The following is a 1126631-nucleotide window of genomic DNA, read 5'->3' as shown; positions in this document are numbered from 1 at the left end:
ACTTTGCCCGCTAGTTTTAAAAAGCTGGAGAAGGATGCACTCATAGATGAATCTTTTACTGAGGTTGTCACACCCAGAGAACAGGCTTCAGATAGTAGATGGGTGACCACCAGTAAAACTAATGGAAGAAAGGGTTCCTCTGTGGCCATTCCGCTCAGTAACAAATATACCCCTTTGGATACTGCTGTGGGGGGCAGCGGCATGACCTATCATAGCACAACAGCAGCACCTAAGCCAGTGACACTGTGGCCAGCTCTGTGGCAGAACGACAGTGATAGGATACTAGATAGTTAGGGGGATGGACAGCAAATTCTGTGGCCTGAAAAGAGAAGCCAGGATGGTGTGCTGTCACCCAGGTGCTAAGGTCTAGGATGTCTCAGTGCTTGTTTCATAGAAAACCTACGACACAATACAGGCCCATCAGCCTGCAATGCTGTGCCGAATATGTACTTATTTTAGAAATTACCCAGGGTTACCCAGAGCCCTCTATTTTTCTAAGCTCCATGTACCTGTCCAGGAGGCTTTTAAAAGACCCAATCATATCCGCCGCCACCGGTAGCCTATTCCACGCACTCACCACCCTCTGCGTTTATTAAAAAAAAAATCTTACCCCTGACATCTCCTCTGTACCTACTTCCAAGCAGCTTGATACTGTACCATCTCGTGTTAACCAATTCAGCCCTGGGAGAAAGCCTCTGACTATCCTCACGATCAATGCCTCTCATCATCTTATACACCTCTATCAGGTCACCTCTCATCCTCTGTCGCTTCAAGGAGAAAAGCCAAGTTCACTCAACCTATTCTCATAAGGCATACCCCCCAATCCGGGCAACATCCTTGTAAATCTCCTCCACACCCTTTCTATAGTTTCCATGATAGAAGATTCTCAAGAGGGAGGGTAGGCATCCAGAGGTTGCGGTACACATTGGCGGGAATGACATAGGGAGAATGCGGGAGAAGGTCCTGTGCAGTAAGTATAGGGAGTTAGTGAAGAGGCTGAAGAGCAGGATCTCCAAGGTAGTAGTCTTTGGATTATTCCTAGTAGCACATGCTAGTCAGGGCAGGAGAAGGAAGATAGTACAGTGACTGAGTAGCTGAGGAAATGCAGCTGGGGGCAGGTTTTCAGAGTTCTGTATCATTGGGACTTCTGGGGAAGATATGACCTGTACAAAAATGACAGGTTACCTTTGAACGCTAGGGAGACTTGTGGGTGGGTTTGCTAGAGATGTTGGGGAGGGTTTAAACGAAGTTGGCAAGGGGAATGGGAACTGGAGTGATAGGGCTGAGGATGGGGCAGTTGGTATACAAGTCATTGTGTGACATGAGACTGTGAGGAAAGATAAACAGATCATAGGGCAAAATCGTAGTCAGTAGATTGAGGTGAAATGTATCATGGGGGCAAAATTGAAAAGCATGATGAACACAGAACTGAAGGTGTTATATTTGAACACAGTATATGTAATAAGGGAGATGATGTTGCAGCACAGAGAGATTGGCAGGTATAATGTTATGAGCATCACTGACTTGTGGCTGAAAGAAGATAATAGCTAACGTCAACGGATATATGTTGTATTGAAAGGACAGGCATGTAGTGGAAGGGTGTCTTTGTTGGTAAAAATGAAATGAAATCTTTAGAAAGAGGTGACAGGATTGGAAGATGTAGAATCCTTGTGGGTAGGGTTAAGAACTGACAAGGGTGAAAAGAGACTACAACCCAGGCTGAAGAGACTGTGAAGGCATTAGTAATGATCTTTCCGGAATCACTAGATCATGGAATGGTTCCAGAAGATTGGAAAATTGCAAAAGACACACTAATCTTTAAGAAGGAAAGGAGGAGGCAGATCTGTTATGTATTGGAAATCTGTCATTGTATTGGAAATTTAATGAACAACTTCTGATAAACTAAACACTAAAAGCTTATTAATTTCTAACATAATAAAAATGTGACAGAGCAGTTTAAAATTAACTTGAATAGTTCACCATTTAAATGTTGGTGGTGATTGATGAAAATTATCCTCAGCTTCTCTTAGCAACTAAAGCTCTCCTTGGACCTGCTGTTCTGTTGGATGCTCATTTTCCTTCTTTATCTTCTGGAAAATTTCCCTTTGTTTGGGAACAAAGTGACAAGTTAATTGTCATGTACAGTTGAACAGCTGCGTGCAGAGAAAGATGTGTAAAATGTGGGTTAAAATGTACCACGTTCTCAATTCTAATGGGAAGGAAATTAATTTGTTCCTACCAGGCTTCTTTGGAAACTACGTAGTTTGCAATGGCACCTTGAAAGCCATTGAACTTGTTTGAGAGAGAGACCGAATATGCTCCTCTGTTTTGAAAGAGCAGCCAATCTCCAATTTCCAGCTCGGGCAGCTCGCAGTGATCAATAACGTAGTCAAAGGAATCACAGGTTGGTCCCCAGAGTTTTGTGTTAAACAGTTGTTGGTCAAGGTTGATTTTCTGCAGGAAGTAAGTATCGGGTCAGTTTTGTTCATTTGGACTTCATTAAACCTTGTATTGTTGAGCAGCGTACAAATGTTATCCCAATGTTACTTTTATCCTTTATTGCTATCAACAAGTTTCAGCACCTGTTTTTAAAAAAAAATATTCTGCTGTCCTAATGTTCCAAAAATAACTCATCAGTGGTAGTGATGTAGAAGAGGACCATTTTAATCATTCTCTTAAAGAATTGCTTATGGGTTCCAATCCTGGACTTTCACTACTTTGTACCTATAGCCTCTTGTCTACCACCTGTTACATATTGGAAGTACTGAGGCAGATCACCCTCTACACAGTAATTAAAGATTGCCTGCCCTTCACCATGTTTGTATTGGTAAGGTCCTGGGCATGATCTTTTTTTTGGGGAAACCTCGAACACTCATGGAATTGAAATGCAACTGAAACAACCACTGTACTCAATGGTTTTGACAGTTTGCAGGCTGTCTTAAAATTGATAGTCGCAAGCATTCATTACCTGTTAAAAATTACAAGTGTAGTAACACCATATATCCATGTAAAAATAATTTTCAGAATAAAGTTTATTGCAAATGCCAAATGCAGGAGATTTAACTTGGTACAAGTTTTGTAGACACTTTCCACACCAGGAACTGAGAAACTACAGAAGATGGCATCTAGCACACTGGACTTGCCATTGCTAGATGCAAACCTACATTGTAGCTTGCACTTGGGATTTTCACAATTCCCCTCAACCCACACAATCCACCCCATCCACGGACTTAACATGAATGTTTTTAAAGAGCAAGTTAGACATGGAATAAGTAGTACTGAATTCCATATTTGTAAATTTAGTCGGCTCCATCTTGGGTACTAGCCTACAAAGTGCCCAGGGCATCTTCAAAGAGTGATGTCTCAGAAAGGCAGCTTCCATTACAGGTGGCCCCCGCTTTTCAAATGTTTGCTTTACGACAACTCGCTGTTACTAATATAACAGACTTATATTAGTACCTGTTTTCGCTAACCAAAGAGGATTTTCGCTTTTACGAGAAAAAGATGCCCGCTTTATACGTGTGATTACCCCGAGAAAGACTACAATGACCGTGAAGCCTTGTGCAGGCAGTTGTTTGTGCATGCGTGTACATGCGCACACATGTGCATACGTATGTGTGTATGTGCCAATTTTTTTTTCTCCAAATCGATTGTGGCTCGCTGCCTTCCGGAGTTTGATAAGTGAAACTACACCGTACCTACATTATTTCTACTTTATATAGGGTGTATATTTATCATATCGTTCCTGCTTTTACTGTATGTTAATGTTATTTTAGTTTTTATGTGTTATTTGCTTTGATTTGGTAGGTTAATTTTTTGGGTCTGGGAACGCTCAAAAATTTTTCCCTTATAAATTAATGGTCATTGCTTCTTCGTTTTTTGACATTTCGGATTACAAACGGTTTCATAGGAACGCTCTACCTTCGGATTGTGGGGGAAAACCTGTATTAAGGACCTCCAGTACCTAGGGCATGCCCTTCCTTCACTGTTACCATCAGGTAGGGGGTACAGACACCTGAAGACACCCACTCAGTGATTCAGGAACAGCTTCTTTCCCTCTGCCATCCGATTCCTAAATAGACATTGAACCCTTGAACACTATTTCACTTTTTAAATATATATTATTTCTGTTTTTTGCACAATTTTTAATCTATTCAATGCACATATACTGTAATTGGTTTACTTAGTTATTTTTATTATTATTATTTTTCCCTCTATTATGTATTGCATTGAACTGCTGCAAAGTTTACAAATTTCATGACATGTCAGTGATAATAAACCTGATTCTGATATTTAAAGGAAGGCTCTGCCACTCTAGGTTTTAGGTGTGCCCACTACACATGACGGTAGTACCCAGATAAAGAATTATTGCCCTGAAATATTAACTTTATTTTACTCTCCATAATTGTCAGACTTGCTGGATAACTCAAAAGCTTTGTTTCTAAGACAGATTGTTGTGAAACATTTTCCATTATACATGCATGAATAACTTCATGTGCTATCATCAACAAACATTCCCAGTTCTGATCTTAAAATGGAAGGGAAATCAACAGTTAGGTTTACCCTGGATAATGTTTTGAGGCTGTAATGTTCCTGCCTTGATGCCATTGCCTTCTGTGTCTCCAGGCCACTGAAGACCCATTCAGCCAATCTCTCTCACCTCTGGAATTAAACTTTGATCCAGGTTTGGACCTAGGCTGTAATAACATAAGGGGCCAAATAATCCCTCTGAGACCCATTCTGGCCATTATTTGACAGACCATTGGTGAGTTAAGACTGCTTGATAACTTCAACAATATGTGTCTTGATAATGAATGAAAGTAAACCAATGGGCTGGTAGTTTGCTGGAGTAGATTTGGCCTGCCTAGATGATAGGTGTGCTTACAAAAAGACTTAACAGCATTTTTCTTACATTATGTTTGTGAATCCTTACCTTAAATGCTATTGGTATTATTGGAGTGTATTCAGCTTTTAAAGACCCATGCCGACCATCATTTATATAGTACATTATGGTTTTCTTAGTCTCAGTCTCATCATCTAGAAAAGAGAATTAACACATAAGATCCATGTGCTGAATTTCAGAGATTAGCTTTGTAACATTAATGTTTAAGAAGGAAAGTAAAGGGCTTGTGCTATTTTTTAAAGCATGGCTATCCTGAACCATGAGTAGAGAAAGTATGCAGTGGAACCAGCTTTTTATGCGTTTATATCATAAGTACAGAAAATATTGCTATGTGTGGTTGCTAACTCTTTGGAGATAATCTCATATGTTAGGAAAAAACAGCTGACACAATTTTCCTGGTCACACAATTCCCAGTATGGGCTGTCAGCCAGAAGAATGGTGAAAGGCTGCAACTGGATAGCATTTGTATGTCCACTGCTTTTTTTGTTACAAGGTCTGTGGCTTCCATCGCTTATTTTCCGACCTTGGTGAGTGGAATTCACAAATGTACTTCAATCCATCATCTGAAACAATAGTGGAGGGAGATTCAGTATTTATTTAAATCCCAGCAACTGCTCACTACCCTGATTTTAACCTAATTACGGGATAATTTACAATGACCACTTACCTGGTACATCTTTGGACTGTGGGAGGAAACTCAAGAACCCAGAGAAAACCCATGCAGTCCATGGGTGGATGTACAGAAACTCCTTCTGGAAGATTGAATTCAGCACCCCGAGCTGTATCAGCGTCGTGCTGATTGCTACGCTACCATGATGCCCAATATTCTTGTAGAAAGGGGTATTAACAGTCAGTATCATGTTTATTATTACTGATATATGTTGCAAAATTTGTTGTTTTGTGGCAGCAAAACAATGCGATACTGCAAAAGGAGCAGAAATATTGAGGTAGTACTTATTCAGAAATCTGGTGGAGGGGAGGAAGCTGGTCCTAAAACATTGAGTCTTCAGGCTCCTGTTCCTCCTCTCTAATGGTAGTAATGAGAAGATATCATGTTCTGGGTGGTGGGAATTCTTAATACCAATGATGGAGCTGGCTGAGTTTGCAACCAGCTTTTTCCAATCCTGTGCATTGGTGCCTCCATACTAGATGGTGATGTAATCATTCAGAGTGCTGTCCATGGTACATCTGTAGAAATTTGCTAGAGTCTTTGGTGACATATCTTATCAAACTCGCAATAAAATATAACCGCTGGCTTGCCCTCTTCGTAAATGTAAATAAATGAGTAGTGCAAATAGAGAGGGAAAAATGTACCGAGATAGGTCTCATGGGTTCATTGTCCATTTAGAAATCAGGTGGTGGATGAGAAGAAGTTATTCCTGAAATGTTGAGTGTGTGTCTTCAGGGTCCTGTATTACCTCCTTGATAATAGCAATGAGATGAAAGCAAGTCTAAGGTAATAGGGGCCTTTAATGATGGATGTCACCTTTTTGAGGCATTGCCCTTTGAAGGTGACCTTGAATTTGGGGTAGAGGGAGCTGGTGCCCATGATGGAGCTGACTTTCTGCACCTTTTTTCTGATCCTGTTCAGTAGCCCCTCCATACCAGACAATGATGCAACCAGTTAGAATTCTCTCCATGGTACATCTGTAGAAATTTGTGAGTGTCTTTGATGATGGACCAATTCTTCTCAAACTAATGAAATATAGCTTCTTTGTAATGCATCAACATGTTGGATCCAGGATAGATCCTCAGAGCTATTGATAGCCAGTAGAGACCCACTTGAAACTGCTCACCCTTTCCACTTCTGATCCCTTGATAAGGGCTGTTTTGTATTCCCTCAACTTCCCCTTCCTGAAGTCCATAATCAATTCCTTTGTCTTACTAACATTGAGTCCAAGGTTGTTTCTGTGCCACCACTCAATCAGCTGATCTATCTCGCTATGCATCCTTGTCACAATCTGAAATTCTGCCAATGATAACTGTATTGTCAGCAATTTTAGCATTTGAGCTCTGCATGGCAACACAATCATAGGTGTAGAGAGGGTATGAAAGTAAGCTAGCCAATAATATAAAAAAATTGCAAGAAATTTTCAAATATATAAAAGTAAAAGAGAGGTGAGAGTGAATGTTGGACCACTGGAAATTAACACTGGGGAGGTAGTGATGGGGGACGAAGAAATTGCAGACAAATTTAATAAGTATTTTGCATCAGTCTTCACTGTGGAAGACACTAGCAGTATGCCAGAGTTTTGAGAGTGTCAGGAGGCCAGAAATGAGAGTAGTTGCTATTACTAAGGAGAAGGTCGGTAAGTCACCTCAACAAGATGGACTATTTCCCAGGGTTCTGAAAGAGGTAGCTGAAGAGATTGTGGAAGTATTAGTAATGATCTTTCAAGAAAAACTAGATTCTGGTGTAGGGCTCTCAGTACCAGTAACTGTGGTGTTAACTGTTCAGGCTAACAAAATGGCTTCTCTGTATTGTTATAATGAAATAGCTTTTCTGTAATGTTACCTAATGCTGTAATGGGCTGTATCTGGAATGTTTGGGTTATAACTGTAGATAAGGGGGGAACTAACCAATGGAGAATTGTTATGCTATCTTGTATCTGTGAGCTGAGTGGGAGTTTGCAGTCTTTTTCGGGAGGCGAGTGAGGAGGACGGATGTGTGAGGAATGGACAGCGGTTCCAGGGCAGAAGATACTGGACATTGGTGGTTCGGACAGTGGCCGAAGGCTCAGAAGGTCGTTGTGGATAGAACCGGAGGCGTGAGCTCCAACGTATTAAAATATTATGTGCACAGATTGATAAACTTACTGATTTGATGTCTTTAGGTTATCTGTTTCTACTAACCCATCACTGAGAAATAACTATAAAGTTGCAATTATTTACTCGCTTTTGGTGTATTGTCTGATATTTGTGTTGCGAGCATGTACTGGGAGGGGGGGCATTACACCGTATTTACACCGAAGTATTGCACTATTGGCAGGGCAATGGCAGTTCACCCTAGGCAAACGGGGGTAAATTGGGGGGCACGGATGCTACACTGGCATGGTTCCATAAGAATATAAAATTGCAAATGTTACTCCACTCTCCACTTTTTTTCCTGTGTTGTTTTCAGGTAGTTCAGTGTAGTTTTTGTACTGTTTCATGTAGCGCCATGGTCCTGAAAAACATTGTCTCATTTTTACTGTGTACTGTACCAGCAGTTATGGTTGAAATGACAATAAAAAGTGACTTGACTTGAAGGGAGGGAGGCAGAAGGAAGAAAATTGGTAGCCAGACTTCGGTCATTTGGAAGATATTGGAGTTCATTATTAAGGATGAGGTATCGGGGTACTTGGAGGCACATGATAAAATAGGTCAAAGTCAGCATTGTTTCGTTGGTATTGCCAGCAGTTTTGGGCCCCTTATCTAAGGTAAGGTGTGTTGGCATTGAAGAGGGTTCACAAGAATGATCTGGGAATGAAAAGGTTGACGTATGATGAGAGTTTGAAGGCTCTGACCTGTACTTGCTGGAGTTTAGAAGAATGAGGGGGACTTCAATGAAACCAATTGAATATTGAAAGGCCTAGGTAAAGTGGATGTAGAGAGGATATTTCCTGCAGTGTGGGAGTCTAAGACCAGGAGCGACAGAGTCAGAATAGAAAGATGTTCCTTTAGAGCAAAGATGGGAAGGATTTCCTAAGATAGGGGGTGGTGTAAATCTGCAATTCAATGCCATGTATGACTAAAAAATGCTAAGTCATTGAGTAGATTTTAAGTAGAGGTTCATAGGTTCGTGATTAGTAAGGGTGTCAAAGGTTGTGGTGAGAAGGCAGGAGAATGGTGTTGGGAGGGATAATAAATCAGCCATGATGGAATGGTGGAGCAGACTCAAGGCCAAATGGCCTAATTCTGCTCATGTGACTTTTGGTCTTAAGAAGCTGACCAGGAATTTCAGCCATCTTCATGAATCTTCACATCCTAGGTGACAATTCTTCCTTCATTTGCCTAAGGGAAACACAAAACTTCTCATGCCACATCTCCTTCTGGTGGTAAAGCACTGGAATATATCACCCATCTTTCCCTCATGCAGTATTGAGTGCAGACGATCATTGTAGCTAGTTGGTGATTTGTGGCAGAATTTACCATTGGAGTTAGTTGAATCTATAGTAATTCTTCTTCCAATGATATTCACAGCCATTGTGACTGAAGACATCACGTAATAACGGCCAGGTTCAGCAATTATTTTCACTCCACTTGCTTCAGGGAAGTGAAGATCCAATGCACGATTGATCACTGCTGCAATCTACAACATGAAAATCAATTAGATATTATTACCTGATAACCAGCATTTTATATATAGTGGATTCCAGTTAATTGAGCAGCTGCTTACTTGGGGCAATTTTTAAAGAATAAAAACTAATCGAGAAGATAGCTGAGATTTCCTTCATTTATTTGGCATACTATGCTGCTTAACTGGAACAGGAGATTTGCTGAAGTTTTTGTACTTGTGTGGCCATAGGAAATGTAATGCCCTGGTTAAGATTTTTTCTGTTATTGTGTGAGGTATTTCATTTTAGTATTCTGTAAAAGCAGTATCCCCTGCTGGTAGAATGTTTTGGTTTCAGCTAAGGATAAGGGACTATTGTTCAACTTAAGAATGTTGTGTTAGCCAATCAGGATGGTGGAATTGAGAGAGGTTCTAGAGAGAGATTTGTGATAGATAATGGTGGGGTTTGGACTTGCGGTAAAGAGATCGGGGAAGATGTGATTGCAAGGAATGCTTTGCAAGATGAAGGAGTCCAAGATGTGAAGCTCTACCGGTGATTGGTAATGAGCATTCAGCACCATGAGTAATGGTTATGCCCTGTTTTTATTGAACAGGCGAACTCCAATGGTCAGATGCAGATTTAGACTGGTTTAACTGTAATGGGCCCTTTTCTTTTTCTTTCTTTGTATAACTGTGATAAAGCTGAAATTAGTAAATATACTTTCTTTATAATTAATGTTCTGATTTATTCTGTATTTAATTTAAATACATACTCAGTTAACGGTAGTTTATCTTTTTTTAAAAAAACCACTTTCATGAAACTTTGATTAATTGGAGCAGATGCTTAACCAGGCCAAAATGTACTGGTCCTGGTGTGTCCCAATTAACTGGAATCCACTGTAGTTACGAATGAATTTGTACAGAAAGCAGACATACTGAATTTGAATCTCACCTTTTGTCATTTAATGATTGTACCCTGATAATTCTTGCATTAAAGTAGACACCTTTCAACCCATGCAACTGACTGCAATTATGCCCTATCCTCTGCCAGTTGTTCCTCAATCTCTCTACACATAGCATCCACCTGCCCACCAACAGCACCATCCTTTGGCTCTCATGCCTCTACCGACCCAGTGGGAACTCCTTTCCCAACATCTCTAACAAACCTGTCCCCAAGGATGTTTGTCAGATGTCAGAGTTCAGGTGTAACCTGCCCTTTTGAACAGATCACACCTTCCACAGAAGAGATCCCAATAATCCCCAAATGTGAAAGCCTGCCCCTTACACCAATTCTTCAGCCAGACATTTAACTGCCAGGTCGTCCTATTCATACCCTCACTGAGAGAGTAGCACAGGCAGAAATTGAGAGAGTACTACTTTGAGCTCTGCTTTTTATATCTCCTGCTTCACGTGACAAGTTCATCAGTTACTAAGATGGGCAGACCAGTGGTAGATGGAATTTAATGCTGCTAAGTGCAAGATGATGCGCTTTGGGACTCTCAGAATGATCGGTGGGGCCTTTGGAAGTTTTGAGGAACAGGGAACCTTGGTGTAGAACTGGAAGGAGCCCTTAAGGTGGTAGCGGAGGTAAATGGGGCAGTTGAAGAAGGAATACAGAGTACTTTCTTTTATTAATTATGGTATAAAATCGTACAGCTTTTTACTCTTCTGGTTGCCACACAATATGAAGACTTAGCTGAACTGGAGAGGATAATATTTACCAGGATATTACCTGGGATGGGGTGCCACAATTAGGACATGAGACCATACAGTTGAGTTTCATTGACTTATTCACTTTATTACATCAAAGGATTTAAAGAGCAAACATATAATTTAACACAGTGATACTGTTACTCCTGAAAAGTAATTAGAAACCTGTCTGCTGCTTTTTCAGCTCTGAAAACTCTCAAGCCCATATTTTATATGTAAAATGCATACAGTAGGTATACCTATTTGAATATCAATTGTTCCTCAAATGTTACTTTAATGCATAACATGTTACCTCCTCAAATGTAATCTTGTCATCCTCAGAGCCAGGAAAACCACCACCAATATCGAGCAAGTTCATATGAAATCCAAGGCTCATCTGGAGAAGATATGTAAAAGATCCAATATTTGTTGTCTCATTACCAGCAAGCACTTTCCATGCAAACCTTATCACTTTCTGTTACTGTCATGACAATTCATACAAAAGCATCACTGACACCAAAGGACATCCCAAACTTTAGGTTTTAGTTTGTCACTACTGCACCATTAATCAGATTCAAATAGGCCCAAACATACTTTTATCCATAGATGCTGCCTAGTCTGCTGAGTTACTGCAGAATTTCGTGTTTTGTTCTTAGCTGTCTCAATATGCCTAAAAGAAACTGTTATCATTGCCTTTTATTCTAATGGGAACATACAAACTCTGTACTCTCAGTATTTCATCTCGGAAGGCCTCCCAACCATCCTAATGCTTTACCAAACATCCCTTTGGCAAAAATAATCTCTCAATCCACACCTGCCTGTTTTTCCTTTTTGATACCATCAAAAATGGTCTTCCTCCAATTTCAAATCTCAACCAGAGGACCAGTTCTACCCTTCTGTATAGCTATCTTGAAACTAATCTAATTATGTTTACTAGATCAAAAGTGTTCCCCTACACACACTTCTGTCACCTGCCCTTTCTCATTCCCAAATAGGAGATTGTGTAACTCATACTGTAATTAACTCATCGTACTTGAAACTTTCATTGTTATGGCTGCTGCATTTCTGAAAATTTCTATTATGCAATATATAAAACTTCAAAAGAAACATACCCCAATATCAAAAACCATGCGTGAATCTGCTATGGCTTCAGCAAATACCTCTGGTTCACTACAGCCACTTCCAACATGAAAGCTGGTTAAAGAAGAGTCATTAGATTAGAATTCAACTGATATTTTTAAGAATATTTAAGGAATATTAATTTATTTTATCCACTGCTTCAGTACTTTGTCAAAACTCAAAGCATTGTTCATCAAATTTCTAATACAGGGAATGATGATGCAAAAAACGATTTGGATTTCTGGGCATAGGCCAGCTAAAAGTACTTTTCAAAATTTATATTTTTTGTGTTTACACTCCAAGTAATAATGTAATTTACATTGAAAAAATTTTAATTACACAACATGTTCACTTTGGAACTGCCGTGATTCCCTTGCACGTGTTGTTCCCTTTGCCATGGTCACAAATAGTGACACTGCCTTGACATGTTTGTAAATAAGCTATTGAATAAAAGTCGCAAATTGTTTTTCAGTTAGTAAAATTTTTTTTACCTTACACCAATGATATCCACACACAAAGCCTTTGCACATTCCATCAGCTGTCTGCACTCTTTTAAAGTTGCTCCAAACTTCACACTTAAGGGAATGAAGGACCCAGAATCATTTACAGCAATGCGAAGAACCATTCTGTGAAGATAGCAACATTAAGAAGACAGGTGTGACTGCTGCAAAGTCAGAAGGAGTATACCATTTTAGTTCTTTCAGTAGACAATTAGAAGTTAGCGTTGAGGAGCTAGCAATGGAAAGGGTGAGCAGTTTCAAATCTCAGGATCTCTGGGACCAAACATATTAATACAATCACGAAGAAGGCACATCACCAAAGAATCTGGCAAACTCCGACAAATGCACTTTGGAGAGCATTATGACTGGTTGCATCAACATCTGGTATAGAGTCTCCAATGCACAGATTCGCAAGAGTTCAGTTAGTTATAGACTCAGCGAATTCCATCACGGTACAAGATTCCCCATCATCAAAGGCATCTTCAAAAGGTGGAGGCTTAAGAAGGTGTGTAAGATTGAAGGCCCTCACCATCTGGGACAGGCTCTATTCTCATTACTACTATCAGGGAGGAGGTACTGTAGCCTGAAGACTCACTGAATATTGTAAGAATAGCTTCTCTGCTATCGGATTTCTGAAGGGTCCATAAACACAACCTCACTGTTGCTCTTTTACACTCTTCAGTTATCTGTTTGTTTGTTTATTTAATATTGTAATTTATATTTTTTCATGTCTTGTACCATACTGCTGCAACAAAACCATATATTTAATTACATATATATGTCAGTGATAATAAAGTTGATTCTGTTTCTCAGATTTTGTTTTTGGCTTCTCCCAATATTATCCTTCTGGAAATAACTGTGCAGATACTCTGCTGCTCTGGGATTGCCAGTTGCTTGCACACTGTACCATGTTGTTTCTGTTACTCCAGTGTGCAGTTTTCGACTGAGAAACCCTATTGCAATACCTGAGCTCCTCCAAAGGAAAGTGGCTAGATTCAGTGGCAGAATACAGTTAGCAGCCACTGAGGTCCTGCTCGCCACCCCCAACCCACTCCCCATACCCTATCCCAAGGCAAACCGGGCTTCTAACTCGCTTTGTTGACATTCAAAAAACAATTTTAAAAAATCACTTGCCTTCTTTTAACAAAATAGGTAAATTAAACATGCCTGAAACAGCAATGAATAAAAATAGGTAAATAAAAATGCCCGAAACGTTGACAGCACTTCTCCCTATAGATGCTGCCTGGCCTGCTGTGTTCCACCAGCATTTTGTGTGTGTTGTTGTTCCAAGATCTATCTAACCCCTCCCACTTAGCTGTCCATTTTCTTTCGTCCATCTGAGTGTCTTAATGTATCTGCCTCCACCAACATCCCTGCCAGTGCTTTCTCTAAAAAAAAACTACTCCTAACATATCCCTACATTTTCCTTTAAACTTCTTAAAGTTATGCCACCTTCATGGGGAAAAAGACTGGCTGTCTAATACAGTATACCTATGCCTCTCATCTTGCACACCTTTATCAAGTTTCTTCTCATCCTTCTCTTCAACGAGAAATGCCTTAGCTCACTTAACCTATCTTTATTAGACATGTTTTCTCATCTAGGCAGCATCCTAAAAAATCTCCTCTGAACCCTCTCTAAAGCTTCCTCCTCTTAGTGTGGTGTATTCAGAGTTTTATAGTCAAGTTTATTGTCATTTAACTATATATGTATATAACCGTATTATATATATATAGATATATATGTGTGTGTGTGTGTATCTCTCTCTCTCTCTCTCTCTCTCTCTCTCTCTCTCGAACCAGGCTGTAAAGCTCATAGTACACATAACACTCGATAACTTATGAAAGTAAGGATAAACTTTACAGATGAATCACACAGAAAAAACTAAAGTGTATTAATATTAAATATTGTAAGGTACAGAACAGATTAACCAATGACAGTTCAAATATGATGCAGCAGGGAGTTCAGAAGCCTAATGACCTGGCGGAAGAAAGTGCTTTTTATCCTGACCATTCTTGTTTTTATGCATTATGGTCTCCTGTCTAATGGTAGAAAGTCAAAGAGGATGCTGGATGGATGGGTGGGATCCTTAATAATACGAAGGGCCCTGTGTATGCAGCACTCTCGTTAACTGTCCCAGATGGATAGTAGGGAGACTCCTATGATCCTTTCAGCTGTTCTCACAGTCCTTCGTAGAAATTTCTGGTCTGATGTGTAACTGTTCCCATGCCAGATGGAGATGCAACTTGTCAGGACACTCAGTGGTGGTCCTGTTCCCTAGCCTGACTCAATCATATTAGGAAGTGGAGGTGCTGCTGTGCTGCCTGGTTCAGGGAGGTGATATTAAGGGACCAGGTGAGGTCATCCAAGATGTTAACTCCCAGGAACCTGGTGCACTTAACTCTCTCTCTGGAGGAGCCATGTGTTTGCAGAGGGGGGTGGTTCGTCTGCACCTTCCTGAAGACCACAGTGATTTCCTTTGTCTTGTCCTTGTTCAGGCTTAGATTGTTCTTCTCACACCAATCCACCAGGCACTTCACTTCCTCTCTATGCTCCGTCTTGTCATTGTTCTTGATAGGGCCAATCACTGTTTTTATCATCCACAAACTTGACATGGTTTGAGCTGGATCCTGCGACACAGTCAGGCATCAAAAATGTGAACAGCAGCTGGCTGAGGACACAGCCTTGGGGAATGCCAATACTCAGCGTAATGGTTTGAGAGATGATGCTGCCTACGTGGACTAACTGTGACCTTATTGTTAAGAATTCTGTCCAGTATCCAATTACAGAAGCAACAATTAGTTTGTGGCTCTTGAACTTAATCCTCTGACTAATGAAGGCCAGCGCACCAAATGTGCTTTGAACCACCCTATCAATTTGTGCTGCACCTTTGGGGGATCGATGGACATGAACCCTCATGATCTTTCTGTTTCTGCACACTTAAGAATCCTCCCATTAACCCTGTATTCTGCATTCAAGTTAAACCTTCATGCTTTTCTGGGTTGAACTCCATCTACCACTTCTCATCCCAGGTCTGCACCCTATTAATGTCCCATTGTAACCTCTCACAACTTTACACTATCCACAATTCCAACCTTCATATTATCTACAAACTTGCTAACTCACCTACTTCCACGTCCAACTCACTTTCTTAATAAGAGATTACTGAATTTTCACTCCTATAGTCAAACTACTAGTCTGCATTTCTTGAACACCTTTCTTTTCCTTTCTAAACTGCAATTAATGTGCTACATCATGACCTGTGAAAACTGATCTACAATCTAGTCTATTTTGTAACATGACACCCGGTGCATCCACTATTTCCACAGTCAGGTTCCTTTAAAATTATCAGGATGTATCAACTTTTAGTCCAATTAATTATAATAGAACACAAAACATTACTGCACAATGCAGGCCCTTTGGCTGGTGATGTTGTGCTAACCTTTTAACTTATTCTATTATCAATTTAATCCTTCCCTCCATTTTTCTTTCATCCATGTGCCTATCTAAGAGTCTCTGAAACAGCCTCACTAACACAACATCACAATTCCTACATGCAGTGCCCTGGCTGATGAAGGCCAGTGTTCTATACGCTGTCTTCACCAACAAGTTTACCTGTGATACCACTTTCAGGCCACTATGTGTTCAGTCACTAATGCAAAAATGTACTTTACCTGCAGTAGCAAAATGACATTTTTATCTGTAACAAAATGGAATTTGTATTCAACCAGAGTGCTTTGTTAATAGTGTTCATAAAACATTATGCCTATGGAACCAGAGTCCTTGACGAACTGCAGACCAGCAGATGCATAACTGGAAGGATACCACCTATTCTGAATAATCAGAAGGACAGAATTCACACTTTTATTGAACTGGGGTGTAGGTAGCTGCACTTGCGTATGAAGATGTGACTATGCAGTCCTTGTTTTGGAGGCTATCACCCGACACTTGTGCGGTGATGATGGTCTTCCTTTGTTGCAAGTAAAATAAATGTGCTTTTGATTGGTCCACTCTGTTGTTTGTTGTAGGACTTTTTTTTTAAAAAAAGGTGCTCAACACCATGTTCCTCAATTCTTTTCAGCCCCCTACCATTCACTGAAAATCCTAACCTGGTTTGATTTCTCAACATACAAGCACTGCAATAAGGTTAACAAAACCGTATTAACAAAGACAACCAAGGACTGTAGTACTTTCTGCTATTCTCTATCCACTGTGAATGCTCTTGAGTTACAATTAATGTCCCTCACTAAAAAAAACACACTGTTAAGCTCAAGGATGGGTGCTTAGTTCACTGTTCTACACACTCTACACTCATGACTGGTTAGATACAACTGAAACACCATCTGAAAATTTGCTGATGATACAACTTGATGTAATTTTAGAATGTGATGAGAGGACATACAGGAGTGAGATAGATCAGCTGGAGCGGTGTCACAACAACAATCTTGCACTCAACATCAGTAAGATCAAAGAATTGATGTAGACTTTAAAAAGGAAGGATCAGCAGTGGAAAGGGTGAGCAGTTTCAAGTTCCTGGGTGTCAACATCTCTGAGAATCTACCCTGGGCCCAACATATTGATGCATTTACAAGGAAGGCACGACAGCGGCTATATTTCATTTGGAGTTTGAGGAGACTTGTTATGTCACCACAAAGACTTTCAAATTTCTACAGATGTACTGTGGAGATTGTTCTAACTGGATGCATCACCATTTCGTATGGAGGGGCCACTGGAAAGGATCGGAAAAAGCTGCAGTAAGTTGCAAATTCAGCCAGCTCCATCATGGGCACTAGCCTCCCCTGCATTGAGGACATCTTCAAAACACGGTGCCTCAAAAAGGCGGCATCCATCTTAATAATGCCCATCACCCAGGACATGCTGCCACAAAACAACAAGTTTCATGACATATGCCAGTGATGTATTATGATTCATAAGACAAAATGATAATCTGGGGAACACAACATTAGTTCCATCTTTCAGAAAAAGGGTGTGAGGAAACTAGTAGAAAAATACCACAATTCTTCTATTTACAACAGCAACCAGAAGGTGAAATAACATTGTATTGTTAACAAAGCTAACATCACACTACAACAACTAATTAAAAATGTACATCATCATTTGCAGAAATTATCAGGTTTCACCAAGGATTAAAGGACAGATGAAAAGCAGTGTAGCAAAGGGGTGTGGTAAAAAAAATTCTAGATAATGGAGTGAAGATTTTTGAGAGGCAAGAAATTCTGCAGATCTCAGAAATCTTGAGCAACACACAAAATGATGTTGGAACTCAGTGAGGCAGCATCTATGAAGGGAAATATGGAAGGAAGGAATCAGACATAGACTGAAATGAAAGGTTTCACCAGGGTTTGATGAAAAGCAGTATAGCAAGGTAGTTTGGTTAATGGAGTGAGGATTTTTGAATCAGAAGATATTCTGCAGATCCCAGAAATCTTGAGCAACATTCAAAATGCTGGAGGAACTCAACAAGTCAGGCTGCATCAATGGAGGGGAATAAATAGTCGATTGTTTGGGCCGAGACCCTTCATCAGTCCTGGAAAGAAAAGGGGTACAAGCCAGAATATTTCTACCATGAATGCTGGAGTTTTAGTGGGATCCGTACACAGGAGATAGTGTTGTAGAACAGAGAAATATGTAGAACTAGATGAAGGCCAGCACTATGGAAGGACATATGAAAAGTGAACAACAATTCAGACTGGTGTCTACAGAGAATATCAAAAGTAGATGCATATTGTCTACATTTCAGTTGAAATTATCAGCTGATTCAGACGAAAGAGAGATCATTGTCATTTACTTAGCAGTGGGATGGATCCGTGAAACTTTGAAAAGTTCATCTTTGTTATCGAATGTCATCATCTGAATCCCATTGTTGGCAGCAAATGTAATATGAGAGCTCTCCTTGCAGGGGTGTGCATAAATGATTCTCTCTGGGGGAACCCCAAAATCTTGTACCATTGCAATTTCATTCTGTTGGGACAGAAGGAGAGTTACCTTTAATATTTTTTTTTCTGAGTTCATTGATTGGTAATTTGTCACATATACTGAAGTACAGTGGAAAACTTTGTCTTGCATACTGTCCATAATTCATTAATTTCATTCTGACAATGCATTGAAGTGTTAGAAGGGTAACAACAGAATGCAGAGAAACACAGAAAATACAGTGACAGTAACATGCATGTAGACAGTGAAGTACAAGGCAATAGATTGTGAGGTCTAGAGTCCATCTCATCTTGGTGGGATATAAGGGTGGTGGGTCAGGGGACTACGTAGGGTGAACCAGGGACAGAGATAGGCAGAACAAAGGGGCAACTAACCTATGAGGGCAGAACAGGAATCAGCTGCAAAGTAGGGAGAACAAAATCATTTTGGCACTGGGCCACAAAACATGGGATAGCATGGTAGCGTAGTGGTTAGCATAACGTTCAATTCCTGCCAATGTCAATAAGGAGCTTATACATTCTACCTGTGACTATGTGGGTTTCCTCCAGGAACTCCAGTTTTCTCCCACATTCCAAAGACATATGGGTTAGGGTTATAAGATGTGGGCCTGCTATATTGCTGCTGGAAGCATGGTGACACTTGTGGGCTGCCCAGCACATCCTGAAGCTGTTGGTTGTTAATGCAAACAACACAGTTCACTGTATGTTTTGAAGTACAGTACTGTGCAAATGTCTTGGGCACATAGATATAGCTAGGATGCCTAAGACTTTTGCACAGTACTGTGGAAATTTTATGTATTGCACTGTACTGCTGCCATTTTTTTAAAAATCATGACGTTTGGGTGATGATAATCCTGATTGTGATATGGGTTTCAATTGTGGATTGAGAGTGGGAAGGGGGCAGGGAGAGTGGAATCATAGTTAGGAGAAGGGGAAGGGAGAGGGGAGGGTGTGGGAAGCACTGGAGAGACATTCTGTAATGATCAATAATCCAATTGCGTAGAATCAGATGTCTCAGGACTAGTCTGTCTGCACCCGCACTACCTTCGTCCCCAGCACGTCTTCTCTGCCACATGTTCGTGCACCTCCACCTTCGCCATTCCCAATATTCTTTGCTCCAGCCAGATTTACAAACTTGCTCTCTGCTCCACATTGGCAGATACCATACTGACTATATATATATATGTGCAATATACTGTATATATGATTAATAAATCTAATCTTTAATGTTAAATGTGAAGGAATGCATGGAGACGAGGACAGCACCGTCATGTAGGGTGAGCTATGAAATGGTTCAAAAGAAAGGACGAAGCGAGAGCAAACCAGCTGTGGGGGAACAGAGGCAATGAGAAGCACGGAGAAGTGCAGAGGCGGCAGGACAACACTGAGTAGATCTGGCAAATGGGTCATGACATGTAATAGGAATACAGAGGAAACGGCACCAACAATCATTCCACGGCCAAAGTCATTTAAATCACATTTCTTCCCATTCTGATGTTTGGTCTGAAAAAAAACTGAACCTCTTGACCAGGTCTGCATGTTTTCATGAATTGAGTTGCTGCCACATGATTCTCTGATTAGATATTTGCATTAATGAGCAGGTGTATCTAATAAAATGGCCACTGAGTGTATAGTGAGGCGTTGAATTGACTTTATTACTTACATCCTTCATATACATAAAGAGTAAAAATCTTTACATTACGTCTTCGTTTAAATGTGCAACGTGCAATTATAGTAATTTATAATCAATTTTATGTACAACAGGATAGTCAATATAACAAATACAGTTGCATCAGCATTAATTAAGCAGCCTGCTAGCCTGGTGGAAGAAGCTGTCCCATAGCCTGTTGGTCCTGACTTTTATGCTGTGGTACCATTTCCTGCAAAGTTTGGGAGATTTTCCATTGTTGCATACATTAACACATTTTAATATTTGAAGAGCATCAGTGAGCTCATTATTCCAAATCCTACCTTACTGGCACAGTCAAAGCTGATCCCTAATTGAGCAAGGGTCCAAACTATTGGTTTGCTATCATTGCATTTCACAGCGTAGAAAGGTTTCACTCGAGGCAATGTCATCTTCCACTGATGGTGTTTCTTTATGACTTCACCCAAGTCGGCAACGTAAAAAGCATCTGTGTTATCCTGCAACACAAGGCATGGTGATCATACTGACTGTCATTATCCACTAATTTAACATTATTAGATTCCTTCAATTAGCCTTCTCTGCTAAATTCAATAAATTGAGCAAAACATTGGAATGCTGTGCTGTTCATGTGTTTCGTAAAATACATAGAAAGATTTGTCAGTGCTGCTCCGGGGGGGTTGGTGTTTGAACAAGAGTTGTAGGACATGGCAGATCGTGGGGTAGTTGTGGGAAAAGACGTTATTAAGACCACGTACAAAGGCAGGAATCAAAAGCATGGTGGCAATAATGTTCTTAGTTATGTCTATTTCAATGCACGGAGTATTGTAGGTAAGGCAGATGAGTTTACAGCATGGATAAGCAGATGGAATTATGACACTGAAGTCAATAATGACTAGTGTAGAATGATGAACACTGATTAATAATGTGACCACTAAACACTACAGTACAGTTTGAGAATGAGAATAATTTTAATCAGCCAAGACATTTGCCTTTATAATTAAATGCGAGGGTGGGGTGGGAATGTCAAGTTTTTGACGTGATAATAGCACAGGTAACAGCTGCCAATAAGGTGAGCACTGAGCTGTGGGATGTGGATCGGTTGGTCTTTACTTCAAAAACTAGTAACCAGATTTATGTAGTAAGCACAAGGCCATGTGGATCTAATTTGTAATTTTAAAATAATCGTAGTTGATCGTCATTGATAGGGTAGTAAAGAAATCATATGGCAATGTAGTCTTTGTTAACAGAGGCATTGAATTCAAGAGTCAGGAAGTTATGTTGGATCTTTATAAAACTCTGGTTAGCCCGCATCTGAAATACTGCCTTTAATTCTGGTTGTCCATTACAGGAAGGATGTGGAGACTCTGGAGAGGTTTATCAGGACGTTGCCTATGCTATGAAGAGGGATTTGGCAAACTGGAATAGCAGAAGCTGAGGGGAGACCTGATAGAAAGTTATAAGATTATGAAGGGCGTAGATAGACAGCCTATATCCTATTCACCAAGGTCAAAAGGTTTAATTTTAGAGGGTATATATTAAAGGTAAGAGGCAGCAAGTTTAAAGGAGAGGAGCAGGGCAAATTTTTTTTAACGCAAACTGGGAGTTACTTAGAGAGTGCTGCCAAGCTTGGTTGTGGAAACAAATATGATGGGAGTATTTAAGAAGCTCTCAGAGAGGCACATGCATGTACAGAGAATGGAGAGATGTGGATTTGTGTAGGTAGGAAGGACTAGTTTAGTGGGCTTTTAATTATTGACAGAATTAGTTCGGCACAACATTGTCCTGTTCCTGTGCCATCCTGTTCTATGTTCTATTGGGTTTACTGTGGGTAGGTACAAGGTATATCATAGATATGATGGGCTGAAGGGCCTATTTCTGTGCTGTGTGATGCTCTCTGATTTTCACACAGAAACCACATTAGATTTCACCATTCATTCAATATGCCATAATTAAATATCAGAATAAAGTTGTTTGGTTGCTCAAGGTAACAGAAGTGATGATGGCATTTGACATCATTTATATGATGCCAGTCATTTTTCCCAATGGAAGATTCAATTTATTGGTGATAACTACACTTATTTGTGAGGAAATAAATGTAGAAACTAACCCAAAGCATGTAAAAATGTTGTAACCAACATTTTATTTGTGCCCCCTCTAAATCCATAATTGAACAGGCAGTTTGCACGAGTTTGGACTAATGAATTTTTATTTCTCATTGACCGGTTCCTGTTCTGACAAATGATGTAATGATCAGCATCTTGAATTACCACTTGCTTTCTGTGAAAGATCTATTACATTTTTAACTGAAGCTGTAGTTTATACCTGAATGGTAAAGATTGATCTGAGGTGTTCTTCTTGATGCTTTCTCCATCTGTTCTAGACAGAGGAACCTATTTTTCTAAGCAGTACTTAAAAGACATTTGTATTTATTTCCCTTCCATTTACCACTTCACTCTGATTACTTTGATTCAGGATTCAAGTTTATTTGTCATGTGTACATGGAAACGTACAGTGAAATGTATCACTTGTGGTAACAATCAAATCACCACAGGATGTGCTGAGGGCAGCCCACAAGTGTCAGCACACATTTCGACGTCAGCATAGCATACCCACAATGATCTGCAGAACAACACAGAACACTAGCTATGAAGCAACAAGCACAAGGCATGCACACACACATTCCTTTAACCTCCAGCAGATACAGACTCTGGTCTGCAGATACTGGGCTTCACCCTCTCAGGCAGCATTGTAGAGATTCAGATTTGTCTCCAGCCAACAGGCCTTGATTTCTAGACTTCTGATTAAACTCTTGGGCCTCAAGGCTTGATGCTCGGCATTGATCCCAGGACATGCTGATCGCCGAACACCAGGCATCAAGCTCCAGACTCATTGATGACAGGACCTGAATACTAGACCTCGAAATCTGGTCTCACTAATTTGCAAAATAAGTGGATCATTGGAACTCATTGTTCCTGCCCGCAAGGAACTCCAACTCCGGAACCCGCCAATAACTTGCTGCTGACAGGTGGGGGGTTTCATCCATTTTCTGCCACTATGGCTTCTGACAACAGTTGTCCCACGTCTGTGGCACTGGTCTTCAAATGTGGAGTGGAGACTTAGACTCCAGCCTGACCTCTGATACCCACACATTCCTGGTCCTAATCTGTAACCTGACCCCTAACTCCACTATCTGTCCTCAAAACCAGTCTTACAAACCTAAAAACAATTAAAAATTGAACATTTAAACAATTAAAAAAGTGCACCTGCTGCCCATTGAAAGTGTAGGTTTTAACACTGCATTGCCCATACACTAATCATTTGTAGAGGGCATGCTTAATTAGAGAAACTGACATGCAATCCTCAATTGAAATAGCATTGGAGCCTTACTCTTCCATAGGATCCTGACTGGCATGTAGCAAGATAGCTCCCAACTGTTCCTGCAGGAAGCCTTTGCTACTCATTTTGAAATTCAGACCCATGGAAAAAATCCAAGAAGGCAATGAGGAGAGTTGGGTTCCAGTTCAGATATGTTCCCATTATCACCAAGTTACTGGAGTTAAAATCACTGACACAAGTGACACAAGAGAGACTGTAGATGCTGGAAATCTGCAGCAATGTATGCAAAATTCAGGGAGAACTCAGCAGATCAGGCAACATCTATGGAGTCTGATGAAGGGTCTCAGCTTGAAATGTTGATTGTTCATTTGCCTCAATAGAGGCTGCCTGATTTGCTGACTTTTTCCAGCATTTTGTCTGTGTTGCTTCATACAAAGTAATAGTTTTATTTGCAGATACAGTACTGTGCAAAACTCTTAGGCACCTACTGTACATATAGCAAGGCATTTGCAAAGTACTCTCTTTGTCAACGTGGAGCGGAGAGCAAGTTTGTAAATCTGGTGAGAGAAAAGAGTGTTGGGAGTGACGAGGGTGGAGTGCCGTGAGAGATGTGTGGAGGTGCAGAGAAGGAGTGCTAGGGGCGGTGGTGACGCAGGTGCGACACGCCCAGCCCTGAGACACTAGGCAAGGTCATTTGATTCCAAACAAGTGGTTTATTGATCATTACTCTGGTGTTTACTCTCTGGTGCTTCCTGCTCCCTCCCCCTTCCCTTCCTGTTTTCCCAACCATAATTCCCCTCTCCTTGCCCTCTTTCCACTCTCTGTCCACAATAGAGACCCATATATAGGAGCCTAAGACTCTTGTATAGTACTGTATGTTGATGTTCTGATAAATGGATCATAGTATCAGTGAATGCCAGAAATATTTAATTTGATATTAATGAGCTCAGTCACTTTGTCACAGAAGATAATTTACTTTTATGTTACTAGCATTCCTTGAGGATTATTGTAACTTCAGGCATTTGATATGTAATTCTTTTTTTGAATATATTGTCAAGATTAATAGTGGCAGAACTTGTTATCCTTGAATAAGCAAAAGAATGACATGTACCTTCTGATTATGGCGTAATCTGAAATTTACTACCGGCATAACATCATGTCAATACTCACTGTGAGCTTTTTCTCATTGATCTTCTGGCCAATGACATCCATGGCCATGACCCCTTCCTCCAAAATGACAAAGTTGGTCTCATTAACACAGCCTTCCATTTTCAGTGTTTGCAGGAGGCTTGGCACTATTCCGGAATTCAACAATGGAACTAATTTAGTCTTAAATAAAAATCCAAAATATTAAAAGTATCACAATAAAGGTTATCAGAGGGTAATGTAAGTGTTGTTTTCTACATAAACTTTCAGGTTAAATATTGGAATGTTTTAACAGTGTCATTCAAGAGATAGAAATAGCCGCTCTTCATCAGAATATATCCATAACAACACATTCGTAAGTAATTATTAGCCAAGAGAACTTCCACTATAATGGAACAGGTAACAAAAAAACTGAAATTTTAACAAAATTGTGTGAAAATACAATATGAAAGATAACATTTTTGTTATTGCATGAGATTCAAGTTTGGATTGTTGTCCTCAGCAGCAAAATTTGATTTGAACCAAAACTGAACACACCAACCTTCAAGCATCCACAAGTTCCATTTTCCAAAGGCACATAGACCTTAAGACATAGGTGCAGAATTTGGCCATCTGGTCTACTGAGTCTGCTCCGCCATTCATTTATGGCTGATCCTTATTTCGATCTCCTCCTCAACCCCAGATTCCAGCCTTCTCCGCATAACCTTTGATGCCATGCCCAATCAAGAACCTATCAATCTCTGCCTTAAATACACCCGATGACCTGGCCTCCACAGCTGCATATGGCAACAAATTCCACAAATTCAGCACACTTCGGCTAAAGAAATTTCTCCACATCTCTGTTTTGAAAGGGTGCCCCTCTATCCTGAGGCTGTGCCCTCTTGTCCTGGACTCTCCCACCATTGGAAACATCCTTTCCACATCTACTCTGTTTAGGCCTTTCAGCATTCAAAGGGGTTCAATGAGATCCCCCACCTCCCCATCCTTCTGAATTCCAGCAATTACAGACCCAGAGCCATCAAACATTCCTTGTATGATAACCCTTTCATGCATGGAATTATCCTTGTGAATGTCCTCTGGACCCTCTCCAATGCCAGCACATCTTTTCTAAGATGAGGGGCCCAAAACTGTTCACAATACTCAAGGTAAGGCCTCACCAGTGCCTTATAGAGACTCAGCATCACATCCTTCCTCTTGTATTCTAGACCTCTTGAAATAAATGCGAACATGGCATTTGCCTTCCTCACCACCAACTCAACCTGCAAGTTAACCTTTAGGGTGTTCTGCACAAGGACTCGCAAGTCTTTCTGTTACTCAGATCCCTGTATTTTCTCCCCATTTAGAAAATAATCCAGATATTTATTTTTACTACCAAAGTGCATGACCATGTATTTTCCAACGTTGTGTTTCATTTGTCACTTTCTTGCCCATTATCCTAATCTGTCTAAGTCCTTCTGCATCCTACCTGTTTCCTCAACACTACCTGCCCCTCCACCAATCTTTGTATCATCTGCAAACTTGGCCACAAAGCCTTCTATTCCATCATCTAAGTCATTTATAAACAGCATAAAAAGAAGTGGTCCCAGCACCAACCCCTGTGGAACCCCACTAGTCACTGGCAGCCAACCAGAAAAGGATCCTTTTATTCCCACTTGCTGCCTCCTACCAATCAGCCAATGCTCTAACCATGTTAGTAACTTCCCTGTAATACCATGGGCTCTTAATTTGGTAAGCCGCCTCATGTGTGGCACGTTGTCAAAGGCCTTCTGAAAGTCCAAATATACAACACTCACTGCATCGCCTTTATCTGTCCTATTTGTAATCTCTGCAAAGGATTCCAACAGATTTGTCAGGCAGGATTTTCCCTGAAGGAAACCATGCTGACTTTGTATTATCTTGTCCAGTGGCACTAAGTATTCCATCACCTCATCCCTAACAATTGACTCTAACATCTTCCCAACCACTAAAGTCAGGCTATAATTTCCTTTCTGCTACTTTCCTCCTTTCTTAAAGAGTGGAGTAACATTTGCAATTTTCCAGTCCTCTGGCATCATACCAGAGTCCACTGATTTTTGAAAGATCATTTCTAATGCCACCACAGTCTCTAACGCTACCTCTTTCAGAACGCTAGGGTGCAGTTCATCTGGTCCGGATGATTTATGTACCTTTAGGTCTTTCAAGTTTTTGAGCACCTTCCCTCTTGGAACAGTAACTGCACCCACTTCTCTGCTTTCATATAGTACAATATCAGGCATACTGCTAGCGTCTTCCACAGTGAAGACTGACGCAAAATACTCATTTAGTTCATCTGCCATCTCCTTGTCCCCCATTATTATTTCTCCTGCCTCATCTTCTGGCGGTCCTATATCCACTCTCTTTTCTCTTTTATTTTTAACATACTTGAAAAAACTTCTACTATCCACTTTGGTATTTTTTGTTAGATTGCTTTCATATTTCATCTTTTCCCTTTTAATGATTTTTTCTAGTTGCTCTCTGTAGGTTTTTATAAATTTCCCAATCCTCTATCTTTCCACTAATTTTTGCTTTGTTGTATTCTCTTTCTTTTGCTTTTACAACAGCTTTGACTTCCCTTGTCAGCCACGGTTGTACTATTTTACCATTTGAGTATTTCTTCATTTTTGGAATACACTTGTCCTGCACTTTCCTCATTTTTCCCAGAAACGCACGCCTTTGCTGCTCTGCTGACATCCCTGCCAGCAGGTTCCTTCCAATTTACTTTGGTCAACTCCTCTCTCATACCACTGTAGTTTGCCTTACTCTACTGAAATACTGCTACACCAGACTTTACTTTCTCTCTATCAAATATTGTGATCACTGGTTCCTAAGGGTTCTTTTACTTTAAGTTCCCTAATTATCTCCAGTTCATTACATCACACCGAATCCAGTATAGCTGATCCCCTAGTAGGCTCAACTACAAACTGCTCTAAAAGGCTATCTCTTAGGCATTCAACAAACTGACTCTCTTGAGATCCATTACCAACCTGATTTTCCCAATCGATCTGCATGTTAAAATCTCCCATGACTACCATAAATTGCCCTTTTGACTCTCCTTTTCTATTTCCTACTGTAACCTTTGGTCCACCTCCCATCCACTGATGATAGGCCTGTGTATAACTGCCATCAAAGTACTTTCACCCTTGCAGTTTCTTAACTCAACCCACAAGGTTTCAACATTATCCAATACTATGTCACATCTTTATACTGATATGATGCCATTCTTTACCAGTAGAGCCACACCACCCCTTCTGTCTACCGTCCGATCCTTCCGATACATTGTGTAACCTTGGACATACAGCTCCCAACTACAATCATCCTTCAGCCACGATTCAGTGATGGCCACATCATACCTGGCTATCTGTAATATTCCAATAAGATCATCCACCTTACTTCTTATACTGTGTGCATTTAGATACAACACCTTGAATACTGTATTTGCTGTTCTTTCTGACTCTGCATCCCTAATGATTTGATACTCAGCCCGTTGGCTGCAACTATGTCCCATCACCTGCCTGCCCTTCCTGACAATCTGACTGCACATTATCTTTACTTTTTTACCATTCATCATTTCCTGAGTTCCTTCACTCCTGTTCCCACCCCACTACCAAGTTGGTTTAAACCTACCCCAATAGCTCTAACAAACCTGCCCGTGAGAATATTGGTCCCCCTTGGGTTCAGGTGCAACCCCACACTTCTGAACAGGTCATACCTTCCCAGAAAAGATCACAATTATCCAAGAACCTGAAGCGTTGTCCCCTGCACCAGCTTCTCAGCCACGCATTAATCTGCCAAATCATCCTGTTTCTACCCTTACTGGTGCGTGGCACAAGTAGCAATCCAGAAATTACTACCTCAGAGGTCCTGCTTCTCAGCTTTCTACCTAGCTCTCTTTAAATCTCTTTTCAGACCTCATTGCTTTTCCTTCCTATGCTATTGGTACCAATATGTACCAAGACATCTGGCTGCTCCCCCCTCTCCAAAATGTGGATGCGATCTGAGACATCCCTGACCCTGGCACCTGGGAGGCAACATATCATCTGGGTGTCCTGTTCACATTCATAGAATCTGCTGTCTGTTCCCCTCACTATCAAGTCCCCTATCACTGCCGCTCCCTTCTTCTCTCTCTTTCCCTTCTGCACCACAGTCTCATGCTCAGTGCCTATAACCTGGTCGCCATGGCATTCTCCTGGGAGGTCATCCCCCACAAAAGTATCCAAAGCAGTATACTTGTTTTGTGGCGCCATAATACTGTCTTTTTGGTTGCTGGCACATCACAAAAGACTGAGTTCTGTGCACAGGAGATTCTGCAGATGCTGGGAATTTTGAGCAACACATACAAAATGCTGGAGGAACTCAACAAAACAGGCAGCATCTATGCAGGGGAATAAACCATCAATGTTCAAGCTGAGACTCTTCATTAGGACTGGAAAGAAAGGGGGCAGAAGCCAGAATAAGATGGTAGGGGATGAGGAGGAAATACAAAGTGAAATCAAGTGGGGGGGGGGGGGTTGAAATAAGAAGTTAGGAAGTGATAGTTGGATAAAGAAGTAACTTGATAGGAGAGGACTGTGGACAATGGGTGAAGTGGGGATCCAGAATGAAAACAAGGGAGAAGATACTGAAACTTGATGTTGTGTCATCAGGTTGGAGGCTACCCAAATGAAATATAATGTGTTACTCCTCTAACCTGAGTGAGGCCTCACCATGGCAGTGGGGGATGCAATGGACCAACATGTCAGAATGAGAATGGGAAGTCAAATTGAAATAGAACATTACAGCACAGTACTGTAGTGGCTACTGGGAAATCCCACCTTTTGCAGCAGACAGAGTGAAGGTGTGAAGTGGTCCCCCTCTCATCAATGTAGAGAAGGCTGTACTGTGAGCACCAGATACAACAGTTGACTATTTGTAGACTTTGCCCAAGATGAGATAGTTACACTTGTTTTTCATCACAAAAAATGTACTTATCAAACCAAAAGAGCACACATCTTTTGTTTTTAACATATTGCTAATTAGTTTAACTGATGGGACGATTTTTACTGTGGATGATCTTTATTGCAGCTGGTTCAATTTCCATTGGGTTCCCATTGTGTCTCTGGCTGAAGGTGTATATTACTAAAGCTTCTCTGGATCGCCAGAACTGAAACCAAACTATTGAATGCACAAATCCTCAGAAATTGAAGCCAATCCATTTTAGTTGCTCTCCTCTTCCTTTGCCATCCATCAGGGAGAATTAAAACTGCCCTTTAGTGATGGGTTGTCATGGATTCCAGTTGTAACTTAAAATCAGTAAATCCTGATTGTTTTGTAAAGAAGCATCTACGCGAATTGATTGTGGGTTACAACCTTGATCTACTCTATTCACATTATAAACATGGAGATTCTGCAGATGCTGGATGAATTCAGTAGAGCTGGCAGCATTGATGGAAATGAATAAACAGTCGATGTTTCAGGCCGAGAACTTTCTTAATGACATCAGTATCACCATTATATTCACATCATCTCCATTTTATCATGGTAGGTTTAATTAGATGTGATAGTTGCAACAAGATATTCTTTAACAATAGTTCAGCAACCAATTGGAGAGTTTTGAAAATGATACCATACCCAATTCCATCACTACTGCTCATGGAGTTGTTGTCTCAGTTCAGAATTTAATAAAAAAAACTGAGAGGATAAGATATAAAAGCAGAATTAGCCACTTGGCCCATCAAGTCTGTTCCCTCTCAACCCCACTCTCCTGCATTCTCCCTATAATCTTCCACGCCCTTATTAATCAAGAACCTATCAACCTCCTCTTTAAATATATCCAATGATTTGGATCCACCATTGCCTTTGGCTACCCGCTGGCTAAATAAATTCCTAATCTCTGTTGTAAAGGTGCGCCTTCTATATTGAGACCGCTCTCTGGTCTTAGACTCTTGCACCACAGGAAACATCCTCCTCATGTCCATTCCATCTAGGACTTTTAGTATTTGATGGGTTTCAATTAGATCCCCACCTCATTCTTCTAAACTCCAGTGAGTACAGCGTGGACCAATCAAACACTACTCATACATTAACCCTTTCATTTCTGGGATCATTCTCATGAACCTCCCCTGGACCCTTTCCAATGCCACCACATCCTTTCTTAAATAAGAGGCAAAACCTGCTCACATACCCCAAGTGGAGTTAGATTATAATGCTCAGGGTCTTACTTTTCAGTTTTCTACTTAATCCCCTATATTTTCTCTTCCTGCCAATGTAGTCAGTATCAATATCTACCACAACTTTTAGCTGTTCACCCTCCCCCTTTGGAATGCTGTGGACCTGACCCCAGCACCTGGGAGGTCACAAGCTGTCTCTTTCATATCCACAGATCTCCTGTCTGCTCCTCTAATTATGGAATCCCCTATCACTACTGCACTCTTCTTCTCCCCCTTGCCTTTCTGAGCCTCAGAGCCCATCTCAACCAGCCATAGGGTTATAGAACATAAAACATAGAAATCTACAGCACATTACAGGCCCCCTTTGGTCCACAATGCTGTGCCAATCATGTAACCTCTTGAAATTGCCTAGAAGTACTCTACCGCATAGCCCTCTATTTTTCTAAGCTCCATGTACCTACCTAAGCATCTCTTAAAAGACCCAATTGTATCCACCTCCACCACCATCACCAAACAGAGCATTCCACACACACACCAGTCTCTGTATGAAAAACCTAACTTGATATCCCCTCTGTACCTACTTCCAAGCACCTTAAAACTATGCCCCTTCGTGTTAACCATTTCGGCCCTGGGGAAAAGACCCTGTTTGCCCACATAATCAATATATGTCATCTTCTTATACACTTCTATCGGGTCACCTCTCATCCTCTGTCGCTCCAAGGAGAAAAGGCCATAAGGCATGTTCTCCAATCCAGGCAACATCCTTGTAAATCTCCTCTGCACTTTTTCTATAGTATCCATATCCTTCCTGTAGTGAGGTGACCAGACCTGAACACAGTATTCCAAGTGGGACTTGGCCAAAGTCTTATGTAGCTGTAACATTACCTCATGGCTCTTGAATGCAATCCCATGGTTGATGAATGCCAACACACCATATACCTTCTTAACAACAAGGTCAACCTATGCAGCAGCTTTGAGTGTCCTATGGACATGGACCCCAAGATCTCTCTGATCCTCCACACTGCCAAGAGTCTTAGCATTAATAATATGCTCTGTCTTCAAATTTGACCTACCAAAATGAACCACTTCACACTTCTCTGAGTTGAACTCCATCTGCCACTTCTCCACCCAGTTCTGCGTCCTTTCGATGTCCTGCTGTAACCAAGGACAGTGGCCATTGTGGCTTTCTCCTGGTCTGCACTATAGGCCAATTTCATTTCCCTGTCCTGTCACCCATTTACTTGCCTTCCTTAACTTAGGGGTGACTACCTCCACATAATTCTTATCTATCACTTCCTCATTCTTCCATATGAGCTGGCAGTCTTCCAGCTGATCTCCAGTTCCCTAACATGGCTTGTAAGAAGCTGCTTCTGGTGCAGATGTAGATATCAGGGAGACAGGAGGTCACATTTCACATTAAGAATATACCACTGGCCCTGGACCTATTCTCACTGCACTAGCTATGTACTAATACACAAAGAAAGATAGAAACTTACCAAAACTTTAGCTAGCGCCTTCATCTCTTCTTGCGTAAGCCTCTTGAGCCAAAACTTAACTACTCTAATACTGGCGGTTCCGCTTAAACCTCACTTCATTTTGTTGGCTTTTGCCAACTGCCTAGTAGTTCGTAATGATTGAAGCCCACTGAAAAATCCTGAAAGGCCCCGAGCTTTTTTTTAAAATATCCTGCTGCCCCACCAAAACAAGCGACTGCTTGCAATGATTGAAGTCCCGGAAGGCCCCGAGAGCAAATGACAGTCAAAGAATACGATCGATGATCATCATTAAGAGAGATATAGGAAAATTCAATGAGTTCAATGTAAGGTGTCTGCCTGATACTCCTATATTTGTTGTGTCAAGCTATACAATGAATCTAGAAAGAAAATAAAACTCACATACACTGAAGTATAGTGAAAAGCTGTCTTGCACACCATTCAAGCAGATCAATTCATTACATCAAGGTAATACGAGATAAAACATCAACATAATTCAGAATAAAATGTAATACTTACAGAGAAATTGAAATGAAGGTAGACAATAAGCTGCAAGGTCAAAACGATGGGTTTGTGAGGTCAATTCCTCTTTATCGTACTAGCGAGCCGTTTCAACAGCGGGATAGAAACTGTCCTTCAGTCAAGCAGTACGTGATTTGAGGTTTTTATATCATCTAGCCGATGGGAGGGAAGAGCAGAGCAAACACCTGGGATGGGTGGAGTCTATGACTATACTGGCTGCTTTACTGAGGCATCGTGAAGTGCAGAAAGAGTCCATTGAGGGGAGGTTGGTTTCCATGATGTGCTGAGGTGAATGTCCCAAACCATTCACTCCATTTTGTTTCACTTGACCTACTGAATAATTCCTGCTTTCTCTGGTTTTATTTTATATTTCCAACACCTGAAGTATTTTGTTTTTTTGTGATGACATCAAGTTGTGTGAGCAGCTAATAATATTTAAAAATTCTTAAAGTAAGTATGCATAAAGTAAGAAGTGCTGTTTTTAAGTTGATATTAACATAGTTCACAAGATAAAAATAAATGCCCAAGATTATATGAAAGCTCAAATATGTTAAGCACATATTTAACATAAATTCAGAATTAGCTTTTTTAAACAAGAATGGGATCTTGGAATAATTAGCTTAGGAAATAAATGTCAGATATTTTATTTATAGCAAGATAATTTTCACTTAGAATCACAGAGGGACAACATGGAAACAGGCCTTTAGGCTCTGTGTCCGCGCTAACCATCACCCACCCATTTACACTAATCCTATATCAATCCCATGTTTTATCCCAATTTTTCCAACAAGTTGCCCCAGATTCTACAATTCACTTGCACACAAGAGGCAACTTACCCACCAAATGACACCACATTGGGACTTAGTTCGAAACCAGTGCAACATAGGGAGAATATGCAAACTGCATACATTCAGCACCTGAGGTCAGGATCAAGCTGGGGTCTCCTTCACTGTGAAGCAGCAGCTCTGCTAGCTGAGTCCCAGTGCAAATTTTCTGAATAACAATTATGGCTTAGAACGCAATTATACCTTATATACTGATGACAGAATTTTCAATAGTGTTTCTTGCAAATTAGTTCCTTAACTTCTGTTGTTTATATTAGAGAATACTTGTGCAGAATTACTTTTGAATTTGCATGAACAGTAGCCTCCACAGCATCAAGGACATCTAAAAAAGGCATTGCCTGATAAAATCATTAAGGACCCCACTATTCAGGACATGTCCTCTTCATATTACAGTACTACGATAGGGAGGGGATACAGAAGCCTGAAGATGTGAAGATGCACACTTATCATTTTAAGAACAGCTTCTTCCCCTCCACCAGCAGATTTCTGAATGGACAATGACCAACCCATGAATATTACCTCACTGTTCCTGCTCACCTGAGAGGTATTCTGTCATGACCAATAAACCAGTTATTTGGAATCAAATGACTTTGCCTGGTGTTTTAGGACAGTGTGTATCTGCACCTACACCAACCACCACCCCTGGCACTCCTTCTCTGCCACCTGTTCCACACCCCATCCTTACCATTCCCATCATATTTTCCTCCAGATTTACGAACTTGCTCCCCACTCCATCTTGACAAATACAGTACTATGCAAAAGTCTTAAGCATCCAAGCTATATATAATTACTTAAGACTTTTGCACAGTACTGTATGTCAGTGACGACAAACCTGATTCTGGTTTCATTTGAAGTGGAAAATTGTTGATTGTTGTTTATCTAAAGATAATTAATAACTTCTACCTAATTATTCTGTCCATTTTGTAAATGGGTAGGCATTAATACTCTGTCTGTCAGCATAATTAATTTCTCTGTATGATCAAACCAAATAGTGAGCTAGATATTCATTGTTTCTAAATGTCATTCCAGTGTTTGGAAGTAAACTTTTTCAGCTTATGTTGGAAGAACTCGCATCTATTCATCAACTAAAATGCACCCAAACAACTGCAAATCCAAACTAAAACAGAAAATGCTGGAAAAACTCTGCAAGTTAGCATCTTTGAAGAAACAGAATTAAGATTTAAAATTTAAAAAAAAAACAGTAAATGCTGCGAAAACCTCAACCTGACCTGTTGAATACTTATAGTCTATTTTTTAATCTCAATCTTATACCGACCTATAATTTGTTTGCGTTTGGTTTTATTTGCCTACTAGCATAATCTGTTGTTCACCTGCTTTATCCAGTTGTTATGGTGTACCCAATCTGAGCACAGTCCCCTGTTTGGCCTTTGACATGAATAAAGTGAACTCTGTTAGAATGGATTCTGTGGAACAGGAATGCTAATGCATCTGCAGGCGTCATTACGTTCCACCGACCAGTAAATTTGATCTTCTCAGAGTTCGAATTAAAAGTGACAGGACTGAACTGTTGGAATCAAATGGGTCATGTGACAGTCTCTCAATATCAGATTCTTGCTTCTATCTGGAAAGAGACAGTGACAAAAATGACCTGCGTGACTGATGTTGTCTCGTCAATATATGTATTCTATAAGATTCAACACTTGCATGAGTTTTTGACTCTGATCACTTCATTCTCCATTACACTTATGTATGGCGAACATCAATAAACAGTCTTGAATCTTGGAACAGATTGTAGTTGTTGATGTGAAATCACATGGCACTGATGGTGACCGGCGCCCCCCACACATTTCAGTCAGTCATCAAATGTACCTCCCATATAACTTGGCTTGGAAAGTAATTATTTGTTTCTTCTTTATTCAGTATCTTGCAGCTTGATGAGCTTCTGCAGCAGAGCATCCATATCTATCAGGCCTACAGGATCTGGATTCAGCACAAGCAGAAAAGGTCAAGGGACTGCTCCAGATTTTGGGCTGCAGCCGCTCAGATGGGCAGGTTCTAAGACAGAACACATCAAAACATCAAAGCTATTAGTAGCTGCCTTCCACCTTTTCGGCGTTCTAACTGGTAAGAGGATAGATACAAAGGTTCATGAAATTGAAATATTAGTCAGTTAATAATACAATTCTCACAATTGTTTTATCCTACAATTTCTGCAGGGATTACCTTAGAAGAAATTTTCAGTGAAAGAACAGAATTTGCAATTTAACCCAGTTATTTCTGTTCAGGTTGTAGTCAGAAAACTTTGAAAAGATTTCTGATTTTAATGTCGCAAACAACCACATCAAGTCATCAAAGTTCCAACTGAGACAGAAAATGGTGGAAATACTCGGCATGTCAGGAAGCTTTGTAGAGAACAAAATAGACTTAGTTCTACAGGTAATCTTTCATCAGAGTCTGAAGGGAGCTGAACGTTTATTTCTGTTTCTCTCTTCACATATGCTAACTGACTCCCTAAATATTTTTATCACTTTGTTTAATTTCTGTTGTCTAATATCTGTAGTATTTTACCTATGTCACCTATTTGTGCCCGGTCAGAACCAGTCTTTGGCTAAATACATCAACTTGTTAGTCATTATTCTATCCAATGTTTAAACCTGTCTGAATAGCTTGCAGCCAGCTTATTTTGGACAGATTAATCACTAAGGCTTTTTTTTTAATGGGTACAGCAGTTTCTTAATCTTTAATGGTATGAAAATTGCCTAGCATGTTACAGCTCCAATAATGTTGCAATTGCTTATAGCTCATATACTTATTCAGTTGTCTGAAGAAAGTATTGCAGTCTTGGGTATTTGCTGTGAAACTCAAATCTTTCCAACATAGCATTATTTAATAAGTTACTTTATGTAACCTGACATTATGCAAGGATCATAAACACAAAAGATTCTGCAGATGCTGGAAAACCAGAGGAAATGCAAGGATCACCATATTTCTTGGATTTCAATTTATTGCTCTCAGTAAGGGTGTGGTGAAATAAAACATGTTCATTTGTACATTGGTTATTTGTCAGTCTTTGTCTATTCATGTATAGTTTTTCTATTTTATTTTTTCCTGTAAGTAACTGAAATGAAATGAATCTCAAGGTGGTATATGATAACATATATGTGTTGGCCATGACAGATTTAAAATATAGAAGAAAACGTCAAACTGGAATGGGTCAATGACAGTGGAAGCAGACAGATCAATTGTCTTTGCTTCTGCCGTGTGCTTGGAAATGGAGGTCGCCATTTTGTGGAACTGTTTTACGTCCTCCATTTTGTGAGATGAAGTTGCTTGGCTTTCTGTGTTTTAAAGTAAACATAGTGATGCTTCAGGTAATCTGCTGGACTAGAGATCATTTCCAGGAAGAAGTTACTTGTGAGGTGTCCTTTGATATAATATAACATGCAGATTTGTGAATGTTGGGGTTGGTGCCTGCCTGGAGTGATTGTAGCTGGTTACTGAAAAGAACAAAGAGCCATAAATTACTAACTGTCACTTGCTGGAAAGAGGGCAATAAATGGATGCTGGCCTGGAGCAGAGAAGCCAACATAAAGGTGGTAAAGGTCAGACACATAACCTACAGCCAATGACACTGGAATGCAATATTCGAATTGGTGAAGAAGTAATATAAAAGTGGACTCTTTGAGTGTGTTATCGGTGATAATTCTCTCAGAAACCCATCATTGTGAGGAAGAACCCCAATGCCAGGGGCTGGGAGAAGAGAGGATCAGTCTTCTGGCCAATGAGATGCCCTGTTTCAGTGTTGTAAATTGGACAAGTTGTCTGAGTGAGTATTGGTACAGTGGGAATAGTAGAGTTCATGCTTTAAGTTGTTGGTCCGGGGTCAACATAGTTATGTTGTTGTTTGTGCAGAGACAATAAAGTGCAAGCTTCAATTAATTACGAGTTGCATGGAGAACTCCCTAACCTAGGTCCATTGACAAATGGTCAACATTTTAGTGTTCCGGGGTGCGCTCGGGAAAAAAATTGATGTCTGGTACCCTAGTTTCGAGCTGAACCACCCATGAGGCTTGGATATTAAAATGGGAAAAGAAAGGAACAAGAAGTACCTAGGCGGCTCAGAAGATTGGAGAGAATACTTTCATGGTTATATTTTTAGTAAGTGGCCCAACTATGAGGTGTGAATAGGAAAGATTGAGAGTACATCTGACTGAAGTGAAAAGACAAAAACTGAAACTGGCAGAGGAATTGTGTAAGTGAAGGGAAGAGCTGGAGAGGGAGAGGAAAGAAAATGAAATTCTGAGGGAGCAGTGTCAGGCAAATTTGATCCGCATGACACAGTTTCAGACTCAGTGTGAACGCTTAACAAGAGAAATGGAGAAACGGGAAGAGGAATGTAAAAAGGCTAGTACCGAAGTAGAGAAATGGAAAAGTCAGTGTCAGGATTTACGGACAGCTATGAACGTTGTGCAGAAATCGGCAGCTGAGAACAAAGGCAGTGCCGATCACACTAGGTGCTTAAAATAAATCCAAAAGCTGCAATGTCAGCTCTCCGCTCAGGGAGGAGTGATATGTGCATTTGGTGCAAGGGGTGATGATGATGGTGATGTAGCTTGGGATAATTTAGTGTATGTGGTGACACACTATAGTAGGATGACTGAGGAAGTGGCCTTCCTCCCCATGGATTTTTCCAGGAGGGAGTGAAAACTTCAACACCCACTGCCCCAGTGGCGCCCTTTGTTACAGATAGAGTTCAGGAAACACCACAGCTAGGAGCACCAGTTGTGACACAATATTCTACCCCTTTTGATGTACCTCAATAAAGTAGGCTGGGAGACGATCCTCGGGAGCTTTTCCAGCATGTGGTGAACTACATATACCTGTCTGGACATGCCCCCCCCCCCCCCACCCGCTGACTGCTCCTGTGGCTCCTCCCACAGACCCCTGTATAAAGGCGATTGGAGGCACTGCTCTTCCCTCAGTCTCCAGGATGTTGTATGATGATCGCTTGCTGCTGACAGTGCTTTTCCTCCAGTTAATAAAAGCCTACCTCGACTCACATCTCCGAGAGTTATTGATGGTGCATCAATTTTATTAACTGGAAGAATGGAAAGTATTTTACATCCGGAAAAATTGGACATTGATCCTCAAGCTCCAGAAGCAGCTATTGCCTTTGAACTCTGGCTTGCATGCTTCCAATCATACCTGGAAGAGATTCCCGTGACTGAGCCTGCTATTATGCACAAAATCCTCCTTTCCAAGGTCAGTCAGAAGGTATACTCCCTTATCAGGGACCTGCCGACCTACCAAGTGGCACTGGACGCCCTCAAAAGACAGTACCTGCGGCCGGTGAACACCATCTACGCAAGACATTGCTTAGCGACGCGGTGACAGCGGGCCGGAGAGTCGAGTGCTGAGTTTGTCCGAGCCTTACAGACACTCGTGCGGGCCTGCGACTGCAGGGGACTGACGGCGGAACAGCATGCGGAGCTCCTGGTACGAGACGCCTTCGTTACGGGGATCAGGTCAGTGTACGTGTGCCAGCGGCTGCTGGAAAACGCCGATCTTACCTTACGCTTGGCGATCGAGCTGGCCGACACGCTGGAGGCTGCTCTGCACAACGCTGACGCTGTCCAGCCGCGCGATCTCCCGCCGGTCCCGTGGACGCTGCAGACCCCGTCACCCACCAGCGAATCGACCACGGCTCCTGCCAGTCGCAAGTCCACGCAGTGTTAGTTCTGCAGACTCGAAAAGCACCCTCGAAAACGCTGCCCAGCCCAAGAAGCTACCTGCTCCAGCTGCGGAAAGAAGGGCCATTTCACCAAGGTCTGTAAGTCTGAACCACGAGCGGGGTCGAGCAGCGCCGCGTGCGAGGCATGGGGGCCGCCATCTTGCCTGCCCGCCTTGTGCGAGGCATGGGGCAGCCATCTTTGTTGGCGCCACCTCGCCCAGCCTCCGACCCACAGGTGCTTACCGGGCACCAAGATGGCGGTTCAACTCTGGCCTCCGTAACCCTCGACCAAAGCGCCCCACACCAGCTTGCAAGGTCAATGATGGACATCCTGGTGGAGGGGCACAGGACTAGCTGCCTGTTTGACATGGGCAGCACTGAGAGTTTTATTCACCCGGACACGGTGCAACGCTGCGGACTCATGACACGGCTGGTAAGCCAGAGGGTCACCATGGCTTCTGGGTCGCATTCCACAGACATCCGGGTGGGTTGTGTAGTGACATTGGTGGTGCAGGGCACAGAATATCGGGACTTTGCACTACTGGTCATGCCTGAACTGTGTGCGCCTGTGCTATTGGGGCTGGACTTCCAGAGCCACCTGAAAAGTGTGACTATGGAGTATGACGGGCCCCTCCCACCACTCACTGTCAGGAATCCTCAGTTTTGTGGAACTTCGTCATATACCCCGCTATTGACCACACACACACACCGACCTGCACATCCAACCCAACACCATGCCAACGGCCGCGCTACTGACACCACTTGCAGCCTCTCCACCCTCAAGATCCCTCCCCCACCGCTGTTCGCCAACCTGACCCCCGACTGTAAACCTGTGGCAACTAAAAGCAGGAGGTACAGTGCGGGGGACAGGGCCTTCATTCAGTCGGAGGTGCAGCAGCTGCTCAGGGAGGGGATCATTGAGTCAAGCACAAGTCCTTGGAGGGCCCAGGTGGTTGTTGTTCGGGCCGGGCAGAAAAATAGGATGGTCGTGGACTATAGCCAGACACATCAATAGGTTCACGCAGCTTGGCGCATACCCCCTACCCCGCACCGCGGATATGGTCAACCAGATAGCTCAGTACAAGGTGTACTCGACCATAGATCTGAAATCCACTTACCACCAGCTCCCCATCCGCCCGGAGGACTGCCCCTACATCGCCTTCAAGGCGGGTGGCAGGCTCTATCACTTCCTGCGCATCCCCTTTGGTGTCACAAATGGTGTCTCTGTCTTCCAGAGGGAAATGGACCGGATGGTGGACCAGTGCCAACTGAAGGCCACATTTCCATATCTGGATAACATCACCATCTGCAGTCACGACTGGCCAGATCACAACACCAACCTCCAACGATTTTTCCAAGTGGCCAAAGCTCTGAACCTTACCTATAACAGGGACAAGTGTGTGTTCGGAACCACCCGACTCGCTATCCTTGGGTATGTCATGGAGAACAGGGTCATTGGCCCTGATCCCGACTGTATGCGCCCCCTGTTGGAACTCCCTCTTCCCACCACCCTCAGAGCTCTCAGACGGTGCCTGGGGTTCTTTTCCTATTACGCCCAATGGGTCCCTCATTACGCAGACAAGGCCCGCCCCCTGGTCAAGTCCACCACATTTCCCCTCTCAGCCGAGGCCTGCGCGGCCTTCAGCCGCATTAAAGGGGACATTGCCAAAGCAACGATGCATGTGGTGGACGAGACCATTCCCTTCCAAGTAGAGAGTGACGCCTCCGACTTCGCGCTGGCTGCTACCCTGCATCAGGCAGGCAGGCCAGTAGCATTCTTCTCTCGTACCCTCCAAGGCCCTGAAATTCGGCACTCCGTGGTAGAGAAAGAAGCCCAGGCCATAGTGGAAGCTATTAGGCACTGGAGGCACTATCTCGCCGGCAAAAGGTTCACCTTGCTGACCGACCAGCGCTCAGTTGCATTCATGTTCAGCAACCAACAGCGGGGCAAAATCAAAAATAATAAAATTTTGCAGTGGAAAATGGAACTCTCCACCTATAACTATGAAATCCTGTACCGGCCTGGAAGGCTCAATGATCCCCCAGATGCCCTATCCCGGGGAGCGTGTGCCAATGCACAGCTCGACCGGCTATACACCCTCCATGCAGATCTTTACCACCCGGGGGTCACCCGATTTTACCATTTTGTGAAAGCCCGGAACCTGCCTTACTCCCTCGAGGACATCAGGACGATGACCAGGGACTGCCAAGTCTGCGCTGAGTGCAAACCGCACTTCTACCATCCTGAAAAGGTGCAACTTATCAAGCCCACCCGCCCCTTTGAGTGACTGAGTGTTGACTTTAAGGGCCCCCTTCCCTCCACCGACCGCAATGTCTACTTTCTCAACATAATCGACCAGTACTCGCGGTTCCCCTTTGCCATCCCCTGCCCCGACACCACTGCCACGTCTGTCATAAAAGCCCTGCGCCAGCTCTTCACTCTTCGGATATCCCTGCTATAACCACAGTGATAGAGGGTCCTCCGTTATGAGTGACGAGCTGCGCCAGTACCTGCTGGCTAGGGGCATTGCTACTAGTAGGACCACGAGCTATAATCCCCGGGGAAATGGACAGGTGGAGAGGGAGAATGCCACAGTGTGGAAGGCCACACTTTTAGCCCTTAAGTCAAAGGGGTTGCCGGTCTCTCGCTGGCAGGAGGTCCTCCCCGAGGCACTGCACTCCATCCGCCCCCTGTTATGTACGTCCACCAATGCCACCCCTCATGAGCGCCTCTTTTCTTTTCCCAGGAAGTCTGCCACTGGGACCACCCTACCAGCTTGGCTGACGTCCCCAGGGCCAGTGCTGCTCCAGAAACATGCGAGGAGCAATAAATACTCCCTGCTGGTCGAGAGGGTTCACCTACTACATGCGAACCCCCAGTATGCCTACGTGGTCTTACCTGATGGGCGGGAGGACACGGTCTCCGTCCGCGACTTGGCGCCCGCAGGAGCAGCAGACCATTACCCCGAACACTCCACGGTAACTATGAACCCTGTACCCACCGAGGTGTATACCCACCTGACACTGTGCACACCAAGCCCTACACAGACTCCTCATGACACTCCCATACCGGGCACCTCACACACACATGAGGGATCACTGACGCCTAATGGGCTGATACCTCAAGTCAGGCCGGAACCAGCACAACCACCGTCTCCGATGCAATCACCACTGGCACCGGTGCAATCACCGCCGGTGCTACGTAGATCGCAGCAACAGATTCGACCACCTGATAGACTTAACCTGTAAATATACTTGTAAGAAACTTTGCTTCATGGGGACTCTCTTTTAAAACAAAGGGGGGGTGAATGTGGTGAACTACATATACCTGTCTGGACACGCCCCCCCCTGCTGACTGCTCCTGTGGCTCCTCCCACAGACCCTTGTATAAAGGCGATTGGAGGCACTGCTCCCCCCTCAGTCTCCAGGATGTTGTGTGGTGGTCTCTTGCTGCTGACAGTGCTTTTCTTCCAGTTAATAAAAGCCTACCTCGACTCACATCTCCGAGAGTTATTGATGGTGCATCACAGCGTATTCATGGTTTAGTTGAAGCAGAGCAACTGAAGTTGACTCTTTTGAGTTTAACTTCAGTGTTACACCCAGCCATGCCAAAGGGACAGGCACGAGACCAGGGGACACTGGGTGATTTACAGGAGGCTATATTAGAAGCTGCAGGGGCTAATCGAGGTGACCCGGTGGAGGCTTTGCATAAGTGCAGACAACAGAAAGGGGAGCACCCCTCTGCATTTGTAACCAGGTTATGGCTGGTTTTCCTGAATGTTTATGGTCCTGCTTTGGATAGGAGAAATTTGACCCTATGACAGATCTGTAACTGGCTCATGACCTTGGTATCACACAGTACTGAGGAGAGCAAAAGAGTGTTAGAATTGTTTGATCCCAGTGACCCTACACACACTGAGGTATGGGTACTTAGGAAAATGATTAGAACATGGGAGAAGGAAGTGCAAGAGTTAGATTATAACTTAAGGAATACTATAGAGGCAGATAAAGTGTTCGCTCTTCGAGAAAATACGCAGGATATTGTGTGGGGAAATGCAGGTCAGGATGGAAGCCAGCAGAGAGATTGTAGAAGTGAAGTAACAGTGCTGGAGTGCCCTTTCAGCCAATCAGGGAGGCTGTTGTCGGGGACAACCATCCCAGTACTGTACTCAAATCTGCTGCTTCAGCTGTGGTAATGTGGGACACTATGCCCAGAACTGTACAGCATACAGTTCATTCAATCTGAATCCTAACACAGATTAGAGATGGAAGTTACAGAGAGGTCTGAAAATATCGGAACTTTGGTTAATATGGCGGTGTCCTGCTTTAAACTTGTTGAATGTTGTTTACTTGTGCATGATGAATAACATACAGCATCTCTATGCTTTAAGGTCTCAGAGTAACACATTTCCTCAGTTCTGTCAGATTGTAACTGAGTATTTTGGCAACGGTTTAAACCTTAGGAACAAGAGTATGGTTAAATTGTGCAAAATGTGGCCACGTTTGAGTTCACTTGAGAGTATGTATCTGAGAGACTGCAAAGGCTGCTTTAAGTGGTGGTGCTCTTAAGAAGTTGTATCAATGTGTTATTGTGTCAGGGGCTCCCACCATGCAGATCTTTTCCTTCTTGATTCTTTGGAAAATGTGTAAAAGATTTTCATAGTGGGAATTAACTATTTTTTTGAAGTTTTGCAGACACTTATAGAAGGTTCTGAAGGAAGAACAGTGCAAGCATTGATTTTTGTGTTTTGTCTGATTGGTCAAGGCATCAATGGTATATGGTGAGAGGGCAGGTGTATGGGATTGAATGGGATTCAGGATTAGCCATGATAAACTGGTGGAGCGGACTCAATGGGCTAAATGGCCTAATTCTCCTCTGTCTATGGTGTTATGGTTTTGTCTGTTCATCTTGTGTTTCTTTATTTGTTTTCAGTGGAATTGGTTTTAGGGGAACTTGATTTGCACACTAGCCATGTGTGATCTAGGTTGAGATGGAAATTTGCATACCTCTATTTCTTTTTTTTATTTTTTTAATTGAATTTTCAAATAGGTTACAGAAGGAAAAAAAATTATTTAAAAAAAATTATCAACCCTTCCCCCCTCCCCCTAACATATCCCTGTAGAAAGAGAAATAAAAAGAGAGAAGATAAAAGAAAGAAAGAAAGAATGCCTGGATATCAGAAGATCCCCACATGCTCCATGGAGTTCATAATAGCTTTAGTATATATTTATTTCTTTCCCCAGATAACCAATAATTTTATCTTCAGAGCACCTATATATTTAATCCTATCTTTTGTAAATAAGGGCACCAAATTTTCAGAAATATTTCATATTTATCTCTTAAATTATAAGTAATTTTTTCAAGTGGAATGCAGCTAAAAATTTCATTCTTCCAACAATCTATACTTAAGTATGAATCCGATTTCCAAGTAACTGCAATAGCTTTTTTGGCTACTGCGAATGCAATTTTTATGAATTCTGTCTGATATTTATTCAGTTTGTATTTCGGTTTTATCCCTTCAATAAAAATAATGTAAAAATAATGGTGGATTATGTGGAAGTTGTGTTCCAATAAAATCCTTAAATTTGTCCAAAAAGGTTGAATTTTAAAACAAGACCAAGTAGAGTGTAAAAAAGTACCAATTTCTTGATTACATCGGAAACATTGATCAGATAAATTTGGGTTTAATTTATTTATTTTTGTGGTGTAATATATAATTGATGTAAAAAATTATATTGCACTATATTTTTTGTTATTTCCAACTAAGGGCTTATTTAAGAGATAAATTGGGTCAAACAATGTTATTACCGAAACCTAATGAAATAGGAACTTTAATTCAAAAAGGAAAAATTTAAAAATTTATTTCTTGTATGTATAGTTTGATTCAAAAACAGGCAATTAAACAAGGAATTCATAAGTCAAGACAAAAATGGGAAACTGATTTGAATATTAAAATTGAAGAAACAAGTTGGTCAAGACTATGTCTTGACAGTATGACAAATACAACAAATGTCCGGTTAAGATTAGGGCATACCTCTATTTTTAAGGGAAAATGGGCATTCTGGGAAATTCAGGTCGAAACCCTTTGGCAGGACTGCTGAAGGGTTTCGGCCTGAAATGTCGACTGTACTTTTTATCCCCACAGATGGTGCCTGGCCAGCTGAATTCCTCCAGCATTGTGTGTGTTGCTTGGATTTCCAACATCTGCAGATCTTCTCGTTTGTGATTCAGGGAAATTGCTCATTAATGGACAGTTAAATTGGGAATTGACCAGGGACAATCACGGACAGGTAGAGGATGAAGTAGACCTGCAGGTGGTCGATGAGAGACCTTTCCCCGGGCACAGATGGAACAAGCCGAGACATAAGAACGGGTGTCCCCCTCCATGGATAGCCACCAAAAGTGCTTCCTCAGGAGAGCCAGGGTCCGATCATTCCTGGCAGGCGAACTGGGATATGTGCCCCCACTGGAGAACCTGAGACCTGACGGCGACGGGCACATACAGGCGATCGCTGGGTCCATTGCCAGGGTTGGGGTCATCTCGCTGGGCTTCCTTTACTTTAGCCTCGATCTCCCAAATGAGGGTGGCCACCACGCAGGATGGTGGGAGGATAGTCTCGGGACTGGAGGTGTCATCCTTGGAGTCATGCTGGCGGGATAGTTCATCTGGCTTCGTGTTCTTGGATCCTGGACTGTACATGAGGGTAAACTTGAACCGTCCAAAAAAAATGCCCAACAGGCCTGGCGGGAGTTCAATCGTTTGGCGGTCTGAATATACCCCAGGTTCTTATGATCAGTCCATACCACAAATGGGTGTTCTGCCCCCTCCAACCAGTGCCTCCATTCTTCCAATGCTAGTTTGACCGCCAGCAGTTCCTAATTCCGCTTGGCGGGGGACAGTCGGCGAGAGTAGAAGGCGCAAGGGTGAAGCTTTTCGTCCGAACTTGCCCGTTGGGATAGGACCGCTCCTACCCCGGAGTCAGAGGCGTCCACCTCAACAATGAATTTACAGGATGGGTCCAGATGGATCAGGATGGGAGCGGTGTTGAAACGCTTCTTCGGGTCTGTGAATGCCGAGTCCGCTTCGGAGTCCCAGCAAAACGGTGTGGTAGGTGAGGTAAGCCGGGTAAGGGGGGGCCGCCACTCGATTGTAGTCTCTGATGAATCTGCGGTAGAAGTTTGCAAACCCCAGGAATCGTTGAAGTTGTTTGCGTGTCGTGGGTCTAGGCCATTCCTCCACTGCCCGGATCTTCTCAGGGTCGGCTTCTACCTGCCCGCTTTCAATGATATCGCCTAGGAAACTGACCGAAGGGACGTGGAACTGGCATTTTTCTGCCTTTGCAAATAACAGGCTTTCCCGCAGTCTCTGGAGGACTTGACGGACATGGTGTACGTGTTCTTGGAGGCTGCTAGAAAATATCAGGATATCATCAAGGTAAACAAATACGATAAAGTCCCTCAGTACGTCATTGATCAGGGTTTGGAAAACAGCAGGAGCATTGGTGAGGCCAAACGGCATGACCAAATATTCAAAGTGGCCCAGAGGTGTTTGAAGGCCATCTTCCATTCGTCCCCCTCTCTCATCCTGACTAAATGGTAGGCATTGCGAAGGTCCAGCTTTGAGAAGATGGTGGGTCCATGCAGTGTTTCAAATGCCGAACTAATGAGGGGTAGAGGGTACTTGTTCTTAACTGTTATATTATTTAGGCCTCAGTAGTCGATACAAGGGCAAAGCATCCCGTTCTTCTCTTTCACAAAAAAGAAACCGGCGCCTACCAGGGAGGATGAAGGCCTGACAGTGCCTGCCACAAGGGACTCGCTAATGTATTTCTCTATGGCCTCTCTCCGGTCAGGATAGGTGAAAAAGGCGACTGGTGGGTAGTGGGGCCCCGGGGAGAAGGTCGATGGCACAATCATATGGGCAGTGCGGAGGCAGGGAAAGGGCCCGTTGTTTACTGAACACCTGTCCCAAGTCATGGTACTCCGTGGGGATGCGGGACAAGTCGAGGGGTTCCAAAACAGGAGGGGTCGCGGTAGCTTCTCTGGGAGATGGGGCCTACCGCAGACAGTTGGCATTGCAAGATGGGCTCCATTCGGCTATCCTCCCGGTAGACCAGTTGATACGGGAATTGTGTTGGGTCAGCCATGGATACCCTAGAGCTACTGAGGCTTAAGGTGAATGAATGAGACTGAATCGTACCTCCTCCCGATGGTTGCCAGATAGGATCAAGGTCAGGGGTGGCGTACAGTAGGTCACCCGAGCAAGCAGTTTTCCGTCCAGGGCCAGGGACTCCAGGGGGGTGGTTAGCAGCTCGCGAGGTATTCCGGCCTGGGTGGCTACCTCCTCATCCAGCAGATTGCCCTCAGCACGGAATCCACCAAAGCGGATTAATAGCCAGGTGGGCGATTGCCAGAAGGGACCATGACATTTACAGTGGAAGCAAGTTCACGATGCAGTTTGTTTCAAAGTCTGCAAAGAGTCCACAAAAAGTGAGAAGTTCACCACATAACTGACAGAAGTGCCTTTTCCAGGACTGGTCGCCACACACCTGAGACTTTGCAGGGGTTACCAAAGTGGGTGCCAAAAATCCACGTTTGGATCACAAAATGTCAGTCACCTCCGAAATGCACAGTGTTACTGACTACCCACTGCTTTTTGGGTTTGATCGAAGCTTGCACTCTTCACTCTCACTAACAATTCTGCTGTCCAAACACAACGACTCTCCACCAAAGTGGGTCTCTCTCAAAGTGTGTCCTGGAGCAATCTGCACGACTGCTTTTATACTGTTGGGATAGGTCAGCGCGTGACTCTACAAGAAACAAAGTCACAGATTTCCGGTACATCACGTACTGTTCCAAGAATTGATACTGGGGTACATGACACACAGATGGTACCTGGCCGAGCACTGAAGACCTGTGCTGATACACTGGCTGCAGTATTCACTGATATCTTCAACCTCACATGTCGGCAGGCTTGAGTAATCCACCTGCCTTAAGCGAGCTTCAATTATACCAGTGCCCAAGAAGAACCTGCCTCAGTGACTAGGTCTGACAGAACAGGTCAACAGAAGATGCCATGTCACTGGCTCTTCACTCAATCCTGGAACATCAGGATAGCAAGGATGCATACATCAGGATGTATCTCATTGACTACAGCTCTGCATTCAATACTCTCATCCTCTCAAATCTAATCAATAAGCTTCAAGACCTAGGCCTCAATACTTTCTTGTGCAACTGAATCCTTGATTTCCTCACTTCTTCAGTTAGTTTGGATTGGCAACATAATCTCTTCCACAATCACTGTTAACACAGGTGCACCACAAAGCTGTGCACTTAACCCCCTGCTCTACTTACTTTGTACTTATGACTGAGGTTAAGCACAGCCCCAATGCCATATTTAAGTTTGCTGGTGACACCAGTGTCATTGGCTGAATCAAAGGTGGTGATGAATTGGCATATAGGAGGGAGATTGAAAATCTGGCTGACAACCAAAATCAGTAACCCCTCATTCAATGTCAGCAAGATCAAGGAGCTGATTATTGACTGTAGGAGGAAAAAAACTGGAAGTCCACGAGCCAGTCCGCAGCAAGGGATCAGAGGTGCAGAGGGTTTCGCAACTTTAAATTCCTTGGCATTATGATTTAGGAGGATCTGTCCTGGGTCCAGCATTAAGTGCCATTACAAAGAAAAGACGACAGCAACTCAACTTTCTTAGAAATTTATGAAGATTCAGGGTATCATCTAAAACTGACAAACCTTATGTGGTGGAGAGTATATTGACTTGTTGCATCATGGCCTGGAATTTAAACACCAATGTCCTTGATTGGAAAATCCTACAAAAAGTAGAGGATACAGTGCAATCCATTCCGGTTAAGGCTCTCCCCACCATTGCACATCTACAGGGAGCACTGTTACAGGAAAGCAGCATCCATCATCAAGGACCCCCACCGTGCAAGCCATGCTCTCTTCTGTTGCCATCAGGAAGGAGGTACAGAAACGTCAGGACCCACACCACCAAATTCAGGAGTAGTTATAACCCTCAGCCATCAGGCTCTTAAACCAGAGGGGAGAGCTTCATTCAACTTTACCTACCCCTGAAACTGAACTGTACCCACAATCTATGCACACTCTTCAGAGGACTCTTCATCAAATGTTCTTGATATTTATTGCTTATTTATTTATTTGTATTTGCACAGTTTATTGTCTTTTGCACATTGGTTATTTGTCTATCTTGTGTGTGACTTTTCTTCAATTCTAATGTGTTTCTTTGTAATTATTGTGAATACCCACCAGAAAATAAATCTCAAAGTTGTATATGGTGACATATACAGTATGTACTTTGATAATAAATTTATTTTAAACTTTGAACTTTGCTAGTTCAGCACTTTGTTAAAAACTCAAACCATGGTCCATTACATTTCTAACACGGTATAATGATGCAAAAAAGGAATTGGGTTTCTGGACATGGTTAAGCCAATGGTACTTTTCAAAACTTGTATTATTTGTTTTTACACTCCAAATAATAATGTAGTTTACATTGGCAAATAATAGTGAATGTCATCATTTTACAACACATTCACTTTGGAACAGCAATGATTCCCTTGCACCTGTTGTTGCCATTGGCACGGTCACAGAGAATGGCATTCATTGTCTTAACACATTGATATAATTACCAATTTGTAACAGTTACAAACTGATTTTCAGCAAGTAAGTGCTTCATTACCTTACATCAGTGATGTCCACACACAACCTTTGCATATTACATAAGGTGTCTGCACTCTAAAAGTTGCTCCAAACTTTGCACTTAAGGACCCAGCAATGCGAAGAACCATTCTGTGAAGACAGCATCATCAGATATGACTACTGCAAAATCAGAGAGGCTTCATCAGAAACCAGGGCCAAGGGTCAGCATTTGAAAGGGTGAGTATATTTAAGTTCCTGGGAGTCAATATCTCAGAAGATCTATCCTGGGCTCAACATATTGATGCAATCACGAAAAAGGCACACCAGTGCAATACATAAAAATTATTATGAATTACAATCATTGTAAAAATAAATAAATTGTGCAAAAAGAGAGCAAAATAGTGAAGTAGTGTTCAGGGGTTCATGAACCATTCAGAAATCTGATGGCAGAGGGTAAGAAACTCTTTCCAAGATATTGTGTGTGCATCTTCGGACTCCTGTACATCCTCATTGATGGTAATGAGAAGAAGGCATGTCCTGGATGGTGAGGGCCTTTCATGATAGACCATAAGCTATAGGAGCAGAAATAGGCCATTCAGCCCATTGAGTCTGCTCCATCATTCAATCATGGGCTGATCCAATTCTTCCAATCATCCCCACACCCCCTGCCTTCTCCCCATACCCTTTGATGCCCTGGCTAATCAAGAACCTATCTATCTCTGCCTTAAATACACCCAGTGACTTGGCCTCCACAGCCACTCATGGCAACAAATTCCACAGATTTCCCACCCTCTGACTAAAGTAATTTCTCCGCATCTCTTCTAAATGGACATCCTTCAATCCTGAAATCGTGCCCTGTTGTCCTAGACTCCCCTACCATGGGAAATAACTTTGCCATATCTAATCTGTTCAGGCCTTTTAACATTCAGAATGTTTCCATGAGATCACTCCTCATTTTCCTGAACTCCAGGGACTACAGCCCAAGAGCTGCCAGACGTTCCTCATACTGCAACTCTTTCATTCCTGGACTCATTCTCATGAATCTTCTGTGAACTCTCTCCAATCTCAATACAGTATATCCTTTCTAAAATAAGGAGCCCAAAGCTGCACACAATACTCCCAAGTGTGGTCTCATGAGTGCCTTATAGAACCCAACATCATATTTCTGCTCTTATATTCTATACCTCTAGAAATGAATGCCAACATTGCATTCGCCTTCTTCACAACTGACTCAATCTGGAGGTTAACCTTTAGGGTATCTTACATAAGGACTCCCAAGTACCTTTGCATCTCTGCATTTTGAATTCTCTCCCCATCTTAATAATAGTCTTCCCATTTATTTCTTCTACTAAAGTGCATGACCATACACTTTCCACATTGTATTTCATTTGCCACTTCTTTGCCTATTCTTCTAAACTAAGTTTCTCTGCAGGCTCTCTGTTTCCTCAATACTACTCGTTCCTCTGCCTATCTTTGTATCATCGACAAATTTAGCCACAAATCCATTAATTCCATACTCCAAATCATTGACATACATCGTAAAAAGCAGCGGCCCCAACACTGACCCCTGTGGAACTCCACTGGTAACCGGCAGCCAGCCAGAATAGGATCCCTTTATTCGCTTCCCAATCCTCTATCTTCCCACTAGCTTTGGCTTCCTTGTATGCCCTCTCTTTTGCTTTTATTTTGGCTCTGACTTCACTTGTCAGCCATGGTAGTGTCCACAATAGATGCCACTTTCTTGAGGAATCACCTTTCGAAGGTGTCCTTGGTGATGGGGAGGGTTGTGCCTGTGATGGGGCTGGCTAAGCCTACAACCCTCTTCAGCCTCATGCGATGCTGGGCATTAATGCCTCCATATCAGATGGTGATGCAGTCAAATCAGAATGCTTGCCACCACGCTCCTGTGGAAATTTGCTAGTGTCTGTAAATTGCTGATTTCTTTACAACTTTTAGATCTCTCTGAATATTAACATCTTTCAATCTCATCAGTTAAAAATAATCGGAGTTCCTCTTTTTCTATTGAAGTGGATGAATTCATACTTTTGCATATTAAATTCCATTTGCCCCATTCTTGTCTATTCACTTACTCTGCGTTCTCCATTAGCCTGCCTGTCTCCCTCTGTGTTGCCTTTATGGCATTTGTTTAGTTTATAATATTTTCGCTTTAGTAATTCATTTGTTAGCATTTTCTAGTTAAAGTTAAGATTGTTTAAAGTAAATTCGTTGTCTGTGATATATCGCGGCATGCGATGACATCACACCCGGTTTCGCCGCTTCTTGTGGGAAAATACCGGTTTGGAGAAACGGGAAGGAGGGGGCTCACATGTGCAGGATCAGCGCAAGAAAAGTTTTCTTTCTACGCACTAGAAACATCAGTGAAGCAACGCCGTAAGTTCATGAGATAATCGATGTGTTGAATTAAAAATGTTAATGCTGATTCTGTTCAAAGTAATGACGGTTGATAAGGTTTATGTTTTCGTTAGTTAAAGAGTTGCGGATAGTTTGTGTTGAAGTGTATTTAAAGCAGTCAATGGCATAGGTAGATTCTGACTGTATGTTGCACTTTAATGTAATGTAGTGGTTGTAGTTTTACTTTTGCAAGTATTTACGATGTAAATGTGATATCAAGAAGGAAACAAATACTGTATACATTTTGTATTGTTTTATCAACAGTTTTCACCATACGTTAATGTGGAAGAGTGAACAGTAAACGGTTAATCTTACTGCGATCCTGTCTTCATTGACTACGGTTTACCTCGGTGTTTAGTTCAGAGTTCTCTTACACCTGAGCGAGAACACTACACCCTCCTTACAGCCAACACTGCCACCCAGTGTATATCTGCCACAAATTTAGATACATTCAGGCCCTTATGTAAGTCTGTGGATAGTGAACTTGTGTGGCCACAGTACTGATTGCAGTGACTTACAGCTTGACACAGCCTCTCAACCTGAAAATGAAATGCTTATTCCATCTCTTCAGGTCCTGATTATTAATCAATCCCTGCCAGTATATTAGCCCGATACCGTGCACTATAACTTGTCCAATAGTTTCTTGTGTGACACTTTATTAAAGTCTTCTGGAAGCCCACATTACTGGTTCCTATGTACTATTTTGCTAGTTATAACTTAAAAGAAACTATTAAAAAATATAAACACAAGAGATTTTGCGGTTGCTGGAATTCCTGAGTAACAGATGCAAAATGCTGGAGGAACTCAGCAAGTCAGGTAGCATCTGTAGTGGAAAATAAACAGTTGATGTTTTGGTCTGAGACCCTTCACCAAGAACAAGGGGGTGTGGAAGAGTAATTCTGGATTATGGAGTGAAGATTTCTACCATGAATCCTGGATTATTGAGGGGGAATGGTACACCGGAGGCAGAGTTGTAGAACAGAGAAATACGGAGAATGAGATGAAGGCCAGCACTCAATATTATTTGCCCCATCACTGAAATGTTCCCACAACCTATGAATTCACTTTCAAGGACTTTACATTTCATGTTCTTGTTATTACCTGTTTAATTATTATTAATTCTTTCTTTCTTTTAGTATTTGCACAGTTTGTTGTCTTTTGCATGTTGGATCTCTGCCCTCTTGGTGCAGTCTTCCATTGATTATATTATGGTTATTGGATTTATTGAGTATGCCCATAAGAAAATGAATCTCAAAGTTCTATATAGTAACATATATGCAGTTAAATAATACACTTACTTTGAAAATTATTCTCTGCAGGGTCCCCCAGTGTCTTGTACAAACCCAATCTCATTCTGTTGGGGCAGGAAAGGAAGTTATCTTTATTCTTCCATATTCATCCATTGTTAAGTGGTTTATTATAGTCAAAGGTACTGATATATAGTGAAAAACTCTTATCGATTCAACGTAAACTGAAGTACCCCCAGTAGACACTTTATTAGGTACAGGAATGGAACTTGGTGTAGCCTTATGCTTTTCCGATGGCAGCAGCAAGAAGAGAGCATGGCCTGGATTGTCAGGGACCTTGATGATGGATACTACTTTCTTGTGGTAGTGCTCCTCGTAGATGTGCTCAATGATTGCCTCTGATTGACTGGGCTGTATACATTAAATTTTGTTTTCTTTTCCATTCTTGGGATTAGCATTTCTATATCAGGCTGTGTAACAACCAGTCAGGATATTCTCCACCATGCATTTGTAGAAGTCAGTCAAAGTTATAAACAACATGTCAAATCTGTGCAAACTTCTAAGAAAGAAACAAGTGAGAAAGTAGAGGTGCTGCTTGTGCCTACTTTGTAATGGCTCTTACTTGCTAGTCCAAGGACAGATCCTCTCTGTTCAGATCCTACTGCTTGGGGAGCTGAATGTATCAGTTGGGAATAAAAAGGAGCTGGGTGCAAATATCAGTCAAAGAATGTAACCAGTGTTTTCTTCATTAAAAGAGATATAGGACTATTTGGTGAGTTATATATAAGGAGCAATGAGAGTATTCTAACTGGTTGCATCATAGCCTGGTTTGGCAACACCAATGCCTAGGAACAGAAAAGGCTACAGGAAATGATGGACACACCCCAGACCACCACAGGTAAAGCCCTCCCCACCTTTGAGTACTCTCACATGTAGTGTTGCCTCATGAAAGCATCATACTACATCAAAAAGCCCCACTATCCAGGCCACACCCTCTTCTCACTACTACCATCAGACAGGAGTTACAGAAACTTTTGGTCCCACACTACCAGGTTCAGGAACAGTTATTACCAGACAGCCATCAGGCTCCTGAACCGGTGTGGATAACTTCAATCATCACTTCTCTGAACTGATTCTATGATCTACAGACTTACTATCAAGGACTCTTTACAACCCTTGTTCTCAGTCATATTTTTATTTGCACAGTTTGTGTTCTTTTGCTTAGTGGCATATGTCAGTCTTTGTCTCCTGTGTATTTTTATATAGTTGGCGCGTGGCCTAGTGGGCAAGGCATCAGACTAGTAACCTGAAGGTCACTGGCTCGAGCCTCAGCTGAGGCAGCGTGTTTGTGTCATTGCTCTGCGACGTCACCGGTGCCAAGCTGCATGGGTCCTAGTGCCCTTCCCTTGGACAACATCGGTGGCATGGAGAGGGGAAGGCCTGCAGCTTGGGCAACTGCCGGTCTCCCATACAACCCCAGGCCTGCGCCCTTGAGACCGACAGATACCACACAAAATTTTTATATAATTCTATTGTATTATTTTGCATAAAAGACTCCAAGAAATAAATCTCAAGGCAGTATATGGTAACATATACATACTTAGATAATAAATTTAATTTGAACTTTGAGGTGTGGGTCTGATTTTCCTACATTTTTCACTGTGTTAGGCTATATACTGAATCTGGCAAGAAAATTAAACTCGCATTTAAAGATTCGAGTTCAATTCTGTCACTGCCTGTAAGGAGTTTTTACTTTCTCCCTGTGGCCGTGTGAGTTTCCATTCACATTCAAAAAAGGTGAGACTTAGCAAGTTAATTGGGTGTAATAGGGAGAGATGGGCCTGTTGTGCCAGAAGGGCCTGTTAATCAATCAATCCAATTCAATTATCATCGATAAGTAAAGACAGTCATTAGTCTGAATTTTGTAGTGAATAGATAGATACTGCATTGATCCCAAAGGAAATTACAGTGTCACAGTACCATTACAAGTTCACAGATGTACAAATATTGGAAGAGAAGCAAGAAAGAATAAAAAATATGTTGTCACTTCCCCAGCTATAGGTTGACTCATTATAGAGCCTAATAGCTCTCTCTGGAGCAGCACAGTTGACTTAGTCTATTACTAAAAGTGCCACTAGTATTATGGCAGCTCTCAAGACTTACAATAAATTCACCATTTTCAGATAATTAGTAAATTGATTTGTTATTGGCACAGTCAAAAAAAAAGTATCAAGGTACAGTCAAAAAATAGTTTTGCATGCCATTCATACAGATCATTAGATCAAATCAGTACATTGAGGTAGTACAAGATAAACAAAAAGTGCAGAATAAAGCATTATATTTGCAGAGAATATGTTGTACAAGCAGATAATAAGGTGCAGGGCCTTAATGAAGTAGGTTGTGAGGTCAAGAATCTATCTTATTATAATCGAGAGCCATTCAGTAGTCTTATAACAATGGGATAGAAGCTGTCCTTGAGCTTGGTTGTACACGCTTTCAGGTTTTTGTATCTTTTGCCTGATGGAAGGGAAGAAAAGGATGGGATGCTGGGTGGAGTGTTTTGAGTATGTTGGCTGATTTGCTGAGACAGGAGTGCAGACAGAGTCATAGAGGGGAGGCTGGTTTCTGTGCTGAGCTGTGTCCACAATTCTGCAGGTTTTTGTGGGTCTCGGTAGAGCAGTTGCCATACCAAGCTGTGATGCACCTGAATACAATGCTTCCTATACTGCATCTTTGGGGTGGCATTGTAGCCTAGAAGTTAGCATAATTCTTTACAGCATCAGTGACCAGGTTCAACTTCTGCTGCCTGTATGGGGTCTGTACCTTCTCGCTGTAACTATGTGGGCTTCTTCTGGGTGTTCTGGTTTTCTCCCACATTCCAAAGACAGCTGGGTAAGTACGTAGGTTAATTGGTCACATGGTTGTAATTGGGTGGCGAGGGCTTGTAGGGCCAGAAGGGCCTGTTGCCACAAAATATCTGTCAAAATTGGTGATGGTCACTGGGTCATGCAAAATTAACACCAACAGTGTCTGGAATGTGAGAGGAAGGCAGAACACCCAAAGAAAACCCTTGGGGTCCCGGGGAAAATGTACAAATTTTTTAAAGACAGTGGTGGGAATTGAATCCCAGCCTTAAGTTGTAATACCATTAAACTAACTGCTAAGCTACCACAAAGGCAATTTAACAGAGGTCAATTAACCTCAGAATAAATTAAAGTTAGTTTACTTATAGCAAGACAGGTTTCACTTAGAATCATAGAGAGACAACGTGGAAACTTGTATTTAGGCTCTGTGTCCGCACCAACCATCACCCACCCATTTACACTAATCCTACATCAATCCCTTTTTTTATTCTTCCCAATCCATCAGCTTGCCCCAGATTCCACCATGCACTTGCACACAAGAGGCAACTTACCCACCAAATGATGCCACTTTGGGACTTTGTTGGAAACCAGTGCGCCGTAGCGAGAATATGCAAACTGCACGCATTCAACACCTGAGGTCAGTACCGAGCTGAAGTCTCCTTCACTGCGAAGTAGCAGCTCTGCTAGCTGAGTCCCAGTGCAAATTTTCTGAATAACAATTATGGCTTAGAACTGAATTTTTCCTTATTTACTGATGACAGAATTTTCAATAGTGTTTCGTACAAAAATCATGAATTAATTCCAGTTGATTACATTAGAGAATCCTTGAACAGCGTTATTCTTGAAGTGGAAGTTTGTTGATTGTATGTCAGAGTATTTCTAAAAGTAATTGATGATTTCTTCTAGTTAGCCTGTTTATTTTTGAAAAAATAGGACATTAATACTTTGTCAGGATAATTCATTTCTCCGTGTTGGATCCAAACAAATAGGTGAGCATGGATTTCTAAATTTATGCCAGTGTTTGGAAGTAAATTTTCCCCACTTGTGGCTGAAATAACACCAACAGATTAACTAAAACACATCCAATTATATTATAGCCTACTTAGAATCAAGCCACAAACCAGGGGCATTAGTAAAAAAAATCAACAAAAAATAACTAAAGACGTTGAAAATCTGAACTAAAACAGAATATAATGTAGACACTTGGCAGGTTAGGCTGCATTTTTAAAGAAACAGAATTAAGATTTAAACTTAGAAACAAGAAATGCTGCAAGTACTCAATCTTTCTTGTTGAATATTCTGAGCTTTTTTTAAAATCAGATTTACACCATCTACAGATTTTTAAAAAGTAGAATTTCAAATTGATGCCCTTTCTTCCAAACTGGGAATAGAAATAAAGCAAGCTTAAAGATACAGAGTACAACAGGGTGACAAAAAAATATTGTGATACAGTAGGAGTGGCAATGGGACAGTGCAGGACAGAATTAATTTACTTTTTAATTTAGAGATACGGTGCAGTAACAGTCCCTTACAGCCCAATTGGGAGCCTGTGCCACCCAATTACACCATGTGACCAATTAACCTACTAACCATTATGTCTTTGAATTGTTTTAAGAGATTACTGAGTAGCCAAGTTTAGTCTGAAGGAAGTACAAAAACAAGATGGAAGAAGCAGAATAATTACGTGAAAAACCAGAATTTTTTCCCCTGTAGTCTTTTTCTTCTAGCAAATTGAAGTAACGTGGGGGGCTTCTTCACACAGAGCGTGGTGGGAGTGTGGAATGAGCTGCCAGATGAAGTGGTAAGTGTGGGCTCACTCTTAATATTTAAGAAAAACATGGATGAGAGGTGTAATGGTCCAGGTGCAGGTCAGTGGGACTAGGCAGAAAAATGGTTTGGCACAGCCAAGAAGGGCCAAAAGGCCTGTTTCTGTATGGTAATGTTCTATGGTTCTAATTATCCAGCTTCTATATAGTTTGACATCTTTTTCTCCTTAGATTATCACAGTAAATTGGGTTTCGCACATAATTTTGGGAAGATGCTGCTTGACCAATGATGCACATGTTATTGATGTTCATTATCCCTAAGCAAAGGTTTTGAGGCTGCTGTTCAACAACAGCTGGATTTATTTCTTTTTCCATTCCAGGTGGGCATTCTCAGTAAAGGAGAAACATGCACTCAGAGGCCATTTTATTAGATACCTCCTGAAACTAATAAAGTGGCCACCAAGTGTATGCTTGTGGTCTTCTGCTGTAATAGACCATCCTCTTCAAGGTTTAATATGTTGAGCATTCAGAGATGCTGTTCTGCACACCGCTGTTTTAACACGTGGTTATTTGAGTTACTGTCACCTTCCTGTCAGCTTGAACTAGTCTGGCCATTCTCCTCTGACCTCTCTCATTAACAAGGCGTTTTTCCCCATAGAACTGCCACACACTGGATGCTTTTTGTACCATTCTCTGTAAACTCTGAGACTGCTGTGCATGAAAATCCCAGGAGATCAGCAGTTTCTGAGATACTCAAACCTCTCCATCTGTCACCAACAATTATTCCACTGTCAAAGCCAATTAGGTCTCATTCTTTCCCTTGCCTATATTTAGTTTGATCAACAACTGAACCCCTTAACCAGCATATCAGCATATTTATAGACGCATTTGAGCTGTGCCTAGCCACACAATTATAGGTGTAGAGAGAGTATGAAGGTAAGCTAGCCAATAATATAAAAGAGGATACCAAAATTTTTACAGCTATTTAAAAGTAAAAGAGAATTGAGAGTGGATATCAGACCACTAAAAATTGACGCTGGAGAGGTCATAATCAGAGCAAACTACTGGAGGACAAACTTAAACAGTATTTATCATTAATCTTCACTGTGGAAGGTACAAGCAGTATGTCAGAAATTCAAGAGTATCAGGAGGCAGAAGTGAGTGTTGTTGCTATTACTGAGGAGAAGGTGCTTGGAAAACTGAAAGTAGTTAAGTCACCTGGACTAGATGGACTACACCCCGAGATTCTGAAAGAGGTAGCCGAAGAGATAGTTGGAGGCATTAGTAGTAATTGTTTAAGGATCACTAGATGCCGGAATGGCTTAGAAAGATTGGAAAATTGCAAATGTCACTCCAATCTTAAAGAAAAAAGGAAATTATAGGCCAGTTAGCCTGACTTCAGTAGTTGGTAAGACTGAACCAATATCCAATATCCTGGTTGGGAGTTTTGCTAGTGCCTCTCAGGAGAATTTAGACTAAATTTGCAGGCGGCTGGGAACCAGAGCACCAGTTCAGTAAGGGAAGGATCGGACCAGAAGGTATATGTCAGAAAGGTAGGTAGAGGAGTTGGCCAAAATTGATTGGAAAAGAACACTGGCAGTGATGATGGCAGAGCAGCAATGACTGAAATTTCTGAAGCAATTCAGAAGGCAAAGGATATATACTTCCCAAAGAGGAAGAAGTATTCTAAAGGCATGATGACACAACCATGGCTAACGAGAAGTCAAAGCCAACATAAAAGCCAAAGAGAGGGTATATAATAGAGAAAAAACTGTGGGAAGTTAGAGGATTGGGAAGCTTTCAAAAACCACCAGAAAGCAACTAAAGTCATTAAGATGGAATACGGAAGTAAGCTAGCCAATAATATTAAGGTAAACACTAAAAGTTTCTTTAGATATATACAGTGTAAGAGAGAGGCAAGAGTGGATATCGGATCAATGGAAAACAATGCTGGAGAGGTAGTAGGATTAATGTGAATCCCAAGGCATTCTATAAATACATCAAGATTAAGAGGATAACTAGGAAGAGGGTGGGACCACTCATGGATAAAGGGGAAAACATCTGCTTGAATGCGGAGAATGTGAGTGAGGTACTTATTGAGTACTTTTCTTCTATATTTACCAATGAGAAGGATTTGGAGGACCAGGAGATCAGTGCTGAATGTATAAATATTTTGGGGCATTTGGAGGTCAAGGAGGATGAAGTGTTGGGCCTCCTAATGAGCATTAAAGTGGATAAAGTCCCCAGGCCCTGGTGGGATTTGTTAAAGGAGGCAAAAGCTGAGATTGCTGGGCCCTTGACCAGTATCTTCAAGTCCTCTCTAGGCACAGGCGAGGTCCCAGAGGACTGATGAGTGGCTAACATTGTACCTCTATTTAAGAGGGGAACAAGGGAATATCCTGGGAACTATAGACAGATGAGCCTCACATCAGTTATAGGGAAATTGCTGGAGAAAATTCTTAGTGATATGACATAGGAACATTTGGAATTTCATGGCTTAATTAGGGAGAGCCAGCAAGGCTTTGTGCAGGCCAGGCCGTGTCTTACCAACCTGACTGAGTTTTTTAACAAGGTGACGACAAAGATTGATGAGGGTAGGGCAGTGGATGTTGTCTACATGGATTTTAGTATGGCACTTGACAAAGTCCCTCATGAGAGGCTTATCTAGAAGAATAAGATGCATGGCGTCCATGGTGAATTGGCTGTTTGGATTCAGAATTGGATTGCACATAAGAAGGCGGAGGGTAGTGGTTGAAGGGAATTTTGAGCTGGAGGTCTGTGATTAGTGGAGTTCTGTAGGGATCTGTGCTGGGACCTCTGCTGTTTGATGTGTATAAATGATCTGGATGAAAATGTAGATGGATGGGTTAGTAAATTTGAGGACGACACCAAGATTGGTGGAGTAGAGGATAGTGTAGGAGACTGGCAAAGAATATAGCATGATATAGATCAGTTGCAGATATGGGCTGAGAAATGGCAGATGGAAATTAACCTAGATAAATGTCAGGTGTTGCACCTCGCTAGGACAAATACAAGGAGACAATACACTATTAAGGGAAAGGTCCTTAAGAGTGTTGCTGAGCAGAGAGTTCTTGGGATCCAGGTTCATAACCCCTTGAAAGTGGCTACAGGGGTCGATAAGGTGGTTAAAAAAAACTTTTGGAATGCTTGCTTTTATTAGTTGAGGATTTGAGTTAAGAGTCAGGACTTTATAAGACTGCAAATTTACAAGACTCTGGTTAGGCCACATCTGGAGTATTGTGTACAGTTCTGGTCGCCCCCCACTATAGGAAGGATATTGAGGCTTTGCAGAGGGTGCAGAAGAGGTTTACCAGGATGCTGCCTAGTTTCATGGGCATGTGCTATCATGGGAGGCTGGATAAACTTGGTTTGTTTTCTCTGGAGCAGCGAAAGCTGAGGGGAGATCTGATAGAGGATTATGGGAGGCATAGATAGAGTAGACAGGGGGTATCTGTTTTCCAGGCTTGAAATGTCCAGTACCAGAGGGCATGCATTAATGTCGATGGGGTAGGTTCAAAGGAGATTGGAGGGGTAAGTTTTTTTTTTACTCAGAGTTGCAGAGGCCTGGAATGCACTACCTGGTATGGTGGTAGAGGCAAATACATCAGCGGATTTTAAGAGATGTTTAGATAGGGACGTATATGTAAGGAAGATAGAGGGATATGGACCTTGCATAGGTAGGCGGGATTAGTGTTTGTTTTTTAGCTGGTTCAGCATATTGTAGGCCAAAACACCTGTTTCTGTGCTGTACTGTTCTGTGTTCTAAGATGCTGGAGTCTGTTATTAAGGATGCGGTTTCAGTTTCAGGATACTTAGAGGCACATGGTAAAATAGTCCAAAGCCAGTATGGTTTCATTAAGGGAAAATCTTGCTTGACAAATCTGTTCGAATTTTTTGAGGAATTAACAGCCAGGATAAACAAAAGAAAGTCGCTGTATGTTGTTTACTTGGATTTTCAGAAGGCACTTGACAAGGTGCCGCACAAAAGCATGCTTAATAAGGTGAGAGGCCATGGTATTACAGGAAAGATACTAGGATGGATAACAGATGGCTAACTAGCATGAGGCAAAGAGTGGGAATAAACAGGGTCTCTTTTGGCTGGTTGTTGGTATTGATGGCTTTGTAGCTAAGCTTGTAGAAGATACAAAGATACGTGGAGGGGCAGGTCATCTTTAGAAGTACTTAAGACCGTACAAAGACCAGTGGTTTTGGAGACAACCTGCCCGAACCAGTGTGTGGTGGAACAATTTTGTAAATGAAGTTGTGGTTCCTGAAGAACAGTGTGATAACTTTAGAATGTCCAGGAGCTCCTTGCTTCCTCTAAGTGAACTATTATGTCCTCACATCAAAGGCCAGACAACACAAATGAAATCACCGGTGGATGTGGTTAAAAAGGTCGCTTGCACTTTGTACTACCTAAGCGACGAAGGAAGGCTCAGGAAAACGGCTACCGCATTTGGTTTATCATGGTAAGTGGTGTCCAAGATAATTAGAGAAGTATGCAAGGCTATAACTGTACATCTGGGCTCTGCATATATCAAGATCCCACACACAGAGTCTGAGGTGAAGTACCTTGTAACCAACTTCCACCATGCTCACGGCATGCCACAGTGTTGGGGGGCGGTCGACTGCACATACATTGAAGTTAAAACAGCCTACAACAAACTCCACAGATTACCTGAACAGAAAGGGCAGATTTTCTTTGAGCGTTAAGGCCACATGTGATTACAAATACTGCTTTATGGACGTTGTTGTGAAATGGCCAGTCTGTGTCCATGATGCTCGTACATTTGCAAATTCAAAAATTAATGACTACTTGAAAAACGAGAGGATCCCCTCTTATAGACGAGTTGTGGTGGAGGCTGAGGATGCCATTCCTGGTTTTTTTGCTGGGAGACCCTGCATACCCCCCCCCCCCCACCAATGCCTTATGTTATGAAAGAGTACACTAACAGTGGTGTGACCCCACAGGAACAGTACTTTGGTAGATCCTTGTGCAAGTCAAGAATGGCAATTGAATGCTCTTTTGGACGTTTGAAGGCAAGATTTGGTGCTCTGCGCAGTGCAATGGACATAAATATGGAGGACCTTCCCTTTGTTACTTATGCATGCTTTGTGCTGCAGTTTCTGTGAGAGAAACAAGGAGACAAGCAGAAGGTTACTGCAGCTTTGCAGTATGACAGAGAATTTCAACCCCCCACACAACCTAACAATTTCAGAACAGATGGCAATGAGACTGAAGCTAGAACTTAGAAATGTACTCACCAAATAGTTTGACCCATAACTTACTGAATAAATAAGTATACTCACTTTGCCGTTTTCTGTCCTTGCTCGTATGAACGTGGTTTACCTATTTATGCAAGTACTTCTCTGACAATAGATGTGTAACAGCCTGGTGTAACATTGTATGGAAATACAAGATAACACTGATGCAGACATGTTTTATACATTTAACAAGGTGCTTTATTAATGTATTGCTTGTGTAAACATTCAATAGATGCAATTGTCACTACTTCCAAAATGTCATTTTTAAGTAGTAGCTTATGTTTGGCATAGACGTGAAAATGTTAAGGCCAAAAAAAGATAATTGTAAGTTTCAATTTTACTCAGGTAAAAATAAAATCACTTTTGCCCAGTAACTCGTTTTATTGCACATATTAAATACAGCAAAATAATACAGAAAGACATGGCAAAAGTAAAGGCAAACAAATGAGGTAACAGCAAATTTCACTTTTGCCCAGTAACAAGCCTTATTGCATTTAGTTGTAGCTCATCGGTGAAGAGACTATGGCTGAAGGAAATGTTTCCAGGGTCACCCCTCTGTGGGAGTGGGGAAGATGTTGGTGGGGCCACCCCGGGTATGTGTAGTGGCTGTGAGGCTGGTATTGTGGAGGTGAAAAGTACTGGGGGTGAGCCATCATATTCCTCATCATTGCAAATCCCTCTGCAACAGAGTTAGTCAGTGTTTCAATGTTCGTCGTCAGCCGGGTCATATTGTCCATGAATTCCCTGTCGGTTGCCTCCGTACGCTCCAGTATTCGTTTGTTTAGTTTTAAATCCTCCTGCGCGCAATTTCCTTTTAAGTTTTTCTCGTCTGTAACTGGACGAACGGCGAGATTCGACACGAAACACGTCGTAGCCATCACCTGGTGCCTGGTCCAAACCATCGGAGTCGGACGTAATCGTCGAAGCGGGTGAAGAGGCTGCACATCGGTCGCTGTGATCCTCCAGATCGCACGTTTCAATGCCGCGTTGACTTCCCGTTGTGACTGGTGAGCCCCCCCAGAGCTGCTCACACAACTCCAAAGTACAGCGGCGCCTCTCTACCGCGTCCACTGCCTGCCGGTACTTGTGGCAAATCGCCTGAAGCTCGGTTACAATAATTGTCTCAGTTATTTCGTCCAATTTGTGCGGGTAGTCCTTACCGCTCTGCCGCGAGGTACGGGTCTCTGTAGCGGTCGAGGATGTCGTTGTATTTGGTTGGGCACGACTCCCGGTCCACGTTCTCCGCTTCTTTGCTGACTCTAGTCGTTTGTAACTCGCAGAAGTAGCTCGACTTCGTCGTCTGGCCAAACGGAGAAGTCCAGCCTGCTTTTTCCAGCGGAGGTTTTCTTTGTATTCCTCGAAGACTTTCTTTCGCTGTTGTTGGAGATACTCTAGTGTTTGAGCAAAGGAAACAACACAACGCCGCCGCGGAAACGGAAAAAATTACCTTTTTCTGCAGATGAGTGCTGCGCATGCCCAGTAGATAGATAGATAGATAGATAGATACTTTATTCATCCCCATGGGGAAATTCAACTTTTTTCCAATGTCCCATACACTTGTTGTAGCAAAACTAATTACATACAATACTTAACTCAGTAAAAAAAATGTGATATGCATCTAAATCACCATCTCAAAAAGCATTAATAATAGCTTTAAAAAGTTCTTAAGTCGGAGATTCGTCCAAATACCGGTTTAAATGTGAACGGACGTATTTTCAAAACCGCCTGGTGTGGACGCCTATCGTTTTTATGCGAAACCGACATTTTCAAAATTATCCGGTCTAGTGTGGATCATTTTATCAAGACTTGGCAGTTAAATCTGTCCCATGCTGATATGTGACCGCTAGAAATAGGGCTGCCCTGCCTGTTTGCTCCGCTTGGTGTCGCTGCTGAGGGTGGCCGTGCGCATGCGTCGTGATGTTGCTGCTGAGGCAGACCGTGCGCATGCGTCGTGGTGTCGCGTCCCGAGTTCCATGATGGCGGATCGGTTCTCGGGTAAAAGGCGTCCTGTTGATTTTTGTGAATGAGCAATTTTATACTAATATATAACCCTGAACTTTGCCTTCATTCTGTAAGTTGGCGCATTTTAAGTCGATTTAGCCACAAAAAAGGGCCGCTATGCCCTAATTGGAGCTCACTACACGATTTCCTCTACGCTGGGTGGGGGAGGGGGGAAGAAAGAAAACAAACACAGGATCAGAAAACCTCCATTCAGTCTGCAACGGTGATCAAGAACTTCAAGTCGCGTCTCCCACACTTGTGAGCCAATCCTCAGTAACGAGAAGGAAGGGTAAGTGTTCTCCACACTCTGCACTGTGAACTGTGAGACAGGCTGCGTAGCAGACAAAACCACCCGCTATGACCCATGGGCTAAGAAATGCACAATGACTTGTCCAAGTCAGTCTCTAAAAAACATGTAAGAATTAAAACATAAAAGAGTTGTTGCCCCACAAGTTGATAGGGTTGGTGTATTGAATTGAATTTCGATTTATTGTCACTTACAAACCACAACTGCAATGCATTTAAAAAATGAAACAACGTTCCTCCAGAATGATATAACAAAATCACACGACAAAACAGACTACACCAGAAAATCCACATAACGTCTGGCAATCCCCAAATCCAGAGTCCAGAGAGGCTGCTGCGTATTAATATCACGCTACCATCTTAGTGTGTTCCCGGAAAGGAGCTCCAAATCCACCAGACAAAACAAGAGTACCCAGACACACCAAGTCAGGAGACCAACTCTACCACCCAACAAAACCAAAAATTAAAGCTACAAGACCTACACAAAACCACATAGTTACAACATATAGTTAAACAGTGCAAACAATACCATAATTGATTTTAAAAAACCACAGTAAAAATAGTCCAAAGATGTTAAAAGACTATAAGTTCGAAAGAAACCACCACACAGTTCCCACAAGACCTCAAGGTTCCGATAGACTCGTCATCCATTGAACTTCTGAGCCTCCGACCATCCCCTCTGGCACAGCCTCTCTGAGCACCATCCTCTGCCGAGCGCACTACAACGCCCCCCGGCAACGTGACCCCAAGGACTGGGGGTCTGCTCTTCCCAGCAGAGACCCGGACCTTACAACAGCAGCAGCAACGAAGAAGGCCTTCCTGGAGATTTCCAGATGTTCCTCCGTGCTCCCATGTCTGTTTTTCATCAGATTAGGATTGTGCGTGAACAGATATCAACTCCGAAGAGGCACTGCAAACTGCGTCGCGCCGCCATCTTGAATTTATACCTTTGGCCTTTATTAGTTGGGGCAATGAGTTCAAGAGCTGCAGGTAATGTTTCAGCTCTATAAAACCCTGGTTAGACCACACTTGGAATATTGTGTTCGGTTCTGGTTGCCTCATCATAGGAAAGGATATGGAAGCTTTAGAAAGGTGATCTGCCAGGATGCTACCTGGATAAAAGAGCATGTCTTATGAGGAAAGGCTTTTCTCTGTGGAGAGGAGGAGTATGAGCAGTGACCAGATAGAGGTAGACAAGATGATAAGATAACACGGTGAATAGGCAGAGACTTCTTCCCAGGATGGAAGTGGGTAATACAAGGGGGCATTATTTAGAGGAGGATGTCATGTAGTTATTATGCTGCCAGTGCTGAGTGCACGGAATGCCCTACCAGGAACATTGTAGAGGCAAATACGGGGTATATTCCCAGATATTGAGTGACTTATTCACCTTTTCCTGTATTTTATATACTTATTTCAAAAGGTTTTGTCCATCAACATTACACAATTGGTGCCCCAGCAGAACAGACAGCTTTAAGAAATGAATAATATTGGGATAATTTATTTGTCATATGCAAAGTAGCTGGATGTTGTACAGCCAACATTGAAGCATAATTCTTTTCTGGAATTTGATCTTGACCTGAGTGCATAAGCAAATTTTAAGTTCTGCAGAATGAAAGATGATAGGACAAGATGAAGGGGAGTGGAATGAGATAAGGTAAGGGAACTTTGGATGACCCAAGAGGTTCTAAATTTAATCAGGGAAAAAGAAAAACATTTAAAAAATTGATTGATCTTAGTATAGGTGAAAAGGTTGGGACAACATATGGGCCAAAGTGCTTGTACTGTGCTGTAATATTCTATTTTCTATATAAGATAGCAGGAAAGTGCTCAAGCAGACAATTGGGAAGGTCAAAAGAGGACATAAAATGTCTTTGGCGAACAGGAAGAAGGAAAATCACAAGGCATGTGATACATTAAGAAAAGTAGGATAACTAAGGAGAGGGTAGGTTGACTCGAGGATAAAGGAGGGAATTTGTGCTTGGAGTCAGGGCAAGTGGCTGAGGGTTGAAATGAGTATTTTGGGTTGACATTTACTGAGGAGAAGTAATTGGAAGGTAGTGAAAATAGATTGGGGCTTGTTAATGTGTTAGGAAGAGGTAGTGCTGGGTGTTTTGAAAAGTATTAACGAATAAGTCCTCACAACCTGATGTCCAATATCCCAGAATACTGGGAACTGCTGGGGTTTTGTCAAAGATCTTTGTGTCCTCATGTATACCAGGCAAGGCTCCAGATGATTAGAGATCAGCAAATTTTTTTTTCAGGCAGTCCAAGTGAACGATGAGGGTAAGGCAGTGGACATTGTCTACATTGACTTTAGTTAAAAATTGCTCAACCGTACTCACTATCGAAGACACCTTCAAGAAACAATGCTTCCAAGAAGGCAGCATCCATCGTTAAGGACCCAAGACATTCTCTCTTCTTGTTACCATGTGATTAAAAGTAACACAATAACAGTGTAACGTCATTACAGTGCCTGTGACCTGGGTTCAATTCCACTGCTGTTAGTGAAGAGTTTGTACATTCTCCCTGAGACCATGTGGGTTTCTATCAGTTTCTTCACACATTCCAATGACGTATGGGATTGGTAGGTTAGTCACACGGGTGTAATTGGGCCAGAAGGGCCTGGAACCATGCTGTGTCTCTAAAATAAAAACTAATGTTGAGGTCGAAATTGGATATTATCAAATGGCAGAGTAGGCTCAAGTACTGATTGGGCTACACCTAGTTGTTATGTTCTGAATAATAACAATTGTAAGATAGCTTTGCATGTGTAATCATATTTGCAAATTTGTCATTTTATCATTAGATATGCTACAGGATGAAGGCTGAGAGCTGTGAATAGATGAACCCAGTTTTGTACTAACCCTGTTAGGCACTTGGTTGAATACTCAGCCTATTCACACAATTACTAGGAGGCAACAAAAGCTCTGGAGAGAAATCCTCAAACTGACATTTTTTCTCATTTGTAACTGTTTATTTTCTATAAGGACATTAGAGTTAATTAGTTATTTGCTGCCTGTTATGCCGCTGGCGTTTAGGGTAGCAATTAGACTAAGTAAATTCCCCTAAATCTATAACTGGCGCTTCTTCAGATATTTTCTCCAAACATTAATGCGAATTAAAAACTGTATTTAGATTTAAACAATCAAAAGACTTACCCACTACCCCTTCACCTTCTGAGTGCAGTGTTTTAAGATTTGCTTGCAATTATATTGCTGCTGCTTGTTTTGAACGTTGAGCTGGAGAGAAATTCACATGCTGAAACCCCACACTTCATCATTGTAAGAGCAAACTAAAAGTTGCTGACAGATTAAATGAGGGGGTATCACACTGTATGACATGCTTCCAACTATTGGAATTCCAAATTGAAAAAAAATGTTTAATCCTTTATTACACACCAACACTAAAATCATTTGATTCATCCGTAATTCATGTAAAACAAAAACAAGTGTAATTGGATCAAATTCAAACAAGGACGAGCTGTTAATGAAAAATATGCTCTCCCTACTCACCCTCTCTATACTGCCAAAGAGGTCACCTGGGGAGTATATTTGTTTATTTTAACTGGCACCCAATGGCGCGTGCCACCCAAACCCATGTGTGTTACCTTGACCCAGTGAGGATATACAACACAAATACAATACAGACTGACAATATACAGGTACATGGCTCCTACATCAATCAAGATAAAACTATACAATAAATGTGACTTCATATTTAGCTAATTCTTCATAGAAGTCAATAACTACACTTTCAGAATGCTTATTCAATTTCCTAGATGTTGTCATCTATGGAGGGAGCTTCAGAAGGAAAACAGATAGTATTCAAGTATTCACCAAGTAATTTGTCCTCAGGACAATTCTCATATAATTTATCCTTTTAAAATAATTGTAGGCCACTTTTTTGAAATCTCTCTTGTAAAATAACATCAATATAAGTTAATTGAGTTGCATAACTGGGGAACAGGCTATTTCAAAATGCTATATTCAGATAACTAGAGACACTATCAGAATTCAATAAACCTTTATGTTACCTGCCCATAGGTATCTTGCAGTAATAACGTTCAGAAATTCCTATTTTTTTTTCTGTGAGGTGATATTTTAGGTGGAAAACAAAGTGTAGGAAAATATTAAAGGCATTTTGGTTTGATAAAACAACATTGATCAGGGTGGTGGAGTCACCCATCAAGAGAAGCTGTCTCTTTAAACCCTTCCTGCCCACTTCACTACCTATTATCATGGGTGCTCCTGTGCTTGTCTGCTTACCTGGCCAATCGCCACATCCACTTAGTGTCCAAAAGCCCATCACTCAGTCTAAAACTTTGATAGATGCACAGTGGAGAGAATCTTAACTGGTTGCTTCACAGCTTGGTATGGTAACACCAGTGCCCCAGAACAGAATAGGCCACAGAAAGTGTAGGCACAGCCCAGTCCATCATAGGCAAAGGCTTCTCCACCTTGAGCACATTTACAAGGAACGCTGCCACAAGAAAGCAGCATCCATCATCAAAAAAAACCCACTATCCAGGCGGTGCTCACTTCTTGCTACTACCATCGGGCAGGAAATACAGAAGTCTGGTAAGTGAGTGTTCTCACAACTCTTCGCTTTGGAACATCATATCAGAGATGAATGGTTGGTAGTGGGAGCAGAAGGCAGTGAAGGTGCAAGAATATAGAAGGGGAAATGAGGTGTCTGTAGTGTGGTTTTGAATGCTTATAATAAATGTCATAAGATTAGCACCACAGGAGGCCTTTTGTGCCATTATGCCGATGATCCTTATACATCAGGAGAGAAATTTATGACACATTGGGAATGACCAATAAGGATTATTCATGGTACCATTCTCAAAATAAGTAAAATTAATCCCAAAATAGGTAATACAGCAAGGAAACAGTATTTATTTATTACCAGGAAACTTTGATTTTCTGTTGACTAAGAAGCGTTGCCTTTTCTTCAAATGTTCATTTTATTATCTGAAATTCTTCAATTCTCTGGGTAGCCAGGAATCCAAGAAGGAAAAGAAAGGCAGCACAATCATCTACTTCCCCGCAAAAACAAAACAGAACAGGCACATCAACCCCCAAATCCCTCCTCCTGCTCAAAAAAAACAAGCAAAATGGACCAGGCACATTGACCCCCAATTCCCTCCTCCCACACAAAAACCAAGCAAAACGGAATAGGCACATCAACCCCCAAATCCCTCAACACATAAAAGGAACAAAACAGATCAAGCACATTGACACCCAAATCCCTCCTCCTGCACAAAAACAACGAACAAAATGGATCAAGCACATCGACCCCCAATTCCCTCCTCCCGCACAAAAATACAAAGAACATGATCTTGTCTCCATCGACCGCGCTCTCCAAATTTGCATTTAACTCCTAAACTGCGTCTTTTGAAGGCTTGAGGTTTTTGCTACCACACCCCCCCAGTTAGACTGATGACACAACAAAATAAAATAGTTTTCAATAAAAAGCAACAAAAGACAATAATTGTTTTTTTTTAATTCTGTGCAATATGATCTATACACTAAGGAAGTAGGTGAACTATGTTTAAGCAGATATCTACAACATTTTTTGACAACTATAACAAACAATTAAGTATATTTTAAAAAAATTAAGTACTTTGGTTTACAAACAGTATGGGTAAGCATTTACTACTCCAAAATCATACATTTTGATTTTTAAAAAATGGACTTCTCTGGATATTTGACATTTCTCATACTAATTAAAATGAATATGTAATATGTAGCTTATATAAAGTCCCTATTATATACAAGGCTTTGACATTCTTCCATAAAATGCAGGGTGAGGTGTTGGGTGGCTATTTACTAGCGAATATGTCTTTGAAACACCACTGTCAAAGTTTGCAGCATTTCCAGGCTTCTGAAAATTTCAATATTTAACAGGACATATTGAACAACACATCAAATCAATAATGAAAAAGCACTGAACTTGCAAATGTACATTCCAGAATTTTTCCCCCAGCTACCATACACACAAGAGAGATGATTTTCTTTCCATGAACAAAACCTTTTTTGCCAGCATATTTTCTATTTTTGGTTACCTATATTCATAGAGGCTTGAAACACCAACACACTTAATTCTGACATTTAGCAGTTTGATATATTTCAGATACATAGGGAAAACATAAAGGAAAATCATTTAAAGAAATCATAGATTACCACAGGAAAAATCTGATCAAAACGTTAATCAATCTCACATTAATCAGTATGAGCAGCTCTCAAATGAATATAAACTCTTAACATCTAAAATTTCGAACAAACATCCAGCTATCTTTTCAAACAAAAAATATATCCATATTTTGCCTTTGTAATGAAATGTTCTCTGTCACTGCACGGTACAACTGGCAGAGATTTCAGGAGTTTTCACACGCAAAATTAAACTGCAGTACAAGAATTACTGGCAATGATATCCTCTTCTAAGGGCTATATGAAGTCAGTATTCTACTAAGTACAATACAAAGGGTTATTTTAAGTTGAATAAGGAAAAGTTGTAAAATTACTGCTGTTAACTTTAGATTGCTGTACAAAAAGACCTAGATGATTAAGATGGAGCTGTGTTTTTAAAAAGTGCTTTTATTAAATCATAATTACCAATCTTGAAAAATTATTTGAATTATTATGGACTCTCAAGTTCTCCATTCCAAGATTAAAATGTTTTTATATTAAAAAGATATATCCCATGTGTTTGACTTGATTAGTGCTGTATAACTGGAATGAGTGAATTCTAGTTCATACAGTCTAGTTTAATAAATGTGAGAGATTTGTGGTAGATTTCATGGTCTGTATGATGATTGTTTCTACACACCTGAAACTTCCCCACAAGCTAATATCAGAATGACATCAGTAGAAAGCCACACCTCAGAAATGGTTGATTTTGATTGAAAAATTACTCAGTTTACAGGTGACTGCGAAACTTGGACTATTTTGTTTTTTTTTGTGAACTCAATTAAAAACAGCAACCGAGTCTCTTTCTACTTAATTGTGCCTAATACTTTTGTGGTACTGGATGGAGGAGGACGACAACAATCCTTAATTACTCTGCAATCAATATTAGATAGCGGCAATGGCTCCCACAACAACCAAAAAACTTATAAATTAAGTAGAACTTAATGTTTCACAAGTGCATCGGCATATGATACTTGTTAAATTACCGGTATAAATCAGTTGAAACATGTTGCCTGTGGTTAAAAATGAGTGGAAAACACTGGTTGAATTAATAGTCAATTTATATACAAACTATTTACAGCAATGTAATTTGTTAAGTACCAAAAACTTGTATATTAGGGCAATAAACTAATGAAAAACATTCTTAGTATGGAATGAACAAAAGAGACGAAAAGCAAGTTGGATACCTGATCTGTATTTAAATAGCACCTTACAAGGACTCTACAACTTAAGCTCTCAGAATTATTTATTTACGCATTTATTATTATTATTTCTTTGTTTTGCATTTGCACAGTTTGTCTTATTTTGCACATTGGTTGTTTTCAGTCTTCTTTGTGTAGTTTTTCATTGTTTCTATTGTACTTCTTTATTCTACTGCAAATGCCCACAAGAAAATGAAACTCAATGATAATAAATTTACTTCGAATTTCATACTCCAGGATGTCATAAAGCACTTTGTAGGCAATGAAGCCCTTCAGAAGTGCAGTAAATGCTACAATGTAGGCAATGGAAGAGCCCATTTGCAAAGTGCAAACATCCACAAACAGTAATCAGACAATGACCAGATATACTGCTTTAGTAAGATATAAATAAGAATTAGCAAGAACAATGCAGATAATTCCCTCCCTGTTCTCTCTTTGATAAAACTTCTGTAGATGTGTGGTGGAGAATATATTGACTGGCTGCAAACAGCCTGGTATGGAAACAGCAATGCCCTTGAAGGGAAATGTGGGTACAGCCCAGTCCATCACTGGTGAAGCCCTCCCCATCTTTGAACACTTCTAATGAAATGCCATAGGAAAGCAGCATTCATCATCAGGGACTTCCACTACCCAAGACATGCTCTCTTCTCACTTCTGTCATCAGAAAGAAGGTACAAGAGCATCAAGACTCACACCACCAGGTTCAGGAGCAGTCACTACCCACAACCATCAGGCTCTTGAATCAAAGGAGGTGACTTCATTCTACTTCACTTGCCCCATTATTCAAATGTTCTCACAACCTACAGACTCACTTTCAAGGACTCTTCATCTCATGTTCTCAATTATTATTTATTTATTGTTATTTCTTTTTATGTTTGCAGTTTGTTGTCTTTTGCACACTGGTTGAATGACCAAATTGGTGCAATCTTTCAATAATTCTGCTATGGTTATTATTCTGTGGGTTTACTGAGTATGCCCACAAGAAAATGTGTCTCAGGGTTGTATATGGTGACATATATGTACTTTGAGAACAAATTTATTTTGAACTTTAAAACTGCCAAATTATCATCTATGCACAGTTGGAAAAATAGATGAGACCTTAAGTTAAGATTTCATGTGAGAGAATATTTGTCATCTCCTTTGGTACTGCACAAGAAAGTTAAATAATTTTCATATTCAAACCTCTGGAGTGTTTCTGTTGTAAGAAATTTCATCAGGATAACACATCAAATCAGGGCTCTATGCAGATACTATATAGAACAACTTTGCATAAGGGAAGGGTGATAATCATCAATGTTTATCGCTCATTCAATTACTGTTGATTCTGGGTATTTGCAGTATGCAAACTAGCTGTAGCCCTTTATATCTTATAACATTAATTGCATTTTACATGTTCATTTTTGGCAAGTGCTTTAGAACATGCTGAAATCTGATATGCAAATGCAAATCCTCCTTAGACCATAAGGCCATAAAATTTAGGAGCAGAGTTAGGCCATTTGGCCTATCGAGTCAGCTCCACCATTCCATCATGGCTGATCCAATCTTCTGCCTTCTCCCCGTTTTCTTTCATGCCCTGACCAATCAAGAATCTGTCAACCTCTGCTTTAAATATACATAAAGACTTGGCCTCCACAGATACAGCACTCATTTGCTGTCCCACTTATTAATGTAGCTGACATACAACAATGCTAAAATATCTGTCCTCAATAATTTACATTTTACAATTAGATGACCTCATTTCCATTACAAAAAAAATTAAATCAAAGTTTGCAATGTTAAGAAACAGCCTTGTGCATAAAGATGTTTAGAAGTACTGAACTATAACAAATCGACATTGACCAGATTTTGCCTTTTCATACCTGGAACCATAATCTACATTCAGTGGCCACTTTACCAGATACAGTACACCTGTACAGCTGCTCGCTAATGCAAATATCTGATCAGCCAATCATGTGGCAGCAACTCAATTGATAAAAAAGCATGCAGACGTAGTCAAGAGGTTCAGTTGTTGTTCAGACCAAACAGCAGAATTGGTAAGAAATGTGACCCAAACGACTTTGACCATGGATTGATGGTTGGTGCTTGAGTATTTCAGAAACTGCTGATCTCCTGGGATATTCACACACAACCGTCTCTAGTTTGCAGAGAATGGTGTGAGAAACAAAAAACATACAGGCAGTGGCAGTTCGATGGGTTCTCATTAATGCCTTGTTAATGAGAGTGGTCAGAGAAGAATGGCCAGAGTGGTTCCAGCTGTCAGGAAGGCAACAGCAACTCAAATAACAGTGGAGTGCAGAAGGCCCTATCTGAATACACAATATGTCGATCCTTGAAGTGGATGGACTACAGCAGCAAAAACCACAAATATAGAATCAGTGATGACTTTTATTAGGCACAGGAGGTGCAAGATAAAGTAGCCACTGAGTGTATATCTACCTATGTTCCAGGCACAAACAATAGATTTTACCATTCTTGTGATATCCTCAATAATGTGACTACATTTCCATTTTGAGGGTCCATTTATACTTCTTTATCAACCTTTGCTTCATCAGATGACTTCAATCACCCTATGGAATGCCACTCAAAGCATTATATTTATAGTACCTTTAATGATAGGTCTAATGGATTAAATAGTGGCATTTGGTAATCCTTCCTAGTACTCTTCTACCTCAAATTATCTAAATGCAAACAATCAGGACAATATTTAAATTAATCAACTTAGATTACAAAACGTCTAGCAAAAGTTTAGGTTAAATGTGTGATGAGCTTAGGTGAAATCTTGGTCTAGCCAACTTCACTAAATTCTTCATTAATAAGAAGAGCACACCAAACAAAAATATTAAAAAATACTTAATCCCTGTGTCTTTCTAGAAAATGAAAATCCAGAAAATATACACTTTTTCCAATCTAAACCCGTGAAAGTGCATTCTATCAGAACTCATATTAAAGGATAAAATCCTGACAATGAGAATTGTTTATCATGTTGTCACCTCCAAATGATGCTAGAGCTGCCTTAGTATTGACCAACAAAGATGGGAGTATACAGCGAAAAAGCTCATCAGGTAAATCTCTCTACTAAGGGCTGGTGAGCTTTATGACAGTGGTGTGGAGAAATTACTGAAGAAAATTCTGGAGTTACATTCATTTTGAAAGGCAAGGACTGGTTAAGGAAAATCGGCCATGACTTTTGAGGGGCAAATCCCATCTCACTACTGTGATCAATTTTTTGAAGGAAGTAACCAAGATTATTGATAGATGTTAGTACAGTAGAAATTGTCTATATGGGGGCATTTGTCAAGGTTGTACACCTTGGTCTGCTCCTGTACATTAAGGCACATGGAATGCAGAATTGCTTTATTGATAGAAGGCAAAGGGTAATGATGGTAGGATTTTTTTCAGACTGGAAGTCTGTGACTACTTCATATACATGAATGACTTGGATGTGAATGTTCGAGTTATGATTTGAAAGTTTGCTGTTGACAATAAAATTGGTGTTGTGGGTAGTGCGGAGGATTATCTAAGGCTACAGTAGAATATAGATCTGTCGGAAAGATGGACAGAGCGATAGTACATGAAATTTAATCCGTGGTGGTACATTTTGGGATAGACATGGTAATCGGTAAGGTATATGGGAACTTTGAACAACAGAGATTAGGAGACCTGGCCAACAGTTCCCTGAAAGTGGCAAATCAGGTGGATAGGATGGTGAAGGCGGCATATAGAGATGCATAGGTCTGGGCATTGAAGAGCTGGGATGTTATTCACAAAACAGTATTGTGTGCAGCTCTCATCACCATGCCCAAGGAAGGATTTGACTGTACTGGGGAGAGTACAGAGGAGATTCACCAGGATGTTGTGTGGCTTGGAGAACTTCCATTATGAAAAGGAAATGGAATCGTCTCGATTCATTTTCCCTGGAATGAGGGAGGCTAAGGGGTGACCTAATGGGTGTAGATGGTCAAAGCCTCTCTCCTGAGGTATGGGCATCAAATACAAGAGGCTGTAATTTAAATGATGAAAGGAGACTCAGGATGGAAAAGTCTGTAGAAAACAGTGGATACAGCCCAATCCATCACAGGCAAAGCCCTCCCCACCAACGAGGACATCTACAAGGAGAACTGCTAAAAGAAAGCAACACCCATCAAGGATGCCCCTTGCCCCCCACAATCCCCATCCAGGCCATGCTGTCTTTGCACTGCTGCCATCGAGCAGGAGATATAGAAGCATCGAGTTCCATGCCACCAAGTTCACGGACAATTATTATGTTCAGACATCATGGACTCCTGAACTGCACATTGGTTATTGCCAGTCTTTATTTACCCAGAGCTTTTTGTTAATTCTACTTTATTTCTTTATTTTCCTATAAATGCCTGCAAGAAAATGAATCGCAAGGTAGTGTATGGTGACACATACAGACTTTGATAATGAATTTTGCTTTGAGGTTTAGGGTTAAAGTACACCTTTAAAAGAAATGAGAGATAGTGACTGATTTCTGGAATGTGATGCCAGAAAAAGTGGTGGTGGAATCAGATACTATTACTTTAAGAGATATTTAGACAGGCAATTAAATAAGACAGAGAGCACTACAGCACAGAAACAGGCTCATCTAGTCTATGTCAGTATTATACTGCCTAGTCCCATCAACTCTCACCACCCTTTCAGTGAAGAAGATCCCCCTCATGTCCTGCTCATTTAACCCATGATCTTGAGTTCTAGTCTCACCCAACTTCAGTGGAAAAAGCCTCCTTGATTTACCCTATCTATATCCCTCATAATTTTATATACCCCTTTCAAATCTCCCCTCATTCTCCTACACTCCAGGGAATAAATTTCTAACTGATTCAACCTTTCCCCATAACTCAGGTCCTCAAGTCCCAGCAACATTCTTATACATTTTCCCCTGTACTTTTTCAATCTTACTGATATCTTTCCTGTAGGTAGGTGACCAGAACTGCTCACAATATTCCAAATTAGGCCTCACCAATGTCTTATACAACTTTAGTATAACATAGAAGGATGCAGTCCTAAGTGCGGGTAAATGAGAATCAGGGCAACGGGCAATGGTGGGCTGGCAATCATTTCTGTACTGTACAACTCCAAGATTACCTGTTAGAAGTATATTTTCCTGACAGTCTATTGCATTAGAAATATTAACAAATGCAGTAAAGTTTTTAATCCAGCACACATGGGACTCTGGTGGTGCTGACTAGCAAACTTTGCTATTCTAATTAATACTCTTTAAATTCACTTGTTTAAAGATATTATACAGTGTAGCAGTATAATAAATTTTCCTCCAAACCCAGCAAGTTCTGAAAGTGCACGTGGACTACGGCCATGGGGAACTATAGGGAGATTAGGAACCAGCACCCAGCGAGCCAGATGCCGAATCAGACAACAGACCAGAGTTTCATCGCAGTCAGCTAACTAAAGCAACACACACAAAATGCTGGAGAACTCAGCAGGACAGGCAGCATCTACGGACATGCATGAACAGTCGATGTTTTGGGCCGAGGCCCCGCTTCAGGACTGGAAAGAGAAAGGGAAGACACCAGAATAAAAAGGTGGGGGGAGGGGAAAGAGGATAGCCTGGAGGTGATGGGTGAAGTCAGGTGTGTGGGAAAGGTAAAGGGCTGGAGAAAAAGGAATCTGATACGAGAAGAGAGTGGACCATGGGAGAAAGGGAAGGAGGAGGGGCACCAAGCAGGTGAGAAGTGGGAGGAGGGAAGAATTTTATGGTGTATACTAAATAAAAAAGAGGCTCTAGAGTAGGGATAAAACTTCTCAAAAACAATTAATTCCTGTTCAGAGGAGGCCTCACCTACATTATTCAAAATGCAAAATCCATGAACTATTATCAGCAACTTTAGAAATACGATCTACGTTTGGTCATGATTTTGAAAAAATACTGCTCCAAGTAAATAATTACTATGTGCTACAAGAATAAGACCAAACAACAAATTTCACATTATATGCTGGTGGAACGCAGCAGGCCTGGCAGCATCTGCAGATTTCCTCCTGTTTGATGATTCTCATTCTGAGCACTTTGCATAATAGTCACAAAGATTGTGAAGTCTGCCTAGGATCATTGCCTAAACAATATTTGCGTATTCATAATAAATTTTGAAAAGAGAATCAAATCCGTCCAATAAAGGTAGCCTCACTTATTCCAGATGCTGTGGAGAGAGATATTTGGAAAAAATATGTAATTGATTTTCATTTCTGCAAGTATTTCAGACATTGCCTTGCATCCCGTACTCTAGAACAACGGCGCACATGCAATTGAGTAGCTGGTGAGGTGATGGGGTTTCAGCAGCCGCTTATTTTGCCCTTTTTAAATAAAGAATCAATATTAAGATTATACCTGGGATCTATTTCAGACTAAGGATAAGGAGATACTTTTGGTTGGTTGTTGCTGAGCTTCTAAGATGGGTTAGAAAAATCCCACATAAATTTAATTCTCTCCCCCCCCCCCCCCAAAAAAAAATAAAAAAGCACATGAATACTTTGGGCTGGGTTGGACTTGCTCTTGATTGAGAAGCCAATAACTTGTATACCTGACCTCAATAAAACCAAGTGCTTTTCTGGTTATTTCACCTAAAAGCTCTTTTCCAGGTTTGAAACTTTACCAAATCAGAGCTCATCAGAGTGACAGATTGCACATAGTAGAGAGTATGAGTACAATAACACATAAGTATGCAAACAGTGGTGACAATAAGTCATGGAACATATTACATCCTATACAAATGCACAGCTTCCAAAATGACATGGTCACATCCACCCTGTTACTGAAATGATAGACGAGAGTGCACAGCAGATACACAAATTACAGAAAGTATAATGATCAGAAATATCGTTTTCACCCACATACAAGCTTATTATTCCAAAATGTACTTAATATTCCTGATAACCCTTTATGGTCACTCCACACATGAACTTACAATACTGTTATAGCTGTAGGATGTTTTCAGATGTACTCAATCCTTTACATTCACTTTGTCTTTTTTTAATGCTGGTAGGTTGACGTTGATTTCTGTAAGTAGATAGGAACACTCCTACAAGCTGATTAGCTTTTCCATTGTATCTGGTAATCCTCAATTCACTTAATTTTCAGCGGGTGTGGTAAAGTCTCCAGTCGGAGAGCATCAAAACACAGTGTAAGTTGTCAGATTTTTCAAGCTGCAATCGTCATTTGTAGTTGGTCACACTGTAAAGAACAGTGAGCTTCCCAACAGAAGCTGAAGTCAAACTCCATTCAAAAAGCAAACCAAGATTTGTTTTCCCATGCAATCATTTCCATGAGCTAAAATCACAACCTTCCTTCTTTGAAGACCGAACATTCCACATTTCAGTGGCGAGTAGAATTCTGCAAATCTCCAGCGGTTCAAAACTAGCTGCAATTTCCAAAGTGAACTGTATCTTAAATTCACACAACTGCTTCAGAATTACCTTTTGGTATTAATTCCACATAGAAATACTCGATGAAGCTTCCCTATTAGCAGCTTGTTAATAATAACTGTAAACTTTAAATAAAAATGACTTTTAAGTTAAGTTTAAAAGGAAATGGAATGGACTTCTTTGTTTTAAAATTAATCTCATACAATAGCAACCATGGCAAAAATAATAATATAAAATTTTGTCTTGGTATCTAAAGTTCATTAAATATGTTTTTCACATTGAATCACAGAAAACTTTACAAACTGACATTCCAAATCAGATACTGGACAAAATTGTACGCTTTATAGTTCACTTTAGAAAAGGAACAGTGCTTGTAATTGGCAACATAAGCAATTAACCTCACTTTGTAAAACTGATAAACCCTCTTCTCCCCTTCCTGTCCCATTTCTCATTTATTCCTGAATTATTCAATTCATATATTAGGAGCATTTCCATCACAAACAGCTCTAAATGCAAGCTCAATATCATGTTTCTATTCTGTTGGTGAAGTACTCATGTAATACCCACTCGCTGTTTATTCTCATGGTTAATTTACGGTAGTAACCATGCTACTAAACCATTCAGTTACATTTCCATATCTAGCAGAACTACTTCGCAGGCATTCAAGGAGATTCTACTGGAGGCTGTTAGATACTTGCATGCAGATTGCTTAAACAATACAATGAATTTCACCTTCATTAGGAGACTTGGTTCACACAGCTGCCCAAGCCTCCATTGTCAACACCAGCTCAGTGGGTTATTGTGAGCCCACCCATCACAAGTCCACCATGTTTATCTATCCGTTACTGCTTTATAATTAGTTGTAATGCCTCATTGCGAGACATGACCAAAATCAGGATTCTCGTTTTCCTGGATGTGAAACACCAAGCAAGAGTCCTTATGAAATGTAGATTCCGGCCAGCCTTAGGAAATCCAACCCGTGGTTAAACGTACTTCTACCATTTGCTTCCTCCGAACATTTTCCCAAACACCACCACCAAGATCAAAGCTTCAATGATTATAAATACAAGAAGGAGACTGTGGGTGATAATTGAATCCCGATAGATAAAAACCACAAGTTTGTAATATGAAAGCGCCCCTACAAGCAGCTCTGATAAAAGTCTCTTGAATAATTGTGGCTAATACTGATGGGCCAGGTAAGCAAAGGTTACACAAGCCCCCACTGCAGCAATGCTCAAAACAGTCCTAAGCGAAGGCCATGGAACGTGGAAAAGAGGCTGCACATTGTTTCCATAAAGTTCGACAAAGGCGTCCTGAAAAAAATAGAAATAAAAGAAAATTAGTCAGAGTCATAGACCATTACAAAACAGAAACAGGCCCTTTGGCCCATCTACTATGTGCCAAACTATCATTCTGCCTAGTCCCATCGCCCTGCATTAAACACTAGCCCTCCATACTCCTGTCCACATACATATCCAAACGTCTCTTAAAATGGAACCCTCATCCACCACTGGCAGATCATTTCACACTTGCACTAACTACCCTCTGAGTGAAGACATTCCCCTTGATCATTTCACCTTTTACCCTTAACCCATGATTTCTATTCTCACCCAACATCAGTGGAAAAAGCCTGCCTGCATTTACCCTGTATATACGACTCAATTTTATATACCTCTATCAAATCTCCCTTCACAGTGAAGAAACATTTCACAAAATATTAAAAATATAATGCAGTTGATTAAAATCAATGCCTCCGTGGGATGTTATCGCCATTTCTTGATGTTAACTGAATGTGTAAAATGGATAAAATTTTAGCCGGCAGAGTTCATTTTAAGTGTATTCTTCCACTGACTTTTAATCTAGCTCACAGAACTGAAATATGAATAAATGTTATACAAAACAGTAGCTACTTTATTAGATACACCTGTCCATCTGCTCATTAATGCAAAAATCTAATTAGCCAATCATATGGCAGCAACCCAGTACATAAGAGCATGCAGACATGGTCAAGAGATTCAGTTGTTGTTCAGATTAAATATCAGAACAGGGAAGAAATGTGATCTAAGTGATTTTGACTACAGAATCACAAACACGAGAAAATCTGCAGATGCTGGAAATCCGAGGCAAAACACACAAAATGCTGGAGGAATTCAGCTGGTCAGGTAGCATGTATGGAAATGAATAAGTAGTGGACGTTTCAGACCAAGATCCTTCAATGGGAATCCATGGAATGATTCTTGGTGCCAAGCAGGGTGATTTGAGTATCTCAGAAACTGCTGCCTCCTTGGGATTTTCACGCACAACAGTCTCTAGAGTTTACAGAGAATGGTGCAAAAAAAAACAAAACAGAAACACCTATTGAGCATCAGTTTTGTGGGCGAAAATACCTTTTGAATGAGAGAAGTCAGAGGAGTTGGGTCAGACTAGTTCAAGCTGACGGGAAAGCAACAGTAACTCTAACCATGTATTACAACAGTGGTGTGCAGAAGAGCATCTCTGAACGCACAGCACATCGAACCTTTAGGTACAGCAACAGAAGAGCAGTATCTATGAAAAGAATTCCCCTGCCCCCAGAAGTTTTCATGTTTTATTGCATCACAGTGGATTTAATTTGGATGTTTTGACACTGATCACCAGAAAAAGACTTTGCGTCAAAGTGAAAACAGATCTCTACAAGGTGATCTAAACTAATTACAAATATAAAACACAAAATAATTGATTGCATAAGTATTCGCCCCCTTCAAGTCAGTATTTAGTGGATGCACCTTTGGCAGCAATTACAGCCTTGAGTCTGTGTGCTCTGCACATTTGGACACTGCAATTTTTCCACATTCTTGTTTACAAACTGCTCAAGCTCTGTCAGATTGTATGGGAATTGTCAGTGAACAGCCCCTTTCAAGTCCAGCCACAAATTCTCAATTGGATTGAGGTCTGGACACTGACTTGGCCAATCCTGGACATTAACTTTGTTGTTTTTAAGCCATTCCTGTGTAGCTTTGGCTTTATGATTGGGATCATTGTCTTGCTGAAAAACAAATCTTCTCACAAGTCGCAGTTCTCTTGCAGACTGCATCAGGTTTTCCTCCAGGATTTCCCTGCATTTTGCCGCATTCATTTTACCCTCTACCTTCACAAGCCTTCCAGGGCCTGCTGTAGTGAAGCATCCCCACAGCATGATGCAGCCACCACCATGCTTCATGGTAGGGATGGTGTGTTTTTGATGATGTACGGATTTTGGCTTACGCTAAACTTAGTGTTTATAGTCTGATGGCCAAAGAGCTGAATTTTGATTTCATCAGACCTAGAACCTTCTTCCAGCTGACTTCAGCATCTCCCACATTCCTTCTGGCAAACTCTAGCCGAGATTTCATGTCAGTTTTTTTCAACATTGGCTTTCTGTTTGCCACTTGCCCATAAAGCTGCAACTGGTGAAGCACCCAGGCAACAGTTGTATGTACAGTCTCTTCCAACTTAGCCACTGAAGCTTATAACTCCTCCAGAGCTGTCATAGGTATTTGGTGGCCTCCCTCACTTGTCCCCTTCTTCTACGGTCTCTCAGATTCTGAGAGCAGCCTGCTCTAAGCAGATTTACAGCTGTGTCATATTCTTTCCATTTCTTGATTATTAACTTAACTGTACTCCTAGAGAGTCAGTGACTTGGAAATGTTCTTGTATCCATCTCTTAACTTGTGCTTTTCAATAACCTTTTTGCGGAGTTGCTTGGAGTGTTCTTTTGTCTTCATGTTGTAGTTTTTGCCAAGATACTGACTCACCAGCATTGGACCTTCCAGATACAGGTGTATTTTTACTACGATCAATTGAAACACCTTGACTGCACACAGGTCTCCAAAAACAGATCCCCATTTAACTAATTATGTGATTTCTAAAACCAGCTGGCTGCATCAGTGATTTGGGTGTCATATTAAAGGGGGTGAATACTTATGCAATCAATTATTTTGTGTTTTATATTTGTAATTAATTAAAATCACTTTGTAGAGATCTGCTTTGACTTTGACATGAAAGAGTCTTTCTCTGGTTATGTGTCAAAAAAAAAGCCAAATTAAATCCACTGTGACTCAATGTTGTAAAACGATAAACCATGAAAACTTACGGGGGGAGGGGGTGATTACTTTTTAATAGGCACTGTACACTGTGACCACTGTATTAGATACAGGAGGCAATATAACATGGTCACTTGAGTGTCGAGTACATATTTAGGAGATGCCTATACAGCCCCCTGGCAGTATGTTAGATTACGAATCACTGCTGAATTGAAGTCAGCATTTTGCTAACTTGCAAATTAGTGAAGTTGCTATACTAATCTCAATATCCATCTAATTCCAACCTGATCACACTTTTATTTGACCCACCAATAAAATGTGACCAACCCATAATTAATGCCAAAATGACTAAGTTGCTTCTCAGCTTTAGAAATTGAAACAAAACTAGGAACAGACACTAAGTATAGCTAAGCAGCATTCCATGTCTACAGATCATTCAGAACAGGATCAAGGATCAATTTTATTCATTTACCCGTATTAGGAATCTGCTGTGGTGTGTGTGTTGGTGCGACATTCAACAAACAGTAACATGATAAAGAAATACATAAAATATCAAGTTAAAGTATGACATGAATAAAATGTATATAAATAGCAGCTAAGTAAACAGAATTATAGAAAGTGTTTACAGTACAGTGCCGTGACTGGGGTAATACATAGAGAGGGTTAGGAGTGGGGCTAGATCCAATGGTTGATCAGATTAACTGCCTGGGGGAAGAAAATTTTAAAATGAAGTCCAGTTTTTGTTTTAACAGCCCAATAGCATTTCCAGAAGGAAGATTTTGGATAATGCAGTTTGCCAGGTGGGTAATGCCACAATGGAGATATTCGTTAAAATGCATTAATACTGCATACATTTAATTCATAACGATGCATGATTGTGTCTGTCTATTCCAGTGAAGATAAGCAAGGCAAAAAGAGAACTCTGAAAAGTCCTTCCAAGCCTCAGGAATAAGTTAAACTTTGAACATCAAGAGGGATTTGAGGCAAAGTGCAGATACAAAGATGGGTGGAGGGGTAGGTAGTGCTGAGGATGCAATGTAATTACAGCAGGACTTGGACAAATTGGAAGAATGGGCAGTGAATTGGCAGATGGGAAATGTATGATAATGCATTTGGTAAAAGGAACAATATAGTGTGGACTATTATCTATATGGGGAGAAGGTTCAAACATTAGAGGTGCAGAGGGACTTAGAAGTCCTCGTGAAAGACTCCCAGGTTAATTTACAGGTTGTGCCTGTGGTGAAGAAGTCAAATTCAATGTCAGCATTTATTTCAAGGGGAATGGAATATAAAAGCAAAGAGATATGCCGAGCCTTTATAAGATACTAGTCAGGCCACACATAAAGTACTGTCAACAATTTTGGGTCTCATATCTCACAAAGGATGTGTTGTCACTGGAGAGGGTCCAGAGGAGATTCATGAGAACAATTCTGGGAATGAAGGCGTTAATGTATGAGCAGAGTTTGGCAGCTTTGGGCCTGTACTCATTAAAATTTAGAAGAATTCGGGGGAATCTAATTGAAACCTACCAAATGTTGAAAGGACTGGATAGGGTGGATGTGGAGAGGATGCTTCCTATGGTGGAGGTATCCAGAACTAGAGGGCACAGCCTCAAAATTGAGGGGCGACCCTTTAAAAACAGAGGTAGAGAGGATTTTGTTTGTTGGAGAGTAGTAAATCCGTGGAATGCTCTGCCACAGACTGCGGTGGAGGTCATGTCTGTGCGTATATTTAATGCGGAAGTTGATAATTTCCTGATCAGTCAGGGCATCAAAGGATGTGGCGAGAAGGCTGGTGTATTGGGTTGAGTGGGATCTGGGATCAGCCATGATGGAATGGTGAAGCAGACTCGATGGGCTGAATGGCCTAATTCTGCTCCTATGTCTTATGGTCTGTCTAAGCTTGGAAGAACTCAGAGAAAGAAAACTTTATGACCAGCAGAGGGCAGTATGGTTTCATACTAACAACATGCAGGTCAAATTATAAATTTAGTATTTATTTCATGATACAAATTATATCAAAACCTTCCAGCAAGTTTCCTGTTATCTTTGCCCTTAATCATTAGGATTTAACAAAAACTGGAGAGAAAACAATGATCTAACAAAATTAAACTCTTTATTAATACTAAGGGCAAGCAGAAAGGTGAAGGACGCGCACCAGTCCCAACAAGGCTAAACATTAATCAGGTTGTGCTAAATGTACATTTCAAGGATGAGAAGCAAGATTGAGCCAGGCAAGAATCCACAGTTCCAAGGTCTTGGTGAAATACACAGTAATGCTGGCCGAGGACAACACCAGGAGGATGGCCACCAACTGAAATGTCAATAATTAACTACACTTCAAGGCAAATTCATTAATTATGAAGCTATCTACAAGTCCTGTAGGAGTGAAAAGCACCATTTAACTGCGGGTTTCAACATTCAACCAACTACATCTTTAAAATTAAATTACCAACAATCAAGGGTTTACCATTCAAATCACTGAGTCAAAAATCAGTTCCATCCCTGAACCAATTGCATTTTAACAAACTATTTCCATGCTTGCGGTGGTCAAGACAGGTCCTAACCACCCTCCCCCATGCTGTATAGCCTCAAAACACATTGCACAATGTCAACAGATCAATGTCAATGATTACGATAAGACAAATTCACTTATAATTTTTCCTCACCTCTTGTCTCAAACTTCACGCCAAAAGTTTGTTCCCCCAGGTAGTTAACCTGATCAACCATTCTAGCTAGCTCCATCCCAACCCCCACTTGTCCCCTCAAAACTGTTCAGACTCTTGACTAGATCTCTTGTATGACAGGTGGACACAATCTACCTCATTATGATCTTGCACTTTATTGATCAGCTGCACTGTACTTTTTCAGTAGCCTTTACACTTTATTCTGCTTTGTTAATTGTCTGACCTTATTGTATGCATACTGTTTTGGACAGATTAAATCATTACGCATTGTTATGTTAATGCACTGTGTAATGATTTGATCTGTATGAACAGTATGAAAGTCAAGTTTTTCACTATACTAAGCCAATACCAACAATTGCCTTGACTTCTGTCCGGTAAATTACCCTCTTCCACGTGTCACAGCCTTTCTTTGAACAATATTTCTACACCTTTCCAGTAAAACTGTTTAGTTCCAGTCCCATTAAACCGTTCCACCCCATCACTGTGTAACTTCATATTGCAAAAGATAATGCAGTTGGGCATCCTTCCAACAATGACCCTCAACTTGAAGCCAGCAGGTCCACTTTAAAAATACAAGAAAAATTTTCAGACTGAAAGCAGTTTTCTTACAGTAGTAGAATCAAAGAGCACTACAGCACAGAAACAGATCCTTCAGCCCATCTGGTCTGTGCTATACTATTGTTCAGCATTGACCTGCAGCAGGACAATAGCCTTCCACCCTCCTCCTATCCTTGGATCTATGTAAAATTCCCTTAAATGCTGAAATCGAACCTGCATCCAGCAATTCTGCTGGCAGCTCGTTCAACGCTCACTCCACCTTCTGAGTGAAGAAGATCCCCTTCGTGTTCCCCTTAAACGTTTCACTTTCGCCCTTAACTAGTCTCAGCCAACCACAGAGGGAAAAGCTTGCTTGCATTTACTGTATTTACACCCTCCATTTGGATGGCAGGGTGGAGATACGTCACTACCAAAGGAGGTGTAAAGCACTCCTTCCCTCTACTAGGCTGCAGGTCACCCTTGGGCAAGGTGTAGCACCTGTTTAGCCCCTGATCAGGGTCATGTGAAGCCATGGGGGCAGGTGGTGGATGGTCATATGAGCAGCTGGTGCATATCACAAGTCCTGGTTATGCGACCACAGACACCAGGCAGACAGTCTCTGAATAATATTGATAATGACTGGGGTCACCCATCTTGCAAAAACACTGTCCAGAAGAAGGCAATGGCAAACCATTTCTGTAGAAAAGTTGGTCAAGAACAATCATGGTTATGGGACCATGATCAACCATGTCATACACATATCACATAATGATGATGATGTATCATTTTGTATCCTTTATTCATTACTACTGTGATTTGTTTTTTGCTTCAGAACAGTGACAGATTTGCTCTGCAACAGATCTCAGTATCCGGCTTATTATCACTGACATAGATCATGAGATGTGTTGTTTTGTAGCAGAAGTACAGTGCAAGACTTTTAAAAAATATTAAAAGTCGCAAAAATAAATAAATACATAAATAGTGTGGGAGAGGAATAGTGAGGTACTGTCCAAGGGTTCGTGGACCCATAAATTAATCAGTTTGATAAGATCTGTCATTGTTCAACATAGGAGGCTGCGGGATAACCTTATAGGTTTATCAACAGCAGTGACCACATTTACATGGAGCGCTGCCACAGGAAAGCAGCATCCATATCAAGGGCCCCCCCACCATCCAGGCCATGCCCTCTTCTCACTGCTACCAATGGGGAGAAAGTACAGAAACCTTAGATCCCACACCACCAGGTTCAGGAACAGTTATTACCCTCGATTTATTAGGCTCCAAACTGCCATGGATAACTTCAAACACCACAGCTCTGAATTGATTCTACAACCTACAGACCCACTTCAAAAGACTCTTTACAATTCATGAGCTTAGAACTACTTTAATTTGCGCAGATTGTCTTCTATTACATATTGCTCTTCGTTTATGTAAGTTTTTCGTAAAATTCTATTGTATGTTTCCCTGTAAATGCTTCAAGAAAATGAATCTCAAGGTGATACAAGGTAACATAGATGTACTTTGATAATAAATTTACTTTGAACTTTGAGCTTATAAAATTAAGGAAGCCATAGATGGTGTAATTCATTGGGCAGAGGCATTTTAAGAAGGTGCAGATTTCAGGAGAGGGGGGAAATTTTAAAGGAGATCTCAGGGGTTTGATTCTCGGCAGTTGTTTGTAGAATTTCAGGTGGTGACAAGAAGTACAGGAGTGAGATAGATCAGCTCGTTGAGTGGTGGTGCAACAACAACCTTGCCCTCAACATCAGTAAGAACAAGGAGCTGACTGTGAACTTCAGAAATGGGAATTCAAAGGAACACACATGAGTTAAGGATGCCCCCATCACCCTGAACATCCCCTCTTCTCACTGCTACTATCAAGGAGGTGGTACTGAAGATACACTTAACATTTTAGGAACAGCTGCTTCCCCTCCACGATCAGATTTCTGAACAGACAAACAACAAATCAGTAGCTGATAACTCCAATCTATTAGAAAGGGAAATGTGGTTGTGGAGGGTTTAATCCTCCACAGGTTCCTGGACCAAGAGCTGGGAAAAGGTAGTGGAGACTGCACTACAGAGCATTCCCTGAGCAGAACGATGCAGGAGCAACTTCAGTTGGAAACAAGAACCCTAGTGTATTACCAGGCAAACTCCTGACATTGGTGCTGGAGTCAGGTTGGAAAAATCCACCCCAGTGGTTTATTTTACCTCATTAAACAATCCAAATAGTAGTTCTTTAATTCTCTTCCACGTATTCACCCCCCCACCCCGCCAGAAGTTTTCATGCTTTAATGTTTTACAACATTGAATCAGTGGATTTAATTTGGCTTTTTTTTTGACACTGATCACCAGAAAAAGACTCTTTCATGTCAAAGTCAGAACAGATCTCTACAAAGTGTTCTAATTCAATTACAAATATAAAACACAAAATAATTGATTGCATATGTATTCACTCCTTTAATAAGACACACCAGATCATCACTGGTGCAGCCAATTGGTTTTAGAAGTCACATGATTAGTTAAATGGGGATCTGTTTTTGGGGACAAGGTATTTCAATTGACTGTAGTAAAAATACACTTGTATCTGGAAGGTACAACTGTTGGTGAGTCAGTACCCTGGCAAAAAATACACCATGAAGAAAAAAGAACACACCAAGCAACTCTGAAAAAGTTATTGAAAAGCACAAGATAAAAGAAAATTTACAAATTACTAAATGTAATCCAAGGGATATTCAATCATCAAGAAATGGAAAGAATATTGGCATAGCTGTAAATCTGCCTAAAGCAGGCTGTCCTCAAAGACAGAGTGAACGTTCAAGAAGGGGACTAGTGAAGGAGGCCACCAAGAGACCTACAGCAACTCTGGAGGAGTTATAAGCTTCGGTGGCTGAGATGGAGAGACTGCACATACAACAATTGTTGCCCAGGAGCTTCACCAGTCATAGTTTTATGGGAAAGTGGCCAAGAGAAAGCCACCATTGGAAAAAAAACTCACATGACATCTCGGCTAGGTTTTGCCAGAAGGAATGTGGGAGACGCTGAAGTCTCCCGCATTCAGAAGTTTCTATGGTCTGATGAAACCAAAATTGAGCTTTTTGGTCATCAGACTAAACACTATGTTTGGCGTAGATCCTGCTGATCTGCACCTGGACCAAAGCCACCCACGTACCCATCCAAATTTTTCATGTTAAAATTGAACCTGCTTCCACCACCTCCGCTGGCAACTTGTTCCACACTCGCATCACTCGAGTGAAGAAGTTCCCCTTAAACATTTTACCTTTCACCCTTAACCCGTGACCTCTACTTGCATTTACCTGATCTATACCCCTCATAATTTTGTATACCTCTATCAGATCTCCTTTCATTTTCCTACACTCCAGGTAATAAAGTCCTAACCTATTCGAGCTTTCCCTGTGGGGTTCAACGTGTGGATTGATCGATTTATTTATTTATCAATCTATCTGTCTATCAAGATACAGTGCAGAATAGGCCCTTCCAGTCCTTCAAATTGCACAGTCCAACAATCCCCCAATTTAACCCTAACCTAATCATGGGACAATTCACAATGACCAATTAACCAACCAACTGGAGTGTCTTTGGACCGTGGGAGGACACCAGAGCGCCCGGAGGAAACCCATGAGGTCACAGAGAGAACGTACAAACTCCTTACGGACAGCGGCGGGAACTGAACCCAGGTCGTTGGTTCCGTAAAGCGTTGTGCTAACCACTATGCTACCGTGCCACCCTAATCTAGGTGGAAAGTGGGGTAAATGACTGGACGAGAAATTTCTCCAAGGTTTATGGGTCTGATAGACATTACAGAGAAAGGAGGGAAGGGCTTTTGATGGATTTGTGAGCAAGCAAATGCTTGGAAAAGAAACACAACAGACCAGAAACCTGTCATGATCAGCAAGCGTAGCAGTGACGTGAATGGCTTTTGGTGTAAGTTAATATACATAAAAAGCTCAAGTTTACAGAGGGAGGCTAGAGAGCAGGAGAATAGCTGAATCTAGAATGACCAAAAGCTCAGCCCAAGGTCTCTTTAGCAGATGGTGCTGAGACAGTGACAGAGATCTGTGGGAGGAACACCAGGGGAACTGAGAAAAGATAATGTGGCTACTCTCCCTTTTCCTCTCCACTGCAACTAGGAAACAGCACGCCAATATTCACTGGCCACAGCAAATATTATGTTTTAATCCACCCAATGCACAAAATGCAAAGTAGAGAAGCGTAATGTTCCCAACTTTACAGAAAGCCAATAGTGAGGGGGAGGGGGTTGGTGGGGCGAGAGGGTGAGTGGCGAATGTCACTGCGAGGGTCAGAGTCCCCTGCCATTCACGTTCGTCTTTACAACTGAATGAAATGACGATGATAAAAATAAACAGGCAGCAGTTGATGAGTATTTCAGGAGGTTTCATTCAGCAGCTGGGCGTTTGGTTGTATTATTAGCTCACCATCAGCAATGTAGACAAAAAAGGAAGCGAGAGCTTCCTGATGAATTAAGTGCTGAACAGCTGGTCAGGAAGTGACTTTATTCCCACAGCTATCTCTGTTGGTTTAACAGGATATCCTTACTGCACAAGCTGAATGAAGCAGAGCGAGGGTTCCATTTAATGAACGGGATTGCCCTACTGCTTCTCAAAAAAAAAGTGTACACATAATGTATCAACTGGGCAATGCCGCATTTCTGGATCCATACACTGCTCCCAAACCTTTAGAGAAACTGGTCTGCTGTCAAATTGGATTAACATGGAAAGAGAGAATTAAAGGTGATGTGTGACATTTTGTATTTCTAAAACAGCAAGCCAGGTACCGAGAGGATATCAAATTGGTCTCAAGTTCATCAACAGTTTATTAGATCGAAGGGAAATTAAGTCGCTGTGTCCTCATTTACAAGTAAATGTGTGAAAGGTGTACAATTCATTACATGCAAGGCAAATATCAATTGCCTACATTTTAAATGCTATCATAATGTGCCATGTCGTACAATGTGGGTGATCATGGTCTTTACTGTGATTGTTCTGGTCAAATTTTTTCTACATAAGTGGTTTGCCATTGCCTTCTTCGGAACAGTGTCTTTACAAGACGGGTGACCCCAATCATTATCAATACTCGTCAGAGATGTCTGCCTGGTGTCAGTGGTCAGATAACCAGGACTACTTGTGATATGCACTAGCTGCTCATACAACTATCCACCACCTGCTCCCACGGGTGCACGTGACCCTGATCGATGGGAGGGGGAGGGGGTGGTAGAGGAGCAGGTGCTACACCTAGCCCAAGGGTGACCTGCAGGCTAGTGGAGAGAGGGGGCACCTTACCCCTCGATTGGTAGTGACAAATCTCCACCCAGCCACTTGAATTTAAATGTGCTATAGTTAAAACCTCTGCCAGATCAAATACAGTATTATGACCAGTAGGATAGTCAGAAAGCATACTTTAGTAAGCATCATAATGTTTAATTAAAATGTATATTTTAAAAAGCAAAATGGAGGAAAATGTAATCCATTATGTATTCTGTCATTCCTTCAATAAAAATATATTTAAAAAATATGTATTTTATGAAACAATATGATGCTTGCTAACCAAGTCTTGGTATCGTAAATCCATTCCATGGAACTGTGATATGTTTTTCTTCACAAAAACAAATGATCCTGGAAGCCAATGCCCTAATGAGAAGGGAGTTCTTACAGCCAAAGCCACAATAGTGTCATGGTTAGCATAATGCTATAAACAGTGCCACCATCACCAATCGAGGCTCAATTCCTGCCGATATGCAAGGAGTCTGTACTTTCTCTCCTGGGTTTCTTCTCACAGTCTAAAGACGTATGGGTTAGAGTGAGTAAGCGTGGACAAGTTCTGTGCTTGCTGGAAATATGGTGACACTTGACGATGCACTAAGCCCAATCCTTGGACTACATTGGTCGTTGACACCATCTATATATTTCACTGTATGTTTCGGTATTTTGCTGAACATGGCCAGTCTTTAAATCTCACCTCCCAGCAGCAACCTGCCAGTGTGAAAGTCTGGGGAAAGTGGCCTGAGTGGGTAGGAGGCATCGCCAGCTCACGGCCCTGGCATAAAGTGGGCTCTGATTCTGATTCACCGAGAGCACAGTCTTGAGGAAGAATTGAGGGGCCTGGTTGAACCTCTCCAGAGGTTTGGTCTTCAGGCTGCTGGATGAAGTGGTGGCAGCTCTGGACAATGAGGTATTGGTGGTGGTGATCACTAACGGTGGTTACCGCTGGAGGCACTGTGTTATCACTGTGGATAATCATTAGTCAACTGTTAAAGCATTGTTGACCCAAAAGCAATGAAGGACTCTCCAAGGAGTCACATCTGTAATGATAAAAACATAGCACCAAGATAACAACTAATATTCTGTGAGTTTAGACACAAATGTTGGCCAATGCACCTGGGCACACTGCCTGCTCACCCATGGATTTCACTCTGGGATGTCTTGCAACCATATAGGGGGGCAAATGGAGACTTAGTTCATTGTGATAACACAGCTCACTTCTCTTTAATATGTTTACTTTGTTCAGTTCAGTATCTAGTTTTATGTTTTGGCATTGGAGTTGGCTTATTATTGTCATGTGTACCAAGATACAGTGAAATGCTTGTCCTGCATACCATTCATACAAATCAGATCGTAACACAGTGCTTTGAGGTAGAACAAGGTATAACAATAACTGTGTGCAGAATAAAGTACAAAACTTACAAAGGAAGTGCAGTGCAGGTAGATGATAAAGTGGAATATCATAACAAGGTGGACTGTGAGGTCAAGGGACCACCTAATTGTACAAGAGATCGTTCGATAGTCTGATAACAATGGGATAGAAGCTGTCCTTGAGACTGCTGGTACATGCATTCAGGCTTCTGCATCTTTTCCCTGATGTTAGAGAACAGCAGAGTGGATGCACAAAGTGAATCTTTTCTCATTCTCCAAATGACTTGTAATCACACCAGATTTAAAATTATCTTTTAAAATATAAACTAGTTAACTGTCTGTCCAAATAAGTAGATCAGTTTAACCCATTATTTATAGAAATGGCAGAACAGTGAGTGATTAAACTTCCAGATCAGGATCAGAAAATTGATATTACTGACATAAGATGTGAAATTTGTTGCTTTGCAGAGGCAATATAGTGCAAACTCATCTCAAATTACAATAATGTGTTTGTAGAGATACACCACCAAACAGGTTTTTCTGGCCCTTTGAGCTTCACCACCCAGCAGTCCGCTCATTTAGTCCTAGCCTAATCACAGGACAATTTACAATGACCAATTACCCCACCAACCAACAGACCTTTGGACTGTAGGAGGAAACCCACACAGTCACAGGTAGAAACTCCTTACAAGTGGCAGCAGATAAATAGTGCAAGAGAACGGGAAAACGGGGTAGTGTTCATGGACTCAAGGACTGTTCAGAAATTTGATAGCAGAGGGAAAGAAGGTTCAGTGTGAGTCTTCAGCCTCCTGTGCTTCCTCCCTGATGGTAGTACTGAGAAGAGGGCATGTCCCAGATAGCACATAGCTGCTTTGTAATAATAGTGGGAGTAATTTACATAAAATTAGTTAAAATAGAAAAATAGCATATTTATTGCAAAGAGAACTATTTGAAGTATGCGAAGGATATTGTCGGGTAGCATATGGTGGTGAGTATTTAAGTGCCTAAGGGAGTTTTTTTTTTAAATCACTATTTGGAAAGGGTAATATTTGTATTTGAACTTTAAGTCCCCATAGTGAATCCTTAGGAGTGACCTCCTTTCCTGATGAATCCAGGTTGAGATTGGCAGGGGCCAAACTTGAGTACAAGAAGAAAGGGTGTGATGATTTCTTACTACCAGACAAGAGTAAACCCATAAGAGATAGGAGCATCATTAAGCTATTTGGCCCATCCAGTTTGCACAGCATTCGATCATGCTGATTTATTATCCTTCTCCACCCAGTTCTCCTGCCACCTCCCCATAACCTTTGCCACCCTTACAACCTCCATTTTAACGAAACCCAATGACTTGACCTCCAAAGCCATCTGTGGCAATGAATTACACAGATTCACCACCGTCTAAAGAGATTTCTCCTCATCTCTGTTCTAAATGGACATTCCACTATTCTGAAGCTATGCCCTCTGGTTCTAGACTCTCCCACTACAGCAAGCATCCTCTCCACAGCCACTCTATCTAGGACTTTAAATATTCAATATATTTCAATAATGTCCCCCCTCATTCTTCTAAACTCCAGTGAGTTCAGGTTCAGAGCCATCAAATGCTCCTTAAATGATAATCCTTTCACTACCCGAATCACATTCATGAACCTCCTCTGTAACCTCTCCAATGCCAGCACTACTTTTCTTAGATACGGGATCCAAAACTGCTCTCAATATTCTGACCAATGCTTTATAAACCCTCTGTATTATATCCTAGCTCCTACATCCTAGTCCTCTCGAAGTGAATGCTAAGATTACATTTGTCTTTCTTACTGCTAAATTAACCTGCAAGTTAACCTTAAGGGAATCCTGCTCAAGTATTCCCAAATCCCTTTGCACCTCTGTTCTATGAATTTTCTCCCCGTTTAGAGAATTGTCTACGCCTTTATTCTTTCTACAAAAATGCATGACCATACACTTCCCTGCAATATATTCCATCAGCCACTTTTTTGCCCATTCTCCCAATCTGTCTAAATCATATAACCATATAACAATTACAGCACAGAAACAGGCCATCTCGGCCCTTCTAGTCCATGCTGAACGCTTACTCTCACCTAGTCCCACTGGTCCGCACTCAGCCCATAGCCCTCCATTCCTTTCCTATCCATATACCTATCCAATTTTACTTTAAATGACAATACCAAACCTGCCTCTACCACTTCTACTGGAAGCTCGTTCCACGCAGCTACCACTCTCTGAGTAAAGAAATTCCCCCTCATGTTACCCTTAAACTTTTGCCCCCTAACTCTCAACTTATGTCCTCTTGTTTGAATCTCCCCTACTCTCAATGGAAAAAGCCTATCCACGTCAACGCTATCTATCCCCTTCATAATTTTAAATACCTCCATCAAGTCCTCCCTCAACCTTCTATGCTCCAAAGAATAAAGACCTAACTTGTTCAACCTTTCCCTGTAACTTAGGTGCTGAAACCCAGGTAACATTCTAGTAAATCTTCTCTGTACTCTCTCTATTTTGTTGACATCTTTGCTATAATTCAGTGACCAGAACTGTACACAATACTCCAAATTCGGCCTTACCAATGCCTTGTACAATTTTAACATTACATCCCAACTCCTATACTCAATGCTCTGATTTACAAAGGCCAGCATACCAAATTACAATATTTCTTCACCACCCTATCCACATGAAATTCCACCTTCAGGGAACTATGCACCATTATTCCTAGATCACTCTGTTCTACTGCATTATTCAATGCCCTACCATTTACCATGTATGTCCTATTTGGATTATTCCTACCAAAATGTAGCACCTCACACTTATCAACATTAAACTCCATCTGCCATCGTTCAGCCCACTCTTCTAACTGGCCTAAATCTCTCTGCAAGCTTTGAAAACCTACTTCATTATCCACAACGCCACCTAACTTAGTATCATCTGCAAACTTACTAATCCAATTTACCACCCCATCATCCAGGCCATTAATGACAAACAACATTGGACCCAGTACAGATCCCTGAGGCACACCACTAGTCACCGGCCTCCAACCTGACAAACAGTTATCCACCACTACTCTCTGGCATCTCCCATCCAGCCACTGTTGAATCCATTTTACTACTTCAATATTAATACCTAACGATTGAACCTTCCTAACTAACCTTCCGTGCGGAACATTGTCAAAGGCCTTACTGAAGTCCATTTTAGACAACATCCACTGCTTTACCCTCGTCAACTTTCCTCATAACCTCTTCAAAAAATTCAGTAAGATTTGTCAAACATGACCTTCCACGCACAAATCCATGCTGACTGTTCCTAATCAGACCCTGTCTATCCAGATAATTATATATACCATCTCTAAGAATACTTTCCATTAATTTACCCACCACTGACGTCAAACTGACAGGCCTATAATTGCTAGATTTACTCTTAGAACCCTTTTTAAACAATGGAACCACATGAGCAATACGCCAAACCTCCGGCACCATCCCCGTTTCTAATGACATTTGGAATATTTCTGTCAGAGCCCCTACTTTCCTATTCCTCAATTCCACCCAAATAGTCTCCCTAGACGAGCCCTCTGATCTATCCTGCCAGAGCACTGCTGTAATATTATCTCTGACAAGCAATGCAACACCTCCCCCTCTTGTCCCTCCTATTCCATCACACCTGAAGCAATGAAATCTAGGAATATTTAGTTGCCAATCACATCCCTCCTGCAACCATGTTTCACTAATAGCTACAACATCATATTTCCAGGTATCAATCCATGCTCTAAGCTCATCCACCTTTCTTACAATGCTCCTAGCATTAAAATAAATGCATTTAAGAAATTCTCCAGCTCTTCCTCTCTGTTTATCTCTAACAGTACAAAGAACTTTACTGTCTTCTTTTTCTTCCTTCTCCCATACATCTGTTCCTACACTCTGGTTCCCCTCCCCCCTCATATCTAGTTTAAATCCACTGAAGCCTCTCTAGCAAACCTACCTGCAGGAATATTTGTCCCCCTCCAGTTCAGATGTAAACCGTCCCACTGGAACAGGTCCCACCTTCCCTGGAAAACTGCCCAATTATCTATAAATCTGAAGCCCCCCCCCCCCACCACCTACACTATGTCTTCAGACACGTGTCGATCTGCACTTCTTCCTTCTGCAGGGACTCTTTACTTCCTCAGCACTACCTGCCCCTCCACTTATCTTCATATCAGCTGCAAATTTGTCATCCAAATCTTTGACATATAATGTGAAAAGAAGTGATCCCAACACCAACCCCTGTGGAACACCATTAGTCACTGGCAGCCAACCAGAATACACCCCCTTTGTCTCACTCTTTGCCTCCTGCCAATCTCTTATCTATGCCAGTGCCTTTCTTGTAAAATCACAGGCTCTTATCTTGTTAATCTGCCTCATATGTGGCACCTTGTCAATTGTCTTCTAAAAACAAGTAAACAACATTGACTGACTCTCTTCTGTCTATCCTGCCTGTTATCTCCTCAACGAATTCCAACAGATTTTTCAGGCAAGATTTTCCCTTAAGGAAACCCCTTCTTTTTGTCTTTTCTGTTCAATTTGTCAGTCTTTGTGTGTGGATTTGCATTGAATCTATTGTACATTTTTGTTCTACTGGGGATGCCTGCAAGAAGATAAATCTCAGGGTAGTATTTGGTGACCTACAAGCACTTTAATAATAAAATTAAGTTTGTAATTTGAACTTTGAGGAAAAGACAGTTGGTGTTTCAGGCCGTGACCCTTCATCTGTACTATATTACATAACAAGCAGGGTAACTCACGATCCACTGGATGTGATCCTGAAGAAGGGTCTCGGCCCGAAACGTCAACTGCTTATTCATTTCCATTAATACCGCCTGACCTGCTGAGTTCCTCCAACATTTTGTGCGTGCTGCTTCAATCTAACAATTTTCATTTCAGCCAGAAAGCAAACTATTGAGCATTGCAAGACTTTGAATTTACCAACACAGCAGTGTCCTTCAGGGGTCAACAATCTGAATGCTTTTCAAGTGCTTTTAGAGGGATTATTACAGTCTCTCCCTTGACAACAAACAGTAAAATTCATGAAAATTGCACCTCTGAAAATGCAATACAACCAGTTCAAGCTTATTCTGCATCAGCTGATGGCCATGGGTTACAAATTATACAGAATTAGCCTACTGAAGGGATTATTTCTCTAAATCAATTATCACATGATGCAGTCACAGACTTCTTGTTTAGGTATATACAAGGCAGTCACACCTAAAAGCATTCAGATTGCCTTTATTTCCCATTCTCTACATGTACTAAGAATAAAACCATTGAGTTGGTGATTTAGGAATTGTGACTGCAACGGTGCGTGCTGGCACTATCGGAACCCAAATACAGAGGGAAAACAAGACTCCAATGTAGAGATGGCAACCAGAGTTCCAACAAAATATCGGTTTCTCGGCCAAGGGACACTGAGCGATGCAACATGCTCAAAGCTAGGACGCCCAATTGGCGCTAATCAGGAGTCTGTTTAAATGATACTGGTAACAATGAATCCCTGAGCCCCTCAAAATAAACTTTAAAAGTTTAAACAAAAAGCACCGGGAGACCAGATTATAAAGGTCAAATTGCTCGAGAAAAATCACATCTCTGAACAATTGACGACTCTCATTAAACAACAATTAACTAGTTCGTGTGCTCTAAAAAAACCTCAAGAGCCCAATGCTGTCTGGCACCCGACACTAGCCTGAAGAGCTCATTACAATGACAAAGTTTGCTTATGGGAATCCTTCAAATTGGATGTACTTCCTTTAATGCAAATTTAAACCATTAACTACAATGAAATACAGTAAGGGTGGAAGTGCAATAATAATGATAGAAACTGAAGTTACAAAGTCAAGAACCAAGGCCTTGTAACAGATTTACAGAAAGATTACCACACAAGTCCTGTTGGCAAGTCAATTCCATGCTAGATGTGGTCAAGACAAATTCTGCCAGTCATAATCCTCTGCTTTAACACACAAAACTCTGGGGAAACACAGCAACTCAGGCATGGAGGGACCTAACTCTCTATTCCCAATCCCTTAGCAATAGAGTCCCATTTGCTATTTACCTTTCTAACAAAGTGCTGTCCTTACATGCAAACTCTGAATAAAAGCTAGCATCCTTCCTTGTTTTTTTTTAAACCATTTTCCCAACCTGTCCTGACACACCAGGCAAGGAGATTTGATTCCAAACAATTGGTTTATTGATCAGTACAGAATGTCTCTCTGGTGCTCCCTGCTCCCTCCCCTCTCCCTTCCCCTTTTCCCAACCATGATTCCCCTCTCCCTACCCCCTTCCCACTCTCAGTCCACAATAGAGACCCATATCAGAATCATGTTTATCGTTACTTAAATGAAATTTGTTTTTGTTTTTTGCAGCAGCAGTACAGTACAATATATATAAAATTACAACAGTACTGTGCAAAGTTCTAAGGCACCCTAGCCTAAGATTTTTGCACAGCACTGTATGTTAACCCTTTCATTCTGGGATCATCCTTGTGAACCTTCTCCAGTGACATCACGTCCTTCCTTAGATAAGGGACTCAAAACTGCTCAGGTGATATACTAACATAAGGTGCAGTTAGGCTTTCTAGTGCCTCCAGTTTATCAATTTTCTGCTAAACAGATTCTCAGATACTGAAAACTTAACTACCAAGACGGTACATTTGTACAGGTTTAATGGTAGACAGGAAGACTCACAGACATATCTTACATTGATAGTCTACCTTTTAGAAACTACGTGTTTGAGGATGCAGGATTATCACCTTCAATCATGTCAGATTCATGTAAAACTAATTCATTATTAATTCATTTATTTTTACTTAAAGATAGAATAGACCCTCCAGCCCCAATGAGCCACGCTGCCCAGCAAACCACCTATTTAACCCTAGCGTAATCACAGGACAATTTACAAATGTTAGGGTGTATTCTAGAGTTATGGAATATAGCAAATACAGGAGTTACGAACGTCCAACTTACAAACAACTCGTACTTACGAATTGAGGAAGGAGAATGCCGTCTGCCATTTTAAATCGTTGCCGTTGACACGGTGTTGAGTGTGTAACACTGTGTAATTTGGCTTAAATTTTTCTTAGTACGATTCACCCTGACCCTCCCCCCACTTTTCCAGTCGGCTGGTGGCACAGTGAGATCAGCGCCGGGCTCGAGAACGGAGGTTCCTAAGTTCGATCCAGTGACAGACCGCTCCCGGGTGCGCCGGGTTGATGTCGAGCTTGCAACTCGACCTCGTAAAAAACACTACCACCTCCAGTTTCAATTCCCACGCGGAATATTGAGGAGGATCAAATACCCAAACCCAGCACAGCCTCCACTTGTCCCATTTAACCTGTCTCAATACGGTGGACTTTAGGACCCAGGGAATTCAGTGCAGTGGTCCTTAGGACCCAGCTGAGCTCGGGACCCGCCGCCCACAGTGTTTCTGTTCCACTGACGGGAAACAATCATGATTCAAAATAAAGTGGAAATAATAAAGCATTTGGAAAGAGGTGAAATGTCATCAGTCATTGGAAAAGCGTTAGGCTACAGTCAGTCAACGATCGGAACAATTTTAAAGGATAAAGTGAGAATAATGGAGCATGTGAAAGGCCCTGCCCTGATGAAAGCTACAATTATTACTAAGCAACACAGTGGTTTAATTATTGGAATACATACGTGTCTTAAGTGTTTTATATGCATAGAAAGGTAAAATATATACTATATATTAAGACAAACGTTTGACTAACTGACGCTAAATAATACCGGATGTACTTGTTCTGACTTATGTACAAATTCGACTTAAAGATGGACTCAGGAACAGAACTCGTTCGTAATCCGGGGACTGCCTGTACTAATTTTAACAGCAGCCAGTCTTCAGACCTGAAAATGGATTGCAGATTGAATTTAAAACGCAACTTTGAACAATGGCCACAGAAGCCTGCATATAAGCACGAATGGCCCAGAGTCAGTGGAAATTAATGTTCATTTTGGGTGTCTGGAGTGTGGGTGCAAATAAGGAAGTGTTTGAAAACTATATGTAATTCAAAAGAAGCATTGTACATATATTGTAACTTTGGAATCGTCCCACTGTTACATTTGATCTTTAGCATATAAAAATGTAATGTAATATTGAGTCCATCAGGGCTTTTCTTCTAAAAGTGTCTCAATATGATGCCAGTTGCTCATTTTTGCTGAATAAAACACTTGTATATCCACTAGCTTCAGTGTCTATTCAGTGAATTTCTTCACGTCACAACACAGTGACCAATTGACCTAGCTACCAGTACGTCTTTGGACCGTGGGAGGAAACTGGAGCATCAGGAGAAACCCACACACACATGGGAAGAACATACAAACTTCGTTATACAGGACTCAAGAAGTGAACTCAGAACTATGACATCTCAAGCTTAACTGTTATGCTACCATTGCTTAGAGTATTCATTATATCTTATCACATAGGGTTGAATGGAGCGTTAAATCTCTCTCTCTCTCTCTCAATCTCAATTAGGATACTGGACAAACAGAGGATTTTCTTACCAGTCCAGGGTTAACCTTGCGTTGTTGCAACTTCTCTCCATTTTAATGGGATAGCACCTCCTGCTCAGATTATTTATTTTAATATTTAAATAGGATCTCCCACCTTCTGCAATGGCACAAATTTAAAAATACAGCTGGTATTGCAAACTTGACATTGAAAATAAAATCCGTAACAGGACAGAGTGTTGAATGACATCATCTCACTGAAACAAAACCAGTCTGGTCTCTAAGCAACATCAATTTGCATGGCAGCAATAGTCAAATTAAATTGAACATCCAGCCACGTAAAGGGACAATAGGCAAAGTGATTGGAGCAAGTTTGAAGGATTATCTTAAAGAAGGAGAGGAAGCATGGCCAAGTGGTTTGGGCATTAAATTATACACCCGAAGATTATGTATCTAGAGATAGGCTCTACAGGAATTCAGCACTGAATGTCCAGGCTCAAATAGAGGAGCTTAGCAATCCTAGAGAGTGTAGGAATGCAATGTAGAAATGGGACATGGAGAGGGTTAATAGTTATCAAAAAATTTTCAAACAAGTATTTTGTGTTTTACGTATAATAGTACATTCAACCAGAAAAAAACAAACAAGAACACATGTTCCTTGTATACTCTTAACAGATCAATTACATTGGGCTCACTGATTTGTCCTAAGAATGAATCCTCCAATGAAACCATCATTATTACCGTTATACTATTGTTTAAGAACAAACAGTTTCAATTATGCAAACAAAACAAAAACTCGGCTTCACATCAGGGATAAAAGGTAACCTTGTGCTAATTAATGGCCTGCAATCTCACAACATAACATCACCAGAACACATTATTAGGTAGTAGATATTTTCTCATGGACTTTCTAAATGAGTGAACAGCCCACCTTCTCCTTCTCTCTTTTTCCCTTCTCCTCACCTACCCATCGCCTTCTTCTTGTGTCCCTTCTCCTTCCCTTTCTCCCTCAATGTGCTCTCCTCTCCTTTCAGCCTTTTATCTCTTTCACCTATTACTTCTTTCCAACATCTCACTTTAACTCGCCCCCCCCCGCAATCCGCCCACCCTCCCCCTTCACCTGTCACTGCCAGCTTGTACTCCTTCCCCTACCCCCATATTATTCTGGTTTCAGCCCCCTTCCTTTCCAGTCCTGATGATGGGCTTCACAGCAAAATGTCAACAGTTTCCTCTCCATAGATGCTGCTTGACCTGCTAAGTTCCTCCAGCATTGTTGCACAGAACTTAATTGACATATGACACACTCGCCGACGTCCTTCCTACCTAAAAAAAACCCTACACTGAGTGAGCATTTATCAGTTAGGTTCACACTTGCTGATGTTGCCAAGTTACCAAAACCAGCTGAGAGAATATGTGTAACAAATGAGCTAGATGCCAGTCAATGCTCCAGAATAACTAGGGTAGAGGTTACTGTAAGAAGAACCATGCTATAGACCACTTAACAATAATTTATAGGGGGCCCTACCCAAATGGGGGCTGAAAGATAACTAGAACAAAATAGAAATCGCAGTCACAAGGACCTTATTTTAGAGAACATAGTTTTTGCTGATAGAAGAGCATTCTTAAACCCATGGAACATAATTAGGGAAAACAATTGAAAATAGTTAAGAAAATCAGCTTTGCATTCCTCTTTTGAAACTGTGTGACAGGTGGACATCTTGATTGGGTCCCTTTAATAACATCTTGTCAACATTTGGTTGTTGAATACTATGGATACTATCAACATTGCAAGCATAGAGAGGAATGTGGCCACCAACAAGGCAAGAACTATCAACTAAAACATGGCAAAGTGACAAAAGAGAAGCTCCGGGGAAAGTGCCCAAAAAAGGAAGTGTTCTATCCATTCAATTAAGTAGCTAACTTCAGATTCAGAATCAGGTTTATTATCACTGACATATATTGTGAAATTTGTTGCCTTGCAGCAGCAGTACTATACTCTGCATTAATAAAGTACTGTGTCACAATAAGAAATATTAAAAAAAATAAGCAGTGCAATAAGAGGGTAAAATAGAGGGGCAGTCTTCATGGACTGTTCTGAAATTTAATGGCAGAGGACAAGAAGCTGTTACTAAAATGCTGAGTGCGTGTCTTCAAGCTCCCATGCCTCCTCCCTGATGGCAATAATGAGAAGAGGGCATGTCCGGGTCCTTAATGGCGGATGAGGAATCGCCTTTTGAAGATGTCCTTGATGGTGGGAAGCTAGTGCCCATGATGGAGTTGGCTGAGATTATAACTCTGTCCACTGGCCCCTCCATACCAAACAATGATGCATTGAGTGCAAGGCTACTGTTGTGACACCACTCAACCAGCTGATCTATCCCACTGCTGTATGCCTCCTCATCACCATCTGAGGTTCTGCCAATAACAGTTGGGTCATCGGCAAATTTATAGATGGCGAGTGAGCTGTGCTCAGCTGCACAGACGTGCGTGTAACTTCTCTTCAACAACCTAATCTTTGAAAGGGTTGCTCAAGTTTAACACTGGAATGCTAGTAAAACAAACTTTAATATTGTTACATAATCAAACAACATTTGTACCAAACAACAGCATAATTTAGATAAAAGGTTAGGTTCTTTTTGAACTGGAGAGGAAAGGGGAATTGAATGTTATACAGAAGCTCAAGAAAGCTTCAAATCCAGTTGATACATGAATCCATCTCCTGTTTAGACTCTTAGTTATGGTTCACAGTATTTATTTACCTGTAAGCTACCCATAGGGTAATGGGGAAATTAAAGTCAAGGACTTACCAACAATTGATAAAGTAGTTCAGCTAGCTAAATAGCATATCTTCTCTACTTGATCAACCTAAATTAGCTTCCCAGTAGAAATTATATTGACAACAATTATATTGTCTAATTGATTGAAAAGGTTTTCCACTACTACAGGCAGTGCCATTAAAAAGACAGCTGAGAATGATGTGTTCATGTATGATCTTGGGAGGATAGGAGTTCCTTTCTTAAATTCAATTTTGATGCTTCAAGATTATTCTCAAATGAACACCAAGGAAGATAAAAGGGTTAAAATAGGCTGTGATACATTCCAAAGTAATTTTCATGAATTCTTCTTCTTCTGATATTGATTTAGATAGTGAATTTTTATAGTGTGGATAATGATGCAACCACTTGTCTTCAACCAGCAACTGCACACAAACATTTGAACACAAAAAAAAGCATGAAACAAGAGAGCAGATTGGGGGACCACTTGGTTATGCACTTTTGCTCCATCCACAACAAGCGATTTCACAGTGGCTAACCATTTTGATTCCATTGCCCATTCCCATTCTGACATGTCAGTCAGTCCATGGCCTTCTCTACTGCCATGATGAGGCCACACTTAGGATTCAGGAGAAACACCTCATATTCCATCTGGATAGCCTCCAACCCATGGCATAAACATCAATTTCACTTCCAATAATTTCTCCCCCTTTCTATTCCCTATTCTGGTTCCCCTCTCTCTTCTTCTCTTCTCCTCACCTGCTAATTCCCTCCTCCTGATACCCCTCCACCTTCGCTTTCTCATGGTCCTCTCTCATCAGATTCCTTTCCTGTTTCCACTGATCATCTCACAGCTTCTCACTTCATCCTCCCACCTTCTCCCTCACCTGGTTTCACTGACCCCCTTCTAGCTTATACTTCTTCCATTCCCCCATCTTCTTATTCTGACTTCTTCTGCATTCCTTTCAGTCCTGATGAAGGGTTTTGGTCCAATACGTCAACTCCTTACTCTTTCCATAGAGTGAGTGAGTGAGTGAGTGAGTGTGTGTGTGTGTGTGTGTGTGTGTGTGTGTGTGTGTGTGTGTGTGTGTGTGTGTGTGTGTGTGTGTGTGTGTGTGTGTGTGTGTGCGTGTGTGTGTGTGTGTGTGTGTGTGTGTGTGTGTGCGTGTATGTGCGCGCGCGCGCAGAAAGAATAAGTGACCCAGATCCTCAAGCCTGCTCCGTCCATCAATGCAATTTGATCTATTCCAGGCCACAAATCCTCTTCCATGCTAGTTACAGGTTTTCCTTAATTCCACAACCTTTAAAGAAATTATCTACCTCCTCTTTAACTACTCTAATGGTATACCTTTCACAACCCTCCAGGACAGAGAATTCCAGGATTTTCACCATAATCTGTTTCGAAAATCTAATGCACCTCAGTCTTTAATGGCCACCCCTTGTCTTGTAAAAATTTGTTTCTATCTGAAACTCTCCCATTATTGGTACCACCAGGTTCAGGAACAGTTATTACCCTTCAACCAGACTCCTGAACCTCTGTGGATAACTTCACTCACCTCAACACTGAACTGAGTCCACAACCTCTAAACCCACTTTCAAGAAATCTACAACCCATGTTCTCAGTATGTATGTATGTATGTATTTATCTATCAATTTATTTATAATTAACTTTTTTTGTATTTGCAGTTTATCTTCTTTTGCACATTGGTCTTTGTGTATAGATTTTCATGGATTTTATTGTATTTTGTTGTCCTACGGTGAATGCCTGCAAGAAAATGATATATACATACTTTGATATTAAATTAATTTTGAACTTTCAGTGTAACTTCTCATGCCCTCTCAGAACTTTGACTGCTTCAATAAGGTTACCCCTTCTCCTTCTACTCTTCAATGCAGTTTCTCCAGCTTGTTAGGCAACAGGGAGCTTACTTTAGGCCTTACCTTACAACCACCACAACTAAAATCACTTTGCCAGGTATTAAGGGCTCAAATCCAAGGGTAGCTCGCACACTTGACAAGTGAATTACTGGGAACCTCAAGAGGGCCAGACCATTTAATTTTAAGTGAAGTTGGAATAACCTTAAAAATCAATCTGCAAAAGCAGTAACAAACTTTCATGAGGTCCAAAATAATACAGACAAGTGCCTTTCTCTTTTCTGCCTCACAATAAACCTCAGCACGTCAGGCAGCATCTATAAACTGTCGACGCTTCAGGCCGAGACCCATCATCAGGTCTGGTCTGCTGAGTTCTTCCAGCATTTTGTGTGTGCTTTGAAGATTATCTTTAGTCGGCACACGTTCATCGTAACATACAGAGAAATGTGTTGTTTATGTGAAATCGAGTCAGCGAGGATTGTGCCGGGCTGCCTGCAAGTGCTGCCACATTTCTTCCAGTGGTAACACCTCTTGTGTTTATCATTTTGACTGAGCTCTCTTTGGCTTCATCACCATGCAACTGATTTGACACTATCCTGACTCACTCGAGTCTAAAGTTGCGATCAAAGTTCTCGTGTCCTAAGTGACTCATTAAGAGGTGCCATTGACTTGAAACAAGCAGAAGTTCAGAATCAGAACCAGAAACGGGTTTATTATCACCAGTGGGGGTCATGAAATTCGTTACAAGCATGAGAAAATCTGCAGGTGCTGGAAATACAAAGCAACACACACAAAATGCTGGAGGAACTTCATGTGCTCGTGAAATTTTGTTGATATGTAGAACAGTACATTGCAATACGTAACAATAAAAACTGTAAATTACAGTAACTGTGTGTGAGTATGTATTGATTGTGTGTGTGTGTGTGTGTGTTATGTCCTTCCTGGTGTGGTTTGTTGTTTTATTTTTAATTACTAGATCTCACTGCTGCTGTTGATTACTTAATATCACGTCTCCAAGTTGGCCATTTTATATCATTTGTACATTTCATTTAGTCGCTAGTAGTTAGAAGGAATTTCACGCATATTTGAATCTACCTTTCATGAAAATGCAAATATGTATATGCAAAAATGAAAACATATATGTGTGTGTGTGTGTAGGGAGCTAGTGTTCATGGGTTCAATGTCCATTCAGAAATCCGATGGCAAAGGGGAAGAAGCAGTTCCTCAATCATTCATTTTTAGAGTGCATTTCAGATAATATGTTAATCCCACTGTGTTTTGTCAATGTAAGGCAGTATTAACATTGGGGGGTGTTAGGGATTCATTAGACAAATCAGCTGCTTGCTTAAAGATTAAACCACGCAGAGAAGGTAAATGTTATGACTGTGGTGCAGCTGCTACAGCTATAGGCTCACAGGTCCAGTAACTCTTCCAGCCTGGCCTCCAGTGCTGAAAGGATTTTAATTAACACAAATTGTGGCACTTCCTCTTCTGTTTTACATTTACCAAGACCGTTAATAAAAAGGACAGAGACAGCTCAGGAAAGCAAGTTTCTGGATTATTTTTTCTTCATGGTCAAGAGAAAGAAGTGCTAATCTTTGAGTCCCTCACAAAATGCCTCAGACAGGCACCTGGGGGAGGAGGGACAGGAGGCAGTGCGGGAGAGAGCAGAGGTTCGTCAAGCACACTAGCTCTGCCTCTGTACTCCCTCACAGGTGGCAAACTGTGCTGTAGCCCTGTCGCTGGATATAGCCTTAGTCTGCATAAGTTTGCCATCGTCAATGTTTACCAATCTTTGTTCTGATCAGGAAAGTGAGCAAACTGGAGGGGTTCAAGGAAGGTTCACCTGGATAATCTCTAATAATGGAGAGGCCTCCTCTAAGGAAAGATTAAATAAGTAGTTCGCTACTCATTGTAATTTAGAAGTATGAGCGGTAATGTTGAGGATAAATAATGGGAGGGCCTCGGCCAAAAACACAGACTGTTTATTCATTTCCATAGGTGCTGCCTGACCTGCTGAGTTCACCCAGCAATTTGTGTGTGTGTTGCTTTGGATTTCCAGCATTTGCAGACTTCCTCGTGTTAATGCTGGGAGGGTGTTCCTCTCATGGAGGGGCCAGATTTAGAGGTCGAGGGTGCTCTTCGAAGATCAAAGTGAGGATGAATTTCTCTTCTCAGAGGGCTGCAAGTCATGAAAATTGTGAGGTAGGATAGATTTCCAATCAGTAAATAATTTTGGGAAGAGGGCAAGAAAAAGACTTGAGGAATGTTGGATCAGCACTGATCCTAATGCTCATTGAAGCAGGCATGCAAGGCTGATGGCCTACTCGTGTTCCTACTTCCTACGGCCTTGAACACGACTCAGTTGCTAAAATCAATCGACCTTCCTTGTTTCTGCCACACACAGCTCACTTTACCAAGCACCCAACCAGAAACCTTCAACCTCTGGGCAGTCAGCAGGCAAAGTATTTAAAATCCTGAGCCACATTAACTTTAAAAAAAAATTAAGTTAATGTAGTGTGCTTCACATTCAGAGAGAAACCGATATGACAAGACAAGAATTTCAAACACAAATCAATTTCACAGTTCAAAAATAAGCAGGCCTTTTGTCTTCCTTTGACAGAAAGGTATCCAACTACATTTTACAGTCAGCAACATATGAACTTCCATGCACAAGTAAGGAAAATAGAGCATACAACACAACCTATTTACTGGCAACAAACAAAGCAGAAAACATTTTGATTTGAATACCACTGTATGACTGTCACGCTGAATCACAAACCTCTACATAAATTAATCAGCCGAGGGAAATTTACAGAATCAATTTCATAAAAATTGGTAAAAAGAAAACACAACTTTCATGCCTACTAGTTTCAGATTCAACAATAAATAATGAAACACGACAATTTGAAATAACAAGGCATGAAAACACCAAAACCTCCCAATTCCACACAGGGAGTTTCCTATCAAGTTTCTTTCTGAAAATCAGCCCAGCGACTAACCTGCTCACAGTGTATGTATGAGGAATTAGATAAATGACCATCCTGATTGATATACCATCTTGATATATCCCTCCGTGGGTATAAAATTTTTGACACACTATTGAATCAAAAAATGCATAAAAACAGATCAGAAGTAGGTGGGCTTTTCAATGAAGATATCTTGAGCCAAAGTACAGTCAGTGATCACTTTATTAAGTACCTCCTATACCTGGTCTTCTGCTGCTCCAGCCCATCCACATCTGCTTCAAGGTTCGATGTGTTGTGCGTTCAGAGATGCTCTTCTGCACCCCACTGTTGCAACATGTGGTTATTTGAGTTACTGTCACCTTCAACCAGTTGGGCCATTCTTGCCCACAGAACTACTGCTCACTGTGTGTGTGTGTGTGTGTGTGTGTGTGTGTGTGTGGGGGTTTTTTTTGTTTTTACACACACCATTCCCTGCAAACTCTAGAGAATGATGTGCGTGAAACCTCCAGGAGATCAGCAGTTTCTGAGATACTCAAACCACCCTGTCCGACACCAACAATCATTCCAGAATCAAAGTAATTTATAACACTTTGTTCCCCCATTCTGATGTTCGGTCTGCACAACGACTGAATCTCTTGGCCAAGTCTACACGCCTTTATGCATTGAGTTGCTGCCACCATTAGCTGATTGGATATTTGCATTAACAAGCAGGTGTACAGGGGTACCTAATAAAGCAGCCACTGAGTGTAGGTGATGGTTCCATGTCTTGACCATGTCTACATGCTTTTACGCAGTGACTTGCTGCCATGTGACTAGCTGATGAGATAATAAAGTGACCTCGGAGCATATGTCCCTTGAAGAAGATACATTTACACGTGGCTTCTCATGGCCGAAAACAGAAAACTGATCCGAAGTACAGATACTGGACTGAAGCAAGAAATAGTAAAATGATGAAAACTGAAACAAATTTTAAGGAAGGTCTTCAAAAAGTTTCAATATATAGTAAACCCAAAAAGAGAGAGTGACTTCCAACTTACTTTCAGAAAGTTAAGTTGGGTATGTGGGAGCATTTTGGAAGAAAAACCTCATTCAATTATGTTTAGTACTTAGACGTTTCTTAGAAAAGGACAAAGGCAGACTAGCAGCCAAATGGAGTAAGGCCAATTTTATTTGGCTGTTGTCTGATCTATTGAAGTTTGGCTGCAAAAAGTTATTTGTAGGCAAATCAAAGCATCAGGAATAATACAAGAAGAGATACTAAGGATACAGAACACATGCATTCCCAATAAAAGGATATTTTAATTCCAAAATTAAAGCCCTGAAGAGACTGAGAAACAAACAGAGTGGAATTGCATCAAAGGGGGAACATAACAAATACTGTAGATTTCTGTTAATTGGGACACATTGGGACCAGTACATTTTGGCCCAATTAAGTGGCTGCCCCAGTTAGCCACTTTCATGGAAAAAGTTCAAAAGGTATATTAAAAAAAAGACAAAATCCTGTTTAACTAAGATTTTAAATAATACAGAACAAATGAGAACATTCTCAGTGCTACTACAATACTATAAAACTGTGCAGTAGTCCCTAGTAATTATCGATGGAGGAATTCCTTCAGTGTTCTTTTGATTGATTAGAGTCCATGAAAATGAGGCAAAATGTTGTGGGAACATTTCAACGATGGGACAAGGGAAGTCGAGTGAGGTTATTCCCTCTGGTTCAAGAGCCTGTTGGTTGAGGGGTAATAACTGTTTTGCCAACAAATAAAGATTTGGAGGATATCGTTGTTGAAAGTCGCGTGTATACAAGTGCGTGTGACTTTCAACGATGCACCCTCCAAATCCACATTTCCATTGTAATATTCAAGATGACTGTCAATATCTTCAAATTCTTCATAGTCCCTAACTTGCTGAAGTAATAAAATCAATTCATTATCTCTCCTGACTATTTCTGGCATCTATAAACCTGAATATTTGAAACTGCAGTGAGCAAAATTGCTCAGAATTGTCTTACTGCTTACTATCAATTATCAGTGACAAAAATCACTGTTTTTTGAACACAAACGCACTCGACTGACACAATTTTAAAACTGTTCTCTTTAAGCCTGGTGTACTGTCTAGGTGCACGCGACTGACGGTAGAGAGAACTTGTTCGAAAAGCCTCCTGCCCCAATTAAGCGGCATAGTGTCCCTCATAAACGAAAGGAATCCCGACTGTTTTCCTCTATTGCTATCTGTTCTTTAGGAGTTGTCCCAACTAAGCAGCTGCTCCAATTAACTAATGGCCTAATTAACCAGAATCTACCGTATTGTGAATTCGACAATGCTTCGTGCCTAGATTAATGAAAGCACAGGCCTTAAATTAGAAAGGAAATTGGATATATATAAACATTATTAGCAAATATGGCATCAAGGAGAAACCAAAGATGCTTAATATAAATATACAATGGAAAAGAGGATTACCGTTCACTGTAGAGACTGGAATATAATCTGTGTGGAGGTGCAAGTCAAGTGCCTGATGCTATGTAATCAGAATCAGGTTATAGATGCCAGAAATGGTCACCAGAGATAATGAATTGATTTTATTACTGACATACAGTACTCAGGGGACGGATGAGTGTGGGTTAGATCTTAAGGAAGGTGAAGCATCTCCCATAGCTTCTCCTTTCCAGGTGTAGTGATCGCTGCAGGACCATTGTTAGGTGCAGGAGGTTGCTCGCATATGGACTCTGTGCCCATAGCAATGCCTTAAGGTGGCGCCCCTGTTCCTATTGCGTTTGCTAGGTCATGGCGCAACCGAGTGCCCAGCGGTATAACTAGGCGGGCAGGCTGGGCTCACCAGCCTAGGAGAAGGACAGCTCCGATACCAAGCCTGGGTAGATGGGACTCATTAGCCCTGTCTGGCATCTGTCTGAGAGAACTCCGATACTCAACCTACAGCCTTGCGGTCACCGTGGTTGTTGCAGCTCACTGTGTCATTGTGGAACGTCCCCCAGACTAAAGAGTGGAATTGGTCCGCGCGCACTGATCCTCACTGTCAACCTACGCAGCACAGGCAGGAAGAAAAGTCCTATAGCGATGGAGTTTTCCCTCCTGATCTGCACAAGTGAAGAACCAGCCATCATCAACAGTACTATGGAAAAGTCTCAGACTTCTGCATAATTCTGTATTTGTCCATGTGGAGTGGACAGCAAGTTTGTAAATCCAGCGGGAGCAAAGGATGTTGGGAATGGCAAGGGTGCAGCAGCACAGCAGGGGTGTTGGAAAGTTGGCAGAGGAGTGCCAGGGGTAGGGATTGGCACGGGTACAGACATACCCAGCCTTGGGACACCAGGCATGGTCATTTGATTCCAAACAATTGGTTTATTGATCATTTCAGATTACCTCTCTGGTTCTTCCTGCTCCCTCCCCTCTCCCTTCCCCTTTTCCCAATCATGATTCCCCTCTCTCTGACCCCTTCCCACTCTCAGTCCACAATAGAGACCCATATCAGAATCAGGCTTAGGTCATGAAATTTGTTTTTTGTGGCAGCAGTACAGTACTACAGCACTGTGCAAAAGTCTTAGGTACCCCAGCTAATTATATGCACCTAAGATTTTTGCACAGTACCGTACATCGTGAAATTAGTTGTCTCCTGACAGTAGTACAGCGCAAGACAAAAGTTACTATAACTTTCAATCGATAGAATGACAGATGGATAGATCAAAAGAGGAATAACAAGTTAGTATTCATGGATAATTCAGAAATCAGCTGACGTAGGGGAAGAAGCTATTCCCAAATCACTAAGTGTGGTGTCCAGGTCCCTGTGCCTTGTCTCTGATGGTAGTAATGAGAAGAGACCATGTCTTGTTGGTACAACATACACTCAGTGGCTACTTTATTAGATACACCAGTATACCTGTTCGATAATGCAAATACCTATTGTAGTCAGCCAATCATGTGGCTGCAACTCAATGCCTAAAAGCATGCAGAATAGTCAAGAGGTTTAGTTGTTCAGAACAGGCATCAGAATGATTGCTGGTGCCAGATGGAGAGGTTAGAGTATCTCAGAAATTACTGATCTCCTGGGGTTTTCACGCACAAGTCTCTAGAGTTTATTGAATTGATTTTATTACTCACATCCTTCATATACACGAGGAGTAAAAATCTTTACATTACGTCTCCATGTAAATGTGCAATGAGCAAATGGGCTAATTGAGTATCTCAGAAACTGCGGATTTCCTGGGATCTTCACACACAGTTTCTTGATCACACGTTACCACAGTGGTGCGCAGAACAGCAACTCTGAATGCACAACATATCGAAGCTTGAAGTAGATGGGCTGCTGCAGCAATAGACCACATCAGGTTCCACTCCTGTACCTAATTAAGTGACCACTGAGTGTATGTTCCCCATATGTCTTCAAAGAAAGTAGACAAAACCTAGAGAGAGAGTTGGGTGGAGGGGTGGAATGGAGAGGAAGCAGAGTAGATTATGGAACCCAATTTAGCAGCCAGTATAAGTACACAATTCAGTTTGAAGCACCCAAGAGCCACAGGAAACCTTTCAATTGAATAGGTGTCCCAATAATATTCAAAACATTCTTGTGTCAGCAGATTCCAGCCTCAAAAGTTTGACAGCTCCAAATGCTCTATGCAGAGTCGTCAATCAGTGGAAGGGCATTCTGCAGACCAATATTAAATACTCTTGATCCCAGTGCATCGACAGTATGAGATGTCGAGTAGAAGCCTTTTTAGATTCATTCACAAAAGTAAGTTTCTAATATATTGCTGTGCATTTGTAAATAAAAACATGCATCATGTTTGGACTCTTGATGGGAAGAGAGAGAAGGGTTACCTTGAACAGTGGAGTTACAATCAGATTAGCCATAAATTTATTAAATAGCAGAGCAGTAGTAAGGGAGAGAGCCTGTGGCTTATCGAAGTAGTGGGTTATGGACTGTAGTTTTTGATTAACCTAGATTACGGTTGGCTGGTGGGGACTGATGCTTCCTGCTGGGGAAAGCTGGGGGAGAGTTGATGCTTTGCTGTTGCTTGTGCGTGAGAGGGAGTGGGGGGGGGGGGCGGGTTTTAAGGCTCTAATGTTTTCCTGTCGTTCATTCTTTGTTTCATGGATGTCAATGAAGAGTAAGAATATCAGGTTGTACACCGTATACACTCTCTCATGTCAAAGGGAACCAGTAAACCATTGAGCAGCCTTGAGAAGCAGAGGGCTCAAATTAGGTTTTCATATGATAACTCCAGTGCTCACTTTAGGGAGATAATTGGGGAATATTTTAAGTTTCCTAGAAATAATTTTATCTCCTGTTCCTCTGATGGAGATAATCTGATTTCTTAGAATCAAAACATGGTCCCATAACCCTAGCTGCTCTTCAAATACTCTATTTTTTAAATAGAGATTATAATGGAATTTTTGTGAACAGCCAGACAATTTTAAAAATTACACGCAATGCAGTAAAAATATTTGAACCATTTGTGAAGGTCACTGAGCAAACTCAAATTGAAAACGAGTCGTGGATATTATGAGTCATACATTGTTCACTACCATTTGCATTTGGTGAAATCCCTGCGCTGAGCCTAAATTAGCAATGAGTGCATGACCTTGGATTTCAATGGAAACAATATGGTCTAAATATAGAACTTTTTGTGATATCCTTGAATAAATTTAAGCATGGGAATTATGAGGGAAGATTGTATCATAATCGACAAATAAAGCTAATATTTAAATGACTTTATTTTTAGGGCTCTTTTCTTTCAACTCAATAGAAGCACATTACAGGACGTTCAACTTGTAGCATTCTCATCAAGCCATCCAATTTCCGGTAAGATGGTGGCGCGCTTGGTTGCAGTGGCCGCACCAGATTCACCAAATGGTGGCTTAAGTACTTTTCTCTTGATCACAAAATCCTGATGGACATTGGTAATACAAAATACTGCAAGTCCTGCTTATTGGTGAGACTGATGGTGGGGAAGATGCATAGCACTGGTTGATAGATAGATAGATACTTTATTCATCCCCATGGGGAAATTCAACTTTTTTTCCAATGTCCCATACACTTGTTGTAGCAAAACTAATTACATACAATACTTAACTCAGTAAAAAATATGATATGCATCTAAATCACTATCTCAAAAAGCATTAATAATAGCTTTTAAAAAGTTCTTAAGTCCTGGCGGTAGAATTGTAAAGCCTAATGGCATTGGGGAGTATTGACCTCTTCATCCTGTCTGAGGAGCATTGCATCGATAGTAACCTGTCACTGAAACTGCTTCTCTGTCTCTGGATGGTGCTATGTAGAGGATGTTCAGAGTTATCCATAATTGACCGTAGCCTACTCAGCGCCCTTCGCTCAGCTACCGATGTTAAACCCTCCAGTACTTTGCCCACGACAGAGCCCGCCTTCCTTACCAGCTTATTAAGACGTGAGGCGTCCCTCTTCTTAATGCTTCCTCCCCAACACGCCACCACAAAGAAGAGGGCGCTCTCCACAACTGACCTATAGAACATCTTCAGCATCTCACTACAGACATTGAATGACGCCAACCTTCTTAGGAAGTACAGTCGACTCTGTGCCTTCCTGCACAAGGCATCTGTGTTGGCAGTCCAGTCTAGCTTCTCGTCTAACTGTACTCCCAGATACTTGTAGGTCTTAACCTGCTCCACACATTCTCCATTAATGATCACTGGCTCCATATGAGGCCTAGATCTCCTAAAGTCCACCACCATCTCCTTGGTTGCTGCATGGACTAGGCCCCCACGCCAGTTACAGCCACCGAGGGGAGGTGGTGTGGGAGAGAGCAGAGGCGTGGCGGCTGTGCTAGAATCTATGTCGGGTTAGCAGCTGGCCTATGCAAGCAGGCTCTCCCATTGATGCTGCTCCCCAGAAGACAAGCTAGATTCTCTTTGTTTGAGGCTGACCCAAGGCAAGGTGAGGAACTGCTGTGCGCTTGCTTTTGCAGAAACATGTCTCCAGGATGACATTCCATGCACCATCAACCTTCAGGCCGTGCCGCTCAGGGACTTGTGCTAATATTATTTTGTGTCTGTATGTGCTGTGAGTTGCGGGCACTGTGTTTTGCACCCCGGCCCCGGAGAAGCACAGTTTCATTTCGGTGTATACATTAGTAAGGCGGAATGGCAATTGAACTTGAACTTCATCCTAAGCAAAGGTAAGCCACTCCTGTTTTCCCAGAAGTCAGTTCCAACTGTTGCCAGAGTTTCTTCCTGAGAATTCTCCATCCGTGATCAAGATGATCCTCGCTTCATTATGGCTTATTATTGAGGCCATTAATTTATACCCTCCTCTCTTTGCTACCATCAGGGAGGAGGAACAGGATCCTGAAAACACACTCTCAATGTTTTAGGAATATCTTCTACCCCTCTGCATCAGATTTCTGTATGGACCAGGAACCACCTCATTACTTTTGCTCTCCTTTTTGCACTACTTATCTGTTCATACACTCTAACCTTCTTCTTGTAATTTATAGTCTATTTTATGTAATGTACTCTAAATCTGCCATAAAACAAATTTCATGACATATGCCAGTGAAATTTTGATTCTGATCTTTTGTTTATTATGACAGTGTCTACCCAGATGAGCAGGCTGGCTGGCTACTTACAAGAGGCAATACAACGCTGAGAATGAAGAGGGGTGCTGCATAGAAGTGGGGACAGGGGAAGGGGTGTGGTGGGGTGTAGGGGAAAGGAGGAAGGAGGGAAACCCCACCGTGCAATTAAACAGAACAGAAAGCAAGACAAAACCAAGCCACCTTTCCCCTTTCTCCATCTGCACACACTCCCACCCAAACAACTGTGGCAGAATCAAACTGTTAAATTTTACTTCCTTCAGCAACCAAAATCATTTAGTAACGTATGAAAGTCTAACAAGTAATTATTCCTGTCCATTTGGCTGATCTAAAGTACCAGAGCAAAGTACAATTCATTGGAGCACTTTGATTTTCAATTACTCCTCTTTTCAAAGCCATATCCTATTGTATTGCTCATGATCCAGTGTGGATGGAACATAACATATTTGTCATAGAGCCAAACAGCAAGTGACATACAAGTGCTGGGTGGCAGGGTACAAATGGTATTTTAGATTAGGACCAAATAGCATTGTCAGAAATCAAAAACACACACAAAATACTGGAGACACTCAGCAGCTCAGGCAGCATCTGTGGAAGTGAGTAATGTCGATGTTTCAGGCTGAGACCCTTCTTCAGGACAGGAATGGAAGGGGGAAGATGCCAGAATAAAAAGATGGGGGGGGGGGGGGGATTAGAGGATAAGAGGTCTATTCTCTATGGGGGAGAATAGACCGTGTATAATTAATGTACTGAGTAATGACATGAACTACAAGATAGGTTTTTAAATTTAGTTTCTTGTCACATGTATATTGAAATGTACAGTGAAAAGCGTTATTGGCATTAAATCAAATCAGTGAGGCAGCACATTTGGATGAGGCAGCCAATCAAAGGCTATTTGTTCATCCTGTACGCCCTTTTTCTCCCCCACAGTCGCAAGCTGACACTAACAACATCAGGTATTGCAGGACCATCCCATCAGCGCGTTGCTCAATAGCAGTGGAGCTGGACTTGTGTGTCGTTGTAGTGTTGTTGCCCGGACTTGTTGTGGGACGTTGTACTGTGACAGTGCACAGTGCGAGTGATTGTCTTGGATGTTATTGGGATCGCAAGACCCTGTTGGACACTAGTAATGTAGAATACTGCAAGTCCGGGATACTGGTTTATTGGTGAGGGGGAGCTGTGTCACCTCAGTTGTGGTGAGGACCAGGCCAAAGCTAGGGGCTCGCCTGCTGCAGCAGTCCAGGAGAGGAGATGCCACGGTGATGTAGGAGAGCCTCTGAGGGCCACATTGAAATCCATACCAGGTTGGTACCTGGCCCCTCCCGTCACTGCTGCCCTCCATTGTTTGCTCGGTGCTGCTCTCCAGTGTTCGCTCAGTGGAGCATTCATGCCGTTCAGGGACTTGGACTGTATATATTTTTCTTTGCGACTGTACATCTTTCTGAAATGGTAACCATATGTGCTATGCACTAAGTGCTGTTGGTAATGTATGTTGCAATTTGGCCCTGGAAAAATGCTGCTTCATTTGGCTCTATTCATGTATGGCTGAATGATAATTAAACATGAACTTGCACTTGGGGCAGCTGCAAGTGAAACTATGCTTCTGGTACCAACATAGCATGCCAATAACTTACTACCCTGACCCATTCATCTGTGGAATATGAGAGGGAGCCGGAGCACCTGGTCACAAACTGTGTCATAGTACTTGTGAAAATAATAAACCAATACCTTTAAGCCTCCTCAGACATCCTTGTAGATATTTTGAGGTGTTCTGTCTTAATGCCACATTCCCACATTATCATCATATTCCTTGATTCCCTTAATACCCAGAAAGCTGATGACCTATTTTGAATGAACTCAGTAAATGAGTATAACCATCTGTCTGAGGTATGGAATTCCACATTATCATCAACACCACATGACAAAAATTTACCTCATCAATCCTAAATAGATTACCCCTTGTTCTGAGAATATGACCCTTCTTCTAGACCCCCCCCCCCCAGCAAAGGAAATATATTTTCATGGGCTTTCAGTCCTCCATCCCATGCAAGATATCCAGAGGATTTTCTGACTCTTCCTTGAGGAGTGACCCAGCTTCCTTCCACCAAGACGTGTATTTGCTTGGGTAAACTTTTCCATCAATTCTTTCTCAGTCAGAGGGGTAAGCGGGGGAAACTCACCCCCATAACTGCCTGCTTCTTGAAGTAGAAATGCAATGGCCTGTTTTGATCACTGAAGTGCTGCAGTCAGATGTGAAAGCTCCAGGAGAAGGGGAGTGGTTGGTGCTGATGGAAGTGTACGTAAGCCAGTGGGTTGAAAAGGAAATGGTGGGAAGATGTGTCAGGCGCCAGAGTCTCATCAAAGACGGAGAAATTTGTTTAGAATGACTAATTCACTACAGAGCTTGTGACCTCTCCCTCATTTTCAGCTACATTGATAACCTGCAGCAAAATAATGATTTTTTTTTAGTTCTGTACAGACACAGAAAGCAACAGGTATAATTTCTACCCTGCACATGGTCCATCTTGAAATTCTCTCTTCACATTCTGGATCTGTGTTTCCAGGTCAGGGGGCAGGCTGGTGACAAACATCCTGTTTTCTTGATTATACTTCCTCCCACACTGCCTGCAGTAAGGACCATTATATTCCTCCTTCAAGAAGCAGGCAGATATAGGGCATATAGTAAATTGCTAAATAAGTTAGATATATTTTTAGAGACATACAGTCCTTCCACACTCCACCCCATGTGAGGATATCCTGAGCATCCTTGATTCTTCTTTGAGCAGCAACCCAAACAGTTTCCTTCCACCAGTACACACATTTGCTTGAGTAAACATGCTCTTACACTAAACAACTTTTCCTCCAATTCCAAATATATATCTAGCATTTAACTTTTTGCCTGCTTCCATCATATCTGTTTAGATGACTGAGCTTTCCAAACTGGTGCCTCTAGGAAGTCTTCCTTCTTCCTGAAATTTGCCTTTCCCTTGACCACACCTGACAGCGCAGTTAACCGCTTCTTATCTATTTCCCTCAACTCTGCTCTCAGCCCTTCTCCTCCTGAGCAAAATGGATGAACCATGATTAAAGGAATGTATGAGATGATGTGACACATGGTGGAATCTCATGACCCATTGATCCAAAGCACAGAATCCCCAGCGACACACTTTTCACCCCACTGGCCTCTGATCAGAATCCAAATTAGAATCCGGTCTATTATCACTGACATACGTTGTATTTTTTTTTGTTTTGTGGCATCAATACAGAGCAAGACATTTTAAAAATTTCATAAGTCACAAAAATAAATAGATAAATAGCTCAAAAATAGGGAGCGTTCATGGGTTCATAGGCCATTCAGAAACCTGATGGTGGAAGGGCAGGAGCTGTTCCTAAAACACTGAATGTGGGTCTTCAGGCTCCTGTATCTCCTCCCCGATGTTAGTAATGAGAAGCAGTCGTATCCGAGATGGTGAGGGTCATATGTTGCCTTCGTGAGGCACCATCTATTCAAGATGTGCTCAGTCGTGGGGAGGGTTGTGTCCATAATGGAGGTACATAGCTGAGTCTACAACCCTCAACAGTCTCTTTCGATCTCGTGCGCTGCAGCCTCTGCACCAGGCTGTGGTACAACCAGTCAGAATGCTCTCCAACTGCAGAAATTTGCTTGGATATTTGGTTACCAGATCTCCTCATGAAATAGATGCTGCTGATGCATTCTTTGTGATTGCATCAATGTACTGTGCCCAGGCTAGGTCCTCTCGAGATGACATTTTTCACTATTTGTTCAGCTTTAAATGAGATCCCACCACTGACACATCTTCCCACCAACTCCTTTGCAACTCACTCATTCCATCTAAAGATAAAGATGAGCAGTATTTATTGCATATACAGTGCCTATAAAAATATTCACCTCCTCCCCCCCCAGGAAGTTTTCATGTTTTATTGTTTTACAACATTGACTCCCACTGGATTTAATTTGGCTTTTTATGACATTGATTAACAGAAAAAGACTTTTTCAAAATGAGAAATCATGTAAATTAATTACAAATATAAAACACAAAATGATTGATTGCATAAGTATTCACCCCCTTCAAGTCAGTATTTAGTAGATGCACCTTTGGCAGCAATTACAGCCTTGAGTCCGTGTGGATAGGTCTCTATCAGCTTTGCACATCTGGACACTGCAATTTTCCCCCATTCTTCTTTACAAAATTGCTCAAGCTCTGTCAGATTGCTTGGGGATTGTGAGTGAACAGCCCTTTTCAAGTCCAGTCACAAATTCTCAATTGGATTGAGGTCTGGACTTCGCCACTCCAGGACATTAACTTTGTTGTTTTTAAGCTATTCCTGTGTAACTTTGGCTTTATGCTTGAGGTTATTTTCCTGCTGGAAAACAAATCTTCTCACAAGTCGCAGTTCTCTTGCAGACTGCATCAGGGTTTCCCTGTATTTTGCTGCATCCATTTTACCCTCAACCTTCACAAGCCTTCCGGGGCCTGCTGTAGTGAAGCATCCCCACAGCGTGATGCAGTCACCACCATGTTTCATGGTAGGGATGGTGTGTTTTTGATAGTGTGCAGTGCTCGGCTTACATCAAACATAGCATTTAGTCTGATGGGCAAAAAGCTCAATTTTGGTTTCATCAGACCATGAACTGTCTTCCAGCTGACTTCAGAGTCTCCCACATGCCTTCTGGCAAACTAGCTGAGATTTCATGAGTTTTTTTTCCAAGAGTGGTTTTCTCTTTGCCACTTTCTCATAAAGCTGCGACCGGTGAAGCACCCGGGCAACAGTTGTCGTATATGCAGTCTCTCCCGTCTCAGCCACTGAAGCTTGTAACTTCTCCAGAGTTGTCATAGGTCTCTCAGTAGCCTCTCTCACTAGTTCCATTCTTGCATGGTGACTCAGTTTTTGAGGGCGGCCTGCTCTAGGCAGATTTACAGCTGTGCCATATTCTTTCCGTTTCTTCATGATTGACGTAACTGTACTCCGAGGGATAGTCAGTGACTTGGAAATGTTCTTGTGTCCATCTCCTACGTGTGCTTTTTCGCACAGTTGCTTGGAGTGTTCCTTGTAGGTCTCCAAAAACAGATCTCCAATTGTGTGACTTCTAAAACCAATTGGCTGCACCACTGATGATTTGGCGTGTCATACTAAAGGGGGGGGGGGCGGGGGGGGAGAATCAATTATTTTAAGTTTTATATTTCTAATTAATTTAGATCACTTTAAAGAGATCCATTTTCACTTTGACACCAAAGAGTCTTTTTCTGCTGACCAGTATCAAAAAAGGCAAATTAAATCCACAGTGATTCAATGTTGTATAACAATAAAACATAAAAACTTCCAAAGGGGAAGTTCCACTAGCGCTGTTCATCAAAATATAAGAGAATTGTGCCATTTGCTTCAACGACCACACACTCCTAGGAAGTTCTGGGGGCAGTCTGCATGTGCCACCATTCTTCCAGCACCAACATAGCATGCCACAACTGTCTTTGGAAAGCAGGAGGACACCAGAACGCCCTAGGAACCGCAAGCTGACATGGGGAGAATGCACAAACTCCTTTCAGACAACGGCAGGCGCTGTAAAGCATTACGCTGACCTCTATGCTCCATCCCAACCACGCTACTAACTGCCCCCTTTCTCATAGCGTCCTTCTGTTCAACTGCAAGAGACACAGTTGCCCTTTCACCATGTCCTTCACCACAAGAAGACAGAGATCCAGGGTGAGAGGGGGAAGCGTTTAAGGAGGGTCTGAGGGGAGAATTTTCGCACACACAGGATGGTCGGTGTACGGAATGAACTGCTAGAGGAGGTGACGGAGGTGGGTGCAATTAGATTCAGATTTATTTATCACACATACGTACATTCAAACAATGAAACGTGTTGCTTCTGTTGACAACTAACACGCCCAAGAACATGGTGGGGGCAGCCCGCAAGAGTCATCTCACATACCAGCACCATCACAGCATGCAGAGAAAGCTAAGCACAACACAGCAACACACAACACATGCAGCACCAATAACAACAGAAACAAATAAGCCTCTTCCCTCCCTCCCACGGTCCCTTCACACAGACAGACGATGTTTAAATTACTATGTTACACTGATTAAAATAAAAAAACATTTGGACTACTACATGGATAAGGTGGGTTTACGGGCCAAATGCAGGCAAATAGGATTAGCTTAAGTAACGATAATACCATAACACCATAAGATATTGGAGCAGAATTAGGCCATTCAGCTCATCAAGTCTTCTTTGCCATTCCATCATGGCTGATTTATTATCCCTCTCAATCCCATTCTCATGCCGTCGCCCTGGTACCCTCTGACATGCTTACTAGTCAAGAACCTATCAACCTCCACTTTAAGTACACCCAATGGCCTGGCCTCTACATGGCTCTGTGACAATGAATTCCACAGATTCATCACCCACTAGCTGAAGAAATTCCTCCTGATCTCTGTTCTAAAGGGACGTCCTTCTACCCTGATCTGTATAAGGGTTTGAACAGTTGTTTTCCATACTATACCACTCTATGAATTTCTAAACCACTTTATGACTCCAACAGTCCTTTCAGTTGAAGCAGCCATTCACTTCTTCCATCCAATGTGTTGAGCATTCATGACTCACAATGTGCTCTCCACTGCTTTGTGGATCGGGTGGAGTTGGCCACATTTTGGAGCTCCAACCACAGTTTACAGAGGTGAACCCCGAGCATCCAGTTGCCTGTCACTTTAACTCCCCATCCCACTGTGAGCAGATTGCCTGTGACCTCCTGCCACTTTTCTATAACACAATTCAAAGTTTCCCTCTCAGCAAACTGTCCCATGATACATTCCAAAGAGGAGCAGGGGGTGTGCACAGGTCAATACATGTGTCTCAACTCACAGAATATTTGTTACCTTGCTTCTGGGTTTTTAACGTTACAGATGTAACTCCTCGAATCCAATACCAATTACAAAACAAAAGTGCCTCCTGTTTTTGGCTAGGTAAGACTTGCGGAGGAAAGGCTCTCACCTATGAAACAAATTGGGAACTTCAATACAGTGTTGGATCAGGGTGTAATTTTGATATATGGTACTTGTTACAAATTGGGAACTTCAATACAGTGTTGGATCAGGGTGTAATTTTGATATATGGTACTTGTTGCTGCTTAACTTTCCTATGCCTGTTTTTATTTTTATATAATTACCCATATAATGCAATTATTCGGTGAATTTTCCAGTTCTCCAATGCAAACTTGAGGAAGAGCCCCTCACCTTTCATCTAATCACACCAGTCTCTTGGACTCAATATGAAATTCTCTATTTGTATCAGAACTGGCTAGTTTTGTTTTAAGTAATCAGTCTGTACTATTAGCTGTTTCATTCTCTCTACAGTCTTGCTCTGAAGTGCAGGGTATTTCCCAGAGCCCTGACACACTTCTGTGTTTTTGTTATCTCTGTACCTAAATTCAGGACCCTATCAGCTATTTATTAGTCGCTGGCCTCAGCTTTTCACCTGCCCGTCACTGACCTCGTCCTTTGTCCTATCCATCTCTTCTCCAGCCTCCAAGCAACTTGTTTTGGGTCCTTGCCCTGAAAATGTAACTGTCCTTCCTTCCATGCTGCCTGATCTGCTTAGTGCTGCACCCACTCTGTTTTTATTGAACAGGGACCACTGTGGGTGGGTACCGAGCCGACGATGAGTTGAAGCTCAGCTTCTTGTACATCGACACACTGAAGTTTGGCAGTTCTGGGTTGCCTGACCTCGGTTCAGGAATTGGAGTTGCTCGTGTTGTATCCTGATGCTTCCGTGATCCAAAGGTTCTTCAGAAGTTAAAAAAAAAATAAGGCATAAAGCTTGTTGCTTCCAGCCTGTTAGCGACGCATGGGGCAAAAACCGACAACAGAGTGGTATGATAAAGTAATGGTGCGTGCTGGGAGCTCACTGAGACGAAAACGCGCACACTCTAAATCCCGCGCCAAGGGAGATTGGCTCTGTGCACAGGAGGCCCAATCGATTCACCGTGTGATCGATCAGCCGCATGCGCACCTGCCGCAGTCTCGATACAGTTCACTGCCACTTTACTAAGTGTTACAAGAGCGAAAAATGTAGAAGAGAGAACAAAAACAAAAGGGGAAAAAGCAGCCAAGTTTGGCTCACACTCAGATAGTGATAATATCAATTAGCCTATAAAATGACCAGATTCAAGTGAATGACACCTGCGACTGGAAACAAAGTAACTATACTTTAACAACTGGAAAATACTCTGACCAATTGTATGTACACAGATGATTATATAAAACTACAAACAAGCATAGTAGACTATAGTAAACAAGCATAAACTACAAGAATTATAGCAATTTTACACCCGAATCCAACACTGTGTTGTGAAGTTTTCAATCTGTTCAGCAGATTACAGCTTTTCTTTCACACGTTTTACTTGGTGTGGTAAACTACGTATACCTGTCTGGACACGCCCCTCTGTTGACTGCTCCTGTGGCTCCTCCCACAGACCCCGGTATAAAGGCGATTGGAGGCACTGCTCCCCCCCCAGTCTCCGAGATGCTGTGCTCCATTTTGCTGCTAATAAAAGCCTATCGTTCGCCTCCCGTCTCCGAGAGTTATTGATGGTGCATCACTTAGTCTAAAATGGAAGGCATTTTTTTTTTATAAATTGGTATTGCTATTGGCTTCAAGGAGTCACAGTGTTAAAGACAAGGCAGCAGGATAACAACTAAATATTCTTTGGGTTAAGTCATAAATATTGACCAGTGTACCAAGGCACGCTCCCTGTTTCACTCTGGATTGCATCGTGGGATGTCCATAACAGGGCAAATGGAATCTTGGTTCATCTTAATAACACAACTCGACACAATTTAATATGTTATATTTTGTACTGTTTAGTATCTAGTTTTATGCTTTGGTATTGGCATATTATTGCCAAGATACAGTAAAAAGCTTGTCTTGCATTCTGCTCACACAGATCGAATCATTTTGCAGCGTAGAATGATTATCGCAGAAGTAACGAGCAGATCTACAGGGAGCACCTTGCAATGAGTGACATCATCTTGCATCAATGTTCTGTTGTTTGTGTTTCCATATATTGCTCAATATGCATCGGCAATCTGTTCTCTGTGTCTTAGAAATGAAGCAGGAAGAATGATTAGGGAGACAGAGATGGGTCTATCGTTTGGCCATTCTTAAGCTTTAAATTCTAAGCAATTCCTTCCAATTTCCATTTTCATTAAAAGCCCAATAGACTTACACTAAATATATTTTGTGTCACGCTACATTCCTTCTACCTTTAATTTTATTTTGTTCATAACAACTTTTTAAATATTATTGAAAGACCTGTCATTCTTTTTTCATTTATTACACAAGTAAAAGAAGCTGCCTCGAAGCTCAAAGTAAATCTATTAGCAAAGTACATATACAACCCTAAGATGCATTTTCTTGAAAATCCAAGAAACATCATCGAATCAACGAAAGTCTGCACCCAACAGAACAGAGAAACAACCAGTGTGCAAAAGAGAACTAATTACGTAAATACAAATGAAATGAAATAAATAGATAGACAGATAAGCAATAAATATCAAGAACATGAGAGGAAGAGCCCTTGAAAGTGAGCCCATAGGTTGTGGGACAATTAGTGATAAATATCTACGGACTGGTGAACTCTTAATTGAAGTACCACAAGTATTTTCCTGTCACACAGTGGATGTCACATTGATGATGCAGAATGAATGGAGGAGCACTAGTCCTCGGGATGTACAAACAAGTTACACTGTTTGTACATCCCGAGAATCCAGCTGGAAGTTCTTCAGTTTAGCTGCTTGCCAAGCCAATAAAGTCCAAAGATTGTCCAAGAACATTGAAGTCTGACGTTGCTGTTTCCAGGTACAATAAACTGACCTTCTTGTGAAGACTCATGGTGGGGGGGTTCTTGTAATACCTTCTGTTTGACTGCAGACCAAGATGTTTGACCGTAGTCCGAGATGCGCTGACGGCTTCCAGCGCCAATGTAGCATGTCCACAAATGACTAACCCTAACCGTACATCCTTTTGGAATGTGGGAGGAAAGCAGAGCACCCACGTAGTCACGAGGGAAATGTACAAACTCCTTACGGACAGTGATGGGAATCGAACCCCAATCTTACACAATCATCATGAAGTGTTTCGAGAGGCTCGACATGAGGCATATCAAGACCCTGCTGCCCCCCTTACTGGACCCCCTGCAGTTTGCGTACCGTCCCAACCGCACAACAGATGACGCCATTGCCACCACCCTCCACCTGGCCCTAACCCACCTGGACAAAAACGACACATACTGTTTGAATGCTGTTCATAGACTTCAGTTCAGCATTCAACACAATCATCCCTCAGAAACTGATTGGAAAGCTGAGCCTACTGGGCCTGAACACCTCCCTCTGCAACTGGATCCTAGACTTCCTGACTGGGAGACCTCAGTCAGTCCGGATCGGGAGCAGCATCTCCAACACCATCACACTGAGCACGGGGCTCCCCAGGGCTGTGTGCTCAGTCCACTGCTGTTCACTCTGCTGACCCACGACTGTGCTGCAACACACAGCTCGAACCACATCATCAAGTTCGCCGATGACACGACCGTGGTAGGTCTCATCAGAAAGACGAGTCAGCTTACAGAGAGGAAGTGCAGTGACTAACGGACTGGTGCAGAGCCAACAACCTGTCTCTGAGTGAACAAAACAAAAGAAATGGTTGTTGACTTCAGGAGGGCACGGAGCGACCACTCCCCACTGAACATCGACAGCTCCTGGGTAGAGATCGTAAAGAGCACCAAATTCCTTGGTGTTCACCTGGCGGAGAATCTCACCTGGTCTCTCAACACCAGCTCCATAGCAAAGCAAGCCCAGCAACGTCTCTACTTTCTGTGAAGGCTGAGGAAAGTCCATCTCCCACCCCCCCATCCTCATCACATTCTACAGGGGTTGTACTGAGAGCATCCTGAGCAGCTGCATCACTGCCTGGTTCGGAAATTGCACCATCTCGGATCACAAGACCCTGTAACATATAGTGAGGTCAGCTGAGAAGATCATCGGGGTCTCTCTTCCCGCCATTACAGACATTTACACTACACGCTGCATCTGCAAAGCAAACAGCATTATGAAGGACCCCATACACCACTCATACAAACTCTTCTCCCTCCTGCCGTCTGGGAAAAGGCACCGAAGCATTCGGTCTCTCACGACCAGACTATGTAACAGTTTCTTCCCCCAGGCTATCAGACTCCTCAATGCCCGGAGCCTGGACTGACACCTTACTGCCCTCTACTGTGCCTATTGTCCTGTTTATTATTTATTGCAATGCCTGCATTGTTTTGTGCACTTTACGCAGTCCTGGGTAGGTCTGTAGTCTTCTGTAGTTTTTTTTCTGGTTTTTTTTTAACGTAATTCAGTCTAGTTTTTGTACTGTGTCTTGTAACACCATGGTCCTGAAAAAAACTGTCTCGTTTATACTATGTACTATACCAGCAGTAATGGTCGAAATGACAATAAAAAGTGACTTGACTTACAGCTAACTGCTGCTTTGCTACTGTGCCATGGTGGTTATCAACCAGTGCCAGCTCAGAAAAAAGCAATGTGATTGGTAGCATATATTTAATACTTTAGGCACTCTTCTTGTATGCTTAACTGCCTTTAAAATAATCGCAGTTTAAGTACCAGCTTGATTATCACCTTCCACAGACACTCCACGTGCCTCAGTTCAAATCACTTGCACTTGACAAGATATTCTCACTGGATTCAAATTTATATTTTACATCACAGATATTAGGTCAGTACCAAGTCAATTAATGATTTCAAGGCCTGGATGCTTACAGATTTATTGACTGACCATTGGAACTCAGCACTCTCTTCCTCTCTCCCCCACAGATCCTTAGTTTCTGTGCCACACTGAATGAGCAGGGAGTACATCTGTTGATATTGCTCCATGCTCAGCCACCATCACAACACTGATTTCAGCACTTAAACATATCCACAGCAACTTCTTCTTTCCTCCTCCACCATTACCAGCTGCTCGACAAAATTCGGAGTTGGTTCATACACCAGACTTTTGACATTTTAAGGCTGCACATTTTATAGCCCTGCTTTGCTATTGAAGACGTCAGGCTGCAGAAGTAATTTAATCTTTGGTTAAAATACAATAAGCAAGGATGCAACATGTCAATAAGGGCGAGATTTTGATCTGGCAAACTGTACTGATTTATTTTGGTTTGAGGAACTTTTTGGCTCAGAGTTTGAGTGAAATGGATGATGGAGGACGTCAAGGTTGGGAGTCCAGCTTATAAGAGCCCTCATCTTTGTTGACACTGGCCAATGAGAGAATTCCTCAGTGTGCTGAACGTGCATGGTGTAATTGAGTCCCTGCAGCTGGCTGCCCACAAGCTACTGAATGCCTGCATTAATGGCCGTGCATGATTTGGCTCAAGACTACAGCAATTTTAAAATATTTGACAGTGCTTCCTGTTGTGTCTAAAATGAGAGAATTTTCTAGAACATTGGTTTACAATGCGGTTATCTTACAAGCTAGTGGCTAAATAAGATTCTTACACAGATTGGGTGAAAAGGGCATTATGTCATTTTAATGAGAGACCTCCCTTTGTGTTTTATCACTTATACTCAATACTCCATCTGTTTTGCAAAGATGTGCGGGAACCCACTTTGATTTAAGCACTGCCCAAGTGTGTTTTCACTGAAAGTGTATCTCGTCCTTTCTCATGAAGGAAGGGATCAGTAACGTTTCAGAAAATGAATAGAGTATTAGAAATTATGTAACTGGACTGTCATTCCTGAAACTGCTTAAATGAGGCAAAGTTTCTGATCATGCAAATTTAAATCTACATGGGGCACTGCCACAAGAAAGCAGCATCTTTCATTAATGACCCATCACTCTCCCCCCCCCCCACCCCCCACCCCCCAAACATCCAAGCCACTGCCTTCAGGAAGGAGGTACGGAAGCCTCAGGTCCCACACCACCAGGTTCAGGAACAGTTCTTATCCTTCAGCCAACAAGCTTCTGAACCTCAACATTGAACTGAGTCCACAAACTATAGATTCACTTTCAAGTTTTCATGTTCCCTGCATTATTTATTATTAGTATTTGCTCAGATTGTCTTCTTTTGTACATCAATTGTTTGTCAATCTTCATGTGTAGCTTTTTATTGATTGATTTTTATTGTATTTCTTTGTTCTGGTGTGAATGCCTGCAAGTAAACGAATCCCAGGGTAGCATCAGGTGTAGATAATAAATTTACCTTAACTTTGAAATTCTAGTCAAAAGACATTTGGACACCGAATGATATGCAGTGCAGATTCACTGAACAATCTTTAATTCCTCCTGATAATATGTGTTTGAATAGGTCTCCTGCCGTACTCAGGTTCACATCTTTGGTGTTTGCAAAACGCTATCTGAGGACTAGAATATAAAAGCAAGGATGTAACGTTGAGACTTTATAAAGCACTGATGAGGCCTCACTTGAGAGTATTGTGAGCGGTCTTGGGCCCCTCGTCTTGGAAAGGATGTGCTGAAAATGGAGAGGGTTCAAAGGAGGTTCATGAAAATGATTCCAGAATTGAATGGCTTGTCATATGAAGAGCATTTGATGAATCTGGGCTTGTATTCACTGGAATTCAGAAGAATGAGGGGTGACCTCATTGAAATCTATTGAATGGTGAAAGACCTTGATAGAGTGGATGTGGAGAGGATGTTTCCTAAGACCAGAGGGCGCAGCCTCAGAATAGAAGGGCGTCTTTTTAGAACGGAGGTGGAGAGAAATTTCTTCAGCCAGAGAGTAGTGAATCTTTGGAATTCTTTACAACAGGTAGCTGTGGAGGCCAAGTCTTTACGTATACTTAAGGCAGAGGTTGATAGATTCTTGATTGGTCAAGGCATAAAGGAGTATGGGATGAAGGCAGGATATTGGGGCTGAGGAGAGGAAAATTGGATCAGCCATGATGAAATGGCAGAGCAGACTCAGTGTGCCAAGTGGCCTAATTCTGCTCCTATATCTTATGATCTTGATGATTCATGATGCTGTAGGAACATGGTTTGCCATGACTGTTCCTCTTGGCTAGCAAGTGGCCTCATTTAGAATTCTCAGTCTGACTAGTTGATCCATTTTGTGGTCTATTGGCTGGCATGGTCCAGGTTGTACAGGACCAGGCTTGAGGAAAGGCAAATGAGTGGAAGGTGATCAAATGGAAATGAGTGGAGTTAAGGGAAAAGCAACAGTGAGGTTTGATGCATAATATTTACATATGGTGTCAAATCCACTTGAATTTTATGATCTGACATTTCTAGTCTGAATCTTGAGTGACTCACCAAGTAACTTTGAACAAAATATGTTGCTGTTTTGGTTAAGTTTTGCTTTGAAAGTGAGTCATAGAAACAACACTGGCGATGATCATATTTAGCAGCTCTTTCTTATTTCTCAGTCTTTGTCAATTTAAATGTCACTACTACATTGAAGGTTAATGGCTCTAATATCATAAAAACATAACTGATCTAAAAATGTTCTCTTGGAAAACCCAATGTGAGTACTGGATACCACACATGCTCTACTTATTCAATCAGTACACTTGCATGTTAACTGGTAGCACTTAGACAATAATCATTAAGTTCAGCAAGCACCTTTTCTAGGATGTGTTTTAAACTACTTCTCTTGAATAAAGTGGTTTTTGGAAACTTGAAACTTCAAATGTGCCAGACTGCAACGCCTTAAGCATACAAAAGAGAAAAATGATTAAATTATTTCTGAGTTAATTGGATGCAGTAAAATTTTGATCCATTGGAGAACAGTACAGTGCACTACAGTACAGGCCCTTCAGCCCACAATGTATTGCCAAACTCTCAACCAACTCCAAGGTCAATCTAGCCTTGCCTTCCATATAGCCCTCTATTATTCTTTCATCCATGTGCCTAGGAGTATCATAAATGTTCCTTATGTATTTGCCACTAACACCACCTTTGGTAGCTATCTACCATTCTCTGAGTTAAATCTACTGATATCCCCCCCCCCCCCCCCACCATGCTTCATTAAATGTGACCCTTGTATTAGCCATTTCTGCCCTGGGGAAAAAAATCTTGGCTATCCTTTCGACCTCCTCCAAGAGAACCACAACTTTGCCTGACTCAATGACCCATTGGCTGGAGTCAGGGCTTTATACTTTGGCTCCTGATAGGGCCACCCATGCCAAATGGACCAAAGGGTAGGGGCCAGACTAAGAATGGTCCTCCAGGTTCGGGGGTTCAGCTCAGGACTGATAAAACATAACTATTATGGAAACAGCAATGAAGAATCCTTCTACATCTGCGTTTGACTGTATTCCTGAGTCTCCACCCGGGACTTGCATGACTGACAGTAGGAAGCTACTGACGTGATGAAGAAAGCCCTGAGTGTAGCCAGAGACAGATGACCTTCATTGCTGCCCTAAATGCCACCGGTGTAATGGGCAATGTGTGTGAGATCCACTTGATCTACGCCTCTTCTCATCTTGCATAAATCTATCAAGAGACAAGCTGTCAGGAAACTCCTGGAAATGAGGTATTCACACACAACATTTTTCCAAGGGACTTTGCTAATTGCTTTAGCTTTATTTTGCATTAAACATAGTACCTGTATTGTATTTGAAAATGTATTTTTGCCAACTCATCACAATGTATTATCTGTTTTCAATAACTAGCCTCAAGATGCCTTTATACAAAAGTGCTATCTATGTGCGATGTGAGGTTTATTTTCCGAGCACAGATCACATTTACTAAACCAGACGCTGTGCAATCTTGGATCAAGTCAGAGGTTAAAAGTGAGAGTCAGCATGTATTTCTCTTATGTAATGCATGCTGTCCCATACTGAACTGGTTTTTTTTAGGCTTGATGCTGTACTTAGCATTTTCTTTAGTTTCACTTCTGTTGATCTTCATGCATGTCAACCTGCCTGTAAATGGAAATTCCACCCTCCCATTACTGTGTGAAGGCTGTGATCAGGGGCTGTCCTTTCTTGTTGAGTAGGAGTGGATTAAAATAAGAAAACAAATACATTAGCGCTCCCACCAGCAATTTTCAAGATTCTCTAAATGGGGAAATCCCCCATAGACTATAACGAGAAGCCCCCTACCTGACTTTCCGAAAGGCTGTATTTGGTGCCCAAGGGAAATCAGATTGTACAGAAATGCTTTCACTGGTTTATAAACATTAATATTTTTATTGGATTTTAGAATATAATAATGTGTGTGGAGGTTTTCAGTTTCCAGTGATAGGCCTGACCTTAGACACAAAATTAATGCTTTGATGGCCCATTGCCCGGGTGGATCCAACTGATTAACCGTAATCCACACCCCTGATCGAAATACTGGGCAAAGACATGGATGCTTGTGGTGCGCACTCTATGGGCCACTTGGCTCCATGTTTCTGAATTCCACCGCTTACGTTCACTGGGTTTGATAATTCATGACAAAATCTTTATCAGTCATACACTAGAACAATACCAAGACATGCACTTACACAGCAATACGCTTAACAAAGAAGAGCACTACAAGGCACTAGGTGAGCCTCATTGGCGTAAAATGCTGACAGTGAGGCAAAAGATATAACATTAAGGTAGTTTTGTATCAGGATAATTTTTGAAGAGCATCTTCAAGGTATTTGAGCCACTGGATAAAAGTATCTTCAGGCAGACTGACACCACATCAAGAAATGCTGAAGGTTCTTCTAGTGTTATAGACAATTTTCATAATTTACTCAATAGCTACTATCAGGTGAACTTAGCATTTGATGATTTGCTGCACCATCTCTCAAGTGCTTTACTAATGAGGGCCACTTGGAGAAGTATGGAGTAGATAGGGTCGTAAGAGTTTGCACTGTGTAGATGGACTGAAGGGCCTGTTTCTGTGCTATAGTGCTCTATGACTATGATAGCACAAATAGTAAGAAAGTGACAACATGGCAACAGAGATTCACAAAAACATTGAAATTTGAATTAAAAGCAGTGAATTACTTCACAAACTCTGAAATCAAATGTCAACTTTTACAGAGACCTACGCTCAAAAGTGATGAAATAGAAAATAACTGCAAAAAAGTCCAGAACAAAAACATAAAGTCCTGGAAGAGCTCAGTGGGTTAGTCAGCATCTGTGGAGGGGGAAGAAAGAGTCGAGTTCAAAGTCCCTTCATCTTAACTAGAAATGTGATAAAGCGAGTGAGTTCTGCTTTGCAGAGATAAGAGGGATAGAGAGAATAGAAGAATTCCTGATAAACAAATCAAATCACAATGACCAAAGTAATACCAGCAGGAAGAAACAGAAAAAAATTGGACAGGGAAGTACAGCCACATTTATGAAGAGTTTAAAAGATGCTTTCTTAAATTCAATATTAAGACCCAAACAAAAGATGAGGTACTGTCCGTTGTGTTTACTTTGGAACAATATAAGAGTACAACGATATACAGACCAAATTGGATGGAGAATTAACATAATAGGCAACCAGAAGATCAGAGTCACTGATGCAGACTAAACAGAGGTGGTCTTACAATCTGGTCATTCAATTCATGAGACCAATTCCTGAGCACCAAATACAATATAGTAAATGGGAAATGAAATGCTGCTTCACCCTGAAGTTTTAGTCGCTGAATAGAGATAAAAGAGGTAAAAGGTCAGGGTTTACATTTCCTGAAGATTGGTTAATGGAGCAGAAGACAAAGGTTGATGTGAGACAAAGAAAAGGATCCCTTCAGAATGTTGAAGGCAGTGAGGGGGGTGGTGGTTGAAAAAAGTAATGAGTGGTACTAAAATCCCACTGGAAATGGTTCCATCTCCTGAACATTCCATGCCATAGCAACCACAATGCATGTTACCCTGAATTTCCGCTTGGAACTCTCATAGTTGGAAACGTTAGCTTTGGGGTTGGGGTTCTATGTTAATCAATCTGATAAAAACCTACCATAAATTTTTTAAAAGACTTTTGCCAGGTCATCTCTCAATGATCTGTTATCTAGACAAAAGAACTCCAGCCTGTTTGGTCCTTCCAGGGATGAAATCACTTCCTTCAGTATCAATCTATTCATCACAAGAAACAATGATGGGAATTTACAACTCTGGTAAGGGTGTACAGCAAGTTACATTCATTTTGCCTTTTAATTCTTTTATGAGCTCCTTTTAGAAAAGAGAAGAGAAGGAATTTCTTTAGCCAAAAGGTGGCAAATCTGTGGGATTCATTGCCATGGGCGGCTATGGAGACCACGTCATTGGGTATATTTAAAGTGGAGGTCAATAGATTCTTGATTCATTAGGGTGCTAAAGGATATAGGGAGAAGGCAGGAGAATGGGGTTGAAAGGGATAATAATTCAGCCATGATGGAATGAAGGAACAAACTTGATGAGACAAATAGCCTAATTCTGCTGCAATGTCTTATGATCTTAACAAAGTCAAATGTTCTGTGAAACATTGCTTAGGTGGCCATGTGGAGCCCAATGCTGTATTTGCACTGTACATTTCTGGCAACATATCAGCATGGTCTGTCTACTCACACACCTACAAAGTGCACAAATGCTGTCTGAACAGCCAATTCCAGGAAACACTGTAAAATCAGAACAAAGAAAACAAGCCCTGAGGAATTTTCGGGCAGTGGCATAGTAACAGTGCTTGATAGTGACCTTTAGAAAAGCTGCCCACAAAGATTGGGCAGCCTTTAAGCTGAGAAATCCCCCTCTGTACATGCAGAGTGCTGAGCACTTTGTCTGCGCGGTGATGGGGCAAGAGTAACGGCGCAACTCACGCTTAAATAAGCAGAAAATATAGCGTGAATAGGGATGGACAAAGCAGGGCAAATGATCTGCCGGCTGTCAATAATGGGAGCTGGTGGAAACCATTGTCATTTTTGGTAGGTTTAGCTTGGTGCTATAGAGCTGTTTTGTGAGATTCGGAGAGCAGGCTTATTGACACTGTTTTCCCCAGGAGGCAGTGTAATACAGAAACGGTCAGTCAAAAATAACCCAGTCGATCAATCGGCCACCGGTGCACATTCTTACAGTCGGTCCAAAATGGTTCATTTAAGACTACGGGTGAGGAAGGAATAGGGATTAGAAAATATAACTGGAGGACAAGCCCTTACCTCCGAACTTCCAAAGATTATGACTAATCTTTGACTTTGTCACCTCTTTCTGGCACCCAACCCAGTCTCTTAATTCTCTTTATCCAAAAATAACATCAATCTTTCAAATACATTCAGCAACTCTACCTTTTCCTTGGGTAGGGAATTTCAAAGATTTAAATATTTGCTATGCTTTGAATCAAGAAACTTATCAAGTCACAGTCCTGAATTATTTAGAAGGTGATCAACTCTACATCAACCTTTTCAAGACCACTGGGAAATTTGTACATTTCAATGAGATCACGTCTCATTCTTCTGAACACAAGAAAGTATTGGTCTAATCTGTTTAGTGTCTTCACGTAGGGTATCAATCCAGTCAGACATTGTGGTATCCCATCTATTACACTGTACACCTCCCCTTGGTATGAACCTGGCCTGTACACAATATTCCAAGAATGGTCACGCTAAGACTCTGTGTAATAAGTTGCCTTTGTTCACATCCACATCCATTTGCAGTAAATGTCAGCACACCTTATTCCTTCAAGCAACACACACAAATTGCTGGTGGAACACAGCAGGCCATGCAGCATCTATAGGAAGAAGCACTGTTGACGTTTCGGGCCGAGACCCTTCATCAGGACTAACTGAAAGAAAAGATAGTAAGAGATTTGAAAGTGGGGGGGGGGCGTATGTGAAATGATAGGAGAAGACTGGAGGGGATGAGGTGAAGCTGAGAGCTGGAAAGGTGATTGGCAAAAGGGATACAGAGCTGGAGAAGGGAAAGGGTCATGGGATGAGAGGCCTAGTAGAAAGAAAGGGGGGGGGAGCACCAGAGGGTGATGAAGAACAGGCAGAGTGATGGGCAGAGAGAGAACAAAAAGGGAAGGGGGGAAAAATAAATAAATCAGGGATGGGGTAAGAAGGGGAAGAGGGGCATTAACGGAATTTAGAGAAGTCAGTGTTCATGCCATCAGGTTGGAGGCTACCCAGATGGTATATAAGGTGTTGTTCCTCCAACCTGAGTGTGGCTTCATCTTGACAGTAGAGGAGGCCATGGATAGACATATCGGAATGGGAATGGGACGTGGAATTAAAATGTGCGGCCACTGGGAGATCCTGCTTTCTCTGGAGGACAAAGTGTAGGTGTTCAGCAAAATGGTCTCCCAGTCTGCGTCGGGTCTCACCAATATATAAAAGGCCACACCGGGAGCACCGGACGCAGTATACCACACCAGCCGACTCACAGGTGAATTGTCAGCTCACCTGGAAGGACTGTCTGGGGTCCTGAATGGTGGTGAGGGAGGAAGTGTAAGGGCAGGTGTAGGACTTGTTCCGCCTATAAGGATAAGTGCCAGGAGGGAGATCGGTGGGAAGGGTTGGGGGGTTGAATGGACAAGGGAGTTGCATAGGGAGCGATCCCTGCGGAAAGCAGAAAAGGGGGGGAGGGAAAGATGTGATTGGTCGTGGAATCCCGTTGGAGGTGGCAAAGTTACAGAGAATTATATGTTGGACCCGGAGGCTGGTGGGGTGATAGGTGAGGACAAGGGGAACCCTATCCTGAGTGGGGTAGCGGGAGGGTGGGGTGAGGGCAGATGTGCGGGAAATGGGAGAGATACGTTTGAGAGCAGAGTTGATGGTGGAAGAAGGGAAGCCCCTTTAGAAACATAGAAACATAGAAAACAGGTGCAGGAGTAGGCCATTCGGCCCTTCGAGCCTGCACCACCATTCAGTATGATCATGGCTGATCATCCAACTCAGAACCCTGTACATGTTTTCTCTCCATACCCCCTGATCCCTTTAGCCACAAGGGCCATATCTAACTTCCTCTTAAATATAGTCAATGAACCGGCCTCAACTGTTTCCTGTGGCAGAGAATTCCACAGATTCACCACTCTCTGTGTGAAGAAGTTTTTCCTCATCTCAGTCCTAAAAGGCTTCCCCTTTATCCTTAAACTGTGACCCCTCGTTCTGGACTTCCCCAACATCGGAAACAATCTTCCTACATCTAGCCTGTCCAATCCCTTTAGAATTTTATACGTTTCAATAAGATCCCCCCTCAGTCTTCTAAATTCCAGTGAGTATAAGCCTAGTCGATCCAGTCTTTCTTCATATGAAAGTCCTACCATCCCAGGAATCAATCTGGTGAACCTTCTCTGTACTCCCTCTATGGCAAGAATGTCTTTCCTCAGATGAGGGGACCAAAACTGCACACAATATTCTAGGTGCGGTCTCACCAAGGCCTTGTACAACTGCAGTAGAACCTCCCTGCTCCTGTACTCAAATCCTTTTGCTATGAATGCCAACATACCATTTGCCTTTTTCACTGCCTGCTGTACATGCATGCCCACCTTCAATGACTGGTGTACAATGACACCCAGGTCTCGTTGCATCTCCTCCTTTTCCTAATCGGCCACCGTTCAGATAATAATCTGTTTTCCTGTTCTTGCAACCAAAGTGGATAACCTCACATTTATCCACATTAAATTGCATCTGCCATGAATTTGCCCACTGACCTAACCTATCCAAGTCACCCTGCATCCTCTTAGCATCCTCCTCACAGCTAACACCGCCGCCCAGCTTCGTGTCATCCACAAACTTGGAGATGCTGCATTTAATTCCCTCGTCTAAATCATTAATATATATTGTAAACAACTGGGGTCCCAGCACTGAGCCTTGCGGTACCCCACTGGTCACTGCCTGTCATTCTGAAAAGGTCCCGTTTACTCCCACTCTTTGCTTCCTGTCTGCCAACCAATTCTCTATCCACATCAATACCATACCCCCAATACTGTGTGCTTTAAGTTTGCACACTAATCTCCTGTGTGGGACCTTGTCAAAAGCCTTTTGAAAATCTAAATATACCACATCCACTGGCTCTCCCCATCCACTTTACTAGGTACATCTTCAAAAAATTCTATAAGATTCATCAGACATGATTTTCCTTTCACAAATCCATGCTGACTTTGTCTGATGATTTCACCTCTTTCCAAACATGCTGTTATCACATCTTTGATAACTGACTCTAGCATTTTCCCCACCACTGATGTCAGACTAACTGGTCTATAATTCCCCAGTTTCTCTCTCCCTCCTTTTTTAAAAAGTGGGGTTACATTAGCCACCCTCCAATCCTCAGGAACTAATCCAGAATCTAAGGAGTTTTGAAAAATAATCACTAATGCAACCACTATTTCTTGGGCTACTTCCTTAAGCACTCTGGGATGCAGACCATCTGGCCCTGGGGATTTATCTGTCTTTAATCCCTTCAATTTACCTAACACCACTTCCCTACTAATATGTATTTCCCTCAGTTCCTCCATCTCATTAGACCCTCGGTCCCTTACTATTTCCAGAAGATTATTTATGTCCTCCTTAGTAAAGACAGAACCAAAGTAGTTATTCAATTGGTCTGCCATGTCTTTGTTCCCTATGATCAATTCACCTGTTTCTGACTGTAAAGGACTTACATTTGTCCTGACCAATCTTTTTCTTTTCACGTATCTATAAAAGCTTTTACAGTCAGTTTTTAAGTTCCCTGCCAGTTTTCTCACATAATCTTTTTTCCCTTTCCTAATTAAGCCCTTTGTCCTCCTCTGCTGGTCTCTGAATTTCTCCAAGTCCTCAGGTGTGCCGCTTTTTTTTGCTAATTTATATGTTTCTTCTTTGGACTTGATACTATCCCTAATTTCCCCTGTTAGCCACGGGTGCACTACCTTCCCTGGTTTATTCTTTTGCCAAACTGGTATGAACAATTGTAGTTCATCCATGCGATCTTTAAATGCTTGCCATTGCATATCCACCATCAACCCTTTAAGTATCATTTGCCAGTCTATCTTAGCTAATTCACGTCTCATACCTTCAAAGTTACCCTTCTTTAAGTTCAGAACCTTTGTTTCTGAATTAACTATGTCACTCTCCATCTTAATGAAGAATCCTACCATATTATGGTCACTCTTACCCAAGGGGCCTCGCACGACAAGATTGCTAACTAACCCTTCCTCATTGCTTAATACCCAGTCTAGAATGGCCTGCTCTCTAGTTGGTTCCTCGACATGTTGGTTCAGAAAACCATCCCGCATGCATTCCAAGAAATCCTCTTCCTCAGCACCCTTACCAATTTGGTTCACCCAATCTATATGTAGATTGAAGTCACCCATTATAACTATTGTTCCTTTATTGCACGCATTTCTAATTTCCTGTTTAATGCCATCTCCAACCTCACTACTACTGTTAGGTGGCCTGTACACAACTCCCACCAGCGTTTTCTGCCCCTTAGTGTTATGCAGCTCTACCCATATCGATTCCACATCCTCCAGGCTAATGTCCTTCCTTTCTATTGCGTTAATCTCCTCTCTAACCAGCAATGCTACCCCACCTCCTTTTCTTTCCTGTCTATCCCTCCTGAATATTGAATATCCCTGGATGTTGAGCTCCCATCCTTGGTCACCCTGGAGCCATGTCTCTGTGATCCCAACTATATCATATTCATTAATAAATATCTGCACATTCAATTCATCCACCTTGTTATGAATGCTCCTCGCATTGACACATAAAGCCTTCAGGCTTGTTTTTAGAACACTCTTAGCCCTTATACAATTATAAGTTTTCCTTTGTTTAAAAAAGGAAGACATCTCCTTTATCCTGGAATGAAAAGTCTCATCTTGAGAGCAGATGTGGTGGAGACAAAGGAATTGTGAGCAGGGGATGGCATTTTTGCAAGAGACAGGGTGGGAAGAGGAATAGTCCAAGTAGCTGTGAGAGTCTGTAGGCTTATAGTAGATATCACTAGATAAGCCATCTCCAGAGATGGAGACAGAAAGATCGAGAAAGGGTAGGGAGGTGTCGGAAATGGACCAGGTAAATTTGAGGACAGGGTGAAAGTTGGAGGCAAAGTTAATGAAGTCAATGAGCTCAGCATGCGTGCAGGAGGCAGCGCCAATGCAGTCGTCGATGTAGCGAAGGAAAAGAGGGGGACGGATACCCGTATAGAGTTGGAACATGGACTGTTCCACAAAGCCAACAAAAAGGCAGGCATAACTGGGACCCATGCGGGTGCCCATGGCTACACCCTTGGTTTGGCGGAAGTGGGAGGAGCCAAAGGAGAAATTATTGAAAGTAAGATCTAATTCCGCTAGACGGAGGACAGTGGTGGTAGAGGGGAATTGGTTAGGTCTGGAATCCAAAAAGAAGCAGAAAGCTTTGAGTACTTCCTGGTGGGGGATGGAGGTATATAGGGACTGGACGTCCATGGTGAAAATAAGACGGAGGGGGCCAGGGAACTTAAAATCATTGAAAAAATTCAAAGCATGAGAAGTGTCACGAACATAGGTGGGAAGAGATTGAACAAGTGGGGATAAGACAGTGTCAAGGTATGCAGAAATGAGTTCAGTGGGGCAGGAGCAAGCTGAGACAATGGGTCTACCTGAACAGGCAGGTTTGTGGACCTTGGGTAGGAGGTAGAAACGGGAAGTGCGGGGTGTGGGAACTATGAGGTTGGTGGCAGTGGATGGGAGATCCCCAGAGCTGATAAGGTTGGTGATGGTGTGGGAGATAGTGGCCTGGTGCTCCTTAGTGGGGTCATGATCAAAGGGTAAATAAGAGGAGGTATCAGCAAGTTGTCACTGTGCCTCGGCCAAGGAGAGGGCAGTACGCCAGACGACAACAGCACCCCCCCCCCCCGCCCCCTTATCAGTGGGTTTTATAGTGAAGTTGGGATTGGTGCAGAGGGAGTGGAGAGCAGAGTGTTCGGAAGGAGTGAGGTTGGAATTGGAACAAGGTGTGGCGAAGTCGAGACGGTTGATGTCCCATCAGCAGTTAGCAATAAAGAGATCCAGAGCAGGCAGAAGACCAGAGCAGGGTGTCCATGAAGAGGAGGAGGGTTGAAGACGGGAGAAGGGGTCATCGGTGGGGGTGGGAGAGTCCTTGCTGAAGAAGTAGACTCGAAGACTGAGCCGGCGGAAGAAGAGTTCAGTGTCATGGCGAACGCGGAACTCGCTGAGGTGTGGGCAAAGGGGGACAAAGGTGAGGCCCTTACTGAGGACAGAGCACTCTGCCTCAGAGAGTTAAAGGTCGGAGGGAATGGTAAAGACCTGGCATGGATGAGAGATGGGATCAGTGGGGGGAGGTGGAGGCTGGTGGTGTCGGTGGAGAGGGGAGGGTTGGGGTGAGAGGAAGATGGAGCCTCTGAGGGTCCAGGAGTTGACAGTGGGATCTGAGGGAGAGGGGATGCAGAGTGGTGGTGGGGGTAAGGGGAGACGGGAGTCTCAATCACAGCATGTGAAGACCCGGCCTGGAGTTCAAGGCTGGACTCGCAGTTGGAGGCTGCACAATCGCTTTGAAGGTGTCCATGGTCATTGGAACCCGTGTTGATGGTGTTAGAGCCCGGGTTTTGAAAAATAAGATATAGGAGCAGAATTAGGCCATTTGGCCCATTGAGTCCGCACTGCCATTTCATCATGGCTGATCCATTTCCCCCTCAGCCCCAATCTTCTGCCTCCCCTTCCCCCCCACTGTATCCCTTCATGCCCTGACCAATCAAGAATCTAATGACCTCTGCCTTAAATATACATAAAGACTTGGCCTCCACAGCTACCCATGGCAACTAATTCCATTTCTCTGGCTAAAGAAATTCCTCCTCATCTCTGTTCTAAAAGAACACCCCTCTATTTTGAGGCTGTGTCCTCTCCACATCCACTCTATCAAGTCCTTTCACTATTCTACAGGTTTCAATTAGGTCACCCCTCATTCTTATAAATTCCAGTGAATACAGGACCAGAGACATCAAACACTCTTCACATGACTAGCCGTTAAATCCTGGAATCATTTTTGTAAACCTCCTTTGAACCCTCTCCAGTTTCAGCACTTCCTTTCTAAGACAAGTGCTCAAACTACACATAAATTACACATAAATGAGGCCTTACCACTGCTTTATAAAGTCTCAACATTACATCCTTGCTTTTCTATACTAGTCCTTTTGAAACGAATGCTAACATTACATTTGTCTTCCTCACCACAGACTCAACCTGCAAATTAACCTTTAGGGAATTCTGCGCAATGACTCCTAGGTCCCTTTGCACCTCAGTTTTTTGCATGTTCTCTCCAGTTAGAAAAGAGTCAACCCTTTCATTTCTACCAAAGTGTGTGACTGATACTGCATTCCATCTGCCACATCCAAATCATTGACATATAATGTAAAGAGAATCATTCCCAACACAGACCCCTGTGGAACACCACTAGTCACCAGCAGCCAACCAAAAAAAGATCCTTTTATTCCCACTCTTTGCCTCCTGCCAATCAGTCACTGCTTTATCCATGCTAGAATCTTTTCTGTGATACCATGGGTTCATAGTTTGTTAAGCAGCCTTATATGTGGCACCTTGTCAAAGGCCATCTGATAATCCAAGTGCACGACATTAACCAAATCTTCTTTGTCTATCCTGCTTGTTATTTCTTCAAAGAATTCCAACAGATTTGTCATGAAACATTGTCCCTTGAAGAAACCATACTGACTATGGCCTATTTTATCACATGCCTTCAAGTATCCCAAGAACTCATCCTTAATAATCAACTCCAACATCTTCCCAACCACTGAGGTCAGACTAACTGGTCTGTAGGTTTCTTTCTTCTGCCTCTCTCTCTTGAATAATGTACTGATATTTGCAATTTTCCAGTATTCCAGAACTATTCCAGATTCTAGTGATTCTTGGAAGATCCTTCCTAATGCCTCCATGATCTCTTCGGCCACATCTTTCAGAACACTGAGGTGTGCATTATCTGCTCCAGGTGACTCATCTACCTTCAGACCTTTCCATTTCCCAAGAACATTCTCTCTAGTTATGGTAACTTCACACATTTCATGACCCCTGACACCTGGAATTTCCACCATATTGTTAGTGTCTTCCACACTGAAGACTGATGCAAAATACTTATTCCGTTCATCCACCATTTCATTGAACCCTATTACTACCTCTCCAGCAATCTGATATCCACTCTTGCTTCTCTTTTAAGCTTTATGTATCTGAAGAAACTTTTGGTATCCTCTTTAATGTTATTGGCTAGCTTACTTTTGTCTTCCATCTTTACCTTCTTAATGAATGTTTTAGTTGCCTTTGGTTGGTTTTTAAAAGCTTCCCAATGTCTTAATTTCCCATTCATTCTTGCTCTATTATATGCCCTCTCTTTGGCTTTTATGTTGGCTTTGACTTCCCTTGTTAGCCATGATTGTGTCATCTTGTCTTTAGAGTATTCCTTCCTCTTTGGAATGTAAATATCCTGTGCTTTCTGAACTGCTGCATAAATTCCAGCCACTGTTGCTTCTGCCGTCATCCCTGCCAGTGTTCTTTTCCAATCAAATCTGGCCACCTCGTCCTGCAGGCCTTTTACTCCACTGTAATACTGATAAATCTGACTTTAGCTTCTCCTTCTCAAATTTCAGGATGAATTCGATCATATTGTAAGTTGCTCTTCAGGGTTATTTTACCTTAAGCTCACTAATCAACTCCAGTTCATTACACACCACCCAGTCCGGAACAGCTGATCCCTTAGTGGGCTCAACCATGAGTTTCTCTAAAAAGCCATCTCGCAGGCATCCTAGAAATCGCCCACTTGGAATCCCATACCAACCTGATTTTCCCAATCTACCTACATATTGAAATCCCCCATGACTATTGTAACATTGTTATTTGGCATGCATTTTCTGTCTTCTGTTATAACTTGTAGACCACATCCTTGCTACCGTTTGTGGGTATGTACACAACTTCCATCAGGATTTTTTTATTGCTGCAGTTCCTTAGCTCTATCCACAACGATTCAACACCTTTTGACCCTCTGTCGCCTCTTTCTAAGGATTTAATTTCATTATTGCTTGCTCTATTAGCGTGTTAACCATAACTGATACATGCCCAAGGACACACAGCTACTTCTAACAACATTTTTAAATCTCTTCTGAACAAAACACTCTGCTGTATTTTCTGGATGCCTTCACATTTTCTACATTGATTTCCATCTGCCTTGTACTCAAGCAGGGGTTCCCAACCCTATTTATGCCACGGGTCTCCACCATTAACTGAGGGCATGGACCCCAGGTTGGGAACCCCTGCTTAAAACTAAGCATTACGAAAGTGGGGAAGGACAGAATGTTCGTACATGGTATAATTCAGACTGGATTCAGAAGTAATAGGATTTGAAAAGAATCAACTTGGATATTTTGAAAAAAAAAGTTGTTCTCTCGTTTTGAGGTTGCAACTAGCAGACCAAATGAGGGAAACTAATGAACGTCAACTCAAGAGATTCGGCAGATGCTGGAAATCCGGAGTCACATAAACAACGCGCACTAAGGTACTGATGATGGCATAAAAAAGATTGGAAACCCTTGGTTTAAAGCCTGATGTGCCACCCTAATTACTTGCTTCACTTTAAAAAAAAGCATGACCCACACCAGTCAAGTAAAGCCCTGGTGAAATGGAAGCCCTTCATTCCATCCATGCGCCCATGGACATTACCTCAATGTTCCTGCTCTCTTTTTGCCCTACCCATTTATTTCTATTAGATTCACAGTGCTGTGCAAAAACGTCTCAGTCACGCTGCTTTGTACACGTGCCCGAGACTTTTTGCACAGTACTATATTCGTCGACGTGGAGCAGAGAGAGCGAGTATGTAAATCTGGTGAGAGCAAAGGATGTTGAGAATTGTGAGGGTGGAGAACTGCAGGAGAGGTGTGAGACAGGTGGCAGAGGAGGAGTGTTGGGGCAGAGGAAGTTTGGGTGCAGACACACCTAGCCCTGAGACACCAGGCAAGGTCATTTGATTCCAAACAACTCGTTTATTTATCGTTACAGAATGTCTCTCTGGTCCTTCCCAGCTCCCTCCCCTTTTCCTAACCATGATTCCCCTCTCAGACCACAATAGAAACTCATATCAGAACCAGGGTTACATAATGAAACTTTTCTTTGCAGCAGCAGTACAGCGCAATACATAAAATTACTACAGTTCTGTACAAAAGTCTCAGGCACTCGAATGGTATATATGTGCCTAAGAGTTTTGCACACTGTATATAAATATATTTCCTCCTGTAATTTGTAGTACAGTATATGTATTTTACAGTAATGTAGTGCAAAGCATGAAATTTCAGGCCATTCATCAGCGATAATAAACCTAATTCTGACTCTAACTCAATTTAATCATGAGTTGCCAAAACTTAGCACATCTGCACAAGCAGCTCATCTAACCATTTCCAGCTCTTCAGATTGCAAGACGAGGATTATTTCAGGTCATCTACAAGCTCCACAGAAGTCCCAGTAGTATACTTTACCTGGTATAAATAGCCTTAGCCACTTCCACAACGGACCCACTACATCAGCAGAAGTTCAGGCGTGGCGAGCTAAACCAACCACCACACAAGATGGGCAAACAAAGTAAACAAATACAGTCAGCCAGTGTGACTGCTGAATACTGGTGATTTCCGTCCCATTGGGTAGGTCATCAATCTGAACACTATTTAGCATGAGGAACTCAAAAATATCAGGGTGTGGTCCTGCATTTAAATATTTCCATTGGTGGGTGGTACACTTGACTTCAATCACTCTTTTTATTTCCAACACAGCAGAATAAATCTACAACAACACACACAAAATGCTGGAAGGACTCAGCAGGTCAGGCAGCACCTGTGGAAATGAACAAACGGCCAACATTTCGTGCAGAGGCCCTTCTTCAGGGCAGATTCTTCAGAATAAATCTACTCTCTCCGCACTACTAAACTCAACGTTATCCGCATTTCCTTCACGAAAATACAGAAATCCTTTTGGAATATATTTAGAAATATAGTTAAAGAAATAATTAATCTCAAAATGAAGAAACTGAACAACGCCTAGACAAACATGCTTGTTCATTACTTCCATCCAATGTGCTTTCACAGATCCAGTCACTCGATCCATTATATTTATTTAGGGATACAGCACAGTAACGGGTCTTTCCGATCCAAAGAGTCCGTGCTGCCCAATTTGGAACGTGGGAGGAAACCAGAGCACCCGGAGGAAACCCACGTGGTCATGGGGAGAACATTTGCTCAAGATTGTTCAACTGTTGGAACAAGTTACACTGAGAATAAATGAAAAAAAAAGTTTTCAATATAGTAGGAAGCTTTAGGCAGAATATTATGTGGGCCTTAAAGGCAACATTGATTTTTCAGACTAGAAAAAAAAATCTATAGCAACAAATGTCTTTAAGTCACCGAGCAATTCAATTGCTGCCTCAGATGGCAAAGTATAATTTCACGGCCACCTTGTTCCATTGGACCCTCAATCAAATCAGACTTGTTTTGTCTTCCGAAGACCAGAGTTCGTTTTGAATTACGTGCATTAGTTATTGCCGCTCTAGTACTAATCAGTATGCTGAAAGTCAAAAAAAATCTAAATTCAGAAACTATCCAATGACTTACTACTTTCTTGTGTAGACAGACAGCTCAGTTAGACAGAAATAATGGGGAAACGCCGCTCAACTAGAAAAAATAAATTATTTGGAAAGCACTTTAAATAATTTAGCAAGGAACTAGCCAAGAACTGAAACGTTTATTATGTGATAAAACATTACCAAGCAGGCACACACAAAATGCACCCTTCTCTCTTTTTCCATTCCCCATTCTGGCTCTCCTCTTACCCCTTCTCTTCTCACCTGCCCCTGGTGCTCCTCTTCCTTCCCTTTCTCCAATGTCCATTCTCCTCACCTATCAGATTCCTTCATCTTCAGACCTTCACCTCTTCCACCTATCCCTCCCAGTTTCTTGTTTCATTCCCCCTCCCCTACCCACCTTCCTATTACCTGGCATCACCCGTCACCTTCTAACTTGTACTCCTTCCCCTCTCTCCGCTTTCTTATTCCTCTTCCTTTCCAGCCCTGATGAAGAGTGTTGGCCTGAAATGTCGACTATTTATTCCTCTCCATAGATGCTGCCTGATCTGCTGAGCTCTTCCAGCATTGCATGTGTTTCTCTGGGTTTCCAGCATCTGCCAAATGTCTTTCATTTATTACCAAGTAAACATTGTTGAAGGGGTACAATTATGTTGAGATACCAGAAGTTTAAGCCCAAAGGGATCTTGTCTCATTTTGGACAGTTAGAACACAGGAACAGACCAGTCAATCCACAGTGTTGTGCCAAACTAGCTGAAAAGCAATTCAAAAACACCCAAGCCGTTATAGCTACACCATACCCATATCCCACCATCCTCCTCACATCCATGTGCCTATCCAAACATCTCTTAAAAGCCTCTAATGTATTTGCCTCTACCACCATACCAGGCAGCACATTCCAGGCATCCATCACTCTCTGAGCAAAAAACTTACCCCTCACATCCCCCTTGAACCTAAACCCTCTCACCTTCAATGCATGCCTTCTGGTATTAGATATTTCAGCCCTGGGAAACAAGATATTCTCTGTCCACTCTATCTATGCCTCTCCTAATTTTGTAAACCTCTATCAGATCTCCCCTCAGCCTCCGGCACTCCAGAGAAAACAACCCAAGTTTATCCAGCCTCTCTTGATAGCACATGCTTTCTAAACCAGGCAGCATACCTTCTACACTCTCTCCAAAGGCTCAACATCCTTCCTATAGTGGGGCAACCAGAACTGTGTACAATACTCTTGCTGTTGAGGCAATGATGAGTTTTAAACAAGAATACACCTTGGTGAATGGGTAAAACTAGCAATTGCTTGTCGAACAGGAAAAAGATCCAGCCTGCTTATCAGGGAAGAGGCTGCAGCATCCACACCAGGACAGGTAGACTCACAAACCTCCAATGTGTCAGGCTGATCAACACCTCCACCCATTAACGAACCGCACCACCACTACATTCACATCAGCACTCCTCTCCACAGCCCCTCAGCACTCTTCAACCCACCCTCTGCAGTGCCACTTTACACCTACACTGACACAGTCACCGCCCTATTGTGTTTTCAAAAGTCCCGCTGCTACCTGGAAGTATTTATCTTGCCAAAAGTCACTTTGTCACATTTTCATTTCCTGTTAGAGTTACCTTATGTACAGGTACTTCTGCATCCAGCATCAGTTTATGCACATGCAGTTAGTTTATGTATACAAGTTAATCTTATGTATATACGGCCATACTCAGTTACTTGTACACAAACACAAGAGATTCTGCGGATGCTGGAAATCCAGAGGAACACACACAATTCTGGAGGAATTCAGCGGTTCAGGCAGCATCTATAGAAAGGAATAAACAGTTGACCCTTCAGGCCAAGACCCTTCATCGGGACTTGTACACTGTTTTGTATAGGATTGTTTTTATATTAACTGTGTTCTTTATGCTTATTATCTCTCCCTCTCTTCTGAAGATGTTGAGGATGTTACCAAAGTTCTGTATTCATGAATTTTGGACTATGGACTTTTTCATTCCTATGGTTTTTATATTCTGTGTTGTCACCTTTTCTTTCTAGTTGTTTTTTCTGTGCAGGGGAAGAGAATCTGGGAATCAATGTTCTTGTTGCACTTTTGAGTGGGGAAGGGGAGTTTAAGGGTGTGTAATGATCGTGTTGCCAATCTTTATTTATGTGCAGTGGGGCTAAGTTTTCTGTTTCTCTTTGAACTGACTTCCATGGTTTTCTTTGTTTCATGGCTATCTGGAGAAGAAGAATCTCAGATTTGTATACCACAGACATATGTTGATAATAAATGAACCTTTTGAACCTTTATTTTGTTTATTTTAAGATACACTGGATCTGCAGTAACAATAATTTCATTCTTCTTTACAACTGTATACAGAAAAAAAAGACAATAAATAATCTTGAAGGACATCCACTGCAAACAATTCACGTAACAATGCATTGTTCTAATAAACTTAAGTAACATCTCCCATATTGTGTTAGGTGCAACCTAGATAAAGGCACTTAAAACAAATGCAACAACTTCATATGAGTTCTGCAGGAAGCTTCAGGATGTGATAATTTATTCTATAGCATCAAAATCACCCAGTTTCTTAGAAAAGATAGCTACCACTACCGGCGTTCTTAGAGTTCAAGCAACGCAGCCTAACATTTCATCTAATTATAGCCAATGGAAGTCCAAAGTTCAAGCTCACCTGGCCTTCAATTATTTGCATAACCTGGACTTAAATGGAGGCAACAGCAGAATTCACAGTTCTGCAACATGAAAATCTCAGCTGTATCAAAAAGAGGGTGCCCCCTGCCTCCAAAAACCACTGGTCTGGTACAAGTCAGCCAATCAGAAGAGCTTTAAAATCAGCTTTTGTAAAAAGTCCCTTGCCTCTAAATAATTCTCCCTAGCCCAACTACAGTTTCAGTTTGATTTTTAGCCCAGACTACTTAGCACATGCCAAAAATAAACATATTTGCAATGAAAATCTATAAATAGGCTTGAAGTATTTTTTATGCCCTAGCTCACGTAGATATGCCTGGTTTGTGTTTAACACTATGTGGGAGATGTAGTGTCAGTGTTTATTACCAACTGCTCTGTTGATTGAGTGTCTTGTTGTGTCTTTGCTTTGACAAGCTGATTTAGACTTCACTCATTGACTTTAACCTGGACCTAATATACAGACAATTTATAGATGCATCTACTCCAGGTAGATTCAAGATTCAAGATTGTCATTCTTCAGTACACAAATGTAGAGGAGAATGAAACGATTGTTACTTTGGATCCGATGCAGCATAAAGAAAACAATAAACAAACAAAAATGAAATCAATATAAATATAAAAGCAGTGCTATAAAACACAATGTGCAAGTAATTGTTATATATGTACATAGACTGATTGGATGTACATAAAGTGATGCTAGGTGAGGAGTTACACAGTTGTGGTGGGGTGGGTTAATGGGTCAAGGTGTTGATCAGCCTGATGACTTGGGGGAGTAACTATTTCTGAGACTGGTGGTCCTGTTGTGGATGATCCGTAGCCACCTCCCTGAGGGGAGCGGGACAAACAAAATTTAAAACTAGTTTAAAACTCAAAGCAAGCTTAAAACCAGTGTCGTTCAACAGATATAAAATTCACTGAATTCTCCCTCCTGATACATTACTTTGGCCACACACTTTATAAATGTGCCTTTGAAGTCTATTACGCTCCAGCTACAAGATCCTGGATTATCCAGGAACAACTTGAGAGGCTATGCTAAATCAACCCATTCCGTAGGTACAGTAGATGCAAGATGGTAGGATAACAGCCAGTTCAAGAACAGAGAAAATGTACTAAGATGTTACTGGGACTTGAGGACCTGCGTTAAACTGAAGAGATTAGGACTTCATTCCTTTGAGAGTAGAATGAGGAGAGATTTGGCCAAAGTTATGAGTGGTATATAGATATAATAAATACAAGCAGGATTTTTCCCCCAGGGAGACTAGAACTAGAGGTCATGGGCTAAGGGTTAAAGGTGAAATGCTTAAGGGGAACATGAGGGGGAACTTCTTCATTCAGAATGTGGAATGAGCTGCCAGCGCAAGTGATGGATGCAGGTTTGATGTCAACATTTAAAAGAAATTTGGAAAAGTGCATGGATGGGAAGGGTATGGGGCTATGGTCCAGGTGTGAATTGACGGAGCTAAGCAGAATTACAGTTCAGCATGGATGAGATGGGCCGAAGAGCCTGCTCCTGTATTCTACGACTCTAAAATCATATTGGAAAATGTGATCATAACACAATAGAAAGCAATATTCAGAGTTATTCACATTTGGGGGGGGCTCTGTTTGTCATTCCCCTTTGATGCTGTTACATTTTTCATTTCAACATTAAAGGAAGTTAAAAACTAAGTGCAGAAATGGGCTCATGCACAATGTAAGGGGATGAGGTCAGTTTTTATATCATTTGATGGCTCCCCTTTCAACTTCCTGGTATTAATATTGTGGAAAAAGGAATACCATTCAAATGACATACACGGTACACACTCCACACAAACCTTATACCTTCCAACTTACAGACAGAAGGCTCACATTCAAGACCAGGCCCTTGCAAGCAACATCTGAAATTGATGACAAAAACAAATGCACTGAATTATATAAATTACAAGCAACACACACAAAACGCTGGAGGAACCTAGCAGGGCAGGGAGTATCAATGGAAAAGAGTAAACGGTCCACATTTCGGGCACAGACCCTTCATCAGGACATGAGTTCCTCCGGCATTTTGTGTGTGTTGCTTGGATTTCCAGCATCTGCAGTTTTCTCTTGTATAGGAGTTACAATATCAGAGCACATCACTGAATCCCCTCCGCCAATCTGGAACCCACTTGTCAAGATGATGGGGAGGGATTTTCGGAGCTTGGACCAACTTGTCAACTAGCACATTCGAAGATGAAGCTATTCTTAAAAGCAGATTAGAGGCTGTCTTTGTTACATGTATGTCAATTATTGAAACATTCAGTGAAGTGCATTGTTGGTGTCAATGACCAACACAGTTCGAGGCTGTGCTGGGGGTAGCCTGTAAACATCACCCTGCTTCCTGCAGCAACATAGCACGGCCACAATCTGCTAACCCTTATCTGTATGTCCTTGGAACATGGGAAGGAAACCAGACTACCCAGAGGAAACACAGGCTGGAATACTTGACTCTCAAGTTAACCAACTCAGGTAAGGACAGCCTTGGTAAAAAGGTGAATGAAGAGAAAAGTCAAAGCTACAGTGGTGACTTTATTAATAACATACGTGTGAGGAGAGTCCTCTAGGACACCAAGCTTTGCAAACAATCTGGCTGAGCTTCAGGTAGCTGTCAGGGCAATGTGCTTATCGGGAAACCTCATCAAACCGCGAGGAAGTCTTCAATTTGTGATGATTGGTGCTAGGTACTGTTGGATGCTGGTGCTTCTATGATCCAAAGTTTCTTTAGGCATCAAGAATAAGGTATAAAACTTCACTCAATTTCACTTGTCCCACTATTGAAATGTTCTCATAACCTATGGACCCGTATCATGTTCTCAATATTTATTGTTTATTTATTATTATTTTTTTTTTCTTTTTGTATTTCAACAGTTTGTCTTCTTTGGCTGAATGCCCAAATTGTTGCAGCCTTTGATTGATTCTGTTTTAGTTATTATTTTATGACAGATTTCTTGAAAATGCCCTCAAGAAAATGAATCTCAGGGTTGTATATGGTGAGAAATATGGATTTGATAATAAATTTACTTTGAACTTTGTTACTTCTGGCTGTTTTATTAAGTGTTACAACAGCAAAGAAGGAGTGTGGCAAGAGAAACAAAGACAAGAGAAGACTAAAAAGATGTGGTCTTCTCATACCAGACTAGAGATCAACAGTTAACCAGTAAGAAAGCTAGAATCAAGTAATATGACACATGCTATTGAAACTAAGAAGTTTCTAGAAAAACACAGAGGCAACTGTACTGTAATTACTTGGAAATTCACTGAAAAATTACATGCATATAGGTGGTTATAGAAAAATGATTCCTTAAGATTGTCCGATCCAGTGGGAGCAGTGGGAAAAACTCCTACTACCTATTGCATGCTGCTACTAGCCTATGTCTCAAGTAGCCTCTGACAGCCCAGTCCAGTTTCTGATCTTCACATGGGGCTTCAGTACGAGGCCGGGTGGAAATGTTTCCACTGACAGGAAAAGGGGCCAAGGCAGGTTACTGGCACCTTGAAACCAGTTGCTCTGGGCGGCTGGGGTTCGTCAGCCATGGTTGGCAGCTCACCTGGGAGAAGCAAAACTCTGATTTCAACCCTCTGCTGCCTTGAGGCTACACCCACTCATGGGGAAGGCTTCGGAATAAAATTCCAGAGCTGGAGTCCCTAAGCAGTCCCATGTTGAGTTCAACGCTGACTGGCAACTCCTGCGAAGCCGCTGGCACCAAATTGTATCGGTCTCTGCCGTTCCTTTGGATTCATGGGCTGCGTTGAGAGGGGGAGCTTGCTCCATGGGCAACAGTTTGCTCTCCATATCGTACTGCCCTGGCTTGCATATCATGTAGACGGCTGGATCACAACACCCATGGTCACACCTGACCAATGGAGGGCCTCATATGAAAATACGAGCAAGCACAGTAAAGTTAAACTACAATAAAGATAACAATACTGTGTGTCAGACTAAATGATAGCTCAGTGCTAAAGGCTGGGTGGTGCTGAAGGGAGGCAGGGTTTCCTAGCCTGAGTGACTGCAAATCAGGGATCAAACTGACAGATGGCACGCGATAAGAGATAAGATCACGACTGCTGACACCTGAAAGGTGCTTGCAGCAGTCTGAGCTGGCATGAAAGAAACATCCACCTGAGCAATCGAACAATGCACAAGATTTGTCGGTGCAGCATTCAGCTAAGAGTCAGCTAAAAACAGTAATCAGAACTGGAAAGGAAGGCGTGGGGGAGAAGAGATAACAGAGGGTAAGGGTTCCTTCCCTTCCAGTCCTGATGAAGGGTCTCTTTATTCCTCTCCATAGATGCTGCCTCACCTGCTGAGATCCTCCAGCATTCCTTCACCTGCCCACAACCTCCCTCTGGTGCCCCTCATCCTTCCCTTTCTACCATGTTCACCCTCCTCTCCAATCAGATTCCTTTTTCTTCAACCCTTTATCTCTTCCACCTATCACCTCCCAGGTTCTCCTCATCTCCCCTCCCCTACCCACCCACCTGGCCTCACCTATCTCCTACTACTCGTACTCCTTCCCTTCCCGCCACCTTTTTATTCTTACTCCTTTCCTCTTCCTTTCCTTCCTGATTATTTAAGTATTTATTCATTTAGTTAGGAGATACAGCACGGACGGGCCCCTAAGGCACACCAACCCACACCGCCCAGCAACCCGCCAATTTAACACTAGCCTAATCACAGGACAATTTACAGTGACCAGGCCTTTGGACTGTGGGAGGAAACCCATGTGCACAAGAGAAGAAACATACAAACATGCTTGCAGAGGATGCTGGAACTGAACTCTGAAGCCACAGCTGTAGTGGCATTGCGCTAAACGATAAACCCGTGAAGGGTTTCGGCTTGAAACGTTGACCATTTTTTTGCTGTTGTAGATGCTGACTGACCTGCTGAATTCCTCCAGCATTTTGTGTGTGTTACTGTTGTTAACCACAAAGCTTTGCGCTTTGGAAAATGGCAGAGTGAAATTAGTTGGCACTGACTAACTGGAATAGCCACAGAAAGTGAAAATTCAGGTCAGACATCATCTGTGGAGACAGGAGCAGTATTAACGTTCCAAATCAAAGCATTGTGATAGCTTGATCTGCTACCTGCCTCTCACAAGATTGGCTTTGTAGTTTTATACTAAAAACCACAGTGGATTTTGCCTGAAAGCTAAAATGAGCAGCAGCAATGAATTTCACTGCATCCTGCACTGATCTAAATGGTTGGGTGTGGTGGGGGGTGTGATCTGTTAACCACCTATAGTGATTCACGGACTAGGCCCTCGGGTCGTGGCATTGCCTGATGCAGCCACCCAGTGGAGGAGGCACTGGAGACGGTGTGGGGGAGAATAGAGGCACGGCACGTGCTGGGTTGGCGGCCGGCTCTCCCTTCGGTGCTGCTCACCCGTGTTTGCTCCCTTGATTGCCTTCATCTGCGGCTGACCCAGTGTAAGATTAGGAACTGCTGCCTGCTTGCTCTTACAGGAACGTGGCTCCAGGACAACACTCCATGCCCCACCAGTGTTCAGGCCATTATCAGTCAGGGACTATATATTGTTACTATATGCACTGTGTGAGAATGTGAGTGTAGGGACTGTGTTATGCACTTTGACCGTGGAGGAGTGATGTTTCATTTAGCTGTATGGTTGAATGACAAGTACACTTGCAGCACAGTTCACATTAACTACATATAGTCCAGAATATTGAGATCCTCGCAACATGTTCTAGGAATCGTAACCTATTCAGCAGATACTTGAAATCGAACCCATCCTATTTTCTACCAACGAATGATGAAAATTAGGAGAAAGCATGAGAATGGATGAGAAATCAGCCACATCCACGTGGCGGATGAGGTTTGATGGTCTGAATGGCTTAATTCTACTCCTACACCTCATTATGACCTAGATCATATTGCAATTTCAAACACAAAGTACACTGCAGATGCTGTGGTCATTGCAACATGTACAAACAAGCTGGAGGAACTCAGCAGGTCAGGCAGCATCCATTGAAACGAGCAGTCAATGTTTCGGGCTGAGACCCTTCGTCAGGACTGAAGAAGGAGGGGGCAGGGGCCCTATAAAGAAGGTGGGGGGAGAGTGGAAAACCAATCAGAGGAAAGATCAAGGGGTGGGGGAGGGGAAGCAGGGAGGGGATAGGCCGGAGAGGTGAAGAAGGAATGTAAAGGGAAAGCACTATGGGTAGTAGAAGAAGGCAGAATCATGAGACAGGTGATAGGCAGCTAGAAGAGGAGGCAGAGTGAAAGTGGGATGGGGGAAGGGAGAGGGAGGGAATTACCGGAAGTTGGAGAATTCAATGTTCATACCAAGGGGCTGGAGACTACCCGGACGGTAGATGAGGTGTTGCTCCTCCAACCTGAGTTTGGCCTCATCATGGCAGTAGAGGAGGCCATGTATGGACATATCCCAATGGGAATGTGAAGCAGAGTTGAAGTGGGTGGCAACCAGGAGATCCTGTCTGTTGTGGCGGACAGAGCAGAGGTGCTTGACGAAGCGGTCCCCCAATCTGCGCTGGGTCTTGCCGATGTAGAGGAGGCCACACCGGGAGCACCGGATGCAATAAATGACCCGAACAGACTCACAAGTGAAGGACTGTTTGGGGCCCTGAATGGTGGTAAGAGAGGAGGTTTAGGGACAGGTGTAGCACTTATGCTTACAGGGATAAGTACCAGGTGGGATAAGTCCCTCTCTACCCCTCTCTGCTTTTCGCAGGGATCATTCCCTCCGCGACTGCCTGGTCCACACATCCCTCCCTACAGATCTCCCACCTATTATTTTGTCCTAAATGTATTCTTGTTATTTTTGTACCATTGAGAATTATACAGTCCTCAATTTATTTATATCTTGCTATCTTACTATATGTTATATATAAAATTATTATCTCTAGCTAACTAAGTAGTTTAAAGATAATATCGGATTAAAAGGAGCACTTAACATATTGCAGATAACAGCAGTAAATCAGATATTGCTTGAAGAACAAGTGACAAAATATCAAAATTGATAGAGAGTGTATGTACACACACACACACACACACCACACACACACACACACACACACACACACACACACACACACACACACACACACACACACACACACACACACACACACACACACACACACACACACACACACACACACACACACACACAAAAACTTTATTAATATGTTAAGTGCTCTTTTTAATCCAATATTATCTTTAAACTACTTGGTTAGCCAGAGATCATAATTCTAGTGGACTTATTTCTCAACAGTTATCTACTTACAAACCTTTTAACTTTTATTTTTCAAACTACTTAACCTAGGTGCCACTTACACCAAGATGTACTAGCTTTATGTTTCCAAAACTCACTTTTCCCAATGATTTAGCAATCTGCAAATGCACAAGTACTACTATTTCGTGAATATTTTCTGCTGGAGGTTTCCCCCTGTGAGACTGTTAATTGCTCTACTTTATAACTCAAGATCAAAGATGGCCTGTCGCAGAAAGCAATCCTGATTACATTCAATGAATGTAGCTCCCAAACTCTGTTTGAGAATCAGACTTGCCCAGTCTACCTGAGAATTAAAGTTACTGATGATAGCTGATGACCTGACCTACTTCGCCGAGCACCACCATAGAAAGTGGTATTTCCCCAGAGGCCACTTATTTTAATTCCACTTCCCATTCCCATGTCAACATGTCAGTCCATGGCCTCCTCTATACTGTCACGGTGAGGCCACACTCAGGGTGGAGGTATAAAACTTTAAATTCCGTCTGGGCACCTGCAACCTGCACTCGACGGCATGGAAATCGATTTCTCAAACTTCTGGTAATGCCCCTTCCCCTCTCTCAACTTATCTCCTTACCTACCAATCAACCCCGTCTGGTGCTCCTCTCACTTTTCTTTCTTCCATGGCCTTCAGTCCTCTCCTATCAGATTCCCCTTCTCCAGCTCTTTATCTCCTTCCCACCTCTTCATTTGACCCCTTTCCCCACCTCCTTCTGGTTTTACCTATCGCTCTGTGTTTCTCCTCCCCTCCTCCCACATTCTGACTCTACGTCCTCATCTTTTTTTCCTCTAGTGCTGCCGACGGGTCTCGGCCTGAAACATCAGCTGTACTCTTTTCCACTGATGCTCCCTGGCCTGCTGCGTTCCACCAGCATTTTGAGTGTGTTGCTTGAATTTCCAGCATCTGCAGATTTTCTCATGTTTATTGTTGCATTATCTTCGCTCCTAGCTTCATGTATTAATTATTTATCTTTCCAGTTGTTGTGCTGCTGTTATTATTAGACCATAAGACATAGCCCACAGAGTCTGCTCCACCATTCTATCATGGCTGATTTATTATCCCTCTCAACCCCATTCTCCTTGTAACCTTTGACACCTTGACTAATCAAGAGCTCATCAACCTCTGCTTTAAATACACCCAATGACTTGGCCTCCACAGCTGTCTGTGGCAATGAATTCCACAGATTCACCACCCTCTGGCTGAAGAGTGGATTCCAAGAGGCCGCTGGCATGAACCTCGTAGCGGACAGGCTACAGGATGGGGTGCAAGCCGATGTTTGTCGATTAAAGCTCCCATTGATAGCCAATTAAAGCAACGAAGGAGACTGAAGCATTGAAGCAAGTATCGAGGTATGATCGGTTGCTCTGTACTGGAGAGGGAAAGGTCTGCTGCTGAATCTGAGCCCCAAGAGTATTTGGGGGTTGCTGCGACTCTTCTGTTCCTGGTCATTTTTTTTTGGTGGAGAGGTGGGATTTGGGGGTTGATGATCCTGCTGCCTTTCTCTTCCATGGCTACCTGAAGAATTGTAGAATTTCAGAGTTGTATACCTTGATGATAAATGAACATTTGAACCTTTAAAGAAATTCCCCCTCATCTGTTCTGAATGGGTGTCCCTTTATTTTGTGCCCCCTGATCCTAGACTATCGGAAACATCCTCTCCACAACCAATCTATCTAGGCCTTTCAATCTTCGATTGGTATCAATAAGATCCCCTCTCATTCTTCTAAACTCCAGTGAGTACAGGCCCAGAGACATCAAATGATCCACTTAGATTAACCCTTCCTTTCCCAGAATCATTCTTGAGCACCTCCTCTGGAACCCCTCCAATGCTAACACACATGTTCTTAGATAAGGGGTTCAAAACTGCCCACACAAGTTCATTGTCAACTGACACACATATACATATATACATCTCTCTCCAAATGAAACAACATTCCTCCAGACCACGGTGCACTTGCAAAGCACATATCACACATAGCATATAAAACAAAATATTACCACAAATAAGCTGTGAACTTGGTTTAAGATTCCAGTGGTAATCTTAGGGAAAAAAATTGGCCAGAAAATGCATTAAAAAAACTATGTGACTACTTTGGGTTTAATGGGCCTAACCATAAACAGTGGTGCTCCCAGATAATGGAAAAATCGCATGAAGGATCGTAATGTTCTCTCCTGAACCACAACATGCTTACAAAGTTCAAAGTAAATCATAAAATGAGGTTGGTAAACTTCACCATATACCAATCGCATTTTACAATTAATTTTCAGCTACAATTTCATCACGCAATATGATAGAAATGCACAATACTTAAATAAAAGGAATAACTACACTCACTTGCCCCATCATTGAAATGCTTTCAGAACCAATGATCTCACTTTAAGGACTCTATCTCATGTTCTTGTTAATTATTGTTATTTATTTATATTTGTATTTGCACAGTTTGTTGTCTACTGCACTCTGGTTGATCTTTCATTGATCCTGTTACAGTTACTATTCTATAGATTTGCTGAGTATGCCCACAGGAAAATGAATCTCAGGATTATATATGGCGAAACATATACTTTGATAATAACATTTGCTTTTAGCTTTAAACTGCTAGCCTTCTGCAGGTGAAGTACATTTCTGTGAATCACTGATTTCACCCATTTCACCTATTTGGACTAAGCTTTATTTGTCACGTGTACATTGGAACATACAGAGCATCTATTCTGTCAACGACCAACACAGTCCGGGGATGTGCTGTGGGCAGCTGGCAAGAGCCAGCATGCTTCCAGAGCCAGCATACCATGCCTATAACTTATGAACCCTAATCTGTACATCTTTGGAATGCTGGGGGGGTGGGGGGGGGGGAAGCCCATGTAGTCACATGGAGAACATACAAACTCTTTCATGCCAGAGGCAGGAATTGCTGATCACTGATTGCTGCAGAGCATTCTACGAACAGCTACCCTACTGCGCCACCCAAATTTTACTTCCTCAAATGTGCGTGGCTGCATCACAACTATGACCTTGGCAGACCTTCACTCCTCAAGCAGATTTGGAAGCTCAGCAGGAAAAATCGTGACTCGGAGCTTAACAGAAACGTTTGACTCAAGACACAGTCTGACTCCTTGCACGTGTATCACCCGAATACTTATGTCACCTTGTGCCATTATATTGGTGCCCCTCTCCAGCAGCCTCCTTTCAAGGAAGGTGCCAGAAACCCAGCCTTAACCAACCAGATCGATTTAGTTTAATCAACTAGATTTGATCTTGGAGTAGTTAAAAGGTCAGTATAACATCATGGGCCAAAGGGGCCATCCTGCACTGTTGGGGATCGATGTACCTGTTCCGTTTTTTTTGGGGGGGGGGTTTGTGCAGGAGGAGGGGTTTGGGTTTTGATGTGCCTGTGCCGTTTTTGTTCTTTTATTCTGCAGGGAGGGGGAGTTGGGGGGGGTGGGGGGTTGGTGATCGTGCTGCCTTGCTTTTCTTTCTTGGTTTCATGGCTACCCGGAGAAGAAGAATTTCAGAGTTGTATACCTCGATATTAAACGAACCTTTGAAACTTTTGAAGCTTTAATTCCATGAGCAATTTAAAAACCACTACGCAAACAAGTTTTTGCAAAGTTTGAAAATGTTACTATATTAACAATGAGCACAATTAATCATGAGGCAGCTAACTGGTGCAGAACAACAGTAGAACAGCAGAACAAAAACCCAGGTCCCATTGCTGGGCAGTAAATACTATCACAAGACAGGCTTTACTATTATGAGGATGTCAAATCTCAAGTGACTGATGGTATTTTTCTCTATTGGTTACTCATTTTCAATTGCCAGTTGAGCATTGTTACTTTCCAGTAGACCTAATAAACTTCACTTTTTCAGTCCATAAGACAAGAGAGGAGAATGAGGTCATTTGGCTTACCGAGTACGCCATTCCATCATGGCTGACTTATCATTCCTTTCAATCCCAATTCAGCTGCCTTGTCTACATTACCTTTGATGTCCTTATTAATCAAGAAATTACAGTACCACCCTATCAGCCTGCTCTCAATCATCAGCAAAGTAACGGAAGGGGTCATCAACAGTGCTATCACGCAGCACCTGCTAGGTAATAACCTGCTTATGTATGTCCAGTTTGGGTCCTGTCAAGGCCACTCAGCTCCTGACCTCATCAGCTCCTCGGTCCAAACATGGACCAAAGAGCTAAATACCAGAGGTGAGGCGAGAGTGATAACCCTCAACATCAAGGCAGCACTTGACCAAGTATAGCAAAAAGTGGAGTCAATGGGAATTAGGGGGAAACTCCTCTGCAATCATACTTGACACAACGGAAGATGGTTGTCATGGTTGGAGATCAATCACCTCATCCTTAGGACATCACCGCAGGAGTTCCTCAGGGAAGTTTCCTAGGATCAAACATCTTCAGCAGCTTCATCAATGACCTTCCTTCCATCATAAGGTCTGAAGTGGAGATGTTTGCAGATGACTGCACAACGCTCTACACCATTCATGACTCCTCAGATAGTGAAGCAGTTCATACCCAACTGCAGCAGGACCTGGACAATATCCAGGCTTGGGCTGACAAGTAACATTTGAGCCACAAGTGCCAGGCAATGACCATTTCCGACAAGAGAGGGTCTAACTGTCACCCCTTGATACTGAGTAGCATCACCATCACTGAATCCCCCTACTATCAACATCCTGGGGGGTTACCATTGACAGGAAACTAAACTGGTCTAGCCAGATAAACACCTTGGCTACCAGAGCAAGTCAAAGGTTAGGAATCCTGTGGCGTGTAACTCACCTTCAAACTCCCCAAAGCCGGTCCACCATCTACAAGGCTCAGGTCAGGAGTTCTCGCCACTTACCTGGATGAGTGCAGCTCCATCAACACTCAAGAAGCTTGACACCATCCAGTACAAGGCAGCCCACTTGATTGGTACCCCTTCCACAAGCATCCAATCCCTCTACTATCGATGAGCAGTTGCAGCAGTGTGTACTATCTACAAGATGCAGTGCAACAACACACCAAAGTTCCTAAAGCAGCACCTTCTAGACCCACGATCACTACCACCTGGAAGGACAAGAATAGCAGATACCTGGGAACACCACCACTTGGAAATCCCCCTCCAAATCACTCACCATCCTGACTCGGAAACATATCACCGTTCCTTCATTGTTGCTGGGTCAAACTCATGGAATTCCCTCCCTAACAGCACTGTGGGTGTACCTGCACCTCAGGGACTGTAGCGGTTCAGGAAGGCAGCTCATCACCACCTTCTCACGGGCAACTAAGGAGGGGCATTAAAAGTTGGCTTAGCTGGTGACGCCCACATCCTGCAAATGATTAAATAAGAAGAACCTATCGACCTTTGCTTTAAATATACCCAATGACAGGGCATCCACAGCCGTTTGCAGTAATGAATTCCAGGGATTCACTGCTCTCTAGCTAAAGAAATTCCTCCTCACCTCTGTTCTAAAAGAGAAATTCTTCTATCTTGAGGCTGTGCCCTCTGGTCCTAGACTCCTCACCCCAGGAAGCATCAATAATACACTAAAAGAGTAAATCTGCCCCACTTGTTTTTCCTTGCAAAGTGTTCTTGAAAATATACCTCACTAACTTACACTATAATTGGTTTGTGTTCAACAGTTATATCTTCAAGTAAATCACTTTCTTGCTGGTAGTGTGACAACTGCTAAAACAGGCTGCAGCTCTGAAGAAACATTTTGGTTGAACTCAACAGACAGAATTTGCAACTTGATAAGCCGATAGTGACATAGGCTGTAGGGTTTAAATTACTAGGAAATGGGTATTCTTAGAAAATAAAACACATGCTTCTCGGCAAATTCCTAATAAAACCAACGACATAGAAAACCACAGTCACCACTGCACCCAATATATATACACGTAGTTAAAAAGATCTAAAATACCACATAACCTGGCCTACATCTTTTAAAAGTTAAAAAACCATTTTAAAACTTGGTGCATTTCACCTAAGTTTCAGTAAAGCAGCTGGACAGTTAGCACACAAGTTAAAGCTTAGAATGACCTTTAATAGGCCTTTAATACTTCAATTCAATACACACATCACCTGAGTATAATTCACATTATTGGAAATCGGTATGATTGTGCGTGTGGTAAATGAGTTCAGTAGATGAGCCAGTTCTTAAGGCAACACAAACATTATTATAGCTTTCACTTCTGTTATCTCACACCATCTATGGCTTTGAAATTAAATGATAGTGACAATGAATATTAGGCCAAGCCCCAAAATCTACTATTGCCGGGGAATCGGTTACTATTCTGCCTTTCACACAAGTAAACAAGAACCATCATAACAATTTGTAAGGGACAATTTAAATATGCTCTTACTTAGAAAAGGGAGGCAGCAGAGCAGACCTGTTTAAAGCGGCATTTTTGTTATTTTTCCATCATCCCTTATCCTTTGTCACAGGGATATTAAAAAAGCATGTGCCAATAAGTCCATTCTCAAACTGACTTTAATGACATTCACCAGCTTACGGTGTAAATGTTCTTCCTGTCGTAACAAGTCATCGAGTCATACAGAATGAAAACAGGCCCTTCAGCCCAGCAAATCTGTGCCAGCCAAGGTGCCATTCTAAGCTAGTCCCACTTGCTAGTGTTTGGCCTCTATATCTTCCAAACCTTTCCTATCCATGTACCTGTACAAACGTATTTTAAAAGTGATTACTGTACCTGGCTCAACCACTTCCTCTGGCAACTCATTCTATACACACACCACCCTTACTCTCTGTGAAGAAGTTGCCCTTCAGGGCTCTTTAAATTTTTCTCTCTCACTTTAAGCCTGTGCCTTCTAGTTTGTGATTCTCTTTTTAATTTCCTTTTATGTACTGAGACTCTGCACGGAATAGGCCCTTCGAGTCACATTGCCCAGTAATCCCCCCTATTCAACCCCAGCCAAATCACGGGACAATTTACAATGACCAACTAACCTACCAACCGGCACTTCCTTGGACTACAGGAGGAAACCGGAGCACCCGGAGGAGACCCAAGCAGTCACGGGGAGAACGTACGAACTCCTTACAGGCAGCGGCAGGAATTGTATCTGTACTGTAAAGTGTTGTGCTAACCACTACGCTACTGTGCTACCCCTTGGGTGGAGGTTGGTATGAGACTGGGTGTCACCTTAAGGAGGTGTGCCACATTTTTTGTTGCTGTATACGCTATCGTAACTATATGTACTGTGTTTTGCCACCTTGGCCCCAGAGGAACGCTGTTTCATTTGGATGTATAAATGTGTAGTTTAATGACAATTAAACTTGAACTTGAATGTCTATAAGGTGCCTGCATTGCTATACAGCTGTGATAAAGAACTTTGAAGTTTATTTACTGATCTCTCCATTTGCATTACTGCCAGACTCCACAGAGAGTATTACGATGTTCACCTGCAAGACAGCCCATTCCTGTGTTAAAGAAATGCCCTCAGAAAAATGGATTGACAACTGAGTCTGCCTCAGTACTTGCAAGATCAGCATCTTTAAATCACAGCGAAGAAATCAAGGGTAACCATAAATCATGCTATCAAATCAGCTTGGTAAGTTGGTAAGAAGGCTGCACTCGAAGGCAGAATACAAGGTTAATGGCAGGGTTCAATTAACTGTGGGAAGGAACAGAGGGTCTTGGGGCTCATGTTCATAGAGCTATCAAAGTGCTACGCAAGATGATAGGGTGGTAAAGAAGGCGTAAGGTGTGTTGGCCTTCATTAGTTGGGGGATTGAGTTCAAGAGCAGCAAGGTAAAGTTGCAGCTCAATAAAACTCTTTAGTTTGACCACACTTGTGTTCAGTTCTGGTCACCCCATTATAGGAAGGTTGTGGAAGCTTTAGAGAGGGTGCAGAGGAGATTTACCAGGATTGCTGCCTGGATTAGAGAGTATACCTAAAGAGGATAGGTTGAGTGAGCTCAAGCTTTTCTCTTTAGAGAGGAGAAGGATGAGAGGCGACTTGATAGAGGAGTTCAAGATGATAAAAGGCATAAGTTGAGTGGACAGCCAGAGACTTTTCCCAGGGCAGAAATTACTAATACAAGATGTTTGGAGGAATGTATGGGGTGGCGGGGGGGGGGGGGGGGGGGTGGATGTCAGACACAAGTGTTTTTTTATTTTACGGAGGATAGTAAGTGTTTGGAATGCACTGCCAGGGGTGATGGCAGAGGCAGAAACATTAGGGATATTTAGGAGATTCTCAGATAGGCATATGGATAAAATAAAAAGAGAGGGTTGTGTGGGAGGGGAGAGTTAGATTGACCTTTGGATAGTTTAAAGGGTCAGCAAAACACCATGGGCTAAAGGGCCTGTGCTGAGCTGTAATGCTCTATATTCTAACTGCCTTTTATGTGGAACTCACAATCTTTCTTGGAGTTGATGTCAGTAGAGAGAAAACAGGAAGAACTAATAACTAGTACTTAGTCCAGCACTGAGCACCCTACACAACTGTGTTACATGCGATCCAACATTTCCAAGTAGACACAACAACTGCCAATCTACATTGCACATCTACACTACTGTGTAACAGGCACCCAGTTTAATACTGGCCATCCTACACTACTAGGTAGCCAATTCATTATTAACCTTTCAACACAACTGACCAATTTCATCTGACTATACACATATATAAACAGAACAACGTTCTTCCAGACCACAGTGCACCGGCAATACATATATCACACACAGCACATAAAACAAAATACAACCACAAATAAGTTAATGAAATATAATTCAAAATGCATGTAGTGCACAGCACAGGTAAACAGTAAGCCGGTAATTGTAAGCATCCTAACATCTTTATTCTCGGAAGCGTTACTTCTAAAATTCTACTTCATACTTAACTGCTGAAAAATTCTTTATATTGGGAAGTTGATGAAATTTTAAATATTCTGTGAGTAACATCAACAATTAAAGCCACATGCAGCAGAGTAATTAATGCATTTACTTACAGATTATTTTGTTTACTATTAACTCCACGTAGTACATGCATCCCCTTTCAGATCAAAACAACATGCTTCAGAATATAAATAGAGATCTCAAGATAAAGAAAACCGTGGGGGAAGTCTACTTCCCCAAAGTAGCATTTTTAAGGCCACGATGACCTGACTAAGATGATCACAGGATGTTGTCTCACAATATGGTTGATGGTTTTAGAAAGGAAACAAATAAAAATAACATGATTATTGTATGGGAGGAAACCAGTACATAAAGTTCTAACTTGTTCTGATGAAGAAAAACAGCAGAATTTACTATCCTCCTACAGAACTTCTCCCAAAAATTAAAACCATTTTCTGTTATTTCAAAGTTACTCTCTGAATGCTTCAGAAAACTCAGGATTCCTACACGAGAGGCTGGGTTGGAGGTATGGTGGGTGTAGGGCAGGAATTATTGATGGTTAACCCATATTTTTTTTCTCGCCATATGTCAACAGAGAGTTCAAGTTAGGGTTGAACTTGCTGCTTATTCAACCATACACATATATACAGCTAAACAAAATAACGTTCCTCAGCAACCAAGGTGCATAACTCAGTACATACACCTCAGACATCCCATAAAATGATATTAACACAAATATATTAACAGATTTTTAAAAAAGTATTCAGTCGATGTACAAGTTGACATAAAGCGCACGCATACACAACATATAATTAAATATGCAGCAGTATACTGCCACTGGCATTGTCACAGTGGCACAATAGCGTAGTTGTTAACACAATGCCTCATGGTACCAGCAACCCAGATTCATTTCCCACCGCTAGCTGTAAGGATTTGTACATTCCTGCCGTGACTGCATGGGTTCCCGCTGGGAGCGCCGGTTTCCACCCACAGACCAAAGGCATACAGGTTGGTAAGTTAACTGGTCAATGTAAATTGTCCTGCGACTATGTTCAGATTAAATTGGGGTGGCTGGCTGGCTGGCGCAGGGCCAAGAGGGCCTATTCCGCACACTATCTCAATTTTTAAAAAATACATAAATAGTGTGCTGGGTGGTAGCAGGGTGTTCAGGAGTCTCACAGCTTAGGGGGAGAAACTTTTACCCAGTCTAACACTCCTTGTTCTGATGCTGTGGTACCTTCTGCTTGATGCTAGGTCAAAGAGATTGTGGGATGAATGGAAAGGGTCCTTGACCATGCTGGGTTACAAATTCTGGCCCATAAAATAAAGACATATTATAATTTCCCCAGGTCAGCCAACAAGAGTCGCCAAGCATCTTATCAAACTATATAATTCCAGGCTAATCTTTTCCAATCTTCATCTGAAGCCCTAATTAATATCTCTTCTGCCAAACGGCTCGGAAGGAACATCTCGCCCTGATTGTTACTGCCAGAGACCTGATGAAGTCTGTGAAACAGTTGATGAAATGCAGAGATGAGAAAAAAATCTGGTTCAAAGTAAGAGTAATGATGTGGAAGCTCAGCCATCTCCCAGCACAATATCCAGGCTCGGTAAGATTCAGTACACACTCAGCATTGCATTGGTAACTATACACACCGAGCAATGGGTGACCATCTGCCAAAGTGGATTTATTTCTAACCATTCTATCAGATTACGACCCAGCTTGTTATGATGAAGAATGACCTTATGGAAAGGAAAACACGCAACAAAAAAAATAAGGCATATGGATGACAGCTGATTTAAACGCTGAACAGCTAATCTTTCAGGATGCCTCCTACAAATGAGAAAACAAGAAAATCCTCTAGCAGATGGTAAACAAAGTAAATTAGTCTAGAATTATTTTGTTGTCGACAAACAGTATGACTCACTGACTGATTTCAGAAACCATTATTGTTTGGAGGAAGGTTATTGATTGAAAATTTAAATGTATAACCACGTTCAGTATATAATGCAACGCGCACTACATGCTGGAGGAACTCAGCTGGCCAGGCAGCACCTGTGGGAAAAGAGTAAACAGCTGACGTTTTAGGCCGAGCCTCTTCATCGGGACTGGGGGGGGGGAAGGGGTGAGATGCCTGAATTAGATCATAGGGGGAGGGGTAAGAGCCTAGGTGGGATGTGATAGGTGAAACCAGGTGGGTGGGAACAGTCAAGGACTGGAGAAGAAAAGATCTGATAAGAGGGGAGAGTGGACAGTAGGAGAAAGGGAAAGAGGAGCTGGGCCCGGGGCAAGTTATAGGCAGGTGAGACGATGTAAAAGGTCAAGAGTGGGTAATAGAGGAAGGGGCAGGGGCTGTTCACGAGAAGGAGAAATCAATATTCACGCCATCAGGCTGGAGGGTACTGTATATATTTTTATGAATTAAAATTATCATGTTTTGGCTCGTGCTTTATCTGACCAAGTGTATTCTCAGTCTGCCATGAAAAGGCATGAAAAGATGGGTTTTTTAAAATGATCCAGTTCAGACCACAACAGAATACTGATGTTGCAGTTATGCAACATTGTGAAGCGCTGTGTCATTCCATAATGCAAAACAATCAGACCACTTACTTGCAATTGTGACAATGCATGAAGCAACACCTAACACTTGTAACAAGACAGCCAAGCTCAGTTGCCCAACCTAAACGCCCACAAGAAAAGTCTACGCTGGTCTGGAGGTGCCAATGCACACGGTCAGGATAAGCTGCAGAAGGTTGCAAACTCAGCCAGCTTCATCATGGACACGAGCCTCCTCACCAGCAAGGACATCTTCCAAAGGCAGTGCCTCAAGAAGGCAGCAATCAACAGTAAGGACCTTCACCATCTGAAACATGCCCTCTCCTCGTCACAACTACCAGGGAGGTGCAGGAAACCGAAAAAACTTAACATTAGAAACAACTTCGTAACCTCCATATTAAGACATGAATGATTCATGAACCCATGAACACTACTTCCCAATATTGCACTTTTGTTTTAGATTTCTTACAGTAACATGTAATATATTTCATGCATTGCACTGTACTGCTGCCACAATACAACAAATTATATGACATAGGTCAGTCAGAATCAGATTTATTATTACTGACATACGTCATGAAATAAATCTGATAATGAATCTGATTCAGAGCTGTGAGAAGAGAATTCTGCATTCCCTTAATACCAGGCTCAATCATCTGCTAGTTTAGGTAATTATGAAAGTTTCATTGGGTCTTGTACATAAAGTCGTGCATTCATCTCGAACCAACTCTTCAGAACATAGTCAAATCTAAAAAGTCAGCTTATCTGTATGCTTTACAGGTAGTTCACACATAGAGAAACAGAATCAGTTTCAATATCACCAGCATGTATTGCAAGATTTATTGACTTTGTGGCAGCAGTACAATGCAATACATAATAACAGGGGAAAAAAGTGAATTACAGTAAATATATATATATTTATAGCTAGATAAAATAGTGAAATAATTAGTGCAAAGATAGAAATAAAAAAGTAGTGAGATAGTGCTCATGGGTTCAATGTCCATTTAGAAATCGGATGGCAGAGGGGAAGAAGCTAATCCTGAATCATTGAGTGTGTCCCTTCAGGCTCCTGCATCTCCTTCCTTATGGTAGCAAAGAGAAGAGGGCATGCCCTGGTTGATGGGGGCCCTTAATGATAGACTCCGCCATTTTAAGGCATTGCTCCTTGAAGATGCCCTGGATACTACGGAGGCGAGTGCTTATGATGGAACTGACTAAGTTTACAACCGTCTGCAGTTTTCTTTGAGCCTGTGCAGTGGCAACCCCACCCCCAGCTTCTCCCATACCAGATGCTGATGCAGCCAGTTAGAATGCTCTCCATGGTACATCCGCAGAAATTTGACTGTTTGTTAGGAAGCCACCATGTGGCAACAGTTATATTAATCCAATAAACGTGAGCAAGCATCTCCTCCTGAGAACTTTCACTGGATGTCAGAATAGCTGTAACAAGGGCAACAAAGGATGCCATACTAAAGTCGTTGCTCCATCTGAGACTCCTCCAGTCTTTTCTTAAGAAGCATTATCAGAATATTTCCAAAACCTGGAATTATTCCATCAAAACTAAAATCTAATTTGATTCATTGTCAACAAATTGGCTGCACCATCTGTCTACATAATAGAAAACACTCGTAGGTCATAAAACCTTCGGTGTGGAGGATGTGACTGACTGTACTGAACATTTTATTTTACAATGCGAGGCTTCATTTTCCCAAGGAAATCGATGCTGTCGTTTTTATTCCTTTATGCCCTTTATTTTTTCCTTCTTTCCTTTAGAAAGGGTTAGAAAGAAAGATTAGCTTTATTTATACAGGTGTCCCCCCGCTTTAGGAGTGTTCACTTTACGCCACTTCACTTTTACAAAAGACCTACATCAGTAACCTGTTTTCGCATTGCAAAGAGGATTTTCGCTTTTACGAAAATTTTTCCCGTATAAATTAATGGTTCTTCGCTTTACGCCATTTTGGCTTAAGAAAGGTTTCATAGGAACGCTCTACCTTTGTAAAGGGGGGGGGGGGGGGGAACTCCTGTACATCATAGCATACAGTGAAATACGTCACTTGTGTCAAATCAAATCAGTGAGGTTTACGCTGAGGGCAAGTGTCCCCTACAACTTACTAGCCCTAACCTGTACAACTTTGGAAAATGAGAGGAAACCGGAGGGAATCCACACAGACACATGAAGAATTCCTGAGAGACGGCAGCAGGAATTGAACCTGGATTGGTGATCACCGACATTGTGAAGTGATTGTGCCAACCTATATGCCACCATGCTGCCCACATGGCTTCCTAACAAGGCAACAAGCAGTCTGTCAGGAAGCCATCACATGGCAACTGTTATTATTAATCCAACTCAGTAAGTGTGAGGAAGCATCTCCTCGTGAGTACTTCCACGGGATGCGAGACTGGATGACAAGGGCAGCATTTAACTTCTATCCCTGATTATTCTCAGGAAGACAGTAATGGGTCATATCCTAAACAACCACAGTCCTTCTGTGAAGGTAATCCCTCAGTGCTAGGAATGGGCCCAATCACCACAAAGAACTAGTGATAACAACAAAGAAATGGCGATACACATCCAAGTGCAATTTGAGGGAAACGGATAGGCGGTTGGAACTGCTGTGAGAATATCCTGACAGTCTGGTTCCTTAAGGTTGCTACAAGTCGGGGCTGGTAGTGGGGATAAGTTCCCACAGCCTATTAAATGCTCCCAATGGCGTGCATCTCAAATAACCTTTATCAACCAAGTCAAGCTTTTGGCCTTCATGTCTGGCTTACTGACTAAGCCCAGTGGAACCCTTTCCACTGACAGGAGAATGGGCAATGGCACCTTAAAACCAGTTGCTTCACACAGATGTGGTTGGCAGCTCACCTCAGAGGAGGAAAACGCTCGATCTCAAACCTCCACCGCCTTGCGGCTGTAGCCAGTCACAGGGAAAACCTCAGGGAGCAAACCCCAAGGAATAATCTGGAACCACAGACCCCAAGGCACAGAGTTGAATTCAACGCTGACTAGCAACTCCTGTGATGTGGCTGGCACTGAGCTGTGTCGGTTTCTGCTGTCCCTTTAGATTCAGCCACTGCACAGAGAGGGCAACAGCTTGCTCTTCCTATTATTCTGCCCTGGCTTGCACGTCACATAAACAGCAGGAACATGAACAACATCCATGGTTGACCCCAGCCAATGGAAGGCCTCAGTGTTAGTCTGATGTGGAAGGGAAGGGCAAGATTGGTCTTAACGGTACATTAAGAGGCCAGCACAACATCGTGGGCCGAAGGGCCTGTACCATACTTTTCTACGCACAGTGTAATACATACAAATGCTGGAGGACCTCAGTGGGTCAGGCAGCAGAAGCAGGTAGGGGAGGGTTAGGAGCACAAGCTTGAAGGTGATAGGTGAAGCGAGGTGGGTGGAGGAGGGGGATAAACAGGGAGGCGAAAGGTGGAAAAGGGAAAGGGCTGAAGGAGGAGGAATCGGAGAGGAGAGGAGAGTGGACCATGGGTGTAAGGGAAGAAGGAGGGATCAGATAGAAGAGGAGAATGGACCATGGGTGTAAGGGAAGAAGGAGGGATCGGATAGAAGAGGAGAATGGACCATGGGTGTAAGGCATATATGTCAAACTCAAGGCCCGCGGTGGAATTATCTTTGGCCCGCGAGATAATATCTAATTACTATTAAAGCTGGCCCCAGTAATCGAAGCGCCTATGGCGTATGATATGGCTAATGCTGAGTTTATTCAGGTACCAGGTTTTCAGGGTTTTTAGTGTTTATTCGGCAGTCTTGCTCGGCAGTCTTCTTCATAAGAAACCGAACTTGTAAAGTGAAACACTTTGTAGTTATAGCAGAGACTGAGACACATGAGAGCAGGCTGAAAAAACGGAGGCAACGAAAGCTGCGTTCGCACGCGTCCGACTGATCCGGCCCGTATGAAGCTGCATTTTGCTCAATCCAGCCCGTGACCTAAAATGAGTTTGACACCCCTGGTGTAAGGGAAGGAGGAATCAGAGAGGAGAGGAGAGTGGACCATGGGTGTAAGGGAAGGAGGGGTGGTGATAAGCAGGTAAGGAGAAGAGGTAAGAGGCCAGGGAGGGGAATGCAAGATGAGTGAAGAGGAGGAGGAAAAATTAACAAAGTTAGAGAAGTCGACGTTCATGCCATCAGATAGGAGGCTACCCAGACAGCTAATGAGGTGCCCTATGTTTTATGAATGTTACAAATATAATTACCACCAAAGTAATATGGTGATACAAAATATTACAGAAAATAAGCATACAATTATATATGTATTCAATCAAAAATTTGCAGAAATGTAAAAGGAAAAGAAAGTTGGCGTGCAGGTGTTATTTGCTTAGAGATGGCGATACTGTTATTCTGGGCAATCCCCATTTTCAAGTTAATCCCCTTTTATAATTAAAGATTTCTGATAAGCACAGAACTAAATATCTGAAGGCGATGTTTAAAAGATCATGATATATAAAAGGGTGTTTTTCCTTTCAATGACTCATGCAGTAAACTGGGAAATGTTTTATCAAACAAAAGAAATCAGCAATTCACCTTCATGCATCCGCAGAGGAGTGAAGAGGAATGTCAAATGAATAATTTCACTGAGATAACATGCTGGTGTAAATGAGTGAACGACAAGTATGAAAGTATTAAAAAAATCAACCTTGGAAACATCTGTGTGCATTATTTAAAGCATTGTGTCTATTTCCTCAGCTTTAGAGAGGGTGCAGAGGAGATTTACCAGGATTCTGCTTGGACTGGAGAGGCTATCGTATCAGGATAAGTTGAGCAAGCTAAGGCTTTTCTTTTTGGAGCAAAGAAGGACGAGAGTTGACTTGATAGAGGTGCATAAGATGATAAAAGGCATTGGTCAAGTAGACAACTGGAGTTCAGAGATCAAATCCGGTGCCCTTCCGTAAGGAGTCTTTGTACGTCCTCCCCATGGAATGCCCGTTTCCTCCAGATCACCAGCTTCCTCCCACACTCCAAAGATGTACTGGGTAGGTTAACTGGTCATTTATTTTAATTGTCCCTTGTTTAGGTCACGGTTAAATCAGGATTGTCAGGGCGATGCAGCTTGAAGGGCCAACTCCGCGCTGTATCCCAAATAAAATAAAATAACAAATAAGATTTTTACCCCCAGGATGAAAATGGCTAATAATTTGAATGGGATTGCAGGAAACTATGGAGGGGGGTTTGCTAGAGATTATTATGTTATTTTATTTTATTTTAACACAGAGTGTGATGGGTGCATGGAATACACTGCCAGAGGTGATGGTGGAGGCAGATACATTGTGGACATTTAATGCATTCCTTGAGCGGTACATGAATGATATTAAAAATGGAGGGCACTGTAGAAAGGAAGGGTTGGATTGATCTCAGAGTAGGTTAAAAGGTTGACACAACATTATGGGCCAAAGGGCCTGTATTATGCTATAATGCTCTATGTTCTATTTGATATTGCACTTAAAAAGGATTGAGATCTTTCAAATGAACAGCCAAATTGCTAATTATGCCACACAGAATATTCTAAAGGAATGAAAGAAATAAGAAATATCAGAATCAGATTTATCATCTTATATGTAAAACTAAATAAGTGCAAAAAGAAAACAAAAAATAGTGAGGTGTTGTCCGTAGTTCATTATCCTTACAGAAATTTGATGGAAGAGGGGAAGAACCTGTTCCAACAATGTAGAATGTGTGTCTTCAGACTCTTGTGCTTTCTCTCTGATAGCATTAATGAGAAGGCGTATAGTAGCCATTCTGAAATTTGCACACAGCAAGCACCCACTAGCAATGTGAATCAGATGGTCTAACTTAGTGATGGGAGCTGACAGCTGAACAATTGCCAGGAACCAGGGAAAACTCTTTAGCTCTTCTTTGTAAAGTGTCAAGGGGGTTTTACATCCATCTGAGAGAGCAGATGTGACCTTTGGATTGATGCCGTGCCCCATGGGTGTGACTCTTACACCTACCTCAGTGTCCTCACAAATCCTACAGATTATCAAGATAGGCTTTTGACAAATCCCTGAAGTAGGACTTTAAACTATAATCATTTGCCTCAGAGGTATCAGCAATAGATAGTATGAAAGGAACTCAATACTGCACCAACATTCATTGTTTAATCTCCTTTCAGGAGTAGGATGTGGACTGAGAAGCGGGCGTCTAGACCAGGCCGCAGCAGATGCTGGAAATCCAACATAAAAATGCAAAATGCTGCAGGATTAAAGTCAGGAACAATGAAAACTGAGTACATGTTATAACACAACTGAGAACATGTAAAATAAAAATCAAACATGTAGAAAGTTGGCAAAGAGGGAACGGTGGGGAAATAATGGGATTTTTTTCTGATCTGTATGTAGCTTAAATATTTAGTATTTGTTTTTTTTTAATTTTCTGTCTCCACTCCCCGTTCTCCTTTGCCTTCCATTTAAAATTTACTATAATGTTCAGTAAACAGTGAAAAAAAATTAAATCAGATCAATATTTTGTGTGACTACCTTTGCCTTTAAAACTGCGCCAATTCTGTTAGCTACATTGTTGTGCAGTTTTATAAGATTGCTGCAAATATCTTGGAGAACTTGCTACAGTTCTGCTGCAGACTTGGCTGTCTCACTTGCTTCTCTCTCTCTCGCTCTCTCTCCCCAGGTAATCCCAGCCTCAATGACATTGAATCAGAGCTCTGTGGAAACCATATTAAAGATCTAGGGTGCCAAGACCAAGGAGATGGTGGTGGACTTTAGGAGATCTAGGCCTCATATGGAGCCAGTGATCATTAATGGAGAATGTGTGGAACAGGTTAAGACCTACAAGTATCTGGGAGTACAGTTAGACGAGAAGCTAGACTGGACTGCCAACACAGATGCCTTGTGCAGGAAGGCACAGAGTCGACTGTACTTCCTAAGAAGGTTGGCGTCATTCAATGTCTGTAGTGAGATGCTGAAGATGTTCTATAGGTCAGTTGTGGAGAGCGCCCTCTTCTTTGTGGTGGCGTGTTGGGGAGGAAGCATTAAGAAGAGGGACGCCTCACGTCTTAATAAGCTGGTAAGGAAGGCGGGCTCTGTCGTGGGCAAAGTACTGGAGAGTTTAACATCGGTAGCTGAGTGAAGGGCGCTGAGTAGGCTACGGTCAATTATGGAAAACTCTGAACATCCTCGACATAGCACCATCCAGAGACAGAGAAGCAGTTTCAGCGACAGGTTACTATCGATGCAATGCTCCTCAGACAGGATGAAGAAGTCAATACTCCCCAATGCCATTAGGCTTTACAATTCTACCGCCAGGACTTAAGAACTTTTTAAAAGCTATTATTAATGCTTTTTGAGATAGTGATTTAGATGCATATCATATTTTTTACTGAGTTAAGTATTGTATGTAACTAGTTTTGCTACAACAAGTGTATGGGACATTGGAAAAAAGTTGAATTTCCCCATGGGGATGAATAAAGTATCTATCTATCTATCAATCTATCTATCTAAGACTTCTGCACAGTATTGCATATTTCATTATAATTTATTGTAAATGTTATGTATTATACTGTACTGCTGCTGCAAAACAACTTCCACATCCCAAGTCAGCGATAATGAACCTGATACCGATTCAAGACATTAACTACACTCAGTAAACTCCGGTGAGCAAATCAAATCATTCCTGCACGTTCTCAAAACAGTACAGATGATCGGCATAGCCACGGTGGGCTCACAGTTCTGCTTCTGTGCTGAATGGAGTCCAATGGCAATCTCTACCCCTGTCCATTTCACATGGAGTAAAATGTTGAAAGATATTTTCAAACCCTTCTTGAAAAGTTGCGACATCTTGCCCGACTCCTTTGGTTCACCGGCCCAAGATTGCAGCAGCGTTCAAGACTGGATTAAGAACCCTGAGCCCGTGCATCTATGTTCACAGAAACCCAGGGAAGAATGCAGAAGTAAACTCCTCACATCCAGCTGCCTTGTCAAACAGTTCCTGCCCTCACTGCTTTCATCAAAGGCCACAGAGCAGAAGTGAAAGCAAAGCATCCTTGATCCTAAGGAATGCCTGAAGAAATGAGAGATTAAGTTTGTTAAATTTGCTGAATTTCAAGTTCCTCCACTTGGTAAACCAAAAGCTGATAAAGGGTCTCGGCCCGAAACGTCGACAGTGCTTCTCCCTATAGATGCTGCCTGGCCTGCTGTGTTCCACGAGCATTTTGTGTGTGTTGTTGTTTGAATTTCCAGCATCTGCAGATTTCCTCGTGTTAGCTGATAAAGGAGCCACCTCAGAAACCTTATGTCATCTCTCTTTAGTGAACCAAATTTCAGAAGAATACCAACATCGGGAAGGTATGAGGAGAAACAGATAGGGAAGAGTCTGCTGTAAACAGAGTCCAGTGTCAAACCATTGAGTGTGACCATCGAAGCCTGCTGTTAATTTCAATACTTCTAGGCTATACTATGACATGCTAAGAAATATCTGGTTTTTTGGGCATCCCAACCTACACGGAGTATCAATTTACAAAGAACTTGTTTCTCTCAAGATTTGGCACTTGTCAAATCTGTCATTAGTTTGAATAAACTTGGCAGGCAATCCATTGGGGGAATTCTGTTATTAGCAGTCAAATAGAGTCACATTTTTCCTCTCCTATCAGATTACTACTTCTTCAGCCTATCCAACCTTTTCCACCCATCAGTAGCAGCTTCTCACTTCATTCCCCCCTCTCCCACCCATCCACCTTCCCTCTCGCCTGCCAGCACGGACTCCATCCCCTCTCCTCACCTTCTTAGTCTGGCTTCTTCCGCCCTTCCTTTCCAAATCTGATTTGGACCAAAACAATGACTGTACATTCTCCTCCACGGATGCTGCCTGACCTGCTAAGTTGCTTCAGCATTTTGCGTAGGCTGCTCTGAATAAATGTTTCCAGCAGAAGCTGGAGGTCCGACGTTTTTTAATATTATAGTAAAATGATTGAAGATTTATGAAGCACAAACAAATGGTCCATAGGTTCTTCATCATTCACAACTCTCAGTCACCTTGCCAAGTTTTGAGTAATACTTTTTTTTAACATTACATTGAAAAAGCATGGACATAAATTAGATTTGAACTTTGCCAAAGTCAAAACCACACATAACCATCGTGGTTGTCTACACAGATCCGACTTCACCCCCTAACTAAACTATTGTTTCTATTGGAGGCTAGATTAGCCACATTAGCTGGATTAGTGATCATTCAACAGCCTTAAGAGACCATTTACTTAATTGGGTTCATTGTTTTGCTGCGATGGCGCCTATGAAGGTAATGTGTTGATACCGGAGAGAAAAGAACATTACAGCTTTTGAAAATTGTAAACCACCAGCAGTAGCTGCACATAATTGCTCCTGCCGAAGGGTCTTGGCCAAAATGTCAGCTGTACTTTTCTCCCCCCCACCCCCCCCAATGCTGCCCGGCCTGCTGAGTTCCTCCAGCATTTTGTGTGAGTTACATGATGGTTCCTGTTTAGTTGGACCTTGCTTGAAACATTCATGGAACTTTCAGACTACAGAGAGAAGGTAAGGGATACACCATAAATAAGATGATGGTATTAATCCCTTCTATTGGCGTCCCGCAATGAAGTTTAAATACCACTTTGACCGGTTAAGCATGACTTACCCTAGAAAAAAAATCCACAATGATACTGCTGGAATGCTGAAGTTAGGCACAGCCTCTCACTAATACTTAACACTGAAGCATCACATAGGGCTATAAAGAGAGCTTTTGGCACATTATAAACACGAGAAAGTCTGCAGTTGCTGGAAATTCAAAGCAACATACACCAAATGCTGCAAGAGCTCAGCAGGTCAGTCAGCATCTATGGAAGTGAATGAACAGTCGATGCTTTGGGGCCAAGACCCTTCTTCAGGACTCTTTAGCCTTCATAAATCAACATGCTGAGTGCAGGAGTTAGGATGTTATGCTGAAGTTGTATAAGACATTGGTGAGGCTTAATTAGGAGAACTGGGTGTAGCTTCAGTCACCTACCGCCAGGAAAAATCTCAGTAAGATTATAACAGTGCAGAGAAAATTTACAAGGATTTGCCAGGGTTTGAGGACCCAAGTTATAGGGAAAGGGTGAGTAGTTTAGGACTTTATTCTCCAGAGCAGAGGAGAAAGAGGGGAGATTTAATCATGTGTGCCCTTTTTCCCAGGGCTGAAATGGTGAACATGAGAGGGCACAGTTTTAAGGTGCTTGGAAGTAGGAATAGAGGAGATGTCAGGGGTAAGCTTTTTTTAAAAAAACACAGAGTGGTGAAAGTGTGGAATGGGCTGCTGGCAACAGTGGTGGAGGCGGATACAATAGGGTCTTTTAAGAGACTCTTGGATAGGTACAACAAGCTTAGAAAAACAGAGGGCTATGGGTAACCCTAGGTAACTTCTAAAGTAAGTGCATGTTCAGCAGAGCATTGTGGGCTGAAGGGTCTGTATTGTGCTGTAGGTTTTCTATGTTTCTATGTTGATAGTGTATACAAAATTATGAGGGGTATTGATTGGGTAAATGCAAGTAGGCTTTTTCCACTAAAGTTGAGTGAGACTAGAAGTCATGGGTTAAGGAGGAAAGGTAAAATGTTTAAGGAGAACATGAGGGGGAACCTCTTCACTCAGTGTAACGAGCTGCAGCAGAAGTGATGGATGTGAGTTTGATTTCAACATCTAAGAAAACTTTGAATAGGTACATGGATGGCTGTGGGGTATGAAGGACAATGGTGTGGGTGCAGGTCAAAGGGACTAGAGAGATTAATAGTTTGCATGAACTACATCAGCTGGCCAGTGGTGTAGAGGCATCAGCACCGGCCTTTGAGACGAGTGGTTCAAATCCAGCCGGCCCCTTGCATGCTTTCCATCCATGCTGGGTTGGGCGTTGAGCTAGCAATCTATTGCATCCACTGAAAATCTGTTGCAACTCGGCCTCGCAGAAAAACAAACACTAAGGAAACAGCAAAAAAAAAGCCGCCCGATGCGCCACAGGGTGCAAAAAGGAACATTAACAAATGGACTAGATGGACCGAAGGGCCTGTTTCTGCGCTGTAGTGTTCTGTGACTCTATGACCTTTAGGAAGAACCACTCTAACAGAATGATGCTCAGGTACTGAACTGTTAGGAGTTGAAAGGAATTAATAACTCAATGGCTCAGCTTTAAATGACCGACATGTTCTGAGCAGATTTACTACTTTCCTACATATCTCAGGCCTCTCAAGGTCCAACCCTAAGTCCCCGTTGTGAGAGGTGGAAATGGGTAAGGCTGGTCAACAGGGCTATGGTGAAGCTTTAGAGGCTAATCCCTTGTACAGTGGATGCAATAGATTGCAGACGGGATGATGAACTCCCATTGTACCATCAACTTCAGAGGAAGGAGGAGATGGGAGGTCATTGATGGCTAAGGGCCCAAGTAAATGAGTACGTATTCCAGGTTGTTATAGAAACTAGCACCAAATAAATGGCCAAGACCCAGCTAGCTAAGTGTGTAATAAATACATACAACAAACTGAAAACGTGCTCCAAATGAAAAGAATACCCTGTGGATACTCCTTGAAAGAGCCGACTACTAGACGATGGTGACGGCATTCAGAACGCAAATGGCTGAAAGATTGGAATGAGCTTTTTTCTTTAGAATCCATCTTGTGATTTACAGTTTGAAAGCTCTGAGCTCAGGTTCTAAGATGGAAAGATTCAAACAGCTCTCGTAGTAAATAAAACGCAACAACAATGGAAAAAAAAGTGTTTGAAGCAGCAGATATGACACTTGTACAACAGAAATATTGTAAAGACAGTCAAACCCAGGCCAGGAAATCTGGCAGACATTTACAAATAAGCTACTTTCAGTTTTAATACAAATTTTGAAAGTTACTGTAATTAGTTTAACCAATTGCTGTAAAGTTGACAACGTTAACTATGATCACAGTTCTCAATCAGTTATGTGAACTGGTTTGTATCATACAAGAGGCCTGCCTTGCAGTCCGCTCTTATGAATTGTAGGGTCATAGAGTACTACATCACAAAAGCAGACCCTTTGGCCAAACTGTTATTAGCTGAGTTTCATCGTCGTGTCCATTCTAATAGTACAACCGTGAATTATTCTCAATTGCCTGCTGCTCAGCATAAAGTCTAAAGCATTAACGCAACATGTCCTGATGACTGCAAAACCATGCGTTGACAAATGACTACACAGGAGCTAGCCATCATGCAAGGCAGAAGTAGGTCCAGTGATAGACTGACGTCATGGAAGGCAGATAGGGACCAAACACATTAGAAAAGATGCTTAATAAGCAATAACAACCAAAAGAATTGTTAATATCTATGAACCCAGCTCTGTGTGAAAATATGCAAGATACCAGTCAAAATATTCAGTTTCACTTTTGACCTGAATGCAATGAAAACATTTTAGATCAAAAATAAAATCATTTAGTGAATCTCAACTTCACCACACAGCTGAACAACTCAAGCAAGTCTTTTTTTATTTGACATGTGCTCAGACTTGTGAGAATTATAAATGTTTAAATATATTTATGATTTCAAAATTACTTTCACTTCAAATGGAAGTGAATAAAATGGCCTGCTTCTCTTTCATCATATGAGAATATCCCTTGCTTCTTCAACAATGCATTCTAATTTAGTTCTGTATTCGGTATTTGGTCCCACTGCAACTTTAAACACTTAATTTATGGGTCATTGTTCTTAAAGACAATGCGTTTGATGTAAAACAATTTTCACATAATTCATATGCCCAGGTCTTTGGGTGTGTACATTTGAGAAGCGTTTTCTAGATTTGCTCATAATCATAATTGTTCTTTAAGTACAGCCATAATAAAATCATGAACATATCAAGATATACCATTAACTATGCTATATTCCTAGTGCATGCTCAGAAGATGATAAAACAATCTCAATTATAGACCAAGTTGTGATTGGCTTTTTAAATCAATTACCATCTGCTTTAAGATCATCCACAATAGGAAAGTTGATGTCAGCTTTTGTATATTCATTATATGCCTATATCCCAATACACCATATATGCCAAAATGCGCTAATTTCTAATACATTTTCAGCTAAGAACATCATCCTCACCTTCATTTAAATGCCAACATTTAGAATTAATCATTTTAGGCCAAATGCCACAGACGAAGCTCAGATAAGTACATGGGTGGGAGGGAGTTAGCAGGCTATGGTCTCAGTGCAGGTTGATGGACTAGGCCAGGGTTGGCCAACCTATGGCACATGCGCCAGAAGTGGCGCATTGCACCCCAGTGATGATAATAAAAAAGTAAGCCTACTCATGCAAAAAGTATTAACCAAAAACCGATTTGTAGAATAAAAATACCTATAACAGGAATTTAAGTAGCTTAGATCTAGGCCTCATATGGAGCCAGTGATCATTAATGGAGAATGTGTGGAGCAGGTTAAGACCTACAAGTATCTGGGAGTACAGTTAGACGAGAAGCTAGACTGGACTGCCAACACAGATGCCTTGTGCAGGAAGGCACAGAGTCGACTGTACTTCCTTAGAAGGTTGGCGTCATTCAATGTCTGTAGTGAGATGCTGAAGATGTTCTATAGGTCAGTTGTGGAGAGCGCCCTCTTCTTTGTGGTGGCGTGTTGGGGAGGAAGCATTAAGAAGAGGGACGCCTCACGTCTTAATAAGCTGGTAAGGAAGGCGGGTTCTGTCGTGGGCAAAGTACTGGAGAGTTTAACATCGGTAGCTGAGCGAAGGGCGCTGAGTAGGCTACGGTCAATTATGGGTAACTCTGAACATCCTCTACATAGCACCATCCAGAGACAGAGAAGCAGTTTCAGCGACAGGTTACTATCGATGCAATGCTCCTCAGACAGGATGAAGAGGTCAATACTCCCCAATGCCATTAGGCTTTACAATTCTACTGCCAGAACTTAAGAACTTTTTAAAAGCTATTATTAATGCTTTTTGAGATAGTGATTTAGATGTATATCATATTTTTTACTGAGTTAAGTATTGTATGTAATTAGTTTTGCTACAACAAGTGTATGGGACATTGGAAAAAAAAGTTGAATTTCCCCATGGGGATGAATAAAGTATCTATCTATCTATCTATCTAGAGCTAGAAATGGGTTTTACTGAGAATAAATCTAAATAATTAGCAATTATTTTTAGCGATCTTATTATTTTGTGCACATCTTTTGGCAAATGTTATCTTCTTTCACATTAATCTGTTTTCAATTTTTAAAAAGATGTTCAATGAGTCAAACTAGGAAAGAAGGACTTTTGCTCTGCAGTCGTTCCGTAACTGTTCAATACATGTTTGATACTTGTTTGATCCTGAGGCGCCAGGCGTCTGCACCAGCGGTACGTCGCAGGTTTTTGCCAGTATGCAATTGACACTCATGCACTACAGAGTTGTGCTTTGTTCATCCTTTGTGAACATTTGCAGTTTTGTACTTTTTTGAAAATTAAGGCTTGTTTTTTTTACATTCAGTTAACCATCACAGTGCAAAAGAAAATCAGAAAGTGATAGTAAGCGTGAATTCAATGAACAGTGGGAAAATGAATTCTTATTTATAGCGGGTCCATCAGGAAAACTGTTGTGCATTGTTTGTAAAAACACTTTCTCACATAATAGAAGACATGATCTTAATAGACACTATAAAACACAACATTAGACTGAAATAGAAGGAAAACTGAAGCTAGTGCGTGGGTCTGAGTTACGGAAAGAATATGTGATTAAGAGAAAGGAAATCAAAAGAAGACAAAATATATTTGTTAAAAGTCTCATTAAGGTAAGTAATGTTTTTATATTAAATCAAAATATCATGTAAAAATGCTAAATATGTCTACATTAACACATTTTTACAAGAAATGAATGGGGGTACAGGAGTTGTATGGCGCATCTAAACTCGTGCATGAAAAAATTGACTCAAGGAATGTAAAAGGTGGGCTACCCCCGGACTACGCAGAATAACAATTCACCACAGATTAAAAGGAAGTTAAGGAATAATAGAGCAAAGTATGTATACATGTGATCCAATAGAAAGTACTTATTATCAAGTGGCATCAATAATGGAAAACGTTTCTACCCACATCCACAAAAAGAAAGATTAAGATTGAATCATATAATATCAGTGGGCTTTTCTTGATTACTGGTATTTAACATTTTATTGAGAACAGTTTTGAGGAAATTTAATGATTAAATTAAATGTGTACAGATAAACAGTTTTCAGTCCTAATAAGGCAAAACTATTATACTGTCTGTAACAGCAAAGCTTTTTTCAAAGAACAGCACTTTAAAGATATTTCACAAGCAAAAATGCCACATATATTTGCAAAACATATTGCTTGATTATAATCCATGTCTTTCAAGTGAAAGGTCAGAGGTCAAATGAAGAAAAGAGCTTTGGTCTAAGTTCCACAAGGAAAATTGCACAGTTCTTGCTATTTAACTGAGAGAATGTTTCATTTCCACTCATTTTTCTTTATTTCTCTCCGCGCTTTATAGCACATCAGTCTGCAGCCTTGCCGTTTCTTTAGCATTTCTCTGTTGCTAGTTCAATGCACAACCCAGCACGGATGGAACACGTGCAAAGAGCCGGCCAGACTCGAACCTGAAACCACTTGTCTCGAAGTCCAGTTCTGATGCCACTACACCACCAGCCAACATGTTTACATTTATTAAGAACACTATCATAGTGATTAATCATTTGATGCTGTTGAATCAGGGTCTTCAGTGAAGCAACATGGAATAACTGCCTTTGTCGATTTATTTATTCAATTCAGTCCATCTATTTACTATTATGATTTGTTTTCTTTTGCACTTTGCTTATTTGTCAGTCTCTGTGTGCAGTTTTTCCATCAATTCTATTGTATGTTTTTGTTTTACTGGGAATGCCTGCAAGAAAATTAATCTCAGGGTAGTATATGGTCACAGATGTTACAGAAATTTTTGGGTTTAGTACACCTACATGTAGCAAATGACTTCGGCTATCTGCCTTTGGGTCCGAGTATAAATTGTGGATTTAATTAGAGTGCAGCTTGAACAATGGGTTCCTAAGAGCCGTGATTTCCAGACCAGACAATGCTGATTGAAATTCATTTGGATGGCTGTGGTGTGAATGCAAACTGGGAAGTGTGAAGTTTGTGTGTAGTTTCAAAGAAAGCTTTGTAGATACATTGTAAATATGGAATTGTCCTTTGATGTTTAGGACATAAAACATCAAGCCCCACGTTAGACCAGCCAGACATTTTGACTGAAAGCATCCCCATATAATGTCTGCTGTACCTTATTTTGTCGAATAAAGAACCCACCTCATATCTACCAGTACTCCTCTCCAGTGACTTCATTCACACAACATCAACACATACGTACTTTAATAATAAATTTCCTTTGAACTATTACATCTATCAAGATGCTAAACAGCTTTCATTATTTTCCTCTCATGTCCCATTAGGTCAAATCATAATCCAGTGGTTAAAGTATAATTCCACTTTAATGGCTCAGAATTGACAGAGTGTTTATATTTGTTTGCAGTAAGAACTGCGTAATGTCTCAAGTGCATAGCTGGTCTACAAATTCACTCCCATTCTGATATGTCATTCCACATCCCATTCCCATTCTGATATGTCTAACCATGGCCTCCTCTACTGTCAAGATGAAGCCACACTCCGGTTGGATATATTCTGTCTGGGTACCCTCCAACCTGATGGCATGAACATTGATTTCTCTAACTTCCGTTAATGCCCCTCCTCCCCTTCTTACCCTATCCCTGATATATTTAGTTTTTTCCCCCCTCCTCTTTTTTTCTCTCTCTCTGCCCATCACTCCGCCTGTTCTCCATCTCGCTCTGGTGCTCCCCTCCCCCTTTCTTTCTCCCTAGGCCTCCTGTCCCTTGATCCTTTCCCTTATTACCCCATCCCCTCCTGTCTTCTCCTATCATTTCAGATTTCCCCCTCCCCTTCCTACTTTCAAATCTCTTACTATCTTTTCTTTCAGTTAGTCCTGACGAAGGGGCTCGGCCCGAAGTATCGACAGTGCTTCTTCCTATAGATGCTGCCTGGCCTGCTGCGTTCCACCAGCATTTTGTGTGTGTTGCTTGAATCTGCAGATTTCCTCGTTGTCTACAAATTTGCTGTTTTTCTATTCCCTGCTTGCATTTAACTAGATCCCACAAGATGACCCACTGAACTGCCCTCTCAAGTGTTCAGTGACATTTTTAAAAAGCACAACATAAATAGATGGTACCAATGTAGGAGTTAACAATGACCTACTAAAAGATCAGTCATCTCTCGTACTGAAATGCTACCCATGAAAAGCCACAAGTACAGAAAGTCATTTGTGTAAAAATGTTGGTAGTTCAGTTTTTAATAACCAAAATATACCACTGGACCTACAATGCTCACGGTAACTTGTGATGGTAAATAATGTTTAAGTAAATGACAAAAATATTTTTACTGAAATGCAACAATGCCAGCATTCAAAATAGCCTAGCTGGCAAGATGGATGGTCAGGAAGGGTTACACCCATGACCTTCTTGAACATGGGGAGGATCAGACAATCTTATCAGAGTTAAGATGTAAGAAAGGCTAAAGACTACAGGGTGTGGATATGCAAAGCAAAGGTCAGCCTTGAAAGTGCCTATTCTGATAATTCATAGCTCACTCAGCTTTGTGTACTTTCCCTTTCTCTACAAGAAAAAAATGTGAAAAATTCCCTGGTCTCAATTACAACCATTTACTGCCTGCCAGCATCTTTCCGCTAACTCAGGCAAGATGCAAATCCACGTGCAGCCGCTTACTGTGCTTGCATGTAAGCAATCAAAAAACTTTTAAAGAAGAATAAACTGATAGAGGTGCAGGGAGGTTCACAGAGAGGATTTCAGAATTCTGGGTGGGTAAGCTAAATGCAGGGTTAACAAGTGACAAGAAAGAGTGGGGATCTCATTGAAACCTATTGAATGCCGATAGGCCTAGATACAGTTGTCACGAAGAGGATGATTCCCATATTTGGGGGGCTCTTGGACCAGAGGGCACAGCCTGAGAATAGAAGGATCTCTCTTAAGAGGAATTTCTTTAGCCAGAGGGTGGTGAACCTGTGGAATTCATTGCCACACAAGACAACTGCTGTGGGCAAGCCATTTAAAGCAAAGGTTGATAGGTTCTTGATTAGTAAGGGTGGCAAAGGTTACAGGGAGAAGACAGGAGAATGGGGTTGTGAGGGAAATTAAATCAGCCATGGTGGAATGGTGGGGCAGACTAGATGGGCCAAATGGCCTAATTCTGCTCCTTTGTCTTATGGTCTTATAAAATATCTTCCATCCTTCATATTAAGCTTCCTTCCCAGTTACTGACACAATCCTCAAATGCAGCTCCCATTTTCTTAGTAAGTTCAGTATTTTGGTGGTGTACATAATTTTAGTCCCTTTGCTCACTAAGTGTCTCAGCTAAACGAAGATTATGGCATGACTCTACTTGGCCCAGAATAGACAAAATAGCAATACATAATTGAAAGTATTGGAGGTACTCAGCAAGTCATGCAGCACTTATGGAAGGGAATAAACGGCCAATGCTTCGGGCCAAGATCCTTCCTAACCTGCTAAGCTCCTCCAGCACTTTTATGTGTGTTGCTCAAGATTTCCAGCATCTGCAGAGTCTCTTGTGTTTATGGAAAGTATTAGTTAAATTGCAATGATTGGGATAATTGTGCTAAGTGTTAAGAGGACATATCTTTCAGCTCGCATCCAGCTAAATTTCAACATGAGTCATTTGGATGGACTGAGCATTTTCTCCGTTAGAGAATGGAAAGTTGCCTCATTACTCATACAAGGATACTTCTTTTACACACCAAAAACAGGTGGTAAATACACTATATAAAATATAAAATATAAAATCTCTACTAAGGTATTGTCAGTTATTAGCATCTAAACTGAGATTGGATATTGCAAGATGTATGAGACAGTTAGGTTTGGGGTGTGTTTGATGACTCTGAGCCTGTACTCAATGGAGTTTAGAAGAATGGGGGAGATCTCATTGAAATCTATTGAATATTGAAACGCCTAGATGGCCTAAAGGTTGAATACCTCAACGGTGGAGCTGGTGGAGATGATGACACATCACAACTGCAGTTATTAGCAACTAAATTGAGATTGGATATGCGAAATATCTGAGACATTTACATGTGAGGAGTGTTTGATAGTTGAGTCTGTACTCAATGGTGTTTAGAAAATGGGGGGGGGGGGAGATTCTCCTCACCACTGAGCAAATCTACACAAAGCAATGTTGCAGGAAAGCAGCATCCATCATTAGAAACTGCCACCACCCAGATCATGCTCTCTCTTCACTGCTACCATCAGGAGGAAGGTATAGGAGCCTCAGGACTCAGTGACAGTTATTACCCCTCAACCATCAGGCCATCGAACCAAAGGGGATAACTTTAGTTATTCTAGATTGGGTATTCAGCAATGAGGAAGGGTTAGTTAGCAATCTTGTCGTGCGAGGCCCCTTGGGTAAGAGTGACCATAATATGGTGGAATTCTTCATTAAGATGGAGAGTGACATAGTTAATTCAGAAACAAAGGTTCTGAACTTAAAGAAGGGTAACTTTGAAGGTATGAGACGTGAAGTAGCTCAGATAGACTGGCAAATGATACTTAAAGGGTTGACGGTGGATATGCAATGGCAAGCATTTAAAGATCGCATGGATGAACTACAACAATTGTTCATCCCAGTTTGGCAAAAGAATAAACCAGGGAAGGTAGTGCACCCGTGGCTGACGAGGGAAATTAGGGATAGTATCAAGTCCAAAGAAGAAACATATAAATTAGCAAAAAGAAGCGGCACTCCTGAGGACTTGGAGAAATTCAGAGACCAGCAGGGGAGGACAGAGGGCTTAATTAGGAAAGGGAAAAAAGATTATGAGAGAAAGCTGGCAGGGAACATAAAAACTGACTGTAAAAGCTTTTATAGATACGTGAAAAGAAAAAGATTGGTCAACACAAATGTAGGTCCTTTACAGTCAGAAACAGGTGAATTGATCATAGGGAACAAAGACATGGCAGACCAATTGAATAACTACTTTGGTTCTGTCTTCACTAAGGAGGACATAAATAATCTTCCGGAAATAGTAAGGGACCGAGGGTCTAGAGAGATGGAGGAACTGAGGGAAATACATGTTAGTAGGGAAGTGGTGTTAGGTAAATTGAAGGAATTAAAGGCAGATAAATCCCCAGGGCCAGATGGTCTGCATCCCAGAGTGCTTAAGGAAGTAGCCCAAGAAATAGTGGATGCATTAGTGATAATTTTACAAAACTCCTTAGATTCTGGATTAGTTCCTGAGGATTAGAGGGTAGCTAATGTAACCCCACTTTTTAAAAAAGGAGGGAGGGAGAAACTGGGGAATTATAGACCGGTTAGTCTGACATCGGTGGTGGGGAAAATGCTAGAGTCGGTTATCAAAGATGTGATAACAGCACATTTGGAAAGAGGTGAAATCATCGGACAAAGTCAGCATGGATTTGTGAAAGGAAAATATGTCTGACGAATTTTATAGAATTTTTTGAAGATGTAACTAGTAGAGTGGATGGGGAGAGCCAGTGGATGTGGTATATTTAGATTTTCAAAAGGCTTTTGACAAGGTCCCACACAGGAGATTAGTGTGCAAACTTAAAGCACACAGTATTGGGGGTATGGTATTGATGTGGATAGAGAATTGGTTGGCAGACAGGAAGCAAAGAGTGGGAGTAAACGGGACCTTTTCAGAATGACAGGCAGTGACCAGTGGGGTACCGCAAGGCTCAGTGCTGGGACCCCAGTTGTTTACAATATATATTAATGATTTAGACGAGGGAATTAAATGTAGCATCTCCAAGTTTGCGGATGACACGAAGCTGGGCGGCGGTGTTAGCTGTGAGGAGGATGCTAAGAGGATGCAGGGTGACTTTGATAGGTTAGGTCAGTGGGCAAATTCATGGCAGATGCAATTTAATGTGGATAAATGTGAGGTTATCCACTTTGGTTGCAAGAACAGGAAAACAGATTATTATCTGAACGGTGGCCAATTAGGAAAAGGGGAGATGCAACGAGACCTGGGTGTCATTGTACACCAGTCATTGAAGGTGGGCATGCAGGTTCAGCAGGCGGCGAAAAAGGCAAATGGTATGTTGGCATTCATAGCAAAAAGATTTGAATACAGGAGCAGGGAGTTTCTACTGCAGTTGTACAAGGCCTTGGTGAGACTGCACCTAGAATATTGTGTGCAGTTTTGGTCCCCTAATCTGAGGAAAAACATTCTTGCCATAGAGGGAGTACAGAGAAGGTTCACCAGATTGATTCCTGGGATGGCAGGACTTACATATGCAGATAGACTGGATCGACTAGGCTTATACTCACTGGAATTTAGAAGATTGAGGGGGGATCTTATTGAAACGTATACAATTCTAAAGGAATTGGACAGGCTAGATGTAGGAAGATTGTTTCCGATGTTGGGGAAGTCCAGAACAAGGGGTCACAGTTTAAGGATAAAGAGGAAGCCTTTTAGGACCGAGATGAGGAAAAACTTCTTCACACAGAGAGTGGTGAATCTGTGGAATTCTCTGCCACAGGAAACAATTGAGGCCGGTTCATTGGCTATATTTAAGAGGAAGTTAGATATGGCCCTTGTGGCTAAAGGGATCAGGGGGTATGGAGAGAAAGCAGGTACAGGGTTCTGAGTTGGATGATCAGCCATGATCATACTGAATGGCGGTGCAGGCTCGAAGGGCCAAATGGCCTACTCCTGCACCTATTTTCTATGTTTCTAACTTCACTCATCCCAACAATGAACTGTTCCCTCAGGGTTGAATCTCAGGGCTGTATATGGTGACATACAGTTTGTACTTTGATAATAAATACTTTAAACTCATTGAAACCTATCAAATACTGAAAGGCCTAGATGGAGTAGATGTGGAGAGGATGTTTCTTCTAGTGGAGGATTCTAGTAGCAGAGGGCACAGCCTCAGAATAGAAAGGCATCACTTTAGAACAGAGATAAGGAGTAATTTCTTCAGCCAGAGGGTAATGAATCTGTGGAATTCATTACCACAGGTGACTGTGGAGGCCAAGTTTTGGGGTATATTTAAAGTGGAGATTGATAGTTTCTTAATTAGTAAGGTTGTCAACCGTTATGAGGAGAAGGCAGGAGAATGGGGTTGAGAAGGAAAGTAAGTCAGCCATGATGGAATGGAGGAGCTGACTTGATGGGCTGAATGGCCTAACTCTGCTCCTACATCTTATGGTATTATGGAGGCCAGTTGGTCTATCAGCTCATTCATAGAAAAGGCCTGTGATTAAAATAAGTGCAACATTTAAACTCAATGCCATCCAATCAGTTGGGTGAATGGAAAGGTAGCGAAAAGAAACTTAAGCCAGAGGTACATAAACAGCCCTAGTTAGATGAACAAAGGTGGCAGAGGAAACTGCAACATATGGAAGGATATTGAGATACACAGGACCTTACAATGGAGCTTTCCTATGCCTGTCCATAGATTACTGTAGAAAGGAGAAAGGCAGGGAATGTAGTTTAGGCAACACACTAGATCAAAGTTCAAGATAAATTTACTATCAAAGTACATATGTATCAGCATATACAACCCCGGGATTTGTTTCCTTGTGGGCATTCTCAATAAATCTATAATAAAATAACCACCACAATACAGTCAATGAAAGACCACACCAACTTGGGCGTTCAACCAATGTGCAAAATACAACAAACCGTGCAAATAAAAAAATGAAAGAAATAATAACAAATAAATAAACAATAAATATTGTGAACACAAAGTCAAGAGTCCTTGAAAGTGAGTTCATGGGTTGTGGGTACATTTCAATGATGAAGCAAAAGTAGATATTCCCTTGGTTCAAGAGCCTGATGATTGAGGGGTATTAACTGTTCCTGAACTGGTGGCGTGAACCCTGAAGCTCCTGTACCTTCTTCCTGATGAGAGCAGGACCTGAACAGTGGGGTTCCCAGATGATGGACGTTGCTTTCCTGCGACAACACTTCATGCAGATGTGCTCAATGGTGGGGAGGGCTTCATCCACGATGTACTGGGCCATACCTACTACTTTTTGTAGGATTTTGTGGAATACTTATCCAGGGTTATTTGGGGATGATCTAATTCATCTGAAAGACCAACCACAACCTGTTCTATAATTGAGATTGTTGTATCATCTTCACGCATGAGGAAAATAACATTGATTGTGATTTGCCTGGAAATTGTTAATGTTTTTATCATGGCTGTATCTAAAGGACAACGAACAGATCTAATATTTGTCATCCGCTTTGCTGCACTCTTTTAAAACTTGCTTCACTGCCACTTGTCCCAGTTCTGACGAGAGATCATCAGCCAGAATCTCTGTCCTCCCTTTGCGGATACTGCATCAACTGCCAGCATTTCCACCAGTTTCAGCTTTTATTATGTGGAATACTTGCCTTATGAGATGTTGCACTTAACATAAAAGCAGGGAAATCCGGCTGGAAGAGCAAGTGTACAAGTTGATAAGAGGCATAGGTCTAGTGAGCAACCTGACACTTTTTCCCCTGGGTGGCAGTCATGAATACAACGGGGCACAATTTCATGGTGATTGGAGGAAAGGTCAAGAGTTAAGCGTTACTTTTTTTAAAAAAAGAGAGCGGTGGGTGCATGGAGTAGGCCAAACGGTCAGCCTGGACTGTGCTGTAATGTTCCATCCTCTATGTATACAATACTATTGCACATGAAGATTGGGTTTTGTTGTGGCAGCACATTTTAAGTACATGTGATGGTACCAGTGAGGATAAACAGATTTGCACTGCTGTTGAGGATGGGAGGATTATAATTATGGGAAGGCACCGATATCCCGGATTGAGGCAGTGCCTCAAGGTGGCGGCATCCACCATTAAAGACCTTAATCTTCTTGTGCACGTCCTCTATGCACTACAACCATCAGGAGAAGATACAGGATCCTGAAGACCCACTCTCAATGTTTTAAAACTGCTTCTTCCCCTCTGCCATCAGGTTTCTGAACAGTCCATAAACTTTGTTGCTTGCCTTTTTCAGTTTTCATTTGTAACTTTGTAATTTTTATGTCTTACACTGCACTGCTGCTGCAAAACAAGTTTTATGGTGTGTGTCAGTGATATTAAACATGATTCTGATTCTGGGAATGGAGTCTGGAGGGAGATTTAGTTGAGTTGTAAAAGAACACAGGAGACCTGGACTGAGTGAACAGTAAGTTCCTATTCTCTTCAGCAGAGAGGACAGCAGGTCGGGAGCAGAGACGTCTGGCAGTAGTGACACAGGATCAGAGAATGTTGAATCTTTGTGGGTGGAGTTAAGAAACTGCAAGGGTAACAAAAAACATTATGGGAATCATATATAGGCTCCAAATAGTAGACAAGATGTAGGGTTGAGATTGCAAAGGGAGCTGGAAAAGTCGTATAATAAGAATAATGTCACAGTTGCAATGGAGGACTTCAACATGCAATGAAATTGGGAAATCATGTTGGTGTTGGATCACAAGAGAGGGAATTTGTTGAAATGCCTGTGAGATGACTTTTTAAGCTTGTGCTCGAGCCTTCTAGGGAAAAGGCCATCTTAGATTGGATGTTGTGTAATAACCCAGACCTTATTAGAGAGCTTAATGTAAAGGAACCCTTAGGAGACAGTGATCATAATATGATTGAATTCATACTACAATTTGACAGATAGAAGCACAAGTCACATGTATCAGTATCGCAACGGAATAAAGGAAATTACAGAGGCACGAGAGAGGAGCTTGCCCAGGTGGATTGGAGGAGGATACTTACAAGGATGATGGCAGAGTAAAAAATGGCTGAAGTTTCTGGGAATAGTTCACAAAGTGCAGGATAGACATGCCCCACATAAGCAGTTCTCAAATAGCAGGGCAAGCAACCATGGCTGACAAGGGAAGTTGACTGCATAAAAGCCAAGGAAAAGGCACATAACATAGCAAAAATGGGTGGAAAATTGGATGATTGGGAAGCTTTTAAAATCCAACAAAAGGCAACTAAAAAAGCTATAAGAAGGGAAAAGATGAAATACGAGGGCCAACTAGCCAATAATATACAGTGATATAAAGAGTAAAAGGGTGCCGAGAGTTGATATTGGACCACCGGAAAATGATGCTGGTGAGATAGTAATGGAGGACAAAGATGTGGCAGATGAACTTAATGTGTACTTTGCATCAGCCTTCACTGTGGAAGACACTAGCAGTGTGCCAGAGGTCCATGACTGTCAGGGAGCAGGAGCGAGTGCGATGGCTTTTACAAAGGTAAAAGTGCTAGGCAAACTGAAAGGTCTTAAGGTGGATAAGTCACCTGGTTCAGACTGACTACATCCCAGAGTCCTGAGTGAGGATGCTGAAGAGATAACTGATGCATTGGTCATGATCTTTCAAGAATCACTTGATTCTGGCATGGTCCCAGAGGACTGCAAGATTGCAAATGTCACTCCACTCTTTAAGAAGGGAGGAAGGCAAAAGAAAGGAAGTTGTTGGGAAAGGGTTGGAGTCTATTATTAAGGACGTGGTTTTGGGATACTTGGAGACCAATGATAAAATAAGTCAAAGTCAGCATGGTTTCTTTAAAGGGAAATTTTGCCTGACAAATCTGTTAGAGTTCTTCAAGGAAGTAACAAGCAGGGTGGACAAACGAGAGGCAGTGGATGCCATTCACTTGGATTTTCAGAAGGCATTTGATAAGGTGCCATACATGAGGCTGGTTAACAAGATAAAATCCTATGGCATTACAGGAAAGATACTGGCATGGATAGAGGAATGGCTGACAGGCAGGAGGCAGTGAGTGGGAAGAAAGGGGGCCTTTTCTGGTTGGCTGCCGGTGACTAGTGGTGTTCCCCAAGGGGTCCGTATTGGGACTGCTACTTTTCACATTGTTTGTCAATGATTTATATAATGGAATTGATGGCCCTGTGGCAAAGTTTGCAAATGATATACGAAGATAGCTAGAGGGGTAGGTAGGGCTGAGGAAGCAATGTGATTGCAGCAGGACTTAGACAAATTGGAAGAATGGGCAAAAATGTAGCTAATGGAAAATGTACAATAATGCATTTTGGTAAAAAGAACAATAATGCAGACTATTATCTAAATGGGGAGAAGGTCCATAGATCAGAGGTACAGAGGTCTTAGGAGTCCTCATGCAAGACTCCCATAAGGTTTCTGTGGTAAAGAAGGCAAATGCAATGTTGGAATTTATTTCTAGGGCAGTACAATATAAAAGCAAAGAGATAATGCTGAGCCTTCATAAGACACTAGTCAGGCTGCACTTGGAGTACTGGCTACAGTTTTGGGTCCCATAACTCAGAAAGGATGTGTTGTCATTGGAGAGAGTCTAGAGGTGGTTCACGAGTATGATTCCAGGAGTGAAGAGGTTAACATATGAGGAGCGTTTGGCAGCTTTGGGCCTGTACTCACTGGAATTTAGAAGAATGCAGAGGGATCTCATTGAAACCTACTGAATGGTGAATGGACTCGATAGGGTGGATGTGGAGAGAAAGTTTCCTATGGTGGGGGTATCCAGAACTAGAGGGCACAGCTCCAAAATTGAGGGGTGACCTTTTGGAACAGAGCTACGGAGGATTTTTTTTAGCCAGAGGGTAGTAAATTTATGGAATGCTCTGCCAGACTGTGGTGGAGGTCAATTCTATGGGTATATTTAAGGTTGATAGTTCCCTGATCGGTCAGGGCATCAAAGGATATAGCAAGAAGGCAGGTGTATGGGGTTAAGTGGAATCCAGGATCAGCCATGATGGAATGGCAGAGCAGACACGATGGGCTGAACGGCCTTATTCTGCTGGTATGTCTTATGGTCTGAGTTATTTTTTCAGCCAAATGAATACAATGGGCTGAATAATGATGCAAGTTTCTTAGATTTTAAATTCTCAACAAATGAGAGGATCTCATGCTTAAATGATAGGCTTGGAAGAGTTAAACTGTAAACACTCATGAGACTAACCCATGATTACACTACTGGCACAAATGACTAATGGGTCTGATTTTCTTTTCTATATAATTTGATTTGTCATGTGAATTTCAAAGTTCAGTCGAATGAATCAAAGACACCGTGATGCCGACATTAATTTGCAATTCATACAGAAAAATTAAAATCACAAATATGAAAAACAGAAGTTAGCCACATGATTTTCAGCCAAAGCATCACGAGCTGAAGTCTTTTTGTGTGAAACTACAGTGAAGTTTCCACACTGGATTTAATCTACAATCTGGATTCAGAAAACAGGCTTTGGGAGAAGAGAGCAGATCATCTTCTGATCTTCATGCCATCACAGAAATAAAACAGCCACAGGGTCTTTGGTCCACAACATATATACTGACCAATTTAAACTATCCTATCTGCTATTCCCACTGGCTCGCGAGTTCAGGGTTGCTTATCATAAAATTAAATCCTTGACTTTCCGGAGAATGTTAGGAATTTATTACTCCATGCAAAATACTATCATGCTAGGTCAAACATTAGGTGTAAGCAAGTTCAAGTTCATTGTTATTCGATCATACACATGTGTACAGCTGAACAAAACATTAATCTTCTGGGGTCAAGGTGCACAACACAGAACAGTCACACAAAACGAACATAGTTGCGATCCAGCAAACACAGACACAAAATAATATTAGCACAGTCCCCAAGTAAATCTGCCAAGCAGGAGAGTTGGGCATGGGACTTGCAACCCCATCCCATAAAAACCCCGGGCTTCAGAAACACCAAAACAACCCCCAAAGACCTCATCCTTGGGAGATGAAGGACCTTCACCCCTGGGGAAAAACTGAAAGACTGGCCCAGGAGACAGAACTCTTTCGAGCTGTTGTTGGCGGCTCATGCCCCAGATGGGTGAAGAGGAGCAAGTCCCTGAGTGGCTTGGCATAAAGCTTGGCAGGTTGACATAAAGTGTGAGGTGCGTGTTTATGTAAGACAGTATAATGTTACTGACACTATTAAACAGGCGTACAAATATGTGAAAACCTGAGTTATATCTTTTAGTACTTTTGAGTAACAAAATACAATAAAAATGAGGCAATTAGATATGAGTGGAATTAGATCAGAGAATGGGATTGTATTGAAGTCATGGGGGTGTGTGGGGTATCCAGGGTGGGGTAGCACCTCTGGTGAATGGGTTTGTCTTGTCCAATCTGGGGAAGCTCGCTCACATTTGGTCCTCATTCAACACTCAGATTCCACCTCTGGCTCCAAGTAGCTGTTTGCATGCGACAGTGGCCACACTCCGGTAAACCGAGTAAACCAGGTGAGGGTAGCTGGCAGCCTCAAACCCTGGTGAGATAGGGACATGCTTACCCTAGCATGCGAAGTCAGCTTCGGCGGACGGGGTGGATGAGAGCTACAGTGAGATCCAAAGGGCAGGAAGACAGTTCTGCAACGTCCAGTGGAGAGCAAAGGGCATGACAAGACACAGAAGATGTATGGTCATCCACTGCAACCAAAGAAAACCTCAGTTTGTGACACTTGTTCACACCATTGGACCAAAGCTTCTTAGGTCGAGGGAGTGGAACTACCCCAGTACAACATCTTTTCCACTTCAAAAATTCTCCTGCACAGGTTCCCTGTCATCATCAGACAAGATGGACAACCACCATTGGAGGCCAAATGGCTTAATTGTACTCATACATTTCACTTGTTCCTTTCAGCATCTTTCTTAATTAGATGATAAGACATAGGAACAGAATTACGCCATTTGGCCATTCGAGTCTACTCAGCCACTTCACCATGCCTGATCCAATTTTCCTCTCAGCCCTGATCTCCTGCCTCCTCCCCGGATCCCTTCATGCTCTGACCAATCAAGAATCTATCAACCTCTGCCTTAAATATACATAAGGACTTGGCCTCCACAGTTGCCTGTGGCAAAGAATTCCAAAGATTCACCATGCTCCAACGAAAGAAATTCCTCATCTCCGTTCGAAAAGGATGCTCCTCTATTCTGAGGTTGTGTCCTCTGGTTTTAGACTCTCCCATCATAGGAAACATCCTCTCCACATCCACTCCATCAAGACCTTTCACAATTCGATAGGTTTCAATGAGGTCACCCCTCCATTCTTCTAAATTCTAGTGAATACAGGCCCAGAGCCAACAAACATTCTTCATATGACAAGCCATTCAATGTAGGAATATTTTCGTAAACCTCCTTTGGAATCTCTCCAGTTTCAGCACATCCTTTCTAAGATTAAGGGTCCAACACTGTTCACAACACTCCGTAAGGCCTCACCAGTGCTTTATAAAGTCTCAACATTACATTCTTGCTTTTATATTCTAATCCTCTTGAAATGAATGCTAACATCGCATTTGCCTTCCTCACCACTGACTCAACCTGCAAGTTAACCTTTAGGGAATCCTGCACAGGGACTCCCAAGTCCCTTTGTGTCTCAGCTTTTTGTATTTTCCTCCATTTAGAAAAGAGTCAACTCTTTCATTTCTTCTACAAAAGTGCATGACCATACATTTCCCGACTCTTTATTACATCTGTCCCTTATTTGCCTGTTCTCCTAAACTGTGTCCTTCTGTAGACTCACTACTTCCTCAAAACTACCTGTCCCTCCAAAGATCTTCATATCATCTGCAAACTTTGCAATAAAGCCATCAATTCCATCATCCAAATCATTGACATATAGCATTAAAAGAATCATTCCCAACACAGACCCCTGTGGAACACCACCAGTCACAGGCAGTCAACCAGAAAAGGCTACCTTTATTCTTACTCTTTGCCTCCTGCCAATCAGACCCTGTTTTATCCATGCTAGAATCTTTCCTGTAATACCATGAGCTCTTAACTTGTTAAGCAGACTCATGACTGGCACCTTGTCAAAGGCCTACAGAAAATCCAAGTACACATCAACCTATTTTCTTTTGTCTATCCTGCTTGTTATTTCTTCAAAGAATTCCAGCGGATTTGTCAGACAACATTTTCCCTTGAGGAAACCATGCTGACTACGGCCTATTTTATCATGTGCCTCCAAGGATCCTGAGACCGCATCCTTAACAATCGACTCCAACATCTTCCCAGCCACTGAGGTTAGACTAACTAGCCTATAGTTTCCTTTCTTCTGCCTCTCTCCCTTCTGGAAGAGTGGAGTCTTCTGGAACCATTCCAGAATCTAGTGATTCGAGGAAGATCATTACTAATGCTTCCACAATCTCTTCAGTCACCTCTTTCAGAAATCTGGTCCAGGTGACTTAGCTACCATCAGACAATTCAGTTTCCCAAGAATCTTCTCTCTAGTAATGATAACTTCACTGACTTCATAATCCCGACACATGGAACTTCCACCATAATGCTAGTGTCTTCCACAGTGAAGATTGATGCAAAATACTTATTCAGTTCATCCACAATTTCCTTGTCCATCATTACTACCTCTCCAGCATCATTTTCTAGTGGTCCGATATCCACTCTTACCTCACTTTTATACGTTATGTATCTGAAGAAACATTAGGTATCCCCTTAAATATTACTGGCTAGATTACTTTCATATTCCATCCTTTCCTTCTTAATGACTTTTGTTAGTATTTAAAAGCTTCCTAATCCTCTAACTTCCCACTAATCTTTGCTCTATTATATGCCTTCTCTTTGGTTTTTATGTTGGCTTTGACTTCCCTTGTTGGCATGGTTATATCATCTTGCCTTTAGAATACTTCTTCCTCTTTGGGATGTATATATCCTGTGCCTTCTGAATTGATTCCAGAAATTCCAGCCATCACCCTTCAGGTGTACTTTTCCAAACAATTCTGGCCAACTCCTCTCTGGTGCCTCTGTAATTCACTTTAGTCCACTGTAACACTGATACATCTGACTTTAGCTTCTCCTTCTCAACTTCAGGGTTAATTTGATCATATTACGATCACTTCCCCCAAGTGTTCTTTTACCTTAACCTCCCTAAATCAATTCTGGTTCATTGCACAGCACCCAATCCAGAACAGCTGATCCCCTTGTGGGCTCAACCACAAGCTGCTCTGAAAAGCCATCTCATAGGCATTCTAGAAATTTCCCTTCTTGGAATCCCCCCACCAACCTGATTTTCCCCAAATCTACCTGCATATTGAAATCCCCTATGACTATTGTAACATTGCCCTTTTGGCATGCATTTTCTATCTCCCGTTGTAATTTGTAGACCACATTCTTACTACAGTTTGGGGGTCTATACACAATTTCTATCAGGGTCTTTTTACCCTTGCAGTTCTTTAGCTCTATCCACAACATTTCAACACCGTCTGACCTTATGTCACCGGATCAGTTGTTAATACAGCTATAATATAGGAGACAAATGCCATAAATTGATAAAGCAAAGAAGCCATCAAGTGTTAATGACTTAGAACAAATGGAACTCTGCGTAATTCATGGCAAGGAAAATATCCTGTCATTTGAGCAATGAAGCAAAGAAACCTTTACAAAATTTCAGTTGCTATTGCTTTGATCTATTTATCAACCCTCAGGCAACAAGTGAGGAGATACACCACTGGCCTGGAGTCTGAAATACTTGCCCTTCCAACTCATTGAAATCCAATTCACTTCATTCAGTGGCCACTTTATTGGGTACCTCCTCTACCTAATAAAGTGGCCACTGCATGCATGTTCGTAGCCTTCTGCTGCTAGAACCCCTTCAGCTCAGGGTGATATTGTTGCAGAAGATAAGATCATAAGACATGGGAAGAGAACTAGGCCCTTTGGTCCATCGAGTCTGCTCTGCCATTCAGTCAGGGCTGATTTATTATCCCCCTCAACCCCATTCTCCTGTCATCTCCCCATAACCTTTAACACCTTAATCAAGAACTTAAAAACCTTCATTTTAAATATACCCACTCATGTTATAAATGTCATAAATATGTTCATCCGTGGATCTCCACTCTATCTAAGCTTTTCAATATTTGATAGGTTTCAATGATACCCCCACCTCATTCTTATTAATTAATAGTATCCAATAATTAAAAGAGATGTATATATTCAACACCAACTTAATGTTCAAAATTGCTCATGCATTTTTAAATAAGACCATAAGACAAAGGAACAGGATTAGACCATTTAGTCCATTGAATCTGTTCTACCATTCCATTATGGCTGATTTATTAGCCCTCTCAACTCCATTCTCCCCATAACCTTTAACACCCTGACTAATTAAGAACCTATCAACCTCCACTTTAAATATCCCCGATGATTTGGCTTCCACAGTCATCTATGGCAACTTTTGAGAAGTTTATGAACAGATCACAAGAATTGCCCAATCTTTTTAAGAGTCTGAAACTCATTTGTAGAAAACAGCCCAGTAACTGTAGTAGAGTTCAGACTTAAATTTCTACATTTTCCAGTTGTGATAGAAAGTACTTTGACACTGATCTAATTCTTACAAATACTCTGACAAGAAAGATAAATTTCACAACATTTCAGGTTATGCTTTAAAATATTTAGTGTGATGGTGAAGTCTTTCAGTGGAATTTTCCTTCTGCTTATTGAGATAATTATTAAATTGTGATTAGTACTAAGCTCAGATAAGAAAAGTACAATCTCCATTGATTCCAGAAGTTTTCCGAAAGAAAGCTACTTTAATACAATAAAGCTAAATATTATAATTGAATATTACATTGTCTTGTTCTAAAAAGAACATTCTGAATCAAAGGATGTAAATTATTTAAAATGTTTCAGAAAATAGGTTCTTGGCTGATGGAAAAGTTCCATTCTGCCAAAGAACACAAAAAAAATCATATTATTAATATAAATAAGACCTTCATATCTAAAAATATTCCATTGTATGGCTTCATGGCCCTTGTGGGTTGAATAGTCATCTCAAACAATATTTCCAAGGTTTTCTATTTGGAGACAGTTTTCTATTTTAATTATGAGTTCTAGAATTCAAACACAATTTGCCAATTAATTTAAAAAGGTGAAGTCAAGTCATGAAACATTCAGATAGCAGTCAAGCCAATTAGTATCACAGGACATGCCAGTGTGAATCAGGGATAACAATCCGTGCATTGTTTCAGATTGAAAAGAAGGGCAGACCCTAAACTCAAATTTATATTCTCCAACATCACACAAATTAACAAACATCTAGTTTAGTTTTCATACTTAAGATTTTCAAGACTCAACTCATAAATCACAAAATATTAAAGTGAGAGTTAATTAAGAGCAAAATAAATGCTTTGATCATTGTGGCTCCTATTTCTTCAATGTATATGTGAATTACTTATCAGTGGACTGCTGAATTACCTCCAAATGTTGTAATAAGTATATTATGAACTACAACTATAAATCATAAAAATGCAGTTGCAAGATCTGTTCCTAATTCAACAAAAGATTATTTTGTATTTAATGTGCTAAAATAGTCCATTGGAACTTCAGCATACTTGTCTCCTCCAAGATGGGAAAATTCATGTTGTACACGTTGAAAGATCTGGGAATATTTGCAGCTAAGATTACTGCAGCTGGTTAATGAGAACTATACATTGTGGTAATAAATGGAGGGCTTTGAAGAAGAAATTCTGTTGAAAGCATTTTATACAAGCTGATCTTTAGCTGTCACCTATTCTGAGCATGTTCTTTGGTTAAAAAAATCTGCAGTGGAGAATAGTTAGAAAAAGGAAACAACAGCCATAATAGTAGCCCAAGAGTATTGAGGAAATAGAACACCTTAATAATAAGCAATTGAAAAGTATTACTGCATCATATCTGGGCCTATAAAAGTTATCTGTGCCAGTTTATCAATATTAAAATGGTGTTAGCAATCTCCCTAATAATGCACTGAAAAGCTCCAAAAAGCTTGCTATATTTGTTGATACCCACTTGAAAAGTTCACTTTCAGGCTCCCTTAGTAACGCCACCTGCAATAGAGTGCAGGCATTTACTAAAAGACTGAAGGAAGCACCTTCACAGGGGTCTTTAAAATACAAGAACCAATCTTCCACCTCCTGAGAAGGACTGAGACGTGAATTCATACATGCTCCAACGACTGGTGGGTGGTACAGCACAATCTACCCAGGGAGACACAGGGATCCCTGATACTGAAGAACAGTGTGTAAGGGGGGTGGGAGAGGGGCATCCTCTTTGTGCAATGTTGCCAGGAAGATGTCTGTCATGCTTGAACTTTAGGGAATCCTGACACACAACTGAATGCCCTGCCAGATCTGAATACTACCCCCACTATCCAGTCCAAGCTCTCATTGCTGCCATCCGGAAGAAGGTAGAGGAGCCCTGGGTACCACATGACTAGGTTCAGGAACAGTCATTATTATTCAACCTTTAGGCTCCTCAACCATCATTTATATTGGCAGTCACTTAACACTAAACTATTACACAATCTATGGACTCACTTTCAAGGACTCTATGATTTATGTTCCTAATATTATTTTTTTTATTATTATTATTATTAGATTGTTGTAATTATACAGTTTGTCTTCTTGTGCATATTGTTTTTTGTCCATCATTATGTCTATTTGTTGCTTTTCCTTGATTCTACAGTGTTTCATTATATCTACTGTGAATGCCTGTGAGAAAATAAATCTCAGGGTACATACATGTACTTTGAGCTTTGAACTTCACCCACACTAACAAACACATCCAAAGACTTCCCACCAAGGTAGGAGACGATTTCTGTTACACTGCGCAAGTGTAACAACGCAAGAGGAAAATGTCAAATGTGGCATACCTCAGCAGAGACAGCTTGAGGTTTCTACGAGTGAGGTGGACCTGAACTCTGATTTTTAGAGTGGTGCAGTCACCCATGAGCACGCATTTGAGGTTGTCCAGAATCTCAGATCTGAGGGGAAGTGTAGGGTGTGGAAGGATAGCCAGGCTTTGCTCCTTCAGGGCCCGTTTTGTGATAATGGCTCCCCATGCCATCTCTTTTGTCAGAAGTCCTATTCTAGTCTTTTTGTTCATCCATGGATCTAAATGTAACAACATCCATTTTTCCAGAGCTGTGCAGATAAATTTCAATCAGATATTTTACCATACTTTGTTTTTACTTTTAAAAGGCTGCTTGCTGAAGATATGTACTAGTAAATGTCTGCTGTCCTTAGGTACTTATATTACTGAGGGAGACTCATAGTGATTTTTATAAATGAATGTTAACAAATATTACTAGTTTTTGAAGTCTTTCAGCACTGAATTTCATGCTAAATTAGTTTTGGGAAAAAAAACCCTGTGATATTTTTAATTTTATTTAGAGATACAACAAAGTCACTAGGCCCTCTGGCCCAACAAGCTTCTGCCGCCCAATTACACCCTTGTGACCAATTAACCTACTAACCTGCATATCTTTGGAATAAGTGAAGAAATCAGAGAACCTGGAGGAAACCCACACGGTCATGGGGAAAACACACAAACCCCTTACTAGAAGCAGCAGAACCGAACTCGGGTTGTTGGCGTTGTAGCCTCTCAAAGTCCGACCCTATGTCACCGTTATGAGAAGGGGAAATGGACAAGGCCAGCCAAAAGGGCTCTGGTAGAGCTGTATAGGCCAATCCCCTGTACAGTGAATACAATGGATTAGAGAAACATTGACGAACTCCAACCGTACCATCGACTTTGGACGATGGAGACTATGCTCCATTAGGAGCCAAGAGCCCCAAGAAGAAGAAAGCTTGTCACATTAGCCACGTCGCTACCATGCCAGGCAATTTATTTAGTATGCCAATAATATAACTACATGGTAATTGCTGCCAACATCAACTCCAGCTTCGCAATGAATACTTAAGGATCCAACTATATTCAGGAGTAATATTGTTTCAAGGAGCTGAACTGTTGGTCATTATTTACAAAGCACAAACTGCCTAATTAGACAGAGGTGCCAGGTCTCCTCCCTGACTTGCAGTAGCCATAGCACAAGTGGCAGAGAACCTATCCTCAGCACCAAGACAACGAAATAATTTCTAATTGACTTCAGAAAGGCAAGTGGTCCCGAACAAGCCCCACTACTCATAAATGAGGTAGTGGAAAGGGTCTCCAGTTTCAAATTTTTGGGGATGAAAATCACCGAGGAGCTCTCTTAGTCCATCAACACAACCTTGATAGTAGGGAGGGGGGAATTGTAACATCATTAGAAACCCATCCCATCCGGGACACTGTCTGTTCAATCTCCTGCCCTCTGGAAACATCCTACATTAATTTAATATTATATATTCTCCCCTTTTTCTCATCAACCCTCCAAGATCCTTCTGCTCACCTACACAGTGGTCCATCTTCGCTAAGACAGGAAGACTGAGAAAACAGCTTCTTCCCAATGGCTGTTGTGCAGCAGAATAATGCTACAACCCAGCTTGCCGTACCACATGCTTTGTAAGTATCTGACTTGCATGGACTGGAGTAGCACTGCAGTCTTATTGTCTTGAGCAATGACAATCAAGTTCTATTCTATTCTAGAGAATTAGTCGTGGAGGTATGTAACATAGCAATAAAACCTTTGACCCACAGAGTTCACGCCAACTAACGACCAACATCCACACTAATCCTACACTGAACTAATCTTTTATATTCTCCCCAATTTCTCATCATCACCTCCAAAGATGCTTCTGCTCACCTACACAACGTTCCAGCAACCTGCACATCTTTGGAATGTGGGTGGAAACCAGCGCAATAGAAGGAGAGCCATGTGGTCAAACTCCACACAGAAGGGACCAGAGGTCAGGACTGAACCCAGTTAACTGGAACTGCAAGAAAATATTTTAGAGCAGGGGTCTCCAACCTGGGGTCCAAGGACCCCTTGCTTAATGGTATTGGTCCACGGCATTGAAAAAAACAAAGGTTGGGAACCCCTGTTTTAGAGAATAAAGTTTTACTTTAAAAGCAACCAAATGAAGTGCTTAAGTACCCGCAGAAAAACACAGTTGGTGTATATTACATTTATGACGTGAAACAGTATCACTGGACCATTTATGCAACTAAAATATCCAAAACTAACATACATGGACATGAGTTGTATTATTTGTTTGCCACACTATTCAGTCAATTAAGGAAGCGTCTCCCAGTTTACAATATCATTCAGAGCAATTATTAGTATAATCAAGTATTTGATAGTCTTCCCACTCTAACCAGCTGCCATAGCAACTAATGTTAGGGTGCATTAAAAGCAAAGTAAATCTTATTAAGGATAAGATGATTTTAGCAATAGTATTGTTTAATGGCACCAACCAACTAGATTGACTAATTCCCAAGTTGCTAGAGAACAGTTAACAAAATGGCAGTTGCTTACATTGAGCAGACACATTACCCTGGACCCAAATAGCATTGCACATGAATAATTTACAGACATTGAATGATTTTGTGATACAACCTTGCCTCACAAGGTTAATTGTACCTCAAAACTCGGGCAAGATTTGGTCCTATCAAGCTATTGCAATGTTCATCAGAAGACATGGCTACAGTGGAATCCTCACGTGCAAGTTAAAATATCCAGATTGATTTGAGCTGAAGTGGATTAGATAGTTAACTTGGCAGAGCATATCAATGCAGCTGAATACTTGCACTGACCAAGTCCCCCAATTTAATCTAAAGTTGCCACGATACTTCAGCTTCTGAGGGGAAAGTTCTCAACACTGTTCAAAACAAAAATGAAGTTATCAGTAGACTGTCATGACATTCTACAAATACATCAGGATCTACACCAAAAAAAAAACAAAACACAAACTCAGAGTCAGTTCTAAAACGCATGATTTACAGTGTTATAAGGCCAGTAAATTTGTGCTTTAATGTTGATAAAGAACATAACATTTTTGCTAGAATTGCATCTGGAAACCAGGAAGAGGCACCACCGATTCCAAAATGCTAATTACACATATACATGACTTTCCAGGTTCTCCAGAACAGCAGATACCCCTACATTTAATCTATTAACTATTGCAATATCTCAAATACATGAACCCACTGAGCATTACCAACAAACCCCAACTTCTAGAAATAAAAATCCTTCCCTCCATAAAGGAATTACTATCCGTGCCTTTGGAAAGAAATTGGTACCAAGTTGTTGCCAACAAATGGTGCTGTGCAGCTGAATGTACTCTTCAAAATATGTAAATACAGAATTATGATAAATTATGTAAATACAGAATTATGATAAATGAGCATCTTGTTCTGTAACAAAATCCAAGAGTATACACAATCCCTTTACACAATCAGTGACCCGATTAGAAACACCACTACAAAACAAGGCCCTAACATACTCCTTTTGTCTTCAGCTGCTCCTTTAAGTGATCCAAGGTTCTTGCTTTCACGATAGTTGGTGCACACCCTATCTCTCTGGTCTCAAAGCCAAGGAACAGAATTTCTACATGACCTGGAATAGATCTCAAAACCAATGAGCAGAATCCCTATCTGATCTGGAATGGATCCCCTGGTTAATCTGTTTCTCAACTTCCAAGTTTTCATAGATAAACTATTTCTTTGAAACAGTCCCCTGTGATAGTAATGTAGAAGATTTAAGTATGACAGTATACACATTTCTATTGAGATAACATATTTGCCATAATAAATACATACAATGCCCCACTTCAATATGTTGTCTTGCATGACTAACTTCATTAGTCTTGATCACCTTTTGGTCTTTGCTGTTTCTGTTGCAAGTGTTATATCGGTACTTTACCTCTAAATGTACTTGTTCACAATTAGTGGCATATCAAATAAAGATGGTATGAGGCATTTATCAATTATAAGCTCAATTTATTTTGTAATTTATGAAGAAAACAGTATCATCCACAGTTTATGGATGAACTTTCAAGGTGTGTGTTGTATATAAAAGACATAAACATGACTTGGAAACCAAGTCAATTCAAGCCTTTCAATATTTGATGTTTCGATGACATCTTTCTCATTCTTCTAAACTCAAGCAAGTACAGGCTGATAGGCTAATGCTTTCATTCCAGGATCATACTTCTGAAGCTCCTCTGTACCCTCTCCAGAGCCAAAACGACACAGAGGTGAGGCTGGAGTCAGGGCTTTACATTTTCGCGGTTGGTAGGGTCACCTGTTGCAAATAAGTCAAAGGGAAGAGGCCAGACAAAGAGCTCCTCCAGATCCTTTTGTCCAGCTCAGGGCTAACAATCTGGACTAGTTAAACAAAGCTGTGATGGAAAGTGAAGAGTCCTCCTACATCTGAGTGTGACGGCCATTCCCGAGTCTCCACTTGGGATCTGCATGACTGCCAGCAGCGAAAGCAGAGAGGAAGCCACTGAACACCTACACTGGGGGAATTCCAGGACCAGAGGTACACCCTCAGGATAGGAGGAGGCCCGTTAGAACAGAGATGAGAAGGTGAATCCTGAACCCCCACCAGAGGTGGAGGCCTTGGCACCTGATTGATAAATGAGGAGAGGCAACACATACATTGTAGTTAATAAGGTGTTTAAGATACAGGGAAAATAAGAGATTGAATGAAGTATTAGGAAGCTAGGCCTCTTAAAATGGCTAAGTCATGGTCCTTAGGTGAAAAGTGCCGGGTATTACTGAGCAAGAACTCAGAAAATCATTCAAAACCTCCTTGGCTGTAGGCAAAGTACTGGCAGACTGGAGCATTGCTTAAAAAGGGATAAGCAGCAATTTGTTGCCACTTAGCCTCAGACCAACAGGAAGACTTTGACAAATATTTGAAGAACAGTATAAATCTTAATTTAAAACTACAAAAATTAATCAGTGACAAGATGTAGTGAAAATCCTCAGGTATTTTTGTATCAATTCCACTTCTAGTGGTATCAACATTTCAAATAAAATTGCAGGTGTTTGCTGCAAACTGGTATAACAGTTATCACATAGATTATCACAGGAGGAAGCAGATACCCAAGCCTTCTTCCATGCAACAGATGCATCCTGATCTGGCTATGAAGCAATAATAGTCAAGATACAGATGGCTTCCTCTTATGCCTGTCTTTCACCAAAATTCACTCTCAAATGCAAGCGGAAACTATGGCATGAACGTATGGATACGAGAAAAGATGGGGGACATATTTCTGATACTTCATTGTAATATTTGTGCATCTCCTCCAACTTAAGGGTGACATCATCATGTCCTTGGAGGAGGGGTATAGATAGGATAAACGCTGGAAGGCTTTTTCCACTGAGTTTGAGTGAGACTAGAAATAGAGGTCATGGGTTAAGGGTGAAAGGTGAAATGTTTAAGGGGAACTTCTTCACTCAGAGTGGTGAGAGTGTGAAATGATCTACCAGCAGAAGTGATGGACGCAGGTTTGCTTTCAACATTCATGAGAAATTTAGATAAGTACATGGGAGGGAGAGATATGGAGAGTTATGGTCCGGGAGCAGATGAATGGGACTAGGCAGATTAATAGTTGGCACAAACTAGATGGGCTGAAGGGCCTGTTTCTGTGCTGTAGAGTTCTATGACTCTATCAGTGGAAAGCCATTATTAGCCTCAAATTTGTTGCAACAGAATACAGAAACACTCCACAGCTCAAGAAAAACCCCCAAGTCATTTCCTGTATTATCAATAGCTCCAGAAGTTATAAAAATGAATTGAAGAGTTAACGATTTAAAACTGGTTTTGAGCCAGTCAGTAGTTCAAATCTGGAGGCAGTGCATTGAGAACTCTGTTGTAAACCCACCTCCCTTTGGGCAAGGATGAAGAGAAACAGTGAAAGAAAGAAAGTCTTGTCATTGATTTGGTAAGCACTTGCGTCCAAAATTATTGTCGTCCAAATTAGCAAGAACATAACATACAAAAAAATGCTCAGTTGACTATTTAGTAACAGATATATACAAAGCCCTCACAGTTTACAAACCTACCACAAGCCAATGCCAAATTATTAAATGGTCACTGACCAAGATTATGGCAACCACATCCTGACAATTTCATCTTTTATATTCAGCTAAAATACTTAGAACTGAATTGCGTCTCTTGTATTTAAATGGAAAATTAGGTACAAAATGAAGGAGCTGAGAAGAGGGGAAAAGACTGAAATGAAAAAGAAAGATTAAATAGACAATTTTATGTGTATTAATTACATTGACCAGAAAGGTTACCTTTAAAAATCTCCTAAATAATTTGTAGTCAGAAAAAATGAGAAGCTACAGTAGTATCACTGAACAAGGATCCATCACTGGCCCACAACAGTTGCATAGTTTAAAAGTTATGATAGTTGTTATTGCCAAACATGGTCCAGTCAAAGATTTAAATGAAAAATGAAATGTGCAAAAGCACATCTGAGAAAATCACAAGGGGATCTTGTTTGCCATTTTCTTGCAGATTCAGAGCAATGGAAACATTCCAGTAACGCAACTAATGGTGACATACAAGTAATCTCTTCCACTTTACTAATGCCTGTGCACTAGACAACAGATCTGCATTGCACAGGCATTTTCTTCAGGAAAATCTGGTGACAGGTTTATACTTGTGACACCACAAAGATTGATGAATCACAATATGGAAAAAAAAATCAACATGACATGTTGTCTCCAGTTCAAATTTCATTAAATTCAGTTTTAATACTCTGCAGAATTTTACAACGGAAAGAATAGTCTAACCTTTTTCAATTAGCAAAAATCTCAATTCATTTGTTGCAAGTTTGTTTACGACATTGCTTCCCACAAGAAAAGTCTTAAAAGTATGCCATATAGAATGAATCCATTAACGAGAGTCTACATAAAACTTAAAAGCTGTAATTGATTATAAAAATGCATACAAGTTTCCAAAAATGTTTGAAATTATGCTCCACAGACCAAATTTCAACTTTAGGCTAGGACCTAAACTCGACGCAAGAGTGGAAAACGGAAAGGCCACAAATCCTGAATAAAGAATTGAAAAGCATTGGACATGAGTAACCATGGTGCTGTCTGTGCTCCCAACAAGTGCAAGGCATAAATCATTCACTAGAGCCAACTGCTTAATTAGTTCAGGAGGTTGTTAGGTAATTGACAAGTTTCATGGAGAGATTCAACCCAAAGCCAGCAAGTCTAAAGTTGCTGTACTTTACTCTTCGTCCATTTGACTCCTGACTGCTCATCTCAACCTGCAACTAAGGTCGGTGTAGGGCACTCCAAAATATTCCCCAGGGGACCAAAAATTGATAGGTCAAGTCAGATTCTGTAATGTTGACCAGAAACTTAGGAAAGTTCCATCTGAAAAACACAGCATTCAAAACACTTTACGGTAATTCTGCAGCTGTGAACTCTTCTGGATTTCTTCCAGATTTTTTTTCTCTCTGAATGCTTTCTTTGAACAGACTTTTGCAACTTTTCCAGCACATTCTGAAACATAGCGTTTCTTCAGCAAAATTATTTGCATCCATTAGCTATTGTCTAATACCTCCAAAACAGCCTCAATCAAAGCAGCAATCGGTAATTAAAAAAAGTAAACAAAAACACTTTAGTCAGTACGGTCGCATGGCACAGTGCCCTGCACCACATCCAAAAATATGACCTCACAGTGCAAAAAAACAAAATCACATATCAAATGGAGGTGTTTTGTGGGCGGTTGAACCAAGGAAGAGGGCTGTGACAGCAGCACGAACGGTCCAAGATATTTTCAATAGCTTTAGAACTCCTAATAACTGTACATTTCAACAGCTACAGCATTTTGTTTATCCTCCCTCAAAACCAGAATCAACCCCCTCAGGCACAACCCCCACAAGCGCAACCTCCCACCAGCACAGTTAATATCATCCTCCACACCTCACTCCTCCTTTCCACAAAACCACTGACGCTTTTTCTTCTTTTAAAAAAAAAAGACATTTCACCCAATAACAAAGTTATTTGTTCCACTACATGCCAACTTGTTTATTTTTCAGCTAGGTATGAACAGCCAGAGACAGAATCTAATGCTTGTGGAAAACAAAATTAAATTACCTTAATGGATGAAAGACCATTTCCACCATTACGTGGAAATTATAACCAAGAGGATATATTTCTAAATATAAATGAACATCAAAAACCAACAGACTAAAGTATGTTCAATAAAGACACCAACTATTTAATTATTTATTGAGATACAGCACAGCCCAGCAAACCCACAATTTTATCCTAGCCTGATCACAGGACAATTTACAATGACCAATCAACCTACCAAATGGCATGTCTTTGGACCATGGGAAGAAATAGGAGCACCCAGAGGAAACCCACATGGTCACAGGGAGAAGATACAAACTCTTTAAGGGCAGCGGCGGGATTTGAACCCGGGTTACCTGCACTGTAAAGCGTTGTGCTAACCACTACATCACTATGCAGCCCATCGTATAGACTTTTCACTGTAAATAAAGTAAATGAATGTAGACATTTCATAAAGTATAATCAAAGAATTTAACACTTATAGCAGAAGTCCAATGGGAACGCAATGCAGATAATTGGTCTGTTCGAATCTTTAAGAACCAAGTAGCTAAGTTTTCTTTTTGAAAAATAGGGCATCTTTAAAAATATCAACATCCTAGTTTAGACCATGTGCCTGCTGAAGAGAGTTAGACATCAGAAGACCACCAGTTACAACATATCTGAGAATTCCTCTGAACCTTTTTTTTGTCATCAAACCATCTCTGTTGAGCATGGTGAATCATAATCAGATTGTCACTGACTTAACCTCATGAAATGTGCTGTTTTGTGGCAGTTGTACAGTGCAGGCACAACAATTTTCTACAAACTACAATAAAAAATAATCTGTGCAGACTATGGTACTAGGTTTTAATAGTTGGGTTAATCTGGCATCAAATCAAAACATCCCCAACACAAGTTACTTGGTTAGAAAATATGAAATGGGCTCTTAAATTAGCAAACTGTGTTTAAATATACTGTATTAAACATAGATTATTTTGCTTCTTAAAATCTTGGAATTATGCAGCTGCAAAAAATGCATCAAGTTTTTCACTAAAACTAGCTTCTAGATCCAATCATCAAAAAAATCAAATGCAAGATTAGGAAACTGGACTAACAATAGAAAATGTAGGAGAAACACAAGTGATAAAATAATCTGAATCTATATCTAATCACTCAGCAGGTCAGTCAGCATCTGTGGAAAGAAAATACATTGTCCATGCTTCAGAGTGAAGATCCTGCTGCTGTATGTAAGGAGTTTGCACGTTCTCCCTGCAACCACATTGGTTTCCTCTGGGTACTTTGGTTTCCTCTCACAGTCCAAAGACGTTACATTTGGAAGATTAATTGGTCATTGTATATTGTCCTGTGATTAGGCTAGGATTATATCAGTGGTTGTTGGGTGACGTGGCTCAAAGGGTTAATGTGCCAATTCTGCACAGTACCTCAATAAATAAACAAGGTAATAACCCAACTGGTCAACCGCCCAACCGGTCAACCAGTGGACCAATCAAGGGTTCTCAGTCAAAAGCAGTTATTGTTTTCATTCCAAAGGTCAAGCAACGTGTGGATATTTCTAGCATTATTGTTTCAGAGTTAAACATCTGCCAGCTGTTTGACTTTAAGGATTAGAAGGCTACGAGTTACACACCACAACCTTAAAAGAAAAAGTGAACCATAACAAGGTTGGAGGTAAAAATGGCGTTGATCTAGGGTTGCAAAAGCCCGCATGAAGTTCATTCAATAACACTGGCACCAACCAGGTTGTGACACACAAATGCATTTCATGGCGCAAAGGCAACTCGTCCTCCAAACACAATTGAAAGACATAAAAATGACTCAAGGGATCTTCATTCCCACAATTTCAAATCATTAAAGAGTTGTATCCAACTCAAGGCCATCAATGAAGATCATTACTATATTTGCGCTATGGCAAAGCCACAGATATAATGTGATCAAAGCAAATGCAGTAACGTTCAATGGTTAGTTCCTGCAGAATCTCAGAAAAAAGACAATTTTCACTCTACCTTCCCGTCACTCACATTCAACATGCCCTTGAATGCAGAAATCTGCCCTGGAATCCGCATTTAGCCAAGCAACATACAAGAGCTTAAATTTCACGTACCGCCTACATTTTAGCAGGGATCACACATTTTGCAAATGTATTTGTTGCTGATTAAAGATTATGGTTATCAACACAAGCCAAGAAAATAAAAGTGATAAATTTCTTCACACCAATTCTTCTAAAATGCTTTTCATCCTCAAATGTTCTAATTCAAAAGCTCACTCCAATAAACCAAAAACCTTTCATTATATGTGCTTAGCAAATATCAAAGAAAGCAAACAAGTTCTTGTTTAATGAAGATTGCTACATTATATTAATCAATACTGTTTACCTTTTCAGTGATCACCCAACCATTGGGTATGACCAAATAATAGCAACATGATGTCTCAGTTACACATTCTCACATGTGCATTCAGCTGACTGCTCTGTATTGGTAAATAACTGCAGCAATCTATGTGGACTTGATTTCAAAATTAGATTGGGATACCAGAAAACATCTTGTGCACAATTCTAACCTTAGTTACACAAAGAAGGGGAGAGGGAACATCCAGAGCACCAAGTACAAGATATTGGTCAGGCCACACTTGAAATACTGTATGTAGTTCGGGCCATCACACTATAGAAATACTGGAAGGAGTGCAGAAGAGAGTTACCAGGATGATGCCTGTAATAAAAGGCTTTAATTACAAGGAGAGATTGGATGCGCTGGACACAAGGGATTCTGCAGTTGCTGGAAATCTTGAGGAACACACACTAAATGCTGGAGAACTCAGCAGGACAGGAAACATCACTGGAGGGAAGTAAGCTGTTGACATTTCGAGACCCTTCACCAATTCCTCAACTAATAAAGTCAAGCATGCCATATTCCTTCTTTACCGCCCTATCAACCTGTGTCGGCACTTACAGGGAGTTATGGACTTGGACCCCAAGATCCCTCTGTACATGAATACTCTTAAGGCTCCCGTTATAAACTGTGTACTGTCCCTTTACATTTGATCTCCCCAAGTACAACACTTCATACTTAGAAAGTAAAAAATAAACATCTGCCATTTCTCTGCCCATATCTGCAACTGATCTATATCCTGTTGTATTCTTTAGTAAACTTTGACACTATCCAGAACAGCAACAATCTTTGTATCATCTGCAAACTTAATAACCCACCCATTCACAATTTCCTTCAAGTTATTTTTATATATAACAAACAGCAGAGGTCACAGTGCAGACCCCTGTAGAACACAACTAGTCACAGAACTTCAGCCAAAATGAATCCCACTAATCACTATTCTCCATCTCCTATGGGCAGGCCAATTCTGAATCCAAACAGCCAAGTCACCTTTGATCCCATTCATCTCAAACTTCTAGATGAACCAACTACGAGGGACTTTGCCTTACTATAAACTTCCATCACCTGGAATAAAACATGACCTTCCCCACACAACGTTATGCCGGCAGCCCTTAATAGGACCATGGTTTTCCAAATGTTCATTAATCCCATCCCAAAGATTCCTCTCCAAAAGCTTCTGGCACGAGTCTCACTGGTCTAGTGTCCAGAATTATCTCTACACCTCTTTTTGAACAACGTAACAACATTAGCTATGGTCAGTCCTCTCAGATTTCACCTGTGCTGGAGGACACAAAGGTCTTGGTCAAGACCTCAGCAATCACATCTATTGCCCTCCTTAATAACCTGAGGTCCACCCCATCAGGCCCCTGTGGACCTCTCCACTTTAACATTTAAAAGACCGAACAGTACCTCGTTCTTTATCTCAAAATGCCCTCGCATATTAGCACAGTCCATACTAATCTATCTCAGCATCTTCCACGTTCTTCTCCTTGGTCAACACCAATGTAAAGCAGTCACTTAGGACAATCCCCACTCCCTAGTTATCCTCTTGCCCTTGATGTATCGAATGGCTTCGAATTATCTTTAAGAAAATGTAAACCATTTATTGTTTTTCTTATGTTTTTGACTATTTTGAAGGAAAAACCACAAGTGTCAATTCATATTTTAACATCCTATTTTGAGCATAACCAAATAAATATCAACATTTACAAACCACAGGTTTGTAAATGAATGTCCTTTTATTGACCTTTTATCCAAATATTAAAAACTATAACAATAATTTTGATAGAAACATTAATATTTGATTTAGTATTAACTGCTATGAAATGGCCATTAATAAGCTATAAGCTTAATTAAATTTACCAATTGTGCCAGCACTAATGATCTTAAACACTATGGTTTACAAGACAAATATGTACCTGTGCACAACTCAAACTGCATTTTCCTAGCTAAATACTTGATCATAAAAGCATTCAAATTGAATAGAAGAATTTGTAATCATCATCTTGTTCTTTTTTTATGTTGACTAAGAGTTATTTAATCTGGTCAATTAAAGAAAACTACATGTAATTACGTACCTATATGGCTGGCTGGGATTGGAAGAGGCATTAGCAGATGTTTTCCTTTTATCCCATGCCAAAAAATCAATTCTATTATTCTGTCAGATGCATTGCTTTTTGATCCCTCGCTTTTAATGATGTAATGTTTTTGAATTAAATACAAAGAAAAAAAGTAGACATATAAACAAAGTGTATTTAACTCAGTCTAGTTCATTGATAAATTGACTGAAGATTTGCATTCTTTCAATAGTATTTGAGGTTATACGTTCAAAGTCTATTTAAAGGAAACATCAAAAGAATATTTAAAGAATAATTAATTATTCAAAAATCTCAAATTAATTAGTCCTTTTTACTGTACATAATTATGATAACCCTTTAAGCTATAAATCTGTGTACCAACTCACCACACTTGGAACCCCATGGTGACATGGAATTATACTAGCTATTGTGGAAATCTTAGAAACAACACAGAAGGAAGACATTTGACCTGTCATGATGACTGTCCTCGCTATTTTTCCTCCAGAGGATGAGCACGTAAATCAACTTAATCTACTTTTTAATCATAGCCCTACAAATTTGTCATTTTCCATTACATGCCCAACCCACATTTCAAAATTATTAATGGAATCCTCAACACAGCACTCCAAATCCATAAGACCATAACACAAAGAAGCAGAATTAGGCCATCTAGCCCACCAAGTGTGCTCTGACATCCCATAATGTCTGATTTATTATCTCTCTCAACCCCATTCTCCTGTTCTCTCCACCTAACCTTTAACTCCCTTACTAATCAAGAACCTATCAACTACCACTTAAGGATACCCAATGACTTGGCCTCTAGCAAAAAATCTTCAGACTCCTCACTCTCCAGCTAAAGAAATTCCTCCTCATCTCTGTTCTAAAGAAATGGCTGTGTATTCTGAGGCTGTGCCCTATTGTTCTAGACTCCCCCACTATAAGAAACATCCTCTCCATGTCCACTCTATCTAGGCCTTTTAATATTTGAAAGGTTTCAATGAGATTCATCCCATATTCTTCAAAACTCCAGCAAGTAACATTCATTTAGAGAGGACTAGAATAAAAACATGGAATATAGAACATACAATAAGTCCAGAGCCATCAAAAGCTTCTCATTCATTAACCCTTTAAACAGCATTCATCATCAGGGACACTCACCACCTGGGTCATGCTCTCTTCTCGCTGCTGCCATCAGGAAGGTGGTACAGGAGCCTCAGGACTCACATCACCAGGCTCAGGAACAGTTATTACACTTCAACCAACAGACTCTTGATCCAGCAGGGATAACTTCATTCAACTTCACTAGCCCCATCACTGAACTGTTCCCACAAGTCGTGCACTCATTTTCAAGGATTCTTCGTCTCATGCTCTAGATATTTATTATTTATTTATTATTGCCTTTTTTTTTCTCCTTTGTACTTACACAGCTTATTACCTTTTGCACATTGGTTGTATGTCTGCCCTGTTGGGTGCTGTCTTTCAACAATTCTATGATGGTCTTTGGATTTGCTGGAATACCCACAAGAAAATAAACCACAGGGTTGTATATGGTGGCATATATGCACTTTGATAATAAATTTACTTTGAACTTTAATCCTGACATGAACTGAGGGAAAAGCTATCTCAAGTCCTTTGTAAATGGATTTTAAACTTAAGACCACTGTAGTCGGTCCATGTATGAAAAGGAACATTATTCTCAATCCAAACTTTAAAAACATTCATTCAAAATTCACCCTTTTCTTTCCCAGGGGAAAGCAAATTTAACTCACCCAGATTTTCTTGTCTCATCAGTCAGATTTGAAAAGGCACGTAGAGGGAGAGAGTATTAATGCAGATAACCCTTAATGTCCTGATTAAATCTTGAATCAATAAAGATTTGCCACCTACAGTATCTCTGAGTTAGGGGTTGGTAGCATGGCAAGTTAAAAAGGAAAGCCAAGATTCCAACAGGGTTCATCCTGACCACAAGATATAGTAGCAGAATTAAGCCATTTGGCTCATTGAGTCTGCTCCGCCATCCATCATGGCTGATTTATTTCCCCTCATAATTCCATTTTTCTACCCTCTCCCTGTAACTTTTTCACACCCTGACTAATCAAAAACCTATCAACCTTTAAATATACCCATGAGTTGGCCTCCACAGGCCTATGTGCCAATGAGTTCCACAGATTTTCTGACTAAAGAAATTCATCTTCACCTCTGCAGGTTCAGTCTGTAAACGTTTATACCAATTTTCCTTCCATATTCCTCTCTCCAGAACATTTCCTTCCACCCTACCACAAAATGTCACTGTACACTCAGTGTCACTTTACTAGATACACCTGTACACTTGCTCACTAATGCACACATCCAATCAGCCAATCATATGACAGCAACTCAATGCACAAAAGCATGCCAACATGGTCAAGAGGTTTGGTTGTCGTTTAGACCAAACATCAAAAAAGGGGGAAGAAATGTTCTCCAAGTGATTTTGACTGTGGAATTATCATTGGTGCCAGACAGGATAGTCTGTCCATCTCAGAAACTGCTGATCCCCTGGGATTTTCATGCAGAGTTTGCAGAGAATGGTGCCAGAAACAAAAGACATCCAGAGAGCAGCAGTTCTGTGGGAGAACTTGGCTTGTTAATGACAGGTCAGAGGAGAATGGCCAGACTAGTTCAAACTGATAGCAACTCCCAGGCAAACCTTGAAGTGGATAAGCTACAGCATCAGAAGGCCACTAACGTGCTCTCAGTGGCCACTCTCAGGTGGTGGATGCACCTGATAAAGTGGCTACTGAGTGCATATTTTATAGGTGCCTGCTTAACTTTATGTTATGGATATAGTTTAATGATCACTTTTGTGCATATATTTCAATAAAAGGCAGAATACACACAATGCAAAACAATGTTACAGCATTGGCTGACTGGAAACAAAACGAATGGTAAAAGCCTTTGTCCTCACATGGAGTCTGTGCCATGCACCTGAGAATGCTTTCATCATGGTTCCTTCAGATAATTATCATACAGGTCAACACACAAAGAAACTACAAGAATAATAAAGGTGTTCAACCCATATGTCTAAAAGAGAAATGAGGAAATGGCAATTGGCATACCAAGTGGCTCTTTCTATTGTTTTACCTTATTCAAGCTCAGATGTTCCCAACCTGGGGTCCACAGGCCCCTTGCTTAATGGCATTGGTCCATGGCACAGGAAAGGTTGGGAACCTCTTGTCGAGCTCAATGTTCTGCATAATGATTTGATTCTTGGCCTCATAATCTACCTCGTCAAGATTTTGCACTGTATTGTTTACCTGCAACCATGTGTTGCTGAGGTTTTTCATGCAATTCTGCATTGTTACTGTTTCACCTTGTTCTAGGTCAATGCAAATCATTTGAACTGTATGAGTAGTAGGCAAGACACACTTTTCACTGTATCTTTGTACATGTGACAATAATAAACTAATTTGGGATGTCACCTAAAACTTTGATAAACTTCTATAGAAGTGTGGTGCAGAGTATATTGACTGATTGTATCACAGCCTGGTATGGAAACACCAATGCACTTGAATGGAAATTCCTACAATAAGTAGTGGACAAAGCCCAGCACGTAATGAGTAAAGCCCTCCCCACCACTGGGCACATCTACATGGAGCACTGTCTCAGGAAAGCAGCATCCATCGTCAGGGATCCCCCACCACCCAGTTCATGCTCTCTTCTCACTGCTGCTGTCAGAAAGAAGGTACAAACCTCAGGAGGCACACCACCAGATTCAGGAACAGTTATTACCCCCCAACCATCGGGCTCTTGAACCAGAGGGATAACTTCACTCACCCCAACATTGAACTGTTCCCACAGCGTATGGGCATACTTTCAAGGACTTTCCATCTCATGTTCTTGATATCTATTATTTTGTTTTTCTTTTCTTTTTGTATTTGCACAGTTTGAAGTCTTTTACACATTGGTTGACTGTCTCTTTGTGTGCAGCTTTTTTCTTTGATTCTATTGTGTTTCTTTGCACTTACTGTGAATGTCTGCAAGAAAACAAATCTTGGGGTTGTAGGTGGCGACATACATGTACTTTGATAATATATTTACTTTGAAACTTTGAATACCAATGGACTGTTAGCTTGGAAGGAAAATTCTCAGAAGAAAGGCACAGCTCCAGTTATCACTACAATAAAGAGAAATTTAGCTACCCATGTCCATTAATGGTGCAAATGAAATCCAAGTCCTTCAGATTTTAATCTACCATATACACATCCAATTAGTCACTCAAACTGGAGCCCAATAATAATGAAATATTGAAGGTGCTCACAATCATATCAATATTTAGATCAGTATTTCAAGCTGTTTTGCTGCATAATTGAATCAGAAGTTGTTCAATTAAGAATTAGCTCTAAATTGAAATTATATATGCTACGTCCAACAGATTTCAGGACAATAAGAATAAATCCGATTCTGATGTGCCACAACAAAGGCAGATTAACTCATTGAGATTTTACATTGAATGGGCAGCACACTATATTAGAGGATAACAAATAAACAAGATTTTACATAGAAGGGTCTATGGTAGACAGACGTCTTGATGCAAGGAGGCGGGAACCAAAGACCCATACAAGAGATAGTGGGTGGTGGGTTGGAAAAATAATAATCCCCAAAAGGACAGATGTTGTTGAACAGCGCAGTGAGCAGGCATGATGCCGGCTTAACAGTAATTAGAAGCAATTAAATTGATGTGAGAAACTCTTGTGTTAGTTCACAATTTTTAACTGATAAACTTTAAAGACACATTTTTATTAGAGAAAGATCACCTAGAGAATTTATTAGAACAATGTTGTCAAAAGTGCAGTTGACCATGAGAAGCAAAAAAAAAGTGTTACGTGTAGTGATTGCTTAAATCCGAGAAAGATTCTTGGATTGAAATTGCTGTCAATTTCTGTTACATCACATCTAGCTGACCACATTCAAGAGAAGACCGAGCTGTATCACTAATGAATGAAGCTATCACAGCAACTGTTTGTGCAGTACAGAATGATGTTATCTACTACTGCTGTTGCCTTTCAGAGGTACACAAAGATCTATAAATACACACCCAAAATCTATTAATGTAAATAGGAGAGGAAGCGTTGTTCAAATAGAAACGTATTCCATGTCTTGTAAGCATTTTTACAAGGAAATAAAATGAAGAGAATGAATCAAAAAGAGAAGTACCGATCCACAGACTACTCAACACCTATTAACGTTGCTTTTAACTAACATATTTTTGTCTTTTACCTTCATGTTTATTTTTATTTTCATGGTTGCACTTTATCCCATTGTAACGCACTTTGAACTCTATCGTCTGTATGAAAAGTGCTCTATAAATAAGTTTATTTACCATCCTCGGAAAAAAAAATTGGCAGCACAATAATATGCAAGAATGTGAATCAAAACAGTAATGCGACTTACAGAGCGCTTACCACCCCTTCGCCCTCCGCAGCCCCCCGCCCACTCCGCACAGGTATTGCATGTGGGTGGACAGAAAACCTGAAGGGACCGGCAGGCACTGAATGAAAAGGGCACGCACGGGTGGAAGGTGGGTGTGCAGCGGACATAAGTGGGCAGGAGGGGGGGGGGGAAATCTAATGAATATGTCACTGTGCAGATAGGTAGGTGGATAGTGCGAAGAGGTGGGCAGAGGTGACCAGCAGATACCACCGGAGGGGAAATGTGGCAGACAGGTGGGTGTCCGGTTTAGCAGACACAAGAGTTCCCGCTCACTCACTCTCACCTACCCAGTCTCCATTGGCGCGGATCCAATCGGTGAGGCTGCCGTCAAGGTAAGCGGTCATCCAGGCGGCTATGCTGTCGACCAGCGACGCCATGTCCCTCCTCTTGATGCTCTCCACACACAAGGTGCCCCCGAACACGAAGAAAGCCACCACTCGGCCCCAGTTGACCCCGTCGCGGAATAGCTCCTCGGCCACCGCCTCGAAGCGGCGGCGGGCGGTGTCGGGCTCGAAGCGCATCTGCAGCGCAATGTCAGCGAACTCCTGCTGGTACTGGCGCTCGAAGCTGTCGCCCACCTCCCGCAGGACGCGGTGCGCCTTCTCGGCGGCGGCAGCGTGAGCGGGAGAGCGAAGGGACCCGCTGCGCACGGTCTGGCTGCCGTCGGCGGTGTCCGGCGGTTCCTCCCACACGTAGCCATGCCGGGATAGCCGGTAGTACAGGTAGTGGCACACCAGGTCTCGGCTGCTGTATGACATTTTTCGGTCTGGGAAAAAGGGTCCGGGGTGGAGAGGCGCCGCTGCCGATCAAAATCCAATATACAAAATCGGAATTCAGAACCAACCACTGCACATCCTCGGAAAACACCTTTCAGACCCCTCTCCTGCAAAGAGAGGTGTTTTCCCCAGACTCTGGGATATCAATCGGCTGTTCTCCGCCTCCTCAGACCTTATTTAAATGTGTTTGTATTCCCCCAAGCATGCTCTTCATCAACGAAGGGGGTTTCTTCAGTTTTTTTCCAAATAAACTCCGCTGTTGCTCCAACTGCTCCTGAAAGTGCTGGTTTTAATCCGCCTCCCTCCTTACCGCCAGGGGAAAGTTCCGCCCTCGGCTCGCCGCGAGTTGCTCTTTATATTTTTTTAAACTTTCTCAAACTGTGTCTGATCCTAACTTCGATTACAGCCTGAAGTTTTCCGATTGGGCAGAAGTGGCGGTGGAGAATTTCTGCGCCTTCCGCTGAAGGAAAGAGGAATTAACTTTTTCCTCTCTCTCCGTCTCTCGTTGAACCGGGGTTTTCCTGGCGGATTGTAACCGCACTGCTTCGCAAGGTTGCAGTGGACTAGAGTCCCCGGGCTGGGGAAGAATAGGCAGCGGCCAGCTGGGGCGCGGGGGCCGGAGTTAACACACACACACACACACACTTCTCGTCCCCTCGAAGTGATTACCAGGGCTACCGTTTGCAAAATGCCGCCAAATCCACAGAAGGGGACCTCGGGCTCTCCTCTCCCCTCCCCCCTGGTTTTCCGCTTCCTAGATACCCCCGTGCAAACGCTCGGACACACCGCCCTCCAAGGCGTTGCTAGGCGCTGCGCAAAGGAAAGGGGGATCCTGCAGACTGCAGTCACTTCCAAAGCTGGATCGCCATCGCTTCGCCCCGCTCAGCACCAGTCACCACTTTCTCTTATTTTCCTACCTCTTCATCTCATTTACTTCTCCAGAAGACACGCAATTTCCTGCACGTCACCGCGTTGTTCATTCAGTAAAAATCTTGATGAGAGAATGGGAGGCGCCAGTGCATGGCCGCCGCGACTCTATTGCTCGAGGCCGGCCAATCCAGTGAGGAACTTGTGACCCTCGGTAGTGGAGGTCCGCCGAGTATGGTAGAAGACGAGTGTGCCACTTACGAATCCTCCACTTAATTCGGCGGGCAGCAGAGTTTAAGGAAGTATGTGGACAAGCAGTTCACACACAACTCTTCATTCCAGGCACATTCGATGCAAGGGCGCTGTTCTAAAAGGAAATGTCCGGGGTGGTGGGTGGGAGGCATGAAATTTGTCAGTAAATTCTCTCAATTCAGGAAAAGAAAAGTTGACTTTTTCTCCTGGAAACAAGACGTCGTAAGGCTATCTGAATTAGTACCAAAATGTTCAAAGCAATCTGTATGTGTAAAGATTTAGCTCCGTTTCACCGGTTGTTATTGCCCGAAGTGTAATGCGGTTCCTAAAGTTTATTATCTGTGGGCGTGAACAGAATTGCCTTATTAAATTAACTGATTTCGTTAATATTAACGAATTGTGTGGTCCCCGACTGTCATCTGAACCCAGAGGGTTTCATTCTACAACTGTCATCAGCCTCTTATTTTGACATAGCATTCTTGCACAAGATCCGGATAATTTCTTTATTTTCGGGGGGATTTTCGTTAGCTTGGAGCGTGGTAGATCTTTGGAATTCGTTGCCGCAGACCAGGACTTTGGGTGTATTTAAAGCGGAGGTTGATAGGTTCTCGACTAGTGAGTGCGTCGAAGTTGACGGGGAGAAGACTGGGGCGGGATAGGGCCGAGAGGGGTGAAGGAGTGGCGGAGCAGACGCTCGATGGGCCGAATGGCCTAATTCCGCTCCAGTGTCTTATGGTTTTCTGAATTTCAGAGGAATAATGTCACACACAAGACTCGCTCATCAGCGGGAGAGGGAAATGCCGCAACCAAGTAAATCCAGGAACGACCTTTGACATTGTTTTTGTCCATCTCCAGTCTGGCAAGTGGACTGCACTTAAGGAGAAAACGATTAAGCGCAATGGACACAAGACATGAACGTAGCTGACAGTTTTATTTCGAGTCTGTATCTTGTTTAAAAATGCACCATGCTGTCGACAAAACCTTTGATTCTCTTGTCGCGATATTCTTGCCATTTTCTATTTTAAATGTTTGGTAACCGCGTTTGCCATGAAAATACGCAAGTGTAGTTGCTTCCTCTGTCGACTCGAGGTGCTCCAATCTTAAACGTCCTAAACTCAATTCCGATCCCAACTGTTCCCGAAATTACCTTTTCAATTGATTTCTAAAATAAGTTAAAATCGAGCGTATATAAAGCGGAATGCATGGGTTTTTTAAAAAAATAACTGAATTTTATCAGCATCCCTGCCCCGATCATTCCTTCCCCCTCGAAACTCATTTTGTTGATTTTGTTCCCTCTCGAAACCCTAAAGTTGTATGCTTTAGGGTAGGGGATGGAGATTCCTCTTCTTCAGGCAGGCTCCTGGGACTGAGAAGCCTTCCTTCCCACTTGGGTCCCTGCGGGTTACGATGTTGAACCCGGTGTGGGACCTGTGGGCTAGTATTCCGCAGGTGGAACGGGGGGAGGGGGGAGCTGCCATACGTAGACAGGAGCGCCCATGGGCTTCTGTCGAATGTGCATCCCGAGGTCGCCAGGATCATTCCGTGGACAGGATTTCTCACCGGTTTGTGAGAATATTACACATTTTCGTGAGGGCAGGAATTTAGCAAAAAGCGTAGAAAGCGCGATGATATGATGTAAGTTAACAATCGAAAGGCTAGCAATTAAGATTGGCATTAGCAGAAGATAGAAAAGCCCGCAAGCGTACCCCCCCCCCCCACCAGATTTAAGGAAAGCTTCGATCCCACTGTTATGACTATTGAATGGTTCCCTAGAGATAGCTTGGGATCTTGACGTCCCAGTCTACCTTGTTATGCGTCGCATCTTATTGTCGGTCTGTGCTTCACTATCCCTGTAACCGCAATGGGTTTATTCTTCATTCTGTTATTGTTTTCCCGTGTCCAGCATCGATACACTGATGCGATGAAATTATCTCTGTGAATCAAATCTGTTGCAGAAAATTCTCGCTCTACTTCCAGTACATTGTGACAATAACAGTAAGCCAAAGAGCCTCGCGAATTTCTACAGTGGAGGCCATTCTAACTGGCTGCATCACCATCCGGTATGGCGGGGCCGCTGTACGGGATCGGGACAGGCTGCAGTCGACTCCATCGGGGGCACTAGCCGCCCCAGCGTCAGGGATATCTTCAGAGATGCCTCAAAAAGGCAGCATCCGTCACGGAGGAACCCCGTCACCCGGCACGTGCTCTCTTCTTGTTTCTACCGCCAGGAAGGGGATGCAGAAGCCTGCAGGCATATATTCAAAGATTCATGATGATTGGGGAAGGGAGAGGGGAGAGAGCGGAAAGCACCAGAGAGACAGTCTGTAATGATCAATTTGGAAGCAAATGACCTCGCCTGGTGTCTCAGAGACAGGTGGATCTCCGGCAGTGCCGCAGCCCCCTCGCACTCCTTTCCTGCCACCTGTCCCACACCCCTCCCGTGGCGCTCCATCCTCGACATCCCCAACATCCTTTGCTCCCACCAGATTTACACACTCGCTCTCTGCTTCACGTTGAGAAATACAGTCCTGTGCATAGGCACCCTAACTAATATATATATATATATATATATATAAAACTTTTGTACAGTAGTGTATTTGTACATGAAACTTGCATCATACTTTCTAATATTTATGAACTTGCAATTAATTTTCATATTCAGCATCTAATATAGACTCCGTGGCCACTTAACTAAATCTGGTGTGAGCTTCTGCTGTTGTAGCCCATCCACTTCAACTCTGACATGCTGTGCATTCATAGATACTCTTCTGCACAGCACTGTTGCAACCCATGGTTTCTTGAGTTACTGTCGTCCCGTCAGCTCGGTCCACTCTGGCCATTCTCCTCTGGCCTCTCTAATTAACAAAGTGTTTTCACCCATAGACTGCTCACTGGGTGTTTTTTTTTAATGTTTTGTGTTTATTTTGCACTTTCCTCTGTAAACTCTAGAGACACCTATGTGAAACTCCCAGGAGATCAGCAGTTTCTAAAATAATCGAGCCACCCTGTCTAGCACCAGTGGTCATTCCACTGTCAGAGTTACTGAGATCACATTTCTTCCCCATTCTGATGTTCAGTCTGAACAACAACTGGACCTCTTGATTATGTCTGCATGCCTTGAGTTGCTGCCACCTGATTGGTTGACTAGATATATGCATTAATGAGAAGGTGTGCAGGCGTATCTAATAAAGTGGCCACTGAGTGATATGTCTTAGGGTAAGGGGTGGACATTGCTATCCTTAGTCAGTGTCCTGGGATTGAGAACTTGGGTTCCATGGGTTATGATGTTGAGGTCAGCATGGAGCTTGCACACTATTCTACAGGTTGTGGGTTTGATCTCAGCATTTAAGAGAATTTTTTTAAATATAAATACATGGATGGGAGGCGTATAGAGAGCTATAGTCCAGGTGCAGGTCAATGGGACTAGACAGAGTAATAGTAGTGCGAACAATCAAGCCCCGTATGATGTTCTCATAAGGGGTTGCCTATCGGTAGGTCTTCGGGTGGCTTTCGCAGCTAGTCTAGGGTCCACATAAATGGAGAATGCCTGTGTGTGACTTTAATGTGGGGAGGCTAATGCATACGCAGCTATACCACACAGCCCTTGACAGATAAGGGTCAGGGTCCAGTGGGATGGATCACAAGATGACTGGGCAGGCAGAATAATTGTTCAGCATGGACTAGATGGGCTGAAGGGCATGTTTCTATCTCTTTAGCTGGAGAAGCAGGTAGAAGAGAGGCAGGTGTCTATATTGAGCTCCTATGTGCTCCTGTCCAGCATGCACCCTGAGTTTTACATAGTCATTTTGAGTGATTATGGACAGGAATTTCCACCAGATATTGGGAATGTTACAAGACTGAGCATGCTCTCGAATCACAAACACTGCAGACGCTGGTTATCCAGAGTAAAACACACAAAATGCTGGGGGAGCTCAGTAGATCAGGCAGCACCCATGGTAAGGAATATAGAGTCAGCGTTTGAGGCCAAGACCCTTCTTCAGGACCTTCATCGTGAGCTCCTCTAGCATTTTGTGTGTAATATTCTTGAATCATTCCCTTAGTCAATCTGATGGCTTTTTGCCATGATAAAGCTCAGCATGTTTGCTTCAAGAAACTGGTGGGCACATCACTGACCTGACAGAGGATGTGGGCACAGGTCTGCTTATCCTGTTGGTGTATTTGGAGAACTTCACTGCTCTGGGAGGTTAATTGCAAGTGGAAGGTAAACAATGAATGGCAGGATCCTTAGGGAATTTCACTGTACAGAGGGATCTTGGGGTGCAAGTCCATTGCCCCATGACTGTGGCGACACCAATGGAAGGGTGGTAATGAAAATTTTATAGTATGCTTGCCTTCACTGGTTAGCACATTGAGCAGAAAAGCTGGGAAGTCATGTGGCAGCTGCATAAAACTTTAGATAGACCACATTCCCTCATCACATTACAGGAAGGATGTGGAGGCTTTGGAGAGAGTGCAAGAGGTCCACTAGGATGTTGTGTGGATTGGAGAACATGTGCTACAAGGAGAAGTTGACATAGTTGGACTGTTTCCTGTGGACCCTCAGAAGCTGGGGGGGTGGGGGTGGTGGAGTCAACCTGATTAAAAATATGTGAGACTCACACATGGGGTAGACAGTCCGTCTTTTTCCCAGGGTGGAGATGTTAAATATTAGAGGCGATCGATTTAGGATGAGAGGAGAAAAGTTTAAAGGAGTTGCGTGAGGGAAGTTTTTTTTAATATACGGAGAACAAGATATGATAGTGATATTTTAGAGGTATTTAGAGACACATGAATAGGCCAGGAGTGGGTGGATGCAGACTGCATGCAAGCAGACGTGATTAGGTTAAATGGTATCATGATGGGTCGAGATTCAAGACTGAAGATTGTTTAATGTCATTTCCAGTACACAAGTATAAAGGAGTATGAAATACAGTAATTGCTACTCCAGATCTGATACAGCGCGAAAACACAATACATATAAATACATACAGTAGATGGATTACAGTCATAGATGTATTGGGCATGCATTCAAAGACACAAGAGTGTCGGTAAACCAGGTGACTCTGACTGGAAATGATAAAGTAGTGGTGGTGAGTTGTGTGGAAGGGTGAGTTAATGGACGGAGGTGTTGATCAGCTTGACTGCTTGGGGAAAGGAGCTGTTTTTGAGTCTGTTGGTCCTGACATGGATGCCATTCACCTGATGGGTGGGTGGGATCCTTCATGATGTTACTGGCCCTTTTCCAGCACCTTTCTGTATGTATATCAAAGGGTCTATTCCTGTTCTGATCTATGTTCTCTCTACCCAGCACTTTCAGGAACCTGTTGTAAGTAGTTTATGATTTAGATGCATGCGGAAAAATGGGGATCACAGCTGCCCGGTGGACAAAGTAACCATATGTTTGGAATCATCATTTTCAACCTGCAACACTTTCTGTCTCCGACATCCAGAGGCTTCACTGGTTCATAGAAGAATATGACGAATCCCATTGCTGGTGTTTGTCTTCATTGAGAACTGGCACCCAAGATGAGAGCAGTAGGTCATGTTTTCTACCATCTTGACTTGGGTTTTTAATATTTAATCAGTGCTGTTGTACAGTGGGCATCATGGAGCCGTGGTGCGCCCTTCTCAAATCTGATTGCCCACAGAAATTTGTCTCCATTTTGTGTCTGCCACAAAAGGGTGTGCAATCTCAGTACAGACTGGTGTAATGCAAAGCTGTGCCATTTTACTTGGCCTTTCTCACCACAGTGCTTCACATCATACCCAGCCATCTTCTCACTGCAATGAAGCTAATCTTCAAGACCAATGAGAAGCTACTAACCAACACCAAATGCTAGAGGAACTCAGCAGGTCCGGTAGCATCTATAAACAGTCAACATTTTGAATTGAGACCTTTCGTCGTGGGTCAAGATTTCCAGCATTTGCAGAATTGCTTGTGTTCAACTATTAATCTATGTTACCTGTACTTGGAACCCTTGATCACTACAACTGAGGTGTGGTATGCAGAGAACACTTGTGCATGCCTGTGTTCAGAGACCACGTTACAAGTTATTGACTGAGTCAATAACTCACTGAGATCAGAGTAAGGACCTTAACCTAAACATCTAGAAACCTGGCTTACTGTTGGATAAAGAAAGAAAGAGAGTGAATACAGAGTCACTAGTCTCCCCATTGTTGTGCATTTAATATTTCAGTAGTATCTGTGTAATATTGTAAATATATTGTATGATTAAGCATTCTTGTTCTTTTAAATAATATGGGTTATATGTTAAAAAAAAAAAGTGAATTGCTTATGTCATCATGCTACCATGTGATAACTGTGCACTGTAATAAACTAAGTTAGACTCACATCCCTGGCTCATTGTTCCCTTTCAATTAGTTTTATGTTTTGGAGTTACAAAACACAATACCCATATGACTGTATTTTAGAACAGAACAGATAATCAGAAGTCGCATTAAGAGTTATTTGCAGCCTACTTAAACTTCCATTGCCATAGATTCATAAGGTAATAAACTTGCCAGACTAACTTTCACAACTTCAAGATGTGCCAACTTGGGTAGAGAGCTCAATGACATGATGTACGTTAGCCATTGAGATTGGAATTAGTAGAAGATGCAATAACCTGAAAGCATGCACCACCAGATTTCAGGAAAGCTTCTATCCCACTGTTGAACAATCCCCTGGTAGGATAAGATGAATTCTTGATTTCACAATGGCCTTGCGACCTTACTGACTGAATATTCAGGATAGGGGATACAATGGTCCAAAGTGGCCTATTTTGTTCTGGATGGTGCTGAGATTAGTTACAGTGATCTAGGCAAGCAGAGAATATTCCACCATAACCAACCTGGTAGTCTCCTTGCCTCTTCTCCCCTGCCCTCATGACCTACCTATCACCTCCCTTTGGTTCCCCACCTTCTTCTCCTTGTTCAATGGTCCACTTCCACCTATCTCCTCCCAGCTTCTCACTTCATCTCCCTTTCCCCACCAATGTTCCCTCTATTTATTTATTTTTTAACAGCTGCTCAGGCTAACCATTTCTCTAAGCAGGAAATTTTTACACGGCTTGAAAACTGCATGGCACTTTAAATGTTTTATAATATATGTACTCCAAATATTTAGAATGAAAATTGAAAAATTGCATACTTCTGATTTTATTAATTGGTATAGCAAAATACAGTACAACAAAGAAAATCTTTCCCATTCATAAACTTTTTATCATCTGTCTTTATTCCAGCCGCAAGGCAACAAATGCTATGTGTGCGGGAGCATTTCAGTTATTGCATGGCCGTGCACCTGTACAGCTTAGAGGGAACCGTGTCCCTCACTCACCCATTTTCTCCTTCGTCTGGGCTCAGCTGTCGCCTGCCAGCTTCAACTCTTGCCCTCACCTTCTTATTCTGGCTTCAGCCCACTTCCTTTTCAGCCCTCATGAAACGTTGAGTGTAAATTCCCCTCCATTGATGTTGCCTGGTTTGATGAGTTCCTCCAGCACTTCATCTCTGTAGTTTTCCATTAGAACTAGTGTTTCACTGATGATGGAAAGACTTGGGGAAGTAGGAGGTGCAAAATTTACTGGACATAAATCTCAGCTTCTCTTGCAGGTATAACATTTTCTTCTAAAGTGTTTGTATCTATTTGGAGTGGGCAGATCAATATTCAAAGTAATCTGATGATACCTTTGGATAGATCAGGGGTTCCCAGTCTTTTTTATGCCATGGACCAATACCATTAAGCAGGGGGTTTATGGACCTCACGTTGGGAACTCCCCAACCTGGGATGGAGATCAATGCTGCAGCTAATACAGTCCATCCCCATTTCAAATAAGTTGATTTTGCTCATAAGCCAGAAAATATACTTTTAAAAAGTTGCTTGATACAATAACCATATCTCCATGCTTTAACAAATGGTATTAAAAGCACATAAGACTAATAAATGATAATTACTAAAAGTGGAAACATAGAAAACTAGTTCTGATATTCAGAATTCAAGGTTCAAAGTAAAATTTATTATCAGAGTACATACACGTCACCACGTACAACTCCGAGATGCTTTCTCTGCGGGCATACCTAGCAAATCTATAGAACAATAACTGTAAACAATGAACAACAAACTGTGCAAATGCAAATATAAACAAATAGCAATAAATAGTGAGCATGAAATAGCAAGATAAAAGAGTCCTTTTAGTGAGTGAAGTTATCCCCTTATGTTCAAGAGCCTGATGGTTGAGGGGTAGTAACTGTTCTTTGACTTGGTGGTGTAAGACCTGAGGCACCATCTACCTGATGGCAGCAGCGAGAAGAGAGCATCGCCTGGGTGGGGAGGATCTTTGATGGATGCTTCTTCCCAGCGGGACATATTCAGGGGGACATATGTATGCAGGTTAGACTTTTGAATACTATGAGAGCTTGTTTGTATGTTGGGGTGGCTTTAAGTTGGTGATTCATAACATGGGGGCAACACGTACCTCTTCTAACTGGCATGTGCTTAGTTACAGTGCAGAACCGGTACCTCACTGCTTATAGACTGCTACTGCCTGAAGACTTGACTTTATCTGGTACTTTCCAGTGAGTCACTACTTGCAGATCCCATCTGATAACCTCGTAATGGCACAATGTTATCACATGATGGACGGGAATTTTGGCAGTGGTACAACTGCCAAGCTATACCATCTTCCTCGGCTAACTGGAAAGAGAAATGGTAATGGGACGATGCAGAGGAGATTCAAGAGAATGATCCTGGGGACGAAAGGGTTAACGTATGAGGAGGGTTTGATGGCTCTCAGCCTGTACTCCCTGGGGTTCAGAAGAATGAAGGAGGATCTCTTTGAAACCAATTGGATATTGAATGGCCTAAACAGAATGAATGTAGAGAGAAAGTTTCATACAGTGGGGGATGTCTAGGACCAGAGCGTGCAGCCTCAGAATACAAGGACGTCCCTTTAGAACAGAGATGAGGAGGAATTTGTTTAGTCAGAGGGCGGTGAATCTGTGGAACTGATTGCCATAGACAGCTGTGGAGGCCAAGTCACTGGGTATATTTAAAGCAGAGGCTGATAGGCTTTTGATTATTCATGGCATTGAAGATCATGGGGAGAAGACAGGAGAATGGGATTGGGAGGGATAATAAATCAGCCGTGACAGAGCAGAAATGATGGGATGAAGGGGTTAATTCTGCTCCTGTATATTGTGGTTAGCACATGTCCTGGTTTTGCCACCACTGATGCCAGGAGGCCAGTCTCTGAGGGTGATTGATAATGTCTGGGGTCACCCGTCTTGTAAAGACATGGCCGAGAAGAAGGCAGAGGGAAATCACTTCTGTAGAAATATTTGCTGAGAACAATCACGGTCATGGGAAGACCATGATCATCCACGTCACATAACAAAAGGATATATTATGGTAAAATTGTGTTGGGGGGTGAAGGTGGATTGAATACAAGGACCTACCTTAGCAAACCTCATTTCTCATTGTCCCAATTATTCCAAGTACTGTTTCTTCTTTGGTGGGTTGCAGCAGAGCTTGTATTTTTACGGTTAGCTATTGCAGTCTGTAATTATTCAATACACGACAGAGGTGTACAAGATAAGCTGTAGGCAGCTTAGATAGAGTGGACAGCCCCAGATATATTATTCCCTGGGATGGAACTGGCTAATATGAAGAGGGCCTAACTTTAAGGTGTATGGAGAAAGTATAGGGGTGTCAGAGGTAGCTGTTTTCACACAGTACCAGGTGCATTTCCAGGGCAGGTAGTGGAGGCAGATATATTAGGGACATTTAAGAGATTCTTAAATGGACACGTGGATGATAGAAAAATAGAGGGCTTTGCAGGAGTGACCTGAGTGTAGGTTAAAGGGCCCGTACTGTGCTTTAGCATTCTATATTCTGTATCCTTCAAATTTTTTATGATAAAAGAGGATGCATTAGTGCAGGGGTCCCCCACCGGGTCTACGGACCCCTCAGTGGATGGTAGGGGTCTATGGCATAATAAAGGTTGGGAACCCCTGCAGTAGTGGGCGTTGCACAGGTCTCTGTTTGAGTAGCTGGCCGAAAGATGCAAGGGTGAGGCTTCTGTGTGAGGTTCCAGCAGATCTGACTTCTGGTCGAAGTCCTGACGGATTATTAACAAGTGATTTTGTCTGTATTTTCATTGAACAGATGATGGATGCAGGGTTGGAGTTGAGGAAGGATGGCATTTGAAATTGTTTCACTGTTTTTGACCGTGCTGGATTTGGGAACATTTCGCAGCTCCTTAGGAACTTTGGAATGCAAACTTTGCAATGCGGTCTGGCGGATAAATGGGACCTTTCCATACAAGGAGGCAAAATAAAACACTGAGCCTTTCCTCATATGTGCTGCCTTATTCTTAAATGTTCACCAGATGGAAGTTACAGTGAATCTGGGAGCATCTGTTAGAAGAACACTGTGCAGACTGGGTTTATGTATCGTTGCCCACTTGGAAAATTGTATCCTTGCTGATATGATAAGCCAGTGAACAGCTGAGTGTACATTTACTGGGTTTCAAAGTCAGTTTCTTATCAAAGTACATACACGTCGCTATGTACTAGCCGGAGATTCATTTTATTGCAGGCATTGACAGTCGAACAAAGAAATACTGTACAATAGAATCAATGAAAAACTATGAACAAAGACTGACAAACAGCCAATGTGCAAAAGAAGACAAAATGCACAAATAAAACAAATAACAAGTAAAAATAGTAATAAATAAATAATAGAGAACATGAGTTGTCTTGTTGATTATTTATTGTACTGCCTGTACTGTTTTGTGCACTTTATGCAGTCCTGGGTAGGTCTGTAGTCTAGTGTAGTTTTTTTTGTGTTGTTTTTTTTACGTAGTTCAGTCTAGTTTTGGCACTGTTTCATGTAACACCATGGTCCTGAAAAAACGTCGTCTCGTTTTCACTGTGTACGGTACTAGCAGTTATGGTCGAAATGACAATAAAAAGTGATTTGAGTTGTAGAGTCCTTGAAAGCGAGTCCATAGGTTGTGGAGTCAGTTCAGTGTTGAGGTTGTCTATGCTGGTTCAGGAGCCGTAATAACTGATCCTGAACCTGGTAGTGTGGGACCCGAGGCTTCAGTACCTTCTTGCCGATGGCAGCGGACAGAGGAGAGCGCGGCCTGAATGGAAGCAGATGTGTGTGAAGTTGATGCCCAGTTGACATAAAAGAGTATCGGTGAACATTAATCTCACACCTAGCATTCCAGAACTACCTGACTAGCCATTCCATCTGGACACAAACCTCCTCCTACTCCCTCAGACTTAGTTTCTGAACTTGGCTTTGTTCATTAGCAAATGTGGCGTACGGAGCGAAGACGTCTCTTTGGACTCGAAAATGGCGAAGTGAAGATATGTTGCCATCTAGTGGCTAAACACAGGTTGATTTAAACAACACACGCAGTGTATGCTGGAGGAATTCAGCAGGTCTGGCAGCATCGATGGAAAGGAATTTAATTTGAACAAGTTGTTCCAAACTCGGTCTCTGTACTGAGTCTGGCACAGCCATCACATGCAGTATTGAACAGTTACAGGATTTCTTTTCCAGATCAGAATTTGGATTATCACCGACGTCATGAAATTTGTTTTGCAGCAGCAGTACAAGAGACATAAAATTACAATAAATTAGAAATAAAATATATTTCAAGATTGTTTACTGTAATTCTTCAGTATTCGAGCGTAAAGGAGAACAAAATGACTGTTACTGTGGATCCAATGCGGCACGAAAAAATAAGCAATTTAATAAAAAGATTCAATCCTCAGGCTAGTGGAAAATATAATAAAAAGAGTACGGCCTTCCCAAGTTGGGTATGAAATGGTTCCAGTAGAAAAGACAAAGTTATCATGTCAAGAATTCCAGCTTGAAGAGTGTCATTTTAGAGACAAGGGACACAGGAACTGGTGATAAAACTCCTAAAAACCCAAACATGTATTTTATTCATTTTCCTGCAGGCATTCACAGTAACTAAAAAATACAACATAATCAATAAAAAAAACTACACACAAACAATGAATGTCCAAATTGTGCAATGAACAGGAGCCTCAGGTCCATGAACAGTTATTACCTTTAACCATCAGCCTCCTGAAGCTGTGTGGATTACTGGCACTCACCTCAACACTGAACTGGTTTGACAACCTATTCAAGGACTCTGCAGCTCTTGGTCTCAATATTTATTGCTTATTTATTTATGATCATTATTTTTTCTCTTTAATATTTACACATTTGCTTTTTGCACACAAGTTATTTCTCCATCTTGCGTGTGTGTTTCATTGATTCTACTGTGTTTCTTTCTACTTACTGTGCATGCCCAGAAGAAAATGAATTTCAAGCTAGTATATGGTGACGTGTGTATTTTGGTAATAAATTTACTTTGAACTTTGAAGATAACTGCTGTAAGGGGACTAATGAATGCACTGTAAATATCTGTTTTGCTCGGACTGGAGTAGCACTGCAATCTTGTCTTGAGCGACGACAATAAAGTTCTATTTGCATCATGTCTGAATCCACAAAATCAGAGTGGAAGCAAGTTTTCCACAAATCTTTAAGGACTTGCACAACTGTTTCCGGAACGTGTGGACTTTATAGTAATTAGTTAGAGCCAGAGATTAATATGAACTGAATTAAACCAATTTGTAATGGACAAAGGTGGTAGAAGTAGATTGACCATGTATTTATCTGATTGGATAGCTCTTTCAATGAAATGGCTGTAAGAATGGATGGGTTAAATACTCAACAATTGTAAAATGCATTTAATGGTTTACAGATTTAAACATCTCCTCAAAATTGTTCTGAGTTAAAATTATTTGACCAATGTCCAGGACAAACAGCAGTTAAATGACTCTGAAACATCAAAGCACTGAAAACCATAAATGTGTACTGTAGTTCTGATGTAAACATTAAACACTTGGCAACCAGTTATCTTCATTTTCTTGCTTTATGAAATTCAAGTCTAAAGCTGAAATGACATGCCACCAATGCTAAGTGGAAGAATAAATATTTTATTGGACCATAATTCAAGACTTTTAAGTGACAAAGCTAGACTGTTTCAACATGAACAAGTGAAAACATTAAAAGACTATAGAACAGTGCGTAGTACAAACAGCAATTACAGAATTAGAAGGCAGGATTTAGAGACAGAACTAATACACACAGGATACCAATTAATCTTCCAATTGTAATGCTTTAATACAAACTTTAAAAATCTAACAGTCATGGGTGAATCAAAATTTAATAACCACTAATACCTTTATGAGTATGGCTTAAAGGCTCTTTCTTGTGCTTCTAAACAGCAAGCTTTATTCATGAATAGTAAAAATAAAATAGGACTTAAAAATCTAAATTGACAAAGATTAAATAATTTAATTATCACAAGATAGTGAACATCCAGAGTTTTAATTTGAACAGCAAGAACACCATTAGCAGTAAAATGTTACCAGCAATAACATAAATGAAATCTATTTTTATAACAATACAAAAATATTCAGGGTAGCTGTCAGTTACTAGTGAGGTCTACAGTAGCTAAGATTTTTTGCTTGGGTTTTCTCTGGGAATACTAACCATCAGAACTGCTATTTTACACCACTACACATATTTTATAAATATACAAGGAAATGGGGAGCCAAAATAGATTTAAACTATACTTTGGTACACAAATATCATGGAGCAAAGGGGGTTTAAGTACAATTCCTCCCTCTTCATTTTTCCTCTAGTGATATCCCAAATCACTGGCGGGTCATCTTTGGAAGTTCACTGCCGGAGCCTCTGAGGAAGGAAAGTTCAGTGTGGGGCACTATCAGAGCTGGTAAATGTGTACCATGGGAGCCTTTGGAGCGAATCACATGCCATGACACAGTAACCTAGGGAACGAGGAGGAAATAACAGGTTTTGACAGGCCTAGAATAATAAAAAAAAAAATGGGTCCCTAGGTTTGAGATCATTGTGAAATCAATGGGAATTCTGCAGTATTGGGTTTGTGTCACCAGGCACAACATATTTTTATATAACAATAAACGAACACTCCATTTGCAGCAGTATGATTTAATTAAAAAATTGTCATTTCTGCTACAGATATATTTTATATATTCACCTTTGTTTCACACTGGGAAAATGAGTAAGTCTGCCACATACATCTCCATGGATTGGCCAAGTTATTTTGAAAACCCCAAGACTCAGAAGAATCTATTCAGTGCATCAAAGGGAAAGAGTTATACAGTACTCTCAAATGCGGCATCAGTAGAAAATCTACATTTGGAAGTCACTAGGTGTCTGAAGAAAATGTATTGCTCGATAACATGTCCAACAGGGAATAATTGAGCATATTTCTAAAACTACATGTAATAACCTGCCTCAATGATAAGCAAGATCCATGACTTACCCAAAAAAAATGTTTGTATCTTGAAAATAACCAAGTATAAAACGCTATTTATGGATTACTTATAACAGAAAAAATTGAAGATCCTGTTCTCAGAGGCTGAATAATTCACAGTATGGGGAAAGGAAGAAACTTAACTTTAAATATTGAATAGTTCAGCAAATATAGACACTTCTAATGTTATTTGAGAATTATTGTATGAGGAACTGTTGAAAGGTTGCTGCTTTGCCATCATTACATTTACACTTGACACATCATACAGAAAAAGCAATCTAGCATCTTATCCAGAGTGGCATTTCCCAATAGTCAAAGCTGTGCAACCTCAGGGGAAGCTGCTCTTAAATGAGTATTCTATGGAAAAAATGACTGATGGCACATTTGTTTTACATCTTAATGATTTAACAGAAGTAGAATAGTGTTCAGATTAAAATTCTTGCCAGAATGAGTTATCAAGTGTATGCAAAGTAGAAGTGCCCACTTCCATAATCTTCTAATTGAAGATACACTTAGTGGCCACTTCATTAGACACTGGCGTGGAAGTTGATGTAGTCTTCTGCTGCTGTAGCCCATCCACTTCAAGGTCAGAGATACCCTTCTGCACACCACTGTTATAATGCGTAGTTATTTAAGCTATTGTCGCCTCCCTATCAGCTTGAGCCAGTCTTGGGCCATTCTCCTCTGAACTCTCTCAATTATAATGTGTTTTCACCCACTGAACTGCTACTCACTGGATGCTTTTTGCTTTTCGCACCATTTTATATAAACTCTAGAGATTGTTGTGCATGAAAATCCCAGGAGATCAGCAGTGTCTGAGATACTCAAACCATTGCATCTGGAACATTTCACAGTCAAAGTTACTTAGATCATGTTTCTTCCTCATTCTGATTCTTGGTCTCAACAACAACTGAATCTCTTGACCATATCTACATGCTTTTATGAGTTGCTTACGTATGATTGGCTGATCAGATATTTGCTTTAGTGGGCAGGTGTACAGGTGTATAATACAACACATCAAACGTTGAAGTGGATAGGTCACAGCAGCAGAAGACCACACTGGGTTCCACTGCTGTATCTTAATACATATGGAACCGTGGATTAAGTCAATGTGTTTGAATGCTTTAAGAGGACAATCTAAATGCTTTTCCTAGAGAGGTGTTCTTAGGACAGCCTTAAAATTATTCCCCTTTTAAAAAAAAAGGTAAAGACAACAAGAGGAGTAGAAGTGCCTGTGTTTCAAGACTACAGAACAGCCACTAACCTTAGTTCCCTGATACTGAAGACAATTTATAAGATTAACTTTAAGAATCTTATTAATTAAAATTCTTTCTATTTATTCATCACCACAGCTTTCTCATCGTAAGATTATCTAGTCCCAAGTGTGGAATTTTTTTCTTTAGCATATTTTAATCCTTAAATAGAAATGTTAATTCGATTAAAGATAGATTGGCAGGAAAAGGAATGCCACAAATAGAAGACTCAATGGCACATAACATTGTACCATTTGCTTAAAAGAGACCCATAACTTTGTAATAAAAGATAATTTAAGATTATGACATAATAAAAGATAATGGAAACAATAACTTAAATTGCTGCTTTATAATTATCTAGAGCTGCAGTTTCCAACTTGGGGACATGGACCCTTTGGTTAATGGTAGGGGTCCATGGAATAAAAAATGGTTGGGAACTCCTAGTCGAGAGGTATGGAGAGAGATGTATACGTTCTGGTTCATCTCCAATGGATTTGCCATATAGATTCATGCTCTTCTGGTCTTCCCTGGAGACAAATACTAAGACATTATCAGTAGTTGTGGAGCACTATCAATGGGCAAGAACAACTGAAAGTCTTCCAGGAGAAGGAAATATTCACTATTGTGCTACTAACTGGCAAGGTCCAAGATTACATGGGGTCACAAGGAACTGTAGATTCATGAAACCAGAACATGAAACAAGCTGCTGGAGTAACTCAGACAGGTCAAATGGCATTAGTGGAGGCAAAAGGATAGCTGTCATTTAGGACTGATGCAGCGTTTCAACCTAAAATGTCATCTCATTGCTTTGCCTCCACAGATGCTGCTTGACCTGCCCAGTTCTTCCAGCAAGGTATGTACAATGCTCAAGACCCAAGGTGGAAAAGGACACCATCTAATAATTCCAGCCCTGCCATTCCCCATGTAAAAAGGACATTGTTTAAGTAGTGTTGGCCAAACCAAGGATGATCAAAATACAGCTAACAAGTTTATGAACATATTGATCTGTCAATGTAAAACATTTGCTTGTTGTATGAACTACAGAATTTTCTGCAGATTTGTTAGAAGTCTAGTTGTTGTGAAAAGCTGTGATGAGACAAGAATGCAACAGTGATTCTGCAAGGATTTTATGATTATTAATCTAGCTAGTGTTTTCTCTCCTTACTTTCAAAGTAATTGAAAATGTGGGTTACGGGATTATCAAACTGTCAGAAAAAAATGATTCCTTTGCGTCGTATGGCAAAGCACAATGTTGTACCACCTTAACTGTAAGCAAGTCACCTGAAAGTTTGGCAACCCCCAGCTCTATTCCAAAAGCAAACCAAAGAGGCAAATTCCAGATGAGATGTGACCAAATGTGGCATCACAGAGGCCTCAGAAAGCTGCAGTTAATGAATTTGGGGTAAATTCCACTGGATGGAATTATATTTACACAATGGAAGGGGGCTATCATCGTCAGAGGCCAATTATCTTCTAGATAGAACACAAATGCTTGGCTTGCTTTGCAATGTCCTAGAACCCACCATCTCCAGCTGCCTCAGTGACCTTCCTTCAGATTACAAAGTAATAAGATTACTTTGCCATTCGTATGGCAAACCGAGCTCGGTTTGATCTGGAGCTCCTTGGAAAGTTCAGCATTCAGTAGTTACATTCTATAGCTCACTGGGACAGATCCCTGGAACCTACAACTAGGAAGCACCGCAGGAGCGCTTTACCACATGATCTTCAATCATTTGAAGTTGCGAGTGACCATCGTATTCTCATGATTAATTATCAATGGGCAATAACTGATAACCTTGCCATTTAGGAAGGCAAAGAATTTAGTTTTTAAATCTCCTACCCCTCAACCTTCCAGTTTTATAGTAGTGAAAAAGAGGGGAAATCAGAAGAATAAAAACTATAATTGCCCTTTGACTATTAAAAAGCTGGAGGGGGTGATGGGAGGCACCCCTTCCCCTGTGCTCTGCCACCAGCAGATGTACCAGGGCTAAGGGAATGAAACATCAACGAATGGTAATCTGTGGCTGATGACCTGAGGGCATTGTTGGAGGTGTGGCAGGCAGCAATGCCAAGCAGGAAACATCCTCCTGTAAATCTTATTGAAACTTCAGGTATCCAGTGACTAATGTGAAAGGGCAGTTGGAGTCCAGGGAAGACTGGATGAGTGAAGGAAAGTCTTCATTAGGAGTTAGACACCCAACCCACTAGTCTCTTGTAGCAGAGAAACCTATCAATGACTATGAAGAGGTATAAGTGAAGACAGCTTGATGCCCTCCGAGAGGTGGGATGAAAGATGGGCCCAAAAGGATGGCTTAACATGACAATGATCGCAACAAATTTAGACCCTTCGAAAGTGCAGGTGTGGATGGGAGAATGTGATGACTCACAGGGGGCTACGAATCCATCAGGGGAGAATGAAATGCAGCGAGAAAGGCCAACAGCAACCTTACACTGTTGCAGTCCATCAGACAAGAGGGACCCAGAGCCAGAGAGAAAACCACAGAGCTGAAGGACCAACATTGCTGGAGGTGATTTACTGGTAGGGGAGGAAAGCCCATCAATGGAGCGTAACCCCCCCCCCCCACCCACCTAAGATGTGAGCACACAAACACACCTGACATCCCCCCCCCACCCCCACCAAGCTGTGGAGCCACACCGCAAAGCCAAGAGGAAGAAACCAGGAAGGAGGCACGAGATAAAGTGGCCGAGTGGCAGAGGCCGGACGTTGACCTCAGTGCGATCCAAGAGCACACTTCAAACAGCCAAGAGGAAGACAAGATCAACTCACTTGGAGACTTCCTCTGTAGAGATAGATTTGGCGAAGTTGCTGTCAAGTGAGTCAGACATAAAGCAGCTCGTACGAAGGTGCGGAAGAACTGGAAGAAAGCAACACAGGAGGAGAAGGTGGGCTTGAAGCTGTTTGAAACGAAGTGGCCAGGCTGCAAAGGGCAGAATGCATTTGTAAGCGAAGGAGACAGACGGAATCCGAGACAGAGACAGAAGAACAAAATACTGAATGCATATTTTGCATCAGTCTTCACAATGGAAGACATCTGCAGTCTACCGGACATTCAAGAGTGTCAGGGAAGTGAAGTATGTGCAGGAAAAAAAAGGACTGAGAAGGTGCTCAAGAAGCTTAATGGGCTGAGGGTGGATAAATCTCCTGGACCTGATGGAATGCATCCTTGGGTTCTGAAGGAAGTAGCTGGAAAGATTGTGGAGGCATTAACGATGATCCTTCAAGAATCGATAGATTCTGGCATTGAACCGGATGATTAGAAAATTGCAGATGTTACTCTGCTATTTAAGAAGAGTGGGAGGCAGCAGAAAGTAAACTATAGACCTGTTATCCTGACATCAGTGGTTGGGAAATTGTTGGAATGGACTGTTAGGGCTGAGATTACAGAGTACCTGGAGGCACACGACAAGATAGGCCAAAGCCAGCATGGTTTCCTGAAAGGAAAATCCTGCCTGACTAATCTACTGCAATTTGTTTGAGGAAATTACAAGCAGGGTAGACAAAGGAGATGTAGTAGATATGGTGTACTTGGAATTTCAGAAGGCCTTTGACAAGGTGCCGCACACGAGGCTGCTTAGCAAGATAAGAGCCCATGGAATCACAGGGGAGTTAATAGCATGGGTGGACCATTGGCTGATCAGCAGAAAACAGAGAGTGGGAATAAAGGGATCTTATTCTGGCTGGCTGCTGGTTACCAGTGGAGTTCCACAGGGATCGGTGTTGGGACCGCTGCTTTTTACACTGTATGTCAGTGATTTAGACTACAGTATTAATGGATTTGTGGCTAAATTTGCTGATGATACAAAGATAGGTAGATGAACGGGGAGTGTTGAGGAAACAGAGAGCCTGCAGAGAGACTTTTGATAGTTTAGGGGAACGGGCAAAGAATTGGCAAATGAAATACAATGTTGGAAAGTGTATGGTCATGCACTTTGGTGGAAGAAATAAACAGGTAGAATATTATTTAGATGGGGAGAGAATTCAAAATACAGAGATGCAAAGAGACTTGGGAGTCCTTATGCAGGATACTCTAAAGGTTAACCTCCAGGTTGAGTCAGTGGTGAAGAAGGCAAATGCAATGTTGGCATTCATTTTAGAGGTTAAGAATATAACAGCAGGGATGAGATACTGAGGCTCTATAAGGTACTCGTGAGACCGCACTTGGGAGTATTGTGTGCAGTTTGGGCTCCTTATTTTAGAAAGGATACACTGACATTGGAGAAGGTTCAGAGAAGATTCATGTGAATGACTCCAGGAATGAAAGGGCTACCGTATGAGGAATGTCTGGCAGTTCTTGGGTTGTATTCCCTGGAGTTCAGGAGAATGAGGGGGAATCTCATAGAAATATTCCGTATTTTAAAAGGCCTGAACAGATTAGATATGGCAAAGTTATTTCCCATGGTAGGGGAGTCCAGGACAAGCGGGCACAATTTCAGGATTAAAGGACATCCATTTAGAACAGATTTGCAGAGAAATTAGTCAGAGGGTGGTATATCTGTGGAATTTGCTGCCTTGAGCGGCTGTGGAGGCGAAGTCATTGGGTGCATTTAAGGCAGAGATAGATAGGTTCTTGATTAGCCAGGGCATCAAAGAGAATGGGGTGAAGGCAGGGGAGTGGGGATGACTGGAAGAATTGGATCAACCCCTGACTGAATGGCGGAGCAGACTCGATGGGCTGAATGGCCTACTTCTGCTCCTGTATCTTATGGTCTTATGCTGCAGCTGCCACAGAGGTCCATCAGTTTGGGTGCAAGCAGGAGGAATCCCCACTGGTCGTTCAGCTGAGAGAGTCCATCGACCCGCTGGGAAGGAGTGACAATGCCCCAATCCACACAGGACATAACTGGAAAGCTCAGACTGTAGTCGACCAGGCCATCAGCAGGCTGGACATGCAAGAGTTGGCTGAGGGAAGACGGCACGTTTCTGGTCCAAGGCCTCATAGAAATAGAGGATAGAGGAGGTGACAAGGACAGAGCAGGAGCACAGGGCCTCCATGGACAACATGGGTGGGAACCATTAACAGCTCCTCTCACCTGTGGAAGATCCCACAAACCAGACTCAGCCTCCTCATCAACCCATGACACCTTGCCCTGCCCCCGAACCCTCCACCAGTGGTTCAGCAGTGAGGATAACTGCCCCTTGTGTGATACCACCAATACCAACCTCCAACACACCCAGGCAAAATGCAAGACTGTGCTGTCCCAAGGACACGACAGATGGCAGCTCAACCAGGTCCTAAAGAAGCTGGAGGAGATCCTAGACACCTGCAGGCAAGATGCGAGGAGCAGCCTTTCCACAACAACTCATCCCATTTGTTTAGGCTGGTAAGAGTGCTGAATGCACCTGCCCAAGATCTCCCTCAGGACTCCTCTCCACAGGCAAGGAGAGGAACATGAGGGCAGATCTCTGCAGACAGCTACAGTGCCCCAGGGAAATCACCATATCTCTCCACCCATAGTACTGTGGTCCACGGCAACCAAGACAGTCCTCATGATTGAGTTTAACCATCCCGTGGGAGGAAGGAGTGGAGGCTGCCCACGAGCAGAAGAACTGAAGTACTCAGACCCGGCAGCTGAGTGTAAGGAAGCTGGCTGGAGGACCATCATCTGCCCCGTGGAGGTAGGTTTCTGGGGCTTCATCGGCGCATGGCTGACAAGGCTACTCAGTGATATGGCAGTGACTTGAGTGAAGCTCAGGAGGGCCGCCAGAGAGTTGGCTGGAGAGGCAGAAGAAGGGAGCTTTCGGCTGTGGCTGAGGAGGAAGGACAGACATTTGGGGACTAACCCCAATGGAATCTGCAGGGGGTGGCAGGGAGACATCCCTACCACTGTTCTGCCACCAGGAGATGTGCAGGGCCAAGGGAGAGAAATGGTAACCCGTGGCTGATGATGCTGCACTGTTGGAGGTGTGGCTGCAAGCTCTGCCAAGCAGGAAACAACTTCCTGTAAATCTCACTAAAACAATTCAAATGTTGCTAAAATTAAGCAAATGCTCCAACAGCTGAATCTAACCTAGCACTGAAGAAACATCATGAAAAGATTTACTCCTGGTACTGTAAATGAGGCTGAAGAAGCCCCAACCCATTCCTGATAACAGTACAACAGAACATACACTCCCAATCAATGAGTTAAAACAAAACTAACAGGGTTCTGTTAGTGTTACAGCCTGGTTTTGAAGCATTAGTCTTGAAACTTGTGCCAGTGACAGACGCCCCAGAGAGACGTCTGTATTAGAAGTAAAATACTGCAGAATTCTTTAAAATTCTAAAACAAAGTAATGTCTGTGAACCAATGCAGGCTTTCTAATTTTGATAACTTAAGAGTTCGCATGATTTCAAAACTATATAAAATTGAAATGCTTCATTTTATATTTAATAAGGGTTTTGAAAAATTTAGATCTTCACCAATGATTTCCTTAGCCAGAGGGTGGTGTATCTGTGGCTATCATGGCCACAGATGGCTGTGCAGGCCAAGACATTGGGTGTACAGTGGGCACAGGAGCAGAATTAGGCCATTCAGCCCATTGCATCTGCTCCACCATTCCATCATGGCCCATTTATTATCCCTCTCAACCTCATTCTCCTGCCTTCTCCCCATAACCTTTGATGCCCTTCCTAATCAAGAACGTATCATTGGTAAATTGGGGCAACCACTTATTTGGACCAGTTCTTAAAGAATGAAAATTGAGAAAATAGCTGGGATTTCCTTTGTTTATTTGGGACACTATGCCACTTAATTGGGGCAAGAAACTGTTGCTGAACAGTTTCTAACTAGCATCAGCTGCATGCCTTTGTGCGGCCTTAGACACTACACAGTGCTTTGAGTGAAAGATTTTTAAATAGCGTTACTTGTCTGTGTATTTAAAAAGCAGTGAATTTTGTCACTGATGGTTGGTGATAAGAAGCAAGACAATTGAGAAGTGTTTTGCTCATTGTGGTTTCAATCAATTAGGCTTGGAAATGCCAGAAACAGCCGGGAGTGAAAATGAAATGATTTTACTACCTCAACAAGTTAGGAACTATGAAGAATTTAAAGTTATCCACAATTATCTTCAATGTAAATAATGATTTAGAGGATGCAGTCATCGAAATGATAGTGAGGTAGTCCATTATCTATACTAGGCCTCTACACTGATTTTACTCACTTACAGTCAATCAAAAGAACTCAGCAGGTTATATTAGTTTAATGCTTCCGTCAATAACTACTAGGAACTAATACAAGTTTTATAGCACTGTAGTAGTATTGGTAATGTTCTAATTTGTTGTTTATCATTTAAATACATAATTTGTTACTCAGTTAAATGGCAGTTTGCCTTTTTGATACCTTTCAAAACTACTTTCATGAAGCTTCGACTAACTGGGGCAGCCACTTAATTGGGCCAGAATGTACTGGCCCCGATGTGTCCCAATTAACCAGAATCCACTGTATTTCAAATGGAGGTTGATACGTTCTTGATTAGGAAGGGCATCAAAGGTTGTGGGGAGATTGGGGTTGAGAGGGACCATAAATCAGCCATGATGGAATGGTGGAGCAGACTCGATAGGCTGAACAGCCTAATTCTGGTCTTATATCTTATGGGCTTAATACAATAAATATCCCATAACTATGCTGGTCAAGTTACAAAAAATTCCAATTAAAATACACTACTGATTAGATAGTTGATCTATTAGAACTGACTAAATTTTAAATAAAACTAGTTTGGTGCTACAGAATTTGCTATAGGATGCTTTAAAAGGTGATCCATCTTGTATCATCCTCTATTCAGCTGCAGCTTTCACACCCCAGTCGGTTATGGGTTCAAATACCAGTCCAGAGATGTCACTATAGTATTCCAGAAGATTCTATTGCATTATTTAGATCAGGGAGGAAAAATCTCATCTCTAATTTTTTTCCCCCCAAAGTGACTAGAGAACTAAAGACTGTAAACAATATTAAAAACTAAATAAATTATTCCGCAAATTAGTGTGATGCATCACATGTCATTACCCGACAGGATAGCAAAGCTCCAATAGAAAGTATTTTATTCAGTTTTTTAACATAACAAAGTAGTGCTTAGTGAATCTTAGTTTCTAAATCACGAGGTTAAGACTTGCATTGATTTTTCCGCATTAGGCTTTTGACCAAATACAAATAGGGGACGGTAGTTAGATGAATGCCTCAGTCTGGACACCTGAAGAAACGCGATTTCCAAAACTACATACTTAGGCATTTATAAACAAAGAAGGGATTCATTTTTAAAGTGTGACACAGATGTTTAAAGCCAGATGAACAGGTTGTGAGACCAGAAAAAATATATTTTTGCAGATTCCAGTGAAACACTGAATGCAAACAGTGTAGAAATGAAATTTAAAAAGATGTTAACATACTCCAATCAAGGGAAGTTGATTACTTACAAAAGTAGTGTGTGTCGGACAATACATTAAAAAATAGACACTCGATGATTTGTAAATCTTTCACATGCACTCCTGCCAGTCCATACCGGAGTTATAAATTATATGGAAATCCCCATTTTAAGCATCAGACCCACATAACTATTACATTAGCTTCCATTTTATGGGATTTTCTGCCACAATCCACAACCAATGCCTGATGCCACTGAGACGAGGAATAAAATTATTTTTCACCGAAACATCTCCTTCGATCGTTCAACTTTTAAAAGTCTGATCACTGGGCACCATGTCAAATGGAGGTCAATCATCCTTCTTTTCCAGAGCTTCACACTTTCCTTGCTGCATCATACAGCGGCGTACTATGCTGTCGAAGCTTCCCAAATAAAACAGAGCAATTGTACGGAAAAGACCCATGGTGAAGATCTGAAGAACAAATGTTAAAAAAAATCCAGGATTAAACCAATGTAAAACTAACACTGCAACTATGCAAGTCCAAAATTCTGCTCTGGTGAGATTACAAAAGATTTAGTTTGGCTTTAAACTCTTTTCACCTGAACAAAAAAAAGGTTCTATTCCCTTCGGGAAAACAAACCAAACAGGCAGCATCTAATACAGGGAATATACAAGTGATATCATATCCAAACCAGACAGGATGACTCTAATAGACATACTGGTAAGTTTAAGAGAAATTTGATCCAATGCCAAGACTGCTAGATTATGAAGCATAAAAGATTGCAATGATAAGGTAGGAGAACAAAATTAATGTAGTTCAGTTAACAAATTAATGAATGGAACAGAGGGTTTGAAGGGACATATGGTCTACTCCAGTGGGAAATCAATTAGCTTCAACAGTCAATTAGGTTTAAGACACATTCCCTTCATCATCAAGGGGAAAGGAGTCTACTTAAAACTTTATAGTAAATATAGTTACTGTGACAGAGAAATAAAGTAATTGATAGATACTTCTTGTATCTAATAAAGTGGCCACTGAGTGTACATTCGTGATCTTCTGCTGCTGTAGCCCAACCACTTCAAGCTTCGACATGTTGTACGTTCAAAGAAGCTCTTCTGCACACTGCTGTTGTAACACATTTCCCCCCTCCCCACCTCCCGCACCATTGTCTACAAATTCTAGACTGTTGAGCATGGAAGTCCCAGAAGACCAGTAGTTTGTCACCAATAAGTCCACAGTATAAAATCACTTGCATCACATTTCTTCCCCATTCTGACGTTTGGTCTGAACAACTGAACTTCTCCACCATGTCTGCATGCTTTACTGCATTGAACTGCTGCCACATGATGGGCTGATTAGATATTCGCATTTACGAGCAGATGAACAGGAAGGTTATCTAATAAAGTGGCTGCTGAGTTTGTCGTTACCGTGACAGAGAAATGAAGGGGTAATTATAGACCCCGTTCAAATGGTTGACATCTAGTGGTGGTGTTGGCGAGTGGGAGCGAGATGGGAGAGAAACTCAGAATAAAACTTCAGTAACTATGATAATTAAAGAAATGCAAATGATGTTGGTGACAGTCTATTGTTGTGGAGAGACATGAAGCTTCAGGGACAAGCCCGAACAAGTTGGTGCCTGAAGGGAAACCCTTGATGCACAGAAGAGAAATATCACACAGTAGGTATTATTGGAGATAAGAAGAGCCAAGGAAGCAATAGTGCAGATCTACAAGTCTGTGCCAAAGGAAAATCATTAGTCAGACAAAGCTAATTGGGTGCAATATGACGACAGCTGTAGTCAGTGGTTTCCTAACAATGGATTGAGAGACACAGAACAAAGGGACCTGCGTCCATATTTTGTTCTAAGAGTCGGTTTGGGCAGAATTTGAAAATAGCATTTCCAAGTTCCATTACCCGATAACTTGGCGGCTCCACCAGCAATGTTTTCCTTTTCCATATGCGAGTAAACAGAATAAAACAAGATGTGGCTCGGGTGCATAGCGGTCAGTGTGATGCGTTACAGCGCCAGCGAACACCACTTCGATTCCTGACGCCGTCAGTAAGGAGTTTGTGCGTTCTCTCCATTACTGAAAAGACATACAGGTTAGTAAGCTGTGGGCATGCTATGTTGGTGCCAGATGCAAGACGCCACTTGTGGACTGCCCCAGCACATTCTCTGTGTTGATTTTTGACACAAACGCTGCATTTCACTATATGTTTCAATGTACATGTGACAAATAAAACTAACCTTTAACCTACAGCACAGTACAGGCCCTTTGGCCCATGATGTTGTGCTTATCCAACCCTTCCCTCCAAAACAGCCCATAACTCTTCATTTTTCTTACCTCCACGTGTCCACATACCCCAAACAGTGTATTCCAACACTTACACTGTGTACATAAATCTACCTCTGCTCTCTTTAAAAGGATGTCCTCTGGTGTGAGCCAGTTTGTAAATGTGACAAACTGGTAAACATGGCAAAGATGTCTAACTGTATTGTTTGTATAGACGTGAAACAAGGCTTAGACTGATGTTATTAAAATACACTTCGCTACTGAACAAAATCTGAACCTAAGCACCAAATTAAACAGGCCATTAATGAACTCCTGCCAGATGGCCCCAGCAGCACAGGTCTTCCCCCATCAACTTCTCTCACAATAAGGTTATCACATGGTAAACTCACACACCACAGGATCGAAAAAAGCTGCAGAAGGTGAGAGGCTCAGCCAGCCGCATCACAGACACTACAATCCCCAGCATTGAGGACATCTTCAAAAGGCGATGCCTCAAGAAGGCCATATTAATCACTGAGGACCCCCAGCACCCAGGACACATTCTCTTCTCATTACTACCACCATCAGGGAGAAGGTACAGGAGCCTGAAGACTCAATATTCTAGGAACAGCCTCCCTCCGCCATCCGATATCTGAATGGCCCCTGAACCCGCGAACACTACCTCACTACTTTGTTCCATTTTTACACACTTTTTAAAAATAATATATCTTATTGTAACTTAGTATTTTTTAGTGTATCGCACTGTATTGCTGCAGCAGGAGAAACTTCACAACATCAGTGATACGATTCATGCACCATCTCAGAAATAAGAATAAGTGAAGTCAATATACACATACTCACAAATCTATCCACACAAATATATGCTCCTATAAATTCATATACGGCATCCTTTAAGTTGCTTTTTAGCCTTGCTATATAAGCAATCAAAATAATATATACTTTCTTCAGTCATGCAGCAGTCACCCGCTTGCTTCAAGCTGGTTTGCTGTGAAGCTTACATTTCTTTTCAAGCCCAGGAACCATATATTCACTCATACAATATTAATTCATGTAATTACTGAAACAAATGTGCAAAGAGTGGCTTAAGTATATTTTAAATGTGTATGCTTACATAAATGTGCCTTAATGCATTATTGTTACTGTAATGGAAGAATTGTTTAAGTTGTTAGAGCAAATACAAATGTATATTAAAGCTGTTTTAAAATAGCCTGACGGCAGGAACCCGATCATCATTATTACTCAGTTACAAAAAATATGCTAATTGAAAATTAATATGCTAGAATTGAATACTGTTTAAAGCCTGGAAAACATGAAGTTTGGAGCACTAATTTAGGTCATGGTATTATATCAAAAGCACGCTGACAGCACCAAATCGACCAGGAACTTGCTCAGTCTGGTACTTCAAACGAATAAACTGGGGGCATTTTAATTCTGATCCCCATTCCAGTTCCAAGATGTCAGTCCATGGCCTCCTCTTGTGTCACGATGAGGCCACCCTCAGGGTGGAGGAGCAATGCCTTATATTCTGACTGGGTAGCCTCCAACTGACGGCATGAATATTGAATCCTCCTTCCAGTTAAAAAAAGCTTTCCTCACCCTCCCCTCTTCTATTCCCCACTCTGGCCTCTCACCTCTTCTCACCTGCCTATCACCTCACCCTGGGTCCTCTCCTTACTTCCCTTTCTCCTATGGTCCACTCTCTTCTCCTATCAGATTCCTTCATCATTACCTTTCCTACCCACCTGGCTTCACTTATCACCTTCTAGCTATCCTCCTCCCCCCACCCCCACCTTTTCATTCTAGCATTTTCCCTCTTCCTTACCATTCCGGAAGAAGGGTTTCGGCCTTCTGTTTATCCATTTCTGTGGCTACTGCCTGGCCTGCTGAGCTCCTCCAGCATTTTGTGTGTGCTAATCACGAGTACAGCACTGACTGACAGATAGAGAACGAATGAGGGACTTTGTTCTAGCTTGAAGTATCTGTCAGCTATTTAGCTCAACAAGTCTACATACTCATAAGAGTGAAGCAAGCAGTCAACATATGTGATGGAGTGCTAGACTATGAGTGAGGGCCCCATTTGAGGCACATCTCAGTCTGTAACACAATATATGAGATTGTTAAAGAATTACTCAAACTGCAAGATAAAAAGTAATAAATCAGCCCAAAGCCAAAAGCTGAAGGTCAAAGTCTAGTGCTTGGTGATTCCAGAGGTAGAGGCCCGAAAGGCAAGGACTGAAGTTGGTGATTCTGGAGGTAGAGGCCCAAAGAGCAAAGACTGAAGTTGGTGAATCCGGAGGTAGAGGCCCAAAGAGCAAAGACTGAGGTTGTTGATTCTGGAGGTAGAGGCCCAAAGAGCAAAGACTGAGGTTGTTGATTCTGGAGGTAGACACCCAAAGGGCAAAGACTGAAGTTGTTGATTCTGGAGGTAGACACCCAAAGGGCAAAGACTGAAGTTGGTGAATCCGGAGGTAGAGGCCCAAAGAGCAAAGACTGAGGTTGTTGATTCTGGAGGTAGAGGCCCAAAGAGCAAAGACTGAAGTTGTTGATTCTGGAGGTAGACACCCAAAGGGCAAAGACTGAAGTTGGAGAATCCGGAGGTAGAGGCCCGCTGAATCTGCAGGGAGGTTGGAGGCCTAATGCCCAAGGGTTCTGGGCCAAGGACTGAAGGCCTAGAGGTGACCTATACTGGGGTTGGAGCATGTGTATGTGTGAGAGTAAGGGAGCACACAAGAGGGAAAGGGAGAGAGCACGAGAGAGAGAGAGAGGGAGAGGGAGGGAGGGGGAGAGGGAGAGTGAGGGGGGGAGGGGGAGAGAGGGGGAGGGAGAGAGAGGGAGAGAGGGAGAGGGAGGGAGGGGTAGAGGGAGAGTGAGGGGGAGAGAGAGAGAGAGAGAGAGAGAAAGACAGAGTGAGTGAGAGAGGTGGGGGAGGGGCGGGAAAGGGGTTTGCTTTGTTCTGTTGTCGTTGTTGTTGATGCTTCTGTTGTGTGGCTTTGTGGGCACACAACAACGTGTGGTGACACCTGCAGGCTGCCCGCAGCACATCCTTGGGTGTGTCGGTTGTTAATGCAAACAAAGCATTTCACTGTACTTTTGATGTATGTGTGATAAATAAATCTGAATCTGCAATAACTAAGGGTAGGGTTTATCAGCAGATTGATAATTGGTGTTTAAGACTAGCTTTGGGTCTATTATCTCAGAACAGATGTGCTGGCATTGGAGAGGATCCCGAGGAAATTGATAAGAATTACCCAGGAATGAAAGGGTTACTGTATGAGGAGTGTTTGATGGCTCTGGGCCTATACTCGCTAGAGTTTAGAAGAATGAGGGGAGCGATCTCACTGAAACCTACTAAATATCAAAAGGCCTAAGTTGGATGCAAGAGAGGATGTTTCCATTAGTGGAAGAGTCTGGGACAGCCTCAGCATGTCCCTTCAGAACAGAGATGAGGAGGAAGTACTTTAGCCAGTGGGTGATGAATCTGCGAAGGCCAAGCCACTGGGATAATTTTAAGCAGAGGTTGATAGGTTCTCAATTAGTAAGGGGATGAATGGTTAAAAGAGAAGACAGAGAATGGGGTTGAAATTAATCAGCCGTGATAGAATCATGAAGTGGACTCAATGGGCTGAATAGCCCAATTCTGCTCCCATGTCTTATGGAGGGACTGAAGAGAAAAAAAAAAGTGGTTACATAGAGACCAAGCATGACTGGGAGGAAGAAACAGTGAAAAGAAAACATCACTCACTGTCCTCTCGAGATTTCAAAGAACAGAGCATGATTTGTATCTGTTCGTCCCACACACCTGAGCCTTTGGTGTGACCAGGCAAATCTTCTGAGCCACAATGCTATGCCTGTTAATACCCCACATAATCAGAGTTTCACTACAGTATTTTGTGCCTATGACCAATATACCCGAACCTATAATGACTTGTTATACTCACAAATAAGTCCCAAATTAGTTTTAATCTTGGCAAATATTACTGATAATTTTGATCTCTCATGAATTTAATGATTAACTTTTTTCCTATAAAACTACACTGAGTGCTGAAAGGAAGATGACATCTCAACTATGGGATTACGGTAAATGGAAATACAAATATAAAATTTTTTAAAAATTGTACCAGGCTGTATCATCTTGAAGGTCACAAATAACCCTGTGACTTTTGAGGTGACTAAAGATAAAAGATACCAACCTAAAGCTGGGAAAAGATTTCTAACTTTGTAGGGAAATTACATTTGTTCAGAGTCTGAGGATTACTGCAAGTCTTAATTTAAGTTTTAATATGACTTAATCAGCTTAATTGAATGACTTGGAATCAAGCTTCTCACCAGTTAGATAGGGACAAAAATGCTCATCTGTGACCTTCATTTATAAGAGCAACAAGACTGAAATCTTGAGGAGCAGCTTCTCAACTTCTGCTCCACCTTAGAATCAGAATCGGGTTTATTATCACTGGCATATGTTGTGAAATTTGTTGCTTTACAACAGCAGTACATGGCAATACATAGTAATTAAAACTATAACCTATAATAAATTACATACTGCAAAAAGAGAGGAAAAACAATGAGTTAGCATCCATGGGTTCATTGTCCATTCAGAAATCTGATGGCAGAGGTGTAGAAGCTGTTCCTGAAACGTTGAGTGTGTGCCTTCAGGCTCCTGTGCCTCCTCCTTGGCGGTTATAATGAAAAGAGAGCATGTCTGGGGGTCGTGGGGATGGATGTCGCCTTTTGGAGTCATCACTTTTTGAAGGTGTCCTGGATGTTAGAGAGGTCAGTGCCTATGATGGAACTGGCTGAGTTTACAATTTTCTGCAGCCTTTTCTGATCCTGTGCAGTGGCCCCTTCATACCAAATGGTGATACAACCAGTTAGAATTTCTACAGATGTACCAAGGTATACCTGCAGAAATTTGTGAGGGTCTTTGGTGATATACCAATTCTCCTCAAACTCCTAACAAAATACCACTGCTGTCGTGCCTTCTTTGTATTCTGGGCTTGGGATACATCCTCAGAGATGCTGACACCCAGGAACATGAAACTGCTCACCTTATCCACTTCTGATCCCTCGATGAGAACTGGCATGTGTCCCCTCAATTTACCTTTCCTGAAATCCATAATGAACCCCTTGGTCTTGTTGCCGTTGAGTGCAAAGTTGTGTGTTGCAGAAAATCCACGAAACCAGTGGGTCTAACATAATCCTGTACACCTCCTCGTCATTAATTCCAAGACCATAAGATGTAGGAGCCCATTGAGTCTGCGCCACCATTCCCTCTCAACCTCATTCTCCCCGCAACCTTTGACTCTTACTAATCAAGTGTCTATTGACCTTCACTTTAAATATACCCAATGATTTGGCCTCCGTTGCCATTTGTGGCAATGAATTCCATAGATTCACCACCATCTGGCTAAATAAGTTCTTCCTCATCTCTGTTCTAAATGGATGTCCTTCTATTCTGGGGTTCCACATCCCATCTAGGCTTTTCAATATTTAGTAGGTTTTAATGAGATTCCCCCCACCCCACCTCCATACGTCAACTCCTCATATGTTAACCCTTTCATTCCTGGGATCATTCTCATAAAATTCATCTAGACTCTGTCCAATGCCTTGCTTACATAAAGGTCCCAAAAGTGCTCACATTACTCCAAGTGCGGCCTAAGTCAGAGAGGAAGCAGAATTAGGAACCTAGGTCACTTTCTTCCTCCTCAAGGTTTGTGAAACCAGTTGCAGTAATCTGCTTCAGTGGACAGTTGAAGCATGACTATCCAATGGCAGCAGATAGTTCAACAGGTGAACTTGCCCAATGTCGCACCAGATACTCAAGTAGAACAGAAGCAGAACATGGTCAAAAGGGCAAAACAGCATTTAGGCCTGAGCCTGTTTTACCCTCCACTCATTGGAGGATCAGAGGTGGAGAGGTTCAGCAACTTTGAATTCCATGGTGTTACTATTTCAGAGGACCTGTCCTCGGCCCAGCTCGCAAGTGCAATTACAAAGAAAGCACGGCAGCAGCTCTACTTCCTTAGAAGTTTGTGGAGATTTGACATGACATCTAAAACTTTGATGAACTTCTTTAGATATGTGACTGGCTGCATCAGAGCCTGGTATGGAAACTCCAATGCCCTTGAACAGAAAATTCCACAAAAAGTAGCGGATACGGCCCAGTCCATCACGTGTAAAGCCTTCCCCACCTTTGAGCACATCTACATGAAATGTTGTCGGAGGAAAGAAGCTTCCATCATCGGGGACCCCTACCACCCAGGACATCCTCTCTTCTTCTCACTGCTGCCACAAGGAAGCTGACACTGGAGCCTCAAGCCCCAGACCATGAGGTTCTTGAACAATTATTACTCCTCAACCATCAGGCTCTTGAACCAGAGAGGATAACTTCATTTGCCCCATCACTGAAATGTTCCCACAACCTATGGACTCACTTTCAAGGACTCTTCATTTCATGTTCTCCATATTTATTGCTTATTTATTTATTATTGTTACTTCTTTCTTTTTGTATTTGCACAGTTTGTTGCCTTTTGCACATTGTTGAACACCCAAGTTGGTGCAGTCTTTCACTGATTCTGATGCGGTTATTATTCTATGGATTTATTGAGTATGCCCATAAGAAAGTAAATCACAGGGTTGTATATGATGATATATGTGTACTTTGATAATAAATTTACTCTGAACTTTGGAATCCAGAAACCATGGATTCGATTTCAAACGTGAAACATAAAAATGTTGCTTAGTTGTGTAAAACAATCACAAACACTCCTTTATTGCAGCAATTAATGCGATTTGTCAATGCACACAGCTCTAAACTGCAAGGCAGATCAGAAATCTCTTTTCAGGTTCCAAAGGGAAATTAAATTAATTGGGCATCTAACAAACCAGGGTAAGAGAATAGGAAGTCCCTCGAGAAAAGCAGGCTGTCTCCCTGGGAGGGTGTGTCAAAGACAAGTGGGCATAGGTTTAATGCTAATAGTCGGTGGTTCAGAATGGGATTTTGTTCCCCATAAAGGTGGTGATTGAGGAAGATACTGACCCAATATTTAAGGATAATCTAGACTAGTTTTGGAATTGCTAAGATGCAAAAGCCAGGATCTGACACAGGTAAATAGAATTAGTTTCAGTGTGCACAACAGGCAGCATGGAAATAGTGCGTCAAAGAGGCTGTTTCTATGCTGTACCACACCCACTCTAGAAAGCAGATAGGCTTCAAGCATGAGGTAGTGAAACTTCCTTTCAGAAGGCTAAACAACAGATTTACTGATTACCTGATGCAGCACCATACTGTTGGAGCCTTTTAACATTTATTTTAAGATACAGCACAGAACAGGCCCTTCCAGCCTAATGAGCCATACTGCCCTGTAACCCTCGCCTAATCACAGGAAATTCACAATGACCAACTGACCTACTATCCGGCTCGTTTTTGGAGTGCTGGAGGAAACTGGAGCTCCCAGAGGAAACCCATGCATTCATGGGGAGGGACCATACAAAATCCTTACAGGCAGCATCAGAATTGAACATCAATGCCCCGATCTGTAATACCATCACTAACTGGTATGCTAAGGAGCGTGGAGGCTCTTCAGTTCACTCTGCCATATTCAAACTGTGGGCTCCCACACTTGCATGCTTGACAGCAGACACCCCAGTCCGTATGGAATCTACTCCAAGCTCCGTTGCGATGTGAGATCACAAGGCAGAAAGAAGAAATGAAGGGTGTTCCCAAAACCACCTTGAAAAAAATGCAACATCCCACTTAGTTGTGGACCTACCTACCTACCTACCGTGTCTGCTCAAAATGATGCCGCATTCAGAACAGAATTAAGAACTTAACAGTCCTTTCTCTCCCTTTGCCCACCCCCAGTAATTTCTACCCCTCCCTCATTCTCTTTTCCCATTCCGCATTTTGGCTCTCCTCTCCCCTCTTCTCTACTGCCCATCACTCCCTCTGGTTCCCCATGTCCTTCCTCTTCCCCCATGGTCCACTGCTCTTTCAATTTTCTTCAGCCCTTTACCGCTTCCACCTATCACCTCCCAGCTTCTCACTTTATTTCTAACCCCCCCCCCAACCTGGTTTCACCTATCACCTGCCAGCTTGTACCCCATCATCCTCCCTCCCCACCACCATCTTCCTCGTCTGGATTCTGCCCCTTCTTTTCCAGTCCTGACAGAGGTAATTGGCCCAAAGCGCCAACTGTTTATTCCCCTCCATAGATGCTGCCTGACTTGTTGAATTCCTCCAGAATTTTCTAGATTTTCAGCTGTTATGTTTTGTGACTCCAGAAATTAATTGAAAGAAAAACACAGGAAGTGGGACATGTTTTGGTTAAATAGTTTCCTTTAGCGAGGCGTTCACATTTGACATGGTGATGCAATGACATATGCCATTCACCCACTTCTTTCATATAATCAATCATGAATTATGTAAACAAAGAATGCTTAAGCAATATATTTGCAATATTCCTGAAATGTTAAATGCACCACACCAGCATCTGCAGGATCTCTTGTATTTATGACCTTTAGTCCTGGTTGGGAACATACAGAGTTCCACTCTAATATGCATAGGTACCACTGCCTACCTGCCTGTCCCATTAGGCAGCACCTGCCTCACATATTGCAGTCTTGGTTACTCACTTTGTCAACCACATCAGAACCTAGAGCCTTGGGGTAGGCACGAGGAAATCTGCAGATGCTGGAACCCCATCCCTGACATATTTAGTCGTTTGCCTGTTCTCCATCTCTCTCTGGTGTTCCCCCCACCTCCTTTCTTTCTCCTGAGGCCTCCCATCCCATGATCCTTTCCCTTCTCCAGCTCTGTATCACTTTCGCCAATCACCTTTCCAGCTCTTAGCTTCATCCCACCCCCTCCTGTCTTCTCCTATCATTTCGCATTTCCCCCTCACACCACTACTTTCAAATCTCTTACTATCTTTCCTTTCGGTTAGTCATGACGAAGGGTCTCGGCCTGAAATGTCGACAGCGCTTTTCCCTATAGGTGCTGCCTGGCCTGCTGTGTTCTACCAGCATTTTGTGTGTGTTGTTGCCTTGGGGTAGGAGCTGGTTATTCTGAAGTTAAGGAACCTCATAAAGATTACTTTGGTCGTGTAAGACACTACAAGTGTATTAATGGATTTGAAAATACATACTATACGATGACAAACCATATACTAATCTGGGACTCTTCCAACAAAATATGCTAATACGGTATTGAAAAGGAAACAAAGTTATTGTGGAAAAAAAACCTCAGTGGGGTCAGATAAATTTCCACCAATTCCTTTAGTTATTTCAGATTTCTAGCATCTGAAGTGCTTTGAACATCAAAAAGAAAGTCAAGACATTTGTTGGAAGTGAGTGAATAGACACTGTAAGCTTTCCCCTGAATTAAAAACTCTACAAATCATTAAAAGAGATTATCCATGATGATTGATGTTTGCACTTGGGCGTTCTGCTGATTGTTGATTCCTCAAGGCTGTTTGCACAACTGTCGTGTAAAATGTTAGTTGGTATTGTGTTCTCTGTTAAGGTATTGTCCCGGGTTTTATGCCTGGCACCAAATCACAATCGATTCTGGTATGTTTCACAAACTGGCAAGAAAGCAATTCTGATTCCGATGTGAATTTTTTAAACATTTAAACAGCAGCAGCAAAACATGGAAAAGACCAAAAGGCATAGGAACAGAATTCGGTCATTTGGCCCATTGAGTTTGCTCTGCCATCCACTAAGGCTGATTTATTATCCCTCTCAACCCATTCTCCTGCCTTCTCTCCTAATCTTTGACACACCCTTACTAATCAGAACCTATCAACCTCCATTTTAAATATACCCAATAAATAGGCCTCTACAGCGGCCTGTGGCCATAAATTTAGCAGATTCACCACCCTCTGGCTAAAGAAATTCTTCCTCATCTGTTTTAAAGGGACGTTCTTGTACTGAAAGATGAGAATGTCACAAGAATAATCATGTAAATATTTAGTGGCACACAAATTTGAAATGATTAGGACAAAAGGTGAAATGGAAAGAGATACCTAGCCTTTACACTTCAAGAGATGACAATGTCTATATGCACACGCACCACTGCACACCAAACTTCATTTCTGTGCAGAGCTCTAATGAACCAGAGACCAAAAACAGCAAAGTTTCAGAGAAAGTGGGAAAAAAAATTAAATACCAATTACTAGATAATCTTTTACAATGTTCTACAAAGTCTGGAATTAAGAGGCATGAATTCTTGTTCGCACTTCACTTATAAGAAAAAAAAATGTAAACGTAATGACATACCTGCTGAAGACCTTCTGTAATAGTGGTGACAGGAGACATACCACAGGTGAGAGAAGACAACATGTATCCATCAGAACCGACTGAGCTGTTAAAATTTCCTTGCTATTCATTAGAGAAGGGAAAAAAGACATTTACAATTGTTGCAACAGATTTCTTTTCTGTGATAGCCGAGAAACATAGAAACTAGAGTGAACTATTCGGTACTCTCCACCATTCAAAATAATTCTGGCTAATTATTTATTTCAATACCCTGTTCCACTGTTATCCCTTTAATGTTGTATCTACAGCATAGTGCAAAAGTCTTGGGTGGGGGTGGGGGGGGAGGGGTGTGTGTATGTGTGTGTGTGTGTGTGTGTGTGCGTGTGTGTGTGCGTGTGTGTGTGCGTGTGTGTGTGCGTGTGTGTGTGTGTCTTGCAATTTTGTGTATTATACCGTACTGCTGCCACAAAACAAATCATGACAATAAACTGGATTCTGATATGGGTCTCCATTGTGGACTGAGAGTGGGAAGGGGGCAGGGAGAGGGGCATCATGGTTGGGGAAAAGGGGAAGGGAGAGGGGACAGAGCAGGAAGCACCAGAGTGATATTCTGTAATGATCAATAAACCAGTTGTTTGGAATCAAGTGACCTTGCCTGTGCCACACCCCGCCCCAGCACTCCTTCTCTGCCACCTGTCCCACACCCCTCCTGTGACGCTCCATCCTCGCCATTCCTAACATTTACAAACTCACTCTCTGCTCCACATTGACAAATACAGTACTGTGCAAAAGTCTTAAGCACCCTAGAGATATATAGATATGACTTATTCATCCTTCTATGACAATCCCCAAGGCTGTAATCTCTGGTTTAGGATCTAACAGATATCGAGAACATCCCTAAATCAAGTCCGCTCATTCTAATTAGAAGTAGAGGTCTCCATGAGATCTCTTGTTGTTTCTCCAAACTCCAGAGAACGTGAATCTCATTTCTCCTCATACCTCTGTCCTACCATCTTTCTGTTGCACGCCCTTTATCAGTGCTTCCAATAGAATCACAGCAATTATTTATACAACCGATAATAAAGTATCAATATTGATCTTTGCAGAATTACACCCAAGATTTAGGAATACAGGTGGCCCCCAGGTTATGGCAGGTTTCTGTCCCTGAAAACAGTTTGTAATGCAAACTGTACCTCAGAAGTTAACAAATAAGTGTGGGAGATGTTTATAGAAATAGCTGTGATGAGATTTAAAATATTTTTTTAAAAATCAAAAAAAAAATCGAAGTATGTATGCAGTTTAGAACTCTTGAGATTCGTCTTCCCACAGACAGCCACAAAACAAAGAAAGTCATGGAACCCATTCAAAGAAAAACATCAGCCGGGGGGGTTGATGCAAAACAAAATCACACAACCAGCAAAAAAAAAGTAACAAGTGGATAAACTCAATATAAAACACAAAACTGAAAGCGTCCAGCCATACTTAGTTTTGTTCAATCTAGCGCTGTGTCGTCCATAGAGCAAGCTGGTGCAGGAAGAGCAGCTGCCAGTGAGACTCATAGACTCAGTGAGTGAGCAGCCAATTGTGTCTACACAGTGCTCCAGCTCTGCTTGGCTGGACTGGTGGTCCCCGAATGTTGCAGCTTGTGGGAAGGTTGTGGGGCTGTGGAAACGAGGCAAACTACAATATCCCATTCCCACCCAGCAGCAAATAATCTAATCATGGTCAGATTAGATGCTTGGGCATAACAAGCAGCAGATGAAGTTTAACAGACAAGTATAAGGTGATGCTTTTGCAAGTTAGGAGAGGCAATGGAGACTTAATGACACAAATCCATAGAGCAGGGGTTCTCAACTTTTTTAAGCATGGACCAATTCCATTAATCAAGGGGTTCATGGACTCCTGGTTGGGAATCTCCGACACAGAGCACAGAGGAATAAACAGACTGTGCAAAGATCTCTGAAGGAAGTAGAATATATTGAAAGATTAAATAGCAAGGGATAATGGATCTTAGCTTCATAGCTAGCAGACACTGAATACAAAAGCAGGGGAGTTTTGCTGAACTTTTATGAAGTTCTGGTGAAGCTACACTTTTATGACCAGTTCTAGTCAGCACACTTATGAAAGGCATGTTCAGAGATAAGGGATTTTAGCTATAAATACAGGATTTTCCCCTAGAAACAAAAGTAACATCAGGGGAGTTTTGACTGAGGTTTACATGACCACAACAAGGTTAGATAAGCAAGATAAAAGCTGCTTGTATGGGTTGAGATACAAGACCTCAAGTGCACAGATTTAAGGCTGAGGGAAGAGATGCACAATGAGGATGTTTTAACTTTAAAATGAAGTAGCAAGGTGGCTGCCTGCAGGAATGGTGTAAATGGAGGTAATCAATAATTGGAAAAGAAATTAGGATGTAAACTTGAAAGAAATAGAGTCATAGAAAAGTACAGCAGAAACAGGCCACTCAGCCTATCTAGTCCATGCCGAAACCATTTAAACTGCAAGGCTGTCATCTGCAAGAGCGCCCTCCATAGTCCTATCATTCATGTACCTGTCCAAACTTCTCTTAAAAATAAATTTAAAGTTAAAGGGATAGCATCATGGATTTGATGGGTCCAATGGCCTCCTTTGTCATAATGACATAGTATTACATTTATTGTATTCACACTACAAACACCACATAGAATAGGGTAGTATGATTTCAGTCCCCAATATCTCAACCAGTTTGGGCTTTTTAGTCTCCGTAGTTCAAGCTAATGGTTTCTGAAGCCAACACCAAAGACAAAACTTACATTGCATTGTAGAGCTATCCCTAACAGGATGTGAACTTAGATGACCTTATTAGACAAGTAACTTATCAAGTACAAATTAAAAAACATACTGGGGTTTTTGAAATACAAACTCTCAGATGTTAACTGCGGGGGTGGGGGAGAAGAGTAGGGGGTTGGCAAGGGTCAACGTCACTTATTTGCAGAATTGACCTTAGCCTTGGATTCTTTCAATCCAATATTTAAACAAGACATCAGGAGGTTCATGCCATTTATCTTCCCCAACTTGGTCTCAGGAGTTAATGGGAAGCCACAAGTTAATGTCTTCCAAAGGAGGATTTACGCATGAGAAACTGTGTCCACAATTTACAAGTCCTTTATTAAAATTTCTATGTATTCACACTTACCACAGCATCTTTTACAATAATCTTTGCCACTTGATCTGGTTGACATAGCCCCGATGTCTCAGAAATCATTTGTGTCTCCAAAGGCTAAAATAAAAATGTACATAAAAAATAGATTAATAGTTGACATATTGTTGGAAAGTACAATAAACAATGAAGTGGTATGATAGTGTAGCGGTTAGCACAAAGCTTTACGGTACCAGCAACTGGGGTTCAATTCCTGTCACAGCCTGTAAGGAGTTTGTACGTTCTCCCTGTGACTATGTAGATTTCATTGTAAATTGTTCGTGTAATTAAGCAAGGGTTATCTCAGGGGTTGCTAGGCAGCACTGGAAGGGCCTAATCTGCACTGCATGTCACATATATATAAATAAAATTAAACCCATCATAATGGGATATTCCAATTACCTGCAAAATAGTTTCTGATCTTTCTGAGTCTTATCATAAGGTGATGGATGAGGGTAGGATAGTGAATCTTGTTTAAGTGCACTTTAGTTAAGGATTCAACAAGGTCCTTCATGGCAAGTTAAACCAGAAGATTAAGGCACACCGACTCCATGGTGCTTGGCCATATAAGATAGAGGGTAGTGGTGGAAGGGTCTTATTCTGACAGGAGGTCTACAACTAGTGGCATTCTACAGGGATCAGTGCTTGGACCTCTTGTTTGTGATACATATAAATGTTTTGGTCAAAAATGGAGGGTCAATTAGCAAGTTTGCTATTGGCAGAAACTGGATAATGAGGAAAATCCTCAAACAGTACAATGGAACGCACAGCACCGTGCAAAAGTGTTAGGCACATACGTATAGCTAGGCTGCACAAGACTTTTACCCAGTACTGTATTTATCAGCGTGAAGTGGAGAGTGAGTTTGTAAATCTGGTGGGAGGAAAGAATGGTGAGGATGGAGTGCTGTGGGACAAGTGGCAGAGGAGAGCCAGGGCGGGAGGAGCGGCACAGGTGCAGACACACCCTGTCCTGAGACACCAGACAAGCTGATTTGAATCCAAACATTTTGTTTATCATTACAGAACGTCTCTCGGGTGTTTCTGACTCCCTGCCGCCTTCCCACTCTCAGTCCACAATAGACACCCATATCAGAATCAGATTTATCATCACTCACACGTAATGAAATTTGTTTTTTTTGTGTGGCAGTACAGTGCAATACATGAAATTACTACAGTACTGTACAAAGGTCTTGAGCACCCTAGCTATGAACATGTTTGCAGGACCAACATTGTGGTTAGCACCAACATCATGGTCCAAATGGCGTCTTCCTATATTCTACTGTTCTATGCTCTCACCTAAACCAGAATTGACTTGGTATACAAATAATTAAAGTACCTCATTTTTGGATCTCCTATTGACAACTCTTAGACATTTTTTGCTCATCATACAGACTATTTGAGACCTGCACCCAATTGACAAGCATGGTTGAAGATTAAAAAAAAGACTCAATTTAAACAAGCCTTTTCTACTAATATTTTTTAAATATTTAATCTAAGTTTTCCCATACTAAAAATTAGCTTTGTATAGAAAATTGTCTATTTGTTTCTGAGATCTCAACAAGCTGTCATTTTCTTTACCACCAGAAAATTTTGTATTCTCATTAATTTTGCTTTGATCTTAAAAGCTCAACCTTATTATTGTTTCGACAATTCAGCTAACACTCTTATGTGAAAGATTTGAAAAGCGAAAAATTATCGTAAATTTTTGAACAATGGAAAAAGGAAAAATAGAGCAGTGTTAGCAACCCTGTAGTACTAAAACTCATTTGGGATTACAGATTTCTTAAGTATTTATCAGGAATAATGATTTAAAAAAGAGCATACATATGTAAATACAAGATATCAGCAGATGCTGGAAACCTTGAGCAACACACACAAAATATTGGAGGAAGTGAGGACAAGACCCTTCATCAAATACAGATGTATGCATATAAAGAGGTCTGAGCTAAATGTGTTTTTAAAAAAGCCTTTACCTTGCCTTTATTCTCCTCCTGAAATCCAGGTGTGTCTGTGTCAGGAGGGTACGCAACTGTGATGTAGATATTATATGGCTTCACCTATAAACACCAACAAATGCAAATCAAAAAATAAGTTCTGTACATCTTAAAATTAAATTTAGCAAAGCAGAGAGCAACCACACTCATTGGGAAACTTTCCGTACTATGGGATCATTAGAAACTAAAACAGTGTCCATTCTTTTCATTCCAGTAATTAACAGCTTGGTGAGTAATAGGCATGATCTCCTAATTGGAGATTCAAGTATGGATTTTTATTGGACCTTATTTTGGATTGAAATTCAAAAGCAGGCAACGGTACTTTGAACAGAAGAAAAAGGGAGGGGAATGTAAAATCATCAAGATCAGCAAATCCGAAATTTCTTCCCCTTACCTATATTAAATTTAATTTTTCATAAGTAATGCTCAAGATATGTGGGGAAAACAACTAATGAAAAGCATTTTTGAAACTATTCACTGTTATAATGCATTGGTTAAAAAAGTGAATCTCCTGCAAACCTTCATTTCGGCCACCCATAAAAGGCCTTGCAATAGGAAGATGCATTATCAAGGCAATGAAAAGGAGCATTATAATATTACAAAAGCAAATTCAGTGTTTCCAGGGCCAATTTCAATAATGATTACCCATGTCTGCACACAATTGTTTGTTAAGGCAGTGATGAATTTGGTATTTGAAGGAAGGAAACACTGTTGCTTTAAATAATTTGGGGAAAGAGAAATAATGTACAATAATGAAAACATTAATTGAAAAGTCACTTTTTGAGTAACATTAAATTGAGAGAAAAATTACATCCTGAAACATATGAAATATCAAAAATGCCTGATGCCAAGGGCTTAAGCTATAAATTCTCAGGCTCACCTGCCCTAATTTCCTGTGAATGGTGCCATGTACAACCAGAGAAAGGTGATACTTCCTCACAAAATGTTTGGCTTTCAATGGAGCATAACGGATATAGCACATGTATCTGCATATAGAATCTTGCTCACTGATAGGATGTTACTAAAATAGCATGTTATTATGGGAGTACATTATTATTGGAATTATAACACATAACAATTATATGTCTAACTCAGAACAAAATCATGTTATATTTCTTCACATGCTCCTTTCTATTTCTTAGGAAAATTGAATCTACAACAATATCATACACAAAACTCAAAGTAATCGAATAGGGAAGTCAATAGTTAAAATGCCTGGAAAAAAAAGGGGGAGGGAATGGAAATTGTCATAAGTAGGTATAATACAAATTATAAAATTGATGTGCGTACCTCCATTTGCAGTGATTCAGCTAATCCACGAAGAGCAAATTTGGATGGAGAATAGGCTGTGTATCCAAATAACCCGACTTGTCCTGCCTGGGATGACACAAAGACTACCCTTCCCATTCTTCTTTCCTTCATGGTGTGAATGACAGCTCGGGTGGGATAAACACTACCCAGATAATTGATCTCCATTAACCTCTGGAGAGAATGACACACAATACTAATCAAGATCAATATTCAAGCCAGTTAAAATAAAATTAACAGAAAGCAACTTTGCAAATTAATTTACATGGAAATTGGCATGTTAATTCTGTCACCTAGAAGTTGACATGAAGCCTACTGAAAAACCAGCCTTAAAAATCACATTTAGTTCAGTGAAATAGATGAATAGTTCACTTGACAAATTCACACATCATGATAACACGCCATTACACTAGAAACTAAATGCCAACACACATTGGCATAATGGATTACCCAAAAGTTCAAAATTTCAAGTTTATCATCAAAGGATGTACTCCATGTACAACCTTGAGATTCATCTTCTAGCAGGTACCCACAAAACAAGGAAACACTATAGAATCCATGAAAATCCACACACAACAGAGACAAACATCCAGTGTACAAAAGAGGACAAATTGAGCAAATAGTTTAAAAAAGTAAACAAATAATACATGGAACGTGAACTGCCGAGACCCCGGCTGCCGGGTCAGCTCAACCCTGAGGCCTAGGAAACCGGCCTAGAAGCCCAATGGCTGCAAGGAGACAACTGCCCTCAAACCCAGCAGCACGGGACCAGAGACTCCTGAACCACTCCCCTAACGGTAGTAGCCAGAAGAGAGGGAGACGGATCAAATTTGACCCATTGTTTTCCATTCTCGGGCCTCGACGCGGCATCTGCCACTGGAGATTGTCGTACCTGCATTCTCGAGAGTCAAGGTCACCAATCGTAAAATCACTAGTTCATTTAGATGGCTCAAAGGTCCATTCCTTAAAGTGAAATGACAGGCTGCAGATTGCAGTCATCGCAGTTCAGAAGTCGATCTGGTAGAGCATGGAATGATTTTGTGAACTGCCTGAAGAATGCTGACAGCACCATTTGTGATTTACTGCTCGAGCACTATTTTTTTTTGGAGTCGTCTTGAAACTGTTATCAGCAGCTTTAAAGATAGTGAGTCAATCTTCAGCAGTTCTTAAAGTCAGCATAACTGCAAGTCAGTCAGGACACTGCTGATGACCCAATATTTCAGAATTAGAATCAGGTTTAATATCACTGACTTGTGTTCTGAAATTTATTGTTTTGCAGCAGCACTACAGTGCAATACATAAAAAAATTATAAATGATAAGAAATACATGTTAAAAATAAATTAATTAATGCACAAGAGAACAACAATACTGTGGTAGTGTTCAATAGTTGGTTCACTGTCAGGTCAAAAAATCTGATAGCCAAGGGGAACAAGTTCTTCCTAAGACATTGAGTGCGCATTGCCAGGCTCCTGTACCTCCTCCCTAATGGTAATAAGAAGACATGGGCATGTCCTGGGTGGTCAAATGGATGCCGCCCTTTTTGAGACATTGCCTTTTGAAGATGCCCTCAATGCAGAGGAAGCTAGTGCCCATGATGGAGCTGACGAGAGTTTGCAACCTTCAGCAACTTTTCTCAATCCTGTGCAGCGGTCTCTCCATATCAGACGATGACGTACAAAAGAAGCTGGATGAACTCAGCAGGTCGGGCAGTATCCGTTGAAAGAAGCAGTTAACGTTTCGGGTCGAGACCCTTCGTCAGGACTAAAGGAGGAGGGGGCAGGGGCCCTATAAAGTCCATACATGGCCTCCTCTACTGCCATGATGAGGCCAAACCGGTTGGAGGAACAACATCTCATATACCGTCTGGGTAGTCTCCAGCCCCTTGGTATGAACATTGAATTCTCCAACTTCCGGTAATTCCCTCCCTCTCCCTTCCCCCATCCCACTTTCACTCTGCCTCCTCTTCTAGCTGCCTATCACCTGTATCATGATTCTGCCTTCTTCTACTACCCATAGTGCTTTCCCCTTACATTCCTTCTTCACCTCTCCGGCCTATCCCCTCCCTGCTTCCCCTCCCCCACCCCTTGATCTTTCCTCTGATTGGTTTTCCACCCTCCCCCCACCTTCTTTATAGGGCCCCTGCCCCCTCCTTCTTTAGTCCTGACAAAGGGTCTCGACCCAAAACGTTGACTGCTTCTTTTCAAAGGATGCTGCCTGACCTGCTGAGTTCATCCAGCTTTTTTGTACGTCTTGATTTGACCACAGCATCTGCAGTGTACTTTGTGTTGACGAAGCAACTAGTTGGGAATGCTTCTCACGGCACATTTATTGGTTGCCAGAGAAGAAATGCATTAATGTGGCCGGTGTGGAACAGCAATGGTCCCGATAGTGTCTCGGCTCAAAATGTCGACTCTTTATTCCTTTTCATGGATGCTGCCTGCCCTGCTGAGCTCCGCCAGCATTTTTGTGTTACTCCGGATTTCCAGAACCATTTGTGTTTATGACTAAGCAATGACGAACTTCTTAGCAATTCACTTCAGAACCACAAGGGGTGTTGGTAGCAGTTTGTGTGGCATCCTGCAGGCCTTGATAATTAATGTTTACATGAACAGGAAAAGCAGCAAAACAGCCATTTCTTCCCTCAGACAGCTGGCAGATCAGTGACCAGATTTCAATCTCTGTTGGATTAAGATCCAAACCAAGAAAAACATTTTCCAAAACATTGTAGCTCAACTTGTCAAAAGAAAACAAAAACAGTATTAATTTCTGGCAAAAGCTGAAAATGTCAACTACTGAACAATTTATGAGGAATACTTCATAGACACACTGCTCTTTAACGGAGCTAATGCTGTTAATGAACAACAAGCTGAATCACAATTGGAATTTATGGATAGCACAGAGCACTGACCCATGAGATGGTTCACTGGTTATTATTTACAAGTTTATTTTCCTTTCCCATAAAACTACTGCTTCATGTGATGCTCCATTTCCATCCTGAAATCACAAGAATCACAAAATTCCCCCCCCCAAAAAATCTGGACAAGAGCAACTAATGCATTGAAACAATACCAACAGGAATATCATTTGGAAAAGTATCACCTCTTCTCGGAATCACTGTGGGATTACTTTCGAGGTGACTTCCTTCAGATAATTATTGTTATTATTATTTAGAGATACAGGCCTTCTGGTCCAGCAAGCTTACCATGTGACCAATTAACCAATCAATCTGTATGCCTTGAGAATGTGGGAGAAAACCAGAGGAAACCCACGTGGTCACAGGGAGAACGTAAAAACTCTTTACAGGCAGAATTGAACCCAGGGCACTGGTCTGTACTAGTGTTATGCTATCTGTTCTACTACTGTGCCTTCCTTAAGGATGGTATTAAATGTTAGCACTGACAGAGATGCTTCAAACCCAAAAAAGCAGTTCTTTTAAAATATTCATTTATGTGAAGTGATTCATTATTACTAAACCGACTGAAGGGTTGTACTGTTAAATAAAATGTCCTAGAAAGTCATCTATGTATTTGGAAAATGGAAAGGTTAAAACAGAGGTAAAGAATGGTTACTAGTTGAAACTAGGTAGCCCAAAATAAAACCTGATTTTGTTTACATACTAAATAGAAAAAATTCTGCAGATGCCGGAAATCTAAAGTAACACAAGCACAAATCACTGATGGAACTCAGCAAGTCAGGCAGCAATCTATGGACAGGAATAAATAGTCAATATCTTGAGCCCAGACCCTTCAATAGTCCTCTCTGACCTGCTGAGCTCCTCCAGCATCTTGTGGGTGCTATTCTTTACATTAGTGGTCACCAACCTTTTTGAGCCCAAGCTCCCCTACCTCGGCCTTACTGAAAGGCAAGATCGACCCCAAATCGATTAGTTACAGGCATGCGCACCAGGCAGAAAGGACCAGAAGTAAAACCCCGCAACCCGGAATATTCTTGCAGACCGGCCAACAGGGGGGGGGGGGGGGGGGTGTTAAACACGACGACCGGAATACAGCGATACTTGAAGCAGTTTCCTCATGTCTAGTCTATTCTGCAATTTAGGTTTCGTGGCTATCTGCTCTTTGCTTCTGTCACACTTGCTCATGTTTTTATTCACTGAAAAACCACAGTAGATTTGTCTTTAAATGCAGGGTGCTTGGACTCAGGGTACCGAAGCTGTTTTGAGGGCTTCATTGCCTCATTAGACAGCCTCCGGGCCCAAACTCCAGCCTCCCACCCGCCGCCTTGGCCAGGTACGGCTGGTTGTGGATGGGGTGAAAGGACAAGGTAAGGGCCGGAGGTCCCCATACCGGGGCCGCAGCGGTCGCAGTCCGGAGAGAGTGACCGACCAAGCGAGGAGCGCGAGCCCACCCCCCCCCCCCCCATAGGTAGGTAGGATCTATCGGCCGACAAAAGTTTGGCTCGAGGGATGACTTTCAGTAGATCGCAGCGAGGTAGCTGCTCTACTACTTACAAATCCCTAAGCCCGAATTATGTCCTCTGCAAATATTTTAGCATCGGGTTCTCCGCGAACATTTGGTGTGCTGAACAGGTTTAGCGGCAGCGCCCATCTGTCCGTGCTCCAGACCAGTAGCAACGGCACTTCCCGCCAGCCAAGGGAGGCGGACGGTTACCCGAGGCCAACCAGTGATCCCTGGCGCAAAGGTATCACTGTGTTTAGGCGACTGATGACCTCATGTGGGTTCAAGTTCAACAGTGGGCGTGACAGGGAACGAGGAAAGGTGAAGCTAATTCATATCGCTTCCTCACGGCCCGGCGGTTGGGGATCACTGAAGTACACAGCGTAGTGCGTGGCGGGGGAGCTACACACATGTGCACCAGGCAGAAAGAACGGAACTAAAACCCCGCAACCCGGAAACAATCTCTCAACAGTATTTGTGTATTTATTTTTCTTTTTTTTTTTTTGCGGGATCTACTGGGAAAGTCTCAAAGATCGACCAGTCGATTGCGATCGACGGGTTGGAGACCAATATTTTGCATGCTCCCACAAATGTTTCCACTGTATGAAAATAAAATCAAAGTTTATTAAAGCAAATTACTCACTCTGAAAATGCCGATGTCAACATCTTCAAACTTTGCAGCAACAGATGTTCCAGCACAGTTTATCAGCATGTCCACTGGCCCCAGCTTCTCCTGTGCCTTGAGAGTTAAATATTATATTAATGTCCGAGCAGAACAAAAGTTCAATTGGAAAAAATATACAATTTCTCTGAACAGCTTAGTTGAAGCTTTTCAAATAGGAAGGCATAACTAAACTAACAAAAAAAAAACTACTGGCAGAATTGCGTAGGGTCAAGGCTTTCTCCAGATTCCAACATCTGCAGTTTCTCCTATCTCCATCAAAACATTGTTGATAAGTACTCTACCTGGAGTTTAAAAATGTCACAGTAACTTAGTTAAAAACACAAAACTACGGCATTCCATATTTAAAGTAGAAAGCTTTTAAAATTTGTTCTTTTGGATGGAAAAATGAGGCAGAACAGCTAATTTTATATTGACTCCAGTTGGCTTCTAAGTACATTCTTCAACATGTACTTCACAATTCTTAGAACAGCTCTGTTTCAAACATGTACAAAACAGGCAAAACAAAACTTAGACATTGCGGGCAACGTACAATGATAATATTACGCAAGTTTGTCATTGACATTATAAATGGATAAACATTAGTTTGCCTTTTTCTAGCAAAGTACACGAGGAGGAATTCTTATTGAAAACTATCGAATATTGAAAGACCGAGACAGAGTGGATGTGGAGATGACGTTTCCTATAGTGGAAGAGGCTAGGTCCAGAGGACACAACCTCTGAATCAAAGAATGCCCCTTTAGAAAAAAAAGAGAAGGAATCTCTGTAGCCAGTGAGTGGTGAATCTGTGGAAATCATTGCCACAGGCGGCTGTGGAGGCCAAGTCACTGAATATAATAAAAGTGGAGGTTGCTGGGTTTTTGATTAGTAAGGGTGTCAAAGGTTACAGGGAGAAGGCAAGAGAATGGGGTTGACAGATACAATAGATCAGCCTTGATGGAATGGCGGAACAGACTGGGTGTGCCAAATGGCCCACTTCTGCTCTGATGCCTTATGGTCTTGTTTGTTTGTTTGTTTGTTTATTTATTTATTAAGATACATCGTAGTGTAGGCCCTTCTAGTCACGCCGCCCAGCAACCCCCGATTTAACCCTAGCTATATCACGGAACAATTTACAATTACCAATTAGTCTACTAACTGGTATGCCTTTGGACTGTGGGAGGAAACCAGAGCCCAGAGGAAACTCACGCATTCACGGGGAGAATGTACAAACTCCTCACAGACAGTGGCAGGAATTGAACCCAGGTCGCTGGGACTGTAAAGCGTTGTGTTACCATGCTGCTCCTTACAGTTATTCCATTTGCAAAAGTTGTAACACCCTTTGTCAGAAGTAAGAAAAAAAACTAATACAAATAGCACAGAAGGTAGGGAAAATTGAATCGGTCAAATAGGACAAAAGAACCATTCTGAAGGAGTGAAGCCAGGGTTGCCATGGATTTAAGGTGAGGGAATCTAGTCCAGATGTTAATGAGGATAGAGGAATAACAAGAAGCATACAAGTAAAAATGCTGTGAAATCAGAAGTTACAGTGAGGAAAAAAAATATAAGCAGATGAACAGAAAAGCAGAAATAGAGAGCTGTGTTAAATACCCAGAATGCCAGGCTATGGCAATTAGGACAGAAACAAGGAGCCAACCTCAGGGAACTGGTCAGTTCTAATACAGAGAATGAGAAATACCTGAAGGTATAGAATTCAGAGTTCTGAAGGCTATGTCATTCTTAAATAAAAAACATCATTCCTCAGGCTTTCATTACAATAGGCCACAGGCAGATAAGGTGGAGTAGGAATGGGATGGAGATACGAAATGGCGGGCAGCAGGGGAGCTCGGCCTTGTTTCTGTATAGTGTACACTGGTCGATCACATAGCAGCCAGTCTGTGTTTTAGTTTAACCACACTGTGAACACCAAGTGCAGCTCACAAATTTGAGGCAGTTGAAGGCTGGTAGAGGAATGGAGCTGATGGGGTGAACATAAAATTTATTGCAAATGAGCATTCTACGGCTGGAACAGACCTGGTGAGCTGAAGGCCCATCTCGTGTTATATGAATCTTTTTACGCATTCTGGAATGTTTTCACTCTTTCTAAAAGTGCATTTTACAACTCCATGCATTTGTCTGTAAAATTGCATGTGATAAGGACAGATTAAGCAAACGAGAGCTTTTGTCTTTGGAGCAAAAGAAAATGAGATATGAAGGTGATAATGGTGTACAAGATGATAAAAGGCGTCGATTGTGTGGAAGAGACTTTTTCCAAGGGCGGAAATAGCTAATACAAGGGGGCTTGATTTTAAGGGGATGGAGAGAATGTTACAGACGAATTTTTAAAAATATACACAGAGTAGTAAGTGTGTGGAATACCCTGCTGGGGTGGCGGTAGAGGCAGGTATATTAGAGATACATTTAAGAAACTCTTGGATAGGCATAGGCTTGATAGAAAAAATGGAGGGCTTTGTAGGATGGAGGGGTTAGATAGATTGATGCTGGAGTAGGCACAACATTATGGGCCGAAGGGCCTGCACTGTGCTGTATATTCTAAAACCTACAAATCAGAATGATAGATGAGACGGAGCAAAGATGATGAGTCAATCGGCCTAAGTCTGCTTCTATGTCTCATGGTCTAAATTACAACAACAAATCTTTCAATTTAAAAACCTTTACTTTGCAACATAAGTAATTTAACTGAGTGTTCAACAAATTTTAAAAAAATCAAAAGGCAACCACGAAGGCTGTCAGTGCATCTAGAAATCATTTGCATTTTCACAGTGTTGATGCCTTTACACTTCCAAGAGGGCCTCAGCCTTGCCATAGGGTTTGGAGGCTTGCGTGCCTCAATGACCCGGAGAGCTCTGTTGGCTGGAGTCAGGGCCTTATGCTTTGGCTCTTGGTAGGGTTGCCCATGCCAAGCATGACAAAGGGTAGAGGCCAGACTGAGTGTGGTCCACCGGTCCTCCAAGTTCAGGGGCTCAGCTCAGGGCTAACAACCCTGATTGGCAAAACAAAACTGTTACGGAAACAGCAACGAAGAATCATTCTACACCTGGGTGCGACAATATTCCGGAGTCTTCACCCAGGACTTGCGTGACTGATAGCAGTGAAAACCGAGAAGAATCTACCAACGTGATGAAGGAAGCCCTGAACATCAGCAGGTATGGAGGACCTTCATTGTTGCCCTAAACACCAACAGTGAGCGAGACGCAAAAACAGGTCAAAACCAAATGAGGACACAAGATACAAAAGGAATCTCGCAGATGTGCTTCGTATCGTTGAGCGAGGGGAAAAGAAAGCAACACACGTACTTGTTTTATCACACTCTGCACTTGTCCATAGTCTTTTGAGACATCAACCGATATGCATAAAACCACCTGTGAAACAAATCAGAGTCTTCACCATCAAACATGCATTGATCATCACAGCCGAAGCATCAATGAGGACAGAACTGCACAAGTACCTCCCTAAAGATCTGCACAATGGAAACTGGAACTACACAATGAAATCGATTCTTCGGACGAGGAGACAGCAAGTGAGTGCAGGGGTTTAAAAAAAAGACTGGGAACAGGCACAGGGATCACTAGGGAGGAGACTACGATGTATGACAAAGAAATGACGTGCACATAATCACAAGCAAGGGAAAATAAAACGCTACAGGACACAATGCAGAGCGAGACAGAAATGCAAGAGTGAGACAGGGGTGGGGTGGTGAAGAGGAAAAGCCACTCTTGCTCAATGATAGCTCGTCTATCTCTGGGCAAAGTATGGGAAGAAATGTAAATCTTCACATCCCCCGCCCCCCCCCCAAAAAAAAGCACAAGAAAGAAAGTGCAATACTGACTGAATATCCAAAGAGAACTCATCAGCATACCCAGAAAATTTAAAGTGAATATGCCCCACTTCCAGTCACTCAGCCGATTACATGGTGACAGCCTGCAGAAATAAAAACTAAGAACCAATCTGGTAGAAATACTTGTGCTATGGATGGTTAGTATTTAATGAGGTTTTAAAACCAGCATTTAGAAAGCAATTTTTTTAAGCTTTACAGTTATTTTGCCAGAAACCAAATTATTTTCATATTGGCAGAGCGATGCAATTTATCTTGCCAAAATAAAAGCTCTCTCATTCCCCAATCACATGTGAACTGCTCTCTTTCAATAAAATGTCAGTGAACAAAGAAGCTACTTAGAAATACAAGGGTAACATTTAAATCACAATAGCTCTACACCCATACACACAAAATGCTCTGGTAAAAAGCACGCACACAACTTAACAACTCTTCTACGCCCACCTGTTTATCATTAATTGAATATTTCTCAATTTCCTTCTTTGCTCGCAGCAGCTTGGTCTGTAAGATAAAAAACGATCAAACCACAAAACTACATAAACACAAAAGACTCTACAGATGCTTGAAATCCAGAGTAGCACATACAACGTGCTGGAGGTCAGGCAGCATCTATGATCAAGAATAAAGAGCTGGTTTTTGGGCCGAGGACCCCGATTAAGGGTCAGCTCTTTATTCCTCTCCATAAATCCTGCCTGATCTGTTGAGTTCCTCCAGCAGTTTTTGGGTGTTAAACCACACAACTATTTGCAGATACGACAGGGTCTTTTAAGAGACTCTTGGATAGGTACATGGAGCTTAGCAAAATAGAGGTCTATGGATAACCCTAGGTGATTTCTAAACTAAGTACATGTTCGGCATAGCATTGTGGGCCGAAGGGCCTCTATTGTGCTGTGGGTTTTCAATGTTAACTATATTTTTAGAACTGTACTCACCCCATCTTCCCCCCCCCCCCCCGCCTTACCAGTGATAGGGCTCCTCTTGTCCTCAAATCACACCCCATGACCTCTGTATCTCGCATGTTATTCTCTGTAACTTCCACCATCTTCAACAGGATCCTACCACCAAACATGTCTTTACCCCCCCCACCCCCATCCAACTCTCTGCTTTCTGCAGGGATCACTCTCTCCTTGATTCCCTTTGTCCAGTCATCCCTCCCCACCAATCTCCCTCCTGGCACCTATCCCTGCAGGTGACAGAAATGCTACACCTGCCCATTCGCCAACTCCCTTACCTCCATTCAGGACCCCAAACAGTCCTTTCTGGTGAGGCAACGCTTCACTTCCGAATCTGTTGGGGCATCAGTTGTATCCGGTGCTCCTGATGTGGTCCCCTCTACATTGCTGAGACTGAAGTAAATTGGGGGGGGGGGGGGGGACCATTTTGTCGAACTCGGCTCCATCCGCCAAAAGACGAGATTTCTGGTGGCCAACCATTTTAATTCCCATCTCCATTTTCATTCTGACATGAGGGTCCATTGCCACGAAGAGGCCATTGAGCACAGAGGAGTAACACATCATATTCCGACTAAGAAGCCTCCAACCTGATGGAATGAATATTGATTTCTCCTTCCAGTAATTGTTTCCCTCCTCTTCCCTCTTCTACTCCCCACTCCGGCCTTTTACCTCTTTTCCTCACCTGCCTATCACCTCCCCTAGTGCCCCTTCTTCCCTTTCTCCCATGGTTCTTTCTCCTCTCCTATTAGATTCCTTCCTCTCCAGCCCTTGACCTTTCCCACTCACCTGACTTCACCTATCATCTTCCAGCTTGTCCTCCTTTCCATCCACCCACCTTACACTGGCATTTTCCCCCTTCCCTTCCTGACCTGATGAAGTTTTCGGTCCGAAACATTGACAGTTCATTCCTTTCTATAAATGCTGCCTTATCTGCTGAGTTTCGCCAGCATATTCTGTGTGTGTTTTTCATCTGGATTTTTTTATCAGGCACTTAGTAAATTTTGGTGACATCATATGTTCTAATAGAAGTACAAATCTGTTCCCGAAGTTTAAGTGCATTCCAAGCCACTGGTGATCCAACTGAACTGTTTTGGTCAACAACCTCAAAGGGGATCATTTTAAGCCCCTGACTTAAGCAACTTGGAGACTTGGACATGCAGATATACCTAAAAGGAAAGGGTTCTCCTCTTTTACAAAATAGTTACCGATAGTGCAGGAGGGTGGCATGGGAGCTTGGCGGTTAGTGTAATGCTCTACATCGCCAGTGATCGGGGTACAATTCCCGCGGCTGTAAGGAGTTTGCATGTTCTCCCCATTAGCACCTGTGTTTCCTCCTGGTGCTTCAGTTTCCTCCCACGTTCCAACAAAGTATGCTTTGGGTTAGTAAGTTGTGGGCATACTACACTGGCAATGGAAACTGTCCCTGGCACATAATCGCACTGTGTTGATTGTTGATGTAAATGATGCATTTCACTGTACATTTCAACATACGTGTAACAAATAAAGCTAATCTTTATTCCCAAAAAAACACCATTCCAAACAGATAACTCGTCCCTACTTGTAAAGGGGAATTGGAAACTCTGAATAACCATATGAATGCTCTTCCATTTTTATCCCCAATTAATTTCTTAAAAATTATTTTTACTCCTGCAACTGCACAAATTCTTAAATCCAAGTCACTCCATCTCAACAACAACCAGCAATTAACACAGGCTAAGAAAATGCTTTCAATAGAACTAAAAACACATTGAAAATGCTTTCAATTTACATACAACTTTTAATGTGGGAATGGTGCTAAACTACTACAGAAATTTCTTAGGGAAAAAAAGGAAATGAAAAGCTTAAAAGACGTATGGATTAGTAGGTTAATTGGTCACATGGGTGCAATTGAGTGCCATGGGCTTGAGGCGGGAAAGGACTGTTATAGTTTTTTATCTCTAAATAAAATTAATAAAATTTTACTACGGGTGGCATCTATCATTAAGGACCCCCACTACCTAGAACATGCCCTCTTCTCATTACTACCATCAGGGAGGAGGTACAGGAGCCTGAAGGCACACACTCAATGATTCAGGAACAGCTTCTTACCCTTAGCCAAAGTCCTGAATGGACTTTGAACCCATAAGCACTACCTCACTGCTTTCTTTTTCTCGTTTAGCACTACTTAAAATTTAACTGATTAGAAAATTTGACTGATCTTAAAAATGGTATGAAAAATGGTATAAATTAATGCATCTTCCAATGGCAGTGCTCAAGAAGGTGGGATCTGTTGACACACTCGGTATTTAGGAACAGCTTCTTCCCCTCTGCTATCAGATCTCTGAACAGTCTATGAACACTGTTCACTATTCCACTTTTTACTTACTTCCTGCTCCCTCCCCTCTTTCTTCTCTTTTTCCCCCAAATCATGATTCCCCTCTCTCTGACCCTTTCCCACTCTCAGTTCACAATAGAGACCCATATCAGAATCAGGTTTATTATCACTCACGTCATGAAATTGTGGCAGCAGTAGAGTTTTATGCATATTATGTGCCCAAGACTTTTGCACAATGCACATCTTTGGAACGTGGGAGGAAACCAGAGTACCTAAAGGAAGCCCACACGATCACAAGCAGAACAAACAAACTCCTTGGACAGAAATCAAACTCAGATTGGTGATTCCTGGCACTGTAGAGCAATTGTGCTAACAGCTATACTACCGTGTCAAAACAACGGAAGTTTGACGTGTTAATTTCTCTACATTCATTATCAAAACAGAAGGATCCATGACATCCTGTGACATCACACCACTCTGGTAATGGTAGTGTAATGTCCAACTGCTCTGTCCAGGGTACTGCTGTCCTTTTGCTATCCTTAAAGTTTCAGTAACATATATTGGATTAATGTACAGTCAGCTCATAAATTAGGACAGGATTCCATTTCTGTGACCTGCTCTCAGGTCTGAAAAGAACAAAGGGCGTGTGGGAGAGCATCACCGAAACAGCTGTGACACAACACCAAGCAGGAGGGTGATGGCAGCCCATCTCACTGACTTGTTGAGCTGGAGAGCGACTCTGCTCAGTGCTCCCAGCGAACCCAGCCCCAAATTGTTGCAACCCAGTGGGGAAAAGGGGGAAAGAGACAAGGGAAAGCACAGAGAAATGCCTCATCCTCATCTGTAAATACATTTTAAGAAATGGAGCAAAAATCAAAATGACCTGTTCACATTCAAAGATTTTACCCATAACATAGGAAGACTTCTACTAAATACAAACATGCAAAATTTCTACTCACCCCACTTTAATAGAAACCCAATTTTAAAAGAATAAAGAGAGTTAGAGACAACCAGGGAGTGACACATTTATCGCTTATTTCCCATTTGGGACACTTATTTTGTTACTTTCACTCTATCGCTAATCTAGTTTCAGAAGGAAAAAAAAAGCTGTTATATTGTTCGTCATTGGCTTCGTAATAAAGGATTGAAAGTACTTTTTTTGACTTGGAATTTAGTTATTTTTGGTAGTGTCAACCTCCTCAGTCAATCTCTCAGCAGTTTTGGTTTGTTTTCAAGTAACCTCCACAGATTCACTCAACACAAGTATGTTGTACTAAAATCATACTACAAGATCAATTAAAATTTAGCAACTGGGCACGCGGCTATTAACTGTGTTCCATCACATACCTCATCCCGAGCCACCAAAGTTATAAAAGCGCCATGCTTGAAGCATTCAATGGCAATGCTTTTACCAATACCACTTGACCCTCCAGTTACCTTTAAAAAGATAAGAAAAGTTACAAAATTATTTTACTTTTATGCTTCAGAGTAGTCACTCTACATTCTTGCTAGAACATCTCTCCAACAAATCTGGTCAGTTCCATTTGCTGCTTGTAGGATCTTGCAGCCACATTTCCTCAGTATGTGAGAACACAACGCAAGTGTGAGTGGCAGGCAAGAGATTCTGCAGGTGCTGAAGATCGAGCACTCATTCCCCTCCACCGATGCCCAACCTGCCAAGTTCCTCCAGCATTTTGTTTTGTGCAAGTGCAAATCTTTCTCCGACCACCAAGTGATCTTTCATGGTCTTTAAAATTCTAGTCCAAAGGAGAAGGACGGAACTTCTAAAAGTTTAACACATTGGAATTAGTTACCAACACTTTACATGCATTTGCTTTCATTTCACTTTCACTACCATATTCCTTTTTGGCAAAATAAACTTGTGTATTGTGAGTCCTGACGAAGGGTCTCGGCCCGAAACGTCGACAGTGCTTCTCCTGGCTGCCTGGCCTGCTGTGTTCCACCAGCATTTTGTGTGTGTTGCTTGAACTTCCAGCATCTGCAGATTTCCTCGTGTTTGCTTGTGTATTTCTTACTTACACAACAAAAATATATTCTAGAATAAACACAAGAGATTATACAGATGCTGGAATCTTGAGGTTCACACACAAAATGATGGAAGAACTCAACAGATCAGGCAGCATCTGTGGAGGTACTAGAGCCTTAGGTCCTACATCACAAGGTTTGGGAACAGTTGGTACCCTTCAACTATCAAATATGGATAACTTCACTCAGTTCAACTCTGAACTGATTCCACAACCTTTTTTTCCCCCTCACTTTCAAGTTCTCTACAACTCATGGTCTCCATATTATCTATTTATTATTTGTGTTGGCACAGTTTGCCTTCTTTTGCACATTGGTTGTTTGTCAGTCCTTGTGTGCAGTTTCTCATTGATTCTACTGTATTTCTTTGTTCTACTTTGAATGCCTGCAAGAAAATGAATCTCAAGGTAGTACGTGGTGACATACACGCACTTTGAAAATAAATTTACTTACAACTTTTGAGAGAAATAAACAGTTGATGTTTTGGGCTGAGACCCTTCATCCAGGGGAAGCAGTACAAGTTGGCAGGTGACAGGGAAGGGGGGGGGGGGGTGAAGGAGCTGGGAGGTGATAGCTGGAAAAGGTAAAGGGCTCAAGGAGGAATTTGATGTGAGGCCAGAGAACCATGGGAGAAGGAGAGGGAGGAGGGGCATCTAAAGCATGAAGGAGTGTTACTTTTGTAGTCAGCAGATTTGATACAAGCTCACCAAACAATTAAGGTATAAGCACGATATTAGAAAGGAGTTACCCAAAAGCACTGGAAGAGATATTTATGCAAAAGATTCAATCTAGAAATGATTTCTTATTTTATGTGGGGAGAAGCTGAACAGAAGGGGGGGGGAAAGAAATTGCCTGCAATACACATATTCCAAAACAAAAACAACCACTGCATGATTGATAGAATACATTAAACAAAAAAGAATCAAATTCAAGATAAAAAATGGCAAAACGGATGCTGGAAGTGGTCCAGTGCTACCTCAACTAACACCTGATTTTGGTCTTAGGAATGGGGTAAAGGAAGATGCCAGTGATTATAATCAGAAGAATCGAACCACAGCCCAGCTCAAACTGTTGGAAAATGTACTGGCAAACAGAGTGGGTTCGAGTTGCATGTGGAGTAGACAACATCTGTGAACCAGAAGTGTTAGAGCACCAATGAAGAGTTAAATATTTTTTATATATTCAGACCATGGCGCTACTAATGAGGTGCACTGTGCGAAGTTAGAGGCTGTAGAGATATCAGAAACACCATCGTAAGGCAATGCCAATCCCAAAAGGGATCCCACAACAAAAGCACAAAATGTTGGAACTAATTATCAGGTCAGACGGCATTTATGGAGACTGAACACCAGCAACTTTGCGTTAGAAATGGAAAAGGATGAAATATTGATGCAGGAAATATTGGCAGGGGTAAGGTGGGAAGGAAGTGAAACTCAAACAGAAAGGAATGCTGTGATAGAGACGATTTCTAGAGAGATTAAGATGGAAGCAATGACGGTGCAAAGTGAAGAGATTAATACCGGGGCAAATCAAGAAATGAAAGAGTGCAGTAGTAGGATTACAAACCACTGTTAACTGCAGGTCTAAGGGGCTATTGGCGCAATGAAGTTTGGTGCAGCCGCTTGCAAGAACTTGGTGGGGTAGAACCATTCAGGGGCTCTTCTGCTACTGGAGAGGGAGAGACTAGGTTTTGTGAGGAAGCTTCTCAATTATTGTGGTGGTATACCACTGCATGGAGCAGTGCGGAAGTGTGGTGGTTAGCACAATGCTTTACAGTACAGCTGACCTGGGTTCAATTCCCACTGTTGCCTGTAAGGAGTTCGTACCTGTTGCCTGTTGCCATTAACAGGAGTTGTGCCTGCGAGTCTCCTCTGGGTGTTCTGCTTTCCTCCTACAGTCCAAAGACGTACCGGTTGGTAGGTTAATTGGTCATTATAAATTAGCCCATGATTAGGCTAGGGTTAAGTTGGTCGGCTGCTCCTTGGCATGGTTGGAAGGGCCAGAATACAGTGTCTCAATAAAAATAAAATGAGTGCTATTGATGTGTAGCAATGTAATAGAAAAGTCTTGAGAGCATTGACTATGAGTGTAAAGAATAAAAAGGAATGATACACAAGAACATAAGAAATAGGAGCAGGAGTCGGCCATCTGGCCCATCGAGCCTGCTTCGGCATTCAATGAGATCATGGCTGATCTGGCCATGGACTCATCTCCACCTACCTGCCTTTTCCCCATAACCCTTAATTCCTTTACTATGTAAAAATCTTGTCTTAAATATATTTACTGAGGTAGCTTCCACTGCTTCATTGGGTAGAGAATTCCACAGACTCACCACTTTTGGGAAAAGCAGTTCCTCCTCATCTCCATCCTAAATCTACTCCCCTGAATCCTGAGGTATCCCCTAGTTCTAGTCTTACCTACCAGTGGAAACAACTTTCCTGCCTCTATCTTATTTAGCTCGTTCATAATTTTGTATGTTTCTATAAGATCTCCTCTCATTCTCATATGGTTTATCTTTGTAAATACTGATAACCGTGGTGGTGGCATCCGTCGGTCTCGAGAGACCATGGATCTGCGCCTGGAGTTTCCAGGGCGCAGGCCTGGGCAGGGTTGTATGGGAGACCGGCTGTTGCCCAAGCTGCAGGCCTTCCCCTCTCCACGCCACCGATGTTGTCCAAGGGAAGGGCACTAGGACCCATGCAGCTTGGCACAGGTGACGTCGCAGAGCAATGACACAAACACACTGACTCAGCTGAGGCTCGAACCAGTGACCTTCAGGTTACTAGTCTGATGCCTTGCCCACTAGGCCACGCGCCAACACAAAATAAACTTTATTCATAATAAGAAGTGCCTATTGACAGCTGGGAGTTGTTCATTAAACCATATGGTGAACACACAAGTGTAGGATGGGGAACTGAATGGACATCCAATAGAAGCTCAGCATCATGCTCTTGACTAAAGAGCCGAAGCAAAGCCACCAAACCACATTCAATCTTCCCAATGCAGCAGAAAATTCATGTAGAGCAGCAAATTAAGGACGCTTCCCACAGCATTTAAAATTTAGATTACTTAATGAAGCAGAAATTACGTGTAGCGCTTTGAATTTAATCTCTGCTTTATCAGGAACATGGGACAGGACAAGAAGATGTAGGAACAGAATTCAAAAGCATGGGATGGGTCTCAATGCTTAGGATGGGATCATAGCGATAGGTGACACAGTACCGCAATGGTGAGCGCGACGCTGTACCGCAGTGGTGAGCGCGACGCTGTTACAGCTCCGATGTTCTGGCGTTCAGTGCCCAATTCCGGTGTCATCTGTATGGACCTTGTACGTCCTCCCTGTGGAATGCCTGGGTTTCCCCCGGGTACTCTGGTTTCCTCCCACAGTCCAAAGATGTACTGGGTAGGTAGAACGGTCATGTTAAATTATCCTGTGATTACGTTTGTCGGGGGATGCCAGGGTGGCATGGCTCAAAGGTCTGGAAGGGCCTACTCCATTAGTAAATAAATAAATGGTGTTGAAGAGTGCCAAAGGATGGGGGGGGGGATGGGGGAAAACAGACACTGAAGACAAGGAGAAGCAGAAACAACTGTAGACCTGGGAGGGGAGAGAGGAAGAGGTAAGAGCAGGGAAGGGGGAAATTAAATAGACTCATTGTGCAGGCTCTATCAAAACAGTGCAAGGGAAGCTTTTGCCAGAAAGAAAAGGACAGAAGTACAGAGACATGGGAAAGGGGTCAAAGACATTGGGTTGGGGAGGTGGGGTCATAGCCAGACAGAGTGAGATCACAGGCTGTTATCTGATTTACTGTTATTGACTTGAGAGTCCAAATTCTCTTTATTACATAATCATGAGGAATTCAGGTGGAATTAGCAACAAGAAGCATGAAAGCAAGCAGTATAGTGCAGTGATTAACTGCCATTGCCTTGTTGCTCTAAAGACTCTGGTTCAATCCCCACACTGTGCTGTCTGTGTGCAATTTTCTACCATCTCCCTGTCTTTATTTAGGGAGCACCATAACATCTGATGGTAGAGCTGACATCGACATTAGGAGGAAGATTGGGATCGCTAAATGCATGTTTAAGCATTTGAGCAAGATACTGAAGAATAACACCATTTCTAAGGGTAGGAAACACAGAGTGTCACAGTGCTACATTCATTCCACACTAACATCTGGAAGCGAATGATGGACAATATCAGAGCAAAATGAGGGAAGACTCGAAGCTGCAGAGATGAGATGAAGGAAGGAAGGACTGAGTAACAAATGAAGAAGTGTTGTGAAAAGTCAGAATAAGAGCTGATACCATGAAGCAGGAAATGGCAGCTAGAATTTCTGGGACATGTACTGAGGAAAGAGAAGCTCGAACATCTTGTGGTGACGGGAAAAACTGAGGGATGAAAAAGTCACAGTCGACAGCACATGACATTCATGAATTACATCAAAGGATGGACAGGCTAAAGTTTTGAAGAGCTTATCAGAACTTCTCAGATTAGAGACAGATGGAAGACCATGATTGACAGACAGACAGACATACTTTATTGATCCCGAGGGAAATTGGGTTTCGTTACAGCTGCACCAACCAAGAATAGTGTAGAAATATAGCAACACAAAACCATAAATAATTAAATAAGTTAATAATAAGTTAATCATGCCAAGTCATACAGCATGCACGTCATGATGATGATTCCTATATCCGCATGGTCTCTCCTTGGATTTTCAAGTTCCAGTTATCTCTCTATCTATAACTGGATGTTTTTCGTATTTGCACAGTTTGTCTTGTTTTGCGCATTGCTTGTTTGTAAGTTTTTGCTTGTGTGTAGTTTTTCATTGATTCTATTGTATTTTTTGTTCTACTGTGAATGCCTGCAAGAAAATTAATCTCAGGGTGATACAGTTGGCCCTCCTTATCCGCGGGTTCCGCATGCGTGGATTCAACCAACCGCGGATTGGGAAAACCCAGAAGTTCTCTCTCCAGCACTCATTGTTTGAGCATGTACAGACTTTTTTTTAATGTAGGTATTATAAGTAATCTAGAGATGATTTCAAGTACAGGCAGTCCCCCGGGTTATGAATGAGTTCCGTTCCTGAGTCCGTCTTTAAGTGTTATTTAGCATCAGTTAGTCAAATGTTTGACTTAGTATATAGTACATATTTTACCTTTCTATGCATATAAAACACTTAAGAAATGTATGTATTTCAATAATTAAACCATTGCATTGCTAAGTAATAATTGTAGCTTTCATCAGGGCAGGGCCTTTCACGTGTTCCATTATTCTCACTTTATCCTTTAAAACTGTTCCAATCGTTGACCGACTGTGGCCTAACGCTTTTCCAATGACTGATGACATTTCACCTTTTTCCGATCGCTTTATTATTTCCACTTTATTTTCAATCGTGATCGTTTTCCGTCAACAGAACAGAAACATTGCGGATTCAGCAGCAGTTGCGGACGGCGGGTCCGGAGCTCCCCTGGGTCCTAAAGTCCAGGTTAAACAAGACAGGTTAAATAAGGGACTTGAGCATCTGCGTTTTTTGGTATCCGCAGGGGGCCTGGAACCAATCCCCTGCAGATAAGGAGGGCCGACTGTATATGATGATGTATATGTACTTGGATAATAAATTTATTTTGAACTTTGATGGTCAGCGCTGATCTGGTCTATTTTTCTGCTGACTGACTCGATGATAAGCACGTAGTTGAGAGCAATGACAGCCAAAAGATGAAGAAGTACAAGTTCCCACCCTGCCAATAAAAGATTTTAGCTAAAACTCTCTGGACTTCAAATAATGACAGCAGCTCTGAAATAAAGAAAAACAAAGCTGAAGTAAAGAGAAATAGGTCAGTACTATCGGCACAGATAGAAAGGAAAGAGGAGTTGGAAGGAAACTGAAGATACAGTGAAATAGAGCACGAAAATGAACTCACCCACTGCAGCACAGAGAAGCATGGATGATGAGAGAGAGAAGGTGAAGGACAGGGAGAAATTTTCTCTATAAGGAGCATGATCTGGCAGCCAGTTATTGGATTCACAAGCAAAGTTTGTGTTGGTTGAACTGCAAATGACACAGTTCACAGCATGTCTCAATGTACATGTTATAGATAAATCTGAATCTGAAAGTTTGGGATTTTTCTTTGGCCGCCAGTGTAGACTGTACTAAAGATTATGTTAAAAAAATACTTGACTACAAATAAAAACATCTTTGTGTCCTTGAACTTCAGGAGTCAACCATAACATATGTACAATTTAGTCTGCAGACAAGTCCTGAAACGTGGCACTGGCAACAGGAAGCAAACAACTCAGCACCTCACTAAAGAAGGATGAGTTAAATCTTCTAATTTAGAGTTAAATCCTCTAGTAAAAGGTCAGGACAGACCTCTTGGCCCACAATGTTGTGTCCAACCAAATAAATTGGTAATTAAATGACCAACTAAACTAATCCCTTATGCCTGCACAATGTCCATATCCTTCTATTATCCTCCCATTCAGGTGTCTATCTAAACATTCCTTACAAGTCCCTAACTTATCTGCCCCAACCACCAGCCCAGGCAGTGCATTCCAGGCATCCACCACTTTGACTAAAAAAAATTCTTGCCTCTTACATCTCCTTTAAAATTACCCCCTCTTACCTTCAATGCATGTCCTCTGGTATCAGACATTTTGACCCTGGGAAAAAGATACTAGCTGTCTACCCATGTCTCACATAATCTTAAAAACCTCCATCAGATCTTCCCTCTGCCTCCACCACTCAAGGAAAAACAACCAAAGTTTGTCCAAGCACTCATTATAGCACATGCTCCTGCATACCAGGTAGCACCCTAGTAAACCTCTTCCACACCCCCTCCAAAGCCTTGACATCCTTTCTATAATGGGGCGACCGGAACAGTATTCAATACTCCAGATGCAACCTAACTAGAGTTTTATAAAGCTGCAACATAACTTTGAGACTTTTGAACTCAATGCCTCAACTAATAAATGCAAGCCTTCTTCACCACCCTATCAACCTGTCTCACCATTTTCATTGAGCTATGAACCTGGGACTCTAAGACCGCTCTGGTCAACAGCACTGTCAAGGATCTTGCCTTGAGTTGACCAATAAAAAGCTGCGACAACTAGTGGATAAAAGGAACGAAGACTACATTGGCCATTGAGAGTTAAAGATGCCACTCTCCAAGCAGAATATTTAATGACACAAATGAAGCTGCCAAGCTGAGAAGGGAGGAGTGCATCTTGCCAGCCGTCAAGATTTGAATTTTCTTTTTAAACTGGCAACATGACTGGGGGAACACTCAACTTTCAAGAGCCAAATGGTGAGAAACGTCAAAGGAGGAATGAAAAAGATTTTTTTTCCTGAAGTCACATGCCAGGTTAAGTCTGAAAGCCAAAACTGCTGATTCACAGGCCAGGTGAAGGCCAACGGGAAGAAGCTTTCAGTATGAAGACCACAGGAGGTGCCAAAAGAGGAGGGAAAAGGTTGGGGTGAACATAATTGGAAATAAATTCAAGAGAAAAATATTTAATGGTAAATTACAAAACAAACAAGATTTGACAGCATCCTATTGGGAAAAGAGACCTTCCACTTGTCACGATTCTGATCAGGTGCCAAGTTCAAGTTTGAGGAGAGGAGTATGTTTGCAAACGGGTAGCCATTCCATATACTGGGGGAACAATAACAAGCCCTGCCAGCTTTCCCAAGAGAAATGGATTTTTAAAAAACCTAGGAAGGGCTCCCTGGTGTGCGCACAGAAAGAATGAGAATTGGAAACGGGAATTGCAAACAGATGGCAGAACTGTCTCCCAAGGAGTGCAGGTAGTGCTAGTACAATCGCAAAGATGATGCAACTCAAAATGAGACGGAGTGCGAACACACATTCTGCAATGTAACACTGAATATTCAAGTTATGATAGAGGGACAAAAAAAAGACCACTCCCCCCCCCAATAGAAGTTTCTTCCCTTTGGATAAGCTTTTTTTGGGGGGGGGGGGAGAATCCTAGTCTTGCACCTGGCATGTGTTGATATAATATCGGTACACGTGACACACCAAATAACTTCGAGATTCTGCGACCTTCCAACAGATCATGGCTGAACTATAACCTAAATCTACATTCACTTTTATCCCAAGTCTCTTAATGGTTGTGTTTTAGTTCCCAAAGATGCCTCCCAACCAGCTAAGAATTTTCAGTATTTACTGTTCTAACAAATGCCCAGCATCTGGGATAAAAATAAACTAAACCAGAGAGCATTTTCAAATTCCTAATACCACCGTGCATGTTCAAATATTTTGCAACATCTTCCAAAAAACCAAGTTTTTAAATTTTAATTACATACAATCCAATTCTAGGCTTCACAAACAACAATCACTTCTAAAAATGAGGAATACCAATCACTCCTTATAAACTGACCCTATTTATCTTGGTAATTAAAACAAAGATCTCGTCAGGCCTTTGTATTCCTGTCATCTATGCAGAAGATATTACTGTATATTCAAAATTGTGCCAGTAAGTCCATGCACAGCTGGTAATCACTAACTGACACTCTCTGAGGCATGTCGAACAATAACACCAGCTATGTACTTTAGTTCAGATCTAAAACAGAAGATAAAAAAAAACAAATGCTGACGGCAAACTCGGGCTCCAACAAGGCAAAGACGTACCTGAAAGGTGCAAACTTTGTAGATTGAAATCTGCATATTGTGGGCTCTTTGCTGAACTTGGCCTTGTGTGTAAAGGCCCAACTAACCTCCAAAACAGGGGCAAGGAAAATAATGTGCACAGAAGCAAACACTAAAAAAAAACTCCCCCTTCAGAGCCACGATCAGTACATACTATAACCTGAGATAGACTAATGGGAAATAGGGACGGCTTTTGGAATCAACATTGTCACTGGTCACATAGTATGCAGTTTTAAAACCTTAATCAATTGGATGCAACAATTAAATGACTTGTGGCGCAAAACAAAGGGTTTCATAACCAATCTAATAGAGTTTCTTGAAGCATCAAAACACTCCCAGCTGAGGGGCTCATTACTCAGTGTCTGTAAAGACATGAGATCCCAGCACAGTTTCACCTCTCCGGGGAAGCGTTCAGCGAAGGCGGCGCTCCTGCCGCCCCCCGACGCCCCGTGCCGCTTTCCACAGCAGCCGCCCTCTACCCCGCTCCTCACTCACCACAACGTGCGAGCCGCTCAATTTCAGCGGCTTGGGGCTGATCAGCGGCGACACCATGTACAGCAGCAGGACGAAAGCTACGACAAAGGCCCCGACCACCAGCAGCATGACGAGCCTCCAGCCCGATACCTCGCTCCACAGGGTGGACCCCTCCTCCAGGAAGAACATTTATAACGCACGGCGAGCCTTCTCAGCGACGCGAGGAGCCGCGGTTAATGGAAGACTGAAGGCCGGCGATCCGAAGAGGGGGCTCGGAAAACAACACAAACCGACGTCGCAGCCCCGGTGCGACCAATCAAAGAGTCGAACTGGAGGCGACTCGACATGCGCAACGGCAGAGCCGAGGCGGAAAGGAACGGGCGCAGCCGAGTCGCTCGTTGCAGAGGGAAACCTGCCCTGCTAACGGGACGGTACACCTGTGTTCCCAGAGGAAAGGTATAGATAGATAGATACTTTATTCATCCCCATGGGGAAATTCAACTTTTTTCCAATTCAGTGCAGTTTTTTTTTAAATGGGAAAGGTTCTTATATCAATACAGTAAACATATGGAAAATATCAGAGGAAAAGTACTTATTCGATACTGTAAGAAAAAAGTCCTCGACAAGGTAAGAAAGTCAAGTCGAACTGGCGTGTACAGAAAATAAGGAACAAGAGAAGGCCAGTTAATAAAGATTTATCATTCATGCAACCATGACTTCAATTTACTCACTTTCCCTCTCCCACAAGAGAGCATAGTTTTTTAAGGTGCTTGGAAGGAGGTACGGAGATGTCAGGGGTAAGTAGTTTAAGGTAGGGACATGCTCGGCACAGCTTTGTGGGCCGAAGGGCCTGTATTGCGCCGTTAGTTTTCTGTGTTTCTACGTTTTCTACCACTGGATGGCATCCGCCCCCCTACCCCCACAATAATTTAAACTTCTGTGAATCTCCTTGGATTTCCAGCACGCTGATGGATGACGTTTTGAAGTCTCTCCTCATTTACATCCGAAGTGGCATTTTAAAACTATGACCCCCCCCCCCCCCCCACACACACACACGAGGCCCACCATTGGTCAGGGTCCACCATGGGTGCTGCGATCCTAGCTGTCTACACAAGCCAGGGCAAAACGATATGAAGGAGCGAGCTGTTGCCCGGGCAGTAGGTTTCCCCTCTCCACGACTCTAGTGAATCTAAAGGAACAGCGGAGATGGATACAGTTTGGTACCAGCAGCGTCGCCAGAGCTGCCACTCGGCTTTGAACTGCCTCAGGGACTCCGGCTCTGGATTTCCCCCCGGGGTTTGCTCCCGAAGCCTTCCCCATAAGTGGGTATAGCTACAAGGCAGCGGAGGTTTGAGATCAGTTTTTCTTCTATTTGAGCTGCAAGCCATGGCTGACAAGACCCATTTAAGGGACCACCTTTGCCCATTCTCCTCTCAATAGAAACGGTTCTGCCAGGCTTAGTGGCTGAACCCCAAGTGAAGGCAAGGAGCTGGACTTGGGTGTCAAGGGCTACTTGAAATGCACGCCATTGGGAGCATTTAATAAATCGTGGGCGTTTATCGCCTCTCTCCCCCCACCCCCCGTTATGACAATGTTAAGGAGCCGCATCTCCACAAGGGGGAACATATTTTTACCACTCACTCTGTCAATCTCCCTCAGAATCCTGTATTTTTCAATAAGATCGCCAGACCTTCCTCTCTGACACAATCAGTACAGACTCAAACTGCTGAAAATTTCTCTTCAACCCAGAAGTGCAGAGCACCTTCTCCCCATTACTTCCTGTACCAGTACACCATTTCCTAAATATATCAAGAACTGTACCCATTACTCTGTGTGATCTCACCAGTATCCTGTCAGGTTGTATCAAAACTTCTCTGGTTTTCTGCTACATACCTTTTGCAATAAAGACAGACATTCCACTAATCTTCCCAATTCACATACTTTGTGATTGACTGGAGTTAAGTGAGTTGTTCAATGTGAGAAGTTTAGCCAGGCAATGGAGGAAGGTGTAAGGACCAACAAGGGGAACCTCAAACCATAACCAACTGGACTGCTTAATTTCATGGCACCAAAAGGGAAGCACTTGTATCAGGTCTTGGCCAATTTTCTCCCTCCCTAATTCAATGCAAGAGACAGTTCATGGATGAATTGCAGTTTAAAATAGTCTGGTGCAGAATGGGATACCTGTCAAGTAAGCAACTTTGTCCTTAATGTTAGGTATCTTGAATGTTATTAGAACTGCTGTGTTATCGCACTGCTGTCCTGTGGCTTGTAGTGCATAGACGTGCCTCGGACAGTAAGTCCATTCCCTAAGTTAATGCAGTTCATTGAGGACTACTGGAATATTTATACTGTAGTGGGATAAATCATAATGGTGATATCACCAATTGCTGCTAGTTTCAATGTCTTGTTGAAGATGGTTATTGCCTGAAACATATGCGCCACCTTTGTGCTCTAGTCTGTAGATGCGCATTGACAGCTTTGTCATCTAAAATTTTGTGAATGGAATTGAATGCTGTACTTCTGGCTTCATGGTGCAAGTCAGGTGTGCGATAAGTAAGTACTACTTAATGGTACTATCAAATGCATATTTCAATACTTTGTTGATGCTTGAAAGGAGGTATTAGACCCAGTGTAGACCAGACACATTCCACAGCACTGTAGATACCAATATTGTATCCCCCATGTAGACCACAGGCATTCCACATCATTGTAGGTACCAGTACTGTAGCCCCATGTGGACCAGCCACATTCCGCATCATTGGAGATACCAGTACCATAGCCATACTAAGTACTTTCTCCAAAGGTGCAGCTTATTCTCAATTTTATTTACTTAGAAATAGAGTAGGGCAACAGGTCCATCAAACCCAAAAAGCCCACATTACACAATTACCTCCATGTGATCTATTAGCCTACTAACTTGTACGTCTTTGGAATATGGGAGGAAACCCACACGGCCATGGGGAAAACGTACAAACCCTTACAGATAGCAGTGAAATCGAACCCAGGTCGTTGCCGTTGTAATAGCATTACGCTAACTGCAACAATACTGGCCAAATGGGTTCTCAGACTAGAATGGTATTTTTCAGCATGAGATTACAGATTGGGAAGGGAAATCTCGCACTGCATGTGTTTCAGGATTCTGGTCACTCTTTTATTTGCTGTTTTTGAGCTGGTTGATTGAGACAATCAATGCAGACTTGGGCGCTTCGGCGAAGAATAGCCCTGCACGCTTTGGCTAGCTGCATGGCGCTGAACTGAACTAAAATGAATACTACTGGACTCTTATTTTGATGTTTGATATTCTATATGTTGTTTGCTCGCTTTTTGCTGTTCGCGAAAATTGTTCTTTTTTTGTGCGTTGGGTGTTCGATGTCTTCTTGAACAAATTCCATGGTGTTTGTTTTGTGGCTTCCTGCAGGACGACTCTCAACTGTATCCATACTTAGATAATGAATGTACTTTGAAACTTGAAACAGCTTTACTGTTGCCAGTGGCCGTGCCCAATGGATGCCCAGTGCTGATATGCTAGATGTCTTCATCTGATTCTTGTAAGCTTACAAGTTATAAAAACGATGATTGAAGTTGTTCTTCATGCAAAAGATAGTACATTAAAAATGTGAATTTGATTTTACACAAGAAAACAAAATATAAAGGTTACTAATATTGTTTTTAATGTAATATTTCATTACATAGAGTATATAATCTCACAGCACACACCAATGAGATGTATTTAGCAGAAGACCATAGATGTAAACTCATATGTGAATATATGTTCACGGTCTTCTGCTGCTGTAGCACATCCACTTTACCCACAGAGCTGCCACTCATTCTAAGTATTTTTGTTTTTCACACCATTCTCTGTAAACTCTGTGTGAGTTTAAATGTCTGCATACAAGATGTGTTCATCTGGGATTGCCTGATTAACAGCCTTCTGTTATAAAGCTCTGGACATAGCAATTGGTAGGTTAACAGGTCACTGTAAGTTAACCCGTGATTAGGCTAGGATTAAATTGGGGGATAGCCGGGTGGTGTGCCACGAAGGGCCGATTCCACGCTGTATCTCAATAAATAAATAAACAAACTTCCTCTCCAGTTCCCACATTGACCCATCCATCCTTGGCCTTCTCACTGCAAGGATGAGGCAGAACACAATTCATATTTTGATTGGGTAGTCGTCAACCAAAGGTATGAACGAGGAATTTTACAATTTCAAGTAACGTTTGGTGCCTGTGTTCCCCTTTGTCCCTCCTTCCAATTCACCTTCAGTCATCCTGTTCTTGCTCCCTTTTGTCAATGAGGTTCTTTGGAAGTCAAGAATGAAGCATAAAACTTGTTGCTTATTGTTGTTTATTAAGCATTGCAAGAACAAAACAAAGAGAAAGAAGATGAAGCAAGAGGGGGAGAGAGTGAAGGAAGAAGACCCTACTGGAAGGGAAAAGAACAATCCAATGTTGTGTGCTCTTCTTACACCAGTTTGTTGCATTCCATTGAATTTTCATAGACAATCCATTCAAATTCATTTGCTTGAATTAACGAATAACCATTCAAGCAATGTGATAGCCACAACTTCAATGACTAAAAAACACTGAACAATTACAAGTATGCTGGTAATTATAAAAAATTATAAGCAAGAATAATAAAGTTAATCTACAAGCGTAATAACAATTATACAGTCCAATCCAACAGTTTTCCATAATCACCATTCATTTTCATCCTTCTCCCCGTCAAGTTATGCCACAGTAGTGTAGTGTGTAGTATGAGGCTATTCCAGAGTTCAATTCTGGAGCTTATACATTCTTCCCGTGGAATGTGTGTGTTTCTTCCTGCTCAAAGGGCCAATTCAGCACTGTATTTCTAAATAAAATACAAAACAAGTTCTACCCACCTACTATGCATGCACCTCAACCATATCTTCTCCTGTCTGCCCTTTCATCTCTCCCTTAATAGTTCCCATCATCTCCTTCCTTATTTTTCAGATTCCAGCATTTGTAACCTTTATATCCCTGCTGATCACCCTTCCCTCATTCTACCTGGCTCCATGTGCATTTTTTCTAATCTGCTTCCACCTATTACCTACTCAGGAATACCATTGCAGTCAGATGTAGACCAAATCTTCATTGGTGTTTGTCAACAATTTTGTTTTACCAGCCAGGGTTGTAAGCTCTGAATCTCCAAACCTGGAGAAGCAGTGGACCGCTCTTCGCCTGGCCTTTACCCTTTGCTGTTTGCATGGTTGGCCCTACCAAGAGCGAAAGCATAAAGCCAATTCCAGCCATCAGAGCTCTTCTGGTCATTGAGGCATACAAGCCTCCAAATGTGGTCCTCTTGGAAGCCTCTCTTCTTCATATTGACAACTTTCCCTCTCCATTCTTAGTCCTCTTTCTATAGGACATAGAAGCAGAATTAGGCCATTCAACTCATCAAGTCTGCAACTGCCATTCCATCATGGCTGATTTATTATCCCTCTCAAACCCACTCTCCTGCCTTCTCCCATATTCTCTCCACTCCCAACATATGCTGCTTGACTCCCAGTTCCTCCAGAGGTTTGTTCTTGCTCAAATGCTGATTATCTTCACTTACAACTGTGCAAACTTTCCTTCCAAGTGCTTGGATCTGGAGGGAATCAGCATACTTCAGTCTATCCAACTGCATTCCAGCTCTTGCATCTATCCACCAGGTATGCTGAAAACACCTTGCACGGAAACATTTCATCTGGTGATTCATCTATGCTCAGGCTGCAGCCCAAGAAAATAAAAACTGCTAAGGTACAGCAGAAGTGCCTCAAAAGCGAGATGCATAACAGAAGGCTGTTAATCATGAAATCCTAGGTGAACACATCTTGTGTGCAGACAGCTAACAACATGGCTTCAGAACTTCTATTTGGCAACCTGAAGAAAATAATTAATTGCTATACCCAACTCTGACAATTTAAGTAGATGCATATTTTATTTACAAATAAACAGAAATTAAACTCACACAGGATTTAAGATTCCATGACTTTTAAGCATTTACATTATTTAAAAAAATCTATGAGGGGATTTGCTCACCTCATACATATTTCCGAGAATACAAATAACTAGATGCATGTAGCCCAAATTTCTCCAGTACAAAGCTTAAGGTTAATATTTTATGCACATCATTAGTAGAAAATCTTAGAGCGTACTTGAAGTACGATGAGAAGGTCCCAGCCCCAAGGGCAGTACAATTATCACAGTCCATGTGCAATAGTCAGTTTAAATGCACTATTCACTATTTGGAATGTATCACTAACAAGCAAGATTATTTTACAATCCATAGCAAGCCCAGCAAATTGGTACGTACACGGTGCATTTGAAAATACTCAGGTGTTTTTGTCATATATAAATATCATGTTATACCCTTAATGAAATCTGCACTGTCCTCAAACTTTTTCTGTATGCTGAGATATAGATTCATAATAGGCACATGCAGACATTCCGATAATAAGTAGGCTTAGATCCAATTTTATACAAAGTCCCATGGCCTGAAACACAAGAAACAAGATTAATATCAAAAAAGTAAAATAATGTTTACTAGTATATGTAATCGTGATTGAAGTGAATAGAAAAAAGAGGTACAAGAAAATAAATGCAGTGCAAATCATGTTCCTATGATTTAGCCTTCCTGACCAAAGTCTTCTGTGAATTTTTTCAATTTCTTCAGATCTTCATCGTTAACTGTTGGTTTTATGTTCGCTAATGACTGCAGCATGTCAGGCTGTGGAAAAACAAGGAGCAAAAATGTCAAGGTGTAAGAACTTTAAATAATCCCAACCAAACAAGACTTCCTTCATGTTGCAGTTTATAGTAAAAGGAGATATTTTACTTGCCTCCCTTACCCTCTAAGCTTTTGGAATTCATCACAGCTCTTTTTAAAACCTTTGTATCTACAAACTGTTTTCACTGTTACAATACAAATTTTATAAAAAATCATAACCAAATATTCTGTTTCATTAGTGAACAAACTTAGTTTACACATTTATATAAATAAGACATAGGAGCAGAATTAGGTCATTCAGCCCATCAAGTTTGCAATCAATAAATGTTTACTCATCTAACACCAAAGATAAATCCTCTTGCACTGGATTTAAAATGGTTATTAAAAAAATGAATATTAAATGTTACTCCCATATAACTATATTGTTTTAACATTGACTGTCTTGTGGAGACAGGCTTCTACCCTTTAATTTTCCTTTAATATCCCAGGCCAATGTGGATAAATGATGTGGAATATCCTTATAAAAAAAACTGCAAAAGGAATGACTAACAAATTCAGAAATGTGAGTATGGGAGCGGAAATTTGCAACAAATAACTAGTTGAGAGAGCAAAACAATAATAGAATCACAAATCACTGGAAGCCAAAGGACAAGAATAATACCATTAAAACTACGAAGTCTTAGTAGTAAAGTACTTGGATTTTACCCCATTTAGAGTAGTGTACTTCTTTCTATAGCACCCATATCAGAAAGAATCTGCTGATATTAGAGGATATTACCATAATGCTAGGACTAAAATAGGATGAACTGTGGACAGATTGCAGAGATTGGGTTTCAATACACATGATTAACATGATTCCAAACACATGGGTATGGAGAGGGTGTACCCTATGGCGGGAGAGTCTAAGACCAGAGAACACAGCCTCAGAATAGATTGGCGTCCTTTTAGAATGGAGGCGAGGAGGAATTTCTTTAGCCAGAGAGTGGTGAATCTGTGGAATTCTTTGTCACAGGCAGCTGTGGAGGCCAAGTCTTTATGTATATTTAAGGCAGAGGCTGATAGATTCTTGATTGGTCAGAGCATGAAGGGAAATGGGGAGAAGGCAGGAGATTGAGGCTGAGAGGAAAATTGGACCAGCCATGATGAAATGGTGGAGCAGACTTGATGGGCTAAATTAAATACTGTTCCTATATCTTATAGTCTTATGATTAACCCTCAATCTACTTGAGCATTTAAGATTAAATTTGTTGGATAGAATGTACAGTTGTACAATGTACAATGTGGTTGGTAGGGGAAAGGAAGAAACCCTATTTTCAAATCTACAGAGGTAAGCTGTTCCTGAGTGAGACAAAACACTTTTTTCACCATGATGTTGAATTCCTCCACCTCAAAACAGAGCTGTTATGGCTAAGCCTATTGGAAGTTTCAAAAGATAGATCAAGATTAAAATAGTTCAGATTACAGATGCAAGGCAAATGTTTGGTGCTCTGTGATGTACAGATCTAAGAACCCAAACATTGCCCAAGATTGCAGTTAAAACTGGTATAAAACTTAAGGGCACATAATATAGGTTCAGGTAAAGAAAAATCATAGTAAAAAAAACAGGGAGAGATAAATTGAGATCTCAAATCTGAAGTCACTGGAAAAAATATTGGCTAAGTAGAAAAGGAAAGTGATTTTTCTTAAACCAGTAAAATAGTGCCAGTAGATACTGTCTTCCATAAACATTCACTTCACACTTTATGGCAACCTGTCAATCTTGAGGCCATACCATTCAAAGACTTGCGCTAATCTTATTTTGTGACTCCGTGTGACGGATTGCAAGTATGCGCTGTATATGACTACATGTACTGTGTTTTGCACTCTGGCCCCGGTGGAACAATGTTTCATTTAGCTGTATACATGTCTGTGGTTGAATGACAATAAACTTGAATTTGAATAAAAGACCTTTGGTATTGGACTTTCGCCCTTCTGATCTCGGAAATTAAACATTTAGATTTGCACATCTATGAAAGACTACATTGAAATACCAGGAGCATAGATGGGTGCCACCCTACGATTTGGCTTTTCACACCTCAGTAGCCTCACAATTAATTGGAGTTTGAATGGAGATAATGGAACTTTTTGCACTTTATTGATGTATGAGATTATTTTCATTAGGAAATGATGTTTGGCACCATGAAATACATGTCAAAACATAGGCATTTACATAATGCACCTTGTTACAGCTCATATTATCTTACAGAAGTAATTTAAATAAATTGATGCTGAATCGGTCAATATTTTGACTAGATCAGGTTTCACATTTAGTAAATGATAGTCAATTTACATGGTATTGATGACTCAGCTGTCTCGGTATTTATAACTTAAAACTAATGTAAGGTTTCAACAAATTCCCTTTGGTTAGACATACAGGGTGACTTTTAGCAAGAGATTCTTTGACCAATAATTAAAGACTTTTAAAAATATCTGGAAAAATTAAAACAACTTGCCATGGAGACAACAGGCTCCAGAAGCTTATCACCTGGAACATCTATCCAGGTAATCTCCAAAGCATCGGGATCACCTGGTGAGCATGGAGTTAGGAGGTCATCTACAATCACAGATGGATCCGAATTTGAAGGACCTTTGACCTAAAAATTAGAACAAAACAGATTACTTTCACCTATCATGCTGTGCTTTAGTGAATCTAATTGAATAAACCTACCTACAAGATATCAATAAAATTGAAAGAGTTCAGAGAAAACTTACAAGGATGTTGCCAGGACTTGAGAGCCTGATTTATAGGAAAAGGTTTAATAGGTTAGGACTTCACTCCCTGGAGTGTAGGAGCAGGGAGGGGGGATTTGATAAGAGGTACACAAATTTATGAGGGATATAGATAAACTCTGACTAAATTGCTTTTTCCACAGAGCAACTCAAGATGTTAAAACCTTATTTATCAAGCACCATTGTGACACATTGACTTGCAAAAGGAAATCAGGATATGGTTGTTCAGGTAGCTTCAAAGAGATGTCGTAAAGGATGAAAATTACGTAGAAGGGTTGAGGGGCTTAGCAAGGAGTCAAGAGCATAGAGGTAGCTGAAAGGACAGAGGTGGCTGATGGAACAATTAGGAATAATCAAGAGACCAACAGTGGAAGACCACATATAATCTCAGGAAACTGCTGGTCTGGAGCAGATAACAGAGACGGGGTGGGACAAAGAAAAGGGATGAGAATTTTAATATTTTAACTCACAACTGATGAAAATCAGCAACTGCTCAAGTGACAGGTAGAAAGGTTAGTGCATATTAGGATATGACAAGAAGTGCTGAATAACCTGAAATTTATGGAGGGCGCAGTAAAGGTTGAAGTGCATTATAAATGTCAGGTTTAGAGGAAATTTAAAAAAAACACGAAGTTTCAGCAGCCTATTAGTTGATGTCCAGTAGAATGATATGTTAAGAAGGTAGAAGCAAACAACTGCAGTGGTTGGTGTTGTAGTGCAGTGCAAAACTCAAGGGTCAATCTGATTCTAAAGCCGGATTAATTTCAGACATGGAACCGGAATTAGGAGACTTCAGTTGAGTTGGGGATTAAGAACAATGGCTTTAATCTCCAAAATTTCTATTTTTCTGCTCATCTCATACAGGAGGTCAGATAAGTAGTCTGGTGACAGAGACAGTTAAGGATGACAGTAGTTAGGTAGAGCTAGAGTTTGGTATACAAATAGAGAATCAGCTGTAGTTTTAGATGGAGATTACTAGCAGTCCGAAATAGTGGTGGTTATGGGGTGGGGGGGTAGTCATCACACAGCAGTAGTGAAGCTATTGCAGGTGATTTGTGAGACCAGAAATACAAGAACCAGGCTGTGGACCCTTGATTCAAGATACCCCCACGGCAATGGAGGATGGTGCGATTAGCTGGGTTAAAAGCTGTAGAATAGTCAAAAAGAATAGACTGATTTCTTTTTCACCATCACATAGGATGTTTTGTTACATAGGATATGTCATGAAGCAGAAAGGCAGCACAGAAATTTAATTGCAAGGAATTCTGGGAAAGGCATCCACAAATTTGGGGGGGAAATCACTGCAAGGACCCTTGGGGAAAGTAAAGTTGGATTTGGACAGAAGGACCAAGTGGTGTTTCTCTGTGGTATGGGCAGGGAATGGGACAAGGAGAAGGCATTCAGAGTTTAGTGATGATACCCTCAAGGGTGAGCCTCGTGGACAAAGTGGCATGAGGAGGGAACAAAAAAAATAGAAAAATTAGCAAATTCAGAGCTAAATGGATTGATTCTTGATTCTTAAAAATTTGGGCCAGTGGGATAGGGAACGGGAGTAAAGCAGAACAGACAGCTGACTAGATAGTTAGCCCATGGTGGCAGAGTAATTTTTGTAAATGTCTAGACCAGTCCAGATGTTGCCATAAGCTGAAAAGGATAAATTTCAATTGTACTCATTTGGAAGCTGGAAGAATACTGATTCAGTCAGCTCTTAATATCTGGTAGCAATCTGACAGTTAAGCAGCAGTACACATTCAGTGGCAGAGGCAATATGAAGAAAATAGCACTAGCTTTGTGTCACATGTACATCGAAACATATAGTAAAATGTGTTATGTGCATCAACAACCAACAGTCCGAGGGTCTACTGGGGGCAGCCCAGAAGTGTTGGTATGCTTCCGGTGCCAATATAACATGCCCACAACTTACTAAACCATATGCCTTTGGAACACGAGAGGAAACCTGAGCAGCAGGAGAAAACCCACAGTCACTGGGAGAGCATACAAACTCCTTACAGACAACAGAGGGAATTAAACCCCAAACACAGACGCTGTACAAGTGCTATGCCAACCTCAACGCTATCTTGCCACCTACAGGGTACTAGCCTGTCTTAAAACCTAAAGAAATAGAAACCTTTAGAGGAGGTACAATCATCTTGTTCAATGGTATGAATGAAATAACTCAAAAGTTTTGCTGAAGATTGGATAATAGTGATGAATTGAAGGGAAACATTTAAACCACCATCGGAAACCTCAGTTTTTTTTAATATAAGATTTATACTTTTTAAACAAACTTGTATTTTTTCACAGCATGTGGTGGGTCATCCCCACTCACTGGCAGAAAGTGGTATAGCAGTTAAACTAACAGTTTATCATCTTTCTCAATTTTCACTGGCATGTTACATGGCACATGGCCAAGTGGTTAAGGTGTTGGTCTAGTGATCTGAAGGTCGCTAGTTTGAGCCTCAGCTAAGGCGGTGTGTTGTGTCCTTGAGCAAGGCAATTAACCACAAATTGCTCTGCAACAACACCGGTGCCAAGCTGTATCGGCCCTTGCCCTTCTCTTAGACAACATCAGTGGCATGGAGAGGGGAGACTTGCAGCATGGGCTGATGCCCAGGCCTGTGCTCTGGAAACTTTCCAGGGCGCAAATCCATGGTCTCTCGAGACTAACGGATGCCTATTATTATTATTATTACCCATGTGATGTAATTGTTCTAATTATATAGCTTATGAACTAGCTTATTCTCCAAGGAATTTCCTTGATCAAAGTGATGTGCTTTCAGAGGTGCTATCTTTATTCCCTTGTCTTTGTATTCATTCTACCTCTGAGCATAGTTTCTCAGCTCTTTATATAGTTTGCTTAGTATTTGTATGTTTGTTTGTACTCTAAAGTAAACCATCTTAGAATTAAAACTGCTCATCATTCCTGACTCCCAAGGATCAGAAAATAAATAGAGATCCAATTCTAGTAGCTGATATTTAGTGAAAAATGACCAGGGCACAAAACAATACAACAAAATGGCACTTAACTAAAGGATATGGAGAAATAAAAGTCAAAAAGTACAATCTTAGATAGTATAATTTCTTTATAATTATCAATTCCGTCAATGGAATAGTTCCACCTTCCCTAAATTTACCAGTAATCATACGGTGCCTTACCCTCTTGAAGTGAGTAGCTGATTGAACTTTTCTGACTGGCTGCATCAGAGCGTCTCGCACTATGATACTGATGTCAGCCCCAGAATACCCCTCTGTTTTTTTCGCAAGCTTCCGGTAATCTTCTTCAGTCAAACTGTTTAGTGTCGTTCCAAGATGCAATTTGAACATCACACCACGAGCAGACTGCTCAGGTAATGGGATGTAGATACGTTTCTCAAATCTGGAAAACATAATACAAAAAGGAATTCTTATGCCAAAGGCTCCAGTAGAAGGAAGATTCAGTAATTTTCGTATCAGTGCAACATACTCAGTTTGTCTGGACTATGTTGGTAAACAGTGTATTATGCTTACATTTTATACATTGATAAATCGGTTTATTATTGTCATATGACCTGAGGTACAGTGAAAAACTTTAATGCATACCATCCCTACATTCCTAATCAAAAAGCTACAGAACATGGGCCTGTCTAACCCCCTCTGCAACTGGATCCTCAACTCCCTAACTGGAAGAACACAATCTGTGCAGATTGGTAATAACATCCCCACCTCGCTGACAATCAACATTGGCACACCTCAGGGATGTGTGCTCAGCCCACTGCTCTATTCTCTCTACACCCATGACTACTAGTGTCTTCCACAGTGAAGACTGACACAAAATACTTACTCAGTTCATCCACCATTTCATTGTTCCCCACTACTAACTCTCCTGCACAGTCTGCCAGAGGTCCAGCATCCAGTATCACTTCTCCTTTACACTTTATGTGGGAGGAAGCCAGAACATCAGGGAGAGCCCATGCAGATGGCAAAGCTGAGGCATGGTTTTGTCATCTGTCATAAAGGAGTTTTGTGAGAGAGCTATGTTTGGGCTGAATCAGATAAGCCAATTTCAATGTTTTAGGGCTGCACGTGACAAGAGACCTCTGCTCAGCTCCACACCAACCTTGGCCACCAAGACTGGCTACATGGACCTGTTAATTTTGTTGACTATTGGGGATGCAGCCTCTCAGAAAAATCTGGGCCAACAGTTATGAAGGAGAAGAATAGCAGCAACTTCAATTGTGATTATGTAATTTTAATAATCAATCGTGTTAAGGCTTTACAAGGCATTGGTCAGACCACACCTAGAGTATTGTGAGCAGTTTTAGACCCATTATCTTTGAAAGGAAGTCCGGGCATCAGAGAGAGTCCAGAGGAGATTCATGAGAATGATCCCTGAAATAAAAGGGTTAACTTAGGGGGAAGTGTTTGATGGTTCTGGGCCTGTACTCACTGGAGTTTAGAAGAGGGAGGATCTCATTGAAACCCATCGAACATTGAAAGGCCTAGATAGTGTGGATGTGGAGAGGATGTTTCCGATAGTGTCTAGGATCAGAGTGCACAGCTTCACAATAGAGGGATTTAAAAGAGATGAGGAGGAATTTTTTTTTTAAGCGATAGGGTGGTGAATATGTGGAATTCAGTGCCATGGGTGGCTGTGAAGGTCAAGTCATTGGGTATATTTAAAGCAGAGGTTGATAGGTTCCTGATTTGTAAGGGTGTCAAAGGGTTATGGAGAGAAGGCAGGAGAATGGGATTGAGAGGGATAATAAATCAGCCGTGATGGAATGGCAGAGTAGATTCAATGGGCCTAATGGCCTAATTCTGCTCCGAGGACTTACAGTCTTGCAATAAAATCATCAGGCAGAACACCCTCTGGATGAAAAGGGTCCCCTCCATTTTATATCCAAAAGTCCACCATTTTATGCAGCTATTTTACAAGTAGCACAAATCGTATACAAAAGACATTTTTGAATGTTGTCAAGAGAAAATTGTTTTAGTGATATGCCAGTCTGGTCTTTTTTTTTTTAAAAGTGTAGCATTTCACAAGGGAATGCTATCAGTTGTCTTAATAACTGGATGATCAAATAGAAAAGAAAATGGCATCCTTGTTCCACTCATACAGAGAACCTTATTAGTTCGGTTGATCTTTGTCAATTAAATATTAACTACGTAAAGTATAAACATGTAAAAAGAGTTCCACAATGTTACCTCCTCCTTATGGCAGAATCAAGAACCCATGGGATATTAGTTGCTCCGAGAACCAAGATTCCTTCATTATCTACTCCAACACCTGTTAAAAACCATAGTAATTTTAATGTGTACTGTACTTTGTGTACAATAGATTGTGGCAGGAATTATTAGTTATGCAAAAATTTGAATAATGTTAAGGAAATTATTCTTTCTCAGAAACTATATAAAGTTAAATTAAATAACTTGAGACACAAGTTAGATTTATATTAAAGTTCAAAATACCACACAGCAATAAAACTATGTTTTCTAGCTTTTGACCCTTTGACAAATATGTACAGGTTACTAAATTTTTGGAAGGTAAGTGCTGCTTTAGAAATACTGGTTATACCTGGAGAGTACAGCTTGCTAAATAGGTAAAGGAAAATTAGGAAACTAACTGGTTTGTATAAATGTTTCTTGGTGCATCTAATTTATTCATTAGAAACATTAACACAATTTAAAATTTCAGCTCACCATTTTAATATCTGATAATCAAATACTTCACAAAACTGGGAGCAAACATTGTCCTTAATTTGGACTATAACTTTATATAAAAATATGAGGAAATAATAAGAGTACAGAATTTGTTGCAATTTTCCCCCAACTTAAAACTCAGAATTAATCTGTGGTTGATAAAATTAAGAACATTTCCGATTATGCACACTGTGTTATTATAATGATCTGGGCATCAAGAACCACTGTGCTATTAAGTTAAACACGAAAAAGCCTTTTCAGGTTAAAATACATAAATGGAAAAGCAAAGAACTATAGATGCTGAACATGTGAATTAAAAGCAGAAAATATTTTAAATACCCAAGAGGTAAGTCAGCACCCGTGGAGTGAGTTACAGAGTTAACATTCCAGATTAATCGCATTTCTTAAAAGCTTAATGGTTGGATGGCGTCCACAATAAAGTGGAATGACGGTAAGAATAAACCAATGGACTGAATGAACTGCTTTTAATTTCATTCCTTCAATTTTCAAATTTTATTTGCAACTTTTACAAATTCCCACAGATTTGCTTACCTTGCATCTGAACCAAAAACTCTGTTTTAATGCGCCTTGCAGCTTCACTTTCATTTTCACTCCTCGAACCACAAAGAGAATCAACCTCATCAATGAAGATAATTGAAGGCTTGTGTTCTCGGGCAAGTTGAAATAAATTCTTTACCAACCTAAAGAAATATAATATAATATTCTAATTAGAAGTTACAAAAATTGTTGTAAAAAGTTCCAGAAATATGGAAGATTTGCACAAAAACAAGATCTCTGCATATTCACATCCTGTTTAGAAATATTACATACCATTTTCACATTTTTTTGGTCAAGATTTACCCACAGTAACCCTTTCACACTCAATTTTATTGTGCTAACAGTACAAAGTTGCTGATGACTCTGGCCACTGGTGATCTGTAGGCTTACGTTTTGAAATCTCTTTCCCATCCTAAAGCACCTTTTGGAGATATTACCAAGAATTAAACGAATCTTATTGGAGTCAGAGAGATACAGCACAAAAACAGGCCTTTTGGTCGACAAGAGTGCATGTCAAGCATCAACAAACCATTTGCATTAATCCTATTTTAATCCCATGTTGGGTATATCTTGAGCAATTTTATAACTTTTGCAAAGCAAGTGAAGACAAAGGCATCAAGTATTTAATCAAAACAAAATCCAATTAAATGAAACTGAGGTTAGTGGTTGGGAAGAGAATGTACATAAACGTATCACATTCTCTGAGTTTAGTCAACTGCGTATATTTAAGCCACTCAACAAGAAAATGCTGACTGCAATTAATACTGTAAAACTTAATCTGGCACTTTCAAGGCACTGGCTGTGCTGGATTGGCAGATTTTTCTGAACTACTGCATGTTATTCCCATTAACACTCCAATTTACAGTATATATTTCTAAATGCAACACAGCACAATAAATTTTGCACTAAACATGACCAGTTTCAAGGGACTGCATGATGAAGGGATTGTGGCATCACCAGGACTTCTGAAAAATTGGATAGTGACTTAGAAGTTTACTATATGATAAAAAGCTACGTTCCAAAGATCCACATAGCATTCAATTGACCTCAATGGAAGCAATTTTGACATGTTAATTTCACTTTGAATTTACTCATACTTTTGATCTGGAATGAAACAGCACCAAAAACAAGGTATTTTTGTGGCAAAATCTTTACAAACTATGCTTGCCATAAGGCAGGAGAGTATTAAATACACCCGATCAGTTTACAAACAGCTATCAAATCAATTAAGTCGTTGGCCACTCAACACAATAGAAACTCACTTTTCACTTTCTCCAAGCCACTTAGACACGAGGTCAGATGAGGAAATGGAGAAAAATGTAGAGTTATTTGCTTCTTTTGCCACAGCCTTTGCCAGGTACGACTTCCCAGTTCCAGGAGGGCCAAACAGTAGGATCCCTCTCCAAGGAGTTCTTTTACCTAGACAGCAACAGGGGAGGGTTTGTGGAAAGAAATTGTTTTACACTTTAATTCTACAACCCTGATACTCTGTGCAAGAGGAAACCTAAATGTATGTAAGCTATATCAGGCACTACTCAAAGACTGCAAACCCAATTTCTGATCATGAGGTGTGCCATTAAGTGCATGCCCGCCCCCTGGAGGGCAATCCCAATACTCCTGTTTGTCCTTTCCACATTTATCTCTGTCCCTGCAAATTGATTCCCTATCACACATATCATCCAGGTGATTGCAGGAGTTGATTAACACGTCAACATGTGTCTGGGATTTGGAAGGAAACCAGTACGCCAAGGAAAACCCCATTATCATTACAGAGAGAATGTGCAAACTTCGTACAGAGATCATAATCAAACCCGGGCTCAAATTTGCAGATGACACTACATTGATTGGCCTTATCTCAAACAATAACGAGGTGGCCTACAGGGAAGAAGTCATCTTTCTGACACAGCGGTGTGAAGAAAACAACCTCTCCCTCAATGTCGCAAAAACAAAGGAGCTGGTTGTGGATTACAGGGGAATGGAGAGAGGCTAACCCCTATTGACATCAATGGATCTGGGGTTGAGAGGGTAAACAGCTTCAAGTACCTCAGCATCCTCATCACCGAGGACCTTACGTGGTCTGTACACACCAGCTGTGCGGCGAAAAAGGCACAACAGCGCCTCTTCCACCTCAGACAGTTGAGGAAGTTTGGTGTGGGCCCCCAAATCCTAAGAACTTTCTACAGGGGCACAATTGTGAGCATCCTAACTGGCTGCATGACTGCCTGGCATGGGAACTGTACCTCTCTTAATCGCAGGACTCTGCAGAGAGTGGTGTGGACAGCCCAGCGCATCTGTAGTTGTGAACTTCCCATGATTCAGGACATTTACAATGACAGGTGTGTAAAAAAGGCCAATAGGATCACTGGGGACCCAAACCATCCCAACCACAATTTATTCCAGCTACCACCATCCGGGAAGCGGTACCGCAGCGAAAAAAGCCAGGACCAAAAGGCTTCGGGACAGCTTCTTCCACCAGACCATCATGTTGACTTGAGTGTACTCTATATTACATTGACAATTCTATTTATTATAAATTATAATAAATTACTATGATTGCACATTTAGGTGAAGATGTAATGTAAAGATTTTTACTCATGTATGTGAAGGATATAAGAAATAAAGTCAATTCAATTCAGGACTTGAGACAGCACCACCAGTTGCTGCATCACTATGCTTCCTGGTGAAATGATACTAGAAGTGAGAATAATGTTCTATTCAATCTAATAAATCAGCAGCAATCATATTTCATTTAGTAATGTAACAAATTACAGATAGTTTAAAAAAAAGGGTTGATACTTTAAGTCCAGAATTCTCACAAAATCACATGTCACATTCTGATGGAATACATGCCTCCTGCAAGCTTTCTATTTATATATTTAACCCTAACATTATCACCGGACAATCTATAGTGACCAATTAACCTACCCAGTACGACTTTGGGAGGAAACCGGAGCACTGGAAGAAAACCCACGCATTCCCTGGGGAGGACCTACAGAGACTCCTCACAGAGGTTGCCAGAATTGAACTCTGGCGCACTGAACTCCAACAGCATCATGCTAACCAGTACGTCGCTGTGCGCCCGAGATGCAATAAGATTTAGGCATATCAGGGGGAAAAAAATCACCAACCTGTAAAGAGATGAGGAAACTTTATGGGCAATATCACTGCTTCTTTAAGTGCTTCTTTGGCACCTTCAAGACCTGCAACATCATTCCAACCCACATCTGGTTTTTCCATTACAATGGCACCTAAAGAGTTAAAAAAAAGGAACTTGTGAAAACCCAAGATGTGGAAGTTCAAAGGAGTTGAGTTCTGAGTTATACACAAAATGAAAAATAAGGAAGTTCGAAATTACTAACTTCCAAACTTCTCTTCTGTATAAGCCAGATAGATATTATATTGAACCCAAAGGAAATTACAGTGTCACAGTAGCATTACAAGTGCACACATATACAATTATGAGAAGTATGAAATAACAAAAAATAAGTTATCTCAAACAGTCTAACAGAAGGGGGTCATCACTTCCCTGGCTGTAGGTTGACTCATTATAGAGCCTAATGGCCAAGGGTAAGAATAACCTCATATAGTGCTCTTTGGAGCTGCACAGTTATATTAATCTTACTCTGTTCAGCCAAGGTGGCATGCAGAGAGTGAGAAATATTGTCCACAATTGCCAAGATTTTCCGTAGGATCCTTTGGTCTACCGCAGCCTCCAGTGTGTCCAGATTGACTCCTATAACAGAACCAGTTTCTCTAACCAGCTTTTAAGCCCATTGGCATCACTCATGTTGATGTCACTGCCCCAGCACACCACCACAAACTGGCAGAACATGTGAAGGAGAGGCCTGCATACTCCAAAGGACCTCCGTCTCCTCAGGAAGCAGTGGCGATTCTGGCCCTTCTTGTACACAGCCTCTGTCCACTGTTTAACCCCACCTGAGGCAATGAAATTTTCATCAAATTATAAGAAATAGAACCAGGAATAGAATATACAGGATTAAGAAAATACTTGGTTAAAACACCAGACTAATTTACATTTAATATACGGGGCTTTTAATAATAGCAATTGAAAAATCAAAACAAGACCTGCATGTTTTATGGTAATGAATATTTTCATGATTTTTAATCTTCTCGGAAGAACCAAGGCTGGTTTGTCAATAAACATCATAGCTGATAATTTAATACTCAATTTGAATTGAGGAGAACGGAATAATCCTCCAAGAGGACCACAACTCTGCCTTGGTCCGGAGAGCTACGCTGGTTGCAGTCACGGCTTTGTGCATTGGCTCTTGGTAGGGTCACCCATGCCAAACAGGTCGAAGGGTGGAGGACAGACTAGAGTCCTCCAGGTTTGGGGGAGCAAGGACAGCAACCCCAAGTGATAAAACAAAATTGTTATGGAAACAGCAATGAAGAATCCTTCTACATCTGAGTATGTGAGTCTCCACCCAGAACTTGTAGAAACGACAATCAGAAAAAACAGAGAAGCAACTGACGTGATGAAGGAAGCCCTGAACACCAACAGGGATGAAGGAGCTTCATTGCCACCCCCAAACACCAGTGGTGTAACGGGCAGCAAGTAAAACAATAATAATAATTTGGCATAATAGCCTTGTCACCTTGTAGTTGATTCTGCAATTTCTTCTTTTCTGAATTGTCAGCCTCTCCATCACTTTCATTCCTACAACGCAAATGCACAGAAAATCTCAATACAAGATCTTTTTCTATGAAATAACCATGTCTCATAACATTTAATATCAGAGACATTAAAAGAACACCATCTATACACGCAGTGGCCACTTTATTGGATAGTCTTGTATACGTGCTTATTAATGCAAATATTTTATCAGTCAAACATGCAGCAGCAACTCAATGCAAAAAAGCATGCAGACTCATTCAACGGTTCACTTGTTGTTCAGACCAAACATCAGAATGGGGAAGAAATATGATCTCAGTAACTTTGCCTGTGGAATGATTGTTGGTGCCAGATGGGATGGTACTGATCTCCTGGGATTTAACCACAACAGTCTCTAGAGTTTACAGAAAATGGTGCAACACCCCCCCCCCACCCCCCAAAATAAAACATCCAGTGAGAAAATGCCTTGTTAATGAGAGAGATCAGGGTAGAGTGGCTAAACTGATTCAAGCTGACAGGAAGGCAATAGCAATTGAAACCACCAGGCATTAGAACAGCGGTGTGCAGAAGAGCACCTCTGAACACAGAACATGTCAAACCTTGAAGTGATAGGGCTACATTAGCAGAACACCCCAAACATCCACTGTATTAGGTACAGGAGGTATCTTATAAAGTGGCCACTACGTACGTCTTCAAAACCCTCATGCTACACCAATAATGGAATGCAGGCTCAATTCCCCATCTGGGAGATAGTTAACATCCCTTTTCCTCAAGGAAGTAAAGGCAATCCTTAATCTACACATTCTTCTGATATCCAATCGAAATGGAATGACTCATAGCTGCAAGCCATGCTACGGTAGTCAAGGCCAGAAAGCAAACAAAATACTCTTGATACGCATGTTCTATGGTATTATCTGGCCTGAGTGCTCATTCATGTGTCAAAATAAAGGAAACTGCATTTTTATATTCTGTGAATGGGTGGTATCTGGTCTTCTTGTGAAGTAAACGCTACCTTCCCAGGGAGCTCTCGTGATTTTTATCATAAGGGAATCTGTGGAAATTCTGTAGGAATCTGATTGAGAAGAACCCCGTACATTAAAATGTAATAGATAAACAGATCAAAGAATTCCTTTTAGTTTCTAAAAACACTTTAAGGACATATACCCATCTTGTATTTTCAATGTTCTTCAGCCCTGCCTACACTCAGTATTTCCACTGGGAATTCCTCATTCTGTTGAATTCTTAAACTAATGTTCCATCCTATTTCATAAGATGATATAAACACAAGAAACAGGAGCAGGAGTAGACCATCTGGGCCGTCAAGTCTGCTCTGCCATTCAATAAGATCACGGTTGATCTGACCACGGACTCATCTCCACCTACCTGCCTTTCCCCCATAACCCTTAATTCCCCGACTATGCAAAAATCTATCCAACCTCGTCATAAATATATTTACTAAGGTAGCCTCCATTGCTTCATTGGGCAGAGAATTCCACAGATTAACCAATCTTTGGGAAAAGAAGTTTCTCATCTCCATTCTAAATTTACTCCCTCGAATCTTGAGGCTATGCCCCCTAGTTCTAGTCTCACCTACCAGTGGAAACAACTTTCCTGCCTCTATCTTACCCACCCCTTTCATAATTTTATATGTTTCTATAAGATCTCCTCTCATCCTTCTGGATTCCAGCAGGTACAGTCCCAGGCGACTCAATCTCTCCTCATAGTCTAACCCCCTCATCTCTAATCAACCTGATGAACCATTCTTCCTCCAATAGGCAATTAAGCTAATTCTCCTGACTGGTGACCTTGCACAGTTTCACTGTGCTTTACAAACTGTACAGTAAATAATCCAAAAGTATCAAAGGCACTATAAACTCGAAAGTAAAGCAGACTGTGCAGGAAACCCTTTTAAAATCAGGCTACGTCTTTGGAAAGACAAATGCTACCTCTGCTCTCTTAGTCTGCCAAGGCTTTTTAATATTTTCTGCTCTTGTGAATTAAAGAAGCCTGTGCAATATTTTATTTCATCACTGTTCATGTCAACACAAACAGAAATTGGAATTGAAACATGGATGGATACTGGTTGGTAGTATTATGAGTAGAAACATTGACACTTAACAAAGACGAACCAAAGACGGTTTTGAGCATGCTACATTCACAAAAACTACAAACGTCTAACCCAGAGCAACACACACAAAATGCTGCCGTAACTCAGCAGGTCAGGCGACATCTATGGAGAGGAATAAATAGTTGTTGTTTTGGGTTGAGACTCTTCGTCGAGCCCGATTTAACCCTAACCTAATCACGGGACAATTTACAATGACCAATTGACAATTATCACAAGTATATTTTACCTTAGGCAGAACTGAACATAATATTCCAGATGTGATCTCACCAGGGCTTTTGTTTAACTGGAGCGATCAAAACCTTCTGCAATAATGATGAACGTGCAATTACTCTCTTAATAATTGCTTGCTGTATGTGCACATTCATTTCCAGCAATTTATGTAAAATGACACTTCCTCAGTAAATGTTTGGGTTCTTCTTGATTTAGAAACCACAGTTACGTTTTGTAATTCTGAAACATCAAGCTAACTGAAAGAAAAGCATAGAGCCAGGAATAACATGTCTATTTCATTCCTTACTTTAGCAAGGCACACACCTACAACATGGTGGTATAATGATGTATGCCATTCACCTACTTTTACATATACCCCATAATGAACTATGTAATAAAATGCTTAATCAGCAATATATTTGCAATATTACTCAAATAATACTTAAATATTAAATATACAACACTCCTCCACGCTTAGCTATAAACTCCAACTCAATATAGAATACACATCAACTTATATACATACACAAACACATTTATATATAGTATACTATATAATGCAACTACTATGTCCGCAACAAAGGGACAAAAGCCTGCAGGGGTTTGTGAGTACGTGTCCCTTAGAGCATCCGCGCCCGGGGAGGGCGGGATGAGGGAGGCTTTAAAGCAAGGCTGTGAAGTTCGAATAAAATTATCTTTGATTGCAGTTTACCGACTCCGTGTCGTTATTTTAGCGCTGCGTGTAGCACACCGCTACAGTATACTATATAATGCAACTACTATATAGACATCCTCAGCATAGTAAATCTTTTAATTTTTTAAATTCAGGCCTGAAGATTTAATCACCGTGGAGGATTTCTTGCTCTTATGGGATAACGTGTTTCTGACAGGAGTTGGGGGGGGGGGGGGGGGGGGGGGGAGGGACACTACGCTTGGCAGGTGAGATTGTGGCCGTGAAACGATCACTGGTTCTGTGTCCTCTTCCGCAATGGTTGTAGGAGTTGACTCTGGGACTGCAGGAAGTGGTTCTGACAGCTCTGGACTCTTCGCTAACAATCGACTCCACTCCTTAACTGATCAATGGGTTGTCTCCAGAAATCGGACAGTGATCCAGTTCTGTCCTTAATCATCTTTTGATCATCTCCATAGTCCCTCACCAGGACTGCTTGTCCAGGAGTGAAATATCAAACCTCCTTGTTCGTGGAGCCCTCCATTCGACTCAGCTGTTTGTCCAGCATAGTCCTTCTGAGGCCGAGTGTGAGCAGATCCAAGCATGAATGCAAGGGATGATCCGGGACCAGAACAGCTCGTGAGTTGTTGGTTGTGGAGTGTGCTGCATTGCAATGTGCAAGGTGGAAATTAGTGAGCTTCTGATTCAGTGTCAGTGTAGTGTGCTCTGATGACATCGCTCACAGTGTATTCTTTAGGACAAACCTTTACACCAAGCCATTGCAGCTGGGTGGTGTAGTGCAGATGTAATATGTCTTATTCCATTCATTTTCAAAAATGACTGAAACTGTTCAGCAACAACTTGTGGTCCATTGACAGTATCTAAATGTTTTGGAACACTGGTCTTTGAAGAGGCTTCTCAACACGTGAACAGTGCACTAGACTGTAGTGGGGCTATTGGGAATACTTCTGGCCAGTTTGTAGCTGCGTCCACTATAATGAAACTTGTGCCCATGAATGGTCCGGCAAAATCCACATGAATCCTCTTCGGGACAATGCAGGCCATTCCCATTGATAGCAGCTTCTGGATGTGTTGGCACCCTGAACAATTCATGGCATGTGGATCGATCTACTGATCTATCCTAGGCCACTAGAGAAAGCTTTGAGTCAATATTTTCATTTTGACCATGCCTAGATAACTGGCATGTGGCTCCTCCAACACTTTAGCTCCCAGCTTGGTTGGTACAACAACCCTCAATCCCCACAAGGTAAACTTCACCAAGTTCATCCTGATGCTAGCAAAAAATAGGGGAAGCTGGGATTTTGGTTGCACATTTTTTGTTGCCGTGTAGACCTAAAACATTATGGGGTACTTTCAGATTTCCCTTTGGATCATCTCTGCTATAATAGACTTACAATTTGCATTAGGGAGAATATATCAAGGAGTCTCTCTTTAAATTTTTCAGGTGTTCCGTTTTCCCAATGGTTTACAGGACAATCCATCAGCAATTCCACAGTTATCCTCTTGTATTCAATATTGTAATTGTGTCCTCCAAGAAAAAGCCCACCTCCGCATGTGCTGCTGCTGTCACTTTTGTGGACTGAAAACAGACACGAGTGGGCTGATGATAAATAATGAGGGTAAACTCTCTCCCATCCAAGTACTGGCTGAAATGTTTTTACACCCCAAAACAGACTCAAGGCCTCTGCCAATCTATGTGTAATTTTTCTTTACATGGTACAAAGGCTATGGGACATTCACTTCCATCACTCATAACATGCAACATGACTGTACCAATACAATAAGGCAAGGTGGCACAGCCAAGTGTTAATGAGAGGCTAGCTAAGAGATGTAGATTATGTAGTCAGCTTTGAGTTTGCTATTTGCTATGCATGTATCCAATTTAGTAGGAGAACGAAATCTTAAGAATGTAGAAGATAATGGTGTGTTAATGAGAGGTAGCTAAGAGATGTACATTAGAACACGATTAAGTCAATGGGTAGAAACAATAGTGGCGGATGTACTTGTGATACGCAACTGTAGACCGATGAGATATGCTAATGCAACTAAACCAGGAGATTGCTATAAAAAATGCTATGTACAAGGATCGGTGGGCAATCAGCGACTAGCTCAACGACTGTCTCAGCTTTGATTTGCAAATTAAAGTTTAATACTTCTTGAAGAATCTTCTGTGTCTCCTGGTCGTTTGTGGGGCACGAGAAACCACGACAAAATTGGCGACCGCGGCAGGACCGGAAAGAGACCCGCGGAAAGGAAACGGCAGATTGGGGATGCTTCCCAGTCCTCCAGGGACCCCCACAAGGCTAACAGAATTAAGGGTGCACCCAAACAAAAGGTAAGCGCTTTTTGCGACAATTTGGACTAAAAATTCTGTTGGTTTTGGGGAGGTCTTGGAGTCTCAGAAGTGTGGAACCACTGCCGAAGGGTCTCTCCGGTCCAAAGAATCTGGCAGAATTGGGGGTTAACAGGAGGCTCAGAGGATTGATCAAGAACACTGCAGTGAGGGTATGTACAAATAAGCTAATAAGTTAAGTGAAGAAAAATTCCACGTGGTGTTGGTAAGTCCCCGTATAAAATGAAGGTCTGAACGGGTAGGGAAAGGGAAAATAGAGAAAATCCTCGTGGATACCGCCTTAGAGATAAGGGTCTGAATGGACGAGGTGCATAGAGAAAATCCCTGTGGATACCGCTTCGTATGAAACGCAAGTCTGAACGGGCAGGAAAAGGAAAATAGAGAAAATCCTCGTGGATACCGCCTTAAGAGATAAGGGTCTGAATAGACGAGGTGCAAAGAGAAAGTTCTGTGGATACCGCTCTGAATAGAGGTCTGTACGGGCAGAACAGAATAGGAAACAAGGACAGTCCAATATATAGTTTAAAGCACTGGTAGATAGATGATAGACTAGGCATAGAATTAGAGTAAATAATATTATCCAGTAAACGAACTGTGAATCTCTAAAATACCTTAAAAAGAGAGAACAACATGACAGGTAAAGGAACGGCAGTAGAGATTCTGAGCAAAAAAATCCCGGTAAATAAATATGAGATCACAAAAACTTCAGAAAAATGGGAAAAGAGAACCAAAAACCTGGTCACAAAATGGCCAAGAGAAGGAACGTTTAATGTAAGCTTGTGCGAAGAAATGGAGGCACTAATTAAAAATTACAAACCAAAAGATAAATCTAAGAAAAGAGGGCAAAAAAGAGAACGAGAAATGGAAGTGCTAAAACTCTTCAGAACGGAGGAAGAAAGGCTGAGGAGGACAGGTAGAATATTGATTATAAGCGAGGAAGACACTAAGGTGCTGGAGAAACAGCCTGTTAGAGGGAGGTACAGTGAGAAGCTGGCTTCAGCTCCGTACCCGGATGTGAAAGAAACAGAAAAGCCCCCTCCCTATAATGAGGAAGGAACCCCTAAGCAGTGTCCCCTGCTGACGGGAACAGTAAACATGCAGGGAGAAGTACAAGTTTGGGATAATGAGGAGGAAAAAAGACAATACAAGAAGGAAAAAGCGGCGATATGGAAGGAGATACAGGCAAAGAGAGAAATGAAAGAAGAGATTGAACTGATGAAATACTTGAGAGAGGAAAAGGAGTATGAGGAGTATCGGTTATACCATAGAAATAAACAGACTAGAAAAGAAAGTGGCTCATCAGGGCGGGAAGAGATGAGGCATTCAAGAGAAAGTGGAAAAAAGATAGGAGATGAGAGTCTTGGAGAAACCCAAGAGAGAAGGGAATCAAGCGCGAGTAAGGATCATGAGGAGTCCCTGCCACAGGTGTACAGACACGGACAGGAAGAAAGAGAAGGAGACTCATTGGAGGAGCAAGAGTTAAGTGGAGAGAGAGAGGATGCGAGAATTTGTGGGGAAGAGGTAGGAGGCAGAAGCCTAGAAGAGCAGAAGGAGGCGGTAGGGGAGCGACTTGTGGAGGTAGTGAGAGAGTTAGATAAGTTACTGAGAGGGGATTGCCAGAGGAGATGCGAAAAATACTCCAGGGGCCAACCAAGTATTGAATCAAGACAGAAAGGAAGGGCTCCACAGGGAGACCGAGGGAAGAAGAGGACCCCGGAGACATTTGTGTGGAAGGCAGTAAAGACATACCCTGAGACAGATGGGGAGTCAGGCGAGGAGGAGAGCCAGCGCAGGTGGGAAGAAGGAGGAAGAATGATGCCGTTGTTAGTTAAAGGATCAGGACAAGTGCAGTATATCCCTTGGGGATCCCAGGACCTAGAAGGGCTGAAAAGCACTCTGCCCAATCTACATGAAGGAGCACGGAAATGGATTAGAGCCTTTGAAGAAGAAACGGCGGGACGATTATTGGCTATGGGAGATTTGAAGGCACTATTGATAAGGTTGATGGGAACCTCCAAATTTAACAAACTAATGGAAATGGCTGGCATAGTAAACTCGAACGACCCGAGAACTGATGGAGACGGGTTTGATAGAGTGAGGCAGAGGGTATGGCAGGCCCTCAGGAAGCTTTATCCACCCAAAGTGGACCCCAAAGCCTTAAAGGGGGATCCACTGGGAGACACTGAAAACCCAGCAGTCTACTTAGAAAACCAGTTGAAAAGGTGGAGACTGGAGACTGAGCAAGAGGTGGAAAATAGCTTATTTATCACCACACTGTTCCGACATAACATTTTGGATGCAATGCCTCCGCAAGTAAAATCCAAACTGGAGGAAGTGGTTGGGCTGATGTCAATGACCCCACAAGAATGTAGAGACCACGTAGTCCATGCGGTTGAGAAGTACCGGAAAGACAAACGAAGGTTGGCTGAGCAGCAGGAAGAGGTGCAAAGAAAGTTAATACAAATGCAGCTCGAAGAACTCAAAAAGAAGGAAAAAGAGAAAAGCAAAAAGATGCTGCCAGCAACCACCGGTCCGAGTACAGCCATCGAACTGGATGAAGCACCGCTATATGGAGGAACCGATCATACTGTAAGACAAGGGCCGGAAAACCCCATGCCAATAATCAATGTCTTTGGAGGAGCATTCCCACAAATGCCCTATCAGGAACAGACTAAATTCAAACAGCCCAGACAGGACTGGAAGTCCCAAGGAGGGGGACAGAGGAGCTATGGGCAAAGGGGACCAGTGAGGAAACAGGGGGAAAGAGAGGTAGCGCGATTGTGCTGGGGATGTAATCAGCCAGGTCACATGAGAAGAGATTGTCCGTTTACACCATGGCCTGACACACACCAGCAGGAACCAGTAAGAAGGGAACTAAAGTTTAGCCAAGAACCAGCCCCCACAGGCCCAAGCGGACCTGTGACCCCCTATGCGAGGTATTAGGGGTGCCCTGAGAACTCGAGTGGGAAGGGACATTACCCAATGATAACAAGGGAGGCAGACGAGGAACCCATTGTTCAGGTTATGTTAGAAGGGCAACTGACACCAATGATGATAGATACTGGAGCCACGTACACTTGCGTACAGCCACAGTATGCCCTTCACCTTCCCATGTCAGGAAAGTTTATTAAGACTGTAAGGTTCTCGGGGAAAACACAGTTGACACAGTACGCGGCTCCAGTGCAGATGAGAATGGGAAATAAAGAAATTGTTTTGCCGGTGCTAGTATTTAAAGGAACTCCGATTAATTTGTTAGGCAGAGATGCCTTATTAAAACTGGAATTAAAATTAGAATGCACCAGAAATGGGCTGAGTGTGGAAAGAGCAGGGGCTCAATTGATAATGCGAGAAGACAAGAAGGCTAATGTCTTTTGGATAGGAGACATCGCAGATCAGATTCAGGAAACCTGGGAAAAATGGAAAAAAGGCGTGCAGGCTATATTACCCAGGGCTGTAATGCCCAAATCTGAGCTACATTGTACAGTGATTTTTGACGAGACTCAGAACAGGGAGTTAGAGGAGAGATGGCACCTGGAGGCATGTACCCAACAGCACCTGGAAGGGGAGGCCGTGATAAATGGAAAGCAAGGGGCAGCTTTACAAGTTAAGTGGAACACCTTTTTAGAAAAATGGTACAGGATACCGGAGGCTGCGCCCCATGTAACGTTGTTGGTAAACAAGGGATATCAGTCTAAAGACCTAGGACCCTTAGTTAAGAGTGCTGAAACCGTAACAGTGTGGAGGAAAATCACGCCAGAGGTGTGGATATCAGAAGACAACAATTGCATTAAAATAATGGTAAGTGTAGATATGGTAGGGACAGTGAGAGAGGTCGAAATAACTCCCCAACCACACATGCCATTGCTGGGAAAGGAAAGAGGCCAGCAGAAAGATAGAAGGTTAGATGAGTTGCCATCTATTCTGTGGTCACAGCATGACACGGACGTAGGGAAAATAAAAACAGCTAGTCCGGTGGAAATAAGGCTGAAAAAAGGAGCAATTCCACCCAGGAGACCACAATACCCTCTAAGACCAGAAGCAGAAGAGGGAATAGCATCGACAGTGCAGTGGTTGCTTGAAATAGGAGTGCTTAAAAGAACAAACAGTCCATGCAATACCCCGTTGCTGCCGGTCTTAAAAGCAGATAAATCTAAGTGGAGATTGGTGCATGATTTGCGAGCGGTAAATGATGTGGTAGAGGACTGGCCAGTGGTAGTCCCCAACCCACACACGCTTTTGACTAATGTTCCACCAGAAGCAAGTTACTTTTCAGTGATTGATTTGTGTTCGGCTTCCTTCAGCATTCCTCTGGCCGACCAGTGTCAGTATCTGTTTGCATTTACTTACAGAGGTGCTCAGTATACCTTTACCAGAATGCTGCAAGGGTTTAAACATTCACCACGTTTTTAATCAGGTGTTGAAGGCAGACCTAGAGGGCATACCATTGGAAAGTACATTGTTACAGTATGTGGATGACCTGTTGATTTGCTCCCACAGTAAGGAACAGTGTGAGCAGGACACTATAACTCTGTTAGAGAAGCTGGCGCACGGAGGACATAAAGTATCCAAAAAGAAACTGCAATTTTGCACGCAGCAAGTGGAATACTTAGGCAGGGTAATATCCAAGGGAGTGAAGGTGATAGCACCAGATCAGATTGAGGCAATAACTAAGCCCAAAACCCCAGACTGTAGGGCAGATGATGATGTTTTTGGGAATGGCAGGGTACAGCTCAGATTGGATAGGAGACTATGCTGAGATTGTGGCACCTTTGAGAAAGATAATGAAAGAAGCAGGACATACCAATTTGAAGAACGGCTTACAGTGGAATGGAGAGGCGGAGATACCTTTCAATACTATTAAGCAGGAATTGCAGTCAGCACCAGCATTAGCTTTGCCTGACTACGAGAAGGTTTTTCATTTGTATGTATCCAACCGACAGGAGGATTATGTCACTGCGGTTCTAACACAAGAGACAGGCACAGGAAAAGCAAAGCAGCCGATAGCATACTACAGTACGAGACTAGATGAGGTGGCTCAGGGGTATCCACCCTGTTATCAGGGATTGGCGGCGCTGTACTATGCATATGAAAAGGCATCATCTGTAACCCTGGGCTATCCTGTGACTCTGTACACACACCACAAAGTAGCAGAACTGCTGGAAAGAGGGAAATTTGTGCTGAAGCCAGCCAGGACAGCAGCGTATCAGATGCTATTGACATTTCCTGACTTAACTATACAGAGATGCACTACCAGTAATATAGCCAATTTTGTCCCTTTGGGCTATGGAGAACCCCATGATTGTGTAGGGAAGACGATGGCATTTGCCAAATTGAGAGCAGATTTACGGTCAGAATCACTAGAGGATATAGATAAAAAGGTTCTGTTCGTAGATGGCTCTTGTTATAGGGATTATGATGGAAATCATGCAGGGTTCTCAGTAGTGCAGCAGGATCAGTCGAGCTATAAGATTATTAGGATGGAGTCCTGTCCCCAACTGTGTTCCGCCCAACTAGCGGAAATCAAAGCCCTGACAGCTGCGTGTGAAATGATGGAAGGTGAGAAAGTAGACATCTATACTGATTCGGCATATGCTCATGGAGTATGCCATTTGTTCGTGGCAGTGTGGAAACAGAGAGGTTTTAAAAAAAGCAGTGGAGATCCCATACAACATTGTCAGCAAATTCTAGACTTAATAAAAGCCATAATGAAACCTAAAGCATTGGCTATAGTAAAATGCCAGGCACATAAAAAGGGAAATGATGTAATAACAAAGGGAAATCAAGCTGCGGACGAGGCAGCCAGAAAAGCGTCTGGATGTACATCAGCTGTCATTGCCCCCCAGGTAAGCTTAGCTCCAGAACCTGTGGTAGAGGACCTAATTGAAATACAAGGTAAGGCAACTTTGGCAGAACAGACAATGTGGAGACGAAGGGGGGCCAAGCAGAACCCAGAAGGCTTGTGAAGCATGGAAGACGGTTTGTTGGTAGCGCCCACCCCTCTACTGACGATTCTGATTTCAGAAGTGCATGGGATTGACCATTGTGCAAGGGGGGAAGTGATAAAGAAAATAAAGAAGGATGGTTTTTGGTCACCTTATTTACAGGCTTCAGTGGACTTTGTCTTGTCACAGCGTGAGGTATGCGCACAGAATAATGTTCGGAAGGGAATTACAACCCCAATAGGTCACATTCCTGTACCTGAAGGACCATTTAAACATCTAGTGATCGATTACGTAGACATGATAAAGACAGTGAGAGGGAAAAGATACATGCTGGTAGTAATTGATCGATTTAGCAGATGGGTGGAGGCGGTACCTACAAGAGATCAAGGGGCAAAGACAGTGGTAAAATTTCTGACAAATGAAGTGATCCCAAGGTTTGGAATTCCTACAGAAGTTAGCTCAGACAATGGTTCAGCTTTTATCCAGAAAGTGGTCAAATTGGTACTACAAGCGCTGAGGATAAAGCAAAGATTTGGATGTGTATACCACTCTCAGTCGCAAGGCATGGTAGAGAGAATTAATGGAACCCTGAAGGAGGAGTTTGTGTGATGTTTGGAGAGAAGTGCTGTACTTTTATACCAAATAACACTAGTCCAGAAGGATCGTTTACTAAGGCAATGTATAAGTTGAAAAGTCTAAGAAAGGAAGTTAAACAGAATGCAGGGTCCGGACATCAGTCATTTGACTGGTTAGAACGTAGACTCGGAGGATGGGGAGCATGGCTGACTAAAATGGCAATAACTGTCAGTATTGTATTGTTGAGCTGTGCGCTTGTGCTGTGCTGTTTTCTTCCTTGTCTCAAGTCTCTTGTAGTGCGTGCTGCAACCAAACAATTTCCGATGCTCATGGCAATTACTGAAGCAAGCTTAGTGGAGAAAGAAACACCGAAAATGTATCGTTACAACCTACAACACCTGCAGGATGAACAAGAGAAAAACGGCAGTGTGGGAGTAGATTGTAAGGGCTTCTGAGTTTTTTTCCCTGTCTCAGGTACAAAGGGACAGGTTTTTGGCTCAGCGGCCCAGGGTAACAGGAAGAGAATACTTTGAGGTCTTGGCGCAGAAAATTATAGTTTAACCCGAGATTTGGGAATAAGTGCTTGAGTTTATTGGGGCTTTTGTGCGCGGACTCTTAGTCTTCTTTCTCTGTGTGAGACAAGCTTTGAGCTTGCTATTTGCTATGCATGTATCCAATTTAGTAGGAGAATGAAATCTTAAGAATGTAGAAGATAATGGTGTGTTAATGAGAGGTAGCTAAGAGATGTAGATTAGAACATGATTAAGTCAATGGGTAGAAACAATAGTGGCGGATGTACTTGTGATACGCAACTGTAGACAGATTAGATATGCTAATACAACTAAACCAGGGGATTGCTATAAAAAATGCTATGTACAAGGATCGGTGGGCAATCAGCGACTAGCTCAATGACTGTCTCAGCTTTGATTTGCAAATTAAAGTTTAATACCTCTTGAAGAATCTTCTGCATCTCCTGGTCGTTTGTGGGGCACGAGAAACCACGACAAGTGCAGGAGTAGAGGGAAGTTTTTTGTTAGCCAAGAATATCAACAATGAGATGTGAATTGACAGAGTGTGGTCTCACAGATATGCATAACCACCCACACCTGCCTAATGCACAAAGTGAGAAAATGAATGATTTCTAAGATTTTGAATGTGAATGACATCTGGAAATAGAAAATATATTATGTGCTGAAAGGATGCACGGGAGCTTTAGGATATCTTTGGGCAAAAGAAAATGAACCGGCTGATGTTGCTTAATCTAATACACACAAAATGCTGGAGGAATTCAGCAAGTCAGACAACACTATGGAGGATAATGGGAGTTATGTTTCAGCCGAGACCCTGCATCAGGATTGGAAAAGGGGACAGAACCAGAAAAAGAGGCCCAAAATTTGACTATTTCCCAACATCGATGCTGCACAACTTGCCAAGTTCTGCCAGCATTTTGTGTGTTGCTCAAAGATTTCCATCCTTTGCAAAAATGTTTGTATTAGTGTTCATTACCCATTATTATTCTGCAAATTAAATTGTATGTAATTGTGTCATCATAGTAAGAGAAATAACCTTACCCCTTATCATTACTCGAGCTGGACTCTTCAATAGGCTTCTTCACCTTTTGTGTTTTTTGCAGATAATCCTTCAGTTTTTCAGCCCGATCAAGGTATTCTGTACATTTAGTACGAAGGCTTTCTTTGGCTTTTGCACCTTGAGCTTCATCTATCATTTATGAAAAACAAAATCATTTTCCATCTACTAAAATAAAAAGAATAATGTTTACTAACATCATGAAAATCATTTGCTGCACTACTTTTTTTTTCATTTTTGAGAATCCAGTAAACCTTAAGTGGAAAAGTCTGAGTGCAATTGTTCATTATATTTAATTACACCACCCCTTGTTCCTCCCGAAGACAGACACTTATCTATTCCATCAGCTTACCAACACATAGCTCCCCCTACCCCTACACCCAACAATAACCAAACTCTTTCACATTGAGTTATTGCTCAGAGATTAGGAAGCAAGAAAAAAAATAACAGAAAAGTCCCTATTCCCCACAAGATGGTCACAGTTCAAAATTACACTGATTGTCTTTCAAAACAACCTGTTCATGACCCACACACTAATGATCTAATAATATTAATAAATCCTATCACTTTCTTCCTATCTAATAATAGATAGATAGATAGATAGATAGATACTTTATTCATCCCCATGGGGAAATTCAACTTTTTTTCCAATGTCCCATACACTTGCTGTAGCAAAACTAATTACATACAATACTTAACTCAGTAAAAAATATGATATGCATCTAAATCACTATCTCAAAAAGCATTAATAATAGCTTTTAAAAAGTTCTTAAGTCCTGGCGGTAGAATTGTAAAGCCTAATGGCATTGGGGAGTATTGACCTCTTCATCCTGTCTGAGGAGCATTGCATCGATAGTAACCTAAAGAGCGCCCTCTTCTTTGTGGTGGCGTGTTGGGGAGGAAGCATTAAGAAGAAGGACGCCTCACATCTTAATAAGCTGATAAGGAAGGCGGGCTCTGTCGTGGGCAAAGTACTGGAGAGTTTAACATCGGTAGCTGAGCGAAGGGCGCTGAGTAGGCTACGGTCAATTATGGAAAACCCTGAACATCCTCTACATAGCACCATCCAGAGACAGAGAAGCAGTTTCAGCGACAGGTTACTGTCAATGCAATGCTCCTCAGACAGGATGAAGAGGTCAATACTCCCCAATGCCATTAGGCTTTACAATTCAACTGCCAGGACTTAAGAACTTTTTTTTTTTTAAAGCTATTATTAATGCTTTTTGAGTTAGTGATTTAGATGCATATCATATTATTACTGAGTTAAGTATTGTATGTAATGAGTTTTTGCTACAACAAGTGTATGGGACATTGGAAAAAATGTTGAATTTCCCCATGGGGATGAATAAAGTATCTATCTATCTATCTATCTATCTATCTGTCACTGAAACTGCTTCTCTGTCTCTGGATGGTGCTATGTAGAGGATGTTCAGAGTTATCCATAATTGACCGTAGCCTTCTCAGCGCCCTTCGCTCAGCTACCGATGTTAAACTCTCCAGTACTTTGCCCACGACAGAGCCCGCCTTCCTTACCAGCTTATTAAGACGTGAGGCGTCCCTCTTCTTAATGCTTCCTCCCCAACACGCCACCACAAAGAAGAGGGCGCTCTCCACAACTGACCTATAGAACACCTTCAGCATCTCACTACAGACATTGAATGACGCCAACCTTCTAAGGAAGTACAGTCGACTCTGTGCCTTCCTGCACAAGGCATCTGTGTTGGCAGTCCAGTCTAGCTTCTTGTCTAACTGTACTCCCAGATACTTGTAGGTCTTAACCTGCTCCACACATTCTCCATTAATGATCACTGGCTCCATATGAGGCCTAGATCTCCTAAAGAATCACCCCTCTTCTTCACTGAAGCTGCATTGTCTATTTCAGCTTCCAACCATACCACAGAAATGTATTCGAAATTTCCCTTTTAATTTAATAAGCTATATGAGCTAGCTTTGGTGTATCTATAGCTCATGAAACCTTATTTCTACATTCTGTCATCTTTTTTTCCATAACGTTAAAGACTTCCACCAGTGGGTGACAAATGAGTACTTTTGAAAATATGTTACTTGATTTTATATTGGAACTTAAAAATACAATAAAGTGGAAATACAATGGAAAATTGGCAGTGTAATGTAATGAGCAGAAATCATTTAATAGAAGTGCTTACATTTGACAACATGCAAGAAGTATTGCACTGCACACTGGTATAATCGTAGGGCTTCTTCATAGTTTCCTGCTTTATCTTCCTGAGCTGCCTTGCTTGCAAGGTCAATACCTTTCTAAGAGGAAAATAAATTTGAATAATTATTAATGTAATGCAAGGTTTTATTTGCTACTGTTAACCAAAACCAAACAAATCAAAAGGTTAAACAATTGAGTCTTTATGATTATGGTAAGTTAATTAGTTAAGTCCATTACCTCTACTGGGCATAGGTTGTTGAAAATAGCTTGTCAGAGTCCTATGTTCTAGGCCAGTCTTTCAAGCTATCCCCATCTTCTTGCTCTCCCAGGGATAAGGTCTTTGGAATATTCTACTGCATTTCTGTAGCACTAGATTGTTACGGATGGGGTTGCAAGCCTACCCAACCCTACTCCTTTTGTGGTTGGGCTTAGGAATGTCCATGGTGGAGTAATGATTTTCATAAGGAAGCATACTATTTCCTAAGTTAAGACAAGAAATTTCAAACTAATTCTTTATGGATAAAAAGTAATTTTCAACCTATCATGAGATGGCCTTGCAATAGTCTTGTGAAGCATAAAGCACTGTGAAATGTGTTTGTACAACTGGTCAGAACAGATGCATCTTCGTTATGTGGTTCCTAGAGGGAAGTGCTGAAGGAGTATGGGAATGGGAGGGGCATAACTGACGACAGCAATCTCACAAACTCGCGACATTCTGCGAGTGTTAGAAATATTGAACAAACACACACAAAGTGCTGGACGAACTCAGCAATAAGGCAACATCTACTGAGTTGATGTTTGGGGCCGTGACCTTTCAACAGGCCTGGAAAGGAAAAGGGCATGAGCCAGAATAAGGTGGTTGGGAGAGGAAGAGTACAACCTGGCAGGTGTTGGGGAAGTTAGGTATGTAGGTAGGGAGGGGGGCATGAAGTAATAAGCTGGGAAGAGACATGTAGAAAAGATGAAGGGCTGAAGGAGGAGGAAACTGATAGGAAAGTGGATCATGGAAGAAAGGGAAAGAGAGGTAAACTGATAAACTAGACTCAAATGTTTACACATGTTTTTGATTAGCAGTTTAGAGACCATGCATAAAATGCCAATGTATTCTGTAAAAAAAACCAGCACTGTGACTAAATAGACAATTAAAGTTAAAAAAGCATTTTAGTTGGGCCTCATTTGAAGTGTCATGTGAGTTTTGATCACCACACATGACATATATTGCAGAAATTGACATATTTTCTGTATCTCCACCCTAAGCACAGAGCAAGGTGAAATAATACAAATCATTAATAAATCTGATCTGGGATTTGGGAGAAACATCTTTACGAAGAATAGAATGTGAAACACCCTTGCAAACAATACAAAAACTTATGAAAACTCTAGAAAAGCAACTGTATGGAACGAAAAGAGATATACACTTGGGAGATTAGGCAGCATCCGCAGAGCAAGTTAACTTTTCATATGGATATCCCAAAGATCATTGACCTGAAACTTTTAACTTTTAAATCCCTCCAAAAACATTGCCTGACCCAGTACACACAAAATGCTGGTAGAACACAGCATCTGCAGATTTCCTCGTGTTTGCGGCTGACCTAGTACATTGGTTTAGATTTCAGACATACAGCGTTTGCAATTTCAACATTATAAACCAAATGTTTGGGAGAGGAAGGGACTGATATGACAAAGAGGAGAAATGGGAAGAGGATCACGATGACCATCTAGCTGGCGTGAAAATGTTACCTTCTTATGCTTTGTCATGCAACAATCTACTGAAGAACTCAGGGGCCCTGCAGCACCGGGGGGAGGGGGGGGGGGAAGGAGGAGGTAAGCAGGAACTGTCAAGGCCTTTCAATCAGGACTGAGTGAAGGGTAGACAGCATATACAAAGCTGAATCATGTGTTGTCATGAAGTGACTTTCCTTGCCTGAATCTCACCGCACCCACTATACGTCCCATTCCCTCCCTTGGATTTAAGGGCGGGACTGTGAGTCTATTCCAGTTATATCTCCTCCATTCCCTTTTTGCTCTTCCGGGCCCTTAACTCTCAGCACTCACTTCAACCTTAGGCCCAACCCTTTTCCTTCGGACCATATTCACGTCACCCTCACTGTCTCAAATTGCTGGCATCTTGAGTTCGGGCCCAGGGCCGCTGCCTGCCGAAACAAGAGGGAACAGGCCGAGCCAGGTGAGTACCTGCCGCAACCCTTCAACAGTACTCACCTGCAGGTTGTTACTGTGGGCAGCCATTTGTACACAGACTGCCCCGTCACCACGTTGGATCGGTCAGAGCGAGGCCTAGTTCCGTAACGGGTTGACAACCTGTCCCCGACCCCCGCCTGGCCGGCCTACCGACCACTTCTACGAGCGGCTACAAAACCCAAACAACGCCGGCACTCCACTTCCGCGTCCAAAATGGCGACGAACTTCCGGCACCAAACCACGCCCCTACCGCGCGCGCGGGGGGGGGGGGGGCGCGCGCGCGCAGGTGACGGCGGCGCATGCGCATCCGACATTCGGCTGGACCGAGGGAAGGTGCTGTGGGTGGGAAAAGAGCGCGCAGCCGACAGCCGGTGCACGGAGCGTGAGCGCGCGTACAGGCCCCGCCCCCTGATCCTGGGATCTGCGCGCCCACCCCAGCCCCGCAGTGAACGGGCGCGCGCACCCGCTTCCGGATGGCTGGCGCAGCGAACGGGGAAATAAAGTCAGATGCGTGTAAGACGTTGGCAACCAATTCCAACGTATTAAGCCTATGGTGACAATGAAGCAGAGGCACTGGCGTGCCTTCTTCCCGAGTGCGTCAATGTCTGGTCCTCAGAGGTATTGATACCCAGAAACTTGAATCAGGTTTAAAAACAACGGCATATTGTCGTGAAACCTGCTGTTTTGTAGAAGCGCATACACAATAGCGAGGTAGTGCTCACGGGTTCAATGTCCCTTCAGAAATCGGATGGCAGAGGGGAAGAAGCCGTTCCGGAATCGTTGAGTGTGTGCCTTCGGGCTCATGTACCTTCTTCCAGATGGTAGCAATGAGAAGTGGACATGTCCTGCGTAATGATAGATACCACTTTCTTGAGCATCGGTCCTGGAAAGCCCATGATAGAGCTGACTGAGCTGACAACTTCCTGGAGCTTCTTTCTATACTGTGCGATTCATATTGGGATTACTCAATTACATCTGTTTTTGCCACAATACTGAAATTTGTTACTTTTCTCAAAGACATTATTCTTTTCGTAAGGATTATATAATTTTGTGAATGTGATAAAGGCATGACAGTGTGAATAACTAGTTGAAAACTCATTCTAGCGTCATCTTGGTGGTAAGCAATTTAACAATCTAAGACAATCATAGGACAAGCAATATCTTGTGAACAAGACCAATAAACATGGGGTTTCTCCTCTGTGATATGGTGTGGTATGAAATGAATAAATCCATTTTAACGTTGGTTGTTATTGTGGGAAAGTCAGAATTTTATGTTAATCCATAGTGGTGAATGAATGTAATGCTTTTTGGTCGCATTGGTAGACCATTGGACAATGAAGAAAGTTATCTAAGATTAAAATGAGATCTTGACTAATTAGGCCAATCAGCCAAGTTCAAAGATCAAAGTAAATTTATTATCAAAGTACATATATGTGACCATATACAACTCTTGAGATTCATTTTCTTTTGGGCATACTCAATAAATCCATAATAGAATATTAACCATAACAGAATCAATGAAAGACTACACCAACGAGCGTGCAAAAGACAACAAACTGTGCAAATACAAAAATAAACAAAATAAATAAATAAGCAATAACTATCGAGAACATGAGATGAAGAGTCGTTGAAAATGAGTCCATAGGTTGTGGAAACATTTTAATGATGGGGCAATTGAAGTTCCTAAAGAATCCCTCCTAAAGAATCATTAGGAGGAAAAAGATGAAATATGAAAGCAAGCTAGCAAACAATATCTAAGTGGATAGGAAAAGCTTTTTCGAGTACGGTATATAAAAATAGAGAAGAGAATGGCTATAGGACTGCTAGAAAATGAGGCCGGAGAAATAACCAAGGAGATGGCAGATTAACTAAATGAGTATTTTGCATCAGTTTTCAATGTATAAGACACTAGTAGTGTACTAGGTGTTAAAGGATGTGAGTCAAGAGAAATGAGTGCAGTTACCGTGACAAGGAAAAAAGTGCACACAAAGATGGAGGACCTAAAGGTACATAAGTCACCCAGACCAGATGAACTGCACACTAGGGTTCTGAAAGAGGTTGTGGTTAGAGATTATGGAGGCATTAATATCAAGAATCACTGGACTCTGGCCTGGTTCTGGAGTTACTGGAAAATTGCAAATGTCACTCTTGCCTAATGAACCTGTTGGAATTCTTTGAGGAAATTATGAGTAGGATAGATGAAGTGGATATTGTATATTTGGATTTTCAGAAGGCCTTTGACAAGGTGCTACACGTGAGGCTGCTTACCAAGTTAAGAGCCCATGGTATTACGGGAAAGTTATTAGCATGGTTACAGCATTGGCTGGTTGGTAGGAGGCAGTGAGTGGGAATAAAAGGATCCTTTTCTGGTTGACTGCTAGAGACTAATGGTGTTCCGCAGGGGTTGGTGTGAGGAATTGAGGATATATTTAAAAAAATTTTGAACCTATGTAACCTCTGGCTAAAAGAATAATTGGGACTGAACAGGAATTTTTGAACTGAAGTAAACTCTGTCTTCAGCAGTTAGCAAAAAAAAATGGCTTTTATTAGTTCTCTCTTAATTTGCAGAGAGACATTAAGAATTTGATAAATTGTACATTGTACCCTCGTTTGAGTAGTGGGGGAGGAGGACTCACCAATAAGTACAGGAATGAATATCCATCTGTAATTAAGTCAGGGCCTAGCAAAGCTAATAACTGATAAGGACTGGACAGCACATCCATCTGTAATTAAACCTTGATTTAGCAGACTCTCTTATCCGTAACTAACTTTTGCACCAACAGACTTGGTGGGCGTACCAGTTCTAATGACATCTTGCAACAGTAATTTATGGGACTTACTATGTGACCAGATAATAGTAGTCCACTTGTCAGATGGTGGCAGTACTTACGTGCCTTCCCTCTGTCAACTGGGTCTCAAATTCCAGCAGGAGGGTGTGCAATAAACTGCTGTAACTATAAGAAGCTGGTCTCCCAAGTTTTATTCAGATTCGACTTTAACAGGTGTTGGGACTGCTTCTTTTTATGCTGTATATCAATGATTTAGATGATGGAATACATGGCTTTGCTGCCAAGTTGCAAATGATGCAAAGATTGGTGGAGGGGCAGGTAGTGTTGTAGAAACAGGAAGGCTGCAGAAGGACTTAGACAAATTAGGAGAATTGGCAAGAAAGTGGCAAATGAAATATAATGTTGGAAAATGCGTGGTCATACACTTTGGTAGAAGAAATAATTGTGCAGACTACTTTCTAAATGGGGAGAAAATCCAAAAATCTGAGATACAAAGAGACTTGGGAGTCCTTGTGCAGAATATCCTAAAGGTTAACTTGTAGTTGGATTTGTGGTGAGGAAGGCAAATGCAATGACAGCATTCATTTCAAGAGGTCTATAATATAAGAGCAGGGATGTAATGCTGAGGCTTTATAAGGGACTGGTGAGGCCTCACCTTGAGTATGTGAACAGTGTTGGGCTCCTCATCTAAGAAATGGTGTGCTGGCATTGGAGAGGGTTCAGAGGAGGTTCACAAGGATGATTCTGGTACTTGCTGGAATTTAGAAGGATATGGGGGTATCTCATTGAAACCTTTTGAATGTTGAAAAGCCTAGACAGAGTAGATGTGGAAAGGATGTTTCACATGGTGGAGAAGTCCAGGACAGGAGGGCATGACCTCAGGATAGAGGGGTGTCCATTTAAAACAGAGATGCGGAGACATTTCTTTAGCCAGTGGGTGGAGAATTTGTGGAATTTGTTACCACAAGTACCTGTGGAGACCAGGTTGTTGAGTGTATTTAAGGCGGAGATTAATGTTCTTCATTGTACTCCGCATCAAAGTTTACAGGGAGAAGGCTGGGGAGTGGGCTGAGAAGAGGAGAAAAGATCAGCCATGATTGAATAGCGGAGTAAACTTGATAGGCCTATGTTTTATGGTCTTATGTTGAGTGAAGTTATCCTCTTTGGTTCAAGAGCCTGATGGTTGAGGCCCTCAACTTGAGGGGTAATAACTGTTCCTGAACCTGGTGGTGTGAATCCTGAGGCTGCTGTATCTTTTTTCCTGATTGCAGCAGAGAGAGAGAGAAGAAATGACAAATGGGGTTTAATTTGTATAAATGCAAGATACACTTTGGTAAGATGAACCAAGGCAGGGTCCTAGGGAATGATATAGAGTAGCAAGTTTTAAGGGTCCAGGTGCATTACTCCTTGAAAGTGGAGACATAGGCTGATAGGATGGCAAAGAAGGTTTTTGGCACGCTGCTGTTCATTGGTCAGAATATTTAGATAGGAGATGGTGCACCATAAGCTGCATAAGATGTCAATAAGATTACATTTGGAGTGCTGTGTACTATTGTTCACACTCTTGAATGTAAATTTTATAGGATTTGTGTATGGTTTGAGTTGTAAGAGGCTGGACAGACTAAGACATTTTTTTTGCTGGAGTGTAGGAGGCTTAGGGGTAAACATACAGAGGTTTATAAAATCCTGAGGGACATAGCTAGGGTGATTAATGAAAGTATTTCCCTCCAGATGGGGGAGGGGGTACAAAACTAGAGGGTATACAATTAAAATAAAAGGGGAAAGATTTAAAAGGGACATGGGGGGGGAACTTTTCACAAAGAGGATGCAGAAATGGTACATGCTGTCAAAGTTACTGGTGGCTACTATTATGGCATTTCAAAGGACATTTGGAGATAGCTACATGTGTAGGAAAGATTTAGAGGACTATGGGACTAGCTCACTTCGGCAACCTGGTCAACATGAGCAAACTAAGCCAAAGGACCTTTATTCCATACTGTACAGCTCTCTGACCATCTGGAGTTCAGTTTAAGTTAGTCCAAGTAAGATTGCAGATTACTTTGGCGTTGGGACCTTTGTTATTCATTATTTATGTCAATGATCTGGATGATGCACAAGGCTTGATCAGTAGATTGGCAGATAGCACAAAATTAGGAGGTATTCTTGAAAGTGAAGAAGGTTATTGTAGATTGGAGTTCCTAACCTGGGGTTGATGGACTTCTTGGTTAATGATGAGGCTCCATGACATAAAGAAGGTTGGGAACCCCTGGGCTGTAGATCTGGATTAGTTAGGAAATTGGGATGAGGAGTGCCAAAATGGTTTTTATTACAAATAAGTTTGAGTTAGAAAGTTAAACCAACATAGGATTTATACTATGAATGGTAGGGCACCAGGGAATGTAATGGAACAGAGAGATTTAGAAGTACTGATGCTGAATTCATTGAAAACTGTGTCACACGTAGACAGGGTGGTGAAAATGGCATTTGCAAACTGTCTTCATTATTCAAAGCATTAACTGTAAGAGCTGGGACATTATATTGCACTTCTCCAAGTTGTTGGTTAGGTTAAACATGGCATATTGGATATAGTTTTGGTTGCCCAATTATAGAAAAAATGTGGTTAAGTTAGAAAGAGTGCAGAGAAGATTTATGAGGTGTTGCCAGGACTAGGAGCCCTGAGATAGGGAGTGGTTGGCTAGGCGTGGTCTTCATTCCTTGGAATGTAGGTGAATGACCTTACACAAGAGGGAGTGTTAAAATGACAAGAGGTGACAATGATAAGGTGATGATAACAGTCTTTTCCTCAGGACCTGGAACACCAAAAATAAGGGGTATAAGTTTAGGGTGAGAGGGGAAAGATTTAAATAGGGTCTGTGGGACAACTTCTTCATACAGAGGATGGTGACCATATGAGATGAGGTGCAAGAGAAAGTGGTTGAGGCAGGTACAATAGTGTTCTTTACGAAGAATGTGGATTGGTATATTTAGGGGGAGGGACTGGAGAACTATAGATTGGACATAGGAAACGGGAATAAGCTGGGTGGGTACTGTGGTCAGCATGGACTCGTTGGGCCAAGGAGCCTGTGTCCATGCTGTATTGCTTTGCGACTAAGATTTGTGAGCCACGAAGGTTCTTGTGACATATATTGTATTGTACAATGCAAAACTATACTTAATTATTTTCATTATTGTAAGAAACCAAAGGCATGAATTTGAGAACATGTGAATTTGTATTGCTCAGCTTCAGTTTATGAATAGTTGAAAAATGTTTTTAAACCACAAACCAATACAAATAAACAGTTAAAATCACAAGGTATTTTATAATTACTATGAAACATTTCAAAGCATTGACAATGTACTTGAATTATATTTATTTTCAGTGAAATTGATATCCATGTTAATAAACATTTAAAATTGTAAGGTCTTTTATATCTACTATATACCATTTTGCACTTTTCAAGCTTTTAAGACCAAAAGGGGAGGGTGGAGGTGGAAGAGAGGCAGAGAGGGGATGAGGGGAGAGAAGATTAAGTGTGGGGGAATGAGGGAAGGGGAGGGGGATGAGGAGGGAAGGGAAGGAGAGAGGAGGGAAGGGGAGTGACGGAGGAGGAAGAGGGGGAGGGAGGGGGAATGAGGTGGGGGAGGGGGAATGAGGTGGGGGAGGGGGGATGAGGTGTGGGGAGGGGGGATGAGGTGTGGGGAGGGGGGATGAGGTGTGGGGAGGGAGGGTATGGAGGGGCGGAAGAGAGAACCTACACGTACATCCTCCCTGACTTGTCTCTTGTCGGTCGCACCTGGTCCTCGCCCCTCGGCGCCGCCCCCAGCCCGCAGAGCGGTGGTTGCCAGGAGACGGAGCCTGTTGTCTGGCCGCCTCCCCTCCTCCAGGACAGGCGAGTTTGCGGCGGACGGGTTGCTGTGCAGCGCCCGAGTGGGATGCCCCGACGCCCGACTGGACGCCAGCGTCAGCGCCGCACGGCAGGGCTCGGGAGCCGGGTGATGGATGGTGTCCGCGGGCCACGCAGAACCATCGGCCTGAGCCCCAAAGCTGCAGGGCTCCGGAGCAGAGCCGCCCAGACGAGGTCACCGGTGGACTCCAAGGAGACCAAGGTTTGTTTGCGCCCCATGTGGTTCGGTAGCCCTTAAAGTTTAGGAACAAACTGAGCAGGGCAACTTTAGGTGCATTTCACGGCGATTCTCACGGGCTAGAGACATGTAAAGTTATGACCCACCTCTGCCGTAATTCATTCAACTCAAGCGAGTGTTAAACAGACGTGCTCACTGGTTTCTAGGTATGCCAGTGCCTCAATGAATTTCACACACCGAGACTGCTGTTCACTGTATGTCCCGAACTTATTCATCAGATATTGAAATTTACAACGGCTTAATTGACTTCAGAAATAGGCTGAGAGGTGGAAATTGAATCTGCGTACATGCTGATTTTTATTAGTGTTAGATGCTAAACTCCGCCAAATGTTTGCTCTGCTACCCAGTGACCGGCTTTCGCATATAGATGATTCGGTACGATCGCGGTAGGTAAAAGCTTCAAAGAATCACTTGTTTTCAGAAACTCTAGAAAACTGCAAATATTTGAAAGCTGAAATCAAGGGGAAAGGATCAAAATTAATTGACTGCACGTGCAGGAAAAGAACCCGAAAGTTGCGCAAGAAGTGATCAAGAAGAAAAAGAAGTCACCATAACACCCCAGGTGAAAATCATAAAGAAATAGCACTTCCAAATCACTTTGTGTAGCAGTTAGTCAGATAATTAGACATAATAGTAATGCTCATCTGGGCGTGCAGTGAGTTCAGCTGTGGAGTTACCTAAAATGAGAGAATCTGTAGTTGATCTTTCATTGATCCTGTTATAGTTACTATTCTGTAGATTTGCTGAGTATGCCCATAGGAAAATGAATCTCGGGGTGGTACAGTATGTGGTGACATTATATGTACTTTGATATTAAAATTTACTTTGTACTTACTGTGTTGTCACGAAGAATTGGCAAGGTACTGAATTTGCCTGTAGACTCCTGTGTTAGACCACTCAGCCCTTTTTATAGTCAGCAATTTTCAGTTGCCGAACCCACCAATGCCTCATGTAATTAAAATGTGTGTGTGTGTTGGGGGGGACTTTCTGCCAGAAATGAAAAGTGCAGAAATATTCATAAGTGCAGAAGTATTTACCTCTGGAGGAACAAATGATTGAATATGTAATGTCCCTGAATAGCAGATAGGAAAGCTTCTAGATTCCTACATGAATTTGGCAAAGGTGATTATAGATTGTCATCAGAAGGCAGGAGGTTCTTTTTTTCAAATGAGTGACTGATGCCCAGATAAGTTTTGTAGTGAGAATAGAGCTAGCAGGTATTTGAGATCTCAACCCATGAACCTGGAGAAAGGAAAATAAATAGCTTACCTTACCAGGGCTGTCAAGCAAAGAATCATCTTTATATTGTCCAACTTCCATACATGACACTGAAGTCCAGCTGATTTGAAAATATGTAAAAGTTCACTGCACTCTGTTTGGGTTAATGTGATAGGCAGGCCTATTTCCTTTTGATCCGGGCATATAACTGCTTGAAATCGCATGAATTTCTGTTACAAAAATCTTTACATGCAGTTAATCATAATTGACAGTTTAAGGCTGTTGAAGAAATAGTGATGCCAGTTTAAAAAAAAATGTTCTCAGGATACACATTACACTGGTGAGCAAAGTTACAGTTATTATCCCTTCTATTGCAATTGTAGGTTTTTGCCAAAAACAAATAATTGCCTCAGATCTTAAATTGAAATGGCGACTTCACTCCAAAAACATAAGTGCAAATCTCCCCCACCACTTACATTCCCTCTCACCTGGTTTTATCTATCACCTTATAGCTTGTATTCCTTCCTCCCCCCCATCCCCAGTCATCACTTTATTCTGGCTTCCTTCCCAGTCCCGCTGAAGGGTCTCGGCCTAAAACATCAGCTCTTTATTCCTACCTGACCTGCTGAGTTCCTCCAGCATTTTGCATGTGTTACAGTGCAAATCTCTTTCTTCTTCCAGAATTAGCGATAGTGTTTATGTTTTACATGATTCATGCTCGCCACATTGCCTATATCATCTTTTTTAAACACTTCCAACACTTTCATTCATGTAGTTCTTTAGTTTCTCCCCTTTTGCCTGAACAATGTCTTCATTTTCATGATTTTCAGGAAATAGATTCCTCGGAATTTCTTTGAAATTTAGATCTACTTTATATTTGGCATACATTTTTAACTATTTTCTCTCCTCCAACTCCTCATCCCTTCAACCCTCTCGTGCTCTAATCCCCAAACCAGAATGATCTCTTTGACCTTTATATAAAATCCCTTCATAATTTTATTTTTTTCCCCATATACAGTGGATTTTGGTTAATTAAGAGACAACTCTTTTAAAAAAACAAAATCAAATGGAGAAAATAGCTGGGATTCCATTCATTTATTTGGACATCATGCCGCTTGTGGTAGGAGATATTGCCGGACAATTTCTAATGAGTGTCAGTTGTGTGTATGTTGTGTTGTCATTAGATACTGCACTGTGCTTAGAGTTAGAGTGAACAGTTTTTAAACAGCGTCATGTGTATTTGTGTTCAAAACACAGTGATTTTTTTTGTCACTGTTTGTGGGTGGGTAATAAGCAATGAGACAATTCAGAATTGTTTTGCACACTGTGGTTTCAAGTATTCAGCCTTGGAGATGCCAGAAATGGCCAGGAGGGAAAATGAAATGATTTCACTACTTCAAGTTAGGAACTACAAAAAATTTGAAAGTATCAACAATCATCTTGAATGTTACAATGAAAATGAAGATTTGGAAGATACAATCGTCGAAAGCCGTGCTTGAAGGCAGTCCATTATCTGCAGCAGGTATCTGCACTGATTTTGTTCATTTTCAGTCAGTTAAAAGAACACGGCGATGTATACTGAACGAATTCCTCCATCAATACAGGCAGTACCTGGGTTACAAATGAGTTCCGTTCCTGAGTCCATCTTTAAGTCGGATTTGTATGCAAGTTGGAACAAGTACATCCGGTATTATTTAGCGTCAGTTAGTCAGTTTGTCTTAGTATATATTTTACCTTTCTATGCATATAAAACACTTAAGACACGTATGTATTCAAATAATTAAACCATTGCGTTGCTTAGTAATAATTGTAGCTTTCATCGGGGCAGGGCCTTTCACATGCTCCATTATTCTCACTTTATCCTTTAAAATTGTTCCGATCATTGACCGACTGTAGCCTAAAGCTTTTCCAATGACCGATGGCGTTTCACCTCTTTCCAAACGCTTTATTATTTCCACTTTATTTTCAATTGTGATCGTTTCCCGGCAGTGGCTCCTGAACTCCGCTGGGTCCTAAGGACCACCGCACTGAATTCCCCAGGTCCTAAAGTCCACCGCACTGAGACAGATTAAATGGGACAAGTGGGGGATGTGCTGGGTTTGGGTATTTGATCCTCCACGATATTCCGCATGGGAATTTAAACTGGGGGTGGCAATGTTTTTTTTAAAACGAGGTCGAGTTGCAAGCTCAACATCAACCTGGCACGGATGGAGAGTACGCTTGGGAGCGGTCTGTCACAGGATTGAACTCAGGAACCTCCGTTCTCGGGCCTGGCGCACTGATCTCACTGCGCCACCAGCCGACTGGAGGGGGGGGGGGGGTCAGGGTAAATCTTGCTAAGAAAATTTTAAGCCAAATACAAAGTTACACACTCAACACAGTGTCAACGGCAACAACTTAAAATGGCGGACGGCATCGCGATCTGACTTAAAATGGTGGACGGCGTTCTCCTTCCTTGGTTCATAAGTACAAGTTGTTCGTAAATGGGACATTCGCAACTCAGGGACTACCTGTAACTAAGAACTAATACAGCTTTTCTGTACTGTACTAGACCTGGGTGTCATTGTACACCAGTCATTGAAGGTGGGCATGCAGGTACAGCAGCCGGTGAAAAAGGCAAATGGTATGTTGGCATTCATAGCAAAAGGATTTGAGTAGAGGAGCAGGGAGGTTCTACTGCAGTTGTACAAGGCCTTGGTGAGACCGCACCTAGAATATTGTATGCAGTTTTGGTCCCCTAATCTGAGGAAAGACATTCTTGCCATAGAGGGAGTACAGAGAAGGTTCACCAGATTGATTCCTGGGATGGCAGGACTTTCATATGAAGAAAGACTGGATCGACTAGGCTTATACTCACTGGAATTTAGAAGATTGAGGGGGGATCTTATTGAAACGTATAAAATTCTAAAGGGATTGGACAGGCTAGATGCAGGAAGATTGTTTCCGATGTTGGGGAAGTCCAGAACGAGGGGTCACAGTTTAAGGATAAAGGGGAAGCCTTTTAGGACCGAGATGAGGAAAAACTTCTTCACACAGAGAGTGGTGAATCTGTGGAATTCTCTGCCACAGGAAACAGTTGAGGCTGGTTCATTGGCTATATTTAAGAGGAAGTTAGATATGGCCCTTGCGGCTAAAGGGATCGGGGGTATGGAGAGAAAGCATGTACAGGGTTCTGAGTTGGATGATCAGCCATGATCATACTGAATGGCGGCGCAGGCTCAAAGGGCCGAATGGCCTACTCCTGCACCTATTTTCTATGTTTCTATGTTTACTAGTCTTGGTAATGTTCTAATTTGTTCTGTATTTCATGTAAATACATAATTTGTTACTCAATTAAACAGTAGTTTGTCTTTTTTTAATACCTTTTAAACCATTTCCATGAAACTTCAGCTAATTGGGGCAGCCATTGAATTGGGCCAAAATGATTTTGATGTGTCCCAATTAACTGGAATCCACTGTAGTTGTAGCCTCTCAGAAATGAATCAATGTAATATTTTAAATTTTTTTTGCAGTACTTCTATTCGGTTATCAAGCCAATACAATTATTACCAAGAGTGCAGAGAAGTACAGAGATTAAGATGCCATTTGAAAGTCAAATTGGCTGTTGCTTCTCATCAAGTGATTACCAGTTGTGATTAATCATTTCTTTTTCAGTGTGGTTGTTGAATATCAGATAGTTCTTTGATACATTAAGATAGATTAGGAACAGTTAATACCCCTCAACCGTCAGGATTTTGAACCAAAGGGGTTAACTTCACTGAATTTCTCTTGCCTCATTGAAATGTTCCCACAGCCTATGGACTGACTTTCAAGGAGTCTTCATCTCATGTTCTTGATATTTATTACATATAATTTTACTAAGTATGCCTGAAAGAAATTGAATCTCAGAGTTGTATATGGTGACATATATGCACTTTGATAATAAATTTACTTTGGACATTGCTAATGAAAGATGATCTGTTCTTATGAAACTACCAAAATCTATAGCACAGAGGAGACTTGGTACATCACACCCAATTTAGTGAAGTCATTTCAGGGTAAACTTATAATACATTTTGTTATATTTTTGAAAAAGGTGACACTACATCCATTGTCTATACCTGTGTGGGCAGACGGGGCACCCTTCTAATGTCAAACTGCAAAGTTTCCTCAGTTTTTTTTTGCCAAGTGTCAGCTTGGATTTGAATTCACCTCGGAGATGGACTTGAATCCACATTCCACTCCAGAGACTTTGAGTAAGCGAGTGGAACATGTCTGGTTATAGCTGGGTTAGAGTTCAACCAGTAATGATGGGTTCTGTAGTGCAGTCACCTACGGACATGCTGCACAAAGTTATCAGAGTTGCAAGTAGATGTTTTTGGATATGAAATGAGTCAAAACAGCCAACGTGAATTCTCAACTCATGAGCATGTCCATTATGCTTATGAGCATCAAGCGTTTTAGAGAATTTATCCGTAGTATTCAAATACTTCAGGTACTCTTGACTCAAGGTATGGTACTCAAAACATTTGAAAGTAAAGCTTTATTTACCAAAGTCTTCATGTAAAAGAGATCTAATACAGGAAATTTGAAATGAGCAGCAAATGTAAGAGAGAATTGCACATCCCCTAATAAGTGAAAACAAAAGATATATGAAAATTTACATTGAACCTTTCAATGGAATTTAAATATACCTTGGTATCTTCCACTCATCTAAATAGATAAATAGATCAGATTATTTGCATGTAAAGTATTAACTTTAGTGCTGGAAATGCACTGCGTAATGGTCAAAAAGATTCTTCAGGATTATTTCACAGACACTTCACCACAAACAGCATGTACTTCCACTGTTTGAAAAGACTGTTCTCAACCTATAGCTACATACAGGTGCTTCCAGCAGAGGGCACCAGATGCTAATGAAAGTCAAACAATTATGACACAGAACAAGATTACTTGCTGCATTGTTCTGGTTTGTTTTAATTTAATTTATTTTGTGGATCTGTCCTTCAGTGGCAAGACCAGAATTGTCCTCGAGAGGTTTGTAGTGAGCTGCTGACTTGAACTGTTGCCATAATTCCCGTGGGGGTATTTTTACTGTGCTGCTGCTTTTGGTAACTCCTGGGTTTAGAGCCGGTGAAGATGAATTATGGCAATACAAGAATTTAGAAAAGTGCAGCTGTAGTTGGCCACTTTGCCCTTTTATCCTGCCCCACCATTCAAAATGATTATGGCTGATCTGCCCAGAGAATCACTCCTTTTCTGTACCAGCTCCTGAGAATCCTCAGTTCCCTGCAATTGAACCCTCATCCGCCGGCAGCTCATTTCACATTTTCACCACCCTCAGTGAAGAAGTGCCCCCTCAGATACCCCTTGAAAATTTCACCCTTCACCCTAACCCTATGACCTATAGTTCTCGTCGCACCCTACCTGTGGGGAAGAAGCCTATAAGCATTCATCCTGTCTGTACCCTCCAAAATCTGTATACTGTACCTCTATAAGATCTCCCCTTATTCTTCTTCACTCCAGTGAGTAAAGTTCTAACCTATTCATCCTTTCCCTATAACTCAGGTTTGTATTTACTTGCGTTCTTGAGTCGCAGCCATACCCCAAGGGTACAGAATCAAAGTTTTCCTCTCGCTTAATTAAAATGCTTTTATGGTGACCTTGTGTTCCAACAACAATTTCTATCTCAGTTGGTCAAATTTAACACTTGTCATCAGTAAGACAACTTGAATTAATTAGCAATTTTTGTTTGCTTCAATAACCATTTGCAATTGGTAGAGATTCCTAATTAACCTTTGATTACAATAATTTTTACTGCACATACAACAGTCATAAAATACTGGAAATACTAAAGCGGCTTCTTTGAGAAGATAAATATTTTAATCGGAGATTCTTTGTCAGAATAAATTATTGCGTATGATACTTCGCAGAGGTTAGCCTTTTAGCTTGAAAGCTGAGTCTTTTGAACAGGTGGACACATTTGGACAACCAGCTTTCCCTAGTCAGTGCAATCTGTGTATCCCCTATTTTGTGGCAGTTACCCATATCTACGTATATTTGCAGTTTGAGGGCTTTTAAGGTAACTATCAGGAAAGGAGGCAAGAGCTGGAGGGCAGTTGGTAGGTAGAGGTCCACAGGAATTCTTCTCTTGGCCATGTTTGATATGAAGCTGTGATACTTTGTGATATCCACTGTCAAATATTAAAGAGTCCTATGCCCACTCCAATCTGTCTGCCAGCATTTTCCCCATTTGTGATGGATCTGTCTTACTGACTCTGCATACGTGGGCTAAAAGATACGAATTAGTTTTTACCAAAAAGTTGTTTAACTTACCTGAGGAACGGTAATTGCCAAAGTGTTTTACGTTGTTTCTGTTCTTGTGGAGAAATCTCTGTCCAGGTAAAAGAAACAAGTACTGGAACACTTTGTTCCATAGTCTTGTGTAAGCAAGCCTGCTGGGGAGCTATAATTTGAACTCATTTTTTTTGGTCCCATTTGTGAAAGCTGCAGAGCTGATTTATATTCATCTTATAATTTATTGTTCAGTTTAATTACATTCACAATTGACATGAATTCTAATTGGTTCTCTGGGGAATATAAGTAATGAGACCATACTGGTGCGCGTATTGTAGATTTAAATGGGGAAAAAATCCATTTTGCTTAATTTTGATGATATATTTGTTGCTTCTTGTACAGATATGCTAATCACATACTGCAGTTTAGGTTATTTGCAGCCACAAATATTAATTGAACATCATGCTTTCAAATATAAATGATTGAAAGTACTACATTTTAATATTTTATTTTATTTAGAGATACACTTTACATCATGTAACTAACCAACCTCCTAAAGTGTACATCTTTGGATGTGAGAGAAAATTGGAGCTCCTGGAGGAAACCCATGTGGTCATGGGAGAACATACAAACTCCTTTCAGACAACAGTGGGAATTGAGCCTGGGTCGCGGGCATTGTAAAGCATGATGCATTTTGCCTGATTGCTTAAAGTAGGAATAGAAATGATAGAGGATAGAGATAATGAGGGTTATAAAAGAGGAGACACTTATGTGCAACTTATAAAAAAAATTACATGTGATCTTTTGGTGGTAATTTTAGTTATTTTGCTGACCATTTTGTGTTTTTGATATTAAGTGCAATGCTACCATTATGAGAATACTGCAGATATATTAAAAATAATTTCCATAATAACTTCTGGAAACACTCAGCAAGTCAGGCGGCATCTGTTGAAAAGAAACAGATAATATTTTAGGTCAAAGATCCTTCATCAGAAGGGGAAAAGTGGAAAGGGGTCTGGAGGGATGGATAGGATGGAATGATGCTTGAGTGGTTGAGGTGATTCCAATATGAATATTATGTTGATAGACTACTGAGAACAACAGGAAAGAGGGAAAACAAACCCAGGGAGATGTGAAAACTGTGGAATGCAGGTCAGAGCTGCTGGTGAGACCTAAAACCTAGGAAAGGTTGTAAAGTCCCAGTAGGTCAAGCAGTGTTTGTGGAAAGAGAAAAATGTATTATCGATAAACTTATAGGAGAGAAAAAAACTGTCCAGTTTTTATTTTATTTATTTAGAGATACAGCGCTGAATAGATCTTTTTGGCCCTTCAAGGCACACTGCCCAGCAACCCACTAGCCTAATCACAGGATAATTTATTACCAAATACAGATTACCTGCTTGCTTTGTAGAGACACCATTCAGTATGCTGTACAGATCTTGAACTTCCACTTGCTCTCTAACCAACCTGCCCGTGGCCTCCTGCTCTCATTCACCAGGGCCCAATGTGAACTTAAGGAACACCATGTGATCTTCTTCTTGGACACTTTGTTGTCAAAAGAACTCCACACTGCATTCAACAATTTTGGGTAAATCTCTTTTGATTTGTATCAGAATCAGCCAGATCTGCTGTACGGTTAAACATCTGCAATATCAACTTGGGTTTTTCTCTCTTCGGGAATGCTGCCTGATCTGTTGGCATTTTCAATATCCTTTTGGTTGGAGTTTCAGCAGTGGCTTTCATAGCTTTAATATAATTCTGTTTACTCTTTTTCTCTCTCACTGCTCTTATTAATCTGACCATCAGACAGGCTGCATTGATGCACCATCAATAACTCACGCTGAGACTTAGGAAGTGAGATATCGGCTTTTATTGACTAAAGAACAACACTACATCCTGGGAAAATGAGGGAGAGCAGCAGGCCACAGTCGCCTTTATACAGGGGTCTGTGGGAGGAGCCACAGGAGCAGTCAGACAGGTATATCTAGTTCACCACATTCACCCCCCCTTTGTTTAAAAAAAAAATCCCCAAGCACATCTACAGGTTAAGTCTATCAGGTGGTCAAATCGTTCGCTGCGATCTACGTAGCTCCGGCTGCAATTGCACAGGAGCCGGAGGTGATGACGGCACAGGTGCCGGAGGTGGTGTTTGCTCCGGAGGCGGAGAGTGGGTTGGTTCTGTCCCAACAGGAGGTGTCAGGGACCCCTCGTGTGTGAGCGAGGTCCCTGGAATAGACGCGTACGGGATGCCCGGTACATGAGCGTCGTGAGGAGTCTGTGTGGGGCACGGTGCGTGCGGAGTCACCTCGGGTACAGGGTGCATAGTTACCGTGGAATGCTCGGGGTAGTGGTCTGCTGCTCCGGCGGGCGCCAGGTCGCGGACAGAGACCGTGTCCTCCCGCCCATCAGGCAAGACCACGTAGGCATACTGGGGATTAGCATGCAGGAGGTGAACCTTCTCGACCAGCGGTGAGTACTTATTACTCCTCGCATGTTTACGTAGCAGCACTGGCCCCGGGGACGTCAGCCAAACTGGCAGGGTGGTCCCAGTGACAGACTTCCTGGGAAAAGAGAATAAGCGTTCGTGAGGGGTGGCATTAGTGGACGTACACAACAGGGAGCGGATAGAGTGGAGTGCCTCAGGGAGGACCTCCTGCCATCGGGAGACCGGCAACCCTTTTGACTTAAGGGCTAAAAGTATGGCCTTCCACACTGTGGCATTCTCCCTCTCCACCTGGCCATTCCCCCGGGGATTATAACTTGTGGTGCGACTAGTAGCAATGCCCCTAGCAAGCAGGAACCGGCGCAACTCGGCACTCATAAAGGAGGACCCTCTATCACTGTGGACATAGCAGGGATATCCGAACAGAGTGAAGAGCTGGCGCAGGACTTTTATGACCGACGTGGTAGTAGTGTCGGGGCAGGGAACGGCAAAGGGGAATCGCGAGTACTCGTCAATAACACTGAGAAAGTAGACATTGCGGTCGGTGGAGGGAAGGGGGCCCTTAAAGTCAATACTCAGTCGCTCAAAAGGGCGGGTGGCCTTGACAAGCTGCGCAGTGTCAGGACGGTAGAAGTGCGGTTTGCACTCAGCGCAGATCTGGCAGTCCCTGGTCATCGCCCTGATGTCCTCCAGGGAGTACGGCAGGTTCCGGGCTTTAATGGAATGGTAAAATCGGGTGACCCCCGGATGGCAAAGATGGGCATGAAGGGCATACAGCCGGTCGAGCTGGGCACTAGCACACGGTCCCCGGGATAGGGCATCAGAGGGTTCATTGAGCCTGCCAGGCCGGTACAGGATATCGTAATTGTAGGTGGAGAGTTCTATTCTCCATCGCAAAATTTTATCATTTTTGATTTTGCCCCGCTGTTGGTTGCTGAACATGAACGCAACCGAGCGCTGGTCGGTCAGCAAGGTGAACCTTCTGCTGGCGAGATAGTGCCTCCAGTGCCTAATAGCTTCCACTATGGCTTGGGCTTCTTTCTCCACCGCGGAGTGCCGAAGTTCAGAGCCTTGAAGGGTACGAGAAAAAAACGCCACTGGTCTGCCTTCCTGATTGAGGGTAGCAGCCAGCGCGACGTCAGAGGCGTCACTCTCTACTTGGAAGGGAATGGTCTCGTCTACCGCATGCATCGTTGCTTTGGCAATGTCCCCTTTAATGCAGCTGAAGGCCGCGCGGGCCTCGGCAGAGAGGGGAAAGGTGGTAGACTTGACCAGGGGGCGGGCCTTGTCTGCGTAATGGGGAACCCATTGGGCGTAATAGGAAAAAAAACCCAGGCACCGCCGGAGGGCCTTGAGAGTAGTGGGAAGAGGGAGTTCTAACAGAGGGCGCATACGGTCGGGGTCAGGGCCAATGACCCCATTCTCCACGACATACCCAAGGATAGCGAGTCGTGTGGTTCTGAACACACACTTGTCCTTGTTATAAGTGAGGTTCAAAGCATCGGCCACTTGGAAAAAGCGTTGGAGGTTGGCGTCGTGATCCGACCAGTCGCGACAACAGATGGTGATGTTATCTAGATAGGGAAATGTGGCCGTCAGTTTGTACTGGTCCACCATCCGGTCCATCTCCCTCTGGAAGACTGAGACCCCATTTGTGACACCAAATGGGACGCGCAGAAAGTGATAGAGCCTGCCACCCGCCTCGAAGGCGGTGTAGGGGCGGTCCTCTGGGCGGATGGGGAGCTGGTGATAAGCGGATTTCAGATCAATTGTCGAGTACACCTTGTACTGAGCTATCTGGTTGACCATATCCGCGATGCGGGGTAGTGGGTACGCGTCAAGCTGCGTGAATCTATTGATGGTCTGGCTGTAGTCCACAACCATCCTATTTTTCTGCCCAGTCCGAACAACGACCACCTGGGACCGCCATGGGCTTGTGCTCGGCTCAATGATCCCCTCCCTGAGCAGCCGCTGCACCTCTGAATGAATAAAGGCCCTGTCCCCCGCACTGTACCTCCTACTTTTAGTTGCCACAGGTTTACAGTCGGGGGTCAGGTTGGTGAACAGCGATGGGGGAGGGATCTTGAGGGTGGAGAGGTTGCAAATAGTGTCAGCAGCACAGCTATCAGCATGGTGCTGGGCGGGATGTGTGGTTCGGTGTGTATGTGCGTGTGGTAACGGAGTATATGGCGAAGTCCCACCAAACTGAGGATTCCTGACAGTGAGTGGTGGGAGGGGCCCGTCATATGCCATAGTCACACTTTCGAGGTGGCTCTGGAAGTCCAGCCCCAATAGCACAGGTGCGCACAGTCGAGGCATGACTAGTAGCGCAAAGTTCCGATATTCTGTGCCCTGCACCACCAATGTCGCTACACAACCCACCCGGATGTCCGTGGAATGCGACCCAGAAGCCAAGGTGATCTTCTGACGTACCGGCCGTGTCACGAGTCCACAGCATTTCACTGTGGCCGGGTCAATAAAACTCTCAGTGCTGCCCGTGTCAAACAGGCAGCTAGTCCTGTGCCCCTCCACCAGGATGTCCATCATCGACCTTGCGAGCTGGTGTGGGGCGCTTTGGTCGAGGGTCACGGAAGCCAGCGTTGAACGGGGCGTGTCGGGGGCGGGGCCTGGTGACGCCGGCAAAGATGGCCGCTCACATCCGGGCATGCAAGATGGCGAGTCGGGGGCGGGGCCTGGTGACGCCGGCAAAGATGGTTGTCCACATCCGGTCATGCAAAATGGCGGCCCCCAGGTCTCAGACGCAGCACTGCTCGACCCCGGGCGCGGTTTAGACTTACATACCTTGGCGAAATGGCCCTTCTTCCCACAGCTGGAACAAGTCGCTTCGCGAGCCGGGCAGCTGTTTCTGGGATGTTTCGGAAGCCCACAAAAGTAACAGAGTTTTATACCTGGCGAATTCGAGGGGCAGCGGCGTTGGCGAATTCGCTCGGAACCGGGGAATCGCGCGGCTGGACCTCTTTGGCGTACAGCTGCGCAGCCTCTATCGTATCGGCCGTCTCTATCGCGGAGCGTAAGGTAAGATCAGCTTTTTCCAGCAGCCGCTGGCGTATACACACTGACCGGACCCCAGTCACAAAAGCGTCTCGGACCAAGAGTTCCGTATGCTGTTCCGCTGTGAGCGCTTGGCAGTCACAAGTCCACGCGAGTGCCTGTAGATCTCGGAGAAATTCAGCAGTCGACTCTGTAGGCCGCTGTTTTCGTGTTGCCAAGCGGTGCCGTGCATAAACTGGATTTACTGGCCGCAGGTACTGTCTTCGGAGGGCGGCAAGCGCCTCCTCGTAGGTGGATATGTCCCTGATGAACGAATAAACTTTTGGGGCGACCCTCGAGAGGAGAAGTCTGAGCCGAACAGCCGAGTTGGTGGCACGAACCTCCTCTAAGTACGATTGGAAGCACACCAGCCAGTGTTCAAAGGCAAGAGCTGCTCCAGGGTCTTGGGGGTCCAAGTCCAGGCGTTCTGGGCGTAAAACGGTTTCCATGTTCTAACTTTCAGTCAATAAAATTGATGCACCATCAATAACTCACGCTGAGACTTAGGAAGTGAGATATCGGCTTTTATTGACTGAAGAACAACACTACATCCTGGGAAAATGAGGGAGAGCAGCAGGCCACAGTCGCCTTTATACAGGGGTCTGTGGGAGGAGCCACAGGGGCAGTCAGCAGGGTCTGTGGGAGGAGCCACAGGAGCAGTCAGACAGGTATATCTAGTTCACCACATGCATAAACCTTGGTATCACCTGAGTAACTGTGGTGTCCTCCTATTGGAGCTATTCTTCATCACACTTCTAGGAATCCAAAATATTATCTGTTTTTAATTAACTCCTACAAAAAATTCTAGTTCAGTAAGTTTATAAGCTTTTGTTTTTTTTTAAATATGAGACTTTGAGATTGCACTTCAATATTTTTTCATCCAAATTTTCCATATAAATAATGAACTGATCCTTTTGAAAATCTGCTTATCTCTTATTTGTTGTGGTCTTGCTAATGTTGTTTTCTGTTTCTGAACTTGCCAAGCAACTTAGCATATCCTAGCTATTTTTTTTCCTTCTGGCATCGGTAACTCTCAAACCGATTAGCATGGTGAAAATATAAAATAAATACTAATTTAATTGAAGTCACCAATGAAATATAAAGTTATGCATGTACTTCTTCCTTTGTTTAAAGGATTTTTTTTCCAGCTAAGGTTATTTGTAAATTACGGCTAATTTTTAATCCAGTAAAACATCATTAGATAATTGCTTTTCAGCAATTGGAAATGAAGGGAGGGAGGTTTTTATAGTTTGTTGCCATCATAAACATAACTAAACAATTTATTATGAAATGTTTGACAGCTTGAACTTTGGGGCAGTGCATTGCCATGTCCAAATATAAAGCACTGGAAATAATTAATGTCTTTGGAAGCCATTGTTCCAAAGTCATCGTTAGGCTTTGATATGTTGATTGAGAGCTAAGGTACTACATGATTCAGATTCTGAAAAAGGCAGTTTGAATTTTAAGGCATGGCCAGGTATGACTTTAGTTTTGGTGAGTTTGTGGCCATTGTCCACAGCTGATGGGGAATTTCATTATGAAACACTGAACGAAGTTTCAGAATGATGTTGAGAACAGGTAGAAAACACCTCTGGAGACAGAGTGTTACACGAGTGTTGAAGGTAAGCAAACTTCTTTTATTTGCCAAAAGGTTAACATTTGAATAAATTTTTAAAAAAGTTTACATTGTTGGGAAATAGATTTAAAATACAAGGATTCTAGGAAGTAAGAAGTTAGTATCTGTGACCAGAATGTTTCAATATCTCCTATCACTTTATAATTAGATGTAAAAACTGTGCTTAAAGATGAACAACTTCATATTATTTCATTTCACTCTGATGGGGGGGGGGGGGAGTTAAAATCGTAAACAGCACAGATATCTGCTAAATTGCTGTAGAGCATTGCAACTTTTTTAAATTCTTGGGTTCGAGAGAGGTTTTTAAACGCTTTTTTAAGTGATTCTAATTGTGGATTATCGTTGTGATTATGTGTGGTGAATGCATTAAGTTCAAGTCACATTAACTTAACTACTATCTACGTCCATGGAGTAGTTTTCAATTGGATCTATCTCTTTAAACAGCGTGGCTCAATTTGCTGACCTAACCCTAGATGACCCTAGTTCTCATGCCCCAAAAACATGTAAGTTGGTAGATGAATTAGCCACTGCAATTTGCCCTGGAATATAGGAAGGTGGTAGAATATGGGATAGCTAATGGGAATATGGGGAGAACATGTTAGAGGGAAAATGGGATTTGCATATGTTTCAGAATCAGAATCAAGTTTATTATCACTGGCATGTGTCTTGAAATTTGTGAACTTAGCAGCAGCAGTTCAATGCAATACTGTGCATTATATAGAAGAAAAATAAATACATAAATTGATTACAGTACTGTATTCGTATATGGAATAGATTAAAATCATGCAAAAACTGAAATAATTTATATTTTAAAAAAGTGAGGTAGTGTCCAAAGCTTGAATGTCCGTTTAGGAATCAGATGGCAGAGTGGAAGAAGCTGTTCCTGGATCGCTGAGTGTGTGCCTTCAGGCTCTGTACCTCCTACCTGATGGTAGCAGTGAGAAAAGGGCATGCCCTGGGTGCTGGAGGCCCTTAATAATAGACACTACCTTTCTGAGACACCGCTCTTTGAAGATGTCCTGGCTAATTTGTAGGCTAGTACCCAAGATGGAGCCGACTAAATTTACAACCCTCTGCAGTTTATTTCGGTCCTGTGCAGTAGGCCCCCTCTCCCTTACCAGACAGCAATGCAGCCTGTCAGAATGTTCTCCACAGTACATCCTGGTGGGCTGAATGCCCTCCTGCTATGTTGTAAAGAAAAATGAAAGGTGATGACTTGTCATTGCCACCCTATTGGTTGCCATTCCAGATTCTGTAATTGAACACTATTGATTCCTACTTGTTCACTTTATTGTAGCTTCAAATCTAATTCCCATCCCTCTGACTTTAAATCTCCATCTGCATAGGTCAGACGCAAATCTTTACACCCTGCGCTGACTGCAGAGCAGAACAATCTGTATGTCATGTGCCCACTGGGAACTTCCTCCCTTCCACACCTGTCCCTCTGCTTAGTTTGTGTTGTCTATATATATGAACAGTTTTTAAATAATTACTAATTAGTGTTAATTCAGGACAAATTGACACAGTGATCTGGGATTTCCAATGGTTTTCACCTTTTGCTGTTATCGTTTCTTGCCATGCATGGAAATCACCCACTCACAACTGTCATTTCTAACAAGATGATCTAATTTTGACATGTGGATTTATATTTGAATCAGTCGACATTTTGGGCCGAGACCTGTTTTTGGGACACTAGTCCGGTTCAATAACCCAAATTGTTTTCTTTTTTTTAAAGAGAGAACAGTGGTTTCATGATCGCTAGTATTGACATTAGCATTTTCTTTAAATTCTAGATTTATACAACTACATGTTACATTCCCATTATTGTGGTTTAATTTGAACACAATGCTCAATCAACAGTCCAGGGTTCTGGTTTCTAGTCAAGTAACTTAATCACAATACTATTGTACTCATTGATAAGCCATCAAGACTCCTCTTAGTTCTATATTTTTATGTTTTTATTTTCACTCAAAAGAGTGAATGGACAGTGAATGATTTCTATGGGTAAATGTGGTACCCACGTTCAAATTCAGATTCACCTGGACTCATTTCAATGTTTGTTAAAAAGGATGATCTAATCAAATTACCTCTTTTTTTAAGCAACCAACAAATAGAATTGGCCATGCTAAACTGGAGTCTAATCACTGACATTTCCAAATAGTATTTGACATCTTTTCATAGAAGAGATTACTATTTTGTCTCAAATTTGTGAGCTGGAAGTCAAAAGTTGGAAATAGTGCATGGCTTGACTCAAGAAAAGACAGTAATGGGTCTCAGTATGATCTCATTTGCATCATGTATGAATACATAAAGACCGGCATACACTTTTATTTGGTGCACTTAAATTAAAGACCAATTTCTGTATAGCTTGCTTTATCTACAGATTTACTTCCTGTATTTCATGTTCAAAGACAGTCATGATACAGAAAGCAGGCATGGATTTATACACTCAGTGGCCATTTGGTTAGTTACAGGAGTGAAACCCCATTTGGTTTTCTGCTGCTGTAGCCCATCCACTTCAAGGTTCAATGTGTTGTGTGTTCAGAGATGCTCTTCTGTACATCACTTGTAACATGGTTATTTGAGTTACTCATGCCTTCCTGTCAATTTAACCCAGTTTAGCCATTCTCCTTTGACCTCTCTAGTTAACAAAGTGTTTTGCCCACAGAACTGCTCACTGGATGTTTTTTGTTTTTTCTCCATTCTCTGTAAACTTGAGAGGCTGTTGTGTGTGAAAATCCCTGAGATACGCAACCATCCCATCTGGCACCTGCAATCATTCCATGGTCAAAGTCACTTAGATCATATTAATTCTCCATTCTGATGTCTGGTTTGAAAAACAGCTGAATCTTTCATCTCTGTCTGCATACTTGCATGTTCTGAGATGCTGCCACATGATTGGTTGATTAGATATTTGCATTAATGTACAGGTGTACCTAATAAAGTGACCATTGAGAGTTCGCTATGTTATCACCGTTGTTGCTCTATCGTTATGTAGGAAAAATTCTGCTTTTCTATTTTCCCCATGGAAATAAGCAAAATTTGATCACTGTGCTCCAATGCTGGACTCTTTATGCAGTTCATCTTTGGATTGGGATAAAATTAAAAAAACCCATCTTTATAATAATGTCCTCTCCTAAATTTTTTTCCTCAGTTAACAATTGTTCAACAGATTATCAATTAAATAATAGATTGCTGTTATAGGAGCCTATTATGGGCCAATTGCCTGTTGAGTATCCTACCTTGCGACATTGACTTGACCAGAACTGCATCACTGGCTCTACAACACTTTGAGATGTTCTGAATGTGAGTTGAAAATATGCTAAATAAAATCAAGTCTGAAATGTTTATTCTCTTATTTCCATTTCCCCTCAAATCATTTCTCTGATCATTTCCTCTATTGAGTCATAGAAAGATACAACACAGAAGCAGCACTTTGCCTATTGTGTCTGTTCACCATAAAGTGCAGATTAAATATATGTCCATTATACGTGTGTATTATACATGTGAGGCACACAGTAGTGTAATGGTTAGCACAACTCTTTACAGTACAAGCAATCCGGTTTCATTCCCAATGCTGCCTCTAAGGAGATTGTATGTGACCATGTGGGTTTTCTCTGGGTGCTTTGGTTTCCTCCCACTGTCCAAAGATGTACCAGTTGGTAGGTTAATTGGTCACTGTAAAAATCGTCCTGTGATTAGGTTAGGATTAAATCGGGATTGCTGCGTGGCATGGCTTGACAGGCTGGAAGGACCTATTCTGTGCTGTATCTCAATAAACAAATAAAACTCACTGCATTTTACTTCATTCTTGTTTGGGAAGTATTTTTTCCCTTATGAATACTTCAAAGCGGTACTTATTTTGAATACTTAATTTGTATATTTACTGCTTCACTAAACTGACAACTGTAGCATAGTGTATTTAGACAATATATTCTAAACTTGGACTTGTACAATGTATGGTTAAAATGTGCATTATTTCTGTACATCATTTATTCATGAGAAGTTTCTCAAGTATTTAGTGATATGGTCTTTATGCAGAATATTTATCACTTAAATCCATAAAGATCTTTGTAGAGGATTAGTGAGTACTGTGGATTTTCTGTTTATCTGATGCATTGCTTTGTCCTCGAGTAACCTTAATAGCATTTCATTATAAACTGTTTAATTCAATGTTACAGTGGAATTAGAAATATCTAAAATGACAATACGGCAAGGAAATACAAAACGTCTTATTTCCTTATATCTTCTCTGAGGTAACCTTTTTTAACTTGATCACATTGCCAATTTTTAAATCTACATTCAAAGCACAGATGACCTGTGCCACATTTTCTTTTGTCACATTTACTGCACTCAGCAAGTCCAGGCTTGTTTGAGGCTTTGTGTATTTTGTCATTGTTGCCAAGCCTGTTTCAATGGTGATTAAAATGCTTATCACTCATAGGAACGGAGGGCATGTTGTTCTCCGTGATGGGGTTATGACTGCATTTGCCCTCGGGACATAGAAGCTCTGTAATTGCTTTTTGTTGTGGATTCATGTACGTGTTTTAATGTTTTAGGTCAGGCAGCCCAATGTCAATGGTGGGGCAACACTGAAAGATACTAATACAAGACAAAAGTAATTGTTGCTTGGAAAAATATGGGTTAGTACATGTTAGCCTGCTGTACAAGCTGTTTAAAGGCAGATAATGGTGTAACTGCTGCCACAAAACAGCATATTTAATGACATATATCAGTGATAATAAACCTGATTCTGGTTCTGAACAGAGAGGGTAAAGCCTCTATGGGAAGAGAGGGCCATAATTAGAGGTTATATGGTTAATATTAGGAACCATTGATATAAGAAACAATCAGTCTTCACACTACTTCAGGAAAAGAAAATATTTAAAAATCTGCAGATAATGGAAATATGAAATAAAATAAAATACTGGAATACTCAGCATCTGTGGAAAGAGAAGATACTAAATGTTTTGAGTCTAGGGTCTTTCATTCTGAGAATTTTTTAAAAGCATTTTCTGTTTTCTTTCACACTATTGGCCTTTACCAACCTGCTAGTATTTTTTTCTGATGATAAGACCCTTAATGACACACTTATGAAGACCACTTTGCATGTCTTACGAGCCATCATTTTAACACCTTCCATTTCCTTGGTTCCCACTACCTCATCTTTGGAAGCACTTGCATTGTGCATCAAGAAGGCCTTCGAGCTCTCTGTTGCTTGGCAGAACATAGATCCAGCCAGTTCCCTTCTAATTTCACCCCTTCGCCTTGCAGAACTTGTTCTCACTTTGGACAACTATTTCATTCCTTTCTCTTTTGGTAAATAACAGGGCACGCTTGTGAACACTAGGTACACCTGTTTTTTGTTGACTATGTGGAGCAGTCTTTGTTCCAAACCTATTCTGCTATTAGTCCCTAAATTCATCAACAACTGTTGTAAGTAGTAAGTAGTGTTGTTTAGAATAATTGGAAGAATGGGCAAAAAAGTGGCAGATGGAATAGTGTTGGGAAATGTGTGATAATGCATTTTGGTAAAAGGGACAATAGTGCAGACTATTACCTAAATGGGAGAAGGTTCAAAGGTGCAGTGGGACTTGGGAGTCCTTGTGCAAGACTTACAGAAGGTTAATTTATATGTTGAGTCTATGGTAAAGAAGGCAAATGCAATGCTGGCATTTATTTAGAACATAAGAACATAAGAAATAGGAGCAGGAGTAGGCCATCTGGCCTGTCGAGCCTGCTTTGCCTTTGAATAAGATCATGGCTGATCTCCACCTACCTCCCTTTCCCCCATAACCCTTAATTCCCCTACTATGCAAAAATATGTCCAACCTTGTCTTAAATATATTTACTGAGGTAGCCTCCATTGGGCAGAGAATTCCACAGATTCACCACCTTCTGGGAAAAGCAGTTCCCCCTCATCTCTGTCCTAAATCTACTCCCCCAAATCTCGAGGCTATTTCAAGGGGACTTTAATATAAGAACAAGGAGATAAGACAGTAGTCAGACACTTGGAGTAACGTCAATGGTTTTGGGCCCCATATCTCAGAAAGAATGTATTGTCATTGGAAAGAGTCCAGAGGAGGTTCACAATGATGATTCGGGGAATGAAGGGGTTAGTATATGAGGAGCATTTGGCAGCTTTGGGCCTGTACTCACTGGAATTTAGAAGAATGCAGGGGGATATCATTGAAACCAACCGAATATTGAAAGAACCAGATAAGGTGGATGTGGAGAGGATGTTTCCTTTGGTGGGGGTATCCAAAACTAGAGGGCACAGCCTCAAAATTAAGGGGTGACTTTTTAGAACAGTGGTAAAGAGTATTTTTCTTAGCCAGAGAGGAGTGAATCTGCAGAATGCTCTGCCACAGACTGCGGTGGAGACCAAGTCTGTGGGTATATTGAAGGTGGAAGTTGATTACTTCTTGATTGGTCACGGCATCAAAGGATATGGCGAGAGAGCAGGAGTGTGGGATTGAGTGGTATCTGGCATCAGCCATGATGGAATTGTGGAGCAGACTCAATGGGATGAATGGCCTAATTCTGCTCCTATGTCTTATGGTCGTATGGCCTTTCATCCCCCGTGGTTGATGGAGCCTTTACCCCATTCCCTCCATTCCCTGCACTTCTGCTCTCACTCCACTTACTCCTAGGTAGAACAGAGATAGAATCCCCTCAGTCCTTAACTTTCATCCCATCAGCCTCTGCATCCAGCACATTTTTTGACATTTCCATCAACTACAACATGATCCCATCACCAGTCACATCTTTCCCTCCCCACCCTTTTCTATTTTCCACAGAAACATCTCTGTGACTTGCAGGTTCACCCATCTTTCCCTTTCCTAAAGCACTTTCCCCCGCAACAGAAGGAGCTGTAACATCCACCTCCATTCAGGTACCTAAACAGCCCTTCCAAGTGAAGTGATTCACATGCACTTTCTCTAACCTTGCTGGTTGCATTCATTGCTCACGATGTGAGACCAAGAGTTGTTTGCTTTGCAGAGCACTTGCACTCTGCAGTAGCTGTCTGGAACTCCCAGTTACAAGACATTTAAATTTCCCTTTGCCATTGATCAAAGGCCTATCTGTCCTCAACCTCCCCCACTAATGGGCAGAGGCAAACTGCAAACCAAATGTTTCTCATATTCTGACTGATGGTCTAACCCAACAGTGTTGTGAACATCTGAAATCGCCAATTTAAGATAACCTGTTTCTCCTTTTCTCGCCCTCTCTCCTTCTGATCTAAGTTTTCTCTCTCATACACACACTTCTTTCCATTTGCCCCCATTGCCCAATTTCTTCCCTGTCACCACCTAATCCCATCCGCCATTACCAACACTCTCCTCCCCTGTTCCCATCTGCCCACCTTTCTTTCCTTACTTAGTTCCAATCTTCACCTTCATTGTTTATGATTCAATAATCTGCAGCCCTTTGTCCCTGTCTATCACCTCCCAATCTCCGTCACTCTCTCCAACCTTTCCTCTCCCACCTGACTCCATGTTCAGATTCAGAATTATTTATCATATGTACATGTTAGCATACGGTGAAATGTGCCATTTACATTAACAACTAACACACCTGAGAGTGTGCTGGTGACAGCCTGTAGGTGTTGTCACACATTCTGGTGTCAATGTAGCATGACAGCAATCTTCTGCAGACCAACAGAGAACACAACAAGCAACAAAACAGCAGCAGCAAAATTGGCCCCTTTCCTTCCTCCCACCCACTGAAACACATAGGCAGTCTTTCAACTCCAGGATAGGCCTCCAGGCCTTTGATCTCTGTGTGCCAATCAATTGCTCCTCACTTGATCCACCTATCAAGCCGCATTTTATACTTCACCTATTTTATACTGGCTATTTCCCCTTTTCATCTTTGCTGAAAGACTCTCCGCAGATTCAAGTCTGGAGATCAAGAATGCTACAAGAGGTGCAGGTATGATGTCCGGAAAGCCATCTCATGGGTGAAGTGGAGAATCTGGACTAGAAGGGAATCAACAAGGGATGCTCAACAGCTGTGGCAAGGTTTGAACGCTATAGCCTCTGACAAAATTAAATCTAGTGACAGGGGGCCAGCTTCCAGATGAGCTCTATGCTTTCTGTGACCACCAGAACAGGGAGGAACCATCACGCACCCCCACGTCTCCCGATGATCCTTTGGCCTCGGTACCTGAAGGTGACGCAAGGGCTGCCTTCAAGAGAGTGAATCCAAGGAAAGCATCTGGTCTGGATGGAGCACCTGGCTGAGTACTGAAGACCTATGCTGACCAACTGGCTGGTGTGTTCATGGATATTTTATCACCTCTGGCTTCGTCAGTGTGCAGTACCCACCTGTTTTAAGCAAGTTTCAAACATAGTGGTGCCCAAGCAGAGCGTGATAACCTGCCTCAATGATTCGCACAATGGCATTTACATCCACAGTGATGAAGTGTTTTGAGAGGCTGGTGTTGAAGCATATCAGCTCCTGTCTGAGTGGCGACTTGGATCTACTCCAATTTGCCTACTAGTCCACAGCAGATGCTATCTCATTGAATCTTCACACAACCCTGGAACATCTGGATAGCAATGTTATTTATCCATTACAGCTCAGCACTTAGTACCATTGTTCCCTCTATAGTAATCTGTAAACTCCAAGACCTGGCCCTCGATACTCCCTTGTAAAATTGGATCCTTGATTCCCTAACTTGCAGACACCAGTCAGTTCAGATTGGCAAAAACATCTCCACAATCTCCATCAGCAGAGGTGCACCACAGGGCTGTGTGCTTCTCCCCCCTACTCTACTCACTTTATGACTGTGTGGCTAAGTATAGCTCCAACACTATATTCAAGTTTGCTAATGACACCATTGTTGTGGGCCATATCAAAGGTGGTGATGAATCAGCATACAGGAGGATTGAAAATTTGGCAGATTGGTGTCATAACAACAGCTCACTCCATGTTGCAGCTATATAGGACCCTGGTCAGACCCCACTTGGAGTACTGTGCTCAGTTCTGGTCGCCTCACTACAGGAAGAATGAGGAAGCCATAGAAAGAGTGCAGAGGAGATTTACAAAGATGTTGCCTGGATTGGGGAGCATGCCTTATGAGAATAGGTTGAGTGAACTTGGCCTTTTCTCCTTGGAGCGTCAGAGGATGAGAGGTGACCTGATGAGAGGCATTGATCATGTGGATAGTCAGAGGCTTTTTCCCAGGGCTGAAATGGTTGCTACAGGAGGACAGAGGTTTAAGGTGCTGGGGAGTAGGTACAGAGGAGACATCAGGGGTAAGTTTTTTTACTCAGAGAGTAGTGAATGCGTGGAATGGGCCGCCGGCAATGGTTTTGGAGGCGGATACGATAAGGTCTTTTAAGGGACTTTAGGATAGGTACATGGAGCTTAGAAAAATAGAGGGCTATAGATAAGCCTAGTAATTTCTAAGGTCGGGACATTTTGGCACAACTTTGTGGGCTGAAGAGCCTGTATTGGTTTTCTATATTTTTATCAGAGGTGAAGAGGGTCAGTAACTTTAAATTCCTGGGTGTCACTATATCCGAGGACCTATCATAGATCTATCATATAAATGCAATTGCAAAGAAAGCATGGCAGTTCCTCTACTTCCTTAGGAGTCTGTGAAGATTTGGCATTTCATCAAAAATCTTGATAAATTTCTGTGGATGTGTCATGGAAAGTGTATTGACTGGCTGTATTACAGCCTGGTATGGGAACACTAATACCTTTGAATGGAAAATCTTACAAAAGTTAGTGGATTTGGCCCAGTACGTCACGGGTAAAGCCCTCCCAACCATTGAACACATCTGCATGAAACGCTGTTGTTGGAAAGCAGCATCCATCATCAAAGTTCCTCACCACTCAGGCCGTGCTCTTTTCTCACTGCTGCCATCAGGTAGAAGGTACAGGAGCCTCAGGACTCGCACCACCCGGTTCAAGAACAGTTACTACCCTTCAACCATCAGGCTCTTGAACAAAAGAGGATAAATACACTCATCTCAAAATGCTGTAGGATCTCAGCAGGCCAGGCAGCATCTAGGAAAAGAGTATAGTTGACGTTTTGGCTCGAAACGCCAGCTGTACTTTATTTTCCTAGATGCTGCCTGACCTGCTGAGTTCCTGTAGCATTTTGTGTGTGTTGCTCAGATTTCCAGCATCTGCAGATTTTCTCGTTTGTAACTGCACTCATCTGTTGAGATATTTTCATAACCAATGATCTCACTTTAAGGACTCTTTATCTTGTTATTTCATGCTCTCATTGTTATATTGCTATTTATTTGTATTTGCACATTTTGTTGTCTTTTATGCTCTTACTCTTTTAATGATCCTGTTTACAGTTACTGTTCAGTAGATTTGGTGAATATGCCCACAAGAAAAAGAATCTCAGGGTATATGTACGTATGTACTGTGGTAATAAGTTTTTCTTTGAACTTTGAGATGCTGCCTGACCCACTGAGTTTCTCCAGTAGCTTGTTTTTAGCTTAAGTTCAAGTTCAAGTTTATTATAATTGAATGGAAGACATTGATGTTGAAATTCATCGTCAACTTCTATGTGCCAAGACAGACACATTCTATATCAGAAGTGCTTTTGAAGATCTCGAGCTCAAAATCAGCACTTCCATTGAATGTCTGGATACTGAGTTTGGGAATCAGTGGGTGCAGCTGTGTAAACAAGGATTGCTGTCTATAAGAGCAGCAGCTGCAGTATTATGTGGTAGGTAGCCTTTTGATGCAAGTGGTCTCAAATGACCATGCTACTATATTTATGCAAAGTATATTTGGTTCCACAATGTGTCGTACTGTATATAGAGTTATTTATTCAATATTGGAGCAAATATGAACGCCTTAAAGCACTCTGGTGAAATGTACAGGAAACATCATTAGATCAATAGGGATTAAGTAAAATAGTTGGTAAGTTTTGCTTCAGTGATGCCAGGCATCACAGCTGAAGTATTGCAGTTTTGAACACCTAATTTAGGGAGAAATGCACATGGATTGGCAGTAGTTTAGAGAAGGTTCCCTTGTTTTAATCCTGAGATAAAGGAGTTAACCATAATGAACAGACGAATAGTTTGGAAGAGGCATGATCTCACTGAATTATGAATTATTTGTTTACCTAATTATTTATGATTAGTTTTTATTTGCACAGTTTGACTTCTGCACTTTAGCTGTATGCAGTTTTTCATAATTCATTGTTCTGTGAATGTCTGCAAGAAAATGAATCTCAAGGTAGTATATGGTGACATATATGTACTTTAATAATAAATTTACTTTGCACTTTGGAAATATATAAATCTTTGGCTTTGATAGCATATAAAACAATTATAGATTTCCCTCTGTGTATAATTTTTTCTGTATTTTAAAGGCTAGATCACTGTTTGCAGTGGTTATTTCTTTGGACTAAACTAGGTAGCTGTGCCTGAAACTACACTTCATTGTGGGTTCTTCCCGATTATTGTTTATGATGGACAACACAAATACCGACAATGAGCAGTACTTGAGAAGTAAAGGTTAAATAATTATTTTTGGAAAGCTTTGTTCTGATAACTTGTTAGTTACTCTTTGTTACCAAGCACCAGTGTTATTACAACATACTTGCCTGCTCTTGTGAAAGGTTTAATAATGTACTGTTAATTTGTGAATCAGTGAACTGTTTAAGTGATCATTCTGGCTTATCTAAATCCACTTCCTGAATTCTAATTACATTATTGTTATTTCTGAATGGTTCTGTTTGAAACGGAAAGGACCATAATTTGACCTGGTCATGCAGTGCACACATCAGTTAAGAGTGGTTCTTTTTATTTCTGCTGTTATTGGAAAACTTCTATTGAACAAAGAGAAAGGGAATTAAATTTGAACAAAGAATTAATGTAAAGTGTCAACCATTTGATATCAATTATTAATTTACTGTGGTCCAAAAAGAAGGATTGATTTGATTAGTAACAGTGCAAATTCAGTCCTGTAATAGCTTTAAATTCACAGAGTGGTTAAAAAGATGTAGGGTTGTCTTTGGTCCATTGAGACCATACTTGCCCTTTGAAAGGGCAATCTGGCAAGTCTCAGTCCTCCATCCTTTCTGAAAGCCTTGACATTTATTTCCTCTTAGGTATTTACCCAACCACTACCTCCCTTCAGCCACAACCGCACTTTTGAATGTTACTTTGAGGCTTCCTCAAATGTGTCGTTATTAATACATTCCAGACCTTAAGCACTCAGCTGTTCATGCCCCTGATAATTTACAATAAGGAATATAAAAATAATATAGTAGTGCAAAAGGGGAGCAGAATGGTGAGGTGGTGTTAATGGATTCATGGGTGATTCAGTAATCTGATAGTGGAGAGGAAGAAGCTGTTCCTAAACCATTGGATGTGTGTCTTCTAGTTCCTGTACCTTCTCCTGATGATGGTAATTCATGCCCTGGATGGTGAGGGTCCTTAATGATGAAGATGCCTCAGTGGGGAGGCTAGTACCCATGATGGAGTTGGCTGAGTTTACAATCCTCAGTAGCTTTTCCTGATCCTGTTCTTTGGCGCCCCCGTACTCAACGGTAATGTTCTCTTCACCTCACATCTGTAAAAATCATATTGTGTCCCAGCATTTTTCCTCGCAATACTTCATATTTTCACACAATAAATTAAATCTGCTTCATGTCCACCCTTTCCTCCAAGTTGAATTAATGAGATGAGTTTGTGAGCTTGATACTAGAGGAAAGAGTTATCACACTTTTCTGAAAGAACTCTTCTACCTATTTGCACTCCCTTAACAGCAGAGCGGAACATCTCAGATAAAATGGAATGTGCTCTTTACGAAAATTTTCATGAAAATGTAACCACTTTAATTAGCATCTCTATTAATAATTTTGTTATCTTTAAAACTAACAAATAAGCATTCTTCATGTAATAATTCCTGTTCTAAATAATGCTTGGTTAATTTTAGTGTAATTCATAAAACATATTTTCTAATTTTTAGAATTCCAATTTTTAATTTTACCACATAAACAGTAAAACTGTTTGCAAATGCTTTGGCATTCATGTAACTATCAGCATTCATATTATGCATACATGGATATATTGTATATATAATAGCTACACTTAATGCCGGTTGTTGATGTAATGGTGACAGCACCAGGTTTTGAGGTGAATGGTCACAGGTTCGACCCAGCTCCTTGCACACTTTCCATTTGTGCTGGGCTGAGGGTCAAGCTAGCAACGCTGCTTTGTCAAAACAGACAAATAGTATGGAAATGACAAAAAAAAAATGCCAGCCGATGTGCCACAAGGCATGAAAAAGGAACAACAAAATATATACATTTCGTGGCCACTGTATTAGGTACAGCTATACACCTGCTTGTTAATGCAAATATCTAATCTGTCAATCATGTGCGTAAAAGCATGCAGACATGGTCAAGTGGTTCAGTTGTTTGGACCAAACATCAGAATGGGGAAGAAATGTGATCTGAGTGACATTGACCATAGAATTATTGTGGTGGCAGACGGGGTGGTTTGAGTATCTCAGAAACTGCTGGTTTCCTGGAATTTCCATACACAACAGTCTCTAGAGTTTACAGAAAATGGTGCGAAAAACAAGAAACATTCAGTGAGAGAGGTCAGAGGAGAATGGCCAAACTTGGTCTCTGTCACCCCCCCCCCCCCCGTCACCCTCTCTCTGCCCCCACTATCTCCCCTGGCTATAACAACTTAAGGAACCCATTTGGTGATTATGTTGATACTTGATCTGTAAATTTAGTCCTTAAGATGACAGCAACTATGTATAAATTTTCTATATTTGACAGTTAATATAAGGGCTGTATAATCACAACGTAATTTCCCTTCTGTAAAACTTGCTATCTTAAAGAGAGGATCCTGGGTTAATTAAATTGAGACGCACTTTATCTGTACTTTTGAACTATTAGATCTATGTGTTTGGGGGGGTGCATTACAATATGAGTAGATACCTGAACAATCAAATTGCTGTAATCAAATAATTTTAATAATAATAACTTTATAGAGCAGTTTTCTTAGAGTAATTCAAGGTCCTTTACAATAGGAAAAAGTGCAAACGTGAAAATAAAGAAGCCAAAATAAAAATAAACATGAAAATGAAAGACAAAAAGACGTTAGTTAAATGCAAGATTAAGCCAATTGGTTTTGAGCTGATATTAACAGTGTCGACTGAGTCTGAGTGTCAACTCGAGGAAATCTGCAGATGCTGGAAATTCAAACAACAACACACACAAAATGCTGGTGGAACACAGCAGGCCAGGCAGCATCTATAGGGAGAAGTGCTGTCGACGTTTCGGGCCGAGACCCTAGTTTTAGGTATTGAGCTCCATTGTTCAGGAGTGTCATTCAAAAAAGTTGACCTGTCACATTTTGAAGGAAGTATAAAAAGACCTGAGAGCTCAAGCAGGATTATAAACAAAATAAGGAATAATACGATGGGATTAAAAGTGCATAATTCTGCATTGTTTGCTTTCAATTTTTCTAACTATAAAATGGCCTGCCTATCTTTGCAGCAAAAGCTAAAAGAGGAAAGAGAAGCCAAGCGGGCCCATCTGGATGGTAGACATGACTACATTTTGGGGGTTGTGGCCTCGTGCATTGGAATAGAGAAAGTTGAGGTGGAAGATGCCATTCTTGAGGGTTCCCAGGTGAGTGTATGTATTACTAAAATTATGTCAACAAAAATAGTTTTCAAGAAATTACATTTAATTTGCAGCATAACTTAAAGCTAAAATGAAACAAAATGCTGGAGGAATAGAAAGAGAGCAGGATAGAACTCAATTTGGGTAAAGTTAGGAGGGCCCAAAGGGGTCAGGAATTATCCTTGGCAAGTAGGTTAAATAACATCCCAAGGCATTTTATACTTGCATTAAAAATAATTGAAGACAATAGGGAAAAGTGTAGGGCCACTTGAGGATAAATGAGGGAATTTATGCTTGGAGCCAGAAAATGTGGGCAAGGTACTAATGAATCCCTTGTATCAGTATTCACCAAGAACACAGAGGTTAGTGAGAGCAGTCTGGTGCATGCTAATGTACTAGGGCATTTTAAAATCAAGATAAGACGCTTCAAAAGTAATGTACAGTACAATGGACAAGTTTTAGATTCATGTAAACAAAAATTCAGTGAAGTGAAGATTCTTTCAAAAATAATGAAATGAAACATTTCTAAATATCAAAACATTACTATAAAGAGCAGTAAACAGTAAAAAAAAAACTAAATCGTATTAATATTTGGTGTGACCATTCTTTGCCTTTAAAACTGCATCAGTTCTGTTAGGTATGCTCTCGAGCAGTTTTATAAGAACATCATCAGGTAGGTTGCTTAAAGCATCTTGGAGAACTTGCCACAGTTCTTCTGCAGACTTTGTCTGTCTCACTTGCTTCTGACTCTCCAGGTTATCCCCAGACAGCCTTGACGATGTTGCGATCGGGGCTCTGTGGATACCCTACCATCTGAAACCCCATTTTAAAAAAAATCTAGGGTGCCTTGGACTTTTGCACAGTACTGTACTGGTATTTGAAGCGAGCTAGGCAGGGCAGTCATTTGAGGATATTAATACCAGTGCTTGCTTGTTTTTTTTTGATATGAATGAGACAAAGTAGGTAGTTCACTGTGCTCTCTCTTACTAATGGAAATAAATATTGCCTTCAGTTTAAAGCATGCTCTTTATGAATTACTGAATATTTCCATGCATTAAAATTAAATGTGAGACCATTTTGTCCTGAACACTTCCGTTTATAAATTGCGGCAATTGTGATGATTCATTTTTATTTTAAAGATTGATCGTGTAGATTCATTCTTTGCCATTGGAGGGCTTGCACACCTTATGTTTTATTATCAAGAAGTGGAACCGAATGAAAAAGGTAAGCAAAGTGAGTAACCGAGTAAGTGAACTGATCCTGTACTCCTTTTTTGTGTAATTATTCAAAGGCTATTGGTGAGCAATTTGGATATAATCGAAGTTCAAAGTATATTTTATTATCAAAGTACATATATGTCACCATATACAAATCTGAGATTCATTTTCCTGCGGGCATACTCAGCCAAACTATAGAATAATAACTATAACAGGATCAATGAAAGATCAACCAGAGTGTGGTAGACGACAAACTGTGCAAATGCAAATATAATTAAATAGCAATAAATAATGAGAATATGAGATTGAGATAAATAGTTCTTAAAGCGAGATAATTGGTTGTAGGGACATTTCAATGATGGGGCAAGTAAGTGGAGCAAGTAATCAATTTCCTTTTGTGTTAATGATGCTGTTTAAGATGCATAATTTTAGAAGGTCATGTAAATGATACTTTCTCAGGCTAATGCCTGTCACTTGGAATTGATTTCTCATCCCTTGTCATGGTTCTGATAGCACAATTTTACATGTGCTTAATTAATTAACAGAAATTCTCCTAAATGTTGTGATGGAAATCTCCATTGCTGCCTATCATAATGAGTGACCCCTTTCCTGGACCACAGTTCACATGCACTGATATTCCAGTGACGCCTTCGCGTACATGACCGTTCTTCATTTGAAAGTCTTAATTGCCGTATCAACAGACTGTTTAACCAATGGAGAGTTATTACAACAGCTCCAACCCAATTCACTCCTCACCTACCTTCTAGTTGTATGAACATGCACAAGTTAACTGCAGCCAAATGCAGCAGCAGCAGCTTTTGCCAGTTCACGCCTTTTCCAGGCTGAAGCTGCTATGGCCCGTTGTATCACAAGAACACCGCTGCTAAAACAAACTACCGTAGATTTCGCACTACAGAGCGCACCTGATTAAAAGCCGCTGGCTCTAATTTTAGAAAGAAAATCAATTTTGTACTTGTACAAGCCGCACCGGATTTTAGGCCACAGGTGTCCCACATTGTGATATGAGATATTTACACAGAAAGATATTACATGTGAGGATTTTTTTAACTTTTAATTAAATCCGTATGGTAACATAAACAAATACATATTGCAAATGCTTTTTTTCGAACCGTGCCTGTAACGCGGCTACTTTTAAATATACATACGTATCGGTAACACACAAATTACGTTGCGTATACTTTTTTACTGAACAACATTCCAATATCTCCTAACGACTGGTAAAAAATATATATACTGCAGCCTACCAGGAAAAGTTATTGATCGCCTTTAACTTAAAAGCAGCGTTCGCTCGGGTCTAATGCCGCTCGCCCCCCACCTTCCCATTTATCGCAAACCCGTATTTCCCACAAGACGCGGTGAAACCGGATGTGACGTCATAGCATCCCGGGATGTAGTACAGAAAACAAATATACTTAAAACACTTCTAACTTTAACTAGAAAATACTAACAAATGAATTACTAAGCGAAAATATTATAAACTAAATAACTGCCATAAAGGCAGCACAATGCTTTTCTTCGAGTGTTTTCCATGTTGATGAGGGTGAGTACAAATGACTGATTTACAATAATTTAATTGTGAAAGTGCGCTTGATTTATCGTACAATTTCATTGGACCTCTGTGAACTACTCATCAATTTTATTGGTCTACTGTTACGAGGCAAAATGTTTTTGGCGGCATGAAAAAAAATCATGCATTAGCCGCACCGTAGTAAAGGCCGCAGTGTTCAAAGCTGTTCAAAATGTGGGAAAAAAGTAGCGGCTTATAATCCGACATCTACGGTAGTTTGCAAAGGTTAGAAATTCTCAGTCATTATGGCTCATCAATTGGCATGAGTAATGAGAGTAGTTAAAAAATTTCTAAAAATATTATACTTGTTATGTTAGCATATCTCATTAAACTATTCTGTTTTCTGTTTGGTTGCTCTGTATTTCATTCCAATGTTTTTACTAATCTGTGAGGCTGTGTATGCATTTTAAATTATGTTATTGTGCTGGAGCAGCAATCTGAGAGTGCGAGTTGCAATATTTTAAGCATCAAACTGAATCGTCACCAGAAAATGTGGACGTGGATATTCCTAGATTATCATTGGCCATCTGAGAAAATAACCTGAGCTTGTATGGACCAGTCTGGATTTCACAGTTAGACAGGTTTTTAAAAAGTTGTGTTATCATCCTGAGAGTCAGCAGAGAATCTTCATCTGTATGAAATTGCACTCAAGTCATACCGTTTCTCGCAGATTTTTTTTTTTTGCTGGGCAAGCCGGAATACTGGCTCATATCGGAACTTCTTTTAAAAAAATCCTAAAAATGTCTCTTTTTCATTTGATAATGAACTTGCTTCACAAACATTAATGCATCATTTCAATGGAATTACAATATTGGGATCAAGGGGAATGAATTTTACCTCTAACTGCAAAGCATTAGCCCGTTTTACATTCCAGTTTTATTTAATTCTTTGAGTTCAGTCCTAGTATCATTTTTATAAGATAATTATTAGCCTAGGAAAGTTAATTGTATGGTCATCTTGAAATCAAAGCAGCTTATTGGCAGTGCTTCCAAGTATAGTTTGAGAGCTCAAGACCTGACTTTCAACCTCATCTGATGCTCAAACTACCCTCAGCTTTGGGGTAACTTAAACTGTATTGGAGATTTAATCACAGGGAAAACTAAGTAATCAAATCCAAAGCAATATTACAAAAGCATTCTGTATTGAGATACCGTACTAAATAGACAGTAGGTGCAGGAGTAGGCCATTTGGACCTTCTAGCCAGCACCGCCATTCACTGTGATCATGGCTGATCATACACAATCAGTACCCTGTTCCTGCCCTCTCCCCATATCCCTTGACCCTGCTATCTATAAGAGCTCTATCTAACTCTCTCTTGAATGCATCCAGAGACTTGGCCTCCACTGCCTTCTGGGGCAGAGCATTCCATATATCCACCACTCTCTGGGTGAAAAAGTTTTTCTGCATCTCTGTTCTAAATGGCCTACCCCTTATTCTTAAACTGTGGCCTCTAGTTCTGGACTCGCCCATCAGCAGAAACATGCTTCCTGCCTCCAGCGTGTCCAATCCCTTAATAATCTTATATGTTTCAATCAGATCCCCTCTCATCCTTCTAAATTCCAGTGCATACAAGCTCAGTCGCTCCAATCTTTCAACATATGACAGTCCCTCCATTCTGGGAATTAACCTTGTGAACCTATGCTGCACTCCCTCAGTAGCAAGAATGTCCTTCCTCAAATTTGGAGACCAAAACTGCACACAATACTCCAGGTGGGGTCTCACCAGGGCCCTGTACAGCTGCAGAAGGACCTCTTTACTCCTATACTCAATTCCTCTTGTTATAAAGGCCAGCATGCCATTAGCTTTCTTCACTGCCTGCTGTACCTGCATGCTTGCTTTCATTGACTGATGTACATGAACACCTAGATCTCGTTGTACTTCCCCTTTTCCTAACTTGACTCCATTTAGATAGTAATCTGCCTTCCTGTTCTTGCCACCAAAGTGGATAACCTCACATTTATCCACATTAAACTGCATCTGCCATACATTTGCCCACTCACCCAACCTGTCCAAGTCACCCTGCATTCTCATAACATTCATAAATATTGAATAATAAAATTTTCAATCAGGGTCCAAGTTTCCTGCTAATATGCAAACAACACACACACAATATGCTAAAATGTTGTGAATGAATGCACTTATTTTGCAAACTATATTTGTTTTGCAGTGCAAATGAACCTCTTTGGAGCAGGGACCAATCCTAGTATAGGACGAAGCAAGAAACCAAAAATATTTGTAACGGAAGGGAAGGATGTGGCACTTACTGGAATTTGTGTAATTTTTTTACGAGCTAGTGCATCCAAAGCAATTACTATAGACAATGTACATAAGGTGAGCAGCTGAATTTATTCTGAAAGCACTTTGTTCAGATTTTATTTTGCATTCTGCAACATTTTCACCCTTCCAGCCTTTCATCCTATCCTGTTTCGGATCCATGTGCTATCCCTTACTCATGGGACGGACAAACAATTCACCGATTTCAATCATCACTGCTGATTAGCCAGATAACTGGAGGATCTCAGAAGCTCTTTTGATTTTTTTTTCTGCTGCTTTCTTGTGAAGATGTTGAATAATTCTACATAGTGTCTTTATGTAAAATAGCAGTGACTGATAAACTCTGCACTGACATTAGTTTAAATGCAACTGTTTTTTTTAGGATAAATTAGTACTTGCTTTCAAAACAAATGGGTGAAAACAGCAAAATTTACTGTAGCCCAAGTCAAACATTTGAGAACTCCAGAGATTCCAGTATTGCTGCTGATGCCAGGCTGTTTGGCTAAACATAACTTTTTAACTTACTATTCTTATACTGTGAGAAGTATTCTTTGGGAGTCAATAAAAGTTAATTTGGTGGCAATTAAATTGAGAATACACTAAATACCCACACAATAATCAAAATAGAAAGAAGATGAATTATTAAATCATTTGGTCTGAACTTAACTAATTTGGGTTTTTTTTCAAAGGCAACACGAGTGAATCTGCAGGTGCTGGAAATAAATAAAAAACACAAAATGCTGGCAGAACTCAGCAGGTCAGACAGCATCTATACGAAACGTCGTTATTACCTCCTCCCATAGATGCTGTCTGGCCTGCTGAGCTCTGCCAGCATTTTGTGTTTTTTGTCTTTTTTTTCAATTCTTCTTATTTTCCTTTCCAAGTGAAAGGTAGTGAAATATGCTGAGGTGTTGTTCTGTGGCTGGGATCACCCTATCAGTAATCGAGGCAAAGTTAGCATACTTAATCCAATAGTAGCGCCATCATATCTGAAACTTGAGATTGTATGTCCAACCCTCATCCAGATACTTGGATACACAGAAATGAATAAACAGTCAATGTTTCAGGCCTTCTTCAGGACTGGAAAGGAAGGGGGAAGATGCCAGAATAAAAAGGGGAAGAAGGATAGCTCGAAGGTGATGGTGAAGCCAAGTAGGTGGGAAAGATAAAGGGCTGGAAATGAAGGAATCTGATAGGAGAGGAAGGAGAATGGGACCCGGGGGAAGGCTATAGGCAGATGAGAAGAGGTAAGAGGCCACAGTGGGGAATAGAAGAAAAGGGGAGGGGGAGGGAATTTTATTTTCACTGGAAGGAGAAATCAATGTTTATGCCATCAGGTTGGATGCTATGCAGATGGAATACAAGGTGTTGCTCCTTCAGCCTGAGTGAGGCCTCATCGTGGTGTGTGGAGGCCATAGACCAACATGTCAGAATAGGAACGGGAATCAGAATTAAAATGTTGGGCCATCGGGAAGTTCTGGTTTTGGTGGATGGATTGGAGGTACTCGACATAGTGGTCCCCCAAAGCGGGAAGATGGGGTGAGCACAGATGTCCGGGGAATGGAGGAGATGCAGGTGAGGGCAGCATCAATGGCATCCCCTCCATTTCCTGGGCATTGGCACTCACCCCTTCTTCCCGCCGATTTAACAGTAGCAGAGTTCCTCTTGTCCTTACCTACCACCCCATGAGCTTCGGCATCCAACACATCATTCTCAGCAACTTCTGTAGACCAAAGAGATCCTACCACCAAACACATCTTTCCCTCCACCCCCACAATTCTTCTCTTTCTGCAGGGATCACTCTCTCTCTCTCTCTCTGCAATTTCCTGTCTATTTGTCCCTCACCACTAATCTCCTTCCAGGGACTTACCTCTGAAAGCAGCATGTGCTACACCTGCCCATTCACCTCCATTCAGTGTCCGAAACAGTCCGTCCAGGTGACCTAACACTTCACCTGTGAATCTGTTGGGGTGATCTGTTGTATCTGGTGCTCCCAGTGCAACCTCCTCTACATTGGTAAGAATTGTCATAAATTGGGGGACGCTTCTTAGAGCAGCTCTGCTCCGTCCCTCAAAAGTGGAAGTTCCTGGTGGCCCAACATTTTAATTTCATTTCCCATTCCTTTTTCTGACCTGTCAGCTCATGGCCTCATCTTGGGCCATGATGAGGACACCCTCAGGATGAAGGAGAAGCACCTTACATTCTTCCGGGTACCCTCCAACCTGATGGCATGTATATCAGTTTCTCATTCTAGTTTTTAAAAAAAAAAATCCTTCCCCCTCCCATTTTCTATTCCCCACTCTGTTCTCTTGCTACTTCTCACCTGCCTATCACCTCCCCCTGGTCCTCCTCCGTCCCTTTCTCCTATGGTCCACTCTCCTCTCCTATCAGATTCCTTCCTCTCCAGCCCTTTACCTTTCTGACCCACCTGGCTTCACTTATCACCAGGCTATCCTTCTTCCCCTCACCCACCCACTTTTTATTGTGACGTCTTCTCCCTTCCTTCTCAGTCCTGAAGAAGGATCTCTGCCTTTCATCTCCATGGATGCTGAGTTCTTTCGGCATTTTGTGTGTGTCACTGTGGATTTCCAGTATCTGCAGAGTCTCTTGTGTTAAAGACCTGATCAGGTTGACACTTTAGAAGCACTGCCTTTTGAATCTCACATCCACTGGCTCAAATGGAATTAGAAGATCGCAATGCATAATATGAAACATATTGCAGTACGTTGGTCAATATTTATATATCCACTGCCTGATATCACTGCCAGATTTATCAACAGTTCATTTGTCAACAAAGTATTCCAATCTCTACTTTCAAGAGGTGCAATCTTTCTACCTCAGGTGTCATTCACCAGTTAAGGTTTGTTTTCCTGCATGAGGGTCATACAGGTTACACAGTAGTGCAGCAATGCTTCTGCCCTATGAAACTTGGGACCCTAGTTCAGCCCTGATCTTTGGTGCCGCCTGTGTTTGCATCTTCCTGCATGGGTTTTTTGGGCACTCACATCGTCATCCAACAATCAGCTGGTAGGTTAATTAAGATTACCACTCGGTGTAGGTTAATGGCAAAAATGAATCAGTGGAAGTTAATGAGCAAATGTGAGAGAAAAGAACTTGGAGGAATTCTGGGAATCAGGAGAGGGGAAATGGAACTAATAAGACTTGATAGGTTGAATGGTCTCCCTTCTTGTTATAAAGTAATCAAGAACAATTACTCGGTAATATGTTGAAATAAAATGCAGACCGGTATTAAACATATGATACAATTGTTTTATTTTTAAAAAATGCAGGAAGTAAATTTCAATGTTCTTGATACTACTCATGTTGGGCTGTTGAAAGCTGTAGAACATCTCCTCTCAGAAGTATTTGTTCCTGCTTTGAAGAAAATGAATGGTGGTTGGGGAGAGCTAAGCAGTCCTCAGGCAAGCGGTGTACGTCAAGACTTCTTTAGTTCATTGGAAGGGTTTGTGAGTGTTTTGGCAAGTGCCCAGGAGAGCCTGATGGAAAAAGTAAGTTGTTACTGCAAAATTCCATTTCATTTTTGACGTTACAAATTTCAATGAATCTTTGTTTATTCATATATTTTGACAGTTACATCATATCTGTACAAGTGTGAATATACTTAAGGGAGGATACTTATTCTTTCTAAATTCCCTCTATTATATTTCTAAAGTATCCTGGCAAGTGAATTTATCAGTTATAAAGACTGAAGAAAAGGTAGGAAAATTGAGGAGGAGGAAGAGTAATATAGTTATGATGTATGAAATCACCTCAGTAATGAGATACTATTACAGGAGGTAAGCATCTAGTGATGACTTCATGGTAGAATTAAGAAATAAAATTAAAATTAAAATAAAACTATAGTCAGTGTTGCGCAGAGGTGCTTTGGTAACTGCCATAAAGTGAAAAAGTATTTCAATGTAGACCTTAGGCTGGTATGTAACCAAGGCAATTTAACATGAAATTAAATTTTACTTAGGTTATTGGAACTTTAATGTGGGTGGAACAATCAGACCAATCATGTCATAAAAGTAGAGAATTCTTTAATGTGTTCAAGGTAGTTTAGTTCAGTAATATGCCCTAGTGTCAATGATGGACTGGCCATTTTACAGTCAATAATTATTAAATCTCATTTAGTCATCCACCCGAAAGTATATGAATGTTTGTCTAACAACTGAAATAATCTGAACATGCTGTAGGTTGTGTTTGATTCACTTTTCTTGAGTCGCATGCAGATGGCAAGGCTTCAAGTTATAGAAAATGGAGATGTGGACTATTTTCTAGAAATGCAAACCCCCTCCCCTCTATACACATGCACACCCAATCCTATAACACAAGGTTTGCCTCTAAGTCGTCTGTTTGCCACTTATTTTTTTACAGTGGAGGAGGATAGCTTGCTGGCCTTACCATTGAGAGTGAAATTGAATTGGGAATGAAGAATTTGTATAATCAAATGACACTACTTTTAAAATAATGCTGCTAAAGAATGAAAATGATAGTGCCAATCAGCTTCACTGTTTGGATTTTACGAAAGAAATTTTTGTTAATTTCCACCCTATAATCATCCAAAGCTCCTTCAGACTGAAAACCCTACTGGTCATTTGACTGTTCAAGAAACTTGAGAAACAGAAATCAAGAATTACATACAAACTTGGTAGAAGTTACTAGTCTATGATTAATTATACAGTGACTGAACATCTTAAAATGTCAGTAGATCAGTGAGAGTGTACATAAGTTTAGGAAACTTGTGTCATAGTCAAAGAGTTTTAATGAATTTTTTCAAAAAGTTGAGAAAAGTGAGATTAACAATTAGATGATTGGCAAAAATTAGTAGAGATTTTGCATATCAAAAATGCCAAATTGAGCTTCAGGAGCTTTACTAAAAAATAATAACTAAATTATTACTGGTAAGATAATGGACAAAAGAATTTAATTTTGCTTTCATCTTTGATTGTTGAGCACGTGTTAATCAAAATTTATGCAATTAATTTCAATTGAATCATATTTATGTCACTATAAAATTATAATTATAGGTGAACTTGAAGGAATGTGAAACTTTTGACCGGAGGCTTCTCAAAGGCCCGATGGATTATTTGTCTGCAGCCAATAACACTGAAACATTAGAAAAAATTGAATCCTGCATTAAAGTGTGGATGAAGCAAATTGAGCAGGTAGTATTAACTAGTTTTTATGTATGCTTAAGAAAACTCTTGACATACTGGGTATTAGGCAAAACTAACTGATCTCACGGGGGTTTTAAAATGGTGCACAAGAACCATTTCAGTCAAAATACCAAGAGAGGTGAATGACAAACGGGGAGTGTTACCCAAAGTAGTTGTCACAGACAAAGAAAAACTGATGAAGATTTTGAATTTACTAAAAGTTCAAAGTAAATTTATTATCTAAGTACATGGTATATGTAACCATATACTTACCTTAAGATTCATTTTCTTCTATGTGAAGAGTAATGCAATAGGTGCAAATATATGCGTAATTCACCACCACTGACATTTAGTTAGGGTTCCCTTTAAAAGGATGGTCTGATGTGACGACGTAACGACATTAAGTTTTTTTCCCGTGCTTTATGTTATGTGTTTGGAGAACATTAAAGGAGTTGTTACAGTTTCTTTTAAACTTAAAACGCCTCTGCCATTTTATTTGCAAAGACCTATAATGGTAACCCCAATGCTCCAGGATGATTCCGGTGTTATTCAACATGTCGGTCAATGCAGTTACTTAGAAATTGTTGTAGTTTTGGACCAAAATGCCATTGCTTGGTTTGTACAAGTCGAGACCTAATACGTGCTGCAAGAAATTTCCGTGGACAACACCTGATATTACTACATAGTAGCGGTGCTCAGTAGTTCCACAGCAGCAAGAGTGCTGAGCCTGATTGAACACCTGCCTCAACACGATAAATATTGGATGCTAAAAACTCACCTTTTACAGAATTTTGCACTATTGGAGTTTGAGCCTGCCAAGTAGTTCCTCTCCTTGCCAGGCCTTCAGAGCTAATGGACCACATGCTGTCTCTCTTGGGAAATCACCGTCCTTGTTTTATTTCTAAAAAGTTCTTCATGCAGCAAATGCCTGATCAAGTTCACATAGCCCTCACTAATGTACCCATGAAGGACCTTCGGGAGCTTGCTAAAATGGCTGATGGTCTACACTCAGCCAGGCAGAGATGCATAATTCCTCCTCCTTTCCCTGCCTCAATAAGCCCGGTTGGCAGGGCCACCAACACGCGCACACCCGTGGCCGCAAAACAGACAATGCTAAGTCTGTGCTTTTACCACATTCGCTGTGGTACACTCCAAGCAGTGCTGGCCGCCTTGCAGCTTCAACAGTGCTGGCGCATCAGGGCGTCAGACGTCTGTGAACACTGTGGGTTCCAGCTGCCAGGGTTGTCTACTGTTCATCACAGACACCCTTTCAGGTGACGCATCTTGTGTGACACAGGTGCTTATGTGAGTGTGCTGCCAGCATTGCCTATTGATCAGAAGGCAAAGAGCAATGAAGCCTCACTGGAGGCTGCCAATGGCAGCAAGATCCAGACTTGCGGGACATGATAGGTGATGCTGTGCTTCTGTGGGTGATGTTAGACATGGAATTTCATCCTGGCTAAAGTAGCTAGACCTATCATTTGGGCGCAGATTTCCTATGTGCCCAAAGATGGTTAGTTAATACTAACAGCTGCCAGCTTCTGGATATCAAGGACTTTGGGTCATTACCCTGCTCCCCCAGTAAGTTCCCCACAACGATGCTGTCAAGCACATGCACTGCAGCACGTCAGTTCACTGGACGGCTGGGCAAATTCTCAGACGTCACCAAGTCCACACTCTCCACAACATTTACAAAACACGGCGTCAAGCACCACATTTCCACAACTGGCCTGTCAGTCCATGCCTGCACACGGATCCAGAAAAGCTGGCAACTGCAAAGACGGAGTTTACCAACATGCAGAGGCTTAGCATTGTATGCAGGTCAAATAGCCCCTGGGCTTTGCTCCTCTACGGGGTGCAAAGGTCTGATGGTTGCAGCCCACGTGGCAATTACTGACATCTTAACGAGGTTACTATCCCCTGATCATTACCTGGGCCCACACATTCAAGATTTTTTGCCAAATTTAGCCCCATAAAGTAATTTTTTTTTCTAAAGTTGACTTAGTTAGGGGCTACCATTAGGTGTCCATGTGCTTGGAGGACATTCCCAAAATGCCTGTGATAACCCCGTTTGGCCTCCTTGAGTTTCTGCCATTTGGGCTGAAAAATATTCTTAGACTTTGCAAAGGCTGCTGGACTCTGTATTAAAAGATTTAGATTTTTCTTTTCTTCTGGAGAGCACGTGCATGATTGGAGTGCAGCTTGTGTTGAGTGTCAGAGGGTGAAGGTTAGCTACCATGTTTGGGTACCACTGAGATCTTTGAGTGACGGTGTGACCATGTCAACGTGGAGCTGGTTGGTCCTCTTCTCCCCTCCCATGGTTTAATACACCTTATCATGGTGGGCCGTACCACCAGGTAGCCAGAAGTCGTTCCTCTAGCATCAATGACGACCACAAACATGACCTGGGCATTCGTCAGCACTTGGGTTGTTTGGTTTGGCACCCTATCTAATATTTCCTCGGGCCACGGTCCTCAATTCGCATCAGACCTGTGAGCTGTGATGGCCCAAAACCTCGGCATTCGGCTACATTACGTGATGGTGTATCACCTGAAGTCCAATAACAGCTTAAAGACTGCTCTGAGGGCCTCCCTGATGGACGAGCGTTTGGCATGATCATCTGCCGTGGGTCCCACTGGGGCTCAAAACTGCTCCAAAAGAGGACCTGCAGTTATCGGTGGCTGAGTTGGTGTGTGGTCAGCTGCTTATGAATGCTAAACGATTTTATTCCTGACACCACGACAGCCAGGTTGGCCTCTCAACAGCGTTCTTCCCTCCTCAGTAAACTCAATTACTTTATACCTATTCCTACCTCCCGTCATGGTGTACAGCACTTTTGGGTTCCTGTTGACTTATATTCTGCCTCGTTTGTTTTCATCCACTAACATCCTCTTCGGCCCCCTTACGATGGCCCGTTCTGCATTTTGGAACAGAGGGAAAATATTTCTATCATATATTGGGGGGGGGGGGGGTGAACCTGAATGTATTTCGGTAGATCGCCTTAAACCTGCCCTCCAAGATTTGGAGGATTCCGTTACCATGGCCCTGGCATCGTGGCATGACCATACGCATATCAACACACCTCTGGATGAGCCAGAGGCACTTGCTGTTACTCCACCCATGGAACACATCCAGGCACCGGGCAGGCTCTCGATGCCAGTTTTGCTGAATTCTTGGCAGGGCCTGTGTAGGGTAATGTAATACGTGGTAGTGTATGTGTAATTCACAGCCACCCACATTGAATTGGGGATCACTTTAACATAATGACGTGGTTTTTTACTGCAATGTTTTGTGTTTGGAGGACAATAGAGGAGTTGTTACGGTTTCTCTTAAAATTAAAATGCCTCAGCAGTTTTATTTTCGAAAACCTACATAGGCATTCGCAGTAGAGCAAAGAGATATAATAGAATCAGTAAAAAAAACTATGCACAAAGGCCAACAAGCAACCAATGTGTAAAAGAAAGTACACTGCAAATGCAAAACAAAATATAATAATTAATAAGTAAATAAGATCAAGATCATGAGTTGTAGAACCCTTGAAAGTGAGTCCGTAGGTTGTGTTCAGTGATCGGGTGAAATAATTGGGTAACTCCCCTCACCCCTGATTCACTGATTTAATGGGCATCAATACTGTAGATGCCTTCATATGGCATTTCTGCAGGGAATTGCATGCTATCAGACACTGTTATCAGTACACTACAGATATTGACATCAGCATATTGCCTGATATCAGGTGCATAATCATGTTGCAACATAGAAGTTAAAGGCAAGCTGGGGATTATTGCTTCTGAACTCCAGTGACTCCAGCAGTGGTATACTGATGCCCTGAAGGATTCACAGGTGCAATTTGAATCAGAATCACATGTTTGAAGTTTGTTGTTTAGCGACAACAATGCAGTGCATTACATAAAAATGTACTATAAGTTGCAATAAGAAATATGAAATATACAATTAGTGCAAAAAGAGAGCAAAACAGTGAGGGAGTGTTCACAGGTTCATGGACAGCTCGGAAATCTGATGGTGGAATGGAAGAGTCCGTTCGTAGAACATTGAATGTCTCCAGGCTTCTGTACCTTCTCTCTGATGGTAGCAATGAGAAGATGGCATGTCCTGGGTATTGGGGATCGTTAATGAGGGATGCTGCCTTCTTGAGGCACTGCCTTTTGAAGATTTACTTGATGGTGAGGAGGCTAGCACCCATGATGGAGCAGACTGAGCTTACAACCCTCTGCATCTTTTTCTAATCCTGTGCATTGGTGCCTCCATACCAGACAGTGAAGCGTCCCGTTAGAATATTCTCTGTGATACAGCTGCAGACATTTGTTAGAGTCTTTGGTGACATACCAAATCTCCTCCAACTCCAAATGAAAAAGAGCTGCTAGCGTGCCTTCTTTGTAATTGCATTATGATGTCAGGTCCGGGATAGATCTACAGTGATGTTGCCATTCAGGAACTTGAAATTGTTCACCCTTTCACCTTTGCTTTTCCTCCTCCCCCTCCCCCCCCAAAAAAAGCTTTCAGCTAGTGTGGGTTGGCCACTGAATTTCTTCACTTGAATGATGCTACTGATACTATTGGAAAAAGTACAGCGAGCAAATTCTTCAGTTACTTTACATTACTGTGTGTTTTAGGTCATTTTTGTAATTGTTTTTATCAACTTCAGTAGTTTTCTGACATTTCTGTTATAATATTCCATTGTTAAAAAAGTTTAGAAGTTTTTAATTATAGCAGGCTGAAAAGCCACCAGGGGCTTCCAGGGCATAGTTTTGAGATATGAAACATAACATTTCATTGTTCCTTCTGAAGTATGCCTCTCAGGTGTGCAGGAAATACCAGGCAAGATTCTGTTTGGAACCATGGGACTCATGTATAGATTATAAGACACAGGAGCAGAATTAGTCTGTTCAGTCCATCAAGTCTGCACCATCTTTCTACCATGGCTGATTTATTTTCCCTTTACCCCATTCCCTGCCTTCTCCCTGTAAACTTTGTCATACTTACTAATCAAAAACCTATCAACCCCCACTTTAAATATACCCATTAACTTAGCCTCCACAGCAATCTATGGCAATGAGTTCCACAGATTCGCCACCCTCTGGCTAAAGAAACTCCTTCTCATCTCTGTTCTGTACTTGGGGCAAAATGCTGGCAAAGTGAAGTTGATGAACATTTTAAATAAAATATTGAATTTATGCTCTTCCATTCAACAACTCTGCAATGTTAGGTCCTTGCTGAAAGTGAACAACTGCGTAAGGAAGCTGATGACCTTGGGCCGCGTGCTGAACTGGATCACTGGAAAAAGCGAATGTCAAAATTCAATTATCTGCTGGACCAGCTGAAGGGTCAGGATGTCAAAGCAGTACTTGGAGTTCTTACAACAGCAAAATCTAAATTTCTTAAGGTGATGGTGGTACTCTTTCATTTTGTTTAACTTTAATAAGAAATCACAAGATTGAAAAGGTCGATAAGTTCAGTGGAGGCAGTTGTAATGAAAGTAAAATGAAGGGGACTCCCAATGAATTGCATTTAAGCCACTCCAGTCAGCTTTGCCACCTTCTGTATTAATGACTCTCTATGCAAGGGACCAAAAAGTTACCCTTTCTGCAATTTTTCTCAGAAAATGATTGATATTTTCTTAACTTTCTTATCAATAGCTCTTTCACAGTGTTGCTGCTAATGTGGAGGTACTGCTGTTCAATAACAATGTAGAACATAGAGCAGTACTGAACACGAACACTGGCTCATGTTGTTCTGAACTAATTAAATTAATAGTTAAATGCATGACTAAAATATTTCCTTCTGCCTACACAAGACCATATCCCTCCATTCTCCATTTCTTCATATGCCTATCTAAGAGCCTTTTTAAAATGTCTCTATTGTATTTGCCTCCACTATCATCCCTGGCAGTGCAAACCATGTACCCACAACTCCCTGAAATTAAATTTTGCCCTGCCACATTTTTATTGAACTTAATCGCTCGCACCTTAAATGCATGACCTCTAGCATTAAATATTTCAAACCTGGGAATAACATACTGGCTGTCTAGATATTCCTTTCATAATCTTATAAACTTCTGTCAAGTCTATTCCAGAGAAAACAACCCAAGTGTGCCCAACTTCTCCTCATAGCACAGGCCCTCTCATCCAAGCAGCGTATTAGTGAATGTCAACAGCACTGTCTCCAGAACCTCCGCGTTCTTCCTATAATGGGGCAATCTGAACTGAATGCAATTTTCCATTAATGGCTTAATCAGAGTTTTATAGTGCTGCAGCATAACTTACTGACTTTTGAACACAGTGCTTCGACTGATAAAGGTAAGCATGCCATATGCCTTCATTGCTGCCCTGTCAACTTGCGCAGTCACTTCCAAGGAGTTTTAAAACTGGAACGCAAGATTCCTTTGCACACTAAAACTGTTAAGGGTCTTGCCGTTAGTAGTATATTGCCCCTTTACATTTGATCCCCCAAAGTGCATCCGCTCACACTTGGCTAGATTAAACTCGGTCTGAAATTTCTCCACCCATAACTTCAACTAATCTATATCTCCTCGCGTCCATTTATTTACTTATTTATTTAGAGATTCAGTGTGAAACAGGCAGTTCTGAACCACCAAGCTGCACTACTCAGCGACACACTGATTTTAATCCTAGCCTAATCACAAAGCAATTTACAGTGACCAATGTGGTAGGAATCCCGAGCACCTGGAGGAAACCCACGCACACTTGAAAAGGAACATATGAATCTGTTAAGAGGGAACCAGAATTGAACTTTGAACTCTGCCCCAAGTTGTAAAAGCATTGTGGTAATTTCTACACTACCGTGGCACCCCCTCCTCAGCAATTATCTATCAATGTCACTGATGTTTGTATTGTCTGCAAGTTTACTAACCCATCGGTCTGCATCTTCATCCAATCACATACAGTATATACACAAAGAGCTCCCAATACAGATCCCTGCAGATATCGGCCAAAATAAGTCCCATTGATCACTATCCTCTATCTTCTCCGGGCAAGCCAATTCCAAATCTAAACTGTGGATCCCATGCCCCTCAGTCTTCTGGAAGAGCCTAGAGTGTGTGGGACCTTGCCAAGATGAATGATGCTATTCACTGCTAAATAAGTAACTTATGAAGATGCAAAGATTTTCTTTTGAAGATCTTTCAATCTTTCGGTTAAAGATTAACTGAATTAGTTTGGCACAGCATTGCAGGTTGAAGGGCTTGTTCTTATTCTGTACTGTTCTAGGTTATATTTTATGTTGTTTTTGAGTGGTCCTTAACGATTGTAAAATGCACTGTTTTGATTATTTGTTATGAGGCTTGAAAGAATTTGAAATGTCTTTGTGGCCCCAGAGCTGGGATCAAATTCTGTTTTTGTTATGTGTACGGTTTATCCTCATCCATTTGCAGGACTGAATGAAAATCGACCATTTTAATATTTTACAAATGTGGCATCCTGAGTTAGGACCCAGTCTCCTCGAAATCACTGTTTTCTGTTCCTCTGCTTTTCTATCTGTAGTCACATCTTGTGTTTCTGTTTATTTATCATTAGATGTTGCCAGGTTGCATTACATTTTCCTTCTTTCAATCATGATTTAATGGTTTAACTCATCAGTGAATGATTTATCATTGTGGTTTTCATAATTGAAACCAGTGTGCATTATATTTATAGACATGGCGAGATCTGGATGCTCGCATCACTGATGCAGCCAATGAGGCAAAAGACAATGTGAAGTACCTTTACACACTAGAGAAATTCTGTGATCCATTATACAACAGTGATCCTGTAAGTAACGATGTTGGTTAAAGTCATAATTTATGTTGGTTTACATTTGAAAAAAATTCTACTTTTGTTTCTTCTGTCATCTAAGAGCCTGAACTGCCGAGTTTGCACATCACTTTAATAGTATTGTGTATTTGATTACAGTCAAAGGAAGCTGGGGAAAAAAACATGTTTATTCATTGCTGAGATGTAATTCTGTTGCTTTGATGATTTCCCTTGTAATTTAGCTGAAGAGGAATTGATTTTCCATAATCACTGTCGTTAAGTAACAAGTGGCCACAGATTTCAAGTTTCATTTGTTGATTGAGTGGTTCTTTTGGCATGAATGTCCTTTTGATGTAGTAACAGTTTCCACCTATATTCATCCTGCCATTACTCCATTGCAGTGCATATTTATGTCACATCTGCTGAATGGTTGCTAATTTTGAAAAGCAGGCCAGATCTTGCTGGATCAGGATCAGCTCACGTCATATAATTTCATGATGATCTCTAAAACTTAATTCTTCTTTGCAGCACAACAAACTTGAGGGGAAGTGGAGTAAAACGGGGGGGGGGGGGGGGGGAGGGGAAGAAAGCAGAACCAGTAATTTTAAAGAATTAGGAGACATAGGGAAAGTGGGTGAATTAGAGTTAAATCATGTATAGAAAGCAAAAAACAACATATTTCACTATGTTTTAATGTACATGCAACAAAGCTCATCCTTAATCTCTCTTTAATTTTTAATCAAAATAATAAGCAAAGCTGGACTGTGTGCTGTTAGTAGAACAAAATTAGATCAAGAGCAATGAGAGAAAGAGGCAAAAGAAGTTTTTAGAAGATTATAAACTTAAATCTTAACATTTCCTAAAACTCTCAAAAGTAAGTTAGTACAGTGGAATCCTGTTAGTCAGGACTAGTACATGTTGGCCCAAATAAGCAGCTGGCCCAATTAGCTGAAGTTTCATGGAAATAATTAAAAAGGTATTCAAAAAGAGGCAAACTGCCTTTTAACTGAGTAACCAATCACGTACTTAAATGAAATACAGAACAAATTAGAGCACTACCAATACTGCGACAGTACTATAAATCTGTGTATTAGCTCCTAATAGTTATTGATGGAGGAATTCACCAAGTGTACACTGACATGTTCATTTGACTGTAAGTGAACAAATCAGCACAGATACCTAGTGGAGATACTTTCCTCATACAATGCTTTTGATGATTGCATTCTCAAAATCTTCATTTTCAGTGTAAAATTCAGAAGGGTGGACAGGAGGATGAATACAGGGCCCTAGTGGAGGACTTTGTCAAATGGTGCAAGCTGAATCATCTGCAGCTTAACATTAGTAAAACAAAGGAGATGGTGATTGACTTTAGGAAGACTGAGCCTGCACTGTTCCCTGTTACTATTGATGATGAGGACATGGATGTGATGACAACCTACGAGTACCTGGGGGAGCAGCTGGGTGACAGACTTGAGTGGAGCACTAACACAGAGGCTGTGTAGAAGAAGGGTCAGAGTTGCCTGTACTTCCTGAAGAGACCAAGGTCCTTCGGAGTATGCAGGCGTCTCCTTAACATGTTCTACCAATGTCTTGTTGCCAGTACAATCTTCTGTGCGGTGGTGTGCTGGGGCAATGGGATCAACACAGGTGATGACAACAGGCTCAATAAACTGATTAGAAAGACTGCTTCTGTTTAGGAGTCAAACTGGACACACTGGAGGCTGTGGTAGAACAAATGACCCTATGGAAAATCTTGGCAATTCTGGACAATGTTTCTCTACCTTCTTCATGCCACCTTGGCTGAACAGAGGAGCACATTTAGTAATAGACTAAGACAGCTGTGCTGCTCCAAAGAGTGCTATATGAAGTCATTTTTACCCCTGGCCATTAGGCTCTGTAATGAGTCAACCTGCAGTGGTGCTAGAAAGTGTGTGAACCCTGTAGAATTTTTTCTATTTCTGCATTCATATGACCTAAAATGTGATCAGACCTTCATGCAAGTCCTAAAACTAGAGAAAGAGAACCCAATTAAATACATTAACACAAAAACATTATACTACTTCACTTATTTATTGAGGAAAATGATCCAATATTGCATGTATTTGTTGGAAAAAGTATGCAAACCTCTGGGGTATTGCCTTATACAAAAGCTACTTGGAGTCAGGTGCCCTGATCAATGAGATGAGGTTGGAGGTGTGGGTTGTAGAGATGCCCTGCTTCATAAAAGGACACACAAAGTCAGGTCACTGACAGAAACTGCTCTTCTTAAGAAAGATCTATTTATGCGCACCATACCTTGATCTAAACAACTTTCAGAGAACCTTAGAAGAAGAATTGTAGAGATACATGAAGCTGGAAAAGGCCACAAAAGCATTTCTAAGGACCTGAGTGTTCATCAGTCCACAGTAAGAGGTCTGCAAATGGAGGAAATTCAGTACTGTTGCTACTCTCCCTAGGAGTGGGCATCCTGCAAAGATCACGCCAAGAGCAGAACATGCAAAGCTGAAGGAGGTGATAAAGAACCCAAGGGTACAGCAAAAGACCTGCAGAAATCTCTTGAACTTGCTGAAGTCTCTGTCCATGTGTCCACTTTAAGAAAAGCACTGAAAAAAATGGTGTTCGCGAAGGAAACCACTGCTCTCTTAAAAAAAGTACATTGCTGCACATCTTAAGTTCACAAAAAAAATAACACCTGGCACAACTTTCTACAACACTCTGGCACAACTTTCTGTGGACAGATGAGACGGAAGTTGAACTTTTTGGCAGAAATACACATTGCTATGTTTGGAGGAAAAAGGGCACTGCACACCAAAACCTCATCCCAACTGTGAAGCATGGTAGAAGGAGCATCTTTGTTTGGGGCTGCTTTGCTGCCTCAGGGCTTGGACAGGTTGCAATCGCTGAGGGAAAAATGAATTCAGAATTGAATCAAGACATTTTACGAGAGAACGTCAGGGTAGCAGTTTGTCGGGACTTCCGGTGGCTGTAATGGAGTAGGTTGCAGTAGCTACGTGCTCCGAAATTATTCGCTTACTTTGCTGTTTAAACCTATCTCGGTGAGAGTACCATAAGTAGAAAACACTCTAGAAAAGAGGTTACTTTAGAGACTTTGGCTGAAATGTCTCAACAAATGTCAGAGAGACTCGAAAAATTGGATAAACTGGATGACTTGGAATCCAAGTTTGAAACGCTTAATCGGAAACTTGGAAGTACACAGCAGACTGTGAATGACCATGAAATTCGTATTAAGCTACACAAAGAATCTCTGCCGGTGTTGCAGAAGGATATCGAAGGTTTCAAGAAAATTTCTAAGGAACAACTTAAAAAATACGACGTGTTACTGAAGAAACTGACAGATTTGGAGACCAGGAATTGAAGGTGCAATATCAGAATTCTTGGGCTTCCTGAAAAACTGGAGGGTAATCAACCTATCGATTTTTGTGCTCAAATGCTGAAAGATTTATTCCCTGTTATATTATCGGAACTACCAAAATTTGAGTGCGTTCACTGAGTTACCCCGCCTAATTGGGATCCTGCCAAACCTCGCTCTATTATCATTCGCTTTTATGACTATCAGATTAAAGAACAGATCCTTCGTGAATCAAGGAAGAAACGCATATTACAATTTCGTGATCAACAGTTTCGGATTGTGCAAGCTTATCCACCGGAAGTTTTAAGAGCTAAACAGGCTTTTAAAGAGGTCATGTCTGACCTTTTTAAGCTTGGCTGTCGCCTTTCTCTCAGAGATCTGTATAAACTCAAAGTTACTACTTCTGATAATAAGGTTTCTTGGTTTACGAAGCCTGAAGAAGCTAAGAAATTTTTACATAGTCTCCATGCTTAAATTCAAACCTTTAGTTGCTTTATGCTAAATGTTTTAATTTCAGGTGTTCAATCAAGTAATTGGCACTTTGTTGATAACAAGGTTTCTTGGTTTTATGAAGTCTTAATCATTTGTTTGATCAAGTAACTGGTGCCTTGTTATCTTTCAAACTATGCAAAATATGCGGGCAGACTGCATCCATTTTCTCTTTTGCTGTTTTCCTCCTTTATATGGGTCCTCTCATGTTACTTTCTCGCAGCTCTTTTAAAACAAAACGTTATATTCTCTCAGTGTTCTGTTGATTTTTACCTTCCTTTTAGTAACTTGACTGAAAGTAATTATGTAGGGTGTACATGTAGTAATTACTGAGGAATTAAACTATAGAGCAGGGGTGTCAAACTCATTTTAGGTCACGGGCCGGATTGAGCAAAATGCAGCTTCATGCGGGCCGGATCAGTCGGACACGTGCGAACGCAGCTTTCGTTGCCTCCGTTTTTTCAGCCTGCTCTCATGTGTCTCAGTCTCTGCTATAACTACAAAGTGTTTCACTTTACAAATTCCGTTTCTTATGAAGAAGACTGCCGAATAAACACTAAAAACCCTGAAAACCTGGTACCTGAATAAACTCAGCATTAGCTATATCATATGCCATAGGCGCTTCGATTACTGGGGCCAGCTTTAATAGTAATTAGATATTATCTCACGGGCCAAAGATAATTCCACCGCGGGCCGGATTTGGCCCGCGGGCCTTGAGTTTGACATATATGCTATAGGGTGTTTTGCTTTAGATAGATAGATAGATACTTTATTCATCCCCATGGGGAAATTCAACATTTTTTCCAATGTCCCATACACTTATTGTAGCAAAACTAATTACATACAATACTTAACTCAGTAAAAATATGATATGCATCTAAAATCACCCTCTCAAAAAGCATTAATAATAGCTTTTAAAAAGTTCTTAAGTAGTTTACTTAAATACATTGAGTCCTAACCCCGGCACTTTAACCTATCTTACTCCTGGCGGTTGAATTGTAAAGCCGAATGGCATTGGGGAGTATTGATCTCTTCATCCTGTCTGAGGAGCATTGCATCGATAGCAACCTGTCGCTGAAACTGCTTCTCTGTCTCTGGATGGTGCTATGTAGAGGATGTTCAGGGTTTTCTATAATTGACCGTAGCCTACTCAGTGCCCTTCGCTCTGCTACCGATGTTATACTCTCCAGTACTTTGCCCACGACAGAGCCCGCCTTCCTTACCAGCTTATTAAGACGTGAGGCGTCCCACTTCTTAATGCTGCCTCCCCAACACGCCACCACAAGGAAGAGGGCGCTCTCCACAACTGACCTATAGAACATCTTCAGCATCTCACTACAAACATTGAATGACGCCAACCTTCTAAGGAAGTACAGTCGACTCTGTGCCTTCCTGCACAAGGCATCTGTGTTGGCAGTCCAGTCGACTCTGTGCCTTCCTGCACAAGGCATCTGTGTTGGCAGTCCAGTCTAGCTTCTCGTCTAACTGTACTCCCAGATACTTGTAGGTCTTAACCTGCTCCACACATTCTCCATTAATGATCACTGGCTCCATATGAGGCCTAGATCTCCTAAAGTCCACCACCATCTCCTTGGTCTTGGTGATATTGAGACACAGGTAGTTTGAGTTGCACCATATCACAAAGTCCTGTATCAGTTTCCTATACTCTTCCTCCTGTCCATTCCTGACACACCCCACTATGGCCGTGTCATCAGCGAACTTCTGCACATGGCAGGACTCCGAGTTATATTGGAAGTCTGATGTGTACAGGGTGAACAGGACCGGAGAGAGCACGGTCCCCTGCGGCGCTCCTGTGCTGCTGACCACTGTGTCAGACCTACAGCCTCCCAACCGCACATACTGAGGTCTATCTGTCAAGTAGTCCACTATCCAATCCACCATGTGAGAGTCTACTCCCATCTCCGTTAGTTTGTGCCTTAAGATCTTGGGCTGGATGGTGTTAAAGGCACTAGAGAAGTCCAGGAATGTAATCCTCACAGCACCACTGACCCCATCCAGTACTAACTTTTAAAAAATTCTTTCTGGCTCCTAATATTTGTATATCTGTGCACTTTTAATGCAACTGTACCACTGTAATGTTAGATGCTTCACCTATGAGCTTCTAGCTAGCTGCCTTCTCCTCACCTAACTTTTTATTCTGACGTCTTTCCCCTTCCATTTCAGTTCTGAAGGGTCTCTGCTCAAAATGTCGACTGTTTCTTTAGATGTTGTCTGACCTGCTGAGTTCCTCCAGCATTTTGTGTGTGTTCTAATTTGTTTGACTGCTTATTTCACACCGACGATCAGTGACAAAAGTAACTGCTTTTTGAACAGAAATACATGCAACAGATGCTATTTAAAAAACGTTCACTCTGAACGTGGTATAGCTTCTAGAGGTAACACAAGTACACACAACTAATGCTAGTTAGAAATTGTTCGGCAACAGCCTCCTGTCCCAAATAAACGACTGGCTATTTTCTCAATTAGTTTTTGTTCTTTAAGAGTTGTCCCAGATAAACAGCTGCCACAATTAACTGATAGTCCAATTAGCCAAGATCCACTGTGCACTCTTTCTGTTCTGTCGCATGGATATTGATTGACATTACATTAACAGTTATAATACTCAACTAGTGCTTCGTGTATATGTTATAGTCCTAATTCTCATTGGGAAAGTTAATAGGCAATTAGTGGGCAAGTTCTTAAAAATGATTTACAAACTTGAAATCTCATTTGTTTTAAGCCAATTATCAGGACAGGATGAGCTAAGCACGAACCTCTGAAGAGTTAGAACTTGTGGTGTATTTCTTAAGATCCCAGATGATTTCCTGGTTTGTTGTGTATTTAATATTTCAGGAGTGTTTGAATAATCTTGTAAATAAATTGCTTGATTAAACATTCTTTGTTGTTTATATAATTCATTGTGGTTATATGTAAAAATGCATGAATTGCATACATCATGACGCTACTACGTGACGTGCGCGTATGTCACTAAAAGTAAAAACAAAGATGGATGCACATTTTGGACTCCTGTGTTGTCATTTGAATTAGTTTAATGGTTTGGAGTTACAAAATTTAACAGGCTGACTTGCACAATACTTTTTGAGTCATAGAGCACCATAGCACCGCAACAGGCTCTTCAGCCCATCCAGTCTTTGCTGAACTGTTATTCTAACTGGTCCCATTTCCTGTATCTGGATCAAAGCCCTCCCATCAATGTGCTTATCTGAACTTCTGAATATTGCTATTGAATTTGCATCCACCACTTCCACCGACAGCTTGTTCCACATGCACACACTGCCCTTTGAGTGAACCCTTTTGGATTTTAAATCTCTTTTGGATTTAAAAAAGATTATAGAATTCATTTCATGAGGAAGTTTTGAGCTAATATTAAGAAAATGAGAGGATTCTGATATGCGTGACATGTATTTTCAAATGATGATAATCTTACCAGTTGAGAAAATTGTTATTGCACTCTTTTCAGGACTTAAAGTGACATGTATTTTAAACTTTAATGTAGGTTTCCATGGTGGAAGCGATTCCAGGCTTGATCAATGCAATTAGAATGATTCATAGTATCTCCCGCTACTACAATACTTCAGAAAAGATTACCTCTTTATTTGTAAAGGTATTGTATTAAAATTATAATCTAGTCTGTTTTTAGTCTATTATTAATCCACCACAATGACTTATCATTTCCTGTTGGAGTCAACTTCTGTACATACAATCAGTCTATGTACCGTATATAAACTAATCTTATGTATTTATATTAATTGCATTTGTATTGTGTTCCTTGTGCTTAGTGTGTTTTTATACTGCGTCAGATCTGGAGTAACAATCATTTTGTTCTCCTTTATACTTGTGTACTGATGAATGATACTAAGCAATCTTAAATCTTGAATTAAGATTCTGCCAAATGAAAATGCAGAAATAAGCCAATACTGATCACATATTCTCCAGTGGGCACATTACATATTTTTGTTTTCTATTAATTTGCATTTTGTACATTACATTAAGAAAATGAAAACTGGAAGAAAATGCAAGTTTTTCTTCTAGAGTTAAGATATTTTTGTTGTTAATTTTCAGGTGACCAATCAGATGATAACTGCCTGCAAAACATACATAACAAATAATGGCACTGTTACAATTTGGGATCAACCACAGGAAGTGGTAGTTAAAAAACTGAAGTCTGCAATTCACTTAAACCAGGTAACAACACTATCCTAATACAGCTGAATCTTTTAAAATCTCTTTTTTATATTATTGGATCAATGTAAGTTTTCACACAAGAGCTTTTTTTTTAAAAAACAAATTTGCTTTTTGAGCATGGGACTTTTGTCACTAGGTGTGCATAGCATGTCACTTAAGTTTGGTGACAGTGTCTTTCTAGGCAGGTGGTTCTGCAGGCTTGTATGATGCTAATGAAGAAGCCTACTTGAAGAACTATGGCATGAGTGTATTGTAGATGGTGCAATAATCATGTTGATTTGGTTGGTGGTGGGAATGCCAGTCAGGCGGCAGTTTTTATTTTGCCCTCAATAGCATTGTTGGAGCTGCACTCTTCCAGCTAATGGCATGAGAACATCTCATTGTGCTCTTAAATTGCAGACTTTATCTTAATAAATGTTCTTTTTAAGTTGCTGCATTAACATTTTTGCTGCAGTTTTGATTCCTCTTTTTCAGTGGGGCCTCTCAAGTCCTTGCCAATGTTTATGAATCATTTAAATATTTTAATCTGTCTTGTATATTAATACCTGATGTGTTTATGTAGGTATATTTTATAAATTAATTTTACGTGTTCACATCAATTATTCTGAAGCATTGCATGCCAATTGCTATTTAAGTATGCCTAACTGTGCTTACTTTCAGTGGGTGTTAGCCTCGCACAAACTGGTGTGCTGACTGGCATGGAGAGCAGTATGTTTCACACAGTAAATGGGACTAACCTGTGTTGATTGTCATTGTTGAAACTGGTTTGGTATCGTGCAGGATCCAAACAGCTGGAGCTATGGTCTAATTCTGAGGCTATTAAATCCCCTGTATTAACCTTCTCTACTTTCATTTATATCCATGAATTCAATGAGATTACTTCAGATGAAAGCATTATATGCTGACTATCATGCCTGTTTGTCCTAATCCCACCTACCTGCATTAATTCCATTTCCCACTAGGCCCTGCAAGTTCAAATACCACTCCAGATGCTTCTTAAATATTGTTACCATTCTTGACTCCTTCACCTTTTCAATTTAAGTTTAAGCAAGGATTTCCCTTTTTAAGTTCATGTTATTATGATACATCCATTGCTTATCTTTGCTTTCTTCAACGGAAGTAGTCAAAGCTTCATATGTTGAATTAAAAGTACAGCAGTAAGGGTGACTCCTTAATCCCAGCAAGGCAACATACTCAGAGTGTGAGTTGAAAGTTTTAAACTTGGTAGCTTTCAGACGTATTTCAAAACAGTAATTCCATTCCTATTAAAATAAAAAATGTATTACCATAGTGTTTAATACCATGAGTATTGTCTAGTGTGTGCTGTATTTATGAAAGTAAAATATTGGCATTAACAAGGTCAAATTCATAGTGAAAGAAGAGCTAGACATCCATGAATTGAGTACAAAAGCAATATTTTCTAAGTAGAGACTTCTATTTAAGCACTGTATAGCCCAGATATTTGGATTTTACTTGTGTCACAGATTGCCAGGTACAGAATGATTTCCAAGCATGCTGACAGGTATCTAAGTTTCTGCCTTTCAAGATGGTGTGTTTCATATTTTGCAGGAATATCAGCGCTGTTTTCATAAAATAAAACAAAAACTTGAACAAAGCCCAGCAGAACGACAGTTCGATTTCAGTGAAATGTACATCTTTGGCAAATTTGATACATTTCAAAGGCGCCTGAATAAAATTATTGGCATATTCAGGACCATATCTGCATACTCTGCTCTCCAGGATTCTAAGATTGAAGGAGTGGAAGCTCTGTCCCAACAATTTCAGGTACTTTCTTGAAGCTTTGTTTAGTGTAAAGAAATGCTTACAGTCAATTTTTTTGCTGTGATAACTAATCAATTATTTTCATTCTCAAATTGCAGTGAAAGGTGCAGTGCCTCTAGTTCATTACTGTGGTTTGGGGAGTTGGGGGTAAAGTTTTATTTTGTCAAAGTTGATAAGAATTTTCCCAGGATTGGAAGGTTGATAACCACCCATCTGAGGGCCAGTGTTACAAGGAATCAAATCTGGTTGATTCTTTCAAACCAATGAATAATGCGTTGCTATGTTATAGAACATAGAAGATTACAGCACAGGAAAAGGCCATTTGGCTCACAGTGTTGTGCCGAACTAGCTAAAAAGCAAATCTAAACCACCCAAACACTGATCTCTCCTACCTACACCATGTCCATATCCCGCCATCTTCCTGTGCTTATCCAAACATCTCTTAACGGCCTGTAATGTACCAGATAGTGCATTCCAGGCATCCATGATACTCTGTATAAAAAAAAAATACATACCCCTTACATCCCCCTTGAACCTACCTTCTATGCATACCCCGTGGTATTAGGCATTTCAACCCTGGGAAACAGATGTACGCTGATGCCTCTCATAACCTTGTAAACCTCTGTCAGCTCCAGACAAAACAACCCAACTTTATCCAGCCTCTTGTGATAGCACATGCCCTCTAAACCAGACAGCATCCTAGAAGAGGATAAAATATATAATTTGACTTTCTAAAAGGATCAGAAAGATTTCTAGAATTCCTTTTTGTACTTTAATCTTTATGCACCTGTTTATTTGTTGAAATGGAGAGAGCACAGTTTTAATGTTTTGTGTATCTTTAAAGATTTTAGCATTTTGTAACTTGTGAGAATATGTTAAAATTGTGAAGCAGACTCCTTTATGTGGATCTATAGTTAGCTGGTGGGAATGAATGGTAAGTATCTTTTGTTGTCTCAAAAGAGAGGAGCTTGTGAAAAATATAACTGATTGAGGCTTAAGTCTGAATGAAAAAACAGGGAAGTTACAGAATCCGGATATAAAAATTAGATATTGGAGAATTTATTGACTTTGCAAACATGACCAATCCAGTAATGAGTGTTGTTTTCTCAGAGCATTGTTATGGTTTTGAAGAAAAAGCAGTATAACTTCCTAGATCAGAGGAAAGCTGATTTTGATCAAGATTATGATGATTTTTGTAAGCAGACTGATGATGTGCATGTAAGTATCAAAGGTGCTGTGAGGGAAGAAATAACCAACTGCTTTGTAGAATGCCTGGCTATATATAGTTATCTAAAAAATAAATTTGAAGATATTTGCATAATTTCTTCCAACATTTATCAGGTACGACAGAAGCTTCTCAGAATGATCTTCCAGAATTTTGTATTTTCTTTTCTAAGCTTAGTAAATATCATTTGTCATTTGATTTGAAATTAATCTTGAGGTTTGAAATGTATAACTGCACTGTTACAATCTGAAGCACTCTCTAGAGTAATACACTTTATGGAGCATTACATTTTTTAAACATTCAGTAATATTCATGTATCGGGTAGTAGCAGTTTTAATGGAATATTTATGAATATCTTTGACATTTGTTTTATAGAATTCTTGATCATGAAATTGCAGTATCTAGAAATTCACTAAGGATATCTGCTGGAAAAAAAAGTTAAAATGATTTAAAATAACTTTCAGAAGATTAAAAAAGCACAAATGTGTGCATGTGCATATAAACACACTTAAAACATCTAAACTAGTCAAGCAAAAGTATCTTTGTATATTTCTCCTGATAGCTATTTTTTTGATTTCACTGGGTCAAGCACATTAATATGACAGATCTTCAGTTGTTTTATTTTCCATTCTGAAAGCTTGGAAATCAATGGACTCTTGTATGATCCCTGTGGATTCCATAAGGAGTCTATCTGAACAATGCAGAGGATTGACTGAATAGTGCTGCTCTCGATCTGGAATTATCTAATTATGGGGTTTCTGCTAGGGTAACTGATCTATGTAGTAGAAGTACCTTATTGTGATTGATTAAATGCATTGTATATTGTCTTACGACTAAAGTAAAAGTTTGGTTTTCAAATTTTCTGCATCCATTATTGCAATTTGAATTCAAATGTTCTCCTTGCACAGAGCCAGCTCAAGGTATTTATAGAAAGCACAGTTGAAAAAATTAAGGGCACAGAACAAGCTCTGATGCTACTGAAGAAGTTTGAAAGGTAATATAATTTGTTTTAAAGGTTGACTTGTTTCATGCCATCTTGGTTAAGAAAATACCAGTTTGCCTTCTATTTTGGTCTGAAAAGGATGCCATGCATGACCCAAAATATAGCTTTGAGTTTTATTAATACTATTTGGAGAACTATTATGCCTAACTTGCATCTCGACCATTGTAAGAAAGTGAATTTTATATTTCTGCACCTGGAGGGGAGCGTTTATGAGAAGGATGGCTCGAGCACATTGTATTAGGAATATTCCCTGAGCCTTCGAAAAAATTAAAGCAAAAATATTTTTGAAAAGCACAAAACACATTCATTCCTGTGTATTTGCAACAAGGAATTTGATTACTTTCCCCTATCTAGAACATTGAAAAAATAGAACACTAAAATCAGAATTAGAATCAGGTTTAATATCATCGGCATATGCCATGAAATTTGTTAACAGTGGTGGTAGTACAATGCAATATATGATAATATTGAAACAATAAATTAATTAATCATTTATACTATATATATAAAATAGTTAAATTAAAAATAGTGCAAGGACAAATAGTAAAAGTGAGGTGGTGTTCATGAGTACAAAGTCCATTTAGGAATCAAATGACAGAAGGACTAGATAGGTTGGATGTGGAGAGGATGTTTCCTATGGCGGGCTATCCAGAACTAGAGGGCACAGCCTCAAAACTGAGGGATGATCTTTTAGAACAGTGGTAAGAAGGAATTTTTTTTTTAGCCGGAGAGTAGTGAATCTGTGGAATGCTCTGCCACAGACTGCGGTGGATGTCAAGTCTATGGGTGTATTTAAGGTGGATGTTGATAGTTTGGTCAGGGCATCAAAGAATATGGCGAGAAGGCTGGTGTATGGGGTTGAGTGGGATCCAGGATCAGCCATGATGGAATGGCGGAGCAGACTCGATTGGCTGAATGGCCTAATTCTGCTCCTATGTCTTAAAGTCTTATGGGAAGAAACTGTTCCTGAATGCGGAGTGTGTGCCTTCAGGCTTCTGTGTCATCTTCCTGATGGTAACAATGAGAAAAGGGCAAGCCCCAGGTGATGGGGGTCCTAAATGATGGACACCGCCTTTCTGAGACACCACTCCTTGAGGATCTCTTGGATACTACAGAGGCTAGTACTCAAGCTGGAGCTAACTAACTTTACAACTTCCTGTAGGTTCTTCTGGTCTTGTGCAGTAGTACCTCCCCCCCCCGCCGCCCACCCCAAACCAGACAGTGATGCAGCCTGTCAGAATGCTCTCCGCAGTACATCTGTAGAAGTTTTTGAGTGTCTTAGGTGACAAACCAAATCTCCTCAAACTCTGAATGAAAACTAGCTGCTGTCTTGCCTTCTTTATAGCGTCATCGATATGTTAGGAGCTGGTTAGATCCTCAGAGATATTGACACCCAGGAGCTTGAAATTGCTCACCTTCACATCTGATCCCTCTGTGAGGGTTGGCTTATGTTCCCTTCTCTTACCCTTTCTGAAGTTCACAGTCAACTCTTTGGTTTACTGACAGTGAGTGCAAGGTTGTTGCTGCACAACCACTCAACTATCGGTAGTTGGTATATCTCCCTCCTGTATGCCCTCTCATCTCCATCTGAGATTCTGCCAACAATGGTTGTATCATCAGTGAATTTATAGATGGCATTTAAGCTATACCTAGCCACACAGTCACGAGTCTAGAGAGAGCAGAGCAGTGGGCTAAGTACACATGCCTGAGGTGCACCAGTGTTGATTGTCAGTGAGGTGTTTTTAATACCAATCTGCACAGATTGTGATTTCCCAGTTAGGAAGTTGAAGATCTAATTGCAGAGGGAGGTATGGAGGCTCAGGTTCCATAGCTTATCGATCAGGACTGTAGGAACGATGGTGTTAAATGCTGAGCTGCAATCAACGACCAGGATCCTGGACGTAGGTGTTTTCATTGTCCGGGTGATCTAAGACTGTGTGATGAACCATTAAGATTGCATCTGCCATAGACCTATTGTGGCGATAGGCAAATTGCAGTGGGTCCAGGTCCTTGCTGAGGTAGGAGTTTATTTTGGCCATGACCAACTTCTCGAAGTGTTTCATCACCGCTGATGTGAGTGCTGCTGGATTATAGTCATTAAGGCAGCTCACACTACTCTTGTGCACTGGTATAATTGTTGCCCTTTTGAAGCAGATGGGAACTTCTGACCGTGGCAATGAGAGGTGGAAAATGTCCTCGAATACACCCGCCAGTTGGTTGGCACAAATTTTCAGAGCCTTACCAGGGCTGAAAGACAGCCTGGCGTCGGCTTCTGAGACAGATCATGGGGTCCCTGTGGCCGTGTGAGTTTCCTCCCGCATTCCAAAGATGTATGGGATATTAGTAAGTTATTGGTCACATGGGTGTAATTGGGTGGCTGGACTCATTGAGCCAGAAAGGCCTGATACCAAGTTGTGTCTCTAAATAAATAAGACTTTGGTACCATAACGATTTGAAAGATTAACTTTATTTGTGACATGCACGTCAAAACATACAGTGGAATGCACCATTTGTACCAACAACCAACACATTCTGAGGAAGTGCTGGAGTCAGCCATGCTTCCAGCTCCAAACTAGCATGCCCACAATTTACTAATCCTAAATCCACTTCAGAGGGGGTGGAGTTTGTTAGGTGTGTTCAGGAAGGTTTCCTGACGCAGTATGTAGATAAGCTAATTAGAGGAGAGGCTGTACTTGATCTGGTATTGGGAAATGAACCTGGTCAGGTGTCAGATCTCTCAGTGGGGGACCATTCTGGAGGTAGCGATCACAACTCTATCTCCTGGAGAGGGATAGGAGCAGACAATGTGGGGAAACATTTAATTGGGGTAGGGGGAAATATGATGCTTTTAGGCAGGAACTTGGGAACATAAATTGGGAGCAAATGTTCACAGAGAAATGCATGGCAGAAGTGTGGCAAATGTTCAGGGAAAACTTGCATGGCACTCAGCATAGCTATGTTCCATTGAGGCAGGAAAAAGATGGTAGGGTAAAAGAACCATGGTGTATAATGGATGTAGAAAATCTAGTTAAGAAGAAAAGAAAAGCTTATGAAAGCTTTAAGAAACTTAAGTACTTTTAGAGCTCTAGAAAATTATAAGGGCGCCAGAAGGCAGCTCATGAATGAAATTAGGAGAGCTAGAAGGGGCCATGAGAAGTCCTTGGTGAGCAAGATTAAAGAAAACCCCAAGGCATTTTACAAGTATGTGAAGAGCAAGAGGAGATGAGCCGTGTGAGAATAGGACCAAAAGAGTGAGAGGGGAAACATGTGCATGGAGCCGGAGGAGGTAGAGGAGGTACCTAATGAATACTTTGCTTCAGTATTCACCAGTGAAAAGGACCTTGGCAAGTAATGAGACATGGGATCCAAGGTGACCTTGCTTTGTGGATCCTGAACTGGCTTGTCCACAGAAGGCAAAGGGTGATTGTGCACAGTTTGTATTCTGCATGGAGGACAGCAATGAGTGGTGTTCTGCAGGGATCTGTTCTGGGATCCCTCCTCTTTGTGATTTTTATAAATGACCTGGATGAGTAAGTAGAAGGGTGGGTTAGTAAATTTGCTGATGACACCAAAACTGGGGGTGTTGTGGATCGTCTGGAGGGTTGTCAGAGATTACAGCTTGACATCTATAGGATGCAGAACTAGGCTAAGAAGTGGCGGATGGAGTTCAACCCAGTTATGTGTGAAGTGGTCCATTTCAGTAGGTAAAATTTGAAGACCAAATGTAATATTAATGGTAAGACTCTTGGTAGTGCGGAGGATCAGCAAGATCTTGGGTCCACGTCCATAGGACACTCAAAGCTGTTGCTAGGTTGACTGTGTGATTAAGAAGGCGTATGGTGTGTTGGCAGTTAGCAACCATGGTATTGAGTTTAAGAGTTGTGAGGTAAAGTTACAGCTATATAAGGGCTTAGTTAGATCCCACTTGGAGTACTGTGTTCAGTTCTGGTCACCTCATTACAGGAAGGATGTGGATACTATAGAGAGTGTGTAGAGATTTACAAGGATGTTGCCTGGATTGAAGAGCATGCCTTACTCAACTTAGGTTGAGTGAACTTGGCCTTTTCTCCTTGGAGCAACGGAAGATGAGAGGTGACCTGATAGAGCTGTATAAGATGATGAGGGGCATTGATCGTGTGGATAACCAGAGGCTTTTTCCCGGGGCTGAAATAGCTAACACGAGAGGCATAGTTTTAAGGTGCTTGGAAGTAGGTACAAGGGGGATGTCAGAGGTAAGTTTTTCACGCAGAGAGCGGTGGGTGCTTGGAATGCACTGCCAGCGAAGGTGGTAGAGGCGGATACAATAGGGTCTTTTGAGAGACTTTTGGGTACATGGAGCTTAGAAAAATAGAGGGCTATGTGGTAGGGAAATTCTAGGCAGTTTCTAGAGTAGGTTACATGGTTGGCACACATTGTGTGCTGAAGGGCTTGGAATATGCTGTAGATTTTTATGCTTCTATACCTCTAACTAACCATTATGTTTTTGGAGGAAACTGGAGCACCTGGAGGAAACCCATGTAGTGATAGGGAGAACGTACAAACTTACAGATAGCGACAGGAATTGAACCCCAATCACTGATTGCTGGCACTGGGTAAAGTCTTGTTCCAACTGCTGCACTTGAGTGCTGCATAAGGATGTCAGAGGACCGTGGGGTGTTCCTGCTATCTGAGGCTTAGTTACATATTCTAGAATGTTTTCTCTTCTTGGATCAGCTGTCAAGACCTTGGGGGTTTTTGGGGGCCCAGAAGTTTCACATGGGTATGATAATAACCAGGGAAGGAAGGTTTGTAGATGGTGTGGACTTATTCAAGTTAGGGAACATGAATATCATTTTACTGGTTGATTTTGTTTTATGCCTTTTGTCTAGACTTGAAATATCAGATCTTGCTATGGATGAAAAATACCAGAAGGTTCTTCAAAAATATGGACATGACATTGAGATGGTGTCTAAGTTATACACCAGACAAAAAAATGATCCCCCTATTGCACGAGACATGCCACCAATAGCAGGCAGGATTCTGTGGGCCCGACAGCTTTTCCACAAGATTCACAAGCCAATGGAACTTTTTCAACAACAGCCAAGCATCCTGCAGACAGCAGATGCCAAGCGCATTGTTCGCAACTATAACAAAGTGGCAAAAGTTTTGCTGGAGTTTGAGGTGCTGTATCATCGAGGCTGGCTGAGGCAGGTAATGAATGCTACAGAACAACAAAAGAACCACATCTATTCTTTGAAAGGAATACTGATGTCTTTCCGAGCGATGCGGAGAATATGCTGTTTTAAATCCGTACATTTGCACATTGCTGAGTACCATGCCTTGTGTGAGTTATAGAACTCAGTGGTATTCATAAATGAAAATTTTTAAAAATGGGGATGTTGGAAGTCTGAAATAAAGACAAAATGTGCTGGAAACACTCAGCATATCAAGCAAAATCTTTGATCTGAAAAGTTAACTCTGTTTCTGTTTCTGCAGATGCTGCTTGACTCACTGAGTATTTCAGTGATACAGTTGTAGTCCTAACTTCTTTGATTAATGTTTGCTATAAATTGGGACTGCTAGCCTTTAAGGTTCAGGCATTCATTGGATAATCTCACTGCACTATTGTGGAAAATTTGTAATTGTTATGGTAGCTCAACATGAAAAAGCTACTTTCACAGTGAAAAGAAATAAACTCTTTGCCTGATGATTCAATGTAACCATTGGCTCAAAAAGGAAATATATCTAAATAAATTTGGTTCCAGATCTAAAACACTGACAATTATATTTTGAAGGCTGTGCTGTGATAGAGTGAATGTTGAATTCTCCCAATGAGCAAAATGGCCTCTTCTTTAATTAATTACTTTTATTTGATTTCTTTCCTTAGATTGAAGTAGCAAAGGTGGGTTTGCAGGCATCATTGTTGGTGAAAGCCCCGGAGACAGGGGAACTGTTTGTGAACTTTGATCCTCAAATCCTAATTTTAATACGTGAAACAGAATGTATGGCCAAGATGGGCCTTGAAATTCCCCCTTTTGCCCAAGTATTTCAGCAGAAACAAGATGTGCTTAAAAAGAACTATAACAGACTCCAGGTAATGTTTTGAAAGATAAAGATTAGTTTTATTATTTGTCATATACATTGAAACATACAGTGAAATGTGTTGTTTGACTCAATGACCAATTCAGTCGAAGTTGTCTACAAGTGTTTCCTTGTTCCAGCATTAGCACAGCATGCCGACAACTTACTAACCCTAATGTCTTTGGAATGTGGGAGGAAACCGGAGCACTCAGAGGAAACTCACACTTCTATAGGGAGAAAGTACAAACTCCTTACAGGCAGCAAGCAAGAATTGAACCTCAATCGTGGGCCCTGCAAAGCTTTACAGTAGCTGCTACACTACCAAGTCACAGTAATGAAGTGTAGTAAAGAAATGGTTATCCTCAGCATTTACTCTGTTAAATCTATTTTCTGTGGGTAGTTAGATACATACGGGGTGCACTGCACATGAAGAACTACCTTTTCTGCCATAGGACCATAGAGCATAACAGCACAGAAACAGGCCTTTTGGCCCTTCTTGGCTGTGCCAAACTATTTTTCTGCCTAGTCCCACTGACCTGCACCTGGACCATATCCCTCCATCCACCTCTCATCCATGTACCTGTCCAAGTTTTTCTTAAATGTTAAAAGTGAACCCGCATTTAACACTTCATCTGGCAGCTCGTTCCACACTCCCACCACTCTCTGTGTGAAGATTTAATTTAGGATTTCTTTATCCTAAATTAACAGACAGTGGATCCCAAACTGCAGATCCACTCCCTGGTTGGTTATGTGCTTCAGATTTTTAAAAAAAGGGAAGCATTGTAAGCACGAAAGAAGGACTGTAGCTTCTACTGCTTCAGAGTGAATAAGGGGAGGAGGGAAATTACAGTCTGTATCAGATTGTTAAATGGAAAAATAGGTTAGAAGGACCTACCCTCGATCTTCCTTCATATGTTTGAATTAAGCATGTCTGTACATGCAAAAATATAATACTGCAGATATTTAGATATAGAGGGCCAGGGAACATTTGTGGGGAAAGCACAGTCAGTGTTATTGACCTGAAATGCTAGTCCCTTTTCGTAGTTCTTTTGTCTCCTTCGCATCTCTTCTCAGGATGTGGCTTTCCTTTCCTGGACATCAGAGATGTCCTGCTCCTTCAAAGGATGGGGTTTTCCTTCCTCCACCATAGACACTGCCCCCACTCTCGCATCTCTTTCATTTCCTGGATCTGCTCTCACCCCATCTTCCTGCCACCCTAACAGTGATAGAGTTTCTCTTGTCCTTCCCTACCACTCCATGAGCCTCCACATCCAACACATCATCCTCTGCAACTTCTGACATCTCCAAAGGGACCCTACCACCAAGCATACCTTTGCCTCCTCCACACCCTCCACTTTCTGCAGGGATGCTCCCTCCATGATTCCCCCTGTCCATTCATTCCTCCCCACTAATCTCTCACTTATCCCTGCAAGCGCCCAAAGTGCTACACCTGCACATTCATCTCCTCTCTCACCTCCATCCAGGGCCGCAGACGGTCCTTCCAGGTGAGGCAACGCTTCACCTGCAAATCTGCTGGAGTCATCCATGGCGTCCGGTGCTCCTGATGTGGCCTCCTCTACATTGGAGAGACCTGTCATAAACTGGGGGACTGCTTTGTTGAGAATCTCTGCCCCATTTTCCTCAAATGGAACTTCTCAGTAACCAAACACTTTAATAACGATTCCCATTCCAACATGTTGGTCCATGGCCTCCTCTTGTGACAAGATGAGGCCGCCCTTGGGGTGGAGGAGCAACACTTTATATTCCACCAACCTGATGGCATGAATATCGATTTCTCCTTCCAGACAAAAAAATGTTACACTCTCCCTCCCTCCTTCTTCTAATCCATTCTCTGCCCTCTTAACCTTCTTGCTTGCCTATCACCTCCTCACGTTGCCCCTCCTCCTTCCCTTTCTCCTATGGTCCATGCTCCTCTCCTATCAGAATCCTTCCTCTCCAGACTTTACCTTTCTTACCCACCTAGCTTCATCTGTCACCTTCCAGCTGTCCTCCTTTCCCTCCCTTCCCATTTTTATTCTGGAGTCTTCCCCCTTCCCTTCCGGTTGTGAAGAATGCTCTCGGCCTGAAACATTTGACTGTTTATTCATTTCCCTAGATGCTGCCTGACTTGTTAAGTTCCTCCAGCATTTTGTGTGTTGCTAATTAAATACCTCTTCCCACAAATGCTGCCTTACCTCTTAATTCCACCAGACATTTTTTATTCTAATTGCTTGCATGTGTTGCCATGTTTCCTGTATACCTTATAGTTTACTGTTTAGCTGTTGTACTGGGTTTTCTTAGCTTCCTAATATTTAGATCTCAGAATGTCCCAGGGACTCAGTAGTGCTCTTATCACACCAACATTGTGCATTTAATTGCTACAGCATCATACTCATTTACATAATTAGGAGCTTCCCCAGAAGATTTCTAGATTGTCAATTATCCTGGTATAAGCAGGAGGAAGATTTCTTTGTTTTAGAATTTTCATTCAACATCATACCACCAAACTTGGTAAATCTAGGAAGAATAGAATCTAGATATTCTGAATAAAGGCAGAAAGAAGGAGAATAAAATTAATTATTATTTACACTTTTCATTTACGATCATAGAATCTATCAAGTATAACTTTAGAATGTTGCGGAAAAGAGGACGTATAAGGTTAGTGGTTCTTCTAAGGGAAATTAAACATAAATAACTTGAGAAACACAAGCGATTCAGCAGATGCTGGAAATCCAGAGCACCGTACATAATGCTGGAGGAACTCAGCAGGTCAGGCAGCATCTTTGGAAGTGAATAAACAGTCAGTGTTTTAGGCCGAGCCCCTTCTTCAGGACAGGAGGGGAAGGGGGAAGACCCCAGAATAAAAAGTTGGGGGGGGGGGGGGGAGAGGGGAAGGAGGACTAGCTAGAAGGTGATAGGTGAAGCTAGACTTCAGTCAAAAATATCTTGCTTTGTAGATTGAATTTGTGTTTTGCTTGTATTATTAAATTGTAAATGTTCACATTATTTGTAATTTGCGAGACAAATCATGTTGTTCTTTTGCATTTATTTAGATGATCTTGTCAGAAAACAGAAGAATAAGATCAAAAATTCAAAGTTTTTTTGAGCGACTGATGGGTCCTCATTTAATCAAAGTGGATAATGCATTGCAGCCTGGCTTGACCTCTTTCAATTGGACTTCTCTGAATGTTGATAAATTCCTGAGCAGAGTTTCTGAAGCTTTAGGTAAGTTTATATAGTATGTATGGGATTAGCAGATAGAAGCATGACTGAGTTCCCAAATCTATTTGCGCAATGGAATTTACAATTATTTGATAAAAGGCAGGTTAATTATTTTATGACAGTCCTCAGAGCAATCATCATCTCCTGTAACTTAATTGGTCAGTTTCTCTTCACGATGTCCACCAGTTCCTCTCAACATCCATCGGAAATTCCTTTCACAGACAAACTGTAGTTGCTTAGCAGAATGTCTCATGGCAACATTAGAACTTCCTTTCTTCTGCTGATTGTTCTGAAAGTGAGCCTGTGCCAAAGATTGTCAGGAAGTACAATTGGATCAAGAAAATACATTAGGTTTAATTTTCATTTTAGATTCAACTCCTTGAAGAGATTATTTTTCATTTAAAAATTGTGAAGAATATTTTGTTTATCATCTGGGAAATCTTGACTTTTTGTTCAGCTTGCTCAAATAAGGGATTTAGCTTATTAAAGTCAGAAGTGTAGTTGGAAAATGAAATTAGATAACACCTTAAGACGTGTTCTGAGGAACTTCGAAAGATATCAGCTTGATAGATTGTGCAATTTAAATGGAATGTGATCCAAAAAATATGTTCTTTGTCAATCAATTTGCAAAATTGTTTTCTCAAACTTCCAAGTTCATGATGCACAGTTTAGAAGTAAACTGTGGAAAATGGGTTAATTGTAGTTCATGTGTATTGCTCCTTCATTTTCTTATCGCAAATTTACCATTTAATGGGCATCACTTCCAAAATAGGCAAGGTGGAGCCCAGCTGGAGCCTCTGTTTAGGTTGTGACCCAGTTTTATTTGGTTTTATAGTGCTTTTCTTAGGATCATTGTGACATTTTGGGTACAAAGTGGAGAGCTAGGTGTCTGGTTTTGGTTTGGGGACAAGGATGTGGGGGAATTGGAGGATAGGCTGGATTATAAGTTTCTGCTCCTTGTTTGAAGGCCAGTAATGCAGACTTTGGATGTCTGTGAACTGGGCTGGTGATGTCCATCTGCATGTTGGGCTGGCAGACCAGCATTGACAAAGGCTGGTGGCCCCCAGGGTCAGCAAGTTGTCGACTATTTCCAGAGTTGAAATTCTGTGCCGACAGGAGGAATGCAGTCCGATGATCCCCTGGGTTCATGAATTGGTGAGAATGCAGTTTGAGGCCTCCTGTTTGGTGATCAGCAGGTCCTGGGTTGATGCCAAAGATCGAGGCTAGAGGGACAAATCCGAAATCTGAAGGTCAAGGCCCATTGGCTGGAGCCCCAAATCTGTGAATCTCTATGAGTCCACTGGCGTCGTTGAAGGTCTGAATCCTAGTCTGCTGGAAGCTGAAGAAGACATCCTACCCTGGGGTTGGAGGACTGCCTATATGCATGGATGGAGGGAGGAACAGGCCTTATCTGCTATTGTTTTGTTGCTTGTTATGTTCTGTGTGTTCTGCCGAGCATTATGGGCATGCTATGTTGGCACTGGAATGTGTAATGACACTTATGGCCTGCCCCAGGTATGTTGGTTGTTAACACAAATGATGCATTTCTGTGTATGGGTTTGATATACGCATGATAAGTAAACTTGTATCTCAAATCTTGAAATATTCTGACACAGAAATGCACAGCTTCTTTAGTAAAATTGATATTCCAGTACTTTCTGATCCTACCTTGTCCCAACTTGATTAACCCATTTCATGTGCCGAAATTGCCGAAGCTATTGCGGCTCTTCACTCTGCTAAAACTCCAGGACCAGACGGTTTTCCTTGTGAATTTTATAAAACCTTTTGTAAACTACTTGTACCTCAATTATCTGCTGTTTTTTCTGAATCTTTTAAATTAGGTAAACTTCCGCAATCCTTTTATCAAGCAACTATTTCGCTTATTTTGAAGAAAGATAAAAATTCTGCTGACTGTTCCTCCTATAGACCAATCTCCTTACTTAATGTAGATACTAAAATTCTGTCTAAAATTTTAGCCCGAAGGCTTGAAAATATTTTACCGTTCATTATACGAGAGGATCAGACTGGATTTATTAAAAACCGCTATTCATATTTTAACATTTGGCGTTTATTAAATGTGATGTATTCCCCCTCTAACAAGGTTTCAGAATGTATATTATCTTTAGATGCAGAGAAAGCCTTCGATAGAGTGGAATGGAATGATCTATTCAAGACTTTAGAAAAATTTAAATTTGGACCTAATTTTATTCGTTGGGTTAAACTATTATATCTCTCACCTACAGCTCAGGTCCTTACTAATTCTCAACTCTCTAAACCATTTAACCTATATCAAGGTACTAGACAAGGCTGTCCCCTTAGTCTTAGATGTGTCCTGACAAAGGGTCTCGGCCCGAAACGTTGACAGTACTTCTCCCTATCGATGCTGCCTGGCCTGCTGTGTTCCACCAGCATTTTGTGTGTGTTGTTGTTTGAATTTCCAGCATCTGCAGATTTCCTCGTGTTTGCCCCTTAGTCCTCTGTTGTTTGCTTTGGCTCTAGAACCTCTAGCTATAGCACTCCGTGATTCCAAGGATATTACAGGTATCACCCGAGGTAATACTATTCATAAGATTTCTTTATATGCAGATGATATTTTACTTTTTATTTCCAATGTGAATGACTCCTTAGCTTCCACTCTTTCTTTATTCTCTCAGTTTAGTCGATTCTCAGGTTATAAGTTGAATTTATATAAAAGCGAATTATTTCCTTTAAACAACCTGATACCAATAAACCCCAATTTTCTGTTTAAAATTATGACTAATCAGTTTACTTATCTTGGAATAACTATTACTAAAAAGTTTAAACATTTATATAAAGCTAATTTTGTTCTACTACTGAGTTACCTTAAAAAGCTATTTAGTAAATGGTCTCCTCTTTATCTTTGTTAGGCTGTATTAATTCTATTAAAATGAATGTATTACGTAAATTCTTATATCTTTTCCAAGCATTGCCTATTTTTATTCCGAAGAGTTTTTTAAGACTCTTTGAACTCAATTCTCTCTTCTTACATGTGGAATAATAAACAACCCCAGATGAACAAAGTCTTTCTTCAAAGGAAAAATAAAGATGGTGGTCTAGCTTTACCTAAGTTCAGATTCTATTACTGGACAACTAATATAAGGAATATCACATTCTGGTCATATTATATCAAGAGGGACGACTGTCCACCATGGACTTTACTAGAAGCTCAATCGGTTAAAAATGCCTCAATTATTTCTCTTCTTGGATCTTCTCTTCCTTTACCCTTCGGTAAAATTACTGATAACCCAGTTCTTAAACATACTTTGAGAATCTAGTTGCAATTTAGGAAGGTTTTTGGTTTGTCTCATTTTTCCCTTTCTAGTCCCATTCTTTGTAATTATTTTTTTCTACCCTCTACTACTGATAAAAGTTTTTATAGAATGGAATAGATTGGGTATTCGACAATTTTTGGATTTATTTGTTGATGGGAACTTAGCGTCATTTGAGCAGTTGTCCATCAAATTTGATTTACCCCAAACTCATTTTTATGGTTACCTTCAAATTAGAGATTTTCTGCCGGCTCAATTGGCTACCTTTCCTTCAAGTTCAGATAAGAATCTCTTAGATGATCTTTTAAATTTGAAACCTTTTTTTTGATGAATCAATCTCTAATATATATAATAAACTGCTTATGCTTAAGCAGCTTTCTTTACATAATATTAGGCAAGCTTGGGAGCATGATCTGAATATGCAAATCTCTGATGAAGATTGGAATGCCATTTTGAAATTAGTGAATAAGTCATCTTTTTGCACTCGCCATTCTTTGGTACAATTTCAAGTGGTACATAGAGCCTATTTGTCTGAAGAGAAATTATCCCGTTTTTATTCTGATATTTCTCCAACTTGTGACAAATGTAATTCAGCCAATGCTTCATTAATTCATATGTTTTGATAATGTCCCAGCTTAGAAAAATTTTGGAAAGATGTATTTTCTACTTTTTCTCAACTTTTTAACACTAACTTTGAACGTAATCCTCTTACTGCTCTCTTTGGTATTCTCGGAACTCAAGATATAACTTTAACTCCCTCAGACTTGTATGTTCTAGCTTTTATCTCACTTATGGTGAGAAGACGGATTTTGCCTAAATGGAAAGAAGCAGTCTCTCCTACTCATATGCAGTGGTTAGAAGACATTATGACTCATCTTAGTTTGGAGAAGATTCGGTGTTCTATTTCTAATTCAGTACAGCACTTTTATATGACATGGGGTCCTTTTATGAACTACTACTCTAACTTGTGAAAGGTTTCTTTTTCTAAGTAGATGTTATTATGTTATTCTTTGTTAACAACTTAGCGACACTTTTAAAAAAAAAAATATTTTTTTCCTTGTTCTTACCCATTGGCTTTCTTGGTAGGGGCTAGATTTTTTATATATATAAAATTCCTAATGTATACCCTTTATAAATTTGCAGTATTAGTAATCATTACCGGAGTACTATATACACGTATGTTACTCAGTCCTATACAGTTCAATTTTCCTATTGTCTGTATTCTGTTAGTAAATTTTTTTATATATATACTCTGTATTTGTTATATATTCTTGTATACATTAATAAAAATATTGAAAGAGGAAATATTCAGTTACTTAGTACAGGCCTCTCCAAACCTACAGTGAAACATCCGGATTAAAATATTTAAAAAATGATAATGTACTCACATTATCTTTATTTGTTTATTCCTGAATGTGGGTATCAGTGGCAATGCTGAAATCTTTAATTACTCCTGAACCTAGAAGGCAATTAAGAGTCAACCATATTAATGGGCATGAAGTCAGGTGTACTCCAGTTTAAATAAGGATGCTAAATTTCCTTCCATGAATGACATTAGTGAACTAGATGGGGGTCTTCTTAAAGTGGTCATTAACTTACTTGAATTTCCCCTGCTTAGCTGCCATGGTAGGTGTCGTATTCCAGAAATCTGGCTGCTGGCCAGGTAATTTAACAGCAGCAACTACTGTACCCAGATGGAAATTCCCAGTTATGACAGATGTTTTTCATGTTTGAATAATAAAACCCTTACCAATTCTGGAAAACTCAATATGTTCGATGATAATTGTGGAATAGTTGTTCCATAACTTTATAACTTCAACTATATCTAAAAATTAGGATAAGTTGGTTAATGAATTAGATTGTGATCAAAGAACCAGCATACATAGGGTACTTATTGGCTAGCTCTTTACATTTACATGATGTGTATTAGTAAACTGCAAATAAAATATTTTAAATTCTTAATTATTTTCCTTCATACTTCCGTATATATGTATAATAAACTTTTCATTCTGAACATCAGTTAGAGTTTTTATTTTCATGCTCCCTCTGGATTTCACCAGAGCTGTCTAACAAGTCAATCACAGACATCAGTAGGAAAGTGGTTAATCTAGCTCACTTGCTGATTTTCTTCCAAATAAGAAAGCAACAGCCGTGTATGTTAATGACAATGGAGATGAAGTACTTGAGCGCAAGGGAAGTGTTTCAGATTCTGGCCACAGGGATTCGGAGTAGGTCTGAGAGCATCTCACCAAGGATTAAAATCAGCCTCTTAACTTGCATCAGTGGCAATTTGGAGAACCAATAAATTGAGGCATACACTGTATTAATAATGTTTGCTTTATTATAATCAACATTTATAGAATCTTTTGATAAGAACCACTTTTGTTTTCAATTTTGTGCTTGACATCCTGCAGAAGAACTTGAACTCTTACTGAATCGTGCAAATGATTTAATGGAATTTCGCATTGATGCAGTACTTCAAGATATGAGCACCATGCAGTTATGTAAATTACCTGAGGAAGACCCTATTACATGTGATGAATTTGTAGGGAAAACTAAGGTATGTGAAATACGCTTATGAACACTCTATCTTCAAATTGAAGGTGGATTTAGTTGACAGATTTTTTTAAATCATGAATAATTACATGATTATGAAAATTAATTATAGTTAATTTTGATCACATTATTAGATTATTAAACGAATACTTTTGGATGTTTCTTTAGATTTTAGTTGAGGCATTGTTGACTTCTGTTGACACTGCTAAATTGATTATTTTTTCTAGCTAGCTTGTTAATTTTTATGAAACCTTATAGGAAACCAAATCAACTAATCATAGAGAAAGTGAGTGGTTCCTGACAAAGTGACTTTACAATAGATTTCTCTCATTATCATTCTTTTTCCTGTTATCAGGCTCTCCAAGAATCTGAAAATCCAACTGAACCAGTTTATCAAAACTAGCTACTCAGCGTTGCATTATGACACATTAGATTCTAATTGTTTTCAGCATAAGGTGGAGCAAAAAGGTTAAACAATAATGAAGATACTGTTGGATTGTCTATGGAATTGTTATTTTTCTTGTGGCTTAACTTTCTTATGCTTATGTATGTAGGTATTTTAATATAGTTACCCAATACCCATATACATGCAATCAGCAATTTTTCTGGTGGTTACAATTGCTTCTATTTTTCTGGAAGCTACTTGGTTTGTGTGGCAGGTATCATATTACTCGAATCTGTCTGTCTGATTGGTTAACATTATCAACAGAATTTAATGTTTTCAGTAATCTTACCTATTACAAGAAGAACGCCCCCCTTTGTTCTTGTAATGCTTAACAAAGTGATCGTAAGCTACAAATTTTATGCCTCGCTCTTGACTTCCAAAGAACCTTTTGGATCACAAAAGCATCAGGATCCAACAAAACCTTCATTTCACCATCTCTTCAGAAATTTTAAAGAGTTCTTATTAATTGTTCATATGGTTATTAAAAGCCGAACAATGTCAGGTGCAAAAATCTGAAATTAAAGTAAATGCTGGAAATATTTAGCAAATTGGCAGCATCTCTGCAGAAGGAACAAACTTTAAAGTTGAGGCTGATGATCTGTTACAGAAGATCATACAATTAAATGTTTAGTTCTTTTCTCTCTCCATAGATGTTGTGTAGCCTGCTGAACATCCTTAACAATTTTTTTTCTTATTTAGTTGCGCAGTTTATGGAAAACAAACTGTGTGTGTGTGTGTGTGTGTGTGTGTTTTTCACGTGTACCCTGGCCATCTTTCAAATATCTGGGGAGCATTCTCTCTGAGGATAGCGGCATTGACAGCGACATCCAGAGCCGCATTAAACAGGCATCAGCTGCCTTTCGGAGACTTCGGCGTAGAGTCTTTCAGAACAGGAGCCTTCGTCTCTCCACAAAGGCTGCTGTATACCAAGCAGTCTGTGTCACCACCCTCCTTTATAGCTGTGAAGCTTGGGTAACCCACATCAAGTCCTTGGAGCGCTTCCACATAAGCTGCCTTCAGCGCATCCTGGGAATTACCTGGTGTGAGCGGGTGCCTCACACTGAAATACTTGTAAAGACCAACTGCAGAAGTATTGAGGCCATGATCACCCAGCGTCAGCTGCAGTGTCTGGGGCACGTGATAAGGATGCCCCCATGTTGGCTACCCCACAGAGTGTTATACGGCCAGCTACGTCATGGTCGACGCTCAGCCGGAGGGCTGAAGAAGCACTATAAGGATCAGATGAAGAATGCTTTAAGGAAGTGCAAGATCAGACCTGAGGACCTGGAGGATGTTGCTGCTGACCGTAACACTTGGCGACAGCTGTGTAGGAATGGGGTTCATATTCTGGAGATGGAAAGAACAACCAGAAGACAGCAGAAGAGAGCCAGGAGAAATGCAGCCATGGTTGCCATCACTACCGCCAAAGAAGAAGAAATGTGTGTGTATTTATTTATGTATGTCTCAATGGATTCCATGTATCTTAATTTTTCGGGCGTGAAGCGGTGAGCGAGTTCGTAAGTCTGGCGAGAGCAGAGGATGTTAGGAATGGTGAGGGTGGAGGACTGTGGGAAGGGTGTGGGATAGGTGGCAAAGAAGGAGTGCAGGGGTGGGGAGTGGCCTTTCATGAAGGATCTTGTGGGATGCTTTATTGAAGTCTATGTACTGTAAACAAATCCGCTGTCCTATCCTAATCAGCTCCTCAAAAAAAACTCAAATCAAGTTTTAATGGCGTGACCTGCCTTGCATAAAGGCTTGCTGACTATCCCTATCAAGTCTATATTTTTCCATTTGTTACTAAAATCCTATCCCTAAGAATCTTCTCCAATAAAAATCCTAACACTAATGTAAGGCTCACCAGCCTATAATATCCTGATTTTCCCTATTGCCCTTAAACAAAGGAACTTTCCAGACTTGCTACTTTCCAGACCTCTGGGATCTCACTTGTGGCTAATGAAAGTACAAAGATGTCTGTCAATCTTCTCTCCTCTGTCAAGGGCTCTCGCAACAACCTGATAGATTCCACCAGGCCCTGGTGGTAGATGCATCTTAATGTTCCACAAAAGACTGAACTCCTCCACTATGCTCTAGAATATCAATATACTTCTCTCTGCTCTCACTCTCCTATAAATTATTTAGTTTCCCTTCCATTTGCTCTGCCTTCAGACATACTTTCTCTCTTTTGAGTGCATCTAATCTCTCCTTAGCAACCTTAAAAATATGTTTTCAAAGGTACATTTAATGTCAGAGAAATGTATACAATATACATCCTGAAATGATTTTTCTTTGCAACCATCCACGAAAACAGAGGAGTGCCCCCAAAGAATGAATGACAGTTAAAAGGTAGAACCCCAATGTCCCCCTCCCAGCTCCTCTTCCTCCTGCGCGTAAGCGGCAGCAAGCACCAATCCTCCTCCCCCCACCAGAGGGGGAGAAAAGCATCGGCACCCATCACCGAGCATTCAAGCACACGGCAAAGGCACAGACTTGCAGTACCCCAAAGATAACGTGTTCACCCGGAATTCAATGTAACACAAGCTCTCTCTCTCTCTCCCTCTCTCGCCCCCTAAGAAGGGAGAAAGGGGTGCCTCCGTTTCACAGTGAGAGGGGAGGCATAACAAACAACTCGCTGACTTACAATGTTAAAAGTCCATTGCATCGCTTTTTCTGAGCTCTGCCCAAAGACCTCAGGTGTCTGGGGACACAGCCAGATAACTTCTGACTCCCACGACACACCGATCTCCTGCTAGGACACCGACCTTTGATTCGCCCGTCTTCAGAGCCACGGGATCTCGGACCTCTGAAGGCGAGCGAAGCTCTTAGGCCGCGTCCTGGGCATATACAGTACTGTACAGAAGTCTTAGACACATATAAATAGCTAGGTGCCTACTGTAAGACTTTTGCACAGTACTGTATTTGTCAATTTTAAGTGGGGAGCAAGGTTGTAAATCTGGTAGGAGCAAAGGATGTTGGGAATGGTGAGGGTGTGAGACAGGTGGCAAAGAAAGAGTGCTGGGGCGGAGAGAGTGGATGACATAGATGCAGGCAAACCCAGCCCTAGACACCGGGCAAGGTAATTTGATTCTAAACATTATTGATCATTACAGAATCTCACTCGGGTGCTTCCTGCTCCCTTTCCTCTCCGCTCTTCCCCTTTTCCCAACACCTCCCTGCCCTTTTCCCACCCTCAGTCCACAATAGAGACAAATATCAGAATCAGGTTTATCATCACTCACATATATCATGAAATTTGATTTTTTTTTTGCAGCCACAGTATAGTGTGATACATAAAATTGCTACTGTACTGTGCGAAGTCTTAGGTAGCCTAGCTTTATACTGGCCAAGAACACTTGTGTCTTAAATATGGATCATGTCTAAAGAAACATTTTAACAATATATTAAGATTTTTTGATGATATCTCCTTAACATTTCAGCTCAATGACTCCTCACCAGAATCAGAAGAGTGAGAATACAAATAGATATAAGCTTAGAGAGGGGGAGTGAACAGAGGTAAACAGAACGTGTTTGGGTGCGGCTCAATGTTGGACAAGTGCCGCAATGATTTTGACACTTTCTGGTTAATTAAAAAATGTGAGGAAAATAACAATAGCACAGATGGGAATTATGAAAGGCAGAACAGCCGTTGCAAACAGGAGAGATTGCAGATCCTGGAATCTGGAGCAAAACAGAAACTGTTAGAAAGGTAACATCAGTGGAAAGAAAATCAGTTGATATTTCAGGTCAAAGTACCTTTGTCTACAAAAGAAAAATAACTTGGATAAAATGGATTGGACAAAGGGAATACATATAGTACGTTGGGGCTAGAGCCGAAGGTACGAGTAGTTAATAGTTGCACCTAGAGGGTGAAAAAAGAAGTGTGGTGAATTGCAGATAGCAGGGTGGGGAGTGCTAATGGAGAGGGGGGATAGAAACTGAGCCAATGTCACAGATAGATTACTCAGAGCAAAATTTGCTGGTTCTGATATTGATAAGAGTAAGCACATAATTGTAAGTTGGAGAATTCAATATTGAATCTGCAAGGCTGCGGCATGCAGTTCCGTTTGATTTTTATGAATGCTCAGCAGATTTCCAGTAACTGCTGTGTTCTAGTAACCTACAACTGGATATAGTACTATGAATGCTAGATTCCCAATTAAATTGCCTTTTGCATGTTAGGTAACTTAAGTGTATTTTGTTTTTCCAGGAACTGTGTGTGAAGGCTGCACAGGTGCTGCACAGTAAAAGTTCTTTAGTTGAGGAAGCAGCCAATGAACTTATAAACATGTTACTTGATACTGAGTCTAGTAGGGATAAGGAGCAAAAGTTCAAAGGGAGCAGTAGAAGTGAACAACGAAAAGAACTATGTGACCGTGAAGGTAAAATAGTGAAATAACAATGACATTGAATATTGAAGACTTGCAAATGCTGCCTTTTGTTCTTTTGACAATAATTGTGTCAGAATGGCAAAAGTTGATATTTATTGTTATTCATATGCTATATGAATATGGTTTATTGTAATGCATATTTAAATATATAATTTTTCCTGCATTAACAAAGAATGAAACAGATAACACTCTTTTTATTTCAAATTCACCTAATGTAAACCAGTGGGGAAATAAAACTGTAGTAATCTATGAAATATCCTTCTAGCCAAAGAAAGGAACTGTGAGAAACGTTCCTTTTCTCAGAATGGAAGCCACCAGGTGAGCAGCAACCCCTCATCTCCACTAACAAGAAGGAAAAAGAAAGACTTGGAGTCAATGGAAGAAGAAGCGCGAGAATTGCTTTCTTATTTCAGCCACCGGAATGTTGACGCATTGCTGAAGGTCACCCGCAACACACTCGAGACAATTCGCAAACGCATTCATTCATCTTTTCTCCTATATTTTATAGGTATGAGTCAGTGCAATGCAAACATTGTACAATTAGTATGATAAACAGTGCGCTGTTGATTTAATAGATGCTTGCACAGCAAGGAGGATTTCAGGCAGATTTTAAATGTTTTGCTGATGTGTTTCTGCAGAGCATTAATTACTGGCATATGTGAATTCAATGATTTTTTTAAAAATGCTGACAGAATTTCAATAAAATTGTTGTGTTGATGCAAGGCAGAGAGTATACTAAATTTCCTCAGATGTTCTTGTAATGGCTACTTGAAAAACCGCTGAGAGACTGAGTGAGGGAATTAACACTGTATGACGTGCTTCCAATTAACTAAGTTCCAAGTTGATAAAAGTATGTTCAATCCTTTGTTATGAAATCAGCAAAGAAAAGCAATCAAAAATAGCGATAATGAAGTTAACAACATTAATGAAGTTTGTGGAATTAGTGGTATAATCTTAATAAGAGAAGTTAGTGGTCAATAAAAAATATTCATCCCCTGCTCTGTCTATCTCTAACTAAACTAATGGCTCAAAGGGTGAATATGTGACGATGCTCATTTACTTCTGCCATGTCCAAACCCATGTGACTAATTACCATGACCCAAAATAAAACACACAACACAAATGCATTACAGGCAGACAGAAAATAGATAATTGGCCTTTACACATTCATAATTTGCCAATTTAAAGAGTGATGTAACAATTTTTCTGTCTTCACTCTCAGCTTGCAGCAACAATTGTAGAGTCAGTGCAATTGTAGAAATAAAGTTAAATACCATTCAAAGGAGTTTATCAAATCTTAGGGAAGGCTTTCTTAACAGTTCATCTTTTAAGTGTATTCTTGCAATTTTTTTTTAACAGAAAATGACCATTCCAGTAAACAGAAGCAGTCGAGCCACCCAATCTTTAGAACTAATATTACACTGTCAATTCCTAACATAACCATGATACCTTCACTGGATGAAGTACAACAGGCTCTGACCAAAGCAGTGGAGTATATTGTTAGTGTCTCAAGAGGAGTTGGCCAATGGAATAAGGAAAGAATGCCAAAGGTTTACTTTGATTATTAATTATTTTACGTTCTGCTAATTGAGCATATTCTAAACTCCTTTATCATTTTCTATTAATAATTGCCTCTTCTTACATGTGCAGAGAAAAATGAGTGAAAGGAAGAGTCTAGTGATAAGGCGTAGGAGCAGAGAGAGTGATTGGGAAGATGGAGTCCCAGAAGCTGCAATCAGGAGTGTTCTTGGTAACGTTACAAATGCTCCAAATTATTCCTAAATGCATGCAATTATTTTAAAACACAGCATTTTTTTGTATGTTTTTGAAGTAATTAACCAAGCCTGTCCCATACCCTTTCACCCTACATTGTTGTTTTGGTAAGCATTGGAGAATATCTGGATTTCTGTGAAGCACCAATATTTAAGTGAAAATTTAAGTTCTCACTTTGGTCCATGTCAGATCCCGCAGTCATCAGCTGCACTGAAATTAAAGGTTTTGGTGCATTTTCGATAATGTATTTGTTCGCATTCTCCTTGAAAGCTAGTTTGGTGGTAGAGGAGGGTTGTTTGTCAGGTTAGAAGCTTGTGGCGATGATGAGCTGCAGGGATCGGTGCTGGGTCCACTGTTGTTTGACACCTACGTTAATGACTTGGATGAGAACAGAGGTGGGATGATTAGTAAGGCTGCCGATTACACCAAAATTGGTGGTGGACTGGACAGTGAAGAAGGTTGTGTGAGGGTACTACAGAATATACATCAATCAACTGAGAAAGTGGACCAAGGAATGACAGATGAAATTTAACTCCGATAAGTGTAAAGTGATGCGCTTAGAGATGTTATACTAGGGCAGGAGATATGCAATTAACAACAGTACCCTAGGAGTGTTGTTGAACAGAGGACCTATGGGTATAAGTTGATAAATCCATGAAAATGTGAACACAGGGAGACAGGATGGTCTGGTAGGCAAATGGCATGCTTGTCTCTATTGGCCAAAGAATGGAGGTTAGGAGTTGGGATGTTGTGTTACAGTTGTATGTTTGGAGTATTGTATGGATGTGATTAAGCTGGAGAGGGCACAGAAAAGTTTCACAAGTATGTTACCTAGAATGGATCGCTTGAGTTAACAGAAGTTGTTGTACAGGGAACGCCTGTTTTTTCAGGAGTGAAGAAAGCTGAGAAGTGACATAATGGAAGTCTCTTAAAATTATAAGAGGCATATAGAGCATATAGCCAATGTCTGAAAGTAGTAGGCATAGGTTTAAGGTGAGAGGGAGAAGATTTAAATGAAATGAGGTGTAGATTTTTCATTTAAGGGGTAGTTGGTGTCTGGAATGAGCTGACAGAGGAGGTTGTAGAGACAGAATTTAGAGGCATTTTGACTGGAACTTGAATGAGCGAAGTATAGAGATATGTGGAATTAATACAGGCAAGTGGGTTTAGTATAGAAAGGTGCAGTGAGTCAGCGTAGATGCAGAGGGCCAATTGGCCTGTTTCTATATGGTTCTCTGTATCAACTAGTGCAACGAATAACAGTTCCTTTCTCAGCATTCTTTGGTTAGAAATCAAGATGCTGCTGGGAAAAGAGATTCTTAACAAGCTGTAATATGGCTCGTTATTAAATTTGAATCATCATGTGTAATCTAAAACCCATAACTAGTAAACATATAGCCAAGAGGAGTTTCCTCTTGGGTTGTCTAAAAGTGGCAGAAAGCAGTTTCTTATACTGTATTCCTCCTGAGTCTGTTGTCTTTTCTTTTAGACGGCAGCACCTCTGATATTTCTGCATCTGTGAACTCTTTATTTGCTTTACAACCGAAGAACTACTACAGATGTGTTTCTGAGAATAAGGAGATTATTAAACTTGGATCCGTGCTTAGTACAGCTATTAATTCCACTAAAAAGGTAACTTTGCTTGTAGAGGTGGCCAAAGTAAATAATTTAACACTGCGCTGAATCTGTATGTTTGTAGAAAATGGTACATTTTGTAACTTAGCTTAATATTAGAAATTCAGATTTATTATTTTTGACTCTTCATTTTCTTCTGTGGCCACTGGGAGGGTTAGAAAATAGAACATAGAACAGTACAGCACAGAACAGGTCATTTGGTCCACTATGCCAAACCAGCTAAAAAGAAAATCAAAAGCGCCCAAACACTAATCTCTCCTTCCTACACCATGTCCATATCCCTTCATCTTCCTTACATCCGTGTGCCTATCCAAAAGTCTTTTAAAAGCCTCTAATGTATTTGCCTTGACCACCATACCAGGCAGCATATTCCAGGCATCCACCACTGTTAGAGTAAAAAAACTTACTCCTCACATCCCCTTTGAGCCTAACCCTTCTCCCTCTGGTATTAGACATTTCAACCCTGGGAAACAGATACAATATGTCCATTCTGTCTATGCCTCTCATAATCTTATAAACCTCTGTAAGATCTCCCCTCAGCCTCCAGCCCTCCAGAGACAGCAACAAGCATTCATAGAATTAAATGTTTCCTACAGGAGAAATTATACAAGATTTAAAACGTAACAGCAAATTTTCAAAAAAAAGGGTTCTTTTCACTATAAAATTAGAATTTTTTTTTGAATTATTTCTTCCAGGTCTAATCCAGAGATTTAGGTGATTTTTAATGATTTTGGAATAGTGGGACAGTTTATATAGCACAAATTTGTGTGATTAATGTGTTTCTGAAAATATTCAGGAAATGAATGCAGATGTCTCCCGGTGTACTTGATTGATTCTGGCTCTGTGTTTGGGTGATACTTCACATGATGCATGAGAGAATAGTTTCTGGAGTGCATATTGCAGTTCAAACTACACACACAGAGGAGGGAAGCAGATAAAGGGAATTAAATCGGCATATACCGACTGGGAAAACGACAGTGAGAGGGGAGACATTTCTGAGGTTATTTAATATTCCCAGTCATGTGTTGCAATTAATTGTGAACTCACTTGATTTCCTTAAAGAGTTTAACAAGTGCCAGGAATTTTTTTTGAAAGTGAGCACAATTTTCTTTATTTGTTTTTTTTTAGAAGGCAATGGTGGTTGCATGTTTTATCTAATGAAGGGCTTAAATCTTTCTCACCATTTTTCCATTTTCTGGAAACTTAATTTTATGGGATGAAACTATTTATTCTAATTTGACATGCCAGTTCTATGATTGCACGTGAAGGAGAATATTGTGTGCTGGGTGATCACATTAATCAAACAAATTTTTAGAGGATAAAAGTTGAGATGTTGCCTCCCTCAAGCTGGAGAGTGAAGAACTAGGCTGTTAAATATAAGATAAATGCTTGACCCTTCAGAATCAGATGACAACAAATTTCAGTGAGAAAGTTGGGTTTTCAGAAATGTGAAAGGTGGGAAGCTGTGGAATAGTGAGTCATATGAGACTGAAATCAATAAATCTTTGTGATGGTACCCAACTTCACCAGTGCTTCTATCACGCAACAGAAACTTTGTCCAATTTAAAATTAGAATCAGCATTAGGTTTATTATCACTGATGTTTGTTATGAAATTTGTTGTTTTGTGGCAGCAGTATAATTAATGTAAGACATAAAAATCACCACAAGTTGCAATAAATAGATAAACAGTGCAAAAGAGGAACAGAGGCATAATGTGCATGGGTTCATGGACCTTTCAGAAATCTGTTGATGGTGGGGGAAAAGCTGTTCCTAAAAATGTTGAGTGTGGGTCTTCAAGCTCCTGTACCCCCTTCCTGATGGTAATAATGAGAAGAGGGCATGTTCTGGATACCCTCTTTTTTGATTCGATGATCATCCGGGACAAAATTTATGTTCTATTTGTCCCCATGTAGACAATGAAGCTAAACCTACAGTTTGAATTTGACCCCATGTACACTCCATTACAAAAGACCTGCTCAAACATATTTACAAATGTACTGCTATGTAAGAAATTTTATTGTAATCTTAGCTGTATCTTTGGTAGCAGGTGTGGAGATACACTGATGCAAAATTATGTAATTGCTTGATATCTTATGCAACAGCATAACTTGTAGAATAACAATTTACAAATGATTATGGTCTGCTTATGATATTTTTCATTATCTTAAACTTGTTATTATTGTAAATGTTTTCTCCCTGTCTTGCCTTTTCTTTAGGAGGTTCTTACAGCTTTAGAAAAGTTCAAGTGTTACCACCACATTTGGAAGAGAGAGAGGAATGAAGCAATTCAAGAATTTGTGGAAAGAAGTCCCCTGCTGTCTGAGTTTGAGTCACAAATTCTTTACTATAGAGATTTGGAGGCAAAGATCAATTCTGAGCCAGAATACATTTGTGTTGGAGCATTGGCTCTTTACACTGGTAAAGTCATGAAAATTTAAAAACGTATTCAATTGCACTAAATCTTATCATATTCTTTTTGAAAGGAAACGTTTTCTGATTAACTTATGTCTTATTTCATGTGATAAATTGAAAAGTAATGATCCTCAGTATATGAGGCGTTCTACCATGCTCTGTTTTGTCTGTCCGTTTACTGGGAATGTGGCTTTACACATTTTTTTTGTTTCTGTGCATTCTGTAAAACTTGTTACTGCTCAAAAGCTTTCTTGTATTTGTTCGTTCGTTAGGTGCCATGCCACATGATGTAGGTGATCATGGTCTTTCCATGACCATGATTGTTCTTGGCAAATTTTTCTTCAAAAGTGGTTTGCTATTGCCTTCTGGGCAGTGACTTTACAAGACAGGTGTCCCCAGCCATTATCAGAACTCTTCAGAGACAGTCTGGCGTCAGTGGTCACATAACCAGGACTTGAGCATCCACCATCTCCTCCCATGGCTTCACGTTACCCTGAATGGAGGGCGAAGCAGGTGTTACACCTTGCCCAAGGGTGACCTGCAGGCTGGCGGAGGGAAAGAGCACCTTACACCTCCTTTGATAGAGATGTATCTCCACCCCACCACCCGCTCTTACATTACCCAGTGGCAAATATTCAACTGCGTGATTTGCGATTGGGTCTCAAGCAGCCTCGAACATATGAATCAGTGCATTGGAAGATGTTTTACAGTCCATAACTCATATCTTTTCTCAGAAAGAAATTTAATGATTGGCTTCCAGGAAAAAATAGCTGCAATTTCTGAAGTTATTCTTGCTAAAATGGGTTTGCATCCTGTGATCAAATCGAAGTCTTTAATTTATTGGAATTCAAGCAAGGTGGACTGGAGTGCTTATGCAGTTAATGAGTTGAAAAATTCACCACACTCAAAGATTCTCTGCAGCTTATAAGCTTATCGAGCCAGTGACTCACTAACATCCTGCTGAACTATGGTTTATAAAATCTGACCTGCTGAGTGAATCCATCTGGCCCAGACAATACAAGATGGGATGATAAAGAAGGTGTACAGAATGCTTGCCTTGTCAGTGAGGGCAAGGTGTCCAAAACTTGGGAAGACATGTTGCATCTGAATTAAGATTTGGTCAGACCACATTTGGAGTTTGTTGTGCAGTTCTGGTTGCAGTGTTATAGGATGGGTGTGGATGATTAGGAGGGACAAAACCACTTCTGCACTGGGATGTTGCCTGGATAACAGAGTATTATAGGGAGAGGGTGGACAGGCTTGTATTGTTTTCCCTTGGAGTGGTGGAGACTGAGGGACAATCTGATACAAATACATAAAATTGTGAGAGGCATAGATAGGGAAAGTAGAGTCCTTTTCCCAGAATAGAGATGTCAAGCACTAGAGATGAGAGGGAGGTAGTTCAAAGGAGATGTGTGGAGCAATTTTTAAATATGGAGTTATTGGTGCTTGTAGTGCATTGTTTAGAGGGGGAAGGACAATAGTGGAAGTAAAAGTTAGCATGATGCTGTTACATCTTGAGCCATTTGGAGCTTAGTTCTTGTGCTGTCTGTAAGAATTTGTATGTTCTGACCATAAACTATGTGAGTTTCCTCTGGGTGCTCTCACATTCCAATCAGAAGGGCCTGTTCTGTGCTGTATCTCTAAATAAATAAAACAAAATGAAATAAATATGGTAGTGTTCAAGAGGCATTTAGACATGCACATGAACATTCAGGGAATGAAAGAAGGGGTCATGTTTAGGCTGATAGGAATAATTCATTTCTTCATTATGATTCATATAGACGTGTGCTGAAAGGCTTGTTCCTGTGATATACTGTTATATGCTCGGTGTATGAGCCTGCAGTCCCATGAGGAGTGCTTCTGTCTCATTTGGCTATTTGATTGGTTGTCACAGTGGATGTGTCAGCAGTTTCTAGACATGGCCAGAATAGCCTCGGCTTCTCGACCCAGGCATGAAGTGCGAGAATGACTTGTGGACAGACTGGACTAGTAGATGGACTGTGGAGTCTGTAGCTGTAAGCTAACAATAGGACTCCACTCCCACACTATGCTGTCTGCTTGAGAGTACACCTAATTTTGGGCCCAGGGCCTGAATCCAGATTTCAGTTCATATCCAGATCAAAATGGGTGTTTATCATACAGTATCCTTGAGATGTTGTTTGCCCATGCACCAACATTTTTAATAATTAATCACAAGAATAGCCTACAAATAATTGAGAATGCATCCCTTTAGGCACCACTTTCAGGCAGGTGAGGTTTTCTCTGAAGCTTTCCTTTGGTAATGACTGTGCAGCAGGTTAAAGAGGTTGCACATCTATTCAATGGCTTTTAGTAACATTGAATTGTAGAATGCTAAGCAATCACCAAAGGATCGTTTAGAAGAAAGTTCTTGATGTGAATCACTCCTGGGCTTGTACTCATTTTGCAAGTGTAGTAATTGAATGGTTCAAAGTTGACCAGGTATTTTCAGGATGGTTAAAATCCGGGACCCTTCCTGTTGACCATATACAATGACATGGTTGTCAATTTTGGCACTTATGCAAAGGTTGGATCGTCAAAAGGAGCTTTGTTTTGTGCTTGAAGAGTTTTATGCTTTTGTCATAATAGGTCTACAGTACCCAAAGATTTTTGCTAATGAATTCTAGATCAAATCAATATTACACGTGGATTATCATGCTGAGATTCTAACACTGTATAATCCTGTACAACTGTCACTGAAACTAAATACGATTCCACAATTATTGAAGAAAAAATATTGGTATCTTCTGCCTGAAATTCCAGCCAAATTATGCCCTTTGTGGCTAAAAAGTGGGTGTTATTGAGCTCTTTGATGATAGTAGATTTCAAAATGTTTAAAAACATATTTTAGTGGTAATACATACACTTTAGGAAAAGTAAAGGTAATACTTGAGAACGGTTTCTTGTTTCATATAGGGGGTAGCCTTTGAAGCATTCCATGAATGTGTAGTGGGAGTAGGGACAAATGGGATGGAATTAGTTTTTGATTTTGGGGGGTGATCTTTGACGAGTACAAATGTAGGAAAACATAATTCAATTTATCAGTGAAATATCAAAATAATAGAGTTGCCTTTCCTAACAGGCTTAAAATTTGCTGTATTTTTCAGCTGATCTTAAATTGGCATTAACTTCAGAAACCAAAGCATGGATGTCTGCTTTTGGTCAACACTGCAATGCAAAGTATCGGACCGAGATGGAGAGTATTTTTACATTCATAGAGGAAGCTGGCAAAAAACTGAATCGACCCATCAAAGACTTGGATGATATCAGAATAGCCATGGGTGCACTCAAGGAGATAAGGGAGCTGCAGATTTCCATTGATTTCCAAGTGGGACCCATTGAGGTAACTTTTTTTTTTCCTGGTTGCTTGGTTTCCATCATCTGTCTCTTTGCCTCAGCAACATGATGCAAAATAATTAAAGTTGTTAAAGAATATAAAATACACAGAAGGATTTTCATGCAGCAATTGATTTTTCTTTGTTGGGAAGCCATACTCTACAGCTGAAGTGAATTATGTAAATGTTCTGGTTTAGGTCTGTCGTTTGATAACTAGTGTATGGGCAACAATCCTGACTGGCCACTGGCCACTTTATTTGATACACCTGCTCCTTAATGCAAATATCTAATCAACTAATCATATGCAAGAACATAATGCATAAAAGCATGCTGACATGGTCAAAAGGTTCAGCTGTTGTTCAGGACAAACATTAGACTGTGGAAGATATGTGGTCTAAGTGACTTTGACTGTTGATGCCAGAGGAGGTGGTTGGAGCACCTCCAAAACTGCTGATCTCCTGTGATTTTTTATCATGCACAATAGTCTCTAGAGTTTACAAGGGAACCAAAAACATCCAGTGAGCAGTAGTGTGTGGGCAAAAAAGCCTTGTTATTGTCAGTGGCCAAAGGAGAATGGCCTGACTGGTTCAAGCTGACAGGAAAGTGACAGTAACTCAAGTAACCACAGCATTACAGCAGTGTTGTACAGGAGAGCATCTCACATACACAACAGATTGAACCTTGAAGTGGATGGACTGCAGCAGGAGAAGACCCTTGAACATACATTCAGTGGCCACTTTATTAGATACAAATAAAGTTTGGATTTTGGTATACAAGTAACTCATTAAAAAATTGCGTATTTCCTCATGCTTAACTAAATGTGATGGTAAATGATGAGAACATCATATGTCAAATGCTTTTTCAGAATAATATTTTTGAGGAAACGCAAGAATCCCTAGAAAGGCTGTTTTAAAAAAATCCCTTGGTTTGCATGGCTTTGTTTAAATCTTGCAGTGCAGCAAGTGCCTTTTTGAAATTTTAAAATCTGAAAGGTTTGAAAAGATCAGGCTGTTACTTCATTAGAAGAAATTGACCTGATAAATGTGAATATTGTTTCAGTAGTCATTGCTGTGGTAAATGCAGCTGATGGGGCACATGTACTGTTCACTGCATTATTGAGCTTTCTCATTCAGTTGTACCCTTTTGAATTGATATGTTATAGTTACTTAATTTTACAGTTTTTTGTAGCTCTCCATAACTAAATTCAGCTGTGCTTTGAAATTCATTCTTGTTATTCTCTTAGGAATCTTACGCATTGTTAAATAAACATGAATTGCTTGTTGCCAAGGAAGAGATAGAGAAGGTGGACACTTTACGATACATTTGGGAAAAACTGTTAGTGCGTGCGAATGAGATTCAGAATGAACTAGTAACCTTGCAACCAAATTTCAGAGGAGAACTGATCAGCAATGTGAGGACATTCATTGAAGATTGTCATCAATTTTATGAAGATTATGAAAAGGTACAGTAGTAAACAAATCATTAGTGTGACTAAATCACCACCAACTGCTTAAATGATAGAGATATTGCTTCTGTGTTTAAAACTTACTTTTACTTAAAAACATAATAAACAAATAAAAAAAAACTTACTTTTGTTTTACTTTCAAGTAATCTATTTTAAAAACCATTCAATGTTAAACCAAATTAAATCACTAGAAATGTGGAGTAAAAAGAAGTATTATTCTTTGACAATAATTCTTAATATGTATGTGTTCTGTAAGGATTTCTTGTTGGCAAGCCTTATGAAACTCTATCTACTATTGATTTTGTGAATATTTGATCCTTAGATTGTCAGTAAATTGAACTGTTAGTCTGTTTTTTTCATTTACTGTGCTGCAGGAAGGTCCAATGGTCATGGGCTTGGTACCACAGGATGCTAGTGATAGGCTTGTAATCTTTCAGGTATGTTCTCACTATTATTGGTTCTGTGCGTGTGGCCACAAATCCCTTGCTTCTGTGCAATTTTATATTCTGGTTCATTTTGAGCTCTTCCTGAAGATTGTAGATCACAGTTAGTATCACAATTTAAACAATTTTCCTTTTTACCTGAAGAAATGTGGGACTTGCCATTGAGAGACGCAAAGTGAGAGTTATTTGGTAAGGTGAACAAATCAGAGAATCAGCGCATTTATCAGTGCTATCAGAAACAGGTTTAATATCACTGGCATATGTTGTGAAATTTGTTGTTTTGCCGTAGCAGTACATTGCAATACATAGTAATAAAAACTATAAATTACAATAAGTACACATAAAAATAAATTAAATAAATAGTGCACAAATAGAAGGGAAAAGTACTGAGGTAGTTTTTATGTGTTCAATGTCCATTCAGAAATCTGATAGCAGAGGGGGAGAAATGTTCCTGAACTGTTGAGTGTGTTTCTTCAGGCTCCTGTATCACCTCCTAAGTGGCAGCAATGAGTAGAGGGCATGTCCCGGGTGACTGGTGTCCTTAATGATGTGGCCTGTTTGAGGCATCACCTTTTGAAGGTGTCCTGGATGCTGGGGAGGCCAGTGCCCATGATGGAGCTGGCTGAGTTTACAACTTTCTGCAGCTTTTTCTGATCCTGTGCGGTGGCCCCTCCATAGCGGACGGTGATGCAGCCAGTTAGAATGCTGGTTAAGGATAGATCCTCAGCAATGTTGAAACTGCTCATGCTTTCCACTTTTGATTCCTCATTGAGGACTGGTGTGTGTTCCCTGGACTTGCCCTTTCTGAAGCACACAATCAATACTTTGGTTTTACTGACGCTGAGTGTAAGGTTATTGCTGCGAAACCACTCAACCAGCTGATTTATCTCACTCCTGTGTGCCTCCTTGTCACCAGCTGAAATTCTGCCGGCATAAGTTGGATTGTCACCAAATTTATAGATAGCTGAGCTGTGCTTAACCACACAGTCGTGGTTGTAGAGAAAGTAGAGCAGTGGGCGTGAGGTGTGGTAGTGTTGATTCTCAGTGAGGAGGAGATGTAATTTCTGATCCACACAGACTGTGGTCTCCCGGTGAGCAAGTCAAGGATCCAGTTGCAGAGGAAGATTAAAAAGGTGCAAATTTTGGAGCTTTTTATTAGAACTGAGGGTATGATTGTGCTGAATGTTGAGCTGTGGTCAATAAACAGCAGCCTGACGCTAGTCTTACTATTGTCCAGGTGATCCAAGGCCGGGTGGAGGGCTAGAGAGATTGCATCCACTGTACACCTATTATGGTGATGGGCAAATCACAGCAGATCAGAGTCCTTGCTTTGGCAGAAGGTGATTCTAGCCATGACCAGCCTCTCAAAGCATTTCATCACACAGTAGATGTGAGTGCCATTGGGTGATGGTCGTTGAGGCAGCTCACTCTGCCCTTCTTGGGCACTGGTATGATTGCCACCCTTTTGAAGCAGCTGGGAAAAATCGAGTGCAGCAGTGAACGATGAAGGTGTCTCAAATGCTCCTGCCAGTTTGTTGGCACATTTTTCAGAGCCATAGCAGGTAGGTACGCCATTAGGGCCTGGTGCCTTGCGAGGGTTTCCCCTCTTGAAAGATGTTCTTATGTTGGCTTCTGAGGCCGAGATCACAGGGTCACCGGATGCTGCAGGGATCTGCATAGATGTAGCTTTATCCTCCCTTTCAAAGTGAGCATAAAAGGCGTTGAGCTTATCTGGGAGTGAAGCAATACTGCTATTTATGATGTTCGGTTTCACTTTGTAGGAAATAATGGAATGCAGACCCTGCCAGAGCTGATGTGCATCCAATTCTCTCTAGCTTCAATCAGAATTGATTTTTCGCTCTAAAGATATCCTTCTGTCGGTTGTACCTGTACTACTTGTATAGTTCTGCATCTGATGTCACAGATCTGGCCATCAGAGACGATGAATCTTCTGGTTCATTCACGGCCTTTAGTTTGAGTATGTCAGGTGTGTTCTTGAAGGCACACTTTTCTCCACAGAGATTTTGATGAAGTCAGTGACAACTGTGGTGTATTCATTCAGACTTGAAGATGAGTCTCTGAATATTGTCCAGCCCACTGACACAAAGCAACCTTATAAGCGCTCCTCGCCTCCACCTTGGTCCTCACCACTGCTGTGGTCTTTAGTCTCTTTCTATATGCTGGAAGTAGAAGTACCACCAGGTGATTGGACTTTCCAAAGTGTGGGCAATGGATGGCACAGTAAGTGTTCCAGATCGTGGTATAGCAGTGGTCATATGTGTTGCCTGCTCTGGTTCCACTGGTGAAACGCTGGTGGTATTTGTTCAGAGACTTCTTCACACTGCCCCGGTTGAAATCCCCATAATGATAGGGAAGGCATAAAGGTGCATAGTTTTGTGCCTGCTGATTACAGAGTGTAGCTCCTCCAGGGCCTGCCTGACATTGGCCTGAGGTGGAAGGTACACCACTACCATGATGATGGCATTAAAAACTCCCTCGGCAGATAAAATGGACAACATTTGACTGTTAGATGTTTCAGGTCGGGGTGAGCAGGATTGAGACCTGTTCTCCAATGAGTCCAACCTACTCACGCTTTCTTCTTAAGTTGACCTCTTTATCTCAGTATTCAACCCAGTGAAACTCCACATTCGATCAGATATAATATATTTATTTATCACATGTACATCGCAACATGCCATGAAATGCGTTATTTACTTTAGCAACCAACAAAACCTAGGTATGTGTTGCTCCTTTACCCTCTCACCTCTTGCCTCTCCCCGCCTCTCCCCTTCGGTCTTTGGCCGTTGGGCTTTGATTTCCAGACTAACCAATAACGGGACTCAGAACTCCAAACTCAAGCTCTAATGCAGACAGATTCTTCATTAAGAATGCAGATCAAATCTGTATGCAGTATTCCAGCTAGGGTTCTCATAGCCTTGTAAACTTGCCTATATTTATACTCCATATCCCTTGTACAAAAAAAACACAATGTTCCAACTGCCTTCCTAATTACATGTTGGCCATGCATACTAACTTTTGTTTTTGGTGCTTTGCACTGAAATGAATTGTTATGGATTAAGCAGGACAAATAATAAAGTTAAGGGTTTATTGAAAACATACATTGTTTATTAAAATACCACTTACCTAAGTGATAAATCTCATAGAGGTGAATGCACTTGAATAAAATGGGAAAGTTAGTAAGTTGGAATCAGTCTCACATAATAGACAAATTGTCTGGTTTAGAGCTGTCAATCCATGTTAAAGTTCAGCCTAAAATTTTCACAGCCTACTTTGGGTATTGTTGACTCATAGTGAATTTCGGGTGCATTCTTTATTATTTTATGGCTTCACTGTACAGTCTATAATTTATATTTAGTACTTGTGAGATTTATGTGCAGATATGTACTTAAGCATATGAATTAATTTTACTGTCAGAATCAGTTCGACAACCTATATCGGAAGTACATCACGTACACAGGTGGTGAAGAGCTGTTTGGTCTGCCCATCACTGAATATCCTCAGTTGTTGGAAATAATGAAGCAACTGACTTTACTCCAGAAACTCTACAGCTTGTACAATAATGTGATCAATACCGTCAATGGTTACTATGAAATCTTGTGGTCAGAGGTCAACATAGAGAAAATCAACAGTGAACTTATGGAATTTCAGATAAGGTAATGATTAAATCTTGAGGAGTTATTCTTTGTTGACATTAATGATTGAAAAATGTTATTTTTATTTTTAAATATGGATGTGAAAATATAGAATAATTCTAGATTATTCTAGAATAAACTAGAATAATTCTATGGTCTTTAATATTCTGTATCCTTTATCTTCCAGAACTAATTATGCCCTGTCATATGGGTTGTTTATTTTCACCTCCACAGTGTTGTCTAGCTGTACTTCAAACTCAGGCCAGTTGCTGCTGAAGCCGCCCTCCTTGCTTCAGTCATTCCAGATAATTAAACCCCTTATTGATTCAATTCTGATGGCCTTACATTTTTTTTAAATCTTCAGATGTCTTCTGTCAATGGTGTTTCTTATTCATCCCAGCCTTGTTGATTAAAATGGTTTCCATCTCTCTTGGGTTCATAGCCTTTATTCTTGTTTTGAAGTAACAATATCCTTCCCTACTTAACTCTTCAATTTTTATCATCTTTTCCAGCTCCTCCTCCATCCAAGTTCCTTGGTACTTTTTATTGTCCACCCTCCCAATCCTTTTCCCCTACAGTCCTACACAACTGAATTCCTTTAAAAAATCTCCACCTTTTCTATCTTTACTACTCTACCTTTTATTCTTGAAGACTATCATGAAAGGAAATTTTGCGGGAAGAAGATGCCACTTTTATTAATCTTTCTTGGCTTGCCTGTCTCGACATGTAGACTATAAAATGCCTTGAGAGGTCATAAAGATATGAAGTGGTTATTGAATTATTGGAGGATCTACTAATCTGTATGATGGAATTTATTTTGAAAATAAATCTGGAATACATGGCAAATTACTGGCAATTATATCACTACGTATTGGTAGCTTGTGTAGTGTGGAAGATGGATTCTCAGGAATGAGAGCACAGAAAGACCTTTCGTGGTAATTGTAGCATGATATACAAGGAGATATGTAGCTCTGTCAGTGTGAATCCAGTGAAGCATTGATCCAGCACTCTGTGTGACAAGACTGTCATGTAAGCTTGTTACCATTGAGGAATCTCCTTGCTGGCGAGAGCCATGCAACCAATCAGAATCAGGTTTATTATCATTGACATAAGTTATGTTTGGTAGCAGTAGTACAGTGCAATTACTCTAAGTTACAATAAGAAATGATTGAGTAAATAAATACTGCAAAAGATCTACATGAACATACATTATACCAATTATTACTCTGGACAGGAAGCTTTTTTTAACCTATTTCACTATGCAGTACTGTGCAAAAGTCTTAAGACACATGGAACACAAAAATAATGAAATGAGAAGTTTCTAAATAACAGAAAACTTGCTATAAAGAGCAGTAAACATAAAAAAATAAATCAAATTAATATTTGGTGTGACCACCCTTTGCTTTTAAGACTGCACGAATCCTCTTAGGTACGCTGTTGCGCAGTTTTATAAGAAAATCGGCTGGTAGGTTGTTGCAAGCATCTTGGAAAACTTGTCACAGTTTTTCTGCAGACTTTGGCTGTCTCATTTGCTTGTGTCTCTCCAGGTAATTCCGGGCAGCCTCGATGATGTTGAGATCAGGGCTCTGTGGAGGCCGTACCATCTGAAACCATGTTAACAATCTCGGGTGCCTAAGACTTTTGCACAGTACTGTACATATTCTGAGGAAACTTTAGGGGGGGTTTTCTCAGATTTTGATTGTGGCATGCTATTTTGCATTTCCCAGTTTGGGGTGAGTTGAAACAGATGAATGCACAAAAATCTGAGACAGGCTTCTAAGAAAGTAGAAACGTGCAATTCCACCCCCACCCCACTCTCGTTAATTGCCGGATAAATGCACATCATTGACTCAGAAAGACTGCCCAAAGAGAAAAGTGCTCTATCCACCAAAGCTTTTTGTCCATTGTTTGAATCATCAGTAAAAATATGAGGTACATTACACATAGCATCTCAGAAGTTGGCTGTAAAAAGTAAGTAATAATTATAAACCTATCTCTGTATGTTGCATACCTTTTTAAAACCTGCATTGCAATTATTTCTTCTTCAGATGTCGGAAGCTTCCTCGTGCTTTGAAAAAATGGCAAGCGTTCCTGGACTTGAAGCAAACGATTGATGATTTTAGTGAATGCTGCCCACTGTTAGAGCACATGTCTAACAAAGCCATGATGCTACGGCATTGGAAGCGAATTGCAGAAACCACAGGGCGTAACTTTGATATAGAAACTGAAACATTCAAGTTGAGAAACATTATGGAAGCATCAATACTGAAGTATAAAGAAGAAATTGAGGTATTTGCTTATGTTAAACCTGGAATGTTTTTGCACGATGCATAACCTTAAAATAAATAACTAATCACAATAATGTATTGCTTTCTTCAGATATAAACGTCATTGATACTTAGCTAATTTATAGGTTATAAACACAAAAAAATTTGCTGATGCTGGGAATCCAAAGCAACACACACAAAATGCTGGAGGAACTCAACAGGTCGGACAGCATCTAATGAAATGAATAAATAGTTGTTGTTTTGGGCCGAGACCCTTCATCAGGACTGGAAAGGAATAGGGAAAGATGCCGGAATAAAAAGGTGGGTGGGGGGGGGGAGGGAAGGAGGATAGCTGGAAGGTGATGGGTGAAGCCAGATGGATGGGAAAGGTAAAGGGCTGGAGAGGAAGGAATCTGATAGGAGAAGAGAGTGGACCATGGGAGTAAGGGAAGAAGGAGGGGATGTAACTTATAGGTGTTTAAGATCTTGAATTGGAATTAGCTTTTAATATGCAAACAATATTGGGAAGTTGTATATTTGTTCAGTGGAAGTCTGTTTTCTCAATTTACATAGGTAATTATTTACTTCATTATCTTTTTTCATTGAGCCTTCGGGTTTTACAAAGGGAAAATGAATGTGTGCAATAATTATGGTTCTAGTCTAAAGTTAATTAGAACTGGACTTTCCGATGTCAGTTCTTTAGCTTACATTAAACAAAGAATAAACTATTGTGCCAAAATTCTGAGATCGGTGTCTTAAGACATCAGAGAGACTGCAGATGCTGGAAATCATCAACAAAAATGCACAAAATTCTGCAGGAACTCAGCAAGCCAGGCAGCATCCATGGAGGGATGCAATAGTCAGCATTTTGGGCCGAGACCTTTCATCAGGATCTCTGCTTAATGATGGGTCTCGGCTGACAATGTTGGCCCTCCAGAGATGCTGCCTGACCGATTAAGTTCCTCCAGAATTTGTGGGTGTTGCTTTATAAGCAGTGTGTTCTTCAGCTTGGATTGTGCTATGTCTTCCAAAAGCCGAACGTTCTCTTGCACTCTTGGGCTATCATTATGTGGCACAAGTGTCACTCATATATATTTTAAAAATAACAGTGTAGGAAACACCGAGCAGTTCAGGCAATGTCTGTAGAAAGACAAACTGTTGCTATTTAAGGTTCAAGACCATTTACTACAACCATCAAAAGAAAAATACAAGACAATTTTAACTTGCAGAGAGGTGGGGGAAATGAATAAACCAAAAGGAATCTCTTGAGTCGAGTTGGAGATTTCCTGGTAAGATGCTAAAGATGCCATCTTGTTAATGAGGGAAGAGAGAAAGAAAGAGAAGGAAGGGATATGCTTCGTGACCTGCTGATTGTTTCCAGCATTTCTGCTTTTATTTCAGAGTTCTGGCATCTGTCGTCCTTTGATTTTCATCACCATGATTAGAATTGTGTCTGATATTTAAACCATATCTGAACTCTAAAACATTCATCATGTCATTATATGTATTTGAATGAGAAGTTTTGGTTTCATAACCAATCTTCTGTATAGAGTCTGTACTTATACCTCACACACAAACACACACCTTATTGTGAATATTATGATGCGACAGCCTTTTGATTCCTTTGTTTATTGCAGGATATTTGCATCAGCGCAGTGAAAGAGAAAGATATTGAGCAGAAATTAAAACAGATTATAGCAGAATGGGATGGCAAAATGTTCACTTTTGCCAGTTTCAAAGCACGTGGTGAGCTTCTGCTGAGAGGGGACAGTACATCGGAAATTATTGCCAGTATGGAGGACAGTTTGATGGTCCTGGGTTCACTGATGAATAACAGGTTAGTTATGCACTTGTATCATAATTTTATTGGGGTTAATCACAGAGATATATTCTTAACAAATGATGTCACTTTCTTTCAAACGATGTATAATGAAGGCAAATCTTCCTGTTCAAATACAGTTTTATTTTTTTTAAAATCTGCAAAGGGACATGTATGAACAGAATTGTACAAATGTAGTTCATTATGGGTAAACATTATATTTTACTCTTGTTTCATGGCAGGTACAATACCCCCTTCAAGGCACAGATTCAGAAATGGGTTCATAATCTATCTAATTCAACTGATATTATTGAGAACTGGATGACTGTACAGAATCTATGGATTTATTTGGAGGCAGTTTTTGTAGGTGGAGATATTGCTAAACAACTTCCAAAGGTATGAAAGTAGCTGGTCTTAAATCCTAAAATATTTTTGGTTGAAGGCAATTGTTCGGATTTCTCCTTTCAATATGCAACACTTCCTTTGTAAGCCACCAAGTTAGTGAAAGTATTTGATCTGATTTCCAAGGACTATTGGTCCTGGAATGTGGGTAGAAGATCAGAAACATAAGAAAATCTGCAGTTGCTGGAAATCCAAAGTAACACACACAAAATGCTGCAAAGTCCTGGTGAAGGGTCTCGGCCCGAATCACCGACTGTTTACACTTTTCCATAGTTGCTGCCTGGCCTGCTTGAGTTCTTCCAGCATTTTGTGTGTATTTCTACAGGTAAAATATATCTGTTTTAATATAGATATAGATAATATCAAAATGGGTATCTTATTTCAGTATTCCAGTACTTGTATACAAGGAGTATCTGATTGTCTTGTCAAGGAAAATAGTTTGTCTATTGGCCTCTACTTTGTTTATCTGCCACTTTGGTTCACCATCCCATTCCCATTTTGTCCTTCCCCTCTGGGCTATCATCAAACTTTTGCAAGCTTCAGCAGTAAGGTACCATCTCCAACTGGGCATGTTATGGCCACCAGGACTCCGTATTGAACTGTACATTTTCAGCTAGTTCACTCTTTCTGTTTGTCACAGAATTGGCCCTTTTAGCTCAGCTTGTTTATTTGTGTAGTTTGGTCTGTGATTATGTCCCATAGTAGCAACAGATCATACAGACAAAAAACTTAATCTGATCTTAACTGTGACATTGGCTTATCTGGCCTCACCCTATCAGAGATATGCCCTCCATTATTCCTATCCCACTCTCTTGTCTGTTACCTAAAAATAATCTATTTTTTGAAGTTTGAAGTAATTTTTTAAAATCAAAGTACATGTATGTCACCATATACAAATCAGGGATTTATTTTCTTGCGGGCGATAATGGTAAATAGAATCAATGAAAGATCACACCCAACAGGGCAGACCACAACCAAGGTGCAAAATAAAAACCAAACTGTGAAAATACAAAAAGAAAGAGAAAACAAATAGAAACAATAACACTAAATAAAAGTGAGCCCTTAGTTTGTTGGAACATTTCAGTGATGGGGCAAATGAAGTTATCCCCTTTGGTTCAAGAGCCTGATGGTTGAGGAATTGTATCACAACTGAAATGTTAACTGTCTTGCTCTTGCTGTCTGACCTGATGAATGTTAACACTAGTTTCCATTTTTATTTATGCTTTCCAATGTCTGCATTTTTTTTCTCCTCAAGCTGTTCTTTGAGGAAAATTTATAATTGATCACTTGCGAACTTTAGTTATTCTCTGTGGCAGAGTAGGTCTCTTACTCTGTCACGTTAATGTGCTACTTGATTGTCCTGGGTTCACTGATAAGTAACAAATTAATTATGCACTCCTATTATAATGTAATTTCAGATGAGTTGGTTGTTAATTACAAATTTTTTTATCAGTTGACATCAATTTCTTTCAATGTACAGTATAATAAAGATAAATCTGTTCAAATATAATTTTATTTTTATAAAGACATCTGCAAAGGGCAGAAATTGATCTATCAGATTAATGTCTACCATACTGATGGGAAATGATAACTGTTGTTCTGTTTATTTGAGTTTAGTCTGGACATGAAGCATTTTAATTTACCATTGGTGTGTATCACAGGGTGATGCAGGTACTTTTGTAAACATTCAGATGACTGTCTTAAGGTAGCTTAGGATGCTCTCAAAATGTAGATTAGCTCCCATTGAAGAACCTCCAGAACTATATTGCTCATGTCCTGCTTACCTGCCACGCAGTACATGTGACGGTGATAAAACCAAATTATCAATTTAATCATCATTTTGGTAAGTGATAAGAGGCAGAAATAAAGTGTGTATAAGGCTTTAAAATCGGATGAGAAATAAGCATCACCGAACTATTGTGTCAAGCATAGAAAGATCAAAAATGTCAAATTGCAATAATAAATATGAAGGGAGGACGGACATTGGACAATTGGAAGGTGAGCTTCAATGATTTTATATATCATGAACGAGAGAAGATGATGGAGGAATTCCAGTGACATGGATAACCAGGCAGCAGATTTACTAACTTGCTATTTTGTCATTGATTTTTTTTCCATTGTCATTCTTCTTTGACTCAAGGAAGCCAAACGTTTTTCAAACATTGATAAATCTTGGGTGAAGATCATGACTCGGGCTCATGAAACCCCAAATGTAGTGTATTGCTGTGTAGGTGATGAAACCATGGAGCAACTTTTACCACATTTACTGGAACAACTGGAAATCTGTCAGAAGTCTTTGACAGGGTAAGTCTTTAACATACTGAGCTGCCATCGTCTGAGCTGCTATAGGCAGAACTGTTTCTGTGATACTGATTCAGGCCAGATTTTTAACTTCAAAGCCGGACTTAGTTCTTTAAAATGTCTGAAACACTTAAATTATGGTGTTTAGTTGTAATTTTGCAAGTTTAGTTTGGTTAGTGTGTCCATAGCTTTTGCTCTATGACACCAGTAACATTATTTCACTTAAATTTCTGTTCTTAAAATCAAAACGCTTGCAAAGCATTTCTGTTGGTTTTCTGTGGCTGAGCTAAAATGTATTCAGTTTTGATCCTCACATTTGGGCAGAGCAGTTGAAATGTTTTAGTTCTGGTTTGGTATCACTTTGCTTATTGGCTATTGCTTTATCTTCCACTTAACAGGTATCTTGAAAAGAAAAGGCTGCTTTTTCCTCGTTTCTTTTTTGTATCTGATCCAGCACTCCTTGAAATCCTTGGTCAGGCTTCAGATTCCCATACCATTCAAGCACACCTGCTGAACGTCTTTGATAACATCAAAACGGTCAGCTTCCATGACCGGGTAAGGTGAAGAATCAAGGAGCTGAAGTTATATGTTCATGATTCAATGTAAAAAGAAATATTAAGCTTAATTTCCTTTTTTTGGTTGTATTTGAGACAGCGTACATGGGAAGGTCAAGGAGCTATATACCAAGTGTTCAATGGAGGCTGTTGAAGTCCTGTTTATTCGTCCAAATGAACTGAAAATTTAGCAAGCTCCAATTTGCATATGCATTCAGGTCTTAGGAAATTGGATCTTACACCTCACTGAGAATGGAATTGAGCCTTAGGACAGTAGCTAAGCTCCAGTGATCTACACAATTTGAAATCCATTATTTCTGAACCATTACCTTACTAGGCTAATGAGAGTTGTTGAGTTGAATTTAAATTAAGGCTTGGCATAGGGTTATCTAGCAAGTTGGACATGACAGAGTCAGTTTGTCTTTATTAACAGATCTATGATTGTATTTTGGCTGTCTCTTCACGTGAGGGGGAAACGATTGAACTGGACAAACCTGTTATGGCAGAGGGAAGTGTAGAAATCTGGCTAAATGCTTTACTGTTGGAATCTCAGAAATCTCTCCATCTGGTCATCCGTTCTGCATCTATGAGCATTCAGGACACTGCCTTCCAACTGATTGAGTTCCTTAATTATTATCCAGCACAGGTATAGTGTACTTTTAATTAAAACGTTGCACGGTATTCTTTGTTTATTGCATTTGGAATATAGGCTTGGTACCTGCACCATTTCAAGACATTTGTTAGTTTTTCCTTTCCTGCAGAACTTGTATTGGAAATGTAATTTAAGCAAGAACCCATTGATATTTTGTTAGGATTTATTCCAATGTGTTTATTTTTATCTTGCGTTTTTACAATTCCCTTTTGGAAGTATGATTAGAAATTGGGCACTATTTCTATACAGGTTGAACAGCAAATTTGCACTAAATGCAGGTTGAATTTTGAGTCTCATAATAGTTAATTCTGTTGTACGTGAAAATAGGGTTTTAGTCAAGGTAAAATAACAATTTTCTATTGTTCCAAGAACAAAGTGGCTCATATTTAAATGTATGCTTAAAAGTAAGCTGGCTGGCATATTTCTGACTTTAGAATTTTATTGTATAAAAATACTATTGATGTCTGATTACAGCAATCTACAGCTTTTATTTTTTTATTATGAAAGGTTGGGTTGCTTGGAATTCAAATGATTTGGACACGAGATTCTGAAGAAGCATTAACCAATGCCAAGTACGACCGAAAGATCATGCAACAGACCAACCAATCATTCTTGGAATTGCTCAATACCTTAATCGACATGACAACGAAGGACTTGAGCGTTGTAGAGCGTGTGAAATATGAGACGCTTATCACTGTCCATGTGCACCAGCGAGATATCTTTGATGACCTGGTAGGAAATATGTTAAACAATGTGTCTCTCTATTAACACATAATAATTACATTTTGTTTGGTTAAAGGTTTTGAAAAATGTGGGATTATCAAAATCCTATGTGATGAGTCTTTAAACACTGATGGAGAACAAAAGAAATCAGCAGCAGTGGTTGTCCAGTTTAATCTATTGTTTATTCTTTATTTCGGAAAGTGCACACATTTGGAAATTGAATTATTTTGAGTATCAAAACAACATACAGTTTAAAACACTTTATTTCCCTCCATGTATGCTGCCTGACTTGCTGAGTTTCCCCAGCACTTCGCATATGATGCTGAAGATTTCCTGCATCTGCTGAATCTCTTGTGTTCAGAACAATTTGAAGTAATTTTTGTAATATTTTACAATATACTTTTATAATCCTGCATATTTCTAACTCATGAAGACAATATTTTCTTGGGTTCTGTAAAGTTATTTTTATTGGAATATTAATCTACATTAAAATAATATAAATTAATTGTAGATGGTCTTGACCTCCTGAGCTTGATGGTGAAAATTGTACAAACAGAGATTGGTTATTAAGCTGTTTGAGTCTGCTTTGCTTATTGATAAGATACTGGCTGATGTAGATAGCTCCCTATCTACCTCTTATCAACATTATAAGCACCAGTATTAAACAACAATCAATTTAACTCACCCTTGAAGTTTTTGATTGCAATAGTATATACAGCTTATTCCTGTCCAAATGTCCAGTTTTAAATTATCCTTTCTATGGAAACATTGCTTGCAGATGTTCCTTGTTTAATTGAATGCCTAAAAAAAAAAGAGGTTAAAGTTTTCAAGATTTGAAAGCTTATAACATCCTCCGCCAAATCTTTTTTTGGAGTTTACGTCAAAAATCTTCAAAACTGTTATTCGGTTATTTTTAATACTTTGAAGGTTATTGAATGGCGGAGCAGGATCGACGAGCCAGGTGGCCTACTCCTGCTCCTAGTTCTTATATTCTTAAGTCCTTAAAAGCCCAAATTTGGTACTCTGTGAACTTTATTCGGTCACTTCTTTGTGCATGTTGAGCCCCCACTGGAAATCTCAGCCCTGATGTGACACTCAGCTGAAGGATTCCCTTGTCTGATTGAAAAAGTTGAAGATTATTTTCATCAGCTGCATGCAGGTATACAGCTAAACAAAACAATGTTCCTTAGGGTCCAATGTGCAGAACACAGTGTATATATTACATATAGCACATACGAGGGCTGATTGATACGTTCGTGGCCTAAGGTAGAAGGAGTCAGTTTTAGAAATCCCAGCACATTTTATTTTTCAACACAGTCCCCTCCTACATTTACACACTTAGTCCAGCGGTCATGGAAGCATACGGATCTTGGACCTCCAGAAAAGTGTCCACAGCGTGGGTGATATGTTTGTGGCCTAAGGTAGAACGAGATGAGTTATCACGAGGAAATCTGCAGATGCTGGAAATTCAAGCAACACGCACAAAATGCTGGTGGAACACAGCAGGCCAGGCAGCATCTATAGGGAGAAACACTGTCGACGTTTCGGGCTGAGACCCTTCATCAGGACTAACTGAGAGGAAAGATAGTAAGAGACTTGAAAGTAGGAGGGGGAGGGGGAAATGCAAAATGAAAGGAGAAGACCAGAAGGGGTGGGGTGAAGCTAAGAGCTGGAAAGGTGATTGGCGAAAGGAACTCCGAGCTGGAGAAGGGAAAGGATCATGGGACGGGAGATCTAGGGAGAAAGAAAGGGGGAAGGGAGCACCAGAGGGAGATGGAGAACAGGCAGAGTGATGGGCAGAGAGAGAGAGAGAAAAAAGAGGGGGGTAAAAAGCTAAATATATCAGGGATGGGGGGAGGAGGGGTATTAACGGAAGTTAGAGAAGTCAATGTTCCTGCCATCAGGTTGGAGGCTACCCAGCCGGTATATAAGGTGTTGTTCCTCCAACCTGAGTGTTGCTTCATCTTGACAGTAGAGGAGGCCATGGATAGACATATCAGAATGGGAATGGGACATGGAATTAAAATGTGTGGCCACTGGGAGATCCTGCTTTCTCAGGCAGACAGAGCGTAGGTGTTCAGTGAAATGGTCTCCCAGTCTGCGTCGGGTCTCACCAATATACAAAAGGCCACACCGGGAGCACCGGACGCAGTATACCACACCAGCCGACTCACAGGTGAAGTGTCGCCTCACCTGGAAGGACTGTCTGGGGCCCTGAATGGTGGTGAGGGAGGAAGTGTAAGGGCAGGTGTAGCACTTGTTCCGCTTACAAGGATAAGTGCCAGGAGGGAGATCGGTGGGAAGGGATGGGGGGGACAAGTGGACAAGGGAGTCACGTAGGGAGCAATCCCTGCAGAAAGCAGAAAGGGGGGGGGGGGGAGAGGGAAAGATGTGCTTGGTAGTGGGATCCCGTTGGAGGTGGCGGAAGTTACGGAGAATTATACGTTGGACCTGGAGGCTGGTGGGGTGGTAGGTGAGGACAAGGGGAACCCTATCCCGAGTGGGGTGGCAGGTGGATGGGGTGAGGGCAGATGTGCGGGAAATGGGAGAGATGCGTTTGAGAGCAGAGTTGATGGTGGAAAAAGGGAAGCCCCTTTGTTTAAAAAAGGAAGACATCTCCTTCATCCTGGAATGAAAAGCCTCATCCTGAGAGCAGATGCGGTGGAGACGGAGGAATTGCAAGAAGGGGATGGCATTTTTGCAAGAGACAGGGTGGAAAGAGGAATAGTCCAGGTAGCTGTAAGAGTCTGTAGGCTGTGTAGTTATCAGTAGATCAGGAGATGAGTTATACAGCTCTAGTTACATGCACATGCAGTTCAACTCTTTGAGTGATTATGCAGAAAGTTTGAAGTTAATAACTCATCCCCTTCTAACTTAGGCCACAAACTTATCAATCACCCCGGCGTGGGCACTTTCTGGAGGTCCAAGATCTGTGTGTTCCACGACTGCTGGGCTAAGTGTGTAAATGTAGGAGGGGACTATGTTGAAAAATAAATGTGCTAGGTTTTCTAAAACTGACTCCTAATGTAGGCCACAAACTTATCAATCACCCCTCATAAAATAATATTAACTGATAAAAAAGGTATTCTGTAGATGTACGAGTTGACATAATACAGTTATCTTATTAACATTTATTGTGACCAATACAGAAGAAAGCAGATGCTTGCAACAGGAATATGTCTTGCAGTTGCAATGTTTAAGAATAATCATATGTCTGGGAGTTTGTTGGATAGTTGCATGTTGACTGTTGAACTTAAGTTGCAGGGCTGTGACAATATTGAAAGAACTCAATTGCAGAGTTGGGGTAAAAATACAATAAGAAGGTAATTACCTAAAAAAAAAAGCTAGAATTGATGGGCTCAGGGACATGGTGATTCACCTCATGAGCCTTAGAGGAGGAAAGGAGGAACTAATCAGGGCAGTCCTGGGGAAGGATTTCCAGTTCTTTGACGAGAGTGCTAGTTGACTACAGCAGATGTGAAATACTCATAAGCTGCTTCTCTTTCTTCATGTACATTTCTGGGGAAATCAGTGTAATTCATACCTAATGCACACAGATACTTCTTTCCTGAAAAATCTGTTCCAAACACACCGAGGCAACCAAGAATGGCCCCATCATAGAGCATAATTGTAACACTATTTTAATGACCCTTATTATTTTCTTCATTTAAGAGTTAAAGACAGATTAGTTAAGAACAACTTGCGGTTTCTGAAATATCTTTCTTTTGCAGTGTCGCCTGCACATCAGAAGCTGTACCGATTTTGAATGGCTGAAACAATGCAGATTTTATTTTAATGAGGACTCCGACAAAATGCTGATCAATATTACAGACGTTGGATTTGTATATCAGAATGAGTTCCTGGGCTGCACAGACAGATTGGTTATAACACCACTTACTGACAGGTGGGGCAACTGGAAAGCTTCACACTGCTATGTTTATTAAACTTCTTTAATTCTTGACAGGTGGGTGTTGTTGATAATGCTTGCCTCCCTAATTCCCGTGGATAATGTGCTGGTAAGCTGCTGACAGTCTGTTGGGCAAGAAGGTCCTAGATTTGGATTTAGTGGCACTGAAGCAACTGAGAAATTATTTTGGAATCATCAGGGAGTTGGACTTGGTTCTCCTTGTGTTTGCTGTTCCCTCGTATCCTAATGGCAAATGATTCATGTCATGGAGGTCGGAAATAAAAGCGAAAAAACTTGGTTAGATATCATTAGTGGAAAGAGAAACCGAGCTCTGCATTTAAGTCTGATACCCTTTGACAGAATAAGAACCCTTCTTTGGGTTTCACGTTTTGGAGGTAGTGTCAGATGAACCTTGGTGAATTGTTGGAGTACTCCTTGTAGCTGATTAACAGTTTGTCATCAATTGGCTCTACATATTGTAGATTTTCTTTAGTGATGTTTGATTTGTACTTATCCTGCTGGGTATTTCCAGGTCTTTGTGTAATTTCAAAGATTCAAAGTACATTTACTATCGAAGTATGTATGCAGTATACAACCCTGAGATTCGCCTTCCCCACGGACAGCCACAAAACAAAGAAAACCACGGAACTTGTCTAAAGAATCAGCATCAACTCACCCCCACGAGTATTCAGATGGCACTTCATCGTTTCAAAATCATGTTTCATAGCACACAGCAGCTTACTTTTAAGAACAATCATCTTTCACGTGGACAGATGAAGTACTAATTAGGAAAAGTGATTGATTTCTGTTACTGTGCAAATGTTGCTAGATTTGCTGACTATTTCTGTTTTCATTTCAGATTTCCAACATGATCACTTTTTTTGCTTTACATGTAACTAATTTTGCACTGAATAGGATCCCATAAGACAAGGAGCACTGTTGAATAGAGCACTTTTAGTGGTGTCATGCTGAATTTTTGTCAGTAATACAATGTCTCAGTAACTCATTGGTTTCTAAATTGAGGTCATTTGCTCAGCTCCTGACGAGAGACTGGATTTCACAAATCCCGTGACTATTGTGTTCTTCTTAAATTTCTGATGAGCTATTAAACAAGTTAATTCCTTTTATCATGCACTTGTGCTATTTTGTTTCATTTAGATGTTACATAACTCTAGCTCAGGCACTTGGAATGAACATGGGAGGAGCACCTGCTGGACCAGCAGGGACAGGGAAGACCGAAACTATCAAAGACATGGGAAGGTGCCTTGGGAAATACGTGGTGGTCTTCAACTGCTCGGATCAAATGGATTTTAGGGGACTTGGCAGAATCTTTAAAGGTGACAGAATAAATATAAATATGTACTTATTTGTATTATAGTTATGCAATATTTTTTATAATTGTATGTTATTTTTTGATTAGACAACTTCTAAATGTTTCTCTTTTCCACCCGCTCCATCTTCACGTATGCCCAAGAGCAGATAGGTGCTCTTCTCTAATTCGCCACTAGATGGCAGCCAAGCTACAAAATTTAGGCATCAAGCTTCTCGCAAAGCCAACAGAATGCAAGATCTAAAAACACAAAATGCTGGCAGAACTCAGCAGGCCAGACAGCATCTGTGGGAGGAGGTAGTGACGACGTTTTGGGCCGAAACCCTTCATCAGGAGTGAAGTAACGTGGGATGGTCGAGGGGGGATAAGAAGTGGGGGGAGGGATGAAGTAGAGATCTGGGAAGTGATAGGCTGGAGGGAAATGGGCTAGGGGGAAGGTGGAGAATTATGGGAAATAAAAGAGAAAGAAAGGTAGGGCTGGGGGGAGATTATAGTGAGGGGGGAAAAAGAGAGAGAAAGAGAACCAGACTAAAATTATAGATAGGGATGGGGTAAGGGGGGCAGGGGTTATCAACGGAGGTCTGTGAGTTGAATGTTAATGCCGGCAGGTAGGAGCCTACCTAGGCGGGAGATAAGGTATTGCTCCACGACCTGCTTGTGGCCTTATCATGACGGTAGAGGAGGCCATGGACAGACATATCGGAGTGGGAGTGGTCTGTGGAATTGAAGTGTGTGGCCACAGGGAGATCCCGCCACTGCTGGAGGACTGAGCGCCAGTGTTCGGCGAAACGGTCTCCCAGTCTGTGGCGGGTCTCCCCAATGTGTAAATGGCCACATCAGGAGAACTGGATGCAGTATATCACCCCAGTTGACTTGCAGGTGAAGTGGTGCCTCACCTGAAAGGACTGTCTGGGGCCTAGGATGGTGGTATGGTAACCCCATCCCTATCTATAATTTTAGTCTGGTTCTCTTTCTCTGTCTTTTCCCCCTCTCACTATAATCTCCCCCCAGCCCTACCTTTCTTTCTCTTTTATTTCCCATAATTCTTCACCTTCCCCCTAGCCCATTTCCCTCCAGCCTATCACTTCCCAGCTCTCTACTTCATCCCTCCCCCCACTTCTTATCCCCCCTTGACCATCCCATGTTACTTCACTCCTGATGAAGGGTTTTGGCCCGAAACATTGTGGCTACCTCCTCCCATACCTCCTCCCTGTCTGGCCTGCTGAGTTCTGCCAGCATTTTGTGTTTTTATTTATTTCCAGCATCTGCAAATTCACTCGTGTTGCCTTAGAATGCAAGATCTCTAATTCAGGCTCCAGTCTGATGCAACATCCCCACTAGCTATTGGGAATCCCTGTCCATGAGTATTCTATGTGGAGAAGGAGCATTCAGGATGGTATTGAGAAGCTTGACTCCATTCATCAGAAGCTCAGTGAATGCTCATCAGCTCACAGATGTGTCAGTCATCTCCAGCCACATCTTTGGGAAGAGCTTGGAATGACCTACATAACCATCCTTCATCCAAAAAGACTGAATAAGACGTAGAAAATCTTGTTACTTAATGTAGTCATTTGAAAAGTGGAATGTTGTTGGTGCTGGATATCTGAAATAAAATCCGCAACACAGACTGGAAATGCACAGCAGGTCAGCCAGCATATGTGGAGGGGTAATCTTCAAGACAGTAAAACTTTCTTCAAATGAAAGGTTGTTAACTTGAAACCTTTATTGCTTTCTTCACAGCTGCTATCTGATCTACTAAGTTTCTGTTTGTATGTTGGCTATTATTTATTGTTTTGGTCTTGATGCAGACTAGTATTTCTCAGTCTTTGGGCCTTATTTACTATTTTGAATAAGGTTCAAGATGGTTTAATGTCATTTCCTGTACACAAGTGCAAGGAGAACAAAATAATTGTTATTCTGGATTTGATGCCACACAAAGACAAACACAAGCGATAAAGAGCATAATAATAATAATAATAAAAACACACACAATAAAAAATGAATGCATAAAATAGCTTATATAGATAGATTGATGGTACATCCATAAAGTGACACTAGTGTTGATCAGCCTTACTGCTTGGCAAAAATAACTTTTTGAGTCTGGTTGCTCTAGTGTGGATGCTATGTGACCTCCTCTCTGATGGGAGTGGGGCAAGGGGTCTGTGAGCAGGGGGCATTGATGTTACTGGCCCTTTTCTAGCACCTTTCTGTATGTATATCCTTGTTGAAGGTAGGCTGGTACCAGTGATGTGTTGGGCAGTTTTGACTACTCATTGAAAAGCTTTCCTGACCACTGTAGTGCAGCTTCTGTACCAAGCAGTGATGCAGATGTTAGGATGCTCTCTCCTGTGCAATTGTAGTATGGATGTGCAAAGATCAGCTCTTTTTAGCCACCTCAGAAAGTAGAGGTGTTGGTGAGCTTTCTTGACTGTGTAGGTAGGATGTGTTCTGGGGCCATGAGAGGTTGTGTGTGATGTGCACTCCCGGGAGTTTGAAACTGATTGCAGTTTCCACTGTTGTGCCACTGATGTAAAGTGGTGCGAGTTCTTCCAAAGTTGTTGACCATCTCGTTTGTCTTGTCAACATTAAGGAAGAGGCTGTTTGCCTGGCAGGAGGCCTCAGGCTTTCCCTCCTCCTCTCTGTCAGCCCGTCCCATTGGTATTGGTGATAAGCCCTACCACTGCTCTGTTATCGGCAGTCTTAGTGATATGATTGCTCGGGTAGTTGACAGTGCAATCATATGTGAGCCGAGTTTACAGCAATGGGCTTAGCACAGGGCCCGGAGGGGTACCTGCATTGAGGTTGATGGGGAGGAGAGCAGTTGTGCATCCTGACTATCTGAGGTCTGTTTTTTTTTTACGAAGTCCAACACCCAGTGGTGTGTTTAGACCGAGGAGTAGGAGTTTTTTCTCCAAGGTCTGTGGGACAATAGTGTTGAATGCTGAGCTGAGATCCTGAAACGACATTCTGACATGTGTCCTTGTCTTCCAGGTATGTTAGGGCTGGGTGCGTGACTGATGCTATGGCATCTGTTATAGAGTGGTCCTGTCAGTAAGTATATTGATGCACGTCCAATGAGGCAGGAGTGGAGTTTTTAATATAGTATGTGCCATTATCAGTGATTCAAAACACTTCATGATGATTGGTGTCACTACCACTGGGGGGGGGGGGGGGCGGGGGTTAGTCATTTATGTCTAAAGGTGTGTAGAGTTCTTTGGGATGGGGAAGATGGAGGCTGATTTAAAGCATGTGGGGACAGCAGCCTGGAACTGTTGAAGATGGCCGTGCACAGAAGTTGTTCTGAGCGTCGGGGAAGAAGGCATTATTGGTATCATCAACGCTGTTTGACACTGTTTTCCCTTGCATAGTCAGTAATGCTGTTGATGCCCAGACACATATACCAGGGATCGTTATCAGAGAGGAGTCTCTGAATTTTTTCTGTGTAGGCAGTCCTTCCCCTCTTGATGTTTAAGATGAAGTTTCATAATGGTGATTGGTGTCATACTATTATCTGAGGGAAAAAGAAGTTGATTTTGATTTTTTTTCACGCTGGAATCTGCAAATGCTCAAATGTTATGCAAGCAACTTGAACAGTAAGCAGACAATTTCAAAGCTTAAGATGTATTTTTCCTGTGCAAATGAAACTGTGCAAACAAATTTTCCCTGGAACATTAGAGCAAAGATGTGCAATGTGCTTGGAGCGTGCAATGTGCCTTTAGGAAACTGGTACATATGGTATTTATCGTGTATGTTAGCTTGTCTTGTATTTTGTCTGCACCTGTTTTCAGGTGTAAAAAGAAATTTGCATTTACATTTGTAGCCTGTAACTAGGTTAACAATTTTCACTGTGAAGTATTATATAAATGGCCTTGTGAAAGGAAATGAATAATTTCATCTGTTGAGAAAGTCCATTTGCTATATTCAACACTTAGTTGTGAATAGATTCCACAACCTACAAACTCATTTTCAAGAATTCTACAATTCAGGGCCCCACTATTGTACAATTTGTCTTCTCTTGCAATTGTTTATCATTCTTTGTTTATGTATAATTCTTTCCATAAATTCGATTGTATTTATTTGCTTTCCCATAAATGCATGTAAAAAAATTGATCTCAAGGTAGTATGTGTACCTTTGACTACAATGAGTTGTTGTTTCCATAGGCCTAGCACAGTCTGGATCCTGGGGTTGCTTTGATGAGTTTAACCGTATTGACCTACCAGTTCTGTCAGTGGCCGCGCAGCAGATCGCAATAGTTTTGACGTGCAGGAAGGAACGCAAGAAAAACTTCATATTTGCAGATGGAGATTCTGTGGAAATGAATCCTGAATTTGGCATATTCCTCACAATGGTAAGTAAAATTTGGTTTGTGAAAAGCAAGAGTGTGATAAAATGGTTTGTAAAAACACTTGAGCAAGCAGTGAATTAACAGCTTTGCTTTAAACCATAGTGTGCTTGCTCATTGCCTCATGATACTAAATGAATATATTCAATATGCAGTAATTAATCCATGTACAGTGGCATGCAAAAGTTTGGGCACGCCTGGTCAAAATTTCTGTTACTGTGAATAGTTAAGTGAGTAGAAGATGAACTGATCTCCAAAAGTCATAAGGTTAAAGATGAAACATTCTTTTCAACATTTTAAGCAAGATTAGTGTATTATTTTTGTTCTGTACAATTTTAGAGTGAAAAAAAGAAAAGGAGCACCATACAGAAGTTTGGGCACCCCGAGAGATTTGAGCTCTCAGATAACTTTCACCAAGGTCTCAGACCTTAATTAGCTTGTTAGGGCTATGGCTTGTTCACAGTCATTGTTAGGAAAGGCCAGGTGATGCAAATTTCAAAGCTTTATAAATACTCTGACTCCTCAAACCTTGTCCCAACAATCAGCAGCCATGGGCTCCTCTAAGCAGCTGCCTAGCACTTTGAAAATGAAAATAAATGATGCCCACAAAGCAGGCGAAGGCTATAATAAGATAGCAAAGCTTTTTCAGGTAGCCATTTCCTCAATTCGTAATGTAATTAAGGAATGGCATTTAACAGGAACGGTGGAGGTCAAGTTGAGGTCTGGAAGACCAAGAAAACTTTCCAAGAGAACTGCTCGTAAGATTGCTAGAAAGGCAAATCAAAACCCCCGTTTGACTGCAAAAGACCTTCAGGAAGGTTTAGCAGACTCTGGAGTGGTGGTGCACTGTTCTACTGTGTAGCGACACCTGCACAAAGATAAACTTCATGGAAGAGTCATCAGAAGAAAACCTTTCTTGCATTCTCACCACAAAATTCAGTGTCAGAAGCCTGCAAAGTTCAGTTCAATTCAATTTATCGTCATTTAGAAACCACAAATGCAATGCAGTTAAAAAATGAGACAACGTTCCTCCAGAATGATATCACAAAACATCTAAACAAGCCTGATGCATTTTGGAAACAAGTCCCGTGGACTGGTGAAGTTAAAATCGAGCTCTTTGGCCGCAATGAGCTAAAGTATGTTTGGAGAAAAAAGGGTGCAGAATTTCATGAAAAGAACAGCTCTCCAACTGTTAAGCACGAGGATGGATCGATCATGCTTTGGGCTTGTGTTGTAGCCAGTGGCACGGGGAACATTTCACTGGTAGAGGGAAGAATGAATTCAATTAAATACCAGCAAATTCTGGAAGCAAACATCATACCATCTGTAAAGAAAAAAGCTGAAGATGAAAAGAGCATGGCTTCTACAACAGGGTAATTATTCTGAACACACCTCAAAATCCACAATGGACTACCTCAAGAGGCACAAGCTGAAGGTTTTGCCATGGCCCTCATAGTCTCCTGACCTAAACATCATTGAAAATCTGTGGATAGACCTTAAAAGAGCAGTGCATGCAAGATGGCCCAAGAATCTCACAGAACTATATAACCATATAATAATTACAGCACGGAAACAGGCCATCTCGGCCCTTCTAGTCCGTGCCGAACGCTTACTCTCACCTAGTCCCACTGGCCCGCACTCAGCCCATAACCCTCCATTCCTTTCCTGTCCATATACCTATCCAATTTTACTTTAAATGACAATACCGAACCTGCCTCTACCACTTCTACTGGAAGCTTGTTCCACACAGCTACCACTCTCTGAGTAAAGAAATTCCCCCTTGTGTTACCCTTAAACTTTTGCCCCCTAACTCTCAACTCATGTCCTCTTGTTTGAATCTCCCCTACTCTCAATGGAAAAAGCCTATCCACGTCAACTCTATCTATCCCCCTCATAATTTTAAATACCTCTATCAAGTCCCCCCCTCAACCTTCTATGCTCCAAAGAATAAAGACCTAACTTGTTCAACCTTTCCCTGTAACTTAAGTGCTGAAACCCAGGTAACATTCTAGTAAATCTTCTCTGTACTCTCTCTATTTTGTTGACATCTAACTGTACTCTCTCTATTTTGTTGACATACTAGAAGCCTTTTGCAAGGAAGAATGGGTGAAAATCCCCCAAGCAAGAATTGAAAGACTCTTAGCTGGCTACAGAAAGTGTTTACAAGCTGTGATACTTGCCAAAGGGGGTGTTACTAAGTACTGACCATGCAGGGTGCCCAAACTTTTGCTTCGGGCCCTTTTCTTTTTTTGTTATTTTGAAACTGTAAAATATGGAAATATTAAAGATGTTGCTTAAATATTAAAGAAATATGTCATCTTTAACTTTATGCCTTTTGGAAATCTGGCCATCTTTTATTCGCTTAGCTATACACAGTAACAGAAATTTTGACCGGGGTGCCCAAACTTTTGCATGCCACTGTATGCAAGTGTGGCAGTCAAGGCCAGTCTTTGACCTGTTGAAGGCTCTTGGCCCAAAATGTTGACGGTTTAATCCTTTCCACAGATGCTGCCTGACCTACTGAGTTCCTCCAGCATTTTGCTTTCACTGCTAGTATATCTCACTTTAACTAAAAGAGCACCAAAACTCTGCATGATAACCCTGATGTGGCTTCACCAGTACCCCATGTACTTGTAACAATAAGTCCTTATTTTTGATTTAAGCTCCTTGCTATAAAGACCAATATGCCACTTGGCTACATAACTTCTTGAGTTATGTCTGCTAAAAATTTGTACTTCATGCACAAAACCCTCTGTACTTGAGACATAGCAAGTCGATGTTTTTGAAAATTTTCTGATTGCTGTATTTTGTTTATAATGTTCGTTGAAAAAAATCAGATCTTCAAACTGAGGAGCACTGCAAAAACATTCAGTCAGTGATGAAGAAGATTCTGGATGAATGTCTGTGGTGTAATGTTTACTTGTGCTTGTTTTATTATTATTTTCATGTATCTCTGATGCAATATCACAAAAAGAATGTCTTGACCTGCCGTTGCCATGGCAGTTCTCTGCTGGGTCAGTTTCTTATAAAGCTTAATCTCTCAAATGCTGCTGTTTTACAGAAATAATGGTGTTATTAACCTTTTCTTTCAGGTTTCTCTGACTTTTAGCCTCCGAGTAACAAGCTTAAGCTCATCCTAATGCATCATGCTTCCATACTAACCTGAGGTGTTTTTTTATCTAACTAGCCTCAGTCTGAGTATGTAATTTCATCTTTCCTGCTTGTTCTAGTTTGGATTTAGCCTTCACTTACACCCTTCAGTATGATATTATGTTACTGCTTTGGCCTGAACTACTTTCCAAAAGCTTTTGTCTGGATATCAGTCTGGAATATTCATCCATTCATGCTGCTGACCTGATATTACCTCATTCCTTCCTCTTTGATTTTCAACCCTTTATTTGCTGTAGAACTTTGTGGACAATAGTAATGTATGGTTTGACCTGAATAATATACTGTTAATAGTTGCATTTTAATTAGTGAGTCTTTTAATAATAGTGGTTTCAACTAATTGATCTAATTACTATGGCAGCAGTAAGGTTTTTTGGCTAGCAGTACGTGTGTATATTCATTTCCATGGATGCTGTCTGAATTTCCAAGTTCCTCCAACATTTCGTGTGCATTGGTGAGACTGTCATAAATTGGTGGACTGCTTCATTGAGTACCTCCGCTTCATTCTGCCAGAAGTGGAACTTCCCAGTGGCCAAACATTGTAATTCCCATACCCGTTCACGTTCCAACATGTTGGTCTAGGAGCAACACCTTATATTCCATTAGGGTTAGCATCCAAGCTGATGGCATCAGTATCAATTTCTCCTTTCAGTAAAAAAAAATAAAATCCCCCTCTCCTTCTATTCCCCACTCTGGCCTCTTACCTGCCTATCACCTCCCCCGGATACCCTCCTCCTCCCTCTTTCCAATGGTCCACTCTCCCCTCCAATCAGCTGTCTTCCTCTCCAACACTCTATCTTTCCCACCCACCTGGCTTTACCTGTTGCCTTCTAGCTATGCTGTTACCCCTCCCTCCATCTTTTTGTTCTGGCATCTTTCCAGGCCTGAAACATTGACTGTTTATTCATTTCCGTAGATGCTGCCTAATTTGCTGAGTTACTCCAGCATTTCGTATGTGTTGCTTTGGCCATATAAATACTGGATAAGAATAATGAAAAGTATGTTTCTTATTTGGATTGATCTAATATCAAGAGAGATTGTTGTGTTTCTGAAATATACTTTTAAATTTGTAGAACCCTGGCTATGCTGGGCGCCAAGAACTGCCTGAGAATCTGAAGGTTAACTTCCGCTCTGTTGCAATGATGGTACCAGATCGTCAGATAATTATTCGTGTCAAGCTTGCGAGTTGTGGATTTATTGACAACGTAACTCTTGCCAGGAAGTTCTTCACCCTATACAAGTTATGCGAGGAGCAACTTTCAAAACAGGTTTGTGCACATCCGATCATATGTATGCACTTGTCAATAACATCCTCAATCGAAACAAAATTAAAGGGTTAAATTGCGGTTTATCACATTGTCTAATGACATGTGTCTGTTTTTGTGTACTACATTCTAATTTATTAACCTCCGAGCAGCATCTGTTATAACGGCTGTGTATAACTTAACTTAAGCCTTCCACATCTGAATTGCCCATTAAAAGCCTTGAGAGATTTTCAAGATGAATTTCCTTTTAATTCTGCCATCATTTACAAGATGATAGATGTGTATTGTTCAGCATTTACACTGCTGGAGCAATTACTCACAAAAAGTTGAATAAAATATTTTATTCTGTAGCTATAGTTTCCACTTAATCTATGATATATCTAGCATCTAAAAGCTGCAAGAATTATTGCTTTAAAGATGATATGGCGGATTTTGAAATTTGTGAAAAGTTTTTATTAACAGTTCTGGGAAAGCTTTTGAGTAGTTGCATAATTTAAATTCAGATTTTTATGATTTTAAAGCTTACAAGAGTGAATTTCCAAATTCTAGGCACACAGCAGGGAATTGCTGCTGAAATAAGTGCAGACCAAATAATATATAGTTTTGTAACTTTCTTATTGATCTACATTTCGTCAGCAAGCAGACTTTTGTTATAACCACTGAATTAGTGAAGCTACATTTTAAAAATAATATAACGTAAATGAATCTTTGCATAATTCACCCCTATTAGGTGCATTATGATTTTGGCCTACGTAACATCCTGTCTGTGTTGCGAACACTTGGAGCAGCAAAGCGAGCCAATCCCAAAGATACAGAGTCTACCATTGTTATGCGTGTACTTCGTGACATGAACCTGTCTAAACTTGTAAGTTACAATTCGGTTCTGGTTTGTGAGAAAACAGATTAACTTCAACACACAACTTAGAACTGACCTAGGATTTGTCTTGGTTAGAATTATATGATTTTCAGGAAATGTCAGTCCAAAAGAAATGCACAGTTATTAAAGTATTCTTAGATTTTGTTTATATACTGAATATTTGGGTGGCAGGGTGGAGATGCATCTCTACCAAAGGAGGAGTAAGGCGCTCCCTCCCTCCACTATCCTGCAGGTTAACCTTGTGCAAGGTGGAGCACCTGCTGAGCCCCCCCCCCCCCCCCAATCAGGGTGTTGTGAAACCATGGGAGCAGATGGTAGATAGTTGTTTGAGCAACTGGTGCGTAACTCACAAGTCATGGTCGTGTAACCACTGATGCCAGGCAGACGATCTCTGAAGAGTATTGATAATGGCTGGGGTCGCCCATCTTGTGACGACACTGCCCAGAAGAAAACAATGGCAAGCCACTTCTGAAGAAAAGTTTGTCAAAGACAATCATGGTCGTGAGACCATGATTGCCCATGTCATATAATATGGTAAAGAAAGATGACGATGACTGAATATTAAGATCTTAAATCTATTAGCGCATTAAATTATATCCCTTTCTAATATGAACCTGATTACACAAAAATGTTTATAAATCCTCAATTAATTCAGATCAACAAATCTTAGTGCCAGCATTGTTTTCTTTTTAAAATTTCTTTTTGACAGTAGCAAATTTCTACTTTGAAAAAATATATAGTTTGCTCTAAGTTACAATTATTTAATGGTTTACTCATTTCTTACATACTTTAAATATGACTAAAGAGAAGAAATCTTTATTTCTTAGATTGATGAAGATGAGCCACTTTTCCTCAGTTTGATTGAGGATCTATTTCCTGGTATCCAGTTGGATAAAGCAGGATTACCAGAACTGGAAGCTGCCATTGACAAAAGGGTAAACTTTACAAACTCCTCATCATTTGGCTCATATTCGATGAGATGTGCCTTTATAATCCTTACTTTTGAAAACAGTGCATACCATTGACAGAACATCTAATTCTGCTGTGTCTGTGAATATAAAGATGAAAAAGATTAATTGTGTACATATTTGAAGGTTGCCATCTCCAAAGCAAAAAGGATTTCATACCCATCCACCAACCCATACCTCATGACATTAGTATTTAAGAAAGAAAGGGAGGAGAGATAGTATAACAATCACTAATTTCTTCATAAATTAGTCATTCTGATAGCACATGCCTAAGATTTCACTTTTATCAGTCATGAGTAGAACTCTCTTCTTGCATATTCCCAAGGCGTCTCCACCATCTGCATAGCAAAGCCAGGATTTGACAGATTGTTCTGCACTTGCGCGGATGAGTGCTGCTGTAACAATCTAGAATCTCAACACCACCCACAAGACAGCTTTCTTGCTTGCTAGGCAATACATCATCTTGAGCAGACTCGCTCTCCAGCACTGTCACATGGTGATTATAATCATAATGCGATGGAGCAACTTGCCTAGGTTTCTTCAACAGCAAGTATTAAGACAGCCATATCACCTCTCTTGAACAACTAAATCTGTGACATACATAGTGAAAATCTGAGCCCAAGCACTAATCCTTACACTACCCACATCTTTATAATCATTACTTTTGAAAACAATGCATACCATTGACAGAACATCCGATTCTGCTGCGTCAATGAATGTAAAATATAAAAGACATGAATGTAACGATGGAAAGATATGAAGGTCAAAGCTCAGCACGTTGAGAAATAACTTGTTATTCCTGCTCATTGTTTTCTGTCCCGTATCCAATTCTCAATCCATATCAGTAATTTTCTCCAAATTTTTTGTGTATTCTCACCTTCTTGATTCACATTTAACCTGTGTTAGATCTTGCTGAAAAACCCTGAAAATATGTAAACAGCACATTCACTCATTCCCTCCACCTCATATTTATTTTGCAAGTCATATCCTCAAAGAATTCCAATAGATTAATAAAACATCATTCATTTTCTTTACACAAACCTGTGCTGATTCCGTTCAATCCAATGATTCCTTTTTGGGCATTCTGTTATTACTAGAGAGTCCACTGTTTGCCCACTACTAATATTAAACTAATATAAGGAGAGGTTAGTATTCTCTCCTCTCTTTCAGATACCAAGAACGTACTTTTTACACTCTAATGCAGCTAAATCTTGTGTCTACATAATTTTGAAAGATGAATACTACAGCATCCACTTTCTGTAGCTGCACCTTTCAAAACACTAGAATGTACAATGCCTATAAGAAGTATTCACTTCCCTTAGAAGCTTTCATGTTTTATTGTTTTACAACATTAAATCACAGTGGATTAAATTTGGCTTTTTTAACACTGATCAACAAAGACTCTTGTCAAACTGAAAACAGAACTCTACAAAGTGATCTAAATTAATTACAAATATAAAACTCAAAGTAATTGATTGTGTAAGTATTCACCCGCTTCAAGTCAGTATTTAGTAGATGCACCTTTGGCAGTAATTACAGCCTTAGGTCTGTGTGGGTAGGTCTCTATCAGCTTTGCCCATCTGGACACTGCAATTTTTCCCTATTCTTCTTTACAAAACTGCTCAAGTTCCGTCAGATTGCATCAGGATTCTGAGTGAGCAGCCATAAATTCTCAGTTAGATTGAGATCTGGACTCTGACTTGGCCTGGCCACTCCAGGACATTAACTTTGTTGTTCTAAGCCATTCCTGTGTAGTTTTGGCTTTATGATTGCAGACATCGTCTTACTAAAAAAAACAAATCTCCCAAGTTGCAGTCTCTTGCAGATGCCATCAAATTTTCCTCCAGAATTTTGCTGCATTCATTTTACCCTCATTTTACAAGCCTTCCAGGCCTGCTGCAGTGAAGTATCTCCACAATATGATGCAGCCACCACAATGCTTCATGGTAGGGATGGTGTGTTTTTGATGATGTGCCGTGTTTGGCTTACGCTAAACATAGCGTTTAATCTGATGGCCTAAAAGCTCAAACTTGGTTTCATCATACCATAGAACTTTCTTCCAGCTGACTTCAGAGTCTTCCGTGTACCTTCCGGCAAACTCTATTTGAGATTTCATGTGAGTTTTTTTTTAATAGTGGCCTTTCTCTTTGCCACTGCCCCATAATTCTATGACTGGTGAAGCACCCAGATAACAGTTGTTATATGCATAGTCTCTCCAATCTCAGCCACTGAAACTTATAACATCTTCAGAGTTGTTACAGCTCTCTTGCTAACCTCCCTCACTAATCCCCTTCTTGCACGGTCACTCAGTTTTTGAGGATGGTCTTCTATAGGCAGATTTACAGCTGTGCCATATTCTTTCCATTTCTTGATGATTAACTTAACTGTACTCAAGGGATATTCAGTGACTTGGAAATTTTCTTGAATCCATCTCCTAACTTGTGCTTTTCTATAACCTTTCCATGGAGTTGCTTGGAGTGCTCTTTTGCCTTCATGGTGTAGCTTTTGCCAGGATACTGACTCACCAGCAGCTGGGCCTCCAGATACAGGTGTATTTTTACTGCGATCAATTGAAACACCCTGACTGCACATGTTGATGATCTTCATTTAACTAATTATGTGACTTCTAAAGCCTGTTGGCTGCACCAGTGATGATTTGATGTGTCACATTAAAGGCGGTGAATACTTAGGCAATCAATTATTTTGTGTTTTGTATTTGTCATTAATTTAAATCACTTTATAGAGATCTATTTTCTCTTTAGCACAAAGAGTTTTTTTGTTGATCAGTGTCAAGAAAAGCCAAATTAAATCCACTGTGATTAAATGTTGTAAAATAGTGGTCACCAACCTTTTTAAGCCCAAGATCCCCTACCTCGGTCTTAGTTCAAGGCAAGATCGACCTCAGAGCAATTAGTTACGCGCATGCGCGCCAGGGCAGAAAAGACCGGAAGTAAAACCCCACAATCCGGAAGTAGAAATAACGTATGAACACCAGGGGTACCCACCCTTTTATGCATTGCGGACTGGTTTAATATTGACAATATTCTTATGGACCGGCTGACGGGGGGTGGGGGGGGGGCTGTTAAACACGACGGGAATACAGCGATACTCAAAGCAGGTTCCTTATGTCCATTCTATTCTGCAATTTTGTGGCTCTCGGCACTTAACTTCTATCCCACGCTGCTCACAAAACTCAACGCGTTTGTCTTTAAGTGCTGGGTGCTTGGACTCAAGGTACCGAAGCAGTTTTGAGGGCTACATTGCCTCGGACAGCCTCCCGGCCTGAACTCCAACCTCCCGGCCCCAGACGCCTTGGCCAGGTGCGGTTGGTCGTGGGTTGGGTGAGAGGACGAGGTCAGGGCTGGAGGTCCCCGTACTGGGGGGGGGGGGGGGGGAGCGGGCGGCGGTCGCAGTCCGAAGAGAGCGATTGAGCGAGCGAGGAGTGTAACAGGGAGCAGGCCCGCTCCCCCCCCCCCGTAGGATCTATTGGCCGACAAAAGTTTTTTTTCAGTAGATCGCAGCGAGGTAGCTGCTCTGATACTTACGAAAGGCTGAGCCCGAATTAGGCCGTCTGCGAATATTTTAGCACCAGGTTCCCCGTGAACATTCGGTGTGCGGAACAGGTTTAGAGGCAGCGCTCCAGGCCAATACCGACGGCACTTCCCGCCGACTGCCCGAGGCCAACCAGTGATCCCCGGCGTGAGGGTATCACTGCATTTAGGCGACTGATGACCTCGAGTGCGTTCAAGTTCAACAGTGGGCTGATAGGGAATGAGGAAAGGTGTAACTGACTCATATTGTTTCCTCCCGGCCCGGTGGTTGGGGACCACTGAATTACACAGCATAGTGTGGGGGGAGCTACACACATGCGCACTGAGCAGAAAGAACAGAGCTAAAACCCCACAACCCAGAAACAATCTCTCAACAGTATCTTTTTTTTCATTTTTTTTCGGGATCTATTGGGAAAGTCTCAAAGATTGACTAGTCGATCGCAATGGACGGGTTGGCGACCACTATTGTAAAACAAGAAAACATGAAAATCTCCAAGGGGGGGGTTGAATACTTTTTATAGGCACTGTAGATCATCCTTAGGATTTATCAAATGCAAAGCTCGCTAACCTCTCTAGTTTTTTTTAAAATTTGTACATTACCTTAATTTCTTCATTCTTGCAAGATCCTTGTTTCTATCATGGTTCTGATCAGTTTCTGCATCATCTTCTTTGAGGAACGACAAAGTAATTGCTTAATGTCTCTGCCGTTTCCTCATTTGTCCCCTCTAGTCGTTTGTTCATTTTTGTATGTTCCTGAACTTGTTCTTTTTGGTTTCTTGCCTATCTCTTCTCAAATGTTGTCTTGCCCTTTTAATGATTTGTTTGTCATTTCTTGGTAAATAGAATTCTTCTATACCTCATGCCTATTGATTTTTCTGAGAACTTTCAAACTTCTTCCTTTGATTTAATTCTGTCTTTAATTTCTCTTGTCTTCCACCAATGAATTAATTTTCCTCTGGCAATAATCTACACATTTCTTTTATACTCAAAGTCTGTTTGCCCAAAGACTTTTCACTTTATTTCTTTTTCTAATAAACCACAGACAAGCCTCCTCTCACATCTTCATACTTCCCTTTGTTAAGGTTTAGGATCCTAGTTTCAGATTAACTGTAAACATGAGAAAGTCTAAAGCAGCACACACAAAATGCTAAAGGAACTCAGCAGGTCAGGCAGCATCTATGGAAATAAACAAACAGTCGATATTTCGGGCAAAGACCCTTCTTCAGGACTGGAAAGGAAGGAGAAGATGCCAAAATAAAAAAAGATGGGGGGGGGTGGCGGTGGACAGGAAGGAGGATAACTTGAAGATGATAGGTGAAGTCGGGTGGGTGGAAAAGGTAAAGGGTTGGAGAGCAAGGAATTTGACGGGAGAGGAGAGTGGACCATAGGAGAAAGGAAAGAAGGAAGAATACGGGGGACGTGATAGGCAGGTGAAGAAGAATCAGGTTTATTAGCAGCAGCAGCAGTTCAATGCAATACATAACCTAGCAGAGAGAGAAAAAAAATAGTAATAAATAAACAGGTAAATCAATTACGTATATTGAATTGATTATTAAAAAATGTGCAAAAACAGAAATACAGGTACTGTATATTTTTTTTAAAGTGAGGTAGCGCCCAAAGCTTCAAAGTTCATTTAGGAATCAGGTGGCAGAGGGGAAGCTGTTCCTGAATCGCTGAGTGTGTGCCTTCAGGCTTCTGTATCTCCTAGCTGATGGTAACAGTGAGAAAAGTGCATGCCCTGGGTGCTGGAGGTCCTTAGTAATGGACGCTGCCTTTCTGAGACACCGCTTCCTAAAGATGTCTTGGGTACTTTGTAGGCTTGTGCCCAAGATGGAGCTGACTAGATTTACAACCTTTTGCAGCTTCTTTCAGTCCTGTGCAGTAGCCCCTCCATACCGGACAGAATGCTCTCCACGGTACAATTATAGAAGTTTTTGAGCGTATTTGTTGACATGCCAAATCGCATCAAACTCCTAATAAAGTATAGCCGCTGTCTTGCCTTCTTTATGATTGCATCAATATGTCGGGACCAGGTTAGATCCTCAGAGATCTTGACCCCCAGGAACTTGAAGCTGCTCACTCTCTCCACTCATCTATGAGGATTGGTATGTGTTCCTTTGTCTTACCCTTCCTGAAGTCCACAATCAGCTCTTTCGTCTTACTGACGTTGAGCGCCAGGTTGTTGCTGGAGCACCGCTCCACTAGTTGGCATATCTCACTCCTGTACGCCCTCTCATCACCACCTGAGATTCTACCAACAATGGTTGTATCGTCAGCAAATTTGTAGATGGTGTTTGAGCTATGCCTAGCCACACAGTCATGAGTACACAGAGTAGAGCAGTGGGCTAAGCACACACCCCTGAGGTGTGCCAGAGTTGATCATCAGCGAGGAGGATATGTTATCACCAATCCGCACAGACTGTGGTCTTCTGATTAGGAAGTCGAGGTTCCAATTACAGAGGGAGGTACAGAGGCCCAGGTTCTGCAACTTCTCAATCAGGATTGTGGGAATGATGGTATTAAATGCTGAGCTATAGTTAATGAACAGCATCCTGATGTAGGTGTTTGTGTTGTCCAGGTGGGGTAAAGCCATATTGAGAGCCATTGAGGTTGCGTCTGCTGTTCACCTATTGTGACTATAGGCAAATTGCAAGAGCTAAAAGGCCAGAGTGAGGAATAGAAGAGTGGATGGATGGGGAAGGAATTTTTGTTTACTGGAAGAGGAACTGGGCACAAACTTCTATCATGTTATCATCACTCTTCCATAATTGTCCCTTTACAATATAATTATCAGTTAACTCCTTAATTTAGACAAGACCCTTACTAAAGCATTTAACGTCTGTATGTATTGGGCAGGAACTTCTGTTTGATAATGCTGCATACTTTCGAGCACAGTTTGCTCAGTATTGGTACAACTTGTGCATAGGACTGTGGAATTTTAAACACAATTGCTTTCAGTGCTAATTGAGATTCAGATTTCTTCTGTATCATTTGTGAAAACAGTTCCAGGATGCACACGACATCAATGTGTCCTCACAGAGACTCTATAATCCTGGAGCATCTCCATTTCCTGCACTCATTTGTATGCCTTAAAGTAAGCTTTAGTAATAGAGTTGGATCTTTTATGTGCAGTTACAACAATAATAATAGATATGTCTCAAGTTTTAAACATTTTTTTCTAATTTTCATGAAACACTGACCACTGTAAAGGAAAAGGTTGTATAGATTAGGAAACCAGAGCACAGGAAAATGAGGGGAGATCTTATACAGGATTATGAGAGGTATAGATAGGGTGAGTGCATACAGTCTTTTCACCACAGATTGCTAGCCGTCAGTGGTTTAGGATGAAAGATGAAATATTTAATGGGAATCTAAGGAGGCCTGTTTCATTCAGAGGGTAGTGGAATGAGCAGCCAGTGGAAATGTTAGATGTAGGTTCAATTTTAACATTTAAATGACGTTTGGATGGGGTGTGGATGGCGATGGTCTGGGTGCAGGTAGGTGTGGCTAGGCTGAAGAGCAGGCCAGCATGGATTAGATGGGCTGAAGGGCCTGTTTCTGTGCTATAGTACTTTATGACTATATGTCTCTATGCACTCCAGCCTATCTGTAAGATAGAATTGCATGTTTAAAAGCGATTTGAGAAACTAGTCATTAACAGGTGATGTGAGTTAAAGTATTTTGTATGATTAAACTGATTTTAATCGGCATTAATAATATTTTTTCCAAATTCTAAGGGAAAATTACAAAAGTGTGTTTAAAATGCTATATATAGGCCTTTAAACTGAAAACAAAAAAAAAATAAAGTAGAATAGGTTCTGTAAGAGGAAACAGTAAAAAAAAAGAGACCAGTTGAGAGGTAATACTGTGGATAATGATAAGCCACCCATGACACAAAAGAAGTGTGTGTGTAAAATGATAAGGGTATTATGGCAACTTATTTCAAAGTAGCCACTTAATCTGAATGCACAAAGCATTCATAACAAAATCGATTAATGGATGGCATGAACAGAGATAAATAGATATAATCATACAGTCATTACAGGAACATAATGGGAAAACGACCAAAGCCGGAAAATGCATTTTCTATGGTATTTGACTGCTCAGAAAGATTAAGGAAATGGATAAAGAGCTGACTTAGCTTTGATAACTTTGAAATGAGAAATAACCAAGAAAAATAATCACTGCTGGGGTGGTGATTATACAGTTGGTCAGAGTATCAATGAATGCAGAGCTTATAATAAAGGTATTGCTAAAAGCATGAGCAATGTTAATTTAAGTTTGAACAGCTCAAGTTGGCTAGGTTGTCTGAAGGACACCCCTAACAGGGTTCCAGATCCAATGGAAGAATAAACAATTTTTACAAATGATCGTATTTAATTGTACAGGATTAATTAGTAGAAGATCGATGGGAGAGGTATGATGGGCTGTGCTCCAGGTGCAGATCAGTGAGACTTGGCAGAATGCCCTCTTGGCATGGACTCGACAGGCTGAAAAGTCTGTTTCCATGCTGTAGCGCTCAATGACTAAGGTCATTTTGGAAAGTGTGATCATAACACAACGGAATGTAAAATTCAGTCATTGTCAGAATGAACAAACCAAAACTGGGACCTTATTCAAAATGTGATTTGACCAGAGTGAATTGAATTGAATTGACTTTATTACTTGCATCCTTCATATACATGAGGAATAAAAATCTTTATGTTACGTCTCCATCTAACTGTGCAATGTGCAATTTATAGTAATTTATAATAAATGGTATGTACAACAGGATGGTCAATATAACATAGAAATACAATTGTATCAACATGACTTAATCAGTCTGATGGCCTGGTAGAAGAAGCTTTCCCGGGTGGTAGCAGCTGGAACAATTTGTGGTTGGGGTGACTCGGGACCCCAATGACCCTTAGCCCTTTTTACGCATCTGTCTTGGTAAATGTCCTGAATAGTGGGAAGTTCACATACCAGGCAGTGATACAGCCAATCAGGATGCTCTTAATTGTGCCCCTGTAGAAAGCTCTTAGGACTTGAGGGCCCATATCAGACTTCTTCAACCATCTGAGGTGAAAAAGGCACTGTTGTGCTTTTTTTTTACCACACAGTCGGTATGTGCAGACCATGTGAGATCCTCGGTGATGTGTATGCCGAGGAAGTTAAAGCTGTTTACCCTCTCAACCCCAGATCCATTGATGTCAGTTGGGGTTAGCCTGTCTCCATTCCTCCTGTAGTCCACCACCAGCTCCTTTGTTTTTGTGACATTGAGGGAGAAGTTGTTTTCTTGACACCACTGTGTCAGGGTGATGACTTCTTCTCTGTAGGCTGCCTCATTATTGTTTGAGATTAGGCCAATCAGTGTAGTATCGGTGGCAAATTTAATTAGCAGATTGGAGCTGTGGGTGGCGACACAGTCATTGATATACAGAGAGTAAAGGAGGGGACTTAGGACACAGCCCCGAGGGGCACCTGTATTGAGGGTCAGAAGGGAAGAGGTGAGGGAACCCACTCTTACTACCTGTCAGCGCTCTGACAGGAAGTCTAGGATCCAGCTGCACAAGGCAAGGTGAACACTGAGATCTCTGAGCTTCTTATCGAGCCTGGAGGGAATTATGGTGTTGAATGCTGAACTGTAGTTCAAGAACAGCATTCTCACATAAACATCCTTCTTCTCCAGATGTGTAAGGATGGTGTATAGAGCTGTAGCTATTGCATCATCTGTCGATTGGTTCTGACGGTAGGCAAACTGTAGGGGTCCAGTTTGGGTGGTAGCAAGCTGCAGATGTAGTCCTTAACCAGCCTCTCAAAGCATTTGCTTATTATTGAGGTGAGTGCGATAGGACAAGAAAACGAATCTAGGTGACATATGTACTTTGATCATTAATTTACTTTGAACTTAATGGTCATGGAGAAAATGCTGAAATTCATCATTGAGACAGTAGGAATAGGACATTTAAAATGTTTACATGGTTTTATGAATGTGAAACTGTGTGACACTATTAATTCCCATTGAGATTTGGGTGGCATGGTAGATTAGAGATTCACGTAATGCTATTAGAGCAGTGACCAGGGTAAACTTCCATTGCTGTCTGTAAGGGGTTTATATGTTCTCCCGGTGACCACATAGATTGTCCCTGGGTGCTTTGGTTTCCTCACACATTCTAAAGATTTATGTCGATCGTTCACATGGGTGTAATGGAGGGTGTGGGCTCATCAGTCCAGAAGGGCCTGTTACTTTGCTGTATCTCTAAATAAAAAAAATTTAAAAAATCAGCGTAGATAAAAAGGAACCAGTAGATATTATGCATTTGGAATAAGGGATCTGATATGGTGCTAAATCAATTCCCTACAATGTAAGGATTCATAGTATTGAGGGTAATATATTAATGTGATTAGAAGAGTGACTGACAGAAAAGGAAATTAATTTTGTTGTTTGGGGTTGGCTATTAATATGCATATTTGAGGCTGTGGCTGAAAGCTTCATGGACCATATGAGGAAATTGAAGATTATGACGATTCAAAGAAAAATGGATCTTGCACAAGGATCAGGTCATCATTGGTTTTATTGAATAACCAATCCAGATTTATTTATTTACCTCATCTGTATTGAAGCATACAATGAAATGCTTTGTTTGTATTAAAACCAACACAATCTAACGGTATTTTTTTTGAGGGGGGGAGCAGCCCACAAGTGTCGCCACAGATTCTCGTGACAATGTAACAGCAGGACAACAAAAGCAACAACACCACAACAACAACAACAACAGCAGCAAAACAAGCCCCTTTCCTCCATTCCATCCACCCACCCACCCACTCGCTCACCTAGACAGGCCTTCAAACCCAGAACAGGCCAGCTCTGGACTTCCAGCCTCCAGTGGACTTGCAAGCACCAGGCCTTTGACTTTGCCAATAGACTCATAGAATTAGGGCTACGGTTATCAGGCTCTGACACCTGGGCTTGCCTACTTTGCTTCGGGCTTTGATATTAACAAAAGGACTCATCAATGACAGCACCCCATCATTTGAATCTGAATCTATCATCGTCATCATAGGTGGGAAAGCAACTTCTGAAGAGGACATTGGAAATAGAGGGATATGACAGGTTGAGCGAGTAGACAAAAAGGTGGCAGATGGGGTATAATGTGGGGAATTGTGAAGGTAATCACTTTGATAGGAATAATTGAAAAAACAGATTAGTTGGGTAAGAAAACTGAACGTTCTGTATTAGAGCAACACACACAAAATGCTGGAGGAACTCAGCAGGCCAGGCAGCATCTATGGAAAAGAGTATAGATTCATTTATGTTCATAATCAGAACCAGAATCAGGTTTATTATCACCAGTACGTGTCGTGAAATTTTTTTTAACTTGGCATCGGCAGTTCAATGCAATACATAATATAGAAGAAGAGAAAAAAATAATAATAAGTAAGTAAATCAATTACAGTATATGTGTATTGAATAGATTAAAAATTGTGCAAAAACAGAAATAATATATATTTAAAAAGTGAGGTAGTGTTCAGAGGTTCAATGTCCACTTAGGAATTGGATGGCAGAGGGAAAGAAGCTGTTCCTGAATTGCTGAGTGTGTTCCTTCAGGCTTCTGTACCTTCTACCTGATTGTAACAGTGAGAAAAGGGCGTGCCCTGGGGTGCTGGATGTGCAGTAGCCCCCCCCCCCCCATACCAGACAGTGATGCAGCCTGTCAGAATGCTCTCCACGTTGCATCCATAGAAGTTTTTGAGTGTATTTGTTGACATGCCATATCTCTTCAAACTCCTGATGAAGTATAGCCACTGTCTTGCCTTCTTTATAACTGCATCGACATGTTGGAACTAGGTTAGATCCTTAGAGATCTTGGCACCCAGGAACTTGAAGCTGCTCACTCTCTCCACTTCTGATTCCCCTATGAGGATTGGTATGTGTTCCTTTGTTTTTACCGTTATGAAGTCCACAATCAGTTCTTTTGTCTTACTGACGTTGAGTGCTGGGTTGTTGCTGCGACACCACTCCACCAGTTGGCATATCTCACTCCTGTACGCCCTCTCATCTCCATCTGAGATTCTACCAACAATGGTTGTAGCATCAGCAAATTTATAGATGGTTCAAGATCAATATAGATTAAGATTCCAGCACCTGTGTGTATGGGAGGTGGGGTTGGGGTGTGGCTGGATCTCCTTTTCCCCTAGACATATACCAGCCTGTTGGGTGAGTGTTACACAAACATAACACCATTAGCGTTCAAGAAATAAAGCAGGTATAGCAAGCAATTGAGATGGTAAAAAGAATATTGTACCTTAAGACACTTTCTCTTAAACATCCATTAAACATAAACAGCTGCCCAGGGCCTTGGCAAGATCACATCTGGAGTATTACATAAAGTTTGGAATCCTAATTTTGGAAAAGATACACTTGGAGTGAGGGTATTTCTTCACCATGGATGGAGAATTTAGATCTAGAAGGCATAGGATCAGCATAAATGAAATAGAATGAGAACTTTTTCTTTAAGTCCTGTGAACATCTGAAACTCATTCCAAAATACAGTAGCCATTAAGCAAATTCAGGTCTGAGATTTTAGAATTATGGGCCAGTGGCCAAGACCACTGGTTTAATAGTGGATCAGGTTAAAGGGGCCAAATGGTGTTCTGTGGCTTAAATTTCTTATATTTTCATGAACAGCTTGATTGAGCTGGTTCATGGCTGTTTTCAAACTTGGTGATATACAAATTAGCTGGAGCAGACAATTGTATCGACTTTATGGAAAAAAGCACTTAAAGTTGAGCTTACCTTTTTGATTGTTTTTAAACTAAAATTGGCAACTCTACTCAATTGTGTAAATGTACTCATCTATATGGTGGCAATGTTGGTTTATTCGCAATATTTCCACTTTGTTATAACTTTAAAATAAGTAAGATGTTTTAAGTTTTGGTTTCTCATGGCAAAATTAAAAATGAAAGCTGTATATGTACTATTGTAAATTTTCAGTATACTGAAATTATATTTGGTTGTATTTAGATTGAAGAAGGTGGACTTGTCCGTCATCCTCCATGGAAACTGAAAGTTATTCAGCTGTTTGAAACTCAGAGAGTAAGACATGGAATGATGACTTTAGGACCCAGTGGAGCTGGAAAAACCACTTGCATCCACACATTGATGAAAGCCATGACTGGTAAAGTGGAAGCGTTTAAAGCGTCAATTAAATCTTTGAGTGGTTCTTAATTCTAGATGAAATGTATTTTACATGTAACTCTGAAATACTGGACTTGCTGAGGAGACTAATTTTGGACTGAAATATAAGATAAGAATCCTAAATTGTACCTGGTATAAACTTGTAAGAACTATATTACATCGAAGATGTGAAGTGGGCGGAATTACAAAGGGAACCATCTCAATGGTGCTCTGACTATTGCAATCAAGGTATTCTAGCCTTGTAAAGATCTTTCATTAGTTCATTTATTAATTACTAGCATTTCTGGAAACGTTGGCTTCATAGTGGAGTCAGCAGTTAAGGCCTATTCCCAATTTTCCTAGAAAAGATACTCCCACAATGCTGCCAGTTGAAAGTTTTAGGATTTTGACGCAGTCAAAATGTAAGAGTGGTAATGTACTTCCATTCAAGGAAAGACATAATTCTTGATAAGGAATTTGTAGTCCGGGATGGTGAAACATGTCCAGGATAGCACACACGAGTATTTTGTTGGCGTATGACATTCAGTGCTTCCCTTCAATTTTAAAAACCCCACCCACAATAAAAAGATACATAATGATTTTCTTTACTGCCAAATAACTCATCGGGGTGATTGATAAGTTCATGGCCTAAGGTAGAAGGCCTAAGGTATAAGTTATTAACCTTATTAACCTTATTAACTTCAAACTTTCTGCATAATCACTCAAAGAGTTGAACGGTATGTGCATGTAACGAGAGCTGTATAACTCATCTCCTTCTACCTTAGACCACGACCTTATCAATCACCCATCTGTAGACACTTTCTGGAGGCCCAAGATCTGTATGCTTCACTACTGCTGGTCTAAGTGTGTAAACGTAGGAGGGGACTATGTTGAAAAATAAATGTGCTAGGTTTTCTAAAATTGACTCCTTCTACCTTAGGCCATGAACTTATCAACCAGCCCTCATAAATTGCCCATGCCTTGTTATGGAATTGTGCTCCCAATTTTAGATTCCACCATTAAAGAAAACACCTTCACAGTAATCTACCTTGATAAGTCTCAGACATTCACATTTATCAGTACAATGATCTTGTACCCCTAAATTCCAAAGGCCACAAGTTGTTAACCTTGTTGACTTAAATCAAATCACTGAATGCCAGGAATCACCCTTGTGTATTGTCTTTGAGTTGCCCCTAGTGAAAATATATCTCTTGTTAGATAGAGACTAAGAATGTACTCCAGGTATTGTGTTGTCAACAAATTGTGCAGTTCTGGAAGGCACCTTTGCAAGAAAAGCCTCCATTCCATTTGCTATCTTAGGTACTTGCACCTGCATGCTGAATCATGTATGATAGTGTGCAATTACATTATGTTGTTTCTGTCCATTCAAACAGTATTCTACTTTTATGTTCTTGGTAATCTGCCTTGTATGTTTCTACATTATACACTACCTGCCAGTTGTTTTTTTCAATATCCTTTCGTGGACATTTTCCACCCTTGACTTTGTGTCTGTGTGAGAGTCTGGACCACCCTGGCACTTTACTGAGTAAACTGCCAGTAGTTCAGTGTGGAGCTACAAGTGTTTTCTGGCTATTTCTGGCCCTCTGCAAACAACTACAATGAATCTCATAGCAAAAATAAATTGCAAACGCTATAAAAATGAAACAAAAGCCCATAGAAAATTTATGTTCAACCCCTTCACCTCCCACTCCGTGCGCTTTATACTTTCCACATTCAGTGGATGATTATCAGTAAGTGGACAGGAAGCCCTGGGAATTTCAGAAGATCATACTTTTTTTTTTCTATTAAGCAACATGTCTAAATTTTTGTGAAAATTTCATTCATCATTCCATGCAGTCAGAATGAAGGATCAAATGCATGTTACTCCTTTTAATTATAAGCAATAGATTTTGAATTATGACCATACTAATGTAAGATATTACTTTTCCATTTGGTTGAAACATTTAAATGAAATTGACGCTTTAAGGTTGATGAGCCCTGCATGAGTTTTAATCCAAAAATAATAATGGAAAGGAAATGATATATTGAGCAGTTTGAGCACAGCACAAATTGTTCATGTTTTGATTGCACAAAATTCTGCAATAAGAGAAGTAATTGTAAAATGAATGGCAAATGAAAGAATCCCTCAATCTCTGTTTGTGAGAGTGAGTGAGGGCATGTTGGCCCCCGAGACTCAGAACTATGAGTCCTCTCTCGTTATTGCAGGTGCTCTCTCTCCTTCACTGGTCAGAGGGAGCCTGTCTGAGATACCAAAGTGCTGGGTTATGGACTGTAATTTTGATGGACTCCAGATCAAGGTCTCTTTGGTGGGGGGGGGGGGAGGGGGAGTGGGGGTTTGCTATTGCTTATATGGTGGGGGGGGGGATTGGTGCTTCTTCTGGCGCAAGTAGGAGGAGGGTACAGGTCAATGCTCCTGCTACTGCTCATGTCGTGGGACGGGAAGGGGGCTACGGGGTTCTCATATTTCCATCATTCATTCTATGAGGTTTTTCTTGTTTCGTGGATGTCTGTGAAGAGCAAAAATTTCAGTTTGTGTACTGTATGCATTCTCTGATATTAAATTGAAGCATTTGGACTCTTTTTAAAAAAAAAAAGTGTACCCTGAATACTAGAATGGGGTGTTATTTACGTTCAATCACTAATCTTCTCATTTTACAGATTGTGGTCAACCACACCGCGAGATGAGAATGAATCCGAAGGCCATCACTGCGTCACAAATGTTTGGTCGGCTGGATGTAGCTACAAATGACTGGACAGATGGTATATTTTCAACCTTATGGAGAAAAACTCTGAGAGCAAAGAAGGGTAAGAAAGCAATGATAGTAAGTGCAGGAGACAAAGCATTAATTTTTTTAAGCTCATGCACTTGTAGTTCTCTGTCACTTGGTTCCTTTACAGTCCATTAGTGGAAATAGCAGCTTACTTAACCCACAATATTACACAAGCGATCAGATCTATGTATTTTTCATTTGGAAACTTATTTTAAAATGGGGCCAGCAGTATGGATTGTCAACAAGCAATAGATACTTGTGGATTCAGAACAAAGATGCATGCCATATTATCCTCAGATGAGGGAGTATTATCAAAGAGACAAGAAATCCAGTTGTCCAGGCAGTCTCACATATTAGATATCTTTGCACAGCTAAAATTTAAGAAGTCATTGTGTTCTTGGAATTTTTTAAACTGAAAATTATGGGGCAGCATGGTTGCAAAGCAGTAATGTATCACTTTGCAGTGCCAATGATCACTGATCAGGGTTCAATTACACCCACTGCCTGTAAGGAGTTTGTAAGTTCTCCTCATGACCGTGTGGTCTTCTCCCCCATATTCCAAAGATGTATATTGAGAATCAGTAAATTGTGGGCATGTTATATTGGCTCCGGAAGTGCGGTGACATTTGCAGTCTGCCCCCCAGCTCAATCCTCACTGTTTTTGATTTGACACAAATGACATATTTCATATATTTAATGTGCTTGTGAACAAATAAAGCTAATTTTTATCTTCAAAGGAGAGGCAGAAGAGTTGAGCCACGCCACATGGAACTCGCTTGCTCAGAGAGATCCGTACTATGTTGCCTGAAGAGAAACTCTATAGCTTGCCTATAGGAGATAGCTAGTGTGACCAGGAGTGGCGCAGGCAGCCCACGGTCACCTCTGCATGCAGTTTGGTGTATGTGATAATATGGTTGGGTTGTCTGTGAAAATGTTTAGGCCCATTTAAAGTTTTAGATGTACCTTGTCATTCACACACATTGTGGAACTGGAGTTAACCCGAGCATGCCAAAGGAACAAAGGAAAGTATATGCCTGAGAGAGGCCTCTGTAGATTCTGAAGAGTTGTAGGGTTCACAGAAAAAGACCATGTCTGTTCGTTGGCCATTCTCCATAGAATATACTTATGCGATGAAATTCTTTTAATATTAGTTTTGTTAAAGGATATTCTATTTGTACCTTTTAAAAGGATTCTGAATTGTTGGTGATGAAAGTGTTGTGGAGTTGGCATTAATGTTTATCCTAAGCAGCATGAACAAAATTCAATTAATGTGAAGTGTTCTGTAATTTTAAAAGCAGAGACGTGCACTGAGGTTGTGTTCGATTGAGAATGCTGCAAGGCAGCGAGGCAGTAAGAAATGTGGTATGGTCGATAAGTAGGCGATAATAGATAAAGATTATCTTGTTTGTGTCAAACCAGGCAGCCAGCTGAAAGTGTGGCATTTCTTTACTTTGCTCTATTAAACTAAGATAAGTTACACTTTCTGAATTAAATGAGTCGAATCTTAACTGCTGTTTGAAATGTTGATTTTACTGTGAAATAAAGATTATTGATTAGTTATCCTGTTTTCCTGTACTTAAGTGCTCCCTGTAAGTACAAGTTAGAGATTGACAAAGTGCAAATGTAAAAGTAATGAGTATCTTGTTTAGGTTACGTGACAATCTCATAATTACCCTCCTCAGTAAACATAGTATTGCAATAAACATCAATCTGGATCAGTGCTTGTGAAATCAGTCAGTCCAGAGTTCAAGGGAGTTTCCATTGTTGATTTGAAATTGGAAAGTGACCGATATTATCATCCATCATAGCACGTCCTTTGGGATGCTTGGGAGCAGGCCACAAGTCATATTTGACAAACTTCCAAGATCTGACATCTTCACCAGCTAGACAGATGGACGATGGAAGCAGCACTATCTTGTTTTACCTCAAAGAAGTGCACCATTCGGAAGTACATTGCTGTTCCATCATTGTTGCTGGGTTAGAATTCTGCCACTCTCTATGTACTCCTGTCGGAATATCACTATTTCATGTGGGTTCAAATGATCAAGAAGAATTTCTCTCTGTCGCTCATCAGCCCCTCCTTTCTTCACTGCCAACTTGCTTCTTAAGGGTAGCTATGAAAGTATAAAAAATGTTGGTCACACATTCATATTCTAAAGAATAATTTTTAAATTCCATTTTTGCGGATCAAAAAGAGAAGGTAGGCTAATTGGACAACACTAGGGTCACATAGTGTGGATACACCACAGACATGAATGGTCTTCTGACTAGTATAATTGGTTTCCTTATAGACACTATTTCAAATTGAAATGAATGAAAACATGGTAGAAATCACAACAACGTCCCCCAATAAATGCTGGATGGTTTCTCCAAAGGAATGCAGTATAGAGTATACTTAATTGATTGATTCCAAGATTCAAGATGCATTTATTATCAAAGTACATATGCAGTACACAACCCTGAGATATGTCCTTTCGCAGGCATCCACAGAGCAAGGAAACACCGTGGAACCTGTTCAAAGAAGACATCAAACACCCAACATGCAAAAAAACCAAATCGCGCAGACAGCAAAAAGCAAGCGAATAACACTCAAAATATTAAACATCAAACTGCAGAGTCCTCGAAACCCTTAAGAGTGTTCAGTTTAGTTCAGCTTAGCACTGTGTAATTTGTTGACTGCAGGCTGCAGAGCCAGCCCATGCCAAAGCACTCCAATCAAGTTGTTCAAAAATAGCAAAAAAAACCCAGAAACGTAGGGCCTTCGAAAATGGGTCCACAGGCATGAGCCGTGCCAATCAAACCTTGCAACATGAGGAAGACTCCTGTAACTTCCTCCAAGAGCAGTGAGGGAGAGGGGGAGCAATCATATGAGGCAGACAGCACGGAACACCTGCTCACCTTCCGCTCTCATCCTCGACAATTTCAGTCTTGCTCGACATCTTAATTGGTGAGGAATAATGGACCCCATCACGGGTTTGCACTCCGCCTTTAGGCTACACTTTCCGCACTCAACCTTGCTGAATTTCCCCGGAGACAGCAAAAGCACCGGGTCATTCAGTCAGCCCAAAAACACATAATCAGAATGTAAATTACAGGCTTCAATCACGCGCATTTTAGTAGTAGAAGCAAATTTAATAGAAGAAATAGGTTTGTGAACTCTCCAGAATATTGCCATTGGTTGCTGGTGCTGTAGATAAAATCAGTCAGTAATTTACAGCAATGTGTTAACCTGGCTTGATAGGTGGTGGAATTACCTACTCATCTCCGCTATTTAGGGAATGACCCCATGCAGTCTAGATTATCTCACTTCTATGAGAGGAATATTGTTCTTTCATCTATAATCTGTCTTAATATTTTTATCTTGCTATTTATTGAGTTTGAAAGGTCAATTATTGGTATTTTGAAATATTGCAATCAAATTTCTGTATCATACTTTCAAACATCTTGTGTAAATGAAGGGAATGGAAATATCTTGTACTGATTCCCCCACTAAGTTGTCACCATTTGCTCATTGATATTTCTTAAGTCTCGGAAGCCCCTGATGCTGCTGCCTCCTATGCACCAACACATTGATTGAGCAAAAGAGCATTTGCACGTCAACACCTCAGACCTAGCACAAAAACATGGGCTACCAGGCAGCAATTATTCCTGTCCTCCTCTTTGTTTCTGAGATCTGGACTGCTTACAGACTGCCACCACCAAAGCTCTCATCATAAAATGCTCCAAATTCACTGGGAGAATCTGCAAACCATTGTCGGTGTCTTTTCGCAGCCAACATCCCTAGCACAGGGGCTCTAGTTACACTCATTTGGCTTTGTTGGGAAAGCTACATTCGTGTGCCCAATGCCATATGCCTGGAACATACGCTATTTTGTATTGTGGAGTGGATAACCTCTGACTTCAGTGGGAGAAAGCTGTTGTTCGCAGAAACCACTTGCAATTGCAGTTAGCTTTTTATCATTTAAATGTGATTCTTCTTCTGCACCTACCATGGAGAAATAATTATGTTTGTAATTTCTATTACTTTATAATCCTTAATTTGCTTCCATTTAATTGTTGGTTAAGAAATTTGTTTGGCAACTTAAACCTTCATCTGTGGTTTGGAGAAACATTTATTTGTAGCATCTTCCCATTAAGAATATGATGAAGGCAAATTACACAGCCTGCTAGTTGAAATGCTCTTTGTTTAATTACTGAATGATTAACTAAATATTTGTCGTAAAGAAATAAAACCATTGAGTGTGCATCATTGGCTTGCTGAAAATAGGAAAAATATATTGAGCCAGCATTATGCAACCCACCATTCTACAGCAATCTATAAAATTAACTGTCTTTTCTGCCAGCATTATTACGAAGGTTTGTACTCAACACCAGACCTGCCCATACCCCCCACAACTCCAACATCTGTCCATGTCCCTCACCATTGTCACTTAGTAAAATTAACTATATGGTGATTCCGACAGAAAAATGGGCAATCTTGAAAGCTATGTATAATAATGCAAATTGCATCTTATCACCATGGAAAATTGAGTAATCTCTGGGGCATCTCTGACTTTGACTGTTGCTAAATCTTTATACTTTTGTTTCTTCTGTACACTGTATAGCATGCAAAATAAAGAGGAGAGAAGGGGACTTAGTTGTCAAGAGCTGTATTAGAGTAAGGGAAGAGGGTTTGTGGCTTGTCCGAAGGCTGGAAACAGTGTTTGTGATGCACCATCAATAACTCTGAGACGTTGGTTAAGGTAGGCTTTTATTGGCTGGAAGAAAGAACAAGCAGCAAGTGACCACCACACTACATCCTGGAGACTGAGGCCGGGGCTGTGTCTCCAATCGCCTTTATGCCGGGGTCCGTGGGAAGAGCCACGGTCAGTGGGAGGAGCCACAGGAGCAGTCAGCTGGGGGGCATGTCCAGACAGGTATAGGTAGTTCACCACAGTTTGTTAGCTTAGTAATTTGAGAAATTGGGGAGGTTGTGTGAGGCATACTAGTTCCCACAGAAAGGGGAAAGTGGGGTGGGCTACTTGAACACTTACTTGGGTCAAGTTCCCAGAACAGAATATTGTTGTTGTAAGTTTGACTGATGCACATATCAGTTGACGAGGCATGACCAGAAGTGCCTCATTGAGTGTCCAGAGTGGTTTTAACAACCATACAAGAAAGCAGTGAATTTACAAACCCCATTTCCAGGAAAGTTGGGATATTTTCCAAAATGCAATAAAAACAAAAATCTGTCATATGTTAATTCATGTGAACCTTTATTTAACTGACAAAAGTACAAAAAAAAAAGATTTTCAATAGTTTTACTGACCAACTTAATTGTATTTTGTAAATATACACAAAATTAGAATTTGATGGCTGCAACACACTCAACAAAAGTTGGGACAGAGGCATGTTTACCATTGTGTTACATCACCTTTCCTTTTAGTAACACTTTTGGAACTGAGGATACTAATTGTAGTAGATTTGCAATTGGAAATTTTGTCCATTCTTGCTTGATATAAGACTTTAGCTGCTCAACAGTCTGTGGTCTCTGTTGTCTGATTCTCCTCTTCATGATGCACCATACATTTTCAATAGGAGATAGATCTGGACTGGCAGCAGGCCAGTCAAGCACACGCACTCTGTGTCTACAAAGCCACGCTGTCGTAACCCGTGCAGAATGTGGTCTGGCATCGTCCCGCTGAAATAAGCATGGACGTCCCGGGAAAAGACGTCGCCTTGATGGCAACATATGTCGCTCTAAAATCCTAATATATGCCTCAGAGTCAATGGTACCTTCACATACATGCAACTCACCCATGCCGTGGGCACTGATGCACCCCCATACCATCACAGATGCTGGCTTTTGCACCTTTCGCTGATAACAATCAGGATGATCGTTTTCATCTTTGGCACGGAGAACTCGACGCCCGTTTTTTCCTAAAACTAGCTGAAATGTGGACTCATCTGACCACAGCACATGGTTCCACAGTCTTTCGGTCCATCTGAGATGAGCTCGGGCCCAGAGAACTCGCCGGCGTTTCTGCATAGAGTTGATGTATGGCTTCCTCCTTGCATAATACAGTTTCAAGTTGCATTTCTGGATGCAGCGACGGACTATGTTAAGTGACAATGGTTTTCCGAAGTACTCCCGAGCCTAGGTGGCTATAATTGTCACAGTAGCATAACGGTTTCTTAGGCAGTGCCGCCTGAGGGCTTGAAGATCACGTGCATTCAATAGTGGTTTCCGACCTTGCCCTTTACACACTGAGATGTCTCTGAATTCTCTGAATCTTTTCACAATATTATGTACTGTAGATGTTGAAAGACCTAAATTCTCTGCAATCTTGCGTTGGGAAATGTTCCTTTTGAACTGACTAACAATTCTCTCACGAATTTTGGCACAAAGGGGTGAGCCACGACCCATCCTTGCTTGCAAAGACTGAGCCTTTGATAGACGCTACTTTTATACCCAGTCATGATACCTCACTTGCTACCAATTAGCCTGCTTAATGTGGAGTCTTCCAAACTGGTGTTACTTGAATATTCTGTGCACTTTTCAATCTTATTTTAACTCTGTCCCAACTTGTGTTGAGTGTGTTGCAGCCATCAAATTCTAAATTGGTGTATATTTACAAAATACAATTAAGTTGGTCAGTAAAAGTATTGAAAATCTTTTCTTTGTACTTTTGTCAGTTAAATAAAGGTTCACGTGAATTAACATATGACAGATTTTTGTTTTTATTGCATTTTGGAAAATATCCCAACTTTTCTGGAAATGGGGTTTGTAAGTTGAAGAGGATAACAATGCCCGGCACCCATTTGCTGGACTGTTAAGTTTAATTATTGTGAATATACTGTGAATCATGTTAGCACTGAAGCTGAAGATTATATCATAATTATAATTGTTACTGATGGTAAAAATAAATGTCGAGCTAAAGCTAACTGTTCCTTTTCATGCAGGGATGAAAATGGGCAAAGCAAATTAATGAGTGTCTGATTCAAATGAGGAAAATAGAAACAGAAACTGCAGTAGATACTCAGCAGTTCTGGTGGCACCCATGGAGAAGGAAGCAGAATTAAAGTTTCAGGTTCATAACTTTTCAGCAGACACCAGTCCATTTGCTGCCTGTTCTCTCCACAGGAGATAGCTGGCTTGCTGTTTAATCACAGTATTCTCTAGTTTTTGTTTTGAATGTCCAGCAAAGGTAGTATTTCACATTTATGCAATGAGTGTGTGCTGAGCTGTTTGGTCTCACTGCATTTTGACCTTGCTTGTATGGTGATTCTTCAGTATGTACTGAGAAACTCTATTCCTGTAATGCCAGAGCTGCAGCCTATTGGGCATTAATTCAAGGCCCAGTTATCTGCTTTAATGGTTCAGGTGGAGCCTTGTCAGAATGCAAAGGGCAAGGAATTCTGAAGCATCCGGAAACATGGTGCTATTACTGAATGAACAATATTTAGGGTAACTGGTAATTGGTTTTATGCTGTGGGTGTTACTTTGCAAGGTGGAAGAAACTTTCTTGCCCATGAAGAAGTAGTTGTTTCCGTATATGGAAATGGGAGACCTTTCAGAGAGGTAGGATACAATGCAATAGAAATACATGGGACCAGCGTGTAAGTGCCATTACAAACTTTATTAGAAGTTTGCACAGATTAAGCATGTCATCTAGAACTCTGACAACCTTATAGATCACAGTAGTTTCATCACGGCCTGGTATGGAAACACCAGTGCCCAACTAAGAATGGAAAAGCTTACAAAAAGTAGTGGATACAGCCTAGTCTATCAAAGGAATAGCCCTCCCCACAGCTGAGCACATCTACAAGGACCACTGCAATAAGAAAGGCGGCAACCAACATCAGGGATCCCCACCATCCAAGCCATTCTGTCCTTGCACTGCTGCGATCGGGAAGGAGGTACAGGAGCATTAGGTCCCACTCTGTCAGGTTCAGGAGCGGTCATTAGGCTCCTGCACCAGCATGATAATTTCATTCATTTCGACACTGAACTGATCACTAAACACAACCTATGGACTCATTTTCAAGTAATCTACAACCCACGTTCTCAGTATTATTTAAATAATTATTATTTGCTTTTTTGTGTATTTGCAGTTCGTCTTTTGCACGTTGGTTGTTCGTTAGTTTTTGTTTATGTGCGTTATGTCAAGAACTTGTGAGAGTCTTTCTTGATTCCATGGCAGCTCAGAAAAGGAGACGACACAGGCAAAGAGAAAGTCACAATTTCCAGTCTCTCTATGGCTGCTTTCTTGGACACCAGGTGGAAGCGGGAAGGTCACCTTTTCCCCCTCTGGAGATGGCAATTAAACCAGAGGAACCAAACTTCAAGGACCTGCGTGTAGTTTCAAAAGCTGTTTAATGATCTAGTGTGTGGTAAAGGTCATTGAATACATTATCAAACCCCATCGCTCACTAATTGCACCACTAGTGTCCAATCCACGAACTGCATTGATTAAACCTTGCCCAAGACTAAAGACTCTGGCATGCCATTATCACATTTCCAGCATCCATGGGTGACCTGCATGGAATATGACAGATGTCTTGAGATTCTGAAAATAACTTGTGGAAGCAATGTGCATAATCTGATCAAATCAGCTCCTGTAACATCCATTCACTAGGAACATTGTAGCCCAGTTCTGTAGCCTTGTGAAATAATTGTCAGGTTAGAGAGTAAACACTTTGGATTCATGGAATGAATCATATAATCAAGGAAAGATTATAGTTCTGGTCTATATTTTGGAAGAATACAGGATAATAAGCTATATTTTTCTGACCCAGAGATCTTTATCTCGGACTGCAGGAGAACATATCTGGATTGTTTTGGATGGACCCGTTGATGCCATTTGGATTGAAAATTTAAATTCAGTGCTTGACGACAACAAAACTCTTACCCTGGCAAATGGTGATCGCATTCCCATGGCCGCTCACTGTAAAATTGTATTTGAGCCACACAACATTGACAATGCATCACCTGCAACAGTTTCACGCAATGGCATGGTCTTCATGAGTTCGTCAGTCTTGAACTTCACCCCTGTTCTTGAGGTACACAAATCATTTCAGTTTTATTTGACCGCAATTGAATTACTAAGTGTTATTTAATGATTAATTTTGTTGAAACTATTTTAGTCCGATGTTTATATTGAATTTTGCTATTGCTAATGTTGGAAGATTTAGAGAAAACATGAATGCTTTCTTCCATCCTTCCTAAAGATCTTCTGTCAAAGTTAATGCACTCCATTGGGCTGACCCCACAGAAAATCAATAATTTTACTTTGTACAAAGCTAATGTTCCAAGTTAAAATTGGTTGCTTAACTGTATTTCTGTGCAGAAATAATTTAAATTTTCAACCAACAAGGGATAAAAATAATGGGGAAATTTAACACCATGTCCAACTGAAATCAGTGGCATGGATTGTACATTAGCAAGGAAACAGTTGATAACCTTTCTGTAACTTATGATCCTGCTGAAGTTAGAAGTTTCAATGTGTTTCCATATGAAGTTTGTGCCTGGCTTCATAAAATAACTATGAGGTGTTATGTTTACTTTTCCCTCATATTATGTAGTTCATTTCTCATTTAAGTGTAGCCTGATAAATTGCTTATATGGTTTGTTTGGCTTAGGGTTGGCTGAAGAAAAGGTCTTTACAGGCAGCTGAGATTCTACGAAAGTTATTTGCAGAATCCTTTGCTGAGCTCTATCGTTTTAGTATCCAGTCACTGGAATACAAGATGGAAATGCTGGAGGCTTTTGTCATTATGCAATGCATTAACATGCTTGATGGCCTTATTCCCCCAAAAGTGAGTAAATGGTTCAAACTTTTCCGCAAGGCTCTATAAAATGCTACAAAAATTATATTCAGTGGTGATTTTTGTTCGTGTTGATAATTATGTGTTTGAAGTGTGCATAAAGCATAGAAATTCAACCGTATATATTAATAACACTTTCTGCTGGGCTGGATTAATATGGCTGATATATTGCAAACCATTTGATAAGCTTTGATAAACTTAAATCCTCCAACTAATTCCCTGGTGGATTATCTGCCAAGTGGTTTCTGATCCATCCCAATAACATTACAATACCCTACTGACTTTTTAAAAATCTTATCCTCGCTTTATCTGCAGCCTTTGATGCAATTTATCACATTATCATCAAATAGCTCCTTTCCATTGTTCAGTGGGGTAGAATTTATCATACCACATTCTATTTTCTATTCATTATTTGAGAATAACTTGCAAGTGCTTTTTCCTGTTGCTGCTTTATTACATCTGAAGTCCACCACCAATCTATCCTCGGCCTGAAGATCTCGGCCGAAAACGTTGACTGTTTATTCCTCTCCACAGATGCTGTCTGACTTGCTGAGTTCCTCTGCAATTTTTTGTTTATTGCTTTGGATTTCCAAGAACTGCAGAATTTCTTGTGTTTATTATTTTGTTTGTGTGTGTGTTGCTCTAGATTTCCAGCACCTGCAGAATCTCTTGTGTTTATCCTAGGCCCTATTTTCTTAGTCTGTTTGCTGTTGCTACTTTGTGGCACCATCATCTGTACACACTCAGGTTCCACATTGTATGTCAACATTGAGCAGTTCTACCTCACTAGTAATGCCTGTGAGTTCTTACACTGATTCATTTCATTCCAGATTTGGATGAGCAAGATTTTTCTCCAAATTGGCATCAAGAAGACTGAAGTACTTGACATTGATCTCCTTTGCAAATTTGTTTTCTCAAACCCAATTCTATCACTCACTCTGGCAAATGTCTGTCATACCTGTTGTTAGACCATAGGACATAGGAGCAGAATTAAGCCATTTGGTCCATCGAGTCCACATTGTAGTATTTGACCCTATGATAGAAACAACTACGTTACTCTCAGTAACCAACACTGCCTGCTCTTGTTTCCTCGCCTCAGCTCACGTGGTGCTGAAATTCTTACCTATGTCTTTACAATCTTTACTCAAATCCCTCACCAAAAGTATGAGCATATGAATCTAGTGTGACACAGCAATGAGGAAAGGTGGCAATGCCTGATATGCTGCCTTTAAGATGAGCTGTTGAACTGATGCACTGTCTCCATTTAAGTGGATGTAAAATCTCCTGGTACTATTTCAAAGAAGAGCGGAGGACTCGATGTCAATACCCTGTTATCCTGACTAGAACTTACTCCTCAGTCTGTATGTCTGAAGACCCATTACACGGCCATTAACACACTGTATGTGTTTTGGTTAGGTTTCATTACATTAGTGCTTCTGCCTTAAAAGGACTTGTTGCTGTCAAATGTTTTAAGATTAGGTGGAAGATGAAATGAGCCATGAATATAAATATTTTGATTCTTTTCTGGACTTGACTTTCTTCAACACTTTCACATCTATTTAGTAAATTTGAGCTCAACCAAAACTCTGTTTCCTTTTTGCACCAAATTGCATTCACCTGGTAGTCCATTGATTGTTGATCTGGTCTGGTAAAACATTGATTTCAGATTTTCAACAAAGGCTTCAAGTATGGCCTTGCTTTGAAAAATTTGAGAGACAAAAGTTAATCGTAAACTAAGAAGAAAACCCAAAGCCAAGGTGATTTTTTTCTTTGAATTATTTATCAGCTGTCTATAATTGTCCTTAGTACATTGCAGTTTGATTGGAATCTTTCCAAATTGAGTGGAACTGATGTATTAATTAGCCTGGATAATATTTGGAAATGAATAATGTGACCTGCTAGATCTAAGAAACCAGGGTTTTATTATGTCACATCTCATTGGGAACTTGTACTGGACGTTCAAGGCATTTGATACTAAGCATGAAGTAAAATTGTCACATTCAGTTTACAAACTTCTAAGGTAATTGGTCTCCTGGCATTGGGCTTCAACTTGCACTTTCTGCCTCTGCAGATGCTGCCTGATCCACTGAATTCATCCGGTATTCTGTTTTTGTTTTAGATTCCAGAATCTATGGGGTTTTTTTTTGTCTTCATCGTCCTGAGATAATTGTCTTAGTTTCCACTAATGCCCAGGCTGAAGATGCAAACAAGATTGTGACAGAGGGAGGAATACTGTTTCCCTCTTTCAATGACTGTTTTGCACTAGAAGAATGTATTGAATCATCTTGATTCAACAGGCAGTTAGTCAGTGTGTAGCGTGAGCCAGATAAATAGCTTTGTGATTGCATTCACAGTCTGTGTAGGACAGCTACCACTGGAAATGTAATTATCATACCAAGAAAATTAACTTATTGGTTTATAGACTCATCTGAAGACTGAATCTCATTTTAATATGCTTGCTACAGATGAGAAAGCTATATAATATCATGTACTATACTCGACCAATACTATATTTATGTTTAAAATCATCAAAATGTTATGAAATAGGTGAAAAGTGAGCATATCATTCTGAAATTATGGTTGTGGAATGCCATTAAATAAAAATTGTAAATGTTTCTTTCATAGCTGATGAAGTATAAACTTCAGTATTTTATATACTGTAGAAGATGTTTTGTCTTAATATAGTTCCTAATTGAGATTTTTTTTAGGAGCAAGGTGGGGAAGTAACTCGTGAACATTTGGAGAGATTATATGTCTTTTCTCTCATGTGGAGTGTTGGGGCCTTACTTGAACTAGAGGACAGAAGGAAAATGGAGCACTGGCTGCGAACTCACGAGACTATTCATTTAGATCTGCCGTCCATACCGCCAGAGAGTGAGGACACAATGTTTGACTATGTTGTGGATTTTAATGGTTAGTACCAAAATAATCCAACAACCAATAATTCAATTTAGAATGGCACAGCATCTTTCAGGATTTTTGCGTTTACTTTAATAGCAAGTGACTAAGTTAACGTGGCTGTATCTTTAGTACATTTTTAAAAATTGAGGTAAATATATCAATAAATTTAAATACACTTTTCTATTAAGCATCTTTTTTGAATAATCCACTGTTGTATGATTGCACTTCATTTGATAAGTTTTGGAGATCAAATCATGGATGCGAGGACCAAAAATATATGAAAATATAATTTTGGTCCTCACGATATGAAAATGCAGATAGAAGTTGCTTAAGAAATGCAAAATACAAATGAGTTTTAAGCTCCAGTTTTTAACAGTGTGAGCCAGACAGCTTAACAATTTTAACTCTTGGGCTCCATTATGATGTAGTGTAACCTGTATCCAAACTTGCATTGAATTTTGAGATGACCAATGGGTGAGAGAAGGACTTATCAAAGCAAGGTATGTTTTTAAGAAGCCAAAGAAAAGACTAATAGCAGAAGACAAAAAAAAATGGTGGTTTCGGAAACATGTAGGCCATATGCCAATCTCGTTCCATCCTGAAATGTATCACAGAGAACTTCTTAGATCAAGATTGAAATTGCGAAGATAGGGTCTAGATTTTAATCTGCTGATTATGACCCAGTCATGGTTGAATTGGTTTATTATTGTCACATGTACAGATGTACAGTGAAAGTTTAACTTGCATATTATTTGTACAGGTCAAATGCAAAAAAAAAAAGCCAAATAAATGTTCTGAGGTAAAGATATAACCCAAAACATATAAGCCACTATACTGGCAATTGTACTGGTTTATTACTGGAGTTCCCAACCTTTAATATGCTGTGGATCCCTACCATTTGCAGTGGGGTCTGTAGACCCCAGGTTGGGAATCCCTAGTTTATTGGTTAATTATTGTCACATGTTCAAGATACAGAGAAAAGCTGGTCTTGTCTACTGTTCAAAACGTTCAGACCATTACACAGTGCCTCGAGGTATGCAAGGTAAAACAACAAAGAGCAAAAGCTACAGAGAAAGTGCAGTGCAGATTAAGGTGCAAGATTATTTTCTTATATCTGGGGCTTGAGTTAAAATTACTGAAGTGAATTCATCCCGGCTTCATCCATAATTCAATGACAAAATTTGTTAAGTCTGTTTGATTCACAGAGCTAGTTTGCTGGTCATTAAACAATATAGGGAAAAAATTCTAATTATTCTTCCCAATGGTTCACAAAATATATTGTCCGTAATCTTAAAAGAGAAGAAACAATGTTAGAAGTTTAATTACCATTCCTGATATTGTTTGTGAGAAAACTGAAAAATTGACTTACGATTTTGTTGTCACGTTGTGTTTCTGTGGTCATGAGTACAGACTTTACAATCTTTCAACAATATGTAATAAGTACTACTATCTTCATTCTGGTATATGGCAGCTATAAATAAGTAATTAATCTTTGAAAAGCAGCAGAGATCAGATACAGCAGTTCATTCCTAAAGTCTAATTGGATACCTTTTCAACAACTGAGCTTCTGTGTGTTATGATCCAAATTGTGGATGAACAGTAGAAAAGTTTGGAAATGGGTCTGAAGTTTACTGATCATTGGTTGCTGTGCAAGATATGAATAAATTAAAATTGTCTAGACTGCTAATTTCAAAGAATTGCTGTGCAACATCCATTAGCCCCTGCACCCAAGACATGCCTCCTTCTCATTACTACTATCAGGAAAAAGGTACAGGAGCTTGAAGATCCATACCTGACATTTTAGGAACAGCCTTTCCCCCCTTTGTCATCAGATTTATGAATGGTCCATGAGCACAACTTCACTATTTTGCTCTCTTTTTGCACTACATATTTTTTATTTCTTTAATATTTCTTATTTTAACTTTTTTTAAATTATGTATTGCTTTGTACTGCTGTCGCGAAGGAACAAATGTTGTGAAATATGTTAGTGATAATAAACCTGATTCTGATTCTCAATAAATAATGGGCTGTGTGTATGCTAACTAGGAAAGTGGCTCCATTGGAATACAAGCATAGAAGAATACATTTATCCAACTGATTGCAGTCCACGGTATGGCTCCATTCTTGTGCCTAATGTTGACAATGTGAGGACAGATTTTCTCATACACACAGTTGCTAAGCAAGGAAAGGTAAGACAATTGCTCTTGACTTCATGCTTACTGTTCCACAGAATTTGTAGAAAAGCAGCATTCATCATCAAAAATCAAAGATCCTCACCACCTGGGCCATGCCCTTTTCTCACTTCCGCCTTCAGGTAGAAGGTACAGGTGCCACAGGACTCTCACCACCAGGTTCAAAAATAGTTACTACCCCTCAACCATCAGGCTCTTGAACGAAAGAGGTTAACTACGCTCATTCTATTTCTGGTATTCCCACAACCAAGAATCTCACTTTAAGGACTCTTTATCTTGTTATTTCATGCTCTTGTTATTTATTGCTATTTACTTATATTTGCATTTGCATAATTTGTTGTTCTTTAATCCTGTTTACAGTCACTGTTCTATAGATTTGCTGAGTCTGCCCACAGAAAAACAAATCTCGGGGGTTGTATGTGGTGATATGTATGATAATAAATTTTACTTTGAGGTTTGAACTTCCAGAATTTGATGGATGGCCCTTGAGGATGAACCTTGATTTGATTGATAACCAGAACCTGCTGTTTGTGGTGCCTGTCCAGCCTTGCCAATTTGTTCTGGATGCGGAGAGCTAAATGAGCTCACCCTCCATTACCTGAGAGGTGTCTTGCAGAGCAGATTGATCTTTGTAATGTGATCAGATCTCAGATGTCATAACCAAAGGCCCCCATCTTAATATGAATAGTTTACACCAGCCAGTAGAAGCTAAAGGTCAGGATATGGGATCATAGTGATCATATATTTGGCATCATAGAGCTCCATCTTTGGGCTCAGTAATGTAGAGCAGTGGAGAGGGAAAATTAGATGTATCAGCTTCTCTCAGTCTTTGATGTTGGCTGCACATATACAGAATTCCTGGAGGCACAAGTGACCACGGATGCTGGAAGCTGGAACAGCAAACAATATGCTGGAGAAACTTAGCAGTTTAAGCAGTAGCTGTGGGAGGAAGGTAATTGTCAGGTTTTAAGCGGAAACCCTGCATCAGGTTTTGAACTGAAGCTTCCACGATTCCACCCACCTCAAGAAGATACAGCTTGACTTGTTGAGTTCCTCAGCCCTTCAGCTGATTGTTCATTGCAGAAATCCAGATGTGGGCTGCAGATAACTGATAGTTCCTCATGAAGCACAAGTCAAAGTCAAACTAAGTTTACTAACTATGTATGTGTTATACTGTATATACAATTTTATATATATATACTACCTGGTGTTGGCTTGTGGCCTAGTGGATAAGGCATCGGTCTAGTAACCTGAAGGTCACTGGTTCGAGCCTCAGCTGAGGCAGCGTGTTTGTGTCCTTGAGCAAGGCACTTAACCACACATTGCTCTGTGACGACACTGGTGCCAAGCTGCCCTTCCCTTGGACAACATCGGTGGCATTGCAGCCTGGGCAACTGCCAGTCTCCCATACAACCCTGCCCAGGCCTGCACCCTGGAAACCTTCCAAGGCACAAATCCGTGGTCTCCCGAGATTAACGGACGCCTATATACTACCATGAGATTCATTTCCTTGCAGCATTACAATAGAATTTATGAATAACTATGCATAACCAAGAAAGACTGTAGCAAACCCCCCCCCCCCCGTCCACCAATCAGAGTCATGTGAAACCATGGGAGCAGGTGGCGGATGGTCATATCAGCAACTGGTGCATAATGTCATGTCCTAATTATGGGATAACTCACTGAAGAATATTCATAATTGCTGGGGTCACCTCTCTTGTAAAGGTGGCATTGACAAATCACTTCTGCAGAACCGTTTGCCAAGAACAATCATTAAGGTCATGAAGTCCATGATCGCCCACATCATACGGCACAGCACATGATGAGCAATGTGATGGTGTTGGAGAGACCAGCATTTATTTCTAATCCTTAGCTGCTTTAAGATCAAGAGTTAGTTTAATCAGCAGGCAAGGTTCGTTTGCGTTATAGAGAAAACCAAATCTACAACAATTTTTCTCATGATTCTCCCGAAGGTGACAAATGAATCCAATGAACCCTAATAGGATGAGTCTTTTTTCTAGATTCACTGTTGATCTTGTGTTGAAAGTACTTCCCCAGAATTTTTGATCATAAGATATCAACATTTCAATGCTGCAGTGATAGAGAACGAGTGCTTCTTGTTTCATTAAGATTGTGTGTGTCTCGGGAACTGGAGGTAATTGTGTTCATGTGTCCTTGCTGTCTCAGTGGTTGCTGTGTTTTTTAACTTGAAGATTACAATCACTTGTGACTTGCTGAAGAGCGAATCTGTTTAAGATGATGTTTGGCTTGATGAGCAAACAAGCTGTCTGGTGGGTAGCATTGAGATTCTTGATTATAACAACTGTACTCATCCATCCAAGTGGAGCATAATATATCAATGTCCTGACTTCACATTACAGCTGGTGGAGCTACCTATAGAAGTTGCAAAACTGACAAATTTCTGATATGCTCCACAGGGTTAATTAAGATGAATCTTTATTCATTTTGCCACCAGAATGTTAAATGTTGAGAGGATTAGTGATTTACTGTGTACGTCTACTGTTGTGAAGTTTGAAATTGTGTGTGTGTGTGTGTAGAATCCCATTATTTTGGAGATGATAACTGTCTAATGCTTGCTGTAAATTTATGTAGACTGGGAAGAAATCCAGGTCTTGAAAAAACCAAACAAGGACTACTAATGTGTTAAAAACATTGCTTACAATCTTGCCAGATCTTCAGCTAAGTCTGCTTTCCTTTATCATAGGCTGTGTTGTTGATTGGTGAACAAGGGTCCGCTAAAACTGTGATCATCAAGAGCTACATGTCAAAATATGACCCTGAGTCCCACCTTGGCAAGTGTCTGAACTTCTCATCAGCAACTACTCCCTTAATGTTCCAGGTGATACTTCATTTCAGAATTTATTACTTGGGGATGTAAATAAAAAGTCAAATGGTTCTATTGGTAGCTAAAGTAAAATAATAGTAAACAGATTATTGGGTGTACTTTTGTATTTGTAATTGTAAACAAATGAACCATGCAGAGTAATTTTTAACTTCTGTTGATATTATTAAATTCCTTTCAATAAATTATTCCAAGTTAGTGCTTTTCTTCATCGTCCCTTTTGTGTTCATTGTCTATATGTATAGAAATATGATCAGATAATAAGCCTACAAATCTCAGAAAGTATACTAGAAAGTTGGCGCGTGGCCTAGTGGGTAAGGCATCAGACTAGTAACCTGAAGGTCACTGGTTCGAGCCTCGGCTGAGGCAGCGTGTTTGTGTCCTTGAACAAGGCACTTAACAACACATTGCTCTGCGACATCACCGGTGCCAAGCTGCATGGGTCCTAGTGCCCTTCCCTTGGACAACATCGGTGGCATGGAGAGGGGAAGGCCTGCAGCTTGGGCAACTGCCGGTCTCCCATACAACCCTGCCCAGGCCTGAGCTCTGGAAACTCCAGGCACAGATCCATGGTCTCTCGAGACCAATGGATGCCACCAACCATACTAGAAAGTGTGACAGAGTATAGCTCACTAGCATTTTTTGTCACATTCAAATAGAGAGCATCTCTGAGTTTGATATGAATCATTTTGCAACTTTAACTTTGTTGGGAGCTCAATATAACCAGCTATGGAAATCAAGGCAACACATATAAAATGCTGAAGGAACTCAGCAGGCCAGGCAGCATGATGAAATGTCTTGGCCCAAAACGTCAACTGTTTACTCTTCTCTTCACATGCTGCCTGACCTGCTGAGCTCCTCCAGCATTCTGTGTGTGTGTGTGTATTGCTTTGGATTTCCAGCATCAGCAGATTTTCTCCAGTTTGCGATTACTTTATTTGCCCCATCATTAAAATGTTACCAAAACCTATGGACTCGTTTTCAAGGACTCCTCACCTCACGTTCTCGATATTTATTGCTTATTTATTTGTTGTTATTTCTTTCTTTTTGTACCTGCACAGTTTGTTATCTTTCGCCCAAGTTGGTGCAGACTTTGACTGATTCTGCAATGTTTTTTATTCTGGTATGGATTTATTGAGTATGCCCACAAGAACATGAATCCAGGGTCGTATATGGTGACGTATATGTACCTTGATAATAAATTTACTCTGAGTTTTGAAGGGATTAGGAGTTGTTTATCTCATGGAGAAGTATAATGATGAGAATTTAAGGGGGGTGGGATAGTTCATGCCGTAGAATGGAGAAAACATCTGAAAGAAAGATAACATCAGAGCTAGAAAAGCTGTATGGACAACATTTTAATGGAGAAAGCTTGAGGAAATAGGAGTTAAGTTTCTCAGAACAACAAGAGAGCTCTTATGGAGATAAAAGAAAAACTGGAGGAGGATGTAAGTTCAAGGATATGGCAAGGGAACAATTGGAATTATTATATTATTGTCACATGTACCGAGACAGAGTGAAATGCTTGTCTTGCATACTGTTTATACCAATCAAAACATTACATGGGGCATTGGGGCTGAATAAGTGGCAATTACAGTACATTATAAAGTGTAACAGCTATAGAGAACATACAGTGCAGATATCAACAAGGTACAAGATCATAATGAGCTAGATTGTGAATAGTGAGGTAGATTGTAAAGTCAAGAACCCATCTTGCTGTACTCGGAACAATGGAGACAGTGAGACAAAGGGAATGTAAGCAGCAGATGCTGCTGAATGGACAGACTAAATCTTGCTGACAAAGAACTGAACCTTTACTTGGAGGTAAGAATGGAAGTGAGCACAAGAAAATAGCTTACTGTAGAGAAAGAAAACCAGGGGATATTTTTGCTTTTCAATATTATACTGAAATTGTGAACAGTTTTGTCAAAAAGGATCCAGGCCTATTAACAAATCCTGACAGTGAATGGCTAATTTCCATCATATTTTAAAAAAAATCTCAATTCCTCATATTTCCTGGAACAGAGGTTGAAGTCCATTTGAGGGGAGAGTAATGGGGTCTTGGCAACTATGATGGAAGCATGAGCATAGTTGCACATGTTGGTTGCTGCAGAAATATTTGTGATAAATGCAGAGTTAATGGCAGACTGGGGAATTGAAACTTTGGAAGAGCAGCTGTAAGTGGCTACACAATTTTGACATGTCCTCTCATTCCCTGTTCTTCACATTTCTGCAGCCTCTCCGATACACCTCCACTACAGCTTAACAAACACCTACTGACTCGGTTCCACTCATATCTGTCAAGCCATTGGGAACAAATCATCTACAATGGTTTTCCTTCCTGCTGTTCAATCTTTACCTTGATTTTTTGCTTGAGGATCTATCCTCATTCCCTTCATATTTTTCATCTAAATGCTGTTTTACTCATCCATATGACATATACTAATGGTTGAACAAAACTTCCTCTGACAAAATATTGGTAAAGTTGAAATCATTATTCTTGGCTCTTGTCATGAACTTTGTTCTGTAGTTTCAGCTGCTATCTGAGAGTGAAACAGCTCATTTATAACCTTTGGGCACAAGGTGAATTTTCAGCCATCTATCTGCCCAAAGGCTGCCTGTTTCTATCTAAATCTTCTTAGTAGCCCCTATCCAGACACCAGATTATCTGCTGAGACATTTGTCTTTTTCCAGAATGACTAACTGCATAATTTGTTGGCGATCATTCCATGTTTTTTTCTGGTTTGTAAGCTTCTGGCCACCCAAAGGTGTGTTCCCCATGTTCAACTCATGCCCCACTCACCATCCTTTCTGCTCGTCACACACCTCATAACAATTTATGGCAGCTATTTGCTACTCGTTCTGCTGAATTGAGTCCCTTGCATGAAAGGTAGGTGATATTCAGTCAGGCAATAAACTGCACGCACATTTATTTTGAAAAGAGGCTCAACCACCATGCTGCTGCAATTTGAAAGCAACAAATGTATCTATGAGAAGAGATTTAAGAACTGCTTTTGAAAAAAATAGATTGCATACAGTATTCTGTCAAAAAAAAAACATGTGAAAGTATCAAAAAACTAGAGAGAGAATCTGCAGATGCTGAAAATCCAAGCAACCAACACAGACACACACACACCCCTCACCCCCCCCCCCCCCCCCCCCCCGCAGGGATCGGGCCAGGCGCCATTTATTTGAAAAAGTACAGTCGACATTTTGGGCCAACACCCTTCGGCAGGACTGGAGAAAAAAGATGAATAAATTAAAAGATTGGGGAGGGGAGAGAGAAACACAAGGTGATAGGTGAAACCCGGAGTGGGGGGAGGAATGGAGTAAAGAGCTAAGAAGTTTATTGGTGAAAGAGATACCAGGCTGGAGAAGGGGGAATCTGGTAGGTGGAAATAGAAGGCCTGGGAAGAAATAAAAGTGGGGAGGAGCATCAGAGGGAGGTGACAGGCAGGCAAGGAGATGAGGTGAATGAGGGAAAAGAGGATGGGGACTGGAGAAGGAGAGTGTGGGGGTGAAGCCATACCTTTTAAATCTACTCCTCATTTTTTTATCTCCAGTCCTGTGGAAGGGTCTCGGCTCAAAGTGTCGACTGTACTTTTTTCCATGGATGTATCTTGACCTGCTGAGTTTCTCCAGCATTCTGTGTGTGTTACGTGAAAGTATCTATTATGATTGCATAAAGTATATTAGAATTGCATGAATGAATCTCTATTAATTGTGTTATATAGCGCACAATTGAAAGTTATGTTGATAAGCGAATGGGATCCACCTATGGTCCACCTGCTGGGAAGAAGATGACTGTCTTCATTGATGATATTAATATGCCTGTGATTAATGCCTGGGGAGATCAGGTAACTACTTAGAACTTCTTGCTGCCTAACCCTAACATAGTATGTTATGGTTAATCATTAGTCTGCAGAGTCGATGACCCCAGGATTGTGGCCAGGACATGTGAAAATGGTATCATCTGCTGAACTTAATTGCTGGTAATGATATCTAGAAATGGGGAACAAGCAGATGTGGTTGAAGGATCTTGGACTATATCAGCAAGGAGGGAGATGATTTTGGCATCTTTGTACACTGAGGAGTTGTCACTAGACAATGTGGATGAAGTAAAGATCATAGAAATGATGAAGAGGTCCATAGAGACATGCAGATTTCATAAAATCTGGAGGAACACTTCACAATATGCTGGAGGGAACTCAGCAGGTCAGGCAGCAACTACGGCTCGAAAGGTCAATGGTTCATTTCTCTGTGGAGTTCCTGCAGCATTTTGTGTGCGTTGCGTACGGATGTCAGCAGCAGGTTTATCTGAAAGTATTCAAGCAGAATAGTAAAATGATCATTGTCTTTTTAATGGGGAAAAGTTATCGGATAGCATTAGAACACTTAACACATCAGTACCATTGACATGAGTATTTTTGTTGCTTACTTTTAATGAAAATATTGTTGAATGTTTGACCTAATGAACATTTTGGGATAAATATCTGAAATGGGTAGTCTGTTTGGTTGTGGCTCCCACCACAATTCAAATTCGTGTCCCTCTCTAAAATTGCCAGTTATGTTTGCTTCATTGAATTCTCTTCTAACACTGATAACCCTGTGTTGACAGGGGCTGAGATTCATTACCTGAGTCTCCTTGGGCCTCATTAGTACAGGATGGCTATTCCTGAGGTTAGCACTTAATTTAACAACACTATTAAAATGTGTCAGTGTTTAGTTGCTTGGCAAGGAAATAATAGGCGACTTTCCTCATGCACACTGGCATTATGGAGCTTTACTGAGCCCATCAGGAGCTCGAGCACTGAGATCAATGCCTTGAAATGAGTAGATCATGAAGGATTCAGACAGTGAACAGGTAAAGCTATCTGCAAATTTATAAACTCACTTTCATGCTTGAGAGGTGAATAAACCTAATGAGATAGAACTACTACAAGCTGAATCAAGTTGTTTGATAGTGAGTGTCTAAAAGTATTCATTTCCCTTGAATTTACATTCCTTACCCTGAATGTACATGACATCATAAGGAAAGACAACTACAATGTGTAATCTGCTTTTTAGAAAGACTTTGTATTGAAGGGACTTCAATTCACTTGGCATTTTTCTTACTTCAGGTCACCAATGAAATAGTGCGACAGTTAATGGAACAATGCGGTTTTTACAACCTTGAAAAACCAGGCGAATTCACAAACATTCTGGATGTCCAGTTCCTTGCTGCAATGATCCACCCAGGAGGAGGCAGAAATGACATACCCCAGCGCCTGAAGAGACATTTTTCAGTTTTTAATTGCACGTTGCCATCTAACTCTGCGATTGATAAGATTTTTGGTAAGAGAAATGTTTGGTGATTTATAAAGTACATTCCAAAGTCTGAAACATTGTTATGAAACCTAATAGCAGGAAATTTAAGCTTCTGATGTTCATCTTTTCAGGTGTTATTGGAACTGGTCACTTCTGCCCTGAGCGGGGCTTCTGTGCTGAAGTGAGAGCTTTGGTAGCCAAGCTGGTACCAGTGACTCGTAAACTCTGGCAGATGACAAAGGCGAAAATGTTGCCTACACCAGCCAAGTTTCACTATATTTTTAACCTGAGAGACCTTTCACGAATTTGGCAGGGAATGTTGAATACCTGTTCTGAGGTTGTAAATGATGAAAGTGTGAGTACTGTTTCAAAGATATTTTTATTTTGCTATGCTTATTAGAAAATTTTGTGCCTGTACTTCTTGAAACCATAATGCATAATCAGAATCAGATTTAAAATCACTGGCATATGTTGTGAAATTTGTTGTTTTGTGGCAGCAGTACATTGCAGTGCATAATAAAAAAACTATTATACAGTAAGAAATAAATATATTAAAGGAGTTAAATGAAATAAGTTGTGCAAAAGGAGGGAAAAAAAGTAGCAGTTCTGATGAAGGGTCTCGGCCCGAAATGTCGACTGTTTACTCTTTTCTTTAAGTGCTGCTTGACCCGCTGAGTTCCACCAGAATTTTGTGTGTTGCTTGGATTTCCAGCATCTGCAGATTTTCACTTGTTTGTGAGGCAGTGTTCATGGGCTCAGTGTCCATTCAGAAATCTGATAGCAGAGGGGAAGAAGCTATCCCTGAATCGTTGAATGTGTGCCTTTACCTTCCAATACCTCCTCCCTAACAGTAGCAATGAGAAAGGGGCATGTCCTGGGTGATGGGGGTCCTTTAATGATAGATGCCGCCGTTACTTAAGTTAGCTACAGTACACTGTAGGTTCTGACAATCATTTTGGAAGGGGCCATCTTTGACCTTACAATTGAATGATCACATTTAAAACACAACAAGGGGAGTGTTTTAAATCTATTCTCAAGCACGTTGTTTGTAGTTTCCTTAAACAAATCTGAATTACAAGATTATTGTACTTTTGTTTCAAAACTTCATTGATCAGAAGTGATTAAGGTTTATACACTAAGCAGTGTTATAAAGAAAATGGAATAGAGAGTGTTTAGAGAGATGAGCTTTATTTGTCACATATATATCGAAACAGTGAAGTGCATCTTTTGCATCAACAACCAACACAGTCCGAGGATGTGATGGGGGCAGCCTACAAGTACTGCCATGCTTCTGGCACCAACATAGCAGGCTCATGAGTTGTTAACTTTAGCTTTAATCCATACTGTTTTGGAATGTGGGAGGAAGCCAAAACACCCAGAGGAAACCTACGCGGTCATGGGGAGAACGTACTAAACTTACAGACAGTGGCAGGAATTGGACCCCGATTGGTGATTGTTGGTGCTCTGAAGCATTGTGCAAACCACTAATGTACCTTGCTGCCCTGACTGTGCCTGACGCTCTCTGAAGCTGTACGGAGGTACCACAAGTTGCAGACTTTCATACCAGTGGCAATTCAGATTGCAGTGGATGGTTTTGAACCTCTTTTACTCCAATGTAACATTCTGTCATACTGTCTTATTCTTATACAACAAACATTTGAATTATGTAAATACAGAGTGCGCTGCTTACATTTCCTTATTTTGAAATCATAGACTGTGTTCTTTGACTTCAGAAGTACTAATTCACAACCAAACCCTGTTGAGTTATTATTAAAAATCTATATTTTGAATAACTAATAAAATATTTGTTTCTATTCAATGTTCAGGTGGCACTAAAGTTGTGGAAGCATGAATGTAGATGTGTTATAGCTGATCGATTTACCACCTCAGAAGATGTAGCTTGGTTTGACAATGCATTAGCCAAAGTAGTTGAGATGGAGCTAAAAGAGAAAGCCCTAGCAACAGTTGGGGTTGGTGTCGATGCTTACTTTGTGGACTTCTTACGAGATCCACCAGAAGCCACAGGTAACCTATTCAATTCAAATAACCCATTGATTTGGACCAAATCCAGATGTGTTAATGGTTTGAAGAATTTGTCAAATTTCCTTGAATTTTTATTTTGCTGCTGTAAAATAACTCAACTTTTAACCCTATTATGGTATCAGTCTGATGCTCTGGATTTTTCCCCAAAGTCTCTATCATCTGTCATGTGAAGGACTCACAGTTGGAGTCTGAGGCAAAAATTTCAAAATATCTTTTACCTTCTTTTACCTTCAAAATATCATCAAAAATATACATTTGCAGTAATAGAAAAATCTGGTTCAAGTTCAAGTAAAATGATTGAGGAAATCTGCATCTGCTGCAGTTTTGCTTCAGCAGAAGTCCAGAACCCAGCTTTGCCATTCCCCAGACTTGTTCTATTCTAGAGACCAAGGCTTTTCACTGCTTGAAGCAAAGCTATCTTTGTAAAGATTTGGTGTGTCAGGGCAGGTAAATTGCCTGACCACAGCTGAAGATACCAAAAAGAAAAATAAATAAAATTAACCTCTTTCCCCCACCCACATACCAAAAAAAAAATTGCATACAAAGATTCAACGGGGCAACAAAGTAAATAATTTGTAAGTCTTCAGGAGACAGGGCCGCTCCTGTCAGACTTTCCAACTATCGGTGGTAAACGACACAATGAATGACGTCCACCAGATGCTCAAGGTAAGTCAAGCTTCACTTGGTTTTAAATGCTCATTATTGTATGAATGTTTATCAGTTCATGTCATCTTTAGGGTAAAGTCCCTCCTCTCCCCAACCGCTCTCCACAAACCATGGCTGAGGTAAAATAAAGAAAAAAACAACTGCTAATGCCTGAAGCGACAAGTCAGAATCAAAATCAGATCTATTATCACTGACATATGTCATGAAATTTGTTGTTTTGCAGCAGTAGCATGTAAAGCGTAAAAACTACGTACTATAGGTTACAATAAGAAATATAAAAAAGGTGCAAAAAGTGAGCGAAATAGTGAGGTAGTGTTCATGGGATCAGAAATCTGATGATGGAGCAGAAGAAACTGTTTCTAAAATGTTTGATTGTGTGTCTTTGAGAAGAAGCCATGTTATGGATGCTGCCTTCTTGAGGCACTGCTTCCTGAAGTTGTCATCCAGTGGCAGGGAAGCTAGTGGCCATGATGGAGCTGGATGAGTCTTCAACCCTCGGCAGCTTTTATTGATCACGTGCATTGGAGCCTCCATACCAGGCTGTGACGCAACCGGTCAGAATGCTCTCCCTGGTATATCTGTAGAAATTTGCTTGAGTCTTTGGTGACGTATCAAATTTCCTCAAACTCTTAATGAAACAGAGCCAGTAACATGCCTTCTTCATGAGTATATCAATATGTTGGACCCAGGATAGATCCTTTCAGGCAGCATCTGTTAAGAGAGAAACAAAATTAATGGCTCCTAGATAATATCATTGGCCTGAAGTGTTAATTCCATTTTTTTCCATGCACAGATACTATCTAATCTGCCAGGTTCTTTTTGCCCTTCCTGTCTTCATACTGAGGCAGAGATTTAAGGCCAGCCATTGAAGTTATGGGACGAGATACCTCAGCACTTGGCACTCTCCTGTGGTGTTAGGGGGCTAGCATGAGTTACAAACATCAAATAACACTTAATTTTTGAGGCTTAATGAGAAACAGTTCTGTGATGTGAAATGGAAGATCGTGTTTATGGATATGCATTAATGAAAACTAAATCTTTCTGTTGAAGGAGATGAACCAGAAGATGCTGACTTTGACGTGCCGAAAGTCTATGAACTTGTTGGCAGTTTTGATGAATTAAAGGTTCGGCTAAATATGTTTCTACAGCGATACAATGAAAGCATCCGAGGAATGGGATTAGACATGGTTTTCTTTAAGGATGCCATGACTCACTTAGTTAAGGTAAAAAAAAAAATCATTTGTGTGTAATTTTAATTCTCCATCCTATTCTCAGGCAGTTTCCTTCTCCACTTGGCCACAATTTTTTTTCAGTATTTTCTTTTCATAATTCAAGCTATTTCACAATATTTTGCTTGTAGGTGGCTTTGTGCCATTCTTAAAGAAACTAACCATACTTTGTGATTAGTGGAATTGCTTCACCTCGCTTCACATCACTAGTGTAGCCAGCTGTCAGTCCATCATCAATCAGTACCAGAATCAAGTTTAATATCACTGGCATATGCCATTTAATTTGTTGTCATGCAGCAGTAGTACATTGCAATACTTAATGATTAAAAACTGTAATTACAATAAGAAGTATATATTAAAGGAGTTAAATAAAATAAGTTGTACAAACAGAGATATGTAGTGAGGTTGTGTTAATGGGCTCAATATCCATTCAGAAATCTGATGGCAGAGGGGAAGAAGCTATTCCTGAATCATTGAGTATGTGCCTTCAGGCTCCTGTACCACCTTCCTGATGGTACCAATGAGAGGAGAACAGGTGATGTGGATCCATAAAGATGGATGCTGCCTCTTTGAGGCATTGCTCCTTGAAGATGTCCTGGATGCTGGGGAGGCTAGAGCCCACGATGGAGCTGACTGAGTTCACAACTTTCTGCAGAATCCCACTTAGTCATTCCCACTTTTTTAGATCTGATCTTCTCAAGAATTACTTGCTAGATAAATTGTGTACTCCGCATAAAAACCCAATTGTCTGCATTTTAATGATAATATGTAAATTAATGCTAAAACTAATTTTTCTTTTGCTTATTTTGGGGACATTATTAGCATTACTGTCTCTATTGTGTAGTACAAAGTAGTAGTACAATTTCCTGGACCTTTTAAATATTTTCACTGCTCAAATGTTTATATATACTAAATATATGTATATGATTAATCAACTATTGAAACACCTAGATAGAGTAGAGGATGTTCCCAATAGTGAAGAGTCTAGGACCAGAGGGCACAACCTTAGATGAGGAGGAATTTCATTAGCCAGTAGGTGGTGAATCTGTGGAATTGATTGCCACAGACAACTGTGGTGGCCAATTCATTGGGTATATTTAAAACGTAGGTTGATAGGTTCTAGATTAGTTAGAGTGTCAAAGGTTATGGGGAGAAGACAGGAGAATGGGGTTGAGAGGGATAATAAATCAGCTGTGATCAAATAGCAAAGCAGACTTGATGAGCCAAATGGCCTAATTCGGCTCCTATGTCTTGTGGTCTAATCAACTATGGATACATATACCGTACCTTAGGAATGCAAGAATGTTCTGCAACTACAGATCATCTGATTGTAAATAGCTAGAAAATTATTCTCCAAAATCCTGCTGAACCACGTTGTAAAGGGTTTCTGCCTAAGAATGGGGATTCTTCAGGAAAGAATGTGGGGTCAAAGACATGGTATGTGCATTAAGTCAACTTCAGAAAATAGTCCAAACTTAACATGACTTAGATTAATCTGAGGGATACTTGATACAGCCAGCCAGCGTACTTTTGAGTCGTAAAAAAGATGGTTCAGGAACAGTGGTTCAGTAAATTTAGTAATTTAGTTCAATGATGGAATACTTGCTTGCATTGTGGATAACGCTGACTCACGTGAATTGTTCCCAACCGCTGATGCAGTCAAGCAAAGCTGCGGGATATCCGCATATCTCTTCAATATTATGGTTTCTGCCAAATTTGCTGTTTGTCTTTACAAGATTCTTTACTTTGAGGAGATCACAGGCGAAGCCAAGATGCAGGAAGATGACTGAATCTTCAGTGATATCTGAGTATAACATTGACATGGACTGGTTACTGTTTCATAAAGATCACTTCTGATTTCACTTTCCAGTCTTGTCTCAGTAATAGGACATTACTCTGTGAGGACAGTTCCCTAATATGAGGATTTAGGCTTATTTTGTCTTCCATTCAGTGCAGTGCTGTGCAAGACATTGGTATTTAAGTTAAATATTGAATCAAATACTCGTCAGTTGGATATAAAACATACACTTTTTAAAAAAATATCAAGGAAGTCCTTAAAAAAAGATTTCTGGCTGGTATTTTGTGAATGTAGTGGAATTATATTATTTGGACAATAATCAATTGCCATTTAGAAACTGCTGCATATGAGCTGGATTCCATTTCCCCCTGTAAAACTGCATTGCTTACAAAGTATGTGGGATCATCCTGCAATGATGTAAATAATGCCTGAAATGGAAAACACTGGGTATTCCCACACTGACCTGTTGATCTATTTCTTCACTCCTTATGCCCAATCATAGAATCATCAAGTGTATTACATAGAAAATTGCTGCTTAACCCATGGAGCAAGTATGGCTCTTTTAAAACAATGTTCAGATTACTATTCCTCCCCCTTCTTCTCACACAGCCCTGACATTCGGTCCTTCTAATGCTCAGTTGCCTTTGGGAATTATTTAAATTTACACCATATTTGTAATAATGTGTATGAAGTACTTCATCAAGTGCAATACAATTAGGGTTATTAGGTGGCTTTGTAAGCAATTCCTAAAAATGTTGAGTTTACTATGTGCAGAAGTTCATCTAATACTTTTCTATCCATGATAAATATATTGGCTTATTAGAAAAATAACTTATTTTATCACTAGATCTCACGTATTATTCGTACACCTCGTGGGAATGCATTACTGGTTGGTGTAGGTGGATCTGGCAAGCAAAGTCTGACTAAACTGGCATCCTTCATTGCTGGATACAAGACATTCCAAATCACATTAACAAGGTAAGGCTTGGCCATTTTTCATTCCTTTTTCAATGATGATTAGTAAATTTAACATTTTAGGGGATAAGGCTTTGGTAACAACCTTTTAAAAATTTGCAAGTCAGTCTGTAACATTCTTTGACTTCTGCTCTCATTTTCAAGTCAAAAGACTGCAATGTATTTTGAATCATAAAAGGCGAAACGACACATAACGCCCCAACTGTTTTCATTTTAAAGTAAATATTGGCACTCCTTGTCTTGTAAAAAAATTAAGAAGAATGTAATTTATAATTGAATGAGACGACTTTCCACACTTGTACGTCAGAAAGCAAATTAATGTGAGCTACTGAAGGCTTCTGTTCCAACCTGGCAGTTACTTCATTGATCTATTTTGATTAAAAGCCATCAACCAGAAAGGTTAATTCAATTTTTTTTCTCCACAGTTGCTGCCTGAGCTGAGTACATTCAGTATTTATTTTGTTTTATTTAAGATGTTTCATCAACACAAGGTAATGTTCCAATGGCCAGATGGGAGTAAAAAGAGCTATGGCCTCCTACCTCCTATCTGATACTTATAAATTGTAATGCAATTCTAATATCAAGTGTAAACATAGAAGTTATTTTAGTATCCACTATACTCCACTGCTTATATTAGAAACATAGAAACAGAAAACCTACAGCACAATACAGGTCCTTCGGCCCACAAAGCTGTGCTGAACATGTCCTTACCTGAGAAATTATCTAGGGTTACCCTCTATTTTTCTGATCTCCCTATACCTGTCCAGGAGTCTCTTAAAAGACCCTATCATATCCGCCTCCACCACCATTGCCGGCAGCCCATTCCACGCACTCACCATTCTCTGTGTAACACTCAGCTATATTGGCTCGTACGTATCTAGGGGAGACCCCGTCCCCCGCCCAACCTTGCCTCACGGTTGCGTCAGTTGCTGTGCAATGCCCCCCGATACAGCCTCAAACAGCAATCATCAGCCAGTACACAATGTACATTTTACAAATTACACTTTATAAACTGAACTAGGTAATTAATGGCGATACAATATATACGGAAGAAAAGAAAGAAAAGGCTCCAAAACTTATCAGAGTTCAGTCAATTCGTGCACAACCATTGGAGCTCAACTATCGAAGTCTTCGGTCCACTATTCGATCTACTCCGACCTCCTCGACCTGCCGCCTGGGACCAACCTCGGTGGTCGACCAGAGCGCATCCAGCACGTCCTCCTTCCTCGCGATCTCCCCTCCAACTCCCCAAAAATCCGCGCAACACTAGCTTACAGACCCATAAGAGAGAATAACATCTATCCCAATTGGTTAACAAATGAATACAATTCTCATTATTAGTAATTATAACCCAAACAAGCTGCGAGAGAAAGCACTCTCTCACCAGTTACCATAACAAAGAAGCATTTTTACTTTTAACATAACAAAGAAGCCATTTTGATTAACATATGCAGTAGCATAAAGAAGAAACCCCTTACAGATGTAAACAGGAAACTTACCCCTGACATTTCTTCTGTACCTACTTCCAAGCACCTTAAAACTGTGCCCTCTTGCATTAGCCATTTCAACCCTGGGAAAAAGCCTCTCATCATCTTTATTACACCTCTATCAGGTCACCTCTCATCCTCTGTCGCTCCAAGGAGAAAAGGCCGACTGAACATTTAAGGCCTGGAAGAATTATGACATTAAAGGTTCTGTCATGTATTCCTTTCTGTGACTGTATTTTTCTATTATGAAAGTATTTCATAAAATAGATTTCCTTTGAATAAGCTAAATACATTCAGTACATACTCTAATTACAGGTAATATATAATAAGATGGCCCCTAAATGTATTTCTGTATGTTCTTGGTCTTCTGTTGCTGTAGCACATCAGTTTCAAAGTTCGATGTTCTGTGCACACAGAGATGCTTTGCTGCACACCACTGCTGTAATGCGTGGTTATTTGAGTTACTGTCGCCTTCCTGTCAGTTTGAACCAGTCTGGCCATTCTCCTCTGATCTCTCTCATTAATAAGTGTTTTTACCCTCAGAACTGCCACTCACTGGATTTTATTTTTGTTTTTTGCACCATTCTCTGTAAGCTCTAGAGACTGTTGTATGTGAAAATCCCAGATCAGCAGTTTCTGAGATACTCAAACCAACCCATCTGACACCAACAATCATCCCACGATCAAAGTAACTTAGATCACATTTCTTCCTCAGTTGGTTTGAATAAGAACTGAACCTCTGACCATGTCGGCATGATTTTTTGCAGTGAGTTGCTGTCATGTGATTGGCTGATTAGATATTTGAATTAATGAGTATGTGTACCTAATAAAGTGGCCACTGAGTGTACTTTCTCCTTCCTTTTCTCAGGTCATATAACAGCTCTAACCTGATGGAGGATTTGAAGATTTTGTATAAATCTGCAGGTCATCAAGGGAAGGGAATCACCTTCATCTTTACAGATAATGAGGTCAAAGATGAGTCTTTCCTTGAATATTTGAACAATGTTCTGTCATCTGGTGAGGTAAGTTAATCAATTAGTGCTATCAGCGCCTTGCCATATTTTTCAGGTCTATAGAACTCTTATGATTATTTTTATTACCACTATCACAGTCCTTCTGGTGAAAATATTTGTCATATTCATAATAAAATCTAGAAAGAAGCACCAATTTCTTCCACCTGCAGTTCATAGGCATTTTCATTAACTGGGCAGGGTAGGAATAGCTGACAGCATTCCCAATTCTTATCAGCTTGGTGTGGGAATGAATCTTGGGTCTAACTGTTGACAGATTGCATGCTCCACCACATTGACTTCCTTTTATTATTAGCTGCTGTCATGTTAACATTAGGTTTTCAAATGTTATTTTGATCTTAGATCTCTAACCTCTTTGCTCGGGATGAACTAGATGAAGTTATATGCAATTTGATACCAGTAATGAAGAAGGAGTGTCCTCGCAGGCCCCCGACTGTTGAAAACTTGTATGAATACTTCATGACTAGAGTTCGTCAGAATCTTCATGTAGTCCTGTGCTTTTCACCCGTGGGAGAGAAATTCCGTAATCGAGCACTCAAGTTTCCAGCACTCATTTCAGGCTGCACCATTAACTGGTTCAGTCGTTGGCCCAAAGATGCCCTTGTTGCTGGTAGGTTGAAGCACATAACATCAGATTGACAAAGTTACTAACGTTGTTTAAATTTGAGAAGAATATATCATTCAAATATTTGATGAGTAATATGGAACTGTGAAGGGAATTTTCTGATGGTTAACTTTTGGTTTGAGCACTGAAGGTGCTCATTGTATTTTAAAGCAGGTATTTAAATGTGCTAAAATGAAGCAATTCAAAGAGGAATTTGAGATATGTTCTCAGAGGTGTTTGTACAAATTGACATCTAACAGGCGACAGTAACATTTGTCTATTTAAGATGTAGATTTGTTTAATGAATTTTATCATTCTTGCTGTGTGTTGCTGGAGTAAACATATAATTATAGAATAAGCTTTAGTACCAGTAACTCGGTGAGTGTTTTCATGCTCTCTGTAATGATGTTTTTATCCTGGGGATTCCTCTTGTATTTAATGAATGATATCAAACATGGGACTGTGAGATAGTTGCTTTTGATTAAGTGTTCTGAGGAGTCTTACTAAATAACTAAAGTCTTAATTTCTTGTTGTATTAAAATAATTCTGAAATAAACAAATGGTTTAAGATGAACAAAATTAGTTTTAATCTAAAATAATCACAATTTATATTTCTGTGATGATAGCTATCAACAGCCAAATGTCTCGGAGATTCAAAAGAGCATCATTGGATACCTTTAATTCTTATAATGATATGCAATAAGCTTTTGAAGGAATCTAATGTGTAATCAACTTTTATACTTGTTTATATTGTTTCACTTTCTTGAAGAGCTGATTTTTCTTCTTGTTAGTGTTGCAGTAGTTAATAGAGTATTTCTATACCACTCAGTTACCCACTCCCACTTGAGAGGCGTTCACGTATTGTACAAGCGAGGTTATCAATAAAGTTCAGTTGTGAATATCTTGCAAGCCTGGTGTGCTCTGCACAATCCCTCTATAATGAACACATCAGTTAGTTTTTACTATGGAAGATAATGAAATTGCCCATTGATAAATTAAATATTTATAGTAATTTAAGTAAACATTAGTATTGAGAAGCCAGTATGTAGATACTGCAATTTTAATTCCTCAGCAGTAACTGAAGATTAGAGTGAAAATATGGCTACTTTGTTTTATGCAGAACAATTTTTCACTTTGGTTTTGGTACAAGTACAAACAATTTAATTCATTTCCCTTTTTATAGATTAAATTGTTTGTTGTTTTTTTTCCAACAGTTTCTGAGCACTTCTTATCTTCTTTTGAAATTGACTGCAGCACTGAGGTTAAAAGGGAGGTGGTGCAATGCATGGGATTCTTCCAAGATGGAGTGGCTGAGAAATGTGTGGACTATTTCCAAAGATATCGCCGATCCACTCATGTGACACCAAAATCCTATCTCTCATTCATCCAGGGATACAAAGCCACCTACAAGGAGAAGCACACTGAGGTCCATACATTAGCAAATCGGTAGGAATTTAATGCAAACAGCTTTTTTTTTGCAGAAGTGAATTTACTCTTACCAAAGGAAGTTACTAGTTAAACTGACATTTATTCTGACTTCCCTAAGGGCATCATTAGTCATTTTGCAGGTAATAGACAGAGAGGTAAACAGATGACTGAGGATCAAGATGGGGAAGAGAGCTAAAGATATTGTATGGGCAGATGCATTTGTACCCTTTTTGCTGCAGAGAATAGCATGGATATCATGTCACACTGTTGGATGGAGGTACAAAAGACTTTCTTTTAAGAATCAGAGTCAGGTTTATTATCACTGATATATGACATAAAATTAGTTATTTTGCAACAGCAGTACAATGCAATACATTTTAAATTATAAGCTGCCATAAGATGTATATAAAGAGTAGAGGGGAGCAAAGAGTGAGTTAGTGTTCATGGGTTCATACTCCATTCTGAAATCTGATGCGTTTTATATAATGTTGAGTGTGGGTCCTTGGGCTCCTGTACTTTCTCAGTGGTAATGATAAGAGGTCATGTTCTGGATGGTGAAAGCCCTTAAGGATGGATGCCATTTTCTTGCGGTACCACTTTTTGAAAATGTCCTCAATGATGGGGAAGGCACTGTCCATAATGGAAGTGACTGAATTACAACCCGATGCAGCTTTTGACTATCCTGCACATTGGTGCCTCCGTACCAGACGGTGATTTAACCAGAGTGCTCTCCATGGTGCATCTGTACAAATTTGCTGAAGTCTTTGGTGACATACCATTTTTTTTAGTCATTGACTTAGCAAATCATTTGTAATCTTGGCTAAAACAACCTTTTTTTTCCCCTGACTTATCTCCTGTCACTACCATATTAATTGCATACACGAAAACACCACTAATCCATAACCTATTACTACTTCACCCTGACATCATTCATATTCCGCCATTAAATTATTAAACTTAACATAAAAGAAGCTGTATTGTTATGCTGTGAATATAGAATTATGGTCTATAATTATTAACATGATAAGTTTACTGTGTTATTTAGTAAAACTTGAGAAAGTGCAAAATGGGAAAGCATAATTACCGGTAGTTGAAACTTGGTACTGAAATGGATTTACCTGGTTTCATGTTGTTTTAAGATAGATACTTTGCCAAAGAGTTTGCTGAACCGAAATATATCTGTTCTACAGAATGAATACAGGCCTTCAGAAACTGAAGGAGGCATCAGAATCAGTGGCTACTCTGAGTAAAGAACTGGAAGTGAAAGAGAGGGAGCTACAAACAGCCAATGAAAAGGCCGATATGGTATGTAGTTTAACAAAATAATATTTCATAAATCTTTTTGTTCTTTTTTTATCTTAACTGGTTTACATAGTTAAGACTTTAGTCGTACACATTTAAAAGATTACATTTCCTTGTGACCAATAAAAAAAAAATCTGGCTTTGACAGATGTTGGCACAAATATTCCATAAAATGTGGGCAATTCTCTGGGTTTTGTGAGTTGCAGGAGGAAAAATTACTGGATACAGATTTGTACAACGAGTTCATTTTTCTCTGTTCCCCCGACCCCCTCATCATCCAAATCCACTGAGTTGTTCGGAAAGTGTAACCAGATAAAAATATGCTGAGTTTTCCCACACTGAATGAAACATTTTCAAAATAGGACCATATGTCAAACTTTAAAACACCAGTCCGTTGACATTGTTACAGACCCTAGCCTAAACCCACTAGTGAATCCCACATCTACCCTTTAATAGTAGCACAGACATAAACCATGTACCAGTGATGAGTTGAAACACATCCTGATTTGTATTTTACACACATTCGAATTCTGTACATCGCATCTAACCCCTACTTTTACAGATGGTTCAGGAAGAGGTGGGTAGATCCTGTGTACTCTGTGGATCACCCTGGAAATTATGGTGTTAAACTAGAAATAAGATACAATCCCAGTAAAATGACCTTGATTGTTCATTTGGAATGGCCATTAATTTTCTGATCATAATAGTTAGTTTAATCATTTGTTTAAGTTCCCATACGTTAACCAATTAAGTGCAAATTGACCAGTGAAATACAGTGGCTTTTACTTAACTAGTAGGTAAGAAGCATATATATTAAACACTGATTTAAAAACTGACCATTCAAACTGGTGAATGTTTTCAAAGCCGTCGTGACTAAATCTGCAAAATATTGATCGTGTCATTTTTAAAAAAGTCCGTGTTATTTACACACATTTCGCACTTGCACAGATCAATAAATATCACAAGATACATTTAATATTTGCATAACTATTAAAATCCATTTTCTAAATGTTTAAGTATGCTTGTAAGAAACTTGTTGTTCACTGTCTTGTAGAGCTCTGTGTCAAAATGTGTGATGAGGTTTGTAACCTCCACTCTTCACATGTACTGTAGACCTTCGGGACCTGAAATAGGAAGATGTTTGCGATCTTGCAAGAGAAATGGAAAAAAATCTCTTCAATATATCCATATTGCTGCACATAATCATCCGAGAATATTGTTGCTGCATGCATCATTTCTTCACCTGTTTGGATATTGTAGTTTCCTAGAAATGATCATGCAAAAATGAGCCATTGTCAAACCGATCTAAACCAGAATTCGTTCCCATTTTCAATGTAGAGTTTAAGTGTTTGTTTTGAGACTAGAATTGATAGCTTATGAATTTCTGTTTTGTGTGTTTTTCAGGTTTTAAAGGAGGTTACTGTGAAAGCTCAAGCTTCTGAGAAGGTAAAAGTAGAAGTTCAAAAGGTCAAGGATAAAGCTCAGGCCTTAGTTGATAGTATATCAGCAGACAAGGCCATTGCAGAAGAGAAGCTGGAAGCTGCAAAACCTGCTCTGGAGGAGGCTGAGGCAGCTCTACAGGTAAATTAAGTCATTTATTTCCGCTGTCCTGATTTTTGAACCTTAGTAAAGTGTCTGGACCTGAAATATTGACTGACCATTTCCCTCCATTGATGCTGCCTGACCCGCTGTGCACCTCCTGCGGTTTGTGCATTGTTCCTTATTTCCAACAGCTAGACTTTCATCCTCGCTTGGTTTTTTCTATTATTGTTATCCTTATCTCTGGGAAAGAGCATTTGCCTAACTAATGAACAGTTCTCTGTTTAACAAAAATGGTTGCACTTAAAAAGCATTGAAATTCATGGTGTCACTGGAGCAATTGGACTGTCATCTGAAAAAATAGAGATTATTTTGTCTATTTGCATTATTGGCTGAAAACTGGGAACAAAGCACCAAACTTTCTGCTAAGTTGCCCATTAGCAGTAAATGGCTGCCCATTGGAAAAACAACCCGCAGGCTCCGTTTGTAGATCTCAGTGAAATTATATGTTGCAAATGGGTAAAACATTGAGTTAACAAATGCACATACATTTAGCAAAAATCAGTATCTCTGTCTAGCAGTGGTCAAAGGCATTGTATACAGTATTCAGTCCTTTGACTCTGCTCAACCAGTCAATAAAATGATGGATGATCTCTCACTGCCCCATATTCTTTGATTCCCTTGGCAACCAAAAATCAATAATCTTGTTCTTGAGTTACTTAATAGGTCAATAAAACAGTCCTTGGGTGATGGGGAATCATAAACTTGATTAAAGAGATTTCTCTTCTCAGTCTGAGATGACTGACCCTTTAATTCTAAAACATTTGCCCCTAGTTTTGGACTATCCATTCAGGGAAAATGGTTAGACCAATCTTGCTAAACTCTATATGTTGCACTGTGATCATCACTCATTCTTTAAATTGGTAGGGTGATAGGACCAAACACTGAAGATTACAGTTATCCCTTGAGCTGCAATCTCAGAAAGCAGTGGATGTGTGAAGCACATTTTCCTTTCCATATTCACTGGATACATTGCCTGGATTTGGGGGAAGTTCAGCAATTCCATCTGTAGCTGTTCATTGCTGTTTCGTTTCCTATATTTGCTATTGGACTCTGTGCCTAAGGCTCACCACTGCTTTTATGGAGGGAATTCACTCAAAATATCTGCACCACTTCTAACCTGGTGCAGTGAGTTCCTCAGTGGGCCTGGGCCCCAGAGCGTATCGCTGCGGCAGGCCCCAAGTTCTAGTGGGGACGATGACGCGGTGTTTAACTGCGGGCCCGGATAGACTGAAAAGGTAGGGGATCGAGACTGGAGACGAGAATCGGGCTGATTCTGCTCACTCTTCCACGATGTTAACTCCTCTGTCCGTGGTACTGAGACTGAGAGACTGCTCTGGCTCCTCCAGGCTTCATATCTGCGAGCTTCGTGGCTATTTGCCCTGCTGCGTGATGAACTGATTTTCAGCATCTGCAGGATTTCTTGAGTTTATACTGTTCAGCTTAGCAGAAGCCCTGTTGCAGCAGGAGAAACACTGAGTGACAGGTGGACATGGGCCTGCTCCGGCTGCTCTGGGCTTTGTGCCTTTGGATTCATTTCATCTCAAATGCTGTTGCTTGCTTTTATTGTTTGCATGATTTGTGTGTGTTTCTTCTCTCTCTATGCATTGGGTGTCGGTCTCTAATCAGATTGAGTTTTATCGGGTTTCTTTTTTTGTGGCTGCCTGTAAGCAAACAAATCTCAAGGTTGTATAATTTCTACATGCTTTGATAATGTACTTTGAATTTTGACTGGAGGAAAATACATAGGGGTTAAGATAAATGATTGTATTTCAGGACAATTCTCATTTATATATTTTTTATTGTTTTTATTTTAATACTTTAATTTTTAAAAATACTTCTATGGATTGAGTAATTATATAATTCCATTTTTAGAACTTACAAGGATCTGTTAACAATCCAGAGGTTGTGGATCTATGAATTTCCATGCATCAGTTCCAAACCCAATTCTTCAAAATCTCTCAGTAGAGGCTAATCTTAGTACTTCCTCCTTGGAACATGTACCCTGTCACTCAGTGTTTCTCCTGCTGCAATGGGCGCTCCTGCTGAGCTGAACGCTATAAACTCAAGAGATTCTGCAGATGCTGAAAATTCAGAGCAACGCCCACAAAATGCTGGAGGAACTCAGCAGGTCAGGCAGCATCCAGGGAAAGGAATGAACAGTCGGCGTTTCAGGCCGAGAACTTTCATCAGGACCAGAACCTAATGAGCAAAACTCTGTCGACTTTGGAATTTGAAGACAGTTTGATTACCCAGCAAATCCAATGAATTCTTTCGCCAGAAGATATTTAATCTGTTAAATTTTGCTTTATTACTACATGCAGTGCCTGTCATACTCCATACAATTTTTAACATTATCAGCAGTGTTAAGTTTGAAAGGAATAGTTGGAAGATTGGTAAAACACAAATAGTTCGCATCAATCCCAATACACTGTGGAGCTTGTCTATCCATACTCATTCATATTCCATTGATTTATGATAAATAAGCAGTAAAATTTCAGGCATAGCCTACAATGGCTCAGTAGTTCCAGAGCAGATTATGCACATTAGATGAAAATAATTTACATTTTATGATGCCTGTTTTTGTTCTTGTGCTTACCTGCATAGACCATTAAGCCAACTGATATCGCTACAGTGCGCACGCTGGGTAGACCACCTCACCTCATCATGCGCATCATGGACTGCGTACTGTTGCTCTTCCAGCGAAGAGTGAACACTGTCAAAATTGACGTCGAGAGGGCTTGCACAATCCCCTCATGGCAAGAGTCTTTGAAGCTCATGACAGCAGGAAACTTCCTGCAAAATCTTCAGGTCAGCAAATTATTCAGAGTTCCTTTCTTTCTTAGCTGAATAAAGCATACTATTTGTTTTCAATTTTTTTGTCAAAGTAAAAAGTGCACATAATTAATCTGATTTTTCAGAGCTACACTCATGAGCATTCACTATTTATTTAGATAATTGTAAGTTTAATTTTAGAAAATGCTAACTTAAGAAGTGAGTATGTTTTGGCAATAGTTTTATTTAGAGTTTAATTACCTCTTTTGTTTAAGGTATGTGTTCTTAAAATTAAATTGTTCTGTAGGTAAGAAGGCAGGGTAACTAGGATGTAAGCATTACCTTAAGCATTGCTGAATTCATATTATGTGGATCAACAGAAACTATATTTTAACACTCTACTTACTTGCTTCAATACCTCTGTTATGGCTTAAAGTATCTAGTTAAAATGTGTTAGCTGCCAAAACAGAAACTTGCATAAAAATGGGGCTAACTATACCAGTTTGAAGTTTTTGATGGCCTCTTTGTAATTTAAACTTTGCTAGTTCTTAAATGCATTTTTTACAAGAACATACAGTACAATGCAATATTACTTCCAAAGCATGTGACCAAACAGCAAAACTGTTGGTTTGTATTTATGTAAAAAGATCACAGTAGTGATCTTTTAATAGATAGATTTGTTCACAGCTAACAGTGAACCTTGCTGATGTTTGTTTGTTATTTTACCATCCTAGCAATTTCCTAAAGACACGATTAATGAGGAAGTCATTGATTTACTTCAGCCTTACTTTGAAATGAGTGACTACAATATTGAAACAGCCAGGAGAGTCTGTGGCAATGTAGCAGGAATTTGCTCCTGGACAAAGGCTATGGTGTCCTTCTTTTCCATTAACAAAGAAGTTTTACCACTAAAGGTATTGTACATTAAGGTGAAAGTATTTAACATTATGGTAAACATTTCTGAAAGTTAATTTCAAAGAAATACTTTGCAGTAAAAGATTGCAGAAGCAGGGTGAGAAAAACAAATGCATGATCCATGGGTTCTTGCTGAATGGATTTAAGGTTAAACAGAACATTTCTGTCACATGTATCTATAATCTATTCCCATCAGATCTACTTAACCTATTCACGATATATCTTTGTATAGATTGAAGGTAGCAGGATGATCGTAGATCAGGATTATCAGTCAGCCTGAAAAAGGAAATGACCTGTATGCACGGTAATGGAAGAATATCTGGACCTCTTTTAGGTGGATGTGAACTGTAACACTGAATCATATGAGAGGTATTAGGAAATCTGACGTGAATGAAAATATGGCCCTTTGAAGAACTTTTGATAAATGGAGAAGGAATTGGAAAGGGAGAGTAGCCTAGAAGGCAAAAGACAAAAAAAATCAGAATTTCTAAAATCTCTTCTGACAGTGATAATTGAAGAATTAGGAGCTGGGTAAAATGTGGGACAACAGTAAGGTGAGAAAGCGGCAGAGGTAAATAGCAGCAGGAGAACAAGAAGTGGAAGGAAGCAATCAGAAGATTTAAATTGTTGGAAAAAGTAAAGGACTTATGGGAACTGGTTTGGGAAGGTTTTGCAGAGAACAACTATGTTAAATTTAATCCATCAAAGGACAAGAAATTGATATAAGTATGAGACTGAAGGTCACAATGAAGTTTGTTGCAAAATAAACTATAATAGGTGAGTTTAGATTTTTTTTATAGTAGAAACAGAAGGAAGAGTTACCGGTAAGTTGTTTGTAATTAAGCCAAAGGGATATTTCACCAGCAGAGGGAAGGTTAATCATGCTGCAGTAAATAAAGATGAGTTTTAGAGCTGGCTCCAGGAGTGTTCACCATGACAAGATTGTGATTTGATAGTCCGATTGGCTTGAGACTCTAACTCAGATAGGGGTAAAAGACAAATTTTGTTGAAGAGTCAAAAATCATCCCTGCTTTTATGCTGCAAGAAGTTGTTTGTAATTAAGCCAAAGGGATATTTCACCAGCAGAGGGAAGGTTAATCATGCTGCAGTAAATAAAGATGAGTTTTAGAGCTGGCTCCAGGAGTGTTCACCATGACAAGATTGTGATTTGATAGTCCGATTGGCTTGAGACTCTAACTCAGATAGGGGTAAAAGACAAATTTTGTTGAAGAGTCAAAAATCATCCCTGCTTTTATGCTGCAAGAAGTTGTGGCTATCAGTTAAGTAACAAAAGTATATGCTGTATAGATGCTTCTTTCTGTTATCAGTAAATAAGCAGAAGCTGTCCCTGCATCCTTGGATAATGCCATGCTGCAGACCCACTTATTTTATAGAGAAAATACTGGCATTTATTTATTTATATATAGATTTATTAATTTTTGTCTTAGGCTAATTTGGCAATCCAGGAAAATCGGCTGGCCATAGCCATGTTAGATCTCCAGAAGGCACAAGCAGAGCTGGATGCCAAACAAGCAGAGCTGGATATTGTACAAGCAGCATACGACAAGGCCATGACAGAGAAGCAAGTGAGTGTTAAATGATAATTGATGTTTTGTATTTTAACATACACTTAGTGTATTCCTTCAATTACAAGGAATAACTTCTCATCCCTAACTATACGTGAAGGTTCTTATTTAAGTAATTAATTTGAGGAAAATATATATTGCTTTTAGAACTACTGATTAAACTGTACAAATTCTTTAAGCAGTACGAATCTACAAATGAAAGATTCTTATTATTATGCAGAATATACATATCATGAAGCAACTAATTGAGACAAAAATATATCATTTATTGGCCAGTTTGGCATGAGCTGTCTTGGGTAGATACCACAAACACAGACAATAATTAATGTGGCAATAACATGAAAGTTATGTACTACTCATAGCTTACTATGTGAAGTATGTTTTCAATTTTATTAAATAAGGTTCTAACAATGAATCTTACCTACGTTCTCATCTGGTGAAAACTAACACTCAAGCTGAGAGCTTCCTATCACTGTCCAGTGCAGGGCAGACTGATATTCAGGAATACATACCGTAGATTCCGGATTTTAAGCCGCTACTTTTTTCCCACATTTTGAACAGCTTTGAACTCTGCGGCCTTTAATCCAGAGCTGCTAATACATGATTTTTTTTCATGCCGCCTCGTAAACATTTTGCCTCGTAACAGTAGACCAATAAAATTGATGAGTAGTTCACAGAGGTCCAATGAAATTGTACGATAAATCAAGCGCACTTTCACAATTAAATTATTGTAAATCAGTCATTTGTACTCACCCTCATCAACATGGAAAACACTCGAAGAAAAGCATTGTGCTGCCTTTATGGCAGTTATTTAGTTTATAATATTTTCGCTTAGTAATTCATTTTCTAGTTAAAGTTAGAAGAGTTTTAACTATATTTGTTTTCTGTACTACATCGCGGGATGCTATGACGTCACACCCGGTTTCGCCGCGTCTTGTGGGATACCAGTTTGCGATAAACGGGAAGGAGGGGGCGAGCGGCGGAGCGGCATTAGATCTGAGCGAACGCTGCTTTTAAATGCCGTTTGCGATAAACGGGACGGCGGGGGGGGGAGCGGCGGAGCGAAAACGCTGCTTTTAAGTTAAAGGCGATCAATAACTTTTCCTGGTAAGCTGCAGTATATATATTTTTTACCAGTCGTTAGGAGATATTGGAATGTTGTTCAGTAAAGAAGTATACGCAACGTATATTTAAAAGTAGCCGCGTTACGGGCACGGTTCGAAAAAAAGCATTTGCAATATGTATTTGTTTTTGTTACCATATGGATTTAATTAAAAGTTAAAAAATCCTCACGTGTAATATCTTTCTGTGTAAATATCTCATATTACAACGTGGGACAGCTGCGGCCTAAAATCCGGTACGGCCTAAAATCCGGTGCGGCCTTTACAAGTAAAAAATTGATTTTATTTCTAAAATTAGAGCCAGCGGCTTTTAATCAGGTGCGCTCTGTAGTCCGGAATCTACGGTACTTGCTTCAAAATTCAAACATAGGAAACAAAGTGGTGGATTCACCAAAAAATAACCCAGTTCTTGGTTGAAACATGCACCCCATTCAGCTGTTGTTAGGGTTGTAAAGGTACCCCACAAAGACCTAAATGTAACAATGTAGCGATGTGCTACACACAGCGCTGAAATAACGACACGCGGTCGGTAAGTCGTTTCGAGACTAGTTTATTCAAACTTCGCAGTGCTGGCATTTAAATCCCTAGCGCCCAACCTCTCTGGGCAAAGTGGCGGATTGCATCTACCTTGGCGGGCAGAGGTGTTGCCCCGTCTTTGGTAATCCTGTAGCCCAGGAAGTTGATGGTATCAAGACCGAACTGGCATTTGGCCTGGTTGATCGTGAGGCCGAAATCACTCAGGCAGGAGTAGAGCTGGCGGAGGTGGGACAGATGCTCCTGACGACAACTGCTGGCTATAAGGATGTCGTCCAAATAGATGAACGCAAAGTCCAGGTCGCGTCCCACCGCATCCATTAGCCGCTGGAATATCTGTGCAGCATTCTTCAGGCCGAACGGCATTCGGAGGAACTTGAACAGGCCGAACGAGGTGATCAGTGCTGTTTTGGGGATGTCTTCAGGGTGCACCGGGATTTGATGGTATCCCCGGACAAGGTCTACTTTGGAAAAGATTCTTGCCCCGTGCAGGTTTGCTGCAAAGTCCTGTATGTGCGGCATGGGGTAGCGGTCTGGAGTGGTAGCCTTGTTCAGTCTACAGTAGTCACCTCATGGTCTCCAACCCCTGGCTGCTTTGGGCACCATGTGCAGGGGGGAGGCCCATGGGCTGTCGGACCTCCGTACAATCCCCAATTCCTCCATCCTCTTGAAATCCTCCTTCGCTAGGCGGAGCTTTTCCGGGGGGAGCCTTCGTGCGCGGGCATGGAGGGGTGGTCCCTGGGTCGGAATGTGGTGCTGTACCCCGTGTCTGGGCATGGCTGCCGTGAACTGCGGTGCCAGAATCGATGGAAAGTCCACCAGGATTCAGGTGAATTCGTTGTCCGACAGCGTGATGGTCCAGGTGTGGGGCCAGCAACTTGGCTTCACTCAGAGAGAATGTCTGGAAAGTCTCGGCATGTACCAGTCTTTTCCCTTGCAAGTCAACCAGCAGGCTGTGAGCTCGCAAGAAGTCCGCCCCCAGGAGTGGTTGGGCCACGGCAGCCAGTGTGAAGTCCCACGTGAACCGGCTGGCGCCGAACTGCAGCTGCACTGTGCGAGTGTCATAGATCCGTATCGTGCTGCTGTTTGTGGCCCTCAGGGTGGGTCCTGGCTTCCTGTTGCGGGTGACATACGCCATCGGGGGCAAGACACTGATCTCTGCTCTGGTGTCGACCAAGAAGCGGCATTCTGACTGTTTGTCCCAGACGTACAAGAGGCTGTCCTGGTAGCCAGCCGCCATAGTCATTAGCGGCAGCTGGCCCTGGCCCTTGCAGGGCGGGCGACAATGGCAGGCTTTTGTGCCCCACCGCTGGTGGTAGAAATACCACTGTTCACTGGCCTCCTCACTCCTGCCTCTGTATTGTGTGCGCCCCCCTGCCGGGCCTGGTCTGGTCCGCTGTTGGGCGCGTGGCCTGGTAATCTGACCGACGGACGCCATGCTCTCCCTCTTGGCTTTCCACAGCACGTCTGCCCGGGCCGCCACCTTCTGGGGGTCGCTGAAATCTGCGTCGGCCAGCAGCAGATGTATGTTCTTGGGCAGTCGCTCTAGGAACGCTTGCTCGAACATGAGGCAGGGTTTGTGTCCGTCAGCCAGGGTCAGCATCTCGTTCATCAATGCTGACAGCAGCCTGTCTCCCAAACCGGCCAGGTGAAGCAGGCAGGCAGCTCGCTCACGCCGTGAGAGGCCAAAGGTCTCAATGAGCAGCGCTTTGAATGCTTCATATTTTCCTTCTTCTGGGGTCGACTGTATGAAATCAGCAACCTGGGCGGCCGTCTCCTGGTCAAGGGTGCTCACCACGTGGTAGTAACACGTGGAATCAGAGGATATCTGCCGAATCTGGAACTGGGCTTCTGCTTGGCTAAACCACACGCGTGGTCACAGCGTCCAGAAAGTCGGCAGTTTTAGCGAAACTGTGTGAACAGATGAAGAGTCGGTCATCTTTGGTCCAAATCCCGTTTGGACCGTCGGGGTCACCAATGTAGCGATGTGCTACACACAGCGCTGAAATAACGACACGCAGTCAGTAAGTCATTTCGAGACTAGTTTATTCAAACTTCGCGGTGCTGGCATTTAAATCCCTAGCGCCCGCCCTCTCCGGGCGGAAATGATGTCAGAGGTGCATTACCAAAGTCTCCCCCTGCGCGCTGGCTATTTGTGAGCCGGTTCGCCTGCGCAGAAAGTGGGTCGCCACAACAACCTAATTTTATTGTACTCTTGTTGTCAAAAGATCTGCTGGATTCAATACAAGTATCTAGGAAACCTATTCAAGCCTACGGAATCAGTACTACTCCTTATTGAATGTTACTTAGACAAAGTGCTAAAGAAAGTCAGGGTAAAGAGTGTTTTCCAGATGGGACTTCGAGTGATGGTGCTGGTGATCATCGGTGATGTTCTGTGGATTGTGCCCACAAAAAAAAATGAATCTCAGGGTTGTATATGGTGTCATATATGTATTTTGATAATAAATTTACTTTGAACTTTGAAGGTCCACCACTGAGAATACCTCAGATACACCAGTTTTCTCTGTGCCCTGAAAGACATAGCTGTCACTCAGGCATGCATCGAGTGAATATGAAGACATTATCTATTTTGACTTTACATAATAAGAATAATTTCACAATTCAATGATTTGTGAAGTAAAGCCCTTGGTGCACACTGACAGATGAGACCTGAGGCACAATTTCAGATGAGTTCCTGACTTTGAGCTTTAGTCGCACCTGAAATTTATCGCATTATCAAAGGCTAACACAGTAGTTAATCTGTTTTCAGGAGTCATATGAAGTTTCATGATCATGTGTTCCTGATGTCCATTAAGTATAGTTGAAATGCTTGTTAGGCACTGCTGGAGGATGCTGATCGTTGCCGCTGTAAGATGCAGACTGCTTCCAGTCTCATCAGTGGACTGGCAGGTGAAAAAGAACGGTGGACCGAGCAAAGCAAGGAATTTTCAGCACAAACCAAACGGCTTGTGGGTGAGTACAGACTCTGTTTCTGAGTTCAGCAAGCCACTCCCGCCAGTGAGTTGTGTGATAACACAAGAGAATAGAATTGGCTGTTGCAGCATTGGAAATATTTTAAAATCAGTAAAATGGATGAAGGTATGAATGTTAAATCGAACAATAATTCTGAAATGTGGATGCAACATGGATGATAGAATCTTGAAAGATTATTCATCATTAATATTTTTCTGACAAAAGAATTAAAGCAACAAAAATTATTTTAATAATACGTGCAAGCTTTTATTTCAATTGAATAGTAAAGTAACAGTTGCTTCAAATTTGGGCTTTATTTACATCACTGTCACATCTTTAAGACACATAACTGCATCTATGATTGGGTTTCACAAGTTTTCACAACCATGCACCAATTTCTTTGGGGAAGCTGGTTAACCAGAGTAAAACGGGGGAGAAAACCATTGATTTCCCTCTTGGTTGTTGTGGCTGCCTTTGATTTTCCTGGCTTTGAGCTTTTTTGTGGTCCAGGGATATTTCAATGCAGGCTGAGCCTTTGGCTGGTGTGTGGCAGGGCAGGACTGTTGTTGCCTTTCTTTCATGGACATGAATAACTCTGAAGTAGAGAGGATTGGTTAGAGTGTAAGGAGTTACTGAAGAAGCTTGATATTTGTACCTTTTAATTTGTGCGCTATATGAAGAACTCAGCAAAGCTTTCTGTTATTGAAAGGTCTTTATACAAGCCGTACCTCCAGATTATCCATCAGAATCAGGTTATTTATGACTATCTTAAATGAAGTGAAATCTGTGTTGCTGCAGCAGCACAACAATGACATAAAATTATCATAAATTATAAAATAGATAAATAGTTCAAAATCAAAGGAACAATGAAGTAATGATCATGGGCAGAGAACCTGCGTGGGAGTCTAATAATAAGACTTTTGATCCAATTAACAGCATATATCTACTCCAGATAAAGGATTGTGCACATCATTTCAGGTGCAGGAACAGTTAGCTTTGAAAATTAGCTACTGCACTTTAAAATTTCTTCATTGAATGTAAAGTACTTTGAGAATCCCCATGACCCAAATAGTCTCTAATAATGGAACCCTTCCTTCTTTTTCTATGAAGTAATTTAATCATTCTCAATTACTAATTCCAGAACTGTAATTTGCCTTCACTTCGAGGCTTTTGCAATTGTAATTCCTTTCACAGAAGCATTCAATAGCTGTTGCTTCCTTTACCTCTAATTGTATCCTCTATTATTGTATTACTAACTTAATTTGAGGCGTTAAATAATTAAATTATAATTGAAAGCAGCACAGACAAAATGCTGGAGGATCTCAGAATGTCAGGCAGCATCTGTGGAAATGAATGAACAGTTGATGTTTCAAGCCGAGACCCTTTGCCAGGGCTGGAAAGGAAGGGGAGCAGACACCAGAATAGAAAGGTGCAGGGGGTGGGGGGTTGGTGGTGGAAGGAGGTGATAGGTGAAACTAGATGGCTAGGAAAGATAAAGGGTTGGAGAGGAAGGAATCTGGTAGGAGAGGAGAGTGGACCATAAGAGAAAGGAAAAGAAGAGGGGCACCAGGGGAGGTGATAGGCAGGTGAGAAAAGGTAAGAGACTAGAATGGGGAATAGAAGAGGGGAGGGGAGGGAATTTTAGTTTCAATTAAAACTGAACCGCTAATAACTAAGTTTTTTTTTAAGGTGACGTTTTATTGGCTACTGCATTTTTGTCATATTCTGGCCCCTTTAACCAAGAGTTCCGAAATTTATTACTGGAAGATTGGGAGAGAGAAATGAAAGCTCGTGGAATTCCCTTTGCCAACAACCTCAGTCTTACGGACTTGCTAATTGACATCCCTACAATTGGAGAATGGAACTTGCAAGGTTTGCCAAATGACGAGCTCTCGATACAGAATGGGATCATTGTTACTAAAGCAGCTCGCTATCCTTTGCTGATTGATCCACAAAACCAGGGCAAGATATGGATAAAAAACAAAGAGATGATGAATGAACTTCAGGTACCAGATTGTTCCTTCAATTTCTTCAAACAGTTCACGTATCATACAAGCTTTATCTTTCCATATCATTGAAAAGCATGTATTCTATATGTGTTTAGTGAATTGAGGCTTTAGAATATGTTATAACAAATGTGCTAAGAAAAACAAACAGGATAAAACATCATTGATTATCTTTCAAAAGCATTCTATTTTCCATAATGTGAACTATGCATATTTTTAGGTGAGAATTTCAAAGTTATTTGAGTAGTCATGTTGATTACCCTCTTATTCCATTAAATTTAGCACATAAACAAAATGCATAAATGTAATCAATAGGGTGATCTTGACCTTGCCACTAGTGATGGAAAGTCAAAGACAACATAATCAAAATGATGTTGCAGTTGCATAAAACTTTGGTTAAGCCATATTGTGTTCAGTACTGGTTGCTGCACTGTAGGTCAATGTGGAGGCTTTGGATAAGGTGCAGAGGAGGTTCACCAGGATGTTGCCTGGAATGGAAAGTATTAGCTATAAGGAGAGATCAGATAAACTCAGATTGTTTTCTTGAGGGAGTGTATAAAATTCTGAGAAGCATAGTTCAGGTAAGTAGTCTATTTTCCTGATTGGAAACATCAAATACAAGAGAGTATAGGTTTAAGGTGAGAGGAGGAAAGTTTAAAGGGAATGTGCACAGTAATCTTATTTTTACACAGCGGGACAGGTGCCTGGAAATCTCTGCCAGGGGAGGTGGTGGAAGGAGATACGGCTGCAATATTTAGACAGGCATGTGATCGGGGCGGGAGTCAGTGCAGAATTGAAGGACTCAGATTACGTTGGAATTAGTTTTGATTCCCCTCATGTTCTGCAGACAATTCATATGGTTACTGTTCAATGTTAAAATGTAGCAGGTGCATTCTGAAGATTTTTTATACTTTTCCAGATCACTTCTCTAAATCACAAATACTTCCGAAGTCACATGGAGGATGGGCTCTCTCTTGGAAGACCAGTGCTTATTGAAGATGTAGGAGAGGAATTGGACCCAGCACTTGACAATATCTTAGAGAAAAACTTCATTAAAACAGGCTCCACATACAAGGTAAAGTGATATTGTTCAGCTTTGCTGTGGAACGTGTAAGTAGAGCTGAATGGCGAAAATGTAGATTCAGAGTTAAATTGAACTCACCTCAACATTTTTTGGAATAAAGTTTAGATTTTCGTGATAGAGGTCTAAATAATATATGTATACTTTTATAATCTTAATCCTTCTTTCAGCTGTACTTTTCAAAGCCACATGGACTCAATGAGCCAAATTGCCTCTTTATTTTGGAAGAGAATGTGAGAAATAAGAAAATGTTCTGTTTACCCTTGCTGTTTTATACGGTGAATGTATCCCATGTCATTATGGTTAGTTGTGGATTTGAAAAACTGATCTACACTGTACCAGGCCCTTCTTTCTTCCTAGTCTATTCATGGAAATCTCCTTGTAGGATTCCTGCTACCAAATGCAAGCCTTTGTTGTCTCAGAAAAGTGAACATTGTGACCCAGTAAAACCATAATTCCAGGATTTTTAAAAAATAATAGCTAACTCAGAGTGAAACAGACAGTTATTGCATGAGGTTGAGGGAAAGAGCAGCTTGTATGATGAAGGGAATTCCAACTTTGCGTTCATGTTTTCCAAAGTCATGTTTTATCTTCTCATTGTACTCACTGGATAACGCAGAAGTTTGCACACTGAAAGCTGTCGCTAAACCTCTCCCTGTGTGAAGCAGGAAGGCAGAGGCACACAGGAACAATTTGAAAACCTGGCAGGTTTGTGCCTGCCTGTTTTACCTATTATCAGCCTGAAAGCCGCACTTGTTCGCTTGCTGTGTAATCCAAAACTTTACATTAAAGATCAATTTCTCTCTCATCAGGTGAAACTGGGTGATAAAGAAATTGATGTAATGAATGGATTTAGGCTCTACATCATCACACAGCTTCCAAATCCAGCGTACACGCCTGAGATCAGCGCTCGCACCTCCATCATTGACTTTACCGTCACCATAAAGGGACTGGAAGACCAGTTACTGGGGAGGGCCATTCTAACTGAAAAACAGGTATATCTGTACTGCTCTGTTTTATTGCTCTAGGTTTCAGCATCACAATCTCTTGTCAATTTGAGAATTTGCACTGCTTATACTTGTTGGATCCTGTGTAGCAGTGTTTTGAATGTATTCCTCCATTAATTATACATAAACTATATAATTATACATAGACTATATAATTTTGATTTTATTTTTCATCCTTAATGTCAAATAATCATAATGTTGATAAAGTTTCAATTGCTTTAAATGATAGTTGTGAATGAGCCCAGATTCTTGGCTTTCATGGCTTTGCTTTTAGATTATTTGGTCTAATAAAGAAAAGGGAGGGAAAATGTGATGAGACCACACCTGGAGTATTGTGTTCGGTTCTGGTTGCCTTATTATAGGTGTAGAAGCTTTAGAGAGGGTGCAGAGGAGATTTACCAAGATGCTGCCTGGATTGAAGAGCATGTCTTATGAAGAAAGGTTGAGCAAGCTGGGGGTTTTCTCTTTGGAGTAAATGAGTTTGACAGATGACTTGATAAAGGTGTACAAGATGATAAGAGGCATAGATAACATGGCAGCCAATGCCCTTCTCCCCAGAGTGGCAGTCGTTAATATGAAAGAGCACATTTTTAAGTTGATTGGAGGAAAGTATTAAGAGATGTTGAAGGTAGTATTTTTTTTAACTCAGATCTCTGATTGGACATTACCTCATTACTTTTTTGTATATTAATTTGACTATATATATGTAATGCCCTGGTTCATATTTTTACTGTTATGCTGTACATATTTCATTTTGACAGTTCTGTAAGAGCAGCTTGTTTTCAGCTTGCTCCATTTTCAGCCTGTTGGGGTTATTGTTGAAGATAAGAGGAGAAATGTGCACCATCCAATTAGGATGGTTGAATTAAGGGGAGGTTTCTCTGTTGAGGGATACTTGGAGAGGTATTTGCAGAGGAGGAAAAATTTTGCAAAGTATGGTGATATTCCTATGCACTTAGAAGCAGAGAGTTAAGTTGATGGGAGTTTTTAGAATATTAAGAAGCGATATGGTAGATGCAAGTACCGGTAATATCCCTTGGTTGGGGAGTCAAAGATTTGGGATATCCTTTAAATCAGGGGTCCTTAACCTTTCTGATGACATGAACCAATGCCATTAAATAAGGGGTCCATGGACCCCAGGTTGGAAACATCTGTTTTAGGTATTAAAGCTCACTATACCTGGAGTGATATGGCTGGCTTTAATCTGGAGGAAGCACTTATACAAAGTGTAAATTCTCTTCTGTAATGTCAATTTGGTGATGGATCAGGTGTCAATTAAAAATGGATATTTAGGAACCAATGGTACCATGTAAAATGAAGTATTGATATGTAGAATTCAAATACAGGTCATCTCACTGAATGTTGGGTTAGGATCAAATGGTTAACTTCTGTTCCAGCGTAATACTGATGTAAAGATATGTAGCAATTGTTGTTTTGCTGTCATTAATGGCACAAAGGAAGTATACTGAGAAAAATACAAATTGGAGAAAAGCATCAAAGTTATCAACAGCCTGAAACATACAATCTTTTTCATGAAAATGATCAGCTACAGATGAAATTTCCAGATTAAAATAGCAAGTTCTCTCTGGGATCCTAAAGTATCTTACATAACAACTGATCATCAGTATTAGATTGCAAATTTCAACAATGCATTCATAACTCAGTATTTTGTCATGCAGCTCATCATGATATTATATAGGTTGTCTTCCTGTTTAATTGTTAAACCTTTGAAGATTCTTTAGATATTTTTCAAAGTTTAAGTAATTGTTTTGGAGCGACTTAATGAGTTTGCAATCTGAAATCAGCAGGAGATTCCGGCAACCCTTTACCAATTGGACCAAATTTGGCATCGTTTGATTGGAAGCAATGAATTGCAAACATCAAGGATCTCTTCGTATGACTCCCGACTAGTCAGTTCTGACATGGCGCCTCCTCCTCCGGGGGTTGTTACGTGTGACTGACAGAGATGAGCAGGACATTGCTTCTTTTTCCCCCCCAATTTCAATAATGAGTTCTATTTCTTGCCAAAACTCCAGACCAGATTAGTTTTGCAGATTTACCTGTATTTTTATGGGATGGGAACATGAGATATGTTGTGTAGAAAGGTACAGTTGCCATTTCCATCTCTGAACGAAGAACTTGCTGCACATGGTGAATTTTTCTATTCAGTCCTGAGGTTAGTTACTACTTCTGTTTATCAGTGGTCTTAAAAAAGAGGCAGCTTATTATGAAGGTTTTATATTTACTCAGCACTGCTTAAATCATTTCTACTGCAGGGGTTTCCAACCTGAGGTCCACAGACCCCTTGCCTAACGGTATTGGTCCATGGCGCAAAAACGGTTGGTAACCTCCGGTCTACTGTAACCACCATGAAAAATGGCTGAGAACTGCATTGTAGCATTTGAGACATGTTCAGTTTTGAATGCTTTTGAGTTTCCCGTTAATGCACATTATAATTGCGCAGTTTCAAGTATTGTATGATGTGATTAAAAACAGGAGCTGGAAAAAGAACGAACAGATTTAATGGAAGATGTGACATTAAACAAGAGGAAAATGAAAGAATTGGAAGACAATCTATTGCATCGTTTGACGAGTGTAAAAGGTTCCCTTGTGGAGGACCAAAGTCTTGTCACGGTCCTAAGCAGCACCAGAAGGACAGCCGAGGAGGTCACACAAAAGCTACAGATAGCTGCGGAAACAGAGATACAGATTAATGTTGCCCGTGAGGAATACAGACCAGGTGAGAACAGATTGTGATTGAGAAGGAATATTGTGCTGGGCTTTGATCTGAGTAGAGAATAAATGATGCCGGACATTTGTTGATAGGCACTTGCATATTGACCCACCGTGTTGGTTTTTGCATTGTAGTTGCAACTCAACAGGAAACTGCAATACCTTCACCTGAAAATCAGGTGCCTGTGTGAACAGTACAATTACAGCATGATCCGGTGTGCAAAAATCAAGAAAAAATCTGGATCAATCTAGAGGAAAAGAAAGGAAAATATCTTGCAGTTTAAATATACACTCCTTGGCCACTTTATTAGGTTCGCCTGTACACCTTGTTAATGCAAATACCTAATCAGCCAAACGTGTGGCAGCAACTCAGTGCATAAGAGACATGGTCAAGAGGTTCAGTTGTTGTTCAGGCCAAATATCAGAACGGGGAAGAAATTTGATCTAAGTGACTTTGACTGTGGAGTGATTGTTGTTGCCAGACAAGGTGGTTTGAGTATTTCAGAATCCGGTGATCTGGGATTTTCATGCACAACAGTCTCTAGAGTTTACAGAGAATGGTGAGAGAAACAAACAACATTCAGTGAGTGGCAGTTCTGTGGGTGAAAATGACTTATTAATGAAAGAAGTCAGTGGAGAATGGACAGACTGGTTCAGGCTGACAGAAAGGTAACTAACTCAAATAATCATACATTGCAACAGTGGTGTGTAGAAGAGCATCTCTGAATACACAACACAATGAACCTTGAAGTGGATGGGCTATAGCCACAGAATATCACACCAGGTTCCACTTTTGTACTCAATAAAGTGGCCACCGAGTGTAAATTTGTAGCAAGGGTGATGAATTTTTCAGTAGTGTGCAATTGAAGCTGCACAGTATGATCTTGGTATCCTTCCTTTATGAGAAACAGCAATAAACATGTAACTAGTGTGTAGCATTTATGGCATTGAGATTGAAGTACAAATGTAAGCAAGTCTTGAGGGGAGTTACAGGATTTTGTACAGTTTTGGTCTCTGTATGTAACGAAGGATTAATCTACCTTGGAGTCAGTGTAGTGCAAATTTTTGAGATTGACTGCTAGAATGAGTGGTTTGGACTATGAGGAGAAACATGACCCAGTGTACTAATGTTATGAATTTGGTGGAGAACTGCCTGTGAGCTGATCTTTGTGAGTCAGTATGTATTTGATTTCAGTATTTCTGTACACCGTTCCTGCCTGGCACCTTTAACCTTTTGCTTCGTCATTGGACTCATAACTGAATCCAGGGACCATGCTCAGTTACACTGCTGAGAATCTATGCATCCAGCCCTTAGGCTGAATGCCTTTCTTGATTGGTATACGAATGAAGTTCTGACAACGATTGTAAAGGTTGTTATAGGTAGTTTCCTTATTTTACAGAAAGTTAATATTTTCAAATAATTTCAAGGTTCAAAGGTTCATTTATTACCAAAGTATTCAACTCTGAAATTCCTCAATTCTCTGGGAGATCATGAAATCACGAAAGAAAGGAAAGGCAGCCCAATCATCAACCCTCAAATCCCAACTCCCCACAAAAAAAGAAAAAAATGGAATAGGCACATCAACCCCCAAATCCCTCCTCTCGCACAAAAAGGTTAGGTACATTGGCCCCCCAAATTTCTCCCCCTGCACAAAAAAACCGAATGGATCAGGCATGTCGACCCCTCCCAAATCCCTCCTCCTGTACCAAAAAAAACCAAAACTATTGTGCACATCAACTCCTAATCCCTTTCCCTGCACAAAAAAATAACCAAGAAGATCAGGTGAAAAAACACAGAATATAAAAAATATAAGACTGTAAAAAGTCTATAGTCCAAGTCCATGTCCAAAATGCAGAAGAAACCTGGGCAATACTCTTGGGGAGCAGCGGCAGACTCTCCCCTCTCCAGTACAGAGCAACTGATCAAAAGGCAAGCAGCTGGTGCTCACCCTCTGCATTCGCTTTGATGCTTCAGTCTCCTTGTTGCTTTAGTCAACAAACAGTGGAAGCTATAATTGTAAAATGAAGCCAAACGTCGGTTTGCAGCCTGCCAACTCAAAGTTCTCTCATGCTGCCTTTGCCTCCCAGAATCCTCTGAGACTTGCATTTAGATCACAGATGTCCTGTAAGTCAACTTATTATTTTTAAATATAAAAATAATAATCCCTTTGAAGTATCTTTACATCTCTAATTATCAGTGGCACTAAACCCAGTTCAATGATCTTTGACAGCAGCGAGCTTGAAACGAAGCATAGGATTTGCAGATTTTGAATCTCTCCTTATAGACACTCAAAGTCAAAGTATATTTATTATCAAAGTATATATACCGTATACAACGCTGAGATTGTATACTGACGCTCCAGCTTGGGATCTGGTTCCTTGAGGAAGCCTGACCAATTGTAATGAGTTTCAAATAGATAGAGGTAATTTGATTATAACAGACGAGCTTGATGTTGAGAGCTTGATGTTGACGAGGTAGATGTTGAGAGCTGTTGGCTATAGGAAGAAGAATTGTTATTTTCTAGTATTTTTCTTGTGCTTGCTTGTAGTTTTATATTGTCACCTTCTGTATATACATGTAATTGTTCAGTAAAATTTCCAGGAAATTGTAGTTATGATGAATCTGTATTTTTATAGAAGCATCTCAGTTTTTCTGCAGAAGGTGTTATGTCACTTAAACCTGGCTGTTATATTGGTTAATTGTTAGAGTTCCAGTCAAGATGGTGCTGAGCTGCAGTTGTGGCTCAGACTTAGCTGCTTTTAAGGACAATGGGAGTTAAATTTAGATTAGGTTTTAGAGACAGGGTTGAGCTATGGTTTTGTATCCCAAGGTGTCTCTACTTTTCAGTGCTCCTAAGGTCTCTGCCATTTACTCTACTGTATATGTCCTAGTGGACTTTGACTTCCCAATGTGTATCATTTCATGGATTAAGTTCCAATTGGCATCGTTCTGCCCAACTTTTCAACTGATCTACATCCCATGATATTAAATTAACTAGTTCTAATTTCTTAACCTTTTTATCATTACTTCTCTATTCTTAAATCTCTGGTATTTAAACTGATAACCCAAAGTTCCTGTTGTCTTGCTATCATCTTACACATCCATTACTTTGAACACAAAAATACATTTTAAAAAATGAATTAATGGACATAGGAAAATATTCAGCTGGACATGTCAATAGAAAACCCGCTGGAACCAGCAAGTAAATAGTATAAATGTTATACTATTTGTCATATGTTCACCTTGTCCTTGTGCATATTATTTCTATGACTTTTTGAACTGGAAGTGTTTATAGTTGAGAGATCAAACTAGTATGGTGACATCCAAGACCCATATTTAATAGAAGTGACTTTATTTTGTATTCTCCTAGTGGCAACCAGAGGAAGTATCCTGTATTTCCTGATTACAGAGATGAGCATGGTGAATGTTATGTATCAAACCTCTTTACGCCAGTTCCTGGGGCGCTTTGACCTGTCATTAGCCAGGTAATGAAACACTTGGAAAGAGATATTTCCTTTATATGTAAAATTACAAATTTAAAAATAACATTTATTAAATATAATTTTACCAGTCAGTATTAACAAACTGAACACACAAAATGCTAAATGTTGTGCCATGGCGCAGTACGTTGGTACTGGAAGCATGGCGACGCATGCGATCTGCCCTCAGCACGTCCTTGTACTATGTCGAACTATGTGATACAAATGACACATTTCTCTTTGTTTTGATATACATGTGACAAATAAAGCTAATTTTTCTTTATAACATTTAATCTAAACATCAGTGACTTGATTTAGAAAAGAGCAAGATTTCTAATTCTGGAAGAAAAATATTGCTAATCTTGAAATGTGAAAATTCAATTACTCGGAATGGTTTGGATAGCAAAGAAGCAATCCTGTTCTTTGCTAAATGATCACTGTTGATAACAATAAAAGCATCATGTACTTTATTGAAGCCTGAGAATTACTGTAATGTTATTTACAAGGAAGCACTTTTATTAAATTACTTTATTAATACTTGCCAATAATTCTAAAGTAGATTATTCTCTCCATCAATATAGTATACAGAAGAACCTGACTCTCAGCATGTATATTTAAACAAAAAACAAGCTTGTTTTAGTTTCCAGTTTTCATAAATTATAACTTTCCATTATTTGGACCCCATGGGAAGAACTGTCTGCATATTATCAGATGTAATTCATCATTGGTTGATCGAGTGAAATGGTATGTGTCCTGTGGACAGATACAAAGGGTATTAATTGTGAGTATCTCTAATGATGTAGCATAGCCTTAACTTCATTTTTACTGAGGCCACTTCTGTCACCCAGAGTGCTTCATATTAGCATCATAGTCAAGATCAATAAACATGGGCACATATCTTCAATTTGCTGATTATGTCTGAGAGCCAACAGTTATGACGTTTTCCTCTGGAAATTCAATTGTTTCTGGCCGTCCCAGAGGACAAAATGAAATAGATTCAAAGGGTGATTTGTTGTGACTGCATGGAGCCCTAAGCTCTCATCAATGGTAATGAGAATTTTAAAACATTTTAAATGTACATCTCAAATACAGTGGATTCCAGTTAATTGGGCCAATGATTAATTGGGGCCATTTATTTGGGACAACTCTTAAAGAGTTAAAACTAATTGAGAAAATAGCTGGGATTCTTTTTGGTTATTTGGCACTCTATGCTGCCTGACTGGGCCAGGGAACTGTTGCTGAACAGTTTCTAACTGGTGTCTTACGCATGCATTTCCTTGGCATTAGACACCACACTTAGAGCAAATAGTTTTTAAAATAGCAACAGTTGTGTGGGTTTGCGTTCAAAAAGCAGTGATTTTTGTCGCTAATAATTGACGCAAAATAGCAATAAGACAATTCAGAACCGCTTTGCTCACCATGGTTTCAAAAATTCAGGCTTGGAGATGCTAGGAATGGCCTGGAGCGAAAATGAAACAACATCACTACTTTGACAAGTTAGGAACTATGGAGAATTTGAAGGTATTCATTTTGAATGTTATAATGAAAATGAAGATTTGGAGGATGAAATTGTTGACAGCATTGTAGGCAGTCCATTGTCTACACTAGGTGTCTGCGCTGATTTTGTCCATTTACCATCAATCAGAAGAATGTGGCAGTTAAATTCCTCCATCGATAAGTATTAGGAACTAATACACAGTTTTATAGTATAAAGTAGTATTGATAGTGTTCTAATTTGTTCAGTATTTCATTTAAATATATAATTTGTTACTCAGTTAAATGGTAGTTTAATCACAGACAAGAGAAAATCTGCGGATGTTGGAATCCAAAGCAACACACACAAAATGCTTTTGCTGGAGGAACTCAGCAGGCCAGGCGGCATCTATGAAAAAAAGTAGTCGGCATTTCAGGCCGAAACCCTTCATCAGGACTAGAAAAAAAGATGAGGAGTCAGAGTAAGAAAGTGGAGAGAGGGGAGGAAGAACCACAAGGTGATAGGTGAAACGGAGAGGGGGAGGGGTGCAGTAAAGAGCAGGGAAAGTTGATTGGTGAAAGAGATACAGGGCTGGAGAATGGGGAATCTGGTAGGAGAGGACAGATAAGGAAATGAGGTGAGAGAGGGGAATGGGAATGGGGAATGGTGAAGGAGAGAGAAGGGCATTACTAGAAGTTAGAGACATCGATGTTCATGCCATCAGGTTGGAGGCTACCCATATGGAATATAAGGTGTTGCTCCTCCAACCTGAGTGTGGCTTCATCACGACAGTAGAGGAGGCCATGGACTGACATGTTGGAATGAGATTGGGAAATGGAATTGAAATGGGCGGCCACTGGGAGATCCTGCTTTTTCTGGGGGATGGAGCATAGGTGCTCGGCGAAGCAGTCTCACGATTTGCGTCAGGTCTCACCAGTATACAGGAGGCCACACCTCATAGATCCCTCACCCTGCACTTCCCATTTCAGTCTCCTACCCGAGATCCACAAACTTGCCTGTCCAGGTCGACCCATTGTTTCCTCTTGCTCCTGTCCCACTGGACTTCTTGTACCTGCATACCTTGTCTCAGTTTTATCTCCCCCCCCCCCCCCCGGTTCAGTCCTTTCCTGTCTACATCCATGACACTTCACATGCTCTTCATCTTTTCAATAATTTCAATTTCTCTGGCCCCAATCATCTTATATTCACTATGGATGTCCAGTGCCTATGCACCTCCATTCCCCCACCAGGAAGGTATCAAAGCTCTCCGTTTCTTTCTGGGCAGCAGACCCAACCAGTTCCCTTCAACCACCACTCTCCACTGTCTGGTGGAACTTGTCTTCACTCCTAATAATTTCTCCTCCGGCTCCTCCCACTTCCTTCTAACAAAGGTATAGCCATGGGCACTCGCATGGATCCCAGCTGTGCCTGCCTGTTTGTTGGCTATGTAGAGCAGTCTATGTTCCAAGTCTACAATGGTGTCACTCCCCAACTTTTCCTACACTACATCGACGACTACATTGGTGCTGCTTCCTGCACCCATGCAGAGTTCGTCGACGTCACCAATCCTGCCCTCAAATTTACCTGGTCCATTTCTGGCACCTCCTTCCCATTTCTCGATCTCACTACCTCTGTCTCTGGAGACAGGTTATCTAATGATGTCTATTATAAACCCACTGACTCTCACAGACTATACCTCTTTCACCCTGTTACTTGTAGAAACGCCAACCCCTTCTTTCAATTCCTCTGGCTCCATTGCATCTGCTCTCAGGTTTTTCATTCCAGAATGAGGGAGATGTCCTCCTCCTTCAAAGAAAGGGGCTTCCCTTCCTCCACCTTCAATGCTGGCTTCAACCACACTTCTCCATTTTGCTCACCCTATCATCCTGCCACCCTACCAGGGGTAGAGTTCCTCTTCTCATCTATCACCCCACCAGCCTCTGCATCCAGCACATAATTCTCCGTAACTTTCGCCATCTCCAATGGGATCCCACCACCAAACACATCTCCACCCCCCCCCCAACTTACTGCTTTCCAAGGGGTTTGCTCCCTACCCGACTCCCTTGTCCATTTGTCCCTCCCCACTGATCTCCCTCCTGGCACTTATCCTTGCAGGCAGAACAAGTGCTACACCTGTCCCTACACCTCCTCCCTCACTACCATTCAGGTCCCTATCAGGTCCTTCCAGGTGAGGTGACACTTCACCTGTGAGTCTGTTGGGGTCATCTACTGTATCTGGTGCTCCCAGTGTGGCCTCCTGTATATATGAGACCCGACGTAGATTGGGAACTGCTTCACTGAGCACCTATACTCTGTCCGGCAGAAAAAGTGGGATTTCCTAGTGGCCACCCATTTTAATTCCACTTACTATTCCAATTCCGACATATCTGTCCATGGCCTCATCTACTGTCGCAATGTGGCCTCACTCTGGCGGGAGGATTTACACCTTATCAGTCTGGGTAGCTTCCAGCCTGATGGCATGAACATCGATTTCTCGAACTTCCAGTAATGCCCTCCTCTCTCCTTCACCATTCCCTATTCCCATTTCCCTCTCTCACCTCATTTCCTTACCTGCCTATCCTCTTCCTCTGGTGCTCCTCCCCCTTTCTTCCATGGCCTTCTGTCCTCTCCTATCAGATGCCCCCTTCTCCAACCCTGTATCTCTTTCACCAGTCAACTTTCCAGCTCTTTACTTCATCCCTCCCCCTCCCGGTTTCACCTCTTGTTTCTCTCCCCCCCTACCCCCACCTTTTAAATCTACTCCTCAGCACTTTTTCTCCAGTCCTGCCGAAGGGTCTCAGCCTGAAGCGTGGACTGTACTTTTTTCCCATAGATGCTGCCTGGCCTGCTGAATTCCTCCAGCATTTTGTGTCTGTTAAATGGTAGTTTGGCTTCTTTATACTTTTTAACTATTTCTATGAAACTCTGTGTAATTAGGGCAGCTGCTTAATTGGGCCAAAATGTACTGGTCCCGATGTGTTCCAATTAACCAGAATCCACTGTATATGATTTTAATATGTACAAATGTAGAACGAGGAACTGAGCCAATAATACAGACGGGTGACTGACAGCAGAAATGTCCAGTTCTGTTGCAGAGAAAGTGAGCTGCCTAAAGTAGTAGAATTTGCAATTGGGTTTGGAAAGCTACCACACCACGCCCAAGCATATCATAATGGGCAGTTAATCAAGCGTACATGAGACCGATATAACAATGGCAAAAAACTTTCCCTACCCTGTCAGCATTTTGAAAGGACTGCTCCCTTCGTGAATCCAGTGTTGGTTCTTCTATCTGCAGCAACCAGTCTTTGTCTTGTGGCACTCGCTGTGAGATTGCAGGAGATGCAAGGCCTATCCTCTTGCCCCTTTTCCCTCAATCCAATGCCCAAGACGGTCCTTCCAATTCACTTGCACTTCCACCACGTGGGAGAACCTGGATGCAGACTGGGTGACGACCGCACAGCTTGCCCGCATTCAGTCTGCAGATGCAGCACAGCGATTCCAGTTGTCTGCCACTGCTTTTCTCTTCCACTCCCATGCCAGTAATTCTGGTTATAACCTCCTGCACTGTCAGGGACCCAGCGTAAGCTTGAGGAGCTTGTCATGTGTCTGGCCATATTGTAGCCTTTAAATTCTACAACTTAAGGTAACTTAATTTCTCAGTATTACAATGACCAATTTCTGCTGTAAGCCATCTTCCCCTCTCTATTAGCACAGTTGACCTTAATTTCATGGTCGTTGAATTCTCACTTTCTGATTCTTCTTCTTTCACAGCGTCTGTTTCATCTTATTCCCTCAGCCTGTGTGTCTCTGTCTCATCAGAGATGTTAGATCATAGAACTTGCAACAGTGCAATATCCTATGGGCCCTTTGGCCTATGATGCTGTGTTGACATTTTAACATTCTCTATCATCAATATAATAATATATTGATCCTGAGTGGGAAATTCTTTCCAAATAACCATACATTTTTCTTTCATCCATAATCCTATCTAAAAGTCTCTTAAAACTTCTTAATATAACTGTCTCTACCACCAGCTCTAACAGCACTACAGCCACTTATCACTATGTTTGGGGAAAAAAGAACCACCTCTGGCATCTCCCCTAAACTTTCCTCCATTCACCTTAGCCACTGTCATTCACTCCATCTATGCCTTTTATCATCTTAGACACCTCTATCAATATTGCCTTTGTTCTTTCCATTCCTCCAAAGCCCTAACTGCAGGTTAAAACTAAATCTGACATTCATAAGTGTTAACTCTTTCCACAGAAGATGATAGACCTGCTGAGTATTTCCTGCATTTTCTGTTTTTATTTCACACGTTCAGAATCTGCGGTTATTTGTTTTTCAGTTTATTTTAAGTTGTGATGTCATTTGGGTTGATCACCAGTTCATGATTCCACTGACAAGAAATGGATTGATTGTGTAATCTCTTTGAAGGAGGCCACAGGCCTCCATTATTTTAACTTCCTTCTCATTTACTTTGGGTTTTTTGAGCCTTAGCCCAGTGAGAAAGCAAAATAAGGAGGACCGGTCCGATAAGTTATTCTACTTGCAGATATAACCTTCTTGTGGTAGCAATCACTGTAGGGCTAATAAGCCTGCTCTCCCCTCCTAAATCCTTCTCACACTGCAGCAATCAGCCACTCTCTGTGATCTTCATCTATTTGTAAATTCCCAATACCACCCACTCTCTCCCTTCCCGCTGGCCACAATCTCTCTTGCCGTACACGAATCAGCTTCGCACCCATACTTTGTCTACTTCTCTTCTGATGCAGGACTCTCTCCACCTGTGATTCTGACTGTTGTATGAATATATTTGGAGGATAACTTCTCGTTTCTTCATTTCATGATAGGTTTTTTGCATACAGAATTCTGAATGACTAGCATGCATAATTACAGCATTGTAAGTGCATAAACAAAACTGAATGTTACTTTTTCAATTGAATATGTATCTTGCAGGTCTGCCAAGAATCCTATAACCAGTAAGAGAATAGCAAATATCATTGAGCATATGACTTATGAAATATATAAGTATGCAGCCCGAGGTCTATATGAGGAACACAAGTTTTTGTTCTCTCTCCTGCTCACACTTAAGATTGACATGCAGCGTCATAGACTGAAGCACAAAGAGTTCCTCACCCTTATTAAAGGTCAGAACATGAAACTTTCATTGCCTCACTATAAAAAGTAAAAGTAAACGCTACCTACTGGGGCAGCCTACCAACCTACACGTTTTAACTTGCATTTGCTTTATCCAGTTTTGCTATGGGTATTCAATCTGTGACTATTACAACATGTAATGATTTTCAGAAACAAATTGAACTAGCCTATTAATAATAAGTGCTTTAGTGGCAACTGAACTCAGTACTGACATGTTTTGGTTCAATGTAATGGTACAAATCATTTTTTAAAATGTACAATTAATATCTACATCTCCCAGAGCAATAAGGTGCCAAAGCTATTAACATGTGTCAGTGCCAGAATTAATTTAGTGCATAAAATATATTCTAAACCTAAATTTATTTCATTATAAAGAGAGAAAAAAATCATTTATTGATGGTATATTTGCTTAACCTGAATTTTGATTAATCCTACACACAGGTGGTGCTTCATTGGACCTGAAGGCTTGCCCTCCAAAACCTGCAAGGTGGATTTTGGATATGACCTGGTTAAATCTGGTGGAACTGAGTAAACTTGGGCAATTTGCAGATATCTTAGACAAAGTATGTTAAGAACTGATAAAACTATGTAGAACTAGTTTCCTTGTATGCTAAAGCTGGGTTGAAGGTGACCTTCCTAACATTGCAGTTGGATCACTCCACAGCAATTATGCTTTTGTGCACTGTGGTTCACTCAGACAAGCTGTGTCAAACTGACCGGTTGGTCTGTTAAAATGCTAGTAGTAGATGCACAGATAAAGAACAACATGGGAAAGGTATCAGTCTTAAAGATTTTATTTTGAAGATAATCATTTAGCTGAAAGAGCTAAATATCACTGAAGATGCATCAAGAAACTAAGGTGAAAAATGATTTCAAAATAGAAGATGCTATCTATGCAAAACCTTTTCTATATCAAGATAAATAGCACCAATATATATTAGGAACCTATTGAAGATGAATGCAAACAACTATAATAGATAAAATGATGTACATTAAATTATTTGCATCAATTTTAATGGTGAAGCATTGAATACCAATAGTATAAGAGGATTCACAATTAAAGTTGGAGAGGGTAACGTATGTGGCTGCACACATTTTCTGATCTACCAAGGCCATCCATTAAAACAAAAATTGCTTTTTGATAACAACAAGTGCAAAAACCAATGGAAATAGATTATCTGGATGGATTGTGATCATCAGTGCAAATTGATTAAAGTAGCAAATGCAATTGATCAGTGCAAAAGATCGCACAAACTTAAATAAAACTGCCAGTGTAATCATTCAGATTATAATAGTCAGTAGTGAGTGAAGGAAAATATGACTTAGATGTGCACTGGTGAGTTCAACAGTGTCTTTGTTTTGCAGTACAATTGATTTTTTTCCTGATTGCTTAACCTTATTATTTTACTTATCCACCAATCCTTATAGATTAGGAGGAATGAGAAACAGTGGAAGAACTGGTTTGATAGAGAAGCCCCTGAAGAAGCAGTTCTGCCAAATGCTTATGACCAGTGCTTGGATTGCTTTCAACGTCTTCTCCTGATCAGATCTTGGTGTCCTGATAGAACCATTGCTCAGGTATACACTTGGATGCACTTGAACTGTAGGATTTAAAAGAACTGCAAAATTTAGAGATGACTTTTTAAAAAGCAAATAATACAGTAAATAATAAACAGAAAATCAATTACATGAATTTAGAATTAACTGTATTTCTTAACTTGCAAATAAGCTGGTTAATTTTAACTTTGAAACCGAAAATAATTTTAAGTAGTATATAATATGATCATTAATATGAAAAGATTATTCAGTAGTTCAGCTAAGAAAAACAGAACATGTAGTAATAGTGCTGCTTTGATGTGTATCAGCTGATCCACATCAGCACTAAAGTATTAAATTATCAGAAGATTCCACATGCACTCCAGCGTACCTAGAATTAGCAGCAACCAAATGTGTGACTTAACCGAACCCAGTTAGCTGATGCACCTTCCTGATTGCACTTTTCTTAAAATCCACCTCTGAAAGTAAAGTTTGAAAGATAAATAGAAAATTTGGACATGACTTTGAAGATCTCTCATAATGTAGCACTGGTCTTCATATCACTAAAGCAAATATTAGGTTTGCAACATAATGAATTTCAAGTTCAGTTTATTGTCATTCATGCATACACACATTATACCGCCAAACAAATCAATGTTCCTCCAGATCAAGGTGCACAACACAGTGCATACACAATATATAATGTAATATGACCACAAGTAGATGAACAAATAATAAGGCACATTTACAAGTTACGGAGTTATAATGCTATGGGGCACTTTATGTGTGATGAGACATTGGTGGTGGCAGGTAGTTCAATAATGTCATGGCTTGGGTGATGAAGTTGTTTCCCATCCTAACAGTTCTCATCCTAACGCTCTGCTATTTCCTGTCTAATGGGAGGAGGTCAAAGACATTGTTGGACAGACAGGAATGATCATTGAGCATGTTTAGAGTTTTCTGTATGCAGCATTCTTATTAAATATGGGTGGAAGAGAGACCCCAGTGATCCTCTCAGCAGTTGCCACAGTCCTTTGTAGGGATTTGCAGTCAGATGCTTTGTATCTCCCCTATTGGACGGCAATACAGCTGGTCAGAACATTCTCGATAATGCTCCTGTAAAGATTGGTTAGAATGGGGGAGGGTAGTTTCACTCACCTCAAACTCCCCAGGTCGTGGAGACTCTGCTGTTTTTTCATGACAAAAGAGGTGTTGAGGGACTAGGTGAGATTGTCTGTTATGTGCACGCCCAGAAACTTGGTGCTCCTCTCTCTCTTGTATGTGCACAAACTTATTCAAAAGATGCAAAGAAAATAGTGATGTGTTAGGCTAACTTATTGGCAAAGCAAATTTGAGACATATGACAGGTGCCACAGTAGCACAGTGATTAGCGTGTCCTGGAGTTTGGAGTTCAATTCCAGCGTTCTCCCTGCGTGGGTGTTCTCTGGGTGGTCCAGTTTCCTCACAAGGACCAAAGATATACTAGTTAGCAGGGGAACTGGTCATTGTATATTGTCCTGTGATTAAGCTCGGGTTAATTAAGTGGGTTGCTGGGTGGTGCAACTTGTTGGGCTGAGTGGGCCTGTTCCGCACCGTATCTCTAAATAAATAAATGAAGTTCAGTTATAGTGTCATTGTTCTATTTAGATTGTTCTGCCACTGTATTTGATTAATTGTATTTTATGAAGCACTGTTTATGGTTAAATAATATTCGTTGAACACTGGAATTTAATTTGAAGTGGCTACTTCCATCTGGTGGGAGAAGGCCACAGCAAGCCTGCTGACCATGGGATTTAAGTTGTCACAGATCCATCATCTTTGGGTTGTTATCTTTTTGAAGCAGATCATTAATTGTGGAAACTTCAGGAACTCACCATTCTTCTGCATTTATGTTGAGCTGCCAAAGTTATGTATTTCCACTGACGAGGACAATTCGGTGCCAACAAGTTGGCTTTGCTGGGTTATTCCGCAATTCAGACACCGTCGTTAAGCATGATCTACATATCACAGGGTGTCAGTTCTGCATGAGGATCTTTATTTTGTTGTGTCTGTTCTTGATTTGCTAGTTAGGTTACAGAGGAGACTTCCAGTGGTTTACTGTTGTTAAATTACCCTGATGTCTATATTAAAGATGGCACCAAGTCACAGCTGTTACATTTCAGCACAGCTGATCGTGGATGCGCTTTCTCTCGTCCTCTTGTCATGAGGTAGCTTCCATAAGACTTAGTAGAATTGGGCCATTCAGCCCATTGAGCCTGTTCCACTAACTGCTTGTGGGTGATGTATTTTCCCCCTCAACCACCATTCTTCTGCTGTCTCTCTAACTTTTGACAGCCTTACTAATGAATCAAACTCCACTTTAAATATACCCAGTGACTTGGCCTTCGCAGCCTTCTGTGGTGACATATTCCACAGATTCACCACACTCTAGCTGAAAATATGCCTCCTCATCTCTGTTGTGAAGGGACATCCTTCTACTCTGAGGCTGTTCCCTCTGGTCCTGGACTCCTTCACGATTGGAAATGTCCTCTCCACATTCACTCTATCTAGGTCTTTCAATATTTTATAGGTTTCGATGAGATCCCTCCTCTTTCATCTAACCTCCAGCAAATACTGTGACTTCAGCCTTTCGGTTGCAATGGAGTGACCATGGATGGGTGGTCCTGTATCCTCTGCCATCTCCTCATTGCTTGAGTTGTTTCAACATTGCAGATGTCAACTGGTATTGGTTTAGTGGTTATATAAAGGTTTTTAATATTGTATCAGAATCAGGTTTATTATCACCAGCATATGATGTGAGATTTGTTAACTTAGCAGCAGCAGTTCAATGCAATACATAATCTAGGAGAGAGAGAGAAAAAATAATAAAAATAAAACAATAATAAATAAACAAGTAAATCAATTACATATATTGAATAGATTTTTTTTAAATGTGCAAAAACAGAAATACTGTAGTTTTTTTTAAAAAGTGAGGTAGTGTCCAAAGATTCAATGACCATTTAGGAATCAGATGGCAGAGGGGAAGAAGCTGTTCCTGAATTGCTGAGTGTGTGCCTTCAGGCTTCTGTACCTCCTACTTGATGGAAACAGTGAGAAAAGTGCGTGCCCTGGGTGCTGGAGGTCCTTAGTAATGGACGCTGCCTTTCTGAGACACCGCTCCCTGAAGATGTCCTGGGTTCTTTGTAGGCCAGTACCCAAGATGGAGCTGACATGATTTACAACCTTCTGCAGCTTCTTTCGGTCATGTGCAGTAGCTCCTCCATACCAGATAGTGATGCAGCTTGTCACAATGCTCTCCACAGTACAACTAAAGAAGTTTTTGAATGTATTTGTTGACATGCCAAATCTCTTCAAACTCCTAATAAAGTTTAGCCGCTGTCTTACCTTCTTTATAACTATTGATATGTTGGGACCAGGTTAGATCCTCAGAGATCTTGACACCCAGGAACTTGAAACTGCTCACTCTCGCCACTTCTGATCCCTTTATCTTCCTTTGTCTTGCCCTTCCTGAAGTCCACAATCAGCTCTTTCATCTTACTGATGTTGAGTGCCATGTTGTTGCTGTGGCACCACTCCACTAGTTGGCATATCTCACTCCTGTATGCCCTCTTGTCACCACCTGAGATTCTACCAACAATGCTTGTATCGTCAGCAAATTTGTAGATGGTATTTGAGCTGTGCCTAGCCACACAGTCATGTGTATATAGAGAGTAGAGCAGTGGGCTATGTACACACCCCTGAGGTGTGCCAGTGTTGATTGTCAGCGAGAAGGATACATTATCACCAATCCACACAGATTGTGGTCTTCCAATTAGGAAGTCGTGGATTCAATTGCAGAGGGAAGGTACAGAGGCCCAGGTTCTGCACCTTCTCAATCAGGATTGTGAGAAAGATGGTAATAAATGCTGAGCTACAGGCAGTCCCCGGGTTACGAATGAGTTCTGTTCCTGAGTCCATCTTTAAGTCGGATTTGTACGCAAGTCAGAACAGGTACATCCAGTATTTTGTAGCGCCAGTTATTCAAACGTTTGTCTTAGTATATAGTATATATTTTACCTTTCTATGCATATAAAACACTTAAGAAATGTAAGTATTTCAATAATTAAACCACTGTGTTGCTTAGTAATAATTGTAGCTTTCATCAGGGCAGGGCCTTTCACATGCTCCATTATTCTCACTTTATCCTTTAAAATTGTTCCGATTGTTGACCGACTGTAGCCTAACGCTTTTCCAATAACCGATGGCGTTTCACCTCTTTCCAAATGCTTTATTATTTCCACTTTATTTTCAATCATGATCGCTTCCCATCAACGGAACAGAAACACTGAAGGCGGAGGGTCCTGAGGTCTGCTGGGTCCTAAGGACCACCGCACTGTATTCCCGGGTCCTAAAGTCCACCACACTGAGTCAGGTTAAATGGGGCAAGTGGGGGCTGTGCTGGGTTTGGGTATTTGATCCTCCACAATATTCTGCGTGGGAATTTAAACTGGAGGTGGCAGTGTGTTTTTTTTTACGAGGTCGAGTTATGAGCTCGACATAAACCTGGCAAGGATGGTACGGGAGTCACTGGATCGATATCAGCCCAGCATGGGAGCGGTCTATCACTGGATTGAACTCGGAAACCTCTGTTCTCGAGCCTGGCGCTGATCTCATTGCGCCACCAGCCAACCAGAACGGGGGGGGTTAGGGTGAATCTTGCTAAGAAAAAGTTAAACCAAATACAAAGTTACAGACTCAACACAGTATCAACAGCAACGACTTAAAATGGCAGACGGCGTTCTCCTTCCTCAGATCGTAAGTACGAGTTGTCCGTAAGTCAGACGTTCGTAACTAGGGGACTACCTGTATAGTCAATGAACAGCATCCTGACATAGGTGTTTGTGTTGTCCAGGTGGTCTAAAGCTGTGTGGAGAGCCATTGAAATTGCATCTGCCGTTGACCTATTGTGGCGATAGGCAAATTGCAATGGGTCCAGGTCCTTTCTGAGGCAGGAGTTCAGTCTAGTCATGACCAACCTCTCAAAGCATTTCATTAGTGTCAATGTGAGTGCTACCGAGTGACAGTCATTAAGGCAGCCCACATTACTCTTCTTAGAAACTGGTATAATTGTTGCCTTTCTGAAGCAAGTGGGAACTTCTGTCCATAGCAGTGAGAGGTTGAAAACATCCTTGAATACTCCTGCTAGTTGGTTGGCACAGGTTTTCATAGCCTTACTAGATACTCCATCGGGACCTTCCACCTTGCGCGGGTTCATTCTCTTTTAAAGACAGCTAACATCGGCCTCTGTGACAGAGATCACAGGGTCATCAGGTGTTGCAGGGATCTTCACAACTGGAGTTGAGTTCTGCCTTTCAAAGCGTGCATTGAAGACATTGAGTTCACCTGGTTGTGAAGCATTGCTGCCATTCAGGCGATTGGGTTTCGCTTTATAGACCCCGCCAGAGTTGCCGTGCATCTGATGTCACCTCTAACCTCATTCAAAATTGTCTCTTCGCCCTTGAAATAGCGCTCTATAAATCATACCTGGTTTTCTGGTACAGGCCTGGGTCGTCAGACTTGAATGCCATAGATCGAGCCTTCAGCAGACGACGTACCTCCTGGTTCATCCATGGCTTTTGATTTGGGAATGTACAGTAAGTCTTTGTGGGGCACACTCATCCACGCAGGTTTTAATGAAGCTGGCAAGTTTAATTCATCATCTCATTATGTGCTGTCACATGCCGTTGGCGATCATGGTCTTTCCATGACCATGATGGTTTTTGGCAAGTTTTTCTACAGGAGTGATTTGCCATTGCCACCTTCTGGGCAGTATCTTTACAGGACAGGTAACCCCTACCATTATCAATACTCTTCAGAGACTGGTCTGCCTGATGTCAGTGGTCGCATAACCAGGACTTGTGATATGCACCCCTGTTCATACAACCATCTACCACCTGCTCCCATGGCTTCACACGACCCTGATCAGGGAGCTAAGCAGGTGCTACACCTTGCAAAATGATGTCCTGCAGGTGTCTCTTGGTAGCGAGGTATCTCCACTCTGCCAACCATCAATTCATCACCAGGTCATTTTTCCTTGCTTGAGCAGTAGACTCTTTTGTAGAAAGAATAAATAGTGCTGAAGCTTTCTACGAGAGAACAGTTGTACAAATAAAAGAGACTAATCTTTTTTCTTGGTTAGGTTTGTGTAGACTTAGTCAGCAATTTAGTGCTTAGACAGCCTGGCAAATACTTTAGCATAATGTGCTTGATCTGGTGACAGTTCCTTTCTTGCGCTGCAATTGTTTGGTTGTCAATGGAGATGAGTTGAAGGTGTTTAGAAACTCAAGCAGTGTTAAAAATGATCGATGCCAAAATACGACTTTATTGCAGCATCCAGCAATTGTATTTATCTCTGATTTTTGAAATTGTACTCAAACTGCATGAATCGCTTGGGTTGGGTTGTCGTCCTTTAGACTTTCACACAATACTTGATGATTGTCAGTGTCGCATGTCTCAGAGATCAATAAAAGTGAGACTGATAATTTAGTTTCTTCTGCTATACTGGGTGAAATTTAGAGTCAGGCCATTTCCAAACCTCCTTCGTTGGAACCCAGCTGCTTCAGTGTTGCAATGATGTTGCCAGAAGGATCTGAGTTATAAGGAAAGGTTAAAATATTTAGGAAAAAGAGGGGAGATTTGACAGAGATACGCAAAATTATGAGGGGTGTAGGAAAAATGCAATTTTCCCCCCACTGAGGTTGGGTGAGATTAGAAATAGAGGTAATAGATTAAGGTTGAAAGGTGAAATATTTGAGGGGAGCTTCTTAACTCAGAGGGTGGTGGAAGTGTGGAACAAGCTGCCAGAGTGGATGTGGGTTTAATTTCAACTTTCAAGAGAAATTTGAATAAGTACAAGGATGAGAGGAGTATGATCCAGATGCAAGTTGCTGTGACTAGGTCGAGTTACGGTTCAGCATGAATTAGATGGGCCAAAGGTCCTGTTTCTATGCTATAGCGCTTATGACTCACTTATTCTTCCAAAACTGAATTGAATTTATTTAGGATGGGAGTTGGTAAAACAATAGGTGAACTGAAAGTTTTTGGGGAATGACAATGCTGTTGTATCTCCTATTCCTGGGAATACAGGCTCTCATGAAGGAGCTGAATAGTTTCCAAAAGCAATCCTTATTGCTTATCAGAATTTCTTTGAATTTTAATGCATAATATAAACAAACCTGTGGCCATACATGGCTTGATGTGCTTATTGACTTTTCCAACTGCAGACTGCTTTTCCACCTAATACGTCACAAAAATAACCCCCTTCCTTAACGTTTTTGTTGCAGTTTTCATTTGACCAAAGGAATTTCTTGAGCAAGCATCTAGCATGGAAATTATTGTAGACTAATGTCAGATCCCTGAGGGCTGAGGGGTCCTGAAGTTGAGGTATATAAAAACCATGAGAATCGTCTGTCTTTTTCCTCCAGAATGGTTAAGTAGGAGGGTAGGAGAGTCTAAAATTAGAGGAGAAAGATTTAAAAGGAATCTGAGAGGCAAGCTTTTCCACACAGTGGATATGCGGAATCAGATTCCAGAAGAAACTGTAGAGAAGGTCCCAATTACAATGTTTAAAAGATCCACACAGCTATGTGGATATAAAAGGTTTCGAGGGATGTGGGCCAAACATGGGGAAATGGAACAAGCTTGGATGGACAACTTGGTCTTGATGGACAAATTGGGTTAAAGGGCCTGTTTCTGTGCTGCATGTGAAGTGCACTGCATTGATAAATAGTACCGTAAATACTTGCTACCCTAGTGACAAGACAGGACCCTCTTGATGGTTCTCCTGTAGAAAGTTTCAAAATGACACCCTTGCAGCATAATTATCTTACCAGATGTAGCCTGAGCCACGTAAATGGCAGAATATTAACTGTCCCCAGACAAAATGCAGGTCACAAACACTTATACAATTAGTGCTTATTGGCTTGGAATTTTTTCTGAAATGAAGTTTGTGCAATTAATAGTGAAAAGTTAAAATGCAATTATCAGTGCAAAACCAAATTATAGTTATTTGTTCAGAGGAAGTGAAATGATTCAATAGTTTTATATCTATTTTCATTTACTTAATGAATGCTTTGTTATATTTGTAGCAAAAATTAAAATCAAAAAATCTTAATTTCCCCCCATGTTTTATAGGCTCGTAAGTACATCATGGATGCAATGGGAGAAAAATATGCAGAAGGAGTCGTCCTGGACATGGAAAAGACTTGGGAGGAATCAGATAGATACACTCCACTAATCTGTTTTCTATCAATGGGCTCAGATCCCACGGATTCCATTATAGCTTTGGGCAAAAGGGTCAAGATAGAGACTCGCTGTGTTTCAATGGGTCAGGGACAAGAAGTCCATGCTCGGAAACTACTTCATCAGTCCATGACCAATGTAAGAGGAAATTCCATGAGATAATTCTAAGTCTGAGTTATTGTACATAATTAAGAAAACAATTCCTTCCTTTCAACCTTTGATCCCACCAATCCTCTCTCTGTTGGTAAAATAAATTTGCCGTTGCTGACAGAATGGTCCAGGTTGCCACTTCCATTACTACAGGCGCTCCCAACCTTTTTTGATGCCATGGACCCCTACCATTAACCTGGGGGTCCATGGACCCCAGGTTGGGAACCTCTGTGTTAAACATTTAACTAATTTCATAAAAGCTTTGTTTCACCTGTTCATTGTACCTAGGTTTGTTTAGTTGTCAATATTAACTGTCTACTTGTACATTTTTCTGTTAGGAGATATTAAAATTTCATTGTCCTTTTATTTAGGGTGGTTGGGTTTTGCTCCAGAATTGTCACTTGGGTCTCGATTTCCTGGATGAGTTAATGGACATCATGACCGAAACCAAAAATATTCATGAAAGCTTCCAACTATGGATGACCACAGAGGCTCATAAGTTATTCCCAATTGCACTTCTTCAAATGTCAATTAAATTTACCAATGAACCTCCACAGGGTCTACGAGCAGGTTTAAAAAGGACCTACTGTGGTAAGCCACCAAAATTAGTAGATGCATGTTAAAGCATGATCGAAAATGATTCAAAATGCCCATTGTGCCAGGTTTAAACAGTGAGCGGGGCCTGATGGGACTTGTCTGTGGAGCAGGAGATTGCTTGAGTTAATAGCAAGGGCCAATAAAAAGTAAGGTTTAAGTGGAGTGGCCATTTTTGGAGCGGGCTTGTGTTAGAGTGGTCAGGCTTTGGCTCAACAGGTTTGGGTGAGAACAGGCTAGAACTTAAGCCTGAGAAGTTAGAGGCATAACAAGTGTAAGCAGGGTGGTAAATCGGCAGTGGAATGCTCCTCCTGCAAGATGTGGGATTTCAGGGTACCTAATGGTGCCCCTGATGATTACATCTTCAGAAAGTGAACCCAACTTCAACTCCTGACTGACAAGGTCAAGGAACTGCAGCTGGAGCTGGATGCCTTGAAGATCATCTAGGAGGCTGAAAACTTCATAGCTGAGACTTTAACTGAGGTGGTCATACTCAGAGTGCAGGCTTCTGACAGTAGTGCAGTCTGTGCAGCAGTCCCCACTGGTCATTACCCTCAACAAGTATACAGTACCTCTTTGGATACTGCTGGAGGAAGATGACCTGTCTGGGCATAGCAACAGCAGCCAGACCAGTGACACAGTGGCTGGCTTTGAGACTCAGTGGGGAAGAGTAAAATCAGACAGAAGGTTAGTGATACGAGACTCATTAGTTAGGGGGATGGACAGTAGATTATGTGGCCACGAAGGAGAAGCCAGGATGGTGTGTTGCCTCCCAGGTGGTAGGATCCAGGATGTCTCAGAGTGGCTGCCGAAGATTCTGAAGAGGGAAGGTGAGCAACCAGAGGTCGTGGTGCACATAGGCAGCAGAAAGGGGTATGAGGCCCTGCACAACGAGTATAGGGGTTTAGGTAAGAGGCTGAGAGCAGGACCTCCAAGGTAGTAATTCCTGGATTACTTCCAGTGTCATGTGTTAGTTAGGGCAGGATTAGGATGATATTACAGATGAATGAATAGCTGCAAGGGGGCAAGGTTTTAGATTTATGGATCATTGGGATCTCTTCTTGTCAAAATATGACCTGTGCAAAAGGATGGGTTACATTTGAATCCTTGTGGGTAGGTTTGCTGGAGATGTTGGGGAGGGTTTAAACTTATTTGGCAGGGGGATAGGAACAGGAGTGATAGGGCTGAGGATGGGGTAGTTGGCATACAATACAACTCAATCCAATCAGGGGAGTCCTTGTGCAGGATTCCTTAGAGGTTAACTTGCAGGTTGAGTCAGTAGTCAGGAAGGCAAATGCAATGTTAACATTGAATTTGAGAGGACTGGAATTATAAGAGCAAGGATATGATGCTGAGGCTTTATATGGCATTGGTCAGACAGCACTTGCAGTACTGTGAGCACTTTTGGACCCATCTAAGAAAAAACGTGAAGATCTGCTGGCTTTGGAGAGGAGTCTAGAAGACATTCATGAGAGTGTCCAGGAATGAAAGGGTTAACATACGAGGAATGTTTGATGGCTCTGGGCCTGTACTCATTGGAGTTTAGAAGAATGAGGGGGGGGGGGGGTCACATTTGAACCTATCCGATATTGAAAGGCCTGAAAAGAGTTGAAGTAGAGAGGATGCTTCCTATAGTGGAGATTCTAGGACCAGAGGGCACAGTCTCAGAATAGAGGGACGTCACATTTGGGGTTGACAGACTTCTTTTATTTATTGACTAACCCGCAGTCTATCTTTTGTGTTTGTTGTAATCACACAATATAAATGGATTTTCTAACTAAAATGGCTGAATTCTCTTTGAATGATTTCCACATTCTCAGTACCACTGTATAACCATACAAGTTCAGATTTGAATCACTGTTAGAGAATTATGTAGTTAATACTAAATCTCTTATATGAGATATTGATTTACAGGAATTAGTCAGGATTTGCTGGATGTTAGCAGCATGACTCAGTGGAAGCCTTTGCTCTATGCAGTGGCTTTTTTACACTCAACCGTGCAAGAACGACGCAAATATGGACCGTTGGGTTGGAATATTCCGTATGAATTTAACCAGGCTGACTTTAATGCTACTGTGCAATTTGTTCAAAACCACCTGGACGACATGGATATCAAGAAGGTACAGATGGCAATTTTTATTTCTCAGTTGTGTTCTTATAATACAAACTACTGCAAATTCCAAATCTTTGAAACATACCCTGCAGCAATGAAATTACTAAAAAATAGTAGTATTAAAGAAAATTTATATTGTTAATATTTCCCAAGCAGGGATTCTCATAAGACTGCTTAATTAATACCCAAGTATATCTTCAGGGGAGCGATTGGCATTGAATTGAAGCTTTACGCCCAATTCTGCCAAGGAGTCTTTGGGGAGGACGCAGCACACGTCTAGTGACCTAGAATTTCAACGGGTTCTTCCATGAAGTATCTGCAGAACCAATTGGTGAAAATGCTTTAATTTTGAAAATATTATTATGCAACATTTTACAGGCGGATCTACAGTCATCTGCATGCATTAATGTCAGACTATTTGAAGATCCTCACAGAAATTTCAAGCCTACCTTATTTAGCTACTTATTTCATTGATTTGTTTGTAGTCAGATTGAATGTCATGGTATCACAGTGGATTCTGGTTAGTTGGCTGATCAGTTAATCGGGGCAGCTGCTTATTTGGGACAACTCTTAAAGAACAAAAACTAAATTGAGAAAATAGCTTGGGATTACCTTTGTTTATTTGGGATACTTTGCTGCTTAATTTCGGCGGGAGACTGTTGCTGAACAGTTTCCAACTAGCATCAGACACGGGGACTTTTTGGCTGTTAGACACTACACCACGCTTAGAGTGAACAGTTTTTAAATAGCGTCAGTTGCCTGTACTTTTGTTTTTTTTAAAAAGTGATTTTTATCACTGATAATTCATGAGAAATAGCAGCCAGACAATTCAGAACTGTTTTACTCATTGCTGTTTCATACATCAGGCTTGGAGATGCCAAAAATGGCTGGGCGTGAAAATGAAATGATTTCACTACTTCAAGTTAGGAACTATGAGGAATTTGAGGTATTGATAATCATCTTGAATGTTACAACATAAATTAAGATTAGGAGGATTCAACTGTCGAAAATTGTATGAAGACGGTCCATTTTCTAGGTATCTGCACTAATTTTGTTCATTTATCAATCAAAAAAACACTCTGCTCTCAACTGTGGCTCCAAGGAGCTATTTACATGCGATAACGGATACGCCCCAGTATACCGCTTCGGCAGGCAGGCTAAGTTCAGGTCAGGATAGCCGACTGGCCTCATACCCCGGTGAGATGGGGACGTACTTGTCCTAGCGTGTGAAGTCAGTTTCGGTGGATGAGATCCAACGGCCAGGAAGATGGTTGTGCAATGCTCTGTGGAGAGGGAAGTGCATGATGACACACAGAAAAAAAATCATGGCTAACCACTGCAACCAAGGAAGACCCCAGTTGTGATGACCTTTGTATTACTGGACCTGGGCTTCCGAGGTCAAGACAGTGGAATGGACCCAGTGCAACAGCATTTCCACTTTAAAAACTGTCCCGCACTGTTTCCTGTCATAGTCTGATATGGTGGACAACTACCAAACTAAATATTAGAAACTAATACACAGTTTTATAGCACTCTAGTAGTGTAGACAGTGTTCTAATTTGTTCTGTATTTCATTTAAATATATAATTCGTTACTCAGGTGGTAGATTGTCTTTTTTAAATACCTTTTTAACTATTTAATTGTGCCAAAATGTACCTGTCTTGACGTGCCACAATTAACTGGAATCCACTGTATATGTAAGGCATCTGGTAAGAGAATTTCCAAGCCAATTAAGACTTGAAACAATATAAAAATATTTGTGTAATACCTAGGACAATTTGAGAAAATTCCATAGAGAGAGTAAACCATATGCCTAAATGTTCAAACATCGTATGATCCAAGTAGTCTCTCATTGGTTGCAAATGACAATTGGATCTGATGGAGCAATGTGGTATCTCAATAAATAAGAATCCCCAACAGAAATCAGTTAATCAGTGTTTTTATGCTATTATCATGAAGATCAAAAGTTAAAGATGTTGGATCCAATATAATAAAGTGGCCATTTTATTAACTACCTCCTCTACCTAATAAAGTGGTAAATGAGTGTATGTTTGTGGTCTTTTGCTGCTGTAGCCTACCAGTTTCAAAGTTCGATGTGTTGTGTTGGTCATTCAGTGATGGTCTTCTGCACACCACTGTTATAACAAATGGTTATTTGAGTTACTGTCTCCTTCCTGTCAGCTTGAACCAGTCTGGCCATTCTCCTTTGACCTCTCTTGGTAGCAACATTTTTGACTACCAAACTGCTATTCACTGGACGTTTTTTGATTTTTTTTGGTACCGCTTTCTGTAAACTCTAGAGACTGTTGTGAGTGAAAATCCCAGATAAGCATTTTCTGAGATACTTAAACCACCTTGTCTGGCATCAACAATCACTCCATGGTCAAAGTCACTTAGATCGCATTTCCTCCCAATTCTGATGTTTGGTCTGGACAGCAACCGAACCTCTTGGCCATGTCTGCCTGCTTTTCTGCATTGAGTACCTGCCAGACTCAAGGGTTGATAAGATTTTTGCATTAATGAGCAGGTGTATAAGTATTCTTAATAAAGTGGCCACTGAGTGTATATTAAATTAAGTATAAAATTATATTGTGAAATGTACTTTTCATCTCTCGCTTCTTCTTTCCCTTCTACTCACCCACCAAACTACAAGGGTGTTTCGTGGACTACAGTGCGATATATGATTGGTGAGATCCAGTATGGTGGGAGAGTCACAGATGATTATGATAAACGATTGCTGAACACATTTGCCAAGGTTTGGTTCAGTGAAAATATCTTCACTTCAGACTTCTGCTTCTACAAGAGTTACAGTATTCCTAAATGCACTTTGGTGGATCAATATCTACAGTATATTCAGGTTTGTAAACACACAATCTGTGGAAAGCTAAATGTAATCAGTAATAAAAGTAGTAGTTAGATAAAGCAGCTCTTCTGATTAATTTTTTCTTTCTTAATCTTGTTTTGATTTTTTGAGTTTCAGATTTTTAGTATAGAGCAAGTGTATGATGACAGTACTGCATTAATTAGAGATACTCTTTTTTATTGTAGCATTCTGACCATCATATGCAGACGCTGGAACATGAGCCTTAACCAGCTGGCTATTTCATGTCATATATGCATTAATTAGTTCTCTGTTTGGAGATTTCCATTAAAGTTCTTAAACTGTCATCTTCTTGTACAACAATCTGCACTTAGACTGCTGCAGTATATTATGTTATATGAGAAATTTATTCATTAAGGAATAATATCAAATCTATTGTACATTACAGAGTCTGCCTACATATGACACACCTGAAGTGTTTGGTCTACATACCAATGCTGATATTACTTACCAGAGCAAACTTGCCAAGGACGTCTTGGATACTATATTAAGCATCCAGCCGAAGGACAGCTCAAGTGGAGGGAGGGAAACAAGGGAAGCTGTGGTAGCCCGGTTGGCTGATGACATGTTAGAGAAGCTTCCTGTAGACTATGTACCATTTGAGGTAGGTAATAACCAGGTAAAGGGGGACATAGTTTATGGATTGATTTAAATCTGCTCACTTTAAGCTAATGCAAAAGCCATCAACTATTAACCTTGAATGGGAAACTTGGAATTCAGCAGTTCTGTTGTCACAACCTGCATGGTTATTTAAAAGTTTCCTTTGTTAAAAGTAGATATGGTTAGAAAAGTTAGGTGCAAGGCTGTATTAGTCTGATACTTGAGGACAGAGGCCTAAAGCATTTGTACAATAAGCACACTATGGACTTTGTGCCCATAAGATCCAGAGCAGGGGTGGTAAGAGTTAAGGATGGGTGGGGTGAAGTTGATCCAGAGTAGATGAATGGATTACAACAGAGAGCAGAGTTGCCATGAGGAGAAAGCAGTAGATGGGTTGATAAGTCCAGTTGATAAGGGAGCAGATGAGTTGAAAATCAAAAGGATTTTAAAGGAATTTTGCAAATGAACAGGAGACTAAAGAGGTTAGGAGTACTTTATGGAGGATTCTGGGAGGAAAGAGAAAATCAGAACTAGCAGCAAGATGATCAGTGTATAATCAAAGTTAAAAGTAAAAGACAGCTGTTAGGGTGATGACATTGTTAATAATTTAGTGTTAAACCCACCTGCTAGAATCTTCTAAAAGCAAAAACTGCAGATGCTGTAAATCTGAACCAAAAATAGAAAACACTGGAAGTTCTCAGCAGACTGGGCTGCACCTGTATAGAAAGAACTAGAGTTAATTTATTAGATTAGTGATCTTGCACCAGGACTGACAATCAAGAACATGGCCTTGAAATAATACAGAAGTAGCTGTTAACTGGTGTCCAGGTTGCACTGCACCTATTTGTAAACGGTGTGAAAGACTGCCCAAGAATCACTTAGTGATACATCATTTAAAATACTGAGCCTCAGGTCTAACTTTACGCCCTATCACTTTCTGCTCTGATTCCTTCATTGTTCAAAAACTTATCAGTCCCCAATTTGACTATACTCATTGATTAAACTCAATGGATGTCTGAGGTTGAGTATTCTAAAGACCTACATACTTTACAAAACGAAGTCCCACTTTAGCTCAGTTCTAATTATTATAGTTAAATGTATTCTGTGACTACGCCCCTAATAGTACTCTGTTAATGTGTATTTGGATTTTCCACGTCTCACTGGAAAAATACTTCTCATTTTTCTAAATTCCAGTGAATCTTTGTCAATCTTATTTTATAGAACAAGGCCTCCCCCTTCACACACCTTCAAAATAAATTTATAATGTACATACGGTACATGTCATCATATACTACTCTGAGATTCATTTTCTTGCAGGCATTCACAATAGAACAAAAATGCAATAGAATCAATGAGAAGTTAAACACAAAGACTGACCAACAAACTGCAGATACAAACAAGTAAATAATACTGAGAATACTGCTCATTCTATGCCAGAGTGATGACAAAATGGTACAGAATTGGCTAGGCACAGGGAGAACAAAGCACACACTTCTCATGTGATCTGGCAAAAGCCAGACCTTGTTAATTTTGACTATTGTGCACATTTGATATTGGCAATCTAACATATTGGGTTATTTGCCAGGTGAAAGAAAAACTGCAGAAGATGGGACCACTGCAACCAATGAATATCTTCCTTCGTCAAGAAATTGATAGAATGCAACGGGTAATTGCTTTGGTGCAAAGTACTTTAACTGACTTGAAACTTGCAATTGATGGAACAATCATTATGAGTGAAAATCTTCGAGATGCTTTAGACTGCATGTATGATGCTAGAATTCCAGCCCGATGGATGAAGGTAACAATGGGATGTTTTCATTAGAATATTGATATACAGAAAGTTTATTTATAATTTTAATATTCTATAAAATTTAAAAGTCAATGCATTACTAGCGACTGTAACGTGCAAGGCAATGTAGCGGCCAATTTTAACACAGCAATGTTCCACAAGAAAAATCATTGATAGAAAACATAAAACAGTACAGTACAGCCTCTTTGGCCCCTGATGTTGTGCCAACCTAATGTTTTAATGGAAGTCAAAGCTAAAGTAAAAGCAAAAGAGAGGGCATACAACAATGCAAAAGTTAGTGGTAAGATAGAGGATTGGGAAGCTTTTAAAAACCTACAGAGAGCAACTAAAAGAATCAGCAGGAGGCAAAAGATGAAATATGAAAGCAAGCTAATAAACAGTATCAAAGTGGATAGTAAAAGCTTTTTCAAGTATGTAAAGAATGAAAGAGATGAGAATGGATATAGGACTGCTAGAAAATGAGGCTAGAGAAATCATAACGTGGGACAAGGAGACGACAGATGAACTGAATGTGTATTTTGCATCAGTCTTCACTGTGGAAGATGCTAGCAGCGTGCTAGGTGTTCAAGGGTGCGAGGGAAGAGAAGTGAGTGCAGTTACTACTACAAGGGAGAAGGTGCTTAAAAAGCAGAATGACCTAAGGATACATAAGTCACCCAGACCAGATGAATTGCACCCCAGGATTCTGAAAGAGGTAACAGGAGAGATTGTGGAGGCACTAGTAATGATCTTTCAAGAATCATTGGACTTTGGCAAGGGTCCAGAGGACTGGAAAATTGCAAATGTCACTCCAATCTTTAAGAAAAGGAGGTAGGCAGCAGAAAGTAAATTATAGACCAGTTAGCTTGACCTTCGTGGTTGGGAAGATGTTGGAGTCAATTATTAAGGATGAGGTTATGGAGTACTTGATGACAGTGGTGACAGAGGACAAGATAGGACAAAGTCAGCATGGTTTCCTTAAGGGAAAATCTTGCCTGACAATCAGGTAGAATAGATGAAGGGAAATGCAGTGGATGTTATATATTTGGACTTTCATAAGGATTTTGACAAGATGCCACACATGAGGCTGCTTACCAAACTAAGAGCCCATGGTATTACAGGAAAGTTATTGGCATGGTTAGAGCATTGGCTGATTGGTATGAGGCAGCGAGTTGGAATAAAAGGATCCTTTTCTGGTTGGTTTCCAGTGGCTGGGTGTATTTCACAGTGGTTGGTGTTGGAGCCACTTCTTTTTATGCTGTATGTCAATGATATAGATGATGGAATAAATAGCTTTGTTGCCAAGTTTGCAGATGATATGAAGATTGTTGGAGGGGCAGGTAGTGTTGGGGAAATAGGTAGGATGCAGAAGGACTTAGACAAATTAGGAGAATGGGCAAGAAAGTGGCAAATGAAATACAAATGTTGGAAAATGCATGGTCATGCACTTTGGTAGAAGAAATAAATATGCAGAGTATTTTCTAAACAAGGAGAAAATCCAAAAATCTGAAATGCAAAGTGACTTGGGAGTCCTTGTGCAGAACACCCTGAAGGTTAACTTGCAGGTAGAGTCGATAGTGAGGAAGGCAAATGCAATGTTTGCATTCATTTCAAGAGTTCTAGAATACAAGAGCAGGGATCTGATGCTGAGGCTTTATAAGGCACCGGTGAGGCCTCACCTTGAGTATTGTGAACAGTTCTGAGCTCCTCATATTAGAAAAGATGTCTTGGCATTGTAGAGGGTTCAGAGGAGGTTCACAAGGATGATTCCAGGAACGAAAATGTTACCATACCAGGAACAGTAGATAGCTCTGGGCCGGTACTTGCTGGAATTTAGAAGGATGGGGGTGATCTCATTGAAACTTTTTGAATGTTGAAAGGCCTGGATAGAATAGATGTGGAAAGGATGTTTTCCATGGTTGGTGAGTCTTAGACAAGAAGGTACAGCCTCTGGACAGAGGAGCATCCATATAAAACAGATGCAGAGAAATTTCTTTAGCCAGAGAGTGATGAATTTGTGGAATTTATTACCACAGGCAGCTGTCCAGTCCAGTCCCTAAGGAAACCTATATAAACCTACTTAACAATCAAACTAACCCTTCCCTCTTCCTCCATTTTTCTTACATCCATATGTCTATCTGAAAGTCTCTTAAATGTCCCTTTTGTATCAGACACTATCACCATCTCCAGCAATGCAACCCAAGTACCTACCATTTTCTATGTGGGGGGGGGGGGGGGAACACGACCTCTGACATCTCCCCTCAACTTTCCTCCATTTACCTTAAATGAATGTTCTCTGGTATTGGTCACTGCAGCCCTGGGAAAACGGTGCCAGCTGAACACACAATTCCTCAAAATTCTGAGAAACTCTCGAAAGCCACCTTGCATCATCCTTTGCTCCATTGACCAAAGCCATAGCTCACTCAAAAAGGCATGTCCTCCAATCTAGGCAGCCTCTGTATTGTCTCTAAAGTTTCCACATCCTTCCTAGATTAAGGTCACCAGAACCAAATGCAGTATTCCTAGTGTGGTATAACCAGAGTTTATTGAGATGTAACATCTCACAGCTGTTGATCTCATATCCCAAACTAATGAAGGCCAATGCACCATATATACATTCTAAACCACCCTATCAATCTGTGTGGCAACTTTGGAGGATCTATGGACGTGGACCCTAAGTTCCCTGTGTTCCTCCACACTAAGAATTCTTCCATTAACCTTGTACTCTGTCTTCAAGTTTGATCTTTCACAGATTATCATCTCACACTTTTCTGATTATACTCCATCAGCCATTTTTCTGCCCACTCCTATATCCTGTCAATGTCCCATTGTAACACATGGCAACCTCCTACACTATCAGCAACAGAACTAACCTCCCTGCCGTCTAAAAACTTAGTAACTCACCCTTCCACTTCCTCATCCAAGTCATTTATAAAGATCACAAAGAGCAGGGGTCCCAGAACAGATCCCTACAGAATACCACTAGTCATGGATCTCCAAGCAGAATATACTCCTACTGTCACTCTCTGCCTTCTTTGGACAAGCCAATTCTAAGTCCGCGCAGCCAAGTTTCCCTGATACATTTTCTGCCTACTCTATTTATTGAGGCTGCCATTCTGAGTTTATATCTAGTCTCAGACAATACTGATACCATTGAATCCCTTTAACTATTTACACAAGAGACTACAGATGCTGGAAATCCAGAGTGACACATACAAAATGCTGTAGGAACTCAGTAAGTCATAGAGCATCAATGGAAAGGAATAGAGAGTCAACATTTCTGGCTAAGAGCCTTCATCAGAACCTTTAACTATTTAGCTGTCTTACATCAATCCTCACTGCTGGTTATTTTCTCAGCAAAGCTGATGTTAAAGGACTTGGTGGTATTAATATTGTTTGAGATCTCTTGCAGTGATTTTAAACTTGGAAAACTAACAGATGCCCCTATTATTGGAATACTTGGAAAAATCATGTCATTCGGGTAGTTTTAAACTGGCTAAGTTTCTAACCCCAACCAGCTATATATTTTTTTCATACTACTATGATTTATTACAGGGATACTTCAGCAAAAATAAATTCCCTTTCAATTGTGCAACAGAATTTGTTTTCAAATGCCAGGCTATGCATATTTCATGAGAGCAAACTTTCACTGATGTAACTATGAAAATATTTGCCTTGTTCTCCAGACATCCTGGGAATCGAGCACCCTTGGTTTCTGGTTTACAGAATTATTGGAGAGAAATCGTCAGTTCCATTCCTGGATCTTTGAGGGACGACCAAACTGTTTCTGGATGACTGGCTTTTTTAATCCTCAGGGATTTTTAACAGCAATGAGACAGGTAATGCTAATAGCCGTAGTAGATTACAGGTGAGGTTTTGTACAATTACCATCAACCACTGATTTGTTTCCATGATGTAATTTACATTCAGCTAAACTTTTCAATTGTAGTATAAAATGCTGGAGGAACTCAGCAGGGCAGGCAGCATTTATGGAAAAAAAGTACAGTTGACCTTTCAGGCCCAGACGCTTTGGGTTTGAAAGAATGTTAACTTATTACTTCTTAACTAGTCAAAGGCCATCCTGCCATTTTACCATCTACCACAACCTAGTTTATTGAGAACCTTGTTTCTCCTTTACTTAAAGACAAAGTTCCAGTGCCTGAACTATTGGAATGACACCAGTGATTCATTTATTTTCAATGCAAATAGAATGGTGACCCCTCCTCAACTATCACTCTCAAATTATTAACTCAGTTCCCTCTGATCAAACTAAGAACCTGGCTACAAAAGAAATTGTCAGAAGTGGCTAGCCATATTCATCAGCCACAGAAGTCCTGTGTACCTTCTTTCTGACCCAAATCCATTCAAGACTGGATGACCTCAAGCCTTTCTCTATTTTGATTTCATCGTTGACTCTACTGAAAGTAGCAACCTTTGGCTCTACTAAATGCTGATCCACAGAGGCCAGTCACTTAAATGTTTCACTTTCTCAGTGATGCTAACATAGTTGAACTTGCTCAAAATTGTATTCAACACAACACTACCGCAGACCTATGGCAAACCATCAGACTTGGTTGTCCTTCAGGTACTCTGCCCAATTTCACTGCCAAAGTGTTATTACGAATTTTAATACGATAAGGCTAATACTTCACATTGCGCCTTGCCAAAGGATTGAAGATTGATTCTTAATGAAACATGTGCCAGAATAGTTAGTTCAGCACAATGTGTGTTTGCTTCCTTTTGAGAAACAAATGGCAATGTATTTGATGAATATGTACAAATAAATTGTTCATCAACTCTTTTTACTTCCAAAAAGGGAATACAGTGATGTACAATACAGACACTAGGATCAGTAAAAACACTTGCATAGAATTTCAGATGCAAAGGAATTGTATTTTATTAAAGTCATTCAACCCTCCTCACTGCTATACAGTCAGATTCCCTTTGATAGGGTACGCCTTTGCAAACTTACATGAATGATTTGTTTTATTAAAGAATCCAGAAGACTAGTACATGGTAGGATGATCAAGTTGCAGAAGAGGATGTAACTAGAAATAGGATATCATTAAGAGTTTATGACCTTGTCTCAGATGGTAATAGTGATGTGGAATTACATCTTAAAAAGGGGTAAAAGATTGAAATTCAAGACAATTTAATTTCAAATAGTCATGGGTACATGAAAATATACAGTGAAATGCATCATTTGTGTCAACAACCACAGTATGAGGATGTCCTAGAGTCAGCCTGTCAGTGTTGCCATGGTTCTGGTACCAACATTGCATGTCCACAACTTAAACCCATACTTCTTTCGACTGTGGAAGGAAAGAGCACCCCGAGGAAACCCATGCAGTCACAGGGAAAACGTACAAACTCCTTATAGATAATGGCAGAATTGAACCCAGGTCTCTGGCAGTGTTGTGTTAACCAAACCCTAAATTATCCACCTACAGTATTCCTCTATTCATTTGCATTTACTGTTTTCCAAGTAACTGTGTAAATTATTCCTATTAACGACAGGAATGCTTGTTTTATACTTTAAAATTTTGATATTAAAAGCAGGGTAAAATTCTTTGAGGATATTTGAAATAAAAAATTTACTGATGCCGTAAAAGCAGTGATGAAATATTGACAGCCATTTCTCACTAAACTTTAACTAACAGGAAGTGACTCGTGCTCACAAGGGCTGGGCACTGGATAGCGTCGTTCTGTGCAATGAAGTCACCAAATGGATGAAAGATGACATTACAACACCCCCTGCAGCGGGAGTTTACGTGTACGGGCTGTACCTGGAAGGAGCTGGATGGGACAGACGCAATTCAAAGCTCATTGAGTCCAAACCTAAAGTACTGTTTGAGTTGATGCCAGTCATACACCTATCTGCTCAAAATAACCTAAGTAAGTACTACTGTAAATAATCGATATTTTAATCTTGGCTGTTACATCAGTATTTAACTGATAGCTACACGTAGTCTAATTTTCTTTCCTAGTGTGCAACAATTTGAAATTTTACGGTGACTTGTACTCACCTAGGGATGAATTGAAGGGAAAAGATATCTTTGATCCTCTTCAGTGAGGTTCATGGTTTCTAAGATGTGTAAGAAACAGATTTTGACCTAAGCAGATTAATGAGAACAGAGATAGCACCAAATCATAAACACAAGAGACAACAGAATAAAAGGGTGGGGGGGGGGGGGGAGGGGAGAGGTGAAGGAGGATAGCTAGAAGACGATAGGGTGAAGCCCTATATGTGGGAAGGGTACAGGGCTGTGGTAGTGAGTCTAGCTGGTTGGAAGAGTCAGAGGGAAGCAGAAGTCACAGGGGGAGCAGTGAGAGGGTGTCACATGTTTGCAACTTTATTGCATGCATGTTTAAACCACCCCAATCCTACATTTTAAAACTGCCCACCAAAGACCTTGCATCTCTTTTTGTTCTTCTCATTCGTTTTTGCTTTATCATAAGACACTCATTTCCTTTACACTGAAGAGGAATATGTTTTTATAAATAGCCCACATAATCACCAGCATTGACCAAAGCAAAATTACAATGTGGTGATTTGATGGTTTTGGATTTACGACGGGGATACAAATGGATTTCACATACTGGGAATTTCTTTTTATCATATGACTGGCATTTGAGTCAAGATATTGGGCACTATGATAGCATTGCAGAGCTTGGAGTTCAATCCATTCCGTAAGGAGTCTCTATACGTCCTGCCTGCGGAATGCATGAGTTTTCCTGGAGTGCTCTGCTTTCCTCCCACAGCCCAAGGACGCACCAAGTAGGTTAAATGGTCATTGTACATTGTCCCTTGAGTAGATTGAGGTTTATCAGGTTAGTTTGGGTTGCTGGGATGGCATGACAGAAAGGCCTACTGCACACTGTATCGCTAAATAAATAAATAAAATTTACACCCAAATATCTTCATTGATTCTCATTGACGTTGGAAATGGGGAGCACAGATATTTAAAAAAAATTTACGTAAGCAAGCAGTAATACTATGAATATTCCAAGGGAATGTTTGCCTTAGGCTTATCCAATTTGTACGATTTGTCTTGTCTTCAAGATCCAAAAGACCCCCGATTATATTCATGCCCAATCTACAAGAAGCCAGTAAGAACGGATATAAACTACACAGCTGCAGTAAATCTCCGAACGGTTCAACCCCCTGAAAATTGGATCTTACGTGGTGTAGTGCTCCTTTGTGATGTCCAGTAAACAGTAAGACTATTCCATGACTTAGCACACCAGCATTAGCATTCGATGTTGAAAATGTTTCTGATTGGAAATGGATAATGTAATTTCTAGGCCACAGTGGAAGATTTTTTAACTTTTATCATGTATAATGGATGTTTATCGATTCAGATTTCTACTTTTATTTTGATTAAAAATGAATCTTTATTATCTGGTGCATTTTTAAATTTTTAGCTAATTTACCTCTTTATGCACATAGATTTTAAAGACTCCAATGAAGAAAAAGATTTAAGTCAAATTCTGTAATAAGCTTAAAAAATACAATTTTTCTAGAATAAGTAGTATATTTTTATATGTTTTAAGTCACAACTTCAATAAATGTCAAAACTATTATTTCACTATTTATGGCAAGAAGTTAGTTATTTAGTACCGTTTCTCTCGCATTACAATTCTGCATTAATGTCAACTATGCATACTTACAATTTCTGGGTCCTTGCTGTGGCTGGAATGAGGCAAGATGTCAAAAATCAATGGGGAAAAGAATGAAGCTGACTAATTCACATACTTGGCTAGCATTCTGTTACTTCTCCAATCACGTCAGGGGCACAATGCCAATTCACACCTGGAAGGGTTCCATTGAACTTCTGGAGAATGGAAAACATGTCATAAATAATTATCACCTGACTGAGGGAATGAAAAAGCAATTTACAGCTGCAAAGCACCAGAGGAGAGGAAAGCAATATAAGTACTGTTTCTTTACAGAGATACAATTCAGAGGTAGCTTGGGGGGTCAGAGTTGTTAATTCAAGTTATTTTGCAGACACCCAAGTACAGCAAGCTTGGACAAACAGTATTAGGACATTTACACTGGTCATGGTGGCTCTTGCTGAATACAATTTTAAAACATTATCTTTTTACTCTTGTGGATAGCAAAGTTACAATGGACAAAGTCCTTGTACCTAAACTGATATTTATCTTCTAATTAACATTTTAATTGGAGACAATTAATATTAGCATTTTTCTCCGAAACGCATTGAGAAATTAATTGAATTTCCCCGAGTGGAAATGCAATTATGACCAACTGCTGGTCAATTATCACCATATGAAAATACTGCTCAGTACTTCCAATTGTAAATCATTCATCAGTAATGCAATTTCCGAGTCAGGCATAGATATTTGTGTTTTAAAAAATAAAACATTACTAAAGTGAAAAATTAACCATATACTGCTGAAGTTATGAGCTATTTAATTTATTTGAAATAATACCAGAAAACAATAGGCATTTGGTCCAAATTGAAAGCATGAAAAATTTGCTAAAAGTTCAAGAGTTTCAATTCAGCAAAAGAACAGCAAGCAAGAAGTAAAAACAAGGAATTAGAAAAGACTAGAACAAAAGAGAAAGGAGGGAAGTAAAGAGAAAGACGACGAAGTATTAGAGACCAGGAGCTCCCTCTTTATACTGCGAGTTAGATAAGGGAGTTTTTCTGTGATCACAGCAGTCATGAAACAATGAGGACTGTCTTGATTTATGCTGCCATGTCAGACTTACAGACAAAAACTACATCAGTACAGAACCAGCTGAACTACACATTACTGAAAATTCACTGCACAGTTACAAACAAACAAGTGATTAATTTATTGCTTGCTTTTATGTTTGAATAAACTAGAATAAAGACAATGATTTGAATAGCAACCTAGACCCTAATTCAGCAATTGGTAAGACAATAAATGCACGAAAATCTGGAATAGAATAGAAATAACTGTAAAAGAAAATGCTTAACTGACTGAATTTAAGGTAAAAGATTTAAAAGATTGAGAAAATAGATTCTTAATTTTAAACATTTACTGTATATAAACTACACTGATTCTGTGTTAATCTAGAAGTGGCATGATTGTATTAGGAGCAATACCAAGGAATATTAATTTTTACATAGTTATGATGTCAATACATCAGTAAAAACAAGTAAGTCTCTTTTATGGTGGATGACAAATACACCTTAGATCATGAGACTCTGAATTTATTCAGTTGTGTTTTCATAATCATTGACATATAATTAATGCAGCATTGTGGTTCTCACCATATTAGTATTTTTATTTTTTTATTTAGAGATACTGCATGGTAACAGGCCCAACCAGTCTGCGCCACCCAATATGAACCATGCGATCAATTAACCAACCCATTCATTTTTGGAATGTGGGAGGAAACCGGGGGAACCCGAAGAAACCCATATGGTTACAGGGAGTACATGCAAACTCCTTACAGATAGTGAGAGAATTGAACCTGGGTCACCGGCGCTGTAATAGCGTTATGCTAACCACTATACTCCTGTGCCATGCCACGTTGAAATGGATCTCTTCTAGTTTCACTGCTGCACAAGATTAACTGGACCATAATTTTTACCTTTGCACCTTCAGAGCCTGGCTTTATATAACAAAACACAAGGAAATAAATATTTTGCATTAAAAAAAATTCCGTACAATTTAACGAGGAGTGGACGAGTTGCTTGGTAATCTTCTGGTAAGTTACTCACCCTTCTGAAACCACAAACATTTCCCCCACCCATAAAAAAACAAGTCAATAAATACAGTATTTGCTCACGCAGTCTGCATAAATGCCACTCTAACAACATTAAAGAAACCACAGCTTTAAAATTTTGCAGATGTCAAAACTTGGCGGTACTGTGAACTGCAAAGGAGATCAGTGGTAAATTACTGCAGAGCATAAATACACTGCAAGAACTGGGCAGTTGAAGGTAAATGCTGAGGGAATGAGAGGTGATGCATTTTAGTGGGAGTAATGAAGGAAAGGTCATGTGGAACAAGGATACTGTTCCAAAAATGGTGCAGGAGCAGTTAATGTAGCGGCAAAACCAAAATCAAAACAATTGCCACTATTGGTGACCATACAAACTTGTTACACTTGTGTGACCAGCCCAACACCTCCACCCCAGCTCCTGTAACGATTGCTCCAAATGCCAACATGTATTTCAATCCTTTATTTGCAAACATACAGTCTTGAAACAATGAAACTTAAGCATACCCAAGTGTAATTAAGCATTATTGAGCAGTCAGCAAAATATATGATCTTTGTTAGATCCCAGATTCCAAACTGCCCAGAACAAAGTATGAAGACATAACTTATTCCATTTGCTTTTACCACATCCCCACTAGTGCGACTAGTTGCTATAATAAACACACAACACAGAATACAATGTAGATACAGAATAGAACCATGGCTCCTAAAGTTAATAAGGTGTGCACAGTTTTGGACTTCAAGTATAGAAACAAGCTTCTTATACTGAACCTTTGCAAAACACCGGTCTGGCCTCAGACACAGTACTGTGTTCAAATCTGATCATCTCATTATAGCAAGGATATGAAGGGGATTAGAGAATGATAATGAAAAGATTTAAGAGAATAATTCCCAGGAGGATGGATTACTGTTTCATCTATAATTAGTGAGGCTAGGGCCACAATTTTCTTTTTCAAGACAGGGAAGATATGACTGACGTGAAAGCTGATGGAAATAAAATAAAAATGGTTATAATCTGTACAACTCTGTAAGAGTTCCTACAGTATATTCCCACGCAAATTGTACAGACCATCACCATTTTATGGTGGAAATTTATGTAATATTTATTGAGATACAGTGTGGAAATAAACCTTTCCGACCCTTCGAGCCATGCCATCAGCAATCCCCCAATTTCATCCTAGCCTAAATCATGAAAATTTACAATGACCAGCTAATCTACCAATTGGTACATCTTTGGATTGTGGGAGGAAATCCTAGCACCTGGAGGAAATGCATACGGTTACAGGTAGAATGTACAAACTCTTTACAGGCTGCAGTGGGAATTGAACCCAGGTCACCTGTATTATAAAGTGACGTGCTAACCACTATGCTACCTTGCTGCCCTAAATTTGTTGTTATTGATGGAGGATGTCAACTAGAGGTCACAGGTATTACAATCAAGAGAATTAACTGTAAAATTAAGGGAACTTTCTTCTGCAGCATGCGGGTGGGATCAGGAATGGTCAGTAGATAGATATGGTAAATGCATCTTCAATGTGGCCTTCCAAAGCAAGCTGAATGAATATATTGTGGAGAAAAACCATTAGAAAGCCACAGGAAAGAGGCCATTAGAAGTTGGACCTAATGAGCTGCTCTGGTAGAGAGCAAGCACAGACTGATTGGATTCCTGTAAATATTCTGATTCCATGACTTAGTTGGCAGCATTTCACTATAAGATACTGTATAGGAGCAGAATTAAGCCATTCGGCCCATCAAGTCTACTCCGCCATTTCATCGTGGCTGCTCCATTTCTCTTCTCAGCCTCAATCTCCTGCCTTCTCCCTGTATCCCTTCATGCCCTGACCAATCAAGAATCTATCAATCTCTGCCTTAAATATACATAAAGACTTGGCCTCCACAACTGCCTGTGGCAAAGAATGCCACAGATTCACCACCCTCTGGCTAAAGAAATTCCCCCTCATCTCTGTTCTAAAAGGACGCCCTTCTATTCTGAGGCTGTGTCCTCTAGTCTTAGACTCTCCCATCATAGCAAACATCCTCTCCACATCCACTTTATCAAGGCTTTTCACCATCCGATAGGTTTCACTCCTCAGACTTCTAGTGAATACAGGTCATCAAATGCTCTTCATATGATAAGCCTTTCAAACATGGAATCATTTTTGTGAGCCTCCTTTGAACACTCTCCAGTATCAGCACATCCTTTCTAAGAAAAGGAGCCCAAACTGAGGCCTCACTAGTGCTCTATAAAGTCTCAACATTACATCCTTGCTTTTACATTCTACTCCTCTTGAAATATCGCATTTGCCTTACTCACCACAGATTCAACCTGCAAATGAACCTTTAGGGAATCCTGCACAAGGACTCCTCAAATTTCAGGGTGAATTCGATATTATCTTCCCCTGAGAATTCCTTTACCTTTAGCTCTAATCAATTCTGGTTCATTGCACAACACCAAATTTAGATTAGCTGAACTCCTAGTGGGCTCAACCATGAGCTGTTCTAAAAAGCTATCTTGTAGGCATTCTAGAAATTTCCTCTCCTGGAATCCAGCATCAACCTGCTTTTCCCAATCTACCTGCATATTGAAATCCCCCATGACTATTGTAATACAGTACTGCCCATTTTCTATCTCCTATTGTAATTTGTAGACTTCATCTTTACTTCTGTTTGGGGGTCTGTATCCAACTCCCGTTAAGGTATTTTTTATCTTTGCAGTTCCTTAGCTCTATCCATAATGATTCAACACCTTCTGGCCCTCTGCCACTTCTTTCTAACGATTTTATTTCAGTTTTGCCAACAGAGTAATGCTAACCTGTCTGCCTTCCCGCCTGTCCTTTTGATACAATGTGTATCCTTGGACATTAAGCTCCCAAATGTTCATTCCACTGCCAGACACCATGGTTACAGCAAGTTATACCTACAAATCATTCTATAGTTATTTACCAAAGGCGGTCTACCAGTACTGTGCAAGTATAGCCTTGACCATTACATACTGTGCCTATAAAAAATATTCAACCCCTTTGAAAGTTTTCGTGTTTTATTGTTTTACAACACTGAATCACAGTGAATTTAATTTGTCTTTTTTGACACTGATCAACATAAAAAAACTCTTGTGGTGTCACAGTGAAAACAGATCTCTACCAAGTGATCTAATTTAATTACAAATATAAAACGTAAAATAGTTGATTGGATAAGTATTCACCCCTTCAAGTCAGTATTTAGTAGATGCATCTTTGGCAGCAATTACAGCCTTGAATCTATGTGGGTAGGTCTCTATCAGATTTGCACATCTGGACATTGCGATTTTTCCCCATCCTTCTTTACAATACTTAAGCTCTGTCAAGTTGCATGGGGATCACGAGTGAACAGCCCTTTTCAAGTCCAGCCACAAATTTTCAATTGGATTGAGGTCTGGACTCTGACTTGGCCACTCTGGGACATTAACTTCATTGTTTTTAAGCCATTCCTGTGTTGCTTTGGTTTTATGCTTGGGATCATTGTCTTGCAGGAAAACAAATCTTTTCCTAAGTCACAGTCCTATTGCAGATTGCATTGGGGTTTCCTGCAGGATTTCCCTGTATTTTGCTGCATTCATTTTACCCTCTACCTTCACAAGCCTTCCAGGGCCTGCTGCAGTGAAGCATCCCCACAGCATGATGCAGCCTCCACCATGCTTCACGGTAAGGATGGTGTGTTTTTGATAAGGTACAGTGTTTGGCTTAACGCCAAACATAGTATTTAGACCGACAGCCAGGCCAAAAAGCTCAATTTTGGTTTCATCAGACCATAGAACTTTCATCCAGCTGATTTCAGACTCTCCCACATGCCTTCTGGGAAATTCTAGTTAAGATTTCATGTGAGTTTCCTCTTAACAGTGGCTTTCTCTTTGCCACTCTCCCATAAAGCTTTGACTGGTGAAGCACCCAGCAACAATTGTTTTATGTGCAGTCTCTCCCATTTCAGCCACTGAAGCTTGTAACTCCTCCAGAGTTGCCATAGGTCTCTTAGTGGCCCCCCTCACTAGTCCCCTTCTTGCATGGTCATTCAGTTTTTGAGGACAGCCTGCTCTAGGCAGATTTACAGCTATGCCATATTCTTGATGATTAAATTATCTTGGAAATTCTCTTGTATCCATCTCCTAACTTGTGCTTTTCAACAACCTTTTCACAGAGTTGCATGGAGTGTTCGTTTGTCTTCCTGGTGTAATTTTAGCCAGGATACTGACTCACCAGCAGTTGGACGTTCCAGATACAGTTAGATTCTTACTACAATCAATTGAAACACCTTAGCTGCACACAGGTCTCCAAAAACAGATCTCTGTTAACTAATTATGTAACTTCTAAAACCAATTGGTTGCATTATGTTTTATATTTATAATTTAGATCCCTTTGTAGAGATCTGTTGTCACTTTGACACAAGTCTTTTTCCGTGTCAAAAAAGCCAAATTAAATCCACTGCGATTCAATGTTGTAAAACAATAAAACATGAACAATTCCGGGGGGAGTGGGGAGGAATACTTTTTATAGGCATTGTACATGTTTAGCTTATGCAGCTTTGCATATAGCAAAGAGACAATTACAAATGAAAGTAGATGAACGCAATACAAAATGAATTCTAAGTAAGTACATATATATACATCGTTATACACTATGCTAAGACTCATTATTTTACAAGCATTCATACTGGAACAAAGAAATACAATGGAATCAGTGGAAAGACTACACACGAAGACTGACAAGCAAAGAATATGAAAAACATGATAAACTGCAAATACAAAAAAAGACACTAAATAAGTCAGAGTCATAGAAAAATAGCACAGAAACAGGCCTTATGTAGTCTGCGCCAAATCGTTTAGTCTGCCTATTCCGTTTGAGCTGCAACCACTCTATAGCCCTCCATACCCTGAACATCCATGTACCTACCCAAACTTTGCTTAAACATTGAAATCGAGCTCGCATGCACCACTTGTGCCGGCAGCTCGTTCCACACTCGCACTACCCTCTGAGTGAGGATGATTCCCCCATGTTCCCTTTGAACCCTGAACCTTTCACCCTTGATTGCTGGTTGTAGTCCCACTCAACTTCAGTGGAAAAAGCCTGTTGTCATTTATCCTGTCTATACCCCTCATAATTTTGTATCTCTATCAAATCTCCTCTCAATCTTCCACGCTCCAAGGTATAAACTCCTAAACTTTCCTTATAACTCAGGTCCTCCAGACCAGGCAACATCCTAGTAAATTTTCTCGTTAACTTCATCAACTTTGCCTCTAACTTCTACCCTGCCCTCAAACTTACCTGGTCCATTTCCGGCACCTTCCTCATCTCTCTCAAATTCTCTGTCTCTGGAGACAGCTCATCCATCTACTGATGTCTATTATAAACCCACTGACTCTCACACTATACCTCTTCCCATCCTGTTACTTGTAAAAATGCCATCCCATTCTCTCAATTCCTCCATCTCTGCTGCATCTGTTCTTAGGATGAGGCTTTTCATTCCAGAACAAAGGAGATGTCTTCCTTCTTCAAAGAAAGGGGCTTTCTTCCCTCCACCATCAATGCTGCCCTCAACCGCATCTCTTCCATTTCACGCAGTCTGCTCTCACCCCATCTTCCCACCACTCTACCAGGGATAGTGTTCCTCTTATCCTCACCTACCACACCACCAGCCTCACTGCCCCTCACATAATTCTCCGTAACTTCCACTATCTCTAGTAGGATCCCACTGACAAGCACACCTTTCCCTCTCCCTCCACTACTTTCTGCTTTCCACTGTGATCGCTCCCTATGTGATTCCCTTGTCCAGTTGTTCCTGTCTGTGATCTCCCTTTTGGCAATTATCCTTGCAAGTGGAACAAGTGCTACATCAGCCCCTACATCTCCCTCATTACCATCCAGGTCCCAAAGAGTCATTCCAGGTGAGCTGGCACTTCACCTGTGAGTCTATTGGGGTCATATACTCTTTCCAGTGCTCCTGGTGTGACCTCCTGTATATCGGTGAGACCTGACATAGATTGGGAGACCACTTCGCTGAGCATCTATGCTCCATCCACCAGAAAAAGCAGGGTCTCCTAGTGGCCACCCATTTTAATTCCACTTCCCATTCTGATATGTCAATCCATGGCCTTCTCTATTACCGTGATGGGGCCACACTCAGGTTGGCACAAAAACACCTTGTCAGGATAGCCTTTAATCTGATGGCATGAACAACAATTTCTTGAACTTCTCGTAATGGCCCTCTCTGTCACCATTCTCCATCCCCTTTCCCCCCCTCTAACCTTATCTCCTAGCCTGCCCATTGCCCCTCTCTAGTGCTCTTTCCCCCTTTTCTTTCTTCCATGGCTTTCTGTCCTCTTCTAACAGACTCCCTGTTCTCCAACCCTGTATCTCTTTCACCAATCAACTTCCCAGTTCTTTACTTCATCCCTCCCCCTCCACCTTTTAAATCTACTCCTCATCTTTTTTCTCCAGTCCTGCTGAAGATTCTTGGCCCAAAATGTTGACTCTACTTTTTTCCCATTGATGCTGCCTGGCCTGCTGAGTTCCTGCAGCATTTTGTGTGTGTTGTGATACTGAGAAGATGAGCTGTAGAGTCCTTGAAAGTGCATCTATAGGTTGCGTTTGGTGATCATGTGTTGTGACAAGTGAAGTTCAGTGTTGAGGTGAGTGGAGTTATCTACACTGGTTCGGCAGCCTGATGGATGAAGGTTAATTGTGCCTAAGCATGCTGGTGTGGGACCTATGGCCCCTATATCGCCTTCCTGATGGCAGTAGTGAGAAGGGAGCATGGTCCAGATGGTGTAGCTCTTTGATGGTGGATCAGTTATGTTAATACAGTTATAATATAGGAGACAAATGCCATAAATTGATAAAGCAAAGAAGCCATCAAGTGTTAATGACTTAGAACAAATGGAACTCTGCGTAATTCATGGCAAGGAAAATATCCTGTCATTTGAGCAATGAAGCAAAGAAACCTTTACAAAATTTCAGTTGCTATTGCTTTGATCTATTTATCAACCTTCAGGCAACAGGTGAGGAGATACACCACTGGCCTGGAGTCTGAAATACTTGCCCTTCCAACTCATTGAAATCCAATTCACTTCATTCAGTGGCCACTTTATTGGGTACCTCCTCTACCTAATAAAGTGGCCACTGCATGCATGTTCGTAGCCTTCTGCTGCTAGAACCCATTCAGCTCAGGGTTCAATATGTTGGGCACTTGGAGATGCTCCTGCACACCACTGTGTAACACCTGGTTATTTGAGTTATTTTGCCTTCCTGTCAGTTTGAACCAGTCTGGCCATTCTCCTCTGACTTTTCTCATTAACAAGTTTTTTTTTTCATCTCAGAACTGCCACTCACTGGATGTTTTTGTTTTTTTTGCACCATTCTCTGTAAACTCTGGACTCTGTCTTGTGTGAAAATCCCAGGAGATCAGCAGTTTCTGAAATACTCAAACCACCTTGTCTGGCACCAACAATCATCCCACAGTCAAAGTCACTTAGATCATATTTCTTCCCCATTCTGCTGTTTGGTCTGAACGACAACCAATCCTCTTGACCATGTCTGCATGCTTTTGTGCACTGAGCTGCTACGATATGATTGACTGATCAGATATTTGCATTAATGAGCAGGTATACCCAATAAACTGCAGTGGTAAAGTTGAATTCAAAAATTTCACCATTGCAAATTCTCATTTGTTCTATGATGCTGTTTATTATATTGAGTTTGATCAGTTCAGTATTAAAAACTATATTTGGAATTATATAGATTGATTTAAAAGAGATATAATATTTCAACATTATTAAATCAATTAAGATTCTGTACATCCACTGAACTATTAAAAAAATTCACTCAAGAAAATGGAACTTGTTGATCATTGCCCATTATTTCAATGGGCTTGCCATCAGGTACACAACTACAGCTGATGAACTGATGAACTTGATAGGCTGTCAGGAAGTTTCCAATACAACACAGAACAGGAGCAGGCCTTCAGCCCACACTGACTGGACTAAACTATGCCAAATTCAATTAAACTCTTCCACCTGCCTTTGATTCCTAACCCTACATATTCCTGTATCTATCCAAAGGCCTCTCTCTGTATAGTATACTACTGTATCTGCTTCCACCATCTCTTCTCCAGCTCATTTCATGCACCTACCACCACGTAAAAATCTCTGCACAGCACTCCTTTACACTTTCCTCTCTCTCGTTAATTACATATCTTCTAGTGTTTGACATTTCTACTCTAGGAAAAAGATAGTAAAAACTCTGTTTCTCATTTTTTTTTAAAAAAAAATTAACTTCCACCAGGTCTACCTCACATTCTGATACTCCAGAGAAAACCATCCAAATTTGTCTGAGTTCTCCTTATAAGCTCATACCCTCTTATCCAGGTAGCATCCTGGTGAAACTCTCCTGTACACCTTCCAAGGTCTCCACATCCCGTAGTGGAGGAGCCAGAAGTGCAAGCAATACTCCAAGTAAGCATAAACAATATTTTGTAGACATGGAAGACGACTTCCTTACTCTGTTACAGAACAGCTCAATCAATGAAGGCATGCAGCATGCCTTCATTATCACCATATCAGGGAGCTATGGACTTGGACTTCAAGATCCCTCTGCACATCAATGCTGATAAGGGTCCTGCCATTAACTGCATACTCTCCCCTTCAAAAGCAGTTATTATAATGCTTTACAGTAATATTTGGGTTCAATTTCCACCGCTGTGGGAATTCCAAAAGACATACAGGTTAGAGTTACAAGCGGTGGGCATGCTATGTTGGTGCTGGAAGCATGGTAATATTTGTGGTCTGCTCCCAGCATATATGTGGATGACGTTGATCGTTGATGCATTTCACTGTATGTTTCAAAGTTCAAGTTCCAAGCACATTTATGATCAAAGTATATATACTATACACAACCTTGAGATTCATTTCCCTACAGGCAGACACAAAACCAAGAAACCCAACAGAACCCATCAAAACAAAAGAGACCATCAAGCACCGAACGTGCGGAAGGAAAATGGTGCAAACAACAAAATCACAGTTATAAACAGAAGCTCATGAAAGTCAGCCCACGGCCGTGAAGCCAGTTATCAGTGCAGCCGATCCAGTAGTCCATCAGTTGCAGGCCACAGCTTCAGTTCAGTACAGAGTCAAGTAAACCTTGCAGAGCAGCAAGCTGAACTGACTTGTCCCTCACCTCCAGCCTGCTACCCTGACCTTTTCAAACTGGCCCGGCACTTAAATTGTCCAAACCTCAGCTCATTCCTTGCTTTTGGACCCACTTCACTACAGGCCCTGGGTCCTGATGCCTCGATTAGGCCGGTACCTGACCTTTCCAAATCGGCCCAGTACTTAAATCAATCAAACCTACCGGTATATATTTCAATGTAGATGTTACAAATAAAGCTAATTTTCAATCAAAGTGCAGCTTCTCACACGTGCCCAGATTAATCTTCATTTGCCATTTCCCTGCTGATTAATGTCTGTAGTTGATCTATATCCTGATGTATATCATTTGACACATCTCCACCAATCTGCAAAATTACTGATAAACCCCTTGACATTTTCATCCCAATTATAATCCGGTATATTTGGCTGTACGTTCATAACCTCTCAGGAGAAGTGGGTTGACAATTACTCGTTAGTTGCTTCTAGATACAACTCCATAACAGCTCATAGTGTAACTAGATCCCACAGGCCTATCTCCCACATATAATGCAATTTCCAACCTTCTGTCCAACACTCCCTCTGCACGCTTCTCACCCAAACTTCTGACATAACAAATTGTTGAAGTTTTCAATTTTTCTAAGTTTGAAGAGCTGGAGCTAGGCAAGGCAGATAATTGTAAGAAACACATCATTTTGACCTTATTTTTTTTTAAAATCCTTAACATCAAATAGTCGTAATATTGATAAGATTTCAATTTACTCAAAATAATTGTTGTGGATGAGCCCAGATTCTTGGCTTTCATGACTTTACTTTTTACATAGATCATTTGGTACATGGAGGAAATCTGGGGGTGGGGAGGAGGTGAAAATGTGGTTAGACCACTCCGTGTTGCGTTCTGGTTACCTCATTAAGGAAGGATGTGGAAGCTTTAGGAAGGGTTCAGAAGAGACTCAGAACAATAAAAAATAAGTTACATCGAACTGTCTAACAGGGGGGGGGGGGAACATCACTTCCCTGGCTATAGTTTTGATTCATTATAGAGCCTAATGGCTGAGGTAAGAATGGCCTCATATCTTATGAGGACAGGTGAGGCAAGCTAGGGCTTTTCGCATTATATGGGAGGTGACTTGATACAGGTGTACAAGGTGTTAAGAGGCATGGATAGAATAGACAGCCAGAAACTTTTCCTCAGGATGAAAATGGCCAATCAAGGTGGGGCAGAACTTTAAGGTGTTTGGAGGAAAGTGTAGGACAGATGTCAGAGAGAAGTTTTTTTATATAAATAGAGAGTGGAGGTGAGTGGATCATCTTCCACCCATCTGAGATCCTTACCAGGAGCATTGCATATGCAGGGCTCTTAATATTTTCCATGATTCCTCCCATCCATCCAACAATCTCTTTGATTCCCATACTATCAGGCAGGAGGTACCATAGCATTAGGGCAAGGACAGAGACTTCTTCCCCCATACCATGGGACTACTGAACTCCCTGCCACCACTCAGGTCTCTTCACGTATGAAGTTCCAGTAGCATTATACTGTTAATTGCTTAAACTTGTGATGAAAATGCACCTCATTATTTGATAAAGTAATATTACCATAAATAAGTATTGTGTGTGAGAGTTATACGCACTTTGGTCTGGTAGAATGTTGTTCAGTTATGTATGTGTTTTTTTTGTCCTCTCCGCTTCTTGTGGTGCATCGGCCAGCAACCTTGCTGTTTCTTTAGCATTTGTCTTTTTTTAATGAAAATGAGGCCAGGTTGCTAGCTCAGCGCTCAACCCAGACGTGTGCAAAGTGCCGGGCGGATTCGAATGCGGGGCCGCTCACCTCAAAGTTCGGTGCGAAAGCCACAAAATCACTGGCCTGCCAATGTATACAGCTGAAACGAGAAAGAACTTGAACCTGTGGGCTGAAGGGCCTGTACTGTGCTACGACTGAACAGTGGAACCGAATAGTATCAAAGATAAAAATGACAAGCTGTCAATTTTTTTCCCCTCTGTTATTCACTTGAAGATTCAGGGTTGGCTTGATTATCACCAAACTAACACAGATTACCCATTTCTCCATGACATCCTCTCACCTCTCTAATCCTGCATTCGTACACTGCTAATGCTATTGTTCTTTCAGAAACACTAAAATAGGTCTAGAATACAAGAGCAGGCATGTGATGTTGAGGCTTTATAAAGGCACTGGTGAGCTCTCCCCTTGAGTATTGTGAACAGTTTTGGGCTCCTCATCTAAGAAAAGATGTGCTGGCATTAGAGAGGGTTCTGAGGCAGTTCACAAAGATGATTGTGGGAATGTAAAGGTTATCATACGAGGAACATTGGACGGCTCTGGGTCAACTTACTGGAATTTAGAAGAATGAGGGGTGATCTCATTGAAACCTTTCAAATGTTAAAAGGCCTAGACATGGAAAGGGATGTTTCCCATGGTGGGGCAAGTCTAGGACAAGAGGGCACAGCCTCAGGATGGGGGGGTGGGTCCATTTAAAACAGATGCAGAGAAATTTCTTTAGCCAGAGCCAGATCATTGGGTGTATTTAAGGCAGAGCTTGATAGGTTCTTGATTGGACATGGCATCAAAGGTTAGTGGAGAAGGCCAGGGAATGGTGTTGAGGAGGGGAAAAAATGATCAGCCCTGATTGAATGGTGGAGCAGATTCGATGGGCCAAACAGCCTGATTCTGCTCCTATGTCTTATGGTCTTATTTTAGAGCAAAGTTCCCAACTTTTTTATGCCATGGACCCCTACCGTTAATTGAGGGGTTCGTGGACCCCAGTTTGGCACCCCTGTTCGAAAGATTGTTTGTCCTTGCAGCTCTTAAAGAAAAATAGAAATCAGTGAAGAATATCTAATTTCAATTCAATTTAACCAATTTTCATCATGGTTTGTATTCGACCTAGTTGTCAACCTGACTCTTCAAAAGAGATCCAGCAGCTGAACTCAAATTAAATTATCTAGCATATGCCCAGATACTCCACAGGCCATCTTCACGGAGTCACTATTAGTCTGATTAATCTCCCGACTGTTGTCAAGGAATGGTTTTCATCTCCAAGTGAAGCATCCTGTGACTCAACCCTCTACCCCGTCACATCAATCACCTGTAAGCGCATTTGGCAGGCTGGCTCTGAACTTGGGGCAATGACAAGCTCAACAAACCACTTTGCAAAAAACAAACTTCCAGCATGCTCATTATTAATGCATCTGTTCTTGTTATGTCAGTTGAACTGTACCAGAAACTTCTCAAATTTCAAATTATCCAAGCAAAGTGCAGCAGTCCACCCACAATCTCACCGCATCCTGTCTCTCCAAGGATTTTCAACCAATTATTGGCAAGGAGGTTTGCCCATAACTTACTCCCCAGATCATCGATGCTGCTTTTCGTCATCTCCAAGATACTTAATTGCAATTAGATGATCTTATATTAACTATTTTGCCAGTGGCAAGTAAAACTATGCAAGGACAAAACTAAAATATTTTAAAATTACTATTGTTGGAAAAATGACTGCAAAATTTTCATGATTAAATTCTATTATAACAATGTTCCAGAAAAGGGCCTCTTTTTTCCCTCATTTTTGTCTTCAAGTGACAGGAATTCATTCCATAATATAAGGGAGCAAAAAAGTAACAGGGATGTATTAACCCAGGGGATCATCTCCCTTGCATTGTTTTTAAGAAGGTGTGGGCTATGATTGCGATTGCAAACTGATGCAGACATTGAAGTGACAGTACTACTTTTCCTCTCTTACACAAAGACGAAGATCAAGCATTAGTGGAAGATCATCTACTCAGATTGTGCCCAATGGTCTGCTCCAATTGTTGGCCTGACATCACATTGAGATGTCCATGGAGGAATGCTGCCGACTGCCACATGCAGGCTGCAGGAGCGCGTGCTGAGGAACGCACTAAAGCTTGATACAGCCACCATAACGGCTCAGTGGAGGACCACAGAATAGGACCCCCTCTGCTGCTGGAGAGGGAGGGGCTGGGTTGGGTGGTGGTTGGCTTAGTAATACGAGTATACCACCCCCGAGGACTACACGAGTAGCAGCTGTACTGTTGCTGTGTAGAATGTAATAGGATAGTATTAAAAGCATTGACTAAGAAATGTAAACAATGAAAAGGCATTCATTGCAGTTTATTCTTGTAAATATTTTGCTATTATAAAGTTTATTTTGCTTAAAAATTAATCGTAGAATATTACAGCGCAATTACAGGCCATTTGGCCCCCAAAGTTGTGCCAACTTTTTAAACCTACTCTAAGATCAAACAAACTCTTCCCTCCTACGTAGCCCTCCAATTTTCTATCATCCATGTGGCTATCTGAGAGTTTCTTAAATGTCTTTAAGGTATCTGCCTGACAGTGTTCCAGTGAATAAATAAAAAGTTCTGGTAAATGGTCGGCTCACTTTGGATTGGAATTTGAGGGGTAGGGGAAGACCCAAATCTGGCGGCGATGTGTGGAGTCAGATCAGGCCAGAGAGAGGCATGTACACAGAAGTTTTTCAGAGAAGTGAAAATATACTAAACATGCATCTGTTCTCTCTCTGTATTGTATTGTGTTGTGTTCCACTTTTATTATGTTTAGTATGGTAACTGGTCACAAGTGGGGGTGTGGTAGAATGAAGGGCATCAGTTATGTATTCATGCTTTGTTCAATGCATTACGTAGCTGGGGACTTACAGATGCCATGCCTTTTGCTGATTGCTCAATTACACTCAGCTTACAATTGGGTACTCTCAAGTTTCATTGCTACAAGGTGGTATGTTTTCTAATTGCTAATAAAGGATCGAATACATATCTTCAACTTTGGAACCATCACTATTGGAGCTGAGGGCGCAACATGCAAGTTGAACAAATTATGGGGCCACCGGCTGCTGCAACTGTTGTGGTTAGTATTGGCCGCTAGTCTATATAAACAGTTTCCTTCCAAGATTATTAATTACATCAAACAATAAATATCAAGAAATGTAAACAATGACATTACAACAAATGATAGGTTCCCAATGCCCGTGGCTGTGACAGGCTAAGAAGCATGCTAAAAGAAATATGGGTTCTGGTATATAGAGGCTGGTTCAGAGAATGGCCAGGAGAGGAGTGGGCCACCACGGTCTGACTGTGGACAAGAGTTACTGAATATCAAGTCACTGGCTGGGTCCTGGGGCTCAGAGGAGGGTTTAGTTGGAGAGGCTCTTCGAAGAGAGGGCAGAAATTGGGATGTTCAGGTTTGGGAAGTAGGAACGGGAAGTCTGACGGATAGATGTAAAGCAACTCTAGTACGACATTGGTTAAACCTAGTTGTGGAACTGTTCAACAGCACATCCTCCAGACTGAAAAAAAATGAACCAATTTCCCTAAACATGGAACATAGAACATTACAGCACAGTACAGACCCTTTGGCCCAAGATGTTGTGCTGACCTTTTAACTCACTCCAAGATTAATCTAACTCTTCCTTCCCACACAGCCCTCCATTTTTCTTTTATCCATGTGCCTCAGAGTCTTAAATGTCCCTAATGTATCAGCCTCTACCACAAGCACGTTCTGTGCACTACCACTCTCTGTTAAACCTGCTTCTAACATCACTCCTATACTTTCCTCCAATCATCTTAAAATTATGCCCTGCCTTATTAGCCATTTCTGCCTGCGAATAAGTGGGGGAACCTTTTAGAAACTGAAATAGCTGAAAAAGTTTTGATAAAGTGCAATAAACAGATTTTGTTGGGAATCTGACCAGGAAAATACTGGAAATGAGGTTAGAGTTGAAGGAAGAATTGATGAGGGTTTCTCTGGAAGAATCAAGGCAGGCAGGAATTAGTCAATATCACAGGGATCCCTTGCATTCAAAGTACAAAACAGCACCCTTGGCATAATCTGTAGAAACAATGATGGGAAGATGTTTGTCAGTGGCAGAGTCTTAACATTACTGGGCCAACTTCTTAATGTTGTGCATTCTGAAGAACAGGAACTCACATGTTAGGCTGCTGTTTATCAACTACCGTAAATCTGTGTACATCCCATCCAAACTCATTATCAATATTCAAGACCTGGGCCTCTGTACCTCCCTCTACAGCTGGATACTTCAAATCAATGAGGCTTGGTAACATCTCCACCTTGCTGATCATCAACATAGGTGCCCTTCAAGGCTGCACGTTTACCCCCCTGCTCTACTGTCTATCCATGACTCTGTGGCTATGCAGAGTGCCAATGCAATATGTAAATTTGCCAACAACCACTATTATCGGATGAATTACAGGTGCATGTTATATAACAGCTTGACTAAATTGCTACAAGTTCAAGTTCATTGTCATTAACCATATGCATGTATACTGCCAAACGAAATAACATTCCTCCAGACCAAGGTATACAACACAGTACATATAACTCACACATAACAGAAAAGGTAATATTACCACGAATAAGCTAACAAATAAAATATATTTCAGAAGATTGCCATTTAGCATAAGGTCAAGCCAAGTCGCTTTATTTGTCATTTCAACCATGACTGCTGGTACAGGACACAGTAAAACCGAAACAGTGTTCCTCCGGGACCCTGGTGCTACATGAAACAACACAAAACTACACTAGACTTCAGACCTACCCGGGAGTACATAAAGTGCACAAAACAGTGCAAGATAGTACAATAATCAACAAACAAGACAATAGGCTCAATAAAGGGCAAAGGTGCATTTATGACACGTTAAAAAGTGAATAGTATGAAGCTACTGGCACTCCTTATGGGATAAAGACCTGGCTGGTGGCAGGGAGTTCAGCAGTCTCATGGCTGGGGAAGGAAGCTGTCTCCCATCCTAGCAGTCCTTGTCCTAAAGCTACAGTACCTCCTGCCCGATGGTGGGGGGGGGGGGGGGGTCAAAGAGATTGTTGGACAGGTGGATGGGATCACTGACAATGCTAAGGGCCCCTTTAGCTAATTCTACCTTGCAAGTCATGTACAAAAAACATGGAAACAAACTATTACTTACTTTCAAAGGCAGTAATATAGTGATAACCCCAGGGTGTTCTGAAGGAGCTATGTCAATAAAACAGTGGGAGGTCAATATTCAGCCAAATCTGATTTGGCATAGAAAGAGAACATTGCAAAATAATGTTCGCTCCTTCATAGGAACACAGAGCAGGTTCCCACATCACTGCCACTCTGGTGAATGACACAGACATGTGGGTTTAAGCCGATGACCATATATTTGACAAATTTAGTAATACATCTTTTGACCCGGACTGAAAACCCACATTATTGTCGTCAGTGCAAAAATCAGGATGTCATTTCAATGCTGTAGTTTGAAATCAGGGACAAAATGACAGCCTCCACCCCCACCTCCCACAGGTGACATCAAAAGAAAGCTTCTCCCAAAGATTTACGGATAGCGGGGTTGATTTCACATTTCCAAAATCATTTGCCTTGAATATCTATTCAAGGTCTCCTTAATTTCAGTCACTTCAAAGTAATCTAACTGGCTGAGTAACTAATTGCAATAAAGAATTCTCACAGATACCAACCCATGGAGGTGGCAATGTCATTTTTTACTAACATTTCAAGTGATGTGTAAGTGTAGTGATGCTTATTCAGTGACCTTTATAACAAAATGGGCTTGCGTCAGAACTTTTCACTGTTATTTTGCTATTTAGCCAGGGTGTAAATGGCTAATGCAAGCGGACATAACGTTAAGGTGATTGGTGGAAAGTATGGGGTTGGGGGGGGGGGGGGGGGGGGGGATGTCGGAGGTAAGTTTTTGTACAGAGAGTGAGGTGTGTATAGAACAACATGCCAGGGGCCGTGGTAGAGGCAGACACATTGGGGCATTTAAAAGATTCTTAGACACATGGATGAGAGAAAAGTGGAGGACCATGCAGAAGGGAAGGGTTGAATTGATCTTAGGTTAAATGGCTGGCACAACATTATGGACCAAAGGGTTTGTACTGTGCTGTAATGTTCTATGGATTCTAGATACCTGTACTGATATTCCAAAAGAAATATCTTTAGCTCAATGTGATGGAAAATGGGGAATGTCAAAAACATGGAAGAGGCTAAGCTGTAAGTTTTCACAGCAAGGTATAACTAAAAGTGATCTTGCCTGAAAAATCTCACACTCAAAAGACAAAAAAGCTGAAAATCATCAGAGAATGCTGCAATGCTGAAGACAGCCATTTGCAGAAATGGGAAGCTAACAATTCAGGTCAATGACCTACCATCAGGACTTAACCATCAGAGTTAAACGTCAACCAAGAAAGGAAAGTGGATGCCTGTGACAGATTGCAGAGTGCCTGTGAATGCCTGTGACAGATTGCAGAGTGCCTGTGAATGCCTGTGACAGATTTCAGAGTGCCTGTGACAGATTGCAGAATGCCTGTGACAGATTGCAGAGTGCCTGTGACAGATTGCAGAATGCCTGTGACAAATTGCAGAGTGCCTGTGAATGCCTGTGACAGATTGCAGATTGCCTGTGAATGCCTGTGACAGATTGCAGAATGCCTGTGACAGATTGCAGAGTGCCTGTGACAGATTGCAGAATGCCTGTGACAGATTGCAGAATGCCTGTGACAGATTGCAGAGTGCCTGTGAATGCCTGTGACAGATTGCAGAGTGCCTGTGAATGCCTGTGACAGATTTCAGAGTGCCTGTGACAGATTGCAGAATGCCTGTGACAGATTGCAGAGTGCCTGTGAATGCCTGTGACAGATTGCAGATTGCCTGTGAATGCCTGTGACAGATTGCAGAATGCCTGTGACAGATTGCAGAGTGCCTGTGACAGATTGCAGAATGCCTGTGACAGATTGCAGAGTGCCTGTGAATGCCTGTGACAGATTGCAGAGTGCCTGTGAATGCCTGTGACAGATTGCAGATTGCCTGTGACAGATTGCAGAGTGCCTGTGAATGCCTGTGACAGATTGCAGATTGCCTGTGACAGATTGCAGAGTGCCTGTGAATGCCTGTGACAGATTGCAGATTGCCTGTGACAGATTGCAGAGTGCCTGTGACAGATTGCAGAGTGCCTGTGAATGCCTGTGACAGATTGCAGAGTGCCTGTGACAGATTGCAGAATGCCTGTGACAGATTGCAGAGTGCCTGTGAATGCCTGTGACAGATTGCAGAGTGCCTGTGAATGCCTGTGACAGATTGCAGATTGCCTCTGACAGATTGCAGAGTGCCTGTGAATGCCTGTGACAGATTGCAGAGTGCCTGTGAATGCCTGTGACAGATTGCAGAATGCCTGTGACAGATTGCTGAATGCCTGTGACAGATTGCTGAATGCCTGTGACAGATTGCAGAATGCCTGTGACAGATTGCAGAATGCCTGTGACAGATTGTGGTATGGCAGGCCTTGTGATGGTGTAGGTGCTGATACTAAACATAGAACTTCAAGCAATGCAGACGCTGGAAATCTGAAATACAGTACAAATACAGAACACAGGAAACACTTGGGTCAGGCAGCATCTACTATGAGAGAGAAACGGACAAGAGAAAATCCGCAGATGCTGGAAATCCAAGCAACACACAAGTAAACGATGTCAGGAAGTCAAAACAACTGACATGCATGATGGCAAAAGTAAAATGTTTTGACTAGATGGCGTCAGTATTCATTGGTTGGCAGTTTGTTAACAATGAGCTACCGACTTCCATTCTGTGTTTATTGTTACAATTTGTAACAATGTTGTAACTTGGAACACTGACGAAGTAAATATGTTGGTCTAAAATACCTCAAAGTAAAAGTTGTGGTGTGTTTATTATTTAGAAAAATGATGAATTATATTCATGAACAATTAATTACAGGGTATTTCACAATTATATTAGCATGATATCAAAATGATATTAGCATAATATAAAAGAAAATACCAGCTGGTTGCAATAAAGGCTACGTGTGCGACAGCATTTCAATTACTACAGAGCTGCATACCTACACAGCTTAGAGGGAACACTGACTACTGGTAAACTAATTTCTTCACAAGTCAGAAATGTCTGTTCTCTATGGCCACCCATATTGTATCAATCCATTACACTTGCCATAATCACTTATTTCCTCAAGTTAATCATCCTAACACTATTTATAATTAAACTACAGAATATATACTGTATAGTCATTAATAAAAACCATGAAACAACTTAATAAGTCTGCTAAAATGTGAGAATTTGCATGAAATCACATCTCTGCAAGTCACATTTTCCATAACCCCGGGAGCCCTGTACTGTAATATATTTACAAACCTTACAGACTATAAAAATGCAATATTAGAAAATTAACAATGATGTGAGCACAATGCAAAGTTCTTTTGACTGTTTACTTTTTAAGGGATTTTTTTATAAATTCAAACCATTTTGCTGTGCATTTTTGTAACAGTTTAAAGTAACACAGAAAGCTTGCAGTATTGAATCAAAGTTCAAAGTAAATTTAATCAAAGTAGGTGAATGTCACCAGCTGTAGGTTGAGTATCTCTTATCCAAAATTCCAAAATCTGAAAACCTCTGAAATCCAGTTTTTTTTTGAGCATGAGATGATATCATAAATAGAAAATTCCACAATACGCTGGGAAGATTCCCAGGTGATGCGCAGGTTTCTCTGCGCCACAGACAGCTCTGAGAAGTGAATTGACATCTGTAATGAGCGAAAGTTAATGAAAAATAGAAAACCCTGTGTGAAGTGAAAAGTGAAGATCTTGATTGTGACACAGTAACCGTATGCTGCTTAATGGTATGCTGATCATGAAACAATCAAAGATCTATCATGATGGATTGAAAATTAAAGGTAATTGTGAATATTCAGCAGGCTGGTTGCAGAAATATAAGACTAGGCTCAGCATTAAATGTTTAAAGCGTCAGCTGATCACGAGAATCTAGCACCAGGACAAGTCTACAATGCTGATTGTTCTTACACCTTACATAAAACTTAAAAAATGTAAAATACAAATACAGTGTACTGTAACTTTTAATTCAAACATGGCATCATGGGTGGAGAATAAAAGCCTGCTGTGGTTTATTGTTGTTCAACAGCTGATTCAGGTGATTTAATTTAATTTAATTTAATTTAATGGTTTAATTCCGGATGCTGTTGTGCTGCTTCTATTACCCTGCACACATTATATTTATGGTATGTAATAATTTTTACTGTTAAGTACATACGTGTGATAAACAAGTCAAAAGAAAGACTGCTTCCCAGTAGCACATAAATTCAGAGCTAGATATATTGCCGATCCCAAGCTATCTCATTACATATTCCAAAATCAAAAAAATATGAAATCTACACTTCCAGCCCCAAGCATTTTGAATAAGGCATTTTGAGATCCATTTTCCTGTAGGCATTCACAGTGGAACAAAGAGATATAATTTAATCAATGAAAATCTACACACAATGACGGACAAACATTCATGCCCAAAAGAAGACAATTTGCGCAAATACACAAAAATATAATTAATAAGTAATATGTAATACTGAAGAACATGAGTTCTGGAGTCCTTGAAATGAGTCCATAGTTTGTGGAATCAGTTCAGAGTTGAAGTGAGTGAAGTTATCCACATTAGTAGCTAATCAATGAAAATATAAGGGATAATAAAAATAGATTTTTCAAAATAAAGGAAGTTCATTTTACTCCTACACAATAGAATACCAAGGCTTCAAAAACATTAGAGATTTCCTATCCATATACATATTCTTCTAGTTACCTTCCACTTAGCAGCATAGGATCTTTGCAACCCAGCTGACCAGGCTCAGTGGTCACCAGCCTACCTAAAATACAACACTTCCAAAGAAAAGCTCATTCAATACTGGGCTACGTCCAGAATATGTACAGCATGTCTCCCTCCGTCTCTGCCTCTCTGTGTCTGTGTCAAGCTGAGCAACATAATCTCCAGGTCTCAAGTGCAAGATTGTAGGTTGATATTTAGTATTGATACAGTGGCAATCATAAGGTTTGAAGATTCAGAAATTAATTTAAAACTATAGTCCTGTGCATAAATGGGCATTAAGGAACTATTAAGGGAATACACCAAATAAAATTATTCCGTTAATTTCACCATTAGCAACACAAAATACTGAGTAACTATTTGTACCTAAATTTTAAATCACAGCTGGTCTTTTAATTGCCTCTGACATTAATTAGTCTTTCCCTTACAAGTTTAGGTTTCTAATTGCATGAATATTGCTGAAACGGCAAGCTAATCATGTCACAGCTGGAAAAACAGAGATTCTGGGAACAGAAAGAACAGGGAAAGTAGCAATATATCTTTCACTAATCAGACTGAAGGATTGTGAAATTAACAGGGCGAGGACCACGAATCAAGTTCGATGGAGTGTAAATTAAACTGGGAAATCCAATCAGGTTAGCAGCGGGGGGGGGGGGGGGGTGGGGTGGGGGGTGGTTGAAAGAGAGACAAAGGGAAAACGATAATACATTAACTTAGATAAATGTTGAAATTTTAAGGAATAACACTTGCAATTGATTGTTTTTGGTGCAACTGAGACCAACTATCAGTAATTAGCACATATCATACATTTGTTATGTTCAGTGTTAGATGACATTGGTGGTGATAGTCTTTCCATGACCATGATCGTTCTTGGCAATTTCTTCTGCCAGAAGTGGTTTGCTATTTCCTTCTTCTGGGCAGTGTCTTTACAAGACGGGTAACCCCAGCCATGATCAATGCACTTTAGAGATTGTCCGCCTGGTGTCAGTAGTTGCATAACCAGGACTTGTGATATGCACCAGCTGCTCATACAACCATCCACCACCTGTTCTCATTACTTTACGTGACTCAAATCGGGTTGGCGGGGGGCTAAGCAGATACTGCACCTTGCTCAAGGGCGACCTGCAGGCTAGTGAAGGGAAGGAGCGCCTTACACCTCCTTCGGTAGAGACACATCTCCACCCCACCACCCATATTCCATATCAAATACCTAAACGAACACTTAGATGACAATGAGGGTGGCATGGGAACGCAGTGGTTAGTGAAACACTTTAAACAGCCAGTGATCTGTGATTGCAGTTCAATTCCCACCCTGCCTGGAAGGAATTTGTATGTTCTCCCCATGTTTCCTCCAAATTCCAGACCTATGGGTAGGTGTTAGTAAGTTGTGGGCACACTATGTTGGCACCATAAGCAATGCAACACTTGCGAGCTGCCCCCTGCACATATCCGGACTAGGTTAGTCATTGACGCAAACAACATATTTCACTGTATGTTTCGATGCACATGTGACAAATAAAGCTAATCTTGATGAACAAGAACCATCTTTTGACTGCAGGTTATATGTTGTATCAATATACAAAAATGGCAACTTCATTTATGATGGCAAAGCAGCCCTTTGATTAGTCTGTGGAACAAAATTTTGTCTTTGGATTGTAACAACTCACACAGTCTTGAGATTTCAGTTGAATAGCCCTGGACATGAACGTGGGCACAATGGTACACAATCAACTTGAGCTATATATAAAATTCATGTTGCTTATTCATAATCAATTTGCCTTGGTACTGAATAATGAGAGCAGCTAGTACATACTATTGCACTGTGACCACATTGGTTGGCAGAACAGAGAGACAAGAGAAGAATGCTTCTGCCTGCTCCATCAGGAAATCTGCTGCGAGCAAGCTCTTCGTGTGGGTGGTCCTCAGACTCATGCTAAAAGGGCAGTGGGGGAATAGAAATAGACAGGTACAGCTCTTGAACTTGTGCACAGCGCGGCAGAAATAGTTCAATAACCTTAACTGTAATCAGGTAAGTTCTCTTCAAACCACATTACCGGCACTCTGCCAGCCTCAACACTGCCCATCACTCACCTACCACCAACTTTTAAAATCAGGATTGAGTGCTAACATACAGAAACAACCGTAAAATTATATGCTTTCCAACACCCTACCGCCAAGAGGACCACAACCTTGAGGTTACCTGACCTGCAGAGTTGCTCCAGCATTTTGTGTGTTTTGCTTTGGATTTCTATCTGCACCATCTCTTGTATTTATGGCAGTGGTAAAATTTCTAGGTATGTGGATGAACACAAGGCTAATGTGGAAGGTGCATCTGACTGAGTACAGTTCAAGAGAACTGTAAAAAAGGTCTTAGTGAGCTTACACGAGGAAATCTGCAGATGCTAGAAATTCAAACAACACACACAAAATGCTGGTGGAACACAGCAGGCCAGGCAGCATCTATAAGGAGAAGCACTATCGACGTTTCAGGCCCAGACCCTTCGTCAGGACTAACACTAACTTAGTGTTAGTGGTGGTGGCATCCGTCGGTCTCGAGAGACCATGGATCTGCGCCTGGAGTTTCCAGGGCGCAGGCCTGGGCAGGGTTGTATGGGAGACCGGCAGTTGCCCAAGCTGCAGGCCTTCCCCTCTCCACGCCACCGATGTTGTCCAAGGGAAGGGCACTAGGACCCATGCAGCTTGGCACTGGTGACGTCACAGAGCAATGTGTGGTTAAGTGCCTTGTTCAAGGACACAAACACGCTGCCTCAGCCGAGGCTCGAACCATTGACCTTCAGGTTACTAGTCTGATGCTTTGCCCACTAGGCCACGCGCTAGTAGGAGGTCACTTAAATGCATATTGCTCTAACCAGTTCTGTCTTTGTTTATGGATGTGTGGGTTATGGGTCAGCCTCACCAGCAGTCTTGAAACCTCCAGATCAGGGATTCCCAACCTGGGGTCTGTAGACCCCCCCCCCCACCCTTGCTTAATGGTATTGGTTCATGGCATAAGAGAGGTTGGGAACCTCTGCCCTAGATAGAGTTCAAGCTTGAGCATTGAGATTTTGTTGCGGTGCTATGAAATCATCCCCAATTTTGGCATTACTGATAGAAGTGGGTGACGTGCATTTACATCCATTCAGCTCACAGTTAGGAATGGTTCATTGGGTTCTGGGGATATAAAGATGGTCATCTAATATTGGCAACATTGGAAGTGTGTTGAGAGTGCATTTGTAAGGTCAGTTTTAGGTGGATGGGAGATGAATGGGCATAAAACCTTGGGTTGTCTGAGGGGGAATATGGTTTCAATCTACCCCTTTCTGTTGCTCGTCCATGCTTTTTCCCTTTGCTTATAGTTGATTTCCTCCGAAAGGGCCACGACCTTGTCGCTGGGTTTGGAGGCTTGCGTGCCTTAATGACCTGGAGAACTATGTTGGCTGGAGTCAGGGCTTTTATGCTTTGGCTCTTGGTAGGGTCACCCATGCCAAACAGGTCAAAGGGTAGAGGCCAGACTAAGAGTGGTCCACCAGTCCTCTGGGTTCGTGGGTTCAGCTCAATGCCAACAACATTGACTGGTGAAACAAATTTGTTGCGGGAACAGCAAAGAAGAACCCTTCTACATCTGATGTGTGACAGAATTCCTGGGACTTCACCTGGAACTTGCATGGCTGACAAAAGTGAAAACCTGAAGGAAGCTACTGACATGATGAAGGAAGCCTTTGAACACCACCAGAGATGGAGGACCTTCATTGCTGCCCTAAATGCTAGCGGCATAATGGGCAGTAAGTAAATATGGTTGATTTAAGCCTTCATGAAAAGACCAAGATGAAGACTGATTGTATATTAGTGGCACAGGAAGCTCAGCAACATATGCAAGCTGGACATTATGGTTTCTTACATATGGTTCAAGAGGTCCAGTGGAAGTTCACTCAGATGTTTCTGTTTATCTTCCAAAGTTTTAGGTGATTATTAAGAAAAGATTATCAAAGTATTAGTATTCACATCTGAGATGGTTGCTATCATTTTAGCCATGGAATGGGTTAAAAACATACTTCAGAAGATGTAATCTTGAATATGTACTTCTATGCTTTGATTTATTCTCAATTTTGACATCTATAAAAACAGATACTTCAAACCGCAAGCCAGGAAATCTTTTTTTTGAAATTGGACAGCATCTGTTGAGGCTGCAGGGTCCAGGCTTGTGTTCCCATTTCTTATCCTAACCCTGCCCATCTTGGGGTTGAAGGAAACCAAGTGGCAGACATTCTAGTCTAGCAATCACTTAAAATCAAGGATGTAGCCTTTGTTTTAAGGGGAGGTGAAAGCTATAAATAAAAAAATCTATTTGATTACTGTGGCAACAAAGTTGGGACAAGGAAGGGACGGTGTTTATACAAATGCAGAGGATGTTGGGAACTCGTCTAGGAGATGGGTATAAAAAAAAGAGGGAAGATGTTATACTTGCACACTTATATATTGGATACACTAGGTGAATAATTTCTTGTTTAGAATTAGGATGCAATGATAGGGCATCTGTAAAGAGTGGACTTATCATGAAACAGTGCAGCATAAATTGTTTTGAGTGCAGTTAATTTGGAAAAGCAAAGGGAACATCTAATTGCAAAATTGAGGTCTTTGGATCAAATACAGTTTAACATGGAAAGTTTGCTAGGATATCACTGTCATTGTAATGTATCTAATTGTGTATTTGACTTTCTAAACAGATTTATATTTTGATATTATTTGATTTTTTTTGGGGGGGGAGGGGGAATATATCTCTTTGCTCCACACTCCACCTCAGTAGATGGCCGTAATGCGCCTTATGTTCGTCTGCCAACCATGAAAGGTCAAAGTAAATTTATTACGAAAGTACCTACATATATCTCACCATATACAACCCTGAAATTCATCTTCCTGCTGACGTACTCAATAAATCCATAACAGAATAAGAACCATAGTAGAATCAGTGAAAGACCACACAAACTTGGGTGTTCAACCAGTGTGTAAAAAAAACTTTAACTTTACAAGAAGACGATGAGGATGAATTTTTGTGCATTCATCTTTAAGCGCCTCCCTTTCTCGCTGCTGCCATCGGTAAGGAGTTACAGGAGCCTTAGGTCCCACACCATCAGGTTCGGGAACGGTTACTACCAGGGTCCTGAACACCAGCGTGGGGTAGCTTCACTCACCTCAACTCTGAACTGATTCCACAACCTACACTCACTTTCAAGGGCTCTACAACGCATATGCTCTCAGTATTTGTACAGTTCGCCTTCTTTTGCGCATTGGCTGTTTGTCAGTCTTTCTGTCTTTTCATTGATTCCTGTTGTGTTTCTCTGTTCTACTATGAACGCCTTTTCATATTTTGCTTCGTAAGAACTTTGAAGAAATTTTTACTTACCCATTTATTCTCTTCTCCCCCCCCCCCCCCCCATGAGCAAAGGTCCCTTTCTGCAAGATAAAAGCACTGGGAAAGGTTTGCTGTACATACACGTGGCTGCTGTGGACGTAAAGGTACAACACCCAGGTGGGGTCCCAGCGGGCGGAGGGCGGAGGCAGGCGATCCGGGTGGCGCTGAGCCGCAAGTCGGCGCGGTGGCTGTAGCTTGGTAAACCTAGCAACGAGAAGACGCCGGAAACCGGCGCACGAAGCCCGCTTCCCTCCAGTAAATTGGAGGACATGACCGAGATCAGCAAGCGCATCGACAAGAACACACCGCTGTCTGCACTGTCCGCCTTCAGCTTCATCCCCGAGAAACGGGACCCCAATGAGATCACTTACTTTGGTAATCAGAAGAAAGTGAGTGCTGGTTCCGCCTCTCTCTCTCTCTCACTGTTGCTAGACAGCCATGATCTCAACACGCTGCTTAGTCGACTGCTAACGATAAATTACGTCTTTGAAATAGGTTCTTTAGTAAGGCACTCTAATTGTCCACCCCCCCCCCCCACACACACCTCTCAATTTATCCCATTTCTGTCTTCAGGTTATTATTAAATCTACTTTCACCTCCGGAAATTCGTTCCGAATGTTACATTTCGTGTGGTCTTGAGCAACAAGAGCAGCTGGGCACTCTTCCTCTCCCTCTAGCGAATTCTTTCTTTTTAGATACTTATCCAGTGCGATACCAGAGTTGAATTTGCCTTCATTACTACCCCTTGGCAGTACATTTTCAGACCTTACTTGCTCATTACAATTTTTTTTAAATTGCCTTTGTGTTCCGGCCAGTTACTTAAACATAAAACAGTACAGCAATAGGAATGGGCCATTCGGCCCAAAATGTCTGTGCTGACCATGATGCCCAGTTAAATAATTCCATCTGCCTGCACATGGTATATACCCGTCCACTTCCGCCTATTCATATTGTTCGTAATGTTCCATTTCGTATGGTGTGGGCGATAATGGCCTTTCCATGACCATGATTGTTCCTGGCATTTATTTTACAGAGGTGGTTTGCCATTGCCTTCTTCTGGGCAGTGTCTTTACAAGATGGTGATCCCGGCCACTATCAATACTCTTCAGAGATTGTCAGCCTGGTGTCAGTGGCTGCCGAACCAGGATTTGTGACCTGCACCCGCTGCTCATACAACCATCCACCACCTGCTCCCATGGCTTCACCTGACCCTGATCACCAGGCTAAGCAGGCAGTACACCTTGCAAAATGGTGTCCTGCAGGCTGGCGGAGGGCAGAGCACCTTGCACCTCCTTCAGTGAAGGCATATTTCCACCCTCCCTCCCAACCTATTCATATGCCCATGTCATCGTCCGATCTGTTTCCATCACCTCCCCGGCAGGGCGTTTTTTACATGTGTAAAAAGACCTTACCTTGTACATTATTTTCAAACTACTCCTCCCCAATTTAAATCTATTCCCACTAAGACTTAGACACTTCCACCCTGGTAAAAGAGTTTCTTTAGTCTTTCTATTGCGTCTTAAGATTGTATATACTTGCATTCAATGTTTTTGAGTTCTTGATCCTTCAGCTACAGGGAACAATTTCTTGGGATCCACTTTCTGCACTCTTAATAATTGTAACTGCCTGTGTCAAATCCCCTTCTTTTGCAAGGAGAATCAATTCTATTTCTTTCAGTCTCTTCACTTAACCAAAGTCCCTCATCTCTGAAATAACTAAACTAAATTTCTTTTGCACCCTCTCCAAAATCATTATATCTTTCCTGAAACCTGAGATTCACCTGGGAATTGTAGTCCAGTTCTGGCTGAGCAAGTGTTTAATGAAAATTCATTGTGATTTCCTTGTGGTATTCTATGCCTTATAAAGCTCAGGATATCAAGATATACTTAACCACTTTCTTTATGTGCCTGCAACTCTGGAAAAAGAACTTTGCACATATATTCCTGATTTCTGTTTTTGAACACCTTTTCAAATTTTACCATCTACTTTATATTGATTTTTTAAAATATTTTTCTTCCTAAAATGTAATCATATTATTTATTTGTCACCTCTTTGCCCATTCCGCAAGCCTCATTATCAGAGATAGGAGCAGAATCAGGCCATTCTCCTGCCTTCTCCATGAACCCTTTCACGCCCTGCCTAATCAAGAACCTAACTACCTCCACCTTCAATATGTCTCCTTCAACTCTACCATTCTGTACTTTACATTTCACGATATTTCTGGTTTTGTGAATTTTGTTTATTTGGAGAGCACAAATCATTAATGTTTGATTATATACCTACTCTCTGGGGAACTCGCCTGTGCATTTCTCCCACTAAGCAAGCTTTTACTACTACTGTTATTTCCTGTTATGTAGCCAATTAGCCATCTTTCCCATGACAGCCCCCTTTAATCTATGAATTTATTAATACATATATGTCACAATTTACTATTTCGAGATTCATTGCCTTGTGCGACTACATAGTAAATACAAAGATACACAGTACAGTCAGTGAAAACCACACACAACAAAGACGGGTAAAGAACCACTGTGCAGAAGTCAACAAACTGTGCAAATACTAAAAGAGAGGAGAGAAACAGAATCATAATAATAAATAAGCAACAGATATCGAGAACATCAGTTGTAGAGTCTCTGAAAGGGAGTTCATAGATGGTGGGAACAGTTCAATGTTGGGGTGAGTGAAGTTGAGTAAAGTTATCCCTTCTGGTTTAAGAGTCTGATAGTTGAAGGTAATAACTGTTCCTAAAGCTGGTGGTGTGGGACCTGAGGCTCCTGTACCTCCTTTGACAATATTCCTTGTAGATGTGCTCAATAGTGGGGAGGGATGGACTGGACTGTACCCAGTACATTTTGTAATCTTAATGCGGCACCTTTACAAATAAAAAAAAAGAGGCTGAGTACAGGGCTACCGTGGGAAACTTTGTCACATGGTGTGAGCAGAATCATCTGCAGCTTAATGTGAAAAAGACTAAGGAGCTGGTGGTGGACCTGAGGAGGGCAAAGGCACCGCTGACCCCTGTTTCCATCCAAGGGGTCAGTGTGGACATGGTGGAGGATTACAACTACCTGGGGATACAAATTGACAATAAACTGAACTGGTCAAAGAACACTGAGGCTGTCTACAAGAAGGGGCAGAGCTGTCTCTATTTCCTGAGGAGACTGAGGTCCTTTAACATCTGCCGGATGATGCTGAGAATGTTCTATGAGTCTGTGGTGGCCAGTGCTATCATGTTTGCTGTTGTGTGCTGGGGCAGCAGGCTGAGGGTAGCAGACACCAACAGAATCAACAAACTCATTCATAAGGCCAGTGATGTTGTGGGGGTGGAACTGGACTCTCTGACGGTGGTGTCTGAAAAGAGGATGCTGTCCAAGTTGCATGCCATCTTGCACAATGACTCCCATCCACTCCATAATGTACTGGTTAGGCACAGGAGTACATTCAGCCAGAGACTCATTCCACCGAGATGTAACACTGAGCGTCATAGGAAGTCATTCCTGCCTGTGGCCATCAAACTTTACAACTCCTCCCTCAGAGTGTCAGACACCCTGAGCCAATAGGCTGGTCCTGGACTTATTTCCACTTGACATGATTAACTTATTATTATTTAATTATTTATGGTTTTATATTGCTGTATTTCTTCACTATTCTTGGTGCGGCTGTAATGAAATCCAATTTCCCTTGGGATCAATAAAGTATGTCTGTCTGTCTGTCTGTCTCATGAACTTAGTTATTGTGTATATTTAAGTTGATAGGTTCTTGATTAATCAGGGTGTCAGAAGGCAGGGGAATGGGGTTGAGAAGGACAATAAGTCAACCATGATGGAATGGCTAAGCAGACTTGATGGGCCAAATGGCTCAATTCCGCTCCTGGGTCTTATGGAAATGTCTTTACTACTGTATCATCAGAAAATAACTTTATGCTGGCTTTCTCCAAGCTATCACATTTGACCAAGTGACTGCTAATCCTGTCTCTGATCATTGTTCTAAAACGTTTCCTTGCTCTAAGGTCAAAGTAAACAGTGTATAGGCACTGGGTTTATCCCAGCATCTTTCTTCATTAAACAAGGGTCTAAAATTGGGAACTTTTAGTCCTTGGACACTACCAGAAAATCTAGATGTTTGGAATGCTGTGCCCAGAATTTCTGCCATTGCCTTCCTTACTCATCTCTTTTACACTGCCTTTGTTATGAACTGAGTAACTGCATGTCCCACATCAGAGAGCAGATGGAAGCGCTTTGTAAATATACGGAACTATTTTAGTGAAAATTCATCTTGGACTTACTAAACCAAAATGTTGACAGTCTAATCAAGCTAAAGTACTGGCTAGGGAGGAGGATGAAATCCCTTAAGGAGATATGGAGATCCCGGTGACTTTGGAGTTCCCAATATTTCACTGGAGAAAGTTATACACCATATTGCAGTGGATCTGGAGTCTTGTAGGCCTTATTGGCTCTGTGCTTTCTGAAAAACACATTAATGAAGCAGGTAGTTTTTACGGCAGTGGTTTCATTGTTCACAAGACATAGAGCCACTTGGTCCATCAATCTTGCTCCACTATTCTATCATGGCTGCTTTATTAATCCTCTCAACCCCATTCTCCTGCCTTCTCTCTGTAAACTTTGTTGACCTGACTAGTCATGAATCTATCAACCTCTGCTTTAAATATACCCAATAACTTAGCCTCCACAACTGTCTGTGACAATGAATTTCACAAACTCACAATTCTCTGTCTAAAGAAATTTCTCCTCATCTGATCCAAAGGGATGTCATATTCTCAGACTGTGCGCTATAGTCCTAGACTCCACCACCATAGGAAACATCCTCTCCACATACACCCTATATTAAATAATTAATTATAACAGATGCCTACTGTTTTCATTTCATTCTGTAATTGACTGAATTTAAATTTCCCAGCAATAGTAGTGTGATATAATCTTTAGTTTAGATATCAGTCCTGGTTTCTGAATTACCAGATTATTAACCAAACCACAGCATTAGATACCCCAAATTTCATTGAACATGTGGAAGCCTTGTTCATGTGAATCGTTTAGGTTTCAGCTGCACTATTGATTGGAGTTACGATAACACACAGCAACAGGAGCAGCTTTGAGGGAATTCCAGCCCACAGAAAGGCAGTTTAGAGTGGAAGGGAGAGATTTGTAAGAAAACAAATATTTCCTTTCAACACCACAGCAACAAAGTCAGAGAGTATAAAGTAAATTGAAGTTCTTCTATATTTATGACTGAACAAGGTCTTTCTATAGTTGTTAAGGTATTTTGTTTTCCTTTTAGGAAGTATCGGTGCTGATTTATGATCAGGTTTTTAAAGTGCAACAAGGATATAATAATAAAATTCATCGTGATGATCGAGAATACAGCCACAGCCAAGGTCTAAATGTGAATGCAGAGGTATGTTACAGTTTTGCTCTGTTAAAATGGACACCGCTATCAGAGTTATTGTGCCTCGGTGAATTGGTATTATCTAACCTTCAGGAAAATTGGCTTTTCAAATGATAGTGCCCAGAAGGAATGCTGTAAACAAGCAATCTTTTTCCCATTCTTTAATATTGTTCTGGTAAACAATTGTTTGTTTACAGAATCATGGCATTGTCCAGCACAGGAACAGGTTCTTTGAATCACTGCCAAGTACTCTTCTGTACCAATTCTATTGACCAGTGCTTGATCATTAGTCTTCAAGTGTTCCCCTTCGGTGTTGTGCGAAAGTCTTAGGCTCATACAGTATATGCAGCTAAGGTGCCTGTATCTTTTGCACAGTACTGTATTTGGTTCCGCTGCTATCTGTGAGGAGTTTGTATGTTCTTCCCATGACTGCTTGGGTTTCCTCCAGGTGCTCCCGTTTCCCCCCACATGCCAAAAGACGTACTGGTTGGTAGGTTAATTGGTCATTGTAAAAAGTCCCGTGACTAGGATGGGATTAAATCGGGGGTTGCTGGCCATTGTGGCTCAAAGGGCCAGAGAGGCCTATTATGCACTGTATCTCAATAAAAATTTGTCAACTTGGAGCGCTACGGAAGGGGTGTGGGACAGGTGGCAGAGATGGACTGCCAAGGGTAGGACTTGGCGTGGGTGCAGAAACACCCAGCTCTGAGACACCAGGCAGTGTCATTTGATTCCAAACAAATGGTTTATTGATCTTTACAGAATGCCTCTCTGGTGCTTTCCGCTCCCTCCACTCTTCCTTCCCCTTTTCCAACCATGATTCCCCTCTTCCTGTCCTCTTCCACAATAGAGACCCATATCAGAAACAGGTTTATCATCACCCACACATGTCGTGAATTTTTTTCCCCCCACAGCACAGTGTGGTGCAATACATAAAATTACTACAGTATTGTGCAAAAGTCTTAGGCAACCTAGATATATACCCAAGACTTTTGCTCAGAACTGAACATACTTGAAAATTTTCAGTCCCTGTCTTCACCAGCTACTGTGGCACAGTTATTCAGAATCTAACAACACTCTAGCAGGAAAAACACCCTCAGATCCCCTGTAAACCTCCTCCACTCTCCTATAGAACCATGTCCAATGAGGAAGTGTCCAAGTTGCATGCCATCTTGGACAATGACTCCCATCCACTCCATAATGTACTGGATAGGCACAGGAGTACATTCAGCCAGAGACTCATTCCACTGAGATGTAACACAGAGCGTCATAGGAAGTCATTCCTACCTGTGGCCATCAAACTTTACAACTCCTCCCTCGGCGTGTCAGACACCCTATGCCAATAGGCTGGTCCTGATCTTATTTCCACTTGGCATAATTTACTTATTATTATTTAATTATTTATGGTTTTATATTGCTATATTTCTACACTATTCTTGGTTGGCGCAGCTGTAACGAAACCCAATTTTCCTCGGGATCAATAAAGTATGTCTGTCTGTCACCAATCACCTTACCATTGCCCATTGTATTTAATCGCATCAGCAACAACGATGAATACGAACAGAAATGTTCACTATTTAATAAAGTTCTTTACTGACTGAATTTATGCCAAATGGCTTGTAATGATTTTGAAAAATTCTTATTAAGTGTTCCCCTGTCTAAGCTGTTCAAAATCAGGTGAGCAAGTGGGAGAATGGAGAAGAATTACGGAGTCACTTTTCGACACCAACGTGATTCTCATATAACTACCCATTCTTGAGTTTCTTTTTATTAGTCTGGAATCCCTCATTTTAGCACAGTAGCCCCTTGTTCGACCACTCTCCGAGAATGCCTGAATTCTCAGTGTTAATTGGGCAGGGCGAGTCACAGTAAAATAAAAGCTCTGAATGTTTGGGGTCACCCATCTTGTAGTGACACTGCCCAGAGGAAGGCAATGGTGAAGAACTCTCTGCAGAACAATCACCATGATAGCCTACAGCACATAATGATGATGATGGTGGCTCTTGAAAATACTTAACAAATCTATCTGTATTTGGCAATGCCTGTTAGGATAGTACTTTTTATTGAAGCACATGTTGCCCTTCAGTGAAGTTAAAGTAGAAATGGTCCACGAGCACTATTCAAACAACACACACAGTATGCTGGTGGAACGCAGCAGGCCAGGCAGCATCTACAGGAAGAAGTACAGTCGATGTTTCGGGTCGAGACCCTTCGTCAGGACTAACTGAAAAAAGCGATAGTAAGAGATTTGAACGTGGGAGGGGGAGGGGAGACCCAAAATGACAGAAGACAGGAGGGGCAGGGATGAAACCTAGAGCTGGGAGGTGGATTGGCAAAAGGGATACAAGGCTGGAGAAGGGGCAGTATCATAGGACAGAAAGCCTTGGAAGAAAGAAAGGGGGAGGGGAGCAACCGAGGAAGACGGAGAACAGGCAAGGAGTTATTGTGAGAGGGACAGAGAGAAAAAAATATATATATATATTAGGGATGGGGTAAGAAGGGGAGGAGGGGCATTAATGGAAGTTAGAGAAATCAATTTTCATGCCATCAGGTTGGAGGCTACCCAGACGGAATACAAGGTGTTGTTCCTCCAACCTGAGTGTGGCTTCATCGCGACAGTAGAGGAGGCCATGCATTGACATATCAGAATGGGAATGGGACGTGGAATTAAAATGTGTGGCCACTGGGAGATCCTGCTTCCTCTGGCGGACAGAGTGTAGGTGTTCAGTGAAACGGTCTCCTAGTCTGTGTCGGGTCTCACCAATATATAGAATGCCACACCAGGAGCACCGGACACAGTATATCACACCAGCCGACTCACAGGTGAAGTGTCGCCTCACCTGGAAGGACTGTCTGGGACACTGAATGGTGGTGAGGGAGGAAGTGTAAGGGCAGGTGTAGCACTTGTTCCGCTTACAAGGATAAGTACCAGGAGGGAGATCGGTGGGAAGGGATGTGGGGGACAAATGGACAAGGGGGTTGCATAGGGAATGATCCCTGCGGAAAGCAGAAACTGGTGGTGGGGGGGGGAGGGAAAGATGTGCTTGGTGGTGGGATCCCGTTGGAGATGGCGGAAGTCACAGAGAATTATATGTTGGATATGGAGGCTGGTGGGGTGGTAGGTGAGGACAAGAGGAACCCTATCCCGAGTGGGGTGGCGGGAGGGTGGGGTGAGGGCAGATGTGCGTGAAATGGGAGAGATGCGTTTGAGGGCAGAGTCGATGGTGGAGGAAGGGAAGATGCGGCGGAAACGGAGGAATTGAGAGAAGGTCCATGAGCACTGTTCAAATATGGGTTCTTGCCGAGAGCCTTTCTTCTCCTCTTCCTCCCCCATCTCTGGGCTGTGAAGGAGGGAAGGGTTGAATCAACACACCATGGGCCAAAGGGTACTGTGCTGTACTGTTCTACGTTCTGTCTCCATCCTCCTTTGCAGCCGTCCTTATCCCTGGTGCTTTCTGTTCTCACCACCATGGTCATGCCCATGAGCAGCTGGATCTTATTTAGAGACACAGCCCAAAGGGACCACGCTGCCCAATTATACCCATATGACCAATTAACCTACTAACTCATGCATCTCTGAAATGGTGAAGGAAACCAGAAAACTCTGAAGAAGCCCATGGGTCACGGGGAGAACATATAAACTTCTTACCGCCAGTGGAGGAATTGAATCTGGATGCTGTAACTGTAATAGCCTTACTTACACTGCTGTGCTGCCTCTTGAAGTTTTAAACTTTGGGCAAACCCACAACAGCTGGCCTGGAGACACACACTCAATGAATCAGGAACAGCTTCTTCCCCTTTGCCATCAGATTTTTGAATGGATATTGAATCTACGAACATTACCTCACTTTTTTTTTTGCACTAATTATTTGATTTTATATATCTATTTCTCGCTATAATTCACAATGTTTATTTTTCTATGTTAGAATGTACAAATTTCACAACATATGCTGTTGATATTGAAACTGATTCTGATATTGCTGTTGTAGATTTTTAACGACCTCAAAGAATTATTTTCAGCAAAGCATCAACTAGTATCACAGAAATAGCCTGTAACAAGAATTCAGCATCTGTTATTACTGTACTAGATTATTTGAATAAATGCACTGGTGGTGGTATTTTTTAATGTGGCAGAATCTGTGTTCAAGATAATGTGTGGCTTGAACTCTGGAAAGGCAGCATGAAGTTAAAGTTAGTTTTGTTTTTGATGTATTGACTTGTTTATTTATCTCGTATGTCCAGCCATTTTTGCACCATTGTCACCCAAACAGTCAAAATTTTCAAGTATAAAATTGGTAACTCTGGAGGCCAAGTAATTGGATATATTTAAGGCAGAGGTTGATAGATTCTTGATTAGTCAGGGCATGAAGGGATACAGGGGGAAGGCAGGAGATGGTGGCTCAGAGAGAAATGGATCAGTCATGATGAAATGGTGGAACAGACTCAATGGGCCAAATGGTCTAATGCTGCTCCTGTACCTTATGGCCATTAAACTATTAAAATACTTTAGAATAAGTGATGCAAGTTTTTCACAAGCAAATTTCCAGGGCGATGAGTGCGAAGGGAAGTTGAGGGGTAGGGGTTTGGAGTAGGAAGGTGGTGGCAATCAAAGATTTAAAGAGTGGTGGGATACACTTGAAAGTGTAAAGTAGCAGCATCTGGTTCAGTTTTTACTCCTGCCTCAGTGGTTGATCTTTCAGAATTGGAATGAATAGAAATGCTTCTACAAATCGAGGGATGATTAGTTTGTTGTTCAGGTAATGAGGATGAAACTTTCTTTAATATACAGTTCAGAAAATAAATACGTATTATCCTTTGAGAAATTTAGTCAGCCATGATAAATGTAGCAGTGATGTTCTTGTATTTCACATCTTTCAGAGAAAATAATTTTATTTAGAAGGGCTGTATAATCTTTAAACAGTAAGATAATTTTACTGAGGCAACAAAGGGAATTAGTTAAGAAATCAATGTTTCTGAATAAAATATGTAAATTGGGAGAAAGATCTGAAATTGCATGAAATAACTAAACTCTCCCTTTCATTCTGCTTCATTGAACTACTCTAAGCACTTTTTGTTTGGGTGTCACAGTTTCAAACACTTTTCAGCAACATCTGCTTTGTGTGTCACGCAGGAGAAAGCTCGAACAATTCCAGTCTTATCATCATCACTCTATGGTAATCGTCCCCAACTCGAGCAAACCAATCGTACTTTTGTCAGAGTTGCCCGAGTGCAAACAGAATTTTACAGAAGAAATGGCATTGCTAACAATCTGGAAGAGAATCAGGAATAAAAAGAAACACGGGAGTAACATCAGATTGATTATTGCTTCAATGCAGCTGAAATTTTAAATAAATGTATCTCTCTCTTTTTTTATTGTAGAGAATTCCTAATTAAAAATTGGAACTTTACACACTTGACTGGGAATGTTCTTCATGTATATTATTTGCATCTAATCTACATGGTGAAAAATGCTTCTTGCACTTTATCTATTAACAGATCTGTAAGAAATTAATCTCCCTGGTTATTAGCACTAAACATGGTGATTAGTGTATGGAAGTGAATTAACTAAGTAGACTATATAAAATATTACATAGTGCTCATAATCAAAAATAAAATTCTCCTCAATCCTTCTCAGCCACTTCAGGAAAACTGATAATCCGGCATCTTTTGACTTTGGTTCTATTGTTGTATGATATTCAGAATCATTCACTGTTAGTCTAAATGATAACCAAATGCACTTATAATTGACTTTTTTGAACATATTACACATGGGAATAATAGTGGCCACTTTATTAGATACAAATATCTAATTACGTGGCAGCAACTCAATGCATAAAAGCATGCAGACATGGTCAAAAAATTCAAACCAAACATCAGAATGGGGAAGAAATGTAATCTAAGTGACTTTGACTGTGGAATGAATGTTGGTGCCAGGTGGGGTGATTTGAGTATCTCAGAAACTGCTGATCTCCTCGGATTTTTGCGCACAACAGTCTCTAGAGTTTACAGAAAATGGTGCAATTTTAAAAAAAAATCCAGTGAGAAGCAGTTCTATTCGCGAAATCGTCTTGTTAATGACACAGGTTAGAGGAGAACGGCTGGACAAGTTCGAATTGATAGGAAGGCAACAGTAACTCAAATAGCTATGGGTTACAACAGTGGTGTGCAGAAGAACATTCCTGAACGTACAACGTGTTGAGCCTCGAAGTGGATGGGCTACAGCAGCACCAGACCACGAGCCTAAACTCAGTGGCCATTTTATTAGGCACAGGAGGTACCTACTAAAGTGACCACTCAGTGTATGTCTTCCAGTGAGCGTGTTCTGGCTGCACCTCTGGCCCACACACTAGACCGTGGCCCCAGTTCTGGGCCTGTGCTAGGGCTCTGGACTTCCACCCAACATTCTGGACTTGATTTATGAGCAATCGGATGCCAGATTGTTAGCTCTCCTATACTCAAAAAGGACATCACCGTGAAAAGACACGGGGGAGCCACACACTGAGAGACGCAATTTAACCATTCTTCAAGCAAGAGGAAATCTGCAAATCCAAGCAACACCCGCACAGTGCTGGTGGAACTCAGCAGGTCAGGCAGCACTCACGGAAAGGAGTAAACAGTCGAAGTTTTGAGCCAAGTCCCTTCAGCTATTTTTCCATAGATGCTGCCTGACCTGCTGAGTTCCTGCAGCATTTGGTGTGTGTTACAGAGAGAAGAGGGATTTACCTTGCTTCTGCACTTAAATTCCACTCTCAGCACTTGCCAGTTTCAACAGGTCAGCACTTAAGTACTGCACCAGAGTGTCAGTATTAACATTCAAATTTGTAAATGGTACACCGAATCTAGACTGTTCTTTCGAAGGGTGCATACATTTTTAAAAACTTATGTAACTATTCAAAAGAGAAACAGCAGTTTCTCTGCAGTGTCCATGCCGGTATTTATCACTTAATTTAACCAATGCCACTAGAAGTGGTTTAAGATGTGTCAATCATCCTGTTGAAAGCAACATCTCACCTTGAAGAAATTGACTGGCAATTTTTCTGATTGTCAATTGCCTCGTGGCCTGGAGGTTGTACCATCATCACAAGGATTCATGAGATTGGAGTTCCACAGCTCTTTAGTCAAGGGAAGTCTTGTGCACAGGGCCTCGGGATTCTAGGCACATTATCATCATCTTTTGCTCTTCTGACTTCCTGCTTTCTAATCATCTAGTGTCCCGTCTCTTATAGAGTCAGAGATGTAGCAGGTGCTGCTCTAACAACATGGAACAAGCAATCCTAGTGACTCTCAATCATCACTTTCTCAAAGTCAATGATGACATTTGTGGTGAACTAGATATACCTGTCTGACTGCTCCTGTGGCTCCTCCCAAGACCCTGCTGACTGCCCCTGTGGCTCCTCCCACAGACCCCTGTATAAAGGCGACTGTGGCCTGCTGCTCTCCCTCATTTTCCCCAGGATGTAGTGTTGTTCTTCAGTCAATAAAAGCCGATATCTCACTTCCTAAGTCTCGGCGTGAGTTATTGATGGTGCATCAACATTACCTTGTAGGATGAAGGCTATGAGCTAAGAATGACTGTTCAAAGTTTGAAGAGACAGTGAGTTGCTCCTTTAGATTGCGCTGGCAGTCTAGGTTAGCTTGCACAAACCAACAATCTGCACAGTGCCCTGGTAATCAATGTCAATATGAACTATCTCCATATGACTAAAGACACTTAAAATAAAACTAATTGAACTGGCCTCTAGAACAGAAGGTTGGGGACCCGTTTTAGAACATTGAACAGTTTCTTTCCTTTGTTACACCTGAACGTTAAACATGAGTTTTCCATCTTCCTTTCTCAAGGTGAATACTTACCTCTCCTTTGACAATTTCTGAAAATATTTTTAGTAATTATCTAATAATTGAAATTTAAAATGGAAATTAAGACATTAAAACTGTCAGTCTTGTACTCTGCTTCCCCCCTCCCCCCCCCCCCCCCCCCCCCAGTCTACAGGTGCAGATTTTAGTTGCTGAATTTAAATCTAGAGGCTCTTTACGTCCCTCTGTACTCTCAGCAATTCATTGGCAGGGCAAATCCGCTCACACAAACAAGAAGGGCGATGATTTGAGGATTTCTGCTAATTCCACTGCAGCCTTGGGGCCTATTAATTAATATTCCATTGGACATAAACTGTTCTCTCACAATAGAATCAGGAAGGAAGAATATTTGCTCTTGTCATCGTTGCATTCAAAAACAGAACCATGCTGGCTGGGTGGCCTCACCTAAGCCCATTTGCTTGACATATTGTTCGGCAGTGAAGAAGATATTGGGGACTGGCCAGATTAGGGAAATGAGATGCGGAAGCAGTGTCTGAAAGACTGGGAGGTGGTGAACATTTTGCAAGAAAACAAACCATACAAATAGAAAAGATTGTTGGAAAACACTGACAAAAACGAAAACACTGCTTTGTGAATGTGATCTCTCAATTTTGTTCGGATTGTTAGTTTAAACTTTAATTCAAGACAACCAAATGACACAGCATTACTCTGGGGTCAAGGTGCAAAACACAACACCGACAGTCACACAGCACACACAAGATAGCACACACATAAAGATATCAGTAAGATACAGCCCTGGAAAAACAAAATAGTCCCCATCTGAGCCATGAATGCCACAAAAATCTGCAGTAGACCACAATACACTTGTCTTTGCCCGAGCGAATACTGGGGGATGGTGGGGGGGAGCGGCATGCGACACCACCCTCAGCGGAGTGCACTGGCTTTAATGCCTCTCTCCTGGTGGCTATAAGCAGGCAGTGCTGCGGCCTGAGGCCTCGTCCTCACACATACAAGATAGCAAGTACAACGTATCAGTAAAATACAACCACACAAAAAATATATAATGGATGCAAATTTGAAATTATTGAAGTATAAAGAATCTGTTTACTCATTCTTTATACTTGATATATTCCAGTTTCTGCTCTTGATTATTAACCTTTAATGGACAAATAGGATCTCGGCCCGAAACGTCGACAGCGCTTCTCCCTATAGATGCTGCCTGGCCTGCTGTGTTCCACCAGCATTTTGTGTGTGTTGTTGTTTGAATTTCCAGCATCTGCAGATTTCCTCGTGTTGGCAGAATTTGGAGTTTATTTTTTAAATTGGTAAACTTCTGCACAGCAGTGAATTAAAAAATGGTTCAGTTCAGTTCAGTTCCGGTAGGATGTATTGTAGGAGTGGTAAAGATGGTGAAGTGGAATCAAAATCATCAGGATGTCAAGTATCCCATCATGCAGTTCAAGCCCAAGATGGCAGCTGTGGCATTTTATCCTGTGTTTGTTTTCTTTCTTCAATAATACTGACTGATGATCCTCTCTAGATTACATATTCACTGGATGTGCTCTTGTGTATTTAACAAACAGTAATACGCCATCGATGTCTGGACATCTTTATGGAATTCCTACATTTACTTACAATTCAGCTCATCTGCACTTAAAAGCTACATGCCGTATGTTTTCTAAGAAACAGAGCGGTAGCTCAAGTCAAGTCATTTTTTAATTGTCATTTCGACCATAACTGCTGGTACAGTTGATGCACCATCAATAACTCACTCTGAGACGTAAGAAGAGAGTTATCGGCTTTTATTGACTGGAAGAATGAACAACCCAACATCCTGGAGAATGAGGGCCGGCCTCAGGCCTCATTCGCCTTTATACAGGGGTTTGTGGGAGGAGCCACAGGAGCAGTCAGCAGGGGTCTGTTGGGAGCAAACCACTCTGGTATATGTAGTTCACCACAACAGTACACAGTAAAAATGAGATAACGTTTCTCAGGACCATGGTACTACATGAAACAATACAAAAACTACACTGAACTACATAAAAACAACACAGAAAAAAACTACAAAGCTGGCGATGAGGCAGGCAGGCTGGTGCATTAGTCAGACTCAGGAAAAAAAGGACTGTGCTCATTGCTCCCTGAAATCCTTCTTTCTAATGTTCTAACATTGATAATTCTCATGGTTTTCAAATTCGTTCACATTTTATGCTCTTCCGTAAAATTATATCGTGCAGGAATTGCCCAGCTCTTCTTAACTGGATGACGAAGGCTTGCTAACGGGGAACCTCAAGTAGCTGGAAGTGCTTGTCTGCACCCAACCATTTAAGTTTGTAACCTGGACTAGCAATTTCTTCCACTGGGATCCAGGGTATAGTCTTACGCCTGGAGCAGTAAGATGGAGGACAACTTGGGGCTTGGTGTGGTATAGGAGGCCAGCTGTAGAGAAATGAACAATACTGGGGACCTGACTCACTGGCAGCCAAACCTCAGGCATCCCACCTCTCCCGGAAGCTCTGGGAGTCTCCTGCATATTGATAGCAGCTCCCTGACACCTGCAAATTATATACAATATCCCAGAAATCGATTTTTTTTTGAGAGGGAGAGGAAGAGCAAGAGTGAGTATCCTGATTGGTCTCTCTTCGTGCTAAGTAGACCTATCAGTTTTCTCTGTGGGCGGGCTTTACAGTCGACCTCTCTCTCTCTTTCATTGTCCATCAGTTCAGTTTAGTGTCCTGCAGCGCCATGGCAGAGTGTTCCCAAAAAAAAAAGAAAATATAAAACATACTACACCCCAGACTACACTAAAGTGTACCCCTGCCTAATAGGGGTAAAAAATAATGACAGTGTTGCTCGCTGCATTGTTTGCAACAGTGACTTTTCTATTGCCCATGGTGGGTTAAAATGTAAAAGACATGTTGAGGCGAGTTTAACAGGTGTCATTCGTTCATTAGCAGAGCTAACGTTATTTAAACTAGCTGGCTGGCTGCTAAGGAGCTACTCTATTGATGTCCTAGGTGATGAGGCCGAAATCCCCGTAGACTTGCTTAAACTTGTAATAGAATTAAAAAAAAACGACTCCATGATAATATAAATACATATTTTAGTGTCACATTTTCTGCATATACCCAACTTGGTTTACAGATTAGACGAAATCACTAAACAAAGTATTACATACATCCTTGGAGGTCGACGGGGGGGGGGGGGGGGTAATATGGAGTTGCGTGGGGCGGGGGTGGTGGTGTTACCTCCCTGAAATGAGTTTTTGCAGGGTGGGATGTCTGAAACCAGTTGTCCTTTGACACTCTCAATCACACAGAATCTATCAAGAATCAATAAATTTATATCTTTTAAACCTTGTTAATCTCTTTTTAAAGTTACAAGCGAAAATAACCTAGAATCATAAAGCCATGTAAAATAACTTAATTAAACAAAAGGATTTACTTACTTTTCTTCCAGCAGCCGATTACCTTCTCTCTGCTGTGCGCTGTTCCCCAAACTATGCGCACGCGCGCGCACACTTTTTTTTAACCAGCGCACAAATGCATTGAATGTGCGCACAGAAGGTTAGTTACCTAAAATAATGTAGTAATTATTAATTATACTTACTGAAAATAATCTTTTAGCTAAACGTTTCTGTTAACTAGTTAGTCGGTTTTTCCAAATAAAAAAAAAGCACGTCACTAATTAGCATCACCTCACCTTACCTGTTCTGGTTTGTACGGCTGAATCACGGGGGGGACGGTGTTCACATCGTGAAGTTTACAAAGATCTGTTTCAAATCCTGCAGATGGCTTACTGAGATTTTATTGAAAAATATTGATTCACTATGTCGAATTCCGAAGAAGCGAAGGGCGTGAAGCGCAAATGAACTGCAGATTTGTTTAAAGTTGAATGGCTTAACAAAGTAGTAGAAACTGCTACACCGAAAGGTCATGAACGTTCAGCTACGAGAGATACTTGTGTACGATTCGGAAACTGGAGTTACCCGTTTGTATTGCCGTGATGCGACAGTTACTGGGGAATTTGCTAGTGGAAAGAAGTGGGGTGATATTTGGGAACTTTTGAAGCAGCATTTGGCAAGTAAATCGCATCTGGACGGTGTACGAAAGCTCAAGCAACAGAACCCGTCATTACGGGAGTGCTACGCATGTTACGGTTGAGTGCAGATGAGCAAGAGCGAAAACGATCAAACCCAGAGGAAATCTAAAATGTCTAAAATATCATGATTTTCTAGCTGAAAATACTGTAATAGACAGTTTAATGATTTCAAATTTTCCATGCAAGAAAAAATTAAATCCAAACTGATTTCAAACTTTGCTCAAATGGTGGCATTTGGACTTCAAAATGAATAATTTTGCGACCTTGCACAGTTGATGGACATTGGGGGAACCTTTCTTGCGTCTAGTGCAGACTGTGAGTGAGGTTTTAGCCTAATGAATGAACTCAAAAACAAGCTGAGAAACCGTTTAGGAGAATGTCATTTGGATATGTTAATGAGAATCAAAAGCTATGAATTGGATGGAAGTTCTATGAGTCTAGATAGAGTTTATAAAGAATTGGTAAACGCCAAAGGCAGGAGAGAGAAAAAAATAACTGAGTGACTTAAATATGTATGTTATTTTGTTGTTATTCTGTGCAGTTTTATGTGAAATATGTTGTAAACCTACATAAACTGTGCCATGTCTGCATTCAGTGCGCATATACTTTTGTCGCAGGAAAAAAAATTGCACTACATAAGATTTTTGCGGACGCTGACTAAAAATTAAAGGGAACATTGCTGTGTAGTCATGCCTCACTCCACTTACACTAGGTGAATTAAGCATAGCTCAAAAGAGATATACATAACTTTATCCTGTATCTCATAAAGTGGCCACTGAGTGTATGTTCATGGTTAAGGCCGTTGTAGCTGATCCACTTCAACGTTTGACGTGCCTCCAGAGAAGCTCTTCTCCACACCACTGTTGAAACTTGTGATTATTTGAGGCTACTGTCACCTTCCTGTCAGATTGAACCAGCCTGCCCATTCTCCTCTGATCTCTTTCATTAACAAGGCATATTTGCCCACAGATCTGCCACACATTGGATGTCCTTTTGCTTAGCACACCATTCTCTGTAAACTCTAGAGACTGTTGTGTGTGAAAATCCCAGGAGATCAGCAGTTTTTTAGATACTCCAAACATCCCGTCTGGCACCAACAATCATTCCATGGTCAAAATCACTTAGATCAAATTTCTTCCCCATTCTGGTGTTTGGTCTGAACAACAACTGAACCATGACAACTCATGACCATGATGCATAAGACAGGACCAGAATTAGGCCATCTGGCCCATCAAGTCCACTCCGCCGTTCAATCATGGCTGATCCTTTTTAAAATCTCCTCCTCGACCCCGGTTTCCAGCCTTCTCCCCATAACCTTTGATGCTATGTTCAGTCAAGAACCTATCAATCTCTGCCTTAAATACACCCAAGCACCTGGCCTCCACAGCTGCAAATTCCACAAATTCACCACCCTTTGGCTAAAATTTCTCCGCGTCTCTGTTTTGAAAGGGCGCCCCTCTATCCGGAGGCTGTGCCCTCTTGTCCTAGACTCTCCCACCATGGGAAACCTCCTTTCCACATCTACTCTGTCTAGGCCTTTCAACATTCAAAAGGTTTCAATGAGATCCCCCCCTCATCCTTCTGAATTCCAGCGAGTACAGACCCAGAGCCATCAAACGTTCCTCATGTGATAACCCTTTCATTCCTGGAATCATCCTTACGAACTTCTTCTGGACCCTCTCCAATGCCAGCACATTCTTTCTAAGATGAGGGGCCCAAAACTGCTTACAATACTCAAGGTGAGTCCTCACCAGAGCCTTATAAAGCCTCAGCATCACATCCTTCCTCTTTATTCTCGACCTCTCAAAATCAATGCTAACATGGCATTTGCCTTCCTCACCACCGACTCAAACTGCAAGCCTTAATGCATTGAGTTGCTGCCACCACATGATGGGCTGATTAGATACTTGCACTGATGAGTAGGAGTACAGGTGACCCTAATAAACTGGCCACCGAGTGGATAAGCAGATTTCCCAGCCCAGAGTCCTAACTTGCAGCCAAACAGTCCTGCGCCCAATATCCTGGAAGGTGAACGTTGTGCTTGGGAGTTACCTAGCCATGGGCATATCCATCTGCAGAACTGTACTGGAGCAAATTCTCTGTACAGTGGTTTATTCAAAGAGTCCAGATGGATGATGGCTGCTTCTGGGAAACATAGTAAAGTTACAGATAATTGAGAAGTAATCTTGATTAACGACACCAGCCTGCAGAAGAAAGCCATCTGTGTGGGTTTCTAAGGCAAGAGCTATGGTACTGTGCCTGATGCCTTCGTCCTTGTACTTGACAGAATATCATTCCTCAGGGGATCTTAAGCACAACCTCCATGAGCTCCCAAAGCAGCATATTATCATTTCTAAGCTGGAGACTTCATATTCACTCTGTAAATACATAAATTTCCAATGGCAGATGTAAGATCAGCAGGCATTAGATCACAGTTAATTAGATATGAGTTCTGTTACTTACACCAGGAACTGCAAGGTAACTGAAGCTAAAGGATTGTTTATGATATCAGTTCAAAGAGCATACTGACTTTGGCTGTGAGTCTCCTGCAGCCACAGTTCACAGTTCAATGCTTTTACTGGAAGAATTCACAATGCTTACAATGAAGGATCAGTTATTTTATTGAGAGAGTCCTCCATGATGAGGAAGCCCATAAGGTGAGGATTAGGCAAACACAGAGGTCTCCCAGTCCTCATCATTCACCTATGGTCCTCCACATCCAACATATAAAACTCTGGTTGGACCATGCTTCGAGTATCGTGTTCAGTTCTGGTTGCCTCATTATAGAAAGGATGTGGAGGTTTTAGAGAGAATGCCGAGGAGAATGGATCAGCTGCACACTATGCCTGAGGAGCAGGTCAGAAGTTGGACATCCTACAGAAATTGACAGTCCAGACCTTCTCCACTGCTCAATACAAGAGGACGGGTTTAAGGGTCGGCACAACATTGTGGGCCCAAGGGCCTGTACTGTGCTGTACTATTCTATGTTCTATGACACATAAAGCACCAGTCAGGAATGTGATGGGATATCTCGATTTGCCTAGATAAGTGTAGCAAGATAAACACTCAACCCTTTCCAGGACAAAGCAGCCTGCCATTCACAATCATTCCTTCCACCCCCAGCACACAGTGGCTCTATTATATACCATCTACAAAATGCAGTTATCCAGCCAGGCTACACCGACAAACCCACAACCCCCACTACCAAGAAGGATAAAGACATTAGGAACACGTCACCTGCAGGCTCCGCTGGAAGTTGCACACCATCTTGACTTAGAAATTTTACTGGGTACCTCCTGGACCTAACGAAGTGACCATTCAGTGTACGTTTGTGATCTACTGCCGCTGTAGGCCATCCTCTTCCAGGGACTATGTTTTGTCTTCAGAGGCATCATTCTGCACACCAGTTTTTTTGAGTTACTGTCACCTTTCTGTCAGCTTGAACCAGTTTAGCTATTTTCCTCTGACCTCGCTCATTAACAAGGCATTTTTTTTTCACCCACAGAACTGCCACTTGCTGGATGATTTTTGCTTTTCGTACCATTCTCTGTAAAACTCTCGAGAATGTTTTGCGTGAAAATCCCAGGAGGTCAGCGGTTTCTGGGATACTCAAACCACCCCATCTGGCACCAACAATCATCCCACGGTCAAAGTCACTTCAAACACATTTCTTCCCCATTCTGATACTCGGTCTGAACAACAACCGAACCTCCTGACCACATCTGCATGCTTTTATGGAGTTCTGCCAAGTAATTGGCTGCCGAGGTATTTGCATTTATCAGGTGTACCTAATAAAGTGGCCACTGAGTGTACAATGCTGTTATTTGCCCCCATCCTTTTTTTGTTGGAAAACATCCTGACTAGTAGAATTTGGGAGCAGATTCACCAGAAGGGTTGCAATAATTCCCAAAGATGGTTGTCCAGCAAGTTCTCAAGGAAAATTAGGAATGGACAATAAATGTCTGTCTCACTGGGATGACCAGATCCATGATTATTCCAAGCTGGATGAATTTAGATGTTAATAGTTCTACATTTCCAGAACATAGGGAAATGATGTGCAGTGAAGGATAGATCCCTACAAATGAACTGAGAAAACAGTAAATATATTTAGTAGTTCTTAAACATTCAGAGATATTTGTTTATTTAGAGATACAACATGGAACAGGCCTTTCTGGCCAATGACCCTCAGCAGCCCTACTCTTTACTCTAGCCTGGTCTCTGGACAATTTACAATGTCCAGTTAACCTTCTAACCAGTACATCTTTGTACTGTGGTAGGAAACTGGAGCACCCAGAGGAAACCCACATGATGCACAGGCAAAACGTAGCAATTTCTTACAGACAGCAGCGGAATTGAACTCTAAACTCTGGTATGTCCTGAACTGTAAAAGCCTTGTGCTAACGACTACACTATCAAGGCACAATGGTAAACCAAAGAATAATTAAAAATGTAAACCAAAAAGTTAGTTAAAACACATAAGTGTATGTAAAAATTAAGAACTAAAATTTAAAACAAATATTTTATATTTTTAAATATAAAACATAGCTGTAATAACATCGCACTGACCGCTACGATATCATGTTGTGTATTGTTATTTTCTTGGGACTTCAGTCTCTAACACAGTATTGTCAAATATGACAACAAAAATGGCATTTTATTTTTTAGGTTTCCTACCCAATTTGTTTTCCATTTCCACACAATTTTGAGCAATAAAAAGAGCTACGTATGGCCAGATTTGGGAACAGCTTCTTTCCAACTGAGATAAGACTGCTGAACGGATCCTGACCCGGATCTGGGCCGTACCTTCCAAATATCCGGACCTGACTTGCACTACCGTACTTTCCCTTTTCTATTTTCTAATTATGATTTATAATTTAAATTTTTATTATATTTACTTTGATTTGTACTTCAGGGAGTGCGAAGCGCAGAATCAAATATCGCTGTGATGATTGTACGCTCAAGAATCAATTGTTCGGTGACAATAAAGTAAAGTAAAGTAGAAAAAATAATAATTTTAAGTGTAACTTAGTCTGTCCCTAATCCATAGGTCTATAATCCTCTTTGTGGTCCTGCATCTTGCTAATGGTCTGAAATGCCTCGGGATATAAGCAATGATTTTCCTGGTATAACGCTGGGAAGTCCCTACAAGTCTGGGCTCCAGTGCAGGAATCCGTGGGGATAGTTACCCGCTGATGATTGATTACTTTGACCCTCTCACTTGCATCACTCGTTTTGAGTTCCAATCCATCAGAGATCAGGTCTTGATTCCGCTCTATTGGTTCTAAGTTAATTTAGGGATTCAGAGACCATTTACACACAGTTTGAGGTGCTGAGTGTGTTTAGAGAAAGCAAGAAACTGGCAATGAAAAGCTGGCCACTGGCGGCCGAAGCTGTAATCTACAGAGCAAGGTAAATGAGGTCAACCTGAATGCAGCAGAGCACTTGTTTATTTTTCCATGGAGCAACAACAAATGACAGATTCTGGGAATAGAAGAACATACAAACGTTTAATAAGTTTTTATAAAACAACATAACAATGCAAGACACATTTTAGAAACAGGTCCGTGTTAAGTAATTCATTTCCAAAAGCCAAAACCTGTAGATGCTGAAAATCCAAAATAAAAACCGAGAATGTTGGAGCTGCTCAAGCAGCATCGATGGACAGAGAACCAGTTCATTGATTTGAAACATTAACTGATTCTCTCCTCGCATATGCTGCCCGACCGGCTGAGTATTGCCAGCATTCCGTAAGTAATTCAATTAGTTTGCTCAGTTGAGGCGAATAAGCTGTCCACAGCACACATGAATATTCTAAGTTGGATGAATTTAGATATTAATAGCTCTACATTTCCAAAACATAGGCAATTGATGTGCAGCTAAGGATAGAATCAAACCTATGTACAAGTGTTATTACTTGAGATCCCTCTTTCAAAGGCTTGTCTTACTTGGCTGCTTAACCTTTATTCTTTGATGTCGAGCCTTCATTATTTCAGGTCACCATGTTTCCTTGCGATAGTGATCGTGTCATTTCCGTGTTTACAAAATATGTTTTAAGTTCTCCTTTCCCTTTGACATTTATAATTCCCCTGCAGGTACAGTTGTAGCCGAGTGTTTGTAAGATGTTACTTGTTTCTTCTGTAGTCTGGGAATAGATAAAAATAGCAATGGAGGCCAGTTATTACTGCAGTAATTTTATCTTTTTATTTATTTATCTGTTTTACATTTAGAGACAGAGTGGGGAATAAACCCTTCCAGCCCTTTGAGCCGAGCTGCCAGCAACACCCGATTTAACCCCAGCCTCATTACAGGACAATTTACAATGACCAATTAACCTACTAATCGGTACATCTTCGGACCGTGGGGGGAAACCGGAACACCCGGAGGAAACCCACACATTCCACAGGAGGGCGTACAGAGGAAGCCAGCATTGAACTCCAGACTCTGATACCCCGAGCTGTAATAACATCGCACTGACCGCTATGCTATCATCTTGTGTAATATTATTTTCTTGGGATTTCAGTCTCTAACACGGTATTGCCAAATATGACAACAGAAATGGCATTTTATTTTTTAGGTTTCCTGCCCAATTTGTTTTCCATTTCCACACAATTTTGGGTGATAAAAAGAGCTAAGTGCAAAAATAAGTTAACTACCAGCTTTTAACCTAAGAGAATTACATTAAATTTGACCTGCTAATGTTTGCCTAGAGCCCACAATTAAATTGCAGAAGAGAGGTATTTGCACCTCTGTGCAGTCTGCCACAAAAGGCAGGATTTCTCGTTGGCCGCCCTTTCAATTTGGCTTCCCATTCCCATTTTGACATGTTTATCCAGAGCCTCCTCTACAATTACGATGAGGCCACACTCAGGTCGGAGGAGCAGCACGTCACTTTCTGTCTGGTTAGCCTCCAACCTGATGGCATGTACATCGATTTCTGTAACTTTTGATAATTTATCCCCCCCCCTCCCGTCGCTCTCTTTCCATTCCCCATTCTCATTCCACTCTTATCTCTTCTCCTCAGCTGCCCATCAACTCCGTCTCATGCCCCTCCTCCTTCCCTTCCTTCCATGGTTCACTGTCCTATTCTATCAGATTCCTTCCTCTTCAGCTCTTCACCTCCTCCACCTATCACCTCCCAGCTTCCTACTTCATCCTCGTTCACCCACCCACCCACCTACCCCACCAGATTTCACCTGTTGCCTGCCAGCTTGTACTCGCTGCCCTTCTCCACCTTCCATATTCTGGCTTCGTCCATCTTCCCTTCCAGTTCTGATGAAGGGTCTTGGCTCAAAACATCGACTGTTTCTTCCCCTCCCTGGACCTGCTATGTCCCTCCAGCACTGTGAGTGAGTTTCTCTAGATTTCCAGCATCTGTAGGATTTCTTGTGTTTAGGTATATGCTTCATTTCATAGAATCAGAGAAATCTGCAGCACATTACAGGCCCTTCGGCCCACAATGTTGTGCTGACCATGTAACCTATTCTAGAATTTCCCTACCGCATAGCCCTCTATTTTTCTAAGCTCCATGTACCTACCTAAGTGTCCCTTAGAAGACCCTATCGTATCCGCCTCTACCACCTTCGCTGGCAGCCCATTCCACACACCCACCAGTCTCTGTGTAAAATACTTACTTCTGTCCTTTCCTTCAACTTTTGCAATATGTTTGACCGTAAGTACAGCACATCAGCAATAATAGTTCTATTCTTGTCACTGAGGACATTCAGAAGGCCACTGTGTTTGCTCAAGCTGCTTCTCCATTTCATCTGTTCACTGGTTCTAATAACAGTCTTCCTGCCCCATAGATACTGAGACCTCTCAATTTAATATTATATTTCCAGAGTAATGTGTATATGGGACAGACATGTTTATGAGGCAGTCCACAGAAGGCGTTTGTTTCCTTGGCATTTTACATCTGCCAGACCCAGCGGGTGAAATTGAATTACTTCCGATAATTGGCATTGGGATCCTGATCCACCGCACCAGATGACTAGAGACATTGAGAAATCTGCGGCAGCAAGTTCGGTGACCTCATGTGAGTGCTTTGGATAGTTGACGCTGACGCTACTCATGAAAAAGGAGCCCAGAATCTTAGAGTCCCAAAGTTATTTGAGCTCACCCTCAAAGGCCAGCAGCCACATTGCAAGAGTTCAATGCCAAAGATACACTTACTGCAAGTACTAGAAGGAAGGCACAAGGGGGAAATAAATTCTCCAACTTAAATCTTTAAATCAGAGCACACTGTATTCTATCTCAGTTAATCAGACTTTTGAATGGACCTCTTGTATGATAAGATGGACTCTTGACCTCATAATCAACCTCGTTATGATCGTGGACACGGAACATAGTACAGGCCCTTCAGCCTGTGACGCTGTGCCAAACTTTTCACTTATTCTGAGATCAACCTAATCTTTCCCTCCAACACAGCCATCAATCTTTTTTAATCATCTACGTACCAATCTATAAGTTTCTTAAATGTCCCTTATGTATCTGCCTCTACCACCAACCCTGGCAGTGCATTCCACAGACTGACCACTCTGTGTTAAAAAAGAACTACTTCTGACTTCCCCACCTAAACTTTCCTCCACTCACCTTAAAATTATGCCGCTGGTATTAGCCATTGCCGCCCTAGGAAAAGGGGTGCTTGCTGCCTCTTATTGTGTTATGCTCCTCTCATCCTCTTTTGCTCCACAGAGGAAAGGCCTAGCTCGCTCGAACTTTCCACTCTCTATCTTGCACTTTGTTTACCTGCACTGTGCTTTATTCTGCATTGCCACTGTTTTACCTTGTTCTACCTCAATGCCCCGTGCAGGGAGTTGATCTGCACGAACAGAAAGCAAGATAAGCTTTTCACTGTATCTTGGAACATGTGACAATAATAAACCAGTACCAACATGGTGGTTGTCCTGACTGGATTTATGTCTTTATCTTGGAATGTATACTTCACATATGGCTTGTTTCTTTTTAAATTTGGATTAGGGCCCCCTGTTAAGGTCAGCAACCGAAGCAAGGTAAGATCTGGGTCCGATGGTACCTGGGGAAATAGAGTGATGTTTACTGGCGTCAGAGTTGAATGAATGATGTAAAGTCAGTCTGACCAGGAAGGACCAATCTAGTTTGCCTCCCCATTCTACCTTCTCCTCGTCATCCTGGTCTCTGGCAAATAAAAGCCATATAAAATGCTGGAGGAACTCAGCAGCCACGGAGGAAAATGAACAGGTCGATGATTCGGGCTGAGACCCTTCATCACACCCCTGTGGGGAAACTGGTGGTGGTGATGTTGCTGAACACTTGGGAGCTGTACAGCTGTACAGTGTTAAATTCAATCAAAATGCTCATTGTATCCCTTATATTCAGTTTCACCTTCATGAAATAGAAAACATTAAATTTCCTCTAACCCACTTGGAAGATCTAAGAACAAACAAAGGCAGACTGGCAGCAGAAAGAAAAAAGTAGTGCTGGGAATCCAGATTCACGTACAGGTATGTCAGAATGACCTGGAAGCTTCATGTGGTGACGGTGCCTCCTACACTTAATTTTACTTTGCAAGGACAGGAAGGATGACAAACTTCAAGCTGTCACGTGGAGATTTCTCTGCCACTCTGAAGTCACATGCTGTCGTGCAACTGGTGTAGAAATACTGAAACATATATTGAGATACAGCGTGGAATAGGTCCCCTTGGCCCTTTGAGCCACGCCACCCAGCAAACCCCCTGATTTTTAATCCTGGCCTTATCACAGGACAATTTACAATGACTAACTAACTGTACATCTTTAGACTGTGGGAGGAAACTAGAGCACCTGGAGGAAACCCATGTGGTCATGGGGAGAATGTAAAAACTCCTTACAGGCAGCAGTGGGAATTGAACTCGCGTCACCTGTCTTTAAGGCATTGAGCTAATCACTATGCTAGTGTACCATCAAACAGTTTGTGATTGAATTATCCAATAGATAATTAAATGATCTGTATCTTCAGTTGTCATAATTTATCATGCCATTAGTATCTTTATCTTAACTCAAGTTGATTTCATAGATCTACTAATTCTTGATAAAAACTATCAAGTACACTTTCCCACTGAGGGTATGAGGTTAATGTACTTATTCCTTCCAGAAATATTACACAGAACATATTTAAATAACTTTCTATTGTAGCCAACAATCAGTCTTCATGCCAGTATGGTTTGGTAATTTTCCTTCCTATTTGAAACATTACATAATATAACTGGTTTCCGTTGTACTTTGAGGTTTAAAATTAGTTGCCACACCGATTTGTACAGCATGTATTGTTACACTAAATAGCAGCTATGAAAGAAGTCACATTCATTCATCATACGTCTAGAAAAGAACCAGAAAGAGTTTTGATAAAGCTACCTGTATCTTGCCGAGAACTCCTGTGCTGTCCATCCTGCTGGCCACGTTGACACTATTGCCCCAAATATCATACTGTGGTTTCTGAGCTCCAATTACTCCAGCAATAACAGGACCATGGTTAATACCTGACAGAAAATTACACCATACAAAAATATTTTTTACAAAAATTATGCAGTAAACGGTGTGGCAAGAGCAGAAAATGATCAGTTCACAAAAAACGTATTACAGGTGTCACCCCCCCCCCTTTTACGAAGGTAGAGCGTTCCTATGAAGCCTTTCTTAAGCCAAAATGGCGTAAAGCGCAGAACCATTAATTTATCTGGGAAAAATTTTCGTAAATGCAAAAATCCTTTTTGTAATGCGAAAACAGGTTACTGATGTAGGTCTTTTGTAAAAGCGAAGTGGTGTAAAGCGAACATCCCTAAAGCGGGGGGACACCTGTATACATTTATGGATGTCCGGATGAAGAGAAATGTTTTAACTCCTCTGTAATTATATCACCAAAATAACATGGCTAGGTGATTTGGTAATATGATTCAATTTTTAATGAATAGAAAAATAAACTTGCTATTGCCTGATCTGATATTTTAAATTAAAAGTAGGCTAACTGGATAAAAATCAGAAATGCAATATTTTCTGCAGCTGCTGGAAATCCAGAGTGGCACATACAAATTACTGGAGGAAATCAGTAGGTCAGGCAGCATCGATGGAAAGGAAAAAAGAGTCATCATTTCAGACTGAGACTCCTCATCAGGCCCGAAACATCGACTGTTTATGTCTTTCTATAGATGCTGCCTGACCTGTTGAGTTCCTCCAGCATTTTGTGTGTGTAAACTGGATAAAAATAAAATCTTTATCAACTTGGTAGTAAGTGCTGGACATTGGGAAGATCATTCTAATTCAAACAGGGAAAGTTTCCTACACTGTCAATGGCAGAGATCAAAGCTTGGTTATTTCCCAAGCTGCTGGATTCAAATGATGATTATGCTGCAAGTTTTGTGCAGCTCCTTCAGAACTAAATTATATTCAGATTGTCATCAAAGCTTCAATTTACTGATTTCAATGACAAAAAAAAACAGCATTCAAGGAAAGAAGGAGGTCCAAACTAGTTAGACCACTATTCCCTTTTTTGATGATGACTTACAGCTCAGAGGTCTGTTTAAAATTCATCAGGTCCTCTGAAACTATTAATACTTTTCAATATTTTCCTGCATTGTCATATTGGCCTTTCTCTGCAGAAGATTAATAAGGACATTCCAACACAAGAAAATGGGAAGACCTTTCTTTCCTAACCCATTTCCCGTGGTATTACCTTTCCAAGTGAGAACTGGAGTCCATACACCAGGGAATAACAGTGCTACCTGACATAGTAAGTCACCAAAGTCCTAGAATTAGCAATTCCTTTATCTGATTAACTGGAGTTGAATTGTTGCTTACATAATATGAATGCAATATCTAAAACAGGTGGTGCAAGTACAGGCAACAACCAGAGGCAGCGTCATCTACAAATCCACAACGATGAACAGGTTTGCATCAATGTCACAGCTTCAACTAATCGGATAGACCCATAAAAATGCAAGCCTAAATTCTCTGCTCCCTTCTCAGCTGCCAAAGGTCTCAAATTACATTACGTACCAATGCGGAGCTTAAAGTCATTGAAAGAATGCTTGTTGATCACGTCAAGCTTTATCATGAGTGCAAAAGCAAATTCTAGCATGGTTCCAATATGTGTGTATTGTCTATCTGCCTCCTGTAAAGTAAGAAAAATCATGCATCAGATCAAATTGTATTGTATATTTCAAAATCATAGTATAACTGAAAAATGAATTCTTTTTAAAATGCTGAAGATGTGAGAAAGCAACATGTTTGCTTAAGGACTAAAATACGTAGCAATGCATATAACAAAGGACTGCACAGTCTGCATAATCAATAACGTCTGCACTGCTATGTTAAGTATCTACCAAAGAACATTGATTTACACAGTTCTTAAACTCAAGTTAAAGTAGACTCACTTTATTAGTTATACCTATATGCCTGCTCATTAATGCAAATACCTAATCAGCCAATCATGTGGCAGCATCTCAATGCATAAAAGCATGCAGACATGGTCCAGAGGTTCAGTTGTCGATCAGACCAAATATCAGAGTGGGGAAGAAATGTGATGTAAGTGACTTTGACCGTAGAATGATTGTTGGTGCCAGATGGGGTAGTTTAAGGATCTCAAAAACTCCAGATATCCTGGGATTTTCATGCACACCAGTCTCTGGAGTTTACAGAAAATGGCGTGATAAACAAACAAAAAAAAAATCCGTTGAGCAGTCGTTCAGTGAGTGAAAAAGCTTTGTTATTGAAAGAAGTCAGAGGAGAATAGCTAGACTGGTTCAAGCTGACAGGAGGGTGACAGTAATTCAAGTAGTCATGTGCATTACAACAGTGGCGTGCAGAAGAGCTTCTTGGAATGTACAACAATTTGAAGTGGATGGGCTAGAGTAGCAGAATATACCGATCGTACACTCTGTGGCCACTTTATTAGAGACAGGACATGCCCAATAAAGTGGCCACAGAGAGTAATGTAAATATGACAAGGATTTATTTAATTACATTGATTTTCTTCTAAAATGATATTGCAGGAAGGAGAGGGTTCCAATGAGTCCTTAATTACCATTGGATTCTTTGAAGCAGAATGGCAGACTTTAAATTTAGAGAAGTAAACACTTGCAAATATTTACCCTTAATTTTATGCTTTAAATTTGATGTAATTGTGATGGCCATGAGAGAAAGGCCTCGAAGTACCAGCCCTTAGTGCAGGAGTGCAAAGACAAGGGATGGCAGGCATGGTTGTTCCCCGTGGAATTTGGCTGCAGAGGTTTCCCAGCCAAATCAGCATGGTGGTTGTTGTCAGCTCTGGGCCTGGGCGAAAGGAGCAAAAATCAAGCAGCTCGTAGGATGGGGGAAGAGGCAGAATGAGCCTCCTGTTGGATTTGGAGGAGGAGGGAAGCTGTAAGCCAGGTGCAGATGGGCAGTGATTTGGCCACCAATGCCAACCCACCAACTGGAGAGTGTCCTGGTTAAGGGTCGAAACACTCTGTGAGGGTTGGGACCCACTTGATGACATCTGCTCCTGGCTGAAGATCTACGGTTACCTTACAAGGTATCCGGAGAATGCACCCTAACAGGTGTATGTAACAAGTAACAAGTTAGCTCATTGAGTCACCACCTCACAGCTCTAGAAACCTGGCTTCATTCCCGATCCCCAGAGCGTTCCGTTCTATAGCCTTCTGAAGGTGTCCTTGATGCTGGGGTTTACAACTTTCTTCAGCTTTTTCCCGATTCTGTGCAGTGGTTACTCCATACTGGTTGCAACACTGTCTTGTATGGACGGGCCATCGCACAGGAGCGGAGAAAGCTTCAGAGGGCGTTGCATCATGGGCACCTGCCTCCCCAGTATCCAGGACATCTTCCAAAGACGATGCCTCTAAAAAGCCGGCATTCGTCATAATGACCTCCATTGTCCAGGACATGCTCTGCTGTCACGGAGGAGGGATAGGAGCCTGAAGACAAGCACTCAACATTTCCGGAACAGCTTCTTCCCTCTTGCCATCAGATTTCTGAATGGGCACTGAACACTTCCTCAATACCTTCTCCCCTCGCTCTTTGCGCTATTTATTTCATTCATTTTTTATATATATACTTATTGTAATTTATAGTTTTTATTACTATGCATTGCAATGTACTGCTGTTGCAAAACAACAAATTTCATGACATATGCCTGTGATATTAAACTTGATCCTGGCTCTGATCTGTGCAGAGTTTGTGCAGTCTCCCTGCGGCCACGTAGGTCTCCATTGGTGCTCCAGTTTCCTGGTATTCCACATCCCAAAGGTGTGCAATTGGGTAGCTTCATTGGTCACTGTGATTTGTCCCTGGTGTGATGCAGGGCGTGGTGTGGAGGGTAAGAGGGGAAATTGATGTCAATGCAGGAGGGTTTGTGTAAATGGGTATTTGATGATCAGCATGGACTCAGTGGGTTGAAAGGCTTGTTTCCATACAAAATGATACCATATAACAAATATGATATATATAACAAAAGCTCCCCCCTCAAAGTAAATAGCTTTTCTGACTCCAGATAAAATGAGTGTACTGGTTCAAATTCTTCGCTGAATGGTGTGGGGCAATACTTCCTTATTCAGAACGTCTTGTAAAGATGATTCTAAAGAGCCTGTGCTCGGTCTGGCACCTATTCACTTTCTCCTCCTGGCCCAACATCAATGTCCAGGATGATGTGTGCTCTTTGTATCGTGACAATTTCACCAGGAATATCGGTCCGACTTCTCTCAAGAAAATCTGCATTTTAGAAGAGCGCAGAAGTCCAACTTCAACATAACTGCTCCTTTGAAAATAGAAGGATCTGGCCAAGTCTCTGCTTCCCAAGCACCCCCATGCCTTTTCTCCTCAACACCGACACCTATTTCTCAGTGCTTTATAGCGTCGGCTGTAAAATCAGGGATCGACACCTACCGCTGTCTGTAAGGAGCTTATACATTCTCCCTGCAGCCACATGGGTAGGGGGTGGCACAGTACCACAGCGGTCAGCACAACGCTTTACAGTACCGGTGACCCAGGTTCAATTCCCGCCGCTGCCTGTAAAGAATTTGTACGTTCTCCCTGTGATTGTGTGGGTTTCTTCTGGGTGCTCCAGTTTCCTCCCACAGTCCAAAGACATATCAGTTGGCAGGTTAATCAGTCATTGTAAATTGTCCCCTGATTAGGCTAGGGTTAAGTGGGTTGATTGCTGGGCTGCACAGCTCGAGGGGCTGGAAGGGCCTATCCCAATAAATAAATAAACAATGTACTAGTATTTGCAAGTTGTGGGCTCCGTAAGCACAGTGACACTTGTGGGCGGTCCCCAGCACATCTCGGACTGTGTTAGTCATTGACAATGCAGTTCACTGCACTGTATGTTTTAATGATTCGATGAACATGTGACAAATAAAGTGAATCTTTATCTTAAACATGATCTTCCTCCTCTGGCACAAAAAGTCCAGTCTTTATAAAAGCTCCACGATTGTTCATCTCCCTCCACTTTAGAAATTTGGAAAGGGTATGAATGTGGTCTTGCTGGATACCAAAAAGTGAGGAAACTTTTTAAAATTTCCTCCCTCTATACAGTTCCATTAACAACCATTATTCTGTGAACAGATAGCCTGCTGCAGGTGTGCAGTGATACCAGACTTGAACTACTAATCTACCCAATAATGGCTGATTACTATCATTGTAAAGATGGTATAGGAGATGTTGTTCATGGTTGTCCAAGTTGTATTGGGGGTTGAGTGCTCAAGATTTGAGATTCCACATGTCAAAGTTAAAACAAGAATGAAATTCTCTGGATAGAGCCTTGTCTACAATCATTGAAATGCATCTGCAAACGGATTAAAAGAAAAACTCGTAGAAGTGAATCTCAGACTGGTCAGTATCATGGCTCAATTTTTTAGTTAGAATTGCATGGAGATTAAAAAGTTTAGCCTTATTGGTGACATGAACATCGAAATGTACATTGTTTGCATCAAATCAAATCAGTGGGGATAATGCTGGCAGCCCGCAAGCATCGCTACACATCAGACCCCATCATAGCATGCTGACAATGCAGTAACCCTAATTGTACGTCTCTTTGGAATGAGGGAGAAAACCGGAGCACTCGGAGGAAAGAACATACAAATTCCTTACAGGCAGAGGTTGGAATTGGACCCTGATCTTTCAGCTAACACTATAAACTGATGTGCTAAGCTTTATGGAATATTACCCCAACAATTTTATGGTGCTCACTCATTACTGGTGTCCTGCATAATAAACCTTTGAATCTTTAAACAGAATTTAATTTAATATCCTAATTAGGAACTGTGAAAATAAACCAATATTTCTTTATTACAACAGCATTAATAATTGAATGGTTCTCCTACTATATTAAATTAATATTTCAAAACTTATTAATTATGTTTGTAATAAAATATTAGTGGCTTCTGCCACCTACTAAAGATTCTCATTGCAGTCATTGACAATAAGTCTTAATACAGCTGCTGTCTGATTGAATGGAAAATATTTTTAGACCATAAAGCATGGAAATATAAATTAGCAAACGTCAACACCCATCCACAACTGATGCGTTAAAGTGGTGTTTCAGGAAAACTTATTCACTAATACTGCAAAAAAAAACAGGAAAACTGCTAATATGACATGCAAAATTTGACAAGAAACTTAAATAAGCTAATACCATTTTAATCTGTGAATCTTTCATCTTTAATCTTGGCTACAGCAGCAATGTAAAACAATATATATAAAACAATATAAAAATAGTATCATCTGTGATATGTTTCATAGCAAAAGCCTTTTGAAATTTTACCTTATGCAGCAAATCATAGCAGGTTTTGGAAAATTGTGATCCTTACAGTTAGTTAAAGTTAAAGTCTGTCCCAAGCCTTATAGGCTCATCAGGTGCTTATGCCGGTTTCCGTGGCGTGAAGCTTCTGAGAGTACGAGACTCTCTCCTGGAAAGGACACCAGTCTATCGCGAGGTTAACCTCCAGCATTTTGCCGGTACCCATCTTCAGTTGGGTGGACTGGAGCAATGTGTGGTAAAGTGCCTTGCTGAAGGACATAACACACTGCCTCAGCTGGGGCTTGAACTCACAACCTTCAGGTCGCGAGCCCAACACTTTAACCACTTGGTCACGTGCAACATATTTACAATTGGTGGCCACTTTATTAGGGGGAAGTGTGTCTTCTGCTGACATAGCCATCCACTTTGAGGTTTGACGTGTTGTACGTTCTGAGATGCTCTTCTGCCCACCACTGCTGTAACACGTGATTATTTGAGTTACTCCTTTACTGACAACTTGAACCACTCTGGCCATTCTCCTCTGACCTCTCTCATTAATGAAGTGATTTCGCCTACAGAACTGCCACTCACTAGATGCTTAACAAACAGGTGTACTGGTGTACCTAATGAAGTTGCCACTCAGTGCTGTTACTGAGAAAAGCTTTTACAAGTAAAGAATATTAATTACCTGCCAGATGCAAGTAACTTTCAATAAATTTGAGGATTTTTTACAGTTTCAAATACAATGCACATTAGAAGCAGAATTTCTACAAAGTAAAATTGTACAACCTTAAGTATTGAAAGTAAAGGCTTACACCCCTGTCAACATAGAAAAACTGAAGAGACAGTACTGTACTCATATATTTGATGCTTAAGGATGGTGTAAGGAGGACAGGTGGTCTAAAGCATGGTCGAACCTGTTTTGAGGAGAGTTTTCAATGAAGAGACACAGTACAGTGAAGAACTAAAACAGTTATCAGTGAACAAGCAAGCAAGGGACCACCACAGCAGAATTAAGTCCGAACAAGTGAATGTGGGGAAAGACGAGGTTCAGATCAGGCCAACAGAGTCTTTTGGATGAGTTAATGGGCTGGCAAAGGCACATCTTCCCAATCCCTGTCATCATTACACACTTTAAAGATATGGGTGTATGATTGTATGGTTTATGCATTCGTATAACATTCACTATGGAAAATGGACATAGTGAAATCGTATTTGATTTTATTTAGAGATTAAATATACTAATTCATCGATTAACCTCCTTGAGCGAGGCACTTAACCACTCGTTGCTCCAGTCCACCCAACTGAAAATGGGTACCGGCAAAATGCTGGGAGTTAACCTCGCGATAGACTGTTGTCCTATCCGGGGTGGGGTGGGGGGGGGGGATAAGTTTCGTACTTTCAGTCGCTTCACACCACGGAAACCGGCATAAGCACCGGCCTCATGAGCCTATAAGGCTCGGGACAGACTTTAACTATCTATTAACCTACTAAGCGATATGTCTTAGGAATGTACACGTTTCTGAGAATAAGAAGTATAGGTGTGTGTCAAAGGCACTCTCTGGTAAGGGCAGGTAACCAAATTTTAGAAGGACAGATGCTTATGGAGAATGGAAAATGATATTTTTTCCAGAATTTTTGTGGAAGATGACAGTATGTCAATCTGCTGGACTGCCACAGAGCAGTGGTGGGGTGGGGGGGGGGGGTGGTTCCCAAGCTTTTTTTTGCCATGGAGCCTTACCATTAACCAAGGGGTCCGTGGAGCCCAGGTTGGGAACTGCAGCCATACAGTAATCCGTAAATGAGGATGAAGGAGGAGCCAGACTGGGTTTGGAGGGGCTGACCTGGGTGCAGATCGTTTTGCTGCTTGCTACTCAAAGACACTGGAGTTGGTGTGCGAAGAGGGTGTGCAGTGTAACAGTGAGTGAATGTCTTAGATGTTTCTCCTGCGATCACAAGACCCTGTCGGACAGTGGCAATGTAAAATGCCACAGGCCTGCTTCCCTTGTTGACAGATGGCAAGGTAGCAGTGTGGCCTCACTTGTAGAGAGGACTCGGCCTCAAGGCACGGGCTTGCCTGCTACTGCAGTCCAAGTGAGGAGACACTAGAGGTGGTGTAGCATGGTGTCTGTGCTCGGCTAGGGGCTGGCCTCTCCTGTTAGTGCTGCCCTCCAGTGTTCAATTAGTGGAACGACAGGCTGGATTGCCAGGAACTGTACCATCAATTTGCAGGACATGTCGCTCAGGGTCTTGGACTATATATGTGTTTTCTTGCGGGACTATGTTTTTTTTTCTCACTATTCTGAATGTGCTGTGTGTGTTTTACACCTTGGCCCCAGGGGAAGATTGTCTCGTTCATCTGTGTCCAAGTATGGTTGAATGATAATTAAACTTGATTTGATTTGAAGAAGAATGTTTCCGGTTGGATTCTTGAAAAATTTCAGTGGTAGTGTTCAAAGGCAAGAAGAGAAGCTACCATTTGGGATGTAGCAAGTGTGTGAGAGGATGTGGGGCGATATTGCCCCATATCCCATTTTCCCCAAAATCGTTTGCTCTCAACATCCACATTATTCACTCTTTCAGAAAGCAAACAGATATTCGGCAAAACATCAGCTTAAGATGAAGATCATGCATAAATATGTCACTTCTAATCAACCTAGCCTGAACAATGTTGTTGTGAGTCAGGTTGAAAGGGAATGGCTAAATTCACTCATCTAATCATCTAATTCTACTGGGAATAATCTTTACTCATAGTGGATGATAGACGGCCATACCAATGAGAAACAAAATGGCAAGTCATGTCTGGTAAAGAGATCACTGTGGGGAATATTATAAGCAGATATATCCGTTGACTGTATTTTTGAGATATATTAATCAATGAAAGAAAAATGAATAAAGCACCACATTAATTGCATTCAACTGGCTACAATGGCTGCTTTTAATTAGGTGCCTTGCACATATTCCTTAGTCCTACTTGTAATCAACATTTTAAATTGCTGCTGCAATTATCAAATTAATCCTCATCTACTGATTCCGAAAAGGCTCATTCTGAAAAGTTTAGATGCTGAAGTGGTGTCCCTGTGCCCATTATCATTTAGTGTAGTGGGCACAAGAACACATCTTCCAGTGTCACCATGGTGATGCATTTAATAACTAATGCAGAACACAATAAACAGGTCTCATTCAACCCGTTCTGTAAATCCAAATTAACAGCATGTTACGCTAACAATGCTTCGGTTTGGGAAAAAGTTCACAGATTCTAAAGTGCTTTATAAGTCAGCTCTGTCAGGATATTTGCAACTTTTGCAGTGCATTTAAGTCAAGTCAAGTCACTTTTATTGTCATTTCGACCATAACTGCTGGTACAGTACATAGTAAAAATGAGACAATGCTTTTCAGGACCATGGTGTTACATGACACAGTACAAAAACTAGACTGAACTACGTAAAAAACAACACAGAGAAAGCTACACTAGACTACAGACCTACACAGGACTGTATAAAGTGCACAAAAACAGTGCAGGCATTACAATAAATAATAAACAGGACAATAGTGCAAGGTGTCAGTCCAGGCTTCGAGTATTGAGGAGTCTGATAGCTTGGGGGAAGAAACTGTTACATAGTCTGGCCGTGAGAGCCCAAATGCTTCAGAGCCTTTTCCCAGACGATAACTTGCATGCTGGGTCGACAGCAGTTGGTAGCCAGTTCAGCGGGCGTTCAGAAGACCGCAGATCGGTTGCTCTTTGTAGAAGGACTGAGTTCGAGTGGCCGGTCTACTCAGTTGTAGCGGAAGCATGGTTTCTAAAATCTGAGATTTACTGTATGTGATTATTGGACTGTAGCTCATATCGCTCTCCTTCAGTTTTCTCTGTTTTCCTTGTTGTTGCTGATTGGCGGGTTGGGGTCTGGGTGGGTGATGTGTCGGTGCGAGGGAGGGGTGGGGACCTTGGGGTCGGATGTTGTTTTTTTCAGTGTGGGAATGGAGGTTGGGGGTTTCGGTGCTGTTGCCGCTGCTCTTTTTTTGCAGAGGAGGAGAGGTTGGGCTTTGATGTTGTTATCACTGTTTCTTTTTTGAGAGGGCGGGGTTGGGGGCCTGGGGTTTTGACGTTCCAGCTGCCGTTTTCCAGATGGGCAATCTGTTGGCTTTTGTGCGAGAGAGAGCGTTCGGTGCTCTGGCTGTGTCGCCTTTCATGCGGGTGATTAGGTGATCTGTTAGTTTTTACATGTGAAGGAGTGGTTGGGGGCAGGGGTTGCGGTTTATGAGTTTTGTTTCTTTTTTGTGCGGGGAGGGAAGCTGATGTCTTTTCTTTCAGCAATACCCATGTTTTTTTTTCTGTATTTTCTGGCTATCTAAAGAAGATGATTATCCAAGTTGTATTGTACATGCATGGTGGTGGCATCCATCGGTCTCGAGAGACCATGGATCTGCGCCTGGAGTTTCCAGGGCGCAGGCCTGGGCAGGGTTGTATGGGAGACCGGCAGTTGCCCATGCTGCAGGCCTTCCCCTCTCCACGCCACCGATGTTGTCCAAGGGAAGGGCACTAGGACCCAAGCAGCTTGGCACCGGTGACGTCACAGAGCAATGTGTGGTTAAGTGCCTTGCTCAAGGACACAAACATGCTGCCTCAGCTGAGGCTCGAACCAGTGACCTTCAGGTTACTAGTCTGATGCCTTGCCCACTAGGCCACGGGCCAAGCATGCGTACCTTTAAAATAAGATGAACCTCTGAATGGATTCCTTATACATTCTCACTTGTTGAGAGGTCTGTGCACAATATCTAGGTTAATGTCAAGAGATATTAATAAAGGTCATATTTGCTTTTGAAAGTGCTTGTAAAAGATCCTCTGGCACAATTCTAAAAATACAGCAAGGGAGTTCTCTGCTTCACCCTCTCCAATATGTATTTTGCCATTAATGTGACCAAAAATGTTGCGTTACCTAATTGCTATCACTTGCTTGCCTCATTTCTTAATGTAATCAACTAGTCGCACACATAATTTTAGTACTTGGGATTGAATGTAAGTTCAATTCAGGGAGTTAGGTGGAAAGTTAGAGGAATTTGCCTTGAAGCCATCCATGCATTTGATAAATACTGTGGCAGATTTACCTTACAGCCATATTTCTGTTAAATTTCACAAATTTAAATTAATTTAAAATTGAATATTCCTTCATTCTACTGTGTGCCATTATATTGATCATAGTTGGAGTATCAGTAAACATGGGTGTGTGCGGACCCCAGTCAATTCAGGTTGGCAACAACATCGCCTCCACAATCTCCATCAGCACAGGTAAGCCACAAGGTTAGCCCCCTGCTCTACTCACTTTACACGTATGACTGTGAGGTTAAGCACAGTTCCAATGGCATATTTAAACTTGCTGATGACGCCACTGCTGTTGGCCAAATCTAAGGTGGTGATGAATCAGCATATAGGAGGGAGACTGGAACTCTGACTGAGCGGTGCCACAACAACCCTCTTATCTCAATGTCAGCAAGACCAAGGAGCTGACTATTGACAATGAGGAAGAAACTGGAGATCCAGGAGCCAGTCCTCATCAGGAGCAGCACCTTTAAATTCCTTGGCGATATCATTTCAATCTGTCCTGGGTCCAGTACGTAAGTGCCACTACAAATCAGGCCTCCACTTTCTTAGAAGTTTGCAAAGATTTAGTATGTCATCGAAAACTTTGACAAACTTCTATGGATGTATGGGGAAGAGCATACTGACTGTTTGCATCATGGCCTGGTACGGAAACACCGATGCCCCTGAACAGGAAATCCTACAAAGCGTAGTGGATACGGCCCAGTCCGTCACGGGTAAGGCTCCCCTCACCACTGAGCACATCGACAAGGAGAGGTGTCGCAGGAAATCAGCATCCCTCAATAGTGACCCCCACCACTGAGGCCCTGGTCTCTTCTCACTGCTGCCATCAGGAAGGATATACAGGAGCCTCAGGACCCACGCCACCAGATTCAGGAACAGTTATCACCCCTAAACCGCCAGCTCTTAGACCAGAGGGGATCACGACACTCTACTTTCACCAACACTGAAGTGTTCCCACAACCCATAAGTCAATTTCAGGGGCTCTTCATCTCACGTTCTTAAATTTATTCCTCTGTTATTTATTGTTATTTCCTTTTTTCTCTCTCTTTTTGTACTCGTACAGCCTTTTGTACCTTGGTTGTTTTTTCGTCCTGTTGTGTGCGGTTTTTCATTGATTCTGTTGTGCCTCTTTGCATTTACTGTTAATGACAGAAGTCAAAGGAAAATGGGCAGACTGGCCAAGCTGACAAGAAGGCGACAGTAACTTAATTATCCGTGCGTTACAACAATAGTGTGCAGAAGAGCATCTCTGAATGTATGACACGTCGAACCCTGAAATGGATAGGCTATAACAGCAGAAAATCACAAACATGTACTTAATAGCCATTTTATTATGTAGAGGAGGTACCTAATAACGTGGCCACTGAGTGTAAAGCAGCCATGATTGAATGGTAGAGCAGCCCCAATGGGCTGAATGGCCTAATCCTGCTCCTGTATCTTATGGTCTCACCCAGAACCAAATGCAAATGCGTAAAACATTGAAATATTCTGTGCATGCTTTGCTTCTAAAACATGGAAATGCCCTTGTAAACCTGAAGCAGAACATTGATTGGTACAAAAACTTGTCACTAGAAAATATTTTTTGAGAAAGGGGAAAAATCGACTTACTTGGCTGTACTCCTGAACTGTTGCAGCACTTAAACCTGTTGCAGCACTTAAACCTGTTGCAGCCATGTAGGTGCTCCCGATTGTTTTAATTTTCTCTACTCCGCTGAATTTAGGCTTGGACAACAGCTAGGAAGCAACAATATATACATTCTTGTGAAAGAGTTAAATGGTAAAATGTTTCCTCGCACAGGCAGTTAATCTGATCGACCATTCTGGTTAGCACCCTCACCCCTCCATCTGTTACCCAATCAATACACTGACATGTGAACAATTTAAACCACTTTTTTTTATATAGCTGCTTACATTGTAAATGCATGCTGCTATTTATGTGCTTATACACAGCTTATTCCAAATCTATACTTTAACCTTTATCTTTATATTTTATAATTACTGTACTGTGCAAAAGTCTTAGGCACACACACACACACACACACACACACACACACACACACACACACACACACACACACACACACACACACACACACACACACACACACACACACACACACACACACACACACACACACACACACACACACACATATATAGCCAGGGTGTCTAAGACATTTCCACTGTACTGTATTTGTCAATGTGGAGCAGAGAGTGAGTTTGTAAATCTGGTGGGAGCAGAGGATGTTGGGAATGGTGAGGGTGGAGTGCCGTGGAAGGGATGTGGGACCGGTGACAGAGAAGGAGTGCTGAGGCGGTGGTGGGATGGAGCAGGTGCAGACACACCCAGCTCTGAGACACCAGGCAAGGTCATTTGATTCCAAACAATCGGGTTATTGATCATTTCAGCGAGTCTCTCTGGTGCTTTCTACTCCCCTCTCCCTTCCCTTTTTCCCAACCATGATTCCCCTCTCCCTGCCCCCTTCCCACTCTCAGTTCACAATAGAGACCCATATCAGAATCAGGTTTATCATCACTCACATGTGTCATAAAAAAATTTTTTATTTGAGGCAACAGCTCAGTGCAATACATGAAATTATTACAGTACTATGCAAAAATTAGGCACACTAGCTATATATATGTACCTCAAACTTTTGCACAATACAGTATTTATTCTTTACAATAGTTGAAAGTTGCTTTTTGTTGTATGTCACATCAACACACCACTGCAAATTCCTAATACCTGTAAGTGTGTATAACAAATGAAGTCGATCCTTGTGAATGACAAATAAATTTGGTCAACCTTTGTTACAAAAGCTGTCTCCCACTGTCAGTTAATTTTTAATTAACCTTTGCATGGGCAAAACAAATGGGAACTATTTGAACAGGAGGCTGATTGAGTGGTTGTAATTTGGGTTAATTTGAAAAGATGTTCAAATACAGTATTTCTTTTGCAACACACACAAAATGCTGGAGGAACTCAGCAGGTCAGGCAGCATCCATGGAAATGAATAAATGGTCATCATTTAGGGCTGAAACCATTCTTAAGGACTGGAGAAGAAGGGGGAAGAAGTCAGAATAAGGTGGGGGAGGGGAGCAAAATGTACAAGGTGGCAGGTGATCGGTGAAACTGGGAGCGGGGAGGGGGGTGAAATAAAGAGCAGGGAGGTTGATTGGTGGAAGGGCTGGAGAAGGGGGAATCTGATCTTTTCATTTGTTGAAGCACAAGGAAATCGAACAGAGTTGTGTCAAATTGAGTGAACTTTAGGAAGAATGAAAACTGGGTATTGAGTGGGAAGATGGCACTGAGCATAATGTAGATTGAGGTACAGTGCGTAAAGCATTATAGGTTAAAATGGAGTTTGTGGGCTGCAAGTCTATCCATGAGAACAGGTTGAAGGAGATATCTCCATCTTGAGTGTGTGTGTGTGTGTGTGTGTGTGTGTGTGTGTGTGTGTGTGTGTGTGTGTGTGTGTGTGTGTGTGTGTGTGTGTGTGTGTGTGTGTGTGTGTGTGTCTCTCTCTCTCTCTCTCTCTCTTATGGTTCTGTCCTTCAGAGTTCAATGGGGGGTTTTAATTTTATGTCGAGTGGGATAAACAGAATAGTTCATATCTGAGGGTGAATCCCTCATGCGTTCTGCATAGTTTTTTATTAAAGGATGAGGTCTACATTAGCATCTATTATGTATAAAATATGAGATATAGGGGTCAAATTAAATGATTTTCAGGCAGAAACCCCACATTCAGAACTACACAGTAGCTTTTATGGCTGCAAGGCAATTAGCACTGAATACTATATATTCCAGGTTATTGGGTTTATAGGAAAGATAGGAGAAGTAGCGGAGGAAGAGGAGCAATGTTTGTAATGTGGAGATTTGAAAACCCTCCTGAAAGAAGAGGATATAATGCAAGGTAAGTTAGCCACAGGGAACTGATGGGCATAACTAAGAAAAAAAAGATTTAAGCAGGATGCTAAAATGAATGTGTTAAGGCAGTTTTAAAATGATATTATGTAGCAAGTATAAAATGGAACAGAATGAGTTCAATGGAGGATTTTTAATTTTATGTCGAGTGGGATAAACAGAATAGTTCATATCTGAGGGTGAATCCCTCATGTATTCTGCATAGTTTTGTGTAATTAAAATGTTTCTGAAGCATGAGGGGAAGGGGGTAATGAGTAACGAGATCGATTTAGATAACCACTTAACGACACATGACTATTAATTTAATAACCATCCGAATCAGATCAAATTTAACCTAGTGCCTGAAAAAGAGACAGCGGCTCAGAACAGCTATTGAAATTCTCGGTTTAAACGTCGACAGGGTGAGATAGAGACTCTCAGGAAAACCTATCGGAAGATGGAAAAGAGGTTGGTGGAATGTGTTCAAAAGGTTCAAACGAGCTCAATGGGTTAAAGCTGCTGTAAGATGAACCGAGATTTTTGAAGTCTTTGCAATGGAGGAGGCTGGTACGATGGGGCTGTCTGACAGAAGTTCACAGCATTAGAGACACATATATGCTACTACATAGATATGGAAATTTTTACGCATACCTGAAGTATCTAAAACTAGAAGGCATCAGTTTAGGGTAAGGGGATGGAAGAACTTTTTTACCCATAGCGTTTGGAATTTGGGTCACTTTCCTTGTTTTCTTGTGTTTTAAAGAACGTACATTTTCTACAAATCATGTATTATTTCTTTAAATACCAGCCACTGATTGCCCGTGGTCATACTTTACAATATCTATTTCCTCGGTGAATTGCCATTAAGTCTTCCCCCATAGCTTTGTAGTTTCCTTTGTTTAGATTTAAGACTAGCTTTGATTGGACAACATCATTTTAAAAATTGATGTAACATTCCGTTATACTATGGTTACCCGTCCTTGAACAACACTGTCAATTAACCTTTCCCATTGCACAAGACATGATCTACAGCAGTCTTTTCCCCGATTCATTCCTGAACACACGTAAGTTCGAGGAATTCATACTCCACCCTATTACCCCTCACTGGATCAACATTTAAAGTAAACCCTTGTAACGCTGTTTTAGTTTCCTGATTTTTGTCAATATTAAAACTGCTATTTGACGGCCTCTAATAATTTTATGAATTGCTTATTCCCTTTGCTGCTCCTTAGCTCATTGATTCTAATTCTGATTCAAGACCTGCCTTAAAATTCTCATAACTGTACAAATCCGTTTCCTTAATGTAATGCTACCAAGTCTCTCTTTCTTTGTTGCCTGTACTACCTAAATGTCAAATACCCTTGAGCATTCTCCTCCCAGTTAAGGTCACTCTGCAACTGCTTTTATGTAATGACATAGAGGCATAGAGCACTACAGCGCAGAAATGGGCCATTTGACCCATCTAGTCCATGCCAAAATGTCACTTAGATCATACTTGTTTGTTTCGACTTGTGCATTAATATCTCCATCTTGCTACAAATTTATGACAGAAATTAGGTAATATTTTCTCTCAAAGATTCATGGAATTTTAGGAACTTGTTCCCAAATGTCAGTGGAAGCTGACTTCGAATATTTTTTAAGGCACAGATAGATTTTCAATAAGTAAGGGGGTGAACTGTTAGGGTATGAAGGTGGAGTGAGTTTGTAATCAGATCAGCCCTGATATGTTGACTTGTAGAGCAAAACATGCCCTCTTATTGCTACCATCAGGGAGGAAGTACAGGAGCCTGAAGATACACGCTTAATCATTCAGGAATAGTTCCATCTGCTCTGCCATCAGATTTCTGAATGGACATTAAACCCACGAACTATACTTCACTACTTATTTAATTTAACTTTTTATATATATACTTCTTAATGTAATTCACGGTTTTTATTGTTATGTATTGCAACGTACTGCTGCCGCTTAACAACGAGTTTCATGACATATGCTGGTGATAGTAAACCTGATTCTGACCGAAGAACTAAGGGGCCTAATCCTGCTTCTATTTTGCATATTTGAATTAATATTTTCATAACTGTAGGAAAATCTGACTATGTTGTTGCATACTTACATCATCAAAGTCAGCAATGATTTCATTCAGTAATCGTAAACATTCCAGCCCTTCTTTATTTACATCTGATTCAGTGTAGAATTCTTTGAAATCTGGGATAGATGCAAACATGACGCACACACACTCGTATGATTGATGGTAAAGGTCCTGTCAAACAAATGCAAAGTGTGACTTTGGAAAGACTCAAGGTTACCTTTTCTCTGCTGAAGCTTGGCATCCAGTGTTCATTCAGTTTGTGCACTTACAAAGCCTCATAACATTGTAGAAATCGTCATATCGGTGTACAAAATGAAAAGGTATTTATGCTACTTCTTTTTCTCTCATGCCCACACAGTTCTTATTTCCTCGGGAACATACTTGACTAAACCTATTTTTCATTGCATGATATTGTAAAGAATGCCCTGCAATTCATTTGCAGATCTAATTGTTAAATTCTCCGTAATTCTGTGTAATTCTTTGTAATTGTACTTTCAAGGACTCTACAACTCCTGTTCACAGCATTTTTTTGTATTTGCACAGATTGTCTTATCTTGCGCATTGGTTGTTTATCAGTCTTTGTGTGTGATTTTTCATTCGTTCTATTTGTGTTGCTTTGTTTTACAGTGAAATGCCTGCAAGAAAATGAAACTCAGATATACTTTGATAATAAATTTACTTTGAACTTTTTGAACATCAAAATGCCCTTCATCGCTGTGCCTGATGGAGATTCAAGTCCCTGTGGGAGGGCAGTTCACTAAATATGAGTACAGATGTCAGTTTAGGAACAGTTTTGGTTCCCATATGATTACAAACTTTAGATCATCCTCCACCTATTGTTAGGGGTCAGGGCAGATTGTGGAGTACTGAAAGATCTCCCATTCTACTTGACCCCTACAATTAGTCTCTTGGACCTTAGCAAAGTGGCCAATTTTCAGAGCAGTTTGCAGAGGAATCTGGGTAGCTTTTGGATTCGAGACACTTGACTTGCCAACATCAAGTTCTTTAAGGCTTGTGGTAAGTGAGATACTCCCACACAGCATTATCAGTAGGTCCCTGCTGCATATCAGAGGAAATTAGTCCCAAGACCAGAGTTTATCCACAAAAATACAGGAGAGGTCAATCAAAGTGGAAAGACATCAAGGAGTTTTTTTTCCCTTTTTTTTATTTATTCATTTACAGGATGTAGGCGTCGCCAGCTAAGCCAGCATTTATTGCCCATCCCTAGTTGCCCTTGAGAAGGTGCTGATGAGCTGCAGTCCCTGAGGTGTAGGTACATCCACTTGAGTAAATCCCTGTAAATTAAAGGAGATATTGAGACATAATTTTATCATATGATTTTGTTAGGAATTCCAATACCAATTCCAATAGATTGAAAAGGGGAATATTGGAACCCCAGCAAAATTCATGAGACTATAGCATTATGGAGTCTAGTATTGGGGAATGACTTGGGTCCCAAAATACAAATACAGATTATAGTAGTTTAGTGGATTAGCTACTGGGTTAGAATTCAGACAGCTGAAACATCTACCCAGAGACATGAGTTTGAATCCCAATAAAGCAGCCAAGGGAACTTCAATTATACTTATAGAGAATTTTAATTACTGAAATCTGAAATAAAAGACTGGTGACAATGAAACTAGTAAATTGTCATGGAAACTTACCTCATCTACCAACATTCTTTAGGAAAGGCGATCTGCCCTCCTTATCTAATCTGAACCATATATAATTCCTCCACAAATATGGTCAACTTTAACTGCCAATGTAGCCACATCCAATGAATTAAGCAAATATATTCATGGAAATGTTTATACAAAAACATTACATTTTTTGCTTTGCCATTATTTTTTCAGAAGGCACCATCCAACCTATGATTATGTTAAACATTTCTGTCTGAACAGCACCAATCTAAACTAAAATTGGTGCAATCAAAAGAACGTGGACCATTTTGTCATTGACCTCAATAAAAAAATAAGTACCAAGCTGTAATTTCCATATGAAGGCAGTAATGATGCACAGAAAGTGCTGTGTGGATGCCAGTGCCTGCCGTGGCAGCAACGTGGAGTATGTGCTGTGCTTCTTTTGAAATGGTTAATAATTGAGCCATGGATGAATGATCCCCTTAGACAATAATGGCCTGTGTAGGTACTAACCTCCATCTCACTAGATAAGTGGTTGCATTGTGAATGCACTCTGGAGGTACTTGAAAATCGCAATTTGCAAGGTTATTGATATTGATGGTACTTTCTGGCACCACATGCATAATAATATAAAAAGCCTTTCCACTAATAGCAACTCCTAACAACAAGAGAACAGGTGTAACAGCTCTTTGCACAAAAACAAAAGAATTAACATAAATAAATTCTAAAGCTTCTAAAACATAGAACTCCATGTTGCCTTTCTAACCCTTTTGGACTTTTTTTCAATACATTTATTCATTGGCTCCTTAGTGAGTATCTGATCTTTATCACCCAAATTCATGGTAAAATTTATGAGCTCTACCTTTCCATTGTACACTTGATAACAAAGTGAATCTTAGGGTTGTATATGGTTACATATATGTACATTGACAATAAATTCCCTTTGAACTTAAAAAAAATCACTGCTTTCATGCTTTCTTAGGTTGAATCCTTAGTTGTTTAGGCTCAGAAAAAGTTATTACTCCTCAATCATCAGGATCTTGTACTAGAGGGATTAACCACTCTCTCCAACACTGAAATGTTCCCACAACCTATGGACACACTTTCAAGGACTCTTCATCTCATGTTCTCGATATTTATTGCTTATTTATCATTATTTCTTCTTTATATTTCGTTTCGTATTTGCACAGTTTTATGTTTTTGCACACTGGTGTGGCCTTGAAATGGTTGAAGAAGAGGGCGGGGAACATCATAAAGGACTCCTCCCATCCTGCGCACGGACTGTTTGATCTGCTTCCGTCTGGTAGGTGCTTCAGATCCCTCCAGACTAAGACTAATAGGCATTGGAGAAGTTTTTTCCCTACTGTGGTCACTTTGATGAACAGTTAACTGCCGGTTAACTGTCGGCTAACTATTACTTGGATTGCACTACCTGTATGTATAATCTATATTTTCATTTATATTTATCATTATTATTGTTATGAGCAGAGAGACAACATCTGCCGGAAGTAAATTCCTTGTATGTGCATAGGTACTTGGAGATTAAAGTCTGATTCTGATTCTGATTCTGATATTATGACTATTGGATTTCTAGTATATGCCCACAAGAAAATGAATCTCAGGGTTGTATATGGTGACATATATGCACTTTGATAATGAAGTTATTTTGAATAATAGGTACTGGTATTGACATATGAAGCTATAAATGTTATCTCCCAACAACGATTTATTGTGCTCATAAATTCACAATTTTGAAAATAACAAGGATACCTCTACATTAATAGTTACATATCTTATCTATGAAGATTCTCTGGCCTCTTGAATAGCTGTTTCAGGAGGGTCAGCAACTCATCCACACTTACAACTTGAAAAAATACATTAGAAATAGAAATCACATGCAGATGCCAATACTTCACTGGTAGAGAAGAAAATGGTAGAAGGAGGAGGTCCAGAACTAAAAAAGAGTATGATGAAACTTTAGCGGGTTAAGGACATGGTTACAGAGTCATACAGCACAGAAACAAATGGATCTACTGGTCCATGCCACCTAGGATTCCCATTCAAGCTGGTCCCATTCACCTGCGCTTTGCACATATCCCTCTAAACCTTTATTATCCATATGCCTGCCAAGGGTTTTTTAAATGTTGTTAATGTACAGTACTTGCCTCTGGCAGCTCATTCTGCATACAAACCACCATCTGGGCCAAAAAAAAAACATGTTCAACTTAACATATTAGCTTTAAGAGGAACCTAATATACCCTTTGGTTTCCTATTAAACGTCTCGCCATTCACCCCTAAGTCCTCAAGCTCTTGATTCCTCAGCACGGTGGGGAAAAGAAAACTGTGCGAATTCACCCTATCATGGATAATCTTTTCCAACAGTCTTTAGGATGATCAGCAAACTTTGATTTAGTAAATTTTGTGTTTTCATCTAAGTCACTGACATTAGATGTGAATTATTGAGTGCTCAGGTCTGATCCCTGAGGTACCCTTCCAGTAATTGTCTACCAACACAAGGAAGCCCTGTTTATTCCTACTTTCTGTCATTGTCTACACTATAAAAAGGTGCAATGATACAACAGAAAGAGAGAGAAACCAAGGATTTCTTCCTGGTCAAGGAGTTGTTGACTGTATTCATTTATTTCATATAACTCAAGTCTTCTTCATGCCTCTGCCCTCACACTCTCTCCTTCTGGACAGAGCAAGAATGGAGAATCTAGTCCTGACGAAGGGTCTTGGCCCCAAACGTCGACTGGACTTCTTTCTATAGATGCTGCCTGGCCTGTTGCGTTCCTCCAGTATTTTGTGTGTGTTGCTTGAATTTCCAGCATCTGCAGACTTCTTCGTGCTTGCAAGAATGGAGTTCCGCTGGTTCTCATTTTCTGTTGCATTAACCTCCATATGCGACAGGTTATTGTTTCCAAGGTTTGCCATTTCCAGCAAGACCCCATCACCATATACTCTCCTCACTTTTCCATTCAGCATTTCAAAGGAATTGCTCCCTTCATAGTCTGCTCAGCCATTCTGCATTGTGTGGCATCTTCCCCATGGAATCACAGGAAGTGCAACACCTGCCCTTTCACCTCTTCCCTCATCACCATCCGGAGGCCCAAGCAATGAATCTGATGCTCACAAGGTGCCCTTCCTTTCAGCAGAGAACCCAAATGCAGATTGACGGACCGCTTTGCTGAGCGCGTGTGCTGTCCGTAGTAGTGACCCTGAGCTTTCGGCTGCTTCCCACTTTCACAATCCCATTCCTACTTGACCTTTCTCTTGATGGCCTCCTGTGCTGCAGCAACAAGGCCCAATGCAAACGTTAGGAACAGCACCTCATTTCTCTCTGGGCACACTGCAGCCTTTTGGACCCAATACTAAATTCTCCTACATTAATTTAAGTCGTATTTTCTTTCTCCTTATATCAGAACTCAATATAAAACTGAACTGTCTTCACAACCTATAGAATTACTTTCAAGGACTGTACAATTCATGTTTTCAGTATTATTGATTTATTATTCCTTATTATTTGCACACTTTGTCTTCTTTTGCATTTGGTTGTTTGGCAGTCTTCGTTATTTATAGTTTTTTGTAAATTCTATTGTATTTCTCTATTGTAAATAGCTGCAAGAAAATGAATCTTGAGGTAACAAGTACACGGTAACATATATGTATATTGATTATAAATTGACTTTGAACTTTGAATTATGAACTGGCTATGTTTGCCTGACATCATTTTGGCTCAGTTTTTATCTTGCTATTAGATTTGTCTGGCCTGCTGCGAATACCCAATGGCTTTGCTACTAGAAATATATAACAGGGACAAAGAAGCACAATGGGATGATAACTTCTACCCTAAATCACTTGTTCTTACCTTATCAGAGATGTTCTCTTCATTCTATCAGGGGCACCAATATTCTCACAGGCAGGTTTGTTAGAGCTGCTGGGGAGGTTTTCAAATAATCCGGCAGGGAGGTGGGAACCAGAGTGAAGGGACCCAGGATAGGACAGATGGTAAAAAGGCAAAGGTAGTGTGCAGTCAGACTGTCAGGAAGGGCAGCCAGCAGGATGACTATCAGTGCAAAAGGGATGCAGAGCCAAAAAGGGTATAGCAAATACAGTACTGTACGTGTTATATCTCAATGCAGAGTACAGTCGGCCCTCCTTATCCGCGGGGGATTGGTTCCGGGACCCCCCGCGGATACCAAAATTCGCGGAGCTCAAGTCCCTTATTTAAAATGTATCAGTGTGGTGGTCTTTAGGACCCAGCGGAACCCCAGACTTTATTTAACATGTCTCTGTGCGGTGGACATTAGGACCTGGTGGTGTAACTCTGAATCCGCAGTGTTTCTGTTCACGAAAATAATCACAATCGCGATTGAAAATAAGGCGGAAGTAATAAAGTGATCGGAAAGAGGTGAAACGCCATCGGTCATTAGAAAAGCGTTAGGCTACAGTCGGTCAACGATCGGAACAATTTTAATGGAGCATGTGAAAGGCCCTGCCCCGATGAAAGCTACAATTATTACTAAACAACACAGTGGTTAAATTATTGAAATACGTATGTTTCTTAAGTGTTTTATATGCATAGAAAGGTAAAATATGTACTATATACTAAGAAAAACGTTTGACTAACTGACGCCAAATAACACCGGATGTACCTGTTCCGACCTCAAATCCAACTTAAAGACGGACTCAGGAACGGAACTCATTCATAACCCGGGGACTGCCTGTACTTTTAAGTCATTTCTAGATTACTTATAATACCTAATACAATGTAAATACAATGTAAATATTTGTTATACTGTATTGTTTAGGGATATTGACAAGAAAAAATAGTCTGTACATAGTTCTGCAACAAGTGCTGGAGAGAGAACTTCCGGGTCTTCCCAATCCGCGGTTGGTTGAATCCGCGGATAAGGAGGGCCAACTGTATAAGAAATAAGCTGGATGATCTTGTTGCACTTTTACAGACTGTCAGGTACGATGTTGTGGCCATCACTGAACTGTGGCTGAAGGATGGTTGTAGTTGGGAGCTGCATATCCATGGCTACACATTGTATCGGAGGCAGAGGGGGTGGTGTGGCTCTGCTGGTAAAGAATGGCATCAAATCATTGGAAAGATGTGTTATAGGTTTGGACAATGTTGACTGCTTGGACATTGAATTAAGAAACTGCAAGGTTAAAAGGACCCTGATGGTTGTTATATACAAGTCTCCAAATAGTAGCTGGGATGTGGACCACAGATTACAACAGGAAATAGAAAAGGTGTGTCAAATGGGCAATGTTATGATAGTCATGGGAGATTCTAACCTGCAGGTAGATTGGGAAAATTAGGTTGGTAATGGATCTCAAGAGAGTGAGTTTGTTGAATGCCGAAGAGATGGCTTTTTAGAGCAGTTTGTCGTTGAGCCTACTAGGGGATCAGCTATGCCAGATTGGGTGTTATATAATGAACTGGAGGTGATTAGGGAGCTTAAGGTAAGGGAACACTTAGGAGATGGTGATCACAATATGATTGAATTCAACTTGAAATTTGATAAGGAGAAAGTAAAGTCTGACCTAGCAGTGTTTCTGCAGAGTTAAGAAGATTACAGCGGTATGAGAGAGAAGTTGGCCAAATTCAATTGGAAGGGAGTGTTGGTTGGATGACAGCAGAACAGCAAATCCTTGAGTTTCTGGAATGAGGAAGGAGTAGGATAGACGTATTCCAATAAAAAGAGATACTTGAACAGCAAAATAGTACAACCGTGGCTGACAAGGGAAGTCAAAGCAAAAGAGAGGGCATACAACACAGCAAAAAGTTAGTGGGAAGATAGAGGATTGGGAAGCTTATAAAAACCTACAGAAAGAAATTCAAAGAATAAATTAGGAGGGAAAAGATGAAATATGAAAGCAAGCCGGCAAACAATATCAAGGTGGATAGAAAAAAGCTTTTTCAAGTAGATATATATAAAAAGAGAGATGAGAGTTGATATAGGACCGCTAGCAAATGAGGCTGGAGAAATAATAATGGAGATAAACTAAATGAGTATATTGTATTAGTCTTCACTGTGGAAGACACTAGCAGTGTGCCAGGTGTTGAAAGGTGTGAGGGAAGAGAAGTGAGTACTGTTACTATTACAAGGGAGAAGATGCTCAAAAAGCTGAAAGTCTAAAGGTACATAAGTCACTTGGACCAAATGAACTGCACCCTAGGGTTCTGAAGGAGGTAGCAGTAGAGATTGTGGAGGCACTAGTAATAATCATTCAAGAATCATTGGACTCTGGCAAGGGTCCAGAGAAATGGAAAAGTGCAAATGTCATTCCATTCTTTAAGAAAGGAAGGGGGCAGCAGAAAGGAAATTATAGACCAGTTGCCTGACCTCAGTGGTTGGGAAGATGTTGGAGTCAATTGTTAGGGAAGAGGTTATGACACAGGACAAGATCGCACAGAGTCAGCATGGTTTCCTTAGGGAAAATCTTGCCTGTTGGAATTCTTTGTGGAGATTACAAGTAGGATAGATAAAGGGGATGCAGTGGATGTTGTATATTCGGATTTTCAGAAGGCCTCTGACAAGGTGCTACACATGAAGGTGTTTACCAAGTTCAGAGCCCATGGTATTACAGGTAAGTTACCAGCATGGTTCGAGCATTGGCTGTTCGGTAGGAGGCAGCGAGAGGGAATAAAAAGATCAGTTTAGAGGCAATAAAAGGATTCAATGCGGTAGGGAAATTCTAGGCAGTTTCTAGAGTAGGTTACATGGTCGGCACAACATTGTGGGCCGAAGGGCCTGTAATATGCTGTAGATTTCTACGTTTCTATGTTTTCTGATTGGCTGCCAGTGACTAGTGGTGTTCCGCAGGGGTTGGTGTGAGGACTGCTTCTTTAAGTTGTATATCATGATTTAGGAAACAGAATAGATGGCTTAATTGCCAAGTTTGCAGATGATACGAAGATTGGTGAGGGGCAGGTAGTGTTGAGGAAAGAGGAAGGCTGCTGAAAGACTTAGACAGATTAGGAAAATGGGCAAGAAAGTGGCAAAAGAAATACTATGTTGGAAAATGTATGGTCATGCACTTTGATAGAAGAAATAAATGTGCGAACTATTTTCTAAACGGGGAGAAAATTCAAAAATCTGAGATGTAAAAGGACTTGGGAGTCCTTGTGCAGAACGCTCTAAAATTTAACTTGCAGGTTGAGTTGGTGGTGAGGAAGGCAAATGCAATGTTAGCATTCATTTCAAGAGCTATATAATACAAGAGCAGGGATGTGATGCTGAGGCTTTATAAGGCACCGGTGCGGCCTCACCTTTAGTATTGTGAACAGTTTTGGGCTGCTTATCTAAGAAAAGATGTGCTAGCACTGGAGAGGGTTCAGAGGATGTTTCTGTGAATGAAAGGGTTATCATATGAGGAATACGTACACAACACTGGAAGAACTCAGCAGGTCAGGCAGCATCTGTGAGAAAAGAGTAGCCAACGTTTTGGGCTGAGACCCTTCATCAGGACCCTTCATCATATGAGGAATGTTTGATGGCTCTGGTCCTGTACTCGCTGGAATTTAGAAGGATGATGGGGGAATTTGAACAGAGTAGATGTAGAAAGGACGTTTCCCAAGGTGGAGGAGTCGAGGACAAGAGGGCACAGCCTCAGCATAGAGGGATATCCATTTAAAACAGAGATATGGAGAAATTTCTTTAGCCAGAATTTGTGGAAGTTGTTACCATAGGCAGCTGTGGAGGCCAGGATTTTGGGTGTACTTAAGGAGGGGATGATAGGTTCTTCATTGGACATGGTATCAAAGGTTACGGGGGTGAGGTGGGGGAAGGCCAGGGAGTGAGGCTGAGGAGGGGAAAAAAAGGATCAGCCACGATTGAATGGTGGAGCAGACTTGATGGGCCAAATGGCCTAATTCTGTTCTTATCTCTTATGGTCTTCCATCTTTTATTCCTCCAACTGCTCTGATTCTGCTAATTTTTCTTTTTCTCTCTCCTTCCTGATTCCAGAAAAGGGTTTTGAGTTTGGAATATCAACTGTTTCTCTTTCTACTGACGCTGACTAACCTGCAAAGTGTTTCCTGCACTTCTTTCAATTTCAGCTGCATTCCATTTTCCTACTTCATTAGTGAGTGAAGATCAACCGGGGTCTTTATAACAGTATGTACAGCTCAGTTCTGTTCATTTATTTAATCACTGAGCTACATAATATCGGGAGCCAGCTGCTGGAATGTGTGGTGACACTTGCACATCTTCATGTTGTGTTGGTTATTATGTACACATGCTAAATAAAGACATCTGAATCCAAAGTATTTCCCCAATATATAGACTCACAGTGGGAGCCATTTGCTTTTGTCTAAATCAGACCACTTACTTCATTTTTCCAATTCTGAGCCAAGAAATGTTCAGCCACGTGAGCAGGCAGCACATTTTCCAACAACACTCTGTTGAGGTTTTCCATGGTTTCTATCTCCTCACATTCTCTTTTGAATTTGTTCTTCCACAGGAAGTCTAACCTGCAGTAATATTCATTCTGTTACAAGAGGACACAGAGATAAAGAAACAATAGGCACTTATCATCTGACTGAATTACACAAGTTATTAAAAAGTTTCTGGGGTAAATGGAACGTACACAAACTTGCCACCAGAATGGGAAAACAGAGGTAATAAAAATCAAAAATAGAATACCGAACATGACAACTTCCATCCCTATGGCATTTCTTATGTGCAGGAAGGCACCAGAAAGTATTCTTTCATGAAGTACGAATGAACACCATAATTACCAAGCTTAGAGAAAGACAATAAAGCCAAGAATATTTTGGGCTCTTTTGTAATGCTGAATGAGAAAGGGTGATCAATAAGGAACTGAGTAAACTGTAGTAGTCAGCGCAGAAGATTGTCAATGGCACAATTTGGGTACTTTCGTGCCTAAATAGATTGGATCAAAGATCACAAGTGTAGCCTCAGGATTCATACTATGGAAATCATAACATAGGGTGCATTTAGCTGGCTGGGACTGGTGTGAAATAAATTATGAAGACTACTTTGTAATGATGCTGTATGGTAGAAGTTGACTGGATGCACGTTAAAGCGTGCTAACAGTGGGAACTCTATTTGGTTTATTAATTACAGATCAATGTCGTAAATCAGACCATAAAGATCAGCAAGCAGAGGAACAGAATGAGGACATTCAGTCCATCAAGTCAGCTCTCATTCCATCATGACTAATTTAATATCCCTTTAAACCCTAACTCTCCTGCCTTCTCTCCTAGATTTCCCCCACTATAAATTCTCTCCTAGATTTCCCCCACTATAGGAAACATCCTCTCCACATCCACCTGTTTGGGCCCTTCAATATTCGATATGCTTCAATCAGATCATCTTTCATTCTTCTAAACTCCAGCAAGTACAGACCCAGAGCCATCAAATGCTCCTCATACATTAACACTTACGTTCCTGGAGTGATTCTTGTGAACCCCTCTGGACCCTTTCCAATGCCAACACATTTTTCTTAGATAGAAGGCCCAAAACTGTTCTCATACTCCAAGTGAAGTCTGATCAATGGCTTATTAAGCCTTAACATTGCAGCCTTGTATTTATATTCTACGGCTCTTGAAATGAATGAATGATAACATTACATTTACCGTCCTTACCACTGTCTCAACCTGCAACCTTAACCACAATATAAGTGCAATTCCAGCACCAGTTTCATCTGACCCTCCTGTACCTAACTACAACCTGAGCTAGTTTCCCCTTTGCTTTATTTCAGGGATGACTGGAGATGGAACAAAATGCCCCAATGTTATTAGATGTTTTACACTGAAATAACAGCAACTCTTCACATGTACCAACTAATGGTGCTGGAAAACGTTGTCTTGTTTTTACTGTGTACTGTACCAGCAGTTATGGTCGAAATGACAATAAAAAGTGACTTGACTTGACTTGAATTCCTAACTTTTTATATTACATTTAAAGATTCCATCAGAGATTGAGAAAAGACAAAGTTTGTCCATGTAATGACATTTTAAAAAATTAAATTTTAATGTAAATTTACATTTCATAGATTTAATAAAACTGATCATTCAAAAATTGTTTCACAGAAGTTACTTTCAATTAAATATAACTTAATTCTGAGCTTTTAGTAGAAGCATTTGGAGTCATGGAGTACTGAAGCACAGAAACAAGCCCTTCAACCCATCGAGTTCATGTTACTCTGCCTAGTTCCCATAGACCATGTACTTGTGCAACCTTCTCTTAAATGTTGCAATCAAACTCACATCTGTCACTTCCCTCTGGCAGCTCGTAAATAAGGGTTTGCTTGGGATTTGAACCCTAAGTGTGTATCATTACCCTAGACCAACAAACCACCTTATGAGTTTGAAACAGTATGCATTTTCAAATAAACTCTTCTCAGGCTTCCAGCCGGGTACAGGTATTTAAAGAGCAAACACGAGGAAATCTGCAGATGCTGGAAATTCAAGCAACACACACAAAATGCTGATGGAACACATAGATGCAGACCAGGCAGCATCTATAAGGAGAAGCACTGTCGACGTTTCGGGCCGAGATCCTTCGTCAGGACTAACTGAAAGGAAAGATAGTAAAAGATTTGAAAGTAGTGGGGGGAGGGGGAAATGCAAAATGATAGGAGAAGACCGGAGGGGGTGGGATGAAGCTAAGAACTGGAAAGGCGATTGGCAAAAGTGATACAGAGCTGGAGAAGGGAAAGGATCATGGGACGGGAGACCTCGGGAGAAAGAAAGGGGGGGGGGGGAGCACCAGACGGAGATGGAGACTAGTCCTAATGAAGGGTCTCAGTCCAAAACGTCAAAAGTGCTTCTCCTTATAGAGGCTGCCTGGCCTGCTGTGTTCCACCAGCATTTTGTGTGGGTACAGGTATTTTTTTTTTTGAAATTCAAATGTTTAATATTATTTATTCTTATTTTACAAAGCATCACAGCATATCATAGAGCAGATACAGTACAGCATATTTACACAGCCATCCCATGAAAGGAAAACATATAAAACTAAGAAACAGAAAAAATCTTCTAATTTAAGCTTAAATTAACATACAACCAAAATTGATCCCACACGTCTTGCACTTTTCCATCACTGTTAATTCTTCCCAACATGTGTTCATATGATGAAATCTTAACCATTTCCTCAGCCCATTCCCTCACAGTGGGACATCTGGGTTTTTTCCAGTTTTACAATATAATTCTTGCAGCTGTGATGAGACCCACCTTTAAAATAGTAAATTTGTCATTGTTTACATTAGGTATCATTGTCCTGTCACCCAGGAGACAAAGCCATGGGCACAAGGCTAGTGTAGGACCCGCCCAATTCCCCAACAAATCAAGAACTTTACACCAACATGGACAAACCATGGAACACTCCCAAATCATGTGAAAATATGTGCTCACCTCATTTTTACATTTCCAGCATAAATGATTATCAACAATCCCCATTTTGTAGAGTCTAGTTGGTGTCCAATAATATCTGTGTACTATCTTATACTGAATAAATTTCCCTCTTGCTTCCCTAATATGTTTACCGATATTTGATAAAATATTTGACCACTCATTATCTTCAATATCACTTCCAAGATCCTTCTGCCATACTGATTTGAGATTGTTACACAGTTCACCCACAGAGTGCTTGAACATTTTATAAAACACTGATGCTTTATGAACTTCCTTTGGTAGTGTAAAGTATTCAGTTAAAGGGTTACGTTGTGGGCTACCATTCTTGAATACGCTACTAATGCAATGTCTTATTTGTAAATACTTCCAGAAATTCCCTTTATCTACAAAGTTATATTTCCTCTGTAAATCCACATACAACATAAAAATCCCATTCTCATAGAGATCACCTCCTGTATTTATAACTTTAATCTTCCATTCTTTCCAGTTCACCATTCTTTTCCCAATGCGTATCGCAGGGTTATTCCAGATCGAGGAGTATAACTGATTTAAATGTGACATTTTACAAGCTTTATGAATTGTACTCCACACACTCCTTGAGTGAAATAGTATAGGATTTAGATTAGTCTTGATTTCCACGTGTTGTGAGAGAATGTTAAGGGGAGAATGCGGTGTAGCCAAGCTCCGTTCTATAACTACCCAGTCTAAATCAATATCAGCTCTGTCCCAATGTTTAGCTAACTTGGTCATTTCAAAGGATAATTAATATGCCCTGACGTCTGGTTGACTGAGCTCACCCATGTCCCTGGACATACACATCTTACTCATTTTAATTCTGGGCTCCTTCTTATCCCATAGAAAGTCACTGATAATTTTGTTGTATTGCTTGTAGATAAAATCTGAAATATTTAAAGGAAGCATCATAGAAAGATAGTTAAACTGAAGTGCTATGACCATTGACTTTACCCCAGAGTGACAGTCACAGTGCCCCCCACTTATCCAGATTATTTCTTATCCTACTCAATAATGGATCATAATTTAAAGTAATTATTTCATCCAAATTCTGACTGAGTTTGACCCCCAGATACTTTATTCCAACTGGCACCCATCTGAAATTAGACTGAAATACTGAATTTGAATAACACAATTTTGACATTGGCATAGCCTCAGATTTACTGCAGTTAATTTTATAACCAGACACTTCAGAATATAATTGACTTGTTTTCATTAGTGGGGGTAAGGAATTAGGAGGGTCATTAATCAGTAACAGAATATCGTCAGCATATAGCATCAACTTATGCTCCTTTCCGCCTCCCTTCACCCCTCTAATATTTCGATCTGCTCTAATCATGACTGCCAACAGTTCCAAAGAATCGTAAATAACAGTGGGGAGAGGGGGTAGCCTTGGTGTGTACCACGTGAAATGTTGAAAAATGGGGATATGATACCATTTGTAATAACTGCAGCCTTAGAGTTTTTATACAAAATTCTAACCCATGATTTAAAGATAGAGCCAAACCCAAAGAATGACAAGGCCGTGGTTAAAAATCTTCACTCAGCCCTGTCAAAGGCCTTTTCAGCGTCCAGGGAGATGGCAGTAACTGGGATATTACTTGTGGAGTTCAGCCATATTAAGTGCAGTAATCTCCTTAAATTGTCAGTTGGGAATCTGCCTTTAATGAAGCCAGCCTGGTCAGTGTTAATTATAGATGGCAATACTTTCTCTAATCACAAAGCCAGTCAGTATCTTACAGTCCACATTAATTAAGCTTATAGGCCTATAATTGGAAGGGTCTATTGCATCCCTGTCTTTTTTTGGGATCAATGATATTAATGCTTCATTAAATGTATTAGGTAAAGATTCCAAATTAAATGCTTCTGAATAGATTTTTGTTAGAATAGGAGCCAATATGTCCAGGAATTTCTTATAATATTCAACTGGGAAGCCATCCATACTTGGAGATTTCCCCATTTTCATAGCCACAATAGCCTGTCTGACCTCATCCTCAGTAATTGGGGCATCCAAGGACTCAGCTTGTTGTGGGGATAATGTAGGCAATTTTATGTTAGCAAACAACTGATTCAGCTCCTCCTGGTCATGATTAAACGGTGATGCATATAGATGTTCATAGAACTGTTGAAAGACTTAATTTATTTCTTTAGATGATGACACTAATGTATCCCCTTTCTTAATTACAGGTATAACACTATTCGTATTCTGCTGCTTTAAATATCGTGCCAACAGCTTACCAGCTTTGTCACCACCTTCATAGAAACCTGTTTTTAATCTAAATAATGCATATTCTGCTTCTTTGTTATATATGTTATTTAGCTGGAATTTCAAATTGCACAGATCTTTGTATAAGTCATCGGTATATTGTCTTGATAAGACCTTTTCCAATGTGGTTATTTCTGCCTCCAGATTTTTTATTTGCTCCATACTTTCTTTCTTCCTTTTAGATGTTTGTGCTATTAATTTTCCTCTTATATACGCCTTGGATGCCTCCCATACCGAGGGCAGCTTTACTGAGCTCCCTACGTTCAATTCAAAAAACAAAGTCAGATCTTCAGACAGCTTATCACTGAAATCCTCATCTTCTAACAGCATAATATTCATTCGCCATCTACCCCTCCTTCTCCTTTCAGTATTTAAATCAATTTGAATTTCAACTGGTGCATGGTCTGATAATGCTTTTGGGCCAATTTTACAGTTTATCGCCTGTTCAACAATGGAATTGGATATTAGAAAAAAATCAATTCTAGAGTAGGATTTATGTCGATGAGAGAAAAATGTACATTCTTTTCCGGATGGATTCACCAATCACCGTATATCCACCAGACCGATATCCTCAAGAAGTTGATGTAAGGCTGCCCTGTCCCTAGGTAAAGGTGATGTCTGAAATCAGTTTTTATCAATAACAGGGTCCATTACTTGGTTAAAGTCTCCTGCTAAAATTATTTTTCCTTCCTTGGCACCTAAAATTTTGTTTACCTTGTTAAGAAAGTCTGGGTCGTCCTTATTAGGTGCATATATGTTACAAAGTACTACCTTCACCCCATTAATAAGCGCATCTATACAAATTACCCTGCCTTCCTCGTCCTTAAATTCTCCAAGCAATACAAAATAAAGATTTTTGTTAACTAAAATCATTGTCCCATTTTGTTTGCTATTAAATGATGAATAGAATACCTGGCCCACCCAATCTCTTCTAAATTTCAGTGCTTCAACATCTTTAAAATGTGTTTCCTGGACAAATGCAAAATCAATTTGTTTACCTTTAAGGTACGATAAAATCTTTTTCCTCTTGATTGGGTTTCCACACCCATTAATGTTCCATGATATGAAATTAACCATTTTCATGTCCTAAACTTCATGCACATGTGCAAAAATATACATTTTTCCAGATGACTGAGTCTGGAATGCAATAATTCCAAAAAAAAATCCAAAGAAAAACCTGCTGTACTCTATCCCCATGCTCAATTATTACTGACAAACACCGCAAATGCTGCGCTTTCAAACAATTAAACAACCAACATAACCCAAAAACATAGTGATAATATATTCCTGCCAGATTAACTAACAAATTAAAACAAATAGGCAGGATAAACTCAACAAAGAAACAGAAAAGAAAAAGACACATGACATGGTCCGTGAAGTACCGTGCCAGCTAGTAAGCCTAGCACTAAACAGACCGCTTTATCCAGCTCCCCACTGTTGTACCTAAAAAGTTATCTCCACCTACTACTGTCTCTCAGTCAATGCCAGCGCTGCACTTTTCCCGAATGAATTTCACTGCTTCTGCAGCAGTAGTAAAGAACTTGTTCTTTCCTTTCCACATGAAGCGTAGAACTGCTGGATAAGCGAGTGTATACCTCACGTTGACTTCTTGCAGCATTTTCCGAGCCGTAGTAAATGCCCTCTGTTTTTCAGCCAATTCTCTGGACATATCCAGAAAGAAGGAGACTTTGCATCCTTCCCACTCAACACCTGTCTTTGCTTTGGCCGCTTGCAGCACCTTCTCTCTGGCCGAAGAGCGCAAGAATCGTATTAAGACCAGCCTGGGGGGGTGACCCTCGCCTGGCCTCGGAACCGGGACCCGATGCGCCCTCTCAGTCTCAAACTCTGCGTTCAGTTCGATGCCAAATCCCTCGGACATGATTCTTTGCACACACTTAATCAGACTGCCCGTTTCCGCACCCTCCTTTAGACCGATCAGCCTGACGTTGTTGCGTCTGCTCCTGTTCTCAAGCTCCTCGACACGGTTCCACAGCAGGTCCAAGCGTTTATTATTCTGCTCGCTGGCACCCACCAATTGCACAGTGGTATCCTCCACACAGGAGAGGCGACCCTCGGCTTCCGTCAGCCTCTCTTGAATGGCATTGACCGAGTTCTTCAACTCCGTTGTCGTTTCTTTAATTGTAGATACATCGGTAGCCACTCTGAGCAGAATGGAACTTATACGACTAACCTCAGCCAGTAAATTCTCCATGTTGGAGCCTTGGTCAGTCTGCGTCGTTAGCGTGCCTTGAGCTTCGGATTGCGGGCCCTGTCTTGTAGCCACGTGGCTCACTGTACCACTCTTCGAAGGTCTTGGCATCGTACCGAATTATTTCGCAAAGTTGTTATATTTTAGTGAAAAAAACAAACAGTTTTTAATTGTAGAACAGCTGTATCTGAATAAGGCCGGATAAATATGCTCTAATTGGTAGAATTTTATGGTGGGCTGTCGGAGCTGCACTAACATGCAGCCACCTTGCCCGGCACCCACGTGATGTCTCACCAGGTATCTATTTTAAATAATGTTTCAATACCTGAACCAAGCTGGAAGCTTGAGAAGAGTTTATTCATCATATATGCCAGGAAAGTATTAGATTCTTTTTCACTATGTAACTTACCCATCACCTGCAGTTCCAGCTTTGGGCTGGATAGGGGAGGAAGATTGACTTTCACTCTCCCTATCGTGGAGACATGCAGGAAGCTGAGGTGTAGTAAAGCCTCTTAGCAAGTAGGTCTTGCTGAGGAATAGCCCCAGGAATGCCCTGACCATATTTGATATAAGGGAAGACTGGGGTTGGAGTTTGCCTTCTGCCAAAGTTGACATGCCTTTAACATTTTCAAATGATTCTGATTTTGAGGCATGTAAAACTATTAAAAATACCATAATTAGAAAGGAATATTTATAATTACATTATTTATATCACTGAGAAATGTTAAAAACAGGAAAATAAATAAATAAATAGATTTTTTTAAAAATAGCTCAGCTTGTCCCTTTCTTCTTATGCCCAAATTGAGATTCCCCACTCAAATGACACAAGAGAGATTCTGTAGTTGCTGGAATTTTGAGCAACACACACAAAATGCCGGAGGAACTCAGCAAGTCAGGCAGCATCTACAGAGGGGAATGAGCAGTTTTGGGCCGAAACCTTCATCTGCATTTTGTGTGTATTACAATTCATATGGTTTAGGATTTGAATACTCAACCCAGTCTGACTGCTGTAGGATAGGAGGCAAATAACAGGACTCTACCAGCTGCCTTTGTGGTTATTTGGGACCAGCTGTTCCTTTTGGAATTGCTGGCCAAAGGTGAACAGTTCAACTTGCATCTTGGCTTCCACTGAAGACCCGGCCAACACTGGTCTTCAGGCCCCTCTCCTCCTCCTTTCACTGATTTACTTCCTGTCAGCTGTTACCAAGTAGCAAATACATTACCTGTGATGGTGTTTGTACATTATTTCCCTCTTTTGACCGAATAAGAGCCGGAAAGGCCTTCTAGCAATGATTCAGAGCCTCTGTGTCATTACAAAAGGGCCCCGTTCATAGCACATAGGGTTAAGAGGCAGGAGAAGGAAAACCTCGCACTAGCGACCCGCTACAACTAGGTGACAGAACGATACACAGAGCTCCACTTACAACCCAGTTAACACAAGGAGAAACTGACTGAAAAGGGGTAAGAATTGAAGCAACAATGTAGAACTGGTTCTAAGGCCCAAGCTCTTATTTCAACTGGAAATTGCTCCTCACAACATGATCATGGGATTAAACAAAATACTTCTGTAGCTCTTAAATCAGTTAAACCATATCTATTAAACATAAATGAATTTTAAAGTATTTCAGCTTCAAAACCAGAAACATAGACCTCTGAGTAATATTGCCAGGTTACTCCAGGAAATATTAATTACTTAAATGTCATTGAGGTCAATGTTGTCCAATATTATGATGTCTTTGTGCATTATTAATAAGCTTTAGTTGTTTCTACATATCTCTGGGGTTCAATTACTTTCTGTCTGGTTCTGCTCCCTAGTTGGGCAGTCTTTCTTTGATTCTGTTAAGGTTATTATTCTCTGGATTTATTGAGTATGCCCACAAGAAAATGAATCTTAGGGTTGTATATATGCTCTTTGATAATAAATTTACTGTGGTGTCAAAACCAAACCAAAACGATTGCTGCTGCCTGCGACCCTGTGGACCTGTTATACTTGCATAACATGCCCTCAGCTCCAATGATTGCTCCAGAAGTTGAATCCTTTATTCGATCCTTTATTAGCAATTAGCAAGCGTTCAATCTTGATGAGGTGGAATTTAAGCATACCCAAGTGTAAGCTAAGAGCAATTAAGCAGTATTGAGCGGTCAGCAAAAGAGACAACATCCGCTGGTCCAAAGCTACAAACTGCCATGAAATAGGCAAGAATCCATAACTTATTCCCCTCGAGCTTTCCACGTCCCCACTCATGTGACTGATTACCACGATACACATAATAAACATGGAACACAGATTACAATGCAGATAGAAAACCAATACATGGCTCCAGCATTCACTTCGAACTTTAAAAAAATGCTATTCAGAGAACATTAGCCTCACCTGTCTGGCCAGAACAAGAAGGGTGACAAAGAAAATAAAAAGGGAGATAGAGCCCATTGTCTTCAGATCCTTCAGCACACCAGGCCTGACAAAGGAGAAGGAAATGCATGTCAATAATTTAATGATAAAGTAAAGCTATGATACCAGATCACTTTATAATAGTCAAAATTATCATTAACAGTCATTACTTTTTTTTATTTGTTGACCTTTAAATCCCTTTTCTTTAATTTCTACTTTTCATTTCATTCTATCCATTTTGATTCTATTTCACTTACTATTCATTGCAAAATGTAATATCTGCTTCTTTCAAAAACATTGATTAACATAAACAGAAAATGTAAGTCAACACGAGCGAATCTGCAGATGCTGGAAATAAATAAAAACACAAAATGCTGGCAGAACTCAGCAGGCCAGACAGCATCTATGGGAGGAGGTAGTGACGACGTTTCGGGCCGAAACCCTCCTGATGAAGGGTTATGTGAGAAGGTAATAGGTGAAGCCTATTGGTGGTGGAGGAAGCATGAAGCAAGCGGGTGATAGGTAGAAAAGGTGAAGGGCTGGAGAAGAAGGAATCTGATAGGAGAAGAAAGTGGTCCATGGGAGAAAGAGAAGGAGGAGGGGCACCAGGGGGAGGTAATAGGCAAGTGCGAAACTGGTGTGGGAGATGGAAGAAAAGGGAAGGGGCAGGAGGGATAAATTATCAGTGATTAGATAAATTATGGATTGCTCTAGCAAAACCCTGGCAGACATGATAGGCCAAACAACTTTATGTGCTGTAAAAGACTAAATGCTCAAAATCTGAAGAGAGAAATGTAAAGAAGTTACCTCTCTATCGGAATAGTTTTGTACAGCATTTTGCTATAATCACCAAAGAGCGAGGCATGGGTTTGCAGAAGTATAACATTGTAAACCACGACAGCAATCAGCATCAGCAGCATTTTTAGCTCGTAGTTTATTCGCAGGAACACAGAGCATGATATCAGTCCCAAAATACAGCTGTACAGGAAGTACTGTGGCAGAAAAGTTACGCAATTAAATTTATTGTTGTGAACTCTATTAAAATGAATGTAACTTTCTGAAACAAATAAAAAATTCATAATATTAGTTTTGTTTTACAGTTTAAAAAATCCTCTTTAAGTTGCAAATTATAGAATATCTGAATTTATTGTAGGCATGATTCAATGTAAAACATACCTTGTGCTTCAAAACACAAGCTGGAAATCACGTCAAGAGCTCCATGGAGAGAGTAATGCTGGCCCTGAAGGGACACTGGATTGATTTAATAGCTAATTTGGCTAGCAGGACTTTTTCGAGCAGGTTTGATTAGGTAGTTAAAGTGATGAAAGAACTAGACTCTGACTTGGTGACAAGACTATTAAATTAGCCGAGTTGCAGGGAACCCCTGGGTAAGTTATATAAACGTAGAACTTTTCGGTGGTAAATGCTCATTGTTTTTCTCATGGGAGATCGTTGCTCTGTGGAAATGGATGCTCACCTAGACAGTGAGTGGGGGTTCAATGCAAGCACCCTAAACGGAGTCAGAGGAGTTCCAAGTTATCAATTTGTGCAGAAAGTTGGTGGGATGCATTGGGGGAAATAGGAAGTAGTCACTTGTAGCGTGTGGAACTAGGTTTGTCTACATTTTGGGAGTAAAGGAAACATTTCCTAGTATATTTGCCTTTGCTTACTATCACTGCCCCCACCCTGTCACCCAACTCTGAAAATGAAAATGACCTAGACACTTCAAAAAAAAACTTAGCAGTGAGATTACATGACTCCTGACTGAAGTGAACAAGGCAGTCAGGTTACCAACACAGCACAGCAGTTGTGTGGCTGGACAGTTTAAGTAGTTCAGCTGTTTGTTTCTTGTCTATATTTTGATAAGCATGTCTTAATTTCGTATTCCATGAATACGCTTTAAACTGTTTAAAAAATTCTAAAGTATAGAGGTAATAGATTCCCAAATTAACTAATGGCAATTACTTTTCACTTAAATTGTTCATAGGAATGGGTGAAAAGTTTGTACAATATCAAAATGGCTTATGTTCTGCATTGGAATCAAAGTCAACAATCAGACTACAGCACTTGCTTATTGCTGTAATATTGTAAATATTAATCTATCAGATACCATCAGAGTAGAAAATTTTTAAAAATTGCACTTAAATTCCTCTTTCCTATGTTCTTAGGTAATAATTAATTATAAAGCATTTCATTGGAAGTTGCTGACAATTCCAGTGTTATTGGTTGTTAATGCAAATGATGTACATGTGAAAAATAAACCTGATTCTGATTCTGCTGACTCGTCCTTTGTGGATGAAAATTCCACTTTGATTCCAAGTATGACCCATCAGAAAAGTATTCACTCAGCACAAAACTTCCAGTGAAGCTTCACATTATCAGATCACTTTCTTTCTTTGATACAACAATCCTGAACAATCTGCATCACTGTTGCCATTTTACAGATCAATATGCCTTGTCACTTTATGGATATAAAATTGATCTATGTATATACAGTAAGCTACTTATGCATTTATATTTATTGTGTCTCTTTTATTACTGTGGTCTTTATCTTTTTTCATGCTGCATTGGATCCGGAGAAACATTTCATTCTCCTTTACACTGGAAACGACATTAAACAATCTTGAATCTTGCACTCAAATAAGCATTAATTAATTAATAATATAATATGTAAATATCAAGTAAGGAGTCAACACATTCTAATAGAAGGTCATTAGTCTGTAATATTAGGTCTTTTTCTCTCTACCCAGATGTTGCCTGGCTCTCAGAGTATTTCCATTGCTTTCTGTTTTCATTCAGAAACCAATGGGAGCCAGTACTAGTAAGTGAATACAATAGCAGATAAGCCAGTGAACAGAAAGCTATATTTGGAAAAATGGGCTCAAGATTGAATATCTGTTAATACTGGAGAACTGGACTGTAGTGTATTACTACTCACTTCTTACTGCTGCCATCAGGAAGAAGGGTCAGGAGTCTCAGGACTCAGACCGCCAGGTTTAGGAACAGTTATTGCCCCTCAACCATCAGGCTCTTGAACCAGAGGGGACAATTTCACTCAACTTTAGTTGCCCCATCAATGATATGTTCACACAACCATTGGACTCACTTTCAAGGACTCCATCTCATGTTCTCGATATTTATTGCTTATTTGTTTATTATTATTTCTTTCTTATAGTATTTGCGCAGTTTCGCGCACTGGTTGAACAGCCAAGTTGAGCGGTCTTTCATTGATTCTGTTGTAGTTATTATTCTATAGATTTATTGAGTATGCCTGCAATAAATTGAATTGCAGGGTTGTATATATGCACATTAATAATACATTTACTTTCACCTTTGAACTTGGCCAGTTGACGTGCTAGCACAGGAATGGGGTTGAGAATAGCAGGAGAATGGGTGTGAAAGGGAAAATAAATTAGCCATGATCGAATGACGGGGCAGACATGATGAGCCTAATTCTGCTCCTATGTCTAACAGTCAGACAGAACTTATGCAAAGGATTGCTGACACGAATAAATTTACAAAGCAGAAAGCTCGTCAATGAACTGACACAGGGCTGGGAACCAGATATGTGAATGGAGCTGTGGGTATAATAATTATTAATTAATGATATATCACCTCGCGCTGGGGCTATATGGCGTTGAGGCGCGTCCCCTGGGTGGTGGATGGGGGATCCCTCGTGTGAGGGGTGCACCGGATAATATAGAAGAAGGTGCCGCGAACCAACATAGACTAGGAGAAGGAACTCCGATTCCAAACCCGGGTAGATAGGACTCGTTAGCCTTGGATGGCAGCCTATCTAGGAGAGGGTAAACTCTGATTTCAAACCCGGGCAGGTGGAGCTCGTTAGCATGGAAATGCTATTGCCTAGGGGAAGGTGACCCCGACAGAAAACCCCTGGTCCTCCAGGTTGGGGGTTATGCAACGGGCTAACAACCCGTTAACGTAAAACAAGCAATTGTTACAGAAACCATCAACAGATTGTCAACCACTAACCCAGATCTCGGGAAAAGCAGGGCCCCGTTCAGGAGGCTGATGACGCGCTGCAACCAAACCCATCAGGAAGCTGCAGGGCTGACAACCCTCCTTCACCTGAGGAAAACCATAATGGAGGTTCCAAAGCTGCTCTCACAGAAGAAATCTATCCTAATCAGAACATGGAATGTGAGATCGCTTTGGGAGACGGGTAGGTGCACACAGGCAGTGAAGGAAATGAACCGATACCACCTCACACTCCTGGGCATGTGCGAAGTAAGGTGGAATACTTTTGGTGAGACCAAACTGCAGACAGGAGAAACTCTGCTCTATTCCGGGAAGGAAAAAGAGGAAAACCCGCATGAGGCTGGTGTGGCCCTGATGTTGTCCAAAGAAGCAGCCAGAAGTTTGATAGAATGTGAACCAGTGTCCGACCGTATCATCACAGCCAGGTTTGAGTCCAGATTCCAGAAGGTATCCATTATCTTGTGCTATACCCCAACTAACAACGCAGAGGAAGAAGAAAAAGATCTCTTCTACACCCAGCTTCAAGCAGTAGTTGGAAAGGTACCTAAGCAAGATATGTTGATCATCATGGGAGATCTGAATGCCAAAGTAGGCAGCGATAACACTGGCAGGGAGAGAGAGATGGGCCAGAATGGTTTGGGGAATATGAATGAAAATGGAGAACTCCTTACCGACCTCTGTGCCTTCAACGAACTGACCATTGGAGGTACCCTCTTTCCCCACCGACGCTGCCACAAGATAACCTGGGTCTTGCCTGACCATCAAACAGAGAACCAGATTGACCACGTCATAGTCCACCAGCGCTGAGAAGTTCATTGAAAGATGTGAGAGCCAAAAGAGGAGCAGATATTGGATCTGACCACCATTTCGTTGTTGCAAAGCTGAAGATGAAGCTGTCAGCCAAGACGAAGCAACAGAACACGCGAATAAAGTTTGATGTTAGAAAACTACAGACGGAAGAGAACAAGAAAGATTTCCACATCGCCTTGCAAAACCGCTTTGGGGGTCTTCAAATAGAGGAACAAGATGAGAGAACAGTGCAACACACCTGGATTACCTTCAAGCAGGCCACTGTAGGAGCCTGCAAAGAAGTACTGGGAAGACCACCAGTCAACAGTAAACCTTGGATCAGGGACGAGACATGACAGAAGGTGGAGGAGAGGAAAAAGCTCAAACAGGAGTTGAATCAGGCCAGAACCCGGCAACAGAAACAAATCGCCGCCAACAGGTACAGCGTGATGACCAAGGAGGTGAAGAAACAGCTCAGAAAGGACAAGAGGTCATACTTCAATGAAATAGCAGAGCAAGCAGAAACAGCGGCCAGTAAAGGAGACCTCAAGGCACTCTACACGACAACTAAACTTTTGAGAGGGAAGAAAAGCAATTTCAACAGACCTGTTAGAGACAAGACAGGCCATCTGCTCACTTCGGTTGAAGATCAGCTGGCGAGATGGAAGGAACACTTTCAGGAAGTATTGAATAGACCGCCACCACAGAACCCACCCAACCTGGAGCCTGGAGACCCATTCACATCAATATAGGTGAAATCACCAAGCAAGAAATTCAAAAAGCCCTGAAAAGCTTGAAGAACGGCAAGGCTGCTGGAGAAGACAACATTCCTGCAGAAGCATTGAAAGAGGGTGGAGAGGTTATGGTGGACCATTTGTATATACTGCTGAATTTGATATGGAGAACAGGAGAGATCCCATCAGATTGGAAGAAGGGCCTCCTTGTGAAGCTGCCAAAATCTGGAGATCTTTCACTGTGTGGCAAGTGGAGGGGGATCACCTTGTTGTCCATTCCTAGCAAAGTTCTCACCAGGGTCATCTTGGAGCTGATGAAAGACGCCATTGACCAGAGACTTAGAGCTGAGCAGGCAGGGTTCAGGAAAGAGAGATCATGCATTGACCAGATAGCTACACTTAGAGTCATTGTGGAGCAGACAATAGAATGGCAAACTCCACTATATGTGTGTTTTATTGATTTTGAGAAGGCATTTGACAGCCTGGACAGAAAGTCAATGTGGAGCATCTTATGACACCATGGTGTACCGGAAGAGATGGTGAATATCATCAAGCAGCTTTATGATGGCTTCTCATGCAGGGTCATCCACGATGGGAGACTGTCCGAAGAGTTCCTGGTCACTACTGGAGTCAGACAGGGATGCCTGCTGTCGCCTCTACTTTTTCTTGTGGTACTCAACTGGGTTACAAGAACAGCCTATGCTGGCTCAGAGAGAGGCATCCAGGGGACGTTAACAGGGAAATTGGAAGACCTGGCATTTTCAGATGATCTCGCTCTTCTCTCACACCGGCTTCAAGATATGCAGAAGAAAGTAGATTCCTTGGGAGAGACCTCACAGCGAGTAGGCCTTAAGATCAGTCAGGAGAAGACCAAAGTTCTATGCATTAATAACAAACAAGAGGAGCCATTACGGATCGAAAGACAAATAGTTGAAGATGTAGGCAAATTCACCTACCTCGGAAGCAAAATCAGTAAATCAGGAGGTACAGATGAGGACATCGGAGCAAGGATCAGAAAATCCCAACATGCCTTCACAACCCTGCGACCTGTTTGGCGATCTATGGCCATTTCTGTCAAAACTAAGCTCCGTATATTCAGCTCCAATGTGAAAGCCATCCTGCTATATGGATCCGAAACATGGAGAATCACTAACACCAGCTGCAACAAGATCCAGACCTTTCTCAACAAATGCCTCCGGCAGATCCTCCGCCTCAAGTGGTACGACAGAGTGTCAAACCTAGACCTATGGAAGAGAGCAAACCAAGAGCCCATTGTATTCCAGATAAGGAGGAGGAAGTGGAGATGGGTCGGCCACACCTTGAGAAAGAGCCAGTCGAATGTCACTCGACAATCACTCGAATGGAATCCACAAGGGAAGAGAAGAAGAGGTCGCCCAAAGCAAACCTGGAGGTGTAGGCTTTTGGATGAACTGAAAGCCGCCGGCCAAACTTGGGAGACTGCAAAAACATCTGCCAGAGATCGCAGGAAGTGGAGGACTTTTGTTGAGGCCCTATGCTCCATAAGGAGCGAAAAGGATTAAACCCCTAACCCTAATGATATATCAGTCATTAATAAATTTATATGTTTGTAAGTATGTCCAATATTACTGAAAGGTCATGAGCTACGTCCATATAATGTACATACTGTTAAGCAGACACCTCACAGCAGTCACACCATTAAATCAACAAGAGGAGAGTAGCAATAAGGAATTAATGGAGCTGTGAGATTAGTAATATTTCAGTTCCAAAGGATGCATCGGAATGGGGCACCTGGACACGTCTGTACATGATGCGGGAGCAGTTAGTAAAGCATTTGGGATCCAGGGATTTATAAATAAAAATGACTAAGTACAAATGACAAGAATTTATGTTGAATTGTAACCAAACACCGATCAAGTTATAACTTAAATATTACCTACAATTCCGATCTTATGTCAGGAAGGATGTGAAGGTCCTCGCATGGTTGCAGTGGTGGTGGTGGTGGGGGGGATAAAAACTTGCTAAATGGTTTCAGATTGGTTCAGGGATTGGAGTTGTTTTCTCTGGATCAAAGGAGACTGATAAGAGATTTGACAGAGTTGTGCCAAATCAGAATTGGTTCAGAGAGAAGCTGCTCCCACTAGCATCAAAGTCTATCCATTTTTAGGCACTGAACAGAAGATTGAGAAAAATAGAAGTGAGGGAAGAGTGGGAAATGTCAGTTGAATGTGGCAAGAAAGATGGGACAGAGAGCGGAAAGGGAGGCATTTATATCAAATACAAAAGAGTGTTACAGGTACTAGGGTAGACAGTGGATACAGAAGGGAGGAAACTGTGTGGACTAGGTTACGGCTGAGGCACTGTGCAAAACATTGAAAATGATAGGGAAACACCAGACAGGACTGTGTGAGGAATGTCAGGAGGAGGAGTCAGTAGAACATGTAATTCTGAGTTGCAGGAAGTATGGGATACAGAGAGATGATGAGAATTAATCTAAGGCAATTGGGGGTGCAGGAATTCATAGTAAAAGGGTTTCTGGGCATGGGTTTGGGCACTTTTAGCTTTCTTAAGGGCTCAGTATCAGCACTATGGTCCAGCTGACATATTGAGGTCCTTGACCCCAGAATGCTCATGACTAGCTGTGTCAAAGAGCAAAGCAGTTTTGTTTGCTGTGAAAATTGTTAACTCACTTATTAGTTGTAAACTGTATCTGACATTCAAAGACATTTAAGAACTATTTAAGCTGAAAAAACGTCACCTCAGACATGGAGAAATAAAGTTAATCAGAACATAAAGGTCGGCTTTATTTGTCACATACACATTGAAACATCAATACACACAGTGAAACGCGTCGTTTTGTGTCAGTGACCAGCATAGTCTGAGGAACGCGCTGGGGAAAACCTTCACGAGGCATCACAATTCCAGCACCAGCATAGCTTACTAACCCTCACCCTAACCCGTAAGTCTTGTAAACGCCCGGTAAAAACCCACGCGGTCTTGGAGAGAATGTACAACCTCCTTATTGACAGTGGTGGGATGGAACTCTGATTGGTATACGCTGCCATTATAAAGCATTGTGCGAACTGCTACACTATCATACCACCCCTCATGCCTAAATATTACCCAATCTAAGGTAAAATAATTTAAAAAAAAGACACCTGCTTTCCCTCCTTGCCTCCTTTACCACAGGTCTACAGTCTGCATTGAAATCATTGAGATTTCGATTCCTATACCAGGTCTGACCTGCTGTAGGACCTGAGAGACAAATTCACCAGCATAAAGCTGAAGAATCCCAGCAAGACGCAGCTTAGCCATTGGGCTCAATTAGCTCCTGCAATGGAGAGGACAGCTAGATGCAGAGCCATCTGTCAATCAGTAAATCCCAGCATTCTGATCTGGCGCATCGTCACTGAGCTGTAGGAAGTCAGTACATTGGTGCTGGGAATTTCTATTGCACTACATAATTTTACAAATGTCAGCTTTGGCAGGGAGGCGATAAAATACTGACAATAAAAGAATGCCTTGTAAGTCCATGGGCATGACTCAATAAATAGATACAAACTGAAAAACAATTGTTAAACTCCAGTACTTTAAAATACTTTAAATGTCCATCTGCAATTTACATGAATAATTTAGAAATTGTCAAATGATCGATTCTCAACAACATTTGAAGAGTATTTTCTTATTTAAAATGTTATAATTACTGCAAAGATAAAATGGTTTCAACAGATACTCAGTATAAAATGCAATTCATAATGAGTGAGCTGACAAGTGTAATTGTACTCACTGGCAAGAAGAAATAGTCATTGTGCACGGACCACACATCTTGTCCATTTATAAATTGCAAACTGCCATTTGTGTTGTTCACTGAATTGGAAGTTACCACTGAGTTCTTCAAAAAAAACTGAAGGAAAAAAAATTGAAATGAGAAATAAACAGATGATGAAGATAAAAGTTCTTGTAGGTGTTACATCTCCAAAGACAATTGAAATGAGATACCTTATTTCAGTTCATATATATTATTTTGCGACAATATATGAAGTCACTGAATATCTTTAATGATCAAATAACCCTCAACTAATGATTCGGCAATTAATAAGACATTTGTTAATGCGATCATTTTGTTTTTTCGTAAACATTGGTTACGCATACACACATATTTATAGCATACACCTGTATTTTTGTTTCTTTCAAATGCATCATATCTTAATACAATTTGTATATACTGAGATCTAATATGCTTTTGAAGCACAAAGATAACAGCAGGTTGTCTGGGAGAAAATCTGGAATCTGTGAGCATAGAGGGATGATCTATAACTTGTTGAAAGTGGTGTCACAAGTAGATAAGGTCATAAGGAGAGGTTTTGGCACCTCGGCCTTCATAAACCAAAGTATTGAGCACAAGTGTCCGTGATGTTATGTTGAAGTTCTTTAAGATATTCAGTAATTTGGTGTCACCTACCTGTAGGAAAGTTATCAATAAGATTGAAAAAGCAGAGGGAAAATTTACAAGATGTTGCGGGGACTTGAGCACCTGAGTTATGGGGAAAGGTTAAATAGATTTAGGACTTTATTCCCTAGAGTATCGAATGAGGGGAGATTTGATAGAGGTATACAAATGTATGACAGGTTTAGATAGGGTAAATGCAAGCAAGCATTTTTCACTGAGGTTGGGTGGGAGACTAGAACTAGAGGTCATAGGTTGTGGGCGAAAAGTGGAATATTTAAAGAGAACTTGAGAGAACTTAGCTCAGAGGGTGGTGTGAGTGTGGAACCTGCTCCCAGGGGTAATGGTGGATGTGGGTTTGACTTCAATGTTTAAGAGAAGCTTGAACAGGAGGGGTATGGATGGCAGGTCAGTGTGACTAGGCAGAATTCAACACAGGTTTGAGGGGCCAAAGAGCCTGCTTCTTTGCAGTAATGTTCTATGTCTCATTGGCCATCCAGCAGTGTTGTTAATTCTGGCGATTGGTGTGTGATGAGGAAGAAGTCAAAGGTTCCATGCTCATCAGAATGACAAATTATTCTTAATGGTTTTGTTAATATTGCTGGTAGAAAAATATTTTATCCTGAAAGATTGAAAGGTGAGAGGATATCAAAACTGAACTACATGTGAACTCAATATACACTCTGACTTTCAAAGAAACCGTTGTCGGTCTTGAATAATATGCTATTAAATATTCTGCTGATACTGAGACTTGTAAGCAGATTTATGGTTGGACAAAAACAGGATACATTTGCACAGAAAGCGATTATTATTGGCAACACTTCCCTGGGAACCTATAGAATAGCACAAGAGTTAGACTTAGGGTAAAGATAGTTCGCCAAGTTAATTAATCACACGAAGGCTTTGTCCATTTGTTGGTGAATGAACTGAAGATTTGTATAGACAACAGGATTTCAAATGAGGAAAATAAAATACAGGCAGAGTTTAAAGCAGAATAGACTTCTGTTTCTTTTAGATTTCTTTAATATAGATATAATCCAATGAACTTGGGTTGGAAGGAAGTCAACCATATGCAGGAGACATTGGTGGCTCAGGGACATGCAAGTGCTCGCAGGCATCCTGGAATGGCCCAGATGAGAGTAGGGCCATATTACTAGGGTGTTTCATACAAGGGTCCCTCTAATAAAACAACTTGGTTCAAAATTCAGCTCAATGTTTCAAAGTGAGTGTTGCTCAGGAATAATATCATCAAGTGCATTACTGACTCTGAAACAACATCAGAGATGTAAGGATGAATTAAAGCACAAGGTGGCTGAACCACTTGACAGGGAAACATGAAGAGGAGCAATTTATTCTGGGTGAAATCAATTTTCGGCTGTAAACCACTGGAAAATATCAGGCTCACCAATCCAATTTGGAGGTAGCACTTTACAGTGGAATGAAATTTTTAGGTTCTACTGCAACTCCTCTGAAAATAAAATCATTCCCAAGTGCATACAGGAAGATTGTGACCAGATTCTGGCAAGAGCTATTAAATGACAAATTGCCTTTTTGCTCCATTGGTGCCAGGCAATATTGTTCTCAAACGGGAAAGATCCTAACCACCTACCTTGGGTAGTGCTTTGCTCAACATGAACATCCAGGTGTCAGCATGGACACGGACCACAAATGCTCCAGCCTCATAAATACTGCAGCTGAGAGAACAAGTCAGTCTTCCTCTTTTGACAGGGCACGGGTCAGCTATAATAATATTCAAGCCCATACCATCCAGGGCAAAAGAGTTCGTTCATTTGTACCTTTCCTCAGCTACTGCATCAAGGCTGTAGAGTACACTGTGTAAAAACCATGCCACAGATGTTCACCCAGGATACTCTGACGGCATCTCCCAAACTTGTGGCCTCTACCACTAAGAAGGTCAAAGGCAGCAAGCACATGGAAACACCACCAAGTGGCATACACTCCTGATCTGGAAAAATGTCCCTACCTTGTTACAGATGTCCCTTTGGTTCTGGCTGTGCCTTTGCAAGTACAATTGTTGCCTTTTTAAAAAAATGTGTCCAATTTCTGAAGAAATGCTAGTTCTGTTTCTCTTCCCACTGATGTTGCTGGACCTGTAGAGTGTTTCCGGCATTTTCTATTCTTGGTGAAAATATGTACCCTTCCTTCATTGTCTTTGGGATGCAATGTCAACATTCACATTGAGAGGACTAGAATTAAATGCAAATATGTCATGATGGGAATTTATCAGGCATTTGTCAGACCAGACTTGGAGTATTGTGAGCAGTTTTGGGCTCTTTTTCAAAGAAAGGATATACCGGCCTGGGGGGGGGGGTTCAGAGGCGACTCATGAGAATGATCCTGAAGGGTTAATGTACGAGGGGCATTGGATGGCTGTGGACTTGTACTGACTGGAGTTTAGAAGAATGAGGAGGGATCTCATTGAAACCTATTGAAAATTGAAAAGCCATGATAGAGTGGATGTGGAGAGGATGTTCCCAATATTGGAGGAGACTAGGACCAGGGGACACAGCTTCAGAATAGAAGGACGTCCCCGTAGAGTAGGGATGAGGAGGTATTTCTTCAGTCTGAGCGTGGTGAATCTGTGGAATTCATCTCCACGGATGGATGTGGAAGCCACGTCATTGAGTAGGTTTAGAGCAGAGGTTGATAGGTTCTTGACTAGTAAGGGCATTGAAGGTTATGCTGAGAAGATAGGAGAATGGGGTTAAGACGGATAATAAATCAGCCATTATGGAATGCTGGAGAGACTTGGGATGGGCTGAACGGCCTAATTCTGCTCCTATGTCTTGTGGACTCATGGGATCAAATACTGGAGCTCACTATCCGACAACATTGTGGAAGTACCTACAACCAGCACTTCTCAAGGGAAATTAGGAAAACGTAAATGTTCACAATCAATCCTGTTCTTGGCAACAACGCTTGCAAACCGAAATGAATAAATAACCACTTTCCGGTGTGTCTATTTTCCAACAGCTAGTATTACTTACAAAATAGAATGATAAAATATGCAAAATATGCTTAGTATTCAAACACATGCGGCTTATTCTACATTATAAAGTGGGGTGTAGTTAGTGATCGCGAATAGGAAACCAATCATGTAACATGCAACACTACTATAATTATGCAACAGCATATTTGGATCTGTTACGGAGAAAAATCATGCATTTTCCCACTTTGTGCTGTTATTTGTCTGAACTACTTGCCTTTTCAGTGAACAGCACCCACTCAGTGGCCACTTTATTAGGTACACCTGTACACCTGCTCGTTAATGCAAACATCTAATCAGCCAATCATATGGCAGCATCTCAATGCCTGAAAGCACGCAGACTTGGTCAAGAGGTTCAGCTGTAGTTCAGACCAAATGTCAGAATGGGGAAGAAATGTGATCTAAATGACTTTGACTGTGGAATGATTGTTGGTGCCAAACAGGGTTGTCTTCCAGGATTTTCATGCACAACAGTCTCTAGAGTTTACAGGGAATGGTGTGAGAAATGAAAGAAAAAACAACCTGTACGTGGAAATTCTGTGAGTGAAAATGCTTCGTAAATAAGAGAAGTCCGAGAGGAATGGCCAGACTGGTTCAGGAAGGTGACAGTGACTCAAATAACCAGGTGTTACAACAGTGGTGTGCAGAAGAGCATCTCTGAATGCACAACGCATCGAACCTGGATGTGGATGGGCTACAGCTGCAGCAGACCATGAACGTACACTAAGTGGCCACTTTATTATGTACAGGAGGTACCTTGGTGTGGCCACTTACTACACAGAAATATGCTCTTCCCTCCAGTATTGAACCACATCCCTATTGTACCTCGCTAATGTACAGTATTTAGCATACAGCATTATGCTAGTGCAGTATTGAACCACATCCCTATTGTACCTCGCTAATGTACAGTATTTGGTATACAGCATTATGCTAGTGCAGTATTGAACCACATCCCTATTGTACCTCGCTAATGTACAGTATTTAGCATACAGCATTATGCTAGTGCAATATTGAACCACAGCCTCTGAGTGATCTCTGCGGTTTGATTACTGAACCCATCTAAATCAGGTGCAACAGGAGGACCTCTATAATCTACTGAAGCAGAGCATTAAGTTTAATGCCACAGACAAGGTTAATGCACTTAGTTAAATGATCCATATAAATTGAAAGATAAGGTCACATAAAGTAAATTCTCTTTGATCCCAGTGTCAGTCGCAAGCAAACAAGTTACCAGGAAGATGCTGCTCAAAACTTTCATTTTCAGAACCGCATGCTTTCTTAAAATTCCATGCAGGCATAATAAATTATTGCGTTTCATGGAGATGGAATCAGAATCAGGTTCAATATCACCGGCATATGTTGTGAAATTTGTTAATTTAGCAGCAGCAGTACAACGCAATACATGATAATATAGAGAATAAATAAATCAATCAATTACAGTAAGCATATATACGTGCATTAAATAGTTAAATTAAAAATAGTGCAAAAACAGAAATAATAAAAGTGAGATAGTGTCCAAGGATTCAACATCCATTTAGGAATCGGATAGTAGAGGGGAAGAAGCTGTTCCTGAATCTCTGAGTGTGTTCCCTCGTGCTTCTGTACCGCTTTCCTGATGGTAACAGTGAGAAAAGGGCATGTCCTGAGTGTTGGGGGTCCTTAATGATAGATGCTGCCTTTCTGAGACACCACTCCTTGAAGAAGTCTTGGATATGACGTTGCATACCAGACAGTGATACAACCTGTCAGACTGCTCTCCACAGTACATCTGCAGAAGTTTGAGTGTTTTAGGTGACATGCCAAATCTCCTCAAACTCCTAATGAAATATAGCTGACCTGCCTTCTTTATAGATGCATCGATATGTTGGGAACAGGTTAGATCATCAGAGATCTTGACAGCCAGGAACTTGAAGTTGCTCACATTCTCCACTTCTGATCCCTCTGAGGATTGGTTCATGATCCCTGGTCCTACCCTTTCTTAAGTCCACAATTATCTCTTTGGTCGTACTGATGTTAACTGCAATGTTGTTGCTGTGACACCACTCAACTAGCTGGTATATCTTGGTCTTATACACCCTCTTGTCTCCATCTGAGATTCTGCCAACAATGGTTGCTTCATCAGCAAACATATAGATGGCATTTGAGCCATGCATTCATGGGTATGGACAGACAGACAGACATACTTTATTGATCCTGAGGGAAATTGGGTTTCGTTACAGCCGCACCAATCAAGAATAGTGAAGAAATATAGCAATATAAAACCATAAATAATTAAATAATAATAAGTTAATCATGCCAAGTGGAATTAAGTCCAGGATCAGCCTATTGGCTCAGGGTGTCTGACACTCCGAGGGAGGAGTTGTAAATTTTGATGGCCACAGGCAGGAATGACTTCCTATGACGCTCAGTGTTACATCTCGGTGGAATGAGTCTCTGGCTGAATGTACTCCTGTGCCTAACCAATATATTATGGAGTGGGTGGGAGTCATTGTTCAAGATGGCATGCAACTTGGACAGCATCCTCTTTTCAGACACCACCGTCAGAGAGTCCAGTTCCACCCCCACAACATCACTGGCCTTATGAATGAGTTTGTTGATTCTGTTGGTGTCTGCTACCCTCAGCCTGCTGCCCCAGCACACAACAGCAAACATGATAGCACTGGCCACCACAGACTCGTAGAACATCCTCAGCATCGTCCGGCTGATGTTAAAGGACCTCAGTCTCCTCAGGAAATAGAGATGGCTCTGCCCCTTCTTGTAGACAGCCTCAGTGTTCTTTGACCAGTTCAGTTTATTGTCAATTTGTATCCCCAGGTAGTTGTAATCCTCCACCATGTCCACACTGACCCCTTGGATGGAAACAGGGGTCAGCGGTACCTTTGCCCTCCTCAGGTCCACCACCAGCTCCTTAGTCTTTTTCACATTAAGCTGCAGATGATTCTGCTCACACCATGTGACAAAGTTTCCCACCGTAGCCCTGTACTCAGCCTCATCTCCCTTGCTGATGCATCCAACTATGGCAGAGTCATCAGAAAACTTCTGAAGATGGCAAGACTCTGTGGTGTAGTTGAAGAGACTCTGTGTTGTACAGAGAGAGTAGAGCAGAGGGCTAAGCACACATCCCTGAGGTGTTGATCATCAGTGAGGAGGAGATGTTATTTCTAAGCTGAAGAGATTGTGGTCTTCCAGTTAGGAAGTCAAGGATCCAATTGCAAGGGGAGGTAAAGAGGCTCAGGTTCCATAGCTTATCGATCAGGACTGTAGGAATAATGGTATTAAACACTGATAATGGACTGATGGAGGACATTGCATCATATTAGAGTCACCAACATAGTGTAATGAAACAAGAGATTGAAGTCCTATTCTTTCTTTTATCAGTCAGTTTTCCAATCTCATTTGTACGAAGCACATGGGCAGTAAGAAGAAATGTAAGAGTAATCATCTGAGCCTTACCCTTACTGCCAGGAGTTTCCGCCAGAAGTTTGGGATCAAACATTTGTTTTTTTTTTAATATAGTTGTAGATAATTTGTAACCCCAAAGGTCCATGCCTGTTGCAAAGGAGCTCCCCAACCAAACTATTCATACGCATTCGAGTGGTTTATGGATGGTATGAGGTTTCTGCTTCTAACACCCTTCAAAACTTCATCACCCTCTTATTCCCAATTTTTCCCTCTAATCATTCCATCAAGCATTTTAAGTCTATCCCTCCAAGTTTCCTGATCTGTTAGTCTTTCCTATGTATTTGGACATTTCTTTTATTTCTTTAAAAAATTAAATCAATTTATACAGATAGGGGTGGCGTGGTAGTGTAGTGGCTAGTGTAATGCTATTAACAGTACCAGCGATCAGGGTTCAATTCTCCTGCTGCCTGTTTGGATGTTCTTGCCATGAAGATGTGGGTTTTCTCTGGGTGATCCGGCCACATTCCAAAGATGTACCGGTTGGTAGGTTAATTGGTCACAAGGGTGTAATTGCTCAGTGTGGGTTCATTGGGATGGAAGGCCCTGTTACCATGCTCTATCTCTAAATAAATAAAACAAAATAAAAGACCCTTCTTATTATATATTCTCCTTAGCCCTGATTACTGGTACATTCTATTAGGGCTTATCCTCTCGTATACAATGGATTCCAGTCACTTATCCATATGTTACCCTAACTGATCAGGACATGAAGGGGTACAGGGAGAAGGTAGGAGATTGGGCCTGAGAGGAAACTGAATCAGCCATGATGAACTGGTTGGGCAGACTCGATGGTTAAATTTTGTTCCTATATCTTCTGATCTTAATACATTTACTATATTCGCACTATCCAACATTTCATACACAACTTCCAGAACCACATCACCGTCAATGCCTATTTCCCTGAAGACAGACACAATTTGTTCTGTTTCTGTATTCATTACGAGTCTTTTCTTCAACCTTCATCTCCACGTGTAGGTTTGCTTTTTGGTTTTTAATCGGCGCTACTTTCCCTTGTTCAGATGACAGTTTGCATTTCCTTTGATTTTACTTGAGAGTGCTTAATCATAATCCATTTGTAGTCTATTAATTTTCTTTTTAATTTTACACCAATGAATGGCCTAAGATATTGCTTAGACACATATTTGATAATTTACAAAAAATGGTAAATTAAATCTCTGATAATTTGTTCTTTTAGTTTGATTATAAAGTGGCAAACTTACCATGTTAAATATGGCCATAACTAATATAACTGTGGTGGTAGTCATTGTGAGTGTAAGACGAGGCCAAGGCCTATTGGCAATGATCTCTGACGATTTCAAAATCCACATCAAGGAAGCTGAAGCCTTCTTGCTACATTGCTGGATGCAGGAAAAACAACAAATTAAACTTCTATATAGAAAATGTCAAAACACGCTTGCAGAAAAATTAACAACTTTTGTGCTGAGTGCTTTTTGCTGTCCTCATAGGGATGGGAGCCTTGGAAACAATTGATTTTTTATTTCCCAGATAACCAAGATTAAATGAGATTTAACAGCTCATGAAGTAAGAATCACCAACCCACTTTTATGCCTTTTAAATATCAGAATGCATTATTACAGAAACATGTGATGCAGAAAGAATCTAATGGATTAGAATTTCTTCCATAAGTGTCAGCACTAATGAAACAGTGTGATGTGAGGTCTCATGTCATGACTCAGTGAGGCTAGAAAAGAAAGGGTGTTCTAATGTGCATGACGTCCTCAACATAATTCACCTTAGAAGCAGCTGTACCGCACAGGCTATTCGGTAAGTCTTGTCTCTAAGTAAGTTTTGGTCTCTCATAAAAGACTGTTACTGTCCGCCGCTATATCTCTATAGTACCACCTCTCATTCTCTCATGTTCCAAGGAGTGAAAGCCTAGCCTGGACCAGCCTCCCCCTTACACTCATGCCCTGTAGTTCTGGCAACATCCTCATAAATCTCCTCTGCATTCTTTCCATTTTTAACCACGTCTTTCCTATAATAGGGTGAACGAAACCCAAAATACTAATCAGGTTTATTGCCACAGACATGCCGTCAAATTTGTGGTTTGGTGGCAGTAGTACCGTGCAAGTGTGGCCTCACCAATGGTTATACAACTACAGCGTAACTTTCCAACTCTCATATTCAATGACCTGACTGATGAGGGCCAGTGTCTTGTCTTTTTCACCACCCGGTCTACAACTTTCAATGGACTATGCACCCGTACTCCTCATCCTTTCTGTTCCATTACACTCCCTTGTGCCTTATCATAGTAAGTCCCACACTGGTTTGACTCACTGTATCTGTATTGAAATCCAGTTGCCACTCCTTGGCCCACTTCCCTAACTGATCAAGGTATCCTTGTAATCTCCGATAACCTTCTTTACAGTCAACAACTCTTCCTAATTCTGTGTCATGACTGATCAAGTTTTGTGCTTTCGGATCAAAATCATTTCTATAAATAATCAATAACAAGGGTCACAACCCTAACCCTGGAGGTACACCATTAGTTGCCCTCCTCCATTCTGAGAAATAGCCTTCAACCTCTGAGCCAATCTTGAATCCACCTAACCAGCTCTCTCTGGATTCCATGTGACCAACCCACCATGCAGGACTTTGTTGAAGGTCTTGCTAAATTCCAAGTAGACAAGATTCACAGCCTTACCCTCAAAATGCTCTAAAAGGTTTGTCAAACATGACTTCCCATGCACAAAGCTATGCTGATGGAGGACTCTCTCCATCGATGCTGGCTGACCTGCTGAGTGCCTCCAGTGCTTTGGCGTTAGTCTAAATTTTACATCTACTGCCAGAGTACCTCTCATCTATAGTCAGATTTTTAGAGATCAAAAGAGTTTTGCTGCCTCAGTCCATATCCATTCAGAAAATTAGCACTTGCTTCAAGGACACCGGAGAAGGAATTGCAGAAGCATACAGAAATTAGAAATGTGCCAAGTCAGGATCATCATTTATCCATGATTTTAGAAGTCCCATGCTGGGTTAGGGACTGGCCCTGCAGTAGGGCTCTCAGAGTTCACTCCCTGGAAGACAAGCTGGATTACGTTCATCACTGGCTGTGGAAGATGAGGAACTGCTGCGTGCTTGTTCTTGCAGAAACCTGGCTCCAGGACTACTTCCCAAGGACTATAAATCTTCAGGGACTTGTGCTAATATTATTTTGTAACTGTATATGCTATCATGACTATAAGTGCTGTGTGTGACTATATGTACTGTGCTTTGCAACTTGGCCCTGGGGAAACGCTGTTTCGTTTAGCTGTATATATGTGCATGATTGAATGACAATTACACCTGATCTTGAACTTGATACTTTCCAACTGTCACCCTCTTACCATGCAAAATTGCAAAATATACACAAGCCACAAACAATAGAATGGACAGGAGGAGGAGTATAGGAAACTGATACAGGACTTTGTGATATGGTGCAACTCAAACTACCTGCGCCTCAATATCACCAAGACCAAGGAGATGGTGGTGGACTTTAGGAGATCTAGGCCTCATATGGAGCCAGTGATCATTAATGGAGAATGTGTGGAACAGGTTAAGACCTACAAGTATCTGGGAGTACAGTTAGACGAGAAGCTAGACTGGACTGCCAACACAGATGCCTTGTGCAGGAAGACACAGAGTCGACTGTACTTCCTTAGAAGGTTGGCTCCATTCAATGTCTGTAGTGAGATGCTGAAGATGTTCTATAGGTCAGTTGTGGAGAGCACCCTCTTCTTTGTGGTGGCGTGTTGGGGAGGAAGCATTAAGAAGAGGGACGCCTCACGTCTTAATAAGCTGGTAAGGAAGGCGGGCTCTGTCGTGGGCAAAGTACTGGAGAGTTTAACATCGGTAGCTGAGCGAAGGGCGCTGAGTAGGCTACGGTCAATTATGGATAACTCTGAACATCCTCTACATAGCACCATCCAGAGACAGAGAAGCAGTTTCAGTGATAGGTTACTATCGATGCAATGCTCCTCAGACAGGATGAAGAGGTCAATACTCCCCAATGCCATTAGGCTTTACAATTCTACCGCCAGGACTTAAGAACTTTTTAAAAGCTATTATTAATGCTTTTTGAGATAGTGATTTAGATGTATATCATATTTTTTACTGAGTTAAGTATTGTATGTAATTAGTTTTGCTACAACAAGTGTATGGGACATTGGAAAAAAAAAAGTTGAATTTCCCCATGGGGATGAATAAAGTATCTATCTATCTATCTATCTATCTATCTATCTATCTATCTATCTATCTATCTATCTAGAAAATCTGCAGATGCTGGAAATCTGAGCAACACACACAAAATGCTGGAGGAACTCAGCAGACCAGGCAGCATCTATGGAATAAAGTACAAATGTCAACTGTACTTTTTTCCATAGATGCTGCCTGCCCTGCTAAGTTCCTCCAGTATTTTGTGTGTGTTGCTTGCAAAATGTATACATTTATTTGCAGATCACCCAAATTTAAGTTCCATTCCACACTTTACAAATTGTTTAGCTACACTATAAAGTGTAAATCATTAAAAAGGTACATCAATAAAAAGCTAAAGAAGTATTGACAAATCTCCTGTGTGTGTCTTATATCTAGTACTTGTAGGAAAGAAATTAACTCACAATGGATGTCCACTATACATTCCTTCCAAGTGCTAGATAAAACCACAAGTAATATATTATGTAAAAAGAGATACACATCCAACAGAGATCACAGGGAATTTTGCTGTTCAATATTGCTTCTTCAAACAAGATAAAGATGGAAGATGGCAGAATAAAGATGATAGCAGAGAACAGGAGACCTAGAAGTTTTGGGTCAACGACCTTTCATTGAAACTGGGAATAGTTAAAGAAATAGTTCTAAGATGGGAGAATGAAGGGACAGGGAAATGGAACAATGGGTGTTGATAGGGTGAATGGTTGAAGAGATTATACAACAAAAAGGGTGACTGTGTAAGTAGAAAGTAAGTGGTAATAGGGTTTTGAAGAAGGGTCTCAACACAAAACATCACAACACAAAATGTTTATTCATTTCCATACATGCTGCCTGACCTGTTGAGTTCCTTCAGCATTTTTTCTGTGTTATTGTGGATTCCCAGCATCTGCAGAATCTCTAGTGTCACAGAATAATTCTCTGGGACTAGCAGTGAAATTGCAGGGAACCTAATACAAAAGTTTCAGAATTGCTGAGTGCCAGACACGGTCCTGATGAAGAATTGATTTACTTCGTCTGTCACGGAGGGTGCTATACAGCACATCAAAGTCTGTAGATGTAACCCAATCATTCCAGTTACCTGCCATTTAATTATCTGTCTCATTCCCCCTCCAGTTTTTTTTTTGCCTTAAGCCTCCTGTGATGTCCCAGTGTGGCCCAGTGTAAGTTGAGGTGTACATATAATTACTTAAACACAAGGCCAGATGAAGAGTCCTGGCCTGAAACATTAACTGTTTATTCCCCTGCACAGATGCTGCCTGATTTGCTGAGTTCCTCCAGCATTTTGTGTGTGTTACTTACACAAGAGATTCTGCAGATGCCAGAAATACAGTCTGGAACAGGCCCTTCCAGCCCAGTGAGGAGGACTGCCCAGCAACCCACCTACTTTGAAAAGGCGTGTCAGAAGGGCAATGTCATGATAATTGTTGGGGATTTTAACATGAAAGTGGATTGGGAAAACTAGGCTATCACTGGATCTCAAGGGAGAAGATTTGTAGAATGTCTAAAGGGTAGCTTTTAAGAACAGCTTGTTGTAGAGCCCACTAGGGGATCAGCTGTCCTGGATTGGGTGTTGTGCAATGATCCGGAGGTAATAAGAGAGTTTAAAATTAAAGAACCCTTAGGGAACAGTGATCACAAAATGATTGAGTTCACTTTGAAATTTGAGAAGGAGAAACTAAATTCCAATGTGTCTGTATTTTAGTGGAATAAAGGAAATTACAATGGCATGAGAGGGAACTGGCCAAAGTTGACTGGAAAGGGACACTAATAGGAAGGACAGCAGAGCAGAAATGGCTGGAGTTTCTGCAAAAAATGAGGGAATTGCCAGACAGATATATTCCAAATAAGAAGAATTTTTTGAATGGAAGAAGGACACTACCGTGCCCGACAAGTGAAGTCAGAGCCAAAGTAAAATCAAAAGAGAGGGCATACAAGGACACCAAAGTTAGTGAGAAGATAGAGAATTGGGAAGCTTTTAAAAACTTGCAGAAGGAACTAAGAAGGTCATTAAGAAGGAAAAGATGAATTATGAACGGAAGCTGGTGACTAATATCAAAGAAAATACTAAAAACTTTTTTTAAGTATATAAAGGGTAAAAGAGAGTTCAGGGTAGATATAGGACCAATAGAAAATGATGCTGGAGATATTGTAATGAGAGGCGCAGAAATGGCAAAGGAATTGAATGTGTATTTTGCATCAGTCTTCACAGTGGAGGAGATCTGCAGTATACTGGACATTCAAAGGAAGTGAAGATTGTGCAGTGAAAATTATGGCTGAGAAGGTGCTCAGGAAGCTTATTGGTCTGAGGGTCAATAGATCTCCTGGACCTGATGGAATGCACTCTTGGGTTCTGAAGGAAGTAGCTGGAGAGATTGCGTTGGTATTAACAATGATCCTTCAAGAATTGATAGGTTGTAGCATTGTACTGGATGACTGGAAAATTGCAAATGTCACTCCGCTACTTAAGAAGGCTGGGAGGCAGCAGAAAGGAAACTATAGACCAGGTAGCCTGACATCAGTGGTTGGGAAGTTGTTGGAATTGATTATTAGGGATGAGATTACGGAGTACCTGGAGGCACATGACAAGGTAGGCCAAAGCCAGCATGGTTTCCTGAAAGGAAAATCCTGCCTGACTAACCTACTGCAATTTTTTGAGGAAATTACAAGCAGGGTAGACAAAGGAGATGCAGTAGACATGGTGTACTTGGATTTTCAGAAGGCCTTTGACAAGGTGCTGTATGTGAGGCTGCTTAGCAAGATAAGAGCACATGGAATTACAGGAGAGTTACTAGCATGGGTGGAGCATTGGCTGATCGGCAGAAAACAGAGAGTGGAAATAAAAGGATCCTATTCTGGTTGGCTGCCAGTTGCCAGTGGAGTTCCACAGGGGTCGGTGTTGGGACCGCTGCTTTTTATATGTCAATGATTTGGACTATGGGATTAATGAATTTGTGGCTAAATTTGCCGATGATACAAAGATAGGTGGAGGAGTGGGTAGTGTTGAGGAAACGGAGAGCCTGCAGAGAGACTCAGATAGTTTAGGGGAATGGGCAAAGAAGTAGCAAATGAAATACAATGTTGGAAAGTGTATAGTCATGCACTTTGGTGGAAGAAATAAATGGGAAGACTATTATTTAGATGGGGAGAGAATTCAAAATGCAGAGATGCAAAGGGGCTTGGGAGTGCTCGTGCAGGATACCCTAAAGATTACCCTCCAGGTTGAGTCGGTGGTGAAGGTGAATGTAACGTTGCATTCATTTCTAGAGGTATAGAATATAAGAGCAGGGATGTGATATTGAGGCTCTACAAGGCACTTGTGAGACCACACTTGGGAGTACTGTGTGCAGTTTTGGGCTCCTTATTTTAGAAAGGATATACACTACTGACATTGTAAAGGGTTCAGAGAAGATTCACAAGAATGATTCTAGGAATGAAAGGGTTACCGTATGAGGAATGTCAGGCAGCTCTTGGGTTGTATTCCCTGGAGTTCAGGAGAATGAGGGGGTAATCTTATAGAAACATTCCGAATGTTAAAAGGCCTGAACAGATTAGATATGGCAGAGTTATTTCCCATGGTAGGGGAATCTAGGACAAGAAGGCAAGACTTCAGGACTGAAGGACGTTCATTTAGAACAGAGATGTGGAGAAATTACTTTAGTCAGAGGGTGGTAGATCAGTGGAATTTGTTGCCACAAGTGGCTGTGGAAGCCAAGTCATTGGGTGCATTTAAGACAGGGCATCAAAGGGTTTGGGAGAAGGCAGGGGAGTGGGGATGATTGGAAGATTTGGATCAGCCCGTGATTGAATGATGGAGCAGACTCGATGGGCTGAATGGCCTATTTCTGCTCCTATATCTTATGGTCTTGTTTACAGTATCCGAATCATGGGACAATTTACAATGACCAATTAACTGGTACATCTTTGGACCGTAGGAGGAAACTGGAGCACCCGGAGGAAACCCACATGGCCATGGGGAGAACGTACAAACTCCTTACAGATGGCGCTGGAATTAAACTCTGAACTCCGGAACCGTCCTGAGCTTTAATCGTGTCATGCTAACCACTATGCTGGCAAGTGTCGCCATGCCTCTGGTGCCAACATAGCATACCCACAACTTACTAACCCTAATCCGAATGTCTTTGGAATGTGGGAGCAAATCCTTGGAAGAAACCCACAAGGTAGCAGGAAGAACATACAAACTCCTTACAGGCAGTGGCGGGAATTGAACCCCGACTGCTGGTGCGGTAAAGCGTTGTACTTGCTGCTCTGCTACCCTTGGCTGCCTTAGTGCATTGTGTAATGATTCGATCTGTATGAACAGTTTGCAAGACTAGTTTTTCACTATATATCATTCCATTTGACAATAATTTACCAGCCTGAGATCCATTTCCACCCTGACGTGGAAACAGACTGTCAGGCCTCATCCAAATCTGGAACTCCTACCGATTGGGAGAATGGAAAGACTTTCACCAGAAGGAATGCAGTGGTTCAGGAAGGCTAAACACCACTACCTTCTCAAGGGCAGTTAGAGATAAACAATGGATGCTGACCATGCCACTCATCACAGACTCTGCAAAAGTACATTTAAAGATTCTAGTTCTATACAATGAACTAAGCTATCTAAGAATATCAAACACAAAATGTTGGAAGAACTTAGCAGGTCGGGCAGCATCTATGGAGAGGAATAAACAGTCAATGTTTTGGGCCAAGACCCTTCATTACGATTAGATTGCTCTGGAGTTCCAGCATCTGCAGAATCTCTTGTGTTCATTCAAGCATCCAATTTAAAACTCTTTCTATTTAGGAAGGAACAAAATGTTTTGCTCCTCCCATTTTCAGTAGCCTCTGAATTTCATGTGTCATCCCACACCGTAGCAGGGACCCTTATAAGGAATTTAATGTTTAGATTTTGAATGAGATCAGGATGCCCCTGCCACCTCCCACTACATTAACAGTTCACTACCACTCCCTGTCAACTATCTTCTCAATGAGGTATCAAGGGGTTTTCAATTACAGTAAGCACCCCATTCTTGTCTATTCTGACTACTCATCTAAGAACTGTGATACTTGTGAAATCATACTTCAACATAGTCAATGGCTTCAGGGAAAGCAAGCAGCAAAATTGTAAAAATAGAAAAAAAAATAGGGCACCATCCAACATCTTGAAATGAACAGAACTATTTGTTTGTCTTCATTCATATTATGAACGCTGTTGGAAAAATTGATATTGTAGCAAATATTTATATCATAAATAGCTTGGGCGACGCAAATTAAAAATCTTTTCTTGTGCCTTTTAAGCTGTACAAAATAATGTTCTTTATTGCATCTAGATATCATGATTTAGTTTGGAGAAGGAATGGCTGGTCACGTTGAAACCAATGCACAATAGAGCCTTGCTGTACCCAGTTCCCTCATAAAACATATACTGAACTGCCAGTTTAGTACATCAATCCTCCAGTGGACAGTTTTCTAATCCAGCCCCTGTAGGTCATACAACTTTGGAATGGTTTACGATGGCCCACTTGTCTCTTTTGAATGTCATCCTACTTATGTTGAATCAGGTTTATTGAAATGATTCCCCCATGTTTTATTTCCAAATTACTTGTGCATGACAGCTCTAACGCTTTGGTAGCTGAAATTACAAATGTCATAAGTCTGTTTGAGCTGCTGACCGACTGTTCTCCAGGCAGAACTCAACTGCGATGCCCTCTTTATCAGGAAAAGGCCTTTGACACCTATCATGTGGGCTGAGTCATACCAAGCTGAGAACAACCAGCACCCACTGAACAGGACTGCACTTCAAACTAGCATCCCGGGGGAAGGGTGTGAAAGCATGTTTCGTTTTGGGAAAAGAACAGCTTGCCTAAAATTGCTATATTTAACATTTATTTCAAGTTCAAGTTTATTGCTATTCAACCTTATACAGCTGAACAAAATACTCTTCTTTTGGGGCCAAGGTGCAAAAGGTATAGTTACACACAACACACATAGTTAGGAACCAGCACATACAGACGCAAAATAATATTAGCACAAGTCCCTGAGTTGCCTGGCCTGAAGATTGACTGGTTCATGGGATAGGTTGACATATAGTGTGAGGTGCATTTTTATGTAAGTCTGTATTAATTGTCATGATTTGTGCTGGCAATATCAGAACCCAAATGCAGAGGAATGAAAGATGTAGTGATGGCGACTACAGTTTATTCATAATAATTCCAAAAGAACATCAGGGGCTCGGCCAAGCGACACCATGAGAAGTAACATTCTCAAAGCTAGGACCCCGCAATTGTGCTACTGGGGACTCTACTTAAATAATACAAGTAACCACAGAATCTCTGAGACTATTGAAATAAACTTAACAAGCTTCAATAGAAGGCATCAGGAGACCATATTACAAAGAGTACGTCACTCGAGAAAAACACAAGGAACTCTAAATGATTCCTGACCATCGTTAAACAACAATTAACCAGTTCAGGTGTTCTGAAAACCCCAGTGCCCAATGCTCTCTGGCGCCCCACACAGGCCTGGAACACTCAGTGCAATGATGTTACTGGCGCTATTATAATAAAACAAGCAGCTGTATAAATATGTGAAACACAGCAGCCATGAGAGATAAAAAGTGACCAGTGCAGGATGAGAGTGCGTCATAAATAACTTGTGGGTAGAAATCAAACACTTTCTGCCGTGGATGTAAATACTCATCTCTTAATGTTACTTCACAAGAATAATTTATTGTTATCTTCACCTCCCCCCCCCACCCCCGGCAAAAGATATAAACCCACCAGAAGCTGACCAGCAAAACAGGTGAAGAGGATGAAAACCAGAATGAGGAAAGCAGTTCCAAAGGAAATTGCAAGTACAGGCGTTCTAGAACAAATCAAAACATTCTATTTAATATAAGTGCATTTTTGATGAATTACACACATCAACATTATCAGAATTAGCAAAGACACATTTTAGTTTTTGCCAGCTATCAAATCTAAAAATGTCACAATTATATGAACTGCAGCTACTTTTGACATGTAGCTGGTGGTCCTGTGGTACATACCAAACCCCACAAGAGGCAATGAGACATTAAGAAATGAAATAAAATTGAGAAATACAACCTCTAATATCTTGCACAGCCACTGCAGCGGGCACAACTCAACAGCCCAGTGTGTTAAAGCAACTGTGTAGATTTTGCAGTCAAGAATGGAGTTTGAATTCACAGTCGTTTAACCCAGCGCTGAGACTGGTGGGGAATGGGGTAGCAGTACTTACTAAATCACTAAACTGCAGCGGATGAAATGACGTTATTTCCAAGTTTATTATTTTCCTTGTGTTTCTAATCTCAGCCACCATGGGAAAATGATAACCTGTAATCCTGCCCATCAAAAAAGGGAAAACTTAGCAATAAAACACATCTCGTGCTTTCAAGAAATCAACTCATTCATGCCCGGGTGGAGACTGGTAAAGGACAGGAGGTGGCTGATCCTTGGATTGCACTTCGGTTTTGTCACGACCAATCGTGGCATTAATAAAAAAACATGAAGTGGATGCAATCAGTTAGGTTCACTGACCCTGCTAACATGCACTGCAGAGACAAATCTGTAACGTAAAAGACTTTATTTGTTACATGAGCCTTAGGTTAAATGTTCTGCAGATTTGTGTATACAGAGATAAAGTGATTGGTGTGGTAGCCTATTATTTGGGTTGGATTATTATCCAGCATCCTGAACTGTTGATCTGGAGGCGTGAGTATGAGTTGCAGATCACAGTTACAAAATTTAAACACGTATAACTAAACATACCAGGAATACTAAAAAAGTTCAGTAATGGTAACAGAGAAACCACCAGAATGGTAATAAAACCTATCTGTTTACTAATATCCTTTAGGGAAGAAAAGATCTGAAATTCCTTTTTGGTCTCGTCTGTATGTGACTCCAAACCTATTGATATGGCTGACTTCTGAAATGGCCCAGAAAGTTACTCATTTCAATGAGCAATAAATGCTGATTCTGATAGCAATATCTGTACCTGGTGAATAAATATAAATTGTAGAAAATATGTATTAATATGCTGTATTATAGAATCAAATACCTAAAGATGTACAAAACAGGAACAACATTATCAGTCAATTTTGATTATTGCTGAATGAAAACCAAAGACAAAAGAAATCATATATACAAGGTCACAAACTGGAGAAAATCTGCAGATGCTGGAAATCCAAAGTAACAGACATAAAATGCTGGAAGAACTCAGCAGGTCAGACAGCATCTATGGAAAAGAGTAAACAGTCGATATTTCGGGGTGAAACCCTCCTTCATTAGGACGATATATTTATAAATATTCAATTATTTATAGGTACAAGGCAATAATGAAAATATAGGTTTGAAGCATCATTAAATACTTGCTTTCTGATGATCAAAATGACAGGGTTAATGAATTTTTTTAACTTGTAAAGAGTTTTATACCTCAACTCTGCACCTTTCACAATTATTATAGAAATAATGTATTTCTCCATTATTATGTATCATAGATCAGTCTTATGCAGAAAATCACCTTGACCAGCCTCCAGGGTCAGAAGAAATGGAATGGTAATGATTAATAAGTCTATCAAGACTTCCACTGAAATCTCACTGGCTACCCTGCCTCTGGAGCTTGCTTCCTGGACTAACGTCGGGAGGTAACTCATATTTTATTAATTAACTTCCCTTGTCAGCCCAGGTGGCAAAAACAAGATGAAGTCACTAAGAAAAGCTTAAAATAGTGCCAATTTTTACTCTGATCTGACTTTATATTCACAGCAATAGATTAAGTTGTCCATTATTGTCACTGGTGTTGACATTGGGTCTATTTATTTATTCATTCATTTAGAGATACAGCATACTTCAGGCCCTTCTGTCCCAACAAGCCGCACTACCCACAAGGGGAGGGGTTGGGGGTGGGGAGGGCATTACCAGAAGTTCGAGAAATCAATGTTCATGCCATCAGGTTGGAGGCTACCCGGAGGGAATATAAGGTGTTGCTCCTCCAACCTGAGTGTGGCCTCGTCACGACAGTAGAGGAGGCCATGGACTGACATGTCGGAATGGGAATGTCCATGAAAGATGTATTAATAGGGTAAGTAGGCATCATGCATTTAATTAAAATTACATTTATATTATTTAAATTACATATCTCATATATTTAACTGTAAAGGGTAATTTGTTTCCAAACAGCAAAGGTAGAAGAAGAAGGTCCAGATTTCCCTTGACAGCAATGAGATCTGGGTTGGTGGGCCTGGCAGAATCATAGACCTGTGCTGTACTCTATCACTATGAGGGCAAAAGTCAATGTAGAAGCCAGCTTATTTTTATACATGGGTACAGGCTTGGACGGGTGCAATGAAAAACTTACCTGCAACAGCATCACAGACGGAATAAAGTCCTGATATTTCCTGACATTAATGAGTGATTAAATTTAAACCTCCTCAGAAACCCGCAAGGATTTATTTAAAGTAATGATAGAAAATAGAATAGATTTAACATAGAGTCTAAATTTTAGACCACTTTCGATGAAAGTTAAACTGCTCTTGGGCCATTGGCAATTATCATAACCACTTCTTCTCCAGACAAGTAGAGGCCAGAGATGATTCAGGGATAGATAGGCAAATATGTGATGCCTACAAAGAGATGAAATAAGCATTACCTCTACCTTAAGGAGCAGCAGCCTCCATTGTTATTGGACTTCAGATTTTGTGAGCCATCTGATTTTGCACAGTGACTATCTGCGGTGCCCACGGCTTGTGAAAGATGGAGGCAATGCATTTTAGAGCTAAGCCGACGAATGAAAGGAAGAAGGAATAATTCATCTTCCAAGCTGCAGCTTCGCTCTTAGAGTCAGAATCAGAACCTGAAACCAGGGGTTATTATCACCAACATAAATCACGAAATTTGTCATTTTGCAGCAGCAGAACAGCGCAGGACATAAAAATTTACCTTAAGGCTCATAAATAAGCAGACAGACAAACAAATAAATTAATAAAGTATATAGAGACAGATAGACGTTGTGTTGTTCTGCCAAGCATCGGGGGCATGCTAAATTAGCATCAGAATATGTGGCAACACTCGCAGGCTGTCCCCAGCACATCCTAGGTGTGTTGGTTGTAAACACAAATGACGCGTTTCACTGTATGTTTTGATGCACTCCTGATAAATAAACTGAATCTGAATCTGAAAGAAGCAGGGAAGAAGCCTTCTACATTGACGTCGTCCTATGCTGCCCGCCTTGACCCGCCGTTTCATGAGCAAGTAACTTGGAGAGTGATTCGATGCAGGGCCTAACAGTGCCTTTCTTTAATGTGGGGGAGCAAAGTGGAGAGCCAGGAATTCACCTTCGTCTTATTGCCATGGCAACCCTCATCTGTGCCTGTTGGAAGTGCTAGCACTCTCTCCCCTGCATTGATGGAAAGGTCTTCCTGTCTCAGAGAAATGTAAAAGAATGGAGAAACGGCATGGAAATCATCCTCGTTAATACATTCGTATACACTTACTTTGGCAAGACCAGAATCTGAACGATGAAGATGCAGGAAAATATGAGGCAAGCGCAGGTGACGTAGTACTTGAAGGCTGGAAGTGGAGTTGCTCGATACTGTAATAGTTAACAAAAATAAATCAATTAATGATCTGCTGTAAATTTCCAGCACTCACTTAACAGCAAGCTGATGTTTTTCAACCAGAATGGCACCCACATACCCATGGACAAACCTGGAACATAAAAGAATTTGAAAAATATTTCCAAGCGTCGGTGGTCGACCTGTATCAGCAGAATTTGAATGGCGGTAATTTGTCCTGTTAGTGTTTATCCAACAAATGTCACACATGAGCTAATGACAGGAAGTTTTCACTAAGGATTAAATATATCTGTGCAGAATAAATAGATGACTGTGTAATTTAGTTTTGCAAAATTTAATTTTAAATGCAAACATATGTATGTACAAGTGGAACATAAGCTTTAAGTAATAAAAGAGAGGTCATATGTACCTTTAGGAAACTATTGAGGGGTTAAATTGGATTTTATGTAGTCTATTAAATGCTATGCAACCAACTGTGCTTTGAAAAAAGGGCTTGAAATGTCCATATGTATTTCTATTTACAAAGGGTTTGTGCAATGAACCTAACTAATTACTAGCAGCATGCAGAGCAGTGAATGAAATTATTTATCAGCTTACAACACCGACAGAATTAGTTCTGCTATTTGCCAGTCCCACATTCCAGCTAACAGCTTTTCTTAACCATGCGCAGTTGAACGTGACCCTGAAATCAGTGAAGCTGCCGACTTATGGGTGGAATGGCAACGGTTCACATAATGGTTTACAGCACCAGCCATCGTTCAGTTCCCGCCGTTGCCTGTAAGAAGTTCGTACGTTTCCCCCATGACCACATGGCTTTCTTCTGGGTATTTCCACATTCTGAAGTTGCAGAGGTTAGAAAGTTGTGCATGTGCTATGTTGGTACCAGAAGCTTGCAGACTGTCCCCAGCACATCCTTGAACTGTGTTGGACATTGACCCATATGATTAATACATGTACATTGAAACATACAGTGAAATGCGTCATTATGTTAACAGTCTGCACAAACCAAGGATGTGTGGAGGGCAGCCCGCAAGTGTCAACACACATTCATTTGAATTAAAAGTTTTAGACCATAAGACACAGGAGCAGAATGAGGCCATTTGGCCCATCGAGTCTGCTCTGCCATTCAATTATGGCTGATCCTTTATCCCCCTCCTCAGCCCCAATCCCCGGAACCTTTGATGCTGTATCCCATCAAGAGTATGCTGTATCCCATCCCGCCCTAAGTAACCTGGCCTGCACAAGTTCCACAAATTTGCCGCCTTCTGGTTAAAAAAATTTCTCTGTATCTCAGTTTTAAATGGACACCCCTCTATCCTGAGACTGTGCCCGCTTGTCCTAGACTCCCCCACCATGTGAAACATCCTTTCCACATCTACTCTGCCTACGCCTTTCTAGATTTGAAAGGTTTCAAAGAGATCCCTCCTCATCCTTCTAAATTCCAGCAAGTACAGACCCTGAGCCATCAAATGTTCCTCGTATGATAACCCTTTCATTCCTGGAATCATCTTTGTGAGCCTCGTCTGAACCCTCTCCAATGCCAAGACATCTTTTCTTAGATAAGGAGCCCAAAACTGTTCACAGTACTCAAGCTGAGTCCTCACCAGTGCCTTATAAAACCTCAGCATCACATCCCTGCTCTTGTATTATAGACATCTTGAAATGAATGCAAACATTGCATTTGCCTTCATCACCACTGACTCAACCCGCAAATTAACCTTTAGGGTGTTCTGCACATGGACTCCCAAGTCCTTTTACAACTCAGATTTTTGGATTTTCTTCCCATTTAGAAAATAGACTGCACAGTTATTTCTTCTACCAAAGTGCATGACCATGCATTTTCCAATTCATTTGCCACTTTCTTGCCCATTCTCCCAATCTAAGTCCTTCTGAAGCCTGCCTGTTTCCTCAACACTTCCTGCACCTCCACCAATCTACATATCCTCTGCAAACTTGGCAACAAAGCCATCTATTCGGTCATCTAAATCATTGATATGTGACAAAAAAAAGAAGCTGTCCCATCATCGACCCCTGCGGAACACCTCTAGTCACTGGCAGCCAAACAGACAAAGATCCTTTTATGATTTTGATGTAGATGTTGAAAATCAAGCTAATGTCTTTAACTGAGGTGATCCAAACTATAAAGGGATTATAAATCCTTACAGATTAGGTGCTTGTTTTTTTTTTCTTTCTGCTTGAGCAAATGTAAGTGTTTTCATGTTTTTCTATTCCTATTTGAAGTTCAATACAACACACACAAAATGCCAGAGGCACGTTCAATTCCATGGATGCTGCCTGACCTGCTGAGTTCCTCCACCATTTTGTGTGTGTTGTTTTGAATTTCTAGCATCTGCAAGAATCTCTTGTGTTTACGAAGTTCAATCATCTGCAGGAAATGGGTAAGTTTAAAATGACATATTTTGCCATTTATGGTGCATAGTTCCCTGAAGGTGGAATCTCATGTGGATAGGGTGGTGAAGAAAGCTTTTGGTATGCTGGCCTTTATAAATCAGAGCATTGAGTATAGGAGTTGGGATGTAATGTTAAAATTGTACAAGACACTGGTGAGGTCGAATTTGGAGTATTGTGTACAGTTTTGGTCACTGAATTATAGAAAAGATGTCAACAAAATAGAGAGAGTACAGAGGAGATTTACTAGAATGTTACCTGGGTTTCAGCACTTAAGTTACAGAGAAAGGTTGAACAAGTTATGTCTTTATTCTTTGGAGCGTAGAAGGTTGAGGGGGGACTTGATAGAGGTATTTAAAATTATGAGGGGGATAGATAGAGTTGACGTGGATAGGCTTTTCCATTGAGAGTAGGGGAGATTCAAACAAGAGGACATGAGTTGAGAGTTGGGGGCAAAAGTTTAGGGGTAACACAAGGGGGAACTTCTTTACTCAGAGAATGATAGCTATGTGGAATGAGCTTCCAGTAGAAGTGGTAGAGGCAGGTTCGATATTGTCATTTAAAAAAAAAATTGGATATGGATATGGACAGGAAAGGAATGGAGGTTTATGGGCTGAGTGCGGGTCAGTGGGATTAGGTGAGAGTAAGCGTTCAGCATGGACTAGAAGGGCCAAGATGGCCTGTTTCCGTGCTGTAATTGTTATATGGTTATATAAAGTAAATCCACCTTACTGGAAGGAGGTGCCTCATGGAGTGCATGCTAGCATTTCCTTCGGCAACTGTAAATGAATGGCCAGGTGAGAGAGACCATGGAATGCAGAGCAAGAACACAAGAGATTCAGCAGAAGCTGGAAATCCAAAGCAACGCACAGAAAATGCTGGAGGAACTCAGTAGGTCATGCTGCATCAAGGGAAATGAACAAAAGGTTGACATTTTGGACCAAGACCCTTCTTCAGAACTGGAAAGGAAGAGGGAAGACGCCAGAATAAAAAGGTTGGGGGATGGGGTATCGAAGCAGGATAGCTAGATGCAGATAGGTGAAATCAGGTAGTTAGGTAAGGTAAAGGGCTGGAGAGGATAAGCAGAGAGAACAATTCCGGACAGTGTCAGGAGAGGGAAGGAGGGACGGTGGGGTGGTAGACATATGAGGTGGGGGAGATGGTGACATAGGTGAGAAGAAGATGTCCGGTGTGGAAAGGATGAGTGAGCCAGGGCTGTTCTCTTTGGAGTGAAGGAGGAGGAGAGACAACGACAGAGGTATATAGGATTATGAGAAGCATGGATAGTGGGAACAGTAACTCCTTTTTCCCTGGCAGCAATGACTAATACCAGAAGACATCAGTTTAACATGTGTGGAGGAAAGTTCAGAGAGGATGTCAGAGGAGGAAGTTTTCCACAGAGAGTGGTAGGTTTCTGGAACGCAACGTCAGGGGTGGTGGTAGAGGTTGATACAATAGGGGTATTTAAGAGATCCTTAGATAGGCACATGGATGAAAGCAAAAATAGGGTTACGAGCTGTGTAGGAGGGAAAGGTTAAATTGAACCTGGAGTAGGCTAAAGGTCACAGGTTGAAGAGCCTGTACTATGTTCTAACATCCCTCAGTCTCTCAGCTGGACATATCTACCAGGAGAATAATAGCTTTAACTCAATTTCATCATTGGCTAAGGCTCAATATGATTTGCAATGATGGTTTGGAGTGAAAACTGTGAAATTGCGAAGCAATAACTGCAGGCTCCATACAGGCAAGCACATTTCTGTGTGTAAACAAAGAAAAGGAGATTTGTTCTGGTGCTGTGTGTTTGAAATCAGGGATGACATAAGAACTGAAGGAGTGAATATTGACTGATTGTTGATAAATGCAATCAAATGAGCAGTGGAAGAGGCAAGCAGTGCAGTTGGCAGAAAATACCATTTGAAAATAAACAACACACACAAAATGCTGGTAGAACACAGCAGGCTAGGAAGCTTTGCAAATTCATCTAAACTCACTTGACATGTCATTGTACTGCTTTCAAACTCTTTAATAAGATAAACTCCTGACTTTGTCCTTCTTCGTCATCATCATTCTGTGCAGTGCCATATGACATCATGAGAATGTGCGGTGTTGTATGACATCATCATGATGTGCCATGTCGAATGATGTGGGCGATTATGGTCTTTCCATGACCATAATTATTCTTGGTAAATTTTTCTACAGAAGTGTTTTGCCATTGCCTTCTTCTGGGCAGTGTCTTTACAAGATGGGTGACCCCAGCCATTATCAATACTCTTCAGAGATTGTCCGCCTGGCATCAGTGGTCACAAAACCAGGACTTTTGATATGCACCAGCTGCTCGTATGACCATCTGCCACCTGCTCCAATAACTTCACGTGATCCTGACTGGGGTGGGGGGGGAGGGGGTGGTGTGGTGTGGTCAAGCAGGCTCTATGGGGACCTGCAGGTTAGCAGAGGAAAGGAGCACCCCACTCCTCTGGTAGAGATGTATCTCCATCCCACCACCCCTTTAACCTCCACTGCCCTTTTTATTACTGCCTCCTCAGCATGTGCTTCAAAGACCTTCTACCCTCTTGTACATACAAGCCCTAGAAATGTTTCTGCATTCAGAAAGGCACATTAGACTAGTGACAGGTGGTGGGCCTGCGTGCGCTTTGGCGTTAATCTTTCACGTTGAGCCATCGCAAAGGCGGTTTCTCTGCTGGCATCACCATTGTGGTAGAAGTCAAAAGAGATTACAGGTGCTGGAATTCAGAATAAAAACTATCACACCTAGGAGCAGATTTAGGCTATCTGGCCCATCGAGTCTGCTCGGCCATTCTACCTTGACTAATTTCTTTTCCTTCTCAACCCCCCATTCTCCTGCCTTCTCCCTGTAACCTTTGACAGCTTTACTAATCAAGAACCTATCAAGCCCTGCTTGAAGCATACCCAGTGGCTTGTCCTGCACAGCTGTCTGTAGCAATGAATTCCACGCATTCTCCACTATTTGGCTAAAGGAATTCCTTCTCATCACTGATCTAAAGGGACGTCCTTGTATTCTGAGGCTGTGTCTTCTGGTCCTAGACTCCCCCACGACTGGAAACATCCTTTCCACATCCACTCTTTCTGGGCCTTACAAGATTTGGTAGGCTTCAATGAGATTCCCCCTCATTCTTCTGAACTTGAGTACAGGCCCAGAGCCATCAAACACTCCTAATGCTTCGTACACTAAGTAAATAAACACTGTTAATAAATACAGAATGCTGGATGGACATGGGGGATCAAGACCCTGCTTTGAGCTGAGAGGGGTCTCGACAGAGACCCAGCATGTAGTAGTACAGAGGGGAATGGGAAAGAGGCTGGTAGGTGATAGGTGGAGCCAGATGGGAGGGGATGAGGTTGAGCCAATTTGTGGAGGCTGGTGGTGGGGTGGGGAGAGCAGCAGTGGAGGTGGGGATGGTTTGGAACAGATACAGTTGGTGACTAGTGAAGCCAGATAGAGAGTGGATGAATGGCAGATGGTGCCAATCTGTGGAGGCTAGGGAAGGGTGGCAGTGGGGATAAATTGGAAGAGAGCTGGCTGGTGATCATTGAAGCCAGTTGGGGAGGGGATGACAGGCAGAGGTGAGGGAGTGGCTGAGGATGGTGTTGAGGATGGCTCGGAACAGAAGCTGTACATGCTATATCTTGCAGCTCCGAAACATTAAATTAATCCAAAGGAAAGCAAGAGAGCTGAAAGATGCAAGCCTTAGTTTGTTCTTTACCTAAAGTGAGATGCACACGAATCACGTGGTAGTTTCATGATTTATGCAACTCACTTACTTTTACATATAACCGGCAATGGATTACTTAAATGAACATGAATACTTAATCAAACAATATAATTACAATATTACTCAATTAGTACTGAAATAATCAATACACGACAGTAAGGCGATAAGTAGAGTCAGACTGGAAGGGGGTGGGCGGGAGGGAGGGGGAGAACAAAGGGCCGGTCGTGCAGGTTGTAGAGGTGGGGCAGGTGGGGGCGATGGTTTGGAACAGAAGCTGGTAGCTGCTGGGTGATAGGTGAAGCCATGATGAACAGACGAAACCAGATGAGGGGAGGGTGACAGGAAGGATGAACAAAGGGAATGTGGGAAGAGAGCAACGTTGTGTGCATTACCTGAAGTCCGGATAGGTGTGGTTTGGTTTGGTATGGCTTGGCACATTTATTTTTGTCACATGTGCCAAGATACAGTGAGGAACTTGCCCTGTATACTGTTTATACGGCTCAAATCACTGTACAGTGCATTGAGATAGAATAAGAATAAAAAAATAACAATGCAGAGTAAAGTGTAAAAGCTGCAGAGAAAGTGCAGTGTAGGTAAACAACAAAGTGCAGGATCATAAAGTGTAGACTGTGAAGCCAAGAAACCATCTCATCAAGCAAAAGGTCCGTTCAAGAGTCTGATAACACCACAACATGGAAGATGGTTGGTTTAGTGGGAGAGCAGGGAGTAACACATAGAATGTGGGATGGCTGAGGGATGAGACGAGGCTGAGGACAAGGGGATGGGTATCAGGGGGAGTTATCATCAGTTTAGAGTACAGGAGGGTGTCGAGACAGATGGAGTTAGGGGGATGAGGTGAGGCTGAGGACAAGGGGATGGGTATCAGGGGGAGTTATCATCAGTTTAGAGTACAGGAGGGTGTTGAGACAGATGGAGTTAGGGGGTGAGGCGAGGCTGAGGACAAGGGGATGGGTATCAGGGGGAGTTTAGTGTACAGTGGGTATGGGTTGAGGCAGATGGAGTTGGGGAATGAGGCGAGGCTGAGGACAAGGGGATGGGTATCAAGGGGAGTTTAGTGCACAGTGGGTATGGGTTGAGACAGAGGGAGTTGGGGGATGAGGCGAGGCTGAGGACAAGGGGATGGGTATCAGGGGGAGTTTAGTGTACAGTGGGTATGGGTTGAGACAGAGGGCAGCTGCTGGTGGGGTTAGCAGGCTGGCCGGCACAGTGAAGGAGTGAAGGAGACTGAAATGAGTTGGGAAGGCGGTGAGAGCAATGGGAAAGTAGGTAACTTACAGAAGACCTCCTCACCGAGGGAACTCAGAAGCAGTTTCAACCCTCAAGCCTGCTCAGGCTAGTCGTGCTTTGCTGAAGCAGGACTGAAACCTCACTCCTATATACATTAACGCACACAAACCGATGGAGGAACTCGGCAGGTCAGGCAGCATCTATGGAGAGGGATAAGCAGTCGGCGTTTCAGGCCGAGACCCTCCCTCGGACTTGATGCGGCACCAACGTGAAACGATATGGCACCTACCTCCTTTTCCAATTCTTGATTGTGAAAGAAAAGTGAAATTCGCTGAATGTCGTCCGACTTTAGCCACTGCCTGCAAAAGCAAACGCATTTTTTTATAATGGCAAACAAACAAAACTGCAGATACTAGAATCCGAAACAAAAAGAGAAAAACTGTACATGCTGCGGCCTACCAGGTGCCACAGCACCTGGTAACTCGGGTCTGTAAACCCAAATAAAATGAACAAAGATCAGGGGTATCCCGCTGAGTCTTCTCTGCCATTCAACAAGATCATGGCTGAATGGATCGTCACCTCAACGCTGCTTCCTCACTCAAACTCGATAACACTTCACCTCTGAGACTACCATCTATTTATTGACCTTTCTCCATAAATAAATATTCAAAGATTTTGGTTTCACTGCCAAAGAGTTCCGGACTCATGATGCTCTGAGAGGATTTTTTTTTGCTTCATATTTACCTTGAATGGCATCTTTTTTTTAACAGTGATACTTACAGGCAGTGGCCACTTTATCAGGTGCACCTGCTTGCTGATGAAAATATTTTCTTTATTGGTTTATTGAGATACAGTGTGGAATAGGCCCTCCTGGCCCTTTGAGCCACACTGCCCAGCAGTCGCTGATTTCACCCCCCACCCCCCCAGGCTAGTCACGGAGCAATTTGCAATCAGCCGGGGTAGCTTGAGTACCTCGGGAGCGGCTGATCTCCTGGGATTTTCATGCACAGCGCCCCCTAGAGTGTACAGAGAAAGGTGCGGAAAGCTGAAAACACCCAGTGAGCAGCTGCTCCGTGAGTGAAAACGCCTCGTTGATGAGAGAGGTCAGAGGAGCAGACACGAGGAAATCTGCAGATGCTGGAAATTCAAACAACAGCACACACAGAATGCTGGTTTTCTGCCAGCATTTTGTGTGTGTTGAGGTCAGAGGAGAGTGGCCAGACTGGCTCAAGCTGACGGGAAGGCGACAGTAACTCAAATAACCACGTGTTACAACAGTGGCGTGCAGAAGACAGGCTCTGAAGGCACAACATGTCGAAACTCGAAGCAGGTGGACTACACCAGCAGAGCACTACAAACATATACTAAGTGGCCTCTTTAATAGGTACAGGAGGTATCCATTAAAATGGCCAATGAGTGTATGCTTCAATCTGGTTTTGTTGCTCCCCTAAATTCCAGTGGATGTACTTTGTTTATAAAACTGTTCACTCGACACAAGCTACTTCTTACCGGTATTAGTCCAGTAAGCATTCTTAAACTGCTTTTATGTTCTATAGTACCTTTAATGAAGAGAACGATACTACATACAATGCCTTATATAAATGAAGTACGGTGCATTTATTTTTGTATTCGTCTCCATTTACAACAACCGATAATGTTTCGGATAAAAATACTGAAATTCAAGAGACACCTTGGTGCTTAAATTCAAGGCAGAATTTGAATTTGCTTTAATTCATTATTCTTGTAAAGTTGTACAGTCATGGAAGAGTACAGCACAGAAACAGGCCCATACCAAGTCATTCAAACTGCCTACTCCCATTGACCTACACCTACACCTTCACACCCCTACCATCTATGTACCTCTCCAAACTTCTCCTAAACATTGAAGTTAAGCCCACATACACCACTTGTGTCGGTAGCTTGTTCCACACTCTTACCACCCTCTGAATGAAGAAGTTTCTCTTTATGTTCCCTTTAAACTTTTCACCTTTCACCCTTAACCTGTGACCTCTAGTTGAAGCCTGGACCGGACAGCATCCCAGGGCGAGTACTCAGGATGTGCGCAGCACAACTGGCAGGTGTGTTTATTGATATTTTTAATCTCTCCTTCTCCCAGTGTAGAGTGCCCTCCAGCTTCAATTTAACCACCATTGTCCCTGTACCTAAAAAGACCAAGGTAACATGTCTGAACAACTGGTGTCCTGTCGCATTCACCGCAATAATAAGCAAATGCTTTGAGAGGCTAGTCAAGGATTACATCTGCAGCTTGCTACCACCCACACTGGACTCCCAACAGTTCACCTACAGACACAACTGATCAACAGATGACGCAGCTCTACATACCATCCTTACACATCTGGAGAAGAAGGATGTTTATGTGAGAATGCTGTTCTTGGACTACAGTTCAGCATTCAACACCATAATTCCCTCCAGGCTTGACAAAGAGCTCAGAGACCTCAGACTTGACCCTGCCTTGTGCAGCTGGATCCTGGACTTCCCGTCAGATTGCCAGCAGGTTGTTAGAGTGGGCTCACTCACCTCCACCCCTCTGACTCTCAATACAGGAGATCCTCAGGGCAGCGTACTGAGTCCCCTCCTTTACTCCCTGTATACCCATGACGGTATTGCCACCCACAGCTCCAATCTGCTAATTAAATTTGCCGATGATACTACATTGATTGGCCTTATTTCAAAAAATAGCGAGGCGGCCTACAGGGAAGAAGTCATCTCTCTGACACAGTGGTGTCAAGAAAACAACCTCTCCCTCAATGTCGCAAAAACAAAGGAGCTGGTTGTGGATTACAGGAGGAATGGAGACGGGCTAACCCCTATTGACATCAATGGATCTGGGTTGAGAGGGTAAACAGCTTCCAGTTCCTCAGCATCCACATCACCGAGGACCTCACGTGATCTGTACACACTGGCTGTGTGGTGAAAAAGGCACAACAGTGCCTCTTCCACCTCAGGCGGTTGAGGAAGTTTGGTATAGGCCCACAAATCCTAAGATCTTTCTACTGGGGCACAATTGAGAGCATCCTGACTGGCTGCATCACTGCCTGGTTTGGGAACTGTACTTCTCTCAATCGCAGGACTCTGCAGAGAGTACTGCAGACAGCCCAGTGCATCTGTAGTTGTGAACTTCCCATGATTCAGGACATTTACAAGGACAGGTGTGTAAAAAGGGCCCGTGGGATCATTGGGGACCCAAGTCATCCCAACCACAATTTATTCCAGCTGCTACATCCGGGAAGTGGTACTGCAGCATAAAAGCCAGGTCCAACAGGCTCCTGGACAGCTTCTTCCACCAGGCCATCAGACTGATGAACTCACACTGATTTGAGTGTGCTCTATATTACATTGAATATTCTATTCATTATAAATTACTATGATTGCACATGGCACATATAAGAAATAAAGTCAATTCAATTCATCGAACCTCAGTGGAAAGAGCCTACTTGCATTTACCCTATATATTACCCTCATAATTTTGTATACCTCTAAAAAAATCTCCTCTTAGTCTTCTACATTCCAAGGAGTAAAGTTGTTACCTATTCAAGTTTAACTCAGGTCCTCCAGACCCGGCAACATCCTTGTAAATCTTCTCTGTACTCTTTCAACCTTATTTACATCTTTCCTGTCTAAGTGAGCACAATATAAAGGCACTTAATGTTGTCTTGATTGTACCCATTATTGCGTAAGGATAACTTAAAGACCACAAGACATAGGAAGAGAATTAGGCCATTTAGCCCATCAAGTCTGCTCCGCCATTTCATCATGGCTGATCCATTTTTCCTCTCAGCCCCGATCTCCTGCCTTCTCCCCGTATCCCTTCATGCCCTGACCAATGAAGAATCTACAATCTCTGCCTTAAATATATATAAAGATTTGGCCTCCACAACTGCTTGCAGCAACAAATTCCACATATTTACCACTCTCTGGCTAAAGAAATTCCTCCTCATCTCCATGCTAAAAGGACGCTCCTCTATTCTGAGGCTGCGTCCTCTGCTCCTAGACTCTGCCACCATAGGAAACATCCTCTCCACATCCACTCTATCGAGGCCCTTCAACATTCGATAGGTTTCAATCAGGTCACCCCTCATTCTTCGGAATTCTAGTGAGTCCAGGCCCAAATCATCAAATGCTCTTCATATGATAACCCACTCAATTCCTGGAATCGTTTTCATGAACCACTTTTGAACCTGTAGCTGTGTATGTTATTTTTAAATATTTCTTATTATAATTTATAGTAATTTTTTATGTATTGCACTGAACCACTGCTTCAAAACAGCAAATTTCATGACATATGATGGTGATAATAAATGCGATTCCAATTCTGATTTATCTCCCTGCTTCTCCAGCACAAGCGCCGGGAACTCGTGACAGAGAAAGAAAATTGTGAGGGAGTCTGCTCATTGAGATAGAACATCCCCTGCATGAGACCCCTTCTGTTTTTCAGAGGAATTAAAGAGAGAGGCTCGAAGTGAGAGTTACAGCAAGTGATGCATCAAGAAGGGAGGTGGTACAGCACATTGATAAGATAAATCTTTTGACAGCTACATATGGGAAGCAATAAGCTACCATCTCAAATTGCAGGCACCCCTCTGCATTGAGCAATGATCTCAACTGAAACCTCATGAGTAATTTTGCATTTGTTAATGATGATTTGCTTGAAATATTAACCCTTTAAAATACCTTCACAGCTATTGAATCAAAGTGCAAAGTAAATTTATTATCAAAGTACAAATGTATGTGTCAAAGAGATTCATTTTCATGCAGGCATCCACAGTAAAACAAAGAAACCTGATAGAATCAACGAAAACCTACACACAAAGACTGACAAACAGCAATAATTGTGCGAAAGAAAACAAACTACTGTGCAAATACAAAAACAGACAAATAAAAAATGCTGAGAACATGATTTGTTGAATCCTTTAAAGAGTGTCCATAGGTTGTGGTATCGGTTCAGTGTGAAGTTAACCACATTGATTCAGAGCTCGATGGCAGAAGGTTAATAACTTCATGAACCTGGTGGTGTGGGACCTAAAGCAGCACCTTGTACCTCCTTCCTGATGGCAGCGACGAGAAGAGAGCATAGCCTGGATGGTGGGGGACATTGAAGATGGATGCTACGTTCTTCAAGCAGTGCTCCTAGTAGATGGGAAGGGCTTTTCCTGTGATGGACTCGGCTGTATCCACTACTTTCTGAAGGCTTTTCCCGTCTTGGGCACTGATGTTTCCATACCAGGCCATGATACAATCAGGATACTCTCCACTGTGCATCTATAGAAGTTTGTCAAAGTTCTTGATGACATGCTGAACTTATGCAAAGTCTTATGAATGCTATGTAAAGTGCATTAGTCCCAGCTGCTGTGGCCATACGTCCTATGAGTAGCTTCCTACGCTTGCAGGACGAAAAGCACTCACTGCAAACAGCAGTGGACTTCGAAGTCTTTAGAAGGTGTTTGAGCAGCCTCCTGTATTATCTGAAGCATCTCCTGATGTCAGCAGTGTCATTTTAAAATTGTGAACAAAGGTGGCAAGTGCCACAAAGTGCTCATGGTTGAACTGTCAGTGATCAATTAAAGTGTGAAGAGGTGCCCAAATGGCCCGATATCTGCCACTAAAGCCAGAAATAGGGGTGGAGTCAATAGTTGTGTGACTGATGCCAGGGAATGTTTTTCCTGCCAGGGCGAACAATGCCCATAGCAAAATTAGTTTGCGCATTACTTTTAGTGTAAATGGACACTGTCTTTTTAATCATGAACCCAATAGCTTTTACATGACCTTTGCACATAAAAGGGGCACAATTGGGTCTCTTTACTTGGCAGTTTTCTCTGAACCCTTTTGGTGCCTGAAGGGATATCTTTACTGAAGGAAGAACAGTAAAATCAAATATATTTTTTTGGCTCTTCAGTATGTCTTTACGTTTCCTGTCTGCCTGAAAGGAAGGCCATGGCCGTAAATAGTCTGCAATGGTGCCATAGGATTGCACTTCGCTTACTTCACGGACGACTCCAGTAAGTTTTAGCTAAGCACCTCTGGAATCACTAGGATTGATTTGGGTCCCTGGTTAGGTGAGGTCTGTTATGTTCTGTAGCTTCAAAATGGTAAACTATATCAGAGGAAAACAAGAGAGCTGAGAGATGCGAGTCTAAGTTAACTACCGTATTTCTTTTAAGCGAAGTGTGCATGTATTATATGGTTGCACGATGACGTGTGCAATTCACATATTTATACATATAACCCCTAATATATTATTTAAATGAACAAGAATGCTCACTCAACCAAGAAATATACAAGATTATTCAAATATTACTGAAATAATAAATACACAACAAGGCCCACAGTCATCTAAGAGCCCAATGGAAGTATCTCCTCGAGAATGTTAGGACCAAACCCACTAAAAGTTGAGTGAGGCATAAACACGTTTGTGCAGAAGAACACACAAAGAGGCAAGAAGTAGAACTTATGAGATATCCAGGTAATTGTGAAGGAGAAAGGAACATTTGCACAGAGAATTGAAGACACGAGAAAATCTGCAGATGCTGGAAATCCAAAGCGCCACACATTAAATGCTGGAAGAACTCAGCAGATTAGGCAGAATCTATGGAAATGAACAAACAGTCGATATTTCAGGATGAGACCCTTCATCGGGACTCATTAAAGTAATTAATCAGTCCTGAAGAAAGGTCTCAGCCCAAAACATAAACTGTTTATTCATTTCTATAGATGCTGCCTGGCCTGCTGAGTTTCCCCAGCATCTTGTGTGTGTTGCATATAAAATGAAAGATGCAAGAGGGAAAAAGACAAGGAGATAAATAGGTAAGTCCCAGGGATCACATGGTACAAATGTATAGGGAATTGAATGTTAGATTTGACTGTGATCGCAGCTGGCTCAAAGACAATTTAATCAGACAGGACAATCTACTCAGTATTTAGATATGTCAGGATAAAATCTCCTGCTGATCCAGAAGGCAGAGCAATTAAACATTCCTGTCTAAAGTATGTCCCAAGCGATTCGATTTTTAATTCTCGGGCTGTAGCACAGTCATTCCACTGAAACGTTATCTGGGTACAACCGCTGGCTTTTAAGTTCTCATTCAGTTGCCTTGCTAATCAAATCAGACCTGAATTTTGTACACAGTCCATGTCGGGATGGAGGTGGCAGTGGGGAGAGGGTACCTAGCTGTTGTTTTATTTCTCTGTGTTTCCTGTCATGTGCACAAGTTTGCACCTGTAGGCACAGGTGCGATGGAAAACCCATTTGTGCTGGGATAAGCACATCACATCAGATACACAAAATTCAAAAGGAAAACATACATTATACAAAAATTACAGAAGGGAGAATACTATTAGAACAAAAAATATAGTGCATTGTAGTGCAAAGTAGTCGTTGCGTTACTGTACTGAGGCTGTGAATTAGGCTGTGCACATTGGTTCAAGAACTGAACTGTTGAAAAGAGGTAGCTGTTCTTGAACCTGGTGGTGAGACTCTTCAGGTTTCTGTAGAGGCTTTGTTTCATTGCCTTCTGTTGGTTTATAAAAGCTTTCCAATCTTCTTACTTCCCACTTTTTTTCTCTATTTATATGCCCTCTCATTTGCTCTTATGTCGTTTTTGACTTCCCCTGTCAGTCACAGTTGCATCATTCTGCCTTTAGAAAACTTCTTTGTTGGGATTTACCTATCCTGTGCCTTTTGAACTGCTCCCAAAAACTCCAGTCAGTACTGTTCTGCCATCATCCCTGCTTGTGTCCCCTTTTAATCAACTTTGGCCAGCTCCTCTCTCATGCCTCTATAATCCCTTTACTCCACTGTAATAGGGTTACATCTGACTTTAGCTTCTTCCTCTCAAATTACAGGGTGAAGTCTATCATATTAGGATTACTGCCTCTTACGGGTCTCTTAATCTCCCTAATTAAATCCAGTTCATTATACAATCTGGAAGAGCCTTACCCCCAATGGACTCAACAGCAAGCTGCTCTCAAAGTGTTACGTTCCAACTCATCCCACAAACTGCAATTTTGCTCAATTATCTGTCTGTCCTTCCTGACAAACTCACTACACAAGTCCTCTGATTGTATACCAATTGCCCCCTCCTCATCCTATTACTCTGTTTCCCATCCCCCTGCCAAATTAGTTTAAACCCTACCCAACTGTTCTAGCTAACCTGGCTGCAAGGACATTGGTCCCCTTTGGATTCAGGTGTAAACCATCCCTCTTGTTCAGGTAAGTACTTCCTATGATGGAGAAGGATGTTCCTGTGATGTATTGTGTAGAGTCCATTACTCTCTGCAGCTTCTTATGTTCCTGCACTTTAGAATAGCCGTACAAGACTGTGGTGCAACCAGTCAGGACACTTTCAACAGTACAGGTTCAGAGACAAGCCAAACTTTCTTAACCTTCTATGAAAGCAGAGAGGCTGGTACACTGTTCTTCTGATAGCATCTTCTTTATTTTTGTATTATACCAGGCAGCCTTTGACTGATAGACCTGCTAAGCTTGTGCAGTAAATACTCCAACAGAGGGAATGTATGCATGGTTGCTGATACAATACCTGGGGAGGTCAGAGTTCCGGAGTTTGGAGGTGAGGGATCAGCATATATGCTGTGGGAAGCGGAGGTGGCTCTGATGGATGACATTTCATTGAAATTGGAAGTGAATGTGTTTATAGTCGTTTTAAGTCTTTCTACTTTACACTAAAATCTGGCCCATTTCTGTGATGATAGTTGCTTTCTCGATCAGGGGTTTCCAACCTGGGGTCCATTGATCCCTTGCTTAACGGCATCGGTCCACGGTAAAAAAAAAGGTTGGGAACCCCTGTTCTAGATCTACTCTGCTGTTTCTCCAATCTCTGGCAGGTTGGTGGACATACAGTTGCACATTTGTCTTTATGAATTAGAGCACTATCAAGTGGTAATACAGTAATTTGGCTAGATTTACTTTTATAATTTCACCTATGTTATTCTCCAAAAGAAGAGTAGGGCTTATGGTGAACTACATATACCTGTCTGGACACGCCCCCCCCCCCCCCCCCCGCTGACTGCTCCTGTGGCTCCTCCCACAGACCCCTGTATAAAGGCAATTGGAGGCACTGCTCCTCCCTCAGTCTCCAGGATGTTGTGTGATGGTCTCTTGCTGCTGATAGTGCTCTCTCTTCCAGCTAATAAAAGCCTCTCTCTTGCCTCATATCTCCGAGAGTTATTGATGGTGCATCAGGGCTGAAGGGTTTGTTTCTGCCCTGCATTAGTCCATGTGATGAGATAAAAAATCTTTAAATTTGCTCGTTACAGAGATACAAACCAATATTCCCTCTATTTTTTTTACAGCTGTGCAATCAACTACTGAACTGAGTTGAATTGACTTTATTTCTTACATCCTTCACATACACGAGGAGTAAAAATCTTTATGTTACATCTCCATCTGAATGTACAATGTGCAAGTTATAGTAATTTGTAATAAATAGCATGTAGAGTAAGATATACAACAGAACAGGCAATATAGCTCAGAAATACAATTGTGTCAGTGTGAGTTAATCAGTCTGATGGCCTGGTGGAAGAAGCTGTCCCAGAGCTTGTTGGTCCTGGCTTTAATGCTGCGGTACCATTTCCTGGATGGTAGCAGCTGGAACAGTTTGTGGTTGGGGTAACTCGGGTCCCCAGTGATCCTTCGGGCCCTTTTTACGCACCTGTCTCTGTAAAGGTCCTGAATAGTGGAAGTTCACAACTACAGCTCTGAGCAGGAAGTTTTACACACAGACTGATAACTGCATGGCACTTTAAATTAACATTATATTTTTTAAAAAGTACAGCTGTGTGGCCAACAAAGGCTATATGGGTGGTCGCGCACCTGCGCAGCTTAGGGGGAACAGTGATAACTGTCCCAAAAAGAATCATTAGGCAAATTGTGTGACATTATATTAAACTCTGATTTTAAGTTCCATATTGTCTGCTTCCTCTTTATTCTGAAAGAATACTTTAATGTAAACTTACTTTTGTGAATTAATTCCATCAATAGCTCGGATCATTCTTTCGTTTAACTCCTCCTCAAATCTTCTTTTTTGTGACTTTGTTCTGTAATAGTAAAATTAGTTAATCTTTCGGTGTTTAGAGTAAAACACTTTGTCCGCCAAATGTGACATCATGAAATTGGGGGAAACTTCTGAGGGTACATATAATTTGCTTGACACAAGAATGCGTAAGGTTTTGCAAATAGTTAATTGCTGGTCTTATTGTCCAGCAATAAGTGGTTACTGTCGATGCAATGCTCCTCAGACAGGATGAAGAGGTCAATACTCCCCAATGCCATTAGGCTTTACAATTCAACTGCCAGGACTTAAGAACTTTTTTTAAAGCTATTATTAATGCTTTTTGAGTTAGTGATTTAGATGCATATCATATTATTACTGAGTTAAGTATTGTATGTAATGAGTTTTTGCTACAACAAGTGTATGGGACATTGGAAAAAATGTTGAATTTCCCCATGGGGATGAATAAAGTATCTATCTATCTATCTATCTATCTATCTATCTAAAATTGTGTTTCATGACAGTAAGAGCAATAAGACTAAAAGCAGGGTGAAATTTTGGAACAAATCTTATGTACAGTATATGCAGCCAAACTGTTACTTGTACATTGAGTTTCACTGAATTGTTTTTACATTTATATTTATCATGTGCTCTTGTTTATTCCTTATTGTATTTTTTATATGTTGCATTGGATCCAGAGTAACAATCATTTCACTCTCCTTTACGCTCGTGGACTGACGAATGACAATAAACAATCTTAAACCTTGAAAACACATTTAAAACGGACTGAGAAACAGGTTCTAGCCTGTGATACCAATTGGTCTGGGACTTCAAGAAGGGCAAGAACAGAGAGGAAGACTAACTTTATTTCTGTACCCCAGGCTTCTGCAAGTTCAGGGGTATTTTCAGAGGCCAGTTGACTAGAAGATAAAGGTAAAACTAGCATCTTCATAGGCAGAGATGGAATTTAATGGCAGCCTAGTCCCTTAAAGAATTAAGGCATCAGAATTATTTGTATTTTACTTGTTTTGCATGTAATAACATACTAATCTCTTGGCATATTCGTATTTTGATCAAAGCCATTTAAAAGCTTGGTAATTGTATAAAATTCCTTGCTGTTCATTTAATGAAGGCATTTTCACCTCTGCAACAACTGTTATTAAAAATTCACAGTATTGTTAAATCATCCTAATGAAAATCTCAGCAACCTCAAATTTAAGAACAAACATACTATAGGCCAAGGGTTCCCAAACTTTTTTTTATGCCATAGACCAATACCATGAAGCAAAGAGTCCACGGATCCCAGTATGGGAACCTCCGCTGTAGGCGATCACAAGATGATGAAGCAAAAAGATCAACACTAACCTTTCTGTACATCGATGGAAATGGTATCGAACCATAGGCATGTCCTGCAAAAGCAGAAAGATATTTGATTGTTATTCACTGGAACAAAGTGAAAATGATAAGAAAACATGCCTCCACATAAGTTGGAGTTTATCCTGAATTGATATGCTAAATAGCTTCTCTGTCATTCATTAATACCCATTCAGCCACATCACCAAAACTCTGGTAAGGCTCTGAAAACCTGCACCAACCAACTAGCGGGAGTATTCAAAGACATTTTCAACCTCTCACTGCTACACGCGGAAGTTCCCACTTACTTCAAAAAGGCAACAATTATACCAGTGCCTAAGAAGAATAATGTGAACTGCCTTAATGACTATTGCCCAGTAGCACTCACATCTACAGTGATGAAATGCTTTGAGAGGTTGGTCATAACTCGAATGAACTCCTGCCTCAGCAGGGACCTGGACCCATTGCAATTTGCCTACTGGCACAATAGGTCAATGGCAGATGCAATCTCAATGGCTCTTCACATGGCTTTAGACCACCTGGACAACACAAACACCTACGTCAGGACGCTGTTCATCAACTATAGCTCAGCATTTACTTTCATAATTCCCACAATCCTGACTGAGAAGTTGCAGAACCTGGGCCGCTGTACCTCCTTCTGCAATTAGATCCTCGACTTCCTAACTGGAAGGCCACAATCTGTGCGGATTGGTGATAACATCTCCTCCTCACTGACAATCAACACTGGTGCACCTCAGGAGTGTGTGCTTAGCCCACTGCTCTACTCTCTATATACCCATGACCGTGTGGCTAGGCATAGCTCAAATCCATCTATAAATTTGCTGATGATACAACCATTGTTGGTGGAATCTCAGGTGGTGACGAGAAGGTGTACAGGAGTGAGATATGCCAACTAGTAGAATGATGTCACAGCAACAACCTGGCACAGTAAAACGAAAGAACTGATTGTGGACTTCAGGAAGGGTAAGACAAAGGAACACATACCAATCCTCAGAGGGATCAGAAGTGGAGAGAGTGGGCAGTTTCAAGTTCCTGAGTGTCAAGATCTCTGAGGATCTAACCTGGTCCCAACACATTGATGTAGTCATAAAGAAGCCAAGACAGTGACTATACTTCATTAGGAGTTTGAAGAGATTTGGTATGTCAACAAATACACTCAAAAACTTCTATAGATGTATCGTGGAGAGCATTCTGACAGGCTGCATCACTGTCTAGTACGGGGAGGGGGCGGCTAGTGCACAGGACCGAAAGAAGCTGCAGAGGATTGTAAATTTAGTTGGCTTCATCTTGGGTCCTAGCCTACAAAGTACCCAGGACATCTTCAAGGAGCGGTGTCTCAGAAAGGCAGCGTCCATTATTAAGGACTTCAAGCACCCAGTGCATGCCCTTTTCTCACTGTTTTTTTGTGCAATTTTTAATCTATTCAATATACATATACTGTAATTGATTTAGTTATTTACTTATTATTATTATTTTATTTTGAGTTTTTCTTTTATATTATTTATTGCATTGTACTGCTGCTGCTATGTTAATAAATTTCACGTCACATGCCAGTGATAATAAACCTGATTCTGATTCTGAAAAAAAATCATCCTTATTAATATACCTTCTTAACAGACTAGCATTTAATTCCCTTGTATTCTTTACAGGAGCTCTCACCCGTACTCTCTGCTCCACTGTGGCATTTTGCCAGACTTCTAGCTCTACCTTTGTTCACTTCTCTTATTAACTCAGCTCTTCCCCGTTTGCAAGGGGGACAAACAAGGTAAAGGCACACACAAGCAAATGAGATTCTGCAGATGCTGAAAATCCAGAGCAACCAACTCCAAAGCAGTAAATCCAACTGTATACACAATCAATGGTGGGTGACTGAGAAGAGAAAACAATATCGAGATTCACAGATCCCTGAATGCAGTAAAGCATGTAATTGAGGTGGTTAAGAAGGCAGCTCATATCCACTCCTATTGCTGGTAAAAGCATAGCATACAAGAGCAGCAAAAAACTAGTTTGTCCTCAGTTAGAGTACAGACTACAGTTCTCATCACCACACTAAGGGAAAGATACAATGGGGTTTGGTGGATACAAATGATATTGCCAAATCTGGAGAGGTTTAGCTGTGAATAAAAATAACGTTTGGTGGTGTTAGTTCCTTTGAAATACAGGAGACTGAGGAGTTTTTCCCTGAGTTATGTAAATCCATGATTGCTCAAGATTGAATGCATTCAGAGGCTTAATTCTCAGACATTTCTCTTAACAGAGAAATTAATAAACTTTTGGGGTGGGGGCATAAATTTAAGGAAAATGGCGGAAGAGAGGGAAAGATATGGAAGAAGAATTTCACAAAAAATGAGCCTTGAGTGAAGGTACATACAATATTATAAACTACAGAGTTATAATTCAATCATGGGTTTCAGCAGCCCCCGATGTGTTTCAGGATGATCTTCTGATGCTGAAGGGCCATTAAACACCCCCAAACTCTCAAAGCCTACTCTGCAATTTCTATTTGAAACGCTCAACCCATTTGAAATGTATGTGAAGGACGTTACAGGCGGCAGTGGTGTTTCTCTAAATTAGCTATTTTTTGGCTGATGTGGGCAAAATAACTTCCTTCTGTGGTACAAAATTTTTATGATTCTCTTGAATACATGCCGACCATTACAGTAAAAGTGAATTATTTTTGATAAAGCTATTACGGCATCGCATAGGGATATAAATGGCATGGTGTTCAAGTGTAATGACCATGATAAATGTTGCTATTCTGCGATTCCAGCTTTGGAATTGTCAATTTTGCTTTGGGATAGAACGTGGCGAGACGCTCCATTTCAGTGAAATGAGTCACTTGTGTCAAATCAAATCAGGGAGGATTATGCTGGGGGCAGCCTGCAAGTGGCATCTTGCTTCCGACACCAACGTAGCATGTTGAAGCTCACGAACCCTAATCTGTACGTCTTTAGAATGTTGATGTCAGGGTCAGTAACCGTCAGAGATTGCTAGGATTCTTCCTTTCGGCAAAACCAACATTCGAAGTACTATTTATATAGCAGAAAACCGAGAAAGTTTCAACAAACTTTTATCCAAGATGAATAATCTTCCTCCATGGCTCTTCCGCATTGTTAAACTTTTAATCGTGATTTTGTGCCATGCAATTACTGTCACCTAATTCAGAGTCTGGAATATTATTCCAGAACAATTCTATCACAATAGCCTCTCACAGACTTCAGCCTTTTTGCACTTAATTGATACTATTGTTATTACTGCTGCTGCAGATTATAGATTGTAGAGTAACATTTACTGGTGGGATTCAGCAGCACAAGAGGGTTCTCTGAAGCTGAAGAGCCCATTAAACACCCCCAGCCATCCATTGCTCACTCTGTAATTTTCAAACGCATAAATAATGTTGACTGATCTGAGAAAGTGCTGAAGTTTCAGCAGCTCTACTGAAGAGCAAAAGCTAAAGGCTTAGGATGATGGTGCCTAACGGCGACTTCTTTGCTTGCATTTTCGGAAACAGCCTTACTTCTATCTTAAATATCTCTTTTTTTCCTTCTCGGGGTTCTTTTGAAGACCCTGACCTGGGATCTTGCCACCAAACATATCTCTACCTCTCACTACTACCCAACCCAACCCCCGGCTTTCCACACGGATTGCTCCCTCTGTGACTCCCTTGTCCGCTCGTCCCTCCCTGCAAGTGGCTGAAGATCTACACCTGCCCATTGACCTCCTTCCTCACCTCCGTTCAGAGTCCCAAACAGTCCTTCCAGAAGAGGCAGCACTTCACCTGCAAACCCGCCGGGGGCATCTATTGCATCCAGTGTTCCTGATGCGGCCTCCAGTACGTTGGTGAGACCTATCGGGGGCCACCTCGGCGAGCACCTCCGCTCCATCCGGCAGCAGCAGGACCTCCCGGTGGCCAAACATTTCCAATTCCCATTCCTGCTCTGACATGTCAGTCCACGGCCAAGATGATCCTTCAATCCTTCCTATCGCTGGGCCAATTCTGAATCCACCTTGCTAGCTCCCACCATGATCTAACCTTCCAGACCAGCCTGCCATTAGCGACCTTGTCAGAAGCCTCATTAAAGCTTACAAAGACTACACGCATTGTCCTACCTTCATCTATCTTAGTTACCTGTTGGTAAAACTCCAAAAGTTTATCAGACATGACCTCCTATACACAAAACCATGCTGACCATTTCTGATCAGGTTTTGACTATCCAAATGATGTTAGATCTTGTCCTTCAGAACTCCATCCAGCGACTTCCCTACAGGTATCATTGGCCTGTCACTTCTACTCTTCTTCTATGATGGAAAATCATTAGCCATTCCCCCTCCCCCACCCCGGTCTTCTGGAACATCACCACTGACTAACGGCAATGCAAATATTTCTTTCTTTTTCCTGACCAGAGCCTCAAAATCTCTGATCAGCCAGAGTTCCTCTTCTCATTGCTACCATCAGGGAGGAGGTACAGGAGCCTGAAGGACCACACTCAATGATTTAGGAACAGTTTCTTCTCCTCCGCCATTGAGCTTCTGAAGGGTCCAATAATTCTTGAACACTACCTGTTTCACTATCTTCCTTTTCCTCTTCTGCACTACGTGGTTTTTATTGTAAGTAATAGTATTCTTTTTTATTCCTTGCACCGTACTGTTGCCACAAAACATCAAATTCCATGACTTATGTCAGTGAGAATAATGATTCTGCTTCTGAACTTGGTATATCTACTCTTCACCCTCACAGGAATATGCTGCCCTGGACTTCTGATCTGATCCTTTTAAAAGCCTCCCACCCATCATCAATTCTTTTGCCTTTAAATAGAGGTAGCCAGTTGACCTCAGCCAGATCCTACCTAATGCCCTCAAAGGTGACTCTACTTCGTTTCTGGACTTTAGCCCATGGACTGTTTCATCTTTTTCCCATAACTATTTTAAAGCTAAAGGAATTATGGTCACTGGATCCAAAGTGCTCCCCAAAGTCCACTACAGTTACATGGACCACCTCATTCTCTAAGAGCAAGTCCAGCATTTTTCCTTCTCAAGTGGGATCCCCTATATAATTGTGTGAGGAAACTGTCTTGGATGCATGGCACAGATTTTGCCCCAACCAGGCCCTTTGTACTCTGGGTGGCCAGTCTTCCGCCAGTACAACCCTAATATTCTCACAACTACAAGCAACTTCTTCACACATCTGCTCCTTAAGTTCCTACTGACCATTGGTTCTATAATATAGCCCAGCCAAAGTGACCAGATTCTTTTTATTTCTAGTGTTGAAAAAAAATATTTACTACTTACAGCGATGATTAGTGAGGCACAGAGACATCTATATTTACTGACAAGTACCTTTATTGTTTAAACTAATAAGTATGTGAATTCATACACTAAATACCTTGTGTGCACACACGCTAGGTATCCCTGACTCCCCTGAATAGTCAAAGAATAGCAAAGGTATTACCCGGACAAAGGAGTTTACGCTGGCCAGGCTTTCCTCATTGTCCCGATTCCCTCGCCACATATTTCACACAGGGTTGCTTGCACTTGTATCTGCGATGGTTATTCTTCAAAGTTACCACTACCAGCACACATGGAATATCCACTTTTATATCCATTCCTTATCAATTCAAATATCGCATTCCAGTGTCATTGGCCACAGGTCATGGGTCTGTCCTTTAAAACCTTGTTATTGGCTCTGGTCCAAGCCAGCGTCCATTTATTGTTCTCTTCCCATCAAGTGACAGTCGATAATTTATGACTCTTGGTTCTCAATCAGCAATGAGCTTGAATCACTTCAGGGAGGCATCAACCCCAATATTCACAAACTTGCATGTTATAGCCAACCAAAGAACATCTCACAAAAAACGTCTCTTCAAGGACAAAAGCCCTAGCTCACTCAACCTATCCTCGTAAGGCATGCTTTCTAATCCAGGCACCATCCTGATAAATCTCCTCTGCACGTTCTCTGAGGCTTCCCCTTCCTAAATTAGCATCAATAAACTCTTTGGATGAGCTGGGCCAAACGACCCTTTTCCCGGGCTGTGCACCTCTCTGACTCTCTGACAAATGTCCTGCCGTTAGTCACAGCTCTACAAAAGGATACTGCTCTAATATACTGGAACTGCTTCCACCCACAAACACTTTTTAAGTAATTGCATAAAGTATCCATGAGGCATGAAGAATACTATATATATCTAAATAAGTATGTTGTCCTTGCTACAAGTGTATAGTTTCACTCCTCTCCATTTGGAAATTAAGAAATATTGGAATTCCTATAGGTTAATCCACTATGCAACATTATCAAAACACTATCCAAATTGCACAGTTGCAAAATGATCCTGCACAGAGCAGCATATGGATTTCATATATCAGCGGCTATTTTGTGATTTGACTTTATACTGTCATTAGTTTCATTTTAGGAAGATTAACAAATGCATCCTTACAACTGTATTGATCTTGCCATTTTCATTTGTCATACTGTCCCGATGATGTAAGTGTGCAAAGGGTTTGGCTGCTCCCCAAGATTCCAGGTATCTGGTCATTCTGACAGAAGCTCTCATCTTGGCTCCATCCGCTGTGTGTCGATGTCTAAAATGATGCTGTGGGCTACGTCTCTCTGCCTGTAAGGTTCAAAACAGTGTGCGTTAAAGGCCAGCAATTCTGAAAGGTCTTGTTGTGCAGCATGCACTTACATACATAATGGTTGAGCACAAGTTTAAAATGACTCCTTAAGATTTGACCCATCTTAAAGCTGCTTAACTCTGCAATTTGAAATGAATATGTTAGTACTTATCAACATTTGCAAAATTTATTTCTGTCCTTTCAAGTTATATATCACTTTTGTAGGTGGTGAAGATTTGAAAAATCTCTCCAATAGTAATGGTATTTATTTATCGAGATACAGTGCAAAACAGGCCTTTCAGGCCCCTAGAGCCACGCCACCCAGCAATTCCTGCTTCAGCCCTAGCCTAATCACGGAACAATTTACAGTGACCAATTAACCCACCAACCATTAGGTCTTTGGAAGGTGAGAGGAAACGGGCGCACCTGGAGGAAACTCATGCGGTCATGGGGAGAACATACAAACCCTTCACAGGCAGGGGCGGCAATTGAACCCGGGTAGCTGGAACTGTAAAGCGTTGTGCTAACCACTAAACTACTGTGTATGGAAAGGGTCATTCTGTGAAGGCCCAACCATGGAAGCAAGACAACATAATCTTACGACTTAATCAATTTCTGTCAATTCAATAACTCATCTTCTTAACTTTTGGATTCAACCATGCTTCGTTTTCCATTTGGTTATGCCGAATTAATAAGTACACAGGTGGGCGCTGTTGTCGTTCCCAGCCTCACTGAATTACTGTGTGCCCAGACTGCATCTGAACCTTACTCACTTTAAGGACAGGTCCCAGTTTACAATGTCCACAATATGAGGTCAGCATTCTCCTCCCAAGCCAACAGAACGGAGCAGCATCACTGAGCCTCAGTACCATCTCACTGTAGATTTGCCCAGAAGTCACACCTTTTATTTGTGACCAGATCAAATTTCAACAGAAAGTGGAATGTGATTGAAGAGTGGGGATTTCTTGGGGGTTGCACATAGCCTCATGATATTTGGTTTCAAATCTATTTATCACCTGTACATTGAGAAGTACAGTGAAATGCCTCATTTACGTTAATAACCAACTCACCAAACGATGTGCTGGGGCAGCCTGCAATTGTTGCCGCACGTTCTGGTGCCAACACAGCATGCCCACCATGTTCAGCGGAACAACACAAGCAGCAACGGCAACAACTACAGAACAAAGTAAGGAAACACAGCAAAACAAGCCCCTCACCCACACAGACGAGCTTGCAACCCCAAGGGGGTCCAACCTCCGGGCCTCCAGTCCTCAGCCCCGAACTCTCAGTCCCATAGACCTCTGACTCAGTCTGTGTCATTGCATTTGTCTTTGGATCTGATGGTTTAATTCAGAATCACTGGCCTTTGCAATGCACTGTGGCATCCACTGATGCAGGACTCTCTCACAGGTAACTTTCAATCTTGGATATGCGGCTGTAAGTCACTCCGTGTAGAAGCAAGGTTGACACGATGGCTAAGAGGCTTGTGTTACGGAGAGTGGTTGACTGAGCAGGTTCCAGCTGGCACCAGGAACCAGGGTTGGGTAGGTCTGCTTTAAGATAAGTATTACCTAGTTTTCCCTCACGTGTTCTCGCGGCACCAACCCCAGTTGGGTTATACCCCTCCACAAAACTTCGATGTGTTATGCAACCCATTGGTTGGCTGACACAACCTAATAACCACCTCCCCTCCCATGTGACTACTGATCACACGCTCCAGTCAATAAGCTCCACTTTGCAGGCATCCCAGCTGCTTTGGTATGCCCACAATACTGGATCAACAGCTCCACCTCAGCCAACATAAGGGAGCAGGAATTTCATGCTACTGCACTCAGGAATAACGCTTTCTCTACTCTGGTCCCATCTACCAGCCTCTTTCTTTCCTGCCTCTGGCATCAATTACAACCTCTGATTAGCAAGCCTATCACCTTGGTGACCAGTTCTCATCCTAATCCCCCTGTCCACTGATTTCTCACCCAGCTTCCTTCAGAAAGGCCAATTCCATACATCACAACACGTTGGGCCATCTAATGTCCTAACATTGGTTAAACACACTAAACAGTTATTAACGCAATGGGAGCCAATTTACTAAAAAAGATTTTACAGGCATCAACCATTTTGTAATCATTGGTTCCTTACATTTACTTCTATTGCAGTAAATACCTGGTCATCACAGGAATTCTTCTATTCAAACACCTTTACAAAGCAATATAATAGCAATCTTTGCAAAAGTAAGTAACGTCTATTATTCCAAATGCACCCGCATTGCAAAGGACACTTTGTATACATTTTATTTAGATCCTCCTTCTAAAATATTCCATCAATGATTTCTTGTATGTCTTGTGGTGACTTCCTGGCATTAGCCCTGTACAAGTCAGGAATTTTGTTCATTGGATAATGAAGGCCAGGTTGGACCTGTACGTTAATATTTGATGTGCTGGTTATCAATACACCTTCCAATTAATGTTCTGTGAAGAGATCCATTGAAAAATTCACCAGAGTGATTCCTTCATCCCTGTGATAATTAACACTGCAAAATATTGCACAAATTATAGAGCATTGTGCTAACATTAAACAAAATTCTTTGATATGAATAAATAGTCCCATTTATGTTTGTGCTTAATGGAATCAGTGACAAGACTCCTTACTGAAGGTCTGCTGTTTCCTGTATGGTGCAAGCTGTGTGGATCTCTTGAAAACAAGAGTGTGACTGCAGCATGAATTAGGCCAGTAAAAAGAAAACATAGCAAAAGTAAAATGCTGCATATGTTTCAAAACCTGGTACAGAAACAAAATGCTGAAGATATTCAGTTAGGCAGCATCTCAGCAAGAGTTGGATTTCTCTGAAAGAAATATGCTGGTATAAGATATTATATAAATTCGTAATGAGCAAAAAGACAACAAAGGAAACTGTCAGGACTTCGGGAGACTGAAAAGCCAGCGTGCAGATAGAGGCAGCAGACATGAGAAAGGTTAAGTACTTGGTGCCCTTCTTCAGCAGAAGACTTTGAAGAGGGATGGTGAACAGAAGGAAGTGATTAGATAACATGGGAGAAAATATTAAATGAATTAATATCTTTTAAAGCAGATGAACTGCAAGTTTTGAATGAACCATATCTCAGGCTATTAAGGCTATCAAGGGATGAAAAAGGATTTTCTGAATATCTTTGGCTTCAGAGGTATTGGCAGAAGAAGGAAGAGTGCTGATGGAATGCAATGGTTTGAAAGGGAATAAAGGATATATTGAGTATTTATAGCACAATTAATTCAGTACTGATGTCAGGAAGATTACTGAAATAAATCCTGAAGGATGGTATTAATTTTATTTATAACAGCATATTTTAATTAAGGAGAACCAGTATGCATATATTAATGTACATCATGCTTGATTAATATTACAATTTTAAAAGAAGCATCAAGGAAGGTGATGAGGGATTGCAATAGTTGAAAAGAATTTTATGGATTTTTGCAAAAAGATATGATGGTCTGATAAGAAAAATTAAACCCAAGGGCTTTGAGAAGTATCACAACTTCTACCCAAAACTGACTCACTGCCAGTCAGTTACAAGGCAATGGTCTTAATGAATGGACGACTGTCTGCAGTGAGCTCGGTACTAGATCACTTGTTTTTTTTTGTGTGGTATGTAACAATGATAATGAACTAAATATAAGAATCATGAATAAGTCATTTGCAAAAGAATAGGAGATCTCAAAGAGTGTTTGATTAAGAAGGAAAACAGCGGCAGACTTCAAAGATTTTGATGGACCTGGTGAGACAGACAGCGAAGTAGAAAGCTGAATTCATTCCAGAGAAATCAGAGGTCATGTATGCAGGGAAGGCAAACAAGCTAAGGAAATACATTATAAATTCTCTTCAGGAATCCCTACAAACCACTGAAGATAGCAAGACAGGAAGGAAATAACCTGGTGCACAGGAATAACATAGATTACGAATACAAAATACTCTGCAGATGCTGGGGTCAAAGCAACATGCACAACTCGCTGGACGAACTCAGCAGGTCGGGCAGCATCCGTGGAAACAAACAGTCAACGTTTTGGGCTGAGACCCTTCATCAGGACTGAAGAGGGAGGGGGCAGGGCCCTATAAAGAAGGTGGGGGGAGGGTGGGCAGAAGAAGGCTGGTAGGTGTCATCTATATCAATGATCTGGATGATAACGTGGTAAATTGGATGAGCAAATTTGCTGATGATACAAAGGTTGGAGGTGTGGTGGACAGTGAGGAAGGTTTTCAAAGCTTGCAGAGGGATTTGGACCAGCTGGAAAAATGGGCTGAAAAATGGTAGATGGAGCTTAATACAGACAAGTGTGAGGTATTGCACTTTGGAAGGAAAAACCAAAGTAGAACATACAAGGTAAATGGTAGGGCACTGAGGAGTGCAGTAGAACAGAGGGATCAGGGAATACAGATATAAAATTCCCTAAAAGTGGCGTCACAGGTAGATACGGCAGTAAAGAGAGCTTTTGGACCATTGGCCTTTATAAATCAGAGTATTGAGTATAAGAGTTGGAATGTTATGGTGAGGTTGTATAAGGCATTGGTGAGGCTGAGTTTGGAGTACTGTGTGCAATTTTGGTCACCTAATTACAGGAAGGATATTAATAATGTTGAAAGAGTGCAGAGAAGGTTTACAAGGATGTTGCTGGCACTTGAGAAACTGAGTTACAGAGAAAGGTTGAATAGGTTAGGACTTTATTCCCTGGAGTGTAGAAGAACGAGGGGAGATTTGATAGAGGTATATAAAATTATGATGGGTATAGATAGAGTGAATGCAAGCAGACTTTTTCCACTGAGGTTAGGGGAGAAAAAAACCAGAGGACATGGGTGAAGGGTGAAGGGGGAAAAGTTTAAAGGGAACATTGGGGGGGGGCTTCTTCACACAGAGAGTGGTGGGAGTGCGGAATGAGCTGCCAGATGAAGTGGTAAATGTGGGCTCACTTTTAACATTTAAGAAAAACTTGGACAGGTACTTGGATGGGGGGTGTATGGGGGGATATGGTCCAGGTGCAGGTCAGTGGGACTAGGCAGAAATATGGTTCAGCTCAGCCAAGAAGGGCCAAAAGGCCTGTTTCTGTGCTGTAATATTCTATGGTTCTATGGGAAGGAAAGAGGGAGGGAAGGGGAGAGGGAGAGAGAGAGTGGGGGAGAGAGTGAGGGAGGGAGAATGAAAGGGAGAGAGGGAGAGGGAAGGAGGCAGACAGAGAGGGGAGAGGAGGAGAGAGGGAGGGAGGGAGAGACAATGAAAGGGAAAGAAAGAGAGGGGTAAGGGGGCAGAGAGGAAGAGAGAGGGGGGAATCTTTGAACAATTCATTTATACAACAGCACATTTAAAAATATTCTGCTTTTTTACTTTAAAATAAAATAGTTCGTATAAAGTTCCACATGATATTTCACATGTAAAGTACTTGCCCAGGGGTTCCCAACCTTTTTTCTCCACGGATCCCTACCATTAACCGAGAGATCTGTGGAGCCAGTTTGGGAACCCGTGTAATTGCCCATTTGCTTCGCTTGTTCCTCATTGAAATCTCTCATAACTCACATTCCCTCTGGTTTCTACCATCAGCAAACGTGTAGATATTTCATTCTTCCCCTCATTCAAATCACTGATGTAGGTTGTAAAGAGCTGGGGCTCCCACTAGCTACAGCCTCTCAGCCCAGACTGTCCATCCCTCTTCCTCCACAGATGCTGCCTGACCTGCTGAGTTTGTTTTTGCCCTTGATCTTCCTTTGAGTAATTCTAAAATTTTCCCAATCCTTCAGCTTACTGCCATTGTGGGTTTTGGTAAATAAAACTGCAGAAGTGTTTTAAGTTTAAGGGAAACTGTAACAACTCTTTCATTTGTCCTCCAAACACAGAACATAAAGCCAGGTAAAAACTTCACGTCAGACAAGCCTCTTAAAGTGAAGCCCAACTCAGTGTTGGTGGTTGTGAATTCTGCATGTTTCCACCCCTATACTATTTTGGCAACATCATGAAGCTTTTCATTTGATCTAATACTGTACTACCTTCATCTTCCTTGTTGGCCACATTTGACCATTTTCCCCGTTAGCTTTTATGTCTTAAAGGCATGTGTGTACATTGTAAAATGTGGATTAATTCTTTAAACATTAGCCATTGCTTCCTGCTATAAGATCTGTGTGATTTCCCAGTTTACCTCAGCCAACTCATGCCATGTTCCTTCCCAGTTCACCTTTAAGACTCTTTTTTATTGAATCAGAACACTTTCTGTGCTTATATCCCATTATTTCACATTGTTATCATATTAGAAAGATAAAAGAGGAACTGGGGAAAATATATATCACTTCATGAGTTTGAAAATTCACAGTAACATGCTGCCTGACAGGCGATCGAAGCAGTGGGTCTCAAACTACACCTACACAAACAAGGAACATAGAATGTACACTTAGTGGCTTCTTTAGTACCTAATGAAGCTGTTGTAGCCCATCCACTTCAAGGCTCGATGTGTTGTGCATTCAGACGTGTTCTGCTGCACACCACTGTTGTTATCTGAGCTACTGTAACCTTCCTGTCAGTTTGAGCCATTCTGCAGTTCTCCTCTGATCTCTTTCAATAACAAGGCATTTTTGCCCACAGAACTGCTGCTCACTAGATGTTTCTTGCTTTGGGCACCATTCTCTGTAAACTCCAGAGTCTGCTATGTGTAAAAATCCCAGGCGATCAGCAGTTTCTGAGGTACTCAAACCACCCTGTCTGGCACCAACAACCGTTCCACGGTCAAAGTCACTTAGATCACATTTCTTCCCCATTTAATGTCTGGTCTGAAAGACAAACAAACCTCGACCATGTCTGCATGCTTTTATGCATTGAGCTGCTGCCATGCGATTGACTGGTTAGATTAACGAGCAGGTAAACACGAGTTCCTAATAAAATAGCCACTGAGAGCATACCTACATAAGCATATAATGTAGAACATTACACCACAGTACAGGCCCATCGGCCCACAATGTTCTGCTGATCAACCTACTTTAATCTACTTTCAACCTACTCTAAGGTCAATCTAACCCTTCCCTCCAACACAGCTCTCCATTTTTCTATCACCCATGGGCCTGTCTAAGAGTTTCTTAAATGTTCCTAATGTATCTGCCTCTACCATCACCCCTGAGAGAGTGTTCCACGCACTCACTACATTCCAAGTCCCACACACCTGAAGACTTGTAAGATGTAAATGAATGAAAATAGTTTTGTAAAACTGAGTTTTGTAAAGGGGGCTTTGGAAAGTTAAGTGATGGAAGTTTGAAGTGAGTCAGTTCTCTGTAGCTGTTAACTTGGAACAAGTGATATGTACACACAAAAGGATTTGCAGATACTACAAATCCAAAGGAACACACAGAGATTGCAGGAAGAACTCAGCAGGTTAGGCATCATCTATGGAGGAGCATAAACAGTTGACCCATCATCAGGACTGGAAAGGAAAGGGGAGGACACCAGGATAACAATGGGGGATGGAGGAGTACAAGCTGACAAGTGATACATAATTCTCCATTTAGCCTGCTGCTCTTATGAAACACAACTGATTAGACTGGGGATCAATGACCTGTGTTTTGAACTGTGGGATTAGAGGATACCTCTGGGAAATACTTTCATGGTTACTGTAAAGCATGTTGTGTGGCAGCAGTGTCCACATCTACTGACGCCACTCGGACTTGGTGTCTGTAATTGAGCTGACAGGCACGTCAGTACAACTAATAACAAACAACAACTCACTGAAATGTAGGATTAACACGGACATGTCAGTTAAGATATTACTGATGGGGATATGTAGAAAAGACTTAATTGACCGATTGGTTCCAGAAGAGCAGGCTATGCCATTTCTACAGGATGTAAAGAGATAAAGAAGCAACAGGCTTGTTTCTAAAGCAATTAGCCTCAGCAGGAACGGAGGAAGAGGTGATATGTTCGTGTAAACAAGCAGTCAGCAGAAGTAATGTGGTTCCTGTTAATAAGCCTTTTAAGTACAGATGAACTCTAGAGAGAAGTGACAATGATTGCCTGAATCAAAGGGATGTTTTGTTAAATCAGATGCTGACCAGCAGCAGACATTTCATCCTGGGTTTGTCAAGAACTAATAGTTTGTGTTTTGGTAAGAAGTGAGGTTGAGGCTTTGGGCCTGCTCTGGCTGCTGTGGGATTTGGGTCTCCGGACTCAATTTTGTTCTTGTGGTGAACTAGATATACCTGTCTGACTGCTCCTGTGGCTCCTCCCACAGACCCCTGTTTAAAGGCGACTGAGGTCTGCTGCTCTCCCTCATTTTCCCAGGATGTAGTGTTGTTCTTCCAGTCAATAAAAGCCGATATCTCACTTCCTAAGTCTCAGCGTGAGTTATTGATGGTGCATCAGTTCTGAATGCTGTTACTTGCTTTTATTGTTTGCATAATTTGTGTTTTTTCTCTCTCTCTGTATTGGGTGTTTGTTAGTCTTTTTTTAATGGGTTCTTTTGGGTTTCCTATTTTGTGGCTGCCTGTAAGGAAACAAATCTCCATGTTGTATAATTTATACATGCTTTGATAATAAATGTACTTTGAACTTTGGTCAAGAAAATGTTCAAATATTTGTCTTTCATATGTAATCTCAGAATTGGATGACAGGGATCACATATAATTATGCTTAAGGTATAATAACCATATTTGGGGAGTTTGGATAGGACATGATTTTTGCTGGAAGTATGCTGAAATTGAACATTAAAATTACAGTTCTTATAGTTGTGAGAGTTCAGAAACACTTTACATCTCGATGGAGTGGTTTTTAAGTTCTCCTGGAACTTTGTATGTGGAGGACATCTTCACTGATTTGCAAAAAAGCTAATCAACAAAAGAATTTGAGTCTAATCTGGTTACTTCTAAGTGTTGAGTGATTCTGAAATCTCACAACCATATAGGATGATAGCACTAAGTTTCAGCAAAAATCGTGTTCTATCCAAACTCATGATGTGGACAGATACATATCTATTGCAGAGAGTTAGCATTCCTTATATTAGCAAATTACCCCACAATGGGCTTCTCTGTTAGTTGGATTGTTGATGGGCCTCCTAGTTGATGGATGTATGGTTATCAAAGTTTTTAATGCTAAAGTCCCCAACAGTACACAACAAAATCATCTAGAAGGCAAATGAACTGTAATTATTAGATTTACCAATAACATATCTGAAAATTAAACCTATTTTCATGGCACAAAGGAAATTCAAAGATGCATAACTAGAATTATTTTCAAGGACAAGTTACAATGGAAGAAATCATGTATGCTTTGTACAGCTAAATATAGAATGAGAAAAATCAATAAATAAATGCTAAGGTTTTTTCTTCCGATCTACTTAATTCTCCAGATTTTTTTTTCTCAAAGTAATGCTGCCATTTAAGAAAAATGCTAGCCGGCTCAACGTCTATGGTAATATCTATGTGCTCTGGGGCAAATTCCTGCCAAAATGATTTCCCTCTTTTTCTTTTAGTAGACCGTTCATTCATTATGTGCTGTGTTGTATTGACATGAACAAACGTGATCTTTCCATGACCATGATTATTCTTGGCAAATTTTTCTACAGAAGTTGTTGGCCATTGGCTTCTCTTGAACAGTGTCTTTACCAAACGGGTGACCTCAGCCATTATCAATACTCTTCAGAGATTGTCTGCCTGGTGTCAGTGGTCACATAACCAGGACTTGTGATGTGCACCAGATGGCCATCCATCACCTGTTCCCATGGCTTCACCTGACTCTGATCGGGGGTGGGTGGTGGGTGGTACTAAGCAGGTGCTACACCTTTCCAAGGGTGACCTGCAGGTTAGGGGAGGGAAGGACTGCCTTACACCTCCTTTGGTAGAGAAGTATCTCCACCCTACCACCCAATTCAGCAGACCATTCTTTCTGAATTCCTTCCTTGCTTCCATGAAGAACGTTTCTTCCCCAAACACATGATGATATTGTCGGTACTCATACCTCATATTTTGGTTAAAACGTTTACATTCAAAAGTGGACCTTAACATGAGGCTTAAATTTTGTCTTTAATTTAGAGTAAATGAGATTTGCACACATGTGGTTAAATCTACAAGACTACAAACAGAAGACAAAGATGCACTTAGTAATCCTTACTAAAAAAAAAGCTCAAGGAAACAATTCCAGAACTTTCTCTGCTTGCCGCTTAATTCCACGCCAAACATGAGTGAGTTAGGTCTACTGCATTAGGTGTCAATAAATTGATGATACTACGTTGTTACGTAGTATCTACTGTTATTCAGTATTTTGGCTTAATAATACTGAATTATAATTATAATACTGAATAACTGGTCAGAAAAATTCACTTTATCAGTCTAGAGTCTTAAACTCTTAGGAGGAATTAATACTGGAGACTTAAAAAATAAATAGTTCCATCTAAACCTTCCAAACTGTTTTCTGATCATTAAGTGTAATTTATATTTCCTGGTTTAGTTTTGTGTCCCTGTCATAGTTGGCTGTATCACAAACACGAGAAAATCTGCAGATGCTGGACTTGATGGCGTGAGCTTCTGATAATTGCTCCCCACTCCTCTCCTTCACGATTTCCCCATTCCTGTTTCCTTCTCTCGCCTTATCCCCTTACCTTCCCATCACGTCCCTCTGGTGCTCTTCCTCTTCCCTTTTTTCCATGGTCTTCTGTCCTCTCCTCTCAGATTCCCCCTTCTCCAGCCCATTATCTCGTTCACCAGTTGGCTTCCCAGCTCTTTACCTCACCTCCTCCTAGTTTCACCTATCACCTAGTACTTCTTCCTCGCCTCCTCCCACCTTCTTACTCTGACTTCTCCCAGTCCTTTCCAGTCTTGAAGAAGGGGCTCGGCCCGAAACGTTGACTGTTTACTTCTTTCCATAGATGCTGCCTGGCCTGCTGAGTTCCTCCAACATTTTGTACGTGTAGCATGATTGGCTGGAAAAGGCTTGCTTTCAGGATGAAGTGTGAAAAACAGGAAAACATCACACTCAAAATTGAACTTTCAAGTTAATTCCCAATTACTACATCCAGTTTACAAAATTAATTATTCTTGGTATTTGAGATAGAAGTAATTCATCAAAGAACCACCAATACTATATGCAATAATTCATGAATTTCCAGGTGCATAGGATTCAAACAGGACAACTAACCTTTGAAAACAAATACTGCAGGTTAGACTTTGAGGCCACATTGCCAGGTTCATTGTTTACGTGATGGCAATTTAAAGATATATACAGCAAAGAGAAGAGGAGCTTAACCAATTGACCTACCTTTGGGTTAATCACCAGGTGGGTCCTGATGTTGTGCTCCTTTAGGTAGGGATCTCTGACATGTCCATTACCCTCCTCCACTTTATACACACCGTTCAAATGCTCCAATGTGATTGACGTAATATGCACACGACTAGCACCATCATAAATAAAATGTTAAAAAAGGGAACATTACACAGAATCCAAAAAAAAATGTTAAAAAACAAGAACTGGACGGTAGTTCAAACTTGGAAACTGAACATGCACAGATCACAATATCTAATTTCTGGTATATCTCAGTATTATTGTCTCAGTCATGTCAGAATGCCAAGAAAATACATACAATAATGTTATTAACAGATAAAGTTCAACTTTACATTTTATCATGAAGAAATTACAGAACTACATCTGACAGTTGAAGGCAGCTGAAGTCATGGACCGTGAAGAATAGGAGTAGGAAAGAACAGGCTCTTTGTTCATCACTGTGTTGGAAGCTGACAACATACTCTTGAGCTTTCATTGCAGTATAATCTCTGATCCTGTTCTTCTCCCTTCCTTATACCATCTTAGTTCTGCCTGTAGCATTCTCACCTGAGGCAGAAGTTCATCTATCCAACTGATACTGTGGGGCCTGCATTTGTAATACAAGCTGACACGTCATTGAAGAACTGAATGTAAAATCAAGGTTCAAATATTTCAATCAAGGTGGAGATATAAGAACTCCTGGTACCAAATGAAGAGAAAAAAATAATATCCTAGTGCTTGTCACCAGTCAATATTGCCAGATTTATTCCTGTTTTTGAAACCTTGATTTCAATGTGACCAACACATCATGATAGTAGTGGTTGTATTTTAAAAGTAATTCATCTGAACAGTGAGTTTCATTTACAGTATAAGCTTTTCGTTCCAAACTTTTGCAATGTACCTCCCATCATTTTCGTAACCCAACTTAGGTTACCTCCAATTCCATGAGTTTCAATTACAGTATAATTCTAGTCATAGATGAAGATCCGTATCAGATTATTCCGCAAGATCTCAAATCAAAATACATCAAACCTTTTTTCATTACTTCAGCGACTTTGCTGATAATTTACTTTGTTAAGACGTAAGCACATTTTCTGCAAAATTGTGCTGATCATTCCTTTCATCCAGTTATTTTGACTCTCTAACTTATGGATGCTGTTTACATTTTCTTGCATCTTCCCTGCTCCAAAAGCAAGCACCATGCGAGGAACAGTGTTGCACCATGTACAAAATCCTGTTGGGTATGCAAGGGTGAATCACTTTGGGAAGTGTGAGCTTTGTAGTGTGATGCAAAAACATTTGTCATATTTTATTTTATGCAAGGAGAAAAAACTATTTTGCATCTGAACTTCTAGGTGATCTTACCTCATTAATTTATACTCACAAAGAGGAAAATTATAATAAATAAGCCAAACCAATTTATACGTAGCTTGCTTTACAGATCACAACCCTTCCTTTCACATCTACTATACCGTATGTTCTTTATGTTGATAAGCAAAATCATTATAAATAAGAGTAATCTCCTTCGTGGGTTAATGGGCCCTCTTCTCCTTTTCCAGTCAGTGGCATCCTCTCTCAGTCAGCACCATGGCATTCAGTTCCTCATCACCTCCACCCATGCCAGACGTTGCCGTTGTTTGTTTTGCACCAGCCCTCCTCTCAGCAGCACACCTGATTTCTGTCTTTACTCACTTCTAATGAGAGATTATAGACTTGGAACGTTCGGTCCGGTTCTCTCTCTACAAATATTTGTGGAGTAATGCTGACATTTTCTGTGTACATTTCAGATGGCCACATCTGCAGCTTTTAGCTTTTGAATGCCACTCCATCTGCCTGGGTCGCTGGCGGCTCTTCTGAAGTTTGGAAATTACGACATTAAAAAAGTTTATTTATCCCACCAAGTCTATGGATTCACAAATCGCCATAACCTATTGACTCACTTTAAGGACTCGTCATCTCATGTTCTTGATATTTATTGTTTATTTATTATTATTATTATTATTTTTTTTCTCTCACTTTCTTCTGGGCATACTCAGTAAATCCAAGAACCATAATAGAATTAATAAAAGACTGCACCCAACAGGGGCAAACAACCAATGTGTAAAAGACAACAAACTGTGCAAATACGAAATAAAAAATAAATAATAATAATAAATAAATAAACAGTAAATATCATGAAAGTGATTCCATTGGCTGCGGGAACAGTTCAGTGATGGGGTAAGTTAAGTTTATCCCCACAGATTCAAGAGTCTGATGGTTGAGGGGTAATAAATGTTCCTGAATCTGGTGCTGCCAGTCCTAAAGCTTCTGTACCTTCTTAATGACCTCAGCAAGAAGAGGGCATGACCTGGGTGGTGGGAGTCCCTGATGATGGATGCTGCTTTACTGCGCCAATGCTCGGTGTAGATGTGTTCAGTGATGGGAGGGCTTTACTTGTGATGGACTCGGCCATATCCACTACCTTTTGTAGGACTTTCCATATTTTGTTTCCATATTGGAACAGTGCATCTAAGAGGGTTTCTTAAAATAACTAAAAAGGGGGGCTGTACTGGACCTTATTTTGGGAAATGAGCCCGGTCAAGTGATGAACCTTCCAGTGAGGGAACATTTAGGAAACAGTGATCATAGTTTCCTGAATTTTAAGACAGCTATGAGTGAAAATAAGAACAGACCTTGTGGGAAAGTATTAAATTGGAAGAGGGGGTATAATGAGAGTGTTAGGCAGGAGCTAGGGAGAATTATTTGGGAATGGACATTTTGGGGCAAGTCCATATCTGACATGTGGAGATGCATGAAGACCTCTGCAAAGCCCACAGAGCAGGTAAATTCCAGTGAGATGGAAGGACAAGTATGGGAAGACAAGTAAGGAAACCTTGTATTACGAGAAGGGTGGTGAGTTTAATAAAGAAGAAGCACATGTAGGGTTTAGGGAGCTAAAATTGGAGTATATGAAGAAATCTGAAAGGAATTCAAGAGGGTTTGTTTGGAGAGCCAGCGGGGGCCAGCAGAAAATCAAACAGAATTAATGAGAACCCCAAGGCATTCAAAATAGACATCAAGCATAAGACAATAACTAAGCAGAGGGTGGGACCACTAAAGGATAAAGAAGGGAACGTGTGCTAGGCGGAGGAGGTGGGGAATGAGGGTGAGGTCTATAATGAGTACTTTGCATCAGTATCCACCAAGGCAAAATGGTAGATGTAACACCAGCGTGGAGCATACTGATATGCTAGGACATTTTTAGATAAAGAAAGATGTCATATCTTGAAGAATGTTAAGGTAGATAAATCTCCAGTGCCTTTTGGTATACTGTATATAGAGAGATGTCAGTAATGAGATTTCTGAGGCTTTGATCAAGATCTTTGTGTCCCCCTAGTCATAGGCATGATCTTGGATGGCTGGTGAGTGGCTAATATTGTTCCTTCGTTCAAGAGAAATAGGGATAGTCCTGGAAATTTTCAAACTGTGAGGCCCATGTCAGTGGCATGGAAGCTACTTGAAAGGATTATTAGGGATAGAACTTACGAACATTTGCAAAAGCAGGTTATGTCTTACTAACTTGATTAAGTTTTTCAAGGAGATGATGAAAGTAGAGCAGTGCATGAAGCCTATGTGGATTTTGGTAAAGTGTTCAAAACGATCCCTCATAATAGGCTCACCCAGAAGATTAAGATGCACAGAATCTATGGTGATCTGGTTGTCTGGATTCAGAACTGGCTTGTCCATAGAAGACAGTGGATAGTTGTTAATGGATCTTATTATTGCATGATCAGACAGCCGTTATGTTCAGTGAAGTCAGAATGATATGACTTCAGTTTTTACCCACAGAGCAATAACACTACCACATTCTGATATAATGTGGATTCTTGGACATTAAGCTCCCAGCTATAATCTTCTTTCAGCCATGATGCCTACAGCATCATACATACCGATCTGTAACTGTGCTACAAGTTCATCTACTTTAGTCTGTATACAGCGCGCTTTTAAATACCGTTTTGTATTCTCCCTTTTCGATTTTGTCCACCTCATTCTGTTGACTGAAATTTTGTCCTATCATCATCCTCTCCTTGCTAGGAGTCTCACTGCACGTCGCCTCCGTTCGTAAACCAACTACCTCATCTTCAGCATTATCACTCTGGTTCCCATTGCCCTGCCAAATTAGCTTAAACCCACCTGAACAACTCTAGCCAACCTGCCTGCAAAGATATTGGACCCCCTCAGGTTCAGGTGTAACCCGTCCCTGTTGTACAGGTCATACCTTCCCATCTTACATGAGCTTGCTGTGTGGTATATGTGACCAGTGCTGCATGTGACTGTGTTACGCTTTGGCGCCAGAGTAACACTGTTTCATTTGGCCGTATTCATGGATATTCAAGTGTCGTTGAATGACAACTAAACCTGCATTTGAACTTGAAAGCTACGTACTGCAAAGTCAATATGATTCCTTATGTTTTGTAACACTTATTAAATTAAATTTTTTTATATACTGTATACATCTTATTGTAATTTATATCATTTCTCATGTATTACACTGCAATCTTGCCATGAATTAAGTTTCATAATATTAAACCTAATTCTGGTTCTATCATTATGATGTCAAAGATCACAAAAAAGTTCAAGTAAGTTATAAATTCATCCACTAACAAACAACGATTTTCACAGCAATTTAATGTTGCGGGAGAATTCATGAGGAATTTTAGTCAAAATGCTTGATTTTTCCCACCGCATTGCTGTCTGGGATTGTGCCTGTCCTTTATCCTCACACCTGTATAAACAAGGTGAAGCTAATTACAAATTGCAGCCGGTCACACTGGAAGTCTGCAGCTGCCTGGCTTTCTCCGTTACTACTATAACATGACCTTTGTGTTTGACAGCTGATTTAGCACGCAGTACAATACAAAATCTGTTACACTGATGAGCTCTACTCATGGGGACCGGGGAAAGGAACTGGAGAAAACAGCTGGTTCAGCCTACTTAGATAAGGGCTGAGGGGGATATGAGTGTTGTCCAGAGATACGATAATTCTCGTCAGGGCTTTTCTATTCCAAGGGAATGGCAGGTGCCAAAGACATGCTGGCAACGGCATGTACACCAAGGGAATTAGGTATCTTCCTTTTAAACCCAAAAAGGACTACACCACACGAGTGCAATATCAGCTTCTTCGTTATGACAATAACAATTAAATTAGTTCAATTTGCAAATGCGGATCTTGTTAAGTGAAACAATTACAATTGTATTTCGAATGGATTCTTAGCAAATTCATCGCCAGCATTTCTCAGAAGCTTATGCTCGCAACTGGCCTAGAGCCTGGTTATGGGGAAGCCGAAAGCTGGCAGGACCAGGATGAATGAAGGTATGTGCAAAACGCTCAAAGCCAGAAAGAGACTTCGGCGAGAACACAGAGAAATAATAACTTATTTTCAAAATGTGCTTTGCAGCTTTAGATACAGGTTTAGAATTTTCATTATTGTCATGTCTGAAATATGATTAACCCGGACAACCTTTCAAAACAGGACTTATAACAGCACAAATAACTTGGTTGCTGTTTGTTAATGGATGGATTCATATTTACTTACGTTACATTGAGTGACTTCTGAGGCTTATTAATAGAACAACAGGGGGACACTGGGCAAGCAATAAAATATTCAGCATAAGGCAATTTATCACAATTTATAACATTATGACAATAAAACTCATTTGTATCGCCGTAATGAAAATCTATACACCTGCTTGTGCAACTTGCTAGTTTTGGCAGTGTTCCCTTTTGGTAGCAGAGGTATTGCCAACAGAATATTCCAGAATAACATTTACATCATATGCAGTCTAACAGTTTCAAAAGGTTTTTGAAGTAGAGACTTATTCTTATAGATTTCCCATGTACCAAATCTTTTTACATTCTGGTATTCGGCAAGGAGAAAGACATGGGCAAACAAAAGAGATCCTGCAGATGCTGAAAATCTTAAGTCACACACACACACACACACACACACACACATACACACACACACACACACACACACACACACACACACCACACACCACACACACACACACACACACCACACACACACACACACACACACACCACACACCACACACACACACACACACACACACACACACACACACACACACACACACACACACACACCACACACACACACACACACACACACACACACACACACACTGGGACAGGCAGCATCTACGGAAGGGAATAGACAGTTGACATTTTAGGCCGAGACCATTCATCAGAAAGATGGATTATGCTTCGATTTGGGGGAGGTATATTGATATTGTAGAACAAATCAATATTAAGGAGGAGGAGGTATTGGGCGTGTTAAAAATCCCTAGGGTGTAATGAGATCCGTCCCAGGATACTTAAGGAAGTGGTGGAATCAGATACAATAGTAACATGTAAGAGGCATGTAACCATATAACAATTACAGCACAGAAACAGGCCATCTCGGCCCTTCTAGTCCGTGCCGGACACTTACTCTCACCTAGTCTCACCTACCTGCACTCAGCCCATAACCCTCCATTCCTTTCCTGTCCATATACCTATCCAATTTTTTTTAAATGACAAAATCAAACCTGCCTCTACCACTTCTACTGGAAGCTCATTCCACACAGCTACCACTGTGTAAAGAAGTTCCCCCTCGTGGTACCCCTAAACTTTTGCCCCCTTAACTCTCAACTCATGTCCTCTTGTTTGAATCTTCCCTACTCTCAATGGAAAAAGCCTATCCATGTCAACTCTATCTATCCCCCTCACAATTTTAAATACCTCTATCAAGTCCCCCCTCAACTTTCTACACTCCAAAGAATAAAGACCTAACTTGTTCAACCTTTCTCTGTAACATAGGTGCTGAAACCCAGGTAACATTCTAGTAAATCTCCTCTGTACTTTCTCTATTTTGTTGACATCTTTCCTATAATTTGGTGACCAGAACTGTACATAATACTCCAAATTTGGCCTCACCAATGCCTTGTACAATTTTAACATTACATCCCAACTCCTATACTCAATGCTCTGATTTATAAAGGTCAGCATACCAAAAGCTTTCTTCACCACCCTATCCACATGAGATTCCACCTTCAGGGAACTATGCACCATTATTCCCAGATCACTCTGTTCTACTGCATTCCTCAATGCTCTACCATTTACCATGTATGTCCTATTTTGATTAGTCCTACCAAAATGTAGCACCTCACACTTATCAGCATTAAACTCCATCTGCTATCTTTCAGCCCACTCTTCTAACTGGCCTAAATCTCTCTGCAAGCTTTGAAAACCTACTTCATTATCCACAACGCCACCTACCTTAGTATCATCTGTATACTTACTAATCCAATTTACCACCCCATCATCCAGATCATTAATGTATATGACAAACAACATTGGACCCAGTACAGATCCCTGAGGCATACCATTAGTAGACAATACATGTAGGCATGTAGACAATATATGAACAAGTAGGGAATACGAGATCAATTTAGATTGGTTTCCTGTCAGTGCAAATATGATGGGCTGAAGGGACTGTCCTGTATGAACACTACTTCACCATTCCCCTTTCTCACTATTTATTTTTTATAGACATAGAAACATAGAAAACCTACAGCACAATACAGGTCCTTCGACCCACAAAGTTGTGCTGAACATGTCCCTCCTTTAGAAATTACTAGGCTTACCGATAGCCCTCTATTTATAGTAACTAATATTAATTTTTTATGCCTTGTACTCAAAAACAACAAATGTCACGATGCATGTCAGTGACAATAAACTGGATTTTGATTCTAAAAGCTCACTTAGCATACGGGTCTAGAAAGTTTGAAGCCAGCATAATGGAGCTAGCAATCCATGATTCTGAGGCCATGGGATAGATTAGAGGGTTGATTACAGGCTATTCAGAGAGATTTGATTGCTGAAAAGCTCTTCCAGCAAGAACTTCTGAATGAAAAATGATATCACAGTATTCACCTACATATACGGCTAAGAGGCACCCCTCACCCCCACCCAACCATCCCTGACCCTCCAACCTTCATAACTCCTCTTCTCCCTCCTTCTTTTACTTGCTCAGATGTGAATTATGCTAATTTCACTCATTTCAGAATCAGAATCAGGCTTACTACCACTGATATATGTTGCGCAATACACTAAAATACTATAAATTACAATAAGAAATAAGTATTAAAATTAAACTAAATAAGTAAATTAAGGAAAGCAAAAATAGTGAGGTAGTGTTCATGGGGTGGTTCATTGTCCATTCAGAAATCTAATGATGGAGGGAAGAAGCTGTTCCTGAAATGTTCTGTGTGTATGCTCTGATCTATTTCCTTTTATCATTCACTACAGTATTTTCTCAGGCCAACCTAAACATAATTTTCAAAATTCATGACAAGGAGCAGATAGTCAATGCTCCCTATTTCCTTGGGTCTGTACCTTTTTCTGAACATTGGCCATGGGCTTGAATGGTTAAGTTACATTTTCCTTCTGCTTTGATGCGACCTAACTTGTAGAACTTCTGGATTTCCAGCATCGATGGTCCTTTTGTCTTCAGACCTTTAAATACAGTGGCTTCCAGTTAATTGGGACACATCAGGACCAGGATATTTTGGCCCAATAACACAGCTGCCCAATCAGCCGAAGTTTTACGGAGATAGTTAAAAAGGGATAAAAAAAAAGACAAACCACCATTTAACTGAGTAACAGATTATGTATTTAAATTAAATACATAACAGACTAGAAAACTCTCAAAACTAATACAGTACAGGTGTCCCCCGCTTTACGAAAGTTCACTTTACGCCACTTCGCTTTTACAAAAGACCTACATTAGTAACCTGTTTTCACATTACAAAGAAGATTTTCGCTTTTACGAAAATTTTTCCCATTTAAATTAATGGTACTTCGCTTATGCCATTTTGGCTTAAGAAAGGTTTCATAGGAACGCTCTAACTTTGTAAAGGGGGGGACACCTGTACCATTAGTTCTTAGAAGTTTTTGATGGAGAAATTCATTCAATGTACAGTGGCGTGTTCTTTTGATTGACTGTAAACAAATAAAATCAGTGTGGACACCTAGTGCAGATAATGGACTGCCTTCATATTATGTTCTTGACAATTGCAACTCCCAAATCTTCATTTTCATTGCAACATTCAGGTTGATTTTTGATACATTCAAATTGTTCATAGTTCTTGTTGAAGTAGTGAAATCATTTCATTTTCACTCCCAGCCATTTATGGAATCTCCAAGCCTGAATACTTGAAACCACACTGAGCAGAATGTTTCTGAATTGCCTTACTGCTTATTTCTTGCCAACTATCAGTGACAAGATATACTGTTTTTTGAACGCAAGCACATGCAACTGATGCCATTTAAAAATGGTTCACTCTGAGCATGGTGTTGTGTCTAATGACCGCACAAGTGCACATGACTGAAGCTTGTTAGAAACTGTTCAGCAAGTCCCCTGTCCAAATTAAGCAGCATTGTGTCCCAAATAAACCAAGGGAGTCCTGGCTGTTTTCACGATCAGCTTCTGTTCTTTAAGAGTTGTCCCAGATAAATTGATGCATCAATTAACCCATGGCCCAATTAACCAGAATCCACTGTATTTACCACGGGGCACAACAGGGAACACAGCTAGAGAAAGGAGTGTTGTTTTGTCAGAAAAAGCTCACTTTGTTTCAGTTCCAGGCCTTGAAATGTATTACAACTGGTACAAACAAGAACGGCATTGTAACAAGTGGAAGGTTTTGCTTCATGGATACTTTGGAGCTTAATCCTCTATGGGAACAGCTGCATTTTTAGATGAATATTAATAGGGGTTCCACATTTAATGCAGCAGAGTTTTGTGATAAGTCATTAATCAGCTAATTAGGTCCTGCAACACTTGCAATAATGCATTTTTTGACAGTAAGCCAAATTATGGATAATAACTAGATGTCCTAATTGAGTGCTTTCCACCTCACTACATTTCCCTAATGATGCACTTAAATAACAATATTTTTAAATCTGTGATTGGGAGTCTGCTGTTGTTTTCACCCAGATGCTATTGCACAACTTGTCACTGAGAAAGCAGGTGGCTACTGTAGAACATAGCATATACAACAGTACAGCCCAGGAATAGGCCCTTTGACCTACAGTGTCTGAACAGACTATGATGCCAATTGAAACTAATCCCCATCTGCATATTGTCTATATTCCTCTATCCCCTGTCTATTCATGTGCACCTCCCCTGGTGATGCATTCCAGGCAGCTTTCAGTCTCTGTTTATAAACACTTGTGTTGTATGTTTCCTTTAAACTTGCACGCTCTCACCTTTATGCTATGTCCTCCGGTATTTCTACACTAGGAGAAAGACTGTGACCATCCACCGTCTCTATCTCTCTTATAATTTTATATATTTTCTTTATCAGGTTACCCTTCAGTCTCTGGCATTCCTGACAAGTCAGACCAAGTTTGTCCAACCTCTCCTTGTAGTGAATACTCTCTGATGCAGACAACACCCTGAGGATGCTCCTGTACATCCTCAGCAAATCCTTCACATCCTTCCTGTAAGATGGCGACTGGAACAGGGCGTAATACTTCAAATAAGGCGTAACCAAACATCTATACAGCCGCAACGTGACTTTCTGACTGCTCAACCAGAGGTTTTAGGTTAAGGGTAAATGGCGAAATGTTTACAAGGAATCTGAGGGGAACTCAGAGGGTGGTGCGAATGTGTGAACAAGTTGCCAGCAGAACTCAATGATGTGGGTTCTATGTCAATACTTAAGAGAAGTCTGGATATGTACATGAACGGGAGGGATATCGAGGACTGCTCAATGGGAGTAGGCAGATTTAACTGTTTGGTATGGACTAGATTGGCCTGTTTCTGTACTGTAGTGCTCTATGGCTCTGTGACCCTAAGTGACAAAGGCAAGTATGCTGTATATTTTCTTTACCACCTTATCTCCTTGTGTTGCCACAAACTCTACTTGGAACTTGCCATTGACTATACACTTTCCCTTTACATTTGGATCTCCCAAGGCGTAATAACTCACATTTGTCTTCAATGAATCCATCTTCCATGTCCTCTCACTTTTCTAACAGAATCCTTTGACACCCTTCATAAACATTCACTAATCTGCCAATTTCTCTGTTACCTGCAATTTTACAGGTTGGCCGACCTCCATTTTCATCACAACAATGGTACCAGTGTTGAACTGGAGGGGGACTAATATTCTAGTGGGAAGGTTTGTTAATGCTGCACGGTGGGCTTTAAACTTGAGTCACAAGGGCCTGAAAAGTTAGTGGAGGGGTTGTGGAGACAGATATTGGTAAGAACTCAAATGAAGTTAGGAATCAAAGGGTTGAGCATGGAATGACTAGTGTCCTGAGCTGCAAATATTTCAATGCAAGAAGTATCGTAGGAACGTGGATAATAGAGCTGAAGATAAGGTAGCTGGTTTACAAACACAGGCAATGTGTAGTGAGGAAGGGCTGTTGAAAGGGCAAGATTGCAATCAACAGGATGAGTTGCAACGTAAAAGGTGGACTAAATAGAAAAGGGGTGAATATGGGACTGAAGGTGTTGTATTTGAATATGGAATAAGGTAGATGAACTTGCAGCACAGTTGCAAATAGGCAGGTATGATGTTGTAGGCATCACTGAGTCATGGCTGAAAGTAGATTATAGCTGGGAGCTTAATGTCCAAGGATACATATAGTATCAATAGGACAGGCAGGAAGGCAGAGGGAGTGGCATTGCTCTGTTGGTAAAAAATGAAATCAAATCATTAGAAAGAGGTGACAGAGGGTGGGAAGGTGTTGCATCATTGTGGATAGAGCTAAGGAACTGTAAGGGTAAAAGACTCTGATGGGTGTAGTATACAGACTCCCAAACAGTAGTAAGGATGTGGCCTACAAATTAAAATGGGAGACAGAGAATACATGTCAAAAGGGCAATGTTGTAATAGTCATGGGGGGATTTCAATATGCAGGTAGATTGGGAAAATCAGGTTGGTGCTCTATTTCCAGGAGGGGGAATTTCTAGAGAGACTATGAAATGGCTTTTTAGAGCAGCTCATTGTTGAGCCCGCTAGAGGATCAGCTATTCTGGATTGGGTGTTGTGCAAAGAACTTGAAGTGATTAAAGACCTTAGGGTAAAAGAACTGTCAGGGGCAAGTGACCATAATATGATTGAATTCACCCTGAGATTTGAGAAGAAGTTAAGGTCAGGTGCATCAGTATTACAGTGGAGTAAAGGGAATTACAGAGGCATGAGAGAGGAGTTGGCCAGAGTTGGCCAGGAGTTGGCCTGGTCGAGGGAAGTGCCTGGTGTGAAAAGTGCTAGTCTTTGGCTCGAGAGTCTTTGGCGAGGAGGCTGAGGGAGGAGACTACGCCAGGCACAATTGGAGAGGGTGAAGACATGACCGCTAAGCTGATTCAGTGTGCTACGTGTATGATGTGGGAGGTCAGGGACACTGATGGTGCCCCCGGCTGCTACAGCTGTGGAAAGTGTGTCCAGATTCAGCTTCTGAAGGAGCACTGAAGAGAGAACTGGATGACCTCAGGTTTATCCGCAAAAACGAGGGTTTTCTGGACAGGATCTACAGTGAGGTCGTTGCACCGAGGATACCGGAAGAGAGAAAGGGGGCGACGATGAGGAAGGAAAGGATGCTTGAAGTACAGGAGACCCCAGGGGATGTACCTCTCGTAAACAGGTTCACCCTCTTGGAAGCTGTCAGGACAGAAGATACTGCCAGTCTGAGAGGCGGACAGGTCTGCGAGCCGAAAATTGATGCAGAAGCAGAGCCGAGGAGTCAGACATCAGGAAGAGCCGTGGTAGTAGGGGGCTCCATAGTAAGAGGTACGGAAAGGGGTTTCTGCGGCAACAGGCGAGATTTAAGGACGATGTGTTGCCTCCCTGGTGCTAGGATCCAGGACATCACGGACTGATTGCGGGAATCCTCAAGGGTGAAGGTGAACAGCCGGAAGTGGTAGTGCATGTCGGCACAAATGACATCGTGAAGAAGAGGAAGGACATTCTGCAGCGGGACTTCAGAGAACTCGGAAGAAGGCTGAAAAGCAGGACTTCCAGGGTGGGTATCTCTAGTTTGCTTCCAGTTCCTCGTGCTGGAGAGGGCAGGAACAGGGAGATAATGGATCTGAATGTGTGGCTGAGGAACTGGTGCAGGAAACAAGGATTTACATTCTTGGACCACTGGGATCTGTTTTGGGGTAGGGATGAATTGTACAAAAGGGACGGGTTGCACCTTAACAGGCGGGGGACCAGCATTCTGGCAGACAGGTTTGCCACTGCAACACGGATGTGTTTAAAAAGTAGTGGGGGGGGGGAGGGGATGAACTGGAAATATAAGGATAGAGTTAAAGGGGAAGTGAAAATAAGAGAAGTTAAAAAGAACAACAGAATCAATGGAGTAGAAAGCTCAAGAAGAGATCATACAGTATGGCCAAGTGAAATAGCAATTGATATGAAAGGAGAGGGGAGTAACAAATTAAAAGTATTATATATGAGTGCACGAAGTATAAGGAATAAAGTAGATGAGCTTGAGGCTCAGTTGGAAATTGGCAAGTACGATGTTGTGGGAATAACAGAGACATGGCTTCAAGCGGACAGGGCCTGGGAAATGAATATTTCTGATAAGTCCCCGGGACCTGATGCTCTGCATCCCAGGGTACTTAAAGAGGTGGCTCTAGAAATCGTGGACGCATTGGTAATCATTTTCCAATGTTGTATAGATTCAGGAACAGTTCCTGCTGATTGGAGGGTGGCTAATGTTGTCCCACTTTTCAAGAAAGGAGGGAGAGAGAAAACAGGGAATTATAGACCGGTTAGCCTGATGTCAGTGGTGGGAAAGATGCTGGAGTCAATTATAAAGGAGGAAATTACAACACATTTGGATAGCAGTAGAAGGATCAGTCCGAGTCAGCATGGATTTATAAAGGGAAAATCATGCTTGACTAATCTTCTGGAGCTTTTTGAGGATGTAACTATGAAAATGGACAAGGGAGAGCCAGTGGATGTAGTGTACCTGGACTTCCAGAAAGCTTTTGATAAAGCCCCACATAGGAGATTAGTGGGCAAAATTAGGGCACATGGTATTGGGGACAGAGTACTGAGATGGATTGAAAATTGGCTGGCCGACAGGAAACAAAGAGTAGTGATTAACGGGTCCCTTTCGGAATGGTAGGCTGTGACCAGTGGGGTACCGCAAGGTTCGGTGCTGGGACCGCAGCTGTTTACAATATACATTAATGATTTAGATGAAGGGATTAAAAGTAATATTAGCAAATTTGCTGATGACACAAAGCTGGGTAGCAGTGTGAAATGTCAGGAGGATGTTATGAGAATGCAGGGTGACTTGGACAGGTTGGGTGAGTGGGCAAATGTATGGCAGATGCAGTTTAATGTGGATAAATGTGAGGTTATCCACTTTGGTGGCAAGAACAGGAAGGCAGATTACTATCTAAATGGAGTCAAGTTAGGAAAAGGGGAAGTACAACGAGATCTAGGTGTTCTTGTACATCAGTCAATGAAAGCAAGCATGCAGGTACAGCAGGCAGTGAAGAAAGCTAATGGCATGCTGGCTTTTATAACAAGAGGAATTGAGTATAGGAGTAAAGAGGTCCTTCTGCAGCTGTACAGGGCCCTGGTGAGACCCCACCTGGAGTATTGTGTGCAGTTTTGGTCTCCAAATTTGAGGAAGGACATTCTTGCTACTGAGGGAGTGCAGCGTAGGTTCACAAGGTTAATTCCCGGAATGGAGGGACTGTCATATGTTGAAAGATTGGAGCGACTGAGCTTGTATGCACTGGAATTTAGAAGGATGAGAGGGGATCTGATTGAAACATATAAGATTATTAAGGGATTGGACACGCTGGAGGCAGGAAGCATGTTTCTGCTGATGGGCGAGTCCAGAACTAGAGGCCATAGTTTAAGAGTAAGGGGTAGGCCATTTAGAACAGAGATTCAGAAAAACTTTTTCACCCAGAGAGTGGTGGATATATGGAATGCTCTGCCCCAGAAGGCAGTGGAGGCCAAGTCTCTGGATGCATTCAAGAGAGAGTTAGATAGAGCTCTTATAGATAGCGGGGTCAAGGGATATGGGGAGAGGGCAGGAACGGGGTACTGATTATGTATGATCAACCATGATCACAGTGAATGGTGGTGCTGGCTAGAAGGGCTGAATGGCCTACTCCTGCACCTATTGTCTATTGTCTATTGTCTATAATTGTTTGGAAAAGAACACTGGCAGGGATGATGACAGAGCAGTAATAGCTAGAATTTCAGGAAGCAATTCAAAAGGCACAAGATATATACATTCCAAAAAGGAAGAAGTATTTGAAAGGCAAAATGACACAACAGTGGCTAACAAGAGAAGTCAAAGCCAACATAAAAGCCAAAAAGAGGGCACGTAAGTTAGAAGATTGGGAAGCTTTTAAAAACCAACAAAAGGCAACTAAAAAAGTCATAAAGAAGTTAAAGATAGAATATGAAAGTAAGCTAACCAATAATATTAAAGAGAATACCAAAAGTTTCTTCAGATGCTTAAAATGTAAAAGAGAGGCAAGAGTGGATATCAGACCACTGGAAAACAATGCTGGAGAGGTAGTAATGGGGAACATTAATAGCAGATGATCTGAATAAGTATTTTGCATCAGTCTTCACTGTTGCTTCAGTCTTCAGTGACAGTATGGTGCAAAGTTCCAGATGTCAAGGTCATGAAGTGTGTGTAGTTGCCATTACTAGTGAAGAGGTTCTTGGGAAACTGGTAGGTCTGAAGGTAGACAGGTCTCCTGAACCAGATGGTGTACACCCCAGGTTTCTGAAAGAGGTGGCTGAAAAGATTGTGGAGGCATTAGTAATGATCTTTCAAAAATCTCTAGATTCTGGAATGACTCCAGAAGACTAGAAAATTGCAAGTGTTACTCCACTCTTCAAGAAGAAAGAGAGGCAGAAGAAAGGAAACTATCGGCCAGTTAGTCCGACCTCAGTGGTTGGGAAGATGTTGGAGTCAATTATTAAGGATGAGGTGTCAGGGTACTTGGAGGCACATGATAAAATAGGCCATTAATCAGTATAGTTTCCTCAAGGGAAAATCTTGACAGAAAAATCTGCTGGAATTCTTTGAAGAAATAACAAGCAGGATAGACAAAGGAGAATCAGTTGATCTCGTGTACTTGAATTTTCAGAAGGCCTTTGACAAGGCGCCACACATGAGGTTGCTTAACAAGCTACCAGCCCATGGTATTACAGGAAAGATTCTAGCATGGATAAAGCAGTGGCTGAGTGGCAGGAGGCAAAAAGTGGGAATAAAGGGAGCTTTTCTAGTTGGCTGCTGGTGACTAGTGGTGTTCCACAGGGGTCTGTGTAGAGATGAATTCTTTTTACATTATATGTCAATGATTTTGATAATGGAATTGATGGTTTTATTGCAAAGTTTTCAGACCATATGAAGATGGGTAGAAGGGCAGGTACTTTTGAGGAAGTAGAGAGGCTACAGAAGGACGCAGATAGATAAGGAAAATGGGCAAGGAAATAGCAGATGGAATACAGTGTTGCAAAGTGTATGGTCATGACTTTGGTAGAAGAAATAAAAGGATTGACTATTTTCTAAATGAAGAGTAAATACAAAAAACTGAGGTGCAAAGGGACTTTGGAGTCCTTGTGCAGGATTCCCTAAAGATTAATTTGCAGGTTGAGTCTGTGGTGAGGAAGGCAAATGTAATGTTAGCATTCATTTCAAGAGGACTAGAATATAAAAGCAAGGATGTAGTGTTGAGACTTTATAAAACACTGGTGAGGCCTCACTTAGAGTATTGTGAGCAGTTTTGGGCCCCTTATCTTGGAAAGGATTTGCTGAAACTGGAGAAGGTTCAAAGGAGGTTCACAAAAATGATTCCAGGATTGAATGGCTTGTCATATGAAGAAGTGCTTGATGGCTCTGGGCCTGTATTCACTAGAATTCAGAAGACTGCGGGATGACCTAATTGAAACTTACCAAATGATGAAAAGTCTCGATAGAGTGAACGTTTCCTATGGCGGTAGAGTCTAAAACCAGAGGACAGCCTCAGAATAGAGGGGTATCCTTTTAGAATGGAGGTGAGGAGGAATTTCTTTAGACAGAGAATCCGTGTAATTCTTTGCCACAGTCAGCTGTGGAGGCCAAGTCTTTATGCATTTTTAAGGCAGAGGTTGATAGATTCTCAATTGGTCAGGGCATGAAGGAATTATGGGGAGAAGGCTGAGATTGGGGCTGAGAGGATAATTGGATCAGCCATGATGAAATGGCAGAGATGACTTGATAGGCTAAATGGCCTAATTCTGTTCCTATATCTTATGGTCTTATGAACCTTGTGGTACACCACTGGTCAGTGAACACCAGTCAGAATAACGCCTCTCCACCACTACCTTCTATTTTCTATAGCCTAGCCAATATTTAGTCCAATCCCATACACTTTAATATTCCATGTCAGCATACCATGAAGGACCTAACTGAAAATATTACTAAAGTCCACGTAGGCAACAATTACTGCCCTGCCTTTATTAAACATCTTTGTCATATTCTCAAAAAATTAATTGTTTCTATGTCATGACCTATCTGCAAGAGCCACGGTGATTAGCCCTAATAAGTCAATGTACTTCCAGATGTGAGGAAGTCAAGTCCCTGAGAATCATCTCCAATAATTTGCCTATCAGCCGTATAAGGCTCAGCGGCCTAGTTTCCTTGCTTTTCTCTACTGCTGTTGACCATTATACAATCTTTTGTGACCCCAACAGTGGCTTAAGAGGAGATAATGATCTTTCTTAAGGCCCCAGCAACTTCCTGTCTGGCTTCTCTTTCCTGTCTCAATAACCTGGGAAAATCCCAACAGGCCCTGATAACATCACCTTAGTGCTCTTCATGAGACCTAACAACTCCTCCTTCTTGAGATCAACATGTCTAAAATATCAGTATATCTCCCCTGATCCTACTATCCTCCATATTCATCTCCTTGGTGATTATCAGTGTGCAGTACAGTGCTGTGGAAAAGTTTTAGGCACACGTATATATAGCTAGAGTGCTTAAGAATTTCGCACAGTGCTGTAGTAATTTTATGTAGTGCAATATTCCGATGCCTCAAAAGAAAGCAAATTTCATGACAGTTGAATGATGTAAAGTGTGATTTGGATCTGTGTCTCTATTGTGGACCGAGAGTAGAAAGGGGGCAGGGAGGGGGGAAATCATGGTTGGGAAAGGGGAAAGGGAGAGGGGAGAGAGCGGGAAGCACCAGATAAATATTTTGTAGTGATCAATAAACCAATTGTTTGGAATCAAATGACCTTGCCCGGTGGCTTAGGGCTGGGTGTGACTGCAGCTGCACCATTTATAGAAATGTGCCCAAGATTTTTGCCCAGTGCTATCCACCTTTGGGGTTCCAGGCATAAATTTCCTTCTTTGCCTTTGAGTGGTCATAGCCTCTCCATTGTAATCTTTTAAAAAAATATTTTTAATGCCTTAGAGTTTTCTTTAGTCCTATTTACTAAGGACATTACATGGCCCCTTTTAGCCATCCTTATTCCCTGTTTCAGTTCTCTTCTACTTCCTTTATATTTGTCAAGGAACCTGACCAATTTCAGCTTTCTGATCTGTTAAAAACATCCTTTTCCTAACATAGCATTTCCCTACCACTGCCCTCCTCCGGGTCCAGTCTCATCTTTGTGAATACTGTATATCTCTCATGATTAGAATCTTTCTTCCTGATATTTGCCAGGAGGCTGAGCAAGAATACAGGCATTTTTGGGTAAACAGTTTTTTCCACCTTTGAAGTTTGCAACGATACAATTAAGAAACTGGCTACTTATCCAATGGGAAGGCGAGTAGCATCAAACTGCAGCAGGAAGCAGAGAAGATGGGGTATGATGACAGTGTAGGGATGAAGGAATTGGGCTGGAGACTGGGGGGGGTGTGGTTGGCTTTAAATATTGGAAAATGTAGTGGTAGTTGAGGAAGAAGGAGGGCAGCAGCCCTTGGAGGGTGGAGTTAATTGAAAGAATCGAAGGAGAAGGGAAATGGAAAAAAAAATCAAAAGTCAAAGAGACTGGAGTAGTTGGACAGGTGAGATTGGAAGGCATGAAGTTAAGGTTAGGTTGTAAAGTAGACTGGAAGGGTCAGAGATTGATATTAGCATTCTAGAAATGGTGGAAGAAGTCCCCTTATTTTTTCTCCCTGTCTGTACAGCAACACATCTTCCAATTTCAACATGTCCTCTTCAATGGAATTTAAATCGTAGAACCTACCCACTGCCTTCAATTTTAAACCATGATGAGAAATCTGGATTGAAGCTGAGTGCCATGAGGGAAGATGGCGAAGCTGAGGGAGAAGGGTGGGACAGGAAGTACTGACAATGTGCTTTCCCTGGCTTCACTACTTCTAAAGAATCAAACTTTCCTCTGTACTGTGCATGACAATAATAAACCAATTCCAAAAACCAGGAGGGAAAGATATGCAGGAAATGAACCTTGCATGAGGCAAATTTGGCAGTTAGTTTTCCATGTAAATAGATTATGAATAGGCATATGGATAGACGCCAAATAAATTTGAAACATGGTAGACCATTCAAAGCTCGCTTACCCCGGAACACCTCCTGCTTCCATGTGATTCGCAAGAGTGACATCATGTGACCAGACGTCATATTGCCACTTCTGTAATCCGATGACTCCACATAGGACATTCCCGGAATGAACTCCCACACGCATGTTGATATCAACTCCTGTGGCATCCCTTACCTTCCTTAAAAGTACAAGATCGAAATGAGCATGAGAAACCTTAGTTCGAGTTTCAGAACAAATTGAAAATCAACTCCCAGTTATCCATTTCAGAACTCTAATTTTTCAGTCAACATGGGGTTGGTTTTCATTCTTACTGTGGCTAGAGAAAGGAAAGTGGCAGAGTAATGTTCCTCTACATCATATTTATTCAGTCTTCCTCATGAATACACTTACCTTAATTAATGAATCAGCCAAAAATTAACCCTCAAGATGATTCTGCAAACTTCCTTGGAAAGCTGAGATGGTTTGCTGCAGCTTTTATGCATAGGTATATGGCCAAATGCATACATGTCTTGCGTTCTATCTTCAAGAGCATGTCACATCTCTCTCTAATTTTTGAACTAAATACATTCAGTCTACAATGAATGTTCCTTAAGGTTCTTATAGCTGGGGGTGGTAATGGGGACAAGCTCCCACTACCCATTAAATGCTCCCATAGGTGTGCGGCTCAAATAGCCTCTGACAGCCAAGTCCAGCTCCTGGCCTTCACGTGTGGCTTAGCTACTAAGCCCGGCAGAACCACTTCTACTGACAGGAGAAGAGACAAAGGTGGTTTACTGGTGATGCACCATCAATAACTCACGCTGAGACTTAGGAAGCGAGATATCGGCTTTTATTGACTGGAAGAATAAACAACACTACATCCTGGGGAAAATGAGGGAGAGCAGCAGCCCACAGTCGCCTTTATACAGGGGTCTGTGGGAGGAGCCACAGGAGCAGTCAGCAGGGTCTGTGGGAGGAGCCACAGGAGCAGTCAGACAGGTATATCTAGTTCACCACAACTGGTGCATCAAAACTAGTCGCTTCGGGCAGATGAGGCTCGTCAGCCACGGTTGGAAAATGAAAAGTAATCTCAATCCTCCATTGCCCTCCTGCTACACCCATTCATGGGGAAGGCTTAGGGAGGCCTAGTGCCCCTGCGCTGGTCGTGGATGCAGCCTATTACAGCTGCTCCGACTAGTTTCTTACTTGTCTGTCTGTCTAAGTAAACCCCAAAGGAACAACTTCTGCGAGGCTGCTGGTGCAAAACTGTATCGGTCCCTGCCATTCCTTTGGGTTAATCAGATGCGTGGAGAGGGGGAGCTTGCTACATGGGCAACAACTTGCTCTCCATATTGTACTAGCCAGGCTTGTGTATCTAGACAGCTAGAAGGTAACATCCATGGCTGACCCTAATCTACTAATACATGAATGAAGCAGTTTAAATTTACTTATTCGTTCTGCAGGTGTTTCATAGAAATCACTGTGATATTCACATGCAAAGCACTGAAGATGCGGGAGGAACACTGCAGGCCAGGCAGCGTCTAAGGAAAGGAGTAAACAAGCACCATTCCAGGCCGAGACCCTTCTCAGCCTGAAACGTCGACTGTACTCATTTCCATAGATGCTGCCTGACCTGCTGAATTCCTGCAACATTTTGTGTGTGTGTGTGTTGCTCTGGATTTCCAGCATCTGCAGATTCTCTCCATGCGCAAATCACTTTACCAAGGACCAGCAGTCTTTTCCCTAATTTTAAAATGACCTCAAAAGAACAAGGGATGCAATGGTATTCGGTTTGATCGGTGATCCTCGATACGCCATGCTGTTCTGCAAATGATGCTTCGCTCATTTGATGTCAATGCCTCTCAAGTTATTTGTTCTGTTCAAATGCTTAACATGTGAATAAAACGGAATAGTACAGCAAGAACTGCAAGATGAACAAGCATCGTCAATGTAATGTGGTACAGCGAGTGTAGTGGAAAAAATATTGGGAGCCAGTCTGTTACAGATGGCAAAAGGTTGCTTCCATTATCACAAATAGCCTGCCACCGCTAACCGCTTTCAGGGTAAAGAGCTAGCAATGCAAATTATTATTGACCTTCCATACACCTTTTTCAATTTGTACTAAATAGCAAAACTGTGTGTCTTCACGACAGATGATTAGAGGGCAGTGGTACAATTACAGCAGAGATTTTATATGTCAAGAGTTCTGTTAACAGAAGGCACCACATAAAATCACTATAATATACAATCAGTATGATACCTTTGATTCGCTGAATCATACAATACAGAGCATCACGACTGTGTCAGGTTGAAAAAAAACCCTGCTCTTTCTCTGCAAATTGTTCCTTTTCAACTACATTATTTCTTCAATCATATTTTGAAAGTATTTTTGAAACTGTTCCTATCACTTTATAAGGGGTAAATGCATTAGATCACAATGTGAAATGCTTTTTATTGTCACTGTGGCCTCTTGTTCTTTTTCCTGCTGTGTCGGTCTGCGTCCATGATTTTGAGCATATTTACTAAATTCCCACTTAACTTTCTCAGAACTGAAGAGAGACAGAGGAAAAAACACAGCGTCTGTAGTTGTTCCATCGAATAAAGTCTTGCTTCCCTTTCTCCATTCCCTTTCTAAGGTCTTTCTCGAGGTGCTGCCTGAGCTAGATGTAATATTACAACTGGGGCCTAACAAGTACTGATAAAGGGTACGCATACCACATTGGTTTTGTAATCTATGCTTCCTTTCGTAAACAAAAGAGTCACACACTATTTTTTACACGTCTTTTCTCGCCCAGCAGATTTGAATCCAGTCCTCCTGCGTTTACACACACTTTAATACTTAGGTCTTGGAATTCATGTAGCTTACCAAAAAGTTGTTTAAGCTTGTGCCTGTAAGTGACTTCCGGAAATTTGTTCTGAGTCCTTTTGAGCATATGACAAGAACTTACAAGACTGCTAGACATTTACAGTGACCTTGACCATGTCTATGCTATCACATTTAAGGGACGTCCATTTAGAACAGAAATGAGGAAGAATTTCTTTAGATAGAGATTTGTGAATCTTTGGAATTCTTTGCCACAGACAGCTGTGCAGGACAAGTCATTGGGCATATTTTAGGTGGTGGTTGATCGGTTCCTGATTAATCAGGGCATCAAAGGTTATCGGGTGTCGGGGAGAAGGCAAGGAAATGGGGTTGAAAGGGATAATAAATCAGCATTGATGGAAAGACAGAGCAGGATTGATAGGCTGAATGGCTTAATTCTTCTTCTAAGCCTTATGGTCCTATGGTCCTCACTGTAAAAGACCATAAGGCCTAAGAGCAGAATTAGGCCATTCGGTCCATCAAGTCTGCTCCATCAGTATAATTATGTCATTTAATAGGCAGCCATTTGATTTGATTATGCATTTTGCAGCCAGCATAATCAAAGACCCCACCCACCTCAGACATTCTTTCTTCTTCACTCTCTGGTCCAGAAGTCCAAAAACATGTATCACCATGTTCGAGGATAGCTTCTATCCCACTGTGTCCAGATGCTTGAATGGTCCTCTGGCTTAGAGGTCAAAAGTTTAGTGTCATAGTCAGAAAATAAGGGGTCGGTCGCTTAGAAGTGAAATGACGAGGAATGTCCTCACTCAAGTGGTGATGGAATCCTTGGAATTCTCTACCCTGCATGGCAGTGCATTCAAGGCAGGCATTGTTAGTATTCATATTGAGAAGACTAGAATATAAAAGCAAAAATGTAATCCTCAGGCTATATAAGGCATTGGTCAGACCCCATTTGGAGTAGTGTGAGCAGTTTTGTATTAGCATTGAAGAGGGCCCAGAGGAGGTTCACGAGAATGATTCCAAGGATGAAAAGGTAACGTATGGGAAGTGTTTGATGGCTTTCAGCCTGTACTCACTGAAGTTTAGAAGAATGGGGCGGATCTCATTGAAATCTATAGAATATTGAAAGGTCAAGATAGAGTGGATGTGGAGAGGATGTTTCCATAGCGGGGGAGTCTAGGAGCATAAGGTCCAAGCCTCAGAACAGACAGAGAGTTCTTTAGCCAACAGAATCTGTGGAATTCATTGCCACAGACAGCTGTGGAGGCAAAATCATTGGGCGTATTTGAAGTGGAGTCTGATAGGTTCTTTTTTAAAAAAAAATTTAATTGAATTTTCAAATAGATTACAGAAAGAAAAAGAAAATTATCAACTCTTCCCCTCTCCCCTTAACCCCTCCCCCCTAACATATCCCTATAGAAAAAAAGAATAAAAAAGAAAGAAATAAATAAATAAAAAAGAAAGAAAGAAAGAAAGAAAGAATGCCTGGATTTCGGAAGATCCCCACATGCTCCATGGAGTTCATAATAGCTTTAATATGTATATTTATTTCTTTCCCCAGATAACCAATAATTTTTATCTTCGGAGCACCTATATATTTAATCCTATTTTTTGTAAATAAGGGCGCCAAATTTTCAGAAATATTTCATATTTATCTCTTAAATTATAAGTAATTTTTTCAAGTGGAATGCAGCTAAAAATTTCATTCTTCCAACGATCTTTACTTAAGTATGAATCCGATTTCCAAGTAACTGCAATAGCCTTTTTGGCTACTGCCAATGCAATTTTTATGAATTCTTTCTGATATTTATTCAATTTGGATTTTGATTTTATCCCTTCAATATCACCTAGTAAAAATAATATTGGATTGTGTGGAAGTTGTATTCCAATAATTTGTTCCAGTAAAACTCTTACATTTGTCCAAAAAGGTTGAATTTTAGAACAAGACCAAGTAGAGTGTAAAAAAGTACCAATTTCTTGATTACATCGAAAACATTGATCAGATAAATTTGAGTTTAATCTATTTATTTTTTGTGGTGTAATATATATTTGATGTAAAAAGTTATATTGTACTAATCTTAGTCGAACATTTATTGTATTTGTCAAACTGTCAAGACATAACCTTGACCAACTTGTTTCATCAATTTTAATATTCAAATCAGTTTCCCATTTTTGTCTTGACTTATGAATTCCTTGTTTAATTGCCTGTTTTTGAATCAAATTATACATACTAGAAATAATTTTTTAAATTTTTCTTTTATGAATTAAAGTTTCTATTTCATTAGGTTTCGGCAATAACATTGTTTGACCCAGTATCTCTTAAATAAGCCCTTAATTGGAAATAACAGAAAAGAGTGTTATTTGATATTTTATATTTATTCTTTAATTGGTCAAATGACATTAATATACCTCCTTCAAAACAATCTCCTATATATCTAATCCCTTTGTGAAACCAGTTATATAAAAGTTGATTATCCATTGTAAAAGGGATGTTTATTTTGAATTAAAGGTCTCTTTGCTAATAAAGATTTCTTTATCTCATCATCAACATTTATCTTATTCCATAAATCAATCAAATGTTTTAGTATAGGAGATACTTTCTTTTCCCGTATCCATTTAGATTCCCATTTATATATAAACTCTTCTGGTATATTTTCTCCTATTTTGTCTAATTCTATTCTAATCCATTCCGGGTTATCTTCATCAAAAAAAGATGCAATAAATCTAAGTTGATTTGCTTTGTAATAATTCTTAAAATTTGGTAATTGTAACCCTTCTAGGTCAAATTTCCATGTCAATTTTTCCAACAAAATTCTTGACATCTTACCTTTCCAAAGGAATTTCCTCACACATTTATTTAACTCTTGAAAAAATTTCTTCGGTAATTGTATTGGTAATGTTTGGAATAAATATTGTAATCTAGGGAATATATTCATTTTTACAGCATTGACTCTACCTATTAATGTTATTGGTAACATCATCCATTTATCAAGATCCTCTTGAATTTTTTTCAATAATGGCAAATAATTTAATTTATATAAATTCTTTATATCATTATCAACTCTTATACCTAAATACTTTATACCATTTATCGGCCATCTAAATTGAGTTATTAATCAACATTGACTATAATCTCCTTTAGTAAGGGGTAGAATTTCACTTTTATCCCAATTTATTTTGTACCCTGGTATTTTCCCATATTCTTCCAATCTAGAAGATAATTTACGCAACAAATATAATGGGTTAGTTAGATAAAACAGAACATCATCAGCAAATACGTTAATCTTATATTCCTCCTGATTAACTCTGAAACCCGTAATATCTGAGTCAGTTCTAATTAATTCAGCTAATGGTTCTATCGCCAACACAAATAAAGCAGGTGATAATGGACAACCTTGTCTAGTTGACCTTGTTAACTGAAATGATGTTGAAATTTGGCCATTTGTCACCACTCTAGCTTTGGGGTTAGTATTTAAGGTTTTAATCCATTTTATAAAAGATACTCCTAATCCATATTTTTCCAATACCTTAAATAAAATATCCCATTCCAATCTATCAAATGCTTTTTCTGCATCCAAAGCAACTGCCACACTCATTTCTTCCCTCTTTTGTGCCAAATGAATTATGCTAAGTAACCGAGTTACATTATCTGCCGATTGTCTATTTTTAATAAATCCTGTTTGGTCCATGTGTATTAATTTTGGTAAGTATTTAGATAATCTGTTAGATAAAATCTTTGCTATTATTTTATAATCCGTGTTCAACAAAGAAATAGGTCTATATGATGTTGGTTTTAAAAGATCTCTGTCTTTTTTTGGCAATACTATTAAAATAGCTGTTGAAAAAGATTCTGGAAGTTTATGAGTTCTTTCCGCTTGGTGTATTAGCTCCATAAAAGGAGGAATTAATAAATCTTTAAACTTTTTGTAAAATTCAGGCGGAAAACCATCTTCTCCTGGAGATTTGTTACTCTGAAGTGATCCTAGAGCTTCTTCGACCTCTTTTAATGTAAAAGGCACATCTAATCCCTCCTGTTCTTACAAATTCAATTTTGGGAGAGTTATTTGTAATAAAAACCTTTCTATCTCAACAATATCATTTTGTGATTCTGATTGATACAATTCAGAATAAAAAAATTTAAAAGTTTCATTGATTTCTAAAGGTTTATATGTAATTTTATTTACACTTGTTCTAATTGCATTTATCGTTTTGGAAGCCTGGTCTGTTTTTAACTGCCAAGCAAGAATCCTGTGTGATCTTTCACCTAGTTCATAATATCTCTGTTTAGTTCTCATGAGTCTGATAGGTTCTTGATTAGTTGAGGTATCAAAGGTTACAGGGAGAATGAAAAGAAATGGTGTTGAGAGCGAAAATAAATCAGCCATGATAGAATGGCGGAGCAGGCTCGATGGACTGAATGGCCTAATCCTGCTCCCATGTCTTATGGTCTTATTCCAGGGTATTAAAGAATAGAAAGGTATGTGGGTAGGGCAGGCTATTGGAGTTTGATGTATCAACTTCTTGAATGGTTCACTGGGCTTAGCGATTAAAAATTTTAAAGATTAGTTTTACTTGTTATATCAAAATTTTGAAACATACAATGAAATGCACCATCTGGATCATCACTTGCTGTGTGGTGGGGGCAGCCTGCAAATGTTGCCACACTTCCCGCACCAACGTAGCATGCCCACAACTCACTAACCCTAAACCAACCACCTTAGGAATGTGGGAGGAAACTGGAGCACCCAGAAGAAACCCATGCGGTCATGGGAAGAACATGCAAACCCCTTACAGACAGCAGCAGGAATTGAACTCCATTAATGCGATTGTGCCTAATGCTACACTAACATGCCGCCCTCAGTTACCAGTGAAGGCAGATGTGAGTGAGAGATACGGTGGTGGAGAATCTTCCCCTTCAGAGTCACAGGGCTCAGAGTAGGCCTGCCCAGGGCCTATGCACTGGGATTGATGGAAACTGCCAGGACTTAAGAACTTTTTTTTAAAGCTATTATTAATGCTTTTTGAGTTAGTGATTTAGATGCATATCATATTATTACTGAGTTAAGTATTGTATGTAATGAGTTTTTGCTACAACAAATGTATGGGACATTGGAAAAAATGTTGAATTTCCCCATGGGGATGAATAAAGTATCTATCTATCTATCTATCTATCTATCATTGGAAGGGGCGAGAGGGCTTTGTTCGAACCGGCTGGATTATAAAAGGTAGAAGAAACTGAGCGCGACTTAAGGTGGGATGTGAGGGAGTATATTAGGGGCCCGGTTCTGAGAGCGAAGAACGACCCGAGGTTTGGATGATTTACGTGCTGGGCCAGATCGAAAAGGTCGGGGTGTTGGAGCCGGAGGCGAGGGACGAGCTGGTTCAGCTTGCTGCTCTGTAAGGTTTATTCATCTCTGCGTTGAAATGAGGCTGTGGTCTGCCGCTGCTCCGGGGCCAGCTGCAGTGACGACTGGCTTTGTGGCTGTGGATTCACTTCTGTGAACTTCACTTCTGAATGGTAGCTGCTTACTTTTATTGTTCGCATGACTTGTTTTTTTTTTCTGGGTGTTGGATGGTCTTTTTTTTAAAAATGGGTTCGACTGGGTTTCTCTGCTTTGTGGCTGCCTGGAAGGAGATGAATCTCAAGGTTGTATGATGTATACGTACTTCGTACTTCGGGTGAGAGAGCTCTGGTGCTTTACGTCTGACTATCAGCTCCACAGCCCATACTTGCCTATACCCTTGCCGGTAACTGATTGAGAAGTTGAGCTTTGTCAGACAAGATTAGGTCAGCAGCTGTCAACAGCTCCCTGCAAGAGAGAAGGAAGGTTGTACATTCGCTGCTTTCCACTCTTTTAGAGGTTGCTTCAATGGACAACACGGTTTTAATCCCTGTAATTGCAAGAGGCCATGCAATCAAATTGTGCAAGGGTCATAGTGTTGACTTCAATGAGCTCCTTTTACTTTGGAATTCCAGCAGTCCTGAACCATTTGGAAGGTGGGTCGTTAATTTGTTATATAATGGGCCAGCAGGTAAATGTAGTGACACAGCCAACGCACCATTCGCTATCTGCCAGATACGTAACTATTATGATTGTTGATTCAACAGGGAAAATAATCGAAGGCAGTGTTGAATTCTGAAGGAACAGGCTATTCCTAAGTTAGCTGTAAGTGCTATTGCAGCTAATGGAATAGCAGTATGAAATGGTACTGAAGAGATGCCTGTGTATTCTTACTCATTGTTAAGAACTGTAGATTTATGGCATAATTGAACTAAGAAAGAGAGATGCAGCATCTGCCTGAATCAAGCATGCTTCTTTAATCTTGTACCATTTCGGTTATATAGTGATTCTGTATAATTCTGGCATTTTAAGCACAGCTCTACATAACCTTTGATATGACCTGCTGCTAGTAAACATAAGATGTTTCAGAGCTCCCTGCGCTGAAAATTTTTTATGTGGATTTTTTTCTCTGTCTCTCTGCTTCAATTACAATGCACTAACTCTAGATTTTGCAAGACAATTAGGTTTTTTTAAAAAACAGGATTCTTTGACCCACACAGTGAAAATTGCAAAGATCTTTCTCAAGACCACGAATATGAATAACAACCAAATATTCAAGATTTTTTTTTCTCTTTGTAATTATTCTGAAAAATTTCTTTTGTGAAAATTTGATCAGGGAATAAAGCAAGAAGTAACAGAGAATAAAAGAACAGACCTAAGCATGTTCCACAGTATGTCACAGATAATCACTACTGTAGCGGGGGGAAGAATGGAAACCAAGCAAAATAATTCAACAGCAAAAAAAGTAAAACATAAGAGAAAAAAATTGTTCTTTCCTGAGTTTACTTAAGGGATTAATGTGTTCTCCATGTAACACCTCTTCCAAGCCTCAGCACCGTTCCATGAAATTCTGAAGTATTACCTGGAGTATGGTGGGTATTGGACTCAAGCCTTCTTGGTTAAAAGAAAAGCACAATTATTTACTCAATGCAGCAGAGAAAGGAGGAATATAGAAATGAATCCTTGCCCCGTGTTTGTTATTGTTTCATTAGATCCATGGGTCAATTGTGTATTGTCACAACAGATTTTTTTAAATAAGCCTACAAAAAAGAAACAACATACTTTTTTAATCTTCATTAGTAGAAATCAAAACTATCCTAATTCCAAGTTGAAAGTTTGAAGCCAATTTATTTTTAAAGTACATGTATTCACCATATGCAATCCTAAGATTCATTTTCTTGTGGGCATACTCAACAAATCTATACAATAACAATAATAATAGAATCACTGAAAGACTGTCTAACTAGGCCGCTCAACCACAGTGCAGAAGACAACAAATTGTGGAAATACAAAAAGAAGAAATAATAAAAATAAATAAATAGGCAATAAATATTGAGAACATGAGATGAAGAGTCCTTGAAAGTGAGTCCATTGGTTGTGGGAACATTTCAATGATGGGGCAAGTGAAGTTGAATGAAGCTATCCTCTTTGGTCCAAGAATCTGATAGTTGAGGGCTACTAACTGTCCTGAACCTGGTGATGTGAGTCCTGAGGCTGTTTCCTGATGGCAGCAGTGAGAAAAGAGCGTGTCCTGGTTGGTTGGGATCCTGAGGCAGTGTTTTATGTAGATGTGCTCAATGGAGGGGAGTCTGTGATAGACTGAGCCATATCCACTACTTCTTGTAGGATTTTCCATTCAAGGGCAATGGTGTTCCCATAACAAGGTGTGATGCAGCCAGTCGATAAACTCCCTACTACTAATTTTAATTTATAACATCTACTATCCTAATTTATAATACCATTGTAATTATACTTTTGTCATATTTTAAATACACTATTAAAATTATTAATTTATCCATAATGATGAGAGTTAAAAGGCCTTTTCAGAGTTCATCTCCCTCAAAATCACAGCATTTGTGCTTTCTTCATTGGTACCTTGACAGTGGCTTCAAGCTGTCAGAGAGCTGCCATTCACAATTTTGACACTGCAGTCAAAACTGGACTGCTAGCCTTGAGTCTGGTAGATCAGGGGCTGAACAGATTGAAGACGGGGAAAATCAGACTGGGAGGGGGACGGGCATTTCTGGGTGGAGGTGCAAAGGAGGAGAGAAAAATGGATGCAAAAAGGAGTAAAGATTTGGCCTGGAAAATCATATGCTAAGGTAGTCTCCATCCTGATGACATGAACATTGATATTCCTCATTTCCAATCATTTCTTCCCTCTCTCCCTTCCCCATTTTCTCTATTTCCATTCCCCATTCTGGTTCCCCTTTCACCCCTTCTCTTCTCTTCAGCTACCCATCACCTGCCACTGGTGCCCCTCCTCTTTCCCTTTCTCCCATGGATCATTGTCCTCCCATTTCAGATACCTTCTTCTTCAGCCATTTATCTTTTCCACCTATCACCTCCCAGTTTTCTTAGTTCACCCCCCCACCCCCTCCTCCACCCTTCCACCTTCCTCCTCACCTGGCTTCACCTATCCACCTTCTAGCACGTGCTCCTTCCCCTCCCTCCCATCCCCACCCCCACCCAACCCTCTTATTCTGGTTTCTCCTCCACTCTTCACCAGCCCTGATGAAGAATCTCAGCCCTAAATGCCCATCCTCTCCATAGACGCTGCCTGACATGCTGAGTTTCTCCGACGTTTTGTGTGTGTTGCTAAGTATTTGGCTGGTTTGGCATCAGGGGATCCCGGAGCTCGGATTGCAGTGGGCTACCCACATTAGTGCAATCAAGTCTTGAGAGAGATGACTTATCTCTCTTGGTGAGCGGTGGCATAGCCGGTAGAGCAATGCTATCACAGCTTGAGGCATTTGGGGTTCCGAGTTCAATTCTGACACCACCTGTAAGGAGCTTGTACATTCACCCCGTGACTGTACAGGTTTCTTCTGTGTTCTCCAGTTTCCTCACATGGTCCAAAGACTTGCTGCTTAGTAGGTTAATTGGCCATTGTAAGTAGTCCTGTGATTAGGCTAGTATTAAATAGATGGATTTCCAGGGGCCAGTTCTGCACTGTATCTCTAAATAAAATAAAATGATAAAGGAGTCGTGTCCCATTTCAATAATTTCAGCTATCAGTAAAGAGCACAAATCATTTGACACTACGAAAGTACCATGGCATGAAATTTCCATTATAAATATACTCAGGCTTCCGGCCTAGTATGCTGTAGCCTGAGTAGTTGTTGTTGTTCCTTTCTGTCCCTTGTGGCACATCAGGCAGCAACCTTGCTGTTTCTTTAGCATCTTTGTCTGTTTTTCATGAGGCCGAGTTGCTAGCTCAATGCCCAACCCAGCATGGATGGAAAGCATATAAGAAACTGGAGGATTCAAACCCGGGACTACTTGCCTCAAAGTGCGGCCCGGATGCCTCTACACCACCGGCTGGCTACAGTGTAGTCTGAGGAGTGCATGATAAAACACAATTAACATATTTAAAATGGATTTCACTGGCTTTTGGCCCTAACTGAAAATCTAGTCTGAAGCTGTACCCAAATAGGAGAACAGACAGAGTAGGTTTTCTCAAGATAGGCTAAACATGCAAAGAACTACCTGACTTCATGTAACCTTTTTAAGTGTGGGATTTATTTGCAGTCATGTGAACCACCTGAAATGTTTCTGATTGATGTAAAGATTTCTGAATTACTATTATTAGTTCTGAAAAAGTTGATCGCTGGTATTACACCAAAATCAAGGTTTGCTTTTAACAACCCATCATCAAGTAAACACTGGAACAATAACACCCACGACCACGATCCAGGTCTGTAAGGTTCAATTTTAGTGGTAGGATATAGTTATTCACAGATGGAGGCTGATGTTAACACAATACCAGATTCAGATACAGCATTAACACATAATTTATTGTTAGATGATCGCTAGATTTAATAATCAGGTGACAAATAGTGAATCAGGAATGAAAGGAAATGCAAGTACTCAGATTGTTTTTTTTGGCGAACAGAGTTGGAAAATAGAGGAATTGCACTAAGTTTGTATCAGGATGCAGTAACGTAACACTGTGGCAGCCCTCAGGTTCAATCCCAACCTCGGGTGTTGTCTGTGTGGAATTTTCCTCGTCTCCCTGTGACCACGTAGGTTTCCTCTGAGTGTTCTGGTTTCCTCCCGGATACCAAAGATATGCAGGTTGTTAGGTTGGAGGCTGTGTGAGTTTTCACCTCTTGTATTTGAAGGTAAACTCTGTGTAGCCGGGTGACCATTGAATCTTATTCCATATCATTAAAAGTGTACTTAGGCATTCATCCAGGTAATGCTAGAATAGTTGTCTGGGACTTTAAGTGGAGATGATGACGTCATTACGCATGCGCGGGATAGTGGGGAAACCATTTTGCTTTTGGCTGCCGAAGCTGGTGGAGCGTTGGAATCAAGTTCCCCCAGAGGTACTGGGCTGGGTGAGGAAAGGTGAACATTAATTTACAATATCCATGTGAATCCGTTTATGCTTGTTGGTGAATCGAGAATATCGGTAACTTGACATGTTTTACATGTGGACACTTTAGATTTTCACGAGTAAAGAACTCGAGGCTGGATAGCGTGGCTTGCAAAGTTCCTCACCGGCCAAGTAGGTCAGTCTTCCTGTAATTTAACTACCGGGCAATACCTTGTAAAAGTTGTGCTGAAGTGTACCTTTTGTCTAACTTTATTGTATCATGACTGATTGTGCATGTAACCACGTAACGTGAATGTTTAGTCTCTGCTCGGGGGTTCAGCACGTGTGTACTAAAAAGTAGTACACTTCTTAGATGAGATGCATTCACTTACATTTTTTGTTGCTATGTATAAGGTACAGGGTCGGGGGGATTCTAATGTTATTTGTATTGTCTTTCTTCAGAATTGCCACTACCGTATTAGTACTGTATTAGTTTTGTGCGGTTTTCTTTGTATTTTTTATACTGCATACGCAATTGGTTGAGACACAAGTGTGTGGACTGTAGGTTAAACGGAGATTGTAATGGCAGGACCTGATTGTAAAGTCGTTCGTTTTGTTTTAAGACCCTCTTCTGGCACTTAAACATCTAAAACAGATAAAGGAATTAAAACCCGAAAAAGTAGTTGTTGTCCTGAGTGTGTACTTTTCCACGGGCTACAACATCTGGGCTGGGAGAGCAGAGATTGATGAGAATGTTGGCGGGGAGTGTAGGGGAGGGGGAGGGAATGAAAACAGGATTGGTATAGGGTTAGTGTGATGGATGGTCTAGTGGGCTGAAGAGCCAGTATTTTTTGCTGAAGTGATCTGTCCCATTCATGCCTGATCATATTTTCCCCCAGAAAACTCTCTTCATATAGAATTATTCATTCGTGCGTGTGCCATGTTGTGTGACATGGGCCATCATGGTCTTTCCATGACCATGATTGTTCCTGGCAAATCTTTCCACAGAAGTGTTTTGGTTTTGCCTTCTTCTGGACCGGGTCATTACAAGACGGGTGACCCCAGCCATTAACAATACTCTTCGAAGATTTTCTGCCTGGCGTCAGAAGTCGCATAACTAGGACTTGTGATATGCATCAGCTACCCATACGACCATCCACCACATGCTCTTACGACTTCATGTGACCCTGATTGGGAAGGTGGGGGGTGTGAAGCAGGTGCTACATCTTGCCTAAGGATACCTGCAGGCTAGCAAAGGGAAAGAACGCCTTCCACTTCCTTTGCTAGGGATGTACCTCCACCCCTGCCACCCATGTAGAATAGTTAAGCTTGTTTAAAAGTTAAACTCCCAAGCATATTGAATAGTTTTTGTAGCGTTTCTCCAGTACCTGACTTACTAAATTATTTATTGACTTATTTTATTAAGAGATATAGTATTGAACGGGCACTTCCTTTTCCATTTCCCTAGTCTAATCACGGGACAATTATTAATAACCGATTAACCTACTAACCGGTAAGTCTTTGGACTGTGGGGGAAAACCAGAGCACCTGGAAGAAATCCACGTGGCCACAGGGAGAACGTACAAACTCCTTACAGATGGCACCAGGATTGTACCCCGAGCTCCGACGCCCTGAGCTGGAATAGCATTGGGCTAACGGCTACGCCACCGTGGTGCCTATTATCTTCTTGAAACTTTATGAGCCCATTTTCATATCTTGTATGTGTGGAAGATTGATTATACGATGATACATAGGTTGCAATAATTTGTAAAATATTATTTGCAGCTATGTGTGTACCTGCTGGTTTTCATTTGCAGAAAGTACAAGTTACCACATTCGGGATGATTGTTTTAAAGTAATACATCCCCAGCACAAACGTAAATAAATTCTAATAACAGTTGGCACCTCAGTGTATAACAAGCAGCAAACAGGTATCAAGAGGTAAAATATTGCTAGAAAATCAAATTTAAATTATTTTTATTCCTAGCAGTGAAAAGGCTTAAGACATAACTCACTTTATGGCTTCACACATATCCAAGCCCATTTTCACACAGTTTTTAGCATGGTTTGGCAGGGATATTGGTAGACCAGAGACACAATAGTAGCAGTCTCCCAGAATCTTGATCCTCATGCAGTCATTTTCCTGAATAAAATGAAAGGTCAAGATTATTTCATAACGCCAAGGCATGTTACTATTAGACAGAGTTTTACTTGTAAATGCAGGTACAACTTACCTTTGCAATTTGATCAAACTTGCCAAATAATTCATTGAGTGTGTGCACAAGCTCCCCGGGTGAACATTCACTGGCCAGGCGTGTGAACCCCACAATATCAGCATACAATATACTGCAGAAACATAAATGTTTAAAATATTTGAACTCCTATCATCATGTATGATAGTAGACAACAGCAAAATGCTCTGTACAGTGATGGAATAATCTTAAGATATTTAAGAATGCAGTTATACCTCACCTGGCAGACACAAGTTAGACATTTCAAACTACAACACACACGTGCACACAAAATGCTGGAGGAACTCAGCAAGCCAGGCAGCATCTATGGAAAAGAGTAAACAGATGATTTTTCGGGCCAAGACCCTACATTGGGGCTCCTTCATTGTTTTAACACTGCGAGAAAAGTTGCTTCTTTGTTTCCATCACACTACTTCCCTACCCATGAAGATTGAGAGGGGCACAAATTCGTCTAGCCATCAATGGAAGTCATTCAGCAAAGCAAGAGAATTCCTATAAGCCTGTTTTTCCGTGAACAGCTCTGTCAATGAACATGTAGACCACAATTTATAAGCCAATGCAGGCAAAATTCCTGACCAGGAAGTTTGCCGCACAGCCAATCAGAGCTAAGATATACACCCCATCTCACAATTGAATTTCTGAAATGACTTCCAATCAGCTATTGAAAAGTATGTTAAGGCCAAGCATTCAAAGAAACACACCTCAATGTGACACGGTCTCCTCACATGGTGACAACACATTTACAAGTAAATTGCCAAGATTGGAGAATAGCTCAACCCGACCATCACCCACATTTTCCGAATTACTTCCAACACTATTTCCCACTGGCTGAAACACTCTTTTCACATGAAACAGCCATTCATGTACCTTCAACTGCCTAGTATGTTGTAGGCACAAGAGACTACAAGTGCGGAATCTAGAGCGACAAACAATTGGCTGGAGGAAGTCAGAGGGTCAAGCAGTATCTGTGCAGGGGAAGTTAATCGTTGACACTTGAGGTTGAAACACTGCATCAAATGCAGCATTTTTCTTACTCAGGTGGCAAATATAGGTTATGGCATCTTCCTTTAAAGTACGTATAACCGGACAGCTTACTACTTTTAATTGTTCACTCTTTGGGCAAAAGTAGTTTGACCGTTACTGTAATGCAATACCATGATGGTACTTATGCTTGATATATTTCCAAGACGAGACTATTAGGCAATTAATGTTGACGTGGCATGATGATACAAGTATCAAGAGAAGAAATTTGGCACGTCCTTATCAATTCCAACCTTTAGTGAAGAATCACATTCTGTCTCGATATATAAAGGTCTGATATGGCAACTGGTCTATATGTGACGGCACTACTATTGCTTTACCTCACTCTAGCTTGATGCACTATGTAAAGATGTGATCTGTATAAATTGTATGCAAGATAAGTTTTTCACTGCACCTTGGTAAATGTGACAGTAATAAATGAAAACTAAAACCGAACTAAATATTGCGCCTTTCCAAGGTCCTCTACCAACGTGCCTCTTTGCCTCTGAAAATCACAATGAAACCTAGACAATGTGGATTGCTTTCCAATTCATGATCCACAGTCAATGGCAAAAATTATAAAATTACAAGTATCTCCGGTGTGCCAGTGCATCATTCAACAGAGTATGAATAATGAAGAATTCAAAGATTGAGACTAAGGTTCATGGTCAACAATGAAAGGGACCCCCACTCTCCTGTGTGCATTGGAGACACGGTCGTACTCAAATACTCACATTGAAGTAATGGAGAAGGAACACTAATGCCATTGTCTCCATTTCCATCAGCTGGACAGATGAACTAATGTCCCTTCCCAGCACCAACGTTCTAGTCACATTTTGAAATTCAGGCTAATCACTCCGAGATGAGTTGGCCGAATGCCACACGCCACAAAACCGACTCCTGAAACAAACACCCCGAGCTCTATTTTGGCAAGAGATTTCCGGACGAGCTGAGCAGACAGTGTGAGATTTGTCAACCAGCGAGCACGTTCTCCGGGTCTCCTGAGCCATTCTAACATAGATGCCATTAATTATCAGTCTGGGCAATCCACGCCTTCAGTGGAAATGCATCTCAGAGCCTAGAAAAGTCACAAAAACTGCACCTAGCAAGACCTTTGGTGCTTTCATATTCCAGAGATGTTTACCATTTTATGATCATTTTAAACCTTTCAGGCTGAAAACAAACTTGTAAACAGATGTGATCCAGAGATTTTATTTGTTTTCACAGCTCTCCCAAAATAGGATTTTAAGGGAATAAAACTTCAGGGGTGAGACTTTAAAACCGACGTTGAATTATTGTGACAGAAAGAACGTGAAAGGGAGATAACAACGTAAATGGAAGCTAACAATGCAGTAGCAGTAAATGGAATTAAAGGCCAAATAAAAACAATGATTTAGAGGCAACACACACAAAATGCTGGAGGCCTGCTGAGTTCCTTCAGCATTTTGTGCGTGTTGCTTGGATTTCCAGCATCTGCAGGTTTTCTCTTGATTTAGAGGGATTGTTAAATGAAGGGAACTGAAGTCCTTCATCTCATCATTCTCTTGGGGTTGAGGATGATTTAATTCTGCTCCGGTCCTGGGTTACATAACAAATTTTTACCAATATGTGACACTGTAGGTTCTTGAAAAGATGGCCGGTCTGTTTGGGATGTTGTATGCTCCTTTTCAGATGTTCAAAGCCTCACCTGGCCATTTTTCGTCATATCGCGAGCCAGGAATTCAAAACGAAGAAACTTTGAAAATATCATTGAAACATTATTTTCCATCAACCTGGAAATCTCCGAGGAATCTTGATGTTATGGATTTCAAAAATGAGATTCTGGAAAATGTGGGGCACTTAAGTGAAGGCTGGTATTGATAAAATTCATCCCATCTCCAGTGCAGCAGCGAATTGAGTCAAATGGTTGCATCATGGCCTGGTATGGGAACCCAATGCCCAGGAACAGAAAAGTCTATAAAAGTGGTGGATACAGCCCAGTGCATCATTGGCAAAGCCAATAGGCACACTTACAAGGAGCCCTGCCACAAGGAAGCAGCTGCCATCGTCAAGGACTCCCATCGTTCAGGCCAGGAGACACAGGAACCTTAGGTCCCACACCACCTGGTTATCACCCCTCAACCATCAGGCTCCTGAATCAGCTTCACTCACCTTAGCTCTGAGCTGACTCCACAATCTAGGGACTCACTTGCAAGCACGCTACAACTCATGTTCTCAGTGTTATTTATTTACTTATTACTTATTTATCGACTTCCACAGTTTGGATCGTTTTCAAATTGTTGTTGGTCAGTCTTTGGTATTTATAGTCCTTTTTTTCATAAGTTCTGTTTTTCTTTATTTTGAATGCCTGAAAAAAATCAATCCTGAGGTAGTACATGGTGACATATATGTACTTGAGTAATAAATTTACTTCGAACTTTAGAAAGAGTAGGATCTCAAAGCTGGCAACTAGCTCAGAGATTCTTGAGCAGCAATGATCCATGCTGTTCTATATGCTTCAAGAACTTGGACAACATACAATATCTCAAAGAAATAGCACCAAAACTCTCTTTAAAATCCTCCGGCAGGATATGGAACCAAAGCAAATCTAATCTAAGACCAACATCCCCACAGGCGACCTGGTCATATTCCACAGCTCCAGTGGGAAGGCCAGTTTGTTTTCAGGAGTGACCTTAAAACGATACAACTTGTAAAAGAGCAACACGTACAACTTAAAACTTGAAATAGTCGAAAAACATACATTGGGAAAGTTCTAATGCAAACGTCATAAAGGTATTCAAGACCAGCTATTTTATTAAGGCAAACATTCCACATTTTGTGCAGGAACCCGACACTTGAGGATTTAACCAGGCATCTCTAAGTGGAACTGAATAGGTCAGCCAGCCTGGACAGCAGGAAAACATTCTCCGTTTATTGTATTAAACCAGATAAGAGGATTGAAATTGCATTATAAAATAGCGATACTTTTGAAGATTATAACATACTGCCTGATGTGTAAGAAGTATACACATCAAAGGTGAAAAACATGTAATACCAACTGTATCGACAATAATTTTATAAAGCACCCCTTACAGAAACAGTGTCGAGGTATATTTTTCTTTTTTTTATGTTTTGAGAAGAAATGAGAAGTACCTCACATTTGTGTGCCTCTTCACATACAAATTGTGAAAGTTATTTGTATTTTCCAGCTGGCAGTGGCCAGACTTGGGCCCTTGTAGTCGCTGAATGATTTCGGCCTTCATCTCCATGGCAATATGTGCAGGAAGCAATGACAGTAGGAGACGTTCCTTTGAAAAGAGAAGGAAAAGAGAATTACAAATTTAAATGTTGTAATGGCAAATGTACGTGCATCTTGAATCTCTGTATTGGCATAGAAATGATGTGAGCATGTATGACAAAGAAGAAAATAATGGGTCTCAGTTGACCTTAGACATTAACAAGAATTTTAAATAATTTTTACTTATTTGTTCATTTATTTCTCCTGCATTTCTGAGGATAATATGGTCTTTTAAATTTATTCCTTTATGTCAGACAGATAACCTGGCAAAAAAACCTCAGTTCTAAATTGAAAAGTCAAATTAATTTTTTTAATGGGCAAAGGATATTAAGTGTGAAGAATAAAATTAAGTTCTTCTTTCATACCACTCTGGACTTCAAACATTTTTGCTACAAATCTAACAGAACAAAAGTCAGCAGCTGCTTTTCATCTCACTGCTAAATTGTGTCAAACATGTCCCTACAATTTGAAAGATGTGATATTAGCTTCTGTGCCTTAACATCAAAATAAGCTGATCTTCTCCTTGTGGTTATTACTGATACTTTATGTCCGGAGCTGGTTGATCTGACAGAAAAAATCAAATTCCTCCTGTGTAGGTTCTCTGCAGCCATGGTTGTAATCTCGAATAAATTTTCCTGTCAACTACTTCTTATTTTAATGTTCATTGAGCACCAAGTACATTCAGTCATCACTTTATTAGGTATCTCCTGTACATAATAAAGTAGTCACCAAGCGCATGTCCATGGTCTTATGCTGATGTAGCCCATCCACTTCAAGGTTCGATGTGTTATATGTTCAGACATGCTCTTCTGCACAACACTGTTGTAACGTGTGGTTATTTGAGTTACTGTCACCTTCCTGTCAGCTTGAACCAGTCGGGCCATTCTCCTCTGACCTCTCTCATTAACAAGGCATTTTAATCCACAGAACTGCCGCTCACTGGATGTACTTTGTTTCTTGCACCATTCTCTGTAAACTCTCTAGAGACTATGTATGAAAATCCCAGGAGATCAGCAGGTTCTGAGGTATTCAAATCACTCCATCTGGCACCAAGCATCATTCCACGGTCAAAGTCATTTACATCACATTTCTTCCCCATTTTAAAGCAACACACACAAAATGTTGGAGGAACTCAGCAGATCAAACAACATCTATGGAAATGAATAAACAGTCGATGTTTCAGGCTTCTTCTTTCAGGACTGGAAAGGAAGGGGGAAGATGCCAGAATAAAAAGGTGGGGCGGGGGAGGGAAAGCAAGATCAAAGTGTCACAGGATAGCAAAAATCACAGAAGGGGAGCAGTGAGAGAGGGTCTCGCTGAACTCCTGTCAAATGGAAGATTTAAACTTCTTCAGGGTAGGCATCCCTCAAAGAGACTTCACAGTAAGTCTGATGTTTGGTCTGAACAACAACTGAACGACTTGATCATGTCTGCGTGCTTTTACGTCTTGAGTTGCTGCTGCATGATTGGCTAACATTCAACATTAAAAGTAAATTTAATTTTCAAAGTGCATATATGTCACCATCTATAACCCTGAGATTCATTTTCCTGTGGGCATGTTGAGCAGATCTACAGACTAGCAAATGTAACAGGATTAATGAAAGATCAAGCAGAGTGTAGAAGATGAAAAAACCGTGCAATGCAAATATTCATAAATAACGATAAATAATGAGAGCATGTGATAACAAGATAAATAATCCTTAAAGTGAGATCATTGGTTGTGAGAACATCTCAAGGGTTGGGAAAGTGAGATATTTGCATTAATGAACATGTGCACAGATGTACCTAATAAAGTGGCCATTGAGTCTGTGTAAATCAAATTAGATTAATTCCACATATTGCAACCACTGTTAGAACAGTCTGGAAATTCTATGGGAGTGTTTTTTTTTGTAGTGGTTCAAACCTCCTCGCTCATGGGCAAAATACACTGTCGTGATGATGAATCATTGTTGAAGTACTAGCAGATGCTGGAAAAGGTGCCTTAAGCAGGCCAAAGGAACAGAGGCCACTGAGATAAAGGAAAGATTTGCAGAGTGGAAAATAAAGTACTAAATGCTCTCAGGCTCTTTGTTCAAAACTAGGTTGACATGAACACCGCCAGTTATTATTAAGATAGGTCTCCATGCAGACCAAACAGCAATCTTTAATGCACTTGCTTAAGGCCTGTCCAAAATCATTTAAAAACTATTTGCCAGGATGATGTCTGGAATGAAGTGAAAACAGACCGGGTATATTCTCACAGGAATGTAGGAGTCAAAGATACAAAGAGCTATATAGAATTATGAGGGCCATAGATAGAGTCATAGAGTACTGTAGCACAGAAACAGGTGCTGTGGCCCAACTAGTCCATGCCAAAGTGTTATTCTGCCTAGCCCCATTGGGCTGCTCTGGGACCATACCCCTACCATCCACGTACCTATCCAAGATTCCCATTAAAGGCAATATAACCCAATTCACCCTAAAATTCGAGAAGGAAAAGCCAAAGTCAGATGTATCAGTGTTACAGTGCAGTAAAGAGAATTACAGAGGTGTGAGAAAGAAACTGGCCAGAATTGAATGGAAAGGAACACTGGTAGGGATGATGGCAGAACAGCAATGGCTGGAATTTCTGGAAGCAATTAGGAAAGCACAGGATATACACATCCCAAAGAGGAAGAAATACGAGGGGTGATTGATAAGTTTGTGGCCTAAGGTAGAAGGAGATGAGTTATTAACTTCAAACTTTCTGCATTATCACTCAAAGAGTTGAGCTGCACGTACATGCAACGAGAGCGTCTTGCACCTCCAGGTGGTCCACAGCAGGGGTGCTTGATAAGTTCGTGGCCTGAGGTAGAAGGAGATAAATTATACAGCTCTTGTTATATGCAATGCAGTTCAACTCTTTGAGTGATTACGCAGCAAGTCTGAAGTTAATAACTCATCTCCTTCTACCTTAGGCCACAAACTTATCAATCACCCTTGCTGTGGACCACTTCTGGAGGTCCAAGTCGCCAACTTCTACAAAGAAAGGACCTGTATGCTCCACGACCGCTGGACAAAGTGTGTAAATGTAGGAAAAATAAATGTGCCAGGTTTTCTAAAATTGACTCCTTCTACCTTAGGCCATGAACTTATCAATCACCCCACGTATACTAAAGGAAAGATGACACAACCTTAACCTGTGACCTCTAGTTGTAAACCCATCCAACTTCAGTGGAAAAAGTCTGCTTGCATTTACCCTATCTATACCCTTCATAGTTTTGTATACCTCTATCAAATCTCCTCTCAGTCTTCCACGTTTCAAGGAATAAAGTCCACATAGATTCAACGTTTCCCTATGACTCAGGTCCTCAAATCCCAGCACATCCCTGTAAATATTTTCAGCACTCTTTCATTCATATTAATATCAGATACGACAAATAGACTTTTTCACAGGGCAGGGAAGTCTAGTGCTAGAGATCACATATTTAAGATGAGAGGGAGTTCTCAGAAATTCTACTGTATTTCTTTATTTTCCTGTAAATGCCTGCAAGAAGTGAATCTCAGAGTAGAATATGGTGACATATTGACTTTGAAATTTGAACTTTGACCCATAGTGACAAATGGGATGAACCCAGATAAACATCACAGTCGGCTGGAAAGTGATTGGTTCTGCACTGCACATTTCTAGGAGTTTATGATGGATTAACTCAAATCTTAAAGACAAAAGTGCAGGAATATATTTAAATTGTTGGCTGTTATTGTTGACCACAACTCCCCACTGTCAAACTGTGCAAATACAAAAATAAAACAAGTAATAATAATAAATAAATAGCAAGTAAATAATACTGAGAACATGAGTGGTAGAATCCTTGGAAGTGAGTCCATAGGTTGTGGAGTCAGTTCAAACCTGAGGTGAGGGAAGTTATCCACATTGGAGCTTAATGGTTGAATGATAATAACTGTTCCTAAACCTGGTGGTGCAGGACCTGAGGCTCCTGGATCTCCCTCCTGATGGCCACAACAATAAGAGAGCATGGCCTGTATGGTGGGGGTCCTTAATGATGGATGCTTCCTTCCTGTGACAGCACTCCTTCTAGATGTGCTCAGAGGTGGGGACTGTATGTGCAGAATACAAGGAACTTCAATAACTTCATGTGAGACAGAGTATACTCATGTTCAAATGGAAGATGCATGTCCAACCTCAGATCAGCTTAATTAATATAAACTCCTCATTCTACAGAGATTAGCTTTAAGGAGACTAGCTTTATTTGTCACGTGCACTTCAAAGTACACACTCAGTGGCCGCGTTATTAGGTATGCCTGTACAACAGCTCATTAATGCAAATATCTAATCAGCCAATCATGTGGCAGCAACTCAATGCAGAAGAGCATGCAGGCATGGTCAAGAGGTTCGGTTGTTGTTCAGACTAAACATCAGAATGGGGAAGAAATGTGATCTAAATGATTTTGATTGTGTAATGTTTATTGGCAGCAGACAGGGTGGTTTGATATCTCAGAAACGGATTTTCATGCACAATAGTTTCCGGAGTTTACAGAGAATGATGGGAGAAAAAAAAAGGTTGAGTGAGTGGAAGTTCTGTTGGTGAAAATGCCATGTTAATCAGAGAGGTTGGAGGAGAATGGCCAGACTTGTTCAAGCTGACAGGAATGCAAATAACCACTCATTACAACAGTTGTGTGCAGAAGAGCATCACCGAATGCACAATATATTGAACCTTGAAGTGGATGGGCTACAGCAGCAGAAAATCACAAACATACACTCAGGGTCCATTTTATTAGGTACAGGAGAAACCTAATAAAGTGGCCACTGAGCATATGTTACTGGGCCCATGGCCACAAGTAGGACTGAAGAACTTAACGATGGAGAATACCAATATCTTCATCTTCATTCATTTTCTTCATCGTGCAGTCTCTTCTGTCCATTGAAGTTAAAAATTTCCAGCTCATATAAGCCAGCAGAAGAGTTCACACAAACCCCATTTCTAAGACGGTATTCAGCTGACTTTGCAGGTCACGGCACATGCCAGCTGCTTTTTGCCTGCATAGGTTACCGCATCACACCTCATTAAGAAGTGTCCTTGGAGCACTGGGCATTTCTCTGAGAACTCCTGCAAATACTCCAAGTAGAAAAATTTCATGGTTAATCCATTGCTTTCACTATTTTAAACTTAATTGGCTTAATTTTACACTAATTTGCCTTTTATCATCGAATTGTTGCTTTATTTTACACACCACGAGGTTTCAATTTCACTGTAAATCTCCAGGCGTACCGCCAAAACATCAAAATCTCCTAGTATTGATTCTCTTTGGAAGCTACCAGAGAAGAATGGTTCACACCAGAGGCACTTACTTGGAAATTACAAGCCTGCTGTGTCTGAATTTCTCTCTGCTAATTTAAATGGATGGGAAATCATGCTTGCAGACCCATCCATTCCTGAAACACATTGCCTGCAAGCAATCTTCCTCACATGATGCAACTAGCCTGCTAACCAAGCTAATAGTCTTAAATTTTGCTTTCAAGGCACTAAAAAAAATCCCCAAAACACGACATAATCTAAGGCCAAGTGTTAACTGTTACAATTTACTTGTGTTGAATCTGTTCAAATCTTTTGTGTAAAGCAGGTACATGTAATTTAGTAATAATTTATAACTGACAAGACTGCAATTATCAGTAATACTTTCTATTTCATAAGTATACTGTGATATTAATCACTTTTCAATCTTTTTAGCATTGCTCCTAGAATTATAAATCTGCCAAGCAATTCAGCATATGTTTCCTACTTCATGCTTTAGCAAAGTGAAAAATACCAAAATTTTGACTATCACTTTGATTAACACACGCAAAATACTGGTGGAACGCAGCAGGCCAGGCAGCATCTATAGGGAGAAGTACAGTCGACGTTTCGGGCCGAGACCCTTCGTCAGGACTAACTGAAAGAAAAGAAAGTAAGAGATTTGAAAGTGGGCGGGGGAGGGGGAGATCCGAAATGAAAGGAGAAGACCGGAGGGGGTGAAGCTAAGAGCTGGAAAGGTGATTGGCAAAAGGGAGACAGAGCTGGAGAAGGGAAAGGGTCATTGGATGGGAGGCCTCGGGAGAAAGAAGGGGGGAGGGGAGCACCAGAGGGAGATGGAGAGCAGGCAAGGAGTGATTGTGAGAGGGACAGAGAGAGAAAAAAGAAGAAAAAAAGGGGGGAAAATAATAAACAAACAAACAAACAAATAAATAAATAAGGAATGGAGTAAGAGGGGGAGGGGGGCATTAACGGAAGTTAGAGGAATCAATGTTCATGCCATCAGATTGGAGGCTACCTAGACGAAATATGAGGTGCTGTTCCTCCAACCTAAGTGTGGCTTCATCTTGACAGTAGAGGAGGTCATGCCATCAGGTCGGAGGCTACCTAGACGGAATATATCCCCATCTATCACTTTAATTATTAGTTCTCCTTCCAAGTGCTTTGCTTGAATTTCTTCTCCTTTTTGTCAGCTCTAGTTAAAAGTCACTACACAGTGCAGAACTTTTAAAAAAACAACAGAATGGCCATTTCTTCAAAGTTCAAAGCAAATTTATCATCCAAGTGCGTATATGTTACCACATACTACCTTGAAATTTATTTTCTTGCAGGCATTCGGAGTGGAACAAAGAAATACAATGACTGCCAAACAACCAATGTGCAAAAGACAAACTACAAATACGAAAAGAATACTGAGAACATGAGTTGTAGTTTATAGTATTAAGTTGACATTTTATTATTTTCTAATTGTTTAATATCTTCAGGAGAACAACTTAATTATTTTCTAAATTTCAATATTACATTATTTTCTGGTGAAAGATGTAAATTATGTTACTTTCATTATGCAAATATTGTCCTCAGAACAAAACCATATTAAAAAACAGAAGTTTAAAATACTGTTTCAAAAGAGGTACAGTTGATCACCAAGTAAAACTGCTAGTAAGACCACCTGGAGTAAAGTCCATTTATTTGACCACCAGTTTTCCTGTTTTTTTGAGCAATAAGGACACATGTGATGTAGTTATCCTCGATGTTACTAGTATAACTGAAAAACTATTTTGTTTCAGGTTCAATTCCTTAGGGTGTATTTACACAGAAACACGTGGATTTGGACAGTTTTTACAGTACCTACCAAGAAAGGTCTCTTTCATGTTATTTGTCTGGCAGAGTGCTGCATGCAATCAGGACAAGGAGTCTGAGATTGATTCAAGTAAGAGCAAGCAATTACTTTCAGTTGCTCCTTCACAGACAATTCATCCAGATGATATTGATGGTAGAATCATCACCTATCTATCTGGATATGTGTTACAATGGGATTGTTGCTTTAGAACCCAAATCCAGTCCCAACAAATTTCTACCCTTGTTCCCCGGTACCTTGATACAGAATTGCAGGTTGTACTGATAAAAATATTATAATTTAAAATTTCTAATTCATTTGGCATATGTATCCAATTCAACCCCTGTGGTTGCAATATGCACAGTTTTTTGCTGAGACTGGACCCAAAGCAGGTGAAGTTACATCTATCCAGGTGGTTATGGCCATTGTGATTGGGAAATTTTCGGAAGAGGAATGCCTGGATAGCTGTTGTGCATTACACAATTTAAAGTATAGCGCAGATATTAAGATTTAATTACTCTATCAAGCTGATTAATCATGGGACATTAAGATGACTTTTAGAACATGGAATCCATGTTGATGTCAGTACAGGCCCTTCAGCCCAAAGTGTTATGCCGACCTTTTAATCCAACCCTTCCCTCCTATGTAGCCCTCCATTTTTCTATCATCCATTTGCCCATCTAAGAGTTTCTTAAATGTCTCTAATGTATCCGCCTCTCCCACCACCCCTGGCAGGCCATTTAATGCACCCACCACTCTTTGTGTAAAATAACTTATCCTCCTCCCTAACTATACTTTCTTCCAATCACCTGAAAATTATTTCCCCTTGAATTAGCCATTCCCACCTTGGGTGAAAATTTCAGGCTACCCACTCAATTTGTCTCTCATCATCTTGTACACCTCTGTCAAGTTACCTCTCATCCCCATTCGCTCCAAAGAGAAAAGCCCCAGCTTGCTCAACATTTCCTCATAAAACACGCTCTTTAATCCAGGTATCATCCTGCTAAATCTCTTCTGCACTCTCCCTAGAGCTTCCACATCCTTCCTATGATGAAGTGACCAGAATTGAACACAATATCGCAAGCGTGGCGTAACCAGGGTTTTATAGAGCTGCAACATTTCTGAAATCAATTTCAGTATTCAAATTTAGCTTCATTGGGACAGCACAGTAGCATAAAACTAATTCAGCAGCAGCGATACAGGTTCAATTCCTCTGCTGTAAGGAATTTGTAGTACTTTCTCCCCATGACTGTGTGGGTTTCCTCCGGGTGCTCCAGCTTCCCCCCACGTTCCAAAGACATACGAGTCAATAGGAAATTGGTCAACTGGTGTAATAGGCCTGTTACCATGCTGTATCTCTAATCAAACAAATAAATCAACTAAATAAATAAATTCATTGAAAAAAGCTTATGATTGCGTTTCCATTTCTCTTTGAAGTACCATCAGTAAAACTCCTCAACCAACATCCTCATTTAGGGAAGCAAAACATACACAGAATTGTATTAGGCAAATAAATGCTTGTAGAAGCAGCTGAAATGTTGGAATGTATTTTATCCTGGAGCAATCCAGGCAGTGTTTGCTTCTCACTGCTCAGTCAATGGTGTTGCTCGCCAAGAAAGACTGTGCTCACTCTACTGTGAAATGAACAATTGTCAATAAGAAACAAACAAAGCTGTTAGAGCTAGTATATTTTAAATCATACTAAAACGCTTTGATGCAGGGATGCGTTAACATTTCCTGGGAACTTTGAGAAGGAAATAGGGGCTCTATTCATCTACACAAAAAGTTGCTGTTACCATATTGAATTGGATCTATGCTAGGCATCCCCAGTGATTGCTTGAAATAAACATTGGCATCAAATATAAAAACAGCAATGCTGTGTTGGAATTAAACTTCCTGGAAACTAGTGCCAAGAGTTTTGCATTTTGCTCAATTTTAATCGAGCCTAGAAAAACATGACACCTATACTCAAGCTGTTGTGGCTTTAGTAGGGCTAAAAGAAAATCTACTGAACTACCTCTCTTGAAAGCTTTGGTCTACTGGGGACTTTTGGGCATTGTCTGTCAGCTGATCGTTGTGTTTTAAAAAGATTTTTTCTTAATTTGGAGAAAGCAAAATTACAAAAAGAATTGTAAGAAAATGGTACTCTTTGGCAGGGAGAAATTATCTAGCTTAAGATAATTCACAAATAAAGATTTACTTGCTTAAGAATGAGTAACTTTCTATATTTTGGAAAAGGTTGAATAGGTTATGACTTTAATCCCTGGAGTGTAGGAGAATGAGGGGAGATTTGATAGTGGTATACAGCATATGAGGGGTAAAGGGAGGAAAAATTCAAGTGGGCTTTATCCACTGAGGTCACGTGAAACTACAACTAGAGGTCATAGGCTAAGGCTGAAATGTGAAATTTTCAAGTGGAATTTGAGGGGGAATTTCTTCATTCAGAGGGTGGTGAGAGTGTGGAACGAGCTGCCAGGGGAATGGTGGATGCAGGTTCAATTTCAACATTTAAGAGAAAATTGGATAAGTATATGGATGGGAGGAATATGGAAGGCTACGGTTGGGTGCTGGCAGATGGGAGTAAGCAGAATAAAAGTTTGGCATCAATTGTTTCTGTGCTGTAGTGCTTCAAGATTCTATGACACTATAATGCTGGATGACACCGATCTTGGCTGCAAGTTTTAATTCTGTACTGGAGGTGCATTTCCTGATATTTTACCATCTTGTGCCACCAGACTAGATATGGTTTGATTTGAAGGAACAAGCTTGCTACCTCATTTTAGTTGAAGGAATATTATTTCTACTGATCCAAACTAGAATCATAAAATCAACAGTGCAGAAGGAAATCCTGTTCCTGTGCCAGCTCTGTGAAAAAGATCCATTTATCCTATGCCCTTTATACATTGCCTTGAAAATTAGTTGTGATCAAATTGACAACCACAGCTTGCCAGAATAATGGTGATCATGCCCCCAGACCAACTTAAACCAGTCCTCAGACATGTACATTTTGGCATGCTTCCAGATTTTATCAGTAACTGTTCAATTTATACTTCAGTGCTGAAATTTTTGAATTATTATGTTATAGACTATGATGAAAATGAAATAAGTTAGAAATGAATATAAATATTAATAGAAAGCAGAATGCTTTTTGCTTTCAGGCCATTTAATAATTTTTTTCATTAAAACCTTTGTATTCTTCTTTTAGGCTCTGCAGCTAATTAGGTACCAGCTTTTAAAATGAGATTGCTGCTTGGTAATGTATTAGAATATTCAGCCTCAAGAAGGAACACATATATTTTTCAGCATTTGGCCCAAATGAATCAATGGTGCATTGGACTATTGGAGTTACCCACCACATTAACCAGGTCAACTGTGCTCGATGCCACTGAATGAATTGTCTACAATCAGCATGAATTTCAAAAGGAGAAAAGGCTAAATTTGATCAGAATCAAAATCAGCCGTGACAGTTGTTGCTTGCTGGCAGTAGTGCAGTACAAACAGATTACTGAAAGTTACAATTAAAAAGGTAAATTAGTGAGGAATAGTGAGGTAGTGTTCATGGACCATTCAGAAATCTGATGGCAGAGAGAAAGGAGTTCTTTCAAAAATGTTGAATGTGGGTCTTCAGGCGCCTGTATCTCCTTCCCTAATTTAGTAATGAAAAGAATCACAGAATTGGGCATGGGAATCCTGAGCACAATTAAGTGAATTTTAGACAATGTTGCAATCTTCTTCTGCCTGTCGATATCAACAGTTGCAGCATCCAGCCAGTTAACACGCTGGCTGTATTAGTGGCTTAAAACTTATCAAGTATTAAGCCTTAAAACAAAGGCTTAGTACTTATCAAACTTCAGTTAAAATATGCCAAATGGATTGGCCTTCTCAGCCGTCTGTGACATTGAATTCCACAGATTCACTACCCTTGGCTAAAGAAATTCCTCCTCATCTTTGTTCCAAACGGACATCCTTCTATTCTAAGGTTGTACCCTCTGATCCTAGTCTCCCCTTTATAGGAAACATCCTCTCCAAGTCCACTCTATCTAGGTCTTTCAAAAGTCGTTAGGTTTCAATGAGATCCACTCCCCTCATTCTTCTAAACTCCAGTGAGTACAGGACTAGACCATCAAACACTTCTCATACATTAACCCTTTCATTTCTGTGATCTTTCTTGTAAACCTCATCTGGACCCTCTCCAATGCCAATACCTCCTTTCTTAGATAAAACTGCTCACATAACTCCGTGTGGTCTAACCAGACATTATAAAGCCTCAGGCATTGCATTCATATTCTAATCCTCTCAAAATGAATGCTAACATTCCATTTGGCTTCCTTAACACCAACTCAGTCTGTAAGGTAACCTTTCGGGAATTCTGCACAAGGATTTTTGCACTTCTTATTTTTGAGTTTTTTTCCCGTTTAGAAAACACCTTTACTCCTTCTACCAAGTGCATGACCGTACATTCCTCTGCACTATATTCTTTTCCCATTCTCCTAATCTGTTTAAGTCCTTCTGCAGACCCCCCTGCTTCCTCAACACTACCTGTCCTATCACTTATCTTTATACCTTCCACAAACTTGGCTGCTATGCCATCAATTCTGTCATCAAAATGATTGATCTGTAGCGTGAAAAGAAGTGACCACAACACCGACCCCTGCGGAACACCACCAGTCTTTGGCAGCCAACCAAATAAGCCCCCTTTATTCCCACTCTTTGCCTCCTGCCAGTTAACCAGTCTTCTAGCCATGCTAGCGTTTTTCCTGTAATACCTTGGGCTCTTGTCTTGTTTAGCAGCCTCATGTGCAGCACTTTGTCAAAGGCCTTTTGATAATCCAAGGAAACAACAAACACTGACTCTCCTGGATAGGGCTTGATTTGAAATCCATCATGCCTGTTATTTACTAAAAGAATTCCAACTGTTTTATCAGGCAAGATTTCTCCTGAAGGAAATCATGCCGACTTCAGCCTATTTTTTCATGTGCCTCCTTGATAATATACTTCAATGTCTTCCCAAGCACTAACTGGCCTATCATCTCTTGTCTTTTGCCTCCCTCCCTTCAAGTGACAGAAAGAATGAGGAGGATGGTGGGTGGGTTGGGGAAGGTGGAGATTTGACAGGTGAAAGAGTTAAAGGGCTGAAGAAGGGAGACTCTGACTGGAGAGGACAGCAGGCTGTGGGTGAAAGGGATGGAGGAGGGGCAGCAGAGCAGGGTGATGGGCAGGTGAGGAGAAGAAAAGGCATGAGAGAGGATCCAGAAGAGGGAGGGGGAGACATTACCAAAGGTTTGGGAAATTGATATCAGGTTGGAGCCCACTCAAGTGGAATATGAGGGAAAATGAGGCTTCATTTTTGGAGCTCTCCACTGCAGGATTAGGTGAAGGAGAAATATCCTTTATCCATTAGAGGGATATAGAATGCCTTCCAGGCCAATGTCTGAAAAAATGGAATCAGTTAGCTCCGAAAATAAAGGCCAGCAGTTAAACCTGAAGCACTAGTTGGCATGCTACAGGAGGTTAACCTGTGATAGATATTCACTTTCTAGGGCCCGAGAGAATAACTCAATACCATCACTCACTGACTCCAGGAGGTGGCTAGAGGGCCTTTTGCAAGTTCTATGCACCTCCTGGAGGTTCAATATTCTCTCTTCTACGAAAAATTTAAATAAAAATCCAGACATTGCAGTAATGGCATTTTCTGGACATATAGATGTCAGTGGTGAATGTAAGGGAAAAGCATTTCATAAAAACAATATTGAATATGGTGAGGCAGAAGTGAATGAAAAGGAACAATTTGATCTCCTGGGTACTGTAGGCAGTTTATCCTCCTCCTTCCTCCCCAAACTATTTGCAGTCCCATTTTGAGGGAACGGAAGAGCCCCAGTGGCCACACAACCCCAACCAGGAAAAACACAGAATTTCCTGAACATTTGGTGTGTCTCCATCAATTTTCTATTTCTCACATATTATCTAGCAATTTGGGAATGTATTGAACGTTGCGTGGGCAATAAAATTTTAAACAGTAGAGCTAAAGTTGTGTGGTGTGTGTTGCCGTTCAGCACCATTAAATAATTGGTCATAAAGCAGGAAAATAACTTCTCATGGCTTTGTCAGTGCACCTTTTGGTGAAGTGGATTCTCAACCTCAACTTCTAACCCAGCCTTCTTCCCTAATGTACCTAATATGAAATGGACTCCCCCCACCAAAACTATTTTCTTTCCTCAACCTTTTAACTACTTCGCAATCCTTTCATCTCTTCATTCAAAGATGATGTTCATTGCTTACTGAGGATCCTCTTGTTCTCTTGCCATAGCATTATCAGCTCCCACTTTCAATAAATTGCAAGGGAACAGCTTTCATTTATAATGTGCATGAGCCAGCCCAACTAATGGGCACATTTGTGAGATGTCCTGTACCAGCAAAATCTGTCTATTTGATATGAATAGGACAAGTTGAAGATGTCAACTTTCTATTTATTATCGTTCACTTAGTGCCAACATTTATTACTCAAATAAACAGGATTCCTTTATAAGAGTTATGGGAAAACAGTGCACTGATAAAAAAATTGAAACTATAATATTGCTTCTGCTATAATTTATTGTTTTGCAGCCATAAATTTTTCATAAAACACTGCTATGTACAATTGAATTTAGGCACTGTACACCCATTAATCACCCTGCAGTTTTTCATGCTTCCACTTTGATCTGTTGAAATCCAAACTGGTCTGAGGAACTTGACAGTAATAAGTTGAATATGACAGGTTGTTTCATTAAACTCAACACAAAATTCACTCAGAGAAAGTATGCTTTCATATTTACTACCCGTTATGCCACTGGCGTTTAGGGCCACAATGAAAGGTCCTCCATCACTGGTGGTGTTAGAGCTCCCTTCATTGTGTCAGTAGCTTTCACTACTGTCAGTCATGCAAGTCCTGGATGGAGACACAGGAATGTCTTCTCACTCATATGTGAAAGGATTCTTAATTACCGTTTCTGTAACAACAGATAGGGTTGTTAGCCCTGAGCTGAACCTCCGAACCTGGAGGACTGGTGGACCACACTCAGTCTGGCCTCTACCTTTTGACCTGTTTGGCGAAGGTGGCCCTACCAACAGCCAAAGCATAAAGCCCAGACCCCAGCCAACATAGCTCTCTGGGTCCTTGAGACAGACAAGCCTCCAAACCATGACAAAGTTGTGGTCCTCTTGGAGGGAGAAAGTATGCTGTCCTGTTTAAATTCTCCCAGTTTGGGTTAGAACAACAAGTTTGCTACTGAAACTTCTTTGTTCAATCTGAATGATGTTCACACACTATTCATTTGATCAGGTAGCTTCTCAAAGATGCCTTCAAAATTGTGACCCTTATTAAATCCAATAAAATTGAAGATCAAAGAAATATTACAGTTTGCATCCTTTAAGGATACCAGATAAAGAGCATCAATTGTGGTGAAATTCAAAAGAAACAATACCTCTTAAGGCAAGGTGAACTTTCCTCAACTTGGCTACGGTGACCATCAAGTACCTGTCTAAACTAATCCCTTTGACCAGCATTTGGTCACAAACATGAGAAGATCTGCAGATGTTGGAAATCCAAACCAACACATACACTCAACACTGGAAGAATTCAGCAGGCAGCATCTATGGAGAAGAGTAAACAGTCGACGTTGCAGGCCAAGACCCTTCATCAGGACTGGAAGGGTCTTCTTACTCTGGCTTCTCCTCTTTCTTCCCAGTCCTGACGAAGGTTCTCAGTCTGAAATGTTGATAGTTTACTCTTTTCCTTAGATGCTGCCTATCCTGCTGAGTTCCTCCAGCATCTTGAGTGTGTTGAGCAGTGTTTGCTATATAGTTTATTATCCCTGGGGGATTGAGGTTCTCATCCAGATAGTTCCAAAATGTTGGGAGACTAAAGATTAGCATTATTTGCCACATGTACATTGAAACATACAGTGAAATAACCTCATTACACACCCATCCGAATACTGTCTCTTGTCTTAGATTCTTCCTTAACGGCCAGCAGACTACCACAACTATTAAAGCATTCCTTACTCGATTCCCACTACTCTGATTGCAAGTTACTCTCTGCTATTTCCTTCATCCATGTTCTCCACTCTCATTTTCCATGTACCCTTAACACCACTCTACCACTCTACTCAGATTGGCAGATCTTCTAAACTGGAAACAAGAGACGAGCCTTGATTTATTCACATGATTTTGCCATTTGAAGAATGCGTAGAAGATGTTGTGTCCAAGTGCTGACAGGAATGGAAAGACAAGAAGCGAGTCCCTGCAAGGATTTAAGCCATTTGACTCCAAGTGTCACCCTTGCAGATGAAGCATGTAAGATTGCTTTTGCTTTCCAAAGCAAGCCATCTGTCTCAGTTGACTCATAACACTAAATGCCAATTCTTGCTGCTTTCCATATGAGACAGCTAGTTGGACAATAACCTCGGAAATCTAGATTTTGCTCTTCTACCATTACAATGCAAATAGATAATTTCATGGCATGCCACTTAACTATTCATAAGATAAATAAGAATTGAAGTAAGGATTGTAGAAGTGGACCACTCCCCATTCTTTCTTTTTCTGTTCCCCATTCTGATTACCCTCCCATCCTTTCTCATCTCCTCCCCTGTCCACATGAGCTACCCATCACCTCCCTCTGCTTCCCCACCTCCTTCCTCTTAATCTATGGTCCAGTGCCTTTCCTGTCAAATTCCTTCTTCTTCAGTCCTTTAGCTATTCCACCCATCACCTCCCAGCTTCATACATCATCACCCTTCCCCCCTCACCTATCATCTGCCAGCTTATACACTTCTACTTCCTCTCACTTTCTCATTCTGGCTTCAGCTCCCTTACTCCTTGGGCAAAGAGGAGAGAGATCTCCTTTTTCAATTCCCCTCCATAGATGATGCCTGACCTTCTGAGTGCCTCCATCGTTTTGTGTGTGCTGCTGGAAACAAGACTGCATTTAACATGAGGTAGCAGCTTTTTAGTGAACAACTTCAGTGTTTTAATTATAATGGTTGATAAACAATTAAAATCTTGATTCCTTTTTATAGCTTTCCTCTTTTACTAAAGTTCCCTTTGACAGTACTAAAGGACCAATTTACAAAAGTACTTCAGCAGCAGGCTACGCTGTTCATGGTCAACGGTTTATTTAATGTTGTATTGATATAGAAAACTGAAGTTGTTCCTTTACAATAATTTGGAATACACTGGTATCTACCTTTTGTACACTGCTTCTGAAATTTATTCCATTAAAATTGGTGGGAGTGAATTTTATGAACAAGGTACATTGTACAGACAATTACGTTTGAATACAATGAATGCAAAAGTACAAACATTAAAACTTCTGACAAAAAAAGACGTCTTCTGCAATTTTATATCAACCCATGCCTTCTGATAAGTGGGGACTGACCACCTAACTATATATCTCATTCAAGATCACTACCAAAATGAAATAGACTGAAGCATATAATTAAAGACAGGGCTTGATTGAACTGATCTCTGATCGTTACATGTGGCAGCCCCGCATCTTCACTCAATTGACTGATTGGGCTGATTACTGGTATCATGGTGACCCTCTCACAAGGTAACCTACAGACTGGCTGAGGGCTTACACTGTCTGATCAGCTGAATCATTTAGCAACAGTTTGCAATTTTCATTTGAAAACTACTAAAAAAAATGAAACACTTCTTTTAAAAAAAGCATGAAACTGTTATACGAGGGGTGATTGATAAGTTTGTGGCCTAGGTTAGAAGGAGATGAGTTATTAACTTCAAACTTTCTGCATAATCATTCAAAGAGTTGAACTGTACGTGCATGTAACGAGAGCTGTATAACTCATCTCCTACCTTAAGGCCATGAACTTATCAATCACCCATCTGTGGACACTCTCTGGAGGTCCAAGATCCGTATGCTTCACGACCGCTGGAGTAAGTGTGTAAATGTAGGAGGGGACTATGTTGAAAAATAAATGTGCTAGGTTTTCTAAAATTGACTCCTTCTACCTTGGGCCATGAACTTATTTAAGTCCCACACTAGCAGGTTCAAGAACAGTTATTACCCTACTCCTGAACCAGTGTGGATAATTCACTTCTGTGAACTGATTCTATGATCTACCCTACTGGTCATATTCTCAGTATTATTTTTTTATTTGCACAATTTGTCTTCTTTTGCATATTGGTTGTTTATAAGTCATTGTTTATGTATAGTCTTACGAATTCTATTGTGCCTCTTTTTTTTTTGTAAATGCCTTCAAGAAAATGAATCTCAAGGTAGTATGTTGGCAATACTTACTCAGTGGCCACTTTGCTAGCTACAGGAGGGGAACCCAGTTGATCTCCTGCTGCTGAGCTCAGAAACTTCAGGGTTTGGCATGTTGTGCATTCAGTGATGTTCTTCTGCACACCACCGTTGAAAGAAGTGGGTTTTATTCTGAGTTAATGTCACCTTCCTATCAACTTGAACCTGCGTGTCCATTCTCCTCTGACCTCGCTCATTGACAAAGTATTCGTGCCACAGAACTGCCACTCATGGGGTTTTTTTTCTTTGCTATTTGCACTCTTCTCTGTAAACTCCACAGACTGTTGTGTGTGAAAATTCCAAGAGATTAGCAGTTTCTGAGATACTCAAACTACCCGGTCCGGCACCACAGAACATAGAAGTACATTACAGACCCTTTGGCCCACAATGTTGTGCCGACCATGTAACGTACTCTAGAAACTGCCTAGGATTACCCTACAGCATAGCTCACTATTTTTCTAAGCTCCATGTACATATCTATGAGTCTCTTAAAAGACCCTATTGTATCCGTCTCTACCACCTTTGCTGGCAGTGCCTTCCACGCACCCACCACTCTTTGTGTGAAAGACTTACCTCTGACATCCCTACTTCCAAGCACCTTAAAATTATGCCTCCTCATGTTAGCCATTTCAGCCCTGGGAAAAGGCCTCTGGCTATCCACACGATTAATGCCTCCCATCATCTTAGACACCTCTATCAGGTCACCTCTCATCCTCCGTCATTCCAAGTAGAAAAGATCAAGTTCAATCAACTTATTCTTGTAAGACATGCTCTCCAATCCAGGCAATATCCTTGTAAATCTCCTCTGCACTCTCTCTATAGTATCCATATCCTTTTTGTAATGAGGATGACCAGAAATGAGCCCCCTCCAAGTAGGGTCTAATTGAGGTCTTATATAGCTATAGCATTACCACACAGCTCTTGAACTCAATCCCACAATTGAGGAAGGCCAACACAACATACACCTTCTTAACAACACTAAACAATCATTCCACAGTCAAAATCATTTAGACCATATTTCTTCACCATTATGATGTTTGGTCTGAATATTAACTGAACCTCTTGACCATGTCTCTGTACTTTTATGCATTGAGTTGCGCTGATATGATTAGCTGACTAGATATTTGCAGTAATGGGCAGGTGCAAGGGTGTACCTAATGAAGAGGCCACTAAGTGTAACTGTAATTAGATAATAAATTTTAATTAGATTTTGACTTTATTTAATTAATTTAAAATGAAGAAAAATAAATGATGAAGCTACCTACAGGAAGCTGAATGACTCCATTCAAATGAAGGAAAGCTGCACTAGATTTATCAGATATGGCTGGTGTTAAGTCAAGAAGTCATTGAGCATAGAACATAGAACATAGAAAACCTACAGCACAATACAGGCCATTTGGCCACAAAGCTGTACCGAACATGTCCTTACTTTAGAACTACCTAGGCTTACCCATAACCCTCTTTTTTTCTAAGCTCCATGTACCTATCCAGGAGTCTCTTAAAAGACCCTATCGCTTCCGCCTCCACTGCCGCCACCAGCAGTCCATTCCACGCACTCACCACTCGCTGCATAAAAATCTTACCCCTGACATCTCCTCTGTACCTACTTCCAAGCACCTTAAAACTACGCCCTCTTGTGCTAGCCATTTCAGCCCTGGGAAAAAGGCTCTGACTATCCACATGATCAATGCCTCTCATCATCTTGTTCACCTCTATCAGGTCACCTCTCATCCTCCGTCGCTCCAAGGAGAAAAGGTTGAGTTCACTCAACCTATTCCCATATGGCATGCTCCCTAATCCTGGCAACATCCTTGTAAATCTCCTCTGCACCCTTCCTATGGTTTCCATGTCCTTCCTGTAGTGAGGCAGATACGAATTATATGGTAGAGATAACAAAAACATATTTGTTATCGCCACCCAAATTTCAAATTTTGAGGGAGATATGTAATAGTATATGAAAAGTCAGCTATGGAATATAAATAGTTACCTGTTGACGCTTTTCAAATTCCAGCTTGATACGTGACTTAATGCAGTTGCATGTGTCTTGATATGTCTGCTGTAGAGCGAGTTCCATCAGATGCTTGTGATAGGCTCCTGCCAGATTTCCACAGATGAAAATGATGACATTGGCCAAAATCTGAGAAATTCAGTAAAACAAAATTTTAATCCTTGCACTTGACATGAATATTTAAAGAGTCCATATTAAAGCTTCTCCTTCCAGTTTATAATGACACTTGCAGTAGAGTAAATAACAGAAAGCTTAAAAGCAGAGTTCAAAATACCAGATTAGTGGCTTTTCTGCCTTTTCCAGTCATTTGAGAGAACCTTCTGGTGGAAACCTTGTGGTAGAACAACAGAAATGGCAAAGTTTGCCTTCATTCCCATGAGATATTGGCAATACTAATCTCTGTAGAAACTGTACGTTAATGGGTATCTGGAAGACCCTTCTGAGTTACACTTAAAACGCAAACTGGTAACTCACACAACAGACGTTATATGTGGGAACTCATCACCAGGAGCATTCATCATACATGTTCTAGATCAAGGGCTCCCAACCTTTGTTACGCCATGGACTCCTACCACTAACTGAGAGGTCTGTGGAGAGGTTGGGAACTCCTGTTCTAGATAAAAGCTCAGAAAGGTGAAGGAGGGGCTGTGACTATGCTCAGACTGCAATACTTTAAGTTTAAGGATCTAAAATGCAGAAATGGTTTGAATGGAAATGGGAAACAATAAAGGGAAGAAGTCATTTGTGGAAATGATGCAGTGTATAAAGACATAAAGGTAAAAATAATAACCCATTTTAATTCCACTTCCCGTTCTCATTCCGATTTGTCCATCCATGGCCTCCTCCACTGTCGGAATAAGGTCACACTTAGGTTGGAGGAACAACACCTTATATTCTGCTTGGGTACCCTCCAACCTGATGGCATGAACATCAATTTCTCTAACTTCCAGTAATGCCTCTCCCCCTTCACTATTTCCCATCCCCTTGTCCCTCACTCATGTTATCTCCTTGCCCGCCCATTGCCTCCCTCTGGTGCTCCCCCCTCCCCACCATCTTTTCTTCCTTCCACGGCCTTCTGTCTCTTTCACCAATCAACTTCTTAGCTCCTTGCTCCATCCCTCCCCCTCCAAGTTCCACCTATTGCCTGGCCTTTCTCTCTCCCCTCCCCCCACCTTTTAAATCTACTCCACAGCTTTTTTTCTCCAGTCCTGCTGAAGGGTTTTGGCCCAAAACGGCGACTGTACATTTTTCCGTGGATGCTGCTTGGCCTGCTGAGTTCCTCCAGCATTTTGTGTGTGTTGCTCGGACTCCCAGCATCTGCAGATTTTCTCTTGTTTGCAAAAATAATAATGGTCCTTTTGTACGATAAGATGGACTTGACCTCATAATCTACTTTGTTCAGATTTCACGCTTTATCATTTACCTGCACTGCACTTTCTCTGCAACTTTTACACCTTATTCTCCATTGTTACTGTTTCACCTTGCTCTCACTCAGCGCATCGTGTAAAGATTTTGATCTGTATGCAAGACAGGCTGTTCACTGTATCTTGGTGCACGTGATAACAATTAATCAATATTGATACTAATAATGGCAGTTTGTCTAAAGGGTCTAGTGATATTCTTTGGCAATTATAATCTATATATTGACTGGTTTTTAGCTTCGAATCTGCAGAACTATAGTACATAACTAGGTTGAATAGAAGAGAGTATAATGAGAAAAAATGTGAAATTGTCCATTTAAATAGGAAAGATAAAACTGAAGTATGTTATCAAAGTGATATGCAATTTCAGTGCTCTGAGATGCAGAACAAACTGGGTGTCTTCATGTTTGATTTGCAAAAGGGTTGTATGCAGGTAGAGCAAGAAATCCAGAGTGCTAATAGAATGTTGCTGTTTATTGTGAGGGGAATTGAATACTAAAGTTGAGAGGGTACACTTCAGTATTTGGTTATTGAGATACAGCATGAAACAAACCCTTTTGACCCTTCACCCATAAAAGCCACCCAGCAAACTGGCTTAATCCTAGTCTAATCGTGGAACACTTTACAATGACCAACTAACCTAACAACCGGTACATCTTTGGACTGTGGGAGGAAACTGGAGCACCCGGAGGAAACCCACGCGGTCACAGGGAGAACACACAAACTCCTTACAGGCAGCAGCAGGAATAGAACCTGCGTCGCTGGTACTGTAAACTGTTGTGCTAACTGCTAATGCTAAAGTGCCCCAACGTGGGGTATTGGTAAAACAACATCATTCATCTCCTTATCTCAAGGATGAAGCCGTTTTGAGATGTTTTACAATATTAATACTTGGAATGGGTAGTTTGTCTTATGTGGAAAGGTTGGACAGGTTAGGCATATACAGGCTTAACTTTCTGCCAGATCTCTTCCAATTTACTAAAAAAATTATTCAATACATGTAAGCTGCAGTTGACATCACTTCCTTTTCCTTCAGAAAACATAGATTCGATTTATTTGGGAATTGTATCCTCTGAACTCTGATTAATTTATCTAATATTTCTCTTTTTTGTTTTATTACAGTAATATCATTCTTCATTTCATCTACTGATATTATGTACATGATATACCTCTCTGTTAGTTACTGAAGCAATTATTTAATCTTTCTTCCATTTTGCTATGGCTGCCATGATTTTATCTTAGCCATTCTCATAATCCAATCTCAACTTTCCTCTTTTTATTTATGTGCCAGCAGAATAATTCAATATTTTGTTTAATATTCCTTGGGTAATTTAATTACAAAATGTCTCCTTATGTTCCTAATCGGTTTTTGACTTCTCAAATTTCTTGTTATCTTCTTTTTGTAGTCTCTTATTCTGGACATAAATTTGGTGTATACCTCTTAACTTGATTTTTCTATTATACCTTGGAACATTGAGTTTGTGTTTATTGGGATATATTTTTTATTTAACTCTGTAAAATACCATTTAAATCTTTCCCACTATTTTGTTGTCCAATGCAATGTGTATGCTGGCAGACAAAAGAGGAAAAAGACTATTTAAAACTTGTAATTAGTAATCTGGTAAATGAGGGGTCATTAGGAAAGACTGAACATAATATGATGGACGTTTGTATAAAGATTGGAAGTGATCTGAAATCAAGGCCTTAAACTTAAACAAAGCAAACTAGGAAGGCATGAAGTGTGAATTGCATATGATAGATCATACAGTAAATTCCCTCTACAGTCTACACATCATCACACCCAAGAACAGGCTCCAATCCTCAGTTTCTCTCTGGTGCTCTGGAAATGGTGAAAAATGTGAAGGGAAGGCCTTGGTTTGTAAACACAAGAGATGCAGCAGATGATGAAAGTCTTGACGAACATGCACAGAATGCTGGAGGGACTCAACAAGCTAGGCAGCGTAATGGAGAGGAATAAAAAGTCAACATTTTGGGATGAGACCTTCCATCAGGTCCCGATAAATAATGAGTCACAGCCCAAAACGTCGACTGTTTATTTCCCTCCATAACAGTAGAAGTGCCATCACTTGAGTTGAGTGTGACGTTCCCCTACAGGGTTGTCTGTTGGTGGCTTGCGGCTGCTGAAGGGCTCTTTCTGCCTCGGTCCAGGAGACCAACGACTGAATCAAGCACCCACCACCCAATGAGCCAGCCCGTGACTAAGGGGTTCCAGACCTCACAATCCTGCCCCCTTCGTCACGTGCTGATCGCCACAGGACTTAATCAGGGATGTTAGGGTGGATTCCCTTAATGGAGAATGCTTGTGCACAACTTTTTCTGCTTTTTAACCTGGGGGGGGGCTGATGCACAACAGTCACCACAAGGTTCCAGACAGATCAGGGTCAGAGTCCAGAGGCATGGAAAGCAGTACGACTGGGGACCCTTCACTGCTGCTGTCCTCCACTGCACTGCCATTGTGATGTGCCATCATCTTCTGCCTGCTCCACCACTGAGGCCTTTGTCTGGAACCTCTTCCTTGACCTTACCGCCATGGGTGAACCTACCAAGACCTAAGTGTCAGATAGCAGAATGACAGATGACATCCTTCTGTGTAGCTCAGGAAGTCACTAGCCTCTCCACCATGACAAAGTAAAGATCCCCTCCGTAGATACTGCCTGACTTGCTGTATTCTTCCAACATTATGTGTGTTGCCTTGGTATGTAATGCCTGTCGGTAGTGTACAAAGGCTTGGGCCTCAAGCGTTATTTTGTTTTGTAATTTCAAAACATTAAACTAATTCAAAGAAAGACATGGGAGTCTGAAATGCAAGTCTAACTTCGGGTTTACTTTTAAGCGACGATTGCAAATATCATGAGGTAGGTTGATGATGTATGAAGTTCACATATTTATACATATAACCCATATTGAATTAATTAAACAAACAAGAATGCTTAATCAACCTGTATACATATATATATATATATATATATCCAAGATTACTCAAATATTACTGAAACATTAAATACACAATACTCCTCCCTGCTTAGCTAATAACTCCAAGTCAATAGGGAATGCATCTCAACTTTATATGCATTATATTATATACTACAACTACTATATACAGACATTCACAGCTTGGTACATTTTAAATTGTCCCATTCAGGCCTAAAGATTTAATTGCTGTGGAGGATTTCTTACCCTTGTGGAATAATGCCTTTCCTGACAATGGGGCTCCCTCTGCTTGGCAGGTGAGACTTATGGCAGTGAAACCAATCTCAGGTTTCTGGGGCCTCCTCCATGGTGGTTGTGGGAGTTGACCCTGAGACTGCAGGAAGTGGGTCTGACACCTTTGGGCACCTTTTTTCTCCTTTTTTCTCCTTTTCTCCCTCGGGATCTATTGCAATCCATTTCTTTTTCTTTCTCCTAGTTTGTGCATCTCGATCTTGGAAAGAGGCATTTAATTCACTGGAGTATTCTCTTATTAATCCTTCTTTTGCTCCCTTTACAAACTGATCTCTTCTCTTGGTTTCCTCATCCACAACATCATCTGATAAATCGTTTGTTTTTGTATCTCCGTTGATTCCTTTATTTTGGGCCTTCCATTCATCCAGCTGGGCTTTGGTCTTTGCATCTACTTTTACAAGCAGCTCTTTGCCTCTTATTTGAACTTCATGCAATAGTCTGAATGCATGCAGAGTAGATGCTGGTTCTTTGTACTAGGAAAACGCAAATGCTTGCAATTTTCCTGAAGCTCCTTGAACTCTCTTCCAGCTTGAAACCAACTCATATGTCACAAGTAACTGCTTGATTAACATATCAGAAGCTTTCTCAGATATGTTGCCTAAAAAAACTGTTGTACTCGGACCATTGCTTTTGTCACTTTCATACTTTCTCTGAGAAACATCGTCCTTCCTTTGTCCAACACATTTTCAAACCCGAGACACAGAGGTTGTCAGTCCTCTGTTGGGCAATGTTTCATGGAGTTCAGCATGGAGACAGTTGTGGCATTGTCCAGAATCTCTCTTAATTTGCTTTCAGATGGCTTCATTGCAGGGGATGTGGTATGCAAATAGTGGATGGATTTCCAATGTGGTTGTAGGTGTCTCAGCAATGTCACCCCTATAATGTTGGTCCTCTTGTTTTCACTGCATACAAGCTCAAAGTCATTCCCTCAGGAGCTATCTTTTCTCCAGTGTAAATCCTTAGTTGGATATCTGCAGGCTTCAGTCTAGTATCTTTGAAATGCCTCTCAAACTCATTTTGTGGAATGACTGAAACAGCTGAATTAGTGTCTAATTCCATTTTAATTAATATGGTGTAGTCCATATTGCTTGTCTATTGTTAATTTTCACACTGTAAATCTCATGGCAACACAGTCCTGTATCACTTTTATCACTATCAGATTTTTAAATCAACATGTTCGGATTAGTGCTCTTTTTAAAGCTGAAAATTGACTTTTTTTCTCTTTTTCTCTTCCCTATGCAGTCAACTTATTTTTGTCTCCTCGACACGCCCTTTCTTTGTGACCTATTTTGTTGCATTTTCTATAAGTTTCACCTTTAAATCTGCATTTGTTTGGTGTATGTGAGCCCCTGCCACAACAGTAACATAATTTGTTCAGTAAATTAGATTCTGCAATTTTGTTCACACTCACCTTCATTACTGACTGCAACTCAACTGCAACTCAGTCTGCGGTTTCTATTGAAACAGTGATTTCAATTGCCGTTGTAAGTGTAGGTTGTCTTTCAGTTAGGAGCCAATTTTGAATGCTCTCTTGTAAGATTCCACAAACCCAATGACCTCTTAGTGTATTATCAAGCCCATTGCCAAACTGACAATCCTCAGGCATCTTCAATTCTGCCAAGTATACCAAAATGGACTCACTTTTGCTTTTGACTCTGCTTATGAAACCTAAAGCATTCTCCAATCAACAATGTATTTGCTTCTCAATGTTACTGCACTACTTTGACACTATCAGCAAAGCTCATTTGGTTGGAACAGTCAAACTTCTAAGCAAACTGTGTGACTTTAAACTCAATACACTTGATAAAATTGACACTTGCTTCTCATTAGCTATTTCACTTGCTTCAAAATTCTGTTTCAATAGCTCAGTGTACATGAGTCAACTATCTGTTATGTAATCAAACTGGTCAACTTTTCCGACATAACCAACTATTTCATTTCTTTTTTTATGATTACAGCACTCGGTACTCGCTCCTTTTGACCCCGTGAATTCTTCCATTTTATTAATTAAAAAAAAACTCGACCATGTCTTCCCTTATGAAGCATATATGCTGTGTTGCTTTTTTAAAAGTTCAACAACTTGTACATGCTGGGCTGTGTATTTTACTTAACGTTCCTCACTGTATTTTTTTTTTCTAGTTTGTCCATCTTAGATAACCGTCTCTGGCTTGTTTTAAAAAATATCTCATTGCCAATGTTATGTTTTGTAATTTTAAAACATTAAATTGAAAGGAAGACATGGGAGATTGAAATGTAGGGTCTAACTTCAGGTTTACTTTTAAGTGAGGCGTGCATATATCACGTAGTAGCATGATAACACAAACAATTCACGCATTTATTCATATAATATGATTAATTATTTAAATAAACAAGAGTGCTTAATCAACACACACACATACATATACAAGATTACTCAAATATTATTGAAACATTAAATATACAACATCAAGTGCTGTTGGGACTGAATAAGCAATGTAGACCCACTGGAAATATTCTAACCAATCTCCTCTTCGGGACTCAGATCAACCTGAAGGCAGCTTGTGCCTAGGAATCGGATTACACCTATTTTCAGTAGATAAACGTTTTGGAATTAGCTCTGGAGCTAAATCAGTTCCTCCTCCTAAAACAAAAATCACCAAATGAGGGAAAATCAGGAAAAGGGAAGTGTTAAGAGGGACAGGGATTTATACAATCTCCAAAGGGTCCACACTCAATTCAGCTTTGCTGCCAAAACTTTGCAATCAGAGAAGGTCTTCTTTCCCTTCAAGCATACTCTCCACGGCATTCAGACCATAAGATATAAGACATAGGTGGAGAATTAAGCCATTTGGCCCATCAAGTCTTTGTCATTCAAATATGGCTTATTTATGGCTTCTCAACCCTATTGTCCTGCCTTATGCCTGTAACCTTTGACAGCCTTACTAATCAAGAAGTAATGACTAATCAACATTCACTTTAAATATACTCAATTATATACCCTTGACAGTCACTTGTGGCAATGAATTCCATAAATTCACTACACTCTGGTTATGCCCTGGTTATGGAAACCTACTTACAAGGCCATCAATGAGGAAAGGCATAAAGGTGTTTAATTGGATAAGTATATGTCATAACTGGTATTTGCAATGCTATCAAAATTCACTAAACAAATGCAACTTCTTGAGGTCCGAGTCCATAGGACGCTCAAAGCAGCTGCGCGGGTTGACTCTGTGGTTAAGAAGGTGTATTGGCCTTCATCAATCATGGAATTGAATTTAGGAGCCGAGAAGTAATGTTGCAGCTATATAGGACCCTGGTCAGACCCCACTTGGAGTATTGTGCTCAGTTCTGGTCGCCTCACTACAGGAAGTGTAGGAAAACCATAGAAAGGGTGCAGAGGAGATTTACAAGGATGTTGCCTGGATTGGGGAGCATGCCTTATGAGAATAGGTTGAGTGAATTCGGCCTTTTCTCCTTAGAGTGAAAGAGGATGAGAGACGACTTGATAGAGGTGTATAAGATGATGAGAGGCATTGATCGTGTGGATAGTCAGAGGCTTTTTCCCAGGGCTGAAATGGTTGCCACAAGAGGACACAGGTTTAAGGTGCTGGGTAATATGTCCAGAGGAGATGGCAGGGGTAAGTTTTTTTACTCAGAGAGTGGTGAGTGCGTGGAATGGGCTGCCGGCAATGGTGGTGGAGGCGGATACTGTAGTGTCTTTTAAGAGGCTTTTAGATAGGTACATGGAGCTAAATAGAGGACTATCAGTAAGTCTAATAATTTCTAAGGTAAGGACATATTCGGCACACCTTTGTGGGCTGAAGGGCCTGTATTGTGCTGTAGGTTTTCTATGTTTCAATGTTTCAAACATTTGGGACATACAACGCGCAGTAGTCAGCATGCAGAGATCAGTAGCACTAATCTGGCAGCTGATAACATTCAGTGTACTCTGCAATGTCTCAGACTGAAAGGTAATTTATTCCATGCCAGCAAACTCAAGGAAAAAACCTTAATTGTCACTGGACATTGACTGAGGCTTATCAATTAAAAACAATAGTCTCAATGCACTGGAGAACTTGATAGTGAAATAATTTGACTGATGCCATAACTGCTAATCTGGTGATGACTCAGAAGTCGATTATTATATGAGATTTCTTCGGTTCTGTTTGGCCTGCACTTGTAATAATTGTTATGGCAATCTGGATGGGAAGCACTATAATTATAGGTGAGAAACACAAGCAAGATCTAATGGTAAAATGAAACAGAAGAGTCATGGCACAGTAGAAACGCTTCACAGCGCCAGCGAGCAGGGTTCAATTCCCATCGTTTTCCGTAAGGAGTTAATATTTTCTCCTAATGACCATGCAAGTTTCCTCAAGGTACTCTGGTTGCCTTCCACATTCCAAAGATGTTTGGGTTTTGGATAGTAAGATGTGGGCATACTATGTTGGCATCGGAAACATAGCGACACTTGTGGTCTGCCCCCATTTCATTCTTGGACTGTATTGGTCGTTTATACAAATTCGACACATTTCACTCCGCGTTTCATTGTACATGTGACAAATAAAGCTAATCTAATCTAATCTTCAATAACGGTTCAACTAATTCCAGAAGGCCCTCTTTATGCATGTGATCTCAAACAACAGGACTTGGTGAGAGAGGTAGCCAAAACTGATGCTCTGAGGCCTCCATTGGTCACGGTTGACCATGGATATTGTGTCCTAGCTGTCTAGATATGCAAGCCAGGGCAGTACGATATGGAGAGCGAGCTGTTGCCCATGTAGCAGCCTCCTCCCCTCCATGTAAATTATGAATCCAAAGGAACGGCAGAGACCGATGCAATTTGGTACCAGCAGCGTCGCAGGAGTTGTCAGTCAACACTGAACTCAATGTAGGCCTACCTTGTGGAATCCAGCTCTGGATTTTTCCCTCGGGGTTTACTTCCAAAGCCTTCCCCATGAGTGGGTATAGCTGCAGGGCAGTGGAGGCTTGAGATCAGAGTTTTCCTTCTCCTAGCTGATCTGCCAACCATGGCTGACAAGCCCTATTTGCCTGAAGTGACTGGTTTTTAAGGTGTCAATAACCCGCCTTCGCTCCTTCTCCTGTCAATAAAAACAGTTCCGCCAGTAGCTAAGCCACACATGAAGGCTGGGCTTGGTAGTCAGAGGATAGTTGAGACACACACTACTGGGAGCATTTAATAGGTAGTGGGAACTTGTCTCCTTTTCCACACCCGGCTATAACAACCTTAAGGAAGCAAAATCTCACTGGCTATGCAGAAAAGCATAAATTTGCATTGATCATATCCATTTGCAGGAAACAGATTAATAGATTGAACCATGAACCTTCTCCCTCTGAGAAGTCATTAGTTCTTCCTTAAACAACGTGATTAGGTGCAGGTTGTTGCCAAGAGAACATCAGGAGGGCTAACTTGGTTGGTGCCCAGAAGTATACAGGCCAGTCTCTTCATCGGTGCATTTTCAGCTGAAAATGATCATTAGCTCAATTAGCTCCAGGTCAAAACAGTTTTAGATACTTAAAAATATTGCTACACAATCCGATTTATGAACTACATTTTGCTTCCATTTTGTTTCCACTATGAAGTAGATTATCATCTATCTCTGTCCACACGGATTATGTTTTTTCCTGCTGAAGGTTGTATCACATTTTTCTACAGCCTTTGTTTTTTTACTGATATGTAAATTAATTGCTCTACAGACTTTTAATAGGATTTCCTTTCACTATTTTTGAAATCGTCTTTATACATTTTGGTTCCATTACGCACAATCTGCCCTATCAGAGCAAACTCTTGGGATGTTCACAATCTGTAATTCATAATTCTATGTAAATCCCGATGGTGCCTTTTCGGAAAGTGATGCATCTAATGAAAGATTCATAAATAAAAACATAACTTGCATGTTCTTTCAAAGAAAGATGATACAAATATGCAAACCTCAGGATCAGAATTGTTATTCATTCTATACAAAATGAGGAAATCTGAGACTACAAAACAGAATGATATGAATACTTCATGAATATTTTTGCATGCATGAAAAACGAAGGCTTTAAATCAAGAACTGATGACTGAACAGGTGATTTCATCTTCTAATTCTCAAGTTACTTCAGTGATGATGTTCTGAATTCTTACTACCAACAGGAAGCTTCACCTGCTGGCTGGTAATGTCATAAAATTGTGTGAGCGCTATTCACAATCTTTTATTTATTAAAAATAATTAGCAGCTTTCTTGGACTAGCACAACAATGACTAAGTACATCTTCATAAAGTATATAAATAAAAACAGCAAATGCCAGAAACACTCAGCAGGTAAGGCAGCACCCACAGAGAGAGAAACAGTTAATATTTCAGACTGGATGTCCATCATCACAGTTCTGATGAGTAATTCCAGACCTGAAATGTTAATTGATATTCTTTCCACAAATACTCCCTGACAGAATGTTTCTAGAATTTTCTATTTTTATTTCAGATTTCCAGCATCTGCTTTTTCTTTCATTCTGATGTTCACAAAATACAGTTGTCTTAAATCATAATAAGGATTTGTAATTTGAATTTTATCCCTCCACACATTTAAAGAGCTTGGCAAGCTGTTGTTTCCTCATATCATCATTTCTATAATTAATTACTACCCATTATGCCATTGGAGTTTCGGACAGCAATGAAGCTCCTCCATCTCTGTCTGTTCATACAGTCGCACACAGATATGGAAGGACTCCTCTTCTGTTTAGGTAACAATTTTTTTTACCAGTCAGCGTTGTTGGTCCTGGGGTGAACCCCTGAACCTGGAGGAGGAGCAGTAGACCTCTCTTAATCTGGCCTATTACCCTTGGACCTGTATGGCATGGGTGACCCTACCAAGAACTAAAGCATAAGAACCTGACTCCAGCCCAAAAAGCTCTCTGGGCCGTTGAGGCACGCAAGCCTCCAACCCAATAATAAGGAGGACTTCTCATTAGTCTGGAACATATAACCAGTAACTGTGTGTACAATGTCCTGTGTATGTTACTCAAAATGGCTTCTTTGGTTTGTTAAGAGTAGGAATGCTTCTTTGTCTGATAAGTGTTTCTCTCGCAGTTGTTTAGCTTTAGACTTGCTGATATGGGGACTGTATTCACGTGTTAACCAATGGGGAATGTTATTTTGTCTTGTGAGGCTGGGAGCTTGGGGGGTTTTCGTGGGTTTTCAGGAGAGTCGGGAAGAAGACGCCGAGGAAGGTGGACGTGTGCTGCACTGCTTGGTTGACCAACGGGGGTGGTCCCAGGTGCGAAGACGTGGAGGTGGGAGGAAAGTGACGAGGGGTCGAATGGTTCGAAGGTTGAGCTCCAACGATGTGCACTAAACTGACTGAACTTTGATAAGTTGGTGCCTTTTGCTTTTTCTTTTCTTTCATATATATTGTATTGCCTAGTACTCTTTTAGTTTTAGTAAACTCTTTAAAGTGTATTCTATAATGGTATCTGGTGTGAATTTGATACTGTGTGCGTGCGCGAGGCATAAACTTGATTCCCACAGCACCTGCGTGTACGGGAGGTGGGGGTGGTGTGTGGCTGGATCTCCTTTTCCCCTAGACATATACCAGCCTGTTGGGTGAGTGTTACATGTACAATCATATCTATCCCTTGATGTTCACTCCAGTGGAAGAACAAAAGAAACATCAAAGGAATAGATCCAATAGTAATTTAGCATCTCTGGGTTAGTGACGATGTTCTGTCATGGTTGTGGGTGGGATCTTGTGAGCTAAATCGCTTGGTTTGCCAACACTGAGCCCCTGAGGAGAGCCTCCAAAGCAACCTGCACCTTGGTTATTTCTGAGGCTGAGGTATGCAGATGTGGACAGTCGCAAGGCTGCAGGACTGGACAGCATCCCGGGGGGGTACTCAAGATGTGCCCAGCACAACTGGCAGGTGTGTTTACAGACACTTTTAATCTCTCCCTCACCCAGTGTAGAGTGTTCTCCTGCTTCAAAATATCCACCATTGTCCCTGTATCTAAAAAGTCCAAGGTAACATGTCTGAACAACTGGCGCCCTGTCACACTCGCCTCAATAATAAGCAAATGCTTTGAGAGGCTGGTCAAGGACCACATCTGCAGCACGCTACCACCCACTACAATTTACCTACTGACACAACCGATTGGCAGATGACGCAATAGCCACAGCTCTACACGCCGTCCTTACACATCCGGAGAAGAGGGATGCTTATGTGAGAATGCTGTTCAGCATTCAACACCATAATTCCCTCCAGGCTCGACAAGAAGCTCAGAGACCTCGGCCTTCACCCTGCCTTGTGCAGCTCAATCCTGGACTTCCTGTCAGATGACCAGCAGGTGGTAAGAGTGGGCTCCCTCACCTCTGCCCCCTGACCCTCAGCACAGGTGCCCCTCAAGGCAGTGTACTAAGCCTCCTCCTTTACTCTCTGTATACTCCAATCTGCTAATTAAATTTGCTGACGATTGATTGGCCTAATCTCAAATAATAATGAAGAAGTCATCACCCTGACATAATGGTGTCAAGAAAACAACCTCTCCCTCAGTGTTGCAAAAACAAAGGAGCTGGTTGTGGACTACAGGATGAATGGAGACAGGCTGGCATAAACATCACCAAGGATCTCATGTGTTCTGTACAAACTGGCTCTGGGGTGAAAAAAGCACAATGGTGCCTCTTCCACCTCAGGCGGTTGAAGAAGTTTGGTGTGGGCCCCCAAATCCTCAGAACTTTCTACAGGAGCACAATTGAGAGCATCCAGACTGGCTGCAACATTGCCTGGTATGGAAACTGTACTTCCCTCAATCGCGGGACTCTGCAGAAAATGGTACGGACAGCCCAGCACATCTGTAGATGTGAACTTCCCACTATGCAGGACATTTACAAAGACAGCTGCGTAAAAAGGACCCGAAGGATCATTGGGACCCACCAGCTGCTACCATCCGGGAAACAGTACCGCAGCATAAAAGCCAGGACTAACAGGCTCTGGCACCGTTTCTTCCACCAGGCCATCAGACTGATTAATTCACTCTGATACAATTGTATTTCTATGTTGTATTGACTGTCCTGTTGTACATACTATTTATTGCAAATTACTACAAATTGCACATTACACATTTAGACCAAGATATAATGTAAAGATTTTTACTCCTTATGTATATGAAGGATGTAAGTAATAAGGTCAATCCAATTCGGTTAAGAACTGCCGTCATATCTCTCCCTCTCTCTTACCCCATGGGAAATATTAGTGCTGATAATTTATTCAACCCCAAGCAGTTCAGTGTTCTTATTACATTGTGATTTCTGTTTTATGTAATTACACTTTTGACAAACAAATCTGAATGCAGGATTAGTTAACTGTTGCCTTTAGAAATCCAAGCAGGTTTCCTTCTGTGTGGTTAGTAACAAAACAAATGTTCCGTTACATCACATAGACACAAGAGGTTCTGAAGATGCTGGAGATCTTGAGCTGCTCACACAAAGTGCCAGAGGAACCACTGATGGCCCTTTCTCCCACCTTCAACTTCCTCCACTTCTTGGATGTCCCACTCTGACTTTCTGCCTGCTCTGGATCTTTTCATGTCTAACTCCCAACAGGTCATCAACCACCTTGACTTTACTGCTCCACTCACCTATCCCAACCAATCCCCCCTCTGAATGCACTGCCCACTCTCTCCATGCCACTTTTAAACTCACCAGAGTCCTAATGAAGCCTCTTGGGCCAAAATGTCAACTGCGTACTTCCCTCCATAGATTCTGTTACCTAAACAGGTGAACAAGATTTCACTCTACTCTCAATGTCTGTGTGTGTTGTCAACAAAACACCTGAAGTTATTAATCTCCAAATTATCTAAAACGTAAAAGTTCAAGCCTCAATTTATAAACACAAGGGATTCTGCTTGAAATTTTTAGCAGCACACACAAGATGATGGAGCAACTCGGTAAGTCAGGTGGCATTGATGGAAATGAGTAAACAGTCGATGCTTTGGGTCAAGATCCTTCATCACGAATGAATACAATTTACTGCCTTGTCTTTTGAATTTCTACTAAACAGTAATTGATAGTTCAATCCTTTTAACTTATTTTGCAGTTAATTAAGGTTGAGTTTTTTTAGCTTTATCACATCGAAACATGTTGGTCTCCCCTCTCGTTGTTGCAGACCGGTGAAATATCTCTCTCTTCCTCGCTGGTGAGAGAGAGAGCCTGTCTGAGATGAAGTGTTGGGATGGGCTGTAGTTTTTGATGGAGTCTTGATCATGGTCTCCTTGGGGGCTTTTCCACTGCTGCATAGAGGCTAGTTGGGGTTGACGCTTTTTCTGGAGCAGCTGGGGGGAAGGAGAGATGGTAAGGTTGATGCTTGAACTGTTGCTTGTGCGTGGGAGGGGGTACAGATGTTTTTCTGACATTCATTCTTTGTTTATTTTTCTGTTTTATGGACGTCGGTGAGGAGTAAGAGTTTCAGGTTGTATACAGTATACATACTCTGATATTAAATTGAACCATGAGCCATTTTCCTAGACCAAACTTCTATTATCTTGTGGTACATTACACCCTGAATACAGTTTATTTAGAATTTCGATTGAACATATCAAGCTCATAAATAAAGTAAAAGATTATGTTTTCATTTGCCGGTATTCCACTGTTTGTAGTTCCAAGGTTGTCAAGCTGAGGAGTGGTAGTGGGGACAAGCTCCCACTACCTAAAAGTGCTCCTCACGGCGTGCACCTCAAATAGCCTCTGACAACCAAGTCTAACCCCTGGCCTTCATGTGGCTTAGCCTCTCAGCCCGGCAGAACTGTTTCTACTGACAGGAGAAGGGGCGAAGGTGGGTCCTGGCGCCTTAAAACCAGTACTTTGGGGAGATGGAGCTTGTCAGCCAGGGAAGGCAGTCCATCTAAGAGAGGGAAAACTCTGATTTCAAACCTCCGCTGCCTTGCGGCCATACCCACTCATGGGAAAGGCTTTGGGAGTAAACCCTGAGGACAAATCCGGAGCTGGAATCCCTAAGGCCGTTGCTGTCGATGTTGTCTTCAACCTCGCTCTGGCAACTCCTGTGACATCACTGGTGCCAAGCTGTATCGGCCCTTGCCCTTCCCTTGGACAACATCGATGTCATGGAGAGGGAAGACTTGCTGCTTGGACAACTGCCGGTCTTCCATACAACCTTGCCCAGGTCTGTGCCCTGGAGAAACTGAAGCAAGACTTTCCAGGTGCAGATCCATGGACTCGCAAGACTATCGGATGCTATCAATTCCACTGTTTGTGTATCCTAGTTGTGACTAGTACATAATTAGTCTGGAGTGACAATATACTCAAGGTATTGAAGTTGCACATCAGCACAGCATGGTATTCTGCTCTGTTCTCTATACACTCATGACCTATGTGACAGGCATAGCCCAAATGCCATCTATAAATTTGCAAATGGCACAAATGTTGTTGGCAGAATCTCAGATGGTGATGAGGAGGTGTACAGGCGTTAGATAGATCAGCCGGTTGTGTGGTGTCACCATAACAACCTTGTGCTCAACGTCAGTAAGTCCAAGAAATTAATTGTTGATTTCAGGAAGGGGAAGTAGGAAGAACACACACCAGTCCTCACTGAGGGATTAGCAGTGGAAAGAGTGGAGCAACTTCAACTTCCTGGGTGGGCAGCATCTCAGAGGATCTATCTGGGTACCAACATAGAAGGCATGACAGCAGCTATACTTTGTTAGGAGTTTGAGGAGATTTGGGATGCCACCAAAGGCTTTAGCAGATTTCTACAGATGTACCTTGGGGGGCATTCTGACTGGTTTGCATCACCACCTGTTATGGAAGCTCCAATGTACAGGGTTGAATAGAAGCTGCCGAGGGTTGTAAAGTAGGCCAGCTCCATCATGGGCACAACCCATCCCACCATCAAAAGCATCTTCCAAAAGTAGTGCCTCTAGAAGGCAGCATCCATCAGTAGGGACTGTCACGTACCCCATGACCGTGTTAAAGAACCAGCAGAAGTGGAAAACACTTTGGAGTCTGGTATTGCTATAAACTAATAATGTTTATTAGTAACTAAGCAATATGGTACTATAAATGCAAATATATTGAACAGGTTAGCAATGATATATATATATATATGTGTGTGTGTGTGTGTGTGTGTGTGTGTGTGTGTGTGTGTGTGTGTGTGTGTGTGTGTGTGTGTGTGTGTGTGTGTGTGTGTGTGTGTGTGTGTGTGTGTGTGTGTGTGTGTGTGTGTGTGTGTAAGGAAACAGGAACAAAACTAGGCTCTTTCAAACCTAGGGGTAAATGGGTACAGTCTTACGGTGTGATGAAGAGAGTTCAGTTCCGTTCAAGGTAGATAGTTGAGTAACATTGGAGAGAGAGAGAGAGAGAGAGAGGGGGGTGAGAGATGATGCCGTCGATCTTCCCGTTGTCTTCCAAAGTCCTGTTGTGGTCACCAACTATGACCATGATACTTACGACCATTCTTCAGTGGTGGAATTATCACCCAGGCAAGGATGGACACACAAATAATTCCCCAGCGGTCGCACCTTTTCACACTGTGAGCCACTGATCGATTTCCCCGAATCGATCCTCCGAAACCCCCACCTTCCTATGGGTGCAACAAAGCTTGTTCAGTGTCCGCACTGTGTGTCTCTCTGTGTAATGGCAGACCTGGCTTTTATCTCCCCATGTCGGACACTGGCTGTCCATCAACCTGCTCCGCTCTGCTCTCTCTGCAGGAACTTCAACAAGCGGGCAAGTGACCGCGGGGAAAAGGTAAACAAGCTGGCAGAGAAACCATAACATCAATCTTCCAAGCCGTTTCTCTCTCTCTCTCTCTCTCTCTCTCTCTCACTGCGCTGGATGCCTCCCTCTCTCTCTCTTAATAGCAGCACAATTCATTGGGTCTCCGTTTCAAACTAGGTTTTCCCCTGACAGGACTCTCACTATCCAGGACATGCACTCTACTCATGAATCCCATCAGGGAAGAGCGACAGCAGCCTGAAGACATATGCTCAATGTTTTAGGAACAGCTTCTTTCCCACTGTGATCAGATTTCTGATAAGTCCATGAACTTTACCTCATTATTTTTCTCTCCTTTTGCACAAGTAATTTATTTTTCAATAAATTTCTTATCGTAACTTCCAATTTTTTATGTATTGCACTGTACTGCTGCTGAAAAACAACAGGTATCATGTCATACACTTTGTGGCTACTTTATTAGGTACCTCCTGTACTCCTGCTCGTTAATGCAAATATCCAATCAGCCAATCGCGTGGCAGCAACTCAATGGATAAAAGCACACAGACATGGTCAAGAGGTTCAGTTGTTATTCAGACCCAGGATGAGAATGGAGAAGAATTCTCATCTAAGTGACTTTTAACATGGAATAATTGTGGTTTGGGTACCTCAGAGACTGCTGATCTCCTGGGATTTTCATGCACAACAGTCCTTAGAGTTTACAGTGAATGGTGTGAAAAACAAATAAAAACATCCAGTGAGCAGCAGTTCTGTGGCCGAAAATGCCCTGCGAGGTCAGTGGATAAGGGCCAGCTGGGCTGAAGCTGACAGGAAGGCAACAGTAGCTCAAGACAACCATGTGCCACAACAGCCGTGTGCAGAAGGGCATCTTTGAACACACAACGTGTTGAACAATGAAGTGGATGGGCTACGGCAGCAGAAGAGCATGAACATACACTCAGTGGCCATTTTATTAGCGTCTACGTCAGTGACAATAAACACGATATGGATTTTCCTCTCACATGCATCTGCATCTGCAAATTCCCCCCAAAAAACTGACAGTGCCAGATGATTCTTTTTATTCCAAACAAAAACTCAGTTCAAGTAGATAATTAATTTGCAGGCACTTCAATTGTCAATCATTTATTAATGAGTTTCCTAGTACATTTAGAATTATGTAATTTCATGGCTGGCTAGAGAAATGTCCCCAAAATGACACGAACAGCCTGATGATGTCTTTGCAGCACTTATGAGTTTCTATGGTTTCAAAGGAAATTGCCAAAAGAGAGGGTGAGTTGAGTGGGAACAGATAAATGAACCAAGGAGTAGTCCCCATGGAAAACAGTCCCATCACTTTGGGGAGTGGAAGGGCCTTGTTTCCTCAAAAGAGGACATTTCAAATGGCCTAGAGTAGAGCCCCATCTTGAGAAAAGATGGAGAAACTGAGAGGAAGGGAAGAAATCCTGACCAGAGACAAGGCAGCAAGAACTGCAATCCAGGTGTCTATGGATAAATGTGCTCACTCGATTTGGTTAAGTAGTTTTGACAACTTCGATTGATGGCTTTTTTTCAGATTACCCATGCTGATAAATCTTAACTTTTTAGTTGTTCAACGTCTTTTCACTGATACATTTTGTGAATTTCAGTTCGTTCACATGCCATATATGGATATATGATTATTAAATGCTTAGTTAAACCAAGCACAATTACTTTACCCTTTATAACTCACAATTATCTGGGACTGAATATTGACACAAACATTTGGAATATGTCATTTCTCAAACCACTAATCTTCTGAAAGTTGTGACAAACTAAATGCAGACTAAATGAGCATAGACACAAAATTTCAGGTTACATTTTAAACATAAACTAGACAAGAAAGGTAAGAAATTATGTAACAATCCTTTTTATATTACTGAGTAGTCAGCCAATAAACGTACATTCTATTTAATGGTGAACAACCTGTGTGGGGACACTGGATTGTTATTATTTCAATGTTGAAAGTTCAAAGTAAATTTATTGTTAAAGTACATATATGTCACCAAATACTACCCTGAGATTCATTTTCTTAAGGGCATTCAAAGTAGAACAAATAAATACAATAGAATCAATGTGAAACTACAAACAATGGCTGACAACCAATGTTCAAAAGTAGATAAATGGTGAAAATACAATAAAAGGTAAGTAATAAACAAACAAATATATAACAAACTGACAACATAAAGTTGTAGAGTCTTTAAGAGTGAGTCCATAGTTTGTGCAATCTCCAGAGTTTCTGGAAATCTTGAGGAAGTTCCAAATTTTTACAGTAAGGATCTTTACAATGGTTTTTATAACCCTATAGCACTTTCCAGAAGGGAGCTTTTGGATGCTGGTTTAGATAATGGATAATGCATAGAGGCCATTTAATCTATTAGAATCTTTACAGTATTCTGTAAAATTGTCTGTGGGAGGATATTTGGCCCATCATGTTTGTGTTGTTTTTATGAGAAAGTGGTCTGATTCAACTATTCTATATCCAAACACTACCCACCCCACTCCCTCGGCGACCTGGCAAATCAATGCTCTTCAAATACATATCCAACCATTTTTTCAAAGCTCTTTTGGAACCTGAATCTACTACTCTTTCAAGTGGTGCATTACAGATCTTAAAACCTCTTGTGGAGCACGTTATGACTTACAATCTTTTTATTTTAATTCTGTTATTCCCTACCAGAGAAAATATTTGCTCAGTTGTAGAGTAACAGATTAAGTGGCCTCTATGCATTATCCATTATCTAAACCAGCATCCTAAAACTCCCTTCTGGAAAGTGCTATAGGATTATAAACACCGAAACTTCACACCATCTTAAAGGTTTCATCCCCAGGCAATTAATCTGATCAAATATTCTAGTTACTACCTCCCCCACTCCCCTCTACCTATTATCTCTGCCACTGCACTGCACTGTAAACACTTGAAAACACTTTTTGTAATGCTGTTTGCATTGTAAATAGATGCTGGTATTTACCTATAACATTTTATTCCATATTAGTGCTTTAACCTCTGTTACGTACCCGTGACACATGACAGTGGTGTACTTGTCACGTGACAGGTGTTGAAGCTATACTGGACTTGAGGTAATGGTCTTGTGATGGTGGAGTGACATCATTTTCCCGCCAGTAGAGGTCATGTGACAGTTTTTTTTTACAGGGTATAAAAGGAGGACCCCTCCTGTGAGGAGGGGCAGTTCGTGGCTGGATTTGCCATGTTGACTTCATGCCACTGAGTGATTTAATGTTATGACGCAGTTTAGTTGAAAGATGAAGTTTTATCTAATGCCTAAAGTTTAAAAGGTCATTGCCAGCAGTTTCTTTATAACACTGCTAGTTGAGAATCAGTGGAGAGTGAAGATCGGAGTTCGGGAGTTAAAAGATCGAGGAGAATCGATTTCGACGGTGAAACAGGTTTGACCTTGCTTGATCCCCATTCGGAAGGAATTCGTTGACTGTTCTCGTGTTAATCCCTGTGAATAGCAGAAAGGATTGGGAACAGTTTTGTAAAGGAAAGGTCAGTGCCTTTAAGCTGTTTCATTTGTCCATCTCCGTAAATTCTTTGTGGGAAAAGTTCGATTTGGAATCGAAACAAAACGACGTGAAAGAGAATTTAAATCATCTTAAAAAGTCTCTCCCTTAAATGGACTGTAAGCATTTTGAACTTTTGCAATACTACTTTGAAGAACTGTTTTTGCAACATTGCTTTAAGAACTGTTTAAGCTTCATTGCTTTAAGAACTGTTTAAGCTGCCGCACAGCAGCTGATTTCCGGTTACGTGAGTGGTTTGTTTACTTTTGGGGGTTTGTTTTTCAGTGTTTAATAAATGTTCTATTTGATATAAATACCCCTGCCTCACTGATATATTTATTGTTGCTTGAATCCGTAACACCTCTAACTTTATATTTTATATAATTCTTTCATCGTTATAATCATTGAACGTTGTTGTGTTTTTTGTTGCATGTCACAGCAAATTATTGATACATGTAATTGTATATGGCGAATAAAGTTGATCCTTGATCCTTGTTACAGTCATAGAGTCACCATGCTGAAATGGGCCCAACTTGCTCATACTGACCGTGGCACCTTTCTAAACCAATCCTGTATCCCCCTACTCCTTTCCTATCCATACCTGTTTAAATCCTTTATAAATGTACCTGCTTCTACCACTTCCTCCAGCAGCTTGCTCCATATAACAACCACCCTTCATGTAGAAGAACGACTCTCAGATCTCTATCAAATTTTACTCCCTCATTTTAAACCAGTGCCTTCTCGTACTAGACCATAAGATATAGGAGCAGAATTAGGCCATTCAGCCCATTGTTTCTCTTCCACCATTCCATCATGGCTGACTTGTTACCCTCTCAACTCCCTTGTCCTGCCTTCTCCCTGTAATCTTAGATGCCCTTACTAATCAAGAAACTATCCACCTTCACTTTAAATATGCCCATTGACTTGACCTCTACTGCCACGTGTGGCAATGAATTCCACTGATTCACTACCCTCTGGCTAAAGAAATTCATCCTCATCTCAGTTCTAAAGGGAGGTTCCTCTGTTTCTGAGGCGGTGTTGTCTGGTCCTAGACCACCCCGCTGTGGGAACATCCTCTCCACATCCAGTCTAGGTAGGCCTTTCAATATTTAATTTCAATGAGATCCCGTCACTCTTCTGAACTCCGGTGAGTACAGGTCCAGAGCCATCAAGCGCACCTCTATCTGCAGAAAAGACCCTGACAATCTATCCATTGACATTCCTCATAATTTTGAGTTCTATCATTTGCCACGGTAGGCTATTTTTTCACATACATTTTTTCATAATCATTTTTGCTGTAGTAATTCAACCAAACAAACATCCATCACTTTTAAAACACGAGACCTCTTGGGCAAAAATTAAGTTTGATAATAGATAATTTTGGGTAGTTATTTGAAGAACTGCTACTTGAAAGTCCTTGTGACATCCATTAAAATACCATTGCTCCCCCCCCCCCCCCACCCAGGCCTTTAACATGAAACAGTCACAAGAATTAGAGTTCTACTTTATTCCAGAACAAAGGTGTTTAACTATATTTAAAACAAGTGCTAAAATAGTGCAACAACTTTTGGATCTAATTTGCACGTCCTACAATAAATCATATTTTGGCAGACTGTTGTTGGAACTGAGAAACATTAATTGACAGTAATAAATGAGCGACAAAATTGCATCAATACGTTATTTTTAAAAAGAGTTCGATATTGAAACTAATTTCTCTGCATTACGAAAATTTCACAGTTCAAGTCACAAGAGTCTCTCTAAAGCAGGCAAACTGCACAAAGGATTTGCACTATTGCTAGACAGCCAATTAATAACTGTAACATTTTGTTACTGGTTCACTGGAGAACGCAGAACCTCAGCCTACCTCACTCGCTGAAGTATAAAGGTTTTCCCACCTTCCCCCGGGGCAGTGGGTGGCTGGAGAATCATTGCCCTTTTAAGTTCATTGAACCTTTTACCTCTGCATCTCAGAGAACGTTAAATGGTCGGCACAACATGGTGGGCCAAAGGGCCTGTATCATGCTGTAGTATTCTATAGTTTGGTAATTCCTGACCTGCCGAGTTCCTCCAGCATTTTGTCCGTGTTGCTTTGGATTTCCAGCATCGGCAGATTTTCTTGTGTTTATGATTTGTTGCTTCACTGCAAAGTCTCATCGAGGGTTGCCTACCCTGCTGAAGTTTAAATCTTCTCTTTGACAGGAGTTCAGCGAGACCCTTTCTCACTGCTCCCCCTCTGTGACCTCTGCTGCCCTACGACTCTTCAAGCATGGACTCGCCCGGACTGGCCACCCTCTTACCTTTTGTCACCTGCCTATCATCTCCCCCGGTGCCCCCCCCCCCTCCCCTTTCTCCTATCGTCCACTCTCCTCTCCTATCTGATTCCATCTTCTCCAGCTCATTACCTTTCCTGCCCTTCTGGTTTCACATATCACCTTCCAACTATCTTCCTTCCCCCACCTCCACCTTTTTATTCTGGTGTCTAGTCCTGAAGAAGGATCTTGGCCCAAAATGTTGACTGTTTGTTCATCTCCATTGACACTGCCTGACTTACCGAGTTCCTTCAGCATTTTGTGAATGTTGTAGTATTCCATGTTCTATCCAGATAGTCAGTGTTACCAACAATATTAACATTACCAGTCAGTGATCTTTCAAGAGGACCTGAAAGACTTAGAAATAATAGGGAAGAGGGTAAGGTGGAGAGAACAAGGGAAGTATTTGTGATAAGGTGGAGATGAACAGTGAGGTGTCAGACCAGGGAGGGTCAAGACAGGTTGCTAACTGTAACTTTTGGGGTTGGAAGAAGCGTAAATAATAATGGGAAAGGTGAGAAAATTATGTCTGCTGGGTGTAATCTTGTTGAAGGTGGCACAAATTATAATAATCCATTGAATGTGTAAGCTGATGGGATAGAAGGTGAAACCAATAAGAAACTCGTCACCATCATCATCGTAAGCCATGTTGTATGACACTTACAATCATGGTCTAGGATCATGATTGTTCTTGGCAAATCTTTCTACAGAAGTGTTTGCTACTGCTTTCTTCGAGGCATTGTCTTGACAAGACGGGTGACCCCAGCCATTATCAATACTCTTGATTGGTTGCATATCCAGGACATGTGACATGCACCAACTACGCATATGACAATACATCAGCTGCTCCTGTGGCTTCACATGACCCTGATCAGGGTGGGGGGGGGGTGCTAAGCGGGTGCTACACCTTGGCCAAGTGTGACCTGCAAGCTAGCGGAGGGAAGGAGCACCTTACACCTCTTTCCCAGGTAGAGAAGTATCTTCACCTCAACCACCCCCCCCCCCCACCAAATGGGAAACTGTCCTTGTTTTGGTGTTTTCCAGTGATCTCTTTTATAGCAGATTTTCAGAAACTGGAACACCTTTTGGATATGGGAGGAAATTGGGAAAAACCACTTGATCACAGAGAGAACGTGCAAACCTGCCTCAGGAGCAGTGAAGCAGCAGCGCTACTGTGCTTCTATCTTCCATTTCCAACTTTGATAAAACTTCCATAGATGTGTAGTGGAAAGTACATCACAGCCTGGCTTGGAAACACCAATGCCCTTGAACAGAAAATCCTACAAAAAAGTAGTGCACACGGCTCAGTCCATCTTGGGTAAAGCCCTCCCCACCTTTGAGCATATCTACACAGAGTGTTGCTGCAGGAAAGCAGCATCCATTATCAGGGACCCCCACCATCCAGGTCATGCTCTCTTCTCACTGCTGCCATCAGGAAGAAGATACAGGAGCCTCAGGACTCACATCATCAGGTTCAGGAACAGTCATTACCCATCAATCGTCAGACTCTTGAACAAGAGGGGATAACTTCACTCACCCCATGACTGAACTGTTCACAGAATCTATGGGCTCACTTTCAAGGACCCTTCATCTCATGATTTTAATATTTATTGCATATTTTTTATTATTTTTTCTTTTGTTGTATTTGCACAGTTCATTGTCTTTTGCACACTGGCTGTCCGACCTGTTGGGTTCATTGATTCTGTTACGGTTATTGGATTGACTGAGTATGCCCACAAGAAAACAAATCTCTGGGTTGTATATGATGAATATACTGTGTGTACGTTGATAATAAATTTACTTTGAACTTCGATCTATTTACATTTTCCAGCCCATTCAAATGTAGTCACCAAGCTGACATCACCTTCTCTCAGCTGGCCATGGTAACATACATGTCATTCACTTTCTCTGGAATTTTTCCATCCTATTATATCCCCCGTTCTTCTCTCTCCTTTCTCCTCTCCAACTTAAACTAGGCTTCTAACTTTTTCAGGTTCTGAAGAAAAATCATCATACTGAATCAATAATTCTGTTTCACTCTCAAAGGATACTACCTGTTATGTACTTCCAGCATTTACAGTTCGATTTCAGATTTCTGACATCTTCATATGTTTGCTTTTCTTTTGTGAGGCAAAGTGCTGTTAGGGGCTTGAACGTGGATTGGAGAATTATAGAACGCAGGACACAGAACACTACAGCAGAGTGCAGATCCTTCAGCCCACAACGTTGTGCCAATCTCCAAACCTACTCTAAGATCAATCTAACCCTTCCCTCCCACATAGCCCTCCATTTTTCTATCATCCATGTGCCCATCCAAGAGTGTCTTAAATGTCCCTAATTCATCTGTCTCTACCAGCACCCCTGGCAGCATGTTTAACACACTCACCACTGAGATTCCCACCCGTACTTTCTTCCAATTATCTTAAAATTACGTCCTATTTGAATAAGCCATTTCTATTCTAACTTATCCACAGTACAACTGGCATACTCTGCCCCTATTTACTCTGAATAACGTTATTCTTCAGAAATCAGTAAGGAATTAATAATTGAATATATGAGGGTGGGTCAGTATGATCACCCAAGTTGGGTATGATGTTCTCCTATTGGTGGGTCGTCAGGTGGCTGCAGAGGCTGATTCAGGATCCACATATTCTGGTGTAGTGCGGAAAAGTGTAAGTGGTGGCTGTGGTTAGTGGTTGGGTCTTCTGGTTGTTCAGCCTCCCGTTTCGCAGCTGCTGCTTGTTCTCTGCAGAACAGTGCAACTTATTCTCATGCAGCACAGCTCTCTTCCGAAGAGATTTCTTCCAGCTGTATCGACTGAGTGCAATGTCTTCCTGGTTTTTTGATGTAAGGCTGAATTTCCTCAGGCTGATTTTGATGTTAACTTTGAAGCATTTCCTTTGCAAATCACAAGCACATGAGAAAATAGGAACAGGAATAAACTAACAAGCCCCACAAGATTGCTTCTGCATCCAATATTATTTTGCCGTATACTGGCCTTAGCTCCTCTTCTGTGCCACTTCCCAATAACCCTCAATTTTATTTACCTATCTCCACCTTTAATACACCGAATGACCAGGGCTCATTCACTCTTTGAAGCAAAGAATTCCAGAGAATCAGCACCCTCTATGCGAAGCTTCAATGCCTCTCAGTTTTAAGTGAATAGGCATCTTATTTTGACTGCGTCAGAAAGAAATCTGACACAAATCTCCAGATCACCGTAGCTTTAGCTTACATTTTTATATGCAGAAACACCGTTAAGACTGCAATCTTCCAGTAAGCAAAGCTCATAACGAGAGCTCTTGAGGGTGCTCCTGCACTTTCAAAACAACATTCTCAATCACCAATTTTAACATACCAAGCAGTAAACTGTAAACTGATATACAGTTGTTTATATGTGAATGTTATTCTGATCTGACTATATCTCACAGACAAATTTAAAAAAGAAATGTCACATAATTTTAATGTTTTACTGGTGAAACATTGAAGAGGGAGCACATTTGAATTCCTTTCATGCACCTCTGACTTCGTGATTTGTCAAGCTGCTCTTTATATCATTTTTAATATTCCAAAAAAAATTCGCTTCTGAAAAACAGTACTCCCAAGTTTTTTAAGTGTTCATCTTTGGGGAGGAATGGTGGTTGGCAGTCAGTAAAGATTCTGACAAATTAAAAGGCAGTTTTTTGTTCATGAGGGGAACGTGGGAGTCATCGGCAAAGTTCTAATTGCCCTTGAATGGGTGGTAGGAAGCTGCCTTCTTGAGCTGCGACATTTTACGTGAAAGGTACTCCCACATGTTGTCAGCTATGGAGCTCCACAGCACCAACAAAGTATTGTTGCTGTTGACAATAAGCTAGGACGCTAATAAATTAGGGATGTGTCTGACTTGGACGGAATTGTGAGCCATGTTTGACTACTCCCCTTGTCTTCGAGGTTGCGAAGGTCAGAGGACATGCTGTCAAATTTTAGATGCTGCACTCGGGAGCCACACCATGTCAGTGGAAGAGTTACGTTAAAGATGGCAGGGCGGGGGGGGGGGGGGGCGACTGCTGTTGACAGAATTGTGCAGCTGGTAGTCCACTACCTCATAACCCCAGCAAACTCGTGTCATTCCTGACCACCAGTATCGCCTGTGTGGAGTTGTACACTCCCCCGTGGTCACACAGGTCTCCTCCAGAGACTCTGTTTTCCTCCCACATCCCAATGAAGTGCGGGTTCAATTGGTTAAGTGGCCACTGTAACTTTCCTGTGGTGCGTAGGAGCTTGGCACAATCTCAGGGGAGTGTGAAGAGAATAAAATCAGATTGGTGTGAATGGGTTGGCATGGACTCAGTAGGTCAACGGGAATATTTCTATGCTATGCAACTACTGTTCTTATCAAGCAACACACACAAAACACTGGAGGAACTCAGCAGGTCAGGCAGCATCTATGGAAATGAATGAACATTTTGGGCCGATACCCTTCTTCAGGAGGGGAAAGGCAGGCGGAAGACGCCAGAAAAAGGTGAGGGCAGGGGAAGGAGGATAGCTAGAAAGTTATAGGGTGAAGCCAGGTGGGTAAAGAGTGGGGAGGATGGAAACTGATTGGCGAGGACAGTGGACCATAGGAGAAAGCAAAAGAGGAGGGGACACAGGGGGAGTTGATAGGGAGGAGAGAAGAGGTAAGAGGCCTGAGTGGGGAATAGAAGAAGAGGGAGGGGGAGGGAATTTTTTTTAACCGTAAGGAGAAATCGATATTCATGCCATCAGGTTGGATGCTACCCAGGATGGAATATAAGGTGTTGTTCTTTTACCCTGAGGGCAGCCTCATTGAAACGTAGAACCATAGAACATTACTGCACAGAAACAGGCCCTTTGACCCTTCTTGGCTGTGCAGAACCATTTTTCTGCCTAGTTCCACTGACCTGCACTTGGACCATATCCCTCCATACCCTTCTCATCCATGTACCTGTCCAAGTTTCTCATTGTGGCACAAGAGGAGGCCATGGACCAACATGTCAGAGCGGGAATGGGAATTGGAAGTAAAACGTTTGGCTACCGGGAAGTTGTGCTTTTGGTGGATGGAGGGGAGATGCTCGACGAAGCAGTTCCCTAATTGCTCTAACCAAGCTGTTGTTTTGTCCTGCCTAGTCTTTAGTTTTCTGATCACTGAACTCATCCTGGCTAATACACAGTTTATCTCCAATTCATAATGTACCCTGTAGATTGGAGAGGTTATAGAGAGGCAGGAGGGAGCCAAATAGCATGTACCACCAGGCTCAAGGACACCTACTATCCCACTGTTATCAGACTCTTGAACGGATCTCATCCAATACGAAGGACCCTTGGCCTCATGATCTACCTCAGTATGATGTCACACTTTGTTGTTAAGCTGAATGGCATTCTTTTGGTCACTGGTTCACTTGATTCTGCGTTGGTATTGTTTTACCTTTTCTAGTTCAATGCACTGCAACACACACAAAATGCTTGAAGAACCCAGCAGGTTGAGCAGCAGCTGTGAAGTTGCCGTTTTGGGTCAGGACCCTTAGAAGGAATGGAAAGGAAGTGGGGAGAAGCCAGAATAAGAAGGAGGGATGAAGGGGAAGGAGTACAAGATGGAGGGCAAGGTGGGCAGGTGGGGGAGGAGTTATAAGGTAAGAAGTCGGGAGATGATAGGTGGAAATGGTAAAGGGCTGAAGAAGTAGGAATCTGATTGGAGAGGAGAGTGGACCATGGGAGAAATGGAAGGTGGAGGGGCACAAAGATAGGCTGGTGAGGCGAAGGTGAGAGGAGAGCTAGAATGGGGAATGGAAAAGGAAAGAAGTGAAGGGGAGGAGAAATCGATATTCATGCCATCATGTTGGAGGCTATCCAAGTGGAAAATGAGGTGTTGCTCCTCCAATCTAAGAGTGGCTTCATTGTGGCAGTAGAGGAACCAACAGGTTGGAACAGGAACAGGGATAGGTAATGGGATTAAAACGGTTGGCCACTGGGAAATCCTCCCTGTTTCAGCTAGAGTGGTGGTGCTCGACAAAACAGTCTTCTATTGTATCTTGGGTCTCACCGAGATAGAGGAGGTCTCACCGGGAACACCATATAGAGTAGATGACCTCAACAGATTTGCATGCGATGTACTGCTTCATCTGGAAAGACTGTTTGACGTCTGAATGGCGGTGAGGGATGGGGTGTGGCACTTGTTCCACTTGCAGGGAGAAGTGCCAGGAGGGGAATCAGTGTAATACACCATGCAGTGTTTTGATCTGTATAAAAGCATGTAAGACAAGCTTTTCACTGTATCTTGGTATATGTGACAATAATAAACCAATACCAACGTCAATGCCAATTCAGTTCAGCAAATCTGAGATTTTTTTTCTCTGGCCTGCAGGCATAGTTATAGATCAGTGTTTATTTAATTTATTCTTTTTTGGGGGAATTAGAGCACTGATGTCAAGTATTTATTTCCCATCTAGTTGCCATTGAGAGGTGGTGGTAAGGTACCTTCTTGAAACTCAGATGTCTGTCAAGTGAAGGTATTCATAAATGCTCTGTTGGTTAAGGAGTTCCAGAGTGTAGACCCAGTGACAAACAGGGATCAAGGACATATTTCCAAGTAAGAATGATGTATGGTTTGGAGGGCAACTTGAGGATGGTGTCTCCTATGCTCTTGCTGCCAGTAAATCATAGAGCAGAGAAAAGGGACTTTTGGCCCTGATTCTGCACTGACCATCAACTACCCACTTACAATAATTCTTCACAAACCCATTTTTATTCACCCAACCATTGAGCACATCTAGTTGGAGCACTGTCGCAGGAAAACAGCATCCATCATCAGGGACTCCCACCACCCAGGTCATGCTCTCTTCTCACTGATGCCATCAGGAAGAAGTCACCATGTCCAGGACTCTATGCGACTTTTCTTGTCACTTTTGAAGCTGATCCAGCAAACCTGATGCTTTTGAATGTTGAGGAGGCAATGGGGGTTAATATGCTCTCTCTGTTAGCCCAAGACCACATGTTGCCCAGACAATAACCATCCTCATTATGTGAGGAACTGTAAATCAACACTACTCATTCATGAAGCAACAGTGATATTTTAGAAATAATTCTGGGGGAGTCAGAGATGAAGCATCTGAGGATAATTGTTAGCTACCTCCTCTTCCTAATAAAGTGGCCACTGTGCGTATGTCCGTGGCCTTCTGCTGTTGTAGCCCATCCACTTCAAGTTTCAACATGTTGTGCATTCACAGATGTTCTTCTGCATACCACCATAGTAACATGTGAACCAGTCTGGCCATTCTCCTCTGACCTCCCTCATTAACAAGGCATTTTCACCCACAAAACTGCCGCTCACTGCATGGTTATTGTTTCTGCCACCATTCTTTGTAAACTGCAGAGATCAGTAGTTTCTGATATACTCAAACTACCCTGTCTGGCACCAACAATGGTTCCACAGTCAAAGTCACTTAGATCACATTTCTTCCCCATTCTGATGTTTGGTCTGAACAACAACTGAATCTCTTGACCATGTCTGCATGCTTTTATGCATTGAGTTGCTGCCACATGATTGGCTGATTAGATATTTGCATTAACAAGCAGGTGTACAGGTGTATCTAATAAAGTGGCCTCTGAGTGTTATTGATCCACAACAGCAAAATACATCTTCCTTCAATTAGCTTTAAAGATTAAAGATGAGCTTCTTTTTTCACATGTCCATTGAAATATACAGTAAAATGTGTCATTTGTCTCAACTAGTATACCACTCTGAGGATACACTGCAGCTTGCAGGTATCATCATTTTTCCAGCACCACACGTAGCATGCCCACAACTTACTAACCCTACCCCATACGTCTTTGTGGAATGTGGGAGGAAAGCAGAACACCCAGAGAAAATCAACATGGTCACGGGGAGAACGCACAAGCTCCTTACAGACAGTGGCAGGAATTGAAGCCCGGTCACGGATTGCTGGCACTGTAGGGCGTAACGCTAACTGCTACGCTACCATGCTACCCCATATGATACGGTGATGACTGACTCCTCCATCCCCTTGGGAACAAGAACAGCAGAATGCAGCCTTGACTTTGAGGATATCCATTATGATTCCATCTGCAGAGTGCAGCTCCTGGTTGGACAAAGGTTGCAATAAGGACAAGCGGCCTTGGCAGTAACCAAGCAGAACATTAATCAGCAGATTATTGTTTAACAGGTGTTGCCTGAAATGCCTGCTGGCATCTCATTCCATGGCAAATTTGTAATTCACATGAAAACAAAACAGCATATGGAACAAGGGGAAAGCACCGTTGCAGTAGTTACAGAGCAGAATAGATTTTCTACCTCGGTATGGCTATGGGAAATTTAGTAGGCAGGTCTGCATGCCCTGCAGAATTTTCCAATCCATTGATTCCACGACTTGGAATTTTCTGCCCGGTCTGCTGCACATTTTGAATCGTGAAGGTCAATGCTTCCTTGCATTTACCACACAATTTCCACTCTTTCAAATTGCACAGTTTGTAATCAAATTACGTAACACTAAATTTTGCTGAACCCAGAACTCAGACTATCACCAGGTACTGCAAGAATGAGTTAGTTCTATTAGTTTATAAACTGATTTACACTCCACTACTATCAGGAAAATGAAGAAGGATTAAGAGCCAGAACTAATGTAGTGCAATACTATTTATGAGGTAAAATCAGAATGGTGTATCATTAACACAAGAGATTCTGCAGATGCTGGACATCACAAAAGGCTGGAGGAACTCAGCAGGTCAGGCAACATCTATGGAAAGGAATAGTGTCGACATCCTGGGTTGAGACCTTTCATCGCGAGTGAAAAGGAAGAGGGAAGAAGCGAGAATAAGAATATTGGGGTGGGGGGAAGAGGAAGGAGCAGAAGGTAGAAGGTAACGATAAAGCTAGGTGAGGGGATGAAGTGAGAAGCTGGGAGGTGATAGGTGGAAAAGGTAAAGTGCTGAAGGAAAAGAATTCTGATAGGAGAGGAGAGTGGACCATGGGAGAAAGAGAAGGAGGAGGGGCACCAGAGAGGGGTGATAGGCAGGTGAGGAGAAGGGGTAAAAGAGGAGCCAGAATGGGGACTGGAAAAAAGAGAGAAGGGAGGGGGAGACATTACTGGAAGTTAGTGTAATCGATTTTCACGCTATAAAGGTTTAAGATTTCCCAGACGGAATATGAAATGTTGCTCCTCCAACCTGAGAGTGGCTTCGCTGTGGCAATAGAAGAAGCCATGGACCAACATGTTGTACCAGAAATGGGGAATGGAATTAAAATGGAATCCTGTGATCCTGCAATCTGCTCCTTTATTCAAGGTGTTAACTGTTTAAAATCTGCATGGTAACATTGCACATTATCACTTTAGGCTTCCAAAGAAAATACAAAAGAGATTTGCTGAATGGATACAACACCACAATATTGAGATATTCATCACATTCTCATTACAAACCACGGCCAAGAAAGAGGTTTATTCAGGCTCACTGTAACAGACAGCTCCTTTCATTCTGTTGCAAATGCATTTTGCAGAATGGGTTGAATATGGATTCAAAGAGTGCACTGAATTCTTTATAATGTTTTTGGAGCTCAATAACAATAGCACAGATTATGTAATCAGTCCTGAGGTTACAGTTAGTACATTTAGTCAAAGCAGTCTCCATCAGTGAATACTTTCAACTGACTCATATCCTTCCCAGACTATCTCTCACTTTCCCTTTCACTGACTCACTTCTTTCTCTCTTCCATCTGCTCAGTTATTACAAAAGGCACAAAAGAGGCTTGGATATAATTTAAAAGGTACCTTTGGTTTCTCATCATTTTGCCCAAAAGACAATTTCTCAATAAATCTAATCATAGTGTCCAGCAGCAATTCACAAGACAGCTGATTGCATCTTCAGCAAATGTCAGCATTAGGCAATTTTTAGGAGTCACAGTGAAAATGGTCAAAGTTCAAAGTAAATTTATTGTCAAAGTACATATATGTCATCATATACTACCTTGAGATTCATTTTCTTGCAGGCATCGACAGTAGAACAAAGAAATACAATAGAATCAATGAAAAACTACACACAAAGTCTGACAAAAATGAATGTGCAAAAAGACTAAGCATGCAAATACAAAAATAAACGTAAATAAATAATACTGATAGCGTGAGTTGTAGAGTTCTTGACAGTAAGCAATAGATTGTGGAATCATTTCAAAGTGAACTTATTACTTAAGTACATATATGCCACCAGATACTACCCTGAGATTCGATTTCTTGCAGGTATTCACAGTAGAACAATGAGATACAATACAGTCAATGAACAACTGCACACTAAGACTGATAAATAACCAATGTGCAAGATACGACAAACTGCAAACAAACAAACAAACAAACAGATAGATAGATAGTGCTAAGAAATTGAGTTGTAAAGTCCTTGAAATTGAGTTCAAAGGTTATGGAATCAGTTCAAAGTAAATTTATTATCAAAGTACACATATATCACCATATGATTTATTTTCTTGCAGGCATTCACAGTAGAACAAAGAAATACAACAGAAACAATGAAAAACTACACATAAACAGAGACAAACAATCAACATGCAAAAGACAAAATGCACCAAATAAACAAACAATAGTAAGTAAATAAAAGACTGAATGAATAGTACTGAAAATGCAAGTTGTAGAGTGCTTGAACGTGACTCTGTAGGTTGTCAAATCTGTTCAGCACTGAGGTGAGTGAAGTTATCCATGCTGGTTCGGGAACCTGATGGTTGAAAGGTTCCTGAACTGCTGGTGTGGGACCTAAGGGTTTTGGACCTCCTTCCTTATGGCCAGAGCAAGAAGAGAGCATGGCCTGGATAACAGGGATCCTTGATGATGGATGCTGCTTTCCTGTGGAAGCACTCCTAGTAGATGTACTCAATGTCAGGGAGGGCTTTGCCTGTAATGGACTGGGCTGTTTTGACTACTTTTTGATCACCAGCAATATTGTGACTTCTAGTAATATTGCTTTCACAATACTCCGGGAGTTTTGTAGGTTTACCAGGGGACATGCACTATTGGTAATCTAAATGTTTTTTTGAAGCTCGAATGACTTCAGGCAGAACTTCATCACTCAGAGGTTATGTGAATGTAGAACAAGCAGCCGGTGGAATTGTTCAATTGCAGCAGAAACAGAAGATTGGATTCGTACACAGATGGGAGGGATATGGAGGGCTTTTTAGTTTTCTACTTCAACTAAATACTCAAATTCTTATTTTACCTTTAAAATGGTCTCCATGAAAGATGTGTTAATTATGAAATGTAGGCATCCTAGCATGTAATTAAAATTATATTTCTAATAGAAAGGATCCAATGGTGGTTCACAACAAAGATCCCGGGAATAAAGACTTAACATATGAGAAATGTTTGATTTCTCTGGGCCTGTATTCAACAGAGTTGAAAGGAATGAAGGTGGATCTCATTGAAAATTACTGGACCTTGATGAAGTGGACATGGTGAGAATGTTTCCATTAGTAGGAGTGTCTAGGATCTGAGGGCACATTCTCAGAATAAAGGGATATGTCTTTAAACCTGATATAAGGTGGAGTTTTCACCCAAGAGTTATGAATTTAAGGAACTTGTTGTCACAGAGGTCTGAGGAGGCCAAGTCATTGAGTGTATTTGAAGCTGAGGTACACAGGTTGTTGATTGATAAGGGGGTTATGTAGAGGAGGAGAGAGAATCGGATTTTAAAAAATTAGCCTTGATTAAATGGCAGAACAAACTCAAATGTCCTAACAACACACACAGAATGCTGGAGGAACTCAGCAAGCCAGGCAGCATCTGTGGAGAAAAGCACAGTTGGCATTTCGAGCTTTTTTCTGTAGATGCTGCCTGGCTTGCTGAGTTCCTCCATCATTTTGTGTGTGTTGCTCAGATTTCCAGCATCAGCAGATTTTCTCATTTGTCAAATGTCCTAATTCTGTTCCTACATCTTCATCAAATGATCTTATCAACCTTTGAATGCTAATGATATTGCTTATTGAGTTCTGGTATATGAAAATATGAATTCTCAGACATGAAGATTTACAAAGAAATTTAAATCCTGTAACTTCAGTGTTTCGATCAGGCCACAAGTCTCATTTCACTAAAGATGGGTAATTAAAAGCACTCAGGTCTAGTCTGAGCTTTTGAGCATCATCTCAGTTCACTTATGGTAACAAAACTACAGAGAGACTTAGAAAATTAGAACTTTAAATTAATATGTGGAGAGATTTAGTGTTACTATTTTATTGCTACATTGAAATAAGTCATTTTTTGAACACTGTTTCCTTTTAAGATTATACAGTACATTCTAAGCATGATCGGTTAGACAATGAAGAAAACAGCTATTTTTCAGCAGTATAATCATTGCTACAAAAAGAACAAAGAGTCACAATTTACTGACACCAGTGAAATTGGTGGTGTCCTCATTCTATAGAATTACGTCGTATATAGCGCTGAGAGTAACATTTCCATTGAAGTGAATTCTTGCTTGTTTGTTTGGAGGAAGGAAAGCATTGGGGAATTTTGTCGATATTCTGTGCATGTGATGTAAGAAATGACTTGGAAATGTCATGGCTTCAGAGGTATTTATGCTGTGTGCTATATCACTAGTTAACAGTGAATTGTGAGATGAAGGTAAAGAAGGACGTCCTCCACTGTACTTCTAGGTAATCAGCTGCTCACCTATTCCCAATCCCTTTCATCTTCACGATCCTTTTTAGTGAGGATGTAGCTCAGTGTTACGCTACATTCCTCGCACAAAACAGGCTCTGAGTTCAATCCACACTATGTACAAATGTGTAGCACAGAAATTTAATACATTTATTTCATCTTGGGTATATAGACTATCTTGGGTAGATAGTTAAGCATTTTTGACTTTTAAATCAAATGCTCACTGTAGCTTTCTAAAGAGATTTACTTCTTCATTCGGTTTTTTAAAAAAGTCGTCAGAAGTGTTAAAGGGGTTGAGATGAAAAAGAAATGTCCCAGAGAATAATTAAAATGTGCCTTGGAGGAGAAGAACAGAGAATACTTCACATCGACCTTAGATGGTCAATAATGGGCCAAGGATATCTCAAAAAAGTTCTGATATAGTGTTGAATGTGTTACCAAAGGATACTTCTTCACAAAACTCACGTCTTAAACTATACATCTGTAAGCTTCAAATCACAGAAGGAATATATCAGTTTTTGAATGGCATTGTAGCATCATGCTTAGTTGACCTGCAATTATTGACATGAACTGAAATTCCACCTAAATCGGTGGAGAACAGCAAGGCTGTAATTTTGCAGACTGAATAAGTTTAGAATGAAAAAGTGACAAAACCAATTAAGGATGAGCATTCAATTCAGCTTCATAATAACCTTCATTCCTTTGAAATTATAAATTGAAAGGAAAATATGTATATTCTATGTAATGATAAATGGTAATATATGAATATTGCAAACATCCAAATGTTATCCATATTATTACTAATGAAAAAGGACATATGTTCATTGTAAAAATGTCCATGTATCAAAATTATAATTGGGAAACAGTACTTAAAAGTAAACAGAATTTGGCTTACAAACATGTACATTTTTTAATGTTATGCGATGGATTTGTAACATAAAATCAGTTTTGTAATATGACTGGGAGTTCACAGTGCATAAAATAAATCTTCATTTTGTGCAATCCATTTGAAATATACACAGCTAAAGTCAATCTTCATACAAGTTGGCCTTTGAGATTGGAAGGTGCTTGCCCTGTACAGGTATGAACATGGCACTCTGGGTCAGGCAGGCCTGAACACTGCAGACAAAGCCTTGCATCCATTCTACTTAACCAAGTGGATCACCAGGGTTTGCTTTTCTGCAGGATCTGGAGGTGAATGATACGGGTGCCGTAAGTTTGGAACAGATAACGTAAGGCTGAAGAACTGTTCCAGTGGACTAAAAGATTGAGTAGGTACAAAGACAGAGGGATAAGGGCTCCATTATCTGACTCACATTGCTATCTCAGTCCATCAGAGAAGCAAAACCTTTGAGATCAAGATTTTCTAAAATAATGGTGATATGTACCCACAGTCAAAGTCTAACACTGTTGTCTGGACTTTTCTGCCTGTAGATATCAACCTGAATGTCCTAATCTCTGGATTATTACTGATGCCAAATAAATTATTTGCACAATTTGTCTTCTTTTGTATATTGGCTGTTGATCAGTCTTTAGTTGTGTATAGTTCATCATCAATTCTATTGCATTTCTTTATCTTTTTCTGTAAATGCCTATAAGAAAATGAATTTCAACGAAATGTATACATAATTTGATGGTAAATTTACTTTGACATTGACTTTGACTTTGATTAATTTCTAGAGGTGGAATCATCATTGATTCAAAATTGGCACATAGAAACTCTTGGACCTCTGTGCTACTCATTGGCTGGTCAATATTTATCTCATTTGTGCTTTTGTTCGTGATTTGCAATTTGGAAGAGCTACAAAGCTTCCCCAGGGAAAAAAAGAATGCTCATCATATTCTGCAAATATTGTGATGCTTTCAATTCCAATAACAATGGAAAATAAACAAAGGGTAAAAATGTAATTACAAGGCAGCAAACAGACTGAGCGTTCACAAAGTATTATGATTATACTCTTTGCAGTTAATTTAAATAGCAGATATGCAGCTTCTTTGCCTAAGGCATAATTATGAATATACTTGCATTAGCTCTATTTAATATTCATGGTGCCACATGATTCAATGCCAAAAAATTATGCTCAATGATGATAATATTAAGTAATTGAGAGCAAATGAGAAATCCATTTTGTAATAAGCCTAAAGACTAAAGCTTGCAGTAACTTAGAAACAAATACAATCTTAGTACGTGCCTTATTTAGATTCATTTTCTCATAACCCAGCCATGTTTAGAGACTAATACATGCACAGTGGATTCCAGTTTTTTGGGATACATGGTAACCAGTACATCTTGGCTCAATTAAGTGGCTGTTCCAATTAGCTGAAGTTTTATGCAAGTAGTTTAAATGTATAAAAAAGATAAGCTACCATTTAACTGACAAATTATGCATTTAAATGAAACACAGAACAAATTATAACACTACCAATATTACTCTAGTACTATAAAATTTTGTATTAGTTCCTAATAGTTATCAACGGAGGAATTCATCCAATGTACGCAATGAACCAAATCAATGCAGGCACCTAGTGCAGATTCTGCACCGCCTTCATACAATGTTATCAATAACTGTATCCTCCAAATCATCAGTTTCATCATAACATTCAAGATGATTGCTAATACTTTCAAATTCTTCATAGTTCCTAACTTGTTAAAGTAATGAAATTGTTTCATTTTCACTCCTGGCTATTTGAGGCATTTCCAAGCCTGAAAGCTTCAAACTGCAGTGAACAAATTAGCTTAGAATGGTTTTACTACTTATTTATCCGTGACAAAAATCACTGCTGTTTGAATGCAATCATATGTAACTGATGCTATTTAAAAACTGTTCCCTCTAGCATACTGTAGTGTTTAAGGGCCCAACAAGTGATGGTAATTAGAACATGTTTGGCAACAGTCTCCAGCCCCAATTAAAGAGCAGAGTCCAAATATACAAAAGGAATCCCAGCAATTTTCTCGACTAGTTTTTGTTCTTTAAGGGTTGTCCTAAATAAACATCTGCATGATTACCGAATGGCCCAATTAACCGGAATTCACTGTATTCCATACTTCACTCTTCCATTAAAGAACAAGCTAGAACCTGTGATAGCAGCTGACAGAAGTTCAGACGACTTTGGAGTTTCAAGTTTTTCAGTTGTCTGAACAAGGCCAAAGTCAATAGGGCCATGGAGTGGGATGGTTAGAAATATTTTAAAAGAACAGTTGATATTTTGATTCAGAGGAAGAAATATGCCAAACTTCACTACCTTATGTATAGTCTTTAAACCAAACAAAAAAAGACAGCACTTGTTAATGGGTATAATTTAAGATTTATTTATTTAATAATTGCATGTACATTGAAATGCATCATTTGCGTTAACAACCAACACACCCAAGGACGTGCTTGGGGAAGACCGCAAGTGTCACCACACATTCTGGCGGCCAACATAACATGCCCCAAGTGTTCAGCAGAAGAACCCATTGCCAACATACAACCAGCAGCAACATCAAAGCAAACTCCTTGGTTAACTTGCACTAGGTTGGTTCCTACATTTAACACTCTGTGTTATATAATGCACCTGTCTTTGTACATCTACACAAAAAAATTGAGATACAGGTAATTTTAACAAGCATAGATCACTTATGGAAACAAAACCAGATCTACATCATATCCAAACATTTCTTTAGTGATTGGAAATAATTGTTCTTCATTACCCTTTTTGGAAATCTGTTCTTGATCCACATGGCATCTAACCCTGTTCCAAATGATTACAATTTTTTTTCTCCTCAATTAATCCTTCTGAAGGTCTGTTCCAGGTGAAAACCCATTCTTTACATTAAGACTTCCTGAAATTATCCTAAAGTTTGCCTTTCATCTGTTGAATAAGTAATGTTGAACATATACGTCTGTTAAAAAAAAGGATCTAGTGCTTTACATATACATACATCTGTAAGTGCATAAAGATAAGAGATTCCACAGATGCTAGAAATCAAGAGCCACATGCACACAAAACACTGGGGGAATTCAGCACATCAGGCAGCATCTATGCAGGAGAATAAACAGTCAACCTTTCGGACTGACAACCTGATCAGGCAGTCCTGATGAAGGCTCTCGGCCTGAAATATCCTCTCTGTAGATGCTGCCTGATTTGCCGAGCTCTTCCAGCATTGTGTGTGTGTGTGTGTGTGTGTGTGTGTGTGTGTGTGTGTGTGTGTGTGTGTGTGTGTGTGTGTGTGTGTGTGTGTGTGTGTGTGTGTGTGTGTGTGTGCATGTATGTGTGTGCTTGAGTGTGTGCGTGTATGTGTGTGTGTGTGTGTGAGTGTGTGTGTGTGTGAGTGAGTGTGTGTGAGAGTGAGTGTGTGTGTGTGTGTATGTGTGGTTGAGTGTGTGCGTGTGCGTGTATGTGTATGTGTGTGTGTGTGTGAGTGTGTGTGTGTGTGTGTGTGAGTGAGTGTGTGTGTGTGTTTGTGTGTGTGTGAGTGTGTGTGTGTGTGTGTGTGTGTTGCATCTGTAAGTTCACTTATTTTCAAGACTGGTTTTAAGAGGGTTAAAGGTGCTCTTGTAAGCACAGTGAGGCAAAACGACTACAATTGTTAACATAAGCAGAAAATGCTGAGCTTTCCCCGTGGGTCAGGAGCAGCTGTCAGAAACAAAGTCTCACAAAATATTGATGTCGATGTGTTTACTTATTGGGACTGCAAATGTGTCTGACCATCTGGCAGGGCAGGTAGGAGGTGTGCCTATATGATGAATTGTGTTGGTTACCATATTGGTGTAGGCAAATACATGGATGTTCAAGACACAGTATGAGCATAATGTTATGTTTTTGTAACTTCAAAACGTTAAACCAATTCAAAGGAAGATGCGCATTAACTAACTTCATGTTTACATTGAGCAAGATGTGCATGTATCACCTGGTGGTGTGATGACATATACACTTCACGTATTTATACATACATCCTGTAATGAATTATTTGAATGAACAAGAATGTTTAATCAAACTACATGTAAGGAGAGAGAAAGAGAGAGAGTGCAATCTTGTACATATATATGTGGTGTGTATGTACAAGATTACTGAAATATTCTCGAAATATTACATGCACAACACATAGGAAGCTTGTAGAGAAGAGGCAGAGTAGACTGCCATTCATCAAGAGCATGGAATCCTTTCATCTCAGCACCATTTTCCAGAACTATTCTCATAGCTTAGATTACCCAGAAATACACAGATTTTTTTTTTTTTAAAGCAGCGCGTTTCACTGACTGTTTCAATGTACATTGACAAATAAGCCAATTTATCTTTAATCTATATAAACTCCTGTACTTGCTTCATCTGCCAGACTCCGACATGAAGGAATGAGAGAAAACTGTCTGTCTTATAGGGGGTTTCTGTGACCTTCCTCACAAAGTAGCTAGCAAGATGATGCTTTTTATCTGCAGTTCCAATCCAGAAGCTGATAGACAAACATTAAGTCACAGGCCTCTTTAGAAGAACACCCAATGAAGCCCATGTCTTGCTTGAAACTGCAGTGACAACTGCTCAGATTGGGATAAATCAGTCACAAATCTCTTGAATGTGCACTGGTCTTTATTAAATTAGTGACCAGAATCTTCTCTGTTTTGTTTCTTGTCAATAGCTCTTACTGCTCCTTATTCCCTCAGTATGACCTGTAATATTTGGTCGTTTCTGATTCTCTTGGCTTTGATCAATTCCTAGAGGAAGCCTACCAAGCCATCGTGGTCTGGTATGGGTAACACCAATGCCCAGGAATAGAAAAACCTGCAGTAAGTGGTGGACACAGACCAGTCCATCACAGGCAAAGCCCTCCCCACTACTGAGCACATCTACAAGGAACACAGCCACAAGGAAGCAGCATCCATCATCAAGGACACCCACCATCCAGAACATGCTCTCTTCTCACTACTACCATCAGGAAGGAGGCACAGGATTCTTAAGTCCCACAACACCAGGTTCAGGAGCAGATATTACCCTTCAACCTACGCCTCCTGGATATCAAGGTTCGGGGACTCAGCTGAGGGCCAACAAGTCTGACTGGTAAATCAAAATTGTTACGGAAACAGCAATGAAGAATCCTACATCTGAGTGCCAGGGATGGACAGAGATGGAGGACCTACTTTGCTGTCCTAAACGCCAACAGGTGTAATGGGTAGTAAACATGAGCTTCTGGAACCAGTGTGGATAACTTCACTCACCTCAACTTTCAATATTTCACAACTTTCAAGGACTCTGCAACTCATGTTCTCAGTATCAATAAATTAAATATTTATTTATCTGTCTATCTACTTCTTAACTTAAATTTGCACAGTTTGTCTTCTTCTGCACATTGTCAGTTGTCAGTTTTCATTTATGTGTAGTTTTCCATTAATTCTATTGTAATTCTTTGTTTTATTGTGAATGCCTGTAATAAAATGCATCTCGGGGTAGTATATGGAGATGCAGTATATACTGTATGTACTTTGTTAATAATTTTACTTTAACTTTGCTTTGCACAAATATTCCAATTAATAAAGGAACCTTGTCAGCAACAGCCTGAAAATGTTCTGTGGATTATACAACTTCAGACAGCTCTCTGATTGTTCCAAAAATGCATATAGTTACATAAATATCCAGAAGTAATGCATCATTTAACCTGTAAGTAGTTCATAATATTTATAAAATAGTGCTGAGTTCTATGCCATGTCAACTCTGCAGACCATTAATAAAGGATGTTAGCTGGAATGCAGCATTTGAAAATGACATGAGCAGCAAAAAGCTTGTATTGTACACTTAGTTGAATTCATAATCTGCCTATTCTTATAAGATAACTGTAACCTATTGTTGGAATTGGAATTGGTTTATGATCGTCACGTGTACCAAGATAACAGTGAAAAGTTTGTCTTAGATACTGTTCATGCGGATCAAATCATTACACAGTGCATTGGACTAGAACAAGATAAAACAATAACAGAATGCAGAATAAAGTGTTAAAAAAATTGTTTAAACAAATCGTTGAAACGAATCAGTAACCTCCAAGACCTGGGCCTCAATACCCCCTTGTGCAATTGGATCCTGGCTTTCCTCATCTGTAGACCCCAGTCACTTCAGATTGGCAAATATATCTCCTCTACAATCTCCATCACACGTGAACACCACAGGGATGTATACTTAGCCCCCTGTTCTACTTGTTTTACATCTATGACAGTGTGGCTAAGTACAGCATCAACATCATATTCAAGTTGTCTGTTGTGGGCCGTATCAAAGGTGGTGATGTATCAGCATACAGGAGGGAGACTGAAAATTTGGCTGAGTGGTGTCATAACAGCCACAGTGGTGTCAGCAAGACCAAGGAACTGGTTGTAGACTTCAGGAGAGGGGAACCAGAGGTCCATACGCCAGTCCTCATTGGGGGATCAGAGGTGGAGTGTCAGTAACTTTAAATTCCTGGGACCTGTCCTGGATGTATCATATAAATGTAATTGCAAACAGCACCACTGCTTAGGAGAATGCAGAGATTCATCATGACATCAAAAAATTTGACAAACTTCTATAGAAGTGTAGTGAAAGGTGTCCTGACTGGCTGCATTATGGCAACACCAATGCCTTTGAGTAGAAAATCCTACTAAAGGTAGTGGATTCTGACCAGTACATCCTGGTAAAGCCCTCACAAACATTGTGCACATCTGCATAAAACGCTGTCGTAGAAAAGCAGCAAAGGTCCTCATCACCCAGGCCATGCTTTCATCTCACTGCTGCCATCAGGTAGAAGGTACAAGTGCATCAGTACTTGCACCACCAGGCTCAAGAACAGCTACTACTCCTCAACTACCAGGCTCTTGAACAAAAGAGGATAACTGCCCTCACCTATTGAGATGTTGCCACAACAAATGATCTCACTTTCAGGACTCTTTATCTTGTTATTTCATCTTCTTGTAACTTATTGTCATTTATTTATTTCAGAGGAGGCACAGGAGCTTGAAGACATACTGTACACGCAATGTTTTAGGAACAGTCTCTTTCACTGCACTATTACATTTTTGAACCCATGAACACTGCCTCTCTATTCCTCTTTTGTGCTGTTTATTTAATCAGTGCAATTTATAGCAATTTATCATGACTACACTGTATTGCTGTCACAAAGCAACAAATTTCAGGATTAATATCAGAGACAATAAACCTGATTCTGATTCTGAAATGGTTTATTTGACTAAGGCTTTAAGAGCCAATGGTAGGGCACAGTAAAAGTTAGGTTATAACAGTGAAAGATTAGCAGGTTGGAAGAAAGTTTGAAAATTAAATCATTTTGATGTTTCCATTTTCAATTGTCATCCGTACAGACATGGGAATATATGACTATTTATTGCTAATGGAGAAAATTTGAACTTGTTTTGCATGATATGTAACAGTTCTTTCTCAGAGACAATGGGTAAACAGCCAGTTATAGAAAAGTTATTTTATAATTTTAGCCAAAGCCCAATGCATATTTGAGTTTAGTCATTTCTGTTATGTTTATACATTAATTGGAACCAATATTAAAACCAAATCTATTAGCATGGTAACTGCCCTGGACTTGCTCAAATAGAATCCTTGCTAGTTCTAGTAATAATTGTACTAAATAGAAGTTTGAAGTTCAAAGTAAATTTATCATCAAAGTACATATACTATTGTTACATACCCTGTGGGTATCTTGTGACTGTCACATGAACATGATGTAATTGAGTCTCTGCTGAGCATGATGTAATGGTCTTGTGATGGTGGACATGATGTAATTTTCCCGCCAGTGAGAGGTCATGTGATGGCCTGTTTCAACAGGTATAAAAGGGGAAAGCCTTGTTGTGACGCAGGTCAGTTCGTGGTTTAATTCGTCAGTGACTCCGTTTTGCTGCGTATTCATCTCATGACGCAGTTTCGTTTTAAAGTGGAGTTTCACTTTCTATTGTAAGTTATTGCCGGCAGTTTCGCTACAATACTGCCAGTCTAGTCCAGTTGGAGAGTGAAGATTTATGGAAGTATAGAGACCTGAAGGATTGAGAAAAGTTGGTGCTGTCGTTGGTAATACAGGATCGACCTTATTTAATCTTCGTTCAAAGAAATAGTAACCTGAGATAGTCCCTGCTATAAGAGCAGAAAGGATTGGAGCAGGGTTATTTGCCAAGGAGAAGGTCAGTACCTGTAAGCCGTTTTAATTTCCTTCATTGTAAATCCTTCGGGCAAGGCATATTTCAGCTGGGATCAGCTGTAACGTCATGTCGTTGAGGAATTTGTTACTTCAGGAAAGTCTCTCCTAATTGACTGTGTAAATCATTTGGACTTTTGCATTTATCACTTTAAGAACTGTGTTCGCATTTATCGCTTTAGGATCTGTTCGAGTTGCCATATAGCAGTTAACTTCCGGTTAAGTTAATCGTTTGTTTACTTTTCATTTGTTGTTGAGCTGAGTTTAATAAATGTTTTATTTGTTTATAAAAAAATCAATTCTATATTCATTGTTGCCATATCATAACACTATACAAAACCATGAGATCCATTTTTTTCCAGGCAATCACAAGAAAATCTAAGACCAGAGCACACAGCCTCAGAATAGAGGTGCGGAGTTAGAATGGAGGTGAGGAGGAATATCTTTTAGCCAGAGAGTGGTGAATCTGTGGAATTCTTTGCTACAGGCTGCTGTGGAGGCCATCTTTATGAGTGTTTAAGGCAGAGGTTGATAGATTCTTGATTGGTCAGGGCATGAAGGGATACGGGGTGAAAGCAGGAGACTGGAGATGTGAGGAAAGTTGGATCAGCCATGATGAAATGGTGGAGCAGACTCGATGGGCCAGACAGACAAATTCTGCTCCTATATCTTATGTTCTTATGGAAAGCAAAGAAATACAATAAAATCCCCCCAAAAAAACAACACATCACAAAGACTGACAAATATACAATGTGCAAAAGAGGACAGATCGTGTAAATAATAATAAACTACGCAGAACACGAGCTGCTGGGTCTCTGATACTGAGTCCACAGGTTGCAGAGTCTGTTCTGTGATGAAGATATTGTATATTACTTCTGTAAATGAAAAACTGCTCTGTCAACAATGATTCCAGTAAGGGGTGACCAATTCAACTTTTTCCCATTGATGCCTTGTAATTTCTTTCATTTTATGCCAGCCCATATATTTTTAAAGTGCAGTAGTGGAGCTACCGTCAAATTGAAAGAACAAAATAGATTTCAAATTGCAAACTGCATGAACGTGCCTTAGATATTAAATAAAAGTTTTGCATCATAATTTATACCTTAATACAAAATAAATGAAGAACAAGAAGGATGATTTTCATTGACTACGTGTTCTCATTCTGACATGTTTGCCCATGGCCTCCTCTATGGTCACAATGAGGCCACTCTCAGGTTGGAAGAGCAACACCTTATATTCCATCTAGGTAGCCTCCAACCTAATGGAATGAACATTGATTTCTCCAACATCTCGTAATTTTATCTCCTTCTCCCTTCACTCATTTACCATTCTCCATTCTGCTCACCCCACAGCCCCCACCTTTACCCTTTCTGTTCTCTTCAGCTGCCCTTCACCTCCCTCTGATGCCCCCTCCCCTTCTTTTTCTTCCATTGTCCACTGTCCTCTCCTATCAGATTCCTTCTACTTCAGCCCTTTTCTTTTTCCACTTATCACCTCCCAGCCTTCCCATTTCATCCTCTTCCTCACCCCACCTACCTGATTTCACCTATCACCTGACACCTTGCACTTCTTTCCCTCCCCACTTTCTTACTCTGGCTCCTTCCCACTTCCCTTCCAGTCCTGATGAAAGGTATTGGCCTGAAACATCAACTGCTTATTCCTTTCCGTAGCTGTTGCCTGAGCTGCAGAGTTCCTCTTGCATTTTGTGTGTATTGCCGAAAAACAATGAAGGCTCTATGCATAAAAATGTTCAACACAGTTTTTAAAAAAAACAGCGACACGATTAAAAGTGAATATATTAGCAAGGAATAAGCCAAAGAGATGAAAATTTAACAACATTTTAATAGTAAATTGCACATGGTTGGATCAAAACTAACATTACCAATATCAAGACTGCTTCCCTAATATGAAATGTGTATTTGAGCACATCTGCAGTTGGTTGCACATTGATATTAGATGCTTTTGTGCATTGTGAACAGCTTATAAATGATGAAATTGATATTCACAAAGCTGACAGTAAAAATTCTTCAATCCATTTGTGATATCTTTGTTTTGCTTAGATCTGAGGGAAGTAGTAAGACTTTGAAATTTATTTCAAGACTTTAGTAAATACACTATTGTGGAGGTAACAATTCTGCTGAAACTAGAAAGACCCCAGATTTGTAATTCCTATTACGTATGGAACTAGAAAGGAAGAAAAGTTTTCATTTGTTCCATGGACTAGAAGCTCTAGTTATCATCTGGACATTTTGCCTCACTGCTGTCTATGTGCCATGCTGGAAAACACATAAAAATGTTGACCAATTCCAGCACCAAGCTCACAACGAAGCTTTCCTTCCAAAATAGTTTTATTTAAAATATATAGAACATGAGACATTACAGCACAGTACAGGCCATTCAGACCACCTTTTAGTCTATTCCATGATCAACCCAACCCTTCCCTCACACATAGTACTCCATTTTTCTTTCATTCATGATCCTATCTAAGCAGCCCTTAAAATATCCCAAATGCATTTGTCTCTACCGCCTCCATTGGCAGCTCATTCCACACTTCCACCACTCTCTGTGTGGTGGGTGTGTAGAACATGAGGCTTGTGGTGATGGTAGAGGCAGGTACATTAGAGACCTTTAAGGGATTCTTAGGTAGCACGTAGATGATAGAAATTCATCCAAATGCCCTTCCTCCTATACTTTACTCCAATCACCTTAAAGCCTTCGTACTAACCATTTCTGCCCTGAGAAAAAGTCTCTGAAGGTCCACTCTATCTATGCCTCTTATCATCTTGTGCATCTCCATCAAGCCACCTCTAACCTGCCTTCACTCCAAAGGGCTCCTGACACCCAACATTTAAATTCAGATGCAACAAATACCCCGCAGTAAACTATCTTAGCAAAACTAGGATGTAACTGCAAATCTGTAACACATTGATGGAGAAGAAAAATTGACAAACTGTAAGAATTCTTCATGCCTAACTTTATTATTTCCTCAAGTACCTTATAAACTCCAGGGCCAGTTTATTGGGTATCTCCTGTATGATCTTGGTCATCTACTGCTTTAGCCCATCCATCTTAAGGTTCAACACTTTAGGCATTCGGAGATGCTCTTCTGCACACTGCTATTTGTAACACATGGTGTTTGGAGTTCCTGTCAGTTTGAATCAGTCTGCCCATGCCCCTCTGACCCCTCTCTTCAACAAGGCATTTTCATCCACAGAACTGTTGCCCACTGGATTTTTACTTTGCTTTTTACACCATTCTCTGTAAATTCTAGAGACTGTTGTGCATGAAAATCCCAAGAGATACTCAAAAATTAGATTAAAAAGATAAAATTAGATAAAAAAAGATACAGAAATTCCTGAGATACTCGAACTACTCCGTCTGTCAACAACAATCATCCCATGGTCAAAGTCACTTAGATCACATTTCTTCCCCATTCTGATATTTGGTCTGAACAACAACTGAACCTCTTGACCATATCTGCATGCTTCTGTACATTGAATTGATGCCACATGATTGGCCGATCAGATATTTGCACTAACAATAGGTATACAGGTGTATCTAATAAAGTGGCCATTCTGATACAACAAATAGCCAGCAGTAAACTAGTTGAGCAAGGCTAGGATATAATCATTAATCAGCAACGTATCCATGGAGAATGAAAAATTGAAAAACTGTAAGACTTTTTCATACCTAATTTTATGATTTCCACAAGTTCTTGATAATAAAGAAATTAAGAAGCCAAGTGACAAACGTGCTTGCACAGTTAAAATATTTGTCTCTCAAATTAAAAGACTAGAAGATGTGCATAGCTGTGAGAATAATATTATTTTACATCTGGATTGCTACATCCTGATGTAAGTGCCAGAATGTGTGTGTATTGTGAAAATGAGGCTGATTCAATCAGACACACAGGATCATTGGGAGGCCAGTTAATAAAAACTAGAAGCACGTCTACTTTAAGGTAAAATGATTACACACCCCAAATGGATCAATTTTTAAGAAACTGAATTGTATGGACATTTGTGAAACAAATATTATTTTATAAACACTAATCCAGGCAGTAGCCTTACAGAAGTAATTCTTGGTGATGTATTTTTCACTGTTAAATAACAAAAAGTTCTTCGGGAGAGTCATATTAGTTACATATTTATGACTTAACTTTTCTTTGTTGGATTACTCTTGGTTATATTGTCAACAGATAAAAATTATTTTCATAAGTAGCTGAATTCATTTAGCAGTGAAAATACATTGCTAAGATTTGTTCCTGTAAGACTGGTGCATTGTTCATCTTAAGAAAATAATTTAAAATTTGCTTCACACATGTCCAAGCAATTTATATCCACTTACACTGTAGCTTCTAAAAGTCTTCTGATAAATTTGCCAGCTTTGAACAATATTCCTCCAAGACAAACATCTTGAGAGTAAACATGTTTACCTGAGATCTTAATCTTTTAATTCAGAAGCAATAAAGTTGAAAATGTTCTCAGACAATACTTATTTGCTCAGACAACTCTCATTTTCTGGCGAACCCTGAATATGCTGCAGTTACACAATAGCCTTGATGTTCAAGGACACAAACTCCTAATTTTAAAACTGCAGCAGTTTGCATAATGTTTTACAGCGCCAGCTATAAGATCAGGGTCCGATTCCTGCTGCTGTCTGCAAGGATTTTATAGATTCTCCCCTTGTTGGTGCACTGGTTTCCTCACACATCTCGAAGATGTATAGGTTATGGTTAGTATGGTTTATGGTTATGGTTGATATGATGGCACTGGAAATATGGTAACACTTGTGGGCTGCCCAGCACAATCCTCACTGATTTAATTTGATGCAAACAACACATTTCATTGTGTTTCAATGTATGCGTGACAAATAACTCTAATCCATAATCTTCATAACAAATACATAAATCAATAAATTACATTTCTCCTAAGAGCTATCCTTTAACCTTTTATAAATTGAAAGACAATCTACCTACAAAATCAGAGCAAGTCCTTCGACCTTTAAACGTTCTCTGAAATCGTCTTGGAAGTCATTCAGTTGGTAAAGAGTATTCAAAACCCCTTTTCAAATATAATCAGTGATGGCTTAAAGGCAGATCTTGTTGGTGATGCCACCAAGCATGATCGAACAACAGAATGTCGCTGAAGGATTTTGTCCTAACTTCAAAACTTCGATCTTCAACCTGAACTGTTATTCCTGTTTCTCTGTACAGAGGCACTGCCTGACCTGCTGAGCACTTCCAACATTTTCAGTTTTTATTCCACTTTGCTGAGGTTACCACGGACATTAACTTTAATGTGTTACAATCCTGTTAAGCAGGATCTGAAAATATTTACAGCGGCTTGCAGTTTGCTGCCCACTGTGTTATCTGGAAGGTGCCTATTGCCCTCTATTTATTTTTTGTACTCATTCTCTTCGACTGGAGGTGGAGGAAGCACATGGCTTTGCAAGGGTTATATCCCACCTCATGCTGAGTGCCATCGACTGCACAAATGTCACTTTCTGACTGATACAGACCAAATGTTATTCAGCCTTCAAATGGCTCTCAAGTATCTATCTAGTCTGCAACTGTCAGCAGCATATCAAAGAGATCCATGCCAATTGCTTTATAGCAATCTGTTGCCCTATTTACATTTAAGCCAAAAAAAAACAGATCTGAGGTCGGCAATCATGCCTTTAGTCATAAAATTTTACAGCGCAGTAATAGCCCCCACAGCCTCGCCGCTGCCTGTAAAGAGTTTTTACACTCTCTGTGTAAATTGTCCTGTAATTAGGCTAGGATTAAGTCTGGGGATTGGTGGGCAGTGCCACTTGAAGGCCAGAAAGGCCTATCCCATGTTGTATCTCAATAAAGAAATATAATAAAATCCATCAAATTCATGCCAACCATCAAGACCAAAAGACATAGGAGCAGAATTAGGCCAGTTGGCCCATCAAGTCTGCTTCACCATTTAATCATGGCTGATCTTTTTTCCCCCTCCTCAACCCACTCCCTGACCTTCTTCCCATAACCTTTGATGCCATGGCCAATCAAGAACCTATCAATCTCCACCTTAAATACACCCAATGACCTGATTTCCACAGCTGTCTACGGTAACAAATTTCACAAATTCACCACCTTCTGGCTGAAGAAATTTTGCCTCATCTCTGTTTTAAATGGATGCCCCTCTATCCTGAGGCTGTGCACTTTTATCCTAGGTGCCCCCACCATACGAAACATCTTATCCACATCTACTCTGTCTAGGCCTTTCAACGTTCGAAATTTTTCAATGAGATTCCCCCTCATCCTTCTAAATTCCAGTAAGTACAGGCCAGAGCCATCAAACATTCCTCATAGGATAACCTTTTCATCCTTGGAATCATCCTTGTGAACCATCTCTGAACCCTCTCCAATGTCAGCATATCTTCGCATCTTTTCTTAGATAAGGGGCCAAAACTGCTTACAATACTCAAGGTGAGGCCTCAGCAGTGCCTTATAAAGCCTCAGCATCACATCTCTGCTCTTGTATTCTAGACCTCATGAAATGAATGCTAACATTGTATTTGCCTTCCTCACCACCAACTCAACCTGCAAGTTAACCTCTAGGGTGTTCTGCACAAGGACTCACAAATCCCTTTGCGTCTCAGAGTTTTGGATTTTCTCCCCATATAGAACATCGTCTGCATATTTATTTCTTCTACCAAAGTGCATGACCATGCATTTTCCAACATTGTATTTCATTTGCCTCTTTTTTGCCCATTCTCCTAATGTGTCTAAGCTCTTCTGTATCCTACCTGTTTCCTCAACATTACCTACCCCTCCACCAATCTTCGTATCATCTGCAAACTTGGTAACAAAGCCATCTATTCCATCACCTAAATCATTGATATACAACATAAAAAGAAGTGGTCCCAACATTGGCCCCTGTGGAACACCACTAGTCACTGGCAGCCAACCAGCAAAGGGACCTTTTATTCCCACTGGCTGTCTCCTACCAATCAGTCAATGCTCTAAACATGCTAGTAACTTTCCTGTAATACCATGGGCTCTCTTAACTTGGTAAGCAACTTTGTCAAAGGCCTTCTGAAAATCCAAATATACAACATCCACTCCATCCCCTTTATCTCTCCTACTTATAATCTCCTCTAAGAATTCCAATAGGTTAGTTAGGCAAGGTCTTCTCTTAAGAAAACCATGCTGATTTTGTCCGACCTTGTCCTGTGTCACCAAGAACTCCATAACATTATCCTTAACAATTGACTCCCAACATCTTCCTAAACACTAAGGTCTGCCTAACTGGTCTATAATTTCCTTTCTGCTGCTTCCCTCCTTCCTTAAAGGGTGGAATGATATTTGCAATTTTCCAGTCCTCTGAAACCATGCCAGAGTCCAATGATTCTTGAAAGATCATTACTAATGTCTCCACAGTCCCTACTGCTACCTCTTTCGGAACCCTAGGGTGCAGTTCATCTGGCTGAGTGACTTATGTACCCTTCGGTCTTTAAGCTTTTTGAGCACCTCATCCCTTGCAAAAGTAACTACACTCACTTTTCTTCCCTCACACCCTTCCAACACCTGGCACACTGCTAGTATCTTCTACAGTGAAGACTGATACAAAATACTCAATTAGTTCATCTGCCATCTGCTTGTCCCCCATTATTATTTCTCCAGCCTCATTTTCTGGCAGTTCTATATCCACTCTCACCTCTCTTTTATTTTTTATATACTTGAAAAAGTTTTTTTTTTCTATCCACCTTGATACTGTTTGCTAGCTTGCTTTCATATTTCATCTTTTCCATCCTAATGATTCTTTTTGTTGCTTTCTATATGTGTTTAAAAGTTTACCAATCCTCTAACTTCCCACTAATTTTTGCTTTGCTGTATGTGCTCTCTTTTGCTTTTACATTAGCTTTGACTTCCCTTGTCAACCATGGTTGTACTATTTTGCCACTTGAGTTCTGTATTTCTTTGTTTTTGGAATATTTCTGTCCTACACCTTCCTCATTTTTCCCAGAAACTCACACCATTGCTGTTCTGCTGTCAGCATCTCCTTCCAACTTACTTTGGCCAACTCCCTCTCATACCTCTATAATTTCCTTTACTCCATTGAAATACTGCTATGTCAGTCTATACTTTCTCCCTAACAAGTTTCAAGTTCAACTCAATGATACTGTGATCACTGCCTCCTAAGGGTTCCTTTACCTTGAACTCCCTAACCTCCTCTGGTTCATTACATAACACCCAACCCAGCATAGCTGATCCCCTAGTAGGCTCCATGGCACACAGCTCTAAAAAACCATCTCGTAGGCATTCAGCAAATTCACTCTCTTGAGATCCAGTACCAGCCTGATTTTCCCAGTCGAGCTGTATGTTAAAATCCCCCATGACTATCATAAGATTGCCCTTTTGACATGCCTTTTCTATATCCCATTGTAATCTGTAGTCCACCTCCCAGCCATTGTTGGGAGTCCTGTATATAACCCATCAGGGTCCTTTCACCCTTGCAGTTTCTTAACTCAACCCACAAGGATTCAACATCTTCTGATCCTATGTCACATCTTTCTACTGATTTGATGCCATTCTTTACCAGCAGAGCCACACCACCCCCTCTGCCTACCTGCCTATCCCTCGGATGCAACATGCAACATTCTGCTCATAACTACAACCTGCCATGATTCAGTGATCTACTTACACCAATCCTACATCAATTATTTTGAAATTTCCATCATATTCTTACTATTCCCTCCCAGGTTTCAGCATTCACTGAAATCCACACAGAGGTGAATTAATGCACCAACCTGCACCTATTTGGGATATGGAAGGGAAGTAGAGGATCCAGCGGAAACTCATATAATCTCGGGATGAAGGCGCAAACTCCACACAGACCAGTACCCAAGTTCAAAACTGAAAGTAGGTTGCCGACGTTGTGAGGCAGTGCCATCCAACTCCGAAGTAAAACCAGAAGTTACAAGAAACCCCCCCATCAGGACAAGCATCACGGATGGAAAGAGAAACAGGATTGGCATTTCATCTCAAGGACCCTTTGTATCACTCTGCTTGCTTGTGGCCTCTGGTTTGCTTGGGGCCACTGTCAGCTCTGACTCAGAAGTTCAATCATTCAAGTTCTGCTCTAGAAACGTGAGTAGAAATGGCAGGTTGCACATCAGGATGTTCTTCTGAGGCAGAGTATTGTACAGCTTGGAACCAGGCCACGCTGACACAAATCATCCGAGCACCAACTCCATAGTAATCCCATTGCCCAGCACGAGGCCTATGGTCCTCTGTGTGATTCAAGTTCTCCTGCAGACACCTCCTAAATGCTGCCAGCAATGCAATCACTCACTCACTCAGGAAATGGCTTCCACATTCTTACCGCCCTCTGGGTGAAGAGGACCTTCCTTTAATCCCCTCCAAATCCTTTCCCCCAATCCAGGTACTCTAGTTTAATTTGCCTCAGGTGTGAAGAAACATTTCCTGGAGCCTCAAGCACAATATAGTGGAGAAACTCAGCATCCATGGAGGGGAATAAACAGTTGAAGTTTTGGGCCTTCATCAGGTCTGGAGAGGAAAAGGAAGGAGCCAGATTAAGAAGGTGGGGAGACGTGAAGGAGTACAAGCTGGCAAGTGACAGGTGAGACGAGGTGAGGGGGAAGATAGGTGGATAGGCGATCGGGATTGAATGAGAAGTTGGGAGGGGATAGGTGGAAGACCATAAGACCAAAACACATTGAAGCAGAATTAGGCCATTTGGACCATTGAGTCTGCTCCATCATTTATTCATGGCTGATCCCTCTCAACCCCACTCCCCTGCCTTCTCACCATAACCTTTCATGCCCTAACTTCTCAGAATCTATCAACCTCCGCCTTAAATACACTCAATGACCTTGCCTCCATAGCTGGCTGTGGCAATGGATGCCACAGATTCACCACACTCTGGCTGAAGAAATTACTCCTCATCACCATTCAAAATGACGTCCCTCTATTCTGAGGATGCGCCCTCTGGTTCTAGACCCTCCTACAATAGGAACTACCTTTCTACATCCACTCTGTTGAGGCCTTTCAACATTAGATTGATTTCAATGAGATGCCCCCTCATTCTTCTAAATTCCAATGAGTACAGGCCCAGTGCCTTCAAACATTCCTCACATGATAAACCTTTCAACCCCGAACAGGTGAAGGGCTGAAGAACAAAGAATCTTGACAGTGGACAACTGGATAAAGTGAAAGAGGAGGGGCACCGGAGGGAGGTGATGGGAGGCTAAGGAGAAGAGAAGGAGTCTTGAGCCTGCTCTATCTGTGCTACTCATTCTGTTATCTACCTCAATCATGTCCTCTCTTAACCTCCATCACTCCAGGGAGAACAGGTCCAGCTTCTTCAGTCTTTCTTCATAACTGGACTGCTCATCTTGGTGAATCCGGTTAGTAATTCCTTGTATTATCACACCCTTCCTTCAGTATACACTGGTGACCAAAATTGCACCTAGTACTCCAGCTGAGGTCTGACTAAGGTTTTAGAAAGTGGGAGCATAACCCCCTTACTTCTGTATTCAATGCTCCATTTAATGAAGGCCAGTATCCCAAATGCTGTCTTAACTAGGTTATCATGGAAAGGGTGCAGAGAGGGCTTATCAGGATGTTGCCACGACCGGATGGCCTGAGCTGTGGGGAGAGGTTGGACGGACGAGGAGAATGAGGGGTAACCTTCTCAAGGTGTATAGAATCATGAGGGGCACAGATGGCATGGAGCTACAGTCACTTTCCCAGGGTAAGAACATGGGTTTGGAGTGCAAGGGGAAAGATTTGAATGGGACCTGAGGGGGATGACTCATTAGTGCGGAGGGTGGTGGGTGTGTGGAAAGATTTGCCAGAAAAAGTGGTTCAATAACAACACTTAAAGGATATTGGTACATGGGTAATGTTTAGACAAAATGCAGGCCAGTGGGTCTAGCTTAAATGGACATCTTGGTCAATGCAAATGAGTTGGACCAAGAGTCCCGTTTCTGTGCTCAATTGCTCAGAGGTTCTTACCTATCGCAAGAGATTAGCTTTATTTTGTCAGCTGTACATCAGAACATAGAAACACGCAGTGAAATGTGTCATTTACATCAAATCAAATCAGCGAGGATAGTGCTGGTGTCAGCTCGCCTGTGTCATCAATGGTCATAGCGTAGCATGCCCATAGCTGGCTAACCCTAACCTGAATATCCTTGGAACGTGGGAGGAAAGCAACATACAAACTCCTTATAGACAGTGCTGGGAGTTGAACCCCAGTCAATTAAAGAAACGCTAAGACCTACAAGACTTAAAAACATCCAAAAGGAAGAATTTCATGTAATAAAAATAGAAAGTGCTAAAAATACACAGCTGGCTGGGCATCTTCTATGGAGAGACAAACAGTTAACGGTTCATAGTAATGGCCTTCCTCTCTCCATGGATTCCCCTAACTGGCTGAGCATTTCCCACATTCTTGTTTTCATTTCAGGAAGAGAAAATCTGTAGATTTTGTTTCTGTTTGATTAAAGCATTCCTTGTATTCACCTCATGATGAAATTGTCACTTATCTTGAAAAATCTGAGACTCGTTCAAGGACTTGGCACTGAATTGTACAGAATTAATGATCTTGAACTACTGGAACAACTGTATGAGAAAGCTACTTAAAGTTGATGTTCAACTCAGATGACAAGTTTGCAACTATAGTCGAAGAGCCATCCAGCCGAGACCTCAGGGGTGGAGCTGGTGATGACTCATCACAACGGCAGTGAAGGTGGAGGAAGGCTGCAGCAGCGAAGAGTGTCTGGTCATCTTGCATTCCGTTCCACTGGACCCTGACCCCGATCTGTCAAGGACAGATTTAGTTTCTACAGGTTACATGGTCGGCACAACATTGTGGGCCGAAGGGCCTGTAATGTGCTGTAGATTTCTATGCCTATGACTGACGGCTGCCAATGCATCAGCCTCCACACGTTAAACTAAGTCACGCACAGGCGTTCTCCATTAACGGAATGCTCCCTAACATCTGGAATTAAGTCCTGTGATGATCAGCAAATGACAAAGGGGACAGGATTATATGGATTCCAGACTGGCCTCTAAACCCAAATGAAGACCCGTCAATAGGCATTCCCTTAGGAGAAGATCATACTCAATTCGAGTGATCGCACTACTACCACACTGTACAAAACACGGGAAGCATAACTGGACCGGAACTGGGTCAGCCCAGAGATAAACCTGGAGCCCAAGATTGAACACTAACTACCTGTGATGATATTAAGATCTCAGTTCATTTGAGTGCTTTTCAGCAACTGTCTTGAATTATATTTCAGTGTATGTCAGTTCCCAATGCCCCTGTGAGGGGCAGATGAGTCAACCCCTCTTGCTAGTTGTTTTGTATTCAATGACAGGAGAGCACCTTTAGAGAAACATGAAGCACGATGAGCTCAGCTTTGATCTTGGAGAGGAAAACAGAATTACTAGTGGTCAGGAGTCAAAAGAGTGCAGCTTATTGAATCAGACAGAGAGGGATGGCAGAGTAAAGAAAATGTGACTGAAAGTTCAAAACAAAACACAACAACCACTGAGTAATCTATGAAGCTTGGCTAAAAGCAAAGTTGTGATGTGTTTTCTGGTTTATGCTGGCCTCTTTTTCTATTGATAATTCTGTTGAATCAGGGCAGCATGCAGATAATTAACACTGAGCTGAACTGAATATAGACCTTTCAATTTTGTGTATTATATTCTGTGTTTTTGCTTGTTTGTTCTTCTTGCCATTTGCGTGATTTGTTTTTTTTTGCACTTTGTTGAGGTTGATGCTTTTTCTTTGAACAGGTTCCATAGTTTTCTTTGTTTTGTGGCTGTCTGTAGAGAAGACGAATCTCAGGATTATATACAGCATACATACTTTGATAATAAATGTACTTTGAATCCTTTGACCATAAGACAAAGGAGCAGAATTAGGCCATTCAGTCCATCGTGGCTACTCCAAGAGATCTTCAGTAAACTTATAATTTGAATGGTGATTAATAAGAAGAGTATTTGAAATCTGTTATTGGGATAACAGAGTGGATTAGGGTTTCAGCAATGAAGCTAGAGGGAAAAAACTATTTGACTGATGTAGTCTTGATGACAGGGTGATATAAAGAGGACAAATTATCGTTAAATGGTACACGAAGATAAGAACTATCCTTCAGAATGACTAACATGTGATGGGATTAAATAATCTGGAGAGTATGGAAACACAAGGGAGATACATGAGATGCTGGTGGAGCTCAACAGGTCAGGCTGCATTTGTGGAAGGAATTGCACAGTTGACGTTTCAGGCTGAGTCCTGGGTCTTGGCCCAAAAATTTTATTTATGGTCCCGGTATAGGTTGATGGGAGTAGGCAGTTTAAATGGTTCTGCATGGACTAGATGGGTTGAAGAGCCTATTTATGTGCTGAACTTTTCTTGGACTCTATATTTATTTAATTATTTAGAGCAGATCAAGTTGACTTTCTGTTTCTATAGATGTTGCCTGATCTGCTGAGTTGCTCTAGCACCTTTTGTGTATTGATCTGGAGGGTATGGATATGTGATCTTATTCTTCTCAGCTACATCTACCCCGTGTTAGTGAACTTCTGACTTAGAGGTAATGAACCTCACATCTGAGACTGCAGGTTACTTAAACAATCCCACTGAAGGATAATCGGAGCTTTGGCTTGGTGCCTGTGCAAGGACGTTTGTTATTGCACCTGTGCACACAGTATGAATTATTGCTTTGCAGACCGAGTTCATTCATATACTAAGTGTAGGTAGTTGAGCTTCATTGTCTGGGTTGTAGGAGTACTTTCAACTAGGATTAATCACCCTACACGCTGGTATAAAATATCCTTGCTCATGGAAGGAGCAATTGCATTGTCAGACCATTAATCATGCAGAAACTTGTTCCAATATTTACACCGTCAGAAACTGTTTTCATTGGCAGAGTGGTTACTCACTGGATGACGTGAGGTGATTCATAAAACAGTGAAATATGAAAGAAAGGAAAACAATGGGTTTTCAGCAGGTTGCTGGGGTTTGTATTTGGAATGTGTTGCCTGAAAGAGGAGTGGAAGCAAATTCTGTGGCATTATGTAGTATGTATATGTTATATGTGCGTTACAGGGACAGACCATTCAGCCCGAAAGCATCGTTGCCAGTTCCTGGGGTCTATATGAGTACCCTCTCACCTTTTGTCATCAAACACATACTTGTATTCCTTGCCCCACAGGTTAGTTTTAATGAGGTTTCTCTTAAGTTCAGCAAAGCACATTGACCCAACTGCACTTCCTTTTGCGATCAACACACACAAAATGCTGGAGGAATTCAGCAAGTCGGGCAGCATCTATCAAGAGGAATAAACAGTTGATATCTTGGTCTGAGACCAAAGAAGCAATTCTGACGTGTTCCTCTCCGTAGAACCTGCTGGGTTCCTTCAGCATTTTGTGTGTGCTCCAGCACCTGTGGATTTTCTTGTGTTTATGATTCCTGTTCTACGGACCATTTCACGTAACTTTTTTTTAAATGAACTCCAGTCGGTAAATAAGAATTTTAAAAATGCAGTTGCTGGAAATCTGAAATTAAATCAGAAATACTGTAAGTAATCATGTCAGAAAATAACTGTAGAAAGAGAACCAGGTTTAATATTTTAGTCTGAAAATCCTTCAGCTCTGACAGAACCTGAAATATTCATTCAACTTTTTCTTTCCACCAGCTTAGTGATTTTAGCATTTTCTGTTTTCATTCATTATTGGTGAAGCTCTTAATCTCCAATTCTGGTCCAGTCAGTATGTGAAAAAAAAATCTTGTCAATGCCTATTTTACTGAATCTTTTCAAAAGCTTTCAAAAATCTCCTTTCATGTCCTAGCAGATGAGAAGATTTTCACCCCTCAGGAGTGGCAAATTGTTTCTCAGGCACTACTGCCAAAATGAATGATTATTAATGCACTTTGTATAATGTTCTTCACTACCAAAGAGTGGAGATACATCTCTACCAAAGGAGGTGTAAGGAACTCCTTCTCTCTACTAGCCTGCAGGTCACTCTTGGGCAAGGTGTAACACCCCCACCCCTGACCAGGGTCATGCGAAGCCATTGGAGCAGATGGTGGATGGTCGTGTGCGCAGCTGGTGCATATCACATGTCCCAGTAATGTGACCATTAATGCCAGGCAGGCAATCTCTGAAGAGTACTGATAATGGCTGGGATCACCCAACTTGTAAAGACACTGCCCAGAAGAAGGTAATGGGAAACTTTGCCAAGAACATGGTCAAAGATATAATTACCCATGTCATACTACATGGCACACAATGATGAAGACATCTGTGATGCATTTCTTTTGCAAGTCAATGATTTCTTCATAATTTATAATACAAGAACTGCTCATTAAAATTACACTGGTGCATTTTAGAGTTGTAGCATAAATTCTACCTCTTCTATTACAGTCCTCTTAATATATAAGCCAGCCATCTATTAATCCTTTGGGTTATTTTGTTTAATGTGCACTTGTCCACATTATATTAGTGATATACAAGACTGTGCAAAGGTATTAGGCACATTTATTTAGCTAGGGTGCCTAAGATTTTTGCACAGTACTGTGGTAATTTTATGTATTGTACTGTACTGCTGCCGCAAAAAAAACAACAAATTTCATGACGTATGTGAGTGATGACAATTCTGATTCTGATATGGAACTCTGTTGTGGGCTGAGAGTGGAAAGGGGGCAGGGAGAGGGGAATCATGGCTGGGAAAAGGGAAAGGGAGAGAGGAGTGAATGGGAGGCACCAGAGAGACACTTCGTAATGATAAATAACCCATTTGTTTAGAATCAAATGACCTTGCCTGGTGTCTCAGGGCTGTTTGTGTCTGTACCTGCGCAACTCCACCCCCACCCTGGCACTCCTTCTCTGCCACCTGTCCCACACCCCTCCAGCGGCACTCGCCATTCCCAACATCCTTTGCTCCAGCTCTCTGCTCCATGTTGGCAAATATAGTAGTCTACAAAAGAGTTATGCACCAGAGCTATATATACGTGCCTAAGACATCTGCAGAATACTGTATGTGTCAGGATTACCAAGAGCCAATGAACCATGCTGTTTTTAGAATTTTATTACTTGGAAAGCACTTCTTTCTAGGGCAATTCCAAGTGGATTACCTCATATGCTTTGATGCTGGAAAGCATTTGTCACAGGCTTTCCCATTTCTTCAATCTATTTGCATGTCTTTGTAATTGAATACTTCTATCCACACTGCTTATAGTTTGCTGTTGACAAATAATCAGGTCATGTTTAAATACAGTGAATATGGATCCTGAAACAGAATCAGAATCTGAATTTGTTCCTTTGCAGCAGCAGTGCATTGCAAATCATACAAAATACTATAAGTTACAATGAAAAATATATACAAAAATAAATAAGTAATGCAAAACGAGAGTAAAATAGTGAGGTAGTGTTCATGGGTTCGTTGTCCATTCAGAAATCTGATGGTGGAGAAGAAGAAGCTGTTCCTAAAATGTTGATTGTGTGCCTTCAGGCTCCCGTGTCTTGTTCCTGATGGTAGCAAAAAGAAGAGGACATGTCCTGTATAGAAGGGGTGTATATTCATGGGGGTCTGAATAATTACATCTATCCGATGTGTGTATGTACTTCCCAGCCACTTTTTGAGACAGATCAATAAGTTGCTTTGAATTCCAAGAGACTAAGGAAAGAGGTCCTCAGCTCAATAGAGGCCAAGATGAGGCAAAAAATGAGGTAAATACAAGGATTAGCCTGGTATCCCCTATAAATATTTTAACCTAATTGCTTGAGTGGTTGGCAAGTTAACTGTATGCTATTTAAATAATGTTTAATTAAACTTGGACACTTTAATTGAGCCTCGCCATTAGAAATACCTGTTGTAGTACATTATTGGTTTATTAGAGCTATCTATAGATTCAAAATCATGATACTGTATAAGCCAACTTTATTGTGACTTGACATTTGCCAAGATGCATTAAGCTGTTCCTTCTTAATAAATCAATGCAAAAATTGAGCAGCTCTGTTTCACAGCCAGCACTGAATGCTATAAAGGGCCAGCTGTCTTTTGCCTGTTGAAAAATTCTTGGTATTGATGCAGGGTAATTATTTTCCAAAGGTATGATATAACATCACTGATTTTGCGGACTTTTTAAAGTTATCTGGAGGAAGTGATGGCAATTGAAATGAAGGCTTATTGAAGCTGGCTAAGATTGTATTTAACCCAGCCCGCCGACTTCAATTCCTATCTGCAATTAGCTGGGCCCAGCACAGAAGTCTAAACAGGTAACCTCTACCACTTGGAACCAGGCTGAAGAGTCTCCCCTTTCTGCCAAAGTTAGTGAGGTTTATCTCCTAATCTAAGAACTATTAAAGTGATTAAATAATTTAAAATAATAAAACATATGAAATATTCCAAACTAACTTAATTAAAACATAAGTCAGTTAAAACAGCACTGGAATGTGCTGTCACGACTGTGCTGCAACACACAGCTCATCAAGTTCGCCGATGACACGACTGTGGTGGGTCTCATCAGAAAGATGAGTCAGCTTACAGAGAGGAGGTGCAGTGGCTAACGGACTGGTGCAGAGCCAACAACCTGTCTCTTAATGTGAACAAAACAAAAGAGATGGTTGTTAACTTCAGGAGGGCACGAAGCGACCACTCCCCGCAGAACATCGACGGCTCCTCGGTAGAGATCGTAAACAGCACCAAATTTCTTGGTGTTCACCTGACAGAGAATCTCACCTGGTCCCTCAACACCAGCTCCATAGAAAAGAAAGCCCAGCAGCGTCTCTACTTCCGCGAAGGCTGAGGAAAGTCCATCTCCCATCCCCCATCCTCATCACATTCTACAGGGGTTGTATTGAGAGCATCCCGAGCAGCTGCATCACTGCCTGGTTTGAAAATTGCTCCACCTCGGATCGCAAGGCCCTGCAGCGGATAGTGAGGTCAGCTGAGAAGATCATTGGGGTCTCGCTTCCCGCCATCACAGACATTTACACTACACGCTGCATCCGCAAAGGAAACAGCATTATGAAGGACCCCATGCACCCATCATACAATCTCTTCTCCCTCCTGCCGTCTGGGAAAAGGCTCCGAAGCATTCGGGGTCTCACGACCAGACTATGTAACAGTTTCTTCCCCCAAGCTATCAGACTCCTCGATACCCAGAGCCTGGACTGACACCAACTTACTGCCCTCTACCATGCCTATTGTCTTGTTTATTAATTATTGTAATACCCGCACTGTTTTGTGCACTTTACGTAGTCCTGTGTAGGTCTGTAGTCTAGTGTAGCTTTCTCTGAGTTGTTTTTTTATGTAGTTCAGTCTAGTTTTTGTACTGTGTCATGTAACACCATGGTCCTGAAAAACATTGTCTCATTTTTACTATGTACTGTACCAGCAGTTATGGTCGAAGTGACAGTAAAAGTGACTTGACTTGACTTGAATGGACAGTAAAATTGTTATTTTTCTTATCGTTTGAACTTCCTTATATGTGTTTGTGTTTTTGTATGATCAACTATATAGATATCAAGCAGTAGTGAATCAAGGCAGCCGGACTCGCTGTATCATCATGAAGATGTTTTACCAATCATCTTTCAGTTCTGATCCACGGTGGACAGCTTTCCGGCTTATACATTCTGTGAAGTGTTTGAAGGTATAGCAATCACGTGACGGGTAATGAGAGGATCATTAGTCTTATGTTTGCATGAATGGAGGTGTGAACTGATGTGGAGACACAGATGTAAGTAGCCGTTAGATGGTGTCATAGCCCAACCTTCTGTTCGGGGATGGGTTTTTCAGTTTAACAAAAATGGATTCTTTAACCCCTCTTTCAAATCACCTGTCCTCCCTGTCCAAAATATGCACATTGTTATCATCAGAAGAATGGCCCTTGTCCTTTAGGCGTAGATTTACAGCCAAATCTTCACCTGAGGTGTTAGCCCTCCGGAGATGGGGATTATCAGAATAATACATCACCGTGCCGAGAATGTGCCCGCCAATATTACAACTAAAGACAAAGGACAAGTATTTGAGAGAAGCCTTGAAAGCTTGTGGCTTCCCTGACTGGGCCTTCATAAGACAGCAACAAACAACCAGCAGGGACATTAACATGATTGTGTCAGGTAAGGAACAAAGCAGAGGGGAAAACATGGTCATCCCACATGTAGTTGGAGTTTCAGAGAAACTCAGAAGGATTTTCAACAAACACCAAATCTCTGCATTTTCCAAACCTACAAACCCATTCAGACAGAAACTCGTCCACCCCGAGGATCCTACACCCAGACATAAACAGAGCAATATTGTATCTGCTATCCAATGCAACGAGAACTGCACAGACCTGTATATCGGCGAGTCAAGATGGCTCAACATGGGACGGCCAACACCACTGGTCAAGACTCAGCTGTATGTCTACACCTAAAGGACAAGGGTCACTCCTTTGATGATAACAATGCGCACATTTTGGACAGGGAAGACAGGTAGTTTGAAAGAGGGATTAAAGAAGGCATCTTTGTCAAACTGGAAAACCCATTCCTGAACAGAGGGGTTGGGGTATGACACCACCTATCAGCTACTTACAATGCGGTCCTAATATCTCTACCCTGGCATCTCCACAACAGTTTATACCTCCATTTGTGCAAAAATAAGACTAATGACCCTCTCATTATCTCTATGACTCTTAACGAGTCATCTCTTATGTTACTTTCAAACAACTCACAAAGTCCAAAAGCCGGAAAACTACCCACCATGGATCAGAACTGAAGAAGCCTCTTGGATGAGAGGCAAAAAGTCTTCTAGACAACACAGCCAGTCCAGTAGCCTTGATCTACTACTGCTTGATATACAATGACCTGGAGGGCTGAGAACCTTCATAGACACTTATATAGATGTAATTGTTCAATGAGTTTTTTCAGTAGTTACAATTGCCTCCATATTTTTTTGTAAACTTCTTGGTTTCAGTGAGGAGTATCATTTAACTTGAATCTGGCTCTCTTTCTTCAGTCAGAGAGTGGTGAGAGCGTGGAACCAGCTCCAGCAGAAATGGTGGATGTGTTTTCAATTTCAACACTTAAGAGAAATTATATACGACATGGATTGGAGGGCTATGGTCAGGGTGCTGGTAGATGGGCATAGGGGAGAATAATAGTTTGTCATGGACTAGATGGGCAGAAGGGCCTGTTTCTATACTGTAGTAGTTTATGACTATAACTCTATATGACTGGATTAATGTTATCTTTGGAATTCATGTTATCAGTAGTCTGGTATAAGAATGCCACACTACTTTGAGTCTTTCTCTTCCACTGCTCTTCCCTTTGCCTGTTCTCTCTCTCCTTCTTTGTTCTCACCATGCTTCTTCCCCTCTGAAGAACCTTTGGATTGCAAAAGCATCAGGATCCAACAACTCTAAGATGAGAGAGTTAAAAACTGAACAAGAATTCTCACTCAAACGAACTCCACTATTAATGGTGCTGGGGTTCAGAAGGTTGAGAGCTTCATGTTCCTAGGTTGAATATCACTTGGTCCAGCCAAATGGTCCAAAAAAAGCACACCAGCACCTCTACTTCCTCAGAAGGCTAGGGAGATTTAGTGTGTTCCCAATGATTTTTACAGATGCATGACAGAAATCTAAATGCATCACAGCTTGGTATGGCAACTCCTCTGCCAAGACTGAAAGAAATTGAAGAGAGTTGTGAATGTAGCCCAGATCTATCAGGAAAACTAGCCTCTCCTCTGTGGACTCTATCTTCACTTCCTGCTGCCTTGAGAAAGCAGTATAATGAAATACCCCTCCCACCCCAGTCATTCTCTCTTTCTCCTCTTCCATCGGACAGAAAGATCAAAAGCTTAGAGCACATACTACCAGCTCAAAGACAGCTTTTACCCTGCTGTTGTAGGACTCTCAAATGTTGTCTGCACTATAAGATGAACTCGTGATCTCTCAGTCCATCTCAATGTGGTACCTTATCACCAGACTGCGTGCATTTTCTCTGCAATTGTATTACGGGGGGGGGGGGGGGGGAGGGGGTGATTGATAAGTTCATGGCCTAAGGTAGAAGGAGCCAATTTTAGAAATCCTAGCACATTTATTTTTCAACATAGTCCCCTCCTACATTTACACACTTAGTCCAGCGGTCGTGGAGCATACGGATCTTGGACCTCCAGAAAGTGTCCATAGCAGGGGTGATTGATAAGTTTGGGGCCTAAGGTAGAAGGAGATGAGTTATACAGCTCTTGATAGATGCACGTGCAGGTCAAGTGATAATGCAAAAAGTTTGAAGACAATACTCATCTCCTTCTACCTTAGGCCACGAACTTATCAATCACCTGATGAGTTATCAACTTCAAACTTCCTGCATAATCACTCAAAGAGTTGAACTGCATGCGCATCTAACAAGAGTTGTATAACTCATCTCCTTCTACCTTAGGCCACAAACTTATCAATCACCCCTCGTAGCATTGGTATTGGGTCTGTTTTATTATTGTCACATGTACCGAGATACAGTGAAAAGCTAGTCTTGCATACTCATCACACAGATCAACTCATTGCACAGTACTATGGGGTAGAACAAGGTGAAACAATGACAGAATGCAGAATAAAATGTAACCACCCACAGGGCAAACATGCTTAATAAACCAATGTGAGAGCCTAGCATAGTCCAGGCTGGTTGATCTCAGTTTCCTCATTCATCACCACCACCCTCGAGAGTTGACAAACAAAGCCATGGAAGGATTATTTTTGAGAATTTGCCTGCTGTGCTGCAAACATCACCTGCCCCAAATTAACTTACAGGTAATATTTTTGAGCAGTTTACAAATGGATTGAAGGAAAAATTGGAGACTGCTAAAAATGAAGACTTGCAACTGGAGCTTAAGTATAACCAAACAGAGACCTAGTAAACCTAAACTATCCATCCTTGAAAACACAGTAGAAATAATTTTCCTGATGAAACCAGAGAGGATGGCTGATAGACTCCTCTCTAAACCTCAGTATCTCACAGAAATTCCCGACGCTACACCCTGGATAGACAGACAAAAGACCATAACAAGATACCTAGGATCTAACATCATTGCACAAGAATTTTTCAAGAGGAAGCAGATATTATTTGTTTTCTTTAACATTCTTCATACTTGCATTTTCCAAGGGCTTTTCCATCTGCTAAGGCTCTAAGCAATGATTTTGATCTATTTATGGCCTTCATTTGTCGTCCATGGATCTGTGACTGGGCTAGGGAGCTTTTCCTACCTTTTAGTTATACTGCTCTTGAAACAGTTGAGCTGAGATCATGCAATTTCATTTCATGCTGGGTATGATCTCTCCTCGGCAATAAATGTACAGTAGTTAATCATAATTTGGTCTATTGCTGTTGATTAGAGGAAACGATGCAGAGATAGGTAACAAATTGTGCGCTTGCTGTAACACCAAGCGATAACAGGCTGAACGTTCTGGATTGATCTTTCTAGTATTTCTAACCACCAATGGCAATAGGACTATTGCAAGCTTGCTCTTAGAAATTTGGGTTAATTACAAGATTGAATTGAAATTGTTGTTAAGCAGCAGCAATAAATTACAATACATAATAATAAAACTGTAACTTACAGTAAGTATATACGTTTTTAATTAAACAAATAGTGCAAAAAAGGAAAAAAAATGTAGTGAGGTGGTGGTCATGGATTCAATGTCCATTCACAAATCTGATTGCAGAAGAGAAGAAACTATTCCTGAATTATTGAGTGTGTGCCTTCAGCCTCTGGTACTTCCCCCCGATGAGAGCATTGAGAAGAGGGCATGATGTCCTGAATGCTGGGGAGGCTAGTGCCCATAATGGAGTTGACTGAGTTTACAACTTTCTGCAGCTTATTTAGAACAGGGCAGTGACCCCTCTCTCTTCATACCAGACAGTTATGGAGTGTAGCCAGTTAGAATGCTCTCCATGGAACACCTTGAGTTGTGAGTTATGTATTACCTACATCAGGCTGATGTTTATTGACTACAGCTCAGAGTTCAACACAATCATACTTTCAGTTCTAATCAACAAGCTCCAAAATCTGAGCCTCTGCAATTGGACCCTTGAAATAACATCACCTCCTTACTACAATCAACAGTGGTGTGCCTCAAGGATGGGTGCTTAGTCCACTACTCTTCTTTCTCTACACTCAATATTGTGTGGTTAGGCACAGCTCAAACACCATTGCCGCCCACACAAATATAGTTTCCAAAATTTCAGATGGTGATGAGGAAGCATACAGGAGCGAGATAGATCACCTGGTTGAGTGGTGTCGCAATAACAAACTTACACTCAAAGCCAGTAAGACCAAGGAATTGATTGAGAACTTCAGGAAGGGGAAGTGGAGGGAATACACACCAGTCTTTATTGAGGGATCAGAAATGGAAAGGGTGAGCAGTTTCAAGTTCCTGGGTGTCAACATCTCTGAGAATCCATCTTGGACTCAGTATATTGATACAATTACAAAGAAGGCACAACGGTCGTTATATTTCATTTGGAGTTTGAGGAGAATTGGTATGCCAGCAAAGGCTCTCAAATTCTATAGATGTACCCTGCAGAAAATTCTAACTGGTTGTATCACCATCTGGTATGGAGGAGCCTCTGCACAGGATCAGAAAAAGCTGCAGAAAATTGTAAACTCAGCCAGCTCCATTATTAGCACTAGCCTCCCCAGCATCGAGGAACCCTCAAAAGGTGATGCCTCAAAAAGGCAGCATCCATCATTAAGGACTCCCATTGCTAGGTCATGCCCTCTTCTCATTGCTACCATCAAGGAGGAGGTACAGGAGCCTGAAGAAACACAGTCAACAAGTCAGAAACAGCTTCATCCCTTGACCATCAGATTTCTGATTGGACAATGAACCACTGATCACTACCTCAATATCTTTTCCTCTCGTTTTGCACTATGTTTAAAATTTTACATATACACCTCCTATCGTAATTTATATTTTTATTATTATGTATTGCAATGACCCTTAAACCCTGCCTCCCATATAACCCTCCACCTTAAATTCCTCCATATACCTGTCTTATAGTCTATTAAATTTCACTAGTGTATCTGCCTCCACCACTGACTCAGGCAGTGCATTCCATGCACCAACCACTCTCTGAGTAAAAAACCTTCCTCTAATATCCCCTTTGAACTTCCCACCCCTTACCTTGAAGCCATGTCCTCTTGTATTGAGCAGTGGTGCCCTGGGGAAGAGGCGCTGGCTGGCCACTCTGTCTATTCCTCTTAATTCCTCTGCCAGTGATATTACCCCTGATTCTGAATTATCGTACGGTATAGAGGAGTATTGCACAAGAGCAGGCTCTTCAGCTACCAATTCTGTATCGACCATGATGCCAATCTTACCGACCCCATCTGCCTGTACATAGGCCATGCCTCGCTCTTATCTATCATGGGTCATAATCATACAGTCACATGTTATACAATGATAACAGTGCAACACCAACAAAGAGGAAAGTCAAGGTGAAAGTACCTGGGTCTCTAAACCTCTCTCTCTGCAACTGAATCCTTGATTTCCTCACTGGGACACTAATGTCTGTACGGACCGAAAATAACATCTCCTCACTGATGATCAACACTAGTGCAACTCGAGAATGCATGCTTAGCCCACTGTTCTACTCTTTCTAAAAGCAAAACAGTGGTTATATTTCAGCAGGAGTTTGAGACTAGTTATGTCACTAACGACAGATGACACATATATTTCTACAGGTGTCCTGTGGAGAGCATTATAACTGGTTGCATCACCGTCTGTTATGGAGAGGCCACCGCACAGGATCAGAAAAAGCCGCAGGAAGTTGTAGACTTAGCCAGCTCCATCATGGGCACCAGCCTCCCCAGCATCGAGAGCACCTTGAAAAAGCGATGCCTCAAAAAGGTATACTTACATACTTATTGTAATTGATAGGTTTTATTGTTATGTGTTGCAAATACATAATAATAAAAAGATGCAGGAGAAAATGAGAACACAAAATTAATGACAGGTGAAATGAGATATCACGACAACTAAATCAAATGAGGTTGCATGAGCAAAAATAGCAAAAATAGGCCTGTCAGTTTGACGTCAGTGGTGGGTAAATTAATGGAAAGTATTCTTAGAGATGGTATATATAATTATCTGGATAGACAGGGGCTGATCAGGAACAGTCAACATGGATTTGTGTGTGGAAGGTCACGTTTGACAAATCTTATTGAATTTTTTGAAGAGGTTACGAGGAAAGTTGATGTTGTCTATATGGACTTCAGTAAGGCCTTTGACAAGGTTCCGCATGGAAGGTTAGTTAGGAAGGTTCAATCATTAGGTATTAATATTGAAGTAGTAAAATGGATTCAACAGTGGCTGGATGGGAGATGCCAGAGAGTAGTGGTGGATAACTGTTTGTCAGGTTGGAGGCCGGTGACTAGTGGTGTGCCTCAGGGATCTGTACTGGGTCCAATGTTGTTTATCATATACATTAATGATTTGGATGATGGGGTGGTAAATTGGATTAGTAAGTATGCAGATGATACTGGCATTGTGGATAATGAAGTAGGTTTTCAAAGCCTGCAGACAGATTTAGGCCAGTTAGAAGAGTGGGCTGAATGATGGCAAATGGAGTTTAATGCTGATAAGTGTGAGGTGCTACATTTTGGTAGGAATAATCAAAATAGGACATACATGGTAAATGGTAGGGCATTGAAGAATGCAGCAGAACAGAGTGATCTAGGAATAATGGTGCATAGTTCCCTGAAGGTGGAATCTCATGTGGATAGGGTGGTGAAGAAAGCTATTGGTATGTTGGCCTTTATAAATCAGAGCATTGAGTATAGGAGTTGGGATGTAATGTTAAAATTGTACAAGGCATTAGTAAGGCCGAATTTGGAGTATTGTGTACAGTTCTGGTCACTGAATTATAGGAAAGATGTCAACAAAATAAAGAGAGTACAGAGAATGTTACTAGAATGTTACCTGGGTTTCAGCACCTAAGTTACAGGGAAAAATTGAACAAGTTAGGTCTTTATTCTTTGGACCGTAGAAGGTTGAGGGGGGACTTGATAGAGGTATTTAAAATTATGAGGGGGATACATAGAGTTGACATGGATAGGCTTTTTCCATAGGGGAGATTCAAACAAGAGGACATGAGTTGAGAGTTAGGGGGCAAAAGTTTAAGGGTAACACGAGGGGGAAGGTCTTTACTCAGAGAGTGGTAGCTGTGTGGAATGAGCTTCCAGTAGAAGTGGTAGAGGCAGGCTTGGTATTGTCATTTAAAGTAAAATTGGATTGGTATATGGACAGGAAAGGAATGGAGGGTCATGGGCTGAGTGTGAGTCAGTGGGACTAGGTGAGAGTAAGTGTTCAGCATGGACTAGAAGCACCAAGATGGCCTATTTCCGTGCTGTAATTATATGGTTATAAAAAATACTGTTATATGGTATAAAAAAATAAAAAATAGAAAAATAAGAATGAAAGGATTGTGCGTGCAGCAAAAACTAAATAGATTGGATTGAGATACAAAAGCAGAATTCTGAATAAAAGGACATGATCATTAATCAAAGGGAGAAATCAAACAACTTTACATTAATCCCTCTTAGGAAACAACTGATTCCACTGTGCTTGGAAGTTGCTGGATGAATTGGAAAGGGGCCAATGACCTTGAGAAAGCTTTTATCTTCTTTATGATGATATTCTTTGAGTGATTTCTGTTAGGTCTTTCTCTGTAGCTGTCCAAATGTGTAACAAAGACAAAATTTATTAAAAATGTATTATATGATTTGGAATATGAATAATCAGCCATATTTTAGATAATATATATGACCATAAGATAAAGGAGCAGAACTAGGCCATTTGGCCCCCCATCAGAAGCCTGGAGCATTGACTATTCATTCCTCTTCATAGATGCCGTCTGAACTGCTGAGTTCCTCCAGCATCTTGTGCTTGATCTTTCGGATTTGCAGCACCTGCAGAAACTCTTGTGTTTATGATCAAACCAGATCTCAGGATTCACAAGAGTAGTCTGGTAAACTCTACGGAACCAAAGGAAAAGGAAAGGGAGTTGCAGGGAGAAACAGAGGGAGAAGCAGGTGGAGAAGAAGACAGGGAAGGGAGAAGACAATATGAAGAGCCTTCTTCTCACCAAGAAGTCAGCTAATAACTAGACCATCAGTTCCATGTTATATATCACCCTGTTCTTCTGTTGACCATCACTAAATTTGCACGACCACACAAACAACTTCAAATCCGACATCGAATAAGAGTGCAAATACTTAATGGCATAGGCATAGGAACAGGCCATATAATTGCTGAAATCTGCTCTGCAATTTAATGAGAACATGAATGATCAGGTGTTGGGCTCAAGTCTATTTTCCTGCCTGATCCCAATAATCCTTTACTCTATTACATTTGAAGGAATTGTCTCATTTGGTCTTGAATTTATCCTCACAAGTCTCTAGGGTAAGTCATGCCAAAGATTCATGATCCTCTGAGAGAAGAGATTCTTTCGTATGAAATCAGTGACCGCTTATCCTGAAGTTATACACCCTGGCAATATATTCTCTGTGAAGAGAAACGTCCCCTCAGATTTTCTCCAATTCGGTTCCCTTAGAATCGTATGTGTTTCAATATGATCACCTCTCATTTTCCCAAATGCTAGTCAGTACAAATCCAACCAACTCTATTTCTCTTTTGATGTTTTTGGGCCAAGACCCTTCAGGTCCTGAAGAAGGGTCTCGGGTGAAAATGTGGACTGTTTACTCTTTTCCATAGATGATGCCCGACCTGCTGAGTTCCTCCAGCATTTTGTGTGTATTGCTTGGATATCCAGCATCTGAAGATCTTCTTGTGATGGTGTCTCTCTTCTTAAGATAAAAACTTCATCTCAGGAATCAACTTTTTCTGAACTGCTTATAATGTTACATTTCCCCTTAAATACAGAGACCAAGGCTGTACAAATACTCGAGGTGCAGTCTCAGCAATGCCTTGCAGAGAATGAACTTTAAAAAGTGCAATCTGCACACAACCCCATTGCAATCCATTCCTATGTCGCTTCTCAGCTCTCGGAAATTTGTTTCCACCCTGACCTGATCTGCTCTCTTTCTGGAACTTGCACCTTTCTCCCTGAGACAGTGTGGGTTTTTGCCCAGTTTCTCCTGGATGTTCCAGTTTCTTCTTGCATTTCAACGATATGCTGGTCGATAGGTTAATTGGCAATTGTATAATTAGCCTGATTGGTTCATAGGAGAACTGGGGATGCAGAAGTGATGGGGATATGAGGGAGTATGCATGATAGGGAATGTGATAGGTGGAATTGCAGTGAAATCCGGTATTGACTCAATGAGCTGAATGCCTCCTTATATGTTTGGTGAGAATATGAGAATGGGAGTATATCAATTCATGATAACAAGTATTTCAAGGCTAATCAGCGTGTGTAATCCCCTTTGCCTGCTTTTGCCCATCTGCTTCTACCAGTGCAGCGGTACGGCTGGTGGAAGGCTGCCGTCCCAGTGTAGAAGTAGACATGGCATAGGCTGTGAATAGACCACGGGCTGCCCAACACGCGACATGTGAACAGCATGAATTCAAATGCTGCCACACGAACTGACAAAAGCAGATTCAAACTCAAAGTAAGTTCGTTATCAGCCTTCGTATACGTCACCATATACAACCCTGAAGAAAGAAATACAACAGAATTTATGGAAAACGATACACAAACAAAGACTGACAAACAATCAATGTGCAAAATGGTGCAAATAAAAAAGTAATAAGTTATAGAGCCCTTGAAAGTGAATAAATTGGTCGTGGAGTCAGTTCAGCGTTGAGGTGAGTGAAGTTATTCATGCTGGATCAAGAGCCTGGTGGTTGAAGGGTAATTATTGTTCCTGAATCTGGTAGTGTGGGACCTAAGGCTCCTCACCAGCAATAGCAAGGAAAGACCATGACCTGGATGGTCATGGTCCTGATGATGAATGCTGCTTTCTTGTGGCAGCACTCTTGAATGTGCTCAATAGTGGGGAGAGCTTTTCCTATGATAGACTGGGCTGTATCCACTACTTTCTGAAGACTTTTCTGGCCCTGTGTTTCTATTCCAGGCCATTATTCAACCAGTTAGGATGGTGTCCAATGAGCATCTGTGGAAGTCTGTCAAAGTTTCATGTAGCCACTGCCTCTATCACTGATAATCATAGAGCCCCACAAGCATAGAAACAAGCCCTTTGGTCAGTCTAGTCTGGGCCAACCTTGCCTTTGGTCTAATCTGCTCAAGAACCACAGACCTCCATATCCTTCTCATCCATGTACCTATCCAAACTTCTCTTAAATGTGACAATTGTACCCCTATCTACCGTACAACTTCAGCAATCTTCCCATCTACGGGAAGATAGATGTCTGGACTGGTGTGACATATCCAAACTTGAACAAGCATGCCGAGCAATGCTGGTAGCACCAATTTCAAGTTTTGATTGGTAGTGATTATTTTCAGTAAGTGATAGGAGTGATGGGCACAGAGCAATCTGTGACTGTAGATAAGCACTTGTTGGGAGATGCAACGTGATATTCACTGACCCCGAACACGTGAGGTCGTTAAATGGCTTCCAGCAGTGCATTTATTTCCTTCACAGTTCGACCCGTTAACTTTTGTAGCCATCCTTCAAGGTGTGTCTGAGGTTTATCTTTGAACACAGACACAGAGGACATCCCTTCTCCATTCCACTTCTTTGACATGGGCTAGTTTGCCATTGAGGTATCAGCACATATTTTCTTCTGCAAAATAATTTCTCCCCATGGAAACAAGAGACTTTAAACTACAGATGTTGCAGTGCTGAAAACGAGAACTGTTTGAGACATTAATTATCAAGGCAGACTTTACAAAATAAATTGCTCCCAAGCTTCTGGATTTTCCCCTGATAAAATCAGCTTACAACATTCCAGCCATGTCTATATTTTGGATAACTATATCAGAATAAAAAATTGGAATCAGAATCAGGATTAATATCACTGACATATGTCATGAAATTTGTTGTTTTAAGGTAGCATAAAAATATTATAAATTACAATAAGAAATACATATTTTTTAAAAAGTAAATTTAATAAGTAGTGCAAACGAGAGCAAAATATAGTGAGGTAGTGATGGTGGGTTAGTTAATTTTCCATTCAGAACTCTGATGGCGGAGGGGAAGGGGCTGTCCCTAAAACATTGATTGTGTGTCTTCAGGCTTGTGCTACCTAACAAGCATATTCAACATTATCTTTTTAACCCAGTCACCTCCTCCACTTTCTGCTCAGTCTGAATACATAATAGAAGTTTTGTCAGACAGAAAATAAAATGCTGCCTAAAATGCTACTTTCATCAAAGGGAATGAATCTGCTGCTCTCAATTAGTGCAACTTTATAGATACTCAGATAATGTGTGGTCGTACCAGAAGGAGAATTTTTTAAAATATTATCTTTAACAATCATTTATAAGCCAATATTAATAAATTAGCACTCAATACATCCTGCTAAAAATCTGGAATAACACCAGAATAAAACTCCAATGCATCACAGTCAAATGTCAATACAGCAGGTTCTAACAGCAAGTTATCAACGATTCTTTTAAAAAACAGTCGAAGACTATTCCGCACCTCTGACTCCAGAATGTCACAAACAGAGACAAAGGCGTTCATCAGATGTATGTTAACCAGTTAAATCAATTTCAATAGACCATCTGGTACTTCCAGGGACTGGTAACAGGGTTCTTATTTTATCAAATTTATAGATCAAATTAACAAAGTTATTCAAATATAAACTGCTTAGAGACAGCCATTATTAATTTATATGTATCACCAGTAAAGCTTTCAACCAGAGGATCAGATGTCTGAGAATTACAGAAAAGACAATACAATTTGACTTTTTCTACACATTGGAATAATATCTACGTATTACTGTGGCAGCTTTTTACCATACAATTAAAAAGCTCATTTGATCTTGAAAAATGCTGATAGCGGTAAGAATTGGATTTTGTCTTTACTTCTGCAGTAAACTGACGAATCTCTTTACCATATATTAATATCATTTTGACTGTCACCCTTCCGAGTTACCCAGAAAGGTAATTAAGGCTAGATCAGTAAACCTTCGATTATAGGTGACTTGTGGCCCATTATAAATTTAAATAAACCTCAAGCAATACATCATCTGAATTCTGGCAAGTTAAGAAAGGTTGAAATATGTTAAAACCACTGCTCATCATTTATTCTTTGATAAGAATGTTAGACCTTAGAATCCAAACAGTTTATGAATAAAGAAGTTACAAGTCATAAATCATGATACACTTGATGCAACTTCTACACATCCAAAAATGGCTGCCTCTTGCGTGGCATGATGCAAGAGCCAGTTGACCTGCTGTTTCACAAGTTGGGAGCTTTTCGTTTGATCCTGACCTCTGGCACTGTTTGCGTGATGTTGAAGGTCACGCGTTGTCTCTGTGACTGAGTGCATTTCCTTCAGTGCTCCGTTTCCCCCCACATGTCACTGGCATGTGTGTTGGTATATTGATTGACCCTGGTGTTACATGACGGGTGGAATCCAAGAGAACACAGAACTGTACAACACAGTGCAGGCCCTTCAGCCCACAATGTTCTGCAAGACCAATAGTTCTTCATACCACTCCACTTTTCTTTCATCTATATGCCTATCTAACAGTCTCTTAAATACCCCTAATGCATCCATCATGTCACGAGGCCTGTGGGTCTCTGAGGCATACCGTAGAGCATTGGGTTTCTGAGTTTCTCTAGCACCTGCATGTTCTAATTGTTATCTTAGAGCCATTAAGCCCTTGTGCTTTCAGTTTAATTTTGTCGTTAACTGTGACTGGCACAGGTTTCCAGCATTGATAACTCTCGTTTAGTGCTGGGCAGAGTACATGAGTGTTTGGGGAGAATGATTTATCTTGCAGTGTCGCTTGGTCATCTCTCTGATGCTCTCTTGGTATGTCTAACCTCTTGTTTCCGTCTCTTTACAGGGCATCTGCCATTCCTCCTCTCCTGGGTCGAGTCGTCACTGATGCTCACTGTGGCACGGTCTGCTGTATCTTCGCACCTGGGTCCAGACCTACCTGCGAACACCGTAGCGCACCTCTACCACTACCCCTGTCAGTGCGTTCCCTTCACTTAACACTCCTCGTGTCAAAAAAAAATCCCACGTCTGGCTTCCCCCCTACAATTTCTTCCAAGGAGAGCTGATAGGAATGTATGGAGAATAAAATGAGAGGATTGCATAATTATTCATGAATTATGCACATCCATATTCATGTCATTCTACAGATGCGCAATAGAGAGCGTCCTAATAAGCTGAGTATTTGCTTGGTCTGGAAACTGCACCTCAGAGGACAGGAAGACTACAATGGGTAGTCAAAACTGCCCAACACATCATCAAAGATATACATACAGGATGGTCCCAGGGAAGGGCCAGTAACACCATGGAGCTACGCAGAACCTGCTCATGGACTGTTTGTCCCACTCCCACCAGGGAGGAGTCTACGTGGCATCCATGCGAGGACCGCCAGACTCAAAAGCAGTTACTTTCCCCGTGTAGTAAGACTGATCAACACCTCCACCCACCAGCTCCACCACTGCTTCATCATTTCCTGTCAGTCACCTTATGTGCAGCCTAATGTCATTTTATCGATATACAATCAACCTATGCATATAAGCTACCTTATGTATTTATATTTATTGTGTTTTATTACTATTATTATTGCATTCTTTATCCTTTTTTTGTGTTGCATCGGATCTGAGGTAACAATTATTTCATGCTCCTTACACTTGTATACAGGAAATGTCATTAAACAATCTTGAATAGTTTCTCTTGCACTGAAAGTGCTTTTTCAAAAATGCTGTGTTTTCTTTCTAAAGCAGACAAAGAGCAGTTTGGGTTTTCCAGACGGATGTATTATTCACAAAGCACAGCTACTATTACATATGTTGCTGCCAGGTTCTTCTTTTTGCTCAGTACTTTAAAAAAAAATTCTAATGTCAGCTTGGAAGTGCTTGTATGTTTCTTGTGCTCTAACCTTTGCAATTATCCTACTGAGTACTCACCTGCCAGACCAAATGTTCCTTTATGACTGACGTGGCTGAGAGGCAGACACTCAGCACAATGGTATGGGAGGAAGATGTCAACACACTGGCCACTACAGCATCTCGCATACGGAAGGGCAGCATCGTGTAGACCACAAAAATAATGAATAAGAAGAAGGATACCTGGAAACAGAACAATATATACAGTATAAAATTAACTACACTGCTAAAACATTGAAACAAAGTTTTAGAGATGTAATGCATGTAATGTTTTACATCTATATCAGTTACTTGCATATTGTGTTTTATAGAATTGCTTTTATATTTTTATCGATTGTGTTTTTTATTGTATTCTTTATGCTTATTGTGTTTTTGATAACAATCATTTTGTTCTCCTTTATACTTGTGTACTGAAGAATTTGAGTAGACCATCTGATTCAGAAGATTCAGCATGATTTGTCTAGGACTTTGACAAACTTCTATAGATGTGTGGTGGAGAGAATATTGACCAGCTGCATCACAGCCTAGTATGGAAACACCAATGCCCTCGTACGGAAAATCCTACGAAAAGTAGTGGATACGCCCAGTCCATCACAGGTAAAGCCCTCCCAACAATGGAGAAAGTTTACACGAAACACTGTCGCAGGAAAGCAGCATCCATCATCAGGGACCACCACCACCCAGAACATGTTCTCTTCTCACTGCTGCCATCAGGAAGAAGGTACAGGAGCCTCAGAACTTATACTACCAGTTCAGGAACAGTTATTACCCTTCAACCATCAGGCTCTTGAACCAAAGGGGATAACTTCACTTGCCCCATCCATGAAATGTACCCACAACCCATAGACTCACCTTCAAGGACTCTTCATCTCATGTTCTCGATATTTATTGTTTATTTATTTATTATTATTACTTCTTTCTTTTGCGTTTGCACAATTTGTGGTCTTTTGCACACTGATGAATGCCCATGTTGGCAAAGTCTTTAATTAATTTTATTGTGATTATTATTCTATGGATTTATTGAGTATGCTCACAAGACAATGAACCTCAGGGTTGTATATGGTGACATGTATATAATTTGATAATAAATTTGCTTTGAACTTTGAACCTTGAATCATCAGTCTTCCCATCATAAAGATGCCGGTTATTACAAGATCTGATTAAGGGTGAACACTTGCACTGTGGTTACTGTGCTGGACCAGTGATCCTTCAGGTCTCAGCAAACAATCCACAGGTACGTGTTCAATTCTCGTCCAGTGTGTGGGGAACAAAAACATAATTAAATCATTCTGGAATGAAAGTGAGTATCAATAATAATGGCTATAAAGCTATTGGGTTGCACTTAAAAATCAGATGATTCTCTTTAGGGATGGAAATCTGCTGATCTTATCTAAACTTGCTGCAATGTGGTAGACTTCTAACTTCAATCCAAAATGGCCTAGTCGGTTCAAGGTCAATAGGGCCAGACAATAGATGCTCTGAGAGCTGACTGGAGTTTATATATGTATGTGTGTGTGTATGTGTATATATTGATTGATTGATTGATTGAGATACAGTGCAGGATGGGCCCTTCCAGCTCTACAAGCTGCGCCACTTGGCAACCCCGAATTTAAACCTAGCTTAATTACAGGATAATTTTACCATAACATTTAACCTGCCAGTATATTTTTGAACTGTGGGAGGAAAGTTCAAAGTAAATTTATTATCAAAGTACGTATATGTCACCACCTAGAGATTCATTTTCTTGCAGGCGTACTCAATAAATCCGCAGAATAATAACCAAATCAATGAAAGACCGCACCACGTTGGGTATAAGATTAGTGTGCAAAAGACAACAAACTATGCAATACAAAGAGAAAGAATTAATAATAAATAAATAAGCAATAAATATTGAGAGCATAAGATAAAGAGTCCTTGAAAAGTAGTCCATAGGTTATGGGTACATTTCAAGGATGGGGCAAGTGAAGTTGAGTGAAGTTACCCCCTTTGGTTCAAGAGCCTGATGGATGAATGGTACCATGCAGTGAAAACCAATGCATTCCATGGGGAGGAAGTACAGACTCCTTACAGGTAATGTCAGAATTCAAATTCGAACTCCGACGCCCTGAGCTGTAATAGCGTTGTGCTAACCACTATGCTACCACGGAGCTCAGATGGGCCAACTGGCCTCCTAGGTTGCATGGCTAAACGAAAGAGAGTATTGCGAATGATTAAACAAAAGCAGTCCTTTGGATTGAGCGAAGGTCCAATCTGCCAACGTTCTCCACAGTACTGCACCTTATTTTAAATACAAAGACATCCGAACTCCTCAGTTCTCAGGAAGCGCTCTGTGCTCTAAGAATCTGCACACAACCTATGTACTTTATACAAGAACTAATTATAATAAACACATTTCTGTTTAGATAACAACCAAGACTTCAGATATGCTTCTTGGAATACAGATAATGTAATATTTATATTTCTCATTAAACAGAGGTACAAATATTCATAAACAGAACATTTAATTGTCAGTGATATAATATAAAATATATGTTTTTATTATTTAAATGATAATGAATTCTGTAGTCCCTCTGTTAGTGAATTTATTTACCATATTTGACTATTTTATGATTTTGCCATATCCCAAATACCTATTAAGGTAACTGAATTGCTTATGGACCCCTAACAGGATCGTTAATAATTGGTTCTGTATGAGCCATGTCTTGCATTGCTTTAACACAATCATAAATTGGTATTATAAACAGTTTTATATGACTGCCAAAGCGTCAATAAACTTGTGATTTTCAAAAATGAGTTATATGTTGGATATATTGGCTGACTTTATTAGGAAACTTAAATGTTCATGACATTAATCTGATCAGCAGATTCAACTGATTAAGTTAAGGAGCTATGATTTCAGCTTAATCTCTTTCATTCTACCACGATATGTTGGTGTACACCTTCTGTTTAGATGCATAAAGATTTGATCTCTGCAGATTCAAAGTAATGAATATCAATACAATTTGATTCCCTCTTTTTAACCATATGTTAATACATGGGTTAGGAGCTTTAATTTTACCAAAGAAAAATGGCTGGGGTCACCTTAGGGCAAAAGTGTGCATCAGCAACCAATATGCACATGAGAAAAGAGTTGGACAAGGGCACTGATTACCCTTGGTGTGGTAACAGAGGGAAGAGGGAATGCCTCAGGTAACTGGGTTGCATAGCCACACACCACTGGCCTGTAATGGCACCTTGAGTTGCTCTTCTCCAATGGGCCAACAATATTCATTGCAACGTGCCTGAATGGTGTGGTGATTACTGGCTCGGTCAGATTTACAAAGAGCACAGTATCACTCACATCCATGGTGATGAAGTGCTTTTTGAGTGGTTGGTCATGGTTAGAATCAACTCCTGCCTCAGCAAGGACCTGGACCCACAGCAATTTGCCTATCACCACAATAGGTCTACGGTAGACGCGATCTCATTGGCCTTGGATCACCTGGGCAATACAAGTACCTGTGTCAGGATACTATTCATTGACTACAGCTCAGCATTTAACACCATCGTTCTTACAGTTCTGATCAAAAAGCTCCAGAACGCTGGGCCTCTTTACCTTCCTCTGCAACTGGATCCTTTTCTTCCTAACCGGAAGACCACCATCTGTACAGATTGAAAGTAATACCTCCATCTCACTGACGATCAACACTAGTGCACCTCAAAGATGCGTGCTTATCCCCCTGCTCGACTGTCTCCATACCCACGACTGTGTGGCCAGGCACAGCTCAAACTTGCTGATGATACAACTATTGTTGGTGAAGAGAGGGTGTATGGGAGCGAGATACACCAGTTAGTTGAGTGGTGTCACAGTAACAAAGCTCACACTCAACATCAGTAAGACAAAAGAGCTGCTTGTGAACTTCAGAAAAGGTAAGACAAGGGAACACACACCAGTCCTCATAGAAGGATCCAAAGTGGAAAGAGTGACCATTTTCATATTCCTGGCTGTCAAATATCTCTGATGACCTAACCTAGATCCAACATATTGATGCAACTATAAAGAAGGCAAGACAGTGACTACATTTCATTAGGAGTTTGAGGAGATTTGGTATGTCATCAAAAACTTTCGAAAATTTCTACAGATGTACTGTGGAAAGCATTCTAACTGGCTGCATCACTGTCTGGTATGGGGGATCGAAGTAAGCTGCAGAGAGTTGCAAAATCAGTCAGCTCCATCATGGGCACTAGCCTCTGTAGTATCCAGGACATCGTCAGGGAGAGGTACCTTAAAAAGACAGCGTCCATCATTAAAGGCCCCCATCAATACGGACATGCCCTCTTCTCATTGCTGCCATCAGGAGGAAGGTACAGGAGCCTGGAGGCACACACTCAGTGATTCAGGAAGAGCTTCTTCCCCTCTGCCATCCGATTTCTGAATGGGCATTGAACCCATGAACACTACCTCATTACATTTTTATTTCTTTTTATGCACTACTTATTTAACTATTTAATATAATATATTATATATATATATATATTCATATGGTAATTTAGTTTCATCACTATTATTATGTATTGAATTTTACTGTTGCTGCAAAGTTAACAAAATTTTGTGACATGCTGGTGATATTAAACCTGATTCTGATTCTGATGTGTAAGAAAGGAATGCAGGTGTGACATCAACACTTTATGTATGTATTGTAGTTCCTATCTCCATCGTTTATTAACTCATCTTCATTTAGAGTTCGATTGCTTGGAAACAGACCCTTTTACCACTGAGTCCATGCTGACAATTTAAATGAATTATACAGTTTTTCCTGTTTTATTCTCCCCACGCTCCTATCAACTCTCCTTGGAGGGAAGTATAGGACGGATGTCAAAGGTGGGCTTCCTTATGATGTGCTTATTGCTTCTGTTTGTTATTTTGGGCAATTTTGATTGGGGTAGCCTACAGGTAATGAACTGAGCTGATCTGAATGTGGCTGGACTCTTTCAATTTTGTGTTTTATATTCTGTCTTTTCCACTTGTTTTTTTTTGTTGCCTTTTGTGCGATTTGTTTTTTTTTGTGTGTGGGGGGGTGGGGTTGATGCATTTTTTTGAACAGGTTCTATGGTTTTTTGTTTTTTTATTTGTTTTTCTTTGTTTTGGGGCTGTCTGTGGGGAAGGAGAATCTCAGGGTTGTATACTTCCTACATACTTTGAATCTTTTCTTTCACAGAGAATGGTCAGTGGAACGCACAGCCGGGGTACAGGCAGTGACATTTAAGATCATCTAAGATTGACACAAGGGTGAAAGAAAAATGGAAGACTATGTGGGAGGGAAGTACTAGATTGATCTTGAATTAGGTTGAAAGTTCAGCACAACATCGTGGGTCAAAGGGCCTGTACTTTTATGTTCTATGTTCTCTGTTCTCCTGGGATATACCCATCATGTACACACCAGAACTAATGCCCTTCCCTTGGACAACATCAGTGGCGTGGAGAGGGGAGACTTGCAGCTTGGGCAACTACCGGTCTTCCACAAAAAAAACTTTGCCCAGGCTTGCGCCCTGGAAACTTTCCAAGGCGCAAATCCATGGTCTATCGAGTCTAACGGAGGCCTACCTACACACCAGAAATAATCAATACCAGCGACATGCAGGAGAGAATGGAGCCCCTGTGCAAACTTCACACAGACAGTGCCTGAGGCAAGGATCAAACTAGGATCACAGAAGCCGTGAATCAGCAGGCCTACTCGTGTTGCATCGTGCCACCCAAAAGGCATCCTTTTATTTTCCAGTTGGATGTATTTTGGCATAAAGTTACTTTAATCTCCTTTCTTTCCAGTTTAAGTATGTACAAGCACAAGGCCATAAGGGTGTTCTTTACTTCTATATATTTATTTTATTTGGAAGTGTTTAGTTTAAATTTTGACAATAAGCCACAGAGAGGTTTTTTACATTATAGTTATATCCTTTTGAGTAGTAGCTGAGACAGACTGGGATCCTTCACGAGAAACAGCCAAGTACATATAAGATGCTGCTTGGAAAAATCCTTACATATCATAGGATGCAAGCTTGGGTGGAGGAGGCATATGCTCTGTCCCTTGGCAATCTTGCAACAAGATTCAGGATTCAAATTCATTTGTTACATGTACAGTGAAATGCATCATTTGCGATCATGAACCAACACGCCAGAGGGTGTACAAATTCCAGTGCCAACATAGCATGGCCACCATGATATGAAACTTCCCCTGTGACTTGTAGGACAATGAATAGCAGAACCAACAGCTGGCAGTGACCTTTCCAGTGTCAGGGGCGAGACTGAGGATCACCCTTCCACATCCATCCTACCTTGCATGTCTGCAAGCCACTTCTTGCATAACATTTGATACCCAATACCCTACTCTTCCTCTGCCTTATCACTGCAGAATCACAGGACGCACTAGAATCAGAATCACAATCAGGTTTTTTATTTAATGACCTATGTCATGAAATGTGTTGTTTCATGGCAGTGGTACCATACAAGACATAACAAATTAATATAAGTCACAATAAATAAATAAATAGATAGATAGATAGATATAGATAGATAGATAGATGGATAGATATGGATAGATAGACAGATATAGATAGATACAGATGGATAGATAGATAAATAATGCTAAAAACAGAACAGTGACGCAGTGTTCATGGACCATACCAAAATCTGATAGTGAAGGGACTAGAAACTGTCCCTGAAGCATTGTTTGTGGGTTTTCAGGCTCCTGGAACTCCTCCCTGATGGTTTTTGTGAGAAGATGGCATGTCTTAGATGACAAGGGCCTTTAATGACGACGATCTCAATGGCAATGATACTTCAATGAAGTATAACAGACTTCTTCATTCACCATGTACATGGACCCAAACTTTCTAAATGAAGAGCACTCCAGAAAGGAAGGGAACCCGAGCTACACACACAAAATGCTGGAGGAACTCAGCAGGCCAGGCAGCATCTATTGAAAAGAGTATAATTGACATTTCGGGCCAAGACGTCAACTGTACTCTTTTCCTTAGATGCTGCCTGGTCTGCTGATTCCTCCAGCATTTTGTGTGTGTTGCTCAGATTTCCAGCATCTGCAGATTTTCTCTTGTTCGAGGAAGGGAACCCAATGTCATTGCACCTCATACAACCAAGTAAAATCTTAGGTAAAGCCACTGGGAGGACTGAACAGATTCAACTGGGGAGGCCAGAAATAGGAAGATCGTACAGTTTAACACGTGGCTAAGGAGTTGGATTAGGAGAGAGGGCATCAGATTTTTGGATCATTGAGCCCTCTTCCAGAGAAACTGGGACCTGTATAGAAGAGATGGTTTGCACCTGAACTGGAAGGGGACTAATCTCCCAGCCGTTAGGCTTGCTAGTGTTACATGGTGGGGGAGTTTAAACTAGAATTGCAGCGACATGGGAACCAGAGTGCCAGAATAGATAGTGGAGAAGTTGTGGAGAGAGATGTTGTTCAGATCTCAGACAAAGTCAAGAATCAAAAGGTTGAACATGGTGCAACTAGTGTCTTGAGCTGCATATATTTCAGTGCAGGAAGTATCGTAGGAAAGGTGGATGAGAATGTGGAACGAGCTGCCTGCGTAAATGGTGCATGCGAGCTCGATTTCAGTGTTTTAAAGAAGATTGAATAGGTACATGGATGGCAGATGTATGGAGGGCTATGATCGGGGAGCAGGTAAATGGGAATAGGCAGTTTAAATGGTTTGACACAGACTAGATGGGCTGAAGGGCCTGTTTCTGCGATGTACTTTTCTATGACTCTAGATGTACATGTTTCTTGTGAGAGTAAATACGAAAGAGGGCTGGAAACGTTTGTGAGGGGTAAAATGCACACATCACTCAGTTCTGTTCTGGAAGGATTGCGGTAAAATAGCAGTCACGAATGCAAACCGAAATGCTTTTTGCAATATCTAGATTTTCTGTTAGCAAATGAGAAATGGTAAGGTGTATAGGCCTCATTGCACTTTCCACACAGTCAGGAGCGCAGCTTTCCTGTCACGACGTGGTAGGGTTCTCAATCCCAGGTATAATAGCACAGCTTTCAGCTGGACAATCCAAATCCAAACCTGCCCATGGTCATCATAGTAGCACAGCAGTTAGCGCAACACTATTACACCTCAGGGCTTCGGAGTTCAAAGTTCAATTCTGGTGTCCTCTGTATGAAATTTGCACAAACTTCCTGTGACGGTGTGGGTTTCCTCCATGTTCTCTGGTTTCTTCTCACAGTCCAAAGATATACCGGTTAATTGGTTGTTGTAAATTGTTTTGTGATTAGGCTAGTATTAGATAGGTGGGTTGCTGGGCTGGAAGGGCCTGTTGTGTGCTGTATCTCTAAATAAATAAATCCCTCACTGTACCACTGAATGGGGACAGTATCGTACTAGCTACAACTGTAGGAAAAGTATTCCACAAAGCATTCTGCTTTGAAGCTGTCAATAATGGGCATCATACTAGTGAATACTTCGTGCCATTGCATATTGGTGAGTTTCCGTTCGGTTTAACTAAACTTTCCGACTGACTGCATACAAGTTGCCAGGTTGGAGTCAATGTTTGGATGGCTGATGAGTTTGGCTTTGGGAAAATGGAGCACAAAATAACGTAGGGTAATGTACAGATGTATGTGTGAAGTTTATCTTTTAAGTAATGTATGTGCACAAGGCCAGAAACATTATGATGGCAAATGCTGTTTATAATGTCACAATCTCAAGAAGCCCTTGGAATAATCCTGTAAGTTTTTATGCAGGGATAAGTAAATCCTGGATCTCCCTTCCTAACAGGGTAAACATACACCTCAAAGACTGCAGTGGATCAAGAAAGCAGCTCATCACCACTTTCTCGGTGGTATTTAGGGTCGGGAAATTAAATGCAGGCTCAGCCTGTGAAGCGAGTGCACAGGCTTTTCTACCTGTGCGTTGATTTTTGAAACAGAAGACATTTTTCTCGGTGGTGGGGTTTCAGATTCAGATTTACTTCTTTATCACATGTTAACGGCGGTGAAATGCACCGTTGGCATTAAGAACCAACGCAATCTAAGGATGGATTGGGGATAGCTCAGATGTGTCACCTTGGGAACTTCTTGGTTGTGAGGTCCCACGTTAACGTTTGTGGTTAGAGTGCTGAGAGAGAAGCCATCCTTGGCGATGGCCATCATTGAATGCTGAGGTCATATGATGGGTACGAGTGACAACTTCCTCATTATACATATGAACAGAATTGTGAGTAAATGTTATTGCTACATTTAATAGGGCAAACAATCCCAGTAGGCAAGACTACCCAGAATTTGGACAGGGATCTCCAAAAACGCTTGAAGGAATCCAGTGAGTTGTGGTCTTCATGATTTCAATTCTTGCTTTGGTGTAATCATAACAGATAACCACCTGTTATCTCCAAGGTGGTGACGCAGTGACATTGATTTGCCAAGGTCCAGGACTGAAAATTCCAGGCCCATGTGTAAGACATAGCTCACATATTTTCTTGGGTTCTCAAGTCAGCTCACAAGGAATCATGGCAGAATCAGAATTAGGCTTAATATCTCTGGCGTATATCATGAAATTTATTGTTTTGTGGGAGCGGTACATTGCGATACATAGTAATAAAAACACTATCAATTACAATAAGAAATATATGATTAAAAAATAAATTAAACAAGTAGTGCAAAATGAGAGCAAAAAAAAGAAAGAAAAAATAGTGAGGTAGTGTAGACATGTTCATTGTTCATTCAGAAATCTGATGGCAGAGGGAATGAAGTTATTGCTAAAACATTGAGTGTGTATCTTCAGGCTCCTGTACCTCCTCCTTGAGAGTAGCAATGAGAAGAGGGCATGTCCTGGGTGATGGGGGGTTGTGGTCATTAATGATGGATTATTCTGCCGTTTTGAGGCAACGCCTTTGGAAGATGCCCTGGATGCTGGGAAGCTGGTGCCCATGATGGAGCTGGCTGAGTCTGTAACCTGCTGCAGCTTTTTCCCACCCTGTGCATTGGCCCCTCCCAATCGGACAGTGACGCAACCAGTTAGAATGCTCTCCATGGGTCATCTATAGAAATTTGCAAGAGTCTTTAGTAACATATCAAGTCTCCTCAAACTGCTTATGAAACGTAGCCGCTCTTGCTGTAATTGCATCAATATGTTGGGCCCAGGGTAGATCTTCAGAGACACTGACACCCAGGAACTTGAAATGACCCAGCGTTTTCATTGCTGATCCCTTGATAAGAATTAGTGTGTGTTACCTCATCTTCCCCTTCCTGAAGTCCACAATCAATTCCTTGGTCTTACTGCACTCACCACAGCAGTAGGTGTGTAAAGCCTCTGTATATAACACATTCCATAACTGAGTTACAATGAAAGTCAGGTTCTTTTCAAAGCTAAAATGATCTATTCCTTTTGCTTCTCAATTTACTTTTTCATTTCCACCACAGATTTCAATAGTATTTAAGAAGCAAATATTTTATGAGGGGCAGGGGGATGACTGGTCCCATGTTCAAATTTATTTCAGGACATCAAGAAGGTATGAATAGGCTCCACTACTCATAAATGGTGGAGCAGTGGAAAGGGTCTCCAGCTTTAAGTTCTTGGGAGAGAACATCACAGAGGAGCTCTCTTAGACCACCAACACCTCCCTGATAGTAGGGAAGGTACGACATCACCTATACTACCTTAGGGGTTTAAAGGGAGCAAATCTGCCCCAAAAGCTGCTGGTAATCCTTTAGCAACACACGCAAAATACTGGAGGAACTCGTCACGTCAGGCAGCATGTATGGAAATAAATAGATAGGCGGTGTTTCGGGCTAAGATCCCTTCTTCAGGACTTGAACTTTATCTGGGTGGCAGGGTGGAGATGCGTCTCCGCCAAAGGAAATGCAAGGTGCTCCTTCCCTCCACTAGCCTGCAGCTCACCCTCGGGCAGGGTGTAGCACCTGCTCAGCCCCCCAATCAGGGTCACATGAAGCCATAGGAGCAGGTGGTGGATGGTCGTTTGAGCGGCTGATGCATCATCACAAGTCCTGAGCGTGCGACCGTTGAAGCCAGACAGACAGTCTCTGAAAAGTGTGGGTAGTGTCTGAGGTCAGCCGTTGTGTAAGGACACTGCTCAGAAGAAGACAAAGGCAAGCCAATTCTTCAGGAAAAACTTTGCCAAGATCAATCATGGCTATAGAAAGTCAATGATCGCCAATGTTGTACATCACGGTATGTAATAACAGTTACGAAACTTTTATCAATATATATTTGAGAGCATATGGACCTGATGCAAGACAGTATCATACACTAGCTGCAACAAAATTGACCAAAAAGCTCTGCAATGAGTGATCAGGGCTGCACAGAACATCACTGGGACACAGCTGTCAGATATGGAAACCATCTACAATTCATGGTGTCTATGCTGGGCTCACAAAATCATGATGGACTCATCCCACCCCAATAATCACTTGTAAATCTCCAACCATCCAGCAGGAGATACAGAAACATCTCTACATAGACATCCAGATCGAAAAGTAGCTTTCTTCCCCAGGGTTGTCAAGCAACTGAACAATGCCCAATCTTAGAGTGGTTCATTTTCAATTCAGGTGTAACTTAGATGTCGCTCTAAATAACTCAGGCATTATTTTAAATGTTGTCATTGTGTTTTTATGCTGTTTTTGCACTGAATGGAGAAGTACTGCAATTTTGTTGTCCTCACCAATGACAACTTAACTTGACTTAAACCAAAAAGGTTAACATGATTACAAAGCCATTGTGCAAAATTGTTTCTTTTAACTACTTCTGACATACTGTCCAGGAAATTACTTAAAAGGCTGATAGAAAAGGTCACACTTCACTTATCCTCTGGTGTACTTTATAGCCAGGAAATGGTTCATTTGATCTTTCTGCATTTTTCCCTTGGGCACTTGTGCATTTGCTTCCTGTCCTCCTATCTCCATTTTCCACTCAGTCACAAACATTTCCAATACTGAAAAGGAAATTGAAAATGCAGGTGCAGGAATACTTAAGGCATCAAGTGCTTTCTTGGTCTTTAATGCAAAGGGGATTGAGTGAAAGTCTGGAAATCTTTGCTGGTGATGTAGAGGATGTTAGTCTGTCTACAGTTGGAGGAGCTAATCATAAGCACAAGTGATTCAGCAAAGCTGGAAATACAGAGAAACACACGCCAAATTCTAGAGGAACTCAGCAGGTCAGAAAGGAATAAACAGTCAACATTCCGGAAGTCTCAATGAAGCATCCCAACCTGAAACATTGACAACTTACTCCTTTCCATAGATGCTGCTGACTTGCTGAGTTTCCCCAGCATTTTCGATATGGTACAGCTGGAGGGATTGTGTACAGTTTTGGACTCCTCATTTAAGGAGAGATAGAGTTGCATTTGAGAAAGTTGAGAGAAGGCTTGCAAGGCTGTCTTTTGGGGTGAGGCGTTGGCTTCTGCGGCAATCTTCGACATATTGGACCAATCATCAGATTTTAGAAGAAAGAGAAGTTTTCATATTGAAACTTGAGATTCAGAGATGGCTGGGCAAACTAGAAGTTTTCCTCCAGGGGAAACCAGAATCAGTGGCATAGATTTGGAATAAAAACTGGAGATGTAGTAGAATTCCTGTTCCTAAATTGTTGAAATTCCCTAATCCATCATGTTCATATGTTGAATAATCAAATATATAACCCATAGTCCTCTAAGCTCCAATGTCTTTTAAGTGGTGTTACTGTATTGTCTCAAACACTTCTTCTGACGACTCAATCCATATATGCACCACTCTCTCTATAAAGAAGTTGCCCCTAAAGTACATTTCAAATTTTCATCTTTAATTCATGCCACCTAGTTTTTAGTTCCCCTTCTCTACAAGACAGACTGTGTGCATCCATTCTATCTACACCTTTCATGATTTATACACCTCTATAAGGTTGCCCCTCAACATTCCAACAAAGAATATTCTAGCCTAGCCATCCTCTCAGGCCTTTGACTTCTGGCAATGTCCCTGTAAATCTTTTCTGCAATTTTCCAGTTTAATGATGTCTTTCCCATCTGTACACAATAGTCCAAGTGGAATCTTGTCAATGTAGTATACAGCTGCAGTATGACAACCCAGCTCCTATGCTCAGTGTCCTGACTGATGAAGGCCAACATGCTAATTGACTTCTTCACCACCCTATTTACCTGTGATGTTGCTTTCAATGAATTACATATTTATACTCTCAGGCCCCTTCTGTTCCAAAACATTCCCCAGGCTCTGACCATTCAATGTATAGACCTATCCTTTTCTCAGCTAGTTCCACCTATCATCTACTATCCTCTAGTTCAGTCCTCCCTCACACCCCTATATACTCATTATCTTCCCTCTTAGTCCTGATACCTGGTCTCCACGACAAACAACAACCATCCCTTTTCCTCCACAGATGCTGTTCAAACTGTTGAGTTCTTCTAGCAGATTATGTTTTGCTCCAGATTCCAGCATCTGCAGCTTCTTGAGTCTCTATGTTTTGAGTGTATATCCCAACAACCTGATCACAAAATTCGATTGTCTACTTTCCTGGACAATCAGTATTCACTACAAAATGTCATCCACTGTGGGCAATTTCTTTATTATTATAACAACCGCAGAGAGAGAGAGGAATATTTATTTGGGGTCGATTAGGTAAAGACACCTCAATACTTGATTGATTTAATATGCATAATGTTAAAAAGAATAAGTGGTATATTGCACATGGCACTGGACACATTGGCTATGGGAGAAATGATCTTTCCAGTTGTTTTCATGAATCGCCTAATATTAATGTTTAGCCACAGGTTTAGACTTGTCTACATCTTGAGAGCAATTAACATTCGGTTTTAAGTTAGGCAGACTATAGTTTATGATCCTGGAAGGGACCTCAATAGAAATGGCCATTGGTAGCAGATGAAAACTCCCCATATTGGATGAGTAATTAAACAAGGAAAATCATTTGCAAATTTGCAAGATGTATTTTTGTCATAACTGTATCAAAACCCCACTTATGCACAATCAAATGTGAAATGGAATCAGCTCTAATGAACACCAGCACTCTGTTTATAAATGGAACAAGTTAACATGCATAATGATGACACTATGCTTCTACAACAGAGTAAGCTTTTCAAGCTTTATCGTCAACTTTGACATGTAATTATTTTGAAAACAGCATAAAAGCTCTTAAATCCTTTGGAATCTTAAATATAGAACACATTCTCTGGAGTCTGGATAACACCATCTTCAGCTCTGATCATGTTAGTGTATTTTTAGCAAATGTGATGTTTGATTTTACCACACAAACTGCATTATGGATTACAGTATCTATTGTCTATCAACCACGCTTTCTGATGTTGTAGACTTCCACGAACATCCAACTTAAACAATGATACGCAGCAGGGAAGCAGGCTCAGAAAGCATCACAGCAGAGTACACAATGCCAGATCCTCAACAACTGATGTCTCCTGCAGCGAGAATCAATTGCACTATCTATAATCTATTCATAGTCATTGCAGTGGATATCTTCCTTTAACTGAGAAAAGATGAATGCCAAATGGGCTCTACCTACTTTAACATGAATGCCCTACGCAATATTGGCCATTAACAATCAGTGCTGATTTACTTCAACCACTTTAAGTTCTGTATTATGTAGAGCTCTCTTCTACGGCATTGGAACAGTGTTTCATGTAGAAAGTCCCTGAGATTGTCTCAGTATAAAGGAATAGGAAGAGATGCTGGACTGACAAAGTATAGTTGGCCCTCCTCATCTGCGGGGGATAGTTCTGGGACCCCCCGCGGATACCAAAAAATGCGGATGCTCAAGTCCCTTATATAAAATGGCGTAGTATTTGCATATAATCTACGCACATCCTCCCGTATACTTTAAATCATCTCTAGATTATTTATAATACCTAATACAATGTAAATGCTATGTAAATAGTTGTTATACTGTATTGTTTAGGGAATAAGGACACTTTGGAGGAGGCTCAATAATACTAAAGTCAGGATCTATGGAGGTTGAGGGCTGAGGACCACTTCGGCAAGCAACAAGCCACTTTTCAAAAGATCTAAAATTTCTACTTTCTCGGTGAGAGATAGCACTTAACCTTTGAGGAATTGCTTTGACCACTTAATTGCTTTTTAGGAGCCATTTTTTCACAGAAACAAGGTAGCGACCGAACAAGACACGAGGCGAACAATGCTCAAACAATGAGTGCTGGAGAGAGAACTTCCGGGTTTTCCCAATCCACAGTTGGTGGAATCCGTGCATGCGGAACCTGCAGATAAGGAGGGCCGACTGTAAACACTTACATTCAATAAAATAAGACCATAAGATATAGGAACAGAATTAGGCCATTCAGCCCATTGAATCTGCCCTAGCATTTGATCGTGGCTGGTTTACTTTCCCTCTCAACCTCATTCTCCTATCTTCTCCCTATAACCATGCTCTTGTTGTTCGACACTCAGTAGCCACTTTATGAGGTACACCTGTACACCCAATTGTTAATGCAAATCTCTAATCAGCCAGTCATGTGGCAGCAACTTAATGCATTAAAGCATGCAGACATGGTCAAGAGCTTCAGTTGTTGTTCAAACAAAGCATCAGAATGGGGAAGAAATGTGATCTAAGTGACTTTGACTGTGGTACGACTTGACTGCCGATCTCCTGGGATTTTCATATACATCAGTCTCTAGCGTTTATTCAGAATGGCATGAAAAGCAAAAAAAAAACATCCAGTGAGCGGCAGTTCTGTGGGGAAAATATCTTGTTAGTGAGGGAGGTCAAAGGAGAATGACCAGATTGTTTCAAGCTGTCAGGAAGGCGACAGTAACTCAAATGACCACGTGTTACAACATTGGTGTGTGCACAAGAGCATCTCTGAACACACAAAGCATCAAACCTCCAAGTGGATGGGCTAGCAGCAGAAGACCATGAACATACACTCAGTGGCCACTTTATTAGGTACAGGAGCTTCCTAATAAAGTGACCATCGGATGTATATTCCTGTATATTGGAGTGGAGTTCTGAGATGGTTGCAATTAATATAGTGGAGATATCCTTAGCTCTTCAGAATACAAGATATTTTGATGAAAATTATTAAAACAATTTATATACAGTTTCTTCCATATCAACATGCAAATGTTAATTTAATATTTTGACTGACTTGTAGGGCCGAAAAAGTGCCGAGAAATTCCAGCATATATTGCACGTGTTACTTTTAAACGCACTGGAGGAGAGAACTGATCTATTGGTATAATTGGTAAGTAAGAAAAGGTGTAAAATCGAGTCACAGTTTGTCTGCAGGAGGCAATAATCTGGAGAAGGGGAGATGTAGAATGGTTGTGGATCAATGGGAATTGGTCGTTAAGCTTTTTATGCACAATGCTTAGCTGACCACATTCGTTTTAATGAGGATCAAGTAGGTACAGAGACCTCATTGACATTGCTGCATTGTGATGTTAATTCAATCTTTATTAAACAAGGATAATTCAATTTGAATAAACTACTGACTTTTAGTAATTCTTAACCTGAGCTCCCATCAATAATGGCAAAATTGTAAATATTGAACTTCCAAATCAAACATGTATAGATGGTTTCCATCTACCATACCAGAAAAGTCCATCGCAAAACTTCTGGGCTTCATTCTAAAACTAGATTTGCACTGGCAATTCGTGGTATTTTAGTAAAATGTACAGAGACTATTGAAAACATTCTCATATTAGCCAAGAGAATATGAAAATAAAACTACCAACTTCTGCAGATAAATTTGCAAGTCTTATTTATTCCCTAAAACCAAATGTCAATTGGTTCCTAGTCCTCCTATAAAACTTATTATTCATGTCCATGAATATTTTATGATCAATGACTAATTAAGCAACAATCTGTGTTTTCAAGCATATTCTAACTAAATGTATGAGGCAAATATCTTCTGCAAAAAAATGCATCATGAATTTCCCCTAGTCAACTGGGATGTTGAAACAAATCTCACGTGCACAACCTCATCTATGTAAATTTATGATAGACAGAAACCTCCTGTAATTAAGCAATGAATGGACTTTCATTCTTAAGCAGTAAAAGGTACTTCAATTAATTATAATTTGTATAAACGTACAATGCATCAGAAGGCATATGATCGCAAGTCCCTACAAAGGATAGTGAGGGCCACTGAGAGGATCACAGGGGTCTCTCTTCCGCCCAATAGAGGCATTTATCAGGAGCACGGCGTACGCCAGACCCTTAGCATTGTCAATGATTCCTCCCATCCATCCACCAATCTCTTTGACCCTCTACCATCAGGTAGGAGGAAATGTAGCATTAGGACAAGATCTGTTAGGACGGGAAAAAGCTTCTTTCCCCAGGCTGTAAGACTACTAAACTTTCTGCCACCATTCAGGTCTCAAGTTGTATGAAGCGCCAGTAGCATCATGCAGTTTACCTTTTAACTTATATCGATAATGCGCTTTATTCTTTCTTAATTTATTTGTGGCAACATTTTTTATACGTTTATGAATTATATATACTGTGTTGTGCACCTTTGGTCTGAAGGTTTGGCGGTATACATGTTTTGGTTTTGTTTGGCGGTATACATGTGTACGTTTATTTAATTGTTTATTGCAAAAGATTTCAAAGTCAGTGAACACCAGATGCATTGGATCAGCAGGAGTGGCATCACACAGTGCTACAGAATTTGTCTTGGAGGGGAGGCTGACTACATCAAAAGCCAGGAAGAAATTATGCTGGCTGAAAAGGAATAATGGACCAGGATCACTGAAACGGAAGATGAAAATTGTCGTTGTGACTTGCTTGCTTCTGATCTGATGAGCAAGGTGGAAGCCAGACAGCAGCGACTCAGACTGGGAATTTTAAGTGATGTAGCTTCAGGGTATCAGAACAAAGGACAACATAAAAATGATGCACTTTGAGATAAATACACAGATAAAAGAGGGGAATTTACTGAAACAAAATACCCCATAAAGCATACAAGACTGGCCACTGAAGGTAATTGAACAGCTAGGGGATGGTAGGAAGAAGTAAGATTTGATTTCATGGACAATATCCAATTGGTGAACATACAGGCAAAAATATCCCTAGTTCCAACTAGTTGCTTTTACTGCTATCATCTCTATTCCACTTTAACAATTCTTGAAATGCACCCAAAATGGTTGTCTTTCTTTGTCAAACTCTTCTCTATGAGTGTAGATATATTATCCAGGAACAAAAGTAATTTTCACAAAATGCTGGAACAACTCAGGACAGGCAGCATCCCTGGAAATGAACAAACAGTCGACGTTTAGGCCAAGACTCTTCTTCAGGATTGGAACGGAAGGGGGAAGACACCAGGATAAAAAGGTGGGGAAGGGGAAGTAGGACAACTAGAAGATGATAAGTGAAGCAAGGTGGTTTTGATCTTGGTGGTTATTTAACCAGCAATAAACCAAAGATATCCAAGAAAATTGCTTCTCAGTTTGTTTGTCAATGAAGAAGTGGTGCAGCAAATTAGACTCCATCTGTTTCAGTGGGGACACTAGGACTTCAGAAATGAGGTAAAGGAATTGTTGCTTCAAGTAAAGTTGATGTTCTCAACTGCTAACATTCAGTCTATGCCACCAGAACCTGTGGTGCTTTGGGAGAGGCCCTCTGCATTTGGATTGGTAGAGGGTCAATGGACGTGGATTGGTGGTATTGGTGCCAGGCCAGCAAGACCTGATATGAAGTTTTCCAAAGTTCCATCAGTATGCTGACAGATAGGCCCACTCCCTGATATTCAGCAACATTTGAAATCTGTTTTAAAAGAAATCATTAAAATAATTGAAAAAAATATTAAATATTAAAAATTTAAAATGTTTAAACAAATTCAACTATAAAATTGTGTGAGTACATGTGTCTTCCAAATTGTGGAATTCCTATGCACCTGATGTCCTTGTCCTTTCTGCAAGGAGAGACTGTGGGTTTGGAAGATGTTGGCAGAGTAGCCTGGGCGGAAAATTTGCAGCAGGTAGAACACACCCTGGCCATCATGTGCAGACGGTAGAGGGAATGAATGTTTCGGGTACTGGACGGGCTGCTAGTCAAATGGGGGGTTTGTTCTCTGTATGGTGACTTTCTTTCTACGAATTATTGGAGCTGCATTAATCCAGGCAAGTGGAGAGCATTACACACAAAATACTGGAGGAACTTACCAGTTCAGGCAATATCTATGCAAATAAACAGTTGACTCAACAGGCTGAGACTCTTCATCGGGACGGAAAAGGAATGGAGAAGATGCCAGGATGTGAATGTGGTGGGGGGGGGGGGGGACTGGAAGGAGAACATGCTAGAAGGTGACAGGTGAAGCTAGTTGGGTGGGGGAGAAGAGATGAAGTAAAAAACTGGGAGATAATACATGGAAAAGGCAAAGAGCTAGAGAAGAAGAAGGAATCTGATAGGAGAGCAGAGTGGATCGTGAGGGAAAGGGAAGGAGAAGGGGCACCAGTGGGAGGTGAAAGGCAAAGGAGCACAAGAGGTAAAAGAACAGAGTGGGGAATTGAAGAAGAGGGAAGGGCGGGGGAAAAAATAACTGAAATTGGAAAAGTCATGTCCATGCCCCGATTGGTACCATAAAGATGGTAGAAAGGCTTAAGGGTGTCAGTAAATAACTCATTCGTTTTAGGACACTCAGATTCTTATCTTATCTTATCTCATATCAACAGTATTTAAGTTTCTAGTCCCATTGAATTTAGAGTAGTTTAGTCAAGGTGAATTGTGCAGTGCAAATTTAACCTGCAACATGCAAGATTATATCAGGGGAAAAAGATTGAACACTTAAGCCATACAATATTGTGGAAGGGATGGAATTGTTCAAAGAATTTCTGTCATTATAATGTTTTCCAATTTATTTTATATAGAAACAGAAAATTTACAGCACAATGCAGGCCCTTCAGCCCATAATGATGTGCCAAACATTTACTTACTTAGAAATTACCTAGGGTTACCCATAGCCCTCTATTTTTCTAAGCTCCATGTACCTATCCAAAAGTCTCTTAAAAGACCCTATTGTATCCGCCTCCACCACCATCACCAGCAGCCCATTCCACGCACTCACAACTCTCTGATATCTCCTCTGTATCTACTTACCTCTGATATTTCCTCTGTACCTACTTCCAAGCACCTTGAAACTCTGCCCTCTTGTGTTAGCCATTTCAGGCTGGGAAAAAGCCTCTGACTATCCATACGATCAATGCCTCTCATCATCTTATACACCTCTATCAGGTCACCTCTCATCCTCTGTTGCTCCAAGAAGAAAAGGCTGAGTTCACTCAACTATTCTCAAAAGGCATGCTCCCCAATCCAGGCAACATCCTTGTAAATCTCCTCTGCATCTTTTCTATAGTTTCCACATCCTTCATGTAGTGAGGTGACCAGAACTGAGCACAGAACTCCAAGTGGGGCCTGACCAGGGTCCTATATAGCTGTAACATTACATCTTGGCTCTTAAACTCAGTCCCATGGTTGATGAAGGCCAATGAACCATATGCCTTCTTAACCACAGAGTCAACCTGTGCAGTAGCTTTGAATGTCCCATGGACTCAGACCCCAAGATCTCTCTGATCCTCCACACTACCAAGAACCTTACCATTAATATTATACTCTGCCATCATATTTGATCTATCAAAATGAACCACTTCACACTTAACTGGGTTGAACTCCATCTGCCACTTCTCAGCCCAGTTTTGCATCCTATCAATGTCCCGCTCTAACCTCTGACAGCCCTCCACACTATCCACAACACCTCCAACCTTTGTGTCATCAGCAAATTTACTAACCCTTCCCTCCACTTCCTCATCCAAGTTATTTATAAAAATCACAAAGAGAAGGGGTCCCAGTACGGATCCCTGAAGCACACCACTGGTCACCGACATCCATACAGAATATGGCCCGTCTACAACCACTCTTTGCCTTCTGTGGGCAAGCCAATTCTGGATCCACAAAGCAAGGTCCTCTTAGATCCCATGCCTCCTTACTTTCTCAATATGCCTTGTATGGGGTACCTTTTCAAATGCCTTGCTGAAATCCATATACACTACATCTACTGCTCTTCCTTCATCAATGTGCTTAGTCACATCCTCAAAAAATTCAATCAGGCTCATAAGGCACAACCTGCCTTTGACAAAGCCATGCTGACTATTCCTAATCATATTATGCCTCTCCAAATTTTCATAAATCCTGCCTCTCAGGATCTTTTCCATCATCTTACTTACCACTGAAGTAAGACTCACTGGTCTATAATTTCCTGGGCTATCTCTACTCCCTTTCTTGAATATTGGAACAACATCTGCAACCCTCCAATCCTCCAGAACCTCTCCTGTCTCCATTGATGATGCAAAGATCATCGCCAGAGGCTCAGCAATCTCCTCCCTCGCTTCTCACAGTAGCCTGGGGTATATCCCGTACAGTCCTGGTGACTTATCCAACTTGACACTTTTCAAAAGCTCCAGCACATCCTCTTTCTTAATGCCTATATGCTCAAGCTTTTCAATATGCTGTAAGTCATCCCTACAATCACCAAGATCCTTTTCAGTAGTGAATACTGAAGCAAAGTGTTCATTGAGTATTTCTGCTATCTCCTCTGGTTCCATACACACTTTTCCACTATCATGCTTGATTGGTCCTATTCTCTCACGTCTTATCCTCTTGATCTTCACATGCTTGTAGAATGCCTTGGGGTTTTCCTTAATTCTGCCCATCAAGGCTTTCTGGCTCTCCTAATTTCATTCTTAAACTCCTTCCTGCTAGCCTTATAATCTTCTAGATCTCTATCATTACCTAGTTTTTTGAACCTTTTGTAAGCTTTTCTTTTCTTCTTGACTAAATTTATTATAACCTTTGTACACCATGGTTCCTGTACCCTACCATCCTTTCCCTCCCTCATTTCTGTTAGGTAAGATTTGCTAACTATAAAAGACTGGAAGTCTGGTTTCTACTTTTTGGCTTTCTAATGATTTTTTTCATCACACATTTCATTTCACAAGTTCAATCCATTATTAATAATTGGTGGTAAGCAGCAAGGATATGGCGATGTGACTTAAAATAGGACAGGAAGGGAAAATGCAAATCTTTACATAATTAATGATTCTCCTCTGCTAAATTTTCAAAGGGTGTAGGGAAAGTAATGGAAAAGGTGATGCTGACTCATTTTAATAAGAGAGTTCCTTAAGTGTGGCTCCTCCTTGCAATCAATTACTGTGTAAAATAATTATCTACTCTTCACTGATGCAAAAGTTGTATGTTATCAGTGGAGCTCTTCACCAAGCCTTAATCTTTTAACTATTAAATAGTATTTAAATTTACATTAAACTTATTGCAATTTATGCAATATAAAAATATATATCTGATTATTTCTCTTTAAAACATGCAAAAGCAGCAATAAAAACTTCCTGGCTCAAAAGCAGTTATTGCCCTCAAGCCGTCAGGCTGATCAGCACTTCCATCCATTAACCCACCCCCACCATCCCCCACCACCACTACATACACATCACTTAATGCCACTTGATGTACATAGCATCAGTCTATATTCAGTGCCTTGAAAAAGTAATCAGCACCCACAACTATTTTCACATTTTACTGTCTCATTTCCTAAATGTAAAAAATATTGAAGCAGGCTTTTTGAGCTAATATACAAAGCACTGTGCATCATGTCAAATCAACAGAAAAATTCTAAACCCTGTCAAAAATTAACTAAAAAACCAAAATAGTGAGGCTGTAAAAGTATTCCTCCCCTTTGTAATTACTTCAGAAAAATAAATACCTCCTCTCTCTGTAAAGTCCAACAGTAGGGTAGATTTTCAACAGACCAAACCAAAACGAAGACAAAAGAGCATTCAAGACAATTTGAGGAAATGGTAATAGAGGAGCTCAAACCCGGAGAAGGATGCAGGACCATCTCACAGGCACTGAACATACCTCAGAGCTCAGTGCAGTCCATTGTGGAAAAAGTGGGAAAAATAAGAAACCACAGTCACGCTGCCTAGGTCAGGCCACCCCTCTAAACCCAGTTGCCAGAGAAGAATGGCACTTGTAAGAGAGGCTACTATGATGCCAACAGTCACTCTGAGTGAACTGCTAAAGCCAGTGGCTGCAACTGGAGATTAAGTTCATGGCTCCACAATCTCAAGGCCTTGCACAAAAAGGCTATTTATGGAAGAGTCGCAAGGAAGAAGCCCTGGTTTTTTAAAAAAAGCATATCTTGCCTGTAAGAACTTTGAAAAGCATCACTTAGAACATACTGTAAGATGTGGAAGAAGGTCTTGTGTCGGATGAAACTGAAGTGGAACTTTTTTTTTGCCTCAACACTGAGTGGTACATGTGGCGTAAATCTAATACAGCACATTAGCCAGGCAACACCATCCCTACTGTAAAGTATGGTGCAGGCAGCATCATGCTATAGGGATGCCTTTCAGCCGAAGGGACTGGAAATCTGGTCACAATTGATGTGAAAATGAATGCTGCCAAATAAACTTAGATCCTGGATAAAAACTGGGGATAAATCCTGTCTTTCAGTAGGACAACGACCCAGAGCAAACTGCCACAGCAACCACAGAGTGGCCTCAAATGAAGAAAATTGATGTCATTTAATGGCCCAGTCAGAGTTTGACCTTAACCCGATCAAACATCTCTGGCAAGACATCAAGACAACTGTCCACCACCTATTCCCCATCTGATCTTGCGTAGCTTGTGCAATTTTGCAAGGAGGAATGGGGAAATCTTGCTCCAGTCCATTGTGCAAAGCTAATATCCAAAAAAGGCTGTAATAGTTGAAAGAGGCGGTTCAACTAAGTACAGTACCGGGCATGGGGGTTGAATACTTTTGGACTGATGACATTTCTGTATTTGAATTTTTTAGTCTTCATGCTTTACAATTTTCCCCGTTTTGGGGCTCTACTGTGAAAAAAAGGAGCATGTGATTCACAAGTAACATTTCTTAGTTAAACTGATCAAAATCCCTGTTTGTAATACTCACATATGTGAAGAAAATGTTGGGGTCTAAATACTTCTTCAAGGCACTGGATATAACAGTTACTTATGCATTGTGTTTTATAGGATTGCTTTTATATTTACACTTATTGGCTTTTTTACTGAGTTCTTTATGTTTATTGTGTTTTTTTTATGGTGCATCGCATCCTGAGTAACAACAATTTTGCTCTGGCGTATTGAAGAATAATAGTAAACAAACTTCAGTCTTGGGGAAGTCATGTAGCACTGGTCTTCGCTGTTAAACAAATCACAGGAAACTGTAAAAGTTTAAATTTGCAGTATCTCAAGATCCTGTTAAAAACTCAGTCTCAAATCACCTCCTTCCCACTCTCAGCTGTGCCGAAAAATATTTTCATCAAAAAAGATTGAGAAACGTACACACATACATACATATCCCAATAGATACTGACTGCTGTGAAATTTCTAGAGAAAGTATTTCCAACCGAAGATATTTGCTAACATTATAGAACTAATAGCATTGCATTCAGGGGGCAAAATTCAAATCATTTCATTAAACATTCCAATTATTAGATTATTAACCGGATTATGGTTGGGCGAAGGCATTTCTTCAAAACATTATTCCACACGAGAATTACTTATCACTGTAACCTCTTGGGAGTAATCATTCTGTTTGTGTATACAAATAGTACTTTGTAATCAAATGGTACCTCGACTCTGAGCCAAATATATTTCAACATGTACTAAGTCAAGAATTAAATTCCAGCTGTGTAGAAAACATTTTATCAAGTATCTTCTCGTGACAATAATTTATATTATTACATTTTTATTTAGGTCAATTTATAAATGCTTTGCTGTTTCGAGTGAACTCTCTGCCCTCTTAGACAACTGCTGTTGGATAAAATAAACAGAGCGCTCTCCTGTATCGATCCCAATCTTTCCCGGATTGGATACAGTTGTTTGTTTCATATTCTTTAATCCTGTACTCTCTGGCTCATCCCATAGCAGAAATGTAATACACCCCAATTATATTCCAGCCTCCTCCATTAGCTGGCAAATTAAACCTTTCCCTCACCTCTATTAATAGCATTGTTACAATTACCCAGCCATATTTCACATGTGACTACTACATGGAAATGCTACATTGCTAGCAGGAAATGAAGCATTATTGCTATATTTTTCTGAGGTAATAAAAATAGGCTCTATCTCCGAGATAAAATTAGATGCTTGATAGTTGAAACAGCTTCAGAAATGTCTGCCTTGTCTTTGCTCCTCAGGTTCGTTTGTGCCACTTCAGTTAATATAATACTTTGTATGAGTTCATGATACAAACAACCTTAAAGCTCTGATAATCTGCCGCCTTTGGGACTTGTGTAGAGCCAGACGTGGAGATTTTCTAGTCTATTGAATAATACTACTATTAGTACCCAGCACACGCTTTCATTTCACTTTTTTTGACAGGCTACATGGTAATATGATAAAATTTCCAGTGTATCACTGAGTCTGAAAGGCTGAAGAGAATACCAGAGCAGTCCCAGCTGCTGTTCCAGAGGAAACATGCCCCACTCCAACTCTATGTTTGAGGCCTGAACCAGTCAGGGTTCAGGCCTCTTCACAGAACCTGGCTCTGGCCACACTCTGGATCCCTTAACGCTGGATGCACACTCCACATACACACCGGACACCCAGTTCATTTTACCTACCAATGAATAAGCCAAACACTAGACTTTCAGGATTTCCAAACCATTGGATGATGGACGATTTGTATTTTATGTGAAGTTGCATACAGAATATCAGTTTTGTAGATTCCTCCAACCTCTGTTCTAAAGCAGGGGTTTGTTATGCCATGAGACCCTACCATTAACCGAGGTGACCGCGGACCCCATGTTGGGAATTCCCGTCCTAATTAACCTCGATTAACCCAGTCAGTACAGCATCAGACTTTTAATCTGAGGGTGCAGGTTTCATAATCCATTTCAGGTGCCGGTTTGCTGGGAGGACACCACGACCAGCATGGAATCATTGGGCTGAAGGGCCTGTACCTGTGCTATATTGTTCAATGATTCTATGACTCTACTGGAGTAAGTGATCTAATAATGCAGATTACAAATGAAAAAAGACTGTGAGAAGATTAAACATTTTAATAATAAAAAATAAAAGGCTGTCTTTCTCCCAATTAGCAGCTGTCTAACCCAATCTGTGAAATGAAGGGGAATGAAATGTGTTAGCTCAGAGAAAGTAAATTTTGTTTTCTTGTTGAAACAGATTCCTTCACCACGCAGGGCTCAAATGTCCCGTTTTAGTACATAGAACATTACAGCACAGTACACGCCTTTTGGCCCACAATGTTGAGCCAACATTCTAATCTACTCCAAGATCAATCTATTCCTTCCCTCCTACACAGCCTTCTTTTGTTCCATCTTCAATTCTTTTATATTTAATTTCAAATTCCAGCTGCTATTCCACTTTCAAAAGCAACTCTTAGCTTTTTAATGACTACGTTGCTGTTTTGATGCTTTAAACATGAAGCTTTTATATCTTTGCTGAATCATAGTGGTTTCCAGAGCAATCTTTTTATTATTTAGAGATACAGCACGGTAACAGACCCTTCCAGCCAATGAACCTGTGCTACCCAATTACACCCATGTGACTAATTAATGTGGGAGGAAACCAGAGCAATTGGAGGAAAACAGAACAGTTGTGGGAGAATGTATAAACTCTTCATAGACTGCGGCGGGAATTGAACCCAGGTCACTGGCACTGCAAAGCATTATGCATATTGCTACGCTACCAATGCTCTGGCCTCCTCAGCAAGTTTACAGGTTAAAGCTACCTTATGCTTGCATTGCAACACACACAAACTGCTGGAGAAACTCAGCAGGCCTGGCAGCATCTATGGAAAAGAGCACAGTTGGCGTTTTGGACTGAGATGCTTCAGCAAGACTGGAGAAAGAAAAAGATGAGAAGTAGAGTTAAAAGGCGAGGGGCCCCTTTGCTTGCCTTGCAGCTTTTATGTTTTCCCTCTCTCATGTTGCTTCCTGCCAGGTCAACAAGAATATTGAGACAGAATACAAACCCTGCGTCCTGGTGTCAGAACAATAACCTAGCCTTTAAGGTCAGCTAAATGAAAGAGCTGGTTGTTGACCTGGGGCACGTAAACACATCCGTGTCCTACCAACAGAGCTTCTGCATTAATGGTCTCCAGCTTCTAGTTCCTGGGCATCCAGCCAACAAGCAACCTCTCCTGGTCCCTCCATACCGGTGCAAAGATCAAGAAGGCACATCAGCGCACGTACATTCTTAGGGGTCAGAGAAGATGTGGCTTGTCCATAAGGACTTCAGCAAATGTGCTATAGAAAGAATCCTGATGGATTGCATTTCAGTCATGTATGGAAGTTGCTTCGCCCTGGACCATCAGAGCACACAGTATTGTCTAGGCTCACCATATCCTTCCATCCAGTCCATCCTCATGGTGGACTGACAGCTGTTATGTATGCGACAGCAGAGTGTTGCAGTGGAAAGCTTTTAGAGTCATCTTATTAATGTACGTGCTGTGTAACTTAACCACATGAGAGCTACGAGTTGGACCAGCATCTACCTTGACTAGCCTGACTCAGTAAAAGCATTCCATTGTACAAATTCACTGTTGTTCTTGCTCCAATCGTACATAGCAACAGTATTGTCAAGGATGGCTGCCAACCCTGGCAATTCACTTTTCTCTCTACTACCTTCTTGGAGAATGTCCAGGAGCTTGAAACTCTGGAAAACCAGACTCAAGTCTTCCTCACTGCTGCCAGACACCAATCACTTCTTTCACATTCCCTTGCTGGTGGTGCCACATTCTCAAACCCTTGTTTATTACATCATTATTGTCACTTCAGGATTCCTTTTTTATTTTTGCACCATCGTATCATTCACCACTCTGTTGTTTCTGTGTTGGTGTTGTTTTTAGTATTACCAGGTACTCTATATGCTCTGTGGGCTTCACACACAGGCAAGGAAATTCATTGCATCCCTGGTGGGTACAAATATAAACAAATCTGAATCTAGCACATGCAACCCAATCCACTCTGTAAAGTTCTCCTCACAAACAGGTAGCGTAGTGGTTAGCACAACGCTTTACAGTACAGGCGACCCGGGTTCAATTGCCACCTCAGTCTGTAAGGAGTTTGTACGTTCTCCCTGTGACCTCATGGGTTTCCTCCTGCAGTCCAAAGACCGACCCGTTGGGAGGCTAGCTGGTCTTTGTATATTGTCCTGTGATTACTCTAAGATTAAATCAGGGGGTTGCTGGGCAGCGTGGCTTGAAGTGCCGCACTGTATCTTAATAAATAAACAAACAGACAAATATATAAAAAAATAAACAGATGAAACACCGAGGGATATGCCTAAAATGAGAAAGCTGACCAATGGAGAAGTTAAATAACCTTCATGGAATGTTAACCTTCAGACAATGTCCCCAATTTCTTTGCCTTTGCAATTGAACATTCCCTGTTTTATCTAGAAAACATAGCAGATGAATAGCACAGTGACATGGAGTTGGTACAGAATGTCACACTGATCAGAACTTCTCCTGGGACTAGAATTGGTTTGTTTGTTGCTGTTGACATGTCTCTGGAGCTCCTCTATTGCTGTTTGCACATTTCATATCAAGGGGAAGACAAGTAACCTCCGGGTAATATGACTCAATATACTCTGTTACCCTGACATGAAGTAAGCCCATTTTATTAGGGAAAATATCGACTGTTATGTGAAAAGTTATTCCAATGATAACAACAGAATGACAGCTATTCATTGCTTGGAAATCCATACGGAAAGAACAAAGTCAATGAGTTATTTTTTCGATTCAGTGAAGTTTGTCAACCATGAACAACCCTTTCTAAATCCTCGCTGGCTTTCTTTGAACGGCTGCATTTCTGCTTCCCCTGGGTGAAAATTGAATAGATATTTATCTTCTTGGTTAGGCTTGAGGTGAAATCTCTAAATCCTTGCCTGGTTTATACTTCAAAGTTTTTTTTAACCATCTAGAAAGCACCTGGAAAACAACCCAGCAAATACAACCTTAGCATTTATTTCAAGAGGACTAGAATATAGAAGCAAGAATGTGATGCTGAGGCTTTATAAAACATTGCTCAGACCACACTTGGAGTATTGTAAGAAGTGTTGAGCCATTACCTAAGAGAGCGGTGCTGGCTTTGGAGAGGGTCCAGAGCAGGTTCACAAGAATAATCCCAGGAATGAAAGGTTGAAATATGAGGAGCATTTGATGGTTCTAGACCTGTACTAGCAGGATTTTAGAAAAACGAGGAGGGAAAACCGATCAAATATTGAAAGTGGTAGGGTCCGGTCTGGAGCCCGCCTTTCGGGTCTTGCTCCGGTCCGCAGACTCCGGACTCCGGGCCTTGCAGCCAGCCCTCCTGTCACACGGAGCCATTGGATCATCTTGGCTTAAGGAGGTACACCTATCGCCTACTAGGGGGCAGGTGTTTATAAGGGGCTCGGGGACTGAGCCTAGTTGTGGGGTTGTCCTGCTCTGAAGCTGGTTTAACATGCTCTGTACCTGGACGGCTGGCTCTGAATCCTGTTCTGCCCTGGTTGCTGCCCTGCTTGGAATCCTGTTCTGCCCTGGTTGCTGGCCTATTCTGTATATGCTCTATCCAGTTGGTTTTGTTCCCCTGCTTCTCTCCTGTGTGCTGGTCCTGCTGTTGGGCCTTATTCTCCTTGCTTGTGCTGCCACGCTGTTGGTTGCCTTTCCCAAATTACCTGTGTATCATGGTAGTCCTGCTGTTCATCCTGGACCCAGCTTCCTGCTGATCCCTTGCCTCTGTCGGGCAGGTCTGGCTGGACTGCTGCTGCCTGGTGGGGGGTTCTGCCCTTTCCACCCATCTGCCTTCTCCTATCTGTTGCCACTGTCGGGGAGGTCTGGCTGGACTGCCGCTGCCCGGCGGGGGTTAGATAGAGATAGATAGATAGATAGATACTTTATTCATCCCTATGGGGAAATTCAACTTTTTTTCCAATGTCCTATCCGTTACCTCTGTTGGGCAGGTCCAGCTGGATTGCTACTGGCCGGTGGGGGTTTCTGCCCTTTCCACCTATTTCACCCTAAAGGTTGTGCCCCGCACCTGCCCAGGTGTCCGTGACTGGCCCAGGCCTCTGTGTTTCCACCTGGGAGGTGGCCCTGCCCGGGATCCATGGGCTCCTACCCTGTCCTCCCCTTGTTTCCCATGGGTTGTGCCCTGCACCTGCCCAGGCCTCTGTTTCCACCTGGGAGGCGGCCCTGCCCGGGATCCATGTGGCCTGCCATGAGGAATCCTCCTGCCTCGTCTGAACTCTGGGATCCCCCTGCCTGCCTTACCCCTCACATGCCATGGCATCCCCATCCTGTCCTACCCCTAGTACTTCAGTGTCTGTGTCCTGCATTTGGGTCCAATCCTGCCCCTGTTTGTGACAGAAAGGCCTAGATGGAGTAGATGTGGGGAGGATATTTCCTGTAGTGGGGGAGTCTAAGACCAGAGGGCACAGCCTCAGAATACAACAGAATGAGGAGGAATTTCTTGAATCAAAAGGTGGTGAATCTGAGCAATTCATTGACACAGACAGCTGTGAAGGATAAGTCATGGGTATATTTAAAATGGAGTTTGATAGGCACATAGGTTATGGGGAGAAGGCAGGAGAATGGGGTTAAGAAGGAGAAAAATCAGCTATGATGGAATGATGAAGTGGATTCATTGGGATGAATGTCCTAATTCTGCTCCTGTCTATGACTGCCATGCCCACAGTTATAGCAATAATATTCACACTAAAAAATCACAATTATAGGATGCCTTTACTTGACATGCAGCACTTGCTCTGTGGAATTTGCTTTAAAATAATTGGGCATGCAGGACTTGCCAATGTAAAATTAGGAAGTCCAGCAGTGACATTGTGCTTCATAGAGCTTCAGAATACTCCAGTGTCTCAAAGCTCATGAAAAGCCTTTCAAATTTACTTAAGTCTTGTTTTGTTTTTAAAATGTCCTGAAGCAAGGATGATCTGAAATAAGCAAATGAACCTTCAGTTTTATATTTCATCCAAAGCGCAGCACAATGTCATCCTCACTGACTGTCCTGTTGGCTTTGACTGTGTCCTTGTCTCCCTTTGTAGTGACAGGTAGAAATAACACAATGTAGTGATCTAAGAAAACTGTTTAGATTAATATAACTCGAGTCTCTCCAAGATGAATATATATCTACATACTTAACAGTTGAGTTCCACCCTGTAGCCACCCCACTGCTTTCTTTCTCAGAATCAGAATCTGAATCAGGTTTAATATCACCCACAAATGTTGAGAGATTTGCTAACTTAGCGGCAGCAGTACAATGAAATACATGATAAATATAGAAAAAAATGGTGAATTACTGTGTGTCTATATATGTACACGATAGTTAAATTAAATAAGTAGAGCAAAAACAGAAATTTAAAAAATAGTAGTGAGGTAGAGTTCATGGATTCAATGTCCATTTAGAAATCAGATGTGAGAGGGGAAGAAACTGTTGCTGTATCACTGAGTGTGTGCCTTCAAGCTGCAGTACCTCCTTCCTAATGGTAACAATGAGAGGAGGGCATGTCCTGGGTGGTGGGGGTCCTGAAAGATAGACGCTGTCTTTTTGAGGCACCGTTCCTTGAAGATGTCTTGGATACTACGGTTAGTACCCATGATGGAGTTGACTAAATTTACAACTCTGCAGCTTACATCAATCCTGTGCAGTAACTACCACCCCCTCATACCAGACAATGATACAGCCAGTCGGAATGCTATCCATGGTACATCTGTAGAAATCTTTGAGTGTTTTAGGTGACATATCACATCTCCTCAAACTGCTAATAAAATATACGGTAACCCCTGTCTCACTCAAAAACACAAAAGCACATTTAATAAGATGAATTATATATTTGGTGGTTCGTATAATATTACCATCGTCACCGTAGTGTGGGTTAAAGTCTCCAGTTCTAATGCTTAACTTTGACCTGCAGTGATTGCACATGAGAAATTAAACTTAATGTAGATGCACATTTCCTATCATTAAAATGAAATGATTGGAGGATGGAAAGTGCTCATTCATTAAGGCGGTTTTAGTATCTATCTTGAGTCTACATCTCTTAAAGGAAATAATTCAACAACAGCTTTCAATTGAAACTATGAGTTCACTAGTAAAGCACTTGAATTTTAATTCTTTTTAAAGTGCAGTTTGTTCCCTGTCTATTATGCAAATTCTCTGAAATGGAGTTTTCTGTCAGTTCTGCTGAAATGGAAATGAATGGTGAAAGTCTGCAAAGATGGAATTAGACTGAGCAAAGTCATAATGGCTAACGCCAGTGTGGTGCCCAAAGAAACTGCCAGTGTTCAAGTTCAAGTTCGATCGGTAGGTCAATTGGTCATTGTCAATTGTCCCTTGATTAAATCAGGCAGTTTGGCTCAAAGGGCTGGAAGAGCTGATTCCATAATGTTTCTCGATAAATAAAATAAGTAAATAGATAAACAACATTCAAAATTATTGTCGTCTGAGTGTACATACAGTATAAACCCAACCAAATGAATCAACTTCTTCCAGACCATGGAGCACCCACAACACATGTATCACACGCATCACACAAAACAAAATATTACCACAAGTAAGTTAATAACCTATCATTCAAAATGCATGTAGTGTGCAGCCCAGGTAAACAGTAAATAGCTTGCTGTCCTTGTGGCAAGATTTCGGTGGTGGCAGAGTATTTTTTTGTCTTTCAGCTATTTAAACAACAGTAATTCCTAGACTTGGGCTTTTTGATGTCATATACGGGGGAGAATAAGTAGTCAATATATCGGGCCAAGATTGTTCATCGTGACTGGAAAGGAAGGGGGCAGAATCTTGAATTATTTGCCTCCAAAGATGCTGTCTGATCTGTTGAGTTCCTCCAGTATTTTGCTCAGGATTTCCTGCATCTGCAGAATTTCTTGTGTTTCATAACTAGCTTCCAGGTCATTGATCCTACCTTCCTCCCATGAGACGATCAACCTCCCACAACAAGCTGAGCTTAAATTTCTTTCTCAACCCACCCAGTGCCCGAGACCAAACCATCTGATCAGCTTCCCAGATTTCCTCTGCACACCATGTTATGGAAGGCTCTTGAGCGTACAAGACTTGTTCAGTTGTGCAAAATATCTTTGGCCTCATGCACTAACGAATCTTCTAGCAGCTAGTACGCCGGCAGAATGTTTATTGGCCATCATCAGCTGTGTAACTAACCAGGTTTTTGGAGACATTGAGCAATTTCTATGCAAACAATCACAAAGCAACACATTCACAAGCTCAACTCAAATAGCAATGAATCAGAGCACAGGAAGGAGATAGAGAGCTTAGTGACCTGATGTCATGACAACAACCTTTCCCTCAATGTCAACAAAGCAAAAGAGCACATCATTAACTTCAGAAATGGTGGCTGTGCACATGCTCCTGTCTACATCAATGGTGTAGGGAGGTTGAGAGTGTTGAGTGATTCATGTTCCTAGGTGTGAATATATTCTGGTCCAACTATATTGATGTCATGGCCGAGAAAGCTCACCAATACTTCTATTTTCTCAGGCAGGCTAAAGAAATTCAGCACATCCCCGCTTACTCTTTTAATTGATCCGCCATAGAAAGTATTCTGCCTGGATGCATAAAGGTCTCGTACAGCAACTGCTCTGCTTGTGACTGCAAGAAACTGCGGAGAGTAGCGGACACAACTCAGCACATTAGAGAAACCGGCTACCCCTCTGTGGACTCTGCCTATACTTCTCATTTCCTCAGTAAAGCAGTCAGCACAATCAAAGACCTGACACATCTCGGATGTTCTCTCTTCTCCTCTCGCCCATCAGTCAGAAGATACTACAGCCTGAGAGCACATACCACCAGGCTCAAAGACAGTTTCTATCCCACTGTTATCAGACTCTTGAACAGACCTCTTGTGCGATAAGATGGACTCAGCCTTACAGTCTACCTTGTTATGATCTTGCACTTTAACAATTACCTGTACTGCCCTTTTTTGGTGTCTTTTACACCTTATTCTGCATTACTATTGTTTTGTTTTATTGTAGCTCAATGCACTGTACAATGATTTGATTTGTACAAACAGTATGCACGACAAGATTTTCATTGTATTTTGGTAGACGTGACAAAAAGAAACCAATGCCAATGCCAAATATCATGACATTTTATTTTTTTGTGAGTCATAGAACATAGAACACGACAGCACAGTACAGGCCCTTCAGCCCACGGTGTTGTGCCAACTCTTCTAGCTACTCTGAAGTCATTTAATCCTTCTCTCCTACATAGTCTTCCATTTTTCTATCTCCCATCTGCCTATCTAAGAGTGTATCAAATGTCCCTACTTGTTTCCTACTTAATGAGGAACCAGAATGTGCGATTCAATGTTGCAATCATGCTGGTCAGTATTAATTTTCTTCCAATTTGCACTTACTAGGTGGTTACAATATACCCCTACCAATCATGTTTCAAAGAAAAGAAGCCCTAGTGTAATATAGTCTATGTAAAAATGTGATTGCTGACTGACAAAATCATATTCCATTGCATCTCAGAACTCTTACCTGATCCCACGGAGAAATGATACCACCAAAACACATGAAGAGGTAACCCATAGCAACCAGGCACGCCCAGACTACAAGTGAAAACACGTGCAGTAGCTTTCGGAATACTGCCTCCATGCAGACCAGAACAAAAATTGTGAAGAATATAGCCAAAGCGGTTGGAACGGTTATTAGGAAAGCCACGTGGTCTTCGATATCCTGGGATGAAAGAAATGAAAAGTTGGTTAAAAACACTCTCACTTGTATGTCTGGGATGATTTATGCATTTAGCAATATCAATTACAACCGAAACTCGCAAAGACAAAGCATTTTCTTCAATCAGCTTCAAACATTTCTATCATCCACTGGTTCAAAATGTGTGCTAAAATGACACAATTAAGTTCATAAATTCAACTAATTCTATTTAATCATGGTATATGTGATACAAGTTAATACATTAGAAAAAACTCTCAATTTAAAACTTTTCATGTTTCACAAATGTGGCTTGCCTACTGGGTACTTAGAGCAGTTTCTGTATTTGTTTATGTCACATTTATTGCTATGCTGTGGAACAAGCATTATTGACTTACTTAAAACGCAATTAAAAACCACATTCATAATGCAACAATTGAGAACAACTAATTAAATGGATATAAATTATGCTCTGTCTAATGGGAGTTCTTACTTTTTTGCCAAAGTATCTCTACTCAACATCCTCACTATTAAATGGCTAAAATATTCCCAATTGCACAATGTACGTACAATTTGTTAACTGAGGTTACTTGCATTTTTGACTGGGTCATATAATTTCAATCATTAAAAAAATGATTTGATCATAACCTATTTATTTAGGGTGCTTTAAAATAAATCTCAGGATAGTAGATGGTGACCTTGATAGTAAATTTACTTTGAACTTATACTCCTCTCAGGTGGTCCTAACTTGATAAAGGCAGGTTGGAAGGCAAAAAAAAACTCCTATCTTTTCTTTTTACAAGCCTTTTGTTTTCAGCAGAAATATTTATTAAAAAGATCTTCCCCTTATGGAATAATTGGAATTCTGCAATTTTGCATGCTCTGGTTGTCAAAAGCTCATAATTTTTTTTTCCTTATGCACTTATGTTGATGTTCAATCAATGTATCATTTTTGTCTTTGTCTATGGAACGTCGGTTGATCTTCTATCCATCAAGAAAGACAGTAAGACTACAACAGATTGAGTCTCAGGCAGTGTAGAAGTTACGGAGTCACAGAAAATGCAGCAGAGAAATATCCATTCCATACCAACCTGATTTTCTGGCACCATCTACCCGCACACGGACCACAGCCCTCCATAGCCTTCTCATTCATGTACCTGTCCAAGCTTCTATTAAAAGTTACAGTTGAACTCATATCACCACTTCTGGCAGCGGATCCCACACTTGCTCCACCCTCTGAGTGAAGAAGTATTCTTTCATTTTCCCCTTGCATATTTCGCCTTTCACCCTAAATCTATGGCCTCTAGTTCTAGTCTCACCCAACCTGAGAAAAGAAAGCCGGCCTGCATTCACCTTATCTATGCTCCTCATAACTTTGTACACCTCTATACAGACTACCCTCATTCTCCAGGGAATAAAGTCCTAACGTGTTCAAACTTTCCCGATAACTCAGGTCCTCAAGTTCTGGCAACATCCTTGTAAATTTTCTCTGCACTCTTTCAAGTGCCAGTTGTGAGATGAGAATTGAATTCCTGCTGTTCCCTGAAAAGATCTGTTTTACATTCTTCCCGTGACTCCCTGTGTGGGTTTCATCCAGGTGCTCCATTCCCTCTCGCACTCCAAGGATGTACAGTTAGGGTTAGTGAACTGTGGGCTTTCTATGTTGGTGCTGGAAGCATGGCAAGACTTGCTGGCTGCCCAGCAAAACCCTCTCTGATTTGATTTGTACAAATGGTGTATTTCAGTGTATGATTCAGAATCAGGTCAATTATCACTGGCAAGTGTTGTGAAATTTGTTAACTTAGCAGCAGCAGTTCGATGCAATACATAATATGGAAGAAAGTAAATAAATAAATAAGCAAATAGATAGATAGATAAATAAATAATAATGTACAGTATATGTATATTGAATAGATTAAAAATCATGCCAAAAATCAGAAATAGTGTATATAAAAAAGTGAGGGAGTATTCAAGGTTTCAATGTCCACTTAGGAATTGGATGACAGAGGGGAAGAAGCTGTTCCTGAATCGCTGAGTGTGTGCCTTCAGGCTTCTGTACCTCTTACCTGATGGTAACAGTGAGAAAAGGACATGCCATGGGTGCTGAAGGTCCTTAATAATGGATGCTGCCTTTCTGAGACACTGCTCCTTGAAGATGTCCTAGGTACTTTGTAGGCCAGTACTCAAGATGGAGCCGACTAAATTTACACCCCTCTGCAACTTCTTTCGGTCCTGTGCAGTGCAGTGTTTTGATGTATACATGACAAATAAACCTAATCTTTATCTTTAAGGATGTGCACAATTGTCAGCACAATTCTGATGTCATTGTAACAAGCCCACAATGTTCAACAGAGCAACACAGCAACAAAACAATATCAGGAACACGCCCCTTTCCACACCCACTCACACACAAATACAGGCCTCCAACTCCAGAGTAGGCCGTCACTGGATAGGACACCCCAGCTGGATTTGAGATCCAGGAAAAGAAACGAGGGACGGTTGCATGATGATCAGGCACAGAACTCTCGAGATTTGCATAAGCTGAGGATTCCCTCATCTGGGAGCAATTGGGCGCTGGGAGTTCTCAAACAGTTAGCTCAATCTGGCCCAATAAATTTGGATCATCACGACATAGCAGTGTAAGTGCCCTTAAAATTGAGAAACAGTGTGCATGGAACATGAATGAATTTGTGGAATACAAAGTGTATTTTCTAAATATCAGTCTCATGAGGAGAACATAGAAAATGAATATTTTGGATATGTCAGTGGCAATAGCAAAAAAAATTGATGCTCCACCTGGTGCATAAATAGTTGCTTGAATGGGCTTTTTGCAGCTTTATCCTTCTTGGAGTTTGCGTGATACTTCTCTGCGACATATTCCAGCAAGTCGCCATAGAAGGGTTTTGAAATGGACACATGGGCAGCCCACTTTTCACCTAGAAGCAACTCTTACCTTTACTCTGTGCACTTTAAATTATATTACACAACATGCACCAGTTACATAAACAGCATACTCTGCTGTTGTTATTAAATTCATCAGCCGGCAAAAATGTCATCCAGTGATCACGACGTGTAATTATCCACCAAGGTGGCCAGAAAGCTACATCCAAGCAATCTCTGGATGTGATTGCACCATCCGGTTAGAATCAAAGAATGGATACATTGGAAACCTTCTAAAGGTTCTGTCAATGTTAAGAGATACTAATTTCAGTTAATGCTAACATGTATCTCTTAAAGAAGATACATACCTTTTAAAGACACTCTTCTTCAGCCCTTTACCTTTTCCACCTATCACCATCTTCACACCCCTCCCACACCCATCCACCTTGCCCCTCACCGAGCTTCATCTATCATCTGCCAGTTTGTACTCCTTTCCCCCCCTACTGTCTTATTCTGGCTCCTTCCCCCTTCCTTTCCAGTCCTGATGAAGGGTCTTGGCCAAAATGTGTGCTGTTCATTCTCTGCATGGATGCTGCCTGACCTGCTGAGTGCCTTCAGCAATGTGTACGTGTTACTCTCGGTTTCCAGCATCTGCTGAATCCCGTGTGTTTATGCAATGTGTCTGGAGTAGATGCAAGCTTGCGTTCCGGAATTGAAAACAATCCTAGAAACTGGAGAATGATGCAATATGAGAGAGAGAAAGATACACAGTATTTTGAACACTGCACAATAGGTTGGGTGAAGGAGGTGGAAGGGAAAAATACACACTTTTAAGGCAGATGGAGCAGATGGCTCTGGGCATTAACAACGCTAAATCATGAGGAATAAATGCAATGCCGCAAGAACTTCAATTATCTGACGTAAGTGGTTAAAGTCAATGAATGCACATCAAAGATCATATCTTGCCAAAATATACTACTATCCTCAAGCACTAGCTGATGCACTATGTACCCGGGACTCACCAAACAGAAATTTATTAACCATCCTATATACAGATTAGACACAGTTAAAAAATTTCAAGCTATGGGTGGTTGAAGTATGTAATGGTTGGTGTGATGCGTCCAGTGTGGTGGTGTAGTGGGAAGTGCTAGTCGTTCTCACTTTCAGCTCCCACCACTGGCTGGCAATCTTGCAAAAAGGACAGCTGAATGTTTAAGTCTCTACCTGCCAGTACATAGCTCTCCAACAGCAAGCCCTATCTCATGCCACGTCGCTGGTGACACACGGAAACTGAACTCCTTTCAGACTCAGGCCGATCTACAGAGGACAGGGAGGAGGTCTGGCCCCTGTACACATAGCACACAGGCCCACAGGTGTGTGGACATACCATGGTGCTCGTGAACCAGATCTCCAGGTAAATAGCCCCACTGCCTTGTGGGCAGCCTCAGGAGAGACGAAGGCTGCAAGAGTAAACCTAGGCAGCAAATTCGGAGTGGAGCCCCTAAGGCAGCTGGACGTCATTGAACATCCTTCCGGCTGCTCCTGCAGCCGAGCTGGTGCCAAACATATTGCTTGATAAGTTTTCCTTTGGACTACACTGGTGAGGCCGAGAGGGAGATCTCAGGATGTCCATTCCTTCTGCCCAGGTTTGTAATGTTGGTCATCATCACCCATTGTCCTTCAAGACAGACGGGTGACAACCATCTTACTTCAAACCTCACTGCAAAAACCCTCATCACAAACTTACAGACAACACAAAGGTTGGTGGAGTTGCTGGGTCACGTAGAAGTCCATTGTTGGTTATAACAGGACATTGACAGGAAGTAGAGCAGGGCTTGAGAAGTCAGAGATGGAGTTCAGCCCAGAGAAGTATGAAGTGAGTTATCTTGGAAAGTTGAATTTGAAGCCAAAATACCAGGTTAATTGCAAGATTCTTAGCAGTGTGGTGGAATAGAGGGATCTTGGGGTCCATGGTCCATAGATCCCTCATGCTGAGAGGGTGGTTAAGAAGCTGAATGCTGTGATGGCCTTTATTAGCCAGGGGACTGAGTTCATAAGCCATGTGGAAGAGTTGCAGCTGTATAAAACACTGGGAAGACCACACCTGGAAAATTGTGTCCGATGGTGGTTGCCTCATTATAGGATGTAGAAGCTTTAGAGAGGGTGCAAAGGAGATTCACTAGGAAGTTGTCTGGATTAGAGAACATGTCTGATGATCATAGGGTTTTTCTCTTTGGAGTAAAGGAGGATGAGAAATGACTCGACAGAGGTGTAGAATTTGATAAAAGACATAGATCAAGTGGACAGCCAGAGACTTTTTTCTAAGGGCAGAAATGGCGAATATGAGGGGGACATAATTTTAAGGAGATTGAGGAAATTATTGGTGGGTGGGAAGTCAGACTAAGTTTCTTTTACAGATTGGTGGTGCATGGAATGCCCTGTCGGCGGGGTTGATAGGGACAGATACATTATGGGCACTTAAGAAGCTCTTAGTTAGGCACATGGATGACAAAAAAAATCAGGGTTATGTGGGAGGGAAGGGCTAGATTCAATAAGAGTAAGTTAATAGGCTGGCACAATATTGTGGGCTGAAGGGTCTGCACTGTGGTTCTATGTTCTATTTTCCTCTTTACAGATAGACCATAATCTGCCACCAACCAAGGCCATGCAGAGGAGAAAAGAGTGGGAATGATAATAAACAAAATCACTGGATTTAAAACTCTCTGTTGCTCAATATAGCACACAGCATAATCTAGAAAGCATTGTAAAATCAGGATCTGTGCATGGTGCGGCACTGGGCACAAGTGACTGGGAACCAGGCAAAGGGTGAAGAATAGTTCAGGCTTCGGTTTGTGGTAATGATGCTGTGGAACACACAGATAAGTCTCTGACAGGTTAACAGCAGACAGATGCAGAGAACTGGATGACAACATGCCAGTCCTTTTCAAATGAAAACCAGAAATCCTGCATTCATCGTTCCAAAAAAAAAATCCAAAGAGCATTTTGTACATAGTTCAGAGTCCATTCTTTCCAATGTAGAAGCGGAGATCAACGTTCCTCGCGAACTGTGTGCACACTATGAAAACATTGAGCACTAAAGGCTATTCGGCCCATGATGTTATGCTGAACTTGATGCCAGTTCATATCGAATGTTCTCTTTGTGTGTCATCTGCACCCCCCCCCCCCCATTTGCTTCATATTCGTGTATCTAAAAGCCTCCACCTGTGGTCCTGTGCGTCTTGCAGCTTATCTTTACTCAATGCATGAAAGATGGGGCACAGAATTCCCTTGCAGTTTTGACGTGGGGCAAAGTCGACACACAGTTCCCACAAACAGTGAATTCATGTGGTCAGGATCAACCTGTACAATAGTAAAGCTTGAAATCCCTGTAAAATCCCCCCATCTGCTGGTATCCTGCAAAAGAATTTTGAACACTAGCTCCAGGCAAAATTTTGGTGGGGTCATTCTCAGGGTCTGCTGAATGCTTATGATCAAAGTAAATACACCCTTCTTGTCCAATACTTTATTGGCAGTGTTGTGGTTCCTACAGCCAAGCAAAAGAAGGCAAATAATGAAAAGCTAAAAACATTGGGCTCACTTCCAGGGAAGGTAGGTGGGAGTGGGACCTATGCAGAAGAGGTGGCTTGTACCTTAACTGGAGGGAACAAATGGGAAGGGGGAAGGTTTGCTAATACTGCATGGGGAAGGGGGGTAGTTTAAACTAGAGTTGCAGGCGATGGGAACCAGAGTGCCAGAACAGATAGTGGAGAGGTTGTGGAGACAGATATTGTTAAGACCTCAAACAAAACCAGGAATCAAAAGGTTGTACATGGTGGGACTAATGTTCGGAGTTGGCTATATTTCAATGCAAGAATTGTAGAAAAGGCATAGATCAACACCTGCAATTATGATATTGCAGCCATTAGTGAGACTTGATTGCAGGAGGGGCAGGACTGGCAGCTCAATATTCCAGGGTTCCATTGTTTTAGACGAGATAGAACAGGAAGGATTAAAGGAAGAGGGGTGGTCAGGAAAAATGTCATAGCTGTGCTCCGTCAGGACAGACTGGAAAACTCATCTAGTGAGGTTTTATGAATGGAACTGAGGAATAAGAAAGGTAGGACCACATAAAAAGGCTATATTATAGACTGCCCAATAATCCGGGGGATTTAGAGGAACAAATTTGTAGAGCGATGAAGATCACAACATAATGTTGTGATAGTAGGTGATCTTAACTTTCCAAATATTGACTGGGACTCAAATACTGTAAAAGGACTAGATAGGATAGCATTTGTCAAATGCATTCATGAAAGTTGCCTTAAATAAGTACAAAGGAGTCCCAGTGAGAGAGTGTGTAGTACTTGATCTGCTTTAGGGAATGAGACAGGGCAGGTGACAGAAGTTAGTGTAGGGGAACACTTTGAATCTACTGATCACAATGCCATCAGTTTCAAAGTAAATATGCTGGTTTGTGGGTTGAGATATTCAACTGGAAAACACACCAATTTTGACGGCATCAGGAAGGATCTGGCAGGTGTGGACTGGGACAGGCTGTTTTTTGGCAAAGGTGTACTTGGTAAGTGGGAGGCCTTCAAAAGTGAAATTTTGAGAGTACAAAGCTTGTATGTGGCCATCAACCTGTCAGGATAACAGGCTTAGAGAACCTTGGTTTTTTGGGAGATATTCAGGCCCTGGTTAAGAAAAGCAGGAGGTGCATAGCAGGCATAGGCAGGTAGGAACAAATGAGGTACTTGAGGAGTACAAGAAATGCAAGAGAACGCTTAGGAAGGAAATCAGGAGGGTCAAAAGGAGACATGACTTTGCTCTAGCAGATGAGGTGAAGGAGAATCCTAAGGGCTTCTACAGAGCAAAAGGGTTCCAAGAGCCAAAATAGGTAATTATGCATGGAGCCAACAGAGAATGGGGAGATCTTAAATGAAAACTTTGCATCTGTATTTACTCGGAAGATGGACACAGAGTCTACTGAAGTGAGACACAGCAGCAGTGAGGTCACGGACTCAATAAAGATGTCCGTTCCCTTGTGGCAAATTATGGTGGACAAATCCCCAGGCCCCGACAAAGTGTTCCAATCGGACCCTACAGGAAGCAAGTGCAGAACTTGCAGCGGCCCTAGCACAGCTATTTAAATCATCCTTAGTGACAGGTGTGGTACCAGTGGATTGGAGGATAGCTAATTTTGTTTAAGAAAGGCTCTCAGAGTAAGCCAGAAAAATTATAGGCCAGTGAGCCTGATGTCAATAGTGGGAAAGTTATTGGAAGATATTTGAAGGGACCGGATAAGTGAGTATTTGGATAAACAAGGACTGATTAGGGATAATCAGCATAGCTTTGTGTGTGATAGGTCTTGTCTAACCAATCTTACAGAGTTTTCAAGTTACCAGGAAAGATAATGAAGGCAAGGCAGTGCATGTTGTCTACATGGACTTCAGCAAGGTATTTGACAAGGTCCTGCATAGGAGTTTGACAAGATGGTTCAGTCATTTGGCATTCAAGATGGGGTAGTAAATTGGATTAGACATTGACATTGTAAGAAGTCAGAGAATGGTAGTAGATAGATTCCTCTCTGACTGGAGGTCTGTGACTAGTGGAGTGCCACAGGGATCAGTGCTGGAACTGTTGTTGTTTGTTATCTATATCAACGATCGGGATGATATTGTGGTTAACTGGATCAACAAATTTGTGGATGACACCAAGATTAGGGGTGCAGTAGTCGGTGAGGAAGACTATCAAAGCTTGCAGTGGGATCTGTATCAGCTGGAAAATTAGGCTAAGAAATGGCAGATGGAATTTAATGCAGACAAGTGTGAGGAGTTGTACCTCGGTAGGACCAACCAGGGTAGATCTTACACAGCGAACGGTAGGGCAATGAGGAGTGTGGTAGAACAAAGTGGCGTCACAGGTAGATAGGGCTGTAAAGAAACTTTTTGGCATATTGGCCTTCATACATCAAAGTATTGAGTACAGGAGTTGGAATATTATGTTGAAATTGTATAAGATGTTGATGAGGTCTAATTTGGAGTATTGTGTACAGTTCTGATCACCTACCTACAGGAAAGATGTCAATAAAGTTGAAAGAGTACCGAGAAAGTTTACAAGGATGGTGTCGGGTCTGGAGGACCTGAGTGAGAAGGAAAGATAGCTAAGAACTTTATTCCCTAGAATGTAGAAGATTGAAGGGAGATTTGATAGAGGTACAGTATACTAAATTATGAGAGGTATAGATAGGGTAAATGCAAGCAGGATGTTTCCACTGAGATTGGGTGAGACTAGAACTAGAAGTCAAGGGCTAAGGGTGAACTCTCTCTCTCTCTCTCTCTCTCTCCCTTCCTCTCTTTCTCTCTTTCTTCCTCTCTCCCTCTCTCTCTCTCTCCATAAAGTCAGTGTGAAGCCACTAGATTTCCGTATCTTGAAACAATTCTCTAAAGCACAAAACTAAACTTACAGAATCACATCAGAGAGGAAACCTACATTACTTGAGGTGGTTCATGACCACTTTAAGATCAGGGGATGGAGTCCTGTCCTTATGTGCGCAAGTTGTTAATGCAAACAACACATTGCACTGTTTGTTTTGATGTAAATGTGATAAATAAATCTGAATCTGAATCTGAATCAGTCCACTGCTGAAGACATATTCTGACATAGGGGTTCATGAAAAGTCAAAGCTTGAACACCAAGTTTTAAAATGAAAGGATTGCCAGTACTAAGTTGGTTATCTTGTTATCCTGTATCTGCATCAAGTTTTTTTTTAATCACATGTAGCTAGGCTTCAGTGAGTGCAAGACAGTGTCTTCACGGATTTTCCCCAAAGATGACTGCTACCAGATCTAATTTCAGCCCTTTCGTTTTGAAAGGACAATTTTTCCAGGCAGCAGTTTAACATGCATTATAATGCCCTTCCCTCCTTCAAGAGAAACGGGAACAAATCAGTTGCCTGCATTGAGAAATGTTGTTTTGGCATTAATCAGAGTTTACTTACGTCCAGAATTATTTGGAAAAAAAAAGAAAATTTGGCTGGGCATTTTGAGTACGATTCAACAAAGAATTCTTGGAGGAGGATGTAAGAACCACTGCTTTAGAAGAAACAATGATGGGGAAATTCAGTTCAAAAAAGTGAATAGTAATAAGCTTCTGAAATAAGCCATTGCTGAAAGTCTTTAAAAAAGTGATAACCCATTCAACACAACAGATTTTGAAACATTGCAAATTTTCTAAAGTTTTTACATCATTGCATATCAGTTGGTAACAAAAGCAGAGATGTCGACATTGACGTGGACGTGAATATAATCAATTCACGAATTTTGGCAAGTCATTTGTATCATTATTATGAGCACCGGCGCTCTAAATTTATATTGCTTTGCTTTCAGTCCTTTTTATATGAAAGTATTATTTTATCAAAATTAGGGTTTTTTTTTGCTTTATTCAGCATTTTGTGGAAATATTTTTCTCTCTTTTCGACATCAGTGGCAGTTGGAGAAACTTAGAGCTCTTCAGCAAGTGCTGGGACGTTGCATACAGCAGAGATGCTCTCTGCTCCCAGCGCATTCTACTGACCGGCTTCCATCCGTTAACGATTATCAAGAGGCGACAGACTCCGCCGGCGCATTTACTACAAGCTGCTAGTAGCAAAACCATTCAATGCACTGATTCTCAATGACATTTATTGAAGAAATTAACAGCAGTGGTAACGTGTGAAAGGTATAAAATCTACAGCTCGAGTGCTAAATTAAAATCAATGTGATGGCTACCTTTTATATTAATGCCGGAATGATGGAAATAGAAATACTTCACTAAGAATTTCAGGTAATAGAGGATCTTACCAGCCCTGAAGCAAAGAAGACAGCAAGTAGTGATAAACAGGCTCCCATCACAATCAGGAGCAGGAAAACAATCAGCGGATGCTGTTGGCTCATGCAGTAATACGACTCGTAGAGCCAGTCGGTTGACTTCTGTTTAGCTGGGACATCGTCAGTTCTGTTAAGCAGATACCGTCTCCTCCTCATTGCGTCTTGCCACATTAATAAAAAAGAAATCAGCAATCAAGCTTTTTCAACTCTCAATTAACTGTTACAAAGTCAGCAAGGTGCAGCCGAGGTAGCCTACCCCAGCCATATCGCTGAAGCAACATGTTGAGCCGTGGCGATCGCCGAGCAGACTGCGAGCGAGACGGAGGTGCTGAAGAGAGGGTGCAACTGACCGCAATCAAAATGCATCATCCCGGAGAATGGGTCCCTTCCGATAATCGATGTGAAACAACAGTAGCAAATGGCTTTCAACTGACGAGAAACAGTCTCTTATTCTTTTGTGACCGGGGTCCCGCTCGACTGGATCTAATACCCTGGAAAAGACATCTAACGTTAGTTAACTCATTATGGCATGAGATGTAGCTACACGCATGAAACACGGTAAAGTGAGTCTGAACCTAATAAACCATGAAGACAATTCTTTCTTAGCCAGTAGAATAATGAAAGATATAACCCAATGAAATGAATGGCAGTTCATGTTTACCTCCAGTATTTTCGGAATGTCAGCAGTTCGATCGGATGCAACTAAATGAGAGACAGTTCACCGCACAAAATCATCGTGTGTGATACAAGGCTGCACGTGTATAATAGAAAAAAAGCATCTGACATCTGCACAGGGGAAGTTCTACTTGTAACGGGGGATTGTGTGTCATTTCCACAGCTGCTGGAAGAATGTAAGTAGGTTGCAACTCATCCATCAGCGGCTCAGCTTTAATGTGCTTGCCGGCGTTTACCCACGTACTACGGGAGATATCTTGGCACCTTTACGGGATACATACAGTGGAGACCTTAAAGACAAATATGATAGGAAAACAAAATGTATCAAATGAGTCATCTGTCAAATTCCACTCTCCGTGCAGTTCATCTTTCCTGCTAATCAATTACGTTATTCAATTGGTTTGATCACATTAATCCTTCGATGCATTTTCCTGGAAATCCAGAAAGTAGCTTGACAAATAGAAAGACAATTATTTTGTAATAACTACTGAGAATTCTACCTGCCTAGAATACAAAATCCATCGCGTGCAATGGGAAGATCCGAAAATGTGCCATTTGTTTCAGTACTATTGCTTTAGACATTGTGATTAATAATCTTATATTCTTCTGCCTTAGACTCCTCCCTCTTTCCCTGTGTGCACTGCACCCCTAACCCCCCAGCTTCTCCTGTTTGTCCACACTGTCTCCAGTGGGGTTTGCAGTGCTGTAGGGGTGAATTGCCCTCTCTGTTCCTAGACTCATTTGCAAGCCATAGCAATGTTAGTATATCAAATATTACAGCACAGTACAGGCCCTTCAGCCCACAATATTGTGCTGACCTTTTAACCAACTCTATGAGCAATATAACCTTTCACTCCATTGTTCTTAATCATCCATACCTATCTAAGTGTTTCTTAAATGTCCCTAATATATCTGCCTCAACTACCACCCCCTGGCAGGACATTCTACACACTCACCAGTCTCTGTGTAAAACTATTACCTCTGACATCCCACCTATACTTTCCTCCAATCACCTTAAATCTAGTCATATCCACCCTGGGTAAAAGTCTCTGGCTATCCATTCAATTTATACCTCTTATGATCTTGCACATTTCTATCAAGTCACCTCTCATCATCCTTCACTCCAAATGGAAAAGCCTAGCTTACTCAACCTATCCTCATCAGTTATACATCCAGGTAAATCTCCTCTCTAAATCTTCTACATCCTTCCTTTGTTGGTTCAACCGGTGCTGAACACAGTACTCAAAATGTTTTATAGAGCTGCAACATTACTTTGTGTCTCGAACTCAATTCCTCAACTAATGAACTAATACCATGCACCTACTTAACAACTCTATCAATGTTGGCAGGCGTTTTCTAAAAGGTCATTATTCCCAAGTGAAACACATATTTTTGACAGCACAAGCATGCTTGGAGTTACTGAATATTGATTTAAGAATAGGGAAGCACAATACTTGAATGTTCTGGCTTCTTGCATGACTTAAATATACACTCAGGGCAGGGATCATATCCAATCATTGAGAAGGTGAAGACTTCTCAGCTCTGCTCATGAACCCCAGACAACTTTCTGCTTCCTTACTTCTGAGGGATATGAGCTAGGAGTAGTTGAGGGGTTGGGGTGGGGGAACAAAAAACACTCATCTATTGACAAGTGCTATGATCTTAACATACTGTATGTGGCTACTTGGAATCCAGGTAAGTCAAGCAGGCTGGGATGACTCATCAAAGACCTATTGCCGAGCTGTATCTAGTCAAGGTCAAGGCCAACAATACGAGGGCTTCCACTGAAATCCTGGTGCAGAATATGTGTAGGACCCCTGCTCCCTCCACTTCTCCTCCATCCCAGGAACAGGTATAGCTGAGGTATGGAGAAGAGGAGATTCCTCCCTCCCGCTTTTCTAGGTTTCCTGATTGGGGGTTGGTACATTTCAGGTTTCAGCGACGTGGTGCTTGTGGTGTTGCCCAAGGGTTAGCTGCGTGGAAGTTCCAGACAAAACAAAAATCCTCCCAGAAGTAATGAATGTGATTGATAGCAGAACAAAGTTGCACTAAGACCAAGAAATCAGCAGCTTCGTTTTCTCAATAATCCAACAGACCAGGGGAGTCTGTAGGTCTGCACGATCTGACGCAGGGATTAAGGGTGGAATTCTTCAGCCACCATAAGGTGCAAAGGAGGTTCAGTGTTGAAAGCTGATGAATTACGATTCCTATGACTTAAGTGCTTTTTAACATTTCCAAAAAACAGCAAGTTTTTGAAATCTATTCCTGACAATTAAAAATTATCTTGTGAACATGTCCAGTCTTCACATTTAACCCTGTGAATGCACATATGATGTTAAACATAGATGGAAATTGCAGAAGCAGCCCACAGAGAAATCTGCCTGACAGCGTAAATGTAGTGGGTTTTATGGTGTAACGGTTAACACGTTCTCCGCACATGTGAAAAGTTCCCAGTTTGGTCCTGGACAGAACCATAAATCAGGCAATGCTGTTACAGCTCAGGGCATTCTGGAGTTCAGAGTTCAGTTCCAGTGCTGTTCCTTAAGGAGTCTCTGCACATTCTCCCCATGGAATGTGTGGGTTTTCCCTGGGTGCCCTAGTTTGATCCCACAGTCCAAAGATGCACTGTTGGGTTACTTGGTAAGCGTAAATTGTTCCACGATTAGGTTGGGGTTGAACGGAGTTGTGGGGTTGCTGGGTTGGAATGGCTCAAAGAGCCAGAAAGGCATAGTCCACACAGTGTCATTAAAATAAAATAAAATAAAAACTCCAACTGAAATGGAGTCGATAGAGTCTCAACTGTGAGTTAATTGTTTGCATCAAAATCTTTGGGACAGGAGAAGGTTGAGCACTGAAGCCCCATTCCAGAGTCTTGACTGTAATAATCTAAATGTATGTTCTAATGTGTGAATGCTGCATTGATCAGGGTACAAAACACACAAAATTCTGGAGGAACTCAGCAGGTCAATCAGCAGCTATGGAGAGGAACAATCAGTCGGCATTTCAGGCCGAGACCGACTTGATGAAGGATCTCAGCCCAATTCGCTGTCTGTTTATTCTTCTCCATGGATGCTGCCAGACCTGCTGAGTTCCTTCAGCATTGTGTGGGTGTTGTCCTAGATTTCCTGCACCTGCAGAATCTCTCGTGTTTTGTTAGGGTGCAATGCTTCAAATAAAATGTGAAACTGAGATCCGTCTGGATTCTCAGCTGGATAAGATATTTTGTCTGGCACATTATTTGAAGGACAGGAGAGTTATTCATGATATTCTACACATACATATCCCTCTATCAATATCATTAAAAATGAGAGTGTCTGTCACTATCACATCTCTTTATGCAAGTATGTTCACATTGATGCATGTTTCCTTTCCAATGACAGCAACTATAATATGTATTTTATGTTGCTTATCTTGAGATCCACTTACAGATAAATAATATAAGAAATATAAGCTTTTAGTTCAAATGGGTAGCTTTAAATGATGAATCTGTATAAGTTTCAACTAACAGGAGTAAAATCAGAATCAGGTTCACCGGCATATGTCACGGAATCTGTTAACTTAGCGGCAGCAGTATAATGCAATATAGAAAAGATAAGTATGTAAAGCAATTACAGTAAGTATATATATATATATATATATATATGTATATAAAATAGTGCAAAGACAGAAATAATATTTTAAAGAAAGTGAGGTGGCATTCATGGGTTCAATGTCTATTTAGGAATCGGATGGCAGAGAGGAAGAAGCTGTTCCCGATTTGCTGAGCATGTGCCTTCAGGTTCCTGTATCTCCTTCCTGATGGTAACAATGAGAAGAGGGCATGTCCTGGGTGATGGGGTCCTTAGTGATGGACACTGCCTTTCTGAGGCACTGCTCCTTGAAGATGTCTTGGATACTACAGACACTAGTACCCAAGATGGAGCTGACTAATTTTACAACTTTCCTTAGCTCCTTTCCATTCAGACTGGGTGTGCACGGCAGACTCCTTGAGTCCGCATTTCTCTGAAAGATATTACTGAGCCACTTGGATCTGGCAAAGCAGTGATCTGTGAGGTATTACTTCTGCAATTGTTGCTGTTATCTTAGCTCCATATTTATTTGTTCACTTTCCTTTAAACTGCCATGGTCGGATCCAGCTTTGTGCTCCTGGCACAATGGTCCAGATATCTGGTTGCTGCTGCAGGATTTGAACCATTACATGAGCCTCAGTGTATAGCTCTGGAACATGGAAAGCTAGAAACCTGAGAACAGATCATGTAGAGTTAAAGTGCAGATCCTTAGCTTAATTAAAATGGGAACTGAAGCTCACAGGGTAGAAATTTGGCCTTGGCTGCATGCTGTAAACATGCAGACATAGGAACAACTCTACAATTCACTTCTGATTTCTTGTATTAAAAAGGACAATAAATTCAAATAGAAGTAAAAACAGACTCTTAGCAAGAAGGCGAAGGTCTCAATGGGAACAGATCTGTCCTTGTTGAGTACTTTACATGTCAGCAAACTTCTTGGGCCTCTTCTCACTTCTGCTGTTAGAGGGTTTAAGGATAATCTGGGTGTTGGATACTCTTATTTTACTATGTGGAAGCCTGCTCTGAGAGTACTGGCCAATTGAAGTTTATGACTCTGCACAGTAGTGAGAAACAGACAATTTAATGTTAGGGGATGGCATTAAATCATTGGTAGCCAGCACAAGGTATTTGATGAATTGGCTGTTAATCTATTCATAATCCTTTCCCATTTTTCACCTTCAATCCTGCCTCTTAGATGGATTAAGGAGAATGCACTGTGGAAAGCAGACAGAATAGTTTCCCATACCAATATGCAGCACCCACTGCAGGAGCTGCTAATAATGTAAATCAAAGTTGGTGATGAATCAGTATATAGGAGAGAGACTGAAAATCTGGCTGAGTGGTGCCACAACAACAACCTCTCATTCAATGTCAGCAAGACCAAGGAGCTGATTATTGAGTTCAGGAGGAGGAAACCAGAGGTTCATGAGCCAGTCCTTCTCAGGGGATTAGGGGTGGAGAGGGTCAGCAACTTTAAATTCCTCAGTGTTATCATTTTAGAGAGTCTCTCCTGGGTATATCATGTAAGGGCTGTTACAAAGAAAGTATGGCAGCATCTTTATTTTCCTTGAAGTTTGTGAAGATTCAGCATGTCATCTAAAACATTGACAGACTTCTGCAGGTGTGAGATGAAGAGTTTATTGGCTGCTGCATCACAGCCTGGTATGAAAACTCCAATGCCCATGAATGAAAAAGCCTACAAAAAGTCATGATACAACCCAGTCCATCAGGGGTAAAGCCCTACCCAGCATTGAGCACATCTACATAGAGCACTGTTGCAGGAAAATAGCATCCATCCACCGTCCAAAACACGTTCCCTTGTCACTACTGCCATCAGGAAAAAAGATTCAGGAGCCTCAGAGCCCACACCACCAAGTTCAGGAACAATTCAGAGTTCAGGAAACAGGCTCAGAGTCCTGAAAAAGGTCTCAGCCTGAAATGTCGACTGTTTACTCTTTTCCATAGACGCTGCCCGACCTGTTGAATTCCTCTGGTATTTTGTGTGGGTTGCTTTTTGATTTTCAGCATCAGCAGCTTTTCTCGTGTTCAGGAACAAATATAACCCCTCAACCATCAGGCTCTTGAACCAATGGGGATACCTTCACTCAACTTCCCTCATCCCATGAATGAACTGTTCCATCAACCTATGGACTCATTTTCAAGGACCTCATGTTCTCAATATTTAGTGCGAATTTATTTATTTATTTTTGCATTTGCACAGTCTGTTGCCTTTTGCACATTGGTTGTTCAGCTGTCACAGCCTTTCTATGATTCTGTTGTTTCTTGGTCTTTATCTGTAAGAAAAAGAATCTCAGGATTGTATATAGTGATATATATGTACTTTGATATTAAATTTACTTTGAACTTAGTTTACCAATGAAACTGCCTACCATAGTACCAGCTAATAAGTAGTAACAAAAATAATTTTTGACCTATTGAAAACCTGACTGCATTTTCACACAGAAGGCTGCCACTGAGGCAACATTTTCTCACTTTTACACACCAGCAATGTTGAAGCAATCCCAAAGGTTTGTCAGAGTATATTCAATTTATATTCATTAATTTGTGTCTGCAACTAATATTTATGTAAATTGCTTGTAATTTTTAGTACATTAAGTGAAGACAGCAGCAGAAGGCAAACATTTTATATTGTTGTAAACTTGGGTTGTGTCTGAGGCCTTCAGCACAGGCAAGCAGGCTTGTCTATTTTTCAAGACAAAAGTTCTTCCCACAGTGCACCAAAATGAGTATTGCCTGGGGTTTATTGTCACTCCGTGTCCTTTATGAGCTCTTTTAGTAATCTTTCCTAGGATTTGATCTGGGCAAAGAAAGAAACACTTCTAACTGCATCATCCTGTAAAGATATAGTATGTTATTCAACTGGATTTCCAGGCAAATATATCTTCAGCAAAATTTGCAAAACAATGCAATCATTGATTTACTGTGTTTCTTAAGGTAACCAGAAAGAAATCAGTGAGTAACATAAGACATTTCAAAGGTGGAGAGTTAAAAATAGGACTTCAAATAAAGCACTCAGTCACTAAGAACCTGCTGACAGAATGGGAACAGAGGCAGATATCTCACTTGAAACAAGAAAATCAATAATAGTGTATCTGTTATAAAATGGTGAATGTTTACATAAATTAGAATACCATTTTACAGCAAATTATTGAGCTGCGATTACGACATATATTATGTAAAGACAGTAGGAACCTGTAGCCATTTCTGCAGTAACCTAACACTTATGTAACCATCCCTGAACACCCCTACCCTTCCCTCGCCTTTGACTCCTCCAACTTTCCCCCTACCCCTCCACCCAAATCCAGCTCCTTCCGTGTCTTCTCTATCCACTTCCCTCTCTGAGGTGAAATGTTCTGAGTTTGGTTTTATTAAAGGTCCTGATGAGCAGTCTTGACCCCAAACATCAACTGTATTTTCCTCTCCATGGATACTGCCTGACTTGCTGAGATCCTCCAGCATTTTGAGCGTGTTGCTTACCTAACTCGTTGCTCTAGCATTTCTGCTTTTGGTTCAGATTCTCGCATCTGTTGGTTTAGTTATGCTCCACTTATTAAAGTGGAAATAAATGTCATTAGCAATGTTGAATTTGCATTTAGTTACTTTAGTTCTGTTTCCTCATGCTGGTTACCAGGAAGAACCAGAAAGCTGCTGGTGCCACAATAAACCCCAATATTCGTGAGTGCCCATGGTAGTTCAATCCCTGATTCTGCAATAGCAACACCAGTGGAAGTACCATTATCAATATTCTGTGCCACTGATAACCTTGGGAATTCTCCTTCAACTGGAAATCCTCAAGTTTCCCTCAAACATCCATGCACCCCGGCACTGTGCTGGGTGGAACCCTTTTTGATGCAACCAAGCTGAAATGAAGTTTCTTGAGGATTTTTACAGAACTATTTTCACTGTAGACTGTAGCCTTAAGACTACATATTTGATTACATCAGGTCTAACTAAGGTTTTAAATAAGTACAAATCCATAATTACTCTTTAGCATCATACACTCAGTGGCCACTCTATTAGGCACACCTGGACACCTCGTTAATGCAAATATCAGCCAATCATGTGGCAACAACTCGAAGCATAAAAGCATGCGGACATGGTCACGAGGTTCAGTTCAAACATCGGAATGGGGAATAAATGTGATCTAAGTGACTTTGACAGCGGAATGATTGTTGGTGTCAGGCAGGGTGCTTTGAGTATCTCAGATGCTGCTGATCTCCTGGGATTGTTGTGCACAACAGTCTCCGGAGTTTATGGAGAATGGTGCGAAAAATGGAAAAAAAAAACAGCCCGTGAATGGCAGTTTTGTGGGCAAAACCACCTTGTTGTTGAGAAAGGTCAGTGGAGAATGGCCAGACTAATTCAAGCTGACAGGAAGGCGAGAGTAACTCTAATAACTACGCGTGACAATGGTGGTGTGCTGAAAAGCATCGCTGAATGCACAACACATCAAACCTTTAAGTGGATGGGCTACAGCAACAGAAGACCACACTGGCTTTCCCTCCTGTACCTAATAAAGTAGCCACTGAGTGTATATGATAGAAAACCATTTTAACCATATCTATATGACCATTTCAAAGCAGAGTGTTTAAAGTATATCAACGAAGATTTGTAATGCAGCTTCTCCTGTAATCATTTTCTGGATATTATTTATGAACCAGTTTTTCTTTTGCACTCTGTGAGAATTCTTTAATAAGATTGACTTTTCTTCCGGCTTGTTGATATTGAAAGGTGCTGGATGCCAGAGGCCCTGTTGTACTGACATGTGACAGCAGTGAGTGCTGGAAAGGTGGAAGTGCTTGCCAGAATCTCCAGTGTTTGGTGGACAACATTGTTTGAGGTCAGCAGGACACTCTGAAGCTTTGCCATTGACAGCAAATGCTTTGTCCTAAGAATCGCAGTTGGAAATCGGATACATATTTAAGTATAGATCGTTGGAAGAAAGAAATTTATGGCTGTATTCCACTTGAAAAAATTACTTATAATTTAAGAGATAAATATGAAACATTTTTGAAAATTTGGCGCCCTTATTTACAAAAGATAGGATTAAATATATAGGTGCTCCGAAGATGAAATAATTGGTTACTTGGGGAAAGAAATAAATATATATACTAAAGTTATTACGAACTGCATGGAGCATGTGGGGATCCTCCAATATCCAGGCATTCCTTTTTTTTTCTTCCTTTATTTCTTTCTTTCTTTCTTCTTTTTTTTCTATAGGGATGTTAGGGGGGAGGGGTTAAGGGGAGGGGGGATGGGTAACACATATTTTCTTTTCCACACACTTTTATTCTGTAACTATTTGAAAACACAATAAAAAAAGTTTAAAAAAAAAATTAAATTAAAAAAAAGAATCGAATAGCTGCGGAATTCCAATTACTCATCTGATTAACCTTCCAAACTATGGTGGAAAATAAAATGCCAGCAGCACTCATGAATCTAAAACAAAAAATCAAATGAAAATGACTTAATTCCATTACCCATATACGGATTAGTGAAGTTATTTCGGATTGTTTCGTATGGGACAGGAATAATTTTCTTATTGCCACTGATGAAAATCAGAAATTGTCACAAAGCTTTCTTTGCCAACCTATCACTATTTTGTAGTGATATTCTGCATTTTACACACGTTGATGAAACAGAAAGCACATTCTGAAAGATGCTCCATGTGGTTTTGCTTAGAGAACATGAAACATTATACTGTTTCTGTGCATGGAGAATTTAAGATGCTCTAACTAAGTGACAGAATGTCAGGTAATTGAAGAATGAAAGAATCGTAAGTAGAAGGGAAGGGTGGCATATGTTCCCTCATTTCATTGTTGAGAGGTGGCACAGATATCAAGACTGGAAGTTAGAAGCTCCTTGTCTACAAGTTTGAGAGTCCAGAGCCAAGAACTGGATTCTTGGAGGTGGCCTGTCCTGGAGATGGAGGTGTGTGTGTGTGTGTGTGTGTGTGTGTGTGTGTGTGTGTGTGTGTGTGTGTGTGTGTGTGTGTGTGTGTGTGTGTGTGTGTGTGTGTGTGTGTGTGTGTGTGTGTGTGTGTGTGTGTGTGTGTGTGTGTGTGTGTGTGTGTGTGTGTGTGTGAGAGAGAGAGAGAGAGAGAGAGAGAGAGAGAGAGAGAGACGGGGGATGGGAGTGTGTGAAAGGGGTTTGTTTTGCTCTGCTGTAGTTGCCGCTGCTTGCGTTATTCTGTGCTGTTAATGTGTCCATGCCGTGCTGGAGCCGGAATGTGTGGTGACGCTTGTGGGCTGCCCCCAGCACAGCCTTGTGCATGTTGCTTCTTAATGTAAACAATGCAGATCACTGTATGTTTCAATGTACAAGCAATAAATACTGTAAATCTGAATCTGAATTTAAAGAAAAACTAACAGAGAGAGAGAGAGAGAGCAGACAAATCCAGTCACTCCAGTGACCCTACTTTTTCCCTGTAACTCTGTAAATTCTTCTTCCTTATGCAGCTCTCCAATTAATTTCTGGAGTGTTCTGGCTGATTTTATATGACACTTACGTACACTGAGTTCCACATCTAAACCACTCGCTGCTCACATCTGCAACTATAGCTATTTCCCTTCACTTTAAATCTGTCTGCCCTGTCTTTGAACTCTTCCCTATGGGGACCTGTGACTTTTTATTTACCCTCTCTTTAACCCTGTCTAAAACTGACATGAACTTGTATGCCTCTGTCAACCTATGTCAAGTTTCCACCAAACTACCTGGCTCCAGGTAAAGTAACATCAGCTTCTCCAGTCTAATCTTGCAGTTAAGAACCGTTAACTCTGGAACCATGTTATTAAATCTTTAATGTCCATTTCTGGAACTGTCAAAAACATTTTCTCATCTTTCACTACCTTCATTGCACCATTAAATGGCATAAAGGGCAGCATTTTCAGCTTGCTATATTGGCGCCAAAATGTGTTACGACACTTGTGGGCTGCCCCTAGTGCATCCATGGGTGTGTTGGTTGCTAAGACAAATGACACATTTCACTGTATGTTTCAATGTACATGTGATAAATACATCTGAATCTGAAGCTGAAGCTTAAAAATGGCAGCATAGCTGCTGGCATACTTTGGAATGGATGTGGAGAGGATATTTCTTATAGCAGGGGAGTCTAGCACCAGAGGCCACAGCCTCAGAGTAGAGGGACGACCATTTAGAACAGAGATAAGGAGTAATTTCTTTAGGGAGTGAATCTGTGGAATTCATTGCTACAGATGGCTGTGGAGGCCGAGTCACTGGGTAGATTTACCGTGGAGGATGCTAGGTTCTTGATTAGTCAGGGTGATAAAAATTCCAGGGAGAAGGCAGAAGAATGGGGTTGAGGGGGACAATGAATCACCCATGACAGAATGGCACAGCAGAGTTGATGGGCTGAATGGCCTAATTCAGCTCCTATAGTTTGTGGTCTTATTGCACCTAAAATGCCAGCAATCGCAATTCAACTCCTACTGCTGTCTGAAAGGAGGTAGGAGTTCTCCACTGCGTTTCCTCCACATTCAAGTCAAGTCAAGTCAAGTCAACTTTTATTGTCATTTCGACCATAACTGCTGGTACAGTGCATAGTAAAAATGAGACAATGTTTTTCAAGACCATGGTGTTACATGACACAGTACAAAAAACTAGACTGAACTACGTAATAAGAAAAAAACAACACAGAGAAAGCTACACTAGACTACAGACCTACACTGGACTGCATAAAGTGCACAAAAACAGTGCAGGCATTACAATAAATAATAAACAGGACAGTAGGGCAAGGTGTCAGTCCAGGCTTTGGGTATTGAGGAGTCTGATAGCTTGGGGGAAGAAACTGTTACATAGTCTGGTCGTGAGAGCCTGAATGCTTCGGAGCCTTTTCCCAGACGGCAGGAGGGAGAAGGGATTGTATGAGGGGTGCATGGGGTCCTTCATAATGCTGTTTCCTTTGCGGATGCAGTGTGTAGTGTAAATATCCTAAGAGATGGGCCAAGCCAGCATGGTTTCCTGAAAGGAAAATCCTGCCTGATTAACCTACTGCAATTTTTGAGGAAATTACAAGCAGGGTAGACAAAGGAGATGCAGTAGACATGGTGTACTTGGACTTTCAGAAGGCCTTTGACAAGGTGCTGCACTATCTTTCCTTTCAGTTAGTCCTGACGAAGGGTCTCGGCCCGAAACGTCGACAGTGCTTCTCCCTATAGATGCTGCCTGGCCTGCTGTGTTCCACCAGCATTTTGTGTGTGTTGTTTGAATTTCCAGCATCTGCAGATTTCCTGGTGTTTGCCGCACATGAGGCTGCTTAGCAAGATAAGAGCCCATGGAATTACCGGGAGGTTACTAACATGGCTGGTCGGCAGAAAACAGAAAGTGGGAATAAAGGAATCCTATTCTGGCTGGCTGCCGGTTACCAGTGGAGTTCCACAGGGGTCAGTGTTGGGACCGCTGCTTTTTATGATGTATGTCAATGATTTGGACTATGGGGTTAATGGATTTGTGGCTGAATTTGCCGATGTTACAAAGATAAGTGGAGAAGCAGGTAGTGTTGAGGAAACAGAGAGCCTGCAGATAGACTTTGATAGTTTAGGGGAATGGACAAATAAGCGGCAAATGAAATACAATGTTGGAAAGTGTATGATTGTGCACCGGTGGAAGAAATAAACAGGAAAACTATTATTTAGATGGGGAGAGAATTCAAAATGCAGAGATGCAAAGGGACTTGGGAGTCTTTGTGCAGGATATCCTAAAGATTAACCTCCAGGTTGAGTCGGTGGTGAAAAAGGCGAATGCAGTGTTGACATTCATTTCTGGAGGTATAGAATATAAGAACAGGGATGTGAGGCTCTTAAGGCACTCGTGAGACCACACATGGAGTATTGTGTGCAGTTTTGAGCTTCTTATTTTAGAAAGGATATAATGACATCGGAGAGGGTTCAAAGAAGATTCACGAGAATGATTCCAGGAATGAAAGGGTTACCGTATGAGGAATGTCTGGCAGCTCCTTAGGCTGTATTCCCTGGAGTTCAGGAGAATGATGGGTAATCTCATTGAAACATTCTGAATGTTAAAAGACCTGAACGGATTAGATATGGCAAAGATATTTCCCATGGGAGGGAAGTCTAGGACAAGACTTCAGGATTGAAGGCCATCCATTTAGAACAGAGTTGCGGAGAAATTACTTTAGTCAGAGGGTGGTAAATCTGTGAAATTTGTTGCCATGTGTGGCTGCGGAGGCCAAGTCACTGGGTGTATTTAAGACAGAGATAGATAGGTTCTTGATTAGCCAGGGCATGAAAGAGTATGGGGAGAAGGCAGAGGAGTGAGGATGATTGGAAGAATTGGATCAGCCCATGACTGAATGGCTGAGCAGACTCTATGGGCTGAATGGCCTTCTTCTGGTCCTATGTCTTATGGTCCTATGTTCTTATAGATACAGGCTAGCAAAGATTAATAAGTTGTAGGCATGCTGTATTGGCAATAGAAGCATAGCAACACTTGTGGGCTGTGCCTGACACATCCTCAGACTGCATTGGTCATTGATGCAAATGATGCATTTCACTCTATGCTTTGATGTTTTGACGTATATGCAACAAATAAGCATAACTTTTAATCTTTATAAAATGCATTCTCTGAAAATGTATAAATGCTACTCGTTTCTTCCTTAAACATGCCCCCTGAAATCTTTTCAGAGGCTGTTACACAACGATCAATCCCTCCGTTTCAAGTGGAGGCGGGACTCCAGACTGTGGTCCTACTTCACAAAGCCCACAAGGAGGCTCCATGAGCTTCAGTGCATCCCTCAGCATGAATTCCTGAACTCTGGAATGTGCCGGTTGGTTGTATTTACTTGCGGGTATCTTCTTTGTCTGGAAGACCAGCAAGACTCAGGCAGACCAAAGTGCATGTTTCATCAGGATGATGATAGTCCAGCAGCAGTTTTTATCGGCAGGCATTCCTGGGGACAGTCTGTGGATCACACAGACCTGCTGGGAACAAACTTTGACAAGAACATTGCATCCTATTCCAGATTTTATTGGCAAATGCGCTATCCACACGGTGGCGGACAATCATCTCAACTGAACCACAGACATCTTGAGGGTAGTGTGTGGCTAATGTGGAAGGGGAAAAGTTCAAAGTTCAAAGCAAATTTATTATCAAAATACATACTGTATGTGTTAACCCATACAACCCTGAGATTCATTGTCTTGCGGGCATTCTCAATAAATGCATAATAGAATAATAACCATAACAGAATCAATGCAAGACTACACCAACTTGGGCGTTCAACCAGTGTGCAAAAGACAACAAACTGTGCGAGTACAAAAATAAATAATAATAATAAATAAACAAGCAATACATATTGAGAACATGAGGTGAAGAGTGCTTTTAAGAGTCTGTAGGTTGTGGGAACATTTCAAAGATGGGATCAGACATTCCCCTCCCACCCATCCTCACTGGCAATCAAACACAGTCTTGGTGCTTGCTTGTGATTTCTTATGGTGGGGCATTCTGCAAAATGGCTGGCACCCTATATCCTTCATCTTTCACTTTTTTTTCTGAACCTTGTATCTAGGAACACTTAGTGCCCAGCCTTGTGCTTTTGAACCATATTTTAATTATAGTGACTATATTATATCTGCAGAGTCTGTTTACATCCAGAGCTAACTAACCTTGTTCTTCATACTTAGTAAGTTTACACCCATGCATTCCAAATCTGGCTTGTCTTTCTTCTTGGTGTGAGATGGTGATAAAATACTACAGTCTACAAATTCTATTGCATTGTGAATTATTTATGAGTGCAATTCAATACAATTTTCATCAATAGCTTTCGTTAATGAATATTGAAGAATTAAGCACTACATTGTGAAGTCTGTGATTTTCTTTCCAGGTCATTGGTTTACAGAAATTCAAAGTTCAGAGCAAATTTATTATCAAAGTATATATATGTTACCATATTCTATCTTCAGATTAATTCCCTTGTAGGCATTTATAGGAAAAAAGAAAGATTATTAATTATAGAAATAGAGACATTTTACCAAAAAAATCTATACATAAACAGATGAGGACTAGCAAATAACCAATGTGCAAGATCTACAAATAAAAATAATACTGAGAATATGGGTTTTTTTATTTATTGAAGTATGGTTCAGAGTAGGCCCTTCCAGCCTTTTGAGCTGCGTTGCCCAGCAACCCCCCGATTTAACCCTAGCCTAATCACAGGACAATTTAAAATGACCAATTAACCTACCAACTGGTATGTCTTCGGAATGTGAGAGAAAACTGGAGGACCTAGAGGAAGCCCACATGGTCACAGGGAGAACGTGCAAACTCCTTACAGACAGCGGTGGGAAATGAACCTGGGTCGCTGGTACTGTAAGGCATTGTGCTAGCCATTATGCTGCCACAAGTTGTAACTGAGATGAGATATACTGTACGTTCATACTGCAAGCACCAGTAATGTCTTCCTCATGAAATCGAACGTGCCGAATCAGGTCCCAGATTTTGGTGCCTGGTGTTGGGAATCCATTATTGGTAACTCCTTCATTTTGTTACATAGTTCTCATGATGGATCTCTTTCAGAACTGCCAACCCTGATAACGCTGGTCACTTACCCATGTTACATCCTGATGATAGGCCTGAACTTCGCTCCTCTTCCCAGTCCACCTGGTTATAAGTGCTGCTCTTCCCGCAGATTTCATAGATCCTTGGGAAATGCATTCATCTGCCTGCCACCCAACATTCCATTGCAACCCATAAAATATTTTAAATGGAAATATTGGCTGTGAAGATAACTGGAACAAGAAATTAATTGGCTCCAAAGTGCACAATTCCTCAGGAACCAATTAAGTTCTGGGTCCAGGTATCCCCATGGACAAAAATTATGTTAGTTATATTTAATGTTATTTTTCAATTGTTAAACAGTTAAAGGGAACGTTGTTGGATTTATTGTGTATAGCTGCAAGAAAACAAATCTCTGGATTGTATATGGTACTTTGTATATGGATTGTATAAGTACTTTGACAATAAGTATTTATATTGAGCAGCCTGGCATTTCAATATCTCCAAGTGCAGCCTGGAAGGCGTGCACCTTGGGGTGTGGCCCTGTGGACGACCCGATTCCTCGCTGATCTCACCGACTGAAGCGTCGCAAGAGATTGAAACATCGAGAGAACAGGCAAGCTGTGAGAGAGGCGGGGGGATTGTTGAGATGTCGAAGTGTTGGGATGGACAGTAGTTTCCGATGAACTCTAGATCATGGTCTCCGGGGGTTTTGCTATTGCTTGCGTGGCGGGTGGTGGGGGTTGATGCCTTTGCCCGAGCAAATGTGGGGGGAGGGTGAAAGGTTGGGGGGGTTTGATGCTTTTGCTGCTGCTTGTGCATGGGAGGGGGGAGAGCTTTGGGGGGGGGGGGGGTCTAACGTTTTCCTGTCATTCATTCTGCAGAATTTTCTTCTGTTTCATGGATGTCTGTGAAGAGTAAGAATTTCAGGTTGTATACTGTATACATTCTCTGATATTAAATTGAACCAGTGAACCATTGGACTGTGAACTTTGAAAGCATGATGTCAGAATGACACCTGCCACCCTGTGTGGGGCGTGCCCATCGCAGGTATGCAGTGATGATTTATCAGAGGAGTGCACCTTGCTTGGGTAATATCAATAAAGGACACCGATGCAAATACATAGAGTCATAAAGGCAGCAATGAAGTGCATGAATCTTGCATGTGCCCAGAAGATAATAATAATTCAGAAGAAATTACAATTGAAATTGAAGAGCTTGCATGTGAAAGATGAAACGATCCATATGTAGATTTATAAAGCTTTTTATGGACATTAATTCATAGCTATTCCCTAAAATTCAACATCAATCATTCATAATAAACCACATTCTTTTCAAATCCTTCGTGCCATTACATCTACACAGTGTGGGCCTGGTATTAACAACCACAAGTACAAATAAGAGATCAAAATAGTGGCTTGTTTTGTTGCTGAAGGTTGAATGGTGTTTTATTGAACTAACAGTAAACCCGTGGTCAAAAAGACTAACAACAACACACAAAATGCTGGTGGAACACAGCAGGCCAGGCAGCATCTACAGGGAGAAGCACTGTCGACGTTTCAGGCCGACGATTTACAATGTTTTGAAAATCCCTGAAATATTCTGATAACATATCTTGTTTAGTTTTTTTATTTGATCTCTGATTTTTCAAAGGATCAGTGGGAGAGATTGAAAACACTATTTTTGTGTTGAATTGTAAGGAAATGATGTGTGTCACCAGGAAGAAGGTGCGGGAGCTTCAGGACTCACACCACAAGGTTCGGGAACAGTGTTACCCCTCAATCATCAGGCAAGCAAAAGGGATAACTTCACTCAACTTCATTTGCCCCATCATGTTCCCACAACCTATGGACTCACTTTCAAGGACTCTTCATCTCATGTTCTCGATAATAATTGCTTATTTATTAATTATTATTATTATTTTTCTTTTTGTATTTGCACAGTTTGTTGTCTTTTGCACATTGGTTGAAAACAGACAAATGGTCTTTTATTGATTCTATCATGATTATTACTTTGCTATGGATTTATGTATGCCTGCAAGAAAATGAATTTCAGGGTTGTATACATTGACATATATACACTTTGATAATAAATTTACTTTGATTTACTTGAGGACTACTTACACATCAGCCAATTTCTCTATTACCCCCTCAACATCCTTTGGTCCCCCATGTAATGCCATTTGACGCTTATACTCCACACCTCAATATAAAAAGTTCAAAGTAAATTTTATTATTAAAGTACATAGATGTCACCATACACAATCCTGAGATTCATCTTCTTGTGGGCATACTCAGTAAATCTATAAACTAGTAACTATAATAGGATCTATGAAAGATCAAACAGAATGCAGAAGACAACAAACCTGTGCAAATGCAAATATAAATAAATAACAATAAATAATGAGAACATGAGATAATGAGATAAAAGAGTCATTGAAAGTAAGATCGTTGGTTGTGGGAGCATTTCGATGATGGGGCAAGTGAGATTGAGTAAAGTTATCTCCTTTTGTTCAAGAGCCTGATGGTTGAGGGGTACCTTCCACCTTATGGTAGCAGTGGGAAGAGAGCATGGCCTGGGCAGTGGGGATCTCTAATGGTGGATGCTGCTTTCCGACGACAACGTTTCATATAGATGTGCTCAATGGTTGGCAGGGCTTTGCCCATGATGTACTGGAAGGAATCCACTACCTTTTGTAGGATTTTCCGTACGAGGGCATTGGTGTTTCCATACCAGGTTGTGATGCAGCCCATCAATATACTCTTGACTGCACATCTATAGAAGTTTGTCGAAGTTTTTTAGATGTCATTCCGAATCTCCGTAAACTCATGAAGAAGTAGAGGCACCATCATGCTTTCTTTGAAATTGCGCGTATGTGCTGGGTCAGTGAAATGGTAACACTCAGGAATTTAAAGTTGCTATAATCAATAGACAATAGACAGTAGGTGCAGGAGTAGGCCCTTCGGCCCTTCTAGCCAGCACCGCCATTCACTGTGATCATGGCTGATCATCCACAATCAGTACCCCGTTCCTGCCCTCTCCCCATATCCCTTGATCCCGCTATCTATATGAGCTCTATCTAACTCTCTCTTGAATGCATCCAGAAACTTGGCCTCCACTGCCTTCTGGGGCAGAGCATTCCACATATCCACCACACTCTGGGTGAAAAAGTTTTTCCACATCTCTGTCCTAAATAGCCTACCCCTTATTCTTAAACTGTGGCCTCCAGTTCTGGACTCACCCATCAGCGGGAACATGCTTCCTGCCTCCAGTGTGTCCAATCCCTTAATAATCTTATATGTTTCAATCAATTCCTTGGTATGGCTAACATTGAATTATTGTCAGGTTTTCAATCTCCCTCCTATATGCTGATTCATCACCACCTATGATCCGGCCCATGACAGAGGTGTCATCTGCAAAGTTGAATATGGCACTGGAGCTGTGGTTAGCCTCACAGTTGTAAGAGTAAAGTGACTGACACCTCATACCAACACTGACACAGTCACTATTCTACTGTGAGTTCATACACCCTGCTGCTACTTAGAGCAGCTTCTCTTGCCCAGAGTCACTTTGTCACTTTATCATTTCCTGCCAGTCACCTTGTGTACAGATACTCCTGCAGTTGGTGTCACTTCAGACTGTGTATATAAACTAATCTTATGTATAAATGACCACTCTCAGTTACTTGTACATTGTGTTGTGTAGGATTTATTTATACTTATTGTGTCTTTGTTTTTCATTGAGTTCTTTATGCTTATTGTGTTTTGTACTGTGCTGTGTACATGTCATACATACACATCAGTTCTCCTTTACACTTGTGTACTGAAGAATGACAATAAACAATCTTGACTCTTGAAAGTCCATTTTACTTCAGACAGGAGGAATTTCACATGTACTCTCGTTTACAATGAGTGCAAAATGTTCAATTGCATACCAAGGCAGGGGATAATGTATGAAGTGACCATTGTTATTTCTAGGCTCCTTCACGCCTCAGAGGGAAAATGCATTTGTTCTGTGAGTAGTTCTTTCAGAAGGTAACCGGGGGGGGGGGGGGGGGTGGTGTGTGTGTGTGTGTGTGTGTGTGTGTGTGTGTGTGTGTGTGTGTGTGTGTGTGTGTGTGTGTGTGTGTGTGTGTGTGTGTGTGTGTGTGTGTGTGTGTGTGTGTGTGTTTTTTTTTGCATAGGAACACAATATGGATGCTGGCGGGCTCCAAGGTGCCCAGGCAGAGAAGAGGTAGAGAAGCTCTAAACACATAGCCTGCAGACAAACGTTCGGAGGAACACGAGAGCAGACACAGACAGCTGTGGTCAATCTCGGTAATCAGGCCACAACACCATGACTCTGTACTGCAAAACATGCATTGATAACAATTATCTCAATCTGTAGCAAGGTGAATAAATGGAATTTCAAATGTGCTATCCCTTAAATAGTCTCTTACCATTTCCATTCTGCATACTCATCATTTTTCTACTGTAACAAAACAAAAATGTTGGAAGAGCTCAGTCAAGCAGCTTCTACGGAAGTAGAAACCAGTTAATATTTCAGGTCAAGCCCTTTCCTCAGACTGTCTACTTGAGACTGCCTGATCAAAATCCTCACCCGAGTTCTCTGCAGCACAGCCTACCAGTTCCCTAATATCAATTTCTACGAATGAAGTTTCACTTAACACTCATAAGTTCACCACTCCTTCACACACTTGCCCATGCAGCAAACATATCAATGTGCGTGCTTTCATGCTTTTGCATTGATTGGAGAGGGAAGGAGAGAGACTGTGCTGGGTGGGCGGGTTATTTGATTATGCAGGCTGCTTTACTGACTGAGGCAGTAAGAAGTATAGGCAGCGTCCACGGAGGGGAGGCTGGTTCCTGTGATGTGCTGAGCTGTGTCCACAACTCTCTGCAGTTTCTTGTGCACACAGCAGTCATTATCCTTCCAGAGAGAGTGCTTCCTGTGGTGCACTGATAAAAACTGGTAATAATCTATTTCCTACCTAAACACCAACATTGTTTTAAAATGTGATAGAAAAGGAGTGATGTAACAGGTGAGATGTACAAGATAATGAAAGCGATTAAAGTTAATGCTATTATAGAAGTCCAGATGGAATGAATTTCCTGATGTTGTGCTATGAGAAATCGAACATTGGCTTTAAAGTGTAAGCCTGAATTGATGTAAAACACTCGAATGAATATAAATCGACTGTTATGTGCTTCTTTTGGCATTTTAATACTGGAAGGACTTTGAGCCAATTGTGAAGGTAGAACAATGAATCACAAGGATGTTGTCTGGTATGAGAAAGTGGAATATGAAGAAATAGCTGCAGGTTTGGGATTTATTTCATTAGAACAGAGGTCATTAATGGTGAGCTGTGGTGCTGAGAACATAGCATAATCTGTTTTCAGTGGCAAAGAAGAAAAGAAAATGGGTTTAGCATTAAAAATAAAACTTGTAGGACAAAGAATGCTCTAGGAATGTCTGCTAATAGTAATTGGCTACCTTAACAAGGGATGTGGGTTAGAGGCATGAGGATCACCCAACGAGTGCAGGATATATATTTACACTATTTGATATGTCAATAATGACTGATTTTATGTTACTAACCATTTTCATATCTTTTATTAATTCTCTGAACAATACTATTGTTTGCAGAGATTTAGTTGAGAACTAAATATATTTATTAATACACATGAGTGATAATTGCATAATTCATGCAGCCAGCCTTCATGGGAAACACTTCCAGATAGTGCAAATCCACAGCCTGTGAAATGCTTCCAATCATATTAATGTCATTCCTTGCTAAATAATTCCTGCCCAGTAAGTGGAACTAATTTGTCTGTGTTTGCATTTGTTCATGTGATCAAAGTGCGTAAGTGACTGTCAGTCAAGGTTAAATAGAAATAACAAGTGGCCACTTTATTAGGTACACTTAATGAGAGGCCAGAGGAGAATGGCCAGACCGGTTCAAGCTGACAGTAACTCAAACAACCACGTGTTAGAACAGTGGTGTGAAGAAGACCATCTCCAAATGCAGAAAAAATTGAGATTCAAGATTGTTTAATGTCATTTCCTGAACACAAGGGTACAGGAGAACAAAGTTATTGTTACTCCAGATCCGATACAGCACAAAAAACACAAAAGATAATGAACACAATAATAATAATAATAAGAAGAAGAAGAAGAAGAAGAAGAAGAAGAAGAAGAAGAAGAAGAAGAAGAAGAAGAAGAAGAAGAAGAAGAAGAAGAAGAAGAAGAAGAAGAAGAAGAAGAAGAAGAAGAAGAAGAAGAAGAAGAAGAAGAAGAAGAAGAGCACACGATAAATATCAGTACATAAGATAGCTTATATACATAGATTGATGGAGGGCGATGTTCCCGGTGCAGGTCGATGGGAGTAAGCAGTTTAAATGGTTTGTTTCTGTGCTATTCTCTTCCATGACTACATGGTTGTCTGTCCACAAAGTAACACTAGGCTGTACATAAGGTGACTGACGGGAAATCATAAAGTAGTGGTGTAGTTAGTGGGTGGAGAGGTTGATCGGATTTACTACTTGGGAAAATAACTGTTTTTGAGTCTGGTAGTCCTGGCATGGAGGCTGTGTAGCCTCCTCCTGGGTGTGAGTGGGACAAACAGCCCATGAGCAGGGTGAGTTGGATCCTTCATGATGTTACTGGCTCTTTTCCGGCACCTTTCTCTATATACACGATGTCCTTGAAGATGGGGAGGCCGGTGGCGGTGATGTGTTTCGACTGCCCATTGCAGACCCTTCCTGCCCGCTGCAGTGCAGTGTCTCTACATTGCAATCATGCAGCTTATCAGGACGCTCTCTAGTTTGTGTCTTGAGTACGGATGTGCAGAGCCCAGCTCTCTTCAGTCTCCCTAGAAAGTAGAGGCATTGATGAGCATTTTTTGACATGTTGGACCTTGATGTGGATGAGCTAAAGCAACGGAAGGCCACACTGGGTTCCACTCCTATACCTAATAAAGTAGCCCCTGAGTGCACATTGCTGCTTTGTTCTTGTTGGTTAAGCACTTACTTCTCTGCTCCTGAATTACCTTGGGCTTCTGCTCCAACAGCTCTCAGCTAATTACGTCTGAATTGTATTGCCACTCTGTTTATGTAGCTCACAGCTTTGTGATCTAATTCATATTTAATTGTCTTTCAATCTGTTAATAAAAGGCTGGTTGCTTTATGATTAAATACCTTGGATTGGAAGAATGTGTTTATATCATGGGTGGAGTGAAAAGCTGATCGATGGTGGCATGAAATAATCAGACAACAACTGCCTCTGTTGCCATGAACTTTCGTCAGAAAGTCACTTGAAAAGGTGAAAGATAATATTAGAAAATATTGAGTTTACAGCTGCCCTCACTTTCCTGCCCCCACCATCCAGGCCATGGGCTCAAAGGAGGCACTTGAGCCTTAGGTCAGTCTCACACAACCAGGTTCATGAACAATTACAACCCCTCAATCATCTAGCTCCTGAACCAGCATGAATAACTTCACTCACCTCAACACTGAACTGATTCCACAACCTATGGACTCACTTCCAAGGACTCTACAGCTCATGTTCTGAATATTTATTTGTTTTTATTTTTGTATTTGCACAATTTGTTGTCATTTGCACATTGATTGATTATCCATAAATTATTACGCGCAGATCTTCATTGATTCTATTGTGCGCCTTTGTATTTATTGAATGTCCACAAGACAATGAATCTCAGGGTAGTAATAATAAACTCTGAACTTCCCCTCTGGCTGATGACAACTGGCTGCTGCAGTTTTACATTTAGCTCAGGACAATGCATGGTCAAGTCCTCAATATAAGCAATCCTGGGTTAAAATTTCACCATTACAATTACTGCCTCAGTTAAGTTATTGATCAAAATAAAAACTTCTCTGAAATTACATTTCTGAATCAATTTCATACCATAAATATTTTAAACAAGAAGCATTCGAGTGTAAACGTACACTTTAAAATCATCTCTTTCAAATGTTAAGTAATATTGATTTTTAACAATAATTTCCTATTAAGATTTTGTTTTACCAGATTTAATCTTGAATCTGTGGACTCAAAATATTACTTTAGAGTCATAGTCAGAGAGAAGTACAGCACAAAATCAGGCCCTTCAGCCCATCTAGTCCATGCCAAACCATTTAAACTGCCTACTCCCATCAACCTGCACTGGGATCATGGCCCTCCATACCCCTATCATCCATGTACCTATCCAAACTTCTCCTAAACATTGAACTCAAGTTCACATGCACCACTTGCGCTGGCAGCTCGTTCCACGCTATCACAAACCTCTGAGTGAAAAAGTTTCCCTTCATGTTCCCCTTAATTTTGAGTGTTTGAAAGCTGGAGATAAATGAACTTCTGTATTGTGCACCCACCTCCACCCCCCCCCACCCATTCATTTGACTGCCCTGTTAAACTTCAGCCAAAAGAATAACTTTTGCAAAAGGTAATTACATGAGGTTTGAGCACCATTATCATATAATATCACACAATAGCCAGAGGAAAATATAGTACAGATATAACAAGGTGGTTTTCATTTGTACTTGACCATAGATAAAGAAATGCTGAATTGTTCTTTGTAGCATGATGTATTTATGTGCAGCATAAATGAATTGCAGTGTTTTCCTTCAAGCTACCTCATGCAAGCATGGTAAAATTACCAGCATCAGGGTGAAGATTACTAACATCAGCTAGGAGATTGCTACCATCAGGGAGGAAGTACAGGAGCTTGAAGACATGCACTCAATGCTTTAGGAACTGCTTCTTCCCCTCCACCATCAGATTTCTTTACGGACATTGAATCTGTGAACTATCATGTCACACTACTATGAATCCATAAACACTTTTTGCTCTCCTTAAGAACTACTTATTTATGTTTCTATATTTCTTATTGTAACTTATCGTATCTTTCATGTATTGTTCTGTACTACTGCCACAAAGCAGCACATTTTTCACGATACACATATCTCAGTGACAATAAACCTGATTCTGATTCTGAAAATTATGATTTACACAACATGCTAAGTTAAAACCAATGCTGTAGTGGATATAATGCATTAAAGTACACAGAGGGCAGAGAAAATGCATGGATGTGCTTAATAAGTCCTACCGAGTCTTCCATGCTAAAATTATGCTGCATCTGTTTGACTAAAAATTGTATGGTCAGATTTTATGGTCTTATGGTTTTGTTTTCATAGTACCCCATGCACAGCATCTGAAATATCTAACAGATTGTTCAAGTGCTTTTCACTGAGTTTGTTACATCTGATCTTTGAAACTCGCAAGAAAGATGGAGTAAATTTTGAAGAGCTTAATTGTCATTGCAGTCATGAATTCTGGCCGTGCCGAAGGCATAGGTATAAGGTGTGGACTGAAGCTGAGGATAAAGATGAGAAACAGGGCGGATGCACCACAGAGGTTTCAGACGATCTGGAGTAAAGAAACTCACGCCTGAAGGTCCTACCACCCAAACTAACACGTCCATTCTCATTCCAACCTGACTGAGCGGTGCCACAACAACAACCTTTCACTGAATGTCAGCAAAACCAAAGAGCTGATTATCAACCGCAGGAGGAAGAAGCTGGTTGACAGTCAGCCAGTCATCAGTAGGGAAGCAGAGGTGGAGAGGGTCAGCAGCTTTAGAATCCTTAGCGTTAATACACAAGAGGATCTGTCATGGGAGCAGCCCATAAGAGACATCACAAATAAGGCGCAACAGCGCCTTCACTTTCTTGGAAGCTTGTTGTAGGTTCAACGTGTCACTAAAAACCTTGACAAACTTCTATAGATGCACATTGGGGAGTATCCTAAGTGGTTGTATCACGGCTCAGTTTGGGAACATCAGCACCAATGCCCAGGAATGGAAAAGGTTGCAGAAAGTAGTGGATACAGCCCTATCTATTACAGGCAAACCCCTGAGAAACATTGAGTACTATTTACAAGGAGCGTTGCCACAAGAAAGCAACATCCATCATCAAAGACTCGGAACATCCAGACCATGCCCTCTTCTCAGCACTAACGTTGGGCAGGAGGTATAAAGGCCTTAAGATCCACATTGCCAGGCTCAGGAACAGTTATTACCCTACAACTATCGGTCTCCTGAACCGGTGTGGATAACTTCAGCCACCACTACTCTGAGCTGATTACATCACTTTCAGGAGCTCTTTACAAGTCATGTTGTATGATTATTTTTTTCCACAGTTTGTCTTCTTTTGCACATTGTTGGTTTGTCAGCCTTTGTCTGTTTATGTAAAGTTTTTTATTAAATTCTATTGTATTTTTTTCCTGTAAATGCTTGCAAGAAAATAAATCTCAGGGTAGCATGACTGACGACGGAAGTAAAGGGCAGTATAAAAATAAAAGAGAAGAAGTATAACATAGCAAAGATGAGCGGGAAGCCGGAGGACTGGGAAGCTTTTAAAGAGCAACAGAAGATAACAAAAAAGGCAATACGCGGAGAAAAAAAATGAGGTACAAAGGTAAACTAGCCAAGAATATAAAGGAGGATAGTAAAAGCTTCTTTAGGTTTGTGAAAAGAAAAAAAAATAGTTAAGACCAAAATTGGGCTATTGAAGACAAAAACAGGTGAATTTATTATGGGGATCAAGGAAATGGCAGATGAGTTGACCAGGTACTTTGGATCTGTCTTCACTAGGGAAGACACAAACAATCTCCCAGATGAAATAGTGGCCAAAGGAACTAGGGTAATGGATGAACTGAAGGAAATTTATATTATGCAAGAAACGGTGTTGGATAGACTGTTGGGTCTGAAGGGGTCTGCATCCCAGGGTACTTAAGGAGGTGACTCTAGATATCGTGGACGCATTGGTAATCATTTTCCAATGTTCTATCGATTCAGGATCAGTTCCTGCGGATTAGAGGGTGGCTAATGTTGTCCCACTTTTCAAGAAAGGAGGGAGAGAGAAAACAGGGAATTATAAACCGGTTAGCCTGACGTCAGTGGTGGGAAAGATTCTGGAGTCAATTATAAAAGAGGAAATTACGACACATTTGGATAGCAGTAGAAGGATCAGTCCGAGTCAGCATGGATTTATGAAGGGAAAATCATGCTTGACTAATCTTCTGGAGTTTTTTGAGGATATAACTATGAAAATGGACAAGGGAGAGCCAGTGGATGTAGTGTACCTGGACTTTCAGAAGGTCTTTGATAAAGTCCCACAAAGGAGATTAGTGGGCAAAATTAGGGCATATGGTATTGGGGGCAAAGTACTGACATGGATTGAAAATTGGCTGGCTGACAGGAAACAAAGAGTAATGATTAACGGGTCCCTTTCAGAATGGCAGGCTGTGACCAGTGGGGTACCGCAAGGTTCAGTGCTGGGACCGCAGCTGTTTACAATATACATTAATGATTTAGATGAAAGGATTAAAAGTAACATTAGCAAATTTGCCGATGACACAAAGCTGGATGGCAGTGTGAAATATCAGGAGGATGTTATGAGAATGCAGGGTGACTTGGTCAGGCTAGGTGAGTGGGCGAATGTATGGCAGATGCAGTTTAATGTGGATAAATGTGAGGTTATCCACTTTGGTGGCAAGAACAGGAAGGCAGATTACTATCTAAATGGAGTCAAGTTAGGAAAAGGGGGAGTACAACGAGATCTAGGTGTTCTTGTACATCAGTCAATGAAAGCAAGCATGCAGGTACATCAGGCAGTGAAGAAAGCTAATGGCATGCTGGCTTTTATAACAAGAGGAATTGAGTACAGGAGTAAAGAGGTCCTTCTGCAGCTGTACAGGGCCCTGGTGAGACCCCACCTAGAGTATTGTGTGCAGTTTTGGTCTCCAAATTTGAGGAGGGTCATTCTTGCTATTGAGGGAGTGCAGCATAGGTTCACAAGGTTAATTCCCGGAATGGTGGGACTGTCATATGTTGAAAGATTGGAGCGACTGGGCTTGTATACACTGGAATTTAGAAGGATGAGAGGGGATCTGATTGAAACATATAAGATTATTGAGGGATTGGACACGCTGGAGGCAGGAAGCATGTTCCCGCTGATGGGTGAGTCCAGAACTAGAGGCCACAGTTTAAGAGTAAGGGGTAGGCCATTTAGAACAGAGATGCGGAAAAACCTTTTCACCCAGAGAGTGCTGGATATGTGGAATGCTCTGCCCCAGAAGGCAGTGGAGGCCAAGTCTCTGGATGCTTTCAAGAGAGAGTTAGATAGAGCTCTTATAGATAGCGGGGTCAAGGGATATGGGGAGAGGGCAGGAAAGGGGTACCGATTGTGTATGATCAGCCATGATCACAGTGAATGGTGTTGCTGGCTAGAAGGGCCAAATGGCCTACTCCTACACCTACTGTCTATTGTCTATTGTCATATACGTACTTTGATAATCAATTTACTTTGAACTTTGAAGCCTATACTTCAAACCTATCCTTCAACTTCAAGCTGCCCCAGGAGCTACAGAGCCTTGAAAAAATATTCAGCCCCCACAACTATTTTCACATTTTACTGTCTCATTTACTAAATTTAAAATATATTGAAGCAGGGTGTTTTGAGCTATTCTAGAAAGCATTGTGCATCATGTTAAATCGAAAGAAAAATTCCAAATTCTGAAAAAGTTACTAAAAATTGAAAACCAAAATTGTGAGGCTAAAAGATTATTCATCCTCTTTGTAATTACAATGCTAACTTGCCCCAGGAGCAATACAGTATTACCCCTTCAACTCGCTCAATTTGTTGATGTAGAAAATTGGAGAATCATCTGTTTTCTATTAGTTCCTGAGAATAAATACACCCTCACTCTGCAAGGTCCATCAGTATGGTAGGTTTTTAACAGACTAAACCAAAATGAAGGTGAAAGATCAAAACGAGCCAGTGAAATGGTAACAGAGAAGCAGAAACCTGGGGAAAGGTACAGGATCACCTCAAGGGCACTGAACGTACCTCAGAGCTCAGCACAGTCCATCATGAAAACGTGGAAAATATGAAACCATAGCCACACTGCCTAGGTCAGGCACTTGTAAGAGAGGCTACTGTGACGCCAGCAGTCACTCTGAATGAACTGCAAAAGTCAGTGGCTGCAACTGGAAATGAAGTTCATGGCTCCACAATCTCAAGAAACCATGGTTTCAAAAAAAGCATATCTTTGACCACAAAGACTTTGCAAAGCATCACTTAGAAGATATTGCAAAGATGTGGAAGAAGGTCTTGTGGTCTGGTGAGACTAAAGTAGAACTTTTTGGCCTCAACACTAAGCAGTACGTGTGATGTAAATTTAATATTGTGCATCGGTCAGGTAACACCATCGCTACTGTAGAGTATGGTGGAGGTAGCATCACGCTGTGGGGTTGCTTTTCAGCAGCAGGGACTGGAAACCTGGTCAGAATTCATGGGAAGATGAACGCTGCTAAATATGGAGAGATCCTGATAAAAAAAAAGCCTGCTAGCCTTCACCAGGAAGTTTAAACTGGGGAGGAAGTTTGTTTTTCAGCAGGACACTGCCAGAGCAACCGCGGAGTGGCTTCAAATTAAGAAAATTGATGTCTTTGAGTGGCCCAGTCAGAGTCCTGATCTTAACCTAACTGAACATCTCTGGCAAGACCTCAAGCTTGCTGTCCATCTCCACTCCCCAACTAACCTGGCACAGTTTAAGCAACTTTGTAAGGAGGAATGGTCAAATCTTGCTCCATCATGTTGTGCAAAGCTAATAGGGACCTATCCAAAATGACTACTGTCTGTAATACCTGTGAGAGGCAGTTCAACTAAACTGAGCCCAAGGGGATGAATACCTTTGAACTGCTGATATTTCAGTTTTTGACTTTTTAGTTTCTCATGCATTACAATTTTCCCTGCTTTTTGGACTCTTCTGTGAAAAAAGGAGCATGTGATTCACAAATAAAAAATCTCAATTAAATTGATTGAAATCCCTGGTTGTAATACTCACTTATGTGAACAACGGGTTGGAGGCCTGAATACTTTTACAAGGCATCGTAAGTAGCAAGAGACTATTTATTTATTTATTTGTTTTTATTTCATGTGTAACAGATGTCACTAGGCCATTCCTTTCAAAGAAAGAAATTTAATTTTGTTCTTATTAGGTAGAGACCACAAAGACCATGAGACATGGGAGCAGAATTGGGCCATTCTGCCCATCAAGTTTGCTGTTATCTGATCATGGCTGATTTATTATCCCTCTCAACCCCATTCTCCTGCTTTCTCCCCATAACTTTTGATACTCTTGCTAATGAAAAGCCTATCAACCTTTGCTTTAACTATACCCAATGACTTGACATCTATTGTCATCTGTGTCAACGAATTCCGCAGATTTACCACCCTCTGGCTAAAGAAATTCCTCTTCATCTCTGTTCTACAGATATGTCCTTCTATTCTGAGTTTGTGTCCTCTGGGAACACAGTCATTGTAGACCTGACGCTGTGAAAGGATTGTGTGTTACCAGAATGTTCAGAATGTGAAAGACTGCATGTGTATAGTGCTTTGAGCTCCTGATGTGAACCCAATACCCAATAAGACCAGTTATTCACTGGTCTCCAGAATGAGATGGGATTTATCACAGTTAATTATATTTCTGAGGAGCTCACACAACTCATTTCCCAACACTCCATGATTCCTGACAAATCCAGCTGATGGGCATTGCTCAATTCTATTTGTAACTCATTGGAAAACGTAACAGTTCATGACTCCATCAGCAAAACCTGGACAATATTAAATGATGGGGTTGTACTGGAGAGGGTACAGAGGAGATTCACTTGCAAGTTGCCTGGATTGGATTTTAGTGATGGGGTGAGGTTGAATGAACTGGTCTTGCTTTCTCTGAATGAAAGGAGGCAGTGACTTGTTGGGGGTATATGAAATAAGAGGAGGCATAGACAGGGCAGATAGTCAGAATCTTTACCCCATAGTTGGTGTATCAAAAACAAAAGAACATGTGTTTAAGGTGAGAAGGAAAGAGATTGCAAAGGGATCTGATGGGAAAGTTTTTAAAGCAGAAAGTGGTGATACCTGGAATGGACCAGGAAAGTGGGTTCACTACAGTTTATCATAATGGCAACCCTTTCCTCACCCTTTCAGAGTTATTCCATCCCTGTTATTCTCAGCAGCTCAAAACTAAATGAATTCCCCTTCTTCTGTGCTCTGATAAAGGGTCTTTGACATGAAACATCATTTCCCTATCATATTTGCTGCCTAACCTTTCCTCATTTTCTATTTTAATTACAAATTCCAAGCATCTGCTTTAAAAAAAATTGATCAACTTGCAATGTATATTGGTCCTTAACAAATTTCCTGGTTCAGAGATCATTCATTCACATGCTGTAAGCAATCATGGTCCTTCCATGACCATATTTGCTCTTAGAAAAACATTTTCTACAGAAATGGTTTGCCATTTCCTTCTTCTGGGCAGTGTCTGTACAAGACGGGTGATCCCAGCCATTATCAATACTCTTCAGAGATTGTCTGCCTGGCGTCAGTGGTTGCATAACCAGAATTTATGATATGCACCAGCTGCTCATACGACTATCCACCACCTGCTCCCATGGCTTCACGTGACCCTGTTTGTGGGCTAAGCAGGTGCTACACCTTGCCCAAGGGTGACCTACAGATAGCGGAGTGGAGAAGTGCTTTACACCCTTCTTCGGTTGAGATGTATCTCCACCTGCCCTCCCTGGTTCAGAGATAGAGAAGTCAAAATTCAAATATGGCCATGTGAAAGAGGCAGCCAGCAGGAATTGACAGAATAATGGATGGAAAGAGAATCTTTGGGACCTCTTCAAAATTTAACAGGAATTATCCCTATTATTCTAGCAAATATCTGTTCCACAACTAACATAACAAAAACACAATATCACATCGCTGAACCTCACCCAAGTGCACAAACCAGTTCTTACCTCTGTGAATAGACAGCATTAAGATACTACGTTTGGCAACAGGCTTGCATCTTTCACACTGCCATGTTATGCTAACAATAGAAGGGGTGATTGATAAGTTCGTGGCCTCAAGTAGAAGGAGATGCTATTAACTTCAAACTTTCTGCAAAATCACTCAAAGAGTTGAACTGCATGTGCCTGTAACGAGAGCTGTATAACTCATCTCCTTCTACCTTAGGCCACAAACTTATCAATCACCCATCTCTGGACACTCTCTGGAGGTCCAAGATCCGTATGCTCCACGACTGCTGGACTAAGTGTGTAATTGTAGGAGGGGACTATGTTGAAAAATAAATGTGCTAGGTTTTCTAAAATTGACTCCTTCCACCGTAGGCCACAAACTTATCAATCACCCCTCGTAGTTCGGCATGGACTGGATGGGCCACAGGGCCTGTTTCTGTGCTCTAGTGTTCCATGACTCTATGACTAGTGAGTGAGCAAACATACTTGTATGATGATTGTAGAAGAAGTTGCAAACCTATGGGCACGTTGTCCTCTTTTGTTTGAGAAATTGCTAACAAATTGCACATGGTTATTCACGCCTGACTGTATGTCAGTAAGGCCATTGACCCTTACCAAGCTGAGGGATCCATGGACTCCAGGTTGGAAATCCCTGCTCTAAGGTAATATTATAAAGTTTTGATAAACTGACATTATTTACTGTCAAAATTTTGCAAGCTTGTTAATATTCTTGTGCAGTAGCTCACAAATTTGTTAGAACAAGTAAATGTTACTGACACACTAGATGTTGGAGGAACTCAGCCAGTCAGGCAGCATCCATAGAAAGGAATTTTGGGCCAAGACATTTCTTTCCCCTTCCTTTTCAGTCCTGATTACTATTATTTTGCTCCACGATCTCATGCAGCAATATTCTGGAAATTAACCTTCAATTGTTGGGATGTAAGGCCAACTTTGAAGAATTGGTAGCTCATCAATACCTGAATGGCTTCTTTTAGCCCTTTCATACAATATAATAAAAGTAAAATCGATCAGTCTGGCTGCAAACAGCATGTGTGTCCTTCCATCTCAGCAACACTATTACATCAGTTGAATAGCATGTTCATTGCTCATTCAATGTTTCATTTCCAATTATTTCAAACAAAGAAATGTAGCTACGCGTCACAAATCAGGCAACTGTAATATTCTCCAAAGTCTATTGTGATGAGAGAGACTCTGTTAACAGATATTTCCTTGTCTTTCTCATCATTTTCTTTAGTCTTGCCAATCAGAAGTGACAAACAGGAACACTTGCATCTCCTCTGATGTACAATATTTAACTACAGATAATCTCTAATAGACATTCTTCTCCTTTCAGAATTATATCATATAAGCTATTTATATCAAAGTACATGTATGGCACCATATACAATCCTGAGATTCATAGATTAATTTTCTTGTGGGCATACTCAATAAATCCATAATAGAATTATATGGAATCAATGAAGGACCGCACCAAATTTGGCGTTTCAGCTGTGTATTATATATGGCAATACCTCTCAAAGACACAATCCGTCAGTAAGGACCTCCATCACCCAGGACATACCCTCTTCTCATTGCTGCCATCAGAGAGGAGGTACAGGAGCCTGAAGACACACACTCAGCATTTTAGGAACAACTTCTTCCCTTCCACCATCAGATATCTAAACAGTCCATGAGCCTACGAACACTTTCATGACATACAGAATGTCAGTGATAATAAACCTGATTCCGATTCGGATTCAATAACATCATTAGGCTGGCTAAATTCAAGGAATTGCTACAAGATGCTCACAAGTTTCTAACGTCAGTGAACAAAATTGTTGCACCTTATGATCACATTGATCCATATTAGGAAATATGACAATGAAGATACAGCAACTTTGTTACGGTGCGTGGATCTTAAGAGCTGGGGATGAGCGAGTTATGTAGAGGCTGAAGTAACCTACTTTTAACTCCCATGGAGATGGCAATCTATGTTGGACTGTGGCACCTACATCTACTTTCACTTCAACTACTCAAAGGAACTTGGGCATCAGGAGAAATAACCTGAGGTGTACTAACTCCATGAACACATTTGTTTGGTAACTGTTTATTAAAAATACTGCAGAGGGTAGGTTTTCTCCACATTAGCCTGGAGCTATAATGCTGAATCAAATAGATTCTTATCTACATTTATCCGTAATGAATACGAACAGGAGTTTGAAATTCCTATGAGAATTATGATGCAGAGGTAACATAGCAAACTCTATGATAATAATTTCCAATTGTTATTTTGAGCTGGCATCAGATGAAATGACTGCTCTAAACATAGAGCGATATGCGCAAGAAATGCATCCTTGCCTCTTCACTGGTACCGGGGGAGATGGATTTCAATACTTATTCTGAAGTTTAATTTTAAACAAGAATGGGGAAGAAAAGACATTCATTTAAGTAGACAGTGGAGAAGGGATCAGATGGGGGGGAAATGCATTCATGTAGATGCAACTCTTTCTTATGCAGTTCTTTAGGAATGAGGATGTTTCTACTTCCATCTGTGGGCTCAGCGGTAGTTAATGAAGCAAGTGTGGGACCGATAGACACTTTCACAGTTGGGGTAAGAAGTGACTGATGGGATTGTTGAGCAATTTATGAGTTGGTGAGGATTAGAAAGGACCAGAGTAACAGACATATCTATAGAGAATCATTAATAGCACTGGGGTAGGCCATTCAGCCCATCAAATCAATGTTAGGTCACTGTAGAACCAGTTAATCTCATCTGCTTGATTTCTTTCCTAACTCTTGCACAGTTACATCCCTGAGGTGTCAATCTGATTTCCTTTTGAAACCATTGCTTCTACCACCCTTGCAGAAAATGACTTCCAGGTCAATTATCATCTGGCCTGTAAGAGAAACTTCCTCAGAAGCTCCTTGCATTTCTTGCCTGAAACCACATTTTTATGTTCCCTAGCAATTGCACAAAATACTAGAGGAACTCAACAGGTCAGGTGGCATCCATGGAGAAGAAAAACATTTGATGTTTCAGGCTTGATGAAGGGCCTTGGCCTGAAACGTCAATTGCTTATTCTTCATCATAGATGCTGCCTGACCCGTTGAGTTCCTCCAGCATTTTAATTATTTATTGGAATAGAACGTGGAATAAATTGCGGCCCTTTGAGCCACAATGCCCAGCAACCCCCGATTTAATCCTAGCCTAATCATGGAACAATTTACAATGACCAATTAACTTACCAACCTTTATGTCTTTGGATTGTATCATTGATTCTTTGTATTTAGACCAAAAAAAACACAGGAGCAGAATTAGGCCATCGAGTCTGCTCTGCCAATCCACCATGGCTAATTTATTGTCCCTCTCAACCCCATTCTCCTGCCTTCTCCTTGCCTCCGTTGATGTACTGACAAGTCAACAACCTATCAACCTCCACTTTAAATATACCTAATGACTTGACCTCCACAGCCGTCTGTGGCAATGAATTCCACAAATCAACCGCCCTCTGGTAAGAAAATTCCTTCTCATCTCTGTTGAGTTGGATGCCTCTCTGTTCTGAGGTGGTACCTTCTAGTCCTAGACTCCAAACTGTAGGAAACATCCTCTCCACATCCACTGCATCTAGGCCTTTCAATATTCAATAGGTTTTAATAAGATACTCCCCTTATTCTTCTGAATTCCAGTGAGTACAATTCCAGAGCTATCTAACACTCCTTATATGTTAACTCATTCTTTTCTGGAATCATTCTTGTGAACCTCTTCTGGACCCTCTCCAATACCAGCACAATTTTTTTTAGAAAAGGCCCAGAACTGCTCACATACTCTAGGCAGTTTGCACAATGCTTTATAAAGCCTCAGCATTACATCCTTGCTCTGATATTCTAGTCCTCTCAAAGTGAATGCTAGCATTGCATTTGCCTTCCTTACAACTGTGGATGCCCGTAAGAAATTCAGCAAGTATTATTTGTGGCTCATTGCATTAAAGTCATAGAGTCACAGAGCACTAAAGCTCAGAAACATGCCCTTTGGCCAATGAAGTCTGTGTTGAACTGTTAATCTGCCTAATCCCGTCGATCCACTCCTGGACCATAGCCCTCCATATCCCTCCCAGCTATGTACCGATCCAAGTTTCTTGTAAAAGTTGCAACTGATCCCACATCCACCAGTTCTGCTGACAGCTCGTTCCACACTCACAGTAAAGAAGGAAACCCTCAGCCCCATTTAGATATTTCACCTTTCACCCTTATCTATGAATTCTAGTCTCACCCAGCCTCAGTGGAAACAACTTGCTTGCATTATTCTAGGTACAGTATACCCTTCATCATTTTGCACACCTCTATCAAATTTCCCCTCATTCTCCTTTGATCCAGAGAATAAAGCTATTTTTTAAAATCCTATTAAACCTTAAAATAAAGCTTTAAAATGATTCATTCTTTCCCCATAACTCAGGTCCTCAAGCCCTGGCAATATCCTTGTAAATTTACTCTGTATTCTTGGGTGCTCTGTATTTTAATGCAGACATAATCTTTAAATAAAAGCAGCAAGCTGGAGCTGGGTATCCACAGACTCACAGGTAATTGTAAGGGAACATTTGGATGTAGTATGTATTATTTGCTTGAATAGTGTGTGGTATGTTAGAGGCCTCATTGTGACTTCTCTCAACAGTCGTGGGACACAGATCAGACGTCACCAAGAAGGAAATAAAGGAAAATTCCAGAGACATGATCTGATTCAATTTTCACAGAAGTGTTTATAAGGTTCTCTATTAGAGGCTTCTCTACTTGAGTGAAGCCTCCAGCATTTTGTGATAGTATCTGGTGCTAGACTGGAAATTGGCTGGAAAAGGGATAGGCAAAATTAGTATGTTTGAATTTGGATTTTCTTTGGAGCCCAGATATCAATGACAGACTGCAAAGATCTTTGTCAGAACAATTTGCCTTTACTAGTTTTAAATGGGTGGCAGGGTGGAGATGCGACCCTACCAAAGGAGGTGTAAGGCACTCCTTCCCTCCACTAGTCTGCAGGTCACCTTTGGGCAAGGTGTAGCACCTGCTTAGCCCCTGATCAGGGTCATATGAAGCCATGGGAGCAGGTGGTGGATGGAAGTTCTGGTTATGTGACTGCTGACGCCAGGCAGACAATCTCTGAAGAGTTCTGATAATGGCTGGGGTCACCCGTCTTGTAAAGACACTGCCGAGAAGAAGGTAATAGCAAACCACTTCTGTAGAAAAGTTTGCCAAGAACAATATAGTCATGGATAGAGAAGAGCATAAGAAAGACAGAATGCAAGACCATGATCGCCCACATCATAAGACACAGCACATAATGAGCGAACAAACTAGCTGGAGATCTTGACAGAATAGTTTGTCAACCTTCATTTGAAATGATTTGAACATTAGAACTTTTGACAATATTTACATCCCCAAATGTTTCATGATATGTTGACAGTTGGACTCGGGACTGTAAAGTTGTATTTAATTTAGACTACAGTGTAATACATGTTGGAAGGAGAAATACTCACCATACATAGACTTTTCAGGGAAAAGCATTTCAGGAGTAAGAAAATCTCAGTTTTTCTGCTGAGTGTTTACTTAACGGCAATGCTGCAAGGCAATAGCCAGAGTGAATAGAATGTTGATATGAACACAGGCGACAACTAATTGTAATTCAAGACATGGTCTGTTTTACAGAAGAAATTGTGCAGCACAGTAGGGGGTGCTTGTCCCATTGAATCTGCATCAGTTTTTATAAAAAAACAACCAAGTTCATCTCACTCTCTGGCTCCTTGCCATATTCCTGCAGCCTTTTTTCTCTCTCTTAAGTATTGACCCAATTCACTTTTGAAGTCAACTATCATACTTGTTTCTATCGCCATCAATCCCACCAGTTCATGTAGCGCTTTAAAAAAGTTGTCTGTCATGTCAGCTTTGGTTCTATCAACAATTACCTTAAGCTTGTGACTGCTGGATATCGACGTTACTGGAACTTTGTTTACGCAGTTTGTCAAAGTTCTAAATTACTTTAAACTCTGCATATCTCCAGACACCCATCTATCACAGAAAGGAAAAGAACCTTAGTTTTTTTTATTCCATCCACATTGCTCTAATCTCAGAACCCTACTGGCAGCACAGTAAATAACTTCTACATTTTCTCCAGCCTGCACACTTGAATTGAGCACAATATTCCAGCAATATTACTGAATCTGAATCAAAATCAAGTGTATTATCCCTGACACACAATGCATATAAATATATAGTTAGGAAGCCTAAGACTTTTGCATAATAATGTAGTAATTTTATGTTTGGAACTGTACTGCTTTCACAAAAAAAAAACAAATTTCATGACATATGTGAGTGATGATAAACCTGATTCTGATATGGGTTTCTGTAGTGGACTGAGAGTCGGAAGGGGGCAGGGAGAGGGGAATCATGGTTGGGGAAAAGGTAACAGAGAAGGGAGGGAGCAGGAAGCACCAGAGAGACATTTTGTAATGATCAATAAAACTAATTGTTTGGAATCAATTGTCTGGTGTCTGGTGTCTCAGGGCTGGGTGTACCTGCACCCATGCCTCACCTGCCCTTTGCAAACCATCTCTGTCTCCTGTCCCACATCCCTCTCAGGGCACTCCACCCTCGCCATTCCCAACATCGTTTGCTCCCGCCAGATTTACAAACTCGCTTTCCGCTCCTCAATGACATTTGAAGTACTGTGCAAAGTCTTAGACACCCTAGTTATATATATATATATGTGTGTCTAAGACTTTTGCACAGTACTGTATTCCGTGAAATTTGTTGGTCTTGTTGCTACAATGCCAGATGTAAAAAGTTATTTTAAGCTGCGAAAACAAAATAAGTAGTTCAGAAATAGAAGAGAATTGATGTAGTGCTCGTGTATAAATGAACCATCCTGAAATTGGACAGTGGGGGGGAGGGGGAGGGGAAGAGGCTGTTCCTAAAATGTTGAGTATATATCTTCAGGTTCCTGTACCTCCTCCCTGATGGTAGTAATGAGAAGAGGCATGTGGCTGGTTGGTGAGGGTCTTTAGTGATAGACGCTGCCTTCTTGAGGAACTGCCTTTTGAAGATGTCCTTGATGGTGGGTTGGACGGGGCTGTGCTTGTGGTGGAGCTGGTTGAGTTTGCTACCCCTGTAGCCTCTTACAATCTTGTACATTGGAGCCTCCAGACAAAGTGGTGGTGTAACCAGTCAGAATGCTCTGCTTAGGTGTGGCCCTTGCACAGATCATTCATTCAGACTCACCGGGATGGCTGTGTCCCGTTTCAGACCCCTCCCCTGGTCGATGAGCACCTTATCGTTTTTAGGACTTACATTGGACCATTTGCCTCATTAAATCATAAATAAGCAAGGTCATTGAAAGTGTAACAATCCCATTAGAAGAACATCCCACTTCACCTTTTCAAGCTTCTTTCTGTGTCTTATTCACCAGTACTATAGTGCACAAACAAGGTCTGCTACACAATTAGCAACACGAGGGAACTGAACGATTAGCTGAAAGGTTGCGATTGAGAAGCCTGACAGAGAACATATACAGCAGTTGGAATGATATTTTTTGCGGGATACATCTTTTTAAATTGCTTCCCTCAAGAGTTAACAGTAGACACCTCAAAGTGCAGAAGTGGGCATGGTACTCGCCCAGCGTCTATCTAAATGTACCTAAAAGCAGATACACTATGCAGTTTCTGTTAAACACTAGGCTGAGTGATCAATTGGGACACTAGGTCCCAAGTCAGTGGGTATATTTAAAGTGGAGGTTGAGAGGGTCTTGATTAGTGAAGATGCCAGAGGTTATGTGGTGAAGTCAGGAGAATGAGGTTGAGAGTGATAATAATTCAGCCATAATGGAATAGCAGAACAGATGATGGTCCAAATGGCCTAATTCTGCTATTTAGGATCTTATGGCCTTACAATATGTTCCAATGATGGGTAATAATTTACTAATTCAAACGAGCTTAGTTTTGAAGTGCTTAAAATTCATAATTTTTTTCTCCTGGTGGAAGTAGAAATATTGGCTGATGAGAATGCAGAAGAAGAAGGAGCGGGGCCAGATGCTGATGATGGGCAGAGGTGCCTGGCCTTTTGTTGGGCATTGGCAGGTTGCTCCTCAAATGGATCGGCAGCAAGGAATAGCCAGGTGATTTACCTATTGCACGGGTTCCCAACCTAGGTCCCATGGACCCCTTGCTTAGTGGTATTGGTCCGTGGCATAAAAAAAATTGAGAATCCCTGACAACTGACTTGTTACAGTCAATTTTAAAATACTTCCCGAAGTATCAATGGCATATCACTAAATCTACCTCCTTCAGATCCCGAGTGATAAATTTAACTGAAAATAAACCAAAATTAAATTTAACCGATTTATCAGGTGGCATGGTAGTTTAGCAGCTAGCAGGACGTTTTAGAACACCAGCGATCAGAGTTCAATTCCTGCCACTGTCTGTAAGGAGTTTGTAACTTCTCTGCATAACTGCGTGGGTCTCCTCCAACATCCCGTATGACTGAGTAAGGGTTAGTAAGTTGTGGGCATGCTTCGTTGCTGCTGGAATCATGGTGACACTTACAGGCTGCCCGCAACGCGTCCTCAGATTGTATGTTTCAATGTTTTGATGTTCAGTACATGTGGTAAACAAAACAACTTCCACTAGCCCAGATCCTCCTTGAAATTTCCTTCTATCCCCTTTTCTGGATAGCAACCCTCCCTCTTCATGCTGCAGTTTTCTTTCACCAGCCGGTTGTCACTTGCTGTCTATTTTTAGCTCATGCAGATGAAGCTTTGCGGATGAGTTCTGGGAATGAAATGTTCCTGGGAATCCCAGGAGGGCTTGGCGGTGCTCTGTCTTCCTACATCTTCTGGCAAACTCCAGCTAGTACCACTCCTACTTCAATTTCTATCTTCACATTGATACAGTGGAATTTTATCTGGGGAAGGAAGAGCTATTTCCTCCAAGGTAATGCCATAACCTGTGTGGGTTATCAGCGGGAACTATTTCCGCAGCTGTTCAGTAGCAGAGCAGCTGTGGCTCCAAGGAATTAACCACCCTGGGGATTTTTGCTATCTTAAGACTGCCGGATCTAAACAAACTCTTTTTCTTCTATCTGGATGGTGCACATTCATTAAAGATGAATTCTGTGCCACACCTGATCATCGTTAGGCAAGCAGAACAAATGAGCAACCTGAAGAACACTTGAGAACCACTAACCACAACCTAATTAGGCTCACACTGAATACAGAGAGCATAGGAGAAGACCATATTAAGGGTATTAGTACAGGAATCGGATAACTTCAGAAGGATGAGAGGAAGCTTAACTCAGATGCAATGGTGGGGAAATAAATCACGAGATCAAACACTGAGTTAGCAATAAGAATTTTAAATATCAGACCAATTAGTTAATTAGATTCCTTTAGGATTAAATGTTGTGAGTGAAAGGTTGTGCCGTGGATAAATAGAATAAAGGAATATAGATGAATAAATTGAGTGAGGTAAAGTAAGTAAACAGGAAGTCAAAATTTAGATAGCAAAACATAGCTCTGATAATGTGAGGGACTAGTAATTATGTCAAAAAAACTTAAAATAGAAAGGAAGGTCAGGTGGTTATGGGGTTGAAGTGAATATCGGAGGATGCATTAAAAATGGAAGCAGGCCTAGGCCTCTGAGCCCCTCATGGCCACTCTCACATTCAATAAGATTGTGGCTGACCTTTGACCTCTGTATCATTTTCTTGTACTCGTTCCGCAGTTCTTGATGTCCAAAAATTTTTCTCCACCTTCTCCATCAGTGGCTGCTTTATGAGGTACACCACCCATACAGCTGCTTGTTAATGCAAATATCTAATCAGCCAATCGTGTGGCAGCAGCTCAGTGCATAAGAGCATGCAGACATGGTCCAGGGGTCTGGCTAGTGTTCAGACCAAGCATTGGAATGGGGAAGGAATGTGATCTAAGTGACTTTGACCGCGGAATGCTTGGTGTTGCCATGGGATGGTTTTGAGTATCTCTGAAACTGCTGATCTCCTGGGGCTTTCATGCACAGCAGAGTCTAGAGTTTACAGAGTGTGGTGAACTACATATACCTGTCTGGACATGCCCCCCTGCTGACTGCTCCTGTGGCTCCTCCCACTGACCGTGGCTCCTCCCACAGATCCCGGTATAAAGGCGATTGGAGACACAGCCCCGGCCTCAGTCTCCAGGATGTAGTGTGGTGGTCAATTGCTGCTTGTTCTTTCTTCCAGCCAAAAAAAGCCTATATCTCGCCTCACGTCTCTGAGAGTTATTGATGGTGCATCACAGAGAATGGTGCAAAAAACAAAAAAACGTCCACTGAACAGCTGTTCTGTGGGTAAAAACACCTTGTTAATGAGAAAGATCTGAGGAGAATGGCCAGACTGGTTCAAGTTGACAGGAAGGCATCAGTAACTCAAGTAATCGTGTGTTAGTACATCTCTGAATGCACACCGGATTTTACCTGGAAGTGGATGGGCTACAACAGCAGAAGACCATCAACATACACTCAGTGGCCACCTCAGGAGTTACCTAATAGAGCGGCCATTGGGTGCGTTTGGCAACAGATTCTCCACATCCCTCTGGAATAGAGAATGCCAAAGGTTCAATTTGCGATGGATAAAGGAATTGCTGGCCCTTTGCTTTGAGTCTTTGATCCTAGATCTAGACTCATCGGCTATGGGAAATGTCACCTTTCCCGCAGCCTTTTGAGTTCTCATCTCTCGCTACTTTGTCAAAGTGTCAGAGAGATCACTGCTCATTCTTCTAAATGGCCAGTCTGCTTACTATGCCCTCCACCGAATAAAACTGGTGAACCTTCCCCTGTCACAGATATAGTCTTCCTTCGCAGACGAGACTGGATCTGGGCACAGCCTGGAGATGTGTATCATGAGTACTGTCTCAATTGGCACCAGGAGTATGTCATTTTTGCACCTAACTCCTCTTGCAAAGAAAACCAACATACTCTTTGGCTTCCAAATTGCTTGCTGCGTGGTGAGTTCATTGCATCCAGGATCGTCTAATCCAGGGTTCCCGATCTTTTTTATGTCATGGGCCAATATCATTAAGCAAGGTGTCTGTGGACCTTCGGTGGGAACCTCTGTCTAACCTAAGCCTCCTGCAGTGAATCAGGCTGGCGTGCAGGGCTGGTCTTTTCACCCCACGCGGGACACCTCTGGTTGCCAATCTCTAAACTCCCGGCTGCATCATATTCGAAGTGCTACCAATTAATCTGTTCTGTACCTTACAATATGTAATTTATGCACATTACTTTGATTACTTAAGTATAACTCATCTGCACATTTTACCTTTATTTTAATGTTATTGTGTATTATATATGCATTATGTGTACTACTGTGCTTTACACCCTGGTTCGGAGAAGCATTGACGGTAGGCATGTATATAGTTAAATGACAATAAACTAGACCTGACTTTACTTCACCCCAGAGCAGGGTACCCTAGATGTCTGCACTGCAGTTCCTGCAAGCAGTGATTTAAAGAGGCACAAGCATTGCCCTCTGGTCCTCTTGTGTCGATGTCCAATTACCTGAACCCATTTCATTTCTCACCATTGTTAATTAACCTCTCACAAGGTTAATTCCTGGGATGTCCGGACTGTCTTACGCAGAGAGGTTAGAGAGACTGGGCTTGTACACGCTGGAATTAAGGAGATTGAGAGGGGATCTGATTGCAACATGTAAGATTATTAAGGGATTGGACAAGATAGAGGCAGGAAATATGTTCCAGATGCTGGGAGAGTCCAGTACCAGAGGGCATGGTTTGAGAATAAGGGGTAGGTCATTTAGGACAGAGTTAAGGAAAAACTTCTTCTCCCAGAGAGTTGTGGGGGTCTGGAATGCACTGCCTCAGAAGGCAGTGGAGGCCAATTCTCTGGATGCTTTCAAGAAGGAGCTAGATAGGTATCTTATGGATAGGGGAATCAAGGGATATGGGGACAAGGCAGGAACCGGGTATTGATAGTAGATGATCAGCCATGATCTCAGAATGGCAGTGCAGGCTCGAAGGGCCGAATGGTCTACTTCTGCACCTATTGTCTATTGTCATTGACAAAATACTTTAATTGAAATAGTTCAGCTGTAAACTTACATAATCTAATATCCAACATGAATATAAGACAAGGATCCAATTCCACATTTCCTTACCTGATATAATTACTAACAATGTTAACTATTTACCTGTTTAATTAATAGCATTGTGGTGAAGATAATTCATCAAATTCTACAGCCATCACCTGGCAAAACTCTTTCATAAGCTCAGAACAGTATGGTTACACTACTGAGAATTCACGTCTTTGCAAGCAAACACTTAAATTGCTCACCACAGTTTCCATTGTGTGTTGCTGAGAATTACTTCTGTTTTACAACTAACAAATGCCAAAAGATTGAACATGCTTCTTGCTTGCACTGTTTCTGAAAGTGAAGAGTTCTGTGTACCTTGAACCAGTGCTCAAGGGTAAACAGAGTTTAATCATGTGAAGTTTGAAGTAAATGTTTGTGGAAGATATGCATTAATAAACTGGGCTGTTTATGCGTCAGAATTGCTTTAGCTTCATAGATGAAATCCGTGTTTTTTTAGATTCAGAAATAGCCGTTGATTTCAATGCAAGGTGTTTATTTACATGTTTTGCAGCATTATAACCGAGGAACAAGAAGATTCATTTAAAATAATTCTATTCTCAAGTGACAATGGTAGAAGCTAAAAGTAGAATACTTCTTGTCTGCAGGTGTTAAGATTGTTGTTGCTTGAGGTTTTGTTGCTTTTTAATTTATTCAGTTGGTTTCATTAGTGGATCTACATCAGCCACATCAGGAAGGAAAACGTTTTTCCTGCTTGCTGCTGTTAAAGGTAACCTGGAAAGATATGATCTGTCAGAAACAATTTTGATCTAAGTTTCAAATCTCTGTGACACCCAGGAGAGAAGTTCAATCTCAGCAGGAACAAACTAGATCATGTTTTTTTTAACTTCAACACCTGACAATAAGATCACTTGCAAGCAGTGGCTCTAGAACAAGTGGCAATGTGGACTAATTATTATTCATAAACAAGCAATAGTTCCATCTAAAGTTTTCGATACACGATTTCAGATGTTTTTTTTTCTATGTAAAATGTTAAAGAAAGGAGAAAGGGTTTTAATATTGATCAGGAATAATCAAGTAAGCAGATCAGGAAGCAAGAAGTGGTCCAAAAGCAAGAAGGGAAAACCAAAGGAAAGGGCCTCAATCTTGCAATGCAATGGCAGGATTGTCAGCATTGTAATGGCAGGGTCTGAATTTTCCAATGCACGGTGAAACTCAGAGCAATGTTGGGGGATCAGCTCAAGTAGAAACCTATCTCTAGTCCTGAAAAATTCAATTTTAGGTATGGATCCCTAAGCTCCTCAGAATAAATGGACCGGACCGTACTTATCTGTAGCTGATCATTCTGTAGAATATTTTCAGCTACCCACTCTTTAGCTTAACTCCAATTTTTGTGTCTGATCATTAAAACAGGGGAATCTGAGATTCCACTGGTTCTGAGCAAAAATATAGAATCCTGTGTATCTGACACTTGGATCCACCCCTAGGCTCACCATTTGAGCACAGATATACTGAGTAATGTAGTGTGATGCTTCACCCTTTGTACTTACCACCTCCCAGATTGTTACTTCATCCACCTCCCCACACACCTATCTTTGCCCTCACCTGGTTTCACCTGTGACCTTCTAGTTCATATTCCTTCCACTCTCACTGCCCCCTCGCTCCACCAGCTTCTTGTTCTGGCTTCTTCCCCCTTCCTTGCCATTGCTGGTAAAGGGACTCAGCTTGAAACATTGATAGTTTATTCCTCTTCATAGGTGCTGAGCTCCACCAGTGTTTTTTATTTATTTATCCGGGTACAGCGTAGAACAACCCCTTTTGGCCCTTCCAGCCACACTGCCCAGCAACCCCTAATTTAACCCTGGGCTAATCATGGGACAATTTGCAATGACCAATTAACCTACCAACCAGTAGGTCTTTGGACTGTGGGAGGAAACCAAAGCACCCGAGGGAAACCCATGCAGTCGTACAAAGTCCTTACAGGGTCGGTGGGAATTGAACCCCGGGTCACTGGTTCAGTAAAGCATTGTGCTAACCACTACGCCACTGGGCCGACCCAATCTGAATTGCATTAATTTGAAATGTTAACTGTTTCCGCCACCACGCCTGTTGCTCGATCTCCAGTATTTTCAGTGTTCACTTCACAACACTAACTTGTTTATCTGATCAAAGTCTATGCCCACTGTCTGCTGCAGTTCATTTTTCCAATGTCTGTGCATGCACATGTTAACAGTTATCCATAATATGCAGCATTGACTGATGTGATAGGTTTGCAAGTGCAACAATTAGTCATGTACCAAAGAGCGCAATTATCTCCGAAGATGAAAATGCTTCAGCGCAGTTTGAGAATTTTGTTTTACAGCGGAGCGTTTTCTGTTTTAGTGCCATGTTTACTCCACTGAACATATGAGTGCTTAAATGTGCTGCTTTCTTGTTGGCTATTTTCGAATGTGAAATAAGATGATTAATTATTTGTGCCTTTTAGGCATAATTACATGGTGGTTTATTTCAGTGTTGAAGAAATTAAGCCACATTATTGCTCAAATGGCAATCCATTTATAATTAACAATGTTAGAAATTTTATTGAGTGCAAGTGAAGGATAGCGCAAGTGGAAAGCAGGGTTAAGGTACGAAGCAGCTGAGAGCCAGTTCCAACCCATCAGGTCAAAGTCAACGTAGATGAATTATCAAGTACCCATATACTACCCTGAGATTCATTTTCTTGCAGGCATTCACAATAGAACAAAGAAATAGAATAAATCAATAATCAATAAAAAACACACACAAAGACTAGCAAGTAACCAATGCGCGAAAGAAGACAAAGTTGCAAATATGAAAGAAATGAATAATAATGATAGTTAGATAGATAAGTAAGTAAATATATAATACTGATTATGTGCGTTGTAGAGTCCTCGAAAATGAGTCCATAGGTTGTGAGATCAGTTCAGTGTTGAGGTGAGTGAAGTTATCCATGCTGGATTAGGAGTCTAAAGGGTTATAACTGTTCCTGAACCTGGTGGTATGGGACCTAAGGCACCTCTACCTCCTTCCAGATGGCATCAGCAAGAAGAGAGCATGGTCTGGATGGTGGGAGTCCTCGATGATAGATGCTGCTTTCTTGTGGCTGCGCTCCTTGTAAATGTGTTCAATGGTGGGGAGGGCTTTCCCTGTGATGGACTGGGCAGGTTGTATCAATGTGGGTAAAGAGACAAGAGTCCAGCTAAATGCAGGTGAACATTTTAAAATTAACTTATAAGTCAAAAATATATTAAAACATTATGGTGGAGGCAAAATGCATTTTATGAAAGTGCAAGAAATCACTTTTCCACCTGGTTCTGTATTCTTTCATAATTGTTTTTATTTTTGTAATGCTGTGAAACAAAGACATATCTTTTAGCCATTCTTGAATATTTAACACCATCAGCCAAACTCCAAATCATGTCTACTTTGATCATGTTTATGGAATTATTAATAAATCCCAGAGCACAATTCTCACAGAATCTTTTCAAGGTGGGAAATGAGGGCATGAAGGACGTTTTTAAAAAATCTGCATTTCATGGTCTTAAAATCCGATTGTGCAGGGAAAGGAACCTGGGAAGCCAGACAACCCAGGGAACCCATACCAAACTGAATTCTCTTCTGTTCAACTGACCAAAGGTCATGCTGACTTTCTGAAGATATTGATGAATTAATAGGCGGCTCCTCATTTATGAGAAATGGTCGATGTTTCCTTGGATCTGATTATAGGTATTGATTGCTGGTGATAGGTGTACAAGAGAGGTGAGTTGTAGGTGTACAGGAGAGGCAACTTGGAAGGAAACCTTTATTTTGTAGCGGTATTCTCCTCGGAGGAGGATGAGAGGTGACTTGATAGAGGTCTACAAGATGATAAGAGGCATAGATCACGAGGACAGCCAGAAACTTTATCCCAGAGTTGAAATTGCTAATACAAATGGGCATAACTTTAAAGTGACTGGAGGAAAGTATTGGGTGTTACAGAAGTAGGTTTTTTAACACAAAGAGTGGTGAAATGGAATGCACTTGTGGTGAACTACATATACCTGTCTGGACTGCTCCTGTGGCTCCTCCCACAGACCCCTGTATAAAGGCGATTGAGGCCGGGCTCAGGAGAGTGGTGAAATGGAATGCGCTGCCAAGGATGGTGGTAGAGGCAGATACAGTACATTGAGAACATTTAAGAGACTCTTAGAGAGGAACATGGTTGACAAAAAAAAGAGGACCGTGTAGGAGATTGATCTTAGAGTTGGGGAAAAGGACAGTGCAACACTGCGGGCCAAAAGGTCTGTACTGTGTGGTAATGTTTTATGGTCTATGTTAGTAACCATTTTTTCACTCATAAGCTTCATCCAACCAAAAGGCATAACTGGACCTGCCCTTCATTCTGCAACAGCTCCAAGGAAGCAGTTTCCTCTATTCTTTTCTTTCATGACCTCAGAAAACCCTTTGACTCTTTGACTCTGTCAATCAAGACGGAATGTTTTGAAAACTCAGAACTAACTGCACGATGAAATTTGGTTTCGTTTCAGGCCTGCTCTGTGATAAGTGCAAATTATAGAACATAGGACATAGAACAGTACAGCACAGGAACAGGGCCTTCAGCAAAACTGCTGTGCCAAGCTAATTAAATTCATAATCAGATGGCTAACTAAACTAATCTCTCTGCCTACGCATTGTCCGTATCCTTCCATTTCCTCTCATTCATATCAATCCAAACATCTCTTAAAAGTCCCTGATGTTTCTACTTCTACCACCACCCCAGGAAGTGCAATCAAGGCAGCCACAACTCTCTGTGTAAGAAACCTGCCCCTCACACCTCCTTTGAAATTACCCCACTCACCTTAAATGCATGTTCTCTGGTAGGATCTTCATCAAAGAATTAATATTGAAACCAATCTTTGCAGAATGATGCGCTGTGTCATCACCTCAAGACTTCCGAATTTGCATTTTACCACCAAAAACGCTTCCCATTGGAGTACAAATGATCAATGGTTTTTATTGCTAACTGTTCAGCCTACGTCACCTCCAATGCAGGACCAGAAGTGCTCCGCTTCAGTCCTTGAGCTGCAGTCTATGGATGATGTTTACACATTTTGTGAGGCCAGTCTCCAAATCAACATTAACTTGTTCTATTGTATCAAGGGCTAATTCATTTTAGTTCATTGAGTGTGTTAAAAAATATAAGTTACAATTTCATTGTAATGGATCCTTTAACCAGAGATTAACTAGCGAGAGAGTCCACCTGATATCCATTCTGCTCTGTATTTTACTTCAATTCTGTGAACATTGAGTTTTAGTTCAGCAGCTTAGATAAGCTCTGAATGACTCAGTCAGCACTCTGACACTACACGTCTGCAAAGTAAAGTGAATGTAGAGTAAAGGAACTGGTAGACTAGAGCCTGGAGTCTGTTGGGGATTATTGAGGAGTTATGGAATTATGTAAATATATCAGATTAATTCAAATGAGAATTATTCTTCAGTTCTTAAAGTAAATTGCAAGCAGTAATTGTTTTGAAGTTAAAGGGACAACTTTGCAAATAAACAATGCTGTCTGCTAAGCACAGGCTGGCCCATAGCAAGGGGTTGGCTAGTGAGAGATATGGTTTGTAGACCGAAGTCCCCATGAGACACTTAAGCTCAATGCCTTCTGGCTCCCTTTGACTGTCAAAAGCAGGGAAGAATCTTTGTGAGCTCCCACAGCCCTGAGTGACCTTATTGTTTCAGTCACCGACACCAACATGAAAGCACCCTTCAGCAGCATGAACCCAGAAAAAGTATCCAGCCAAGACAGGATACTGGTCTGAGAACTAAAGACCTGTGCTGATTAACTGGCTGGAGTGTTCACTGATAGCTTTAACCTCTTGCTCTGGCAGTCTGAAATATCCACTTCACTTATACCAGTGCCGAAGAAGAGCATGGTAACCTGCCTCAATGACTATTGTCCAGTAGCATTTACATCCAGAGTGGGGAAGTGCTTTGAAAGGTTGGTGATGAAACATATCAACTCCTGCCTAAGAAGTGACTTGGATATGCTCCGATTTATCTACCAGCACAACAGGTACACAACAGATACCATTTCATTAGCTCTTCACTCAACCCTGGAACTTCTGGACAGCAAAGATCCATACATTATGATGCTCTTTAATGACTTACAGCTCAGCATTCAATACCATTGTCCCCTCAAAATTAATCAATAAGCTTCAAGACTTTGGCCTCAATACCTCTTTGTGTAATTGGATCCTCGATTTTCTCACTTGCAGATTGGCAAAAACATCTCCTCCACAATCTCTATCAGCACAGGTGCGCCACAAGGCTGTGTGCTTATCCTCCTGCCGTACTCACTTTATATTTAATACTGTGTGGCAAAGCACAATTCCAATGCCATATGTTTTGATGATACCGCTTTCGTTGGCCAACACAAAGGTGGTGTTGAATCAGCATATAGGAGGAAGATTTAAAATCTGGCTGAGCAGTGTCATAACAATAACTTCTCACTCAACGGTGACGAGGCCAAGAAGCTGATTATTGACTTCGTGAGGAGGAGATCGTTTGTCCTTGAGCCAGTCCTCATCCAGGAATCAGAGGTGGAGATGGTCAATAACTGTAAATCTGTTCTGGGCCCAGCGTGTAAGTACAATTACAAAGAAAGCACAACAATGTCTCTACTTAGAAGTTTGTGAAGATTAGGCATGATGTCTAAAACTTGGACAAACTTCTCGAGATGTGTGGTGGAGAGTATATTGACTGGTTGCATCACAGCCTGGTATGGAACACCAATTCCCTTGAGCAGAAAAGCCTACAAAAACTATTGGTACAGCCCAGTCTATCACAGACAAAGCCCTCCTCGCCACCGAGCCCATCTACATGAAGTACTGTCGCAGGAAAGCAAAATCCATCATCAAGGACCTGTGTGTCATCACAGGTCATGCTCACACACACACACACACACACAGACACACACACACACACACACACACACACACACACACACACACACACACACACACACACACACACACACACACACACACACACACACACTCTCTCTCTCTCTCTCTCTCTCTCTCCTTGATGACATCAGCATACAATCTGCCACCAATAACCTCCTATACAATCAATAGTTAACTTGTATTTTTTCCATTTTACTTTCAGCTGCCTTGCCTCTGACATTTATTGCTTCAAGTGCTGGGACCAAACCTTCGCACCAGCACAATATAATTCTTGTTTAATTTAACAAATTTACTCAGCTAATTTCATACCAGAGCTGAACTGAAGTTTTATTTGGCTTTAAATTATGTTTTTGGTAAATTATTTAATCAGTATTTTTAAACTCTAGTAATCTTGTACCACCATGTTAAATATATAACGCAGCTTACAATGCGGGGTTTCAATTCTGGAGCACAAAAACATATACTTTATTTTGTCAGTATTAAAATCACCGCAGTGATTCATGTAGAACCTCCAACGTAGGAAGAGGTGTCAGCATTGGGAAAGAGAAAACTAGATTGTTATAACCTTTGCCAACGGGGCAAGGGGTTACTAAGGAGGATTGTACGGAGGAGGGAGATGGGAAGCAGAGCAGATTTGCTGGGGCTGAGAGAATTGCTCAGAAGATAGAGGAACAGGTGCTGGAGTCATTAAAGACAACAGGAGATTCTGAAGATGCTAGAAATCTTCTGCAACACCCAAAAAATGATGGAGGATCTCAGCAGGTCAGGTAGTGTAAATGGAGGGGAACAAACAGTCAATTTTTTAGGCTGAGACCCTTCGTCAGGGGTCTTGGCCAAAAGCAACAACTGTTTATTCCTTTCTGTAGATGCTTCCTCCAGTATATTTATTTACTTGCTTAGTGATACAGCCAGAGTAGGCTCTTTGAGCCTTGCCACCCCAGAAACACCCAACAAAACTGATAAACCCTAACCTAATCACCGGACAATCTACAATGACCAATTAACCTACCTGGTACATCTTTGGACTGAGGGAGGAAAGTGAGGATCTATTCCTCAGGGAGGATGTACAGAGCCTCCTTACAGATGGTGCTGAAATTGAACTGTGAACTCAGGAACGTGCCAAACTGTAGTAGTGTCACACAAACCGTGGCACTCATTCTGTGTGCACGAGCAAGTCATCAGAGTTAGAGAAGGGCAGATGTCTCAAGGTGTAGACGAGATAGAGAGCAGGGAGCTAACAGGAAGAGGAAGAGGAAGGCTTCCCCAGCCACTTCAGGAAACCTTCTAACTCCATCTCTCCTCCCAGTGAGACTGCACAGCTCCTGCTCAGTAACCACCCATCACCTTGCCATGCCATCAGGAGCAGCGCGGTAGCATAGTGATCAGCACGTCGCTTTACAGTGTCAGCAGTCACTGATTGGGGTTTGATCCCCACCACTGTCTGTAAGGAGTCTGTATGTTCTCCGGTTTCCTCCCACGTTCCAAAGAAGTACGGTTAGTGAGTTATGGGCGTGCAGTGTTGGTGCCAGAAGCACGGTGACGCTTGCAGCCTGTCCCCAGCAGAGTCCTCAGACTGGCTGTCGATGCAAGATGCTACTGAGAAGGAGAGTGTTCGGTAAACGCACTCGTTATGGATGCACATCTCACACGCACACACACACAGACACACACAGAGACACTCTCTCTCTCACATACACACAGACACGCACGCACACCACACTCACACACACACTCACACGCACACACAGACAGACACACACACGTACATACTCACACACACACACCCTCTCTCACACACACACACATGCACACACACACCACACTCACACACACACACAGACACTCTCTCACACACACACAGACAGACAGACACACACACAGAGACATTCTCTCTCTCACACACACAGACACGTACACGCTCACACACACACACACGTACACACTCACACACACACACAGACACTCTCTCACACGCACACACAGACAGACACACACACAGACATTCTCTCTCTCACACACACAGACACGTACACGTTCACACACACACACACGTACATACTCACACACACTCTCAATCACACACACACACTCACACACATATACACACACATACAGACACACACATGTACACACTCCACACACACACACACACTCAGACACACACACACTCACACACACACACACAGACACTCACTTACACGCACACACACAGACATTCTCTCTCACACACACACGCTCACACACACATACATACAGACACACACACACCACACTCACACACACACGTACACACTCACACACACATACACACACAGACACTCTCTCACACGCACACACAGACACTCTCTCTCTCACACACACGCTCACACACATATACACACACATACAGACACACACATGTACATACTCACATACATACACTCTCTCTCTCACACACACACTCTCACATACGTATACACACTCACACTCACACACACACACGCACACACACACCACACTCACACACACACACACACAGACACTCTCTCACACGCACACACAGACAGACAGACACACACACAGACACTCTCTCTCTCTCACACACACACTCACACACATATACACACACATACAGACACACACACGTACATACTCACATACACACACTCTCTCTCTCACACACACACACACTCACATACATATACACACACATACAGACACACACATGTACATACTCACATACATACACTCTCTCTCTCACACACACACTCTCACATACGTATACACACTCACACTCACACACACACACGCACACACACACCACACTCACACACACACACACAGACACTCTCTCACACGCACACACAGACAGACAGACACACACACAGACACTCTCTCTCTCACACACACACTCACACACATATACACACACATACAGACACACACACGTACATACTCACATACACACACTCTCTCTCTCACACACACTCACATACATATACACACACATACAGACACACACACATACAGACACACACACGTACACACTCCACACATACACACACACACTCACACACACATACACACACACACCACACTCACACACACACACACAGACACTCTCTCACACACACACACAGACAGACACACACACACACAGACACTCTCTCTCTCACACACACACTCACACACATATACACACACATACAGACACACACACGTACATACTCACATACACACACTCTCTCTCTCACACACACTCACATACATATACACACACATACAGACACACACACACACACACACACTCACACTCACACACACGGCCTTGTCATTCTGCTGTTGTTGCTCTGAGTGTGTGCACTTCAATGTCTTACCCCGGTATTTTCTGATAATAGTGGGGGAAGGCTTTATGGCGCCTTTCCCATCATACACGGTGGAATATTTCATTTCTTTACTAATGGAATTGTGTAAATATATTGTTCCTATACTGTATTTAATGTAGATACTTCTGATTATTTTGTAATATGATTGTAACTACATTATGGGATGCATTATATTCTGATTCACAGGTTAACTTTGTGGGTCATTAAGGATGGTATGTCCTGATGTTTAAAAAAAAATGGGGGGGTCGCTCTCAGTGGCTGAGAGAGATCATGATGACAGTAGTTCACGCTGGACAAAATAGTACGGAGCAATTTATTGTGTTTTCTGGTAGACATCTTTTTGTAAATATTGGCAGTTTTCTTTCTGCTAATTTTTGTAAGTATAATGTCCAGGTTAAGATTTCTACTGCTATGCTGTGAGGTATTTTATTTTAGCAGTTTTCTGTAAAAGTAGTGTGTCCTGCTGGTAAGAGTGTTTTGGCTTTGGCTAAAGATAAGGAGCCACGTTGTCCAATTTAGGAATGTTGTGTCAGCCAGTCAGTGGGATGGCATAGCATATTCCCGAGAGTTGGGCAGGAAGAGTTTTCTAAAGGACAGTAGTCTGGTTTGAGGTCTTTTGGCAGGAGGTGCACAGAGAAAAGCACCAGGGGAGACACCTGGAGGATCCCATCTGAAGGGGAGACCCTATTGCCAGGAGTGCTTCGCGAGACAGAGGATTCCAAGAAGGGGAGTTCTACTTGTGGTTGGTGAAGAGAATTTAATACTGTGAGTAAAGCTATTCACAGCTATTACAGAAATGAACTCCAATGTTGGTGCACATGTTTAGATTGATTTAAATGTAATGGGCCCTTTTATCTTTTTTTCTCTCTTTCGCTGTTAACTGTTTGATAAAGTTGAAAATTGGTAAATACATTTTCTTTATAAATTTATGCTGGTGTACAATCTGTCATTTCTGGGCTACCGATAACTGTGTATGGGCAGTATTTCCCCAGCATTCACTCAAATCGAGGTTCCTTTAATGGGAACATCACAAGGTTCCTGTTTGGTTGAACCCCAAACCATACCGACCTTAGACATGTTTAGCTTGTGAAAGGCAGCCTTCTCACCACTGAGTCACGTGGCTGTTAACAGAGTCAGCTAGCAAGTCGTGTTAGTGTACGAGGGTTGCATAAGTTTGATTTTTGATGTACCTATTAAACACCCTCGCATGAAAATGCTAAGTGACTCCAGCTAGTCTTTTCTACGGTCATAATCCACACATCTAATAGCTACATTCCACCGGATGTATATGTGATAAATAAAGCTAATCTCGTTAAATCAGAGCTGCATCAAAGAAGAAATAAGACAGCATAGATTTCTTCACACAAAGGAAGTCAATAATGACCAACTCTCTATCACAGCAGCATGTAAATGCAAATCTGAGACCAATAGATTGTTGAGTGACAAGTGTATTAATAGCAGAGGTCACTGAAGGGACGAGAAGCCAATTCCTGTCACATTCTTAAAAATTGGAAAGCCGGTCCAAACCACTACATACATATCCACTTCCAGCATAAACCTGGATCTTGGATTTGGAACTGCTCCAAAGGGCTGAGTTCAGTCATTCTGCTTATATTAATCTCTATCGTTCAGATACTTTTCAAACAATTCAATCAGTGTGACTCAGTCGCAGTTTCCTGAAGCCAGCTGCAGAGCAGGGAGAGGAGTCAGGCACGGCAGGTAAGATGTTTACTAGCAGAGACTGTGCACGCAGAGGAGCAGGAACACTTTTCTCTCAAACAATGAAGAGAGCCTTCAACCACAATCTCCTCCCACAATAGATAAGTGGAAGGTCACCCTCTTTATCACAGGTATCTGAAGCTTAGGTGAGAGGGGAAAGATGGACTGAGGGTAGCGGGTAGATGGAATGAGTTGCCAGAAGAGTGGTACAGACAGGAAGAGTTATAACACTTAAAGACCTGTGGACGGGTACCTGGGTAGGAAATGTTTCGAGCAGGAGTTCCCAGCCTAATTTATGCCATGGATCCCTACCATTAGCCAAGGGGTCCCTGGGTTTTGAGGTACATGGGCCAATTGCAGGTAGCAATTGGTAAATAAAAATTATTCAGGTGAGCATCCAATATCAGGATTGGCATGTCTTTTTACAGTGCTACATCTGAACAACAGGTGTGGTTACTATATCGTGATATCGTGTACTAACAACACAGTACATAAACATTCTTGCTGGTTTTTCATTAGAGAAGACTAATTTGATTCACTAAGGTTAACAGAGACAACGTTATATTTATTTATTGTGACATAGTGAAAATCTCAAATTGTCTAAGTTATTCCCTCAGGCAGGGTATAAATTCCAATATACCATCTGTGCCAACTATAGAGACTAATAATGGAATATCTCAAATTCATGATCATTTTCTCTTCCCTCTTAAAATATATTCAAAAAGGAAATATAGCAACTTATAATAGTGCAGTTTATGATATTTGTATATGTGCCTTTTGCTCGAGACATTGTTTGCACATTACACTGAAACAAAAGCAAGATTATTTCAATTTCACCATGGAGAGACCCCTGATAGTACGAAAGAATATTAGCTTAGGAGACGAAAGCATCATATTCATGTCCTTTTCTCAGCAGAAGTGGTTGAGAGGTATGGAAATAACGTTATTTTAAAAAATAACTTCTAAATTAAAGCACTCAATAAAAAAGTGGGATTCTTCAGACAAAATTCATAGCATCTTGGATACAAGTCAAAATCCAGCTAAGTTATCTGGATGGATTGCTTCTGACAACAGAAGCTTCAACACCTTAACAGTCAAATAAATCATGTGGGGTTTTTTTTGGAAAATACTAATAGAGCTCATTTCAAAGCTGTTCCAATTTCAAGTAAGCCTGTTTGGCAATTGGACCCATCAGCCGTTTGTGCTGAATGTGTCCAGAATGAACTGACCTAATTTCAAGATCCAGGGAAGCTCATGAGTTAGTTTGGCCCCCACTGAGCACACCTACAACTTCTCTGAGGGTCATGACTTTGTCATGGTGGGGAGGCCTGTGAGTTCCTGAGATCCTGAGAGTGATGCCGCCTGGAACTTACTCCTGGTGGGGTCACCCGTAACGGTAAGTTCATGGGGCATGGGGGGGGGGGGGTTTCAGACGAAGAGCGATCCAACCAACACCTCAGTGGTGGGGCTGGCGGACGATGATGACAGATCACAATGGGAGGGGGGCTGAGGCAGAGAAGGGTCCCCGGTTGTCTTGCATTCCTTGCCACTGTGACCCCAATCTGTCCAGGACCTTCTGTCACTGCCCATGCATCTGCCTCCTGGCATTAAGTAAAGTCACACACAAGCATTTACCACTAAGGGAATACCCTTAAGGATCATACTCAGCTTGAGTGATCACACGCATTGACAAGCAATGACAAGAAAACACTCTCCATCATCAAGGAACACCATCATCCAGACCATGCCTTCTTCCTGTTGCTGCTATCAGGAGGGAAGGGAGGCACAAGAGCCTTAGGTCCAACACCAGCAGGCTTAGGTACAGTTATTACCCTACAACTATCAGACTCCTGAACCAGTGTGGATAACTTCACTCACCTCCACAGTGAACTGATCACTGAACACAACCTATGGACTCACTTTCAAGACTCTACAACTCCTGTTCTCAGTATTATTTATATGTTTGTTTGTTTTTCTGTTGGCAAAGTTTGTCTTCTTTTGCACATTGGTTGTTTGTCAGTCTTTGTGTCTGGTTTTTCACTGATTCTATTGGATGACTTTGTTCTACTGTGAATGTCTGCAAGAAAATGAATCTTCAGGGTAGCATTTGGCGACGTACACATACTCAGGTAATAAGTTCCTCTTGAACTTTGAACTTGAAGACTCGGCACTTGTTTGAGAAAAGGCACAAGCACAGAAATGAGGAGAGGATCGTGCCTGGGAAGACGTAACACTGCAGGAAGGGCAGCTTAATGCCCTTCCCACAGCATTGTAACCAGTTCCGAGGGAAGATCTAAAGGATTTATGGGTTACTTATCAACAGGGTTCAGACCTATCTTCACTCCAGGAAAATTGATCAGTGCAGTGAAAAGCAAAAGAGAGGAGATACGAGGAGATCTGGGCGAGATAAACAGCATGAGACAAAGTGTAGTCCAGAAATAGAAACACATGGAAAAAGTGCCTGTTTGCAAATGTCCATTGAATATTAAATGAAGAGTGTGACTTTCAGACACAAGTTTCCACATAAGGTTATTATTGTGGTGTCATTGTAGAACCCTGGTTCAAACAATGAAAACACATAATATTCTTTGTTACAAAGCAGTAAGGACAGAAAGGGAAAGGGAAAAAAAAACCAGAATGTGGAACTGACAAAAGATACTACTGAAATTGCTCCAAAGATTTGTTGTAGGAATTAAGGAACCACACGGGAATTATTTGGTGGCTGGGAATGTGCTTTAGGTAACTGAAAGCCTTGGGAAGGCAGAAGCAAACAGCAGAAAAATGCAAGAACTTTACAACAGTCTTGTGATCGACTTCAGTTCTTCCAATGTACGCTAGGATACCAATAAAACAAGAGTGAAGATGAAACAGATTTCTTGAAACATGCATAGGAACTTTCTTGGCTAGTGGGTTTCTTGCCCCATGAGGAAGGTAATGTTTATAAACCTCAGTCTACTTTAGGGCAAGAAAAACAACCTTCATTAAGAGTGCATTTGAGAAACAATTATTGCAATATCATTAAGTTTAGAGGAGTTCTGAAAATAGATAAGGAAGACCCAAATTTATAAAATATTCGAAGGAAGATTTGGATCAACATGAATATATAGAAGCGATTCTGGTAATGGTTGAGATTTAAGCAACTATGTCCAGAAAACTTTGTGTTTTTGTGAGTCTCCAGTCATAAATGAAAATGATCAATCCACCAGAGATGTGGAGTGAACCACAGACTGAAGACTAGTCCTCCAGATCATTGTGCAATAGTTCTGATTATAGCCGACAGCCTAAAAGTTCTCAAATCCTGCCAGTTATCAGTTTCCAGTTATTAATAATAACAGAAAATTCTCAGCTTTGCTGTTGCCTGTTCTGCCAAGTATATCCAAAATTTTCTGCTTTTAGAAACTCAGCATATCAGGCAGCATCTATGGAAAAGAATAAACAGTCAACATTTCTGATGAAGGGTCTCAGCCTAAAATATTCGATAGATGCTGCCTGGCCTGCTGAGTTCCACCAGTATTTTCTGTGTTTTACCCTTGATTTCCAGCATCTGCAAAATCTCCTGTGTTTATATATTTTTTGTTTTTTTTATTTCTGAATTCTGGCATATGCATTTCTTTTAAGTTTCATTCCCAGCTGCATAATGAGCTTTACAAATAATTTTAAATGAAAAAAGATGAAAAGGTAAAGATGATATTTTTGAAAGCCATGTAAATCATCAGTCCTGCTGGGATAAATTGTGGTTCCCTTGGGGAATTAGGAGTGGAAACTATAGCTACTTTGGCTGTAATGTTAGATTTCTCATTATACTTGCCAATATTCCATTCACCTCATACTATTACGACTTGCGGATCAACTTGAGAATTACAGACTAATAAGTTGAATGTCAGTGGAAGGAAAATTTCTAGAGAGAGTAAACTTGATTAAATTAATTGGGACTTGGAAAAATATAATTAAACCCAGTACTGATTTAATAACTGAAAGTAGTGCTTGCCCTATTTGAGATTATTGGAGTGAAAGAGGACAGAGTAGCTGATAATGCCTTTTATATCTTGACTCTTGCAGTAGTTGCAAACGTGCTCCCACCTGCATTCTATGCTCATCTCATGCTGGTACTAAAACAGTGGCAGAGCATTATTCCAGTTGTCCTGGGCCTTACAACCCCTCAGGTGAAATAGTGAGGCCCCTTAGCAACAAGACCGTAAGATGTTAAGATGCAGGAGCAGAAATAGGCCACTTGACCCATCAAATCTGCCTCATCAGCCCACTGAGCTTGCTCCACCGTCAGTCCAAGTTCAAAGTCTCAGCTGGCTCATCGGTGAGGTCTCTTGCCAAATAGATCTTAACAGGGGCCAATGCAATTTTACAATTTTCAAATCCCTCCCATGACAGAGGAAGCATATTAAAGGTAAATTATCAGGGGAATTAAGCCTCATTTGAGGGAAATTAAAATTATGAGGTGAATGAAGCCAAACTAATTTAACAAGAACTTCGAAGATAATTGCAGGCAATATTGTATTGAAAACTACAGAGAAGGAACAGAGTAGTTAAATAGATTTTCCAACATTCTAGCAGGAACAATGAACCAAACGGCACCTTTCAGCTCTATACGTTCTATTGCTATATACAGTACAGGAGAGTATTGTAACTGGTTGCATGGCCTGATATAGAAACACCAATGCCCAGGGACAGAAAAGTTTACAGAAAGTGGTGGATACTGTCCAGTCTATCTTCAGCAAAGCCCTCCCCACTATTGAGCACATTTACAATTATGCACTATTCTATCTGACACTATTTTTTTAAAGTATTACAATATAAACAAAAGTAAATCTGTAGTTGTCCATTTCCTGCCGAGAATCTGTATAACGTGTCCAAATGTCAAGACCACAATCTGAAACTAAATCAACTTGTGTCTAGCCATGGTGTCCAGTTAATCTGGGAATGAGTTTCCAATCTCACATTTTCCTAGTTGCAAGTTGCACTTAATTCTGTTGTTTAACATTTTCCTCCTATCTTTGACCTTGGTCTTAACTTAACTATCACTAAAACCTTAATTCATCCCTTTGACATGTTTACTTAAATTCTCTTTGGGTAGCCTCCATCTTTCAGCCGCTGTAAACTTGACAGTATCTAGCAATGCTTCTGTCTGTCCTATACTGCTCCTAATATTCTCCAGATCCTACTGGTTTTTCCATTTTATTGAGTGGCACATTCTACAGACCTGTTACCTTGACCTCACTGACATGTACTGGCCCACAGTCCTTCAATACCTTGATTAACATTCTCATCACAGTGATTAAACCCCACCGTTGTTTCACTTCGTCTTCTGCCTCACCCTTTTCAATCTACCGTATCTCCATAACCTTGTCAAATCCTATAACATTCTGCAATACTTATTCCTTTCATCTATTTATGTACACATCTCTACTCCATTTCAATCTCCCAATAGAGACTATGACTCCAGCTAGCTATGTCCTACTCTATCTGTGTCTAGGTGCCTTTGTATTGCTAATCTGCTCGATATAACTTATGTTCACATCACACAATTAGTGCTTCTTTTGTTTAGCATTTCTTTTTCCTTGGCTTGCATGCTCCTCTAAGTTCAAAGTTCAAAATAAATTTATTAGCAAAGTATATATATCATACACAATCTTGAAATTCATTTTCTTGCAGGCACCCACAGGAAAATAAAGAAATACATGGGGGAAAAAAACATAATAAAGGTTCAAGTTCATAACAAAACCAAGTGTAGGAACAGTTAGCTCAACCATCACACTCTTGAACCACAGAGGATAACTTGCCCCTTCATTGTAATGTTCCCACAACCTATGGACTCACTTTCAAGGACTCTTCATCTCATGTTTTTGATATTTATTGCTTATTTATTTATTATTATTATTATTTCTTTATTTTTGTTATTAGGATTATTATTCCATTATGGATTTATTGAGTATGCCCGTGTGTACTTTAATAATAAATTTACTTGAACTTTAAACTGTTAACAAACATCCAATGTGCAAAAAAGGACAAATCAGGCAAATGATTTTTTAAAAAGTAAACAAATACTACTGAGATCATCAGATGCAGAGTCCCCAAAAATAGTTCCACAGGGTATGCAACTAGTTCAGCGCTGAGGTGAGTGAAATGATTAATTAGTCTATTTTGTAATCGTAAAAATGCCTAGTAAGTATAAATCATTGTTACTGTTATTCCACATTTAACTTGGGGCCTGACGTGTTCTTCTCTTGTGGCACAGAAGATGGATTATTACTAAAGAAGGTGCTTTCAGAAATTGGTCCACATTCTTCTTGTGAAGCGGCCCAAAACTTTTATAGTGTCCAAGATATTCCTCCTAAACCAAGTTTGTGAAGTCTCGTTGTTTTGCCTTCTTTCAGCTGTAATATTTAATCTCATACATTACCCTCCAAGTCTTAATCTGAATAGCAGGTTCACTATGGCTTTTGGTAAATGGCTGATAAACAACTCCTCAGACTATTAATTGCAGTTGCAATTCCTAAGGTCAAGTAGAAGAAAGGGCCTATTATCTCTTCTCACTTGCCCATCACCTACCCCAGATCTGAGACCGGTGCCACCGCCTTATGTGTCGTGGGAGTACACGGATGATTGAAAGCAGTGAGCCAGCTGCTGGCTGTGTACCCAGAGACCCGAGTTCTTTGGGCACAGAGCTCGGAAAAAGCAATGCAATAGATTTTTAACACCATAAATCGGTGAGTTGTTTTGTTATGTCTCCCCTCTCACTGTGAAACAGGGATACCTCTTTTTCCCTTATTAGGGAGAGAGAGCGAGAGAGAGAGCCTGTGATATGTTGAATTACTGGGTAAACAAGGGGTCTTTGGGCTTACTGCAAGTCTGTGTTTTTATTGCTGCTCGGTGGAGGGTAAAGATGCTTTTTTGCTGGTGGGGAGGGGTCGTTGCTTTGCTGCTGCTTGTGCATGGGGGGGAGCTGGAGCTGGGGGGGGGTTGCTTTGGGGTTCTAACATGTAACTGTCATTCTTTCTTTGGGGCACTCTGTTCTCATGGATGTTTGCAAAGAAAAAGAATTTCAGGATGTATATGGTATACATTTCTCTGACATTAAATGTACCCATTGAAACCTATTGGTGTCTCTCCTTCCCTTCCTCCTATGGTCTCCTCTCCTCTCCTTTCAGATTCCTTCATCTCCAGCCCTTTACCTTTTCCAGCCCCCTGACTTCACCCATCACCTTCTTTCCCTCCCCACACCTTTTTATTCTGGCATCTGCCCTCTTCCCCCTTCCTTTCCAGTCCTAGTGAAGGGCCTCAGGCTGAAACATTGACTGTTTGATCATTTTGATGGGTGCTGCCTGATCTGCTGAGCTCCTCCAGCATTTTCCGTATGTTGCTTTACTACTTTCCTGGGGTCAAACTAAAGAAGAAAGGTGATCGGGTTAGAATTTAATTGACACTGGAGTGGTTCACTATGGACTCATTCCGTGTTCATTCATTTGTTTGTTGTGGGCTTGTCACTGGTAATATCAGCAGAACACGAGGCTGTCTGAAAAGGATTGCGTGTATCTCATCACATGCCCCTGCGGAGCATGCCATGAAAGCTTGGGACACTGACTGAGTCTGTAGTTTGTACAAATGAGAGGTAAGGAAGGGGTTTCAATGATCAGATGTCTGGTATGGTTCCTCTCAATTTTGTTCTTGATCTTTGAAAAAAGTCATTGCATTACGAAAGGAAAAACAGAGCTGGTCTGTAAAAAAATGTCATACATCAACTCTCAGCGGCTGTGATATAAGGTACCTCCAAAGCCTAATAAAATGGCCACTGAGTGTATGTTCATGGTCTTCTGCTGCTGTAGCCCATTAACTTCAAGGTTTGACATGTTGTGCATTCAGAGATGCTCTTCTGCACACCACTGTTGTGTCATATGGTTATTCAAATTATTGTCACCTTCCTGTCAACTTGAACCAGTCTGGCCGATCTCCTCTGACCTCTCTCATTAACAAGGTGCTTTTACCCACAGAACTGCCACTTGCTGGATTGTTTTGTTTGTTTTCCATTCCATTCTCTGTAAACTCTAGAGACTGTTGTGAGTGAAAATCCCAGGAGGTCAACAGTTTTTGAGATAGTCAAAACTCTCCATCTGGCACCAACAATCATTCCTTGGTCAAAGTCACTTAGATCACGTTTCTTCCCCATTCTGATGTTTGGTCGAATAACAACTGAACCTCTTGACTGTGTCTGAGTTGCTGCCACATAAGTGGCTGATTAGATATTCACATTAACGTGCAGGTGGGCAGTTGTACTAATGAAGTGGCCAATGAGTGTGCATATCTCCATTGAACTAACTAAGTGAGTTAAGTAGCCACTGGGATTGGCAGACTAATTGAGAACATCAGAAGAATTATAGTGGCAAAAATAATGAGGTCCAGCCTCTCTGTTGTTGCAATCTGTAAGGAATAAAAAAAATTATTGAAACAAAGAAACTGGTGACTAGATTTTGATGTGCATGAAAATAAATTGGAAATATACCTTCTCTCATCTGACAAAAATGAAAACATCGCACTCGCAAAAGAATCCATTTGTTCCTTACGACTGCACATTTGTTATACTTAAGTATCTGATTTCAATCAACATCATAATTTTGCGCTGTTTACTCCATAGGATAATTATATATTGTTTGCTTCGGTTTTCTCATTTTCTAGGATCACTAGATGATTGGAGAGCACGACAAGAATGTAAATACACTGCTGACATAGAGGTAACTGGCCATTGGTAATTACAACCTAATATCGCTGGTAAAATCATTATCTTTCAGTGTAGACAACATGATTTGACCACTGGTAAAATTCAAGGTTATGGAGCAGGTTTTTATTTGACAGGGTATTGAAGGACAGGTTGATAGACTGAAGGACCTGTTCTGTGTTTTATTACCACCTTTGCAAAGGACAGTACGAAGATTTAAATTAGGAAGAAATTGTTCCCTGATTTACATTTGCACTTTTGAGGATTTGATATATTTCTGAAGCTTGCAATAGATCCTCCTTAAGCAAGAAGAGCTTATTGTCTTAGGCTTAGATTATTCTGAATGAACTCAACAAGAATCTTGGAGAACAGTGAAGAGATCATTGACAATTAACTTTCTCAAATCACCAGAAAGCTAATTCCTCCGTTTCAACTAGTAACTGAGATGGCAAAAGGGCTTGTTTGGCAATGATTGCTTATCCTAAAGCAGTATCTATAGAGGGTCTTAATGAGACCACACCTGGAATAGTATGAACAGTTATCATCTCCTTGTCTAATTAAGGACATACTTGCCATGGAAGGAGTGTGAGGAAGTATCACCAACCTTTTTCTTGGGATGATAAATTTGCTATATAAGGAGCGATTGAGCAGGCTTGGCATGTATCCTCCAGTTTAGAAGGTGAAAGATGATCTCATTAAAATTTATAAAATTCATACAAGACTTGACAGGCTGGATGCAGAGAGCAATGTAGACAAAATGCTGGAGGAACTCAGCAGGTGAGGCAGCATCCATGGAGGGGAATAAACAGTCAAAGTTTTAGGGGGAGTCCCTTCATCCTGGAGTGTCCTAATGAATATCAACTGTGTTTATTCCCTTCCATGACTTGCTGAGCTCCTCCAGCATTTTGTATGTGTCCCTCAAGATTTTCTAGCATCTGCAGAATCTCTTCTGTTCATGAATGCAGGGCAGACATGTTGAGGAGTCCAGAACCAAGGTTCATGGTCAAAGAATAAGAGACAGACCATTTAAAATTGAGATCTGGAGAAATTTATTTTATCAAAGAATGGTGAATCTTTACAATCTCTTATCCTGAGTAGCTCTGGGAATTACATTCAATCAGTTCATTCGAAACAGAGATTTAATAGATTTCGGAATACTGGAGGAAGCATGGAACGTGGAGATTGTCAAGGAAACTTCTTCACTCAGAGGGTGGTGAGAGTGTGGAACGAGTTGCCAGCACAAGTGGTGCATGCCAGCTCAATTTTGACGTTTAAGAGACGTTTGGATATGGATAGTAGGGCTGCAGTCCTGGTGCAGGTCGATGGGAGTAGGCAGTTTAAATGGTTCAGCATGGACTAGATGGGCCGAAGGTCCTGATTCTGTGCTGTATTTTTCATTGACTCTATGAATTCATGAAAATAGAGCTGAAGTGAAACATCAGGCACGATCTGCATAAAGAGCAGAGCATGTTTGAAGATGCTGGGCTGTTCCTACTACTTTTCATGCTTTTACGTTCAAAATTCAACAAGAGAATGGCAGAGTAGACACGGGGATAATATTTCCCCTGGCTGAGGTACCTATGGACCTCGGCCTTCTTGCGAGGGTACTAAAGTAGATGCTCGAAATAAAGGATAGGATTGGCTATTCAGGACCGAGATGACAGAAGATTTCTTCATCCAGCAGATAGTGTATTTTGGAATTCATGAACTATGAGGATCCGCCACTGTGTAAATTCAAAGCAGAGACTAAATGAATTTTGGATTTTAAGGAAACCGGAGGTTATGGGGTTGGTTCAGGAAAATAGAATTGAGGGAGAAGATCTGCCATAACCTTTGTGAATGGCATTGCAGACACAAGAGACCAACTAGCCATAGCCTGTTTTTATACTTTAATGTTCTTATTCGTTCTACAGAATGAATTTAAGTCATACCTTGGAGGAGAGTGTGTTATTCACCCTATAATGCAAGAGCAAGCATCACAATTAGAAACACAAAGGAGCTGGTTGTGGATTACAGGAGGAATGGAGACGGGCTAACCCCTATTGACATCAATGGATCTGGGGTTGAGAGGATAAACGGCTTTAAGTTCCTCAGCACCCACATCACCGAGGACCTCACGTGGTCTGTACACATCAGCTGTGTGGTGAAAAAGGCACAACAGTGCCTCTTTCACCTCAGACAGTGGAGGAAGTTTGGTATGGGCCTCCAAATCCTAATAACTTTCTGTAGGGACACAATCAAGAGCTTCCTGACTGGCTGCATCACTGCCTGGTATGGGAACTGGACCTTCCTCAATCACAGGACTCTGCAGAGAGTGGTGCGGACAGCCCAGCACATCTGTAGTTGTGAACTTCCCACAATTCAGGATGTTTACAGAGACAGGTGTGTAAAAACGGACCATAGGGTCATTGGGGACCCGAGTCACCCCAACTACAATCTATTCCAGCTGCTACCATCCGGGAAACGGTACCACAGCATAAAAGCCAGGACCAACAGGCTCTGGGACAGCTTCTTCCACCAGGCCATCAGACTGATTAACTCACACTGATTTGAGTGTATTCTATGCTACATCGACTGTTCTATTTATAATAAATTATTGTGATTGCACATTCAGACGGAGACGTAACGTAAAGATTTTTACTCCTCGTGTATGTAAAGGGCGTAAGAGATAAAGTCAATTCAATTCAATTCAATTATGCAGATGCTAGAGTCTTGAGCAACACACACAAAATGCCAGAATAACTTAGCGAGCCAGGCAGCACCTATGGAAGGGAATAAATTGTTGATCTTTCAGACCAAGACCCTTCATCAGGACTGGAAATTAAGGGGTAAGAAACCAAAATGAGAAGGTGGGGGCAGGGGAAGGGGAAGATGTGCAAATTGGTATATGATAAGTGAAACCTGGTGAGGGGAAAGGTGGCAGGGCAGGGCAGGAGGGTGATGAAGTGAGGAGCTTGGAGGTAATAGGCTGAAGAAGAGAGAATCTGTAGGAGAGAGAGAGAGTGGACTATGAGAAAAAGGGAAGGAAGGGGAGCTCCAGAGGGAGGTGATGGGCAGCTGAGAAGAGGAGAGCCAGAACAGTGAGAGAAGGGGAGGGGAAAAAATGACCAGAGGTTAGAGAATCGATACCCATGCTGTCAGGTTGGAAGCTACCCAAATGGAAAATGAGGTGTTGCTCCTACAACCTGAAGTTGGCCTCATCATGATAGTGGAGGAGGCCATGGACCGTCATGCCAGGATGGGAAAGGAAAATTGTATTGAAAGGGGTGACCACCAGGAAATCCCACCTTTCGCGGCGGATAGAGCGAAGGTGCTTTACAAGGTGGTCCCTCAATTTGTGTTGGTCTCACCAATATAGAGGAGGTCACACCAGGAGCACCAGATACTACTGATTACCAGGACAGACTTGCAGGTGCCTCATGTGAAATTACTTCATGGGCCCTGAATGGTAGTGAGAGAGGGGTGCAGGGGGAGATGTAGCACTTATTCTTATTTCGCTTTGTAACTATTGCTAATTATGCCATCTTTACAACAATATTAGATGGAACAATGGTTGTCATGGGATTCTTCCTAAAATCAAGGACACGAAGGTGTTGGAAGTGTTATGGGTGTCACAGTAGGGTAAATGGGTTGCATGTTAGCGTAACAGCACATCTCTTTACAGTGCCAGTGATCACTGACTGGGGTTCAATTCCCATCGCTGCTTGTCAGGAGTTTGTACGTTCGCCCCTTGACTGCTTGGGTTTCATCTGGGTGCTCCAGATTCCAACCACATTCTAAAGACATATGGTTTGGATCAATGAGCTGTGGGTTGGTGCTGGAATTGTGGCAACCTTTCAGCCTGCCCAACACAATCCCCACTGATCTGATTTGATGCAAACAACACACTTCATTGAGTGCTTCAACGCACACGTGACGAATAAAACTATCATCATCATCATCATCAGGAGTTGCAAGGTTGCTCTAAATAAATTTGTGTATCCAGCAGGGCAGTATCCACAGGAGATACACCGAAACGGAATGAACAATCAACTGGCCAGTCATAACTGTGGGAGTTGTGCTGGTCCTATAGTGTAGTCCTTCACATTCCTCCACTAGATATTGGGTATCTTAGTGGAAATGACAACATTCAGTCATCCTGAGATCAGTTTGCCATGTTTTAGTCTGAATACAGGCTGCCTGCACAACTTTGGGTGTGGATGCACCAGGAAAGTACTGTAAAGACTCCAAATATGGGGACTGTCTCCAGATCCACTGATCTTTTCCTTTGTAACACACGCAAAATGCCGGAGGAACATGGATGCTGGAGAATGTTGGAGAATCTCTTGTGATCAGATCCAGATCTCTGAACTTCATCAGGCACATTGCACTGTTATTATGGGAGATTGGCAGAAACCCAGAAACTTTTGATACTACAAACTTTACCAAAATTATCTGACATGAAATCAGACAAGCAGATAGCAGTACCAAATTAACAGCCCAAGAACACAATGCAGCAATCAGTAAATTGAAACCTAAGACTAAGTACAGAACTACCTAATTATCATCTGTTGTCTTGTCAAGCAAGGCTCTGCTAAAAACATCAATTCCCAGAAAATATTCCATAATTAAGAAATGTACCTTCAATGGCTTCAACATTTTTCTAGGCAGTGAAGAATTAATGTAGAAATGCAAAAAACGATTTTCAAATGGCAAAGTCTGTGGTTGATAATAATCAAATAATATACCTTGGTGATGTTGATGAGTCAGACTATCACCCAAGGCAGTGAACAGAGCTAACCAGCTTTCACGCTAATAGTATCCCTGGATTTTGAACATCAAACCATAAGACTATAAGACATTTAGTACTATGTAAAAGTCTTAGGCACGTATATATACTGTGTCTAAGACTTTGGTACAGTACTCTATTGGTCAACGTGAAGCGCCAGGGGTGGGGGTTGTTGTGTGTGCAGACACACCAAGCCCTGAGACACTAGGCAAGGTCATTTGATTCCAAACAATTGGTCTATTGACCATTACAGAATGTCTCTCCATTGATTCCTGCTCCCTCCTCTCTCCCTTCCCCTTTTCCCAACCATGATTCCCCTCTCTCTGACCCCTTCCCACTCTCGGTCCACAATAGGGACCCATATCAGAATCAGATTTATCATCACTCACATATTCAATGTTTGTAGTGAGATGCTGAAGATGTTCTATAGGTCAGTTGTGGAGAGCGCCCTCTTCTTTGTGGTGGCGTGTTGGGGAGGCAGCATTAAGAAGGGGGACGCCTCACGTCTTAATAAGCTGGTAAGGAAGGCGGGCTCTGTCGTGGGCAAAGTACTGGAGAGTATAACATCGGTAGCAGAGCGAAGGGCGCTGAGTAGGCTACGGTCAATTATGGAAAACCCTGAACATCCTCTACATAGCACCATCCAGAGACAGAGAAGCAGTTTGAGCGACAGGTTGCTATCGATGCAATGCTCCTGAGACAGGATGAAGAGGTCAATACTCCCCAATGGCATTCGGCTTTACAATTCAACCGCCAGGAGTAAGATATGTTAAAGTGCCGGGGTTAGGACTCAATGTATTTAAGTAAACTACTTAAGAACTTTTTAAAAGCTATTATTAATGCTTTTTGAGAGGGTGATTTTAGATGCATATCATATTTTGACTGAGTTAAGTATTGTATGTAATTAGTTTTGCTACAATAAGTGTATGGGACATTGGAAAAAATGTTGAATTTCCCCATGGGGATGAATAAAGTATCTATCTATCTATCTATCTATATGTCATGAAATTGATCTTTACAGCAGCAATACATAAAATTACTACAGTACTGTGCAAAGGTCTTAGGCACCCTCGTTATATATGTGATCGATGAAGACTTTTGCACAGTACATTAGGCCATAAGGTCCATTGAGTTTTCTTTGCCATTCCATCATGACTGATTTATTATCCCTCCCAAACCCATTCTCCTGCCTTCTTCCCATTACCTTTAATGCCTTTACTAATCAAGAACCCATCACCTGTACTTAGATATACCCAATGACTTGGTCTCTACCACCATCCATGACAATGATTCATCACCCTCTGGCTGAAGACATTCCTCCTCATCTCTGTTCTAAAGGGAGCAGCTCTGCTCTAGGTGATAAACTCCCCCACTCTTGGAAACATCCTCTCTGCATCCACCTATCTAGGCCTTTCAGTATTGAATAGGTTTTACTGAGATCCCCCCACCCCCCACGACCATCATTCTTCTAAACTCCGGCAAGTACAGGCCTAGAGCCATCAAACTCTCATCGTACATTAACCCTTTCATTCCCGGGATCATCCCAGGAACATCTACCTGATCAGACAACAGAGACAAAGTTTAATATCTAATCCAAAAGTCAGAACAACACTCCATGGATACTGCTCAAGTCCCCGACACAGGTCTTAAGTCTAGAACCATCTTACTCAAGAGCAAAGGCACCAACTTAGTCAGAGTTTCAAGTGAATAGGCAGATGGCCTACATGCAGGATCAATGCCACATAATAAAATATTATCAGCTGATGAAGGCTTTAATTAAAATGGACTGATTACCCAATTTCCAAATGCAATCATGAACAGTTTAAATGAGTGGTTAATCTGACACTCAAACTGACTAGCAAAGCTCATTTTCTACTCATATATAAGCATTTAATTTTTCATTCTGATTGTGATCTATCCTGGAGAGCCAGTATGGTTGTGATAAGAAAACTTGCAAAGTCCGAAAATAGATTTAATTATCAGCTGAACAGACGATATGTTTACTGTCTGGAAAATATCTGAGCAAGTTACTATTCAATCAATGTGGGTGTTAATTACACATTACACATTCCTTCAAAGGAATATGATTTTTATGAATTTAATCTAATAACAGATCTTTTCACTAACTGAATAAAAGGTTCGGTTTCTTGCCCTCGTTATTTTTTTCTTTCATGTAGTGTTGTTATAATCAAAACAAAACTCTGCAGGTAGGAATTAGGAATGATAGTTCATGTCTTCTATAGTCTATAAAAATAATAACAAATAAAGTTCCTCCTGTGCCTCTTTTGACGAATCAGGCAGCAACTTTGCCATTTCTTTAGTGTTTTCTTTTCATGAGGCCAAGTTGCCAGCTCAATGCTCAACCCAGCACAGGTGGAACTCGAGCAAGGAGCCAGCTAGATTCAAACACATGACCTCTCATCCCAAAGTCCGGGTGTGGGTGCCACCACACCACCAGCACATTACCACCTCCCAGCCTCTGTCACTCTCTCCACCCCTTCTACATCACTGACTCTATCTATCAATCAAACCCTTCTCACCAGGATCCATCTATCTGTCATTTCTGTCTACAAATGACAGAATTAATTGATTTATTAATATTATTTATCAATTATTTGACCTTTTAGGAGCAATTCCATTCCAACTTACCACAACCCAGTATCACTTCCCCTTCCCAGACCCAGCTTTCCAGATTCTGCAATAACGTCCCTTGGGAAAAGACTGCAAAGCAGATAATGATTCGGTATCTGAGGCACATTTTATCATTCTGACAACCTTTGGCTTACAGTGACTGTTTAGCTTATGACTGATAATCAACTGTCCAAGAGAAACATGCAGTAGCTGCTGGTTTTGTTTTGGCCATTACCGTGTGTGTTTATACTCCAAAGCTTTGAATCCTCATACCTCTAATCTTGAATCGACAGGAATACACAACATGAATTATGTCCTGATGATCAAATGCAATTTATTTCTTCATAAACTCTGAGCAATGCTGCCAACATCCACACTGCATTGAAAATTTCCGTGCGTCAATGTGAGGAAGTGTTTTGATTACCTTAACAATTCCCGCCCAACCAACTTTTTGTCATTAAAGGAGGAAAGGCTGAATAGATACCACAAACACAACTTATCATCAAGACACAAGAGATGGCAGATGCTGGAACCAGGAACAAAACCAAAACCCAGCCGCTGAAGGAACTCTGTGGAGCAGGAGCAACAGTGGAGGGAACCGGGCAGTCAGGGTTCCAGATTGACACCCCTCATTGGGACTGAGGGCGTAGAGGGGAGGTAACCATTGTAAAGGGTTGAGGGAGAGAGGTGTGGCAAGAGCTGGCAGGAGATAGATGGATCCTGGTGAGAAGGGTTTGATTGATAGATAGAGTCAGTGATGTAGAAAGGGTGGAGAGAGTGACAGAGGCTGGGAGGTGGTAATTTATCTATTTGGAGATACAGCACTGTAACAGGCTCCTTCAGCCCAATGAGCCTACATGGCCCAAATACTCCCATGTGACCAATTAACCTACTAGCCCGTATGCCTTTGAAATGTCAGAAAACCCACGTGGTCGGAGGAAGAATGCACAAACTCCTGATGGACAATGGAGGGATTTGAACCCTGGTTGCTGGCACTGTATCACATTATGCTAACCATTATGCTACCATGCCACCCCAAGTATAGGTAGAGGCAACAATGGGCTGCAGATTATGGAATGTGATTAGAACTGAAGGGGAAGGGTCCAGTCTGCCCAGAACCTCCTTCATTTGGTCCCACTCTTCACTTTCTTTTTTAAAAACTGCTAATACATTCTTTAAACAATTTCAGAAAATCCAGCAATTAGTGAATGTATACTCAAATATTTTGTTAAGTTCTACGATAACCTGACACTAGCCTCTCCTCCACCAAGGACATCTTCAAAAGGCTATGCCTCAAGGAGGCGGCATCCATTATTAAGGACCACCACCATCCAGGACATGCCCTTGTCTTAATACTGACATCAAGGAGGAGGTACAGGAGCCTGAAGGCACACATTCAACACTTTGCCAACAGTTTCTTCTCTTCTGCCATCAGATTTCTGAATGGACCATGAACCCACCAACACAGTCTCCCTTTCTGCTTATTTACTTTTTATATATTTACTTTTGTAACTGACAGTATTTTTGATCATTTGCACTGCAGTGTTGACAGGAAGGAACAAGTTCCACAATCACAAAACATGTCAGCGATAATAAACTCGATCCTGATTCCTCAGGATACATTTAACCAGCTGAACCGAGGTAGAGCAATGCCTCTAGCCTAGATACCAACTCACCACCCTCTACCTCTATTCTGTGTTTTTGCTCCTGTGAGGTGGAAGTTACCAAATGAAAACCCCAACATATTCTCTATTGAACCGCACAAGCACTACAGTATTAGAGTGCTACCATATGCTTTGGACTAGTATAACAGACATGTTAACGTTATAAGTCCATAACGAGGTGCATGTCCCTAGAAATTGGATTAACTGGCGCCATGCTTTTCTGCACTACCTAATCCAATTTGTATGAGAACTAGGTCGTCTGGTACGTGATTCACAGATTAGTGTGCATATTCAGCATGTAATAGGAATGCTGATAGAATTTTATTGTTTATTGCAAGGGGAAGTGTATACAGAAGCAGGAAGATTATACTTCAGTTATATAAGGCTTTGGTGAGAACACACAAGCAAACAGGAGTAGGAGCAGACTACACTGCTCTAGAAGTCTACCCCTTCATTCATTATGATTGATTTGCCCCAGGCCTCGCTTCCTCTCTGTACCAGTTCCATGTACCCCTCCATTCTCCAATTTTTCACAAATGTATCTACCTCCGCTTTTAGTACAGGTTCACAATCCCTTATCCGAAATTCGGAAATGCAAAAAGCTCTGAAAACCAAAGTTTTTCTCGCCAACAGCTGACGTCACTCAGGTGTGACGTGGCAGCGCTAGCAGAGGCTGCCAGTTGTGGCTCAGCACTCGTACTGGTTACACGTGCATTTGCTGCTCGCTGATATTTTGTGCTCACTGTTGACTTTGTGTTTAATTTTACTATGAAAATGTCAAAAAGCGCTGCAGATGCCCCTATAGGTAACAAAGAGAAGGAAGCATCTATCATTATCATAACGCAGAAAGTGGAGTTATTGCAGAAACTTGATCATGGTGTGTCTGTGTGGCGTCTTACTGAAGAATACGGTGTCAGAACTACCACTGTATATGATTTAAAGAAACAGAAATACTAGTTACTGAAGTTCTATAGTGACAGTGACTTTCTACATTTATTCCAATAAGTCATTTACCATGTGTTTGATTCAATTTGTTTGAAGCTGTATATTTTTTACATTTATTGAAAGTTTTTGTTGGAAATAAAATATTTTTCTTGTCATTATTCCCTAAACAATACAGTATAACAACTATTTATATAGCATTTACATTGTGTTAGGTATTATAAGTAATCTAGAAATGTTTTAAAGTATACGGGAGGATGTGCATAGGTCTGGAGCTCCGCTGGGTCCTAGAGTCCACCCACACTGAGACAGGTTAAATAAGGGACTTGAGCATACATGTTTTTTTGGTATCCACGGGGGGTCCCAGAACCAATAAGGAGGGATTCTGAAATCCGAAAAATTCTGAATTCCAAAATGCAACCAGCCCCAAGGATTTCGGATAAGGGATTGTGGATCTGTACTTCTAATGATCTAATATCCTCTGATGTACAAAATTACAAAGGTTCATTTCCCTTTGAGAAAAGAAGTTGCTTTGTACTTCAATTTTGAACAACTCCTCCATTTTCTTGTAAGCATGTCCCTCTTGTTCGTGACTGCCCAACTACTGGAAATACCTTTACCTCAATGTGCACCCTTCGAATAATATAAATTTCAATAAGATTACCCCACATTTTCTTCAACTCCAAAGAATGTAGCTTTAATGCTTTTTGGCCATTTGTGATGGGACAAACCTCATGTTTCAAGTATTATCCTAGTGAATCTCTTTTGGATTTCCTCTAATGCTATCACATCCTTTCTTAAATAAAAGGTCCAAATCTGTGTACGGTCCTCTTGCTGTGACGTCATTAATATCTTACAACATTATAACAATATTTCTCTAATTTTACACTCCAACCCCTTAGCAATAAAGACATTTATCTTTTTATTTTAATTGTTTACAGCAACTGCATGCTAGCTTTTGTGGCGAATTCACAAGATCTCCTGGACTCATCTGTCCTGTATTCACTTGCAGTCTCTCTACATTTAGAAAATGGCCTCCCTTTTGATTCCTCCTATCAAAGTGTGTGACTTCACGCTTAAATTTGTAAAAATAGGATGGAGCTTATGCTGTGAAGGTGGAGATTTCACTGACAAAACTGGAGGTGGTGAAATGCCTCGTCAAAAGATGAGCCTCTGTCCTTTCAGCTTGAATCGAGCTTCATTGGAAGAGTGTAGGAGATTATGGACAGAGAAGTCAGTGTGGGGGTGGGATGATGAATTAAAACGGGCCTTAACTTTCACAGCATTTCAGCTCCAAGTCGTCAGTGGGAATGATTTGACGTTGGCTACCGGGCAGTGGTTTTGACCATTAGAATTCACACATGTAAAGAAGTTTAGTATGCATCTAATACTGTCTGATAAGCCCTGTTCTTATTAGTGAAGAGTTTAGTGGCCCGTTGATTGAGATTTATTTTGATACAAGCTTTCAGCTGTAGCAGTCTGACCAATTTGCTGCAGATGTGGAAGCCATTACCTGATATCTCATTGTACTGGAAACAATCTGTACTTTTTAATGACACCATCTGTTAGAACGTGCTCTATCAAAAACACACAGGAGGAACAATGCTGAAAATAGGAAAATTGCACAGGCCACAATAGGAACAGAGAGAAAAAAAAATAACAAAAAGCAATTATGTGGCATAAGAAATGATGAAAAGCTTTCTAATTCACTCTGCTTCCTGTTATCTTGTCCAATTTCAGATGCCATTTCAAGAATCTAACTATTCAAAACAAGATGTTGCGGAATCCTATAATCTCGTCAGTCCACTGCTATTGGATCTGTAAATCTGTTGCTGTGCAACATTACAATATACATTCAGGTATTGCAATGGTTTAGAAATCCGGGATTTCAGTATTGTCCTTCACGGTCCCTGGGTACGCACTTTCTTTATGAGCTACACAAATGAATTCTACCTGATATTATATCTTGTAGCATTCACATCACATAAACATTCCAAAACATGGTTTGGTGGACACAATAAGCATAGAGAACATAGAACAGCACTGTAATGTATGGATTTATTTATTTTAGTGCAATGAACCCCCTCTTAGCACTATGTATTGATCTGGTGTCTGCACATGCGCTGTGCATGTTCATCGTTCTCGCTTCCTCTCTGACTGCAATGTGAACACACCAGTTAAAGCCACCACCTGCGTGTATGCTTTTATTTAATTGATATGTAGTTGTGCAGAGACACAACAAATTGGCAAGGAGAGTGAACCTGAATGTCGGAAAATATCACGAACTGCACCGACAGTTATGGCACAATGACAGGACAAATCAGCAAGGGTTAAAGAGCATGAGGAAGCCGTCATGGACACTAACAAAGATGTGGGTAGAGTGCATAGTGCACAGTGAAAGACGTGCTGAATTTAAAGTGAAAGTAATGTGGCAATGGCTTCAGTCAGGAAAGCTGACAAATTCGATAGTGCTAATGAAGGCTGAGAGTCGTATATCGAGAGGGTTGAACTGTATTGAAACATGAACAACGTGATCGGGCAAAACAAAGTCCCTACACCTCAGCTTAATGAGTCCAAGAATGTACAGTCTATCATGCATCCTGGAGACCCCTGCAAAGCCAGCAAGCAAGACGCTCAGTGAAATCGTTAGAATTTTACAAAATCGCTTGAGCCCTAAACTATTGTCAATAGCTGAGAGATTTAGAGTTTACAAAAGGAAACAGTGAAAAAGTGAAAGCCTTTCTGAATACATTGCAGAACTGCACAAACTTTCCCAGTACAGTACTAGAGATGGACTTTCTGATGCATTAAGGGACAGGCTTGTATGTGGCATACATAGTCAAAGCACTCAAAGGGGGCTACTGAGCAGAAGAGACATAACCTTAGAACAGGCATTTACCATTGCAATAGCATTAGAGACAGCAGCAAAGGATGCAGCAGAACTACAGAAAAGGAGGTTAGAATGTGAGATGTCCCTGAATGGGGTAAAAAGCTAAAGATATTATCAATGTGACAAATCCTCCCAAGATGCAAGTAGCTGTTGGTTCAAAGAAAAAGTGTGCAGAAAGTGTCATAGACAAGCAGACAAGCTCACATAGAGAGAGTGTGCAAAGCAGACAAAAAACACAATCAAGTAAAAAGTCTCAAACACAAACTAACCAGATGCATAAAGTTACCGAATGTAAAACAGAATCAGACATCATAGAGTCTGACAAAGATGAACTGTCATGCCTAGGACTGCATAGTATTACTGAAGCAGATCTAAATATAATATGAATCACAATGGATGTGTCTGGTGTAAAACTGAAAATGGACCTGGATATAGGGTCAGCTTTGTCCATAATTCCAGAGGCTGACTACAATAGACTGTTTTCTAAGATATCATTAGAAAAGACCTCTGTGATGCTAAAGACTTACACAGGTAAGAAACTGTCTCTCAAAGGCAAATTGAAAGTAAATGTGATATGCAGAGGCCAAACACAACAGTTAGAACTTCATGTTCTGAAAAGTGGAATTCACTTTTCAGAAGTGAATGGTTGAGAAAAATCCAACTAGACTGGCACTCAAAGCTCTCAGTGTGACATCAACAGGTAATGGCAGCCCAGATGGTAACACTAACCAGAAACTAGCACAGCTGCTTAACGCTAATGAGGTGTGTGAGAAGGGGATTGGTAAACCCAAAGGCATGAAGGCCAGAAATGAACTGGATGAAACAGCAACATCAAGATTCCATAAAGCATGTCCAGTGCCTTACGCACTATGTCCTAAAGTGGATGATGAACTTCAGAGATTGGTGGCATCTAGAATACTCTCCAAGGTTGTGTGGAGCGATTGGGCCACGCCCTTTGTCCCGATCAAGATAGGGAAGGCCAGAGCCATTCGCATATGTGGGGGTTTCAAGGTGAGTTTCAGCCTGGTGCTGTACTGGTACTGTGCAGTATTCCCTGCCATGAATAGAAGGCATTTTTGCATCTTTGGCAGGCAAGGAGAGGTTTTCAAAGATTGACTTGCCATAAGCTTATCTGCAAATGGAGATTGAGGATTCAAGCAGGAACTTCCGCACAATCAACACTCACAAGGGGCTGTTCCACTATAATCATCTCGTCTTCGGCGTTGCATCAGTTCCAGCAATTTGGCAAAGAGCAATGGACCAAGTGATCCAAGATATCCCAGAAACACAAAGTTACCATGATGACATCATCGTGAGTGGCAAAAATGATGAAGAGCACCTCCAGAACTTTGGTAAGGGGCTTACCGGGCTGCGTGAGTATGGTCTGCGTGCAAAGAGAGAGAAATGTTAAGTTTTTCAAGAATGAAATCTCATTTTGTGGACAAGTCAGTAACAAGCATGGCTTATATAAGTTACAAGAGAAGACTGAAGCAGTGGTACAGGCACCTCTATCAGAAAATGTGTCACATCTTAGGTCATACTTGGGCCTTGTTATCTACTACCAACAGTTTCTCCCAAATGTTGATACAGTGCTACATCCATCAAATGCACTGTTACAGACAGGAACAAAGTGGGAATGGTCAGAAGGATGTGAAAAAAACATTCAAGGAAACAAAGAGACTAATAACATCGAATGAACTGCTCAGACATAATGACCCATCCCTGCCCATCAGACTGACGTGCAATGTGTCCCCCTTACAGTTGCAATTTCCTGCCTGTGGAGGCTAATGTCAATGTCTGGTTCATTTAAAACTTGAGTCAATTTTAATATGCCACTCTTCTTTACTTGGGCCGTCCCCTGTGACAAAGATGACTTAGTTTCCACTCCAGATCTATGAGTCCTAAGGTGGCAGATGAAGCCAATGTGGGATATACAACGTTGCTATAGGAGAGGTAGAAGACTCGTGATGGGGCAGGCGGGTTAGTCCATTTTCACTGGCTTCCATATGGCCCCAAAGAGACTCAGGGTTCATAATGCCACCCTGAGTGCTCCTACCTTTTGAGGGGCCAGTGAATATGATTACAATGGACATCTTCATTCTGCTCCTTCTCCAAATGGATTTGTTCCCAGGATGAGGCTTTCCTTTCCAGGACATCAAAGATATCCTTCTTCTTCAAAACATCTGTTCCCAGGCTGAGGCTTTCTTCAAAGAATAGGGTTTGCCTTCCTCAATCATTGATGCAGTCCTAACTCGCGTCTCCTCCGTTTCCCATACATCCGCGCTCACCCCATCTTCCCGCCTCCTTAACAGTGGTTAAGTTCCTCTTATCCTCACCTACCATCCCATGAGCCTCCGCATCCAAAACAACATTCTCCACAAATTCCACCATCTTCAACAGGATCCTACCACCAAACACATCTTTACCTCCCCCCACCCCCACCGCTCTCTGCATTCTGCAGGGATCACTCCCTCCGCGATTCCCTGGCCCATTCGTTCCTCCTCACCAATCCCCTCCTGGCACGTATACCTGCAAGAGACAGATCTGCTACACTTGGGCATTTACCTCCAGTCAGGGTCCCAAACAATCCTTCCTGGTGAGGCAACACTTCACTATTCATGAATAGTGAAGAAGATTCTATAAATGTGCATGGAAAAAGCCAGGCTCCAAGTGCATCATAATCATAAAGAGCAAAGTGGCAGAGACATGAAGTAATTACTTTGCTTCAGTTTTTGCCAAGGACGCAGATCATCAGTTCGCAGCATCGGAAAGTGAAACTTGTAAAGATACTGTATGGTTTATATTTAAAAGGCACTGATTATTAGTGACTGATAACTAGAAACAGAGCACAAGGAGTTTGGGACAAACAGGATCTAGGATCAACATTATTCACTATATCGATTTGTATGTATTCGGAAATTGTGGCAATGTGGTGGCATGACATGCAACGAAAGAAACAACATTCAACAATTATACAGAATAAAGAATTATATAAAAATATAGTTAGAAGTACAGATATGAAATAAAATGTGCATAAATACATAAATACTAACATGTAGTTACAATGGAAACAACATTATTAAAAGGAGCACCACCTCGAATTCCATCTGGGTAACCTCAAACCTGATGGCATGAACATTAAGTTCTCCTTCCAGTAAATTTTTTTCCCTTCCCCCTTCCCTCTTCAATTCCCCACTCTGGCCTCTTACCTCTTCTCACCTGCCTGTTACCTCCCCCTGGTCCCCTCCTTCTTCCCTTTCTCCCATGATTCACTCTCCTCTCTTATTAGATTCCTTCCTCTCTGGCCCTTTATCTTTTCCATCCACCCGGCTTCACCTATCACCTGCTAGCTATCCTCCTTCTCCTCCCCACACCTTTTTATCCTGGTGTCTTCCCTCTCCCTCTCCAGTCTTGAGGAAGGGTCTCGACTGAAACTGTTTATTCATTTCCAAAGATGCTGCCTAACCTACTGAGTTCAGCTTCATTCTATGTCTGCTACATGATGGCATGCAACAATTAGTGATTCTATGCAACTTGTCCACCACAGACCCAATCCCAGTGCAGATTAGCCACTTTAATTCTTTTCTCAAATTATCCTGCTATTTGTATTGTGCATCATCTCCAACAAGCTTTCTTCTGAAAGTGCAACTAATCCATAAGACGATTGAAGAACTGTTCAACCATCTGAAGCACATGTACTCCAGAACCAAGGTCTTGCCAGCTTCACCTCATTGAGCTACAATGCACGTGTGTTTATTCAGAGGCTGAGCTTCAAGTCATCATTGGCTCTTTCACTAAAACATACCACATACAACACAGTATGGGCCTTTTGCCCCATGATGTTGCTCTGAGCTTTTAACCTACTCTAAGGTCGATCTAACCCTTCCCTCCTACATAACTCACCATTTTCTATCATCTATGTCCCAGCCAAGAGTCTCTTAAATGCTCCTAATGTATTTGCCTCTACCACCCCAAATGGCTGGGCATTTAATACACCTATACTCCGTGTAAAGAACTTACCTCGGACATCTCCTCTGTGCTTTCCTCCAATCACCTTAAATTATGTCCAATTTTATGAGACATTTCTGCCCCGGGAAAAAGTCTCTGGGCTATCCACTCGAACTACCCCTCTTATCATCTTGTACATCTCTATCAGGTCATCTCTCATCTTCCTTAACTCCAAAGAGAAAAATCCTAGCTCACTCAACTTATCTTTGTAAGACATGTCCTCTAGTCAGGCAGCATCTTGATAATTCTCCTCTGCACCCTCTCCAAGGTTTCTACACCCTGAAAATTTCTTTCCCTGATGGATTGAATCAGAATCAGATTTATTGTCACTAACATATGATGGGACATCAATTGTTTTGCAGTAGCACTACTGTGCTAGAACATACAAATTTATAAATTATAAAAAATAAACAGTGCTATAAAAGGAGTAGTGAGGTTGTTCATGGATTCATGGATGGTTCGGAAATCTGATGGCTGAAGGGAAGAAGGTGTTCCCAAATCATTGAGTGTGGGTCTTTAGGCTTCTGTGCCTCCCTCCTGATGGTGATAATGAGAAGAGGGTATATCTCAGATGGTGAGGATCCTTAATGATGGATGTCATCTTCCTGAGACAACATCTCTTGATGATTGAGAAGGTTATGCCCATGGTGGAGCTGGCTGGGTCTACAGCCCTCTGCCTCCTCCACTGTACATCTATCAAAACTTGGAAGAGTTTTTGGTGTCATAGCAAATCTGCTCAAACTCCTAATGAAGTAGAGCCTCTGGCGTGCCATCTTCATGATCACATCAATGTGTTGGGCCCAGGATAGATTCTTTGAGGTATTGACACCTAGGAACATAAAGTTGTTCACCCCTTCCATTGCTGATCACTGAGTGAAGACTGATAAGTATGTGGTCCCCTAACTTCCCCTTCATGAAGTCCACACTCAAATCCTTGGTCTTGCTGACATTGAGTGTGAGGTTACTGTTGCAACATCACTCAACCAGCCAATTTATCTCACTCCTATGAGCCTCCCCATCACCGTTTGAGATTTTAATAATAACAGTGGTGCCATCAGCAGATTTATAGATGGTGTTTGAGCTGTGCCTGGCGACACAGCTGTGAGTGTAAAGGAAGTGGAACAGTGGGTTAAGCTCACATCCTGGAGGTGTGCCTGTGATGATGATCAGTGAGGGGGAGATATTATTACCGGACCGCACTGACAGTGGTCTCCCAATAAGGAACTTGCAGAGAGAGGTCCAGAGGCCCAGGTTTTGAAGCTTGTTGATTAGTACTGAGGGAAAAGTGGTATTGAACACCAAGCTGTGATCCATAATCAGCAGCCTGCCATATGCCTTGCGGCTGTTGAGGTGCTTCGAAGCAGAGCAGCAAGCTAGCGAGATTATGTCTCCCTGTTGTGGCAAGCAAATTGTAGCAGGTTTAGATTGTTGCTCAGGAGTTAATTCTAATTGTAAACAACCACTCTCAGTAGATGAGGGCATTTCTAGCAGGTAGTCTTTGAGGCTGCTCATGTTGGGCACTGTAATGCTCGCTGGCTATTGGAAGCAGCCGAGAGCCTCTAACCGCATAGTGGGAGGTTAAAGATGTCCACATAGAAACATAGAAAACCTACAGAACAATACAAGCCCTTCAGCCCACAAAGTTGTGTTGAACTTGTCCCTACCTTAGAAATTACTAGGCTTACCTATAGCCCTCTATTTTACTAAGCTCCATGTACCTATCCAAAAGTCTCTTAAAAGACCCTATCATATCCGCCTCCACCACAGTTGCCGGCAGCCCATTCCATGCAATCACCACTCTCTGGGTAAAAAACTTACCCCTGACATCTCCTCTGTACCTACTCCCCAGCACCTTAAACGTGTGTCCTTTTGTGGCAACCATTTCAGCCCTGGGAAAAAGCCTCTGACTATCCACACAATCAATGACTCTCATCATCTTGTACACCTCTATTAGGTCACCTCTCATCCTCCCTCACTCCAAGGAGAAAAGGCCGAGTTCACTCAACCTCGAATCCTCTTGTTGTCCTTGAATACTCCAGCCAGTTGGTTGACACTGGTTTTCAGTACCCACCAGGTACATCATTAGAACCTTGTGCCTTGTCAAGGTTCAGCCTCTTGAAGGATGTTCAGACTTTGTCCTCTGAAACAAAGGTCAGAGTGCCACAAGATGCTGCAGGTGTACTGTTAGTTGCCTTTTCAAAACGTGCTGAAAAGGCGTTGAGATCTCTAGGGAGTGAAGCATCACTACCATTTAGGCTGTTATAGAAAGCAATAGCACTACCACAATTATCATGCATCCTATTGTGTCTCTAGCTCATCTCTCTGAGAACCTTAAATAAGTTATTTGTCATTTTAAATCCAGTTTCTAGTGATGAGAAATTCCCTGTACAAATCAGTCAACAAACTGAGACTAAATGTGAAGTATCATTTGATACAAAATTAAGTACAGTTGGTTCCAGTTAATTCAGACACATTGGGACCAGGACATTTTGGCCCAATTAAGCAGCTGTCCCAATTAGCCGAAGTTTCATGGAAATAATTTAAATGGTATAAAAAGACAAACTACAGTTTAACTATACCAATTATGTATTTAAATAATACACAAATTAGAATACTATCAATACAATTGCAGTACTATAAAACTGTGTATTAGTTCCTAATAGTTATCGATGGAGGAATTCATCCAGTGCTATGTAGGGAGGGATAGTACCTCTGGTTGCGGTGTCCTTTCTAGGCAGCTCACTCACTTTTGATCCCCACTGGACACTCAGCTCTCACTTGTGGCTCCAAGTATCTGTTTGCATGCGACAGTGGCCACACTCCGGCACACCGCTTCGACTGGTGGGCTAAACCAGGTCAGGGTAGCCAGCGGGCTTCATACGCCGGTGAGAAAGGGACGTGCCTGTCCCAGCGTGTGAAGTCAGCTCTGGCAGACTGAGCAGATGAAATCAACAGTGAGATCCAATGGCCAAGAATGTTCTGCAATGCTTTGCGGAGAATGAAAGGCACAGAAGAAGTCACGGTTATTCACCGCAACCAAGAAAGACCTAGTTTGTAATGGCTACTAGTACTACTGGACCCAGACTTCTGAGGTCGACAGAGTGGAACTGCTCCAGTGCAATGGCTTTTCCACTTTAAAAACTCCCCTGCACAAGTTTCACTGTCACCATCAGATATGACAGACAACCAACATGCTGCCATGATCCTTGTTAAATAAACAAAATTAATGCAGTCACCTTGTGCAGATAGTAGACTGCCCTCATAGTTTTGACGATTGCATCTTCTAAATCTTCATTTTCATTGTAACGTTCAGAGGATTGGTGATATCTTCTAATTCTTCATGGTTCCTAACTTGTTGACGTAGAGAAATCGCTTTGCTTTCACTCCCGGTCATTTCTGTCATTTCCAAGCCTGAATGCTTGAAACCGCAGTGAGCAAAACAATTCTAATTTGTCTTGCTGCTTATTTCTTTCCAGCTCTCAGTGACAAAAACTCAGTGCTTTTTGAACTCAAACACACGCAAATGACACTATTTAAAAACTGTTCACTCTGTGCATGGTTTAAGACTGACGGCCATAAAGTTCACACAACTGACTATAGTTAGAAACAGTTTGGCATCATTCTCCTGTTCCAATCGTCCCAAATAAATGAAGAGAATCCTGACTATCTTCTTGACTAGTTTTTGTTCTTTGAGAGTTGTCCCAAATAAGCAGCTGCCCCAATTAACCAGAATCCACTGTATTCTGATATTGGACATGAATACTTTAATGGTAATAAATATTTAAGTATTCAAGCCCAGTATCAGATGTTCTGCCAAGTATATGTTTGTATTCTGGGGCAAACTAAGCCTGCTTTACTGAATCTGGTGTGTTTTTAGCTGAAAATTGCAACTGAAAGAAAAAAAACATTGTTTCACTCTTTGTATCTTGGAATTTTTTTTATCTTGATAAGTCCTATATATGTTATTTATTTTGCTTACGTGCAAAGATTTCTGTAGTTATGAGAGCTTATCAGTTAAAAGAGTAAATAAAAATTATATTAAGAAGCTATTACAAGCTGATTGCTCTAAAATTTATATGTTAATGATCTGCGGAAACGACAGGTATTTTAGTTTTCAGTTCTGAAGTCTGTGAAAGAAACCATCTTTTAATGTTGCAACGCTGTCAGTAATTGGCTCCTTGACATTTACTACAAAGACCACTGAAAGCATTGATGAATCAATGAATTGTAATTTAAAGTCTCTAAAACATGCAGACGTAGAGGACAAACGAAAAGGGACTGACCTAGTATATATTCTAAACAAAATCACGAAGAGAAAGATTCAATACTGCTTGATAATTATGATTTACTTTAACAATCAAGTTTAGCATTTATCCACCATTCAAACTTCCCTTCTAATCACACCCACTGTGATTCTCTTCCTGTTTATTAACTATAAATGGATTTCTGTGGGCTTAGCATTCATGAGCAGAGGCAAAGAGATGATGCTTCTGGCTGAACTCTACTGAACTGTGCAACAGAAGCTGTCTTTGAGCCTGGTGATATGTATTCTCAAACTTCTGTAAATTCTTCCTGATTAGACGGTTAGGGGATGGGGGGGAGATGAAATAATAACCCTCCGGCAATTCTTCACTGGACACAAGTGAAGTATCAGACGGTGGGAGAGAAAACATCAAACAAGGTTCCTTATTCAGCAATGGCAGCAGGGAAAAACCTCGGAACTACAGACCTGTGAACCTATTGTCAATGAGAGGGAACATGGAAGAAAAATACTACAGGAGCGGATTAAAAATGATTTCATTCTCCTTTACGCTTGTGCACTGGAAGTGACATTAAACAATCTTGCACTTAATGATCACTTGGAACGGCTGGGACTAATCAGCGACAGGCAACAAGGCTTTGCAAAGAAAATCCAGATGAAGGGTCTCAGCCCCAAACGACAACTGTTATTCTTCTCCGCAGACACTGCCTGACCTATTGAGTTCCTTCAGCATTTTGTGTGTGTGTGTGTGTGTTACAGCCGTCTGATTAACTTGATCAAACGGTTTTAAGAGTTAACAAAGGAGGTGTGGACGGGGAAGTTGATGTGTTTATGTGGACTTTTAGTGAGGCCTTTCCCCAGGTTGCACAATGCAAACAAAGGGTTAAGGTCCATGGAATCTAGGGGAAGTTAGTAAAGAAGATCCAAAATTGACTTAGCAATAGGAAGCAGAGAATGAGAGTAGCTGGTTTTTTTTGCAATTGGCTGCATGTGACTAATATGAGGATCTCTGCGGGCACCCTTTCATTAAAGACTTTTATGTGGATGTAGGAGACATGTTCATTAAGTTTATGGAGTTGTTAGTAGTATGGAGGCTAGGACATCCACTGTGAATGGTGGGTTCTTAAGGATTATTGAGGAACAGAGGAATCTTGAAATACAAATCCCCAGATTTCTGAAGGTGGCAACATAGAGGGTAATCTCTATAACAGGGAGGTTATGTGTGTTAAGAAGGCAAATATAATACTGACCTTCATGAGTTAGACAGACTATGCTCTAACTTTATGAAACCTTGGTGAGACCTCAGCTGGAGTACTATGTGCAGTTCAGATCACCAAGCTATATCGCTCATAATTTTATATATCTCAATCGTGTCCCTGCTTAACTTCCTCCAATCCAGGGAGAATAGGCTTAACTTCTCCAGTTTCTCCTTATAACTGAACTGCCCCATCCCAGACAATATCCTTGTGGATCTCCCTTCCATTGTCCCCAGTGCTATCACATCCTGCAATAAGGAGAAGCTTGGTGTGCTCTCCCTGGACAGAAAGAGCGGTGGAGGTTAAGAGGGGACATGGGTCAGTTGAGGGGGGGACTTGATAGAGGTATTTAAAATTATGAGGGGGATAAATAGAGTTAACGTGGATAGGCTTTTTCCATTGAGAGTAGGGGAGATTCAAACAAGAAGACATGAGTTGAGACTTAGGGGGCAAAAGTTTAAGGGTAACATGAGGGGAAATTTCTTTACTAAGAGAGTGGTAGCTGTGTGGAACGAGCTTCCAGTAGAAGTGGTAGAGGCAGGTTCGGTATTGTCATTTAAAGCAAAATTGGATAGGTATATGGACAGGAAAGGAATGGAGGGTTATGGGCTGAGTGCGGGTCAGTGGGACTAGGTGAGAGTTAGTGTTTGGCATGGACTAGAAGGGTCGAGATGGCCTGTTTCCGTGCTGTAATTGTTATACGGTTATATAAATTTATGAGGGGGAGTAGCCTTTTCCCATTTCATAGGTAAATGAAAACTAGAGGACACAAATTTGGTGTGAGTGGGAAGAGAATCAGAGGGAATGTGAGAGGAATTTTAGAGTCACAGAAATATAGAGCACAGAAACAGTCCCTTTGGCCCAGCTTATCCATACCTTAGTTTGCCTATTTGCCTCTGTTTGCCCACACCTCACCCCACAAACCTTTCCTATCATGCTCTTGTTTTCACATTCAGAAGTGCTTTTTTGAATGCTGTTAATATACAGTACTGGGCAAAGGTCCTGAGCACCTAGATATAGCTAGGGTACCTAAGAGGATTGCACAGTACTGTATTTGTCAACGTGGAGCAGGGAGCGAGTTTGTAAATCTGGCAGGAGCGAGGGATGCTGGGAATGGCGAGGGTGGAGCGTTGTGGGTCGGGTGGCAGAGAAGGATCGCCAGAGGCGGGTGGTGGCACAGATGCAGACACACCCAGTCCTGAGACATCACGCAAGGTCATTTTGATTCCAAACAAATGGTTTATTGATCATTACAGAGTGTCTCTCTGGTGCTTCCTGCTCCCTCCCCTCTCCCTTCCTCTTTTCCCAAAAATGATTCCCCTCTTCCCGCCTCCTCCCCTCTTTCAGTCTTCCTCTCTCTCAATAGAGACCCACATCAGGGAGTGGTAATGCACTCCCAGAGAGTGGTACAAGCTGAATTGCTATCTGCTGAGAACTTGAATCCTTTTGGCATAGACAGCTATGGACAATGTGATTAATGCTGAAGGATGTCCTATGGTCGGTAAGGATGAGATGAGCTGAACGGTCTTTTTCAATGCAGCTATGAATCTATGGCTCTGACTCCTTAATTTACTAACCTTCTGATCGGCAACTCAGTAATTATAAAAGCCTCATCTTTCTTTTAATCTCTGCATGACTTCTCCCTGCCTACCCTAACCTCCAGCACCTTTTCAACTCTTTGACACCACTTTCTGGTCCTTTGTCTACAAAGACAAAGAGTAGCATAGTGGCTAGCGCAATGCTTTACAGCACCCACAATCAGAAGATCAGGTTTCAATTCCCGCCACTGGCTGTAAGGAGTCTGTACCTTCTCCCCATGACCGTGTGGGTTTCCCCCAGGTGCTCTGGTTTCCTCTCACATTCCTAAAAGATATACAGGTCTGGATTAGTAAGTTGTGGGCATGAAATGTTGGAACCAGAAGCGTGCCGACACTGGCGTTCTCTACCTAGCGTATCACAAACAATAGTGCAAACGACACATTTCACTATATGGTTTGATGTTTGGCTGTACACATGACAAATAAAGCTAATCTTTATCTTTAGAAATCCGATAATGAAAAAAAAATGTTTGTTTTTGTATGCACTCCCTGGCTACTTTATTAGGTACACCTGTATACCTGCCCGCTAATGCAAATATCTAGTCAGCCAATCATGTTGCAGCAACTCAATGCATAAAAGCATGCAGACATGGCCAAGAGATTCAGCTGGCATTCAGAATGAACATTATAACGGAAAAGGAATGTTATCTAAGTGAGTTTGACCTTAGAATGATTGTTGGTGGCAGAGGGGATGGTTTGAGTATCTCAGAATCTGTTGATCTCCTAGGATTTTCACACATGACAGTCTGTAGAACTTACAGAGAATGATGCAAAAAGCAAAAAACATCCAGTGAGAAGCAGTCCTGTGGGTGAAAATGCCTTGTCAATGAGAGAGGTCAAAGGAGAATGGCCAGACTGGTTCCAGCTGACAGGAAGGTGACAGTAACTCAAACAATTGCACGATTCAACAGTGGTGTGCAGAAGAACATCTCTGAACACACAGAAATTGCCAGACCTTGAAGTGGACAGCAGAAGATCACACCGAGTTCCACTCCTGTACCTAAAGAAGTGGCCACTGAGTGTGTATGCAACTTGTACCAAAAGCAATTAATTCTGTGTGCGTGAAGTGTTTCTGGCAAAAGTTCTACTCGTCAGCAACTTGAACTTTGTCATGCTTCACCCTAGCATGTGTTCAATTTCCCCTTATTTTACATTTGTAATGACATCACTGACGTGCACGATGCTCATTAAGAACTTAATACAAAATTGCGATCAAAAGGTTGCAAACTGTAACCTTCGTTTTTCAATCATGAGAAAACAAATCACACAGAAAGTCAGGAATAAGACAAATATTTTCGACATCTCGAGTGAGACGTTAGCTTAAAATGTAAAAATTCCATGCCTGTCACTTTGAATTAAAAAAAATGTAATTAACCAAACGATTTAATTTCATCAGAGCAAAAGGCTTTGAACTATAGAATACTGTAAGATAAAACTGACAAAAATATACAGTTACTAGAATTCCAGAACATTATACTACATAAATCTTGGAAGAATCTATTGTATGCCTTGGGCTGGAAATTCATATGCACATAAAAATGTCCACTAAAATTATATAGCCTGGGAGAAGTGAGATATTCATCTGCAAGTCCCATGTGTTTGTATTTGTGTTGCCATTGGAGGCATAAATGTGATCCTTCTCGATGGCCCTCTGCCGGATTTTTGCTGCAGACTACTTTTATTGGGCGCCAGGGTAGAGTAACGGTTAGCTCAACGTTATTACAGCTCAGGGTGTTCCAGAGTTTGGAATTCAATTCCGGTGCCTTCTGTAAGGAGCCTCTGTATGTCCTTGCATCGCCGCATGGGTTTTCTCCAGGTGCTCCGGTTTCCCCCACAGTCCAAAGACATACCGGGTAGCTTAATTGGTCATTGTAAATTGTCCCGTGATTAGGTTAGGGTTAATCGGGCTTGTCAGGGGTTGTTGGGGTGGTTATGGTTTGAAGGGCCGGAAAGGCTTACTCCGCACTCTATCGCTAAATATTCCTCTAGCGTTCAGTAGCTTGCCTTTTGTTCTTACCCTTTTACTAAGCATTTCATTTCTAAACCAAATCACAATGTAAATTAGTTTTTAGTTAAACATTTAAAATAGATGTAGATTGACAAATTTGCTATTACAAATAAACTCTTCTCAGGCTTCCAGTGGGTATAAGTGTTGATTTTAACCAACGTTTTGATGACAAACTCTGCCATCTTCATCAGGGATGATGCCTGGGCATGTCTAGTCGAGCGGTGTATATACCCCGTCATCCTTCCCTCCTGACTGATTAGTTCTCATCCAATCAGGTTTCCACTGTTCCACCTCATTTACAATCAAATTCCAGTTCTTACTTAGAACGACACCTTTGTCTTTGTTAAAGTTCTTTTCCTCTAGTTTTATTTCAATGGCTTCCTTCACCAGGTGGTCCTAAAAGCCACTGGAATGGCACTGTACTTTTGTGATGTCAAGGTCAATCCTTTGGCCATTGCAAATACAATGTTCTGCTACCACCAGTTTCTCTGGGTAACCCAAACAGATACACCTCCTGTGCTCCTTGATGTGAGTTTCCACTTGCGTCCCGTCTGGCCGATACCTGCTGCTCCACATTCTCAGGGAATCCTGTAAAATCCAGCTGTCCTGAGTGCCAGGTCATCTTTGACCCAAAGCTGTGATTTGAGCTTCCTTACGGGTTTGTGGACGGTACTAAACCGGTACTTCTTCAGGACCTTGCTGATCCTTCCAGAAACGGTGGAAATATGGGGAAGACGGGCCGTAGCGATGTAATCCTCCTCATTGTTAGGTTTCCTGGTTTTTCCATCGGTCCTTTTAAGGGCCAGATTGATGTCTTTCTCCTTGTAGCCACTCTGCAGGAACGTCATGCGTAATCAGCTTATTACCTCGTGGAGACTCTCCAGGTCTGAAATAGCTTTCGCATGGCTAATCAAAGTAGAAAGACCCACTCTACGTTGGGAAGCCTGATAGTGGCTGTTATTGTTGAGGTACAAGCCTGTATGAGGTGGTTTCCAATACATGCCATCTCCAAGGCTACCATCCAGTTTCTGTCATATTAGAATGTCCAGGAACAAGAGGCAACCATTCTCCTCCATCTTCATTGTTTTCATCGTCCATCCGGACAATGCTGAGGATGTTCTATGAGGCTGTGGTGGCCAGTGCTATCATGTTTGCACTGGCAAACATGGCTACCCGCAGCAGGCTGGTAGCAGAATCAACAAACTCATTCGTAAGGCCAGTGATGTTGTGGGGGTGGAACTGGACTCTCTGATGGTGGTGTCTGAAAAGAGGATGCTGTCCAAGTTGCATGCCATCTTGGACGATGACTCCCATCCACTCCATAATGTACTGGATAGGCACAGGAGTACATTCAGCCAGAGACTCATTCCACCGAGATGTAACACTGAGTGTCATAGGAAGTCATTCCTACCTGTGGCCATTAAACTTTACAACTCCTCCCTCGGAGGGTCAGACACCCTGAGCCAATAGGCTGGTCCTGGACTTATTTTCACTTGGCATGATTAACTTATTATTATTTAATTATTTATGGTTTTATATTGCTTCACTATTCTTGGTTGGTGCGGCTGTAACGAAACCCAATTTCCCTCGGGATCAATAAAGTATGTCTGTCTGTCTGTAAACTGAAGGTTTGGATCTATGCTGTTCAGATGGTCGTGGAACTGTTGGAGTGCCTGGAGTCTATGAGTCCACACTAGGAAGGTATCATTGACGTATCTGATGAAACATTGTAAGGCCGATGAACTCAAAGCCCTCCATATTGAAATTAGCAATAGCCAGTGACAAGGGCGATCCCACGGCCACCCTGTTCATATTTCCCCTTATAGAGGAAGTACGTCGATGTAAGGGCGTGTTCAAAAAGGTCAATGACATCCTCATCAAACTATGACCACATGAGGACGTGATTGCATGAAGAGTAACCAATCAGGAGGGACTGATGACAGGGGTATAAATACTACCAGACTAGAGATGCCCAGGTTAAAATCAATACCTGTAGCCAGCTGGAAGCCCGAGAAGAGTTTATTCATCATACACGCCGAGAAAGATCTAGATCCTTTTACAAATTTGCTATTAGGTAAACCAATAGTAGATCAACTGGAGCTGTTCAATAAAGAACATAGAACGGTACAGAACAGAACAGGCCATTTGGCCCATGATGTTGCGCCAACCTTCTAACGTACTCGAAGGTCACTAACCTATCCTCCTACATTGCTCTCCACTTTTTTTTAACATCCATGTGCCTATCTAAAAGATTCTTAAATGTCCGCCTCTACAACCACCGTTGGCAGGGCGTACCACGCACCGACCACTCCCTGTGCGAAGAACTTACCCCTGACATCCCCCATTATGAATTTAGCATCATGCAGGCCCTGTTTATGCCATTATCAGTGAGGAACTGCAATTGTCAGAAATCTACAGTGGTGGACAAATGCAGAAGTAAGGGACAACTGAAATGTAAACAAACTGCAAAAAGCTGTTTAAAAGGTGGTAACAAATATAACAAGAAGGTCCACAAAAACTACAAAACAAATTTGAAAGCTACTTCAGAATCAGAGGAAGCAATGCCAACTACATTAAAAAAAGATTACCTGTAGCAGATTAGGTCCTTTAAGATGCATAACGTTAATGAAAGTTAAAACAAAGCAAGAAATGTTTAATTTGGGCAGCACTGTAGCGTAGCTGTTAGCACAATGCTCTACAGTGCCAACAACCCGGGTTTCAATTCCTGGTGCTGTCTCTAAAGAGTTTGTACGTTGTCCCGTGACTGATGTTTCTCTGGGTGCATCGGTTTCCTCCCACAGTCCAAAGTTACACTGGTTGGTAGGTCAATTGGTCATTGTAAATTGGCCCATGATTGAGCTGGAGTTAAATCATGGTTTGCTGGGTGGTGCAGTCTGAAGGACTGGAAGGGCCTATTCCATGCTGTATCGCAATTAATTAAATAAATAAATAATCTTTATTTCATTTTCATTCCATGAAGAAAGCAGCACTTCTATTGTCACATGGAAAAATGTACTGAGATGAGGATAGTGTCTCACGAGAAAAAAACGCTATAAGATGGTATTAGTAACATAAAATAGGTACTAAACGCTCACTAATATTCCAGATCAGAGAGTTTTCGACCTAGAATTTAGTGAGTTAGCTAAGTATGTTTTAAATACGCTATCAATATTCTTACAATTTTGCAATTGTTACTTTCGATAGCAAAATTCTCCATGCCATTCTGCTACTGAGATAAGAGTAGGAAAATAAACTGGAAATCGTGGACCAATTGTCCTAACAACTGTTGTCAAGGAAAAAAATCCGGAGTCCATAATTATGTCAAACTGACTAAATGCCTCAGACTCTTCAGCTGATCTGAGAGAATCAACAAGCATTTGTAAATTTCAGATCACGCTTGATAAATCATGTGGAAAACGTGACCAAAACAGAGATCAGGGAGAATTCTGTAAACGTACTCTCAGATGACATGTAATAATCTCCCTCTAAAATAAAATGTTACCAAGATTTGAAGCTTGCGGGACCGAAGTCAAGTTGTTGACTGAGTAGCAGGAGACGGAGTAACAATAACGGATCGTCGGCACCAGCACAGGGAGAGGAGACAGCTGGGCCAATGGGACAGGCTCCACCTGAACCACCATGAGACCAGATACCGGAACCAGCGTAGTGATTGCATAACTAGGACTGTGAATGGAGCCTAATACTAAGTAGTAAGTGCCGCTGGGGTTGTTAAACAGACTGAAAAAGTATGGAAACACGAGGAAATCTGCAGATGCTGGAAATTCAAGCAAAACACACAAAATGCTGGTGGAACGCAGCAGGCCAGGCAGCATCTATAGGAAGAAGCACTGTCAACGTTTTGGGCCGAGACCCTTCATCAGGACTAACTGAAAGAAAAGATGATTGGAAAGATGGAAAAAGATGGAAAGGTGATTGGCAATCTTTCTAGCTCTTAGCTTCACCTCACCCCCTCCTGTCTTCTCCTATCATTTCGGATTTCCCTCTCCCGCTCCTACTTTCAAATCTCTTACTATCTTTTCTTTCAGTTAGTCCTGATGAAGGGTCTCGACCCGAAACGTCGACAGTGCTTCTTCCTATAGATGCTGTCTGGCCTGCTGCGTTCCACCAGCATTTTGTGTGTGTTGCTTGAAAAAGTATGGATAAGGTAAAAGAGAAGGAGAGATTACTGGAACCTTCAGAATAACAATATAAGAAAGAAAGTTTAGAAAGGGAAAAGAATTTAACCTCGTGCAACAATGATACAAAATTGAGAAGGGGGGTGATGGGTAGAGAACATGAAAGTGGTATATCCCAATGCCTGCAGTACACAAAACAAGGTAGATGAGCTTATTGTGTAGTTAGAAATTGGCACACGTGGCATTAAGGTCATCACAGAGTTGTGGCTGAAATAAGATCACAGCTGGGAGTTAAACAGCTGTGAGCTCACATCCTATTGAAAGGACAGGCAGGTGGGCAGAGAGAATGGCACAAAAATTGAAATCAGATACTTAGCAAGAAGTGACATTGAATCCTTGTGGGCAGAGTTAAGAAGCTGTAATGGTATGAAGACCCAGGAGGTAGTTAACTACAGGTTTCTGAAAAGAAGCCAGGGTGTTGGGGGACAAGTTTCGACAGGAGTTAGAAAAGGCATGGAGAAATGCAATGTTCCAGTGGTCATGGTGGGGGGGAGGGACTCAAAATGCAGGTAAACTGGGAGAATCAGGTTGGCACCGACTCCCAAAGAGGGAATTTGTAGAACGCTTTTTAGAATAGCTTGTGGTTGAGCATCCTACGGAAAAGGCAATTCCGGAGTTTGCACAATGCCGTGAGCCAGATTTGATTAGGAAGCTAAAGAGAAGGTGTGTGGGAAGCTGATAGGTCTGAAGGTAGCTAAGTCACTAGGGCTAGATGGACCATACCCCAGGGTATAGATCAAGAGATTGTGGAGGCATTAGGAATGGTCTTTCAAGAACCATTCCAGTCAGGAATGATTCCAGGAGACTGGAAAATCAGAAATATCGCTCCCCTTTTTCTGAAGGGAGAGAAGCAAAAGACAGGAAATCATAGGCTATTTATCCTGACTTCAGTGGTTGGGAAGATGTTGGAGTTTTCAGGGTACTTGGAAGCACGTTATAAAATAGACTGAAGTCAGCATGGTTTCCATAAGGGGAGATCTTGCCTGACAAATCTATTGGAATTCCTTGAGGAAGGTAACAAGCAGAATAGACAAGGGAGAGTCAGTGGACATTGCTTACTTGGATTTTCAAAAGGTGATTGACAAGGTGCTGCATATAGGCTGTTAAACAAGTTAAAAGCCCATGGTATTACGGGAAAGGTGCTACCATGGATGATAGCTTGGTTGTCTGGCAGGAGGCAAAGCGTGGGAATAAAGGGGGCCTTTTCTGGTTGGTTGCTGATGACTAGTGGTGTTCTGCAGGGGACAGTGTCGGAACTGCTTCTCATATTACTGTATATGTTAATGATCTGGATGACAGAATTGATGACTTTGTGGCCATGTTTACAGATGATACAAAGATAGGTGGAGGAGCTGGTAATTTTGAGGAAGTAGTGAGTCTGCAGAAGGATGTGAACAGACACGAAGATTGGACAAAGAAGTGGCAGATGGAATACTGTGTCAGGAAGTGTATGGTCATGCACTTTGGCATTAGGAATAAAGGGCGAGATTATTATATAAGTGGGGAGAAAATTCAAAAACCAAAGGTACAGGGGGATTTGGGAGGCCTAGTGCAGAATTCTCTAAAGGTTAACATGCAGGTTGAGCTAGTTGTAAGGAAGGCAAATGCACTGTTAACATTCTTTTCAAGAGAACTAGAATACAAAGTAAGGATGTAATACTGAGGTTTTATGAAACTTTGGTCAAAACACATTTGAATTGTAAGCAGCTTGGACCCATGTCTAAGGAAATATGAGGAGAGGGTCCAGAGGAGGTTTACGAGAGTGATCCCAGGAACGAAAGGGTTAATGCCTGAGGAGCATTCGATGGCTTTGGGCCTGGGACTGGAGTTTAGATGAATGGAGGGAGGGGGGAATTTCATTGAAACCCACCAAATACGGAAAGGCCTAGATAGAATGGATGTGGAGAGACTCTTTCCAATCGCGAGGGAGGTCTAGGACCAGAGAGCTTAGAATCAGAATAAAAAGACATCCCTTTAGAACAGAGATGAAGAGGAGTTTCTTTAGCCAGAGGTTGGTGAACCTGTGGAATTCATTGCCACAGACGACAGTGGAGACCAAGTCTTTGGGTATAATTAACGTGGAGGTTGATAGATTCTTGTTTAGTAAGTGACTCAAAGTTTATGGGAGAATGGGGTGAGATTGAAAAATAAATACACCATGATAGAATAGAAGAGCAGATGCAATAGGCCAAATGGGTTAACTTTTCTCCTATGTCTTAAGAGCTGTTCTTGTATATGTCACATCAGCTTGCTGTTTCATTGCCTCAGTTAACTGAACTTTCATATGGTAGTTTCTATGGTTTTCTAATAATCATCTTGTTAAAGAAAGCACACCAGTGGCTCTGCTTCATTAGGAGTTTGAGGAGATTCAGTATGTCACTAAAGACTCCTGCAAATTTCTGTAAGTGTATGTTGGAGAGAATTCTGACAAATTCCATCACTCCAATACACAAGGTCCCGAGATGATAAGGAGTCAGCCATCTCCATCACAGACACAATTCTCCCCAGCATCGAGGATATCTTCACGAAATGGTGCAAGGCAGCATCTATTATTAACGACCCTCACTTGCCATTTTGTCATTACTGCTGTGAGGGAGGAGGTTGAGGAAGATGAAGACCCACAATGATTCAGGATCAGCTTCTTTTCCTCCTATTATTAGATTTATGAATGATACGTGAACACTATCTCTTTATTCTTATTTTTGCTCTATTTATATTGTAATTTATAGTAATTTTAATGACTTTGCATTGTGTCTTGCCACAAAACAAATTTCACATCATCTAAGACAGCAATAATAAACCTGTTTCTGATTCTGAGCAAATTTAATCTATTAAGTCTTTCTGTATGATTGCAGTAATGTCTGAGGCTTTACTCTTCAGCCTTATTACAAGGCTTGCTTATCTGGCAGCTTCCAATTTCCTCTAAAGGTTTGCACATAAAGCATTAACAAGTACTTCCTTATTACAAATGCTGAAGACATGCTGTGCATATCAACATGGGCAGTTCTTATTAATGGAATGATTTCCCTTATGCACTTCACCAGAAGCAGAAATTGGGAGATAAAAGCAATTTGTTTATGATTGTTTTCCATTAAAATTATCAGGTAGAATAACATATGGATCTGTGATGTTTTTTTCCCCAGTGACCAAATCTCCAACTGCCGGTAAAATTTAGTAAATTATTCTTGTAATGCTTTGAGTTCTGCTGTATGCAATTCCCGTCCAGATTATCTTTGGTCAAATGATTAATGATGTCAAGCAAGTCTGATATGACATTCTTGACTATTTTCTGTTATCACAAATCTAAAGGTCAAAGGTGTTATATTTTTGCATCAAATGAAACGATTTTCCATCAGGACTACATTCAGAAATATGCCTCAGGACTTCAAAGAATGGAGAAAATTTTAATACTCATGGCATTGCAAACTGACATTGGTGAATCATCTTTCTAGAAGTTGTAAATTGATGACCATCAGTTGACAATTAGGTAGGTTCAATCACACGTAATTCTAAGGGCAGGTGTGGTCATCTAACACCTGAACCAGGCAGTTCTTTAGGGTCGAGGTACAACCACATCTCACCTTGTTTATCACAAGCAGGCAGAACCAATCCTCCCAGCCATGCATAAATGCACACCCAAATAAATACATTCTGGGCTTGTTACCAGTAGGGCCAGCAGCTGAAACTATGTGCCATGCGTGCCACTGAATTTGCACGACTCAGTCCCAACGCTGCAATTCACAAGTCTCGTTTGTCATATTATAAAGGATCACCATCTGACTCATGTGAGCTCTGGCTGGGAGTATACCGTCAACTGCATTAACTGAAGGAAACAGAGTGGCCCTGCATCTCACTTTCAGATAATAACATACCTTTTATTCACATGTGGAAAACCTCTCGTACTCTGAAAATCACCTAGCTCAGCACTAGTTTCATTACTGTATTTAATTTCCATGAATTGCTTAAGTATAAATTATTCTTTTCCTATGAACATAACTTCTAACTGTTTGACTTACTAGAGCCACCTTTCTCAACCTTTTTGCCCTGGAGGAACCCTGAAATAATTTTTAAGTCTCTGGAAGCCCCTGCGTAAAAATTGTTATATCTAGGCTCATGGTATGTTAGCGTGGTCAGTAAGTTCCAGATATAATAATCCAAAAATAATTGTCAATGCTCTTTTGAGTAGAGAATTAATTTTTAGCTAACCTTTCCTGAAAAAAAAAACAGGTAGTCAAGCGTAGCTTACCTTTCTTGAAATTTTAATCTCTCTTCCTTTCATAAATTTTAAAAACTCATAAGGCAAACATAATAAATTTCTGTTAAATAACTGGCTTAAGCCAAAGTGGGATTTATTTTTTTCTAAAGGTAGGCTCAATAGATTTAATTTAAATAAAGGTTGTAAATTGATTTAATTTAATGCTATTTACAACATGAACATTTATTGATAATGTTGAATAGTAAAGTTACTAAAGACCTTAAGCCAAAGCAATATGAATGAAAATATACCCTAAGTGACATGATCAGGCTCAAATGGTCATGTGATACCTGTGCTTGCTTTTGCTACACAAATACTCAGTTCTGGGTTAAACTTGAGATAACCACACATGGATTTCACCTTCAACTGAAATGAGACAACCTCTATCTTTGCTCTTGATGCTTGTTAAACATGCAAAAGCTTGTTCACACATGTAATAAGTTGAAAACTACAGCAAAATGTTCATTGCTTTCCTATGAATGGCAGGATACTCTTCCTTCATAGAAATCCAGAACTTGTCCCGGGGCAGGTCAGTAAATCTCATCATGAGTGCACGATCACACTGCAGTTCACAAAGTTCTTCCTCGTCTCTCAAAGTCAAGCTCTCAGGCTGAGCAGAGGATTCAGTAAAAGAGTCCCTCACCCAGTGCTGAAAGGGAGGAAAAATACTGTTCAGTTTTATTCTTCCAGGTGGTTTTCAATAAGATTCGAGACTTTCTGATCCTTCCTCACTCTCAAGCCCAAGAAGCAGTGGAAACATTTCAATATTTCCTTTTGCAACATGATTTTTCCAAAGATCTTGTCACTTGAGGTTAAAACACTTTCTCAAGAACCTTGCAAAGACTTGATCAACTGGTTCATATGATGAAAAATGTCTGCTAAGTAGGCTAGTTTCTGCAGCCATTCTTCCTCTTCAAAGAATTCAGCAAATTCTGGCCTACTATTTTCTTGTAAGTACTCCTGCAATTCACTTTCAGCTCAGACACCCTGTTGAGAAATCTTCCTCTGCTAAGCCGCTGAATTTCTGTACGTAGCAGGAGATTGGCGTGCTCTTTGTCCAGGCTTTCACACAGTTTTTTTTAAGCATTCTTGAGTGAACTGGTCTCTGTTCAATAAAGTAGCATCACCCAGAACTCTTCTTCATTTCATCTCCAAGAGTTTTTGACGTCAGCACCTCGCTGTGAAGAAAGCAGTGTGTTGTGACGTCAGGATTTTTTTTTTTTTTTAAACACAAGAGAAGCGAAATCTCTCATGGAGCTGACCATTGATGGGCACCGTCAGTACAGATGCCAACACAGTTCCTCCAAGACAGACATTTTTTTGTTTCCAGGTATGAAGACAAAATATTACATACATCTTGGCCTTTGCTCATTTATGGCAGCTCTTTCCAACAGAAAAAGTTTTCTTGAATTTCACCATCATTTACAAATCTTACAAATGCTACAATGTGACATTTATTGGTGAAATCTGTTGTCTCATCACCCTGGATAGAGAAGCTGTTGTTTTTCAGTTTATCACACAAAACCGCTTCAGCATCATGTGATATGCCATCACTATGTCGATTTATCATACTGTTTGAGAGTAAAACCTTTTCAATTTCTCGTACTGCATCTTGTCATGGCATTTTAACTACTATAATTTTACATGCTGGCGTTATTAGGTCCATTCAGTGCCTGGAAAATGCACTTCACACTCCTCATCAGCCTACTGCCTTCCCCTTCGTGCAATGCAGTGCTCACCAATTATCAACAGCCTCCTCTATCTCATGTCAGAAACCGAGAATGGACTCAAGCAAATAAGCATGGTCCTACTGCGCACTGCTATAGCGGGATTGCTAACGGGGCTGCTTGGGTCACTGCTCACCACGGCGAGCGCTGGCATTGAGGGTCGCGCGAAGTTCAAAAAACGATGGCTCTTTTTTGATCACGATCTCTCGTGGAACTCCAGTTAGGAAACCCTGTGTTAGAGGATACAAGGAAAATACATTTCTCTATAGAAAAGCGTAGTTGCTTTGCACACAGAAACCTAAAATGGTATGTGCTCCTGCCTCAAGCTGTTCAAAACCTTGGCTGGTTGCTTTGTTGGAGTCCGGTTGCCAGCCAGTTTGATTGTTAGCTGTTATCAGTCACCTTGCAGTTTCTCTGCTTCAGAAAGTGGGTGAAGGTCTAACTGTGATCCATCAAAATGTTCACGCTGAATTAAAGCTGGATACTAAATCCAGAAGGAAAGCTGCAAATCCTAAAGCAAGGTGAAAGTCAATACAGGCCATTAAACAGTTACACATGGATGTCACTGATATACACCCATCCTTAGTCAGCGGAAATACTGCTCCTTCATGCCTTGATAAAGACAGGTAGCTTAAATTACTATTCAGATAGTAAAAATCTTATTAGTGAAAATAAAGAAAGAAAGGTCATCAATAATGCATTGAAAGTTTGTACTCAAAGTGGAGAATGGGGGGTTCCCCAGGAAAAATAAACCTCTGGTCAGAGGCATAGTACAAGTGCTATGTAACTTCTGAGCTACTTGATGGAACTTTATTTTAATTCTCATCAGAACTTCATTTTCACACGTCATGGTTCTGGTAATTGTAGTGCCGACTTCATGGCTAGCTTCTTCTCTAACTCCACCTGCAAAATTGCAGAAGGCACCACCGCAGTGGGCTGCATTTCAAATGCCAATGGGCCGGCGTGCAGGAAGGGGATAGTGAGATGGTAAATGGTGTCATGGCAACCAGCTTTCCCTCAATGTCAGCAAAACGGAAGAGTTGCTCGTGAACTTTAGGAAGGCGAGTAGCGGAGTTGCTGTACACATTCTTATTTGCACCAAGACGGCCGAGAGCTTCAAGTTCCCAAGAGTGAAAACCGCCAGAAACCTCACTTGGTCCAACCACATTGATGTCACGGCCAAGGACCCTCACCAGCACATCGCCTTCCTCGGGAGACTAAGGAAATTTAGCATGTCCTCTTTGACCCCCACCAATTTTTTTCCAATCGCCATAGAGAGCATCCTGTCTGGACGCACCACTCTTGGCATGGCAACTGCAATGCCTATGGCTGCAAGGAACTGCAGAGATTTGTGGATACAGCTCAGCATGTCATGGAAAGCAGCCTATCTACCATGGATTCTGTCTACACTTCCCATTGCCTCAGTAAATCATTCAGCATGATGAAAGACACCACCCTCCCCTCCCCAGACCGACAATGTCACCAGGCTCAAGCTTCTACAATGGGATGACTGAATGGTTCCCTAGTTCACTAAGATGGACTCAGACCTCACAATCTACAGGACTGTGCAAAAGTCTTAGGTACATATATATAGCTAGGGAGCCTAAGACTTTTGCACAGTGCAGTATTTGTCAACGTGGAGCAGAGAGCAGGTTTGTAAATCTGGTGGGAACATAGGATGTTGGGAACAGTGGGGGTGGAGCACTGAGGGAGGGGTGTGGGACAGGTGAGAGAGGAGCACCAGGGGTAGAGGGTGGTGCAGGTGCTGAGACACCAGGCAAGGTCATTTGATTCCAAACAGTTGGATTATTGATCAACAGACACAAAATGCTGGAGGAACTCAGCAGGCCAGGGAGCATCTATGGAAAAAAGTACAGTCGACATCTCGGGCCGAAGTCTGCCTGGCCTGCTGAGTTCCTCCAGCATTTTGTGTGTGTTGTGCATGTTGCTCGGATTTCCAGCGTCTGCAGATTTTCTCTTGTCTGTGAATGGATTCCTGATCACTACAGAATGTATCTCTGGTCCCTCCCACCCCCTCTCTTCTCCCTTCTCCTTTTCCCAACCATGATTCCCCTCTCCCTGCCCCTTCCTACTATCAGTCCACAATAGAGATCCATATCCGAACCAGGCTTATCATCACTCACATATGTCGTGAAATTTGATATTTTGTGGCAGCAGTACAGTGCAATACCTAAAATTACTACAGTACTATGCAAAACTCTTGGGCACCCTAGCTATATATATGTGTCTAAAAATTTTAAGTACTGTACTTTGTTATGACCATTACAACATACTGTGGCATGTTCACGTTACTGTCTACTATATTGCACTTTGTCTGTTACACTTTATTCTACTCTGCTGTTGTTTTACTTTGTACAACCTCAATATGTTTTGTATGAATTGATCTGTATGAACAAGACAAATTGCATCCAGTTGAAATGAAGTTGCATTGCATCCAGTTGAAACCTGAAATAAAAACCGAAAATGCTGGAAACACTCAGCAGTATGGGCACAAAGCACTTTGAAAATTCTGGCTTCCCCAATATTTACTGACAGCTTGCTTGGGATTGCCGGCTCAGGACTAAGTTTGCTAATCAAACTGCACAGCATAGGTCCTTAATCAGCCTTCACAAAAGGCTCAGGCCTCACGGAGATGGTATTTGGTGGACTGTCCAATACACTGGAATGCCTATATAAATCCATTTGCTTAATGCGCTAGGGAACGTGCAATAATAATATTATTCACTCTGGATTTATGCAGCTTTGCGCGTGAAACCAATTCACATAAGTACATTAACTAAATGTTCCAACATATTTGTGTATTTAATGCATCTTCTGAAAATGATTCTAGTTTAATCTATATTGTTATATTTAATAGGAACATTAGAAGATAACTCCATTAAAGGATATATACAACAAGCATTTTTAAGTTGAACAGAATTGAATAAAACTTATATCTTTGAAAAAAATCAGAGTGCCTATTTTGTATGCATCAGTGCTTTTCACTTGAAGTATCATTTCAGAAACAACATGCATAATAGCAACACAATTTAAGATGATTTAACACCAACTCTTACCTCCAATGAACCAAAAACATTATTTGAACCATCAGTTGGGAGGGAACAAATTTACAGCTTCAGCCTTTCTGCAGTCATCTACAACTACAGATATCGATGAATCAAAACCAGGGTAAATTCAATTACTGTTTTGAAAACAATTGTAAATTTGAAGATAAAAGGTAACTGTTTTTGTGTCAAGCTTAGTTACTTTAATCACTTAAAAGGGAGAATTACCTCACTATTCCCAGTGTGCAAGTGACACTGGAATGATGTACACAGGACATAGAATTCTACATCACAGTACAGGCCCTTCAGCCCACAATGTAGTGCTGACCTTCTAACCTACTCCAAGATCAATCTAACCCTTCCCTCCCACATAGTTCTCGATTTTTATTTCATGCACCTACTAGGGCAGTATGTGGTGCAGTTGTTAGCACAACACTTTACAGTACCAATGATCTGGGTTCATTTCACACCATTGCTTGTACGTTCTCCCCGTGACCGCGTTGGTTTCCTCCCGCCGTCCAAAGGTGTACCATTTGGTAGGTTAATTGGTAAACTGTCCCTTGATTTAATAGGAGGATTGCTGGGCAGCATGGCTCAAAGGGCTGGAAGGGCCTATTCTGCACATGCCTCAATAAATAAATAATTTAATAAAACTCGTAACAACGTGGAGCTCAATGCTACCAAGATAATGGAAGTAATGATTGACTTCCACTGACAACCCCCTACCTGCTTCCCCTTTGAAATTAATGGTCAGGCTGTGTCTGTGGTTCGAGTTATTCAAATTCCTGGGGACTACCATTACTGATACATTGAAGTGATGCAAGCCTCTTACATTCTTTGCTAGGAAAGCCCAGAAGAGATTGTTCTTCCTATGCCAGCTTAACATCTCAGAGCACATCCTGATTAATTTTTACTCAGCCATCTCCGAGAATGATATGACCATCTCTGTCATGGTTTGGTTTCCCACCTCCTCCCTCCCTCCCTCCCCACTGCAGGTTGCAGCAAGTTGTCTGGTTGGCAGAGAAGATCATTGTCAGAATGAAGACCGATTCATCACCAGAGCGAAGAAAAGAGCTGAAAAAAACTCACTGCAACTCCACCCACCCTCACAGCCACTCTTCACCAAACTGCCATCAGGAAGACACTACAAGTCCATCACCATCAGGACTACATAACAGAATCAGGTTTATTATCACCAGCATGTGACGTGAAATTTGTTAACTTAGTAGCAGCAGTTCAATGCAATACATAATATCAAAAAGGAAAAAAAAAGAAAAATAATCATAATAAATTACAGTATATGTATATTGAATAGATTTTAAACGTGCAAACAACAGAAATAGTCATATTAAAAAAAAAGTGAGGCAGTGTCCAAGGGTTCAATGTCCATTTAGGAACCAGTTGGCAGAGGGGGAAGAAGCTGTTCCTGAATCGCTGAGTGTGTGCCTTCAGGCTTCTGTACCTCCTTCCTGATGGTAACAGTGAGAAAAGGGCATGTCCTGGGTGCTGGAGGTCCTTAATAATGGATGCTGCCTTTCTGAGACACCGCTCCCTGAAGATGTCCTGGGTACTTTGTAAGCTAGTACCCAAGATGGAGCTGACTAGATTTACAACGCTCTACAGCTTCTTTCGGTCCTGTGCAGTAGCCCCCCACCATACCAGATAGTGATGCAGCCTGTCAGAATGCTCTCCATGATACATCTTTGAAGTTTTTGAGTGTATTTGTTGACATACCAAATCTCTTCAAACTCCTAATGAAGTATAGCTGCTGTCTTGCCTTCTTTATAGCTACATCAATATATTGGGACCAGGTTAGATCTTCAGAGATCTTGACACCCAGGAACTTGAAGCTGCTCACTCTCTCTACTTCTGATCCCTCTATGGGGATTGGTATGTGTCCCTTCATCTTATCCTTCCTGAAGTCCACAATCAGCTCTTTCGTTTTACTGACGTTGAGTGCCAGGTTGTTGCTGTGGCACCATTGCACTAGTTGGCATATCTCACTCTTGTACGCCCTCTCGTCACCACCTGAGATTCTACCAACAATGATTGCATCATCAGCAAATTTACAGATGGTGTTTGAGCTATGCCTAGCCACACAGTGATGTGTATATAGAGAGTAGAGTAGTGGGCTAAGCACATATCCCTGGGGTGCACCCGTGTTGATCGTCAGCGAGGAAGGTATGTAATCACCAATCTGCACAGATTGTGGTCCTCCGGTTAGGAAGTCAAGGATCCAGTTGCAGAGGGAGGTACTTGTGGGTGTGATGGTATTAAATGCTGAGCTATAGTCCATGAACAGCATCCTGACATAGGTGTTTGTGTTGTCCAGGTGGTTTAAAGCTGTGTGGAGAGCCATTGAGATTGCATCTGCCATTGACCTATTGTGGCAACAGGCAAATTGCAATGGATCCAGGTCCTTGCTGAGGCAGGAGTTCTCAAAGCATTTCATCACTGTTGATGTGAGTGCTAACAGGCAATAATCATTAAGGCAGTTCACATGATTCTTTTTAGGCACTGGTATAATTGTTGCCTTTTTGAAGCAAGTAGGAACTTCCGCCTGTAGCAGTGAGAGTCCTTGAATACTCCTGCTAGTTAGTTGGCACGGGTTTTCAGATCCTTACTAGGTAGTCCATCTGGATCTTCCCCCTTGAAAGGGTTCACTTTCTTTAAAGACAGCCTAACATCGGCCTTTGAGACAGATCACAGGGTCATCAGGTACAGCAGAGATCTTCACAGCTGTAGTTGTGTTCTCCCTTTCAAAACGGGTATAGAAGGCCTTGAGTTCATCTGCTAGCGAAGCATCGCTGCTGTTCATGCTATTGGGTTTTGCTTTGTAGGAAGTAATTTCCTGCAAACCCTGCCAGAGTTGCCGTGCATCCGATGTTGCCTCCAACCTTATTCAGAATTGTCTCTTCACCTTTGAAATAGCCCTCTGCAAATCATACCTGGTTTTCTGGTACAGTCCTGGGTTGCCAAACTTGAATGCCACAGATCTAGCCTTCAGCAGATGACGCACTTCCTGGTCCATCCAGGGCTTTTGGTTTTGGAATATACAGTAAGTCTTTCTAGGCACACACTCATCCACACAGGTTTTAACAAAGTTGGTACAACTGCAGCATACTTCTCCAGGTTCGAAGATGAATCCCTGCATACGGTCCAATCCACTGATTCAAAGCAGTTCTGTAGGCGCTCCTGTGCTTCTCTTGTCTCTAAAGCTTGTCTCTTTCCTGTAGCTATCCAGCTTCTCAACAAAACTCACTCAGGTGTAAAACCCTAACTGTCCCTGTACAACATCTGTTAAATGGTCTTTCCTACTCTCCTTGTTCTGTTGATAATTACTTAATCTGTTCATACGTTCATATCTATTTAAGTTTGATTATTGATATTTGCACATGTGACCATTCTGTTAATCATTGATTACTCATGGATGTTTGCACTATTATCCTGTAAAATATTGATTGCTGTTGTGTTGTCTGTTATGGTATTCTGTGTCTTATGCTTGGCACCGAACCACAATCAATTCTGTTAAGTATCATATACTGGCAATAAAATGATTCTGATTCTAGCTAAGGGTCTTTTAAATGTCCCTAATGTATCTGCCTCTAACATAACCCTGGGCAGCTGCTCCATGCACTCACCACACTATCTGTAAAAAGACCTACCTCTGACATCCCGCTATACATTCCTCCAATCATCTTCAAATTGTACCCTCTTGTACTAGCCATTTCCAATCTTGGAAAAAGTCACTGGCTGTCCACTCTATCTATGCCTCTTATCATCATGCACACTTCCATCAAGTCACCTTTCATTCTCCTTCACTCCAAAGAGAAAAGCCCTAGCTCCTTCAACCTGCCCTCTAATCCAGGTAGCATCCAGGTAAATATCTTCTGTTCGCTCTCTAATGCTTCCATGTCCTTCCTATAATGAAGTGACCATAATACTCCAAGTATGGTCTAATCAGGGTATTATGGAGTTTTTATAGTTCCAGTGTGGGACTTCTCAAAGAATTTGTATCATACACTTACAAGTTTCTCCAAGTTTCCACATTCTGGAGTCTTTTGCCGTACACTGACAAAATGCCACCACCTTTCCTGTATAGCTGAGATTACTGTGCTATGAGATAACTCTTTATGGATTTGTTAGGTAGATAACAGTGAAGAGTTATGAAAGATGGAAGTCAGACTCGTTGTTTCTTCATCTCAAGGAAGGAAGTACCCGTGTTTCTATTTTAAATTCAACTTGTGAGCATCCATATTTGTTTCAGTCCAAGAAGGAAGTCCTTCAGCAGAGTAGGGGTGGCATGGTAGTGTAGTAGTTAATGCAAGTCTACTACATGGTCAGCAACCCCAGTTCATTACACTGCTGTTGATAAGGAGTTTATTCATTCTCGCCGTGACTGTGTGGGTTTCTTCCTGGTACTCTGGTTTCAAAGGCATTTGCAAGGTTAGTCAGTCACATGGGTGTAATTGGGTGACACAGTCTCATTAGGCTGGAAGGGCCGGTTACTGGGACGTATCTCTAAAAATTTATTAAGAGTCTAGGTTGAACTTTCTGATTAGAAAGGAATTGAAAAACAAGTGGGTTCTACAATATGCGGATAATATTCTCCAGCAGGTATTATCCAAGCAGTGAAGATGAAAATTACCCCTAATATTTTCACAGTTATACTTCTGTTGCAATGGCAGTATTTATTTCTTCAACACCTTTTTACACCATGCATTTACAACTAGTGCATTCCCTTCATTTGTTTTTGAATGCAAAATGCAGAGCCATTATGCTATCACTGGTGACAGCTTAGAAATACTGAATTACCACTTAACTACTTATCTGTCAGGTGTAACCGTACAAGATGCACAGTAAAAGTCAGACTACTTTCTTAAACGTTCTTTGCAAATCTCAGGGAAGCTAAGGAGTGAGAAGTTAAACAACTAAAAATCCTCATTTATAAAGATTCATCATTCATTATGTGCCATGTTGTATGACATGCATAAACGTGGTCTTGACCATGATTGCTCTTGGCAAATATTTCTACAGAAGTGGTTTGCCATTGCCTTCCTCTGGGCACAAGACGGGTGACTTCAGCCATTATCAATACTCTTCAGCGACTGTCTGGCAGGTGTCAGTGGTCGCATAATCAGGACTTGTATTATGCACCAGTTGGTCAAATGACCATCCACCACCTGCTCCCACAGCTTCACATGACCCTTAACGGGGGTTAAGCAGGTGCTACACTTTGCCCCAGGGTGACCTGCAGGCTAGCGGAGGGAAGGAGCACCTTATACCTCCTTTGGTAGAGACACATCTCCACCCTGCCACCCATTAGAAAGATGCCAATGAAATGCAAAACATAAAAAGTACAGAAATATATTTAATTCACCATGTCTCCATGTTAAACCTCTCATTTGGTAACAATATATCAAATGCATCTGATCTAGTTATTTAATATTTGCATCAAACAAAAATAACAGCACCTGCAAGATTGAGAAATGATTGCTTGATACAGACAACTAGACCATCTGATACCTCCTTCAGCACTTTTAATATGAACACAAGAGGAAAAAATAACAAATTTTGATTTGTTGAAAGCTTAGAATGTCAAGAATGTTAGAGATCTCATGGTTCCAAAACATTGTTATTGCTAGGATTTTCCACTCTAATAATAAATACAATGAACCAATTATTTCTCCTTCATAAATCATAGATTACTTTATTTTTTTAATTCAATAAATGTTTTTAATAAATTCCCAAAGCATCTTATATTCAAACTAATCAAGCAATTTTCAGTCTAAAGTTTTCTTTCTGCAAAGGTTAGCATTATCTAACTTTTCTGAAACATTGAAAATAGTGTAACCACTTGGCTTGGCTTCCATTACCAAAATTAACTTCGGTCCTTCATAAAAATGTTTATTTCCAATAATTTTCCCAGTTTGACCAGGGTGTTGGAGAATGTGTAGCTCAGGTGGTTGATGGTTGGTTTGAGTTGTTCTCCGATCTTGGTGATCCCCATATGGTGACAAAATGTTTGCAAATGGAGTGCCATGATCGTAGAGCGATTCAACCCAACCATTGACCAGGGTGCATTTCATAAAATTACACAGAATACACCACACAATCAGGACAGCCAGGTATTTATGACAAACTGTTCCCACCTTTTCTTATCTACCTCTATCAGAATAATCCTCTATTTCCTTTATTTCCAGGGTACTTCAATCTACCCCAGTCATTCCCTCTCCTCTTCCCTCACTTTGGACAGAAGATAGAAAAGCTTAAAAGCACATACCATCAGGCTCAAGGACAGCATCTATCCCACCGCTATAAGACTACTGAATGGTCCCCTAGTAGATAAGATGGACACTTGACCTCAACTTCCACATGATGCCCTTGGACCTTATTATTGCCTTACAGCACTTCCTCTGTATTTGTAGCACTTGAATCTGCTTCTTGTGTTGAGGTAGTACAAGGGGAAACAATAACGCTGATATAGTGAAATGATCTGTATGGATGGCATGCAAAACAAAATTTTTCACTGTACCTCAGTTCATGTGACAACAAAAGCTGGTTTACCTTCTCCCTCAGATGCATACGTCTCCCCCAGACACTTTTCTGCTTTTAGTTTTAAGCATTCTCTGCAAAAACACATACAGAATTTTCTATAGGTATGGAACTTTTTTCTAATAATTCCCTCTCCCCCTTTTGATTTCTTGGTGACTATAGTATTTTGATTACCTCTAGGCTTGGTTTTCCTATAAGCAGAAAAACTTACTCTTTTATAAATTCAAAGATATTTATTAGGATACAGTACCCTAAACTTTCTCCTTTTTTACACAAAGGTTCAATATGCTGAATTTTGCATTTCTGGCAAAACCTCCAGCCAAGCCTGGCATGAAGGAAAGCTTCCGTTTTTCAGAAATATTCAAATATATTCAAAAACTATTGGAAGTCAAACAAGCAATTGTAAAACAATATAAAATTTTTGAAAACTAAAATAGGAGTTAAAACCCTTTTTAACAACTAAAAGCATATGATAAAATGGCATTTAAAATAAATGCAAATTTGCTGCCAGCCATCTTCTCTACTTAAGGAACAAGGTCAATGTTCCTGCACCCGGTTACACTATACCGTTCAGCAGGCAGATTCCTCAGCTTATGTGTTGGGGGCATTGCTGCAAGTTCACTGTTCAGATTCAACTTGTGGCACAGTCAGAAAATCACTAGCAAAGAACAGCCAACAAGATTAGAGCTGCTGTACTTGCAATCTTACGTGCTCCAGGTTTCTGAGTGTAGTTTTTCCCATGTCATTATTTTCTTAGTTCTGACACATAGAGAAGACAGGCCCTGAAGTTCCCTGGCTGTGCTCCAACTCTTTCCTTAAATATAAGTCAAGTGAAGTTTATTGTCATTTAACTACATATATATATATATATATATATATATATATATATATATATAAAACGTATAAAATGTGTATAGAAATGTGACAATGTTTCTTCAAACTAGAATGTAAAGCACGTAACACATATAACACATGATAATTTATGAAGGAAGGTAAGGATAAAATGTACAGATGAATCACACATAAACAACAAACTAAAGTGTATTATTAAATATTGTAAATTACAGAACAGATTAGTCAGAGACTCTTCAAATATGATGCAGCTGGGAGTTCCGAAGCCTAATAGTCTGGGGGAGAAAACTGTTTCTCATCCTGACCGTTCTTGTTTTTAATACATCGGAGTCTCCTGCCTGATGGTAGAAAGTCAAAGAGGGTGCTGGGTGGATGGGTGGGATCGTTACTAATACTGACAGCCCTGCTTTTGTAGCGCTCCTGATAAATGTCCCCAGTGGATGTAGGGAGACCCCCATGATCCTCTCAGCTGTTCTCATAGTCCTTCAGGTCTGATGCACAAATGCTCCCATACCAGATGGAGATACAACTTGTCAGGATGCTCTTAATGATCCTCCTTTGTCTTCTTCCAAGGAATTATACTCCTTCCATCTGGATTCTCTTAAAATGTACAGAATGCAGTCCATCCAGGCCAATGCTATAATCTTTCAGTTAAACATGTCCACTTTTTATTCCTTAATATAAAAGGAGCTACACTATATCATTACCAACACAATATGCAGCTGATTTGTTTATGGTAAATACTGAAGCAAATCAGTCTCAGTGTGGTATATGGTGACATATACGCTATATACTTTGATAGTAAATTTACTTTGAACTTTGAAAGTGATGACTTAAGATTCCTGGTAGATTATGGCATCACTGCCCATAATTTTATACTTGATAGCCGTCCTGGCTTTGAAGAAGGGTCTCGGCCAAAAACATCGACTGTTTACTCTTTTCCATGGAAAATGCCTGACCTTCTGAGTTCCTCCAGCATTTTGTACGTCTTGCTTTGGATTTCCAGCACATACAGATTTCTCTTGTTTGCAATAAATCATTGCTTTGAAGATCAAAGTCATATTATTTATCAACAATAAATAGTACTAGAATTGGAGGCACTCTTTTCTAAATTCGCCAAGCAGCAAATGGCAACACAGGAAATATTTTAGCATAAATATTATTAAAGACAAAAAACAAAAATTCATAACAGAATTCTTTAACCATCAATGATAAGACGTATCTTTACAAGTTCAAGAATTCTGCATTGCACAGCAATTGTTGTTAGTATCTTTAAAATGAATACAGAAATACATTTCCAAAGCTTGAGTAAAAAATGAAAACTATACACTTGATAAAATTTTACAGCGCAAGAAAAGTCAGATAGTTCAACCTTTTCTGTTTATTGCAAACTGAAGAATGATACTTGAGATACAATTTCTCTTTTGCACTGGTTAAATTAGTATATCAAAAATCTTCATGGATTTGTGCAGCTGCTTTGGTAAAGCTGCTATATTATTATTATTTCACAGTTAATTTCCTGAAGATTTTACATTTCTATAACAGTTAAAGTGTTTTTAGTTCAAACATTATTTTGCAGATTTCAATTTAAAAAAAACTCATTTAGGTGATTGTAGCTCCAACACTAAATGAGATCACGTAAAGCAAATCAGCCTGCCTCGTGCACCCATAGCACCATGTTAAACATTCATTCCATTCAGCAGTTGCACACCATCATCTGCAAAAGCACTCCGGTTACTTACCAAGATTTATTCAACAGAACTTCCTAAATTCATGACATTCAACATCTGGAATGAGCAGGTGTGTGCCACAACTTAAACGTTTCCTTCTAAATCACATACTATTCCAACTTAGAAATGCACTGTTAGACAAGGTCAAGTCAAAGCAAATGCAATATCAAAGTATGCATATGCCACCACATACAACCTTGAGTTTCTTTTTCTTGCAGGCATTCACAATAGAACAAAGAAATACAATGGAATCAGTGAAAAACTTATCATTATCAGCATTGTGATATGTTATAAGCGATCACAGTCTCATGACCATGATTGTTCTTCGCAAATTTGTCTGCAGAAGTGGTTTTACATTGCCTTCTTCTGGGCAGTGTCTTGTACAAAAGTAGCTGACTCCATCAATTATCAATACTCTTCAGAGATTCAATCACAAACAAGAGAGAATCTGCAGATGCTGGAAATCGAAGCAAGACACACAAAATGCTGGAGGAACTCAACAGGCCTGGCAGCATCTGTGGGAAAAAAAGTACAGTCGAAGTTTCGGCCTGAAATGTCAAGTGTACTCTTTTCAACTGATGTTCCCTGGCATGCTACGTTCTACAAGCATTTTGTGTGTGTTGCTTTTCAGAGATTGTCTGCCTGGCATCAGTGGTCACATGATCAGGACATGGGATATGCACGAGCTGCTCATACGACCATCCACCGCCTGCTCCCATGGCTTCAAGTGATCATTAAATTTGCTGATGATACCACAGTGGTGGGGCTCATCAGCAAAAATTATGAAACAATGTACAGGGAGGAGGTCAAACACCTAGGGAGCTGGTGCAGTGACAACAACTTGATGCTTAATGTCACCAAAACCAAGGAGGTGATTGTCGATTTCAGACGGTCTCAGCCTGAACACACACCCCTCAGCATCAGCGGCTCCACAGTGGAGAGAGTGGAAAACATCAAGTTCCTTGGGGTGCAGATCTTGGACAATCTCACCTGGTCCAGGAACACCACTGAGATTGTGAAATGGGCCCAGCAGAGATTGCACTTTCTGAGGAAACTTAAACAAGCATCACTCCCCACTAACATCTTAACTACGCTACAGAGGAGTGATTGAGAATGTGCTGACCTTTTGCATCACAACCTGGTACTCCAGCTGCAGTGCTGCCGACAAAAAAGCCTTGCAGAGGGTGGTTAGGGGAGCAGAGAAGGTTATTGGGGTCTCCCTACCTTCTGTCCAAGACCTCTTTCAGAGTTGATGCCTCCAGAAGACACAGTACATCATTAAAGACCCCTCACACCCTCTCCATAAACTGTTTGTTCTTCTGCCATCAGGCAAACATTACAGGAGCATCAAAACAAAAACCACAAGGCTACTAAACAGCTTCCTCCCACAGGCAAGCAGGCAGACTGCTAAATAGCTGCTCTACCTGACTCTGCTTTGGATACTTTTAACTTGCACTAGACACTTATAACTTGATTTTAACCAACACGTATGTGGCTGTTGTGTTTTACTATTTATTGTTGTGTTTATTATTTAGTGTTGCGTTTGTTATGTTGTGATTGAACTTGCCCCTGGGAAACGCTGTCTCATTCTGCCCTGCAGAGCTGATGCATGGTTAGAATGACAGTAAGGTTTTTGAATCTTGAATCTTGAAGTGACTCTGATCGGGGGGATAAGTAGGTACCATACCTTGCCCAAGGGTGACTTGCGGGCTAGCAGAGGGAGGGGGTGCCTCATATCTCCATTGGCAGAGATGCATCTGAAAAACTATACACAAAGACTGACAAACAGCCAATGGGCAAAAGGCGGCAAATCATGCAAATAATAATAAAAAATAAATAATGCAGTACATGGAATTTGACTTGTAGAGTTCTAGAAAGTGAGCCTACAGGTGTCAGAACCTAGTGCAGTCAGAAACTTAAATAAACTGTTTCAAATACAAATCTAAATCCTGAAACTCCTACCCAATCCGCTTCACCAAAATGGCTCACCATCTAGTTTCCTGGAACACCTACGATAGAGGAATAAATGCTGGTCTTCTCAGTGATGCCGAAATCCGGTACAGGACTTCAGAGAGAATCAGAACAGCAATCTGCCTGTGTACGCAGCATTCAATCGTCAAACGTTCAATATTCAGCTGATGTGCACCGAAGGAATTGGATCAGGTTCAGCTGCATTTCTCAGCAGGTTTTAGACTGCCGACAGCCATGGCCGCTGCATCGTCAGTCTATGTGGAAAAATACTTTAAAGTGTATTTTAAGGAATAAATAACACCGACTACGCGGACTTGTGAGCAAAATGGAAGTTTGGAAAATTCCAGAGAGATCCCAGTCAGTTCAAATTTCTCTGTTTCTCGTCCCACTTTACAATTGAAATTAACTGGAGTACAAACGAGCAGGAGACTGGAGACAGCTGGACCATGTACTTCTATACTTACATCATTCTACAGCTGTCAAGTGACAAAAGCCTGAAGTTAATATTTCAAAAGCTGAGCATCCGAACAGGCTGCATCCCTGCTTGGTACGGAAGCTGCACCGTGGCAAACAAGAGGGCCCTGCAACGGGTAGTGAAAACAGCCCAACACATCACCGACACTAGCCTCCCCGCCATCAATAACATACGTTCAGAAAAGTGCTGGAAGAGGGCCAGTAAGACCATGAAGGACCCCACCGACCCTGCTCATGGACTGTTCATCCCACTCCCATCAGGGAGGAGGCTACATAGCATCCATGCCAGGATCAGCAGACTCAAAAATAGTTACTTTCCCCAAGCTGATCAATACCTCCACCCACTAACCCACTATTCTACATCTCCAACTACCACAACTTTATCATTTCCTGTCAGTCACCTCATGTACTCAACACTCCGATGCATAGTGTCACTTTATGGACATACATACAATCAAAGTATATAACCTATTTATGTATTTCTATTTACTCTGGGTTTTTTTTTAACCGAGATGGTGTTCCTTATCTTATTGTGTTTATTTTTTTTGTGTTGCATTGGACCCAGATTCACAATAATTTCATTCTCCTTTACACTTGTGTACTGGAAATAACATTAAACAATCTTGAATGCAAAGAAGCATTTTAATTTTCTTATGCTGTTTGTCAAAGCAAGTACACCTGGAATTAGTAAAAGTTCATTAAAGTTCAGCAAAGATGAGGTACGGGATGAACAATGTAATGAAAGGTAAGTTGGAAATGACGAGGAAGTGTTTGGCATTCAACAGAAGTGTGATGCCACATGCGTAAGATAAAGCCTTATTCTAAATTGGAAAGAGAATTGCTTCAAGCTTTGGTGTGCCGTGGGAGGTGTGATTCGGAGCTACAATGCTCTGAACCTTTCTAAAATTATTCATCAACTTGGGACCAAACAGCCAAACTTAAAAAGGAAACTAAATTTCTTACAATGGAAATAAGATGAAGTGTTGGCTCAAGAAAAATTTCGGCAGACTGCAAGGATGACACATGAGGTGTATTCAAAGTATCGTATACCCTAGCCTAAAAGACGTTTAGTTTGTAAAAAAAATTATGATTTACAAGAGCTAAATAAATATGCATATTAATATCTATATTTGACATTTCAGTCACTGTGGTGAGAGATATTATCACAGCTTTTAAAAAGAAGCCTCCAATCTGGATCTAAGTTAGGCACAATTAATCTGATATGTTCCATCTTTGGCGCAGTCACTATTGATGACAGCAAAGATGTCAATCTCACTCTCCAAGGGGGAAGTAGATCACCTCATCTAAAATCAGCTACCCAAAAATTCTGAGTATTTCTTCTCTGACTCTAATCCGCAAAAAGGAAAGCAACGGATTTGTGACACATTCTCATTTTGAAATTCAAAGATGTTGCCGTGGTTAATATTTGACTCGGGTCTTGGAAATGTCAAGTGACAAGGGACTGAAGTTAATATTTCAAAAACTGACATTATCAGCTTTCTGGATTAAAGCTAAAAACAGAACAATTGGAATTCAGTGAACTTGCAGTGAAACCTTCAGAAGGCACTAGTGAGGCCTCACTTGGAGTATTGTGAGCAGATTTGGGCCCCTTATCTTAGAAAGGATGTGCTGACATTGGAGTGGGTTCAAAGGAGGTCACAGAAATAATTCCGGGATTGAAAGGTTTATCATTTGAGGACTGTTTGATGGCTCTGGGCCTGTACTCACTGGAATTCAGAAGGATGAAGGGGGATCTCATTGAAACCTATCGAATGTTGAAAAGCCTCAATAGGGTGGATATGGAGAGGATATTTCCTATGGTGGGGAAGTCTAAGATTAGAGGACACCACCTCAGAATAGAGGGACAGCCAACTAGATTGGAGATGAAGTGGAATTTCTTTAGCCATTGAATGGTGAACCTGTGGAATTTGTTGCCACAGGTGGCTGTGGAGGCCAAGTCATTGGGTGTATTTAAGGCAGAGGTTGATAGATTCTTGACTAGTCAGGGGATGAAGGGGCACGGGTAGAAGATAGGAGATTGGGGCTGAGAGGGAGATTATCAGCCATAATGTAAAGGTGGAGCAGACTCAATGAGCCAAGCAGCCTAATTCTGCTCCTATATCTTATGGTCTTCACTACCATCTTTGTGAAAGTGGATTTTCAGAAGAGACTGCATCTAAAGCCAAGAATTGAAACAGACTGAACAATGGAAAGATGCCCCAATAATTTTGTCTAACATTTGTCCCAGTGTGAAAAGCTTACGTTAACAAGACAGGTGTGAAAATTTCATTTTGAAGTGATAAGGTGAGTGGACTTGTCCACACCAGTTCAGGATCCTGATGGTTGTAGGGTAACTATTCCTGAACCTGGTGGTGTGAGACACAAGGAAGAAGGCACGGCCTGGATGGGGATGGGGACATTCTCAAAGATTCACAACCACTTTGAGATTTTCTGCTTTATTTTACCAAATAAGCGGTGCTCACAAATGATACAGATGGTCTGCAGACTCGGAACCGATGTTAATTGATTCATTATACCGGCAATGCAAAATAAAACTCATTCAAGGAGAAAGATAAGCCAACGAAATTTAAAGCTCATAAGTCTCTCTTTGTCTAAATCTTAGGAAATTTTAATCTTAGGAATTAAGAATTTAGAGAAAAGGGCTTGAGCTTCTACAGAATCTGCAGGAGGAACCCAGTGGGATGAACAACATCTGAGAGAGGAAGGGTTTAGTTGACGCTTCAATGCAGGTTTTCAATCCAAATCATCAACGGTTCCTTTCCCTCCACAGATGCCACTTGACTCCCCGAGTTCCTCCGGCAGATTACTTGGCGCTCCAGATTTCAGCAACTACAGTCTCTTGAGTCTCCTTCCCCTTCATATTTTTATTTCTTATAAATTACTTAGTATAGTTTACAGAAAATTGGGGTTACTGAATAATTAAAAGTGAATCAGTATTGTTTAATTAAAATTATGAGTTTAATTACTAGGTCAACTGTACTGCTAAGCAATAATAGAGTACTAACATTTTGCATGGTACAATGGAAAACATTTTATTTTATAATCTCTAAAGCTGTAATTTAAAAATCTTTTTCTATTGTTCCATTTCCTCCAGAGACTCCTCCCTTAATATCTTTTTATTCTCTTCCAATCCTCTCATATTGCTCCAGCTCCAGTCCTTTGTGCATTTCCTATGCAGTACCATGGCCAACTAACTAGCTTAGTAGCATATTGATTGCTGGGGAGATGAGACACTGCAAGTTGACTGATGGCAGGGTAATTATACCTTAGCGAAATACAGAGGGGCGAGACTGCTCAGGAATACAAAGACTATGATTTGGCTATTGAACCAGGCGCATACATACTGGCAAAAGCTTTCTTCTAGTTCTGTGACAAAACATAAGGCATCGGTGACACTGCCTCACTTTGACAGCAAAAGCTCCAGAATAAAAGTGGAAAGGAGACACAACTGGAGGGACAAGAGTGAGTGAACTGGCACTGTAAAAAGTGCCAGCAAAATGGCTTGTTAGAGGCCCCAGGTTTACAATGGTGGTAACACTTGATAAGCAATAAAATTGTCAGAGCCCCAGTCATGGCCTGAAGTACTTGCCATTTTTTATATCCAAAACAAAATTATTCGGAATAAAACAAAGCTTGCAAGAGGAAACCATGCAATGTCTTTTCATTCTTTACATTCAGAGTCAAGGCTTTTAGTACTGCTCTATTACATTCCAACACACCAACAGCACAGCTGCCACTCATCTGCCCCCAGGGTGATATATTCTACAATAACTGAGGGGCTTCCTCATGCAATCCGGCCCCTTCCTGCTCAGCAGCAGAAGAACCCTGCACACAGTGTTCCTTTCCCCACGAGCCCACTTTGTGGAACAAAGTTCGAAGCTCAAGGTAAATATATTATCAAAGTTTATATATACGTCATCATACACAACCCTGAGATCATTTTCTTGTGGGCATACTCAATAAATCCAATAACCATAACGAAAGACCACACCAACAGGGCAGACAACCAATGTGCAAAAGACGACTAATTGTGCAAATACAGAAATAAATTTAAAAGTAAATAATAATAATAATAAATAAGCAATAAATTTCAAGAACATGAGGAGTCCTTAATAGTGAATCAATAGGGTGTGGGAACAGTTGATTTGATGGGGCAAGTGAAGTTGAGGGAAGTTATCCCCTCTGGTTCAAGAGCCTGCTGGTTGAGGGGTAATAACTGTTCCTGAACCTGGTAATGCAGGTTCTGAGGCTCCTGGATCTTCTTCCAGGTGGCCAGCAGTGAGAGGAGAGCATGGCCTGGATAATAGGAGTCGCTGATGATGCTTTCCTGCAACAACGTTTTGTGTAGATGTGCTCAGTGGTGGAGAGGGCTTTTCCCAAGAGAGACGTGGGCATATCCAATACTTTTCTCTGCACAAGGACATTGGTGTGTCCATACCAGGCTGTGATACAGCCAGTCAATAAACTCTGCACCATATATCTATAGAAGAAGCATTAGGTGACATGCCAAATCTTTGCAAACTCCTAAGTAAGTAAATGCGCTGCCGTGCTTTCTTTGTAAGGGAACTTCCATTAATTGCCAATACGGCAGCAGGCCCTTAGTGTCTTGCCACCACAGCTGCTGCGATAGTTTACTCAGCCATGGGCCTAGCTCCACCTCAAAGCCTACCCAGGAGAAAGACAAACAGCCTAGTGAAGTGCAAAACCCAACTAAATACTTCCTGGATTCGAAGAGTCATTTCTCTGCAAACCAATGTCAAATCTGCCAGGCGCCCAACAGTCTTGGACAGGTCAGAATTCATAGTTCTTACTGTCAAGCTGCTTCATCCAACCATATTTCTGTCAGACGCAAGAAGCTATTACAAAAAAAATCAACAAAAGTTTGATTAATAACACAAAGTGGAAGTGCATGCAGACTATTTGTTTGATAAACTTTAAGCCAAGTTTTTTTTTTGCCTGCTGTAGAATTAACTCATTAAAAATAATTCACTAATGCATGCTTATTGCTATTAATTAGCATCGCAATATAAAAGAGCTGAATCCATTTTAAGGGAATAAATAGTATTTTCAAATGCACACAGTCTTTTGATATAATTTTCCTTTGTGACTCATAATCTATTTCTATATGACATTGTGGTTTTATACAAGTTGATTTGAACAAAAACAATTATCTGAATTTCACTGGGTAATACCAGCAATTTCAATCAGAAATGCCAATACACAGCTGCTCAAACTGAAGTTCTGGATACCACACCTAGGCTGTTAAAAGAAGTTCAAACCCTGGGAGTTTGCTCAGTTACTGGAGTTCAGAGGTGTAGAACAGCCTTGCTGGGGTTTCATCTGCAACGTGTCGGGGAAACAGCTTCGCAAATTATGCACCCTCTCATTCTACACTCAGTAGTCCCTGAGTGCATATTCATGGTCTTCTGCTGCTGAAGCCCATCCACTTCAAGATTCAAAGTGTTGCGCATTTAGAAATGCTCTTCTGCATGCCACTATTGTAATGCATAGCTATTTAAGTTACTGTCAGCTTGAACCAGTCTGGTCATTCTCCTCAGACCTTTCTGATTAACAAGGCGTTTTCACCCACAGAAAGGATGCTTACTATGGTGAACTACATATACCTGTCTGGACTGCTCCTGTGGCTCCTCCCACAGACCCCTGTATAAAGGCGATTGAGGCCTGAGCCCGGCCTCATTCTCCAGGATGTAGTGTTGTTCATTCTTCCAGTCAATAAAAGCCGATATCTCGCTTCTTACGTCTCAGAGTGAGTTATTGATGATGCATCACTTACTGGACGTTGTTTAGTCATCTTTTGTATCATTCTCCAAGACTGTCGTGTGTGGAAATTCCAGGAGGTCAGCACATTCTGAAATAATGAAACCACCCTGTCGGGTACCAAAAATTATTCCACAGTCAAATTCATTTCAATCACATCTCTTCCTGTTTGGTCTCAATAACAACTGAACCTCTTGACCATATCTGCTTGCTTTTATACAATGAATTGCTGCCCAATGATTGGCTGATTAGACATTTGCATTAACAAGCAGGAGTAAAGATGCAACTAATAAAGAAGGCATTGAGGGCAGGTGCAGGATCCGGAAAGAGGATTGCAGGGCCTCAGATTTAGAAATGAAAAAGGATTTTCAATCCTCTTTTAAAAACAATCGTACTTATTATTTGAGCATTTTAGAAGTTTGAACTTTCTTTTTAAACCTTGAGAAATTAACTTTCATTTCAAAGAACCACAGCACTAATTCTCATCTGACACCAATTTGCTCATTCCGCCAGCGAATCTTGATCCATTCAATATCCAATTTTACTTTTTAGGTTTAGTAGCCTGTGGGGGTTGTGGGAGTGGATAAGAGGCTGTATTTCTGAGCATGGCATTGTGCCAGCAAGATCTGACCCTCAAGAACAATTACCAACAGCAGAAGGTTCAACATGTAATTATGTGGTCATGATTTGAATTACTGTAGCCTTCCTGTCAGTTCATACCAATCTGGCCGTTCATCTTTGATCTCTCTGATTAACAGGGACAGCCACTCACTGACCAACTATCAGAGGTACTTGTCGTTGAAGTTCTGGTTTAAGATGGCGCTACTGAAAGTGAGCAGCAGCTCACTGGTAGTTCAAAAGGCAAGAAATTCAACTAAAAACATTGTTAATAACACCTTTTCTGAAGTAGATGGTGGTAAACTAACACGGCTAACAACGATGAAGCAAGCGAAGGTGAAGCTGAGTGGAGGGATGAGCTCGTGCTGCTGTGTTGCAAAGTCGAAGTGTAACGTGTTTGAGACGGGGTCGCAGACGGAGATTGTGCCACTGTTGGAGATGGAGTAGGAGAAAGCGCTTCGGAGAAGAGGAGTCGAGGCAGAGAAGTTTCAATGCCCATCCACCTAACCCAGCTGCGAGGTTGGTTCACTCTAAGCACGGAGCTGTCTTGGAGAGGTAGAGAACAGCTTCAGGCTGGGCGGTGAGGCTTAGGCCCAAACCGTATCACTGCAGCGGGGCGCGGGTCCTAATGCAATGCACGGTCTCCTGTTTGGACAACTTAAACGTCAGCCCAGATAGACTGAAAAGGCAGGGGTGTCGTGACTGGAGGCGAAGGTCTGGCCAATTCCACTCACTCGCCTGTGATCTTCACTCTGCTCTCTGTGGCACTGAGGCTGTGAGACTGCCTCATGTGCATTGCTTCGTGTCTGTGAGCTTTGCAGCGATTTGCTCCACCAATATGATGAAGTGAGACTGAGGCTTTGGGCCTACTGCAGCTGCTCCGGGATTTGGTTCTAAGGATGATTTGGTTCAGAATGCTGTTGCTTGTTTTTATTGTGAGAAGAATTTGTGTTTTCTCTCTCTCTCTCTGCATATTGGGTGTTGGTCTTCCTTTTTTAAAATTGGGTTCTTTCGGGTTTCTTGTTTAGTGGCTGCCTGTAAGCAGAGATATCTCAAGGTTGTATAACTTATACATACTTTGATAATAAATATACTTTGAATCCTATCTTTGTATATATTGCTAGAGGCCTTCCTCTCCCATAACCTGGCTTAGCATGTTCATCAGAAAAAAAGTTATGGACAGCAAAAGTTCAAAGTAAATTTATTATTGAAGTATATATATGCAAAAGACAACAAACTGTGCAAATACAGAAAGAAAGAAATGATAATAATAACTAAATAAGCAATAAAGATTGAGAACATGAGATGAAGAGTCCATTGAAAGTGAGTCAATTGGTTGTTAGAACATTTCAATGACAGGGCAGGTGAAGTTGAGTGAAGTTATCCCTTTTGGTTCAAGAACCTGATGGTTGAGGGGTAATAACTGTTTCTGAACCTGGTGGAGTGAGTCCCAAGGCTCTTGTGCCTTCTTCCCAAAGGCAGCAGCAAGAAGAGAGCATGTCCTGGGTGGTGAGGGTCCCTGATGATGGATGCTGCTTTCCTGTAACAACACTCAAGTAGATGTGCTCAATGTTGGGGAGGGCTTTACCCTCGATGAATGGGTCCATATCCACTACTTTTTGTAGGATTTGCCATTCAAGGGCATTTGTATTTCCATCCCAGGCTGTGACACAGCCAGTCAATATTCTCCCTACTTCACATCTATAGGAGTTTGTCAAAGTTTTAGATGTCATGCCAAAAGATGTAACTGGTGTAAAAAAAGAAGATACTGGAAATGTCATGTTAACTCTTCAAGCTCCCCCATCAGAAATATTTCCCTTGTCCTATTCATCACTGGCCCATCCTCTCTGTGAGCGAGTGCTCTGTTGGTCAGGGTCGAACATGGACGTTGCATCCTAGCTGTCTAGATACATAAGTCTGGGTAATACAATATGGAGAGCAAGCTGTCGCCTAAGTAGCAAGCTCCCCTCTCCACGCATCTGATGAACCCAAAAGAACGGCAAAGACCAATACAGTTTGGTATCAGCAGCATCGCAGGAGTTGTCAGTCAACGTTGAACTCAACGCAGGAGGGTCTTAGGGATTCCAGCTCTGGATTTTTCCCTCGGGGTTTACTCCCAAAGCCTTCCCCATGGATGGGTATAGTCACAAGGCAGCAGAGGTTTGAGATCAGAGTTTTCCTTCTCCGAGATGAGCTGCCATTCACAGCTGACGAGCCCCATCTGCCAAAGTGGCTTGTTTTAAGGCTCCAGTAACCCACCTTTGCCCCTTCTCCTGTCAGTAGAAACAGTTCCATCGGGCTAGGTACCTAAACCACACATGAAGGCCAGGAGCTGGACCTGGTTGTCAGGCTATTTAAGGCACATGTCATTGGGAACACTTAATAGGTAGTGGGACTTCCTCTCTGTAACTTCAAACTAGTTTGTTTTCTCTCTTTGCCACTTCCAGTAAAAATTCTTCAACCAGAAACACTAACTCTGTGAACACTACCACAAATACACTGCAGAGGGTTTCCAGCATTATTGCTTGTTTCTATTTTAAATTTGCAGCATCTGCAATGCTTTCAGTCACTGGTGTATTTACAAACCCTGGATAGTCCCAGAAAGAGCAATGTAGATAAAAGACTCATTTATCCACTACTTGTGCACCTACAATTCTCATGCAGCTGGCAGAACTTCCCTAGACCATTGATCAATTTCACCATTTGAAAACCTTAATACATGGGAGCAGACCTGGGCCATTCAGCCCATCGAGTCTGCTCTGCCATTCTATCATGGCTGTTATCTTCTCCACGCCATCCTCTCCTCAAGTATTATTCAAAATAATCCTGATACGACATTTTTAGATTACTTATGGTTATACAAGGGCACTGTAATTGCAAGCCGATTAGCAACAAAACCTCTTTGAAGATTTGGCATTTTTTATATGATTCTGAAGGCAGTTATTCATTTGACATATGTTTGTTGTTTCTTTACACTAATACTGTTTAGCTTTAAAACATAGAATTGCAGTGTAAAATATTATTTAAAAGGGATAGGAGATCACATTTGGTTAGGCAATTTATCTGATGAATATTACTGTTTGATGTACTGTACAATAATGTTTTTTGAGTAATTCTCATGCAACTGTCATACTCATGCAATTAACATCCTTCATTCCCCACCAATGGTCAATAGCCAATTATTATACAGTACTTTAAGTAAAATCAGGAATTATCATAACTCCCACCAAGACCACACAAATAAAAAACACTTAACACCTCTCAGAAACATTAAGGATGAACAACAAGTGAATATTTCCTAATTTGTTTTTAAATTAAACAGAATATTGTTTGATTTATTCAGCACATCAGATGGTACCTGTTGTCCAATTCCCCTCTATAGACATTACTTGGCTGGCTGAGATTTCTGTTTTGCAATTATTTTAGATTTTTAGTTATCTGCAAATATATTGCAAATTGCCTTTGTACCAGAAGGAGCATCTTCTGGCCAGTGTGCAGCTCAGTGACTGCAAATCATGGCAGTTGATGTATTGTGTCTTATAATAACAACATCAGAGAAGGCATGCCTTAAAACTTCATGCATCCAGATAGAACCTCCTTTTGCAAAGTAACTAGCTTGAATAACATATTCTTGAGAAAAAACAGACTCCTAAATGTATACAAAATGCACTGATTAATCGATTGTTAGTACCATTAGTACGCTGTGAAGAAAAATAATGCATAGAGCAACATTTTTTACTTGCTGTCAGATCTAATATTTTGTTCATAGCTTTGAAGATGCTAATTTAATTTGAAGGTCAAGTTTACCAATTTGGTTCAGTACACTGTACCTTTAGATTAATGTCAACGCATTTCAATTGCTGTTTGTGCTCATTTTTCTTTCCAAACTTTAATACTCAGAGGTACTTATCCATTAAAAAATATTAAAAGTTGTGCCAAAAACTGAACATAAAAAAACCCCAAATCTACTAGATACAGCTAATTTGGGACATTACAGGTGGCAGGGTGGTGATACGTCTCTACCAATGGAGGTGTAAGGCACTCCTTCCCACTGGTAGCCTGCTGGTCACCCTTGGGCAAGGTGTAGCACCTGCTTAGCTCCCCCGATCAGCTAAGCTGAAGCCACGGGTGCAGGTGGTGGATGGTCGTACGAGCAGCTGATGCATATCAATACTCCCCAATGCCATTAGGCTTTACAATTCAACCGCCAGGACTTAAGAACTTTTTAAAAGCTATTATTAATGCTTTTTGAGATAGTGATTTAGATGCATATCATATTTTTTACTGAGTTAAGTATTGTATGTAATTAGTTTTGCTACAACAAGTGTATGGGACATTGGGAAAAAAGTTGAATTTCCCCATGGGGATGAATAAAGTATCTATCTATCTATCTATCTATCTATCTATCTATCTATCTATCTATCACAAGTCCTGGCTGTGTGACCACTGACACCAGGCAGACAATCTCTGAAGAGTATTGATAATGGCCTGGGTCACCCATCTTGTAAAGACATTGGCAAACCGCCTGTAGAAAAATTTGCCAAAAACAATCATAGACATGAGACGATGACCACCTATGCCATACGACACAGCACGTGTGTGTGTAGGCCTCCGTTAGTCTCGTGAGACCATGGTCTTGTGCCTTGGAAAGTTTCCAGGGTGCAGGCCTGGGCAGGGTTGTAAGGAAGACCAGTAGTTGCCCATGCTGCAAGTCTCCCCTCTCCACAACACCGATGTTGTCCAAGGGAAGGGCACTAGGACCCATACAGCTTGGCATCAGATGACACAGCACATAATGATGATGATGAATTTGTGTATCAACTCAACTTTGCTTCATTGGGGATGGTATGATAATGTAGTGGTTAAAGTGATGCATTACAGCACCAATGACTTGGTCTCAATTCCTGTTGCTGTCTGTAAGGAATTTGTATGTTCTACTCGTGACCACTTTGTTCCAATTTCTGCCCAAATTCCATAGGCATATGGGTTGCTAGGTTCATTAGGCGCATGGGGCGGTGCGGGCTCCTTGGGCTGGATTGGCCTGTTACTGTGCTGTATCTCAAAACAAAATTTACCCTTCTTTTCTCCAACTCAATCCATTTTCCAATATTTTTGATTTGGATTTACATAATACAATTCCTTTAGCTGCTTGTGAAGAATTCTATGCTGGGAAATTAACATAAACATTGGATCAACAGAACTTTGAAGGGAGAGGAGTTAACGAACTGAATCAGAATCACCCAACAAAGAGAATTTCAGCACCACGTTTTTGCTGGTATTTCTCCCCCAAGTCTATACTAATACCATTTGCCCACAGTACATGGGCGCAGGATCAAGTGAATAGGTAGAAATGTCACAAAATGGATTAGCTCAGGCAGGAGTGACTGTCAAAACCCCCAGTCAGGCAGTTGAAAATATAGAGGTAGATTCAACGGAGATGAGACAGAGGCATGGTTCTGTGCCAGAAGCATGTAAGCGAGTAATCACTTATAAAATCAATACAAATTTAGAACAGTAAGATTAGGGGACCCACCACCTCATGGAGTAGTTGAGATGAAAGCTCTCTTTGCTTTAAGAGAAACCTACATATGTGGGAAGGATTATTAGAACACATGGACCGGATTTGATAATGTATGGAGCAGGTTGTGGGAGATGCCTTCGTCCGGCTGCCAAAATGTTAAAAAAAAAGAAACTTTAGTAAAATGACCTACTTCTAGAAAGTGGACATGAAAACCCAGATTCAAATAATAAAATAGTTCTTCAAGATTTTACGTACAATTTGATTTGATGCAGACAACACATTTGACAAATAAAGCAAATCTAATTTTTATCTTAAACTTTTCGTTATTTGATGTTTACATTTAGTTTATATATTAGTTGACAGTAATGCAGTTAAAAAGGTTGAATGAGATTAATCCAGGATCAAAGTAATGTGGTCAAGGAGCAATACAAGGAGAAAAGAGCATAATAAAGTTGAAATAAAGACGGGAAATTCTAGAAATATGCCTTACTTTTTTTCCAATGTTTTTGCCGCATGTGCTCTTCATCTCCAGGTCATTGGGACAAGCTCCCCATTTCGTGGAAACATCATGAATCATACAACTGACCAAACCATCTCTGGAAGGTAAACAGGCAGCTAAGGAAATGTCACAGAGATCAGTCAGAATGAGTGTGTGGCCCAGACCGCAGCCAGCTGAACGTTGCGCAATGTTTTGTCATGCTCAGCTGGGTGCTCTGTAGTCGAAATGCTTTCATGAGTGTGCAAACTCTAGGCTCATCTACTGAAGCTTACAAAGTCATACATGGTGCAGGGGGAATTCAGCAGATAAGCCTGAAGAGGCCAAATACCTTCTCTAGAGCAATGAGCACATTTGTCACCAGAGAAATGTTGGTGCCTTTCTGGAATTTGCACCATTGACTCTCCCAGTAACTTCACAAGGAGGATTCGGATGTGAGTCCAGTCACAGTGATCCCTTGTCACTGTGAGGGGAGAAAAATGAATTGATTTTACACAAATATGCATTACACTGTTTTGATTTTTCACTGTACATGTGACAAATAAAGCTAATCTCTCTCTTCTTACTCCAGTCCAGAAGTAACAGAGTTTTTGACTGGCTCTAATGGAATTCATCCGAAAATTAATCAGTAATCATTGCTAGCATGCATGGGGCTCACCTTACTCTTTCCTCACTTTGTACCATCTTCCATTTCTGCACTTTCCAAGATTTCTCCTGCAATTAATTCTTGCCTTGCAAAAACTCTACCATAAAATGCTGACACTTCAGCAACCAACTTCCAAAACTTCCGATTGGCCCATGAGAGTATTTGTGAGGTAGGGGGAGACAGAGTTGGAAGCTGGACAAGAGTATTGGATTGGGCTGGGTGATGACTAGAATTATGGGGAGAGGTTCAGCTCCTTTGACGAAAGGTGGGCATCAGTGCCATTATATTGAGTAGGAGAGGTGGGGAGAGACAGATGTGTATGGCAAAGTGAGGGAGCTGGGAATATCATGAGTAGAGCTGCAATGTAACTAAAGAAGGCCTACATGAAGCAAGACCTCGTCAGAGAACCTCGTTTGTGAAGCACACTGTTGTAGTATAAAAACAGTCCCAAAAAGTATGTCTCGAGCATTATAGATTAACCTCCCAGGCCGAACACTGGAACATGAATGCATGTGCCTCTTGTTGAGAAATTGAGAAATTAGCAGTTCAAGTCCAGATGGATCTAATGGAATTTCCAGAGTGACACATTTGATCAGCAAAAGGTTGCATTTGTGTTCCATGCTGGAAAAACATGCTTTCATTCACATAGTCCTAAAATGGTGATATGAGACTTGATTTCTAGACTACAGTACCTCTTCTTTAGACATGTTAATTGTTGAATCTGCTATTTAGCAATGCTGAGGATAGCAAATGGAATTCAGCCATATGGTTGCAATGTTGGTGTTGGGTGTCAAGTTCATTCATGGGCACAAGCCTCCCCAGCACTGGGGACAGCTTCAAAAGATGATCCCTCAAAAAGGCAGCATCCATCATTAAAGACTCAGGATGTGCCCTCTTCTTATTACTACCATTAGAGATGAGGTACAGGAGCCTGAAGACACATACTCAGAGTTTTAGGAACACTTTCCTTCTCTCTGCCATCAGATTTCTGAATGAGCAATGACCCAATCCATGAATACTACCTCACTAGTTTTGCTTTCTTTATGCACTACTTAATTAATGTTTTAATGTACAGTATATTTCTTATTGTAATTTATACTATCTTCTATTGCACTGTACTGCCTTCACAAAACAACAAATTTCACGACATATGTCAGTGATATTAAACCTGATTCTGATTATTGGTGTAAGCAGAATAATACTGGCCTTTTGAACACACCATATGATAGGAATGTGGTATTTACATAAATACAGCAGTTCTACGATTTGACAGGTCTAGAGTTAAAAACTGTGCAGTTTGAGAGGTCAGCAGCAGTGATTTGAAGTTCTTTCATTAGGAGATAAAAACTGAGGCTTATCAGAACTAAGTGAAGATGTCACACAACTGGAGGTAAAGTGTAGCGTTTGGCTGAGTGATGCCTCCCACTTATGAGGGAGGGAATTAGAAAAGAATTAACCTTTGTGGAATGCTGAACAACGTATACCATAATGTTTAATGATATTGGAATATACTGTATTGCAAAATCTCCAAATATTGAATTTGATGTTTATAGAATGGGTAACAAGGAATACATTTCTGGTTTGCCTTTTGTTTTTTACTTGGCAGCCATAAGAAAAATGAAATGTAATCAACAAAATGTTTTGATAAATAGAGACCACAATCATTTTTGAAATCTAATTTGATGGAAGGGGTTATTTCCATCTAAATAGCAACAGCCCTAAATTGGCAGACTGTATACACCAAATACAGCGGAAGCTCTCTGTACTTGTTCTATAAAATTAGTGAAAAATAATCACATGAATTTTAGAATGAGAGAGCGATATATTCCCCCAAATTATCAAGTACAATGTGCCTTGCTATGTCTGTCTGGTGTTAAGAATAAGGGTGTTTACATTTTTTTACTTTAACAAGGTAAGACTGAAGCTGTTCTAACAAGCAGAACAATGTAGTTATTATTCAGAGGCCAATTGCATCCAATGCATGGAACTGATGTGTGTGTTTTATGAAAGTAAAACAGTAAATGAATTTCAACAAGAAAGACATCTATAATTAATTTATCACAAACTTGTCTTTATGCTCATCCAGTTATCTGCATGTTATTTTAAGGGATCTGTGCTGTTTATTCAGCTATCCCTTCTTATCATATGACCCTATGACCCCTGTGCTTGTCAACAAGAAATTGGATGATCTGTTTAATGACTTTTGTAAAATGAATTAAACTAGTTCTCCCTCCAACCAGGAGCTAAAGTTTCTAATATCCTAAGTAAAGCTCCCAGCAGCTTTCCACATAAATCTCAAATTTCATATTTTAATTATGATGATCTTTCCATTTAATTTGAGCTCATTTGAGAAAATGCAATGTCCCTTCAAACTCTTAGGAATCGCAAGGCTGAAAATGGAGGAGGAGCTTTGGGGCTGGCAATGAAGATCTTGAATCCATTCAACGGGAACAGGCAGAAGTCCAGCATAAATGGTGGAAGCAGCACATCATCTCTCAAATACCTACCAGCCAATGCATCAAAGCACTGCCTGCCTAGTCCATGGTAGACTGTGGATCCCCCATTTATCTCATCCGCCAGCTCAGAACCCACAGGGTTAGAATGAAAACACAGAATCTCTAACACTAGTGTACAAAGGAAGTTCATTTCATTTGAATATTCCCACCCAACGGGAATTCAATTATCTTATACACTAAGCAGGTAACTCCTGTACTAAGTAAAGTGGCCACTGAGTGTGTATGTTAATGGTCTTAGTGTTGCTCGATCAGAGATGGTCTTCTGAACTCCACTATTAGGACACACGTTTATTCGAGTTACTGTCGACTTCCTGATGACTTGAGCCAATCTGGCCATTCTCCTTTGACCTTTCTCATTAACAAGACACTTTTACCCACAGAACTGCTGCTCACTGGATTTTTTGTTTGTTTTTCACACCGTTCTCTGTAAACTTTAAAGACACTTGTTCATAAAATTCCCAGGTGATCAGCAGTTTCTGCGATACTCAAGTGACCCCGTCTGGTACCAACAATCATTCTACAGTCAAGGTGACTTAGATCACATTTCTTCCCTATTCTGATCTTTGGTCTGAACAACAACTGAACCTCTTGACCATGTCTGCATGTTTTAATGCATTGAGTTACAGATTAGATATTTGCATTAACAGGCAGGTGTACAGGCATATCGAAAAAAAGTAGCCATTGAGTGTATGTTATAAATTTGGGTAAACTGAAATTCAGATTCTAAACCACTATTTTTCACTCTCAGATTGTTTGCTTTAGTATCCCTAGTTTTACATTTTTAATCAAGAACTTCATATGTGTAAAACATCAGTGAAACTTCAATATAAGTTTAATTGCAACATCTTTGTACCTATGTCTACATCATTTGCCTGAAATTCCTCCTGCTACTATGGTAGTACAACACTACTACAGTGCCAGCTATAACATAGAAACATAGAAAACCCACAGCACAATACAGGCTCTTTGGCCCACAAAGCTGTGCCGAACATGACCCTACCTTAGAAATTACTAAGACACAGGCAGTAATCCCGAGATGAGTACCTTTGCGGTCCTGCTTCTCAACTTCCTTCCTAACTCCCCGTAGTCTGTCTTCAGGACCTCTTCCCTTTTCCTACCTATGTCATTGGTACCAATATGTACCACAACCTCTGGCTGTTCTCCCTCCCACTGCAGGATATCTTGGACACAGTCTGAAACATCCCAGACCCTGGCACCTGGAAGGCAAACTACCATCCGAGTTTCTTTCCTGTGTCCACAGAATCGCCTGTCTGACCACCTAACTACAGCGTCCCCTATCACTACTGCCTTCCTCTTCCTTTCCCTACCCTTCTGAGCCACAGGACCAGACTCTGTGCCGGAGGCACGGCCGCTGTTGCTTCCCCCAGGTAGGCTGTCCCCCCCCACCAGACAGTACTCAAACAGGAGTACTTATTTTCAAGGGGTTCAGCCACAGAGGTACTCTCTAGTACCTGACTCTTCCCCTTCCCCCTCCTGTCTGTCTCCTGTGGCCCTGGTGTGACCACCTGCGTACAACTCCTTTTTATCACCTCCTCACTTTCCCAGACCAGGCAAAGATCATTGAGCTGCATCTCCAGTTCCCTAACTCGGTCCCTCAGGAGCTGCAGCTCGACACACCTGGTGCAGATATGGCCTTCTGGGAGGCTGGGAGACTCCAGGACCCCCCCCCCCCCACATCTGACACCGAGCACAGAAAACTGGCCTCACACACATACTACCTCCTTTCCGCAATTAAGTTAAACCTACCTCGCCTCGTCCCGTTACCGCCTAAGCCCGTATAAGACTAGGTTCAGTTCCTGCCACTGTCTGTGAGGGGTTTATACATTCTCCCTGTGACTATGTATTTCCTCCAGGTGCTCTGGTTTCCCTCCATATTCCACAGATGTATTGGTATTAGTAAGTTGTATGCATACCATGTCGGTCCCAGGAGCGTGATGACACTTGCAGGCTTCCCAGTATATCTCTCACTAATTTGATTTGATGCAAATGATGCATTTCACTGTATGTTTCAATCTGCTGTGTACATGACAAACAAGCATAATCTTTAAATCTTTTATCATTTTTTTCTGCAGAAACACATTTAATATGTGCAATTTATAGGCTCAATAAAATAGGAAATAAAAATAGCAGAGGCAACTTCAAATATATTTGCTAATGTGTAATCAGAGATCAATTTTTAAAAATTAAAGTATAGCAGCTAAACTAAGCAAAATAAGGGATACAAGCTTATAGAGTTAATAAAATAAATGATTATTCTTTTATGCTCATGCACTCCAGTTAATGAGATCATCAGGAAGCATCAAGAGGTTCAACTCTTGTTGATTTTTTTGTATGTATTAAATGAAAGTTAATTAATTCATATTTCAAGCAATGTTTACATTCAAGGAAGTACAAGTACAAAACATTGCCAGCAGTAGATTTGGTAACTGGTATTTTCAAATAGCATTTTGCAAAATGAAAGACTTGTTGCAAACTTTACTTTTGATTAAACAAAGATAAATACTGGGTTGTTGTGGCATCCATCGGTCTCGAGAGACCATGGATCTGGAGTTTCCAGGGCGCAGGCCTGGGCAGGGTTGTATGGGAGACCGGCAGTTGCCCAAGCTGCAGGCCTTCCCCTCTCCACGCCACCGATGTTGTCCAAGAGAAGGGCACTAGGACCCATGTAGCTTGGCACCGGTGTCATCACAGAGCGATGTGTTGTTAAGTGCCTGCTCAAGGACACAAACACGCTGCCTCAGCTGAGGCTCGAACCAGTGACCTTCAGGTTACTAGTCTGATGCCTTGCCTACTAGGCCACGTGCCAACTGGGTTGGGTGTGGTGCATACAAGTGATTCTTGAACTGGCAATATATAGCAAGTCTAGGCAAAATATTCAAGGCTGAGCTATGAGTAAAGAAAGGTTAACTGGAATCAGTAACTCAAAAATGATTCAGCATTAGACCATTATTGGACAATTGTTTTTTTTATTATGGATAGGAAGAACATAGTAGTGATAGGAGAAAAGATTCACCAAGATGTTGCCTGGAATGGAGGACTCCAGTTAATAATTTGTAGTTAATTAATAGATTGGATAATTGAGTTCATTCTCATGAAAACCTAGGAAGCTAAAATAATGGCCTTACTGAGGTTTTAAAATTTCATGCTTAGACAGTCAGAATCTTTTTCCCAAAGAAGAGTGTCTAGAACTTGAACGCAGAGCTTTAAGATGAGAGGAGAGAAATTCAGGGTAAACTTTTGCACACACCAAGTGTGGCCATTATCTGTATCTACCACTACATTCTCTCAATATCTACTACTGGATTCTGTATTGTTTTAATTTGTACGACAGCACTACACAAAAGCCTTCAGCACGCCAGATTTTTTTGTATGGTTTCAGATGGTACGGTCTTCACAGAGCCCTGATCTCAACATCATCGAGGCTGTCTGGGATTAGCTGGACAGACAGAAGCTGGCGAGACAGACAAAGTCTGCAAAAGAACTGTGGTAAGTTCTCCAAAATGCTTACAGCTACCTACCAGACGATTTTCTTATAAAACTGCACGACAGTGTACCATAGAGAATCAATGCAGTTTTAAAGGCAAAGGGTGGTCACACCAAATATTGATTTGATTTAGTTTTTTATTGTTTACTGCTCTTAATAGTATTTTTTGATACTTTTCAATTCATTATTTTTTGAAAGCATTTTCACCTCAGACAATCTTTTTACATGTGCCCAAGATTTCTGTACAGTATGTATCTCAGTGCCCTGTGTAATTAATTTACCTGTGTGAATAGTATGCAAGACAACCTAATGAAGGGTCTTGACCCAAAATATCGACTCTTTATTCCCTTTCATGGATGCTGCCTGACCCGTTGAGTTCCTCCAGCATTTTGTGTGTGTTACTCTGTATTTCCAGCCTCTGCAGAATCTCTTGTGTTTCCTTTTTACTGTGTCTTGGTACATGAGACAATAATATCCCAATTCCAACTGCAATGTTTAAAAGGCATTTGGATGAGTACTTAGATAAGAAAGGCATAGAGGGATGCAGACCTAATGCAGGCATATGGGATTATGATTAATAGCCATCTTAGCTGGCATGCATGACCGGCTTCATTTCTATGCTGCATAATTGACCAACATCAAATCAAAAATACCCTCTCTTATACAAATGGATCTAATCTCTGTTCCTTTATATTGAAACACAAGTATCCTTTCTCAACTACCTTGCCGAGCCTGAACAAGTTCAAATGATGTCGCATGCCTGATCTATTGCACGCTGCCTGTGCAGATGCAGTTCTGAACTGCCAGCACGTCTGGATGAATTTGTACTCCACTGTTTTATTTCAGACCCTACAGATCACGGTGAATCCATGCACTATTATGTTACCAGTAGTTCCTGTGTATTTTTCTTTGTCATCTACACAGGCCCTGTTCAGGATAAAACAAAGACTGCTTATCATCAGCAGAATTAGGGAGTTTGTATGTTCTCCCTGTCATCGTGTGTGTTGCCTCCAGGTGCTCCATTTCCATCCCACATTTCAAAGGTATACAATTTAGAGTTGTGGGTATGCTATGTGTGCACCAAAACCATGACGATACTCGCAGGCTCTCCCCAACACAATCCTCACAGACTTGAATTGACGCCTCGATGTTTTGTCATTGATGTTTCAATGTACACGTGACAAATAAAACTAATCTCCTGTTATCTCTTTAAAGCCACAGTTCATATACTGAACCCTTATTTCCCTTAACATTGTCTCAACAGATGGTGTCCCAATCTTTGCAACTCAATTGAATCCACATACATTATTGGTGCTAATAAGCAGTCATATTTAATCAGTTACATTTTAAACTTCAGGACATGATCAGCTCGGCTTCAGTTGCTATTGCATAACTTATAGCCTTGATTTATGCCCCCTCAGCTGAAAATAATTGCAAACGAAAGCATCCCAGAAATCTAATTTCTAAATCACACAATGCAGGAAATCCAGTACAAATCTTGGAGAATCAAAATCAGGTTTAATATCACTGAGATATGTTGTGAAATTTGTTAACTTCGCTGCAGCATTATAATACAATACATGATTATAGAGAAAAAATTAAAATTAAAAAATATATAAATAATAGTTAAATTAATGCAGAAATAGGAAATAAAAAAGTAGTGAGGTAGTTCAGAAATCGGATGGCAGATGGGAACAAGTTGTTTGTAAATTATTGAGTGTGTGTCTTTAGGCTTCTTTTCCTGCTTCCTGATGGTAGCAATGAGAAGAGGGAATGTCATGGCTGGTGGAGGTCCTTAATGAGAGACACCACCTCTCCAAGGCATCGCTCCTTGAAGATGTCCTGGATACTACGGAGACTAGTGCCCACGATGATCATGATGATAGTGCTCACGAGCAGTTGGATGTGATATATCTTATGGTCTTTATTATGGGATCATTTGTACCAGAAGAGAGACACAATGATCTTAATTGAGAAACTGATGGCCATTATTTTTACCAAGAACCATCTATTGTATGCTGGAGAAATGAATAACAAGAAGAGTAAAAGTAGAAAAGTGTGTTGCAAGATAAAGTGCCTTGAAGATGTATTCAGGCTCCAATCCTTTGTTCATATCAATGAGTATTATAATCAGGGATTCTGATCAATTTAACCGAGAATTTTCATTTCTGAATCACATGCTCCTTTTTTTCATGATGTACAATGTTTTGTAGACCTGCTCAAAAATTGTGCTATATTTTAAATTTAGAAAATGAGATAGTAAAATTTGAAAATACGTAGTTTTGTGGGACTGAACACTTTTTCAAGGCACTGTATCTCTGATTCCTTAAGAGTCTAACTGATATTGTTTCCAGGCAGACTGTAAACAGCAGACAAGTCACCTAAAGTACACAGGAAGTTGCTTATATGTGTACAGCTGGGGTGTCTTACTAGTTGTAAAACCTACAGGGAATTTTCAGGTATATGTGAATGGAATATGTAGTATGCATTACATCAATAGCAACCAAGCCAACGAACGCTCAAAGGAACACTGTAGATCAAGAGCACTTTCAACATACTGTACCTCCTCATACAGAGAAATATCGAAATTAAGCCGACTGCAAGGTGGACTCCCTTTTAAGCCATTCATTAGTTCGAAACACCTTTGATCCTGCTGAATTTCCAGATGCCTATTAATGTTTAATGAGTGCTCAGCAGCTCGTACTAATGAGCCTTAAACCACAAAATACTTTAGGCTTCTTGACATAAGCTTTGAAGAGTTAGTCCTGTCACATTACAGTCTGTTCAGTAACCACAAATTGCTCTGTCTTAAAGAGTACTGCAGGTATTGATTCCAATAGCACTGTGCATTATGGAAGTGTTACCAGTTAATCAGAAACCACTCACTTTGTAACTCTCCAGAGAAGAAATTTTCTGTTGCTCTTTTCAATAATTATGTAGAAGCTGATGCAAGAGGCTCAGCCAACCCACTGAGAGGCAGTGGCTCTAGTAACTACTGTGCCACTACTTACTCTAACAGTAATAATTCATGCTTCACAAAAACGTTAAAGGAAACTGGTTTTAGTGATAGAGGGAGACTGCATAGAAACGAGCTCTTCAGCCCCAAGTTCAAGCCAATCACCAAAAATCCAGTTTTTGTTTGTGAGCACCAATTGTTATACTCCCCACCTTCTCATCAACTCTCCCAGGTTAGACTATTTGCCCACACATCAGAGGCAATTGAGAGTGACACCGTTCCTCACGTCCCTGGGACATAGAACATAGAAGAGGACAGCAAAGGAACTGGCCATTTGGCCCACCATCTTGTGCCGAACCGGCGAAAAAGCAAATCAAAAACACCCTAACACTAATCCCTCCTACCTACACTGCGTCCCTATTCTTCCATCTTCCTTACACCCATGCCCCTGCCTATCCAAACACCTCTTAAAGGCCTCTAATGTACTTGTCTCTGCCACTGAGAGGCAAGTACATTAGAGAGGACATGAGAGGAAACCCGAAAACCCGGCAGAAACCCACAAGGTCATGGAGAAAATATGCAAATTCAACATAATGAACAGCAAAGGTCAGGATTGAACAGGGCTGTGAGGCAGTGGCTCTAGAAACTGCTGTACCAATCCTCATAAGAAACCTCTGCCAATCATCCTGAAAACTTCTATTCTTTTTGACTCTGTTCCAATGAGAACAGTCCTAACATTGCCATCATCTCCTCAGGACAAACCTCACTTTCCAATAAAATCCCAGCAAAACACTAAGTAACCAACCCACGATCTTATAACTGCGCACTACTGTTTGAAACTCTTCCACGAGCAGAAATATTTAGGTATCTATCTCGTAATGCTACCTCAGGATCTTCCATGTTTCTGCATGATTATCCCTCATTCTTCTAAATGCCAAAGAAAAATTATTTCAAGTCCCTATCTGCTACTGATACGACAACTCTCTTATCCGGGGAATATACCTATTCCATAAATGCTGCCTGACCTGCTGGGTTCCTCCAGACCTTTGTGACTATGTCTTCTCAACCTTGGAACTGGTCCAGTAAATCAGAAACACAAGGTTCTGCAGATGCTGGAAATCTTAAGCAGCACACTCAAAATGCGGGAGGAACTCAACAGGTCAGGCAGCATCGATGGAGAGCCATAAACATCAGTGATTCAAGTCGATATCCTTCATCGGGCCTGGAAAGGATTGTGGAAGGTGCCAGAATAAGAAATTGAGGGGAGGGGAAGGAGTACATGCTGGCGGGTCATAGGTGAAACCAAGTGATGGGGAAGGTGGGTGGGTGTGGAGGAGGAATAAAGTAAGAAGGTGGGAGGTGATAGGTGGAAGTGAAAAGTGGCTGAAGTAGAAGAAATCCAACAGAAGAATTTGTCCACTAAATCTCTTGTGGACTATCTCCACTGCCAGTACATCTTTTCGTAGATGAGAGGAACAAAGATGTCTGTAGGATAAACCCATGATCTCTCTTTTTTCAGATCATTATTACCTGGAACACCCAAGTTTTAATATTTAATATGCCTTTAAATCAATTGTTACATTAACTAAACACAACACATTTCAAAGCCTTAACTCAACAGAGCAGACCTTAAACAAAGACTTTAAAACCTTAAGACCATAAAAGAATACACAAGAAAGATGTTTGTTACATACTTCCTTCGTCATTTCACATCACAAAATCAGTTACCAAATGCATTCATTAAAATCCAATAAAAAATGTATTCCTTCAAATTCCTACATAATTTAAGAATTCTATGTTATATGAGGATGTTGTACATTGCGGCATCACTTGCTGTTGGGTAACGTTTGCTAATTGGGATTCTAAGTCTTCATGCAATCCTTTAAGCACATGTTCCTAGTTTTAACTCCATTTTTAAAAAAACTTCTCACTTCCAGCATTGCTAGGAAGGATGCAGAAAACAGACTAATTTCCAATTTAGTTTAAGCATTGTTAATTAAGAATAAAATGTGCCCGAGGTTGCCAGTCTGAGAGAGGAAAAGCCATAGAGATATGCCAATAAAATAATTCCCAGAATAAAAGGCTTCCTAAAATGCCGAATTGCTAAATACTTCATTCGAAATGCTGGGGAAAATATCAAAAGCTCAAATGTCCTGGACTTGCTCATCCCAGTGAATTATATCAAGAACTATTAAAATATATTTTCCTCTTCTGAAATTTATGAGCTCATCTCTGCAATGCAGTTTAGTTTGCTTAGCCTGCAAAATCCATCTGGGAAAAATTGACACTGACTTTTTTTTACAGCCATAATGATGGGGGAAATTCAGCATGTGCAGTAATTACACTGTAAAACCACTGAAAAGATAAAAATAAAGACAGAAAGATATTCTGCTCCTATCACACCTCCGTGCGGTTCTATTGAAGCAAGAGTTTGCCTTAAAGTGGGAGGAAATTAGATAAGAAAGTTAGGGAAACACTGAAGTTCAAGCAAACAAGTCCAGTATACAGGACAGGGAGTGAGGAAGGTCTGATGGAATAAACCATGTTTATTTCAATTTATCTTAAAAGATCCCTGTACAGATAATCACATTTATGGAGAAGGGTCCCTTGTGAACACAGGCAACAAAGCACCTTGTAAACCCAGGAGATACTGCAGGTGCTGGAAATTCGGAGTAACATAAACAAAATGCTGGAAGGAAGTGGTGCGGCCTCCAAACGGCAAGTCTCCTGTGAACAAGGTGAAAACATACGTAATGTGTTAGACTTAGTATCCACTGCTACCTTGTAATATCATAGTGGGAAAATCACCTTATGAAATCTGAGCACTGTGGCCTGAATGTAACCAACTGGAGGAACTCAGCAGGCCAGGCAGCATCTATGGAGGGAATAAAGAGTCGACCCTTCAGGCTGAGACCCTCATAAGACCATAAGATATGGGTGCAGAATTAGGCTGTTTGGCCCATCGAGTCTGCCATCTCATTATGGCTGATCCAATTTTCCTCTCAGCCCCAATCTCCTGCCTTCTCCCTGTATCCCTTCATGCCTTGGCCAATCAAGTATCTATCAACCTCTGCCTTAAATGTACATGAAGACTTTGCCTCCACAGCTGCCTGTGGCAAAGAATAATGTTGGAAGGAGGTTGATTCTTTATTCCTTTCCATAAATGCAGCCTGGCCTGCTGAGTTCTTCCAGCATTTCGTTACAAAGCACCTTGTGATTGGCACATGCCTGAAATGCATCCTCTGGAGGAGGGAATGGATAAGCTCCAATTAACACAAATGGAACAGCTTCTCTCTGGAGCACAGAGTCACCAATGCAGACAAAGAAGACCAGTTGGTTACATTCAGGCCACAGTGCTCAGATTTCATGAGGTGATTTTCCCACTATGATGTTACAAGGTAGCAGTGGATACTAAGTCTAACATATTGTGTATATTTTCACCTTGTTCACAGGAGACTTGCCGTTTGGAGGCCACACCAGTATAAATATGAAGTACCTAGACTTGTTGCAAGCCCGTGGTAGTTTTAAAATGCCCCTAACTCCAAAATGGTTAAGTAAATTCAAGGTTCTGGATATGTTCCTCTGTGGGTGACAGGAATAAGGAATATGGCTGCCAGCAAACTCTCAGGAAGAAGGCTCAGAAGGCAGAAACCCAGCTGCCCTTTCTCACTCAGTGATCGCTGTTATTCCTCTATCCATAGAATTTTAAAAGTTTGAAGGAGTCTATAAAGGCTAAACCATCACCTAGTAGAGAAACCCCATCAATCCTAATCCCTTTCAGTTCATTACGTATTGTCCATTATGTATTGCGTTGAACTGCTGCTGCAAAAACAAATTTCATGACATAAACTGGTGATAATAAACCTGATTCTGATTCCTAACCCTAACTCTCAGTCCAAGTCCATTCAATTGTTGTTTTCACTGGAGCCAATGAATTCCAGATCATAAACACTCCATGCCTAAGACTTCACATCTCCCCTTTATATTTTGCTCAAACATTTACATCTGTGCCATCTGATTAAGGAACCATTTGCTAATGTGGACGTCTTCCTTCTCTTTGAATCAGTTGTGATTTTGTGTACATCTATCAGTTCTCCTCGTGGCCCTTTGATTTAACATCATTCTCTGGCTTAACCAGACAAATCACAAATCCAGTTAAGAACAGCCAAACACCACCAAACACGATGCCAGGGAACAGTTATGAATTTGCCATATTTCATTGCTTATGGCAGCCTGTACAATACATCTAGTGCAGGGTTTCCCAATCTGGGGTCCGTGGACCCCTTGATTAATGGTATTGGTCCATAGCATTAAAAAGGTGGGGAAAAGGCTGGGAGCAACGGAAATATCAAGTGCTTTGAACCAGAAATAAGTAATTTTTTTCTGCTTCTTATTTTTGAATACTCCCCAATATGTTATTTACTTGCAAGTTCTCATCCCTGACTAAACACAGGGCAATACAACTTGCTGAGATCTGAAGGGTCTGAAGGTGATTATACTGAGACAACCACTGAAACACAATGGCAAATGAAGTATGAGAGAAATGACAAGCTCTATGAAGCTTGCGGGCTGTCCCCAGCACATCCTTACATCGTGTTGGTTTTCACATTTCGCCGTTATATTATGATGTACATGTGTCAAATAAATCAATTCCAATCTGAACCTGTGATTTCGTCTCTGTGGCCCCCACTAGTCTCAATCACTCAATGGGAATGCGAGTGATTGACTTTCATTTAAATAACGTGAGTACTGTGCATGAGGCTGTGAAAATCTGGACCCACACTGTTTCAGAATTAGATATGCAGGACACATTTTCAGCAGGGGAGGCTGAGAACAAATGCCACTCAGAAATCAACATGGGGACTCATTGTTCTCTGTCTGCTTCAGACTCTGGTGAGTCAAACAAAGAAGGGGAAGTAACAAAATGTATAGGAACTTACACTCAGTGGTCACTTCATTAGGTACACTGTACACCTGCTCGTAACGCAAAGATCTAATCAGCCAATCATGTGGCAGCAACTCAAGGCATAAAAACACGCAGACATAGTCAGGAGATTCAGCTTTTCTTCAGACTAAACCACAGAATGGGGGAGAAGTATGATCTAAGCATCTTTGACCACAGAGTAATTGTTGGTGCCAGGCGTGGGTGGTTTGAATATCTCAGGAACTGCTGACCTCCTGGGATTCTCATGAACAACCGACTCCAGAGGTTACAGAAAAAGGTATGGAAAACAGAAACATCCAGTTCCATGGGCAAAAATGCTTTATTAATTAGAGAGGTGAGAGGAGAACGATCAGACTGGTTCAGGATGATAGGAAGGTGAGAGTAACTGAAATAGCCGCACATTGCCACAGTGGTGTGCGGAAGAGCATGTCTGAATGCACAACACATCAAACCTCGAAGTGGATGGGAACAGCAGCAGAAGACGAGGATCGTACACTCAGTGGCAACTTCATTGTGTTCAAGGGGGAACTAATAAAGTTGCCACTGAGTAGAATTTAGTGCAATGGCCAAGCAAGCGAGTTAAAATGATATGCTGTGTGATTGAATTTAAAACCCATCCCTTTCTTTGAAACAATTTATGGCTACATCTTAGTTTTCCCAGTATAATCACCAATAGACCCACCAGATTTCAGCAAATTGCATTGCCCTGTGTTTAGTCAGGGAAGAGAACCTGCAAGCATATAACATATTGGGGAGCATTTGAGAATAAGAAATAGAGAAAAAAAAAATTATTTCCAGTTCAAAGCACTTGATATTACTGCTTCCCCCAGGAGGGTTCAGTCTGTTGCTGGCTAGCCCTTCAACATTTGGAACTCAGGAACTGCTTGAAGAAGCCAAAAGACTTCCCACAAAGAAAAGCGGAATGCTTTTTTGAGGAAAAAGGTGCCTAGAAATTGGATTCCACTATCCGATTTCTTTTTCAGTGTCTTGCATCGGAGTGTAAATTGGTAAACTGGTTTATTATTGTCTCATACTGGGGTACAGTGAAAACCTGCCTCACGGATCATTCATACCAATTAATTCATAGCAACGGTGTATTGAAGCAGTACAAAGTTAAACAATAAAAGAATGTAGAGTAATGTGTACAGTAGATAGATAGATATTTTATTGATCCCAAAGGAAATTACAGCGTCACAGTAGCATTACAAGTTCACAGAAATACAAATATTAGAAGAGAAGTAAGAAAGAATGAAAAATAAGTTACCTCAAACAATCTAACAGGAGGGGATCATCACTTCCCTGGCTAGGTTGACTCATTATTGAGCCTAATGGCCAAGGGTAAGAATGACTCCTATAGCGCTCTTTGGAGCAGCGCAGTTGGTCTTAATCTATTACTATAAGTGCTCCTCTGTTTAGCCAAAGTGGCATGAAGAGTTCAGAGGAAGTGCAGTGCAGGTAGATAATATACTCAGCTGCCACTTTATTAGATACAGCTGCTCAAAGACCTAATCAGCCAACCATGTGGCAGCAACTCAATGCAGAAAAGCATGCAGACGTGGTCAAGAGGTTCACTTGTCGTTCGGACCAGACATCAGAATGGGGAAGAAATGTGATCTAAGTGACATTGATCATGGAGTGATTGTTGGTGCCAGACGGGGCGGTTTTCAGTATCTCAGAAACTGTTGATCTCCTGGGATTTTCAGGAACACGGTCTCTAGAACTTATAGAGATGCAAAAAAAAACAAAAACAGCAAACATCTAGTGGGCAACAGTTCTGGGGGCAAAAAGTGTCTTGTAAATGAGAGAGATCAGAGGAGATTGGACAGACTGGTTCAAGCTGACAGGCTGGTGACCGTACCTCAAATAACTACCGTTATGTATTACAACAGCGGTGTGCAGAAGAGCATCTCAGAATGCACGACACATTGAACCTTGAAGAAGATGGGCTACAGCAGCTGAAGACCACGAATATATAGTCAGTGGCCACTTTATTTTGTACAGGAGTTACTGAACGAAAGCGGCCACTCTGTGTGTATTTGTTATGCTGCAGTTCTCTTAGATCAGGGGTTCCCAAGCTGGCCTCCATGGACCCCACGGTTAATGGTAGGGATCATGCCTTATACTAGCTCGCCCATGCTAATGAAGGGGCGTTTCATAAAGATTTACTTTGCTGTGGAAACTCCATACACTACAAATTGAGTTTTGCCTGAAGATGAGACAGCGGATGGACTCCAGGAATTTGTACTGAAGGAGCAGCCACAGAGGAATTCAGCAGGTCAGGCAGCATCTATGAAGGCAAATAGCCAGTCGACATCCCAGGGCAGGACCCTTCATCAGGACAGGCAGACATTCTGGTCCAGAAGTCAAAGTGATGGAGAGTTCACTGGATGCTTGAGTATTTACAATAGCAAACCCAATATCTAACAGTGACGTTTGATTCAATCACCTGAAACAGCCTTTGCAGGGAAATAAATCCATGGTAGTGTAGCACTTAGCATAATACTATTCCAGTGCCCACGATCATTGATCACAGTTCAATTCCCGTTGCTATTTTTAAGGAGTTGTACGTTCTCCCTGTGGCCATGTGAATTTCCTCTGGGTGTTCCAGTTTCCCCTTAGTGAGCTGTGGGCATATTATATTGGCGCCAGAAGTGTGGAAACACTTGCAGGCTGCTCAACATAATCCTCAATGATTTGATTTGACACAATTGACGCATTTCACTGTATGTTTTGATATTGCAATGTACATATGACAAATAAAGCTAATCTTAATCTTTATATCAAGCGTGTTTGAAAAAAACAGACAACAATTATGGCTTTGAAAAGGAAGTTTGAGTCTGGAAAGGAGGAGTTGAGCAGAATTAAACGGCCATGTTCTTCTTTTGCATTGATTTTCATTCATGACAACAAAGACATCAATCTGACTCTCCAAACTGGAACAGCTTCATCCCATACAAAATCAATTCTCCAAAACTTAAAAGAGTATTTCCCCTCTGCACAAATCCATGGAAATCAATAGATTGATGACCCATTCTCTCCTATAGACACCGTCCTTGCCAATACCAATATCAGAAATTGTTGCTGGAATTGTCAAGTGACAAGGGCCTGAAGTTAAAATCTCAAAGCCTGACTTTACCTGCTTTCCATTTTAAAATCATTTTCTGGATTAAAATCACTTTGTCACTTTATTATTTCCAGTCAGAGTCACCAATGTACAGGTATTCCTTATGAACATTTAATTGTTCTGTGTATTTACTGTAAGCTAATCTTATGTATGTAAGGCCACATTCAGAGAGTTACTTGCCCATTGTGCTTTTATATTTACATTTATTGTGTTTTTTTTATGCTGCACAGGATCCAGAGTAACAATCATTTTGTTCTCCTTTACACTCCTGCACTGAAGAGTGACCATAAACAATCCTGAAACTTGAAAACAGACACCAGTGAACTTGCAGCCCATGTTACTTACTTTGGTGACAGTGGATTTTCAACAATTACAGCAACTAAAACAGACTGAAGAGTGGAAAGATGCTTCATGTTTTCTTGCCTTACATTAATCTCCAGATTCAGAACTTGTGTTGACTTAGCAGACACAAAAATCTCATTTGGAATTGATGAGTGAATCTTTTCTTTCAGCTAAATTATCTGTGACTTTAAAAATACAGAATGATAGTGAGAGTAATTGCTCATGTTATCATTAGGGTCATATCGTTATACAGCATATAACAGACCAGTTGACCATCGTGCCTGTCCACACTAATCCCTCTCGCCTGCATTAATTCCATGTCCCTTTCTGCCCTACTCATGCAAGTACCTGTCCTGGAGACTTTCAAATGAAGTTAATATTCTACCTCCACCAGCTCCTCCCAAATATCAACTATCCCTTGTATAAAACATTTACCACTCAGATCACCTTTAAATCTTCTTCCTCTCACCTTAAGCCAATTCTCTTTAGTTTTAGATACCTCCACCATGAAAAGCAGATACCTCGGCCAGTCATCATTTTCTATACCTTGGTCAGGTCACCTCTTAGCCCCTGTTGCTCTAGGCAATACAGACTGAGCCTACCCATGTGTTTAACTTTCTGGATCAGCCTACCATGCAGGTCTTGATGAAGTCCATGTAAACGATGACTACCACTTTACCTTTATCAATCCTCTTAGTGCCATCTTTGAAAGTTCAAACTCATTCACAAGACAATGATATCCCATCCACAAAGCCACCCTGATTATCCCTCATCAGTCCTCAATTTTCCACATGCAAATAAAACCCCATCCTTTCCATTAACTTTCAACCAATTATGTTTTTATAAAAATGATATTCAGCCATCTATTTTCCAAGCAGAACGTGTAAAAAGTAAAATACTCTCACTCAACTGGAGTACAGTTCATACAGTACGGAAACAGATTCTTCAACCCAACTGGCTCATATCGATCTCATCCCAGCTGGTCCCGTTTGCTTCCATTTGGTCCATATCCCTCTAAGCCAGGGGCTCCCAACCTGGCATCCACAGACCCCTCAGTTAACAGCAAGAGAGACATTCTGTAATGATCAATAAGCCAATTATTTAGAATCAGATGACCTTGCCTGCTGTCTCAGGACTGGGTGTGTCTGCACCCGTGACACCTCTCTCCCACCCCCCACCCCAGCTCTCTGCCACCTGTCCTAAACTGCTCCACCCTTGCCATTCCCAACATCCTTTGCTCACGCCAAATTTACAAATCTGCTCTCCACTCCACATTGACAAACACAGTTCTGTGCAAAAATCTTGGACACCCTAGCTGTGTATATATGTGCCTAGGACTTTTACACAGTACTGTATGTCCTCTAGTTCTTGATTCCCTGATTCTGGGGAAAAAACTGTGTACATTCACCCAACCTATGCCTCTACACACATCAGTAAGATGGCTTTTCATTCTCCAACACTCCAATGAAACCTGCAAAAACATTCCTCCATAACTCAGCCCCTTGAGGGCTGGCAAAATCCTTGTGAATTTGCTCTATACCCTTTCAAATTTAATAACATCTTTCCTATAACAGGGTGATCAAAATGGACCATAATATTCCAAATGCAAATTTATAAACACCCAACTTCTTTACTCAGTGGCCTGATTGATGAAGACCAATGTGTCAAAATCCCTTTTCACCACCCAGTCTACCAAATCACTTCTACCAGAGATGTGCATTTTTAAATTAAATTGCCATGATCATTTCATGTCGAAGGTTTCTCCCCAAATGTAAAATTTTAACCGAAGAATGTTTTGCATTTGTACGCACAAGTCAAGCAGTAAAAAATAGTTGAAATCGTAGAAAAGGTCTAATGCAATTTTGGATGGTTAGCTCCTATCTCCTGACATCAAGAAATAGTGTTCTAGTCAGCCTCTGGAGTCAGCTAGAATCCCTGGGCAAACAAATCTGAGAAGTGGCATTTGCAAGTGGCTAAACAATGCGGCCATATTTCAAGAAGCCGTCCAAAAGCTACTGCTTCTTTGCAGCAGTGAGCTGCACAAAGAACAGCCAATTATTCTGAAGCTAAATTGCACTCTCTGGACACGAGTGTTGCCAGAATGCCCTGGGGAGAGACTACTGAATAAGTAATTGCTTTTTCAGCTGTGCTCTGAAACCAGATGCAGGTGAGGAAGAAATTTACTACACTAGTTTGTCAGTGGTAAACATACTGATGCTCTAAATAATTCAAGAATGCCATCTTACAAGGCATTTCTTTGTAAGGTTGGTGCAATACAAGATCATCACCTCGACAACATGCATTAGACTTCCTGATAAACACGAGTATATTATGAAATATCCTTCTGTCCAGCAGTAAGTTACCAGAGTTGCCAGTTTCAGAATATTAACAAAACTGACTTTTTTTAAAAAATGATTTTTCTGACTTTCTAACGTGAATTTGAATGCAGTACAAAATCTAATACTGTTGACATAGAAATACAATTATGAAATATTTGAAATGAAAAAAGGTTAAATTCTTTTCATTTTCTTCAGTCACATTGTTTGCTGCATAAAGCACTAAAATAGAAACAAACAGAATTTTAATTTTTGGAACATCTCATGAATTACTTATCAGACAATAAAAACCATAACACTGTAACACTGAGCCATCAGGCTGATCAACACATCCACTTATTAACCCAGCCACACCATGACAAACACATCGCCCATAGTCACTTTATGTACATACAATCAGTCTATGTATATAACAAGTTACTTGTACATTGTGTTTAATAGGATTGATTTCATATTTATATTCATTTTTTGTGTTTATATTGTATTCACTACACTTATTGTATTTTTTAATGCTGCATCGGATCTGGAGTAACAATCATTTCATTCTCCTCTACACTCATGAGCTGAAAAGTGACTATAAACATTCTTGAATCTGAGTGCAGTTGACTATGGGTTTTTCACATGATAATTCTAAGGATTTCACTTCACAACAATCGGAAAATAGACAAGGAAATTGCTGAGAAAACCTGCACCATATGAAGTGGGATAATAAAATGTCACTGTGCAGGGATCCCACAGCAACTTCATCCAGCTTGATTGGAGCATCATTTTTGTGGGCACTGTTCAGGCCTTCGTACAGCTACACACATTAACTTTATGAAATGTCAGGATGTGCGAGCAAAGTGCAGATATACCTAGATGGCATTCTGCATTTTCAAATCTTGATTGGAATTGTGGTACCGGAGATGGGCAGGGTGGCTGCAGATTAGAGCAATCAAGTCAGACCTCACCTGCAAAATGCTGCTCTGCCAAATGAGATGGAACCTATCATGACTATCACACACAAAACGTTGGAGGAAATCAGCAGGTCAGGCAGCATCTACGGAGAGGAATAAACAGTCGACGTTTTAGGCCAAGACCCTTCATCAACACCAGAATTAGAAGGTAAGGGGTGGAGAAGGAGTATAGGTTTTCCAGCATCTGCAGAATCTCTAGCATTTTTGAGTGTATCACTGTATTTGGTAACAGAATCCTCAGCAGAAGTTCAGGTAAAACCTTCCCCTTTAAGTAAGATCAATTTCTTTTCATTACGGCCTGTTTTTTTGTTTCTATTTATGAGCTATGATCCTTCTTATTTGCAAATACGAAGTCCAATGTTACAGCAATGATGCCAAACATGCACTGCTTGCCCGTTGATACCATTACAGCAGGCTCACATAATTTATGCCTCAGCGAGCCATGAGCATGAGCACATACAATCTGATGTCTCATTACTTACAATGAGATATGCTGACTGCATTTTGCAATCAGTTTTCTACCCCAATTGAATCATTTGCTGAGCAAAACAATAAATGCTTTATGATTTATAGGTGACAAGAAACTATCATTTGAAACAAAAGCCAACTTGTTCTATGATTGTGATACTTCATGCCTGATGAATTTGAGATATTTTTCCATAATAATGTTTATTCCATAGCACCGAGAAGCACATAATTGACTGATTGTGCTACACAATCATTTGTAGAGACAGACCAACTACATTTTTCTGCTTTTATGAAAGTGAACTGATTATAATTAAGGTTATTATACAAGCAGCAAAACCTATTGCATTTATTCTGTATAAATTTCAGGTGCAAAAGCTTTAAATCAAAATAACAAGTGGATAATAACCAGAAAAGATGGGTGGAAATTAGTAGCAAGTCTGAATACTACTATATAAGGAAGAGATTAAAATCTGCATCCAAATTGTTAATTTCTATTTCCAAAGTTAATATATTTTATATTTTGGAGGCCAACCTCCAAACCCTTGTTTACTGATGAGTATGAAAGAAAGAAAGAAAAGCTTCATCTTTAACGTCTGTAACACTGAGAACCTGGAAAATGTAGATAACTTACCATAGAACCACCTCTTAGTGAAGGCAGATATTGATGATGAAATTCACCACTGCCTCCAATGTGCAAGCATATCTGTTGGCTGTTTGAGGAGAAGAACATTCATGGATCAAAGCCTCAGATGCAGCACTAAATTCAGGATCTATCAGGCAAGTGTGGTCCGTGTTCTTCTTCACTCTTCACAGACATGGACAACACATGCAAAATGCTAGAGGAATTTAGCAGTTTCAACAACATCCATAGAGGGGACTAAACAGTCAATGTTCTGGGCCGAGTTCCTTCCATAAGACATAGGAGCAGAATTAGGCCATTTCTCGTGAGTATGCTCTGCTACTCAGTCATGGCTGATTTATTATACCTCTTAACCTCATGCTCCTCACTTCTCCCCGTAACATTTACTTACTAATAAAGTCCATATCAAATGCTGCTTTAAATATACCCAATGACTTGGCCTCCACAGCCATCTGTGGCAATGATTTCCATAAATTCATCACCTTCTGGCTAAAGAAATTCCTCCCCACCTCAATTCTAAAGGGATATCCTTCTATTCTGAAGCTGTGCCCTCTGGTCTTAACCCTGCCAGCGCTGGAAACATCCACTGCACATCCACTCTATCCAGGCCTTTCAATCACTACTTGGCCTGAAGTGTCGACTGTTTATTTCCCTCGTAGACGCTGCCTGACTTGTTTAATTGCTCCAGCATTTTTTGCAGGTTGCCCAAGATTTCCAGTATCTGCAGAATCTCTTGTGCCAAAAAACAAACAACTGAAAAAGCACCACTAACCCTGCCTGCAAATCCATCGGCTGGAAAACCAGCTCTACACTCGCACATTCTCCCGGGCTCTAAACACACAAAGTCAAATCTAAAATGATAGTCACATTGCTTTCATGCCCAGAACTATTCTCCTGAAACAGTTACTCTATTCTCATGTCATTCATGGCAAGATAGTACCAAAAGGAATAGGTAAATTATTCAAATGTTTGCTCAAAGTTTAGAAACATAGAAAGCCTACAGCACAATACAGGTCCTTCAGCCCACAAAGCTGTGCTGAACATGTCCTTACCTTAGAAATTGCCTAGGATTACCCAAAGCCCTCTATTTTTCTAAGCTCCATGTACCTATCCAGGAGTCTCTTAAAAGACCCTATTGTATCCGCCTCCACCACTGTTGCCAGCAGCCCATTCCACACACTCACCACTCTCTGCATAAAAAACTTACCCCTGACATCTCCTCTGTTCCTGCTTCCAAGCACCTTAAAACTATACCCTCTCATACTAGCCATTTCAGCCCTGGGGGAAAGCCTCTGACTATCCACATGACCAATGCCTCTCTCTTTCTTTGAAAAAATTGGATATCTCCACTGACTCACAGGAATGCTTGGCCCATGACCACTCAAGGTGGAGAAGACCATAAGACCATAGGATATAGGAGCAGAATTTGGCCCATCGAGTCTGCTCCGCCACCTCATCATAGTTGACTCAATTTTCCTCTCAGCCCCAATCTCCTGCCTTCTCCCTGTATCCAATCAAGAATCTATCAACCTCTGCCTTAAATATCCATAAAGACTTGGGCTCCACAGCTACCTGTGGCAAAGAATTCCGTAGATTCACAGAAGGAGCAAACGGTATCACACTATGATCTGATGATCACTTCAGTGAGAGCATGCAGAAGCCAGCCAAGTAAAAAGTAGTGGAAAGCACATACCACCTCCCAGTACTATCCACCTACCTATTGTGTCACATACCTCCAGCTTTACCTGAAGCAGCTGGTTAAATTTATTCCACTGTCCACAAACGGTGCCTGAATTCCTAAGTATATGACATCAGTATCTATATCAAATATTACTCCAGTTGCAGTAAAAAAAAATAAGTACAAAAATATGGTGTAAACTTTTGATACAGGAAATCAGAAGTAAAAACACTATCTTGTTTGAAAGAATACAATCATCTATTGCATGTCTTGCGGTGATATTAAATGGGTTTCAAACTGGTTAATAATGATTTATTTTTCATTAATAACACACAATTATAAAGCAACTGCTGGTGTTCACACAGATCTTACAATAATGATGTTAGGTACAGATGGATAGAATATTTACGGAAATAAATAACGCCTCAGAAATAATTTGTCAACCTTTCAACAGATTAGGGAAGGACATCATGTCTCATGTTTCTTACAGGAGGTATCTTATGATTTGGCAAGCTTAATGAAAAATAGTAACTCTAAAAATAAACGACTTGCCCAGCTTCCTGAGAATTTTTGTGACAAATGGAGGCAGAAACGAAGCTACATTAAAGTCGTATTTCAATACTTATGAAAATTGTGATTAAGTATATCTAAATCATATATGTCAAACTCAAGGCCCGCGGGCCAAATCCGGCCCGCGGTGGAATTATCTTTGGCCCGCGAGATAATATCTAATTATTATTAAAGCTGGCCCCAGTAATCGAAGCGCCTATGGCGTATGATATGGCTAATGCTGAGTTTATTCAGGTGCCAGGTTTTCAGAGTTTTTAGTGTTTATTCGGCAGTCTTGCTCGGCAGTCTTCTTCATAAGAAACGGAATTTGTAAAGTGAAACACTTTGTAGTTATAGCAGAGACTGAGACACATGAGAGCAGGCTGAAAAAATGGAGGCAACGAAAGCTGCGTTTGCACGCGTCCGACTGATCCGGCCCGCATGAAGCTGCATTTTGCTCAATCCGGCCCGTGACCTAAAATGAGTTTGACACCCCTGATCTAGATAATGAAAACCAAAATGTAATGATCCTGTGATTACAAAATACTCTAAATCCAATTTCATGCAATGTGTTTCTACATTCATAAATAACCAGCATTTTGCACTGCAAGCACCATCAGGGAACCCACCCCCCAGGACATGATCTCTTCTCACTGCTGCCATTAGGAAGAAGGCATAAGAGCCTCAGGACCCACACCACTAGGTTCAGGAACAGTTATTACCCCTCAGCTATCTTGACCAGAAGGGATAACTTCACTCAACTTCACTTGCCCTCATCAATGAAATGTTCCCACGACCTATGGACTCACTTCCAAGGACTCTCCACTTCATGTTCTCTACATTTATTGTTCATTTGTTTACTATTATTATTAATTTTTTTTGCATTTGCACAGTTTGTTGTCTTCTGCACTCTGGTTGGGTGGTCTTTCATTGTTATGGTTATTATTCTATAGATTTATTGAATATGCCTACAAGAAAATGAATCTGACAGTTGTATACTGTGACATACCTGTACTTGTATAATAAAATTTAAAAGTTCAAAGGTTAATTTTATTATCGAAGTATGAATGCAGGAATTTGTCATTTTTCCAGATAGCCATAGAACACAGAAAACCATATAAGCAGTTGAAAGAAAGACATCTATCCCTCTCCCAATGAAAAGAAAAAGAAGCAAATCTTGCAAACCCAAACACCCCCAACCTCTCCCTTGCACACAAAAACTAACAGATGACCCAAACCCCCAGCTCGCCAATCTGCAACAAGAAAGATTGGATGAGAACGTGAAAAAAACGTGGAACTGAAAGAGGCCAACGTGAACTATAGTCCAATCTATAAATCTCAGAATTTCAATAACATCTCCGAGACCATTGGGACCCAACAGCCCCTCCGACGGCAGTGACTCAAATTAGCAGCCCCTCTGAGGAAAACGACTCGAACCAGTGGCCTTTCCGAAAAACACTCGCTCTCCTCCGTATTTGCCTCAATATCTCAATCTACCTCTAAGTTTTAATCGGCGAGAAACATAGTTAATCGTGACCCTTCATCTCGTCTCTGAGCTTTTCCTCATGGGAGCTCACGCTCGCATTTCTCTCCTGGGGTTTTCTCAAGGACAGCAGAGCACGACCTCACTCGATCGAAAAGCAGACTGTAAGTCACAGGTTCCAACAGTTTCAAAAACCGTATTAAGATAAAAAGAATAAGTGGAATCTGTAGAAAAGCTGAAATGATTGACTGTCTGGAAGATGTCGCCTGAGGAACTGCTGTTTGCTGGCGCCATTTACTTTGAACTTTGCTTAAATCTTTATGGGATTAGTTCTGCCAATTTTAGAACATAGAACAGTACAGCACAGTACAGGCTCTTCGACCCATGATGTTGTGCCAACTTTTGAACTTATTCTAAAAACAATCTAACCCTTCCCTCCCGTATAGCCCTCCATTTTTCTATCACCCTTGTGCCTGAGAGTCTTTTAAATGTTCCTAATGTAGCTACCTCAAACACCTTCCCACACACCTATCACTCTATGTGTAAAAAATTACCTCAGATATCCCCACTATATTTTCCTCCAATCACCTTAAGATTATGCACGTTCAAATTTTATAGAAATATTATTGAATTGACCTTATTTCTTACATCCTTCATGTGCATGAGGAGTAAAAATCTTTATGTTATGTCTCCATCTGAATGTAATCATAGTAATTTATAATAATTTATAATAAATAGAACAGTCAATGTAACATAGAAACACACTCAAATCAGCATGATCAATCAGTCTGATGGCCTGGTGGAAGAAGCTGTCCTGGAGCCTGTTGGTCCTGGCTTTTATGCTGCGGTACCGTTTCCCAGATGGTGGCAGCTGGAATAGATTGTGGTTGGGGTGACTCAGGTCCCCAAAGATCCTTTATAAACTACACACAACCACAAAATTTTACCTGCACTACTATTTCACTACCATGAAACAAAATGCTTAGCTTATTTTCCAGTTTCAACATAGGAGTTGTTTGAAACAGTCTCGTTTGCTAGGGAACAATGCTTACATTTTTCACATTTATGTCAGTGCGCACAATCCCATTAACACTGAAACCACCAGAGTTAAGCCTAAGTGTGACAACTGGAGAACAAGGCTGCTTCTAGAGCAATGACTGATGAAATTTTGCAACTGTCCAAAGCAAGAGATGTGCAAAGGTATAATTAGACAAGTACACCCACTGAAGGAAGCATCACCAGGCATGACAGTGGTGTATTAAGAACATCCAAGTGTCAGCGCAGATCTAGGAAAATCATGCAATGCAGCTTTGCTAATTACAGGGATCTTGGTGCACAACTAGTTCATCACAGTCAAAGTAAGAGGCATTATTATGTTGGCTCTCCAGCAAGGATCAGTAAGTGAGGAAAATGGCTAAAAGACCAAAGAGCAGCATTAACAATGAGCACACTCTCATATAATGAAGTAAGGCCACTGCATCATTGGTCCCACTCTCCTTTTTTATGTGTTTGCCACAGGCAAGTCTTCACCTACAATACATCAGATCAATGAACTCACTGATCCGGCTCAAAATGCTCAGCGAGAATTTCTTCAGTGTAGCCAAGGAAATTCTGCATGCGACTTTTCAGTGTGTGTGCCCATTACTTACCTCATTTATTTGTAAGAGACCTCAGTGTTTTGATTTGGTACAAGAAGCCACCTGTTGGGAAAATTTCAATGGACCATGCAGGTCAACTTCTGGGACTGTCCGATGTTACACAGCCAAGTTCAAACTTCAAATTCAAATTCAAGTTTATTGTCATATCTACAAGTGCATGTATGGGCGATGAAAAACTTACTTCCAGCAACATCATGGGCCCATTGTATCATATAAGTCATATTCACAAGAAAAACACAAACATAAATTATTCATAATTATCAGGGATCAGAGTACGTTAATAGTGAAATCTGGATGAGTCCTACCACAAGAATGAGCTCTATCATCTGCACCCTTTTGAGTTACATTAAAGGCAAGCACCCGTGTGTGCCAATAATGATCTGAATAAAATCTTGCCTTTTCAACCAATTATACAGATGGGATGCTGTGGACCTGATTGTGTGTGGGGGGGGGGGGGTAACTAATATCCTTGCAGAAAGGTTTCTTAGTGCTGCATGGGGTAGCTGGGGTTTAAACTAGAGTGCATTCCATTTTTCTACTTTTTGGCTTTGTCTGCAGTTCCGTTAGCTGTTAGCACAACCCACACCCCTTTTTACTAATTAATGCCTTACTATTCTTTCCGCTAATCAGGAGGTTGTCCTAGAAGACAAGGAGAAGGAGAATCCCAAGGGCATCTATAGATATATTAAGAGCAAAAGCAGCCTCCCACAGGGTCCGATGGAAAGCCTTATCAGCCCTGGGAATTGCTGAACCTTAATTTGTCTCAAGACAGCATGGACTGTATACAGATTACAAAGGAGGAGGTAGTTGCTTTGTTGAGGCAAACTAGGTGGATAAATCCCCAGGGCCTGACCAAGTGTTCCCTCACGCCCTGTGGGGGGCTTGTGCAGGAATTACGTTGTTTATTGCTGAGACCAAGTATGTATGTACGTATTTATTTACTTATTTAGAGACGCAGGGCAGAACAAGCCCTTCTGGCTCAACAAGCCATGCTGTCCAGCAACCCACCTATTCAATACCTATTGGATCGCAAGACAAGTTACAAAGACCAAGTAACCTAGTCATCAGTATGCTGTGGGAACGTGGGAGGAAAGCAGAACATCCGGAGAAAACCCACTCATTCTACAGCGAGAGCACATTAACTCCTTAGAGAACTGAACTCCAAAATCCGATGCTTCACGTTGCAATAGTGTTGCTCTAACCACTATGCCACCGTGGTGCCCCCCCCCCCCATCTTGTTATAATGATTCTTGTATGTAAGAAACAACAAGATGCAGACACATCATGTCAGTCCAAAAAACATTATATAACAAAAGCAACACAGAGCCAGATCGTTGCAAATTATAGACGATGGAAAGTTGTTAAGGGACTAAGCCTTACTTAATGCATTCCACATCTTAAACAGAGACAGTGATACAATGTACTTTTCCTACAGAAAAAGGCTCAAAACCATACACAGCACTATAAATGCAGTCTAAACCAGAAGCTCAATGCCTCCAACAATACAACTCTGTTCTTATATTTGAAGTCAATTGTAACCAAACACTTCTGCCAGAAAATTCTTGAAGGATGTAACAATAGAACATCTTGGAAAAGATTAATCAGATTGAGGAGGGTTAATATGCATTAACGAAGAGAAATTTATTTTCACTAATCTGTTGATCCTTTGAAGATGTGGTTAGAATAGGTAATGGGGAACTAGTGGATACGATGCATTTGGAATTAAATAAAGTTGATGATAAGATCCTATCAACAAGATTAGAGCACAAGGAACTGGGTGCAACGTCCTGGCATTGAGTGAGAATTGGAAAGGAGGCCAAGCACAGGAATGAATGGGTCATTCTCAGGCTGACCAGTGGGATAGTGCAGGGATCCAGCTTTTAATGTTAGAAATTAGCAACTTGGTTGAGGGGACAGAATTAAAGTTTTGTAACTTTAAACTTTAATCTAATTCAAAGGAAGACATGGAGTCCAAAATGCAAGTCTAACTTTGCCTTTTCTCTAAGCGTGGTAGCGTGACGACGTATACAATTAACGTATTTTTACATATAACCGGTAATTAATTATTTTAATGCAAGAATGCTTAATTAAACTATATATATATACTATATATATACACACACACAAGGTTACTCAAATATTATTGAAATATTAAATACCAGACGCTGTGTTTCTAAATTTGTTGACAATGCTGAACTCGGTGGTTTGCGAGCAGAGAGGAAGACGTACATCAAGGTGAAATGCACAGGTCAGTCCATGGAATATAATGTGGAAAAATGTGGTAGTTGCACACATAATGGAAAAGCAGAGTCTTCATTAAATTGATAGAGTCTGGATAATGTTGATGCTGAAGGAAGTGTAGGCAATGTGGATGTGCTTGGACACTGAAGGCCAACACGTGGATGGCAAGGCTGTTGTGGGATGAAGTCAAGGTCACTCATGTCAAGGGTAGATCTCTGAAACTTTCATTCTAGTGGTCATTGACTGCATCTGTGTCCCTGTGGAGTTCACCTCTAATGTTAACCACTATCAGCTTGATGAGAATGACCAAGAAGTTGAGAGGCTAGCTAACAACAAATATATATGTTCCTGGTTTGGAAACTCCACCCTTTTCTTGAGGAGAAAAGAAGCAGCTCAACTGGTACCTGAAGGCAGAGATTTGGGAGAGGACCCATGACCGGAGGACCAGATTGTAGCTGAAGAAGGCATAAGAAAATTAGAACCCTGTTAATACCCAATAACATTCATGTATTCTTCAATATCAGCCTCCGGAAGATCCTCCACACTTTTAGGCCAAGAAAGATCTCCAATCATGCCCTACTCCTTCAGTGTCATCAAAAGAACATGGCCACAATCAACATAAGACAACATTGCAGCTGGATTGGGCATGTGATGAGAACAGAGGTCAACTCCATCATTAAGACAGCACTTCACTGGACCCCTGAAGGGTAAAGGAAACACAGGAGGCCAAAGACAACTTGGTGCCATACCGTAGAGGCAGAAAGTTCTGCACCATACCTGGGGCAGAACAGAAAAGATGGACGAGGACAGACAAAGATGGAGGACCTTTACTGCTGTCTTAAACGCAGGGGGCATAACAGGGAGTAACTAATTATTCTTCAATACTGAAACATCCTGAGCTCCACCCTACATCAAAAACACATCATAATTTGAATGTTTCAGTCTAAATTCAGGCACCATTCTACAGCATGGGACTTCAGCACTTATTCTGGACTGACATTTCAATGCAATACTATATGTTTATTTTTACACACATTTCAAAAAGGAACTGAAGGGAAATGAAAGGAAAGCTAGCTCAGAGAAACATAACTCTTCAGGTCAGAGACAGTTGATAGATCCAGGATACGTTAACTTTTTTTTATACACAAGCTGAAGAAAATGTAGGTTTTACTTTGACATGGAGAGAATACGTTGAAAATGAGAATACCAAACAATTGATCAATCCTAAATGCAAATTATCACAGAAAATGAAAAGGCTGGATTAAGCGCCTGTATCAATCTTCTGTCAGAGTTCTGAGGGAAAAGAGGGATTGCTAGACAGCCTGTCAAACAATTTGATTATCTTGCTATAAAGAAGTGTCAGCTTATCAGCAGGTTGAAGAATTACTGTGGATAGGTCAATAATGGATCACAGCAGGACCAGCTGGGCTTGGAACTAGTCAGGTGCATTTGCCAACAGAACAATTGGGTTCAGGTGAGGTCACTTTGCACTGATCAGACCCAACACTGCATACAGGTTAGATAACTTACTTACTCCTGAACAGCATACACAAGACCACTACACTCACACAGTAATGACTAAGTTGAGCTTGGAAGGCCTCGGGCTCAGGCTGGGTCCAGAAAGTCTCTTGCCAAGTGGGGTCAGGTCCAGGCTAGGCTCCAATCTTGCAAACTTCCGATCAATGATCTAAGACCACGGATTCATATATTAGAAAACAGCTGAATAAATGTTATGACCTAAAACATGTTGGGGTTCCATGTTGTTGCTTTTTCCTTGCACTACCTCAATGTAATGAAACGATCCATATGAAAAGCATGCAAAACCAGCTTTTCACTCTGCCCTCAGTATGTATGACAATAATAAACCAATTTACCAATTTAAGTGCACCTGTGTAGCATTTTCAGTCAGCGAGGCACAATGTGTGAAGTTGATTCATTCTGTGCTGCACATCTATAAAATTCCAAGAACAAAAATCCGAATGGTCAGGAAGAAAGGGGCTTGCTTTGCTGAACGTTCTGGGCATGCTACGTTGCCCCTGGAATATGTGGCAATACTTGCAGGCTGCCGCCAGCACATCCTCAGATCGTGTTGGTTGTAAATACAAATGAGGCGTTACGTTTAACTCTATGTTTCGATGTGCATGTGATAAATAAGTGAATCCTAATATGAATCTGAGTTCTTTCATGTAACCAGCCCTGTGGAAAGCTGACAGGGCCAGAGCAGCTTCCTGCTTACGAACAGTACTTTTTACTTTCTGTCAACTTTGCCTGTGGGGACAGTGGAGGGAAAGTCAACTGGAAGCAACCAGACCAAATCTCCTCAATATTATACTGCACAGGCAAACTACCCCACAATAAAAACCCTCAACACTACTATAATGTGAATATTTTTGTATTTTTATCAAGAAACATATGGAGCCATACTTCTCCTGTATTATAATAACTGCATATTAAGAACATTAAAGTATTCTTAGGTTCCTTAAGGTTGTTATAGGCAGGGGTGACAATGGAGATAAGCTTCCACTACCTATTAATGGTGTGCTCCTCAAATAGCTTCTGACAACTAAATCCATCTCCTGGTCTTCACGTGTAGCTTAGCTATGAAGCCCGGTGGAACCGTTTCTACTGACAGAAGAAGGGGTAAGGGTGGATTACTGGCACCTTAAAAACAGTTGCTTTGGGTGGATGGGGCTCATCAGCGATAGTTGGCAGCTCATCTGGATGAAGGAAAACTCTGATCTCAAACCTCTGCTGCCTTGTGGTGATACCAACTCATGAGGAAGACTTTGGGAGTAAACCCCAAGGGAAAAATCCGGAGCTGAAGTCCCTACAGTAGCCCTACGTTGAGTGCAACACTGACTGGTAACTCCTGCGAGGCTGCTGGTGCCAAACTGTATCAGTTTGCCGTTCCTTTGGGTGCATCAGATGCATGGAGAGGGGGAGCTTGCTACATAGGCAACAACTTGCTCTGCGTATTCATATTCATATTTAAATATTTGCATATCAGAATAATAAAAAAAAATAAAAAACATGGTAGGCTTATTCAGAAAGTCAGAAGGCATGGGATCCAGGGAGGTTTGGCCAGGTGGATTCAGAATTGGCTTGCCTGCAGAAGGCAGAGAGTCATGATGGAGGGCGTACATTCAGATTGGAGGGTTATGACTAGTGGTGTCCCACAAGGACCTGTCTGGGACCTCTACTTTTTGTGATTTTTATTAACGACCTGGATGTGGGGGTAGAAGGGTGGGTTGGCAAGTTTGCAGACGACACAGAGGTTGGTGGTGTTGTAGATAGTGTAGAGGATTGTTGAAGATTGCAGAGAGACATTGATAGGATGCAGAAGTGGGCTGAGAAGTGGCAGATGGAGTTCAACCCAGAGAAGTGTGAGGTGGTACACTTTGGAAGGACAAACTCCAAGGCAGAGTACAAAGTAAATGGCAGGATACTTGGTAGTGTGGAGGAGCAGAGGGATCTGGGGATACATGTCCACAGATCCCTGAAAGTTGCCTCACAGGTTGTGGTGAACTAGATATACCTGTCTGACTGCTCCTGTGGCTCCTCCCACAGACCCTGCTGACTGCTCCTGTGGCTCCTCCCACAGACTCCTGTATAAAGGCGACTGTGGGCTGCTGCTCTCCCTCATTTTCCCCAGGATGTAGTGCTGTTTATTCTTCCAGTCAATAAAAGCCGATAACTCGCTTCCTAAGTCTCAGCGTGAGTTATTGATGGTGCATCACAGGTAGATAGGGTAGTTAAGCAAGCTTATGGGGTGTTAGCTTTCATAAGTCGAGGGATAGAGTTTAAGAGTCGCGATGTAATGATGCAGCTGTATAAAACTTTAGTTAGGCCACACTTGGAGTACAGTGTCCAGTTCTGGTCGCCTCACTATAGGAAGGATGTGGAAGCATTGGAAAGGGTACAGAGGAGATTTACCAGGATGTTGCCTGGTTTAGAGAGTATGGATTATGATCAGAGATTAAGGGAGCTAGGGTTTTACTCTTTGGAGAGAAGGAGGATGAGAGGAGACATGATAGAGGTGTACAAGATATTAAGAGGAATAGACAGAGTGGACAGCCAGCGCCTCTTCCCCAGGGCACCACTGCTCAGTACAAGAGGACATGGCTTTAAGGTAAGGGGAGGGAAGTTCAAGGGGGATATTAGAGGAAGGTTTTTCACTCAGAGAGTGGTTGGTGCGTGGAATGCACTGCCTGAGTCAGTGGTGGAGGCAGATGCACTAGTGAAGTTTAAGAGACTGTTAGACAGGTATATGGAGGAATTTAAGGTGGGGAGTTATATGGGAGGCAGGGTTTGAAGGTTGGCACAACATTGTGGGCCGAAGGGCCTGTAATGTGCTGTACTATTCTATGTTTTATGTTCTATAAATAGAATAGGGGCCCAAGTAGGTCAGGATAGGCCAGAGATGATAGTGGCCTAAATGGAGAACCGAAACTGCTCAGGGAAAAATTGGAACAGTCAAGTCTAGAAGAAGCCAGGGCTTGGTTAAGGATTCAAACAGCAGATGAACTTGGGGCAGAGCTGAATGGTCTTCAAAGTAAAATTAGTGATGATGCCAATAAAAACAATCTTGGGGTCAAGTATGACATCAAGGTTCTGAACAGTCAGATTTATCCTGTAACCACTGGCAAGGAGAGGAATGGAGTCAGTGGCTGAGGAACTTCTTCCCAGTACTTAGATGCAAGGAAACTGCCGTTCATCCAGTGTGTCAAAACATGAGATGGTGAAGTGGGTCAAGAGATATGCAGAGACTAGTGCTGTGATTTTAAACAAAGCAAACCAACAAGAGTAACACAAGGTGCCAACGTTTCTAAATTTCAGAGAAAACTGGAGTTATTCTGCATATTTTACAACTTTACCAAATCCATATTATTGCACACACGTAGTCCAAATGTATTGACTTGCATATTCCTGAGGCAGTCCTGACAGTTATACATGAAAATCTGAGTATGCTAAGCACAGGAAGCTCTGGGATGCCATGCAGAAGGTATGCAAGTAAACTCCCCTCTTAGTCGGTGCTAGATCAAACTATTCTCCGAAGCTAAGCAAGTGTATCATTTGTCAGCAACTTGTTTGGTCTTCAGTCAGATTTAGCAACATGCACTTCTACAGCAAATACTGTTTTAAATACTTCGATATTTTTTGAGATTTTGATTTTTGAATGACAAAATGTCTACATAGACAGAATGAGAATGATGTGTTATAACTAAACAGCCCTCTACTGCAATTTAATGCCTTCTTTTCTGGCCTCAATTCTTAATGAACTCCTTCTGTTCAACTGTTTATATGGAGATCCAGTGACATAATTCAATCTCAGCAGTCAGATTAATATGGACAGATGGTATGCTACTGTCCAATTTAATAGATAACGCCCGGGGCTTTTAAAGGATTATTTAGTGCAAGTTTAAAAATTATTCAGTACATTAATATGTAAAATGGAGCATAAATTTACAGGACTATGGAGCAAAAAAGATAGCTGTAGAGAATAAAACAGAAACAAAGAAGTAAGGAGCATGGTGCAGAGATTACAACACTCCCCCCTTCTAAAAAAGAAGATCAGCAGCTAATTCACTCATAACTTAATCTCAAAAGATATCTCTGAATTGAGATTGCTGAGAAAAAGCCAGGTAGGAAAACATAAACATGGGAAAATCTGCAGATGCTGGAAATCCAGAGTAACACACACACAGAATCCTGGAGGAACTCAGCAGATCAGGCAGCATCCATGCAAAAGAGTAAATTCTTGATGTTTTGGGCTGAGGCCCTTCATCAGGACATAATTATTTTCTGCAATAAATAGATCCAGAATTCAATCTTCAGCTGACTTCTATAGAATTTGTGTTTCCATTGTTGCTGTGTAGAGAGGGCGACGACAAGAATTTGAAACAACCGAAGTGTAATTTTGACCAAAACTTCAAAAATTCAAGAATAGCACTTAGGTGAAAAGCTACAGTAATTGGAAATCTTAACATGTTTGAAATAAGCAACTGGGCAAGCAAGAAATTGTGGGAACCCTCAGCATCTGTGAAAAGAGAAACTGTTAATATTCCCTTTCCCTCAGATGCTGCCTGGCCTACGAAGTGTTTTCAGCATTTTCCTTTTTCATTTCAAATTTCCAGCATCTCTAAACTCAATTTGATACGCAGCATTTGTGGAGAAAGAATTGGAGGTAACAGCCCATTACAGGGATGCACTGGGAAATTCGCGAAGGGCAGCTGGGTCAGAGACGTATATCGCTGAATATATCCAGAATAGCTTTCAATGCATATATCAGTGGCTTAAAGATATAAAGTTATGGAGATCCCAGCGGGTATAGCAGATGGATTGAAATTCTCAATGAGGTGATCCCCCAATCTGTCACAGATCTCACTGATGTAGAGAAGATGACACCAGAAGCATTGATTTCATTGATGGATTCATATGTGGAGGTTTGCCTCACTTGGAAGGACTGTTTAGAGCCCTGAATTACAGCAAGGGAGGAAGTGTCGGGCTCCTTTCCTCTATCTCCCTTACCAGCCGGGTTCTCCCGATGGCCAGCTACTTTAATTCCATTTCCCATTCCCACACTGACATGCCTGTTCACGGCTTGCTCTCCTACCAGGGTGAGGGTTGACGCTGATTTAAATAAAACTATTCAGAGGAGTAGCACCTCATAATCTGCCTTGGTAGTCTCCAACCTGTTGGCAGGAATATCGATTTCTCTAACTTCCAGTAACCACTCTGTTCCTTTTTACCTTTATCCCACTAGCCCCATAATCCCATCTCTTTCCCCTCCTCCACCCTCTTCATCTGCCCAACACCCTCATATTCCTCCCACAGGTTTCTCTCCCCACCTCCTTCCCTTTATTCTATGGTTCACTGCCCTGTCTGATCAGATTCTGTCTTCTTCAGCCACTTGTTTCCACTTTCCACCTCCCAGCTTCTTACATCATTTCCTTTCACTCCTTCCTTCACCCACATTCATCTATCACCTGCCAGCTCTTGCTCCATCCCTTCCCCACATCTTTTTACGCTGCTATTTCCCCCTCTCCTTCCAGCACTGATGAAGATTCTCGACTCCAAATGTTGACTGTCATTCCTCTCCATGGAAGCTGAGTCATCGAGTTCCTCCACATTTTTGTGTGTTCTTGTAGTCTCAAAGACAGCACTGAAATGAAAAGGAATTCTCCATTCAAGAAATTTCTACCGAAGTGGGCACAGGAGCAGAATTAGGCCATTAGGTCCATTGAATCTGCTCCAGCGGTCCGTCATGGTTGATTAATTATCCCACTCAACTCTTTTCTCCTGCCTTTTCTCCGTAACCTTTTACACCTTTACTAATCAAGAACCTATTAACCTCTACTTAAAATATACCCAACAACTTGGCTTCCACAGCCGCAGATTCACCATCCTCTGGCTAAAGAAATTCCTCCTCATCTCTGTTCTGAAAGAGTATCCTTCTGAAGCTGTGCCCTCTGGTCCTAGACTCCCCCTCTACAGGAAGCATCCTCTCTATGTCCACTCCATCTAGGCCTTTCTGTCTTAGCCACTAAGTTAATTGAAGACGGAGTTTTAGAATGGAAATTTTGTTGTCCAAGCATAATCAAAGCACTGTGTTTCCTTTAGCAAAGCCAAGTAGCCTTTTCTGAAAATTTGCATCATTGTTATTGCATGTGAGCCCCTCTTAAGGGGAATTAAGGGGAATTAGATGCCCTGTTAATTTCCCAATGTCAACACCTTGACAATAACCAAGCTCGAAAAAAATGGCCAACCTGTAGTAGTTCCTGAATTGACCAAATCCATCCCTGCAGATTTTCCTGGTATGGGAATAAAAGCAAAGAAAATTTAATAACTAATGCTTCAGTTCTCAAAAGGAATTTTCATCAACAAACCCAAAATTGGCTGATGGTAGTTAAGAGTCTCTCTCTCAACAACAAGAAACAAATAAACAATATAACTGGCATATTAAAAGTTATTTCACATATTTATAAAGTTAAATTGTGATTTCCTCTGTGAGAATTTATAAGAAAATATGAGATTAAGTCCGACCCAATGTTAGTCAATTCCAAAAAAGAACAGGAGAATTTAAAATATTTTAAACCATTCTGAAACTCAGCAATTTAAACCATTTGACTTTTGAATCAGAGAGTCTGCTTGAAATTATTAACCATCATCAGGTTTCCAAAACGGTCCTTGCACTATTAATTGCCAAGTTCAACATTCTGTGGTGAGTATGATGGTAATTATTGAGCAAAAACACCAGGACAGCCAAGGCTATATTATTAATACATTTAATCTACACTTGAGCCTGCAATCATTTAAACTGTTTTCATATAATTAAAGGTTCCAAGAAATTATGTTTCAGGGCTTTACTTTTAAAGTCAACTGAGAAATGTGAAAGACAAGTCTAAATTTTACACATGGAAATAAACTGTCTTGTAGTCCTCAAATGTAAAATTGAAAAAGATTACTTACATGACTCATAGATTTACCTAGGAAAATAATTATGCCCCAGTTTCAAAAGACATCATTATCATCTCATCCACTATAAATAATCAGAACATCATGGATCACCATCATCTCAGTTTTCAAACTGACCATGGGTTTAAGTATTGATATTTCTTAAGTTGGTATCCTTCTGATCACTGATTGATCATTGTTTGATCACATAGGCATGATTATAGTTATAGAGTCATAGAGTCAAAGAGCACTACAGCACAGAAATAGGCCCTTCAGCCCATCTAGTCTGTGCCAAACTGTGATTCTGCCTAGTCTAATCAACCTTTGCCTGGACTATAGCCCTCCATACCCTGATTGTGCCTATCCAAACTTCTCATAAATGTTGCCATGTAATTTTCTGATACTTATAAATCTACAATGCCATATGTTCAAGAACACTCCAATGAGAAAACTCCCCATCAGTACTGAACAGTAAATCTGACCTCAGTTTATCCCAGGTAAACAAAATTCATTGCCAGTTTCATATATTTACACTTCAGAAAAATGTGGCATGCAGTTATGTCCCTCCCACTACCGCTGCAAAAGGCCTGGAAGGACATTCCAGCTCAAACCAGCAGGAATTGCAACTTGCATTGGTGGGAACATTTTCAGGTTGTAATACAAGCACAGTAAAACTGAAGAAACTCCTCACAACGGAAAATCCTGCCACACATTTCACAAAGTACGCCCAGCAAGAAGGTTCAGACACAGGGGGAATGAACTTTGTAAATACTTCAGCTGTCATGTATTTATTTAGAGATGCAACACCATGACAGGCCCTTCCATCCCAATCACACCCTTGTGACCAATTAGCCTACTACACCTTTAGAAAGCACGAGGAAACCGGCGCACTCGGAGGAAACAAAGGTAGGAGAGCGAACGTGCAAAATCTTTACAGACAGCACCCGGAATGGAACCCAGATCACTGGCACTGTAATAACGTCATGCTAACCACTATATTACTGCGCCGCCTCATTGTAAATTGACCCCTTTTCTCCACAACCCTCTTAAGGGTGATCCATTTTTGTGGTGGTGATCACCATTCCTAAATTGCACCTAGATCCTGCCCGACTCTCCAAACTTAACTTACTGAGAAAGATAAGCAGAATCTTCAAATCAAGCTCAGATTTCAATCACCCTAGTACATAAACATTAACTATACAAATATGAAGCTGTTTGCCTTCAGAAGAAGAGTAATATAAACAGGTAAAACAAAAGCCAGTTGTTTAGACATTATTATACTGATATTCCCATTTCATTCATAACTTTATGGCGGTTTCATCGAATTAATGGAAACAGAATTGCTATATATATCGTGTATTGCGAGGATCTGATTACAGCACACTCATCTCAACCCTACCCCATGTCCTCACCTTCACCCTCACAGTGCAGTTATAATCAAATGTCTGTGGAGATTATCCTTATCACCCACTGTCGGCTGGTGGCGCAGTGACAGCAGTGCCAGACTCCGGAACGGAGGTTCCCGGGTTCAAATCCAGTTGGGCCGTTCCCGGGTACGCTTTCTGTCCATGCTGGGTTGAGTGTTGAGCTCACAACTCAACCTTGTAAAATAAAGGAAAAAATACTGCAAAATGTCTGTGTGAGGAGTGGCGTGCCACACGGTCTTTTGTTCTGCGCCTTTTGAGGCATGAAATTGCCTTACGCTGGCCTCTCAGGCCGGAGCTGACATCATCATCACCCACTGTAGCATTACCAGAAGAATTAAAAAAGGATACATTGCATAAATTTGATGTGAAGTTTATGACAGATGATCAAGAGAATCCTACAGGAAGATAGTATGGACAAAAGGACTCAGCATGGTTACTCATGGTTCCAAATTAATAACTAATGAATGACCCAGATCAGTGGTAATTCATGCTGCTATCAATGATTACCAACAGTGTCCTCTTATTACTTTCGAACATTGTCTGCTACACAAACTTCATTAGATATTCTCTATCCATTAATCTGTTGAGAAAAGTTTCTGTGTACTTCTCAGGCTTGTCAGTAATCAGTAATAGTTATGCCAGAAATGCAAGAGTGTCAGGAGGCAGAAGTGAGTGTACAGGTGTCCCCCGCTTTAGGGATGTTCGATTTACACCACTTCACTTTTACAAAAGACCTACATTAGTAACCTGTTTTTGCATTACAAAGAGGATTTTCGCTTTTACAAAAATTTTTCCCATATAAATTAATGGTTCTTCGCTTTATGCTATTTCAGCTTAAGAAAGGTTTCACAGGAATGCTCTACCTTTGTAAAGGGGGGGGGGGGGACTCCTATAGTTGCTATTACTGAGGAGAAGGTGCTTGGGGAGCTGAAAGGTCTAAAGGTAGATAAGTCACCTGGAACAGGTGGACTACACCCCAGGATTCAGAAAGAGGTAGCTGAAGGGGTTGTAGAGGCATTAGTACTGATAAGACCATAAGATCATAAAATATAGGACCAGGATTAGGCCATTTGGCCCATGGACCTGCTCTGCCATTTCATCATGAATGATCCATTTTCCTTCTCAGTCCCAATCTCCTGCCTTTTCTCCGTATCCCTTCATGCCCTGACTAATCAAGATTCTATCAATCTCTGCTTTCAATATATACCCAGTGATAGCCTCCACAGCTGCCTATTTCAAAGAATTTCAGATTCAGCACTCTCTGACTAAAGAAAATTTCTGCTCATCTCCATTCTAAAAGCAAGCCTTTCTATTCTGAGGCTGTGTCCTCTGGTCTTAGACTCTCCCACCATAGGAAACATCCTCTTTACATCCACTCTTTCGAGACCTTTTAACATTCAATAGGTTTCAATGATGTCACCCCTTATTCTTCTGAACTTCAGTGAGTGGAGGCCCAGAGCCATCAACCACTCCTCATATGACAAGCCTTTCAACCCCCCGTCTAGTCTGCAGGACTTAGACAGGTTACAAGAATGGGCCCAGAACGGCTCAAAATACTCCAAGTGAGGCTTCACCTGTGCTTTATAAAGTCTCAGCATTACATCCTTGCATAGTCTAGTCCTCTCAAAATGAATGCTAACATCACATTTGCCTTCCTCACCACCAACTCAAGCTGCAAATTAGGGAATTCTGCATGAGGATTCCATCATCATCAGCTTGATCTTTCAAGAATCAATAGATTCTGGAATGGTTCCGGAGGACTGGGGAATTGCAAACGTCCCTCTACTCTTTAAGAAGGGAATGAGGCAAAAGACTGGAAATTATGGGCGAGTTAGCCTGACTCAGTGACTGAGAAGACGTTGAAGTCTATTGTTAAGGATGTGTTTTGGGGGTACTTAGAAGTACATGATAAAATAAGCCAAAGTCAGCATGGTTTCCTTGAGGAGAAATCTTGTCTGATAAATCTCTTGGAATTCTTTGAAGAAATAAGAGTCAGGATAGACAAAGGAGAGGCAGTGGATGTTTACCTGGATTTTCAGAAGGACTTAGACAAGGTGCCACACATGAGGCTGCTTAACAAGATGAGAATCCATTGAGTTACAGGAAAGATCTTAACATGGATAGAATTCTGGCTGACTGGCAGGAGGCAAAGGAAGGGGTCAGTGTTAGGACTACTTATTTTCACATTAAATGTTAGTAATTTGGATGATGGAATTGATGGTTTTGTGGCCAAGTTTGTTAACCATATGAAGATAGGTGGAGGGACAGATAGTGGTGAGGAACCAGGTAATCTGCAGGACTTAGACGGGTTACAAGAATGGGCAACGATGTTGCAGATGGAATATACAGTATGTAGCAGGAAAGTTTATGGTCATGCACTTTGGAAGAAGGAATAATGGCATAGATTATTTTCTAAGCAGGAAGCAAATTCAGAAATTCAGAGGTGCAAAGGGACTTGGGAGTCCTCGTGCAGGATTCATTAAAGATGAACAAGCAGGTTGAGTTGGTGGTGAGGTGGACAAATGCAGCATTAGCAATCACTTCGAGAGGATTAAGGCTGATTTATACTTCTGCATCAAATGAACGCCATAGGTACGGTGTAGCCACATAACCTATGCTGTACCCTATGCCATAGCCTGGCATGCACCTCTCCAAAAGTGTAACTGCATGTCACAGTGATGTATACCACAGCAACTGTGATTGGTCCGCTTGGTAGCATCGCATTCCCTCCTGTCTCTAGGCATACTGTGCTTACACTGATGCGAAATAAATGGTTGGAGACGATGAACCAAATCGTCAAATCTACTTGCCAACATCCGAAAATATTTGAAATACATTTCCTCGTCCATGTCCCTCAGTGGCCGGACAAGCACAGAAAATTCACCCTCCTTCTGCCTCAATCCGTTCAATGGTCGTACATACCATCTCCTCCGATGTCTTCTCTCTTTTCTGCGTTGCAGCAATTTCAATAAAAGTAACCCTTGTTGTTTTTTTTTTGACTTCCGGTAAGATGGCGATCGCTTAGCTGCTCCGAACTTTTGTTCCGTTACTGTCGCTACCTTTGCACTAAATGTCTCCATTTTATAAAGCTTAGTTAGGAATTATTTCGGTATCTCTCACTTGCCTGTGAATATATCTAACCTACAATGTCTAGCAAGAGTTCTAAATCCGGGAGAAAAGAAACTACGACCTCGTCGGACGTGACGATGGATGCGCTTGAAAATCTCCGAGACGAAATCTTAAAGGAAATTAAAACCGCTTTCAAACAGTTAGAAGAGAAACTGGATCGGATCAACGATAAAGTGGACAAACATGCTGAACACTTATCTCGCATCGATTCGACTTCTGAAGCTTTAGAAAGTCGTGTTCGATACTTGGAGACTCTCTGTTCCAGCTTAGAGGAAAAATCTAATAAACTTCTTTCCAAAATGGTGGATCTCGAAAATCGCAGCAGACGCTGCAACATCAGAATTCTGGGATTACTAGAGGCAACTGAGAAGGGGTCAACCGTGAAGTTTTTCGCCGAGTTTCTCTGTGAGATATTCGGGAAGGATCTGCTTCCAAACCCGCCCGAGCTGGAATGGGCACACAGAGTTAACGTCCCCGCCGGAATTCTGGGATCCCGTCCACGACCAGTAATCTTGTGTTTCCATCAATACCAGGTAAAACACAGTCTGATTGTGGAGGCACGTCGCAGAGGCTCTTTTACTTTCCAGGATACAACCATTCGCTTTGTGGAAGATTTTGCACCCCAGACCTTAAAGATGCGCGCTGAGTATAAAGGCGTAATGAAAGTGCTTTTTGATCGTGGTTTCAAACCTTCCTTTCGTAATCTTGCTGACCTAAGAATCAAGTTTAATACCGGGGAATTCAAGTGGTTCAAATCAGCGAGGGAAGCTGAAGCGTTTGTGGCAAGTCTTCCGGCTATCCAGTCATCTTCGGAATCTGATCGGACCTCCTAAAATGGTGGATAAGTACTCGTAGTAAAATTACTTTCTCTGGACTCGGAATTCACTTGAATCACTCAGACATTATTCACTGAAACTCTAAAGGCTGTTGACAATCTCTCCCGGGATTTGGTGTGTGTGTAATCTATTTTTACCTCTGTATAACTTTACCTACAGAGTTCTACAACTAAATCTAACTTGTTTTTGAGGTTTGAAGTCTTTAGTGAAGGCCTCCCTGTTTGTCGGTTCACAGTTCAACTGCTGATCTATTTTTCCTCTGTTTTAAATACTTATTTATTTTATCTTTTTCTTTTCTTCATCCCCTTTTTTTCCATTCTCTGAATGTTTTTTTCTCCCTTCTCGGTAAACGGTTGATAAATACTCGTCTTGAATTTATAATTTTCCCCTTCCTCTTTTTTTTCTTTTTCCTTCTTACCTTTTTTTCCCCTTTCTCTTACTTTATTCTTCTACAATATTCGCGGGTAGGTTAGTTTTGGGTTTCTTCCGATTCGCTCTGTATTAAGTTGTATATCCCGGCAGAAGGTGTTCTAATCTGTAGTTATGTTTTCTAGTGCATAAACTAGTTACTGTTTGTTATAGCATTTATACGGAACTGCTGTCAATGACACAGATCTGGAAGTTGTATTTGGGTTAATTTCTCTGGTAGAGCTAGCTACTTGTTTTGGTAGCCGTCTAGTTTTGGGTTGTGTGGATGGGGTGGGTTTTCCAGTTCCAACATTTCTTTATTGTTTAGGACATGTTTATATTTTGACCTTACGAATCTATGTTTACATCTCTGCTCCTAGACTGCTATTGTACCGCTTGATTTTTTATATGCCTGCTGCCTTTTATGCATTAGTAATTGATAATGGCTAGTGCACTTAAATTTGTGAGCTGGAATGTAAAGGGACTGAACCACCCTGTTAAAAGGAGGAAGGTATTCTCACATATTAAACAACTCAAAGCTGACATTGCTTTCCTCCAAGAAACTCATATCCGTTGTTTCGATAACTCCCGGCTTCTGTCCAAGTGGGCGGGTCAGCATTTTCATTCATCCTTTGCCGCTAAAGCTAGGGGAGTCTCCATTCTTATTAACTCAAATATTCCGTTTGAACTCCATAATAAAATATCGGACACAAATGGCCGTTTTATTATTGTTTCTGGTAAACTATATAACACTAAAGTTGCACTAGCAAACCTGTATGCCCCCAACTTTGATGAAGTTAACTTTTTTGAACGGTTTTTTTCCTCACTACCAGACTTAAACTCATACTCTCTTATATTGGGTGGTGACTTTAACTGTTGGTTGGATCCTAAACTGGACCGATCGTCCTCTGTTCCCAGATCACCTACCAAATCTGCCTTAGCTATTCAGTCGTTTCTCTCTAATTTTGGTATCTCTGATATATGGCATTTCCTCCATCCTACGGAGAGAGATTATTCCTTTTTCTCACATGTTCACCATACCTTCACTAGAATTGACTATTTCCTACTCGCCAACCAACTTATCCCATTTGCCCACACTTGTGACTATCAGAGTATACTGATCTCTGACCATGCCCCAATTACCCTCTCTCTGAACTTTCCCGGTCTCCCTCAGAGGAAAAAACACTGGCGGTTCGATTCAACTTTATTATCGGATGATGATTTCGTAAAATTTATTAAAGACCAGATAACCTTCTATTTTAACACTAATACATCACCTGAAGTGCCATCCCAGATTGTCTGGGATGCCATGAAAGCATATTTGAGGGGTCAAATAATCTCTTACACAGCAAATCTCAATAGAAGATCCCGTGCAGATCGAGCAGACCTCATTAACCAGATTAAAGATGTGGATCAATTATATGCCCAAACTAAGAACCCTGAATTATACAAGAAGCGCGTTGAACTCCAAACTAAATTTAACCTTCTGTCCACTCAACCTGTCGAACGCCAACTTCTCGAAAGCAAGAGCCGCTTTTATATTCATGGGGATAAGTCTGGTAAATTCCTAGCCAATCAGCTGAGGCGTTCTAAAGCCAAACAACATATTACAAAGATCCGGAAGGAGAACGGAGACTTTACATCGGATCATTTAGAAATTAATGACGCATTCAAAAATTTTTATTCTCGGCTTTATTCCTCTGAATCCCTGAATGACAATATCTCTGTGGATCAATTTTTACAGAATCTGAATATCCCCTCACTTTCATCTGATTTCAAAGCCAAACTTAATGCGCCTATATCACTAGAAGAAATATCTTTTGCAATTTCTGCACTGTCCTCAGGGAAATCTCCTGGACCTGATGGGTTCCCTGTGGAATTTTATAAATCATTCTCCTCACTTCTTTCTCCTCAGTTACTTTCAGTACTATCTGATTCGTTTAACTACGGCAAATTGCCACCCTCTTTCAGTGAGGCATCTATTATTCTTCTTTTAAAAAAGGGCAAAGACCCAACAGAGTGTTCCTCATACAGGCCGATCTCTCTGCTCAATGTTGATGTAAAGATCTTAGCTAAAGTGTTGGCTCATAGATTAGAAACCGTTATTCCCTCCATTATCTCTGATGACCAAACAGGCTTTATTAAAAACCGTCTCCCTTTTTTTAACATTCGGCATCTATTTAATATTTTATACTCAGTTCCAACTGGGACTCCAGAATGTGTTATCTCCCTTGATGCGGAGAAAGCATTTGATCGTATAGAGTGGAACTACCTTTTTGCAGTCTTAGAAAAATTTGACCTCGGCCAAAGTTTCATCTCTTGGATCCAATTGCTGTACCTGTGTCCTACTGCTTCTGTTCTAACTAACTTTCAGAAATCCCAAGTATTCAATATCAAACGTGGCACCCGTCAGGGATGCCCCTTAAGTCCCTTTCTCTTTGATTTGGCTATAGAACCTCTGGCGATAGCATTTCGAAAATGTCCTGAACTGACCGGGATTTGGAGAGGGGGTGTTGAACATAAAGTCTCTCTCTATGCTGATGACTTACTACTCTTTCTCTCATATCCGTCTACATCCTTACCTCTAATGTTTTCACTTCTTGACCAGTTTAGCCAGATCTCTGGCTATAAACTCAACTTACATAAGAGTGAACTTTTCCCAATTAATAAAGAAGCACAAGAACTAATATTTCAAGATCTCCCTTTTAAAGTACCGGTAGTCCATAATCAATTTACTTATCTTGGAATTACAGTCACAAGGAAGTTTAAAGATCTCTTTCGTGAAAACTTTGTCAACCTTTCATATGCCACAAAACAGAGTCTGGTACAATGGTCACCTCTATCTATGTCCTTGGTAGGTCGTATCAATGTTGTCAAAATGTATGTTCTCCCCAAATTCTTATACTTATTTCAATCTATCCCAATTTTTATTCCTAAATCTTTTTTTGATTCCTTAGACTCTATTATTTTGTCATATCTGTGGCAGAATAAGCGCTCTAGAATTAATAAAATCCACCTCCAAAAATCTAAAAAAGAGGGTGGCATGGCTTTACCTAACTTTCACTTATATTACTGGGCAGCTAATATACGTTGTGCTGCCTTCTGGTCTTTCTTCCACGGTCAACCTGAGTGCCCTAACTGGGTGGCAATGGAGTTGAGCTCCACTAAAGAATTATCTATATCTGCACTTCTTGGCTCTGCACTCCCTAGCAGTCTGCCCAGTTCAATAGCTAATTCTCTGGTTAGACATACTTTGCGTATATGGGCTCAGTTCAGGAAATGCTATGGTTTCCAGGGGTTTTCCATTTCTAGCCCTGTCGCACATAATCACCTTTTTTTACCTACCACGTTCGATTCAGCATTCCATGTTTGGTACAGGAAGGGCATTAGACATTTTGAAGATCTCTTCATTGATAACCGCTTCGCTTCTTTTCAACAGCTCTCTGTTAAGTTCAACCTGCCTAACGCTCACTTTTTCAGATATCTCCAAATCCGACACTTTACTGCTCCTTTAATTCCTAACTTTCCTGAAATGCCTGCGAAAAATGCTATGGACCTATTTCTCTCCATTAATCCACTAGGTAAAGGGTTAATTTCAATTATCCAAGATAAACTAGCAGCCTTACGATGGGCCCCTGTGGATAAAATTAAAATGGCCTGGGAGCAGGATTTAAATATCTCCTTATCCGAGGAGAGCTGGGACTCAGTTTTCAAATCGGTTAACTCAACCTCTCTTTGTGCTCGCCATTGTCTCTTACAGTTTAAGATTGTTCATAGAGCCCATATGTCTAAATCTAAACTATCTCGATTCTACCCTGGCATTAGTCCGCTCTGTGAGAAATGCAAGAGGGGCGTGGCCTCTCTCATCCATATGTACTGGCTCTGTCCTAGCTTGGAGAAATTCTGGAAAGATGTCTTCACTACACTATCGGGTATTCTGAATCAGCACCTAGAACCTAACCCCTTAATTGCTCTGTTCGGTTTTTGGGGCGAGACAGATTTATGTCTGGATCCGACCAAATGCCGAATACTATCCTTTGCCTCTCTCCTGGCGAGACGCTTGATCCTCCTTAGATGGAGAGATGTTGCCCCGCCCACTCATGCGCAATGGCTTAACGACATTATGGCCTGCTTGGACCTCGAAAAAATTCATTATTCAGTTCTCAATTCGGATTTAAAGTTCCATAAGATCTGGGGGCCTTTTATCGAGTACTTTCATAACCTTCCTCTTGACTAGGGTTTTTTTTCTTTTCAGTCCCTTGCTTTCAGCTCCCTTTTTTTTCTGGTAGTAGGCATTATTATCCTCTGTTGCTAAGTGTATTTACAGTCTGGGAGTTTGACTGTCTGGACTTATACTCTCTATATTGTGTGGTGGTTGGTCTGGAGTTGTTGTTTTTTTCTTGTGTTGTGGGGCTTGGGGAGGACACTAAGCTCACTTGTCTTTAATTTAGGTGATTTTTTGTTAAATTCTCTTCCTTTGTAGCATATTGTTATTGTATGCTTAACCTTGCTCTGTATTAATGCTCCTCATTGGGACTTGGGGTTTTTAATTTTGTAAAATGTTTTGAAAAACTAATTAAAATTTTTTTTTAAAAAGTAACCCTTGTTCAACATTTATTAGTTCCAACTCCAACATGATGCACTCAGTCGTCATTGTTTGAAGTACACTAAGGAACTCTACGCAAGTGGCATAGAAACCCCACTGCCAACCAGTGTTTTGGCGGTGAATTTCAGAGCAACGCAGACACACAAACGCACAGGTATAAATGCTCACAACGGCGCAGGCCACTTATGAAGGCCATGGTGTCAGCTACTACGCAGAAGTATAATCAGCCTTTAGACTTGGAGTATTGGAAGTAGGTTTAGGTTCCTTATCTATGAAAGTATGTGCTGGCATAAGACAGGGTCCAGAGGAGGTTCACGAGAATGATCCCAGGGTTGAAAGGGTTAATGTAGAAGGAAAGTTTGATGGCTCGGGGCCTGTCCTCGCTGGAATTTAGAAGAATGAGGGGATATATCATTGAACTCTATCAAATATTGAAAGCCCTAGATAGAGTGGACATGGACCAGAGGGTACAGCCTCAGATTAGGATGTCCCTTTAGAACTTAGATGAGGAGAAATTGCTTTAGCCAGAAGGTGTGGAATCCATGAAAGTAGTTGCCACAGACAGCTGTGGAGGCCAAGTCATTGGGTATATTTAAACCAGAGGTTGATGGTTTCACGATTAGTAAAGGTGTCAAAGGTTACAGGAAGAAGGTAGGTGAATGGGGTTGAAAGGATAATAATTCGGTCATGTGTCTGACAGTCTTATGATCTAATCAAACGTACAATATAAATATAGTTTTTTTTAACTTCCTCTCTCTGGCAGTTCCTCAGAATCCTGGATACCTTTTGAGGATTCCAAAGTAAAACCGCACATTCCTGACACATGGGCAATCTTTTGTGTGGTGATATAATCAGATTGAGAAGCAAATTCAAATTTATTTATCACAATTGCAGAGAAACATACGGTGAAATGTGTTATTTGCATTAACAGCCAACACGCCCAAAGATGTTTTGGGGCAATCTGCATGTGTTGCTACATACTCCGGCACCAACATAGGATACCTACGACGCTCAACAGAACAAAACAGACAACAACAGCAAAACAAGTGCCTTTCTATTTCTCCCACACACACAGATAGGCCACCGGTTCCTGGGCACCGCACTTCTGGGCCTTTAGTCCTTGACCTTGGACTCTCAGTTGTTGGTCCTCCAACCTCTGTCCCTGGCCCAGACTTGCAGATTTGACCCCTTGGGCCTCTACCTCTGGACTCACTGATTCTGGTCTTTGACCTTTTGGGCTCTCTACTTTGGCCTTTGGCCTTGCCCTTCGCACTTTACTGGCATCTAAGCCTTGACCTCAAGACTCGCCCATCATGGGTTTGACCTCCAGGCCTCGACTGAGTCAACCTCTGGGGTCACAGACCTTCTACTGTGGAGTGCTTTGGGCTTTTGCTTCTGAACTTGGACGGACCTCTGATCTCGGTGGCCTGGTGGGTCCGTGCGACTCCCACCCATACGGGCCTCCAACTCAGGATTCACTGATTTGTGGATAGCTGACCTCAACAGTGCCTGACAACCTGACTCCCGGCATCTCTGAGCTGTGACGGCAGACTGTTCCATCCTGGACTCCAAACACAGGCTTCAGCCCCTGCTTTCTAACACTCGCTCATCCCTGTTCCCAATTATTGCATTTTCACTTTGTCACTGTTTACCTTTCTCAATAATTTGAGATGTAAGAGTTAAAAGGGACAATTTAGGTCTCCCAGGAGACACTATTAGTTTCCTGTCAAGTGAAACTGGTCATTAAGCATCATGACAGCTGCCTGTGCAGTGGGCATTCAATTGTAAAATCAATTTTCAGTGGCCATTCCTTCTAGAATCTCTTGTAGATTGAGGTATTATTCCCAAAGTGTCACCGGGTGCCTGTATTATAGGCAGTCATGCGACAAATATAAATCTAGCAGGAAAATTTTAGATTTACATTTTCTGGTCATCATCTCTCTGCAGAAGCACATTGCCTGGAAATTGCAAATTTGCTCCATTCGCAAGGAGATTACTGAGCTTGAACAGACAGCTCTATGGACGTCGAGAGCCTGCCTCTAGTACAGCCTAACAAGCCTTGTGCCCAGTTTGCATTCACCTCCCGTTCTTCCACATAACAAGAAATCGAAGCACACATCCACTGTGAAATCACAAAAAAGAAACTGAACATTAACGCAGAAAACTGAACTGGAGTTTGCATCATGCACAAAATGCTGGAGGAACTCAGCAGGCCAGGCAGCATCCATGGAAAAATGTACAGTCGATGCTTTGGGCTGAAACCTCTCAGCAGCTTGCATGTGCACAATGATAGATTTCATTTTATACATATGCCAGTTTTCCAGGGAAACTCTGCTATGGACGATCCCAAGCCCGGCTGCGAAAGGAGGAGGATTGGACATGGGGGCTAGCAACCCTGCCCTGTAAAAACGCCCAGAGCTACAGAAACACCAACAAAAGCTTCAAAGACGTCATCCTGGGAGAGGAAGGATACACCATGAAGATGGGTCACACCTGGCTACACTCGAAAGACTGGCTCAGGACAGAGGACTCTAGAGAGCTGCTGTCGGTGCCCTATGCCCCAGTAAGGGTGGTGGGCTTAAAGAGGAGAATCCAAACGCTAGGTGTTTCAACCAGAAGTGAATATTACTCCTTACTGGTATCATATTGGCAGAACCGAATATAGTTAAAATCCCTGCAAAGAACAGGGACAGAACTTGTGCATGGGAACGAGTGGTTACAGAAGTTAAATTTATACCAATTCTCTGCCTCCTATGGTAACCAAAATATTTTATTTTCTCTTCAGCACTTGAATCGGATTTAATGAATTAGCGTTGCTACTTTAGATGATTGTGCGGTTAGTAACCATTAAAATCTAATCTGATGACATTGATTTTTATTGCAATTGGTTGTACCTGGACTTAGTAATTGCCATACTGGAGTGGGTGAAGATCTGCAAATAAGTGCAAATATAAGCTTGTCCATTTCGGGAGGGAAAATAAATAGCAAGTTATCTAGCCGCAGGGAGAATGCAGAGCTCTGAGGGGCACGGGAATCTGGATATCCCAGTGCAAACTTTGTGAGAAAATGCACTCAGTGGCCATTGTATTAGGCACAGGAGTGGAACCCTGTGTAGTTTTCTGCTGCTGTAGTCCATCCACGTCAAGGGTCGACGTGTTGTGCATTCAGGGATGCTCTTCTCTACACCACTGTTGTAACGTATGGTTATGTGAGTTACTGGGGCCCTCCTGTCAGCTTGAACCAGTCTGGCCATTCTCCTCTGACCTCTCTCATCAACAAGGTGTTTTCCGCCACAAAACCGCCGCTCACTGGATGATTTTATTTCTTGCATGATTCTCTGTAAACTTTAGAGACTGTCATGTGTGAAAATCCCAGGAGATAGCCATTTCTGGGATACTCAATCAACCCTGACTGGCTTCAACAACCATTCCATGGTCAAAGTCACTTAGATTACATTTCTTCCCCACTCTGATGTCTGACCTGAACAACAACTGAATCACGTCTTGATCATGCATGCTTTTTTTGTGTTGAGTTGTTGCTACATGATTGACTGATTAGACATTTGCATTAATTACATGTACCAAGTATGCAAGAGCAACAAGTAATTAGGAAGGTAATTTTAAGAGGAATTGAGTACAAAAAGAGGAGTTTTCTATTTCAGTTACAGAGGGTGTTGTTGAAGCTGCACGAGAAGGACTGTGCATCAGACTCCACAATGTATTACTGTATTTCTCACTCTGGTACGATATTTATGTCTGGCTGAAGCCAAGTTGAGGAAGATCCTAACCAGGGTAAACCCACGCAATGCTGCAGAGCTGGACAACATACCTGGTCAGGTGCTGAGGGACTGTGTAGTCTAGAGGTCTTAATGGACATCTTTAGCATCTTGCAACGGTCGAAGGATCAAAGGTTCATTTTATTATCAAACACTACGCAGAATACAACTCTGAGACTCGCCTTCTCCAGATAGCCACGAAATACAGGAAAACCGCGGAAGTCGTTGAAAGAAAAGACATCAACTCCCCCCCCCCACATGAGAAAGAAAACGAAACAAAAACTCGCAAACCCCAAACCCCCTGCCCCCACTCCTCCCTCGCACGAAAACTCACAAGGAAAAATAAACAGCGACAATAACAACAAACCCCAACCCTCTGTCTCGCACACAAAAAATTACCAGATCTCCCACACACAAAAAAAACACTAACAAGAACATCAGACCCCAAATCCCCAACCCCTCCCTCGTACAAAAATGAATATATCGCCTACCTCGAAAACGGCAATAAGGATATCAACCTCCCAAACCCACCAATCAGCAACAAGAAAGAAAACACAGAAAACTGAAGGAGATCGATATGAACTACAGTCCACACCGACAAATCACACAAATCTCAAGAACATCCTCCGTCAGCATTGAGGAGAGCGGCCGCTCGAACTCACTCCTTCCGTGGAGAGCGACCATCAATCAGGCCTCCTCCACATTCGCCATGATGTTTCGATCTTCCTTGGCACTTCCATTGGTGAGAAATGGAGGCCACCATGGCCCTGAACCCCATCTCTGGTCTCCTCAAGGCAGCTTGTGCTCATCGTCCTTTCCTGGATTTTCTTGGGGACAGCAGAGCACTAGATCAATCGATCAAATGGTTACCACGGGTAGACTGAAGAGTCGAACCCAGGTTACATTTATTTCTTTAGTGAGATGCACCGCAGCGTTGGCTCTTCCAGCCCTTTGAGCTGTGCTGCCCAGCAACCCACAAAGTAATCACAGGACAATTTACAATGCACGATTAACCTCTGTCATTGGACTGTGGGAGGAAACCGGAGCACCTGGATGAAATCCACAAGGTCGGGGGGGAATATACAAACTCCTTAGAGACAGTGGTGGGAATTGAACCTGCGTTGCTGGTACTGTGAAGTGTTGTGCTAACCCCTATGCTACCGTGCTGCTTTGCATCAGCCATGCCCTAGGCTTGAGAGATGAAATGACCTTCCCTTGTATGAAGACTGGGGATTACTGAAGTGCACAGGAACTGATGCAGCCTGACATAGGCATTGCTCCTGTTCAAAACGCACTGGAGAGCCAGTGAGATCGTATCCACACATTGATCACGTGGATAGTCAGAGGCTTTTCTCCAGGGCTGAAATGGCTAGCACGAGAGGGCATAGTTTTAAGGTGCTTGGAAGTAGGTACAAAAGTGATGTCAGGAGTAAGTTTTTTACGCAGAGAGTGGTGAGTGTGTGGAATGGACTGCAGGCAGCAGTGGTAGAGGCAGGACTCTTTTAAAAGACTCCTGGATGTATACATGGAGCTTAGAGAAATAGAGGGCTATAGGTAAGCCTAGGAAGGACATGTCAGCACAGCTTTGTGGGCTGAAGGGCCTGTATTGTGTTGTAGGTTTTCTATGTTTCTATATTCTGGCAGTAGGCAAATTGCAGTGGGTCCAGGTCCTTGCTTAAGCAGAAGTTAATTCTAGCCACGACCAATCTCTCAAAGCACTTCATCACCGTAGTCAGGGAATGAACCAGAGCTAAACAGTGAAATAAAAATAAAGGACAAAAACTAAAATAATAATTGAGAAGGAATCAAGCATGATGATAGACAAATTAATGGATTGCAATTTACCTCGATAACAGAGAACAATATTAGCAAACATGAACAGGAAATATTTAGGACATTCACTGGATCTAGTTAATAAAAGTATTCTAAAATGTACAAACTGAACACTACTGAAATACAGTGAATGACAAATCAAGGGAAAAAATAATGGACAAAGAAGACAGATCAATTAAATACACAGAGAGTTGAGGCAAGCGCAACACGGAATATATAAAAATGTTAGGAGAAATGTCATAAAATATGTGAAGGCTGTGATGAAGTAAGAAGATTACTGAAGATCATGAATTGTGAAGAAGATTCTATAAATGTGCATGGAAAAAGCCAGGCTCCAAGTGCATCATAATCATAAAGAGCAAAGTGGCAGAGACATGAAGTAATTACTTTGCTTCAGTTTTTGCCAAGGACGCAGATCATCAGTTCGCAGCATCGGAAAGTGAAACTTGTAAAGATACTGTATGATTTAAATTTAAAAGGCACTGATTATTAGTGACTGATAACTAGAAACAGAGCACACGGAGTTTGGGACAAATAGGATCTAGGATCAACTTTATTCATTATATCGACTTATATGTATTCGGAAATTGCGGCAGTGTGTTGGCATGGCATATGACAAAAAGAACTTACAACAATTACACAATATAAAGAATTATATAAAAATAAAGTTAAAGTACAGATATGGCATAAAATGTGCATGAATACATAAATACTAACATATATTTACAATGTAAACAGAATTATAGAAAGGAGCAACACCTCACATTCCATCTCAGTAGCCTCTGACATAACGATTTCTCCTTCAGGTCATGTTTGTCCCTTCCCCTCCCCTCTTCATTTCTCTACTCTGACATCTTACCTCTTCTCACCTGCCTATCACCTCCACCTGCTGCCCCCGCCTTCTTCCCTTTCTCCTATGGTCCACTCTTCTCTCCTAGATTCCTCCCTCTCCAGCCTTTTACCTTTCCGACCCCAACTGACTTCACCCATCACCTTCTAGCTGTCCTCTTTCCCCTCCCCCCACGTTTTCATTCTGGCATCTTCCCCCTTCCTTTCCCGTCCTGATGAAGGGTCTTGGCCTGAAACATCGACTGTTTATTCATTTCCATGGATGCTGTCTGACCTGCTGAGATCCTCCAGCATTTTGTGTGTGTTGCATTATGAAAAGTGGTTTAAAGTGTTTACATTGCATGCAGTGGCTGAGATAATAGATAGAGAGGGGCAAGGGGACTAACTATAAAATGGTTGATCATGTTAATTGTCTGGGCCAGATCTAAACAGCTGCATAGAGAAGAGGATAATGAATAATTGCAGAATGTGGCAGAACACTCACTGTCATTCAGCATGAGTTTATTAATAAAACAGGCTTAGAGTTGAACAAAATTCCTAATTTTGCAAATGACAATACTCGGGGTGGAAGTATCGGGAGTACTGCTGAGCAAGACAGTTCAAATTAGGTTATAATTGACAAATTATCATGTCATCATACCCAAAATAGTCCTACATTACTAAAGATAATAAACTAATAATAAATAAGCAAAGTCCTCTTCGAGTACTGGTCATAATTGGCTGGCACGGAGCACAGGTTATTAAGGCTATATGAGGATGTTGCCAGGACTTGAGGAGCTGAGTTATAGGGAAGGATTAAATAGGTTAGGATTTTATTTCCTTGACTGGGGGGTCCCATCCTTTGTTACACCATGGACCAATACCATTAAGGAAGGGGTTCATGGACCCCAGATTGGAAACTCCTACACTAGAGCAGAGGAGAATGAGGGAGATTTCATATAGGATTACAAAATTATCAGGGCTATAGATGTAAGCAGAAAAATGTAAAGCAGGATTTTGCTGCTGAGGTCATAGGTTAAGGGTGAAAGGTGAAATGTTTAAGGGGAACAGGAGGGGGATCTTCTTCTCTCAGAGAATGGTGAGAGGGTGCAAGCAGAAGTGTTGGATGTGGGCTCGATTTTAACATTTAAGAGAAATTTGGATAGGTAAATGGAGTGAGGGTTATGCAGGGCTATAGTCCAGGTGCAGGTCATTGGGACTAAGCAGAATAGTTTAGCATGGACTAGAAACAGAGAAAACCTACAGAACAATACAGGCCCTTCGGCCCACAAAATTGTGCCGAACATGTCCCAACCTTAGAAATTACTAGGCTTACCCATAGCCCTCTATTTTTCTAAGCTCCATGTACCTATCCAAAAGTCTCTTAAAAGACCCTATCGTATCCGCCTCCATCACCATTGCCGGAAGCCCATTCCACACACTCACCACTCTCTGAGTAAAAAACTTACCCCTGACATCTCCTCTGTACCTACTCCCCAGCACCTTAAACCTGTGTCCTCTTGTGGCAACCATTTCAGCCCTGGGAAAGAGCCTCTGACTATCCACATGATCAATGCCTCTCATCATCTTACACACCTCTAACAGGTCACCTCTCATCCTCCGTCGCTCCAAGGAGAAAAGACCAAGTTCACTCAACCTGTTCTCGTAAGGCATGCTCTCCAATACAGGCAGCATCCTTGTAAATCTCCTCTGCACCCTTTCTATGGCTTCCACATCCATCCTGTAATGAGGCGACCAGAACTGAGCACAATACTCCAAGTGGGGTCTGGCCAGGGTCCTATATAGCTGCAACATTACCTCATGGCTCCTAAATTCAATTCCACAATTAATGAAGGCCAATACACCGTATGCCTTCTTAACCACAGAGTTAACCTGTGAAGCTGCTTTGAGCGTCGTATGGACTTGGACTCCAAGATCCCTCTGATCCTCCACACTGCCAAGAGTCTTACCATTAATACTATATTCTGCCATCATATTTGACCTACCAAAATGAACCACTTCACACTTATCTGGGTTGAACTCCTTCTACTACTTCTCAGCCCAGTTTTACATCCTATCAATGTCCACCTGTAACCTCTGACAGCCCTCCACACTATCCACAATACCTCCAATCTTTGTGTCATCAGCAAACTTACTAATCTATCCCTCCATTTCCCATCCAGGTCATTTATAAAAATCATGAAGAGTAAGGGTCCCAGAACAGATCCCTGAGGCACACCACTGGTCACCAACCTCCATGCAGAATATGACCTGTCTACACCCACTCTTTGCCTTCTGTGGGCAAGCCAGTTCTGGATCCACAAAGCAATGTCTCCTTGGATCCCATGCCTCCTTACTTTCTCAATAAACCTTGCAAGGGTACCTTATCAAATGCCTTGCTGAAATCATATACACTACATCTACTGCTCTTCCTTCATCAATGTGTTTAGTCACATCCTCAAAAAATTCAATCAGGCTCGTAAGGCACGACCTGCTCTTGACAAAGCCATGCTGACTATTCCTAATCATGTTATACCTCTCCAAATGTTCATAAATCCTGCCTCTCAGGATCTTCTCCATCAACTTACCAATCAACTTAAGACACACTGGTCTATAATCTCCTGGAATAAAACACACAAAATGCTGGTGGAACGCAGCAGGCCCAGCAGCATCTATAGGAAGAAGTACAGTCGTCAGTTCAGGCCAAGACCCTTCATCGGGACGAAACATAACAGCCCAAAACGTCGACTATACTTTTTCCTATAGATGCTGTCTGGCCTGCTGCATTCCATCAGCATTTTGTGTGTGTTGTTTGAATTTCCAACATCTGCAGATTTTCTCGTGTTTGCGTATAATTTCCTGGGCTATCTCTACTCCCTTTCTTGAATAAAGGAACAACATCCGCAACCCTTCAATCCTCCGGAACCTCTCCCGTCCCCATTGATGATTCAAAGATCATCGCCAGAGGTTCAGCAATCTCCTCCCTCGCCTCCCACAGTAGCCTGGGTTACATCTCATCCGGTCCCAGTGAATTATCCAACTTGATGCTTTCCAAAAGCTCCAGCTCACCCTCTTTCTTAATATCTACATGCTCAAGCTTTTCAGTCTGCTGCAAGTCATCACTACAATCACCAAGATCCTTTTCCATAGTGAATACTTAAGTAAAATATTCATTAAGTACCTCTGTTATTTCCTCCGGTTCCATACACACTTACCCACTGTCACACTTGATAGGTCCTATTCTTTCATGTCTTATCCTCTTGCTCTTCACATACTTGTAGAATGCCTTGGGGTTTTCCTTAATCCTGTCCACCAAGGCCTTCTCATGGCCCCTTCTGGCTCTCCTAATTTCCTTCTTAAGCTCCTTCCTAGTAGCCTTAGAATCTTCTAGATCTTTAACATTACCTAGCTCTCTGAACTATTTGTAAGCTTTTCTTTTCTTCTTGACTAGATTTATTACAGCCTTTATACAAAACGGTTCCTGTACCCTACCATAACTTCCCTGTCTGATTGGATCGTACTTGTGCAGAACTCCACACAAATATCCCCTGAACACTTGCCACATTTCTTCCATACTTTTCCCTGAGAACATCTGTTCCCAATTTAAGCTTCCAATTTCCTGCCTGATAGCCTCATAGCTCCCCTTACTCCAAGTAAAAGCTTTTCTAACTTGTCTGTTCCTATCTCTCTCCAATGCTATTGTAAAGGAGATAGAATTATGATCACTATCTCCAAAATGCGCTCCCACTGAGAGATCAGACACCTGACTAGGTTGATTTCCCAATACCAAATCAAGTACAGTGTCTCCTCTTGTAGGCTTATCTACATATTGTATCAAGAAACCTTCCTGAACACACATAACAAACTTCACCCCATCTAAATCCCTTGCTCTAGGGAGATGCCAATCGATATTTAGGAAATTATAATCTCCCATCATGACAACTCTTATTATTACACCTTTCCAGGATCTGTTTCCCTATCTGCTCCTCAATATCCCTGTTACTACTGGGCAGCCTATAAAAAATACCCAGTAAAGTTATTGACTCCTTCCTGTTCTGAACCTCCACCCATAGAGACTCCGTAGACAATCTCTCCATGACGTCCACTTTTTCTGCAGCCGTGACACTAACTCTGATCAACAGTGCCACACCCCCACCTCTTTTGCCTCCCTCCCTGTCCTTTCTGAAACATCTAAACCCGGCACTTGAAGTAACCATTCCTGTCCCTGAGCCATCCAAGTCTCTGTAATGGCCAGCACATCATATCTCCAAGTACAGATTCACGCTCTAAGCTCATCCGCTTTATTCACAACATTCTTGCGTTAAAATAGACACGTATCAAACCTTCGGTCTGAGCGTGTCCCTTTTCTATCACCTGCCTATCCTCCCTCTCGCACTGTCTACAAGCTTTCTCTATTTGTGAGCTAACCTCCTCTTCCCCAGTCTCTTCAGTTCAGTTCCCACCCCTCAACAATCTAGTTTAAACTCTCCCCAGTAGACTTAGCAAATCTCCCCACCAGGATCTTGGTCCGCCTGGGATTCAAGTGCAACCTGTCTTTTTTTGTACAGGTCACACCTGCCCCAAAAGAGGTCCCAATGATCCAGAAATCAGCATCCCTGCTCCCTAGAAGTACAGAAGAGCCTATTTCTGTACTGTATTGTTCTATGACTATGACTCTGTTAAAAAAGGCAAATGCTTTGCCTAGTTTATACAAACTAGGATTTCATAAATAAACACATCATCTTATATTTGGTGTTTATAATTAGAATAGAAAATGAGGGGTGGGAAAAGCAAATCTTTTCGAACTGACATGTTCCAAAATTAGTTTGGGAATCTCTATTCTGGAATAATAGAATTAAAAAGTTGGGAAGAGTTATGCTAAATCTTTGGTATGACATTGAATTCTAGTCACCATTGTGTTAAATAATGTGGTTGCAATATTTTTTTAAGGAAGATCCAAACCTTCAAGACAATATTGATCAGGAAAGGTTGGACAGAGAAGGTTGAATAGAGAAGGCAGGAATTAACCATGAGGATGATACTTTGAAATATTGGAAATATTCTGCAAATGGAGTGCTTCAATTTTGGGGGAAGAACAAAGCCGAAATAAATCAATATAAATTGAAATAAACGAGTTGAAGGTCACAAGAAGCAGAACAGAAGAAAGGATCCGAAGATACAGTATATGACAGGAGAAATCAAAGAATAGTAGCAAACTTAAAGAACAGCCATGCAAAGTTGCAAGGAAAAGAGCTGAGCCTGAGGACTGGAGGCACAAGAGAGGCTCTAGATGCTGCAATCGGAAGCAAAAACCAAACAAGCTGCTGGTGGAGCTCAGATGGTGAGGCAGCATCAGTGGAGGCAAAGAAATGGTTGCTGTTCTGGGTCCAGACCCTGCGTCAAGTCTGATTCAGGTCTCAATCCAAAATGTCAGCCATTACTTTGTCTCCAAGAATTTGCTCTACCCCCTCCCCTCCCCCCCACCGAGCTCCTTCAGCAGTTTGTTTTAAGCCTGTGGGTTGGGTGTGTTTTGGAATTCAAAGGACAACCAAGAAATTGATAAAGAGTATGGAAAAATTGAATTGGAGAATAAACTTGCAAGAAACACAAAAGTATATCATGAAAACTACAATACTTATGTAAACATGGAAAGACAAGCATGGGAAAATGTGGATCCATTAGAGAGATGGAAGAACTTATAATGAGTATAAGGAAATGGCAAAGGGTGTGAAACAAATTCTTTATGTTAATCTTTGTGGAAGTAGTCAAAGGACTCCCCAGAAGTACCGAAGAAACTAAAGTCTGGTATAAGTGAGATAATGAAAGAACTCAGTGTTAATAAACATATACTCCAAGAGAAACTAATAAACTTAGAAGTTGATCAATCTTAAAGAATTTATGCTCTGCATTCCAGTGTTTTAACAAAGGTTGAAGTGGAAATGAACATTCAGGTCATCAACTTTCAAAATATCTATCTTATAGGTATTGACAGCTCTATAAAGCTCTGGTTAGAACTCACTTGCAATATCGTGATCAGTTCTGGTTGCCTCGTTATAGGAAGGATGTGAAACCTTAGACAGGACACAGAACAGATTTACCAGGATCCTGCCTGGATTATTGAGCATGCCTTATGAGGATATGTTAAGCAAGCTAGGGCTTTTCCCATTGGAGCAAAGGAGGATGATAGAGGTGTACAAGATGATAAGAGGCATCAACATAGATAGAGTGGACAACCAGAGATAATTCCCAGGCCACAAATGGCTAACATAAGGAGGTATAATTTTAAAGTGATAGAAGATAAAGTATAGGGGACATATTAGAGGTAAGTATTTTACACAGAGGGTGGTAGGTGAATGGAATGTGCTGCCAGGGGTGGTGGTAGATATATTACGGACACTTAGAAAAATGGAGTGCTGTGTGGGAGGGAAGGATTAGATTGATCTCGGAGGAGGTTAAAGGGTTGGCATCACATTGCCAGCCAAAGGGTCTACACTGTGCTCTACTGTTCTCTGTTGTGCAAATTTGGAGTGCAGCAAAGGTGACCTCATTAATAAGGAAACAGATAGAGAAAAGAAAACAGAGAACCGTCAAGCTGTTCACCTGGCATCTATAGTCGGGAAAAAGTTGTAACCTACAAACAGGAAGGTGATAGCAAGCCACATATAAAATAGCAATACAATAACTGAGAAGAGATTGATGCAAGGGAAGCAATCTAATGGAGTCTCTAGTAGAGTGGGGTAAAGGAGAATTAATGAATGTGGAGCACTTGGAATTTCAGAAGGCATTTGACAAGGTTCTATACCTGAAGTCGCAGAGCAAAATCAGAGCATGCGGAATTGGAGTTAACATGCCAGTGCAGTTTAAGAGGAGGCTAAAAGCAATTGGCTGGTCTCCTGAGGCTAGCAGACTAGTGAGTCACCACAAGGATTGGAGTATGGGCAGGAAGTATTCACAGCTAACGTATATCGATAATTTGGCTTTAGGGACCAAATAGAATATTCTCAAGTTTGCCGAAGAGATAAAACTAAATTGGAATGTGAAAAGTAAAGAAAATGCAAAGAGATTTCAAGGAGTTGCAGAGGAGTTGAGTGATGGAGCGAGTAAATGGGAGGTAGAGTACAGTACGAAAAAAAATGCAACGATGCCCACTATGAATATAAATCAGATAGATTAGAAAATGGTAATGTTCAAAACTCACTGACAACTGATGGCAATTAGGAAGGCAAACAGTACATTGGCCAACAATGCAAGAGGAATTGAGTAGAAGAGTACAGCTGCATCACATCAGTTACATAGGGCTTTGGTGACAACACACATGGGATAGCTTCTACAGGCTTGGTCTGCTCACCCAAATAAGGATGCACTAGCTATAAAAGAAATGCAGTGAAAGTTCACCACATTGAGTCCTAGGAAGGCAGACTTGTCATATGAGGAGAGACTGAGTAGGCTGGACCTTCATCGTCTAATATTTAGAAAAATAAGATAAGTTTCTCATTGAAACATGCAACAAGAGGGGTCAGTAAGATAGACTTGGGAAGATATTTCTTCGGCTGACCAGTGTAGAACCGAGGGATCACCAAGTCTCAACCATAAACAAAAGCGTATTTAGAAGTGAAATGAGGTGAGATTTCTGAGTGAAATTTATTCATTCAGTGGGTGTTCCACTTTTGGAATTCTTTACACAAAAAACCACAGGGACCAAGCGCGCAGAGATCTAAGGATTTCTGGAAATTAAGTGATTCAAGAAAATAGGGCAGGAAAATACAAATGAGGTGGAAGATCAGCCCAGATTCTGTCGAATGGCCCAGCAAACTCGAGTTGCCACATAGCCTACTCTTGCTCCTGCTTTCTTTATTTATGTGTTTATATTATTTCTTTAGAGATACAGCACAGTAACAGACCTTTCTGGCCGACCTAGCTCATGCCACCCAGGTGACCAATTAACGTACGAACCCATGCGTCCCCTGGAATGTGGGAGGAACTGGAACACCTGGAGGAATCCACACAGTCACATCAAGAACGTACAACTCCTTACAGACAGCACCGAAACTGAACCTGAGTTGCTGGCGCTGTAATGGCATTATGCTAATCGCTATGCTGCCATGCCATTCTAAAGAAACCAAGTGCTGCATATTCTGGCTAGGCCCGTGTCTTTAAAGTTCAAAGTAAATTTATTTTCGAAGTATGTAAATGTTACGATGCATTACCTTGAGATTCATTTTCCTGAAGCCATTCACAGGAAAACAGAGAAATACAATAGAACCAATGAGAAACTACACACAAAGACTGACAAACAAACAATGCGCAAAAGAAGACAAATATGCAAATAACAAAAAAAGTAAATAAATAATACTGAAATAATCCTGAGAGCATGAGTTGTGAGTGAGGCCATAGATGGTGTAATCCATTCAGGGTTGACTAGAGTAAGACTTATTCTGTGAAGTTTCTCAAGAAGTAATTTGGGTGGTGTAAGTGCACATGCATTTGTCTTATCCACAAGGCATAAAACAATATTTTTTCTCTCTTAATATTCCAGCAAAATTAGTCCTTCCATACTTACTCATTAAATTGCTCTCAGGTAACAAAATTTTGTACTCCTTCTTTAAATAAGCAATATAAATTTCTGTTGTAACCTGGAATAAAATGATTGCCATCCTTTGCTTGATTGTGAAACATTCAACAAACTAGACAGCGAATCTTTGACTCTTAGGGTATGTACAAGATTTGTCTCATTTCAAATGCAAATGAAGGTAACTGAGCAACCATGCTGTGTCAACATAATCTGATGCTTCTCCTAACAGCAGGCAGATGTAAAATTTATCTGTTTTAAGTGGTATCTTCATTCTGCAACATGCTTTATTTATTCATCACAACTAAAAAGACATCTCAGCAATAATGTTTTTTGTACAATATTTAAAAACTCTGTTTTGCAGAATAAGAACGTGGTAGAGTCTTGAGAGTATCATTATGATTTGTGCAATAGTTCACTCTGAAGAAAAAGGAGTATAAAACTGCTAAGGGAGCCTTGCATTTCCACTCTGTTTCTAATTCAACTTAATGATCTTTGCAGCATAATTATTCCATTTCTAAAATAAAGAAAAAGGATTGTTGATTGGAAAGTGTGCTGCTGCTATCAGGAAGGAGGTACTGGAACCTCAAGATTCACATCATCAGGTTCAGGAAGTTATTATCCTCAACCATCAGGCTCTTGAACCAGAGGGGATAACTTCACTTCACTTGCCCCATCATTGAAATGTTCCCACAACCTATGGACTCACTTTCAAGAACTCTTCATATGTTATCAATATTTACTGCTTATTTATTTTATTATTATCATTTCTTCTTTTTGTATTTGCACAGTTTGTTGTCTTCTGCACTCTGGTTGAATGCCCTAGTTGAGCGGTCTTTCATTGATTCTGTTTTGGTTATTATTGTATAGATTTATTGAGTATATCCACAAGAAAATGAATCTATATGGTGATGTATATGTACATTATAATAAAATTTATTTTGAACTTTGACCTTTTAAGCCTTCAAATATTTGCGGCAGCAAGTTATACCAAGAATTTGTAACGTAATAGTAAATACCTTTATTTTAACATTGCATTTGGTAATATTTATTTCTTACCTCCTGCTTTTTATGCAAAATGGATTATGCAAAATCAATTTCTTTTGACTGTGCATCCCATGTGCTGTGTTTGATATTTCAACCACTTGAAAGAAACCATACACTCACTTGAATTGTTACACACAAGTTCCATTAAACTCTGAATGAAATTGGTACTTAAAAGCACTAACACCTACACATTAGATATCAGCTCTCAAAACTGTCAATAACCAAGTGTAAGGAGATCCAAAACTGAACTGTTTAATCACGAGTATTATATACTGCCAAGGCCATGTATACATAGACAATTTAAACAATAATTATTACAGTTCATAAAAGTTACTGTTTTTATTTTCAGAAACAGAGTTGAAAATAGTAACTTAATTAATTATTCATGTAGCGTGAAGTTTTGACACATTCAGTTTGAGTTTGGTACAAGGATTATTTTTTAAGCAGGGTCTGTGGGAATTCAAATGCTTTCACAATCAGAAAATGTATTTATTTAGAGATACAGCACAGTTGTCTTCTGCAACTGGGAGCTGTGTGCTTGCTCCCGCCCTGTTCGGCATCTTCTTCGCAGTCATGCTGAAACACGCGTTTGGAACTTCAGCCGATGGAGTTTACCTTCACACCAGATCGGACGGAAGGCTGCTCAGTCTGTCCCGGCTGAGGGCAAAATCCAAGGTCCGTGAAGTACTCATCAGAGACATGCTGTTTGCAGACGACGCGGCGTTGGCGACACACTCTGAAGAGCAACTGCAGCCTCTCAAGAGCCTGCCAGGAATTCAGCCTAACCTTTAGTCTGAAGAAGACCAACGTGATGGGCCAAGGCGTTGAACGACCCCCCGTCATCAACATCAACAATTACGAGCTGGAGGTAGTCCACGAATTCACATACCTCGTCTCCGCCATCCTGGACTCCGAGATCAACAGGCCGAGCAGCCACCACATTCGCCGGGCTGACCAAGAGAGTCTGGGAGAACAGAAAGCTAATTACGAACACCAGAATTGCAGTCTACAGGGCTTGCGTCCCCAGCACACTGCTCTACGGCAGCGAGACCTGGAGCCTCTACTCCAGGCAGGAGCGACGTCTCAACGCCTTCCACCTTCACAGCCTGGGCATCAAATGGACCGACCGAGTCAGCAACACCGAAGTCCTTACCCGCGCCCAGTTACCCCGCCTCTTCACCCTTCAACAATGCCGCCTCCGCTGGATCGCATGCCGGACGGGAGGATTCCGAAAGACCTACTGGACGGGCGGGGAACTGACCACCGGCAAGAGAGCACGAGGACGTCCTCATCTTCCTTTCAAAGACGTCTGCAAAAGGGACATGAAGTCAATGGACCTGGACGTCTCGAATGATCGCTCACGCTGGAGACGAGAACTACACAGAGGGCCGGAGCGAGGAGAAGAGAAACTGAGGCTTGCCGCCGAGGAGAAGCGCGCTCGCCGAAAAGACAACAACACGGCAACATTGGAGGACAGCGTCTCCAAATGCAATCGCTGCAACCGAGACTGACACTCCCGTGTGGGCCGGTACAGCCACAACAGACGCTGCACCGCCATCAGCAGCTGAATCAAAACTCTCCAGGCACAGATCCATGGTCTCTCAAGACTGACGGATGCCACACACAGCACAGTTAACAGGCCCTTCTGGTCCAAATACAACCATGTGACCAATTAACCTACTAACCCGTACAGAATATAGGAGGAAACCAGAGCGCTCGGACAAAACCCACGCGGTCAAGGGGAGAATGTACAGTACAAACTCCTTACAGACAGTGGCGGGAATTGAACCCATGTCGCCGGTGCTGTAAAGTATGACGCTAACAGCTACACTACCCTAGCACTCCAGAAGGGAGCAGAGCAAGGCAGTGGTACAACAGCTACCTCACAGCCCCACCAAGCCCAGTACAGTCCTGACCTCCGGTTCCTTCTGTGCACCATTTGAACATTTCCCACACCCATCCCAAAGGTGTTAAAATTGGTTGGTAAACGCCTATTGAAATTCTCCTCAGGTATGGAGGACAACTGATGGAATTTGAGGAGCATAAGATGGCATTTGTGGAAATAGGTGGCTAATGGCTGGTGTGGGCTTAATGAGTTGAGTCCATGCAGTCTCTATGATTCTACTCAGGCAATATTCGATTAGGCTTTCCTTTGACTCAATATTTGTCTAAATTTCCATCAAAATAACTTTAATATTCACTTCCAGTGGAAAAATTGGCATGAAGAAAGCTGCTGAAAAATGGCACCTCACTCTTCATGGTAATTTCCTACAATCTTTTCTGAAAGAGAAGAAATAATCTTTCCTTATACATGAAGTTCAGAAACCTTATTAGGTCCCCTTCATGACTTCCTTGGTCCCAGTTGAAAGTCTCAATATTTCCTGTTTCCCTTCAACTATGTAACCTCTCATTTCTGGTAATAAACTGGACTATAGTTGCTGTTCCTTTCCGTGTCTTCTGGCACATCGGGCGGCAACCTTGCTATTTCTCAAGCGTTTTGCCAGTTTTTTTAGGAGGCCGAGTTGCCAGCTCGGCACTCAACTCTGCAAGGAGCCGGCTGGATTTGTACCCGGGACCTCTCGCCTCGGAGTCTGGGGCGGACGCCGCTACACCACTGGCCGGCTTATCCTGGTCTGAATGAGCACTTAACTCTGTACACGCAGCCGGGATAAAATACTGACTGAGCACAGAACTTCAGAAAACATTAGCTTGAATATGGCTAGAGTCTGCACACACAGCTTTGGTTGCCATGTGACAGAAGGAAGTATACCAGTACGGGGAGATAATAGAAGAAATTGAACTTTGGTTATTAGACCAAGCTGATTGATGTCCTTGTAATGAAAGAAGCTGATCTTTGTTTAATGTCTATAAAACTATGAGTGAATTACATAGATCTATTTTTCTTTGAAAAGGTCAATAACCACAAGATAAAGATTTGCGGTAATTGGTAAAAGGATCAGAGGGAATGTCACCCAAATTGTGGTTGGATTCTTGAACTCACTATCTTAATACAGTTAAAAAGTCCTTTAAAGTATAACTCTAACTTACAAAACACAGAACCTGGGAATAGCTTTGTTTTAGTGCATCAATTTCTATGAGTCTTTGATTCTTACCTCACAAGCATGCAAGTAATCAAGCCAATCTCAGTTACTGTGAACTGCACCATTATACTTGCACAGATGTACAGCATTGATGGGTTTGGAAGAGAAAAGCTGATTGGTTTGCGCCAGAGTGGATAAAGGCAATGAGAGAATGGGGGATAACAAAACAGAAAGGAAGCAAGCACAATGTTCATAGTTGTGACACATAAAATGAGCTTGTGGTAAACTCAGATCTAAAAATTCATGACACAGTAATCTTACTGGGCATAGACAAGTTCACACAAGTCCATAAAAGCTCTTGAATTTGCCATTTCAAGTTGCTTTATTTTCCCTGTTGAAAGTCAACACTGGTGCACTTGAAGGATGCATGTTTAGCCACCGCTCAACTCTCCCTACCCTCACAACTGAGTGACAAGGGATAGCTCAAATGCCATTTATAAATTCACTAGGAACACCACTGTTGTTAGCAGAATCTCAGGTGGCAAAGAGGAGGCATATGGGAGCAAGATAGATCAGTTGGAGTAATTGAGTGGAACAACCTTGCACTCAACATCAGGGATAGACTGGAGAATATACCCTAATTCTCTTTTAGGGGTTGGCAGTGGAAAGGATGAGCAAGTTCCTGAAAGCCACCATCTCAGAGGATCTATCCTGAGGCCAACACACAGATACAATCACAAAGGCACGTCAGTGACTATACCTCACCAGGAGTTTGAAAAGGTTTGGAATGAAGGCAAAGACTCTTAGAATTTTCTACAGATGTACCATGGAGAACATTCTGACTGGTTGCATCACCGTCTGTTAGGAAAGCGCCAACGCACAGGATCGAAAGAGGCTGCAGAGGGCTGTCGACCCAGAAAGCTCCATCGTGTTCCCCACCATTCAGGACCTCTTCAAAAGGCTGAGCCTCAAGAAGGCAGCATCCATCATTAAGGACCCTCAGAACCCAGGACATTTCCTCTTTTCATTAGTGCCACCAGGGAGAAGGTTTAGCAACCTGAAGACCCACACTCAAACATTTTAAGAACAGCTTTTCCCCTCTGCCATCAGATTTCTAAATGGTTCATGAAGTCATCGACACTAAGTCACTATTTCTTAGACACAAGAGGTACCACAGTTGCTGGAAATCTAGCGCAATAACACAATGTGCTGGAGGAACTCAACAGGTCAGGCAGCGTCTATGGATGGGAATAAACTATCAATATTCATCAGGACCCAGTCTTGCTGACCTGCTGAGCTCCCACAGCACATTGTGCATATAAGTCACTATTTCTCCTCTGCACTATGTATTTATTATTGTAACTTATAGGAACTTTTTATGTGTTGCATTGTACTGCTGCCACAAAACAACAATTTCCACTCAAAAATCAATCATTTACGAGCTAAGATTATCATCAGATATTACAAAAACGCTTGTCAATTTCAGTGCTCAGACACGTGCCATAAACTGGATATTACACAACTTACACAGCAAAACGCACAAAAGACCAGCTCCTCCAGGGTGGCACATATTAATGAAACTGGCAGTGATTGTTACTGAATATAGACGAGCATCCAATACTTATTCCATCTTTCATCCTACAAGTCCAGTAGATCAAAACACTATTGATCACACACAAGCATACAGGAGGGCAAATGTCTCAGAGAAACTACATTCCTATCGAGAAAGTATGTGTATTGAGGTGTGACATGTAGGCAAAGTAAACAAGTGCGCAAATATTGATCCTCAGCTAACAGCTGAGGCTTTGGCATAAAAACTTTGATCATCAATAGATACAGGGGTTTAAGGAACAAGGCATTAAATATTTGATTAGCTCTAGTACTACTGAATGACAGAAGAGGTTGTTAGGCTGCAGGGCCTTCTGCTGCTCTCATGGATGAACAGAAGAGATTTTCTTACTAGTTCAAAGATTTCGGATGAAATAAAACAATTCATAAAGTGTTAGTAGACCAACATTTATTTCAATGAATATTGAAAGATAGGTCTTTGAAGCTTCTTATTGTAGGAGGGTCTAGGGCCAGAAGGCACAGCCTCAAAATACAGGGACTTCCATTTACAACAAAGATGAAGAGCTAGTTCTTTTGCCAGAGGGTGGTGAATCTGTGGAACTCATTAGCTGTGAAGGCCAAGTCAATGGGTATGCGTAAAGAGGAGATAGATTTTGTTTTTGATTAGTAAGGGTGTGGAAGGTTATGAGCATTAGGAAGGAGAACGAAGTTGAGCCGGAAAATAAATCATCCATGAGGGAATGCTGGAGTAGATTCGATGGGCCAAATTCTGCTCCTATGTCTTATGGTCTTATAGCAATTTGGAACAATTAGGTAACTAATTACCCATCCTGGTCGAGAATCGGTCAAGTCAGCGGCCAAACAGTGTGTAAAAAGAAATTATACTCAGATTCACATGTGAGCATCCGAGCCTCCAGAGAAGAAACTACTGGGTGCGAACTAAATTCGGAACTCGCTGTCATATTATTCAAGTCCGTTTCACCAAACCCAGCCCAATCACTCTGCAGAATACCAGCTTCGTAAACTAGACAAAGCTCGTTTCGCTTGGTTCGGAATCTGTATCTGCGTTTAAGGGGCCATTTATCACAACCACCATCTACAGTATTGAGCAAAAGTCTTAGGCACATGTAACAAGATTCTGTAAAGTGAAGATGCTTCCAAAACTAATTGAATGAAAAGTATCTAAGTATCAGAAAAAAAAACTATGAAGAGTAGTAAACCGTCAAAAACTTAATCAAATCAATATTTGGTGTTCCCACCCTTTCCCTTTAAAAATGCATCAATTCTCTTCGTGCAGTTTTGTGTGAAAATCGTCTTGGAGAACTTGCCACAGTTTTTCTGCAGACTTTGGCTGTCTCACTTGCTTCAGTCTCCCTAGGTAATCCCAAGCAGCCTCTATGATGTTGGGATCAGGGTTCTATGGAGGCCATACTATCTGAAACCATATAAAAAAACCTGGCGTGCCTAAGACTTTTGCAGACCACTGTATATCCTCAACAATTCTGAATTAACAGCTTCTCCGGCGGCTGAAGAGCTTTATCGTTCGTTGATTTAGTTTCTGCTCACATGAATTTCATTAGACCCAGCGTTGCTTGCGCTTTCCTAAACACAAAAGATTCTGCAGATACAGTACTGGAAATCTTTTGCGCAACGCATACAAAATGCTGGAGGAACTCAGCAGGTCAGGCGGCATCTATGGAGGGGAATAAACAAGAGACATTTCGGGCTGATGCCCCTCACCCAGTTCAGGAAAGGAATAGGTGCTGCCTGACTTGCAGAGTTCTTCCAGCATTTCCTGTGCGCTGTCTGGGTTTTCCCGACGGAGATCAGCGCGCCCCGGTGTAGCTGCTGCCTTACGGCACCATTGCCCCGAGTTCGAACCGAGCTCGGACGCTCTCCGTGCGGAATCTGTACGCTTTCCCTGCGTCCCCTACAGGAAGCTAGAATTGAACTGCTGGGCCGAATAGCCTCCATTGGCATCATTAGAAGATAGCTTGGGAGGGACGTGGGGACAGGTACGAATGGGAATGCGTGGAGGGGGTGTGGATAGGACCGTGCTGCGGACAGGTAGAAGAGAAATAGAAAGGGCCTTCTGGGTGGGGGGAAGAGGATGCGATGGAAGCGATGGGATTCAAACAGGACGGTGGGTGAGCAGAGAGGGGCAGAAGGAAAGAAGATGATGGGAGGGAGGGATAAGGTTTAAATTAAAGCGCTTATGAGAGGGAACGGGGAGAGGAAAACAGGGTGGGTGGGCGGAGAGGGCCGAGGGAGGAAGGGAAGGTGGAGAGGAGAAAGGGGGGAAGAGGGGTGGAAGGGAGGGCAGATCGGTCAGTAAACTTCTCTGAACTGGGTTAAACGCATCTGAAGCTGAGTCGATCAGAGTCAACTCTGAGTCTCGCGAAAAACAGAGTTGGTCAGATTGTAAAACTGGGAAACTGGTGACAATGAATAAATAAAAAAAGAGCCAGTCCAGCTATTGATAAATGCGAACACATGGTACCGAACTAAAATCTCAACCTTCATGCACCAGCCTTTTCGGTACTTCCGACCGCAAACATCCACTGAGGGTCGGCATGGTTCCGTGCAACTACGGATCAGCTGCTCCGGGAACACAGAGCGCCCAGGACCCGGGATACACTGGGTGTCCCTACTTCGGCAATCCGTATTCTGTTTTACACTGGGTGGTGGAAGTATCATCTGTGAGAGGGGCAACCGACTGACACCAAAGTATCAGCACCCCAGAACCAAGACAGAAACCGTTCGTTGTAACTTCCCATAAAGACTGTATGTCTCGGCCGATACTAATCTCTAGCTTGGAGAAAACATTGCTCTACTCACGGGCTGTCTTCCGATTGAATGCGTTACGTGCTGGGTTGTGCAGACCGGCTCCGGTGTGTGTGTGCCGCTTGTGTCCAGGCTGATTGCATGTCGTCCAGCCGCCGGCCCGTCCTCTGCGCTCCTCAGTGACAACTAAACACCCTCCGCGTCTCCGCTGTCCATCTCCCGCTTGATAAGTATTTAGTTCTCGAAACCAGAGGCGCACAGAAACCAGGTTACGTGTGGTGGCAGAAGCTGTCGGCCCGCCTTCAGCACAGTGAGGGCTTTGGCAGTTCAACTGGGAGCGCTGGCTCCCTCTCTCTCCCTCTCTCTCTCTTTCTCTCTCTCTCTCTCTCTCTCCCCCTCTCTCTGTCTCTCTCTCAGACTTGGGAACCGCGACATCCACACCCCAGCATTGACTGTTAGTACAGGCGGCTCTTCAGACTCGATAGGAGAGGAGCTAACCCAATGGTCACCAACTGACCCCGAGCTCAGTAGGTCATCTACTGATTCTAACCGCACCCGGCCACCAGCTGACTCGAATCAAAAGTGGCCATCAACTGAGTCCAAATGCGCCTGTTCATTTACTGATCCTGAACACTCCGGGTCACCAACATGTCCTGTCCATCGACTGACCCTGTCAAGCAAATCACCCTGACCACACTAATCATCAACCGACTCTAAATGCACCTGGTCATCCACTGACCCTGACCACACTAATCATCAACCGACTCTAAATGCACCTGGTCATCCACTGACCCAGACCTCACCTGGTCATCAACCGACTCTAAATGCACCTGGTCATCCACTGACCCAGACCTCACCTGGTCATCAACTGACTCTAAATGCACCTGGTCATCCACTGACCCAGACCTCACCTGGTCATCAACCGACTCTAAATGCACCTGGTCATCCACTGACCCAGACCTCACCTGGTCATCAACCGACTCTAAATGCACGTGGTCATCCACTGACCCAGACCTCACCTGGTCATCCACTGACTCTAACCATCTGGTCCCCCCTGACTTTGTCCATTAATAGATCCTGTCCATACCTGTCCATCAACAGACTAACTGCTCCTGGTTATCAACTGATCCCATCCACCATCTGACCCTGACTGGGTCTATCCATCAACTGACCTTGACTGCACCAGGCGATTGACCCTGTTCACCAACTGACCTAGACTGCACCAGGCGATTGACCCTGTTCACCAACTGACCTAGACTGCACCAGGCGATTGACCCTGTTCACCAACTGACCTTGACTGCACCAGGCGCTTGACCCTGTTCACCAACTGACCTAGACTGCACCAGGCGATTGACCCTGTTCACCAACTGACCTAGACTGCCCCTGTTCATGGACTGATAAACAAAGTTTAATGTTCAAAGTAGATTTATTATCAAAGTACCATATGTCACCATATACAACCCTGAAATTTGTTTTCTCGCAGGCATACACAGTAGATGCAAGAAACACAATAAAATCAATGAAAGTCCATACCCACCAAAATGGACGAAAAACCAATATGCAAAAGACAACAAATTGCAAATACAAAATGTTAAAAAGTAAATATTAATAAATAAGCAATAAGTGTTGAGAACATGAGATGAAGAGTCCTTGAAAGTGAGTCCATAGGGTCTGGGAACCGTTCAGTGATAGGGCAAGTGAAGTTGAGTAAAATTAACCCCTCTGGTCCAAGAGCCTGATGGTTGAGGGGTAATAATTATTCCTGAACCTGGTGGTGTAGGTGTTGAGGTGCCTGTACCTTCTTCCTGATGGCAGCAGCAAGACCATGGTGGTGGGTGTCCTTGATGATGGGCACTGTCTTCCTGCAACACTTCTACATGCTTTCTTCATAATGGCACTTACATACTGGGCCCAGATACTGTCGAGCAACTGACTCCAACCAGACTTGGACATCAGCTGATCCTGTCACCAACTGACCCTGACTGCTCCTGGACATTGACTGACACCGTCCACCAACTGACTCTGACTGCTCCTGGATATCAACTGATCCTGTCACCAACTGACCCTGACTGCTCCTGGACATTGACTGATCCTGTCACCAACTGACCCTGACTGCTCCTGGACATTGACTGACACCGTCCACCAACTGACCCTGCCTGCTCCTGGACATTGATGGACACTGTCCACCAACTGACCCTGACTGCTCCTGGACATTGACTGACACCGTCCACCAACTGACCCTGACTGCTCCTGGACATTGACTGACACCGTCCACCAACTGACTCTGACTGCTACTGGACATCAACTGATCCTGTCACCAACTGACCCTGACTGCTCCTGGACATTGACTGACACCGTCCACCAACTGACTCTGACTGCTCCTGGACATTGATGGACACCGTCCACCAACTGACCCTGACTGCTCCTGGACATTGATGGACACCGTCCACCAACTGACCCTGACTGCTCCTGGACATTGACTGACACCATCCACCAACTGACTCTGACTGCTCCTGGACATCAACTGATCCTGTCACCAACTGACCCTGACTGCTCCTGGACATTGACTGATCCTGTCACCAAATGACCCTGACTGCTCCTGGACATTGACTGACACCGTCCACCAACTGACCCTGACTGCTCCTGGACATTGACTGACACCATCCACCAACTGACCCTGACTGCTCCTGGACATTGACTGACACCGTTCACCAACTGACCCTGACTGCTCCTGGAAATTGACTGACACCGTCCACCAACTGACTCTGACTGCTCCTGGATATCAACTGATCCTGTCACCAACTGACCCTGACTGCTCCTGGACATTGATGGACACCGTCCACCAACTGACCCTGACTGCTCCTGGACATTGACTGACACCGTCCACCAACTGACCCTGACTGCTCCTGGACATTGACTGACACCATCCACCAACTGACCCTGACTGCTCCTGGACATTGACTGACACCGTCCACCAACTGACCCTGACTGCTCCTGGACATTGACTGACACCGTCCACCAACTGACCCTGACTGCTCCTGGACATTGACTGACACCGTCCACCAACTGACTCTGACTGCTCCTGGTCATGGACTGACCCTGTCACCAACAGACCCTGACTGCTCCTGGACATTGACTGACCCTATCACCAACTGACCCTGACTGCTCCTGGACATTGATGGACACTGTCCACCAACTGACCCTGACTCCTCCTGGACATTGACTGACACTGTCCACCAACTGACCCTTATCACAACAGGTCATTGAGTGACCTTGGCTGCACCTAGCAACCTCTGACCCTGGTCCTGCCAGCCAGCACATTTCCTAATTTTATAAAAGGCACTGCACATCCCCAGTTTTCCTGTCAGATGGCAAGTGGATGAGAAAGCAATGGGGAGTTGGATCGAATCAGGTTAATGCGGTTTCTCATCCATGTTGTGTGTAATTTGCCCAATTCTTAATCCACTGCCAAATCAGTGATTACATTTCCCAAAGCCGTTCACAAACCCTATTGTTGACTCATCACCCTCTTTAGTGAGATCAGGTTGTCAGGAGCTTTGCAGCTGACAGTTTTTATAAACAATCACTGGCACTATTCAAGCTCGGTTCTGTTTACTGCTGATAAATTGCATCTTGTCTGTTGAAATGCAGTTGTGCTCGGGAGCGTCACAGTTGGTAACGGAGTTGCACAATGATCGAGTGTAACCAAACATTTGCAGCTTTTCTAACATAAACAGATGCAGGCTTTGTGGAAAGGCATTTTGCAAAATGTTTCCATCATTTATAAAAATCAGATCAAGTTCACAATGAAACACAATACATTGGTTGCTGGAATATTGTAGCTTTGGCTTGCCATACAGTAAGCAACTGCACATTAGAAAGTATAACCCTTCTCTGAACAGATTTCACGGCATAAATGCCAATGTCCAAGATTGTTTAATGTCATTTCCTGTACACAAGTTTGAGGAGAACGAAATAATTGTTACTCCGGATCTGATGCAACACAAAAAAATCACGAAAGATAAAGAACACAATAATAATAACACGGCTAGTCAAGAAGGGTCCGGCACTTGACATTCAAGATGAGGCATTGAATTTGACATTGGCTTCATGGAAGAAGCCAGAGAATGGTTATCGATGGTTGATTTTCTGACTGGAAGCCTGTGACTAGTGGTGTGCTGCAGGGGTCAGTACTGGGTCCATTGTTGCTTGTCATCTGTATCGATGGTCTGGTTGATGGTGTGGTAAACTGGATCAGCAAATTGGCAGGTGATACCAAAACTGGGAATGTAGTGGACAGCATGGAAGACTATCAAAGCTTGCAGTGGGATTTGGACCAGCTGGTAAAATGAGTTACAGGGAAAGGTTGAATAGGGTAAGCTTTATTCTCTAGAACATAGAAGATAGAGGGGAGATTTGATAGAGGCATACAACATTAGGGGTTTAGATAAATTAAATTGAAGTAGAGTTTTCCTCTAAGTTGAGGGAGACTACAACTAGAGGTCATGGGTTAAGTGTGAAAAGTGAAATGTTTAAAGGGATCTTCTTTGCTCGGAGGATGGTGAAAGTGTGGAATGCGTTGCCAGCACAAGTGATGGATGCATGGTCAATTTCAACATTTAAGTGAAATTTGGATGAGTACATAGATGAGAGAGGTGTGGAGGGCTATGGTCCAGATACAGGTCAATGGGACTAGGCAGATTAATGGTTGGCAGTGGTGATGGGCTGAAGGACCTGTCTCTGTGTTGTAGTGTTCCATGACTCTATAACTCCAAGTGAGGAGGGAAAGCTCATTGGGCATTAGAGAAAGGAGACCGGATACTGCAGAGGGCTTAAACCTGGAGATAATAGATAGGAAGGCAAGCAAGGCTATGAGGAGAAACTCTGGAGCACAAACCATTCACAACCAGAGCATTCTGTTGTCTTAGGTTTGAATGAATCAGAAATTTGGCAAATACCAGTCTACATTTGCAAAGATTCAATTGAAACAATATTGGTCGTTTTACATGAGTTTCCTAATGAGCGTTTGCTACCAGTTTAACAATACTTTGTTGTGTCTTTATACAGTTTCTTTATGCCCTTTTTATTGTTTAAGGATCTTAAACATGCTGTCTTTCAGCCAAATAACTGAGATCATTTTACAATTTCACCAAATGGAGGACTGAGTCAGAAAGGAGCCAATGCGGAGAACATTGCAGGCAAGGCAATTCCATTAAAGAGGTGAATCCAACGAGATTAGGGATAAAACGATCATGCCAAGACTATATTGTTGACTGCCTTTCAATTCCAATTCATTCAGTATGGATTTTAGATTACTCATGGTTGGCATAGCTTGCCACAGGAAAACAGCAAAAGATCAGAGGGTCGGCAACTTTCAATTCCTCAGAGTTATCATTTCAGTGGATCTGTTCTGGGTCCAGCACGTAAGTACAATTACAAAGAAAGCATGTCAGAGCCTCTACTTTCTTAGGAATTCACAAAGATTCAGCATAACATCTAAAACTTTGACAAATTTCTACAGGTGTGTGTGGGAGAGTATATTGACCGGCTACATCAGAGTGTGGTATGGAAACACCAACACCCTTGAACTGAAAATCCTACAATTAGTAGTAGATACGGCCCAGTCCATCATGGATAAAGCCCAACTCACCATTGACCACATCCACACGGAGCACTGTTGCAGGAAAGCAATATCCATCATCAAGGACTCTACCATCCTGGTCTCTTCTCGCTGTTGCCATCAGGAAGAGGGTACAGTACAGGAGCCCCATGACGCACACACCACCAGGTTCAGCAACGGTTACTACCCCTCAAAAATTAGGCTCTTGAAACAGAGGGGATAACTTCACTCAACTTCTCTTGCCCCATCACTGAAGTATTTGCACAACCTCTGGACTCACTTTCAAGGGCTCTTCATCTCATGTTCTCAACATTTAGTGCTTATTTATTTATTATTATTATTTCTTTCTTTTTTTGTACTTGCAGAGTCTGCTGTCTTGCACACTGGTTCTATGCCCAGTTGGTGCAGTCTTCCATTGATTCTGTTATGGTTATTATTTTATTATGGATTTATTGAGAATGCCCACAAGAGAATGAATCTCAGGGTTGTACATAGTGACATTTATGTACCTTGAAAGTAAATCTGAAGCCACAAAATGCTGAAGGAACTCGACAGATCAGGCAACATCTAGAGTGAAATACAGAGCCAACTTTTGTGGCTGAGACCTGTCATCAGGATTGGAAAGGAAAGGAAAGGGGAAGAAGCCTGAAGAGGGAGGAAGGTGGGGTGGGGTGGGGGAAGGAGCAGAAAGTGTCAGGTGATGATTAAGCCAGGCGAGGGGGAAGATGTATGGGTGGAGAAAGTGAGAAATTCAGAGACGATAGGTAGAAGAGGTAAAGTGCTGAAGCAGATGGGAGAAGATAGTGGACCATGAGAAAGAAGGAAGAGCATCAAGGAAGGTGATGGGCAAGTGAGGATCAAAGAAGAGTAAGAGGGGAAAAAGAGAGAAAGGGGAGAGGGGATAAATTATGCAAAGTTAGAGAAATCAATGTTCATGCCCTCAGGTTAGAAGCTACCCAGAAGGAATATGAAGTGTTGTTCCTCCAACTTTAGAGTGGCCTCCTGTTCATAGTTATAGCCCTAGAGATACAAATGGATGAACTTTAGCTCCAGGACTTTGGTTAACCAGCCCACTTGGCTGAAGGTGAGGATAAAATGCAGCCTTCAGTTACTCAAATAATTCACAGTTGGGGACATGAGAAGATCTGCAGATGTTGGAAATGCAAAGCAATGCATACAAAATGAGGAGATGAGGAGGAATTTCTTTAGCCAAAGAGTGGTGAATCTGTGGAAATTTTTGCAACAGGAAGCTGTGGAGGCCTAGTCTTTAGGTATATTTAAGGCAAAGGTTGATTGATTCTTGATTAGTCAGGGCATGAAGTGATACAGGAAGAAAGCAAGAGATTGGGGCTGAGAGGAAAACTGGATCAGCCATTATGAAATGGCAGAGTAGATTCAATAGGCCAAATGGCCTAATTCTGCTCCTATATCTTATGGTCTAAAATGCTGGTGGAACTCACCAGGCCAGGCAGCACCAATGGAAAATAATACTTATGAAGGGTCTTGGCCCAAAGCATCTGTGGAGTTCCTCCAGCAGTTTGTGTGTGTCACAGTTGAGAACAACTTCTTCTTTAGTGGTTGCTTGACATGCTTCCACTCCAATTTTGTGGATTCAGAGTTGACCAAGAAGAGTAGTGTGGGGCCTGCAGACTCTCTCAGAAATGAAACAGTACTTGCTAGGTGGGGCAGGCAAGTGGGTTACTTAGGAAGTAGTTCAGTCCTTCCAATGTTTACACTGGGCTTCTATGTGGTCCTGCCACATAATTTAAAAAGATGCTGGGTGAGTGTAGTCAAAGTATTGGGCATTAAGGAACATAGAACAATACATCACAGTGTTGGCCTTTCAACCTACTCCAGGATCAATCTAATGCTTCCTCTCACATACCACCCCATTTTTCTTGTGCCTGTCTAACAGCCTCTTAAATTACTCAAATGACTCCAGCTCTACCATCTCCCCTGGCAACAAATTCCAGACACCCACAACTCGCTGGGGTGCAAGGGACACTCATTTCCTCCCACATTCCAAAGATGTATGGATTTGTAAGGGTTAATAAGTTGTGAGCATGCTATGTTGGTGTCAGAAGCATGAGAACACTTGCACATAGTCAGACTATGTGGGTCGTTGTCGCAGATGACACATTTCACTGTGTGTTTCGATGTATTATCACATCTAGAGATATATTGAAAGGTTTAGAATCATTAAAAGTAGATAACTTACCAAACTGAGAGAAAGTTCATTTCAGGCTGCTGAAAGAAGCAAGGAAGGAATAATCAGGGCTCCATCATGTTCCAATCCTTTTGACTATAGGCTTGGTGCCAAGGACGGAAATACTGTTAACATGGTACCATTGTTTAGTAGCAGAGGAAGGGACAGATGAACTGAATACAGACCAGATAACCCAACGTCATCGGAAATGTTTTGGAAGCAATTCTGAGGGATATTATGGAATTTTTAAGGAAAAGTCAAACCTGCTTAATAATTGAATTTTTTGAGGCTAATGAGAAGGGTCAATGGGGGACATATTTAATGATGTACAGGCATATAGCATTGTGGGAAATCGAAAATGGCAGACAGATCAACAAAAACATCTTCCATGAGATCCAAGAAAAATGCTGAGGTGGATGCAAAACTCTTAGGAAACAAAGTGTACAGAGAAAGAATGAGTTAAACTTTCACTTTCTGTTTGTAATGTTTTAGTAACAATATTGTCCACAGCAATCTTTAAAATGACTAAAACTCCAGAAGCCAGAAAGATATTTTTTTCAATATCCAAAAGTGGCTCTTGGCATGATATGTATTTCTGCTGAAAAAGATAACATCCTTCTATGCAATAATGTAAACTGTAATGTTTGTTGATGAAAATTTAATTCGGTTAAAATCAAAATCAGCTCCAGGGAGTGCACATCTCACACAACCTCTCATGGAGTCAGAACACATCATACACAATCAGGAAAGCTCACTGATGCCTCTACTTCCCGAGGAGGTTGAAGAGAGCTGCAGTACAGAGCTGCAGCACATTCTACAGATGTGCAGTACAGAGCATCCTAACCAAACTACATCACTGCTTGGGATGGGAATTGAACTGCAGTGGACAGATAGGTTAGGCACAGCTTGAATGGCATTGATAAATTTGCTGATGATAGAACCACTGTTGGCAGTATCTCAGATGGTGACGAGAGTGCGTACAGGAGTGCGATATACCAGCTAGATAAGAGGTGTCACAGCAACAACCATGCAGTCAATGTCACCAAGATCAAAGATTGTGGACTTTGGAAAGGATAAGTCACGGGGACACACACCAGTCCTCATAGAGGGATCAGAGGTGGAAAGAGTGAGCAGTTTCAAGCTCTTGGTTGTCAATATCTCTGAGGATCTAACCTGGACATAACATATCAATGCAGCTATAAAGAAGGCAAGACAGCAGGTATATTTTATTAGGAGTTTGGGGAGATTTGGCTAGTCACCAAAAACACTAATTTCTGCAGGTGTACTGTGGAGAGCATTCTAACTGGTTGCATCACTGTCTGGTATGGGGGGGGGGGGCTCAAAGTATGCTAGGGAGGATCAAAGTACGCTGCAGAGAGTTGTAAAATTAGTCAGCTCCATCTTGGGCACTAGTCTCCATAGTATCCAGGTGATCATCAAGGAGTGGTGCTTCAGAAAGGACCCCCACAACCCAGGACATGCCTTGTTCTCATTGTTACCATCAGAAAGGAGGTGCAGAAGCTTAAAGACACAGACTCAATGATTCAGGAATAGCTTCTTCCCCTCTACCAGATTTTTTTCCCCTCTCTATTATCATGTATTGCATTGTATTGCTGTTGCAAAGTTAACAAATCTCTCAACATACACCAGTGATTTTAACCCTGATTCTGATTCTGATTCTACAATGGGTAGTCAAAGCTGCCCAATGCATCACTGGCATCAGTCTGCCTGCCATCATATATATAAAGGTGCTGGTAAAGGCCCTACAACATCATGAAGGATCCTACCCACCCTGCTTATGGTTGTCCCAGTCCCATCATGGAGGAGGCTTCATAGCATCCAAACCAGGACTATCATACTCAAAAACAGTTACTTTCCCCAAGCAGTAAGCATGATCAACACTTCCACCCATCACCATTACTTTATCATTCTCTGTCAGAGTCACCTTATGTACAGACACTCATGTGCCTAGCATCACTTTATGGACATAGAATCAATCTGCGTATATAAGCTATCTTACATATTTATATTGTATTTTTATTGTGTTCCTTATCTCGTTGCATTTTTTTCTTGTGCTGCACAGGATCTCAAGAAGCAATAAGTTCGTTCTCCTTTATACCTGTATACCGGAGATGACATGAAACAACCTTCAATCTGAATCACTGGCATATGTCATGACATTTATTGTTCTGCGGCAGCAGTACAGTGCAATACATAATAAAAATGATAAGTTACAATAAGAAATATATATAGATAAAAAACTTAAATTAAATAGTGCAAAAAGAGAGCAAAAAAAAAAGTGAGGTAGTGTACGTGGGTTCATTGACCGTTCAGATGTCTGATGGCAGAGGGGAAGAAGCTAGCAACCACAACTATTAGAAAGGTTGAAATACAGTGAAGACTGTAAAATTCCAGAGAATAAACTCCCTCAGGCTTTCAGCTGGGTACAGGTATCGATCATAACCAATGATTTGATGACAAACTCTGCCATCTTCTTCAGGGATGATATCTGGGCATGTGTTGTCCAGTGGTATTTATACCCCCTTAATCCAACCCTCCTGATTGGTTAGTCCTCATCCAATCAGGTTTCTGCTCTCCCACTTTGTTTACAATTACAGTTCTTACTTAAAGAGTGAGACCTTCTTCCTTGTTAAAATTCTTTTCCTCTAGTTTTATTTCAATGGCTTCCTTTAACAGGTGGCCCAAAAGCCATTGGCACAACATATTATCTGAAGAGACTTCTCCCATTTTAACCATACTTTTTTGTCATGCACCTCCAAGAGGACCACAACCTTGTCGTGGTTTGGAGGCTTGCGTGCCTCGATAGTTGTGCTGGCTGGAGTCAGGGCTTCATGCTTTAGTTCTTGGTAGGGTCACCTATGCCTAACAAGTCAGAAAGTAGAGGCCAGACTAAGAGTGGTCTACTGGTCCTCCAGGTTCGGGAGGTTCAGCTCAGGGCCAACAACCCTGACTGTTAAAACAAAACTGTTATGGAAACAGCAATGAAGAACTCTTCTACATTTGAGTGTGATAGTTTTCCTGACCCTCCAGTGACAGTGCATGGCTGACAGTCGAGAAGACTGAGAGGAAGCTACTGACATGATGAAGGAAGCTGTGACCACCACCACAGATGGAGGAACTTTAATGCTGCCCATTGGATTGCTGATAGGTTTAAGAAAGATTAAACAAGATTAGATTTATTTTTCATATGTACATTGAAATATTGAAACATACTGTGAAATGAGTCTTTAGTGTCAACAACTAACACAGTCCAAACGTGTGCTGTAAGTGTCACCATGCTTCCGGCACCATTATAGGATGCCCACACCTCACCAACCCTAATCCAAGCAACACACACAAAATACCAGAGGAACTCAGCAGGCCAGGCAGCATCTATGGAAAAGAGTCCAGTCGACGTTTCGGGCCGAGACCCTTAATCAGGACTGGAGAAAAAAAGATGATGAGTCGGAGTATGATGGTGGGGGCAGGGCTAGCTAATTTTCCCCTAATCCATATGTCTTTGGAATATGAAAGGAAACAGGAGCACCCAGAGGAAATCCGCACAGTTATGGATGAAGGGGGAAATGTACCCATATCACTAGTGCTGTAAAGTGTTACACTAACTGCTACACTGCTGTGCTGAATATTAGTAAATGATGTTAATCTTCAAAATGGGACTGGGATAGGCGCCTGAGGGAAATATAATTTAAGGTGATGGGGAAAAAATGATATAATGGGATTGAATATATATTGCTCCACACAGGACCAGCATAAAATTGATGGGCTGAATTGTCTCTTTACGTAGCATAATCAACTGAAGTATAGGGTGCTGAAAGTGCAGTTTGGAAAATTAGGTAGCAAATTAATAAACAAGAATTCTAAGGCTGTAATCCCTGCTTTGCTTCCAGATCCACATGCTCCTGAACATTGGAGAAAGAGTTTGAGCAGATGATAGTGTGGCTAAACAGTTAGTGTTAGTGAAAGGGATTTGAATCTCTGAATAATTGGGACCAGTCCTAGGAATGGTGAGATATATAACACCACGAGGTAATGTTTCAGCTTTATAAATCTCTGGTTAGACTACACTTTAAGTATGGTGTTCAGTTCTCAATGCCTCATTATAGGAAGGATGTGAGAGTGCAGAGGAGATTTACCAGGATGCTGTGCTGCCTGGATTAGACAGCATGTCTCATGTAGAAAGGTTGAACATGTTAGCGCTTTATTTCTCTTAGAAGCGAAGGAAGATGAGGGGTGACCTGATGGAGATGTACAAGTTGATTAAGGACATTGTCAGAGAGGACAGCCAGTGCCTTCATTCCCCCAGGATGGAAATGGCTAATACAAGGGGGCATAATTTTAAGGTGATTGGAGGAAGGTATAGTGGGAATATCAGAGGTAGTTTTTTTTTAAACACAGAGAGTGGCAGGTGCATGGAATGTGCTGCTAAGGATGGTGATAGAGGCAGATACATAAGGGGCATTTAAGAGACTCTTAGATAGGCAATGGATGAAAGAAAAATGGAGAGCTCTGCAGGAGGGAAGAGTTAGATTGATCTTGGTGAGGGTTAAGAGATCAGCACAACACCATGAGTGAACAGGTCCGTACTGTGCTGTAATGTTCTATATAAACCAGGATGAACATGAAACAAAGCAGGTTCAGCTATCCTCGTCAGGAGCTTTGGTAATTCTTCTGTAGCAGATTTAAACTAATCTGACAGAGGAATCAGGGGCACAGAATAAAGATATAGTAGGAGATGAATAGCCAGATATAAAAGGAAAACTCAGTAGGCTACTCAGTCTAGTAGGCATTATTTGTGCATAGACTTGATAGGGCACTTGGGAAGAATACAAGTCTAGATTACATCTATTTTAATACAAAGAGTCTGACAAGTAAAACAGATGAACTGAGAGTGTTGATTAGCATATGGGAATGTGATATTGTTGCTAGATGTGGTTAAAAGCTAGGCAGGATTGGAAACTCAGCATTTCAGGGTGTAGAATCTAAAAGCGTAATGGGGTGCAAAATGTAAAAGATGAGATGGCCATGCAGTATTGATCAGGAAACCGTAACTGCTGTAAGTAGGGAGGATGGGAAGAATTTTTTTGTCCTTGTAAATGTTCACTGTACTCTTTCAATCTTATTTACATCTTTCCTGTTGGTTGGTGACACTCTACTCCAAATTAGGCTTCACCAATGTCTTATACAACTTCGACATAACATCCCATTTTCAGTACTCAATACTTTAATTTATGAAGGCCAATGTACCAAATAGTTTCTTTATGACACTAAATCCCTGTGACACCACTTTCAATGAATGATGGACCTGCATTCCCAGATCCCTTCACCTTGACTGCTAGGACAACTCCATGCCTTCTTTAAGCCCTCCTGATTTCTTTCTTAAATATCCTCATGCATTTCTCATACTTCATAGCCACCTCCTTTGTTCCTTTTTGCCTATACCTGCAATACACCTTTTTTTTTCTTAACCAGGGCCTCAATATCTCTTGAAAACCAAGGTTCCCTACATCTGTTATCTTTACCTTTTATCCTGACAGGCACATACATGCTTTGTCCTCTCAAAACTTCACTTTTGAAGGCCTCCCACTTACCCAGTACACCTTTGCCAGAAAATAACCAGGCCCACTCCACATTTGCCAGATCCTTCCTGATACCATCAAAAATAGCCTTTGTCCAATTTAGAATCTCAACCGGTGGACTAGACCTATCGTTTTGCATTTTTACTTTGAAACTAATGGCAAAATGCAAAGATGCAAAGTGTCCTTCTGTCACCTGCTCGGTCTCATTTCCTAATGGCAGATCCAGTATTACTCTCTCGTTGGGACTTCTACGTACTGATGAAGGAAACTTTCCTGAACACACTCTATCCCATCTAGACCTTTTACAGTATGGGATTCCCAGTCAATATGTGGAAAGTTAAAATCACCTACTATAACAAGCTTATTTTTCTTGTAACAGTCTGCAATCTCTCAACAAATTTGTTCCTCTAAATCCTTCAGACTGTTGGGTAGCCTGTAATATAGCCCCATTAACATGGTCATATCTTTCTTATTTCTCAGTTCCACCCATAATGCCTCACTAGAAGAGTTCACCAGTCTGTCCTGACTGAGCATTGCCAAGACATTTTACCAGGCAAGCATTGCCACCCCTCCTCCTTTAATCGCTCCCGCCCTGTCGCATCTATATCAACGGAACCCCAGAATATTGAGCTGCTAGTCCAGTCCCTCCTGCAACCTAGTCTCACTAATGGCTACAACATCATAATTGTAGGTGTTGTTCCATGCCCTGAGCTCGTGCAAACTTCCTACAATATTTCTTCTTTTGAAATGTATGCAGTTCAGGACATTAGTCACACCATGATTAACCTTTTCATTCCTAACTTTGAAGTCTTAACAACATCTGTCTCCACAACCTCTCCAATATCTGTTCTGAAACTCTGGTTCCCATTCCTCTGCAGCTCTAGTATAACACCGCTCCCCCCCCCACCCCACAACACACGTCTGCAGCACCAGCAAGTGTTGCCGCTAGGATATTAGCCTCCTTCCAGTTCAGGTGCAAACTGTCTCGTTCAAGATGTCTCTACTGTACAGGTCTCAGCCTCCCTGGAAGAGAGCCCAATGACCCAAAAGTCTCATGTCCCCCCCTTACACCAACTTCTTAGCCACATGTTAAATTGTGTAATCTTCCTATTTCTGTCCTCACTAGCACGTGGCACATGTAACAGTCCTGAAATCACAACCCTGGAGGTCCTGCCCTTTATCTTAGCACCTAATTCCCTGAACTCACCTTGCAGAATTCTGTCACTCATTCTGCCCATGTCATTGGTACCTACATGGACCATGACCTCCTCCTGTTCCCCCTCCCACTTAAGAATGCTGAGGACTCAATCCTAGATGTCCCAGACTCATGCACCCACGAAGTAACATACCATCCAGGAATCTTGTTCTCACCCACAGAACCTCCTTTCTGTTCCCCAAATAAACTAATCCCCTATCACCATAGTACGCCTCTTCTCCCCCAATTCCCTTCTGAGCCACAGACAGGGGCGGTGCTGAGGTGGTTATAGCACCACCAAGAAATTAACTGGAAATTTGACATACAAATTGCAGCTGCTTTCTCTGTATAGTTTTGAATACAGCTCGTTTCTCCAGTTGATCTAGTGAAACAGCGCCCCCAGTTACCATAGCACCCACACAGCAACGAAGTTATAAACTCTGTGCTGGTCTCAGGTCCGATCCACTCTACACTTCTGCTTATTCATTCGTTGTCAATGTCTTGCCGTCGTTGTCCTCATTCAGATCAGTTAACCTGATCTAAGATCACTTAAGGTGGTGATGTCACTCACTCTCACACAAGGGATTGGTAGTATACATACATTGTGCAGGATCCAGAGGCAGATCCGTGGTCTCGCGAGACTAACAGATGCCCCCCACACACACACGTTGTGCTTTTACAAGCTCGCGTGGGCCTGGCACTTGCATTATTTTGGCCGGCGTGAAAAATGGATCGATTCTTAGTGAGAAAACGACCTCATCCAGAGGAATCAGTGGCATCTCAGCCTGAGCCTGTCTGAATTGAAAGTGACATGCAAAAAGTGAGTGGGGAAGAGGACGACAGCAGTTCATCGAAGGAGTGTTAGGGCGAAGCAGAAGAACAAGAAATGGAGCGGGATTCAGAAGAGAACGTGGATGAAGCTGCTCTTAGTGCTAGTGGGAATACTGTTAGTGATGTGAGCCAGCAGCCTGAGGAAGGACCCCGTCGGCCAGCATTGAGAAAGTACCCTTCGCAGCAGTTTGGCAATCAGCAAAGCCAGTGTTTAGTATCTTCTGCCCAATGAGAGATGGTGGGGGGGGGGGGGTGTGGGAGAGGAAAGGTATTGTGTGGGGTGGGTGTGTTTTTTTGATTATGCTGGCTGCTTTACTGAGGCAGCGAGAAGTACAGACCGAGTTGATGGAGGGAAGGCTGGTTCATGTGCTGTGCTGAGCTGTGTCCACAGCTCTCTGCAGTGACGTGCAGAGCAGTTGCCATATGGAGCTCTTATGCATCCAGACAGAATGCTCTCTATGGTTCAGCCGATAACTCAGTGCTCTTCCTTATTGAGAATTTCTTGGAAGAAACATCGGGGATAATAAAGGCACAGAGTTTGCTCGAGGCTGGATGTCTATTATCAGTAATTCAGAGAAAGCATCACTGAGCAATCACTAAATTCTGAAGGACACAGCACATGGCAGGTGGATTATAAAATGTGATAGAAAAGCCAATGTGATCTATTCACAGATCTACCTATTGCAAATTGCGTGTGTCCATGGTAGCAGTGCTGGAACTGACAAGTGCAGAGAAGCTATCCTTCCTGTACACTGGAGATATTGTGTACTAAATGGGGTAGATTATGAACAAATCAGGCAAAAATTGGGGACTCAGGAGGTGCTGTTGAACATCAGCTGCATTATAATTTTTCTGCACCAATAATCCATTACAGTGTATCATTTATTCCATTAAAGATTAGCTTTATTTGTCACACATACACCAAAACATACGGTGAAATGCATCACTAGCTTTTAATCAAATTAGGAAGTGCCGCCACATTTCAGGTGCCAACATAACATGCCCACAACTCACTAACACTCATCTGTACATCTTTAGAATCTGGAGCACCCAGAGGAAACCCACACGGTGACGGGGAGAAACACAAACTCCTTACAGACAGCGGTGGGTATTAAACAGGTGGTGCTGTGATAGTGTTACACCAGTGATTCCCAATGGGAACAGTACCACCCCCCTCCCCAAGGGGGCAGTTACATGTCCTAAGGGGGCGTTAGGGGAAATAGAGGTCTTCACAGGGTGTTCGAGATTCTTGGGGGAAGTAAGCGGCACCCTAACTCGAGGCACGAGACCTGACTGACTGTTAGCAGAGCAGGCACTTCACTGGAACACAGGAAGGACCATAGCTCTGTAGGCGGTGAGCACTCATCGTCACAACGCATCTGAAACTCGGCAATCTCATCAGGCCTTACCAACAAAACAGGCATTATTGGGGATGCATAAATTAGCAACCAGAGAGCCCAACATTTCCCCTTGACTCACAGCACGGAATGAGTTCATGCAATTTAACAGTTGGTAAGTGAAATACACCCTCTCAACTTTCTCTACAGATCTACGGAAAAAAAGTTGTGCAACGATGCAATGCTGGCCGTAACCAAACGGGGAAATAGAGCCAATCAGTGAACCTGCCGACCCTCCCTGGGGATTCCTCTGGACGTGTTCAAAGTGACCTTGGCTTCATGTATGCAGTAAGAACCATCTTTGGGGGAATTATGAGACTTCATGTGATTGGTCAATCGTGCTAACTGGAATAGTATAAAGGCAATCTGCTGAACATCGGCTCTATCCCGACTAACATTCAGATTCCAATCGGAATCCTTGCCAACATAATTTTTGTTGTTGTGATTGTCACCTTCCCCTCACCATTCCTTTGCATGCCACCACCGTTGTTCCATCAGTGTCAACTCACTGCCATCCTCAACATCCAATAGGCATTCGCAGTTTGTGCTAACGTTTTATTTTAATTTTGTCCTGTTAACGATAGGTAAATAAGTATGGTGCAATCTCTATGAGACTGAAGGTAAGGAAGCCTTGAATTCTAATCCTGCTAAGAAAGAGGAACTACAGGAAGTGCGTCAATACAATGTTACATACCTGGAGTATGGTTTTATTCCATTCCTGTCAGATCAGCAATGCTCCATGTGTCTTATTTGTAAAGAAACCATGAAACCATCAAGATTGCAGGAATACTTCCATAGAAGTCACCCTGAAAAGGCTACTTCATGGTATTACTCTGTTCCAGAAGTTGAAAGAAGCATTTGACAAGTGTCGCACACTCAAGTCGTTTGCCAAGAAAGCTAAAAGTGACCTCAATAGTGGTCTCATTGCTTCTTATAACATTTCCAAAATGATAGCAAAGTGTGGAAAATCTCATTCAATTGGTGAAAGATAATAATGCCTGCTGTATCAGAAGTGCTCACCACTGTTCTCAAAATGGATATCAGTACTTTACAATCAATTCTTCTGAGTAATAACTCTGTAGATCATGGTATTGATGGAATGAGTGAAAACATTGAGTATCAACTAAACACAGATTCAAAAAAGAGAATTTGGAATACTACTTGATGAATCAACTGTGCGAGACAATGTGGCATTGCTAAGGCATATGTATATTTTATCAAGAATGGAAAAGTTTATGAGGATATTCCCTTTTGCAGAAAGTTCAAAACAAAGTATGGCACTCTCTTTCACAGACAGTGATTTGCAAGGGTACTGCTTACACCTGTAGTCACTGAAGAAGAATGATCTGGAAATTCCAGACTGGATAATTAACCCATTTCTTTGCAAGAACAAGTGGAGTGAGCTACATATGCACAAAAAACAGAAAACAGTTGGACATTGTTATGTGCAGGGACTTGAGGTTTTTGCTGTAACATCTTAAAACAGATATTTCAACTCTTAATAAAAACCATCAAGGTCAAGAATCACGTTGATATTGAAGCTGCTGTACAGAGCACAGGCACAGTGTAAGACAAATAAAAATTTAGTGAAGAATGATTTTTCTCATGTTTGCATATGATGGATATGCTTTTACACTGTGGAAAGTATATTGTGCCTAAGAGTGGTGTTGTCAGGTATGAAGTGCTTTTGAGGGGCATTTTAGCTAAAAACATTTGGGAAGCACTATGTGACACTAACCAGTTTGCTACTGCATATGACACCTGTGTAGTGTTGGTCCTATCTCATGTGACTGGTCTCTGCACTCTTTATGAGAAAAATCAAATTATATAGTACTATACTAGGTGCTAGTAGGCCATCAAAAGCTCTAGGTATCCAAAGGAGACAGTCAATAGAAAACATACACCTCTGGAGGCAAGTTCTGTTTATAAAAAACAATATATACAAAATATTTACATGAGTAAGAACAATTCAAAATTCCAACATTCTGTTTAGGTTCCAAATCTCAGATATCAACAAAATCTACATTTCTTTTTAGTTAGAATCAGTGATATTCATTAGAACAACCTTTGTTACTCCTATTTCTCTAATTAATTAGATCTAGTGTTATTCTCTATTTAAAGGTTTACGGACTAACCTTTCCTTTTTATTTATCTCTATTAGTTAGAAAACTAATTCAATTCCTATTAAGTATTATAGTTAACTTCAGTTTCAGTTCAAGTCTGTATTTCTACAAATTCAAAAATTATATATCTATACATCTCAACTCCTTTCACAATTCTCCACAGCTTTTAAACAAAGTAAATCTCATTGAGTAACTTACCAAAGTCTTTGCAAAAATAATCAGTTCTTGCAGAAAATCAAATTCAGATCATTCAAATGAAAATAAATTTATATATCCAATTGTATTAAATCTTCTGCCTCATTAAACTTTTGGCTCCCGCACTGGTTCTACAACCTTGGGTGGCTCGCCATCTTGTTTCTTGGTTCTTTGGATGAACTAGCTGATCATCCATGGAAAATCAATTTACGAACTTATACAAAAAAAAACCTGACAAATCCCTTGGTGTGATTTAACAGGACTAATTCCCGGTTACACAGTAGAGATCTTGGACACTCGTCTCTGCCGATATTGTCTTGTTACTGCTGCTGCTGCTTGTTATAGCTGTAGCTTCAATAGATCTTTTATCGCTATCATCTCTCCTCCAGGTGTTTCACTCCGAGCTTTTCAAGTCAGTAGGGTAAAGATACTCGGTACTAATTCCACTTTTAAGTTTATATCTTTAGTTTCTAATAGCTTGCTGCGTTTCTCTTACTTTCCCGCGCTGTATCAGCCACGCCTTGTTCTTGCATAGTTTTTTTCTCCCCAAGTTTATTTTTAATTTGGTAAACCTAATTTTATATCCCTCAACAGGTGGAGCTGTTTAACATTTCACCTTTGGGTTTATATAATCTGGGCTACACGTTCCACCCTATCAAACCAGGACAATAAAATAAGAGTACAATTAGGAGAACAGACATTGAAAAATGAGATGCAAATCCAGTGAAATTACATCAGTATCCAAAAAACAGATGTGCACTATAATCAGATCTAAGTATCACAAATCAGAATCGGGTTTAATATCACTGGCATATGTCATGAAATTTATTGTTTTGCAGCATCAGTACATTGCAACACAATAATAGAGTATAAATTACAGTAAGAAATATATATTTAAAATTAAATAAGTAGTGCAAAAAGAGGCCAAAACAAGATAATAGTGAGCAAGTGTACACGAGTTCATTGTCCATTCAGAAATCTGATAACAAAGAGGAAGAAGCTGTTCCTGAAACATTGAATGCATGTCTTCATGCTCCTGATGGTAGCGAGGAGAAGAGGGCATGCCCTGGATGATGGGGGCACTCAGTGATAGATGCTCCTTTTGAAGATGACCTGGATGCGGGGGAGGTTAGTGCCAATGACGGAGCGGCTGAGTTTACAGTTTTTTCCAATTCCATGCAGCAGCCCCTCCATACCAGACAGTGATGCAACCAGTCTGAATGCTCCTCACACTACATCTGTAGAAATCCGTGAATTTGAAATTTGTAATCTTACAGCTAACAGATTAGATTCAGCATTAATTTTGGGTGATGAGCAAATAACAGGTAATGGGAGGAGGAAGTCCAAAGAACAAATAAGCAAGTACAAAGGACAAGGGTGTGCTCAGTTCAATGGTCTTTATTTTCAGAAGAAGGCAATGCTTTTCAAATTCCTCCTGCAACAAGTTTCCAGTCCACATGATCACACTTCCCCATGGAAGACCCATTGCCAGTCAATGGGCTTAAATAAGCCAAGGCATTTTCAACTAGTCACCAGTACTGATAGCTGTCCCTGTGCCACAACACTCTTCATGCATTAAAGGGAGAAAGATTTAAAGATCAGCTTTATTTGTCACACGTACAAAGAAATGCGTTCTTTGTGTCAACAACCAACACTGTCCGAGAACACATCGGGGGCAGCCCTTAAGTGCCACAATGCTTCCAGTGCTAACATAGCATGCCCACAACTTACTAACTTGTATGTCTTTGGAATGTAGGAGCAAACCGGAGCACAAAGAGGAATTCTACACAGTCATGGGGAGAACGTACGAACTCTTTACAGACAGTGGTGAGAGTTGAACCGCAGTCACTGGTGCTGTGGGGTGTTAGGCTACCATGCTGCCTGAACCATGGATTATTCATGATGACCAGTGGGACAGGTTGGGATATCTGACTGCTGAACCTTCAGCCAGGTTAAAGCATAGTAGTCCCCATTAAAATGAATTGTAAGTATCAATTACAAAGAAATAGTAAATAGAGTTTATTTTGTTATTTAAGCTACCTTCAATTTTCCAGTGCATTTTTGAATGTTTTAAAAAGTTATGTAATCTTTCTAAATTGTTTAATGATATTTTTTCATGCATCCCAGAAGTTCTGAAAGTCAAAGACATTAATCGCAGAGATGAGGTTGCTGTCTTCACACTGAGGAAACTGCAAACAGATAGATTCAGACCAGTGAATACATAAATGGGATAGATTCAGAACAGATCTAGCAACTCTGAACTTGGCATCCACCAAGTGATGTAGAGCATCGGCAAAATTAGAATTTTATTTTCCATTTTTTAAAATATCTTAGACATACCATAGAGGGTATCCCCCTAATTTGATTAACAATGAAATCTATAGCAATCATTGAATCTGAAGCCGAGATGCCACCAGTTGTTAAAGCCATTCTGTGCCTTTGGTGAAACAGTCCCTAGACAGAAATGGGTCCCCATGGAAGACTGCGCTTGGGACCTTAGAAAAAATTAATAGTCCAGGAGCTAATAAGCTTGCAAGACCATAAGACACTATAGAAGTAGGCCATCCAGCCCATCAAGTCTGATCTATCATTCAATCATGGCCAATTTATTATTCACTTTGACCCCATTCTCCTGCCTCCACCCTGTAACCTTTGACATCCATGCTAATAAAAAACAACTATCAATGCCCATTTTAAGTATACCCAATGATTTAGCCTTCACAGCCATCTGAGAAAATTAAGTCATTCGAAATATTTAAAGCAGAGGTTTAACTTTCACAAATTCACCAACTTCAGACTAAAGAAATTCCTCCTCGCCTCTGTTCTAAAGGGGCATCTTTTCATTGAGGCTACTGGAAACATCCTATTCAAGTCCTCTTCAAGGAAGATTATACAGTTTAACACATGGCTAAGGAGTTGGTTTAGGAGAGAGGGCATATGATTTTTGGATCATTGCACTCTCTTACAGGGAAGCTGGGACCTCTACAGAAGGGACGGTTTGCACCTGAACTGGAAGGGGATTAGTACCCTGGTGAGAAAGTTAGTTAGTGCTGCACAGTGGGGGCTTAAACAAGTTGCAGGGGGATGGGAACCAGAGTGCCAGAACTGTTGGAGAGCTTGTGGAGACAACTGTTGTTACAACCTCAGACAAAGCGGATAATCAAAAAGGTTGAGCATGGTGCGACTATTTCAATGCAAGAAGTATTATAGGAAAGTCAGGTGAGATTAGGGCATGGATCAACACCTGGAATTATGATATTGTAAGTCATTAGTGAGAATTAGTTGCAGGAGGAGCAGGACTGGCAGCTCAATATTCCAGATCCATTGGGAACAGAGCAGGAACAATTAAAGGTAGAGGGGTGGCGTTATTAGTCAGGTAAAATGTCACGGCAGTGCTCTATCAGCACAGACTATAGAATTCATCCAGTGTGGTGTTATGGGGGAAAAAAATAAAAATAAA

The 1126631-nt window shown here is 41.2% G+C and overlaps 7 protein-coding genes and 4 long non-coding RNA genes across 26 annotated transcripts; 5 read left to right on the top strand and 6 right to left on the bottom strand.

The window, feature by feature from the left end:
- Window positions 1-2235: 2235 nt before the first annotated feature.
- LOC140713829 (ornithine decarboxylase-like) lies at window positions 2236-24683 on the bottom strand. The gene is made up of 9 exons (XM_073024390.1): window positions 24573-24683; window positions 20390-20563; window positions 18274-18446; window positions 12458-12592; window positions 11960-12041; window positions 11161-11244; window positions 9035-9194; window positions 4934-5037; window positions 2236-2454 (listed from the first exon to the last, which is right to left on the bottom strand). The coding sequence occupies exons 1-9, from the start codon at window positions 24669-24671 to the stop codon at window positions 2236-2238; spliced, it is 1230 nt and encodes a 409-aa protein (XP_072880491.1). The 5' UTR covers window positions 24672-24683.
- Window positions 24684-65182: 40499 nt separating this feature from the next.
- On the top strand, window positions 65183-177613 carry LOC140713827 (uncharacterized). Of its 5 annotated transcripts, none has more exons than XR_012095742.1 (4): window positions 65183-65813; window positions 166144-166320; window positions 174878-175164; window positions 176813-177613. It is a non-coding gene; the product is annotated as an uncharacterized lncRNA (long non-coding RNA). The 5 variants fall into 5 exon arrangements; XR_012095745.1 differs by having other exon boundaries at window positions 176301-177613; XR_012095741.1 differs by lacking the exons at window positions 166144-166320; window positions 174878-175164; window positions 176813-177613 and adding exons at window positions 115281-115435; window positions 116427-116506; window positions 127238-129900.
- On the bottom strand, window positions 71319-225121 carry bcl2b (BCL2 apoptosis regulator b). 2 transcript variants are annotated; one of them, XM_073024388.1, is made up of 2 exons: window positions 223172-225121; window positions 71319-81934 (listed from the first exon to the last, which is right to left on the bottom strand). In XM_073024388.1, the coding sequence occupies exons 1-2, from the start codon at window positions 223640-223642 to the stop codon at window positions 81800-81802; spliced, it is 606 nt and encodes a 201-aa protein (XP_072880489.1). In that variant the 5' UTR covers window positions 223643-225121; the 3' UTR covers window positions 71319-81799. The 2 variants fall into 2 exon arrangements, with proteins under 2 accessions (XP_072880489.1, XP_072880490.1); XM_073024389.1 differs by lacking the exon at window positions 71319-81934 and adding an exon at window positions 114976-115106.
- Window positions 133972-152046, top strand: LOC140713828 (uncharacterized). Its single transcript, XR_012095746.1, has 4 exons — window positions 133972-134093; window positions 136280-136381; window positions 146608-146707; window positions 147972-152046. It is a non-coding gene; the product is annotated as an uncharacterized lncRNA (long non-coding RNA).
- Window positions 225122-237776: 12655 nt separating the features above from the next.
- Window positions 237777-291531, bottom strand: kdsr (3-ketodihydrosphingosine reductase). Of its 2 annotated transcripts, none has more exons than XM_073024385.1 (10): window positions 291217-291531; window positions 281356-281445; window positions 277186-277242; window positions 276203-276268; window positions 272868-272963; window positions 267791-267982; window positions 266480-266563; window positions 264504-264587; window positions 261347-261448; window positions 237777-238654 (listed from the first exon to the last, which is right to left on the bottom strand). In XM_073024385.1, exons 1-10 carry the CDS (start codon window positions 291382-291384, stop codon window positions 238520-238522), a joined length of 1074 nt encoding a protein of 357 aa, XP_072880486.1. In that variant the 5' UTR covers window positions 291385-291531; the 3' UTR covers window positions 237777-238519. The 2 variants fall into 2 exon arrangements, with proteins under 2 accessions (XP_072880486.1, XP_072880488.1); XM_073024387.1 differs by lacking the exon at window positions 237777-238654 and adding an exon at window positions 248439-249247 and having other exon boundaries at window positions 291217-291527.
- Window positions 291532-297125: 5594 nt separating this feature from the next.
- On the bottom strand, window positions 297126-329679 carry LOC140713822 (vacuolar protein sorting-associated protein 4B-like). The gene is made up of 11 exons (XM_073024383.1): window positions 329462-329679; window positions 327228-327339; window positions 325047-325194; window positions 311559-311620; window positions 310068-310187; window positions 308202-308358; window positions 306934-307082; window positions 305887-305968; window positions 303859-304078; window positions 300426-300566; window positions 297126-297933 (listed from the first exon to the last, which is right to left on the bottom strand). Exons 1-11 carry the CDS (start codon window positions 329486-329488, stop codon window positions 297832-297834), a joined length of 1320 nt encoding a protein of 439 aa, XP_072880484.1. The 5' UTR covers window positions 329489-329679; the 3' UTR covers window positions 297126-297831.
- A 6461-nt stretch (window positions 329680-336140) lies between these two features.
- dnah5 (dynein, axonemal, heavy chain 5) lies at window positions 336141-560098 on the top strand. The gene is made up of 79 exons (XM_073024384.1): window positions 336141-336336; window positions 365500-365634; window positions 366768-366852; window positions 370601-370764; window positions 373998-374216; window positions 375741-375878; window positions 381094-381270; window positions 383540-383653; window positions 391012-391119; window positions 391578-391700; window positions 393270-393485; window positions 394593-394700; window positions 395616-395701; window positions 400579-400900; window positions 401577-401783; window positions 404824-404995; window positions 410697-410842; window positions 415488-415659; window positions 415934-416176; window positions 417028-417218; window positions 417319-417418; window positions 418931-419073; window positions 421294-421495; window positions 424618-424853; window positions 426090-426308; window positions 426686-426748; window positions 430190-430428; window positions 432456-432696; window positions 434312-434511; window positions 434736-434889; window positions 437036-437199; window positions 437595-437751; window positions 438184-438396; window positions 438910-439134; window positions 442857-443029; window positions 444191-444369; window positions 448524-448711; window positions 452947-453141; window positions 453869-454003; window positions 454843-454950; window positions 467542-467695; window positions 470374-470520; window positions 479287-479528; window positions 480108-480284; window positions 483002-483206; window positions 485241-485383; window positions 488112-488246; window positions 491984-492106; window positions 493370-493583; window positions 493688-493911; window positions 495383-495581; window positions 497316-497488; window positions 500140-500270; window positions 502623-502776; window positions 503128-503395; window positions 504604-504835; window positions 506008-506122; window positions 507524-507700; window positions 510326-510529; window positions 511228-511407; window positions 512857-512994; window positions 517487-517622; window positions 519312-519628; window positions 520548-520703; window positions 521522-521704; window positions 524213-524456; window positions 527821-527935; window positions 534363-534553; window positions 535005-535126; window positions 535992-536141; window positions 544272-544517; window positions 544901-545120; window positions 547038-547243; window positions 549890-550093; window positions 550506-550721; window positions 552303-552515; window positions 556193-556345; window positions 558167-558401; window positions 559570-560098. Exons 1-79 carry the CDS (start codon window positions 336163-336165, stop codon window positions 559719-559721), a joined length of 14028 nt encoding a protein of 4675 aa, XP_072880485.1. The 5' UTR covers window positions 336141-336162; the 3' UTR covers window positions 559722-560098.
- On the bottom strand, window positions 547241-605214 carry LOC140713824 (uncharacterized). 2 transcript variants are annotated; one of them, XR_012095740.1, is made up of 5 exons: window positions 605169-605214; window positions 560178-560341; window positions 558533-558619; window positions 551341-551433; window positions 547241-548519 (listed from the first exon to the last, which is right to left on the bottom strand). It is a non-coding gene; the product is annotated as an uncharacterized lncRNA (long non-coding RNA). The 2 variants fall into 2 exon arrangements; XR_012095739.1 differs by having other exon boundaries at window positions 558533-558591.
- On the top strand, window positions 588695-599316 carry cfap90 (cilia and flagella associated protein 90). The gene is made up of 3 exons (XM_073024667.1): window positions 588695-588894; window positions 593801-593917; window positions 599040-599316. Exons 1-3 carry the CDS (start codon window positions 588775-588777, stop codon window positions 599196-599198), a joined length of 396 nt encoding a protein of 131 aa, XP_072880768.1. The 5' UTR covers window positions 588695-588774; the 3' UTR covers window positions 599199-599316.
- Window positions 605215-611309: 6095 nt separating the features above from the next.
- Window positions 611310-1111861, bottom strand: LOC140713820 (adenylate cyclase type 2-like). Of its 9 annotated transcripts, XM_073024374.1 has the most exons (28): window positions 1104062-1104450; window positions 904461-904764; window positions 904056-904290; window positions 903773-903960; window positions 892884-893081; window positions 858350-858511; window positions 780208-780357; window positions 760666-760820; window positions 756496-756607; window positions 756277-756404; window positions 741092-741250; window positions 721468-721600; window positions 710026-710202; window positions 703586-703629; window positions 702186-702266; window positions 692485-692554; window positions 684706-684803; window positions 680975-681059; window positions 671207-671344; window positions 662858-662974; window positions 654377-654561; window positions 653552-653636; window positions 643642-643800; window positions 633679-633825; window positions 629272-629397; window positions 617825-617939; window positions 616190-616314; window positions 611310-611963 (listed from the first exon to the last, which is right to left on the bottom strand). In XM_073024374.1, exons 3-28 carry the CDS (start codon window positions 904078-904080, stop codon window positions 611811-611813), a joined length of 3315 nt encoding a protein of 1104 aa, XP_072880475.1. In that variant the 5' UTR covers window positions 904081-904290; window positions 904461-904764; window positions 1104062-1104450; the 3' UTR covers window positions 611310-611810. The 9 variants fall into 9 exon arrangements, with proteins under 9 accessions (XP_072880475.1, XP_072880479.1, XP_072880474.1 ...); XM_073024378.1 differs by lacking the exons at window positions 904461-904764; window positions 1104062-1104450 and adding an exon at window positions 1111846-1111861; XM_073024373.1 differs by lacking the exon at window positions 904461-904764.
- On the top strand, window positions 966676-970947 carry LOC140713821 (uncharacterized). Its single transcript, XR_012095738.1, has 3 exons — window positions 966676-967272; window positions 968334-968389; window positions 970287-970947. It is a non-coding gene; the product is annotated as an uncharacterized lncRNA (long non-coding RNA).
- Window positions 1111862-1126631: the final 14770 nt, after the last annotated feature.

This window comes from Hemitrygon akajei, chromosome 20 (genome assembly GCF_048418815.1).
Source record: "Hemitrygon akajei chromosome 20, sHemAka1.3, whole genome shotgun sequence".
NCBI lineage: Eukaryota > Metazoa > Chordata > Chondrichthyes > Myliobatiformes > Dasyatidae > Hemitrygon > Hemitrygon akajei.
Note: the sequence above shows the minus strand (reverse complement) of the source record. Positions and strands in the feature narration are given on the sequence as shown.

Coding starts and splice junctions, on each gene's coding strand:
- LOC140713829 (XM_073024390.1), bottom strand. CDS start 24,671: ATGGAAGGCTGTGTTAATGAGACCAACTTTGTCATTTTGGAGGAAGGG. Junction 12,593..18,273: donor CGGATCCATCCCACTGCTAA/GTAAATGACAAT, acceptor CTATCTTCACAG/AATGGTTCTTCGCATTGCTG. Junction 5,038..9,034: donor AGATTCAACTAACTCCAATG/GTAAATTCTGCC, acceptor TCTCTTTTCTAG/ATGATGAGACTGAGACTAAG.
- bcl2b (XM_073024388.1), bottom strand. CDS start 223,642: ATGTCATACAGCAGCCGAGACCTGGTGTGCCACTACCTGTACTACCGG. Junction 81,935..223,171: donor TCCGCGCCAATGGAGACTGG/GTAGGTGAGAGT, acceptor TATTTTTTTCAG/GACGCCTTTGTCGAACTTTA.
- kdsr (XM_073024385.1), bottom strand. CDS start 291,384: ATGTTCTTCCTGGAGGAGGGGTCCACCCTGTGGAGCGAGGTATCGGGC. Junction 266,564..267,790: donor CTGAATCACTGCAAATGGAG/GTACGCACATCA, acceptor TGGTGTTTATAG/GTGAAGCCATATAATATCTA. Junction 261,449..264,503: donor TTATTGTAAAAGATGCTGTG/GTAAGTGTGAAT, acceptor TCTAATGAATAG/CAAGGAAATTTTAACAGCTC.
- LOC140713822 (XM_073024383.1), bottom strand. CDS start 329,488: ATGGCTGCCCACAGTAACAACCTGCAG. Junction 307,083..308,201: donor TGGCTTGGAGAAAGTGAAAA/GTGAGTTTCTAT, acceptor ATATTTCTTTAG/GTTGGTAAAGAATTTATTTC. Junction 305,969..306,933: donor GTTTTTGGTTCAGATGCAAG/GTAAGCAAATCT, acceptor GGTTTTTAACAG/GTGTTGGAGTAGATAATGAA.
- dnah5 (XM_073024384.1), top strand. CDS start 336,163: ATGCCCCGACGCCCGACTGGACGCCAGCGTCAGCGCCGCACGGCAGGG. Junction 336,337..365,499: donor TGGACTCCAAGGAGACCAAG/GTTTGTTTGCGC, acceptor CTATCTTTGCAG/CAAAAGCTAAAAGAGGAAAG. Junction 434,890..437,035: donor TTGCTAAACAACTTCCAAAG/GTATGAAAGTAG, acceptor CTTTGACTCAAG/GAAGCCAAACGTTTTTCAAA.
- cfap90 (XM_073024667.1), top strand. CDS start 588,775: ATGACCGAGATCAGCAAGCGCATCGACAAGAACACACCGCTGTCTGCA. Junction 588,895..593,800: donor ACTTTGGTAATCAGAAGAAA/GTGAGTGCTGGT, acceptor TTTTCCTTTTAG/GAAGTATCGGTGCTGATTTA. Junction 593,918..599,039: donor GTCTAAATGTGAATGCAGAG/GTATGTTACAGT, acceptor TGTGTCACGCAG/GAGAAAGCTCGAACAATTCC.
- LOC140713820 (XM_073024378.1), bottom strand. CDS start 904,080: ATGTTGCTTCAGCGATATGGCTGGG. Junction 684,804..692,484: donor ATCAAGAATTGGAAAAGGAG/GTAGGTGCCATA, acceptor TAACTATTACAG/TATCGAGCAACTCCACTTCC. Junction 653,637..654,376: donor AAAACTATTCCGATAGAGAG/GTAACTTCTTTA, acceptor CTCCTTTGTCAG/GCCTGGTGTGCTGAAGGATC.